The sequence below is a fragment of the Zootermopsis nevadensis genome, unplaced genomic scaffold (assembly GCF_977971745.1).
Source record: "Zootermopsis nevadensis isolate Lab colony 2312 unplaced genomic scaffold, Znev_1.0 Znev_ptg000023l, whole genome shotgun sequence".
Classification (NCBI taxonomy): Eukaryota; Metazoa; Arthropoda; class Insecta; order Blattodea; family Termopsidae; genus Zootermopsis; species Zootermopsis nevadensis.
The window spans coordinates 236,660-1,390,092 of NW_028259155.1; the positions used below are offsets into that span (position 1 = coordinate 236,660).

A 1,153,433-nucleotide genomic window follows, 5' to 3' on the forward strand; every position below is an offset into this window, starting at 1 on the left:
CCCGCTATTTGCGAAGGCAACGGCGGAGTCATTTTCGAGCTAGAGATTATAAGCAAAAATCAAATTGCACTTTTTTTCGCTTTGTATGCCAATATGAACGAAGCAAATAGTCACACTCCCTGTTTCGCTTGAATTTATCGCACGCCACTGTTACAGTGTAAGAATTTTACTTCAAGATGTGCCACTAATGTACTCGTAATACTTAAAATATGATCCAAGTGAAATAAATAAATTCTCCCATAGCAAACAGCGCGCGTTAATAATCTGATTTCTGGACTGGAAAAGAGACGAGATTTAGGTTGGACACGCTTTATAAATTTATCACGTGGTTCTAGTAAGGTCGCTTAGATTTAAGTTAGGTTACTTTGCTGACGCCGATGTTAGAACGGGAGGAGCGGATAGCTTGGATAGATGGGAACGTTTCGCCTAGCAGCAGGTCATTTTCAGGTTTAGCGCACTTTACATTCATGGCATTTGCGAGGCGAAACGGCAGATTTTCAGTTGAATCGTGTTCCCATAATGGTTTTCATTCTTCTGTTTATCAATATTGTGTGCGCCCTGGTAAAAATCCGATAGTGAATTTTTCCGTTATCTGGTGGTGTACAGTCACGATAGTTGAAAAGAGAACATAAATAAATTCCAAATTTCACGTATAATGCAACATTAGTAGATTTCGATTCAGGGTTCATGATTTGTAATCTTCACCAAATTTTATTGGGGTCATTAATTAAGAAAATTGATTAAGCGTGAACAAAGGGACGACTTGCCAGTCATTGATACGTGCAAATGCGGGACAGAATTAAATTTGAGCCCAAAGAAATGGAATATTATCATATAGAGTGCATTTATATTAATTAGTGTTCTTGGTGTCCCCCGGAACACAGATACACAGATCATGTTTATGCGGACAGTAAGACGGTTAAAATCCGTGTTCACGTTTGTACGTTTCCGTGGTTACTGCTAAATGCATCATCATGTTGAACGATTCATTTAAACACCGCCAGTCCTAATATATAACAATTTATACCTGTCTTCGTGCTCTGCACTGGTAGAGGCAATTTATGAATCATTTAAAAACACTCTCTACTTGAAACGCGTTGGAAAAAGGGGGGGGGGTGTAATTTGGAGCCCTAAACCAAGTGTTATGTTCGCTCCAAAACGAGTTACGACTTGCATGTGCGATTTCATTTTTCCGTACTTGGAACATTTACACTTTCCATTCGTGTTGGTGAAAACGTCAGTAAAAGTTTACCAGAATATAATATTCTTCAGTTTTGTTATGTCAGACGTGAACTCTGTGTACGATACAGTGCGTATAACGGGTGATCGATTCCATTTCAAACAAAGATCAAAATTTGAATTCCTGCGAGGAGGCCTGTGAACACACACGGCTCTTACATTAAACACACTTTAGGCCTGCAGGCATGTAACCACTCTCTGTTTCACTTGTTTGGTCATAGGATTCATTAATTATTCAATGACGAACTCTGTTTACTTTCAGTAGGAAGAAATGTAAGTTCTAACATTAGCTTCACAGGAACGCGGGTCCTTTTGTCACGAATTAATGATGAACGGCTAAAGCGTAAAGCATTTCATTTCTTCATAAGCGAGTATTCGAAAACATGCACGGACGTACGTACGTGCGTTCTCATGCGGTTTGAAGACGTGGACAAAGAAATTTCAACGTGTTCAACGTTTTCCCGTGTTTGAATCAAGTTTCCATCGACGTATAAACGTGTTACCGTGTACACGGATAATACAAGACAAATTTACATCTCTCAGAATCTTGGTGGATCTTGTGAACACTAGTGAAGCCTCGAACCCATGAAGGGAAATTGAATTCTTCACAGGCTGAATGACTATTAGCACCGTCTCTCACTCTGGCGTCATTCACTTTCGATGTTGGTCCTGTAAGAGACATTAGACTAATTCATTTTCGCCGAAAATATTCACAGGCATTTATTTGTCTAAGGATTTCTACGAGCGACTGTTAGTTAATCTTTTTCCTTTCTCTGTCCTCGGCCGTCAGTGCGTCTGCTTAGAACGCGGTTTCGAAATGTTTAATGTGAAACGGATACAACTTGTGATGCTGAATGCATTCTATTTTCCGTCCAAATCGCCTTTTTTTTCATCGCCCGATTTCACAAAGGAATAATGATTCTCGTTTAAAAAGATGGAAGGACAGAATTATCTTCACACCAGGTGGTAGAAAGCAGAGCGCTTACTATAAAAAAACTTACGAGGAAATGTAATGTTTTCAGCCATTCAAAAATCACTGATTACACTCAACTTTCGTGTTACTTAACTTAAAGAAAGTCACGAACTGAAGACTGGAACATGCGTTGTGACCAAGCTCGGGGAAGCGCACTCAGGTGTCGAAACGTCGATATTACAAAGAAAGGAATGTCAAAATAAATCCTTGCTCCTTTTTCGGGAGTTTTGAAAATTTCGGAAACAGTTCTGACAAATATTCTTCCGTATGGAAGTGGTAATGCAGAAAAGTCAGTGGCGGAATTTTGTGTGAAAGGGGCCGAAGAATGGGCTGAGATGAGAAATTTTGGTTTTACGAAACTTCAATGCGACTCGTAGTAGAATCTTCAAATGAATAAGTTCTGTGTGGTCGATACTGTACAATCCTGAGTTACAAAGTCTGTTTAATGCGAGTTTGTGAAGTCACTTAAAATAATTTAGATTGATTTTAGCCATGTATTTGAAAGGTAACGAAGATATTTTACTTTACAGGGGAAGGAGGGAGTGAAATAAAGCTAAGAAATTAGGAAAGAAAAGTAGGACACAAAACAATTTCTCGTTTAATTTTAGGGGTATTTTTACTAGTGCGTTAATAGCATTTTGACAATGAGCAGCAAGGACCTGTTTCGCCTGTTCCTGGTAAAACAGAGACAAATCACGGTACTGGAAGCCCGTGGTTGAGTGCTTTGTCGTTGGACTCCAGTTAGACTCGCTTGGACTGTAGGAACAAATGTTGCCACTTAGTTTAATGCACCTCGCTCTCTCGCGTTCCACATCTGGTTCAAACACAGACCCGTCTCTGCTCGCAGTCTGTCCTTTGTTGCCTTGGCGAAGTCTTCCCCGAAGTGGCTTGTCACATTCCACTTCTTATATCATCTTACGCAATTTAATGGAAGAAACAAGTATTTCTGGTTCACACCATCGGATGGAATCGTTTGCCGAGTTTTGTAACAATTTGGCATCAACAACTTTTTCCGGCTTCAATCCAAAGTCTCGCCAGATTTTAATTACTTTCTTTCTATCTGTTTAGGAAAATTCTGGAATTCGGTGTCAAAACAATTCCGCGTTATTCTCTTCCAAGTCGATTGTTTAAAGCAGCCAATGGCAACGTGAGATGACTTATTCGATGACGTCACAATGAACAAAAAATGTAGGATTCCGAACGGTGTGGCATTGTTTGAAAGAGGAAAATGTTTTATAACTCATTATGACAAAGTTGGTTTAAATAATAGGTATATAAGAATTAAGTTCGTACCTGGAATAAAACAGACGCCACCACTGCAATGGGAAATCACGCGATCCTCTTCTGTGGGCATCTTTATAACATCAGATCATAAGCATCGCCCACCATAAGAACCGTCTCCCCCCCCCCCCCCCCACCAAAGACGCATGGGGCCACGGAATCTTGCAGATAAGTCCCTACGCCTTCGAGACGATAACATACACGAGCAATTTCAGAACGCGTAGCTGATATGGGCAGGGCAGTGTCTCAGCTGGACTGTGGTGATAAATCACTTTCTTTGAGACTGCAGCCAGCTAAACACGGAGTAGTGGTTAATCTATTATTATTCGCTTGTGATTTTATTAACAGACTCCTTAAAAATAGACATTCGTATCTCACGGGTGCACAAACGAACTGAATCAGGAGTTGCTTTTACTAACCTAATTTAATCTAATCTCAGCTTCGCGGCAGAAGAAATTATTTTCCCTGCTTTCGTGTAAATAAAAAAAGACAAGCTTACGGTGTATTTGTTTCGGTGTTTAGGTGCCCTGTAATGAAATTGTATGAACTGAAAGATGTTCATTAAATTCTGTACACGTGAATATACTTTATTACGCGTGCAAGATTTTAAAATGTGGCGAATGTAAGCGTCATTATTAATAGCGTTTGGAATATTTCAATGTGATAAATCTGTTGAAAATATGTTAAAATTAAAAACAACATAGACTTGAAATATTAGTCCTTGAAAACTTTTTTGTGTACATTAATTTTATCTGTCGGAATTAACATATTTTACTTCAATTACAGGTAAATATTTTGCATTAACTGCTGTTTGAAATTAGTAAATGGCACTGATTGGGCGACAAATGTAATTACGCGTAACTAAAACAGTAAATTAATAAAAGTGGACTGTATTATTTATTAATACAGTTTACTGAGATAAAATGTATCCAGAGGGCCAGAGGGGAAAGGTCATGTAGGATGTCCAGAATTGTGTGGTAGATAATATTAAAATGATCTTCAAGAAACAGGGCTGTAGAGTATGAAATGATTCGTCTCAGTCAGGATGTGGTACAGTGACAGTCTTACGAACGAAATAATGAACTCTCATGTAGAAGGAGAAAACATATGTAAAAATATGAAAATGTTGGCCGAAGTGATCATGTCAGATGTTTAAATAGCGCCAGTTTGTCTGTTAGACACAGTGAGAATATCCTTCCGCATTATTTGATTAAAGGAATTTCGTCATAAAATATTCTTTTGCTTTGGACCTCTAAAAATTATACACATTTTATAATTTGCGCCAAAGCAATGATCATGGAAATTACTACCTTTATATAGGTCAGATTTTATTTAATTTCGGATACGGGTAATTTGAAAAGTTAATTACGATTAATTGAGATGCCGTTGAGTTCGGCCAGCGAATGACCTAGTTTGTGTGTGAACAGGAGTAATTTCCAGCGGAATTCACACAGAGCTCGTCGAAGCCATTTTGTTCTTAATTTCAAGGCGTGCTCTGTGGAGCGAATGTTTTAAAGACGACTAGCTCTGCAGGAGACAGGACGTTGCTCCGTCATTCAAGTCTGTCTCCCTTAAGGACTCGACATAGACTCCAGTCCTGTCTTAGTTCATGGTTAATTTTCGAAGGAAGTCAATCAGAAGTCTATTGCGTATCATGAATCAGGAATTGGAGCAAAGGACGGCGATTATTTAATATACGCGTACTGCGTACGATATGTGTGAATCGTGCGTAAGATTATTTTATCGAGTTCGTAACTTATGAATTATGAGATGTAGGCAGCAAGAAAGTTTCGCGCTCCGTGCTGTTCCGTGTCTCGAGAATTAAATTGCTAACTCCGGCAGACTTCAACATTTCTTCTTCCCCGCCCGCCCCCGTGCAACTGCTGGAATCATAATTGTCTAACTTCAGCGGCTATTGGAATTTCGGCGCACGCAACTTCCTATTCTCGACTTTTTATGTGTAATTTGCAAAACACGAATGCGAATAATGGCTTAAATTTTACTAGTTCGTGGATGCAGGCGGTGATACGAAGGATACAAATGGACGAAACAGAGCTGAAGAAAGACTACGCTGTGGCTTTGAGATTGTAGGTGGGTCGGGCGGCGGGTTCTCTATGAGAAACAGTCAGGTGCTACGGAAACAAGGCGGTATTCGCTGTTGTTCCTCTCACTGCCTAATCGTAAGGAAGAAATTAATTTTCTTGAATTATAATTATTTGAATTTCATAGTTCTGATCGAATTTTGGTTATAAATTTGTACCCTACAATTTAAAGCAGCAGCAGTTATGTTTGTGTCTCAGATTTATAAATTGTGCTGTTTTAATATAATCGTGGCAATATTTATTTTACGAATCGTCATTAACTTTATTAAAGTACAGTTTCGTTTCATAAAGCCTTGTGAATGTGTTCGGTTTTTGGTAGCCTGCGCTTCGGGACTCGTCAGATCGAATCCCCTTGTGTCACGTGCGCTTCATTTAATCCGTATTTTTTATGCAAGAAGCCTTTCTGTGTGCTGATCACTCATCGAAGGAGTCTCGTCACGTGTCTGAAGTACAAATATCCCAATTGTAATTCTATTTCGGTGCTGATCCATCCCAAAAAAGTGACTGGTTAAGGTAAATTAGATTAGTGTCAGATAACACCGAGAGCATCGTGAATCTTAAGAAATCTCTTCACTTTTTACGCAGCTGGGTGATTCAATAACCTATGTCATAATTAGTAATACATAGAAGCAGCCCGCGTTATTTTGGTGTTTGCCTTTCTATGTCACAATGTCATGTTGCCGATTTAGGCCTGCAACGTCGCTCCTAGCACTGGAATGTTTAGTGAGCGTGTTTTCCGTAATGTTAAAGTTAGTTTACTAACCTAACCTCCACCAGACTCGAGCTTCGGTAGTCGTGGGCCCACCGAACGAGAGTTGACTGGCCATGGGGATTAAGAGTTAATGTAACAAGATTTAGAGAACGCGGATTGGGTGGGGTTAACCGAGTGAACCCTGCCCGGTGTTTGGTCACGTGATTGTTCTTGTTTGAACTGGTATCAATCGAGTAGTTACTTTTCATTTCTTCCGTCCTCTCCTTGGACTTCCTCTGCAACTTCTGCTGACGAACAAAAGAATAAAGGGTGAAACTTCGAGCTTCGTGGCGGATGTAAGGAAAAGGTTAGTGGGATCTGAGTTGTACACGGCGCTGAGTCCGAAGATGGCTGTCTTATGGGTTGTAGCGCCGTGTAGTCTGGTAGTAGTTGAACGACGTTTCAGAGGTCCTAGCTGCGTTTATCATTAGTCGATGAGTCATCACCATGATGATGGAGGCAGCAGGACTGCTACCAGACACGGCGTAACAACCATTAAGACAGCCATCTTAAGGAAACTTGTTTTTCAGCATCGTTGCTTCGACGTCAGGATTCTTTTAGTACCGAATGCGATGTGGAAAAATAGAAAGGAATAAGGATTGGGAAGGAAGCGGTCGTGGGTCTAGAGAAAGTTAAGAATGATAAGAAATGTAGGTTAGGTTAGTCTGTTCCTGGTTGGGATTGGAACCCGATACTTTACGGATGTTACATATACGCCATTCTGATTGATTTCCAGAAAATAACGAGCTCATGAAATGTGCTGCTAAATCATGTTTCTTTTTTCAAGAACTAAAACTTTTTATCGTAAAATATATTTCTGTGTATTTGTAAAACTTCGAAAAGTGATTATGAATTCTTGAGTGCGCGATTTAAGTGGACTACGTTCATAAACGGTGTTTTTCAGGAATCGAAACCATTTTCGGAATTTAATCAATATTGATATCCGTGCGGTAAATTGCCCTAATGGATGTGAAAAGTAGGTAGACAGGCACTCTAAATTCAATTATCCTTTAAATATTCCACATGACTAATGCATTTGTTGCTAGTTTATTTAAAAATTGTCGACTGTAGTACTACGATCCAAGTAATTATATGGGCGAGGGACGGACATTTGCAGCAAATTAATGAAGAAGGGGCCGGTTGTTCGCTGTTCCACATTTTACCTTTGAAGACCACAATTCTTCGGCCAAAATTTGCTAAGTCGAGTAAAATTGCAAGTAAGCTTATCTACCACTGATGTTACCTATTCGACTGCCTCAGTATTTTAATCAATATAATTGTTAACAATAAATTGTTTAACACTTTCCCTGCTTTGAATGAGCTGTGTCGTTTTGAAACTTCCCCGTCTCTCGTACGTGACTGTAGCATGCCCCAGCGGGGGCGAAAAATGTGTAGTGCTTCGTCACATGTTAATTTTGGTATCACATTGTGCTGTGTATTGTCGCAATAACCATCGGTCAGAGTGCAGCCAGGAAAATCGTGTAAGAGGACGGAAGCAGCTTTCAACCGAAGGAGCGCCAACAAGGCTGCCGGCCAGTTCTCTTTCGAGGCAGAAATACGTTTCGTGTGTGTCACTGTTAGTCAATAAAAGGCGTATTCTTTTATATCATGATACCTTATAATGTATTTGAAGCATCCACCAGAGTTACAAGAACATGTAAAGTGAAAGAATGTCTTTCTAAAGGACATTCTCGGTTATGAACGCTTCTTGGGAAAAGTAGAAGCTTTTCTGCATTATTAATAGCTTATTTTATCAATTTGTCTCGCCAGCAGGGGAAATGTACGAGGCAGTATATTTTGTAAATATTTCAGTAGGACAGAGTACAGGATACTAGATCATTTCGGGGAACGTACCCTGGTTATTATCGAGTGCTCTGAATTGAAAGCCCGAAGAATCGAGACTAAATTGTAGTGGCCTTGAAGTTCCTATACAACTTAAAGGGGGCGTTCTTAAACTCATTCTAAGTGAAAAATAGCTTAAGTTGCAGGAATAAGATGGGTTATCGCAAAAGATACCAGTCTTTCCAAAACAGAGATTGTTAATGGAGTTCGAGGATTCTTGTCGATTATTGTTTCTGTTGCACGTTATGGGGCACCGCTGAGTGTATCATGTACGTAGGCTGCTCAGTTTATGGAGCGGATCTATCAGCGTATCCGGGACAACATACGAATCAGCGTACAGTGATGAGATGAAAATTAAGCCCTCGTTGAAATGGGGTGCGTGTAGTGTCGGACTGCAAAACATTCAGAGACGATTATCTAAAATTATCTGAAAGGCCAATCTCAGTAGGTGTTTCTTAACCTAGGCAGAGTTGTGGTAGAAAGTGATACGAGCTTGTGTTGCTTCTCAAACTACGACGTTTCCAGAGCAGAACTCGACATTTTTCCTCGCGTGCCTCAAATTATAGACATTATTCTTTTAAGTGGGTGTATTGGTCCCATTTGATAAATGCGGAATAAAATAGGCCTTGTCAGTTTACCGATAATAATAATAATAATAATAATAATAATAATAATAATTTAAACTGTATTTAGGAAGCTTCAATTCATATAGTAAATATGTGGTCGCTTTGCATGTAACAAAATTTGAAACCTGTCAGTAATTTTGACAAAAGAACGAAGTATAAAGTCTCAAGAGAATTCTTTCATTTTACTTCCCGTCGAAGAAAAAGTAAAATATCTCACAGGAATATTTTAAATTTACTTCATTTGCTGCGTTGCATGGGAATGCGTTCTGTGCGTCACTCTTGCATTACAGGGTTCTGTCTTACGACTCGTGTCTCAATGTAGCAAGCTCCTCCTTTGTGCTGCCTTAGGGACGGAAAATCCTACTCTGAGACTGATTTGTAACACAATACTTGACTGATCCCCATCTGTATGATGGAACTGTTTGTGTCAGGGAGTGTCAGGTGTTCGTAGAAGTTATGTGGGTGGAAATAAATGAGACAGATTTATGCCTGATCAGGATTACTGTATGTGCGTGGGATATAATTGTGGGCGAAGGAAAGTGTAACAGAACCTGGTTTATTCATAATGCACGTATTATGTATTGTTCACTTCCAAATAAATTTAAAGAAGCGTCGATGTGGTAGTTGTGATACGGTTATGAACACATATATTACTTAATGTGATGCTGCGATAACTTGTCGTCATTTTATGCTAATGACGGGGTTCTAAATGTACCTTGCTAGTCGTGCAGAAACGTCAGTAATTAACACGCGTGAGACATGAAAAATTCATTTGCAGTTTTAGTCGGAGAACCGTAATGGAAAACCCCATGTGAGGTAAATTGAGCGAAAGAGAGAAATCCGTAATGGAGTGAATCTTAACTAAATAGGGCGTCGTATAAGTTCAGAAAGAATAACATCACGCGTCCAAGCAACCAGCGGACACCATGGAAAAGGGGGGGGGAGCTTTTTCATGCAAAATTATGGCCACTTTCACTTATCAGTTCAAAGATTTTGCAGCTGGACCAAAGAGGAGAGAAAATCTTCTCTTCTTTACAAAGCACACACTTGCAGAAAACGTTTTAACAATAAGAGTGTAAGTGTATTGCCCGATGAAGTCGATGGTCTTTAGAAGCGGTGGTTGTTGTCAGAGCAATGCAGCTGAACACCTGTCTCCCCATTCCCCGTGCTTAAACTGATATTGTTTACTTAGCGATAAATTTCAGAATTAAATGTGATCACACTCTCTTTGAGAGGAGAAGCAAACCAAATGAAAACATTCGATTTGAGTGCAAGGAATAATGTACAATTTCTAATAAAATTAAGATGACTGCGCTTGAAAAGAAGCAGTCAGAACTTTACTGACAAATTGAGGTCGTTCCTGGATTTCATAAAGGCAGTCGAGGAAAGCCCCACTTGACATCTTTACGATCAAATCGTCTCTGCTATTATTTCATCTCACTCATTAAGTAGTGGCTTCCATCGTCGTTCGCATATCTGCAGCGTACTTTTATTTTCGCAATCAGGTCGTCTCCTACGCGATGTCTTCCTGATCGTGTCTCCTCTTTATGTATTCCTGATGATGTGTCTCTCATAGTTCATGATTTTTTTGCTTAGTATATATGTGTATATGTGCAGCAGCTAATCACCACTCTCGTATACTTTTCATCCAGTTGAAATATCAACATATCCATTCTCTGTCTCTGGACGGGTTCTCGTTAATAAAGGAACAACCTACAACGACCACAGGCCTGTTTCGTGTTCATTTAGATTGGCGTGTCTTTATTGACAGAAGAATCAACAATTTCATTGTGAGAATGGAGAATGACACGGAGTTGAGACTCGTATCTCCACAAGCTTATACTTGTCATTCTTATTAATTAAGACACAGAGGCTTGCGTGTTGTTCGTGCTATCAATAAAAAGGTTGTTACCATGTTCCTTTTGTGTTACTGTCTCGTGTCCGATCGTGACATGTTCGGATTCATTACTAAGAATGAAGCAAGCCTCGTCATAACCAGAAAAATTTGGCGTCACGCTATGTAATTAATTTGTAAGGGCGAGCCAGTGTAAAACAGAGGCACTTTTTCTTTAAGCTGTTGGTGTTGTGCGACCTCAAAGGTGCCTCCTCGTATGTGCTCTGAGAAGCAGGCGCAGTGCTGAGCTGGCTTCATGTAATATTTGTTTTAATGATTCACATTTAATTACTTCATTTAGGATCCCTGCCTCAAAGAGAGCGAGACTCCTTCCATCGAGTTCGGTGGACCCATATCGCATAAATTCAGTTTTCCTCTTCGCTGTCTCGAAAATGCACTGAGGCTACGTATTAATTCTCTTTGCAACATACGAACGTGTATTGGGCTAAAATTATGCAGCATGACAAAGTATCTGTCGTGAAATTCCATAAGAATATTTTCGTATTTTTATAGTTTTGTTGTGGTGGGGTGGCTATGTCTCTGTGGAACTAGGCTCCAGATGGCACTTTGTTTATCTTTCGGATAACATGGGTGAATGTTAAAATTATACTGACAGGGGATACGAAAAGTACTCTTAGAAAAACCCACCCCAATGCCATAATTTCCACATATGGGCACGAACCCTGGCCTCTGCTGTGAGAACCAAATCCAAGGTTGTATATCCGCTTTCTTGTGTCAGTTCAGTGCTTCCTCCAAAAATCCGAGGCGCCGCTTTAAAGTAGAATGCCATAACCTCTCTCGAATAATTTTTGAAATCGACGTGCATGCAACTCCACATTTACCACAAGTCGTACTAATCTGGATCTGGTGCGTGGTAGAGAATAAAAGTTAGGATCTTCTTTATAAGTAATGTCCAGATGTAGTTTCCCATTCGATTTGTGATTAAACAATTCATCCAGCTGATTCATTTGAAGTCTCCGCTGAATTTATATACGCCTCTGGCGAAGTGGTCCTTAACATAGCCGGAGCAGAATGGCTTGACGTATTTTAAATAACTTATCAGGCATTCCAGATATCCTCCGCTACTCCACCGAAGCACACTACAGCAACCTCGCATGTCCGTTCTCAGTTTGTCAAAGTACAAATGGACCCCGTGGTGTGTCGCCAATTTCTGTTAATTTCAGGTGGCTGAATGAAATGTTGGCACGCAATGCACTTCGGTTTCTCCTTTGCTTTTACAATTACGGCTGAGAACGTCATTGGCTCCCATGAAAACTCATCCTAATAGGGAAAGTTGCAAATCAGTTTATTTTTGTAATTTATTTGTATTTAAGACAATTAAAGGTTTACAGGTTCTGTCCTCTGCCCTTCATTAATGTTGGAGTAGCAAAGATTTTCCTCGTGAATCAACGCCATTTTTATGAAAAAGTGTAACAAAAAAGGAAAATAAATACACGCATTGTGCGTGCGTGCATGTGCGTGTATTATACAATCGCTTTAAATACCGTGACACATAATTTACTGAAATGGTCGGTCGAAATGCGATGCTTCTGTTTTATTTACACTACTGTGACCGACTAATTACCGTGACAGCCTATTACTTAGAGCCTAACAGTAAATAGGCCAGTTCAAATCAAACAACAGAGACCAGGGAACTCTCAGTTTCAATGCTATCAAAACACAATTGGCTTGTCTTGTAGAAACATTTGTGTATATTAAAGAACTCCTTGAGAAGCTAATAGCCGCTCATGTAGTCCACAAATTGTCTATTCTTTATGGAGCCCAAAGTTTATTACGTGGTAATCCTAACGCGAGCCGTGCAGGTGTAATCCATTTCGCTACACAGACTCTTAACTAATTTCTCAAGTCTACGTCTTTGTGTCCCAAGTGTTTCTTCTCTCTTCGGTCCAAGTATCAACCTCAGGACCCCGTATTAATGCTAAAGCATCACAGCAAACTGTTCTTTTTATATTTTATCTGAAGCTGATTTGGTTGAACGTAACTCCACTAGTTTGTGTAAAGATCTTCAACATATCGGCGGCGTAGGCCGAGTCTTGTGCTGCACACGATCCGGACGATACTGCAGCAGATATTAAAGAAATGACGTGCTTATGGTCGTAGCGCTGGTGGCCCATTATTTTGCTGCTAAATGGAGCAACATAGTTTCACGGGAGAGGCGGTCCAGGCAGGTAGCACGGCGAGCAGATGGTGTCCGCCGGACCTAGGGACAAATAATGATGCTGTAAAAGCCTTTGTTCTTTTTAACGTTCTAGGCCTACCAGCAAATTCGTTCGTTACTGTTTCCAGCTTCGGACGATGTGCTGTTATGGAAAATTGGACGACATACAAACTCCTATGTTCAGATATGTTGTCATTTCATGTAATTTTTCATTCATATCACAACTACAATTAGGTCAAAGCCAGACGCCATTTTATCGACAATTTAATTTCAGAGCAACAAAATCACTTAACGCTTATCAGCTTTCTTCATTTAATCTTAGAAAATCTTATGGAAGAACCTTCCTCGCACAGCTGCATACAGGTTAGAGAATATTATTAAAACGGATCTTTAAAAAGTATGGTGTTATGACGCGGACTGGATTCAGCTGGCTCAGAACAGTCTCGGGGGCGGGTTGTTGTGGAAGAAAGTAGCGAATCTTCGGGCTTCATTACCGAGTCCAATTTCTTACTAGTTGAGAGACCATCGACTTGTTAAGAACACCTTGTGGTCTTCGGTAAAATGTCCCGACCAGGGTCGGTCCTGTGATACCATTTTGAAGAGTAATTACGTCAGTAAATCTGGTAAGTGTCCAGGGAACCCAAGCGGACTGCCTGACTGTAAATGGATTATGTAAATAGTATAAAAGATGTTGGATGGAGTGCGCAGGTTATGAGTGCACTCGAAGCAGCCTTCGGTCGAGTGACGAAGCTGTTGATTGTTCACAGGAGGATTATCCTGAGGGATCTTACATAACGGAAGAGTGAAGTGGAGCGGATTGCAAACACAGGGGAGCCCTCAGCCGATGCCTCCTGAGAGGAACGAGCAAACGCGGCCTCGAGGCGGTAAGCATTTCGTATTTTCTCTCTTTTGTGGCTGAGCTCTAATTGTGGGTTAAATCCCGAAAGAAAATAGCAAATGTCACGCGTATTCTTTCAACACCTCCTGAATGAAAATACTTGCAGTGTTGCCTTAAATAACGCAGGAAGACGAAAATATTTTCTCTTCACGTTCCTAATTCGAAAAATACGTCAGATGGTGTTCTTGGCCCTGCGCTCTGATCATCTGTGTCAACCTAGCAGTTAACCAAAAAAAGATGTCTCATTACGTTGTTGAAGCTATGAAAGCGATTGAACGTCATTGATGGAACTGACGAATTAGCTCCGCGGTGGAAATTAACTCATATCTTAAAGATATTTACCGTGTTTGCAGAAGTCTTGATATTTCGATTGAAATCCAGCGGGTATTTACCCCTAGATTAACCACGTGACTTTAAACTAGCAGAATAAGGTATCGTGTTAGTATCGCGGCACTTCGAGGTTGGAACTCACAATTACGTGCAACTTTTTACAGTGTAGAAAAATTGTTGTTTTAAACAAACAGAATGCAACATGAAATTGTTCTGTTCTTGTGTCCTGTTTCTGCAGAAACGTTTTAATTATGACATTAACATTCGTTCATATCTCTGTAAGAACTTTTAGGTATGAAGATTTCTGTCTTCTGGGTTATTGCGCTGTGTAGTCTGGTCGATGTCTACCAACGTTTCAGAGGTCATACTGCCTCCGTCATCAGGGCGATCGCCCTGATGACGGAGGCAGTATGACCTCTGAAACGTTGGTTAACATCGACCAGACTACACAGCGCAATAACCCAGAAGACAGAAATCTTCTTACTCACCGCTGTGAGAACCTCAAGTCTTACAACTTTTAGGTAATTGTTCTAATTGTTTTTAAAGTGGTGTGTGCTGTTCGAGACAACCGGGGAGTTTTACTGCAACGAATTGATGACGTCGGTGTTTTAATATTTCCTAGTTGTTTTTTGTTTGTTATAATTAGAACGCGAAACGCTTTGGGTGGAAACAATTTTTATTACGCGGCATTGTGTTCCATAATTATGTAACGCCGCGGGCCATCTTGGGTTTTACATGACCTGCATTTTCCGCAGCCAACTGCAGTTTATGTAATAAATCAAGTGAAGACATAACCTACCTTCGTCCCGACGAGATTTATTAGGGACTGCGACGGTAACTCTGCAATAGCGTTTTCTCATTATGAAAGCCAGATGTTGCACCAGCTCAAAACTGATGGCTGTATCGTTTGCTGGTGGCACGGCGCTCGTCTGAACCACGCGGTCTCGACGTCATTATGCGTCGCTCCATTGAAAGAGTAACAGAATTTTAATGCTCCTAATTTAAGGCATAGAAATTTGCTTAAATTTTTACTTAAGGGCGCTAATTCTGTTACACAAATTGAACTTAGTGATCGTAATGCCTCGGAGATTCATTTTATTAATTTACAGGTGAAAACGTATCCGATAAATAGACAACTTTTGCAAACAATTTTTCAACACGGAAATGCTATGTAATTAAATTATTTTGTTTATTTGATTACTATTAAACTTGCTGTGGTAACTCTTTCAGAAATGCCCCTGTCGACAGTCAGTGTACTTCAGCGAGACGTGCTAAATATATGTATTCCTTTCGTTTTCCCGTGGAGACGCATTTTTTTTTGTTAAATGTTCGCTGTGAATGAAACACTCCATAAATGCCATTTCGCTCTCCACCCCCACCCCCACCCCCCGTTCATATGTACTTCAACACAGCGTTTCAATCCGGAGATTTACTGCCCATATATTCATTTATTCGCTTATATATTTCGAATCTGGTTGTTGGACGAGGAATTTCAATCCGACACAATAATTCTCCTTTTATTCCATTTCAGTCATAAACAATAAAGCGGGCACGGCTTTGTCAGCGACATCAGCTGACTCGCCCGTTTGAATAGCAAACCGTTTTGACTCTTTTTTTTTACATTTTGAATGAGCTGATGGTCAATGTCTGCTAATTGATCGTGCGTTGTACATACAATAGTTTCAGTTGGAATGAGGGACAGTTTTCGATTTGTAACAGCCTCTTGTTCCCAAGACATTATATTAATTTTTAAGGGATGGAAAGCGGTTTCTTACTGGCAGCAATTCGAAAACCAAGTAAGGTAAAGTTTTAGCCACGTGTGTTGCCAATTTGAGGGATTAAATAAAGCAGTAATCATAAGTTCGTGTATATTCTGATTCCAGTTAAATGCCACGACGCTTCTAACCTAACCTAACCTTTATGCTTGTTAAATGATACTTAACGACGCTCTTTTATTAACTCAGATTGTATAGCATCGAATGAGAGGATGATAATGAATAATGAATTGTAGACGGTGTGGAAGGAAACGGTCGTGGCCTAATTTAAGGTACTAACACGACACTCGTCCTAAGGGACTGAGGAAAACCACGAAAACCCCCAGGAAGGATACCCGGTGCCCGGGCCGAGATTTAATCCCCGGCCCTCCGTAATACGAAGCACGACTAGATGCTACGTGACCCCTGCAGTTGATGTAGTGTCGTAAAGTAGACTGTAAATAAGGAATTTTAATATAGAAACTGCAGAATTTGACTTTGTGAAGTAAAAAATCACGAAAATTGTCAATTCCCTCGGAGTTTGTTCTTGTACATTTCAGGACACGCGTGTGACTGAACGCTCAGCAGTAAGTAAGCAGTCTGTCTGTCTGTTAGTCTGTCCTAAAACGTTGTCTGCAGAGGGTAATTCCCGCGATTGTCTCTTTAACGAGGACAGAGCAACTTTTGTGCTCGGTCCAGAGTGCATCTCTCCCCAGCTAATGTAACAGAATTTCGTAATAACTTATCCTGATGTTAACGACTCTTTCTAATAGTGTAATAATAGTTATCTGTCCCTTCCCGATCCTCCAACAAAAAAGAAAACTGCCCTGTAGCTGGTGTGGTAATTCTGGTGGCTTGCCGTCTGACCCACAGAGTTATCCGCGTTTATCTGACAGCTTTCATTTGTTCTCCTTCCCAGCAGCAGATAACCCCCCCCCCCCCCCCCGTATAGTTGGAGTAAATGCAAACAGTGTAAAATCATACAGGATTAAGAATTCTGTATTTTCCGGCACAAATGAAATTTGGAATAACCAAAGAACACAACGAAATTTCAAATTACTTGTAAGACAAAATTTAGTGATATGATAAGACGTCTGGATAAGTAAGCAAGTTTTCGAACAAAATATTAATTCGTAGGACAGATCAAATAGGCTTATGGAACTGGAAAGGATTTGCTTTACTGATGTGGCACTGGACGTAAATTATTTCTATTCGTCAGAACGAACGGAGACAGAATTTGAAATAACTTTCTGTTAGTTATTTTGTTGTCATTTTATTAAATCTAATTGACGTAAGGTGCAATAATTGATTTAGCAATTAATGTAGGTCTGTGATTTCATTTCGGACTCGACTCGAAATGAGTCTTGTGTATCCTGTTGTCATGGAGACCAACACTTCTCTCGTATGAATAAATAAAGAGATGTATAATTTGAATGCTTCGAGTGTTAGTAGGATTATAAGGTAAAGGAAGATGTAGCACGCATTTGTGCAATATCGAACTTCAGTCGTTAAACCTGAAGGGAAAATGACGCTTCTAAGACCCCTGCATAAATGGACGGGCGGTATTAGGTTGGGTTTTAATGGGTCGTGAGGATGATTAGTGGATTGACCCGGCTCAAAACGGGGTTTAGCGTCGTGCTCTTGTGAACACGATGATTAACTTCTGTTTTTTTTTAAAAATGCAAAGATTTTCTTGGGCGGCTGAACGGCTATAAGCTTTTCAAGAGAGGTTTCGCTCCGTGGAACCAGCCGTAGGTAGGAACAGAAGGAATATACGGACTTTATTAAGCGTTAAGCATTTTAGTTACAGCCTCTTGGGACAACCGTGAAGTCTACTTAAGTGCGTGTTTATTTATGAGTACCTACCGCCTTGTTAGCTAACCACATGAGCAGTCTGAATATCTTTCTCCACTGAACGTGTAAGGACTATTACATGACTGCTGTTACAGCTATCAACTTTATAGGATTTTAGTGTAGGATGTTCTTTAGTCGTCTAATGGGTTGTCATGCTGTCGACTCGCCCGCCCTTGGAATGCGATGCTGGAGGAGGCTGGAAGCATCTCACTGTCGCAGTAGATCGAAGTTCTAAACAACAGACGACCGAAGGCCGAGCTTCAATATTCCTTTCAGCAATGGGGCTCGGAGCTGTTTGTACGTCTCCGTCGCCTTCGTCATCTTCCACAAATGTGTTTTACGCTCCCCTTTCTTGGCTGATAATTTATCGAGACGCGTCTATCAGTCGCTTTTCGCGTTATGTATTTTCCTTTCTTTTTATAATTTCTCTGGCTTCAGAAACAGCCGGTTTACGCTTCTAACGTCTTCAGTCATTGCGCTAGTAAGAAGGAAAAGAATGAATCTGTTACGATGAATCGAGATGTAAGCCCCTTTAAGGATAACGGCAAATAAAAGAGTGCAGGAAGAACATGGGGGTCCGATATATTGAGGTCGGGAGACCTACTACCGAAATGAAAGCACCATGTACATTCTCTCGGGATTTATCTCAAGTGCCTTAACGGCCGATAGATATCGTCCCTTTCTCCATTTGTCTTCCTGGGAATGGTTTATACGGCCACGTCCTGACATCGAATAAATACATCAACACGAGCAGTTCCGAGTAACTGGCTTTAAACACAAAATGAATAATTCGGCGCCATTTTTAAAACACGACACAAACCTCAAATATTTGATTCTAAAGGCTTTAACCTTCTACCTGATAACTTCCAACCTCGTTTCTTTACAATTCTTGTGTCTCTGTTCAAGTATCAAGATCTGTACCTGAATGTATTGTTTCAGTTATAATCTGCGAGTATACCTAATTAATTTTAATGAATAGTTCTAAAAAAATTAGACCATAATTTCATTCGAATTGATGTACGAAGTCCAAACAGTGGAGACCTCTTTGAGAAATTAATATAAATTTAACTACAATTTGTTCTTATTCTTAAATTGTGATAATTACAAGATGAAAAATGGACTATCAAACTAACCTTTACTCCATGAAGGCTATTATCGCGAGGCAATATAAACTCCGAAATAAGGCGTAGGCATAAATTTAGAACATGCCTGATGAAAATAAAATAACTGATCACTGTGAACGATTTAATGAAGCTTTGGGTTTCAAAAATTAACTGAGCAACTATTACTTTCTCAAGTCCTAATCCGTTCTAAAAATTAATTAAACCGAAGGTAAAGTAAAGTTTGTCCCACTATACGCCATGTAGGCGTTTGGGGGGCAGTGGAGGTGTAGCTCCTCTCTTCCTTGACCTCGGCACTAGATGGGGCTGAGTGGTCGGCATGACGCCCCGGCCGGCTTTACCCCCGGGAAAGGACCCCGGTACCCATTGTAGAGGAGGCTGGGTGGGCCCCAGAGCCGGTCTGGACGCAGAGGCTAGAGGAAAAATCCTCTGCCCCCGTCGGGGATCGAACCCCGATCGTCCAGTCACTATACTGACTGAGCTATCCCGGCTCATAATTAAACCGAAGGTACAAGATTGAAATACAGAAAAGAGGTCATAAAGACAACAAATAGACTCATACTACAGACATAACATGGAGGATGATATTAAAATGGATCTTAAAAATTGTTGAACCTGTGGACTGGACATTGTGGCGTAGGATATCATTAAGTGGCGAGCCCCTGTGACCACAAGGACTGACAACCGAGATTCTTAGACGATGTATAAATATAGCGCGTGTTCGAACACCCAAATAGACCAGCAGGTAAACGACTGAATGCGAGATGTTAATATCAGCTGCTATTTCGCACGAGGACTACGTGACTAATAATATCCTCACATTTGAAGGCATTCTGTGTAAACGAAACTAATTGCTCCCTGTGCGGGATCTGAGGTTTTCACGGCGGGGGAGTCTGAAGATGACTGTCGTCTGGGGCGCAACTGCCCAGAAGACAGCCTTCTTCCCCTAATTGCCCTTGGTTCGATAGGAGTGATAGTAGATGTACTTGGGGAGTGGCTGGTGTCAGGCGGGGGGAGGGGGTGATGTGGCGTCTTGCCAGTGCTCTCAAGGGCTGAAACAAAGGATTGTGACGGTTTGCCAGTTTTCTGCACTCAGCCCGCCCGTCCTGATATATACTATAAAACTTTAAGATCTTCTTGGTGTTGTCTCTTCTCTTTGCCTTTAAGGCATTTCTCGCGTCTCTCGTTTCTCAGGTGGTGTCGACGAAAATGCATGGGGTTCGTGACAAAGTCAATTTCGCCAGAAATATGCGCCTGGCTTAGCTTCCTGTAGAAGCGGCGACGAAAAATGGCGTCACGAAAGCGGAATACACCGAGACTCTCTCTCTCTCTCTCTCTCTCTCTCTCTCTCTCTCTCTCGTATTTATGGAAGTCCAAAAGAAAATTGAAGTCAGTGTTCCTTTGATACTCAAATTACTGTTCAGATTTGGTTCGGTAATTGCCACGACGTGAAGGACATGCATTTCTATTACTGGGGTTTTATGTTAGAAGCCCCCCCCCCCCCCAAGACGAAGCAATTTTGTGGAAAATTTCTTGATGAAGTAACGTATTTCCATTATTAGCACAGTTTTCTTTTTGAAAGAGAGAATGAAAATATGTTTTTGTGTTCGCCTTGCTGTCTGTATGTCTCTGCGTGTTTGTCTTTACATTTTTAAGTCAGTTCATCGATTTTAAGCAAAGTTGGTTGGAACTTTGTATCCCTTAAACAATTTCGTAAAATCGGCAATAACAACATGGCGGACTTCCAAATGTATGAGATGGAAGTGACACGAGAGCTGTTAAGTATAGAGTAATGATTGATTTGGGTTAATAATAGAACACTGGGAATTATGCAAAAAAACTTACCTACGCTTGAAACAGTTTCAAAAAATTAAAATAAACACTTGATCCTACAAAATTATATCAAAGGAATACAAGATTGGATTTTCAAAACTTAGTGGGAAGGCAAAGAAAACTTTGTAAGTTTTGTTTCCAACTCGGACTTACCTCAATACCTTCATAGCTGTTATAACTGCAAAGTTATTTCATACTTTGCCCAGTCCATTGAGGAATTTAACATTTTTGCACTATATACGTGGTTTATTATAAAATTCAATGGCGGCTTTTGTTGGTAACGAATTCCACATCACTAGACGGTGTATTGAATACTTGAGTGGCAATCGAATTCTAATGGAACGCCTTGCGTGATTCAGAAAGTAATTTGTTATACAGTCTACGGGGCGGGCGTATTCACGGGGAAGGATTATTAACTGAAAATCTTTATGAAATATCAGGAGCGAAATGAAGTTAATATTTTCCGAAAATACCTTAGACACAATGAATGTTTTGTGGTAGGATAACTTGCACTTATGTTACTAGCATAATTAATTTTTCCTGCTTGTCTATTCGACATGCATTAAATTATATTTTGAACTAGCGCGAAATAAAATGATGGCCCTAATGATGGTATGCGGCTGATGTGTACGGCGAAATTAACGAGACTTTTTCTTGTAAGGAGCTTGTTCCCTTTTGTACATCAAAGCGTTGAACGCCCCGGTTCTTTCACGTTATTTTCTCTAATTTGTACGGGGTGGCGGTTTGTGTGTTCGAAATTATTTTACGGGTATGTTTATAAAATATAAATATTGTTCGCATTCGTTAATAACTTTCGAATGACTTTGAAAATTTAAAAGACCTTCTTGAAATGAGCTTGAAAATTTTAAAACCTATATTCCCCAAACTCCTGGAATGATTTTGTCGTGAACTTGGAGTGACGTTGACTTATCCATGAACTCAAGCTGACATGTATATGTCCAGTCAAGTTGCTACAGATCGTTTGAAAATATGATTGTCGAATGACTTTGAAAATTTCAAAGGCCACTATTCGGTAAACCCTGTGACTGATATTGTCGAGAACTTGACATGAAGCTGACTGCTCCGTTATCTCAAACTCACATGAGTATTGTTGCTCAGATTCCTACAGATCGACGGAAATATGCGTTTGAAAAAATGACTTTCGATTTACCTCGATATTTTAAAAGATCTCTATTCGGGAAACCCACGGACTGATTTTGTCTTGACTATGGCATGACGCTGACCGGTCCGTACCTCAATGAGACATGAGTATTGTCACTCAGATTAATACAATTCGGCAGAAATGTTTTCAGTAACAGTCCGGAGAAGGCTGCTTTATTTTATTATACCCACCAGGGACTAGAAGCTGTACAGCATCAGAATTGCTACTGTAACGTGATGAATTGTATGCAAGTTGTTAGCAGCGGGGTACTTTTTAGAGGGCGGGGTCTATTTAGAAGTACCATATCACTCCGCCTGTTTGAACTGAAGAACACGAGCGTGTAGCTGAAGACGAAGGAATTTTTAATCTTGGTATTAGACGAATTTTCCGGTCCCGAGAGATTTATCTCCGAGCAAAGTGTGCATGTGATAAGTTGTACAGCGGGGCGTAGAGCAACACAACATTCCGAACATAACTGTCCCTGGCTAGAAGTGCAGGTACGTCCTTCTCCACTTAATAATTTTGAAACGACGTATCACAGCCTAACATTTTCTGAATTCCGTGAACCATACCGGCGCCGAGAGTCGTATGCCAGTTCCGTTCCATCCGCAAGCATCCGCTGTACATTTCTGACAAGAATGTATGCGCCACGAGGTCTTTGCAATGGTGTCTTCTATAATTACTGTGACCACATGTCACAGAATTCGCATCCAAGTCTCTTCAAATACCCCCCCCCCCCTCAAATCCCCCCCCCCCCCGCACTCACACTTCTAGCGTGAGTTGTCATATATATTGTGCCTTTCCTCCCTCTTACCTGGAGTGACATGTTGGAGGCTTTCGGGGGAAACAATAGACGAGCAAACACTTGAAATTTCCCGCTCTCCGCATGTCTCATGTCCCTCGTGGAGGATGACGTGAGACAGTCCGGGACATCGTATTTCCCGACAACGCTTTCACAGTCCCATGGGAATGTGGGAGGGGCATCTGATACAGTCGTTTCCAAAATCCGCCAACGTACTAATTCAAATATCAATGAAATTACAGCAACCCCTCGCCAGCTGCTGTTACGCTACCGAAAACCGTGGCTTTCGAGACCAACAAGGCCTTCTGGGAACTTTGGACTTAGGAAAAGGAAAAGGGCGAACCTTCCAGACGCTTATTTAAGTCCGAATTGTCAGGAAGAAGGAAGTTAGGTTAGGAAATGTGCGGAGAGTGTAACAATTCTGTCACGTTCGCTGTGTTATTATATCAAGATTTAATTTGCGAATGCTTTTTTTTTCAATTAGCGTAAGTAATTATGTGAGACAGTTCGATCCGTTACCGTTGACCTCTTAGAGGGGCACCGGTGACGTCAGAGTTGCCTTGGGTTACAGTGGACGCTGAAATATATTTTCGAATTCCATAAAAGAAAGGAAGATTGTTGCGCAGCTGAGCAACTATCAGCTCAGCCAGAAATTTGCTCTGTGGAGCTAGTTATGAATGTTGTGTCAAGCAGCGACAGTGAGAAATTCTGAAACGAAACGTGTGGACGCTTTTAGTATTTGAGTTTAATATCTACGCTGGAAATGGAGGCGATCCGTTCCTGCAACAAGCTGATAACCATCCAAAAGACTGTTCGGTGTCATAACCCAGTATACCACAAGCCATTTTATGAACACGAATTTTTCTTAAGGCAAAAGGCGACGGCTGCTAGGTTATAAATAATGACGTCAGTTTTCGGTTGTATGTCTCAGTAATAAATTCGCACTATGCAGTATGAATATTTATGAAATCTGAGCGCACAAGCATTTATAGAATAGCTAGATTGAAAATTTAAATTTTGACAGCGCGACGGTCGTATTTTGCTATTACCTTCGCAGTTTAATGTGTAATGGACGAGCTGCTTTCAGGGTTCGAGTGCCATTCGTATAAATAGAGTAATAAATCACTTATCTTCCATCGCCCGATGATCTGCCCTGCAGTTTATCACCAACTGGACGTTTCAGTTCTACTAAATGATGTATCTTGTGTATGTGGGACAGTTTTGCGATATTTACAAGCAATTATGTCCGTCACGGGGAACAAATACACGGCTCTGACAGCGAAACATAAAAATGCACGTTTCTGTGAATGGAGAGAAGTTGTCGTCCTGCCATTTCCGTGTAGGAAAGTCAGTCTCTCTGAGTGTCGCTGAAGTGTTCGCATATGCACAGAGACTGCACATAATTAATGATTCCACTTTCTATGACTCCAGTGTAATTAATAATTTCATGGGTCTGTCATTACTGAGAAGCTTATTGTTGCTAAACTATTCAATAAAGCTCTCGCTTTTTACAAAACTCAGAAGATTTATTGCCATGCTCAGAAGAATCTGCCACTCTACGCTACTCAGAACAAAATGAATCCAATAGTATTTATTATAGGCCTACGCTTTACATTCGAGAACAATTTTAATATTATCCAATCATCTGCGACTACTTATGTAATTTATAACTTTCCAATCAACTGTTTTAGTTTGCCATTTTTATCAGCGATGAAAGAGGGGTGTGTTGAGGTGCAGACGCCAAGATTCTTAGGAGCATTGCCATTAATCAGATCCTGAAGACAAAATTACCATAACATCAATATCAAAATTCATGCAAATGCTTTTATTAGCTATAATATTTGTCGAAACACAGATACGGCTTGGGACAGAGCAGTGCTGATCTAATACTTTCTGTGAAGTAACGCACGTCGTAATTGCAGGAGTGACGCTGATAATTTATGAACAAAACCACAAACGAAACAGCCTTTTTAATATCATTTTTCACATTTAAATTCAATGGAAAGCAGCGAAGTTAAATATAATGATCACCTTCGTATTTTAAAACGTTATTGAGTTACACAAAGGAGCATTTTAATTTCGCTGAGAGTTGCCATGGCAACCTCCTGCATGCGTCTCTGGGCCGCGTTTTAGGGTCTCGGTTGCATCATTAGTCAAGCAAACGGTGCGCCGAGACTTGATATCACTGGAGCTAAACCGGCATTTATAACAAAAGCCATGCCTTTGTTGTTGTTGTTGTTGTTGTGCCTGCAGGCGAGGTGTATTCAGGCACAAGTGTGACAAATGGGCAGTTTGTTATTCATGGTAACTATTCTGCTCACCAAGCAATTTATTTTTCTTTCCATCACGATGCACGCGTGTAATGGAGTCTACAGTAAAATAAAATGTTGCTTGGTGCTCGGGAGGCTGTATCATGTTCTCTTAGAAGAGAGAGGTAAAGCAAAACACCGAAGACACCACAAGAAAACATTTCTAAGAAATATTTGCCCCCTGGGAAGCACGAAATGACGGTGCTCTTCGAAGCTGAAGCATCGCGCTTTCCTCAGGTGTGGGGCTATCCACATTATGTGCCGGGTCCCATGCGGACGTGCGGGCAACCCATTACGTAAGCTGCAGCGACTGGGAAACTACGGTCCCGTCGACCGGAGGCCCTGGGAGAACATTGTTCTGCTGTGCCGAATGAAAAGCGACTTATCACAAAATGAAAGCGGTTAGCTGAAGCGAAACTCTTAAATAATGTCGAGTAATACGTACATGTTTAGGATAAAATAAAAATGTTGTGTTCCCACAGGAATCGATATTAAATTCCTATTTCTGGTGCGTTTCTCCATATGCGTTCACTTTTCCCAAAAGCCGTAGGTATTTCGTTTAATAAAATGGCGGATTTTAATTTGAGTAGACGCGAAAAACGTCATTGACCTTGAAAACGTCCACGTGCTTTGGGGTTGAAATTATATTCGAAAGTACTTTACTGGTTTCCAGGTTATTACAAAAAATTGTGTGCGTTTGTTTGTTTCGTGAATGTTATTATTTCGATGATTGCTGCTTCTTACGTATCGACGTATCAACTGGTAATTACTTGCTCCCAGGGAACTATGAAAATCTGCGGCCCCCGCCAAGTTTCTAGAACGAAGGAACAAAAATTTTACAACACATTTTAGGACACGTGACAACTAAGCACAAAGAACCGTCGAGATGCGGGAAACGTGCTTCGTAGTAACTCAGTTATCTTCATAACGTGATTTATATAACACGATTGAGCAATAGCAGCCTCTGTTCTCATAACGCGTGTCCTTTTTGCATAAAACGCGATCAGACACGTGTGTATCCGAACCTTAACTACAAAGTTATCAAATGTTCCTTTTTAAAACTTGTATTCATTTTTGGCGCAATGAAAGAGACAGACAGATGTTTCCGTCATTTTCAGTGGGTTCATTTTTCTTTGTTGATACGAAATAGCCTGAGCGCGTTCCTGAGTTCAGTGACGGGCTCTTGTGGACACGGCATTGAACCAGTTTATTCCATCAAAGATGAGGAATTTTTAAATAATTCGGCGATTATCAACATTTCATCAAGGACTCTGCTCCATGCTTTGACAATTTTCGAGGAGAGAGTAATGTCTAAACTTGAACACAAGTTTTAATTGTCAATTTCCCCCCAATTCACTTTAATAATATTTTTCGATTTTCATTTGTCACATTCCCAACAGACTTGCATGGTTTGGTACACCATCTATACATCCGTCCCGACGTAAAGTCTTTGATTTTAGCACAAAGACAGAGTATATGTAATTATCCTCCAGCCCCGCAATACATCTCTCGAAGGACCACATGGCCAATGCTTCTTATTAGTCTGTCCATGGCTGGGTAATCTGACTTATAAATTAATCAGGCAAATTCTGGGTAGTTACTAGGGAATCCATGCGGTCAGATGGAGACCCGCAGCCATTACAGAAGTTCTGAACAACGACATCGGAGATGCATGTCCTCTGTCACTCGATCATCAAAGATACGAGTGTGAACTTTAATTAGCATGTTAAAATGTATTTCAGGCTTCTATCGTAATTAATCTAATAATGGTTCTTCTTTGAAAGCCGTAGTTCCGTATGAAACACACAGCGAGACTGCAACGAAGTTACAAGTAAGTTGGTCTTTATCGATCTGACTTAGACAATGACGAAGTAGCTATATTTTTTAGGTAACTTAGTGTTACGTCCCTTAAAAAGCCAGTATATGCGATGTTACTTGGTAGGAAAGTCTTTGTTCAGTACCCGACCAATCGACTTCTTTATGACACTTTAATATTATTATACCAAGTTCTAGGTTTTACAGGTTTTTGAGTAAAGTCGTGTGTGAATTTCTCATTCCCCACCCATCAAACTTTCCTTTTATTTGATCGGTTTATTCTGTCTTAAATATTTATTAATTGTGATTAATTTAATGACTCTGTTCAAAGATGGGATCAGTGCTCAACAGTGTAGCGGTTAGTTACAGGTTAGTGTCACCCTCGAATCCAATGCTTTGTACAGGATCTACAACTTCCTTTTTGACCGGAAAGGGGCAGCCATTCCGGTCTCTGCGCAGGGTAGCGGTTGCTGACGTCATAACTTCGCCATGAATCATCACGTTTGTCTACGTCAGTTAATGCATTTCCCAATAATCCATTTAGTGCTCTACGGCATGGCTCGAGTGAGTTAATGAGTAACGCGTGTATTTTGTGCAACTCTGTTTCAAGTATGTGTCTGCTAGGAGATTTCAGAACACGTTTCCACGTTTTTGTAATTAGATTCTTCGGTCTGCGGAGGATGGAGCAGTTAATCCACAATTTGTCTCTTTTTACGAAGCCTCGTTTGCCTTAGTTAATGAGGTGAATTCTCAAAACAGTCGATACTGAAGTGCAGAAAATCCAGGACTTATTTACGAGCATCCAATTTTAAAAAAAGGATATGTTTGGTGAGCGATAAGTGCACACAAAAAACTGGGCCCATCTTTTCCGATGAAACAGCTAATGCCGCTCGGTACGTGAAATACATCCTGATGCGACTTTTCGCCGAGCTAAGAAAGAAGAAATGGTAAACGGTGTTCTCCAGAAGGTTTCTGTATTTCGGGTGCCGCGTAATTAGCCGTGGTACGTGGCCCGCACGTTCTCTTGACTTAACACATCGCGACTTTAATTTCGTGGAGAAGTTTGGACAAAACATCGTGTAAAACAAATATCCACGCCCTCCAAGAACTGAGGAAAACATCCGCCGAAGATTTTTCCGGGAAGAAGTCGAGATTGTCGACAGCAACGCCGTCCGCACGTACGCAAAGTGCGTTCGGTGAGGAGGGAAGCATTTTCAGCGTCTGATGAAGTTTTATACCGCGATATAAAAGTTATTTTCACCGCGATAGCTCGCCGGCCGCCACCCTGCCCAGAAGCGTCAGATCGGGGCCGCTCTCTCCTCCCGCTTCTCGGTCAAACGGGAAGAAACATCCCGCGCAGTGGCACTTCAGCGAAAGTATGCAATTGTTTGAAATGAACAGGCTTCAGTCTGAGACCCCTAAGTCCTCTGTGCAAGTTGACTTTCGTATTTTTTGCTCGTGGTTCCGGACTGAAGCCGTCGTGATTCTCTGAGACTGACCACGTAGATTCTCAAGAATTTCTTCAGTCCAATTAAACTCCTTGCTAACAACGTCTGTAGTCGGTACAGCGTCGTTAAATTACCTGCTTTTGAACTAAGTTACTTGTTCCCGCACCTTGTAGCCAGTTTCACTGATTCGGTTCTTAAAAATATTCTGACGTTTGGTTAGGTTGGGTTAGCTTGTAGCCATATAATTGTTCATAATCCCACATGTTCGTATTTAGTTACGGTGGGTACGAGGCAGTTTCATTTAAATGCATCGCACGTGACCCTGGAACTTTAATACATGCATACATTTTGAAACTCCATAGCCTTAAGAGAACGAACCCGAAGTGACCTTTGAGTTCAAGTTAGAGTTTGTGTGGGAGTAAACAATCAATCAAGTCTTGAAATAACGAAAACCATCTTTTGTATACACAGGATGTATTAATTGACTATTCAATAACTTAATAACGCTAAACAATAGAATGCTTACAGGTAATGGGGCTGAAACTTCAGAAATTGCCATACTCTGCAATTATGGATGATGTAATGTATCTGAATAGCTTGTGACTCTCATGAACGCAATAATAAACCTTCATATCTCATAAAACACGGGGAATTTCTTAATCAGCTAAGCAACTGACATCGTATGATGACAAACTCCGTAATCAGATTAGTTAACAGAATTTGTAATTTCAAGTAAAGGTAACGCTGATGTCGTTTAATGTACTGTTTAGTAATAAATTGCAGAAGTTCAATATGATCGTTAGATTAATAGTCCATGTGCACGAGTTTGCGGTTATAGTCTCGATGTTTGTTAACGCACTGCATGTTTCGAGCAAAATAGGTAATATCCAGTTGGTTCTCTTTAAGTGGTTAAAACTAGCAGATATAAATACCAAATTTTGCACATTGAAGTCAGCCAACATTCGCACGAATCCTTACGAGACTCCTTTGCAAGTATTTGTGATATTAAAATGTTCAATATGTCTACGAGTTAAAAACCCTTTGGATTATTAAGTAACCTTAGAGCATCAGTTATTATTATCATCATCAACTTCATATTAATGAATAATACGTAGAAGGAAAAATTAAATGCATTCTTGAAATATTTTCATGAGAAAATTCAGATCATTTATATAATTTGGCGTATTTAACGAAGAATGCTCCAGGGCTCTCCAGACACGCAATCTGTCTCGCAGGGACATTTTGAAAATTAGCATAACGTGTCAGGTTTCCTTTGTCAAAAGAACGAATACATAAACGCGGTTCAAAGTTTCGTCTTCGGAGTTCTTGAGAAATGATTCGAGGATACGTGAGGTTTATTATGGAAATTTCTTCAATGCGATGTCAGTAATTTGAAAGCGATACGCGGGTCAACTACCTACAGGGGCTTGAACTGTTTCCACGAGAGGGCCTACTTACACTTTTTTCACGCCTTCCGGTATGACGACGAGAGTCCTTCACGCATGGACACGTAAAACTATTCAGCAAACTGATTATTAGTTATTAGAGACCAAACGTTCCCTTCGCTTTGTCTCTGGGGCATAATCTACGACTTTGAAGGAGTTTATAAACGACAGGATTGCAGAATGACTAACAGTGAAGGAAGCTTTGACGTTGAAGGCTTCGTAGCTGAGCGAAGGGACATTCAAAAAATGCTCATAGTCTCGGTCGGAAACGTTTCCCTCCGCCTTGTATCATTCTGTCGCTTTTGCTAGACGAACCAAACGTAGGAACGTAAATCGAAATGTATTATGTGTATTAGAAGGAGCCACTGAGTAGTCACTTCGTCTTGATAATGGAAACAGGAACTCCGAAACGTCGGCAGTAGGGCCTACACATGCACGACGCCGTATCGCAGAAAAAGTATCTACAAAAATGTTCTTAAATTGTCTACTGATATTCACAATTCAGCGACACACAACAACCATTGTATCAGCCAGTGCTAATTTCTGATAGCTTTCAGAGATGGGAGTTGATTGTGATTGGTTAATAGGGATACGACGCTTATGTAAATTAAACGTTGAAGTGCTTCATTAGGGAAATTAAAGACATCAATATAAGTAACTTGAACGTTTGTAGTTCCCAGTATGTTCCACACTTTTCTGTCTGAGTTAATATCATCGGTACAAAAGTTTTATGTCGGTCTTTAACATTTTAGAGGCAATGGTTTCAGTGTCTTTTAACATCGAGGACAGAACCAGCCGCTGAACTGAGCCCCAAATAAGTTGCAGTGACGCATAAAACCTACAGCGATTCAACATAACGAAGCTTTCTCACGCGGACATTTCTCGAGCAGGTTTGTAGTTGTTAACGCACACACCGTTATGAAAAGAAAAGTCCGATTCGCATTTCCAGAAACTTTTTCCTTAAGACTCACTTTCCTACTCTCTCCTTCAGTTTAGTGGTTGTGACCAAAAAAAGTTCCTGTCTGAAGTGATCGGTTCTTTTCTGTACTCTCTGTATTTAGCGACTATTCCATATTTCACTTAATTAAGAAAAACTTCCCCGTATTAAATCAAAATAATTTGAATCAGAACTTTATGTACACGCATTATTTCTCTTCAAAATGTTTTATTTTAAATTCCGTCTATGGAATACAAACTGCTTGTCCCTTGTGAATGACAAATTCTACGATTTTGAAAATAACGACAAAGGATGGAAAGTGGTCTAGCCACATCGCTTCCTGGTACGTGCTCCAAAGTTCCATGCATTTGTAGTCTCGGCAGAAGACAGAGATTTGTGGTCAGTTCATTCACCGGCAGCTGTTAGTCTCACGCACAAGAAGACAATGAGGCCTCTTGAATCCGCGTGAAATAGAAATGGCCCGAGAACTCTCGAACTCAGACCACTCAGCTCACAGTCAGCGGCATCATTAAAAAGCATCCGACTGGCGTGGATGTGACGTTAATTATTGAACAGAATGTATGGTTGAACATCGGAGAGAAATGAGCTACAGACCGCCACCAACAAGTTTATACGGAGAGCAGTTCTTTGCGTTTCGAACTTCGTAGGAGACACCACAAATCACTGGATGCGGGGTTTCGGAAGGGGGGGGGGGGAGTTGTTTCCCGGCCCATCATTTCTCAGTTTCAGGGACCACCTGCATCAGTGTCGCCCCATCTGCATGTTCGATCCTTTCAGGGGAGTGTCTTCCGAGATGAACAATCTATCTCAGCGTTAGCACAGCTTTGTCGAACTGCAAACCGAGGAGGTTAGCTCAGCGTCAACCGCTGTTCACTTAAATTTAGAAGATACAGGCTTCAAATCTCGCACTAGTACCAGTTAAAGAGACCGAAGCGGTTGTCTTCTGCGTCGTAGCGCCGTGTAGTCTGGCAGAAGTTACCCAGCGTTTCGGAGGTTATTACTGCCTCCATCATCAGGACGATAAATAAGCACTGATGATTGAGGCAGCAAAGACTTATGAAATTTGAACTTCTGCCACTGTTTCTCATGGCTTCTGACTGCCTTGAGAACCTATCATCCTACTAATGATTGATTTTTCTCCTTCGAGTTCATGAGACCGTCCACGTGAATGTCTGTATCTTAAAGCATATCACTCTGTTTCTGCTTAACACGCAAATAATAATTTTATCACAGGCGATGAGAGTTCGATGGGGTTCGAGGAAGACGTCCATTCGTGCAACCCGAGCGTTCATTGTCGTTTTCACATAAACCCGCCACTGGACTGATCCTGATGCACGTGAATTCAGTCCAGATATTTCCCAATTGGTCTCCTTCCTTCGTATTTTCCGACAATATCGACGTGGAGGTGAGTGTCAAGATGGAATCCGTCCGTTTTCAGATCTTCGCTGAAATGGTTTAGAATGTCACAACTCGTGCCGTCTCTGCGTTCCATAACATTACTGACCCGTTCGACTGCACACATATTCGAGAAAGCAAGTCGAATTACAGAATTCTTATTTGTCGAACGTATTCTGGGCGTTCTCCGCGTGCTACAGGTTGAGAACCTTTTGGCCACCGCAAGAATCTCGACCTCCCCTGGTCTCGCCCCCCTGCACTGCCCGCACCATCACTTTTCCAACCCTCTTGTCAGCACCCTGCGATGCAAATTCTTTGTGGAGGTTGGAAGCAACATGTAGACACCCTGGGATGTTTCCTTTCATATTCGATCTAACTTTATTATGATATTCTATTATAGTCCCTTCTTGTATTCATTGTGAACACGTTTATCCTTTATATGCTTCGCCCCCTTTATTTTCCTTTCCTGAAGACCACTTGAGGGAAATTGTGTGCCAACTTAAGTGTAGTAGGGCCAGAAAATGTATTGGCAACACTGGCAACACAGTGCCTTGTTGGTGGAATAGTTGACAGGCGGAAAACCTCATTTTATTCTTGTTCAATCGACAGCAAAATCTGCCTTTAAATTGGAGGTTTACATGCGTGTAAAGATTGTATTACTACGCCAGAGGAATCTTGGAGATTTGACCTCTTAATCACTGAACACTGACCATCATTCCTCGTCGTCAGTGGCCGGTGGCTTTCACGCGCACGCAAATACGACTGTTGCACACTTCACATATTTGTGCGTTGGTTTGGTGATCCTGTTGCGTGTTTGGGATATCTCATTTTCCAATATGAGCACGGGGGATAGACTATACTGACGGACAGTTTTAGCGGATTTCCTCAGCTCTTCCATAAAAATAACTTGGTATTTCGTAGGACACGTTACACTGCCATCTTTCACAACGTTCCAAATCTAATTATGGCCTCTGCAGCTTAAACGGTGTAGACAAATAATCCGAGAATCTAAGATCCGTGCACAGTAAAGGTGCAGAGTTACGCACTGGGCCTTCAAGTGCCCGATGAAAGTTAAAATTCTTCGTTTCTTGGCTGCGAATGTGTCAACAATTTTTTTACAGTTTGGCTCTAACGGGTGGAGCAAATTTCGGTTTGTTCTGGTTATTAGACAGAAAAGGCTTGAAATGAGTGATGAAAAATCTGAAACTGGAATAACATGCAGATTGCTTTACTGCAATTAACCACCTGAAACTCTCACTATAAGGAAATGCCCAGGGTCTTTTTATAGAAAGCTGGTTTGGATACACGCGATTCTGTTTGACAGAGCTTGCACCTTGCGCTGTGTTTCGCTGTGAGGCCGACGATCAGCAATGAGGCGAAGGCAAGGAACAGGCTGGATCTCAGTCATTACTCGAAATGTGCATTAGCTGTGATAAAAACCTCGTGTCTCTAATCCACTCAAAACAGTTGAAGTATCGAAATTTACCTGGGAAAAACTCTTTTGTGGTGTTTACATTTTCTGAACAACGAACCTGATAGATAATAGGCTTGTTTACTTTTCTTCAGTGCAACGTGTGGGGACACAAAATACATTAACAATTAAATCACAATACTCCTTTCGCCCTTTGAAGCTGTTTTGAACTTTGTCATGAACGCTCTATTGTTAACAACAAGAAGGTTTTGGTTTGTTGCCTAATCATAACGGGCAACAGTGTCATTTCTGTGTTACATTCTTTTCTCGTTAAAAGCCGGATGTAATGAATGCCTCAGCCTTTGTGGATCTATGCATGTAGGCGTGTATTTCTTCATGACTTTAGAATATATTTAACATTTGCATACGGTTGAAATAAAAGACTCAAATTACATTTTTGAACGCGCCCAGGAAAATTTACGTGTTCAGCTTTCCCTCTGCTACCCCCAGCTCTGGTACACGGATTCATAATTATTGCATCGCCAGATATTGTTCTCCGTTTATTAGCCCCATATCGAAATTTCAATGGTAGGGGAATTGAATTCAATTGAATTACCCCCTTTGGAATAGTTTACATATCCAGGCTTAAATTAGCGGTTCTATGGATGTCTGATTTCGTTTTGCGTTTTAACGGGGATTCGATCCGGGGATTTGCAAATGCAGAAATTGAAATGAAACAAGATTCAGGATGCAATGATTTGAAATTGCAAGATTTTCAATACAGAATTCATGCTGAGTAACTTGTCTTATTGTAGCTGTCAGCGGTCTTAACGGCATCGTGCAGTACTGCAGGTGATTACCGATGTTTCGGAGGAATTTACTGTATCCTTCTTCACGGTAGAAGATGACAAGCTTCTCCAAAACATTAGGAATCACCCAGAAGAATGAACGGCGTGTACATTTCACGTCTCCATCGCTCTGAGGACCTCAAATTTGACAGGCAAATTGTCCACTCTTACTTTAAAGGCAACACTTGACAAAGAGTGTCCAACATCGCTGATAAAAGGACACGATCCTGAGACAGATGTAAGACCCGTGTTTGTGTGAACCTCCCGTATTCTTCTGCGCTTTAAAATGAAGTCCTCCCGTGCCTGTTATCGCAGTCACGTGCTAATACAGCAGCCGAGTTGGATTCAGTATCCCGAATGCACGTGACATTCAGAGATCCTTGTTACGTAATATCTCGGAGAGCTCACTTGTTTTTATCCTCACTAGGTTCGGATATTTTCCTTCCTGCTTTATTTTCCTATATTTCTAATTTGTGTTCTTACCTCGAAGTAAGAGACTGCGTCTCTTATCAGCACAAGACGTAATTTCTTTTGTTTTTCCTTGCCTCTGGTTCTGAGAAAAGCATATCACGTGATAAGAGATTTCGAAGCGAGAAGTAGCAAACATTTCCTTAGTGTATTTCGTTCCACTCATTTCTTCGTGAAGTCCTCAGGCATTTGCCTGCGTCTGTTCCGAGACACTCGAATGTCCCATTTTGCTTTGTCGCCTTGTTTTAATTTCTTTCGTCGAATGAATAAAGACTGGAAGTGTCCTCGTGAACTATAATCTGAACTTCAATTTACAGATTTTCTCACTAATTCCAAATATGTTGGCGCCATTTGCGCCGTCCTGGTTATTAATTAAATTCTTCCCAACAACGAGGTCTGATTCCATCTGTTGGCTCTCTTTCACGGGTGTAAGGCGACCGAGGACCACTCGCATGCACGTAGGTTCGAGGTTATGAATACGTGGAGCTATACCTCCACTTCCCATTACATCGTTAGTGATTCATTGAGTTCAGGATCAGCGTTACGTCATTCTGACCTTCTCTGATTGTAACTTAATGTGCTCCCTGTAAAAGTGCTTGATCCTTCTACGCAATATTTGATTTATTGTTTGGATTTTTTGTTTTTGTGTAAATTTACCCTCAATTTGACGTTAAAATGGCAGCTGACAGATTTTAATAGACGCTGCATGTTCAGTTGCTTCAGTTTTGTTCACAGGACGTTGGGATATCATTAATCACTTCAGACGAGTGTGTGCGTTCTGTGTAAACTGTCTTCAATCAGGGAATAATAACCGAGGAGCAGTTTCATGCGGGTAAACCACACAAAACACAAGGTGGTCCTTTGCTTGAACATCTACGATTACGATTTCCTGAATAGTCTATACTCTTTACGTCAGTGTTTCTGCGTTGGTTTAAGCAATAATTATGGCCAGTTCTGCCAAACAGCGTCAGAAATTGTCAACACATTTTAACATGACCGTAGGAGATCTGACGTTCGTTGTTTGGTGAGGCGTGAAGATGTCGTTCTTGGCCTTTTGGTGTGCGACGACATCTGGACCTGCAGTTTATCTATACAACTATTTCTTCGAATCAAAGCAAATGCCACTCAAGGTCTTATCTACTATTTAAAAATTACGAAAATATATTATTCCCGAACACTGTACATTAAAATATGAGCCGACGTAACACAGGGACGTGACTCGCGTATGGGAGTTAGGGCTTTTTCTCGGGGGGTATAGCGGCCGAAGCGTGAAGCTCGCTATCCGTCGCTTCGTGTCAGAATAGGAATTCTTGCGGCTGTATCCACACTCCCACCTTCGTTTTGATGGCGTTGAAGTTCTTTTTATTTTGTGTTGAGAGATTGTCTGTTCAGGCATTCGAAAGCTGCAGTGTAATAAAAACTAGTGCGAAGTTTACGTGCTTACGAATCGCATTCGATTTGAATAGAAGAACGTAATTCCGAATGAAGTAGTGTTATTTCATAATCTCAAGTTTCGAAAGATGGGTATAAAGATAAAAGAGAATTTTCATAAATTATTATGCTGTTAAGTGTAACCAGAAACTTTTTTAAAAATTAAATACTGAGATTTTACGTCTGTTTATATATATATATATATATATATATATATGTGTGTGTGTGTGTGTGTGTGTGTGTGTGTGTGTGTGTGCGTGTTTAATTTTGCCTCTTGAAACGAATGAAACAGGTCTTGTAATGTGAATTAAACCGTAAGCATTTGTTGTTGCTAAGAAATTCTTTCAGTACGGTACTACATGAACAAATGATAAATTGTTACTTTATTTTGTTAAGTTGTGAACACGGCATTGGTATTACTGAACGAATGTGTATTGACGGGGAACTCGGAAAAGCGATTTAACTGATACTTCGGCTTAAAATGACATGATTTATTGCAGCCGAAGTAAATGGCTATCAAATTTTCTGACGTTTATTGACGTTTCAACATCGAAAGTCGATAAGACCGTTTTCCTATACGGCTACTCAGCGTACTTTATGAAGTAGTTCTTTATAGTGTCAACTTCCTTGCGACAAAACATTTGCTTTCAGAGAAATTTGAATCGCCGTTTCTAGAATAAATCAAAAAGTGCGCCAGGAACTTTTGTTTCGTGTTATGGTCATATACTTCGGTTCTTTTATTTTCCGCGGAATGTCATAAGGGAACGCAATAACGGTGTGACGGAGATGCCACTCTGAATCTAGTTTGTCATGGCCCGGAATGCAAGAGATGACGGAGCGTTACGAATGGAAGCCTACGCTGCCGTTTCAAACATACTTTGTTCAGTAATATGTCACTTCCAAATTGATGTGAAATTCCCTTTCTGAAGAAGCGAACGTTCCATTTCATTCATTATTGGGTTATCCTAACCGAATGCTGGAGTTGGTTGACGGCTAACGTGTACGGAATATTCTGTTCCATTCTGTGCTTTGCCTCGCTGGCTGCCGGCCACATCTTGGTTTCCGTCTCCTTAACAATCCCTTTCACGCCACAATGGCCGCCTTATTGAAATGTTAGGAGGGGGCTGTTTTCGCCCTCAAAATTCGATAGGGTGGTCTCTTCAAACTTCCCCCCTTATCGGAATACGTGAAAATGGTTTGGGGATGGACGGACCTACCCTTGGTCTGTGGTGGGTTTCAAGAAGGTCTCAGCTGCCTTGTTGTTGTGATCCTCACTCGCTCGCTGCCTTTATCCTGGGAGTCTTTTTACCTTTACGTGGGTAATGTACCGTACAGTACATGAAAAGTTTACAGTCGATCTACTCGAGCTGAGACCGATGCCATGAATGGGCGAAGTAAAGCTTGCCGAATTGAAGACAACTGTCCCTTCGCGATCGTAGGTCGCCTGAGGGAATAATGTCTATTATCGAAATATTTACTCCTCTCGCATGGCTGATCTTTCTCTGGTCCTTTTCCTGGTCTGAAGCATGAAGCAAAGATTGTTCCATTTCTGGCGTCACGAAACGTGTCTTACTTCTTTGCTTCCGTAACGCTAATTTTGCTCGTGGGTTAATAATAGCTCGATGGCTCTCTCAACTACTTAATTTATGTAGTATCGATTGTAGTTCATAGTCGATCAGCTAGAGGCTAAACAAATACAAGGAGTTTTATGGATCGTGGCGTACATAACGTCTTAGGTTAGGTTTGTCATTGAAATCCGAATTGATATGGTTGAATCCAGTACGCAATTTCTATAACACCCATTTTAATATTATCCTCCTATCCAAGCATAGTCTCCAAATTTGCCAGTTTCCTATTTTATATTTCTCATGTCGTGGTGATTGATTATACAAAAGAATGAACTGATGGAGTGAGTCCGAGACGTGGCTGAGATTAAGAAAACTTCCCCTTTTATTTCGGGGTTACGCTTTCTGGTACGGGTCAATCGATTCACCACCGAGTTAACTCGTTCGTAAGCTCCGAAGATAAATGGGGGAAAAGTACTTACGATTAACAGTCTCTGGAACTAGCAACGCAATTTAAATTTGAAGAAAAGCCGGTACGTCTTTGTGTACCTAAAACTTGCGGTCAGCGGTTTGGCCGAAACAGGGTTCTGGTACGGAAGGGAGGAGGCGGGGAAGACGGAAGAACGGGAAAGGTTAAAGCGAAAGAATGACACGAAGAAAGAAAGAAAGAATCAAAGCGAAGCATTGCCGTATCGATTGCTCCTTTTACAAGGTCGTGTTTGATTTCGTTCATTAGCCGCCATAGATTCTCACGTGACGTCACTTGTGCACGTGTTTGTGTGTCAAGGAGCCTTATTTACTTCACTTACGGAGGCTGCAGTGAACAAGAGGATCGATCGATGAACTTCTTGCTTCTGTACGCCACTCGACTTCCAGCGACGTCTGCCCGCCTCTTCATCGGCGGTGGCAGCGTCTCTCTCTCTCCTCCTCGGTCCTTTTCCAACTACGGACTGAGGCTTACTTTGAGTCCCGAAAATTTTAAGTCCGGGGCCATTAACTTTAGTCTGAATGAAAGCACTTGACGAAGACTGATTTATTTAAATTCTGTTAGAAGGAAGAAATTCAACAGAACAAAAAGATGTCCTTAGTCGGAGTGCTAGAGCTCTGAAGGGGCAAAGGTGGCACCAAACCAACGGAAGATTAGAACTGAACACTAATTATCACTTACATTTGTGCCAGCGTCCGGTAAAAGAGGAAGGAGTTGGCGGTTAAGGGCGTGGTGCTTCGTGAAACTGAGGATGGAAGTCATTAAACGAGTGAGAGGTTTTGTGACGAAGTAATTTCTTAAACACAGACGGAACAATAAACTTTATACTTCCTTTTGAGATTTCAATGCGAACGCGGGGGAATGAGACTCATAATGATAATGGTCTTAAGAAATTCGGGTAAAATAGGCATTCGCGGGAGGATGATATTAAAATGGATATTGAAAGAAATGGTACTGGAACGTGCGGACTGAATTAATATGGCCTATGATGGGGATCAGTGGCGTGCTCATGAGAAAAGGGCGGAGTGCCACTGTGTCTCTCATTTCAGTCTAAATGAACCAAATAACCTCTGCACTCGGTACAGCTCTCTTAAACAAAACAACCGAGAAAACATCTGAAGATTTAAAATTTGAGATGGAAATATAATGAAATGGGAGTGAGCAGGAATGTGGAAGGAGGCAATCGTATGGCTTTCAAGACTAAAATACTTAGGATTCGCATGAAATATTTGAGGAATTACAACTGAGGTTCGATAAAGGCCTCTCCAGTCAGCCTCTGCTCAGTTAAGTGCGACTTTTACAGGAAACAAGTTGTTAAATGCACGTTATAGGGGACTTCCACAAGATTCAAGCTTGGTCAATATGGGAACTTGACTGGTAAAGTGTTGGGGGGGGGGGGAGGGGGTTAAGAAATAAGCCAGACGGCAGATGGTTCGTGTGATCTCGGTCGGGGAGGCAGACAGACATTTATAGAAATTACAGCGTGTGGTGGATGATGGGGCCTGGGCTCCTACACCAGTGTCTGACTCATGGATAAGATGAATCGTAATTGTTCTGTAATTAGTGGTGAGCGACTCGCTCCTCACTAAAAATGCGGTCGTCAAATGCGTGATCCCTGCCCCGACTTGGCTTACAACGAAGCAGACCCACTAAATCTCTCTTAAGAAAAGACGATTGTATCAAACCATAGCTTGTCCCACGCATTTTAAGGACAACGAAGGTTTACCCGAACTGCACTGGTCCCTAAATTTTAACGCATGATTGGAATTATCGATTTTTCAAAATGGAAGCAGTTAATTTTTTACACGACATGTAAATTTATTTTATTTTCTGTGATAAAATAAAGAAAGTTGTTTCTAGCGTTTTTCAGCAGTCGCTTCGGAAAATTACTTCTCTCTGTGTTTGTGCGACTCGTCTGTTGTCCAAGTTCCCGCCAAACAATCACAAGCAAAGGAACGTCGTCTTTCCGAAACGGTTGAAATGACACGTTATTTAAACTTCCTGCGTCAAATTATGTCGCCAATAACGTCCATAATAATTGTGGCAAAGCTTTGAATTGCCGTGTATTTACGTGAAATAACATTAACTAAAGAGTTAAATAAAAGGCTTTAACACGGCAAATAAACAATTCCACATCAATTAGGCAGTCTCATTTTCTTCCGAACGTCCATTTTGAGCAGCGGACCACAGATCTCAGGAAATTGATCGTCGTTCGTTGCATCCTGTCTAAAAAGTGTTGCTTTGTCTTCACTACTCGAAAGAAAATGCAAATGAACGCAGAAGTTTGTGTTGATATTATGCGATGTCATCTGTCAGGGCTGCCAACATCATACCCGAGGTAAAAGGTTCCCTTAAGAGTTAGGAATGCGTGGAATTATTCCGCTCTCCCCCACACGTCTTCATGGCGCTGCGCCTAGTTAGGCACAAGGAGAACTTAACATTTAACAATCGCTCTGATAAATCACTGTGCCATCACTTTTGTTTCCTACTTGAATACGAACAGTTTAAACAAAGAAACACGATTCTTGGATTATAGACATCGGATATTGAGATGGAGCGAACAGAGAACACGCAAGGCAGCCGCGTTTCTGTAGTGGCCAGGAAGCTGTTAAACAAAAGTGATTCTATTTAGTGTAAGGAACCTTTGAGTTACGAAAAAAATGTTTGTCCAAATTTTAATGGAAATTATAAAATAAATAAGCGTACGAATTGTAATTTGAAATCTGCATTCGCCTACAGTGGAAGGAGCAGGTCATTTGAAAAAAAGCCTGGAGGCTGAATTGTTCTCAGTTTGGGCCATTCATGGCAGCGCGGAGACGTATAATCAAACGAAATTGGAACTGCCGTTGATTGCCGGTGTTCGTTTCTAGAAGCTCGTTCTGGCCTTGTGCTGGAGACCGGGTGTGTGAACAGAAACCTGAAATTGTGACCAAGCGGATGTAACCCCGTCCCTTCTGCCAACCTAATGCCTTTCGCCGTATCTGGCCTGTGATCTCAGCTGGTACTGGGGCTGTCATCTACCACCTATTAGCGGCTCCACGGCTCGCTCGCATGCTTTATAGCGCCAGGCAACCAAAGATGCTATCAAATGAAGTGCCGAGAAACATTTCGTCTCTTCTCGTCGATTCTTTTTCTGAGTGAAAGCCAATCAGAAGTACAGGATGCGGACTGTCGGTTCAATCAGTCAATTATAATTTTGCATTTCTTTGCTACTTAGGCTATTTGGACCGAAATGGCGTATTTTTCTCTCCTTTCGTAACTAAACATTTCCCCCCCCCCCCCACCCCCCGAAATTCAGAGCGAAGTCAGCTTTCGAATGAGCGGTCGAACGCCCCCGTAGGCCCTCCTTTTAGCCCACAATTTCTACCACCTTACAAAATTAAATATCCCGCACAAGATTTCGTCCTGCAGTCGGGTGACGAGACGTAACCATGTTCTGCGCGTAGTTTCCTCCGCGTTCAGTTCTAGACACATTTCGTCTTTGTACCATGTAATAGAATTTCGTGCTTCGCGTGGCGTCTTCTGAACCAAAACTAAAGAGCAGTGGTGATAAAGCATCTTCTTGTTTAAGACCATTTTGAGTTGTAAAATCATCAAGGAACTCAAATATTACGTTTTTAATGTGCATGCGTGATGAAAATATATATTTTAATTTTACAAACACAAACACGAAAATAATAATTTGGCAAACGATTTAAAACTTTGTTACACGAAGTTCATTTTACCATAATAGAGGGAATTGAAGTCTTATAACGAAATTCGCTGTTTAATTCAAGTATGTTAATAAAGTACTGTTTATAAATTATGCAGATTTCTCCATCGTTAATTATTATTCACGTTTACTGTGAGAGTGCATAGCCAGGCTTTGATCACTGCAGCGTGTATGCGTTGGAGGTTTTTGATTTAGGGTCGTGGATTCGAAACTCAATAGCAGTACTAATGTATCTGGCACTTTGAACTGTAACGTGTTTGTCATTAGCATCTGTTACTGTTCATGTAGGCCCACAGTGAAAATACGATTTTCTCGTAATTAACATACATAAACAGCAAGTTTGTAATTTAGAAGATACATTTACTTCGCGTCTGATTATCATGTATCATTATTAAGCCTGCCTTTATGCTGTGTACAATAAACTGTTTTGTACTGAACAACTGATCAAAATTTAACTAACCCACATAGGGGAAAAATTTCTTGATAGGGTAATAAAGGAATATCCCTATTTTATAGAATCGTGTTTTAAGAAATTAAGTAAATATTTTGACAAATTAATTTCTATGACCTCTACGGAGTGGCTTTACAAATGTGTGTAATTCAGGTGGAGACAATACATTGGAAGGTTTTCTCCTTTGTAAATAGCCCTACTAGACACCGAAATGGTTCATGGTTTCATACATAATTCAAAATCGCCCTTTGATTCTTGAATGATTAATTTTTTTATTCAAAATCATGTTCTCATCCGCTGCTCTGCTCTGGAATCTTGAGTGCAGCAAATTCCCAAATTCCCTAGGGCGTAGGACGAATCCCGTATGTTTATGCAAAATACAGGTTCACGAACATTGAAACATTTTCAGTGTTCCAGATAAGTAATAACATTAACACTAATTAATACGCTTCCCTACATCACGGCGGACAAGCCGGGCGAGGGAGGGGGAAGGTGTATTTGGAGATACTTTCTGCTGTTCGTCTGTAGGGGCGAAAGATAACCACGAAGACATCGTTCTACATGGCCTTACCCGCAATTAGAATCTGCTACTTCGGGATTACGAAGCTGTCTCGCAGCTTCTAGCGACATTAAATCCATTAAAGTGTGTGTTTAGGACGGTCGGAGGTGAGGGCGAATATTTGATAAGGATATAGGAGGAAGCGTTTTCGCATATTTAAGGCATTAAATCATCATTTGCCCCTAATGACTGAAAAGAATTACGTGTAACCTTACGATAGTCTGTGCCTATCCTGAATAACTTAATCTGCTAGCGTTTTACCGCTCAACTAATCTCCGCGAGTGTTACATAAAATGATTGCGCGCCACTGCTCTATAGTGTTTCGTGAGTCCTTTTCGAGTGGCTCATGGTATCACAGATGGTCAATAAATTCGCTTACTTATGAAGCCCGAAATTTCGTTATCGTCCAGGACCCAGCGACTGGTCTGTATCGTGAGCGAAGTCCGCGTTTTCCTCATAATTTTATTCATCATCAGATTATGAAGGCACTCGCCATTCTCATCCATGGTATTTCTTGAACTAAGGCAATAAGAAAAATGTCTTAACACGTACCCGACCTTGTGAGTTACAGTCGACGTTCTTCGTAACCTCCTCAGTCTTAAGCATTACTCGTGTCCGGCACTGAAGCCGTCGTCAGTCGTGCCACCACGTTGGTTGCTCCACTCTTACACTCAGCCTCGACTTCTTCCTTTGGGCGCTGAAGTACTAGGTTAACCCTCTGTTCTATTTCCTCCCTCGTCAGGGGTTTTGAACGGGCGAGAGGGAACAGACGTGCGCAGGCCGATGGATCGGACTTAGGATGACAAGATAAGGCGAGGCCTCTCGTTTTATTTGAATCCACTGCTGGACACTGTCGTTACGACTCTCGAAACTGGGTTTGGTCGACGCTCACGCTATAGTATCGATATTAATTCGTGTTATATTGGAACAGTGATGCTGGCGTGTATAAATGAGAGAAGATGAACTGAAAATTATATTTTCTCTGTGGTTCTCGTTACATACTGCAATGAAGGCTACTTAACGGAAAATTTAAATACGTGTGGTTGTTATTGAGGATCTGTTAAAGATTGCTCAAAAAATTTTGCTGAAATTCTTTTTTTTTGGACACAGGTTGTTTTCAATTTTGTGCCTGCATCAAATTTTGACAGAAGCCTCTGAAATTGTAGTTTCGTGCACTCACATAAAATCCATGTGCGTATGAAAGCGAATCTTGTGCATTATTATGACGGAATCAAATAGTCCATCCTCTTTCGATCTTGATGGTTCTTGCTGGACAGGGCCATAAAGATAAGAGATCTCTTCTCTGGATCATTGATTTACGGAGGGGGTTGATTAACATGCATTGGTGTCGGACAGTCATTCAATTCTGTCACACGGCAAATCCATTTCTGCGGGAACATGGCAAAGCACTGTGCAGAAATTGAAGTAATGCCGTTGCCAGAATCATTCATAGAGGCCTGCATGAAAGTTTGAGCGGGCCTGTCACATGACCGGACGATGCGTGACGTCATATCGTTCGCCTATTGTCTGCTTCGCGTTGAGAGAGATTCGTTTGACAGGCTTTCCGGTGTGTTCAGCTTCTTGATTAAAAGACCAAAAATGTTTGCATTTCTTCTACGTTCTGGAATGTGAAAATGTTATTTAACCGTTTGGGGTTCATAATGTTTTGACGTACGATACCTCAGATTTAAAAAATGTCGGAGTTATTCCGACGTTTGATGGAATTTCGATTTTCCTAAATGTCGGGTGGAGTGCAGAAATTAATTACCCTGAAATTTCCATTGAAAATATCCGTGATGTTACATTTCCATCTTGGCTAATCCACACAGAGAGCATGATGGTGGAGTCAAGAAATTCATAAATGTGAAGTTTCTAATTTTAGATGCAAATAGGAAAGAAGGATTTATAGCATTTTAATGCGTATAAGACATGAAGACTTCCGGGTAACTGAAAGTAGTAAAATTCTCTCGGGCGATCAGCCATGTTACCATTCCCGCATTCCCTGATGATGAACACGGAATGTCTTTGAAACTCTAACTTCTGTTCCGAAATTATGCATCTTATCGCCCGAGAGAATTTTATCGTTTTAATTTAATTTTAAATATTCAGAGAGTCTTGTAAGTTATACGCATACTGAAATAAAATATGTACGGATGAGTTCCTTCAGAGAAATATTTGTATTATATAGTTCTTATTCAAAATGAAGTAAATGAAATGTTGCTGTATCCCTACTTCTGTTCAATATTGCTCTGGAGGGCGCTTTTTGAAAGGCTAATCGTGAATTGTGAGTGACCCAAATACATGATGAAGCAGTTTTAATAAGAATATATCAGGTAACAATTGACAAGGTAATAGAAGCAAAAGGTTACAAAGTGTGCACCTTTCAAGACCGGAGTAGCGGAAACCGAAAGACGGACAATATTTGGAGTAGATTTCATGTTACACTGTTTACTTACATTCGTCTATTCCTTGACGCTGCATACTAAAGTACGACATCAACTCAAATGTCCTCAAGAGTAAACCAGGCTACGTAGAATCAACATCAAAACAGAAACAGGCCATTCATCAACGAGTGGTTTTTTCCGTACGTTCCCTGACAGTCTTGTGAGCAAAAGTGTCGCAAAGTTAGAATTTTCAATACTGGGGTAGACAGTGTGAAACATTGCTTACTTAATTTTAGTCTCATTTTGAATGCTCAACCATAAACTTATTTGATATTGAACTTTGTAAGTTGACGACGAAGATGTCGACAATTACAGTCTAAAGAGAAATGACAGAGGAACACGAGGAAATTAAACGTAAGCGATGAACGGAACGAGGTCTTCACATTTTCAAAATTAGGTTTTGTTCGTGGCATAGAACAGACAATTTATGGCGACTGTAATCACGCGCAATTAAGTGACAAAGTGAATCTGGAGTATCGCTCTGATGAACACGTACTGAAGATGGTCTAATCTGCGTAATAAATAATCAAATGTTAAGTGTTATATGCGATTACTAAAACTTGATTTGTTCCTTTGGGTGAAAAATGTAAATTAATGCTTTTTGTAAAGAATCTGTGTACTTAAGATGCACGAAGAACATCGGAAGATGGGCTTTCTTTATGATGATAATTTCGTGATTTTTCTGGTCGCCCTCACTTGATGGGCTACTCGTGCAGAAGGCTATTGCAAATGGGTCGCCTCGAGAAACGCAAATGAAGATAAATATTCGAGTGAATCTTAGCATTACGAACAAACAGGATGTAATCTGTGAGACGGACTAATTTGGTTCGTGACAATGCCAATCGCTTGCCTTTGGTTTTAATGTTGCCTGTCCGGAGGATTAATTGTTAATTAAGAGCACAGAGTGCAAGTGACAGGCGTGAGATTTTCAGTATTCAACCATTCCACGAATTCTGGCATTGGCATTGTTTAGGTTATGTTTATAAATGAAGCAGCAAACTTACGTTTGTGTCTGCCCCTTTTAGAGTGACTTGTTGTGTCCACGGACTTTAAATTAAGTGTTTTCAGTTGTTGGCTTCTACTTCCATGGCGGTCATAGAATTTATATTTTTGACTGCCATAAAGAAGATCAGAACGAGATGAGGGGATGAAATGAACTTATGTGTGAGGATGGGAGGTGCAGGTGGTTCTGAATAACTCGGCGGACTTCAACGTTGTTGGTAATGATCCCTCTATTTCTCCCACCAGAGAGTTGCTCTCTCAGTACTTCTGATCTGATTTGCTACAATTCGCGTTCAAAAGACGAGTAATTAAAGATACAGGGTGTTTCCTTTCTTGAACTCTCAGATTTCTTACGCGCTAACCTAACCTAACCATTTGATGCACAGTGTTAAGTAAGTAATTTTTAATTTCTCAACTTTTAGTTTGATTGAGGTAATTCTTTTGTAACAGGTAGAAGGTGAATGTTCAGCTGCTTTTTGGATTAGCAAAGTGACTCAGAGTGTTAAAGATTGCCTGTTACTTTTTATAAGACAGGCTCAGCTTGATGGAGTTACTTTGGAGATTGTTAATTACTATACGCGACGTCCAGAGAATGGCGGACATGCGCGGTGTTGCCAAATCTGAAGAACGCGCTGCTGATATGAATGTGATGTCGGTTTGAACATAAGAAAGGTTAAATGTGAATTCTTGCAGACGTGAATTTGTCTCTCGCGGCACGAAAATATGTCGTTCACCCGACGCCACTTTCGAATATTACAGTTCTTAAAGGTGACATAATTCCAATTGAGTTTTCATGAACGCTGGCACAAAGATGCTTTTAGTGTTCAGTGGCGGAGCGAGGAAGGCTGCATTTCTCCTAGGCTAAGGCTTTTATGAGATTTGCCCCCTCGCGCTGTAATTGGGACGTGGTTTCTGCTAAGGCTAATCCCCTTCTTTTCCATTACTGAATTCAGAACGTAGTCCGACGTTCTCCACTACGTGGTGTACAGTTTCTGAGCTAACCTCTGACCGTAACCACATGCAAGGTAATCGGTCCGGCTTACAGACGGAGCTTGTCTCGAGGGTAAAGCTTAGTGCGCACCAAAGTAGGAGTAAGTAATAATTTCTTTCTTCGAAGCTTGCGAGTGGCCTCCGTTAGCGTAAATATCAGACAGAGACTTATTTTCAGAATAGGCGGATTTAGTCAAAACTGTGTCTGGATAAAGAAGACGGGCCCACAGCAAAGGATGCCTTTCAACTTTCCTCCTCCTGGCGAAAAGGAAGAGGCTGTCAGACACGAGATATTGCTTATGTATAGCTGGAAAGATAATATTAAAATTGCTTTTGAAAAGTGTGGCAGGAGGGTGCACAGTACTTTCATTTGATCTGATTTGAGCGTGCTAATGAATCTTTAATTCAATGAAAGACGATGACCTTCTTTACTATCTGAGCAACTGTCAGTTTGTCAGGAAGAACTCTGTCGCACTCGCACGCAGACCTTTTACAGGCAAAGTCGTAGTTGGATATTTTGGTTTCGTCTCTCGACATTTTGTCAGACTAGACTTCATTCAGCCTTTTTCATTTACCTCGCATCTCAGCTTGAAATAGAAGCCACTTATATGTCGTCAATAGGTCCATGTGATATGCAAAAACAGATTCACAGACAAGCTCTAAGTGGATCAGATTCACAGACTCTTTGCTGCCATCCGCTTAGAAATGTTTCGCCTCTCTGTATCACATCGAAGAATCCAAAGTCAACAAATGTAAATCTGTTATGTTGTCTTTCCTTTCACATCGAGTCTACACCTGAGGGAATAAAACGGATTGAAGGAGTGTGAAATTAAATTTTAAATTGAGAAACTATGAGGTGCCTGTTCCGTACAAATATTTCGACTTAAAAGAGATGAATTAATAGGAAAATGGAGAATTTGCGAACTGAGGAGGTCCATAATTCGCACGGAAGCAATGAGATGTGTACAGAATGTGGATTAAAGTTGCTCGGGATGTTGTCTAGTGGCTGGCAGGAAAGAATTCCTATTCCATGACAGAATGGGAATCTCTTTACGAGCAGAACGACTATCAGCTTCTCAAACGGGTGGTCTCTTCCATTGAGTTAATTGAAGCAGAAATTACCGGCTTTTGTTCTGCAGTTTATTTAATCTGCTTATTAAATCTGTAACTAATTTTGTAATCCACCGACAATGCGTGATCGATGCGCAGAGAGAATTAAGTTAGCAAATCAAAATTTTAACAAAGACTCTTTAATCGAATCATTGTATGGAGACAGCCGTGGTTTGCTGGTCGCTTGATGCTTCTGAAGATTAAACATTTATTGCCAGCAGTGATGAGAACTTGATATATCGCCCTGATGATGGAGGCATCAAGCACCTCTGAAACGACGGCAAACTCATGTCAAAATACACGACACATCATTTCTGAGGATAGTAGTTTTGATGTGTGGATAGATATTTGATTTTGTTTTGAAGTCAGGAATTTAACCGCGCATTAAATGTTTTACAAATTTCTTTAGTCTTGTTGTCAGTGAGGAGATTCTCTAGAGCAAGGGTTCTCAACCTTTTTCGCTGGCGAACCACTAATTCTAATTTAGCATATTGAATGTACCACTAACCAGATGCGTTCACGGAAAACTTATTTATGTTAATATTATCTTTAGATATTCTTACTTATTTCGCGTACCACTCAACATTGGCTCGCATACCACCAGTGGTACGTGTACCATAGGTTGAGAAACGCTGCTCTAGAGCATAATTCACTCGCAAACTCTCGATTTATTATTTAGCCGATAACGTGCACTGATAGTGATTGGTTAAGAATGTGTGTGAGCGAAGGAATCATTCAGGACACGGTAGTGAAAATACACTTCTGTACTATTTGATTGAAATTCGTGTGAAAGTTAAGAGGATTGAAATTGCTGAGATTTATGGTTCAGTCCCAACGTCAAATATTTCAAATTTCCCTGACTTTCACAGGAGTGATTATTACACAGTCGCTGTGCATTCCTTGGTGCATTGAATCCATCCATTGATTCTTTATCCATTACGTTACATTTTGCCTACTTTTACTTGTCGCTTTGCGTTGGCCGTGGACTCGGGCATTCTGTCAGACCTCCACCGAAATCCTGCGCTCAGCCAACCACAAAAGGATTGCACTGGAACATAGACCTAATTGCATGGTCAAATTCATTACTGTGATGCTGGTCCTAACAGGGGGGCTCGCCGCCTTACTGGTAAGCTTGAATGTGGCCACAGCAGAGAGCGTTATTTAAACGAACGAAACCTATCCACTTTCGTTACGCAGCGTAAATATTTGTGGATTAAGCCTCGTGAGTTTAGTCTGTTATTTTCGAGAAATGCTGTGCGTATGTCAGTGGGTGAATATTTTTGATTTCATGTGTTTATCGTCATTATCATGCTCGGTAGGAAGTCGTGTTTGTTTCGGGAAAGGATGTTCGCGTTTTATAAAATAAGATACTGCGACGTGTTTCGGTTTGTATTAGGTTAGGTTCGGTTCTGAAACTGGACGTCCTTACTTTGTAGCCTTCCATCACCAGTGACTACGCAGTTAAGGCGCGGAGATGGTGCGTGTAGTTCGTGTTTACGTGCGTCCACCCCACGTGGGGAACCGCCACTTACACGGATCGGTAATGTTGGGTTAGGTGATTAATGAGGCTAGAAATCGCGTGTTTAAAAGCGACAAGTACAGGACTTGAAGAAAGTGGATCGAGCGGGAGAGTCTGACGTAATTTCTACAAGGAAGTCTTCGTGCCCCTTCGCTTAAGGTCGGTCAGTTGTTATTGTTATTATTATTTGCAGCTCGTTTCAGGCGGACGGGCGAACAGTTATTGACAGACCACTGTCACTTTCCAATAATCTCTTTTCTTCATTAATCAATATGTAGTTGTTTGCTAGTATGGCGGTAGAAGGCAAATTTTGACCAAAGACGCGGCAAGCGATAGGAGGCCTGAGGTCATTTCATATTGAGAATCTCCGTAATAAGTAGACCCGTTCAGATTTTGTTGAGGCTGTCACGTCAAGGACGGGCAAGGCGGACATGAGAAATGTATGCAACATGAAATACGAAGGAAGGAGACTATGTGGGAGACCTAGAGATAGATAATATTAAAATGGGTCTTGTATATGTCAGATTGTAGACTTGATATAAGCGAAAGGGTGGCTAAGTTCCTGACCAGCTGAGCTCCTGTCAGCTTCACAAGAACAGCGCTCCTCCCCGTTGAGTTGCCTACGCATATTCAGAGACGTGACTTTAAGGAGCAGCGCACAAGAAGCTTCCCGTCGCCTAGCGGCTTAAAACACCGACGTGAAGTAGCCTCCTCCAGTTTACGAGGAGTGCAGGTACTCGGGATTTCTCTGAGGCGGATCCATCCTCAAGGCGTCGGCCACCTTTGCAGTGGTTCTACGGCATTTAATTATAACTCGGTTCTGATTTCGTACAGAAGAGTACGAATTACCGAAACCCACAACCAAATTATATAGAATTTACAGTGATGTATGTGAACACCGAAGCTTATGTTTAGCCACAAATTTCGAAGATTCGATAATGAAACCTTGAGGCCAAATACCCAAATGCAACTTCCCTGATGAGGTATCCCTTAAATACTATAACAAAATACTTAATGAGTGCTTTGAACCAGGGTAAATTATTTGGTGTACGAAGTTAAAGAATCAGTTGTCCATCAATTTGTTTGCCGCTGCTGACAGAATCGTTCTTTCTGCGTTGTTCGCTAAAGTTTTACGTTCGGTACATTTGGCTCGGGGCTTATCCGCAATATTATTGATGATTTATTGAGTTTTCTCTCTGACCAATTCACGTTTTATGTTTCTTGATCCTGGACTGAACGTCTGTATTTGCGCCCGATACGATTATGAACATTGTCACCTTTACGATGTTTAAAGGTGGCCGGAACGACAAGCTAGCTGATAATTTCATTGTAGCGTCAGGATATCAGATCGCATCCTATTCTCGACTTCATTGGAGTGCCCAAGGAAATAATTATGTGCCTAGGATCGCTGTGAGTGGTTGGCGTTTGTACCTGTGTTCAAGACGTCTGGAATTCTATTTTCGAGATTTTTTGTATTGCCACAATACGTTAATGAAAACTCAGAGAAATAATGCGAAACGTCGGAAAGAACAACATCTAAATCATTGCCACGTCATCGTTCACAATCTCCATTTAACTTAAAGCAGTTTAAGAACATTCGCTAAGCGAACTATGAAACAGATGTGCGTGACTTCCGACAAGAACTCAGTTTTCACAAATGTTAACATAATTCTTTAAAATGGGCAGTTTTAGTTGTGATGAATTTTATTCGGGGATGTTACGGGTGCTTCTAAATTAACGGATTTCCTGCCGTGTTCAACTAGAAATGGCTGCTAAGTGGCCATGAATATGGAATCAGTCTGTATCCTGGAACCGTCGGCGAGGCAGCCTACTTTAGACATCGTAGTAATAAAGAAACAGAATTATCCTTTGTTTTGAGGCGCCGTGCAATCCTAGGACTGTTTTCAGAACGATCAGGAATATTGTCGTTACAATCATCTCATGGAGGAAATCCCTTTCTTCCGAGATTGTATTTCTACCCCGCATTCATATGAAATACATTTGTGCATGTTTAAATACAACTTCAAAATGAATTGTCACACACCCGTGCAACAGAACTCGCCCCTCTGCATGCCATTAATTATTATGCACTCTTTTCACATAGTGAGAGCGCGGAAGGGCTGGTCGTGTCTCTGTCCGTCCGTCGATTCAACTCGAAAACCACTTGACGGATTTGGATCAAATTTGATGTGGACGTCGTGCCATTCTGCATGACCTCAAAATCGTATTTCTGAATATCCTGCGAGCGCTGGTAACAAAGTAACGGATGACGAAAGTCCTGAGGTGGACACTAAGGTGCTGCGATCTGGTGGCCTAAGTGGAAACTATCGACCAGGGCGGATTTAATACCTCTAAACGCACGGAGATGTTGTGTCTTTTCATTAAATTCCATGTGGTGCAAGAGTTTCAACTTTGATGCTTTGCAAACTTGAGTGCCGCGCAAAGTGTATACACTGCTAACACAGAACACACACAGTGTGTGTGGAGAAAGTTAAACACGCACGCACATGCGAAAGTACACATATTCATATGCATGGTAACCACATCTGCCCGTAGAATAATTCAGTCCTCCATGGATTCACGGCTCATGTCATCATGCTATGATGTTAAACTGGAATGAGAATATTGGAGTCAGAGGCGCGGAGATTCATTCGCAAGAATCAATTATTCCGAGAAAATTGCAGTTCCCCATGTCGCGCTTTATTAAATGTACACAGACCGAACGTTTATAATTACAATTTTGGTCTCAGCGTTATTGCCCGTTGCAGTATCAGTCCTCTAATCGAAACAGCGGTGCCACAGATATTAAAACATGCAGAGCTGTAATTTTCGCTCTTGTCCTCTACGGATGTTAAACTTTGTCCCCTGATATACTCTGAGGATATTTGAGAAGAAAATATTTATATCGAAGAAAGTTGAAGTGACAGGACAGTGAAAATGTAGCATGAGGAGATCCATAATTTGCACCCAACAAATTGTTGTTTATATGATCAAGCAATCAGGATCAGTACTGTGGGGCGTGGGACATCAGAAATGCGTGCAAATGTTTGGTTGGGAATTCTGAAGGGAAAAGACCACTCGGAAAACCAATGTGTTTGTGGGGGAATAATACTGAAATAAATGTTACGGAGATTGGTTTCAGGGATGTGGACTGGATTAATCTGGCTAAGGATCTTTAACGCTGTCATGTTCGTGTGGACACGGTAATGAAGTTTCCTTCGGATTCAATAACATTCGGGGAATTTGTTGATTAGGCGAGCGTATTAAAAGGACTCCTTGTACTTCAAGACTGCTGTCTCGTTCAACACAGCCGTACTACGGAAGTCAATGCGATGCTCTGTGTTTACAATTATCGTGTGGTTATTTGTTTATGAATGTTTGAGGCGCCGTTCGGCATTTTTGCATACCCTGTGGATTTAGTAGGAACCAGCCCCTTCGGGATAGCAGGCGCTTGTGATTCAAGAGACAGGTTCGGTCCGGAGGCAGATAATTGCAGGTCGCCTGCCCCGAAAACGTTTGTGAGCCGAGTGCCTGCCTCTGCGAACCTCTCGTGCTGTTTGAATCTTAGGTTTCAACGCCGATACGGAAAATGTGTCCGGGAATAAGCTCCACTCCGCAAGAGTCGCTTTCCGTTGGCAAAGGGACGTGTTTGCTCAGGGATACTAATACGTGATACAAGCGATGCGGGCGCCAATTAAGTAGCTGATTCGGGCTCAAAGAACGTAAGGTATTTCGAAACCCTTCGAATTGAATACTTTCATAGATTGTACATTTAATTTAGTAAATTCCGCTCTAACATGATAATTAAAGTAGTACCGTCTTTCATTAGTTAAGCTGTTTGACAGTTAATTACAAAGTTGAATCATCAAGAGAAAAACGTATCATATTCATCACAAGGATGAAGAATTCAATGGAAATCGAAGAGTGTTAGTGAAAGTCTAACCTACCTTTACATATTTCCCTGCCCTGTATTTTGTTGCGGGATATTGGAAACCTGTCTGCTGGGTTCTAACATAAAATTCCCTCGCTTCGTTTTAAACAAGTACAGTTGTTTCAGGAATGTAATCAATCCCATCAAGACTCTTAATCCAATAACACGCAGCGTGTTACTAGAAGGAAGTCGTATTACGTTAGGTTACTTACTTCGGCATTAATCAATACACCGAACAGAAAACTTTACGAAGTAATCCAATTACAAAAATAATTAAAACAGTTTTGCATTCCGGCATTTCAGTGTAATTTCAGGAAATGCGCAGAGCTGTACTGTTGCGAAAATGAGTCTGTCGACGCAGTCTGATAGTCGAAGGAAAACGCGGCTCTACACTCGGTCTCTTCATTGGACGCGCCAATGGGCTGCCGTGTCCGAGGTTCGCGTCGCTGACAGCTCATTGTCGACGTGTGCCGATCTCTCCACAATCAAACTCGCAAACAATTTTCATTCGTCGACGGATGTCAGTGGGTGAAATGTTTTTTCCATTCAACAGTCCAATGATTCCACGCAGACATAGTTTTCTGCCAATGCGCCATCTTCTAAGCAGTAGTTCAGAGACCTCTGGAGGCAGAAATATCAAACTTCACACAAAAATCTTGAAACTCTGATCAAGTGTGTGCTCTTTAGGTTACGTGGCATTTTTTTTTTTTTTAAAAAAAAGGTTCATTACCTTTCAGCATGCCCTCGCAAATAAAGCAAGTACACCTTAGTTAATGACGATGATAGTAAAAAGTAGACGAAAGTGTGTTGTAAGCAGACAGGAGGTCGAATGATGGGTATATAACGGTCAGATGTTCTTGAAAAAAAAAGATTGAAAATATTATATAGTAGCTAGTTGTTTGCTTTCTGTCAGCTAAATATAAAATAAGTTTTTCATTTACAGTCTCCTCTCAAATATGAAATAAGTAATTATAAGGTTACTCATTTTTCAGTATAAGAATGGTCAGATTTTGCTAATTAAACTGGGAGTGTGACTGAAAGATACAAGACTGAACCATGATTAAGAGAGATGATACAAAGGAGTTTTTATCTCAAGACTAATTTAGCATCCCCGAGTCAGCGTTTACAGAATAACAACGGAGTTCAGTGCGCAGTAAACCGCATTGTTTGTGGGACGCTAACAATTGCTGCTATTATCAGGTGTAATCTGCTCTTAAAGCGGTGGTGGAAATATCCTCTACTGCCCGGAATTATTTATATATGTTTTGTCGACAATTGCCCTGTTCTTTTCGGACTTTAATTAACATTGGTCAAGCCAACGTTATTGTAACCGTTGTGCGGGGAATGATTGTGTTTAATGCAAAACGCACGACGAAGATTGGTATCTTAATTTAAGAAGCACTGGAATAGATGCATTTCGTAGACCAAAATTCAACGCAGAGACAAATTTTATACGCTGAATTTTAAGCTGGTCGTTAATTCTTTTGTAGACGTCGTTTCTGTGTTCAAAGAGTATAGAATATCAACACTGAAAATTTTAAGTTTCAGTTTATCTGAAAATTTTTCCAGTAACTTAATTGACTATTATTATCATTATTAAGTCATGACGGCATAAATAAGTATCGTAATAATTCAATTTAGTTCATTTATTTGAGTGTTTGTCAACAGCGGAACCCATATTATATAAAAATATTGCACAAGTGTGGGTTCTAAATATTTAAAATTCGTAATGAATAATAATAATAATAGTTCCGCGTTTTGTACGTAACCTTAAAGTCTTCGCCTTCAGGCTCCCCGGAAAAGCGTTAAAAGAACATAGGTTTTAACAAAAGCAATAATTCATTTCGTAACTCACGAGTTGACTGCGATAATAACTTCGTGCCCCAGGCAATATGTGGGACTGTAACGGTGGGTTATATAACATCCCTATTACAGACGGAATGCACATGGCCGAAATGGCTCTGATCTGACTGATGTGCTGTACAGTCGCGTCACGTTGCAAGTAAGCCGTGTCGAAACTGGACCAAGAGTTGCATTCTGCGTCGTGAGAAAAGTTGTTTATAGTTCGTATCTAAACAACAGTCCAGATAAATGGATTCAGATTAAATTTGATATTGTCTCTCATTATCAGAATTCTCTTATATAGACCTGTGGTCAAATTTGGTTCGAATTTGACCACAGAGCATGAAGGCATTAGACACATTCCCACCACGTTATGGCAAAATTAACTGAACACAGTTTTTGGAGCTAAACAGAGGAGCTTTTTATCAAATGTTGCTATGGCCATGCGGTTTAAATGTGCGTGGTAACTTCTACTTAAACTCATTTGCCTGAAGCTGAGTACTCATCTGGTACAGAGGTTAAGAATGCGCGGAGCTGTACCTCCATCCCCCACACGTCTTCGTGACGTAGTGCTTACTTAAGCGCAGGGACAACTTTGTCAGGGCCTTCCAATTTTGCTGTTACGCAGCGCCACAAAACACGTTGAAGTTTCTTGCACTGATCTTAAAACTCCCGAAATGTAGACCCGTGCCTCGCTGCGCCAGAGCCAGTTGCTGGTTGGATTATTCCAGCCTTGTAAAAGCATTGTGCTACAGTACAGTCACGTTCAGAAATGAAGGTGTGGAATAAGGCGTATGATCAAAGAAGAGAGAAATGGCCCTGAGAAGCACTGATGTTGACAAGAAAGAGTGTGTAATGGCTGTTGTGAGCGGCTGCACAACACAAATTTGAAGGCAATGAACATTTGCTCGGAACTGTACAGCAGCAGTGATCAGGACCTGAGCTCTGCCAGTAACCGCTGCATTGTTTCAAGGTCCGTGGCTGTTTCCAATCTGACGAGCTTGTCTGTGAAATAGCTGAGATGGAATGCTTTTTCTAGCTCCACTAATTGGTCATCAGCGTATTCATCGGTCCGAGTTCGCTGATAGTTGCCCCATTCAGCGCTGAAAAATGACTTTCATTCCTGAATGTCGCTGCACGGTGCTGGCTCGGCCTAGTATTTCATGCGGAAATGACGAAACAATTAGATATTAATGTGTTTTTCGTCTCTGCAGTGACGAAAATTAAATCTTCGTGTAAAGAGCACGAAGACTTCGATGGCATTTTAAGAACAATCTTATGATATTTGTCCGTCGAATCTCGTCCTTGGGCCTTTGTCGTATTTACTGAAGACTTATTAGTAGTGCGACCCGTGCATTTATTTTGCGTTAATTCCTAAATGCGGGGGCACATTTTGCGTGACGGGTGTCGTAGATGGCGGCGGAGTGAGCTCAGCCAGAACATTTTACTCCGAATGCAGTCTTCGGACTCGAATCGCAGACGCCTGGAGCACTAAGCAGCGAAGTTTGATGTTTTGGCCCTGCGTCTCTCACGAAGGGTGAGGGTAACCTGACCTCAATAATATTTTGTCTCTTCAGCTTCCAGAGGTTATGACGCAGGTCACAAGGCTCGTGCTATTGCCGTCCAAGGACACCCAGACTCTCAATTATGTCCAAATTTTACGCATTTCCACGTAATGCTTCTTATTTATGAAGCAGCTGTACGTGCCGTTCAGAAGAATAATTTTTGGTGTTAGGGAACTTAGTAATTTGTTTGCAACGTTAGGTTAGCGAGTGTGTCTTACTGAATGACATCAGAAAAGGAGAACGCACCTTCTCATAATGACAGCCGTTTGTATGATGAATTTCTTTTTCCGAGGTTGTCTTATTTCGAAGCAGCATTACAATGCGTGCCATAGGCCGCCTCTCCTTTCCGATCTCTCCCTCCTACAAGCTCCACCTCACTGAGATGAATAACAGACAGAAATCCAGGGGTGATCGACTCGTTAAAACAAAAATAAGATTACAATCACCTATTTTCTACGCTATTTTAAATTGAAGTTCTGTCATCACAGTTCAAACTCAGCACTAAATATGGAATTGAATTTTTGTTAACGTAAAGAAATTAAGGATGGATGGAAATTAGGAGAATGAGATAATATTCTATCTGTTTAAATTTGTTATCATTTTATGGATATCAGATTTCGCTCGTAGAAAAAACACGTGAGATTTATAACCAATGTATAACAGCTGAATAGCTCGTAGGTCCACAACACGTAAGCGATGCGCTTCTCTATTTATTATGACATTTTACACACCAATTAATACAAATTTCACCTGTGTTTTATGTCGCTGAACTATGACCACTAAAGCGAAGTATTGGCTCTGGTCATTGCGTTTTAAACAAAATTTATTCATGTTTAACAACTGAATAACGGGTGACTGCGTTGTTTATAAAGCCGAAATATTTTGAGTTTAAGGCTCTCATGGGGGCAATAAGTACGTCTGAAACGTCGGTCAACTATTATGAGCCCACGTGGCGCAACATTCCAGAAGACCACCATCTTCATATTCGCCCCGGCGAGAACCTAAAATTTCACGTGGAATAAGTGCGCACGGCAGTCTGTGTAACTTCTGAAAGGGAAAAACGTACTCACTTAGAATGTATTTTGTAGCAGAAAGCCTTCAAGTTTACGCGGAAAGGTAAAACGCGAAGCTTTGATGCTTAATAAATGTTTTTTGAATCCCGGCTTATGGAATAACGGGCGACGGACACTAAACTCATAATCCGAGTAGCCATTATATAAAATTAACATGACGTCATCCAGCTGTCTGCTTATGAAGTCGCTCTGCTTTATAATACAAGCCAACATTAACCAAACTTACCCACTGGGTCCAGTTAAAACCGATAACGACTTATGCCCTTAAATATTCACTCCACTGCGCTACTATCCCACCATCCGCGAGTAAATCGTGTTCCTTCGACGGCTGCTCCGGGATTTCTTCCGGACGTTTTGTGCCCCGTTGTACAATGCATCCTAAGTTTCTTGTCATATTTACAGTAACACATTTTATGGCGTGTATTTTTCTTCGTTCACGAGGAAGTTGGTTTCTCGTTATCGGTTATTCTGCCAGGGTAGGCATAACAGGGAAGTTATACGACGTAAAACAAAGGTTAACACTTCATTTCATTCTGTTCTACGATACTTTAAAAAGTCTTACCCAGCAAAAATAAAATTTAAACATTTTTAAAGCAAACTGAATACAGTCTCGAATATTTCCGAGGCTATTTATATAAATCATGTGTTCTTGTCCTGTGAATGTAATATTAATTTAATTACCGACATTTGTAGACGCAAAATGTTTAGCAGTTAATGTTTAGTAACACAGGGCCAGGACGAGAGTATAAATCTTTTGAAAACAGATAATAACAAATATTTTTATATTTTATCACAAAACCTGCTATTATAAGTTCTTCGTTACAAATTAGTACTCTCCACGAAAATGATGTAGGATGTGCTTCGTTGACTTGTGAGCGTTCAACGGGCGAGTGTGTGTATCTGTTCTGGACGGTGCAATGCCTAATGCAACGTCAGTACGCGAGCAGATGTTGGGATCCCGAAGCCTACGAGTAAAGACAATAGTATTACCACCAAACATAATCAAGGACAGAACGTGGGAGTAGGACAGCGGTGATCAATTACCACTGAGCTCGTCATCGGCGCTCTGCTAAATGTTAACGTATTTCATCCAGCGTCTCTGTTATCCCGAATCCCCAGGGCGGATCTCGTCATTAATTCGATAGACATTTCCTCACCTTACTGATGATTCCGTTTCTGGAATAAACACGGCCTCCTGTCCTATTAGGACCGACGTCTCTTTCCCTAGCGGCGAAGCGGCTGGAGCGTGAATCTGACCTCCCGTCTACATTTAATGCCAATGTAAGAACTTTTCCTTCACTCGGGTTTGCGTCTTCAATTCGGCAGTGACTTGTCGCCCTGACTACCTCAAAGCTCACTGAACACTCGAGTTCTTTGTTACAATTCTGAGTTTTATCGGATTCCCTGTTTGGCTCAGGAAACCGCTCAAATTCGGTTTTCTTCGTCGTAGAGTGTTCTTGTTCCTCGAAATAGGCGGTGACTGAGTCCGTCCAAATCCCTCCCAGCACACACGTGATTCTTTCGTATAAAACTTCTGTAGAAGGTGAAAGGACGGGACACTTTTGGAATCATCCAGCTTCCTGTGAAATGAGTTACAGGGGTAAAGCAGCCGCATGTAATGCCGGGGTTAAAACGCGTCGCGTCGCCAAATATCGTGGCGTCGGGAAGTCTGAAATTTCCATAAGCATGGAGGCTGAGTTGGACAACCCTGCACATGAAACCCCTGGAACCTGCAGGAGTTGTGGCTCTCGCCGGGACCGTTGCCACGGAGTGACACTAATGGTCATCAGAACAGCGGGCAGTCCCCGAGGGGGTCTCAAGTAGAGACCCAGGAGGGGATCCACACGGGTAGAGTGCGCTATTGTCATGAGGCGCTGTTTTGAACGTCAACTCTTCTCATAGTGAACTCCCGCTGGGGTTGGCGGGTCAGACGAACCGACCGAAATTCAACCCTGTACCCACCTGTCTCTGTCATGCGCTTTCAAACTTTGTTGGGCTGTTGAGGTTGTTAACTGAATCGTAATAGATTCTCGTATGAAGAGGAACCTAACCTAACAGGAGCGAAAGTCAAAATCAGTGGGGTGTTTCCTTCTCAATTATTTTCATCTGCAAAGGGAGGAACTGCCGAAACGAATTCTGTACCTTCTACAAATCATTTTCTTCTCATTTGATCCTGGTCTTTCATTCTGTAAACCAAATGTCATTGTGTGACGTGTATATAACACTTCGCTCTGTTTATTAACATCGAAGTCACAGTTGAGTATTATCCACAATGTAGATTATATGAAGCTTTCACGGGGACTAAGTATAATAAATTATTGTGTGTTCCTGTTGAACCAATACCAACCTTCCGAATAATGTAATCTTAAAATAGCGTTTTGCTGGAGGACCAGGTCTGAACTGCAGGCCAGCCCAGTGTGTTTGTGGGGCATCAGAGTAACTTCTGTGGCATTCACGTGTATTGTATCAGCAATTCATCGGTTGAATACTCGTAACTGTTGATGGCTGGTATGTACCGATGTCGGCGCTAAGTCAGGGTTTATGACTTATTATCGATTCTGAGCGCCGCCAGTGGTCTGACAGAGACGGTTGGAATCAGTAATACGTCATCAACAGAATCTAACTATACATGAAACAAATTCCTTCTTTTGAAGCCGGTTGCAGCTCATCTGCCCAAAAATTTCTCCCCTCCTACAAAACCCTTTGATACTCTACCCTGCCCACAAAGGCTGTCATTGAACCAGATAAGATACGTAAATACAGTCAACCGCTTTTAGAATTTTGATACTCAGTGGGTTATTTTTTTAAAGACAAAACATGGATTTGTTCGTCATTCATGCAATTGACAATTTCCTGAATTAATGTCTGTCCGTTCACAAATCAGTCGTGACTAATGCAGCCGCTAAGTTGGCACGCGTGTGGGGCACTTTGCATTCACTTGACAGTCAACTCAAGACCGACTTAAGCTTTCAACTCGCACGCGGCTTATAAACGCCAGAGATGTCACCGATTCTCATTTCCAGAAGGACCGACCCTAACCGACCTATTTCTCTTGTGGTTTTCTACAGATCGCGCTGTAAATCCGTGTTTGAAGACCAGCAGAGGATCCTCCAGGAGACGGTGCATCGCTGTTGGTTGTTGGCTGATGGACCCATACGCCGTCTGTCTGTAAGTAAGCGAAAATGTTATGCATTAAACACTGAGGTTCTAGGATTTTTGAAAGCGTCAACGCCGCAGACAAATGTTGTCGAGTGGTGCAACATCATCACGGCATTACAAAATGCAACAAGGTTTCTTCGCGCCTACCAGAGTTGCCGGGAAGTACGTATGAGCCCACGTGATTGTTCTGTGCGTCGTTGATCAAAGAAACTCCGCTGGGGCTCTGAGGAAAGGGGGTTGGATAAAGTGAGTTGACGTCGACCTGAGCCGGTTTAAAAATAAGGGGAGCGTGCAGTGATTGATTGCCCACCTGCATGCAACGACGCTCTTGTTCGCTTTAAATCGAAATAGTCCGAAAATAGCAAATATTTCACCGGCCCGAGAACATGTCTTTGGCAAATGTTCGGAGAGCGTCGAATTCACTGTTAACAAATTTTCGCTGGTGGGGGACACGCAAGAGTCGCGGTGCTGTGGCGTTCGGACGCCCGACGTTCTGAGATTCCTGGGCAAACGCCGCTCACAAAAGCGAACTTTTCCCTCGCATTCTCTTTTAGTGTAAAGTATGGGGATTCCCCATAATGTTATTCATTAAACTTTAGTTAAATTTTGAGTGTCAGACTGAATAAATCGATTTCACACGTCAAAATGTGAAGTCTGTGAGCCTATTGGTTATTTATTAAGTCGTGATTTTTTGTAACGCGTCTCTGCAGCGGCAGAGTTAAATTATTATTATTATTATTCCATCTCTTCACCATTTTCCAGGTTTTCTCTTCCTTGCCCCTGAGGTGCATAGTGCAGCAGCTATTTCTGAAATGCATTTTGCTTTTTATGTGTCTTATATGCATTAAACAGATTTCGCGTGAGGCGTTATATATTTTACATGATCGTCTTTCGAATGATTAATTATCATCATCATCTTGCTGTGAGAATTATGACTTTTCTCAAAATAACTGCGATTTTTAAACACACCGACAAATGGAGGCACGAAAACATGAGATTGTAACCTCAGTAGCAGGAGTTGTGTCATATTCAGGACTTTTGGGTGGGGGAAACGTGTCTTTTGGCCAGGATTCCCGCCACAGTTCTCGTTTACGTTTCAAGTCTCTTGACAGACTTCGCTCGCTGCATTTAAACCACTCACCGAACAGACAAGGTAGGAATTGCATCGCTCTATAACGACAAAGTCGGCCAATCGACCTGCTACAAGTTCATTAACTGTCGCTTCATCCGCGAAGTGGCGAGGCTCTGACGTCACGTTTGTCGCCGATATAAATCGGTGCAATATTAAACGGAGTCGAAGTCCAGAGCTGTTCAGATCGACAGGCAGTTGTTATTCTGGCTCAATGACTGTCAGTAGTAGTTTGTGGATACGACGTGTCAGAAATTTGCATACCTTTAACAGAGTCTGGCCATCGGTGGTCCGCGATCCTGTGTCGGTCCGTTATTTTTATTCGGGTATCAGCGGATGGCCGGGACCACTTTCGTTGCAAATCTTGGCACTGTGATGATTTATGTCACCGTGGCGCTGTGATTTTGAAGAAACTTATAAAACGTCTGCAACGTAGCCAACTCCTTGGAGCACGAAACGTCTTTAAAAGCTTACAGTCGGTTTGCCTGTCAAGTGTTTGTCCAAATTTTTGTGGGGGCGAAAGGTTTGTTAAGTTGCTCGCAAGTGCTCGCCGCGTTCATTGAAATTTCTTGGACGATTTTTATTCTGTGACGACATTTATCAAAAAGGAAGCATCTTAATAAAATGTAATTTATTGTATTTAAATTGACACCGAAATGAAATCCAGAGACTGTGGTTCCCTCTAGGTCTTAGCCACTGACAAGCGAAAAGCGCCAGGTTTCCCGTCCACAGCCTGAAGTCCGTTCCCGCGTTGGAACTCGCTGGCTTAATGTATCACCAACAAGAGTGACATCATAATTAATGAAAATCATGTCTGTTCTACGTGACTGGAATAACCACTGTCAGCTGTTTGCTGAAATGGAAGTGTGCTCAGAGAAACAAACACAGTTACTAGCGAAGGAATAATGTACAAGCGACCAGGTGTGTTGCAAACCCCTTCCTTTCGTATAAAGAGGTAGAATGTGTTCCCGGATGTATTTGGCAAGCCTTGTTTCAAATCAGTACAATATCTACGGACCACTTACAAGCAACAGTTTTATTTTCGTGATATCTGGGGAATATAATCCGTGAAAAATTACCACGAAAATTTAATTTTCCAATTTACAAGAAAGTGTTAAGGATGCAAGATTGTAATGTAAGATTTTGTGAGGATGAAAATGTTGTTCTTCTTCTTCAAAACTGAAGTTGTCTCGGTAAGATATCTGACGTTATTTCTGTCAAAAGTTGTTGTTTAGAACGTTTCGGTTAAGAGAAGTATCGAAGGCAAATCTTCACCAGTTTGTCGCATAAAGTGAAACCGCGCTGATGTTTCAACAGTTCAACAAACAATTGAATCAGTAGAGAAGTGAAAAGAAAATTGTAAAACTCTGCGTTCATATGTTTCAGTGAGAGGAATTCATTAAATAGCTCTTGTGGGGGTGGGATTAATATGAAGATTCGTAGGTTAGGTTAGCATCTCATCAGCATAAGATGGCTTGCATCTTTCTCGTGCTTTTTAAATCGCCTGCAATTTGCTGCCGCGCTTGTATGAAGGATGAGATGGCGACGCTGATGTATGCAGCGAGGCTCTGCTCAGTGTTTGTTATTTTTTTACTTAAACTGGGCGCGCATTCAGAATTCAGAGTTCGCTTCTGGAAAGTCTGTGTATTCCGATACGAATTACATTTATCCATTTTTGTTTGCTGTATTCCTTCTATTAAATAATGGCTACACTGATTCTTGTTGCGTTCTGTAGTGAATTTCTGGCTCAATTTCTGTTTACGGAGGGAGGAACGGGAAAGTTTGAGGTTTTGTTGATTGCGTGGCTCCCTAGTACAGCTGTGATGATAACAAATGCATCCCACCGCCGATGAAAAACCAGTGCTTCCGTCATTTATCCTCTTCAGTGAATACATGATGCATGTATCATTGCTCATGTAGTTATGTGGCACTTATGCATCAGACTGTACACGAAAGGATTTGCTCCTGCGTCGCTTCAGCTCGAGAGACCAAAAAACGGACGTGCTTTGCCCCAGTCGCCAGTAATTTCTTGGTCGACCAATACAAAAAGTTATGTCCGAATTATAATTCCTCAGGTTTGGGGCGCTGGGGTTTGCCCCTGCATTTGCGAACTGAACGATTGAATGAGATGAGCTTGTACGTACAGTCGATCCTGTTCGCGCATGAGATCGGTGGTTTTATTGACCGTAACTGGCTCCAGCCTTTTCCCCTCTACCCACAAATGACACAGTAGAATTTGGTGACGTGAACGCGTGTATCACTCTGACTCAATCGCACCGAAATGTTTGACGAGGATGTCTGTCAAAGATAACTGTCACGAGACAAAGACTGCAGTTAATTAAGTTCGTATATGTCAGCTCAAAAGAGAATCAGGTTACGTGACATCGACATGAAATGCGTTTTAGATTAAAAAAAGCGTACATGATGGGTTTTAATGGTGGACATTCCACGAAATACTTTTGTATTAGTAATTTCTCCTCAACGTTTTTCGGTTAAAAAAATAAACTGTCATAATTTTATAATTAATAGCGTTATAAATTATTTGGTCATGTCTCAAGCTTGTTTGCGAAATATAACTCCAGTTGTTTAGGGAATTCTAACTTTTAATTGCACTTTAATCGTTCATACGTTAAACTCTGGAGTGGTTTGAGGTGTTTGTTGAAAATGGCTACGAAGTTCATTTCCAGTGAATGTCTTAGATCAATTCTCCTCTACCTTAATGATACCTCGGGCCCCGTCCACAAAATTATAAAAGAACGTACAATTTCTACGTCGCATTTGTTCATAATTAGAAGTTAAGAGCGTGTTGAAAATGCTTAAACCTCGTACTCCGCCATCTTGCTTTATTTTACTTCAGTCAGAGACAGCCTCGTCTCTGTAACTCCGCTCGTGGCATTCCGACAGTCCTAAACTGCAGCGCTGTTTGAAGTTCACTTGTTTCCTGTGAACGACGTGCTTGGTATTAATCAAGTGCACTGTAGTATCACTGAAGAAGACGGCTACCTTGCATCTGCGTGTGAACCCTATTACACACTTAAAATAAAGTATATCTACCGTGTTCATCGGAAATTACATCGTGTTATTGATTCTCTGGAGCAGAGACACTGCAGAGAAGCCGAAGGTTTAATTTAGTCAATAAATCTGTTACGAAACCAGACGATTTATTGCTGTGTGCAGCCACTAACTAGCTAAATCCACTTCACAATCTCGCACTCTGTTTATCATAAATTCAACTTAATAATAGCCTCATATTCAGGCCGTGATATTCCAAGAGATCACTTACATTCTGGTATGTTGACTAATATTTCATAAGTAGTTCTCCAGCGTGCTACATGCCAATCCCATCGCGTTGGAACGAATGCGTGAGGGGAAAAGAGTGTTTTCCGGGTTGGAACACAATTTCCGATCTTGTTGTTAGCTCAGCATGGGGTAAAATATTATCAGTTATGTATTCAGCGACCTCTCGCAAGTTCCATGAACGTCATTGCCGGGGTCAGGTTAGGTTGGGTTTGCCTGCTTCCTTATCACGGGTTCCTATCTAGATTTTCTCGTGATGCTTCTCAGTTCGTCCAAGCATGTGCCGGGATGGCGGGTTGCATCCGGTTGCCTGAATATTACGCGTTCATTGCGTAGATGATTTTCGTACATTTCTGTACCTTTCGGTCTTGTTGATTTTTTATTTTTCTTTCATTCCTCTCTTTGTAATTGTTTGCTTGTTTAGCCTTCCATGTTTTAGTCCATTCTAACTCACCTTTTCATTTATTCCTTCGTGTCTCTGCGTCTCTCTTCACTATTCTTTATTCTTCGACCTTTCTCTCGTTGTTCATTTGTTTTTTGTACCGACGTGGGTGTACAGAAAGTGCGTTTACGTGTCGCCTGGGAAGTGATGAACGGGCGCTATATATTTAATTCTGTAAAGAAGTTCGCAGCTAATGCGAGCGTCACCCTGATACAGTGAAAATGAAAGTCGTGCCTCAGACTTACGAAATAATTCTGTTTCTCGTTGCCATTAATAATCGCCGTGCGAAGGCACGTGGGCCTAGAGAAGAGTTTTTCTTTCAGTGGATTTTTTAAATTTCTGTGAACGTTGGTTGTTAAAATGCAAAGTTAGTGCTTATTGTGCAGTGCGATTAATTTCAGGACTTGCGGAATATTTTAAGGCATAATCCGAAACCAACTCCATAACCTAAATGAACACTTTATTTATACGTACGAGGTCGGCGACATGTAGATTTGAACCGCTTCGGTTCACGTATGCATTGAATTCATAAGATAATAGGAGAAAGGCCTTTGCAAAGTAATCGAACATGAAATATCGATTTTGGTCTCATGTAAATTAAATATTATTGATGAAAGACTCTCGGTTTCCCCCCCCCCCCCGTCCGTTGTGTTCTTTTTATAAACAAAGACCATGAATTTAGCGGCCCCGAAAAGAAACACGCTTTGGGTTTTTCGTGCCTGACGTAATCCAGACACTTGATGCAGCGTGTTTTTATACTCGAGTAGGAGGAAGGACTTATTTGCCAGCCTGTAGCATTTTCTTTTGTAATAGCCTGATAATCGGTTTGGCCTGACAACAGTTTCGGGGCGGTCACGTTGATAATTCCAGCGTAATTGCCATTAGTTTGGGATTCCTGTCATATAAATGATTTTGCTGCACCAAGAGTGAAATAAAATAAAGGTCTTGAGCGTGATGTCACCCCCCACCCCCCACCCCCCACAGTCTTCTCGTTCAGTCGCACATATTGAACGGCGTCTTTTATTGCGAATTACAAAATTGTGTTCCTAATGACAGTTGTGACTCATCGGACCCCAATTGTAATTCGGACGTGGATGGGGTTGAATTTTCAACCTCCCCTATCGCTCGCTCTGGAATGATTTAGGTCGTAGGGGCTGCTAACACAATGTGGACAACGGTTGGGCAGGCCGTGAGGACAAATAACTGCCAGAATTCGCCTGTGTCGAATGCAGCAATAAGTTACCTCTTGTTATTATAAGAGCGGGTGGCGAGGTTCTTCGATCCCGTGTCTTCTGTGTACCCTGCCCATCTTAATATATTACAGGCAATTTTAAACATGCAATCAAGTTCATTTAGATGTGATCTTATCAGAACCAGAAATTATCAGATGAATGTCGAACGAGCAATCGCATGGCGTGCGATTATCGATCTTGGGAACACAGAAGACCGAGACCTCAGGTAACTTCGGAAGTGGGCTCGTAATTTTGCAGGAGCTTAGCCGAGGGACAACCCAAAATGTAAAATTTTCTTCTGATATTATTACGGCGATCAAATGAAAGATGATTAGATTGGCGGGACGTATAGTATACATGGGAGAAACACCCTTCTTAGTTATAAATAAGCACGTAATTTCAGAATCCTGTATCAGGTAGTGCCATTGTGATCTCTGCCTTGCATTTTTGTGTTTCTGCCATGTACAGGAAAAAAATTAAAAATGTTTTAGGTTGCTAGGCTGGCATTGTTTCGAGTGGCATTAATGTTTATACCAAATTTTGTTTAAGTCGGTGAGTAGTTTAAATTTATAACGGGAGTCAGAGATTCACACATTACAAGGCGATCATATGGATTGTTCTTTCTTTAAATAAGCGAAAGATAATTTGCTCTCCGGTCTGCCATTTGTATTTTCAGGCCTCCCGTAAAGTAAACAGAACAGATATTTCCTACTTTGTCAGCACTTCCAGTTTGAACAGGCAAAATCAGTCTTCAAACTTTCCTGATAACGTGTTCCTAAAAAGATAAACAATGTTAATCCTCTTTCGTTGTACCGCGAACATTTTCGTTCTTTGTTAAATGGGGGTTGAGTGGCGCCGCGCCGCTCACATTTATGTTTCAGTCGTCCGAACGTCAATTGGTGTCCGTCAGTGGCGTTCCTTCACACTGGTTTCAAATTTTCAGTGGCAGGTTGAAGCATCGCTTGCTAGCGTGTTTGCAACTGGGAATGACAAACCAGCATGAATAAGCGAACGCACTTCAAATTCGACGCGCGGGTCTTGAATGATGGATAACCTATGAGCGGGCTTGGTTACTCACGTGGCGTTAATGGAGCCCGCAGGGAGCTGTGAAATGTAAAAAATACACGCGACTTCAATTACAGGCATTTCAATTTGACTGTTTTGCGCAATTCAAAAAATACGGTGTCCTGTCGGAAGAGGCGTCACATCTCAGACTTGAACGGAAGCGACCCGATTCCCACTTACTTGCTCACTTATTCCGTGGAGACGAGTCCTTCCTGAGAAGCTAACAGTCGCTCAGCCACTCAGAAAGCTCTCGCCCTTTGTTTTGGAACCCGAAGGTTCATTACCCTGTCCACTAGATACCGCCACTGGTTCCTATCATGAGCCAGATAAGTCCACTCCACGCCACCCCATCATATTCCTCTAACATCCATTTTAATATTATCCTCACACCTACGTCGACGTCTGTATGCATTCCTCTTCTCTCCCATGCGGGCTACATGCCCCGCCCGTCTCATCCTCCGCGACTTGATCAGTCTAATTATATTTGGTGGTGAGTACGAATTACGAGGCTCTCCATCATCAAATATCCTCCGGCCTCCTAGTAATTCATCCCTCATGGGTCCGAATATTCTCCGCACCATCAATCTTCGTTCCTCCCTTAGTGTCAGAGACCAAGTTTCACACCCATACGAAACTACAGGTAAACTCGATTCTGACCAGAACGTCGAAAATGTTTCTCTTTGCCAACTTATTTAAAACGGCTTTGGGAATCGTTGGGCCTCTCGTACGAGAAAAGTGGATATCGGATTTGGATTGTCGATGTGAAATAACTGTCACACCTCAACATAAAGCCGAAGGAATTTTACCTCCACGTCTACCGAATCTCCTCACTGCCTCCTGTTCAGGAGCAGGTGCCCTGCACACTTTAATCAAGTCTGTGTATGCCCAATATCGAGGGGTCTCAATCCGCAGCTCGCCGATAGATTTTGGGCGATTCTGGCACGTGTTTGTAATACTGTGTCAGCCTGTGTGACGGAAAATACTTACTCGCGTGGAAAACGTGCTATTTGGCAGTGCATATCATCTTGTGGGCTGTTCAACTTAACGAGGGATGCAAAGATTATTGTCAAAATATCATCATTATGACTGGTTATGTTAAAGGTCATGTGGACCTATTTGCAATTGCGGATTTGAGTACGTTCAGTAAACTGCATGGCATTTCAATAAATTTTCCTTTCTTCAAAACCTTGTATGGAATAGGGAATTGTACATTCGGCCAAAGGCCTACAAAAAGTTGAAAACCTCCGATATGGACCTTACACGTGTGTAAGGTAGAATATGTAATTCAGTGACCTCAGGAAATTCTCGCGCTATGAAATCGCTAGTTCTCGACAATTTCCAATGCTGGAGAGCCACCATCGTCGCCTGTCCACGGCTGCATTCCACAGGTACCCTAAAGATAGCTAGAACGTCTGTGAGTTCAGAAACATTGAGAAGTTCCTGATCCGTATTAATGTAAGGCGGGCCGAGAAGGTCTAAGGCATTGGCGCCTATCTGCCGATTAATCTTTACTGCTATCAAACCATTATTAATGGAGTTTCCGGTAACGGAGTAAAAGGATCGAGACATGTTTATTGTTCGCGCGACTCGTCCATTTGACCAAATAAAGGTTTTATCCTTCTTCGGCTTGACCAAGGATCGAGTGCCTTATCCAGTCCTGATTTTCTCGTGATTCTGACACGAGTAACGTAAGAAACGCACCCCGCGACTATAACATAACATTTATTGGCAAATGTCCCAAAATTGCGAGTTCCAGTAAGAGAAGGGAAAATATGCGAGTAATAGTTGGGAAGCCTGACCCCTAATAGAGACATAAATATTGGGCGGATGCGATGCGATGCTTTAAACCCCGAAAATAAATAAGGAAATTCGTGGGCAGGAGATACATTTAGCGTGAAATCGTCTGGAGGAGGAAAATCATTCCTTGCTTTACGGTTACGCTCGACTCGCCCCTTCGGCTTCTACCCCGAAACACTGCGTCTCATCCGCCCTTCTCCACCAGATCGCAAAAAAAAGTCTTTCCTGTCTCTCCCTGGATGGCTCTCCTGAGAACTCAAAACTTTTTTAAAAAAAAGACTCAATGAAAAGAAAGGTATAACTGATGAAGACTGCTTATGTTCAGGTTTAAAACATTTGGAAAGACCCGCTCTTCGGAATAAAACACTGTTAATTTACAGTTCTGAATTCCTAGAATCACAATTAAGTTAAACTTCGAAAGAAACGCCTCTGAATTTCACTGACTACGTGACAAATGAATTTAGCGATGGCGTGTGTCATGTTACGAACGTTGTTGTATTTAGATAATTTAATTGGAGGGAGCGTTATTCAGGTGGATTTTAATTCCACTGATCGGTTGCAAAAGCTGTTAATTGCACGTAATTAAATCGAGCAAAAGTGAATAGTCAGATCCCAGTTTAAATTCATTCTCTTGACGTGTAATCTTAATGAACACATAAAATCGTTCGTCTCCAATTATTTCAGTACTGAATTCATCGACACCCGCGCATGTCTATTGAGGAATTGGTGATGAGAGTCAGCTGGTAAACATTCTCAGATGTCGGCCACGGGATGTCGCTGTCGGCTAGTCGTTTGGTAACACACGCGCTGAAGGAGTTCAAAACTTGACAGTCGGTATTTTGATATTCCATTGCAATATTAATTGAGGTTATGCAAGACGTAGAGTGACGAAACTTTACCACGCAGACTGTGAAGGCTGACATCTGGTGTGAGAAATGGGCAGTCAGAGACAAGTCACTCTGACTGACTTAATTTAGTTCTCCAATCCGGAAACGAAGCGGGAAATAGAATCGACGAACTTATAAAATTCGGTATGAAGTGCGGACACGTGTACGTTTTGAGACGAGTAATTTTGGTTTTATTTTCGCTGAAAAACACGTGTCTGTCGTATTGTGTTTCATAGCTCGTACAGTGTCAAAATTAATATGAACATAATCAGTTTACCATGATTCGATTTCAGTGATTCGACAGCGATTCACGATGACGTCACCCAAATTGAATCCATCGTGTAAATATTTAGATTCTCAGAATTACCGCGGACACATATCCGTAACAACGTAAAAGTATTTCAGTGGGCCTTCAAATCTTTCCCTGGTCCGATCTCCCGTATGACGCATTTAATGCCTTAAAGCATTAATAGGAAAACTGGGCCCATGTGATTCATTGAGCCAACTCGGGTTAACTTTGTGTTAGTTGGTAGAACAGGCTGTCAGCGCGCTCTAAGTTCATGATACAATTCATTACACTAACCATGCGATCGTCTTTTGTTGTTCAGAATACAGCAGCGAGTTGCTGAACTAAATTTCAACATTTCGATTTCACTTCTGAATGGAATTGATTCGTATAAATTCCGAGCAATTATTTATCCAATTAAAGAGTGAAGATATGTTTGGGCATTAATGTGGAATTCTGAGATGGGGCTTGAACTCTGTGTCGGCAGTATTCCGACCTGATGGGGGCACTATTATGTCCTTTAACCGGATTCAAAATACGTCCTTTCGCCTCCTGTAACTAATGGTTACATTCAGTGGCCGAGCCGTGTTACAGGTTAGGTTAGCAAGTTAGAACAAGTCGAGTAAAGGCTGTGATGCAGACAACGTGAATTGTGTTCGCTGAGAACACCCGCGTATTCCGCCGTCCTCTCTCCACCCTCATGTAACATGTTTCACCCCCTCTGTGGTGCACGCTTACCCTCGCATCCACACTGTTAATTTAACGTACAACGGGCTAGGTGGAATGGCAGTCGACGGAAAAGTGTAAACCCGTATCATCCTCGGCTGATTACTCCCTCGTCGAAAACATGAATGTACATGAAGAATTAGCAGGGGTACGAGTCGGCTACTTTGCTGGCATTTGTTGCTGTAGGAAGCCACTTTGGCTGTTCACCAAATAACTCACTGGGCACATCAGAAATGCACACAACATTTTGGTCGAAAACCTCAAAGCCTGGAAGGATAAAACATAATCATACCGAAATAGATCTTTGGAAAGTGAGCTCGGAGAATGTCGATTGGATTAATCTGGCTAAGGGTAGGAGTCGGTAGTGGACCTTCGGGTTCCATAAAAGCATCTGTCAGATTCTCAAGAAGCTCACTGCGGCATGGAGTTCTCGTTTTCTTTCGTAGTCGGTCAGCTTGAAATGTAGGACTCCTTCTTATCGACCGATACAGAATGAACGAGGATCACCGAAAGAAGATGTCGATTACTGCCTGAAGGCAAAGTCCGTGTTAAAATTCAGCTTCTTGCTAACAAAGTGATTTATGTGTGTAGCGAATATCGTCCATCCTAAATGCTCTTTGTTCCATTACGACGTGAGGTTTCTACATTGGCGAATTTGTTCGTCTGGGAGTGAACTTAGACGTAATGTCAGCGTTTCGGAAGAACACACTGCCTCCATCTTCAGAAATCGTTTCCATGCTTTCCTTTGACTTCAGAACTGTGATTGTGTTTCTTGGATCGGTACAAGAAGATTAATCTCAGTTGCCGCTGCATTGACTAACATATTTTATATACACCAAAGAATTAATCAAGCAGCAATATTGCGTTGAAAAAGCTTGTTCTTAAATAAAGAAATTGTCGTGTTTTAAATAAATTTTAAGAGAGTTTGTGTAATGCGATTCTTTCGTACTGTCATCTCAATGATGAAACGTAAACATTACAAGCCCTATTGAAATTCTGTGCGCATTTTCTGCATCATATTTCACCAAACGACTCATACCGTTAATGCGATGCACGAGCTTTCCGCTACGTGTCGCATTGCTTATTTCTCTGTACAGGAATTCCATCGATGCGCGTCATTACTGGAAGTACGTGTTCACAAAGGCACGAGAATCCAGAAGGAAAGAGCGTAAGTAGACTCGAAGCTTATGGCCGCTGCTTTCATAGTCTCTTGTGAAAAACATCCACACTGCAGAGAGAGATATTTCACGCGACAAAATGTGAAATCCTGTATCTGATGTTATTTCCGTCTGCAATGCACGTGAAGAGAATGGATCTGGCACTCGTAGTCCGCATTTACACGATCCTTTCGAGGCTTCACAGTCATCAGTAGGAATTCTTCTTTAGGCGAAGCGCATTTCACCGACACTAAATTTTTCAGGTAATTGCGTTTGCCCTCAAGTTTCGTTCAGGGCGATTATGCTATCCCACCGTCGGACGAAAGACGCCAACCTGGCCTTGGCCTATACCGTTGGTCCTCGAGGAATGCTCACCGAAAATTTTCCTTAAAAATGTCTTAATTTCCTATGGAAAGGCCGACGTGACCGAATATTTCAGCCACCGAGATCTCCGGACCTAACCCCGCGTGAATCTTATGGGGTCCAGTGAGTGGTCACGTGAGAGAACACCCGGGCAGCAAAGTCTTGTTTGAAAGGCTCAGGCCTGTGGTTTGAAAACCGTAGCGGATGTTTTTAACAGTTGAAAGGTATTTTTTATAAAATCTGACAAATTCACTTGAGATAAACTGTAGTTTACTTTGGCTGGAGTTTCGAATCGGTTGGATATAGGACCAATGACCATGTATTAATATTTTTTGCTAGAAATTGCCACCCGGGTGAGAGACACCCCGTTTCATCCGTTTTAATGTTGGCTCAGACAGTGCAGTTTCACTGAATTTCCCTGAAAAGGACTGCCTATGCTTTGCCTCTTTGCAGATGAGGCACGGAGCGAGTGTTTTAAAGTGTGGGGCAATGCCTCAAAGCCGTTTGTGCCAGGCAGCTACATTTTCTGGCCGCCTTTTCTGTCGTAACTCATGACGGCTGCACTCCTGCCTGGGCGAGGGCGGGCAGGCCTCAGGGGGTGGGGGTGGGGGTGGTATCCACAGTGCGGCGAACCCAACACAAGAACAAACATGATTATCGATTGGGAAAGGAAGCAGCGTGCAGACCCTGGGACGGCATGATATTTGTCCCTGGAGGAAATGGATGGTGATAATTCTATTGACACTCGGGGAAGGGCTTCGTGTGAGTGAGGAACTGGAGGGAGCAGTGGCAAGGTTCAGGGGAGGAACGACATTGTTCCAAGTCTGAGATATGACTTTGAGGCTGACTGCGAACTTTACGTCTGATGGTCTCGATCTATCTCTTTAAAAAGCCAACTGGAGCTGACGTGGTACATGCCGGTGAGTTTGTTCATGGGCTGTGGGTCTGAAGATGGCCGTCTTCCGGGTTGTTGCGCCGTGTAGTCTGGTAGAAGTTGACCGACGTTTCAGAGCTTGCTGCATCGTAATCCAGGTCGGTGGTGGGACATTTGAAACGTCGGAAAACTTCTACCAGACTACACGGCGCAACAACCCAGAAGACAGTGCCTAGAATACTATTCATGTTGACGCACACTTTCGTCCGAATCATTTGGACCCCACGTAAAAATTTGAATACGTTCTGCTGCAAAGTGCATTACACTAGTTTGAGTTATAATTGTTTTGTCAGTGGCTTTGTTGTCGTTGTCTGACATTTATGATACGCTTAGGAATCCATTTACGATGTTGAGACTCCCATTTTAACCCCCGATTCCTCTCCCCCGCAGGCAGATACTGTCACGCCATTTTAACATCCGTCTTTGCACGTAATACATATTCATATCGCGCGGAGTAAGACAATCAGTGTGCTACATATAAATTGTTGAATATTTATGACCTCTACGAGGCTCCGTAGCAGCTTTCTTCGTAACACAAATTATTGGATGAGTGAACGCCTCAGTAATTCTGTTATTCGTTTTTAATTAAACTATGTAAACATTTCTGCACACAAGACGTAAATGTACCTGAAGTCTTGTGCTGCTATTATAACATGAAATTAGACTTTTCAAGGGAAGAGATTGTTCCCTGAACGAAGTATTTATTTTGAAAGAAATAAGAGATGAGAATGTGTTCCTTCTGCTTCAAAGGCAGTCCTAAACATGGTAGACGTTGTTACTTTTACGTAGTTTAATCAGTGTCGTATCAGGTGCTGAGTTTCTTGCAGGATAAGTTGACAAATGGCGTATGCAGCCTACACGAAGGCAAGTCGCGCTTTTGAAGTAAACGAAACGTGACGAAGTCTTAAGACTTTTGCGAGTAACGAAAACTCCAAACGTGTTGAAAAGATTCTCATTCGTTAGTGGGCGGTTTACAATGGCGTGCAGTGTTAGATCAGTCATTATGACTGGCTGTGGCCATGACTACCCGGATACTTTAACCGGAAGGGGCAGGGATTTGACTTTTCCCCTCAACGCCGAGTATCCTCCCCCCACTGGGCTGTGTAAGATTGCGTCTCCGTGGGACTAAGCTTCTGATGGGCCGTGGAGGGGCTTATTTTTTGGAACTTAGTTGCAAATGCGCGTGAGAGGAAGCACGCCCTTTGATTGTTCGTAGAGAAGGCAGTGTGTGTAGCAATGCGTCCGGAAGAGTTGCAGCTCCGGGTCCAGCCAAAGGCTGTACGTCATGTGGCGAACATCAGGGGAAACCTAAGACGTCATGTGGCAAGTTAATCTGAGAAACTCGCTCGCGCAAAAAAGGGACATGACAAATATTTTTGCGAGCAGGGACCTAAGAAAGAAAGAAAGGAAGAGAAGACAGGCGAATGAAAAAGGGAAAGGCGGAGAACAGGAGACAAGACTGATGGCAGACGTTGGACTGCTCTGTGCGGAATAGCTTTTGTCGAAAAACGTCTCTTGTACGAAGTTATTTAGCGCACTGATATTCGGTTAGACAGCCTTGTTAAAAGGCACATTTTCCGTTCCCTCATCTTCCACGAGTACACTTGTGGTTAAATAGAATATTCCGTGCTCCTTGCATTAAGTGGCGTTCTGGCACATGCGGACCCTTTTTCGTGTGCACCCTGTGTCTCCACTCGCCTGCCAGCAGCAATTGAGGTTCATTACCCATACTTAAGGTACACATTTCGTTAGTACGAGCCGGTGGAGATGGCGGCGCTGCGCCGCGGATGGACACAAGGATCGGGATAATTGCCGAGGACGACTTGTAGCAAAGTGGCCCTAGGGTCGTAGTTCTGAGGTCGTCTAGTCGTCCCCATGTGGACAATGCACTGCTGCTAGCAGGGAACGCCACAACACGATGGTTGCTGGCTTCTAGTGGAACAGCTGTCTTCGCCAGTGGCCAAGAACTTCATTTTGTGGCTCATTAACATACGAGACTACTCGGATATAATGACACGAACACACTAATAATATAAAAGGAGTGTAGAGCAAATTAGTTGTATAATCTTGGCTGTCTGGAGTAAAGAACGCCATTATCCGAGTTCCTATGTGATAGATAAACGCGTCATGAATGCGTAAGAGGGTCCGGAGGCTTTCAGGACATCAGCACTTAATTGCGTGGTGCACCTAGACGTAAGCGTCCTGTATAATTATCTATACTCGGGGTAGAGCAAAGGGGTTTTTCTTTGCTTGGAGAACTAACGGGCGTGCGATAAAAAGTTATCGTAGTCACTCGCTGTTTTTGTTGTTGATGCCTTTGCTCTGTGCCGGGATCTTCGACTTCATTTCCGTCGTGCGCGTGAGAGTGCTTTTAATTTCCTTCCGAGCGCCGAACCATCGACTGGTACACGGGGTTGGAAAGAGCCTGCGTCTTGTCCACGACGAGTGGAATTAAAATTAATACCTTGGAAAACAAAACACACCGACAGACACTGCCACCTTATTTGTCGAGGTCGTGCCTTGTGCTTCATTTCCTGTGACATTCGATCTTGAGGGCCCGCAGTCGCTCGAGGCGGAATCACGAACTCCTCTGATGAAGAAGCAGGCGTATTGGATAATGAACATTAAACCAGCAGCTCACTCGCTGTTTTAGAACTGCGCACTATTTGTAGACTAGAGAAAACAGCAGCAAGCCTGTGTTGCATAGTCTGCGTAGGCTACATGATTTCTCAGGACTTGGGAGCCATGTTTTCGCCCCTACGTGTTAGCAATCCTCGGGCTTTTCCCCAGAATTTGCATTTTGGCTTTTGTGAATGCCGCCAGTTACGTGAGATATGTCTGGATGAGCCCTCTTTTAAAGGAGGGGGGGGGTGTTTTCGGTTTGGCGATGACGTCATCACGGGGTATTTTTCCGGGGATTTCCTTCCGTGGTCGCAGTGCTGACGGGAATACCTCACTCAGTCAAGGACCGGATTTACGTCATACGTCGTCACGTAGTGATTCCTTTATTGTTGTCTGATTTTTTAATCGAATTCGAATCTGGATGAATTTTACTGAGACGCCCCAGCATAAAATTTCATGGAAGTGTTCGGCAGTTACCGAGGAGGAAAATGGACGGCAAACGGACTGACAGACGTGGAGCGCCGAGTAATTGCAGTTTTGCAGCTCCAAGTTGTGAACGTGACTACCAGAGAAAGGCCCATTTGATAATACAGTTCTAGAAGAATGAATTTTAATTAACTTGGTATTGCATGCGATTTCTGAACTTTATTTTTTGGAAATAATTTTGGCCCCACTTACAATGTCGGTTGAAACTTCATTTGAAGACCTGAGTATAATGGTGCACTACAGAATCTTACTACATTAAAAATATGTTTTTGAAAAAAAAATATGAAGCACTTTTAAATTAATAGGCTTATGAAATTTATTCATACAACATTATTTTATAAATAATTGGCATAAAATATCTCCTTATTTTTTTACGAAAAACTATCTGCACAACGTTTCCATTAGTACAGCGCATTGTGAGATATAATTTAAAAGGCATTCTGTAATAACACTGGGTTGTTTTTCCGCCAATCAATCAAATCAGCTACGCAGTGTGTGACAATTACCGTCCTGCTTTTAATTAACCGAGCTAAAACAAATTCCGGCTGATGGGTTGGATTTTTATTGGTTACATTGTAATATAGAACTGCATAACTACTGTCGAACCTAAATTACAGCACTGCATTGGAAACCACGCGCCACGCTGTGTTGTCTGAGAAGAGCGAAAAATGTTTAAAATGCGAGCGAAGACGAAGTGAGGAGTTCCATGGTTTGCAGTCTTTCCTCAGTATTATAAATATGGCGAAACTGTAGAACTTGAAATGGATTGGGCGTGTAGCGTGGACCGGAACAAATTGAAATGCGTGCAAGATTTTAGCTGGAAACATTAAATGCAAGAGAATGTTCAACAGACACGGAAGCAGGCAAGAAAATGATCCAAATACGTGGATTGTGTAAGAGTAGACAGAGTTCATATGACTCATGATAGGCTTCAGTTTTCGGACTTCTTTGTGCTCGGAAAATAACTTGCTGGTTTCTTATAAGGCGTAGAATTTCCTGACCAAATATCAGCTTCTCAGGTAGGACTGTTTTTGTAGTCCCTGTCAAATACTTGCTTGACCAAAGGAGAACGTAGGAGAGGAAAGTTCGCGATGCTTCAGGAGAAGATAATTCAACGCTTTGTCCATCAAATCGCTTTGAACTACGCACTTTAACACCAAAGCTTTCCCACATTAATCTGTAATAAGTAAATGTACGGAGCAGGGTATTTGAGAAATTGATATTCGCTGAAAATATTGGAATCGGAAATTCGAATGCACTTTGTGCACACAAAAAGTGTAGGTGTATTGATGACACTCGAAAATTACGGGCAGATTTCATTCGACATCTGTGAAACAGTAGCTTGAAAGAACCGAAGGAACGTATGTGTAATATGAGTTCGGGAATAATTCTGACAATGTGCAATTGTGACTCGAATATTGTAATCTGAATTCGTATCACTGTGGCCCGCAGTAACACAATATTACACTCAAAGCATTAATTCAGGATGAATTTCCGACTGATCTTTGGGTATTGAAAAGCAAACTGACAATTAAATTGTACGTCGGGGTTTTGTCAGTCAGTATGGATCTGCAATTTGAAATATAGGCAGGCGTGTTCATGTCGTAGTACGTTGATGATGCAGGTTTAAACATCGTATTACCCTGTCAGAAGTGATTTTATATCACAGATATTGACAATTGGATGATAATTAGAGATAGGGAGCCCTGCTATAAAACTGAGTTTGTATGATTTTAAGTGCAGATGTTTAAATTGTTTCCTGGTCTATAAACAAGTTTGTTGCCCGAAACAACTATTTTGTGAATGGATATATGAATTCAAATTCAATTCTGGTTTTGTAAATAACGTGGCTTCAAATTAGCAACAACCAACTTTGGTAAAAACATTCCGGCCTTTCGCTGTTCAAACACATGTGAATAGGTCATTTGTATATTTCTGCAATATTTTTTAAAAAAGGAGATACTCTAGCAGTCGTCATCAAATTCTGCACTTCAAGCCTACAGAACGACTTTACTTCCCTCAGCGCGCGGTTCTAAGTCTAAGTTTGCTACGGTGCGAGTTCTAAGCTGTCTTCACCAGCCTGGACTCAACTTTTCGTTTTGCGACGATTTGTGAATTTTCCTTGGGCTTGAGGCATGCAATTTGTTTACGGTACTACAGGACGCGAGCAAACAAAAGGTCTCCCACATGAATCATGATGCATCTCCCTCTCGCTTTGCCTCGCACAATCGCATCTTTTCCTGCTCGATGTCTGCGATACACAGCCTCGCGATTGCAGCTGATCTCCGCGCCTCTCATCCGGCATTCCGTGCGCGTTGAGAACGTTTCCTTCCGGCTGAATGTCAATCGTTCGTGTTTGAGGCCCTCACTGTGTACGACCGTCTCCATGCTCAGGGCCTGCTTACCTTACCTATTCGGTTAACGGCAGGATCTGATGCGAGATGCCAGTCACATTCTCGGTGTGGTTGTTGAAGTTTACAGCCAAGGCAATAAAACGCCTGTTTTCGGAAAGTTGAGAAATGCATACATGATTTTGTTCCGAAACTCTTTAGCGAGGAGACCGATCACCGCGTAACTTGCCGAGAAAACACGTCCAATGAATTATAACGAACTTTATACAGCAGACTGCTCGGCCAATCATGAAATTCTTAATCCTTTATGAAACCTGAAGATTTGTTATCGAGTTCACAAGAGACCACCATTGGTCGTACCACGAACCAGTTCATTCAGTTTACAAATTCCCATCCAATTTAATTCATGTGCGTTTTAATATTATACTCATAACACGTCTGTGTCTTCCAAGTAGTCTTTTATCTTGAAGTGTATAAAGAAAAACTTTGTCTGCATTTCTTATCTTGCATTCTACATACCTTGTCCATCAATCGCGTGACCATCGGCGCACAAAACACTAATAGCACCTAAATATAACGTTAACAATACGCGGTCTGTGTGACCGAAAATCAGGCTTTAAGAATTTTCGATGTTTCTTTTAGAATTTTCGAAGGCAGTAGAGTAACATATGTGAACAATATGACGTTTCATTCTCTTCTTCTGTAATACAAACCTGAAGGCATATTTTACACGTTGTAATGATGTATTTCCACCCTCCTGGTTATTTATTTCGTAATTTATTACCACCAGAATTTGCTCTTCAACGTCACATCTCGTTCTTCGCGTGACACCACGAGGAAAGAAAAATATGGTAGGTTACGTATTTTATTCAGGGTTACCAGAGAGAATATTATTTAGCGTAATATAAAGGGCACAGCAGTTACGGTGCAAATTGAAAATATAATTGCATTGTTCATGTGCGCGTGTGAAGTTTCGGGGGAACAGAGTCGCTTCTTTGTCGCTTGTCGCTGCTGACTGAGTCTCGTATCAGATTGAAACACTGCGAGGTCTGAAAGTTTAACATCAGGACTGACATTTTCGTGCAGGACGTGGCAGCTGGTGAATACATGATTCAAAAATACTGTGTCACACAGATCGGATTCTGTTTCCTTTGTCTTTGCTGCGAGCTTGTTAGTGAACGGTCCGGTCTTTTCAGCGATGTTAATTTAAGAGCAGTGACTAGCTCAAGAACCCAGACGAGGAATTCTCATTGTATAAGTACAAAGCCTGCGAGGCTGAAAATATTGTGAATGTCAAAGTAAACTTGGTCTGCTCACTTGTTAATACAGGAACCCATGCGTTATGAATTGACTACTGCAAATCAGAGAGTCACTGGGAGTTTGGAAGTTTAGGGCTGAGCGTTCGGACAGAAATATCGAAACTTTGACCTGGCAATTGGATTTTGCGTCGTGCTAACAACACGCTTCTACGTGTCCCTTTTGGCAACGGCGTGTTCGACAATGCCACAAACATCAGTGCATACCCTTTGATTTGTATCGAGGTGAAATTTCACGTGCTTGAATTTAGGAATCTTCTAGATGGACAATGATTTTGAATTACTTCAAATTATACGGAATTTGTGGCGAGAGTAAAAATTCAAAATGCTGTTCCCCTCTACATAAAGCTTTTGCTGCCCGCAGTTCCGACGCAATGCATTATCTTATAACTGTAACCATAGAGACCATCCTGAAAAATATATATTTATAACTTGCTAATATTATTCTCCAAATATTTTACCGCCATTTTCCCATACTTATTACATCTGTAACATTAGTGTTACTTTTTTGTAAGCTGCATTTCTGTTAATATTAAGTCGTTTAGAACTAAAAGGAAAAAATTGTTCTTGCATTCCTTCGGTGCCGAATGTTTTAAATATTTTACTCACTGCATGGGTGACGACATCGTCCTTATGGTGTTCTGTCCTGGTGAACTCTGTGTTAAACCAAGGCAACTCACTTTTCCCACTTGTTTATAACACCCGCATTCTTCCTGGCTCTTCTTCGAATTCATTTTACAGACAAACTTGAAACTTGAAATCTAGCGGTTCTCAGTCTGTGGCCCTCCCATTTAGATTCTTTTTAAATATTTTATTACTAAATGAATATTGAATACGTTTGTGTATTGAAAGCAACCTCAAAGACTGTAGTTTATCGTGTGTAGTGTTGTGGATTTTTCATTGTAATTTAAGTGACTAGACTTGCAAAGAAAATTACTGTAGGAAATTGTTCTTCAGAAGAACCAGCGGCTATCGACAGAAAAATTCCCACGTACTTATTAATTTTTTAAGGGTTTGCGGTACGTGCACTGTACATCCAGTGGCCGAAATACATCGCATTAAGGCAAAGCTGTGGTAGCTGCTTCCTCGTGAACACACGTCGTTTGTGTGGTTAGGTCCTTAGATCGAACCCCACGCCGGTTGAACTGCTATACTTCGTCGTTTCTCCGTCAGATCCCTGGCGCTTCGATCCTCAGCCTAACCTTAAACAACACACATTTTTTAGCTTCAGTGGCTGATAAGGCGTCGTCCTTTAACGGGAAGATGAAAGTAGCATTCCACTGGCACTGCGCTGTTGGTTTTGCGGTTAGCGTGACTGGGTTTGAGGCTTCAGTACTCTGCGTGTTCTCTGTGATAGGCAAACACGCGTTGGGATGGCTCCTATGTTTGTACTCTGTTTTCTTTCCACAAACTTCGGAATCTAACCTCCACTTTTACCTGCACTAAATAATGCAATCGGATTTTGTGATACCTATATATATAGCTGTAGTACATCGTTGACGCTTGTTAAGAACACCAATGACCAATGACGTATCTGGTGAGTGAATTTTACAGACATGAGTACATCCGTCACTCCCGAAGCCCATTTCAATATCTGTCAATCGCTGTACACGTTTGTGCCCATGAGGTGTTTCGCAACTACAGTCCCCCCCCCCCTCTCTCTCTCTCTCTTTTTTTACGAATTTTTGGTCTCTCCGGTGCGTGCTACAGTGTGAGGCATGTATTGGGCATTACGAGGAGGCATCAATCTGTCCGCAGTTGTTTGCAGGACTGTATTATATGTTCAATGTTATGTTTATAGAGTGACATAAATTGCATTACCTGACCTAACTGGGTCAGAAAGCATCACTGACCTCATGTAGTTGTGACAACGGGGATAAACTGTGCTCTCAGCTGTGCGCTCCATTTACAGGATGGCCTAGCTCGAGAACTGAACAGACGCAGTAAATTAAATTAGTAATTTCCGTAAGACTTCAGTGCAACGTTTATTCAATATCTCAATGCATTTTGAGGACAGGGATTGAAATGAAATTAGATGAAGTAAGAGGAAGCCAGAGAAAATTACATTATGAGGAGCATTCTATTGGCATGTGCACCACATTCAATGATGATAGTGAAACGTGGGGATTCCTGTAATAACGATGTCGAAAATCTGCAGTAGTCTGTGCTAATATGGGCGTTACGTCACAGAAGTCCATAATATATCTCAGTACTTGCAGTGAATTAATTATCTATCTGTAGGCACCAATCAAAAATAATGTTTGAAGAAGGTGGTTCGTATCCTTCAGTTCCAAAATTGTAAACCCTTCAACTAAATAGTTCGTAAGAAAGGTTTCGAAACATTCAAGCATTCTGCCCAACATTTCCATCAAGGACAATCTGAATACGAAGCACTAAGGCTAACTGTGACACCAGTGCATCTTTACCTCTGTTACCTTACAATTGTGGGCGAAGATAGTTTATGTGCATTCGCAATAACGCACAAGGCAACTTTCTTTAACTTTTGGAAGGCGTCCAGTCAAGATCTATAAGAAATCTGCAAAATCTACGTAAATCTCTTCACTGATGGAGGCAGCGAGGACCTCTGAAACTTTGGGAAACTTCTGCCAGACCACACGGCGCTACAACCCAGAAGACAGCCATCTTCGGACTTACCGTCGTGGAAACCTCAAATTCTTCATTTCTTGCCCTTGTTCGCTGAAATGTTTTTATATTTCCAGTGAGTGACTGTCAGCTTCTCAAGGACCGTGCTTGACTTAGAGAGTTGTCAAAGACGTTTTTGTACATGGAAGGGAAAGGAACAATCCTCAGAAGTAACAGCCGTCTTAGTGCAAAACTTTCGACTTGTCTGGACGTGGTGCCTTGAATCTGTTTCTCCTCCCACCAATAAGAATGGTATTTTTGATTGCGCAATTTACTGGAAGTCTGCGTTGGCTTTCTAGACGAGAAGGTCGGAGTTTCAGAGCTAAGCCCCCTAATGCGTACAGTCTCAGCGGAGGCGCCTCCAACTTCCTGATTGAAGCTTGGATTGGATGATCATCACTATGGGAGATCTCGCACGTGGTAGAACAGCATCGCCCATGTACTTACATGTCTGCTTGCTTGGAAGTTCCCAGGCTGCCGGATCAATTATCTCACCCTAGGGCAGTTAGGAAGCCAAGCTTACGCCCTCTAAACCCTTCCTGTCCCATTCCACTCGCGATAGTTTCGGGACCACGAAAATGGCACCAGGGATGCTGGAAAGGGAGACGACGCACGTGTTTTATAAGGTTTTGTAGCAGACAGTCAGTTCGCCTCCTGTCTCGTTTTATGTATCTGGACTGGGAAAAGATTAATTTGTTGAATCAGCTGGCGAAAATCACATTCAGTAATGGCAGAAACAATCCCTGGGCCTAATTTATTACTCACATGGACATAGTGCGGCATTTTTATGCTCGTTCCAGATGTCTGCGATTATAAAGAGCTAAGACGATTGCAGCCTCTCTGTTTCTATTCTGTCTAATGATTTGTTGCCCGACGTCTAGTGTGCACATGTTGGACCTCTAGAATGATGGAATTGTGGGTTCGAATCCCACGGGGGGCATCGGTGTTTGTCGGCGTTTGTGTTATGCTACATCATGTAGGCGAAGACCTAGCGATAGATCGATTACTGCTCAAAGGGTTCTGTCGAGTACGTAAAAGGTTGTTTCATGGTTTCAGGATTCAATTCTGAATTGGAGACTTAAATCTTATTAATTTGATACAATGGAATTATGTGGTACTAATTACGGGAATACGTTAATTGGATTTGAGCTTCTCTCAGCGGCGTGTTTGTTGACGGCTGATTTAGGTTGTGGCGATGTTTGACCTCAGAGAGACCTTGTTCATGGTAAGTGAACGTTTAAAAAAAGTGATACTGGACTTCCAAAGAAAGGATAAGACTATCAATTACAGGCGTAGAAGGCATTAGTGTGATAATAGGCCTACAAGTTGTCAGTTTTAATATTTCAATATTTATTCTGAGGAACCGAAAACCACGAGAATCTCCAGGTGATATGTGAAGTCCCGCGCTCTCTGGTAACTGATTTCGTAATCTGTTCTCACAAAATCATATTTTTCTAAGTGAATTAACATTTACAATTATGGAGCAGCTGCTGTACAGTGGTACGCACACTGCATTGCCGTCAGTAAGCAGTCTTTATTTATTAGATGCGCGCTTAAGTATTTTCTAAGCATTAAAAAATTTATATTTCCGGTTCTTAAGTCAACGAGTGTGAAGATTAGTGCACTATGGGTCGTTTAGTCCCACACAAATTATTGATGGAGGCTGTAGGCACCTCTGAAACGTCGGTCACGTTTTACGAGAATGCACGACACAACAGTTTAGAGAAGTAGTGAATTTTCTGACAGGAATCAACTAAATGTTTAAATATTTTTTGAATTAGTTTTAAGTTTTAAATTCTTACCGGATTCTCTGTAAATTAAGTTCTCTGCTTTCACTGTTTTATTTTCCATATATTTCTTACAGAATAAATAGCTGTTCCAAATAAGATGTTCTCACAAAAATTATTCTGGAGGTACGCTGCTACGTTTCGTGTGTTTTGACTTCTGTTCCTCGTTAAAAATTCGCATTGATCCGGATGCAGGCCCACGTTGAATCTGACAAGACAGGAACGACTGCTAATTAGGCTCTCAAGTTATAAATAGCTTTAGGGTGTTCCCATAGGTCCCTAAGGACAACGGGTGTATCCAGAACCTTCCTCGAGATGATTTCTACTTGACATTAAATTAACTAAATGCAGTTCGGCGATTCTCCTGGCAACCCAACAGTCGGAAAGCTAACTTAGTTTTCGAAGGATTAGGTTGTGTCTGCTTGTCTCTTCTTATCATGGTCGTCACTTCGAGAAGTTAAACGAACACTGACATTACTCCATTGGTCAATTAATAATTTTGATAAACACGAAACGATCTTAAACGCGGCTAAACATAAGTTTAATTTTAATATGGATTTTTTTAAAAATCGTTTGTAAGAAAAAACTTGATTTTTATTACCGAGGGCTGTACTTATTTGAAGGTAGCATTAATACATTTTTTAATTCAATTGGCAAGCATTCAGTCGCTCATAGTATCATTAAAATATGTACAGACGCTTATGCAGTATCGAAATTAATTAAATTAATTCGTGCTCTTTTGTGTGGTTCATATGTCTGTCTTCCTTTGTGATTCTTAACACATGGAATAAAGGATTCGATTTTTTGACGTAGTTTATCGTTCAAAGGTTACGACTTTATTCAAAGAGTAAACCAATGTGGGACATGACACGCGTTGTTGCTGCTAAACATTACAATGAACTTACGGAACTTGCAACAATACTTTTGTGGCCTGTTATACGCACCGCACACGATAAAAGCCCAGGGAACCGAGGCTTTGTCAAAAGCGTTCTCTCGTCATGCCATATGCTTGGTTAATAATATGATTCATTTAACAGGACAAAAGGATTTGACGCAGCTGCCGAGGGTTAATGTCTTCATCACTTTGGTGCAGTGTTGTGGTGAGGTCGTGGCGAGCGGTAAGTGATGAGCTCAGTCCGGTGGTCATAGTTAGAACATCAGAAAACATTCATAAATAGTCTACCTGTAGCGAAGCCCAAAATGTGTACATTTGAAAACATTAATTCGCATACCCAGTTACATAAATGTAATGGAACAGGAGATGAATCATGTCCCAGAAAATCATAATTTGCGAAAGAGAGAGGGGTACAAGAAATGTAGATTGTGTTCGTTCAAAAGGGGACTTTGTTTCCAATGCTGTAAAGTGAGGTTAAGCGTCGGAAATGTGTAGGCAAATGGATATAAACACGTGCTTACGCGGAACTTATTACGAGTGGTTAACGACGTTCTGTAACATCAGTCCGTATCGGCGGTCCTTTCCTGAGGGTAAAGCCCGGCCGGGGAGTGACGCTGATTACTCGGCGCTGTGAGTAGGAGATAACGCTCGAAACATTTTTCGAAAAGTCACAGTGGCCTGTGTTGAATGTGCAGGCCTGTTCATTCGAAGTGTGTTTCGCCTTTTTATTCCGCTAATACAACGGGAAAATATTAACCGTCTGTAAGGTAATCCATTTTGTAATCAGCATACTGACATTCACATTTAAATGATCCATTCCGTGTAATGTGATAACAAAAGAAGGAAGACTTCGTCAATGACACTCTTCGAACTTCTGAGATGTTTTTCTTTCACATTTAAGTAGGAAATTGAAGTCAAGTAAATGATAACTTCGTGATTCCCTCCCATAACTTAATGTAAAAATGTATTTTAGTTTAAACCTGACTCTAAACCCAACCATATTTGTGTCGTATGTCGTTCTTTCATTCATCACTCTGTCCGGATGTGTAACGGCAGATCTGACTTTCATGAACTGTACACGATAATATATATATATATATAGGCCTACACAAATACAAAAAGAGGGCAATAAAAAATGTTTCGCATCCACTAATTTCCAGACAGCGTAGATATTCTGGGTTGAACTTCTCTCGCAGTAGCGGACCAGTACAGAATACATTATCTACAGAGTAGGCCTACATTACGCGCACTAGTGTATATATGTATATATATATATATATATGCTTTACATGTGTATGATAAATCCCCATACAACTAACAATGCATTTGGAACTTTACGTTGTATTGTGTTCCACAAGTGACAGCTGTATTGTACTGGTACATGATTAATGTTGGTCCATGGACCATCATAACGTAACATCAATACACAACGGGGTTCATATTAATGCCGGTCCTTGTCTTCGGGTCCTCAAATCATGCATAAGCGGGATAACATATCACATAATTTAGACTTCTCAGAAAATTATACTCTACCATTACAAATGTAAGAGTGGAGATTAGTAAGGCGCTTTAAATGCAACTTTTTGGTTATAATAAGTTGTCGAGTAATTACCGTGGCTTATTCGTTCATACCATAAAGATATCTAGCGGAAGTGACGTTTCTCTGCATCTTCTCTTTAATAATTTGTCTTACCTTTGACAAAGAACGAACAATAACAGTGACACTTGAATGTACGTAACTACGAAAGGATTTGACAAAGCAAAGTTTTGCATCAAAATTGCTTGTCACCGTCGCATGGCATATTTTCGCCATTCGCCTCATCGTTTGTTACGTCATAAGTTGGTGACTCTTACAACACACGTGCTGGCACCTCACAGCTGACCAGTTTCTTCGCTGAAATGTATAAGTCGGTTTGTTTCAGGTTCGCAGAATTAAACACGGTTCATGAGAACATGAGATTACTTAGTCTTTCTTAAAGTAGCGTGCGACAATTTTCCATAAGCCAGACTCTGCTTTCGCGTTGTGGGTGAAGTGATGACCGGTAATTTCGTGTCTCGTTGATATCGATTGTGGGTAAGAGGGTGGAGATTTCATGGCAGCATTGTGTGAAAACTCGCAGAATATTTAGTTACGTGAGAACAGGGCCGTGACTGTTATTACTGTTAAGCTGAGTGCCACTTAGTGGTTTCTCATTCAGAAAAGAAATTAATTCGGGTTTTAGCTACAATCACGAGACGTTATATTTGTACTATATCGAATTACCGAAAAGTAACTGTACCCGTATTAAAGTACTTATTGAAAGTTGCGATCCAGTACGCTTCGATTTGATTAATGAGCATAAGACATCGCTGTGATTATGCAAGGGCTAACGCAGGTCTCGTCATGTCGTAACCTGCTCGATCCAGTCCGTCAGTCGAAGTGCAAAGATGTATTTTTCATAGATGCAACAAGTGTTTTCTGTCGAACGCCGCCTGACATCCCTTTCTTGCTGAATCTACAAGAACGAGTTTAGAGATATATTTCCTGCTAAGAGAAAAACGGAAAATAACTTCAGAGCTGCAGATGGTGCACTCTCACATCGTTCAAAGGGCGGTTAGACATTTTAGATAAAGTGTCCTGTAGGATAATAGTCAGGTCAGCGGAATATGCAGTGCGGAATTTCATAATACATTCCACGATGGACCTTTAGACTTCTTCAATTCGGAGATTGTCGACAGAGGGTAATTCGCACCACTTCACTTTCTATACATTTTGTTTCCCTTTTGAAAGTTGACGAACAAGACTTCTGGTTTCAGCAAGATGGGTCTATGTCAATGAAAATTCTGAGTGATAACATTATTTTTCTAAAATTGTGTCTATGGAACGTATGTAATAGGCAGTGTGTTAGAGTAATCAGATGAATTAAGCTGTTTCAAACATCATTATTTGCTTCGTAATAAAATGGTTTTAAATACCTGTCATGTCATTTTAGTTAACGGGTCGTGGTACTTGTTGTTCGCACGCAATTAACATTTCGCGTGAACGTCTGTTGAATAGGTTGAACTGATGTGTCGAAGATCATTTCCTCCGCTCGATAAATGCCTGTCGATGCTAAGAAATATAGCTTACAAAAATATGATAGTTACTACGGCCGGATGTCCTTTAATCCGGCGAACATACTCGGTCTCTCTCTCTCTCTCCCTCCCTCTCCCTCTCTCTGTCCTGCATTTTCACGCCCGAAAGGCGTTTTGATTGTGAATAATGCCCAGTAATACAAGTCCATTTTGCCTGGAGTACTGCGCATAAATTAGAGGGTGAATAATCTGCTACGTTGTTTCAACAATAAAAAAGTATTTTTGTTTCTGTTTTTGTTGTTGTTGGATTTGCTTCGCTAAACCGGATTATCGCCAAATCGAGCTAGAATTCCATCCATAATGACCAGAGCGGCGAGGTGTTTCAATGTGTCCGCAATGAGTGACGTCATAAATCCCACGAGTCGTCTGGTTTGCCATGTGGCGTGGTCCATTTGTGTACCTAAAAATGTAAAAGTTGAGTTCTGTTGACAGATTCTCCCTCAGAGCTGCACATTTGTGCGAGGGCTTAGGTAATTTCGCTGTCTGACAATTTGACTAGAGGACAAATGGAAATGCACATCACAAGACGCATATTAGGCAGTCACTTAATGAATTTTAACAACAAATTGAAATTTAATCAGATTTTTATAATATAAATGTTTATTGTTGCATTTGTATGTTGTTCTCTGACGTTAAAACACTTTGTCTATCCTCCTTCTTAACAGGTTCTTTGATTATAAATATCTCCGTTCAGTCCAGACTTAAACTGTAAATACTGAATCAGCTGGTTAGGGGAGTGATTTGTCGTAAAATGATTCCATGTTGTATCGCAGTGAAAGATTTCTGACGATGGTGCGTTTAATCAGCACAAATTACTTTTGATTTTGTCCAAAGCCCAGTTTAGAAACAGAAATAAAAATTTAAACGTTTCGGAAGTCAGATCTTCTTCCGTCTTCAGGTAAAGTGGAAGAGGCAGCGACCCTGCTTGGGCTATCCTCAGTCCTGGACAGTGCCCAGAAAAGGAAACTTTTTTCAACGAGGCCTGTTACAGTTCACTGCTTGTTTGGTTTGAAGTAGGCCGTGTCATGGCATCACACGAGCCTGATAACGGCGCCTCTCAGCCACGAATTCCACGTGGGTGCACTCAATTACTCAGCAGTGCGTGTTTGTGTAACCTCTGAATTTGAAATGAAAGTGTTCCCACTGTTATGCATGTCACAATGGAGCGAGCCCTTAAACGGCAGAGATCTGCCACCGTTATCCTCACCTGTCGAGCGCCACAGCGGCGATGATAAATGAGGCAGGGAAGAAGCCACTGAACACACACGCACTGACTCCTTTGGACTGTCAGCTTTGAAGAACGGAAGATAATGGTCGAGGTGTTCCATAGTTTTTATCAGAACTTCGGTACTGCTGAGTTAAAAACCAACGTTCGGGAGATTCGGCTGTCTCCATCATCGGGGACATTGACCCCCAATGACTTAAAAACCATTGACGTGGTTGATCACCGGAGGATTCTTTTAGCATTCATTTTGCAGTCAGATATTTGAATCTTGCATGGAACGTATGAGTTTTTTTTAGCTTGTTTTGTGAAATTCTTTGGATTTTGTAAATTATATGCCAGATTTTGAGACGTTTATAATTGTTTTTAATAATGTTGAATTTTTAAGGGGTATATAAACAGCGTTGCGAAATCTCTACAGAACCAAATGTTTTAATCCGGAGTAGATTGATTAGTTTAATCCGTTCTGCTCGCGACGACTAACCAATTCGATGTTATTAGCCTAGCAGTTTGCAGGTCATATTAATATTTAAAAAGAAAAAGTAAGTATCGTAACGTTTGTGCTGATCGTGGCGTACAGAGAAATGCTCGTGTGCGGATTATAAGGGGGAGGCTGCAATGGGCTCCTCTGCCCTTGCAGAAAATATTACAGTACAACACGTGTTATGGTCCGATATGTTAAGGCATTTTTAGTTAACATTTTGTAGAATAAAAACGCGTCACTTAAGTTCTCTTAAATTGGCCACCGCATTGATTTTGTGATGCCGAATTATAATAAATTTAAAATGATCAGATATTTCATCGGTTACTTTCACAAATTGTTGCTCAGATTCTCTCGCGTTCGTGCGTCGACTTCCAATGCCAGTTTCTTGTCACTTCCATCGATGCTTGCACGCGTGATCTGTTTTGCGGAAAAGTGAGCTGTAGTGTGCCTTTCGGAGACCGAAGACGAGACACTCGCCAACGCATCAAATTCTGCGGCACTAATTGAATTGCCCTGTTATTGGATGAAGCCGGAACAAAATGCTTGCCCAGATACTAACTTATATTGAACGGCGTTGCCTGAGGTCGGACTCAGAATCAACTTCCTTTACTGTCAATATGATGAATCTTTGCTACAGACTGTTGGACTGCGAGTTCTCTATTGCAACTTGTATACAAAAGTATTTCCTCGAGGCCAATCAGCGTTGGTTTAGTAAGCTGACTGAGTAATTTTATACCTTGTCGCCACAGAAACAGAATGTTTTAGAAAGGACAATCTGCATTACAATACCAAAGAACTGAAGATTTAATGTACTGAAAAATACGAGAAATCTTACGCCAGAAATATAACTAAACCGATTACTTTAACAAAATGCGTCTTGAAATAGAGGATAAAATAACGTCCTGATACCTGGCAGAAGTTGTAATAAGCGAAGGTGAAGATGTCTCTCTGATAATGGAGGTTCTGTGCTAGATTCCGGCGCTAGACGATGGCGAGCAGTTAGATCTACCCCGCAGAAAGAGTCTGAGATATCCATTTCATAGGAAATGGGGCCCAGTCGGTCTGGACGTTGTAGCGAATTAAAAAAAATATTGTATCGAAGTCCGGTCGTTGAGGTACAGACTAAAATTAAATTGACAGATTTAAGTGGAAAACTCTGATACCAAATTTCATGAAAATCCATTGGCGAATGATATCTACGTATGCGTGAGCGGCCGGACACAAATGTAGACAAGGCCCTCTCGTTCTGCGTCGAGTTAGTGACCATGAAGAAGTCATAAGATGCCTCTCTGCGAAATAAACATCGGAATTAACCTCATTATCAGTAAGTTTAAGCCCGACGCGTGGTCACTCTGTAGTGTTAAATACACAGAAGAGCGCCTTTGTCAACATGAGCACGACTGTGTAGGTGAAATAAGAAACATTCTTTTGTCTGAATAGAATCGCGGGAACGAAGCTAAAGGTTGATAAATAAGATAAGATTTTTTTAAAAAAAAAACAGGACGCTCCTTGATAAAATGCTGACAGTCACAGGACTGACGAGTTTCCTTCCATTTTTACGTGTCCTGTGTCTGCGTGGCTTCCAGAAGACCATTTTAGGCCTTCCTCGTTATTGCCTTCGCCCTTGTACTTCTTATGCTGCGCGCCTAAACGTCGGATGCCAACTGCATTTCCATTGTGTCCCTGCTCATGTATTTTGATCATTTAAACGTTTTAAGCTGCGTTACTTTTTTATTCTCTGAAGCGAAAACATGAGGTGGGAATGCTGTATAATTCCAGCCGGTTTCTTGTTTTGATCTTTTGACACTACATTCGCTACGGCGCCAAAAGAGGTGAAGTGGGAAGGAGGACTGGAGGCCGCAGCAAAGTCAAGTCTTCTTTTATTGTTCTTATAGACCGAAACATTAATGTATCCTTGCCCTGAACACGGATTCCATTGGTGCTATGGCATTGCCGACTAGTTAGAACGCGTGTAGTGCCTCGCTAATCGTCACCTACGCAGTGGACAAGATGTATCCCACCTCGTACCTTGTACCTTAATTATCGTAAGTGCAATGCTTGAATAATCGTCGGCAAACACCGAACATTCGAGACGGCTCTCATGAAAGACAAAATATGTGTTGGACATATGTTCTTCTTACACTGAACACGTTCTCGTCTATTCAGTTTTTCTGAGTAAAGATTTCTTCGTATTTAAATTGTACCCCGTGGCTGCTAGATGTCTCTGTCATCTATCTCATCTTCCACAATCCGATCACTGCAATAATAATAATAATAATAATGACTGGCGAAGAGAGCGAATTATGAAATTCTTCATTACGCGATTAGTTTATTAACAAATTTGCGGTAAACACGTTGTATTGTAGCGGGGCTACGGTTCTGGACACGGACTGGGTGTTCGTGGTTTTATTCAGTCCCTCGAGTCAAATGTCAGAATACGCCGCGGCCACTTGCTTTCCACTTGTTTTCATGTAACATTTAAAACTCTTAGCGCGATCGTCCGTGAAATAATGCGACGTTTCAGAGGCTCTTTCCTAAACGATTGGCTGTCCTCTCGCTTCGTCGCCTTAAAAGACTTCATTACGATGTTTCCATGTGACTGAACTTCGTTATTACCAGCGACCGGCTCTCATAAATCGTGTATCCCGCTGTCCGACGTGGTTCGAAGACAAGCAGTCCGCATAAATGTGCAGTGGGACGGCTATTTTAATTTCCTCTCTGATTTATTCGCCGTATTCTCCATTTCTCACCTTTCTGTTCAAAGCTTCTTGCAACAAGAGAGGAATACGGCGTTGTCAGATCTCTCACTTAAACTTGACCGACATTTCATAAATTTTCCACGCGTCCTTGAGCGTACAGTTTTTTCTTATCTTCTCTGATTTACTAATTCCACGGAGCAAAATTCTTCTTGAGAAGCTGGTAGCTCGTTAAGAACCTTTGTTATTGAACACGTCGGTTCATTGCTGTGTTAAAAGAGGTCGCACCGGTCCGTTTCCTGAAGATGGCTGCCTTCTGGGTTGTTGCACCGTTTAATCTGGTAAAAGCTTACCGACGTTTCGGAGGTCCTTGCTGCCTCCATCATCAGGGCGATTATGGAGGCAGCAAGCTCTTTGAGGTATTAGCGCACTAATATACAGCAGCACGTGTAGAAAATGGAGGATCTTGCAGCGTAAATGTTTTTGCAGTGTGAACAGCGTTTCTTATGCCGTCACGGGTTGTCTGCGACGAGGGGAGGGGGCGTGGAGTGCGTGTCGTCACACAAGCGGGCGGCAAGTCCGCCACAGAACTTCTTTTGAAACAATGTCGCCTCAAGCACTTCAAATATTTTCAGCTCCATTCGCTTTGTTCAAACTGGCTCTGGAATTTTGAAGCGAACTGTTTTTAACCTATTAGAAGAAAAGAATTGCCTAATTGTACGTATGGTTTGCATCGGACAGTTCCTTTCAGTATTTACATGGCATGCGAACACAAAGAAATGACTGTCTCGTAAATTTCGAAACTATTTTTATCTTAATCTTTCATTTTTAAGTCGCGTAGTACTTAATCTAAAAGTAAAGTGGCCTATGAAAATAGAAAGGACAGCCAATGAAATGTAGGTTCCGTATTTGTTAATACCGTTTCAGTGTAACTTGTGATAAACACTAAGTGCTCCCTTCGTGGCTTTCCTGTGGTTATATTTTTAACTCTTAAGAGATCTGCCATCTGTGGTTAGTCATAGATAATCTCGAAACATTTTGTAGCAAGGGTTGACTCTTCGTGTTTCTTGGGTTAACCAATCACTAAAGGCGAACACACTGAAATAATCCGTCCACTTATTCCTTGTCTAATATTTCGTTCTGGACATTTGACGTCTCGGAAATGGATGTTTTATTTCTCATGTAAAAAGGAGTTGGGTCCATTGGAAGGAGATGAAGTTACTCAGTGGACCACTGAACGCTGGAGTGATTTCGTCTTCAGATAGTTGTCTCGTATATTTTATTGTGGTCTCTTTGTTACACTGTCCTACAGCATTTTGATTTTGTATCAAGATTGCTCCGTAATGGCACTTACGACCAAGACTGCGTCTGTAGAGTCGCGACAAGTAAGGAAAATAATTCCAAGTGTCCCGTTTGAACGAAGACCTAGAAGCATTGAGGAAATCTTCTGCCTCGGGCCTCGTCTGTCTTAACCCACTTGTCTTTACGCTAAATGTAAAAGTTTACAAATTTAATGAAACGATGCACTAATTATTGAGGTCCAACATTGTATCATAGGTTATTTAGAGCTTCGTGGACCCATTGGATCCCCTCAAAAACTTGGTGGATGCTTACGACTTTTGTGGTCTTTTGGTCTCTTCAATTCAGGTTTTCCGACAAAAGTTTTGTGCTATATTTTCCTCAGGATCTCATGCGTGACGTATTCCTTACAATCGATTTGCTCACCCAAAAGTGCATGGACGTAGACTTTATGACTGGGCTACGAGTCACAAAATAAAATTGGAGTGATCAGATTAATGAGTGTCAGATTGGCAGAGTATGTAGCACAAATGCGGGAGATGAGAAATTGTGCAAAGTTTGTCAGAAAACCTTAACGCAAGAGACTGCGCTGGAAACCTAGTGTGTGAGGTCTAATTTGATGTGATTTAAGATACGGATTATTTGTTGGCTTTTGTGAACATGGTAATGAACTTCCTAGACCCATAAAATCAGCAGTAGCAGTAGCAGTAGTAGTAGTGTTGGAGCTTTGTGTTTTAGACGGGAGGATAAATATTTAAATTTCATAAACAACTCACGAATAAAACGTTTTGTGTTGTGCTATACTCAGTCTCCTCCGTAAATACCAGAAAATGCGTCAAGAAACAATACAAAACGCTTTTCAACTGATAGTTACCTCATCTTCTCTAAGAAACGTGTCTGTAAGAAGAATTGCGTGCATAAAACGCTTTTCAACTGATAGTTACCTCATCTTCTCTAAGAAACGTGTCTGTAAGAAGAATTGCGTGCATCTGTTGAGTCCAAAGAGTTGGTGCAATTTCTTGGTCGCCTGGATCTGCGCTCTATTCTGGACTTTGAACGAGTCTTGCACTTAAACCCCAGTGGCCACACCAGACGACATCAACCATGAAATTGAGACCATCAGCACCGACCGCAGAAATGCTTTAGGGACCACTGAAAAGGGAAAACCAGTTACAATGATATTTTTTCGTGTCATTGTGAAAGTATAATTGCAGTGGCGAAAACGAATTCTCGTTGCAATACTAAGAGAAGCTGCTTATAATAATTATAATAATAATAATTATAATAATAATAATACAGAGATTACTCCGTTTTCTTTGGAAGACGAAGAATTGCGCGTCGTTGCAATACAAAGGTGGTTCTGTCGTGTGCTATCAAAACATTCATCTTTCATATCACACGCTTAACTGCCGGTGCGTTTATTTGAAATGAAAGCTTGTACATGAGTATTGGGGTAGAATAATATTCCCATTCAAATACCAAGAGCTGAGATAATCCTGAGTGACATTTTGGGACAATGTGTCTCTTTCCAGCGACAGTTATTCCGCCCCTCGTCTTAACCTCGCTCCTCTCGTGTCCCAGAAGAAAGCCTAATTCACAACAACCTGCTTGACACTAACCGGATGGTCTCGTGTCTGGTATACTGCGTTCCCACGTTTTTGGCCGCTGAACTTTGTCAATTGGAACCTCGGAGCGAGTCACTTACCAGAAGTTTGCTGGAAGGCAGGCCGCGTACAGTACACTCCAAATAAAATATCACCACGGCATGTAACATAGGAAAGTCGAATTCACTATACATTACCAGGAAATTAACACCACAGAGAGTATTAGATAATTTTACCTTATTCACAAATCTTCGGCCCTCTTCCAATCCTCACAGAATATCGCTTTCGGACATATCACTCGATTCATCACTGCTGCTGCTGCTGTACACTCCATTATCTTCAATTACACGTATAAGTGACAAAGCGTGACTAGGCGTGACGTACTGTAACGGTGTGGCGAATTGTGGCCATAAGTGCTAAAATGCCACAAAAATTTTCTAAAAGTTACATAACCTACCAATATCCACTAAACAACCTAACCTAATCCAACCAAACATAACCTAACCCAACCTAACCATAACCTAACCTAACCCAACCAAACCTAACCTAACCCAACCTATCCTAGCCTAACCTGTCGTAACTTCATTTAAAGTAATGCAAAGTAGCAAAAATTAACCGAGCCGTACGTAACATGACTTAAGCGTGCCGAAACGTGACTGGGCGTGACAAGATTTGGCAGTATCTGTCGTAATGTGATGGAGATGTAGAATGCGTGACCAAGCGTGAGAATAATTTCATGTAGCGTCGATGGTTTACAAGCTGTAAGCTTTAAGATGTAATGGGCCGATCACACTTTAGCAAACCCGTACGCAGTTAAGAGTCGCTCTGTTGTGAACAGAGCTTAACGTCCTGCGTCCGACTAACACAGAAGTGGCCTCTGTCACTTCAGACGAAAGAAAAGAGTATAAAAGGAGCACAGGATGAGATAAAATGTGGAGATCTGTAAGGGAATGACTCCGTTTTAAGAGTGATCTGGAACCCGGACCACTTCGGGCGGCATTTCGTTGCTTGTTTCCATGTCAAGGACGTCGTCCGATGTTCGTTGCTCACCACACGCTGTACATCGATCATCTTCTTTGTTCAGTGGCGTTATAGTGTTACCGGCACCGAGGTCCTGTGAACAGTGAAGTTGAGGTTCATCTCTTGCTTTTGCCAAAATAATTTTTTTTGATGTGCGTAAGGTTGAGGTGTGTGTTACACTCATAACAGTGATGCTGATAAATGTTATTACGAAATCGAATTTGAAATAGCGATAGCAGAAGTTATTCACATCTCTACTCAAATGGTTAATTTCTTTTTACTCTAATGGAAGTGTGTATTAAATTATTGCCTTGTTTTTGTGTATTCGAATTTGTCACCTTTCATGATTCTAATAAATAGAATAAAGCGACCGCTACTTTAATTAGAAAGACAGATTTTAATATCTGAGCATAAAAATGTTGCGTTTTCGAAAAATTATGAACTTGGTCAGAAATTTGTATTTATATAAAAGTTTTGTCGTTTCATAACAAATACAATATAAAATATGTGTTAATGAATAGAGACGAAAATAAATTCATAAACTGAATCGTCTTTCCATCCGAAAGCAATAAGATTAAGGTGTGAATAATAAAGTACAACATTTTCTTTTCACACTGCAATGGAAATTTACAAAACCTCCTCTCAGCTTTCACTATGTTCCCCAGCTTTAAGAACCGTACAGGTAACCCATAGAATATGTGGTCACAATCACTGCTTAAAGTAACCGTTACCCGTTAGTGGTTATTCAAAATTCATTGTTTTTGAGTGTTCATATGCTTCCACATTTTGGCACGGGCTGTATCTGTAGACTCAAGTAGCGTCTACTAGAGAAAATATGTGTACAAATAAATTTTCAATTTGTAATAAATTTTATACTCCGGTATCAGACTTAGTTTCACCTCTCAGTATTGAACACTCAGACAGGGTGGGAAAAGTTAATTTACGCTGTAATTTTCTCTAACATTTTATTGAATGTTAATTCACATGTAGAAATTTTACTGATGAAGAAAATAAATACGTCAAGGCTCCTCATAAACTGCAGTCATCGAACTTTTCATTCGTAAGCAGAAAGATTAGAATTGTCGTCTCGTAGTGCACAGTTGTTTCGCTGTTTTTGAATTTGTTACCGGCGAACTACAATGTTTCAGCTGAGCTACCCTCTTCCCTAAGCTGTGGGCAGATCAATCACCTGATGTCAAGACCACAAATATAATTTGCGGGGACTGGCCAAGTTGAAAGCGAAGTTTGTTTGTCACCCACCGAAACCTCGTGATTCTGTGTCCCATTCCGTCGGTGACACGAAATTAGTCGTCGTTGTTTTCAAAAGCCATACATTTGACTCCTGACGGAGGCTGGGATTTCTTCCTGCCCCACCGCCCTGGAGTGCATCCAGGCCTTCATCAATTGCGGTTCCTGGACCCCATTTCCCTGGGACAAGGCGTCAACTTCCCACTTTCTAGCTTCCATTTCAGAAGATTAGGACGCGTGGAGTTCTACTCCCACGTTTGTCCTCACAGCGTTGTCCGTAGACACAGATCAAATTTTTTTAAGACCTTCGCGTTCAAAGGACGCTGGAAATGTGAACATAGTTTTGAACCGCTCTGTACTTTACAGCTAGGAAATATAAAGACTGCGTGTCTGGTTGCAGTCAGAATTCTGATGTACTCCTGTAGATTGGTGTAGGCTTATAATTCTTGCAAGTACTCCTGTACCGAGAAGAATGAATAATATTCTGTGTGAAACAAAATACGTTTGTTCTCATAAGGCGAAAATGTTTAATTAAGTAGGATTTGGTGAGTCTGAAGATGGCTGTCTTCTGGTAGAACTCCTACCACGCTACTCTAAATACTTTCAAGCAGCGTAAATCTGCTGACAAATTTAAAACTTCTCTAGGGTTGATCTACAATCGGAATCTCACTTACTTTGCCTTTATCCGGCTTTCAGATGGCACGCCACTGGCATAAAAGCATTAGCTGTGGCTGCCTGTCTCCGAATTTCTGAAGCACTCTTTGAAAAACTCGACATTCAAGTAACCATGTGGTGTTTTCCAATAATTCTGATTTCCACCCTGCTTTCTGAATGCCACTCACCCCTTACACAAGCTCTCATCTGCTCTGTGGAAGTTGATTCTCAGTGATACAGCACTTTGCTACCCTCGACCGTGGATGCACTAAGATTCAAGTGGCCCTGCTGCTGTACTGTTCAGAATGCCTCGTCCGTTTTATTATACGGACGGCCTGTTAGTGGCTTGTCAGGCGGTTTGAAATTCGTGGCATCCCCTTCTGTAATTTTCTGTTTGCTGCTAAAATTTAATGTTGAAGATGCTTTGCGTAACGCCGTCTGGACGCGCGTTTTACGATATCGCATATATCAGTGGCGTGCATTGACCTATGTATTTTGATGCAACTGACAAAATACAGGACCATAAAAAGAAACGAAACATATTTATACTTTAAACTTGAAAATTTTACGGCGAACTAGTATTATAATTCTTTAGTGGGGGGGGGGGGGGGTCAAATGCTAACGTGCCCTAAATGACAAGATTTAACCACACAACCTGACTCCACTGCCTAGGCATGTAACGCGCATGTTATTATTTCGTCATGAACCTCACTCATTTGTACTCGTTCACAGGTTACATAAAACATGTCTGTATTTTGTTAGACAAATTCCGTTACTCGTAAAATATTTTCTGAAGGCGACGTATTCGTACGTTGCCTTATTTACCTTGGAGCGGCCATTTTGGATTCAGAGCCGTCGCTCTGTTAATGATTAGGCGAAGTATTTCGTTCGGTTCATGCTTCGTTTCAGGCATTGTTTATTTTCACAGAGTCAGAGCACGTTTTTGCCTTTATCCGTCGTCCTCTTTGTAACTCTCCACGCAAGCAGAGATATCGCTTTGTAGAGGTCCTCGGATCACGTGAGAATTACTCCAGTGGTCGGTCAGCGCGTTGCTTCAAACTTTCATGTCTGGTAACTGAAGTTCCCTGTCAGGGCACGGGGGTATTTACGGCCTCGGGTAGTTCGTCGCTTCCTTCGTGTACTGTTCACTTTCAGCGCGAATGACAACGGATGCAGCCCTTAAGTTCCGCCCTCATCCCAACACTCGTATTCTGTAGAGGTACTCGGAAGCCGCAACATATTTCAGTTCCTTTTGAATGATCCTTTGAGTGATGATTTCCTTTAACAAACGTGTAAAGGGATTTTCGCTTGTTTTGCGACAGGGGCTTCAGCTATAGATCAAAATGATTGACACTTTGAAACTTCGCACGCAATTTAGAATTATTATTTTCAGTGTTGACCATTTGGGAGTTCTAGGCGTAGTCGGGAGGATTGCATTAATATGAATTTTACTTCGGGTTCTGTAAAAGGCGTGAAATTGACTTTAGTAAGTTACTATTAAACCAAAATGTCTCACATTGATTCTAGACTTCATTTCGCTTACCACGAAGTTTGGCTTTTCGTAGACGTTCGTTTCGTGAAGCTCAACTTTCACCTGAGTGTATGCGAGCTTTCGTTTATGATACATTTGAAAGTGGTGAGCAACTCGCTGACAAACGGCCACCAAATTTGCTGCTGTGTATAAATTTTTTGGAGCACTCTGTACATACAAGATTAATAAGAAATAAAGTTCGAGCAAATGAGTCACACTTGAATGACTGTCACATATATTATTACACTTGCTGAAGCTGATAAAATGTGCATTATTTTTTATCCACATCGTTAAATGCTTTTATTGTACAAGCAGAAAAACTCAGAAGAATGATTGTAAATTTCAGAAATGCACGGGCATTCAGCCCTCCTACTCTCTGCTCGTATTTTCAGGCATTTGATAAATACGTCTCACGTGATTTGATGTTCTGACTGTGGCGAGCACCAGACTACGTGGCCCACAACCCAGAAGACGACTCGTACTTTATCTTATGTTGTTACGTAATTGAAATTCTTTGCAGACTTTCATCATTGAATATCTTTGTCAGTAGAGAGCCTCAGCGCTTCGTTTGTTTTTATCTCTGCACCCTCGCCGTGATCCATTATCATAAAGTGTTCCATAAAATCCCTGAATGTTGCCAGGCTAGACTGCCCGCCTCACACCTTCATAAGTAAGATCCTGTTGTTCAGAATTGAATAAAGACGTAGCAGTCCGTTCTGTTTATTAGTTGGAGATTAAATGAGCTGTGTTAGTTAGTCTGAACCAATTCATCCCCACAGAAAGAGACCAGAGATTTGGTTCGTAATTTGAATAAAATTCCCTGGGAGGAGCAGCAGACTTAATTAATTTGCCTACGGTCCATCACAACTTTAAAAGAGTTTGACATTTTAATCAAGGTATCGTACCCCGTCATATTTAACGGGGTGTGAGAACGCATTGCATTTAAATTGGTCCCCGTGGGCCCGGCTTGGGACTTGGACGTATTTCGTCTTAGAGTTTCCACCGCTGGGGCCCCTCCGCGAAACTTTGCATCTGATGGATGGTGACGTGTTTTTAATGGGATGGCTGCTTATTCCGTGGCTTGGCGTGTCAAAAGAGCATTACAAAGCCTTAGCTTACCTCCGGCTATCTCCAAGGCTGAGAGGAACTCTCGTCTGTCCGTCCGTTTCTCGACCTACTTGAGTGTTACAACCTCTGAGTGTCCCTTCCCTTTAAGTTAACTGACTGCGTGCAGACGAGACGTTCTTGAGGATCTAATAATCGCTTAGCTAGTCGAGATATTTTTTACCGTTTCCACAAGAAGCCGTCGCTTATTCCGATCCGGGGCCGACAGATTCCAGAACACATATATTTAGCTGAGCAATTAATCAACATTGTAGATTTATATGTAGACAGCCCTCTCGTACAAGGAATTGTTAACATTTTTAAAACCAAAACTATTTGCATCGGTTTCTTAGTGTCTTGTTAATCCATCAATGTCCTTCCAGAGCGCTCGCTGCCATCTATCTTATACCACCCTTTTAGGTATATGTACTATTGCTTTTATAATAATTGTCTATGAATTTTGGCATTAAAAGTATTATAATTTTGAACATGAAACAAGCAAAATATTAAATTTAAGTAGGTATTACACATAAGCATGTAGTTGACAATAAGATCTGCGCAAATCAAAATAGTAAACCCTTTTATATGTGTTTCTTGTAATTAATAGTACGTTCATAATTGTGGTTACGATTCACTGAAGGATCATTATTTTACTCATTAATGTACGTAATTAACTAACGATTCGAAAGTGCCTGTCGTCTGGATTGTAGCACTGTGTAGTCCTGTAGAATTTCAGAAGTCCTCCATCATCAGAAAGACGTTAGTAGACTTCTATCACACTACACGGCGCTACAAACCAGAGGACGGCCATCTTCGGACTGACCGGCGTAAGAACATCGCATTGAAGAAGTTTCCAATTGAGTGCCGGTCACTAATTCAAGAAGTCTCGTCCAGTGGCAGAGTCAGTCGCGCAAGGACAATGTAGTCTGCCTTGTCCTGCCTTTGCTCCGTCCAGATTATCTGCTTCTGGAACACGGGACGGTGTACGTCCTGCAGGTAATAGTGATCCATCAGAGTCCTGTCAAGATCTTCAGCTCCTGTTCGGATAAGCAAGTTAACCGAAACTCAGAACTGAATTCTGAGAATGTCGTGGCTTCGTCGAGGTTTATAAATATACTTACGGCCGTGTATTGGGAAGTCGTGGATTTCAGTCGTGTATATAACATAAATTGCCTAGTGAGACTAGTTCCGGATATTGACAAAGACAATGCGCCGAGAAGAAGCTGAAAGGTAATGGAGAAGATTAGACTACGAAATGAGGACGAGGCTGTAGTGCCGTGTATTTTGGTGAAAGTCTGCCAGCGTTTTAGAGATTTCTGTTACCTCCATCTTCAGGGTTGCAGCAAGAACCCCTAAAACGTTGGGAAACTTCTGCCAGACCACACGGCGCTACAACCCAGAAGACAGCCATCTTCATAATCACCGCCGTGAAAACTTCAGATCCTAGTTTCATAGTTGCAATTTGCATTTAAGCAAACCGTCGGGATTATACTTAAATACTATTTTATAGTTCATTATTTAAAGCTACGTTTTTTACATTGTAATTGCGTCTTCATTATACAAGGCGTTACAATTCCCCAAATATACAAGTTCCATGCGTGCGAATTTGCTTATGAATGACTGACAGGATTTCGACCAAACAAAAATAATTGAGTTCATATTGAAACGTACGTAATTATGTCATTTTAAATATCTGTTTTTTTTATTATATTTGGAAATGAAAGCTTAAAGAATTTTCGCAAAGCAGTCGAAGCTTCACATTAGACAGGAAGGCCTGATTCGTAATTTAAACATGTTTTGATGTGTGTATGCTCGAGGGATCGGGACCTGAAATACATCAAATACATGAACGAATGGATTTTCGGAAATCCTTAAAAATTGATAAACAGGAAGACAGATGACAGATGTCGGTCTGTTCGGAAATGGACTAGATAATGCGTACATAAATGCATGAACGACAGGGCGACAGAGGCAGTCTTGGGAGTAAAGTAATTCAAAATGCCGGCAAACCTGTTGCGTAATTCTGTGTGTTGCCGGTGGTTAATAACAAAGACCTAGATGCTTCTTTATTAATTTATCAATTAGGCCAGGTTTTCTTTCAGTTGTTAGCTTATTTGATTTAATTTCTCTGTAAGCAAGTAGTGAGTTTTTTGTGTAGTGCTTGTCTACATGACATGTTTCTTATTAAATCTCCCTGATGAAAGAGGCAGCAAATACCTCTGAAACGTCGATAAACTTCTACATGTTCTTTATCGCCATTTAACGCTTAAGTGTTCATAGATTTTGAAGAAGGCCCAGGGCATGATTTTGTTGTGATTGTACAAAGCAGTGAACAAACTTAGCCTGATGTAGCATGGTGCAACTTTGCACCGAAACCGGTGTGTGAGTCAAGTGTTTGTGGAAAATGCGTGCACTTCAGTGCGATAGGACAGGACAGGATAGTAATTTCCGTGAGTGGATTCGGCAGGTTGCTACATTTCTTCTTGAGTTAACTCTATTAACCATGAAGCACTGGCGTAATCAAGCGTCATGATATTTCCCAAGATGCCCTTCGCTTTGATCTTGCGGTGGATTCTGCAAAGTAAATGCACCCAGTGAAGTATAAGATTTTCGAGTTCCTTTGACTACCTGCGTGTCTTACCCCAGTGGCCAACAAAACGCGATTTCACGAGCGTCTTCCTCTGCGGGTGACAAAATACAAGTGGTGAGGACTAGGGCGAGGGGAGGGGGAGGGGGTGCGAGCTGAAGCGAACTTTACTGGAATTCTGAGTAGAATTATGTCTCCAATGATCACCCTCAGCCTCACCACTCGGTAACCGTCGTATTGTATCACGAACCGTAGGAACTACGTTTCATGCATCGGTAAGGTCCTGCAAAAGGCTGCTATGATCGACGTTTTTCCAATTTTTATTTGTTAACTGGTAAAATTCTGAATTGATACCCACAAATTAAGCTGCATTTGTATGTTTCGCATGCAGTCATATAAATTAAAATACAAACTTACACCCCAGAAAATATAATTTTAAAAGTTTAGTTGATAATTGACAATAATTACGGCAATAATAAACTGTGTTAGCTGTAGTAATGCTTAGCCACAAAACTGAACATTTTTCAAGACTTCCAGAACTTTGTACTCTACCTTTCCCAGATGGATGGATGTGAATCTTCAGTGTCGATAAAATGTCTGTCATCCGCCCTCCGTAATGATGGTAGGGTCTGACAGATCCTTCCAGTTCTCTGTCTCTGAAGGTTAATACAAATCCTCAGTCCATAAACTGACAAGAATATGATGTCAACTCGCAAGACTCCAAGTTACTTCGCCCATACCAATTTCTGTGCAGGGTTGCATTAGAGTGCTCTCTAAGTGGAAAACCTCGTTGGCCTTATCTCGGCTGGCGAATGTCGTGACATTCTTCGCTGCTTCCAGCTGAACAGACAGTTGTTATACCTAACGACCGACGACCTTCGCCTTTCCCCCGCGATTAATCTAACTTTTATCATCAATTTATTTCCTTTCATGGCAGATCTCACGTCAAATGAACCACTCTTATTTCGTGCACGGAAGGTCTCCGGTTCAAATCTCGGCTTCGTGTTTTTTCTGTCGCTCCAGGCAAATGACGGGATCTTACCTCACATTAGCCCACGACATCCTCCTTCCTCGTCCTTTCCCATTCATTACTCACGAGCTTTCTCATTCGGTGCTGCGTGGTCTGAGATACAAAGGCGTCGTTAATCAAATCATAAATAAGTGAAATGAATTGAGAAAAATACTCGAGGAGACTCGAAATGTAAATGAACACATTCGAAATCGTCGCTGCCATGAGAAATTCAAAAATAAACTTCCCCAGTGTTCGTGTCTTCCGACTGAGATAGGAAACGGAATTTTTATTTGTCACGCCACGTAAATGTGGGACTGAAAATCAAAAACGATCCTAATCTTCTTATTTATTGTCGTTTCTGTTTCTTTATTCTATGTGACGTCACTTTGAGCCGGGATAGCTCAGTCAGTATAGTGACTGGACGACCGGGGTTCGATCCCCGACGGGGGCAGAGGATTTTACCTGTAGCCTCTGCGTCCAGACCGGCTCTGGGGCCCACCCAGCCTCCTCTACAATGGGTACCGGGGGTCCTTTCCCGGGGGTAAAGCCGGCCGGGGCGTGATGCTGACCACTCACCCTCATCTAGTGCCGAGGTCAAGGAAGAGAGGAGCTATACCTCCACTCCCCCCAAGCGCCTACATGGCGTATAGTGGGACAAAAAAAAATGTGACGTCGCTTTTAATATGAATCATAACCGATAGGTGGTTTTGAAAGAGTTGGACGGAAAGCACTTTTCAAATTTGGATGCTTTTATATTTAGTTGAGTGATATGAGGGAATAAAATCTTTTGTGCTTTGTACCTAAGAATCAGCGTTGTACTGCGACATTGGCAGTGTTATAGGACGGTCTGTACTATTACATTAAGAGATAGGAACTCGTCCACGTTCCACGTCAATACACAGCCAGGTACGGAACTCGCATTTGTAGTTTGTTTAACGCCGATTTGTCAGGTATACAGGTCAAATGGTACCGAGACTGAGGAAAACACAAAAAAGAAAGAAAGAAAGATGTTCTCTGGTCTAGATTCGTTCCACAACAAACCATTCTTCATCAGACATCTATTTTCCGACAAAGACTGGGTGTGTTTTACATTTGCAGATTTCATTGAACTTGTAAATTTGCAAATATCTTGTGCAGATTTTCGTTATGTTCTACTTATTAGTCTGATTTATCTTGGTTTGTTGCGTGATTCTAGAATGTTTAAAAATAACAGCACCTAATTAAATACGACCTCATCCCCCTGTTTTCCTTCTGTCCCCGTGTTTTGAGGACAGAAATTACTGCCATTCTTAGACTTCGTTTAACAAACTAAATTTACTAGGCGCGTTCCATTTTAGTATAAGCAAGTTCCTCAGTGGGGTTTAGCCCGTGCTGCCAAGAGCATATTTATCTTTCCTGCAATTTTTAATAGGAATGCGGTTTCTTTGGATTATAGCCTTCATTGTGCAATCCTAGATATTTTATTATATTGTTTGTTTTATATTTATTGGTTTTGTATTTGTTACGCATTTTATGTATTGCATGCTACAGGTTACAGCTGAGTTGAGCTGAATTTGTTAGTGTTCGTTTGTCATGGGCTGTGTCCTGTTAGCAGACCCCATAAAACAGAAACTGAATTATTTCTATTGTTTTTTGAGTCTAAGGTAAAATTATTTCCTGAAAATGTTAAAGGATCAATAGATGGAATTGTGAAGAAATATTTCACTTCAATTCTGCGTGATAGGATTTTTTAGGTTACGTCTCGTCACCAATCGCAAATATTGCTTTCTTATATATCAGTCTCGACTTTTATGAATATATTCGTACTTCTAATGATTACTTTTGAGCGACGTTTCTCTCAAGATGTATAAAAAACTTGTTTTTCCTTCAGAAATTTCAGTTGTACATTAATACCGGTAAAAAGCTTCTGGAAAATGTAATGTGTGCAGAAATGGAAGAATGGTTTTGCTTTGTGTTCACGTCCTTGTAGCTTAACAGAACAGTGAATTTCTTGGAGACGTGTATTTGGCTATGTGCACTTCATATCAAATGGAATTTCCATTCACCATTCCAACAGTATTACTCAAAGCTTTGTTCATTCAGTGGACGAAATTTAATGTGGACACGCGAAATTGAATCGCTTTCAGCATATGAATCACTGATGTTGAATTTGCACTCAATATTGTGATATCTTAAATTGTGACATTGCAAAAAAATTCTAAGAAAAATACTTCGAGCTTAGAAGTAGGCTAACTTAGAATTTTATGGCATTACATAACTAGGAATTTAATGAATTTGACAAGCATTAATGATATGTATCATAGAAGATAACACATCTTGGAAAACGTCCATTTGCAAGACAGATAAATAGATGGAAGGTGGTCCTGCGTCGGAGTTTGCGAAGATGCGATTTGATTGTAAGAGGAACTGACTGGGGGATTCTGTCCATTGGCTTAATGTGGTATGAACCTCTCGATTCTCTCACCATGAATGTTATTTTGTTTTGCATATTCTTAATATTAATTTAATATACTCTTATAGGTGTAATGGAATGAGGCATTGAAGTTTAAGCGAACTTTGTGTTTATGTCGTTCTGTGAGAGATGTCAATGTCAGACCTCAGGCAGGAGCATTTATAACATGCACGTGGATCGATGAAAAATGTTCTTAAAATACAAAATGAAAGAGAATACATAAGTAACAGTACCGAAGAAATTTTTTTCCTCATAAAAGGTTAAAAAGTAGATATATTAATTATTTAAAATGTGTCTTTGTCGGTGGAATTGTAAGATGTATATTTAAATATCTGTGCTCTACACCGCAAGAACGTCCCTTAAGCGGTGTTTGACACCAGTTCCCACGTACGTTCAAGCGTAGAAAACAAGGGGACTCTCTAATCACACGTCTTTAAAAATACGCGTTGTCAGGAAAGAGAGACATTTGACAGCGACGATCACATTAATGTAATGGAAGTTCGGGCTCTGCGCACATTTAGTGCGCAGCGATCTTTTATTCCGATGTTAACTCCTGTAGAAGGCCCTGCTACATGCAGCCAGTTAACGTTTTGTGAGCAGAGAGAGCAACGATCAGCGTGTTCTTTACAGTTCGGATGAGAGGAGAGGCACTCGTGTGTAATGTTGACGTAGAGCGTACATGGGAGAAGGGAAGGGATACGCTTTTCACTTGACTACGCCTTTTCTGTTGAAGCCGATCAATCACTGTGAATAATTAATTTTTGAAGGGTCAGGTGTGGGAACACGTAGAGAGATTCTCATTTGGTGTCAACTCGGAGGCCGTGAGAGCGTCAGGCCCGGTGACCTATGAAGAAACAGGTCTCTCCTCCTCCCAGGGTAATCCTGGCATTAGGGTTAAGCGAACGCAGATTAGTGCAGCCATAACACGCGTGTTTGTATCTGGTTCAATGACATGAAAATGTAATTTAATTTTATAATTTGTTATATCAGTTGTGCCATTAAGGTCTTGCTTCTTGTCACTGATAACATTCAACATCTTGATCGTCGTAGGATTTGAGGTTTTCACGGCGGTGAGTCTGAAGATGGCCGTCTTCTAGGTCGGTAAACTTCTACCAGACCACACGGCGGTAGGACCCAGAAGACAGCCATCTTCATCGGCATCATACCCGCGTGGAGCACTGTCCTCAAATGCACGTACTCCTAGGTTTTCCATTTGTGCTACATGTACCGCCAATCTCGCCTTCCTTTAATCTGACGTAGCGGCTACGAATATCTGAGGTTTTGTTTCCAGTGAAGTGCAAAGAAACCTTTCGTCCTCTAGGAGGTTTCCTGTAGGATGTCGGCGGCCTTTTGCTTGCTTTATTATATCTCGTAGGACACAACTGCATGAGTCTGTGGGATGTGTATGAGAGGAATTTAGCGAATGCGAAGGGCTTTAGAGGTACGAAGGGCACATGCGGACAGAAAATCCGATGACCAATGGAAGCTCCTGTGCAAGGTTTAATATCGGAAATTCACGAAGTTTTCGTAGAATTATTCGATGGTGGTATAACCGAAAGTGAATTCTGGCGAAGCTAATTTTAAAACCGATATAAGTCTCGTTACCACGAGACTTTAATCGTGTGCGTAAGTTTCAAACTGAGAGATTGCACTAACGCCATATGGACTTCTTTTCTCACTACCAGTCTCAATGCAGTAAAAATTAATAGACGCATTGAACAAATTGCCTGCTCTTGGCCCAGGTTTGCGCACCTGCGAATTCGGAAATTGTTAGTGCAGTTGCCTTCGATTTCATACTTGATTTCCAACCGGGATGGTCTCCTCCGGAGCAATTGCAAAATCCAGATTTGAACCGACGTTGCAAGCCAGGAGGCCTGCAACTTTCTGCTCAAAAGGTTTGAAATACTGAAGTTGTGACTTGACACTTAAATATTGATTGCAGCAATAATTTATTAAGCACAGATTCGATTTGGACACTTGCCTCTGCATTAAGTGAGATCAAGATTCATAGTATACTCACCAATACTCGCATTGTGCCTTGATTTCTCTTTCTTGCAAGACACAACATCCTTTTCCTTTTCCTTTCATCAGTCTTGAAAAACGAAATGTTAATTACAATATCCCAGTCGTTGAGAGTCAGATACATTCGGACATACAGAGAGAGCGACAAATTACATTTTGCCACAACCCTTCAGGACGTCTTCCTCGGCTCCGGGTGGATTCTTTTTTGGGTTTCATGGACTCCGGCTATCCGCTGAATCAAGTCCTCTTTGAAGGATGATGCAACGAGAGAGTGGAGAGGGGCAAAACGTAATGAAAGCTGGAAGATCTTGTTTTTAGATAAAGGAGAGGTGAGGTTTACATCTCCAATTTAAAACGAGATTCCGCACTTTTACCACAATTTCCAAATCGAGGTTTGCCTACATTTCGTAGTGAAGTAACATGACTTCATTAACTTAATAACTTTAACCCGAAATACATTTTACTGATGGCTAAGTAGAAATGAGAAAAGAGGTGGACGACAGAGCCGATGGAAAGTGGGCCAAGTAATTTTGCAAAGCCACAGTTTGCACGAGGCCCTAAGTTCATCTGTTCATTTTCGCTGTTGACGGAAGATGCTGTGCTTGACTGTGACTGACGTAAGTGACTGGAGACCAGCTTCACGACGTCCTTTCGACTTGACGTATTCTGTGGGACCTAAAATGCCCTTCTGACTGTTTAACGACGGACTGCTTTACTGTCGGCTGTCGGTCACTCCTTCGAGAGTTCTCATTTATTGCAGTCGCATAATATTACGAATCGTGGAATAGTTTATTTCTCATGGGCCGAATCGCAGATTGTCACGCCCTAAACACATTCTATCGGAACCTTTGATTGCCGACAGCTTTACTTTGGACGTAGATGCAGCGGATTTATTTAACGTTGTAATAGTAGACTGAAAAATTTCATTGTGACCACGAAGTTTATGGCAACTATCAACGGCTTCATAATGGCCGTGGTCTCGGTTTATTGCCAATAGCATCATCAGCCATTGAAAATATTCTGAGGTTGTTTCAGGGGGTTAACTTTATTGTATTTTGAAGGGGGAAGGGCAGGGCAAGTGATTGGAGAGGTAGATACTGGACAGGAGAATTTATACTGGCTGAAATGGAAACCATAATATTCATAAACGAGGTGGATATCCAGCGGTAAGAACACCATTTTGCAGTCCACCAAGATTATGTGACGATATTTATTAATCTTGAACAGTAGCAATTATGAAATAGTTTTATTAATTTCCAGTGATTATTAACTACCATTACATTTCATGCATATCCAGTTAAGGAACCAAAGAAATATATTTACTCCGAAAACTTGAAGGAAAAAATCGCTTGGAAGACTTACACGTGGATTGAAATGTGTAATTTTAAAGAAGGGTTAGATAGCGTTCTTAATTTGGTTAAATAAAATAAATTGTGGCTGGCGAGGAAATAATAAATACCCACAAAAATGTTGGGGAAACATTCTAAAAATTAAATTTTTATATACGCTATAATGTAAATTAACCCCACGGGAATAATTTATGAGAAATGTTGTTTTCCTGACGCTCCATAGGGTCCATTGGAAGGCTTTTTGTGTTATAGTAATGTAGCTTTAAATTTTTTTTACGAATATTGACGACTGAGTAACATTTTCCTAGGGAAGGCTTTATAGTGTACTCGGTGAGACTCTGCTTTGGTTTGGGAATTTGCATTTAATTGCAGGAACTTAATTTGCAGAGCTTTTAAATTTCTGATTGATTTCCTACATGTATAATAAATACGATTAATGTACGTTTTTATGTCCCTCTGATGCAATAGAAATGCACACGTAAGTACTAATTCATATCAGATTAGTTTTTAACGAAGTACGGTTTATATGAAAACATTACGGAACAAATTCCAAAGCTTATTCCAGCTGTTACGTAATGCCCCTAATAGGGCAGAGGGACGTATCATCGCGATTAGCAATATGTGTTATAATCCGCTCGATTACAAAATTGCGTCGTGCAAATTAATTACAGTAAAACAAAACTGCATGACTTGATGACAGCGCACGTTGTGTTATCAGGACGGGGAATGTCATTTCCATTGAGCATGCCGCTACAAATTGACATTACAAATATTTTACATCCTGTTTAAAATTGGCGTGCTGGATAACGTAATGTCTGAGCAGGCGTCAGCGGATTTTTCGGATGTATTTGAAATGTTATTCTGCGTCTCGCTTCTCGTCAAGGCACTTGTCATCCTAAGGCCGTGGATCGGAAGAAAACTTGCGAAGGGAGAGGGCAGCTGCTGGTGCGTTGAATACAAAGCCTTGTAGCCCACAAGTGGCGGTCTTCCAACTTTGGATTACACGGGGAGTTGAAAGTACTTCGAGATGTGCAACTACGTGGTTACGAAACGTTAAACAACTTTGGCCCCTTACAAATATCCGCGAGTGATATTCTGACCAGTCAGATTAATTTACTTTTGTCAGTTCTTCAGATTTAATGCTGGACCAAAGCTGTGAGACCTTCAAAAGGGCTGCGACTTCATCCTCAAATTCGCCTCTCTCTCTCTCTCTCTCTCTCTCTCTCTCTCTTAATCATGTACGTGTGTACAGTCTTCTTTACGGAAATTAAAAGGGACGGTAAGTATGAGAAGAATGCATTTAATAAGTACATTCCAATGTTTGTGTTTCCCGCAGAATTAGAACATCTGTCATTGGTCTGAGGGTATTTGAAAACTGGGTGTTGAGGGAAATATTTGAACCAAATTGTGAACACATAATAGTAGTGTTGAAGAAATACATAATACGGACCTTTATAATTTTTACTTTTCATGAAATATCATTTGGTCCATAGAATCAAGACGTAGATTGAGTTAAGCCTGGGAGGTTGAGCGGCTTGAACCTCCGGTTTCCGCAAGAGGCAAAGAATTTTCTTGAGTATGCCACGTAAAATAAGGGTTGAAATCAATGAAGTTAGGGACATCGTCATCAACTCCTACGGATGATTAGGCCTCATCACCTGTTTGAATTCGGAACTGCTTATGACATGTGGCAGTGGCGTGATCCCTGGATGGGTGATCAGACCGTATCTACAGGACAGCAGAGCAGAGAAAGACGCGGACAGACATCCATGCCTTGAGAGGAATCGGAACCCATTATCTCAGCATCCGAGCGGCCAACCCACGCTCTGGACTGTGATAAATGAGCCTAAGTAGGCCGACGCAAACGACACGCAATGGCTGGGTGCACGTCGTTTATGGACAACATAAGAACGAAATCAGAACGCTCTTACGGGAATGAACTATTACCGAAGGAGTATATAAGAATGCTGACTGTATTTGTATAATTGCTCTCTTGCTGCCAGACACGTCCAGCGGCTTCAAGCTTCAAGCTTCAAGCTTCGATTCTGGCTTGGATATTAACAGGACTGAGCGCTGGATGGTTAGAAGTTTATTGCTCGATCAAATTTAATTGAAGTAAATCTATTCACTGGCTAATGAGAAGTTCATGCACCTAATTTCAGACATAAATTTAATTTTGTTTACGCTGTCACTGAACACGTCGTAGTCTAGAACGTTTCACTTTGCTTCGTGCCCGTGTTTGTAACGAGCCGCGGCTTTCACTACCTCGTCCATCGGAAACACGTGAACTGCGTTTCGATATTCGACCAAATCCACGTCCCGTGAGATAAATTACGAACAATGAGGCCCATACACGCTTTGCCTCGCATACGACGAGGTGTGTATGCCCTCCGAAGTGGAGAAGTCATCTTTCTGTGTTTCTGAACTTCGACTACGAAGCCGGAGCCAAATGCCACTCTCCTGACGCAAGTTGAACAAAATACAGTTATTCAGTTACGTTTTGTTGAACTTTTAATTGCCTGCCGTTCATAATCAAACAGATTTAATTAGAAACGAAAATACACGGTATCACAAAATGGAGACGGAACTAACAACAAATAGTCCACGCTGAATTCAAAGACAAAGGCACTGGTCTACATACGAGTACAGACCTCCGGTAGTGTCAACATGCTACTATTTGGCGAAGCTAAGTAAATGTATTTTAACTGTTTTGGGGATTAGTCAGCTTTATCGTCATAGTCAACATGATCTGGTCAGGATGAAGTTTATGCTTTCATTGTCATTTCGAAAGATCTCTGATTTTTAAAAGTCTATTTATCAACTTTACGTCGGCTGCCCGAATGTTTATGCCCCAGTGCCCGCTCTGTTCTTAGGCTTGTTTTAATCGAAACCCGTTGTTTCACAAGTTTTTAGTTTCACATATATTAGAAAGAAATAATGTGTATGTACGTAGTTCACTGAAAGAATTTTGCTCCGCGTAATTTTCTTGATTAAACATCAAAGAAAATAGCTGAGATTTAGAGTCTACTGATACTAAGCAGGTATAAAAGTAGTTTTTTGAAAGTAAAGTTTCTATATAAAAATTTAATCTGATCACAATAAATTTTTACTGAAAGAAATTTGGAGCAAATCTTTTTGATTGACTGACGTACCTCGTTTGTGCCATTTCCAGTAGAAGTTAATTAAGAAGGCGTAACTTCAGCTGCATTTTTAGAAATAAAGTTCTTCAGTATAACTGCGTTCGGTGCATGAATAATACGGAGATTCTCGATTGCATTTGTTTGCAAATGAAAACGTTTTGCTACAACTGTACAGCGTAACTTAACTTGAATGTTGAGAACTCAAATCTCTGCCACAGAGCCAGTTATGCAGTGTTATAATTATGGCTGCACCAAGGAAAACTTCTATTAACATTATTACGCGCATATAATTTGACGAAGTTTCTTCACTCCGAAACTTCCGTCTCTGTTTGTGGATAACGATTTAACTTGGCTCAAAGCGCAGATTCAGAACAAAGTACAACAGGGCGCAAAAACATTTCTCCAGTGCGCCACAGCAAAGTAAACGAGCTACTTCGTCGTAGATTGTACAGTGTGCCACAAGAAAATTTCCCCTTCTGCTTCCGTCCACTTTGTGGAATGCATGAAAGTGAGTGCAGATTATGAGAGAAGATTATGTCCGAATTTTTATTTATCTCAATCCGTAAGCGTGTGTCTTATCGGAAATTACTTAACGTGTTTAGATTGGATTTGTTGTCGGTGGCCCACAGTGCGAAATCTTGAACATTACCCAATAGACGTGTTCGATACGTCTACAAATTTCTTGTCTCCGATCGCGCTGTTCAGAGGAAGCCCACATGCAGATAGAAACTGCCTTTAGCACTTAACTGGAGCAGTTTCTTAAGCCCAGTTTTGGTATAAAAAACAGCGTATTTTAAGTTATTTAATTTGTAACTGAACTAAGCCGCCTCCTTCTTCAGATGACTTATGTTTTCATTGCAACTTTTGTCATTCGTTACTAATATTTGTTGTTTCGTTACATAAATTCTCCTGATGATTTTCTGAATATTGCAGCAAAGGAGCATTCATGACAGTGATCTGAGGTAAATGTCATTTGTGGTTTGTGACGCGTGCACTGAGGAAAAAGATGGACCTTAACTGCCTTCTGCGATGTTGCGTCGCGTAGGTTGGCAAAAGTTCGCCTGAGTTCTAGAGGTGCTTATTGCCTCGATCATCAGGAGAATGAATGCTGGGTCTGAAGACCTCTGGGACGTGGGTTGCCTTCTACCAGGCCACACGTCGCCACAACCCGTCACTTTAATGGCAGTTACTTATTCTAAGCATGTTTCTACGGAATCCTTTGTCGCTCCAGAAATATCAGATTTCTATGTAGCCTAAACTTGGAAATAGCTGAGGAGTTTAAGCCGCGTTAGATGCTTCTGTTTGATTACAAGTTTCCTTTCGTCATTACATTTTTATTTCTGTTTTGTCCTGTTCCTTCCACTCTCCTTCAGTCTTTCTGCCGTCACAGCTCCGGAGTGCATTCACCAGGCTCATCTGCCATTGCTGGCATCTCAACTCCACGTATGTGGTCGCCAGAGCGTTGTTAAGGGCCCGGTTCTCGTCTATTGGAATCCGTCTTAAGACGTTGTCCGTTGGTTATTTTCTGACACTCAAATAGATTCTTGACAGTTACCAATGTTTCGGAGTAACATTCTTCCTCCATCTTCAGGGCTGAAGACGGAGGCCGTGTGTACCTTCAGAACACTGGAACCTGCCTGAAAGTTCACACGCTGTTTCGGCCCAGAAGACCGACCAACATCCACAGGTTTAATATATCTCGTTAGGCTTATGCGTATTTCTGATGGAACTGTTTACTGTTCTCATATAAACATCGAATTTCATCAATCGATCAGTGGCCGCGCTGCTCCCAAGGTGCTCACACTCTGATATCACAGGTTCGAATCCGACTCGAGGCCTGTGTGAGTCCGAGCCTTCCTGTGGTTGTGGTAGCAGCAACGCCTCGCAACCACCCCCCACTCCACCCCATCTCGTCCAAAGTTTCCCATCAAATGTCAAACAAACGAACGTCAAGGCACAGAGTGGAATACAACATCCGCGTGTCGTTGTTGCTTGAAAGCGTTCTTCGGAGTAACTGAGGAAGAGGGAGGCCGAAATGTGCGGGGCGAACGCGAGTCGCTGCGTGGACTAGCGCCGACTTGCGGGCGGAGGCAGTCAGTTGCTTCTCGGCAGCGCGAGTGGTCGGTCGTGTCGCGTCGCCGCGGTGTAAGTTTTCGTTTGTTGGTCCGAGTGTTCACGCCGTAGTGATCTAGTAACATCGAATGCATGCGATCGCTCCATCGACTTTGGATACGTCGCACAAAGGTGAGTTCCTGTTACCAGCTTTCGAAAAGAAGAAACTTGGTCGTAGACACATTCCGTCTCTTAAAGAATCGGCGTGCGCTGGTTGCCGTCTCCGAAACACAACAGCTCAGTTGAGATTGCACACGCGAATCAAATGCGGCAGATCAACCGAATTTTAAGACGACGTGCGATCAACACTGGCCTCGTAGTTGAAGCGGGCAAAACGTGGCCCGACTCTGAATGCGTGAAACATAATTTACGAGAAATAGAATAATTCAGATTCCACTTTCGTGTTGCCCCGAACAAAAGTCGAGTGTACAAAGCGTACATAATTTTTGTAATTTATTGCTGAATCTCCGATACGAATAATTAGGCCCATTTTACTTCCCGCATCAGAATAAATCGTTTACCTTCTTTGTCCATGTAACTCGCACGCACTTAGAAAGAGGATATGGAAAGGGAATGCTTAAACTTAAGACGAGAGTGTTTCATTATTCAAGTTTAATACACGAATTTGCTACGTCCAAGTCTCGTAAGAATTTATCACTTATTCACAGCATCTGTAAAGAGACGTATGTCATTATGAGTCGGTGTAATCTATGTATTACATTCTGCATTACTCACAAAAAAGTTACGCGGACTTACAGAACTGACTTAAAACGGGTTTAAGTTGTTAAGTAAATTCTGCTGTTCGTTATATTTTTCGGTAAAATTTGTTCCGACGAATTTCGTGTTGCTTTTCTTATGAACTCAATACAGAACACACTTGGACGTTTCGAGGCGTGTCGGTCAGCGGAGGAAACGTCAATTGCAGCAAGAAATTGCATACACATTGAAAACCCCCCCCTCGGCCTCAGGCTGCCCAAGGATCAGTGTGGCAATTGCTGTTTTGCGAATCTCTGGCGACTGCCTCTGAAGTGTTTTTGATCTTGACAAAAGAAATGTTTCTCTTTTGCCGCATTTAACTGAGTTTCAGGAAACATTTGACGTACCGAGCCCTTAAAAGTTCACTGCGTAGGTTTTGTCCACGATATCGTCTCGCTATTTCTATGCATTTGAGCCACGAAGGAACTGAAATACGAGTTTGTTTCTATTTCTGAAGCAAGGTCTCCGTTTGAGGCGGCCTTTGATTAAAATGACAAAAGGAAGCCGGTGGTCGGGCCTACGCGACACAATCTTAGGCGTCGTCTCGTGCTTTAGCACAGAGAATGTCGCTTTATTCCCATAACAGATACAAATTTTTGTATGCATCGACGTCATGCGCTTATGTGATGACGCCTACTGTAAGCTGCAATCGAAGAGAAGACGCCGATCTCGAGTTGAAAGTTTTGATTGAGATATATTTAGTCGCAAAGAAATGATCGAGCATGGAAAATGCTTTCTTCAGCTTCTAAAATTGGTCTTGGATTCGTTTCGAAAATTTCTTTGAGCAAGTCCGCGGACGCCTGAAGTTCGTGCTTTCCGACTTTTCAAATGAAGCTGGGAAAACAAATTCTAAGTATGATGATAATCGTATTCTGGGAACTTGCGGCCGCTTAGTCTTCACCGACGTTTCAGAGGTTCTTCGTGCCTCCGTCATCCATGATGTGTGAAATCATAACTCAAATACTCTAACGTTTACATAAATATACGTAACTAATCGTTATTATTTGTAAATGATAAACTTTGGAATTTGAACTTCGCCGTATCTCTGCGTTGCTCGATTCAGATGTCCGGCGCCACGTGTCATGTCTCGCGACTTGCCGTTTGTCTAACATTTACTTCGTAATTTAATGTCGAAACGACCGTCGGCTATCGACGGTTTCATTTCCACAAAGGTTCATCACACTGCCATCTGTTATCGCGCGAAATTGCCTTTTCTGGAGTGACTGCACGTAGGCCTACCTGAATAATTAAGCATTCGAAACTTTTTTTGAGATCTCCGTTGATAAGCTAAGGTTTGACGTTGTTTGTGAATTGTATTTACATTCGAAGTTTGGTCTTTTGAGAGTTACTCATTGTCACTAGCAATTTTGTTTTGTTCCAATTTCTGAGAGGAATTATGAGTCAATGTGTGTGCGTGCTGACTGTTCGCTGCTTCGTACAAAAATAAAGACAACGATTACAGCGGCATTCTGTTGTTCGATGTAAGTCACAGACGGACACATCGCAACTTCAGTCCTGTTATAACTCGGCGTTACCCGAGGAAGATCTAAGGCTTTGCAAGCGTCAGGGAACAGTCTTCATAACGCGAGCCCATAGGTCTTCAGATGCGGAGAAGCTATTCAGCTGTTTTTGTGTTTAAGGACACATCTGAAATCTGAGGTCATCACACCTTGTGGGCTCCGAAACGTCTGCAACCGCATATAAAATGACGGGGCGTCACAGTCCAGAAAACCTAACCTAACCTATCGCACCCGAGACTTTTATTCGGCTGAGCACGACGTCCAATTTCTCAAATTTAATTTTCTGGCGTGTCAAAAATTCTGTGCGTTCTTGGGACGTTCTCGTTCGTAGTTAATCGCTGAGCGTCATCCTGACGGCGTAGCAAACCGGAATTACTGTGTCACTGTTGCAGGTACGTCGGACGGACTAGCTCTCTCACGCTGTTGCTTTGCGTTGGAACTCGGGGGGAGCTTGAACACGCATCTGTCAATGTAACCCCCGCGTCAGTTTCTTCTATTGAAACACCAAAACACGAGCTCTGGTAGGTTCAGGATGAGCTCGCAGCGGCTTCACGACCATAGATCAGGCTAACCATTATTACGCGTGTCAAACTCTGGCTGTGGCTTGAAATGGCAGCATCTTCGTGCATGTGGAGCTCAGTCTGCGGGTTTCACGTTACACTAAGACTTCCCTCTTTCTTTCCGTTGTCCCGGCAGGGTGTCAAGAATCCTCACAGAATTGTTCCTCTTTCTCCGAGGTAAGGCTGGGAGATAATCCGGGGGGTTGCTTCAACCAGCCGTGTTTGTTTGGGATCCTCGGGCCTTTACAAGTTACTGATACCCAATAGGTCCAGCTCCAAGCTCTTATAATGGCCATTATCTGTAGGAACTGTTAGCTTAAGAAAGAACCAACCGCCTTCATATCGTTTCCGCTTACAAACACCGAAATCTCGCAGACTAGACGCCTTGTAGTCGTTTCCTCTGCACATTCTGCCTCTGTGAGTGAATATCGAAATTATGTATGCTTTAGTCGACACCACCAGCAATTAAGTTCGTGCTTTCAGAACTGGTAGTTACGAAGTACTTCATGGAAGTCCGTGTTGACCCACCCTGGTCCCGCAAACTTTATTTCATTGTCGTCATCCAATACCCATTGTCAAATAAGTTCCCTTCAGAAATTATGAATGTATTTAATGTTTCCATCATTCGAACTACAAGTTTTCCGGAATTAAGGGTCTACGTATCGCAACTTTTACTAATCACTGAAGTGCCCTTTACTTAACATCGTCCGATTTCGTTTTTCTAGCATTTTGTTTCCAAATTTTTTTTAGTGATTTTCATTTCAGAATCATCCAAATCTTTAATGTGATTGAAAATAAATAATGCGACTTTAGTTACTTAGGTACAAACACGAACACGTTAATTCCATCCTCAGACGTGTTTAGACATTGACGAAATTTAAGATGCTGTGAACGATTTTAAATGGTTCTTTGGCTAAGTTCTTGCTAATTTGTGAAAGAATTTCGACTTTCCTCTGTTTCTTGTTTGCTTTCTAAATCGTCAGTGAACACCTTTTATTTCTGTAACCAGGAGTAGAGATCAATTAACAGAACTCTAAAGAAAACAGAATGAAGTTGCTATGATATATTCTCCGTCTTGTATTTGGTCTCTACTCGGATCTACGTATAACCGTTGTACTTTGTCTCATATTCCTGGAGACGGATCTGTCAACCTGAGATACGGTGATAACACAATTTCCGTTTGCCGTCACAGATTGCCTGTGTATCCATTTTCGAGGACGTACGGAGGCTATTCAGTGCCCGTATTGTTTCTTAAATGAGCGTCTTCTGACGCTAGTTTCTGCTAGCCGCGGGTCTCTAAACACAAGATTCACAAGAATACGTAGCAATCAGTCTGAATACGCTTGATTTCTATCATGTAACACTTCCCTGAACTTGTATTAGTGATTCAAAGTCAGGGGACTTCTCGAATTAATACAAACATTGAACATAATTTGGATTTGGTTGTAATTCAATAAAATGTCCCTAGATGCAAGAATTGTTTTGACATTTGTGCCGCTCTACGCGAAGTATCTCCATAGTTAATAAAGCATTGGTAAATGTGCGAACTAATCGATACTGATTTTGTGTATTGTCAATGTTTTATCGTTTTAAAGCAGAGTAGGCCTTACTGTGCATTTGTGCCGGCTGTGTTAAAAGGCAAAGTCATCTCTTTTACGTTGTGTTATCGGCACGCAATTTTAATCTGCGGATCAGCGGTGATAGCTTTTATTAATTTTGTATTGAAACTTCATATATATTTACGTTATATAAATTAGTTTCAATTGAAAATATCGATTGTATCCAACACTTATTTCCTGTAGCGTGCCATTGGCAGTCGACGTTGGGAATTTCTAAACTAGAAGCTCCTTCTTTTCGGTGTTTGTTTACTTATTTGTGTCATTTGGAGTGAAATCGCCGCGTCTACGGCCGACGACTGACCTGCCGGAATGGTCTCGGCCTCCCGAGCGCCCTCGACGCGGTCACGCGCACTCTGTCCGTCGGACTACGCTTACTCCCGCGAGCGGACACTCTGAGGAAAGTAAATTAACCATCTCCTCCCCCCAGAGTATTGAAGCAACAGACAGGCTACAGTGTTTTGTCATATACTGCCTCCCCGTCTGTCTCAAAATGAGTTTGTGGGGTGCAGACCGCTAAAAGCATTCAGGTCTTCTTTTGTAAAAAGGTAGCAAGTGATTCGTTTCTCCGTCTTTATGATAAGGTTTGGAGGGGACTTTCAGTGAAAAGCAGAGAAAAGCTGCGAAGGGTAGGGAACACAAGAAACAGACCGTCAGACTTCAATCTTCAATTCAGGCCTTCAGATGGTGGGGGCGGGCTTTGGCAGAGTACGAGCTGTGAATTACAATGCGTCTATGAGTGACAGTGAACGAGAGAGACAACTGCTTCAGTTGTAAATGCACTGCCCAAGCTAGGCAGGCCGTCCCGCGGATTAAATTACGCAGCGTTCCATTTAGAACACTACCCCTGCCTGCAACTTCAGCTTTAAACATTCTTGAAATCAATATAAGAGGACAGATAAGTTATTTTATCAGCGTTTGTTATGAAGAACTTCAAGACAGCTTCACAGATATGTCAAAAATGTCCGCCACCGTCTCGAAAAGAAGACCCCGGCATTTCTAGAGCCTTTCCCGCGTCAGACAGTGTCCTCAAAGAGATTGTTTATGCTAACCATCATTTCTAGCATTGAAGCTCGCACCAAAAGTAGACAATTCTCCGATCTGCATTGCAGGCAAATGCAAACCAACGATGTGCATGATGGGATGACAGTAAAAGCTGTGAACTTTTGTTAACGGTACCAGCAAGGACCTTATTTGTGACTATTGCATAAAGCCCGTCACTTCTTTCGGGTTTCGATTGCCTCATCGGAAGGACCTCCTCAAGCTCTGTTTTCGGAGAAGGCATCTACAGCTTAATGCTTAGCATGAACACACTCGTAGTAGGGAGCCACCTATTCACTGCATATGAATAAATTATTCGGGATTACAACTCCGCTCAGGTTATCCGATGACGACCCGGACTGAGAACCATCTCTTCATGATGTGAACGCAACCCCTGCTCGGCGTCTGTGTACCATAACACCTTCCATCGTCCTCAACATGCTTTGAAAACCAGTGAGCCTGAGCGCAAATTAATTTTACCTTTCCAGTCCGCGTTCTTCTCTAACCAAGGAGTGAACGCCGTTGGGTGATCCATCATCTTCCAGCGAGTTGGTTGCGCTGTCTCTTACTTTGCTGGAAACAGCCCCTCTTCGGTCCGGGCAAGGGTGGGATTAATCTGGCCCTCGACCTGCAGGGGTCACGCACATGACCTTTCCGGTCGGTTGCTAACATCTCCTCATTTTCGTCTCTGCGTCTTCCTACGCTCATCCACTTTTACTACGGAGCACTGAGACCAAGTTTTGAGATTCCGCTCTGTATTTCAGTCTGATCGCTGTTATCCCGACTTCAAGTCTTTCCCTTTACTGAGGTGTAAAGACTGCAATGACGCAGCGGGGTTTCGATTCCAGTTCTAGGCGTTGGAATTCCTCTCTTTACCACTTTGTAAAGGCTTTATACCCCACTAAACTCATTGTTCTGGTTGTGCGAGCTCCTTCCTTGGACGACCACTGATCTCCGTCTGGTGCAGAGAACAAGAATTTGCAGACTTTTCCTCAATGCCATAATAAACCTTAGAGTTTTTACAGTAGTTGTTCTTCCTTTCACAATCATTTATCAGATACACGTTCTTACCGTAAACACTGACGAACGTATTAGGTTTGACAAATAATGAGCTAATTATTCGACAGATAGAGGACACGTTTCGGAAGTCACTCTAATGAAATAATATCGCAGTTCTCTAAATGATAGCATTTGTGAAGAAATCCCATATGAACGCTGGAATTTTGATACACAAAGCCGCCCTTGAAGGGGCTTCGTATTTTAATAAATGGCTGTAGCGTAGACTACGTTTACATTGCAAATTAGAAGGGGAGGCATTTTAGAGTGTGCACAGATTTCTGAATGTAGTGGCACTATTGTATTGAAATAAGAAAGAATCCTTGACGAAATGCTGAAACAATGGCTGTTTCCATGCTAATTTATTATACCAAGTCAGCGACTTGAAGTAAGATCGATCAGCATAAATCCAGTCGGCAGAGAGGGTTTTAAAGATCTGTCAAAGATTGTACATGATTAGACAGAAAAACGAATGAAGATATCAGAACCGAATTAGAAATACACTGAACCAGATGAATGCGGACTGAACATGGCGAAGAATACCTGAAATGGAAACCGAGATATTTAGTTGGCGAGGGCGAAAGACTCGGGCCGCATCTTGAGGGCGAGAGGTGGAAGGAGAAGAAGAAGTCTCCTCTCGAGTAGCCTCGCCCAAAGATTAATGGACCGCGCTGTTTGGAAATGGTCGAGAAGATGATGCTTACAATTTTAAAGCCTGCCTCTCTCCGCTGTAATGTAAAACAAGGTATAACGCACGTGTTCCGAATTTTTGCCATTAAAGATGTTTATAGATGATTGGCGCGCACAGAAATGATCACATAAGCCGACACTCACTTCCGATTTATTAAATGACACTGCTGTTGGCGAACATGATCCCGGCTTCAAATATCGGCCAGTACACTGTCGATCCTGAGGTTTTCGTAGCCTCCCTTTAGGCAAATTCCTGGACGGTACCAAAATTAAACCACTGCATCTTCCTTCGATATCCTGACGACATAAAGTAATCCGAGCCACTGTGAATCTCGTTTAATAAATGACAAGGAAATTGACCCGAAGTTCAAGAATTAAGGATTTGCTTAATATTAATAATAGAATTACTTTTGGCTGTGGTCTCGCTACGTTGATAAACGTTTGCTGTTTCTCAATTTTAAACTCTCTGTTTTGTCATTTCAGAGTCTTACGTACTTCGAAGGTTTAATATTTTATCTAACACTGTTCTAACAAACCCCGAGCGTGGAACACTGCTCATAACAAGGACCTCCATTTCACAAAGTCCTGAGACAGTATATTAATTCTCCGGTTACCATCATGTTCCTTAAATGATGGCATAGTCAACATTGTACTTTAAGCAAAATGATATTTTTGAACTTCAACAGCCACACCAATAACATTGAAATAACAATCATGATTTTACTGTTCTGGACTTCTCCTTGCACTGAAAAAGATGAGCTTCGAGATTTGATCAAAAGACCTGCCACATCGCAGTCAGACATCCCGTGTGGAATGTATGTTTACGAAGATACGGAACTATCATTAAGAAGGGCTCTAACAGAACGGTGCAGGGCCAGAATCTGGGGCTTGTCCCAGGATTCAATCGATTGTGACCACAGTTTGCAACAACACTGCCGCTGCGGAGTTCTGCCGGAGTCACCGGAACAATGGTTTCTGCCAGTGGCGGCTTGAATATTTATTACTGAACTGAATTTAATGAGAATGTGGCCTAACTGGAGGTAATAAATCCTTTAGAAATGCAGCGAAGTTAAAACGCTTAGAAATGTTAGTAAGACGTCAAAATTACATTCACGCTCGTAGCCGGAGCGACTTGTACGTACCATGGGGGTCAGAACATTTTTGTCTGGTGGGTGAGAACTGGTTTAATTGGCTCAGAGTAGTGCCCAGTGTCGTGGTTTTTGACGGACGGTAATTAAATTCCTAATTCCATGAAACGGGTAATTTTTTTTAGACAAAATGAGGTACTGTTAGCTTACAAGAAGAAATACACGCTGTATTATTTGTAGAAATGACGAACTGGTGAATAAGGGAAATTCATAAAGGAAGAACGTGGATGGAACTGTTGTGTTGTGTCTGATGAGAAGCCAATTAAAATATCTGTACAGTCAGTCTGGAGAACCTAATCAAAGTTTAACACATTATGCTTCATGCCGATGAAACATTGGTTTTCCCGATGTTCTACTGCCAGTTCGGTTGTGTCAACTTTCCGACAGTACACACAGACCTCATCTCCACACTAATTACCTGTCAGTCTCCTTGTCTAGTAGTTTAAGCACACACGCTTCGTATATCCGACTGTACATAACATCCTTCCCAACTCTTCCTGTTAGAGACTACCATCTTTGTTGATAAGCTCGTTATTAGACATCGAATTTCGTTGTAGTAATAGGATTTTTGAAACCGAAGTTATTTCTGTAAGAATTGTCAGTCTCTATTTTAATGGCTTCCTGCAATTACCATTTCTATCGGCTATTAATTGTTATGATTTGCTGCCCTGAAAGTGGGCGAAATGGGAAATAAGTTGTAGGAAGTTCATAATAACAATTATAATGTCAACAACAATTTGGAAAGTGCAAGTGGTTTGTCGAGGTAAGAAGTTGTGTTGTGATGTTTTTAAAACGCATTTTCATCGCAATACCACCGCAGCCATTTTGCCATTATTCTCTCTCTCTCTCTCTCTCTCTCTCTCTCTCTCTCTATTCACGTAACTTGAGACAATAAGGCGCACTTTTTTGTGTAATTTGATTTGGTTTGTTCCACGCATTTTCAAAATTTGTTTTTGTCCGACTGAGCAAAACTGGATTCCAGACTCCCTGGCGATTCATTTGCTGAATTTGTGTCCGCGCTCGTGTTTGTGTGCACGTTCATGCATTGCGGTGTGAGGTTTTGCATGGCCGTGTCCCAAACTGCAAGCCCATAGCCTGCTTTAATATCAGTGATAAACCCCAAAAATGATTTCGGAGTAATCAGTTGTTTCCGACGACCTATCAACGCTAACACGACTGAGTTGGTAGGATCTGAGGTTTTTACGGCGGTGAGTCTGAAGATGGCCGGCCGTCTTCACGCTAATAATTTGCTCAGCTGGTAAAAATATTTCTCGCCTTTCATGAAACCCGAAGCGTCATTACCGTGCTCGCAAGAAACCGCCACTGGAGCCTCTCCCGTTGCAGATTAATCCACTGCACACTCACACAACGTTTTACTTTGGTACCTTTCTAATTCAATTAATCTTCCCCTTTTTTCCCTGTGTTTTCTCTTCGTCGGCTCTTTCACTAAATTATTGTTTGCGTTTCCCATCCCTCCCCTTCGTGCAACGTACTCCGCCCACCTCTTCCTCCTTGATTTCATCACCTTAATAATATTCTGTGAAGAACACAAATTATGAAGTTCCCCATTTTGCGGTTAAATCCATCCTGTCACTCCTCTCTGTTCGGTTCATATTTCCTCCTGAGGAAGGGACGCTCATTCAACATCTTTGCTGCTGAACTCGGCTTTTAGGAGGCCTTGGCGTCACCTCCCGCATCTCTGGGTTTCGTTGTATTGAGGACAGCGAATGCCTGCCGAATTAATTTTACTCCTGGGAGGCTCAGTGCTGAATTATTGACCCATAGACGTCTCTTACATAAGATCGAGTGAGCAGCGAGCATTATTTCCGTGTTATTTTCGAAGAACGCCACCGTCTATTAGGACGAACTTCTGGTGAGATTCGTATCGTGGACATCCCGAGTGACGAAGCCGCGGTGTGTTTGACCCGGCTGGCAGTTGTGTCAGGTTGAGTCGCGATCCGTTTATTAGCTCTCCGATGCTCCAGGTTCGACACCCGCCCCGAATGACGTCTTGTGGTATTCTCACTTCGTCCAGGCGAATTCGTGAATATCAGCTTAAATGGGCCACTTCAGCTTCAGATCTTTTCCAGTTAATTTCAGTTCTCTAGGGGTGTTTGGAATAAGGTGGCGCTACTTTTCTCTTTGATCTTCATTTAGTGCATGCATTCTTAGTTAGGAACGCTTTCATTAGGCCACATGTGTTGCAGTTGAGCTTTAGAAACTGTACTTTGTGTCAGAAGGTTTCAGTATATCGGAATTAATTCCGTCGTGGAACGGACGTGGGTGGAAGAACGAGAAGGGTGAAAATGCACAAGAGAGAGGGAGAGAGAGAGAGAGAGAGGCACGAAACATATGAGAGGAATAGAAGAACTACGACTTCGTGGAGTTCTGTCCCTGAAAGAAGCTGCCTGCTCCTAAGGGCAAGGATTACGTGTGCGCCTGTAAGTAGGCACTGTGTCCCCCGCAAGACTCCCACCAGCTGCGTCTTTCCAGAATCAAACGCCGAGAGTTTCTGGAATCTGTACTTGCCAGTAAGAGGTCTCCGTTTTTCCACTTTCAATTAAAAGAAATTATTTGAGCTAGCGTTTCGCTTTGATGAAGCCTCTTTCGGTTTAACAGTACTTAAACTGATGAGACCTCAAACAGTCGAAAGGACTTTCTACTGGAGTCTTCTTTAAAACACACAGATTTTACTAAGAGGCTGGGGGGAAAAATTTCTGTTATTATCTGCTTCGTAATATTTAATCTTTAATAAAAATTAGCTTAATCGAATCAAGAATTCTCGGGGAGCGCAGGGACAGATGAGGAACTTATGCAGAATTGTTGTCCGATGTGTGACGGAAATGGATTGCTCGATACACCAACGCTGAGGTGGTACAATGATCTTAAAATTGATAAATTAACCAGCCCCTTGTTCTGCGTTTGCATATGTTTGACCTATATGTAGTTGGATGTGGTATGCGTGTAGGCTTAAATCACAATGAAAGATGCTGCATTATAATATTTTTAGTGTCCCACCATTTGCCTATAGTAACTAAGGAAAACCACGAGAACTCCGTCAAGGCAGCCGTTCACCGGGTCGAAGTTCCGTCCCTGAGAGTCTCAAATAGTGATCCTGTGTGTAATCGATACTCTACACTGTTCGATTGTGTATTTTTGCAGTTCTGCTAATCAGTCAATTCTCTGGTTTCTGTCGTGAGCTGGATGCAGGTAACTTCAAATCGGTCTTCAGGCGTGATTTGTGTGCTTCTGATTAAATTCTTCTTGGAGAAAAGGTACAAGGGAGAAACCAGCGGAATAATACATTGGAACATAGTCCGTGGAGGAGGACACGTTCCTGGAAAATCTTCGCGGACGGAGAATCTCACAGTCACGACCTAAATTATGGTTGATGCTCCGTTAATTTACCCCGCAGTACAAACAGAGAGGAATGTGCAAGAAATAAGTCGTGGATGATTTTAATCCCAGTTTTCGTAGGTGTGAGGAACGTGTAGCAGATTAGAGAATTGATTGCACCAACAGTAGTTATGTATGTAGCGTACAAGATGGAAACAGAAATTGGCGGTCGCATCCACTTTGATGGACAGTCCTGCCACTCACCTACAGAGACTGAGAAAATTCACGGAAACCATTAGTGTACCTGTAAGGTCTAATTAGAGGTCCTAGGAGGAGGTTCTCAGGAAGTAATTCTGATTTAAGTAACATATAAAAATTTGGTCCTATTTTGAGCCGGTGTGGGGCAACGGCTTTTTGAAATGTTTAAGCAACAAATTCCTGCTTCGGCAGAACTGGGCACCGCTTCGGTTGACGACACAAACACTTACTTGTACGTGCTTTGATATGTGGCATTAGTCTCCAAAGTCACAGTCTACTTCAATCAGCGTTGGCCGCTGAGATCTCTGGCCTTAAGTTCCTTTCATTTCTTTATATGGAATTTATGCAGCATTTTACCAATTTTTTTAAAATCTGAATGTGGTCGGTACGTGATGAGGTTTTGCATTCTCTTTAAGATGTAGGTTAGTTGACTCCGACGGATGGTAACACAAACTAAGATATTTTAACAAAGAGATGATATGCTTTAAATTGTCAGCAAAGCAGCGGCTTGGTGTATTTTTCTCTCCTTGTGCTATCGGATGTCCGAGTCTTGGTCCAGCGACAAACTTAATTTGGAGAAAACGCCTTTAGGAGAATTTTAGAGAAGTAAACGTGATCCTAGGACATGATTACTGTGCAAAGAAGAAAAAGAACAATAATCGGAGAGGCACGAAATGGGGCGATGCATGAATAAAGATGGAGTTTGAAGGCGCCTGGAAGTAAATGAAATAAGAAACTGCGTGTCGAGACGCGTAAATACATTTTATTTGTTGCGTGTATTTAACTTCTTCTCGCTGGCTTTCGCGCCCACGCTGCAGTTTATAAAATGAACCAAGACAATATTCAGATAGTAAGCCGCTTAGATTTCGTATCAAATTTCAATGAGTAACAAAATTTCTAAATTAAAACATTCTTATGGAACAAAATAAATTTTCGGCGAGTATCTTGCTCTCTCCGTAACAAACAAACAAACAAACAGACCGCAAGTTGCTGAGAATCGCTGGTTGTCTACTGTATCTGGTCGCCTAGTCTCACAGTTGTAAGAAAAGTGAATCGTGTTCCTGAACCGGCGTCATGGAAAGAAACCCTTATTTTGGATTTCTGTTTGGTTACCGGCTGTACTGATAGCGGTTTTCCTCAGTCCACGAAGTTTTTGGACAGTACAGATTGAAAAATGCTACTGACATCCCGTCGCTGAGTAGCTCATCCTTCTAAGAAATCGGAATTAAAGAATCCCTAAACATCATCGCCGTAATTCTTTCGTGTTCTTAAGAGAGTCTCTAACTGAATACGATTGTAATCCTGTTAACTCGTGTGCGCCAGTGATTCATTGAAGACACTTTATTGTGAGATTTCGAAGATTAACGGAGTCTGCACGTGGGGATGTTTTTTTTTTTAGAAACTTACGGAATGATGGACAGGCCAATGCAGCCTCTGCTTAGCTTTGTAAATGTGGCCAGCTTAACGGGAGACGTGGAAGAAATTACCACTCGCGCAGTAAAACAACGTCCATTCATCTCGAGCACTTCCATCGGTCCATAGAATATTGAGGCCCTGCTCTGCCCTCGTCCTGGTTTTTCTTACCTCATTTTACCTGCATTTATAGCAGAGCTACTTTGCGCGGCCATTCACTGAACATCTGCTCGTACTATTTCGAGATTTATTAGAGTTTGATTATAGCGTTAAGTTCTAAACGCCCACTGCTACTGCAAGGCAGCCGTGACATTTTTCAGCGCACGCGCAGTTGAGCCTCGCGTTCAAGCAGGTTTTAATCTTTTCGGCTCTTAGAAATGGCAACCTCTTAAACGACACGTGGAAGTTAGTGCACTGAAAACGCAAGCGTTGATTTCTATCTTACTTGGGATCTACCCATTTCCTTCTTTCCACGGGGTGAAGCGGCCGGGGCGTGGTGCTGACCACTGACCTGACGATGGGCGACGGTATCCTTGCTGCAGCCACCATTATCGCCCTGATGATGGTGGCAGCAAGGAGCTGCGAAACGTCGGTAAACTTGTGCCGGGCTACACGGCGCAACAACCCAGAAGACGGAGATCGTCAGACCTCAGATCTTACATATTTTGATGTTCCCTGAAATTACCTGATTAAGGGAAAGGCTTTTACTTTAACAGGAATGAACCATAAAAATCGGAACAGATCGTTCGAGGCTCATTCGCGATTCGTGCTACTGCCGAGCCATTTGATGGAGGAGTGGGCTGGCTGGGGAGGGCCGAAAGTGGGTGGGGCCGTGAACAGGATTTACTGCCGCGTTGTTATTACACTTTGCAGAGCTACGGTAGCACCTGCCAACCTTCCCAGTTCCGTGCTATGGCTGGTGGGTGATACGAACGCTTCCGAGGCAGTCCTCCAGCTCGGCAAGTACGCCCATTATTCCAGCACTGGACGTGACCCCAATAAAAGACTCACCGCCTCCTTTTGGGCTAATTGACAACATTCCTTAATGGTGATACAGCGACGCAGCCTCCGAGTTACGCCACTGCAGTGCGGTGCTGCGGGCCCTTGTGAACAAGGCGTCGAAACGTTCGGCTTCATTAAACGCGGGTTGTGCGTGTTCAAACGCAGCAGTTTGGTGCCGGCGTTAAAGAGCATTTTAATATTATCCTACCATCAACGCCCACATGTTGCAAGTGATCTCCTTTCCTCCGCGTTTTCCAGTAAAAGCGTTATGCATTTTTAATTTCGTCCTGCGTCCTATCTCCCCCCCTCCTGGATGTCACCACGCAGAAATTGCGTAGCGTAAATTGGGTCTTGAACCACTGCGTTGCTACCAAATGTGAACCTGGGCCTGTATTATTAACACGTCGCTAAATTAATTTGTTAAAGTGAAGTCTGTTTGTGGAACGTAGGCCTACTTCGAATTTCCCTGCTGTCACCGTACGTGGGCAATGTTTCGATCGATGTTTGAGAAATTTAAAGTGCGTAGCCTCCAGCGAGCCACTTATTACGTAGCGTAAGCGACTTGCTGTTTTTGAGGTAATAAGCAGAAACTACTAAATTGGACATCTTGAATCTACGTGCGTGACTGAAAGCGGCCTACTTGTGATGTTCCACGAACTTTATCAGAGTCAGTTTTTACGTCAAAGTAACCCACAGTAATCCTTATTAGTATTGTCTGCAGTGGTCATCCGCTTCGTGGAGCAAATTATGCACAGAATTATTTTTGTTGTTTTTTGTTTTGGTGTATTTATTTTCTTGAGGCCTGAGCTTCATGACTTCTCTCTTAAACTGCTTTTGAATTATTGCGTTTCATTAAATCATCTGCCCGAGGACAGGAAATTATTTCCTGGAAAAGTAGTTCATTTTTCCGCGATGTGTGAAGAAAGTTCAGTGCTGCTAAGAGTTTGCCGAAATGGATGATAAAAGTCATTAAGTTATTGTTGGTTTCCTTCGTGAACAGGTTTTCAGTTAAACTGGTTCAAATTGAGAAACCTTCTTGGAAATTTGACATCACCAGTTCCTTTAGTGAAACTAGCAATAGGATAGATTGCCTATTAGAAGTGAGTGACGAGGTTTCCATTTGCAAAATACAACTTAAAATGGCAGCCGACGAAGGAGGGGGTAGGAGTGCGCACTGACGTCTCAGGTGAGTGGAAGAGGGGCTCAAGAGGGAGTTCGCGATGATTGCAATGTATTCTAGGCGATCCAAACACGACCTCGTGCTCTCTAAATGAATGACGCAACATAAACTGGCGACTCGAAAAACGCGCATTGGCTTGGACTGAGCTCGAAGTTCTTTGTAAATGTGATTGAGTTCAGAAAAATTCACACTAAATTGGTTGGCACAGACGGCTGAGTTGTCCTGGGATATTTTCTGAGAACTGAAGTACTACAAAACCTTCATCATTCGCCAATGACTCGCGGCAAATACAGAAACTCACGCTTAGTGCAAATCGTTTTCAGGCTATTGTATGATCGGTGTCTTAGCCTATTAACGAGAAAGTAGGCTTATAGCATGAAGTGACATTCCTCAAGCTGATTTACGGGTAGAACAGCGTTTTTCTCGTGTTACCTTCACTCTCTCCCGCATGAAAACTTGTTTCACTAACATTGCGCTCCTTTTAATTTGCGACTTATATCGCCCCCCTGCGTTGGTGATAAGCAGAGTCCTGGAATCCGTAGATCCGAGGTCAGCTGTTGCTCGCGTTCTCGGTCAACTGTGCTGGAAGTACTCGATTCGAGTGAGTGGCGACCTATCTGAGCTTCCTTTCTTCCTCGGGAAGTTCCGATAACTGGTAGGCACGCAAGACATCCGTAGCGTCTCCTTTGACTCTAAAGAGAGTATTCAGTTTGTAGAGAATCGTTGAACGTCTAATTTTCACCTCGGGTTAACAACTAAAGCAAACTCTGGGCTTCGAAGTGGATCGATTTATACAACGCCATTGTCTTTGAGAGTTGCGAAGAGCTGAGTTAGAAGTGAATAATTCGATGAACTGGAAGCAGAGAATGATTTTTGAAGAAGCGACTGCTTCAGACAGACAGACAGACAGACAGACAATAACAGGATCCTTCTTATTTACACGCGCTAAATATAAGGACTGTGTTCAACAACTGAAACGTTCCCATGAACACGCTCGCAACTTCCTTATTAGCGACATCTGGAAATCAAATTTGGCAAGAAATATCTTACGAGCGAGTTTATTTTAGGTCTAGAACAGAATCACTTTTAGATTAAAAGAATTAACACTCACTCTGTTACTGCTCTAAGCTGTTATTTTCGAAATTCCAAGCCGAAATTATTGGAACAAAACTCGAGATAAATAGTCGAAATAAAGTAGCCTACTTTTAGCGTGTGCTGTGTCCTTGGGAAAGCTATTGATGTTCGTTCAAGTGCACGGAACTGGGAGAGAGCAGTTCCCCTTTAAATAGGACATTATACAGCGGCCGATCTTTTCCTTCCTATATATTGATTTCCTTTCAGTTATAAAGAAAGAAATTTTATGTGCCTTATGCCATTGTTAATTAAGCTGCTGGATTAATGTGTGATCTGTGAGAGGACAAAGGGAGGCTGAGGATGTTTCAGAACGAAGTGCTAAGAAGAATATAATGCGGAAGGACTGAGAAGATTGCGTGGGAAGGAGTAATAATTATTCTGTTTGCCGAATGAAAGACACGATAAAGGCGCACAGAAGAGTTAGGGGACGAGGTTAAATGAGAGACCTAAACTTATATGGGAAGATAACATTAATATGGATTTGAAAGAAATGGATGCGGGCCGGATTCATTCGTAACGCGGAGAATATCTTGGTCATATGAACAACTGTCAGCTTCGCGAGGAAGATTTTTTGCACTGTGGCGTTACGTAACCTAGAAGTTGCTACTAAGTTCTTGGTTTTCTTACTTCGCGCTCACGTGATGCTTATGAATCCGGTTGCCAGGCGACGTGACATTTTGTGGTCAAGCGCCTTCTAGTTTACGTGTTAATTAGGTCAATAACATGGATACCATGTTAAGCCCTGCTTGCGTTTTGTTATTAAATACTCCGTTCATCAAGATGTTTAACATTTCCTTAAGCTAGTCACACACTGCGTCACATGCCTTACAGCAGTAGAACCGGAATCTTAAAACATAATTGAGTATGAATAACATATTTTTCTTAGTTTGCGCTTAGTGTGCATTTACAGAGTCTGTGCGTGAATATATTTAGGCACAAATTACACAACATGGATCTGGCGAGCGCTTTTGAGACTTATTTTCAACCAATGAACAGCGCTGAAAGTATGTTCGTGATTAGTCCTTAAATGTAATGGATTATTAAGTGTAAATTAGTGTAAAGTTGGGGGGGAAACATGCGTTTTGCCGATGATGTAACCCGAGCGTAGTGAGCAATGCTTGGCCTAGACTTCACCCCCGACTGATTACGAGAATATTTCTATTTTTCAAGTTTAATTCTGTTATAAGAAAATAACACGTCTTTACACTTTAAAAACCGGCTTTATCAGTTGATTAGTGCTGCGTCTAACTATGCAGCAATTTGGCTTCTGTCACGTGAATAGCTGAGAGAAAGTTTCGGGTGGAAGAATCTATGAACTTGCTTCAACGTGCTGCGCCTTCTAAAGATGTCGGGGTGGTGAGAGGGGACGCGAGTTTTAAAGTCCTTAGGAAATAACAAGACATTATGTGAAGAAATAAGAAATACGAAAAGCTTTTAGCTCCGTGTTTGTTCGGCGAGCGCGCTCGTGTCCACTGGAACTGCACTTAAGCAAGCTCACTGAGTAAGCGATCTGGCAAATATTATCTGACACGTCCAGTGCTGACGAGCCGACCGACGTAGGCTTTGGAAAGTATGTCAGCTCCTTACACATCGCACAGGCCGAATGCGGCACCTACTTAACACAGGCGTTACTTACTCCTGGCTTACAAGAATTGCGGGTCTCGTAAACAATGAAACAGCGCGATCTCTCGTCCTGATCGATGCGAACCGAAGTCAAATGTAAGGACCAGGTACACGAAAATGTAAAGTCGCCAGTTATTCATCTTTTACTTGGCCTGCTAACAACAGGACACCCCTGTGCAATCTGAATGCTGCTTACTTGTTCAGCGACATTTTGTTGCAGCCGGAAATGAAGCGCCCTCTCGCAATCACAGCAAGAACGTCGCTAAACACTTAACGATCCGGAAAACTTCGTTGCTATTCAGCGAGAGTAGCCCTAGTATTTCCGTCGCAAATACGTAAATGTACGCCATTCCGGGAAAGCCGGCATTTGAGAACGTAAAAGCCATTCTGAACGCCACGACGCCCTAGAATCACCTGCGCCTTGTTAGGTTCTGGTATTAGCTCTGTGTTCAGTCCGCGGTCACGTGTGTGCACGCGTGAATTTCAAACATAAATAGTTTCATAACCGTTGAGAATCTGACTTGGAGTTGAGAAACGTTTAACAGGAAATGACCTCAGATATAAACTACAGATCCTGTGACATTTTACTCCGACTGGCCGCCATGACGTTGTTTGAGCTTCGAAGGGGGCGAAACTAATATTCCGTCTAGCAGAAACGCTTCTTACGAGAAACTGGTTACGAAGCAAGTCACACCATGGAGTACCAAGGACTGAGTACGGGTGACTCACACCGTTCGATCTGTGGTCGCCGGTTATACCCGGAGATAGAGCCAGGATAAATTTATCTGCAAAAATGAAGCTCATCTTCCTGTCCTACCGAGAAAAACCCAGTTAATTTCGGATGTGAGGAGAGACATGAGGACACAGGCATATGGACGTACGGATGCAATGCATTCCTTTATTGACGGTGGACATCAGTAAGTAAATAAGTGGATAAAATTGCTTTATAAAATGTTTCAGAATTAAACTCGTTATTAATGTCATTAGGATTATCAAATGAAGGAGGCTGAGATAAACGAGCAATTTGCACGTACAGATCAGATGAAAACTTAATATTAAGGTTCGCCGGAAACGGGGCCTAGAGACTCCTAGGCATAGATAAGTGGATAATATTAAAACAGATCTTAAAGAAATATAATGTGTTGGTGAAGACTGGATTTGACAGACTCGGAATGTGAGCCACTGACCAATTTTTATGAACAGAACAAAGTACTTTATGGTTCGTGGCTTTGCTTACTAATATATTGCATGTAGGAGTCGAATCGTATTATATTTGTACCCAACATTAGAAACTGCTTATACGAATATTTGTATTGCGACTGAAATTTCTTATATTTCGATGCTACTAACGACTGCCATCTTCACTAGGCTACAATATATAAAAAAACACACACTTGCAGGCGGTTTCATTGGCTTTGTAGTGAAATTGACGAACGCCTAATTCCAGCAACATTTGCTACACCGACGTTGTACGGGCATGCGCAGTAAGAACACTGATCCGCCAGGAAATGTACGTACATTGTGGCTTACGGCGACGTACAAAATAATGGTCCTACTTGTTCTAAAAGTACACCTCCCTAGCACGAGATGTTCCTGCAACCAAGACATGATGTAAACACCGCAAGCCCGCATTACCTCGTGTATTTGCCAGGGTACCCTCATATGAAGTCCAGAATGGCTGTGGAGTCAACCGCACTTGAGCTGGGACAGAGATTACGTGTGTACGTCGGAGCTGTTAATGCTCGCGACTCTGCCCCACCCCAACTCGCCATTTTTTGTGTGGCGAGTTAACTTTAATCGTTACGGTTCCCATCTGTTTTATTTGAACTTAGTTTACGCTGTATTTTCGAAGATGGCTGTCTTCTGGATAGCTCCGTAAAGTCTGGTGGACGTTTACCGACGTATCAGAAAGTCTTGCTGTCGCCGTCATAATCGTCCTGATGATGGAGGCAGCAAATATCTGTGAAACCTCTGGTGGAGGAAATTTATTCATCATCTGAGCGACTGTGTGTGTGTGGGGTGTGTCTGTGTGTTGTCTGCTTTAGTGAAGAGAGATGGAAGTTCAGTAAATACGTAAGCTACACATTGTCCAAAAATATTGCCGTGTTGAGTTTTTGGAATTCAAGCTTTGTCATCTTGGGTTGATGTTGGAGCAAAGTCTAGATTCACGAGTGCTTTAGCGTTGTCAACAGAAGGGCGGAAAGCCTAGTATTTATGACGTAGCAGCTGCTGATAAGATGTATCTGTCGGCCTGTACTCGTATCTTGCTAGTTGGATGCTGGGTCTCGTCTCGGAGGCTTGTCGACCGGCAAACCCAGAAGCAAAGTAAAGCAGACTTTTTTACTACTGTTTACTACAAGGGCAGACCGGGCGGGTCCTTAAAGGAAGAGTCTTGAACCCTCGGAACGACGAAACGCTTCAAGACAAGACCGGAACAAGTCCACGCGGGCTGCGAAACTTTGGAAACATTTGTGCATTTTAGTAAACATTTTGTGGAAAATCGTTACGTAAGTGTGGCTACATTCGGAAGTGTTTGTTGTATAGTAAAAATGACTTAGGAGGTCGGATGAGGATATTTTGAATTATGTTTTGAATATCCTAATTTTCGGATTTCATTTAGCCAATTTTCTGAATTAGTTTCTTTCAGGAGTCGCGTAATACGTGGTCTCTTCGATACCGACTTTCAATACAATTTGTGCGCCTTCTCTCTTATCAATTCCAGAACTCACACGCGGAATTAAATGGATCGGCAGAAGGGTTGACCTGACACAGATTACAACTTGGTAAGGAAAGGTAGTAGAGAGTGAATTGCCCCAAGGAAGAACATAATCTTGGCAAAAGATAAATGTCTTACAAGTGAAGAATTACAAAGTCCACATTGCAAGTAATTAAAGGCACTAAATTCTGATCTCAAGGCACGACATTTTACGTTTTCCAGCAGCAGCCAGGTCTCTTGGGATTGGTCTCGTTCTGCGTCTACTTTCATTGTGTTCCACCGAACATATTCTTCTTGGGAGCACTTCCGTGCAGTTTAAATTCGGCGAAGGAACAATTCGGGCGCACGAGCATCAGTGGAAACAATAAGACGGTTTCACGGGGAAATTTTTTAAATGTTGTAAGTGGATTATTCAGACTTGTGGGATGTCGCATTCTTTGGGCGCGTTCTCAAGCTGTGGAGCGCCTGCTTAATTATCCCGTCAAACACAACGTGTATTTCGAAATGTACGAGGGTCGCTCATTAAGTAATGCCCCACATTTTTTTCCTCAGAACATATTTATTCAAGATGGCTCAAATTTAGTGACAATATAAATCAATGTTTCCTTTACACATACTATTTTTCCACATAGTCCCCATCAACTTGTACGGCTTTACGCCATCGTGGAACAAGTGCGTGCATGCCTTGCCGGTACCAGCTCTTGTCCTGTGCACGTAGCCATGTCCTCACTGCTTGAATCACGCTCTCGTCATCTTCAAATCTTGTTCCGCGGATAGCATCTTTGAGTGGCCCAAAGAGATGAAAGTCGGAGGGTGGATGGGGCAGCACCGTCCAACCCAATTTGGTGATTTCTTCCCGGGTTCTCAGACTTGTGTGAGGGCGTGCATTGTCGTGCAGGAGCAAAATTTCTGCTGGATGCTTGTGAGGCCGAACTCGTCGAAAACGCTTCTTGAGGGTTTTCAGGGTCCTGATGTACGCGTCTGAATTGATGGTCGCACCTCTTGGCATCACATCCACAAGAATGACCCCATCACTGTCCCAAAAGACAGTCATCATGACTTTTCCGGCGGAGGGAGTTGTCTTGAATTTCTTCTTTCTCGGTGATTGAGGATGATGCCACTCCATTGACTGCCTTTTTGTCTCTGGCTCAAAGTGGTGTATCCAGGTTTCGTCACCTGTAATGATCCGGGACAGAAAGACCTCTCCCTCAGCATCAAAACGCTCCAACAATTCAGAAGAAATCGTTTTCCTTTGAATCCTGTGGTCTGCTGTGAGACTTCGTGGAACCCATCTTGCGCACACCTTCGAATATGCGAGAGCCTGGATAATTGCAATCACACTTCCATTGCTGACTGAAAGCTGTTGGGCCAATTGTCGAGTTGTGATGCGCCGATCCTCACGAATAATGGCATCCGCGCGGTTCAACATGTCTGGAGTGGTGGCTGTGGCAGGACGCCCAGAGCGCGGCAGATCACGGAGCTCGGTTTCTTCACTTCCTGAAGCTTTAACTCTCTTAGCCCAGCGACCAACGGTGCTCCTATCGACTGCACAGCTTCCATACACAGCACACAAACGTTTATGAATGTTCACCACCGTTTCTTTTTCAGCAACAAGGAATTCAATTACAGCTCGTTGCTTGTAACGAGAGTCGTTCACAGACGCCATTTTAACAGTTCACTACAGCTCCGCTATCGGTTGGAATCATTTGAAACTCCGTACACGAACGCGGGAAACATCAAATCTCAAGCATGTAAAAGTACACTTTTCTATCTTCATTATTGGCTGAGAAAAAAAATGTGGGGCATTACTTAATGAGCGACCCTCGTAAAATCTTTTGTTTCATGTTATATGTTTCGGGATTTTACATGACATCTTCAGACCTACTTTAACATAATATGTCTTGTGTAACATTTATCTGTATTTATACTAGTAATTCTTAAAATATGTATAAAACTGTATTAAAGTTAAAATTGTATGTTAAATTTATATGAATTATTGCTGTGTACAGTGACGAACTACGATGGGGGTATATTTTTTCTCTTATATGAGTAACTAAAGTAGTAATATATAGTGATAGTTGGCAAGGAGCACGTTCTTTATAACTCTTCTCAAGTTCTCAACTAAATATTCAGTTTGGGTCCGAGCTCATTAGCACTGCGGGTTGTGGTGAGGGGAGAGAGGGGGTGGTATAAAATAACCCGACAGAGCCAATCAGGAGACCACAGCTTATTCGATGTACACAACTAATACCCACGCAGAAAACATCCTCTGTGGTCAGAAGCACGTGCTCTGTGGCGTGGACAGGGCGTGTTCTGCGTAAATTATATTTCTGTTCGCCAGTTCCTGACAAATACTGAAGGAATTGAACATGAGCGGTGCTAAGGCGAACTCTTGTCAACATTTTCGTTCTGAATAGTAGACTCACTTCCTTCTCTCAGGCACCACGGGCGTCGGGGTTTCCGCATTCCTCCCAGGGCTACAGATCTTGGTCCTGAAGAGGACGTGACACGCAGCTGGGGCCAGAGATAATCAAACTAAGCCGAGGAAATTATTTGTCATTCTCCTGTCTCTTCAGGCAGATGTCAGGTCTGTAGCCTACATTGATCGGGGCCGCTACAGTTTCCCCTTCCCAAGTACAATTCATAACCATCTTTTTTATTCGCATTCGACGAAAAACAACTTAGTTTGCTTACGCGGCCTCGGAAGCAACAAACTTAAGCGTAGAACGGAACACGAGAATCCAATTTGGCAGCCTCACTGACAAACCGAGCTTGTGCTGTGTCGAGCTGCACCTAGAACCTTGGCTCGAAGCCTGTAAAAGAGAATTCGTAACAATTCAGTTATTCCGAGTGGCATTCTTCCATGGGCATTTGGATTTTGCAAATGTTGACAATTGACAGTGCTCTGTCGTCTTGTCTCAATTGTGTTGGATGTACAATCTTTCGCATTCCAGTCAGAGCAAGTGAACGTGTTTCAGGTTGCTCTGTGGTGCAATAGAGAATGCGGCCAGGGATTTCGGAGGTGCTCCGTGTCGAGAGCTGAAGGCGCCATGGCGTGGACCTTGGCCGTTCTGCTCACACTGGCCGTGGGGCTGGGACACGTGGCCGGCGCTCACTGGACCCACTCCACAGATCTGGATCCGAACTACTCAGTGTTCTGGACTCCCGGTGAAGAGGCCATCACGTTCGAGGTTCAAGTGCGGACCCTGGGATATGTCGGGTTCGGCTTCTCAGCGGATGGACAGATGCCAGGAGCCGACATTGTCACCGGATGGGTTCGCGACAACCAGGTCTTCTTCCAGGTAGGGACCTACTGACTCATCAGCTCATTTGCAGCGTAAGCTGCCAGATTTCTCTCGCGAAATATCGTACATCATTTGGAAGCTCCATGGTAAAAGTAACAGCTTAATATCTTGATATCCGAAGCCATAAGAAGTGCCCACGACAGGCCGACAAGTTAAACGGTAGGTGTGGAGTTTAATAAATTTGCGTGTCAGGAATCATTAAATAAGTACGATTAGAGTTTCCGCGGCGGCTGTGTCAGATGATGGCTGTCTGGTGGGTTGTAGCGCCGCGTAGTCTGGTAGAAGTTTTTCCAACGTTTTAGAGGTCCTTGCTGCCTCCATCATCAGGGCGATCTGTAGGTTCGAGGCAGAAAATATCTCGTCAGTGTAGAGACGACGAGAGTTTGCAGTCTGCACCCGAGGGCTTTCTTTTGTGGTCGTTTGTCTCTTCTCCTTCTGTCCCCACCTCCGTAGAACGGCTTCTCTCTGCCTACTTCAACGAAAGACAGAATGGTTTTCCTTCCAAGATTTCTGCCTCGCCAGGACAGCTGATTTCAAGTTCCGTCCATTTAGAATGTAATTGCACTCGTGTTTCAGCGGAAAGTGGTTGCATCGACCGAAGGTCTGAATGGATTGCATGTATGAACTTTTAATGCATTTAATTTGTAGGAGAGAAAGTTGGTACAACTGTGGAATGCGCATCTCATTAAGTATAACTTGCATGGGATAAAGAAACCTGTTGATGAGAAGAATTTTCGGAAAAGTAGTTGTACGGAGTTGTAACATTGCTTTGGCAGCGTTTTGATATCTACGTGTATTTCATACACCAGTGAAAACGTCTCTCATAAATTACATTCCATTTCCAGTGTGGTCGCAGAATTATGCTCAGAGAGATTTTAACAAAGGAGTGATTCAGCGGGAAACAGAATTTTAATTATATTTGTTTGTGAATAATAATAATAATATCCATTATTATTTTGTTTTAATAAAAATAATGCGCTGGGGTTTGATAACACAGGGCTTAATCTTTAACGTAATCTGTTTATAGAAGTTCTCTTTGCCACCAAATTTTTCCCAACTCCGCTAATCAGAGTTCTTCCTGGGAACGAAATAATTCTCTTGGTTTGTCCAAACAACGGGAAGTTTCATTGCCGTCTTTACAAGAACCCGCTACCAGTCACTGTTTTGAGCCAGATGAATCCACTCCACGAGACCAAACCCAATTTCACAAAGATCCATCTTGATATTATCCTCATATTTACGCTAATGTCTTTCAAGTGGACAGGCTTTCCAACCAAGATCTTTGCTCATTTGCAACGAAAGACAATCAAGTCGATGTGTATTTTTAGTGATTTAGGATGTGAAAACGGAAAACGTCGATTTGAAGCTTCTGAAAGTAGACATTAGAAAATACATTCAGAGCTATGTTTTATGCATGGAATCTCAAAAAATAAATGCGTTACTTTCCAGTGTGTTGATCCGTGGCACGAGAGAATATCGGTTTATTTAATGGTGTAATTGAATTTTTGAAATGTATTTATACAGCAATTAACATCAGTCCATACTTTCGAGTCGCATTACTCAGTGTGGTGCCACCACGTGACATTCATCGACCCTTTCCGTCACAGAATATACTTCATATTCCATTCCCAAACTCTGATTCATTACACGTAACTACGCTCATTAATTGAAATTGCATTTTGTTATAGGCGTTGCCTTAGTGTGTCATTGTTTGATCAAGATGGCCACTGTTTCTGTCCACTGCTGTAACTTACGAAAATTGTTTTCATTCGTCCTTCTGCATGTTTATTTTCAAAATATTTTTCAAGTTTACGTTACCATCGTTCAGTTTAGGCCGGATAGGAAAAACTTCAAAATTATGCAGCCAGCATGTTGGTTTGAGGGTTTGTTTTCCGAGCACATTTAAAATTATCCCTCTTTCCAAGAAATTCCTGTTATACTGCATTACATCATAAATATTTTTCACTTTTACTGTTCTCTGTCGACTAAAGTTTCGTTGATGAATTTCATTACAACATCGGTAATAGCCTTACGATATTTCACACAATTTAGAAATGTTGTTTTCCACTTTTGGTAAAGCAGCTTGAAGGCTTTGATTATATCTGAGACTACAATTTTAAATTCGGACTGTACTAATTTAACTCTCTCGTGGAGTGTTTAACGAAATATTTATTAGACTATTGAATCGGGTACAAAATTGTCTTCCCTAAATTTTACTAACAGCAACACATGTTAGCTCACAGACACGTTCGATTTTGGTTTAAATTGCAATTTCAGTCATTTTAAATTTCTTATTGTCCTATTAATGTTCTATTTCCTTCCGAAGTAGGCGTATCCCACTTAATTTTGAGAAACCGCAAATTTTCCATTAACGTCAATTCACTTTCTCTTACCGTCTTACCAGTAAACATCCTTAACTTATCTTGCCTTGTAATTATATATTTCGACATTCTCTGTCATCAAAATATTGTCCATTTTCCCACATTAAAATACGATGTGTCCTAAGGACCACTTAATCCTCATTTTCCCAGTTCCCGACACTCAGAACTTTGTTTTGTTAGTGCTGTTTACCTTTAACGACAGTGTTCAAACATGTTGAGCAAATAACTTAAATAGTTACATGAACACGGCAACGGAACTTGGGATTCCACAGTGGTTCGGCCCAGTGACTATTTCACTTTCATTAAAGACGACACTCAGCGAAGACAGTTTGCCAGTGTTATTGAAACTCGCGTGATGTTAAACTTCAAATCTCTCAAGAGTCAACAGTCCTGTTAATAGCGCGTTTACAACATCTTTATTTTGTAGTGCAACACTTCGGTCTGTTATGTCATAGGTGTTCGCCATCCCATAACCAATCACGTAATTGCACAACAAACTTGTAAAGGAACACAAAGGAAAACCACACATAAGCGCACTGGCGTGGTCGCCTGATAATGGCCTTACAAATGGCGTCTGAAACAGGCCATTGTATGCCCCGCTTTCATGTTCCGCCGAGGATTAGTACCGTTGGTTGTCGTTGAAGCATCCACTTCTCTGAGTCAGATTGAAATGTGAGTGAACTACCGAAAAGTACCTCGAATTATTTTTAATGTTTTTCGTGATCCGTTCCGAAGTACCTCATAATTTCGTAGTTCAAATAACGATTTATGTCATACCGATGTTCAGAATTGAAACGCCATATTAGAATTAAGTGGTCATGAAAGTTTGATAAGATACGCTACCTTTATTTACCTTGAATATGGAGGTAGTAGGTTCGTTCTAAACGTTGTTGCAGCCGAGATACCACAAACGATTTCTCAGTTTTCATTCGTAATATGTCAAATTGGCGCTGTAATGCGGAAGGTTCAGTAGTCGCGTGTGTGATGAAGTAACCCAGAACAGCTTTTTGCTGAACGTTACTTGAAGTTATGAAACATTCCTGATGTCAGAGGGGCAGCTCTCAACGAGAGACGCTCCGCTCCATTTTGTATCGTGAGTTGAATGGTTGGAAAAGCAGATAAATACGTTAGACTACGTTAAATTTGTTTCATCTTGGTCATTAAATCAACGTTTTTCTAAATCTTCTTTTTTAGAATACTTTAATGAAATGTAAATTTATATCGAGACCTGTTTTAAAAATAATTAAAGACGTCAATCTGACAGGTAAGCTGGACCAGGAATTCGATGAAAGTCAGAAAGACGGAGATCATTCGGGAACTGAGTTTCATTAAACGAAGAATGGCAGGAGATTCAGTGCATCACTCGAATTTTTCCTTCTTTTTCTTGTTCTGAAATCCACTCACTTAAGGGGCTGCGTCCAGATACGTAATGTAGAATCACGTTGTTCAATATACACCTCCTTCAAGGTTCTGTCACATTCACACAAGAAAATCGCAGTTGATATAACGTTGTTAAACCATGGCGTCTTATTTACAGACTGCAAATGAATAATCAGTCGCCTTGTTGAGCGACATTCGTGTGCAAAATCAAAGAAAATCCGCTGTCGTGGCGACGCTCCTGCGTATGTGAACGACGACGCCTATTTCATAACGTTTTGAATAGAATCACGTCACTCTCTTTCCACGTGATCAAAATAATTACCCTCGAGGGGTCTAATACTGGACCCCATTACAAGAAGAGGCTTCTGTAGCTCATAATGAGATTCTTTTACCTCGAGGCACCACATCACAGAGACCATGTTCCAGCAAAAACTTGGATGTATAAAATGAGGGGCACGGAACAATGGGTTGTGACTTGTCGGTTGCTGTTACGGGGGGGGGGCAAAGGCAAAGGGTACACTGGAACGTTGGCTGGCGGTCTCCAGGCAATGAAGCGTAGCTCGAGTGCCGGAATGGCTTGCCAAAAACTCTACGCTGTCACTCATTTTACGCTAAACTCTCTGCTTCTGTACGCACACACGCATGAACTTAGTTGTAAGCGCACGGCGCCTGTGGCAATCTGAATGCATCGATTTATAGCCTCGGAGAATATATTTTAAAAGAGGCGAGAGTAAGGTCTTTCAAATGCTTTCCAATATCAGCTCGTGTTCTGAAAGCTATAAACCTGCCGGTATGTACACAAATTTACTATTTTCTGTTCTGTACTACACAATGTAAAGAAAAAAGCCTAACAGACATTAATCAAATATCGCTGGCCGTTTCAACAGCAACTGCTGTAATAAATTGGTATCTGAAACATTATTTCCGAAACCAGACAGCAGCATTTACCCTCCTATCAGAATGCAAATTGCACTGACTAATAACACGTGTTGCAGTGTACGAGGACACGGGACATCCCAACCTCAGGTTACAAATTGAAATTTTTCACCCACTACGTTACTGAGGGGGAGAGGGGAATTTCGAACTCGCAGGTCGGCCGAGTCACGGTTATACCGGGTTTACCACTTAGAATTCAGTGCTGCGATATGTCGATGACGTGGCGCTTGTATTGTGTCCAGTGCAGTATTTATCATCGGCAGGTCCATTTTTAGGCCGTCCCGGGCGGCCGGGTGGGATTCCCCGTCGCCGCCTCAGCCTCTCGCATCGACATCAGCGAGTCAAAATGTGACATAAGAATTTCAAACTGAAACAGATAAAGACGTAATTCAGTTTTCAGACGCTAGAATTTGTTCCACGCCAAGGATGCTTTGTTAGGGACCCGATCTAACCAAATGCGCGCTCAGGTTGAGAGTACTTATTGTAATATCGTATACTTTTAATGTATCGTCGACTACGCGCTATGTTGCGTTACCACGGCCTCAGGACCAAAGATGTAACAAAATTTGTTTCGGAGTTTTTAGCTCTGACGTATCCCGGTTTATCAAGACTTGTTTTGTTCTGCCACGTGAGTCCAACGTTTCGTTCTGGCTGTGTCGCGTAGAATTAAATCACCTCGAGGCAAGAAAACTGAAGACGTTTTTGTGTTGTTAAACTAGTTCAGGCCATTGTGAATTTCAAACTTGGTTGAACCTCGGAACATACTTAGAGCAAACAGCCAAATCATTTTTCATGGAGCGGGCAGTAAAGTTTAATGTTGCCATATACATCACTTGTTACTAACATCGACACTGCGTGTCTCTTTTCCGGAAAAATGAAGAACATCATTGCGTGTTCTTGTCAGCTGCGTGCAGAACTGAATCTTGTATATGAATATGAGAGTTTAAGTGCGCTGTTATTCGGTACTCGTCTAGTCTAACTTTGGATAAACAAGCGGGTTATCTCATCGATAATAAACACGTTTTGAATACCCTACGGGATTCTGATTACCGATATCCATAACTCTCTTAATTACTCGACGCAGTTTCATGATCGATCCGTAAACGTGCGTGTATCGATTCTTCCAACGTCTGTCCTGTGCCGTGAGACAGACGGTCTCTGGAAAAAATTCCGTGTGTATAGTCTAATGCTTTACACGACGGAGGTCGCTGCCTTAAATCCACTGTGGCGTAGCTCTGACATTCCCGGATATAACCCCAATCGATTTATGTTTGTCCTTGTCGCATGGACTCGGTGCTGTTGACACGTCGAGGGTGCAGGAGTCGACTGACATTATTTGCCACCCTCAGGGTGTCTGTGATCCTCTTTCGTTCCTCCTTCGTCGCCATGTTTTGTCACTGCTAACGATGTGTGTGAACACTTCGGCACTCTTAAGGCATTGGAGGGGTCTGTGCTGCTTTATTAAATAAGGCAGAGTGCTTACACAGAAGCTGATAGTCGTTCAGATATGAAATTTACGCCTTTTAGGGACTCAGAGGTCCATTACCGTGTTTACAAAATCCACACTGCGCGACCCTGTCATAAGCCATCGTAACTCAATACATACCTAATTTTTCAAGGGTCTTTTGTCCTGGGGACGCACGTCATTTGACAATACATTAAATTATGCGTGAAGTAAGCGTAATTTAATAAGCCTTGCAGTTATTGAATCCTTACACAGAATTTCAGTGTCCAAATCCTCATTCGACTTGGACCTCTGGTTTCTGCCGATCACATTTTGGCGACTACTAGGATAGGACAAAGTGGAATGCACTGACTTTGGTTGTACAACCAGCAACATTAGATTCGCTCATAAATTGAAAGGATAATTATTGCATTGTATAAATGAGAACGGATGGCGTACTCTCATCGGGCCGTCGCATTGTTCGCTGGGGCGCCCCCTTCAGAAACAATGAAACACCACTAACAGACCGTATCCATAACAACAAGATTACATTCAAGTTCACCTGTGTGACTAATACAAACTTTTATAAATCATACTTTTATCTTTTACTCTGCGATGTAATCGAAAGTGAAGCGAGTCTTAACAAAAAAGAAGCCCCCCCCTCCCCCCGGGCCCCTCTTGCAGTAGCTTCGCCAGGATGACGCTGCATGAAAGATGTTATTAGACCGGATGGAAAATGTCACGAGAAAAAGTTGCCTCCGATCAGAATTTTTGGTCTCGGAGGACGAAATCAGAGGTTACGCTATTCCCAGTAATTAGAGAAGCATTTTACCTGTGTTCTTGGTCCTGATGTAAATATCTCAGGCCAATCACGGCCTCTCTTTAAAAGTCAGTGGCCACTCAGCTGGTCAACAAATTCGCATCGTTTTATGGAATCCGCGAGATTGTTGCCGTCTTACAAGAGGCCGGCGCTGGTTGTTACCGTCAGACTAACAAATCCACTCATCCTCTTACCACGCGCCTTTGAGATCTATTTTAATATTGTATTTCACATAGGATTAAGCCTCCAAACTGATATTTTTCGTCATGATATCCGAAAAAAATGTACGTAAAGATGGAAACATAATGTCATGACGAAACTGCCGCGTAAGTTAACGGGTTGTGTTTTCGCCGGAGCCAGCCACCTTTCTGTCCTGTCCTGTAGAGTCAGTAAATTCTGCGCCAATCTCTTGATTTTACTCTGAATACTGTTCTTTGATTGCGACGCCAACTTACGTGCTTCGAAACTTTTCTTCCGTCAGATTTCTCCTCGAAGCCTGCTCGGTTACGATATTACAAACGCCTTGTGCTCCCGTCATTTTTCTTTCGGCAAGAGGACTCGTGTGCCAAGAAGTTGGAAGCTGTGCGAGAGGAGGAGACCTCAATTTTGCCTTGTCAATATCAGCTAAAGCAAGCACAGCGGTCGCTGGAAGTGAGCGCATCTTGCAATAATTAAGTCCTGTCAAGACAATGGCATTGTTCTTACTGGGAAGGGTCGCAACTTGTGCGGGGGAAATGGGAGCCCGTGACAGGCGAACCAAACACTGCGCAAAATATCTGTTTCATGTCAGTCCCTGTGTCCCCGACAGCGGAAAACGTGGATTCAAAGGTGAAATGCCAGGGGGCGAAGTCCTTTGCAATTACTGCAAGTTATCGGTAGAATTCTGCCTTGACAAGGAGGACCGCGTTGTCCCGGTCTCACTAATCAAAACAGATGATACACAGACTGTCTTGAATAAGCGTCACGGGTCGGTGGGGGTTTCGCGAAAGGGAAATCGTGGTGAGACAAAGCCTCCAAGTGCCTGTTAGTGTTATATTCATAGCAAGCGTCTGGTTCTGACAGCTTCCCCCTGGCCCCTCCGACAATGCAATTTCCTTGAATTCTCATGCGGTTTGGTTAACTTGGCTTCGGTTCTCTCCGGCCCTCAGAGGACAAACGATCCACCACCACTGCAAGGCGCTCTTACGAAGACACTTGTGGTTCCACGTCTGGTTCAGTCCTGCGCATTTGAAGGCACTTAATTTTCAGTCGGCTCCTCTGTGATGTGCACTAAAGTAAGCTTATACGAAGAAAATGGCAGCTGAGATGCATCTGCAGCTGCTCGTTAGGTTGGCGTGGGAATTAACAGGAAATCTCTTGGATCTGCATTGTCTTTATTACGCGGGATGGTTAACGCTTGTGTTTGCTGGACGATGAACACTCGTTTTTTGGCGTTCGTGTGAGTCAGCAGTGAAGTGTTTCGCATGTGACGAACTGTCTGATCTTTTCATGGTCATTAGATCGGATGAGCTAAGTATTTCCTTCAAGCAATAAACGTTAAACCTGTTCTTGTCTTTGTGGGAATTTGTAAAGTTGGAGTAACTCCGAACGAGGCTTCGTCGTGTGTTCAGATAAAAGAAAAGAAAATACCTGGAACTGGTTAAAAAGAGTAAGTTTGTCGCTCTTTTTCCCCACCGAAATGTCAGTGGAGGAGACACATCGGCACTGCGACGAGCACAACTCATTCTTCCGCCTCTACGCCTTTCAAAGAGAGAGAAAGTCCTTCGAAGCCTCGACAAAGAAAAAGGTCCACGTCCTGTTCCCTCATATCTGCCTTCAAGCAGCACTTCACAATGACGGGCGGCGAAAAGACCATATCTTCGCGTTCCTCGGCCGGATCTCGCTTGTCACGCGGTCTGCTGATTCGGTTCAATTTTAGGTCAGCGCTTAAACTTCCTGATGAATTTGGATTATGGTCGTAGTTGCGCTCGGCCGATTGAAACCTCCGAAAAGATGTTTTTAAATGAACAGCGCTTAACGAAAGTGATATTTCGAAAACACTACTTTTGTTGAAGGTGGAGGGAGACGTCGGCAATTGTGGAACGCCTGGGTTACACGCTGAAGATCGCGAAAGGAAAACACCTCGAGAGAACTTGTCAAAAATAATTTATGATAATGTAATGTTGGGATCTCGACCATGAATGTAGAGGCTCGGTTGTTTTTAATTTGTCGTGAAGTTTATCTAGCTTTCTGATCGCCCTGAGTGTTAGAGCGCGTCTCTTTAACACTCCTTTGTTCTGTGGGATACTTTATGTCATATTCATGTTCTCATTCAATCAGACTAGAAAAAATACGGCTGTAAAGAAGTAACATTCTCCATTTTCCTTGTGGGTTTGTACTGGCATTTGCTTCGATACCTGTTTCTTATGCCATCTTGCTGGGCGAGATGAGATCGTGATTTACCGCGAGACGCTGTGTCTCGATGTGCTAAGTAAAATGTAATCAGACGGACCTTCTCGATCGCCTCCCGCCTCGGTACCTCGTTCACTTTTTGCCTCCCGCAATTAAGTGCTCCTTGACTGATCATTCCCCCCTCCCCTCACCCAGGGCTCCTGCATCGCCGAGGCAATGACCTCTACAGTTCTGGCCGCGATCTCAGCCTTTCTTGCAATATGCACCGTGGAGTTTCCGCCACACCCTTAGACCGCCTGGGAGCAGAGTATTTCTTGAGAAGCTACTCGTCGCTCATCTGGTTGAATTTTTCAGAAATTGTAGCGTCATTTGCCGTGTTTATAAGAAATCTGCTCGCCCCTACGAAGGAACTGACACGTTCTTTAGCTTGAATTGTCGTTTCCAAGACTTCGTTGTCCCCAATCTGTGAGTTTCTGCTGCGATGGATGAACTGCGATGAAGAGTCATGAAGCCAATAATGAAGTCGGCTGTCCCAGCTTCGAGGGATGCTTGAAGAATTGTCACCCGCGCGTTTCGGCGTCTGTTGTCCGAGTATCGAACTCGGCTTCGTTAGTTCCGGCGGTTGGACGTCGGATTCAATCCAACGGACAAGGGTTCTCAGCACGGACGTTCCTTCGTGCCAGCTGGCAGAATTCAGTTGCAGCGTGAACACTGAACTTCAGTGTTTTTAAATAATTGTTTCTAGTAGTGACAACGCGATTCTAAACGCACTGTTTAACCCCGTCTGTTCTCTTCTTTCATTCGTTGATTTCAGACAGTTTCAAAACTTAAATTGTCATTATTTGGTAAAGATAAAGACTCTTTGGTACAGAATTTCTTCCTTGTGCTCTGGGTTTCTTCACCATCAGTACTCCAGCATTACTCCACATGGGATATGAGGTTTTTACGGCGGTGAGGCTGATGTTCTCTGGCCCTGAAGATGGAGGCAGTATGTTTCTCCGAAACTTTAGCTTCTACCAACGAGTGAAACTGCGCCAAAACCAAAAAGAACAACCCCACTAATATGCCACACCTCCATTTCACTGCCCTTAACTAAGGGGAAGGAAGCGGCAAGTTTATCACAATTCTGTACTTGAAGAACGTTTTAGGTGCAAACTCCAGCGTCAGTGCGTGAACAAGGTGGACATCGATGTTTCTAGCGAATACTTACGCAATAATACTAAACACGTGTGTCGTGCACTGATATTATTAATGATCTGTGTCTTCTGACAGATATCGCTTTGTCCGGTCCAAACCGACAGAGTTTTCGTTCGTTTCGTGAAGCAAAATGTGTAATTAGCATATTTGCAGTGAGACTCGACTTGTTCCTTCCTATTTGCAGTTAATCACTCAACTCCATAGAACAGAGTTCTATAGAAGTTGATAGTCAGCCAGGCGGTCAATAAATCTCTTCCTTCTATGGAACCCGAAAGCACATTATCGTGCTCGCAATGGCCGTGTGCTGAGCCAGCTGAATCCAGACCATCTCTCGCCCTTCCGCTTACGTGCTGAGGTCACTGCCAAACTTTCGTAACCGCAGTCAGCTTTTCCGAAATACTGGATGTCAATTATTCTCCGGTGCGTCATGAAACGGGGTTGGCCTAATTGCTTGCATGTCTAGCCTTAACATGCTGGGTGTATTACATGTCTGTCGACCCATCTGAATACAGCAGGATAAAACTTATGTGGAACCGTGGGCCTGATTTGTATCCGCATGTTGATAGTTACGTCAGCCGGTTATATTTGTTTTAATTTGATCTAAAAGTACGTCATCTTTAATTGTTTTTCAGTAGAGAGAGTTCTTGAGTCGAGTTTTTTTTTTATTCATTTGCTGTAAGAATTGGGCTTTGAAAGTGAAGAACTTAAAACCTTTCTACAGAAAAAGAGCTGAAGTGTTTCACCGCATTTCGGTCCCCTTGGACTGCGCGCTGAAGGGTCAATATATCGAAATTGAAATGTCGGCTTCACCTTTCTTCCGCGGTTTTTCTTTTCACATTCATTGTTATTAAATTACTTTTAAACAAACTTGTCAGCTTTCTTGCAATGAGGTCATTATACCCTCGAGACTTGAATCTGTTTCTGCGTTACTGTGTGTTGAGGATAATATTAAAATTTAAGTTAAGGAAACAGCGTGTTGAATGGATTCACCTGGTTAAAGATTTGGGTCCAGTGGCTGGACCTTGTGATCACGGCAGATTCCATGAAGGCGGGGAATCGTTTGACTAGCTGAGCGACTGTCAGCTTCTGAGGCAAGATTTTGGTCCTTGGAACTAGTCATTTCGTTGTTGGTAGAGATCTTGCGATGGACCAGTCTTCCATCCAGGGATTTGAGTCTTCAGTCAAGTGTGTTTTGTTTCAGACCTAATTCTGAATCGATACAGAAAGCTGTTCGCTAGAGAAGAAGAACTTTGGTGCAGCTTTATCGTAGGAACCATTTGGATTTCATAGGTTCTGTACTCTATGACATTTATACGAGAATCGTTTGCAATATGAAGGGAGGGGTATCGTATTTGTTGCCCGGAATAGAATTTGATGCTGCGAAACCATCAGCTCTCCCCTTGTTCGTGATTAAATTCATGTCACCTCGTTCTTTGAAATCTTTTCCCGTGTTCTGAAGCTCCCCGGCATTAGGCGGTACCTCGCGCTGACGTCATGCATCGTGCAACCTTTAATTAACTTCTCAGAGAACTGTACTTCAAGAAAGAACTTTCTTAACCTCCTGTTTCAACGTGTTTAATTAATGTAGTAATATGCATGGCAACGCTCAGTAGTCGATTGTAGTTTAACGGGAGCTGTTTGCCGTGCGGAAAAAGTATATGAATTCTATGCGCTCCAGACAATGGGGTAGGTTGAACTGTTATGGTGTGGGAAGATCGTAGTTGATATTTCTCGGGAGTCCATGTTGGAGGGATTGACCACAAACTCACTTAGAGTGGGCGGATTCGTTTCCGAAGGCAACATTGTCCCGCCTCTGCCCATTTCATGCGAAATGTTTTTACAATATCCACTTCTGTTGTCTTCTCTGTCCCTAAACCCGCAGTCACTTCCATGTTTTCGACTAGATATTACAAAAGCGATGAATATTCATTAGGGCCGGTCTTTCGTAATGCGTCCTGAGATTCGAAATTGAAATTTTATGTAATTTAAGTAAACTTTCCTTTTAATTCGCTTCCAAAGGCCCATAACCTTCTGGTAGCGTTAATATTTATATTTTAATACGTTATGAGAGTCTCTGCACGTGTATTAGGTATATAATGCCTTTAGGCGTACGTCAGAAGTTTTTCCCTCACGAGAGGATTGATTCTATGCAGCATTGCTCTTGAAGCTTCAACACAAAACTTTTGAACGACGAATTACGTTTTCTCGGAAGAAGTTGGAAGGTATTACACATGATTGAGTATGAATAAAAATAAATAAAATATCGTAGATTTAGTTAATGGAACAATAAATTAGTGAAAGTCTTATTAGAATTTTAATACCAATGTTTTATTGAGAATAAAGGAGTGTCTTTTAAAAACTAACTACGCGTCGATATTGCTGAATGTCTGCATTAAAACTAGCCTTTACATTGCATTCTTTCAAACAATTTGATGTATCAGTATTGCTTGCCTGTATTTATCGATTAATGTGAAACTTTTCCGAGTGTTACTAGCTTTAGTAAATGTAAATACTGAATAAGGTCGAATTCAAATTTGCTTCGACAATCGACAGTGAATTCAGAATGAACTTTGTGAAAAGTTTGTATCTGGAGACCTGTGAAACGAGAACACTTTATCTTTGCGCCCTGCAAAATAAAATAATATTCGGCACAACTCGTTTTGTCGGTGGGCTAAACGTTCGTGTAAATTTATATAGACGTATATTTGAATTTCACGCGGGATTTCGACTGTCAGAAAAGTAGAGAAATAGTTCAGGCAGTTTAAAATATTCTTTACTGTGTCAGAAGTGCTGTACGGTTTTCTATTAAATTTGGGAAGATGAATTTCTGCATATATTTCTGGAAGAGTTTTCTGACTCGTGAAGTCAGAAGCGCCACCAAATTCTGTCAGCTGGTAGCCATTTGATTCTTAGCTCATCAAAATTGTTTTGGTGCCTTAACGATGCTGAAATTTTGGTTATGTTTTAGAAGGAATTGGTTTGTAATGAAGTCGGTGAGCATTTCTTGCTTCCAAACATTTCCACCACTGACAGGGGCAAAGACTGGCGTTGCTCGTCATCGAATTTGAGAGTGTGTACGACTTGTGACGCAGACCTCGTCAGACTTTAATAACGTTCAGTAATCAGCGTAATCTGCAGTGAAGTCGAGATCCTTTACCTAAAGTTGGGTGAATTATTTGGTGGTTTGAACTTACGCCCTGTGCCCGCGGGGGATGCTTTTGGAGTAATGTGTGCGTGAGAGAGCACGAAACTCGGGGCAAACTGAAGAAGCTGAAGGAGAACGCGAAGAGAGAAGAAAACGAGCCTTGAAGTTTGTGTCTTCCGAAACTTGGTCCTGTGCAGTTGATTACTGATGCTGCAGTTAGTCCCGACTTCTCGTTTTCCTGCTTGAGCTGTGGTAAAAAGAATCAACGGAGGACGTTCAGGAGAGACGGAAGGCGACGGTCGGAGGTGAGGGGCGAAACTTGAAATCGAAGTTCGACCTCACCAGAATAAATATCTCATTTTCAGTCGATTTACTTGGCCGACAGTCTTCTTGCTACGTATCGTTCACAGGGCTGTGATGTTTAGCTGCAGGCTTCGCTATAGAATTTCCCTTAACAACGTGATATGTAGCCTACGGATGATATTTCAGATAAGCACTGCAGAGCGTAGCTGATGAAGCGTCGTGTAATAAACATCTCGAATTCCCCCTCGCTCTGTTTATAAATACAACGATATAAAGTGTATAAATATCTTGAAGGGAAAGTTTAGTGCATTACTTTTTTTTAAATATGTCATAAAAATGTAACGAATCTCCAACCCGGAAGTTTTAGAGTTAAGCAGTTTCTTTTGCTGAATTAATTTCTCTGTCCCACGCTTAAGAATGTTGAGAAAGAAATAAACGTAAGAAATATAACACGTCGGTAAACTTCTACCAGACTACACGGCGCAACAACCCTGAAGACAGCCATCTTCACTCTCACCGCCATGGAATCCTCAAATCCTTCTAGATAGTACATGTTTTGTTAATGATATCCGAAGGCAAAAATAGGAAACATAAATCCTCACTTCCTTTTAGACGTATTTGCGATGCAGCTAAGCCCGTTTGCCGAAGTCATTCTTGAGAATCAAAGAGTCTTGGGTTTAGTCAGAAAATTCCTGCTCTTTTATGGAACCCAAAGATTTATTATAGTGCGCTGATGCTGGACCTTAACATGAGCCGGATTAATCCACCCAACGTAATCACATCCTGTGTCTTAGAAAGACCCATTATAATACTCCCCACCTGCGCCTGGGCCTACGAAAGGTTTTCCGTATGCATTTATATCCCCCGTACGTGATAAACGTTCTGCCAGGCTCATCCTATTGTAATAACAGCGTAGCCGATTGTGAAGTAGCTAATTAGGACATTGAAGGCATTTGGACAGAGGAATTCATCACATGCGAACGATTTTAATTGGTTTGCCTAATTTATGGCGTCTCTACTAAACGCATTACCTGCTGATGGTTTGAACTGGTCGTGGGCGTCGCATGTTTGGGGGTTTTCCGTTGACCTTGGGAAAATTGGAAATCGTTCGCATTTCCACACACGAGCATCGAACACCGGTCTCGTGCGCGGTAATAGTGGCTTGCTTCTACGTCATGCCATTTCAAAGGTTTTTTTGGTTTTCTGACCCTATCAAGTGGCTAATTCAGGACGTCGGTCGCAAATTCATGTAATATTTATGTAGAAATGAAGGCATAATTACTATAATAAGGGTAAATGTGCAAATTTACATGACTTCAGAGATTTTTGTATGTGTGTGTGTGTGTGGGGGGGGGGTTGTGTGGCCTGGTACTTGTTTGGTTAACCACGCAGCCTCAACAGAATGTCGAAGTGAAAACATTTCCATGGAACTGAGGCAATTTCGGACACTTGAAGAAATTTGCTTGTCGAGCGTGGGCATGCGGAGGTTGGAAGACGGGGCCCTGCCAGAACAGAGCCAATTTTTGTAACGTTTGTAATGATATTCCGTGGAAGTATACATTAATAATACGGCAGAGGGAGCAAGTATTTGATTTGTGATAAACAGCATAATTTAACTGAAATATTTTTGAAACCTGTTAAGAATATTGCCGCTTCCAGCTCGTTTCTCATTTTTTAGTAAAATATCCCGTCTCATTTCACAAAAAATTCTTTATAGAAACTGTTTCCACGTATTCGACAAAATTTATAGACCTTCTTATAGCTATTACAGAAATCAATAGGCCTTCATGTGCATATATCTTGACTTCATATTAATGTCCTAACTTGTGTCTGCGTGGTATCAGGGAAACGTCATAAATCATCCGTATGTTCCGTGCGTTTCTGTAGAGTTCCGAGCGGGAAAGAAACTCTCTACAAATCTAAACTTTTTGGCTAAGTTCGTTGTCTCTTGCACTTGAATTCCTGCCCTAGTTTCTTCACGTGTCTGACGTCGCATACAAAAAAGATCTCTGTTTCTTCGGGTTTAAGTGCCAGTCGCATGGTTTATTCTTCTCAAATATTATTTTAAATGAACGAACCGAAAGAAATGTGTCGTCAAATGGGGCGTCGAGAATGTTCGCCCAACAGCTTCATTCTCGATGGGAAATGCAGGTGTACTCTGTGACACTTGTTGTTACGTCTGCCTGGTCTCCATTTGGAAAATGGCGGAGAATGTGAGAGCGTCTGCATCTCTACGTATCAGCCACGACTTTCCGCCTCAAAATTGTTTTAACCTTGAGTACGCATCGCCGGAATCCATTGTTTATTTAACGACGATGTTCGTATTTTCTATTACTGAGTTCTGGAATATATTTATTATAATAATGACCTCAGAACATGTCTAGAGCATATTGAGTGTTTCGTGGTTTTCTTCTGCTCCTTTCGTTGGATGATGGAATATCTTAATAAAACCCACCCCACCCCTCTCAGCCATAGCCTATAAATGGTTTAATCATCCACCATTCATAGCAACTTCTACGTAATGTATTCGAAGACGCAAAATACAGGGAATGAAATTGAAGTTTCTTATATCGTTTACAGCCTCCATGAATATGCCTTATTCCTGCTTTATCTTGAAACGTGGCTCCATCATTGGAGAATTGCAATAAAAATTCAAAATTGCATTCAGGAGCGGATTGAGAGGAGACTGGATTTCGAAAAAATTGTTTGCTGCCTCGCAGTGAAGAGAATTTTGCCTTTATTTCTCAGACGTAATGACGTAAAGAATGAAATATAAAACTATAATTTTGCGTGTTGTTTTGTGAGGATGTGGCCTGAATCCTTCTTTTCCCGCTATAAAGGAAGTTGAGGCGGTCTTAAAATGAGGAAATGTTAATATTTTCTTCTCATAAGGGATTTTATTTCCCTCAAAATTTTAACGCATTTCCGTTTCTGTGCTGCGTGAAGTATAACAAGTCACAACTGCTCCGATTCTACCCTGCAGTTAAGAGGAAGTACGTTCCTTCTGTGATCAAACTGTAATGATCTGGCGCGGCGCGACCCCTCAATTGTTTTTAAGAGGCGGCAACAGCAGGTGGAAGGCGGAAGGAGGCGATGGAAGGAAATAAAAAAGAAAGAAAATGGGCCGAGAGGAGTAGAAAGCGAGGAAAAGAAAGATCTATCCTCTGAGGCTGACGAAAGTGATTCATTCGTTATTTTTCATTGCCTTTTTCGGAACTATATTTGCTATACACCGAATTTCGGGAGTTGACTCTACTCGTTTCGGGTTATGATAACAATAGACACTGCGCGAAATAATATTTAATTACTGCAAGAATATATTAATTTTTATTAAAGTTGACGGTGAATTAAAAGTTTGTGGTCTCCTTCCCGAACTAAGGCACGTGGATTTGTGAGGGCAGCGCGCAGTCTCCTGATGGCGTAGAGCCCTTCGCTCGGTCCAGAACCTCTGTTCTCACATGAGTGGATCTTTAATGCATGGCTGACTATTGTTCCTCAAACTCTCGGTGATGTCGCTGTCAAGTTTTGTGGCCACTGAAATATTTACAAGTAGCGAATGCGAAAGGAGCTCCAGGGGGGGGGGGGGGGGGGAGTTGTCAAGGCACTATCCTGTCCAAACTGTTTATTCCGGTGACAAGACGAAGGAGAGTTTTTGAAGCTGCAGCCACGTCATTCAGTTCGAGGCCCAGAGCACGTGAAATACTTGTCTGCAGCGAAGACAGAACCGAAGCCGAGATGCGTCACTCGAGGGCAACATTAACAGAAAAACTCTTCTGGTAATTCTCAAATTCTTATCCTCGGATGATTCTGTTGTTTTATGATGGACGATTTTTTGTTCATGTAACGACATTTTTCAGCTGCTTATGTTATGGAGCGTCAAATGGTAAGATAATTTGGAAAGGAAGTGATCTTGGTTTACTGCTGAGTTACCAGAAGGCCACTTAGCTGGAGAGACTGAGAAGAATCACGGAACACGTGAGGAATAATCGGAGTTTGTCCGTTTGAGCTCCAGAATGTTAAGGAGGAATGTTAGCCACTCAACTCGTGACGTTTAACACTTTTACGACAATTACAAGAAAAGAGCCCGGAATAATTCAACGCCGATCTTAGTAGGAGACGATGTCTGTGTCCTCAGGACCCAGTAACAAGAAATGCGCCCACCATAAATTACCTGAAGACGAAATTAATGCATTTGGGCACTGCTCTTTTTATTGTTATTGGAATATTTGCCTTCATAAGAACAAGTGATCAGTTGATTTTGTGAACCGACTCATTCTGTCCGTGGCATTCTGGTTTTGCGCTGTCTGGACCAACAGGTCAATATCAGAGTTTAAAAGAACCATTTTCTTCACCGCCCAGAGTTCTTCAGGTGTCGCGATTAATTCTTGAACCATTTATTATATTCTTTTAGAGACAAGTTTCTCTGGTTTGAAAAAGGCAAAATTAACTTTAGAACTTTACAGACTTCCTGAAGTCAGAGTTCTGCCTGCCCTGCGCGCTCTTGTATTCTTTCTGTTCCGAGGCTTGCCTTTATGTTAGCCTCTGTCGTCGTTTTCCCTGGCGTCTCTGCCACCCGCTGTGCTTTCATTCCTGAGAGGAACCTTGCGACAGATTGAGCTTCTAATTTAAGATTAATAAAAATGTTGCAAACCATTAAATCTTGCGAGGTCATTGACTTCGAATTCATATTTCAAACTGTTTGCTGTGGACAACTCAGTCGAAGGAACCTACAGCGTGTCCCTTAACGGATGCTCTGTTAATCGGCAGCCCGAGTTTTCTGCGAACTTTTCATGGATTTCCTCAGATACAGTAATTATAACGATGAAACGTTCAGTCATAATTTTTATTCTGCTTTGATTTTATGAATGCATTGCGTTATATGCGTAGGCCTATTACATTTCCGTCTGTGCTTTAAATGCCGTGTAGTCTACCCAGAAGCCAACCATCGTGAGAGCCTCAGTTCCTAATGAGGCAATAGTTGTTTGCGATTATGGAGGCTGAGTCAGTAGAATGGGTGGAACAGGGAAGTTCGAGCACCTCCTATGGTGTTTCTTATGTTTACAAAGGAAATTCAAAGCCCCCCCTCTCCGCCCAGCTGCCAGCATGAAACAAGACTTCTACATCGCAAGTGTCTGGTGCTTTCAGAAATCCGGTGCATAATGCGAATATCGTGTCCGTCAAAATTTTGCAGAAATTGGACTGTAATTAGACGTGCAAGGTAGTGGGGAATGTTTATGTAAAGACGGTTTCTGAACCGACTCTTGTTTCAAACTTCGTACGAGAACTGAATGCGTACGATGAAATAATTACACGAACGTTTGATATGGGATATTTAACGAAATACCTGGGAAATTGACTTTGTGCAGTTTAATACCCGTACCATATTGTGCGTTCAAAGTGACAACAACAGATTTGTCTGTGAAATACAGAGGCAATAAGCACTGCTCAGCGGTACAGAATTCCGATGACTTGTTTTGGAAATCTGCGTTACATAAACTGAGCTACTCGACACGTCTAGAAGCTTGCAGTAGAATTTTCCTTTTGTAGTTTTTCACATCTTTATTTAACGACTGTTTCTTGAGTAAAAATTCTAATTTACGTCGATTTGGACGGGGAAGGCACTCTCGTACAGGGTACCAGGGCGTAAGGTCATGGTGAAAGAGACGGGCATCGGAGGGTTGCAGATTGAATGAAGGGAGTGGACTCTAGTGAATTCGGCAGTGAACGTTCGTCTTATATGAAATTCGGTTAAATTCTGGACTAGCTGCTCTAGATGGGGCTGATCAATTGATAAAAGTTCTCGTCGTGTTTGGATGTTAAGTGGGCACACATAAGAACATGACACAGGGAGTACGGGTGTGTCCCGAATCCTTTGGAAAGGCGATGACAGAAATTTTCAGCACGTCGGAATAAAAGGATGTTTTAAAGACGTCTCCTTCCTTTGTAGGTAACTAACACACAGCATAATCGCGTTACAAACATTATCTACCACACTGACCGTTGTTATAAGCAACTTAAAAACATGAGTAAGCATCTTAAATGCGTCGTTGTGCTGGAAACAGAAAACGTGACTAAGGACAAGCCATTCACTGTCTGGCGACAGACCGTCCTCTGTTCCTCGCACTCCTACGGACCTTTGAGGTCAGGAGTGCGTTTCGTACCCACCCTGGCTCGTAGCTAGCGGCACGAGTCAGAAACCTTGTCCTTGAACGGTCGGCATGAAGGTGATAGAGGGGCAGATGCCCGTCTTTCCAAAATTTGAGATCCTTGCGTGCGAACGAACCGGTCGGCCAGGGGCCAGTCTCTTCCATTCTTTCGTACGGAGAGACCGCGCGCTCGGACAATGGAAACACGGGTTCGAGTCCCACTCAGAGGCATGGATGTTTGTTCGCATCTTTCTGCGTTATGTAGGACGATGCCTTGCGACGGGCTAATCACCCATCACTTGTCCTAGGACCTTCAAGGACTGCACAGCCACGAAAAAAGAAATGTAATAAAGTAAAATGGGTTTTTAGAAATTGAAGCAATTTAATTGGATGCTGGTGTCTGGGGAGAGGCACGATATTTTCATTCTTGAGAATATAGAGCTGGGTCAATTGAAATTTTTCTGTGTCTCAGACCATGGGTTCGATTATGCCACCTGAAGTGCTAATTGTTCCCTCCAGTAAATAATGAGACAGTGAACAGTAAAGCTGTATCTGCGCTGAATAAAGTGACGATGGGAAATTAGTCTCGATAATAAATGTAGGCCAATAATTCGCTTCACGCCTTGGTCGGTTAAATCCCTGCGAAATTGCGTACCTTCAAAGACGGCGAAACTGCGTCCTTCGTCATGTTCTTTGTAAATATTATTTTTATCGCATTTTATCGCAAGTAATTCTGACCTCCTCAGTGTCATTTGAATCTCATAGAAGTCTGTGTATAGTGGTAAAATGTACTTAACAGTCATTTGAATTATTAAGTAGTCAACTCTGAAAGGAACTTGACTTCAGGCGTAAGATGTATTGACAAAAAAGTTGATAAAGCTTATCATAATTTTTGAGAGCTTTCAATTAAAACGTGTGAATTATGTTATTAATATCAACACGTGCATTTTAAATCTATCTGAAAGCTCATTGCTTTTTAATAACTAATTATAGAGAAATTTGTGATTACCTTATACGTAATGTGTATTAAAATTGTTTGAGTTTTCCATTAAAAATCAACATATTTTGTTGTCCGAACCGGCTATAAAAATGCTGACCGAAAAGATATTTTTTAAACATCACCAAATTTGCAAATTAATGTAATGTATTCTTACTCCTTTCAGCAAAGCTGCACAAAGTAATACAGCACATTTCATCATGTAATAAAAACATTCCATTAGCTGATTCATAATTACCGCCCTTTACAAAAAAAAAAGAGAAGCGCGAATTATAATTGCGAATTTGACTCTGTGAGGCCTTTCTTCACGTTGCTGTACCTTCATTTTCGTAGACAGATGTGTCAATGTGCCAATGTGCCAATAAAAAATGTCATTGTCACTGTCCGTACTGACAGCTACAAGAACGGATTAAATTACACGTACAGTTCAAGTGCCTCGTTTCGGGCTCTTTTTTGTCTGTGTACAGAAATGTTCAAATCTGTTTAAAAAGTAATTAAAAATGGACGCATTATATTGCAAGGAGACCCATTCACAAGTGTGTGCCATTTATATTTTATGTCGAAGAACTCTCGAATTGATATCCTGAATGCATTCCTATAATTACTGTTATTATCAGTCTGAGGCGTTGGCCTCGTGCGTTTGGTCGCTGTGACCGTGGGTTCGAATCCCACTCAAGGCGTAATGTTTGTCCGCGTCTTTCTGTGTTGTGCTGTCCTGCGTGCAGACAGAGGCCAAGGGGTCCTGCCAAAGTCTAAATAGTTTAAGTAACCTTCGAAAGAGGCGGCTGGGTTGTAGAGCCACAGATGATGATGGTTAGTGCGTCATTATCACTGTCGTAAATGATTAAGTTATCGTCACTGTCATTTTCGTTGATTTCATCCGTAATTTGTTTCGCGTGAGCTTAGATGCCAGCTGAATAATTGTAGATTATTTCGTTTAATCGTGGGTATTTACTCTTCAGAATTTAATTAGTGCGTTGTATGCGCGGGTTTTCGTGACAAAGGACGCGGAACGGAGCGACGCTCGTCGTAAATATGACACGACGAGCGTCGGTTCGTGTAGACCTTTTTTTTATTCCTTTCCTGCGTGACCCATTCACGTGCAAACCGTTCTACGATTCAGAGGTCAATCGTTTTAAAATATCTGTCAGGAACACAGAATGTCTCTCCTTTTTCCTCTCTCTGCGTGGTATATTTTAGACATTTGGTAGGACTCCTTGGACGAGTGATCAGCCCGTCGCAAGGCGTCAGGGAAGAGAAATGAAGCTGACTGTCGTCGTCCGTTCCCTGAAAGGAAGAGCCTCGTGGCAAAAGGCTGGAGTATATCAGGACCGTTCGTGGAACTAACTGCTACTCGTGACAATTCCAAATAAATTTATTCAGCTTTCTATTGTGACAGCAAATGTAACATTTGTTACATTAATTTCGTTTTGAAATCGACTGGAAAGAATTATTCCCGTAGTCCGTTAAAAGTTTAATATGAATTTATATCTAGCCGAAACATTGTAGTAATTTGTGAAGGACACACGTTCAGATTAAACCAGGAGGAAGTATAGCAGATGCTGTGTTGCTCAGTAACTCAGCTCGGAGCTCTGCCCGCCAAGATTGATGTTCCTAAGGCGGCGGTGAGATTTGTCTCGACGTCTTCCTTGCGTAGACCAACTCTGGGGTTTACCAATTCCACTATCCAGTGGTTACTCGCGATTATTTATCTAGAAACCTAGTATTCGTCAACACTTCATGGCTTAGTTCTTCGTCCCAGGAAGAATGCATTGTCCCGATCATTAGCGAAGTATTAATTTAAAATTTGACTGTAAGATGTCCAAAAATGTATACCCACTGTTGTGTTTCACTTATCTTGGATTATATATAGTAATGCGTGTCACAACGTGTAAGAATATTGAGCAGTGTGGGCTACGTTTAACTTTGTTGTGTGTACTTCAACAAGAGGTACTGCTTAATGAAGGAATTAAGAATTTTAATAGCTTCCGGTTAATTCTAAGCGAATTTTTCGCAATTTATAAAACTGTTAAATGATTGTCAAAAAGTGTTTTGCTAATACATTTTCACTGAGTTACAGTGGAACGTTTCATGTGTTAAATTTGGAAGATATGTCGCGCGACATTCAACTGTCCGCTGCCTTTAGTGAGATTGACGCATCGACGCCTTTCCAGGCTTGTAGACAGATTAGAATTTAGTTTAAGTGCGTGAGTGCGCAGCGGAGTGCAGCCGATCAGAGCTGTTTTTCTTTTTCTTAAAAATGTGACGGAAGTCAACAAACTTCTAACCTGTAAGACTTGAGGTTTTCACAGCGGTGAGTATGAAGATATCCGTCTTCTGGATTATTGCGCTGTGTAGTCTGGTCGATGTTAACCAACGTTTCAGAGGTCATACTGCCTCCGTCATCAGGGCGATCGCCCTGATGACGGAGGCAGTATGACCTCTGAAACGTTGGTTAACATCGACCAGACTACACAGCGCAACAACCCAGAAGACGGATATCTTCAACTTCTAACCTATTTCTTTCACTAGTTCCACGGAAGGATATCGGGTTTTTCGAATGGATTGAACTTCTAGCCGTGACTGTTGTAGCAGTTTTGGTGTAAGAAGAATGTTGCTTGACATTTACGCACGCTCCAAGTGTTTTCACATTCGTCATGACTGTACAGTCCCATCACAAGGCACGTGAGAGAGAGAGAGAGACGGTGTTTATAAAGGACATAAACAAATTGGCAAAGTCAGAGAAGTGTGTAGGCAAATTTTGACCCCCCCCCCCCCCCCAACCAATTTCATGGGACAGCGTTTGGCAGTACGTGATCAGTTCAAATTGAATTTTACTGAAAACTTTGAATTCCGAAGGCCACGAAGTCCGCTTTTGGGTCGTGCCATCGAATTCTGTCCAGATGACATCTACAACCCTTATTATTGTAAGAAGCTTTTAAATTCTGTTGTCTCACCTACGCCTGATGTTCGTTCCCATGAATTTTTTGAACAATCACAATATCGATTAATTGATTCCTCACTTTGTGACACTTTTCCATCCTCTTTCTGATAATTTTTTTCGCTGTAACATTTTCAGATTTTTATTAAAAATTACGAAACCCCTCGTCATGCAAAGGTAAATAAATTATTAGAACGATCAGATTACTTTATAAACTTTTAGGGGCAAAATGAGATCCCCTTTAATTTATTCCTTCTTCCGCTTATGTTTTCTGACTAAAATCTTGCGTTCCACATGCGAATTGGTACACCTAAATCATGTTCTTACCGACATGCGTTGTCATGCTTCTGAAATTCTCCTAAGAAAACTGACACCTTCTGGGAATTTTCTGTGCATTACCATTTTGAGAGCAAAGTGGAATGAAAAGTGTGTCCTCAAGAATTCACTTCATATTCAGAAATAGAGAAACAGCTTGTGTGTCAGTGGGCCCTAAGACGGACGGACTTCTATTAAGTTGTGGTAAACACTGCCACGGTTTATCTCGTCTTCTGCAAAGCACAGGTGAACACCGCGTCCTTTAAAAGTCCCAAGAGTGGTTTTATCTCTGGTGTGCGCGTGTTCTCGCAATGCACAGAAATGTGTGTGGTTCTGTCGTCTCTTGTGAATTATTGCGCCCATCAACACCGCCGTGGTTCTCCCTTCTCGCGGCCTGGAGATGCAATACCAGGGCACCTGCGGCGAATAGCAATGAGATATTTAATCGAGCCCCGAAAGTCTCGAATAAAGAGACTCGGCTTCTGCACACATCGTAACAACATTGACGTCGCTTTATTTTCAACTGAAGTTGCAATGTCTTGGGCGAAACACGGGACACTCGAATCATTGCTCTGTATTTTCGCGGCGTGTCCCGAGATTCCTTCATGGCGGAAGGTTAAAGGCCACGGAGCATTTTTTAATTTACAGCAGTTAAGCGGAACTCGTGTTTTTCAACTTGTAAATCGTGCGGAAATTTTTTATCACTGTCTCGAAAGCAAAAAGTAGCGAGTACAGACAAACAAACAATTTTTGAATATCTGTAATATTATCAAGATGGCTGTCTTCTGGGTTGTTGCGCCGTGTAGTCTGGTAGATGTTTACGGACGTTTCACAGGTCATTGTTGCCTCCATCATCAGGGCATATGTTGAACTACGCGGCGCATTCTTCAAGGACTTGTAATCCCCAACGACAGGACCACCCTTTGTTAGCTGTCCGTGACTGTTTCTCATTATATTCACAGACGTTCTTCATGTAAGAAACGCATTTTCTCCATCCACGGTCTGCAGACGAGGCGTTCTGTTGTGACAGGGGAGACAATAGAATTTGTCCTATGTAGTGTTGGGGTCTCGTAGGACCCTAGAGCATGGTCACAGACCTCTAGTGAATGATTTCTTGATTACCGCCCTCTATGCGTATATCCGTGATTGAGTTAGGGGCGAGAAGGCACGCGCAGTGGGTTTCTGAAGAGGGAAGTGTCCCTGCTGGGTGTAAAAATGAGTTTTGCTCATTTCGCGCTCAACTGTGAGGTTGTAATTGAATGCCCATTATCACAGATGTTGATGAAATTCAGTGGCGTGTTTCCCCTACAAAGTGGAAAGTTTTGCCAATTCGCGCCGAACAAAAGTTTCCCGAATTTATACCGTACACAGAGCGCGGGACGTGTGATCGTATTAAGACGAGATTCCGGGATGATCACGGCTCCTGTTTTCGCGTATTTGCGTTGAAAGACGAGCGGAGGTGCACATTGTAATCAGCATGCCCCTTCTTCGTCCTTAAAAGATTCCGTTTCGCAACTGCAGAAATCGATCAAGAGATCTCATCGGTGACCAAGGATTACCCGTGGCGAGCCTCGGAGATTCTACCTGTTGACCAGCGAAGTTCACAAAACAGCTGCATAACTCAAGCGCTCTTGTAATTGGTTTACACCTGACCTTTGCGAGAAAAGGAATCGGATTCCTGACCTCGTGCCGTCTCGCAAGGAGGAGGCCGGCTACTCCAAGGTGGAACTTCGAAACCATTGCAGGTCTTGAGGAACAGAGGTGTCACGCCATCACTGGATCACCTCCCTATCGCTTGGAAAACGATAAACGGGGGAATTAGCCCTTTAACCTAGGATTTGAGGTTTTCGCGTCTGTTCGTCTGAAGATGGCTGTTTCTCTGTTTATGTTGAAGATATTATAATGATAAGCACAGAGCGAAGTTTATCCAGTGTCGAGACAACTGCAAGATATTTCCAGGATACCAGAACCCACATTTTGATCCCGAAAACAAGTCATGACGCCTCGGAATTAACCTATTAATAAGGAAGACGCGCGTCTGTCCATGTGATGTTTGAATGGATACAAGTAAATCTCTTTGACTCGTTGTTCTTGACGTAGGCACAAAACGTACCATTGTGCGGTATTTCTTTTTATCCGTGTGGGCGGTTCGCGGAGGGCACTGGAAGATGAACTTACCGATGTGTCCCGTTAGGCGGAATCCCTGTCTTGATAAATTAATAAGTCCATCACTTCTCCTGCAGCCGAATAGCGCAGTTTACAACGGAGCAGGATGTGAATGCATGGGCGATGATAAAGCTGGAGGGAACACATAAAAGATTATGTGATCCGTGACGCGACGTAAATGGACCTCCCCTTTTATTGCAGATAGAAAAAGGATCCTTGCCATCAACGGACGGACTCTGCTTTTTAGAACCATGATACGCACAACAGAAACACTAGCTTCACCCGTTCTTAAATGTGTACCTGTATAATGGGACGTTTCCACTACCCATCAGCCTACATTCAATCCCCTATCATTTTCTACTCCCCTTTCATATCCTGCTGCAGCCCCTGAGAAAAGCCAGGAAATGGGGGTAATTTTTTGTTTGTGTGATTCAGTGCTTGTTTCTATGGAAACAAAACATCTCTACCTCGGCCCTGGTGACGCTGGAGCCCGTGATTTGTGTCCCTTGGGGCACGGCGTCATGTAGGTGGACCCCGCTCATTCCGTGCGTTGTTATTAATACGAGGCTTTGATCTCCATGACGCCTGAATATGTAGTTATTTTATCACAGAGATAATTAGCAGATCGAGGAATGGAAATTGGGTGGGAGGAAAAGAGAAACGAGTCGATCTCGTCCGATTCTGAAGTTCTTTAGGACATAATTCCAAACTTTCCACGAATACAGTTGATGGTGACATCTGGATTCAAACCTGGTGTCATCCTGGTTGAAATTAAACTGTAATTGTTTAGTCGGCAAGGAGTAACGTCTAAGGATTGCTTTCTTATGGGACATTACGCATTGTAATGACGTATAAAGTGACCAGCGTTTCAGTGTAAGGGAGGTCATAGCCCCGTCGACGGAAACAAAGTGAATGTAAGAATATTCGTGATCGTCATTAATTTGGTCTGAGGGGTTGTCTAGGATTCGATAGCAAACTCAAATATTTGTTAAAACTTTGCATACCGTGTTGTCCTCACAGAGCAGAGTCCCTGGCTCGATTCTTGGCCGAGGCATCGACTATCCAGCTACATAATTCTCAAAATTACAGGAGGTACATTTGAAACACTTCTGACCTCAGCCATTCCAGCTCCCATCTTATTTAACGACGAACGACGTCCACAGTTGAGTTTGCACCATTTATATGTATTAAGCAAATTGCACACTGCCTGTTACGGAGGTCTGGTTTAACGCCTCGGCCCTCCAGGCAAATGCCGGGATAGTTCTTTGAATTAGACCACTAACGCATTCTTCCGAATCGTATATTATCATTGTCTCATTTGACGCTGTATAATATGAGCTACTGAAAAAGCGTCGTTAAATGAACTATAAATAAGCAAAACTCTCTAAGTGTGAGTGGAGTGTTAACCTCTGTAAAGGAAACACCACAATTTCTTTTGATTCAACAGCTGAGTGTAGTCGAAATGGGCTGGCGAGCCTTGGAGTGACTCCACCTTCTGAATTACTGTAACCAATAGTAACTTAAGCTTTGTCAATTTGAATGGTAGGCGGTTTAACTTCGTTCTAGAATAACCGGACATGGACGCTGTCTCGCTCACACACTCGGCTGGGGCTGTAATGAAGAGTACTCCTTCGGTCAAAGGCTTCTGCACTCAAGCGTCCATCTGATAAGGCTAAGAGCAGTGTAAGTTATACATAAATAGTGACGCGGCGGGGGATCTGGTGAGCACCCCCTCTATCACGGTCGCCTCTTAAAGTGACCTGAGTCGATGGTAATATGGACGTCACTGTTTAATTAAATAGCCGTCACTGGCAATTCCACTTTGCGGTGCCAGAAACCAGAGCCGAGAGACGGCTGCCTGCTTTTGGTCGGATAAGGACCGAGCCAACGCGCATGGTTGGTCGCACCTCATTTTATGGTCCACACAGATGTTCTCTTAACTCTTGACAAAGCTATTTAAGTTTGAAGCTGCGGATGGCGCCGAAGTGGTCTAAGCTCAGGGCATTTCTCAAACGCTGTGCACCGAGACTGACAAACGAGTGGTCCTCGAGTGGGCTTCGGCGATGTTTGTTTCTTGAATCAGCCGATGGCCGCTCATTTCGTTAAAAACACCACGCGTCTTATGCAACCCGAAGCTCTCTCACTGTTCTCTGGACCCTATGATGAGACTGTGGAGTCCAGTCCACATTATTACACCCTAATTGTTTAAAATCCATTTTAATATTATTCTGTCATCTATGCCTTGTAACCTGAAGATATATCTTCTCTTGGGGATTTATGACCTAAAAATGAACTTTTTTAGCTCCTCGATATGTGGTGCCTCATCGCCCTGATGATGGAGGCAGCAGGGACCTCCGAAACGTCGGTAAACTTCTACCAGACTACATGGTGCTACAACCCAGAAGACAGTCTTCTTCATATAAATAGCTCAGTCTTTGCCTGGAAGGATTTTTAGGCTAATTTGAGAGAAATTTCGTACTCGTAACTCAGTCAAGTGAATGTGTTACGTCGTTTGGTAGCTGCGTTAAGAAAGTTATGGGTTTCAGATTGTAATTACATTTTTATTCTGGGAGGCCTTTAAATACTGTGATAAATATTATTTTAACAGGCACCATATATTTCCCTTTAAAGTCTAAACCAGGTAACATGGAGATTACAAATGGGCCCCATTTGGTAATATTTGATAATTTTTTGTGCTCTAATTTAATGTCTGACGTAACTTTGAGCCTCGTGTCTCTTTCAACACTTCCCAGACCGTTTTTACAGTTGCGTGAGAAGTGTAATTGAATAATTCCCTGCAGGCTTTCTGTTGACACAGGGAAAATTGGGGCGCATGTTGAATGCAGGAGGGAGGTTGGCTCGTCTGTTTCCACCACGATTGACTGAGTCTCGTAGCAAACCGCGTGTCAATATTTGCAGACCAAGTCCGGGTGGTTTTCTATTCTTGTCTCGATACTAAATTACTTGTAATACCTATAGAAATTATAGTGCCATGCCCCATGATTGGCAGGTAATATACGTCTTCATCAATTATTGTGACTGTAGAGTCAGCATGTGCCACTTCGCCCTCGATTCTTGCTTACAAAATTAAGTAGCCTGCGTTCTGGTGAGGGGCCACGAGGGCCTCGTAGTCGCTCAGGCGATTAGTCCAGAGGCCGGTGTTGGTTTCCAGGCTAGTCCTGCGGCATTCGCGATTGCACTAATAACAGTAAGAAGTTGTACGAATTGTGGGAAAGGTGATATAAATTTGTGAATAAAACAAATGAATGAAGACTCCCTTAAAGGGTTTTCAACTTCTATACCGTGGGTTTATGTAATTACTTTATTCTTGGGCATACGAAGGAAACATCAAAATTCGGTTTGTCGGCAGTTCTTAAAAAAAATTTCGCTGTCTTCATAGGCTAGCCCAGAACCGAAAGACGTTTTTTCCTGGCTGTTTCAGAGAGTTGACTGCTGGGAAATGTACTTTGAAGGTGAGGAAAATTACATAATCAGAAACTTTATTAATAGGGTGTTGATGACGTTGTTGAGACGACTAATTACAGAAGACCCAGAACATTTAGTGGGCAGTTTTACTAAAATCTTTCGGAACATTCCAAGTTTAGTGAATATCGGACAAAAAAATACGCACGTTTCCCTTAGACTTATTCGCGTTGACCTCAGAGACTCTCGTCAGGCACCCCGTCTGTATAGCCACATGGGGAATCCCCGTGATGACGAAATGGCGCAGATAGACGGGTGCCAGACACGTGGCCCACGCAAATGTCATTATTCTCAGAAAACTCTTACGTCACTGCCGACATTCTCCGATGTCGGAGTTCACGTGTTGGCGGAATAGGCATCCTGCATGACTACTTATGGCAACCTAACAAAAGAGCATTCATAAACCGAAGACAGAGAAAACGCCTCAGAACTAATACACTGTCCCATCGACGTCGAGGTCTCACATGCGACGTCCTGCTACTACAATTTCGCCCTCGTTATCGAGACTTGCATGCTACATGCCCGCACTAACATCTTTTTTTATTTAATTAATCTAACGTTATTTTTGTACAAGTTTTTTAAGTCTCCTGCACATTCTGGTTAAATCGTGGAACCGCTCGTTTCCAAGCTCTCCGTGTTTATCCAAGTAATGTGTGGCCGCCTGTATGTTTTTTCCCCTTTCCTTCAGACGGTCGAGTATTTCTGAAAGAGGAAAACTTTGCCAGCGCATAAAATAGAGTGAAGAGTATTATAAGTTTTCGAAACTGAAAATGGAGTTCGCATCCCCCGGATCTCAGATCCACGCCGTAGTTACTTTAACAGGAAGTTTTAACTACGTCGTATCTCAAGTGATCGCGAATGTTTTTCAAGAAGCATCGGATGAATGACACTTCTTTGTGTTCTTGTTAGGTGATTTGGATACGCGCGTCTTAAATGTAGTTTGCCAGTAAAGTGACATCAGGTGGGGGGGGGGGGGGGTGTCGAGTAGATGTTTCGGGTGTTTCTGACTGACTTCATCCAGTCACTGCATTCGTTGCTGCAAGGAGGAGGGCCATTCTGAAGGCAGTTCCGTCTTACGAGGTGACCCGGTCCATTTTTACGCTGCTGTCCTGACGGTGGTGGTCCCCCGTCTGACTTCCTGGCCCAAAATATTAGGTGCTGGCAATGTGTCGTTTCTTTGGAAAACGCAATTTCATTTCTCAGTTTCTTATTCTTTATGCATATCATCAGATGCCAAATTGTTTCCACGTAAGGTTTTGAGAAAATGTGGTCTGGATTCATCAGTGTCTGCGAACATTTGCGTCATGCATTTGCCAGGGGATTTATTGACCAGCTGAGCGACTGTGTACATTTAAATAAGGACTCTTTTCCGCGGAGTTATCTGGCTCGTCTGTGCCGGAATTAAGCCCGAGGAGGCGTAGACCCCCGTATACACACACACATGAGAAGGAAGTTCAACGCTGCGAACCATCTGTGTGAAGTAAAAGCCGATTTGATGGATGTTTGCTTTTATGTTTCCTTGCTTTCCCGTGGTACTGAAATTTTTTATAATCTTATAGGAGATGGCAGTGCGCGATACATGCTGTACCCTTGCATCTTTCACGAACAGATGAAGCTCTTTACAGGAATGTAAGGAAGTAGACCAAGAAGGAGAAACGGTCGGTCTAAACCCTGCAGCACGTGATGATGAGTATCCTGTTAGTTGCCAGCAGTAACATTTGCTGCTACATTAATATTACACTTACAGGAATCTTTTCCACGGACCCACAAATTATCCAAGGAGGATTTATTGCTTGTTTCCCATATATTTGCCTTCTCCATCCACGTGTACGCATCAGGTATTGATCTCCGGTCCGTATGTGGCATGGGTTCCAACCCAACTTTCTCGTCTTAAATCGCTGACCTATTAATCATTAGGTTTCTTCCCACTTTCCTTGCTCTCTGCTCCATTCGGGAGTCTTTCTTCGTCCATATTCATGACGCATCTGAACATTCCCACAGATTTAGAGTCGTATCAACGTGTCACAAAGCTGAAATTCGTCGTTGGGAACCACTGACTTTTCTCCTTTGGATTTTCCAATATCATACCCGACCGTGATATACTGCAGCTAAGTAATGTGGAAATTCATAAACTGTGCCGGATGATTGAGTGTGTGACAAAAGCCGAACGGCGTTAGGATAAATCAGCGACATTTCATTGGCTTTTCACATGACATATGACGGTATAAAAATTGTCCGACTTGTGCAAAGTAAGAACCTGTTTGTGTCCACGTTGAAATGGGAGGTGTGTGGCCAAATTGACAGCGTACGCTGAACTGAATTGCACGTGACGTCATCTTTGATCATAATGGTTAATTTAATTAATCATTACTATAATGAATGTATATTAAAGTGAGATTAAGCCCCTCTCTGCAATTGATTGTTATTGTTTGTCCAGTAGATTAACACAAACAGTCTGTGCAATTTTATCGCAATTTTTTTTTTATAAAACCCAAACATTATTTTGCAATATTTTTGCTGTTACGTAACGTGGACGTTGGAATTGTCCAATTGAAATTGAAACCTGAAATTTGTTCCAAAACTTTCATAAATTCTTTCATATTAAATTAAATTAAAATTGGGCTATCCATTTTCGAGTTGATTTATGTGTACGCTGGCGGATGATCACGCCCTGCGTCACAGCTGCTGGTCGGTAACTCGCATTATTTTTCCCACCACGATTACGATACTGAAGTATTAACGGGGGACATCACTAATCGTTGTAAATTAATGATTTTGTGATTTAGTGAGTTGTTTTAATGCGTAATTTGAATAGCACGTGTTCTGGCTGCAGTAACTTTGTAAATTTCACAATGCTTCTTGACAGAAAAATGATTAATAAATAGTTAAGTTTTCATGCCCAACCGCAGTCCTGAAGATGGAGATACCGTGTTTCCTCCGAAACGTCTGTATGTACCAACCAGAAAAAACTTGCGTTCTGGCTTTTGATACAGCACACTAATAATAAAGAATTGTCATCATCAGTGTAGATGAATCGATGGTTGTGATGTCTGAGTGCAAAACAGTCCTAAAGCCGTTACACTACTTGTATTCGCTAATGCTCTGTGGAGCGTAGGTGTCAGTAGGCTTCTCTTCAGCTGTGTGTATTTTGACTTCTTGGTAGAAAAATGTCGTGGATTGATGAAAAGTGGAAGCTGTTGGTGTCACATTTATGCCTGTGGCTGTTTAATCAATTTCTTCGCTACCTCTCCCGTCTCATTCTGCAATTTTTTCCATTTCTCTCTCTCTCTCTCTCTCTGTCTCTTTTTAAATTTTACTTGCTTCCCCCCACACCCCATTTCACTCGTTTACTTCTTCTTCTTCTTCTTCTTTTCTCCGCGAGACACGAGTTCGCCCGCTCGCGTGCGGGCTCGGAGGCCCTCAGTTTCATATCGCAGCTGCGATGTTCCCGTCTCCAGTTTTGTTCTAAGTCTCACTGGATTGGAGTGAGGTAAGAGGGTCGTTTTTTATTTTATCTTCTGTTGTTTTTTCCTCTTTCGTTCGCTTTGGGAGAAAACAGCTGAAAGTGACTTGCTTTATTCTCAGAAACGTCGTGGGTTTGAAAGGAGGCGGTCGTACAATGGTTTTGGTGGATGCTGGGTGAATGGCGTGTCCCCACGGACGCCCTCGACAGACCCACTTGGCACGACACGCGATGCGTGCCACCACGACACGAAAATTTCTTGTTGGGAGATGATGGAACGGCCCGTCCATTAACCTCGTGGTTGCACAGAACCAAGTTGCCCATATTTCACTGACAACCGGCGAATTCACATCCGATCCTAAACCAACAACAACGTAATTTTCGAATGTTGCCTTCTTCCACATGCTTGCAATAAGAAGTAACGCGATCTCTAAAGGTTTGTGACTGTGGTTGTCCGTACGTGTGTTCTTTATGGAACGCGCTATCGGATTATTATGACGCCTATTCCGGCCGATATCGTGCTGCCATCTATCATTGCTCATTCAGAGTATTCGCTCTACCGCACAAGAAATCCAGAACTGCAAAACAAATGCTTTTGGAACTCGGCATGGACTGTATGGCACTGGAGGATAGTCCAGGCTTCCAGTTTCTAATTCCCTGCAGCTGGTAATCGTGACGGGTGTCTGAATGTGTTGGGTGGGACGGCAGTCTTCTGTTACGCCGTCTTGGTCTGTTGTTATGTGCGATGCCGTCTTGGCACATGATTTGGTCTATCCACTCTCCGATTTGTCAGTGGCCTCGCGAACTATTCGACGTGACACTGGGGCATTTTTTGTGGGCTGCAGAGAAAACCGTCTTACCTCCTCCTTCGTAGATTGCATCAAGTATTAAACACTCTTCAGTCCATCGCTGCTTCAGCCATTATTCAGTTTTCCCCGGCCACCTTCGACTTCCTTTGCCAAGTCTAAATGTTCTCCTTAGCAGTTCATTCTACAGTCACATTCCCGAAGCCCATTCAATGCTTTTATCGGAGGTAGCGCGAAGCTAACCCGCCATCTCCTCTTAGTTCCGAGGTTGAGAATGCGTGGAGTTATACCTCGTCTCCCCCTCACATCCCACGGCCTGTGCATTTATTGCTGCTATTATTATTATTGTTTAGAGCGTCATTACAGTTGCACGACGCATGCATTCAGCAGATATGAGGATCGTGGATTCCTACATACAATCCTTAACACCCATTGAAAAACAGCATTCATATTTCAAAACCTAATGCATGCCGGTTGTGATCGGACAGAAGTTAGAGAAGTCCTTTGTGTTCGAAGACAAGGAGCGAAGGCAGACTCCCCTGACATCTTGTTTGCAAGCAGCCCGCTCGTCGCCCTCGGCTGGCTCCCGAACTGAACCGGCCGCGCTACTTTTCGGCGGAGGAGACACCTCGTGACATGTCTAGAATGGCATCCGCGGTCCTCGCAGCATGAGGGGAATGTGTGAGCGTATAAGAGCGAGCTTCTTGCCTTTGAGGTCTTCACGACGGTGAATCCGAAGATGCCTGTCCTCTGGGTTGTTGCGCCGTGTCGTCTGGCAGAAGTTTCTCGACGTTTCAGAGGTCCTTGCTGCCTCAGCAATCATCGCGTTGATGATGGATGCAGCAAGGACCTCTGAAACTTCGGTAAACACCGGATATAGATAAATATTTGACGGAAAAAAAATTATTTCTTCAGGTTGTCCACAGCAATCACCTGCTGAGTACGTCTTGGTTTTCAGACTCCTTATTATTAGCGGCTATGATAAAACACATAATTATGAGTGCCTTTAGCTTGCTTCGATCTCGCGACCATATGGTTGCCGTGTGCTTGTACCGGATGTTAAGAGGTACGGTTATTGGGGTGGCCACTAATTGATTCATAATAACATTTATCCTACGATGTACGATATGTGATGAAACTGTCAAGTGCACACTGAAAAGATGTCCTTACATATTTATGCGAAGGAAAATGCTTTTCTGCCGTGTTGGCCCGCAGCTCTGAGCACCGTGTGCCGGCAAATGCTTCCAGCGGATCATTGTGTCTGGTCCGCTGTGCAGGTGACCCAGCTCGTCTTGGGCGAGGGGAGAAGGGATTTGACCAGAGGAAAGAAATTATAATGAATTTCTCCGTCAGCCAGGTGTCCGACCTTTGTATACTTCAGCTGGAATGCTTGGGACTAAAAATATTCTGCATCTACTGACTGAATTAGGAGAAAAGTACCATTTCTTACTTTGTTAATAAATTATGTGGAACCAATTAACATAAAAGCAGTTTCGTCAGTAATTCCAGCAAGAATACTTTTCCATTAAATATTGAAGAATGACGGAAGATTACGTTCTGGTGCACGTGCTTCATACTCATATACGCGCATTAATTACTTTATAATGAGTGCCTTTGACATTCTAATTTGAGAAACATCTTCAGTCGATAATTTCCTTCGATGTTGGGAGGATTTACACTAATCGTTTTGGTAAAAAAAAGAAAAACAGAATCGACCAATGATAAATTCGAACTTGCCGTCGGAATGTCCATGAGAACTGTGCATAGCGCCAAGCGGTCTGACAACTCCGCGGATGTGTTCCTGCCCTTGTAGTACATTAAACCGCACTCCCTCTTATCCGCCGTCCAATTCGGCGGGATTTCTGTCTCGGTTCACAAATGTATTTGCCGTTGGGGAAATGCCACATCCGACTTTTTGTGACGTCGTCTCTGGTTAAAGCGGTTGAAGGTATCGATTGCCGATCTGGCTGTCCAGGGTTTGGTGAGTGAGTAGGAATCTTGAGTTTCCCGCTATTCAAAGCGAATTCGCATATACTACCATCTTAGAAAGGTCCACGTCCTTCTGAGTCCGATTTGTCCATGGAGACTTGAGAGTCGTTCGAAGGGACGTGGGTTAATTTACGTCTAGACACCCGCCCCTCAAAATCCCTGAAGAGGTGTACTTTGATCGCGCATGACAGGGAAAGATTTACACTTAGCAGAATTAATATAAAGCAATAACAGACGAAAACAAATGCTTACTTAAATTCAACGGCGAAAATTGGCCAGCATTCACCACACGATTACTGAGGGCGCCAGAGGCAGCTGGCAGCTCAGATATTTTCCAATAGGGCACAGCATTCGATGAACATAAAAGGTCGGTGTCCAATGTTACTATTCCTGCCTCATACATTTGTACTTCGTCCTTTATATAAGATCCATACACGCGTCAGTGTCTTTTCGTGGAGGTTTCATTCGCGAGAAAAGTTTGGAAAGATAATTCATATGCATCCTGTAGATTGTCTTACCCACGTGTGGGAAGTGGAGAATGTGGTCTTTGAAACTCTGAGACTGTGTGGCCTCTGGAGAAAACATCGGGCGGGAAGCCGCCCGTCTCCAGAAGGTGGCGGTGATGTCGCTGAGAACCTATCCGAAGTTTTCCTTTGCTGTATTACTTCTTGTCAGGCTCGAGTTCTTACTCGAAGCGTGAAGTATGAAGAGATGTTGGTGGAACCTTTCCTCCACGAGTTTAATCACCAACCAACAGAGAAACGCGGTGTTCTGTGTCATGTCGACCGTAATTACCAAGTTAGATGTTACGAAAGCAACTCAGCAGCTGAAATGGCGATCAGTCCCACACGAGGCTGAACGGTGTTCATCCGGGACACCGGGTACTCTGACATTTCTCTTTCGGAATTCGTTCCAAGCAGCTGAAGGAAGGTTTTGTTTTCGGTGTTCATCCTCTAGTGAGTCACCAAATGACTGACCAGCTCATATAAAGGTGCCAATTTTTTTATAGCGAACATTCAGTTTATGTAAACGCGCAAAATGTTCTGAGGATCTTAGAAAGTATAAATTATTAGGCGCTTCAAAGGAGAATGGGATAAGTTACCCACTTAGTTACTTATTTGTGCCAATGCACCTTTTGCATTGTATCAATTTACACTGTGAGGTTTTTGCAGTGAACCAACAGGGGTCATGAAGGTCGAATATTTGCTTCTCTGGTCAATGTAATAATTAGTTGAATGCCTGAGAAACATATTTCAAGAAAGAACAAGTTTACGCTGTACGAGGAAATGACTGCGTTCGACATTGGAAAAGACAGATGAAATTTGCTCTCAGAGAACAACGGGCGAGGCTGAGTTTGACCACGTGAATGTATAGGAAGTTTCTGTTTACTTCCTTACTCAATAAATTCACATCGTCAGCAGAGAATAGAAGCCGACGTGAGCCAGTTCATTCCAATCCCTTATTGTTTCCCTGTAAGTGCCAGTGGCGATAGAACAGATCATTTTTTCAGACTTAGAACTGATTTCTTTAAAGTTTCATAAATTGAAGGGTGCAAGAAGGGCTTGAAGTAGGATACAGCTTGGTGGGGGGGGGGGCGCACGCATTCGCACAGTCTTCGTAAGGAAATTTTTTGTAACGCAAGTATTGGGAAGAATTGGGAACAGATATGAGGTTAAAATAAGGTTTACTTTAGTTACGAGGAAGAGAAGCTGTGTACACTCTGTTCAGGATTATGCTCGGTGGCTGGCGCTTGTTCTAGCTCCACTACCTGAGAGTTAATTAGCTGTAAACTGTGCATACAAGTAGTCGAGGAGAGATCTTCGCAGTGTAATGGTAGGTAAATATAACGCAAGTAATAGTAGGAAGATTCTCTGTTCCACCTGTGGGCTGTCACCGCCTGCTCCCTCTTTGGCTTCCTTCTTCCAGGACTGAGCTCGTCGTCCCGGGATTAAACACTTTTGTTCCATTTCGCGAAATACGCAAGTTCTGTATTACCTTCGCCGTCCGTCCCGGAGAAAGAAGATTCCGTTTAGATCCGGCACCCGGACAGAAAGTGTTGCTCCCTCTCAACTTAAGTCCGGTGAGATTGTATTTTCTTTCCATTTTCCGCTCCCTCGGAAAAGTGTGCTTGTATGGTAAACTTTACAAAATCTATTCTGGCTTCTCGAAGCTGTGCACATCCTTGACTGTGTAGAAGGCATTAAGCTGTGGAAACAGCTTCTGCTGTTTGCAGTACGGGACTGATCCTTTCTTCCGAGCGACTCGTCAGTTTCTGGACAACGTGCCGTAGAAGAGCCTGAATTCAGGAATTGGAGTAATTGTGTTCGATCAGCCGAAACGCCTTGCATTCTTGGCCATGAATGTAGTCAACAAAGACTCGGCCTTTATCTTCCTTGAAATATTTAACTAACTATGAATTTGAATTCGGTACGTTTAACTCCTTCACGTGAAGCTGATAATCTCGTCCGTTTTTCGCAAAATTACTTGCTTTTTAAGAAAACCCGGATCTTGATTACACTTTTCGTAATAGTCCGTCGTTGGACCCTTTCTTAAACAGATGAATTCAGTTCATATCATCACACTCTACTTCCTCGAAATACATATTAATAATATCTCTCTGTTTCACTCATAATTTTATTAATAATTTGTTAATAGACAAATACTAATTTACAGTGTGCATTGATAATTCATATAATATTTATATATTTAATTACTAGAATTGTATATTTGCACGTGTTCCGATAAAGAATTCTAATTTAGTATTCATGAATTTTTGTTGTTGCGTGATTAGGAATGTGAATTTACATATTTACCTGCTGGATGATTAATTATTTTTAGGGGATTGCAGATAATTTATAATAATGATAGAAGTGATTTTTCATTCATCTGGTTAATTAATTAGACATAAGAGCTATTTATTTAAGCGGTTTTTGAATTAATTGCACTTCATGAATGTTTCAATTTTCGTTATATTGTACTCAATTTGACTGGTGTCTTGTCGTACGGTGTGAGAACTGAAGACATGACAAAATCTTTGTTTGGAATTATATTATGTAAGAGATCGATTAACACGAATTACGAATGAATTACCAATAAGAATAATTATTTTGAAGTGAGATTTTTTTCAGTGTTGATTTTTTTTCCAGTTTTTCTCCCATCACCGAACAGATTTTGCCTAATACTGCATGATCTATAAATCTATGAATCAATAAAATATGTGACGTGTAAGTCGTCAAGTATTGATAGACCTCTGCCTGCTGAATCCCCACCAGCCAGTCAACCACTCAAAAAACTTAAAACACAAAATGCCTTCAGTTATGGGTGCAAATTCTGTGATTCTTCGTATATTTTCTGTTTAACATGTCGATGTTCAATAAGTAACAATATAAGCACATTTGCTAGTGGAGATAGTAATTAATTTAAATAATAGAATATATTTATATTATGGATCGATTTTGGTAATACAGTGAGAGTACTTGTAATGCGGGAAAATAAATGACACTCGTTGATACGGAATGGAAGGGAATCTAATGGGATCAAATTGTAGAAACGAGAAAAGGCCGGCATTCGTACGCACAATAAACACTTTCCTCTCAACTTGGTGACCATTGTCGTCTCATTATTCTGTCACGATAACACTGAATATCGAACAATACTAACTTCCTATGTATTTATCAGGTTCTATTGGAAATTGAAATGACGAATGTGTGAATTGCTATTGAAACGCCGTGGCTCGATTATGGAAATAAACAACGTTTCCTACTTTATTTTGTAGTGTTTTACAGCAGCCGAACTTTCACTCTTGAAATGGGTTATCGATCAATTTCAATTTGCATTCCAATGTGTAAATAGACTATCCGTTTGAATTTAGGACGTGTTGAAATTGATTTCTGTGCAATCTGTACTTGTGGCAGTGGGGGAGATGAATAGGTATTGATGAATCAATAAAGGTTATTTTCGATTAATGGTCACTTACGATCAAAGGTTTAATTCCTGCGTGATTTGAGAAAAATTGTTTCACATAATATTCGTATTTTTTTGAAGGGGTTCATAAACTGTAGCTGGAGTGACGCGTCTCTTGAAATTAAATTTGTGAGTTGTTAAAAATGTACAGAATATTCATCTTGGGTAGTGAGAATGCAGAAATGTTCATAACATTTCTGTGTTAACTTCGCGTATTATAATATGAGAGAGGCACCGCCCCATCAGTGTTTGAAGTAATTGTAAATGACCTTGAAGATGAATTTGCTTTGACTTCCAAATGTCCCATTTCCATTAGTCGAGATGCAATTACAGAAGGATTAAAACACTAAACCGCCTGTTATTTCAGACAATAAGCAATTTCTGCAGTCGGAAAGGCTGTTACTTGCAGCCAATGACGTTGGCTTCTTCCTGGTGTCCCGGAGGTAAAGAAGGGAATCTCCGGATGCCTGTGGGATTATTTCCGCAAACGCTGTGCGTGCTTCTTTTCAATAAAACTGAATAACTTAGGGAATGGGGAGTGGAAAACTAATTTCCAACGCAGTAAAATGTATTTTCTGTTAACATAATTTATACGCCCTCTCCAGGTACAATACAACGTTTGGTGTCCGTGAAATGATAAAGAATTAGCCATCCACCTCGTGAGGTTGGTAAGATTTTGCCTTGTGCTTAATCAGACACGTGGGTTACACGCGTAATATACAGGTCTACATAAAAATGTATATGTTTACATATTTGATATTTGATTACATCTGCAAGTTCATTAATGAGACGGGGGCCGTTGTTTGAAGAATGTCAGGCCCTTGGAAATACGTAGGCCTAGTACTGTTAAAATTTCGACTCTGTCGAGAACACGTTTTCTGCTTTTGACTTTTGGATTTTCTGCATTAGAGGATTACGAAGCTGGATCAGCCACAGTTAGGAAGATTGCCGTGTGTCACGTAAAAATGCAATGCAGACTACGTGTAGAAGCAAGGATTTGTCGTGTATTTTAATCGTGACATTTTATCTCGTAACGAGATTTCGGCGTTAGGAAAATGGCATAACTGAAGTTAAGTGTTTCAGAGCTGTTGAACGTATGATAATTCCATAAAGTCTGCGAGAAATTGTGAAACCTTGAGGCATGTTTAGAGTCGATACATCAGAGGCTCAGATGCTGTTGTGCTTTATATACAGGAAAGTGCGAAGCTTGATCTGTTACTCCAAGGGAAGACGACTGGCTAAACGCGTTTGAAGACAGGAACAACATTTTGTTAGATAAATTTCATAACCAGGAGCTTCGTACTGGCCTTCGCCGTACTTCAACAGGGTTATCAAATCAGTATGGATGAGAAGGTGCAACGTGCAATGAGAGCTGAATAGCCGGCCTACAACACATGTAAATAAAGGACCAGTTGAAGTACCTAGGTATAGATGAAACGATTTTAAATGGTGTCTTAGATAAATAGGTTGGGAGGCTATGGATTGGATTAAGCTGCCTCAGGCCAGTGTCTGGCGTTTGTGAAGAAGGTAACAGACTTTCGTGTTCACCAGAAGGCAGCCTTACGTCGTGACACTTACTCGAGAAAAACAAAGTCTTTGATTCTGGTTGTAAATAAATGTACAAGACTCATTTAACTGTACCTAAAATTTACCTCCGAGTCGTCTTCTGACAAAATGAACACTGCTCCAGTTTTCTGTTTGTAATGAACGCCCATCGTGGCTTCCCGAGGGAAGCAATGCCTGTGATATCGACTTACATTTCGATCCAGTGTCCCGCTCACTGCTGTTACGACATCACCACATCCCTTTATTCGCAACCTAATATCCACGAAGGAATCTGCCATATTGCTTTCATTCTCCACGAAAGTTCCATTCCTTTCTAGAACGCCCAGGTATTAAAAATGAATTGTTTTATGGGAAATTGTACGAAAGATGGTAGCTATCTGATATCATTTTTTTAACTTAATTTTTAATGAAGTTAAGTCATTGTTTTATTTTCCTCGTCCCACAAACTGGAGGGAAAAAGTAATCCTACAGACTTGCTGTCGGTGTCACAGGAAAATCAAATTCAAAATTCATGAGCCTCCTTTAAGTCAATATTTTATCATCGTTCGTGCTCTGTTCCTTTACGTTCTCCGAAACTATTGGTAAATCTGTGATTTTCCAAACCTTTATCATCATTTGCGTGCTTACGTATAGTTCTATATAAGTCTGAGTTTCATGTTTCACACAGACTGAGCGGAACTGTCTTTAACATATATTTACAATTTTTAGACGGATTTAGGAAAAGGGGGGAGGAATAATTTTGGAATTTGAGGTTTTTAACTACGATGAGAATTTGAAATTGATCTTCTGAGTTGATGGCGCAGTGAACTCGCATTGCTCCGGAGGCATTTTGTACTCCGCAATGTTCGAAAGAATTCGCACGCACGCACACCTTAATGAATTCTGCACGAATTAGCCGATGTTAAATCAACGGAGTCGAGGAATCATTAAGCCTTGACGCCATAAATTGGAACTGGTAGTTGACTTATATCAATGCATAGTCGCAAAATATTTTATCATGGCGTCGCGTTCACGTGCAGGCATGTAATTATGTAAATAAAAAGAGTCTCGTTATTTTTATGTCAGACCTCGTAATTATATCCTCAGAATAGCTTTGCTTTAATTAAAAACATGTACGTAACTGGACGTACATGGTAGCCGAGCTAGTGATTTTCGTTTTATTGGCGAAGCCGATTAATCTGTGTAGCTCAGTCCCTAGAATTTATATAAACACACATAAGCAACTGGAGCAATGTGTTCGTAAGACGTTGTTTGTTTTACGTGATTATTTCAGAAATTCCGGTTGCACACCATGAATCTGTGGCATGTCAGAATATAATGTCTGTCCCATAAACTGGGAGCTTCTTCTGTCACACACAGAGTTTATGAAAGCTACAAATGTTTTTGCGTTGAACAGAAACTTAACTTAACTATGAATTCATATTTTATTCCCGGGTCCAGACGAAATTTAATATAAAGTTTATCATAGAGGGTATCAGATAAAGTTTTTTCTGCTTATGAAGTTGGAAACTGAAGTTGAGGCGTGAAACGAGTGACTTATCTGAACAAGTACTTTTGAGTTGGAGCAGGATGACAGGATATTTATTCACAGTTAAGCACAGCACGAAGTTTCTCTGCGAAAGCCAAGTTCTTTCCAGCCTTCGCCTTTCTGTGGTGGTTATTACTTTCGTCTTGTGCCATAAGTGAACGTGTTCATGTAACGACATGAAATGAGAACTATTTATTTGAGTTATCTGCTATGATTTAAAATTTGTTTTAATAACAGACGAATTATTTAGAATTTTGATAGAGTTGGGTCATTTTTGTTTTTATATAAGAATTAACTAAATCTCGGGTCAAAGTCGTCCTTGAGAAACTGTCGCATTGGAGGTCATAAAATTCGCTGTCCTTTATGGAATCAGACTCGATGAAAATGGCCGTCTACTGACGTCTCTGCTGGACCAGATAAGCTCCAGTCCACACCATGATAAGGAGACCTACCGTATTCGGATCCTTAAAATAACTCACAGTGAAATCGTGACGTGTTCGATCCTTTTCCTGTATTCTCGAAACGAAATGCAAGTTTGTTGTCGCAGGCAGTTTCGTGGTTAAATATGGCGTGACGGTGGCTTCCCAGCACGACTTGTCCTCCGGTCTGTCATCATTGGCTGTAAGCGTGCGGTGTCACCAAGCAGAAGACAGAAACGGTCTTGCATGCACCATCGAGCGCGAGAGGCGAAGACTGCCTTCTCAATACTCGGTGTTCCGCATCTATGAACACCGTGTTCCTGGCCGATGCTGGGAAACGGGTTAGGGGACACATTGATGTGAGATTTTCTGTTCTTAGGCAGGCAGTCACATGTAGGAGCACGCCTCTACGTCGAAGTCAAGAGAACGCAGTAGTGTTGCCAACTGTATAATACATTCAGCCGCAAAGTTCGTGGAAAAATTAAACTTTTTAATAGAATCGGATGTGAAGGGCCAAGCTTTAAAGAAATGGGCACATATTCGATATTAAAATAAAATCATTTGCAAGAGAGAGCGATAAGTTAACCATGAAGTTAAATTGAGATAACTTAGGTTCAATAATTTTATTAATTTACATATTTTTCTTTGTAGATGTGGACCAGTTCTGATTTTTGTCAGTTACGTGAGAGATTCGTTGATTCGAAAATGGATTCACGGAAGTGTACTCGCATGTAGGTTGTAATGACGTGTTATTTGCTTAACCACAAATTTATTTGGCATTTAATATGTCTAAAAATTAAATTGTCCCAAGACTTGTTTGAAATTCATATGTTGCCTTGCTCGAATTTATTTTAAACATTTATAATTTTGTTTACGTATGAAAACCATGTCTTTAATGTAAGAGGAAAAAGGAATATATGAAAACTATTGAATGTTTTCATATTATGCGAACAGTTTCGAAAATGCATGACGTAGTTGTAAAACTGGAGGGGTCAAACAGTCCCGGCTGTAGTGAATCTTCCATTAAAACCGAGCAGCGATGGGTTAGTAACGAAGGCGGAAATAGGACATATCATTGTTCTACATGAGGGCTCGTGTGTCCCCATGTTTCAGTTCGCTGAGAGCGACCCAATGTGTGCGTGTAGTTAAATAATTGTGTTTTTTTATCAACTTCCTTCAGGGACGAGAGTGGGGAGGGTGAAACGCGAATGATTCATAGAACGTGGTTTTCGAGGCGACGTTGACTGCCATTTTGAGGAACTCTGTGTATGGATCGCTTCTGGTGTCACGTGATTTCGTAGGATGTCATTACTCATATCTGCCTGTTGCCTGTGTAAGCCGTATTATATCCCAGCTGGAGTAACACGTGTGTTTTAGATGCATTACACCCCTCCACTGCGACATAAACCCTCTCCCCCCCCATTTCTCGTATGCACGGAGCCGCCTCACCCTCACATCCACTGCTCTAGATTAATTTTGTAAATACAATCTCGTCTTCGTCCAAATGGACCAGAATTTGGCTATGGAAAGAAATGTCTTTCTGTGGCGTTCGAAGTTGTGGAAGTTTTAAAATGTTTCACGATGTTTTCTTAACAAGGGGGCCGTAACTTCCTGAATGCGTAATTCTTCAAGCTTCAGAAGAACCGAAGTTCGTCTGAATAATATTTAAGAATTCAGTCCGTACCGCGAAGAAAGCACAACTCTGCATCCTTACAAATATCAGCTGGTTAAGGAAATAATGTCTGATTACACCCAGAAATAAACGAAACTCATAAAACAAAATGCCGGAAACAGATGGCAGGTGTAATTACCAATGGGCATCATTTGTGCTGGTAGTGAAACCCAGAATTTATGTTCCCAGATTTTAGGTTGAATCCTAGAACTAATATTTCTCGCCCGCTAAGATTGGTAATCATCGGTGTGTTGGTAGGATTTGAGGTTTTCACGGGTGTGGAGTCCGAAGATGACTATGGACCTCTGAAACGTCTGTAAACTTCTATCAGACTACACGGCGCAGCGACCCAGAAGATAGCAGTCATCGGTGTATCGGGGTCATAGAAATTTTCCACCACGTGACGTGGTTTTAACAAATGAATGTGAGTTCGTTTGTGGGTGAGTGCGTGCGTTTTCTTTTGTGTCCTTCGTCCGATCATCCGCATTTTCTGCCCTTAAATATTCTCTCTTCTTGTCAAACGTCTGTTCACTTTTTCTCATTCCCTTGTCAGTGGCACAGAACCGGAGTCCGGATTTAGACCTCAGTCGCTGGAGAGAGTGAAAGCAGTTCAGGCTTCGGATTGGAACGTAATTAGGCGCTGGGCTGCTTACAGGTTGTTAAGTCTCGATTGTGGAAGCAAGAAACCGCTGTCTGCTCTCTTACTTTGACTCTAAAATTGGGTTTTGCCAGAACTGGATCAAGGAAGAGAACATCTTCATTATCAGTACCATAAGTCGTCAAAGCCTCGCCTAATTACTTTCGGCCACGTTAAATTCCAGTCATCATTAGTAGATGTAGAATTTAACGAAACTCGTTGACACTGTCGAGTAAAGTCGTTTTGGATCCGAAGAATTCAGTTCCTGACGCTGCCCCACTAATTAACGGGCAATTAACGAGGTTTTCAACGTTTATGTGAGTGTCGTTACATAAAGTAACAGGTTCCATAACAATTTTCTTAGTGCTTCAAAATAACGACGCGTCGTGTAAGTTCGTAACACCAAGGTCTTCGGTGTAGGGCCAAATTACGAATTCAGAACTTTGCCATTTTGATAAGCCAACTTACGTAAGTGACTAATGCATTATTTTAAACGAGCATTACAATTCGGGAGAAGGGTAATTTATTTTGTATCGAAATCCCGTAAGTTCCTTCTCTCCCTCACCAGTTTCTTCTTACTTTCCGATGCCCGTTTCATCGTCATTCATCACCCCTCTTTCCTTTCTGCTTATTTACGTTTTGTTCTCATTCCTTCAGCTTTACCCGCGTGCTACGTGTCTCACCCACTTAGGCTGTGATTTCATAACCGTTCCTCACTGAGCGTGTTCTTAATTCGTCGAAATATTTTTCTTAAACACTCTGAACCTACCGTCGGGGCGAAATACAAACTTAAATTTCCTTAAAAAACAGAATCTCTGTATATAGCAGCTCACACCCAACGTAGATTTGACTATTTATATTGTTATAGATTTTAAGTTGCTTTTCACGAGGTATAATTTGTCGTTCTTATTCTTTTCAGGTAAGATGCAAAATAAGAACTGGCCTTAGTGATCACCTCTTAAGTAAGAAAACGCAACCAAGGCGAAACGAGGTAAGACATAAGCTTTCATGTGCTGTATGTCTCATTACTCTCTTAGCACTAAACCAAGATTGTGGTTCAAAATAACTTAGTTATTGCATTTTCTCTGATTTAAACTTTACATATTAATAATAGTAGGCTTCTTGGGTATTTTATCTTGAAATAATACTTTGCCGTCAATATAAGTTCACTCCGACAAGTCACGGAAGTCCTAAGCATTTATTTGTACTCGATTCGACTTGTGAATTCTCTTGCGTTTTATAGAGCGGGCTTAAACGTTTCTCCAGCTGTAGCGCCGTGTCGTCTGCTAGAAGTTTGCCAGCGTTTCAGAGGTCATCAAGGCGATGAGTGATTGAGGCAGGAAGGACCTCTAAAACGTTGGTAAACTTCTACCAGACTACACGGCTCTACAACCCAGAAGACAGCCATCTTCGGACTCAGCGCTACATATTCATATCATGAAACCATGAAGTTCACATTTGTCTTTGCAGTCAGAGAAAGAGTTCTTTTCGAATTCTTGGCTCATCCCTCGAAGAACAGAACTTTTAATGGGCGGTTACTAAATGCATGTCAGATGTCAGTCAGTCCTAAGGCCGCGTCGGTAAAGAATATTCAGCGCCACGAGGAATATGTTTCACGGCGACTTGTTTAATTCTGATATGACGCGAAGACAATTTGTAAGTACCATCTGCAGACGTAAGCACAGTAGAACTTCGTATGAAGTGGAGCTTGATTGAAAGCTTTGGGGCTAATGGCTAGAGGGGCGAAGGGTGGACCCTGGTTTTGTTAGCCCGTCACGCGATTCACCCGATTTAGATATCTCCCGCAACAGCGAGGGGAGGGGGGCAGAATGTGTTCGGATTATGTTGAAACTACATTTCTGTCAATTTGAATGTTTCTAATTTCCCGTGCACTTCAATCGTATCTTCGCGAGCAGCGCGGAGCCTGGTAAACTGACTGCATAGTCGAACCACGTGTGTATCATAAATTTTATTCGCGCCAATAAACGCCTTTGCGTTACAAACAGTTAAGCTGAAAGTTATGTAATATTTTCGCATCAGTATCTTTTGGGTAAATATTCTGTTCCAGACTCGCTGTTCGTTTCGTAATTGTCGTGATCTTTGTATGCATGAAAAATATTTGGGACGTTTTGAAGATTAGTTTGTATTTTACGTAAAAGCCATCCGAAGTCGCTGTAGTGATTTCGTATATTTATAAGTGCGTAATTGGTGTGCGTTCAGATATCTTCTGATAGTCCTCGTGACACAGCGATGTAGAAATCGCATTTATGATAAAGAAAGCGAGGTACCCAGTTTTCAGCTCACGGCGTGACGTAGTACCACAGAATATATCAAAAATGTACACGGGCCGCACAAACCACGTCGTTGGGTCGCGGATTAACAACGCCCTGCACACAGAAAGATTTTATTTTTGTCTTCGTATTAGATCGTGTTAAATGATGAATTGTGAAAGAGAAGTTAAATCAATAAAATCTGACTGCAGTTTGACTTTCACAAAATAACAGGAATTCCTACCGCGCTATAAAAGCCTCCCGCCATCTTGCGTGAATCGTTGAACAACTGTTACTTCTTCAAAGGCTCTCCTTCGTCATTCTTTCGTGGGGGCTAGGTCGTCCATCAAATTCCTTTCTTTGGATTGGTCGGGGGGGGGGGGGGGGGTCTGTCAATGTCTGGTGGCATGCGATGCTTGGTGGACGATATCAACCCCGATAATGGCATTCCCGGCCTCTGACGCTCTAAGAGCCTGAAAGGAGAATAAGCTCTCACCAGTTGATTGCGTCGCCAGTCATTAGGTTAACTGCTCGGAGGCGGTGGTGATATACATTAATGGTTTTCGATGTCGTCTGCTAAAGTACGGCGTGAAGCATCGCCCGTGCTACCACTTACAGGGATCAGTCTAATGTTACTCAGTTAAAGTAACCTTACTAATGCTTCTGGTAGATTCCACTTCCTTTCGGCCATATTCTGGCCTAACACATTCCAAGTTTGATCCGGACGAACAGGTGTAGTTTGTCATCTTAACATTGGTTGCGACTTTCTCTATTTGCTCTAACCGGGCAAATAGATTTTTATGAAATCACGTTTGTATTACACACTTCGGGGTTCTTTCCTCGTCCATATCTCTCGATTCTAAAATACAAAGCGAGAGACTCTGTGGTGGGCCACTTGAGAGATCTAGATGTAGATCGGACAATTAGTTTAAAATTTTAAGAATTTTTCTTAATTTTTAATTCGGAAATTTTCGGAAATTTTTAATTTTCAGAGATATTTTGACAATTTCAGAAACTTTTTTTCATTTTTCAAAATTCTGAGAATTTTACTTAGCATTTCTTCCAAATTTTGGGCCTTACTAGCTTTTATAATTTACAAACTTGAATCAAGCACGAACGTTTTCTTGTTTTGACCAACAAAGTCAATTTTAAAGCCCCTGGTCTTTAGCTCGTGTATGCTGGAGGAAATATTTTCACCCTTCGAAACTGCTTTGTGAAACTCAAAACATGTGGCAAACCTAACACGTGACTTTTTATGTCTACAGTTTTTCGAGCTAATCGAATGTATTGAAACGATTAGATTCTATTAAAATTGCAGAATTAATATCCGGTAAACAAGGCATAATGATACAAATGTAATCGTAGAACCCATCCAATTTGATGAATGCATAATCTTAAGTTGGAATTTATTAGAGAAGTTTTCTCTTGAGTCAGATTGAAATTTAGACGTTTCTTAGGTCACATTTTTGTCTTTCTTTATGGACGAATACTAAAGCAGTTCAGTGCATGAAAGTTGTAAAGTAAGATCAATATATGTAGAGGATATATTTTAAAATTCTGTCGTACTAAAAGCTTAGCTACACTAATAAATGTGCATACTTAAATCCAAGCAATATATTTCACACTTCTGGGAGTGGAATATTTTTTATTAAGACTGGAGTCGTATTAATGCATATTGAAGATCGTAAAATTCTCTGAGTCTGCTCTCACTGTTGCCTGCCTCCACCGACTGCTTCGACCCCGAACACAGAAAACTCCCAATATTACTCATAGATTTATTCTGATTTCAGCAAAATGTGGGCTGTGATGTGTCTGTATGGAGTTTATTTCAGTAGTTACACCGGACTCACATTTCATTTAATACTGCAGAAATTTTGGTCCTGTAACTCATAAGACGATGTAGGAGGGCGACGATTTTAATGCAAAAATGATTGTTTGGTCTGTACCAGTGTGGGGCAGAATGTGAGCTTACAAAGATATAATAGAAGCATTTGAACTTTCTTATCTCTTGACTGGACTGGGATATCGTTAAGGGAAACAAAAAGTTCTTTATACTCCGCGTGTGACTTTAAATGTAAAGCCCAGTATTCCATTGTATTCCAGGAAGCTGACGTATTTTAGAGTCCATCTGATATCTACCTACCCGTCAGAATAGCCATAGCAAATGATGCGGGTTTTTCTGCAGTGGAATGCTCCATTGCCTACAAATTATTTACTATATGATTTCATCTGTTCACTTTGGCGCTACAGGGTGTTCCATTTAAGAAGCAACACAACAACTTTCAAGATCAAAAATTAATCAGATGTAAATCCACCCCCTCCCATGCAACGCATAACAGTTACAGACACGTCACTCTGCGAGACATTGAGGTTACATCCGACTGATTTGACGCAGACAGAATGAATATATACTTTTGTAGAACGTCTTCCTAAGAACAAAATATAATAGTAACACGTTTGTAGTTGCTAACAATAAAATCAATTATAACCTTTGTGGATTTCTGTCGTGATATTACGGATAAATGTCCTAGAAATATGTACAACACTTTCATTGTGTCGTATATATTACAAACAGTTAATATAGCATCGGCAATATAAGATTTATAGGACTGGAAATCTCCGCAGTAGCAAAGATTTCAGATATTCGATGTAGGATATTCCCAGAAGTGCTTCTTGCCAGACGATTCTGCGCTGGAGATTAGATGTCTCACGGTGCACATTTAACAGACATTCTGCAATATATAAGAAGTGTTTGTTCTATGGCTGCCCGTGTTACTTGCTCTAGGATTGGTAGCTGATTGTGCTAATGGGGACTTCAGAGTGTGGTGAGTTCTGGCCTTTATAAAAAAAAGTCTCTAAATAGAAACTTTTCTAATAAATGCGTTGCCATAATGAGACCCTAAACTTAACTGCAAAAATGACAAGGAAATTGTAATGTCTGTGAGTTATTGCGTAGACGGCACGTGTCCTTTCACCGTTAGTGGAATTTCATGTCTCTTTACCAGATCGAAGGATGAAGTCATGCTAAGAAGATGGCTGATAAATTCTACGAGAACGTGCCGAAGTAACTACACTAACAAATCAAATTTAATTCACGATTATTAATGATTACGAACATTAATTTCTCATCCCTCGTTTGAAACCCTGAGCATTAAAATAAAATATTAGCAGTTTCTAGAAAGAAAACATGGCAAGAATTTTTTAAAATAGGTTGTGAGGCCGAATATTTGTGCCTAAGAAGGGGGCGTAACAAGAGGCTACAAAAAGACTTAATAAAAATCATATTTTATATTTTTTAAACATTGTGCGTTGAGTTATAGAAAGAGGTAGGATAGCATGAACTAATGATGGGATTAAGTGACACATACACAAGAATTACTTAATAAATGCTGTGTATTAATTCGCTCATTTCCCCCAAGAAGTCAAATAGGACACGTGTGTGATTGTGGTGCATGAGAATTAAAGTCTCATCGTACTTACATGGGACTTAATGCAGCATTAAGTCAAGGAATCTCACACAGACGCAAAGCACCAGCAAATTTTCTGTGCAGCGGCGTCTTAGTTCGAGAAAGTCTTTAAAAAGAAGTTTTCCTTATCTGTAAGATGCGCAGAATAGCTACTCGTGGAATATATTTGATATAAATTCAGAAAGTTTTTGTCGAAGTCATTTGGTTTTAAATCGTTGTATCCGCATAAAATTTTATATTGTATTTTAGGGACTATTTGTTCACAAATCATAAAAACTGCAATTCCACCCAGTCCAAAGCAGCTTATTGCGTATGGAGTAACAAAGTCAAGTAATTTATTCAGGGTTTAAAATACACTATTTTTTGAGTGAATGGCTGGACAGAGTGTGTCGTATTTATTAAAACAAAGCGGTAAACTAACTTCTGTTAGTCCATGTAATGGAAAGCTTAAACCGCGAGACTACGAATCGCATTGTTCGTTAGCCCGTCGCCTCTGACTGCCTGCTAGAGCTTCTAAGTAACCGTCCTCATGAATAACAGATGAGAAAATGTTGTTATATGTCCCCAAAGACGTCAGGCCCGTGTCCTGCCTCGGCACTTCCACAACTACAAAATTACCATGTACACTCTCTCATGCTGCATGCCACTTTCAGCCTGATTACATCAATGTCACAGGCGACTTTATGCGTCAAGCCTTCCACTGAAATTGACGCAAGTATAATGGAACGCAAATGGAACTTCTGTTGGTGAGGGCGCAGTTTATCGGCTGTCCGGAAATATCGAATTGGGCAGTTGATCTAGGTTCTCGATAAATAAATTTTTCATTCGCTGAAGAAAGCCCTGAGCGCCGTTTGGCTTAACCAAAAGCTCTGCTTACGTAGTTATTAATTACCTTTCGCTTTAAACTATTATGTTACACGTTGATGCCAGATTCCATGTTATAATGAACTTTGAAACATTCAGAAAGCCTGCAGGGTTTTAAACGAGTGGACTTGCACGTTGAAAGGCTAACTTTAAATAAATGATAAATTAAAACAACTTGTCAAGCATTTTGCGACTTTCAAGCTGTCGACAGAAATTTAAGCTTATCCTGAAACTTAGGAAAATGCAACCAACTCGGAGTCTGTGACGCGCTTGAGAGTTAAGAAGTTTAATCATAAACCCCGACTGGAAGATTCCACTTGGGAGATCCAGGCATAAGCGGGTGGATCTTGTTGAAATGAGTGTTGTGTCGTAAGTGACTAATTATTTCGTGTCCAGTTGGACTTTCGAGGATGAATATGTTTCATTCGGCTAGATATCCTCTTTGTAGAAAGGAGACTTAACCTGAAAAGCGAACTTAACTATATAAGTTCGCGCCGAAATTATGTCCGCTGGAGTTGTATGGCACAAACAGAATTTCCTGTCGTTCATGTTAACTGATATGGTCCTACAATTCTTAACCTACTTATTTCTTAACGACTGTCGCATATCTTAATTAATTATGTCGCTTAATACCAAAAGACCATCTTTAAGTAACTTTTACAATAGCAGTCGTTTGTATAATTCTGTGAAGGTGGTATAAATTACGTGAATATCTGTGGATCCTCGCAAGGACCATTCTGCTTGATTTTATGGGGATTAAGTATACTTTTTTACGACGAGTTTCGACCGTGACTTTATTACCGTGTGGAACCACGCAAGTCCTAACGGGACTAAATGTTTGGCGTGTCATTTCAGTCCTCGCTATAAACTGGTTTTGGCAAACTCGTAGTTACATTTGCCTTTACCGAATCGAATGAGTTTTATAACCGAAGACAATAAAACTGGAGCTTGCGTCTAGGCGTTTCGACATTCCTGATACAGGTCGATATCTCATTTGAACCATCGTCAATATATTTGACAGGGAAAACTTCTGTTAATTATCACATTTTGTACTAAGCCTTTGACAGCTGCGTGATCGAATGTCGCTACATCTGAGGTGTCTCGGAGGGATTCAGGAGATTTTATTTAAAATAATATTGGCTTTATCTTCCCGCCCACACCTGATTTTTCCGTCTGAAGCGCGGTCTGTGTTCTGTGTGACGTAGGTCTTCAGTCGGGATACGTGGGTTGTAGAATCGGTTGAAAACAAACACGTTTGTTAGTAACCTTTGGCGACTTCAGTTCACGTAATGATAAAACGTAACATTCAGTTGTAGGATTTGAGGTTTTCACGGAAGATGTCTGTATTCTCGGTTTGTTGCGCCTTGTAGTCTGATAGAAGTTTACTGATTTTTCAGAGGTCCTTGCTGCCTCGATCATCAGGGCGAGAAGATTCTATAATACATCCTAAACGTTGTCATTAGTAGTCAAATAAATTAACTAAACTGTCAATAGTGAGGAGAACCAATTACTTGAGGACGGCCGACTCTTGTGGTCCTACGCGCCCCCACCTCGGCAGCGCGTTCAAAGACGAAGCTTCAGCGCGAACAGCCAACTTCCATTTCACAAATGTCTTTACGGCATCGTGATTAATGACGCAAAGGACCATTTTAATTGCGTTGAGACTTGTGCCGTTTTCGTATTCTTCCCTTTCGTCGGGAACAACTGACATTCTCATCTTCGTCGTTTCGTATTCTGTGACCCACATTTCCGTTTCTTCGCACAGCCAAACAGCGGTTTTCGTCCATCCAATTTGTTTTTACGGGATCATAAACTTGTATAAGATTTGTTCGTAAAGAAGAGCCCGGCCTTTCTTCGAACTCAACTGACGAGGTTGAAAATTTAGAACTCACTTTCCACGTGGTACGACTTTATACTTATAATTCTTCTTAACACTGGAGACGTGTTGCTCGTAAAATCCGTATTAAAATACTCGTATTCAGTTTAATGGAACCTGATGGCAGTTTCTTTATCTCGACATAACTTTGAACTGTTGTAATTTTCATAATATAATCGATGTGTAATTATGACGAACCGAGTAAAATTTCTCGCTTAGTTCCTTGTAACTCCGGTCACATAAAAACAGACTCTTCCATTTGTACGCCAATTTAAACAAACTGCAAGCAGGCAAATTGAATTCGTGGGAATGACGTTAAATAATGATTATAACAATACTGCTTATCTTTTAATAATAAGTTACTTTACATTTACGTTAGCCTAACTGGGAAGCCGGCGACTCGTAGATGCGGGAGATTAGGAAGGTACATAACTTGGTCCATGGCGTACAGTCGTTGAGAATTTTACATTCGTACATGTCGAGAGCGAATTCTCTTATTTTATGAAACGCGAAATTTTATCGCCATGTTCTCAAGAGAGTGACACCGATTTTTCCATCGCCGAATGTGTCTGGTCTTATCGTAATCTTGCATGCAGATATATTTTGGCCTTGCCATAAAGGACTCGTCATTTAAAAATCAGCACTAATTGATTTTCTCTGTGAAAAGCTGCTGTCATGGCTTGCTTCACATTGTATTGAATACTTACAGGCCGTTTCATGGCTTTCAAAGCCAAATGGGTTTGACCCAATGCGTCAAGCCACGAGAGTGCGTTTGCAGACCGCAGTCCTAACGATGTGTCAATAAACATGCCCCTGCTTTAGACCGCTTATTATGCGCCTACGTGCATCAAAAGGCCCGCGTGTCCGCATTTCCGGAAGATAGGCCTATCAGGTTATAAAGGTTACACAAATTCTCTTTGATATCCGCAGACAATGAATAATCACGTCGCTGGAGTCTGAGCACGGTGAGAGGTAAGGGCCCCTCACCCGCGTACGAGAGTGGGTTGCGTGTTTTCGAACATCCTCAATGAAGGAACAGACAATGATGCTTGACGTACGCCGATGCAATAAATCTGTCTCTGCTCGTAGTTCGTTTTGAGACTTACGTGTTAACGATTCGGGATATTTTCGGGCGATAAGTCTTCTGAATTATTGGGAATGAATTTGAGAAATTAGACGTGCGTGTAGGGAGATACCAAGAAGCGATTCCAGTACGTCTTATGCGGAATTTAATTAAGTTTGGTTTTAAAAGAATTGGACTTTGAACAAACGAATCGATTCTGTGCTATTGCATTTCCGTATTTCGAACCAAAGTACTTCGAAATTACCACTTTGCTCCCTTTTGAGTCGTGGGGGCGAGAACTGGCCATTCATCCATGTTTCTTTGCAGATTAGTAATATCGCCAGTAGTTTGTGGCGATGGCATCCAAGTTAAGTTTATTATGCAAATCGCTTGGTTTTTGCCTAAACCTCGCTCCCCGTTTTCCTCTCTTGAAGTTCAGGCTCGTGGATTTTGTGTGACGGTGAAGTTAGCTGAGCAGGATATTCGAGGCAAGAAACAGAGGATTCTTGTAATGAATGCCCCCTGATAATTAAGAACCTTTTTCGCCTTTTGTACTAGGGAGGATGGATATGACGGTGCGGCCTTTATAATTTATGATAAATAGTTCGGAGTAGAGGGAATTTAAGTATTAAGAAATCCCATGTACTAATTCTCTCCGTAATTATGCTGTGACCTCGACTTGGCGCAGGAAGTGTATCTAAAAAAGATTAATGTGAACGGAGAGACATCAGCATAGGAATTTGTTTAATTCATCTGTTCCATTATGTGTCGGCCGGTGTGAGAAAATTGCCATGAGACATCTGCTTCAGTGATACGCCTCTAGAAACTTGCCTGTAGATGCAGTGATGTTCTTCCTCAGATGCTCTGTAGCCAATGTGGGAAACATCTCAGAGGACCATGTCACTTCAATGAAGCCTCAGAATATTCCATTCGTAAAAGATTAAATTCATTCAGGGTATTTCTCGCGTTCCCATTTATTAAGGGTGCCAGTATTTTAATTAATTTTGGTGCGGTTTAAAAGACAGTCGACACATTTTGTATTTCGGCTGCGATACGTCGTTGTCGATATCTGGAGCCAAACGATTAGCGTAGTAACCGCGTCCGAATGTGTGTTTTCATTAAAAATTTACCAGATGATCCTATAAAGGAGGATGAGGCAAGCAAGGCGTGTAATAGGATTCAAAGGTATGAGAAATGCTTGAATCGGGAAACCTGAAGGGAAGAAATCTCAACGGAGATCTCACCGTGGATAAGACGAACAAATTGAATTTGATGTTAAATAGAGCGTTGGTATGCGGACTCGAAGCATCCGACATCATGGACAGACGTTTCTATTGACTTATAAATACCAAATCACGAGCTTAGTGCATGAAACTGCGTAGTGTTACCTAAAGCAGAAACAACTCTGAATGTAGATCGCTTTATGCATTACATATCTCGGACGGCTCGCTAGCAAGAGGTCAACACGTGGTTTGTAATTCGAAAGTCTCTTTTATGAATTTTGTCAACGCATTTGAACCAACGGATTTTACATTTAAAATGTAAGATATGAGTTTTGTTTTGTTTTCTTTTAGTCTGTCTTCGTTTCTTTCATAGTTCGTCCAATTGTATTTCGCTGGCCCTTTCATGAATTTAATTTCCGGGACTGATTCTGGACATGCCGATAGTTTTCATTTCCTTCTCATGTGAAATCGCCAGTGACTCTAATGTTCGATAAATTTCTATTCTTGTGCTTTTGTGGACTTTTGTTCGCATTTAAAAAAAAGGCTTTTGATTTTTTGTTGCAAATGTCATCCTTTTATTGCATATTTGTTTAAATGTTGTCAGTCTAATCACAATATATTGTAATATTGTGATTAGACTGACAAGATTTAAACAAATATATATTCATCACAATATGACGCAACTTTATAATCTTTTATTGCATATTAATTTATTCAGTTATGAGGTAACACGTGTTCTCATTCACTGAATTTGACATTATTAATTACTTTTATTTAATCTTATTCTGTGTGTGTAGTATTTCTTCGGTTGTTCATAAACAAAGTTAGTGATCGTAAGTAATCTAACAATAAATTCACCACTGTTAACGGATGCATATACTGAAATACACCTAAGACCAGTTTTGAGACGACATTTTAAAATATGTAAGTCGATCTGTTGTAAAATCTTTGAGCGTAACAGCGGAGTTTATCACAAAGTAAGGCCCACTACAAAGCCGGTTGTGATAGACATTCTCTATAGTTTAGATTAATCTCAATGAATTGACTAATAATGGAATTTATTATTTAATTAATAAGAGTGCTCATATATTGAGCAGAACGAGTGTTAATGTGCGTGTAGATAAGCTTGATGTCAATGTTGATGAGCCATTAGAAGCAAGAGACCTGCTCCAGCGGACCAAATGTCCACTGCAATGAATGACATTGAGCAGAATTTCGGTTGCTGCAAAACGTGAAGCTAATTGTTGTTGTTGTTATTGAATTTTGCAGAAAGTTCCTGCGTCCTGTTAATAATTACGAACAAGAAAATTATGCGTCAGACACTTTCAGACTGTACCTTAAAGCGTCATGCTTTGACGCACCTCAGTTACATAAAACGCGTTGATTTATGTGGGCGCTGACTTGTGTCTGAACCGGAGGAAGGTGAAATATTTGCAGGTGCGTCTTTAAGTCTGAAGCAGAGACGCAGAGACGCAGAGATGCGAGGGCAGACAGAGCTTCGTAATTTGTGGCCTGCATTTAATAACGTCGCGGTGTTTAAATCACAGAGATTGCGGTGGGAGATTTATGGAGCAGATGGGATGCAGAATTTTAGACGAAAACGGCGCTGTAACAATTGGTTGTGAAGTTGGCCACGGTATCCTAGGACTGGCGGATGATTGTGGTCACAGAGGGTTACTGGCATTTTACTTACAGTTTTGAAGTAGGAAGATTAACACAGCCGGTTCAGTTCACATTTTGAAGAGATGAAACAAATGTAGAACGTATGATGGGCCCTAAACGGATACACTTCAATGATTGTCCTTCGTTGCGTTCGAAAAAGAAACGTCTTCTTGATAGCGATTTTCTTGTCGTTAAAATATATTTAAATTTCGAATGCCATTTCGCAGATACTGAGTTGGCCCTTCGGAAACGAAGCTCATTTAAATAATATTACAAATTCAGACGACACCTCAAATAAATTCTGTTAATGGAGACGATCATCTGTTTCGAGAATCACACGAAACACATTAATAATCTGAGCGGGCGAGCCGTGTTATTTGGCTTTAAAGTTGATGGCACGTTTATTTATAGCTGAGCTTTGAAGGGTTAAGGTGGGGCGGTGACTGTAATCGCTTAAAGGGGATGTAAGCTTGCGTGTAGGGGCTGGAAGAGCGCTCCATCACTTGACGTCCAGTGTGTATTAAACGTGCAGGCCGGGGGGGTTGGGGGTTGGGGGTTGGCTGCATCGATCCGCGATATAAACTCGGCTCTCTTGTGCACGACGAAAATAACTGCAATAGCTATTTAGCTAGTGGGCATTTTTAAACTGAAATTGCACTGCGTGTGCGTAACGCTGGCTTTTGTAGTCCGTTCTTCTGCGTTTATTAAAAAACGCATTTTTTAAAAAATACATTTGCAGCTTTGAAGTTTGTCAATGCAGATTTTTGAAAGGTGACCTTGCGTGTGCAGATGTTCACTTGCGGGTTGCGTCTGAAACGGCGATGGGCCTAGCAAAATTTTCTCGCCTGTCTTGTGTGGTTGTAAAATATGATTTGACGCTGATGGATGTACGCGTGTGGCAAGTATCGTAAAACTTTATGTAGACGAAAACATCAGATTTTGACGAAAGAGTCGCTAGCTCCACGGAGCAGAGCCGTGTTGAGACACTGATGGTAGCTCAGTTTGCCAAGAAGTTCCCTGCGTTGTGTTGAATTAGGTGGATGGTTCATTACCGCTTTCGTTCAAAGATTGCTACAGGTGTGTGGCTCTGGAATAGCGAAAATCGTAAGCAGAAGATCAAATTCGTACAGGCAAGATGAAGTGGCGAATGTCTTGAGCTAACGAAATACTTTCTGTCGTGATTAATAATAATATATATATATATATATATTAGTGAATGAAGTGTGAATAAATTATTTCTTGCTTTACGTTTTAGTGGAATATGTTTAGAATCAGTCCACTGAACTAGGAAAATTTGACGATGTGTAATATAGGATTATGTAACGAAATTGTGTTACGAACGTGTATTAATATAATAGTGCAAAGTTGTCTACACCCAGAACTGTTCTGGCCTGTGATATGTTACATGCAAATTTCATGACGTAATTAGAGAGGAGAGGGGACCCTCGGTTTCTGCCAGCAGTTGCATTTGTGTCTGTTTGCGCTTCATTACTACCTACAGCTTGAAACAAAGACTGTTTGGCTTCCCGCTAAGATTTGGCGCAGTCTGTTGTGGGAACAAGTTGCAGGGGAGAACTGTTATACTCGTAGTCCAGGTGAGCGGTGATCGTTGAAGCGTGTACTGACGTGTAATTATTAGATTAACCATCACTTGAGGGCATGTATGAACACACAGATTCATCTGCACGGTACTGAGTATGGCGCCTGATAAGAAATTTTGGCAATTACCTTCGCTAGTTGCACGTAAATTGCCACCGTTTTCTTCTGTAAGAGGAAATTCTGTCAGACAGCGGAGTCCGTGATTACAACGAAGTGGTAATTGTAATTAATGGTACGGTCTTCGTTGTGCGGTAATCCTCATTGGCTGGAAATAATTTCGGACGAGAATTCGAGGGAATTACATAAGGAAATTGATAAGCTAATAATTTTTGGAAAAATTCCACTGAGGTTTTTGGTATTTTTACTGATTTCTTGTAGGTAGGTTCCTGTATAATAACTTAAATAAAGATACTACGGTTTCCTTAAAAAAAACGTGATGGTTTGGTATTTATCGGTCCATTATTTTTAGGGAAAGGATGGACTTAAAGTGAAACATGAAAGTGAGGTTATGGGATGTGATGCACGTTTCGTATGGACTATGGTTCGTAGAAAGTTAAAGAAACGGTAAAATTACACGGAATTGTAGATCCTATGTCAGTTCTAATACTCCTATGTAAAGGGAAATTTCATACTCAATTAATTTACAATAAACATTATTTCCATGACAGGCTGCACTGGAAGTTTGAACATTCTCTTCATAGGGAGGACACTAATTTTATTTTATTGTTGCTGGTTAACAATGCGTTCTCTGCCCGACGTGCGTGAAGCGAACGCACGTACGAATGGCCATGACTGTACGCATGATTAAACTGCATAATTGCTGGACGGGATTGGATGAAATTTGTCGTGGGGTTTGTGTCATCGCGGACTGCCCTAAAATCGTACTTCTCAGCTTCCTACAATCGGCAATAACAACTTCATTGGCCGTCGAATTTATGAGGTGCGGCGGATTTTAGCGCCACTCATAAAACGGCCTAACCGGTTACAGATTTTCGAAAAAATACAAAACATTGCTATCGTAATTCTCTGTTTAATGTGAAATGAAAACGTGGCCGGTGTATGAAACAAAAATTATTTGAATTTACGAACATTCGATCGCACGTTCTCATGCGTACGTGTCCAATGCCACAGAGTGAACGTTCCTTTGTCTTTTACGTACATCTCTGAAGGAAGACATTAAGGGCACATGATTTGTGAAGTTACTTAAGTATCCCTGAGAAAGCTGACGTCTTACTGAGTAACTGTTCTTTAAAATCCAACAGGTAAAGAGAGACTTCGCAATTTATTGATCAGTTTTCAACACAAATTCAGGGACCTCTCAATTTTTGCTGTTCTCTGAACAATCAGTAATCGATAAAGAAATGAATCCACAGAGAAAATAAATTTTGTAATACAGGTTGAAGCATCAGGTGAAGTATTGTATAAAGTATGTAAAACCACACTGCAGTTCACTGCCTTCCTTATGAGATACAAATGTGTTTTGTGTCACTGAAAACTTCTCCTGCGCTTATGTGAGTGGTACTAATGGCAAAGCTTGCTCGGTGAGTGCGTTGCACGAAACTTTATTTATTTCAGCTTCGAGCATTCGGAGTTTCGTATTTGCACCTTATAAGTCTTCTTAGAATAAGTTTCGTACCTTACCGTTACACGGAAAATTGTCTCTACTAATTGTATGAGCAACATATCTCCAGACTCGCCCACAAGCACATGACAAACCACGCCGCCACATCCGTACATAGAATATCCAGTGGAACTGAACGATTTCATATTTTATTCAACACTGATAAATATTCCATGGTGGGCTACGCCACTTTATGCTCTGTAATTTATAGACAATATTGCAAATAGCAACGGCATTACTTATGCAATCGCTCATGGGTTCCATTCTAATAACACGAGAAATGTATCTGGCCTCAAATATTTGTTATTCGAGAAGAATTTTTCTAGTATAAAAACGAGTGACTGTGTTGTTGCAGGATAATTAGTCTGCTGATAAATGCAGAAAGTAAGCTTTATGGAGAAGACCTGTCCGTCTGTCTGTGGCGCGCTCTAAGTGTTTTGATTACGTTTGCCGCAAAATTGGAAGCTGTTATTAAAGCGGAATACTTCTTTGACACTATAGAATTATTTCATCCAAGACAAATCATTTATGGAGTGGGCTATTGGCCTATTTCGCTAACGCTATTTTCTCGGGGAGTCGTTTCCGAGGGCCTCTTATGACGGCGATAATTAGAATTGCATGAACAAAAAACAATTAAGCTCCCATTTAACTACATGCACATATTTTCTAGACATAACAAATGATAAAATGTCTTCAAAGTTTTCATTGCGGGAAAACTGCTGGCCGTTAGCATTACTCAGATTGCAAATCTGTTCCCATCTGAAGCAAACTTATGTTCTGTGCTCCGTGTTAAAATAGCGAAAAGTTCGTAATTAAACGTAATAATCCGCGTAATTAGAGTTGGCTGTACTCCGTTAATCATCGATATTGCTGTCTCTGTAAGAGGTCGCCGCTTTCAATGAAAACTGCGCAGATGTTCCGATTCTCTTGCGTTTTCTGTGTAAGTGTTTCCACGTCACAGAGTCCTGTCTCTTGTGCTTTGTACTTTTAACGTTTCGGTGTTCGAGCTCTCCTTCCGGCCCTGTTGTTGCGTGTCATTGTGTCATAGATGTTTATGAAAGTCGTGTTTACTTCCAGAATATTCGACGTGTATGACTGTTTGACCGATCGGTTGTTCTTGTCATGCACTGCGGTGGTTACAACATTGAACCCCGTTGTTCGGATCTATTGTGCACGGATGTTTTAAACTACCATTTTAATATGCCAACAGCTATACTAGAAATGACTCATTATTTATTGTTTCGTGATACGGGAGTACTTAATTACTAGCTCATATTGTAAATTCTATTCCACGGATATGAAAGCTAATTTAATCCGCTTATAATTTCAGACGTTTCAAATTGTGTGGGTTATTACCATATTTCGTTTAAAGTAAAACAGTAGAAATTTAACGACTCTTATTAAATATCTATTAGAATAACGCACTCTGTATCAGGGAATATTTAGGATGTGTAGTCAAAAGGATACATATGATTGTTTAAAACCTGTGACGTAAACTGCATCTTCCGGTAACACCAGTTGCCTAAAAATAAATGTGCCTGTGCATGTTCGGTGTGTCTATAAAATATTTAGGCAGCTTATAGGCTATTCGAGTAGACCGTGTGTAGAAAATCCGACGGCGTGCCTCTTGCCTTCCGGTTTAGGAAGCAGAAAATCTATACTAACACCAATCAATCAGTATTTTTATCACAAAAATCACATTGAGTTGTGACAGGTAGCCTCCAGTGCTAGTAACGAAGATTGACTGACGCTGATTGGCTTCCTCCCGCCTTCTTACCAGTTGCGCAAAATGTCTGCTCTTATTTATTTAATTTGCCCTTCACTTTTTATGGTATGTATTTTATTTCTTCATCCAATGAAATGCTTCCGGTACACGCATTGGGGAGCTGTGACAGGAGTTCGAGCTATTGTGAGCGTCGTTAAAGAAACCGCATTGTATTCTATGCCGTTAGTCTTTTGTTCATACAATATAAAACAACCAAAAAATTCAACAAAGTTCCACTTTTGTCTCGATCCCATAAAGTTTCGGCCTTTAGGACATTATCAGGGGTTCGCTGTACTAATTGTAAGCTGACATAAATTGTAAAACATTGCACTAATTTGAACAAATATGCAGCCTCCGGCATTTAAAAATCATTGTCATAATAGAACGCATGTAGCAGTTTCATTATTAACGAAATTTATAACGGTTATGTCGTCAGACTTCTTGAACCGCCTGTATGATGCTTATTCGTTGCTTCGTTAAGATCTTTTGTAAGGTTTTACATTTAAATATGTATGATGTTAGAAACGAGACGTAATCTGTATATTATATGAGGCATATTAACCTAACCTAACCTAACCTTAACCTAACCTAACCTTAACCTAACCTAACCTAACCTAACCTTAACCTAACCTAACCTTAACCTTAACCTAACCTAACCTAACCTAACCTAACCTAACCTAACCTAACCTAACCTAACCTAACCTAACCTAACCTAACCTAACCTAACCTAACCTAACCTAACCTAACCTTAACCTAACCTAACCTTAACCTAACCTAACCTTAACCTTAACCTAACCTAACCTAACCTAACCTAACCTAACCAACTAGTGTCAAGGAGCGGCAATGTCTTCCTTCACAAGCTCCATTTAAGTTCCATACTTACATTATTTTCTTCCCAGTCGGAATAGCGAAAGTTCGAAAACTTCAACTGTAAAAGTTTTTTGTATTTATGCGCGCAAATGGAGAATTTTTTTTTATTTCGTTTGTGCTTTTCAAAAAAATTATGATGGCATTATAAATTTCGCAGCTTGGGAGTTATTCTCTGAATGGAGAAAAGACTTGTGTTAAGGGTAACTTCTAGCTACACGAATTTTTTTCAAAAGGAGAACGTATATTGGATTTTCCCACAGCGCCAGCGCCCATATTCATGAATGCGTCAGTATTCAGCTACCAGCCGGCCAGGTTCTTGCTCGTAACTTCCCTGGCGCTTGTAGCTTGTAGTGGAGTGCGCTCGGGGAACAACGAGTACCACAGAAATACATTTTTAAAAGCCAATATTTGCTAAACAATCCGTCTTCATCACTTAAACGAATTGTTGTGACGGAATGCCTTGTACCACATCACTTCCAGCTGTTAGCACAGTGTCATACGTCACGATCGAGGGCATAACAGACGACCCATATAAAGTGTTAAGTTCACAGGACGAATAAAAATAAGACAAGTTAAGTGTTTTTCATCGCGTTACCAAATTCGTTTTGTCACTGTCTTCTGAGCGATATTATTAATTCACGTTGTCTCAGAGTTTGCAAGGCATGAAACTATGTTCAAAACATTATTTCCCCATAAGTCAGGTGCGGTATAGTTGGCGCGTTACAAACGGAAGAGGTTCTTAACCTCATACGGAATTCACTTATACATCGAGTCATGGGCTCCTAGTTAGCCAATAATTTACGAAAATGTATTGAACGTTATTGCAATTTATTTTAAAAAATTATGGTGTCTTAATGTTGCTAACAGGTTCACGTATTTCTCCTTAATTCCCTTTATCATGTTCCTTTGCTAGTTATGTTTATTAATTATTCCTTTAAATTCAGTATTCTATTTAGACGGCATTATGCGCTGTCGGCACGCAAACTCCTTCGGGCCTTGGGTTGAGGTGCATCTGGTGTAGAGAGATTCCTCAAGGATCCGGTAACCGTTCACTGCCGGGTGCCCGTTACCTGAAAGAAGAAACCTTGGTGTGTGAGGGGAGAATAAGTCGATCGTGAGTATCGATAATGCTCCAACAGCACTCGAATCCACGTGGTACAACATAACAAAACTGCTGTATCATCCCAGGTCGCGCAATCAACGGCACTAACTGCTCACTTAACCTTGTCTGTTAATTTAAACTGTACGTGAACCATCAATGACGGCGACCGCTAATGGAAGCCGAAGACACGTGGTGGCTTCTCAAACCACGTGTCACATTCCACTGCCCGAATAATTCGCGTAGACCAACGAGATGTGGAAGTGTTTACTGGCATTGCAGAGTTACTGAATAAAGCAGTACTGTGCCGCAGGCAGGCAATCACACATTTTATTTCCCACAAAGCACATCTGGGTTCGAGGACCGCCACTTTATCGTACTTAGGTAATTTTTCGGGGGAGGGTGGGATTATGTTAATCCCAGATTTATTGGAAAAAAAGTTAGTAACTTTCCCACTAGATGCACCAGCGTTAAATATACGTAATATATTTTGAAAGAATTCCTTCTGAAATCTTGCTCATATACCATTCTAAAATATAAAATCGAAGTTGATATGATGTCGGTAAATAAGTGTGCCGTGTGCCAATATTTTTCCGTTCGTCGGAACCCCATTACAGTTCTCCCACCCGAACTAACGCATCCCGCAAAGCCACGGTGAGTTGGGATCTGGTTACACCCATAGACTCTCTAGTGGCCAGTAAATTAGGTTCGATCAAGTATTAAGTAACCCGGTGCATTAGATCGTGAACCCTGCAGAGTCTCCATTCAGTCTAATAAAGTCTGGGAGTTTATCGGGTCTGGCTCCGCAATAAATCATCATCATGTTCCATTATGGGTGACGTATAAAGCAGTTATTTCTCGGTTTCCAGTTTTAACGTTCTTTCTACCGTCAATGGTCGTTGGTCTGTTGAAGTGAACGTGAAGGAGTTCTACTTGTTTCATGCAAACAAAACCTGTGATTGCATTTCGTATCGTAAATCGAACGTTTTACACTTCAGAATAAATCGCATAACAAATATATAATTGCTATTTGTTGTGGGTTAAATAGATACATTGTATAAGACTTGAGGTTCTCACAGCGGTGAGTATGAAGATTTCCGTCTTCTGGGTTGTTGCGCTGTGTAGTCTGGTCGATGTTAACCAACGTTTCAGAGGTCATACTGCCTCCATCATCAGGGCGATGAATCGCCCTGATGATGGAGGCAGTATAACCTCTGAAACGTTGGTTAACATCGACCAGACTACACAGCGCAACAACCCAGAAGACGGAAATCTTCATACTCTGATGATGGAGGCAGTATGACCTCTGAAACGTTGGTTAACATCGACCAGACTACACAGCGCAACAACCCAGAAGACGGAAATCTTCAGATACATTATAGATAGAAAAACAGAACGAGATAGATTAATCTTTTCTACTTTCCTGAATGAACAGCTTATTCTTGTAGGGCAAACGAAACCTTATCACTACATTTATTCCCATTAAAACAGACTTTCGCCCTTAAGAACTGCGTTCTGTGTATACAGGACGCCTCAGATGTATAACAGCAGAAACTTTGGTGGCCGATTGTGAGCTAGCTCTCTCTGTGTCAGGAATCCCTTTGTGTTCATTTGTAACACCTGCACTAGATTAGCTAATTCGCCGCCAATGCTGAAGTATGTAATGGTTTAGTTTATAAAAATGACTTTATTTAACTCATTTAATATGTGTATACATATTTCTGTAGCACCCGTGTGTATATGTACGGGATTTATGTTTAAATTTATATCGACTGAAGTCTCGAAACAAAGATTAAACCAATTTTGTGACGTATCACTTAATTTTATAATTTGCTTGTTCGTGCTTGGTGGTCGGAGACATTATATAGAACCTTCAACTTATCATTTCTCAGGCCATCGTAGTCAGAAATTCCATATGAACGTGGGTCCAGCTCTCAAAGATCACGGAGCCGTGGATATTTGAAATTCAGAATGATTTAAACCATAAGAGTGACATAAGGGTCATCGTTCAGACTCGGAAACTTGTTGAAGTGTTTGCTCTCTTCTCTAAACTTTGCATTCATGCACCATGTTCTTTGTGCAACCCCGTACATGGAAATCTAGCGGAGTGAGGTCCGGTGACAACGCTGGCCATTGGTGAGACGCGTGACGGCCCTCCATTCAAATCTGTCAAGGAAGTGCTGATTCAGGTACTCCATCACGTGTCTGTCTGCTGAAATGTGAGCGTGCCCCTCAACCTTGAAGCACATCTGTAATCGTGTTTTTTACCTGTTCAAATAATCTTGAATTTCTGTCTATGGCTCGGCTACAGTTGAGAATCGGAATCTGTGATCGGGAACGGTGTCAGGAAAACGATCTTCAAGTACTGACGTAAGAATTCGCCTGAACATCTGAAGCCTTCAGTGACTTTTACGCTAATTTCTCTGTGTCGAGAGACGTGTCTCCGCTTCGAACGCCTGGCTGTGTACAGTACATTCTGGCATCGAATTTTACAAAGGATTGCATTTGTTGTTCCCGAAGAATGTCTGCTCAGAGTCGTTAGCTCTTTTTCGTGTCATGGAGGACCAAGGTTGAAGCGCCCACTTGGTCATCCTAAAAGACATTTTCGTACGTTTCTTAGTCTCCCTGGGCAAACGATGGAACAGTGGCTGAAATAAGGCGAGGAACACTTTTTCCCATGTAATCTCCTGTTCACTATTCATTAATCATATAATTATTGTACGCAGTTTAGTTCGAGCGCTGTAAGTAAGCCCATTGTCTCGACCTTAAAAATGTTCTTTTGATACCATAAAGTAGTTTTCTTTTTAAATTACCCACCGGTGTTCCTCAGATAGCATTTCAACAAAACGCGAGGAGCACGAAGATCCAGAAAACTAAAATGCCGTCAGGTTTACAGTCGAGCCTGTGTCAGCGGAAGATAACCACTTGGCTTAAATTAATGTTCGTGTTGTCACAATTATCCAAATTTGCATTAAAATAATATTGTTCGCAGACTGGCTTCGAAGCGCGTCTCTGGGTAACCAGTTTCTGTACCAACATATGTTTTTGTCGTGTTGCATTTTGCGTTTTATGCAAATTGTTCGATATTTATTGCGTGTTTGGTAAGAAGGGCTTAAGTCAGTAGGGATTATTGACTCAGCTGTTCTTACCGAGCTCCAGAGATTTAATCTGATACGAAACTCAGTCAAGTGCGTCAGGAATCGGCCTCGGGCGCGCGTGGTATTGAAGTGATGCCATTTCGTAACTACGCAGGCTAGAAGCATGAATGAATCCGCGATCAAAGGACAAATTCTCGTCGTTTCATCTCCATTCTGCGCGATGTAGAGTGAGAGTGTTTCTCCGCACACATCGAAGTAGTAGATGTGCGGAAGGAATTAGATCCATCCTGTCGGTTAAATGGCGCTCAGACTGAACTCATTCGAGCACAAAAGTGGAACTGTGACGGCGGTTTCTTTGATTTATATTTAATTCGTCTGTAGTTAGAAATTAGCATCACTCCAAAAGCCCGCTCCTTAAATTAAAATATAATTTCCTGACGATTGAACTGTAGATTTACAAGCAGATGAGTGGTTGAAACTTATTTATTTCCGTATGGGAGATATTTATGTAGAAGTTTGCTCTAACACTTGAATGTAAAGTTATTTAGTGAGGAGCTGTTCTAACAATTGTATAAAATCTCAGTGTTCATTAGGTGCGTGACATATTAGAATTAATAAAATGTGCTGTTGCGTCCTTTCGATATATTTCCTGTGCTTTTGTTTGTTAATCTGTATCAGCGTCGTTCATTAGTTTGAGACGTAATATTTTAAATCGCAGCATAATTTTAGAGATTTATCAATCTTTTAATAGATTGTCTTCCAGTGCACCTGACACCAGCAACTTTAACAAAACCAGCGATGATAAACAACTTCCATGTTCTGGGGAGCAAACAAAGTTCAAAGAATGTGGCCCTCTCATCGCGCCTTCGAAAACTTTGGTAATTCAATTTTTATATGTTGCAGTTACTATATGTAATATCTCATTATGCTTTCTTCTTACGGCGAGTGTAAGTTATTAGTTTATATTTCATCATTAAGAAAGTTGAGTTATATATCGTCGTAAAGCACGGAAATATTGCAGGTTTTCGCGTGAACTTGTACTTAGGAAAGTGAAATACGAAGCTAATTAGGATTTGAGGTTTTCACGGCTTTCAGTTCGGAGGTGGCTGTCTTCTGGGTTGTTCGCCGTGTAATCGGTAAACTTCTACCAGGCTACACGGCGCAACAACCCAGAAGACAGCCATCTTCGTGAACGAAGCTGTTTGTGCTATTTATATATTCGATTTCATATTAATTGCCCATGTTCGAGAGTAAATTTATTCTATACAATTTTCTTAATTGTCCAGTGAATGCGACAAATGGGGTTTCCACGCTTTGATTAAGGTCATTGCTATTCTAATGACGTCACTGCTAACTCGTGGATAATACGAAAACCGTGAAGCATAATGTGATTTATGCAGGCCCAATTTTAAAAAAAATCCAAACACACGTTAGGTTATGTTATTATAAGTGAATTTAATTTGTTACTTCGTGTGTATTGAAGGAATCTTGACACTGGCAACACATGATGAAATGTTTGGGTGGCACTACTTTGAAGAGCCGTGCGTCATTTCTAATGCCGAAATCTGTCCTGATGTTTTATAATGAAGTCCCTACGCCTGAGCATTGCTGCCGTGCGTGCTACAATCCTCGCCAACCTACAGTCCCCTTTTTAACCACATTTTAATGAAGAACAGAAAAATACAGGTCCCAGAACTAAAATTTTCCCAGCCTCTTAGTTTTTTTAATTCTATGAATTAACAATTTTAATACTCTCAAAGTTATTTATGTCAAAGATCTTGGCGTCGTAGGAGACCCAGTGTCACTACATCCATCTGAAAGAGAGCAATGAGACCGTGCGTTCTGAATTGCAGTAACATTTAAGTTGCGTCCACTAAGTACTGACTGGCGCGTTAAACGTCGCGCACGTCACGCCAGTTGGTGCTGAAGTCTTCTCATTTCTTCAACAACTCGTGTTGGATGTGAGTTACTTCTTGATCATAAAGAAAATTAAGTTCAGTTTAAAGCATTCAGTGAGTTTCCTTCTTGCGGTGAAGAAACATTCTATGCTTTTATTATATACTATGGAAGGCGAGTTGCTCTAAGTTTCAATTTTTCTTTCATCACGCTTGAGTGAAAACAGACAAAAATGTGGTCGTCTCTTCTATCCGTGTTTCAGTTGTGTTTAATCAGAATGTGTGATGCAATTCTGGGCATTGAAGGAAGCTCAGATGGACGGGGACAAATCATGCATTGGAGCAGTGAAGAATGCAAACGAAATTTAGCCGGAGAATCTAGAGGGCAAAGACCACTATTTCGATCTGGGCGTGGATGACAGGATAATATTAAAATGGATCTCAAGAAAATGGGATGGAAGTGTGTGGATTGAATGTATCTGGCTCAGGAAGGGAACAATCTGGTCTATTTTGAACACAGAAGTTAAACTTAAAACGCGGGGAATTTCTTAAGTGACTTATCTTAAGTTAACTTTTTAAGAATCGATCGTCTGTGTGGAGTCATTTGAAATCAGTTTTGAGACACGGAATATTTTCATGAGTTTTATCTTACTGTACGTTCAGAAGAGTTCGCTCTATTTTACGTCCAGCTTAGTGTAGCACGCCCAAGATTTAAGAAAATATATGCCCCTAGGTTTACTGTTATTTAAAAAGTGTAGCTTTGCTTATTGTAATAAAGTGGGTTACAAGAACTGAACTGTAATTTCCTTTTTTTACAAATCAAAAATGAAGATAAATCATGATTAGTTTAGTTGCAATAATTACGTTCCAGGTGATCGGTGTTATAAATTCAGTAGCCTCTTGTTTGTTCGCTTCAGATCGTACGGTCAAAGAACGGCATTCATCATTTTAAATGGTGTCTTATTAATTTGATATTAGGGTCTTCCTCTAACTCCGTAAAATAACTGGTACTGTTTTACTGACGTTACAAGCGGGCAGAATAATAACCACCTTCTCTCGTTCTAGTCTCAATTTATTTACTGGAGTACGAGAGTTTGTGGAATATACGCCTTGTAACATAAACAAATGTTTAACGTCAACTGCAACGTTGGAGCGAACCGACAATCATCAGAGTGTGTAACCAGCGCGTATTACTTCCTAATGCGTGCCTTTTTCGAATTACAACTGACAGGTTGAAGTGGCAACAGACACAATTGTAATTACGGCGAACAGCACTTTTAATTTTCCAAGACTGTTTGTATAAAACTTGCCCGTCATATGTATTTAGGAGCACTGAAAGTGACATATATTGAACCTGTCATTAAAAACAGGAATGGTGAACGGGATTATGTAAATTACGGAGTGCGTAGCTTTTTGCATGATTCCTGAGCAGGTTCAGAAAGCGTTGTACTCGTGTCGAATTAGCGGGTTTAAATTATTTACGATTCTTTCTCCAATCTGACATGTTGATTTTCTAAAGGGGTGGTCGCTGTTTCTGCTTACTCCTTCAGCATCTGGGTCTTGGCTGTTGAAGAATGCTGTCCACAGACTGTCTGGTTTCTTCTCAGTTTCTTATATTAATTGCAACTTCAACCAGTTTAATCAAATGCAATAACGATAATTATCATGAAGATTTCTGTCTTCTGGGTTGTTGCGCTGTGTAGTCTGGTCGATGTTAACCAACGTTTCGGAGGTCATACTGCCTCCGTCATCAGAGTATGAAGATTTCTGTCTTCTGGGTTGTTGCGCTGTGTAGTCTGGTCGATGTTAACCAACGTTTCAGAGGTCATACTGCCTCCTTCATCAGAGTATGAAGATTTCCGTCTTCTGGGTTGTTGCGCTGTGTAGTCTGGTCGATGTTAACCAACGTTTCAGAGGTCATACTGCCTCAGGGCGATCGCCCTGATGATGGAGGCAGTATGACCTCCGAAACGTTGGTTAACATCGACCAGACTACACAGCGCAACAACCCAGAAGACAGAAATCTTTATACTCACCGCTGTGAGAACCTCAAGTCTTAGATAATTATCATCATCTAGCAGTCACGGAGTTAGGCCAAATTTAGTACGATGCCAAGTGCGTCGTGAAACTGTTCTTAAATAGACAATTCTACAACGTAGTCAGTGATGATATGGCGGAATATCGCACTGCTACTTTCAAGATCAGTTTAGTCTATCTTTTCATGTCAGTGTGTCTGAGCTCAGTTCCTTTGGAAACACGAGTTAGTGTGAGGCTGATCACCGTTTAACACGCGGTTTCAAGGTGCAATGTTTGTGCCATGCCCACAATATTATTTTACGTTTATTAAGAGCTGTTATCGCCTTTATTTCACGTTTGTCTAAATGTTAAATTCAATTCATTCTGCTTCTATAAGCTCGTTCCTCATTTATTCATAGCCACTTTGTCCTTATTTTAGTTTTTTTTGGACAAAGTAACAGCTGACGTTTAACATCTCCATTTTCGTTGTATTGGGGACATGCTCCTCTTTCCAATTACTTTCTAACCCCTCTTAGCTTAAAGATTCTTTCATCCTTCATTCAGACAACCCTTTCTACATTTATGGGGCGGAATTAGATATCCTTTTTCCTTACCCCATTAATTCCTTTTGTGCTCTATCTCCGGGTAAAATTCTAATAAAATCTTTTCATACATTATAGGAAAGAAATTTTGCTTCTCTCTGTATCGTCGCATTTCTTACTAAGAGTCGTGTACGTTCTGTTGATGGCTTATTGCTGCCGACTGCGCAAAATGTTCTCTGACGTCCGAACGTTTGCATTAGGACTTCTAGCTAAACATTTATCAGTGACTCTCAATGCTTTATTACATTTCGCATTTATTAATGCGCTTCATTCACCCAACCTCGACTGTTATCTAAAGCGTTTTCAAATATTTCGATATTCTATTACATCTGTGTTTTATCCACACGTATTTTACCTTTCGGCTCTCTTCAGTTCCCCTCCTTTTTTAAATACGTTATACGATTTATATTTATTCAAATTACGCTTCAAATTTCGTTCATTACAGTGACTCGCTATTTGATCAGTTTCCTTCTGCCTGTAAACGATAAATCTGCTAGTTCGATTGCCAGGAGCAAATCGTAGGTCAACGGAGCTTGTTCGTGTAATCTGTAATGTCATATAAAAATGTTAAAACAGCTATGGGCTTAAATTACGCCACTCTGTCACGCGTCTGTTTGAGAGGCGAAGCTTGTCATTTCATTCCACCCCCCACCCCCCCACCCCCCGAATATTTCATGCTAAATTTAGTACCTTCATACATTATCGTTGTAGAGTTCACCGTATTTTCACTAACGCCTATCCTTGTAATTTTAAACCAGAAATTCTCTGTATCAACTGAATGGATAGTCTTCTCGAAGTAAAAAAACCGTACTAAATTTAGACTCTGAAATGTTTATTAAGAATCGTTTTAATAATAAATAAGTTGTTGATCATTTTCTTGCCCGTAATTCGTCGTGCCTTAAAAATTTATTATTTATTTGTTATTCTGTTATCCTGCAAAGTCGCGATCCCACAAATTAATATTTCCCAAAATCGATAATACTGAAATTCTTCTATAATTTCCTGATTTGTGTGTACATACCTTTCTCTTGTACATCGGGAAAGTAATAGCAGCTTTCCACTGAGCTGGAAATCTGTTCTTATTTGTGATTTGGCTAAATGAATTCGTCAAATTTCCAATCCTCAAGTCTTTGGCATTCTGATTTGTAAAATGTGTGTGCAGTTCCTCGATATAACGTGGACCGAATATTTGCAGTTCCGCTGTTGGCAGATCCAAGTGTTCCGTAACAAATACTTCACGTTAGAATTATGGTCTCTCCTTCTTTGAGGTCTTATGACGTTACTCTCGTCTTGTTTAATCAGATCATTTATGAATTAGGATGCCGAGGGAAGTAATTCAAGTTTCCTCGCTCTTACTTTTTATACGGTCCAAACAGTTACTTTTGGATGGGTGTATTTTAACATGTAATCATGATTTTCTTTTAATTTATTTGTTCCTGCGCAGTAAAATGTTTACAGTGATCGTACTCAGAAATTTCTCTACTTGAATATTACGCCGAACGTGCATTATTCGACTAGTTAGAGGTTTACGTTTATTAACAGATGGCTTTTTAATACAGGCCTACGTTTTACGTTTCATTAATGATGATTGTTCCAGTAGATGATGAACTTACTGGCGGACTTAGGCGGAACTAACATTTACTTAAGGCTGACAGATTTTAGTTTTTCAGGGCAGTGACAATTAGCATCTCCAATCTCTACGTCTAGACGGCATCATAGTTTGAAGTACCGAAATCCAAGTGGAATTTACATAATTTATATTCAGAAAATAAACATTCCACGCACGCACGCACGCACGCTCTTAATTTGATTCGTTACTCTCTGCCTCTCAGATATGTGGATTTTGCCACATTCACAGATTATATATTCTGCTGCATCTCTCTGTTTTGTTCACAGGTTGGGAGAAACTTTACGTAGAACTCGTGTTTGGTGATTAAAGCTTTAAACAGAAAGTAGGCTAAACAATTAGCATTCAAAGTAGTGAGGCCGATGAGTCATTTTACTGGAGACCCCGTGGCTCGCTGTACGTGATACGTTTTGAGAGGCGTCGGGAGGTTTCATCTTTCAAGCGACGCACCGCGTCGTACGTTCTGTTGTTAACGTGCGTATGCATAACATTTAAACGGTACACGACGATATAAAGAGACGGCTTCGTGCGGCTTGACTTCACTACGGCTAACCACGCACGTGAATTAAGCGACACCCCTCTAGATGCCACCGGGTGCTTCACAAAGATTGCCCCTGCACTAAGTAAACTCAGATTTCTTTTATTCAAAACAGTTCTGGATTAATACGACTTTAATTTGTTTATCTTCTGGGTTGTAACACCATTCATATTTCAACTTTAAGGAAGAACATACTGCCAGCATCTTCAGGGCTGAATTGAAATGCCACGAAACATTCCCCTGAGAAAGTTGTTACCATTTTAAATTATTTTTATAACCTCATACAGTGTTTTCCGAGAAAAATGACTCTCATGTAGAATTATTATCAACGTAGTGGGTTTTGTTTGGGACAGAGGCCGAATAGAGTTAACATTCTTAATTAATTGAAATTAAAACAAGTTATGTACACCAATATACAACATGCGTGTAAAAGTAATCATAAGAAGCTTCTTGCTAATGTGTCTGTGGTTTAAAATGTGAATAGCTCAAAAGGCCGACAGTTTATAGGAGAGGCTTAAAATGTTACCATTCTTATGGAAAAGTGATTAATGTGACCGGTGTTAATTTTAATGCTGATTTGGCATACGACCGTGGTCCTAGATTTAACAGGAGGCGAGTTCAGATGTTGATATTTTTATGTGGTCTTCACAGTTTTAGGATAAAAAAAGCACGAACAGCTTTTAATGAATTCTGCGTTTCTGAGAACGGTTTGGCATCAACTGGAAACCTGCAATAAATTAACGCTTACGTAATGTGTAACAGCTGAAATGCCTACAGATATTAAACATAATTAAAAGTACTTATGTTGTCAGAAAGTAGTGCGATATATCGGTATGTTAATCTGTATCGAAATCGACTATGTTCCCCCAATATATCGTACCGATTTATCGAATTAAACCTACATTCGTGTGTATGTCCGAGTAGAGCCCATTCGAAAGCGATTCATTGAACGTAACTTCTCATCTGACTGGGCGCTGAATTACCTCAGCAGCTGATAAGGGAAGTTAAACAGCACAACAGTCGACATTTGTTGTGTTGCAGCGCGATTGATCGACCTTTCGTGCAGATTTGCTCCTGCGTTGGAACACATTCGTACTTAGTTTTTCTTTTATTTTCATCGCTTCAATCGTAGCTACTGGTCGTTGCAATTTCACGATGGGCGTGGCCAACCTCGCCATTCTACGCCATATCCTCCACCCATTTAAATACTACGCTCCCTGTCACGTGGTTTTGGAATATATTTTATCAGTCTTGTCTCTAAATAATTTGAAACAAACTATTAAACTTCAGCGGTACCAAATAGCACCCGATTAACAATAGACATGTTTTAAGTAAGTTCCATTCCAAGTTTCTACCCTGATATACGAGTGTATATTCCTTCTTGTACTTCATCGGTACGCACAGATTGTAAATCGTTGGACGTCGAGGTCTGTCATGTGAAAACTGTTACCAATATACTTAGGCCACAGCTGGATGACGAGCTACCTAGCGATGCATTTGATGAGATCACCTCTGATGTACTTCGGTGTATGTAGTAGAACCGAACCAGCAAAGTTAGACAGAAGGCTTGTAATTTCCGTCTTTCGGAGTGTAAGCCGGGTTAATGCGGCTAACAGGGTTAACAAGCTGTACCAAGGCACTGCTTCTCTGTCTTTTCTACTTAATTTAATCCAGATAATTTGAAAATGTTATTATTCTGGTATTACTCGAGTGAATTATCCTGTGGTAATAAATGCTTGTAGGGGAGATTTCTCTGCTGTTCAACTCATTCATTATGCGTAGGAAGTTGGTAATCCTGTCGACACTAGGATCTTCTGTTATTTTCGTTCGACGGAGCTTTCTCAGGGATATTGGGACCCGCATTAAGTGGACTTTTATTAAACTACATTACCATTACAAACGTTCAGATTTGCATGAAATGGGAGCGTTTGTCACTTTACGTAGACCTCATTGACTTTCAGACTAAATTCGTTCTTATGTTAATCTGTTACAAATTAGATGATAGAAGCAAGCAATTTCTCGAGCTGTAGGATGTTTACTGCCCGTATTTAAGTTCTTCTTTCAATGCAGAATCGACTGACACTTGATTTTCAAGGGTTGGAATACAGTTTGCGGTTAATAGCCCATTTCAAATGTCGCACAATATTATCTGAAAACTGTGCGTTAAGGAAAGAGTTTTCTTTTTTAAATAGAAACGATGTATCAGAACTTACTACGACAGGCTTGTCATTAAAAAATATTGAGACAATTCTAAGCTTACCTGTAGCCTACTGCACTATTACAGAAAGAGTTTCCTGTCTTGTGTGTCTCTGGCCACGGTACAGCCAAAATACTTGCCACTTTGTTATCTCGCATGACCTCGTTCGAGAGACGCGTCTATCTATTGTCATGCAAACATTTACTTTGTTCGGAATCGAGTGATTCACAAGTGTTGAAAGTGTTTTACTTCCTGGCTATTTTACGTCAATCTGCCTGAGTTTCTGTATCAGAGAAGAAATCCTTTTGAGGACAAACTATAAGAAGTCAATGTTTTTCGAACTGTTAGTAGAAGTGGGCAGGAACACTCGTTTGCCCCCATTCGTAAATCCCATACGAATGACCATTGGTCTCCGGTCTCTGGATAAAATAGCTGAAGAACTGTGCCTGCATTCTTCTGAATGAAGACCATCATGTAAGCAGTTGTCCAGATTTTGCCCAGATCCTTCTTTAAGAAACTGAAGAGGCTCTCAAGAACCATGTGAACAGCCGTCTTCAGAACCTGAATCTCGAATCCGAATGGCTCTCAGATGATTAAACGAATGTCATCGGTAATGACCTTACATTTCTATAAGAATGCAGGCCAACGGACCTGGAACCCTCGAAGAGGTCGGAGTGCTGCGATGCCTTCGCTGTTGGACGGCTTTGTTCCTGCATCCGCCCTTCGTAAGTTCTCGTAGACGTCGCCGTCTGTCTCACTAGTATCAGCCTACATGAAACGCTGATGTCGAGACGTTATGAAGCCACTTTTGTGTATCGTCTACTTTATTTTTAGCAACTGAATCAGTGCTGATGTCTGCGAAGCCTTCCTGAGGAACACATGTTCTCTGTCTTTCTACCGTAAATATGGAGGCGGTAGACTACACGGCGTCATAACGCAAACGACTACAATCTAAGTTTTTTACGACTGGAGAACCTTACATTGTAACTTATGTCATGTTTGATCCTGTAAGTCTCGCCTCCGTCTATCCGTTACGCACTGAGTGTGCAGATAAGGTGCATTATTCAACACGAAGCAGTGAAGCGACCAGATCTCTTAAACAACCGGGCTCATACGAGTTAAGGTCTGAGGCCAACGACAGCGCATGGAAGCTGTTATTCCAGATTTAAATCTCGGGCAGTTACACACGACGTCACAAGGGCTATCACGTTAATAAAATAAACTTCTGGCTGACGAGGGAGAGAGTGTACCGTATGCTTACTGAAATAGCACCAATGACTGGAATTGAAGAGAGCCATTTTCGTGCAAGATTTGGTGTCATCTGTGTGAAGAAGAATCCTACTAGTCTTTTGTACTTCCCTGCTGCTCCTCCTTGGTTATATTTATTCTGTTCATGCCACGAAGTGGAGAGAAAGAGACGCTTTAGACAATTTAAAAACATGAGGTAATGGAATTCTGAGGCGGTGACTTTGTACTCAGCGGATTAAAGTTGTCGGGAGACTGTGCTGTGAAAATTAATATTTTCAGTTCTAAACCCAGCAACGATATCGGCCAGTGTTCATGATGTAGATACGTGACCTTTTGCGATTTGACTGTGCCCCGATCTTGAAGTACTTTCTTGTCGTTGTGCTGTCCTGTAGCTTTTCGTTTCTTATCAGCAGTGACAACTTTTGGGAGGGCCCCGTGTGAAGGGAAGGAGCGACCTTAAGAGTGACGTACGTAATAAATGGTTACACACAAAAATTTCTTAAGTAATGTTCTTAGCGAGAGCCCACCAATGAGGAGGCCACGAAAACAATTTGGAATGCGTGCGTACTCACGAAAAGGAAACTGAACGGAATTGACGAAAGACCGAACTCACGTGCAGCATCCCGGACGAATGTCGGAAGACATATATATAGACACCTGAAGATCACGGAACCCAGACACAACGCAGGATAGACGAACCACTTGTGGGATGAGCACCACAGAATGCAATAGATTAAGGCAGAAAGTACACACAAAAAAAATTATTAGGAAATTTTGAAGAGCCATTATTCTACAACACAATAGGCCATCAGTCAACCAAGGATACACTAAGTCTCCCTCCAGCACGAAATAGGAAACTTAGCATAGCAGTTTAGTATTCGAAAGGTTCGGGGTTCGATCCCAGTTGTCACTAATACCAGAGGAAAGTGGTGGTGTGCATAAAGTACAATGACAAGCGATCACACGAAGATGTGAATAGAGTTAACCCCTGAAATGTGCCTCAGGCAATGGACAATATTCCCATAATATTCCATGATGTTAGGATTTGAGGTTTTCAGTGAAGATTTCCGTCTTCTGGGTTGTTGTCTGGTAGACTTCCAGACTACCATAAGAACTCAAGAGACCGAGAGTTTTGACTGTGGGTTTTCGTAGCTTTATTCAATAGTTTAATGGCGGAAAAGCATTGCAGCATCAGTACGAATTTCACGCAAGTCGCCCAGTTGACTAAATTACCTCAGATCGTTTTGATAAATCTTTACGTACCTCAGCGTTCTATACACCCCTGATTGAGGTTATAGAAGCCGGTATCCAAAACAGTTCAATTCGCGTTGTCTGTCGGGGTGCTTCTGCTCGAATAAGAAGCTGTATGAAAAGCAGCGCACTGGACTGCTCTGTGCAACCCCAGGCGACATCTGATGCTCCAGTGACTAGTTCATAGTTGAGGGGTTGCGGGCTTGGGGCAGGGGGGTGTCTTTGTGAGGAAAGGAGAGGGCGAATTCTCAGGTCAGGGTCAGGGAAGTAAGGCTGAGGGGTAGGTTGAGATCAGAAGTATACAGACATGGAAGGCGTTCTGAGGGTTAGAGCAGATCTGATCTCCTCCCACATTTGCCACGACCAAGACGCACAAAGGTTAGGGACGTCAGGGCGGGACAAGAAGCTGGGGCTGGAAGTCAATTGTCTCTGAGCAGCTGACTGCAGATGTAGCAGAATGACGTTCCTCAAGTGGAACGCAATACAGCCGGAGTCTGGGGATGTTACATGACGTGAGCCCTAAGTCTTCTCCGAAATGAATTTTCTTCGGTGTTACAAACAGTTTCCTTATTCTACATGGGCTGGTCTTATCTTTTGTCCACTATAGTAGACTGGAGCTCATCCGACTTCTAAACACAATTTACAAGTGCCCCACCCGTGTTCGTAGATGAAACAAAGCTGAGGTAAGTGAAAGGAAGACTCCTTGCACATTTATACCAGGCGTGTTTCAAGTGTAAGCAATTCCTTTAAACGTTGACTACAAATTAAAGACAAGATTTAATAAGTCATAACTTTTGAATTTTGTCTTAAGTTTTGAAACTTATCGCTCCACAACAGTGGCCCAACATTGAAGTTCTGTTCACAATTATTTTTCGCGTAGGACGTGAAATAGAGCTACAAGAATAGTCAGTCGTATCTAACGTAACTTCCCCCAAACCTAACCCAACCTAACCTAACCTAACCTAACCTAACTTAACCTAACCTAACCTAACCTAAGCTAAACTACCGTAGTAATTTCTTAGAACATACGGCTACTGGTTCACAGAAAGGCCGCAGATGTGTTGGCAAGCTTAACAAATACTTCTAAAGTGTATTTTTTTCCATGGAGTTAATTATTTATTAATATAAGTTTGGAAGAGTTGAAAAAATTTGGTATTGGGGACGGTAAATGCATTCTTCCTTCACTCGCGTCTCTTTCTACATGGTGGATTTTGCTTTTTTCAGGTAAGGGCTGGTAGGAATGTCGGTGAGGACAATTCTTTATCTACAGAACGGTTTCAAGAAATAGCGCAAGGTAAGAAATTGAGCATCACAGAACGCAAATAATTACTGACGGAGCATCTGTCAATGCAGTTGACTGTTTCCTGTTATTGTCGTGGGATATTTTTCTTAGTTTTCCTCAGTATGTCATTGAAATTGGTTAACAACTTAAAATTGCTTCTGGAATGAAGTTACTGAGGCAGAACGTAAAACATTTCAGGCCGAGAGCGTAAGAGATTATTAGAAAAGGCGGCCTTGTTGCGATATACATTTTATATGAAGTAGGAATATTCAGGTAGAGAGTAACAGGATAATTTAATAAGGCTGATGTTTTCTTTTCACAATTAAGTCTTCGGATGATATAAAAGGGTTTATTTAACGTTTTGAACTGTACGCCGCTGTTGAATGTTAGGCTTTTCTCCTTCGTAGTCAGGAGGTCCGGGGTTCCATATGTGGCCCTGAAGTTAGTTATCATATCTGAAATTGTTAGTGTTTGGAGTCTAGGGTATTTAAGCAGCTAAACCTTGAAATAAGCGTTCGTAGGTTTATTTATATTCTTCTGGAGACATCATCAGCAACCGCCCTTCGAATTCCAATCTTCAGAAAACGCTTTTAAATAAACAAAGAAAGAGAACAATAAGTTTTTGTCCCACGACCATAATTCTTTACCTTACAGCCTTGAAAAAGAAACCTTTGTCCTATCATGCCTTCGCCTTAAATTCTCAGTTCATTGATTTTAGCTGGATAACGTAGCAGTTACTCCGTCTGGCGCATGTCGTGTCCGGAATATAAGCGTTAATCTCTACGAGGAGTTCAGAATTTCGAATTAAAGCACTTACTTTTATTTGGTTCGGGTATGAAGGAAATTTTGCACAGCGTTTGATAGTACACAGAAGGAAAGCGTGACTTACGTATTTCAGGATTTATATTAAAATGAAACACGAAACTTATTTGGCACACGGCAGTTGCAGATTCTGAATTGTTAATCTCAGTACGAGAATACAAAATTAATCGACCACCTGGCGCCATTGTACATTTTTTTTAACACTTTCTCTGTATTCAGCTGGTGAAGAGATTTGCCATGTTTTCGCTCCTGGAGCTAAGTGGCTTTCGGCGAAGAACTGCGTTGAACGTTGCGGGCTTACCAGTGTTTCGGAAAACATCGCAGTTGCCATCTTCAGGGCGTTTAGGGATAATTGTATGGGCCTAGAGCAGTCATTTGATGGGTCGGACAAAGTAGTGGGGTACTATTCAGTCAGAAGCGAACACGTGGTTTGAGGACGAGAGATGATGAACGGTTTTAAGGGTCACTGAGTAAGGCAATGGGGTGGTACCTTGAAAGGCCATGAAAACATTTTAGTGACCACGTTGTTAGTCTTGTAGAAGGTCACCGACGTTTCAGAGGTCCTTGGTGCCTCCTTCTTCAGAGCGATGAGTGAAGGCGCTACAAGTCAGGAGACAGCCATCTTGGGCCACATTAAGCTTTAGTTTCGTGAAGCTCTGTTAATTTTTTTGTTATTCTGATCTGTTTCTTTTGTGAGCGGTCTCATTCAGACGTCCTTTTCACAACGTTTTTATGTTTACGACCGGAAGAAACCAGCTGCCCTGTAACTTTTATAAAAGTCTTCAATTTTTTCTGCATTATGCATCTTTTCTTTATTATATTTACAAATTCCCTTTCTCTAATCTTTATTTCTATGTCCCCATCTTATTGTCTTTCTGCTTCGTATATTTCTTCATCGTTCGTGTGTGCCTTCACTCCGCATTCTATTTCAAGTAAAAAAAACGTGTCTCATTTGTCTGATGAACGTTGTTTATTCAGTTTTGCATCGCAGAAATCAGCAGAAATGTACTCATATCCCTTTTATACAGTGAAATCGTAACCTGTGTTGGCTCATCACATGCAATTCCTCCTGCTTTCACCCTTGAATCTGCTCTCACAAAATACGCACAAGAGCTTTAATCGAAGTGCCTTAACCACGAAAAACTAAACAATTGCCTCGTTGTTGTTGGCTTCTGAGTCACTCGCGTCAGACGAGGGACAACGGAGAGCAATTTCAAAATTAAGTACGTTGCTCAAAGATGTTTTATAAGTTTCACAAAAGCGTATCATGTTTTCAGAAAAGATTATCGCGGGGGGGGGGCAGTGTTACTTAATTCCTTAAAAACATGCCGACAGTCGTTAACCGTATAATGCAAAGTCATATCACGGATGCTTCAAGCAATTAAACTGGGGAGAGAGAAATGTTTCGACAATAGACGAATAGTTTTTAGTGTCCGTTAACCGCCTAAGATATTTGCCGCGTAATCTTTCCCCGATGACCGAGGGCTTCGGCCCCGTTGGCACCTCGCGTGCCTCACACCCGCACATTTGTCTGAGAATGACAACAATTAAGAAAAATGCTATTGTTGGCTGCAGACTGCTCGGTCACATTGTCGCTACTTATCTTAATGTTTTTGAGTAACTGGCCTTTGTTGCTGGCTCGTGTTACTTAAGTAAAGTGCAGCTTTCGTGTTTCTTCTCAGTGTTCAACGAGCGGAGTTCTCATTTCATCATTTTGTGAGCATTAGACTTGTTTTTCAAGCGATAATTGATGCTTTCAAGTTATGTACGCTGTAAATGTTGTGTTGCTAAGTAACTGGCGGGGAAGATAAGTCAATCGCCTTTAGATGTCGAAAGCAGCGACATTGTTTAGCGGATAGGACTGTCTTGTTTTGTTTGGTGTGACGTGTGTCTAAACATCTGAGAGTTATTACGACTCTCTGTTACGCGGAAAGAAGTTTCTCGAGGCTGGAGTTCGTAAAGAACGCCTCCCGCTGAAGAACAATGGCACGCGATTGATTGACGGGATTGGCCACTCCTTCATTACAGAATGACGTGACTTAAGCTTTGGACTGTTCTGAAATCTTGGATTTATTCAGTTCCAGAGGAAAGAGAGTGAAAATGTTATATATTGTTGCTAGTTTTTTCCAGACTGCGGATTCATCGCTTTCAATGCGCGTGTTTTTTCAACTTTATGAAGGAATTCTGCTTAAGTCATTTCTAGAGCAGGAATTATTTTAATTACGTTTAAGGCCTAAGCTAACTTTGTGGCCGTGGCAGAGATTCCGTGTTCAAATACGTCGTTAAGGCAAGAGCACTTAGCAGCTGAAGAAAGGAATTGTCAATATTAGACAGCATAGCCAAACGTCGCTGTAGCCAAGTTCTTGGAAGTATTTAGGCTTCAGTGCAAACACGCTGAGGGTCTAATTAAGGGCAAGTCATTAACAGTGCGATTAGACGTCGCCTGTCTTGTCCCTGACATAATAATAGCTGGCAGTGGCCTCAGTGAGACTGGGAGGGGTTGCGGGCGTAAGGACGAGTGTCAGAACAGGTGATGCCTTTGCCGGAAGTGGAGCGCAGATCTGTTTCGGTGTTAGGAATGAAACTGAAAAATTATTACTCTCTCGAACTTTATGCAGGCCTAAATGACGGCGATTGCTTGTACGGAACGGACGTGTTTTTATTCGTTCAGAGCAGCGGAATTCCGGCTTCAGTGGCGTTGGAATGCTGCGACCGAAGATGGATAGGCGATCGCTGTGGCGCTGGGCGTAAATTATTTAACCTGCTCCGAGGTAATGGATTTCCTTTGTATCGAGTTGAACACTAATGGCTGGGACTCTGAGTGAGGATTTCCCATGTGCAGCGATAGGCCTCGAAGGGTTAAAGGCCGTGTAGGAGGGTAGTTACCCTGTCTCCTTGATGGTAGGGATTGCGGTCCACGGCTAGTCTCCCCGAGGAGCAAGAAGGCGAGACTCAGTGGGGCGCTGGGAAGGAGGCCCGCGTTCTACAGCCCGAGTTAACTACTCAGTCACACGCCCGCTCTTCCTGTTACATCCCCCCCCTCCTCAAGAAAACAAATGCATTTGGAAATGCGACATTTGTCTTGGTGCTGACCTCTGCCCTGCAGCTTGTTGTGGGGCACACCCTCCCACCGCCCCCACGTTAACCCCGCCTCCTCTAAGCCCCTTCGGCTTCCCGAAACTTCAGTTAATTTGCATGAACCGTGCATATATATATATATATATATATATATATATATATATATATACACGTGCTGTTCCTTAATATGAAGGTTTGCACAAAAACATGGCAGTGGTTGAATGAATAATTCTAATATTTAGAAATACCAGTTCCGTGGGGAAGAGTCCTTCTTGCTGACAATCTGTCAAAATTTCGGAAATTTGTCGCCTTTTTTCTGGAACCCCAGTCGCATTGCCTTGTTCAGAAGTGGCCGCCACTTAACGTTATCCTGAGCCAGATCAATCCATTCCATAACCTCTCATCCTGTTTCTTTAACAAATATTTTAATATTAACATACTGTCTTCCAAGTAGCCTCTTCAGCTCAGGTTTTCCTCCGAAACGTCGTCAGTGCAGTGTGCATTTATACCGCCCCGTCGCCGATGAACAGAATACATATTGATATTGAATCGCCTTTAAATAAGCTTATGACAGCCGTTGTTCGCTAAGTGCCTGGGATATTACCTTACTGTCTGCATCCTCATGTGCTAATGATGTTTTAACATCGGCAGATTCTTTAATTCTTCATTGATGAGGAATTGACGGCCAAGATAACTGATATTTATTTAGCGAGTGAGGAAAAAATGCCTGTTCAGTCAGGAAGGGTTGAGCAATGTCTCAGGTACCTAAAAGACAAACGAAGGCAGCTCCTATCTTCGGCCAGTCTAATCCGTGTTGCTTGGCTCCAGCTATTAAACCGCAGGGGTTCCACGCGTCACTGCCTGCCCGATCGACTTGTGTTAAGTTTTTCCCTTAACACTTACAATAAGTCATTTCTGAACAATTTACGTAAGCAAAGACTTACAAGGGCTCTCTTCCTACAGGACCCCCTCCTTACGCGGTGTTACATAAAAGTCAGGTAACACAGCAAGCGTGATATAGTGGGAGCAGGGGTAAACAAAGCTGGACAAATGTGGAGAGACGGAGCATGAACTGGCGTTCCATTGTTTGGCCGTCTCTTCAGTTGGAAAGTGGGAGGGGGTGAATTGTGGTCGGGGAAAGTGGGGTTAGATTGATTACAATCCCATTCAGAAAACATGATGGGAGAAAAAAACTATAAAGTCTTTCTTTGCGGGGTTTTGATGCCGTTCAGTCTTAGAATTTGGTTACGATTGTTTCGAATGAACCAGCTGCCGCCATCTTCAGGGCGAAGATTAAAGTTTTTAAATTCCAGAAGACCACAGCGTTAACTTCCTTCGCCTCTCATTCCTCATACATCCTTAATTGCTTGGACGACCAGATTTCTGTTCCTGGCAGAGGGAAGGATATTTTTCATTCCAGTGGATTTTCAGACAGAGTTTTGTGCCCACCTGATCTCCATTGTTACTGGTACAGGGGTTAAATCGGCCATGGACTGACGGTGAACACTCACCATTGTCAAGATTAATAATGCGTGGAGCATTTTGTGTCCAATTACCGTTACTTTTGAGTGACACGGTGATTAATCCTTTAAAGCCGACGCTTATATAATATAAAAAACCCAGTTCCTACCTCAAATAAAGCACGATATTGTTTAATTAAATAATCGGTGCTTAATCTGGAAATTATATGGAACCAACAAATACCCTCTCTAAGCCAAATGCGGACTTACTGAATATAAAAGCAGATGGTTTAAAAAGTTACCATTGGTTTTAAAGGGTTTATTAAGTACTAGGATAGATTTACATTTGCCTTATAGAAATCAACGTTATAATTTTTGTCATTGAGTTTTTCGACTTCCGGGAATTGTTGGTGAAACGTTCCGAGTAAATCTCACGACTGCCGCGTTCATTTTGTCTGTTCCCATGAGTAGGTTAACCTGCACTGCCCAGATTTCGAGTTTCTACGTCCACTTTATTATTATTATGCCAAATGATAGGGCGCATTGGATCTACGATCTGCCTCACACCAAGCCCCGTAGGACAGAATTACTGGGGGTACCATTCATTCCAGAGACCATCTGTTGTTCGTTGAATGCAGCGCCCACCTGGACGGTATCAATGCAGCTAGGGACTCCGCGTTAACATATTTTGTAGTCGGAGCAGTTTGTCCGCTTAAATTCACTGTCCTGGAAGACACGTCCTTGCAGAGTTGGACTGAGGCCGACCGGAGTGTGCAGTCAGCATGAGAGCGCTTCACGTGCAGAGGTAAGACCTCTCCCAGTGGCTGAGTCCCCCGGTGATATCGCCATTGTTTTCGAACAACTGTTTCGCTTATGGCCGCGGTATCAGATGTGAAACTCCTGTCCGTCCCAGGCAGTCAAAATGAGCTAGGCGTCTCCGTAACTCTGTCTCTGTTCCGTGAAAATTATTCCGTGCGCTTTGAAAGATAATCCGTCTGTTGTTTCTTGGTCGTATCAATTCAGCCCATTCGTTTCTTTACCGAATGTTGTGAATCCTGATACCACGCCATTTTCCTATTCGCGAGTTCGGCTGTTAAAATCGTTTGCCTGTTTCTATGTTCGACGGCTTTGTGAACGTTCCTAAATGAACAAAGTGAAATAATTGTAGTAGTTTACGACGAAAATCGGCACTGGATGGAGATCAGTGGTCGGTCGGCTTCACGTTTCGGCAGCTCTGCATAGAACGCCGAATAGGATTTCATCTGGACATGGGCTATTATATGCATCCGTATGTAAGTGTGTGTGCATAATATTTATATCTGTGTTATAATCAAGAAACTATCATACGGCTTTGCAGGTAAATACAAATTAATAATTATGTTTTGAAGAAGCAAGGCGTTTCTCTGGGCCCTACTCTAAGTCATGATATTGTGGTTAATGTGAATACGTAAGAAATATGGAATTTATGAGACCTCAAGTTACATGTTGCCAAACCACAATCAGTGTGGCATTTGGTTGAAAATTGGTAATATTACTCGTTATTTAATCTTTGTTTCCGACAGCCTCCCTCCGTACCACACCGCGCATTCCAGTTAATTTGCAAGAATGATAATTAGCAGGACAATCCATCCCATACTTGCCCCAGAATTTGCAAACGACGGGCCTTGTGATCGAACCCGAGTCTCCTGGCTGAGGTGAAGTGACTCCGGGCCGTAGGCAGAGTTGGTGAGTGCTTTCAGTTGCATTCTAGGAGATCCCTTGGAATCAAACTCAGGTCTCTGAGAATCTGGACTAGGCGCGGAACACAAAGATTTTTTTTTCTGGTAAGATTAAAAAGTGATCGCTTAGTGACGGACTTTCGTACAGCTGTCCTCATAAAACTAAGAACGGTAGAATCAATAAGTATGTGACAATTGCAGCAGGAGACATTCTGCCATCTTGTTGGGGGGGGGGGGGAGATTTTCTGTGTGGCGCAGAGAAATGTTCTTCGTCTTCCTCCAAAAATAAATGCACTACATAAAAATTCCATATGTTTCTGTTGTGTTCGCATACAACAGCTGAAGAAATGCACGTCGCAGATAGTAGAGAACGCTGTTCGCTCTGCGTTTTTCCCTGGGAACAGGTTTTGCCAGCGGAAATCTGACGACGAGTACGGACGAGACATATCTTCTCTCCTGTTGGGCGACTTGCCCGCAGTACAACACATTGCTGGCGCCGGGTTTTGGCTGACAGAGCTTTAATTCAGGAGAAATTACGGCCGCCATTTCGTTAGACAGGCTTGCTAGCGACTATCCAATTCCGTCTCTTGCCTTATATCTGTTCCTGGCACCTCGTGCCTCAGCGCCCTCCTTTTGGCGCAGTCAGACCACAACTTCTGTCCCTAAATTCCTGAAACACGGCTCGCAACCTGACTTCAGTAATGATTCATGAATATAAATCGCTATTTTTGTGGAATGTTAAAATTAAAATAACGTAGAGAAAGAAAATTCAAAATCGACCCCGGAGATAATGATTGATCGTTTTGTATGACAGACGCCCGGTCCATGGTCTCGGCTATATAATATTTGCACCGTGTTAATGACAACGTATTAATTAACAAAGCCGGAAAGTGTACTCTTTTGGAGTGTAGTCACTTTGCACAGGCGTTCTTTATCTCACAACCCAAATGTAGTTATTGCACAAAAATGGTCCCAGTTCGTTTTTGTCTTGGGTTATCCTAGCTCTAATGCGACGCATCTTAGGCCAATCTTGCACTGTTGCCATCCGATGCCATTTCCTCGTAATGGTGGGTTTTTGCGAAAAACGCGTTAGGCGGACAGACAGACAGACAGACAGACAGACATGGATGGGCCCATATTTTGCCTTCGCTCACCACAGAGAGTGAAGAGCTCCTAAAATGAACTTCAGTGGACTGGGGTGTTCTGTTTCACAATAAATCCTGAATGTTTGACAATTCAGTCGGTATCCTCAATTTCTAGGAGCAAATTTGACATTATTTACACAGCAGAATATTCATCTGACCTCAGACAGAGATGGTTAGTATATTACGTGAAGTGCGAATCGATTTAACTGGGTTTTCGATGGCTTATTTCGACGGGCTTTTGTTCTGGCTATGATGAACGTTTGGATTGTTTCATACGTCGTGGCGAGTAAGAATTTCTCGAGATTCTTCTGGAATCCCTCAGTAGCACTGGGACAAGCGACTTCACCCATTGCTGTTAAAGGTCTGGGTTATTAGCGCGGAACAGGTAGCAATTAATTTTGTGTTCAGGCCCCGTTCTGTAGGAACACGACAGCTTTAACGGAGTAATGATGTTGGAACGAACAAAATGCATGTATTTTGTGGCAAGATATTACGATCCTAATTCCTCATCTAACCATGAAATTACTAGCATTCTTCCATGTCGTCACGACTTGGTGGTGGAATTCTACTCAGAATTCGTTTTTGATAGATTGCGTCTTTGCCCCCTTTCAACCCGTTAGTGGGTGAACATTCTTTGCATCAGCCGTACCTGAAAAGTTACCCTTATCCTCGTTAGGACTGGGATCCTATAGAAAGAAAATGCTTACACTAAAGACGCGTTATTGAAATTGGAAAGTGGATTGTCATGTGCTCTAGTCGAGGATTCAAAAAGTTTACGTAGGCATTTAAATGAAGAATTCTGAACAATTTCGGTGCTTCTAGAGTGATCGAGAGATTCTGTGAAGCAAATAGACATCCATTGTCCGGACAGGAAGATTTTTCGAAACCAATTGTGACAAGACCGCGTACAAATCTTCGTTACATTAAATTAGTGTTAACAGATTAGCGGACTTCGTGCATCGTTTAGTATTCCAAAGGAAGGATTTGACGTTTTAAAGGCGCTGAGTCCGAAGATGGCTGTCTTCTGGGTCGTAGCACCGTGTAATCTGGTAGAAGTTTACCGACGTTTCAGAGGTCCTTGCTGCCTCCATCATTAGGGCGATGACTCGTCTTTTGTTTCATTGTTTGGCTCGGTTGTGTCTGTGCACGTGTTCAAAGTCCGTCTCACTCTGAGTTGCATTTTCATGTGCAACCTGCGGCCCGCTGTCTCTTTTCAACCGGTTCGCGTGGGGCTTTAGAATTTCTTAACATTATCCTAGCCAACTACAGTAACAAAAAAGGTGTATTCGTGGCCTTCGGGCTACGTTACTAACGTATTCAAAGCCGAGAATGTACGTCAGGACTTTAACCCTCGGTGGGGGGGGGGGGGCTGTTGTTTTTTATAACATTGATGAAATTATTGGGATTAGAACGTCGTCGCAAAACTTGTTCTTTGCTTATTAACTTCATTAATATATATTCTTTACTTCTTTGGGCCATCAGATAAGTAGCTCATTACAACTTGTCCAATATTGCCACCTTCACTCTGCCATGTTTTCAGAAATGTTCGATGTGGATAAACCCCGAAAGCCGAAGTTACGAACTGTTTCTCCACAAATAGCGACTTGGCGCGTATTATTCGAACGCGTCACGTGATTGTCATTCGCGTGAACATTTCGAAAGCCTTTCCCCGTTTCAGCCCCCTTCAGGCCTGCTACTGGTTTATGACAGTATCGAGTTCTTCATTTCAGCCTCGGCGCCAATGCTCTGCAGTGGCGGAGTGTGACGCAAAGGCGTAGGCCGTCATTAAACTCGCACGTCACGAATTTCGGGCACGGTTCAATCATACGTAAGGCGTCTGTAAGAAACGTGCTTCTTCTGAAGATCGTCTTACACCAAGGGCGGGTTCACAGTTTGTCCGCTGCGCTGTCGTTTGAAGTCATCCATGTAACATTAAGATGAATTTTGAGATAGCGGCTTATGGCTTGGGACTTTGCCTGATGGCGGACTTCCGTTCCATGGCTCTCAGACTCCAGAGTGTCGGCTCTTTTAACAGCCTGGCCTTTAGACTTTAGATTCTCATGAAATATTTAAGTGGCGGCAGATAAACCCATGCCTTTTAAGTTTAAGCAATATTCAGCTCCTATTAACATTGTTCTTCTACTCAATTATGGCAGCTGCGACTGGCTTACAAACTTTGCGCATGTAAAGTCTCGTACATACAAAAGTTAATTCAATTCTAAAGGGTTTTGACGACGGTAGATTACACTTAAAATTATTCATTGCCAGGACTTTTTTCCATCGCCTATCCTTTAAAACCCACGACGTTTCGGAGGCCGCGTCAAGATCGACTTTGTGGCCCAGCCGGGGTCCTTTCTCGGGGGTAAAGCACATGTGTAATGTAAGTGGAACTGTGACTTCAGAATATTTACAATGGCTTCCATAAATCGTACGATGTGGCTTTCTTCCACTCGCTCACCAGCGCTAAAACACAATTGAGACTGGCCGTCTTCTGTTTGCACATGATTAGCATACAATGCCCCAGTATTAACGCTTTGCTGTTGACATTATTTAAAGCGATTAATAAATATTAACGCCACACTCGTTCCCTCCTAATTTAAAATTCAGAAATGGCGACGGGATTAAATACGTAAACCGCGCATGTGGAGACACGGCTTAGCAGGGATAAGAAAAAGTGTCTTGTCAACGTAAAGGTTTCTCTTACTGCAGAGGCTTTCTTTCGCGACATGTGCCCATGTCTGCCACCGACGTTCAAGATCAGTGGGGAGCGGTGTCGAGGAATCCACCCCGTCACTCGCCCATTACCCGGTCGACCTCCAGCTACCCCGGCTTCTAGACTCGGCTTGTTCGCCAGTGGCTTTGCCCACCGGACGTTGGGCGGACTTACCCCTTGCCTGTGCAGACTGAACCGAGCTCTGGTCTCCAGAAAGCGATCCCGGCGCAGGACGCTTAGTGGCAACTTCCAGCGAAGTACCGGAGTCCACAAGTGTAAGTCGCCTGCGTTGGATCGGGGTGCTTTCCGGGGAACCACAGTCTTCCTCCCGACAGAATCACTTTGGCTGCGACGGGACTGGCTGGTAGGTCGTTTGCTCGACGCCTTAGCCGAGGATGTCCCGCTTGGACGTGCCTTGAGAAAGGCCAGTTCTTTGTCCCCGGTCATTAGCGCAGTAGCAGACACCAGTTCTCAGCTACGATCGATCGATAATTTGGCCTCCCGGCACCTCGGTCGAGCACAGAGCCGATCTGACTCCCTTGCTGGTGAGAGCGGTTCGATCGGGAAGGAGTTCGTCCGAACCATCCGTTTCCTTTGATCCAGCAGCCTCGGATGCTAGAGACATCACGCGCGATGATCTTGCAAGTAGAACGTCGTACGGCAACCTGGACAGCTGGAAGTGTTAACTACAAGCCCTCGGGTGACGCTGAAACTTCTTGCTGAAGCAATCAGCATCTCTCGTAACGTCTAGAATGTCTTGGACACGGCGCCAGTGGCAATCCTGCATTTAACATGATTTTAGAAATAGTTTCTGTGGGAAGTTAAGTACAATGCGACATTCGATATTTGTGTGGGAACTTTTAAACGAGGTTCTGTTAATCTGGAAGTAGAGATGATGTATTGAAAGTTAAGGATGTACCAGACGGCGGCATATGGTCATTTCTGTTGCTTGTAGCCGAATCACCGGAATATTTCAGCCGCTCTAATTAGTACAGTGTGCGCTCGTTAATGGAGGTTTATTTTTACGTTCTCTTTATGCGCAGGAAACGCTGGTGTTTGCACCTTAATTCATCCGCTTTCTGTCTCATTCTCGCACGGTTCTCCACTGCGTTCCTTGTGGCAAATGTGAGGTCTGCCCTTCCATTTGCAGAACAAGGAAAGGCTTACGACCTGCGTTTGCGGTTGCCGTGAATTTGTCTCAACACATCAGTTACGCAGTTGTTACAGCCGTCTGCAGAATGTTCGTCACGATTGAACATGATTTTCGATCGGAAGTTTATTAGGCTTAAGTCTCTGTGACGTGCTAAACGCTTTTTATGACAACAAATTTTACGTTCAACAAGAAAGAGGATGTTTAATGAATGTGGTAAGCGTACTTAGGACTTCTAGTTATAAATCGTTTATTTCTGCTCGCCTACATCTTGTTTCGTTCACGAATTTCTTCAAAAACAAAAATTATGTTTGCGTATTACAGCGAATATCGTTATCCTGACACCAGATGGCGAAGAATTTTAAAAATTATCTAATTTCGAATGGTACCCTGGTCAATGAAATGATAACACGGAGTTCGTACCTGCTTATCAATTGAAGATCGGATATTTCTGAAATGAATTTCTCTCATCGTGAATCTCTCGGCGACGATAGGGCTTCAGTAGTTGATATAACGACGACGCATCCATGAAAGTTACTCCCTACCAAATTGGAAGGACGCGTTGTGGGTGTCTGAGAACAGATGCCCGCAGAATGTTTGGGTAAGGGAGGAGGGAAGACGTAACCACAGGATTGAGAAAATTACACAGTGGGAGCTTCGTAATTTGTATTCTTTGCCAAATGAAGGAGGATGCAGTTGACGGGCATATGGAATACCAATTTGGAGGGAGGAGACCTGTGGACAGTCCACGACGTAGGTGAGAAGATAATATTAAAATGTGTCTTAAAGAAATAGTCTTTGAGGGTGTTTCTGGAAGAGCCCAGTCGCTGTTCTGTGAACACGATTTTGAATTCTTGAATTTCTTATACGACAGACAAAGTTTTGCATTTTTCGTTACTGTGCATGCGGATATTATGAATAATAGGTTCTGTTTGCTCACTGTATTTTTCTGAATGAGTCCGTCAGTCATTTCAAATTAATTGTGTAGCATGAGACTGTAAATAAACTTCTTGGAAAGCTTCTTTGCACATTAATTGTACAAGTAACTTCATTAACGATCTAATTCTGTCGTGCTAATTAAACGCTGACTTAAAAATAAAATTATTGGAAGTTGAATAATGGTATACTGAAGGTGTTTATTCATTGTGGTCGATTAAATAGAATGCATTTATTGGTTGTATGCTGTTCCTTTATTCCACACCGCAGTGGAGCGTCCACCAGTTAATTTACAAGTGAAAAATCCTTGTCGGCTCGAATGAAAGGAAGTGAATCAGGATATCACTTTAAATGTAATTGCGCATGGATTGCTCGTATTGAATATGTTTGGTGGACCTGAGATGACTGTGCACTTTCTTGTTAATCGCTTCTCTGGAATTAGTTGCGGAGTTTCGTAGCCACGGGTCATTAGAATCGTCTATAGCAATTACGTTCCAGTCCCTACTTAGCCAATGAGAATTGAATACGACTCTCAGGGATGTCAAGTCGATACAGCTCATGGTAAAAATTCAAGTCAAGGTCAGAAATGTAGCAATGAATAAGGTCTTCTCTGACCCCTTGTGTACTTGAGTTGACAGTACCAATATTATTTTTGATATTATCATTCTATTAGTTGTATTTTATATAGTCAACGTTTCGGGGTCTACTTCCACTTCCATCTTCAGGATTCTGCCTGTCTTTATATTACATATTTTATTGCGTCTTAAGAAACTGCGAAATTTCACTCACATGTGCCACTCTTGACATACGTAATTTAGATGTTTGGTTAAGATGTGATATACGATTAAAAATCTTTTTGGCCGCCTCTCAGTTAAAATTTCCACTTTCAAATATTCAGGTGCAGTATTTTAATACCAGCTTTTACAAGACCGTTCCTTAACCTGTGTTGCAAGGCAAGTTCTGAGAACGGGGATTGGGTGAAACTGGCTCAGGATCCCGCCCATTGTGATTTCCTTTCGTATTACGTTTGTTGAACATTTGGTTCTGATACCAGACAGAAATCAAGTGTGTGACTCCATGGAGCTGAGCCAATAGCTGCTCACGCATTCGAGAGTTTCCCCACGGTTTATAAAACCGGAAGTTTTATTGCCGTGCTCCCATAAGCCCACCAGTGGAATTTCTTCACGTCCGTAACATTTCATAACTTCCTGGCGGACCACACGTCGTTGGTCGACCGTGACTTCGACGCAGGCGTCGTCTCTGGAGACCGTCTCCTCCCAGCAGTTTTCGAGTGCCTTTACTCTGTGCGTTTAACACAGAAGCTAAATTATTAATACGTCAGAAGCCGAACGACACTCATCATTTCGGTACGGTTTCCTTCACTTATAAGAGGGAATTAAATGAGTTATTTAAATGAAAGTTTCTAATTTTTATTTCTTGCAAGACTATGTACTGCTGAACATGACTAAGTCTTTGTAGTAGTACAGTACCCTAATAGAAACGGAGAGTGAAATTTTGGCTTTTTGTAGTCGATGCAAATGTCTGCATGGCGCCTACATTTCTGTCGTTTGAAGTTTCTCTTAATAACACTCAGATCCACGTTTGGATAATTTTGTATGTAATTCTGTATGCTTGAAACTAAGATGAAAAAATGAGTTATTGATATAAATTAAGAGAAGAACATTTTCTAATTTACGGCTTGTTGTGTTAGAAATGTTGCGCACCCCTGGTTTTAAGGCCTTGCAGCTACATTCAGCCTTGCCTTCGCCTGCCACCCCTTGGTCCTCCGTGGGTGACATGGCATTTTTATTCGTAGGTTTTGTATGGAAAGTACTTGTGAAAAGTAGCCATTAACCTGCTGTATCGTGGCGTTGTATTGGATTAAGCCCACTTAGTCCTTAAGAATTCTTCTGCATTCCATACGCTTTGAGGTTTTCAAAAGGGAATAAGTCATTTCAGAAACCAACTAACGTGAAACTGTGCTTGAAAAAAGAAGAAGGAGCTGGTAAGAGTAGCAACTGCTCTTATTACGTATGTCGAATCTGCTGTGGACCGAAGCGAGGTTTTTTCCTCCCTGATGAAAGAAACAACGTAGCATGCAAAATGACGTTGCGATATTAAAGACCTGAATTGTGTGTAAATGAATTCTTTGGGGGAAGTAAATGATATATTAAATCCTCGGTCGAAGGTAGATCGAAAAATATTTGAAGTGAAGCTCGCGGCATGGAACAATATGAACACGCTGTATTCTGGACATTCTCTCCCCCCCCCCCCCCCCCCCAAAGCGCGCCCTGTTCGAAAAGAATTTCGTTTGTAGGTAAGCCCATAGTTCGTAAACATGAGTTTAATTTTTGTGGGCGAGGAATGTCCCTTACCTTCACACGCTCTTACATAAATCTCAAGCTTTCAGAATATAAATTTATTAAGATTTCCGTGTTATCGGGATGTTCATACAGCATAAATTTAGGTTTTCTCTTGAGAAATGTAATATATCTTTCCACGATTTTTGTATGAGTTTATTGAGAATTTACTCAAAGGAGTATGATCTCCCACTCACTCCACTCCCTTTCCGTCTGAACTCGCAGCATAATTTCCGGGCTTAATTAAAGCTAACAAACAAGACACAGAGATGAATACGTAAGAGGCAGGGGAGAAGCCTAGTCATTTCCTGGTATCTCACGTCGTGGAATACTCCAGGTATTGGGTTGTAGCACCGTGTAGTCTGTTGCGAAGTTACTGACGTTTCAGAGGTCCCTGCTGCCTACATCATCAGGACGATGAAAGAACTCATTATGATCAAGGCCAATCAGGTAGTCAGAGCATGTGACAGGCATGAGATGATGACATGTGCAAATGAAAAAGGCAATTTTGAAGACCTGGGACTGTATGGGAGAATATGTTAAGAGAGGGGAAGGGTGTGAAGGGTCCTTGCGACCTTCGGGTCTCAAAGGAAGCAGACGGTGGAGCTGAATAGCTCAGCGGCAGTTCACTTTCTAAACAATACTTGGTCCATGAGTCTGATAACCGCAAATAATAGTGCGTGGGTTTAGATGGACGTACGGGAGTAGACAATTGACCCTTGGCTCTGCAGATATTTGAGGTCAAATGTGTTACCTCGGGCACAAAGTCTCTTCTGTTTGATGAGCGAGAGAAGAACAAATACGAACTCTGCTGGACCAAATATTACGTCCTTCATATGAGGCGACGTTTCCAGAGGCAAACGGGAGATTGGAACGAGATTACACGGGGGCATGGATATTTTTGAGTTAGCACAATACAGAGAGCGTCGTGTAACACGGCCGTGCTCCATGTTTTAATATCCAGACCAACGCATTTTGACATTAATTTCTTTCTTCGTGTTCCATGAAATTCATACGTAGAATGTCCACGATGAGACAACATCAGAGGTTCTGAGAAGTCGAAATCGTACGAATATTTACGTCCGTGCTGTCGTACAAGTTTTGGGCAAGCTGGGCCGTGGGACTGATAAAATCTTCTCCTGCCCTCTGATCGTGCCTTTTCTTTGTGCCTCTACGAGATACGTATCTGCAAAAATAGAATAAGAAGTAACTTGTTTCGATATCCTACCTAAAGCCGATACGCCCTGTCCACGACCAAGCGGTTACGTTCCTCCTCAAAACGAACGCACGTAGGACGTAGGACGTAGGACGCCCAAGGTGTTTGGAGCATATCTACCTGTTAGTGGATTTATGAAGATGTCGTGTTTGAAAATGACTCTGTGTTGCAGGTGGTATTATATTCGTCTTGACAGCATTGCAATATCCTACAACATAAATAACGTCACAATTGTATACCTCTCAGCTGCTCGAAGCTTAACAATAGGACAATGAATGTCTTCCCAACTGGGTCGAGGAGCTTCTGTAAGTCCAAGCTAAATCGAAATTAAAGAACGATGTTCTCTTTCATTCCGTCTGCTCGTGTACAGAGCAACGATTACGTTCTGAACTTAAACAGGTTCAAGTTTATTCCCGTGTCTAGTAACTAAGGCTTTGTAAGAATTATGAGAACCGATAATCATTATGAACAAATGATGGAACTACCATCTGATGATCAGAAAACAAATGAATCAAATACATTCTACATCCTATTGTCATCTGACTAACTTATGGATCCATGGAATGTAACAAAGATGTATGTATGTATGTAAACATGCCGAATCTGAGCTCCATCTGAAAATCTATGAACTGTAAGGACATAACTTGAAATGACTAATTAATTGGTTGTAACGAAATAGGACAATTATTTCCACGCGCGTTTCGAAGGATTCAGAGAGAAGAATAACACATTTTCTCTAAGGCCAGTTGAAGTGAGCAAGTTGTATTTGCAAGGGCTCCCGAGTGCCTTTGCCTTGCAACTTGATTTCAGAGGTGAAAGTTTAAAATAACTTTCGTCAACTGAGTGAAGACGAGACATCAAAAGAAGTTGGCACAGCGGGGGGGGGGGGGGGGGGGGGGGGGGGGTGGCTCCAGGCATTCATTTGCACTCGAAACGTAATTTAAGGAGAATCGACTGTGGCGCCAAATAACGCGTGAATCAATAAATCATTTTTTATCCCGAAAAATGTAAAATGAAATATTCCACTAGAAAGAAAAATCATCTCAAACGTTGATTTCTGTTCTCCAGTGGCGTTTTGAAAGAGAGAGATCCCGGACGGTTTTGACCAAATTAAATCAAATTAAATATTTAAGGCAGCCGGAGATTCGTATCTTTAAAAACAAAGTCATTTCGCGTGCAACTGACTTAGTTCCGCTGGAACATGCCCTGTTATTTATACGTCTCGCTCATTGCATTATGTCCACAGAAATGCTTGTCGAGGAACATTACTTCTTCGTTCAAGGTTTCGTCGGATTTTTCCCTCCGTTCGTATGAAGATGTTTGTTGCCCAGGAACCGATTTTTTCTTACGCGGACCTCGTCAATGAAAAATGAACGATGCACGCTTGCCCCGAGCTCCCAGAATAACCCGTCACTTCTAACGCTGTGTAATGCAATAAAGTGAGTCGGACCCCCACCTGTTACGCGCTGTACATGAGAGGCTGTTGGACTAGAACTTCAGTTAATACAGTAAGACCCGCTATAATTCACAGCGAACTTAGAAATTACTGCCACATCGCGACCTGAGGGTCGTAAATACGGTAGCACACTCCTTTCTCCGAGACCTTAGCATGGCCACAAACGCCTGTGTTCGTTCCAAATTTCGGTATTTCTACTTTGATAGCCTCAACCCGCCGATAAATAAAAATATACCAGAAATGTTCGCTCAATCTGTTATAGTTTTAGTACGTTGCTTTACTGTGATTCTGCTAACATTACAGAAACAAAATTTCCTCTGCAGTCTGAGATCTCCTTTTCTTTTGAAATCATAAGCCAGAACGTCCTGTCGTCCTGATAAATGTTTCTCCTCTCCTCAATGCTCCTGTAACCAATTAAGGCACTCGGTGCTTCTCTGCTGCGTTCAGAAGCAAAATTCCCTGTGTGATTTCACCAGATAAAGTAATTAGGAGAATTAACCCAACGGGATTACGCTGAAGATGGCTGTCTCGTGGGTTGAAGCGACACAACCCAGAGGACAGCCATCTTCGGACTCACCACCGTGAAAACCTCAGATCCTACGGGACTCTGCCGATGTTTCCTTATTTTCTTAGTGTTCTCGTCTTCAGAGATGAACATTCGAGACTTGTGTCTACGGCTTCTGTATTGGTTGAAAAATTATTAAATTTAAATTGATACAATCTTCACCCACATACGAATGATGCGAATCTTGTGTCGGATAAAATGAAGTAGAAAGTTCTCTTGTCTATACGAAGATTTTATTGGGAGTTCAAGTACAAATATAAATAAAATATGAAAAAAGTAGCTTTAGAAAGAAATCAGAGTGATTCTGACGGAAACTGCGGTTTAGGAGAAAAGAGATTTAACCTCTAGTCGTTTTTATGTGATTTTTTTTCTTCAGATTCCGTGTTATTTTGTAGCTCTCCAAATAGGATGTTTTAGGGGTTGTAACGAAATGGTTTGGACACAGCGCTATCAGTTTATAGTATAAATGTTCGATTTCATTGTTTCCGTCTGACTAACTTTCAATTTAATTAAAATGATAAATCCCATTACAAGCATTGACAAGCCAACCACACTGGACTAACCCACGCCTACTCCTCTATGCACTGATTCAACAACCAACATGTTTCTTGATCTCACGCCTTAAGCCATTCCCACACCGTTTCTTCCTTGATGCCAACTCATTTCGGATCAAATTGCTTTCCTCTGTATCCCGGATACGCTGATGGATCTGTTACTTAACTGGTAAGGCCGAGTTTCAAGTACACGTTCCTCCTACTTCATCGCCAAATAACTGGCATTTTTCCAGAAGATTTTATTAACGTATTTCGTATCATACCCAGAATAAAGAGCTGGTATGTCCTCGGACAACATTAACCAAGCTAACGACGATCACTTTTGAGACACTCGACAAAGAATTAAAAGAGAAACGAGTACTTTAGGTTACATGATCGTCTTTTTAAAAAGTTGTCCGTGTGTGTAGATATTACCCACCCCTGATCGCGGCTGTGGATGAGTGTCATGTCACGAAGCTCCCGAGGCTCTTAATTAGCATACGGACTGCAGTTCGACGTCTGTACCCAGGTATCTAAACGCGCGGTCAAAGTGGGTAGCAGTGTCCCGCGCTCTGCAGCAAACGTGTGATATAAGAACGAGAAGAATGAAAAGGAAGGCTCCGTGGCCCGGACAACTGAAATAAAAGTCTCCAGGGTTAGGGCAAAACGTAACAAAGATTGTCTTAGTCACTTTGAAACGAAACCGATACCAATTACGTACGCCAGACAACATCTTCCAGACAGGAAAATAAAAATTAACCGGGTATTATTAGCCAAAATATGATCTCAAGGTGTATTAGCTTATTCAGATGATTCAGCGTCCGATCAAGCTAAAAATGTTCGCTGCTGACGCGAGGTTTACCACTGAAGTATTGATTTCCCTCTGTCTTTACGAGGCTAATAAAAATTTTAATTAATTAATTAATAGTTTAGAGTGTCTGGGATTAGAAGTGGTGAAGGAAGAAGCAAGGACCTCCGAAACGTCGGTAAACTTGTACCGGGCTAGACGGCGCAACAACCCAGAAGACGGCCATCTTCGCCATAGATCGCTGTTCCCCTGACAGCGCTTTCGAGTGCAGACATTTTTTAATTGGAATCCTGTCTGTTTACAGCGAGGCGCAGAGCTCCGGGCACTGGAAGGTGCATTATGCTTTTTTGTTCCTGAATAAAAAACCGACGAGCTGGAAAAGACACTTGAGCGTGGGTGGAGGTGGGGGAGGGGAACAGTCCGTCACTACCAAGTGAACAACGGCTGTAATTATCGTCTGGGTGTTGTGCATGAAAGGAGCGGTGTGGATTGTCTGATCAGAACACTGGGGTCATCTTTTGCTCCAGGGAGGAGGAGTGCCAACTCCTATCCGTCTTCCTGCACCGCGCGCGTAGGCCTACAATGACGGAGAACTTCGGGGCGTCGTATTTCCTGTCGACTCGGAAAAAGTTTAGGCTCACTTTATAATTTGCACTCTTTCGCAATAAATTATTACAGCGATCGTGTTAACGAGGATAAAATGGGCGAGACATGTAGCATGCATCAGAGACACGAGAAATTCGTAATAGAGTTGTAACCGTTCATACACGGAGGTCCCTTTTCTAGCCGTGGATTTTAAAATTTATTATCTTTCGAATTTTATCCACAGAGTGTATTTATGAATGTGGTTCAGATGCTTAAAGTCCTCATTGAGACAGGATCTGAGTTTGTCAGTACGCGGAAGTGGATTCGGAACTCCAGCGGCAGACTTTTGAGAATACGATAATGGACCTTCTGTTTCCATAAGAGGTGGAAGATTTCTTGGCACTCTGAGCGACTGTCATCGTCCTGAGAAGGAGTATTCTCCTTGGAATTAGGCTACTCAGTGTCCGGTGATCAGGTCCGCCGGGAAACGCGCCCCAGTGCACGCTTGGTCACTAAGTATCTATTTGTATCAACGTGTTGAGAATTTAGAACAGCATTTACCGAAATTTGGAGTCGGAGCGAATACGGGGAAGAGGATTTGTGCGGCATGGACTGAATTATGAATCCAAATACGAAAGCTAAAATGCTTTGGTTCAAGAGGTCTTTAATCCTTATGTTAACGTTTTTTTTAAAAAAATCTTATTAAAGTTATTAAGTGTTATGTCATTACATTTTCAAATAGACATTGGCTTGTTTTTTGCGTTATATTGCTGCTTAAATATAAAGTTACAAATTTATGTCCATTCGCCGTATTATTTGTATTTTCATCATTTAAAATATTTTGTGTTAGTGTCAAATGGAGGGATGTTACCACAGAGCTTGAATAATTTGTCACAGATTTAAACAGTTGCAGTTTTCCTGAACAGCGAAGTTCAGAACTTGCTTTAGTGTTGCATTTTGGATTACAAACGCAAGATAAATACGAGGGGAAGCCAAACAAAAACACGCTCTCAAAACGAACGATGTATAAAACAACGAGCGTGGCAACTTACATGCTAAATGTAATTAAAATGTTTCAAAATTAAACACAGGAGAGAAACGAAACAGACTGCAGTTGGAAAACTGATGTTAAATCTCCGTCGGTCGCGTCGGATGCCAGGAACAGCCCGTGGCTTCGCCGTACAACGGGACTGCAAGCAAACCGTAAACAGTTGAGTGTAGCGATTGAGAAGGTCCAGGGATCGTTACTCCGTAGCTTTCAGCATTCAACACAGGTATCTTAAATACGCACGTGGCTGCTTCGCTGCTGAATTTCTAAGTAAGCATCGACGCGGTCTTGTGTTTTGCATTTTAATTTCTGTAAGTCATTTGGTGTTTGCACAGAAATGGAAGGCGATAGGGGTTAGTGTTTCTTGTCGTTAGATGCTCGCTCAGAACGCGGAATCCTCTGCCACTTTGAATCTCTCTGTGCGTGTTGTGCGTAATGCGACATACAACAGCTGCCGATCATATTCCGTGAAGTAATTAATACTTCCGAAACACGCAGTCTTTTTGAATTCAACATATAGAAGTCTTCCCCGAAGACTCCTCGGAACATCTGTGTCTAAATATTCTCTATTGAACCCCGAAACAATCGCCGCGCAAAGGCCTTAGCACGACAGTCGCAGTTCATGTAACAAGGGGCTATGTGGCTTGTGCGGTGTGACCATCGTCTGGGCAGGGTTTCGGCGGTCACGTCCTCTGGCACAGGACACTCCTCTGAGTGCGAGCCTGCGTGGAATTGTGTATCTCATCTGTTCAGGACCAGTTCTTGTGAACTTGCGTTGTGATGTTTGCACGGCAGTAAGGAGCCCTCCCTCCGCGATTTGGCGGTCTGTAGACTCCTCTGTAGATGCCAACGTCGTTTCGGAGAAAGACGCTGTTACCATCTTCAAGGCTGAATTTACGATGAAAAGAAGTGGAAGGATTTTGGGATGGCGGAGTGGGCTCACCCCTTCTGATAAATGTCGAACGCATGGAAGGGACGGAGAAGGAGAGAGTGCCTGAGAAAACGCTGTGAATCCAGAAATGTTGGTAGATCTGGAAAAAGATGGCCGGAGGTCTCTTCCTCGAACGTACGGTCTGACGGATCGCGTTTTGCGATGTGTGTCACCTGTTTCCTGTGTCACTGTTGCGTTTGGGGGCCAGCATAAAAGGCACGACTTGGCACTGCCTACCGGATGCAAGTCAACAGGTGACGTGTGTGTTAATCGTTTTACGGAGCACTAATGCATCGCGAAGTCCCTCGAGCCAAAGCGCTGGAATTAACCAATCCGAAGTCAAGGGAGTGGATGTTGTTGTGTCGGCTTGCCGTCTCTCCGGCTGCGTTGTTGAGGTCTTTGCGATGAATATGTGAAGGAGAATGGCGCACAGCCTCGGGGGATGTTGTATAACTCGACATCTTGCTCCGGCTTTGTTTTTGTTAGTTACACGGTCGGTCTTTCGTTTTTTTAATGACTTATTATCGCAGACCCTTCTTCTAGAAGCACACCTGAAAAAATGGGAGCCTGTAGCTTGTAAACATTTTTGTTATGTCCCTCTGTCCGTAGAGACCTCGTATTTCAGTGCAGGAACTCAGTGAATTTGTGCGACATCTCTCCTATTTGCCTCGAAACAGAAAGACATCGCGTTTTATAATAAAGTATTCACGCATTCCTCAGATGAAACTTTGCAGACTACAAATGTTCAAGAAGCGTGTGACAGAAGTCCATAGACATATAATTCCTTCTTATTTGTGTCCAGTCCCGAGGTTACAAACGTGGTACACGTTTTGCCCATATGTCATCATGGCGTGGTACTTAATTAAGCAGCAGGAACAAATTCAACTCTTTACATTTCGAGCATGACGTCCCTAATTCAGACAGCGGTCAACCAAAGCTCGTGAACCCATTCTGTGTTCCATGTGAATTACAAAGTCATTGCCAAATATTTGTGTTTGCTTTTAACTGCTTTTAAAGTGTCGTGAATACAAAGCTGAACGTCTTCTGGAATGGTGCGTCGGGTAACTTGGTCGATGTTTACCGACGTTTCAGGGCGATGTTTACCGACGTTTCAGAGTTGACTGTTCTGAAACGTCTACCAGATTACACGCTGCATAATCCCACAGACAGACATCTTCATTCTCGAAGCCGTGAGAACCTAAAACCTCACCTATCATGAATTTTTATTATTTAGTGTTCTGTCTGACGACAGGTCCATATGAACAGGATCCTTCCATCCTTTTCTCGGACTGGGACCTGTTCATATACGTTCTTGGCAGATGATCCAGAAGTGGTTTGCCATTGCCTTCTTCTGTGTGTGAATGGAGTAATTGAAACCGGGGAAGCCCCCGGAGGAAAACTCCGTGTTGCCTAGACCACGGCCTTGCCCAACACAAGTTATAAATTCGGGCACCGCCGGGCATCGAACCCGAGACCCCATGTTCTATCATGAATATATGTCAGTGATGGTTCCTCAGCAACAGGTTTGCACTTGTACCAAAATAGAGAAGACGAATCATTTGCTTAGGATCACCAGTTCTCAATTTGCCTGTTGCATGCCCCCATTTCGCAGTTTGTTACTTATATTTTGTAAATAATCCTAGTGATTCAGTGATTTCAGTAGCGTCTTCTCTTGCAGTAATTTATGAACAGTGGGTTTTATCTCATCCTTTTGCAAGCCTCACCCAAGTCTGGAACACGGAGCTTCTAATTAACATAACGAGTTCTGTAATCATAATTCATATACCTTCGTTCGGGGTGGGAGGAGATGTCGTATCGTCTGAGACTGTGCCCTGGTGTTGTTGTTGCAGGATTTCAAAATATACTTGACATGCAGTGCAGGTTCTTGTACTAATAAATGTAAGGAGCGGAAAATACGGGCCGCGCTGATGCTATCTGCTTAATATCGCTGGCCGCTATCACAGAAGCAACGATTTGCATTGAATAACAAACACAGGTCTGCTACTTTTTATGAAGCATGGACCTTCCAATGTGTGGGCTTAGATGCATAAATTACAAATATGTATAGAGGTGAAATATTTATTGTGTATGTTCGTGGTTTAGCAGTGGGGCATTAGGCTACCGATCTTATATCATTCAGATCTTACCGTTATTTATGCTCTCTCTGAGCATTTATTTTTAATTTGCATACGGCATTTCTACGACGATCTTAGCCCGGCATTTGATATACGCTCAGTAATGTTTTAGTTTCAGGATTTTAGGTTTGGTCGACTACAAGGACATTAGTTTATCAGACGGTGGTGAGCCGGTCTCGGGTCTTTACACAAATGGCGCACATCTCAGCTCCAGCACTTGAAATTAAAATAAAACTTGGGAGGATAATATTAAAATGGATATCAGTGAATACGGCTTCATAAAAGGTGGAAAGGATTTTGATCAGTGGAATTAGATGACAGCAAATTAAGCACATTTTGTGTTTTGCTTCGCGTGGTTACCAAAAAGATTATTAATGTCAGAGTCGTTTTTTTTTTTAACGTGAACAGATGTGAATCAGGGAGGGAACGTCTACACATCGAACTTGCAGAGCAGTCAGGTAACGCAAGATGCCCGTGGAACATCGCGTGGGTGTTTTAATTGCGGCTGCGAGGCCTGGACCTGAGCGTCACCTTCGGGACTTGTCAGACATTCGTTTGTTTACGAATGGAAATTGAATCCGAACGCAAAATAATTTGACTTCTACGCGTAATCCATGATTTTATCCCCAAGTTGTCAATACGTTTCAAAGCTGCGGGAACCAAATCCCATTTCTTTCAGATTCTTTTTTATGTACTGACAATAAAAACGCATTGAATCTGTCACTAATTATCTGAAGAAGACAAAGCAAGTCGGCTCTCCCTTCTCAAGGCTTGTTTTGTGCTTCAGAAATATTGATTTTGTAATTTAATTAAAGGAAGGAAGAATGGAAGTGTATTTTTTACCTTTAAATCGCCACTAGTTCACTTGATATCAGCTGTGTTTTGTTGGCTTACGCGCCTTAAAAAGTGCGGTATACCAGAGAAGGAAAAGCCATTAATATTGCAAGACGTAGTTGAAGCCAGCTCCAAGTGAGTTGCTCCTTCAGCTGTCTGACTGTATTCGGGGGAGGGGTTGAATGCCCATGAACAGGAGCTGTCGCTGGGGAGATGGCGCACGGACGCCCGGACCACCGAAGATTTCTCTTCCAGCCTTCTTGCGCCTTGTTTTCTGCAACGACTCAAAACTGTTTTGGGACCCAAACACCAACTGCGTTCCTTCTTTTCTGTTCTTTTTCTCTTTTCGAAGCTCGTAGGTTGAACGTTCGAACGTTTTTTCAGCTGATTTTGGGAATAACGTAGTCAGGTTTCTGCAACGCTGCTATTACTCGTTGTCTCGTTGCTTAAAATACGTGTAACTGACTTCGTGGGTGAGAGTTCTCAAGACGGCAGTAGTCGCTAAGCTGGTCAGCCCGCCAAATAGGAAAGTTTTAAGGTACAACCGCAGAATTTTCTGAAAGGGATTTCATTAAAATCTGTCTGTGTAGTCGACATTTCTACTATGACCCTATGATATTGTAGACATATTTAATACTAAATATTTTACAATATAATTACTATGGGAGATTTGTGAGTATTGTTTGTCTACAGTAAGTCACTTTCGCCTGTGAAAGAAATAATATTTGCATGCGTAGGGCATACTTATGTCTTAATCTCTCTAAAGAATTGAAGTTCACTGAGAGTCAGCTGTGGTACAATTTGCACCAGAGAGTCTGGTGTGGTAGAAAAATCTGCTCAAGTGATCTTACATTTTTTTCGGAACTGGTTGTAAAATCAGGAAGTTGCAGAGAGATTTCTGGCAGTGCTGATTAGACTCTACAGGGAAGGAGGTTGCGAATGAAACAGAGGAACATTTTGAGAGGACTGGAGGCTAGGCCCGGGAGATGAATTGTGGATTTACATCGGCGCAACAGAAAGACTCGTGGGGCTGAGGACGGCGTCTGAGACGGACGTCGGCGTCGGGAATTGACTGACATTGGCCGGCAGTTCCGAATCACGTGACGTGTAAAACGAAAAGCTTGCAGCGCCTTCTTCTTCTTCTTCTTCTTATTCTCCTTTCTGAATAATGTAACATGACTAACGACAAAAGGAAAAAGCTTGTGACACTTACGAAGGACCGAGAAATGTCTAAAATAATTTAGACGATTTCTGTTTTTAGTTCATACTTCCTACGTCGTGTGCGTCCGTATCGCCGCTAAGAATCCAAGTCAGAACAGCGACTAGCATGCAATTCTTCCTTAAAATGTTAAGCAGCCGTCACTAATTACAAAGAGTTCGTAAGTGGACTTCTGTTGCTTTACATTGACGGAGCTATGAAGTCGGCTGTGAGGCTGGAGGAGTTCGCTCCGTCTGTTCTTATCACGACCTTTGTAACTCTAAAAGAAGAGACTGTCCAATTGCGTAACACCGAATTCATCGTTGCAGCGTTGAAGGTATGAACTTCGAGTGCTTCGACCGTAATTTTTATTCGACTCTCGCAACACAAATAGACCAGCGCTTATTATCCGCGTACACACAGGGACACGCGTGTACGCATTATTGATTGAAACGTGTTTTGCAAAACGTGTTTAAACTTTATATGAACTAACGTGTGTGTTCGTAAAATTGCTTTTTATAAGGGATGAAATTATTGTAGCGTACATTCACATCAACAATACATGGAAAAAAAACCCTTTGAAACTGATGATATGACATATAATTCAATATTTCATATTTGAGGAATGTAAATAGATCAAAGAAAAATGACGCTCGTGCACCGTTCCTCGTGGCAAACGGGACACCATTTTGGCACTACGGATCGAAATTGTGTGATATATTCCAGGGTTGAGAATAACAGGTCCTAATTCGTTTCATAGCTCGCATAACTCGTAGGCTAGGTTTCCAAAATGATTCCCTTAACGCGCTTTAAACACAGCGTTTTAAAAGCTTCGTAAAAGTTCTTATTCTACAGCAAAGTATTTTGTTATCGCCGCTCGTAGAATATTCAGAGCGGCACAAACTCCACATAAAATTTCGTCCAAATCCGTCCAGAGGTTCTCGAGTTGATTCGACTTTACAGACGGACGGACACGACGCGTCGTTCCATCCGCTTTATGCGAAGAACGCGTGGAAATTGTTCAACTGGCGCTGGTGGCATTGGCTGGAAAAGTACAAGATATTCATGAAAGTCGTTGAGCGCCTGTGCCTTTCGGCGATGTGTCCGCCTGGAGTGATGAAACTATTATCGGCTCTCCCCTTGGCCTTACTCACTTTTCTACACGTGGTTTTCTCCCATTTCGTAGGGAGAACTCAGCTATGACCCGTTGCGTGTTACTAATCGCAGGTCTTGTGGTTTTCTTCCAAATTTCTGCTGCGGTTTGAAGTTTGTGTTCTTGATGAGCACATTTCTCGATGATAAGTTCCTGTTTCCGTGTCGTATAATACCTCAGTGTCTGTGCTATCTTGGCTGCAATGTCAGTCCATTGACTGGTTTCTTGATCACTGCTCATTAAGGGCGAAATCTCAAAAAGATAGATGTTTTCAGTTACATGTTCCAGTGAACATTTTCTTCGTCGACCTGTAACCTTCGTTTAAGTTAATGTCGTCGCGTCAGGAAAGTCAGACTTAACAGGAAGTTGCATTTTATCGACGCCGTGAAAGGTTTCCTCCTGTCAGCTCCTCTCGGACACCGACTGTTTGTCTAAAAACACCAAAGTAATTCGCCTTTGCAATGGAGACACAGGTTTTTTGAGGTGGAACTTGTCAAATAATCTGATTCTGGCATTTATTTTCGTTCTAAAATGAAAAAGAGGGAAGTAAGAATTGCATTTTCGGGTACATCGAAGGTGGAGTCAAAGGGGTTGCTTTGGCGTATTGGACAGTCTGGCTTAAACATGAAGACCGCCTCCATTCAGGCCTGTGTCGTAGTCGTTTGTCAAAATTAGACTTCCAGGAGCGTTTCTGTTAATATACAAATGTCCCTGTGAACATCATCGGCCCAGTATCAACTACGAGTATTACGAAGTACGAGACTGTAAGCTCTGATCCCCGAAACCTTTTCCGACTGCATATGCAAATGATTCACTAAACCCTGAGGCTCCCCAGCCCATAACACTGCTACGCTGATGTCAGATTCAATCTTTCTAGAAGGCTCTTTAATATTATACCTCTGTTGGTAATGGCTATTATTTCCGCCTGTTTTTGATAGGGGAGCTGAACCTACCGCGTATGTTAATAATGAAATTCTTAATGGATAGAAGAATTCGTGATTAAAACGGATTGCAACTGCGCAGAGTTACGAGAATGCGTATCGTGGACTATATTTACATAGGAATAAGCTTAATATTACGGATCTTTAACCGATATATTTTGTCGACAAACTTCAAGTAATATTTGAGACGTATATATTCGTTCCTGACTGAAAATCTGACGTGAAACGTATAATATGGCATTATTAGAGGTAATTGACGAGTGAGAGGACATCTCTACCGCAGCGAGCCGGTCTAGGGTGTGGGGTTTTGAAGAGGATCTTAAAATGCTTATTTTATAGACGCCACGTTCAAATCACCACACCGCTGCTCGTAACTAAGCAAACGAGCTTGTTTCTTTTTTCAGTGCTAGTTTCAGAAATGATAGCTGTAAAAGAAGCAAGGCTTATGCTGCTCACTTGACTAGTTCATGATATCAAGAAAATTGTCTTGTCGCCTGCGTAAATGTAACCGAGAAACTTATTTATAAAGCAAAAAAAAAAAAAAAAAAAAAATCCAAGAAGAAATATATAGACTTAATATGTTTTACACACAGCAACCCAACCACCCGGTCAAATTATTATACGAGCCGTCCATCACAGCCGCCTAGATTTCCCTCTTAAAAATCACGATAATTCTTGGTTATAAATTTCTCACTTAGATCAGTTTTATTTTATTCATATATTTTTTGAGAGCTGCTCCAGCTTGTGACTTGGATGTAGTGTTAATAAGTAACTTAAAATGATTTGTCTCCGTCTTATTTGGGTACTCTTTGCAACTAAAATCGAGAAGTGCTCTGAGTGTAACAGGGACATAATGACGATCAGTGATCATTGGAAGAGATCGACTTCGAACAGTCGATAATAGACGGCTATTCGAGATTGTAATAGCTCTTCGCATTGGACGGCGTTCGCTTGTTAGACCTGAAGAACTTTTAACTCGTTTCTGGCTGTAACTCTGCCGGTTTTTTCTCATGCGAAAACAAAAAAATATGTCAGATCGGAATTTAAATCAAGCCGAGTTATCAGTCGGGGTTGTCCTTGACTTCAGAGGATTTATAATTTCATTTAATTGAGGTAAGACTGGTCGCTTACAGCCAACCTTGCGGATGCCGGGCGACACGCGAAGTATGTCAACCTCAACTCCGTCGTAATTACAGTGACTACTGGATTAAGTCACTAATCACCCTCGGGGCAGGCAGGAACAAAAAAAAAACCCTGTTATTCATACATGACAGCCCCCTTTAACTATGATGGAGGAATAGTAGTGTTTTAACTGCGGAACACGGCAATAAAGCCACTGAACCAACCCATGGAGCAGGCAGCTAATTATCACACATACGTTGTCTATAGGCACGTAACTACGTGCCCTGGCTTATCATCGCTGAAATCATTAGGTAATGTAATTGTATTCGCCAGTGGGAATAGAAACATGGTATCTGAGTAGGTTTACATGAAGACGTACGTGGGTCGAATGTTCAGGGGCTCACATTAATTACAGATGGTGCGATTTCTCGTGGAGGGGACATTCTGATGAAGAATATATTAATAATCTGTCGACACAACGTTGATATGTTGTTTTTGGAATAGAAATTACTTTGTGTCCCATCACCGTGATGAGATTCTTGGCTTCAAATTGCAGCGCTGTTATGCAACACCCGGTCCGATGCGTGTCTGCTTTCGTCCCTTCACGGTTGCGTGCTCCTGGACAAGGACCTTGCGGAAGTCCTCCGAGTGACGAATGCGCGGTTGAAATAGTTTTCAGACGTGAAGTTAGATATCGAAGTTTTGTGTGCGAGGAAGGCACTTTACAACGACTTTTCTCGATTTCACAACATCGATCTGCCGTTGTGATGCTGTGGGATGTTTTAAAGTTCAAAAAATGGGAAAGAAATCCAGACGAAGGGAGCGGGAAAAGGGGCTTGAAGTATTAAAATACGAATTTTAACGGGCTTTCTACGGTAAGGTTAGTTTAATGACTACGATTTCTGCAGCTGCTGGGTAACTTTAGGTTTTTTTTTAATCAGCTACGTCTTTACCACGTCCTTTGCCATTTTAAGTTTTTCCTTTCTCTCTCCAGTGTTCTTGTAATGACGTTCATTTTATCACGTTAGCATTCTTATTCGTCTACGAGTAGACAGGTGCTTCTGAGCATTTATCTGTTATCCTTAAGGACGCCAGATTCCGAGTCTAAAGCCGCCTTCGGATTCCATTAGTGGGAAGTCTGCTTTAAATCGCCATCCACGCTGTTAAATAAAATTGACCGGCCGGTTTTAATGGGCTTCAGTAATGGTCATTGTAATTACTCTGAGATCGACCCTGTCGCCTTTCTCCTTGCGATGGCTTTATTCTTTATCGTCCACGAAGCTCTCGTGCTTGTCCCTAATAACTTATGCATGCGACTGAATTAATGTTTCTGATATCCCAGCGTAGAAGCCGATTTTGAAGCCTCCAGAACAAGTTTTTGATCTTAATACCTTTCTTTATAAACGCAGTTGCGCGACCTTGATCTGAGCTTCTGTGTCCGCGTCTCGTCGAGTTCCCGCATTGTAATTAGACAAGGGAGTGACCGGACACTCCCCATAAGACGGTTAAGGCATGAGGACCGACCCTCCCGCTGGGATGGCTAAGAATACCGGAGTATAATAAAGTGTTAGGACCGTCGCAGTGTTATGTTCCAATAAGGCTGAACATGAATCACTTATTGGCCAGATTATCTTCGTCCATGATTCAGGGGACCATATTGCCAGGTGGGAAAGTCTACGCATTTATTTTACAGAATTATAAGGCATGTATAATTTTACTTATACTTATCTTCGGGTTTTTATATTAGTATTAATGTAGATGTGGTCTTCTGTACATCCAGCTTCTTGCAGTGTTCACTGGTTCCGATCTGCGGAGGGCACTGTATTTTAGTGTAACCAGAAGGTTCGTTGTCGCCTTCACAAGAGCCCGTCTCTGCCCCTGTTGTGACCTCGAAGTATCCAGACACATTATTTCTTTAGAATGTGTTCTAGCTTTATTCTTATATCCACGTTAAAATTGCCTAAGAATATTACACTTGAAGTTTATGTATCCAGGAAACACGTCGAATGAAGAATCCTTTAAAAATTTCACAGAGACAATTCCCAAATTTGTTCTTCAGCTCTAGAAATTGGGCGCGCTGTCTGCCTCAGGTATCAGATGAAAGAAAGCCCGATAGGCTGACAAAACTTGAAGAAAATTGGCTGACTTAAATGTCTGTAAGTTGTGAAAAGATGGACGGACTAGTCTGAGCGTAATTAGCCCGGATTGTTAAATTTCCATTGAGTCCTCTTAAGTTGTGTTTCTCTGACGTTTCAGGATCGGTACGCGCGGGGGACGGACGAGCCCGAGGAGGACGAGAGTCAGGATTACGAACTGCTCTTGGGCTATGAGAACGGAACCCACACGGTCATCAGGTTCCGGAGACGCTACGACACGTGCGACCCACGTGACTACAGGATCACGGTGAGATGCTGTTTCAGTTGAGACTGCTATTTAGCTCGCACGGGCGTGTGACGAAGGAAGAGAGAGCTTCACTGCTCGTCTCTCTGCACGGAGCAGGGTTTTTCCTGCGAAGCTGATAGTAGCTTACTGGCGAAAACAGAAATTTGCACGTCTTATGCCCCCTTATCGCGTTAACATTTGTCTGTCACTGACCAGCATCGTAACCCACGTTACTCCATTTCCTCTTAATTTTATCTTCCCTTGTAAGCCTTGTTTTCTTTTCTGTGGACGACTTCCGACGAAATGTGTGTGTGCATTTATTTTGTCCCCCGTGCTCCCGGGTGTTCCTTGATTTCATAAACTTAATAATATTTGGGAATTCACAAATTATTCATTTGTTTACCCCGTTGCATTTATTTCCATGTAAATCACCACCAATCGTGTTCAGGATGAAGGGCGACGCTTTGTACTTCGGCGCTGAACCGAATGAGAGAAAGGAATGAGCAGGCTTATTGCAGAAACTGCTTAGTACGCCTATTAAAATATGTATTGAGAGGTTAAAGGAGAAGTTGACGTTGACTTTTCTGTTTGCACACGTGCGTGTGTGGGACTTGTGACCGAGTCAGTCGATATTTTTCCTGCTTTCCGCTTTTATTTTTCAATGAAACTGCAAATGGAAGTTTTTGGGGTTTCTCCACGAGACTGAGAAGAAACTTGTGAAACATTCTGTAAAAGCGTGTGAAGGGATTTTGTCGAGAAAGGCTTCCTATATGAAGTTTGTGGAAACGAAACCATGACACGTTGTACAAGGAAGAAAATGTGACCGCCATACGGAAAACAAAGCCCCTGAACATTATGCAGATTCCGTGGTGTTAGAAGGTAAGGGACACTGCAATATTGTACAAGCGCTTGCCTCAATGCACAGAGAGAGCTGTTCGTTCAGGATTGGTTTTGGTGTTTAAAATAAAATATGAACTCTTTGACGTCTGTTCAAGCAACCACAGAAAACATAAATGACCTTAACATGGCTGTCTTATGGGTTGTTGCCCCGTTTAGTCTGGTAAATTTTCGCCCTGATGATGGAGGCAGGAAGGACCTCTGAAACGTCGGCAAACTTTTACCAGAGTACAAGGCGCAACAACCCAGAAGACAGGCGTGTTTGAAAGTAATATATGTTCTTAATACAGTGTCGTTAAATAAATCAGGTACGTCATCAGACCTTGTGAGATCAATTGGGATTTGTCGCATCCGTCCACTGAGTCGCGTTTAGTGTTTCGAGATACGTAATTGCACGTATTGCCCGACGTTAGGACTTAATTATGGCTTCCCATGAACATGATTCACGTGCCACACTGTCATTTGTGTTGCACTGGCGTAATTCAAATATTTAGGCCATCCTACTGCGTCCTTATAAAGCAAATACGCTGCTTTAGTGTACACGTCGGCGTAACCAGATGTTTCCGACTCGTCAAAGACGATAAACCGGCTGGTGATTAATTGGTTGATTTATCTTTGAACATCTGTGTAACAGCTACTCATGAATGTCAGGATACAGACGTATTTAGCTTTGACGCCACCTGCGCAGGTCCTCGAGAAGTGACGGCCTGTTCGCAGGCTAGGTCAAATGTGTTTGTCCAAAACTGTCGCTGTCATCCGGAGGGTGGACGTTTCAGTCTCTCACTCAGTGGGAGATTTTAGACGGTTGTAAGGGAAATATTTGAAATTCTTTTAAAACATAGTTTGGATAACCAAGTAGCTGGTATTGGAACATGTGACAGAAATATTAAAACTTCAGTCTGTATGTGCAAAATGTTACACGGCATCTTACGGAAAAAAATATATCTAAAGGCATTTATAGAAGCAAATCTTACAGGACGGTTCACAAAAAATTGTATGGAGGCTAAAGAAGTGAGGAGGAGAACATGAATGGTTGAATTTTTGCGTTTTAAGGCGAATGTCACATTCCTACCATATTAATTCATTAATTTCTTTAGTTAATCTCGATTTAACACGATAAGTGGGGGAGCTATTAGTGAGCCTAAGACCTTAATAACACGGGAATGTCTGCATCAAGCTGAGTAAATCTTTTGTTCCGAGTTCAGACTGCGGAGGAACATTTATTGCTCCGGGGAATTGTATTCCTTAAGTAATCACTGTTTCAGCCAGAAGATTTCCCAGTGTTAAAGGGGAATTTAAGACTTCCAGAAACGCATGAAATCGTGAGACCCCAAAGTGTAATTCAAATATTCTAGTCCTCGGGCTTTTGTAGAGTAAAGCGAAAGATTCTGTAATGGTTTTAGATAATTTTTTAAGTCTGCTTATCTTTTTTCAAAAAGAAAAACGAATACAAAATTAATTTTATTCTGCAGAAAGTTGCAATAGCCTACTCATTGTTAATTTGTCAACAAAATTTTAGAGATTTTGGGGCCTGCTAAATAAGAGACACGCGAAATAGGGTAAAGCAAGGAAATATGACCTACAATTCTGCAAAAACGAAAATCGTAGACTTTAGTATTGACGAGAAATCATGGGCTCAGTCATCAGTTGTATCAGGAAAAGTAGAAAGAATATTCAAAATAGCTTCAGGTACAATTATAAAAGATTTTTCAAACTCTTTTCACGTGTCTTAAGGAGGAATGTAAAAAGACACAGTACATGGCTAATGGGGGAAATACGTGTTCATAACTCAAAAGAACAAGGTATCATATTTTTTTACAGTTTATATTTCTGACAAAGCATAAATAATAAGTTAGGGATATTAAAAATGAAAGGTGACTTGTACAATGGTGGCCGTTCCAGCGAGCTGCTCCAAGTGACAGTATTTTCTCCAGAAACGCCTCACCAGCGCCTTGTAAATCTCCTTGGGTCAAAGGAGCACGATTTGTCTTTCCTTTGTGTGTTATCTGGCATATCTGATCCGCCTAGAATTGAAAACGAACACACATCCATAATCAGTAATCGTTTCTATGCCTCGTCTCTCCTCATATTTAAAGAAACTGAAAAACTGCGTCATCTCTCGTCCTTCCGCGATCGGCCGTCTCTCCTAAAACACCAGGACAGATGACTCACCTCCTCCGTACAAACATGGCGGAGTAGCGTTCAGCTGTGGCCGCACATTTCTGTAATCCCCTCCGTCCATTTCTCCTCGCTCTCTCTGCCTTACGTTTTTAAAAGAAATGAGCCCTCGTAATGTACGAAGTAACATAGATTGCACCCTTTCAATTAGACACTCCCCGCAAGTTTATGTGAAGCATCAAAGTTGTGTCAATAGAGGACTCTGAATTAGAGCCGTGAAAATGGCGCTGAGACTGTGTCAGTGCAGAACAAACAGCTCGGGGTGACTGAGTTTCTGAACGCAGAAGGCGACGTAAAATTTGAAGGTACGCATTCCCAGGGTTGGTTCTGACTTGGAACAGGTTTCGGTCCAGGATCGCGACCTCTTAGCAGGGCATGAAAGACGTAGTGGTTCACACCGCCTCGGTTTCACTGTCTTGGACCACCCACCGTCCAGACTTTAACCTGACTTCATCTTAGTTCCATCTCTTTCCGGAGATAAAGGAACATCTGAGAGGAAGTCACTTGATGTCGGATGATGACGTCAGAACGAAGGCAAAGACTTACACAGTTTGATCGTCACGGAATCATGAAACTGCCTGGACTTTTGGCGGAATTGTGTGGACCGCGGAGATGGTTATGTTGCAAAGTAATTATGTAAATTGTTTTATCGGTTTTGTTAATAAAATACCTATTACCATTACTGAAATAAAGTGAACATTGCTTGTCAAAGGCTTGGTGCAGCTACAAATTTCCCTCAGAGCAAGTACAGTTTTCAAGTTGGACGTTCTGTTTGTACGGAGGTAATTCTTTTTCGCTTAGGTTGGTAACACTGTCCATTCGCATTCTGTGAGCTTGGATCAGATGGACGTAATTTGCGCTGATGGCGGTCCATTTGCTCAGAGCAGCTCCGTGGTTGTAAGCCAATACAGATGGCACTCCTGGGACAGATAGCTGATTAATGTATACGTCACGAGAGACTTCAAAATACATGATCTATGATGAAATATGACACCTTGTGCTCAAAACTTCTGGGGACATTTCGGTACTCGCGAATAATTCTTTTGTAACAAAATAAAGAGATGGTTGCATTGGATTCTCGTTAATTTCCTTACCACGTGAGCGTTATGGAATTCTACACCTTGAGAAATGAATTAAATTAACCACTGACGTCACACGCTTCTTGTTTTACAGAACGACACCATGAGGATGATGTACGCATATCACAGCGACGATCCGGTTCCGAGACCGGGGTCCAAACTCGGTAGTCTCTCATATCACGGTCCAACTCAAAGAGGATTTCGCAGCTTGTACCTCGTGGAGAGGGTGAACCTGGGTGAACCTCTCCCACGGGATATCCTCAGCTGGGACCTGAGGAACCCCATGGTAAGTAAAACAGTTTTTAACATTGGCCTACAGTCCACATCAAAATGAATTCTTTTTCTGTATAGTTTTAATCTCTTCGTGGGAGTGACGTTTGAAATTGTGTCAGCTTTGTTACTGTCTCCATACAGCAGTGGTTTTACGGCTAACAGTAAATTCCCAATAACCCGATGGAACCCGATGTTAGTCACAGCGTACACAAAACGTAACGTACTGTCATGATTCTGTTCCATCTACGCTTGGTCTCTCAATTCGTCGCTTTCCTTCAAGCGTTTCGAAAGATATTTTCCATATAATTGTCACCTCCATGCATGCTGCATGTTCGGCCATCCTCCCAGATTTGACAGCCGTCATAATATCTGAAGGGCAAATATTATGAACCGATGTACTAATTAGTCAATTAAAGTGTACAGAAAGTTTGTCCTAATTTAATCTGTTCCTTGCAAAATGGAATTTGCCTGCTTAACCCTCATTAGAATTTCTCAGCTTTATTTTAAATATTCTTACATTCGATGGTATTTTGAAAATTATCAAGACGTCAGTTTTGTTTGTTTTGACGTAAATGCGTCTACACGGAAGGGTCATTGGGCAAAAACAGCGTAAGTTACAAAGATCCAGCGCAGAGTCACATTTAAACGTTCATTCCTCAGGAATTGTAAGAGAAAGGGTAATGTAACCTATATGTAAAATGAACAGTAAATAAGGACCTTTAAGAATCTGTAATGTATTTTATTGTACGTATTTGCGTCAGATTCTCCGGAACCGAGGTTCTATCCTCGATTTTTCTTTTGATAAAATGATATCTGAGAATGGTCTTTCATTATTCGCAAGCAAAATAATCTCATGTCCACAATTTCAGTTGTTGTTTCTGGTTTCGCGTCATAACCTCAAATAGTCGTTTATAGTTACACAGATTACATTCAGCGTGAACTAGTTCACGGAAGTCACGGAGGTTAATTCATCGCTTTGCATAATCCGTGATAACACATTGAAGCTTTGCGTTCTCTCTTAGGCGTCTCGACGTGGACGTTTATGGAGGTTACGAACTAAAATACTTCCGTGGCCTACTTTTGCTTTGTATCACAACTCGTTAAGTTCTAGAACTTTCGGGCTGGTGGGAACAATTTTCGTTGTGATATGACGACTGTTTGTAAGCCATGGTTTTAGAATGGCCATCGTTAACGTGTAATGTGAATACTTGCAATTCAGTTGAAGCATTCCATGCATCGCATCTCAGCCACTTAGAGGGGCTCGGTCCGTGGTACTCACTTCTCAGCTGCAGGAGCTGAACGAGAATGTGTAGTTGTGGCAATTCGCACAGACCATAACAAAAACTAATTAAATTGGATTATTCTAATTAGATTACTCTCTGAGGCCGTGTTGATTGATTACATCGATTGGTTTTTAAGCGTCCTGTCGCTCCGTCCGTCTGTCCATTGTTTTTTACACGAGAGATTGTGCTTCAATCTGTCGGTGATATTTCTAACTACACGTGTCATATAAAGAACTGATTTTCTTGGTGTTGTGACATCGGGGGAATCTCCCGATTCCCACAGTCGGTGATACCAACGTGACGGATGGGACTATATTTCGCGATGACGTCATCACCCATGCTCATTTAAGAATGCTTGAGATATGCTTGTAAATGAATCATGAATTGTATAATGAATTTGGAAATGACAACGTTTTGGAATGTGCGATTGAAAATGTGTGTGGGCAACCATACTTGAAAGTATCCAAAGCCAGAAGAACGTCGATACCACCTTATTCATAATTCTCCGTTGAATTTTCCAAGAATTTTATGAAAGGGGAAGATTTTTAAGCTATTTTTTACTTTGTACAGTGAAATGCTTCATAAATAAAAAGTGGATGAATGAATGAATGAATGAATTATTCAAGGTTTGAAATAATATTAATCTTAAGTAGGATCTGAGGTTTTAACGGCGGTGAGTCTGAAGATTTCTGTCTTCTGGGTTGTTGCGCCGTGTAGTCTGGTCGATGTCCACCGACGTTTGATAATGGACTTACGAAATGTTGGTTTATTTCTGCCAGACTGCGGGGCGCTACAACACAGCACACAGCCATCGTCAATATTCTGCTACTTCGATGGCTTGTTTAATACTTTTAATTGTATGAAATCAGCCCTGGAAACAAGCAGGTCTGTGTTTGAATAGAACAAACATTTTTTTCTCTCTGGAATGACAACCGTGATATCAAATTACACAGTTCGTTGGGGCTTTAATGTATTAAATGCTTTCAGTGTTCATCAGACCGTTATTTCGTTTTTGAACAAGTTCAAAACAAAGCAACTGTCTGAAATACGCTGACATTATTTGAAATGTCAGGACACTGCAGAGTAGGTGCATCATTGTTGCGTTAATGTCACCTTACGTCATTGTTGCGTTAATGTCACCTTACGTCATTGTTGCGTTAATGTCACCTTACGTCATTGTTGCGTTAATGTCACCTTACGTCATTGTTGCGTTAATGTCACCTTACGACATTGTTGCGTTAATGTCACCTTACGTCATTGATGCGTTAATGTCACCTTACGTCATTGTTGCGTTAATGTCACCTTACGTCATTGTTGCGTTAATGTCAGCCATCTTCAGACCTAGATTATTTTTCTCCGACAACAAAGGCCGTGTTTGTCAATCAGCTGCTACACTTGACGTAATCTTAACATAAGAGAACGAAAAATATCCGGAGATCAACAATGAAAACCTATCTCCTTATAAAAATTTGTGATTCCTCGTTGTCAATAAATTACGTCATCAACAATAACACCTTATATTTGTTTATACACGGCATTGTTGTGGAACAACAATACCGAGTATACAAATAACGCTTAGTACCAAGCCAGTCGCATTATCACTGCTCTACAAGCAGCACATCGTCTCCGAACAGCGACATAAGACTATTTAAGAAATGAAGAAAAGTGAAACAAGACGTTACCATCACCAAAAAGGTAATCTGATACTAATAATAATATTCATCCAAGTCATACTGCTCATTCAAGGGTTAAAACACTTGAATAAGGCACTAAACTAACCCCCCGAAGGGGGTTAGTTTAGTGTCTTATTACAGATTTTAGAACGCAAAGGGGGAGTTAGTCAAGTGTTTTAACCCCCATTCGGGGGGGGGGGGGTTAGTTTAGTTTCTTACTGAAGGGTTAAAACACTTGAATAAGACACTAAACTAATCCCCCGAAGGGGGTTAGTTTAGTGTCTTATTACAGATTTTAGAACGCAAAGGGGGAGTTAGTCAAGTTTTTTAACCCCCATTCGGGGGGGGGGGGTAGTTTAGTTTCTTACTCAAGGGTTAAAACACTTGAATAAGACACTAAACTAACCCCCGAATCTGTAATAAGACACTAAACTAACCCCCTTCGGGGGTTAGTTTAGTGTCTTATTACAGATTTTAGAACGCAAAGGGGGAGTTAGTCAAGTGTTTTAATCCCCATTCGGGGGGGGGGGGGGGGGTTAGTTTAGTTTCTTACTCAAGGGTTAAAACACTTGAATAAGACACTAAACTAACCCCCGAATCTGTAATAAGACACTAAACTAACCCCCGAAGGGGGTTAGTTTAGTGTCTTATTACAGATTTTAGAACGCAAAGGGGGAGTTAGTCAAGTTTTTTAACCCCCATTCGGGGGGGGGTTAGTTTAGTTTCTTACTCAAGGGTTAAAACACTTGAATAAGACACTAAACTAACCCCCGAATCTGTAATAAGACACTAAACTAACCCCCGAAGGGGATTAGTTTAGTGTCTTATTACAGATTTTAGAACGCAAAGGGGGAGTTAGTCAAGTGTTTTAACCCCCATTCGGGGGGGGGGGTAGTTTAGTTTCTTACTCAAGGGTTAAAACACTTGAATAAGACACTAAACTAATCCCCCGAAGGGGGTTATTTTAGTGTCTTACTCAAGATTTCAAAACGCAACCAACCACCCAGAAGGGGGAGTTGGTCAATTGTTTTAACCCTCAATTCAGGGGGGGGATTAGTTTAGTTTCTTACACAAGATTGGTTGCGGTTTACAAACTTGACCAACCCCCCCCCCCCCAGGAGCTCCGAAAGGAGCGCTCTGCTCTAGTTCTATATAATTGCAGAGTAATTTCCGAGAGATGTTTATGACGTCTGTACATAATATCCCGGTACAGCGGAGGATTTATCCAGCGCTGAGTTGCTGGAAGGAGAACTCGGATGATATAGGAGGTAATTCGGTTAATGCAAATCTTGACACAGGGAAGGAAGGTTAATGTTGAAGTTTCTTACTCAAGGGTTAAAACACTTGAATAAGACACTAAACTAACCCCCGAATCTGTAATAAGACACTAAACTAACCCCCTTCGGGGGTTAGTTTAGTGTCTTATTACAGATTTTAGAACGCAAAGGGGGAGTTAGTCAAGTTTTTTAATCCCCATTCGGGGGGGGGTTAGTTTAGTTTCTTACTCAAGGGTTAAAACACTTGAATAATACACTAAACTAACCCCCCGAAGGGGGTTAGTTTAGTGTCTTATTACAGATTTTAGAACGCAAAGGGGGAGTTAGTCAAGTTTTTTAACCCCCATTCGGGGGGGGGGGGGTTAGTTTAGTTTCTTACTCAAGGGTTAAAACACTTGAATAAGACACTAAACTAACCCCCGAATCTGTAATAAGACACTAAACTAACCCCCGAAGGGGGTTAGTTTAGTGTCTTATTACAGATTTTAGAACGCAAAGGGGGAGTTAGTCAAGTGTTTTAATCCCCATTCGGGGGGGGTTAGTTTAGTTTCTTACTCAAGGGTTAAAACACTTGAATAAGACACTAAACTAACCCCCGAATCTTTAATAAGACACTAAACTAACCCCCGAAGGGGGTTAGTTTAGTGTCTTATTACAGATTTTAGAACGCAAAGGGGGAGTTAGTCAAGTGTTTTAATCCCCATTCGGGGGGGGTTAGTTTAGTTTCTTACTCAAGGGTTAAAACACTTGAATAAGACACTAAACTAACCCCCCGAAGGGGGTTAGTTTAGTGTCTTATTACAGATTTTAGAACGCAAAGGGGGAGTTAGTCAAGTTTTTTAACCCCCATTCGGGGGGGGGGTTAGTTTAGTTTCTTACTCAAGGGTTAAAACACTTGAATAAGACACTAAACTAACCCCCGAATCTGTAATAAGACACTAAACTAACCCCCGAAGGGGGTTAGTTTAGTGTCTTATTACAGATTTTAGAACGCAAAGGGGGAGTTAGTCAAGTGTTTTAATCCCCATTCGGGGGGGGTTAGTTTAGTTTCTTACTCAAGGGTTAAAACACTTGAATAAGACACTAAACTAACCCCCCGAAGGGGGTTAGTTTAGTGTCTTATTACAGATTTTAGAACGCAAAGGGGGAGTTAGTCAAGTGTTTTAACCCCCATTCGGGGGGGGGGGGGGTTAGTTTAGTTTCTTACACAAGATTGGTTGCGTTTTATAAACTTGACCCCCCCCCCCCCCTAGGAGCTCCGAAAGGAGCGCTCTGCTCTAGTTCTATATAATTGCAGAGTAATTTCCGAGAGATGTTTATGACGTCTGTACATAATATCCCGGTACAGCGGAGGATTTAACCAGCGCTGAGTTGCTGGAAGGAGAACTCGGATGATATAGGAGGTAATTCGGTTAATGCAAATCTTGACACAGGGAAGGAAGGTTAATGTTGAATGGCGGTTTCTCAACTTTAAGCAGGCGATCTGTGCGCCTTTGGAGCGAACAGCTTAGCTCTTGAGCTCCACCACAGTAGATCCCGCTGTCCTCATTTAAGGGGACGAACTAATAACTCACATTAAACGTTATTAAAACATTTATAAGCGCGCGCTACTGGTCCGTATCTTGTGACAGATGAATCCAGTGCAAAAGTCGCATCCTCTATTTTTAAGATTAGTCTTAACATATTTGTATCTGCGCTTCGAGACGTCTCCATCTCACTCCCCTTGCGTTTGAAGAGAACATTTCAATAAAGAAACAGTCACAGCGACAAAGCCTCGTACGTCACTCGAGTTAAACTGCTCGTAGAAACACTCATTACATTTGCGAACTGCGAGCTGTAGTCATTCGACTGGCATCAAATTTTGTAATAAAACAACCATCCAGTTTATCAAGGCAATGCTCGACGAATACTTCGCGAGGGAGCCCTACGGAGTCGTTACTGGAGGATTTATGTTGTAATGAAGGTAAGTAAGGAGCAGTCTTAAGATGGAGACTGCGAAAGACATCCATCCACCGAGCAACTCTGTGATCAGGGAAATCGGGAAAATATTTTGCGGGGCAACACGTGATGCGTGCTGTCTTGTTGACGTTCGACCAAGACCTGAACTGTCGAGTACTTTATGTACTAGGGCATTGCATCCATATAAATTAATTTCAGTTGGAAGGGATCGTTCATTTTTAAAGTACCTACTGTTAGTGTTTTTTTTACGTTCAAGTGATGTGAAATACTTGTTTTCACTCACAGAAAAAGTTAAACCTTCTGTTTACCGTTCGCAAGTAATATAATTTTCCGCGTGTATTACTTGCTGAAAATATAGGCAGTGAATTTCAATTTAAGTGGCTCTTATTTATGGGGGCGAAAGCCACGCTGTTTTCTGAACGAGGAGGCAGGCAGAGAGATTGGATACTACGCGGACGGAGTGGCTGCAATGTATGTAGATTCTCCTTCCCCACAGACAAACCCGCCAACCCACGAAACCATTCACCCACCCACCCATCTCATTCGTATAATTAGTTAAGGCACATAAATCTTGTCGTCCGTTCCCTTTGCAGCTGGAAGTGAGTTATTCCACAGAAGGTCCTCTGGTCATCATCTCCATGCTAAAACGATATATTTCCTTAACAAAGTTTTAAACTGTCGACAGTGTCTGGCGAAGAATTTCTGTAAGAATACAGAGTTCTGTTTAACCGGGTGTAATTCATCGCCGCTTATATGTGCATTGGAATTGCGTCCTGGAATAACGTCCCATTATTTGGGTTTCCATAACACAGGCCGTCACGTTGTGCTATTTGTATTTTTTTGTGGCACAAACACCCACGTTGATATGTAGAGTCCCATGAGAATTTCGGAATTGGCGTACATACGACGTCTATATACGCTTCGCAAACATGTAACTGAATTTTGAACATAAAGCCAACTTATTCTCTCGTGGCCGTTGTATAAAACCATTGTTCCGTGCCTGTGACACAGCGGAGTCCGTATTTCGGAACGGTTCAGATGGCCCGCAAAATTGAACATATTACCGGTTTGGTTAGTGGGTATTGACGTTACGTCATTAATACATAATTGGAGTGATTAAAGGAATGGGCGGTCCCCTCTTTTGCTCGTGTACGGGCTTGATTTCAGATCGTGGCTTGTGCAATTAATGTCTGATGTTAATGAAGCAAGAATAATTCAAGGGGCTAACGATGTTTTAAATGCTTCGGCGCTCTTGTCTAAACTGAATTAAAGTTTTGACCTAAAGTTGGGATTCTTTAATGCCCCTAATAATGAAACTTGTCTGAGTAAATGTCAGAATGGTTCGCGGCCGCCATGTTACTGCTTTTACACTCTAAACATAAACAGCCACAAGTTTCGTATCTTCTCGCTCGGCTTCAGTTTTCGAAATTTTTTGTAATCCTGCAAGCTGATGGCTCGTATTTGTTCGTTTTGTGTTTTTGGAACGGAATGAATGCGACATTCCTTGGCTGATTGTCTTCGCCCGGGAGAGCGTATAAAATCTTAGCAACAAGGAACAGACAAATTCATTATTCATGCGTATTACTTCGTTCTATCGGGTCATTTACTAACCCTAAAAAAAATTCCACCCGCCCCTAGGATCCCTCAGTGCAGTGGATATTGAATACTCGTTATTCCATACGGATCATTCAGACTAGATCTGAGGTTTCCACGGCGGTGAGTCTGAAGATGTCTGCCTTCTGGGTTGTAACACCATGTAGTCTGGTAGAAGTTTGCCGACGTTTCAGAGGTCCATGCTGCTTCCATTATCAAACCGACGAGTAGCCTGATGATGAAGGTAGAAGGGATCTGTGAAATGGTTGTACACTTCTACCAGGCTACATGGTGTTACAACCCAGAATACAAGTATCCTTGTACATTTCTCGATTCAGAGTTTTTTACGAAAGAAATAAAGCCATACAATAAAACAGGGCGAACTACAGAGCTTACGATCACAACACTGAATACCAACAAAACTCCCATGGTTATTAGAATTTTGAAATGGCTGTTTCTTGCCTTCCTGTTTCGGGATTATTTCCCTTTGGACTGTCCTCCTCTCCTGTTGAGTGTACTATGACCACAGTCCGTATTATTTTGAGAATTCTCGGAATCGATTCTCCTTTGTATTTTCTTGCAAGTTTTAAGTCAGAATAACAAAAGCAAAGTCTTCAGTGACGCGGAGTGTGAACTTTCAGAGTGTAGAAACATTCTCATGAAACATTGTGAGATTAACTGAAAGGTTTTCCCTCTTTTACAATAATCTCCAGGTCAGCTGCTGATCCCATTCTCCCCTAACATTTGACATTATAATAATTTAGTTACTATGTAAGATTTGAGGTTACTAATTATTTATCCATCTGTAATTTATACTTGTGCCTACAAATCCACGCAGGAACATGAAACACCTCCCGAGTATATATTTGTAACCTGTGGATCGTATGTCATTAGAAATTACACGTAAAAGTTAATTTGCTAATATAAGTTATGGGCCTATAGTACAGAGTTCACTCGAAAGACGCAAATTACATTAACTATTATTTTAAACTGTGAGTCATTCAGTTGGCGATTGAGCGACCAGCAGGTTTTCTAAGCGTGTGCGTCCTCCTAAACCTCGTTTGAGTCTTAATCTGTAGGTCAAATGAAAAATGTTTGTGGCTGATCTGGCTGTTAGACTCCGTCTTTTTCATAATTTGTTCCATCGTCATGTGGCACGGTGAGATGATGAATTATACTCTGTTGGGCCACTACGAAGACAGTTAATCTCAAACCGGGATCCAGAGATAAATAAACGCATCGTAATTTTGGTCTGTGAGCCTGAATTGAAGAATCCGCTTGGGATCCTTAGCTTATGTAGGGGAAAGGGTGATATTAAGACCGGTCTTACGCAATTACTGTGTGGGCTATGGATTAGGTTAATTTTCTAAAGTTAACGGTACACAGTCTAGTATGTCCCGTAGTAATACACCAATGAAAATCGATAGGAATGTTTTATCTTAAGTTACGTTGCTTTACTTGGGAATAATTTCTGTATTATCGTGTCATCAATACTATTTTATAGCTGTAAAGCAAATTTAAGAACAGTTATGTACGAATAATTTACTTGTAATAACAAATTATTTTCAGTTATGTGAGCGTTGTTAAAATCAGGGGATATACTATTTGCGTTAAGTTCTCCAATGTGCGCAATCGAACATGGACGGCGTACGCCTCAAAATGGAGAACCAGACCTTGAAATTTTGAAATGAGTTTGAAGAACTCCTTAACTTCTCGACGTTTTACGTTGGCCAGCAATTTTAGCGCTGTGTGAGTTATGTTGGGAGTTCGTTTGCAATTTAATAACAACTTTGTGTTCGCATTTCAGACATCTCAATTTAGCAACTAGCACTTAGACACGCTGATTTCTTTTGATTAATTGTTTGGACGCGTGTGTCAGAGCCATCATCCATCCTTCACTCACAGTACCGGAGGCAAATCACAACCACAGCCGAGTTGTCCATTCAATGTCAAAACCACGTTTGGTAGCGAGTGTTTGACGTGTCATGTGGACAATGTAATTCAATGGAAAACTGATTACCACAGCAGCAACAGTAAATGTGACGTATAGACGAGTCGTAATGAGCCTAAAGCCAACGAGGTCCAGTAAACTTCAGTTCCTGATGTTAACTCTGGTAAATGGGACCAGTCTATTCAAGTTCCTCACAAGGGACGAAGTTCTACAATATGAACATTTCGGATAGCTAATACATATTCTGGTACTTTCAGCAGACGGCCAATTAATGTAGTGGGCCTAGTATAGGACACGTTTCCCCTGCACTTCGACTTCCGAAATTGTATTTTCTCTTATGTGTAGTCATTTCATTTCAATCTTGATTCCCGTTGATTTCTGAGTTTCGATGCAGACTTAGCGGTCGTATTGTGCAGTAATCAACTACGTCGATCAACCAAGACGCAAAATATAGGCCGGAGAGACGCCCACAGCTTTATAAAGTAAAGAAAACGAAATTTAGGTAGAAAGGCCGAACCCGGACTTCTAGAAGCGTTTCTGGTAAACGCCTTCCAAAGTTACAGGGCAACACAGTCCTCCGAAGTGGATGGAAAAGGTAGAGGGGTGGGGGGAAATGACAACTGCGCATGTCCATCGGGTCATATTCAAAAAGTCGCTTCATTACCCGTAACCTTTTTGTCACACCTGCCCATGGCTCAGTTTGAATGCACCGAATTTGTTGTCCCAGTAATTAATAAATTATGGAAGTTCATAATAATTTTTGTTCTTTAAGAGATGTTATTACAATTATCCGATTAAGATGACCACTGACGGGCAAGAAAGAATTTGCGTATTCAGTTTCAGCTGAAATCCCGAGGAGGATAAGTGGAGGATGCTGCGGGCGCAGGATTAGGTTGGGACGGTGTGGACTGGATTCATGTGGTTCAGGACGAACTCTTGCGAATATGTCGACGAATCGCCAGGCTGCACCAAAGACAAGTGACTGTAGTCTTCTCAAGAAGGCCTCTGGTCCATGAGGTTAAAGTAGGAATGTACTGTAGTGTTGATGTAAGCGGCTGTGACGTGTTCTAAGGTCCGAGTAACGAAGCTCAGACCCTAGCTTAACGTTTACGACTGAGGAAAACCACCGTATATAACGGATTCAATTTATAGTTCGATCTTCTGATGAAAATCTTGATACCTTGCAGGAAATAATATTTATTTAAAGTACAATATTTGTAGTTGCATATACAAATTAATAGTCATTTTATTTTAGTCATAGAACTGGCTGGGTTCTAAGTCTGTGAACGTCCGTTGCGATGATTACTTGATGATTTAAGCCTGAAAACGGTAACAAGCTGTACCACCGAAATTCTTAAGTGGAATCCGTGACGTTCGGCAAGGCTTCCTGAAGCCGATGTCTGTGGCAGGTCTACTCCAAGGGCAAATCGTGAAAGCATCTTGAGGTCTAATGAAGGAAGAAGAATATTGCGTGAAAGGAACCGTGCAATTTCTTTGTGTTTTTTCTCGTTTCGATTCTGCGACGTGTTGTTCCTTATTATGAGATTTATTTCTTACGAAATCTTACACAGTTGAAATTATGAACACTAATGCGTGGCGGTGGAGTTCAATGCACTACATGTGATTATTTTAACATCTAACTCCATAGAGCAGAGTCTCTCTAGAGGACCTATTGGTAAGCTAATATTGTCAAGAAATCCCCTCTACCTTACGCTCAGATATTCTTGCTAAAATCCAATACAGAGTACATGGTTTTAATGTTCATATGCTTTTATCCAGGAATCATTTTAAGTTTAAATAAAAATTGAAAATACCGATTTCCTTATCAGACCTTCGAGGTGAAAGGTCAGTCAGCGTTTCTGTAGCTGGGAAGGCACTCGGTCGTCTGTGTTTGATCAGATACTCGTTAAGGAGTGGAGCGAGTAGTGACCAAAATCCTTGCCATTAATCAGTCGCCCAGACGTAGCTTTTCCTGCACGCCAAGCCTTTGTAGATAACCCAACACAGCAGATAGCACGCAATCACTGGAAGCGATCACCAATTAAGGACTCGTATTTTATTTAGATCTCGTGCTTCTGTGGTTGTTGACGTGTGAGATTCCAGTTGCTGGAATTTATGTGGCTGATGCCTACTCCTGTTACTAGAATTCATGGCATTAAGCATCTCATCTGACGTCGTTGTTTGAAACGAGGAAGCTGTTTAGGAGGGATGCTGTGAGACATATGAGAGTCCTTGTCTGTAGAAAACGCTGTAATTCTTCGTTGATAATGAGGAAGTATCTTTCCTCCTCCTCCCCCCCTAACGTCGACTTCCTTCAACCAGATCAACACTTCGTTTCTTCGTGTAAGCTCCCTCGTTCAGTCAAGATGTCAGCTGCCACCACCTCCTGTCACTGCCACATTTCTAACTAGAATTTTCTCACGAGTATAATAATTGTCTCATTACATTCCTTCTTTCTCCTCAAAAACCTCGTTCATTCTGAAAAGTATCCGTATATCCCTGCTCGGAAAATCCCACGTGTCCTTCCAGTCTCACGACACTGATTACGTTCTTTTGTACTCGGTGGTGGCTCTCGACTGAGATTGCGTGGTTGGCATGAATGTGGTGATTTAATATCAGCTATTCAGGTACAAAATTAACATAAACATATTTTAATACTGGATGTCGCAGGCTTCGTATATATTTGCGAGAATCAGAAGTGCTTTGGAAAATTATGCCTGGCCTGGAATGGTGATATCACATTGCATTTTAAGGTAAAATTATGTCAGTGCAAGCAGAAGAACGTTACGCCATTCAGAGAGTAGCTGTGGCCGACGTCTGTGGTGTCCTAAAACTCAGAGGCATAAACTTGGGACGTTAAAACGCTCCTATACCATTAAATTATTTCACGACAAGCAAGTAGTTAAATAAACACAACTCGATCGTAAATTATTTTTGTTCTGAAGTTACGCTTGTAACGCAAATTTAGATTCTTTTCGCATTTTTATTAATGTCCATGTATTCTGTGAATGTTTATGTACAGACATCAAGATTTACACTAACCGGTATTTAAATATAGCACAGTTACGTTTGAACGACTTATGGAAACGGAGACTTTTTGCGAATAATTAGATTTACGGACATTTAGCAGCGAAGCGAGACTTCCCGTAGAATGACCTACCTCAGTAACTAACTGACTAGTTTAATACAGATCTCGATTTTTTTTATTTTACATTCCAGTGTAACTTCGCGTACTGATTCAGCTCCTTGGCTGTGGCCTCTCGTCCCTTTATTACTTATAAGCTTGCCCTCGCCACAGGAACGGCTCAGAATGCGGTAGGAGCCGTGCTTTATAGTATCACTGTAAATGTTATGGGGCATAAAGCATCCGTATAAGTAAGTAGGAGGTGGGGCTGAATTATATTAGCATAATAATGAGATGGAAAGAATTTCTTAATTCTGTTCGTTGGACATCGCCCGCTCGTCAGTGACGTTGTTTGGGCGGAAACTCTGTTTTAAGATGGGCGCTGGCTAGTTTTACGGTCGACAATAGGTTCGCGGGGTCACACTTAGTTCGGGGAGGGGGGGCCTTCCGTTTTCTTTGTTCATTTAAACCCACCTTTAAACATGCCAAGATATATAATAGATACTATCAATTACTAGTGGAGATGTTATTCAGCCAAGGACACAAGGACATATTTTTCCACCTGCAAATTTGACGTTCCTAGATTCAATATGGCAGCTCTCCCAAGGACGGTCTGCAATCTAGATTTCTAACGCTTTGTGACAATAAACCTCAAGCCTTAACTCTGCCAGCATTGCGACTAATCCCTTTCGAAAGTAAACACGTTTTTACCTCGCACTGGCCTTGCTCTGCTACGTAAAAGTGACTTGCTATGGGCCAAATGTCCGCGATGTGATTCATTTATGTGATTTTTGAAATCCACCCAGTGGGCATCGATATCATGACTGAGAACATGCCGGTTGTGCGGACACCTAAATATTAACTAAATACATATAAAATGAGCCAACAGCAGTTACATCGACAGGCGACGTTGCTGAGTTTGATTGATGAAGTGGCGTCTTCGAAACTGGCTTACATCGTGAACATCGTAGTGAAAACGGGCGAAAGAAGGCCTCCGAGTTTCCAAACAACCTTCACTTAGCGTGACTGGCCAAGTTTGAAACCCACAGAGTGCATCATGCAACATTATAGATTTCGTACACTAAAACTTCTCTGTATTTAGGCACGGATAAATATGATTAAATATCTAGAAATATGGTCCATTTCTTCATCTGTTACAGGTCGCTCTCCCAGCATCCGAAGACACGCTGTACTGGTGCAAGATCTTCAAGTTGCCTAACCTTAAGCGCAAACATCACATGGTTCGGGTAAGTTTCTACCATTAGTAGCCTCATTGCACTCTGCGGTCTTTATACAAACTGCAAAATCAATTAAACTTCACCGGTTTTGCCAACCTTACGTACGTATACTCCCCCCTGTCGCGCTCACTAACAAGAAACTTAAATGCGAACCTTCTCAGGCACGAACACACGTGGACCTGACACGTGTGGTCCCTCTGTGGGGCAGACTCCTGCTTGAGTAGCTTATGGTCAGCCAATCAAGTAATCCCGCGCTTTGTGGTCCGAAGTTCAATCCCTGTTCGGAAAAGTTCGCCACTGGACGCCATGTCCACCTCACGTTCCTCCGTTTAATTAGCCGTAATTGCATTTGGCGACGTAATTCATAAACCTGATAGCAGCTTCTTCCTTTTTTACGAGGAAGGCAATTCTGCGTCGACGGAGACTGTGTTGCGTTTCCCGAGTAAAAGTGCTCCGTGCTTTCGAAATACTTTTCCAGAAATAAATTGCAGTGCCTGAGTTATCAAGATCTTATTTAGAGAGTTTCCAATCCTTTGCCCTGAAGGGGGACGGGAAATGGGCAAGTGCCCCCTCCGCTTCCAAAATTGCAGTGATATCCTCGACGCGGAAAACGCAGAGCAGATGGATTAAAACTGGAGATGGATGAAACCGGGGCTGGAAACTCCACACGTTAATGGCACAGAGAATTGCCTTACGTTTGTCAGTCGAAAGTCCTTCGTCTCTGAGGGGAAACCGTCTAAGGACGGGTTGCTAAGAAGAGCATCAGGCTCTGACTAGCGAGGGGGGAGGGGTACGAGGAGAAATGCATGGTTGGGTGCTTCATAATTTTCAATTTTCAATAAATGCGGCTAGGATTCCCAAACCAAAAAGTCTATGATGGGCGGGACGTGCAGCACCAAAAGCAAGATAATAAATCGATTCGAAATTTTAGTCTGCGAAACGGAACGAAAGAGACCAGTTTGAGGTGTGATATTAATTTGTCCAAAGGTAATGGAGTGGATGGGACCGCGACTTCAAATTTAAATGAGTATGGCCAATGAGAAGACCACAGTTCGGCAGAAATACGCATGATAAATAGTGACCTCGAATAACTATCAGCTTCCAAAAGGAACTTTCGTGCCGGGAGATGCTGGATTTTGAATTTCTCTCATTTCAGTACGAGCCTCTGCACCAGCCGGGCAACCGCGCCTACATGCACCACGTCATAGTGTATGAATGTCAGGGCAATGAGGATGAGTTCGAGCGTCATGCCAGAGACAGGGGACAAGTGTGTTACGAGCCCTCGATGCCACAACTCTTCTTCAACTGCAACAACGTTGTCATCGCCTGGGGGTTCGGCTCGGAGGTGAGTCCTGCAAAACCTTGCTTGCTTAATTCCGTGATCCCGTTTGCTTCACGTCTCGGTTTTGTCGACGTATTCGATTCGCTGTCGCTCGTCCTTGTCCACGGCTGAGGCCGCTGGAGTAATTCCAGAGTAAACAAGTGTTGGACGTGCCTTTGTCGTCGAGGGGTCGCGGGCTGTTGGGCCCTCAGTAGAGCGGATCAGAGTTCTGGCGGAACGAAATACATCGTCCGCCCACACGGGGCTGTGGGTGCGTCATGAATGTGCCGTAACTCTCGCGTCTGCTTCAGACCGCGTCAGCGAGCTCCCTGTCCCATTAGTTCTTTCGAATCTGGGTGGAATATTCCCACTGTAAATTAAACATGGTGTATTCTACTTTAGAGACCAGTTAGTGATGCAGCCTGACTCGAAGGCTAAAATCAGGGGTTCCCAACCTTTCGCAGACATGGGGCCACTTAGCCTTCGACCTTCACTCTTGTCTCATATAGAACCCTAACACCCGTGACCCTGCCCTCAGGTATTTGAATCCAGTAAACACACTCCGTTCACATTTTTTACAGGGACCATTAAATATCCTTTATGTACGCGTAGACTTATCTCTCTGAAGTGATTTCTCACACGTCTCGCGCGTGTTACATGCCTAGTGCATTTAATTTGTCTTAATTTGATCGAAGTAATAATGTTGTTACATTTTCTCAAAACCCACGAAGAGGACTTTCACTCGAGGATGCATTTCCGAAATGAGCCATAAACATTTAAAAATTCGTGTTACCGCTGTCTGAAGAACGTAACCTTTAATGTGAGCAGCCGAGGCTAATGACAGCCATCATCAGCATTAGAGCAGCGCTGCTACTGGAATGGGATGACGCCAATGACCCAGTTGAGTCTTCCCGCGTCGCTCATCAACTTCCTACCGGCATTTTCGAGACACTAATTAAGCAACCTGTGTGTCTTTCTGTCTATGAGGAAGAGGAATGCACGTTCAATATTTTGAACCAATCTGTGAATTTGAACGTATTTTTAATTTGTCCGCCGCGGACATAGAAGTCTGTTCTACTCGCAGGATTTGAGGTTTTCACTGCGGTGAGTCTGAAGATGACTGTCTTCTGGGTTTTATCGCCGTGTGGTCTGGTAGAAGTTTACCGAAGTTTTAGAGATCCTTGCTGCCTCCATCACAGCCATGATGATGGATGCAGCAAGGAACTCCGAAACGTCGGTAAACTTCTACCAGACCACACGGCGAAAAAACCCAGAAGACATCAATGAAGCACCAGGCAAAGTTCGTGAACAGAGCCTGAAAGCTGCAATTCTGTACACTCTGGAGTTATCACCGCGAAGGCCTACATAAACAGTAAATTGCAAGACGTGAGTGAGGTTGAGGCCTCTTACTTTTTAGCAGGATTTCAGTTTTTGAAGTTTTATGTTTTTTTTAAGGGTTTTAGTTTTCCGCCCGAAGCGGGATACCCTCTGGACCCAGACCTCGGTCCCAGATACTTCATGATGGAGACGCATTATAATAACCCGACGCAAGACATCGATGTCACCGACAGCTCCGGGATACGTGTTTACTACGCAGCGTCCCTAAGGCGTCACGACGCCGGAGTGCTGTCCCTAGGGCTGGATCCGAACTGGCGACACATAATTCCTCCGGGACAGCCAGAGGTCGTGTCTGAGGGACACTGCATCTCGGCCTGCACACAGCAGGCCCTGCCTCCGCGGGGGATAGACATATTTGGAGTGGTCCTGCACACACACCTCATAGGTGAGCCCAAAAGTTACGGTAACCCGTCGCCAGCAGCCGAGTTCGGCCCTGTACCTTAAGCACGGCTACTTTTAAATATATTGTGGCGACGTAATTGTTAATTCTGGACACGCGGGACTCAGTCCTTCCCGGGATGATCATAAAATGGGCCACAGCAACTTCTGTCCTGATATTCCACGGTTTTCGTTTCAAGAATATCGTCGAATAACCCAAGGCACACGGAAGTACGTGTCACTGTAATTTGGAATTTGATTGTTTCAGGTCGGAAAGTCCGCCTCCGACAAATCAGAGAAGGCGTGGAGCTTCCCCCCATCACAGCTGACAACAATTACGACTTCAGTTACCAGGAATACCGCCGTCTGCAAAACCCAGTCACAGTTTACCCGGTGTGTGGGGATGTTTGTAATATTCTGTCTCGGAGGCTCCTTTCGTACTGCGACTAGAATTGCTTTAAAAAGTAGTACAGAATTATGGCTTCCTTTGCAGGGTGACCACCTGATCGCTGAGTGTGTGTACAACAGCGAAGGTCGCTCCACGATCACGCTCGGTGGTCTTACAACTCGTGAGGAAATGTGCCTCGTGTTTGGGCTGTACTACCCTCGGATTGACCTCTCCCTGTGTCACAGCTTGCCCTCGCTGCCCACGGTCCTGCATTCTTTGGGCATTCAAGAACTCTGGCCGTAAGTAACAAACGTTATTCTCTTACGAGGAGTTTAGAATTTAAGTCACGTTAAAACTCTTTAGAAGATGCGTGCGTAGTGTAACACTATTAGAAAGATGCCCCCTGTGGAAGTCAGTCAATTTTTCGAAAGATGTTTGCACTCTTTATGACGGACCATCGCTCAAGGGAAATCGAGACTCGGACCACTCTTTCGAAAGAATAACAAATGCAACACGAAACTGTTGCCAGGTTGTTTGCAACTACATTAGCCGTGGTCAACCAGAAAGTTTCGGACGAATCAATTATTCTGTATCTCGTAACTTGGAAGCGTCTCGGGGAAGAACAGAAGAACACGGCGGTCCTTTTCCAGATGTTGATTAAAAACCTCGAAGCCCGTAGCCAGAGGCCTCATGATAACCGACGAGAAGCGATGGACTGCGTACGGTACGTGTCTACGAGAACTGTGCCACAGCACGTGGGCGACTGGAGAGACGTTCTTCGGGGAATGGCAAAAGCTTTCTCACTAGATAGAAGGGACTACCAAGATGATAAGCTTTTTATTGTAGTCCTTTCACCTGCGTTGTGTCGAAGGAATTAACACCAATTACAAACATAAAGTCAAAATTTTTTAAAACATTCAAGTTCTTCAAAATTTTCGAAAGATCAGAAAACGTAGGAAATCGTCCAATCGGCCGTACTCTGTCTGTGCCTCAACCGGTATCTGCTTTACACGGTGTGATTCACCAGGTCTCTGCTTGACTCCGTCTCTGGTTAACAGGGTCTCTGCGTGACTCGGCCTGTGCCTCACCGGTCTCTGCTTGATACGGTATGTGCATCAGCCTGTTCATGGTTGACTCTGTCTCTGCCTCACCCGAGCTCTGCTTCCCATTTTCTGTGACTCACCACGTCTTCGCCTCACTCTGTTTGTGTCACACTTCTCCCCTTGCTTTCGGTCTGTGCCTCACCCGAACCAGGTCTTTCCACAGACGGCCTGGCAGATGTCGGGTGATACAGACGACGTATCCTGCAGGGAGCGAGTCCGGCAGTGACCGGGACGTGCACAGACGGTCCTGGCCGGGATAGTGAGGAGAAAATTTTGATCAATTTTTTCAATTTTTTCGAAAAATCAAAAAACGCAGGAAACCGTTCAAAATGCGCACAAAACCAAGAATTTTTGAAAAATTTCGTTTTCAAAATTTTTGTCTCAAATTTCAAAAATTCTTATTTATCTTTGCGTTTCATGCCGTTTGCAACCATTTTCGATTTTTTGAAAATTTCGACAATTTTTGAAATTTCTCAAAGGGGTACCCCTTTGAAGATTTTCAAATTTTTCGAAAAATCAGAAAACGTAGGAAATCGTCCAATCGGCCGTACTCTGTGCCTCAACCGGTATCTGCTTTACACGGTGTGATTCACCAGGTCTCTGCTTGACTCCGTCTCTGGTTAACAGGGTCTCTGCGTGACTCGGCCTGTGCCTCACCGGTCTCTGCTTGATACGGTATGTGCATCAGCCTGTTCATGGTTGACTCTGTCTCTGCCTCACCCGAGCTCTGCTTCCCATTTTCTGTGACTCACCACGTCTTCGCCTCACTCTGTTTGTGTCACACTTCTCCCCTTGCTTTCGGTCTGTGCCTCACCCGAACCAGGTCTTTCCACAGACGGCCTGGCAGATGTCGGGTGATACAGACGACGTATCCTGCAGGGAGCGAGTCCGGCAGTGACCGGGACGTGCACAGACGGTCCTGGCCGGGATAGTGAGGAGAAAATTTTGATCAATTTTTTCAATTTTTTCGAAACATCAAAAAACGCAGGAAACCGTTCAAAATGCGCACAAAACCAAGAATTTTTGAAAAATTTCGTTTTCAAAATTTTTGTCTCAAATTTCAAAAATTCTTATTTATCTTTGCGTTTCATGCCGTTTGCAACCATTTTCGATTTTTTGAAAATTTCGACAATTTTTGAAATTTCTCAAAGGGGTACCCCTTTGAAGATTTTCAAATTTTTCGAAAATTTTCGAAAAATCAGAAAACGTAGGAAATCGTCCAAAAAGCGCACAAAACCAAGAATTTTTGAAAAATTCCGTTTTCAAAATTTTTGTCTCAAATTTCAAAAATTCTTATTTATCTTTGCGTTTCATGCCGTTTGCAACCATTTTCGACTTTTTGAAAATTTCGACAATTTTTGAAATTTCTAAAAGGGGTACCCCTTTGAAGATTTTCAAATTTTTCGAAAAATCAGAAAACGTAGGAAATCGTCCAATCGGCCGTACTCTGTCTGTGCCTCAACCGGTATCTGCTTTACACGGTGTGATTCACCAGTTCTCTGCTTGACTCCGTCTCTGGTTAACAGGGTCTCTGCGTGACTCGGCCTGTGCCTCACCGTCTCTGCTTGATACGGTATGTGCATCAGCCTGTTCATGCTTGACTCTGTCTCTGCCTCACCCGAGCTCTGCTTCCCATTTCTGTGACTCACCACGTCTTCGCCTCACTCTGTCTGTGTCACACTTCTCCCCTTGCTTTCGGTCTGTGCCTCACCCGAACCAGGTCTTTCCACAGACGGCCTGGCAGATGTCGGGTGATACAGACGACGTATCCTGCAGGGAGCGAGTCCGGCAGTGACCGGGACGTGCACAGACGGTCCTGGCTGGGATAGTGAAGAGAAAATTTTGATCAATTTTTTCAATTTTTTCGAAAAATCAAAAAACGCAGGAAACCGTTCAAAATGCGCACAAAACCAAGAATTTTTGAAAAATTTCGTTTTCAAAATTTTTGTCTCAAATTTCAAAAATTCTTATTTATCTTTGCGTTTCATGCCGTTTGCAACCATTTTCCATTTTTTGAAAATTTCGACAATTTTTGAAATTTCTCAAAGGGGTACCCCTTTGAAGATTTTCAAATTTTTCGAAAATTTTCGAAAAATCAGAAAACGTAGGAAATCGTCCAAAAAGCGCACAAAACCAAGAATTTTTGAAAAATTCCGTTTTCAAAATTTTTGTCTCAAATTTCAAAAATTCTTGTTTATCTTTGCGTTTCATGCCGTTTGCAACCATTTTCGAGTTTTTGAAAATTTCGACAATTTTTGAAATTTCTCAAAGGGGTACCCCTTTGAAGATTTTCAAATTTTTCGAAAAATCAGAAAACGTAGGAAATCGTCCAATCGGCCGTACTCTGTCTGTGCCTCAACCGGTATCTGCTTTACACGGTGTGATTCACCAGTTCTCTGCTTGACTCCGTCTCTGGTTAACAGGGTCTCTGTGTGACTCGGCCTGTGCCTCACCGTCTCTGCTTGATACGGTATGTGCATCAGCCTGTTCATGCTTGACTCTGTCTCTGCCTCACCCGAGCTCTGCTTCCCATTTTCTGTGACTCACCACGTCTTCGCCTTACTCTGTCTGTGTCACACTTCTCCCCTTGCTTTCGGTCTGTGCCTCACCCGAACCAGGTCTTTCCACAGACGGCCTGGCAGATGTCGGGTGATACAGACGACGTATCCTGCAGGGAGCGAGTCCGGCAGTGACCGGGACGTGCACAGACGGTCCTGGCTGGGATAGTGAATTGAAAATTTTGATCAATTTTTTCAATTTTTTCGAAAAATCAAAAAACCCAGGAAACCGTTCAAAATGCGCACAAAACCAAGAATTTTTGAAAAATTTCGTTTTCAAAATTTTTGTCTCAAATTTCAAAAATTCTTATTTATCTTTGCGTTTCATGCCGTTTGCAACCATTTTCGATTTTTTGAAAATTTCGACAATTTTTGAAATTTCTCAAAGGGGTACCCCTTTGAAGATTTTCAAATTTTTCGAAAATTTTCGAAAAATCAGAAAACGTAGGAAATCGTCCAAAAAGCGCACAAAACCAAGAATTTTTTAAAAATTCCGTTTTCAAAATTTTTGTCTCAAATTTCAAAAATTCTTGTTTATCTTTGCGTTTCATGCCGTTTGCAACCATTTTCGAGTTTTTGAAAATTTCGACAATTTTTGAAATTTCTCAAAGGGGTACCCCTTTGAAGATTTTCAAATTTTTCGAAAAATCAGAAAACGTAGGAAATCGTCCAATCGGCCGTACTCTGTCTGTGCCTCAACCGGTATCTGCTTTACACGGTGTGATTCACCAGTTCTCTGCTTGACTCCGTCTCTGGTTAACAGGGTCTCTGTGTGACTCGGCCTGTGCCTCACCGTCTCTGCTTGATACGGTATGTGCATCAGGCTGTTCATGCTTGACTCTGTCTCTGCCTCACCCGAGCTCTGCTTCCCATTTTCTGTGACTCACCACGTCTTCGCCTTACTCTGTCTGTGTCACACTTCTCCCCTTGCTTTCGGTCTGTGCCTCACCCGAACCAGGTCTTTCCACAGACGGCCTGGCAGATGTCGGGTGATACAGACGACGTATCCTGCAGGGAGCGAGTCCGGCAGTGACCGGGACGTGCACAGACGGTCCTGGCTGGGATAGTGAAGAGAAAATTTTGATCAATTTTTTCAATTTTTTCGAAAAATCAAAAAACGCAGGAAACCGTTCAAAATGCGCACAAAACCAAGAATTTTTGAAAAATTTCGTTTTCAAAATTTTTGTCTCAAATCTCAAAAATTCTTATTTATCTTTGCGTTTCATGCCGTTTGCAACCATTTTCGATTTTTTGAAAATTTCGACAATTTTTGAAATTTCTCAAAGGGGTACCCCTTTGAAGATTTTCAAATTTTTCGAAAATTTTCGAAAAATCAGAAAACGTAGGAAATCGTCCAAAAAGCGCACAAAACCAAGAATTTTTGAAAAATTCCGTTTTCAAAATTTTTGTCTCAAATTTCAAAAATTCTTGTTTATCTTTGCGTTTCATGCCGTTTGCAACCATTTTCGAGTTTTTGAAAATTTCGACAATTTTTGAAATTTCTCAAAGGGGTACCCCTTTGAAGATTTTCAAATTTTTCGAAAAATCAGAAAACGTAGGAAATCGTCCAATCGGCCGTACTCTGTCTGTGCCTCAACCGGTATCTGCTTTACACGGTGTGATTCACCAGTTCTCTGCTTGACTCCGTCTCTGGTTAACAGGGTCTCTGTGTGACTCGGCCTGTGCCTCACCGTCTCTGCTTGATACGGTATGTGCATCAGGCTGTTCATGCTTGACTCTGTCTCTGCCTCACCCGAGCTCTGCTTCCCATTTTCTGTGACTCACCACGTCTTCGCCTTACTCTGTCTGTGTCACACTTCTCCCCTTGCTTTCGGTCTGTGCCTCACCCGAACCAGGTCTTTCCACAGACGGCCTGGCAGATGTCGGGTGATACAGACGACGTATCCTGCAGGGAGCGAGTCCGGCAGTGACCGGGACGTGCACAGACGGTCCTGGCTGGGATAGTGAATTGAAAATTTTGATCAATTTTTTCAATTTTTTCGAAAAATCAAAAAACCCAGGAAACCGTTCAAAATGCGCACAAAACCAAGAATTTTTGAAAAATTTCGTTTTCAAAATTTTTGTCTCAAATTTCAAAAATTCTTATTTATCTTTGCGTTTCATGCCGTTTGCAACCATTTTCGATTTTTTGAAAATTTCGACAATTTTTGAAATTTCTCAAAGGGGTACCCCTTTGAAGATTTTCAAATTTTTCGAAAATTTTCGAAAAATCAGAAAACGTAGGAAATCGTCCAAAAAGCGCACAAAACCAAGAATTTTTTAAAAATTCCGTTTTCAAAATTTTTGTCTCAAATTTCAAAAATTCTTGTTTATCTTTGCGTTTCATGCCGTTTGCAACCATTTTCGAGTTTTTGAAAATTTCGACAATTTTTGAAATTTCTCAAAGGGGTACCCCTTTGAAGATTTTCAAATTTTTCGAAAAATCAGAAAACGTAGGAAATCGTCCAATCGGCCGTACTCTGTCTGTGCCTCAACCGGTATCTGCTTTACACGGTGTGATTCACCAGTTCTCTGCTTGACTCCGTCTCTGGTTAACAGGGTCTCTGTGTGACTCGGCCTGTGCCTCACCGTCTCTGCTTGATACGGTATGTGCATCAGGCTGTTCATGCTTGACTCTGTCTCTGCCTCACCCGAGCTCTGCTTCCCATTTTCTGTGACTCACCACGTCTTCGCCTTACTCTGTCTGTGTCACACTTCTCCCCTTGCTTTCGGTCTGTGCCTCACCCGAACCAGGTCTTTCCACAGACGGCCTGGCAGATGTCGGGTGATACAGACGACGTATCCTGCAGGGAGCGAGTCCGGCAGTGACCGGGACGTGCACAGACGGTCCTGGCTGGGATAGTGAATTGAAAATTTTGATCAATTTTTTCAATTTTTTCGAAAAATCAAAAAACCCAGGAAACCGTTCAAAATGCGCACAAAACCAAGAATTTTTGAAAAATTTCGTTTTCAAAATTTTTGTCTCAAATTTCAAAAATTCTTATTTATCTTTGCGTTTCATGCCGTTTGCAACCATTTTCGATTTTTTGAAAATTTCGACAATTTTTGAAATTTCTCAAAGGGGTACCCCTTTGAAGATTTTCAAATTTTTCGAAAATTTTCGAAAAATCAGAAAACGTAGGAAATCGTCCAAAAAGCGCACAAAACCAAGAATTTTTTAAAAATTCCGTTTTCAAAATTTTTGTCTCAAATTTCAAAAATTCTTGTTTATCTTTGCGTTTCATGCCGTTTGCAACCATTTTCGAGTTTTTGAAAATTTCGACAATTTTTGAAATTTCTCAAAGGGGTACCCCTTTGAAGATTTTCAAATTTTTCGAAAAATCAGAAAACGTAGGAAATCGTCCAATCGGCCGTACTCTGTGCCTCAACCGGTATCTGCTTTACACGGTGTGATTCACCAGTTCTCTGCTTGACTCCGTCTCTGGTTAACAGGGTCTCTGTGTGACTCGGCCTGTGCCTCACCGTCTCTGCTTGATACGGTATGTGCATCAGGCTGTTCATGCTTGACTCTGTCTCTGCCTCACCCGAGCTCTGCTTCCCATTTTCTGTGACTCACCACGTCTTCGCCTTACTCTGTCTGTGTCACACTTCTCCCCTTGCTTTCGGTCTGTGCCTCACCCGAACCAGGTCTTTCCACAGACGGCCTGGCAGATGTCGGGTGATACAGACGACGTATCCTGCAGGGAGCGAGTCCGGCAGTGACCGGGACGTGCACAGACGGTCCTGGCTGGGATAGTGAAGAGAAAATTTTGATCAATTTTTTCAATTTTTTCGAAAAATCAAAAAACGCAGGAAACCGTTCAAAATGCGCACAAAACCAAGAATTTTTGAAAAATTTCGTTTTCAAAATTTTTGTCTCAAATCTCAAAAATTCTTATTTATCTTTGCGTTTCATGCCGTTTGCAACCATTTTCGATTTTTTGAAAATTTCGACAATTTTTGAAATTTCTCAAAGGGGTACCCCTTTGAAGATTTTCAAATTTTTCGAAAATTTTCGAAAAATCAGAAAACGTAGGAAATCGTCCAAAAAGCGCACAAAACCAAGAATTTTTGAAAAATTCCGTTTTCAAAATTTTTGTCTCAAATTTCAAAAATTCTTGTTTATCTTTGCGTTTCATGCCGTTTGCAACCATTTTCGAGTTTTTGAAAATTTCGACAATTTTTGAAATTTCTCAAAGGGGTACCCCTTTGAAGATTTTCAAATTTTTCGAAAAATCAGAAAACGTAGGAAATCGTCCAATCGGCCGTACTCTGTCTGTGCCTCAACCGGTATCTGCTTTACACGGTGTGATTCACCAGTTCTCTGCTTGACTCCGTCTCTGGTTAACAGGGTCTCTGTGTGACTCGGCCTGTGCCTCACCGTCTCTGCTTGATACGGTATGTGCATCAGCCTGTTCATGCTTGACTCTGTCTCTGCCTCACCCGAGCTCTGCTTCCCATTTTCTGTGACTCACCACGTCTTCGCCTTACTCTGTCTGTGTCACACTTCTCCCCTTGCTTTCGGTCTGTGCCTCACCCGAACCAGGTCTTTCCACAGACGGCCTGCAGATGTCGGGTGATACAGACGACGTATCCTGCAGGGAGCGAGTCCGGCAGTGACCGGGACGTGCACAGACGGTCCTGGCTGGGATAGTGAAGAGAAAATTTTGATCAATTTTTTCAATTTTTTCGAAAAATCAAAAAACGCAGGAAACCGTTCAAAATGCGCACAAAACCAAGAATTTTTGAAAAATTTCGTTTTCAAAATTTTTGTCTCAAATCTCAAAAATTCTTATTTATCTTTGCGTTTCATGCCGTTTGCAACCATTTTCGATTTTTTGAAAATTTCGACAATTTTTGAAATTTCTCAAAGGGGTACCCCTTTGAAGATTTTCAAATTTTTCGAAAATTTTCGAAAAATCAGGAAACGTAGGAAATCGTCCAAAAAGCGCACAAAACCAAGAATTTTTGAAAAATTCCGTTTTCAAAATTTTTGTCTCAAATTTCAAAAATTCTTGTTTATCTTTGCGTTTCATGCCGTTTGCAACCATTTTCGAGTTTTTGAAAATTTCGACAATTTTTGAAATTTCTCAAAGGGGTACCCCTTTGAAGATTTTCAAATTTTTCGAAAATTTTCGAAAAATCAGAAAACGTAGGAAATCGTCCAAAAAGCGCACAAAACCAAGAATTTTTGAAAAATTCCGTTTTCAAAATTTTTGTCTCAAATTTCAAAAATTCTTGTTTATCTTTGCGTTTCATGCCGTTTGCAACCATTTTCGAGTTTTTGAAAATTTCGACAATTTTTGAAATTTCTCAAAGGGGTACCCCTTTGAAGATTTTCAAATTTTTCGAAAAATCAGAAAACGTAGGAAATCGTCCAATCGGCCGTACTCTGTCTGTGCCTCAACCGGTATCTGCTTTACACGGTGTGATTCACCAGTTCTCTGCTTGACTCCGTCTCTGGTTAACAGGGTCTCTGTGTGACTCGGCCTGTGCCTCACCGTCTCTGCTTGATACGGTATGTGCATCAGGCTGTTCATGCTTGACTCTGTCTCTGCCTCACCCGAGCTCTGCTTCCCATTTTCTGTGACTCACCACGTCTTCGCCTTACTCTGTCTGTGTCACACTTCTCCCCTTGCTTTCGGTCTGTGCCTCACCCGAACCAGGTCTTTCCACAGACGGCCTGGCAGATGTCGGGTGATACAGACGACGTATCCTGCAGGGAGCGAGTCCGGCAGTGACCGGGACGTGCACAGACGGTCCTGGCTGGGATAGTGAATTGAAAATTTTGATCAATTTTTTCAATTTTTTCGAAAAATCAAAAAACCCAGGAAACCGTTCAAAATGCGCACAAAACCAAGAATTTTTGAAAAATTTCGTTTTCAAAATTTTTGTCTCAAATTTCAAAAATTCTTATTTATCTTTGCGTTTCATGCCGTTTGCAACCATTTTCGATTTTTTGAAAATTTCGACAATTTTTGAAATTTCTCAAAGGGGTACCCCTTTGAAGATTTTCAAATTTTTCGAAAATTTTCGAAAAATCAGAAAACGTAGGAAATCGTCCAAAAAGCGCACAAAACCAAGAATTTTTGAAAAATTCCGTTTTCAAAATTTTTGTCTCAAATTTCAAAAATTCTTGTTTATCTTTGCGTTTCATGCCGTTTGCAACCATTTTCGAGTTTTTGAAAATTTCGACAATTTTTGAAATTTCTCAAAGGGGTACCCCTTTGAAGATTTTCAAATTTTTCGAAAAATCAGAAAACGTAGGAAATCGTCCAATCGGCCGTACTCTGTCTGTGCCTCAACCGGTATCTGCTTTACACGGTGTGATTCACCAGTTCTCTGCTTGACTCCGTCTCTGGTTAACAGGGTCTCTGTGTGACTCGGCCTGTGCCTCACCGTCTCTGCTTGATACGGTATGTGCATCAGGCTGTTCATGCTTGACTCTGTCTCTGCCTCACCCGAGCTCTGCTTCCCATTTTCTGTGACTCACCACGTCTTCGCCTTACTCTGTCTGTGTCACACTTCTCCCCTTGCTTTCGGTCTGTGCCTCACCCGAACCAGGTCTTTCCACAGACGGCCTGGCAGATGTCGGGTGATACAGACGACGTATCCTGCAGGGAGCGAGTCCGGCAGTGACCGGGACGTGCACAGACGGTCCTGGCTGGGATAGTGAATTGAAAATTTTGATCAATTTTTTCAATTTTTTCGAAAAATCAAAAAACCCAGGAAACCGTTCAAAATGCGCACAAAACCAAGAATTTTTGAAAAATTTCGTTTTCAAAATTTTTGTCTCAAATTTCAAAAATTCTTATTTATCTTTGCGTTTCATGCCGTTTGCAACCATTTTCGATTTTTTGAAAATTTCGACAATTTTTGAAATTTCTCAAAGGGGTACCCCTTTGAAGATTTTCAAATTTTTCGAAAATTTTCGAAAAATCAGAAAACGTAGGAAATCGTCCAAAAAGCGCACAAAACCAAGAATTTTTTAAAAATTCCGTTTTCAAAATTTTTGTCTCAAATTTCAAAAATTCTTGTTTATCTTTGCGTTTCATGCCGTTTGCAACCATTTTCGAGTTTTTGAAAATTTCGACAATTTTTGAAATTTCTCAAAGGGGTACCCCTTTGAAGATTTTCAAATTTTTCGAAAAATCAGAAAACGTAGGAAATCGTCCAATCGGCCGTACTCTGTGCCTCAACCGGTATCTGCTTTACACGGTGTGATTCACCAGTTCTCTGCTTGACTCCGTCTCTGGTTAACAGGGTCTCTGTGTGACTCGGCCTGTGCCTCACCGTCTCTGCTTGATACGGTATGTGCATCAGGCTGTTCATGCTTGACTCTGTCTCTGCCTCACCCGAGCTCTGCTTCCCATTTTCTGTGACTCACCACGTCTTCGCCTTACTCTGTCTGTGTCACACTTCTCCCCTTGCTTTCGGTCTGTGCCTCACCCGAACCAGGTCTTTCCACAGACGGCCTGGCAGATGTCGGGTGATACAGACGACGTATCCTGCAGGGAGCGAGTCCGGCAGTGACCGGGACGTGCACAGACGGTCCTGGCTGGGATAGTGAAGAGAAAATTTTGATCAATTTTTTCAATTTTTTCGAAAAATCAAAAAACGCAGGAAACCGTTCAAAATGCGCACAAAACCAAGAATTTTTGAAAAATTTCGTTTTCAAAATTTTTGTCTCAAATCTCAAAAATTCTTATTTATCTTTGCGTTTCATGCCGTTTGCAACCATTTTCGATTTTTTGAAAATTTCGACAATTTTTGAAATTTCTCAAAGGGGTACCCCTTTGAAGATTTTCAAATTTTTCGAAAATTTTCGAAAAATCAGAAAACGTAGGAAATCGTCCAAAAAGCGCACAAAACCAAGAATTTTTGAAAAATTCCGTTTTCAAAATTTTTGTCTCAAATTTCAAAAATTCTTGTTTATCTTTGCGTTTCATGCCGTTTGCAACCATTTTCGAGTTTTTGAAAATTTCGACAATTTTTGAAATTTCTCAAAGGGGTACCCCTTTGAAGATTTTCAAATTTTTCGAAAAATCAGAAAACGTAGGAAATCGTCCAATCGGCCGTACTCTGTCTGTGCCTCAACCGGTATCTGCTTTACACGGTGTGATTCACCAGTTCTCTGCTTGACTCCGTCTCTGGTTAACAGGGTCTCTGTGTGACTCGGCCTGTGCCTCACCGTCTCTGCTTGATACGGTATGTGCATCAGCCTGTTCATGCTTGACTCTGTCTCTGCCTCACCCGAGCTCTGCTTCCCATTTTCTGTGACTCACCACGTCTTCGCCTTACTCTGTCTGTGTCACACTTCTCCCCTTGCTTTCGGTCTGTGCCTCACCCGAACCAGGTCTTTCCACAGACGGCCTGCAGATGTCGGGTGATACAGACGACGTATCCTGCAGGGAGCGAGTCCGGCAGTGACCGGGACGTGCACAGACGGTCCTGGCTGGGATAGTGAAGAGAAAATTTTGATCAATTTTTTCGAAAAATCAAAAAACGCAGGAAACCGTTCAAAATGCGCACAAAACCAAGAATTTTTGAAAAATTTCGTTTTCAAAATTTTTGTCTCAAATCTCAAAAATTCTTATTTATCTTTGCGTTTCATGCCGTTTGCAACCATTTTCGATTTTTTGAAAATTTCGACAATTTTTGAAATTTCTCAAAGGGGTACCCCTTTGAAGATTTTCAAATTTTTCGAAAATTTTCGAAAAATCAGAAAACGTAGGAAATCGTCCAAAAAGCGCACAAAACCAAGAATTTTTTAAAAATTCCGTTTTCAAAATTTTTGTCTCAAATTTCAAAAATTCTTGTTTATCTTTGCGTTTCATGCCGTTTGCAACCATTTTCGAGTTTTTGAAAATTTCGACAATTTTTGAAATTTCTCAAAGGGGTACCCCTTTGAAGATTTTCAAATTTTTCGAAAAATCAGAAAACGTAGGAAATCGTCCAATCGGCCGTACTCTGTCTGTGCCTCAACCGGTATCTGCTTTACACGGTGTGATTCACCAGTTCTCTGCTTGACTCCGTCTCTGGTTAACAGGGTCTCTGTGTGACTCGGCCTGTGCCTCACCGTCTCTGCTTGATACGGTATGTGCATCAGGCTGTTCATGCTTGACTCTGTCTCTGCCTCACCCGAGCTCTGCTTCCCATTTTCTGTGACTCACCACGTCTTCGCCTTACTCTGTCTGTGTCACACTTCTCCCCTTGCTTTCGGTCTGTGCCTCACCCGAACCAGGTCTTTCCACAGACGGCCTGGCAGATGTCGGGTGATACAGACGACGTATCCTGCAGGGAGCGAGTCCGGCAGTGACCGGGACGTGCACAGACGGTCCTGGCTGGGATAGTGAAGAGAAAATTTTGATCAATTTTTTCAATTTTTTCGAAAAATCAAAAAACGCAGGAAACCGTTCAAAATGCGCACAAAACCAAGAATTTTTGAAAAATTTCGTTTTCAAAATTTTTGTCTCAAATCTCAAAAATTCTTATTTATCTTTGCGTTTCATGCCGTTTGCAACCATTTTCGATTTTTTGAAAATTTCGACAATTTTTGAAATTTCTCAAAGGGGTACCCCTTTGAAGATTTTCAAATTTTTCGAAAATTTTCGAAAAATCAGAAAACGTAGGAAATCGTCCAAAAAGCGCACAAAACCAAGAATTTTTGAAAAATTCCGTTTTCAAAATTTTTGTCTCAAATTTCAAAAATTCTTGTTTATCTTTGCGTTTCATGCCGTTTGCAACCATTTTCGAGTTTTTGAAAATTTCGACAATTTTTGAAATTTCTCAAAGGGGTACCCCTTTGAAGATTTTCAAATTTTTCGAAAAATCAGAAAACGTAGGAAATCGTCCAATCGGCCGTACTCTGTCTGTGCCTCAACCGGTATCTGCTTTACACGGTGTGATTCACCAGTTCTCTGCTTGACTCCGTCTCTGGTTAACAGGGTCTCTGTGTGACTCGGCCTGTGCCTCACCGTCTCTGCTTGATACGGTATGTGCATCAGGCTGTTCATGCTTGACTCTGTCTCTGCCTCACCCGAGCTCTGCTTCCCATTTTCTGTGACTCACCACGTCTTCGCCTTACTCTGTCTGTGTCACACTTCTCCCCTTGCTTTCGGTCTGTGCCTCACCCGAACCAGGTCTTTCCACAGACGGCCTGGCAGATGTCGGGTGATACAGACGACGTATCCTGCAGGGAGCGAGTCCGGCAGTGACCGGGACGTGCACAGACGGTCCTGGCTGGGATAGTGAATTGAAAATTTTGATCAATTTTTTCAATTTTTTCGAAAAATCAAAAAACCCAGGAAACCGTTCAAAATGCGCACAAAACCAAGAATTTTTGAAAAATTTCGTTTTCAAAATTTTTGTCTCAAATTTCAAAAATTCTTATTTATCTTTGCGTTTCATGCCGTTTGCAACCATTTTCGATTTTTTGAAAATTTCGACAATTTTTGAAATTTCTCAAAGGGGTACCCCTTTGAAGATTTTCAAATTTTTCGAAAATTTTCGAAAAATCAGAAAACGTAGGAAATCGTCCAAAAAGCGCACAAAACCAAGAATTTTTTAAAAATTCCGTTTTCAAAATTTTTGTCTCAAATTTCAAAAATTCTTGTTTATCTTTGCGTTTCATGCCGTTTGCAACCATTTTCGAGTTTTTGAAAATTTCGACAATTTTTGAAATTTCTCAAAGGGGTACCCCTTTGAAGATTTTCAAATTTTTCGAAAAATCAGAAAACGTAGGAAATCGTCCAATCGGCCGTACTCTGTCTGTGCCTCAACCGGTATCTGCTTTACACGGTGTGATTCACCAGTTCTCTGCTTGACTCCGTCTCTGGTTAACAGGGTCTCTGTGTGACTCGGCCTGTGCCTCACCGTCTCTGCTTGATACGGTATGTGCATCAGGCTGTTCATGCTTGACTCTGTCTCTGCCTCACCCGAGCTCTGCTTCCCATTTTCTGTGACTCACCACGTCTTCGCCTTACTCTGTCTGTGTCACACTTCTCCCCTTGCTTTCGGTCTGTGCCTCACCCGAACCAGGTCTTTCCACAGACGGCCTGGCAGATGTCGGGTGATACAGACGACGTATCCTGCAGGGAGCGAGTCCGGCAGTGACCGGGACGTGCACAGACGGTCCTGGCTGGGATAGTGAATTGAAAATTTTGATCAATTTTTTCAATTTTTTCGAAAAATCAAAAAACCCAGGAAACCGTTCAAAATGCGCACAAAACCAAGAATTTTTGAAAAATTTCGTTTTCAAAATTTTTGTCTCAAATTTCAAAAATTCTTATTTATCTTTGCGTTTCATGCCGTTTGCAACCATTTTCGATTTTTTGAAAATTTCGACAATTTTTGAAATTTCTCAAAGGGGTACCCCTTTGAAGATTTTCAAATTTTTCGAAAATTTTCGAAAAATCAGAAAACGTAGGAAATCGTCCAAAAAGCGCACAAAACCAAGAATTTTTTAAAAATTCCGTTTTCAAAATTTTTGTCTCAAATTTCAAAAATTCTTGTTTATCTTTGCGTTTCATGCCGTTTGCAACCATTTTCGAGTTTTTGAAAATTTCGACAATTTTTGAAATTTCTCAAAGGGGTACCCCTTTGAAGATTTTCAAATTTTTCGAAAAATCAGAAAACGTAGGAAATCGTCCAATCGGCCGTACTCTGTGCCTCAACCGGTATCTGCTTTACACGGTGTGATTCACCAGTTCTCTGCTTGACTCCGTCTCTGGTTAACAGGGTCTCTGTGTGACTCGGCCTGTGCCTCACCGTCTCTGCTTGATACGGTATGTGCATCAGGCTGTTCATGCTTGACTCTGTCTCTGCCTCACCCGAGCTCTGCTTCCCATTTTCTGTGACTCACCACGTCTTCGCCTTACTCTGTCTGTGTCACACTTCTCCCCTTGCTTTCGGTCTGTGCCTCACCCGAACCAGGTCTTTCCACAGACGGCCTGGCAGATGTCGGGTGATACAGACGACGTATCCTGCAGGGAGCGAGTCCGGCAGTGACCGGGACGTGCACAGACGGTCCTGGCTGGGATAGTGAAGAGAAAATTTTGATCAATTTTTTCAATTTTTTCGAAAAATCAAAAAACGCAGGAAACCGTTCAAAATGCGCACAAAACCAAGAATTTTTGAAAAATTTCGTTTTCAAAATTTTTGTCTCAAATCTCAAAAATTCTTATTTATCTTTGCGTTTCATGCCGTTTGCAACCATTTTCGATTTTTTGAAAATTTCGACAATTTTTGAAATTTCTCAAAGGGGTACCCCTTTGAAGATTTTCAAATTTTTCGAAAATTTTCGAAAAATCAGAAAACGTAGGAAATCGTCCAAAAAGCGCACAAAACCAAGAATTTTTGAAAAATTCCGTTTTCAAAATTTTTGTCTCAAATTTCAAAAATTCTTGTTTATCTTTGCGTTTCATGCCGTTTGCAACCATTTTCGAGTTTTTGAAAATTTCGACAATTTTTGAAATTTCTCAAAGGGGTACCCCTTTGAAGATTTTCAAATTTTTCGAAAAATCAGAAAACGTAGGAAATCGTCCAATCGGCCGTACTCTGTCTGTGCCTCAACCGGTATCTGCTTTACACGGTGTGATTCACCAGTTCTCTGCTTGACTCCGTCTCTGGTTAACAGGGTCTCTGTGTGACTCGGCCTGTGCCTCACCGTCTCTGCTTGATACGGTATGTGCATCAGCCTGTTCATGCTTGACTCTGTCTCTGCCTCACCCGAGCTCTGCTTCCCATTTTCTGTGACTCACCACGTCTTCGCCTTACTCTGTCTGTGTCACACTTCTCCCCTTGCTTTCGGTCTGTGCCTCACCCGAACCAGGTCTTTCCACAGACGGCCTGCAGATGTCGGGTGATACAGACGACGTATCCTGCAGGGAGCGAGTCCGGCAGTGACCGGGACGTGCACAGACGGTCCTGGCTGGGATAGTGAAGAGAAAATTTTGATCAATTTTTTCAATTTTTTCGAAAAATCAAAAAACGCAGGAAACCGTTCAAAATGCGCACAAAACCAAGAATTTTTGAAAAATTTCGTTTTCAAAATTTTTGTCTCAAATCTCAAAAATTCTTATTTATCTTTGCGTTTCATGCCGTTTGCAACCATTTTCGATTTTTTGAAAATTTCGACAATTTTTGAAATTTCTCAAAGGGGTACCCCTTTGAAGATTTTCAAATTTTTCGAAAATTTTCGAAAAATCAGGAAACGTAGGAAATCGTCCAAAAAGCGCACAAAACCAAGAATTTTTGAAAAATTCCGTTTTCAAAATTTTTGTCTCAAATTTCAAAAATTCTTGTTTATCTTTGCGTTTCATGCCGTTTGCAACCATTTTCGAGTTTTTGAAAATTTCGACAATTTTTGAAATTTCTCAAAGGGGTACCCCTTTGAAGATTTTCAAATTTTTCGAAAAATCAGAAAACGTAGGAAATCGTCCAATCGGCCGTACTCTGTCTGTGCCTCAACCGGTATCTGCTTTACACGGTGTGATTCACCAGTTCTCTGCTTGACTCCGTCTCTGGTTAACAGGGTCTCTGTGTGACTCGGCCTGTGCCTCACCGTCTCTGCTTGATACGGTATGTGCATCAGCCTGTTCATGCTTGACTCTGTCTCTGCCTCACCCGAGCTCTGCTTCCCATTTTCTGTGACTCACCACGTCTTCGCCTTACTCTGTCTGTGTCACACTTCTCCCCTTGCTTTCGGTCTGTGCCTCACCCGAACCAGGTCTTTCCACAGACGGCCTGGCAGATGTCGGGTGATACAGACGACGTATCCTGCAGGGAGCGAGTCCGGCAGTGACCGGGACGTGCACAGACGGTCCTGGCTGGGATAGTGAAGAGAAAATTTTGATCAATTTTTTCAATTTTTTCGAAAAATCAAAAAACGCAGGAAACCGTTCAAAATGCGCACAAAACCAAGAATTTTTGAAAAATTTCGTTTTCAAAATTTTTGTCTCAAATTTCAAAAATTCTTATTTATCTTTGCGTTTCATGCCGTTTGCAACCATTTTCGATTTTTTGAAAATATCGACAATTTTTGAAATTTCTCAAAGGGGTACCCCTTTGAAGATTTTCAAATTTTTCGAAAATTTTCGAAAAATCAGAAAACGTAGGAAATCGTCCAAAAAGCGCACAAAACCAAGAATTTTTGAAAAATTCCGTTTTCAAAATTTTTGTCTCAAATTTCAAAAATTCTTGTTTATCTTTGCGTTTCATGCCGTTTGCAACCATTTTCGAGTTTTTGAAAATTTCGACAATTTTTGAAATTTCTCAAAGGGGTACCCCTTTGAAGATTTTCAAATTTTTCGAAAAATCAGAAAACGTAGGAAATCGTCCAATCGGCCGTACTCTGTCTGTGCCTCAACCGGTATCTGCTTTACACGGTGTGATTCACCAGTTCTCTGCTTGACTCCGTCTCTGGTTAACAGGGTCTCTGTGTGACTCGGCCTGTGCCTCACCGTCTCTGCTTGATACGGTATGTGCATCAGCCTGTTCATGCTTGACTCTGTCTCTGCCTCACCCGAGCTCTGCTTCCCATTTTCTGTGACTCACCACGTCTTCGCCTTACTCTGTCTGTGTCACACTTCTCCCCTTGCTTTCGGTCTGTGCCTCACCCGAACCAGGTCTTTCCACAGACGGCCTGGCAGATGTCGGGTGATACAGACGACGTATCCTGCAGGGAGCGAGTCCGGCAGTGACCGGGACGTGCACAGACGGTCCTGGCTGGGATAGTGAAGAGAAAATTTTGATCAATTTTTTCGAAAAATCAAAAAACGCAGGAAACCGTTCAAAATGCGCACAAAACCAAGAATTTTTGAAAAATTTCGTTTTCAAAATTTTTGTCTCAAATCTCAAAAATTCTTATTTATCTTTGCGTTTCATGCCGTTTGCAACCATTTTCGATTTTTTGAAAATTTCGACAATTTTTGAAATTTCTCAAAGGGGTACCCCTTTGAAGATTTTCAAATTTTTCGAAAATTTTCGAAAAATCAGAAAACGTAGGAAATCGTCCAAAAAGCGCACAAAACCAAGAATTTTTGAAAAATTCCGTTTTCAAAATTTTTGTCTCAAATTTCAAAAATTCTTGTTTATCTTTGCGTTTCATGCCGTTTGCAACCATTTTCGAGTTTTTGAAAATTTCGACAATTTTTGAAATTTCTCAAAGGGGTACCCCTTTGAAGATATTCAAATTTTTCGAAAAATCAGAAAACGTAGGAAATCGTCCAATCGGCCGTACTCTGTCTGTGCCTCAACCGGTATCTGCTTTACACGGTGTGATTCACCAGTTCTCTGCTTGACTCCGTCTCTGGTTAACAGGGTCTCTGTGTGACTCGGCCTGTGCCTCACCGTCTCTGCTTGATACGGTATGTGCATCAGCCTGTTCATGCTTGACTCTGTCTCTGCCTCACCCGAGCTCTGCTTCCCATTTTCTGTGACTCACCACGTCTTCGCCTTACTCTGTCTGTGTCACACTTCTCCCCTTGCTTTCGGTCTGTGCCTCACCCGAACCAGGTCTTTCCACAGACGGCCTGGCAGATGTCGGGTGATACAGACGACGTATCCTGCAGGGAGCGAGTCCGGCAGTGACCGGGACGTGCACAGACGGTCCTGGCTGGGATAGTGAAGAGAAAATTTTGATCAATTTTTTCAATTTTTTCGAAAAATCAAAAAACGCAGGAAGCCGTTCAAAATGCGCACAAAACCAAGAATTTTTGAAAAATTTCGTTTTCAAAATTTTTGTCTCAAATTTCAAAAATTCTTATTTATCTTTGCGTTTCATGCCGTTTGCAACCATTTTCGATTTTTTGAAAATTTCGACAATTTTTGAAATTTCTCAAAGGGGTACCCCTTTGAAGATTTTCAAATTTTTCGAAAATTTTCGAAAAATCAGAAAACGTAGGAAATCGTCCAAAAAGCGCACAAAACCAAGAATTTTTTAAAAATTCCGTTTTCAAAATTTTTGTCTCAAATTTCAAAAATTCTTGTTTATCTTTGCGTTTCATGCCGTTTGCAACCATTTTCGAGTTTTTGAAAATTTCGACAATTTTTGAAATTTCTCAAAGGGGTACCCCTTTGAAGATTTTCAAATTTTTCGAAAAATCAGAAAACGTAGGAAATCGTCCAATCGGCCGTACTCTGTCTGTGCCTCAACCGGTATCTGCTTTACACGGTGTGATTCACCAGTTCTCTGCTTGACTCCGTCTCTGGTTAACAGGGTCTCTGTGTGACTCGGCCTGTGCCTCACCGTCTCTGCTTGATACGGTATGTGCATCAGGCTGTTCATGCTTGACTTTGTCTCTGCCTCACCCGAGCTCTGCTTCCCATTTTCTGTGACTCACCACGTCTTCGCCTTACTCTGTGTCACACTTCTCCCCTTGCTTTCGGTCTGTGCCTCACCCGAACCAGGTCTTTCCACAGACGGCCTGGCAGATGTCGGGTGATACAGACGACGTATCCTGCAGGGAGCGAGTCCGGCAGTGACCGGGACGTGCACAGACGGTCCTGGCTGGGATAGTGAAGAGAAAATTTTGATCAATTTTTTCAATTTTTTCGAAAAATCAAAAAACGCAGGAAACCGTTCAAAATGCGCACAAAACCAAGAATTTTTGAAAAATTTCGTTTTCAAAATTTTTGTCTCAAATTTCAAAAATTCTTATTTATCTTTGCGTTTCATGCCGTTTGCAACCATTTTCGATTTTTTGAAAATTTCGACAATTTTTGAAATTTCTCAAAGGGGTACCCCTTTGAAGATTTTCAAATTTTTCGAAAATTTTCGAAAAATCAGAAAACGTAGGAAATCGTCCAAAAAGCGCACAAAACCAAGAATTTTTGAAAAATTCCGTTTTCAAAATTTTTGTCTCAAATTTCAAAAATTCTTGTTTATCTTTGCGTTTCATGCCGTTTGCAACCATTTTCGAGTTTTTGAAAATTTCGACAATTTTTGAAATTTCTCAAAGGGGTACCCCTTTGAAGATTTTCAAATTTTTCGAAAAATCAGAAAACGTAGGAAATCGTCCAATCGGCCGTACTCTGTCTGTGCCTCAACCGGTATCTGCTTTACACGGTGTGATTCACCAGTTCTCTGCTTGACTCCGTCTCTGGTTAACAGGGTCTCTGTGTGACTCGGCCTGTGCCTCACCGTCTCTGCTTGATACGGTATGTGCATCAGCCTGTTCATGCTTGACTCTGTCTCTGCCTCACCCGAGCTCTGCTTCCCATTTTCTGTGACTCACCACGTCTTCGCCTTACTCTGTCTGTGTCACACTTCTCCCCTTGCTTTCGGTCTGTGCCTCACCCGAACCAGGTCTTTCCACAGACGGCCTGGCAGATGTCGGGTGATACAGACGACGTATCCTGCAGGGAGCGAGTCCGGCAGTGACCGGGACGTGCACAGACGGTCCTGGCTGGGATAGTGAAGAGAAAATTTTGATCAATTTTTTCAATTTTTTCGAAAAATCAAAAAACGCAGGAAACCGTTCAAAATGCGCACAAAACCAAGAATTTTTGAAAAATTTCGTTTTCAAAATTTTTGTCTCAAATTTCAAAAATTCTTATTTATCTTTGCGTTTCATGCCGTTTGCAACCATTTTCGATTTTTTGAAAATTTCGACAATTTTTGAAATTTCTCAAAGGGGTACCCCTTTGAAGATTTTCAAATTTTTCGAAAATTTTCGAAAAATCAGAAAACGTAGGAAATCGTCCAAAAAGCGCACAAAACCAAGAATTTTTGAAAAATTCCGTTTTCAAAATTTTTGTCTCAAATTTCAAAAATTCTTGTTTATCTTTGCGTTTCATGCCGTTTGCAACCATTTTCGAGTTTTTGAAAATTTCGACAATTTTTGAAATTTCTCAAAGGGGTACCCCTTTGAAGATTTTCAAATTTTTCGAAAAATCAGAAAACGTAGGAAATCGTCCAATCGGCCGTACTCTGTCTGTGCCTCAACCGGTATCTGCTTTACACGGTGTGATTCACCAGTTCTCTGCTTGACTCCGTCTCTGGTTAACAGGGTCTCTGTGTGACTCGGCCTGTGCCTCACCGTCTCTGCTTGATACGGTATGTGCATCAGGCTGTTCATGCTTGACTTTGTCTCTGCCTCACCCGAGCTCTGCTTCCCATTTTCTGTGACTCACCACGTCTTCGCCTTACTCTGTCTGTGTCACACTTCTCCCCTTGCTTTCGGTCTGTGCCTCACCCGAACCAGGTCTTTCCACAGACGGCCTGGCAGATGTCGGGTGATACAGACGACGTATCCTGCAGGGAGCGAGTCCGGCAGTGACCGGGACGTGCACAGACGGTCCTGGCTGGGATAGTGAAGAGAAAATTTTGATCAATTTTTTCGAAAAATCAAAAAACGCAGGAAACCGTTCAAAATGCGCACAAAACCAAGAATTTTTGAAAAATTTCGTTTTCAAAATTTTTGTCTCAAATCTCAAAAATTCTTATTTATCTTTGCGTTTCATGCCGTTTGCAACCATTTTCGATTTTTTGAAAATTTCGAAAATTTTTGAAATTTCTCAAAGGGGTACCCCTTTGAAGATTTTCAAATTTTTCGAAAATTTTCGAAAAATCAGAAAACGTAGGAAATCGTCCAAAAAGCGCACAAAACCAAGAATTTTTGAAAAATTCCGTTTTCAAAATTTTTGTCTCAAATTTCAAAAATTCTTGTTTATCTTTGCGTTTCATGCCGTTTGCAACCATTTTCGAGTTTTTGAAAATTTCGACAATTTTTGAAATTTCTCAAAGGGGTACCCCTTTGAAGATTTTCAAATTTTTCGAAAAATCAGAAAACGTAGGAAATCGTCCAATCGGCCGTACTCTGTCTGTGCCTCAACCGGTATCTGCTTTACACGGTGTGATTCACCAGTTCTCTGCTTGACTCCGTCTCTGGTTAACAGGGTCTCTGTGTGACTCGGCCTGTGCCTCACCGTCTCTGCTTGATACGGTATGTGCATCAGCCTGTTCATGCTTGACTCTGTCTCTGCCTCACCCGAGCTCTGCTTCCCATTTTCTGTGACTCACCACGTCTTCGCCTTACTCTGTCTGTGTCACACTTCTCCCCTTGCTTTCGGTCTGTGCCTCACCCGAACCAGGTCTTTCCACAGACGGCCTGGCAGATGTCGGGTGATACAGACGACGTATCCTGCAGGGAGCGAGTCCGGCAGTGACCGGGACGTGCACAGACGGTCCTGGCTGGGATAGTGAAGAGAAAATTTTGATCAATTTTTTCAATTTTTTCGAAAAATCAAAAAACGCAGGAAACCGTTCAAAATGCGCACAAAACCAAGAATTTTTGAAAATTTCGTTTTCAAAATTTTTGTCTCAAATCTCAAAAATTCTTATTTATCTTTGCGTTTCATGCCGTTTGCAACCATTTTCGATTTTTTGAAAATTTCGACAATTTTTGAAATTTCTCAAAGGGGTACCCCTTTGAAGATTTTCAAATTTTTCGAAAATTTTCGAAAAATCAGGAAACGTAGGAAATCGTCCAAAAAGCGCACAAAACCAAGAATTTTTGAAAAATTCCGTTTTCAAAATTTTTGTCTCAAATTTCAAAAATTCTTGTTTATCTTTGCGTTTCATGCCGTTTGCAACCATTTTCGAGTTTTTGAAAATTTCGACAATTTTTGAAATTTCTCAAAGGGGTACCCCTTTGAAGATTTTCAAATTTTTCGAAAAATCAGAAAACGTAGGAAATCGTCCAATCGGCCGTACTCTGTCTGTGCCTCAACCGGTATCTGCTTTACACGGTGTGATTCACCAGTTCTCTGCTTGACTCCGTCTCTGGTTAACAGGGTCTCTGTGTGACTCGGCCTGTGCCTCACCGTCTCTGCTTGATACGGTATGTGCATCAGCCTGTTCATGCTTGACTCTGTCTCTGCCTCACCCGAGCTCTGCTTCCCATTTTCTGTGACTCACCACGTCTTCGCCTTACTCTGTCTGTGTCACACTTCTCCCCTTGCTTTCGGTCTGTGCCTCACCCGAACCAGGTCTTTCCACAGACGGCCTGGCAGATGTCGGGTGATACAGACGACGTATCCTGCAGGGAGCGAGTCCGGCAGTGACCGGGACGTGCACAGACGGTCCTGGCTGGGATAGTGAAGAGAAAATTTTGATCAATTTTTTCAATTTTTTCGAAAAATCAAAAAACGCAGGAAACCGTTCAAAATGCGCACAAAACCAAGAATTTTTGAAAAATTTCGTTTTCAAAATTTTTGTCTCAAATCTCAAAAATTCTTATTTATCTTTGCGTTTCATGCCGTTTGCAACCATTTTCGATTTTTTGAAAATTTCGACAATTTTTGAAATTTCTCAAAGGGGTACCCCTTTGAAGATTTTCAAATTCTTCGAAAATTTTCGAAAAATCAGAAAACGTAGGAAATCGTCCAAAAAGCGCACAAAACCAAGAATTTTTGAAAAATTCCGTTTTCAAAATTTTTGTCTCAAATTTCAAAAATTCTTATTTATCTTTGCGTTTCATGCCGTTTGCAACCATTTTCGAGTTTTTGAAAATTTCGACAATTTTTGAAATTTCTCAAAGGGGTACCCCTTTGAAGATTTTCAAATTTTTCGAAAAATCAGAAAACGTAGGAAATCGTCCAATCGGCCGTACTCTGTCTGTGCCTCAACCGGTATCTGCTTTACACGGTGTGATTCACCAGTTCTCTGCTTGACTCCGTCTCTGGTTAACAGGGTCTCTGTGTGACTCGGCCTGTGCCTCACCGTCTCTGCTTGATACGGTATGTGCATCAGCCTGTTCATGCTTGACTCTGTCTCTGCCTCACCCGAGCTCTGCTTCCCATTTTCTGTGACTCACCACGTCTTCGCCTTACTCTGTCTGTGTCACACTTCTCCCCTTGCTTTCGGTCTGTGCCTCACCCGAACCAGGTCTTTCCACAGACGGCCTGGCAGATGTCGGGTGATACAGACGACGTATCCTGCAGGGAGCGAGTCCGGCAGTGACCGGGACGTGCACAGACGGTCCTGGCTGGGATAGTGAAGAGAAAATTTTGATCAATTTTTTCAATTTTTTCGAAAAATCAAAAAACGCAGGAAACCGTTCAAAATGCGCACAAAACCAAGAATTTTTGAAAAATTTCGTTTTCAAAATTTTTGTCTCAAATTTCAAAAATTCTTATTTATCTTTGCGTTTCATGCCGTTTGCAACCATTTTAGATTTTTTGAAAATTTCGACAATTTTTGAAATTTCTCAAAGGGGTACCCCTTTGAAGATTTTCAAATTTTTCGAAAATTTTCGAAAAATCAGAAAACGTAGGAAATCGTCCAAAAAGCGCACAAAACCAAGAATTTTTGAAAAATTCCGTTTTCAAAATTTTTGTCTCAAATTTCAAAAATTCTTGTTTATCTTTGCGTTTCATGCCGTTTGCAACCATTTTCGAGTTTTTGAAAATTTCGACAATTTTTGAAATTTCTCAAAGGGGTACCCCTTTGAAGATTTTCAAATTTTTCGAAAAATCAGAAAACGTAGGAAATCGTCCAATCGGCCGTACTCTGTCTGTGCCTCAACCGGTATCTGCTTTACACGGTGTGATTCACCAGTTCTCTGCTTGACTCCGTCTCTGGTTAACAGGGTCTCTGTGTGACTCGGCCTGTGCCTCACCGTCTCTGCTTGATACGGTATGTGCATCAGGCTGTTCATGCTTGACTCTGTCTCTGCCTCACCCGAGCTCTGCTTCCCATTTTCTGTGACTCACCACGTCTTCGCCTTACTCTGTCTGTGTCACACTTCTCCCCTTGCTTTCGGTCTGTGCCTCACCCGAACCAGGTCTTTCCACAGACGGCCTGGCAGATGTCGGGTGATACAGACGACGTATCCTGCAGGGAGCGAGTCCGGCAGTGACCGGGACGTGCACAGACGGTCCTGGCTGGGATAGTGAAGAGAAAATTTTGATCAATTTTTTCAATTTTTTCGAAAAATCAAAAAACGCAGGAAACCGTTCAAAATGCGCACAAAACCAAGAATTTTTGAAAAATTTCGTTTTCAAAATTTTTGTCTCAAATTTCAAAAATTCTTATTTATCTTTGCGTTTCATGCCGTTTGCAACCATTTTCGATTTTTTGAAAATTTCGACAATTTTTGAAATTTCTCAAAGGGGTACCCCTTTGAAGATTTTCAAATTCTTCGAAAATTTTCGAAAAATCAGAAAACGTAGGAAATCGTCCAAAAAGCGCACAAAACCAAGAATTTTTGAAAAATTCCGTTTTCAAAATTTTTGTCTCAAATTTCAAAAATTCTTATTTATCTTTGCGTTTCATGCCGTTTGCAACCATTTTCGATTTTTTGAAAATTTCGACAATTTTTGAAATTTCTCAAAGGGGTACCCCTTTGAAGATTTTCAAATTTTTCGAAAAATCAGAAAACGTAGGAAATCGTCCAATCGGCCGTACTCTGTCTGTGCCTCAACCGGTATCTGCTTTACACGGTGTGATTCACCAGTTCTCTGCTTGACTCCGTCTCTGGTTAACAGGGTCTCTGTGTGACTCGGCCTGTGCCTCACCGTCTCTGCTTGATACGGTATGTGCATCAGCCTGTTCATGCTTGACTCTGTCTCTGCCTCACCCGAGCTCTGCTTCCCATTTTCTGTGACTCACCACGTCTTCGCCTTACTCTGTCTGTGTCACACTTCTCCCCTTGCTTTCGGTCTGTGCCTCACCCGAACCAGGTCTTTCCACAGACGGCCTGGCAGATGTCGGGTGATACAGACGACGTATCCTGCAGGGAGCGAGTCCGGCAGTGACCGGGACGTGGACAGACGGTCCTGGCTGGGATAGTGAAGAGAAAATTTTGATCAATTTTTTCAATTTTTTCGAAAAATCAAAAAACGCAGGAAACCGTTCAAAATGCGCACAAAACCAAGAATTTTTGAAAAATTTCGTTTTCAAAATTTTTGTCTCAAATTTCAAAAATTCTTATTTATCTTTGCGTTTCATGCCGTTTGCAACCATTTTCGATTTTTTGAAAATTTCGACAATTTTTGAAATTTCTCAAAGGGGTACCCCTTTGAAGATTTTCAAATTCTTCGAAAATTTTCGGAAAATCAGAAAACGTAGGAAATCGTCCAAAAAGCGCACAAAACCAAGAATTTTTGAAAAATTCCGTTTTCAAAATTTTTGTCTCAAATTTCAAAAATTCTTATTTATCTTTGCGTTTCATGCCGTTTGCAACCATTTTCGATTTTTTGAAAATTTCGACAATTTTTGAAATTTCTCAAAGGGGTACCCCTTTGAAGATTTTCAAATTTTTCGAAAAATCAGAAAACGTAGGAAATCGTCCAATCGGCCGTACTCTGTCTGTGCCTCAACCGGTATCTGCTTTACACGGTGTGATTCACCAGTTCTCTGCTTGACTCCGTCTCTGGTTAACAGGGTCTCTGTGTGACTCGGCCTGTGCCTCACCGTCTCTGCTTGATACGGTATGTGCATCAGCCTGTTCATGCTTGACTCTGTCTCTGCCTCACCCGAGCTCTGCTTCCCATTTTCTGTGACTCACCACGTCTTCGCCTTACTCTGTCTGTGTCACACTTCTCCCCTTGCTTTCGGTCTGTGCCTCACCCGAACCAGGTCTTTCCACAGACGGCCTGGCAGATGTCGGGTGATACAGACGACGTATCCTGCAGGGAGCGAGTCCGGCAGTGACCGGGACGTGCACAGACGGTCCTGGCTGGGATAGTGAAGAGAAAATTTTGATCAATTTTTTCAATTTTTTCGAAAAATCAAAAAACGCAGGAAACCGTTCAAAATGCGCACAAAACCAAGAATTTTTGAAAAATTTTGTTTTCAAAATTTTTGTCTCAAATTTCAAAAATTCTTATTTATCTTTGCGTTTCATGCCGTTTGCAACCATTTTAGATTTTTTGAAAATTTCGACAATTTTTGAAATTTCTCAAAGGGGTACCCCTTTGAAGATTTTCAAATTTTTCGAAAAATCAGAAAACGTAGGAAATCGTCCAATCGGCCGTACTCTGTCTGTGCCTCAACCGGTATCTGCTTTACACGGTGTGATTCACCAGTTCTCTGCTTGACTCCGTCTCTGGTTAACAGGGTCTCTGTGTGACTCGGCCTGTGCCTTACCGTCTCTGCTTGATACGGTATGTGCATCAGCCTGTTCATGCTTGACTCTGTCTCTGCCTCACCCGAGCTCTGCTTCCCATTTTCTGTGACTCACCACGTCTTCGCCTTACTCTGTCTGTGTCACACTTCTCCCCTTGCTTTCGGTCTGTGCCTCACCCGAACCAGGTCTTTCCACAGACGGCCTGGCAGATGTCGGGTGATACAGACGACGTATCCTGCAGGGAGCGAGTCCGGCAGTGACCGGGACGTGCACAGACGGTCCTGGCTGGGATAGTGAAGAGAAAATTTTGATCAATTTTTTCAATTTTTTCGAAAAATCAAAAAACGCAGGAAACCGTTCAAAATGCGCACAAAACCAAGAATTTTTGAAAAATTTCGTTTTCAAAATTTTTGTCTCAAATTTCAAAAATTCTTTTTTATCTTTGCGTTTCATGCCGTTTGCAACCATTTTCGATTTTTTGAAAATTTCGACAATTTTTGAAATTTCTCAAAGGGGTACCCCTTTGAAGATTTTCAAATTTTTCGAAAATTTTCGAAAAATCAGAAAACGTAGGAAATCGTCCAAAAAGCGCACAAAACCAAGAATTTTTGAAAAATTCCGTTTTCAAAATTTTTGTCTCAAATTTCAAAAATTCTTATTTATCTTTGCGTTTCATGCCGTTTGCAACCATTTTCTATTTTTTGAAAATTTCGACAATTTTTGAAATTTCTCAAAGGGGTACCCCTTTGAAGATTTTCAAATTTTTCGAAAAATCAGAAAACGTAGGAAATCGTCCAATCGGCCGTACTCTGTCTGTGCCTCAACCGGTATCTGCTTTACACGGTGTGATTCACCAGTTCTCTGCTTGACTCCGTCTCTGGTTAACAGGGTCTCTGTGTGACTCGGCCTGTGCCTCACCGTCTCTGCTTGATACGGTATGTGCATCAGCCTGTTCATGCTTGACTCTGTCTCTGCCTCACCCGAGCTCTGCTTCCCATTTTCTGTGACTCACCACGTCTTCGCCTTACTCTGTCTGTGTCACACTTCTCCCCTTGCTTTCGGTCTGTGCCTCACCCGAACCAGGTCTTTCCACAGACGGCCTGGCAGATGTCGGGTGATACAGACGACGTATCCTGCAGGGAGCGAGTCCGGCAGTGACCGGGACGTGCACAGACGGTCCTGGCTGGGATAGTGAAGAGAAAATTTTGATCAATTTTTTCAATTTTTTCGAAAAATCAAAAAACGCAGGAAACCGTTCAAAATGCGCACAAAACCAAGAATTTTTGAAAAATTTCGTTTTCAAAATTTTTGTCTCAAATTTCAAAAATTCTTATTTATCTTTGCGTTTCATGCCGTTTGCAACCATTTTCGATTTTTTGAAAATTTCGACAATTTTTGAAATTTCTCAAAGGGGTACCCCTTTGAAGATTTTCAAATTTTTCGAAAATTTTCGAAAAATCAGAAAACGTAGGAAATCGTCCAAAAAGCGCACAAAACCAAGAATTTTTGAAAAATTCCGTTTTCAAAATTTTTGTCTCAAATTTAAAAAATTCTTGTTTATCTTTGCGTTTCATGCCGTTTGCAACCATTTTCGAGTTTTTGAAAATTTCGACAATTTTTGAAATTTCTCAAAGGGGTACCCCTTTGAAGATTTTCAAATTTTTCGAAAAATCAGAAAACGTAGGAAATCGTCCAATCGGCCGTACTCTGTCTGTGCCTCAACCGGTATCTGCTTTACACGGTGTGATTCACCAGTTCTCTGCTTGACTCCGTCTCTGGTTAACAGGGTCTCTGTGTGACTCGGCCTGTGCCTCACCGTCTCTGCTTGATACGGTATGTGCATCAGCCTGTTCATGCTTGACTCTGTCTCTGCCTCACCCGAGCTCTGCTTCCCATTTTCTGTGACTCACCACGTCTTCGCCTTACTCTGTCTGTGTCACACTTCTCCCCTTGCTTTCGGTCTGTGCCTCACCCGAACCAGGTCTTTCCACAGACGGCCTGGCAGATGTCGGGTGATACAGACGACGTATCCTGCAGGGAGCGAGTCCGGCAGTGACCGGGACGTGCACAGACGGTCCTGGCTGGGATAGTGAAGAGAAAATTTTGATCAATTTTTTCAATTTTTTCGAAAAATCAAAAAACGCAGGAAACCGTTCAAAATGCGCACAAAACCAAGAATTTTTGAAAAATTTCGTTTTCAAAATTTTTGTCTCAAATTTCAAAAATTCTTATTTATCTTTGCGTTTCATGCCGTTTGCAACCATTTTAGATTTTTTGAAAATTTCGACAATTTTTGAAATTTCTCAAAGGGGTACCCCTTTGAAGATTTTCAAATTTTTCGAAAAATCAGAAAACGTAGGAAATCGTCCAATCGGCCGTACTCTGTCTGTGCCTCAACCGGTATCTGCTTTACACGGTGTGATTCACCAGTTCTCTGCTTGACTCCGTCTCTGGTTAACAGGGTCTCTGTGTGACTCGGCCTGTGCCTTACCGTCTCTGCTTGATACGGTATGTGCATCAGCCTGTTCATGCTTGACTCTGTCTCTGCCTCACCCGAGCTCTGCTTCCCATTTTCTGTGACTCACCACGTCTTCGCCTTACTCTGTCTGTGTCACACTTCTCCCCTTGCTTTCGGTCTGTGCCTCACCCGAACCAGGTCTTTCCACACGGCCTGGCAGATGTCGGGTGATACAGACGACGTATCCTGCAGGGAGCGAGTCCGGCAGTGACCGGGACGTGCACAGACGGTCCTGGCTGGGATAGTGAAGAGAAAATTTTGATCAATTTTTTCAATTTTTTCGAAAAATCAAAAAACGCAGGAAACCGTTCAAAATGCGCACAAAACCAAGAATTTTTGAAAAATTTCGTTTTCAAAATTTTTGTCTCAAATTTCAAAAATTCTTTTTTATCTTTGCGTTTCATGCCGTTTGCAACCATTTTCGATTTTTTGAAAATTTCGACAATTTTTGAAATTTCTCAAAGGGGCACCCCTTTGAAGATTTTCAAATTTTTCGAAAATTTTCGAAAAATCGAAAAACGTAGGAAATCGTCCAAAACGCGCACAAAACTAAGAATTTTTGAAAATATTCAACTTTTAATTTTTTCAGAATTTTTCGAAAATTCTTGGTTATGTGCGCTTTTCGGAAGATTTGCAGCGCTTTTTGATTTTTCTAAAATTTCGAAAAAAATTGGAAATATTTTTATTCTAAATTTGACCTGACCCTTCCCTATCAGAACCAGTCTCTGCCAGAGCCGGTCTCTGACACTCTCTACCTCACACAGTCTCAGCTGAGACCGGTGTGTGCCTCGTCGATGTCTGCTCTACACGGTGTGTGATTCACCGTGTCTCTGCTTGACTCGGTCTCTGAATCTCCAGGTCTCTGCCTCACGTGCCTCTGCTTGAAACGGTCTCTGTCTCACCCTGTCTTTGTATGACATTTTCTTTAACCCACCAGGTATCTGTCTGACACTCTCTCTTTCTCTCACAAGTCTCTGCATGAGGCGGTCTGTGCCTCACCCGGTCTGTCGAACCAGGTCTTTGTACAGACGGCCTGGCACATGTAGGATGATACAGAGGACGATCGTGAAATCGCGATCGCGGTAGAGAACGCGGACATTTCAGACAGTCTGCGGTACACGCCGGATCATGCAGATATTAGTTCTGGCAGGGATCGTATGGGGACAATGAGAACCTTATTATGCCCACACGATGTGTGTACTGCAGGATGCATCTTTTCAATATTGTTACCAGTATCTGTAATCACTTAAGAGATTTCTTGGTTTTTGTATAATCTGTCTGCACAATTTTCCGTCGCAGGGGTTCGAGCCCGGTCCGGATTAAATCTCCCACCGACCTGGCAGATATGACGTTGGAGAATCGGCTCGTAACTTACGACTGGGAAAACCAATTCAGCAGTTTCCAGTTAACAACGCGCAAGGGGAGCTTCAAACCTTTGTGCTGGATGAAGAAACCCACACTCTTACCGGTAAGTTCCAGTGTAGGCCGATAGTAAATCCGAGGAACTTCATTCAAGCGAAACACCGAATGTCATATCTGGCAAATTTCGTTATCTCTGAGGGACAATTTAGTGTTAATTGTGGTTGTCAGCCACGTAACACCCAGCAAACACAGAACTATGACGTCATACCTTTCTGTATGCTTCGTGGTTACTTGTGTTAAATACGCTAATGAATTAACCTTTATGTTGTTTCAGGGCACAGAAAACGTCGAGTCGCGTTACCCAAACATTAGCAAACCATACGAAGAAACAAGCACATGTCATAATCGAAAGTCAAAACCACATCGAAGGAAGAAGCCCGGGCAAACGGAATCTGAAGGAGAGGCGGACGAAACGTCCGAAAGGGACGAAGATAATTATGTTGATGAAGAGCATGGGGATAAAACCAAAGTGTATAGCAGCATTAGTCTGCAAGAGTCATCGAGACTGAACACGAGCACTCGATCTAGGAGTACCTTCGAATTACAATTGTCTGTTGTAGTATACTACATTGTACTGGCCTTCAGGACATGAACCCGGGACATAGCTCACTTCTTTGTATAACAGTGTAATTTATTTTTGTACATACTGTAATATAAATGATATTGTACATAAGATACCAACACGTAGTTGTAAGCGCATACGATTCTGAATAAAGGATTTCGTTGAACACTTAAAAATATTCACGAAAATGAATGTTTCATTTTGTGTATGTTGGTATTGTGCGTGACATTCTTTTGCTGTGCTCAGACTGTACTTACACCTGGCAAGAGATGTTGTATATATGCAATAAAATATCATAGTGAGATAACATTTTAAAATATTAATATGGAGGCCAGTTTATTTTGTACTTCCTTCAGATTTTCTTTTGTAGATAACCTTTCACACATTCGCACAGCATAATAATCTATGCTCCCGCGTATAAGGAATTGAGCAATTTTTCAAAAGTTTTTATTTTCCAAAATCATTCAATATTAGCTCAGAATCACGAACATTTACGAATTTCCCATGTCCTGTACCCGTAGCCTCGAGCTATACCCTCGAATCGCTTGCACGGCCCCCGTATTTGGTCGGCAGTGGCGGGCACGAGTCACGATCTGTCTCCGTTCTTCGGGATGTACAACGGCCAGCGGACTCCGCGCGAATCCAGTCCACGAAACCCAAGAGACGTTCACCGGGGTGGTTATTAAGCGGCTCGTTTTGAGTGAAGATAAGGTATCAGCAAGGTTCCGAATCAACCGTTACATATTCGTGACGGATGAAAAGGGGCTAGGGCGTATAATATTAATGGGCTTTTTATTATTTTATTTAAAACCTAGTTAAAATTTCTCCCATTTCATAACAAATTTTGTAATTTTCGTGAAAGGAGGATGGTCTATATTTTTCTATCTCAAAGCAAATATTAATCGCAGGAGTACTTATGATAAGACGTAATAAATATGGACCCCTTCGGATTTCGCTGACAGTACAAATACAGGGCATATATCTGTTTCTGCATTTCGCAAAAGTTAATTTCGTTTGCCTTCGCTCGATTCTCAAGGCGACACGTGTTTATTCTCGAAATGTCCGTGGTCTAACACGGTGTAGCTCTCAGTTTTATAGTGCACGAGGTCCTCCTTTCTCCGGTCAGCCACAAAATCGTACACCATTCTCACCACGGGTGGAAGCCTTTTGAGTCCAATGCAGTCGGCCAACTCTGCGAAATAGTCCCACTGCAAAGATCCCATTTCGTGTGCGCAAGACGGAGGCATATCCAAGGCAAGTCGTTTCTGAAAATCCCTGTCCGCCTCCTCGTCCATTTCTTCCTTACTGGGCAGTTTGATGGAACCATCCAAGGTCCTCATAAAATATTGTATCTGTTGGCAAGAATACAGTTCACAGGACGCACTACATACGAACAGCTCTCGAATTCTTTTACAGTCAAAATATGTTCATGAAAGTTGGTATAATTACTGAAAATGGTTAATGATTAAATCCATTTATAATACGGGGTATTCGTCCCTGATGACAGAGGCATATAAAGTCTCCGAAACGTTCGAAACTCTTTCCACATTAACATGGCCACCGATCGCCTGAGAAGAGCTCATCGAATCCAGTCGATTATAGAGAACCACCATCTGGAAACTACGTTCGTCACTGAATGTATCGCAACTTCTCAGTCGCCTTCTGAATAAATGAATTCAATTACCTGAAAATGGAACAGCGGGAAAGGTAGAACCTTGAAGGGCAAACCCACGAAACAAATACTCGGAAGTTCGGTGTGAATCAGGTGCTTGTAGAGGGGCATGACTCGGCGGCCCTCAGTTCGAACCTTGCACTCCGGAGTCAGAAAAGGGAACTCGAACCTGTAGCCTGGAAGTCGGAGGGACACGAATATTGAACACGTCTCAATATTATAACAGCTTTCACATCAAATTCGGGCCTTCCGTGTTATGAATTATTAGCATCGTAACCGATGACGTCGTACATTGCAAATACCTAATTACCTGGTGATGGTGATATTTCAGGTTGCCATGGCGTCTAGTATAAAAGTATGTTGTGCCGTGTAATCTGTTAGGATATGACCGACGTTTCATCATCAAGGCGATACCAGGCTACGTCCCCGCAAAATAATAATTACTTTCGTTATGCTCACCGTAATAATTCTGTTCCCGTTCGTTTGCAACTTCAGTACCGCTCAGCTTACCTGTGCAATAAATCAGAGCGTCAGCTTCTGCAGTGGAATCATCGTGGAAAGTGAATCCTTCCCTGGAGGCCGATTTGATTCCTGGTACTTGTTTTACGTTTGATGGTAAGTACAACAGAGGTTCGGGTAAATTATGGCTAATATAAACCTGAAATTAAATAAAATTACGATCTGCACATAAAGATTAAAACTGTAACACAATATATGTCAATAAAAGAATGCAGGCAATCCAAATTCAAATATGTGTTGAATGCGATAAAGTGTTATAGTTTGATAACAAATCATACTGTGTCTGACAAATAGCAGTGGAATCATTTTACATCATAATGTGACGTTTATGATTCATGCTAAAATAAATTATGTTTCGTAACTTATGTCGTAACAGCGTCTGTATTAGTGTGGTGGATTTTAACCCGTTGACAGAGTAGAACCACAAAACTCAATGTAACCTAAAAGAGCCCCGTCGGTTTCTGATTCTCTCTTCGTGGCACGCAGTTTCAATTATTAAGTGAGGAAGGAAAGAAGTAGTTGCATTTCACTGATGTCAGTTCTGTACAAGCGTAATTTCCGACATCGATACTTCCCGTTTTGGCCGGCAGATCGCAGGGCCGCAATATGTCCACCTGACGACTTTCGTCATCCGCCCGAAGGACATTCCAAAGTCTGGTTTTGAGGACGTGCCTAGTGGTACAACCACTGTACTAAATTTCATCCAAATCCGTCAAGTGTTTCTCGAGTAGAATCAACTGGACAAACAGCAAATCATTTGCATTTAAGCAGGAGAATCTTACCTCGCCCGCTACCTCCGACAACTCCATCCCGATGTCTGCCCCAGAGGAGGCCGCTCCTAGGACAACGACGCGGAGATTTCTGAACGCTTCGGGCGATCGGTAGGCTTTGCTGTGTTGGATCGATCCTCTGAATTCGTCGATTCCCTCAATTTCTGGTATGTACGGTGCACAGTAATGCCTAAATGGATTAACTTTTTCTATTATTACTACTATTTACTTCTGATGTTCCGTTCATCCTTCTTAAATCCTAATGAATGCACGGTAATGAGAGAGGAAATGTCAGCATCCCATTCAGACGTAACTTGATAGAGTTGGCCACTGTGTTAGAAACTGAATTGTGGAAAATGGTCTCTAAATCGTTCTGAGAAGATGAAGACAAAATCGAGTGAAATGAGATTTCTACGTAATGTAAATCATCGTAGCGAAAATATACGTCAACAACTGGAGATTCTCAATTTGAATGAGAGGATACAACAGAAAAGGAATTACTATCAACATGAACGTAACCAGACTACCTAAACGACTCTTCCTTTACAATTCTAAGGAGAAAATAAGTGTTGGCAGACCAAGAACACGATGGACGGGTGAAATGTTTTTAAACGTTGTAATTTGTTACCTTTCACTGTGAGAAACAACTTTATAGTATGAGAATAATAATGTCAATACTAATAATAATATTTATATATATTAATAAAAGACAGTGACATCATTTCTTCAATGGAACTAATTCTGCTTGATCGTAGACAATAATTATCCGGCGCAGTGGCCACGCGGTCTGAGGCACGGACCTCGTGCGCCTGGGTTCGAGTCCCACTGAAGGCATCGATGTTTGTCCGCGTCTCCTCTTCCAATCTGGTGGGCAAAGACTGACCACGGAAGGCAAGGCGAAACCACCGTGGTACTTTCGCAAGAAAACCCCGAAAGGGGTCACGACGGTCAAGTTTGACCATAGAGATAATTTTTTTGTAGTCAATAATTACTGGCGTGTAAAACATCAAATAGCCATTTATTACTACACAAGAATGTGAGATATTTTGGCACAACTGTATCTGTGTAGATGATTTATACATAATCTTATAAACAGCGTATTCACAAATTTCTTAATCTGGCAGAATTAATTAATGTAAATGAAACACTAATATATAGCTTTAGACTGCAAGGTAAAATGCAGAAGTTTTACAAGTTGTCAATATAAGAGTATTGCTCTTACCCATTGCAGACCATCACAGCATCAAATTCCAGTTCCTCTCGCTTCTTCGTCTCCAGGTCTTGAATCGAGACTGACCACGACGTTCTCCCACCGTCAACAGGAACGGGTGTCACCTTATTTACGACAGTTCGAAGCTTCGACGGAAATAAAATCGCCATTACAAAGAGAATCAACAACTAACAACTGGTTCTAAACAAGAAAGAATGAAGATCGTAAGATTATTTTTTAAAGGGAGTAACAAAAATTTCACTGGGACATTTCAGGAACTTGTGTCTGGACACATTTAAATGTAAATGACGTACATACTTAAAACTGTTTTCAGTTTGACCCCGCCGTGTGTCGTGTGGCGTCCCTAACTTAGGACCTAGAGTCCGATGACGTGCTCCTTCGTTAGGGCCATCGTACGCCTCAGGAGACGGTGACAAATGAGTTTGAGGGAAAAACCTGCTCCAGGCCACTTCGTCCACCACGAATCTCATTTGAAACCACCAGGGACTGAATTCACCTACGCCATGTACGAGTCTGACCATAAGCTAGACGATTTCCCATTTAAAATAAATCTGGAGGTTTGTCACGACAAACAGACATCGAACTCTGTGGACATTATCCATTGTCTTGATTTTTGTTAAAGAATACGACGTTTCGGAGACTCGAGTCTGTCTCTGTCAAAGGGTTTTCTCACTGTATCAAGCGATCTAAAAGCCTACGAACTGTTCCTCCAATTGCAACAGCTTTGTCATATGTTCAAAAATCACACCCGACGCTAAATGGCTTGCTTCTTTGATACGGCATCACAAAATACACAAAGCAAAATGTGCTCGAATTTCGTTCCAAGCTGTATAATCTGAAAGCATCATAAAATATTTTAAAAAAAACATTTACTTTGAAAATGAGAAACTAAATATCAGATGTAATTTCAGGAAAATCGCTTGTGTTTTAAACACCACTAGCGTGCCAGACCTAAATGCACGTTCACAAACTCACCATGACGGCTTATTCGGAGAATAAAGGGACATTTCCACAAGGGTGTATGGAAGTCTGCGTCTTAAAAAGCAAAACTGATATCGTATTAAGAGGAGACAGCGGTAATTAATTGAGGTGGATCTAGAGAAATATAACAACAACGTTAATGAAAAAAACGTACTCTGATGTGTTTGTATAAGTCGCGATGCTCAGCGTATCCTTTGAGGTACTTGAGAACTTCGGTGTGATGCACGAAAGAGGTTTCTGTCTCGTGAAATGGAAAATCAGGAAACGGCATTATTTCCTTAGGAATATTCGTCCTGAAAGTAGAAATATTACATCAACAAACAAGAAATAACACCCGCTATATCGCAGGACAGACACAAAATGAACAGCAAGCAAGTTTCCAGCAACTGACCTTGAACTGATTAAAATAGCGGCAGATTTACTGCATATTTGTTTAACGAGATAATAAATCTTTTTGTAGAGCTCCAGTTGAACTAAAATAAAACGTGACACACTCGTACAGCAGAAGAACTTGGATCTGCATATAAATAATGGAACATTCCATGAACACAGACTCATTTCTACTTGTATTATTCCGATTCAGAAACTAATTATGTTAATATAAAGACATAAGATAGAATTATCGTTAAAATACCATTTCAGCAAACTGAAAGCAGTGACTATCGAAATTTCCGGTCTCGTTATCAGAATGGCGCTGTAAGTAATAAGATAATTTGTATGTAAAATAAACCTACGAACAGAACATTGTAAACGGGTGATTGGTATAATGGAATAAATACTTCATCGCTTGCAGAGCGTATTTACGAAAGAAATCATGGGATTTTCCTAAACCACATAATTTCCCTTGTCACTTAGTCACCGAATACTGAAAATGTACCGTTTAAGTGCATTCGTTCTAAAAATTAATTAAACCGAAGGTAAAGTAAAGTTTGTCCCACTATACGCCATGTAGGCGCTTGGGGGGAGAGGAGGTATAGCTCCTCTCTTCCTTAACCTCGGCACTAGATGGGGGTGAGTGGTCAGCATCACGCCCCGGCCGGCTTTACCCCCGGGAAAGGACCCCGGTACCCATTGTAGAGGAGGCTGGGTGGGCCCCAGAGCCGGTCTGGACGCAGAGGCTAGAGGAAAAATCCTCTGCCCCCGTCGGGGATCGAACCCCGATCGTCCAGTCACTATACTGACTGAGCTATCCCGGTAATATTGTATATTTTTAGAACATACATAGATTGCAGTGAATTAGTGTTTTGTGTTATAAAATTTGCAGGTGAGCGGTTCTACTAGATGAGATGCTGGAAGATTTTTGTCTTCGCAATTGCATCCAGAGCACGGTAGATGCGATGACGAAGACAAATATCCATTGCGGACGTTAAACCGCGGTAGTCCTGCCTCTAGATATTCACTACACGACTGAATTCTACAAAAATAATAATAAACTATAAAATATTATGATATGCACGAATTGAATTCTTCTGTAAACCTCAGTCCTGTGGTAAACAGGCGTATAATGGAAAGGTACGAAATATTTTATTAGCGTTACTGAAGGCAATAAGAAATGTATTCACTTTAGGTTTCTATACATGCTGGAATGTATAGGGACGCCATATTCATCAGTTTCCGTAAACTCCGTGTAACACCACGTGCCGCCAACTTCTCCCGCTTGTTCAAACACTTGAAATTCAAAATGGGCGCTGTCAGCAGCAAGATGGCGAGCAGCGCACAAACCTGCAGGCCCAGCACCAATGACAGCAACACGGATGCGAGACATCTTGTTACTTCAGTTTACACTGCAATTTGAAATAAAAATTGCTCTGGGTCAACGTGAGAGTAGAAATCCTGCTTTGGTAGAAGGTAAATCTTTTGCTTCTCTGGTATAAAGATTCCAGTTTCTCACACAGAAATAAACGTAAGACATGGGATGAATAAACTCTAAGCAAACCACCATGAAATAAAGACAAACTCAGGAATGTTCCTGGATTCTCCAGGATTCTCCAGCACTTGTCCAGGACATCCCAATGACCACCCGATGAACACGATAGGAATTCTCCAGGACAAACTGACCCATCGTAAAACAACAACCTTATATAATCTACCCTCAACTTACTTGACTTAACCTAACCCAAAACGCAACCTAATCCAATGAAACTTATCCCAATCAAACTTAAACGAATCCAAAATAACCGACCCGCATAGGATCAAACCCTCCGCCGCTTAAGGAATTCCAATTGACCTTCCAGCACTTCTAAAGGATTTCTCCAGCAATTCTCCATGACAAGAAATTTCTCATAACGTCTTCAGGACTTATCCGACACTACTCTAGGACTCTTCCAGGATTTATCCAGGAATTTTCATGGAATTCTCCAGGACTATCCAACCCAACCTTCTATAACCTACCCTTAGCACAGTCACAAGACTACAATATCAAGGCTTCTACACAGACTGTACTGACTTCATTGAGTGGTCCGCATACTGGGCACTCCCTACAAGGTCAGCGGCCATAATCGGTGGATCCAGTTCTAGCTTCTCAGGGAAGAGTCCTCCATGCAGTTAATTAATTCTAAGTTTCGTAAATATATTTTCAGGGCTTTAAGGACGCGAGACTCCATTAACTACGACGCCCGAGTTTTTTCACTTAAAATTAAGTAAATTTCGTTCACGTGCAAATGAATGTTTCTAGTACGTCTTTCTTACAGCCACGGAACGTGTCATCTTGTGAGATGTGCGTTACGCCAGAAATAAGGACTTCATAAACCATCTTAACACACCGACATTCGAACCCAGACAGACTTTCGGGATTTATATTGTCTTTGTTCCTGTAATCTCGACCGAAAGAAAGAAATCTGGTCTTCCCGTTTCATCTAAACTTCTTACTCGCCTTCTCAAGAATATTTAATTTTAACTTGCCTTTATATTACGCATCGCCGCTAAAAACTGTAAATATAAATTCATTTAAAACTTTTCCTTTTGTTTTTATACATTCTGTTAATTGGTTTCACAAATGAAGCTCTCGCGGAAATATTAAACTACGTTCTTTTCTCAGTTTATTATCGCTGCACAGCGCACTTCAGAATGCAAGAAATCTGTTGCCCGACTAACCCGAGGAAGACAATGGGCCCCACAGCCATTCACATTCATACAGAAAGATTGAGTAAAATCATTATTAAAACCTTTCAAAATAATTTAAGCACATTTTACTGTAAAAGCAAATGATTTTAGGTTAAGGGGTAATTTTTTCAAGGGCAATGTTCAATCCGCTCAGCAACACTGCGAGTACTCTGTCATTCTAAATATAAAATATTAATCATGTAATTACGAAATCTGTTTTTTTTTTATTATTCAAGCAGGAAGAAATGACTCCAGGCTGACTATACAAGACATAAACTTCAATTACATTACGATTTAGACAGAGTGTGCAACTGGATCAATCCAGGTTTAATTTATATAATTCGAGATAACGACTAGCGTAAATTGAGTTAAATTGTTTTGGGGCATAATTATCTTTATAGGTCCATATGATAAGGAACTACTAATAATAATTTCAAACAAAATCAAATCGTAGAACTCTTGAAACATTATTTCCTTCCGTCCCGGGGATACAGCCTAATTTGGAGGGCAAGCAATCTCATGCAACAGGTGTCTGAGAATTAACATGTATTCAGCTTACAGATGATAGAATTCTGACCACGTGACAGTCGTGAGACTCAATTCCACCCACAAACAAGTCTCGGTGACATCATGGGTTAGAGCCCCGACAGAGCAACGTTTTCTCTTCAACACAACGTCCCTTAGAAGAAGCTAGTCTCCTTCTAAGGGACTAACTCCTTCTCCCACTTATTTTACCTGATGACGGAGACAGATCCAGTCCCCGAAACGTCGTGTTATGAGAAACAACAGACGATGGATAAAATGTGAACCGAGACTATCGCAATACACCGACGTCAATGTCCTCGTTCGTTCCGAAAGGATTAACAATCTTCAGTTTTGATTATTGCAAGGAAAACCCGATTTATTATACTTTTAATTTCGTGTAAATATTATTAAATTAATCTCTGTGCCCCCAAATAAATCTACAAAGAACGAGAAAGCGAAACTCACCTTTCGCGAATATTTAGTTGGGTTCACTCCTTACGTCTTTCTTGGAAGCTGAAGACTTCTTTTCGGTTATTTCGTTCACGACTATTCGAAATGGAATTTCTTTTTGAGTTAAAAATAAATAAAAACTTGCGAAAAAGTGGCCAACGCCCGTGCTCACAGCTGAGCCCTTTCTGGTCCGCGCGGAGAACTTCTTGGTCCATATATACGAGCCACAGAGAGGCTGCAACGAGGGAAGGGCGCAGAGGAAAAACAACAGATAACAGAGAAGTGAACTTTGCATCAGAAGAAGGCGATTACTTTTTCATTGTACGGTTAAGCTTGTGTGAAAATGTCTTACAACACAATAAGAACTCCAAAGAAATGTGATCCTTCCAGTGCGCCCACATTTTATGGTAAATAAGCTATTACCAATTATTATTGATAATAGTCTCAGAAATAGTTATATTTTGCAGCTAATGAATTAACAAATGTTGTAGGCCTGCACGATTTCTTACGGCTAAGACATAATTTTGTTCGATACTGTCCATTGTCTGGCGAATACTGAACGACGTTTCCGGAGATGACTACTCCAGTCTTCAGGTGATTGCCTGTCATTTCACTGGTGCATTTATTTCATGCTGATATTGTCCTTATGGACTGTAATGTCCTGTGGACTTGTAGGCAGATGTCAACAATTCGGAGGAACACGCTGTCTTCTGATATTAACATGTCTGCCGTGAGAATCTGTTGGTGTACAGCCAACTCCCGAAACGTCGGCTATATGAAATGTAACTTAAGATAATTTACAGTATCCAATGATAATTTTTGTGAAATGAATCAGTCACAAGCCTCGAGAGAACAACGTCGCTCGCATCTGTTTAAATTTAGACTTAAATGCGTACAAACGACCGAACTTAGTTTACTTAGACACGATTGAACGTAATTTTCCGCATCTTCCTCCGGCCAACACAGAGACGAAGATGGTCCATTTGGCTCGTGCGGACGCTTATTTAAAATTATGTCCTACTCTGGTTTCTTGCATCAATTGTTTTTCGTATTCAGCTCCAGGTATGCACTACATGCACGTAGATTTCAACTCTGGTTAATTCCGAGGGCCCCGCCCCCCCCAAATCCCCGGTTATATGCTCCTGTTTTTCACCCGAGAGCCTAATTATTTGCATTTTTTCCTTTCTCTGCTATAAAGCAACAGTTTATTCGGTTTCGGTGCAGCCAAAAAATTGTTTTATTGAAATTTCGGTGATGTGTAAAACCACAGTCAGTTGATTCGTGAAGATCTCTGGATTCATGAAGACCGCAGACATTCAAATTAAATATATCGTTTCGTGCAATGGATCGAAACATAAGCTGTAATTATTAACCAAATGTCGCTGCTGGCATGAAACTGAGCATATGCCCTTGTTACTCATCTTCCTATTGCAAAATTACCAGGAAGGCCGCAGACCTTCCAGACACTAGAATGAAGTTCTTTTCCCTCTGAATTAACACTGCAATGACGTTTTACAAAAACTCCTTCTGTATTTGGTGGATGTCCCTCCAGCTTCTTATAAGTCACTCTAAAGGCTTCTTCTATATGCAGCTTGTTCATTTTTTTTTTATTGCAAACAAGGAATCTGTAGGCGTCTTCTTGGCGACAGAACGTCACTTGTGTAATATCTCGAAAGTTTCGCCATTACTGTCAATTAAAATCTTGTTAATACATTTTATTACAAACAAATATGTCGACACGTCATTCAAAATCAACCACAGTGAAGTGATATTTCCTTCCATTTGTCTGGCAACTAATTACGTAAAACCACTACACACTTTTAGCTAACACTTGTCAAGATATCTGCGGTCTGAGGTCAAACTGAGAGGCCGATCACAGGTTGTGACGCCACGCACGAATGCAACAAACAGCTGGTTGGGGGGAGAGGGGGTGTTTTCACTCTCGTGTCAAAAGGTCAGTTCTAGATAACCAACTTAACCGGTTCATGTTAGATAAATCACGTTCCCATAAATGTAGAAAGACTTTTTACTGGAAAAATTCAAGGTCAGCGGCCACCCAATTCGCTGCATCCGCTGGGTGAGTGACCATGGAGTTTCCTTATGGAAAGAATTACAGAAGAGGGCTTCATCGACCAACGCCAAGAGGTGGTCGCGTTAACTAGAAGATTGTGACAGTCGCTCGGACGCTAACTGCGAATGAATTTAATAATTATTCGCTGACAACCGACAATAGGCGATTCTGCAGCCTGCATGCGATGGAATAACAAAGTCCTTCGTAGATATCGAATGAGTTATCTAGAACGGAGTGAACTCGGAAACCTCGCCTCATCAACGAGAAGAGGCACAAACTTATAACTTATCGACAGCCAACGAGTCCTTCGAAACAGTGGCAAGGATGAATTATATTTCTTTAAAGGAGATTGCACTGTGAAAACGCGAAGTCTTATGGGTTGTTGTGCCGCGTAGTTTGACAAAACTTCTACCAGACTACACGGCGCAACAACCCAGAAGACCGCCATCTTCTTTTCAATTTTCGTAAAATTATAAGCTACTTGCTTGTCTCGTGTTTTTACATACTGCCCCTCAAAAATTCTTCGTTTACCCTGCATGTAAAACACGCTTCGAAATCTTTCCCCATTCCACCAATTTCGCATTTGAATGAACACTTAACGTGTGTTCCAAATTAAATTGCCGCTCTCAGCTTCAGTACTGCAACAGATAATTTGTTAAAGAATAATCGTATTTTATGAACTGTCTACCCTACAACCTTATAACGTTCTGCAAACTCTGTGGACATCCCTAATCTGATCAATACATTGTGGTTTATTACAGAGTATGCTATAATCATCAGACTGTATTTCATGGGCGGTAACTGTGCAATTAGATCAATTGCTAATTCATATGGCTCATCACATGGCTTTAATTTCAGCACAAATATTACCTCTGTTCACCCGAATACCTGAATCTTCCGTGTACACATGATATTGTTAAGCTTGGTAACAGAGCTGGCATAGTTGCCTTTCTGAAGAAATTCAGATACTCATTGTAATTTGCAACAACTTTTACGACTGTGAAAATGTCGAACGTGGTCTTCTGGGCTATGTCGCCATCTTCAGACGAAGGCGATATGTTGTTCGGGGGCGCTGGAAACCACGTGGAAGGACAAGGGCACACGGAGACGGCGACCGAGTGCAGGGGACCGGCCATTTGTTTCACAAGACGTGAATGAAACTGAGCACGCTAAGCTGATCGTGTCTGTCCGTCTGTCAGTAACTCGAGAACCGCTTGTCGGATATTGATGAACGTTGTTAAATTGGAGGCCACCGCAACTTCCTAAAATCGATGGCGGATGCACGGACATGTGAGTTTGGTGTCACTTTATACAGAGAAAGTCCTGAATCAATGTATCAGAAAAGGCGTACGACGAACACATGAAAACTATATTTGGCTTCTCGTTTTCTTGGTAATAATTTGTGAATCGCTGCAAATAAGCACTGGAATTTTGTATGTTGGTAGATCCGACAAATTTTGTTTCAAATATTGTTTAAAATCATCAACTGAAACAAGAAACAGGAGCATATATTTGAGGTTATGTCAGACAGAACGTGGGCAAAATCCGCACCGTACTGTACTGAAGTAACTTTTTTTTAATTCCAAGAAGAAAGTATATAATATTAACACTAACCTGAAACTGTTTAAAATTTGCAAATATCAAGAAATCCGACTGAACGAAGGCTCGATCACACAACAAACTTCGCACGAGTACAACGCCCTATCCCCATGAACTAAAGTGCATCTCGTTATTGGCATTAACAACACAAAGATTGCGAGAATTCATCTTAAAGTTGTCTGTATAATTAAATACAAATAAGGCAGTGTACGACTGAGAAATTGACATTTGTAACACCTGCAGAGGTAGTTTAGCAATATTCGATTTAATGCGTAAAATAAACTTCTAAAATAAAAATAAAAATATTTTGAATTGTGTAAGTATTTAAATATTATTTATATATCATATTCAATCTGCAGTTTGAATTACGCCAGAACACACAGCCGTAAGCACATAACGGTGTGTTGAGTGTAGTTCGGCTTTCAAGAAACGTCGACGTGGTAATGGAGACAGAGGGAGATATAATGGAGTATGAGAGTTCTCCAACTCTCTTTTAAAAAATAATTCTGCAAAGGTAAGGACGTATAGGCCTACCGATACTAAAGCAAATTAATTTCCTCAGACATATCGACTTTATTTCAATTCGTGTGCCCCATATTCCGTTTCCTAATACATTCTCGTACGAAATTTCCAGTAAGCCAACTTACCGGATGCATAATTATAAATGACATCCTTTTCGTATAACTATTAGTCTCTATACACAAATATGATCGTCAGATGTCTGCATTGTTTACGAAGCAAATTCGTGTTTAATTTCGGCTAAACATTAAAAGACAGGAAGCCCTGGGGGCGTGGACAGTCCGAACAATGCAGTGTTTACATCAAAATAAGTACTCACAACAAAAGTAAAGCCCTCAATCAAAAATTTTTTTACTAATCTTCTGCAGCAAAAACGAGAAATTATTAATCATTATTTATTTGTACAGGAAGTTGGCTGTGCCTGAAATCAACATTTATGTACACACACAGGAAACCGATGAATGCTCTTCATTGTAATTTATAAAATACCATAAATAAAGATTATAAAAACTGTTTATGAGCATAAATTACTCTAATTAGCGACACAAGAAACCGGGCTACGAATTTCAAAAACTTTAATACGCAGGACTAATTTCAAAAATACTGGAGGGATAATTTTGCAAGTTCCAGTCGCAAAACTGCACAGTTATTATTGACTCCGCTCTGTAGGGCCTCCTGTCTGAATACCTCAGGTTCAAAATAGATTTTTATGATGTAAGACTTGAGGTTCTCACAGCGGTGAGTATGAAGATATCCGTCTTCTGGGTTGTTGCGCTGTGTAGTCTGGTCGATGTTAACCAACGTTTCAGAGGTCATACTGCTTCCATCATCAGAGTATGAAGATTTCTGTCTTCTGGGTTGTTGCGCTGTGTAGTCTGGTCGATGTTAACCAACGTTTCAGAGGTCATACTGCCTCCATCATCAGAGTATGAAGATTTCCGTCTTCTGGGTTGTTGCGCTGTGTAGTCTGGTCGATGTTAACCAACGTTTCAGAGGTCATACTGCCTCCATCATCAGAGTATGAAGATTTCTGTCTTCTGGGTTGTTGCGCTGTGTAGTCTGGTCGATGTTAACCAACGTTTCAGAGGTCATACTGCCTCCATCATCAGAGTATGAAGATTTCTGTCTTCTGGGTTGTTGCGCTGTGTAGTCTGGTCGATGTTAACCGACCAGACTACACAGCGCAACAACCCAGAATACGGATATCTTCAGATTTTTATGAATTCGTATTTGGAATACATTCTATAATATACCGAGTGAATTTGCTGTGAATATTTGTCTTTCATCCTAACGAAACAAAGAGGATTGAGCGTGATAGACACGAAGAAACATGACGACAGGGTGAGTTTCATAAATTACCCTACTAGTAATTTAATAATATTAAAATGGTAAAATCTCTTATTCTAAGATAAGCTGAATATGTAGCATGAGACACGGACAGGTTAAAATAATGTAGCTGGAGGTCACCTTCTGAGACCTAGTTTTAGATGGGAGAATAATAGTAAAATTCACTTATACAGAAGCAGTGTGTGAGAGCATGGGCTAGATTCAAGCAGCTAAGAATACAGTCCAGTAACGGGCTCTTTTAGACGCGGTAGTAAAACTTCGGTTTGTGTAAAGTAACGATAAGTTTTTCAGGGTTAGAATCAATTATATATCACATCTAATCCAGGTACTGGACGTAGTAATATTGAAATTATTAATTCGTACGTGAGCGATTGTATTACGAATCTAGTATTTTGTGTATATTAGCCGAAATGAAATAATACAGGCTGAAGTAAGACTTTTAGTAAAAGCGAAAGTTTTTGTAATCGAGGCTGTAACATCTGATGTTAAACAACAGTACGGTAACGCATATAATTAAAGTAGATGAAAATGGATTTCAGAATGAGAAGAAGAAATAAGACAGTGTCTTAATTGAGAGGACTTCTGAGCTTGTTTATTTTTTTATTTTTTTCAAAATTACAGCATCTTTACTGAGCTACTTAGCGTCAGGGAAAATATGTAGTGAAGGAGTGCACAAGACAAGTGAAAAGTGGTTTGGTAAGAAAATCGAAGTAACAAAGAAAATGGTTTCCTTGGCCAACATAATTTATTCAGACAAGTCCTTACTTTTAAGTTTACGAAGCTGTAATTTCCATTCACTTAGATGAACATTAAATTACAAAGTTTCATTATATATGACATTGTACTTGTTTCAACGTATTTTGGCTTCTCTTTATATCTCTCGCTTACAAGATAAGGACACAAATTAAATGAACAAGCATTAATTAATCTTCTAATAAGAGAAGAAAAACAGTTTTAATATAATAGCCTCGACATAAGGAGGAGAGTTCTTATTAGAAAATTAAAACGTAAAGTTAATATTTTCGAAAGAGCAGCGGCCCTATGAAGGGTCAGTAACCCTCGGCGTAGTCTGCCCTCTGTCTAACGAGGTTCGAAAAGCTACCGCAAAGATTTTCCAGAAAGGCCGAGGCTCAGAGAGGGCTGGAGTCCCTCTGTAGTAATAGCACCAAAGGCACCAGAAACATCAAATATTTTCACAGCGTAAGTAACAAAACACCTGAGGACAAAGTTTGGTGGGAATTTCTGTACACATTTTATGAAGCGAATTCATCGTCGATTGACGTCGGCTTAGAGTTCATTACAAACTGAATCAATTAAGTGCCAGTCTTTGTACCGAAGAGCACATTAATGACTGACGCACTTGTAGGTCAGTAATGATTGTAGTTTCGTGGTCTTCAAATAAAGCAATGCCGTATATCGCAAAAATAAGATATCAAACAGAAGAATTTACACAAACGAGATGCACTGTAAGTGACTTGCAAACTGCTTCGGTTTTGGCCGACCAACAAGCGCTTACGATTTATAAACATTCCAAAATTCCTGCTCCCAATTCTTCATTATAACTCAGCGATGAGTATCGTATGCAAAGATACCAGGTTCGAAAATTGGAGGACGAACACACACACACACACACACGTGTGCCTATTCGCTCCAAATGTCTCAGACCTTCTTTTCTGAAACATTCTCAGTACAGGCTAGGCCAAATTTCGACCTACACAAAACAATTGTAACGTAATCTTGTACACATTAATATTCAGGTTTTGAACCATGAGAATGGAACATAAGAAATTCTTAACTTAATAGTAAACTAAAGGGGACTGATAAATAATTTGTGATAATGAAAACCGGATTAAAAAGATGTAATTATGTGGCTGTGTGGTCGTACCATTGGATTTCATGCCAGCAGAGGGTGTATTGAAGAGATTAATAAGCAGACTTATAACTATGCACTATGGAGCTAATTGATTAGTGAGGTTTCAGAGTTGAAACCATTTTTCAGGGCAAAGCGAAAGTTCATTGAGACCACATCCGGCTTGAGAGACAGCGGATTGGCACTTATGCCGAAGATAATGAAATTGTGGTCCTGTGCCTTGAGCAAAGCAAGACGATAAATGCAAATGATTCAGATGTCAGATCGCGGCTCCATACTGTAGCAGCCAATGTTTCAGGAGGGCACAGACGAGAGCAATTATGAAGTCCCTCACATGAAACACTCTAGAGTTTCCATACCGAAACACGATGTACTGCTATGAAATAAAACAAATGTATGTTCCTACTGCACACAAACACTGAGCCGGTTCATTTCGGTTCACACATAATATCTGATGTCAAAATATTTGTTTTTCTCTCACATTATTTGCACCGTACTCGTCTTTGCTGAGATACACTGACGATCGTAATGCAGTGTATACGTTTCAAAGCCGCCTCTTCATATTACGATACGAATATTGACATAATATGCACTGCACAGTTTTATTTCCGAATAAAGGATTGCCTCACGTTTATCGTGCGTAAATACAATATGATCATAATATGCCGATTCGTTTCAGTTCCTTTGTGAGCTTAAAAAGTGTTTGAACAGGTGCAATATTTACCATTCGCCATTTTTTCTGTCTGATGAAAAACACCAGTTTTTCCTGAAAACGTTCTCATCACCGGAAACCGTCCACCGCCATGCTTAGGGTGGGATTCGAACTACGGATCACAGTGGTCGAGCACCGACAAAATTTTCCCTTAATAAGTAATATTAATGCATCCAATTTTCAGATGAACGCAAAGAATGCGAACACCTGCTGGTAGAAGGATCCTCCAATCGCTTGGATGAAGGCAATTTTCTAAATGAGAGACGCGAAATAACTTCGTTACGTCTTCCATTAAGTTCGCGCCCAGGAAGCAGCAACACCTGTCCCCCTGTGCTCGCCGACATAATGCAGCTCTTCCCGACGTCCTCAATACGACGTTCTAAATAAATATAAGTTTAAATAATTACATCTGGAAGCTGTAGACTATTTAGCAGCCATGTATCAAATGCAAAATTAATTTACAATTAAGTGAACACAGAATTTAGAAGACGTTCGGTTCACTTTACATTTTAAAAACTGACTGAAATTACGATGATGAGTTTGGGCGAGCCTCTGGTCCCGTGTGGACGCGGTGACGAACAGAAAGTCTTTGCCCCTGCCGGAAATCGAACTCTGGTCGTCCAGCCAGCCACGAAGGTACTGTACGAGCTCCCTATATAATCAAGTGCACCGGTTAATTAACGTCGGACGACGTGACATGATTATCGTGTTCGGGAAACTTGTAAGGACAAAGAAAGGAGCGGTCACAGTCTGCATGCATTTTCTATCTAGACACTCGCTTGGAAGGACTGAGGAAACCCTTGAAAACTATCAGACAGGGTACTGACCGTCCTCTTTAAGAATCTAACCACGTCATCTGTGAATGAAAGTCTGGAACATTACCGATTCCTTTGTAAAAGAATTGTCCTTGAATAAACCATTCACTCTCAGGGCTTGTCTGGAGTTAGCACGGGGCGAAGATGCTGGAAAGATCCTTTCATAGACATGAACCGAACGTCCTCAGGGATTAAACCGACCACGTAATCCAGTCATTGGCCTCCTGGTAAGTTCTTACACACTGCTTCAGAGACAACACGCTCAGTGTGAACTCATGCTGAAATTAACCGTATCTTCCAGCTACGTCCGTCGCCCTTTTAGAAGAAAATAAGAAAATAATGTAGCTCCAAATGGAAAGTTGCAGCCACCAGACTGGAGTTCCCCCAAGCCACACGACCAGTCTGGAATATGTAAATAGCACCCATTTTTAGACAATCAGCGCCATTCTTGGTTTCTTATTCTCAGTCTGTGTTGCATTCAATAAGTGAGATGATAATTTTATATGATTTGGAAAATAAGTTCAAAATGTCTGAAAATAATCAGCTCTTGATGGAATTATAACAATACCAACACGATGTTGAACACTCTCGCTTCCCTGAGACGCATTTGACACGCGAGGGGCGTTGCGAGCACGTGGTTAATGATCGTGATTTATACTCGAACGGCCCTACAGCACCTGAAGTCTCTCGTGTTCTTCAGTACAGAACAGTAAGTTGCCTTAAATTCGGCTATAACTTCTTCCCTTCACATGATTTTCAGTTGCTCGTTCACTAATACATTAAGTCCAACTTAAAACGTCGTTAAACAAACACATGATGCTTTAGAAGTTCGTTCTATTTGTCTTATAGCAACTGGACGTCAGGACCGATTTCCATTTAAAAATTCATTTTCAGTTAGTGTCTACATGACAACCAGTTTAAGACAGCAACTGAGTCAACTCCTGAACAGTAAAGTTTACATCTGCCAGATTACACGTCACAACAACCCTGAAGACAGCGATCTTCAGACTCACCGCCGTGGAAACCTCAAATCCCGACTCCTTAAGAGTAATTTATATCAACTACACCTCAGAAAATGTGTGTTTCCCAAAATTGTACTAGCATTATGAATCAGTCATTGGCCCATCCCTTTACGAAATCATGGTACTGTAACTTACGACTCCAGAATAAAAAAAGACAGAAACGCTAACCCCTGCAAAGCATCGACCTCCAGGCAAAATATTGGGTAGTTTTTCTTTAAAATTCTTTAACTTTTTTACTTAGACTGATAGCGAAGCAGTGGCAAAAAGAATTGCTAAGATCACTTCGGCGATATTTCTCAGTAAGATGTACCACCTCCCGCAACCGAATCTGGCACGAGTAATTAAGTAATTATCATTAATGCGTTCAAAGAAGTAAAAGGTTTAATCAAGACTGAAGAATGGAACGTGATTCATCTTCCACACGAGGTCATAAAAACTCGTTCTTCAAGAAGACAGCTGCCTGCGTATGCATTCCACAGTTAAATGCGAAGAATAGGAAAATGCCCTGAGAACCAGTTTCAGAGATTAGTGGACGATTGAATTAAAGAACCCACTGCAACCTCGAGGGCAAAAAAGTGTAACCATCAACAGCGAAAATGATGCTGAATGTAATGACTAAATGATAACATTAACAATAATTCCATTATTTTTTTTTTAATTTTCGACAACAGCAAGAAAGCTTGACTGGTTAGAAGACAAGATATGAAAAGAACTACGGATAACCAAAGTTATACGATCAATAAATATTTATTAAAACCCGAGAAACATCAGCGAGGAAAATGTAATTCTTGCCGGAGATGTCAGTGTTCCTGTACATTTTATTAGCAGCAGAAACACATCTGGCTGAGACACTGACCTTGAACTTACGTTGTACCGTGGAAGTAGAGTAGTGATTATGCACAGATTAAAAGTGCCCAAACAGACGAACAAAATCGTTTTGCCTTTAAACTTTAATATGAAAAAGAGCATCAGGTTGCCTCGTATTTAACCTGAGTATTAAAGGAATTTAATGTGACTCAAATCTCTTCATATTTATAGTCAAATAACGAGCGTAATGTAAAGATGCAATTTCCTTCAAATTCTTTTAAGTTTACTGGAGTGAGTGAGTTCAAGACAACAGACAGATTCTGAGGCTTAAATCAAAAGAGGGTTTCGCACAAAACCAAAAGAAAGAAAGGAATTAACAATTAAGAAGCGTAAAGCGAATCCTTGTGAAAGTTTAGACAAAAATATATGAGAAGTACAGGGTTCTAGAAATACGAACAAAAGACTGTGTTAACCAGACGACTATGGAATCGACCGGCTCATCTAGAGCAGTGGTATTCAACCTTTTTGGTTCGCGTACCCCCAGATATAATTTCTCTTCAACTTTGTACCCCCAAAGTTGTTATATAATCTACATCTAAAATAAATTAAATAAATTACATTACTGATTATTCAGTGTTTATCATAAAATAATGTATATATATTTTTTTAAATTTCACGTACCCCCGGGGGTACGCGTACCCCAGGTTGAATACCACTGATCTAGAGGACAATATCATGAACAATGATGTCAAAAGCATTACTTGGATCGAAATATAGAGAACCAGATTGTGCTTGGAATTAAATTTACGAAAGACTGAAAATTATACAAATGGTTACAGAATAAATTTGAAAAGTTTTTGAGAAAAAAAAAAGTATTAAGAACAGAAATTCGTACTGGATACACTGGCATTAAAACACAAGTTAAGGAAGGAATAAAGTATCAGAACAAACAATGATTACAAATGAAAACATTCCATCCATTCCAGTGCGCTTGGAATGCCTGAAATGCTCGTAGCTCTGCTGACTCCAACACAAAAGACAGTAGCAGTTGGTAAGGAGTCTGAAGTAACTATATCAAAATGAGTGAAGGACGGACGGACGGACAGCGTATTAAAGTAGATTTACGGTAACTAACAAAGGCATCTGTAACATTCGGATCATTAGTTTTAAGCTGAACAAATGCCACACTTCCTTTAGAAATTACAAACACATTTTCAAAAATGAGTTAGAGACTGTCACACACAAACTTTAAACTCCGTTGCCTATCAAAGTTAAAATTATTTGTGAATACTTTCAGAGATAAAAGAATTCAAAAGGAGAATAATGTACATCAGACATTGCATTTAAATACGGACGAAAATTGTGGGGTTTCTTGTGCATTAAACCACAAGAGAGGAAATTTATACTTTATAAAAAGATTATATGGAATAGCTAATTTTAAAACTTTGATAACAAATCATTCAAGCGATCATCACGCGAACACAAGAGCAGTCAAAAGAAGATAAGTGTACTGTAAAGTAACACATATTCGCACAGGAGATTACGAAAAGGATGGCAGACATACATTGAGATCAATAACCAAATAAGGATGGTAAACATCTAGCTAAGCTGAATCAGAATTAAAAGCAAACATTTACGTCAGAAGAGTTACCAAATAAAACGATAACAAGTAGTCTTCTTTTGAATAATAAGGTTGTACAGAGAATGTCCAAGATAACAGGCAACACTGTCAGTCACATCACGTCTAACTTTATTAGACTGACGCAAGTTAGCCTCGAGAAAACCAATTAACTGTGTCATTACCACAAACATCAATTTCACACAACAAACCTACACGGAAATGTAGAATGTTTAGTTCAATTTCCAAAGAGTTAAAAGTAATTTTCAATTACTTTTACGTCAGTATTAGAAGGAATGCAGTGGTTGAAACAAGTCAATTAGAACTACTCAGAACAGGAATATCAATCCAAACGCGTTCATTAGTGAGTTCAAGGTCACGCATGCGTTTAAAACTAGAAAAACTGACGATCAATGGTGAGCACCATTATTTTAATCGGCATATTCTGTGCCTGCAGAGAAAGCGATGTAATTATCAGGAAGCAATTCGTGATTACAGAACGAATCATAAAGCCACGTCCAAGTAGTAACACGATTTCGTAAAAATTAGTGCATTTAGTATACAATCCCGTAACATCTCGATGAACAGTCTCAATGCATTGGTAACACCCATAATACGACATGCTGAGACGATACGAATTTTTGCAAAGGGTACCTGACACACAGGCTTGGCGTTAGGGGACACGTCTACGCCACTCGAAGCATTGGATGCCCATCGCCGTCAATGAAGGCGCTTGGCCACTGGGCGGATCCTCTGACAGCATGTGCCAATGGAATAGGCATCGATGGTCTGGATGGTGGCGTCCTGTGATACGTTGTTATGAAACGTCTTTTGACCTGTCTACACGATTTCGCTTCGTTTGTAAAACATAAAGAAATTTAAGAAAATCTAAATTTGATTGTCATTGCAGAATTTTTTCACGTTATCGCAAACTAGTGAAAGCACAATTAGGGCAGGGATATTTTACTCATTAAAAGCCATTCTTTATAATCTGAGTACCCAAAGAAAACACTTGTTCCTTAATTATAATCAGACATTGTGAGATTATAATTAACTTGAAAACTTGCAAAGAATACCAAGTTACGTGTATGTTCCGGTATAATTTTTTATTCAACTCTTTGTCAGGAATTGCGTTTCAAATTTGGAGCGTTTAAACTTGGGTGTCATTAAAATCACATGACACAATTACGCCATCGCGATGTATTTTATTTTTCAAAAAAGTTTAAAAACTATTCAGTAATTTTTACATCATAATCAAGAGACCAGTCTGTAACAGGAATGTCAACCCACGCCCACACTTTAGCAGTTTACAAATCACGTGTCTAATTAACGCTATAAACTTACTTGAAAATTTAAATTGCCAAATTTAAGTTGTATTGAATGTTAAACATTTTCTGTCAGTGCGAAACACAGATCATGAGTCAGGAAATGCGAATGTAGTAATCATAAGAATAATAATTATGACGGTGTACAGAATCTGCTAGGCCTCTGTGTGAAACGTTCCATGTCACAGGAAGTAAGAAGCATTTAATCATCTGTGATATGTGGATAAACGGCTGGAACAGCTGGTTTAATGGACTTCGCAGTTGCTAGCTGAACAAGCAGCCATTGTCTTAACTCCTTACGCCTGCCTCGCGCAAATAAACTACAGGAAACAAGGAGAGGTGTTATTGTGGCACATTTGCTACAAGACACTTAAACTTTCATCCAACGCGCACACAATCCACCAGCCATTAGTCGAGGGGGTGAAGATAGCACGAAGCTTAGTAACTAATTGTCACAAACTTTTCATTTAGCACGAACCACTCTTCTGTTACAATTTATTCTTCTTGCGCTCACTCACTCTGCAAAGGAGACATCGAGGACAAAAGCAAAACTTTCAAATTACCTTCTACACGAAAGAGCCATTACTCTCTCTTCTCTCTCTCTCTCTCTCTCTCCAAATAATTATGTCAGGCAGATCTCCGCGCCTCGTCGCCGCGGTCGAATATTCTGGAGCGTCTTTCCCACTGAGTACGACGACGGGGACAATGTCGCCATTAGTTTTGAGTCATCCTGTTCTGTACTTAGATAATCTTCTGACTATAGAAAAGTGCAGAAAGATGACTCCTCTGGAGCTGTGAGTGAATCACGAAAGGTTGCAGGTACCTGTTCTACCGCTCAGTCACCGAGACTTCGACCAAATCTTTGAAATCGCTTCAATCCACTCCTAAAAAAAAACAGTGACTACTTCCTGGTAAATATCCCCAAATATTGCTATTAACCATACGAAGCTTTCATACTTGATATTGTTTTAAGCTCGCTTCCTTCTGATTACAGTGAATGTTGAAATTTGCATTAACAGGCGCATGAAAGGGTAAGTTCTTTTGAATTCAGACGTCGAAATCCAAGCTAATATATCAACGAACTCCCTTAAAAGTACGGGCAGACGCTTAGTGGCAAGATTTCACGTATTCTTAACCCCTGTCACTAGACGGAAGTCAGAGGTCAGATTCAAGGCACGACAACTTCACCTCCGGAAGAGAAAAGTAAGTATCCATCATGCAGGAGGTTGCATGGACATCAGAGCATGAATAGGACACGAGAAGTCTGTGCTGTGACATTTAACGCAATTGGAAAGTATTAATATATCATAAGGGAAACCATAATCATAATTAAACTTTTTGGATGTCTTCTGGGTTGTAACGCCGTGTAGTCTGGCAGAAGTTTATCATCGTTTCAGAGGTCCTTGTTGCCTCCAACATCAGGGCAGACATTTCCTGGGACACTCTGTATAATCTAAACTAATCACGGCATCGTTAAAAACAATAAGTAAATAGAGCGACAAATGTTTATTAATTATCTGACCAGAGGACACGGCTATTAAACAGGTATTCGATCTGTGACAGTCCATGAAATAATTTATCATGAAATTAATGGGCACTGTGAAAAAACGCCATAGAATAATATTGATATCCCAGGGGGGGAATTGGATCTGCTACCACTATGAAAAGAATGGCAGACATGGTTCAAACACACGTTGACACCAATACGGAGATCAACAAAGACCTATTGAAACTTCCCTATTTCTGTGAACTGCATTTTGAGCTTAATTTTCCTATGTTGTCATAGTTTTAGAGATATTAATTTTTAATAAGAACATATTTGGGCCTTAGAAGATATAACATGGAAGCTTATCTGTTAGCTGCCCTCGCATATTATTGTTATCAGAATAAAATATATGAAGACGTGGAGGCAAGGACATTGCAGACTGAAATTACATACAATAACTCGTTCGAATATCTCATGAAAACAGGCGATTTTCAGCCTTACGAGTACAACGAGAAATACTACTTATTAAAATGGCTAGACAAGAAAAACATTACTAAGTAGAACTGGTCCATGATAGGGTCTTTTATGATATAGAACATGAAGTATTTCATCCAATATAGATAAAGGCATTTAATCAGCTGGGCAATTCTTATCCGCTCAAATAAAACTCTTTTTTATCACAGAAGGTCAGTGGATTTCAGTAAACAAATTTTCCATGCGATAGGCCTACACAGTAAGGAAGAACCTTGTTTGTCAGTCTGCTATAACTATCAGTATAACTTTTCCATAGGCGCGGCTTACTCATCGCCCTGATGACGGAGGCAGCAAGGACCTCCGAAACGTCGGTAAACATATACCAAACTAAACGGCGCAACAACCCAGAAGACACGGCCGTCTTCAGAGACCCACCGCCGTGAAAACCTCCTTTCGCCCTATTACTCGAAGACATTTTTAAAATTATCCTCCCATCCATGCCTACGTGTCACAGGTTTATTTATTTATTTATTTTCAGAGTAAATGCTGTATGGACTTCTACTTTTTCCCACGCTTGTTACATGTTTCTTCAGCCTAATGTTCTTTAACTTAATCACCTTAATATTTTGTGTTCTGTACGTCTACGAAAGTAATTACGTTCAGCTACCAGGAAACTTCCCGATACGTCACGCGACGACCGCTTTGCTGCAGGAGGGTTATTTCAGGAGTTGGAAAACTTCCCGATTCTTATATATAAAATGACTGGGATGAAGCTTAGTGGACAGAACACAGTGAGCAATGGAAGGTGTATGAAAAACGTTGCTGGCTTTTATGCATGCAGAAGGTAAGACAAAATCCGCATTTATAAATCACAAGCATGCACAGTATTTAAGCAAGTTGCTTTACGTCATATTCTTACAAAGTGAAAAGATGTGTTTTTCTTTACGAAGAAGAGACACCAAGGAAACACTCCACCACAAGACTCGTTGTAGGATTTGAGGTTTTCACGGCTGTGAGTCTGAAGATGGCTGTCTTCACAAAACTCTTTTTTTGTCCTCATTCATACATGTCAAATTTTAATAATATTTCGACATTCATCTGACGAAGCTTTAACCGAGGAGGCAGCACTCGTTTTGTTAGAATGGACTTCGACAAAACCAACTTTAGCCTTCACTTTCAAAAAAAGCTGTTAATGAAGTGAGAGTTTTCCACGAGTCTATTCATCGATTCCTATTTATAGGAATAAGCGTTTTAAACTTAAAGGTAATGACTTCGTTTCAATGCAGTTAAATGTCCTTATTGCTATGATCCTTTAATTCCGTCGCTAATGAAGTATATTAAGTGGCATGCAAAATACAGAAGCTATTAAAGGTAGTGCGTTTAATAAAAGTGTGATTTCCCTTTTAAAGTGATGACAGAACATAAAGTGACTTAATTCATTCATTTACTGTCGAAAGGGAACGAATTTTGTAACGCAAGTATATTGATATGCAAGGCGTTCTTGAAACGAAGTTCACAAGTAGCTAATAATTTGGTGGACACCAGAAACCAAAACCTCATCACCGTTGAATCCACACGAAAATAAACTAGTTCCATCCACAAGATCGATATTAATACTAACCTCTGTTATCTTTCTTGGTCTTCCAAGTTGACTTTTTCTAGAACAAACCACACGCAAATTCGTGAAGAGCTTCGCCCAATAGAATCTGGTAGCAGATATTATAATGTATATAATACTCAGCGAAGTATTTCGGCTCTGGGGGCACACGACAATTTGTTCCGTAGTGTTATAAGGAAATGATACAAACAAGAATTGAATAAAATTACGATAACCGTAAATGTTATTTTCAGAATCAACAGCCAGATTAAGTAAATATGTAAGTTAAACCAATTATTTTCATTTACTAAGCTACAGACAGGCGGTGAAGAGCGTATTTAGACTTTATTTACCCAGCGCGTCATCTTTACACACTTATATTGAAGCTAATAACTACTTTGTCCCCCTTAACTAAAATTAAAAGTACACTTTACTTTTTAATTAAGTTTGCTTTTAGGAAGTTTGATTATTTCTCGCCTCCGTCTTTAAGGTCTCAGAATTTTCTTCCCTGACTGACTGCATCAGTAGAAGTGAGTGCACTTATACAGGTTTTTAATGAAAAATGGGAGCTCATTTGCAGGAATTTGTATGCCTGGTGGAGGCCATCTGTTTCATCTCAGCAGAAGAGAAGAGAAGGGGATTTTTGGGAAGGCCAAATTAAAACATTCCCTCCGTTACCCCTGTTTTATTCCTTCCTTACAGGAGAGAAACCCCTTTCACATTTCTGACTTTCGGGCAGGAATTTGCTCACTTTTTACACTGAAAGAAATATGGAAATGGCTTTGTCGTAGTGTATTCAAGTCTTCAGAAGAAAAAAATAAAATGAAAGTAATAGGTCCACCCTCCTTTGTATTACTGCAGCGTGGATACTAGGGCAGGGGTTAGCTGTAGTCTCATTTATTCCACCTCCGCTTGCGAACGTGCGTGCGTACGCGCGCGCGTGTGTGTGTGTAAAATAACGTTGCTCGATGATGAAATTTACCAACCGGAAGAGACATCGACTCGTGAATAATCATGACATTACAACACGAAAATTCAGTTAAAAATCTATTCAGATATATTCTTTATTTAGTGTGGGAGAGAAACTTATGTACAAATTTATGTTAAGTTATAATTATAAATTTTAGAACACTAGCATAAAGCCCGTGGCTACATTACGCAAATTTAAATTATTTTTTTTAGAGAATATGTAAATTCGGATTGCCTCCAGTAGTGTTAGGTAATCGGTCTGGAGCACCCATGCAGAAGTAATTAGTAATGGAACACATCCTGCTCTATAAACACATTAAATAGTTCAACTATAAATGCACAAATTACCGAAGTATAAAAATATAAAATTACAATTAAACTCGTGTGCGCACACACGATTTTCAGTCCACAGTGGGCACTGACTGCATTGCGGGCTGACTACCTGTCACCTTCTACGTTAAATAAGATTCGAAAGGTGCGAGCTTTAGGGCACATCGAGTTCTCTCATTCCACATGACACAGGCAACTGTTGCACCAAGGAAGGCCACTGTAGAACAAGAACGTATGATTGGCAAGGATGTGAAAGGATGCGGTCGTCGCTTCTTCAAAGGCAGGAACCTTTAATTTGTCATTCTTCGTGATATCCAGAATCAAAGTTCCGGCATGCAAATGGCGTGGAGTGATATAACACAAGGCAAATGCAATTTGACTTTGATCTCTGACCTCCTCGCTCTACAGTACAGGTCTAACGAGTTCACTGTCAGGAAATAGTACTACCCTTAATAGACACTTCATTCAGGCACGAAGTAATTCTACGGATCAATATCCATCGCTAATTGAAGCCCTAACCAACCGGAGTTCTGACAACAGCGTCCGCCATTGACTCGGGCCTTGAACCAAGTTATCGCCTTCAATGGTCCGTGATTCTGTAAATATTTGTCGAAATGCGTCGTTCAGTAGCAGCCCTCTCTTACGACTTTAACGAACGGTATAATGGCTGTCTTCTGGGTTGTTGCGCCGTGTCTGGTACGAGTTTATCTCGACGTTTCGGAGATAGTTTTTGTCCGTGATTGCGGAGGGAGCAAGGAACTCTGAAACGTCTGTAAACTTCCGCAAAAATATATGGCACAACAGCCCAGAAGACAGCCATTTTTAGACTCACCTCCGTGAAAATCTCAAATCCTATACAATGGCGACGTTTCGATACGCACTCCAGTATGAAAATTAGGACGATTATACGTTGATTTACAGTTCAGGCGTCCTCGATTTTTGAAATCACGCTTATTCTTTTCTTCTGGTGCTTAATAAGAGGTACAGGGAAATTCACGACGACAGCTGTGAACGAGAACGGAACAGACAGTAACTCGTTCCAGGTAGAAGTTCTAGTCCGTTCCTGTTCCATGTCGATAACAGTTACAAAATAACAGTTCCGTAAAATTGTGCCCTACTCCAGGTACTTTGTTTCTGGTCATGAGAAGTGTTGGAGGGGACGAAGTACCAAAAGACAAGTTGGTAAACCTAACAGCAGATGGTAGGATAATACTGAAACATATTAAAGTGTCCTAAATTCTAAATTCTTGATGATCGATGTCAGTCACTTCCACACACACGCTTACAGTTCACAGTTTATTCTTCTGAACTACATGTTTCGGCACAGTCTGGCCATCATCAGGTCCGAATACACGCTCGAAGTCAATGCACACAGGGACGCGACAATACAGATGTGTGGATCGGTTAATAACCGTCAGTGGGTTCTTGTGAGCACGGTTATGAACTTTTAGGTTCCATAAAAACTGGGGTAATTCTCTGACGAAATACTAGCTTTTCATGTGGGGTCCTGCTGTACGCAGTTTCATATTCAGAGAAATGCCGTTGTAAAGAGACTCGGAGCAGCTGACGTTGTTATATTAAAAAGTCCACTCCGTTCGTTTCATACCTGCGAAGCTGAAAAACATTTTCCCGTTAATGAATAATTTAGTTACATTTTCCGACCTCGTGTCCACGCCAGCATATCATTGTGTTTGTAGAAAGGAGATTAAAAAATGTTGAACATGCGAACTTATTCAGGAATGGCGCGGAGAGCGAAGTTTACAGCCGATCTCAGCTGTGTCAGAATTTCAAAGCGCCATTGTGAGGACTCGGCCAGTTTAATAAACAACACGCGCATTTTGCATAACATGCTACAGGAATGTGACTTCAAGAGCGTAATAATAAACCCGCCCCCTTACTATACATGATTATAACAACTGTGTGGTGCCTGAGGACAAAATGCTGATATTATTTGTTTGTTCCACTTCTGGTGTAATTAGCGAAGCGAAATGAAACAGCAAGAGAATGGAGACAAAGTCATAATGAGGAGCTTCGTAACTTCTACTCTTAGCCAAATTATATTAAAACAATCATGTAAATGGGCATGAAATGTACGAGGCAAGCTGCACGTACGGCACAGATGACAAATAAATACAAAATTTAGTTGAAAATCTTGAAAGTTGGAGACGAGCTAGAAAATCAAAACGTAGTTCGGAGGAGGATAATAATAAAGAGGTTTTAAGTGGAGTCATGGGAGGCAGCATAACCCAACCCAACCTAACCTTAACCTAACCTAACCTAACCCAACCTAACCTAACTCAACCTAACCTAACTCAACCTAACCTAACCTAACCTTAACCTAACCTAACCTAACCTAACCCAACCTAACCTAACTCAACCTAACCCAACCTAACCTTAACCTAACCTAACCTAACCTAACCCAACCTAACCTAACTCAACCTAACCTAACTCAACCTAACCCAACCTAACCTAACGTCTCTTTGCTCTAAACAAATTTGGAAGCTGATGAATGTTCCAGTACGCAGCGAGCAGGACATGAAGCGTAGTGGAGACGTAGAAACGTCGGAATGCAAAAAAATATTAATCTTCATGTGTTTAATTGTTATTCGTTAGTTGTAGCTGCATAAAGTATAAAGCCTTAATTTGACTTAAGTTAATATAGGACAAAAGAAGTGAGTGAGAGATGTGATTTGAAAACGTGTTATAGCGTAGAACAGATAACGGAGTATGAAGCGTGCGAACTCTTACATGCAAAACGTCGTAATCCCATTAGAAAATTCATTCTGTTTTCTCGTCTGTACTTGAATTCGCAACTGGAATTTTTTAACTCGTGTTTCGTGCGCCCAGGTCAGAACAATCGAGGAAAAGCCACGCACAATTCCTTCGACGTTTAAGACTCGGGTCAACCAACTCGGCTTCTCTCGTCTTCAAAAGTTGTCAGGAAAATGAGAGACAACAAGCAGGAGGCCTCGAAGTTCTCTCCGTCTCTCTTCTCACAGACACAAGAATTCGCAATAACACGAACGTACCTTGCCGTTACCAAACGGAAACAAGAATGAGACGGCAAGTTTTCGGAAATACGAAAGGGTAAAACAAGATGTACGGTTCCTTTGTGAATAAAATATTCATTATCGAGTACTCAAACAAAACCGAAATCCGGAGGAATCCCTCATCGATATTATTTCATATCGATCATTCAATTAGAAGTTGTATGTATCAGCTATTATTTTAAGTACTGGAGTTCTTGGTGTGGGCGTGGCCTTGCAATTTCTGTTCTGAGAAGTATCTCTGAATGTAACTTAATACGACATTTAATTTGTAAATGCTTATCAGGATAGTTTATAGTTTTTGGTACTTGAGGGGGGGGGGTGCCATGGAAGAGATGGCATCCAGCGTCTCAGTTTCTTCGCCTACAGAAAATAACGAAGGCATTAGCAAACATAAGAACATCGGTTTAATATTTCGTCGCAATACGTGCCGAAAGACTTTAATACCATCTGAACGGATCACAAGACATTTACATTCAAACATCTTTGTACGTAAGACGTAAACAGATAGTTAACTTCCTTCAATGGCGTGGAGTATAAAATTACCCTGAGCTTAGCAGCTGTTCCGTTGTGTTATTATATCTATTAAATATCTCAAGCGGCATAGGATGCATTAACATTTCCAGCCTCGCATCCATCACTTCAAGCATCTCACGGTATTTCCATTACTAATAAATGACCCACTTTCTCTATCGTAAGTGCACTTGCACCAATACATTTCAATGTACTTTTCCGAATTGAATATGATTCTGAGGGTCAAAGTTTAACAGATTGCGAATAATTTCATTGCACGATATCTGAATTCAAATGGGCAGGCAAATGGTATAAAAGTTCTCAATGGTATGAATGCTTTAAATCCTGCGGTTACGAGGTAATATTTATATTGAAAATGTGCATGCTTGGCTGATCGCTCGATCTGGGTTTTAATTAAAATAATTTAAAGTTTCCTAACAGAATGGTTATCAAAATGCAAATGCCTGAAGCTAAAACATTTTATTCAACTCCTAATTACAAGCTAAATAAATTAATATATACACACACGTGTGTGTGTGGGTGTGTTCTCTATTTATGGCTGACAGTAGGTTGTAAGTCATTAGACCAATAACTACCTTTATAAACAAATCATGACAACAGCTATAATAAATTAGTAATACATTCTGTTCTGAAACATTACCGCTCATTCAAATCTTACTTAATGCTTCCAGATGTCCATATTCGACTCACTGCTGGACAAAGTCTGGCAGATTGCCAGAAATGAGGAAGATTTTCTGACAGCATTTGCAAGGCTGACGTGCGACAGGGAGCGGGTAGCAATGATTCTCGCTTTGCCTCAACTCCAAGACTTCTGTGTGACAGATGGTTTCTCCGGGAAGTGTGAGACCCTTGCCGAGGAGCTCAGACTCCGGGGAGATAAGCTTAATCTAGAGACCGCAGCCTCAACCATAGATCCAGCACACGCCACCGCCAAGCAAGCGTTAGAGCTTTACACTTCAGCTATCAGGGTAGCTCCTCAAGGGAGCATGAGCCTTGCTCGAAGTTACAAGGGACGGGTTCAAGTACTTCTTCGCACGGGTGACACAGACCTCGCCCTTCGCGACGTGAAGAGAGCGCTCGGCTTCCAGTTACCTCCGGAAGACGCCATCAAACTCCTGTCCCTTGCAGCATCTTGTCACCAACACAAACGCGCATGGGACCAGGCAGAGAAAGTTCTTCAGGAAGCTTTGGACAAACTACGAAATTCGGAGTTAGAAAATAATGTCAAAGCTTCAATGACTGGAGAAATCATTTCGCAGCTCAAGACGATCAACCACGAAAAACAACAGGACAACTTAAAGGTATTATTAATCCACGGTTACAACGTCGTCCACTCGAAACCCTCCGTAAACTACGTTTCCACTTTACACACGATTATGAAAAATCAATTCCTAACTTTATTTCCGTTCTGCTAAACGTGAGGACACGAAACAACACAACTCGTAAATGGAATTCTACACGCTCAGGAACAATTAATGTGTCTCTGCATAATTAGAAACAGCAAACTGAGAAACGATTACCTCCACAAATATCGACGTTTCTGCGCCTCACAGAAAAAGTGTTCATTCATTGAACATGAACTGTTCCCTGCTATATCTTTACAGGGGAAAAAATCGAATTCATTTATTTAAAATTGTAATTTTGATAAATTTTAGATTTAATCACGAAAATATTGACTTCAGCTGTATTTTATATTCAAGGTCACGGATATACAATTGCAATATAAATTTATTTTAAGACATGTGAACTTGAATGAAAGAAATCATCATAACGAGAAAGAGAGCCTTATGTCACCCAAACATTCCACAGCTCTTCGTATACTTTACATGGTACATCGTCAGTCGATTTCAAATGGGTACCCGACTAAAAGTGTCTGTCAACTGCAGAGACATGGCGAGTTCTCGTTTCGTTTGAAAAGGAACTTAAAACCGACACATTCCTTATTATAAACACCTTTATCAGTATCAAATGCATTCCGCTGCGTTGCCATGGCATCCAGTTATAATGAGTAGAAGAGATCCGTATTACGAAACGTGTTGAAATAAATCGAACTACGGACAGTGGACATGTCTATAAAACACAGCTTTAGAGAATCATTGGTTATTACATGACATCACAATTAAATTCATTGCTTGTGTCACATTCATTTGTACTAATGCAAAAACAATCAAAGTTATGATGCACGACAAAGAGCCATACAGATAAAATTATCCCCCCCAGAACGAGATTGCAAACACGCAGAATTCTGTAGCAACGCTGATTGTCTGCTCTAACAAGCCTGCTTCTGCCTCCACGTGGTCTGCAACTCTAACCTTTTAAGCAAATTAAAACTTCTCCCTCACATGTGAAACGAACGGCTGCGTCATCATTTCACATAAAAACAACTACACGGTGTGTTCAAATGTTGGCTTTAAATGGAATCCAACTTCCAGGCTTTAACACCCTCGTTTGTCACGGATAATTGACAGCACTGCCCCGATGAATCATGACTAAAAGATTGGGTTGTTGCGCCGCGTGGTCTGGTATAAGTTTACCGACGTTTCGGAGGTCCCTGCTGCCTCCATCATCAGAACGACTCATCTCCGAGAAAACCTCACATCCTATCACTAGATTGTGTTACACGAGAGTTCTGTAGTTTTAATGCCTCGAAACATAACGCCAGTGCAAGGATTATAATCACAACTTCATGTAACTTCAACAACAGCTGAGCAGGGGTTGTACCTTCACTTTACATCCGAAATGAAAATTGAAAGCAACACTAGGAGTACAACTCCACATACCCACAGTGGTTATTATCTGTCATAATCAGATCAAAAGCTAACTTCGCGTATCACCAAAGAATTACTCAAGAGAAAAGGATTACTTTTAAGATGCATTACCACACCAACTTTCAAGTTTCAGTCGCCTTATCTACGAAGTCCCAACTGCCGTCACATCGGTATACCACTGAGAGGGACTGAGAAAAACAAAGATGGTTTGCATTAAGTCACATAATTAATATTTACATCAATTAGCACCGAAGTCCCTCACTCAATTGAAACACGAAGATGTTTCATAAGCCTAGAGGCATATTTAAAAACAAGGAATGTGATTTGCAATTAAGTTACATCATATTCATCGCCCTGATGACGGAAGCAGAATGACCTCTGAAACGTTGGTGGAAATCTACCAGACTACACAGCGCAATAACCCAGAAGACAACAATCTTCGAGTTACGTCAGTGCATAAGTGTTGGTGCATGGAATCGAATTATATTTTGCCTTCGTGTTTTGAAAAGGCATCGGCCCTTCGACAAACACATTCAGTCCGCGCTAATTACATGGGGCATAGTCCTGCATGAGAAGCTGACAGCCACTCAATTAATCAAGACATTCCGTTCCAGACCAGCGCAGTCCACAACCTGCCACCCCATTTCCTTACGGAATATTTTCCTCCCATGTCTTACAAATGGTCTCTTCTCTTCATGTTTCCCCATCAAAAATTTCTGTGTACTTTTCTTTCTTGTTTCTCGTGCTACAAGCTCCGGCCATCTGACGGTTATCAATCTGATCATCAGATAATACGGCGGTGATAAGCCCGAAACTATTACCCAATGAGAAAGGAGAGCCTGCTGTTATGATGCAAAGATATGGAGGGCGAGTTATTATGTGTATTAATAAAAATCTTGTTAGGATATTATTGAGTGGAGAGCACAAGAGCAAATTATTTTATATCTCTTCCAAGTAATGACATATGATAGCTAAGTAAACAAAGGCTTATTATACAGGAGCTCTCAGTTTACCAAATACGAGATAGACATGCTTCAGTTGAAATGGCACGTCTGTCTGATTCAATTTTGAACTGCAATTATAATCCCTGTCATGCAATCTGAACAAATGGATAACCTCGACTTTAAATATGTTCGTGTTCGTTCCAGGCATGTCTTCCGGTTGTCTGCAAATATTCGTCGTTCTCTACACGATCACAATATTTAATTTTTCCTATGGAAATTTTTTCTTGTTGGAACACATCGTCCAACAATCTTCACACAACTATTTGAAATTCTCAATTAAATTTCACACAACTTGTTTAAATAATCATAAATCGGAAAATTATTTCAGCCAACAATTTTTAAACTGCGTCGTGAACATAAACCGGATTTTAGGAATTTATAAAATTCAAATTTACTACGGCTACAGATTCATCCATAATGTGTGCTAATAATTACGACGTTATATGACAGACGTGCGACAGGGCACTTAAGAGAGTCCTGCCACGCTCAAGCCTTAACCTAAGTATGATCACTTCTGTTTTCCGCAGCAGAAGAAATTGAAGAAGACTGACTCGGAGCCCAGATCCGGAAGCTGGGGGATACCGGAAGTAACGTATGGAAAGAACGCCGATATACCAGCAGCCTCCGCGGCCCTGAGACTCTGCTTCTCGCCGCAGAAGGGACGTTACATGGAAGCCACGAGGAATATAAAAATAGGTCAGTTTTTCTCTCTCACGTCACTTAAATTTTTTAATTCTGTTGGCTCTGAGAAATGCAAAACTCCAGTGCACGGCCAACAACATTCGCATTTTGATCTATGGGTTATTACATCGCGTAGTATTCTAGGTGGATACTGACGTTTCGAAAGGATTTGTTGTCACATTATGTTCAATTTACGAAAACATTTAAGTGCCTACTTATGGGTAGGTTAGGTTCTTCGTAATCTATTTTGAAGCAGATTACAGTTTTTCTGTCACACGTTCAAACCTGATGATTACAGTAATTATTTCAGCAACCTTCGTGTTTTTAAATGAATTAAAAATGTTTCTAATCACAAAAAAATGGCTATATTTCTTGAGTCAATGTCTATTTTAGGAAGGAATCCTGTATGTGCCGCAGATCCCAACGTAGGACAGAGATTTTATTCGGTAGGATTTGTGGTTTTCGAGGCGGTGAGTCTGAAGATGGCTGTCTTTTGGGTTAGTTTATCGACGTTTTAGAGGCCCTTGCTGCCTCCATCATCAGGGCGACAAATCTACAGGGAGCTACAACCCAGAAGACAGCCATCTTCCCACCCCAATGAGTCCCCTAGGCCTATGGTATCTGTATCTGTGCAGGTAGCGTATTGATCGTGGAAGAACCCTACGCGTGGGCCCTTTCTCGAGAAGCTATGGCCCAGCGATGTCTCCATTGCTGCCGGCTCGTACCAGCACCAATTCCGTGCACCCAGTGTTCCACGGTAAGCCGTAACGTCCGGCCCTTCATTTCCCTGCAACTTATGCAACTTTCACGGCAGCGGAATCTTTCATTAACCTAAACGAGGAACTGTTCGATTCCTCCAGGTCGACACTTTATGGAAACAATTGATTAGGTTCATACTCCGGCCGCTTTAACCTCGAAGAAAGAATCCCTGGAACGCACAGGATTACCATCAAAATCTTTCACAGGTTCCGTACTTTCTAATAATGTTTGCAGAGATATGTCCGGCCTTCCTGAGTTACTTATAAGCCCGATGATTAGAGCGGTGGTTACAAACATTTAATTAACAGCGCATTTTCTATCATTACATGGCTAAATCTCGGTTTATTCTGTAAAAATAATCTTGAGAAAAGTTATCCGATTACAAATTATATTGTTAGATTCGTTTTACTTTAAGACATGTTTGTATCAGTTTCATCTCCCGGATAATTTCTTAAATATTCACACGTACAGCCACTCTTAAACAGTAAATCTCCCTCCAAATAGGCCAAAGTTCTTTGCAGTATAAGCAACTACAGTTGTCGTCCTCAAACCCAGGCGAAATATCTTAGACCACAGACAGCGGTGAAGCGATTTGTAATGTTTCAACTCCCTCTGCCAATGTTACTGGAGCAGAAATGCTGCCAGTATTTCAAAGTTGGAGCACTTCCAGGAAATCGGCTATATTTAATCTCTGTCACCTCAGCTGTATTCTTTACGGATGCTTCCTCTCCAGTGCAATCCACAACAGTGGGTTCCATTTTCTAAGACAAGTCAAGTAGTTCTTTCGCATTTCTGAAATATTCTACGGCAATTTTCTTTTTCCGTCATTTCAGCACAAAATATAGCACGCTTAGTATTATCGTCTGGATTAAGTTGTTTCAAAATTTAAAAATCGTAGTACTTTGACAGAACATGCTTGCTAAAAAACTTCCACTCCATCGGCTGGAACGTCTTGTTGACTGAGGTGGACCGCGCACGAACTCTGTGTAAACTCCTTGTATCGAACATAAATTGACGGAAAGAGCCCAAACTGTCGTGGAAACCATCTCCACTGCCATCACTGATTTGGTTCCGTGAAACCACAACACGAAATCAACTTTCTGCATTAGAATCGCCATTTTCTTCACCGAGATACCAGCGCACCTACCGGATTGTGATGCAAGCGATGAAACGAGCGTCTAACTCTTATATCATATCTTGCATTTCCCACATATTTAATTACCGTGCACAGATTACTTCATTGAACGCGTCTTTTAATCTGCGAAGATCATTTGTAAGCATTGACATCAACTTTGTTTTAGAACTGAAACATGTCGTGAAACATGAAAAATGATTGTCTAATGTAAATCGAATATTTCGATAAAGAACATCATTTAATATTTTAAATATTTTAAATGTTAATTATTGTAATATTTTAATATTTAATAAGAATTTATTGTGATTAGACGGACAAGATTTAATATATACTTGTTTTAGAAAGTTGAAACGTTTCATACTGTTCGACTTACTTAAATCTTAGTAAGATGACAGGGGTACGTTGTTACAATTAAAATACTTTGCTCCGCTATATTCATTATTGTCAAGAATTTTGCGCTCTGCGACAAAATGTAATGGCAAACGTTCGTTATTTTGACTGTTTAGTTTGAAACAAAACAAGACTCATTTGATTTTGCTTAGAAATAGTTAAATTTTACACAAGGAAATCGTTCGTGGGTACATAATTGTCAACACACTCCTTAAGAAACAGAACTGCGCTTTAGGGTAAGCTTTCACTTTCTCAATTTGTAAACAAGTGCGTAAACACTCTCGAACACGCGAACGCAGTCTTGTGTTACAAACCGTAACTTCCCCTTTAGTAACCACTAAGCACGCATTAAAGTGCAATTTCAGGAAACCGCAAATATGAGCATTTGGTTACCCACAGCAACCAGCAGGAACTCCATTATGCAGTCCCATAAAGAAAGTCTTTACTTTCGAAGTCGGCGTACAGTGATTTTCAGATACGTCGATCTGATCCCAAAATATCCTAATCTAAAATGTGAGTAAATGATTTTAAAATATATTTAATTCGCTGTTTATTCAACTAAAATGATGCTAATGTACTTTCTCTAGTAAAGTCGAGGCACAATCAGCGAATGAAAGTTGTGATAAGGATCTCTAACAAGAAGAGTTCAGAATTAACGCTCGGGCACGTGCGTCCACACGAAATTTGCATCACGTCACACGCGAGAAATGTTTAAAATGGATTTCAGAAGTCTTCTCCTCGGAAATGTGTTTTACTCTACTACAAAATACGGAAATCCTCAGAAAATCAGTGACAAATATTATGAGGTGTAATGCGGTTTATTATTAATTCTATTATTAAAATTATCAGCATCATAAAATCAATAATATTTGATTCAGAACAACCACATCTGAAAACTTAAATAAAATGCAATGAGAAGCTAATTCCCTCCAATCCGCTTACAGAGCGCAAACTTTTATATTTAGTGGGTTAAAAGTTCAAAGCGTGTAGGGTTTGTTGCGCATAGAATCTGTCGAGGAACTTGCAAAGTTTTTCGGTTCCTCTAAGCGGATATTATGAAACAGCATTAATAACAAGCATTTCGTTCGCACTTCCTACTATTAATCCTTCAGTACGTCATTCGAAAACTTCTAAACCTCTTAGCTTAAGTGCCGGGCCATATGCTTTTGAAGCAAACAAAGTTGCAGGATCTACATACACACAGAACATCCTAAACCAAAGTTCAACAAATAAACCTATAAATGGGTTCCTTTAAAATATCCGAGTGCCTTGGAATTTATTACGTGTATATAAAAGAATCCAATCTCTTTTCTCCTTGTTCTAGGTTTCTTATTGCAGTGAAGATTGTCGGGATACAGGATGGCAAGATTACCATCGTTTCGAGTGTCATGTTCTTCACCATCTGCTGAGTGCCAAGGAACTAAGCAAGATGGCGTTACTCGTGTACCGTATTGCAGTAACAGCGTTTGCCAGGGCTGATCCTACAAGTGGGGACGGAAATCTCTCGCAGAAATCTTCGGCTCACGAACGAGATTCGACCAGTACAGAATCAGACCCGAGATGCGATTATCCGAGCAGTGTCAATTCTTCAGTGCGTTTCCCGTTTTTATCCAGTGACTACGCCTCGGTACACGGCCAGGTGACGAATTCCGGGTCTCGAACTCCAGCCGATAAACTAAAACGCGCGACGAGTGCGTTCTTTCTCATGAGGTGCCTTCGTCATGTCGCACAAGATATGACCGATGACGTAGAGATGACCACGAGTTTACTCAGGCATCTTCAAAGTTGCTCGTGTAACGCGTATCAGATCACAGAACACGTCGTACCAGACGGCGATGTAAGAAATGCAACACAGAATGAATTAGGAGGAGGAGCTTATCCAACAGTCAGTCTCTGTAACCACAGTTGCAATCCAAATGTGGCGCGTCATTCTATTGGACGCCTCTGCATTGTCAGGGCGATAAGGAATATCAGAAAAGGAGACGAGATTCTCGACAATTACGGACCTCATTTCTTGTCACATGATTTAGAGGAAAGGCAGAAATATTTAGAAACACAGTACTTCTTCCGATGCATCTGCGAAGCGTGTTCCGAGAAATGGCCAACCGCGGACAGACTCCATGAAAAAGTTACAGGATACAAATGTATCCATTGTTCAATGAATATTGGACTCAATTTATTAAACCTGAAAACTTGTCCTCATTGTAAGAAGAAGTGTGATTATGGCAAGATAGCGAAACGACTTCGAGTTCTCGCCAGAGAATACGACAGAGCTCTGGAGGACCTCCTGCACAGACGTCTGCACGAATGTCTGAAGACCTGCGTAGAGTATTGTGACGTAATGGACTCGGTGGTGGTTCATCCTAATAAAGGTTTCGTGAAATGTCAACAGGCAGTCTCACTCTGCTGGAGTTTGCTGGGTAACACCAACGCAACACGGACTAACCTAACCTTTAGTCTGTGACACGTGTCTCTCCATCGTTGGTCGTCGTTAAGCCTCGTCCTCAGTTCCCAGATAAAGCTATTCAGTTTCGAAAACAAAGAACTTTCGGAACTAAAATGAATTTATGTGTATTTGTCCCTACATATTTTACGATTGAAGTAATTTCTAATTAATAAAATTGTTTATTCACTAATGTTGTAAATGTAAAACGCGAACGGGAATTGATTATGTCAAAGAATTTCCATGTTTCATACACGAAATGCGATGCTGTGCTGCCTTGGCCACTTTGCAAATGTACAGTCGCGGTTTGTGAGACTATAAATAATCTACCAAATCACATTTTAAAGAAGTGCACATTATTTTCAGATTCATTTAACATTTTACTCATGTCTAAATTATACAGAGTTTCTAATTATGTGGATGGAAGACACCTATTAACTGAAGATGGCCGTTGCGCCGTGTAGTCTGGTAAAAGTTCACCGACGTTTCAGAGGTGTCTGCTGCCTCCACCATCAGGGCGATGAGTAAGCCGCGTCTCTAAAATATTTTCCTGGTTTAACAGGTGCCACGTTTGCGGTAAATTGGTCTGTCCCTTCTCAAATTTTAAGCGAACATACGTACGTACAAACAATTTAAATATTTAATAAAGTTCTCTAGGGATACCAGCCCGTGTCAGATGGTTAAAACACGAAAAAACCCAACGTTTAGAGAACATCTCCGTCTTCGTCCTCAGAGTCCTACATGCATATACCGAGAGAAGTTTATTTTATCAAGTCGCTGTGACAGTTCCAGATAAAATATTAATATTATACAAGAGACGAGAATACACATAATCCATAAACATATTATTACAATGTTGGGACAATAAAAGTAAGGATTAACATTCCATAATAGATATACGTAAATGTTGTCTTACAACTGCTTATGTTCATGCTGAAGTTGCGTACAACCGGAATCTAGGAAAATCGCTAAATACAATTCAGGATCATAGCTTTAGTATAATTATCGTATAATAATTCTCTGATACTTATTGTACATTTTTTAAAAGTTTATTTATTTGAATCTTAAAATTATGTTCACTATACGTTTGGCATTTCGTTTTATAAGGAACTCTATCTATCGGCGACTTAATGAAACTTTGAATGAATTGTGACGTTCGTTATAGCGAATGTTCGTAAACCGAGAGTTGCCTGTATTCACCATCGATATTTAGACCATTCGATACTCTCGATGCTAAATCTCGACAACTAAGTGTGTCGTAACACTAACCCACCCATAATCGTGAAATCATATGGTTAGGTTATCGATCCTCTACACGCAATTCCCTGAGGATAATAAAAAATAGACCGCGGTAGTTTTATATCCCATCCACCCAAATTTATAACCCAGAATCACCCATAATTCGACATTATATAACCCGTGCAGTTCATGTGTCGATAAACAAAACTAGAAACGGTGAACCCGAAATCTACTTACGTATATATTGATGCTGGTCTTCTGAATTTTACAGCAGGATAGACTTGTGGACAAATTTTAATTTTTCGGATCAAAAATTGAAAGAAGAAAAACGCTACACAGATGACAATGAAAATTTAAGCCAGGGGGGCTTTGAGAATGCTTTCAGGTCAGTTATCTACATTGTAAGCTAATTTTTATGTATAAAATTAACAGTGAACTTAAATTCAATCCGTTTATTTCAAAGCTTGACTTAATATGGCGGCGTGCATAATGTTTGGGACAATGAATATATATACTTTTTCACATTAGAAGAAATGGCTGTTTTTTGTTCAATAGTACATACGGATTCACGAGTCAGTAATTTTTTTCATAAGTTGGCAAGGAAATCGTTCATTTATCTGACAGCAGGATACATCATTATATCTGCTTGCAACATACGTTAGTTTATTTTAATTAGTATCTTACTGTATTTTAAGTCAAACTTTGGGATCTCCCCATCACACACGATGGAAAAATGAAACCCCAGTGGTATGCAGGTTATGGCATCACTAACCTTTATATTTCAATGTGCTGGTTGATGCAGATATTTTGCCACTCACACCAAAACAGTTTAACACAGATAACATGCTTACACTCAGATAACAAGTTCAAAAACAGTCCATCACAACGTGGTATTCAATAAAATTACACCATACCAAAAAACACGTCTCTGTTTACGTCATTCGAACTTATCATTCAGGACTGACAACTTGTGCTGGTTAAAGATTCCTTCCACAGATCATATGACACGCTCAGTTCACATAGTAGCGACTTGTATAATACAGTACGGTTAGCTCTAAATCCGATATCTTACAAATCACCATTATCACGACATTATCATTTTCAAAGATAACGTTGTACATTCTATGGTTTGTTTGTTAACACCAGTACTTTCAGTATTCTATAATTTTATTAACGCTAGGATAACGAAAGCATAAGGGCAAAGATCCTCAAAATTACAATTCAGATTTTGACGTCGACATTCAAATTAGATTATTCCTTATAAAAATGTAACTTCATTCACAAGATTTCATATAAAAATATATTTTTTCCTTCAATTTCATTAAATTCAAAATTAAATAACTATTAGACTCTTAAACCCTCACAAATGTCCAAAAGTTATAAATAATACATTGTTTAAGGGAGGATTCGGATTCTGAATTAACTAAAATTTATATAGGGACAACCTAGATGAAAAATTAGAGAAACTTTGAAATTTCTGGATGAAGTGGTAATATATTATCAATCACTTTACATCAGCTAATTTTACTCACATATCAGGATACCTCTATAATCATAATCATCTCAGAAGCAAACACATTCTTCATTTCCAAACTTAAACAACAAAGACAAATTACAATATTGCTTCCCACGGGCCAGTAAACAAGCAAAAGCTAATAGTAAATTTGGTAATTAAATGACTATTTCATGGCATGGCTCGATGATATTTAATGTAGCACATATCAAAATAAGCATGAACATTACTGTTCTTACTTCCACGCGGAACAATCACAGAAAAGTGAAAAATTAAACATAACCTAACCTACCCATTTTCTACTGCAATGGCATTCTTTCCACTTTCATATTCGTTCTCATGCTAAAGGAAGCAAAGATGAATAAAAACACAACAGCAGATATAATTCTAAAATCATTTATTAAAGACAGCAGAAACTAAAATTATTATAACAATTATTTATTTTAATCCGTCTTATCACAATATTTAAAATTTCTTATAATTAAGATAATAAAACATCATCGATTTAAATCGATCAATCGATATGGAACATCAATGATGTTTTATTATCTTAATTATAAGAAATTTTAAATATTGTGATAAGACGGATTAAAATAAATAATTGTTAGAATATTCACAATATGACGCCATTACACTATCTTAAAATTATTATCTTTATTCATACAAGTGGCAATCAATGAGAAGCTGAAATTCTTGACGACGACAATTTTATGTATTCTTGCAAATTTAAGATTTTGTAAAGGAAATTAAAACAAGCAACTTCTCAGCGTTGCTGTACTCGTGAGAAAATTACTCCTGAACTTGACTGCTCCTTTCCCATTATTTGTAATTTTTCATGAAGACCTCATGCCCTAGAATACAATATGACGTAAATCCACGGCTCGCACGCTGAAGCGGATATCAGTGCAGTGGATTATATCACATTTTTTATGTGTGACTGAATAAAATATTAAATTTGTTTTAACTATGAAGCAAGGATACATAATATAAGCGGTTCTTTTAGAAGTAAACATAATGACCAACTCGCGTTATTTCGGCATAAATATAATTTGCACGAAGGCTAATGGAAGGAAACACAACCCGACTCGGCCTAAATCTAAACTCTAGCAGTTTTTAATGCAGAGAAAATGACAAATTAAAAGATTCTAGAAATAAGATGCGATATTTCCTGTTACAACGTTCATCTATTACATTACGGCCTAACATAATTTCACAGAATATATATATATATATATATATACATATATGTATACAACTTCAACCTGTTAATCTACAATATTTTAGATATTAATTTTAATAACACGGTAACATCTTTCTTTCACCGCTACCTCAAATACAATCAGAAGTTTTAACCACTATGTTAAATGGCCAAGCGAAGCCGCACTTGAAAGACGTATCTTCCCATAATAAATATACATGGGAACGACATGTGTGTGTATATAAACCCCGCACTTAAAACTTACACAGCGCAAACTAAACATTACAAATGCCATTCTTTTAATTAAATGCAGATAATGAAGGCGATAAGCACTTCCTTCTTCATGATTACTTTCAACGCAGTTTTGCTGGTTATGAACTCTTTTAGTAATCATCGTATAAAGGCTCAATTTTTGTTTTATCTCAGATAATCCTTCTGAATTAAATACCAAAGTCTAATCTACCCAGGATTCGTTCGTGGCTCGAAAATTCTGTCAAGTGGAATTTGGGGCATGAACACAGTAATGTAGCTTAAACCCCATTCCTAGGAGATTATCAGGTTGGGATAATATGTAATTACTACTACTGTTTGGTGTGTGTACGCGCTTCAGTATGACCATTAACACAGCAGAAATGAACATTAAATTAACTTTGGTTTATAATTCCTTTCGCTGTCTTGATAAACTGCCCTTTATTCTATTTGGCGTCTCTTTATTACAGAGCTTGAGCATATAAATATCAACAGAAACAACTTCTATTATGATTCAAGAGCGGCCGTTTGGTTAACTTTTAAAAGCTGCCTCGACTTACAACAACAGTTTTGAAGGAGCATAAACCGCGAATCTCTACATACAAATATCTTTCAAATTTCAAAAGAAATAAAAAAGAGGTCTATAATTTCACAGAGGTACGTACATCTCAAAAAGCTAGTTTCCAAAATCTGCTAAGACGTCGTCAAAAGTTCTGAAGCGTACGTCTGATCCGTATTCTCTTCGAACAGTGTTCCCGCAGCTTGTTCATATATCGAACGTCCCTTTAAACCAGAAATTCCAGTTCTGGAATTCATAACAATGGAATAAATTATCTGAAATTTCAGATTACCAGAAGTGAAATTCTGACGCATAAAGATCAAGACTTAACAGATTCCAAAATTCCAGTCACAGGCACATTTAAATGCAACCTTCACTCTCGGGCATCAGACATCGACTAAAACTATATACTGTGCTTAAGGTTTCATTTTTCATTTTATTAATTATTTAGGTTCATGTGAGCAGTTAACGGAAATTTTTGGTCTTTGCATCTTTTTTATCTGCAAAAAAAATGAAGTAAGAGTTCAGACGAAAAGAACAGAAATAATGACCGAAGGACACCATCAGATGTTGACAAGTGTACAATAATGTACAGGGACACACACTTTTTCTAAAAATTATTGTGCACTTGCAAAGTTAATTGCAGAATTTAAACAGAATGATTCGGGAATGGGAAACCGAACCAACGCGCGTACGTTTAGCGCTCTGAATACAGTCTAAGCGTCTTATCGCAACAAACTGTAGGATCCCATGTCCCAGCTCTTAAGTTCCTCTGAGATTATGCAAAAGACATGACATTCATTACAAACTGCCTCAATCCGTTCCTCGCTGCTCACTTATGTACAATCCCAATTTAATTATATATATATATTTTTTTTTTTTACACATCACATTTTAAGAATGTTGAGTAAGATTCTATCAAGCTCACTTAAACAAGATTCCACGCAGAATATAAATATATTCTCTGATCATTCATATTTGTTGGTGCATTTTCTTGGTATGGTACAACATGGAAGGTGAAACAGGTTACATTCACCAGCTTACGACGATATGTTTCTGTCACTGCAACATAACGTAGAATATCAATTCCAAGACGACTGCCGAGCTGTCCTGCGACATGGACGCTGCCTTGTGAAGAACGGGCACCAGTTCATTGTCTAGACTGTCCATATAGATAGGTGGAAGCTTCTCCCCTTTGCTGCCTGCTTCATAGCCAACCTAACAGAACAATCGTCAACACCTTAGACCACACGCAGATTAGAAGCTTATCCAAAGCAGCTTCACACAGCGTCATTATCAAATGGACTGACAGCTTTTATCTGTTTACAACTCACGTTTTCTGGATGAACCGTAGCTCGCACGGCTACTTTCGTAAGACCAGCTTGAGCCAGAAGATCGAGCAACTTGATAAGGGCCATGCACGTAGCTCTCGCAAGTGACTCGGACACACGGCTGATGTCCAGGGGATCTCCACTTCTTCCAGAGCCTTCGTCCGACTGCGAAGAGAAGTACACACGATTGCAAATACCTTCCACAAACGAATGTCTCCTCTAACGCACGTTAACCATTTGGCTGTTAAACAAAGAGACTGCTTCTGTCCTCTGGGTTCTAACATACCTGCAATATGAAGACTTCAGTCCAGCGGATGAATCTACATGACCCCAAATAATCTGTACCATTGTGAACCCTGATTGAAGGAACTCCATCCAGTGCTCTGCCGTCAATACTGCTCTTCACTCTAGAATATTAACAAGTCGATCATAAAATATGCCTTTGGAAGTTTCAGTTACTTAAAAAATATTAATATATATACAAATTAAGATACACGGAGAATGCAGGACTGTTGATGGCGACCTAAGAAAAGAATTTAAACTTAAACCGCAGAGAATTTTAAAGTTTCTCTTTCACCACAAATCTACTCCCAGAGTGACATAGTCTGATGTTATTTTGACTGCTTCTGGTGCGAAGACACAAAATTTATGTGTGCGTGCACGCGCGCAGGAGAGAGAACAGTGTTGCCACCGTCTACCTCAAATATTTTGTCATTCTGGTGCAGAAATATATTGTTAAAAGAATGCAGGTCAATATAAAGGAATCGGTTGCACTGAATCAACACAATACACAGTGGTTTAATAATCAACTACCAAGCGGAAAACATCTGAATGATCTCCGGCAACAAAGCTAAGAATTGAGAGTTTCAACGATCCTAATTATTCATTAATCTCCCATTTTGAACGCTTAGTTTTGTAGGCAAATCTATTAGAAAAATATCCTGGTAATTTCTAAATGGAATCGCGTTTCTCAAGACATAATCGCTGACCAGTATTATGAATGTTACAATCAACGAAGCTTATGTATTTATTATGTACAGTTATGAATATATTGTATGAGGAAAATACAGATCTGTAAAGTTTAAAACATTCTCTCCCTTACCCAACATTGAAGTGTCTGTCATCCTCTACCCACTTCAAGTTAACGAGCTCGTCCGGCTGACTCGCGCCAGTCGGCCCGCAGCCGACGCAGAAGTCCTGCATGTTCCGCAACGCTCCCCTGAGTGCCTGCAACCAAAACAGTTGTCAGATTGTCTTCATATTAAGACTCTCATAAGGCACAGAAGATGAACAGATAGTAGCTTTCTTGGATAAGGCGCCACACCTCAAATCTACTGGCACAAATAAGCCCTTGGATGCAGCTGCACTTGAAACACTGTGTTTCCGAAGCTACGCATTTCTACGAGCGTTCAAAACATTTCTGCAAGCAACAAGCACGGCCTGCAATGCAATTTTTTAACCTACATCATCCTCTCCTAAATCCCAGCAGCCATTCTGCACCAAAAGGTGAGCATCACAGTACAAGATTACTGCATGCAATACTCACACGTAGCACAATTTACTACAGCTTCGTATTTCGGCTACGAGCATTCAGAATGTCAAGGTGCAAATAACAAATGAATGTGGAAACTCCATGTGCTCCAATACAAATCACAATTTTCCAATCTTGTTAAGTTCATAATTTACTGAAAATTGTTCTTGAAGCCTATAGCAGATTTTTACTGTACATGGATTCAGGAACACGCATATTCTACAGAACATTGTATACCTGCATTGTATCAGGTGTGATCTGAACCATCAGACCATCCTCCACTATACTTGATTTGGCTGTTAGGTTTGACGAAGTTTTCAATGCTCCATTAAATACGACAAAGCTTGCCCCAGTCACTGAAAGAAGTAAAGAACATTCTTCTCTTAATTAAATCTTGCTCTACAATTTTTTCATTTATATCCAGTCTTCACTCATAATAAAATGTATATTCAACAAACATGATGAAAATATAATTTCTACACATATAAATTAATGGCTAATTTTGAACATAAAATATTTTATTATGTGTGCCACCCTTAGCATATTTCTTTCACAACCAACCTAAATCATATTCATAACCAATCATTACAATTATTATAAATTTTTCAGCAAATATATGAACTTACATTCACAATACAATATCACGTCAAACAGCTCACGCACAGACCGACAAAACCATAACAAAAATAATGTCGTCTCCATAGAGCAAAACTGATTTACAACTTTTTTTACCATCACTACGCGAAGGACTTCCTTAAATGGGAGTCTTTCTGACAGGTTCACAAGATACAGATTTCACTATTTTCAAACCATGTATTACCAGTCTACACGTTTTCCTTTTCCAGTCCTGCCATTAACGACACAAATGAAAGAAACTATGACACATAAAACTGAGAATGAGGTCAGATGGCATTTTTAATAACACTGATTTAGAACGCGTGGAAGTTAATGAGTACAACCATACATCTAGTATTCGTACTGGTTCATGACTCACCTTTGCGAGGTTTGTTGTGGATGTTAATCGCCTGCGTGTGGTAACTCTCATCCCTGTTGGACTGAATGCATACAAGATGGGAATCAGCTGTAAAACTGAAGTTAGATGCCAATGCCAGAACGTGGTCATTTGAGTTGCTCAACGCTCTTGTAACCTGACATAAAACAGAGACAGAGATGTGGCAAGTACGTGCAGAGAGCTAAGATTAATACGTTATTCGTAGTCGCTAGTACCCGAACGGAGTAAAGCCAAGCCTTGCCAAATGCAGAACGTGCATATTTCTTACTTTCGTAAGTTCTACAGTATCAAACGGGAGCGACATTTCAGGTAATGCACAATTTTCGCAAAAGAGTTATATGGTATTTCAGAGGTCCTTGCTGCCATCATCAGGGCGATGATAATGGAAGCAGCAACTTGTACCAGACTACGTGGCACTACAACCCAGAAGACAGACATCTTCAGTGAAAGGATGCAGAAGAAAGCGGATGTGGCGTAATTTAAGGTTCTATCCCAGCATTTGCCTGGAGGGACTGAGAAAAACTATGAAAAACCTCAGACAGGATAGCTGGTCATGGTTACGTAACTCACGGCTCTGAGCATTTCAAATTAACAAAGTCTCACTGTAGTTACAACCAATTTCTAGAAAGAACACTGACAAAAGAAAGCCAACTACTAAATATATGTAATATCTATTCACTGACGCACCTCTCCCCACTTACCTGGTCATATCTGTTCTTAGGAAGTAGTACAGATGTCTGCCTGTCCTCCATGTGAATCACGAGTCCTCGAACCGAAGGAAGGGTGTAGCTCATGTTGCGAAAATCCTGTGCAAGCATCAACATCTTAAAACGTCATTCTTTCACACGTTCCAGCAATTAAATTTCTCCTCACTGTCGCACAACAACGTATCTGAACAAGGATCTCCGGTTCCATTTTATCGCACATCTAACCCAGTCATGCAGGTTGCCTACCTCATAGGAAAAAGTGAATGAAAGACGACAGACAGACATGGACAACTCTGCTCACGCCAGAGCATGAAGAACATCTAAAAACCCACCAAATGAAGGTGCAGGTGATAAATGACGACAACAACATAAAAAGATCTGAGATGGGGCACTGGTTCCATCTGGCAAGAAGAATCTCAAATTATGGCTAGTAATAAAATAAACTAGCCCCAAAATTCTAATTGCTACGAGTTACTTACAGCTAAGAGGTTTATGATAGTGTGGCCAATTTCCCAGTACACCGGTTTTCTATTCCTTATAGACACCAGCATACACGGGTAGTACCGATATTCTGCTCCGAGTCTCAGCATGAGACGGATAGGAAAAACTGTTGCCCACGGAGTCTCCCACCTGAAAATGACAAATTTTCAGGAACTCGGCCAACCTTAGAAACCCTGCAATATACAGGTAGTTCAAAAACACGAACAGCGAGTTGCACAAGAATGTTATTTCTTTACTGAGATCTACATGAAACTCATTAAAATATTCAAGCTATCGCTTGTAAACAGTGCAATTTCAATGATAATTAGGATACTGAAACCTGTTTCATGATTTTAACTAACTCTCTCATTTAAAGAGAATGATACCAGGTGCCTGGATGAAAATATTAAAGATGTGTTAAACACTGAGGTTATTTATCAATTACAGCTTTTGGGTTGTAAAACTTATAGCTGGTTACGACCATTTCATAAGAATATGTCACCCCCAGCTTCATAGTTACTTGTTGTTAATGACACGCTCGTAGCAACTGAACAACAAAATAAACAAAACTACAGGGAAAATATGAAATTCTGAGATAAAATGTTTCACTAAGTTTGCAAAGTAACAGACCAAGTACGAACTTAGGTTCACTTGGTGGAAAGAACAACTGACTGTCGCACATCAAAATAATTTCATGAACATTTTATATCCATTTCAAAGCTGAATGAACGCAGTACCTATGGACAAGGACTGCGACTAAATACGGAGCTGACGGCAATATCAGTTTCTGCAGACACTGAAAGGACGGACGGATATAGATGAAGCCACCGTGTTCTGCTGAGTCAAGGAACGGTGCTCCTTGGAACACCGTATATCCCAATTCACTCACTGTATTTCCTGCAAACAAAATTAACATACATTCACTGGCTTCGTACAATAATTTGGATACTAAGTTAACGGATTGCTAAAACATTTTCCTCCCTACAAACCTTACATGCAAAGAACAAACAAATATCTGAATAGCAGTAAATAATCAGAAAAAACATTCTTCATGAGGGAGACAGACAGAATCTGGGACATGGGCATGACTACCGTCTTCCAGTCCACCACTTCCAATCACCCTCACAATGAACACGATGCTCCATAATTGGTACAGCATCATTAAATAATCCAAGAATAATCAACAAATAAGACTATTTGCTGATAACTTATTGAACACAATTATAAGGAAAAAGAATCCTGCAACCGGTGCCATCACCTATTTTGAAATTTTTTTTGAGTCGACAGAACTACCGAAAATTTTCCGGAAAAGGGCGCGCATTACTGCCAGTACTGGGAGGAATAACAGACCACAAACATCCAATGAAATGGAAAGAGGACATCTGAAGAAGTCACGGCACGAAACTGCAAAGCTGTCAGGTAGCTTAGCACCTCTCGATGCTGAACACTTTAAGATTACTTACCTCTTGATGCATCTTGGTAGAGTGTGTTGAGGTGTTTGAAGACGTCTTTTGGCACAGTCGCTTCATCCGGCAGACATTCCAGAATTATGACAATTTCATCCTGACCTACACAGCTCATCCCAAAGGTTGAGAAGCACCAACATGTTCGATTGACGCAGCAGTCCACTGTAAAATCACTCTGTGTTATGAAAGCCATGAACTGAAATTAATCTTATTTTTAACATTTCTTCACAATTTTCTTAAAAACTCTTAAACTAAACTTTCCAATTACCACAACGACGTTGTGGTTGTAGTTTTGGTCACGCAATGGAGTAACTGTCAAGTACTCAACAATTCGTGTAAATCGTTTACGACGCTCTGGAGGATGAGAATACATAACCTACTTCAAAAGCGAACATTTGGAATAAAGAATGCAGGTCATGTATGGGCAAATATGCTAATTATTATCTGAAATTTGAGGTGTTCACATCAGTGAAAATGCCAACTGAGATCTTCTGGGTCGTGATCTTGTGAGCGATTACAAATATTTTGGTGGAAGGTATCACCTCCAATTTCAGGGTTCAATCTTCAATGTGGATGCACGTTCTTTGGAAACACTGGGGATGTTGGTAATCACCTACAAGACTACAGGGTGTCACAACCGAGAAGACAGCAAGTGACATGCAAACTATTTTTGTGTTTTGCTGTATTCTCTATACAATCAAATTTTAACAGAAAATACCAATATAAGTAATTTCCTTTTGGTACTGACATACTTACAGTTGAGAATTTTGGTTTGAACGAAGAGATTCCTGTTGATAGCAAAGACTGTCGGTGGCTCGGTCTCTGACCTTAGCACTGCCATCTGTTTGTTATGGTCCACTACATCATCAAACCTCACTTCACCTTTGTTAATGACAGCTAAGGGTGGTAAACCTGAAAACAAGTTTTAAAAAAATAGGGTGACTGAATTAGGTACCACAATTACGTTAAATGTAAGACGAATGAAGGCAAGAGACCAAAAATACCAAATGTCCAAATATCAATTCAGACCAACAGGATGAAGGTTTGTCTTAACTAGTGAAAAGCCCAAATTAAAGAACAATTATAAGTAATACATATATTTATTTTTCCAGTCTATACACAAAACCTGTTTTAAAATAATGTTGTTAAAATTATTTATAACATTTACAATATAAATTGCATTATGTTATATTTTATGGCGCTTTTCTGTGTCGTATAATATTACATCTATCACAGGAGGTTACAGATTTCCAGTGTCAGATATGCCTTACCTTTGTCTGCGGGAATGTAGCTCATTGTCTTGGGATCAAGAGGAGGTAGAAATCTCTGACTGGAATGACTTGAAGCAGAGGATGGAGGACCTAAAAACACATTAAATACACAACAAAATTATATCAGTATAAGAGGCACTCTCTATAAAAATCATTTTTAAGATTTTTTACATATTGCAGCAAAATATCTTCCTTTCAGACATATTCACAGCTCTGAGGGAATAAACTGACAGGAAGCATCTGTGGTCTACTGCATTTGCCTTGTTGACGTGGTGAAAATGATGAAAAGTGTTGTGATTCCTATTAAACAGCCACGATATCTCTCAGATGCAAGCCACACATCCCACTTAAATCTGAAGCATCACAGAATGTCTCCATTATTATTAATATTCATACTACAAATAGGCAAATACAACCCAATTTAGATAAAATGAAATAAATTTCACTTATTATTCCTACCTTGGTTTAACAACACTGAAAAAGTAATTAAAGAGCAGGTTTGTTCAGGCTCTGCATACATAACGATAATTAAATACAATATAATATTTGAAAACTTTATAATTTTTCTCACCAGGTGGTGTTCCAACACGTTTGAGAACCCTTCCTGGGCGCCTAGAAGGCAGTCTTGATTCTGATGAGCCATCCAGTTCTGTCAGGTCACCTCCAGGTCTTATTCCATCGCTAAATATCACCTGCTTAGCTACATCACTTCTCGACCTTGTGCTGCCTGTAATATTACAAAAACAATTACATGTTCACTGAACTACCTCAAGATTACAAACAATCGTATTAGACCCCGAGCTTGTTCTTCTTAAAAACCACACAATGGACACAGTAAAGGAAAATAGTAATCCCAATTGTAAGCCACCATCGTCAGAAACCTTTAAATTTACTTATATCATTTATTTCAAAATAATTAATTAATTCATCACTTTTTCTTCTTAGTCTCCTGTTATTTGGTGAACTCAAAGCACGTTAAACACTGTCAGGCTTTTGATTTTAAGCTATACGAAAAGTAATAACAGGAATACAGAATGATTTATTAAATAAGAAACTTACCTTCTCTCTTGAGAACACCAACAGGCACCAGCACACTGGGTGGCGGCTGCCTCAAGACGCTAGCGGCTTGTTCCAATGGTGGGATGGTAGAACAGTACTCCATCGGGTTGTTTGGGTTTGGCTGCCTGCCAACTGGCGTATTACCGGCATCTTCGACTTCCTCGTGCAAAGACGACGGCGATCCTGACGCGCTTTCACCTTGCTCGACGAGAAAGACTATACCACAAAATGCAATTTAAATTTCATTCCCGAGATAAAAAAATTCTTGCAGAATGGTCTTTATGTTGGGTTATGTGACTGAAAGATTTGTTCCCACTGCAAAAGGATTGTTTCAGTTTAAGACAAGACAAAAAATTGACAGAAATAATGATCATTAATTAAAAGATAAACTGATGATGCAGTAGTTTTAGCAATTAATAATCATCAAGAAACATACCTTTAGCGAGAGTAATGTAACATGGCTGGCAGACCCGTGCCTCAGAATTGTCCATGTATTCCAAACGAGACTTCATGCTACAGCACTTTGAGCAAAGAACCTGTAATGTACACGACCCACACGCATCAGGCACTCGCCACGCATGTAATTTTTGTATAATCCTCAGTTATAACGCACACAAATATAAAGATTTAACATGTAAAGCAGAATAATAAAGAAAAGTGACACAGAAATGAGGCTGACTGACCAAAAGGTCTGGAGTTAGATCAACTGCAATGATTATTTGCCACTGTTAACACATAAGACATGTAAAACTCAAACCAAACTTACACTAACTCACAAAAAATGCTGGGAGCAAACGCATTGGTCACACGAGTGTGGGCAAAGTAAATTTAGTTCATGTAAGACTTGAGGTTCTCACAGCGGTGAGTATGAAGATATCCGTCTTCTGGGTTGTTGCGCCGTGTAGTCTGGTCGATGTTAACCAACGTTTCAGAGGTAATACTGCCTCCATCATCAGGGCGATGAGTATGAAGATTTCTGTCTTCTGGGTTGTTGCGCTGTGTAGTCTGGTCGATGTTAACCAACGTTTCAGAGGTCATACTGCCTCCGTCATCAGGGCGATTCATCGCCCTGATGACGGAGGTAGTATGACCTCTGAAACGTTGGTAAACATCTACCAGACTACACAGCGCAATAACCCAGAAGACGGATATCTTCAAATTTAGTTCACTTCAATCCAGTTTACTCAGCCTTCTAAGTGCCCAACCCAATTTCAGCAAAGCACAAAAAAGGGAATAACAAAAGATATTCTAAAATCATAAACTGTTTACGTAAGCCTCGGAGACTATTAAGACTACTGTAACATAATATGAGGGTAAATTCCATTTCAACCAACTACACGCTAATTTAATAACAGCATATTTTTATGTAAGAACTGTAACGCCAAAATTACCTTCCCACAGGCTCTGCAGTGATGTCTTCTCTTAAGAACAGTGAATTTTATTTCACACTGCATACAGTTTGGTGCATCTGCATCAGGTACCCAGAATGGTGGAAGCTTGCCAAGACATCGCTCTTCCGGTGACAGCATGTCTGGCATGTCGTCTGACAGGGGCGTAGCTATCTGCAGGGAAGGGACAGGTGACAGAGCCTGTTCAATGGACGAAGACTCAGATATGTCAGGAGAAGAGAGAGGAATGACATCTGTCGTCTCAGAACAATCTGCCTCTGCCTCAACTGATGGCGTCTCTCCTGGAGGGCCTATTTTTGAATGAGAAAAGTTTTGTATTAAATTCTAAAGCCTTCATACAAACTGCCTGACCTTGGAAGGATATTTGAATGGAAAATATGAGAAGAAGTTTATGACTCAATCTTGTACTAGTAAAATAGTCAACTTTCACAGAAGGCCTGCAACAAAGTGAGCATGAAAGTTGCTGAACATAAAACGTGAACAATTTTCATTCATGATCAACATGAATTTAAAATATAAAGTTATGATAGTCTTTAAAAATAACAGTACAGCTGAGAGACACTTTTATAATGAAAAGATTCCAAGTCTAACTTACCGACAGCTCCCGTCATTGGTGGCGACTCCTCAGAGTTCTCGGAGTCCTCCTGCTCATTATCAACGGTTATCTTTGAAGGTAGAAATAAATACTTGGGTCTTGATGGACGTTCCTCTTCTCCGAGAACATTAATTCTGGTGCCATCTCTTGGCATTTGAACAAGACAGCTCTGTACTTCTGAGAACCCGATTTCAGACACACCCAACACATCATCATTTTTCTTATCTGAATGTTCACGTGAAATATCTCTTTTAGTTGTATTGTCTACAGTGGATGGATGAGATATTTCATTTTCTGAAAATGGCACCAATTCATCTGGCAGATTTTCACAGGAATCTGTTTCATTTGAAGGTAAAATTACTTCAGGGGTATCTAGACAACTTTCATCCAAGTCAAAATTAGTTTCCTGGTTCAACGATGAGTTATTTCGAGAAGATGCCATCTTTTCTGAATCAAGAACTCTTTCCAGACAATCTCCTGATTTCATTTCAGTTGCTACTAAATTTAGATTTTCAGTTTCAAAGCCCTCTCTTATATCCTCTACCCTCTTAGATGATTCTGAAGAGTTTGTCAAATATCTGCCATTTCCGGGCCCATCTTCATCGCTGCTTTGAGTGATCTTTTGGCAGTCAATGGAAACTACATTTGTAATAATGGAGGAGGTTTTGGAAGTAACTGGTGTAGCATTTGACATAGTTTGTACAGCCTGAGGATCCGAATCAGGTTCCCCACTTACACGTATATTTGCAGTAGCAACGGGTATAGTGGAAGCATCAACTTTCGCTGTAGAGGATAAAACAGACCGTACAGGAACTGTTCTTGGTTTCTCTACTGATGGAGAACCTGGTGTGATAAGCAGTTCTCCATTTTCGGTACGTTCATCTACGACAGACGGAACAGATTCTGTTGTGACATTTTTGGATCCATTATCTGGTGAATAACTCGTACAACTGACGTGCTGACAATGTGCTGAACTCTCATCGGAACTGGAGTATTCTGGCAACGCTGTTGAACAAGTTCTGTCAGATTTTCCCCCTCCGAAATCATCACGCAAATCTCCTTTAATAACAGTTTCTGTTTCTACTCCCATAATTTCTCTGCTTCTGCTACTCAAGGAATTTAAATTTTCATCATGCCTTCTGCCTTCGGCTTTGCAGATTCCCAATGGCAATTCTTTATTGCTGCCTACTTCAGAATCTGAAACGGATGAATCTTGACATTGTAGTGATGAACTGATTCCAGTCTTCACTTTACATTCCATCGCATCGCGTTGATCAATTTCAGACTCCTTGTCATTATCTTCCAATTCCTGCAAATACTGATGTAATTCTGCGTCGTCCAAAACTTCCACCACACTGAAACCAACAGGTATGAGGTTTTTTGATATGTTACCTGCACCTCCACTTTCTTGAACTTCGGAATTACCCTCATCAAATGAAATGTTACTACACAAACTCGATTCTAATTCTGTTGACACCGGGAGGGAAACATGAAGCTGATCAGTAACAGTTTTGGTGAAAGCAAAATCTTCATTTTTGCACACTTGTGACACGTCTACATTTACATTTTCAGTACGTTCAACACCGTTAGCTGAAGAGACTGAGGGCTTAACCGTATCACATTTTAGACTTCCTTCTGTGGAATTTATTTTACTTGAATCAAGTGATGGTGATGTTACCAAGTTCTCATTTACTTCCATTTTATTTTTGGCACGATCCAGCGCTGTCTTGTTAAAATTTGACTGCTCAATATTACTGAGCGCTCCAGAACCGTGGCTGGTGACAAGATCACTTGATGCGCTTACAACCATGCACGAAGTGCTCAGCACATTTTTCCCAGGTGTAGCAACATCAGGCAGTAAAGTGAGATTAGACTGTTTATCTTTGGAAAAATAATTCTGAAGGTCTGATCTGCTGGTTGCAACACCGGAAAACAGAGATTTTGAAGTTCCGCTATTAACGATACCAAAATGCAAACCATCCTTAATCTGAGCATCCAAAGACTTTGATTTATTGAAGCTATCATCAGATGTATTTGAGCAGATGGTTGTATCCAATAAATCTGATGTTTCATCTGGTCCAGCATTAATACCAATCATGGACAGACCAGAAATATTTGCTTCTTCTTGCATCGACCCTGAGTAAGTGACAGGAATCAAATCAGCAAAGGAACTTTGGGTATCACTTTCACTTTTTATACAAATATCACCAGTACTTTCCCACTGATCACTTGTTAACCTAACGTCATCACTGTGACTGTTTTCCTGAAAATCATCACTCACGTTTTGCCCACCTAAAGCTTGGACTTGCATGTCTGAAACAGCATTAATTAAAGGATACAACACAGAAGAACCATGCTCGTAATTTCCTTCTGTGCCCACGACAGCTGACGCGTCAGTATAATTAACAGCATAGTTCCCATTCTCTTCTGTCTCAGGTGGGCAACGTCTGGACAGATTCCAAGATGCCTGATTGCTAATAATGTTGACATCATCAAACTCAGTCTCAATTTTCCCAGCATTCAGATATTCATTCAGACTAGAGAACACACCACTAACATTAAGTTTGTTTGTTGTCGATGTATCTGAACCGCTGTGAATTGCAACCTGCTGCCAGTGAAAGTCTGTGTGATCCGTATTTCTCTGAACATGAATTTCATCACAATAGTTTGTATTTTGTGTTGGGAGATTATTTCTCTGTCCCAGTTCATTTACTTCTGTCCTACCGTGATTACAAAATACAGATGTAAAGTTCTGAGGCCAATCTGTAGCTGCACTAGTGTCATTTCTTACTCTAATCTCATTGCCCCTATTTATATGATCTGAATGTGATAAGTGGCGATTTCCATCGACAGTGGGTCGTCCAAGGGAGGAATTTGTTGCAGATGAGAACCCGTTATTATACCGATGTGTGGAAGTATGGGAGTCAGATGTGAAGTCTGCATCAGCCAAATTTATTGCTTCAAATGCCGGTCTGCGGTAACATGACACTGCAGGTTGATAGAGAACAGTTCCCTGTGTAAAGAAAACCAACATTATTAAGAATACATCCATAATAAAATCCACATATGTTAAAATTATTGAAATAACAAAGAAATACAGTAGATAGAACCAGGACTTTGAACAGAACTGAACTGTAATCCCAGAATTGAATCAAATTATATAATTCTGCTGAACCTGAACTCAACCTTTGAAATTAATGAAGTCTGAACTCTGAACAATAATCAATAATTTCTTATAAACCAGTTCGCAACTGCTCCAAAATGTTCAATTCAACAACGTGAACATAAATATCAACGGGTTCCTTCTTGGAGCTGTTTCAGCTGCAAGTCTTTTGAAGACATAAAAAATGTAATCTGTGACACTCAATCTCTTTGTAGCATCTCTGTACACTGTAATGAATGTTTTGTTATCAGTGATAATTATCTTGCCAAGTAAAGAGGTTGGTTTGCTATCGGCAAAGCTTTGTAAGTGATACTGATTTTAAACAGTACTATGCTGGCCACACCAGACACAGAACAGACTAAATACAATGGACACAAGTTTTGAGACCTGACTGCACTACAACGATAAATAATTATTATTATTGCGGAGTTCTTAGAGTGTGGTGATGGATGTACTATATTCACTTCAAAGCACTAACTTTGAAAACAGGATTCTTACCACTGGAGTTCGTGTGTCAAAGTAAATGGTCTAATCATTATCATTATTCATCATTATGCTGTACCAATTCTGATAAAGCTTCATGTAACACAGTATTCATTCCCAAGCTTTACTCTGTACCATTTAGCATAAATGTCATATCAGCAATCCAAACAATCACGCCCAGAAGATGAGAATCCTCACGCACCTTACTCTGAATCCATTTATAAAATTCAAGTCTGTGATCAGGATCAACTTTAGTCATTGCATAAACACTATATGCAATATCCTTAACATTAATGTCTTCAGAAATTCTGTAACCTACAATTCACAATTTATAACTCCACCAAACAGCTCACTGCATTAGTAGGCAGGCAATGTGCAATGCACAGGTCATAAAGAAACAGTGGCAAATGGAAGCGTTAAAAAGAAATTACCAAATTAGTAATAAATGCACGGCAATTTTATAAATCAGTGAGAGACTTCCTCTAGAAGTGAAAAGTGTCTGTGGGTGAAAGGGGTGGATATGCCTATTTAAAAGTTACTGCATATCATAAATTTACGGAACAGAAACCAAGAACAATATCAACAGATTAATGGCAGCAAAGATGAGATTTTTACAAAGCACAGAAGGGAAAGCCAAACAAAACAAAGTAAGAAATTATAAAATTGGAGAAATATTAATGGAGAAAATCAGTTGTGAGACAATCCACCTAAAGCAGAAACACCTTAGGAAAAATAATCATCTTAATGCTGATAAATTTTTATTACAATCTTGCCAGGGGCTGCTAAAATATGCAACACATTTATCTGTAAGATCAATATAACAGAGGCCAAACTTACCGCAACAACAGGGGGGACAGCTGCACTGGTTCTCTTAGCTACAGCTGCTGCCATCTGCTCTGCATGGTCTGCATTTATATAAGAAAACATATATCACTCATTTCACACTTACCTTACACTACACAATATTTCTGATAATATGCAAACCAATGCAGCAGACTAAAACTCAAAATAAATTACAGGATATGACCTACTTCATGCATTTTTCAGTTTTCCAATACAGTGTCAGACTAAAAGAGTTAAGTACCATATTTCCTCAATTTTAAGATATATTTTCCCACCATTTTAACATTTCTGATATCAGGGTGTATCTTGTTACACATTCATGTATCAAGCAGCTGACACTGGCAAAGTAAATACCACAGTTACCATTTGAGTAGATTACTTTCATAACTATAATATAGGAGAATTATCAACTATTCAGAAGGTGACAAGGGTCTGAATTTGAATACACAAACAACTTTTGCTTGCCCTGAATAGTTCACTGTAAAAATAATTAAGAAATATTCTGGTGATTATGCTAAACATTATATTGCAACCATAATGGACATGTTCACAAGTTTGAAACTGAATTCCAAGTGTCAGTTAAATTCATATGAATAATTTTAATGTTTTGTGTTAGATCTAGTAAACAGATTTAAATTCTGAATGTATCAAATTATTAAGATAAAGGAATTTATGTGCAGATTTACTAATGTTCTCATACATGTCCTCAACAACCTTTAACAGAAGACACCCATCATATCAAATGATCTTTCCTTAAACCAATTCTCTCTTCATTACAAAAAATATTTATAAACTTGTGTACAACAGATTAACGTTTAAATGCGATATAACAGATAATACTACTTTATGTTTTACAGATACACAGCTTGCATTCTGATATAGTCTGGTGGCAAATGCAGATAATGGGCCTCCTTTTGGATAAGATTAATGTTATTCCTACTGGATATGAAATACACAGTTGGAATATAGGTACAAATCTACATTAAAGGAAACGCATTTGTATTATTTAACATAACCTCCAATTTCGTTACAATTTTATGCCAATAAGATGATCAAATCTGATTGCTTACTGCACTTTAAAATTGATAAAGGATATAAATAAATTCAAAGTAATTAAAAACCCTGTAGTTACTGTAACAAACACACTATGCATGGGTGATTTGCTACATATTATTTCTGGCAAAAAACAATTCTTCTGTCTTTTCTTTAATGTAAGCATTCATGAAACCAATTTACCAGAAAGTGTTTAATAGGGCAAATAATAATTATACACTGCTATCACCACTACATGCCTCACACAATAAAACTACAAACATAATAGACGTCAGTCTTAATTTTATAGCTGAAACTGACCTTCATTGAACTCAAATTCGTCTAAAACTTTATCCAGATCTACAGCAAACTTTTCCATATTGATGTGTAGTCTTGCACTGTGAATGACCAAACACAAATTTAAAAGCACTATGTACATTCAACCTTACGATGCATACATATCAATGTTAAAAATATAATTACATACGAGTGTTTTACACGCCAGAATTAATCAACTTGTCAAAACGGTCAAGCCCAAAGGCATAATAATACGGCTTCATTTGTGTCATCCTCCACAAACTATGTTATAAAAATAGTAAGATCGTATAAACTGAATATCTATAACATTTAAACACATTTCACACGATTCATTGTTGTGCAAAACATTTACCACAATCACCAATTACATTTTTACCATTAGCACTCCATTGCGAACTATTATGCTCTCGTCCACAGATGATAACCTGAAGTACATACGTAGTGGACTAATAGATAATCTACATGGCTTTCACCACCAAAAGCGCTACATTGCATCTCATAGTATGTTGATATTATCCACAGTTATGCTCGGACGGTGTATACCGTGCCAGAATACACAGAGAAACCTCATGGATTCTTAGCAGTGCAACATCAATTAAGTTAAATAACCTGTCCTAACATGACATCCAAAATGAACTTATCCGTATCTACCCGAATATAACATGACAGAATAACCTAACCAAACTTCACACAACTAACCTAAGCTGTTCAAACAAACCTAAGTTTAAAAATTACCTAATAATGTTGCAACTAATTAATCTAACATTCCTAGCAGAAAGTCAAGGATATTACATAACTTACGTCAAAATCAATCAAAATACTTTATCATAACCCAAGTTACACTAAATCGAACCTAAACATTTCGAACTTCACATATACAAACCTTATCCCACAACACATATCCTGAGCAAACATTACCACAGTCTCGATCTTTCATAATTCTAAAGTGTTCATTATTTCAATTTTTCAAACTTAAAATCACAAATTTTCGCCAATTTTAAGTTTAAAAACTTCTAAATCTTACTAATATTAAAAAAAATTTCTACCCCAAATTTTAAAAAGATTGAAAATTGACATTCAATTTCCGAAATTCCAGCAATCAAAATTCGTATTTAAGCATTTATCGCAATCTAAACATTCTTGACAGAAACTAAACAAACGTAACCCAACATAACCTAACTTGACTTACTAACCCGAATGTACAGTCCTTACAACACAAAACGTGTCCTAACCTGATCTAACGTAACCTATAAAAAATAATTTTTACAGGAACCATTCGGCTGATCACAACTTACAACAATACAAATGATTACCATATAACCAAGGTAAACACCGAAGAAATTCATAACAATGATCACCAATGGTAACCATTGTAAAGATACATATTCTGACTTCCATAGTTCCCAATTTTTGCTGCCAGATTGCAGCACCTCAGGATTTTCCTCATCTCTCATGTTCTTACCACCACTTGTGGGATATTCACAAATATGAATTTGAGGCCATGTAGAATGGCACTAACTGCACATCACATTTCATCAAAATTCATCCAGGTCTTGCTTAGGCAAATGTTCTATGTGCTGCAAGCAGCAAGACTACTGTTTCTGCAATGCACAGAACCCTGAATCATAAGGTCCAAGAATCAATTTTGCATCATTAATTGGAGTTACAGGCCTCACATGTAACACAGCAACTCTCACATAAAGTTTATTAAATTTGTGTGCACCAAAATCAAGGCTTTTCCTTTCATGACACAATTAGAACATTGTCTGTTTGTGCATGTCAATTAAATGTCTGTGGTAGCACAGAAAGCTTGGCCCATCAACTACTTCCTCTTTTATGCAAGAATATACTGTCCAGACATTGAAACATTCATTCTAGAAGGAGGTCCTCTGTCAAAGCACAATCCATGTACTGATTCTTGCCAAATTTATGTGTTCTACTGTGATCCTGGTGGTAAAATTTATCACATCTTTAAGAGTCAACTTTATGTAGTGAAACACATGTAGGACTGGAAACATTTATTAGGGAATAAACTGAAGGACAGGCAAGTTTACAGAAAACTAAGCTATACCCTGACTTTAAACTTCGTGTTTATTTTCGTTCATTTCTTTTATACATAGGGAAAACCAACATAGTTTCTCTTTATTCACCTCTTTCTTACGTTTACATTTTCCCTGTAGTCTAGAGAAAAATTATGGGGCAAATTGATAACCTACACTTTAAGGAAGCAGAGCACATATTACCTTTATATATCTGAAATGGACCATATCTTGCAGCTTTCATACATGTAGAGTTCTGAAATCCCATCGAGCATCCCAGTCACATATGCAACACAACAGGACACTCATTATTTAAAAACGAAAATGACCAGTTATTTGCAACATGCAGAAAAAATAGCATCACTGAAATTCAATACACAAGTTTCCTGTAGGTCATCACCTCTGACCTCAAATAACTATTGCAAAATAATGATATCAAAACATTTCACTTTTAAGCATAAGTAATGAAAAAACCAGCACCATTCAGTAAACAGAAGTACATATTAGATGGCAGAGGAATAAAATAAAAAAGTACTTCGGACACAATAAATCAATGATCTCAATGTTTTGATAAACAAATTTCATAAGAAGAAAATGCTTCTGATGTCTTATCTTGTCCTTAGATATTACTGTTAGTCTGCCATACTTCTATATATGAAATAAAGTTTTATGCCAGGATGGAACAAAATTCCTTTGGAATCCACATTTCATTTATTACATTGTCAGTGTACCCTATACTCAGTTCTCTTCAGTATTTGAATCACTCAAAATTCTAATCCAATTCTGACAAAAGAAAACTTGAGTATTTCCCAAAAAGCCATACCAAAATACATACAAAAATAAGTTAAATTGTAGGCTTTTTAGAATCACATCCACATACAATACCTGCCACATGACAAAATAAGCAAAATAACTTATATCAATATCTGACAATTTCATGCTCCCCCCCCCCCCCCCCTGCAAAAAAAAAACTTCAAGTACACTGTCTCCTTCTTATTCCCTCTGTTACTGCATAAAGACAGATTTTAAGATCAGTGAACCATTATCACAAATTAAATGGTTCTGCAAATGTATAGTTACTGTTTTAAATGTATATTAAAGAAAATGCAAAGTCAATCAATAGTATCGGCTCAGTGCCAGCTTCATCAATTTCTTCATGCTTAAAAGCATTAAGAAATATAAACTGATACACATTTACATTAAATTAGTAGTAGTAGTCAGGCTGCTGATATAAGTTTTTTACGAAGAAAAGTATTGGAAAACCAATTATTTTATTACATAATTTTCGTACCATTTTCGTATGTTACTCCTAGAAGGGAGCTGGTGTTGAAATTTACTTCTGTGGGAGTCTGATTATAGATCTGGGGGAAAAAAACTCAATCAGAACAGTACAATAAATTACAAGTGAGAAAGAACAGTACATGCAAGAATGAATTCTACAGATTTATAGATTAATATTTAATGGAATATAACATGGTACATTTTGGTGTTGAGATTTGAAGTTAACAGATTTGTTTTTATAAATTATTTACCTTTCAATTTGGTCTCCATTTACAATTGTTCTAAAGAAAAATTTCATACTTCAACAACAGTTCAATGTTAATGTGGATTGTATCTGTGGGCAAAGTGGCACCACGTAGATGTATGCCGTAGCGCTACATTTCAGAGAACCTTACTGTTTACGTTTTGAAGACAAAGTAAAGAAGAAGATGGATATGGCGAGAATCTCCACAACATTAGTACAGCAAACGAGTCATTCCACATCAAATCAACGCACTGAATTCACATGAAAGTGTGATGGGATGTGTGGCTTGACAGATCCATTCTTGTGTTATGCGATTATTCTTTTTCAACTGCATTAGTGTATTATGAATTTAAATGTGGTGTATTGCCTTGATAAACCAAGAAAACAATGAAAAAACTGCAATCAAGTTAGCAAATCTCAATGCTCAGATCTGAATCCAGGTACTAATAAATACAAAGAAGATATATTAATCATTTGGCAGTGACATTTAAAGTGCAACTTTATTTTCATTTGACTGTCATTCTTTCACTCAAAAACTCTAAAAAACTTACCCTTAATTTTACAGTGCCTTGTCAGTTCCTTGCTCTCTGACTTCCATCATCTCAAGTCTTCAATTCTGTCCTCTTCCTTGCTTCCACCTTCTGTCTGATTGGCATCTGAAACTATAATAATTATACGTGCAGGCAATTTAAGTATATTTCATAATTCATATTCAAAAAATACTTTTCCCATGAATAGAATAAGACCATTTGTAACTTTCAACCAGACATCTGATTTCAATGGAAGTTGTTGATCTTGCAGACAACAAACAGCATCCTATGTCTTGAAGTATCTGTGATGCATCAATACAAAAATCACAAACAAAAAAAATTGCAGGATGCTGCCACCAATAAAAATAAACAAAAACTTTGTTTTATACATGCTAAAACATTCGTATGGGGCTTGTTTGAAAGCTATTGAAATGCTCTTTTCTGAGATACATAATTCATACTCAGAGTAGTTCTCAAGTCATTTTTGCCTGATGTAAACTTTGACCTTCAGTTTCTCACAAAATGCAATTTCTTCTGCACACATACATGCCCCTCCCCCTACCCACACAGAGCATATCATTAGCTCTACATAAGCTTCATAGCTTGTACAGAACAAAAGTTATGACAATTTTTAGTGGAGGTGGCAAGCAAAAATTAAATTTTCGTAAATTTTTATGATTTCTACACCCCTGCATCACAGAAACTGCAAGACATAGTACGTTGAAATTTTACATGAATACTGTTTTCTATATAAGCTCACAAAATTTAATTGAAATTGTTGAAAACTGCAAAACTTTAAGATCCTGAGAATGCGCTAGTTATTTGGATAGATTAAGTGCATACAAGAAATGGAACCGAAAGTGCTTAAGTTATTAGGGACTTTGTGAATGCAGTTGGACAGCAGATTAATGTGACAAGTTTGACACAAAAACTGGTATTTTACAAACAAATTATTTTATACCGCAGATGAACAGACCTACCGTTTTAAGATGGTAGAATTACAAAGGTGTTATGTACAGATACATACTCTATACCTCTGCCTCTTCTCTTGTCCTCATGATCCAAAATACAGTATTTCATGCCAGTGGCAAGCTCAAAGGGGTGGGAAACCTCTAGACCAGCAGGTTGAATATGAGCTCTACTCCACGGAGTTAAATGGTTAGTTACAAGAGTGGTTGAACAGAAACCTGCCTGGCTCATGGTGCTTGTGAGTACTGGGCCACGGAACTCCACAATTCCATCAAAAGTGTAGAACAAGAAATTAACATTAGTTGCATCATGAGTGTTAGTCTGACTCTTCAATGGAGTCATGTGTGAGAGTAGAGAATATGGCATATCACATTCCACACCTGCACCAAGCAAGATCAGCATGCTATGCTCAAGTTTCTGGGCGCAGAGAGCTGCCAACCGACGGAGATTCATCGGCAGATGCGGGCTATGCTACGCGCCTCAAAAATACTGGTGAGAGGCCGGTACAGTTTTTTCACATCAGACCGCAGTGCAGTAAATGTGCCGGGAGGTACTGGAGCATCCAGAAAGCAGTCCAGGTCCATCTCCTGCAACTTCCACATCTTCTGGCCACTTATGCAGACACTCAAGAGATGCCAATTTCAATCAGACATTAAAGTTAAAGGAACTGTTTGTGAAATTCTCCAGCAGCAGCCTTCAAAATGCTTCAGGAATGGTATCCAGTGCTTCATGACGCAATAGGATGCATGTCTGAATGCGAGTGGTGAGTGAGCACAACAGATATCATGTAATCGATGCTGTGCAAGTTTTATTGAATCATACTCATACTTAAGACAACAACAATACAGAGAAGTATCATAACTCACTTTCAGTGTTCCCAATTTCTGTGTTTACCACAGAGCTCTGCTTCTTCTGTATACAGTTGGCAGTGGCTGACGTCTGCTGTATGGCTGCAAGCCTCATAGAAGAGAAACCAGGCGGCGGTGGCGCTGTCATCATTACTGAACCTGAGTTCGCTGATCCAACCACATGATTCTGTTGCTGCTGTCCACTCACACTGCCCAAATGATTACTGGTGCCAGCCCAATCCGCTGAGCCACCACCAATAACATCTGAGCTGTAGAAAACATGATTCTGTTGCTGCTGTCCGTTTTCGTTGCCCGAATGATTACCGCCGGCAGCCCAATCCGCTGAGCTACCACCCAGAACATTTGAGCTGTAGAAAACACAACCACTTTCTTCGGATGATAATGACCTCAACCAGTGACCTACATTATTATGTTGAAACTGATTCAGATGTGGCATGACTACAGATGCTGATGGCGGGTTTGCACTTGACATGGCTGTGTTCTGCTGGTCCACAGGTAGTTTATGATGCTGAAGGATTGTATTTGTATTGTGTATAAGATGAAGACCAGGATTTGCAGATGGATTGACGGGTGGGTGGTGATTCGTTGAGGACGTGGCTACAAGGAAGTTATGTGGGCGAGAACTGGATACAATTGCTGGGTCCAGAGCTGTCCAATCTGTGCAAGGTCCAACTCCACTCCAACCTGCATTAATGAAGGACAAACATTGTGTTACATTTTGAAATAACGTATAGAAATTAAGACTTAAGTCTAGGAATCTTCGCACAGAAACCCAAAAAAATCAAATTCTCGTTAATTCAGCGTATAGTTTATACAGTACAATTTAATTCAACAACAAGCGTCTTTTCAGTTTATACTTTAAAAACAATGTCTTCAAGAAAGAACTTACATACTACAGATTCTTTAAAATTTGCTTACCCTTTTCTGTGTTTCCTTGAATGGGTGTGTGAGGGGCACCAAAAACAGGAGGGGGTGGAGGAGTGTTGGTGCCTGCAAATTGCACACCCTGATTGTGTGAACCATTATTCAAGTTTGGCAGCAGAGATCTCAAGTTCTCAGGCCACTCCTTCACAGTGAAAGATTCAGTTGCTGCCTTAGGAACACCAGTGTTGATGATATCACCATTTTGCAGACTAAAAGCGTGATTATTTGTAGTACTATAATTTCCATTTGAAGGAAATAAGATCGACTGCTGGTTTGTTCCCTGTGGAGGATTTAATGAAGTGGAGTGTACAAAATTATTAGGGAGACTGGACATGGTTTGAGGAATTGGAGATGAGGAACCATTATTTGACGAATTGTTTCCAAGACCCATGAAGGGAAGAATTTTGCTACCTGCAAACAAATAACAAAAGAAAAATATATGTAAATGAAATAAAGCCTAGCTTGTCTGCATTTAACTTTGACATTTCAAGTCATTCATTAACAAAAGTTACTTTAAAACTATATTTCACTAAATGACAAATAAAACAAATAATATAAGAAAGATAGATGGAAATAAATACATTTTTTTTGTAGTTCACTTAATTACATTTTATGAAAAACATATTAGGAAGTAAAATCATGAAAAATCTCCATCAGGATAGCTGGCCTCAAGTCTCATGACCTCTCCCTGACAATGAAAGTATGACGAAAGAAGAAGAAGAAGAAGAGAAAAATGTTATATGAAATCAACTTGTACCAACTCAAAACTGATGCAATTTACATAAAACAGTTCTCACTGTTATTTGATGGTGCTCTTGGAATACCAAGACCAAAAGCATTCATGTGGTTTGGAGCAGTTGTAAAACCTGGAGGTGGCAATCGGGTTCTTGTAGGGGCCGAAGGTCCCATCGGCGTTACATGTGAAGGCCCGAGTCCCAAACCATCCAACAATTTTGCACATCCAGGCACATTGGGAGGCAACCTGCAAAATGAAAGAAAATAAGAATTGTTAAGGATGTCAGGAAGCATCAAACACAATTTTATATGGCGTCCAGTCAGATTGTAAAAGCAGTGGGGAAATGAAGCAATTACTGGAATACTGAACTACGGCTTTGGTTAGTTAACAAAGTAATTTCACACCACTGATCGGAAGCTGCTTCGGTCATGTGTGATGATGTTCCGAGAGATTGCGTATATTCTCATTTCGTAAACCATCATCCAACACAGGGAATATGTTTCTCAAAAGTGGCATGTTTGATAAATCTACACTGGTGAACCAGAATACCACCAGGCATTTTCATTATTAAAAGAAATATTTCTATGGCAAGCTTCATGAAAATGAACATAGAAGCTTTTTAAATACTACTCATCTATGAAGTCATGTGATTGTGATCCCCACTCAGAATTAACTGATCAATCCCTCTGGGCTGATGAAACTGACTACTTTTGATATGAGCCATTTATGCGGATGGGTTGCGAGGGTCCCTAACAGAACACGCAGACAAAAACACTACAACTTTAACATTCCATGACTTAAAAGATGTTTTGTTGTAATAAAAGCTTTGGATAGTAAAATATTAAAATCACTTAGCATAACTACATTTTCAAGTTAAAAGAAAAATCCTGCAACAGACTTAACATTTCAAGTGATTTATTAGGCAAATAGCAGGCTTATTTATTATGCATTAATCTGCAAATGGACTGATAAAATCTAATAATGCCTGGAAGGCTTCAATAAAACTGTGTGTGATAGAAAATATCACGCATATTCTGTGATTTCAAAACTGTCAGAGTTTTGGTTCTCAAATGTGGGAAATACCTCAAAGACCGGAAATACTTTTGGACAAAGGTTAAAAGTACAAAGGCTTAGAAAAGAAAACATACTTATGAACACTGTATCAAGCACTAAATTCCTGACCGCATTTCAGCACGCCAACCATAATGCTACATGGAAATAAACAAACCTGTGATTCTGCTGTGGCATTATGTGTTGCTGACTGTGACTGCTGAATGAACCCAGAAGTTTGCTGCCACTAAAAACAGACGTGTGTGGGACCTGATGGTTGAAGTGGTTCACGTGATTCAGTTGGTAAAGGTGATGTGACAAGTGGCTCATGGTGCCGTGCTGGTTATGAAGATGCGCCTGACTTAAGAAACCATGCGGATGCTGTTGTTTGTTCTGCTGGTCTTGCATCGTAAGCATCATACTCTCCTTCTCCATCATCTCTGCCAAGGCCTTTTGAGTCTCGTGGAAAGGATCAAATCCAAGGTCATCATCTGTTAACCGACCACTATCTTTTGTGGATATTTCTTCGCTGTTTTCTGGTGGGTCAGTGATAACATTCTCAGAATTTCTGTCCATGTTTTTGTACTGCACCTCAATACTTGGTTCCATATTCTTTTGCTGATTGTTAAGCAAACCTGAAAGGTACTTTTCTTCACCTGAATTGTCCAAATCACCGTCTACAAAGTCTCCACCGTTAAGAAGTTTAGTTTCACTATTCACTTTACACTCACCCCCACCATTTCCTGTTGAAATATTGAAATCAGAACCACCTAACATGCTGAATTTGCCCCCAGAGGAAGACATATTTGTTAAGTTGCTTTTGTTTTCGCCAACAAAATTGTCATCATGAACAGTAGAATGATTATGGAGGTGTGAATGTGGCTGAGATTGCAAACTTACTTGCTGCATTAAGTTCTGATTTTGTTGCTGCCTCAAATGAAACTCTGTAAGAAATTTACTGGTTGCCTGTGAAGGTGGTAGTCCATTCGTAATCATATGTTGTGATCCTGCAATATGGTTCACGAGGTTGGGAACAGGGAATTGATGGTGGTGCATCATTAATATGGTTGCATCTTGGTGAACAAACGGTGGCGAATGTGGAAACATTTGTTGAGTCCCACCTACAGAACTGGGAGTTAGGGCAGGATTCACTGAATTCGGAAGAGCTGGAAGAGAGCTGCTTCCGAGATTCTCGCCTTCAGGTGTAAAATCACTGTCTGCGTCAGTTTTTTGTGGCAAATGTCCGCTACTATTTGCATTAACTCTGATATCTTCATTGTGGTTTGATGTTGCAGGCGCTGGAAACTGAGCAACCACACCTTCTACCAAAGACGATTTACTCTCAAGATTGTTTTTGAAATTCTGAGACTGATGTTCATTTGAATCAAAACCATGATCAACACTGCAACTCTCTGCCTTTGAACTTAGACCAGAGGAATCTGACTGGATTTGCTGGTTGTTAGACATGACGACAATACAGTTATTCTCCTGGTGTTGAGAATTCAGTGAATTTGTAGAGTTGGAAAAACCAAACGCCGCTTGCCAATCTTCTGACGAGTGAACGGGTGGCAGAACATCTGGCATGTGCGTTAAAGTAAGGCCATTTATTGGCCAGTCTGTTGTAGCTAAAAGCAAAAACAACAGCATTGAAAATATTATCTTTTTACGCAGTAATAACAAACCGACATAATTAAGAAACGATTCTGTGTGGAAATTTAAAACTTACTATTTCATCAAGGACAAGGACGTAAGAAATTTCAAAGAAAACTGTTAACAGTTCTTGCAGGATATTCACTGTGACTATTGAATGAAAACACAAAAGAAAGTTGAATAGACAGGATTTTAGGTTCTCACAACATTGAGTATAAAGATGGCCGTTTTCTGGATAACAAAGTTCGCAAAACAATGCCACAGATAAATGGAATTTATTTTTGAAATTGTTATAACTTCAGAACTTGAACTGTGCACACATGAATAACCAGAGAGTCCAAAATCACAACTGTCTGCACCTATTTAGAAGTAATACATAAAAATATGACACCCGAGATAATATTATGTACTTGTCAGTGCAAGGGTCCATAAAAGCACTGACAGATTACAACAACAACAAAACCTCAATGTCACACACATCTAACATGGCCATTTTCTTCAAGTAATCCTCTACACAGATTATCCTGTTTATAATAAATAAAGATTTCCTCACCTGAACCTGTAGACGCTGCATCCACTTTCGTGAAATTATTAGCAGAGAAAAACGAATTGTTGTCCGGCTCAAATAACGTAGGCCTGTGACTGGCTGATAGGATCCAACTACCTAACTGTTGCCTTCCATTTGCGCCTACCATCGTACAAGAGTTTCGTACATCCCCTAAATTGTCATCACTTTCCTGAACATACGAATCTGCTTCCGTAATAGGTCCATTTATCACTTCACTTGATGAGGAAGAACTGGAGTTATTAGATGACCCAGCAGAATGTTGCAAATTCTGATGTAGGTCGTGTGATGATAAAGATCTCGAATTTGAATGCTGTGATTTACTGTGCACTAATTTATTTCCAGCTTCATCTTGTGAAGTGCTCTGCAATTTCTCACTTGGTTTCCTGCTGACAAATGAAGATGTTTAGTGAGAGTCCTCACGCCATTTATTCAACTTTATACCAGGACGTGTGAGCAATGACATTTCTTACTCCAACTTGAATTCTGCCTACAACTTAGACTCAACATTTTCACTCAGACATCAAAAAATGTGTACATGATGGGTTCCATGAATATTCAGAGCAAATGAAACAGGAGTGGATGGTCTTTTGCTAACAGTTGCAATGTAAACGTAAAGCCAATGAATTTCGCCCAAGACTATCAACATGGATCAAAGCAGGGGATACCATTTTCAGTCTGAAAAGAAGAGACAGTCAACTAAATACCATCGGAAAGGATCACCAGCGCCAGAGACGTTCAAAGACCACGCCTAATACCGAAGCCTCATTCAGTTTTTTTGGAATTCATGTCTACTGGTGTCACCTTAAATTCTGAGTGCTATGTCGCAATGCTGCAAAAACTGAAGGCATGTATTGAAAGTGTTGACCTAACACAATAATGCAAGGTCTCATATGAGCACCACCACGATTTCACCATCTTTGAGCGCCCACCATACAACTGAGACTTGGCTTAATCTAACTTCCATCTCCTCTGAAAACTGAAGGAAGACCTGACAGGATATCACTTCTTGTTAGATGACGAAGTCCACAGAGTGGTGATGTCGTTAAAACAACAAGATGCACAGTTCTGTCACGAGAACCATCAAACTATCTGAAAACTGGATGAAGCATATGGACTGGCCACAGAGGTGATTATGATGAAAAGTAATTATGTACCTCTTAAAGTTTAAACCTCTTACCCTTTATTCTCTTCTCCTGACGAATGCCTCTTCTTGTGAATATTATTAGTAACTTTTGTTGGCTGCTGATCAAACCTTTGCCTTCTTTGACTAACTTCAACTTTTGAACTATTATTGCTGTTACTGTAGCTGGTATTTCCACTTCCACCCGGTGATAAACCAAAATTATTACCTACAAACATTAAAACAAATAGAGGATATCACTTTCCAAATAAGGAAACTTCAAAAGAATAAACACCCTGCAAATTAAAATATCTGTATTGTGTGCACGCATACACATGGTTGAAAGTTCAGCTGATAGCAGTAATCTTCGCTCGCAGATTTTGTAAGCGGTATTAATTTTAAACTACGACCTCGCATCAACCTAATCTATTAAACACACTCTGATGCAGTCCATGATAAGAAGCCAATGACAAATGGTATATAAACCTAGATTTAGAAATATTAATAATTATTATCCTTGTGTGTAAACAGATAAAATGCGAATGGATATTCAATGTACTTGTAAACATTAACAAAGCAAAACTTCATTTACGCTATACTAACCATTACTGTTGCTATTAGCTGTCAGACCTGTTTGCAGCGAAGGCCACGCTTCCTTATTACAAGACTGACTGCCCTGAACACAAGTTGTGGAATTTGAGCCTGAACTGGTACCACTACAACTTGCACTAGGGCCACTTCCCTGATACACATTCTGACAGCTCGAAATACTGGAAGCAACAGCTGGAGGCGATGGCGTTGGTTTCCTAAAACATAAAATAATTAATTACGTCTGTAATACATAACTGCTGCTGATAACATTAATAATAATAACAAAACAAGCGAAGAACTGGGAAGGTCATCAGGAGCAGAACACAAAATGAACATATACATATAACAGCATGGCTGTAATGTGAGGTTCGTTAAGGATATAAAAGGTTAAAAACAACAGGCAGGAGTTTTAACAACTTACAATCCAATGGCAGCTAGAATGTGGCAGAAAATCTGTTGAAATAAGCTTACAGAATTAATTTAAACAATTGTGTAAGCTTTTAATAACATTTTAAACACCAGTTTCAACCCTGATAATGGCTTGCAAAAATCCCAAACGTGCTTCGGAAAGCTGATCCCTTCCTAATATTGTAATGTATTCTTCACTCGGGTAAAAACTTCTGTAGGAAATAAAATTGTAAAAGTAGTAAAAACATAACTGAAAGAGTGCACTAGCTTTATACATTTTAAAGCAATTATAACTGAAAAGCGAACATCCTAGTTATCACCATAAAACATATAAACGCTATTTGATGACGAAGAAATGATGAGCATAAAATATTTCAATTTTTACAAGACATTCATTTATGTATCTATAAGATATACATAATGTCCCAAAGATATATATACACATTATAACTCAAAATATTAACCTAATATTGCATATTTATGGGACACTCCATATATGTATCTTTCACAATTGTGTCCTGGAAGAAAAATTGTCTTATTAAAAATTTATCAAATTACTCTATCCGTATTCACAGCATAGTCTTAGAATCACACAGTGGAACCTTTTGTATTAAATCTCAGATTCACAACACATTAGTTCATTTCATGGCCACAAATATCTGGAAAAACCACTGTACAGCAAACTCCCGATTACTTGTGCGTGCATCTTTGATGATGGTCCTGGGCAGGAGGCAACATCTCTGACATTCGATAGATTGTACTATACAGGCCTACAGACTGGCAGACCTGTACTTGAGTACAGGCAAGAGTACTGATGACTCAGGTTAATACAGCACCCCCAAATTACAAGACAATCAAGCCCCATCAAGGGTTTAGCTTACCTATCTCTGCTTACAGAACTGTGGTTATACGTATTGAGCAGCTGTTCATGCAATTTCTTCTCATATTCTTGGTGTTTACCTTGCTGCATCTCCTCCTTCGTAAAACTTGCCTCTGTATCTCCTACAACACAGCAACACTTTGTATTAAGCATGAATGCCAGACCACACTCCAGTGTCTGGATTGAAATGTTGGCATAAAAGATGTGGCCAACGTACATAATAATGCAGTACTCTGCAACTCAAATACTTTGCTGATGATGTAAAATTTAATACAGTTAACCCTTTACATATGGGATACATGTATGTCCCACTAAATAGTTTAATGGGAATACATTGTCCTGCTATGCCATATTATTAAAAATTGTATAGATCGACCTTATGCCACCAGAACGACAAATTCCACACATAAAGACTGGACTATGAGCTTGGATCTCCTTGAAGAAAGGTAATTTTACAAGCCAAGAGCAAAAGAGTATGACTGCTTTTGTACTGCCTTCGCTCTATTATGGTTCGAAAGCAAGCAACCGTCTGCGAACGTCTTACTTAAATCAAAAGTTTTCTAAGGTACACAACACTCACCCAGGTCATGTAAGTACATGCAGTCTGGCTTGGGGCATGGCTGGTTCTTCATGAAATGAGAGCAATATTTTGTTGTTCCCAGAGAGGTTTTAACAGTCCGCCCATCAACTGAGATATTATTCACTGCCTGTATCGCTCGCAACGCATCATCCGCCTTGTGATATGTTACGTAAGCACTTGCGCTCGGTCCCTGCAATGATGAGTACAATTACTACCATATAAAGACATCGGTTTGAAGCACACTCAAGTCCTTTTGCAAGTCACACAAGATCTTTCATCGCTCTGTCATGTTATGACGTGCTCATATTGAAAAATATTGCGATCTACATATGAAGGTACCATCCTGCAAGAAAGCTACTTGTGTAACACCTACTAAAAAAAACTGTCGGTACAATCTTGTAAATGCTCAGATGTAGATTTGACTTTTCAGTACTGTTAATTTGATCTCTTCACTGATTAAAGCGCTGCAGTGTTAGGACCAACATTTGCTAGAATCTCTAACTGAGAAAGATGCAGAATATGTGGCATCGCTGCGGAATGCAGAGAGTCCAAAACAACGAAGGAAACTTATTTTCATGTCATCGCATTCTTCAGACAGACAGCGCGCATCCTAACCACCAGAAGTTACCATACATACATGTCACAAGTCCTGTGATGTCTGCATGAAAAAGTTAATAGTCATCTGCCAACTACAACACTCATGCCATTTTTACCTGTCATATGCAAATTAATGTTATCATTTTAAGAGCTCTGTTCGGTACCGCCAGCAAAAAATGTCATGATACAAATGTTAACACACGTACCTGAGAACCAGCATAGGAGGTGCTCTGGTTGATGACAACTTTGTGTATCTTGCCAAACTTGCCAAAGTACTCATGTTTCTTCAGAACCTACCAAAGGAAATAAACGTTCTCTAAATTAATGCAGTTTATATTGAGATGCGATCAAAATATTTTAAAACTAAAGTACTAACGTGCCATGCAAATTAAAAGATCAAGTTTCCAATTCTGTATCTCACTTTGACATACACAAGTGCATACATAAACGTGAACCCGCATACACACAAAGACAGAATACTGCTGCTCTTATGCTACTGGACTCAACAACCTACAAACCTCTGCATCTGCCAGCCTCATCGGAAGCCCAACAACAAAAACAAGATTTCGTTGCACGACGCGGACATTGGCAAGATGTTTACGATTCTCCGTGATCTTCTGCTTTCTTTGTTGGTCTTTGTGCCTCTTTTCTGCCTTCAGACGAGCCACTTCCTCCTGGGATAGCGGCTTGAAATCTGCCGGGTTCTCTGGATATGCCTTACGACAAGCGGGACACAGACCATTTTCATCTGTCCGGATTCGGTGCCAGCAGAAACGACATATCTGCGAGTCAGAAAACAAGAATATTGCTGCAGTTCTAACAGTTTCAGATACCCTGATAACACAGCCTGTATTTCATTACAGAATACTGACAAATAAAATAAACTCACATAAAACTTTAATTAATTCTCTCACTGACACCCACCAATTTACATGTCCTGGTAAAGCAATTTCTCACAGATAACCTTAATAACATTAACCGTCAATTTCTATCAGTTACAGAATCTGAAATAACTGACAAGACTTAGTTGTGTTCTAGTGTCAATTACAGTTTGTTTTTATCTTATGCATGCCCAATTATTTATGTCCTTAACTGTACAAAAACTTTGTAAATTATGAGACCAACAACGCCACAAAAACACGACAAATTAAATTATACCACAGTACGAAATCAACTACATTAGATGAAATGCCACAAGTTTATATTTACCTGATAGCCACATGTGCAGGGAAAGAAATTGAGGTCATCAACCTCAAGTGGTTCCATGCACAGTGGGCATTCAACCTGCTCCTCTCCACTCTGATTCAATACCGACATGACGATCACAGATGTTATTGCTATTAAAGCCTATCTCTTGATCACAGCCTGTTTCCCAACAACACAACACATATTAAAATATATTCAAAGAACGGAGACAGACTTTGTTGTTACAAGCAGGAAAACACACATTATCACAGAAGCAAGTTTATGAAGTATACTACCAAGTACTCACTAATAACCCACAGCGACATCATCTGCGTCAAACACTTATCAAGTATTGAACATGAAATAAGACATGCCTAATTATTCAATCAGATCTCAACACAAAACCATAATCTATATGGATCAAAAGTATCATCTTCAACCAAGACTACGTAAACTTTCCTGCGAATGGGCCGACAGAAGCGTGGGCCCGAACAGTGGTGGAACTTAAAACGATGAATCACATGCAATCGCTTATGTGACAATTTAATATACACGAGGTATTGATACATAAACTCCTTTGTTCTGCAGTCACAAATCTCTTCTGGGTTGCTGTGCCATGCAGTCTTGTAGAAGTCTACTGATGTTTCAGAGGTCCTTGCTGTCTCCATCATCAGGGCAATTGCCAAATGCATTTTTATACTTTATAAATACCATAACCAACTCTTTTCCATATTCCCAGTTCTCAATCAATTACCTCATTCAAAAAATTAAACCTGCAGTCACCACATCCTCTTCTGAATGCATACAGTTCTGCCAATTTTCCTCTTATTTCCAATGTCGTTCTGTTTACCGGTATCCTTTTGTAAGTTATTAATGTTTGCCACAACACACTTTCACACACGTCCTCTGATATTCTGTTTTATATTCAAAGTTTCCACAAGACCCAATACAGCCACTGTGTCTCAAACGGTTCTGCTCCTTTAACCATGTTGACAAGATATTTCATCACCTCCCGATGATTTATTTCTTTCCATTTGTGCTGTCACTATTTCCAAATCAAACACATGCATTTCTACCTTGTCTCATTAAACAAAATTTTCTGGAAACCTATTATTTTCTGCACTGTCTTCACCACAACCAACATCCATCCATGTCATAAGATACACATATTCTGTCCAGACCAAAGGACACATCTTAAGACATCTTCTGTGACATACAACATATAACGTATTAAGTGTCCTATTACGGTTATCACTTATGCTTTGCTTTTGTAAGTTCTGAAACTGTACATTCCAATGTCAATTATCTTCAGTATACTATGTGAAAATTTTGTATTTCTTTTGATTCACAAGTCAATCTAATAGTTTCAACATTTCCAGAAGCCTTGTAGTTAAACTAATGTGTTATAATGCGGTACAATTTTACATTCAACACCTTGAGTATGGACAACGCTTTACAAGAACAGAAAAATATTCATCTCCTTCAATAAAACTATAGAAAACAATTTGGTAATAAACTGTAAAATATATAACATTTCAAGAAGCATCAAAGATGAAGTTTAATTGTAAAAGAAAAACAAATGATGTATACATTTCATGACATGGAATAACTTTTCAGAATGTACTTTAATCTCTTTAAAGCACACCCACTTGAAATTAACCACCACCAAACATGTCCAAAATTCATGTTTTATTTGTACTACCTAGAACCAACACAAATATAATGTACAACAAATTAAAACGACATGTAACAGAACAAGCAAAAATATTTTAGCTTTACGATTCTCACAGTGAGAAAGGAATTGATGTTGATCTTCCAGATTGTAGCTCTGTGTGGACTTGTAGAGAGGCACCAATGTTTCAGAGAAACATACTGCCTCCATCTTCAGGGCTGAAGACTGAGACAGCATGTTCTTCAAAAATGCTAGTCCCTACCCATAAGTCCACATGCAACCTAGAAGATAACATAAAAATATTTATTTTAAATTCTGTTAATACTAATATAACTACATACTTCTGCAAAACAAAGTGCGAGTAAGAAAGAAAAGTATTGTTAAGATATTCAGGCACTGACAGATGGCCAACTTTCATAATATATTTTGATTAAACCCCTCTGATAGTACAAATAATGTTCTTCATTCTTCAAATATTATAATCTGCATTTCCAGTACCCAATTAAAAACAATAAACAAAGTGTTGGGAAATTTCTCAATGTATTAAATAACAGACCACATACAAAAATGGGCCACATAGTAGCATTAAGTACCAAGATCAACCAAAAAATATGCTTAAAATATTGGAGATTAAACAAACAACATGAATTATATGCTATTCCTGCTGGTTATCTAATTTTTACACATCAAGAAAGACTTGACAATGCACAAATTATAATAAAGTTAGCTCTCGCAAAATAATGCTGCCATATGCTGAACAGTCATGTAACCCAGAGAACCTACGCATGAGCAAATGTAATGAAGAACATATCAATGACCTGCATGACATGTTGTAACAGTATCATACCCTGTGGAAAATTGTATCAATTACTGTGCCTACTATGCCTTTTTTGAAAAATGATTCAAGAACAGTAATATGATGAGTAAAACCAGAAAACAGGGTGCCCATTTCCAACTTCATCACATTAGTATCAATCAATTTACAACGCCGTCTTCATTATATTTAATAGCATCACCTTTGTAGTTTAACTATGCCAAACTGATCATCCCAGATTCTGGTACCTTCATACTTTAAAGCTCATAATTAACAAAGTACTGTGCTAAATTTATTTCAATTTGTGGTGTTCTTGGTACATGACTACTACACTGACAATGAAACATATGTAACTGGCCTCTACATTAAAGGCAAAGCTAATAAACTGTTTACATAATGTATAATGATCTATACAGTTTATACAGTGTTCTTTCAGTTAGAAAATCGCAATTGGCATACTTCCATAATGCATGTGTGAGACCATCTTTAACACACAGGAAATTGATATATTGAAAAAATCTGGTATATAATGTTTTAAAAGTCCACGGCATCTTATGTGATAATAAGAATTCATGACTGAAAGATAAACTCTTTACAAAATTGAATAAAATATCAATGTTGCCATTTTTTCTGTTCAACATTGTCCCTGGTAACAAAAGGTATAGTTGACACATACTTATCAATTTCACAACAGACGGCTGACGGATAACAAGTGCATAATTATTAACTTTTACAGTGAATTCGCCAACAAAACTGTTTCCAAAAACTGACGTAAAGGCAAAAACAGTGGCATATTCCATTATTTCAGGAGTCTGTCAACTGCCATGTTGGTTATTTAGAAGATTCTTCCATACACTTCCGCTTTGGACCTCCGCCCAATATTCTCAAAACTTCTTCATAATCATACTAGTATTCTTTAAATTAAATGCTACCTAATATACGGTCCTTTTTTGGAAATGGATTTTCATAAGCCTCATATTTCAATCAGAAATTACTGTCTGAACAAAATAAGTATCTACTTCTCAAAATCTCCTCAATCTCACAAATTTTATTACCAACTCCAAAATTCTTCCACACTTTTGGGTTCTTGTACGTGTTCTGATATTACTTTCTGTGAACACCTGTGTCGGAGTAAAAGCTTAAAATTCAACTACCATTGTTTACTTACGTTTCACTTTCTAGCAGAATCTGTACACCAGCAAATTTATGGTTGACGAAACGTTTTCTGCGCAACAGTTGCGCGCAGTTCGTGCGGAAATGACATCAATAATGTTATTGAAGACAAAAATAATTATTTATAAATAACTTTGGGTTCTGTACTTGACAGTAGATTACAAGTCGTTGTAATTAAATATTTTAACAACTAACATATACATTACTGATTTCATAGCGCAATACATCGACAAAGATGGAATTACTTTGACTCAAGAGCCGAACATGTTACCTTGGTAACCAAAGTTGTTAACAAAATCCAAGGTTAGAAAGTGTGTGGAACAGGTTATCAGGAGTGGTGGAATAAATTACCAAGAAGCAGTAACCTTAGATTTCAAAAGTAATAGTGAGTTGTTTCTTTTTTTGTAAGTTCATATTAAATTCTTTAAATAACCGAATGTGAATTAACCTTTTACTCAGAAGTTATATGTGGGACATTTAAATACTGATATAAAAATTACAGCTTAAGTTCTTGTTCTTCGATTCAGAAAATGTCTAAGGATATTTGTATTATTTTAAAGAAATGTAATAAAGTGGTGGAATACCTCTAATGGGATGTGTTTGATTAATTTCACCAGCGTTTATGAAAGCAATTCATAAGTGTTGCAGAGTTCTGAAACTCTGTCCCTACCTTTAATCATGTCCTTCATTCAATTTAACTTATGTACGTTGACAAATCCATAAAATCTGGGGTCCCAGATCACTTGATTGTGGTTTGAAATATTCCTGGGGTAATGTTGTGTGTGTTCATCACCATGTTTTCCCGTGTTGAGAAATCTGCAGACCTCATGTGTCTTTCCTTCCCACCAGCACTTTCAGTCAGATAAATGCTTGAAAAGTGGGGTAAACTTATTACCAGTATGTAAATACAATCCAGAAGACAGCTATCTTTGGATGTTTTAAGAAGTTCTGTGTTGGGTTATAATCACAAGATTGTGCAAGACTTGTATTCCATAGAATAGTTAATGTTAACATTTTTATGTTAAGCACCATTAAAAGATTGTTAATGTCGGGGGGGGGGGGGGGGGGGGGTAAAGTTTGTAGACATAATTGTTTTAGTGATGTCTTTTGTGCTTGCAATGTGCACTTCATGACCATTACCCAATAAGAGACTCATTCTTCAACATGACAATTCACAACGCACGTTTGACATTAGAGACAACTGGAATGAATGGCTGGTAAACGCTGCCGCAACTACCACACAGTGCAGACTTGGCCACCGCAGACTACCACCCATCTGAGGCCTTGACAGATGATGACACACAAACCAGTGCGCACATCTATCTGTAAGGTACTGAAACGGACTTTACCACAGTCACCTCTAAGCTCATGCAGTGATAACAGAAATGTTTGGATTATTCTGGAAATTCTGTAAAAGAGTGACACATCAAGTACCTCTACTGTTTTCTTTCATGTACACTTGTTTCAGTGTACAATAAATGTGCTCCTGACTTCTGATATGACCTTGATTTATTCCGGAGGTCAACTGGAGTTTGTTGCCATGAGATTTCATAGTGCACAAAAATATTTACAAACTACCAGCATTCACAAAAAGTAAAACTTAACCATTACACATCCAAGCTTGCAGCAACCAAGGGAAAGTTATTCTTTGCATTTAGACTAAGTATGTAATATGCTACACAAACAAACAATAAAGCCTAAAATTAAGGGAATCTCAAGGTGATGGTTAATTTATTATAACACATATCTTTATTTAAGAGATACAATTGCTAATGTTATATCCTGCACAAATTCTTCAATTATATTTTATTCTTCAAATCAATACTGAGTTTACATACAATTAATAAACTATTCCTATTTTAATCATATTACATTTTTGTATACAAAACATTACATTCATCTACCTTGTGGGAATTTTATTTAGATTCATTAAGGATTCTTTATGTTTTAATTATTTTCTCACAACTGGTTTTGCAGCAATATTGAAACTCATTTAGTCAGTTAATTTTTTGTTAGAGGACATAGCCCCATTCCTCCCACACATCATGTTTCTACATTGTTACATACCTGCAATATATTAATGGACTAAAAAGGTCTCGTTTCATACACACAAAAACAAAGTAACATGATCTCATATAAAACTTTCAAGACACTTGAAATGCTAACTAAATGTCACTATATATATATATATATATAAAAAAAATACAAATAAAAAGAAAAATATTGTTTTATACACTCTTCACATTTCTCACAGAATTGATACACTTGGAAGTAAATACAATGATCCTTGTAATTATGATCCACCACATTCACTGTAATGGAAAAGAATAATTCTGAGAAAATGTTTATTGTTTAGCAAAAATCTTTAAATGAACTATACAAGTTCTGAAAATATTTATAAAAATTCAGATACAACTTTCCAAACCCTTCAAAAGTTAAAATAATTCTATACATATTAAAACTCAAAAATATATACATAGTGTTATAAAATGAATAGTATTATGAAGGGTAAACAAAGAATTTTAATTTAAAGTATTTGTGATGTTTATATCTTTTATATAAATGGGCAAAGGACATAAATTGTGTGTTCCATGACGACTCAATCTGGAGCCATTTAATATTAGCTGCACAGTCATTATTAGAATATTAATACAACAAAACTAGGTCCTGATTTCATGTACATTCCATAACCAATGATTGTAGTTGGGTACTGCAACACAATAGTTTCAAGGTCTTGTGCATATGAGAAAATTTAAGAAATTGAAAGCTGTGATGACAAGACTATAATGTATATGTTGGCCATACAGCTCAGGTATTAAAAGCCAAATAATGCTAACACAGAAAATATGAAAATAAATCAGGGATATACGCCATCATATCAGAGGGCTCAAGCAATAAACATCTTAAAAAATATCCAAACCCAAATACAAACAGTTATGTTAATTTTAAACGGTAGACACATCACGTGTAATTGAAATGGCTCCAACAAGAATTTGACACTTGACAGAATTAGTAGGTGCATATAATACTGACTAGATCTTCCCTTGATTTGGCAAGATGATGTCATTCCAAATAATGTTTAAATAATTTGTTCAAATTAACAATAATTATGTGTGGCTAGTTAAGTTCAAAAAGAAATGTGTTCCTTGAATTTGCTTACATAGTAACTTCAGGTAATGCAAGCATAAAAGTAGACACATTTCATACACTAGGACTGACAATCTTTCACTAAAGTCCAGATGAAGTTAAATTATCTCTCTAACACATTAAAGAGGTTTGAGAATCGATGCTAAGTAAATTAGTTATTAGGTGCAGTTAAGTGACATTATAACATTAACCTGTGAGCAGCTCATAATGCGCCATCTGAATCATGTAAAGTCACTGCCTTCTCAAATGTTCTTTACCAACAATAATGTTAGGAATCCACCAACCACAAACATGCAATTCAAGAAAAGTAATTACATTTGAGAAACAACCAGTAAAACTGATGATGGACTCATGGGGGACGTGAAAGTGTATATACCTACAAGTACATACACAGCCAAAACCCAGAACATTGCCATCTTCACCACCATGAGAACCTTTAAATCTCACCTTTCCTACCACTTATGTTCATGTTACATGATACTTTTAAAAGTAATCCAGCAAGCAAAGTTACTTAGTGCTCAAAACAAAATAAACAGACAGATACCCCCCTGAATTTCTTTGAAAAAGTACTGTAAAAGAAAATTGTATTTAAATTATTACGCATACAATAGAAGGGTAATCAATTATCAAGCCATCAAACTATTCTCATATGAACAAAGCTTTTATATTATTTTGCCATTGTCACATATATACAAACAAATATTTCCCCATTAACACAACCTGCAGACTGACATTATTCCATATCAGTGGTTTCATTTCTTGTGATATAATCCATTAGTACTGTATATAATCAATACAGTTTAAGGTTTACCTCTCTTTTAACAGTCACATTTAGTTATAATGTTCTTAACTTTTCTCCTATTTACTAACCTAAATTGGTACACTATGAACATGTTCAAACATAAACACAAGTCCTTTCTGTGTTATTTACAAAGTACCTTATGCTTAGAAAATAAAACCATCTTATGAGCATCAAAATTAATTTAATTTATATTACTATAAAGAAGTTCATGTTATGTCTAACCTACAGAAAATGAGGACTGCTAACCACCTCTAAGACTTGCAGTAAAATATGGGACTTTGTATCATGCAGACTATTCTGGAACTGCAGATTTTGCAATTTGAACGGAGAAACATTTGAACCAATTAGATTTACAGATGCTCTGTTCTGTATAACATGTGACTTATTCTATTATCTGAGTTGCTAAAGTTGAGAGCATTTTTGTGTATCAATGTGCCATAACAGAACAGCCACAAAACAGGGCCTCTCTAAGGCAATGGAGGACAATGGGAAGATTTATTATTAATCAACTAAGGACTTTCACACCAGGATATAGGAAACTTTCATGCCTTCTGCTCAGTAAAGTTATCACAGAAAACAGCATGCAGCAGCAGTGAACAAAATATTTCAGGGTTGCCAAATATCTTTTAAAAATTTACACTGGAAAAGTGTTATGTACCACTTTCTTCTTCATGAGACAGAAATGCATGATTAAAGAGTTAATGTATTACTTTTTTACAATTCATCTGGTTATAAAAATGCACTCGCTAGCTTCATGAACCTACCATCAGAGTGTAATCCATAAACTATATCTTGTGAAGGAAGTTAATACTATAAACATATACACAAAACCGTTCATTTACAGTCCTGTGATCCCTCATAAAAGCAAGTCTTCAGAAAGAGCTACCATTTTTAAAAGTGAATTAAGCATTAAATCATATTTTAAATGCTAAACTTTGTTATTTTACTGTATACACCTTCCAAATGTATTATTAAACACCCTAGATAAATTAATTTAGCATACAATACAATTTATGAATTTCATAAAATGGTCTTAACTTCTAAGATATTAATCATGTCTTAGGACAACAAAGCTGAACCTATGAAGTTAAAAAAGTACACTTACAACAAACATAGTTTAAAACAAAGCTTAATGAAACATTTACAAGCTTTCATCTCACGGAAAATGTATAACCAGAATTTTACTAATTTATTGGTGTCCAAGAGACTCGCTTTCATCTTTGATGCTATAGAGATTCTGGCACGTGTGTATGTATACTACATTATACATTAGTTACAAAGTCACATGATACACATTACAGAATGAAAAAAGTATAGAGCACCATAATTCCAGGTTAATTGAAATTTTGCCAAATATTACTTTTGCCATTCTAATGTTTCACATTTAATTTCAGAATGTGCAGGAACTACATGCATGAAATAAAACTGTACAAAATGGATTAACATGACATAAAAATGTCACACATGAAGTGCCAGACATAGTATTTGAACTCTACTGATAACAGCAACCATTTTACTTCACTTAAACTTTCATATGCAAATTTACTTACCAATTTCCATTTTGATTCAACACTATCTGGAAAGCTTTAAGTTTTTAAACTCTTTCAAGCCTTTTAACTTTACTGCACTTACATTGAGCACTAACATTCTACATTATTTGAGCTCTATAATACAGCACATCTATTTTGGCAATTGTATTTCTTGTAGAAAATGTAAAATTAAATTCAGTGTAATCACTGAATTTCACTACCTCTGAGTTTGTACACAGTGGCACTTCTGTAATTCATAGAGACAAATTTGCATGCCCCAAGACATAGTCTTCATGCATTTCTCAAATGTTAAAATTATATACATTAAAAGACTAATGGTTTGATTTCTGTTATGTTTTAATATAAGAAATACTTAAATTTTATGAATGATATTTTGGAGGTTAAATCTGTTTAGTAATTGGGTTTGAAAAGCCTCTCAAGATATTTCATAGAGCACATGAAAATATATGATCAGTGGAAATAATTACTAACAGATGTTTCATTCAAATTCTGCTTTTCTTACTCAAGTTATGCCTACTTTCTAAAAACATATGAAAGCCATAAAACATACATGTATTGTTTTCCCAAATTTTCACACACATTTTTGTATTTTCATAAACAACATTCTTACAGTTAATGGGTCCTCATATGGTATTAATATTATTGCAATCAATAGCATTACATTTTGTCACCTCTGCTTCCTTATGAGATTTTCAGGGCCTACAGTAGAGATTCAAATCCAGAGATTATATGCAAAACCATTACAAGAAAATAATAATGAATACCACAATCAATGTTGGGATGACCTACCCTGTGCAAAGGGACTCCAAATGTGAGCGTGAACTTTTTGTTCAGATAAGTACCTTCATTTATGTGAAATTTGGAAATACTAAAAGCGCACGTGGAAATATGAAGACCTTTAAGAGATGTACTTGGTTTGAAAATGGCTGAGTTTCTGCATAAAATGATGAATGCTCAAATTACATACTAGTATTTTATGCTAAGGAATCAATATCTCAGTTTCAAGAAACAATTCATAATGAAAAATTATGATTCGTAAAGCCGCTATATTGTTTGGAATCTGTGGGAGAAGCATTATAAAATTAATTAAGATTTGGGAATCACAAAGCATCTATGAAGCAGAAGAGCACTACAAAGGTCCAAACTACCCTCCATAAGTACCCGTTACCCAGACATGGAGTTCCACCCACCACATTCACAGGAATGGCAAAGTGTGTGTGACCTCCCATTCTTCTAATTGAAAAGCACCTTAAATGGAGAGATTTCAGAGAAAATATCCAATGTTATACAGGAAATGAATGCTGTCCTCAAAGAAGAGTACCAAAGATAATTAAAATAATGAAATCACAGTGTACAACTGAGAGCAGATGTCTTTGAAGAGAATCCTATGCATGATTGCCCCCCTCCCTGCAATTTAATAATATCCGTTTCAGAATGAGCTGAGCTGTGGAGCTGTTCAGAGTGCCAATGTTTTCATATTGAACATATTTACATGGAAGTGATAACATGAGTGGCCCCTACTACACAAGCTCAAAGAAAAACATTTACAGTAATTCCAGTTAATTGGGCCATCAGTCAATCGGGGCAGCCGTTCACTTGAGACAAATCTTAAAGAACAAACCTTTTTAACTCTTTACATGGAAATCTGAACAACTGGGGCAGCCACTTAATTGGGCCAAAGTGTTCTAGTCCCGACGTGTCCCAATTAACCGGAATCCACTGTATTAGTTTTCCTGAATTTATGTCCAAACACCAAATTTTCCCTCCTTCATACTTCAACATTTGCTGTATATCATAATGGATCTTTATATTCCGTAGTAATACGAATTTTTTTCGCACTAAACCATCCAACCTTCAATCAGGTTTTCTGTTTCAATATGTCAAGCATGCCTAATATAAAATATTTAGATAAAGAAATTTTCATCAAGTTGTAAGACATGAAAATGAAGAGGAGAACATAGTTGTCTTCTCACCAAGAAAGTATGGCATGAGCCATTGCATCTGAAGGGCTCTGTCTAAAATTCCAACATACATACATTTAAATGTACAATATTGGAGCATTAGATACATGCTGTTAATTTCTATAATTCCTCTAAAATAAGACATTTCCTAATTGTTTTCTAATTTGTAATGAAAAAAAAATTTCTGTGAGCAAACATTATGTAATATGAACCACTCAACTTAGGCATTTAATGTATACATGAATATTTAAAACCTCCTGTGCCTTAATAGTTAATACAATTCCTGCCAAAACTAACACAATTAGCAGAGCCCAACATTCTGGTAGACAAAAATGAAAAAACTCAGAATTAAAGATCATCAGGAACATCTCTTGGGTAATTCAACTGAATGTTCAGACAAACCTACCATTGGTTTGTGACACAGTAACTGATATGTATTCTAGCAGCAATCAAGATTTTGTATAGGCAATGGTAATTTGTTTGAGCTCTGCTTTCATGGTTAGGTACAATGCCCTCACATACCTGTCCACTTAATGTACAATGTAAGTGACTAGCTGGTACTGGTATCAGCAAACAGCTTGGTGTGTGAGTGACATCACAATTCTAGAAAACTTATAGTGAATCTACCAGTAACTAAACATACATCTGACAATTGACCTGAGTGCATGACTTAAAATGCTATCCAGAACTTAAACCTGATATAAATGTTTTCAGTAAGGCATGGGCAAGGCTTCCACTGCAATCATTACTAGCTGCCTGTAATGGTCATTCACACACCAAGCAGTTTGCCTTTTATTATATATCACCATCCCCATTCCCCTGCTTTCATTTATGAGGAATACAGTACTGCATTCCTCAACTACCGATTGCATTCTTAAATTCGCACTATCATTAGAATTACTCAAAATATATTCATGATAAAGTATATGCTTGATCTATCAGGGTAGGTCACTAGTAAACTATCAACTTTTCATGCAATCAAGTGTAACATATAAACTTGACAGCCAAAAACAGCTTAATAAAATGTTCATGGCACAAGGCTGATAGAGGTACGACAGGCAGAACTGTAACTAACACTTTCTTGGAAGTTTCCACAAAATATCCTCCCCTCTCATCCCTCCCTCAAACTCCTTTGTATTTCATGAATCACTTTGACCACAGGGCATTTACCTAACCACTGAATTTCTATACAGGTGCCAACACTGCAATCAAAGAAAGATGTGTATTGCCAACATGAGAAATATGGATGAAACAGACTGGTTGCCAACACACATCTAACTTGTGCAATGTTAGCAATCTGCTTCACGCAAAAAAAATTGTTACATTAGTGAATGCTAAGGATCTGTTTCAGAAGGATAATTTAATTACAAGCACTCACAATTTAAAGTTTGCACCACTGGAGAAGAAAAAAAATAAATTCTTAAGAAAGTGTAGTTTTACAAACTACAAACAAGGAAAGTGAATTCAGTACCTGTATACAAATTTGATTAAAACAAATGACAAATTCTATTAAAATCAGTCCATTTGCATTTAAATATGTTGTAGGAAGTCCAAGATTCTTCAGATTATTTATTATTATTTTATTTATATATATATGTAATATGGGAGCTCATGTGGAAGTCTAGAAAATAATTTCATTTTTTGGCATGATGTAGCTGGTTAATTCACAATCGATTCAACGACCGGCACACTTCAAAAATGCTTTAACACTTTACATTGGCACATACCATCATTAACATTCATTATATTGTTTACAAAGTACTGGAACTGCTGTTTTCCTTTTTTACTTTATATTTTACTAGTTTACCAATTCTCTGATATCACTGCAATGCTTTGATTCTGCCTAAAGGAATGAGCACGTGGTTGCCACACTCACTCTATTCACTGCGTTAAAATTGTAACTGCCCTCAAACTCCAGTTCTTACTGCATATAACCTAAGGAAGTTCTTCACTGCATGCAAACACGTTAAAAATGTGACTGGGAACACAAAACGTATGCACTGATGTTTACAAATTAACTTGACTGCCATCTGATTATGTAAAATTATACATACTAAAGCATGTTTTTACAGGCTTAAGAGTTCAGGCAATATACCGACGAACTGAAATATATGGGGGGATGGTTGTGTTGTTTCCATTCAATAACCATTCCTCGGAGATTCACAAGGCAAATGTGTGTATTATTTTCATTCTTGTTTTAACAGAGTTTATCCATCTTTTCAAGAGATAACATTTGAACTGAATAAAAATCAATGTTTTATTATTGTATAAAGCTGAAGGAGGTTTGCCATTCATTATCTACTGAATGGTATAACCTTCAATACTGACATAAAGCAATGGGTATCACTATTCTAATTCTCAATATGAGCATATATCATTAATCATTCTGTAACTTGTATCCATAAAAGTAATACTGCTCAACAAAATACAAATTGTCATTTCACTCGCTAAGAATATGCACCACCAGTTTTAGCGAACAGCACTGCACATAAGGCCTTCAATTCAACATAGCATGTGCATACAACTGACCTCTTCCCACAAAAAGATATAATAATAAACTGGTCACATTAATGCCAAATAACTTCTTACTCCAACTTCAGACACAATCCAAGTGGACAACTCAATAGATTTTTCAGTCAAGATGGCTGAATGTCAATGATGCAATGTGCTGATCAGTGTAGCATACCAGAAGTTGACTCAAACTGTGGTTTGAGACAAACTAAATACATTTCAGTTTTCTCTTAAATCAGATGCATAAACACCCTTAATTTTATCAGATCAAGTTTGCAAAACTTCAGCATATTCAAACCAGGCAATACACATCCATACACGCCTAAAATCCCTCATTTTAAATACATTATGGATATAGTATCATAACAATCCTCCAAGTAAAAATGCCTCAAAGTTAACACTGTAAAAAACAAAAAGTATGGAACATCGGGAAGGCAGAATAACCCCCACCCCACGAAGTTCAGAAAAATGATATGAAATTATGCTTTTCAGAATAAGGTCTCCAGACAGATACAGATGGTCAAGACACAATGCTCATTATTTTGAAACAAGAACGAAAAGGCGTACTCTTTGTCTGTAGTACACTGACATCTCAAAGATGTTCTTCATGCCACATCACGCAAGCCAATGTTGAACTGAGATTATTTGCTCACTCCTGCACTAATCTGATCTAAGACCATTGTCGTCAAACAGCATGTTCCAACAAAGACCCCTGTTAATGCAGGTTGCCTACCCTCATGGGAAAATGTGACAGATGTGGACGGACCCATATTTTGTTTGCTAAACCTAGAGCATGAAAAACACCTAAAAGTATAAACAGTGCAATTAAAAGCACGTAATTTTATTGAAATAAATATTAAGAACTATAATAACTGACAGGAAGATGTAAATAACACCTCTGGGTGCATTATATTACACCAACTTTTATGAACAGCAGTACACTGATACTGTGAAGAACGCAATTTACGTTAAAAGTGCCCCTAACTGGAACGTATCTCTACGTCTATACATAGCTATGGGAAAATGATTCGCTTCTATACTTGCAATCTGTATAACCTCTCCAGTAGATATTTCAAGTTTATTTAACAATGCTGCAAGTAGCTCAGAATATACAACATCAAATTGTATGATTAAAAGACACATGGAAAGGATATGAAAGGAAATGGTTGTAGCCATATTTAAGGTACTAAAACTAAACCACCCTTACAATGAGACCAGCTAACTGCCAGGTCAAGAGATGAAGCCCCTAAGTTAGGACCGAGAATATGATAATGAGCTGCTTGGTCAGGTCTATCACACACCTCATGGGGCAGTAACAGAATGTACTATCATGACATTTGTCTGAAGTGACTGAGGAACACCACAAAGAACCTCAGTCAGGATAGCCACTTTTTGGGCTAAGACTATAATCCATGACCTTCTAAACATAAAGCAGAAGTGCTAACCACTCAGCTGTAACAATCAGTTATGCTGTAAAAAACCTCAAATTTCATATGCATTAACTTACTGACTCATCAGTTTATTTTTGGCAGAAATACAAATTAATGCTTACACATTTCACAATCATCTGACGTACAGTCTTCAGAATAAGAAATGGAAACGAACACTTTTTTTAATTTATACCAGCATTACGCAAATGCTTCCCATAGCAGCAAAGCCACTGTTTCTGAAATGCATCGAACCTACGACCATAACGTACAAATGTAAATTTCATGTCATACATTCACAGCTACAGGCCTGACAAGTAACACATTACCTTACAAACAAAGTGGATTCAATCTGTTCGCGATCAGAAAGTTATCCATTCACGCACGTTAATTATAAGTACCACGGGCAGAAATCTATCCTTAGATCCTGATTAAAATCTAACAATTGTAGATACAATCTGAGCTACCAATACAAAAGGATTAAGCAAACTAAATAAAGATGGTAAATGTGGAGAAAAATTATCAATTTATTCCACATGTTTAGGAGTAATTATGCGAGTAAATACAGCGATTTTGTGTTCACGTGTGTTTAAGGAATACACTAATTAACGATGTAGAATTAATTAAGCAGATCAATGCCAATAGGAAATCGTGACACAGCAGCCCAGGGAAAAGTCAGAAGAAACAATTCCAGCAGCCTCTGAATGGAGTTTATACCTCACTATTGTTATGGAAGAAGAACATGACAAACTACAGCAGAGTATAGAAGAAAACATTAAATTTAGTTGACAATATTTCAACATGGAACAATGTTACGTTCATCATTTCGTGGAGGTCTTAAGAATGCTGGCTCTGCAAACAAAACCTCACAAGAACTGAGAGGTTACATAAAAGAGTAAGAGGAAATACAAGCCTAAGTAAGTGGATCACTAAGTATGATTCGAGGTTCTCACAGCGGTGAGTACGAAGATGACCATCTTCAGGGTTGTAGCACCATGTAGTCTGGTAGACGTTTACCAACATTTCAGAGGTCCTTGCTGTCTCCATTATCTGAGAAATGACTGCCATTATGACAAAAGCAGTGACGACCTCTGAAATGTTGGTTAACTTCTACCAGACTACATGGCACTATAACCTACAAGACGGCCACTCAAGTGGAACACTGTTCATAAACATGGTATATTTATAATACACAAACTATATATTTTTTACAGAGATTGTATCAAAAGAAAAGACTTCCCTGGTTCGTAAAGTATCTCTTCTCTCTTTTTTATCATATTTCAAGAAATTGCCATTTAGATAATTTAGCAATGTACACCAACAAAAATGGTTTATAAATAATAATGAGATATTATGAAGTTCCTGAAGTACGAATAAACTAAAATAATAAAGCGTAAATAGACAAACGCATGAAGTAAGTAAAACTGAGGATAAATTTGTACTAAGAGATTGAAGAGTATAAAATTCTAACTTGCATCTTATGCACTTAACTGCCAGATTCCAACTGCCAGCAACATATAGTGAGCAACTTCTTGTGGATTACTGTGGTTAATTGAAATAGGCTTAATATTGATATAAACTTTTGTTTATTCATTAATTAACAGATTAACCTGAATCTAACAGCTTAACAAAATTTTGGTGTATATAAAATCTGGCCCTGGTATAGAACAAAAATAGGATTTCAATGGAAACTTCACATCCTTCATGCAACTGGCAGTACTAGTAAAACAAATCAGTCCAGTCTATATTATTTCATCAATTATTAATTCCTGGTACTCTGGGCCTGAAAGGTTGGCATTAATATTAATTGGATGGTGGGCGTTTTCTCATTGCTTTTCATCGTGAGGCCTTGAACACCCAGGAAATGCTATAGGACCACCAACCTCACATTTGTAAAGTTCATCAATTGTAGATGGCTGGCCCTGCTGCTGGGGTTGACCCCCGGGATTTGTTGGAGTATTCGTACCAACATTATTAACAGCAATTGCTGCAGCATTCTGATTACCAGATGCAGTGTTATTTGAGGTGTTAGGACCAGTTCTACCATATTTCTCATGTACGCTACGGTGCCGTTTAAGAGCAAAACGGTCAGAGAATCCAACATCACAGATGTCACAACGATGGGGTTTTTCTCCCGTGTGGACTTTGGCGTGATTTTTGAGATGCGTAGCCTGGTTAAATGCTGAACCGCAAACATCACATCTGTACGGTTTCTCGCCTGTATGTATCCGCCTGTGGTTCCAAAGTGTCGAATGTCTCGCAAACGTCTTATCGCAGACTTCGCACTGGTAGGGTCGCTCGCCCGAATGGATCCGTTCATGGTTTTTTAGGTGCGGACTCTGCGAGAATTGCATCGCACAGACAGAGCATTTATATGGTTTTTCACCTGTATGCACCCTTGAATGGTTCTTTAAATACGCTGCCTTTGCAAATGCCAATCCACAGGTACCGCATTTGAATGGTTTATCACCTGAATGAAGGCGTTTGTGACTCCATAAGCTGCTATACCTAGAGAATGTTCCATCGCACACATTACAATGGAAAGGTTTATCGACACCGGAAGCATTATTCCTCGAACCACCAATAAAAATGATTCCAGACCCATTACATTTATGACATTTTGTAACACTAGCAACTCCACGGCGTTTGACCGGATGATGACCTGGTTTTATGCCCCCCCCTGCCGTACCTCCTGCCATGTTACCACCAGCATTTGTTTCATTTCCACTAGCCCCATTACCTCCACTGAAACCTGTTGCAGCAGCTCCTGCACTACTAGCATTTGCCCCTCCAGCATTCATCTCCTGACAGCTCTCACACTTTACAAATTTCCCGCTACCCTTCTTGCCCTTCGCATCGTTATGATGCTGGCAGTTAAGTTCCACACCACATGAATCACAGCATTTCTGGTGATTATGGGTCTGTTGGGACTGGCTGCTCTTACCATGCATACCATTTTTGTGGCTCTTCAGCTCACCGGCAAGACTGAAACATGCTCCACAGATATCACATGTATACTGTCGCTCATTTGTCGATGCTGCCTGATTGTTCTGCGTTGCTGCCGTTGTCACATTTGCAGTATTATGAATCCTCTTGTGATGGTTCAGGAGTGACAGATGGCCAAAGACAAGACCACAGACATCACACTTGAATGTTGCTGTTGATGCTGCTGCCAAGGACATCTGATTCACAAGAGCATAGTTGTAACCAAATGGTTGAGCTACATCAAACCTATAACATCCCTTATCATCACCAGTAATACCCCCAACAGGAACACCTACTGTGGCGTTCTGTTGATGGACTTTCTGCAACATGTTGACATTATAACAGAAAGGGAAGTCAGACGCTGCAGCATTATTTGTAGCCTTTTCTTGCTCTTTACTTTTGTCTGTAGCATACATTTGTTGATTGGCTGACTGTTGTTGTTGCTGCTGCTGTTGTTGTTGTTGCTGTTGTTGTTGTTGTTGCTGCTGCTGCTGCTGCATTGTTGATGGGTCAAACATGGTGGGTTCTGACTTGCAACTGATCTGCGTTGTGGAGGTTGTGTTAGCAGACTCGAGACAGCTAGTGTTGTAGCGAGATGATGGATGTTCAGTTTGTGTAAACCTGCGGGAATGAAACAATTGGTGGGGGAAAGGGAAGACAATTCCCCCCGAGACAATTATTGCTCTTCAACTTGAATATGGGAGATTGAAAATGAGGCTATATACACAAATATACAGTAAAACAACACACAGAAACCCCTCAAATGATAAACCTTCACAAATTGTAGAGAAAGACAGTGAGATCAATAACGACACATAAAAATAGCTCTATTAATTTTTCCAGAAGCATATCTTGTTTATCATAAATCAATGCACTCAGGCTATTGTGGGGTCATGAGGTTTACAACAATACTTCAACAAGTGTCCTTCACTTTGCAGAATTTAACTTGGACTGTTGGGTTTTTGGACATTGCCCATCGACTGATGTAAAATGCACATTTCGAGGATTGGATCTGTCCTTATCTTTAAGTGAGGTGAAGGGGTCACCTACTCTGTGGGGTCCATTAGCATGAGCTAATCTCAATCACTGGAATTTAACTTGTAATATTCATTTCAAACTATCATAGAGCAGAAACAATAACCACTTTATGCTGTTCCAGTTGCAATAATAGCATACATTATTTAGCATTTGGAAGGGATATGAGATTAACCTTGATCAGGGAACATGAAACAGCAACAGTGAGTATTTATGAGTACATCCAAGGCATTACTAAAAATGACTGAAGAGAGAGCCACGAGAACCTTATTTAGTACTTTCTCGACACAAGCCAGATGCGTAACTGTTGAATTAAACTTTCAGTACTGACTACAAAAGAATTGCAATTCCATTTTCATATTGTTTGAAAATGATAAGTCCTCTTCTGTTTTCAGACCATGGTTGGACAGCCTTAACCTTCAAATTAAGCACTTTCACTCATTTTCCTTCACTCCACAAACAGAGCCTAAAATAGTTACTATGTCATTCTGCAAACACAAAAAGACAAAATGTACAAAGAAGTCAGTTAAGTGCCAGCCAAATTATCAAGTACAATGTTCAGCACCAGGAAAGAAAGACTTAAGTACCACTTTGGGAAGAAGCAGTGTCCTATTTCAAAGAAGAAATAGATACGTCATACTCACACATCAGCATTCAGGCATTCAGAATAAACTTACTACCTATTATAAGACACGCAATTTGTAAATGAGATTCCAGGACTGAAGTAGTCTATTTATGCAAAGGCTTTCAAAATGAGTTACTTTTAACATCTTCGTTAAACAACGTCATATTTATTTGAATTACGCACATCCTTGAAGACAATTTTTCCCTCATCTTGAGAAGGTAAAAATCTGAAAAATTCTCCAACATAACATTAAGCCTGACACTTCTACGTGAATGCATCATTCAAACAGCCTCATAAATATACGGCTACATATCTTTCCTACAATAGACAATATCAATATCAAAGAACCAGCATGTGATTTCTAACATATGACAACAAAAAGTTGTAAACAAAGCAAAGATTAGGAAAATATATGATTTAATACTCACCAATATTCCTCATCATTGCTTTGAATGCATACTTTATTAACAGTCCAGCAGAGAAAAAATGTCACTAACTTCTACCCGATACATAAAAGTCATGAACGATTACAGGAATTATGCAACACACGTTATGTTCTCAAAAGTACTCCAAATTTTGGCATAAGGGATCACAAGGACACCTCTCATTCAAATTCAAAATATAAGCCTGTTGACCCATTACATCCCCACTAGAACTGCTTAGTAATTAATTTTTAGCAGTACAGTGGTCCTAACGAAGACAGCAGACTTATAGCAAGGGCTGTGTATTTTTGCACAAATTCATTCTTTAACTTCCCTCATCCTCATTTGGAATATTTCTAGAATTATGGTTGTTTTGCAATGCTTTTTTCTTCACGTGAAAGACGAAAGACACGAAGCACAGAACAACTACCTCCCTTTACATTTTATGTCATAACGCTACAAACAACCACAGACAACGATGCTCTCCTTCACTGTTTCGGTCAATTCTGGTTTCCGAATATTCCGATGTCATCACTGCGTGTTGCAGGCAGTACCGTATTAATCATGTTATATTCTCAAAAGAAGCTGAATAAATAAACATGATAGAATTTCCAAACAATGTGGATAGCCTGCAACAGTTTATATACTACATAACGCATAATTGCTTTTAAGTGACTAAAATGTCAAACTTTTTAAAAGTTACAGTCCTTATCAACAGAATTTTCCAGCTACTGACAGTCCAGAAACACAGCAGAATTAACATTTTAAAACTCTACACGGGAGTGAAATACTTGACAATATGAAAAAAAATATAAAACCACAGCTGCTGAAATAAAATTCATGAAATACTTGGACGAAATTTTTAAAGAAAGGAAGACATTAAAAGTGCTAAACACAGAAACAATGTTGGACAAAATTTTGAAGTATGAAACCAATGGGATTCAACACGCTAATAAATTTAAGAGAAGAAGACTTTTCAAGCCACAATGTTACAAACCGCACGGGTTAAGAAACCGGGGATGGCCTCAAAGACGGTTTTGACTGAATGAGGCTGAAACAGATCAGCAAGTGGCCCAACTTCCTGATGTCTAGATGCTGGTGATGATAATGATTTTAAGTGCAAATTTCAAGAAATATGAATGTGTGGCATTCATAATAAATACAACATTTTAAAAATCTGAATCCACCACACACAAATCTTCATAAAACAATTTAACATTAGTCCAAACCTATTTTTCTGTGTTTCTCACTACTACTCCATACTCAAGTCTCTTGTTACACAGATTGGGTTACCTGTTAGTATGTTCTGTTTGTGTAAACATGGAACACTTCCCAACAGAAGATGGAATTTTGAGTAATCCCCTTTGTTGCTGCTGCTGCTGAGCAACGTCTTCAAAACTCTGTCCGTGCTGCTGTTGCCCAAGCTGATCTTCCCGTGCCTTAACAACGTTGTGAGGGTCACCAGCTCCTCTGTTGTTTGGTGCCGTACCTGGGCCTGCTGCCGCGTTACTGGTATTTGGATTGGTAGCAGTCGTGGCAAGCCAGGTTGTTGAATCCAGCTGGGCCATAGGTGTGCGCAGGGACACCTGACGGTAATCAAACCTGAGGAAAGAATTGCAAAAATTTATGATTTATGTTTATTATTATAAAAGTGCACACGTATGTCTTCAAAAAGATTTTATTGGGCTTTTCCCCAGTAGATGGCAGCACTAATGCAGAACATGAGAAGCTGAAACAGGCCGTGACTTCTTGCTTTCCACAAACTGCAAATTTGAGCATTTCTGTCTGTTTGCTTCTGGGTTTAGAGGTGCATCAGGTTCTAGGGCTAATCACGTCAAAAGACCCTTGAAGGCAAAACAAGACTGCAATGATTTAATTCATACTTGAACACACACATACATTGTTTACAAATTCTGAATTAATAATAGACTATGCCAGGTATCTTGTTCAACAATTTTGGTTTCAAACTACACAAATCACGTGATGTTAATGCCTTTATTAAATAATATAAAATGATGATATGGCATAATGCACATTAGCTGTATGGTAGTGTACTGGTCTTGTACATGCAGAGTTGAGGATCAAATCCTCATGAAGTTCAAACATTTTTCTTTCACGCAGCCACCAAGATGTTGTGTTACATTTTTCAAAGAATTACTTTTCCACTCTTCTGTATTTGTCTGAAAACCTTTCAAATACATGAGTTCTCTTGGATGTATCCAAGAAATAATATATTTTCAGTCAAAACTACAACTCAAAAAGAATTCTATTGCTCGTTAACCTAAAATAATTAATTATACTTCAAATTTAAAGTGCAGCACCCATCTTTTGAAAGAAACCTGTGCTTGTCCAGACACATGAAGTTCTTCTAAAATTAAATTATTACAAATAAAGGGGAAGCGGCTGGATGCTCCAACGAATAAGCTTCTTACTATGTAGTTAAATAAACTGGCGGGGGGGACACGTCTATGATAAATTGGTGAAGCCGGCAACTGTGGACATTGTGCAAACTGTGTGCAGAGATTACATCAGAAGTGCAAGCACAGAATCCATTATGATACTATTCATACATGCGCCTACATGATTATTGTCCTTGCCTTCTTCAGGGTGAATGGACAATTCTGGAAACCTTACAGTGCAGACAAGACTACTAGAATTGCCCAACCTCTACACATGCACCCTGAAGATGGCAACTGCAATGTTTGCCAAAATACTGGATAATAATTGACATTTGATGTGGCTCACCTCCAGGAGTTGAAGTTACACTGGGCAGCCCTGTCTCACCCAGATTAATAATTTCATATGTAGAGCTGTTAGATCCATCACCAATACCTATAGATGTTTTCTTGTATAAACTTTGTACTACTTTAATTAAATGTTGTGGGTAACCCTAAATATTCATAATGTTCCATAGTTTACTTCTGAGAACCCTGTCAAATGGTTTGAAATAGTCCACGAATAATATATGGGTTTATAAATGAAATTTATTACTACCGAATGAAATCTACACTATAACACCTTTCAACTGGTATAAGAATAAACTCTATATCTAATCAGGACCAGAGTTTTAATCATTTCAGTGAACCAGAATTAGGGGAAATTTACAGAAAACTTCGTATTTGTCACTTACTAAGCAGACCCAACAAGATCGTAAAACTTTCTAAGAATCAGATATGGTCATGAAAAGTTTACTCCTAACGTATGTGTATTTTATATGCAATGACCCTACAACTTCTTGAACATTTTCAGTTCACTACTTTTATTAAAGTACATGGACTTATTCACCAGACAGTAATACACACATAGAATGGAGCAAAAGCCTCTCTACACTGGAATTTGCTTCATGCTGTACATTTCTCAAAATATGAAAATTTCGGCAAGCAATGATGAAATTAAACCATCTCCTTTGTGCCATACTTGTTGCCAGGTTAAGAAAAGCAACACCCTCTGTATTCTTTCTATATTAAAAATAAGTTAATTATTTCAATGCAGTGTTTTTCCTCTTTTTTTTCAATAACATAAACAAATAACTAACCAATTCCTACAGCAATAATATTATGAAACCGAATGATTATGGTTACCGAGTTTTTTATTATCAACTTGAGTAAAATAGTAAGTGTTGGAATACTCACATGTGTTGCAGTTGTAGTGATAACACACTGTCTTAAAATATTGTGGTACCAGTAACCATCATTCACAGAATTCGCCTATAATAAACAATAAAATTCTATTATATACCGGGATTACGGTAGACAAAGTTCGAGCGGGCTTAGAAATGATATACACAATAGCAATTCACACCACCGACAACCTGACGGCAAATTTTTAGGTTGTAATTTCGTAGCAACTACAAGAATGCAACATTGCATCAGTATTTTAAACACAATAAAGACAACGAAATTAAATGCAGAATTATGACTACATTTAATGCTCGCTACTTTCAGCCAAAACATTTCAACAGAGGTCGCATTTTAAACCTAATTACCATCACTTCACGTAAAAAATAACACATATGTCATGATCACACTAGATAATACTTTTCATATTATTTTAAAATGCGGATAACAGTAACTTACGCTTTAAGTTACACTTTTCAAATCACAAAAGCTTTCTTTTTCACCAACAAAATTCTATCCGCCATCGAAAACAACATATATACGATAGACAACATTGCTACCAACATATAAAGCAGTACAATTGATTTTTTTCTGCCCCTAATTTTCAGTATTATCAATAAAAAAATCAAAAACCATATATCTAATTCAACATTGCTGTGAAGAAGTCATGCTTTCTTCTAATCGAATTTCAAACACCTAAAATAAATACTTGTTACTTTTGAAGACATCGGCTACTTTCCATTGTTATTCGTACTACTTGTATTGACCACTGTTTTATTACCATGCTCAGATGAAATAATAATGAAAAGCGCTCCATACCTTGCCACGGTTTGTAAACCATGGGTTCTAGGATTCGGTTATCCGTGGCACCTATTTTCAGCCTGCTCACTCACTCTGTGGTGCGAGATGTAATTCGAAAAGTCAATTGTTACACGGTTTGTCATGGGACCCGAGGGTTCATTACCATGTTCACAAAAGCCCGCCAACGGACTCTAAACTGATCTTGCTGCGTTCAGTTCGCTCCATCGGTTCCTAGATTCCTAAGATCCATCTTAACGTTGTCTTGCCAACTACGACTAGATCTTACAACCAATACATGTAAACACCCCTATCTGACCCCATGCATGCCACATATCCTAACCACCTCATCCTCCTCAATATAAACACCCTAGAAATATCAGATGAGTACAAGATGTGAAGCTCATCATTATTTCCATGTCCATCTTCCTCCATTTTATGTCCATATATCTTCAACACTGTTCTCAAACTCTTCAGTATAATATTTATTTTGTCATTGTTGTATTTTGGTTTTTAATAAATGTGCATTGTTTTATAGAAATATAAACAGTATAGCGTAATTGTGGGATTTAAACTGGGTCAGCAAGGGATACGTGGTTTTAAAAGCCTGGTACTTTAAAGGTTAAATACATAACTCATATATATTAGCATGAATCAATGACATACACACAAAACCTATATTTATTATATATATTGCATTGATTGTTTTTTGTCAGTGCATAATAATTGCTTCCAGAAATAAAGTACCATCAATTTTTGCCACTCCTGTACATAACTTGTAAAGAAAACTGCAAGTTATGGCCTAATAATGTATTTTTATATCAACATCCCTTACACCTTCTACTGCATATATGATTTGAATTTTTATATTGAGTAAGGGTGACAATTTTCTTATTACTGTATTATTAATTTTAAAATGTTCCCTTCAAAAATTAGTCTAAAGTAACGCAGTTGGCACAATTATTGTTATTACCCTCATTATTCTACACCAATATTAATGATATCCTACGACCAATCTATGAAAATATTATTATATATCAGTTCCAAATGAATGCAGTTATACTATTGCATAATTTTAATTTATAAATGAATACAAACAAATAACTAAAATGTAAAATTTATAATCTGAATAAGACTATTAATTTATGGAATAATATGAAAAGCAAGTGCCCTATTAATTATTATTATTATTATTACAGATTTAGTTTATAGTACTGTGTATATTTTACCTAAATGCTCATCACAATATTCAGTAACATAAAATGTATACAGTAAGACAACAAAATATGTCAAGAATACTGATTACAGCATACATCTGCATGTTTTCACACCATTAATACTTCTAAATATAAAATCTTATGTTACACTTTTGTCATTTAATTTTACATTCAAGGTTTCTTTTTGTAAGCAACACTTTTCTTTCCTTTGTAGCTAAAACCATCAGGGAAATGTTTCTCAGCATCCTCACTGCCTGGCGGGTAAAGTCTCATCTGGAAAATGATATGAAAATTAAAATTCAGTCTTCTGTCATTGACAGTATTTATGTGCAACAAAGTATTCTTATTTTAGCAACATTTGCCTGAAGAAAATGTTTATATTTTTCAGTCTTCTTTGTTTTTATTTCTAGTTTATATTTGCATCTTGTTTATGCTAGCTCACACTTTTAAGTTTATTTTCCATAAGCCAGTCTATCAGAAAGATCAAATTCATTCCCGCCAGAAAAGAAAAAAACACGTACTTCTTAGTGTGTGAGAAAGTTAGTGCGATCCATCTTGCAATTACATGTTCTAAATACACATTGATGCACGTATTGATATGTATTTGAAAGTTTTGAAACGACCCTGATAGAGAAAGTGTTTTAACTATAATGGTACAATATTAAAATCAATTCAAACAATTATGAGCAATTTAATTAGACCAAAATAAACACTGTACAGTGTTACAGGAAAAGAAGAAAAAAATATATTAAAATAAAAGCTGAAATTTAAGCAATACTTATATGCATAGCCCATAATTAGTTGCAAGTAATAGAGATTTATAAAAGAACGTTAAAGGAAAAATAATACTTATAAATACTAATGTACACTGAAGAATGCGCATGACGGTGTAAGTAATGTCTATTATCGAGATGTTTAATGGATATGCGTGTTACCATATTTAAGTCTTGAAAATAATTAAATGTAGCAGATTCAGTGTGTGACACTTAAGCAAAACTTGTTGTGGAGCAATCAATAAAGCATTTTTAATCTTCACGACAGAATGGTAAAATATGTACTGAAAAATGTTTGTTTTTAGCATAAATAATGAAGTCCCGTACCAGAAAAAATTACACAAAATTATCAATGCGTACTACTCATCAGTGACAGGCACACAAGAAGAAGAGTAGAGAAAAAGATAAACATGTGTGTTAGATGTTTTAATGTGCTCCCCAAATAAATCTTATTCCCATCTGTAATTTTCCTTACATGCTAAAGACAATATCTCAGATTCATTTAAAAATGTTAACTTAATATACATGTCTACATTTCAGCATATGAAAAGAGTAAATTAATTGTCTTCCTAAGGGTGCAATTAATGTTTACTTTGTGTATTATGAACAAAACTTGAAAATTGTTCTTCATAATTCTCAGTGAAAGCTTATGATGACAATCTGAACACTTATTGCATTCAAGAATAAATATGGGTTCTAATGTAACACTAGAACAAGAACATAAAATAAAGCTACAAGATAGAAGCTGTAAAAAGACAATGTCAGGATTATCAGCAGGTGAATGTGCACAACATGTTTATTAAAATGTGTCGACCATCAAAGATAACTTCCTTGAGTTTCACGTAAATTTTTTAAATATTTAAGACCAACTCTATTTTTGTCCGAAGCTTCGATGATGTTTACTATTAGGCCCATCTTTATAACAACTGGAGGAAATGCCAGCTGACGATCCACTAATGGCGGGTATTTAACACCGTTTCTCCCAGGAACAAATCTTCCCTCACAGATATAGCGATGTGTTGCTCGACTATCCGACATAGGAAACGCTGATACTCGGTAAATTCACCTTGCAGTCCAATAAAGTGTGTGATGAATTTCAGATCACCACTCAACTGCCATGATGTTGTTCCCTGCATTTAAATTCACCCAGTTCATGGAACAAGCTATTCCAGTGGTGTTGAAGGATATTTGGTTCCATCCCAGCAAAACTGCTTTTAAACTTACCGTAGATGAATCAATAAACAGAAATCATTCTTCAGATTTCTCTTTTAGTTCCATTTTTTCCCATCAATCCACTTACAAAAAGTCACACAAAAGGGAATCCTGCATATCGTAAAAGTTCGTAAAGTCCGATTTGTTTTTCCTAAAAATGGGAGTCCTCCCGAATTCAGCCCAGAAATTCCATCGTTGCAGCCTTCATTCTACAAGTTCTAATACCTACTTCAACAGAATCAGATATTACATGATTAAGTTCATTTTGTTTTGGAACATGGATCAGAGGTTTTATGAAAATCTGTTCAGCCATTTTCAAGTTGTTATACGCTTGGATGAACGGACAAGGTGAACTAATAGGCATTCCACGGTGAAGTAAATGCTCTTAAAAATCGTCATTACAGTTTTTTTTTAAAAAAAACTGTGACCAGTTACTATAACTCGTTAACCTGTACAACTGATAATATTATTCAAATGAATGATAATACATTCACGAGAAAGAGAATGTACCCGAGGGCAAAAATGAACAATTTGCGGTCTTGATAAATTTGAAAAGAACAATCACCATTATAAACACGTAAGTCCACAATACACCCACTGACAGTCAAATTAAAAACTTATATAATGAAGAGCAGAAATATATGACTAAATGAAGGCAGCGGAATACGTCAGCTACAGTGAGAGATAAACAGGTGAAGGAAGCTGAAAATGTACACAAAACAACAACAGAGACAAATATTATACAAAACTGTATACCTAATTACTTTCAAACACAGTTTCTGTATCAAGAAAGTAAGTTAGATCTTCACGGAACTGAAATCATTTGGCGTATCAGCTTCGGCCTCCTGCTCCTTCCGGATCCGTTTCTGTGGGGAACAAAACAAGTTAGGCATAGTATACATGTAAAAAAACTGAACTAGTATTTTATATTATTTAATTTGTATCAGTTAATATAATCTCCTGCTTGAGTACTAGAATTATACCAGCAGCGATTCACGTTTACTGTGCATATGAAATTCTTGTTGATACTGTCATTAACCCCTTGCAGTCTGTACCCAAGACAGTAATTTCCAGCGTCTGACTGAATGTTTTACTCGTAACAACCATTTGTTTGGTCATTATCAACTATCATGCTTCCGTCATACAAAAATAGTCTTTTATAGTCTTATCGGAAAGAGACTTTTATGTCAGAACACGAAATTAAAAAAAGTTGATATTACTCTAAACTATATTATGTAACGTATTAAGCTAATAGATTTTTGTAGAATTTCAGGACTAGGTATCATGATTTTAAAAGAAAGTAATGAGAAAGGGAAATCTTTGTAATGTTAATTTTTCTAAAACTGCATCCCATAAGCCAAAGTATTTGCTGAGAATATAATTTTCTAATGAATGTTTTCGTAAGTTCCTATTTAACATTTTTTACCTACAGAACCTTGCTCTGGGCTAAATAAACTGTATATTTTTACAACACAGCATATATTTATACTTCTTCAAATCCTACTCCATCTTGTATGTGAAATTAACATAAACATTAGACGTCATCTTTCCTGAGTTAATAAGGTTGCAGTGTTTGCAATGTATAGAGAATTTTATGACTTTAATTATTCTTATTACTATATTGATAATGAAAATATAGAGAGATTTCTTACAAGACCTGGTGTCTCAATACACAAAACTATTTTCAGGTTATAAATATGCAGTGTAGGGGCAAACAAATTTTTTTTTCTATTTGTGAATAAATCATTTAATTATAAGGGAACGTACGAGGCTTTACCACAAAGTTCTTTGAAGAGGACTCACAAGACGGGAACTCTGTGGCGGGTAGCACACGTGACAATGGGAAGCAATTTAACATGACAGAATACTTAATTTCTGACGCGACCCACCATCTGTACATAATTCCAAAAGAAGACTCCCATCAATGTTTCCAATAGGTTTGTGTGTGCGCGCGTGCACATACTTGTACCAAAAAGAGGAGTGCTTCAAAAGTGATTAATGACAAAGTAGGTATTTGATCACTCACCAAACTTTCTGATCAAGCCTCGTACAATACACATCAATATGTAATACAAAGTTTGAAAATCAAGTACAACGTGCACTCTGATAGGACGCAGTAAACGACTCCCTTCACATAACATCTCTTGCGATAAGTACGTAAAAGCTTGTGAGTTTGATTAACTGTTTTTGAGATGATCTGAAGAGTCGTGTATCCCACACAGATCTCAAGGTCAAAATAGAAAAAAGAGATTGGGCTTACATCATAAGAGATGACGCATGACGGATGACATCTCTAGCTGCCTCCAAGAGTCTGCCATTTAATAAACACAATTTTGGAAATGAGCAATTTGTGCGCCTTACTTAATTTTCAGGTTTTACATTAATACAAAGATCTCTGCTCCTTTATGAATATAAGAAACTGATTCATGGATAAAACATTCCCTTTTCTTTCCCCTCTCTGTTTTATAGACAGAAGCAGACAAATTCTCGTAGAAGCCAAATAAATTATGGCAAGTCTTTCGAATGGCTTACCATGATGCGATACTTCTCCTTGCATGCGTATTCTGACTCATCAACATCATTGTAACAATCGCTCTTGTAGTCAGGTGGTAGTCCATTACCGCCATGTTCACACAACTTGCTTAGGGGTCGTGCCTGAACAATCATCTTGTCAAAACCTGTCGGTTTCCGCTGTGGGCAGTAGAAGACATCTGGAGTTTTCTTATTGAATACGATTGACTTGCGCATCATATCACCTGCGTATGCTGCTGCAACCTGGAGAACACATTATAGTTAGTTCACAACCAAATGCACACTCCTGAAGTCAGCTGTGTAACATGCTGAATGAATTTTACAAATATCAACTGTTTTTCCCTCTCTGAATAGTTGTCAGTATCCATTTATAATATGTAACTTACAGGTAAATTTAGATTATACTACTTACAACCACAAGCAGCAGTCCGATGACCAAAGTCCATCGAGCTAGAACAAATTGCACAAAATTATATAAAGTGCACAGCGACTTCACTGAATCACTTAGCAACTAGTAAGTTATGCATGCCTTAGTCAAACTTAGCATGCGAAAAATATTAAACAGCCAATACACTTAAATCCCCCAACCTTATAGAATAATCTTCCATCTATTCTAAATAATTTAGAAAAACATAAAAATACGATTACAAAGTATTATATTAGTAGTTCAAATTGTTAATATCAAAGTGATTTTCTGGCTGTAACTGACCGGTGAAAAATCAATTTTAATATTTCAGAATATGGTTTTGAATTCTCATCATACCATATACCAGTTTATTTTCTAAACCCCAGCTGATTTTTCATTGTTACGTTCAATTTTAATTAATTTATGTTAGGTTAATACTACTTAGGGGTATTTATGTTCCAATCTGCAAGTATTTTGGTGTTTTTGTTGTTGTTTAGTGTGTTTTAGTGTTTCCGTCAGTAAAAAATTACAATTGTTCTTCAAAATAGCAGCACGTATTATATCTGCGGTTACAGTTAAGGACAGACGACTAAAAACTGTAACCTTAGATAATTCTACAAAGCATATGTTCTTTGGTTTACAAAGCAGCGCTTGTTGAAACCAAGAGTCATGTTCGTCTGTAGTTACCTTGAAGTCACTATGAAGCCATATTGCAAGGATACTAACATTTTTTGAGATTGCATTCTGTTTATCGAGGCCTTGTTTGCCTTGACAGGAATGCCACCCCCGCGGCACCGCGACTGAGGTGCGCCTAATCAAGTTGTTTGATGTTCCTTTGGTTTATTTTGCAAAGAAAGTGGGCGTGAAGGTCTAAGGTTTCCTGTTATGCAGTTGGTCTCCGTTCCGAAATAGACCGAATCCGCTCTGACCTTTCCGTTCCTTCCACTCTTTATCCGCGTCAAACAAAGTCATAATTTTGTGTAGGCCATGTCCGGAACAGTAGGCTCTCAACGTGATTTTGATTCGACGTTACTCTGTACTCTGAAGTTCATCATAACCTCAATCATCGTCCCATCAATGGGTGCAGAACAAAAGTTACGTCCAATGAGTGTTCCCATCTAAAACTCTAGATTCCTACTTCAGTGCAGCCAACCGGCCAAAGCTTACAATGCATCGCTTGAAATAGAACCATGGTTATAAAAGGAAGTAGTCTTAACATGATTCGGATTTAGGTAAATTTTAAATTATGGTAGGTTAGGCATTCGAGCAAAATTAGACCTGGAAGCTTTCGAATACGTAATACTAACGCCAGCAGTTCGACGTTCGATCAATTTAACTTACATAGGCGGTGAACAGAACGAAAAAATGGTGGCATAACAAGTAGGCCACGACCCACAAATTCGGAGAAATATCTAATTCAGTTCCACTTCGTACGCCAAGACTGTCACCTGAAGCCACGTAAGATTTCCGCTGTGAAATGACGTCTGAGCTATGACTGGACATTATTTTAGATTATTATACATTTATTTTTGTGAGAGAAGCAGATTCATCTGGCGTCACCTGCGGAGGACAAAGTTTGTGTATTTCGTCATCATAATTGTAAAATACGTAGTCGTATTAAGCAACCAAAGCGTTAACACACATTTCTCAATTCTTTACTTTGTTATTAATATGGATACAAGATTACCGACGTTTCAGAGGTGGAGGCAGCAAAGGCCTTTCCATAGAAGCAATTATAATGAGAGAAAGTTAGCATATGCGCTCTTAACGTGACATTTGATTTGACTGTCAAATGACATGCCGGAATCTTCATAACCACGGAAAGCTAACAACAGAAAAAGTGTTTATTTCTTGACTGTTGCATCAATAGAGTTTCTGATGTGTCATCAGCATCGATGACGTCATTCAGAGGCAGACGCTCGAGGGTGACGTCATCAAGGAGATTCATCCTCCCACGGACCAGAAACTGAGGATTCCTTTCAATTTTCTCGTGCCTTCCTGAAGGCGTATTCAAATACAAATGATGTGTTGACAAACATTACAACTTCACGACAAATGCTGACTTTTGTGAAACTGGTAATAAACCTTGAGTGATCCATTAAAGGCGGACGTTTCTTTGGCTAAGCAAGTGTTAACTTCGCTACAAGGACTTTGCTTCATGCATATTAAGCTAATAAATTTGATGTTACCTAGAATTTTGAAATATGTTTAGGCTGCATTCGTAACGTAAGCATTTCGATGACCGACTGATTGCTTTTTCGTGACCGAAAGTTTGTAATAGGTCACGACTGCTTTCAGCCACGTCATTATAGTTTCGTAATTCTCAGTCACGCAACAAACACCAGTCGGCGCTGTGTGCATACACGATTTCAACGACACCGAAACAAAATTAATGCCCATCGAAGACGGAACTCGTCTAAATAGCATTTAAGAATCCAGTCCGTACCGCGAAGAAAACACAGCCCCTCACCATTGCAAAAATGACGCTGTTTAAGGAAATAATCGCTGTTTACACCGAGCATCGTGTGAAACCTATGATTACAAAATGGAGATTTGTATCGCCCGCCAAAAAAATAAAAGTTCAATATATGAATTCATTGTGAGTAAAATTCGTAATATTTCCCGAGTTCCATTGACTGAAGCACGTGCCGTGTTTGTTTACTGTTTAGACAGGAGGCTGCAACATTGCATTCATCCAATACGAGAGTTTATCCTAGTCATGAGTCAGTCTCCGAGTGCCTCAGTGCAATGAATTTTTCAGTTATGCTTTCGACAGTTCGTATATCACTTCATAGGCAACTAACTTCCTCGTAGTTACTTAAATCTACTTGCTATCTTCACTTCGTACTTTAATATAAATTTTAATATTATCCTTTCGTCTATTTCTGGATCTACGAAGTGACCTCTTTCATACTCGACCCGGAGTCTTTGTTTCCCCTTTCCCGGTGCATGATCCACCCACCTCACTCATTTCCCAGGCCTTCTTAAGATAAGAGATGGTCATATTAAGGAGCTAGTCTCAATCCACACAGAGTGGAGACCCTTCTGTCCTTATTTTACCTGATGACGGCGACAGATCCTTTCTCCGAAACGTCGTGTTACGAGAAACAACAAATATAAATAAACAATGAATATGTCAAAACTTTTACAACGCACCATCGTCAATAACTTCTATTTCATTCGCAACGTATAGCCAAGGTCGGTTTATATAAACTGGTTTGTGAATACGGGGTTCACTGGTGTTTAACGATTAATTGTATTTCTCCACAGATGTCACGAGAAATACTCGAAACTATTACGGTTAATGGTAGGCCTACGCCCACGTGAGGTTTATGACCTCTACGCAGCTTACAGAGCGGATTTCTCAATTGACATTCATTTGTTTCAGACAGTATTATTTCATTTGCGTACAGTACGGGCAACATTGATGAACAAAATAATTACACACGTAGAAAAAATGAAAATTATGACATCCGATTTATAAATTGTAACGGTTTAAAAATCGAATATTAGATTACTCGAATCGAAAACATCTTGTTTTAGCGATACATCACGCCGTGCTTGTTTTTACGATAATTAATTATTTTTCTGATTTTTTGTTAGCGAAAGTTGTATCTGCTAATGTTGATCTATATATGGCACACAGTCTAAATTAATTTCTGCATTATGACCTTATGCTACGCACATTATATCTCTACCACGTAAGTAATTCTCAGCTGAAATGCTTGATTTTAATAACGCGTCACATAAATCACTGCTATATTGCGTGATTTATTTTTGACTTACATTCGATGCTACTGAAAGTAAACAAAACGAGAAACTGTCTAAGTGGTACCTGAATAAATGAGAAGAGAATGTACTCACCCATGACTTGCCTTGCACCTGCTCCCAACCAGACTCACTCAAAGACTGAAGCAACATCACCAAGAAAGGTGTTCCATTACTTTCTCCAGTCCGCATCATGGATACCGTTACCTTGAGCGAGCGGTTTCAGTCTATAAAGACGAAGCTGGCACTTCTTAACACACAAAACTGATCCTTACTGCGACTTCAAACCTCTACCTCCGTCGCATTCAACTTTCTGATGTGCGATTGTGGAGTGAGTTGCAGGGGGGGACATTTTTTCTATCTCCTTCTTCGTTTTAACCAACAAACGAATCGAATCTGGCGACAGTGAACGAATTCTGTCCTCAAGGAGTTTTATTCAGGTGGGCGATGGTCCTTCACTACTCGCCATCCAATTTTATACGCTTAAATTTAACGTAAAGACTGAGGAAAAATTTATTATTTATTATTGCATACCCTTTCAATACAATAAATTCCAAGAATACATGCGAAAAGAATTTAGTTTAATTGAAGGCACGTGTAATTACTTCTAAATGCACTAGTCTCTTATTGGAATGCCTGTTGTGGATTCAATCCAGCTGAGGAAAGCGGTAATCCTCGTGAACGCTGGGGGCCATCCAATCTCACATCCAAGCGAGATTCCGAAGGAAACCAATCCGATCTGAGTTGGCAGCCTGTCAGATTCTGTGATGATCAGTGGACCACCGCTGTCACCCTAAAAGAAAAGTTTTCACAAAACTCATATTAAGTCGCAATTAATTGGTAATTCATTTAATGAGAATCGTATTTCGAAGCCACACGAGAGAGTATTTAATGTGGGTTACTTACGCTGCAGGTGCTCTTCCCCCCACTGCCTGAAGTGCAGATATGTCCGTCATTTATTAAGCCCAAATAGTAGATGTCACACTGCAAATTGGAGATCACAGGACTCTGAACAAATCTCAGAACTGGGCTGATGGTAGAAGCGCCTGTTTTTGGAGATAAATCGTATTTAGTTTCGTAATCATCAAAGACGAGTCAATCAAGAATATCAGTCTCTTTCCAATTTTCAGTAGAATGAAGAGCATCTTACTATGTTAAAATATAAACTTTCGATCTTTTTTCGCCTGTGAGCAGCTGACATTTTCGAAATGTATTTCATCTCAGAAAATTTGAACCTGCACGAAATAATTCAGTTTTACAAGTAGGTCTGTGCCAAGGTTAAGGATGTGTGGACCTTCATCGCATATTGAATAAGCCTGTAGAAAACTTTCCTTCCTTCTCGTGCAGTTCGCAAAGTTTTTCGGATTCTGTTTCGTAATATATCGCGTAGGAACCGTTTCATTTAAACTTTTCAAATACTTCGAGATGAGAGAGAACAGTTCCTGCCACATTTAACTTAAATAACAGAAAACGTACTGTCGGAGTCTTTTCCCCAGCCGCTGACTGTGGTGTCTGCATTAGCGAAGTTTTCATTCAGCTGTCCACGTGATGGCAGACGGACGGACTTGATGTCATCTGCAACAGAAAACAATTTTAACAAATAACAATAAATCCGTATAAATTAATCTGTTATTTACTGTCTGTAAGTGTCAAAATATGTGAGATTTCAGGTTTTCACAGTCGTAAAAACGTGAACTGAAATATTTTGGGTTGTAATGTTTGTTATGGTTTTCCTCAGTCCTTCATTTGAACAGAGCTTAAGCACAGAGGAAACTTTATTTTTTTTTAATATCAAGCAAGTATTTCGGTAAGATTTTTAATCCATTTCTATTTCCATAAGTTTAATGGCACGCGCATGTAGCAAGTATAATAAATTTATAAGATCACTATGACATCAGAATGTCAATAACAATAATAATCTCTCTCCCTTACCGTTCAGTTCGACTTTGACGGGCAATTTAAGGAGAGCAATGTCATTTTCCAGTGTCGCTGAATCCCAATTTGGATGAACGTGCTTTTCTGTCGTTTTGACAAGCACCTGAGAGGCCTCTTGTTCTAGAACACGATGTGCACCAAGAATGACCTCAAAACTTGAACCCCTATAAAGGCAGAATAAAGTTTTATGCATAAAAATTCTAAATTCTAAAATCATAACAACGACACATAAAAGTGCTTTTATCTTCAGTCTTTCATGAAGTAACATCTGAAGGTTTCACAGCGACGAAGTATAATTAATTTTTCTTAGGTTGCCAGCCGTGCTGGGTGGTTTAATGGACGGCTGGTAGCCCAAGAAGAATTCTTTATTTAGTCTTTCAGCAGCCACATTTTGCATTGCTACAATTTATCTTTTGTGTTTCTGGCATGTAACACACAGAGAAATTAGAGGGCTGTTTGGCACAAAACTGTTTAATCGTGGTCAAATTAACAAACACGCATCGACTCACCAGTGTTGCCAGTGGTTGATAACATAAATTCTCTTTCTTTATATTCAAACCTTTTTTTAAAAAAAAAGTTGTGACATTTCGCATGTAGACGATGTACTGCTCTTCAAGTGTTGCCAATATAATACACACCCGAACCCAGGATCTCCCATACTTAGACTGTTGGCTGTAAGATTTCAGCAACAACATATTTTTTTAATTGTAATACGATTAAAAACGCTGTACTGAGACTGGATTTGAATTACACCATACAGAATAAATGCTATACATTTTACTTACAGTAACAAAATATATTATAGCAAGTTTCAAAGACTGAGAAAGAAAGTAAGAAGCCACAACAAAGAATTGCTAGGATAATGCCATATGCTGTGTAAAAAATGTAATATTTCGTAACTGGAATCCTCGTACCAAAGGCAAAATGCAACTCACTCTACAGCACAGTGGGCGGCCGTCAAAATCCACTCATTCGAGAGCACGGATCCGCCACAGAAAGCAGTGCCACTTGAAGTTTCAATTAGGATCCCCACTTGGTGTGGGAACTGGTGAGGATCGGCCTCTTGACCTCCAGTAATTCGTGAACTACCTGCAAAACATGATGAATTTTGGCAACAATGCCAGTTTTAGTATATTTCCTCGACTTTAAGACTCAACCTCAAGTCAGTAATAGATTTACAGGAAAAAAGACGCCATATCGATTCATACACGCCATCAAATGCAGAACGCACCCAGATTTCACAAAACTTAAAATGCGAAGAAAATAAATGAGTTTTAAAATCGAGGAAATACGGTTTTAAAATTGATAAATGTGAAAACCTCTGACCTGCTCCAGAACTTCCTTCGTAACAAAGAAAAACGAACACACTTTCCCCGTGTTTTGAATTTTCTTTGTGGACGTGAAGATTAAATGGGAGTCGATACTAACCTCACTAATTTTTAATATCTGTGAATTGCAAGTTTTGCTACAAGGGTGCCAAACCACAAAACTACTTTTGACTCACGAATGGCAAGCGATTTTCAACTCACCTGGCGAGAGATTTCCTCTGACGAAAGGATAATGTGGAAGTTTCGGCTCAAGAGACAGCAGATTCGACCAGTCCCTGGTTTCCTTTCAAAACAAACACAAAAAAGATAAACGATTTATATCAGAGTTTACTTCTGGCATTGTCAGAATCTTCTCTGCCTCCGAACGACATTTTAACTTGTTTGTAGATGGGATTGGCCGAGTTTAACGCAATCCAGACCATAAAGTAGTTTGAATACGTATAAATATATCATTACTTCAAGTAACTCGATACCACAATGAAAGTAACTCACCTTTGAACTGGCAGCTGCTACCAACAGCACTAATGACAGTAGTGTAAATATTTTCATCCTTGAATAGTTCTCGATGTACAGAAGTTACAATGTGAAATACGATATGATTCGCGTATATATATGCATTTGTAACCAAGATAGGATGCTGATATTTGGAATGCATTATTCGATAAAGATTAAAATACCGATAATGATTAAAATCCAAATAGTCACTGTCTGGCCGCTAAAGATTAGATTCAATTAATACAGACTCTTACAGAGATAGGAATGGATTTTCTTATTAAATAAATGTTATAATTTCAGGTAAAAATATCTGCATATATTATCTTCAGTTCATAATGTCTGTGTTATTTTACGGCTGAGAAAGTTTATTCGAATTTAGAATAATGTTATTCTCCTTACAAATATTAGATAAATATTTTGAAGGCTAACTGGATACAAAGTTGACTCAGATGCCTGATTATTCGGTATCGTCCGTACATTAAAAAAAACGTAAATGAAAAAGAGATTTTAATTTAAACCGAAGCTCGGAAGTAATTGGAGGTTAGCTTTTTCTCGAACCGTAACATTTCTACAACGCATTTATTACGATTATAAACACGAAACGGATTTCTAAGTAAAATATATTTATATTTTCTTTTGAGCTGTTTTCAGCTCACGAAAACCAATGTCGTGTGAAACACATCTTTCTATATTCACGTACATAAATATTTTGTCGACCTGAGTGACACGTATTGTCTGGTAAGTAGCCTTTGTTTTGACGCGAGGACACTTAGGATATCTGTGTTGTATCGTAGGCCACTCATTCAACAAGAGAGACAACACTTGAGACAATATATTTTATCGCATTCCCTGCAAAACCCGTAGATCTAAACTTAAAAAATGAGACACAAAGCACGTGAACTTGAGCGATAAAGATACATACGTGATACAATGGCTATTACGTTAATTGTTTCAGACGTCCTCTTCAAATTTGGACCCACGTTATCGGGTTCGGTATTTCCCAGACAGAATTAAAGACCAATTCATTTACTTTAATCTTAAAATAAGCGTACTACAATATAGACATTTCGTGTTGTGTTTACATTGATTATCTTATCAACAAGAATTTGCAATGAATTAATCCTGTCACTACCACGAATTCGATGTCGTTGACTATGAAAAACTTCGCATTTAAGAAGACGGCTTCAACAGACCAGGAACGAGAAACTGAACGCCAATTATGTAATTAATAGTTTCTTAGTAATTAATCCAGTAATTCAAATTTTGTCTCGACAAAACACCCTCAACTCTGGACTCTCTTTTATGTGTTCAGTGATTTAATTAGGATCGCTGTTCCCCCCAAATTCTCAGGTTGACCAAGAAATTGAACGTGGCCTCATCACCGGAGACAATTTTGACTATAAAAATTTTTTGCGCAGAATTAAACAAATTTCAGAATCCACAGATTCTGACATGAACACCAGAGTGAACTGTAAACCTTTCAAATACCGTTCACCCAAAAAATGGACCTACCAGTCTTTGGTACTGTTCCCCGCTCACATCAAAACAATCTCCGAGAAAGAATTCATCCATCAATGCATTCAGATCCTCTTGTATTCTCCCTGAGATAAACGAGAGCCGCAGCCACTCTCGGCCGGAGCAAGGATTTGGACAACCCTTGATTCAGCACCAAAAAACCACAGCGAAGTTGAAGATCGCTGAGGCATTACAAAGGGAAGAAAATGGATCGCTTCGGCACCAGACATCAAGATGATGGATCATTTGATTTAAATGCTATTTGGGGGCAAAACACAATCACGTATTTGCAAAATTGTAATGAAATCAAAATTAAAATTTTATTGGTACTTACACACGGACACAGACATTCAATAAAAATGTTCGTCTTTCAAAAACCAAATTAGAAATGGAAAATTTTAAAAGTTGAGGACTGCAGAGCGTGAATCATAGGCAAAAGCGTTTGCAAATTGCAACAGACACCTTAAGAGAGCCTGAGGTCCTCAAGGTGGCGGAAATGTTGGGACACGAAGCCGCGGACTTGAAGGTGAGAACCAGCACCGCAAAGAAAACCCCAAATCATAAATTGGCAGATTTCTTCAATTACAACGGTTAAGAGCCCCGCTTCGTATTCGGGAGATCCCGGATTCAAATCTCGGCTAAACTGACAGTGGTTTTCAAGGTCTTCCTCAGTCCTTCAACGAAAATGTCGAAATACTACCTTAAATTAGGCCACGACCGCTTCCTTCCACATCCTTTCCAAATCTCTTCTTCGACGCTACGTGACCTAAGCTCCTGAAAAAGAGTTGTTGGATAAACTACAAATAAATAAGTAGCAATGCTTTTATTGAATCAATGCTCGTAACAAAGATTTACTTCCTTACTATTTTAAATAGACAGGCCATGTTATTTTATAATTTTCTTATGAAAAAAGCGTCGCATCAGTTCGTGCCGCGCTAAACTCCTCCCTCCTGATCACTTAAACTACACAAGTAATATTTATGCTGCAAGTCACTTTTCTTGCAGAGTAATTAGTGTACGCAAATATGCAAATTAGAGCAGAGAAATAATTTCAAAACAGCGTCGACTTTTATCGCGACAGTTCACTGGTAATCGTTTACTGTATTAATTCTGGGACCTCGAATTCCAGAAAACGTTCCGCTGTACATATATTTCCTTCAATACCATACAAAAATCTGTTAGTCTTCCCACTCGTCGTCTTCGTCGTCATTATCGTCGTCGTCGCTGCTGCCGCTAGTGTCCGAGTGAATGGCCCGAGAACGCTCGGCCAGGGCTCTTGCCAGCGCGCCTGCGAGGGTGTCCTCAGGGGCGCTGTTCATCGAAGTTTTTGGCGTGGGTTGAACCTAACAGGTAAGAACACAAAGTCAAGATTAAACACTCCAATCACGACGGCCCCACTACTACAGCACTTTCCCCCTAACCAACGGGCAGCTGCTTGCCCGTGCGCCGGCAGATTCTCGTGACGTCTACAGCTTTGAACCCGTGCCACTAGGAATCATAGTTTCTACAGGAATACTGGTGGGTGCATCCGGAACGAAGCAGAACATCCGTGAGTTGTATAAAAGACGGCAATCTGGAGGGGGGGGGGGGAACAAGCTTCGTTGTACTGACGTCGGTTCATGGGTGTTAAAAGTAACACATAAATACAAAGTCCGTACGCAATTAGACGTTGGTTGAGCGTTGAAGTGGACACTGGAACTAGGAAGTGTGAAGCGAGCAATGTTGGAATCGTCAGTACAGGCAGCGCATATGGGAATAATGGAAGAATTATGAATGGTGAACAAGGAAGGATTTGTAAGGAGGAAGTCACGGCTCATTCTGAAGTACAATCTCAGTTTTCACCTGAAGATACTGAGGAAACAACAAAAAGATTCAGTCAGGATTCAAACCAGGAACAGAAAGTGGCAGAACATTACCTCTGCACAACTAACGTACTTAACACAACCCCACCCCCCAATACCCACATTAGCACAGCATCTTCCTCTTCTTACTTTTTGATAAACGCATGTCACGCATTTAAATAACTAATTATAACCTCACTTTCCTTTTTGGGCAAAAACCAGAAAACTTACAGATTTCAGTTCAATTCCTTGACGAATCTGGTCCAACAATTCACCACGAGAATCACTGGCACTCGATGATCGTTTACCATCAACATCCACGTGCTGCACAAATAAAATCATGAATACCAAATCAAAACACATTTAAAATTCCTTACAGTGTGGTATTTCCACGACTCTCGAGCTTCAATCATATGCGGCGCTCGCGATCAACGCCAAATTGTCTAGCCCCTGATTCAGGAAACATTTTATGTCGTATGCATTTTGGACAACATAGGGTTGAATATGCGATGAGGGGCAGGACAGTTAAGAACGCAATCTCAAGAACATCATTACCTTCAGTGCCCTGCCACTGCGAATAGACTCGAGCAGAGCTGACCTAGGGTCATTTGCCCCTGATGCCGAATGCCCGTTGGAATCTGCTGCTGACACGGACACAAGAGGCGGGGGAGTCGACGTGGGAGGTGGAGGAGGAGGGGGCGGCGGTCCTCCTAAAAAGCACACGAGTATATTAATAATGCTTAAAATGTGTAACTCTGGAGTGTAAATAGTACCTGTGACCTGAATGTGGCTCCCGGTCCAAAAGGTATCAAAAACGTAAGATAAAACCCACAACGAATCACGGAAATCTGGGTACATTTTTTTATTTAAAATAAGACCTAACAGGCTGAACAAAACAGAAACCAACCTTGCGATGTTGCCACGTCTTGTTTCTGGGTGGGAGTTCTTGTCGGTGGTGGAGGAGGAGGAGGAGGGGGTGGGGGTGGGGGTGGAGGTGGTGTTCCAGTGACCGTAGGCGGTTGTGATGGAGGTGGCGGCACGGGATGAGCGTTTGTCCGAGACGGCGGCGGGGGCGGCGCTGATCTAGCCTGATACTGGAAATTGCTGATAGGGGCAGATCGCGCAGGCACCGGAGGCGGTCCCACTGGTGGCTGCGGAGCCTGAGGGTAAACCACCTCATCTTTCACAGCATCAAGTCCGCCATGACGATTGATGAAGTCATATATGAACTCACGTGTTTCACGGTCTTGAAGCTGACTGTCCGACACTCCAGCCTAAAAATTGAAATTTCTGTTGCGCACACAAACGTTCCAATGCTTATTAAAATATTCACGAGGGATGCCAAAATTACAGCATGCTTCCTTTACATAATATATAATTTATCTGTACAGTGGAACAATGACAGAACAAGTATGGCGTAAACGACAATCTTTAAACGGCAATATAATCAGGACCATCACTTGAACATCGCATGTTTTGAAAAAGTCGCACAGAACAAGGGGCTCTTACGGCATTTTCATCGTAACAAGCAATTCTGTAGCCACAGATTTTTCCAATAACTTTCTGCACTTCCTAAGCAATTTAGAACTGGATGACATCTCTTCCCCCTTTCCCCTAGCCCAGGAGAACGTCTACTTTCCAGAATCTGTGAGTAGCTTACCACTTCCAAAGTTACACGATAAGAAATGTCCATTAAATGACGTCACAAAATAAAGTTTCATCTCCTCCCACTGAGTGGCTTAATGAAACTGCCCAACAAGGCGTTCTGTGCTATGTTACGTGCACAGTACAGTACTTCAGCACGTCAAGACGCGTACCTTATCAAAAAATAGCTTCAGTTGTGGATCCTCAACATTATCCAAATCAAAGCCCTTGTTTGGGTCCCAGCCAACATGTGATACATGACGGAAGTCCTTTGGTAAGCCAATATCTGCTTTCGTAAGCCGACGTTTCGAATCCTTATCTTTCTTCTTGCCACCTGAAGCCATTTACAAAACAGTAAACCATGAATTTGGATGGATAAAAATTTACTGTTCCATGAAAAACAATGAAAATTTGTTCTTCCAAGCAGATCGCCCCTGAGAGGAAAATGAAAACATATCAAATGAATGTGAATTAATTACCTGTAAAATCTTCACAAATAAGCAAAAGCCATTATTCGAGTTCACTTCTATTCTCATGCTTGCCTCAACAATCATCAAGATGATAACTTCTCTCCAACAAATTACAATAAAAATCTTACTTGTTTTAGTGCGATGCTGTTGCCTTGGAGATGGTAGCAACGAACCGTTAGCCAGGTGACTGGAACTGCCCATGTGACTTCCAGTCAAATTTCCTCCGTGTCCTGACGACACCGATTTGTGAGATGGCTGCATGGAAGACCGTGATCGTCGCTCTACGTGTCAGAATAACGAACGATAAACGCTACGTAATTGCCACACTGCAATGCTAGAAGATTGTGGACGACCACCGAATATACGACCATCTCCACCTTTGCTATTCCCTGGTAGAAGATTATTCCTCACATTTACTGACTGTCATTTTCCGCTTCTCCTTGTATCTGCTTAAACATAACCCAAAATTTCTGCAGTCTGTCATTATCTATACTAGTAGCCAACCTTTCTAATTTCAATGTCTAACGCAGTGATCGTAAGTCTTTTTGCCTACCAAATCCTCTCTTGACCTTTCAAACTCTGTTATGCTCTTCACATAAGTCACACGAGGCTACGAAGGTTTTGAAATTCCGTCCACGTCATGCATAAAAACAAGGAATCTGATAAACAAGAATTACCAGCATGGTTCTGCCCAAATTCATATGTTAATAGCCGAAACAGCAGGATATGGAGTGCTGAAAAATCTGCATACCCTCCATGACACTCCTTTGCCTTTTGTTTTCTGATTTCAACGCAATTTACTTTTTGGCAGAACGGAACATGTCACGAACTGGTTGCATGAGTTTTGAATCATGCTGTACTTTTATAGCCACTATTTCACCGCAAATAACGATGGATGATAGGAGAATTATGGTGACCACTACGAGCATAACGCAACTCACCAAGCCGGCGTTGCTTCCTCGCTTCTAACTTTTCGTTAAGAACAATCTTTATGCACCTCGCCTCATCTTCGCTGGCAAAATTGAAGGCCACAATACACTCCTGAAAAAAATTAACAAAGTGTGAGGTAGAGCCATTTTATGAACCAGTCAACGAAGGCAGTTTCTTGACTGGGCCAGTGCGGAACTGGGTCAGGATCAGGCGAAGGCCTGAGAGCCAAAAGCAGATGAAACAGCCTGACCAGGGGGGAAAGGGACTTTTCCTTTGCCATCTCTTTCTGTCTCTCTCCCCCACGTTCCTGTATCTAAAACCGATTCCATGTGCACAGCTCAGTCATCACCTTACGATGGGGGCACCAAGGACCTCTGAAATGCTAATAAATATCTACTAGACTACACGGTTCTACAATCTGGAAGGCAGCCATCTTTGTACTCGCCACCACGAGAACCTCAGATCTTACAAACCGTCTTTTGTTTTCATCAATGAATTCTTCAGTCTTTTGTATACGATGACAAGTCGCAACATTTATATGACAGCAGAATTTATGTACTTTCGGTTCCAAGATAAAGCAAGAGCACTGAACACAAACCTCTCCTTCAAACGTGTGTAACCACATCTTTGGACATTTGTAATCCATACTATTGTATAATTCATGTTCCCACACCATCTGACACCTGGTCAGGCAGTAGAGACGGAAGAAATACGAGCGTCGCTGATTGTCCTTCACTAAGCACAAGACGCCTGCGTCACTACGTCTCCAGGCTGAGTGATCGGGTGGGTCTGTCACAAACAACTGCACAACTCCTGTGGCCAGTGTCTGAAACAAATCAAAACAAGAAACCCTAATAAACAAAGCTAAAAGTCACGAAAAAACAACGGAAAAAAAGAAATGCTCTTACGCTGAAATATACATCGCATAAGCCATAACGCTGTCCGAACAATTACGCAACTTCCATTTAACATTTTTCCGTCTCTCACCTGAAAATGCTCAAAATCCCACGCGTGAAAACGCATATTTATCATTATTAATTGTAGTGACCGTTTTCTTACATATTCAATATGTTCAGGTCCATAATCCGTTCCACCTAAAATGGCCAGGGCTCAAAGAATTAGTACACGAATTGTAACTCACATGTATCCAGCGTAAAAGAGTGGGCTGTCAAAATGACCGCCACATCAAACGCATCAAAAGGTGAACGCTCAGGAAAACCTACCCACCCATATTATGTTCTCCCAAGGAACACAAAAATGTAAAGCTACTTACACTTAACCTATATGAGTGGATTACACGAATAGACTCCAGTATTTTCACATCATATTACTGCACTTACCTTAATAGTTTTACATATAGGAAGATATATGATGAAATCAGTTTCCTCTACAGTCCTCTTGCACTTTTATACAAAGTCCATGAGGAAACCAAGTATCCCAGATGTAGTAAATTACGTACCTGACACCTATTGCCCAACAGACGATATATCTGTTCATTTTCATCATGTGTGAGCAGCATGGAGCCATGATGGTCTGTTCCAGATTCTGATCTCATGTTTCTGACAAAAAAAAATATAAACTTAAAAGTTGACAGTTGCTGTACTTATACTTTAATTAATTCTTGCATATAAAAATCAGACCTCTAGAACATTACATCTGTGCTATGGCAAGGTGACACATATAAAAGACATATATACAAAGTGTCTACAAGCTAAACCACCCAACTGAAATGTGTGTATGTTTGATCCAAAAGTGCTAAAGATGGTATAGTAACTTGGAAAGTTAATTAAAACACATAATACACTCTCACATGAGTCATGTTTCTTAAGCCCAAAATATCTAATGCAATACACTAGTACATGGGGCTCATTCCACATCAAATCAACACACTGAACCCCTTTGGACTTCAACAAAATCTGGTGAACCTTTAAACTCTGTGGATCTAAGTAAAAATACAAAATATTAGCTTTATACTACAGCTTGTAGTTTCCTGTAACAGGCATTCACAATTCAAAGAGCTTTATTTAAATTGTAAAGAGTAATCATTCTTGTGTATTGGGGCCTGGTCTCCATTTCATGAGACCATAATTCACATTTTAATTGCCACGTAAGTCTATGTTAATGTAATTTACATAGTACCTTGCCTTTTAACATAACACTGATAGTAAATGAATATAAAACTGTTTATTTTTAAACAGAATATTTATCACACAATTTTTTACCTTCACTGTTTACTTCTGAAATATCCTGGAAACTGACATGAATTACGTCATGATCTATTACTTTCCGGAATATTACATCCTCTTTGGACTAATAAAAAATGTAACTATTCAATTCAACTTAAATTTCACGCAGCCACGTATAAAATTGAAATTTGAATCACGATATTAAGATGAACAATTTAATTCTTTACTTGCAAAGACAATATTAAAATCCATACACACACGCACAGATAGCCATTACTCATAGCTTAAACTATGTTGATATTAGCTGTGATTCTAACAACCTGACACACCCGATATTCAGTACTTTAACCACCAGATGTCGCACACTTCTTTTCTCTCTGGATTCTTTGAATGTACCAACATCACTACATGTGGTTACGAAAATTCTCTTTGCTGGAAAAAGTTGGTTGCTGAACAGATGCATATAACCATTAAAGTGCAGTTCGTACCCGAATACACAGAAATTACTAATACGAAAATTTGTACGTAATCTAACCCTACCAACTTCATTAATTACCTAACAATGTCTCACCTAACCAGAGCTTTATAACACTAAACAAACAACCCTCAACCTAAATTAAACTACCCTGCCCAAACACTGTATAACATACCCTAACCTAACTTAACCGACACTACCATAAGGTAACCTGTCCTAAACTCAACTAAACCTGACCACATAAAACTTAGCCAGTCGTTCCATCGCGAACCAATAAACCGTACAGTTCCAGCTTCTGGAGATTTGTGCGTTTGAGCAACTGTGAGGACCTGTGAGCTATGTAGCAATGGGAATCACAAACAAAACAAAATAACCAACTCCAATTCACAACAAAGTTGTATTCCTCGAAGTCTGTTCCATACCAGTGCCTTACTGAAGTGTCTTGTATGAAACTGTATTTCACGTACAATGCATTTTCTTCACTGCTTCTACTTAAGTGTACAAAATTAAACATCTTTCATAAATTAACATCACATTCATTTTAATCATTATCATAACATTCACCAATATATTTTCTTTCATTATTTGTCTGACTTAATAGTTAATACTTAGAAATGGTAGATAAAGATTCTGAATGGGGAAATATTGGCTACTAGTATATATCTTCCAGCAAGTTCGTTAACAGGAAGTCAACTTCTTTTACAACATGAGAACGTAATGACTGATTACAACTATATTTGTAAATGTGAAGAAAAATAAATAATTTCAAAGGAATTATATGCAGTTTGTTTATTTACTATGGAATCAATTATAAGATAATTATGCAGTGGTAGAAGCCATTAAAGTACAGTACAGTTAATACAAATTCCGTAAATACTCATTTTTAAATTTGGTGAATCACACACTGTACAGTGTGACACCTTATCAACACTGTTTTTATATTACAAATAAATAAAATTCAGTCAGCAGAACCCAAAGTTTCAGCATCATTAACACCAAAGCCTGTGGAAACCTACCGATAGTCTTTTTTCATTTTATATTCCTTAATTTGAAGTGTAAGAGCACCAGGATTTTTAAGTGCTTTGTCTTTAATGGTAATGCCCTAAAATCGTGCCCACCTTTATTAGCAAACATATTTTAAGTATACAAAATAAAGGAAAACAAGTCAGCGACACTTTATGTATTAAAGAGACATCACAATATGAACTAAATTATTTCTCACTCCCAAATATGTCGGACTCATGTCCTAGTCTCAGCTGTGCTTAAGTTATTGATTAATCTGTATTCCAACTGCTACGTAATAGTTTATTTCTGAGATTTTCCCTTACTTTTTTGGTACTGGTCCATGTCATCTCATTCATAGAAATAAACTCCCTATTAAATCAACCTACAGTGAAGTTGATTCCGTACAAGTTAACACAGCCCTCGAGACAATTTTACAAAATACAATATGCTCCCAAATCAAACTCGTCATCAATCACGGATGTGGCATCGATAATTAGTAACACTAGATTAACACAAACATCATTATTGATGCAATGATCAACATCATATCACTCGTAACCAGAATCCTTGTTGCCAGGTTGTTGTTTGACAGTCCTTGTTGGTTTGGTTCATCCACGGAATTACTGCCATAATTACCAACAGCTGGGTACCAAGGTTCTGTGGGGTGCTGACTCGAAACCGCACCATTGGAAGAAACGTGCCAAGTATTGCTTCCAAAATCAGAATTGGATGTCTGAGAATCTGTTGAAGGTGTCCACGTAATACCTCGCCCGTAACTGGACGGTCTGTTGTTGGGAACTTGTCCCATTGTAGGGTAAGTTGATGTGGGGAGAGCAGGGGATGTAATGTCTGACGGAGTGTGAACGCTGCGACTGACGCCGGTATCCGACGACTGTCCAGGCAGCCACGATGGTTTATTGTACTCATTGTTTGGTTGAATGGAATCATACGGTGGCGCACTGCTACTGCTGATGCTACTGGCATCTGAAACTGATCATCACGTCGCTGTTAATTACGACATCAGACGTCACTAAAATTAATTTTTATTTAAATGCGCACTTTTCTTAGTTACATTTATAATAATCTAAGCCTAGGTAAAATAAATCGCTAGTTGAAGTGGAGATTGCAAAATTGCAAACCAAAGGAGCACTGTGAGAACAAAAATCACCCTGAAAGAGAGAATGATGGTGGTGTACCTAAATCATTTTCTAAAATTTAATAGTTTTTCAAAGCATGTGTTTATTTTCTTCATTTTATTTTATGAACTACCCCAAAATAATGCATATAATCCCTACCTGGAGTCCAGCTGTCCCTAGCAGATGATGATCTGTGTCCTGAACCTCCTCCATTAGGCATCCAGGGACTTGGTCCCTCTATTTCTGAAGAAGTCATCCCTCTCCTATCTGCCCCTGTGTACGAAGTCTTACTTTATAATATTTTTTTTATTCAGTTCATTAGTAATTGTTGTAGAGCCATTTCAGCTTTTCATAATACTGAACACTATACTCATATGTCTGTGTTAATTTCCATCTGAAGGACAAAACATTGTTAACTGGCAGAACTCTGCTTTCCGCACAAGCAAAGCGTTCAGTATTCTTAAATATTAAAATGTGTCAACAGGCTTAAAGTACTCCTTAAATGATTTTACATATGTAAAGTACTACAATTTTCTTTTCTTGCAACTTTCCTCCAAAAATAATGAATTTTTCTTTCAGATTTTCCCTCTTCATTTTCCTCAAGACTATTGACATTATCTCAGTTCATTCAACATGCTTTGAAGCTATAAGAATCAAAATGTTTTCATTACTCCAACAAATTTATAAGAGTCTTCATTAAACCAAATTTTGTCTTACCACACAAAAATTTATATTTCCCCCCCCCCCCTCCAATTTAAATCGAGAAGAAAAAGTTATGATTGGAAATCAAAATGAGAAACAATATAATTTTTAGATGCAAGATTCTCGAGTTACAAGCCGCGTCAGGTGGCTGAACGGTGACGCGGCTTGTAACCCGAGAATCTTTCATAAACTTGTAAGACTTGAGGTTCTCACAGCGGTGAATATGAAGATTTCTGTCTTCTGGGTTATTGCGCTGTGTAGTCTGGTCGATGTTAACCAACGTTTCAGAGGTCATACTGCCTCCGTCATCAGGGCGATGAATATGCCAATAACCCAGAAGACAGAAATCTTTCATAAACTTCAGTCGCCGTGATAGCTTCACTGCATACATAAATTTTAGAGTTCACCGACCTGTTCCTTGCGATTGCCATGGGTGACTAGTGACATCTGGAGAATACGGGTGGTGATTACTGGGCCTGTGCTGTTGATCAGGCACATTCTTTCTGTTATTGGTGCTTTCATCCTGTCCATTATACGGGTTTGCGAGAATTGACAGTCCAGGACACTCCCCTGTGGTTGGGCTGAAATTAAGAATATTACTTTAATGACAATTCCAAGCCTATTAAAATGCAAGTAGCGACAAAGTGTCTAATTTAAACAATGTCATAACGGTCCTGCGTAAATCCCGAGAAACGTGTTACCGCAAAACCTAACATTTTCTGTGCATTATCCTCAAGTTTTTGTAACTAACATTTTTTTTTTAAAATTTGTGCCAATTAACACTTACCCAAATCTTGAAGTGTACGAGTGACTAGACTTTCTGACACACTGCGGAATAAAATGCATGAAACTGAGATATTTGTCCAGACCCTTTCATTTGAGCATGAGATGGAAGACCTTACCAGATACGCGGATGACAAAATCCACTCAGCACAAGAAACAAGAAGAACAGATTAGATGTCATTATCATTCATAACACTGTTCCAACAGTAATTTAAACAAACATTACATGTTACGTTACATTATGAATAAATTATACAGAATCAGTAAAGAACACGTCACCCACGCTGAGGTTCTTATGATTTCTTGTACTTTGGAATTCATTCGTGCTATCTGTGCCCATTCCGCGTGCAGTTGCCTACCTGACAAGTTTTCTTGCAGTGGAATATCTTCAATGGAGCAAAGTCCCGCTTGAAAAGCCGAGAACTGTTCAACTTGTCGAGCAAATTCCCATTTTTATTGAATCCAGAGGTTCGTTACCATGATTAAAAGAGCCTGACATTGGATGCCATCTTGACTCACATGAATAGAATCCATACTCTCACATCCTATTTCTTGAAAATATATTTTAATATTATCCCCTCCCCTCTATGCATGTGCATTTGCATCAGTGAGTTTGTGTGCATGCATACTTATGCATATCTTCGACTACTCTTGCTGTAAAGTTGGAAGCATTTAGGCGGAGGTAGATACTTAAATCTATTAAGTACGTACTTTAGGTTGTTTTAATTCCCACACATGTTAACTGCTTTAAAATTATTAAAATTATATATTTTTTTATAAAATCAGAATTTATATTAAAAAAATGAAAATTAACTAAAAACTACATTAAAATGTCTTTACTTTTGTATTTCTTCCTCTAAAGTTTTAATTTATCGACTGTGTTTTCCACTACCATTCACAAGGGATTTACTCACATGTAATTGTAGCATTGATCACGCAGAAAACTGAGAGCTTTGTCCAGCATCTGTCTCGAGAAGTGCGTGGCAGAGCCTCCGTCCGTTCCCGAGTCACACTGCCGCTTTGTTTCCTCCAGCACACACTCGCGGAAGCGAAGGTGTGAGCTGTCAACAGCGAAGCAACACGTACCTGTCATTTGAATCATCAACGAAGAGCGACCGGTCCTTAATCTTGAATAAACTAAACATTTTATTATTTTATTTATTCATAAACTTATAAATAACTTCCTGAAATGTACATATATTTTATTTACATGCCACAACACTGTAACATTCAGTTCCTTTTATATATTTAATTAAAATAAAATTATGTTACTCAGTTCTTACCAACAAAGGCTGACTCGGTTGGCTTCGCCAGACACCTGGTCCACAAGATGGTGGTAGTGCCTGCCGCAGTGTTCATCCTGTGTCAAAGTTGACTTTATGCACGATGCATGCTTCAGATATTCTGTAGCAAAGGAACAAAATTTCATTGCCTAACCCGTAATGGTGATACGCTGTAGTTATGTCGTAACGAGCATAGAAAGTGACGAGACTAAAATTCATTTAACACTTGGGTGATGGATTACACCCAATAAAAGTGATTAAATAAACATACTCTTAAACACTGTCATGACATGAGATTAGTTTGGGTCGTAACTTAACTGGTAAATGGGTACGCTACGACACCGCCGTCATAGATTATTAAATTCAATCTAGTACATTATACATTATATAGACTTTCTTAACATACGCAATGAACGTGGAAGAATGGTTTACAAAGTTCACCTGTTTGATATTTTGTGACAGTGCACATCTGATGAACGGAATCCACAGGATTCTCGACGGCTTTGTTGAATTCCTGCCTCCGAGACTCAGTAAAGCAGCGATCTGTATATCTCTTCACGCAGTCAACAAACTGACTCCATCGTCTTGAGAACACAGAAATAAAGCATTTCAATTGTTGTATTGTGCCTGCATCATCATCATTTCTTTTCTTATTACAGGTTTGTTCTTTTACTAGTGAATTTCCTCTTGAACCAAGTTTCAGTTCGTAGCACTTTTCCTATCATAGACAATATCTTCTCTTCCCTTCAGGCTTTCCAATGAAAATTTTAAATGCATTTCCCATCTTCCCGATGCATGCTACATGCCCCTTCTGTCAGTGTTCTTCCCTTAAAATTTAAGTTATTAGATAATCACGTGTTATGTAACACGAGAGATCAAGTTTTATGCAATACAAAACGACAGGCAAAATTACGGATCTAAATATTTTAATCTTGCATTTTCAAATAGTAGGCAGGAAGAGAGATGATTATGAACTCGATGTTAGCAGGCATCCTCTGAATTTAGTCTGTTATGAACGAAATTCTGACTGCAGAAAACCCACCAACAAATATTTATAACCTAACCTGCAAACAAGATCAATGTCAGCCCTGTTGTCCGGAAAAATAAGATGTGGATCTTTCAACAACGGATCAGCCATCTTCACGCAAAGATCATAATCTTGTCTGGAACACTGTGAGTTCTCCGACTGTGAATACGCTGTCCCTGAAATAAGAGAAATTAAGCAAAACTGATGATAGCCGATGCCATGCCGACATGATGCGGTCTCCAGTTATGGAAGGCAGCTGTCACAAATTAACCCAGAAAACGATGTTCACGTCTCATCACCAAAGAGCACACAAAATTATAGCATAAAAGTAGCCAACAGATTCTTTGAAAATATGGCAAAGTTCAAACATTTTGCACAGTAGCAAATCAAAATTGCATCAATGATGAAATTATGAGAATATTTAAACCTGGGAAGTTTTGGTTGGAAAGCCTGAAGTGCTCAAAAGACCTAGGAATAGATGAGAGAATAATATTGAAATGGTTCTTAAAGAAATAAGGTGGGAGGGTACGGAGTGGATTCATCTGGCTCTGGTTAGGAACCGTTGGTAGGTTATTGTAAATAGAAGATGGCTGTCTTCTGGGCTGTTACGCCGTGCAGCTTGGTAGAAATTTACCGACGTTTCGCCCTGATGATGGAGGCAGAAAGGACCTCTGAAACGTCGATAAACTTCTACCAAGCTGCACGGCGTAACAACCCAGAAGACAGCCATCTTCAGAATCACCGTCGGGAAAACTTCAAATCCTACATTCTTGTAAACACTAAGGAACTTATAAGGGTCTATAAAAGGTGGTAATATCTTGATTGGCTAAGCGACTACAGTAATTAGTTTAAAATTCTTGAAAACATTATTTCAATTTCACGCGAAATATGTTTTCAGTATAACGTGCAAATCTGCCTGGAATGTCGGTAGGACATATACATAATACTGGACATTTGATATCTGTAATAAGACATGCTATACGCTGCATTTGCGTGCAAAGCCGAGGTTGCCTGACAACAGCCGACCTGAGTATTTTATTATGCATGATCGTAAGATACCGTCTCTTGGCACTACGTAAGAAGCCAGCACAATGGGGCTTCTGAACTTTGAATATTCTCCGTGGACATGTAAATGTTCGGCCTGAAAGCGCCCCAGATTCGTACGTTGCCCTTGGCGGATAAATAATGCAATTTCAGATTAATTAAGAAACAGAATAAAATTTCAGTTTATATTTCGTTGTAATTCGCGTTTCAAAGAAATTATTATTCCTAAGAATAAAATGTTGCTAGCTGAATGGTTTGGTAAGAAAATGATGCACACTATTTACACATTTATAAACGCAAAATAGCTTTAAAGTCTTCAGTGCATATAGGATTTTAATGTAATATTACGCAGAAAATTACACATCATTTTAAAAACCAGACACATTAAGTTTTAGCGGTTACAGCATTTAGGTGTGGCTGATAACTTATATAACATATACTCAAGTAAATAATAAAATCAAATTTAAAATATTTGGCTCCGATATTGCAAGGAAATCCAAAAAAAGTTGCTTTTTTGAAATGCAATCGTCGTCGATATTAGTAAGAATCGATGTTTACTGGACACGAGGTACTGCAATCGATACGCAGGAAGTCGCTCATAACCGAGATCGAGAAGGTGAGCTGACGGTATCGATAGGTCATCGAAGTGCTGAGATAGAATCGTCTCGTTTTTCGGACTCCGATTCGCTGCGAGTGGAGTGAATATAATTTCAAAATAAAAATGCTTCAATTCGCGCCAAAAGTTATTGAAACATCCGAGGTCGGTGCTTACTGTCTCTTCTTATACATAACCTAAATATTTCTATTTCATATTAAACGTTTCGTAGCAACTTACAATTAGAATGTCTTGTAGAATATCCTCTTCGACATTGCAATTGGACGCAGACAAAATGAGTCTTCTTTTAAAAAAACACTTTTAGTTGCAAATTGAAGAATAAAATCAATAGTATGCATCTGTCAACAATGAAGGTGGAAGAATATATTCACAGTTACAAGAATACATTCTAGAGGCAGTTATGTTAGAATGGTAACACAATCAGTGTTCAAAGACGTAGCATCGGTCGTCTCTACAAATAAGACAGTTTTCTCTCTCTTGCTAAAAACCATGGTGTAATGAATACGTAAATCGTTGACTGTTAAAATCAACATTGCAAAAGTTAACACACGTGTTTGCAGTAATATATTGATCGTTTCTTTCTGAACACGCCACGCACTTTTTGAAGTTCATTGACCCAGTGTTGGATTACTCACTCAACTCGTAAGTGACCCAAAGAGAGAAAATAATATATACTTACTTAGGTGCAAATAGCACGGTTTGGTTAATGCCATATCAACGATCAATATTCGCCGTGAACAATCGTGAATACAGAATAGAAAATTTTTCAAATAAAAATATTTGTAACAGGATATTTTTTATTCGGATTTCTGTGTAATAATATTGCTAGACAATTCTAGAAGAGTGAGGCTGAATCTTAGGGAATTAAACTGTATTAAACAGAATTTGATTAGGGTGGTCCAGAACGGATCAGGCGTGTCTTTGTTGTAGTGGTTAAAATGTAAATGTCGCAGAAATGGACTGTGGGTAATTTTACATCTACGTATGTAATTGTAACAAAAACCACGAATTGATTTATTTATAGTTTATCTTATGATGCCTTTTCATATATAGAGAGTCAAATGAGAGGATGACAGCGAGTAATGAATTGGAATGGATGTGGAAGGAAGCGTTCGTAGCCTAATTTAAGGTAATATCCCGGACTTTGCCCGGAGGAACTGAGGAAAATAACGATAGACGTCAGTCAGGATAGTCGATATCCGGGCTGAGATTTCAACCCGGAACCTCTCAAAACACGAGGCAGGAGTGCCAACCACTCGACCACAACATCCGGTACACGAACCGTGAAATTTCGTTGTTGTTTTTAACGTAAAAAACAGTAATGAATTGGCACTCGAGAGCAATAAGGCAAACGCGGCCTTAAGTATTATTACTGATCTGCAATTTTAGGTTGAAGGCGTGTGTTTGCAAGTAGCTGATTTATTGTTATGGAAGTCTGAACCTGGGGATAAATTACATAGCAGCTGTTTCTATCAAACGTTTTGTATCAGGAAGCTAAATTCACGGAACACTCGAAACGCATAGGAAATACAAAGAGTTATACAGAGTTTGGTGATAATCGATCAAAACTGATTTTACCGTAAACTGTTGGAACTGAAGTGATCTGCTAAAGTATTATACTCACGTGATGAGGTGTGTAAAAGAAGAAGAAGAAGAAGAACTGCGATGATTGGCGTCACCTCCTGAAACGAAAAACCCGTCAGAAAGATTCACAAAAATGTCCGTAGAGACGACCTTGATAAATTTTACTCCTGAAGATGGCACCGATGATGATAGTCTCTCCGAGGAGGACGTTGAAGCCAGAGCTCTTCATTCAGAGATTCTATGATGTTATCAGGGCTGTAAAACCAGGGCAGAGACGAGTCTGTTGTTCTGATATTGGGTGCCCACCGCCCGGAACATCCAGGCCACAGGCCTGGAGCGTGAAAAGGAGGTCCTCATTCCGCCACATTCCTTTCGATGCTGCATTTATGAAGCAATTTAATTATTACGTGCAGGAGATTGAGAACTAATTACGAGTTCATTCGGGTCTGATTTTAATAGCTCGCCAAATAGTGCCAAAGTTTGTGGAGAACTCACTTTTCTACGTTCTGACAGCTTGCAATTTGAAGTCAGGAGAACTTCGCGACCCTTGGATACGAAATGAATTGGAAAATAAAACACGAACGACTCTATTTGTTACGTAAAGTGGGAGGAAACACTTCAAACATCCATCACTTTTAAGTGGTAACGCCTTGGACTTGCGTTCGCCAGGTTGTGGGTTTGAATCCAAGCTAAAGTAACTTAATAAGTTTCTTTACTTCCTGTAGGTTAACGCCTAAGTAGTTAACTGAAATTAGGCCAGGACCACTTTCCCTCAACATTCCTCCATATTTATCGCCAATGATTATCGTTCCATGCATCACTCCATTTGACGCACGCAGCCTCACAAGCATGAAGACAAATATTTGTGGGTCGACCGAATTAACTTGGAAAGGAGTTCAAGGAATGAACTTGCTAGGTGAATGGAACTCGGCCTATCGAAGTCCAGTTCCTGTCGATGGTTCACGATAATTAACGTTCGAGCTATCGAAATGTTCCGGGAGGTTGGTCACGTCTGATGAATGAGGTAGGATGTGATGCTGGACATTGTGATGAAAGGCGAAGGGCGGGAAACAGAAGGGAAGTCGAATTTCCTGTACGATCACACATTCCACGTATTGTTTTGGATGGTCTCGAGGCCGGCGGCCATTGTTCGTACCTCTATACAGCGAGAGCTGTCATCCATGGACTGACGAGATGTGAGGTGACATCACCTTTTCCCTTATCCGTAGTTCACTGAACTACACACAACAATAAATATATCGCATTTGTAGTCATTTCACGGTAAGCAATTGACCCACGTTTCAACGGTGCTTTCTGCTTCCATCATCAGGGCGGAAATAAGTTTAACCGTTCTATTTATTAATTTGAGTGAAGTGGGCCGATAATCAGTCTAGGTGGGTTTGCTACTAAATGTCCAACAAATTTAAAGTGGTAATTGACGTAACTTTAAGTATAATGGCCGAAGCTGATGACCAAGTGAGAAAGAAATAGTAAACATCATTATTTTAAATTCGTTTTCTGTTAATCGATTGTTTATTACGAGATATTTTATTATAAAATTAATTTGTGGGGAATTAGGGAGCTCGCGGTCCGAAGGGTACTACGGACCACATATTGTACATGTCTGCATTGAACCGTGGTTTGTTCAAGTAATCGCGTCTTCAGCTCACGCAAACCCCAAAAGGCAAGTTCTGCATATTCTACAAAGCACGTCACACCAGCAATCTGATGGTCCGATCTTCAGAATGTCCCAGATGTCGGACTGTAATTACAAGGGCGATAAAACGCAGGGTTACAAATAGAGAGTCAAGCCACTGTACGTATTGTCTGCGTCAGATTACGTGGCACCTGCACGCCACAGCAGTGACTTTTGCTCAGTTCGACATGACTTTGTGCAATGGGATGAAAGATCGAGCTTAAAATAGCAAAGGAAACAAAAAAAAAAAAAAACTTTTGCGAGGTGCGATGTTCCATTGTCACATGCTATGCGCAGAGCGAGTAACATTATACTCCCTTACCCTCGAAGATAAATACGTAGCATACGACAGAGAGCTTACCGCTTCATTGTTGTAATCTAAAAACATTGTTTAAGTCCATATCTGTTTTAAGTTTTAAATGCGATTAATTTCATGTATTGACAATGGAGAATATTCAACACACTGTAAATCTATAAATAAATCACCCAATTAGCCATCAAATCAATCAAAACATCGAATGATTACGATCAAAAGATCAAGAACTTGCTGGATTATGTTGTGGTCTATTTTAAGTTACTATTCTAACGTTTACACCGACAGACTGAGAACTACAACGAAAGAAGTCTTACAAGATATGGAAATGCTAACCACGGCACCGCAGATTCTGTGACCGATCATATATCAGGGTTTAATTTTAGAAGCGTTCTAATAGCCTTAATTGTTGGCTGCTGATGAATGTCTAACAATGAACTTTTAGAACCACCTGTACCCGCTGATTCACAAAGCTTGAATATAAATTTATGCTAATCAAGTTCCTGACGCACTGTCTAGAAACCTGAGAAACATTTTCCTGTTTCTAAGTTTAGTCGCAGCCTTGACAGAATAACAGAAGACCGTGATAAATTACAGAAGTGATATATTTGCGTTTAATTAGCATAGAGACGGTGTTTCCATTGTTGGCTGGTGTTCCGTTTAATCAGTTGCGAAATTATTAATGCGTAACAATGAAGGTGAGAACCGAGATCTCATCGCTGTGAATGGAAACACAGAACAAAAATAAGGTTAAGTTTACCTTGACGTCATTAAAAATAAACGTTTCGTTCAATTCGTGTGTGCATTCTTTTACAGACTTTGCGAGAGTTGCTAGGAAAACCATGTTATAGTTGTTGGATTAGTAATATTTATCGGATGTGCACGGGAGAAGTCTCCCAAGCCATGGCCAGGACTCTCAAGGACATCTTCCGCTGTTACAATCAAGTACGCACGAGAAGAACTGAGCGTAACATAAACATGAAATGAAAAATTCAACACCGAACACAAACACGAGTAGTCTACTTACCATTCTTGTGGGAGACGTTCAAAATGCAACTTTTATGGATGAAGAAAATATCAGTTTTTATTTGTTCGTTTGATATTTCAAATTCTGTTGATCATATTCGTTGTGGTCATTGGGAAATGCACTCTGAAATAAAAATCTGTGTATAATTCATGATTATCTAGCAGTTAGTGTGTTTCGTAGAACTAGTAACATGTTTGAAAATACTAACCTAAAACGAAGATTTCTACATTTCTTACTAGAGTAATATAATTTTTTTTAAAGGAGCATTACACTTAACATTTTAACTTGTTGCGAAAGACAGAAGTCTACAGCGATCACTGCAGGATGAATTAAGTTACATTTAGAATATTTCCATTCTCTTCAGCAAACAGTATTTTCATATTGACTGATTTTAGAAGGCGCATTTAAAGACAATTGATAGTTTTTATTGCGCACGCAAATTATTTTATTAAAGGCGTGCTATTGTATTATAAATGCGGTGGAAAATAGTGCGACAGAATATAAATGCAAGGTATTTGAATTAATCAAAAGCGTGAAGATGTGATGATAGCAGATAAAATGACAAAATATAAAATTTTCAAGTTTTTACCACAAACAAATGCATAGTATTCTGCGGGATATAACGTTATATAACTGGGTATGTCAAACAGTCCTACCTCTGACATCCTTAATATAGAGTAAACTGCAAAATTCCCCCAAAACATAAACATAATTATTAAACCGAAAATGGAACGTAAAATTTTATGCAAAATATATATTAACAACCAAAATGTGCAATATTTGCCAGGTTATAATTTTCGCTCATTTAAAATAAATTAAAAAATTACAATTCCGTGATTACGATATTTCGTAACAGCAGGCCGTTAATTTAAAACTATTCAATGACAGTTTTACTATAATTAATGTTTATCGCTGGTACCTTTTCTGTTCCCAAATTAAGTAACATTCGGTTCACTAAACTCACAGTCGATATTTCTGTCAGCCTTTAATACGGACCGCAACAAAAATTTGCACACGCACGTACAGGAACCAGACTGAGTACTGACACACAGAAATTACCCGCGCATCGACAATTCGTTCGCGCGCTTGCGCAATGTGGTTACGGTATGTTGTTTCATAGAGCGCAAGATGGGGATAAAGTAATGTTAAATAGTCGAACACAAGGCCAAATACTTTGTGATGTTTATGGAATTTTTGTACTGACTACTGGTCAGATATTATCCATTCATCGGATATCGGAGAAGAATTGGACGGTACAATAGCTAGATACTTCCTCTGCGCTATCAGAAATGAAACACTATTGACTCAAGCTCCCAATATTATTTCAGGCACATGTGGCCAACCGTATGAGCTTTTTAATTAAATCCTCGACGTTTCAGATGTGTTTCACTGTAAGTGGGCTGCCTTAGTTCTTGCAGTGACTTCAGATAAACAACCAACAGAAGAAGAATTGCAATATTCATGTCTCTACGTCTTCATAATCCAATGGGGGTTAAATGTAACATTACGTTTATTACTTGCAAAGTAATAAATGTTTACTTTCAGTTGAACTTATTTTTTAATTTTTTTTTTTACATTATTGAAGTTTGTTGGAGGGCTTAATTTATAGGAAGTGTCAGCCAAGAAATGAATTTATAGACGAACGTCATAATTTTGTGTGTGTGTGTGTGAAACAGTTGGAAGTATCGACCATAATGCACAAACAAGAAAGCGTTCAATTGGGGTGAATGACACATCGCCAACGAGTTCCATATTGTTCCCACTCGTGGCCCCGTCTTAGTCTTCTCAAGCGAACGGGAATATTAAGTAATGATTCTCGAAGTACCAATTAAACGAAAAATAAAAAAAATATTTACAAATTAATTCATAACCAAACCACGTATTTATTTCGGATACTGGGATGATTAATGGACTAGACCAGCAGATATTTACAGATTCCTTAATTTATTTTGGATTTTTACTGGTTCAGGACTGCTTCTATACCGAAGGAACAGCGGTTTGTGACCAACCGATTCCTGAACCCAGGATTATTATTTTTAATATTCTACTTATCGCACCGTGATATGACGTATTTGCGACGTAACGACCAACTATTTATGTCGTATTAGAGAAGCCTTCTTCCATTCCCACGGTAACAATATTAATTTAGCTCAATTTACTTTAATTACATACAATCCAAAATAATAACACAGAAAAAATCTACTTGCTACCTACACTTAGAACACTTTATGCCAGAGGACAGAACTTACAGATCTGAGGCTTTTGCGACGACTAAGGATAATGAATTCCTCTCGGGCTGACAGCCGTTTCAGGCGGCTTAATGAAGTAAACACTAACCTTTCGAGAACCATCTTCGTCCTCTTCGTAATGAAGGCCCCAGTGGTGCCGAAGAATGTACTCCAGCAGCCACTACCTAAGTTCCCAGACGCAAGACGCCGCTCGTTCGCCAGTGGTAGCAGCGGGTTTGAACACCGCTCTGATGATGGAGTCAGCAATGACCTCTGAAACGTCGATAAACTTCTACCAGACTACGCGGCGCAACAACCCAGAAATCTTCAGACTCATCGCCACGAAATCCTCAGATCGAACAATTAATATGATATTCAAATTAAGTCATGGTACTTGCAAATTCTCACAGACAAGTCGCTGGACATCAAAATATTCTGTTAATTCAGAAGGAAACAGGAGGATGTAACAACGCATTAGAGAATAGATAACAAAATATAAAAATTCAGACAAGTACACAAACACCTGTGAGCATTTGATTCACTTGGAGTTCTGAAATGCAAAAGTTTCTGTATTAGAGACATTCAGAATTAGAAAGCAAAGACTTAATGACCAGGCGAGTCACGTATTAAAACGCAACTACTTTTTCAGTGCTGTTGTAAGCGGATGGCGTCTTTAGGTAAAAATGTGAAATTATTATGAAGGTCAGGTTAATATCTGAATAAAAACCACAAAATACCAACACACTAATCATACAGTCAATGTTATATATTCACAAAATCCCTTTTCTTTTCAATCTTACAATCACTTAAAATCGTGAAACATCACCACCAGAAAGAAAATCACACTCGAAACATCGAACTTGCAAAATTATAAAAACTCTGTTACAACTTCAAATGAAAATCCTTCTGAATTTTTTTGGGGGAAAAGAAAAGCCTGTTGAAATGTTTATAATTCTTTCCAACCAAAATTAAAGGTTTAAAAGTTTCTGCTATTGTACGTAAACTATTTTCCAGTATTCCAAAGGGAACGAAGGGGAAACAGTACGTAAAATATGCCATCAGCCCGATTATTTCGAAACCCCGGTAAGGGGTAAATTGACTAATCCCCAAATAGTCAACATTTTACTTGAAAACTATACATTAAAAAATTGCAATGAATAGACTAGTTTATTTCAAAAATTTTATATTGTTTACAGCATTCAATTTCACCACGAGGCTATGCAGGGGACTTACACCCATCACTTTAAAGTCGAGTTCACCGACTCAGTTACGCTATTCCTCATAAAACGACGACAAAATATTTACTCGTACGAATATCTTCGTATTGTTAAATTTTAATGATGCGAGTTCTAACTAACCGAAACACGCGTAGCGTTCATCATTCCATGTATCTTCTGACTTGTTCGGGCCTGAAGGATTTACAAGTTATGCGCGACTTCACTCAAAACTTAATTTATAACCCCACGTTTGTCGGCAATAGCCCACCGTTGGCAGCGCGGATGTCGGCCACTTGTTCGGGCGTCAAGATCACTTTCGCTCCACCTCGCAAGACTAACGCGTATTTACTCACATTCTCGTCACCAGGCACAACCACGAGCCTAGCGGGCGCGCGATTCAATTGCTGCTGTGTGTCACTGGGAGCTCTTTCTGGTCCACTGCTCTGATTTCCTCTACTTTGCGACAGATTAGCACCAGAGCTTCGTGGTTGGACCAACGAAGTGTCTGGACTCTTTGTCTGCGTAAAATGAACGCTACCAGGACTCATCTGAGCTACCGGACTGCCACAACTCTTTACCTTACTTACTGTAGTGCCAGGACTCCTCGTGTACACTCTCGGAGAGCTAGGAATCCTTGTCTGAGCAACTGGGGATACAGGACTATTTGCCTGTGCTGCTGGAGTGGCAGGACTCTTTCTCTGGATTACTGGAGTGCCTGTAGGAGTATCAGGACTCCTTGCATACGCTGGAGTGCCTGGAATCCTTCTCTGAGCTACAGGAGTTCCAGGACCGCTCGTCTGGGCTACTGGAGAATGAGGATTTGTTGTTTGGTACACTGGGGCTCCGGGATATCTTTTTGGGGTTAATGGAGAACCTGGAATTTGGGACAAAGAATTAGATTTGCAGACAGGACTTACTCTTTTGGTTACTGAAATATCAGGTCTAATGGAATGAGTAAATGAATCTGCGGGTAAAGCAGCAGATGTCCTTACACGGGTTACGGAAGCACCAGGATTTGTTTCTGTAACGAGATGTTTATGGGAAAGAGACGGGCTCAGAGGTACACCAGAGGGAAGAAACTGGCTTTCTGATCTAATCCCTACATCATCTTTTGCATTACTAATGGAATTAAATTTCTGTGCGTGTGTGATCGTACCAAGAGCAACCCCTGAATCATCTAAATAGATATTTTTATCGCTCTTTGTACTGGAAGGAGAGTGGGGTGATGAATTTGTGTCAGCGGCAGGCCTTGGATTTGGGCGTTGAATATGCCGAGTTGACCTTGTCTGTGACTCGTCGGTTCGTAAAATACTCCCGGCGTTACCACCTGGTTGCACTATTACCTGTTTCTGCAATGTTTCATTCCTACTGTCTGCATTTTGCGAAACGCTATGCATTTCTAGTTGCACGCGCGTCGCTGCGTGCTGTCGTCCAACCTTATTCTGGGGCGTAGTTGCGTTTGGGACAGGGCGTGCGGCGGAAGTTTGGGGGGTTGAAATCCCAGTTTGGAATTGATTTGGAAGGGCTGTGACACTATTACAAGTCGAAGTAACTGGTTTCACTCTGGATGTGTCCGCTTGCGCATCGGAAACAGTGTTATCTTTTGTGGAACATCTGTTTTGTGTCTTTAGTTTACGACGCTCATGTCTGAGGTCAGCCACTTTCTTTCTAAGCGTTTCGTCAAGCTTCGGATTGTAGACAGTCTCGATGAACTCCACATCACTATTTTCACTGTCGTCACTGACAAAAATAACATCAGATATCACACGTCTTACAGGTTCAAAAACACGACGATTTCCTGAAATTTTATTTATCCTTCTTTGGTGTAAACCACTGGATGGTGATTGCTGGACCGATGTTGCTGTGGAAACCCGAACTGAGCCCTGTAACACCACAGTCGAAGTTGGATTTTGTGATGTCGTCTCCATAGTCTTAGCCTTGTTGTCTATAGGCACAACAGTCATTTTTCCTCTTGCATCAAGAATTATTTTGTTCTTATTTTCAACGATATATGTAATTGGCTGCTGAAGTTCTGCCACTTTGTTGGCAGCCGAGTTCACAAGTGTCTGTCGATTCTTCTCCCATTCCAGCTGGCGGTTAGCTTCACTGTGTGAAGCTTCATCTTGGGAAAAGAGACGCTTCTTTATGCGAAGCGTTGCAGCTGGCAATGTAGAATATTTTCTTCCTGTTACTTTTTGACCACCTAAAACCTCAATCTCTGGCGAAGAGTTTGCAGCCATGTGTGATGATGATTCATCACACTTGAGCGGAGGCTGCTGAGGCATCTGCTGTTGAAAAGATATGTTTTTAAGAGCATATTTATGTTTACACTTTATTAAAAAAGGTGCGACTCATTTTACATATTGACGAGAAACGCAACGAACACCACGAAGCTTGTAAGCTGTAGACGGCCATCTTCTGGGTTGTTGCGCCGCATAGTTTACCGATGTTTCAGAGATCCTTGCTGCCCCCATCGTCGAGGCGATGCTACCAGACTACGCGGTGCAACAGCTCAGAAGACAGCCATCTTCAATTGAAGAAGTACATTACATTACGAGACAGGGGTTATTGACATGCTCCCAGGAATGGTAAGATTGCTGGAAACGCTGCTCTTGGCAAAAGTATGAAAAGATTATACAAAATATTACTGATGCACAGTATCAGTTCTTTAGTGCGAGAATGGAGTTGTTTTCAAAGATACCACATTCTCTACAGGTAACAGATAGTTAAATGAAACATTCTCTGCACGGTTCATGCACATTGGCGAACGGCGAGTGAAGATATGGTCATTTCTGTTGATATATACATAATATTTCCTCTAAATAAATGGTAAGGAAACGTGTACTAACGTGTAGTATGCAAGTGACCAATTCAAAGCACGAATCTTCAAAGAAACTTTCTTATATTTTTCTGCTATTAATAATAATTTATAAGTATAGTTTATTACGCCCTAAAAGGGTCACTGCTTCTCTTCCTATTGACCCAACTTTCACTGATGGTGTCCGCAAAGAGGGCAGTGATATTTAGGCTAAAGAAAATAAAACAAACCAAGGCATACCTCTTCCGAAGTATGTTTCTTCTTGCTTCTTGCTGCCGGGTTATTTATCTTCCTCTTGGTAGACGATTTAGGCATAACCCAGTTGTCACTTTCGTCTGAATCATCCTCAGAGGATTCTTCCGATACAACCAGTTGAGGAAATTTATCCCTAGATGTAGAATCTTCTAGACGGCGATTGCGCAGCTTCATGCCGTTTGAAGATGTCTGTTGTGGATCTAGAAACAAAGTTCCACATGACTCAACATCAAATAAAGATACCTAGATGTGAGAAAATTGTCTGTAGGCTTGCAGGCATCTCAACTGCATTGTCCTTACCTAAGAGCCCTTTACTGGTGTGCTGCAGACAAACAGTTTTCTTTGAAAAGACCCGTACCTTAAAAGCATTTTTTCATAAAGTAAAGTGACCTTTAAAAAATATGAATTAATATGTTAGCCCTTAAAAGAGCTTTTTTCAAGACGTAATAACTTTAATAACATGTCTAGAATTCGTGAGCTTCAAACACAGGTCTCATTTCTCTCAGCATGGACTCCCATTACAGACAGATTGCGGGTTTCAATTGCCAAGATAAACATCAGCACAGTTGAATTATGCAACGGAGACTCAGAGATTTTTTTTTAATCACCACGTCTGTAAGTTTCAATTACGTTTTAAATTCTTGCATTTTGTACTTTCTTTCTTACTTTACTTACACTCTAGAACGAGAAGAGTATTTTAGGATTACTGCAACTGTTTTTAAAACAATTCAGGACCTTTAACTGTTTCCTCAAATCACATTGACCTTGCTACTATTACACTTTGTCATATGTCTCTTACCAACCAGCGTCAAAAAACCAGAAGAACAGTACAACAGTTACATCCAGACAATCGGGAATGTGATTTGTTGAACATCAGACATTAATATATGAAATAATCAATTGTAATTCAAGTAATGTGAAATACATCTATCTCGTATCTTTTAACAAAAAACCCTCTGTGCAATCCCAAATTACACAATATGTACTCTGATGATGAAGGCAGCAACCACCTCTGAAACGATGGTAAACTTCTACTAGATGGCATGGTGTTACAACCCAGAAGACAGCCATCTTCATATTCACCGCACTGAAAACCTGAAATTCTTCCTGTTTCCTGTTTCGTGATTTTACGATGAAAATGGCCGAGATTTTAAATTTAAATAATCCACTGCAGGGGAGAAGATGACCCAGAAATATACCATTGAAGTGGTTACTGTAATTTTGATCCACGGAAATATTTAACCCTTAAACAACTGCATTCTGCCAAATCCTGCACAAAAGTAAGATCGATGTAAAATCTTGGAACACTAACCTTCAGATGCATCACCAGGATCTGTCGCTGGGGTCTGAGGTAAATTTGCCGCATCTAATATCTCTGAATTCTGGTAAGCCTGTGTTTCGGGAATCTCTGGAGGATCCTTTTCATTTAGCCAGAATGCCTCATCTGGATCAGCATATTCAGCAGATCTACAACATTAAACATGAAACTTATCTCGTAGACCAGTCCAGAACATGGACTAATACTGAACGCATTTTTTCGCTGTCATTTTGATGTTAAATCTAAAAAAAAGTGGCAGATAAGAAGCTTCAAAAAACATGCAGGGATAAAATTACCTATTTTCAAAGTCCTGCCATTCCTTGTATAATTTTTCACGAGTCTGTTTGGTATTTGTGACAATTTTCAGTTCCAAAGAATGCAAGTCACTCATAATAGACGCCAACCGACGAGCCAGTCTCACCTCACATGATGGACGACATCCCTTTTGAGACTGAAACAAAAAGTGCACACAGAATATTGCAAACCATTTTGTATTACTGATTTCAGATTCAATACTTATTTAATAAGGAGAGTGAGGCTTATGACACTTCAATGTCTGCCTCCATCAAACAACTTTTGGATCAACTGACCAATTCTCATGAAACTTGGTTCGTATGCCCTAAGACACATCACGCTGATCTCAAATGCATCAACATGGCAGCCACGCAAACATGTAATAAAGGAGAAAACCAGTGTCATTAAATATGTGTTCTTAAAATTATGTCGATAAAATACCATCAAAGAAACACCTGACGGTCCGGGAAGAGCTCATCCAGATAATGTATGATGTTCCAAATGAATCACGGGGGTGCCCCGTAATTATGGCAGTACATTTTCTAAAATGGACAGCAATTCAAATCCACATAGCTCCGAAACTGTCGAGGACCAGAAACATGTTCATACGACATTTCTGTACAGGAATCACTTCAGGAATAATTTACATAAATCACCAGATACAAACTTCTGGAAAGTCATGATAAAAATTTAGCAAAGAAGAAACTTAGGTATGCTGTAGAGAGCACCAAGAAGGGGTAGCGACTTAAATTATGACATAAAAACCTCTCACCTTTTCATCAAATCGCTTGATCAACACCACATCATCATCGCAATACTTTGTCAAGAGCTGCCTCACGCCTTCCAGCGAGTCAGCTACCAGTTTAAAGTCGTCTGGATTGGGTTCCAGCCAGTATGGGTTATACAGAGGTCTTCTTGTCTTTTGTGTTTCTAGAACACAATTTTTGATGTCCTGATCCACTCCTTTTGTTTGGTTCAAAGAAACCTTTTCTACATTATCGCCCTCATCGTCTTTCGCGGTGAAATCATTTTTATCACTAACATCAAGCGACGGTTCTATCGTCATGTCACAGTCAGTACACTGCTGCTTGGGCCGCAGATGACAACATAACGTAAATTCAAGATCATCTGAACACTTTTCAAACTGAGATTCACTAATAGAAGCACAGAAGTCCACCGATAGAGTAGTCAGATTTGAACTTAATTCCATGTCCACGTTTTCTCTTTTACAATTTGAGACTTTTGACCCTGAATCTACGTTTAGAACCGCGGAAGTCTCTAACTCACCAGTTTCTAAATTTTTATCAGTATGACTGGAATGTTCATTTTGTTTCTCTTCACACACGTCTTCGTCATGTGGGCCTGGGTTCACATTACATAAGAGTCTTGAATCGCGTTTGTCCACGCAGTTTTCATTCGCACCCGCTGCCGAATCAGGGACCGAGCTTTCAGTTGCATGGTTTGATTCTGATCTTGGGGATTTGCACGAAGTTTTCGGTAACCCTTTAGTACCCTTAGGATGAAGACATTTCTGGTGCTTAACTATTTTACCTCGTTGCCACGCTGACTTTTTCCTGTACCTCTTGCTCATGGACGTGACATCAGACTGAAAATCACAAGCAGCCAAATATTAAAATACGAACAAACTAATTTTAGCCCTTACTACAAGTTATGTTTGAACCAGTAATATACTCACAAGACACGTGTCCTAAATGAGCCAAAAGTGCTGAAAATCTGTTGTTCGGAGTATATATAACAAGTCGATATACTCGATGCACGACTGCATATATTATCAAGAACATACTGACAAATATTTTAAACACCATCTGGTGTTTGGTTTACTTTGAAACAAACGATGGATGAAAATGAACAATGTGCCATACGCACAGCGAGAAAGCAAGCCCGTCTCAGTTGCGGCTTCTCTGCCGGCTCGTGAATTCGCAAAATAGCAGATACGAGTGAATATTTAGTCGAGGAGCACTAAGGTGAAAGTTTTAGTCCATGAACGATAGTTTACTGGGCAGACAATGCAGCAGGTCATGATAATATCCTAGCAATCTAATCTGCCTGACCCTGCCTCATTAGCCAAGTCATCTCACTCGTCAAGGAACGGTTATTAATGCTGTCTGTTTCTGAGAAGCAACTTTGTAATATTTATGCAATTCTTACCTTCAAAGCCTCACTTGCTCTTGAAGAAAATGTTCTAATAATATAATATAAATTTATCAAAGTCTTTAACAGGTGTTAACAGTCATTACATAACATCGTCTCCAAATTAAAATACCTTTATTACTACAGCAGTGCAATATGTAGCAGTTTAATCCAATCACAGAAGTACATCTGTTTTGTAAAACCGGTATTCGTTAAAGTGAAATATTTTTACGTGAAGATATACAGTAAACTAGTGGGGTCAAGAGAGAAATTTAGTTTTGCTGAATATTTTGTTACTCCAGCATTCACTGCATTGCAAATCCGACCACATAATTTCATCAAAAAGTTAAATGTCGCACTTAAGGAATATCCATTACTACCTTTTCGCATTTTGCAGGAACATTCTTCACATTCTCTGCCAAAAGCTGTGCTTGATGGTCCATATCTCTGTCAATCCAACTCTTTGGCTTAGAAGCCTGCCTATAGATTCTGACATCGTGGTCCAAGAATTGTGGAAAGTAGAGAAACTTTGCTCTTGAACGATCCTCACCCAGACAGATTCCAAAATCATCGCGTTTCTCTGCAATTGTCTCTCTCAGGTTTTTGTGGTTTTGCTATTAAAAGGAAAATATATAAGATGAATGTTAAAGATTGAGTCTTACAGATTCATACATGAAAATGTAATGTAGTTGTAAATAATTAGTTTGGATGATGATATTTCACTAAAGAAAGTACACTCCAGATAATATCGCTACGTTAGGTTTGCTTTTGTTATAGAAGCCCAGGATAGATGTTTAAACATCAGTTTTAAATGTTGAAATTTCTAATGTGGAAATTATAAAACTTTCAATTCTATATTTTGAAATTTTGAAAATACAGAAATGTTTAAATTTTTAAAATCTGTAAATTTATTTTATTTGACAAGGTGGATGTAATAATACCCAAAATGCACGCAGCAAAGAATGCATTAGGATATTTGGTCTTCCCACGCTTGTTACGGAAATGTAACCCCCATCCCCAAAAGACAAGTAGCACGCTTTCAAAGACTATTGTTATACAAATTACAATTCCTTGAATAGTGTTTCAAGTGTATTTTCAGACGGAAATTTTAAAAATATAAGTATATTCGAGGACTCTTACCATAATGTAATCACAAAGTGCCTTGATGAGTAAGACTCTTTGATGGAAAGTAAGTTCATGGAACTCATATTCCTTCAATGGATTCCAGTCACCCATAATCTTCCAGAACTGATGTTCAATTCCGAGCTTCTCAAACACCTGAAACAGTACTGTACTTTATGAGAGTCTCGCGCCACTTACAAAGCCAGGTCTCTAAACTAAATTAAATAAATGCTATCAGGTCCAGCCGAGCTAAATTGTTTTTCAATTGAAATATATGGTCGTCTGATAAGAGATGAAGAGTATTTTCATTATTCTGAAATTAATTATAATGGCATTTGTTGTACTGAGATGTCAGTGTATAAACTGGTGTTTTCTGACCCACGGTAAAATCCGAAAATTATTCCATCAATGGCTTTGGTATGAACTTTGGAGAGGGAAGTTAACGTGTGATAAATGATCTTAAGGTTAAAAGAGCACGTCTGAATATTCATCTCTCTCTTCTACTTACAATGTCTGGGTTTTTGTCTGATTTGACATAGATCTTGTACCAGCTTGAAACTTTAAATTCTAGCTTCCTGGTCCAAATCTTGTATGGCATGGGTGGTTTTGTGTGGAGCTTCATCCTAAATTGTGGAGTGCTACAAGAATACAATTTTATTATTACTGATGTACCACACTTCAGCATTCATAGCGACCAATCCTTAAAACTAACCCTACGCTGAATGTACCATCTGTAGTAAGGCACGTGTTTACGCTGCACGTCTACTCACGTCAGTGGAGAATAAAACGATTTCTCATTCCGCAACTCAAGTGTCATGACTGCTTGAAAGCTCTAAGTCCTAGTGTTAAAGTTAAATACTAATGTTCTCTCAGTGACCTACCTCAGGAGAGTGGTCATCAGGGCAGCAAGACTCTTTGACGCTTGAGGCATGAGAATGATACGTTCCAACTCAAACATCGAGATGTTGCTGATATTCAGTTGTTCTAATAACAGTGCAACAAAATGACCTATAACAGGCAGCTGTGTGGAGAGAGAAAGAGAGAGAGAGAGAAAGAGATACCAGTCAGAAATTCTGCAAGTCACATTTCATATTCTCTGTACACAATAATAAATTAGTAGATATCCGTCTTCTGGGTTATTGCGCTGTGTAGTCTGGTTGATGTTAACCAACGTTTCAGAGGTCATACTGCCTCCGTCATCAGGGCGATCGCCCTGATGACGGAGGCAGTATGACCTCTGAAACGTTGATTAACATCGACCAGACTACACAGTGCAATAACCCAGAAGACGGATATCTTCATACTCACCGCTGTGAGAACCTCAAGTCTTACACAATAAATTAGTATCTCACAATTTATTCATATCGCCACAATTTAAAATTCCCAGTCAACTTCAACGTTACTTACTTTCTTACTTAACTCTGGGATCTGCTTACTGCATGAAAATCTGTTATTAATTAACAGATACTGAAGTCAACATGAAAATATGACCACTCCCGAGTATTCTATAGCGCAGAACCATGCGGAGATCTTTATCTTCAGAGTACCTAGTGGCTTTGTGTCAGTACTTGAGGACCTTATTTCTGACATCATTCCTAGTCGCCATGTAATATGGGCCTGATTCTTGAAGGATACAGAGCAATGGATATTTAAAAATTCAGGATACCTTGCAACCTAAGAGGAACGTGATGGTCATTCACATGTCCTCAAAAAAAAAAAGTCTTGTTGAAGGCCACACCTGTTACATTTTACTTTTACTGTATTACAACAATAAATGGGGAATTTGGAAAATGACACATTAAGACAGATAAAGGTGACACTCATTATACGCGAGGACTGCATTAATGCAAAAAACTAAAGAGTAAAGCCGTTCTGCTACACACCATGTAGGCGTTTGGGGGGGGGAGGTGGATGGGGTAAATGGTAGAGCTCCTGCTGATCATGATGCGTCCATCACAAAACTACCATACCGGCAGCAGCAAAATGTGACATTAACAAAGAAATCAAATATAAAATATGTAAACAATGCGAAGAAACTAACCTAGTCAACAACGTGAATGGTGCAATCTATGTTAAAGAAAAGTTTCATTTACCTCCCACATGCATTCCATATTTCTACGGTTTAAATCAGTAAACAATTTTTCTTGTTCCCATAACAACAAGTCACGCTCCCTTCCTTCTTTTTCTTTACGACGTTCCTCTGACAGTCTCAGTTTTCTTTCACGTTCACGACGCGACCTCTCTCCTATAACAGACTGGAGCAGCTGGGACTGTACGTCTCCTGCATCTGCAATATATATTACTTTAATCATAACAAAAATGCTTTTGTTGCTAATATATTTTAAATAGAAAACTTTGGCCAAGATTTTAATCCAGGATTATTAAAGATGAATTGTGAACACATACCTTTCATCTCCTCTGCATCCTTAATACCATGCGTAGATTCCAATGAACACTGACTGCGAAGATCCCTGTAAAGAAGAAACAATGACACATAGTTTATGATTGGAATTACGCTGTTAATTAATCCACAGTTGTATTATCTGAAGCTCACATGGCAACTAAGTATAATGAATTCTTGGGAAGAATTCATTATAAGCGACATTCCTTTATTTTTCACTCGGAGAGGGAGACAGATTCATAAACGAAGAAAAATGTGTAAAGCAAAATACGAATCAACAATTTATGGTAAAACAGATATCTGGCAATTGTGACATGTCTTAAACTCACATCCACAAAGTATTGTATTAATACGAAAGCATTTCAAAAGCAGTAAACTTTTCAATTCTTTTATTGCTATAACTGTAGGCAATGTTTTAATTCTTTTCCTTCACACCAGACATAAATACTAACAAGATCGATCCTCATGATACATGAACTTCAAGGTACGCCAGGGTTGCCAGATTTCACCGACCTCGTGGATAAACAGCTTCCTATCGAAAAAGTACCGGCATCTCCTTCCCTAGGGCCAACCTAACCACGCGGCTTATCGCTCACAGCCATCTCTGAGCCCACGGTCTGCCTCATGAAACAGGAATCTTAATACTCACATAGGAAGTTTGGAAAGTTCCTTCTCCAGAACATGTTCAACTTTTAAAGCCCTCTTGGTGTGAACGTGACGTGGGCCAAAGTAGGTGTAGCAATTTAACAGCAAACACCTTACATCCTTCACAAATTCAGAAATCTTACTGTACTCTCCTCTGGCAAACTTCTGCTGCACTGCAATAAAAATGACATTCAAAATATTGTAAAGGCAAAGTTATTTTTTTAAATTAAATTAATTGCATTTAAATTTAAACAATCCCCTGTGTCTGCAGTAACATTTGTTTGTTTTTGTTAGGGAGAAGTGTAAATCTTGCATTGCACTGAAAATTATAGGAATTTCAGTCAAAACAATAAAATCACGTTTTGTTAGTACGTGCGACTGACAATTTCCCTTTTCATTCTCATAGCCAAGCTGAGATATCAGAAGTGCTTGATATTTCTCCCCACACAATAAAAGTTAATGCAGGACAATGACTTATCACAGTGATGAGGCAGAAGGCAACAAGGACCTCTGAAACATTGGTAAACTTCTACCAGACAACATGGCACTGCAACTCAGAAGACAGCCATCTTTGTACTCACTGCCGTGAGAACTTCAAATCGTACATTCATCTGACGGCATTGAATGACAGCACGATTATAAATGATGAACTGGAGAGCATAAGAAAGGAAGTAAACACGGCCTACCTCAAGGTACTATTCAAGTATTTGCCAAGAGAAACCAGGAAAATCACAAAATATCTCGGATTAGCTGGTCTCCAGGATGAGTATGGAACTCAGCATCTCCTGAATTCAATGCAGGAGTGCTAACCACTACATTACAAAATTCAATAACAAGATCAGGTAAGTAGCAGAAGGGTGAGGAAGGAGAAAATCGCATCTCGATATTACTGGATCACAAATTCTTAACATAAGATTAAGCATGACACCTACACTTTTAATTATCTCTCTATTTGTTCTGTATCTTAAAACAAATGGTTCTGGTTTATTTTTGCCGAGTAATTTCAAGCCTGAGAATCATGATATCTTTAGGAACGTTAAAAATCGGTGAGTAAATGTCAGTTCAGTACAAGAAATACCCTAGCACCACCAAAAATCTTGCATAAAATATAAGGCCAAATTAAATGTAAAAGACTTCGGTGCCATACTCACTTTCTCTGAACGAAATAGGACTGGAAATAACATCATAGTAATCACGCATTCCTTTCTCTCGGCGATTTGGTTGTTCAAGGAAGAACTTGCTGATTCCAATTACATCCTGCAGTATCCTGCAAGCAGTACAATACGTTAATTGAACTACACCTGAAACACATATCCTTATAAACACCTATCATTTTATTCTCACTTTCATATTACGCATACAGGTAACCCTCGATTTACGCCGGGGATGCGTTCCTGGACGAACCGGCGTAAACTGAAACTCCTTTTATAATGTAAATCAATGGGAAGTCAACGACATGGGTTCCCAGCACACAAACGACTTAAATTCCTCAAAAGTTGACTTTTGACAAATGTAAAATGTGCAGGATACACCACAACCTGAAAATTATATTTAATGGATAATATGTAACTTGCAGTGGAAAGACTGCATCACACTTGTCAATAACATTTCTTAATGAACTACGTGTCTAACCTGTATCCTTGAGAAAGTTCTGGACTGGCACATTCCAGATCAGGAGCAACTTCTTTTTTTGGCTGCCCCTTACTGTTCCTTCTACGACTCCATGGTAAAAAGGAGGGATCGTCACACATGCTGACTTACACGTAGCCAAAACTGAAAAAAAGGAGAATGTGAAAACAGTGAGTACAGCAATGGTTTGATTGGTACTACTTAATCTGGTTCCTATGCATATCACTAATAGTCACTTTCAGAAAGAAAGAATACCCAAATCGGTAAGCCTGTCATAAAAATATACAACGCAATGCAATGTTACGTATTACATACCATGCAAACTTTAAAACTGCATGTTTTTGTTTCATCTCCTACAAAAGGCTGGGGTCAGTGAGATTATAAAGACAATTTTGCCTTTTAAATCAACGCAATGCTCATTACAACTGACGCAATGAAGTAAACAAAGGTGTATCTGGATCCCAGAGTCAAATCCAGTTGGCCACTAAACTAGCATGTTGCTCATTTTCATTCTGTTATTGATCAATATATAAATAGCTTTTGACCTGTCAGTCATACAGGCATTCATCTACTGTGTGCAAAGAAGTTACCTCAATTACGGCTAGCTGTGGGAACAGGGACCTACCGGCCTGTTCCAGAACACAGATTGAACTGCGTTCACTGTGACGAACGCTTGATTGCACAGATCAGGAATTTAGGTAAGATTTGAGGATCTCACGGCAGCACAATGTAGTGTGGTAGAAGTTCACCAACGTTCCAAGGATCCTTGTGTCATCGCCGTGATGATGAAGGCAGTAAGGACCTCTGAAACGTCGGTGAACTTATACCAGATTACACAGAAGACAGCCATATTCATATCAGGAAATGCCCAATCCCACAGAAATAGTCACGTAACCTCAATGTGACATGAGCGGAGATCACACGGCAAGGTCATGACAACAGAGGTTACCAGAGGCAAAAGATACGTGTTTGGTCTCACCGATATGTCTCTATGACCCATCTCCTTTCATTTTCATGTATGCTTCCCCAGAATTTGTGTCATGCATTGAAGTCTCCTAGGAGTAAGAGGAAAGCAGGTAGCGTGCGGTGTGGTAGGTACACAACGCAGCCTGTAAATTTGAGAGCTGCTGTCAGTAACTGTTAAGCCACAGCTTGCACAGTACTTTGCAATGGAACCAAAGAGGAATGTATGCTGTCTCAAACAAAGATTTCAGTACCACCATCCAGATGCAGACAGTCATATCAGTACAAGACCATAGCAATGTGACACAGGTTTTTAGTAGCCATGAGATCGATTCCTGGTTGAATTACAATTTTCATATGTCAAGCAGCCTCCATTCTGTTGTTTTACAATGTACAAGGAAGTACTGCGCCAGAGTTGTGTATTTTTTTAAGATCTACTACTATACATCATTGCGCAAGTTTGTGCTTCCGCCGTGAAATTATCGATGAAGGAAATTGAAAGGTATGAGTTTAGGGTAGCCTTCAGTGCCATAACGTCCAAACCAAATTGAATCTCAAGTCGAATAATGCTGACAGACATACAGGTCAGCCCCACATGCGTTCATTTCCTAAACATAGTGCAACTTCTAGTCAAGAGATTGCTGATCGACCTGATATAGACACCTGCACACACTTGCAAACTTGAAACGAAGGGGCGTACCCTATGGCGAGGTGAAATATCGGAGGGCAACACAAATTGAATTATTCCTCACTTCCGGTGTGTCGTGTTTTACAATGATGTGAAGGCAAAAACTAACAGAGAAGAATACAAGACACCTACTTTCATTTAAACACTTCTACACGCATATAGGTTAACCAATTTACTAACAAACTAACTGATTAACTTCAAGGCAATATAACTTCACAGCCAGTTAACTAATTATCTAATTCACAAAGCATTTAATACTATCCCTCCATCCCTTCCAAGTAGCCGCTTTCCAAAGGGTATATCCAAACAAAATTTTGTTCATATTCCATGTTTCCCTCATCCATCCAAGTGCAGATTTAAAAACGTCTATAATATAAAACAGTACGTAGGTGGTATACATTAATCGCGAAGCTCACAGTTTTCCTATCTTACTTCGCCCTTCTCGGGGCCCAAATATTTTCGTTCGCACTTTGTTTTAAAACACTCGTAATCCACGAACTTCGTTAAAAATTACAAGACCACGCAACTGGACAAATGTTGATATGCGTAAAATTCAAATTCAAGTTAAGAAGACTTATCCAGCAATACCCGTGTGGTCTAAGGTGAACAGCCCTACGTGCTGGAATGCGACGTGGATTCAAGTCCTTCTCGGGACGTAGGGAAATTTTCGAATTTTTTTCTGGGTTGTTTTATGTAGCCCAGGGGTGGCCAACCCAAATGATCTTTCGGGCCACTTTGGAAATGCATCATAACTCCGCGGGCCACATATAAAATTACATATCCCCATATTAGATTTAGATACACTATAGACATTTTTTTGGAGTGAAAAATTGAAACATAATGAGTTATTATTATTGTGTTTACTATTATTCTTACATGTAAACATAGATAATATAATAATAATGATACTAAGCGTACATTGTAAAGAAATATATAGCACTAAAAATTAAATATAGAAAATATATAAATATGAATGAAATAAAAATAATGAAATGAATATATGGATGCACAAATAACGTATTTTTTTTTAATACATTGGTTTTCACTACTTTGGCCATTATAAAATAAATATATTTTGTAAAAGTGTGATGAATCTCGCGGGCCGGAAAAATGTTCAAGGCGGGCCACATGCGGCCCGCGGGTTGGCCACCCCTGATGTAGACAAAGACCTCGTTATGGTCAATGCCCGGTCCACCGAGTTCCAAAGTGCCTAAACAATTCATAATACCATAATTATTTCTGAAATGGTAACAGCCCAATCCCCAAGACTGGAAAAGAAAAATTCTGCCCAGGCTACAAACAAACAAACAAACGATAACAACGCACAATAATTTGATGTTACGATCCGTCATTTGTATTAATACAAGAAAAACTAAGAAAATGAATACTACATTCTTATGAGTTTACGGACGGAAGGCCAACGAGCAGCTTGTTAATTCTTCTGCTCAACATCTGGGCGGTTTCTCATGATTGACACTGGGAAGGGGGTCACGGGGGGGTTGCGTGCCACTGCCCTGTAAAATCCCCCCATTAACAGAAATTCTAATGTAGTTAGATGCGACGCACTAAATGACCCGGAGTCTCATTTGTTGACCACGGATCCTACGCCCTCGATAGAGCAAGTGGGAGCCTTCTTAAGTGAAAGACGAGGTGACTTATCGGTATACAAACATGTCTTTACGTATTATCAAACGGAATACATCAGCTGTTTGAAACATGATTAAGCTTAAATTACATTTCCCACTTTCATCAGTCAGATCACGCATTAAGAGCACTAAAAATCGATGGTTATTCAGCAGTTCGCTTTGAAAGTGTCATCTGTTGACTAGTTCTTAATTAAGTACGTGTGATCGCCCGACAGACAAGAACTGTGCGTGCGAGGCTCGGCGTTACAGATCAGCAAATAGCAGGTTACTTAACTTAATGTCACGTGCTAAGTAGACTGGAGTTTAGGGGGGACGGTAGGCACGAAGGCATCAGTCAGTGTCCTGCCACCAGTACGAAGACGGGGTCAGGACCCAAGAAAGCTACATCATCACCACGGTAAGTACGCGAAGACATCTTAGGGGGTACGTGAAATTTTAAAAAAAAACATATTTTTTTAAATGATAAACACTGAATAATCAGGGCCAGATTTAGGGTTAGCCACGGGAGAATCGGACGTAAGGACATTCGATTTGGGAGCGCCATTTGTTTCTCTCCTTAATGTAATTCTTATCTGGGCGGCAGAAACAAGCTCAATCATCTCATTAACAGGTTTGAACCACAGTAATTAATAATTGATAAAATATTTAAACATATTATTTTGCTTTGCTAAAATACCTTTGTTCGTTTATTAAATTTTTATATGATAGACGACAATGTATTTGTTGTTTAACAGCTTCAATTTCCCTTTTCTCATTTAAAACTTATTATTTTGGATATAATTTACTTAATTTATTTTAGATGTAGATTATATACTATGTATAACTTAAATTACACACCAACAACTTTTTGGGGGTACAAAGTTGAAGAGAAATTATATCTGGGGGTACGCGAACAAAAAAGGTTGAATACCACTGCTCTAATGTATTTCTGTGGTTGTCAATGTTAGTCTACATCTTTATACAGCTCTATCGTCCTAAGCAAGGCGTATTGTCGAATGCCAAATTCCACAGAGCAGAGTCCTCGTTGAGGAAGCTCAAGGGTCCCTGCTGCCTCCATCATCAAGTCGATGGTGGAGGCAGCGATGACCTCTGAAACGTCGGGAAAACTTCTACCAGACTACACGGCGCAACAACCCTGAAGACAGCCATCTTAGATCCAGCATAGTAAAACAAACAACTCTAGTCTTGGCGTCGTTCTATCGTGTTTTGTTTCCGAGTATCAGGAACCGCCCTCACCAGGACGCGAACTCAGGACACATTTTCCTCTTCGCAAGGAAGAAGCAAGCCAAATTTTGATAGGGCAAATCGGCGTATCAGTTCTTGAACCAGAAGTGATCATACATACAAAGAAAGTATACAATAAAAGTTTATAATCTTCCCTAAATTCCCTATACGGATAAACGTGTTCAAATGAAAGTTTCCGCTAAAGTTTTCCGAGCCGTTTTTGAAACCAGTAACCCAATGTAAAAACAGGTTATCTGAGGCCTTCAATCGAAACTCCCATATGTCCATTAACCACGCAACTGAATCCACGCTATCTGCTGAAGTATTAAAATACGACTGAGAGCCTTTGAAGCTGTGGTCATTTTCCCACAAGGCGACTGATTAAAAAGGCGAAACCTATTTCCATAACGCGATGGAAATAAAGCAAATGCGATCGACAGAAGTAATCCATAAACACGTAAATGCAAAACTAATGCATTACAATTTTTATGACAAAAACTACTATAGAACAACAGGGGTTCAATTCCCGACGGGGGCAAAGACTTTTTCCTCTAGCCTCTGTGTCGATGAATATGATATACAGTGATGAAAATGGATACAAATGTACGCGCAGTAGGCGGGATTCGAACCAGCGGTCCCAGTGTTCAATCCACCTATCATCAGACCGAGGTGGATATGTATCTGGGAGGTACTCGGTTCGAATGTCCATTAACGCACCGGCAACCTTGCCTCGAACTTTTCGTGGTTTTTCTCCGTCATCCCAGGCGAAAGCCGGGGGGGGGGCAGTGTTTAAAAAACAGGCCACGACCACTTCACCACCATTTTATAAACCCTACTTAAGCAAATCTGACAGTCGTAGAGAGTAGTTAAATACCAGGCTATAAGAATAAGTAATACCCATCGCTTGTCACACTGCGGAAAAAGGAGATTGAAAATTTCACCTTTTAATTTGCTTCGAGTTGTACACCACAACGCCAAAAATCTATCAACACTGAGTCATAATATGGTCTAATGATGGGATTTTTTTAACACGGCGATGAACCCCCCCCCCCCCGCGAAATAAAAGCAGGGAATTTCTCGTATAAGGGAAACCACAAAAGAAATTGATTAGTACAAGGCACATAAATACAAGCCTACGACTTCTCTGTACCAGCAACAAAAACGAAAATTGATACTGTCGCCTTAGCCTCCTGTTTTGTGAGAAGTCACGAACACAAATAATGTTAGCGTGTCAATAATAGACACGCAAACGCAGGTACATCAAACTGCAAAACATTAGAAATTCCCACCCACCCAATTAAGAATCACTTGAACCGCCACGTAATGAAATCGACCTCATTCCAGTAAAATCATGAATGATTCCAATATGTCCTCGGCATCAGCTGTTCCCAAATTTCCCTGAATTGTACATAAAACAGAATAATTGCAGTGACTTTTATATACTAGAGCAGAGCGCTCCTTTCGGAGCTCCTGGGGGTGGGGGGTGTCAAGTTTTTAAAACGCAACCCCCCCCCCCAGAGAAGGGGGGTTGGTCAAGTGTTTAAAATTCATAATTCATTTGTTTGTTGAAAACTGATTGTTAAGAAAGCAGCATTTTAAAACAGAGGGGCCTGACTTCGTTTCAATGTATATTATAAACTTAACGATGCAGGGTACAGTCTACGATATGCGTTAAAATGCCTCCTAACCTATTAATTTTAATTAAATGTTACTAAAAGAAATTATTTTTATCTTCCTCAACAAATTTTTAAATAAATTTACAGATCAAAATGTTTTAATACATCCTTTAAAAAACGTATCCAATTATAAAAGAAGGGGAATTAGCTCTGTAACAGCGCAATGGACTTTTGGCGCAGGTGGTGATGGGATCATACCCTAACCTCACTTCGTCAAAATTGTTGCAGCCGCCATGTTGTTCCCACCTCACAAGTTTGTTCGTCCGTCAAATGCGTACTACTGATTGCTGGATTTTAAAAGGTACAAGTGTAGATGGGCCTCCAGTGGCACATTGTCAATACCAAATTCAATCGAAATCCAACCACCGGTTCTCGAGCTGAATCATGCGAACTGACAGACAGACAGGCAGATAGATAGAAGTGATCAGCTCTACACGCACTTTTTTCGTGTACATCGAACAAAGAATGTATATAAACAGTTTTATCAGTTTCTTCCTTCTCCCAACGCACGCAAAACTTTATAATCTATCTCATTTATAATAGTCGGTCATCGGCCAGGATAAAACTTCAGCACGGCATGGATAACTAATTAATGAGTGTCGATGCTTTCCAAGACACAACAAAAGTCTAGAATGCAATTCACGCACAGCTATTTAGCTAGCATAATGTATCTGATGTCATACACTTTTGAAAAATGGAACATAATTATATCTGAAAGCTACAGAACCCAATAAAACGTGTTCATAAATTTACCTAGAATCCATAATCGGTTTTCTGGTTCGAAGTGGATATTATATATCAGTGAGCATGTAATTATTACTTAAATAATGTAAAACTTTATAACTGATTCAATTTTTGCAGGAAATGTAAATGGCCACACCAGACGTTTTCGGGTTGAATAAATTAAAGAAAACTATGGAACACAACATAATGGAAGAAACAGTGAGACCTAGAAGAAATAATGCATGGACAATGCACAAGAGGCATCAAATCAAGATAAGCAATCATTTTGGTAGGTAACATTCCCCACCAATACATGTATGACTGCTTGGGTGTTATGATGCTGTATTGTATAATTCTCCGAATACTTTCGAAACCCCTGACACTTCCCCCCATCATAAAATAGTGCCTCATGCCCAGAAACATACTCCCAACAAAGTATTTAGTTTTTAAAGTCACTGGTTTTCCAGGATTATCGAGTCCTTAACAATTTTTGAAGTATTAATGGGGTCTATGATAAATACGCTGTTCATTAGACTGTTCTGGAAATTGAAAATGATTAAGAGACACGCACAGTCAGGCTTCAGTGTGGTGGTGCGCAGACCTGCTGGAAGAACACGAAAAGCTACCATTCTTGTGACTGTGAATAAACAACGTTACCCAGCAAATCCAAATTGTTCTGATCCCAAGGTGCCTACATTCGGTTTGTAGACCTTCCCTAAAACGGAATGTAGTCTTGTCAGAAAACACAATTTTCTGCATGAATTCGTTGTCTCTGACCAATTTCTAAAGCATGGTCACTTCAAATTTCTTATAGGATACCCTATTTTCTGGCACATTTGCCTGCACCACTTTCAACTTGTAAACATACAGACACAAACATTTCTGTAACACCCGACGCACAGTCGAATGCAGCATTTACAACTCATAGTCCTGCTTGTCGACCAGCTTGTCCTTGTCAACATAAACTTTTATATATATATATATAAAAAACAATAGAATGCAACTAACCTCAAGAATATCCAATGTGTTACTGTTACAGATTCACATCAAAGCAGACTTAGGAAAACAATACCAGGGGAACACGATGAATCAGTTCCACAAAGTTACAACACAAGAACGAAACAGAAAGGAATTACTTCAGGCTGTAACACAATTAAAGTGGTGAAGACATTCACTGATTACTGTGACAGATGTTCCCTTCATGGTTTAAAGTATGTTGGGGACTTGCAGTTGCATCCTTTGGAAAGGTGATTTCTCTAAACAATCATCTACTAACCAACAGACCAATCGACCAACCAACCTGTTCTCTTCCACCAAACTCAAAGCTTCTGCACTACTAGCAGCAAAGTGAATCTAAATCAGTTCCATCCACCACCCACCCTCTTAAGATCTAACCCAATTTTATCCCACTCCCTCCTTCATGACCACCCAATTGGTCACTTTCTAAGGGTTTCCCCTCCAAATTCTGTATGCATTCTTGTTTCCCCATTTAAGTTACAAGCGTAGCTCATTTTAACCTTAACTCACTTAGCATAACAATAATATCTGAACTGTGCAAACAAAAAATTTTCATATATGAAATCTTCCATTACTTGCTTTATCCCTCCTCCAAATGTTTTCTTGGGCACTTTGTTTTCAAACACTTGTGATCTGCCACAAGCAAACAATTTTGATTACAGTAAGTAACAAATGCCGGGCCTAATATTACATTACGAAACATGGTTACCGCATGTCCAAAAGGGTATGGATGATCATTACACTTATCTTAAGTCTGTAGACTTGTCACTGTGTATATAAATACACCTGTGTTCTTACTCCATACTTTAAGATGTGCTGACCAATGACCGCAGTTTCAAATTATTGCTAGATGTTAATTAATTATTTTTAATTAATGTAAGAGACTGTCAACTTGTCTTCATCTGGTGAGAAGATTACTGATTATGTGCTTCCTAATGAGACTCTCACAAAAGGAAAAGGTTTACATGGTAAGTGTATTAAGCTTCACTGCCAACACCAGATAACATATTTAATGTGAATTTGCACAATAAATGGGTAAAAGAATCATCACCTGAAGTGTGCACACAAAAGCCAGAAACTATTAAAGATACCCAACAATGACATCAGAAATTCAAATAAACATCCACTGTTGCACAAAATCATCCATAAACGGTTCACTCACAGAGCCACGAAAATTACAAAAGTCTTGCCAAGGCGTGCAAAAGTTTCAGGTGATATAATTTCAATAACTTATTCATGTAAAGTTTCTAGGACTATCCATGAAGAATCCCAGCCCTTTTTCATGATGGAGACAGCTTAGTTTCATCAACGTGTCTACGTAAAGTAACAGAACACGTGTCAGCGTATAATGAAAATCCCCATATTATCGACAGAGCCAGTACCAACATTTCATAGCAACATACTGGCTCTATCCACAGCCCTAAAGACAGAGGCTGTATGTTTCTCCAAAATGGTGTTGTCCATCTTCAAGTCCACATGGCATTATAACCAAGAAGGCAAACACTGATATCGTCATTGATATGAGAACCTCAAATTTCACAAAACAATTTTAGTCATGTCTTTAACCGGACCTTCCCCAGTAATTTTGTTCATGCAATTTTCATTCCTGCTTCATGGTTGTACTGTACAGGAAATTAATTTTATAAATTGAAAAACTCTCAGGGTGTGGCTCTACTGCGTTTAAATTTTAGGATATTCTGGACAGTAGCCTTCATACTGGCAGTAGTAACAGCAGCCTATTTCATCACTCTTCTATACCACAAGTGGGATGACAGCCCAGTCATTGAGTCTATTGCTGCCAGAGCTACAAAGATGGTCTCCATTCCCTTCCCAGCTGTAACTGTATGCAACATGAACAAAGCCAGAAAGTCTGTAGCAGAAGAAATACTTAATTCAAAGTATGTATAAAACATTTTATTTTACAAGAAATATTTCATTAAAATAAATGTACACTTCAAAGAAAACAGATTTTTCCTTTTACACTTCTGTAACAGAGTATGGTCAAACCTTGATAAAACACCCCTCTGTATATTGCCATCCTTACATCGCGTCCAGGAATGTCTCAGAACAGAAATAACCTGTATAATTTCAAGGGGAATCCCCAAATAAAGTGAAACCCTGCTAGCCAACATCTGTGGCACTACAAATGTAAGATTAAGTACTATAATCAAGATTTCTGTCTTCTGGGTTGTTGCGCTGTGTAGTCTGGTCGATGTTAACCAAGGTTTCAGAGGTCATGCTGCCTCCGCCATCAGGGCGTTGGTTAACGTCGACCAGACTACACAGCGCAACAACCCAGAAGACATAAATATTCATACACACCGCTGTAAAAACATCAAATCTTACAGAGTAAGAATGTCTTCTAGTACCAGTTTATTTCCGCAGAAATCCTGAAGATGCCCTGAACAAGATATTGCTGAAAGACTTGTGTGACGAGAGTTATGAAATATACAGTAGCAGCACTGTCAAAGATAAAGATGTGGAAAACCGAATTGGGAACTGGGACACAATCCAAAATTTCATGACATACGTAAGTCTATTAATTTCCCAGTACATACACATTCCTGTCCACATATACTCATTACGACAGACTTAGTATAAACTATATTATTAACTTAAGCCTGGATACATAAATAGATAAATGCAGACATATTTGTTTAATTTATACATACACAGTGAGACAACAATAATTATACAGCTGTACCCAGTTAAAAGTCTTTACCACATGCCACGGGAAGGACAACAGGAAACTGCTTGTCAGGGTAATGTGTACCACCACTGTGGAAGCTGAGACAGCCCAAAAGGCATCCTGAAAATGATTGCTAATGTGTCTCCATCGAGGCTGTAAAAGGTCTAATTTCAACATATTTGTTCCATGTACAACTTCAGTTTTTGGGGATAAGCTGCACTGAATGTATCTGTACCACACAGAACATATTTCGTTTCTTACAGGTCAGGCAACCATGTCATGATATGATTCAGTCATGTTATTATGCAGGGCAACTAGAGAAATGTGAAGATATATTCAATCCTTCACTCACAGATGAAGGAATCTGCTGCTCCTTCAACAAAGTGAAGCGTGACTTCATATTCAGAAACCCGTGAGTTACTAAAATAACTACAAGTCTAAAACAATTCTTCTTGTCCTCAGAGTCTTCATAGCAATCTCTCAGTACTCAAAGTCACAAAATGTAAATCTAAAATGTTTTATGCAAATACTCGATGACCAGGAAAAGACAGATTACAAGTAAAACATTTAATAGAGAAAAATGTGTGAATGTTTGTGTCTGAAATGTTAATGCGTTACAGACAGAACATTAAAAAGTGTGAATAACAAATTACAACTTGTTAGATTTAGGTGTAGATGAGAAAATAATACCAAATTGGATCTTACTGAAATGTAAGGTGTGCTACTATATGAAATCATCAGCCTTTAATATACTCATAACGTGATACACTTCCTTTACTTCACTGCCAGCAACACGCAAGCCTGCTCCACTGCACTGCACTACTGATTTTTATACACTAATGAAAATATTAACTCTCACACTGGCTACCGCAGCAAATACTTCCAAACCATCACATTCACTCATTCTTGGAGCAGTGATAAGACGTGTTCCTTCTGCTTATTCTCCCCCACACTTCCACAGCTTCTATACATGCACGAGTCCTGAATTGTACAAAAATTTCTTTAAATTCCATTCAACTGTCCCACAGTTGTTGCATGTCAAAAGAAAGACATAACGTAAAGCTAACAGGAATATTTTTGCAACTTATAGTTGTGAATGTGCCTAAAAATGGTTAACGATCATGATCAGCTCATCATCATCTCTATGCCCAACTGAAACCACACTTTTTGTTCAACGATGATCTTCTTTTCAAAGTCTCTGTATTAAGCAAAAACATAAATGTTTCAGGCGTGACCTTTCTGATTTGAATGTGACATTCCCAATGTCAGCTACTGACTGGACCCCAGAAGCAGGGTATCCACCTGAATCTACAACACGAACATTGCCCTGGAGACCTCGTGGTACAGGGTCACATTTAGGGCTCACACTGGTGTTAGATGCCAAGATAGATGATTACTACTGCTCATCCACAGCCAGTACTGGTTTCAAGGTCAGAACCGCACTGTCAAATAAGCAAATAGAAGAGCTCTTGATGTCACACACTTGGGAGTGACCAATATAAACATTATTTTCTGATGGATTGCAGCTACACCAAAGGCTCTTAGAGCCAACTTCTCACTGTGGAGGTCCAAGTTCATGTCCAGGGTTTTAAGTGTTGCATTTCCTGGCAACTAAATGGCATTTGAGTATATTTCTCTGTAAATAATTTTGCTTTCTCCTGCAAATTATTATTCCACCAAACACTGCCTCTGAGTTATGAGGTATGTATCTAGCTAGTAATTCATTAAAACCTTGATTTTCAGTTAGGGCTTCGCCTCTCTGACTTGGCCAAGACAATGTATGAATATTGCAGATTCATGTGGAATGACTCAATTTTTAAAATATGGCTTGCAGGTGAGACTCCACAATCCTGTTGAGACACCAAAGGTGGCCGATTTTGGGTTCCTGGTATCTGCTGGAGAAGAGTACAGAGTGACCATCAGGCCAATAATAAGTAATGCTTCACCTTCACTCCGAAAAATCCCAGAAAGCAAGCGGCAATGTCTGTTCTCTAACGAAAAATACCTCAAGTTCTACCGTACATACACACAGAGAAATTGCGCTCTGGAGTGTGAGGCCAACTACACACTTGCCACATGCTCGTGTGTACCCTATTATTTGCCAAGTAGGTGCAGTCTACTCTTGTACATTTTTCAGAATATGACAGATACCTGAACTCTTTTACTAATTTACTTAAGACAGAAGAAAGAAACCGCCTGGAAAACCTGTGTATACACTAAAATGGATCTTAAATAGGATGGTAGAGTGCAGACTGGGAACATCTGGCTTGAAACAGGCTAATGGCGGGCTCTTTTGAACACAGTGAATTTCTGTATCAGATGATAGACTATAAACTTCTCAAGAATGACTTTGCTTCATGGAGTTAGTTAATTAGTCCCTAAACCTGTCATAATTTATTTTCATTACTAAAACCTAATGAATTACCAGAAGATGGCTGTATTCTGGGTTGTAGTGCCATGTAGTCTGATTTAAGTTTACCAACGTTTCAGAGATCCTTGGTGCCTCCATCATCAGGGTCCTGATGATGGAAGCAGCGACCCAGAAGTTTCACTGCTGTAAAAACCTCAAATCCTACTTGGATTACCGAGTTAAACAATTTCTCTAAATGGGTGGCATATGCTATCCTCCTGAAAGAGGTCTTGATAATAACATTCAAAATTCATGAAGTCAAAACAACTGACAGTTCATCCAATAGTTCGAAGATAAAATTAGGCATTACAATTCAATTCTTGGTCTAGGTTCACTGACAGGTAAAAATATATTACTATTTCTCATGTTACAAACACTTTGCTGGGTGACTGGAAAGAACAAATTGCAACTTCAGTCTAATTAATCTGACAGACATTCTAGATAAATTTAGGAAAGCTTGTGATGATTGGCATCATGAAGTAAGAATGCTGTCCACTAATCAGTGTCTGGAGGTATTATTCCTACAACATTTCTCAGCAGAAAACAACTGATGATGTGCAGGAAACACCCTCACATAAAATTTTAGTCATTGTCCTGGGTTAAACTGATTAATTTTCTCAATCCTTCCTCTGAAATTTATGTTTCAGAGGATGCGAACACCACTATATGTGCCAAGAGGGACGAAAACTGTACGACAGAAGCTCGAAGTAAGTTGAACATTTTAATAGGACTCACAGTCATTGTATGAATTCTAGTATGCCCACAGGAATTACCATAAACTCAGAGGCATGACAATATTTTCGGTTAAGCTGAAAGATGGCATTCATGGGACAGAATTTAAAGATGCTTCTCTTGTCATGGGTGTCACGCAGTGGTTGCAAACACAGGACCAGAATTTTAACATCAAGGAAATTCATGGAAGAAAATAGGATATGTTGTCCTCTCTACAAATAAGAGTGCTATGGAATAAATACCGATCTATAAAATAATATTATGGGGATTACTTCTGGAGTGACCCTCATATATTATCAGGAAGTTCTGATCACATTTACATGGAAAAATGACTTGACTAAAATGACGTCCAGTATTCTAGGAGCACAAAATAAATTCTTAACTGCTTTGTGACGGGCAGTGTGACGAAACGAAGTTATTTAAGTTCGTGGCCCACACTTCATCTTCTCGTATTTACTTCCAGAAAGACACAGATTAATTTGGAATGAAGCTATGATTTAAGTTCAAGTTTTAGACCTCTCTGTAATTTAATTTCACTGACAGTAAACAATTTAGACAAGAAGGCAAAATCTAAACTGATAAGCTGCCATCACATCTACAACTTTCATTGCAAACTGAATTAATAAAATCCTCTTGGGCTATCAGCTCTGTCACATGGCAAAAACTTATCATTTCAGGGACCACATCTATCTTCATCATCAGGGTATTACATGCGGCACCCTGATGATGGGGACCGAGACAGTACCTGAAACATCAACAAGTTCTTACCATCTGGCATGACCAATAGCCCAAGAGGATTTTAATAAAACCAACACAAATGATTCATGGGAATGAAAGAATGTCATTCTTTGCATGACACCCACTCATATACGTTAGTAAAGTAATAAAAACAATTCTGTAGGACTGCTGAACCATCTACTATGCAGAACAGATTTAACATTGAGTAATTTTTAAATATTTTTATTATTAAGAACTGAGATAAATCATTTCTAGGTATCTTATTGTCACCAATTAAGCAACAACTACATAAACTAAGAAGAGAATTCATAATTCAATGAACTGATAAGTGTCCTGAAGAAAGTGGAAAATATTTATTTTAGGAATAAGTACCAAATGTTCACATTAACTGATTAAAACCCTAACTGAAACAATATCATATCTGCAGAGACCAGCGAGATTCGCCTAACAGATGAATCTGCCAACACTTCAAATTTTGGAACAGACAGTCAAGAATTATCTCCTAAGCGATGTCAGTGCCTGCCAGGATGTAATGAACTTAGATACCGAGGCACCCTTTCATCTAGTGCAATGTCTGGAAAATTTACTCTAAGCAAAGAATACAATGCAACAAATCAAACATACTTCAGGTTGGAAAAATATATTTCTTACTTTGTCTTATTCAGCTGAATGCAGTGTGTGTCATAATACAATATGTTGCAATTGCACCATAACCTAAAAATCACCTGTGTGTACACAAATTATTGCACACATGAATGCACACTCTTGTACTATCTGCTCTTCATGCATTCCTGAAGAAGAAAGGCAATGGTGGGGAATGTATGTATTCCATCTACAAGATGGATCAGAGATCAAGGCTTAAAAATAACATATAAAATATTAGACTTGATGGAAATTGCCAACAGGTATAATTAATAAATAAACTAAAATATTAAAAAACTTCCAAATGTTGTCAAAGTCTAAAGAAGCCCGACTATAAAGATATAAGATATTAACCATGCATTAAATTGAATTTCTGTGTTAAAAATTAACTGTCAATGCTAAAATCAAGTGCAATATATTGTCCCTTGTTAGGTTACGCCATTCCTGCATACAAACTTGTGCCAAAATGGTCATCCCTCCATTAACCGTTTCACCACTGAGGAAATCATAAAGGGAGGTCACAACACGTTGAAACGTGAATGCCGAATGTAAGGATGGCGATATTGTAGATGTTAGGCAAGAAAACAAGACCAGCAAAGAAAAGCATCAGAAAATAGAATAAATAATTCATGGACAAAATGGAGGACTAAAGAAAAGAAGGAAATACTGTACTTGATGACAGTTCTTTTGTAACCTCCAATCAGGATTTTGTAATATACAATATACAAATGTCCATTTAAAAAAAATACATTTAGGTAGTGGTGAACCAGCAAAATTATAGCCCTTGAAATATCAAATGAATTACATCCAAAGGTGCACAGTGAGAATGTGAAACTGAAATTACAAATTTTCAACTCTGCATTTCTATTTTATGAGTGACCTATTAGAAATATGTTTCCTTGTCTTATTCACAGGCAAAATACAGCAGTGGTACACCTGTTTTTCACAGAGTCACAGTTCATGGCCTATTATAAGTCAGAGCTATTTGGATTCACTGAATTTCTCTGTAAGTAAGACAAGACTCTCTAGAATTACATTTATAATATATGATTCCTGTAGTAACATTTTCAATTTCTTGTTTATTTTAACAGGACATTCTCATGTAACTTGTCATTCCTATGGGTGATACAATATTTGAATATGTGATATGCAGTTAGTATTTATTACCAAATGTGAATTTGTTTAAAATATTTATTGAAAATCAGAACCCAGATGTCCATACAGTCCAGTACAGTAAAATCAAATGGGATTGCTCTTCACTGAAACACTTGTCATTTAGGCCTATTACAGATAATCAAAATTACTGACTCAATGCTTGCTAAGACAAAATATCTGCAGATTTTGTCAATCCAGGTAAGTGAACTGGCCATTGTGAATGTACTCATATTACAAAGGCAACCCCATTAATGTTTCATATTGCTTTGAGTTAACAAAACACCCACAAATATCATGAGTTATACTAGCTTAATATGTTAACGTTCTGTTACAGCAAACACTGGAGGACTACTCGGTCTTTTCCTTGGCTTTAGCTTTCTAAGCGCAGTGGAGGCTGTCTACTTCATATCCATGAGAGTGTGGTGCAGCGTACTACAAAGACATCAACATGCTGCTGCCAACCGACAAACATCCGTACTCCTAACCAATTCCAGTCATGTTAGCGTTGTCACTCCATATCCATTTGCTCAGTAATTAATTATGCTGTGTTATGACTATATGCTACTTCACACACCTTGTAATTTACAATAGTTTCATTCATAAAAGCAAGCACCTGCCATGACTCATTCAATTCTATAAAACATTAGAAATGTATATTCCAAAGGATAATGTCCTCCAATAAACAGTTACCACTTTTATGAAAGTGGTGGGAGTATTTATTGGATGGGGGGACATGTATAAGAAACTTCAAATTTATGTATGGCAGGGCTGGCTGATGAAATGCACACATGTAGTTTGCAGACATAAGTAACGTTCAGTCACTTACTGAAGGAACCTTTGCAGAATGACTTAAATATTCAAAAGTTAAACCTCTGTAAAAGAAAGGTGGACAATTTTACAAAAAGCATTGTGAACAGTTTAGTAACAGAAACAATTAAAATCTACTACTTCTAAAATCAAATAAAATTCAGCATGCCAAAGTCAATTTATGCTTCAAAAAATTATAACTAAGAAAGTAAATGTACCACAAAGTTATATTACTGGGAATGAAAATGGAAATTTCTAAATATCCTCAATGAAATTTCACTCTAAGACATTTTATTAAATATGAAGATAAATGTAAATATAAGAACAGTGTTTTAACAAATTACATTTATTCAACTGCAATCTTCAGAGCAAATTCATATTCGTGCACAATTACATGAGCAAATGTGTCTGCATTATGGTATAACAGAACAGACTCATTAAACTTGTGAATAATTTGTCATCCATATGCACATGTTAGTTACTACCAATGTCTAGCCAATGTTTAAGATGATTTGAACATACGAACAAACTCACCTTTGCAAATCCTAGGACATTCAAGAGTTGGGCTGTCCGTAAATTACACAGTTCACATTAGCTTACCCAGATAAAACAATTGCAGTTAAACACAGAACCATAAAACCGCTTCGCCATTACACTCCACAAAGCGTCCCAAAACATGGATATACGTTAAAGATTTAAACGCTGAACATATCATGGCATGTCCGATCCTTGCCAGACCAATAATAACAGAAACCCTCTGGTTACAGGTAAGCAGTCACCGATATTCAGGACCAGCACGGAACACAGCAATACGTATGCAATTTGTGAAGGATGGCATAGTGGTTAATGACACTTGCATCAATTTTACACAAAAAAATCTGGTTAACAAAACTGTAAACATCGATCTATCTGCTGCACATTACATATTCTTCCTGTGTGTTTCTTCCCATCCCGTTAAAAAGAAACCCCTAAGAATGCTACCTAAGGGTAAAAACAAAATTAAAAGGCGGTCACCGATATTCAGAACAAACATGGAACACGTATGGCACGGTGACCAGACAAATGCGCACACGAAAATTGCGCACAGAAAGAAGCTCACTGTCATAAATGCTCACACGAAAATTACCCACACGGAAAAATGCTCACACTGACGAATGCACACACTGATAAATGCTCACATGGACGAATGGCCATATTCACAATACTATAAGTAATCAGAAGCGTTAACTGGTTACCGTAGTAAACAGTTGGCATAGCGGTGTTATCCTTGCATCAATTTTACTATACTATCAGTTAACTGGTTTTTTTTTTTACAAAATTTTGATTTATCAAAATATTTTAAATTATTTGGGAACATATTCTGAAATGTTGATGGGTGATTCTCAAAACTAAGTCCAACCTATTTTCCACTGAGCTCAAAAATAAGAACAAATGCATGTTTACAATATTTATGGTACTTATTACTCAAGAACAGTTTGTTCCAAACCATAGTTCAGTATACAAGTGTAGTATTTCTACGTTATGCAGCTTAGTGTATGAAGACATTCATATCATGTAGCTTTCTTTTTGTTGTCTCCACTACACATGTGAAACAAGCAGCTTGCAGTCATAGGGATGTTTCTTTTACATATGATATGGAAATACCTCTTCACATCTTTATAACGAGCATTCCAAACCACATGGACCAACTTTATTCTTCCACATTCTTAAGTACAAATGGCAGTAAACTTAATTTATAATGATTATCTTATGAGGAGCATCATCAAAAATGAGTTAATTTCATTAATAATCTTGTAAATAGAGAGATATATGATATACTGGGTAAACTCAAACACAAAATTTTTATAACATAACTTTATTCAGCATAATCTTTATCATATCCACTTAAAGTCACAAGTGTTAAAGTTTGTTTCCTTGTAACAAGGGTTATTTGGGAAGTCTATTGTGGATTCTCTTGGTGTGTTTCAAAAGCTGTCCTTTCACAGTAAAAGCCTTGTTACAAAAACTACATACATATGGCTTCTCACCAGTATGAGTCCTATTATGGTTTTGTAGATCTGCTCTTCGTGAGAATGCCTTCTTGCACACAGAGCACACATGATGTTTTATTCCAGTGTGTATAATAGTATGTTTCTTCAGAGCACGGTTATCCTTGAATGACAATTGACATGTATCACATCTGTATGGTTTCTCACCTGTGTGCACCCTTACATGAACAGTGAGATCATGCTTACTAACAAAAGCTTTCTGACAAATGGAACATTCATGAGGACGTTCTCCAGTATGCTGCCTCACATGACGAGCAAGGTGTGCCCTTTGTTTGAATGATCGTTTACACTCAACACACTGGTAAGGTTTCTCACCAGTATGAGTCCTCATATGATCTTGCAGTTGTTGGGAAGAGCAAAATTGTTTTTCACAAGTGGTGCACTTATAGCCAGAACCTTCATGAAGTTTAAAGTGTCTTGCTAGATCATACTTGTGCTTAAATTTTTTATTGCACACTAAGCATTCATGAACTTCACCCATATGGAGGACTCTGTGTTGATTGAAGTATGACTTTGTCTTGAAGGCTTTACCACATTCACTACACTCATAAGGTCTGAGGCCAGAATGAACAACATTATGAATTTCCAATGTACTCCGCCTGCTGAAACACTTTCCACACACTTGACAGGCAAACTTATTCACACTGTCATCAAAGACATATGTCTGTTGGTTAACAATTTCTCCAACTTTATTTGAAACTGCATTCCTTCCAAAAGATAAATCCAATGCTTCATTGTAGGCATTAGCTGTTCCATGGGTTCTATAATTAAAAAACATGAAATCTTTTACACTTCTCCAACAAACACCATTTTCTTTCAAAGGTCAACCATTATAAAATTGGACAACAAACTGTGTAAGGATAATGATAATGAATAAACGATGAGGTAATAGACTGCTTACAGTAATATAATACAGAAAATAGGGAAGATGGTATGGCTGCATATTTGTAAACAAATATATGGAGATAAATATTGACAGCAAACTCAGATATGGAACTACATTAGTAGAACTTTGACAAACAAACAAAACAGAATATTAAAAAGACAAAATTAGATGAAAACAAAGACCAAAATAAGTATCTCAAGATTGTCATGGAAATACAAATAAAACAGTCATTGTACCAACTAAGGATATGGACAGAAAAAGATGTGAATGGTGATATGGTTGTGTATTCCTATAGTATTCTAAACACGAGAAAAAATTACTTCAGTAAATACTAAATATTCCTGGTGCTAGTGAGTTCAGACCAAATACATACTGATGAGGCACTAGCTCCAGAAAAGAATACTGACGAAGTCAAGGTAACCAATAAGAATTCAACATAATTTTAATTTCAAGTGTTGGAAAGCAGTGGATAATCGACTACACAGATTATATTTAGAATAAGAATTATAACAATGGAAAACCAAGACCACTTCATAAATTTTTGAAGGAAATACATTAAATGATCAAACAATTTAAAGTCTAGAATTTCACATTTGTAAACTGAATAGCTGAGTGTTACCACAATGAATACAGAACACTACAGATATTGTCTAATTTAATTTATTTTCAGTTTTAAATCACACACTGTTTCTGAAAGGCTAATGAAGACAATTCAAGAACTTTATGGTAGATTAAAAAATAATATAAAAGCATCATGCAGGTTTTAAACTCATAACTTATAAAGCAAGATCACCATGTATTCCAATGATCCCATGTCATAGTCCTGGTACCTGTTTACTGAGAAGGGCTCCAGTCCTAGTTGCATGTTGCCTACCTTCACTTCATTAACAACTCTGCTGATGCTGACTTTCATATCTACAATCAATTCATCATTCTCAATCTGATTAGCTGTGTCTTCAGAAATCCCTCGATCTTCTTGCTACAAACAAATACTCCAATATATTAGGAATATTTTGCTCCAGTGATGAGTGTAAAATAATTCTCACACACTTGGTAATATTTATTCAGTACCTTTATTCAATGATCATTAACTGGGCATTTTATAAACATTCAAAAAAAATATTAATTAGATCATGTTTTAATGTGTAAAAGGCATCATTCATGTACAAGTACTGATCTCTACCTGGTCAATACACATGCAAGGAAAGGTGTTCCATAAGTAAAGAGGCATAGCAATTAATATCATTAAACTAAATAACAGTACCAGAGTAACATCTCGCACAGATGTGCAGCCTTAGAGAACCTAGAAAAAGAGACTATCAAAAGAGCTTCAGATAGAATAAAAGAAATTATGAAAATATATGAAATGAAGAAAGGTATATTGGCATGGAAAACAACTTCCAGTCAGCTGTTCATTTATATTTACTTTATATATTTCCAAATTTGAAGGCATTTCCTCCACTTGCAATCTGAGGATTTGCCATTTCATAAACACAAAACAGCTTGTTAACATGGCTTCACTTGCAACACACAAGATTAAATCAGTTATATAGGATGTTAGCCTCAGAATACCATGTTTATATTAGTGAATGATGTTGCTGGTATATATCACTGATGATAGGTAAATTAAAAAATCAAAACAGCAAATAAAATTCTGACCTCTTCCTTCACAGTTATGATGACTTCAGGCTCCAAAAGACTGAAAGGTTTTGTACTGTCTGCCATAGATGTAACATACTAGCAATTCTGAAATCAGAATGATAGAAATATTGTGCTGATTACATTGCCATAACAATTGATAAAATTGCAACCATTACAGCTGAGATTAAAAACATAACATCAATTCTAAGATGACTATCTTGTTGGAGTTTTTGGTCACATTCTTAGTGGAAAAATCAGATCTGTACTGCCATCAATATTACATCTTGCAATTTTACTTTAGCTACTTTTTTACTTACTTTAATTTCCAAGCAATGTTTATGTTCTTAACAAATGTTTTTATGAAAATTACTAAACTGTGCAGGACTGACATGCCCGACAGAAGCACTGCAGAGACAGCACGTGAAGGTTTCGTGGCGCTTTAACCTAAAATACATACGACGGCTAAAGTTTGTCATTGTCAGCAGGTGTTCTAAACCAACACACAACCTAACCTCACAAACTCTAACCAAGCCAAATCATCCTAAAACCATGTCATCAAAACCACCTTGAAATAATTGTATAAAATAACTCGTTTTTTGCATTTCAAGTTCCTTTTTCTTTAGTACATCAGTTATCTGGCCACGTTATACGTAATATAATTCTATATTTCCTTACCATCTTAATACACGGAGTATCATCATAATACTATAAACCGACTCCTCATGGATATACGATAATAACAAACTCAATTCCCATCAAATAAATGGAATAAAGCTTTCCGTTTAAATTACATTCCAGTGACAGCAGGTAAAGTGGCCTATAGTCACCATTTGAGTAGGAAAATGGCACAGCATCATAACGTTGGAGTCAGTGGTGAATTTAAAATTAAGCCTCAATTTAACTAATAGTAATGAAATAAGAAAAAGCTTTCGTAACTAGACAATAAATAATCAAATTCTATTAAATGTAGGTACAACAGAAAAACAAGTTGGCAGCACCGAACAACTGCCAAAGGCCACAAGCGAACATTGCATATTACCTTAGGATAGCCTAAGCGTATTAGGCTTTCAAATTTCGAAGCATGCATGTGTAAAGAGAGGTTTGGTGTAACAAAATTATTGAACATATTGTTCTCAAGAAAATTATGTTTGTAATATAATTTTGAAATGCATCCGAATGCGTTATAAAGTAGGCATAAGTAATCCCCATACATTCAAGGCCGAATACAGTATGTTTCAAAACATTTGTATTTTGAATCGTCGGAAAATTTGGAAATTTTTTAGTATTTAGTAAAGAAGGTCCTAAATTCAAAGGAACAAAATACTGAACATTCGAGATTTACGAGCGTGAGAATACGATTTTTTATTTACATAGGAAATCTAGTAAAATATTTGTCAAGTTACGATATGTTAGGTTAGGTTACATTAGTGTAGGTTAATTTTAATTTCTGTTAGGTTATGTCAAGTTAGTTAGTTTCGTTTCCTTTAAGCAGGGTGTAATTTGGGTTCTGTTTAGTAGGACTAAGCGTCGTTATTAGAACAAAATGTTATACTGGCTAATATTTTCTTTCTGTTTAGCTATGAACTCAAAATAATATCAAGAGCTGCCTACATAATAAATTCTAGATTGTAATAACCATATGTGATCACAAATAAACAACTGCTCTGCCCTGCTTTTCTGGCATTCCAATGCCAATATCAAGTATCCAGAAACACTGTACTAAATTCTGAGAATGGGAGGAACTTCAGTGTTGCTACATTGAATATGTATGTTCTTCTGATTTCAGTAATTATATTTTAATTGTTAATAACACTTACAATATACATACAACTAAAGGAATATTCAAGATTGATGAACAAACATGTAGTTTAACGTATGGTACAGAAGACAATTCAAACCCAGTCCAACTTTGGCCCAGAGGGATGTTTTACCTTCTGAATCTGGCACCGAGAGTTCACAGAAGTCCTGAATAAGCATGTGGATAAACACTGTACTTCAGTACGATTTTCAAAAATTAAAGATCTTTGTTTAAATCCTTAACACAAAATTGCTTTAAATAATTAAAACATTTAAAACCAAAATAAATTACATTTTCATATAACTGTTAGTTAATTGTATTATATACTAATCACAAGCAAAATTACACCTCCACATGTGTAATAACTTTAAGCAGCAGTAGTTATCAGAATTACAAATTGAAACTAATATTACTGAACTTTTGAAATGCAAGTAAATAGTGCTTAAGACTTCAAAGAAAGCTGTTACATAAAAGCTTTGCTTGAACATTTAAGTTGAGGATTTTACCCAGAAAAAATCTGGAAAACTGATGCAAAAATATGAAGTTTAAAGAAGTTATTCTTTACATTCAGTTTTGTACTTTATATTGCCTTACAGTGAGCTAACTTCATTATCTACACTCTTGCCACAGTAATAAAAAAATATCCCTTCAGTCAGATGAGGTAAAACAAAAAAAAAACTGCTGCAATAGGTACAGTGAAGTTGGTACCTCTTTCAGTGATTGAAGTCATCACATTTCATCATCCTGGAACATGACATACAAATGACTAATCTGATCAACATTCATGATGTTTATAAATCCATCATAATTTTTTTCTTCAGAGCATCTCATCAATTTCTTTGTAGAAAATGCACAATGAAATTCTTTTGTTTATTTTGATGCAAAAGTGAACATGGTATTTCTTTGTAACAATTATACAATTTAATGTTTTTATATCTATCTATCTCCTAATATGTGGAAATAACACTATTTTATAGTCAGCATCATTTCACAGTGACAAAATAATGACTGAAATGAAACTGTATAATATATATGCAATCTGTATGATATACTGAAGAATTTAATTTCAAAATAATGATAATCACAATTACATAAAACATGAAAATAAATGCAAACAGTTATATTATTTCATCATTTATCATTAATTTACTTATATTTAATATTTCTTTCATACAGTCCCAACAAATCTACATTGTGCTACATCCTAATGCATGATGCGTGCATAAAATTAAGAGGCAGCAGTGGTGAGGAAAAGTGACGCGAGCGCTACGAGTAGGATGCTCGATGCTGCAGTTATTGCACTGGAGGTACATTCTTCAGGAACTGTATTTGCGGCCTTGAGGCGAGTGCAAATTAAAGATTTTAAGTTGTTCACCGCTTCGTCTTGCTCTTCATAGCTGAACGACTGGAAGAGAAAATCCATACGTAAAATTAACTCATTAAAAGACGTAAAAATCCCAGGAAATGTAAAGTAGCTTTTGAACATGTCCATATGGGACATTTGTCCCATTGGAGTTAATTTCATTCCTGGTCGTGCATGTGCATAGTCAATACTTTTACAACACAGTTCCATTTTAGATAGAAAACAATTTAACTTGTGAAAACTGGGCACAAAGAACTACAGATGTAGCGTAGGAAATACTGCTTCATTGTTTTCCTCTACTCAGTCAATACTTTTTAATATTAAAATTTTTCGATAGAGCCAATCCCTATCTCCGGACTCTATTGATTTGTGTCCGAAGGCAGAGATAGACTCCCATCTCAGAAATGTCGCGGTTTTTATTGATGTTATTCAATCTTGGACGACCGATGATGTCCAGAAAACGACGTGTTTCAACAACGCACCATCGTCACAAACTCTCAAGACTTAAGACGTAGCCGGCTTTTTGAAAAGATTGTTGCCGTTTTCTTACCGTATTCACAGCGATAGCTGGAACACTCTGCAGTTTTGGATTCAACTCAGTAGTCTTGTTCCCCATAATTGACAAGAATCTCAGACCTTCAGGTCCATCGATGCATCTCTTTAAATTGTCAACATCCAGACCAACTGCACACTGAAACATCACATATTATGTTATGTTATAATTAATCTGTTCAGTGCTGAGACGAGGTGTCTCGCTCAAACACCGACCACTTACGATCGAGGCATTCAGATGTCCGATATTTATACGTAAAAATAAAGTTCTCTGCGACTACTTACGCTGTTTCATCAAAGGAAATCGTGTTACCACGCAATCATATGAGGAATACATAATTTTTATTTCTATTCAAGGGGTCGGTTAATATTCAATTTCTGCCATCAATTTTGCTGATCACAGTGCCTAATGTCATTGGGTGTATGTGTATAAGGAAATAACAGAGAAAACCATGAAACTGAGATAAACACAGATAATGAATCTCTGTTCTGAAGGAACCTTAAGAGTAGGAAAGTAATTTTTAACCCTTGGTACATTAAAGTTACTAAGTAAACTGAAATATTTTAAAGTAAACACTGACATGAGCATTAAAAATTTGTTTTGATTTAAATTGAGAAAAGAATTTTATAACTGACTGACGCAGCCACCCACATGCTTCCATCAGATCAATCCCAAATTGTAACGTCTACCAGCACGATCACTTCCTCAGTGTGAAAAAAATATACAAACGCAGTCACTTACTTCTTCCACGGGATACGTCGCATTGGTGACGTTCCTGAGGTCCACGGTTGTCATGAGACACGTTAAATAATTGAACTGGTTAATTTCATCGTGATACACGTTTACGGCACATGCCTGAACAATGTTCCCGTAACACTCTGTTGGCCCGTGTTGACACTCAAATTGGTACGAATCACCGCTGTACCACTGAAAAAAAATAGTGCGTTAGCTGAACTGTCTGTTTCCTTAATCCAGTTCTGTCTTGTAAGGGAATTAACAATCATATTTTATTTTTTTCAAAATTAATTTCTACATTTAAATCTAAATCTATACTTGTGTAATGGTTTAGGCATTTGGCTCAAAGGCATAAAGTACCACTCTTACGCCCTTTCTTTTATACCACTTCCAAAATGGAGTCTATGTGATGCTCACTAATTCATGACTTGCATGAAAAACCACATTAAATTTGCTGAACCTACCATTTTGCTCTACGACACTTATTAAAAGTCATTTATATTATGTAATTTCAGTGTTAAACAGATTTAAGTACTTTCAATTTGATTTAGCAATTCTCTATTCACAGGCATAGGAAAGTATAATTTTACAGTCATTGGTTGAGAGCGAGCTGGAAAACATAAGCCATGGATCTCGTCCATCGTCTAGCATTTCGAACAGAACACGTTGTTTCAGAAACTAAATCTGTTTCTGCCAAAGGTGTAAAAGTGAGGAGCTTGGAGCTGATCTGAATAACGTGACCAGTGATTAACATCAGTTCTCTCGAATGGACCCAACTGATGAGGTGTCTCCTCGCCTTTTCACCTGAGGATGGAAATATCCAGTTTCCAGAACACTTGTGTTCTGTACAGAATACTAGACAGACGACAAAAGCCAAGAAATCCAGTAATACCAATTGTATAAGCCAGGAGTTGTGGAAGATTTTCGTGGGATGCTCAAGAGAAAGATGATCTTTGAACTGCGGGTTTCGCCCGGAAAATGTGCGCTTACCTGGTTGGCTTTGCCATAAGGAACAAACTCGATGTTTATGTACTGTCCAAGGCTCTTGTGCGTAGGCTCAAGTTGTTCCTTGAAGAACCTGGTACTGTCAGGGCAAAGCGATTCGTAGTAAATGGTTATGGGTAATCGCTGATCCGAGGACAGATTTTGTGTCTGATGATGTCTGTGGTCATGACCTTCATGGGCCTACAAATAAAAAAAGTAGAATCAAATCATATTTAAAATTACCAAATATGAGCGTACATAGTTAAGAAAGGCCATTCTTTACAGCCCGAAGTTCATATATTCCAATAACTCACATATATGAGTTTTTCTTAATATTCTTTCCATCGACTTGCCAAGGTTATATTTTCCATCGAGTTTCTGTTCCAAGGACTGGGCCATCTATTTAATCTCAGTAGGTTGCCAGCCTGACTGACTGTAAAATTGAGAGTTTGCCTCTTCAAGGCTTCTGGACAAGTCTCCATACATGCATGATACCTAGAGACACGTATTTTAAACCCCCCAGAAGATGACTCCCCATTGTTCTACATCTTCTACACCTTGACTTGGGGATCTGTGGAATGAAAATAAATTCTGTTCTATTGTATTCTATTCCAATTCGAGAATGGTTTGACGGATGTTCACGAAAAAAGACGATCCTACGCCATGGCGTCACTATCCATAAACCTCAAGGACGACGTAGTCCTGACGTCTGCTGTCAGGGATCATGCAAACTTCCTGCTGCCCTCTGTCGGTGATAAAATGAAACGCATGTCATAACCAATCTGCCTCAGTGATCTTAATGCCATCGTTTTCAATTCATAAAATTATCTCGTAGAACAAAGAATCGTGAGTCTGATTTTGGAAGAATACGAAAGATATCTACTGATGGGAACATGAGATTGGTTCGTGTGGGATAGCTTGAAGTTCAAGCATAATGGATGAACATGACTCTCAAGGTTCGGGTTATCTAATGAAATGTCAATTACAGAGGTAATTTATTATCAAATTGGATACGAAGATTATCAGTGATGAATCGAAAAATATGTGGACAAAGGGTTCTTCTCATAATCCATTAAGATTGCATTTATTCGTTTGGAAGCAAGCAACAGTTTGTTAGAACGTCTGATTGTCATACACCTACGAAATGATTATTATTAGAAGTTGAAAGTGTACACGTGGCAGAAATAATTAATAGGAATTTTAAGCAAGATAAATCACTTTAGGCTTGCCACCAGTTAGTCCACAAGTATCTTCCCGTGTAATACGTAAGGACGTATATCATATATATAAAAACTATATTTTTTCCTGAATTTTTCGAAGCTTGGTCTGTAACATTAAGGCAAGAGCAAGTTAAATGTTTTTGAAACTGACAATAGGATAGAGGAACGTGCTGATAAGCCACCGAGGGCGTAGAACGTAGCAAATACTTGGTGGGGGGGAGGGGGTAAATTTCAAGTTTTGGTTCCACTCCGCCACTGACGACTGCGAACAACAGAAAGGAATGTTGGTCGGGTTGACCAATCATGACAGGATTTGAACTGAAGAATGCCAGTCCTGTAAATTTAATAAAAATGTCGCTCAGGCTTTTCAGTGTAGAATTCTGAAAACGCCACAACATTTCAGAACTGGCTCAGTCCAAGTACCCCCTTTTTTTTGTGAAGACAAAAGGAGCCCAGAACCGTCGCGCATGCTCAGAATGCCGGTTTGGTTTGTGTGTGTGTGTGTGTTACGGCAGCTGCTTGCCCGTTTGCGCGTTGCTGCTTCTTTGTTTCTTAACGCCGCGTCCCTTGAAGGTAATAAACGGATGACGAGAGAGCGCTGCTGGTTGTTCGTGTTTATAAAAGACCGCACATAGATGTCAGCATGGTAAATATTAATATCTTCGACGGACCACCCAACCCTCGTCTTCCTACTGGTCTGTAAGAGAGGGCTGAGATCGCACAAGAAGAGACTCACTCCTTGAAGCAGATTCGTCCTCGAGAAGCTAATTGCATGCTCGTCTAGTCAAGAAATTGCCCACGTTTTACGTAACTTGAAGATTCATTGCTGTGTAACGAGATCCCGTCACCGGTCCCTAGAATCAGATGACTCCAGTTCACATCCCCAAAACTTATTCTCCTACGATTCATTTTAATATCATCCTTCCATCTGCGCCTACGTTTTTTTTATAAAAAATTGTACTTATTTCTCATTTACCTATGCTCTCTACATGTCCCGCTGGAGAATTTCCTTTTCAGACAGATCTTTCAAGCACAGCTTCTGAATTTTGTACCACTAAGAAGTAAATCATAACAACATTTGTTTCATTTCTAAATGAATTTACTGCAGGTTTTAAAGGGGAAATGTTTGCCTTGAGAACGTATCGTAAGCCAATTTTCGAGTGCGGCCACCAATAAATATTTAAGTGTGGGTTGCGTGACTTTTTGATCAACCTGTAGCATCTTTTGTAGAATGTGAGTCGTCAGCTTCAAAAGCCTCTCGGTATGTTGAACTCTCATTCTAGTTAGGTCCAGGTTTGCTGCAACGCGTCCAAGGTCACACGAGGTTTACAGCCTTTTTACAAAGGAAAACTCGACGTGGTAATTTATGACTCAAAATCTGTCCCAAAGGCACGAAACTCAAGCGTGACGAAGGGCGCAGCCCCACCCCCCCCCCCCCCCAACGGACACAACTTTCCTTCAGATTACACGAACATCTGTTATGTACTAATAAAATTTGGTTTTTACGCCGAACCAGAACAGACAACACCAAACTGAAGATGTCTTGTCTTCGCCCTGATGATGGAGGAAGCAGGGACCTCTGAAACGTCGGTAATATTCTACCAGACTACCTCAGATCCTCAACTAAATGGCTGGAGGTGACTAAAGATGAATTTTTCTCATCGGTTCTGCTGTGGTCCACGACAGTAGGAGAGAAGACGTTCGTTTTTCGAAGTGTTACTTAGTATTTTGGCTGTTTTGGCGAAGAATTTTCTGGTTTGTTACTGTGACTCCCTTCCGCGTGCCTTCTGTGAACATCGTAGCTCAAATTCACTTTAATCGTCCTATCAAAAAGCATGATTTAACAGCGTTGAATTCTGCAGAGGTCGCCAAGTATCTGACATTAAAGCCCTAAAGTATTTGCAGTCAGGCTAATGCTCTTGAGCGCTGATCCATGATCTAGACGCAACAAAGGCGTGTTAAAGGCCCCCCCCCCCCAAAACAAAAATAACTGAGTAGCAGTAAAAATAATTAAGTAGACAATACGAGGTGTGATGAGGCTTCACCATTACCAACTTAGTGATGGAGTTCTAGAGAATGTCTTCCGCGCTTGGTGGTGCTAACTGAACCCAAACCCACGTAGATCAATCAGCTGATACGCAACGAGTGTGAGTGGAAGGTTAACACAGCTGTTGGGTGGTAATTTCCTTCTGGCGTAATTGGATTCTGGGGCCGATGGTTGCTGAACGAAATTCTTTTTATCATTTGAATTCAAAAGATGGCAGCCTTGGGTTTCAAAAGATTTGCCAACTTTGCCGCACCTAATGCTGTTCATGAGTGGCGAATTAATAAGGTTAAGTTCGTGGGAACTTGGATGTGGTTTAATGGTTTTCCTTGTCAGACCAGTAGTTCGTAGAAGTTCTTGCCCTCAGGGAAGTTGTCTTAAAGAGTCCTAGCGAGGTGTAGCAATAGTAATTTCACGGTAAATGGGAATTTCTTACTGCAATATGTCGCTGTAGAAGACACCTGAACACACTTCACTCGCGTTGAATTATCAAACCTGCTTCTGAAGCTCTGTTATATTTCATTACTCTTCTGTTTTCTTAAGGGTTTAAATTTCTACTAACTGCAATTTCAAATTTGTGTTGCACACGACAAAAACACGCGCCCTCCAAAATCCTCGCAGAAAGAATGTGTCGGGGCACAACTTAACATTTCATTTTCTACACCGGACTTATTGCCTAAATAAATTTTCTTCCCAGTTCCTATAAAGATACTCTCCCTTTCCTAAGACAGATCTTTGTTTTTCCCATAGTCAAGATATTTAGTAAGATTTAAAGGTTTTCTTGGCGGTAAGTCCCAAGATGGCTTGTCTTCCGGGTTGTAGAAGTTTACAACGTTTCAAATGTCCGATCATCGCCCTGATGATGGCGGCAACAAGGACCTCTGAAACGTCGATAAACTTCTACAACCCGGAAGACAAGCCATCTTGGGAAACCTTGGCTTCTGCTCAGAATCCAACTTCGACCTGTGTCCAACTTTTTTCATTTGTCTCGTTCAAGTGGAGTACTTCCTGTCCTTTGCTCTCGTATATACAGAAACTCATCCGTGCTTCCTTTAGCCTGAACCTTCTCTTTTGCAACAAAAACATGTTTTTTACCTCACAACAGCTGCACGTGGTCCTTACACCTGCGCGATGAATTAATATGTCAAATGCTGGGATTTCAAATGGAAGTCATCTTGTCCTGATTCATTTCCCGATGAAACAAGTAAACTTCCCCAACCTATTTACTTAGAATTGACTCTAATGTTGCCTTGTCATCTATGCTTTGGTCTTTCAAGAGTAGTCTTCCCTTAAGGTTTCGACCTTCCTCTCAAACGTCGAAATGTTCACTGGAACATTTTGTATTTCGCTTTTTCAACCTTGTAATGGAATTTCCCTTTCGATTTGGTAAATCACTAGCTGTTTCCTGCAGCGTTAAACATGTGCGCTTTGGGGGGGGGGGGGGGCAGACGACCCAGAAAAGTATCCTGGGACTCTCGTTTGAAGTCGCTCCTGTCCAGTTACAGAATTTGCTACGAGAATTGAAATTTTAAACTTACTTCGTGTTCGTACGTACTCCACCCACGTTCTTTACTGCTATCATGTTTGTTTACTAGGTTTTATTATCACAGAATTCTTCCAAGGCTGTGCTTCCCCCATGACACGGGGAATTTGTAAGCAAAACCTGTGTAGGATTACGTAAAACGGACATGCAATGTCAGTTAATATTACTGCTTACAGAAAAACTGTCAAATGAGAGATATTAGGTTGTCCCAGCAATGAGTATGACGATGTTTTTCTGGGTTTTGATACAGTGTAGACTCGTATAGACATAGTCTACACGACGTCACAACCCAGAACGTCGTCGTCACGAACTGTAAAATTTACAATTCTATATGCGAGTCTACGTACTTCGCTATTTTGTGCTTTTCTATTGGACACTGAGACAATTTTGTTTACATTGTACGTCTAACTTCCATTTATCTCATATTAGCTCTTATTAGTTTAATTTGAGACTCTACAAGTTCGACAAGGACTTACTTAATTGATAAGTTAATGGATGATGGTCACCTGATTCAAATCTCACATTTATTTACCATATACTTTCATAAGATGGTGTGTTATTAAAAATGGAATAAAAATCTGAAAAACAACATCGTTTTATATCTGGTAAAAATCTAATAAAAATGCACGCTAGCATAATGTATGAAAAATTGTATTTGAATTATTTATCGTTTTGAAGCTTTATATACACCTGAGGATGGTTCTTTTAGGAACTGAAACATGAAAAATGATGGTCTAATGTAAATCGAATATTTCGATAAAGAACATCATTTAATATTTTAAATATTTTAAAATGTTAATTATTGTAATATTTTAATATTTAATAAGAATTTATTGTGATTAGACGGACAAGATTTAATATATACTTAATATATATACTTTCATTTAATTGTTTGCTGGAATTTGTTTACGTGATTTAGTATTTGGACTAGACACAGATTTCCAACAATCAGGGCAATGTCCATTTTCAGGATGTTAGGTTAGGTTAGGTGTCCGCCCGTGTTAATTGAAGACTTGAATTTAGTGTGAAGAAAGTTGCATTGTGTCCACAGCTTTTACTCGCGCGGAGAAAGCTTGCATGTGGAACGAATTGGAAAACATTCACGGAAGCTTTTTCCTGAAACGTAGTTAGAACAAAGCAGGTAAGTTACCTTTCAAGACAGTTCTTTTTTAAGTCGCTTTCAAAGGCTATTTTGAACCGACCAAATATTTACTGCGTTACGTAAATGTGTCTATGTGGGTCTTGAGTCTGGGCTACAACACCATTGAATTACCAACGTTATCGGACACCCGTACACTCACGTTTATCAACTCCCCAGGGGTTGGCAGCCATTTCAGTCAGCAAAGCAAAACTTCACAGAATTAAAATACATCAGGATGCTACGTAGTTTCTTCTTACGTCTTCTCTTAGTACAATTCTAAAATTGTTTAACACATTTTAAGACGTTAATTATGTGTATTATTATTACTATTGTTGTATTTTATATAGTAACTCCCTATTAATTAAAATGTTACCAAGTATTGACGGCTTAAGTAGGATTAAACAAAGGTTCCTAAGCAACGAACTGTTATCATGTGATAATACTGACGGGTATTTCCAAAAGATAAGCGTGTTGTCCGAAAATGTTCAGTTTATGAACGTGCTATATAATAAAGATGAGCCCAGTCTATTGTTGAACTCTCGGTTTTAAAATGAGGTTTGGGAGGAATAACAGAAATTCGAGAAACATGCAACTTTCTTCCATCATACAAGACAACGCAAAGTTATTATATAGTAATACTGACAGTGATTCCGAACAGATAGCGTGTTTTCCGAACATGTTCAGTTTACGACCACAAAATAATAAAATTACAAGTTCTTGGGAGACCCAGTTTAAAAATGAAGTGTGGGAAACTAAGACACGTTTTAAAGAACACGCAACAATGTTTCATTATACAAGAAATACATGAAAGAAAAAGACAAAGGTGCATATTTTTTTAAAGTCATTTCATCATGCATAATTGTATTGACCTTGTCTAAAGTGACGTTAAGACTTAATAGCACATTACAAAATTCAGTGCGTTCGGAATTTCGTTAATGCTGGTCGTATTCATTCTGTAAACGTTGGTAATCCTGTTAACCCTGAAGATCACTAAATAAATGCTCACCGACGTGAAAACCTAAAATATATTCTTCACTCTGTCCTCATATTTTTCCATCGCAGAAGAAACAGCTCCGTGGACTACAAAGGAATGTCTGAGACATTCAAAGACCTGCTTTAAGAATTATTAACACAAAAAATTTCAGCGATCTGTATAGCACATTTATAAACGATATTAATCGAAGTTATTCGATGAAAATTAAAAGCCCTGGAAATAACACGAGCAGTCGAGAAGTCTTCGTAGCCCCCCTAATCCTTTCCCCTGTTCAAAAGACGTGGCAACACCTGAATGACAAGGCGTCTCTGCGATGTCCATCTACAACCCTCGTCAAACTTTCTCGCTTTTGAAAACGTTTGCTATTAAATGCACTGCTGGTCATTTTCTATGCCTCAAGTATTTTACTCGTTTTGCTGTTATCATTATCCTGTTATCTGCAGAAATGTTTTACGTTTTCAAAATTTTTCGCTGATACCTCGTAACCTACTTACAACTAATCTTTATTTTGTCCGCGTATTGTTTATTTAGAATTGCTTTCTACTGGTGTTATTTTAACGTTACTTTTGGTGTTTCCAGACTGACCTGAATTATGATTTCATCGTGAACTAGTACATTTCCATTATTATTTCTCGCAGTGGAGAAAGCGTCACAATCCCACATTCTCATTTTAGAATAAACTGTATTGTTATTGAAGCTAGAATGCGATGCGAAATATCTTATATCTTTCCACCCCACTGCCTTCCGGAAACTATTTTTGGAGTAGCACCTTGAATTTTGTTTTAATAAGAGAAAAGATTCGGGCTTCCGTTTGAACGTGTATCTGAAACATCGTCGGCTTCGTCTCTACAAGAAAGTGCAACGCTTTTTGCCTTGGAATGCTCCGGGGAAGATTACAACTTCTTTCACGTATTTAAAACTCATAGTTTGGCCCCCAGAACCGTACATATCGGAATGCACTGGGAAATTAGACCAAGTACTTATAGAATATAGAAGAGTTTCACTAATAAAAACACAGCAGTAAAATGGGGCAGACCAGCTCCAGTCCAGAGTAGGCTGGCGACATGCAATCCATTTTCTAAACAGGTTATGTGGTATTCGACATTGCACGGTACAGACGTACAAATCAATTGAAACCACTATTCATCCTCGAAATACTTTTAATTATATTTCGCGAAAAGTTGTGGGCCTTAATGACGTACATAAATCGATTATTTTCTGGAATTGTGCGCGTATTAACTCCCCATTATGAGTTTACTTTGTACACGGACTACGTGAAACAAAAACAATGCATTTATGTTCAGGGTTGACACTCGACAAAGCAATTGCTTTCCGCCTACAACAGATAAAGACTTTCACATTTTTAAATAGCTTTTTTTGTTTAAAAATGCTACTGGTATGTCACAAAATTATACAAAGTGACTGTTTCGAATCTAAACGAGACTTCAACGTGTCAACTCTCCGAGTCACAAACCCCGAAAAGCCGCCATGTTGAAGTCGTGACCGGTACCATGCTAAATTCTACCCACCGGTGCCTGAAAAATGTGAATGTTCCTATCTGAATGTCTGAGTAATCCATGATTACTAAGGCTCAAATTATGTTATACTTAAAACCCGTAACAAATGTCCCCACAGAACTCTACGGGCTAAGTACATTGTCGTCATCCCACAGCGTCTGATATCTTCAAAATTACATCGTTTCACATTGTTAAATATTTGACTGCGTCTTAGTATCTTGCTAAAATATCGTGAACATTTTTGAAAGCACGGAGTACTTTTCCATTATTCGGTCTGGATAACTTGGAAAGGTGCTGTAATTGTCATCTCGAAACCCTAAAGGCAAACCCAGCGACTTTGGAGCACAATGAATAAATAAACTCTTACCAATGCGACATGGAAGATACTCAGCGCTGACACAATAATCCACACAAAGGATTCCATCTTGAGATCTGCAACAATATGACAGAAGCCTTTCGTTTCACGTCTTGACTGCCCGCTACCAGTTGCTTTACTGAGTGTCGTGGTGCTAGGAGCTGGTGAGTCAGACCGGCGGACAAGGCGAAAGACGGAGATGATAATGACGCAGCCAAACCTGTTTTTTCTCTCCCTAGACCTGACTATGGAAGTTACGTTCTTTGCGCAAATCGTGTTTATGTCTGACTTAAGAAAAAAGCAAAATGAGAAACTGTGAACCAAATACGTAGTTCATATAATGTTCTGTAAACAATAAGCAGACCCACAGGGTTAATCAGACGCTTTGTTACAGTACAATACGAGATATGGCTTGAATTTAAATTACTGTCAGGTTAATAAAGGTAACTTATGGAACTGAGTCGGTCTGGTGGCGCTGTTGTCACTGACTGCTACAGTGGCGCTGGGACACTTGAAGGTCGGACTTTCGGGGTGGTTGGTTTCTGGGTCTGCAGAATGTCGTGAGGATGGAACTTATTTGTAAACATTGGAGATTCATCAACACAGATATTAGAAAAAAAACAATTTTATACATCAGATTATACTTAAAGATCTCTTGTATTTTTGTTTGCTTAAAGAATTATCAGCTAGACAGGTTATAAATAAGTCTGTCCCTTGGAATCCGTGTAACTGATGAATTTCAGAGATATGGATGCAAACGAATCTTAAGGCATCGTCACAGCATTTCCCCGTGCTAAAAACATGTGTTTCAAGAATTCAACTCAAGACATTCTGCACACAAATCATGAATTTTAACAACCCGACCTAGACGTTCAATGACGGATAACTTCTGATATCTAATACCTGATAAATTTATTCACAGACTAAATGGGTGGATCCTTTTGAGACTTGTATAGTCACGCCGCTTGGAGACGTTTGTTTATGGAACAATTGTTCTTTCTGATAAGATAAATGCTACTCGTTAGCCTGCGTGCATTTTTATTAAAAGCCACTGTATGGACAGAAATATCTAAACCAAGATCCGAAGGCCCCCTCCCCACTCTCGAAGTATGACGACCATAATTTAGTTATTATCTACGTACGCAAAAAGCTCATATTTTTTCCTTGCGTGTTCAGTGCACCATAACAATCCTAAGGACAACCGGTGGACACCTGTTAAAACGGCACCAACGTGCCTGTCTACGATCGGCAATATGTGGTCCGCAGTTCACCGGACCCTACAATATCCAGCTAGACACACGTGATGAGAAATCATGTCTATGACTGAAGTTTTATGTCTAATCATGAATATTCAGATAAAACAAGTTTTACGTGATAAAATATGAGGGTGCAAAGTGTGAAGTGTCTCGAGAGAGTTTAAGTACACACTGTCCTGCTTTGCTTTGTGTTTCGACGTAATCAAGAGCGATCTGATTACAGCCATCTTGGAATTGTAATCATTTGGGTTTAAGTTGCAAAGGCTATAAACGGAGAAATATAAAAAAAGGGGCAACCTTTGAGAGTTAAAAATTGCTCGATTAAGGTAAGAGTTCAGAGTATGGCAGAACTTTTTCTTAAGTTTCTATAAAGCAGAGTAATTTTAAAAAAGGATTCCCGGTTTTCCAGTAACGATGACGTAATGTTGCATCAACCTAACCTAACCAAGAAATTCAAAAGAATAAAGGATTTTCTTTCTACTGAAAATGAAGATCTCTTCACAGTTTTATATGTGGTGGGTACTTTCAGAAAGGCAGACAGCAGAAAACGTTTATCGGCTGAACAATCCTGAAGGAATTTGTCTGGTACACAATTTGTGGATGTAATTAGGTGACATTTTTTGCAAGATAAGAATCAAACATGGATACAAGCTTTGCCGCCATTATCAGTATTTGTACAGTGAATCATGCGCACCAAACACATTCACTTTTAAAAGATGGTACACATTTCTCTGTCTAATCTGCTGCAAAGATGAAAACATTCAGGAGCGCAGGTTGAATAAAATTATGACAGCGATATGAATTTATTGTACATACTCGGAACACAACAATCTTGACACGAGCATCGGAACTAACGACACTTCGCCTCTCGCTGGTGGCAGGTCCAACAGCTGAAAATTTGCGTAGACCTCAGTTCAGGGAAATATTTAAGATTAATCGATACCTTTTGTAAACAGGGAAATAATTTCAATAAAATCTACATATTTTATTTTATCGCAAACATGGAAATTCGCTTAAGTGGCCAATAACAAACTGTTTTCCCTTTATGGCCGTAAATACGCTGAATTACGAGGTTACTTGCGTTGTCTAATTTTTTATATATTTGTTGTTGTTCTTACCAAGAATTTAATTTGTTCTGCGTATGTTATTTCTGACGACACCAAACTGGGGTGACCACCGATGGCACCGGAACCCGTCCCTTACTTCAGCTTTGAGCAGGCGACAAAAGGCGATCACCGAATCTCATAATACATTAATATATAAATTGTAAGAAATAAGATGAACAAGTGGGCATGGAAGATAATCTTATTCTGCACTAAGACTACAAACAATATCAGCACGACCTGCGAATGCGACCATCTACGACGAATATTACCACAATTACATAGTAAAACCTGTTCAGTAACAGACTCCTCCTTTTATGCTCAAACCATCAATGACGCCAACATGCGGATATGTGAATGGACCAAGAATTTGTTTTAGCGCATTAGCGTTGTCATCCGTATACTAATTTTTTGTAACTGAAATTAAAAAGCAAAAATTCATCTTTCCTCACTTAAGTCATGTTTTAAGATTAGAGAACGGGAGCTTCTAACGTCTCAATTCACGATAACTCGTTAGATACAGATGTCACATCTGCTTATAAGCCCTGTTTGGGCCCAAGTGGCTCCCTCTCTTCGCCTTTTGACACCATCAAACTCGCCCTTCTCCTTAAGACCAACGTCTCTTCTCCTTTAAGATCCGACACTTTAACCAACACGTGTTTCGACCTCCCCCTATTTGAAGCCGCTTTCCTGTCATCGGCTCTGCTATTGGGACTCTCGCGGCAAACGTCTGAAATCACAGTCTCAGCAATCACGTCGCCTACTTCGGCGGATTCCAACACGGCCACTGCGACGTCTGCGCCGTCGCCCACAGAAGCGTCTTGCGCTATACTGTCGACGCTCATTACGGGATCATCTGATATAGATATTATGGTAATGACAGACTCAGATTCAGAGCCATTATTCCCCGACGTCTGAACTTCCGACACTATTTCGCCGCAGTCAGTCGTGGCCAACAGATATTCACCTTCATTCGAGTCTGACAACAGGGATATAAGTGATTCTGCCGACGTGCCACAAACTGACTTGGGCGTCAGTTGCAACAGGGCCTGCGGAATGTCCTTCGTAGAACCGAAGTCCTCGACTGAAGTGAGCAATGTCGTGACATCTTCAGTTGTGGTTTGTTTGGAAATAAACTCGTCCTGAGGTGGCAGAACTGTAGGATCAGTCAAGTTTGTAACTGTTAGGTTTCTGGTAACTGGGGCTGCGGGTACTGAACCAGGAGCCTTCCGAGGTCGCGGCTCATTTGCCACTGGTGACGGTGGCAATTTATCAGGTCTCTCATTCTGGGTCCGGTCATGAAGCCTGTGTAATTGTTTGATTTTCTTCAGCTGCTTCATTTTGGTTCTAGTCACCTTGATCTGACCAACACTTGAAACGCCTTTCTTCTTCGGTGTTTCTACGGCAAGTTCGTCTGCTTCTACAGAAGATTTTTCGCCCTGAGAAACCGAATCTGCGTCTTCATCGTCGATGGAATCGGCCTCTGCGGAAGCTTTGTTGCCCCTCCGGACGTGAGTGAGCAGATGACGAGTGAGAGAACTCTGAAAATTGTAACTTACGCCGCAGATCGTACACAAGAATTCCTTGTCTCCCTCGTGAATAAGCAGATGTCGAGCGTAGTTACTGTGTTTCGCAAAGTCTTTCCCGCACCGTTCGCAATTAAAAGGCTTCACTTCGACGTGAATCTTGCGATGACCATTCAGATCTCCGATGTGAACAAAAGCCTTGCCACAAATGTCACAACCGTACGGTTTTATTCCAGTGTGAATAAATTTATGTTTCTGGTAACTGCTATTGTCTGGAAAACGCTTCTTACACGTTTCGCACTGGTAAGGTCTTCCTTCTTGATTATGAACAGTTATATGACGACGCAGAGAGCCGAGGGTGCCAAAACTCTTCTTGCAGATCTTACAAGACCAAGGTTTGTCGCCAGAATGAATCTTCCGATGGCGGGAGAGGGTTGAGGCATCGAGGAATGTTTTGTCGCATAAATCACACTTATAAATGCGCTCCCCCGTATGAGTGTTGATATGTCGTTTTAAATGACTACTGTGTTTGAAGGTTTTCAAACATATCGCGCACGGAAAGTTCCGATCTAACAGGTCGTTGCTGCCGCTGCTGCCATCTGCCTCAAAAGCTTCATTCAATACATTATGCTGCTGGCCACGTTGGATGGCAACTGGGAGACGAATTACTTGAGAAGTGGAATGTTGCTTCACCACGTTATCTTCGTCGATCACAAACGACGTTGTAACCGTGACATTAACTTTATCCGGATCGTCGGAACTACCCAGATCCAAAGTTTCATCATCGAATTCACATTTTGGGATGAGTTGGATTGTGGCTGTTTTTGTAACACCTTCTATGTGAGGAGGAACTTCTATTATTCTATACACCGTAACCGGCGCATCCTTTAACTTCTGCTTCTTCTTTTGCGGTTGTTGGACATTCACTTCCATGGTTTTCATGAAACATAAACCCTGAAAATAACAATTCTGATGATAATAACAAAACAACAACAATCACATGAATCTCAGTTCTTGCCACAATTATTTCCACTGCAGGAAAGAAATAAGACAAAGTGTGATTAAATATTTGAATCACCGTTTCTTAACAGACTAACTCCATGGCAGTGCATCTGGAGAAGGTGATAGTCGCTCAGCTAATCTAGAAACTCCTGCCTTTTCAAGAACCTAAAGGTGCATTACCACATTCATAAAAGCTGAAAATCATGTTCTGTACTGCTTATTAAATATTATTACTGATCCAACCGAGGATGAGATGGGAGAACGCGTAGCATCCATGAAACAGATGAGCAATGGATACCAAAATTCAGCTGGAAAACCTGAAGTGAAGAGACGACTTGGGAAATCTGGGTGTTTATACGGAAGGATCTTAAGGAAATGGGGCGTAAGGATGTGAAACGGATACATCGAGCTCAGTACAGTGTTCGGCGGCAGGCTTTGTAATTCCCTCAAGAAATTCTGCCGAGCGACTCTCATTTTCTCCAAAAACTGCTCCGCGGAGTCGGTTAAGTTATGTCGCATTCTGGATTATAACAAGTAGCGAACCGTGCTTACCAACAGTTCCCACAAATCTTATAAAGAAATGAGCAGGCACTCGTATGTAAGAGTTTTCACAATCTGAAACTAGGTCTGCCAAATTGTTAACGACAGATCTCATCTACATGAATTTGAATAATGTCCACATAAAGGCATTACTAGTAAACATTCTACAAAAGAAGCGTAAGGTATCTCTTGTCAGCTTGCAATGTTACTTTGTTACTTCGAACACTCATTCTATAAAGGCCCACACACACAGTCCTCATTATTTTTTGAATCTGATGCGAATTCAACAAAATAAACGTAGAAGTTAATTTAGAATGACATGAGAATTGCATTTACTTACCAGTAATTCAGCATAACAACGATATCCGAGATGGCTGACTGTTATTTCATTACTGTATTCTGTATCAAGTACAAACTTCTACGAAAACAAAATCGTTTCACCAAACAACAGATCACAACTGGGGATGATCCAAATTGTAAAATTCTGAAAAAATTAAGAAAAGAAAAATTAATACTTATCAACAACAACAACAGTCAGCTTGTAGTGTCACAGCCAAACAGACTGGACGACTGTTGTTCCAATTACTGCTGGAAGCAGGAATTTTCATATTCACTGTCATTGTGTCCAGACTGGCTCTGGAGCCCACGTGGTCTCCTATTCAACAGCAACTGGAGGTTTTTTTTTCCCAGGAGAATAAAGAATCAAATCAACATTAAGCTAAGCACTCACCTCCTTTTAGTGGCAAGACTAAGAATGTGTGGAGCCAAACCTATACTTTACGACACATTTTACAGGCATGACAGCGTTATCATATGACTGCTGGCAAGAAATGCTCTCATTACTCTTGGGCACAACAGGCCCAGTCTTCTCCATCAACTCATATCCATCAAATTGTGAACTACAGACATATCAACCACCAAGTACTGGAATAATATAAATATTCCGTGCTCTTAGATCCAACAGGTAAAAAATTTCTGTCCACGTCCATGTTTTCCAACTAACTGAAATGCTATTAGCCACTGTCCCCTTTGACAAAGTAGCCCATTATATCCCAGAGGTTGTGGAAGGAAACAGCCGTCACATATGGAGGGTGGGTGTGAATCTGTCTGAGGCAACAGGAAAGGTTTTCGTTCATCAGCTTAAATGTTGGGCAGGGCTGACAATCCCTCACCATACAAAAACAAAAATTGGAGTGTTATTAAAATTTATAGCACCTAAAGGTTAGTAAAAATTGGAGAACCAAGAGACCCAGGCACAGATGGGATAATATTAAGATGGATCTGCAGCAAACAGGTTGCACCGAACATTTCTCTAGCTCTAGACAAGATACAGTGCAGGTCTCTTGTGAACTTGCTCATAGACTTTTGGGTTCTACAAACAATACTTTCTTTACAACGGGATTATCAACTTCTCCCGAGGGAATTTACTGCATGGAATTACTTAATAATATTGCTGGGTGAAAAGATGGAAATCCTAGTTACATTTAATTCAGGTTAAGTGGTTCAAGTCTATACGAGACTTCTTCCTCTTAATGGGGTTATGTTCTGTTCGACTGCACAAGATTGTGAAGCGAAAAGAAACACCCCTGATATAAATTAGTATTTTAAAATTACATTCACGCACGTTGTACCTGATATAACCCAACGAATCACTCACTTTTACTCGTATGCTGTAGAAAGTCCTCACCATTCATGAAATTGCAAAGGTTGTGGATATACTATGCCACATTCCTTCATTCATTTCAGATACATAATAAACTGTAAATATTAAACTAAGTTCTAATTACAATACCAGTAAAACAAATATGTTACTTAGCAAAATATGAAGTTGCACAAAATCCTCAAAACAATAAATAATTTGTTACGCTTTAATCACAAAATCGGCCTCTTTGGCTCAAGTGCAATGTACGACTTGACCACCCAAGCCGATCACAGATGCGTTCGTGCAACTACAGACGCACACGATTACAATTACACTCCACAGGCAGCGCTCGCAACCCGAGAACTGTTGTCTATGGTACGCATTCCTTATCCTTTTGCCTTGTAAGGGCAGGTTTTAAAGCCTGTTCTGTTACATTGTCAAAATGAATCTTTGTGATTGACCAGGCCAATTTCGTTATCGCCTATCTTTTAGCGATGAACCGACTTCCCCGTCAGTTTCATTCTTCCAGGCGTGGTTAACTTTTGAAAGTCAACATTGACCCTATTCATCAATAAGAAATCGAATTTCAGGATTCCATCATCTCCTCTGCCCTCATCTTTGGAAGACAGACTGAATGAGTGGCTCAGTTCCTGCCTATTCTCGAGTTCTATAATTAACTCTTGTGACCCTACAATATTCAAATTATGTCCTGTTGCCCCTTTGGCAAAAACTGGGCTATCCACAACCATCTTGTTGACACAATGACGAAAGAGTAGACTTTGTGTCAATCACAGAGAAGAGCCTGCTAAAAATAAATAGGTCTCCCTACCATCAACACTAGCAACCACCATGAGCTGTCGCGATTGCCGAAGTATGTATGTACTTTAGCCTTTACTGCTGCCTTGGCTTCATACAAAAAAAGTACTTTCAGAAGACAACTAGGAATGTAAACAACTGTAATCAAACATAAAAACATTAAAATGATGTTGAAAAGAATTACATTTTAATTCCTAAATTAAACAGTTACATTAACAGTTACAGCATGTACATTTTATTTATTACATGTCGTGTGAATAGTTATATACAAGTCACAGTCTTACACAAGGGTCCTCAGAACCAACATTTAATTTTGCAGTCAATATGGACCCCCTCAGCAGTATTTTACTGTAATAAAAAACACAAATAGGAGGGCACATTAATGCAGAGTTTATTTTCCTTCAAAATCCATTTGTCTGTATGTCTGCCAACTTTCAAAATACAAAAGCAGGAATATCTACTACAGTTACTACATTAAACTCAAGCTACATACATGCACAATACCGAGTAGATCAAGATCAAGAACCACACCAGGAAACTAAGGTTGCGTGATGTCAACTGACAGCACCATATTAAAAATCAGGGGCAAGGACAGTATCAGGATAACTGGCAAGAGAAATTTTAAGTCCTCAGAGAAAGGCCTTTCCCCAAGAGTCAAACTGGCCTATCAAATGAAAACATTTATCTTTGCCTGTGTATTAATAGAAGTCTTCTTCAAATATAATTTCCCAGCTGGTCTTGGCATTGCCCGTCTTTTACAGGACACAAAAGGTCAATACAATGCATACAAGAGCCTACAACTTTACCCAATTAGATAAGCTGTTTAAAATAAAAAAAAAAGTAGACATTTTTGTTTTACAGCAGATGACATGTGGTACACGGGTAAGAACAGAAAAATTAAGTAGACCAAGAACGAGCAACTTATACCATAAACAAATTATGAAAATTACAAAAAACAAAATGAAATTTGTTCTAGAAAGTAACATACAGGAAACAGAAGTACACAACTCAGTATGTAAATACAAAAAAGTACATGTACCTGAACATATTCAGCAAATACAGTATCTCTGCCTCAGATTATTGGTTTCAAATCCTCTTCTGTTAAAAGTTTTGTCACGATCGATCTTCGGCATATCCCCCAAAATTTCTGGGGTTTCATAAGCTTCTGCGTGGCTGTAAATTTCCAACCCATATGCTTCTGGCAATACCGACATTCGGCAATTGTCCATGCATACCTAGAACACAGCAAAGGAATGTTAAACTACTGGGCTGCTGACAAAATACTTCACCATTACTTAAAAATAAAACATGTCTAATCCTTTTACTGAACCGCTGATTTAGAAGCACACTTATATCCTAGGCGACATATTATGGACTTATGGATAAGTACAAAATATATAGGATAAAGATTAGAATAAATGACTTGGTGAATACAGAGACAGAAAATGATTTCAAATATTTTTCCCACCCTGGAAACCACGAGTATTCGGTGGATGGTTCTTCATTGAGACACTGAAGTCCTTGTGCCTTGTGAAGTGTTAAAGTCTCATGTACAAATCCTCCAGGGTTCACATATGTACCCTGAGGACCTTCAACTGACATCGAGAATGCCTCTCGAGCATCTGCCACTTGAGTATCACAATCACCGCAACACAGCATCTGACACTACCAAATAAACGGAACAAAATATTAGTAAACAAATACACGTCGATGAATCCAACAAGTAATTACGTATGAGGATCTTTCGTTTATTTAACAACGCTCTCAACTTCTCAGATTACGTAGGATCAAATGATAGGCTATATCATAACTGACTGCTCTCACACCTTCTCCAAAACGCAGAGTTCCCAGCGGAGTCGTTGAATTGGGGAGTTTATCTGAAGCAAGGACAGCCTTTGTTCGTCAAGCAAGGGCATTGCCTGTGCTACCCAGTAAGATAATTCAACAGGGTCCTTTGGCAACTTAAGGCCTGTCGGAGTGCTGCCTGAAATCGTACAAAAACAACATACAATATGCAGTACGGATACACATATCTTTATACAATAATTTATTTACCGTCTTTACACAAACTTAAAAATGTTGTTATCTAATGAAAAAATGTTATAATTTTAAGTAATTTTAACAACATTTTTAAGTTTGTGTAAAGACGGTAAATAAATTATTGTATTAATATAAAATGTAACAAGATCTGTATCTAATGAAAAAATGTTATAATTTTAAGTAATTTTAACAACATTTTTAAGTTTGTGTAAAGACGGTAAATAAATTATTGTATTAATAAACACAAACATGACGCAATTAAGATATAAAAAAAAACATATCTTTATATATAAAGATATGTGTGATATTTGTAGCGTGTATGCTATGCGTCAGCCAACTTAGAGCCAGCTGTTACCTTTGTAAAAACAATGTAATTAAGTAGTCATTTGATGGCACGTGCAACCCAGTAAGGTCACTAGTTGAAACATCTGATATATTACAAAATAAAGACTGCCATTTTGAAGAGTGTACAACATACACAAGCAAATCCTAATTTTTTTTTTGACTGGTATGTAACTTTTTGTCATATAACATCCTTCTAGGGTAAGCAAAAGTTCCTTCACAGAAAGCAGAAGCATGCAAGGAGCAGATATTTTTGGAGATCAGTGCGACTTCCTTGTCTTTTCTATGGGTTTAGAAAGGGGTGACTAGAATGAAACTTTACACAGTAAGACAATATACCAGGAGAAGAGGGGATATTACATAAGTATACAGGATAGCCACTGCACAGTCAAAAAATCTCCACCTTTCACAGAATCTGAAAGTTCACCAGTGCCTACCAGTGGACCCCATCCTGTGCCAGATAAATCAATAAAAATCCTTGTATCCTACTAAACATTATCCTACCTGTGACCAGGTTTTTACAAGATGTCTTCTTTTCAGGTTTTCCATCCAAAATTCGCCATTTTGACAACAAAAGATCAATAAAAAACTGGTTTCTCTCAGAAGGTTTTTTCCCCCCTTAGAAAGTGGACAATGAGACTGAAAGATTTGAAACAAAGCCTCACAAATATTTTAAATACAAACAAAAATAATAATGCAAGAGTTGAGAATAAAGTAAATCCCTCAGCTGAAAAACAATTGTTGTTATGCTTAATATGGAGGGGGAGACAATCACATACCAAGCTTCAGATACGAAAGCTGTAATTTAACGCGGCTGGAAAGGCTTTTCGCATTATACTGGTTGTGCACCCAGTGAGGCCACACAGTCATCATCGCGTCTCTTCGTAAAATGGCCTGCCGTCTTTGCAGATGGATTCTACTGGCGTTCGAGACCGGTCTTGACGAGTCAACTAGTTCGCTCCTGTAACGATCCAAAGACCTGTTCCGAACTTCATGCAGCGAATCGGGAAGGACGACTTCTGGTAATATCTTCACTGTAGCATTTATATTTCTGTAACAGATACATGCGATGATGAGCGGCTATGGGAATAAAAAAACAGGTAGAGTGAAGCAAATTAATTTAATTCCACGATCACATTTACAATTTATTCATCAATTTATTTAGAAGGGTCTGGAGAGGAGAGTGAGGTCATTAAGCGACAGCAGTACTATTCTTTGCCAGATGCTCGTGCACCAAAAGAGACCGATGCGTTGGTACGTAGCAATGGCGCAGCAGACAGTTTCCAGACACGCAAAGAGAACGGCATATATGTCAGGTAGCTTCTGACAGATGGTGAAGAATCTCTCTGTACATGGTCTTCTTGATGGTATGCCATTCCAGTACAGATTCAAATAAGGGGATCATTCTGAGGGAAAAGTTCATGAATTTCTTGGGCACTTACAATAGTGGCTTTGCACACTAATAAAACTGCTCTGTACATAAATTTCTTGTGATTTTATCTTTACCATAACAGAATAAAGGATGCCAGATAGATTTCAATTCCAAAAGTAACATTTAAGTGGCAAGGTGATACCCAGTTGGTCTGCTCATAAGCTCCAAAGTACGATTGATAAAGGTTAATAATTCACTGTGGTGAGCGTTAATACGGACAACTTACCCATCAACTTGACGTTGTGACTCCACGACACGAAACCTCTGGCGTCCTTTAGCTTTGATACAAAAACCAGTCAGTTCTTCCTCATCTCGATATTCATAAATTTCTGCCGTCGTACCAATGTCAGCCAATCTAGGGTTAGACTCGTCAGAGTACCTCGAATAAATAAGAAATCAAAACATTGCTGGAGCAAAGCTGATGTCATGCACTTGTACGTCTAAAATTTCTGGATAAGCAATCATTTCACTTCTTTGACCAAGATGTTTTAATGAGTGGCACAGAGGGAAGAAGACCTGTAAAAGTGTTATTTTGGATTTGTCCGTTGTATAGATATCGACTGTTGCTTGCTTACAGATCAACATTCACTATCACATAAAAATGACACAGTTATTAACAAAATTAATACAAATACACAAATAACTGTAAGGAACCATGGAAAATATATCATTATTCCTTCCCACAACAAAAATATCTTTAACAACCTGTCACGAGCTTCATAGACATCTTCCGCCAGCATAACACAGAATAATTCTTATCATTCTAAAACATAATTCAGGAAAACAAGGGACATGGTTAATGGCACTCCGAGTAAAGAACTCCGAATAACCAATCACAGTTTTAATCACAACACACAACATTAACTAGTGTTAAGATATGAACTTGTGGTCAAGCCACTGAATCAAGGAAAACAATATTAAAACATGATTTGCAGTCTTCTGTGTGACGACACGTCGTACTCTTATACGCGGTTACCAATGCTAAAGGGGAATTATGTGATGGTCCTAAGTTCCTCCAAACATTGTTGACCACCTAAAATGCTACAAGGTGTCATAATTCAAAAGACTAAAAATCCAAATTTTCTTCAATTTCAAGGCAAACTCCTACCTCAAATAAATTGCTCCAAATGTTCCATTTTTTGTTATGATCTTGCGTAGCATACTGACTGTTGGAGGATAAAACACCATGAGTGGAAGGGTCTGACCAGGCACTAAAACAACTCCAGGCTGAGGCAGCAAAGGGAGAAGTTGGAACGAACCATCATCGAGAACTGTTCGTCCTCTCAGCTCTTCCAGGTTGTTGCCCAAATACTAAATAAAACAATTTTAATTTTTAGTCACTTCTGAGCTTACGAATTTTTCATATTCTTAGCTAAAATCAAAAAAAGAAATACTATAAATATGGCTGTCTTCTGGGCTGCAGTGCCATGTAGTCTGGTAGGAGTACATCAACGTTTCAGAGACACTTGCTGTCTCCATCATCACGGCGATTCACCTTGTTCTAATGAGTCACATATACTTACATTATGCTTGACCGGTAAAGCTGTGTCAAATTCTATTGGAGGAACCTCTCCTTCCAGATTTGCACTTTCAACACTACTGCTTGGTGAGGTAGTAGGGGGTCCATCTCCAAAATCTATCCACAAAAAGTTTCTATTATTCTAACTACAAGTAAAAACTAATGTCATCTTATAATTTCTATCAGTAGTAGGGAAAGAAGAGAACATAATATAAGCCAGAAAAAAAAAAGGATCAAAAACATTTGCTCAACATTTTGGAATAAACATACTTAACAAATGTGTCAGGTGTAATATCAGTAAGTAAAACCTCACTGCAGTGACAGGTTAGGAGAGTTATAAATAAAAACAAAATGAAACTGCAGGTACACCATTCTCTGATGTTATTCAGGCATTCTTTTCACAGCCAAAGCAACCTTACAGTTCTACCTTAATGAAAATCCTCCATAAATTTACCCAGGTAATACAAAGAATTCTATACATAAATCACGTGTATATTAACTTAGTCATTCATAGGCTATATTCTTTCATTTGAAATAGTTATTGAGCCATAAAATCAAAAACAACAATGAGATCCAAATCGCCAACGTGATTCGTACTTTGATTTCCACGTAATAATCTGGCCATTTGTCCTTTGACGTTACTCCAGAACGATCCCATCTTCGACTGCAGAGTTATTATTTAATAAGACTACAAGACAAACCAAAATAGATAAAGAGATAGACAGTTAAAACGTTCAAACCAATCTAATACCTGAAGCTGAACTACTATCAACATATTCATCACCCTCCATAGTCTTTTCAACAATTCCCAACTACAACGACATTCACATATATTCCCGAATGGATGTTCGATAATTAACACTTTTACTTATTCCAAGTATAAGTACTGACAACCAGTTACTACACAGCCAATTATACGACCCAGTAATTGTACCGACAATACGCAAGCCGAAACCAACACCATAACCTAAACAGTTGTCACTATATTTTTTCAACAAACGTCGTATAGATAATCCACCCAAATAAAAAAGTTATCTACCAAAGATAATACAAACAACCAGCCGATTACAAACAACCGATAAAGGAACTCAACAACTCGGCTTTCCTCTGAATATTGACGGAAATTTAATTCAATGGAATTATAACAACCAACATTGGCGCTAGTGTATAATCATAAAATGTAGGTGGTATAGGGTGCAATATAAATCAACTTCCATTATTAGGCAAGCAATGACAATATGGAAGGGAGAGAAAGAGGCTAAAAGCTAAGACATGTAATGACGCGAATAACTGTATATGGCTTTCGCCATAAAGTGTGCTAAAGACGAAACTTTCTACGCAATTCTTTCTGCGCACATTTTGTACGCATTGATTTGAACTACGGTACGTTGCGATGTGCAGTACACTATATATTTGGTACTCCCTTTGTGTAAAGATAAGTCATTCTATCACATATGACCAAATGTTCAGAGAAGCATGGGTTCCGAGGGCCATTATGTAAAATTAAGACACGAACATTTAAAGTGATTTAATTTTGTAGGATTTTGACAATTTAAAATGGCATGGCACAATCACAGAATCACATTTGCTATGCAGCCAGGGGTAAATTCATAGGCCGTCAGGTTTCATGGAAGTGAGCCTGAAGATGGCTTTCTTGTAAGTTGTGCCATGTAGTCTAGTCGTTTACTTACATTTCAGAGATCCTTGCTGCCTTCATCATGAGGGCGATCACCATCTTCAGGGGGTGAATTGACCTGCAAGGGACTCTTGAAATAAGCACTAAGTCAGAAAGTTCAAGAGCCAGTGGGTCACAGGTGGCCTGACACTTTGTATATTGCAAATACCTGCCAAAGAAATTGTAAATTTGTGTTGTGGTTTATATAAACAGAGGGCAGTTACAGATAAAGATGACTACCTAAGGCACACAGATTAATGAAGTTAAATAGGCCTTATGAATACATGTGAAGAAATCCATAAAAGTGAAACATAACGCAGATATAATTTATCACAATAAATTACTCTGATGTATAACAAATGTGTGCCTGTAGCCTTCATACAATAATGTATAATATAACAAAACTTTTCCTTCTCGAAGGTATCACCACCTTGTCGAAGGCAATCTGCCGGGTGAGGAGGCTTGCGTGCTCAAATGACCCTTAGGGCTATGCCGGCCTGAGCTTCGGCTCATGGTAGGGTCACCCAAGCCGGACAGGTCTAAGGAGATGCGCTAGACTAAGAGTGATACCCTGGTCCTCCAGGTTGGGGGTTGGGTGTAGGGCTAACAACCTTTCACCTTTAAAAAAAATATGTGTTACGAAAAAATCAACCAAGCCTCGGATCAGGACGGACTCTTTGGCACGACCACGGCAATTGAAAAAGGACATGAGATTTGGTACCTGGAACATTAGGAGCCTCTATAGGGCTGGGGCACTGAAATCAGTGTGTAGGGAATTAGGGAATTATAAGTTAGACTTAGTGGCAGTGCAGGAAGTGCGATGGGAAGGGGAGGGCACGATCCCAGTGGACAATTTTACATTTTTCTATAGAAAGGGGAATGACAATCATCAGCTAGGGACGGGTTTTTTTGTTCATAGCAGAATTAGGGCAGCAGTTAAGAGAGTAGAATTTGTTAGTGACAGGTTGTCTTACGTAATTTTGGAAGGACGTTGGTGCGACATCATTGTCCTTAATGTTCATGCCCCAACTGAAGACAAAAGCGATGATATCAAGGATAGCTTTTATGAAGAATTGGAATCAGTATTTGATACATTTGGCAAGTATCACATGAAAATTCTGCTAGGAGATTTCAATGCAAAAATTGGGAGGGAGGATGTCTTCAAACCCACAATAGGCAGCGAGAGTCTCCATGCACTTAGTAATGATAATGGCGTCAGAGCAGTGACCTTCGCTACGTCAAAAGATTTAATTGTAAAAAGTACAAAATTTCCACACCGTGATGTTCATAAATACACTTGGACTTCCCCAGATGGCAGAACACACAATCAAATAGATCATGTTTTAGTAGATAAGAGAAGGCAGACAAATGTAATTGATGTGAGATCATTCAGAGGAGCAGATTGCGACACTGATCATTATCTGGTGGTAGCAAAAGTGAGGGAGCGGCTTTCAGTAAGTAGACGAACTAAACAAAATTTTGACACAGAAAGATTTGATTTGAAAAAATTAAGTGAGGGAGAGGCAAAGGAACAATATCAAGTTGAAATTTCGAATAGGTTTCAAATTTTAGAGACAAATGAGGATAATGAAAGTGTGGACATCAACAGGGAGTGGGAAAATGTCAGAAACTGCATCAAAATTTCAGCAAAAGAGAAACTAGGATACTACAGGAGAAAGCAAAATAAACCGTGGTTTGATGAAGAATGTTCAAAATTAATAGATCGAAGGAAGCAAACAAAATTTCAATGGTTGCAGAACCCAAACAAAACAAATGCGGATAATCTATGTAACGTGAGACGTGAGGCTAGTAGAACCTTTAGGACTAAGAAAAGGGAATACCTGAAGGGCAAAATTGCTGAACTTGAGACAAATAATAAGGAAAAAAACATCAGAGACCTGTACAGAGGCATTAATAACTTTAAGAAAGGATATCAACCCCAGACTAATTTGGTAAAGGATGATAGTGGCAATTTGCTTGCAGATCCAATAAAAATTGTGAATAGGTGGAAAAATTTCTTTAGCGAGCTCTTAAATGTTCATAATACTGGTGATATTAGACAGATTAAAATGCATACAGCTGAACTGTTGGTGCCAGAACCTAGCTTAGATGAAGTGGAACTAGCCATTGGGAAGTTGAAAAGTTATAAATCTCCAGGAATTGATCAGATTCCGGCCGAATTAATTAAAGCAGGTGGCAAAGGGTTGCATATGAGGATCCATAAGCTTATTCAGTTAATTTGGGATAAGGAAGAGATGCCACATCAATGGAAGGAATCCATAATTATTCCTATTTATAAGAAGGGGGACAAGACTGAGTGTGGTAATTACCGAGGAATATCGCTGCTATCAACCTCATACAAAATTCTATCCAACATTCTTTTGGCAAGATTAACCCCATATGCGAATGAAACTATTGGGGATCATCAGTGTGGGTTCAGACGAAACAGATCAACGATTGATCAGATCTTTTGCATTCGTCAGATACTAGAGAAAAAATGGGAGTTCGGTGGGACTGTACATCAGTTATTTATAGATTTCAAAAAAGCCTATGACTCTGTGAAGAGAGAAGTGCTATATAATATTCTTATTGAATTTGGTATACCAAAGAAGCTAGTGGGTCTAATAAAAATGTGCTTAAATGAAACCTGCAGCAAAATTCGAGTAGGTAAATATGTATCTGAGACATTCCTCATCAAGAACGGTCTAAAACAAGGAGATGCTTTGTCTCCCTTGCTCTTTAACTTTGCGCTAGAATACGCCATCAGGAAGGTCCAAGGTAGGCAGGAGGGTTTGCAATTGAACGGGACACATCAGCTATTGGCATATGCTGATGATGTTAATTTATTGGGGGACGATATAAATACAATAAAGAGGAACGCAGAAGTTTTACTAGAGGCTGGTAGACAAGTGGGGCTGGAAGTAAATTCAGAAAAAACTAAGTACATGTTAGTATCTCGTCATCAGAAGACAGGCGGGCAAAATTATCTTAGGGTAGCTAATAAATCCTTTGAAAGGGTTACAAAGTTCAAATATTTGGGAACAACAATAACAAATCAAAATGATACTTGTGAGGAAGTTAGGAGGAGACTAAATTCCGGAAATGCTTGCTACTTCTCAGTCCAAAATATTTTGTCTTCCCGTCTGATTTCTAAGAACCTGAAAATTAAAGTATACAAAACAATAATCTTGCCTGTTGTTTTGTATGGGTGCGAAACATGGTCTCTCACTCAGAGGGAGGAACACAGATTGCAGGTGTTTGAGAATCGGGTGTTGAGGAGGATATTTGGGCCTAAGAGGGAAGACGATGGGGCGTGGAGAAAACTGCACAATGACGAGCTTAAAAATCTGTACTGCTCCCCCAGTATTGTGAGGGTGATTAAGTCGAGAAGAGTGAGATGGGCGGGACATGTAGCGCGCATGGATGGGACAAGAGGTGTGCACCGGGTACTGGTTGGGAAACCTGAAGGGAAGAGACCGCTGGGGAGACCTAGACGTAGATGGGAGGATAATCTCAGGCGGGATCTATGGGAGATAGGAGTTGAAGGAAACTGGATTTTGTTGGCCCAGGACAGGGTCCGGTGGAGGGCTTTGGTTAATTCGGTGATGAACCTTCGGGTTCGGTAAGCCATCTAGTTAGTTAGTTAGTTATAACAAAACTTTTATAATATGTACTACAGACATTATGAAGAAAACCTCTGCCAGCATAAACACAAAATTATGTAACCAATTCCAAGTTGGTGATTAGGACACGATAACTTCATATTTATTATCCAAGGAGGACCAGAAGAGCAGGATTTGCAGTATGCATGGTATACTTGCCATACCAGCAGAAGCATCAGTTCCCAATTCCATTGTAATCAACTGCACATTACGGAATCCTCTTCTTCGGCGCCGGCCAGGTTCTCCTTCCAAGTTTTATTCTGCCTGGCCAACATGATGGATGAGGTGTTCTTCAGGGGCTATGTAATGGGTGAGATCATAATGAAGGCAGAAAGATCAGGTCTGTAATTCCTTGGTTACACAACACAACTTATTTGTGTCAACAATTTACTTAGTAAATGAATGGTATTTATTAAACATTCCAATTCAGGGATAGGGAAAGGTAAATACTAAATGTATGATTCCTATATTACCTGTCATTTAAATATTTATCATTTCCAAAGAATAGAAAATTCCAAGTAAGGAGTTCCACTGCCATCTTTTAAGATTATTCTGTGTAATGAATTTTTTATTCCACACAACATTACTCATACTCTGATTATTTAACATCGCTGGAATGTGGACACACACTGCACTATGCATGAGATGAAGAATGTTATGTTCAGATTACTCTGTCCACACATATCACAGCAGCACGGACACCCCAGTATGTGTGCGCTTATGTATCTTCAGAATACTTGTACGACTGAATGATTTATTACACACTTCACAAGAATATGGCCTCTCTCCACTGTGTGTCCGCTGGTGTATCTTGAGACTGCTCCTTCGAGTGAATGATTTATTACATAAATTACAGGAATATGGCTGCTCCCCACTATGTACATGTTGATGTGTCTTCAAACTACTCTGACTACTGAACGATTTACTGCATACATCGCAGGAATACGGCCGCTCCCCAGTATGTATGCGCTGATGGATCTTTAAATCACTCTGACTACTAAAAGATTTATTACACACGTCGCAAGAATACGGCCTCTCCCCACTATGTATGCGTTGATGTATCTTCAGATGGCTAATCCAACTGAATGACTTATTACATACATCACAGGTATGTGGGTGATCCCCACTATGTATACGCTGATGGATCTTCAGTATACTCTTTCTATTGAATGATTTATTACACAAGTCACAAGAATATGGCCTCTCACCACTATGTATACGTTGATGCGTCTTCAGATTACTCTTTTTATTGAATGATTTATTACACATGTCACAGGAGAATGGTTGCTCTCCACTATGTATACGTTGGTGTATCTTCAGATCACTTTGACTACTGAACGATTTATTACACGCGTCACACGAATATGGCCGCTCGTCACTGTGTATGTGTTGATGCGTCCTCAGGTAACTCTGAGTACTGAACGATTTACTGCACACACTGCAGAAATTTGGTCTTTCCTCGTTGTGCATGCGTTGATGTATTTTCAGGTAACTCTGTCTACTGAATGATTTATTGCACACATCACATGAATTTCGCTGCTCCCCACTATGTATGAGTTGATGTATTTTCAGATTACTCTGACTACTGAATGATTTATTACAGACATCACAGAAATTTGGTCGCTTCACACTACCCCTGCACCGATGTCTTTTCAGATCACTCCGACCACCGAACGACTTATTACATATGCCACAGGAATACGAATCCTCCCTATTATGCAAGCATTCATGACTCATTAGGGTAGATCGCAGAAGAAATGATTTATGACACACGCCACAGGGAAATGGATGCTCCTCACCATTTATGAGCTGATGTTCACTCGCAGGACTCTGAAAAAAATAAATATTATAATATATCTTCATGGGAAAAGTAATGGTACAGGTCAACAATACATTAAAAAAAATTGTTCCTTACCAAATCCTGTTAGACAACAATTATTTAGTGCAAGACATGCTGAAAACATCACAAAAATCATTGACCAAATATTATTTAAACATTTTAATTCAGATTGGAATATAAAAGATACTTCAGGCAAATTTGAGAGTGGTTCCTTCCCAACTAAGAAATATATTTCAACATTCAATCAGTTTGTGGTGTTCTCAAATGTAAGCAGCAGCAACCATATGAATATATCCTGTTCATATAAACAAAACAATTGTCCGCAAGGCAGAGAGTAGACCTGACATCTTTGAGGGAGGTGGGGTAGAATTCTGTGCTACTAGCGGACCGAAAAGCACCCGCAGCTTAAACAGGCCGTACGTCGTGAGCTAATGTACTGACTGATAGCGCAATCTTCTTAGGTAAGGAATAATCACCGGCGCATGCGCAGAACCCACTTTTCCCCTGCCACACAAGCATCGGCTGACAAGGCCACGTCTACTCTCGTGCCTAGCAGACAATACTGTCGGAATTCTCTGAATGGGATGTCATATTTATAACATGCATTTTAAAAACAAACAGACATGTTCCCACTCACACACACAAACAACAATGGAAATAAACTTACAAGACTCACCTCAGGTTCAGACTTTATATAAACATCATGAGTTTTCATGTCAATGCAATCGTCTGTGCTCAAAACATCCACATTGCTTTCTATTTTGATTATATCACTGTTCTGCTGCAAAATTACAAACACTTCAAATAAGACACTAATTCACGACACAAAAGATATGTTTCTCGAAAACACCGGCATCTACTGAAGTCTACACAGTGCCAAAACCCAGATCAATACCAAGAAAATGTCAAATTTGTTAAGTTGAACCTTCTATAATGGAAGAAATGTATTAAAATCGTGAATGTCAATGTGAAAAGTGTGTGGGGCATAGCAAGATTTTGTACTCAGTACCAAGACGAAAACACACCAATATGATTCCACAGTGAAAATGGGGATGTGTGCACTGAGATTATTCTGGAATAAGGAAAATGAGGTGCTTGAATTCACCACTGAACTAGAATTTAGCTAGTACACAAAAAATACAAGAAACCATGTTCCAAAAACCACTATACATCCATGTCTGTAAACTACACAGAGTGGTATGGCAGACTGACATATTCTGAAACATGACAGCGATACTTGAGGTCATATAATTAATAGTAGAGCTAAATTATGAGATGAAGAAGTGTTATTTCTTAATGATTCTTTCACACATGAAAATATCCTGTTCATACAAATCAAGTACTTTAAAAATAAAGACATGTTCCTACTTTCATACATAACCACAAAAATAGTCTGAAAAGACTTACCTCAGGTTCAGACTTTATATAAACCTCATGAGTTTTCATGCCAATGGAATTTTCTACACTCAAAATATCATCTTTTTCTTCTTTGATTATATCAATGTTCTGCTGAAAAATTATAAATGAAAGATAAATGTTAGATATATAATTCTTATAGGTCAAATGCAAATAAAAAATATTTCTTATTCTTTTATGTTAGTTATGTTCAACTTACTATAATGGTAGAACTGTATTCAATCCATGAATATATGGACAATGTCAATGTGAGAAGTGTATGGCATACCGAGGCTTTGTAGTCAACACTTTTCAAATGTTGGAACCAAGATGAAAACACACCAATATGAATCCACACAGTGAAAATGGAAATGTGCACTAAGATTATTCTGGCATGAGGAAAATCAGGTACTTCATTTTACCACTGAACCAGGATTTAACTAGTACACAAATAACACAAGAAACCATGTTCTGCTGAGTCTGATAACTTCACTTTAACTATCTGTAATTCCACAAACTCTCAGCAAAAAGCCCCATGTAAAATGATCACAACAATATAAAGAGAAATCAACATAAAAATATTGCCATTCAGAAATGGTGGTAAATCTGAAAAGAAATGTTATTTACATTTTTTGCTCCAAATGTCATCAACAACCTCGTTGAGAACTGTCCTAGAGCTGTAAAAACAGCCTATATATGGCATCACCTAGGAAATTATTATAATGAATAATGTATCTGTTCTAATATTATTGGACCAATACAGCACAGTGAAGCTAAACTACAAAGACAAAAAGTTACTTATAAAAATATTCTGTTCATACAAATAAAAATACTATGTGCATTTTCTGACTCAGACAGCATATTAATAATGATGTTTACTGCAACAACAAATATATTTTTGCATTAGCATACATCCTAATAATTATAAAAATTATCTTAAAAACTTACCTCAGGTTCAGACTTTATGTACACCTCATGAGTTTTCATGTCAATTGAATCTTCTGCACTCAAAACCAGATTACTTTCTACTTTGATCATATCAATGTTCTGCTATAAAATTATAAATGAAAGATAATTGTTATATATATATATTTATGATTGTTATAAATTCAGGGCTTCAGAAATAGAACAGACTGAGATCCCCAGAAACTAACACCAAATAGGGGCAAAGCAGTATCTGACAATTCCTTTTCACATAAAAAGTTCTGAGAGATGAGAAATGTAGCACTGTCATATGTTTAAAGAGAACTCACGAACCTTACATTACAGAAGCAAAAATAATTTTTAATGCGAATAACTATTCTTCATCATATAAATCCAGTGAACAAGTTTATACTCACACAAATAAATAATACTCACCAAACCGTCCTTCAGAGAAGGAAATATTTCTTCACATCTCTGCATTATAACTTCTGGCACTTTTGTTACTGCAGGCTGCACAATTTCTGTAAATTTAGGACTTGTTCATCACATGATGAAGATTTTTGGGTTGTGTAAAAAACTGTCTTACAAAAAAGCTTGAAATAATTGTATCCAATTTGGAATATACAAGGTCCTGCAAAAAAACATACTGATTATAAGTAGCGTTTAAACATATATTTTATGGAAAATGTATTTATATGTCTAACAGACCATCAGCCGATCAAGAACGAAAACAACTGAGCCTATAGCATTTCATTAATGGATCGATATGCACCACTTTCTTTCAATCTATTATTGATAAAATCATTCGTAAACGTACAAGCAAAAATAACCTATGCAATTTCCACAGAATCTGCCAATGCTGCGATATGTAACCTATCAATGCCAATTACATGTGAGTCACGGTAACGACCTGATATGTTGGAATTAACTCTGACAACCAAGATTTAGAAATGGATCTACAAGTTCACTGATGGCCAAGTTTGTTCTGCCACCTATTACCATTAGCATGGCGACGTGACTTGTGCAAGCAGTAGCCTAGTCGGTAAGAAGGACTACTACTCTTCAACCTTCAAAATTCGTCCCACCACTAACCCATTATCATTGGTTATGGAATAGAAACTTCTCCGTCGTTGGAGTTAAACGAGTATATGATCGGGGTACCTCAGTCAGTATAGTGAGTGGCTACGGACTGGGCCACTGGGGCTCGGTCCCTGATGAAGGCAGAAGATATTTCCTCAAGCCTATACATTCAGACCAGCTCTGTGGCCCACCCAGCCTCCTTCCCAATAGGTATCTTGATTCCTCCACAGCGATAAAGCGCGGCCGGAGCGTGATGCTGACCACTAACCTCCATTTAGTGCTGAAGTTAGGAAGGAGTAGGTGATATAACTTTTCTCCCCCCTCCCCCAAGTGTTCTTCTATAATAAAAATTTCATTCATGTGTCAATGAGTAAGAACTATTCAAGCAGATCCTTGAAAAAGCAACTGACCTAATAGACCGTCCTGTAATGAAAGATTTCTGCACATTTTGTCCGAGTAACATACAGTATACAAACAGGCTTCAGTTTGAACACAATCGCTAGACTTGTCACACAGTAAGGAATTATGGACACACTGGTACACGTGCATATGATTAATATTTGTTGCATTTATGTGACATGTAGAAAAGGTCAGAGTTAAATGTTGGTGGGGAAAAAATGTGTGTGCGTACAGAGAACAATATTCTACTGCAACACAGCAAAATACTGCCAAAAATGCCTCCCTTTTATGGGGTAAACCCGTCAGCTGGCACTGTGTCAATAATAAATGGAATTAAATACATGGAAATGTGAAAGGGTTGAAGGGAGTAAAATTTTAAGATATTGAGGATGTGTTAATGGGGCAAGTAATTGTGAAAAAGGGAATGGCAACTGATATAGTTGTTAAGGTAGAAACAGAAGTAATTGGACAGCAGATGAATGTGACAATTTTATATAAATCCTGGTATGTATTTTTCTCCAAAAAAATTATTATACTAACAACGAATTCTACGTAAGATGGCACTGTAATAAGAGTTGTTAAGTATGGATACACACTTCACAATTCTCCTTTCTCTTTTCTCCTAATTAAAGAATTTCTCACACCATGTGGGAATTTAATAAATAAATAAATAAAAATATATCCAAACATAAAAAATTAAATTAACCACCATTCCCACTTTAGTGTCAACATTGGCGACTGACAAAAAATGGCTGCTTTAATATGCTGGACTGTAAAATGAGAGAAATCTAAAAATAAAATTTTGGTTGCTTTTGTAATACATTTCAGAAATATACAAATCTTTGAGGTAAAATTTTTAAAGAATCATGGTGCACATGTTGTTTTTAAATACATTTCTTACATAACATCCAATTACTTTTCTGCAGTATAATTAGGAAAGCAGTAACTTAAAACTGTTTTACACAATACCAATTACATGATTTGCAAGTATGAGAAGAGGTAAATGTAAATATCTTGCTGATATGAAAAATATAACTGAAAAGTTGTAACGTTCTCTTACATGTAGCTGGTTGATCAAAATGTTGCCACACAGCCCAGCATTAAGTGTTTGTGATAAAAGACGCAAAAAATGTCCGTTATAACTCCAAGTACTAAACATCACTGTGTAATTTTACTTTTGCTGTTTTCATATATTTTTACTTCAACATATAACGTACTCTGTCGTAGTTCACGCTTTTCCACACAGTGAGCGTGCTGAAGCCTGAAGGCACACATTCTGTCACCCAACTAATATTTGTCACATAACCTCACTATTAAGAAGTTACAAGTTTGGCCACAGAGAATCACCTGACCCACACAAATAATAAATTGGCTATAAAAAGCTACATTCAAGGAGCATGTACTGAAAACATATATCTGATCCCTTACTGTCAATAACTGGTTTTAAGGCTGGAAATTACATTTCAGCATTATTTTGTCCTGGCTTGCCTTTTTCAGGGAATAACTTCTTACAGTATATTATAGTGTAGTTTTCTTTTCGTGAATTGTAATGCACCATCAGATTGTATAGATGATGGTGAATTTCTTAATTTGCAGAGTGCCAATCAGAGTCTCAAGAAGGACTCTGCATGATAGTTGGTACTTACAACATAACAGATTGTCATCAGTCTGATTTCAGAGCAAATTCACAGAATGAATGGCTAATATCACGCTGTATATATATATTTTCATCTGGAAACTAATTCTGATGATCTCAATGACCGCCACTCAAGCACACCAACAGCCAGTATGATTGTAAAGTTGCAACACACCAACTCTCAATATGATTGTAAAAATACAATAAATATATTTTAATATTTTTCTTTTCCTTATTGTACTAATGCCCTCATCTAGAAAATTTGCCAATTTGTTACTGACCTTTTAATTGTGTTAATTTCAGGGCTGTTTAATATTGTTCAGGATATACATGGTGATTCAAATTCATATGTTCAATTTACAGAGACTGATAGTGAGATAATCTGGAACAGAAAATGTAAATAAATAGTTGCTCTATTCATCACCGTTGTCCAATTATGATATCCTGTCACATTTTTTGAAAATTAACCTTTAAATCATGCAAGACCTACAAAGATCCTCGCATTTTACTTGTATCTCTGATGTGGATGTCGTCTATTGTCCTCTCTGCTATGATAACTCAGCCAAATGTTTACATTTTCTGCTCTAAATTATTCATTTAACAGAATCTTAAAGTCTGGCCATTTGTATTCTGAATCACACTGTAGAAATAATTTCATAAAATCAGTCTAACAGCAAATCAGACATATATAAATATATAAAATATCTGCATATTTTACTCTGCTCCTTTATAATATCAACTATGACTGTTTAACTTATAAGCAATATTTTTGTTATATAAATACATGTCAATAAATATATAATATCTTACAAATAATTATATATGGATCTGCACACACATATACTATTGTCAAGCCACAAGTTTGCGCTCACTCCTGTTCAAGACAAAATTGGAATGTAGCACTGAAGATGACTTACACCCTGTAATGTATGGGGGCCATGAAAGGAGAACCAATAGCACATTCTGTTTCGCACCGTTCTTCCTGCTGTTTGCATGGCGTCCGAGTAGGCGTCTGAACTGGTGTTGGGAAAGTGAAAGCAGTTTCCTTCGTTTCGCTGCAGACTTTGTCAGCAAACTTCTTCTTTGGTGAATGACTTCTGAAATATTTGGACAAAGTTTCAATCTACATTTCAGACAAGAACCCTTTTTAATTTTTTGACTAAGTGAGTCATTGACTGACTGACAAGTAACTGCATGGAGCAGAGTTCATCTTGAGAAGTTGCACGCTTGTAAGAAAGAAAGAAAAAAAACTTTGAAACCCAAAGAATCTTCACTGTTTTCACAACAGCTTGCCACTGGACCCTTTTCTGATCTAGATTAATCATATACACTCTACGCAATGAGGGAGGCAGGTATTTGAAGATGGCTGTTTTCTTATCCTTGGCAACCTAAAAATATATTCACTTTTAAAGGACTCTACTCCACAGACTTAGTTTCCTTAAAACAGTAATTAGCACTGGGGTCGTACTGTGAATGCTTACTTGATGCAGTTTTTGCTTAGATGAAGTCTTCTATCAGGAGAAGGAGAAGCCTCATTTGAGGTTGATGACTCAAGAACACTGACAAGGCGACCTGTAATATTTAATGCCAATTTATTGAAATCATTATAGCCTTCAATTTTTTTTAATATATTTTTAATTGTATGTGGCTAACTACAGCATGCTGACAAACTTTAAAAAAAAATTGATTATTTTAAACAAATGGCTTACTGTGTCGTATGTTGCTCTGTAGATATGCTGATTGAAATCTGACAGATTTGTTGTCCGCACGCCCATCGGAGTCTGAACCTGGAGAGTCGTACTCTTCCGCGTCAGATTGCACTGATGAATGAACACGTGAATATTCATCACCTTCAACCTGTTGGGACATTACTGTTAGTCAAACGTGTTTCAGTTGCCAACATTTTCAGGACAAATCTGAATTACCTCAGAGCTGACATCTGCTTTCAATAAACTGCAATTTAAAATAAATTAATATAGTGAGACCATAATTTTTGAAGCTAGAAACAGGACAGGCCAGATGGATGCTTTCTGGGATGTTACGCTGTGTAGTCTGGTAGATATTGACCAACATTTCAGGGACACTTATTGCATCCATGATCAGGGAGACTCAGCACCCTGATGATGGAGGCAGTAAGCTCCTCTAAAACATTGGTCAATGTCTACCAGACTACATGGACAGACATTACTCCTGCTCAATAGATGCACCCACCGACAAGATTCTGAGATTGCCGATGATGAATCTCATTCTCTACTCACCTCCCCTGGAGCATAACTGTTGACATCAGGTGAATCAGACCCCTGATATACAAAGGTCTGAAAGCCCCTCTGACTTGACACTTGACTGGTAGGTTTCCAAGCTTGAAATGTGGCATACGGATAAATGTCATCATCATATTCTGAAAATAGAATTTTAAGCATTAGTATTTTTGGAATTAAGATTATACATATAAATAATTTAATTTAGTCATAACTAAATCAGTAAAGAATTCCACAGAGCAGAGTCCTTGAGAACCTAACAGTCACAGGAAATCACCACTTTTATGGAACCCAAAGGTTCTATATTACAAGGTATGATAATCAAGTTCCACGAATTCCCCCGTAAAAGTTTTATTTATAACTTACGAGGCGTAACATCAGGTTCAATGACAGTACCACACAAATGAGGTTCCCCATCATGTTTTGGTAACACACTGTAGGACTCTGGTTTGACAGGGGCATTCCCATCCCGTCGAGACAGAGCAACATCACTGCAGCTTGCTGGTTCTACAACACAACATATAGATTGATTTTCCAGTGGATCCAAAGTTGCTCAGTAACAATTAAGGCTAGTAAATTGTGGGAAGAGATGAAGAAATAACAATATGGTGACTGCATACAGGTTGGAAAATCATGTTATAATTTGTAACAGGGACAGGAATGTTTTTCTTGAGCTACCAAAGTCAGGGGCTCTTTCCTGGTTCATATTCATGAAAATAGCGCAAATGGAAATGGTTACACGTATCTGTATGTCGGCTATCACATGCGATGAACAACTTACTTCTCCTGAGACAGATGGCAACAGTGGTCAGGGTTAGCACCAGTGCTAGGAGACTCACGGAGATTGGTAGACTTACACGAAGGTACATATAAAATGGATTATCCACTGGTCCAACCTCCAAGCTCACATCTTCAGAACCAATGCTAACACCTGAAAAACAAGTTAATTTATCTTTAAAGGTCTAAAATAATTTGTCTTCTCTTAATGTTTTAATGACATATTTACAAAAAATCCCATTGTTTTGTCCTTCAGGTACAGCAACACATTACTGCTTATATGTCATAAAATAATTATGGATATAGAACTTTGACATGTAATGTTGGTTCTGCTTTTGTGTCAGTTTTTGAACCTTAATCATTTATTTAATTTATTTTTATTCTATATTTAAAATAATTTCTTACAGTGTTCCATCTTTGGTATTACTAACAGGTCATCATAATACCTTTATAGTAAGAAAGCAATCACTATAAGGTGCCAAAATGTTAAATACTAAAGGAAAAAGCAATATATATTCACGATATTATCATAATACATAAGGAGTTTTGTTATTTCAGTATAATTCATTCTAAATAACATTCAGGCACAGAATGGGCAAACTTTGCTAATTGCTGGAGAGAGGTGTCTAAGTACCCAGAGCCAAAACACCAGAGACTCATCTTGCAAGTCGAGCGGGACTTTTCAACAGCAATAAATGAAGTCAGGTACAAGATTTATATAGAGCTCACTAAGGGGACCATCAAGCTCCTCAGTCACCTTGAAGCACAACCAGTAAGACCTCAGATGGCCTGTCATTTTTGGCCTTGGGGTAAATGAGGGACTGACCCTCACATCAAAAGGATAGGTTAGGTTAGGTAATTCCTCACCTTTAAAGTGTTTAGAACAGCCTGCACTATATCCAGTCCTGAGCTTGATGAATCCAGTCACATACACACCTTTCCCCCTCGTATCACGTAAGGTTTTGTGTGCTTTTAAAGTGCATTCACAACTAAAGGTCACACTATTCATGTCTGCCTAAATGTAATAACAAAAGAACCAGTCAACCTACTTAATTCTTAAACCACTTATATTTTCATAAAATTCTACAAGTTTTACTAAAATTTGTCACAAATTCCAATCGTGGTTAAAATGGGCAGCAATAGTGAGCTCTATTCATGAAAATCTACATGCATTTTGATACAAGGCTGTGACTGGGTGGCAGACTCTGCTACAGGAATTTCCTGGAAATTTAAAATCAAATTCTGGCAAGGATCCCACAATTATAAATCTATGCATGTATTTCCTAACTTGTTACCTCTCTCCAGTGCATGTTACATGCCCCATAGATCTCATTCTCCTTGGTTTGATGACCCTAACAATGTCTGGTGAAGAGCAGAATGTACAAAGCTCCGCAGCATGAAGTTTTTGTCACTGTCCTGTTATTTATTCTCCGCTGGGTCCAACATACAAGGAAAGTTCATGACTGAAGATAATATAATGTCACATAAAGTACAAAATTCGATGTCATTACTCAGCACCTTTGTCTGTGAGTGTAGAAGCTTGGAACACAGTGACAGTCGCTCCATGTCTATTGTGCGCAGTTACACGAAGTCTGTAAAATGTTGCTGGCTTAAGACCTGAGATTGTATAGCTGGCTAGCGGAGGAGCACGCTCCATTACTGTCAACAAAACAGACAATCAGTAATCATATATAATAAACTCTTGAACAATCTTATCCATTTCTCCCTCGGTAAACCTCGATGTCTGCTCAGCCGCACTTGTCCATTGGTATTTTCTTACGTGGCAACTGATAGTTCATAAGGTGACCACTGTGTGGTGTCATGGTGGTAAATTACAGAAAATTAGTTAACTGGAACGTGTACTCCGGCTTTCAGAAATAAGACATTTTATGTTCTACTACAGATAATTTTAACAAAACACAAATTAAAAATGGATGCTTTCACTAGAAACAATGTGATATGACTAATACCAGGGTCATATCCCACATGTCACTATAAGAGATTAATAGCATTTTTAAACTTTAAAAACTAACTCTTAACTGACAAATCCCCAAATGTTAAAAAAGCAACATAATTATTAAGATTTACGTCAGACTACACAGCGCAACAACCCAGAAGACGGAACTCTTCATACTCACTGCTGTGAGAACCTCAAGTCTAACATAATTATTACTTATATTATTAGATATATCACAATTGAGTGAAATGATTATATGGTAAGAAATAGTACTAGTGGCCCTGAAATTCTATTTACTAGCCAGATGCTGACATATGCACTCTCATGTAGATAACCACTGGCCTTGGACATCATATATGAAAAAAAAAAAACAACCTCAAATTGACGTGCATTGAGTTTTGTATTCTCCAATGTAGCCAATTTTCCTAAAACCTTGAATACAAATGTTGTATATTTTACACTCCCTGTGCTTACATTTTTGACATACAGGTTACCACCACAGTACCTATGCTCCAGTTTTGCTCCACAGTATGACGTTCCAAAACAAAATGTGAAATGGGACATCCCCCATCTTTCCAGCGCTCAAAATGTAGGGTAAGAGCATGAGAGGAGCTTGAAATAGCATCTGCGCTGACAGGCGCACTTGGTTTGTCTCCTAAGGTCCACACTTCTGTTATGGGCCCTGCTTCCCCCTCACCAACCATATTGTAGGCTGCCAAAGAGAACTCATACAATGTTCCACAGTCCAGTCCACCCACTGAATAAGACAGCAAATGCCTAGGCAATCGCGTCTCAATCCACCGATTCTGAACTGATCCAACCTCTCTGTAGTGCAAGATGTAGCCATCCAAATGCAACAGTTCTGAGGCTCCAGAATTCACCCACTGGAGCGTCACATTGTACCAGCCAGCGGTAATCATATCTATGGTCGGAGGAGCTGGGGGAACTGTAAGGGAAGCAACATTTTTATATGAACTCAGTAAGGTAAAACTGTCCCTGTGTTTAATCAGAACATCAACAAGACATTATCAGGTAGAGGGGTAAAGATCCACTCATTCTTAATCTCGGCGCTACACGAAAATGAGAGGCAAGCTTTACGAACTACCAACTTTACACCTGGGGAAAGAAAAACAGGTAACCTTAGATAGGAGTGGGCGTCAGAGTCAGTTTGGTCTTACTGGTGGCAAAGAGAAAAATTCCTACACCATATTTTGAAATGAAACTCAGTCATCCAGATCATTAAAGTCATTTTTGTTTCTCAGGTATTTGTGGTGTTTTTATTCGTACAGATTTTCTTGTCACAATAGCAGTCAAACATCCACCCACTCGCCCAGTATTCTACTATAAATCCATTAATCATAATCTTTCTCAGGACGCTAGTAGTTACTCATCTAGCCAAGAAATTTTCTACCTTGTATTAAATCTAAATGTCCAATAAAATGTTCAAAGTAGCCCATCATCTGGCCCTACCCTGAGCCAGAGGAACTTAGTTCACACCCTATTTCTTTATGAATCTTTCATCTGCGTGTAGGTCTTCAAAGTTGTCTCCTTACTTTAGAATTTTCAACTAAACAGGCTCCCCTCATTTCATCCTCCCTAATTTTATTTCTCTAATCACAGTGCTAGAGGTCTGTACTGGTTTCTTGAACTGTCTACATTACAACAACTGTCACGTCAAATTATTCATTAATTGTAAAAATACTCACCAAGAACTCTAAGCACATGGACTAGCAATTCTGAATGATGGATATTATGAACATTGCATGAGTAGTTGCCTGCATCAGAAGGGGACACAGACTGCAGGCGTAGTGTGCCATTAGGGAAGATAGCAGAGCGCTGTCCAGCTTCAATTCTGTTAGAATTAAAAGTCCAGAAGATCTCTGGATAGGGATTACCAACAATACGACAATCAAAATTGACATCTGTCTTCCAGGGAGAAGTCACAATTGCGGGGAACGACAAAATTGCTGCAGGGACTGAAACAAATGAGATATTATATAATACAACACAAAAGAGAGAAAAAGAGGAACCAAGTAGCGAACATTCTGGACGCTCAGCAGTACTAACACCTAACCCTGCCAGTGAACATAATACTCAGCCAGTCCTATTCCCACAACCTATTTTCCTAAGGTCATTCTTAATGTTATCCTACATTTTCTTCTTGGTCTTCAAAATTGTGTTTTAAGAGCATTCTCCACCAAAATCCTGTATCTATTCCTTGTGTAGTACATCTTACCAACTTGCCAAACATACTGCAGCCTCCTAGATAAATAAAGAATGACTTCTTGGGGAAAAACATTTTAAATACACAAAAGAATTCTGTGAATTTCAGATGGATAATGGTTCAAAAATCAAATCCTTAACATTTATGATTCAGTTACAAATAAATCTTAAGAATCCTTTAGAAGAATTTATGATCTTGTGAATATATACATTTGTTAATAATACCACAGCAAAATAGGACCACATAGTTCCATTATGCCAAGGACAATCACAATAATTCTTACGGTATACACTTACCTCTAGAGCTGGGAGCTAGACTCACAACGGGGGTGCTTGGTCCCTCACCAACATGTGTCACTGCAGTCACCCACCACTCATAAATACTTTTCTCTCGTAGCTGGTCAGCTTCATAATGAGTTCCTGTTGGGGGTACAGTGTGAATAACTGGGTCCTTCGGTACACCGTGACGAACTTCCCGTTCATATACATTGTAGTGAGTAAGTACACCATTATTTCTGGTTGGTGGGGCCCAACCCAGTATGGCTGAACGGGGAGAACTGAGGGCCACCCTGACAGACGCAGGTGACTCGGGGACTGCAAGTAAGATTTATGATAATGTATATGAAAAATGGGGTTATAATTATGAATACAAGTGCTATTCATTTGTATAACTTATTTTGTAGCTCCAAAGAAATATATTTCTAAGGCTAGTTAAGTAATTATCCCCTTTAGCTGTTTTCAAAATCATAAATTTTAAAAAGAATTATGCCAAGTATTTAATACATGTTATGAAAAATTTGTGCTATTTTTATTACTGTGGATATCTTGTACACAGAATGTTCTGAAAATCTTTTGAAAACGTTTTTCTAGTTTGTTCTATGTACTGCATGGGACAACTCTGACATTCTGACTGCTATTATTTGGTCTTTGGAGAGTTAGATAGTTTGGATAGCTGCTCATCGTAAACCCACCGATGACACCGCACTGCAGGAAAGTGTAATTTTAACAAACTCTTACCATCTTCTGCTGTGATGCAAGTCACAGATTCACTCCATGGTCCAGTACCAATGGATGTCATCGCTGTCACCCGAACAGAGTAGTTACAATATTTATCCATATCCACTAATACAGTAGACAATTTATTATTAACTTCCAAAATGATGGTATCATCATCTAGGGATTTGAAACCTTGAAAAAAAAATTATGAAATATCATAAAATCCATTATAAGAGACCAAAAACACCAGATTACAGTTAATCCCAAAGCTCCTCACATTCAATTCCATGGATATACAGTAAAGTAAGCATGGAATGAATTTATTCTACCACGACAGCGCAATATTCCTAAGCAGAGTTTCTTTCTGTCAATTTACAAGATTAATACAAAACAATAAGTGCAACTTTTTGTATTTGTACATTATTAATAAAAGTGTAAAGGCATACTCCAGTGATACATTCACATTTTCAAATACTCATTTATTGCACATAGTAGCAAGAATTTTCCAAATTAAACCTGCTTACAGTTTTCATGAAAAATTCACACATTTTTAATTATACACACACACATTTTCATTTGTCATAGTATGATAAAAAATGTGACACAGCAAAGTGGAACTTATAGTACAAATAATGAACAAAAATTAGCATGTAATAGCATGGTAAAATGCTATACAGAGTACTCAATATAATATTTCAAATATTGTTAGAAATCCTAATATAGTCTCTTAAAAAAATAGGTAAAATAAATTTCTCATATATACTTAGACGTTTGCATCTTCTTAAAATGTAATATTCTAGTTTTAATATTTCACTTAAGATATTTCTACACTTAATATCTGGAAACTTCTCTGTACTTACCAGCTGAAGCAGAAAGTTTCTCATATGCAATGCGATAGCCAGTTATAACTCCATTTCGTGACGCAACAGGGGGCGGAGACCATGCCATATGCAAACTTTGAGATGTGACAGTACTGCAGTGTACATCATGTGGTGGGGATGACGGTGCTGTAACAAAGGGATGAACTTGGGTGTATAACTATATATTCCTCATCTTTCGACGTCGTTTCACTCTTACGTAGGTCAACGCACAAAATGTCTCCCATCTCTTCTATGTTCACTAACTTTTTCCTTTTTATTTCTTGCCAATCTTTCCCTCTGTTTTTTGAAGTCTTCTTGTACCTGGATGAACCATCTTGTTCTAGGTCATCCCATGGGCCCCTTTTGCTTAAATTTTAATATTATCTTACGAGAATATTTCAGTAGACAGAGGTAAGTGCGAATGACAGCTGTCATTCGTGATGTAGTTAAAATAAAGCTAACTAAAATGTTTAAATGGACTCGTCCTCTGGTGTCTACACTGACCTGCTTCTCCTGTGACTGCTATTACTCCGGAACTAGCCGGTCCCGCTCCAACATTGTTGAAAGCCTGAACAGTCACTTTATATTTGGTGAAACTACGCAGCCCTTCCAGAATCCATCTATTTGAATCATCTTCTTTCACAGTTATGTATTTGTAGCGGTCTTCAACTCCAAGCCTAGAGTAGTATGTTATAAGAAATTAGTTTTTTTGAGGAAAAACTGTTACATCATTATCATGATTTAAAAAAAACCCCACTCATCTGAAATACACTCACCCAAGCTGTACATAACCCAAGTAATAACCAAGAATTTGCCCATTGCGATCATTCGGCTCAGGTGGGTTCCACGTGGCATGCAACGCGTGTGGGCCCACTGCAATCACGGCGAGGTTCCGAGGAGGACCAGATGGTACTTCGGGCTCTGTCATTATGCTCACTGCTTGGCTGGGGGAACTGGCTCCAAGCTGGTTGAAGGCAGTCACCCGGAAGTAGTACGTCGTTGCTGGTTGCAGATCGGTGATCCTAGCCCATGGCTGTGGTGCTGATGGAGATGTTTCCTGCTTGAAGTCCAGCAGTACAGGGTTGTTTTTTATTTCCGGAAAATCTTCTGAAATTGTTACCAGCACATTTTTGTGAAAGGTCACAACAAAAGATGAGATTATCAAGGTCACATGTTAATTTTACAAGGAAAATTACATATAACTGCTGAACAATTTATCTCAACATGGATTAACTCATATAGTGCATATATTTAGTATTGCCTGAGGTTTCTTTAATACAAATTGTACCTAAATAATAAGATTCCTTATTTATTACAACAATTTTATAATCATATATAATATATATATATATTTATATTGACCACTTTTCTATTATTTACAACTGCAGTGCTGTAATTTATGAATTAAATGTTAGATAAACAGTGAAGCAGTACAAAACAATATCACACTATAAAAATTCATTATGATTAAAATGAGATTTGAGGGTCTCATAGGCAAATATAAGGTACAAATACATTTAAATTCCATTTTGACCCCTGGTTGGCCTGAGAATGGTATAATTATACAAAAATACGTCTCCAAATAAAGAAGCATAAATTTTATTACATAAAGTATGTTGAAGGTCTTAATTAGTGCATTTTATTCATGTCAAAATGGCACGAATCTTGAGCAATAAAACATAAACTGAACAGGAGGTAATTTTTGAGACTGGCTCTCATCTAACAATGAAAGCAAAACTGCAGGCGATTGTAATAAAGCAAGCAGAATTGAGATAAAAGCTGGGCAAGATCTCAATACGCTTGGAGACTTTTAAGATACTGAGAAAGTTCACCTGGATTTTGTGACGATGTTACTGCGTAATGTAGGATTGGGCTGTTTCCATTTTGTGGTTCATTCCAGGCCAGTTTTACATCGCGACTTCCACACTCCAGCACACGAATATCAATTGGTGGTTCAGGTACATCTGTAAATGCATGCATTGAAGAATTAATCTTTACTTTTACTATAATTAGGTAAATAAGTAACCAGGAACTTACAGTCTGTCTCACGGGCACAAAAACTCACTAACTAAATGAAAGAGAATCTTTGAGATACTGAAAGACCCAGTGAAGAACCTATAATCTTTAATGAAATGTTCAGAACAGCTACTTATTGGAACTATTTTGAGAAAGTTAAATCCAGTCCACATCTTATACCCCACGTCCTTAAGATCCATTTTCATATTATCCTTTCATGTAGCCTAGTTCTCTCAAGTATGTTCTTCTCACCAGGATTTCCAAATAAAGTTTGTATGCATTTCCTATCTTTCCTTTATAAGCTACATCCCCTGCCCTTGATATCCCATACATTATTACCCAAATTTCTTTGACACCCAGAATCTCAGTCTGGTGTCTGTGACGAATATACTTGAGGTCCTCATTCCAGCAACTGTATCGTACCTTGAACAGAGAGTTGAACAACTGTCTCGTCCTTTCCAAATGGATTTGATGCGATGCAGACATATTTTCCAGAATCTTCAGTTACTGCACGGTGAATCATCATCTGTGACATGGCTGAAGAGTCCAAATGACTCTCCTTCAGATAAAACCTAATGAAATAATAAGTAATGGCTTTACAGTATCCCATTATGGAAATTTAATAAACCTAGTGGAAGGAGGAAACATTTATGGTATGATTTTACAGCTCTCATGAAATAGGTTGATTATCAACGTCAACACAGAAACACAGCTTAGTGACTTACTCAGAGACACAACAAATAGAGGTGTCAAATTTTGGTTCCTCTTAAATATGTTATTGCCAGGAGATGGTTTATGTTTGCAGTAATGATCAAGGAAAGGTACTGTCCCATGACAATGGAGACTCCAAACAATGCTGATCTCCACCAGACACTGCCACACACCAGAAGGGTAAGACAATATTTTCTTCTAACGCTACAAGGCATTAATATAACCTATTACGTAACATTAAAATATAAATATTAAAGCGTTATGCCTTTATCATGACTTGCATCAAAATGGTAAAGAGTAATGAAAAATATGTTAGCTTATTATAGGATTATAAATGTGAAAAATCAACTGGGATAAATAGATTTTTCATTGAAAGTTTATATTGCAGAAGATCTTTGAACAAACATAACATGAAGTGACACAGCCTCTGGTTTAAATAGAAAGTTGCAATTTTTAATTCTTGAACTTAAAATATAATACCTGAGAATACTTAAGGAAAAATTAAAGATATAAAACTGAAAACAAACTTTTCATAAAATTTTTCACTATCAAACTGAAAGCTGAATGACAGTTTTGCACACTGCCATGTTCTTATTTTATACTTACAGTATATCAAAATGTGGAAAAGATATAAATATTTCTCTAAATGAATAACAAATGATATGTAAAACTGTTTTGAAGGCCCCAAATGGCACAGTAATAATTGATTTATTAATTTCAAGTTAAATATAAGAAATAATATTGCAACCTGTGAGCGTAACTAACCTGATGTGCTGTGGTAATATTCTTCCAATATACTGAGAGACGTAAGTATCAATAAAGGTTTATTGTCATTTGGTAGTAATTCCCAAGAGAAGAAAAACCAAGTTACAAAAATTCAATTATGACAAATTAATGATATTCAAAATTATGCATTCAAATGAAGATACATTTTTTGTGACCTTATGTAGAATCTTCTGTTAATGTTGTATTTTGTCTGCATGCAATTCATTTTGTACCTAATAGACAAAACATCAACAATCACCAACTGACAAATTTGTAAAAGAACACTTCACTTACCTTTCATTCAATTCATGAGAGATTTGAATACCATTGTGATGCCAAATTATCTGCATTGGCATATCTCCTTCTGCTTCACACAACAATGCGGCCATTTCTCCTCGTCTCACTACTTCCCGTCTTAGAGATAACACAAACCGAGGCAAAGCTGCAAGCCGAGAGACTATTAAATACTATGTACTCAATAAATAAATATGAGCATTTAGTTATTGTTTAATTTTCAAATGTAATCTGAAGTATTTCAGAAAACGCCATATACAAACCCAGGTATTTTTCATTATATGCAAGTTTAAAAAATAATATTCAGTTTTAATTTCATTTAAATAATTTTTCACAAATTTCTTGCTGGCCAATTGAAAGATGCAGGGAGGAGGGGCATTGACTACTGTACATGTGGCAGAGGAGGAATATGAGAGAGAGAGAGAGAGAGAGAGAGAAAATGACCCAGCCATGTAACCTGTTCTGCAAATCTACTACTGGCACTCTTTAGGGGATAACATAACCTTCAATACAACACTTCCTTGGCAGTGTTCAAGTGCTTGTTAATATTCTTGCACATTTTTTTGGCTTATTTCATTATTAGTCCTTGGAATATTTTCATAATAATATGTTGAAAAGATAAGAGGTATCCTGTTATTGGTACGAAACAACTATGGGTAAAGACAGCAAGAATATAAATAAATCTTGAAGAGACAAAATTAGATGTGACTCAATGTTATAAAAGAAATGAGAAAATGCAACATTCTTTGCATGGGAATCCAAGAATCCACATTCAGGAACATTCATAACACTGCAGAAAGAATGAAATCTAGTTGTGCAAGTGTAACACAATAAGTGCTGTTAGAATGTCGGAAACGAGAACAGAAGTAATGTGGGAAAATGGAAAAATTTCTTTCAATTTGGCTACAGAATAAAAAAAATGAAAATCATGTGAAGATGCCACAAATATCAAGGAAAAGCTCCAAATATTTACAATTCTGTCATGAACGATTATGCTCCTAAAGCAGTGACGAAGTTTAACGCCCATTGCTTAAAAGAATGGCACAGCTTCCACAACCTAAAAATTTGTGGAGCTAGAGGTAGTGCGGATGAAGCTTCAGTTTCTATATTTCCTGAAGAAGATAAGGAAATTGTTGAAGAAAGGGGGTGCTCACTAAAACAAATCTTCAACCTTGATGAGATGGGGATGTTTTGGGAAATAATGCCAAGCTGAACTTACTTATCAAAAGAAGAAGCCTGTGCTCCAGGATTTAAAGCCGCCGAGGATCGAATCACGGTCCTGTTGGGTGGAAATGAAAATGATGGTTACAGACATAAACTCCTTGTACTGCATCATTTGGGAGATCACGTACAGCCAAACCTTCAAGAATCACTATCAAGCAGAATATTTTCAAAATTAACAGAAGCAGCTGACGGAGAAAATAAATCAAATTAAAATAATTTTTGAAAAATCAAAACTTCAAGGATGTAATTTATACCATTATCGAAGCGTGGGGAGATGTGCCAGTGACACGTATGCATTTTGCGTGGTGAAAATTGTTGCCACATATAATGAAAGACTTTATCGTCATTGAGTTTGCACCGCAATGGATTCAGTGCATTACCTTGGCAATGCAGGCTGCTTTTGATGAGGTGGAGGGAAAATATTTTGAGTTGATGGAGTGTCATGATAATGATGACATGATACCTAGTAAATTAAAACTTTTCACCGATAGCTTGGCCTTAATAAAACTGTGAGTGATGATGATGAGAGCAACATTGATGAAGAAACAACATTCTGTGAATTAACAAAGAACATTTTGCAAAACAGTCCTGCAAAAATTGAATAAGCTCTTCAAGAATTTAAAAATTATGACTATAATACAGAGTGCATTAGGTGTAAAAAAAATTGTAGGCCAAGATTTCTCTTGTTATTATCAGCCATTTCAAGATAATCAAATATTGAATGTAAATAAAGATTGAAGTACCTAGAATTTTCAAAATCCAAAAGTTAAAGTGATTTAATAAACAGCTAGCATCAAAATTTATTCCAGTCATTCAAAATCTCCTTCTTACTTACTTAGTTACTTTTGCCAAATGCCAATTAAGCAAAGACACAAATATGCTGGTCTAATTTGAAGAAAAGTTTGACAATACTTTTCCGAGACAAATGGCTAAGTCCCATTTAAAAACAGAGGTAAAGGCTTGTCCATCTATGTTCCCTGGTTGATTATACTATACGATAGAGGACTGATAGTGTTGATACGTAGATCACATTTTAAACTTTGAGTCCACATTTTTGTTTGTTTGTTAATACACATCTGGCATAAATAACTGTAATTAATGGAAGGTATAAAGAAGTCACATATAAATAAATACAAGGATATTAGGAATGACTGGAATTATGACACCATGTGTAGGCTTACATCACTCATGGTTTCAGATTTAGGAAAATCAAAGAGCTCAATTTTTTTCCAAACAGGGTGTATCTAGTAGAGCATTAACCATTCTTTGTCCCTGCCCTCCTGCTCTATGATCACAAGATAACTGATATGGATAATATATTTCCACAAATAGCACTTCGTGGAACTCAAATCACACGCCCGTGTATGATGCACACCCAAATTCATTAAGCAGAACTTTTAGAATATTGTGAATGGTACTGCGATAAATTTATTCTTGTAAATGCTACCTTTACACTACATCTACAGGTTCTACGTAGAGTTCTTTTTCAGGAAATATAATGTCTCAAGTATCAATATAATAGATTCTTGCACTGAAAATATGCTAATAGAGCCACAGCAAATACTTGTGGTTGAAATCTGGATTCTGAATTCCAGGTCTGAGGGAACACTCACCATTAACTGTTAAAAAAACCACAGCACTGAGACTAGCACCAATGCCATTGTTTGCCTCACACATGTAGTAACCTTCATCCTCTTCCTTGACATCCTGAATTAGGAGTGTACCATTTTTCAGAGAGACTTCCAGCTCATCAAATTGAGTAGCAAGTTTACCTGACCAAATTGAGCATACACAAGTTCAAGGATAAGGCACAGAAATATATTCCAGTAAGAGAAAATCTGTACTGACAATTTAATTTTTTTTTACAGAAACGTTTCATAAAATGGGAAAAAATGTATTCTCATTCATTCTGACCCATGAGTGAAATTAATACTCTAATGTAGCTTAATTGTATATAATAAAGAACAACAAATTTTTAAAAAAATTTCTATACAAATAGCTGTTTATGACAAAACTTGGTGTGCTGATTACAAAAAATTATAGTCAAAGTTGTAGTGCAGATATATATTTTGTTATTCTGCATTTTTCATCAATAAGCATAATATATGACATATAATCCACTTATGCATGACAATAAACCTTTATTCACTAATAAAATATCATATTCAAACAGTATCGTTGATAAAAATGAGAACATGTCACTAATTATGTGAACACTTTGTTTATAATATGTACTGTACTATCGTCATCTGTCACCTAACTTAAGGATCCATGGATGGAATGTAATAAACTTGTATATGTATATATGGTTTGTTTATTTCGGTATGCGTGCAGTTTATGTGCATGTATTTGTGTGTGTGTGTGTCTATGTATGTGCGTGCATGCGTATATACACACGTATGTAAGCATGCCTGCCAAAAACAACATAAAAATCTAAAATAATACTTAAAAAAATATACTCTGAAAAGTGTAACAAAGTTTAAAATTATTACTTGTCTTTGTAAATAGTGATTTTAAAAATTGAAACCAACCAACAAATGAACCACCACAAATATATCAACAAATATCATTGGTTATACATTGCATTATTTTATCAGTTCTTACATGAAGAATTATAAGATTTTTCGCGCTCCATTACATGATAGGAAGGCTAGGCGAGAAATTACGTACAATTTTGTTTATAAATCCTGATGGTAAGAAACAATTACACAGATGTAAGCAAAGAAGAAAAGTATTAAAATGGATATTAAGGAAATATTATGTGGATTGATTTCATCTGTTTCAAGAAAGGGTCCACTAAAGAAGGTAGGTCTCATATAAGAGGGACTGTCAACTTCTCAAGGCTGATTAATTCCCATGAAGCTGGTTATGTCATGCCAGTGGAACAGTCATTTGCCTGTACTTAAACATAACTTATTTAGTAAGCAATAATTACCGTGTCCCTTTCGCCAAATGACAGTAGGCAGCGGAAAGCCGTCAGCCTGGCAGTGCAATGCTACTGCCTGCCCAGCAACCACATTGGTGTCTTCAGGTTCAACCACCCACTCAGGGGGCACTGGAAAACCCAGAATATTACATAAAATGTAATTTCTCAAGAAACTACTACAAGAAATCAGTGTACAGAGAGAATTAAATCCATTTCACTGATTACCTTTAAATAATACCAATCTTTGAAGTGGGCTACGATATAAAACATCTCTCTAATGTTAAGTAACACGACGAACAATGTTCGGTATGAAGTGGTCACTATGAGGTACCACAGTGACAAAGAATATAAAAATTGTCAACAGGAACACGCACTCACACACAGACACACAAATTGGCTATTCATAATGAACATGCAGTTTCATGACAGCCTATTTCAACAAAAACTCAGTTAAAGGAACACTGCCGCTACATAAGAATAAAGAAATATCATTACGTCAGCAAAACTACGAGGGTTCAAGGACAGACTGAGACATGCTGTGCTCTAAGCTATGTTGAGTTACATCTGGTTAAAAGAAAATCGTAAAGTGAAATATGAAACTAGGTAATTTTGAACCAAAACAAAAAAATAAGCCTTGTGATATGTACACAATAGAGTAATTTTCATATTATATACCAAAAATTTTGTTAAATTAAGAATGCAGTTTATTTTGACATGTAGGCTCATTATACCATTTTTACATGTATATAGGTACGCAGTGAATTTCAAGCTCTCTTATAACTACACTTATTCACCAGAAAAAAGACCCTCGATCATGTCGCGTTCATGAGTGATTCTGAACAAGCCATTGGGCTGGGACAGGAAGGAGCAAGGTAAGTTACCACTGATGGTGAGGTGTGCTGTGTGCGTGGTGACTCTTGCCGAGTTGCTGGCCACGCACGTGTAGTTGCCGCTGTCACCACGCCTGACGCTATTCATCGACACAATGCTAGAGTATGTGTCGAATGGTGTGATGCGCATGTGGCTTGGGAGAGGTGACCAATTTTTCAGCCATGTCAGATTCAGCGGTAAATCCCCCTGGTGCACCGTACATGCCACCTGGACCCGCGCCCCTTCAGCCAACTTCGGGAAAGCGAACGGTGTGATCTCGGGGGGCACTGCAATGTGCAAGAGTGCAAGGTGCAAGAGTGCAAGTGCTGTGTGCAGGTGGTGGGGCAGAGCAGGCCAGTGCAGTGCGCCTTGTGGGCCGATCCATCTGTCATGCAAATCGGCACATCACGACATAAATTTCATTTTATATCCGGTGCTTTCTTTTTCAAATTAATGTAACAGAAAATGAATCACGCTGCCATTTACTTTCACATGTTTCAACATTAATATGCATAAATGAACCAATGTATTTCAAGAACTGTTTATGTATTCGAAGTTACTGACTCTTACATAAACTGAAAGAGAACTATGGCCAGTCACATCGGATACAAGAAAATGTTTTCCATTAATCTATATGACTTATTAATTTTTGAAAATTCTAATTTTACTCCTTGAAATCAGTAATATGTTCCCCCACTACCTACGAACTAGGCATTATAACCATGTATGAAACATATGTAAAGGCAGTAAGAGAATGTGGAGTGCCAATTTACAGCTGGATGGAAAATGGGCCATGTGCTGTGCTGCTAGGTGTCCAATGCTGTCAACACAATTCCCTAAAGTAGCTAAGAGAGTGGGGAAAAGTTGCAGGTGAGGTACCATTAACTGCCAACATGACCGAGTGGGAAGTCGTGGCAGCATGATTGCTGGCTTGGCACGTGTAGCGTCCGCCATGCTCCACGCTCAGCTGTTCTATCAGCAGAGTACTACTGAACTCCCCCAGATTGCGCACTGTGAGTGCAGGGAGTTCCAAGCTCAGAACTTCATCTTCATCCTTGAGCCAGTGGATTGAAAGCGGTATGTCTCCTTTTGTTACGAGGCACTGCAACCCCAAGCGTTCACCCAACCGGACACCGCTCTCAATGGAAAATGGATAAATGCTGGGTGGCTCTGTAATGGAGGCATCACATCATATAATAGCCCCAACAGACGAGGTGTACGTTGGTTTCCTGTGGAGCTCCTCCCATAAAATTATTAGAAACTTTTTGTTACAAAACAGCCAGCGCTCAAAAATGGTATGTATCAAGGAAAATCAAATTAGTGATTATTCTTTCATGTAATGTTGTACAGAGTATTTTAAAATATACGGTTCAGATCAAAGCCTAACGCGGTCATTAATTTCAATTTATTAACAATTAGCAGCACCAATAAATTTCCTGTACCCTAGTGCTATGACCATTTAATTTCAAACTCATTTATTTCTGCACTAAGTTAGAGCGTAAAGATTGCAGCATAAGTCAAATCAGAAATTTAAATACTGTCAAGATGAATTCATGACTGAGAAAGTAAAACCAGGCGACGCTAATGACTTGGTGCCTCCTTCTGATAGATTACTGCAGTGTATTATTAGCGTTCATCATTGCTATCACATTCATTACTCATTTAGTTCAGTATAATGTCTAGATTAGTAGAAAATATAATAACTTCCTCTCGCGTTCCAAAATATTTGGGCCCAAAATATTACGTTTCTTAAAATGATGAACAGGAACAAAGTAGGAAGACATTTATGACCAAGTTTTGGCTCTGTGTCCCTCTCGAGGAACCAAAGTCATCAATGTTTCAGCAGAGAGTAGCATTTAAGCCACATATGTACAATTTCTGAGTACCAGAAGAAGTCAAATTTCAAAATAATAATTTACAAAACTTACCCATTACACTGATATCTACACTTCCTTTGTCAGACAGACCTTGACGGTTCCTCGCCTGGCAAGTGTATGTACCCTGGTCTGCCCTCTTCTGCAAGTTTTCTACCGTTAATGTGCCATTCGGATGAACTGTCTGTCGGTGATTCACAGGTAACATACGACCATCTACATAAATGGAAGATCGTTATCAATAATACGTAATTTGTACTCAAACACTTTCTAATTTACATTTTTATTTCACGACTAAGTGCTTCAAAAAATGCTTGATATATATAAAATTAAAAAAAATTGTTTAAAATGTTCATTTTGGAATTTTGAACGTAGCTCACATCATTTCTACTCCAAATGCTGTTCATTTCTCAGCCTTGGACCACGTGTTTTTTAATCCGACGCCGGTTTTAAGTTGCGTTTCGGCTATTAATTCACGAGCAGACCAAGTTCTGTATGGTTCTGCGAATATTTTCCTGTCTTCCAAGCCCCCACGTGTTCCTACATGATGAGCGTCCATGATGTCTGTATTCGAAAGTCCGATCAATTATTAGGTCATCGTCGGAGTCGACTCGCGAAATATTACGGCGATAAGAAGAAACATTTTCGATGTCTGGTTGAAGGAAACTGGGACCCCCTTGATTTCGGAATCCTGGGGCCATGGCCACCTCAAGTTCAATGTCTTATATTTTAGTGACGTCCCTAGTAAAGGTTTCGTTAACTTTTCTCTATTACCTCACAGTAATTGTCCCAAATCTGCGGTAAATGAAAATATAACCGATTCAGTAACCAATTTAAGCCTCGTAAGTGGATCTCACTCTCAACACTCACGACGAACGGGGTGCAAAATTTTCGCGGTGTTTTATAATTCACCAGAATGTTCTTGATTGTCCGTGCAGTTTCCACCATTTTAACTCATATTTCGAAAAATACCAAACGATGTTAATGACAAACACTGCCATAAGTGCAATTCCTTCAGGCGTCTTATCACTAACGAGTGACGTTAGTGTTAAAAGTTTCTCGGTATACCACGTGTCGCTCTCCATTGTAACAAGCCACGTGGCTTAATCTCGTGTTTTCACCAAATTCCGGTTTCTCAAAACGGTTTATGAGATCCGATGGAGATCAATACTAGGTGATCTGGAATGGGGGCCAAACCAGTTTTGTGGAAAAGTTGAAAAACTCTCCGATTTAACGCAGGTCTCTCGTTAAAAGACTTTGAACACACAGCGAAGACAGAAATCTCCCTTTCGAATATTTCACGACTGACCTTTACAGTTGACGAAATTATTAACTCGAAACGAAAGTAAGTAATAATAATAATAAAAAAGAAACTGTTGGAAAACACTGAAGACCAGAATGTCGAAATGATTCGAGACAAGGAAACAAAGAGAAAAAGTGGCTTTGGGTGACAGCTAAATGTTAACTCCTTTCTAATTATGGGTGTCCTGCTGTGTCACACGCTGTTTTAAACGCGTGAAATTTAATATTAGTATTATTACATCACTGCTATTTGCTGTCAGCTTTTAGATTAACTGTGTGACTTTCCAAGCGAATGACATAGTTTGCGTATTCGTGAAATTCCTCATTCACGAAAATACCATTTAATTCTCAATAACTAAAAGATTTAAAATTTTACTGACGGGGGGAATATGACGACAACGAGCCCCAGAATGTGGTGTGACTGAATACAATTTTTCCCCCTTTAATTTGGACACACCGCCACGGTGGTCTAGCGGTCAGAACACTAGCCTTGTAAGCCTGGAGTCCCGGGTTCAATTCCCGGTGGTGTTCAAATTTATAACTTGTGTTGGGCAAGGCCGTAGTCTAGGCATCACGGAGTTTTCCTCCGGGGGCTTCCCCGGTTTCTCCGTGGCATCCCAACAATTACTCCATTCACACACAGAAGAAGGCAATGGCAAACCACTTCTGGATCATCTGCCAAGAACGTATATGAACAGGTCCCAGTCCGAGAAAAGGATGGAAGGATCCTGTTCATATGGACCTGTCGTCAGACAGAACACTACAAATAAATAAAAATAATTTGGACACATTCAGTGGCATTTTCGTAAAATAACTTTTCGTCTGCAATTTGTTTTGTAAATCAAAATGAATTGCAAAACACTGGCAACGCTGGGTCACGCTCCAACCCTCACGCGTTACGTCTACAGCCTGAACGTAATAACTTCTCATCTGATCGTATACAAAGATGTACTGGGTCCTCTGTCCCCTCCCAGGTGAGTATTTGTTACGATATCCAGGCTCAGAGATCATCGCCTTCCATTTCCTCAGCCGGTCTGACTCCGATCCACGATATTTTACGCCACTTATACGGCAGATAAACGGATAATCCAAGGCTGTAAATTTCCATTACTTACATCATTTATCCCTGTCACCTTAAAGTTGGTGGAAACATCTCGCATTCTTTACCTTTCTCCCAAGTAACTGCGTGGATGGGAAACCCGCCAGCAGGACACGTTACTACCAATGGCTCTCCTGCTACAGCTGAGATGGGAGGCATCTTGCGTACTATTGGAAGCCCTGGGAAAATAAATTAATGACTTTTTCCACCGACTGTTCAAGGTGTGAAGTTCTACGAACGCCGAATTCGTTTAATGTATAATTTCTAAATCGCAAAGTTATTTTGTGATCACCCTGTATTTACGTCTCCACAACACAATAGAGTGTGGATCTGTTATGTGAGACTTTGTCGTCCACGGAAGGCTCTTCGTTAGAATCTACTTTTCTTCTAATTACACTTTTTTTAAAGTGACTTAACTCTGCTTAAGTCGATATTTCTTACCAGCAGCTGTCGGTCCTCTTGAAGTTTTAAATTCTGTTCTCACAAACAAACAAACAAACCTAATCTGTTTGGGTTTACGTATCAATGCATTACAAAATGGACACTGACAATTGAAATATATTCGTCAACGAGACAATTACGTGAAGCTGTTACTCGAGTTGCCTGGAACTAGGAGCAGGGCCGGGGGTGGACGAACTTACCGTAAATTCTGAGAGGGGCAGAATGTGTCGTGCGTCCCACTCGATTTTCCGCCGCGCATTCGTACGTTCCCCCATCCTCCACGACCACTTTACTGATGTTAACATGACTTATGACGTCACCAGCCACAGTCACGTACTGCCCGATGACGAATCTGCACGGAAGAAATTCCGTAATGCAGATACGAGGATACCAATTCTGTATCTGCTCGCAACGACAGATTTTTACCAAGGGAATAGGGGACGAGTAGTCAATAATATGACGTAAATAGGTTAGAGGACGTTGTTTGAGGGATTTCAACGCTAAAATAGACAATTAAAATATGCGAAAAGGAATTTAAATATGATATTAATAATGAATAGCGAACTTTTTTTTTCTTTCGAATTCTTATAAACGACCTCTATGCTACAGTTAATAATTCCATATTTATTTTATCTGGTGGTGATCTGAAAAATTTACCAAGACATAAAGACGTGTTTAAGATTTCAAATCTGTACGAGATGATTTCGATTCTGTTCAAGACAAACGTATACATATTAGAATCAGAAGACTGAAAGACTAAGAGCATTAGTTTCAAATGATACATCGGCGATGTTTACTTTCGCGTCTCGCTTGGATAATAAATTAGATTTTGTGATATTTCAGGCTCGGAAGATGGCTGCCTTCTGAGTTGTTGCACCGTACAAAACCAATTCTTTTCTCTCCTAAGAATAAAACACGCGACTGAACTCAATTAACTACTCAACAACAAGTTACTAAGAACACAAATGTTTCGCGTTACCTGTCATTATGAGGCAGAGGGAAACCGTCCAGTTTCCAATAGATCTGTGGCGTTGGCTGACCCGTGGCAATGCACTTGAGCGAAACGTCTGGTCCAGGCTGAAGTGTTTGCTCGATAAAGCGGTACAGCATCTGCGGGCGTGATGCTGCAAGGAACACGATGAATTAAATATGGCCGCTCGCCTGCTGAGAAGTCACGTTAATCAACGAGGACTGCATTAAGGCTTCGACCGGGATGTTCTTTTGTTAAATCTTATGTGGTACCGCCTGATTCGACTTCTAATGGTTAAGTGAAGTGTTTTCTTCGCGGTACGGTCTGGATTCGTAAATATTATGAAGACGAGCTTCGGCTTCAAAGGGTTAACCAGCTGATTTTCGTAATGGTGAGGTGAAGTGTTTTCTTCGCGGTACGGTCTGGATTCGTAAATATTATGAAGACGAGCTTCGGCTTCAAAGGGTTAACCAGCTGATTTTCGTAATGGTGAGGTGAAGTGTTTTCTTCGCGGTACGGTCTGGATTCGTAAATATTATGAAGACGAGCTTCGGCTTCAAAGGGTTAACCAGCTGATTTTCGTAATGGTGAGGTGAAGTGTTTTCTTCGCGGTACGGTCTGGATTCGTAAATATTATGAAGACGAGCTTCGGCTTCAAAGGGTTAACCAGCTGATTTTCGTAATGGTGAGGTGAAGTGTTTTCTTCGCGGTACGGTCTGGATTCGTAAATATTATGAAGACGAGCTTCGGCTTCAAAGGGTTAACCAGCTGATTTTCGTAATGGTGAGGTGAAGTGTTTTCTTCGCGGTACGGTCTGGATTCGTAAATATTATGAAGACGAGCTTCGGCTTCAAAGGGTTAACCAGCTGATTTTCGTAATGGTGAGGTGAAGTGTTTTCTTCGCGGTACGGACTGAATTCATAAATAATATTCAGACGATCTTCGGCTTCAAAGGGTTAACCAGCTGATTTTCGTAATGGTGAGGTGTAGTGTTTTCTTCGCGGTACGGACTGAATTCATAAATAATATTCAGACGATCTTCGGCTTCAAAGGGTTAAGGTAAATTACAAGTTACGTCGCGGTTAATAGTATTTTGATTAGAACGGGCTAAAAACATCCGTGTTATTGAAGGATACTCACAGATTACAACGAAACGTGGCTCGGAATTGGACGTAGCGCTGATTTGATCTATTCGTTCCATATTTAGTTTCCGCTGTTTGAATTAAACTACATTACGCGACCTAATGCATATGGAGTAGCATTAAGTGTCCCTCTGCAATGCACTTTAACCGAGTAATTCTACAAAATCGAACAGTCAATATTTTGTTTCAAATGCGGAATGGAGTGAATAATTACGGATAAACCATAATCCGTTCTTTAATCTCGGATTCCGATTTTATCAGTGGATGAACAAATTTCAGCTGCCAATGGACAGGAGGTTGCCTGAGGTCCCTGGGAATGTTGCTTACCGCCGAGACGCAGTTCCGCCGTGGCCTGGACGCTGTCCCCGTCACCAGACGCCACGCACTGGTACATTCCTTGGTCCTCACGCTGAACTGACTCGATAGTGAGCCGCCCTGCGGCGCTGGTGTCGCGGTCATCATGTTGGGAACCCTCATCTGGCCTGATTATACGTTGTCCATCTTTCAGCCAAATTATCTGCGATTTAATTATATATTTCATGACGCTCTCTGTCCATTATATAGACGACGAATGCCATTTTCGTATACATCACATTTTGTCTACTGAATCCTCCTAAAAGGGAAAAATATTACAAACAGGCAACAAACAAAAATAAGGGGTTAAATAAGGTCGATATATGACGTTCGGATGATAATTATTCGAAAATCAGGCGAGGAAGGAAAGAAATGTATTCATTTTTATTGAACAGAACTGATGTCTAATAAATTGGAAAGAAACACATTTATAGAAAAAGAAGTTGATAGACAAAATGTTTGTATTAAATATACGAATGTCCCCGCAGAAGGAAAAATTTTTAATTTAAAAGAATTCACTGAAAGCAAAAAAAAGTCTCTTAGATAACGAGAAGGAATTCTAACACTTTGAAAGAATTTAAAACCAAGGTAAATTTAAATAAGAAACATAGCACAAATGTGATATATCCTCTTAAGCAAAGTTTCGAACACTATAGAGCGTGTCTGTCTGTCTCAGAGCACTTCCGGTCGTGAAGAGAACTTGACGGAGCCCGGACCAACGAAAGGAAAACAAAGCCCCAAAGGGCAATGATTTCTTTGTTCTGAAGCAAAGAGTTTCCACTTCGTACAAATAACGTTATGGAGCTGACAACTTTGAACTGTCTTAAAAGTTAGGCAAGGGGCCTGATCTGTAATTTATTCATCTCTCACAAGTTCGTTTTTCTGTTCTTTCCTGTGGTAAATTGTAGCGTGGTGATTCAGAAGGTCAACCTAAAATGTATTCCGCTGCTACAAAACCACTAAAGCTGAAGAGATTTAAAAATTGAATTTATAATAAGAGGACTGTCCACAGCGAGTACATGTTTTTCGAGACATTTCTGAGCAATCCAAACATTTAATTAATACAAACTATAAAACGATTTAATGAAAAACACCAAACTTACACATAAAAGTGTTTATTTCTTATAAACTAAAATAAAAGGATTAAGATTTTTTTTAATTTTTTTTTCAACCTTTAGCCGCATTTCAAAATCAGAACGTAAATTCCTAGTAGGTTATTATTTTTACCCACGCGGTGAAGAATATTTCGAAATACAGTGAAAGATTTTTCGTTTATAAAAATAATAAGATTCCACGGTAAATTAATTAATAAATTAAGAATGTAGTAATTGCAATATGTCACTGATTGATCCTGTCACAAACAAGAATGTTCGAGCAGTTTGAAATGCGAAATCCCGCAAAACGTTCAACTCTCCCGACCTGCGCTGCAGTGTTGCAGCGTTGTAAGGGGAAGGAACCGATTAACAAAGAGATTACTTCCAGTTTGTTGGCATCAGCAGCAACGGAGGGGCATTCAAGCTTTGATGAACTGCGGAAATACATAACACGCACCGGAATTCAGAGTAAGACGACGTAACAACTTCGTACATTAATAACATACGTAGTCAACATGATTATGCGAGTCTGTTTTAGAATCTATAAAGAGTCACAATTTCGTATCTTTGTTAGAGTATTTATTATTAAGTGTTCTGTCTGAGGACAGGTCCATATGAACAGGATCCTTCCATCCTTTTCTCGGACTGGGACCTGTTCATATACGTTCTTGGCAGATGATCCAGAAGTGGTTTGCCATTGCCTTCTTCTGTGTGTGTGTGAATGGAGTAATTGTTGGGATGCCACGGAGGAAAACTCCGTGTTGCCTAGACCACGGCCTTGCCCAACACAAGTTATAAATTCGGGTACCGCCGGGAATCGAACCCAGAGACCCCAGGATTACAAGGCCAGCGTCAAGCTTCTATTTCACTAATGATCTCTTTCATGAAGTTCGCATTGCACAGAATCAATGTGAGATTGCAGTCATTAGGAGACTTATTACCGCAGATGATTTTGATATCTTCAACATAAATACCTCGCGTAATTAATTTCATAACACAAGTAATTAATAAATACATTGAAACGCTGAGGATCCGAAAGAAATCGCTGTGGGACACCAGAGGAGATGAAAAAATTCCAGGAATACGAACCTGAGATTCTCTGTTCGTTACGTAAGTACAAAAACTTGTGTAAAGGTTCTCTACTCTGCAATTATTTTGTGCGACACAAATATTTTGATAGATTTGAATAATCCGAACTAACATACTTAGAATGTGATGAAAATGATATCCGTGATACATGTGGAACGTAAGAAACTCGTATAAGAATTGGAAAAATTTTGAAGTTTTAAATGCTGGAAATCTTGGCGGACAAGATCACTTCGGTATAAGAGAAATGTAAAAATGTCTTAAGTTATTACAAATCGCGTTCATCTGGCTCGGAATTCGGGGTCGAATGGTAGATTCTTGGCTGTCAGGTTTAATTAAAGTCAGGGAAAGCGACTGAGCCGCTGTCATACTTAATCTCAGAAAGGAGTAGGCGGGACAACTCACGTGTGTGCCGGCCGTGACGCACAAGAATTCCGCTCGAGCTCCGGAGTCCACCCTCAAGCTCACGGGGACGATGTGAGCACTGACTTCCGGCAGGACGCGAACTCTGACTTCCTGCCTCACTGCGCCCGCGGTGCTGTTGGCCAAACATATGTACACCCCTGCATCTGTCGACTGCACACTGCGAAGCAACAAGGAGCCTCCGAGGTTCGCTTGCAGGGACTCCGCTCCGGCGCCCGGAGTTTCGCGGGTCCACCTGCGCCCATGAGGTACAGGGTTCACCCACCAACCGCAACTCCGGGGGATTTTATGCATTTCAGCAAGAATTCGAAGATATTCATAATCCAGAAATTCCAGGAATGACATTTGGCCTCCCGGGCGTCAGAGAAAGAAAGTTGCTCTAATCCTCCGGGCGCATGTCGAGACTGACCTCGACGGTTTCTTGGAACACCCGGAAAGACTATATATATATATATATATATATATATATATATATATATATATCTTTCTTCTGTTCTCTCTCCGTCTCTGGCGTGGTTGCCCGCACAATGTAGCCAGTGTTCCGTACAACAGCGAATTAAGTCCAGATCTGTTTTGTCGTTTTTCAATTGTTTTGTTCACGAGGCTGTTACTACGCGGTACTACATTTTACAGAAAATTGGCCAGTGGGAATACTTGATGACATGACTGTCATTAAAGAAAGAAACAATCATTTTCGGGCAATATTATTCGTCATTAACAGAAATGGAATAAGATAGTGTAATTGCGTCATATTGTGAATATTATAACAATTATTTATTTTAATCCGTCTTATCACAATATTTAAAATTTCTTATAATTAAGATAATAAAATATCATTGATGTTCCATATCGATTGATCGATTGATCGATTGATCGATAAACGGATTAAAATAAATAAGAAATGGAATAACAAAACGAACTCCTTTGAGTAGAGTCCTATTTTTTTTAGAATCTCAGTTTTATCAGCTGATCCGACCCCACGCCCAACCCCACTAATTATAAGTTCCAACAACATTTTGCTGCTCAGCGTTTAACATAATCAACGGAGACTCTTCCCGATTTAAAATTGTGATCGTAATTTCACTTTAAACCTGAAGCGAAAAGTGAATTTGTTTCCTGTCCAAATATCTCATAGCGAAAAATAATATTCCGCAAGAGATTATTCTTAGAACACTGCTCTAAAATGACAAAACCTCTTATTTATGACGATGCTTTAACAAGTATTCCAGCTGATCAATTAACTGCCACGACTCCACATAAAGATAGCTTTAACACGCAAAATAACATCGAAAAACATTAAAGACGCTCGTAGAATTCATAACTTGTTATGGCGAAATGACTTCGAGACCACAAACAGAAAGAAATATACGTTTTTACACCTGACGCTAAGCGCTGGGAAGCGAACCAGGGACTTACAGAATTGTTAGAGCAAAACTACAAGAAAGACAAATTTCGATCTGTTTATATTAACTCGTAGGTGAGTTTCGCATCTAATTTCAAATTTTAATTTAAGTAATCACAATAAACAACTTCATAGCCCTAAATTTTGAGAAAAAAAAACAGCATTTCTGTTCGCATTGACATCATTTGTTGCTGTTGTTGTTGTTGTTAATTTGCAATCTCGCGAAAAGATGAGACATCAAAGGAGATATTTGTAGTTCGTGAGTATTTCTGTGATCCAACTCCCAAAGGAATTACATTCGGTTGTCCTTCGTAGGCAAGAAGCCTCTTTAAGGCCATCGCTTACCAGAATCTGGGCGGCGGGAGACCCTGGGCCACGCAGGGCAGAACAATGTCCTCTCCACGACGCCCACTCACGACAGGCGGACTCCCGTCCGTCAGCTGTGGCGCAACGAGTCCTTTCGACTCTGCAGACAGAGGACCTACTCATACCAAAACTGTCCAAGTTCAATTACATGCGTCCAACAACATCAACAGATCTTCAGTAACAACTTCTGACTAAAAGCCACTACAATCAGTAGAAAATGTCATCAGGACAATGTCTCCATTATCCGAGGCCTGAAGATGGAGGCAGCAAGGACACGTTTATATTCATACGATCGTATTTTATTATCATTTTAATGCACAAATGATCGTATAGAATTTCTGTGTTTAACTCATTCTAAAAGCAACCGAAATATATCGAGACCAGATCTTCATCCATCAACACAGAAGTAAAATTCTGTTGACCGCAAGTTTACAGCCGATCACGAATAAATAATGAGGTGATATTATTCCAGATGAACGAGAACCCGGAAACTGTAATTTGAAGTTAACTTTATTTCAAATCATTACGTGAACGATCGGAGAAGCCTTTTATACCCCGAGAAACAGTTAAATTGAAGACTTCCCAGCAACTACGGAAGCTCACCACCCTAGGGGCGAAGCCCACAGAAATATCGCTCTTTCGGGAAAATGGAGACCAACCATAAAATCTGAATAGAGTTCCTTAACTACCGGGAAATCGTTGCCAAAATGCTAATTACATCGCATTAACTGTCCTGTAAAATAAACTTAGGGCCCATTACAATTATCGCTAACTAAACAACAAGCACGTTATCCCAATTTAAAATGAGAATCATTTGAGTATTTTATATTCATCGTACGGTTACTTCAGGGTCATATTTTGTTATAACATAAATAATAATGAGATATCAAGCGAGGAAAATGTAAATATCATAAATGTTTACAAAAAAACTCGTAATAAGCTTGAAAAACAGGTCACTTTAAAGAATTGCGTCTAGGCTACATGGGAAGGTATTGTTAAGGAGTCGTGTCACCAAAACATTTTTTATTTATCTGTGACGCACCACAGAGTGATCGCTGTACAGAAAATTGACGTTTGCGTTGTGATGGACATACATCGGATTTGCATTCAAACACTGGTTATGGTCGCCTAGCGACGAGTTAGGAAAACACCAACAAAGGATTCCATACATAAAACCCTTTACAGTGCGATGCGAAATCCCTCGAAGTTTCCACCATGTATCACCGGCCTTACTTATCACACGTCCAATTCAATAAGAATTCCGAACAAGACAATTCGTTATATGCACACGTTTTAAAATCCTGGCTGCATTATTTGCATATTCTCATTGCCTCTCAGGTAGACTACGTAAGAGAGGGTATTGATGTGGCCCCCAAAAAATTGTTGTCTGGAAAACTTAAATATATGCACAAGAACACAATGAAACTAAAATGCCTTCATGCAGTTAGTTTTGCATTTAGAAAAACGACGACAAACAATCCAGAAGGCTTACCAGCCATTACAATGCGACCAGCAGTGCTGCTCTCTTGTGTCCTGCCAGTGAGTCTGTGCAGCGTCCGGCATCGGTAGCTGCTCCTTCCGTCCGATACATCGACATTCACCACGTGGAGTTGTCCGGTCGGGAGCATCACGTACTTCGAGTCTGCGAGACGAGCATTCTAATTAAAATATTCCTTTTGTCGGGACCTAAGGATCATCACTGTCACTGAATCAATTCAATCCACATCCCTTTCCCGATTGTTTCAGCAACAATCCTGGGCATGTTACAGTGTGAAGTCAGGTTAAGTTAGGTTAGGTTAGGTTAAGTTAGGTTAAGTTAGGTTAGGTTAGGTTAGGTTAGGTTAAGTTAGGTTAAGTTAGGTTAGGTTAAGTTAGGTTAAGTTAGGATAGGTTAGGTTAGGTTAAGTTAGGTTAGGTTAGGTTAGGTTAAGTTAGGCTAGGTTAAGCTAGGTTAAGTTAGGTTAGGTTAGGTTAAGTTAGGTTAAGTTAGGATAGGTTAGGTTAGGTTCGTGTACTTGCAATGTTGATACAGATCCGGATGTTTGTGTCATTACAAACTTCAAGAACCTAGGATCGTTGAAGTTGAAAACGTTACAATGCAACATACTCTGAAAAGATCTATGAAGGATCAGGAAGACACATGATCTGTGGACAACCATAATAATGTTCCATACCAGAACTGCCAAGAATAAAACTATTATTATCAAGCAATAACTTATTAACACCCATTTGTATTCATTGCTTCTTAAGTTCAAGCTTTCGTACGTCGATACTCAAACATATTTATTTTTAAAGTTTAAATACGTCATGGTTGTGTTTTATAATTAAAATATATAATATAATTCAGGTTTGTGTATAGACCTGAATTATATTATATATTCAAACATATTTGTTCATCGGGATAATTATATTTCTGACAAGTCGGATCTTCGTAATATCTCGATACATTTTAAAATAAAACTTTAACATGTGTACTAATAATTCATATGCGTAAGCAGACCACAAATGCAATTCAACAACTAAAATTGCGTAAAAACATGCTTAAGTGACGTGAGCCAAGAGTCATTCGAGGTCAACAGGAATGTAATCAATGTAGAATCTTTGAAGTATAAAGCTATGGTAGTGGCTCAAACACAAGATTGTTCTATAATGTAAGAACATTGAAATATTCGAGTGTTTAATTTCCCGCAATCGATAATAGAACTAATACGATGCCTTTAACATAGACAAGTAGGATGACGTCACTTCGCATCACCTTCTGCGCAGGCGCCCAACCCAACAGGGGTATTCTGCGACAGCTGAACATGGCGCCCTGCGCACGAGTTTTCGAACTAGACCATGGATGGTCGGAAATTGTTGAAATTTTGCATCGACGTCGTGCCACAGGTAATTAATAAAAATAAATACTCTTTTGTGTCACAACATTTGTAATAAATTCACACGAAGGCATCAAAGTCGCGAGGTGGAACAAACTACGATCACCAATATCAGACTTTAACTGAATGGGCAGGCTAGCTTTTGTGAAAACTGGAATTAATCTTTGAGTTCCATAAATGACAGAATTCTTAACTTGAAGAGCGGCTGTTAGATTCACAAGAAAACTGTTTCATGGAATTAGTTATGAAACACGTTTTACAGGAATGTGTTTTTTGCGCACGATGTACACGTAAGTAGCTTTAATCCTCGAAGCAGCCAGGTAAATTTCGTTTTGTAGAGTTTCTCTTAAATAAGTTGGGCGATATGTTATGAAGTGATCGATCATCCTGTTCTTGCTTCACATTCCACAACATCTGATAATGAAATTTCACCTCAACGTGGCCCTGCACGTTGAAGTAGACGTGACGGAACTAACAAAGAGCATTCCGCATTATAATTACAAATTATACTTTAAACACCAATTCAAAGAGAGAGAAAAATACCGAAACAATAGCCGTGAATGCATACCATTCCATAACTTGTCAATATCGATCAAGTATTAATACAAACAATAAATTTATCATAAAGTAATTTCATTACTTATTTACAGTTCTCTATAAATCGACGTTTCGAACTGTTTATTTCACTTTCAACGTATTAACCCTCTGAAGTAGTCGAATACAGTCTTCATAATAGTTAAATATTTAGTCCGTACCGCAAAGAAAACAAAAGGTGCCCCCAGACAACGTGTAAATAATGTTCAAAGAAGGAATATATGTGTTTATTCTGAAAGGCAGAGTAATCAGTTACTTACCGCCTTCAGCGGTCGGGTAGATGTTGAAATGATGATCTTGTAGCCACGAAGTAACCGTGAGTAAGTCCCTTACAAAACTAGGGACCTGACAACTGAAGACCGCGGTGTTTCCGGGAAGAACCCGGGAGTCGTAGACCCTGGCTTCATAGTGCTGTTCCACGACTGTGTAAGAAACAGATTAAGCCACTACAAACAGGGCTTAAGTTCTGGGACAAACTTATTATTAAGCCATTCTGACGTAAAATAAAAAGGAAAGCTGTCCCGCTAAACGCCATGTAGGCACTTGGGGGGGAGAGTTGGCATAGCTCCTTCTCATTCTTAACGTCAGTACTAGATGGGGTAAGTGGTCAGAGTCACGCTTCGACCGCGCTGGTCTGGACGCAGAGGTTAGAGGAAAAATCCTCTGCCCACGTCGGGGATCGAACCCCTGTCGTCCAGTCCACAGTCAGTCTCCAGACTGACGACGTAGTTTAACGCAGCGGAGTTCTTGAAGAGCTAAAGACCGCTCCGCTAGTCTACAAGATCCTCTCATTTTAATAAACTCAAATGTTCATTACCGTGCTCACAAAAACCTGTTGCTAGACTCGAACTTCGACAGATGAACCAAATAGACACCTTCCAAGTCAAACCTAGGTCTTATTAGTAATCTCTCTATTCAGTTTCAAGTACAAGGCAAGGCTTTATGTAATAACATAATTATTGCCCACAACAAATAGACGCAGATTTGTATGAACATCAATAAAAAGAAAAGAAGGGACAAATTGCATTTTAAACCAATTAAATTTTTTGAATATTAAACAGAAAATTAAATGCGTGTTTTCCATCCCAATTCCATATTACACTGAGTGTAATTATAATATTTATATTACTGACAATGTTTATACTGACATTCCGTTCAATTCAATGCAGTGTATATAAACGAAATATGCCATTCATGGATGGGTACTCGGTTTTACGTCTATTTCCACGTACAAGCAGCCTAAAAATCGCTATCAAATTAATTTCCGTCTCCATGACGTGCGGTCAAAGCAGATTGTTCTTGGCACAGACATTCACCAATCACTGTACCATGTAATTATTCATTATTTATTATTTATTTAGTGTTCTGTCTGACGACAGGTTTATATGAACAGGATCCTTCCATCCTTTTCTCGGACTGGGACCTGTTCATATACGTTCTTGGCAGATGATCCAGAAGTGGTTTGCCATTGCCTTCTTCTGTGTGTGAATGGAGTAATTGTTGGGATGCCACGGAGAAACCGGGGAAGTCCTCGGAGGAAAACTCCGTGTGCTAAATGTTTACAGTGCTTAGATTTTTAGCTATTGTTAGGGAATTTAGAGATGGTGTAGGAGGTAATCAACCAATTAAAGAAGTAGCCGTCCTCCAGAAACTGGTGCACTGAAAGTGTTTTCCGTACTGAGAATATCCAAACACATGTCTACCCAAATGAGAATTTAATATATTCCACAACTGATCAAAATTCAACAGCATTTGAATATATTCCAGGTCAGTGGACATAGATAATGAAGCGAAATAGTCCCTGACCTTAGAAATTAACAACCTTTCTCCATGATTTTGCACAATATTGTGCTTATGAAAATCATTAAGACCCTCGAATTCCACACGAGGATCGAATTTTCAAAGTACAAATTCCCCTTGGAAGTGCATCCATGCTTCTCATGTCAGTCACAACGGACAGACTCAGACATGATCACAGATTACTATGGAATTGTGGTCTTATCGATCTCCACGCCCGGGGGCGGATTCCCTACTCGCAATAATAAAATGGGCTACACTGCACAGCAGATACGGGACCCACATTTTTCAAATTCAACAACACGGTCCTTTTCGCTCTGTTAATGAAAATCCTCCCCCCTCACCGCTTAAAGGAAAAATATAATACACGTGCTCGCTTTTGAACCTATTTCGAGCCACATTAATCCAATCCGCACTTTCACATTCTATTTCATTCAGCACTATCATAATAATAATAATAATAATGACTTTTCATGTATTCGAGATCTAATTTTAGGTTTTCAGCTTAAGGTTCCTTGCGCATTACACATCAAAATTCTTGCGTGCCTCATGGCCAGCCCATCTCACCTTCCCCTGATTGGGTTACTCTAGTAATATTTAGAGAAAATACAAATGTCGAACCTCTTCAGTATGCTGTCTTCCCTGGCCTCCTGTTACTTCGTACTCGTAAAATCAAAATATTATTCTTATCACCCTGTACTAAACACCAAATTAACATTCTGCAAACAACTGATGAAGTTTAAATTTCGTGGAAATTGGGTACATTATTCATGCCAAAAATCTGTCCTCTACATAACCTACAGAATTCGTTTCAAATATAATTTATAACCTAACCTAACTTTTCGGACTTGGAACTTTAACACGAGAACATAATTTTGTCCAAGAAATAAAATATATCGTATAACCCAATTTCACAGCAAAATTAACATGTCTCTGGTCGTTCCAGAAGCTTTTATAGATAAATCTTACTGTCAGACTGGACAGCAGAAGGTTGAATTCGACCCGCATGACATTGACTAACTACACAAAGTACACGGCCGACCTGATTTACTTACCACATATCTCGATCATTAATCAGGAATTTAATCAATCGACCTATCGATTCTACAGACTTCGTACAGACGTTGTCCATGTGACCGCAAGTTTACGAACTGCTAGAACCAGACAATGTTCGTCCAAATAGCATAACAATAGGTTCAGCATCGTTGAACCAGCATTCAAGACGTGAGGCTTGTTCGTGTACAATACACCAGCAAAATCACGACGCTGTACGCACCGGACGTGGTGACAGATCGATTAGCAATTGAGTTTAACACTCGGAATATCCAAATTTTAAATCTGAACCTCGTGACCCGCCACCTTGAATGAGCAGTTACGTGGTTTTACTCAGTCTCTTCACGAAAATTCAGTGATACCACCTCATCCATTGCCTGTAATTTATAACCCTGACATTCGACGTTATACGTATAGTCTGATCTTCTAACAGCGTCGGGTTGCGACGCCGTGTAGACCGTTTCAGAGAAATACCTTATTTCCATTTCAGGGCTGAATATGGAGAAAGTATCTTCCTCCCAAAATTTGGTATGTGAAACCCAGAACAACACTGCCATTTTATTTATTTGTAGTGTTCTGTCTGACGACAGGTCCATATGAACAGGATCCTTCCATCCTTTTCTCGGACTGGGACCTGTTCATATACGTTCTTGGCAGATGATCCAGAAGTGGTTTGCCATTGCCTTCTTCTGTGTGTGAATGGAGTAATTGTTGGGATGCCACGGAGGAAAACTCCGTGTTGCCTAGACCACGGCCTTGCCCAACACAAGTTATAAATTCGAACCCGAGACCCCCAGGATTACAAGGCCAGCGTTCTAACCGCTAGACCAAAGTAAATTTATAATTTAAATTTAAACCATGGTATGTATTGGATATGTCAAAATCGCTTTATACCATTTCAAAAAAGACTATTTAGAATTCCCTGGGAATTTTAATGAAGTATTAATCGATTATGATAGCTTTCATGTGAGCACTATTGATTTTAGAGAATGAATTTCACGCGTTCACACAGTATACAGGCCTGCAAAGTGATAATAGTGCTACAGATAAACCATTTATAACAAAGGCCTGTGTACTATAACATTCGATACCATTATGCTTATTCGATACAACATAACCTGCAGATATCTATGTTGAAATTCTAACGCAGAAAGGGAGATCATCAATTACTGGAACAATTACGTTATGAGGCCTGCCATTATATGATCTTCGTGAAACAGTTTCCTTCTTGAAGGTTCATGACTGCGTTCGCAATAGATCTAAGTCAGTCCAAGTCCTCAAATCCTGTTTCTGTATTATTAGACTTTATCTGACACCTAAACCAGTTCTCCCTTCACATTAGAACAAGTTTTTTTTAAGGCCTTCTGCTGTAAAATCAAGACCAGAATGTTCTAATGTTCCATCGTTCTTTGAATCTCATTAACATAGTTTCAATTTTTAATAATACTGTACAGATTAAAATATTATAAAGCTTAATACAGTATATCCTGCCACCACATACGGTATCCAAACCTCAGCAAAAATAACAAGTTTATTTTATAGTTAATTTCGGTAACTTATTTATCTTATACATTTTTATTAAAATAAAAAAAACCCCAGCAAATTTGCATATCGTTGCATTTATCGACGTGAAGGAAAGCGAGGACCATATAAAAGGATATTTTGTTCCAGTATTTCAGTACCCTGAGGACGAGGACGACGATGGTTGTAGAAACGGAAATGGTTTCGCCTTTCAACCACCTGACATTGCTGGTAACCCTACGAGAAATCGTTATAATTGTTCAAGCAGCTTAACCCAAACCATTCCGTTCCTAAAATAAAACTAGGCCCTAATAATAATGCACCAAAGTGGAATTTCAATGCTTACCTGCTCTGACCTGAACATCCAAGGACAACACGCGGCCGGCCAAGTTGCTGGCTGCACAACGGTACGTGGCGCTGTGGACATCCGGTCTGAAATGGTCTCCACGGAAAGGTGGAAAGACGAGGCTCCCGTTCGCCATAATAAAGCGGGCTCCGGACACCGGACCCACAGGCAAGCCATCGCTAACTAAGAGCCACTCCACCCGCGGGTCTGGCGAGCCCTCGGCAGCGCAATCTGCCCTTCCGCCACTGGAGTTGGAGAACACCAGCAGTGAGGGTGGCTCCAGGGTAAATCGCGGGCCTCGGACGTCCGCCAGATAGCCACAGACTGCGAGGAACCAAAAGGCCAGTTATCAGGCACCAACTTAAGATGTCTGTCTTCTGGGTTGTTGTGTCGTGTAGTCTGGTATATAATTTCACCGACGTTTCAGAGGTCCATCATCGGAGCGATGAGGGCGAGTCGTGAACCCCTTCAAAGATTTTATCATTAGCCTCGATCTAAAAAGATGTTTATCCCCCCAAACCAAAAAAAACAAAAAACAAACACGTTTTTCGTTTATCAGAAAACATTTCTCGCCGAGTAGCAGAATATTAATTTCAAATCAGTTATTAGCGAATTCTAGCGGGCACACAGCGTTGGAATGACTAAGAAAAGATATTGACGTAAATATATAAGGACACGTAAGGAAGAGGCGGTCATGCTAGCCTGGAGTTTTCTTCGACAGACCAAGACAAAAAAAAAAGAATTGCAATCAGGATAGCCTGTAACCCGGCTGGGGATCGATCGGTCTCAAGAGGCGAGCGACGCAACGCGTATACTAGGCCGTGATTCTGAGCTGGAAGCCTAGCATTGAGGATTTCCTTTAGGGTAAAGAATTAGAGCGAAAGTGGTTGCAGAGGATGCTGGGAGGAGCGAGATAGCAGGCACGTGCACTCGCACATTGTTTTCAACATCGCCTCAACCCCAGACTTCTCTTTCCTGCGCATATTAAAAGTTCCCTGTCCTCATTAATGGTTCTTCGCTCTTATTATTTTTTGACAAAGTTCATTCTTTTTCTTCGAGAGGGCGAGTCCTCATTCCTTAGGGAACAACTGCACACAAAATGCTGGCTTCATCTCGCACACCGTTCATTCGTTACAGAACATCGGAATCCAACGGTGTGCATTAATGCACATTCCATAATTACACTCTACTTTGTCTCTTAATTAACCCCGTGGAACACAGAAGCTGACAGTACATTAGCCGCCTTGCATGGATCACGAATTTCGTAATATACCTGCAATAAGACTCTGTTCTGAGCCACGTATTTGAAATCCATTTTCAAATAACCCCCCCCCCCCCCTTCCCCACATGTTTACGTCTCTGCTCATTAAAACGTCGAATACATTCTACATGGACCACTCTAATAATAAGAATGGCGGAGAGTTAGTTGAGATCTTAAATTTCGTCGTCGTAAATGTTCTCCATCCACGTGATGTTTAATTTCAGGTCCAAAATATCACATTCCGCACTTTCCAATCAAACACCGTCAATCCGCCAATTACAAATGGTTCTGACGACAGCATATTGCAATCGATATTACCGCATTTCTCGACCTTTCATATAATCTAATATTTCAAATAGAACACATTTCGGAAACTGCACTCATTTTGACTCCTCCGATTGGACTGCACGCGATTCCCAGCCATGGCCACAAAAAGAGGACGGTATTCGGGTATATACTCCGTTCCCACGTTTTTGGCCGCTGAAGTTTTCTGAATTGGAACCTCGGAGCGAGTCACTTACCAGAAGTTTGCTGGAAGGCAGGCCGCGTACAGTACACTCCAAATAAAATATCACCACGGTATGTAACATAGAAAAGTCAAATTCACTAACACAACCTTTCGTATCTTCATTTAACAAATTCCAAAGTAGCAAAAATTTACCGAGATGTACGTAAAACAACGTAAGCGTGTCGAAACGTGACCTAGTAAACCACGCGTGCACAAGCGTGACATAGCGTGACTAAGCGTGATTTGCGTTCACGCCGTGACAAGGGATCACCAAATATTTCGAAAAAAGACAGTGATTGACTAAGCGTGACCAAACGTGATCAAGCGTGACTAGGCGTGACCTGCAATAAATCCTTGATGAGAGGTCACCATAATAGTTAAAATACGACAAAATTTTTAAAATTTTGTCTAAGCGTGATGACGCGTGCTCAAGCGTGACAAAGCGTGACTAGGCGTGACCTGCAAAAAATCCTTGATGAGAGGTCACCATAATAGTTCAAATACGACAAAAAATTTAAAATTTTGTCTAAGCGTGATGACGCGTGCTCAAGCGTGACAAAGCGTGAGTAGGCGTGACCTGCAAAAAAATCCTTCATGAGAGGTCACCATAATAGTTAAAATAAGACAAAAATTTTAAAATTTTGTCTAAGCGTGATGACGCGTGCTCAAGCGTGACAAAGCGTGACTAGGCGTGACTTACTGTAACGGCATGACGAGATGTGACCAGAAATGTCTAAACGTCACAAAAATTTTCAAAGCGTTACCTAACCTATCAAAATCCACTAAACCACCTTAACCTAACCTAACCTAACCTAACCAAACCCAACCCAACCCAACCCAACCTAACCTAACGTAACCTAACCTAACCTAATCTAACCTAACCTAACACAACCTTTCGTACCTTCATTTAACAAATTCCAAAGTAGCAAAAATTTACCGAGATGTACGTAACACAACGTAAGCGTGTCGAAACGTGACCTAGTGACAACGCGTGCACAAGCGTGACATAGCGTGACTAAGCGTGATTTGCGTTCACGCCGTGACAAGGGATAACCAAATATTTCGAAAAAGACAGTGATTGACTAAGCGTGACCAAACGTGACCAAGCGTGACAAAGCGTGACTAGGCGTGACCTGCAATAAATCCTTGATGAGAGGTCACCATAATAGTTCAAATACGACAAAAATTTTAAAATTTTGTCTAAGCGTGATGACGCGTGCTCAAGCGTGCTCAAGCGTGACTAGGCGTGACCTGCAAAAAATCCTTGATGAGAGGTCACCATAATAGTTCAAATACGACAAAAATTTTAAAATTTTGTCTAAGCGTGATGACGCGTGCTCAAGCGTGACAAAGCGTGACTAGGCGTGACCTGCAAAAAATCCTTCATGAGAGGTCACCATAATAGTTCAAATACGACAAAATTTTTAAAATTTTGTCTAAGCGTGATGACGTGTGCTCAAGCGTGACAAAGCGTGACTAGGCGTGACCTGCAAAAAATCCTTCATGAGAGGTCACCATAATAGTTCAAATACGACAAAAATTTTAAAATTTTGTCTAAGCGTGATGACGCGTGCTCAAGCGTGACAAAGCGTGACTAGGCGTGACCTGCAAAAAATCCTTCATGAGAGGTCACCATAATAGTTCAAATACGACAAAAATTTTAAAATTTTGTCTAAGCGTGATGATGCGTGCTCAAGCGTGACAAAGCGTTACTAGGCGTGACTTACTGTAACGGCATGACGAGATATGACCAGAAATGTCTAAACGTCACAAAAATTTTCAAAGCGTTACCTAACCTAACAAAATCCACTAAACCACCTTAACCTAACCTAACCTAACCTAACCTAACCTAACCTAACACAACCTTTCGTATCTTCATTTAACAAATTCCAAAGTAGCAAAAATTTACCGAGATGTACGTAACACAACGTAAGCGTGTCGAAACGTGACCTAGTGACCACGCGTGCACAAGCGTGACCTGCGTTGACGTCGTGACAAGGGATCACCAAATATTTCGAAAAAAGACAGTTATTGACTAAGCGTGACCAAACGTTACCAAGCGTGACAAAGCGTGACTAGGCGTGAGTTACTGTAAGGCGTAACGAGATGTGGCCAGAAGTGTCTAAACGTCATAAAAAAATTTCAAAACTTTACGTAACCTAACAAAATTCGCTACACAAATTAACCTAACCTAACCCAACCTAACCTAACCTAACATAACCTAACATAACCTAACCTAACCTAACCCAATCTATAGTAAAGGCGGCGCAGTGGTTTTTGGCCTGTGGAATTTTCAAGGGGAATTCTAGGAGCGAGTCACTTGTGCTGACTGCACGGAGGAGCTGTTCGGACTGAACGCCCAAACAAAAGAAATGCCCGACTGAGGCTCTTAGTTGACCACGCAAAAGAGACACTGCAAAGATTCCAAGAAAATAAGCTTAAAACATTTAAAAGTAAGTAAATAAACGTTCGTGGAATATTATTTAGCCTAAAATTAGTCGTAAATCGTGAAAGGCATTTTTGTTATGAATTTTCATGTTTAATCATAAGCAGTGCTACAGGAACATCAATTTGGATCTTATTCTTCTTTTGATTCCTTATTCCCTTCCATTTCGCAATGCAGAACGTTTCTTAAGCCACGTGATCAATCACGCAGTAAGATTTCTTTCACATGTAAAAATGTGTAGCACACAAAAACAACAAACATGCAGAGAATAAGAAACTCATTTCAGTGAATTGTCGAACAGATCGATACATTTCAATCTAGTTATCTCCTTTACCCTAGTTTCCTCTCAGAGTATCTTCGTTTGGACAAGGAGAATCTACGATCATAAATCAAATTTCAAATACTCCCAGCAAAGCACGATCGAATACATAAATAAGACCTTGGTTGCTTATTTGAGAACAGACAGCCTCGTATCTTACAGATATTTCTCTTTTGATGTATGAAGTCAAATCTTCTCGTTCCCCACAAAAGAACACCCAATTCCTTACGTCGAACGAGAATACACAAGACCCTGGAGGTATGGGCGGGGGGGGGGGGGAGATCAGAAGCCCACCAAAGTATCTAAATTACGACTGTGTAGAGCCATTAGATAGTCCAGGCGAATTTAAAGCCATCAGATTTCAGTCTGATTCTGCGATTTATGATTTTTCAACCTTTCATACAGCGATTGAAATTTTCGTAATGGTTCATGAATTCACTCAAGACGTAGTTTGGAACAACAAACATGATTGTCGCTTTTATTAATACAATCAGATGGAAATTTCGTGGGACTATTATCAACAGGAGAATTATAGTAGAATGAGATGCGATGAGATTACGAAGGATAAAATGGGTGTACAGAAATTCCCTACGAAAGATGAACGGAGGAACTCCATTAGAGGACTCATGCATGGCATCTGCATACATTAGTTATTATTATTTAGTGTTCTGTCTGACGACAGGTCCATATGAACAGGATCCTTCCATCCTTTTCTCGGACTGGGACCTGTTCATATACGTTCTTGGCAGATGATCCAGAAGTGGTTTGCCATTGCCTTCTTCTGTGTGTGAATGGAGTAATTGTTGGGATGCCACGGAGGAAAACTCCGTGTTGCCTAGACCACGGCCTTGCCCAACACAAGTTATAAATTCGGGCACCGCCGGGAATCGAACCCGAGACCCCAGGATTACAAGGCCAGCGTTCTGACCGCTAGCGGCCGAATAAAGTTGCTGATAACTTTCAGTAGGTAAGAAGTTGGAAGAAAGTCATCGGATAGACGTGATTAAAGAAAGCAAAAACAAACTTTTAAGGAGACACAAACTGTCGAGTATGTGAAAGGCACATCCGTGCATCGCTGTTTGACTTGTGGGGGGCGTTTAATAAGACCAGGTCGTGTATCAGCGGTTAATTGAGTTCCTGGTTCTACGCTTGTAGACCCCGAACGTTAAAATACAAATACGAAGCGAACAACGTCCTTGCATTGACATGTAATTACCTCCTTGTCACTACATTCCATTCTCCTGCCGCTCTGAACTTTCCACTCTCGTTCCTGAACGTGACCGTCACAAGACGGGGCACGAACATTCTTCCTCTGCAAATGAATTTATCAACCGCGGTGGGGACTTCTAAATCATAGAGAGAGAAGGTAACCATGTTCGTGGCTGAGGATATTAACAAAGCTGCAACACGCTCGCTTTACTAGGAATTAATATCGGACAGATCACTTACTACACTGAGTAAAAGCACGTAAATTTTTTCCCCAGATAATACTTAATGTCTTATTTTCCCTTCGGTGCAGTTTACAGTAAATGATAATTCGGTCATTCAATCAGAAGCTAATAATTATTCAATCCTGCAATTGATTTAACCTATTCAACTATCTAATTCAACAGTAGTTACGTATATTCTTGTCTGTTTGTGGTATATTTAACGACGTTGTCATTAGCTTAAGACATACGGCATAATTCATTACGATTTCAAATTTAAATTATATATTCCGCTTACAAAATATAATAATTCAGATATTTAGACAGGATAAATCTTACATGAAACATAGTCTTATCGGTTAGCAACTGAGATAATTTATGTAAAACTTCTGATTACGAATTTCTTTCGACGGTAGCAAATTTTCTGTACATATTCTACATTGAAAGGCAGAACAAAATGCTCGAAAAGAACAAACAAATTGCATACAATGGTCTATGCCGATGTCTGCTTCTCATTTCTTAATCTTTATATGTTAAAAATAGCATTACGAAACGAAGTAAATTCTTTTGCATAAGTACCAACGAATCACTTCGTGTTCTCTGTCGAACAAGGAACGGGTCATTCCCTCGTTATCCGCCGTAGTCCACGTGAATAAGTAAAATACTCGTAATGATACCATTACTTAATTCCATCGAGCAAAGTCCTATCTCAGAAGCTAACAGTCGCACAACTAGTATCGATTCCGAATATTCATCACTTTGTTTATAACATCACGTAACTACACCCCGTCCTAAACGATATTAATCCACTTCAAAATCTCACACGCCACTTACTTAAGACCCAGCTCAGTCGTATTTACGCATAAATCTCCGAAGCAATCTCTCCCCTTCAGATTTTTCGACAATAAATTTGTGCGAATCTCTTAGCTTTCCCATGCATGCTACAAGTCCACCCCATCTCATCCTTCATGATTTAATCACCATGATCATATGTTTCGAAGAGTGAAAATTACGAAGGTCCTCATTACGATAAACGTTTTACCCCCTCTCCAATCCTTTGCTTAAAAACATAACCTCAATTTGTGTTTTTCCTTTGACGTGAATAACTCCGCATACATCCACAGTTGCTTATTCGTTTTATCCACAGCCATCATCCACATTAAAAAGTAGTCCTTTTCCCCTCAGTAAGCAATGCGCCACACCATATGGTCTTACAATACCTTAACAAAAACAAATTAACATCTGCAGCCGTGTATAAAGCACTCCAGTCAATAAAGTCGGGCGGACTTGTCACTCAGCAAGACATAACCACATGTCAAACGCATTTACGAGCAAATCTTTCATTCGAACAATTGAAATAACGCGATTTCAAATGCAAGCTAACTGAGGCTAGCGAAGAGTAGTTAACTATTCTGAAACTTCAGCCATTTCATATATCCGGAAATCATGGCGGAAGTATACACGTGGCGCAATGAGGCAACACGACATTGTTAAAAAAAAAGACTGCAATTTGATTGTGATTTCTGACCGCTGCTTTGACCTAAGAATACCACCCTGAAAAATAACCACTTTGTAGAAACAGTATAAACATTATGAAAATAATCATTTACCTGATATTATGTACCACAGAAGAATCGGTGATCTTCTAAGAAAACTAATCATTCTGAACACTTGACAAGAAGCACTCGACGCGACCTGCCGGATGTGGGACTAAATTGTAAGTAAGACAGCTTCACTTCGCCTTGCATCGCGTCCTTCCCCCTCCAAATCTACCCCAGACGCCCGCGCCGACGCAGTGGGAGCTGCCGAAACAATTGAGTCTTATTAAGCGCGGATTTAGTAAGCAATGGAAATGCATCAGACACAATCACATACTCGTCTCCTGTTAAAATTACGACCATCGTACGCGCGTATAGTCAAATAGGTCATTTATGGCCAACTGTTTACATGTAATTGTTGTGGTTAATTAGCTCAAAATGTGAATGAAGTTATGAAATGATTATGAATGCCAATAACTCAGCATTAACCTGGAAAAATTAATCAACGTAGCAGACTGGCTTTCGTGATTGAGTGTCTACGTGGTTTTATTCTCGCTTAATCTAAACGCACGCATTGGTATACTTGGTACAAATGCATAACCACGGAACAAATGTAAGAATTCTGTATTAAAAAAAATGTTATACATTTCGGGCAAAAATTATTTCCTTACTAATTTTTTTTTACAAAGACGAGGCATAATTAAATTGATAATTTCTTTCAATGATTCATCCTTCATTACGCACATGGAAAAGAATAATCTTCAGACATTCGAAAGTAAAGAAGTCATAACAACGCTTTCTGATTCTCCTCGAAATTTCCCACCTGTGTCTCGCGTTTGTCGGAATTACTCTCGTGATTGGCAGTCGATGCCCCCTATCCAAAATTGCAACTTTTATATTTTATTACAACTGAGGGATTATTTTTTAAGGTCTAGGCATCGATATGAGGATTATTTAAGGAACTTTACTAAAATCTCCAATGAATTTAAATTTCGAAAGCAATTGCTTTAAGACCAGCGTCCATAAAATGCCCATTTGGGTACAGACGAAATGAAAACCTCGTGAAAGGAAGCTAGAACTCTTTCCGTAAGCGTAGCCACAAAACTTTAGAATTTGGGATGCGATAGGAACTGTGCATTCTCAGAATGAGAATCACGAGACACTAAAGCGAGCAACGAATGCATAAGAAACATCGAACTGGGTCCTGTGGTTCGCCGTTTCATGTAATAGCGGTGCTCAAGAAACTCCTAAATACGAATTTATAATTCAGTACCATCGCACGTTTGAAGAAAGGAGGTTCATCACTAAACCACGAGCCTGCGGTCGTATCTGTCGACGTGAGGAAGCAGCTATAGTGGCTCCTGCAGTCTCGAGGAAACCTTCGAAGGGCCTGAGATGACGTCTCAGGGTATCAGCCCCCAAACTGCATGCAGTGGTCGAACTGGGCAGTCAAACACATTTTACGTGTGTCAGCAAATGAAGTTGGACCTGAATTTTACGAAAAGGTGACTGTTCAAAGATGAGACGTTATTCCAAGGTAGTGGCTTTGAAAACCCCCATAACGTACATGAGCTTAAAAAAGTACGACCAAAGGTCGAGTGACCCCCGACGTCACAAATGACTGCGTCGATATACAGCAACTGTGAAACGTCGCTGACAGAAATCAGTGATTTTAGGAGTGACGTAATCAATTGTTTGCATTGCTTTAAAACACATCTTACTTGTTCCATTGGCTGGGAATGTAACTACGCATATAATTCTGATTTCGTAACAGTACCGCATATTTGTAGTTTACATAAATAAATTCGCCTCAGAGATAACTCGGCTCCTTGCTCACATGCGAGCACAGATTTGTCGGTCTCCCCATTGCTCAAGGTCCACACGAATGTATTAAATTTCTAGAATTATAATTATATCCAAAGCACCGCCTTCTCTGTGTCGAAATTACTTGAGGAAATGTGGTTTAAGAAAAATACAAATATCGCTAAGAATTACTCAAATCCGTCTTATCTTTTAGCACCGAAATCAAATAATGATATTCGCGTACCATCGTAACATAATTAATGTTTCTAAATTCCGATTCATAAAATATTTACACATTTTTTTTTCTATTATTTAATCGTGAAATAATTAATATTAAATTAAATTAGGACAAATTCACTTCGAAATCGAATTTTCCTGTCCCCTGTCTAAAAACATTAGATAATGAGGAAGGTCCTCATTTCAGCCCTCACGGCACGGTCCTCTTTAAATCATGAAAGTGAATTCGTGGGGCATGCGACAGTCTTTGATTTGACTGTCGTTTTAGTGATTGTAATCAGCACCTCGCCCCTGCCTTCTTTCGAAACAGAAACCTCCAAACAACGAAAGTATTTAAAGGTGTTCAAAATTGCGCTCTTAACCTAACCACAGTCTCTCCATTATCGTTTATACTCTCCCCTACAATTTACAGAGATGGCACAGACAACGAAAGATCGGTGGACATAGAATGCTTTTGCGCTACAAAACCGGCTATGGTTGCCTAGCAACAAGATAGAAGAAAGAGAGATGTAAAATACTCCATGCCAAGGTTTTAAATATAATTATCGAAAGTCAAGAAACGAACAGCAGAAACGTAAATTGAATGACTTCATTTCCCAAACCTGCACAAATAGACCCGAGCCTTCGGAAACAGTTTGAAGCAGTTCATTTCGCTTATGAACGGACACTGAGAATTTCCAAGAAACAGGACTTTCATTGACTGCAGAAAATCTCTCTCATTATCACCCTTTTGCTGTGAGCAAATTCATCAGCCCCTGTCACACCTCGGAAATAAGTTCTGCGGCCTTCCCGAGTTGGACAAATCCCAGAAAGGTCATCACAGACCATACCAGAGGGCAAGACAACAAAAATATTTTCATTTCATAATCAGATCGCTTACAAAATAAAGCGCTGACATAGTTATAAGGACAAATTAAGAATTACTGAGAATAAAGTGTCCACAATACTCGTAGCCAAGAGAAAATGGCATAATTCTACACGTGGTTCGTGATTCATCTGTTATGCATTCATATGTAAAGGTAAGTTACCCCTAGCATGTAGCACGCACGGGGGGATCAAATGTCAGTTATCTACTTCAGAAAGAGACCTAGGCTGGTAGGAGCTTACAGCACATCCATAAAACAATTTCTTGAACATGAAGATTTCTGTCTTCTGGGTTGTTGCGCTGTGTAGTCTGGTCGATGTTAACCAACGTTTCAGAGGTCATACTGCCTCCATCATCAGGGCGATCTACTGCCTCCATCATCAGGGCGATCGCCCTGATGATGGAGGCAGTATGACCTCTGAAACGTTGGTTAACATCGACCAGACTACACAGCGCAACAACCCAGAAGACAGAAATCTTCATACTCATCGCCCTGATGATGGAGGCAGTATGACCTCTGAAACGTTGGTTAACATCGACCAGACTACACAGCGCAACAACCCAGAAGACAGAAATCTTCATACTAATCGCCCTGATGATGGAGGCAGTATGACCTCTGAAACGTTGGTTAACATCGACCATACTACACAGCGCAACAACCCAGAAGACAGAAATCTTCATACTCACCTCTGTGAAAACCTCAAGTCTTACAATTTCTTCAACACTTTCTTTACTCCAAAATCAAAATATAAACAAAGAGTGACTTCCAAGACATAGCAATGTGAAGTTGCCTACCTTTCGGAAGAATTTTCAGGTTCACTCCTCGTCCTGAAATGTTGGTATAGAACCAGGAAGGCCACGATCTAGAAGGAAAAGCAGGCATTCAGACCGCAACATCCTTCAAGTTCGATTTTCATACAACCAAACCACTTAAAGGGGAAATATTCACCTTACCTGATTCTTCAAACTCACGATAACTAACAAGTAGTTGGCAGAAACACTAACCTCGAACGGCTCTCAACAAAATAACCATTTCACACGAAACTGCAGTTCGACATTGAAATAGCAAATAGACCAAAGTTCGTAACAAATTCCTGATCATGACAAGAAGACAAGAATTTTTATTCGACGTCCATTCGTTCTTTATCTTTCGCTGCTCCAAGTTTTGGACGTAAAGAGTCATCTGCGATGGTGTGAGCTGAACGCACAAAGGAATAGAAAGGGGTCGATCAATAGGGCATTGAGAGCGGAGTACCCCAAGAGATTGATTCTGGGCTGTGGTGGGGTGTGAAGGAAGACAGATAACCAGTGCACTGAAGGAACTAGCGCCTGATATAATAGAAATCTGAATCGCGTACAGTTCGGTTCAGTACCAGACTCACTCCCAATATCACGACGGCCTTAACTCTTCATCAAACGGCGACACGTTCAGTCCAATATCCAACTTTACTAACCATCTAGGCTAAATTACATTTGCACAATTCGTATTTACGAGGCGCGTCCACAAAGTAAGTTTCCCACTCGTCCCACAGCTAGCAAACCTTATATTGCGCGAAGCGACTGTGCGTACGTGATAGAGCAATGACGTAGCATGGCGCATGCACTAACGGCACCTCCCGCGTTCTCACAGTAGCATCGTTGCAGCTGTTGAAGATGGAGGTTCTTATTCCAGCTCCCGCCGACTGTGAAGTGCGGTCAGTGATAACGCTAGGCCGCGCACGGCTCGACGGACAGCAAGTCTCCTGCAGGAGTTCAGCTGGGAGGTGTTTAATCATCCACCCTACAGCCCGGACCTCGCTCCCAGTGATTTCCATCTTTTCCTACACCTCAAGAAATTCCTGTCCGGTCAGCGTGAGCGTTTTGAGAATGACAGAGAGGCGGAGATGGTTGTCACACAGTGGTTCCAATCCCAGGCGGCAGACTTCTACGACACAGGTATTCAAAAGTTGGTCCCACGGTATGACAAATGTCTCAATTCCGGTGGCGAATATGTTGAAAAATAGCTGGACACTTGCTGTATCTATTGCAATAAATATTTCCATGAAATTGTGTTTTGTTTCTGTAAACGGCCCCAGGGAAACTTACTTTGTGGACGAGCCTCGTAGGTCATATCTTCTCGTTGGAAAACTAAAGAATTTCCATTCCTTACTAAATGGATATATGAGACGATCGAATCGAAGAAGGGATAAACCAGACATGCAGCACGCATGGGAGAGATAAGAATTACGAGAAAAATTATAACCATGTAACCTAAAGAGAGACCCTAGTAGATATATTATTACATTTTGGATTAGCTTGACCTTACTTCACTTAAAATTGTGTACGATTTATTTTAGTGTAATATATAACCCGAAATACAGAGTGACGTGGATTTGCGTCCTACCAATACAAATGCCCATAAACGATTTCACCTTGTTCAAAAAATCGTCTTCTCCCGGATTGGTTACTACCAACGGGAAATACTCTTAGACACTTATGTAACATCTTCCGATCGGTCAACACCCGATTTCGAGAACGTAACCATCTTCGGCAAACCACAAAACATCTGCTTGCAATCGAATTTCGTTAAGCAAATCTGTAAATTGGTCATTACGCCAAGACAAATTACCCTTACGACCTGTCAAACGGACTGCATTGAACTACTCAGAACTACTGAAAACTTTGATAATGAAAGCTTCAGTTACGGACTTTCATAACAGCAACTTATAAAGTCTTCCGCCAATCGAATATCTTTGTAGTCACCAAAAGACTGCTGATCGGAAGACCTCACATAAAATCAAATCTTATTTAAATCAGATTAAATTAATTAATGACAACTCCAAATAATTACGTCGCCTGTGATGGACTGCTATTAAACGTGGTATAGATTCAGCTCGGTAAATTCAACTATAAATTTGCATCCCTTAACGTTAAAAGCTAAGATTGCTGTACCTTACACATGACCGCTGGCTTAATAGATAATTCTTTCAAAAGACGTAACCGACGGAAGATAAGCACAAGATATTGAAATTGGAACTTGAGAGATCTCTTTCACAGGGCAGGATTACTACGATAGAAGCAATTGAAAAATTCCTCTCAGTGAAAAAAAACATTTTATTGTAAAAATATAACAAATGAAATCACAACGGGGCATGAGTGAGATAGTTCAGTTATTCCCATAAAATTAATGGATGATCTGGAATTGTCCGCGTTACCCTCAGTCGGAGAATAAACATGAGAATAATATCGCACCAACGACCTGGAAGTGTTATATAGGGCATCCTAACACAGAAAGACTCTACCCCTTTAAGTGGTGATATGAATCCCTTGTGCATCGAATAGCCTCGCATTAGGTGGTGATTCGTATTCATTCTACGTACACAGCATTGTCTTTTCAACTTAAAACATTGCGGGCTTATTCTGTAGTTTAAATAGGAGTTCAGCTACAGCTTTCCACCGGAAACTACACCCACATTGTCCACTCTACTTAAATAGGTAAGCTGCTTAAAACACAGTCCATTACGTGCTGAAGTCAACATTAGGAAATACGTATACAAATTAACAGCAAAATCTATTACTTTCGAAAACTTATAAACAGAACCACCTGAAGATGACCAGTTAAAGTCGTAACATGTAGTTGATTCTTAATAAAAATTGAAATTGTAATGTCATGGTTGTATGAGCCGGGATAGCTCAGTCAGTATAGTGACTAGCTACGGGCTGGACGACCGGGGTTCGATCCCCGATGGGGGCAGAGGATTTTTCCTCTAGCCTCTGCGTCCAGACCGGCTCTGGGGCCCACCCAGCCTCCTCTACAATGGGTACCGGGGTCCTTTCCCGGGGGTAAAGCAGGCCGGGGCGTGATGCTGACCACTCACCCCCATCTAGTGCCGAGGTCAAGGAAGAGAGGAGCTATACCTCCACTCACCCCAAACGCCTACATGGCGTATAGTGGGACAAACTTTACTTTTAATGTCATGGTTGTGTACACGGGCTATCAACTTTACGATCAAAACACAACAGGATGCATTCGCCAAAACACTTCGTTCCATTAACACTAAAATTTCATATAAAAGATTCTTTGAAATGAGTGGGAACTTTACCGTTTTACTTTAATTCAGTTTCAAAATACGCGTTTCCTGAGCAGTCCTAGGACGGATAAAATTTCGATGATTAAATTTAGAAAGATCGATTGGCGAAACACGAAAAACACACAGGACGCGATAAATTTAAGATGGCTGCCTTCTAGGTTGTTCGTGCAGTGTAGTCTGGTAAAAGTTTATCGACATTTTTTTTTTAAATCAAGCATCGTCATTAAAATATTATAAATGGAACTTCTTATTCGAACATATTCTTCCACTTTATATATTTCAATAATTAATTTCACAAGTCAAAGAAAAGAATAAATATGTAATTACCTTCAATTTTAGGTTTGCTGGATAGAGAATTTGTACAAAATTTACGCTGAAACTAAGGTGACAAGACACCTTTAAAACAATCGAAGACGCAAGGCGACAGTCTTATTTTCCGGCGTCTTCCTCTACGATTTCATTTGTTACCGGAGTCTTCCGCCATTTTACTGAAATCGAGGTAACGACACGCCTTTCGTACTCTTGAGTGCCTCGACTTAATTTTCTTTTTAATTTGTTGGCTCATATTTTATTGAGTCGTTCCTCGAGAAACGTTCCAATTTCCATGGAAATGAACGGTGAAGTGTTCTGTGCTGCTCCCTAGCGCTCGCGTCGAAAACCCATCTTGAGTACTTCTGCGTCATCTGGTGGAAATGAAGACGCCAGTCAATTGCTGTACGCCGCTACGCAGAACCGAGTTTTACAAAAAGTTCTTCCTTATTCCTTCAAAATTCGATTTATATATGTCTGTTTGTCCGTCCGTCAATTACGAATCTCACAATACTACGTAACTACAGGCACTGTACTACACATGAAGTGGGTTCAATTCTTAACACCACACGGCGCCTTCAGGATGGCAGCTGCCAATACGTTCAATAAAAGTATCGGACAGCCGACAAGGGATAGTCCTCCGGCTCCGAAGTAAACTGATACGCTAAAAATCCCTTACCGACGTTAGCATTCATCCAAAGGACGCATTTACAAAAAGGAGTTTCACGTTTCGCTGTCGAAGGCTCAGAAGAACTTAGCTGAGTGGCTGGAGTTTCAGCTCAAAGCTCGAGTTGAAAGCCTCACTGCTTCAGATATTCAATTACAGTTGTTTAAACGACTCGCAAAATCTTGTCTGTCTGTTTATTCAAAAGCTCATTGCACCGCCGAATGAGAAATAAGCAAGTTGATTGTGAATGGTTTGTCCTAGAGCCACGAAAGAGCAACTCACTTTTGAATCCGTCGCTCTACGGCGTTCAAACAGGTGTTTCGCTGCAAACGTAAACCTCCACACGCGTTCCACTCAAGAGAGAAATTCATTTGTCTCCAGCTCAATTTACCATCTGCTGACAGACGTCTTATATCTTTTCGTTCTTCAAGTTCCAGCGGTGCGCCGTCAAACAGAACACGAGTTCTTCCTTCAACATTCTTAAACATTTACTATTTCTCATCAACCACTTCAAAACATCTGTCTTCGAAACAGCCTTCTTCAGTAACCTAATCGTCAATCGTTGAAAGTTAGATAAATGAAGCATTACCTCTAATAAATAGCAGCACTTCCTAAGAACCCAAAGATATCAAATTGTAAAAAAAAAAATCAAGGAATGGTGATTACACTGAAACATATTTAGGTTTTATGGCAGTGAAAATGGCTGTCTTCTGGGTTTGGTAGAAAACGCCACGGTGGTCCAGCGGTTAGAACGCTGGCCTTGTAATCCTGGGGGTCTCGGGTTCGAATTTATAACTTGTGTTGGGCAAGGCCGTGGTCTAGGCAACACGGAGTTTTCCTCCGTGGCATCCCAACAATTACTCCATTCACACACAGAAGAAGGCAATGGCAAACCACTTCTGGATCATCTGCCAAGAACGTATATGAACAGGTCCCAGTCCGAGAAAAGGATGGAAGGATCCTGTTCATATGGACCGACGTTTCAGAGGTCCTTGCTACCTCCAGAAGGTAAACGATGGTAAACTTCTACCCAGAAGACGACCATTTTCAAATTCAAAGTCGTTCAAATATGGCCGCATGGTGTGTGAATAAGAAAACAACATAGGCTTATGTCTCAAAGCCGCGCGTCCCCACGCGCCAGAAAAGTTAGGCTTTCACATAAGTGACACTTCTGTGGAAAAGGCGTTCTAACTAAAGTATTAGTACTTAAAAACACACAAAGTACAGACGCCTAGTTGATGATAGAAGTTTTATGCCCACCGTAAAATAATTATGGACGCTTTGGTGACCACAACTGACAGCGTTCACGTTGAATTTAAACATCGAGACGAACTACGTGTATCCATTTTAACGCAACTTATTTTATTAGAAAAGTGCATATAAACGAAGCAATGATATAAAATGTTAAAATAGGGAATCAGAATTTTTCACGGAGACGAAAATCCTAAATTTGCCCAGACGCGGTCTCATTCAGATGACCTCTATCGAAACCGACATTCCTGTAGAATTTATTATAAAATATGTTAATTTTCAGTTGGAAGGTGGATTTTGGCAGAAAAAATGCCATCTCTTATCAGATTGTTAGAAATACGTTTATGGAATATTTTGAAAAATTAGCTTTGGATACGTCCCCATAAAAAAAACTTCTATGTGGCTCGTGTGTGGATACCAATTTTGTCGTGTGCAGAAATTTCTTTCGATCATTGGCAGTAGATTATCAGAACTTCCATACAATTCCCGGACAGGAACACAACGTGAAAAATAACTCCGTTTCTGAATGCTGTGGTTCGTATGAAGGGAAAATCCCTATCATCCAAGGTTCATAGAAACCTGGCTCATACTGGCCGCTATCTGCATTTTAAATCTGGTAATCCACCTCCCGTTTAAGAGGGGGGTGGTCCACAGTTTAATCAATAGAGGGAATTGTATTTGGAAGGAAAGACTCGAATCCATTAACGAGCTTAAGAACATTAGACGGGACTCGGCATGGACATTCACATTTCACTCGTCCGGTTATCAGTAAACGAGGGGTTAAAGTCGTCCGGAGACACTGAACACAGCGCCAGAACGGCGTTCAAAACCAAGCACGTACCACGTTAATAAGAAATAGACCGCGGCTACTGAAGATGAGAGACAATCCATTTATAATCCACCCCGCGGACGTGACAGAAGTTACTTTAGAGAAATAGGTAGACCACCTGGTGTACGGATGAGGAACATATTAACAAAATTGGATCTGATGGAGACATCCAAGCTATCTCAACATGGAGCGAGCAAGGACATCGCAGAGTAGACCAGGGAATTACTAATAACATGTGCGACCTGTGTTCACAATTTAATTCGGCAACCCAATAGATGAGGTCAGCAGGCTGCAGTACAGTTCGACCTAAAGACTGTTTTTGTGCCTGGGGAATCATTCCCTGAGTGACCAATTACGACTGGTCTCAGTTGGGACTCTGAGGATTTTAGACGTGGGAATTATTTAGGATCTGAGGTTTTCACGGCTGAGTATGAAGATTTCTGCCTTCTGAGTTGTTACGCCGTGTAGTCTGGTACAAGTTTGCCGACGTTTCAGAGGTCCTTGCTGTCTCCCTAATGATAGAGGCAGTAAAGACATCCGAAACGTCAGCAAATTTTTACCAGACTACACGGCGCAACCCAGAATACAGTCGTCTTCATGGGAATTATTCCCTCTTAGTTTAATTATTATCCCATGTTTATTCACTGTATTATTTGCAAATTAGAAATTTAAGTCTTATCAACCACGGAAGGACGCGGAGATAAGAGGTTTATAAGTGACAACTGGCGTATTCAGAATTTTCTACGAAGGGAAATTTTTTTTGAGAAGTGTAAAACTTTGTGAATCACCCTGTCGTGAGCAAACTTAAGTAACGTCCTGTTTCATACCAATCAATAGTTACAAATTAGTTTCCGTCTCTTTAGACGGTTCAAGCTGCATTGGCGCTTGCTCGCACAGTTCAGATCGTCCAATTCTTCACCACCTGATGCTCCAGCCTCGGACGATTAATCGATGTTGCTGACGTTTTATCGAGGCAATTCCAACATCGATCTCATTACATATCGACTGACTCCACCGCCGTTATCCCAGTCACGGAAGAAACGAGAACTGAATTGTACTCGAGTTTTACCCATCTACACTCCGACTAACAAATAATTTAAAGATTTCGCACTGAAAAAGACCACGTCTTTTACAACACATTGAAATAAGACGAATTTTTATACTCTTTTCATGCACAGAGCCGACGTTAGTACTCTGCGATATTAATCGACACGATTACTATCGATCATGAATTAGACAGACGTACAACACTGCAGTCGTCGCCAATTTTAAGTAATATACATGCAAGCACATTACCAGAAGGCATAGCTACAACATTCTGTGGTCCAGAAGCTTTATACGCCCTACCAGAGAGATGCACAACTGGTAGAAACCAAAATGTTAATCACCTGTTTCAGATTATGATATGGAGAAAGTGTCATAAAAGAACCGAGGTCTCTCTACACGGCGCAACAACCCAGAAGATTGCCATCTTGTGACCCACCACAAAGAAAACCTCAGATCCTAATTAGAAAAGTGACTCTCGTCAGAGTTGCAGAACTGCGGTAGACGTAGCAAAACTGAGAGGTGAGGAATAAGAGAAAGGTCAAGAAATGTTTACGTCATGTTATGCCAATAAAATCTATTTCACTTTATCCTGTCAACCTAATTGCACATTTTTCAATGTATTTGGAACATATTATCTGATCACAACATTGATGCGTTACGCATTGGTATAAAAGTTACTTTTTAAAGTCACGAGTTGTTCAACTTCTTTAAAATTTGTACAGAAAGAAGTTTCCATCAGAAAAATCTGTAACTAACTCAAAAATAATCAAGCCAAGACACGAGACTGGAAAACACGTAGCACGTCGGGAAACAGAGAAATAATTAGAGAATTACTATGAGAAAACATTATTAGCTTATCAAAAATTACTGCTCTACGGATTTCTTTTTGCGAATTACAGATGACACTTGCACAGCGTCGGGGATCAATCTATTGAAATATTCTGGAAAGGATGTCAGAATCTGGAATTTACTACTGAGGTCGGAAATAATAGGGACAATTTTTAATAAATTTTATGGTCCTTGGAAGGTGTTCTGGCTTGAATTTCCTGAAAAATGTAGATCTCAACCGCATGTGGTTTTTAAGCATGAACCATCAACATTCATGCGTCAAAATGTCCATGAGAATATTGAAACTGTACAGCGCAGCAGTTGATCTCTTCTGTAAACTCTCAACAAATTCTTGGTTGAAAAGTCTGAACCGTTACTGGTCTTCCTTGATGTCCAAATCAGCCCCTAGATTGTTTCCTCCTCTCTTTATAACCCGACATCTCTGCAGACAAAACGTTCCACACTAGCCACCTCTGCTTCGTTACAACTGTCACCATCACTTAGTCACATATGAATAACAGCAACGCCATCAATGGAACGACAACCATTTTAGTATCACGAGAACTCTGATCTGGATCATTAAATTCTACCATCGAGTTGCACCTCCTCATCTGATACGACTCTTCCCACTTATAGATGCCATCAACATGAGAACCAAGCGTGTGACACATGGCACGGATGGAGACAGAGAACGTGCGCGCATTCTTTCATTGCGGAAAGTTATCCTGTCCTAGAACAGCGACCAAGACAGCCCAAACAACAGAAGTCGCTGATAAAGATGTTATAAAATACACGAAGCATGAGCAACGGCACATAACGTCAGGAATATCCCCATATATTCGACTACTTCTGTTGATCGCACGTGAATGACAGACGCGATTTCAGGAGCCTTGCCTCAATCAAGTTAAAAATTCTTTACTAATGGAGATTTAACTTATTGCAAAGTTCTTCGCAGAGGGATAGAAACGTCATCGCGATAACTAGAAGCAAAACACGTGATATGACGTACCTTAACAAATAATGAGCCAAGTACGAAGACACCAAACATTTTCATCGTCAGCAGCTACCAACAAATTTTAATTTACTGAAATGTTGGATACAAAAATGACGCCAAAGTCAGCGTCGCAATGAACGTACTAAGTACGCGGGATTGAGGAATGTGACGCAGAAGACTCGGGATGTTGGACTGGTGGACGGGGTTGAAGAATTAATGTCGTGGATGGGTCCTTCAATAATCATTCTCATCTCATAACATCCTCTTCCAACAAGACACATCAATGGTACAGAATGCAAGACAATCCATCAAATGAGGAAATCCTGCGCCTTGCTAACAAAACTGTTTTCTACATCAATTTGTCAGTATTGTTTACTATGCACAAGTGCAACAAACACAAATTTTAGTCACTGTTTCTCACTTTCTTAAATATTCACATCTTAAAACAGGTTTAACAATTTACATGCAAGCTGAAACATTTGACTTGAAACAAAATGAAGAATGAAAGTATAGAGAAAATGTACAAATTATCTGAAATGTTATTTTGCAAATGCGTCCCTAAAGAAATTCTTTAGTCAGACAATGTTCGAGTTCATTGCGATGGAGCCACAATTTGCAACATGTTGATTCTGATGATGACTATTCTTCCCTTCTATTAAAACCTGTACTGAAAGAAAAAAACCAACAGGTTATAACAATTCACGCACGTACATGTGCAAAACTTTACAAACACAGTACGCTGCACAAGAGAGACGAGGCAAATTCCTGTTTTCATACAAAACTCATGAGAATTCTCTCTTAACACCACTAATGATAATATTCTGACTCTTCAGTTTGGAGGTGATTGCATATACATACACAAATATCACCACTCGACACCAAGAGGGCCCAAGAGATCCATTCGGAAGGTTGCCAGATTTTGGCAGACACCAAAAACACGCAAGATTCACAATACTGCAATACATGACGGGAAAAACGCTGATAAGGTAGCATTACACCATAAATGGAAACATATCAGCATATGACTTTAATGTTAAAAATTAATGTGTCCGATCTCCATTACAAGAAGAATGAATCCTGCTGACATTTCTTCCAATACCTTAAACCACAAACTCAGAAGAAGACAAAAAGTACGGATCATTTAAACGTACCTCCGTTCACACCCTCAGCCAATACATGGACGATCTGATGCGGGCGTAATCGGGCAGATTCTCGACCGGACCGACGGCCGCCACTGCCGGGCACCGGTCATAGATGTACTTCATCGCTACCTCTCGAACGTCTTTAGCCGTCACCTTCTGCAAGATGCATAAGAACAAAGTTGGTATCGTTCAGAACCAACCATCGTTTAAAGAACACAAACATCCAAGTCCAAAGCACTGTCCCTAATACGCAAGCTAAAAGGTTCTGATCCAACAAATCCACAGAGAATCAGGAAACGGCTTGGCTATACCTAAGAATCGTCAAGCACCTCTGTTAATAAGGAACAATAATAAACACGGCGAAAGTGGAAGGAAACGGGAAAGTAATGGTTAAATATCTGGCAATATTACGCTTCACTGTTATTACTGTGATGAATCAGTGAGGTTAAAACTTTTGAAACTGACTATACATTTACACTTGGCCTATTTTTTCAACATTCAGTTATTTTAATAACTTTATTTATTAAATAACGTCACTTTCAAAACATTCAAACAAATTTTTCTGTACCAACACCGACAAGACACATCACCTCTTTCTGTAACAGCTGCTTATGATATGATTAAAATGCGACACAACAGTAATGCAATAAACTTTAATTCATATGGCGTCGCAATCTCACTGGTTTATACCGCACCTGAAGCGACTCACTACTCGCCTTAATCCAAAGACCTCATCAAATTACTACACTTCCTCACCTCAATTCTGGATTCCAATTCGTGAAGAGGAATGCGACGATTGTAGCACAGCATCTGGCGACCGATGTCCTCGCAAACGGGCGTCGTGCCGTCTAGCTGAAGCAACATACTGGTCTTCAGCAGATTCCGAGCCCTTTCTACCTCGCCATCGGTTATACTGGTACATAATCTCATCCACTCAGTTTGAACATTGAAAAGCATATCCTACAAAAGAGGAAAGATAACTCGCTATCAATACAGTTACCTCAAAAGAAAACTCGAGCATGACATCCTCATAACAATTAATTTTTTTATTACTATAAAACAGTTCCACAAGAGATTTTCAAGTGTCCACTAATTATATTTCTGTCATTCTGGATTTCAATGAAAATACCCAAAAAGTGTTCTTTACTGCAAATTTAAGACATTACTTAAGTCAGGGTTCCGGTTTACGTGTGTAGGAAGTAATGTTTCCAGAGTTAAAACATGGATTTGAATTTCAGTCTGTCACTTTTACAGATAATTGAACAGGTATTAGTAGTTGGCACAATTCTACAAAACAGTCGCAACGAACGACAGACCCACGATTTAAATGAGGGGGAACCTGGGCCTCCGCGTGCATCTTCTCACCTCACACTGGAGCGGATCACAGACGAAGTATATTCCCCAAAGGCCCGTGTCCGTGTAGCACGTGTTGAAAGACTGAAAGCTGTGCGCGAGGTTGCTCTCGGTAGCCGCGGCCGCAAGACGAGAGGCGTTGTTAGTTCCGCCGCCCTGCGATCGATCCCACGCGCCAATTACTGTGTTAGCCACCATCAGTGGGATGTTGTCAGAATCGGACCAACCGCAAGCCTCAACAGCGATCGCAACATGAGCAAGTGGCATCGAGTCGTCACGTACTCGGATCTCAGAGCCTGCAAGAAGGTTCCTGTATTCTCACACAGTATACCATCAATTTAATTTTCTCGTGTATTCTCAGGACGTAATAGTGTAATATGAGGGCATAAAGCAGAATAATCACTTGAGAAATGGATGACATTACAAGAAAAGGAATATTCGAGATTTAAAGAGTTCCAGCATAAATGTTATATCTCAGCAATTATTACATTAAAAGTAATATTCTTGAGAGCTGAAAGGCTGTTTGTTTTGAAAGTGTTTCATGCCTTTCTCTCACAGAAAGAACAAACCCTGGGGATCTACCTCATTTCTGAAGTTCTTTATCTAAAATAAAAGCTGTAAAGAAAATTTGTGTACATCCTTGACACTGATGCATGCAAACGCTAAAGAAGAAAGTCACAGATAACCAACTAACATTACTGTAACACCACCACCAAACCACCTGAAATGACAACTTATCCCTAGATTATGTGAACGCGAATGTCTGACCTGTAAATCTGCAGTGTGGAAGAATAGGGATTTCTCCTTCATAAGTTGATTTGAGTCCACCAAACTTCTTTTCTGCAACCTTCGCCAGTTCATTGTGGTTGACACCGCCGGCTGCCGCGAGCACGATACGTGACGGCTTGTAGTGCGTCTTGACGTAATCCTGTAGATCGTTCCTCGTGATGCGTCTGAAGAGAAAAGACGCTGGAATAATGCATGTTCAACCAATCACAATAATTTAGAAAATTCACAATCAATTTATAATGCAAAATGATCAGTACACCGCATAAACGTGGTAAAATAACTGGCGATTTTGCTAGTGACCAACGGCACGACGCACATCCGATCAATATACACCTTTTACATTAGTACAGCTCACTGAAGGATAGTGATTGGCTCTATGAATTATACAGCTTTATATAAATTATCTTTACGTCGTATAAATGTGCCCGATAATTTGTTCAGTCATTATTCAACTACATAAAAAGATTATCAGTTAAGCAAATAAAACTACTTTCTTTGTAAGACGACTAACATTCCTACGTTTTACCTAGAATAAGCCAAAACACAATGATAAAATAGTGTTCATGTGTAATCTGCACTGTCCGTGAGCTAACGTCAGCTGATGACGAACACCAACGGCTGGAATCCAAGTGTGACACATCAGAAAGATCCAAAAGGGTTGACGACAGTACCGACACATCATAGACCAGGAGAGATTTGACCAGAATATCAAAAATTCTTAGACCCAACAAGGACTGGAAGACTGTGTTATAATATTTTTAATATTACAAACTTTACAAATAAACCCAACATATATCTCACAATCAAGTAAACTACATACTTGATTATATTGGTTGGTCCTAAGATGGTACGTCCGAGTGCAGTTCCCTGAAACGCCGTTGAATGAAGATGATCAAAAACAACTTCTTGAAGATTGCTCTCAACCTCCTGCATCTCACGAAGGATCACGCCCCTCTCTCGTTCAATTTCTGCCTCGCCTGAAACAAAATAACAGACGCTATACAATATACTTGCACTACTTAGAAACCAAAATTTCTATATACTACTGTAATGAAGTTTACTATACATTTTTGGTACACCAAGGCAAGATGCATCACCAAGGACCTCTGAAATGCTGAACGTCTGCCAGACAACATGGCACTACAACCCAGGAGACACAAATCTTCAGACTCACCGCTGCGAGTAACCTAAAATCCCACTGCAAGTTGCTAAAACCTTTAAGTTAACAAAATGGCTGGGCAACGTACCGAGTTTCGAATTCTGGACAATGTCAGCAATGATGTCTACAGCCTTTGGTACATCATCACTCAGACACTTGGCATAATAAACTGTCTGCTCCCTAGAAGTATATGCATTCAAGTGGGCACCCATATTCTCAATCTCCAACTCCATGTCCGTCTGTGAACGGCTTGCCGTTCCCTATATAAACACACCATCACGTAGTTAGTGGAGAGGAGACAAAAATTGTGGCATTTTACATTTGATCACGAAGTACAACGAAACAAAAGGCAATAACTGGATGGTATTATCTACACAATTTATTCCAAACGCGTATCTACGGCAACTGCCGAAAATAAATCCTGAATTTTGATACCGCAAACTAATTTTATACAAGCAGTTAAAATCTGACCTGGAATTATGACCACAATCTGTTAACCATCTTGCCTATTCCAAAATTACTTTTCTTGAATGATTCCCCCACTACACGCGAACAATTGTCCTGTCACTAAAGCATAGAATTTTCAGAAACTGAGAAAGAATGAAAACTTGACACCAAATTTTAATTACCCTCGTAAATTTTAAGAAACATACCATTCCATTCGGTATGGCCAGGTATTAAGGTCTTAACACTTTCACAAAAATCCACATCCAACATCTAAACACCCAACTAGGACTTGCAGATTAAATAGTGTTGCACTAATGCAGAGTCACTTCTTAATTAGGGCTAAAGATTAAATGTTATCAAAATAATGTTTAACCAAAATACGCGTAAGTAAAGCTCACCTTGAAAGCCATATGCTCCAAAAAATGAGCAACTCCATTATTGTTATCATCCTCATATCTTGACCCAGCATCAATCCAAATCCCTACTGTGGCAGTTGGCGAACCACTGTCTTCAGACGCTACACGTAGTCCACTGTTCAGAACTGTTACTTGTGTTGCAGGAACATTTATCAGCTTATGTTTATAAGCTTCAACTGATGTTGACTGCCATTTACAACCAACCTTCATGAAAAGAAATCACACAAATTATCAAAAGTGATTTGCAGGCTAACCTAATACCCGACCTTGCACGCCACAAGAAAAAAATGATGAAGACTGCTGGTATGTCACAGAAACAAATTCAGGCATAACATTTAATAATGGACGATTCTAGTGGTCTTAATGACTTTGGCAATCATCTGCAGAGGTACAAAGTTAAAATCCAAGAGCTTTTGGAGCCTGTATCTGAATCCATCACCAGATCTGACTGTACTACCTGAAATGTAATATCACCCAAGGCTTACAAACAATAGACAGACTGTCACAATATGCCTCAATTAACACAGATCATAGATGAGCAAAGTAAAGTTAACCATCTTTGGTGGATGAAAAAAGCAAAAACAGTCTCAGCAACACTGGATTGGAACTCCATACCTATATGTCTGATTGCCCAAGAAGACTTCACAGCATTCAGTTACCATCTAAGCTTCAAATCTTATCAATCCAAGTCTACATTCTTTGCTCTGATATTATTACTATCATTCTCATCATCATCACTCTGGCCAAATTAATAATAACCCAAACTGGGAAAAGCACACTGAATATACCTCCATACTCCCAAAAGAAAATCATTACACAAACGGAAGGAATTTAAAAAGAGTAAGATTTGAGGTTTTCACAGCGGTGAGTATGAAGATTTCTGTCTTCTGGGTTGTTGCGCTGTGTAGACTTGTCGATGTTAACCACCGTTTCAGAGGTCATACTGCCTCCGTCATCAGGGCGATGAAACGTTGTTTAACATCGACCAGTCTACACAGCGCAACAACCCAGAAGACAGAAATCTTTAAAAAGAGTATTTTGTAAAGAACCATTTTTAAGAAATGTTAAATGTCCTTCTCTTCAGAGAAATTCTTACTCACTATCAACGTTCATTTTGAACATGGAGACATCTCGAACAATTATGAACACAGTGCCAACCTGACTAGTGATCAAGTTGTTCAGTGCTCTTCAAACACTAAAAAAGTTTAAACCATGACTTAAATTATGTCTGTAGTGAACGATTATCTTTTATCTCACTCCTGGCGTGTTCCACATGATTGGCTTGTACTAGGAAAAATAAACGTAACTTTAGTATTCTACGAACTTCTGTACGGCACATATAGAGGCACAAGATGCTCTGAAAAACAACGCCAGGAGTAATATTTAAAATGGTAACCATACAGTCCATGAATTAAGGCACAGTTCTGATCAAACTTACAACAAAGTATTAAATATGTTATATGTACTTTAACCAAGTTGGTGTTATTTCGGACCGCTGACCCCAACCTAAGCAACCTAGTCGCCATTTTCTTGAGAAGAAGCCCATATGCAAAGGACATAGAAAATGGGAAAGAAAATAGTAGCTATACGATGGTCATATTACAATGTTTGCTCTCTGTGCCAAAATTACTCTGTGAGATTGGAGGGACTGGGAACATCTCACGAAACGTTTTTGTGGTTTCCATGACACGAACGCTGAAGGCCATTCTGTAACTTGGCACGATTCATGAAAACTATTATTGTATTATTAATCACAAGATATGTCGCAAGCGGTAGACAAGCCACGAGATCTTCTGAACCAGTCTCAAAGCAGCTGCAACATTTTATAACCATTCCGTTACGGTGGCGCGGTCTTATCGAAGCCGATCTCACCGTAAATTTTCTCCTTAGTTTCTGTCTGTGCTTGTATGTACGTGTGAACAACTCATTTTAGGTTTCCAAGATATTTCCATTTTTATTGCTAGCATCATTGTTTTTATAAAAAGATTCCGAAGTGTCACTTCTTAATAGAAGCTGATTGCATGATTGTTTATTTTTCTGCTGCTTTGCTTCAAAAGTACTATCAGTTGCTGCAACAATATTATTAATTGTAAGAAATTGGTATCGTGGTCCAATCTCAGCCTGCATACAACTGAGCATGTGGACAACAAAGTCATTGTCAATCTCATTGCAGACTCATTCCATACCAAACTCACCCAATGATCACCCCATGTACATGCCAGCCCATTGCCAGTCCAACCCATGCAGAACCGTGCAACAATGGAAGCCCAGAATTTTCATTCATGCTGAATGTCATACAAGTGAAATTTGAAGGGATGTATATCAGTAGCATGTACGCACAAGTGACAGTAAATTATGTATATAATCTTTTATATTTAGGCTAGAGTTATTTGAGAAACACAGTAAAAATGTATAAGTCTAGTTGTAATGAAGTTCATACTACATTTGCAAAATTATAAATGTCCATTGTCTTGATACTAAGTATTTCTTATAAAGAAAGATAAAAATATTTCAATGTAAAAATTTAGTTTGTGTTTTCAACATATTACTTAATAAAGAATATATTATGCACCATGAGAAGTAATTATTTCAATAACTCATACTTATCTTACTGCTTATAGGTAATACAAATGACATACAGATGATTTTCTTATTTCTCAGAATTCATAATTAGAAACATCAATATCAACGTAAGCCCAGTGCTTAGCAGATAATAAATTTCTTGCAGTGAAAACTTTCATTTGTATTTTCACAAGAAAATGCTTTGGTGCAAACACAGGTCTTCTAAGTCGTAATACACCTGGAAAGAAACATGGCCCAAGTTAACCAAGATTCGTTCGGAAGAATGAAAATTATCATCAACAGCACAGTTAAGAGAACCGTTACCTATAAGAACAGATATTAGTAACTCATCCGTAACTGCAACAGAATAAATATTTATTAAATCAGAACCAGGTTTCATTCAGAGTCTGTAGTGTACCATCCTGGTGTGTTATGTTGATATTAGTCACTTTCACACACTTACATTTCACAGTTTATTATTTTGAACTACAGATATCAGCCCAATGAGGTCATTATCAAGTTCAAATCCTTATATTTTTATGTACTTTTAGCTTACCATAAGTAAGCCTACTCATTCTGTTCTTTGTAGGTACAGAAAAAGATCTGACAAATAAAGTAGGTATACTAGTTCTAGAAATTTAAAAAAAGATAAAGCTTTGTTATGTTTTCATCTTAAATTATGTTTGGAAATTCACACTCACCCAGTTTTGTTCCTTGCCGGAAATCAAAGTAAAGTTCTTCATTTCCAAAAATAACCTCAAAGTAAACTTTGAAAGCCCTTGCTCTACCAAGAGTGACTGTTCTAATTCTGGTTATGACCTAGAACACAGCAGTAACAACACAGCGAAAATTAATTACAAAGATAGTCTAGATGAGTATTCCCTATCTGTCAAACAACAACATTTCATACATCAAACAACTATACTTACCATTGGCATATGCAAAATTCTTATTGTTGGTATTGATATGAACTGATAAGTTATAGTTTTCGTGTTATTCAACAGACATACATTGTCGCAGGGTTTACATTCCCTTTTACACATGATGCTGTTCTCCCGTAAATAATACCTGAAAAATGAGACACAAATTAGTGAAAGTACTCTATTTTAGTATTTATAACAAAAGAAAATCGCTGTTAAACAACTTGTCGTAGAGGTACCTGTATTAAGCTGAATTTAAATGTTTCTGTTTCTCTTGCATACCAAATAAGTGTGAGGATAATTTTTTGTCGAGTTGTTGCTCACTAGATTCTAAGAAAGGTTGGCTAATCTGCATAATGCAGAAAAAATTTGTTTTGTTTCCTTCTACTGTTGTTTAATGATGTGGAGATTATGAAGCATACAGTTTGAGTACCAATTTTTAGTACAGAGGATGTGGAGAAATGGTTTCGGTACTATCCATTGATTTGGCTGGAAGCACTGAGGAAAACAACAAATTGAATTATGGTTTATTTGGCCTCCATCAGCCATGCATCACAGCTCATGCATGATTGAGCTGTCTGTGTGTTTCACTATCATAGCTCTAAACAGGCTGGCAGCCCTGAAGTATGGGAATTCAAATCCCTTATTCCCATAAATAAAGATTATGCTAAATAAACTCCTCATAAACAACACTGACCTCTTCTTTAACAACCGGAGAACTCCTGTGAAAAAGAGCATGATAATGCTCTGCGCTCGACTCCTTAGAAATTGCTGAAGCCTCACTTTTCCTCTCTCATGTCCAGTAAATAAAACTTTGGGCATCAATGTTGATTCTTACACATTGTTGAAGTGCCCAGTGTGACTTCTCGCGATCACTGGTTGCATCTTGTTTGTTGTGCAGTTATGTTTCTATTTCATTATCTTCCACACTGCTGTATTCTTCAAATACAACTAAGCCAGTATCAGTCAATAACTTAATTTCTGTAAGTTATTTTGCTTCCCCAGTTTATGGTTCAGAACCAAGGTAAAAGAAACGTCTTAATATTTCTAACGCTAGCTGTTCGATGCTGCCAAAAATAATCCATAAGTTTTAGACTTCTCCTTGTCAGAAACTTCTGGAAGAGAATTCTACCCTCAACCTGACATGGCAGAGACCAACATCCAAGGCTAGAAAATTAACATGGCTAGAGTCTGGCAATAACCAACACTGGTCTATTATGGGCAGAAAAGTTACACGAATTGTGTTCATTTGCTGAAAGCGCGAAGCAGAATTACGTGTATCCATATTTTGAAATTACCATACTAAACCAAACGTATACGTAAATATAATTTTTCTGTGATAATTTCAGTTTAACAAGCACAAGTACAGTTTTTATTTCACAAGTTTAAAATCAGTGGTCAAAGGAAATGTATGATCTTTCATAAGGATGCATACTTTTATTTAAATACCTGAAATTAAATACAGCCAGCTAAGGGTACGGTGGCTATTTAAATTCAGTATGAAGGAAGTTAATGTTCAACAGCATAAGTCTTTTCTTATCTGCTAAAGAGTTATCTAACTTACTCATCAAATATTTTGGGGCAGTCATCTTATCACACATTAACTACAATTCCAGAATTGTTATAACATGAAGTAATGTAAAATAACTACTGTTTTGTAGCGTAACGTATAATTTTGTGTGTTGTGTGTCTCAATGTGTCCAGCAGAGGGTAAAAGAATTTTGGAATGTTATTAATTTGGTTCCTACAACTCTCACTTCTTTAACATTGAGACACAATAAAACTTGGTTGCATTTCACATGCCAATTTTACACTATCATAATGCATGTTCAGTCTTCAGGAACGACAAATTTCGTTAAGAAATGATTCACATAAATCAAGGTGCTTATAAAATAGGGAAAATTACAGAGCACTTAAGTTTCAAGAAATCCTTTGCATTGATTATGTTCCAAGAAGTTTGTAAACCATGGTCCCTTAATTAAAATGTTTATTCTATGTCAGAGTTCATTAATTTTGTTACTATGTATTTTAGTGTAAAATGTCTTCATTACACCATTATGAAAATTACAATGTTTACCACAGAAACATACAATTATTCTATGTAGTACCTGCATAGATCTAACAAAGAAGAAATAAAATAGAATAAAATAGAAGCAATGACATATTTTCTTAACCGTAACAAAATACAGTTAATTTTCATGGTTTAAAATGAAAATAATCTTTTTAAATTTAGCTGTGTCATAATGACATCACCGACGAGCAAACACCCTTTTTCTAGAATATTTATTTCATCGTCACGCAGCTATAAGCATTAGACATTATCTACGGTGAGTCCCTGAATGGAAAAATGGAACAAAAGCCCTTCGTACTACTACTTGGAAATAGTCCAAACGAACCAACTTCTAAACTTGCATGTATTAACTCAATTTGTATGCATAAAACACAAACTATATTTCATTTTGCAAAATAGAAAAGCACATTTAAATTACTTGTTTTTTGAACACAAACTTGTGATGAAAAGCATTGCGTGTATGTGGCAATGGAGTTTGTTCTGAAAATCAGTAAAATGAAATTTTTTAAAAAAAAACATGCAAAGTCTTAACCTTATATCTGAAATATTATTCATTCAGCACATTTAGTTGGAACTAACAATTGTTTTATAAGATATTGTACATAGATCTCCCTTGATACAGACTCCATGTTGGAAGTTGGAACTCATGTTCGAACGGTCGCATAAATTTCTTCCAACTACACGTACAACTTTCGATTAGAATAACTAATCTACGCATGATGGTATTAATATGTTTTTACTGAAATTCATACTTTAAAATGTTAAACAGTGCTATACTGTATTTGACTGTGATATCAAAACTCATATTCTGAAACAAATATCGAGAGCTTTGCTACTGCAGAACCTCCAAACACACCGCCATGATATAATTCCATAGACAACTGCAAGTCTATCTCTTGAGGACCTTCAATGGATTTTTTTAGCGAAATGATAGCTTGATTAAGAGCTGTCTGTCGAAGATGGAAGAAATCTTTGGTCGCTTTGAAAATTCCAGCGGGAGCTCGTGAATCTAGCATATCCAGTTTGAATCTGACACTGGAACTGGACCAGAGCGGACCACGCATGGTGAATAAGTCGATGTAACCCATGGGTGGCATGGCAAGGTTCGACACAAACGTGATGAAGTTGAAGGAGATGCTTGAAGGCAAGTGAAGGCACTCGGTATCTCCTTCCCGACAGAAGAGGGATGCTCGCTTACAGCGACTACCAGCAACAGCAGCAGCAGCAGCAGCAACAGCCAACCGAGGAAAGATACAGAGATAAGCAGCGGAGCAGAGACAGGTTACTTCAATAGTTTAGCAAAATTAATTTTCACTGATCCAATCTGTGTTCATATTTTCAATTCTAACCAAATGCAATAGCAAGAAGAAATAAATAAATTATAGATTAAGAAAATATACAGTTTAAATGGCTTGTGGTTACTACTAAGCTAGGGCCACAAACTGATGAATCACACAGGAAATTTCAAGTTTGGTCATGCAAATTTTGTCATTAATAATAGGTAGAAAGATACTATTTTCTTTTATTTAATTGCTTAGCTTAGCAGAGCAAAAGCAGTTTGTTATTATAAGCTACTTAAATATCTTACTGAGATGTAAATGTTTATTTAAATATGCATTCCACACTTCAGATCCACTTCATGCAATGATTTAAGTTACAAATTAATGACTTTCATCTTATTGAATCTGATTTATTAATTAGGCCATTAGAAATTGTTTCTTGTCAAATACTTATGTTCAACTACAGTTCCTGGAAGCTGCTTTAGACAGGAAAATTACTTGAAATGGTCATATTATTACGACATTATGCAACGGAACTTACTTCTTGTGTTCTGGATCTTTGATGAAGTTCGGTGGACAGGTGATAGAATTGCAACGGTGTCCTCCACGGGTGTTGAGGCAGACTTCATTGGGATTATGACAATTATTCCCACCCAAACATTCATCAATATCTAGAAAAGCAACTTACATATTAAAATAAATCTCATTCAATACGTGGCTATACTTTAAAGAAAATGTTTTTTTAGGTTTGGTTTCTGTAATTTTTAATATGCTGACTGAGTATGACATATTCTTAGAGGATAAAGATAAATTAAAGCAAATTATATACTGTATATTGATCCTTGCTGTCTCCATCATCGGAGCGATGATGATGATGATGTAGGCAGCAAGGATTTCTGAAACGTCGGTAAACTGCTACCAGACTGCACGGCGTAACAACCAGAAAATGGCCATCTTTAGATGTTGCTGATGTCAGTCTACAGTCTTAAAACTAGACCACCTGGTTTCCTTACAAAATATATTATTTATGCAAATTATTTCAGATAATAAACACATATCTGTAACCAGATCAATGTAAATTACACACGGAAGCTTCAGTCCAAGGCACGCCTTACTCACCCTGACACGTTCTTCCATCAGTTCCAATGCGATATCCTTCTGGGCATTGACAGCTGTAGCTCCCTGGCTGGTTAACGCATATACCAACACAGAGATTGTGGTCTTTGAACTGTTCACACTCATCGATATCCAGGCATGATCTGAAATAAAACATGCAAATATTCTGGTACAATTTGCCTTATAGACAGATCTGTGTTGGAAGGTGAATAGACGAGTCAAACATCAATCTTCGTAATGAATTTGTTGCCACAACCCCATTGTCAATGAGACGTGCATCGTGAGTAGTTAGCTCGAGGATGCGAGAAATAGAACTCCTTGTGACTGAAACTAGGCAGGAAAAATCTGTACGCGCTGACTTTGTGATTTTAGATTTGAGGTTGTCAATAGTTATTTTGTGGTTTTGTAGGTGATCAGAAAACCACAAAAAATAATACTTTGTGAATTATGAAATATTATATTTGAAACAGAGAGAAATGAAGCCTTACTTTCAAGACTGTGTACAATAGACTCAAATTTATTCCTTATGCTAATGAGCTAATGCAACAACTTGCCTATATAGAGGCGATTTGCTGTAGACAAGTTTAAAATTTCAAGGGATGAGATTTCAACCCTTATCATTGCCAAGTTCTGCAGTTAGAGTGTTATCTCACCTGTTGTCATGTTTCAAGGCGAAACCCGGGTTGCACGAACATCTGTACGAACCCCAGATATTGATGCAGTTTTGTTCGCAGAGACCAGGAGATTCTGCGCATTCATCAATATCTACAACAATCGACAGTGATTATCATTACTAAGAAATTTATACTTTGCATAACAACATTTTCATTTAAATATTTTTTTTCCTTTGCTGTATTATTTCAATTCACTGTTTTCTGGTGGTGCTATCAGACCAGTTGCTCCAAATCTCTTGTATATCTTTTAATACCGAACAAAGATGTTCCTCTAACCTAACCTGAGAGACACAGCAGGCAAACCCACGCATTCAAAGATAATAAACCACGTGGCTTGGCCTCCCAATATATAAAAACAAGGGACGATAGTGAAAGTACATTTTTTCAATATTACAGATTTTCCAGTTTTTTGTGGATTAGCCCACTGTTGCTCCTAGGTTTTCAGTCCTTCAGAGGCAGTTTACATTCACAAATAAATATTGTGACACTGAAAATACTACGAGGAATGAAGAAACACACTTGCCTACACAACCATTGCCTCCTTTTGGATCTTGGCGGAATCCGTCACTGCACGCGCAACGATAGGAGCCCACAGTGTTGACACACTTGGAATTGGTTGCACACACCTAGGAAAAGAAACTTTATTAATTACATAAATGCAGAGATTGCAAGAAATCCTGCATAACAAGGGATCACGTCTGTTTACAGCCACCATCTCATCTCTGTGAACAGACGGACGTTCGTACATTCACATGTGGAAGCACATTTTATTTTTATGTTCAAAGTACCAGTATTTATCCTTAAATTACTGACAAGGAAAGTTTATATTGCAGTTTAATTTATTTTTACAGCTAAATGACAGTGCCTCTACATTCCAGCCAACTGTGACAGACGTAAATTAACACCAATGCCTGCCCGTGTTACAAATGACTAAGAAAACACTGTTACGAACAAATCTGTTAACAAAAATTATAAGAAAAATAATGAAATTTGTTAAAAATGCATGACTAAATTTCAAGTACATATGACAAAGTATTCACTCACCTGGCCTGCATACCTGGTACATTCATCAACATCAATGCATTCTTTTTTCTCATTTATGATATGTCCACCGGGACACTGACATACATAACCACCTACACGATTAATACACTGTTGACCATGTCCGCAATCATGTGTTGATTTTGCACATTCGTCAATATCTAGAAGCAGCATTAAAATACAAACTCTAAAACACATGTTAGCACAATCCCTTGCTGAGGTTTTCCCCATGCACAACTACAAAATCAGAAGTGGCATTATTCAGGACATCCAGAAAGAAATATGCTAATTTTCTAGTACTATGTAACACAAATGTTCAGCACAACAGTAAAAAAATTTAGAGAGCAACTGGAAGTGGGAGGCAGCAACTGTGTGTAAAGATAATTATAAAATGAGCTGTAATCTAATTATTGCAAATTTTAACCTTGAATCACCGAATAAAATGCCGGCAAACGAAACATGCATATAAAAAGGAATAAAACCTATAATATTGAGCCAATCAAGCAAGATGACACTTGTGTTTGGGAGCTGCCCAGTTTGAATCATGACCATGACAGACTAAACCAGATTATCGTGGTTACCCTGACAAGGGGACCCAGTCATTTGTCATTAATTATTATACCACAAAGAATAAAATAATTTATTTTTGCGAAGGGTTTATAAAACATAAATTAAGATATTAAAATTTTGTCTGTAGATGATTATATTCTTCAGACTGTTGACAGTTTACAGCAGTATATTTTCTACGACTATATCAGCAACGAAGAGACGTTATTAACAACTTACGGCATACTTACCAATGCATTGGTTCCCGGCTTCATTCAATTCAAAGCCACCACCACAGTTCAGGTAGTTAATACAACGATATGAACCGCCAGTGTTGACGCAGCGCTGATTTCGTCGACATGGATTGTTATGCTCACATTCATTTATATCTTAAACAGAAAAAAAAATTACATCATATGTAAAATTAAGTGTATGTGTAAAAAAAGAGCTGACTCTCCTAAGTACATCAGTCTCCAGAAATACTTCTTCATTATTTTCAACTGTTACACCAAATAAATATAAATTATCTACTGACTTACCAATACACTGGCCTTGCTGGCTTGCTTCATAACCAGTTGGACATTCAAGCAGTTTACATTCACCATTGTTAAGCAGCACTTTCTTGCCATCGCAACGCTTCCGTTCACAGCGGAAAGAACCAAGAGTGTTACGACACTGCCACGTGGGACCAAGATTTCTGCAGTTATCAGTCCCCAAAGAACATTCATCATCATCTGCAGGCAGAATACAGTCACTCAGTAACTTCTGAAGTAAAGAAAAACAATCAAGAACTACTTTAGGCTCGTCGTCACAGAACTTACCTTCACATAGGCCTGTCTGAGCGTTCAACGTGTATCCTGTACCACAGCTAGTATAGCGAATGCAGTGGAATGAGCCTATGGTGTTGTCGCAGCGCTGACTTGGCAGGCAATCATGTTTGTTCACCTGGCACTCATTGACGTCTGAGACAAATCAAAATGCAATTGCATCAAAATTAATAAATTGGTATTACTGTTGTTATTATGAATATTATTCAATCTTTATTGTATGGGGAAAGGCAATTTAAACCAGGGCTCTAAATCTAGGGTGAATGGCTTAGCAGTGCGGTAGCGTGGCACACGGCAAGCTGGACCGAGTGTAAGATGGAATGAATGGTTAATTAAAGTTAATATTCATATCATTAAAATTACAATAATCATTACCGTCATGTTTATAATTTTTGCAAATAAAATTTTATCATGGCACTGAATACGCTTAATCCTCCACATGCCCCTAAGACACAATTCTGACGGAGACACAAGTCACTTTGGACATACATAATTATTTCTAATGGTACTCAGTAATTTTATTCTGCTCAGAACTTTAGGTTTTTCTAATATCTGTAGGTTTATTGTAAGTTTCTCACTAAAATCTGTTCCATTGAGCATCTTACCAACACAGGCATGAAGCAGGGAGTCAAACTGGAAGCCAGTCTTGCATACGCACTGGAAACTTCCATGTGAATTTATGCAGTCCTGATTGCTATCGCATGGGGGATCCACATTCTCTACACATTCATCAACATCTGCAACATATCAGCCCACGATATACGCTACATCCCACCAACACTTAGATGATGTAGAACAATTATCATAGTAAAATAAAATAAATCTTATTTATGTTCTTTTTCCCACATACCATAATATTTCCTGAAATTTTTGTTTTGTTGAATATTTAGTATCACATAAATAGTAAAACCCAATTAATCTCAGGAGTAAACTGGTAGCAATAACGAAGGAAAGATAAAGTTGAAATTATGAGTTCAAGTACCTGATTCAATAGTTTGGTGAATGTGATACATAAAATACAAATTACTCATATGTCACACATAAGGTATTTATTAGAAGTTTATATTACGTACCAACACACGTGTTGGTACTATGGTCAAGCTTGAAGCCTGCCTGACACTGAGACGCATCTGAGGACGTAGGCCCACACCTGTAACCTCCTGGTTCATTGATGCATGCCTCCAAATTGCAGACATGAGTACCCTCTTCACACTCATTCACATCTGCACAAATACAAATGTTCATAAGTATTAATAAATTATTAAAATAAACTTCTACAGAAAGTGTATTATGCACAATAGTTTTAGTAACCACTTAAAAGAAACTTCAAAAATATGTTGTTTATTGGAAGCAAAGAAACATTATTGATTAAATATCAAACATAATTAACAAATTTTAGAGCTAATTAAGTTTACATCTATTAGAAAATTAAGGCACTGACTGCAAAAGTTAATCTTTCAATTTCAAAACTGAAATACACTTCCTTCTTTGACCGCGGTCTGAGGCACCATGCTTCGGACTGGTGATACGGAAAGCGTGCTGGTTCGAGTCTCGGGGAAAGAAATTTCTCATGAGATTTTCAACTGGTGTATGGGACCGGTGCCAACCTAGCATCGTGAGGAAATTGGGGAGCTACAATGGGTAGCGTAATCCGGTCATGAAAACTAACAATGGCTGGGGGTTCGTCGTGCTGACCACACGTCACCCTATATCTGGTTGGATGATCGTTCACCTCTGCTTAGGCAAGTAAACGTGAGACCAGTAGCCAGCTAGTCGGCTTTGGCCCTCAGAGGGCTGTTACGCCACTTATTATTATTACAAAGCACAACAGAGAAAGAGCTTTGCGGTGTCTAAAGTATACCTGTGCAAGAAGACATGCAAAAGTCACATGCAGCATGCTAAATGAAGCATGCAAGCAAGAATATGCATCAGTCCATATCAATACATTACAACATAATCTCTGAAGTTATGGAATTTAAGGCTGTTGAATTATGCACAGTGAAACTTGGTTATAACAAACACAGTACAGTTTTAATAACACTTCTATTAACCAAAATAACGAAGTTTCTTTTAAGCAGTGCAGTTCAATGTGTTGGTTAGTTATTTAAAGTGTATTCAATTAACTGGTTTGATAGCACCAATATACGGTAATTTTAAGTGGAATAAAAATGTTAAATTCTATGAAATCAGAATAATTCCTCGGTGTAACATTTGGCGATAGTTTTTATAAAATAAGATAAAGACACATTTGTTCATGAAAGATGCCAAGTAGGTACTGAAAATTACAACAGAAAACATGGTTACTTTCTACCTTCATTATTTTGGCAATTCAGTGCATATTTAAACAATAAAAGTTTAATACACATTTTCTAAATTCTTGGTTTCTGGTATTATCCTGAAAAAATAAAGGTAAAAGCAGCATTGCACTGCAAGCAGCTCCAAATCTCCCTGAACTGCACAATCTGTAAAAGAGTACATCTATTGCAACAATTTAAAAGCCAATGTTATTATTATCACTATGAATAAGTTAAAATACGAATTAAATGCATAGCATGAAACTGTGTTTGAAAGATACCAAAACATCTTCCACGTTGGGCATTGTATCGGAAACCGGCAGGACAGTACTGGTTGGAGTCCGGAAGACTTTGTTCCGGAGAGGTAGGTGAGATTGTCGTTGAGGACACGCTCGTTGAGCTGGGCCTCAACATTCTGATACATCGGAAACTTCCTTGCGTGTTTACGCAGTCCTCTTCTTGGGTGCATTTTAAGTGGTTTTCATCACATTCATTTACATCTGAGGGCAAGAGAAACATATTTATAAAGTCATCTTCAGAACCCATTAGTTATGTTTGTTATTAGCAGTCTGTCACGTTTTGGGAAAGAAAATGTAGTCTGTAAGACTTGAGGTTCTCACAGCGGTGAGTATGAAGATATCCGTCTTCTGGGTTATTGCGCTGTGTAGTCTGGTCGATGTTAACCAACGTTTCAGAGGTCATACTGCCTCCGTCATCAGGGCGATGATCGCCCTGATGACGGAGGCAGTATGACCTCTGAAACGTTGGTTAACATCGACCAGACTACACAGCGCAATAACCCAGAAGACGGATATCTTCATACTCACCGCTGTGAGAAATGTAGTCTGCATGAAATGTTTGTTCCAGTAGCAATGCTCAGCTACAGTTCTTGGAACCTCAAAAAGCATATCTCAAATCTCCCCTTTTCACCCCTCTCTCCATTTGCCCATACGTTACCTTCACACTTCAATGTTGTCTTGTTATGTTGGTAACCCGGTGGACACTTTGGTGACAGCTTGCATATAAATGTTCCAGGCATGTTGACACATTGTTCCCCATCTCTGAGAGAGCAATTGTGCAACTCCATCAGACATTCATCCACATCTGTTAGAGAAATACCATAAATTACTCTGAAGTAATGGATTATATATTCTTCAGCTTAACTCAAACTTCAGTATTTTGTAAGAATAGCAAATAAATCGTTTCTGAAATTTTTTGTTACTGTTTAACATCAATAAACTTTTCCAAGATATTTATCAACAATTATGATATGGTTCCACAGAGTACATAATACATTACCCAAACAAGCCTTCCTAGTGTAACTGTAGCTGTAGCCTGAAGGGCAAACATCCACTTGGTTTTCTTTACTCTTTCGTCCAGTATGGGCAGGTCTTAAACTTCTTGGTCTACTTTCATTTTTGATCAAATTCACAATAGGTTCACATTTGAAGCTACCAATCTGATTGATGCAGGTCTCAGAATGTCGATCACAGGAATCAACATTTTCTTTGCATTCATCGACATCTGAAATATAACAAACTGTTAACAATAATATGTAATATTTTTTAAAAACTTAGGATTTTCTTCTCAAGCAGAAATACTCTCTTGAGCTGTTCTATCAGCGACACCTGAAAGACTGATAGACTGGCTGGCATCAAGAACATTTTCATGATCACTGGGAATGGTTTCACCAAATTATTTAAAGAAAAACTTCGCCAGTTAACCTTCTTCTCACTTCCTGATTTTTAAGCTAGTCATCACGAAGCCTGAAGACATTTTGCAACAAGCCACACTTTTTTAGCTTATAAAGGTTTTCAAGGAGGCCTTTTATGTTTCAGCAGTAATGTAATTGGATGTTTTTCGAACAGTGCATTTACAATATTAGTACATCATGACACAAATATGTTCCATTTTTACCTTCACACTGCTTTCCAATTTTTAAACTTGGTTTATAGCCAGCTGGACAGACGGTTTCTGGCTCACTGGCGCAAGTATAGCTTCCTATGGTATTTAAACATCTTCCCACTTTACAACTGTGCTGTCTGATATGACATTCATCAATGTCTGTCAAACAGAGAGTTTCCTTTTTTTTACAGAGTTGCCAATTTTAAACTCAGTAACAGATTTACATATATTAAAGCTACAATAATTCTAAGAATACTCGAAATGACACACTGCATTCATATTGCAGTACTTACTCTGTGTTAGGTTAATAAATCAATAAGTTTTTTCTCTGCTTAGTAATGCTTTAACAATTATTTATTTTAATCCGTCTTATCACAATATTTAAAATTTCTTATAATTAAGATAATAAAATATCATTGATGTTCCATATCGATTGATCGATTTACATTTTGGAACATCCTTTACACAACATGTTTCAGTTTTTATAAAACCATCATCAGGTGTAAAAGATTTACGAACTTAAAACTTAAATATGATTCCATTTGGTGATGTTTCATGCCATTTGTTTTTCAATTTTGGGTGAGGTGTTGTCTTTTCTTAAATTTTATCAGATGTACATATCGGTCTGTAAGTAGAAGATTGAAGGAAACACTAAAGAATTTGAAAGAATTTATAAAGTAATTTAGAGAATAAAATGCAAAATATATAAATTATAGTTAGAAAGTAAGTTCGTAAATCTTTTACACCTGATGATGGTTTTATAAAAACTGAAACATGTTGTGTAAAGGATGTTCCAAAATGTAAATCGATCAATCAATATGGAACATCAATGATATTTTATTATCTTAATTATAAGAAATTTTAAATATTGTGATAAGACGGATTAAAATAAATAATTGTTATAATATTCACAATATGACGCAATTACACTATCTTAGTAATGCTTTGTTAATTGCATAAGTGATCGCATAATGTGCTATAGAGTGGTGAACTTTTTGGATGATGAATAGACAAGAATGCAAAGATAATAACATTGATGTAGAATGTGGCATGAAGGTATGAGAATCAAAAGAAATGTGGAGCAGAACAGCTTCCCAAACATGACAATGACTGACTGATGTACGATAATAAGGTCACTCACAGTGAACACAGAAAATCTAGAGCATTATTTTTTAGACTTTTCAGAAGCTCACCAAATATTTAAAATATGTTGTATAAACGTGCTTCTAGCAACAGGCATGACATATGAGATAAAATTCATATTAGTGTACTTTTTAGTTAATATAAATTAAATAAATTGTAATTAATACCACTCACCTTATCTAATTTGCTGTTAGTGCAGAAAGTACCTGAGGTGTTATCTATCCGTGGATACACATAACATGTAAGCTACACATAATCTAGGAAACTGTAACACATCACACAGTGTTATGTTGAAGTATGTACAGGTAATAGGATTAAGCACGTGGATAACACGAACAACTGAAAACTTATTGCTAATCACAGAATGCGTAAGAACGAATAAAATGGTGCAGTGTCAACGTCTACATTAAAAGTATTTACAAATTACAGATTAAATTGTATTATGTGAAACTGAAGTACGGTTAGAACATTTTAGAACAGATTCGCAAGATAAAGAAAAAATTTCGATTGTTATAACATACTCTGAAATTAAAACATGCACATATTGCATATTTTATAACTATACAAAAGTAACTTTGTTTTCTCAACAATTTAAAATAAAAATGTAGTTTCTGATTATAAAAAAAAAACATTTTTATTGATTACTCAAAAGACAATAAAAGAATTCATGCACGAGTTCATCGCTTTTACCACAAGAACGAGAACCGTGTCCTGTTTGTTAAAACATAAATACTCAATTACGACTCCCATTCCTAAAAGTAACTGTGTGTACAAATCAAGCACAGTGCTGGTTATATTTAGAAATAATTCTGAAAATAATTTAACAATGTAGAATGGTTCAAAAGTTAAGAATGATACATTTCTGAAGACCATATAAGAAGAAGCCCGAGAGATTCACACACCTAAAGAGAATAGAGAGTCACCACAAATATAAGAATTTCTTTGATATTTAATGAGCCAAGTGAAGACCAGCAGCGTATAACTAGGACTACCAAAGGAAAGCCAATCAGTGAGAGAATACAGTCGAGGTTTGTTATTACGACATATAAAAAATATCTATAAATATTCTACTAAAATAATTTTCATAACTCTTAGGCATTTTTATCTGTAAGAAATAAATGACACTTTATCACCAGAAGTAAGTAGATGTTGAAAAAATGATCTGTAAAGAAACAGAAAATCTCTGAAGATATCTGATACTAAGCATTTGTTTTCAAAATTCATCCTGTGGAGAAAAGAAAACACAAGAAAAATAAAGACTGATATGATGCGACGATAACTTACTTGTATATACCCTTTGCATTTTAAACAATTCTGAATTCACTCATATTAATAATGTCTCACAGAAAAACTATCATTAAAAACAAGTTTCACTGCTCAAGTTTAGTTCAAGAGGACAGTCATGCATTTCTTGTTAGCATATCGGAAGCAACCGAGGAAATGTTAATATAAATGCCAGGGAAACTGATGGTTTTATGCATTTGAGTTTGAGAGATATTACCAATACACGTCCTATGAGCGAGGCTATACTGGTAGCCCGAGTCACACGTCATGTCACATTCATAGGCTCCCACTGTGTTGCGACAGGTCTCTTTGTCAGGGGTACAGCCATGAAGATTTTCCCCACATTCATCCACATCTGGTGTACATGTTACGTTGGTTACAAAAAATATATTCGGTAGCATTTACATGCTTAAAACATATGTAAAAGACAGTTAAATAAATTATATATTTTTAAAACATACAGCACATCTTATAGACAAAACAAAGTAGAAATGCTATGAAACCCCTCATTTAATATTTTGTTGCAATAAATTGAGACACAGCGTTGTTTGTATTTGCTGACGTAGGAACATTATTGATTTGTGGTAGGCATCAATGCTGCTGTAGGAGACAGTAATTAGGAATTAATTAAGTTTCTGACTTTGATGTGCAGGTCAATACAAACACACAATACTGTACAACTTCTGTAGGAAATGTGGATAGTCTCAGCATAAAAGATTGTCCAATTTAGATTCAGGTATTATATAGAATGTACAATGGTAGAGAGAGAGACAGAAAATTTGAATTCTTAACTCACAGACATTAGCACGACAGGATAACACATACCACTCTAAACCCTGCCAGTGTTTTACGTTCATTAACAGGAGTAGAGGGTTTTAAAAATTACGCTTAGCGGCATTGAACAGCCAACTTTTTATTGCAGCAGAAATCACGCTTGAATTGTAGTAATGTGTGTGTTGCGACTATTGAGAAACTACAACGAAAGTCTGATACCTGTTGTAATAAAAAGTTAACTATTCACCACAAATGTGATTCCAATTTGCAAATTCATCCATCATGCTCATGAGCAAATTTCATACCAGCAAAATAATTCCACAGACAATAACCAAACCAGTCATGCATGTACACACCCACAAAACTAAGAAGAACATAATATAAGACACCAACGCATAGACCTTCACAAAAACAAGGAATTTTGGTTTAAATCAGATATTGTGTCTTGATTTCTTTTCTTTATACTATATCTGCCTGTATATTTATCCATTTCTATCAATGTCTGTCCAATATGAGTTTCTAACACTGACATTTCTGATGTTACGGATAAACAGGCTTCAGAAAATCAAAACTTGAGTTACCTTTTCAGATGCATGGTAAAAAAATATTAATCCACTAATCAAATAATTAGAACGAGACTAAATTCCAGAAATGCTTGCTGCCTTTCAGTTTTGTTTTGTCTTCTCGTCTGATTTCTAAGAACCTAAAGATTAAACTATACAAAACAATAATTTTGCTAGAGTGGTGAATATAGTTTTACAAACGCCTCAAAAGAGGAAAGACATTACCTTCGCAGGATGCAGCATCTTTACTGTATTTATATCCTGCTGGACACTTTGAATCATGCTGTGGCTGACAGGTGTAATTGCCCTCTGTATTAAAACAGAGATACTTGTCTCCTTGGCAATCATCCAGTCCTTCAGAACATTCATCAATATCTGTGTAAACAAAAATAATTACAAGCCTGGGTTCGGCAGTGCAACCACGAAAGAACATATTATAGGTTTACAACGAAAACCTATGAAGTTCAAAAGAAGAATAATTTATTTATACCAACTATTAACCCTCATGTGTAGTGTGTTCTTGGCAATGGATACCAGGATTCATTCCTTGGGAGAAAGTGGCCATGAAATGAAGCAAACTACTCACCTAACCTCAATCTAATATAAAGATTGCACCTCCATTCCCCCCCATCAGTGGCACGCATACCATAGGTTGAGAAACACCGTGTTGGAGTATTCTGTCTACATTAGAAATTTAGAAGATGGGTTGACAATATCAATATACAATATTACTCACCTGAACAAATTTGTTGAATGTGATCAAATCTATATCCAGGAGGACAGCTTTCCACTGGAGTTCTGACACATATGTACGAACCAATAGTATTTTGACAGGCACTGCTTGTTCCACAGTTGGCCACATTAAGTGCACATTCGTCAATATCTAACAAACATACATAAATCACATTAACTAACTCCCTTTATAGAATTATGACTGATTACTTAACCTTAATTAATGTGGGTAAGCTCCATTTGTATTATGGAACCCACAGATTCATCACTGTTATCACAGAAGCTAATCACCAGAATATGCATTAAGTCAGTTTAATCTTCAACATACAGGAACATGCCTGAATGATCAGAGTGTCAACCAGAAATGAATGCAGGAATTTAACAGGTAATGGAATTATAAAAGTATTGAGAACATGTATATTTCAATGGCTTGGGCTGGATTGAGGTTAAGGCTCCCTTGTACTAATTTCCAAAAAATTCCAATGGAATTTTGGTTGTCTATTTGCCTACTGCAGGATGATAGAATGGAACACAGCTATTTATGCACAGATATATAGGCAGCTTTGCAGATCCTTCAGATATCAAGAGTGTATTATGGTAAATTTTTACTTACCATCACATACTTGGGACTGCATACTAAATTTGTATCCTAATGGACACTTTCCAGCACCAAAGTCATTTTCTAGTTCTCTGTCTGTAATACAAAACCACACGATTTTACAGAAGGTTAAAACCATTCCTAATAATGACCAATATCCAATATATATTATGTCCAATATCAATTGTATACTAAGCCAATGGAGGGAAAAAATGAATTACCTCCAAGTTATCGAAAAAGCAATTTATAACAAGTTTTTGTATAAGCAACTTTAAAAAAAATGCATTTGATTCATAAAATTATAATTTATTCAAATATATTACATCCTATATGGAGAAATATATAATACAAATAAAAGTAATGTGCTTCTGAAATTTAAATCACAGATCTAGAGACGCAGGTGCTACATGCCTAATCTTACATTAAATCCTAGAAAAGGTTTACTCTCAAGGCAACAGATGGAAGGGGCATGAAGTCAGGGTTCAGATTAAGATTCCTACATAGATAAATAATAGCTATATGACAGTGCACTTACCAGTTTCACGAGGAAGTGGTTTTGCGACTGAACCGTCTGGGTTTATACATAAATAGCTGCCAGGTTCATTACGACAAGCTTGATCTTCAGAATCACATGAATAAATTCCCAGAGCACATTCATTAACATCTGTAAACCAAATTCTCATTAAACAACAATGGTCAGTGTTTTAAATTGGCATATGCATCTAAATTAATACCGCATTGCTTCCAGAAACAAATTATTTAGTTGTGCTATACATATAATGATTTAGTAAATTATATAAATTTTAATCGTGAAGCACGAGATAGCATGCTTCTTAAAAGTGATGGTATTCTGCTAGAAGGCCACATTACGCAACATTCCGTAAGACCATAATCTAAACACAGAGCAATTTACACTTTTATATCACAGTATGTTTAATAATTTTGCTGTCTTACTGTCAACGTGAGTACAATTGATCCCGGACAGTGTGACACACAACTTACCATTACAGTTTCTTTCATCGCTGGCCAACTTATAACCCGGATGACAGGAGCACTCAATTGCAATTCCAGTATCCAAACACTTGTGAGCACAGGGATTGTTAATCTTGCACCTACCAAAAGAATGACATCAAGTTCTTTTGTTCATACTTTGACACAATCAAAATCTGATGATGAAGTCAGCAATGACCTCTGAAACGCCGGCAGACTTCCACCAGATACTCGGCGCTACAGCCATCTTCGGACTCGCGGTTATGAAACCGTCAGATGCTACTAAAATTGAAATTAATAATTTTACAATTTACACAGTAAATTAAGATTGCGTACATATGGCACCTGACTCTTTAACGCCACTAACAATAAAGCTAAGACCAGCTAATTCTCTGAGTCCCATCTTATCCTAGCTACATGCACAACCCATTATAGCCTATTAAGTTTAACTGACCTCAAAGAACCAGGTGACCTGGTTCTTCAAGGCTTGTGTTAATGGTTAATGAATTTTAGGTATAAATGGTACCTGTCTGGTAAATCATCATGTTGACATGACTTTCCATCTGCCATCAATGTAAATCCTTCGCGACATTCACAGCGGAAAGAGCCTGGGACTGGGACGCAAATGTGAGCGCAAAGCTCACCCGGAAGGAGCTCACACAGGCTGTCCAGGGCTGAAAATGAAATGTACCATCTTTATGAGCAGCTTTGGTGGAACTACAATTCCATTTACACATGCACAATCCTTTAAAGAATTGCCACTGCGGAAAGAAGAGGGCCACTTCCTTTCCGCCAGTGATCAGTCACAAGTTATTGCGTCCAGTCAGCTGTTATCATTCCTGAACTTTGTCCAACAATGATAAGTTACGTCATCATGATAAAAGCTTATAATAAATGTGTTCATGCATTTTACTTGCAGAATTTTGATTCAACTTGAAACAGCAAATTGTAAGTTTTAAAGTCGTACAAAAGCTGAAATGAAAGAATGTCTGATGCTAACAGAAAAATGCATCAACCAAAAACTGCATGAGACATTCGAACAAGACTCGTTCGATGAAATCACTCGGCTGTTTGTCCCACGAGACCGATGTCTTTAAAGCACCCATTCCTCAGACGATAAAATCAATTCAGTTTCATCTACTCAGACTTCTAGTCTTCAAACTGTAGATACAGTTTCAAGAATTACATTTTTTTTTTTTTGGAGTATTAAAAATGGTATAGCTGACCTTCGTCTGAGTGAATACATAAATCGTGGCACACAAACCATATTTTATTCACCAGATTGCATTATACGACCAGAAAATTTGCTGTCAGTGCCAGAAGAATTACAGTGCCCAATATTCTTTCCTCGTTGAATTAATTCAATGCTGTATGCAAATAATATTTGAAAAATGGAATGAAAACTTCCACATGTCACAAAAGGTGAACGCCTTCAATGATATGTCTCACCTGGTGTCGGAATGACAGTGGTCTTATTCTCCGGATTACCAGCAGTCGCAGAGGCGGAGGTGGTCGTCGGTAAAGAGGTCGAAGGCTGTGTTTCCAGACAGCAGGCGTGGTACGCTTTGTCCCATGGCGGCTCAAACTCAAAACTTTCAAAAACACATTCCATTCCCATGGAACCAGACATGAGTCCCAGTTTGCAAGCTTCACAGCAGTCCTGAAAGTCACAAGAATCCTTTGCTGTTCCAACCCTTACATCTGGTAGAAGTTTTAGGGTTCACGTCCTGTTGCATGTCGATCGTCAAGTTTCTCAGACAAAATAAAGTTTTTTTTTCAAAAAGTGTATAAAATAAAATAAATGTCTTAATAATTCATGTTAATAAAAATATGCCAGCAGTTGCATAATGTCGAATAATAAGGAAATACTTTTACTTAATATTTTACACATTTAACACAAGACTGCCAGCGGTTTTGTCATTATTTTACCTGATGACGGAGATAAATACAGTCCCCGAAACATCGTGTTATGAGAAGCAACAGACGATAGATAATGTCCAAAATTTTAGCCAAAAATTTGAGTTTTAGACTTGCCTTGCGGTATTCCCCGCCTGTGATAGACGCCGTTTGGCAGCTGGAGTCAGATCTTGCATCCTCCTTCCCGATCTCGCATTGCTTCTCCCTTGAATCAGATAAAATCCACTGTAAATGGTAAAATTTTAATCCTCTCAAGATTTATATCAGGGGTCGACAAAATTTTCATTTCAGGGGGCCTCACTTGCTGTACATATATTTGTCCAGCGAAGCAGAACATTTTAATGCCGTGGAGAGTAAGCAAAGCTCTGTTTCTTTAACAAAAACTTCTGTAGTTGGCATTCACCTCAAAATGTGTACTATGAAAACTTTTAAGGACCATATTTGAACATGTAAGTTCCAGCTATGATGACATTTCTTGGTTGGCTCGCTCGCCTGTAGTGCGATTACTTTTTATGGGCAACTTAAAAGCAAAGTAAAGTGTAATATTATTTTCGGATAATAACTAACTAACTAACTAACTAGATGGCTTACCGAACCCGAAGGTTCATCATCGAACTAACCAAAGCCCTCAACCGGACCCTGTCCTGGGCCACCAAAATCCAGTCTCCTTCAACTCCTATCTCCCTTAGATCCCGCCAGAGATTATCCTCCCATCTACGTCTAGGTCTCCCCAGAGGTCTCTTCCCCTCAGGCTTCCCAAATAGTGGACCCAACCAACCAGATGGCTTAGGGAACCCGAAGGTTCATCACCGAATTAACAAAAGCTATCCACCAGACCCTGTCCTGGGCCAACAAAATCCAGTCACCTTCAACTCCTATCTCCCATAGATCCCGCCTGAGATTATCCTCCCATCTACGTCTAGGTCTCCCCAGCGGTCTCTTCCCCTCAGGCTTCCCAACCACCTCTTGTCCCATCCATGCGTGCTACATGCCCCGCCCATCTCATTCTTCTCGACGTAATCAATTTTCGGATAATAACTTTCTCAAAATATTTCGTCAACTTAAATGAGGGCATATGCCCCTTGATGGCAAGGATAGGAAAACACGAGGTACTTTACAAATTGCGTTACAGAAAGATGTAGAATTTTACAAAAAGTAAAATTTTCGAAATGTAAGGCCCTTCAACACATTCGACGAGCAATCCTTCGTGTGGAGATGTTACGACATCGCAGAAAACGTTTCTATTCAGGGGATGAAGAAGTCTCGATAGTCATTTTTTCACAAGTTTTCGCTTTCAAAAAGGCTTTAGCAGATAATTCTGATCTGTCGTATGGGCTGAGTGTCTTGTGTGTTCATCGTAGAACACTTTCAGAGGAATCACGAATGATTTATCGGGCGTCTTGTTGAAACCGAATGATCTGCTGTCTCCGAGGTGGAACGCCAACACAAGCTTCCAGTTGGGCTAGTATAGTTCTTGCGTTATGTTTCGATGACGCTTTATTTGAGATGTCTGCTCATTGCGTCAGCTGCAGAGATAATTATGCAAACGTTTTCAACCGGACAGAGCCATAAATAATGTTGATGACTGCCCCTCAAGCTCCTTCACGATCCTCATTAATGCGTTTTGTATCGGTAACAAAAACAATTTTTAGTTCTGGCAAACTGAAATGTCAAGTACGTGGTTTAGAAGCCAGCAACTGCTGAATTGTGACTCTTGTAGGATTCGTAAACCACACAGTAGTGATGAAAGATTACTGCTGCAGAGTTTGCAAGTTCTTTGGGATTTCCTTGGTGATTGAGCGTCACTCCACTGATGCTCTGGCCTCATTTAAAATGCCCCTGACCTCTGCAATAGGCCGGACCAATAAGATATTACGACATCAGATGGGTCTTCCTTTGTGACCTAGAACTTTGCTGAACTCAGAACGAGGAAGTGTTGTTTGGGTTTCTAGTCGGACTAAACTCAGAGAAAAGGAGAAAAACATGGCGCGAGCACTGTAAAGTACGATTCCAGTCCATCGGGTGACCAAATTAAAGGAGGAAGTTTGCGGACTCCCCATTGCGGACTCCCCAAATGCTTGCTTTAGCATTTCATAGGTTTCCGTAGCCGTTTTGGCGAGTCTTTGGCAAAATTTGATGCACACGCCATTCCTGAAATCGCAGGAGGGTCGGTGTAATGCACTACCAAAACGCCCGTAACTAAGAAACAAATGCTAATTCGATGATGCCGGCTGGCACACTGATTCACTATGAATGTAGGCCGCACCCCCTAGCGGCAGAAGATCGTACTACATCCGGTTCGCCCGCTATTAACACAGTCTTGAAACTTTCCGATCGCACCTCGTACGAAGGATGTGAGGATCTCGGCCGCGCTCTGGATAAGGACATTCTTTTGAAGATCGCTGTGAAATATCTCGGGTTTCATTGAAAGAGGAAGATTTATTGATTAGTTGGGGAAATTTTATTTTCCCCAAAAGCACATCATCGACAGAGTTAATTTTAATTACTGCATTCATTACGTAAGTAAGTACTTCGTTCTGGGGAGCAGAGTGGAATTTTTTTTGGCTAAAATTAAAGAAACAGGAACACATTCTTTTGTCGAAACGTCCAGAGATTGGATTATTTTTCTGTACTTCTGATATGAGAGCACTTATAATGTTTACTTTTATCCATGGTTCAGTCAATAAATTCCATTTCTTCAAGTTTCGAATTTCAAGTCACGTTCTAATTCTATTTTATAATATACCCAGGACTTGTTAATTTGGCAATGGAAGGAACAGTTGAAGGGGAGAATTGTAGGGGAGACAAAGATTGGGACGCAGATTTTTGAGGATGTGGGCTCTAAAAATTATGTGGAAATGAAGAGATTGGCGAAAATGGAGGACCACGTCAAACCTGTCGAAAGACTGATGACGGAGAAACACACAAACAATATTTGGTTTGAGGGATTTTATTACGTATTCCCTTAATTATGTAAATAAAGATGAAAACTTTATACAGCAAAGAGTGCAAGTAGGAAGCGTCAGAAATTAAGACTGCTGAAGGCTGACGAAAAGGAAATTAGAGAGACGAAGACGGTGCCATCTTTAAAAGAACCCGCGCGTTCATACGTTACTATAATTAATCTTTGCATCCAATCCAATTACTTTTTTATAATTTACTGATCAAATCTGATATTACATGTTATTAAGTCGCTTTTCCCCACCCAAAAGAAGATTGACCCGTGTCTGAATTTTGCGCTCCGCCATCGATAACGACTGTTGAGGTCGATCACCTCTTAGGGTCTTCAGGCACCAATAATTTGTTGCAGAGGGCAATGATCCTTTGGTACCTTTCGAGGACTCAGTATTATCCTCGACTGATTTAGGCTGTGTCTACAGCAACAAAACTTTCATCTTAAAATGGCTGTCATCTGGATTTTTACGATGAGTAAGGTTACTCATCCTCCTGATGAAGGAGGCAGTATGACCTCCGAAACGTTGGTAAACATCTACCAGACTACACGGCGCAACAACCCAGAAGACAGAAATCTTCATACCTTACAAATGTAGCATGATAATATAACGCCATACAAATAATGTATAATCCCATATAATTTGAGATTAAACTGGCTTAAGAATGAAATACCGAAATTAATATATGCCAAGGAGAAAGTTGGACGTATGTGTCTGAATATTTTGCAATATTCTGTCATTTAAATAATGAATAACATAAATACGATCAATATTACTTTCAAACAAACTTGGAGACATTTTCCACTGTCACGTAAATTTCTTGCAAAAACAAAAAAAAGAAAGTATTTGACGAAATTGGTAAATGGACACTGAGCGTAGGAAAATAGAAATCTTTGTCACTCAAAAGGAATATTCTCCATTCCACTGAACCAGGCGCACAGATGCTCAAAACAACCTTGACAACAGCGGCGTAAAACATCAGCGAAGGAAAATATATTTAAGTACTTTTACTCACCTGTGTTTCCGAAGGCAACATATTTCAACTGCAGTCAAACACACGCTTTGCTGTTCCGGCTGAATTCCCGTAACTGGAGCTGGGAAATTGTTGCATTTCAAACCTTCCGATGCCCAATTTGATCCCAACGAACAGCATCGCTTGAACGTCGGTTCCAAAGCACCTTAAATGTTATGTACGTATATATTTCTAAGATATTATTGATGCGTCATATTGTAATATATAAATATATAATAATTATTATATTTGTTTACCGTCAAATCACAATAAAAAGTAAGATAAAATAATTAAAATTATTAAAATATCATCTTACGTTCCATATCGAGCATTCGATGTAAATCGAATGCTCGATATGGAACGTAAGATGATATTTTAATAATTTTAATTATTTTATCTTACTTTTTATTGTGATTTGACGGTAAACAAATATAATAATTATTATATATTTATATATTACACACATACGGCGTAAATATTAAATATAAAATATAAAAAAATAGTTTGAGGATTGCTTGCTGTGTTCTGATCCTTACTAAAATTGTGGGGTTTAATCTCCCGGGTTTCTCACCCAGAGGGTAGAACATACATCTTGAGTGTTTAATAAGAGGTCGTTTGTGTCCTTACGAGAGGAAGTGGCTAACGTCGGACAACAGAAGATATTTTAAGTGATCGCACCGAGGAAGTTTTTGGATTCCTAAGCTGTTTCGCGTCTGGTAATTGAGGGAAAACGAGCCAAGTTTACTCGAATTTCTTTATAGACTGATCTACGAGCTCAAAAACTTCATGTCCGACAAAGACTGGGAATTCCAGGTTCATTTATCGTTCACGGAAGAATATGGTACTTACGCAGAGGACAGCAGAAATAGAGCCTTGAGTTGTGGAGATCACATCGTCTAAGAAACTAGTCGCATTTGCGTGGATCTGGCACGAGGCAATGTGCCAGAGATCGGCTCGCTGCTTCAAAGGCACCACCAACTTCGTACCCGAGCGTTTTTCTCACACACAAACGAAAAGACGTAAATTTTATAGTGCAATGTGGCAGGCATTGAAACACTCACGATGTTAATAGCGTCGTTAGTGACTGGCTGGTTGCCTAACTTGTTACTGACGGGCAACCCCACGTATTATTATTATTATTATTTAGTGTTCTGTCTGACGACAGGTCCATATGAACAGGATCCTTCCATCCTTTCCTCGGACTGGGACCTGTTCATATACGTTCTTGGCAGATGATCCAGAAGTGGTTTGCCATTGCCTTCTTCTGTGTGTGAATGGAGTAATTGTTGGGATGCCACGGAGGAAAACTCCGTGTTGCCTAGACCACGGCCTTGCCCAACACAAGTTATAAATTCGAACCCGAGACCCCAGGATTACAAGGCTAGCGTTCTAACCGCTAGACCACCGTGGCGTAGAAACCCCATGTAAGATGCAGGAAATGTCACTAGAAGCTGATAGTAGTTGAGATGGTCAATAAATTCTCACCCCCTCCGAACGCTTTCAGCACCAAAAGAGAGTGAAATATGGCAAATCCACGTACAGATTGTTCATCGCTTATGATGATATATTAGATTGTGTGAGACGTATTCTATATAAACAAGATTTTGGTACTTGGTTCTAATCCTATTTTAAGGTGAGAATTTGTCTTTATACAAACACTCTTCATACCCCCAGAAATTCTAAGCAGTTTACTGGTGAGTGCATGAAGAAATACTCCGAGCGATTTATTTAAATTTTTGCGTAACTCAACTGGCTCCATGTCCGTATCTTGCAGATACAAATATATTGTTGCAAAGCTACCAGCGCAAAACACTGTCCGGAGAAACGGCTTATCTGTATGTTCAATTAAACATGTATGACGTTAAAGCAAATCTTCAGAACCTAATGACACAAGCTAAGCCTGAATGATGACGAATTGGACGAAGTTCGATTCGAGCTTCATGGAAAGTTCATTATTTTTCCTTCTACTTCGTGGAATATGCATTACATATAAAATTTCCACAATTTTTACACGAATGATATCGTAAATATTATAAATATCATTTAATATTACAAACAATAAGTTATAAAGAGTAAATTTTAATTAAAAAAAATATTTTTACAAAGGCGTAAACTGGCTAGAAATTTTATTCTGTGGTCCCGCCTCACGAATGCGTTCATACATGTATTATTGCTTAATTTTGACTTCTCTCCCCCCCCCCCCCCACATCCCACACAAGACACGGTGGGTAAGAATGCGTGGTAGTTATCACATGAAACCTTTACGGAAGTTTGTTCGAGATAAAGTCGACTTTCCTTTCGTATGAACTGGATTCCCGATTCACACGCACCTTTCATATCCGTCGGTAAACAGTTTCGGAGGAACAAATATCACAAATCATTTTACAGCACTTTTCCGACGCGAAAACACAAACACAAGATGTTTGTGTAGGCACCGACTTTTTTTTTCCTCATTGTTACTAATAATGATGACGTCATATATTATCAGCAGCGAAATAAATGAGTATGAACATCGAATTACATAACCTAACTTCCCCTCGAAATAAACAGAGTGACCTCTATTACGTAGCTCAGTTCGAGGTACACGAGATTATGACGAAGTTATTGATAAGCATCTGTGAAAAGTCTGTCGATCTAGTCCAGGGGCAGGCAATAATAGTAACTGAGGCTTTTTCTAAAGTTCTTCAGTCCATTAAATTCAGTCCTGTGCGTTAACCTCAAATATATCAGAGATTTTTCTTTCGAGTCCTTGCATTAACCTCAAATATATCAGAGATTTTTCTTTCGAGTCCTGTGCGTTAACCTCAAATATATCAGAGATTTTTCTTTCGAGTCCTTGCATTAACCTCAAATATATCAGAGATTTTTCTTTCGAGTCCTTGCATTAACCTCAAATATATCAGAGATTTTTCTTTCGAGTCCTTGCATTAACCTCAAATATATCAGAGATTTTTCTTTCGAGTCCTTGCATTAACCTCAAATATATCAGAGATTTTTCTTTCGAGTCCTTGCATTAACCTCAAATATATCAGAGATTTTTCTTTCGAGTCCTTGCATTAACCTCAAATATATCAGAGATTTTTCTTTCGAGTCCTTGCATTAACCTCAAATATATCAGAGATTTTCTTTCGAGTCCTTGCATTGTGATTAAATGCTCACAATCAAGTTTCTGTCTCGATATAAAAATTAAAAGAAAATAATAATTAAACTGTTTTTGAAACCACTTCCATCAGTATTTAACACACAATTCGTATAGAAACACGCTTTTCAATATCATAGCGAACCACATCCAAACACACAACAATGGACGGAAATTTGAAAGATTTCAGACACATTTGCATTGTTGTCCTAATAATTTCGGTGGCAATTGTTGTAAGCGCTTTGTGGTGAGTCATGCAATTCTTGCCGGGAGCTGAGAAGTGACAGTTGCTTTCCAGTTTTTTCAGCAAATGAAATGAAATGAAACACATCTTCGTCTAATTCAGTTCTCTCTCCTTACATCTATCTTCAGATCTACCTTGATACCTTTATTCTACCATTTACATCTAATTGTGGCGGGTAATTTCTAACATTCAAAAGAAAATTATCTGTGTTTTAATTATTGTATTTGTGGTTGTTATTTATACCGGCGAGATATTTGATAAAAATACGTTTTCCACTTTCTGATTTCAAACATTTTAAACGTGTTTTAATGTGTTTCGTATAAACACGAAATAGGACGCTCTTAAGAATGTAGCAACAGTTTCGTCACATTAAATGAAGGCTAATTTAAAATTGTAGTTATAAATTCCTTCTCGAACCTTTGTCTGAATGTTTGGTAAAGCAAATTTTACAACAAAATATAACATGACAAGACGACAATTACAAAGCAAACTTTTGTACACTACCCTGACCTTTATTATTTGGTCTTGTGATGACACAGTATTCCGTACTGAAGGCTGATCGCCCTAGAAGACCTCGAGAAAAGCTTCAAATCAAATAGTACTCCTAAGTACCGTCACTTTGTATCACAAACAAAAACACGTGCAGCGAGACCAGACAACGTTCACTGGCCACACGAATCCACCACCACAATCGATACAATTAAGATTACAGCAATAAACAAATGTGCCATTTCCTGTTCCACAAAATAACCTCGATCAGTGTTCAGAATTAAGACTTACATTTGCACATTTGGAGAAGAAACCACAGTATCACGCACGAGCGAAACCACCGACTCCATCTGACGATGAGAAACATCTTACTCCGCCAGTCTCGTGATGTACACTGATTGGTGGAACTGGCTTCTGCGTCGAATGCAAACAGCCGAGGATCGTCACGCTCGCAGATCAGGACTGATTGCCTCCCTTGTTTCTCCAACAGCCCACGAAGATTTAAAGTAAATAAATATGACTTTCTTCCAAGCGATAACAACACACAAACTCCACAGCCGAATGGTTAGCTCCGAATTATGGAGGACCCGCGTTCGGATACCGGACCGGAGACCCATTAACCTGAGTCTTTAAAGAAACCACGAACTAAAACACTAACATCCTCTTGAAATTATTAATATTATTATATTAATATATATTATTATAGTATTTGAAATATGTTTGTATAATTATGGATATTTTGCAATAACTTATACAACAATAAATAAACAACTACTTTTATAACACTTCTAATCATAATTTTTTTAAAATGTATGTCAAACTTAAAACTAATGTTTTTAATATGTGTCCTGCCGTAAACATTTTCCTATTTAATACATTTATTTGGATCTGTAGAAGAAAAATGTTGACGACACAATAAATCTCCTTATGACAAATTGTCACGATAATTAATTTTTGGCTTTACACATCGCCCTCATTTGTTTGTGGCAACAATATCTGCTATTTTTTAATAAATTGGCAAGCCTGGCTATCATAAAAATGCTAACTTAACAGGAAGCTGTCATATGCACATAATGTGACAGTCTTCAGGAAACAAAGCAGTTCTGTACAGAACGTTAACATAACCTAACCTAACATAACCTAACCTAACATAACTTAACCTAACCTAACCTAACCTAAACGCTCCTTTCATGTACTTCTACAGAAAATAAGAATATACATTCAACTGTTTTTATTGATCATTTGTACTACATTTGTTTACACGGAACATCCATACAAACACACGGAAGCAAACGTTCAACTTTTAGGACACCAACAGGGTCGCACATTTTACAGAACAGCAAGAGAACTCACACAGGAGAAAAAGAAAACGTTCATCCATGCATCAAGGAACAAAATGAATATTCTTACACATCTTTAACAAAATATTAGAGTCCAATTCAGAAGTATTCAGTATCATACGATGTCAGCACAACTCAAATTCATTCAAATTCTTCCTTTGAAAATAAAAATTAGTAGGCCTACACTGAATGAAGTCAGAAATAATGAACATCTCCAAGAGCACAGGCAGCAACTATAAGCTGCTCGGGAACCTTTTTCAGTTTATTACGACGAATTCTTCTTTGCATTTACACAGATTAAATGAGTGTCTTGGAAATTAGAACCTTTAACTGTGTTTGCCTCATGTACAAGACACGCGATCAACAGAACAATAAGTCAGTTTTTTGCATATCCAAATTATTATGAATCTACTCACGCCATCTTAACTCCATTTAAACACAGAGAAAGTAAGGGACGTGTTAAAAAATAATCCATTAAGAAAAAACAGTAATTACAACATATTATTTTAGATATATAAACTTATAAAATGTTTCTAATTTCCATCAAGATGGACATTTTTATTTCCAGAAGAAATGTCAGATTATAGAATATGACTAGTTGAAGATCTGAAAAGGATTTCAATGAAAGCTCTTCAATGCAACAACATGGGAGAAGATATCGTGGGTGACCAAGAGATTAGAGTCGTTCGGAAGTGGCAAAGATGAAGGTAACGTACAACATAAACATTTAAATATAATGAACAGCACTAATCTTATCATAGTTTAACCAATTATATTTTTTTATGAATTTGTCTCTAAAAATATAATTTGACTTTGAGTATTTAAGTTTGTTTTCTTGAGCAATGAGCTTCAAAGGATTTTTATAATAAAATTTCTACAAACTCAAAACTTCTAAACACAAGAGGTTCGAAGTTCATAATATTTTAATATTAACTTTAAAAATATAATTCCATGTAATATATTATTTTGCATAATCTATCCATGAAATGAAAGAAGACAGTACGTAATATGCAACAGATTCAAATAATGATATAGTACCTACATAATTATAAAATATTTGGCATCTTATTATTTATACATTTCAAATACTCTATGCGCCATTTTCAGCATATACAAAAACTAACACACACAATTTAACTTAAAACTGTGATGTGAAATTTCTTTATATTCAACAAGTGACTATTTATTTGCATTTATCTTTGATATATCAACACAAAAAATTTTCCACAAATTATGTGTTATTAATTAATTTCCCTGAAAAAATATAACTTAACTGTAATGCATAGGATCTGTCATTAAGTCTACCAGCATTTCGTAGTCATCACATAGAAATGGCATCAGGAGAGAATTAATCATAGTCAAATTGGGCTTGAGACTTACGAAAGGCAGAAACATCTGTTACTTTGATATGCGTGCCACATGTTGACAGTTTTATACCAAACACCTACTACGTTCTGTATCTCCTAAATTGGGTTCTATTTGTACAAATACTATGATATGCCTCTCCTTTCATTATCTGGTACAAAATTAGCACCGTGCGCACCACGACAACACCGGCTAGGAAGTTCGGAGAGTATTTCTAAAAGCAACTTACTTATCACAAGTGGGAAGACTACAAAATGGATGGACAGTAGACTCGTAACTGCCTGTGAGTGGGATGTCTAATATGACAGTAGTTTAATTATCAAAGAATGAATATTTGCATAGCCGCCTCCTCATCTTCTTACGTGTTTTTAAAATTTTAATATTAAGATCTGTGAACTGTGGCCCCACCGAGAAGTTTTGCCAAACTTTTTGAAATATTCTTCCTTATACTCTGTATTAATCATTATTTTCTAAAGTGATAAATATGTCACGACTTCGAATACCAAATAAAATAAAGATTAGTTTCTTTTGTGAGACAGTTCGTTAATTACCGAAGCTATTCAAATGCCATACTCGCTGTGTCATGGTATGTTCACTTACCGAACTGGTACAAATGGGCCGTATTTCTTAAAAACTGCTACAACAACTGTTTTACATTCATTATTCCATAACAGTCTGCGAGCTGCCGTGATCGACACCCACTAGTCCGACTGGCTAAGTTACTAAAAATATCACCTTCCATAAAACAGAACAGTTTTGCCAAAACTTAGTTAAATGGACTCAACGTGTTTTGGAACCACCGTCTTCAAATTTTCTGACCTTGGATTATCCACAGAACTGAGTTATCTACGAGAGTTTTCTCCCGTCACAGTCATTAATCGCGAGTCTACTGTATTTGGAGAGAAAGGAACTATTAATCGTGGATGACAATGCTTTTGTACTGTTTTTGCATAGGCCAGTTTTGTTGGTCCTAAATTTAATAGTCGTATAAGCAAACAGATTCTGGTATTTAACCAAACAATTTGAAAAAATATGCCAGTTTACTTAGCTCTGCGGAATAAACAGCAAGAACTCTTGAAAGCAAAACATTTATACGAGTGATGCCAAATTCTTTGTAATTGTGTGAATTAAATTCCACTGAACTTACAGAACATGTAATTATAACATTTAGAATCAAAGTAACATGGCTGATTTTTAGCTCTGTTACTAGAAATTTCAGCGGCAAGACTAAAGCATCGTATTTTTTCTCTTACCCAAATATTGACTGTGTGTCATTCCTTTGTTAGCGGACACATCTAATAGGAAAAGGCCAAACTGAGCAATATCATTTTACTACCACTCTAGGAACTATTTTCTTGTGTTCGTATCTGAAGATACGGTGAAAAAGTTGATTCTGACGTGTGGGTTGTAATTAAAGTGGGCAGCAGTAATGAAGAAATTTCCTTAACTCTGACTGAATATGAACTTCAACAGCTCAGGTCCTGAATGTCTTTCAACAGACCTCATAAATTAACATTTCTTTTACTCAAAATTACCTCCAGAATCACTCCCACATGTGGGACAGCCCATTGGCTCGGGGCAGGCTACACCTTTCACTTCCCGGCCTATAAATCCAGCTCCTCACACCCTATTGGCATATTCATCGCCCTGATGATGGAGGCAGTATGACCTCTGAAACGTTGGTTAACATCGACCAGACTACACAGCGCAACAACCCAGAAGACAGAAATCTTCATATTCACCGCTGTGAGAACCTCAAGTCTTACGTACTTAGTAATTATTGCACAATTTTATCTACCAAGATTTAATTAAATTTTAAATAATTCAACATGATCAAAATATAAGAAACTGGACAAAATTAAAGATGGTAACACCAAGTCCCATACAAAGTTTGCAACAGAAGTAGAAAATTATGTAAAAAGCATGATTTTTGGGAGATCAAGTTCAAAAATGTGTATCTCAGCTTTTGAAAATGGCGACTGACCCGTCACGTTGACATATTTTTAAACTGTGTCAATAAGTATGAACTTAGAACTGGAAAGTTAACTTGAACTTTGACATTCTACTGAATTGAATTTTTATGGCGGACAAAGGACAATGAAAATAGAATTGTACCCCTGGCCTGTTGCACGAGGCAGTTAGTTATGAAAGCTGCAACAACTATTGATCGTTACAGAAAATAAGTCAACAGCAGACGTTTCGGCACGACACACCATTTCGCTGATCTTGATATATTTTAAAAAAAACACACTGAAATGTGTTTCTGCGTCGAAGTATCAGACAGTATAAAAGAAATTAGTCTTAGTCTGGTATTTAACAGACCCAAGATTTTAGATGCAGCCTTCATTTAACTAAATACCTGAGAGCACTTTCTCAAAACCTCAGCCTCATTTTAACATATCAACAGTAAAATCATCATTATCTTTCTCTGAATAATTGCCATGTTTCTTTTTTAACAACTCACAAGGTTAATTATGTCAATAAACATAACACATATACGCTAAGCTAGAAATTTACCAACATTCCTCTTCGCTCAATTTAAAACTAAGCACCAGTAATCGTAACAGGTCACACGTAACATAAAAGTTATCCACTGGCTTCTAATATATTTTGAATACGTCCACAATTCTCACATTATTCCAAATTCCATATTAGGTTACAGGTTAAAAAATATGCAGACAAGCAACAAATTTAAAGTTCTGGCTAGCCGTCATTATGCGACTCCTCGGCTCGTCGCGGGAGATCACGACACTCGACACGTAGACTCGAGACACTGAAAATGGAGTTGATGGAGGAAACACAGCAAATGGCCAATGTCACTTCCCTAGGCCTAAGTCTTCAACAGTTAACGCGGATGCCTAGTTTCAGTCATTCACGCAATAAAAATAGACACGCATCTCTTGTCACATTCACTCTGCACTCCTTCCTTTATAAAACACACATTAATTAAGTAAAACTTCATACTATGAAACAATTCGTTATCCGTTATCTTAAAATGTAATCTAGAATCTTTTAATTTTGTAAAAATTGTGACTAGTTTCCACCTTTGGGCATCCTGACCCACTCTGTTCACTCCATGGCTCCTTTGTCTTCAGTCTTTGAGAGTCGCGTACTTCAAAAAAGGAATGAACTGCGGCAGAAGTGATTGCTGTTTCTCGGCTTGAAACTCGATTAAAGCGTGGAATGTAATTGACAGGCAACAGAGGAGAGAACAATTAAAACTGAATAACTCATTGATCCGACGCACGTTTAACCCTTCAGCACCATCTGACACGCCTCTCACTTCGTCACCTTCTGGGGTACAGCTCTAACTTCTCTCTGGCCTTTCGTAACAACATTTTATATTTACAGTAGTTCCGAGAGGACATTATTTCAAGTGTGGAAAATGATATTTATAAATCGCCACACTATTTACATTATAATACATATTTTACAGCCACTGACATTCTCTATTCAAAAGAGATTTCTCTAAGTAAATACGTGTACAGTGATATGTATTAATGTTATCACTTTTGAATCCCACCCTGTTAAGTACATTCCAGCAGGATGTACATCGCTGTGGCCTACTGTAGAGTCACTCTATGACAGCGACGACAATGTATTCTGTTATATTTTCCAGCCGTAATTTATTGATAATTATTATGAAGTTATTTTACCAAAAAATTGTCAGTTTTGGGTCGTGTAGTCGTGACATTGTCATAAATTCAAAGTTTTGCTGGCAGCATCTGAATGTAAGCCAGAAGGAATGCGAAGATGATGAATTTTTTTTTAAATTTTACACCATATTTAATTTTCTACAACAATTTTATGATCAATGCACAGATATAAAATGTAACTTTTTTAAGATGTTTCAATGTATACTTAATTTTAATTTTAACATTAATTTTTAAAAATTTTTGGGCTATTATTATTATTATTATTATTATTGTTATCCAAGTGACCACTTAAATTCACAAGGACATTATGCCATATAGTTAAGTTTTATTTATTTAGTCAATGGATCATTTATTACAGTCCCCTATAGCATTCTGAATATAATATGAAAATTTGGAAAAAAAAAAACAAATTTTAATAACTGAATCTCTGCTTGGAGTGATTTATGTAAAATGATACACTTTACTCTTTCAAAATTTAAATTTCCTTTATCGCCATGTCCTTTGGCAGAGAAGGGTTAAGGATATTAATCTAAAAATACATTTTTATAACTTAACTTTGATAATAAATTAATTCCCAGAAATATAACAATACATTTTACAAAGTCCTTATTTATTTCCGAGGCCCCTAATAAAATGACATCTAATTTTTCATTTGATTTCAGTACTATATTATTTTCTCCTTGACCATACTTTCCAATAAATTCTAGAATATATATTTGTTACTTTTACTCACCATCAAATTTTTAAAAAATATTTTTAACGTAAATTTTAAAATTGGATCTCAGTTCCTGCACAAACTTCAGTAACCTAGGGGTCAATATGTTAACGGTTTAAAATACATATAACTTGCACGACCCCCCCATTTTGATTTATAAAATACCCTACAATATAAGTAACGTATAATACAAACTATGAATTAACAATAAAGACAAACAACAATATTTATAGGTGTCTACTAATGTGGCACTTACGACACTCTCCACCTTCAACAAATATTTCACTGTTCATAACAAACTCCTTTAACCTTTACCCTCTAACATACAATTTATGAGAATATTATCCTAAGAAATGTACAATGAGATCCACACACGTGCACGTATCATCAGAGAAATTTCAAAAATCTCCGATACACAACGCAGTTTACCGCCTAAGTAGTTAAAATATTAAAGAAGGTGGAATAATTAATTACAATTCATTACCATCGGCACTTATTAACTGAATTTTTTTGTTGGCATATGATTTTCGGCTCGTATGCCATAAATATTCTTTGCTCAATGATCGTGGCCGTGGTCCCTCTGTCTGCAACGCTTCTTCGTTAAATGGAAGGTCTCAAAAGAATTAAATCATATTAAAGTAATACTGCAAGAAACATTTATGAAGTTCCGCGTTTTAAAAACTCTCGTAATATTTATAAATTATATACGTAAACTTGCCAAAGAACATCACAGCAATCACAACTGGGCTTTTAATTTGAATAACATAATTTTGTAATTTGGCAGTTGATATTCGGTTACACTCAACTCTCTTATCTTCCAGGACGCAGCTACAATACAAAAATTACAGAACCTCTTCGCAGCGAACCCTCTTGGCGTGACGACGAAGGTGAAAGGGACGACGATGTGCCGATAGCCGTACGGCTCGCGGTTCCATCTCTAGCGAACAGCTTTCAGACTGAAGGCTGCCATTACTGCTGCTGTCTCCATTACAGCCTTCTGACGAGGAATAACTTTTTGTGCTGGAGCTCCGGCGAGAAGTGGAGCTGGGATGATCCACACAATGTACTTCCAAGATATCCCTATTGGTTCCTCCACAGTACAGTCTACTTTCTGTGATGAAGCCACCTCCTACTCCTGACTGCTGGATGCTTGATTTCTCATACATCAGATTTGGCGGAGAAAATGCGCTGTTAGCGTGCGCCATCTCACTCTTAATGGCAACGTACGGGGCTGGTACCTTGCCACCGTGGTCATCTAGTTTTGGTACCAATACAGAGATGTCACTGTCACTCCTGGCCAGCACGTTCTTATGGAATCCATCCATTGTTTCGTCATTGGGTTCAGGATAAAGGTTATCGGGTGTTGAGACGGTAAGTCGCTGATCGTGGTGACAGACATCAAGCTGTAACGGAGGTGGAATAGTACCAGAAACCGCTTGCTTGGGTTCTTGTCGAGGGCTTTCAGGGGACTGTTCTGCAGTGCACGTTCCAGACATGTACCCCTGGTCAGAATGGCTGTGGCTTGTTGCGTGACTTTCTCCTGTTGCTGCTGTTGCTGTTGCCTTTGATTCTGAAATGCCATCTGGGGGAGCTCTCATGAACTGCCACGAAGTGTCTTCTCCTTCCTTTGTAGTGAGCGAGTGCTGGCTGCCACACGTTTGATTACACCTCATGCTGCCACCTCTCTTCAAGTCCCCGAATCCTCTGTCGACTTCGGAAGCTCGACACGCTTCAGAGCTACAACATACAGACTGGATGTGCATGCTCTGGCTTCGAGAAAGCGGTACGTGCGCGGATCTTCCTTCCAGTGTTTGCTTTAACTCTCTCGTCAAAGATTCTGAGAGATGGGTGGCACCGTTGTAACTCCCATCTGTCTTGCTTTGTGACTGAATTTCTACTTTTTCTGCCTTCTTTTGGGAACTGGAATCTGACTCTTTTTTATAATCAGGGGCACGTCCAGATCCAAAAATGCTTCGAAAGTTCCAACTGGAGCAGACGCGAGGATGTGACTTTTGACAGGATTCGCTTTGATGGAAACGATTCCACAGGAAACCGCGTCCTGATTCACTGCTGTTACTCGTACAGCTGCTCGATTCTGGTAGGCTCGTCTTACGAGTTGATGACGTGCACGAAGAGCGGAGTCTAGACTGCATCAGGAGCTGACTCTGAGACCGGAGGTTGGCCATCCCTGGATGTTGTGACTGTGAATGAGTGCTTGACGAAATCGTATGCCTAGAGTGGGAGTTCCCCGCCGAGGATGAACGTAACCCATGTCCTTGAGGACCACGGTTCTTCTTCAGCTTGCCGGTGTGCAAGAATGCGAGCCATGCCATGCGAGCTTCAGGGTACTGCACACACCGAACCACAAATATGATGAAGCCTTGAAGTGAGTTGGAAATGCAGAAGATATACTGGAACACCAATTTTGCTTCTCCCAAAGCAAGGGCTCCAAACACCCAAGTGACTCCAAGAAGAGTCATCACAGTGAATGCTCCGCGTATCTAGAATGAACAGAAAATCAGACGCGTACTCCTAAGCTGACATACGCATGCGCGCGCGTTACTGAAAAAGTGAAGAACGTCGACTGCGTAACACTGAAGATACATATTACTGGGACACAAATGCTGTAAAGCTGTCTTACCTGAGCTACAGTTATAGTAGGATTCTCTGTATTCATTCCAACTTTGCCGACAGCGTGGCCATGACCACGTCTCTGAAACAAAACTTTGCTCACAAGGATGAATACAATGCAATTAAGAGCCAAGATGAGACAGGATGGTCCCAGGTAGGTTACGTAATAGAGGATCGGTTTCGATGGAGAGACCATGCAGTACTCAGAATCTGTCGAACTGTAGTACTGCATGTCGTAGAATGCCGTCCCTCCTACGATGACAAGTGGCACTCCTGAAAACACAACATACAAATCAGTCGCTTGCACCTCGCGAAGTCACCATTAAAAAAAATATTAAATTATTTCAGTTTTGGCGCATACCCCAAGCACAAATCATCCTTTTGCACATAAACTTGGTTTCTGAAGTGGCAAAGACTGTGATGAGGAGCTGGTACATGTTGATGGCCTCGACCAACATCCACATGAGAGACGTGAGAACGAGATAGTGAGTGAGCACGGCGACTCCAGTGCATACGTCAATGACAATCAGCGAACTGCTGTCCATGTATTCTTCGGCTGCTACCAGCAGGAATGCTAGATTCATCAGCAGCAATGAAATGCACAGATTCAGAAGAATCTTCCCTGATCGATCGCGGTTCAGGCACCTGCGAGAAACCGCCCAAAAAAAAACATGTAAACAGCACAGCAGCGTCGTATTTTATGCACATCCTGCGATTTTAACGTAAATCATCGATACTTCACGTTCACTTAAAAAAAACATAAATACGAGGTGCGATCGGAAAGTTTCAAGACTGCGCATATAAAAACCCGTACACTTATCTCAGGTATTAAATTCATCCATCACCCTCGAAGTAGTTTCCCTGGGAGTGAACACAACGATCCCAGCGCCGCTGCCAAGCCTGGAAGCATCCCTGGAAATCTTTCTTTGTCAGCTTGTCAAGCACCATCTGCGATTCTGCCTGAATCTCTTCTATCGTCTCAAATCTCCTTCCCTTTAGCTGAATTTTCATCTTTGGGAAGAGGAAGAAGTCACACGGAGCTTAGAAAGGAAGTTGGGGTCGGTTCTTGCAAGATCTTTGAGCTCCTGACAAACGAGAAGTCAAGTCGATTCTGCTTCTGGTCCTCAGACAGGATGCGTCGCATGTGGAGTTCTTCCTTTAGAATCAGCTGACAGGTCCCATAGCCTATCCCAACAATGTCGCACAAGTCGTTGATGGTACGACGTCGATCTTCGTAACATTTTCGTGCGTTGTGCTCGAAGATGGTCGTCCAGAACGCTCGTCATCATCGACAGAGGTTCGGCCATTTTTAAAACGTGAATGCCACACAAAAGTTTGTGCACGACCCATTGCGGACTTCCCAAATGCTTGCTTTAGCATTTCATAGGTTCCCGTAGCCGTTTTGGCGAGTCTTTGGCAAGAGATTCAGGCAGAATCGCAGATGGTGCTTGACAGGCTGACAAAGAAAGATTTCCAGGGATGCTTCCAGGCTTGGCAGCGGCGCTGGGATCGTTGTGTTCACTCCCAGGGGAACTACTTCGAGGGTGATGGATGAATTTAATACCTGAGATAAGTGTACGGGTTTTTTTTTTATAGGCGCAGTCTGGAAACTTTCCGATCGCACCTCGTATAGACGAACAGCGCTGCAATTTACTGAAACTCACCTGAACATTGAATAAGTGAGAATTGTTAGGACGAGACCAATAATACTGCATACGGAGCCTATGTAGCTGATGACACTCAGGACATGTTTGTGTTTGTCTGGTACGGGTAGCCCCATGTTGGGATCGAGAAGCACCGAGAACGCCGTCATGTGCGTCGACTCGCATTGGATCCAGTCCATACTCTGGTTTGTAAATATCCCATTATCCAGCCATTCCTGACCTAGAAAGTAAGCAATAAACCAACTTCCATCGAGGTTTATGATGGTGAGGGCTGAATATGAATTCTTGCGTCTGCTAATTTTTTTTTTTATGTTTAAGGCTTTGACCGGGATGTTAAATCTTATGTGGTACCGCCTGATTCGACTTCTAATGGTTAAGTGAAGTGTTTTCTTCGCGGTACGGTCTGGATTCGTAAATATTATGAAGACGAGCTTCGGCTTCAAAGGGTTAACCAGCTGATTTTCGTAATGGTGAGGTGTAGTGTTTTCTTCGCGGTACGGTCTGGATTCGTAAATGTTATGAAGACGAGCTTCGGCTTCAAAGGGTTAATAGTTTGAGTTAAGATACACATTGTAGTCAAGGTTACGATCTTGATAATTAAGGTCACACTGCAAGGGTCAGTTTGGTTGCCACCCAATTTACACCCATTCGTTTGGTGCTCCGCCATTTTGAACTCGAAGTGCTACGTAACGATATATCGATCTCAAGACACAATATTGCAACTTACTCTCAGCATCCCAGTAGACACAAATTTGTTTCGAATTTCCATTCTTGTTTTGGAAGTTATATACCAGCAATTCTGTCAAATTGCTTATCGTAATGTTGGAGAGGGAGGCCGAGATCACTCGTTGTTTTGCGCCATAACTCACGACGGAGCCTGAAATGCTATTGTTTTGTCGGAAGAATTTGCTGTTCCTGTACGACACAAACTGGACTCTAACGCTGCGTAGCTGCCGTAATGCTCTGTCGAGCGCCTCTCTTGGAATGTTGATAAAAATATCCTAGAGCAGAAGAAATATTCAAACATCAATAAAGGGTAATATATTTCAACGCAACTGAAACTGTAATAACAATTTATAAATTGTTAACCGTGTTCTTGGACTCACTTCACCGTTTTCGCCGAGTACTGACGAGTCCGTGCTCTTGATTTCTGGCGACGAATACGACACGCCATCCGCAATGGCTCTAAATTCACTAGGAGAAACCTCCCTTGCTTCCAAAGCCACGTTATCAGAAACTATTACAAGCCTCCCATCAGATGGCAGTCTCGCTGCAGCGGCGTATGTGTCGACGACCTGGACCAAGCCTCTCGTTACGAATCCGTTCTTGTCGCATTCCTCAAGCACTGAGTCATTGACGGCCATCATGTTGCTGATTACAACAAACATGCTGTGCGCTATCTGGAAACAACGTTATTAAAATACATTTGATTTATGCAAGATGGCCACCAATAAAGTACATGCGAGGATTAACGCAACTTTTAAAAGGAACTTTGCTGAGCAACTGGGAGTCATTTACATATTTAGACCCAACAGATACAGTACTTTGGTAAAATCAAAAGAATTCAGAATTTTTTAGGTCCAATACGGCTCTTCAAGTAGCAGAATCTCATATCTCCTAGTTATATTGTAGAAAGCCGTGACACTTCAGTAAAAGACATAGACGTAACGTAAAAATTTGATAATGAATCAAAATATATAATATAATTCAGGTCTATACACAAACTTTACTTACAGATGTTAAAATTTAAAATTAATATTGATATTTGCGCTATGATGATGATGAATAGCGCAAATATCAATATTAATTTTAAATTTTAACATCTGTAAGTAAAGTTTGTGTATAGACCTGAATTATATTATATATTTTAATTATAAAACACAAACATGACGCATTTAAACTATAAATGAATCATAATTTAAAAAGATACAATTAAATAATAACCCAAATTTTAAAATTAATTTCATCCTATAAACTTAAAGTCGAAAGGTAAATTCAATAACTAAAAAGGAAAATAGACCAGAAGAATTCTTATCCTCCCAGCTGACAAAACTTCTCGTTGCGCGGTTAAGATTCCTGCACCGCGTAAAAGTATTTACCACATTACGAAATATTGAAATATAACAAAAAAAGATGATATCGAACAGTTTACCTTCCTATCCATCAGAGCATATTGCAGAATCTTCTTTATCTGAACACTTGCATTTATGAAGATCTGAACATTTATCTGAGCTGGATCTTTAGTGAGCTGCTCCAGCTCCAAGCTCCACTGCTCAGCGTTTGTCGAATGCTAGAACAAATGCAACAAATGTACTCCGTATTCGCCAGTTTTGAAGTCAGAGCTCACTGATCACACGTTTTATTTTCCTGACGATCTCCAAAAAAAATAACAAACAGAAATCAAATTCACACACAATTTTCCTACGACCCACGTACTAAATCATAACCTCAAAATTCTGCGTACATAACCTAGAATCCTACGACCCACGTACTAAATCATAACCTCAAAATTCTGCGTACATAACCTAGAATCCTACGACCCGCATACTAAATCATAACCTCAAAATTCTGCGTACATAACCTAGAATCCTACGACCCGCATACTAAATCATAACCTCAAAATTCTGCGTACATAACCTAGAATCCTACGACCCACGTACTAAATCATAACCTCAAAATTCTGCGTACATAACCTAGAATCCTACGACCCGCATACTAAATCATAACCTCAAAATTCTGCGTACATAACCTAGAATCCTACGACCCGCATACTAAATCATAACCTCAAAATTCTGCGTACATAACCTAGAATCCTACGACCCGCATACTAAATCATAACCTCAAAATTCTGCGTACATAACCTAGAATCCTACGACCCGCGTACTAAATCATAACCTCAAAATTCTGCGTACATAACCTAGAATCCTACGACCCGCGTACTAAATCATAACCTCAAAATTCTGCGTACATAACCTAGAATCCTACGACCCGCATACTAAATCATAACCTCAAAATTCTGCGTACATAACCTAGAATCCTACGACCCACGTACTAAATCATAACCTCAAAATTCTGCGTACATAACCTAGAATCCTACGACCCGCGTACTAAATCATAACCTCAAAATTCTGCGTACATAACCTAGAATCCTACGACCCGCATACTAAATCATAACCTCAAAATTCTGCGTACATAACCTAGAATCCTACGACCCGCATACTAAATCATAACCTCAAAATTCTGCGTACATAACCTAGAATCCTACGACCCGCATACTAAATCCTAACCTCAAAATTCTGCGTACATAACCTAGAATTTAATTATACTCGTACTACAAAGTTCTTAAACTGAAACTCACACTGACCTCATCTCGACAGATGTTGTCGTCCATGTAATTCCACATCACGGAGCCGTCCCTCTGTTGAATGCAGCTTCTCACTGCAAAGGGCCGGCCGTCTTCGTCGCTGCGAAGTTTCAGTTCCCTCAGTCTCTGTTGCGTGCTCACAGCGATTTCATGAACTTGGTTGTACTCCGTGTCTTTCAGATAAGCGAGCAGTTTCACTGGGTCGCTCTTCAGACTCATCAGTAAACGTTTCACGTGGCTTTCGTACCCCTTGTTCAAGTTCTTCAAGAGCCTTGAAGATTCTGTGTTTGCACTCAGGCCTGGATATCTTAACTGATAGACGCAAACAAACAATTAGACGTCCATTGCTCACGGACTGTAAAAAATATTAATTACGACATTCCACGGTTTCTCCATTCGCGAGTTCCTCGATAGAAATCTTGCGACTATTGTGCAGAACGCAACAAGGATCGACGTATCTCTAATTACTGTTCCACGAGATAAGTTAACGCTTTTATACAGCATTTTTATAAATTTCTTTTATCATTTCGTGGTAGAACAAAGAAGGAATGGCTGCTTGGAGAGAACTATAAAAATTTCGAAAATTTTTTACAAAAATTCAGAGGGATTTTCATAAGCGAACACACCCCATAAAATCACATATGACACAAAAGTTTCTTAATTTTACAAGCACATAACATTTTTTAATGAAGTCATAACGTAACATGACAGTGTTAACCCATTCAGCCTTTCGTGGTTACACGTCATGGAACAAACATGTCGCTTTCAGTTCTTTTAAGGTTAATGTAATAATATCAGAGAATTGGATATGAAGAGATACTAGAAATTAATATTCTTAAGTTATATCAATTATTTGTTTTAATCCGTCTGATCACAATATAATTTAAAATCTCTTATAATTAAGATAATAAAATGTCATTCATGTTCCATATCGATTGATCGATTTACATTTCGATCAATCGATATGGAACATGAATGACATTTTATTATCTTAATTATAAGAGATTTTAAATTATATTGTGATTAGACGGATTAAAACAAATAATTGATATAATATTCACAATATGACGGAATTATACTATCTTATTCTTAAGTTAGTCTACCGTTTCCATGACTCACATCTGAAATCAATTCACGATGTGCATTTCCGTTCTTCGCTTCCGGTGATGTCTGCGCGGTCGGGTTATGGAACGGGTGTTGACCCAATCCCAGTGCGTAATCATGGGCCAGCTTTTCCAGGTACTCGGTGTAGTTGGTACTTATTCCATAGGGGCAAGGCAATCTGGACACCATTCCGTGAGCCACTGGCTCCCAAAAGAATCTTCCCCTATCAGTTTCCAACAATTCACCAGGGCATTGCACTGAACACAAAATTATCACCACGTCACATCAGAATTAAAAACACGTAACATTTATAAGTAATATTCGTCCCTTAAAATTAACAAAAGTCGAAATCTCGCGCTCAAACTCTAAATGTTTTACCTTTCATTTCACAGAATGATCCACGATAACCCCGAAGGCATCTGCACTCGGTGTGATCGATCAAGTCGATGCATTCTCCGTTATTTTTGCACGGCTGTGATTGACAAAGATCTGAAATATTAAAATGCCGTTAGCAACAAAAATTATTTGTTCCTCTGCTCACCACTTGTAGTCCGTATTTTAATCTGACGAATAGTTTTCACGTCATTTTAAAATGCCTTCCAAAGAAGACAAAAATAGTCATTTAATTTAAGTTTTTCTTCAGTTACTCCAATATTCACTGGTACAAAAACTTAACAAATAAACAGATCCAGACATTTACAATATCTTAAAACTCTTCATAGTCTCACCTGTAAAAAATGATGTTTCAAATTGTCAATAATTGAAAGTTAGGTTAGGTTAGGTTATGTTATGTTAAGTTAGGTTATGTTATGTTATGTTATGTTATGTTAAGTTAGGTTATGTTAAGTTAGGTTAGGTTATGTTAAGTTACGTTAGGTTAGGTTAAGTTAGGTTAAGTTAGGTTAGGTTAGGTTAAGTTAGGTTATGTTAAGTTACGTTAGGTTAGGTTAAGTTAGGTTAAGTTAGGTTAGGTTATGTTATGTTAAGTTAGGTTATGTTAAGTTAGATTAGGTTAAGTTATGTTAGGTTATGTTATGTTAAGTTAGGTTAGGTTAAGTTAGGTTATGTTAAGTTAGGTTAGGTTAAGTTAGGTTAAGTTATGTTAGGTTATGTTATGTTAAGTTAGGTTAGGTTAAGTTAGGTTAAGTTAGGTTAAGTTATGTTAGGTTATGTTATGTTAAGTTAGGTTAGGTTAGGTTAGGTTAGGTTAGGTTAAGTTATGTTAGGTTATGTTATGTTAAGTTAGGTTAAGTTAGGTTATGTTAAGTTAGGTTAGGTTAAGTTAGGTTAGGTTAAGTTAGGTTAAGTTATGTTAGGTTATGTTATGTTAAGTTAGGTTAGGTTAGGTTAGGTTAGGTTATGTTAGGTTAGGTTAGGTTAAGTTATGTTAGGTTATGTTATGTTAAGTTAGGTTAGGTTAAGTTAGGTTATGTTAAGTTAGGTTAAGTTAAGTTAGGTTAGGTTAACAACTCTGCTGAACACTTATTAACATTTTTTCATCCATCTGTATCTATGAACGAATAAAATTGAGAACAGATAAACTTATATTTTTCTCGTTCGAGTTAGGCATATTAATTTAATTAACTCTACAGATCAGACTCCTTCTTTGCTTAGCTGGTTAAAAAAAATCAAAGTCTTTTATAGATTCAGAATTTTTATCACACCAAAAGTTAGATCCCCAAATTCAATTTTTGCAGAATAAACGTTTCTAAGAAAAGTGTAATGAATATAAAAATTAAAGTATACAACAAATTACTAACTCAGATTTTAATACTGAAATAAATACAGCATTTCGAGAGTCAAGACTAAGCGGACATCCTTTTTATTGCATTCACAGTCATTAACTCACAAGGAACATGTATATTTCAATATTTCAACCAAATCGCGTGCTACGTCGCTTGATGAAGACTACGACAAAGTAACCGAGGAGTTACAGCTCTCGGCGTCGCTATTTGACCTTTGACATTGTAAGATATTTAAGCTTGGGACAAAATAAAAGAAAACTTACCAACGTCCCACTCGCAGCGCTTGCCATTGTATCCAGGCGGACACTCACAAGAAAAGTCATTGAATGCGTCGGTGCAGGTTCCTCCGTTCAGGCAAGGACGCGCCATGCACTCATTTGTTTCATCCTCGCAGTAGTCGCCTTGTGCGTCAGAGAACAACACACATTACAAAAAGCAGCGCGTGATAGTTAATTAAACAATCAAGTAATGCGGCTCTGAAATGAGACGGTCGGCATAGCCAAGAGTTAGGTTAGGTTAGGTTAGATGAGGTTAGGTTGGGTTATGTTAGGTTAAGTTAGGTTATGTTAAGTTAGGTTAGATTAGGTTAAGTTAGGTTAGGTTATGTTAAGTTAGGTTAGGTTAAGTTAGGTTAGGTTAGGTTAGGTTTATTCTAAAATTCAGAAAGATGAACACCTAAACCTTGAGTTCAAATCTTAGTTTCTTAACCAAATTTGGCACCTTCTTTGAGGAAAAATCAGTCTGATTTATGACGACTTCCTTTAAAATATTTCTCATTTACCAAACTATCGAGACTTAAACCCCTTCACCTGGCAATGGAAATATATGAATCGCTTAATCCTTGCTCCTCCACTGTCATGGTAGAACTGCAATATTAATTTTTGCTTAAATCCTTTGTCCGGATTCCTTCGACACAGAGAAGCCAGAAAATAAACTTCTTTGGCTTATACTGAACTCTCATCAACTTTTGTTACCTATTAGTCATAAATTGAGATAAATAAATATATTTTTTAAACTTTTGGAAGAAAATTGTTAATTCTGTATGGTTTAAAATATTTATCAGCTTCAGATTACGAATGTCCCTTATTTTTATTTATGAAGTTTCTACACCTTTCGTCCGCAGTCCTCTTGAAACCGCAGCAGGAATCTAAAATATCCTTACCTTCAAATCCAGCCTGACAGTTACAAAAATAATCTCCAAGTCCATCCACACACGTTCCATTATTTTCACATTGGTTCGACTGACAGTCATCGATGTTGATTTCGCAGTGAGCCCCTTCAAAACCAAAAAAAAAAATGTATTTGTAGCCGTGGTTATGTTTATTCAATCATCACTAAACTTACTAATATTCGAATAAATATTATGTTTGGTAAATACAATAATTAATATAATAGCAGCAAAGTCGACTACTAGAAATTTACCTTCGTATCCTGGGGGACATTGACACTGATACGACCCAATTTCATCGAAACACATTCCTCCATTTTGACAAGGTTCTTCCTTACATTCATCAACATTGAACTGGCACAGGTTTCCTGCAATTACAAGGAGAAAACAAGGAAAAAAGAAGGATTTCTCAATGAAATTGGAGTATTAGAATATTCTTAGCTGCTGGAAAATTATCAGCGACCACTGCTGCTGTAGTGCCTAAAAAAAATAACCACTTCAACCAACAAACAACAAAGGAATTAAAGCCTTACCTTCGAATCCATTGGCACACACGCACGTGAAGTTGTCAAGTCCGTCGATGCACGTGGCAATGTTCAGACATGGATAAGGCTCGCATTCATTTATGTTTATCTCGCATATATTTCCTGCAAAAATAGAGAAATAAATACATTGCATCACGTGACATGGATCTGATCGTCGTGTTGGGTTCCGATCTACTGATCCTTTAACCTTTACGAAATTTCTAGTCAGAACAGACTCTTTCCTGTATTTTATAAATATTTTTCCACAGACTTCGTAGCTAAGATGTGTGGTCGTAGAATAAAAATATGCAAATGATCATCAATCATTTTTTTAATCATCTTGACATGATTTTCTACCTGTTCTTCAATTAATAGGCAAGGATTAAAATTCCCCACACCCACGTGATAGATGCCAACTTCCTGCAATTCTCTCGCGAAAGGTTAGAAATTTTTAATGCAAAATTTTTTTAAATTAACCTTAGAACAGTAATAAAACATAACTGTGACTGCAATATGGATCTTACCTGTATATCCTGGTTTACAAATGCACTTGTACTTAGAACTCGTCACATTTGAACACGTGGAATTGTGCTGGCATGGGGACCGTGAACAGGGGTTGAAGTTCTCACACGAGGGGCCGTAGTATCCGTCGGGGCACTCGCACGTAAATAAGTTACTCTCGTTACTGAAAGAAATTGCATTCCTTGAAAGACAGAAAGGTTAATTACGAAGCGCAATATTTTTCATTGGATAAAATCAGTCCACTTTCTACACCTCCATTCAATTATGACGTGTGGCAACGGTAACTCTTCTCAAAGTAATAAAATATTCTTTATTCGAATTAGCGCAGATGCTCACAGGAGAACAACACATTTAAAAGATCCACTTTCATGCAGTCCATTGCCTGTGGAGCGTCGCAACAGCTTCCGGCAACATCTGTCCTCAGACTCAGAATCCACCCTAACACCAGCCACGGACGAGTAGAGAGAGACCTTGATCCATCTGCATCACAGCTTACCTTTTGCACGTGCCTCCGTTCTGGCAAGGCGGCTCTGAGCCGTTGCAAGGGTTGAAGAAAGAGCAGTTGTCGCCATAGAAACCCATGAGACAAGAGCAGGTGTACTCAGTGGAGTTGATGCTCTGACAACTTCCTGCAAGACAAACGTCAAAACTGTTTTCTCTACGCTTAAAGTTTATCTAAAGAATTAAACAGAATTTATCACTGAGACAGTACGAGAGATAAACCATCTTGCGTTTCATAAAGCACTGTCTCATCTTCCCAGGGAAGTAATTATATCGACTTCAAAATCGCGAGTATCGATTAACAAACTTAAGGCTCGAGATCGATCATTGCTTTTATCGACTTCTGAATTCTTTGCGTTTCATAAAGCACTGTCTCATCTTCCCAGGGAAGTAATTACATCGACTTCAAAATCGCGAGTATCGATTAACAAACTTAAGGCTCGAGATCGATCATTGCTTTTATCGACTTCTGAATTCTTTGCGTTTCATAAAGCACTGTCTCATCTTCCCAGGGAAGTAATTATATCGACTTCAAAATCGCGAGTATCGATTAACAAACTTAAGGCTCGAGATCGATCATTGCTTTAATCGACTTCTGAATTCTTTGCATTTCATAAAGCACTGTCTCATCTTCCCAGGGAAGTAATTATATCGACTTCAAAATCGCGAGTATCGATTAACAAACTTAAGGCTCGAGATCGATCATTGCTTTTATCGACTTCTGAATTCTTTGCTGTTGTCGCAGATTTGGGGCATACGAGGGGCACGTCATAATACGTGATGATAAATGAGAATTAATCTTTATTAAGCAGGAACATGTTTTTAATATTCAACTTACGATTTACTCGCGTCGTAAACGAAATTGGGGCACTCGTTATTCCTGCTTCGTCCACGTTCCAGCCTGCCACCTGGACACTGTAGTCCGTCCACTTGCGCAGATCATTTACTGCAGTACACAACATGGCGTCCTTTCTTCCCAACTCACTAACACTGACGTTTCGAAATACTGAGCTCGCGTTGTCATGCACCGCTATTGAGTAGCCAAGCGCGTGTCCACTGAGTGGACTCTTCCAGCAGAGCTGGCACCATCTGTCGCCAGTCGCAACAACTGTCACGTCTCTTGGCGCTGCGAGACAAGAAACATTTAAGGTTCATCTTCAGGCTAAAAATATAAAGGAAATATTCTTAGCTTGATCTGCATAAAAAAACCCAATAATTATTACGCATTAAATTCTCACCTGATAATATCTTAATTGTGATGGTCAGTTTGGTTCTCCCAGTTCGCTGAGGGGATCCCCCATCTCTTGCGGAGATGGTGAAGGACAATTCTTTGTATTTCTCGGACAAACGTTTATGAAGCGTCACGACGCCAGTGGTTTGATTCACGGTCACCACATCCTGTGGCGTCTTCACGCTGTAGTACACCTCAGAGTTGTATTGTTGCGTGTCTCTGTCCACGGCTTTGACTGTCAAAATGTCAGTGGGGACCAACGTCAAAATGTCCAGTTCAACTCTGCGAACCAAGACAATTCGATTGTTATTTTAATTGCTTGTAGTAGCTCAGAATTCTTTTCATTGATGTTACATTTTCTACTGTTACGAGTCAAATCTGATCAATCTAGACTCTGAGACTCGTAATTGTTAATTATTGCATTTTTCTATACAAGTTACTGCTATTTATATTTACGAGTTCACTTCCTAAATGAAATAAAAACTACGTATGTGACATTATCTCTACACTGACAGTAGTTTTAAACATAAAGTCAAGCATAAATCCAAGATGGCAGTCATTGTATTCTCTCCACACAACAATGTGATAAATTGTTTCAATACAGTCAACATCTTTGCCAAGAATGAGTCACGTGGTGAAGACCATTATTGCTTATAATATAATTCGGACCTGTTATTTCTGAATCAGTAAGAAATTTAACCTTCACTATGATTAAAAAAAAAAATCTCGTGTTCTGGGCTTTTCGGACAAATGATTTGTATGCAACGGTTGGATAATATGCATGATCGTATGAACGCTTTTCAAAAAATGGACTCCACGTCACTCACGAGTCTGTCACTAGCAGCTGGAATGGAAGACATGTTACAGAAAATTACGTAAAAATCAAAATTAAAATGACGCCAAACTGATGTCAACATTTGACCTGTCTGGAATGTAATGGTCACAGCGTGCATTCCAATGCGAGCGACGTAACTTTTAAAATTATTAAAATAATATTATCCAATTCGCACTTTTACGAAATCCGAAGGTCTATCAGTGTTTACAAAAGAGTTCGCCACCGAGCCGTGTCCCGAGCCAGATAAATCCAATCCACTTCCTCACACACACACAAAAAAATGATTTACGATGCATTTAAATATTTGTTCTTCCTTGTAACAAATTTATCTCTGCTATTTTAAGTTTTGCGACAAAAGTTAGTATGACCATTCCACACTCGTAATAATAATTTGCGCCCTGATGATGGAGGCAGTATGACCTCTGAAACGTTGGTTAACATCGACCAGACTACACAGCGCAACAACCCAGAAGACAGACATCTTCATCGCCCTGATGATGGAGGCAGTATGACCTCTGAAACGTTGGTTAACATCGACCAGACTACACAGCGCAACAACCCAGAAGACGGATATCTTCAATTGGCGAATTGTACATTTTGTTTCAAACTCTTGATTAAGGAAATTCTTTTGTTCAAATATCATCTTCAGAACAATGATCTGAAACACAATCTACGTTATTTCTCCCGCGTAAGTAACCAAGTCTCATACCCATACAAAAAAGCCTTAAAGACGAAATTAATGAACGACCAGTGGCGACACAGGCTCTTAAATCTGAGGCTGCTTCTTTCCGGAAATCTTAGTCCAAGGGCGGTTTACGTAAACATCCACCCAACAATTTGTGTGGCCAACCGAGAATTATGAATCTCTTTATAAGACGCCTGTAGACGATAAAAAAGTCGGATTTCGATTATAAATTATTATTTTACAAAACAATAAAATCCGACGTTACGTAAAAATTAACATATATTTTCGATCGACTGACTAAACACGCAAGAAACCCATTCCCATTTCACGGAGAACAATAATACGACCCACAGAGCTAATAATTCTACGAATGCTTCAAGTTGAAGGGCCGTGGCCTGCCCGTTCACCCAGCTTCACTACTACTTACGGGACGCACTAAAACACGAAGTCCTGAACAATCCTCATTGAAAGAAGATATTAGGCAGGATAATTATGCTGTTCCAGGAACACTTCTTCAAGCGGCGAGGCCCCCATGAAAGCAGAACTTAGGCACTACGAGGCTGTACTTTGAACTAAGAGTCGAAAGCTCGGACTCTGTGTACGTACAATGAGTTATCCTAGTTTGAGACCAGTTATTAGAAAGATAAACATTTTAACGTTCATTATAATGAGGAAGGAAGGCATGTGGTACCTTCTAATCATTTCTAATGCTACCTGTAGATAGTTTTAAATACGAGTAATCATATTTCGTATTTACATAGGCTTCCAAGTACTTTTTTTAAAAATGTTATTGTGCATCAAAGCACTTTGTACACAGCAAAGGAAAATATACATTCATAACAAAGTTTTAATCCAATCGTTTTTCATTCCATTACTCCGACTACGACGATAAAAACTTCTTCGAAACATCTCTGTGTTCATGTTCAGGCGCTTTGCGACTTCATTCCATTTTTCCCCCGTTTCAGCGTCTGGTGTTTAGTGAAGGAAACTTCGTCAGACTCAAAATGGCGTTCGTGTTTTTGAGATTAGACGCAAGTACGTTCAGAACCGTGACACTCCAAGACAACAAATTCAAGAATGCAATAATGTCGGTCGCACTTACGTGTAGTTGGCTCTCTCGAACTGAGGAGGGTATCGATTGTATTCAGCAACACGGATGATCAAGTTCATTGTCGCGTTGGTATCTCTGCCGGAAGTCGCCACAACCGTCAACAAGTAGAACTCTCCAGCGTTTTTCGTGATGTATCTGTAAGATATAAGTCTCAGCATAAATAATTATATCATTTTTACACAAATCACGCAAAAACACTGGCTGCTATTAAAGAACACAATGAAAAAGACTGTAACGTAAAGATTTTTAAACGAACACGCAACATCCGGTCTGCTTTATTTATATCACCAAGGCTTCTTTCGTGTATCAAAACCTTGCATAATTTTCTGTCTGAATATCGTGTTTAGACGCTTGTATCTTTTTTTGGTGATATTTCTGTCTGATTTTAAAGTGAAAGACCATTGTTATCTCCTGCCAAGAGAATCTCTGTTCGTCAACAGATTAATTCCGTATGAAAACCACAGCGCGTCGACACTTTAAAACTGCTCTTTGATCATTCCCGTCTCTTCACAGAAGTCCCAAGACTTCAACCATCGATGTCCCTAAGAGTCCTTAGACTCTTGAAACAAACTATGCATAATTAATTAATTAATTAATTAACACACCTCTTTCAGTGTTAAGAATTTTGGTCTGATACTAGCAAAATATTTCCACGTCTCTCTAAAAGTTTAAAGTTGAATCACAGACGCGTACATCAAAGAAATCCCGTGTTCACAAAAGCTCGTCACAAGTTCGTACTCAGAACACGGTGGATTCAGTGTTCAAATTCTATTAGTCTGTTCAGCTTTAAAGTACTCGACATTTTAATAACTAATTGTGTTTTCCCAACGTCTCGACAGTGAGAAAGGATAATTATTGTTAAGTTTTTAAAGAGAGTTCTCGAATTTACAAAAAAAAAAGAGGTGCCCGCCCCGTCAGAACTGACTGTGACATTGAGTTTCGAGTGTTAGACCGTGCAGACCATTCGAAGGACGCAATGACTCAGAAAAATGTTCAGGATTTGAATGGAGCTTCAAATTCACGCGCAGTTAAACACGAAATAGTGCGAAGTGGAATCTGATTTGTAAACCATAAAATATGTACAATAGGAAAAAGGCGATTCTGCGTCAATACCGTTAAGTCGAGGACGTCTCTGAGCTGATAAAGAAAATGGCATCTCTTTCTTGACACGAAGGCAAACAGGAAACGAGGAAGATGATTGAAACAGCAGGAGTCTGGAATGAAATATAAGTCAATGCGACGTAACCTCAACAAAGTTCGGGTTAAGGGAGAGGAAGTATCGATAAATCGAATGTTTTTATTGCTTTTAAAATTAGAACTGCGCTAAACTTCAGTTATATCTTACGGTGTTTCACGCTATAAAATACTGTCCCTTCCTCGGATTCCACCCGGCACCATTTCGAGAGCATCTTCCTTTTAGTTTCATCCATATTAATAGAAGAAAAATATCGGAAGGACTTTTTATGCAGACAATATTTACCTCACGTCACAGGACTGCTTCTAAAATCTTGTGCCTACGACTTAAGCGTAACATAGGCCTATATTAGAAGTTGCATACTCGAAATATAACAGAAAATAAGCTTGAAATCTCAGCAACAACACAAGTTATATTATAAATTACAGACAACACACAACTAAGTCCAATGTTATCTTTGAGAATTTAATAGTCGCTTTACTATACAAAACATTCCTTGCTCTTTATAAAACTTGAAGCCCGCCAAACGTACACAAGTTCTGAGTTCATTTCAGACGTGGTGGTGAACGAGGCAAACCTGTCGATGTTATCGCAAAGAACACCTCTGAGTTTTCAATGTAATCTGAGTACACATTTTCCATCTCGTGATACAATCCCCCGTTCTACTGACAAATCTCTTTGTATCGCGGTTCTCAGGCACAAGTTAGTTTACATTTCTCATCTACCCAATCCAATCGTCGCCCCAGGTAAGCAGACGATCCATTCTGAAGAAAGGGTAACAGAATTTGGCGGATTTCGTTCAAACTATCTTAATGTCGAACGGAACTTTCTCTTTCCTGCACAATTCCTACTGAATCATCAACGAGTATTTTAATATGGGTTGCATGACTTTTCAGTCAACCTGTACAAACTTTTGGGGTTGTGACAGGCACCTGTAAACTTGTAGATATTTGTTCTTATTAAAATTGTGTCATTCTTTGAAACAGTGAAGGATTGGCTAACAGATACCAGGAACATCAGTTAGAGCCAAACCTTGTGCAAAATTCGAGGCTGTGATCCAACGATCTGCTCTCTAAAACGTCGTGTGGTAGTGACACAGACCCTCTGTCACCTACTTACGTATTGCTGTAAGATGGATGATTGATGTCAGAGAACGTGATGAAGTGATTAAGGGATTAATCAGATGTCAGACTTCGGATATGTTAACGGGACACCAAAATCTCTATCAATTTACTGCGGTGATACGAGGCTTGGTGATTTGCTACTCAATCCGACGAAACAGATGGAATCAGTTCAAACAGCAGTCCATGTTGATTTTAAATAAACGCGGTCCCCATAACTTATAATCTCACAAGCAGTGAACCCTCCTCCAACGCGGATTTAATTACAATTAATTACCTAAAGCGGAAAACTTGATTATGCCGAGTGTTTGATGGTTGAAATCTTGAAAGGCTTCCTTTAACACTTAGACCTAGTGTAAATCTCAAAGACGTCTTCCAGATTACATGACGCAACAACCCAGAAGACCCCACCACCGTGAAAACCTCAAATCCTTACAAAAACCAAGGAAAACAGGTTAAAATCTGTTCAATCCAACAACTTTTTTAAAAGAAATATCACAGTTCCTGATGACGATGATGATTATTATGGTTGCTGTGTCTGCGAAGGCATTTCACTGCAGGGAACATTCAGAAAGAATAATCGAAGGAGCAGGGTGACGAAATTATCGACAAAAAAGTCTTCAGACAGAAGTTGTCTTCGTCTGCAGTTTTCCCTTCCCCTTTGGCGAGCCGTGTGACGCCTCCCACCCAACAATTTATGACGGCGACCCGCGCAAATCCCACCGGGTCCCGTAGCTTTACTCCTAAAGCCACTTCTACCACCAGAAACCCTCTGCATATATCGGATCAGTATAAGTGCATTTTATGCAGACAAATGGATCTCCCATCTACTCGCGTCTCTTCTCCAAGAATCAGGAAGGAGCTAGTGGTCAGAGAAATGAGTGGGGCAATGTCGGAAGAGAGCGACCTCGATTATGTAAGACGAATCTGAATAACAAATTGCTGGCGGAAGACAGGCAAAGCATAAGATGAGGATAGCAGATAAGAAAAATTCAGAGAATATTAGGCACGGAGTAAGGGGTGGAAACAGAAAGATTTTAAGTTCTGTTACGACGCCTTGAGAACCTGACGTAAGCTCACGCCCTCAAATATAATGCCTGTGTTAACATAACTCATCTAGGAAGATATTTTGTGTTATATAATCTAGAAGGGCTTTCCTATTGCAGCTTTAGATGTGACTACCAAAAGCCAGACAGACTTTCAGTCAGTGGCCTTACTGACTCACCTTCTAAGTACGGCGTAACACGCCTCGATAATTACTTCAGCCCTACTTGTAAAATTTAATTTAAATTTTTATCTAAAAGCTGATTACAACCTCAAAGCTGCTGGCGAAATATAAATTTTAATTATTTCTGAAACACTTATATTTGTGAAATTATATGAAAACTATACATAAGATCACCAGAGGAATAATACCCAATGATCGTGCATCTACAAGGTTATGAAACTTTTACGATTGAAGGAGAATGAGAAAGTATTACATCAGTTCCCCCCCACCTCCAGCTCTGCGGCCATAAAATTTCCACGGACAAGGTAGTCGTGTTTTATACCCAATGATATGGATTTATCGTCTATGGAAAAGTCACGTTGTCTCTTGAGGACCTGTAACCCAATGCAGTGGGGACTAGCGCAGATCTGCAGAGTGCGGGTTTATAAAACATCAAACACTTTAACTTACCAACAATCTACGAATTAGCACCCTTGTAACATTAAGAAGTGTAGACGCGGGTTAATTATTATGATAGGTCTACCAGAGCGGCCTCGTTACGTAAAATAATATTTAAGTCTCCTCAGAGAACGATATTTACTTAAGCGTAACGTAAAATTACAATTTAACTTGTCCCTGATAAGTCCAAAATCTCGATCAAACCGAACACAGGCGACCTTGGACTATTTAAAAGTGTGTTATCGCGAAAAATTAAGTTAGTTTAGTCAGGGCAGCAAACTATAAATCATAAAATATCCACACGGACATTCGAACCTGCACGGAATCTAATTCGGAATTTGAGAACCTCCGTTCACCAAAGCGTAACATTCATCAGCGCTCGTTCGCTCCCCGAATTACAGTCGAACCTCGTAATTCTCCATTCCAGTTGTCACCTGAGTGTAATAATATGCATGAATCCATATGAAATATTGGTCCAATCTGAAATGCATAATAAGTTTTGACTGCATCCTCTCGATAGTATCGAAATCTAATCGAGTTCATTCACCAATTCCACTGTCTGATTTAGATCGTGTTAACGACATATAATCGATATTGTGCAAAGCAGAGAACAGATTGGTTTCACGCTCAGTTGTTAGCCAAAAAATTTTGCTTTTCTGCATTGACAAAGTGAGGGGGGTGACGTCATGTGACCCATTCACACTGACAGAAATCAATCAAAGCCTCCCACAGATAGCGGGCAGTTGTCCAGGGTAAGTTTTGCAAATGTGAATATTCAAAAACCACGCGCTAAATATAATATATGTATTTTAGTCTCACAGAAATTTAACAGAACGATTGCTTAATGTTTGTACAGGGCAAATTAATGTAACCGTAACTCTCTAACACAGGTTAGGTTAGATTAGGTTAGGTTAGGTTAGGATAGATTAGATTAGGTTAGGTTAGAATAGATTAGGTTAGGTTAGGATAGATTAGATTAGGTTAGGTTAGGATAGGTTAGGTTATGATAGATTAGGTTAGGTTAGGATAGATTAGGTTAGGTTAGGTTAGGATAGATTAGATTAGATTAGGTTAGGTTAGGTTAAATTAGGTTAGGTTAGGATAGATTAGGTTAGGTTAGGATAGATTAGGTTAGGTTAGGTTAGATTAGGTTAGGTTTATTAACCATTAACCGTCATAACGCTCGGCCTTCGTTTTCCACCTTCTTGTGTACTGGCATCCTAAAATCCCTTATATTTCAAACGGGAGCATGAACGCTTAGCATCGGTTTTGTGGTGTCGTATCGTCGCTAAATATGGAGTCTGAAGTAGACGTCGGGACGACTGCTGTTGAAACGATGTTCGTCGGTTTGCCAGTATATGTCTCGTACCTTTACTATCCATATGTATAATACATGTGAAATCTTCAATCGGGGTCTCGACGCTCAGCGTCGGTTTGTCGATGCACTTTATTTGTTCTGAAATTGCGTTCGAAACTTGTTGTAACATGTCGTCGTATCATCCGACATAAAAATCTTTGCATTTCAAATTTATAAGCGAATTCATAAGCTAATTTGGAAAATGGAATTAAAAACCCAGCGGTTCCATCAGAAACCGTGAGAGCGCAGAGGAATCTACCGGCAACGTCCACCTTTGATGCGGTTGGTCATGTACTTGTCCTTTAAACGCGGTTCTGCAACATTCCTACGTCAGCAAAGACGGTAGTTTGGTTAGAAAGAGACGTGCTTTTGGGACCCTGGAACATTCCACCCTCCCATGACCCATGACACATGTGCATGCATTACGCGATGCCAGAGCGTAGACAAACTTGCCTTCCTTGCAAGGAACTGAGTCTTCAAAACTGCCGTAAAATCCTACCCAGCGTTAATTCAAGACCACCGGGGCGAATGAATATTCAACCTCTTAACCCAATTCCACCCGAGATTCTGAATGCGAATACGTGGAAAATGTACTTCATCACGACAAAGTTAAATAGCAAGGAGAGAACATTTGAAGGAAAGCTGGAGTAATATGTAAAGTAAAGATATTTTGTCTCTTAAATACGTCGATTTTTTTTTTGGCGATTTTAATAATTAACAGTTTAAAAATGCAGATTGAAACCATTGTGGTATTTTGTGAAATATCATCAGAGTATTTTCTGAGGTTATTTATATAAGAACGAGAACTTACCAGAACAAGCTACCTCTGCGTCGAGGTTCGAAATCGGAACCTCCTGATTAAAACGCGAGTGTTACCTTCTGCACGGAAACACCAAGTCCGGAGAAGTGATTTTGTGTGGTTGCTGCCTCAAATGTTTTGCTACACTATCTAATCTGTGTATACGTAAGCTATTGTCTCGGGTCTCCATTCATGCAGACTCGAGCGACACCTGACGTCTGAATGTCTTTGTAATTCTCACAATAAAGCCGACAGTAAGATGTGAGGAGCACCTGTATTGTGGCTACGGCATAGATTTCGAACGTCATGGAATTTCGTCTTTCTATTTCAAGACATGAAACATGCCACGTGGATTGTTCCCCTCCTCGATTCTCACGAAAGCCCATTCGCTACTACGTTTACGACGCGTTCTGGAATTATCTCACAGCAATTCAGCCACAGAGAAAGGAAAATAAAACACGATTTGGGTCTTACGGACGAACCCAGATCGAATACCAACTCCCCGAATCAAGTTTTATTGTTTTGTCAGTCAAATCCGATAAATTCTGGGAAAATGTCTCGAAGCAGGCCAAGACTGCTTTCCCCAACCTCTTATGCTTCCTGCATGAATATCCCATCTGACTCGGAGTCCCTCTTCAGAAGCTACTACATGCGGGCGGACTTTTTTTAAGACAGCAATAAACATATTTCAATAAAAGCTCAAATTCAACTGATAAACTACGCGAATATTAGCTTTTGAGTTGCTGCGCCCTGATGATGCAGGCAGCAAGGACATCTGAAACGCCTGTCAACTTCTACCAGACTACACGGCGCAACAACCCAGGAGAAATCCATCTTCGGACTCATCGCCTCACAAAATAAAAGCTGGGAATCCCAAATCTGCTTCTGTTGTTCTGTGATATATTTCATGACAAATTTCAAAACACAGCTGCAGGAAAACATTGAGATCTTTCTTGGTATATAAATATATTTATGACAGATAATTTATACCTCAATTGTTTCAAATGTTTAACCAAAATATAGACTACTCTTCCCAATTACTGAATCTAATCTCTTCACTTACGATGTATCCTTCAGCGTCTCTTCAATATTAAATTACCAGCGCGAAATAAACAACCCTTCTTCCCCCCGAAAAAAACATTTTGCAGTATTATTTACGTATACATTTCCATGTCCATAAGCCGAAACAGAACTGCAGAGGATAAAGTGACGATTATATTAGATCTCTTCACACTGCGTGATTTAGTCAAATTTAAACTTAATCATGTAGACGGAACCCTTGTGACCGGCTGAAAGGTCACCTACAGGAGACACGTACACCACTCAGCTAAACGGCTAAGTCAGTTGAAGTTGTGGTCAGCCTAGGAATTCGCTTTGCCTTACGTCTAATTTTAAGACACAGAATTTAACCAACAGCCTCCTAAACACTGTCGGAGGCTACACGACCTGACGCTTCATAAAGAAAGGCTTGCCTCTTTGTTGTGATCTTGCCGGATTCTGCGTGAATCTGGAAGAATTGGCTGTCGTTTCTCGTTGGATCCAGAGAGTATCTTATCGCGAATTCCGGGTTGCGACGGTCCACTGCAGTAACCCTGGTCACTTGTACGCCAGATGGGGCTGCCAAATATATCCGGGCTTCGTGCCCCACTGGGATGAAATGGAGAGTATCTGTGCAAGGAAAAACAAGTATTAACGTCTAATAGCTTGCACCTTCGGCATTCGTCATGGTATATTGGTTAATATTTTAATATTTTCCGTCAAATCACAATTTTAATAAGATAATAAAATATAAAATATTTAAAATATCATTTCACGTTCCGCATCGAATGATCGATTTACAAATTGGAACGTCTCTTACGACATGTTTCGGTTATATTTAACCGTCCTCAGGTATAAATTAGATTGGTAAAATTTAAAACTCGAATTACAATCATTTACAATGTTATGTAGTTTATTGAAATGTTCTTATCAGATTACTCTTATATATTAGAACGAAGGTATTGTTCTTTATATGGCGTGGTTCATCTGATGTTCAATATTAGTCTGTAAAGCAACGTGAAATGATATTTTAAATATTTTATATTTTATTATCTTATTAAAATTGTGATTTGACGGAAAATATTAAAATATTAACCTAATTCACAATATGACGCAAATATACTACCTTATGGTATATTGGTATAAAGGACACGTAATTTCTTATGAAGCGTATTGTAGCTAAATCTTTATCACCTGATACTAACCGATTTTTTAAAAAAAACTAGATTCTGACGACCGATTTAATCTATGTCATTTCTGCGATGGGGGCAAAATAATTTCTGTTTAATCGGATGTTTAACTGGCAACATTCACATCCCCCAGACGGTATGTGAACATGGCGCAAACCTGAAACTTAACAACTTCGTACCAGCGTGAACTATGCTTTTGTTCCAATCCACACTGAAGAGCTCGCTTCCAATAAAGCCTCGATGTCATCATGATTTTCTTCAGTCAGCACGTATTTTTAGAGGTTTATCTCTGTCCAGCACCGATCCCGTAGAATGTAATTTTGTTACAATATTGTAAATCGTTGTAGTATTGTCAGGATATCAAATTTCTTCCAAATCCGTCCAGTGGTTCTAGAGTTGAATCGACTGGACGGACGGACGGACAGACACAACAGGGCCATAAAGTGTCCTCTAAAACACTTCGCGTACGAAGAAACAATAAACATTTTAAAAGTTTTCCGAGCGTGCGCGTAATTCAAACCAGACGCCTTGAGACTTATGCTTCCTGTCGAACGTTAGTTTTGCTTGAACTTAAATCGATCGACGACTTACTTTTGAGTCAGGGCAAAGACTCGAGGAGAAGAATTCTGAAACCCTGATCGTACTTTTTTTCTTTTCCGTGTTGAACCTCCCTTCCTCCCTAGGCGACCTTCACTCGAGCCATCTGAAACTCGTTTACGTTGTCAAAGAGGGCGAAGCGTCTACATCAACTACAGGCCCCAACTTAGCCGACGTTTATCTGGCGTCAACAAATGTCTCAAATGTGAGCTGTGGGGGGGGGGGGGTGTCTCAGAAGAGGAGGTCGGAATGTACGAGAAACTATCGTCTTTGTAGATGAAAGCTTTTTTTGCCCCATCATTCAAAAGCCTCTTCCTGTCATGCTGTCTGGGATAAGAATTTGTTTTTGAAAACAAACAAAACATTGAACAAGGAAGTTACGTCGATTCACTCGGAGGACATAATCGTTGATGACGAAACACGGTAGACATTTTATATTGTATTGATTCTCGTTCAGTTACTCTAAATTGTTGATCCTCCATAAATACTGTGTGTTTTTTTTGAAGTGTTATCGAATTCGACCAAAAAAAAATCTTTTTCGTAAAAGCGAGGCCATTCGAGTTTTGTACCAGCAACAGCAGCAATGCTCTTCTGTTACAATCTAGAGTGTGACGTCAAACATGTTAATTTTAGCAAAGTAAGCGAGCCTTTTGTAACGCGGTGAAGTTGTAGGAGCCGGAGATAACGAAGCCAGACAGAGGGGGTTGTGAAATCAGCTATTCTGCCATTCACAGCTGCAGAACACCGCACCCTCCCCCTTTGAACACTGAATCTTTTAATGGTTGTGTTTGTGTTCATTTACATTCGTACGTGTCTACTACAGCGTTACTATTTTTATGGTGCTGGTAGATATATTAATTTATTTTAAAGATGCTTTGAGAGCTTCGAGCCGTCCGTGATAACGGAAGTCAAAGGGCGAGTTTCGAGTGATTTTCCTATCTCCGCAAGCATTCAGCGTGTACAAACGATCATTACTCAATCGACAGCCAGTGACAATTTCAGCTGACAAATCAACTGTGCGTGTCAATGCGAATATAATGACTTTAATATTACTCGTGGCCGTTTTATGCGATATAAAACCAATTTTACACAACACAAACACAGACTTTGTTAAATAAAACATTTTAAAGAAGTTATTAATACTGATGCCAGGCGGGATCTATGGGAGATAGGAGTTGAAGGAGAATGAATTTTGTTGGCCCAGGACAGTGTCCGGTGGAGGACTTTGGTTAATTCGGTGATGAACCTTTGTGTTCTGTAAGCCATCTGGTTGGTTGGGTCCCCTATTTGGGAAGCCTGAGAGGAAGAGACCTCTGGGGAGACCTAGACGTAGATGGGAAGATAATCTTAGGCCTGATCTATGGGAGATAGGAGTTGAAGGAGACTGGATTTTGTTGGCCCAGGACAGGGCTTTGGTTAATTCGGTGATGAACCTTCGGGTTCCGTAAGCCATCTGGTTGGTTGGGTCCACTATTTGGGAAGCCTGAGGGGAAGAGACCTCTGGAGAGACCTAGACGTAGATGGGAGGATAATCTCAGGCGGGATCTATGGGAGATAGGAATTTAAGGAGACTGGATTTTGTTGGCCCAGGACAGGGCTTTGGTTAATTCGGTGATGAACCTTCGGGTTCCGTAAGCCATCTGGTTGGTTGGGTCCACTATTTGGGAAGCCTGAGGGGAAGAGACCTCTGGGGAGACCTAGACGTAGATGGGAGGATAATGTCAGGTGGGATCTATGGGAGATAGGAGTTGAAGGAGACTGGATTTTGTTGGCCCAGGACAGGGTCCGGTGGAGGGCTTTAGTTAATTCGGTGATGAACCTTTGGGTTCCGTAAGCCATCTGGTTGGTTGGGTCCACTATTTGGGAAGCCTGAGGGGAAGAGACCTCTGGAGAGACCTAGACGTAGATGGGAGGATAATCTCAGGCGGGATCTATGGGAGATAGGAATTTAAGGAGACTGGATTTTGTTGGCCCAGGACAGGGCTTTGGTTAATTCGGTGATGAACCTTTGGGTTCCGTAAGCCATCTGGTTGGTTGGGTCCACTATTTGGGAAGCCTGAGGGGAAGAGACCTCTGGGGAGACCTAGACGTAGATGGGAGGATAATCTCAGGCGGGATCTATGGGAGATAGGAGTTGAAGGAGAATGGATTTTGTTGGCCCAGGACAGGGTCCGGTGGAGGGCTTTGGTTAGTTCGGTGACGAACCATCGGGTTCCGTAAGGACATCTAATTAGTTAGTACTTTTCTATCGAGATTGCTACATAATTAAAAACCATCTGAAATTTATTCAGTTAAATTAACGACATAACTCCACATGTTTCGGTAATCTTCATTATCGTGAAAGACAGCGTTTAAAGTTTTAGGCCTCTAAACACAAGATGTTATTAAAAACGTTTCGATATTTAATGATTTTAAAAATTTTCAATTATGATCCTAAAGACAACGGTATTTAAATTAATTTGTAATCTGACTACTGTCATAATTTCCTGACGGAAAACGTTCATAATATGCGAGAAAAAAACTTGGAAATACTGAAAATAAAAAGAGAATACTTCGTGTCCAATGAAATGTCGACTAACAAATGACAAACGCGTAGCGTTTAAACCAACTAAATTTGTTTTAACATTCCTCTTCAACAGTGTTATTAAAGAATGTGACAACTCCGAGAACCACAAAACTGCGGTTTGTGATTTCGTCCATTAAATTCTGTGCACCATTTATCTTAAATAACAGCAATTAGGGTCTACCTATTTATTATCATTTTATTCAGACGTAAATTATGAACAAAGCCGGACGTAACATATCTGCAGTTACTCTAGTAGTATTCATGAAAACAAATGTTGCACCATCACTGTAGCATTATAATATGAGAAAATGAGGCACTGAATTATCTGATGTAAACAGTTATAATGGCGAGTACAACCCGGAACGAGTTAAATTCTTCGTCTGTTTGTAAACAGCCTTGATAAATGCTGATAAAATTAACTGGTAATGCGTCGTAAGTATAGCTCAAAACCCTTTCATTTTTGCTCAATTAAAGCATATTCATTACGAGAGATTTCGATAGATATTCTTTACCTCGTTCAACGGGGAGTTGTCATATCATATTCCAATAAATATTAAATTAATTATAGAACCAACAGACAATTTTTTTATCCATTAAATCCTATTTCAAATTTTATGACCGGTTTTGAAACTTTCGCTCATAAAAGTGCGGCATTGGAGAATAATCCTCTGTTACGTAGTACATATTACTTTTAAGTGTTATTAAAGGGTATTACCTTAAGCCACATTGGTATATTAACCACAATTTAGTAACCCTTTAGCAAATTCAACATACGGTAAGAGATATTAATATATCGCTGGAACAAATTACGAATACGCTGACGTATTAAGTTTTCATTGGTACACGTTATTGAAACCTTGAAAATAAAATCCTAAAAAAATATATATATTACGGCCAGATACTTTTAGATTTTTAGCAATCAGTGCGCATGCTCTGTACCACAGCTCGCCTCTCAGATTCGCGGACAAAATAATCCAGAGCTAGTCAAAGAAGTAGGCCTACAGCGTATCCTAGGAAACAAATGACGGTCGCCTATAGTTGAAAATTCCAAGAGGGAGGAAGTTACAGGATACTTGAGAAAATTACATAATTAGAAGCTTCGTAATTTGTACTCTTCACAAAACATTTATTGTGTGATCCAACAAAGGACAAGAGTTGGGCGGAGCACGTAGCACGTATGGGAGAGATAAGAAATGAATAGAAAGGGAATAAACCACTAGGAAGACCTAAGTATAGATGGAAGAACACTACTGAAACCGGTATAATATTTTTTAAATGCGGGTGTTAGTGTGTGGACTGATTAACGTGGCACAGAATACAGTTCAGTGACTGGACTTTGCGAAGGAGGTAGTATCTTACAGGTTCTGAAAATGGTAATTAATTTATTGACGAGCTAAGAGACTACCAGATTCCTGCTGTAATTTAAACTACCTTGTAACTACGACTTTCCCTTTTTTATCGACTGCAAAAAATTAGCATAGCATCTGACGTCAGAAGACAGAAAATAATTAGAATTACTTTCATTATTCAGACAATCGGAAATATAACATGAATTAAATGTTTCATTTGCCGACCATATTTCTGTACTGAGAACTATCAAGGTATGAGAATTTCAAAATTTATTACAGTTTAACTCTTAGTTTCACGAATGAACAGGCAATTCAGACTTGGATGAAAATAAAACAAAATTAAATATCGAATTAAATATGTCTTAAATCAATGGGCCTAGTATCCTGAATGCTGATTTCATGCTAACCTAACCTAACCTAACCTAACCTAACTTAACATAACCTAACTTAACCTAACCTAACCTAACCTAACCTAATCTAACCTAACCTAATCTAACCTAACCTAATCTAACCTAACCTAACTTAACATAACCTAACATCTCCCGCTTCCTTGTTTCGACTTAATAAATGCTTCGTCACTACTGATAGACCATGACATTTCAGTGTTAATGACGAAATACTGTAATATGGGTAGCAAAACTATTGTAATTAAGTGTCCAATAACACAGTGCTAGTTCAACTACTTCGTTACTTAAACATTGATGAATTCATAAAGGCAGAATTATCGGGAACCCTTCACAAAACAAAAGCATTAATATTCACGTTTTGACATCGACGTTAGGATGCAAATGAAATGTAGTTATTAATACACAAATTTCCCCCACAGATTACTTCTACCTGTAGGTCAAATCAATAAAAACACAAGCAACCATGTATGAAAAACCAATCCCACAAAATAACGCACGAAGTACACATACGAGTATATTTTAAATTTGCAACAGTTTTAAAGCGGAGAAACGGGAATCCATTAGTTTTGAGAAACATTTTAATTGAACGCAATATCTAAACAGTGCCTGGCGCATTCTGAGAAAATAAGGACCACATTTGTGTCTCCAAGTCCTCGTTTTGTCTGCACAGACGTGAAATTTGATTATGCTATAATTCTGTAGCTAACATAACGGCACTCACTTTGCATCGTAACCAGCGATCTGATGGGACAATGCATAGAAGACCAACAAACATCCACTAATTAGAACCAAATTCGCTATCAATATTTACATCTCAATTCATTCACTGATTGTTTACGTCTGTCAAGTATAATCATTTGCAACTTTATCAGCTTGGCGGCGTGACAGTTCACTCCTAACGCTGAGTTCAATCACACACATCAACTGTTCTGAATGCGTGCATTACAGTCATGCCTCGGCATTGTTAACGCGGACCTAGAGCATTCAATTCATGGTATACAGAATAAGCGATGTTACGCCAGAAAGTTACCCGTCTCGGTATCTAGATTATGAAAGTCCAGTGGCCTGTCATTGAGGTCTTGAACCTCCCGACGTCTGAGTAGTCAATGAACCTCATATATGTTTCTTCAGTTTCATTTTCCCTTTATTTCAACGTAAGGATTTCACAGACAAAACCAAACGTGTTCAGGTACTTCAAATCTCCTATCATTTCAAGAGCTATTATTTAAAAAAAAATATATTTATTTTTGTCCCAAACATATCCTAACGTCTATTAAAATGAATTTCTGTTTGGAAACTTTACCTTAAAAGTCATTAAGCCAAGTCTCCGTAAATATATTTTAATTACAAACTGTTTCATAGACTAATGTTGTGTAAAGTATATAATATACTATGAAATCATATATTAATCACGGTGTAGGCTACATAAAATCAAATAAGGAATTATATTGTGTCCTTTATGGTTTATTCAGCTAGTCCACACAAACTTACCGGCGACGTATTAAAATCTCAAGTTTCACAAGTTATGAGCGCATTTAAAATTCACGTTACGCTATGCAATTTCCTCAACGCCGTTAAAGAACGCTCATAAAATTCCACAAGATTTGCTCTAGAAGTAAGAGATAAATTACGGACGCAATGAACGAGAATTTTATTGAATTAATCTAGAATCAAAGGTCTTGTAACTTAAAATCGAATTGGGGCCCACATGTAAACAGCATCTCAAGTGCGGATCAATAGAATAAATAAGATACATTAAGCCCCTTTTCGCGTACCTCCCACATTCTCTTCGTGTTGACCGAGTTGCATCTGTCAGGCGCTTTACCATTCAAACCGTTTCGCCTTGTAAACCACAACACAAGTTACGCTCTAGAACCTAACCTTAACACACAATCTGATCGAGTGTTACAAGCGTTAGCACTCACAGGTAACTGGCGCAGTTAACTCTAGGAAATTTAATATAAAATAGTTCTTGAATAAACACGCAATATCGTCCATTGGCGTAAGAACAAATTGAATATTTTAAATAAAATTAATGAGCATCTCGATGGAACTGTACATCGGGGTCATTATTCCTATCTGGCGGATTATCGGATCTATAAATGTCACTTTATAGGGATATTTGTAGAGTTAATCTATAATCTGAGGGTTTTTTAATCGTACTTTCTAGAAATTACGTTTCTACTAAACGCTGGTAACAACCGACATCTGTAATAACATTTGCTTTAGCACTAAACTTAAAATATTCGTAACAGAATAATAGTTAACTTTACACTAGATAGATATATGGATGTAAGTTTTCTTAAGGTATTCAGGCATTTGATAGGACTCCTTGGGCGAGTGGCATAGAACAGATAAATATCCACGAGTGTCATTCGAAACCACCCCGACCGCACGGCCACTGTTTCATAAATACTTATTATTATAATAATAATTGTAATTAGTATTATTATACTTTAAGGGTGAAAAGTGCATTAAGACAGCCCTTCATTAAAGCAAATGGCGAGCAGATTTGTGGACGTCTTTGGTAATAACAGTCTCTTTTTAGAATACACTCTCGATACCACAAGGTTTTAAGGTGATTATTTGTAAGATATTGTAACTGCGTCATATTGTGAATATTATATCAATTATTTATTTTAATCCGTCTAATCACAATATAATTTTTATTTAAAATTTCTTATAATTAAGATAATAAAATATCATTCATGTTCCATATCAATTGATCGATTTACATTTCGGAACGAAATGTAAATCGAAATTATATTGTCATCAGACGGATTGAAACAAATAATTGAAATAAGTGATTATTTGTATTTAATTAGGTTTGTTCTCGTCTATTCATTGTTTTCTGTACTATGTATATATTTCATCTTGTGCTGACTCTAATTGGCTCTTGTCAGCACGTTAAAATAAACTCAAAAAACTAAATTATTAGGCTATTTAGAAGGTCAGCGTAATTAATATGGAGCCAAATGTGAACAGCTGATAAGGATTAACGGAGACGTTTGCACTAATATCATGCCTGCGTAACAAAAAAACAAAACAGAGTCATTATGCGAGTGCGGATTGCCACCGCATTCAGCTCAAAACTCGCTTTGCACCGTAATGTGTGTTGACACGAAACCACGACTTGGAAACAAATGTGGTAACATTTTATACACCACGTCTACTGCACGGCCATTGAACAATATTACACAATTTATACTGATAAAACTGTTGCAGCATAAGTGAAACATATCACATGTGTGTTTAGACCTGTAACAATTCAGACTTCTTCAAATTGAAATAAATGAAATCTTGGTACAATCACAATTTGTTCTGACATTCGAATATAAACGTCGTAATTATACTCTAAAATTATACTTCGCACTTTGCCTTCGGCCATTAACAATTAAAGTACAAAGCTCTAAAGAAATTTGTAACCTAACGCAGAAATTATTTATATTAAGGCATGATGTCTTACTGACACAGAAATCCCAAAAAACAAAGCACCGTCCATTTCGAAAATGGAAACTTGAAGGCACTTGCATCAGGTCTAAGAATTTACATGCCTACGAAGATGGCGGTCTTGAAAAGTGTAGTCTGGTAAAATTTTATCAATGTTTCTGGGGTCCTTGCTGTCTCCATCATCAGGGCGTATACTACTGACCAGATATTTGAAGTTAAATTAAAAATACGTGAAAAAATATCCTATTTCGACCACCGTTGATCAAATATTTATTGCGGAAGTAGACAGTTATTACGGAAAACAAATTTAAAATGCACAGAGCGTCCTCTTGTAGAAACCTGAAGACGAGAGATCTAATTTTATTTAAGCTTTCTTGATTACTGTTCCTTCATAAGAAGCAGTAATCTATTCTCTCGGCAGATGGATGACATCTTGTGTCTGCTGGATTCACTTGCAGGATGGCTTAAAGGATTCCAGTTTAATTACAGAATATAATAAGGGAGATGAAATGTCACGCATTGTTTCCTGAGTGCTTCAAAAGCAGTGGCGTATTTTATTAAAACAACGATTTCGACAATGAAAGTGTGCGCTTTGTTCCAATGAACGTTATTTTGAATCAGGAAATTATTCGCATTGTCGAGAAGAAGGAATATTTTTACCCTTGGTCGTCTATAACAGTGGTATTCAACCTTTTTTGTTCGCGTACCCCCAGATATAATTTCTCTTCAACTCTGTACCCCCAAAAAAGTTGTTGGTGTATAATTCAAGTTATACATAGTATATAATCTACATCTAAAATAAATTTAATAAATTACATTACTGATTATTCAGTGTTTATCATAAAATAATATATACATTTTTTTAAATTTCACGTATCCCCTAAGATGTCTTCGCGTACCCCAGGTTGAATACCACTGGTCTATAGAATTATGAAGGTTAATTCTGTGAGTTGTAAATTATTTTAAAACATTTCTATTGTTAAAAGACTAACAATAGAGTGTTGTACCAATGACGACGGTTGTAGATATACTCGGATTATAACACAATAGCCTATATCATAGATAAACTCTTTTCTGAAATTTAATGCTCCTGAATGCCCAGGAAAGGACATACGACCAATCCTCTTATTAATTTATACAGACATTATTTGTTTCCCTAGAAACATTTACGTAATATCGAATAATATTAAAGCAATGGGCAATATTCTTTACTGTCCTCTTGATGCAAACTTTACCCTGGAAATTTGCCATAATGTTATACGAAGACAATGCCGACTGGAAGACACCAGAGCTACCGGAGAATTCCGTTAAGACCACAGTTCGGTACAAGAAAAGCAATTATGAACAGAGGTTCGTGGAGAGGCAGGTCGCTGTAAAACAGTCTTAAACTACCATTAATGAATTTAGAAGCCTTCCAGCCCCTCTGCTATGTACGAGAAAAGCCAGATCTTCGTACGTTCAATTTTAATTCGTCGAATTTTACAGACATCGATCCCAGGACGAGACCGCTCAGAAAATTTCTGTGACCTCAGGCGAGACAGAAAACAAGACGAAGGGATCACGGAAAGACTAAATAAGTGACAGAATAAGGAGAAGTTATTCAAAAGTTGATATTTTGTGACGGACGCGCCGGGGAAGTTGGGGCGTGATTCAACGAACTGCATTCAGTGAGATGGACACGCGCGCTACCATTGACAACTACTCATTTCCGGTTCACGTGATGCCTCCGCTGAATACAAAACCTCGTATTCCACTGATTTAATTATATTCTACCAAAGCTACATTTCTCAATGTTGACGTTACACGTATTTTTAAGTCCTTTGAAATTTCTGATTCAACACATTCGTAGTTAGAGAATGAATTTGGGGTCCTTCCTAATCTTCGGTCAAACACCCCCTCCCCCCCGACATAGAAACAGAGATAAATGCACACCGAAGACAAATTAAAATTAAACAACAAATTTTAAAACCATTTCAATTAAAATATTAAATTTAGAATTTTTAAATTTCCGTATACATACTTATGCAGATGTCTGACACAGAATTCGCAACTCTGGATTTATTACACTCACTATTTTCAAGTGTGACAAAGGAGTTTGTACACTGAACAAGGAGACAGAAGTGTCTTCTGTCTGTAACTTCACCAAGGTTATTTCAATGTAACGATAAATTGAAAGGAAGGAATTTTCTTCAAACTGAGGGGCTTACAAGTTTCGCAGCAAAGACTCCTTCTACCGTCATAATTAACTTCAAACGTCTCTGCGTAAACAGAACTTTTGATTCTATTAATTAATATCTAAATAACTTGACATCCTCGAATGTATTCTAAGAAATTATTACCACTGACATCAACAGACCATAATTTAATCTTATACCCTGCGTAATGACGAAAGATGTTTGTAAACGCATTACTAATTGAATACAAACAATAATAACATGAGAAATTTAAAGCGCCTTTAAGTAAACAAATTATAAAATATTGACAGATGAAAGAAATTAAGGTCCATTTCACAAATATTCTTCCGACAGAGATTCTAAAACCGGTCTATGTTACGACATCGATGAATTTAATGTATCGTCCCACGGGATTCACCAGTTAGATAAATTGTGATATTCATTTCTACACGGAAGGAAGTTTTCCCTTTGAGATTCCAGCAATTATTTTCTGTAATATTGATCAGTTAATAAGGAAATGGTTTTAAAATAAAAAGTTTTATGTTTCGGAAACAAATTGTTTCACAATTGTGTTCTTGCTTGTGATCTGGCAGGCGGGGGACATAACGTTTTCTATAAACGCTCGTTTCATGTTAATACGAATTCCTTTTAGTCCTCAAAGAGACTATCACAGCTTTCAACCAAATTCATAAATGCCCGCGCTCGACAGTTTTGAAAGAAGCTACGCGAATACCGGGAGATGAGCAGCCGGTAACCTACCCCACAAGGCGCCCACATAACCTCTCCTTTATCCGTGTGGCCGGGTGTACACCAAAGCAATACGTAGCCGCAACTTAACTTCAACCGCCGTGCACACCACCGATAATACCAACACACCGTACACCATTGAAATCGTACCGCAACTTCAACGCAACTGGAGGGAAAATTTGAAACTAACTGAGAAGTACTCGCCATGAGTCACCCTCACATCCTACTTCCGGAAAAGAGGTGCTTTGAAGTAGTACGTCATTTATTGTTTCAATTAGCCGCAGACAGATTTTTTCGAAATAGTGATGTGGAATATTTCCTGAAGGTAGGAACAAAACTACGTATTAAATATTTCGCATCTGAACGTAAATCATTTGATAGCGATGCTTTTAAGCTACAACACTAATTCTGAACCATTGCATCGGAAATCCATAAAGAATAAATAAAATAATTTGCCTTCAGGATACTGAATTTTCTTGCAAAAAAATATTCTCGTAGAGAGAGATTACCAATACGCACAGAGTTAATTTTAGAAATATAAATAACGTGACAACGTTCACTCACCTACTGGAGAGTTCTTTAAAGTTCCCGTCTCGATGCTCGAAAGTCTCGCTGTAGTTCTGAATAACGTGACAGAGGACTCTGCAGTTTTTCCGGCTGAAGTAGTTGGAGTTCGGGGTGAATTCTCAACGGAAATGGTTATCAATTGTCCACCTTGAGTTATCGATGCATTTTCGGTCAAATCGCTAATCATTCGGATGTGTGGTAACTCATCGTCACCATGGAATGGCTTGTTCTGGGCCCGCCCACTTGAAATTATCGATGAATTATCAGTTGTCGTATCATCCAAATTTCTGGACGATCCTTGTTTTGAGGTTTTCATTTGGTGTTCCACTGTTGATCGATCACGTGTTCGTCTGAGTGACGCACGCGTCGAATCTCCTGAATAATTGATCTCGTCTCTTGTCCACGTACTCATCATTTGTCCCGTTGGTTGCTCAGACATTTGGTCGGTTGATATTTCTGATTGTTTATCCAAACTTGCGGGTAAATTATTATAAATATTTGTGATATCTTTCAAATAACTTTCTGATGAAGTACCTAATAGGCTACCGTCAGGTGTTTCAGTCCCATTTTCATATGGTACAGTTGAAAGGTTAGAAGATTTGATGGTTCTGTTGTGGACAAAAATCTCGTTAATGGTCCAATATGACCTTGAGACGTCTTTTCCTTGACTCAAACCATCAGTACGTTCTTCCGCAAAACTTGCAGACGAATCTGTGATCATATTCGTTTTGTCATTAACCACTTCCAGCGAATTTCCATTCGTCTGACTGGTGCCACGTGCCCCAAGATCCAGAACTTGAAATCCATCTGGAACAAAGAAACAAACAAAGACTGAGGATGGATGTCTTCATGGATTTTGCGCAGTGTAGTTTGGTAGATATTTGGCCGACATTTAAGAAAGCCTTATTGCCTCCATCAACCCCACGACGAAGCAGCCGAAGATTAAAATTGACGATCATTTAGTGCGGAGGTCAGCAAAGTGCAAATCTTTGCCTCCAATGACCCACACCGACGCCTGTATTGCGCGGAGACCAATTAAATACATGACAATATTAACATTCATGACGTCATTGACGAAAGACAATTCTGAATCACCCTGTATTGCATCGCGATTTCTTACTCCTTCAGATACAGGCGAGTACTTGAATAACTTAGCTTTCCGCTCGTTTCGCTTTGCCCCAGTGGAAAAATATCCCCGATGTGCTTTGAGTGGGAGGACTCAGTGAGTCCCAGAGCGGACATCGCCGCATTGACAAATACGAAACAGAAGTTATAATGTGTTTATAGCGCAAAGTTACGTTAATTTATGGAAAATTTTCTAATTAATTTAACGACCGTAATTAACTTATACAACGACGATTACAAACCACCGACGTCCATCACATATATGCCCTTGCTATATTCAATTATCCTCATCACCCCTAATTAACTGTGTCGAGAGACAAGCGAGATACTTTTATTATGCTAATTAGATGTCTTAATTACTACCAATTTGTGTACAGGAACGTCTAGCTCATTCCATTTTTAACCCACTCATAACGTCCGCCGACTTAATCAGATCAAGAAAACGCGAAGACCTCAACGTCAACACGATAATGACGTCAGTGACCTGAGGATCCAGCGTCCTCTTAGATCTCATCTTCTGTGGGTAAGGAAACAGAAATTAAAGAATCTAATTAAATTATTTGTAATCACTGAAACAAATAAATTAAATGATACCAAATACGAAAAAACACAATTTGTTGTGAATCCAGAAGGTTTATCACAGAATAGTCAACAAAATCCAACCATTAACACTACGCGGAGTCCAATCCATTACATTCGGTACACGTAAGATCCATTAGCCTATGAGTTGTCTTCTCACACAAGTCCTTGTGTTTGAAGTGGCATGTTCCAATGGTAATTTTTAAAAATATAGTCCTGTTCTTTTATTAATACGTGGTACTAGCCCAAAACCATCTTACCTGAAAGGTGGATAAAATGTAACGCAAAAAAAGAATAATGTACACACACAAACGTTAGCGTGGTTTCAGATTAATATATAACCTGTGTACGTTTTGAAAAATAAAAGTCCATGACAAATTTGAACACACGTCATACACGTATTCCCAGGCGTACGTGTCCTCTTCCAACAGCGTTAACAACTCTGGAAACAGTTTGGGTTTCCTATACAAGTTTACATATGATGACAAACAAACACGAAGTTTGCCTTCGGGATCAGACAGCGAACCAATGTTTATCTGCTGTGATGATAGGGGCTTGGAAGCGTCCGGCAGCTACGCGCGAATACCTAACTGGACTAGGAAATACTGCCGGATAACAAACATGGCGGTTGAGCGACACGCAAAGGTCCCTTATTCAAATTTAGATACGGAAACTGGCTCTACTTAATATGGTTCGTCGTGGTTTTCCTCAGTACATCCTGGGAAGTGGAGGGAACGAACTTCAAAACATGCCATCATCGATTTATTATAAATTCTTCCCAATCAACTATTATTTATAAAATTACAGTTCAAGGTCATATAACCTATGACGTCTTCAGATAAGCCAAGAAGTGGATTTAAGAAAACAATTACCGGTCACTGGAAGCCAACGTTCCTCAGCGCTGCACATGGCATCAAAGCATGTCCTATGTTCCGCTGATTCCTCGAACTATTTCAACACCTTCGAAGTATCAACCTCGAAATTTAGTGAAAATCATTAACGTGATATTGAGGAAAGCCTCGAGGTTCGGCACGAAACATTCTGAAGCACAAAAGACTTAATCAGACCTGTTACATTTATGTACCGAGCGGAACTTCATTGTTTTGCCTACACATCGCAAGAAAGAAAATTTTAATAACAAAAGCACAGACGAGACTCCGTAGAAGAACCTGGCAAAGTTTACTTCATTCATGAGAATTACTCATATGCTAATAAAGTATGCAAATAATGCTTGACACGTTCACATAAATACAATAGGATTACGAGCTAAGCATTGTCTACGAGGCTAAGTGTTTCCAATATGAATAACAGCAGTGCAATACGTGCAAGAACGGGTTAAATACGTCACTGTGCAAGTATGTAAACCCTATCGATGTCTGTGGCATTCGGCGGGCAAGACAGTTTCACTAAATGGTTGATGAAATGTGACCTTATCTTTGCTTCGTGTTCGGGAGGTCCCGGCTATAATGACCAGGGTTTTTAGTGGTTTACCTCAGTCCCTCCAGAAAAATGCCAGATAGGCCATCACCGCTTCCTTCCACATCCTTTACAATTCATTATTCACTGTCATTCAGACTTCTGAAAAATCGTGTTTAAATAAAATATAAATAAATAATGGATTTAGTAACAGCACAAAATGTCGGTATCAGTTGTCAAAGGCTTTTATTCGATTCTACATTACAGAACCACGATTTACAATACGCTGGGTAAACTTAATGTTTCACATATATATTTATTATTCAAGTCATATACACAAACTTTTAAATTATTGATGTTAAAATTTAAAATTGATATTCTGCGCCATTCATCGTTATCTCGATGTTACAATGTTGCGCTTTAATACTTCTACATGTTTCGATGTCATAGCATCATCTTCAGGTTTTTATATTTAAAACTATTCTATATTTATTAATGCAAGCTTTTCGTTGATTGTAGATTACTATTGTGGGTGTTTTCTTTGATCTTCTTATTATTTTGCATATTATGTTAGTTGTTCATTGTTTTGTGAAATTATTAACAATATAATTAACATTTGAGTTATTAATATTATTATAAACTTAATGTTTCATTTATGTACGGTATTAATTGACTGAAAGATTTAAATTAAATCTCTTGGAGTACCTGAAGAGTACCTGGTGCTGTACAATTGCCCACTTTGATAATGAAATCGATGACACTCTGTGCAAATTGTTATTAGTGGCTTGTGGCAGACTCGGCTGTGTACTGCGAGGAGGTTCCAGGTGGATACATCAGAGACTGGAGCACTACTTTCTGTTCTGCTCATTCTTCAGTCCGTGAAAACAAAATACTAAAATAATAATAATAATATCCGGAGTATTAACACTTCTACTTTGCATTAGAGAGGATTCTGGTTTGAATCCCGGATGAAATAACCGGGACTCTGCGTGGTTGTCTTCAATTACGTCCGTAGAAAGTTAGATCAGTGTCCTAATAGACTTCACGATCGCTTGTCTCTGCATTCTGCCTATCTTACAGTTCATAAACTTTATGTAATTTATATTCAACGCCACGTACTAACCAGCAGAATGGACAAAGCGTTCTATAACGAACCTTACAATCACGTGATAGAGACCAAGTAATTCATCTCGACTCACAGAATTTAAGCTGAATACCGCAGAATTGCAGAACGGAGCTGCAAATGCATGTGACTTATGTCGGACCGTGGACAGAGTCCTCTGCGTGCTAATTTTGAAACCGGGGCTTTTAGTGGATTGGACTCTTTCCTACAATTGTGACCTGAGGGGAGTAGACTGGCTGTCGTCAGCTGTATTTCACTGAGGAAGGCTCATAAATAAACCTGGTTTTCATGCGATGAAAAAAGTTTCGATCTCATATTCCCTTAAAAGAAAATCCTTTAAATTTTAAATAATATCGCGTGCAGTTATTGATTTATTAGACGACGCATTATCAGCTACATAAATTATAATATCACAACAGTTCTCAGCCAAGATGGCGACTGTAAAGACCGAATACGATATTACCAATACACGAAATAGCCAGAGTCAGTTGATCATTACACTGTAGACTTATTTAATGACGGGTCCATCTGTTAAAGTCTGCGATTTGTAAGGAGCTCTGTCAAGCGCTCAACTTATTAGGATTTTAAGAAACATTAGATTAATGTTGTTCAATAGAAAAGTTTGACGAGATAGTGGCGTGTCTTAGAGCATTTACAAGAACCTATGAAGAATCTCCGCTCCAACTTTTCTTCCAGAATCGACCTAAACGTCTGTGAGACAGACCCTTTAAATTGTCTTCATGAAGGGAATATAACGAGATAATCGATACAGAACAACAGTGAATCGATCTTATCCTGCAATATAGTTAATCTTCTTCGCAGTTCACAGTATAGGACGTCACAACTATGCAAGAAAATGGATGAAATCTCATCTCAAGACGAAGATTTTAACAAAAAAAAATCTTGTAAGTATTTGTCGACGAACGTTTTGAATTTTATCTTAAAGGCCTGATTTTCAAGTTAAAATCTTCAAACTATTTAAGAACAAAGTAATTTGCATCAAATTTCATTGAACAGCGTACCTAACCTAAATAAGGCCTAAAATGTGTGAAACATTATGCAATACTTTCAAAGAAAATTTTAAATTACAAGTGTTTCGAAAACAGAGCACATTGGAAAATATTGATAACCTGAAACATTGCATCCACTTTAAAGCTTTGCTAGTGTCCAGTATCCAAAGATTAATTAGAATAAAATACACAGTGTTTAAACAAATACCTAAGTAAGCATTCCACTTTTCAACTGAACCCAGCAGATGAAGAAGGACGATGTTTGGCTCCACATTCCATTGGGGTTGTACAAACTACATTGAGGCTAACGAATTTCTGCAGCAAGTCACTGAGACTAACATGAGTATTGGTCGATGCAGTACGAAGATGCACGACCTTAATTTACAAGAATTCGGACGCGAGGAAATTAGACAAGTTGCTTCCAAGGTTCCCTTTTCTCCCACAGGAACAGTCTCGGTTAATTTCTTGGTCCGTTGCTCATCTAACTCTGCCTGATTCTGGGTGTATTAAATATTGAGCCCATGTTTTAAATGCAAATTAGCAGAATTTATATTACAACTTTTATTAAAACTATGATCCTCTATCAACTTCCTCGGTTATTTGATAGCGTAATTCTTTGTGTCGCGGACGAAACTGATGAATGAAATGTCAACGTTGGAAAGGATTTGGAGACTATCCTGAGTGGGGAGGGAAACAAATGAAGGCGAACAATGCGATGGTATAATCGCCTGTGAGATACAATGCCTGGAAACGTCAGATAGACTGAAAATAGGTTAAAATCACAGGCTTTTGCGTTCACTAAAAAAACGTAATTCTTTCAACATTTTCCTGCGTTTGCCAATAACACGATTTTAAAACAGTTTATATAAAATAATTACTGTTATTTTGCATACATATCAGGGATAAATCTAACCAAATAGGAATTAAAAGTAGTAAAAGAGGTTTAGGCCCCTCTTTCATTAAGTAGTGTAATTATTAATGAGCAGAATTTTAAACAGAACCATTGATTTTTATCCAGAAAATTTTCAGTTTCAAGAAATGAAATGAGCTTTAAAAGATCGTATAAAATTGCTGCTATAAAAAACTGTTTTTTTTTTGTATTGGAACGCGGGAAGAATTACGAAAACGTTTCATCCACAAATAGTTCCGGGAACTATGGACGTTCAAACCTAACCTAACCTAACCAAGAACTCAGGAGTTGGTTTTCCTGGCACCAAGAACAGTTCGATAAAGCGGCTTTCTTTGAAGGAGTGAAACGAATTTCACTCGGAGTCATTTCACCTCACAAATATCGTGGAAATGCAAACGTTTCAAGCCTCTAATACTCACTTTCCTTTGTTCTGACGCGAGAGTCTGAGAGACGAGTGGCAGAGACGGAATTTGGTCCTGAGATGACGCAGAAACAGGAAGACACAGGAAATTACATTTTGAGGGATTTCGTAAACTGTATCCTTCGCCAAATATTATTAGCGTGATCACATTAGTGCCGACGTGATTTACGTGACAAGGTGGTGACGAAAGAGGCTTAAGGGAAGCCAACACTTCGAAGGACAAATATAGGTTGAAATAATAATATTAAAATGGAAGCTAATGAAACTAGGTATGAGGCTCTGGACTCGATTGAACTGGATTCATCTTACCCCTGAGAGAACAAACTGGAGAGAGCTCCTACGAACACAGTAATTAACCTTTGTGTACATAAAGACGGGCCATTTCTTGATCAAACGAGCAACTACCGACTTCCCAAGAAGGACTCTACAACGCTGAGTTAATTTCTAACATTACATTCCGAAGACACGTGATAAGTAGCCCATATCTTGCAGACCTCACGTGAGTGGTTAATCAAGTTCTATCGATTGCAGAATATTTTAGCGATTAGGTCATGTTCGTCTTGATAATTTGATTAACAAATTTAAATATTGCGCAGGTTTCGAGTTTGTGGTATACATTTTGCATGAATAAATAAAAATACACAAGATTTTAGAAAATATCACTACACATATCACCGTTTGATTATTGTACGTACAGAAATCATCTGCGGATAAAATATAAAGATAAAAATAATTAACGATCCACATTCAAAATTATAACTAATTCACTCATTAGTTAATTTAGAGGATAATGGTCGCCAAACTGATCAAGAAATGTCCCCACTTTTATGCAGCTCGAAGATTCATTACCTTGTCCACTGCGCCCTTTCACCAACCACAATGAAACCAGTTTACAGCAACACCCTGTAGCTTTGATATTCATTCTTTCAACTCCTCGCGTCTGCTTTAATGAATCACAGGAGGCTGTGGTTGGCTGGGAATGTAGCTGGGGCAGACGTACGGAAGGAAAGCAAGCCAAGTTCTGGTACGAAAACCAGGTACAGTCTGGCGAAAGGGATGAATTACAAGGGACTGTGAAGATAAAGAGGTTAAGAATTGTGCCCGATAGCGAGAGTTTTTCATTACTAAATGTTCTGCTAATAAGTTAATTTTACACAGTGTGAAATGTAATGTTAGCGACTGACCTGTGGAGATAAATTGTTTGTCCAGTAATTTATTACTGTCAGACGCAAAGCGTCGAAACGCTCTTCTGTCTGTTTACGTGGAAATTATCAAAATGTTTCTTCTCAGGTTAATTATCTTCATCCCCTCATGTTTTTTCACTTGTTTTCCTAATTAACGTGCCATATGCACTTTTTTTTACGGATGCCTCGTACGGCCAGAGAAAGACTTGAAAGGTCAACACACTGTCGCAGAAAGCAAGACAACCCTCCGGCACTAAATTTACCATAAAACAACAAATAACAGACAGTGCTGCCCGGAATATTAAACCATTAAGTAACTTTTAGAAGCTGTTTGTGATATTTCTATTTATGACGATTCCAATGAGAAAAAAAATTTAAATCCAATAAAATTTAATTGAATAAAAATTTTCTTGGATATTATCCATCGTCTAGTAAATATAAAACGTAAAACGACGTTTCGGAGATAGGGATTAGCTCTATCTAGTGGGCCCAACTGTGTAGGAACCTGAAGACGGAGATAGAGTCCCATCTCCGAAACGTCGTTTTACGTTTTATATTTACTAGACGATGGATAATATCCAAGAAAATTTTTATTCAATTGACTCTTCACCATCGTCAAGAAGTTTTAGATTTGATATACAATAAAATTTAATTCAAATGTTGGCAAAATGTAACAGTGGATTTTTCCTTATTGCATCATTTGTTTATTTAATTATGTTATCTCTACTGAATACGTTACATAGCAGCAGATGGGGAAAATGACTTTAATGATGCGTCTAGGATATGTACCAAATATATTATTTGCCTGGAGGTACTGTGGATAGCCAAGGAATACGTAAGTTTGAAGAGGCTGTTTCAGGACCGTGAATCGAAATGAAGGAAGACAAAATTGTACAGAGCTAATTCAACACACAACGTAGGATTAAAGTGTTGTAAGAGCTTTAAAGACTTTCAGAGACATGTAACACGTCCATAAGGAAAATTCTATACTAGACGCTCGGGGCAGGACGATTATTTGAGACTACGTTTCTCAAGTATTTTTAAATGTCTGTGAATGTTCCTTCGAATACGATACTTACATAATTACTTTAGAGCGTCAGTTCAAATCTTTTGCGCCAAATGGTGTCATATCCGTTAGTTTGACGTGTCTTGGGGGATTATTTAACTGGAGCTGGATTCACATGTGAGCGGAAGACGACGCTTGAGCTGTTTATTTAGCAAAGTATTATTATTCCGCGTGTATTAACCTTAACCTGTTAGGAACGACAGTTAAAATGGCGGCTGGTCGTGGCGTAGTGTTTAACTTCCTTCGCTGCAAAACGTTCATCTGGCAATTGCTGTTCACTCTTGCGCAATAATCAGTGGGCAAAACAGATTGATGAACGCAGTCACGGGAGAACGAGAATGATTGATGAATGCAGTTAGGGAATGTGAACATGATTGATGAATTTAGTTTGTGGAATTAAGAGACCAAGAGGTTTCTTCATCTGTGATTTCAGGTTGATGTGAACACTTCTACAAAACTGTATTTTTTTGAAATGTTGGGTTCGACTCCCAAAGCAATTTATTTCTGAATAAAATGTCCCTGGTTTTAATTCTTTCATTTATTTGTCAACTTAATTGCTACAAAAGCTATCCTGATTGTATGTACTCATTTAACAGCTTATATATAAATCAGATAAATTTATTGTGAGAATTTTTGTTAAAAGTATATCTGTTGTCTTCAAGAAAATGTTGGGATACAGCATGATTTATTGACCGAACGTAAATTCCACAAGTTAGTAAAAAGTAATAAAAACTGAGGTGATATTTCGGTTCTCAAGGCGGAAAATTTGAAAATGTCGGTCTTCTAAATTGTCGTCCTGATGATGAAGGCAGCAATAACCTCTGTTTGGAACGTCGGTAAAATTTTACTAGACCACATGGTATAACATTCCAGAAGACAGCCATCTATAAATATTATAAAATTCAACAAATTATCTTCTATTCCCTCCTGAAAACACGGAAAGCGAAACACGAGGCACTGAGATCCTTAAGCTCCGTGTGTGAATCAACACAGAAAAATTCTCGTCGTAGATTAATACGCCTAGAGAAGACTGCAATATTACTTTGCTCACAGAGTTATTTATTTCTGCATGTAAAAGCTATATGACGTAACTCTGCAGACGTACAAATACGTCACTACCAGATTCATCAATAGATTAATTTCATCACAGTTAACTCCACCAGGCGGTTTTCGTAATAGTACTTTTTTTTAACGTGAAACGCACGAACTTTGTTTGTTAAACAAACTCCATAAATATTATTCCGGTTTTGAACGTACAAACAATATACGAATTCATCGCCGAAGGAAACAAATACACGATGTACTATTATTCTGAATTATGAGAACGCGCGGTAAAAAAAAATATATAAACATTGAACATCTACATTCCGACAAATACGTTCCAAGTTCGATAAAGCCCCCTTCAATATTCCAATTTAAACACGGGTAGCATTCTTTATATGTAGGTCAACCTCTGGCACATTTAACTAATCAAGGACCTGTGATAATTCGGTAAACTTCTACCAGACTACAAGGCGCAACAACCCAGAAGACAGTCACATTCGTTTCAGAGGTCCTTAATGCCTCCATCATCAGGGCGATGACTGTCCTAGACACGGATCTCGAAATTGTCAGCAGACGAAGAGACGAAGTCGCTTGGCAGTACGAGGCGATTATTAATTCGTACCTTGCAATCACGTGACTTGGCTAACACGATTAGCCATTATCCGCAACTGCGTTCAGTTCATGACGGTGAAGTTTAGCCACTTTTAAATTTTCTCTCCGATGAATAGTGGATTCATTTACACTGACAATTTTTCCTCACAAAGCAAGTGATACTGTAATTCTAGAGATCGTTTTGATCACATCTCGTGGATACACTGACTTTATTTAGCCGTATTTCGAATCGTGGCACTAGAATTTTGTTGCGCGTGGCCGTAAGTGATGTGTTTCTTGCCGGGAGCCGGGAAGTGATATTCCCAGAGATCTCGCTGTACGCCAGCATATCCGACGAATATATTATCTACCGTATTGACGGCTGGACTGAAAAGTGGTGGAAATTGTAGGATTAGCTGAAGGAAAATGCCATGAGAAGGATTTACCAACCAGAATCAAAATACTGCATCACAACAACAACTCATGAAATCACGAACCGTAAACGCAGACACCGCGTTAATGTACCAATTATTGCAACCACAAAACAGACTTTATGTAAACCTCGACACACAAAAAGAGAACTAATCTTGTAATGCTGTGATCCAATACGAGTCAGCTCACCTGTGTTATCGGCTCCGTCACAAAAGCACCAATGCAGTTACTTAATTTGCAGACCTCGTTTTTGCAGTAAGTGATGTGAAAGCCATATCGGTTGATGTTCGCTCTGACGACGTGTATACCCAGCCTATTATGTACGCTAATGAGAGAGAGAGAGATATCCACGCGCTGGGACAGTGGACCATCTGCCCAATCAAACCTTCATTACAACTGCGGATGGGGGGGGGGGGGGGAAGGGATGCTGTGGCCACTCATCTTGATAGGAAGGTCAAACCAATTGAAACCTCGTGGTTTGTTTGTATGCATCCGCTCCAGAACGTAGTCCCGTGCGGAGCGTTGGGTAAGCAATTAGTCAGGCGTGTCTGTAACCCCCCCCCGCCCCCGCCTCCAAAGCACGGGGTAAGCAAACGACCGTGAAACAGCCACGGACATAATAATTGGAATGCTCACTTGCGTTTTCACGCTAAAATCGCTTGAATGCGATCAAAGAGTCTTTTGTACAGGGTGCGCATTTGTTTAGCAAAACTTAAGACCCACGCGCGGCGAAGACTTTTATTAACCCTTTGAAGGCGAAGATCGTCTGAATATTATTTATGAATTCAGTCCGTACCGCGAAGAAAACACTTCACCTCACCATTACGAAAATCAGCTGGTTAACCCTTTGAAGCCGAAGCTCGTCTTCATAATATTTACGAATCCAGACCGTACCGCGAAGAAAACACTACACCTCACCATTACGAAAATCAGCTGGTTAACCCTTCGAAGCCGAAGCTCGTCTTCATAATATTTACGAATCCAGACCGTACCGCGAAGAAAACACTTCACCTCACCATTAGAAGTCGAATCAGGCGGTACCACATAAGATTTAACAAAAGAACATCCCGGTCAAAGCCTTAATTATTACGTTCATTTCATATTTCAGTTGTCTGCTAATTTAAATAGTAAACACGCTTCTTGATGTGTTCGTTTAATCGCGCCATTTAAGTTACATAGGTCAGTTATAGCAAGAATAAAAATTAACAGAATCACGAATTAGTAAGGATGATAAAGGTTGCTGATTTGACGTATTTTCAGGTAATATTTCAGAAATTTATTAAAGACGCTCGGCCTTTTATATGTCACAGGTTTACTTATTTCAGTATTTAGGTTTGACTGTGATATGATAGTAGATTAAACCTTTCCTGACATGGAATGTAATGGTTCCTGCGAATATTATTGTGAGTCGAATGAGTTTTAATTCTAATAGCTTTGCATTGTTCTGAAATTCTCATACTCGCTTAGACATTCACTTAAAACGACAATTCCTTTGTGATTCTCCTTACAATTACCCTATCCACTCCCTAGTCTGTACAAAAACTTCTGTCTCAAGAATAAAGAAGAGAGCAGAATGGCATTAAGGCCTTGTTAAGGAACACGAATACGTATTTGATTGTGGATTTGTACCTATTAGAATAAGCGAGGAAGTAATGTTTAAGTCGCCGCTTTTCAGGAGAAAATAATCTCGCGATAATGAAAATTTAAAATCGCTGTTTGCTTTTTCCTTGTTGACACTGTAAAATCTTTAAGCGAACTTCAGTTTTCTGTACGAAATAATAATTATGTTTCTTTTAATTTGCAGGCCGACATGCACCACAGAATTGCTTTCTGCACAGAAATTCTTCAAGCAAACTGGAAAAAATGCTTTTGATAGAATTTTCGACGTCGAATAAGTCTAGAAAATATATTACTTTGTTTCCCTACATCTAAAGGCTGCATATTGGTTTATTATAAGTTAAGCAGTACAGCTTAATATTAAGAAGTACTATATAATGCAATCCGTGATGGCAGTAAGTGTCTGCTGCATCCATTATCAGGGTAATGAGTGGGGCATGAAACATCTCGGAAATGCAGGTAAAATCCTACAGACTGCAGTCATCTACAGACTCGCAAACTTTCTTGTATTTAGTGTGAAAGTAATTATATTTATTTAGTGTTCTGTCTGACGACAGGTCCATATGAACAGGATCCTTCCATCCTTTTCTCGGACTGGGACCTGTTCATATACGTTCTTGGCAGATGATCCAGAAGTGGTTTGCCATTGCCTTCTTCTGAGTGTGAATGGAGTAATTGTTGGGATGCCACGGAGGAAAACTCCGTGTTGCCTAGACCACGGCCTTGCCCAACACAAGTTATAAATTCGAACCCGAGACCCCAGGATTACAAGGCCAGCGTTCTAACCGCTAGACCACAGTAATACAGAGTCTTAAAATACGAATGTTACAAAATAATTTACGAAGCGCCGATAAATTTTCACATAAATTTAAATAAAATCATCAGTGGTTTTAACGCGAGGGACGTGTGGACAGATTAGTGAAGGCACACGTTCCACGCCATGATACTACATATTTCCCCGAAGAGCTGGAAATATTTGATTTGGTTTGGTTTCAGTATCGTTTGTTACCCTTTGATTCCGATAAAACGTAAAAAAAGGTTGAATCCATCCCATTATGAGCCACGTAGGCGCTTAGAGGATGGGATAAGATAGGAGGATGGGTGGGCCCCAGAGCTCATCTGGACGCAGAGGCTAGCGGAGAAATCCTGTGCCCCCTTTCGGGCATCGAATCCTGGCAATCCAGTCAGAAGTCAGCCAATATACAGACTGAGCTACCCCAGCACAATTACATCTCGAGGGGCTACTAAGTGCTAACTACTATCAACACGTTCGTATTTCTCACCCCTATTTCATCCCCTGTGTTGCGGGGTGGAATAATTGACTGCATCCACAATTTGCTCGTAATTTTAGAACACGCTCAGGTGTTGAATAGGAACGTTATCTGCTGAAAGCATTTGTTTTGTTTTCCTATGATAAATTCGGGTTCCAAAGCCACGGTATGGACCGCGGTGCAGTGTGGGAAATGTGCCATTCACTTGTTTCCAGAGTTCTTCATCATCTGAAACGTCTACTCTCGCCGCTTAGAGATACGAGAATGCTACATTGTGTGGTTGATTCTGTAGCTACGTCCATAGGAACTGAATTTCCTGGACGTAAACAACAGAACTCCCCGTTATTTATCGACAATATATCATTCACAGCTGCGTGAAATGAGATACAATTCCAGGAATCGAGACTGGACTCAGAAGAATTGATATTTTTACCTAAAGACGGGAGCACAATATATCCCGAAACGCATTGCTTTCTATTTACAATAATGAACGGTGAATCAAATCCAAATAAACAGTAACAATGAAACGATTAATGGGGAAGAAACTATTTCAGTGCAAAGGAAAACACTTTTTAAACAATCGAACACAACAAAGGTTCATTGGGAGTTAGAACATGAATTTAAGTCAGACTTAACACGTAAAACATTACTTATTAATATCCAGTACACTGAGCACTTTGGATTTCCGTAAAAAAACACAGAATTATTTAATGACACATGATACGATATTCGAAAATGTTATCCGATTCATTTATGTAGCAATAGAAAGGATTTAGAATAACACAAGATACAAATAATGCAGTAGAAATCAAGGACTTATTTTAGCAAAGAAACAATGATCAAGTACAAATATACTGGTACAAATTAAAATAAAGATTATCTTTCAGTGTGTGGCCTGAGGTTAGGTTAGGTACTGGCTTTTTTAAACTGATAAACATTCACGGCCTCTGTGAGAACGGTAGTAGATGGAAAATGTTACTGACTACAGCTTCTAATCAAGTACGTTCGAAAGCTCTCCTCCCTTAACACAGTCCTTCAAAAGTAGCAATCTAGGGTCTGGGAGAGACGTAGTTGTGGGATTTGACGGTACGGCAGTCAACCGTGAGGAACTCCGTTGCATCTCGTTGTACGCGAGACTTTGTTCTCGGCTGTTACGACGGACGGGTTGACCCCGGCTTGGGAGCTTTCAGTTTGCGCAGGCGCAGTGAAGCAGATACGACGCGAGCTCCCTCTGTTTCCATGACCACACCCTCTATTCAAAGTGGGACAAAGTGATGATAGAGAAACACTCTAACATGCTCACTTATCTCTTGTCGATTAACTGTAACACTAGAACGCAAATTCTCACGACGATAAAAATGCATTCCGTTTGTGTCGCTAAAAGTGGCTTACGCGTTACTGGAACAATTTCATAGGATCTTATATATGAGAATCATCTCGTCAGTGTGTAGATTATTTAACTGCGGTCCCCTTACGATACAGATCCTTTGTCTTCCAATGTCCACACGCGTTATTCTTTTTAATCATCCGGCTATTTCTTTCACACGCCGAACACCAAACATATCGTTTCCAAAATCATATATAATCCCCGTGAAACAGCGGTTATATTATTCTAATTGTAAACTCCTTTCCCACCAGCAGGGATGTATCCTCACGCCCCTTCCACGGATTTGGCGCCAATGGGCCGTATCCTGAGTCAGTCTAATTCAGTTCCAATCCCAAGTGTCTTCAAAAGGCATATCATGTCGCAAGCTCACAATATCGTCCTGATGATGGAGGCAGCAAGAACCTCCGAAACGTCGGTAAACTTCCACCAGACTAAACGGCGCTACAACCCAGAAGACAAATCATCTTCAGACTCCGCCATGAAAACCTCAAATCATACAAATTATGTTTCTGATTGTCAATTACGTCTTGAAGAAATATTTCTTTGGTCTAAGCGCTGAGTTTGATAATGGCGGATGTCCGACGAGGGTAGTCTACAGAAGTGAACAGTAGCTAACATATTAAACAAGCATTGATATGCTGCGACCTGGTGACCCAAATGAAAACTACTGAACAAGGCGGATTTTGCGAGTTGTGAAGAACCCATGTGGACATTGTGTGTATTCCGGTATTTGGAAAACACTTTCCGAGCGTGTCTAATTTGTTTATAAATCTCTGCACGGTCTTCTGCACAAGATACGCGGCAATAGAACACTGACAACAGTTCAAAGCAGTTTTTTTTTAAAATGCCTGCCTTTAAGCGCTTTGGAAATACGGGGACTTAGTTCGGAATGTTATCAGATGACATGTTGGCGTGCATAAAAGCATTGTGTACAGAGTAACCACAGGCATGCAGCTCTGAATTCAGAACGCGGTTTTCAACAGGCCACAGGACCGCAAAACCCTGTCTGTGTTCATTGGTTTGTCAATATGTTTCCATCGTAAAGAGTTTCGAGCCATCGTTTGTTGCTCGAATTCCGAAAATTTATGGGTGTTCGACAACCAGCAGCGTACGGACACAACCGTGGATTCACTTCACCCTTGGTTCGACGTCAGTATTTTCCTGCCCGAAAAGGATCTCTGTCTGAATAATATGTCACTAATATCTGCTTTGTTTTGCAAAAGAAAATCTATATTTCTCATTGCACCTTAGAATCGGTTAGTAGATGTGAAATTTATGACACAGAAGTAACACACTTCTTACTGAAAAGGTGTACAAAAGTACGTAATATTGTCGTCACTTGAGATACGTCTGCATACTCTGAAATCAATCAATACTTTCAAAATACGTTGTGGCTAAGGATCACTCAAGAGTGGAAATAGTAATAATCGCCCTGATGATGGAGGCAGAAGAATCTTTGAAACGTTGAAGTGAACTTCTACCAAGGTCTTTGCTACCTCCATCATCAGGGCGATGAAACGTCGACCCCGCAATTTGAGAATCCCCGATCTAACATACGAGATCGTATTACACTTCGGCAATGTTTTAAAAAGTGCTCGTCACTTACTGGACAAATTCGCCAATCACAAACGAAGTTTAGCAATTTAAAATTTATTGTCAGACTCTCAAAGCAAACCGAATTATCCAAACCAGTTTCTGCATCTCTGTATAAGTCAGCCCTTTGGAATACCAGGGTAAGGACAATGTTTTAACTTCGAAAGTTCGAGACTGAAGACACGAGTAATCCTAAATGGATGTCGATACGAACACGGTTCGCGGAATTTCGTACTGAGTTGGAGCGGATGTCGACATTAATTTCTACTCTGTTTCCACTTCTGCGGTGGTAACACCGGCTCCAACACGGTATATTTAGGTCCTGACATTTGCATTGGCAGGATTGTTTAAGCTGAGGCATCTGCCTTCATATAAGGACAAAATGTGCGCTGTAAGTGCCCCAACTGTGACGTTCAGTATCTTTTCGAGACTAGGGTAAGTGCTTCCAAGTTTCCAAGGTACAGAAAACATATTAACAAGGACTCGAACACACGACAGTTCTCGGATGTGCTGTGGCCTTTGTCCACGGAGTATCCTCCAGTTCTTCTTAGTGCCAACGTAAAGAAACCATCTACCCCTAATGTGAATTGGCCACATCCTTGTGTAAATATTGGCTGTGCTGTTTAACGTGTGTTCAGTATTGACTTGTATCAGCCAAAGACATGGCTTCTTAATAGACAGAGTTGGGGGCCATAGAAATTTGATCTTTTGGAAACTTAAAAAAAACGATTAAGAACGTTGTCTTAGAATAACAATAGTAATAATAATTTAATTAATTATTCTTGTCTGTCTAATCACAATTTAAAATTTAAAATTAAAATTAAGATAATTAAAATATCATGTGATGTTCCTATCGAAACATTCGATTTACATTTAGAACATTAGAAATGTAAATCGAATGTTTCGATAAAGAACATCACATGATATTTTAATTATCTTAATTTTAATTTTAAATTGTGATTAGACGGACAAGAATAATTAATTAAATATATTTTCACAATATGACGCAAATATACCATCTAAGTAATAATAATGTAATTGATAATATCAATCAATAAATTCAGCACATATAATAATCAGTTAAGACCACGGATTTTTCACAAACATTTCTCGACTCCCGAGGGATTGTTTATACAGAAAGACAAAAGTCATGAGGAATAAATAAATACGCACTCACCTGGCTAAGAAATAATGCAAAATAAATGCGTATTTCATCACGCAATCGGACACACTCGCATATTCGGCCAATATATATGCAGAAATGTAAATCATCCACAAAAAAAAAAAAGACGTCTTTCCACCACAAGTTTCCAACTTTCAGTTCCGCTTTGTTCTCACTGAAAAGACGTCCCTACGTATCAAACTGTCGTCCACAGCTCGCTAACCCGATCCTAGGTCCCAAAATACAAAGAAAGTGCGCAGAATGTAATTATTTTCCCGACGTTAAAAGAACATACAAGAAAAAACTGTTTTTGTCTAAAGCCTCGTAAAACTAGCTCCTCTGCGTTACGTAAATTTAAATGTATCCTTTGTCTCTCCCGCAGAAGTACGCTGGCTATAAATAAGACGGCCTCCATTGGTCAGCTCACGAACATACAGCTTTTATGTTAGTCTTTAATGACACGAGACTTGTAATGTGGGTTGCCTAACAAACGGTCCTAAAATTACGTATAATTACGCCTATTCAAAAGATAACTATTTTGTAGGGTGTAATACAACACCACGAAGCTAACTTTATCTTCAGGTTTGATGACGACTACTAACCAACTATGGAGATGGATATTTAAAATTTGCTACGGACACAGACCACGAACAAATCGTGTTATATATTGTTTATAAGTCAATAACTACTAAACATTAAACATTTGACCGAGAGACTTCTGTTACGTTTAAGGACGCTGTCAGCAGATCAGACCTTCTATAAAAGGCCTGGAATGGTGACTGAGCGACTGTAAGTTTCTCAGGACGAGACAACCCCCTCTTGTATGTTAAAATTAGGAACCAGCTCAGTTCTTTCGAACTCCCGCTGCATGCAGATAAGTACGTAAGTAAATTGATGTCTTCTGAGTTGTAGAGCCTTGAAATTTTATAGTTTACCGACGATGGTAGAGTAAGGAAGAACTCTGAGACGTAGATTAACTTCTACCACACTAATCGGCCCAGAAAGGACCTATCTTAATACTCGCCTCTGTTAGAACAGGAAATCCTACTTACATATGGAAATATTTTGTTTTAAAATTTGGTTTTTAACCGCAAGTCTAAGGCAGAAAAACTATTGTCTTGCATAACCATCCCCAAGAACCCCTCAACGACTTGCCCGTCGTCGGGTTTAGTGTTAAGTGCATGGCAGGCGAAGTGAAGTGGCGTGAAGTGGAGTGGAGTGAAGTGAAGTGGAGTGGAGTGGAGGAAGAAGGTCTTCATCTGTTCCCAGAAGCCGCGTTAGTCTGTCAGTATGTGAGACGCGGGAGGGTTTAAAGCGAACTCCAACACGAGAGTCGCATCGTAATCTGTAACAGATCGGGGGATGCTTCATTAAAAGTTACAGACCGCGTAGTGGATTCTGCAATAAGCAACACAGAAGCTGGAAATTCATCGCAAATTGGAGACTGAATACAGCGTATGATAACGTTTTCTGCAGAAACAGTATTTTGGGAACAGACGCAGGAGAATGTAACTAAGAAGAGACCATACTCGTACAACTTAGGCTAAATTCTTCAGTAATAACATGCAATTCCGATGGTCCCATTTCCCCAAATTTGTCGCCCTGCTCACCAGCTGGCTTACGGGTGAAGTTCCACGGCGAGACAACTTAATTAAGCCGCGTGCTAAGTTCTTAGATGCAAAGTGGCAGTGAAATCTGGTTCGCAACCAACACAAAATGTATTTCTCCCACATACGGATCCAAATGTCACCGAACCGAGCGTGAAATGAAGAACGATACGAGATTTCAGGTTCTCTGAGGGCGAAGGTTTATAGAGTCAACGCCCTGATGATAGAGGCAGCAAGCACCTTTGAAACGTCCGTAAACGTCTACCAATAACAGCCCAGAAGACAGCCATATTCTAATTTCTTTATGATGCCTGTTGAAAATTCGACGGAAATTATCTTTCGTTATACAGACTTGTAGATCATCTCTTTAATTACGACACTAAGCTTTAAATTCCAGCGAAAAGAAAAGTTATCATTCATAACCCTCGTATTCTTGAGCAGTGGCAGGTAGCATACGTCACAGGGACATAATTGTATATTGTGTGCAGTAGACTATACACACTCAATTTCATAAATATAAACAAAATGGCGCAGGAGTATAGCAAGGGTGGGCCAGATTTAAAAATTAGCCGGACAAACATGAAGAGAAGATACTACTTGTCAGACCTAGACATAAATGGCAGGATAATATTAAAATGGAACTTAAATAAACTGCGAGTACCAAATAGCTCCGTAGAAGGTGTGAGTTCCTTGACAAGGATTCAACTAAACTGAATTAATTAAATAATTCAAATATAAAAACGTGCATTTATACTAGCAGCTCATGTGCGCACAACGTCTTTTTTTTTAAATTTCGTATCCTCAAAAACTATTCACTGTCGTTCGCCGTACCTGACACTCCAGAAGAGCAGAACTGAACGCGTCTGCGTCTGGGCAGCCGACATAATGAGCGTCTGTCCGATGCTTTCGCGGTCCCCAGGTTTCTTATTCTTCCAACCCTCGGCACTCCAAAGTTGAAGTTGCTGGAGAATGGAACAGATCTCAAGGCGCAAGTTCACCCCACCACAACCACTTGGGACGATGACTCCCCCAACCCCCACCCACACCCCGCTACACCCCCATCGACCACCATCGTTCACCCACGACAAAGCCACCCTTTACCAAGAGTGGGAGAGCGTCGTCCTGTTTAATGACATTAGCAAGTAAAAGGCCGCCAGGACATTGTACGAGGCTCCCCGTTATTTCATTCGGCAACGAACCTCTTCACACAACGAAACTTGTCACAACTTTCATAGAGCATTAATCTCTGGTTCTCACACGCGCCTCTTGGTAATAACCTAGAGGCCTCAAAATACCAGCACGGAGATTCAATTGCCATCTTCATTAATTGGAGACATTAAAGTGAGCGGTGTGGACTCAACTGCTCCAGTCGACGAAGAGACCTCAAGACTTGGTAGATCACGGGGAAATAATTATTATTTATTTATTTATTTATTTTATTTTATTTTAGTGTTCTGTCTGACGACAAGTCCATATGAACAGGATCCTTCCATCCTTTTCTCGGACTGGGACCTGTTCATATACGTTCTTGGCAGATGATCCAGAAGTGGTTTGCCATTGTCTTCTTCTGTGTGTGAATGGAGTAATTGTTGGGATGCCACGGAGGAAAACTCCGTGTTGCCTAGACCACGGCCTTGCCCAACACAAGTTATAAAATCGAACCCGAGACCCCCAGGATTACAAGGCCAGCGTTCTAACCGCTAGACCACCTCATCTTATTATTATTTAGTGTTCTGTCTGACGACAGGTCCATATGAACAGGATCCTTCCATCCTTTTCTCGGACTGGGACCTGTTCATATACGTTCTTGGCAGATGATCCAGAAGTGGTTTGCCATTGCCTTCTTCTGTGTGTGAATGGAGTAATTGTTGGGATGCCACGGAGGAAAACTCCGTGTTGCCTAGACCACGGCCTTGCCCAACACAAGTTATAAAATCGAACCCGAGACCCCCAGGATTACAAGGTCAGCGTTCTAACCGCTAGACCACCGTGGCTTATATTATTCAGTAACAGAACAGAATTAAATTGTTCAATTTCAACTCCTGGATTTTTCAGCAGTCGATACTTGGATCGAGGCTAAACATAATTTCTTAAACCCCAGATTTAAACCTCGTGGCAGACTTAATTTTAAGTTTGGTTTGCTGAAAACCGTAAGTAAAGTGAAGCTGTCCCACTATAGGCCATGAAGGCGTAAAGAGTACCTCAGTCGGCGCCAACTGGACGATCAGGGTTCGAACCCCGAAAGGGACAAAAAAAAAATTATTTTCATACTGTAAAATCATTTAATTTGAGCTCCGATTCACATATATATAAAAAAATTCTTCTCCCATACACGTTGACTCCACAAGAATATATAGAAGTATCTGAGTCGGCACAGGGAAAACTTGCGGCGATTGGTCGACTGCGGTTCGAATCCCGACGGCGGCAAATTTTTATTTTGAAAAATCATTCAGTAATGTTCATATTTTACAGATATTTTGCCAATTCTTACAATTTTAATTTTTTTTTTAATTTTGAAAATTTTCGAAAAATGCTGTTTCATAGAAATTCTGCTAACGTTGGTAATCCGATTAACTGTTTAAAATTCTGAAACATTAATTACATTTTCAAAAAATTATTTAGTATATTTTTAGAAAAATATTTACACTTTGCATGTATTTTGCCAAGATTTGAAATATTTGTAATTCTTTTTTAATTTTGAAACATTCTGTCCAAACCTAACCTAACGAAACGTAACGTAACTCAATTTAACCTTTCCTAATCTACCATAACCTGACCTAAAATACCCATTGGAAAGGAGGTTGTGTGCGCCCGACGGCCGGTCTGGACTCAGAGACCTGAGAAAAAATTCTTTGCCTCTGTCGGGGTCAGAACCCCAAGTTGAAAGGTCAATGGTCGAACAAAGTCCCGTCTCACGCTGAGCCAAGTTTTAAGAATTAACAAAAGGGTCCGTGCTTGTCTTTCAGAGCTTAAGATAACATGATGGCTTATTAGCACTGTTACGTAATACAGCTTAAATGTCTGCATTTTATGACAACCTTCAAGACGTATTTATTCCTGTTCGGAAATGGAGAAGGTGGGAGGTGCTATGTGGATATCAGTCTTCCAGTTTTCATTAAACAGACGATACATTGTATTACGTAAGAGAAGGTAATGAATATCGCACCAGAAGTTGCAGCTTCCCCTAGGTTAAATAAATGAAACAGTGGAGACGGGATTTAGTACTTTGTGTGTAACATTACATTTCGTGTGTAAAGACGAACGGATAACTTCTTGTCAATATCAGAACATTCCTTGGGAGAGAAATTGTCAGGAAATTCGTTCCCTATCTCTGAACTTTCATAGCATAATTCCTGAGTGCAGAGAAACTTCAAACGTTTCTTATAATACCTGCACAGAAGTGCTCACTGATCTCGTCAAACAATCCTTTGTCTCAGTCTATAGGAATCTCATTATAATCGAGAATAATACCACAGGCAGTATGGAAAGTTCTGTGTAACTCTAAGTAAACCAGGCAGATTTGTAGCCCGTAACACTTCACTCACAAAAACAGATGAATTTCTTATTGGAAATTAAACTTCACACAATATTCAGGTTGTAATTTCGTGACACACAACCATCAACGCATTTTAATCATATAAACTGCAAAACTTAATTGGAGATTATAAATCTGTTACATTAAGCAATTTAAATGTACTTCCGCCTTGCGTCAAAGAAATTAGATCAACAGTTATCGAACGTCAATGAATTAATAAATGTGTAACATTAATTAGCATTAGATGAAATTATTTTCACTTTTTTACAGTTTTATTTGAGACGGCGATGAATCCAGTTTCTGAAAGTTTCCTAACGCTTCAAAATTGTTAATCCACTACCCCTGCTGTTAACAGCACTACACAGCCGAGTTCTACCCCCGGGAAAGACCCCGGTACCCATTGGGTAGGAGGTTTTGTGGGCCTCAGAGCCGGTCTGCACGCAGAGGCTAGAGGAAAAATCCTCTGTTCCTTTCAGGGATCGAACCCCAGTCGTCCAGTCCGTAGCCAGTCAGTATACCGCCTCATTTTTTGAATACGGTACGGTTTTAAAATTGATTCGTGCCGCAAAACAGTCTCCTGTTCGGCAGAACACAGGAACTCCCAACTGTTCACGGGACACGGCTTATCTCAGAGAGAAAGGACTTCAAGGGAGGACAGAAGATTAGAGCCCGTACACGCGATACGGAGCCAAGAGTTCGTATGCAAACGAAACGAAATACCTCTGTTCTGCTTTGTCCTTCGAGCTTTTTATCTTATCCTTGATCACGGTTCCCGTATATTTTACGCACTCCAATTTCCCCAGCTTTAATGTCTTCTCTCTTCAGCGTCAAATTTCTCTTCACGCCTTTTATTTTTACCTTCCTTTATCTCGTCTCCATTTTCTCTGAATTATTTATTCATATATTTGTTCTATTCCATTTACCTGATCCCGTTTTGTTCACTATTTTCATTTCATATTTTTAGAGCTCCCCCCCCTCCCCCACCCAACTCAATTTATTTGTCTCAAAATTTTTATTTTATCTTAGTTTATTTCTGATTTTTTTTTAAAATTTTCCCTTTTCCTCAGTTTCTTCGAGTTCTCTGTTCCGCCATAATCGAAATCTTGCAATTATGACAACGTTAAATAACGTGAGTCAATTAGTGTTCCCTGAGAAAGTTGAATCTAGTCCAAACGTTCAGAACGTATTTCTTTAAACTGTAAAAAGCCTCCCGACATCCACAAATTAACAAGTATCACGTCTCATTTCCATTCTTATTTCGTGTTTAAGAACCCTTCAGACTTCGATAACCCGCGTAACATTTTCTGTAACAAACTTCAGTGTTTCTACGAAAAATAGTGCTTTTTTTATAAAACAGTTTCGCGACAATATTAAACACCAAGAAATATTCTAGGCAGAGCGCATAAACAAAAGTAATCATGAAAAAATATACACATTACGTAAATTATTCAATTTTATGATCAATATTCTTTACATTAAATAACAGTATCACGTGTAAAGGCTTATCCAATAATATAAAAACAATTGGGTATCATTTATTATTAGTGTGTCCAAGAGAGGCGCTTTTCCAAAAATATCAGTGTTTATACATCCATCTCTTGCAAAGTCAAACCAAAATTAACACTTCTGACAAAGGTTGTAATATAAACTGTATGACTGAGGCTACAAATCGAGTTTTCAGAGATAACATTCAAATACCTCCATCTAGACCGATCCTACACATGCGTAAAACAGGCTTAATATATACATAAACAAATGCAGATCGCACGAGAGGATAGTAAAGTTCAGAAGCCCTACATACAGGGCTTTATTGACCTAGAATTTGAAAACCAACGCGAACAGAGAACCAATCGCCCGCTTACGTACCTAAATTTATAGGACAGCCGTAACACCACAGAGTACGATAACACTGTTGTCGAGTCGGAAAACAAACTCATCGCACTGCGAGTCTGAACTCCGAACTTCGAACCACAATTACGCTCGTATTCAAAATTAACGCACTACAGCGTAAAAATTGTCTCGAAACCTGCACACAAATCATCATATGAGAAAGCTGTCCTTAGAACAGCGTTTCTCAACCTAAGGTACGCGTACCACTGGTGGTACGCGAACTTAGTAAGAAAATAAAAAGATAATATTAACATAAATAAGTTTTTCCTGTTCGCATTTGGTTAGTGGTACGTTTAATGTGTTAAATTAGAATTAGTGGTTCGCCAGCGAGAAAAGTTGAGAACCCCTGCTCTAGAAGATGGATCCTTGCGGATGAAGGATAAACTGTCGACGTTTCGGGCATACGTACGGGTTCCATTCTCAAGGCGAAGAGAGTTAGGTTAAACCTCGATACGCTTTTACGACCGTGGGGGAATTACAAATTTTAAAGTGTCTGGACTACATAAAAGTTTTTTTTAGGTTTAAACTTAATGTTGTCATCGTTAATACAGTAACAACGTTGCAAATTAGCGTACGATGAGAACACTTAAGCTCGTGATGTGTGTAACTTATCGTAACGACGTTCGATAGAATAAGACGAGATTTCATTAGACTGAGTGAGACATTTACAATTGGAAGTAGTTAGTCCCGGAGTTTAATTAATACGTGGAACTGAATGACAGTTCTCGCGATTAGCTTGAGTTGCGTATAATGTAAATGCATTCCTATATTTACTTCTGTCAACAGTTCGTAAGGAGAAAACCAAATTTCATTTTAAAAATTATGAAAGCTTGTACGCTGGGACATAATGATGAAGTCTAATTGAATTTGATTGAAATTTGAATTATGATAATAAGGATTGAGATTTCGGTTATATATTTAAAAATTAAGTTCATAAACGACCATGACATATCGTAGTTTGTCCTGCATTTCATTTATAGAATTCACGAGTTTCCGTAATGAGATGGCATATTTAAGAATGGAATTCAGAGGACCGCTAAACATATTAGTTTGGTTGAATTCCCTTTATTTCAGGAGATTTATGACAAACATTAAAGACTGGCTAATTTAATTAATGAATTATCGGCCTTATGTTTTAGCCTTTGGAGTTACAGAACAATACGAAATGCTTTGAAAATTAGAAGGAGAATAGATTCAGAAGTGAACTACGTATTTTCGCCACAGTATAGGAATTAGACATTTTAACACTCTGATTCCGCCGAGATTTAACACCAAAACATTTGTAGGTCCACTTTTCTATATCCGCCATTTATTGTTTTTCGTGATATATTTCTTGTGGTGGTTACATTACGTTCCACGTCCACAGTTTTATTCCTGGAAAGTTCAGAGGGACGCTCTCTGGTGTTCAAAAGAAAAATATCATTCTCCAGCCACTTGGATTCATTGTCATAACGTATAAACGCAAATAAAAGGCATACAGGTCGTGGTATACTCCTGGCTCCCAAACCACTTTGAGTTTCAATGGAAGCTTGTCAGAACGAGGCCGTCGCGTTTATAAAAGCGTCATGACTCTAGGACCTACCAGGACGTATGGCACCGTCCTATGTATTGTCGGATTGTTCAGGCGTATGTTGGGAGGGGGAGGTCCTTCGTCTCTTGTATTACCAGTCAGCTACCACCTCTCCAAACTAGCTGATTCTATTGTAACTGAAATCCCAGACACGGTAGCCTATTGCATATTTACTTTGAATCCACTGAAGGAAAATAACGAATGTATTTTGATAAGAATAAAGTATTTTAATGCATCCTAAGTTTCATATACTGGTGAATTGAAGAGCGATATTTGTACAGTGACTATTACATAACAATAAGAATTAACGTTAAGAATAAAACTAAATATACCAGTCATGATTTCCTAATCACACGACAAATGTACCATAATTGATAGAAATGAGTATCTATAAATAAAATATAACACAACACAAACTACGCATCTGGAAATAATAGTTGAAAATCAATTCTTTTTAAAACGCCATTTATCAGACGTGAATACGTTTTAAAATAAAACATTTGAGGTCTTCACTTCAGACATGACTAAGCTGTTTGTCCATGGTATTACACGCCAGGGAGTGTACGCAATATAGTTTTGATCCACGGACTGAAAATAGTGCGAAAAAGCCATTTTGAGATCTGGAAAGTCTCGGAAGAATCCAAAGGCGTCGAAGCCACTATCGAAAGGGAATCAACAAAAGACTGTCGTGTGGCAAAGCACGTTTTGAATCATTTATTGCGTTATTAGATGGAATCAAGTCAGAAATAATAAATTTTAAGGAGAAATCAGAGAAAGGGCTTCGTCCAGAAATTCTTCGGTTTCTCGTCGAAATTTGCCTTAGTGGTAACGACGAATACATAGCAAATGAAGGCAGTAGAACCAAGTTGAAAAAGGGATTATGGTATTTATCATCTTAAGTAAATATATTTTTTTAAATATTCACATTCATAAATTTAAGTCAAATGAAAGCTTAGATTATAACAACCTTTTCGAGTAGAAGGTTACAAAATATGTGACATGGCTGTTATTTATACAGAATATTTATGCGAACAGCCAAAATGGTATTTTCGAAAATAAAAAAAGAATGTATGAGTTCGGAAGATTTGTAGAACATAACATTAAAATTATCTATAACTGTGATCTGAGTTGAAATTAATTTAGCGGGGAGAGGAATGCGTAAAAATTATTATTGTTGACGTGATGAAACATAAGCGTTAAAATTACATGTGGCACGTGAAAGAGGCAGATTAGGTACGGGGGGCAGGGACTCAGAGGACGCGGCAGATTTATCCCGACACCATCATAAATCAAGACAGGCCACAGCTGGACCAAAGTACCGCTCCACACGTCACAAACGTCACTGCCACAACATGGCGGCCCGCGCTCACTCAGGGACGATGTTACTACACGTGCAGCAGGGAGAGAATTATAAAATCACGATTCGTGTCATTTCCATCACGGAGGGCAAAACATCTCTCACGCAGAATAAGGTTATTTATTAACGAAGGCAAATCTTGTATTCGAAAACGTTTCCCAAATATTCCACGTCTTAAACCGCCCAGACTCTAGCATCTCGTTTTCCGCGAGATTAATAGCACGTATAATCGCTGTTCAACCAACATTTATCAAAGTCAAAAGTTTCAGCTCCCAACATCCTCATATTTTCGCTACAATAAATGCCCGTGAGTTATTTGTACCATTACATCTTTTAGAGATTACACCGAAAGCCTTCAATCAATTCCAAATTTCAGACCACAGTCAGTGAATATTGCAAACTAAAAATCCTAAAAATAATTCACTTATGCAGATACCTGAATGACTGTCATATTCACAATCCGCCACGGATCCTAAGCCAGGTTTATCCCGGCCACCAAGTCTAATCCAATTTTTTTGCACTCAATTTTAATATTATCCTATCCAAGCATGGGTCTTCTGAGGATTTTAGGTACTCTCGGCTGTGTCTACACAGCGCAACTACCCAGGAGACTTGTGGTCAGAGTAAAGTTACGAAAATCCTCATGACGTAATTGTCTCTCTATCTGAATGCTCTTCGGTATTCTAGTCTCAACGTTCGTAGAATTGATACTTCGTTCAGTACGAATTTCCATAGTTTTAAACAAGAAATTGCCTTAACCCTCCATATACCTTTGCAGTTTCAAAGAAGAAATAATATTGTACAATCAGTTACAAAAAAATTAATTAAAGTTATTTTAAGGCATCTGTCGTATTACGACCATTGTCTAAATAATTTTATTTAAAACAAATGAGGACGCCCGGTGCCCGAATTTATAACTTGTGTTGGGCAAGGCCGTGGTCTAGGCAACACGGAGTTTTCCTCCGTGGCATCCCAACAATTACTCCATTCACACACAGAAGAAGGCAATGGCAAACCACTTCTGGATCATCTGCCAAGAACGTATATGAACAGGTCCCAGTCCGAGAAAAGGATGCAAGGATCCTGTTCATATGGACCTGTCGTCAGACAGAACACTAAATAATAATAAGATGAGGTGGTCTAGCGGTTAGAACGCTGGCCTTGTAATCCTGGGGGTCTAGGGTTCGATTCCCGGCGGTGCCCGAATTTATAACTTGTGTTGGGCAAGGCCGTGGTCTAGGCAACACGGAGTTTTCCTCCGTGGCATCCCAACAATTACTCCATTCACACACAGAAGAAGGCAATGGCAAACCACTTCTGGATCATCTGCCAAGAACGTATATGAACAGGTCCCAGTCCGAGAAAAGGATGGAAGGATCCTGTTCATATGGACCTGTCGTCAGACAGAACACTAAATAAATAAAATAAAATAAGTAACATTAGTCGTGACCAGTTCGTCAACGGATCCTGGCAACACACTTTCCTAGCATCCCGAAGTGAATGCATGAGCAAATTGTTGTCATCTACTACATACGCTCTTCAGACGAGATGTTGATTGGATTTGAAATAATTGAATATCGTGTCCAAAAGGTCACTCACAGGCGCCAGGATACCGAACTTATGTCCGAGTTATGCTCGCCCGGCGTACACGGACGGGGCAGTGGAGATCAACTAATATAAATTATAAATTGAGAATCGGACAGTAGCCATAATGCATTTATATTTCGTTCATGAAAAGAATTAATTGGAATACACACGAGCAAAAACACAGTTAACTCCCTTCCTGGATGTACTGATGCATGTATCATGTTACTTTTTACGTGGGAAGTTAATACGCTCGAACACAGTTTGTAGCGAAAAACATTAATTTAAAAACTAATTTTGACATGTGGTAAATCACTTGTGAATTACTTTCATATGTAATTTCTGCACTCGGCTACGTATCATCGGGAGTAAAAAACATGGTGAGAGACACAAAATATAGAGCAAAGTGCAAACAGTCTACCGTTCAGTCGCCCTGTTGATGGAGGCAGCAAGGACATCTGAAACCAAATCTAAAACTTCTTGACGATGGTGAAGAGTCAATTGAATAAAAATTTTCTTGGATATTATCCATCGTCTAGTAAATATAAAACGTAAAACGACGTTTCGGAGATGGGGCTCTATCTCCGTCTTCAGGTTTCCACTAGATAGAGCTAATCCCTATCTCCGGAGATAGGGATTAGCTCTATCTAGTGGGCCCAACTGTCTAGGAACCTGAAGACGGAGATAGAGCCCCATCTCCGAAACGTCGTTTTACGTTTTATATTTACTAGACGATGGATAATATCCAAGTAAAGTTTTATTCAATTGACATCTGAAACGTTCGTAAAATCTACCCGAAACTGAAATTCTTTATTTGGCTCGGCGGAGTAATTAATGTCAGTGTGGACGTGGAGACGAACAGAGACAGAAATTTCTCCCCCACTAGAAACAGAAATCTTCAGTCAAATATCCAGTCATTTTTTGATGTTAAATTTTCCTTTTTTACAAGATTATACATAATTTGTTCAACAAAACTGTAGAATATATGTGAATGTAGAAAATTTGTTCCACGAACTCATTGCAAGATGCCATTATCACTACATGCCTTAATAATCACTGGTTTCATTATCGAAAGAGTCGAAACCAATTACCAGACGCCAGCAACCTGCAGTGTGCTAAGAGCATTAATAAAGTTAGGAAGTCCATGCCATTTGAATGCGTCTGGCTAGCTAACAGCGCGTATGCAGACCTCCAGCATTAACACGTGAAGCGAGCAGCGAAAGGGTTAATGGAGCAGGATAATATGAGAAATTTCACTATCTTAAAGACAAGTGTTCTTCTGTGAGTTTACGTAATTTCTTGAATGGAAACATGCTCTATGAACTTAAGAGCGAGTAGTACATACACAAATTCTAATAATAACTCGCACAAAAGTTAAATCTTGAATCCTGATGTTCAACTACGTCTTGAAATGTTAGTCAATACGTGCGCGGTTCCAGAAAACTATTTCCAGTCTTACATCATCATTAATACTGGGCTTACACTTATGATAATTATATCAAAGTAACCTACATTCAAGAACCAAATTCCTTCTGAGAAAGTAACAATCTTTCATCTTGTAAAGGAATTTCTGATGACGGCCCTCATCCTAGGGAAGCTGAATCCATTCGACACCCTCATACCACGTGATTTAATATCATTTCATATGTATTTAAGTGCCTTCTCTAGATAATTTATTGTCTAAATTTAGTTCAAATTTGAAACATTCTTAAATCTAACTAATAATATACCTAACTCATCCTTTTTGAAGATGGCTGTATTTTGAGTTTTGCGCCGTGTAATCTGGTAAAAGGTTAGCGACGTTTCAGAGGTACTTCACTTAACTCATCCTTTTTGAAGATGGCTGTATTTTGAGTTTTGCGCCGTGTAATCTGGTAAAAGGTTAGCGACGTTTCAGAGGTGCTTCACTTAACTCATCCTTTTTGAAGATGGCTGTATTTTGAGTTTTGCGCCGTGTAATCTGGTAAAAGGTTAGCGACGTTTCAGAGGTGCTTCACTTAACTCATCCTTTTTGAAGATGGCTGTATTTTGAGTTTTGCGCCGTGTAATCTGGTAAAAGGTTAGCGACGTTTCAGAGGTGCTTCACTTAGCTCATCCTTTTTGAAGATGGCTGTATTTTGAGTTTTTCGCCGTGTAATCTGGTAAAAGGTTAGCGACGTTTCAGAGGTGCTTCACTTAGCTCATCCTTTTTAAAGATGGCTGTATTTTGAGTTTTGCGCCGTGTAATCTGGTAAAAGGTTAGCGACGTTTCAGAGGTGCTTCACTTAACTCATCCTTTTTGAAGATGGCTGTATTTTGAGTTTTTCGCCGTGTAATCTGGTAAAAGGTTAGCGACGTTTCAGAGGTGCTTCACTTAGCTCATCCTTTTTAAAGATGGCTGTATTTTGAGTTTTTCGCCGTGTAATCTGGTAAAAGGTTAGCGACGTTTCAGAGGTGCTTCACTTAGCTCATCCTTTTTAAAGATGGCTGTATTTTGAGTTTTGCGCCGTGTAATCTGGTAAAAGGTTAGCGACGTTTCAGAGGTGCTTTCAGGGTGATTATAGAGGCAGCAATGGCCTTTCAAACGTCTGAAACCTTCTATAAGGCTGCACGATGTAACAACCATTTTGAAACTCGTCATCAGAACCTGAAATCTCACTTCACCCCTCTCGATCAGAATAATAATAATAAGTAAAGAGTAAAAATTATGAAAATGTGATGATAAAAGCTTTAAATGTTTACGAAGAGAAGAGAAGAAACTAGGCTAAACACTTCCGCGGGAGAAGACCGTCTTCCACGAGATTATTTAGGTCATCGCGAGGGGTCTCAGCGCGTGTCCCGTCCCGTGATCCCGGGCATTTATGCCGAGGCATGCAAATCCTAATCCGCGGCGACTGGTACAGGCGTCAGACGCAGCCCGCTCTGTGTTCTTCTCAAAATTCAGCTGAAACATTACACCGAAGCGTCTTTCTTGGTGCGCTGTAGACTCGGGATTTATGCAAACGCTATCCTGAAAAGCAATTTTCCGTGGTCTAGCTTCTTCCTACAGGACGTCACTCGACATTTCCCGTCACATTTTTTTCAATTACCATTCATAATAATCTTTACACCCGCTAAGGTTCTTAGCCCCGTAAAGAACGAACAGAAAAGGCGGGGGGATATTAGATTTCGGGTGGGGGGGGGGGGGGGGGGGTTGTGTGAAGTTTTCCAGGCAGTGTGCGAGGGTCCTTCTGGCAAAAGTTAGGTTAATGAGAATGTAAGAAATGTTCGAAGTTGAGAAGAGAGATGACAAGTGGACAACTTTTTAGGATAACAGCAAAAGAATTTGTGCAATGTTTTTACTGCACTGAATTCGAATTCTTACATTAACCTTGGTTAAGTCTCAGTTTGGACGAATTTTGATAAACATGGGGGTAAAACGAAAAGAAATTTTTAAAGAAAACATATTTTTTTAAGAATAGCTAACCTGCTCTCAAACACTATCAGCCTAATTTGTTCCTTCTATGTGAGAGGCCACGTTTTCACAGCAACACAAAACATAAAAAAAATTATAGTTACTTAACCTAATCTAGCTTAATAACAAATTTATAAGTGAAATGCGCCAGAACCATAATTCTAGAAGAAACAGACGCGGGGATTGTAAAACACGAGATGAAGGCAGTTGTAGGAGCCATTCAAACTACAGTCGTTATTCGTAATCACAAGACGAGGCTGTCACTCGTTGCGGCCGCCTCCATATTGCAGTAATGACCCGTCCCAGCGTCGGTAAACAGCAGGAGTAATATAAAGCCCCACTCTGTGGCACGAGACATTAAAAACTCAAGAGACTGTAGAGAATTTTAAACTTGCACCGTTCATGAGAGCACTCACGATGAAGTAGGAACTATAATATCGTCTGCATGGATGTTCCAACAGGAGAAAATTATATAATGACAAGTCTCATAGCGTTTATTCCCATCCTTCAAGCATGTCAAAATTCTTTTTTAAAAAAGATATATTAAACAGATGATAAATAATGTGTAATCAAACTTTAAACCGAGTTCCCAAAAAAAATCTGTTCTGAGTTAAATGTGTTCGTACATAAAAAAAATTAAGGTGACAATGCACATGGCGCACTTTTGCAATTTGTTTAATTCAATGCAGATAATTTGGACTATGAGCTTTTTCCAATAAAATACTGTGGGAAGATTTTGGGTCACGTGGATATTAATAAATCCCATTACGTATATAAAGACAAAACAGAGAAAGTAGAAAACGTGCGTATTTCCTAAGAACACGTACCTTAAAATAATGCGTAGGAATGAAAACGGTACGCCAAAAACTCCAAAATTGTTGCAAAGTGGAAGATTTTTTACAATGTATCAAAACCTTAAGGAAACATAAAAGATATTTTCTCAAGTCGCAATTAACAATTTCGAATAACGGTTACAATGAAATATTTTAAACCTTCGGAGCACAAATATCATTAAAATAACATTTTATTTACAATCGGCCACGACTCCCCAGTTTCATATTATACACCGTTAATTTTTATCGACCAAGTTAAAGAAAGTTCAAGTAAGTAATATAAATTCACAGTAATGAAACAATTATAATTACGATTAATATAAACACGAGTTAATAGTTCTGAAAATATGCCTAAGAAACTGCTCAACGAAGCGTAGTTCGACAAACCTTGATTAAGCAGTCTACGAAACTCGAGGGCGATGCAATCAGCGCAAATGAATTAAACACAAATGCATAAATCGATTGACCCTACGGGCATTTTCCTGTGCGTTATGTCCTAGATTGGAATTCGTAAAACAAACAGGAGCTATTTTACAGCAATCACACCGAAAACAGGTGAAGCGAAATTTCTGTCGATTTATTAATTTGTATTTTGTAAACCTAATTAACAGTTCTGACAAAGTCTAAAATTAATACGTAACAAATATTATTACCCCCCAAATTCAGTTCTTTGATGTCGACGCCACATGCAAAATGGTATCGTAATAAAACCTATTTATCGATTATTCTCTACCATTTTATAAATTTTAAATCAAGTTTATAATAAATGAATTGTTCCAACCCTTCGGAGCATGAAGCTCATTTAAAAAATACTTATGCAATCTCAAAGAAAACACAAGGCGTCCCTATGATAAATACCAATTGGTCAAAGCTCTCACCGTTTACTCTGTAAACGTTGCTGAAGGAGACTTTTAGGAACACGGACTAAACAAATTCGGACAGCCGAAATATTGTCGTCATACTTGGGGATTGGGCGTGGGGTAACAACACTTCAACGTAAATGCATGTCTCAAGATATTACACGTAACAGATCACTTCGGAATTCAGTGCGTAGGAGTAAGGATAATATTAAAATGGATTGTAAAAAAAAATGGGATGTAACACTGGCGATTGGAATCATGTGGACAAGTGACCCCTTGGCGGTCGGCTTTTTTGAACACGGCGATGAATCTTGAGGCTGGGAATTTGTTCAATAAACTTAACAGGAAGATGATGGAGACGCATGTTGAAAAAAACTGACTATCCCAGAATTAACCTGGACAGACTGACACAGAAGAAAGTATTTAGACAAATATAGGCACCGGCTTCAGTTTTAAGCCTGGTTCCGCACGAATATAAAACAGGGCTGCCAATCACTTCTCAAATTACTGATTCTTAGTCGTGCAAACAGACTCATATACCACAGACGAAACAGAAATCACAGATATAAACCAACGAGGAACAAATCGTAATGAAATTACTCCTATTTCACGATTAATGGCTAGGGGTCCAGATAGATTTTTAGATGAAATAAAATGGTTTAAGTCTATCCTAATGGGATTTTGCTACTGTACGTATCAATAGAAAGTTCGGTTACTTTAATTGAATATTGGCTTTTGGATTCTGATCAATCCGTTTCCTTGACGGGCAGAAATCAGAGATTTAGGTAAGTTTGCAGTGCGTGGCTTCACAGCTCAGTGAGAGTAAACTTCCGCACGCTGGAGGCCAGATTGCGAAAAGAAGCTCGCAGCTTTTCTGGTATCGTCACAAAAGTAACTGAAGAAAACCACGGAGATCCTGATGGAGATAAGCCGGCAATCAAGCCAGGATGTTGGCCAGATACTTTAAGAACACAAGTCAAACTCGTTACTGCTGTGAAATTATGTTTGCCGAGATTACACTATATAAGAAATATTTTAAATGACGGTGAAGTTTTATACGAAATAATTTTACAGACCTATAAAACACGTGACAATATTAACACATGTTAGTTGCAACAAGTGAAATCCAACATTCTACACAACAGTCCATCTATTCAAGAAACTGCCATAAACGTCTTACAAATAAGTATCTTAGGCAGAGTTTTGATACAGTAAGACCTGAAGAATATTAGGCATTACATAGAAATGTCTGACCACACTTCAAGACGACTTCAAAATCAACTTATACTGCAAACATCCAAAAATTCTCCAGTTTAATTTGAGGTTTCCACGGCGGTAAGTCTGAAGATGGATGTCTTCTGTGTTGTAGCGCCGTGTAGTCTGGTAGAAGTTTACCGACGTTTCAGAGGTCATCGCTGCCTCCATCATCAGGGCATAACGATGTAAGCAGAGAGGACCTCTAAAAATGTTTGTAAACTAAAACACACAACCCCGAAATAATTCAGCGTTATCACAGGTAAGCCCATTTTAAGTTCCTTTTCGTAGATTTCCTTACCGTCTTTCATGAAGTATTCCTGACCTTCGGGAATTTTTCTTTAGGGGTGGTCAAACTCCCAGCTTCGTCACCATTTCTGAACCTGAGAAGTCGTCGTCTTCTCGTCGACTGAGAATGTACGGGCAGTGACTGGTCTATTTAGAGTTCAGAATAGAAAACAGAGATAAGCCAGCACAACCGCTTAGTATCTGAGCCCCCCCCCCCACCCACAGTCACTTAGAGCTGTCATCCATCAATCATCAGCTTCTTACAGGCTTTAAACTATTTAATGATATCTCCACAATAGTCCACAAACTCTCGTGTTCGTAAGAATTATAAAGCCCCAGAATTGACTGTGATTGGAAATAGTCTACCAGTTTTATAAAACCAAGACACAGAAGGAAGGACATTTACTTGTGAATTACTTATTACAGTGGTATTCAAACTTTTTTTGTTCGCGTACCCCCAGATATAATTTCTCTTCAAATTTGTACCCCCAAAAAAGTTATTGGTGTATAATTCAAGTTATACATAGTATATAACCTATATCTAAAATAAATTAAATAAATTACATTACTGATTATTCAGTGTTTATCATAAAATAATATATATATATATATTTTAAATTTCACGTACCCCCTGGGGTACGCGTACCCCAGGTTGAATACCAGTGGCTTATTATATGTGTTGACGCATGTAGGCCTCTTAGATTAGTGCAATATTTATCGTCATTCGACATGAAAGATGAACGTACATACAGAAAGCTCCTAACTATGTGCGTAACAAATTTCATGACTAAGTTTGAAGTCGATTACAAAAACGTACCTTAATATGACGAAAATGCAATCAAGGACACGTGGCCTACGACCTCCCCTTGAAGACCATTGAAAATTTATAGAAGTCTTCCTTGTCCTTCGAGAAAATACTTTATCGCTATTGGTACTCGGAAAACAGATTATACCTGAACGGAACACACCAGACACCGGTGTTCATTCACTGAACCGAGATGAAAACATCATACAAATGAAACATATAATTTTCATCAGAGGATAGTTAAGACGCTGGTCTGAAACAAATCTCCAAGAACACTGATTGTATGTCCACCTCTCGCCATCAGATTACAGGACAAAATCTTTACATAAAGGTATCGGAGCTAATAATTTCATTTTTTTAAAAAAAAAAAATTGGAAAATCAAAATATTTGGAATCTACGGTAACAAATCGGCACTGCATTCACGAGGAAAGAAAAACCAAAAAAATCATTAATTACATTTCCAAATATGTACGTATATGAAACGAACGGACTGACCATCAGAGGACAGAAATGTAAAAATAAATCAGATACAGCCAAAGGCCATTGTAATTTGAATGATAAAATTGACATTTATATTAAATACTCTGAGCCTGTAGCGAAATCCGGCATTCAGGAGTATAATAAGCCCTTCTTTCAGTGTGTGCTACGTGGTTGGTTACTCTGTGTGCTCTGGTGTAATAGAACACACTGAGGTTGAATGCCCCCAGGGTCACTCTTTGAGCTCGAAAGGAAGACGATCCATGGGCAGGCAGTCCTAAATCAGGTGATGGAGATGGAATGTCAACAAACATCTGTCCCATCGCGATGTTATTTGTACCAGTAATGATTCCTTGTGTAATTTACTTCGGGGGGGGGGGGGGGGGGCACATAAAAGAGGATGGTGCCCTACTTTTAAAACCCATGTGGCAGAACGATGTTTTGTCGAGTTCCCAAACCTGTGAAGCTCCTGTTAGAAATCGTCCTGAAAATGCTTATTATTATTTAGTTCAAATCTTTTACCATTTCGTGTTCTACACGAACACCAAATATTTCCGTCACATAAAAAACAAAACATCAGTTCTTTATATAAAATAATCATGAAAATATATTAATCTTACGAGGAATAATATCATCGCGTGTTGGTATTCTAAGCTTTGAAAGTCAGTTTTACCTAACGCTGTTCCATAACAATATTCAAAAAGCCATGAAAAGCCTGTTTACGTTCCTATTACTACGTTTAATAACATCAAACGGCCTTAAAATTAGACTTTTATTCATTCAGTATGAAGTTTTCACTTCCCGTCAATTCGAGTAGCGAAAAAAGAACACAAAGTTACATGCGAATTTAGTGTTCATCTCAGCGTTAATCATTCAGTTTTCAGTGAAGAGATCTCCGCCCATCTGTTAGCTCAGAGTGAACAAATTTCGTCAGTACAGTTGCGTTCGCGTGTGTTAATTTATAATCGCATCTATTATACCTTGCCATCTTGTGCTGTTACAGATGCTGCAAATATTATTGTTTGGAAAGAAGGTTTCCATTAATTCCTACATTTATTCAGCATTTGAGGGAAGATTCTTCTCATTTCTTGTGCTCTTGAGAGCGAAATAAAGTTTATTTGTTCCTGAACTTAATTTCTGGGGAATAAAGAGAATGTTACTCGTGTAGACAAGGGTAAAGTAGGCTCGTGGGGTCAATCTCAAATACAGGCGTGGGTCACGTCGAAATCAGCCCATAAACACCGAAAGAATCAAATCCTAAGGAACAAGAAGCCTTGAGTGTCTAATTCACACTTAGGGGCTTCGTACGTGTTTCTGATAACCCTAAAGCAATGGATAATGGAGATTGTTACGTAACAAATAATTTAAATCTCAGATCAAAATAATCTGGTCTACGAATTAACATCTCTTTAAGAAGTATTTTAAGTCTCTTTTTAATACTTCGCAAACTTAACGACGTTTTCAGTCGTTCGCAGCGTAGAATGATAGAATTATTATTAAACCGTGAATTTTAAAGAAAGTGGAAGGAAGGAGTTACGGACTAAATCTAGGTTCTACGCCATCATCAGCTTAGAGGGCATAAAGAAACTTGAAGAAACCGCGAAAACATTACGACTGCCAGTTTCTCATTCCCTTTGACTTAACTCGTAATATTTTGTATAAAAACGTAATTTTAAACAAAACGTTGTCGCTGTTCACAGAAATTTCTATATAATTTCATTAAGGCTATTGATCATAATTGCGGTATTGATTCACAGATAAATCTAACGCTGATAAAATTTCCCTTAAGCACTGAAGCTGGAGTTGACACAGACAACAAGCATGACGTGCGAGCTAAGCGTAGCCTCTCCTTTGTCACGAACACATGTAATAATTAACTTGGTATTATCACAAGGAAATTGACCACAGCCCGACAGGTCAAATGTCATCGCTTTCAGACAGCTACTATCGTTCCAAATGATTGCCTCGAAATGAAACGGTTCACATGTGCCAACACATCAAAGCGAGGCCTGTAGGTTAGACTACAGAGCCTGGTTCCTGGCAACAACCCAGCTGTCCTAGCGGGTGTTAATGAGCAGGAGAGTCTCCACGCTGATAATTATGCCCGTAACTTAATGTTAACATGGCCAGTGACTTTAAGTTACATCAAAATCTTTAATTAATTTGTAAAAGAATTACCCTCAGACATACGTAAGGTAGAGACCAATAATAATTAGTTAAAGTGCATATTTCAAGTAATGAAAAATACAGGCATACCTCGGAGATATTGCGAGTTCGGTTCCAGACCACCGCAATAAAGTGAGTCACACGATTTTTTTGGTTTCCCAGTGCATATAAAAGTTATTTTTATACTATACTGTAGTCTATTAAGTGTACATTAGCATTATGTCGAGAGAAAAAAATGCGAGAATTACCAAAATGTGACACAGAGACACGAAGTGAGCACATGCTTTTGGAAAAATGGCGCCGATAGACTTGCTCGACTCAGGGTTGCCACAAACCTTAAATTCGTAAAAAAACGCAATATCTGAAAAGCGCAATAAAACGAGGCATTCCTGTATACACAGCGTACATTAAACGTTCCTGAAGAAAAACAGGGACTATATAACTTCGTTTCGCAATTTTCGTCAGTCGGCAGACACAAACTGACAAAGTTGCACTAACGGATTCTATAATTCGCTTTGACGTTCGCAAAATATTCACGCGAATTACAGCATTCGTACTTTCGAGCGCGTGCCCTTCAGTTGTTAACTTCTGAACGCTGTGTTCAACAAGATTAAACCTTCGGGAATGGATAGGGAGCGGATCTTCATAAACTCTACAGCTTCCAGTTAAAATAGGGAAGCCTTAGAAAGGCGGATCTCAATGCATTTACACCGATTCGGCACTGACGATCTCAGTGTCGAGTCTTACACAAACGAATTGGTAATGAAGCTAAAAACGAAGGATAGGAAGTCGTCGTCGTCATGACATCCAGCACGTACGGCTATCAGTCGTAATTTAACTTTAGCAGCCTCGGATTAGGCCCTCTGTCCAGTTTCTATTCAGAATTAATTTCGAAACTACGAATCCTTAGATATTCTGCATTAATTCCACTGACGGTGAATCGGTCCGTCGCAAACTGTCAGGAACAATATTCACGATACTACGCTGACAACTGAATGTCGACTACACGAACGAACAAGGCGATCCCTCAACTTCGTCAGTCTTAGCGCAGTTAATTCAAAACAGAAGAAACACAAAAACCGAAGCCTCCTAAAATTATAACAAATTCGTGACAGTCTTAACGCTAGGCAATGTTTTTTTTTTTTGTAAAATTCGAAATTAGTCTTGAGGGGGAGGGGGGGATACGAGATGTACCGGTTTTACAAATTGAACCTCGCGTCACACACAGGAAACACAAGCGATCAACCCAAATGTCTGACAGTCAGTCCACCTTGCTTACATCTGTCATCTGAAATTCTGTTAAGCCTAACAGCGAGAAATATTGAAAACTCATTTTGGTTTTCGTAAAACTGCTTCAGTTCGATTTCCAGATTTACTTTGTGGCCACGGTGGTCTAGCGGTTAGAACGCTGGCCTTGTAATCCTGGGGTCTCGGGTTCGAATTTATAACTTGTGTTGGGCAAGGCCGTGGTCTAGGCAACACGGAGTTTTCCTCCGTGGCATCCCAACAATTACTCCATTCACACACAGAAGAAGGCAATGGCAAACCACTTCTGGATCATCTGCCAAGAACGTATATGAACAGGTCCCAGTCTGAGAAGAGAAAAGGATGGAAGGATCCTGTTCATATGGACCTGTCGTCAGACAGAACACTAAACAACAACAACAATGATTTAACATTCATTGGAATTGTTTTATCCTTTGAAGAGAGAGACAGATTGTTAAACAGCGTATCTTCATAGACCTGGATTTCATATTTAACCTCACGTGTTTACTTCCTTATCACCGGCTATTCGTTAAGTTCTTGAAGTTTCCGCGTTGCGATTTTAAAACATGATTTGTTTTAAACTTTGCCATTCATTTCACTCCATCCTCCAACATGTGTTTCTTTTTTCCACGGACTCCGGCCAGAATATACGCCTGACCACAAGTACAAGGTATTATATGTTTTGTCATAAATCTTAGGAGCGGAGTTTTGGTCTTATCTCGCGCAGATGCTTGCAGTCTAGCTTAGTTTATTTATATTCCGAGACTTGTACTACTACATTTAAACAGGATGATTCGACATTAAACATTATATATATTAAGATGGCTGTCTTTTGGGTTTTTCCGCCGTGTAGTCTGGTAAACGTCTATAAGACTACAAGACAGCCATCTTCCATCTAACCGCAGTAAAAACCTCAAATCGTACAAATTTTTAGTTGTGAGTTATACATAAAAAACAATTATAAAATTTCAAATCCTTCCTCAATGTTTACCTTAGAACCATTCTTCTGTCCCATAATTTGTTAAATTTGCTTGGCGACTATTCAAAGTAGCCCCTGCCTACAGCGCTGCTCAAATTCAACTTTGTTTACCTTCACGGGTCTTCTTCCTCGCATGAGACAGGCCTCGCTAGACACCCATCAACCCATCACACAGAGATATGAAGGCAGTGCCATTATAACTGCTTACCAGAAGGTAAAATATTCCCTGACTTAAAAACTATGGATTTGCGGGACCATTTTTATACGAACGTATATCAATGTTTTTTTATTGTGTAAATCATCGCTAAAATTACGTATAACATATAATAAATCATATATATCGAGTGGACGAGTCCCCGAAAACCAATTTCTGTTCCAAATCCGTTTCTTGTTTCCTGTGAGGGAACAGGACGAAATATGTTGGCAGAAACAAACATGTCTATAATTTCGCTGCATTTCAAATTCTCATTACTTCTTAAAAAAATCATAATTTTGGTAACAGAACTTAACTTAACTACACCTATCCAGTAAACGTCAAATTTAGATTCCGTTTTTAGAATAAAACCTGCCAGTGGTACCTGACCTTAGCCAGATTAATCCAGTACATATCCTCACGACCTGTTCTGGTGATTTTCTATGCAAATCATTCTACCATTTACCTTTAACATAACGCAATACACTTTTGTTCACTTGCCTCCTGTAACGCAGAATTACGATGATACTCGACCACTGCAAAGCCCACAAGAATTCCAAGTTCTGCTGCATTCAGTACACAGAGACCAATTCCCCTCCCACTGATCACGCTCACAATGACGGAGTACATTGTCCACCGCACTCCTCCGGTCTGGAGGCGAAATTCAAGTAGGCAATCGTACTTGATTATGTCTCCCCCCCCCTTTTCAAACACCACTACATTTAATAGTGCACAGTGACGGAATACAATATGTCGGTAGTTGTTTCAGGAGCAGGGTAAGAATTAAAGGATTGTTTACTATTTATTTCCGAGATGGCGCTAAAAAGGGTTAAAATCGAAAGGTATTCTTCAATCTGACGTTTCAGTAACAAGTAACTTTATGAAATATACTCCTGAAGAGTATCATACTCTATTCGACTGTTGAAAAGCGAACGACAAAATTCGGATTGGCTCTGCCTTTCAACGTAGATGGGAGGATAATCTCAGGCGGGATCTATGGGAGATAGGAGTTGAAGGAGACTGGATTTTGTTGGCCCAGGACAGGGCTTTGGTTAGTTCGGTAATGAACCTTCGGGTTCTATAAGCCATCTAGTTGGTTGGGTCCACTATTTGGGAAGCCTGAGGGGAAGAGACCTCTGGGGAGACCTAGACGTAGATGGGAGGATAATGTCAGGCGGGATCTATGGGAGATAGGAGTTGAAGGAGACTGGATTTTGTTGGCCCAGGACAGGGCTTTGGTTAGTTCGGTGATGAACCTTCGGGTTCCGTAAGCCATCTGGTTGGTTGGGTCCACTATTTGGGAAGCCTGAGGGGAAAAGACCTCTGGGGAGACCTAGACGTAGATGGGAGGATAATTTCAGGCGGGATCTACGGGAGATAGGAGTTGAAGGAGACTGGATTTTGTTGGCCCAGGACAGGGTCCGGTGGAGGGCTTTGGTTAATTCGGTGATGAACCTTCGGGTTCCCTAAGCCATCTAGTTAGTTAGTTAGTTAGTTAGCACTGCCTTTCTTATTTTAATTAACGTGGATAATGACCTTGAACTGATATATTTTAATTGTACGCAATGGTTATAGTACATTTGCGGTTACATGAAATGGTAATGTAAAAAGTGCCTGAATAAAATCCACTTTCGTGCCAAAAGTTTATCAGATTCTGTAATATTCTACAAATTTCACGACATGACATATTTTAAGACAATCAGCTAAAAATATAACGATACGGTGGTTACTAATGGCACATAAATTATTGATAAAACAAAGAATAACAAAGAAAAACAGTTGCCAGGATGGAAAATTTGCTGTAAGGAGGCGAAACATCGTGATGGGAGTTCAGATTTCTTAAGTTGTGTAATAAGTGAGCGCGGGGGACTTTATCAAAGGTTTCACGAGGATCAAAGCAGACGGAGTCAATGTGTTACACTGAGAAAACAATGTTTAAGTAGGTAATCAAGTTAGTTACAGCATACTTAGATTTAATAAATCCATGCTGGGATACGTAAAATTTCAATTTAAATTAAATGGTTAGTAGAACATCAATAACACTTTCAGACATTTTAGAAAAGTAATTTAAAATTTAACTAGGTCTCTAATTAGTCTTTAAAGCCGTGTTACCGTTCCACAAGATAAACTTATATTAGACAGACTAAGTACTTTAGAAGGGGACTTAATACATCAGAAGAGGGTTTTATAACAAAACTATGACTTTATCAACACAGGCGAATGGAGACTCTGTCGCCCGCTTAAAATCAGCAAAGGATATTAAAGAAAGAAGATTTCCGTATGACCTCTAAAACGTTGGTTAACATCGACCAGACTACACAGCGCAACAACCCAGAAGACAGAAATCTTCATACTCACCGCTGTGAAAACCTCAAGTCTTAGATATTAAAGAAACATTCAAAAAGGTAGAGAAAGTATCATCAGAATTATTTGAGGTATTGACGGGATAAGTTAAAAGTGTAACGAATATATGCAGAATCTTCAGATGGAAAGGCCACGCGCACACGACATCCGCTCCAACTCAGTACGAAATTCCGCGAACCGTGTTCGTATCGACATCCATTTAGAATTACTCGTGTCTTCAGTCTTCAGTACTTTCGAAGTAGCTCGCACTGACTCTGATAATATACGCGTGTGCCTGTGTTTTCAAAAAATAAGCCGTCAATTTTAAGTAGATACATTTCAGTACTGAAATGCACAGCATCTAGCAGGAATGGCAAAGGGAGATATCAGCAATTCAGATTAAAATTCGAGCACTACGGTCGAACGGTCAGATCGACGCACGTTCTACCTTTAAGCGTCTGTACACTAAAACCAACAGAGAACTGGCATTGATTTTCCTTCCATATTTTTGTTTTTGTAATCCTTTCTAGCACTCTGTACTGAACTCTCTGGGGGAAACGTCAGTGAATTACCAACTACTGTATCAGAAGAAAACATGAATACAAACTTTCATTTTATTTATAATTTCTTCTGTCCAACTCTGAAGGACATTCACATTTTTAATTTACCGAATTGCCAGATTTTTTGGTTAAAAATAACATTTTTTATTTTGAATTTTGTATTTGCAACCAAACTTGTTGCATTTAAGCCTACTAGAAGTGTTATATATGAACAAATTAATTAAATTACTCGGAAGTCATCAATGACGAAATTTTTTAAAGCTGGCGTAACATTTCAAAGCGTACAGTAAAATGACTCTACTGTTATCCTTAGTACTGCACGTTAAGTCACATTGGTCCTTGGATAACAGTTCGTGATTAATCCTAACCTGTAGCGATCAAGAAGGAATTATCGGAAAACGGAAGTAACTTAAATGTCTGGTAGGTAACGCGGTAACAAAATGGGAAGGAAAGGGAAGGAAAGGGAAGGGAAGGGAAGGAGGGAAGTACAATTTTTGTACAAGTAACATTGCACCACGACAGACGTTAAATAATCTTACCAAGCGGTCTCATCACTTCAGGATAAACTCCAAAAAACTGTATGCTGTAACTCCCCTGTCCCTACGTGCCACGCCCTTATCACCTTCCTCATTTGATCACTCTAATAAAATTCGGGGAAGATGAAGAATTAAGAAGCTCCGTAAGAGGGCATGCAAATTTCCGCCGTCTCCTCTCACATCCACTTCTATATTAGTTCAAGTGTTCTCCTCGGCGACTGACTGCTCTTCAGACAGAGTCTGAGAGTAAATTTGAAACTCACACAAACCTCCTATGAGATTTTTTTATTCCTCATAGTTCAACCCTTACCTTCTCTTATATGAGGTACAAAGAGAGAAATTTCTGAACCGAACACAAACTCCGAAATACCGAATTATCGTTCCAACGTACGCCTCAGAGTAGCAGGAGGACCATGGCACCACGAGGCAAACCACAAGCGCCAGTGCATTCGCACGGACGAGAACGGAACACCTGTGTAACACGGAAATTATACCCCAAAATCCTTATCAACTTTCTGTTATCAACATGTGGTGCAAACTTCTGACATGGAAACAACAGTAACGCCACTGAATGGGGGGTCTGAAATACTTCATGGTTTTATACCTTCTAAAATCAAGCAACTCTTATTAACTCCACTATTAGGAAAATAACAACATGGCGGCGCCGCGAGCTGTCAGGATTTCAACTAACAAATCATTGTAACTTGATCTCTTGGGATGCTTATGGTGGTATTCCACAATGATGTGAGTGGTTTTGAAACCTATTCTGTCTTGTTTGGAATCTCAAAATGTTCCATGCCAACGGCAGGTGCTCTACACACGAGATGTACTTTCCACATTATTCCGTCCCCCATTGGCAGCGACCGCTCCTAACGCATTAATAAAACAGGCCGTAGACTCGCACGAGTGAGTGAGTCAGTTGTCTGCCATGATTTAATTACCCAAAAGGGACATTCCGGATTATTAACTAGAGACTGCGCTTTGTAATACTTTACTCGCTTTGTGGATGGATCTGATTCCGAGAGAATTCTCCTCGTCATTACTGATCGTCGCACAAACAAGAGACAGAAATCTTATTACGATGTTCCGTTTTACCAAGAAGTTGGAGGGTTCGTTTCCAGACGTGGGCACGAATACTCTGTCACCACGTCCAAACCGTCAGTTTCTCCTAGTAAAATGAGTACTGGTGGGGTATTTTTATTCTATGCTAAAATTGCGGGGAGGTTAAGTTAATTTCCACCTATGAGTTAGTTTAAAATGTACCTTTATAAACAGCCTTCCTACTGGTATCCGACATCTACAAAGACTATTTCATTAAGACACTTTTTAATATTATCCTCCTACTTTTTTATCAACATATTCTTACGAAAACGTTCCAAGTGCCTCCCCCTTCGTGCAGAGGAAAGAGTTGAATTCTCTCATCTCGCTCAATGGCTGTTTTTATCATGAAAGAATGTTATAAAGCTTCGAATGAATCTCTCGATTAAACGCTGCACCTCCGAAAATCGACTTTCATATCGATGATATTCGGGAAAAGAAACCAGAGAAAGAGTTTAAAGTTCCTCGCCAGCCAGAAGGCCGATTCCCTCTCGCCTTGCTCGTGGACTACTTAGTGAAATCAAATGGACGTCTTCCTCATCTTGTCTTAGCAGAAGGGTTTATGCACCACTCGTCCATTCCTCTTGGTAGAGTGAGAAGTGCCAAGCACCAACATACGCTCCTGAGAAAATCCTTTTCAAAGTTGCGGAAAGTAGAAAAGAAAAGAAAAGAAAAAAACTTTTCCAATCACGTGAAATGAATCCTCCATCACATGTTCGCTGGGAAACACGGCGTCCATTCAAAGAGCAGTTCATTTACAGAAGTTCAATAAAAGGCGAGGAGGAACACGCGAGTACGGAGTAAATGAGCGACCGAAAGAAAGTGGCAAGAGTGATGGGGAGAAAGTGGTAAGAGTAACGAGGAGAAAGTGGTAAGTGCTATTACGAGAAAGTGGTAAGCGTAACGAGAAAGTTGTAAGTGTAACGAGAAAATGGTAAGTGTAACGAGAAAGTTGTTAGTGCTATTACGAGAAAGTGGTAAGTGTAACGAGAAAGTTGTAAGTGCTATTACGAGAAAGTGGTAAGTGTAACGAGAAAGTTGTAAGTGCTATGAGGAGAAATTGATTAGTGTTATGATGAGAAAGTGTCAAGTGTGACGTGAAGGAGAAAGTAGGAAGGGGGACCTCGAAAATGTTAATTGTTAGAGTTCCTTTCTCAAGATACGCCATATTAGAATCGCTACTAATTTTCTCACGATAAATGCAACACATCACAGATCACAAAGGGAAGTTCAGTAAGAGATCTGACATTTCTGTTAACAGCGAAAATGATAATTTGGAATTCGCGAACACAGCTCAGAGCAGGAGGAATTAACGACGCACTGTTACGTGCAACGGCAGCCGTCAACGTAATTTCTCTTCAGTTATTCGAATCTCCTGTGAAAGAACAGCTGTAGGAGTACATAAATTTAACAAAAACATTTTAAAAGCCTTGGAAGATTAATTTTATAATTTCCTTTATTAGAAATATCGTTATAAAGAGTTCGTAACATTCCAAAGTAAAGTGCAATTATACATCGTGATACCTAAAAATTTCTTCTGCAAAATCATTTGCCTAGTTAATTTTTAGCAGCTGACATCACGTTGATTTATTTTCCGTATTTCAATTCCCACCGCCCAATTCCGAAAGTCCTATTTAGCGTCACATAACACGCCAATATTTTACGACGAAGATGTACGAGGCCCACAGCTGAAGGAAAGCGTCTTTGTCCGAGACTGCTCATTCAATGCATTCGAATCCATCTTGCGCCTATCAGCAATGGCGTTATGAGAATAGACCCCGATTAACAGAACTGTAAACATCGCATACATAAACCCGTAACAGACTTTCGTACTCTACACAGTCCGCGATACAATAAACAGTAATAAAAAATAGGTCATATACAGGGTTGTTAGTGTAGGCTGCATGATATATGACGATGACCTGACCTCGCATCCAGTACATGCCCTTTCCAGATCGGGTACTCGTAACAACTTGTAACTGTGCATCACTGACGACACACGATCCGGCTCTCCAAACATTACGGAAAATCCACACCATATGTAACCGACTACCACTGGGGAAGGGGGAGGGGGGTATTCGTTTTTCGGTCCTCGAGAAATATCACCAGTAAGACAAACATTACAACTGAAAGAGTACCACGAACCTAACCTAACCAAAAAATTGCAAATGTCCTTTACTCATTGAACACGAAATAGGAAAACATTACAAAGAATGGTTAATTTGTTTATTAACAGTTAGCATGCTTGGAAAACGTCCGCTGATAATTATTCTGCAATAACATCAGCTAAAAATTCCTAGGCCTGTAATCGGAGACAGACGACACAATTTTCTGAGAATATTTTTCGCCAGAATGTAGTTTTAAATTTAAAAAAATTCAAATTTACGGGGAAACATTTAGAATGATCCAAAATGCACGGCACCTACTGTCAGTTTTGGATTCGAACCCAGTACCCTACGTCCAAAATACAACCGCCTGTGAAATCAGCCATAGTTTTATACGGAGTTTATTTCACGACAAAACTTCCGCCTAATATTTTTCATGAATACCCTTTTCTCAGTGTTTCCCCCCCCCCCCCAGATTATAATTTTCCAAACTCGCTAATATAAACTTTCGTTAATAATTTCGTTGACAGGCAAGAGTTTCAGCTCTTACTATTTTATAAATGTTATTTAAAAGTTATATTAATAATTCTAGGCGCCATTCGCCCAAGGAGACTTCACTGCATTCAGTCGCTGCTAAAACATCAAATTTTATATATCTTTTTGAACGCTCTCTACAAACGCTTTTCAGGAGAGACGAATTTAAACTCCGCTGTAACCACGTTATTTTACTGGATTATTATCGTCGTTATGAAAGTTCTGTCAAAGCAAGCTGTGTCGCCACCGGGGCGGAAAATTTAAGAAGCTACACAACTTACGTTTGGATTAAATATAATAACAGCCACTTTCTTACATTTCACAAAATGGTTCCAAGATAAAACATGAATATTTCTAAATACTTTGAAACTTTAACGGATTTGCAACCGTAATGTCAAATTATTAAGTTATATAACGGCCATTATTTCTATGCGTCTTAAATTGTGCATGAATTTACGAATAAAATTCATTTCACCTGCTATCTTAAACAGAAATCTTTTAACTTATTTTACCATGGAATTGTGCATAAAAGTGCCTTCATCTGGTCTTCGAGAGCACAAATTTGCTTGAGAGTTCAGATTTAATTAATCACTTGTTGATCGTCAAGCCATTTTAATTGCATTAAAATATTCTAATCAAGATTTTCATTCCACAACTAACTAACTAGATGGCCTTACGGAACCCGAAGGTTCATCACCGAATTAACCAAAGCCCTCCACCGGACCCTGTCCTGGGCCAACAAAATCCACTCTCCTTCAACTCCTATCTCCCATAGATCCCGCCTGAGATTATCCTCCCATCTACGTCTAGGTCTTCCCAGCGGTCTCTTCCCCTCAGGCTTCCCAAATAGTGGACCCAACCAACCAGATGGCTTACGGAACCCAAAGGTTCATCACCAAATTAACCAAAGCCCTCCACCGGACCCTGTCCTGGGCCAACAAAATCCAGTCTCCTTCAACTCCTATCTCCCATAGATCCCGCCTGAGATTATCCTCCCATCTACGTCTAGGTCTTCCCAGCGGTCTCTTCCCCTCAGGCTTCCCAAATAGTGGACCCAACCAACCAGATGGCTTAGGGAACCCGAAGGTTCATCACCGAATTAACAAAAGCTATCCACCAGACCCTGTCCTGGGCCAACAAAATCCAGTCACCTTCAACTCCTATCTCCCGTAGATCCCGCCTGAGATTATCCTCCCATCTACGTCTAGGTCTCCCCAGAGGTCTCTTCCCCTCAGGCTTCCCAAATAGTGGACCCAACCAACCAGATGGCTTACGGAACCCGAAGGGTCATCACCGAATTAACCAAAGCCCTCCACCGGACCCTGTCCTGGGCCAACAAAATCCAGTCTAATTCAACTCCTATCTCCCATAGATCCCGCCTGAGATTATCCTCCCATCTACGTCTAGGTCTCCCCAGAGGTCTTTTCCCCTCAGGCGTACCAACCAGTACCCGGTGAACACCTCTTGTCCCATCCATGCGCGCTACATGCCTAGCCCATCTCATTCTTCTCGACTTAATCACCCTGACAATATTGGGGGAGGAGTACAGATTTTTAAGCTCGTCATTATGCAGTTTTGTCCAGACCCCATCGTCTTCCCTCTTAGGCCCAAATATCCTCCTCAAACACCTGCAATCTGTGTTCCTACCTCTGAGTGAGAGACCATGTTTCGCACCTTTTCATTCCACAAAAATAAATAAAATAACTTAACACATATTAACAGTTTCTGTAATAAATTCCCAGAACTATGCCACATTTTAAGCACGCGAAACAACCAGGAACCAATTATAAGCTAATTCTCGTTAAAATAAAACGCTCGTGGGAAACCCAAAACGCGCAAGGTATAAAGTCTCTCGCGTTAAATGCATTATCAAATTTTACGTTATCAGAAAATAATTTTGATGTCACTTCCAGGTATTTATACTGAACTCTGTCCGTTCGTGTTTTAAAATTACATTGACAAATACAAGTAATCTCACTGTAGAGCAAAGTTTCTGAAGATTTAATTCAGTTCTATGCCGAATATCAATGTAAAAATTATAATTCAATCAATACTTAATGCAATTACTCTTACGTACCTGGATTTGAGCAATGGCGACACACAGATTCACAATTATATTTCGCTGTACACCAATAAAGTGTTACATGTGATTTTTTAAAATAGTTTTAATATTTGTACATTATATATATTCTAAAGGCAGAGAAGCAAGACTGAATCAACTAGCACACCCAGTTTCAAAATAAGAGTTTCTATTTATGGCAATTGTATTTAATACAAGATGCTTGGGAAATGTTAATAGTATAGGTTCCTGGAATCTTTTTTCTTTTTATATTAAGCTCTATTCTTCTTCATAATTACTGGAGTCTTCGATAAATCAAACAGAACACGTCTGTGTGTTACATATTAATATTAAACACAACTAATAACTTTAGCAAAAATCTGGATTGCAACTTGTTTAAAATAAAGTTTATGGTCACCAATGAATAATTTGGTTTCGAATAACGTTTATTTAATATTTGTAATATTAGGCTTAATTACGATTTGACATTACTTCTATTTAAATGGGGCTTCAACATGTTTATTCGATTCAAATGCTATATGGCAAAACGTGTGGAGTTTTATGAAACTTTTAACACCACAACGTGAAAGCAACATAAGCGATGTCCAATATGGAACGTAGTCGACAGCAGATAGGAGCTAAGCGCTCTATGGAGTGCCGATAATTCCGTATGGGTAATATTCAATGCAACCCCAATTGAACCACCGATCCAAACACCCTTAGTTTTTGCGACAAGCTCCCTCTGCCTATCCTCTTGTTAGCGAAAACCTACATACAATGTAAGCACAGTATTCACATGTCTGATCCAGTTTATCGTGTAAACAGCAAACAGGACCAGTCCTGACAGCAATTCCGAGTAATCCATTGCCAATCCCAATTCCCCGTAGTGCGTACTACATCATTTTATTAAGTAGACCTCGTCACATTGTTTCGTAACTGTAATACCTTCCTTCTGCATCATATGAACATTTGCACTGTGTTTGCTCAGCGAAATGTTTAACAGAATTATCACCGGAATTAGCATCTCTGCTTCGTATTCACGAGACTTGGAGTTCGAGTCTCGGTCAGAAAACAGGACATCCTGAACAACTCGTAAATTTATCTCAGTCTACAGACAAAAGTCAGGACAGTGTATATAAAAATCATGCAATAACTAATTATAATTAACTTGATCATCCTGTAACATACAATTCGAGCAGGTGAAAGCTTTGTTAAAATAACAAGGAATAAACAAATATCGTTCTTTCTAGAACACTAATGTACCTACGTTCAATACTAGTGAGATTGAGGATGTCCTGAATACGTGTTAGAGAAAGAAACGGCCAACTTCAAGCTCCCGCCGTCTTTAAAGCTGTGTCCTCGTGTGCCTTGTCCCAAAGCATTCTGAGACGATCTCACAGCATCAGGGCTCTAGAATATCAAGTGACCTATGTTTCGGGGCCATCGTTTATCATTCGGTTTTCTAAAATTACCTGGTTCTTAATCTCTTTCCACACAGCATCAAATAAGAGGAGATAAATTAAAATAAGTGGTCCCTAAGGTAAAAGACGAATAATTATTCTTCACCTCTACAAATCTTAAAACAAATTCGAGAAATGCTTTGGTATTCTATGAATTAAAACGGGATTGCCATAAATCTTCCTAGAGTTGCTGGAAACCTAGAATTCCCTTCAAATCGAGGTGCTAGGACCTCGGGACGCAATTTCTACTGGAGTGCTATTCGAAACTCTGGTGAGAAGGAGTAAAATGGAACGTCCAAGTGGTGGAGGGGGGGGTTTCCCAGTGATTCCCCTTTTCACTTCGACGACAAACCACTTTGGGCTCTGCCTCATCGCATGCATTGTTTTAAAAGTCAGACCCACAAAACTGGGGCCAAGGAACATCATGACGTAACTGAACCATTATCGTCAGATTCTACTCAGAATCTATAATTCTTGCTTTGTTCCTTCAAGTGGGAAGTTATTGCACAACAGACTTCAAATAGTCCTATTAACTCCTCATTAAATTTGTTATAATATTCGAAAAATATCACGAGCAAATATTTATGTGATATTAAGTCTGTCCCTAGTCTTAATGCAACATTAAATATATTTCAAAACATTACGAAAATATAATAATTGCGTGTTGCATCTTAACTTTATAAAGGTCTACAAGCGAAATACAAACATTTAGGTAAATTTTAGTATAAAAATCTATATTTTATTGTAATATCTTCAATATATATATATATATATATATATATATATATATAAATAAACGTTCGTAGAATAAAATAAAATCTCAAAATAAAATTACGAAATAAGTGATCTATGTTTATGGTGGCTGATGTTCTTGAGGAGTTACAAGTTCCTGTTCCCCGCCCTTCATTTCTATGTTATTACACTTCATTCATTTGCTCCTGCACAATGAACTATCACAAAAAAAAAATTCACACTCGGTGATGTCACAAAATCGAATATGCGTTACTTTTATTTAAAAAATGGGTTTAAAAAGTGTGATTATCATTAATATTTTCTTAGGTTATTGGTATTACATAATAATTTGTTTACTGCGGTGCATCAGATGAATAATGAATTCGTGATTACGAAAGAATATAATAGAAAATATGTAACCGAACGTGATCATTTTCAAGGTTTTGACTGAAGGGCTTCAGATAAGCACAAAACCTAAATCAAATATCCGATCCCAAGCCATTACGAGCGCCGGACGAGACGCGTTGCCACATTCTGGGAGCAGGGTTTGGTTAGGTTAGGTTAGGTTAGGTTAGCACTCAAGTAAGAGCATCCACTTCGATCACCCATCGAGGTCTCAGGACTTTCAAGTTTTCTTTTCCTCCTGAAGAGATGGAATTTGAAAGGGTCTGAAAGCTTGCAGCGGTTCGGACAGACTTGAGTGTTTGTATTATGGAGCCAAAACATGAAGACACGCCTTTCAAGACACACAAAGTCCACTGACCGCCAGTTCGTGACTGGGATTGGTTTTATTGAAGAACATTGACGTCGAATTTACTGGTAGGAGCAAACACTGGTCTCTGTCGCTTTCAACCGAGAAAGTCTCCTGCGGTTTTCATCAGCAGAATATTTAATCGGCAATTCAAAGAAGATTAGTGACAAGTCAGTGCTCAGACTAAATACAACCAAAGACAATGACGGACGCGAAGATACTGGGCAAGATTCTGAATTCTGAAAGATGCATTTGTGACGGGGGATAAACCTATGAAGAAAAAATATTAAGATACGAAGAACAGAAGAGGAGATGGGGCAAAGAGAGAATCATGGGAAAGAAGTGGATGACAGAAGAGATAGAGGAACTTATGGTTTGAAGGTTCCCAGGCGATACCTGTTCGTCCTTCTCTATGAGGACACTATAGGGGTAAAGACGTTAGTGTGGAAATTAGTGAAAGCTTAATAACAGAGACAGCAGACGTTTGATTTTATTATTAATGGATTAAGTTAGTCCAAATAATATTTAAAAGCCCAGTTCCATTCTTAAAGAAACCACATCGGTTAGCCACTAGACTGATCAACTGGTTTAAGTTCATCAGGGAAATCCGAAATTTCAGAAGGTCGGAAGATACAGTTGGGTTAAGTTACGAGTATTATTCACTGTCTTAAGTTTCAGTAGAGATGATTATTTTTGTAAAAACAACCACAGAACGTGCTACACGCTGTTTCTAAATCACGTATAGTTTACAAGGATAAAAAAACCTTCAGTCGAAAACAGAATTGAATTGAAAAAAAAAAGTAGCTTCAAAATATACTTTTCACAACGAAAATCCCACATACTTGCACATATATCACGAAATACATGAGAACGAAATGTCTGCAAAGAGAGGTGTCGTAGTGATGAAGTCGTCTTTAAAACCACGTGCATATTCAAGGCCACAAATCAATGACAGTAATATTTCCAAAAATAAAACATTTAATATTTTCTAAATAATAATAAAGGAACAAAACTGAAATAAGGACACTACGATCAATGGATAATACTGAAGTCTTAGTGCAAAACCTCTCTTAAGAGGTTTTACCAAAATTAACAAAACCGACTTTTTGAAACTGCTTATAATACATATAAGCCGTAATACAATAATTCACCTGTGGATTAATTGGGGGGTGGCAGAGATGCACTCCAATTACCCCTGCTCTCTGCATGTCACACGATTCTCTGTGAGTTCCGCACACAATGACTCTCTCTGGAAATGGAGTGGCCGTGAAAACAGTGAACTTTGTTCCAAAAACCAACTTAAGCTGGTTCTAGCCAACAGCATTTGTTCTGATGCTGCTGCTTCTAGCGGTATTTGTGCAAACTAAAAGTCGGAATTAACTTTAAGAAGATTAACTAATCTCAGTTCAAATTATACACGCGAGTATGTGGAGAGTCATTTGGACCTCACAAATAAAGATCACAAATTTCTCGGGGGGCCTTCATCTTAGCTTCTGGACTCTGCTCGGATACTTTAACAGCCCCCACGCGTTAACCCCAAAAGTGAAATCAGAAAATTAATATTTAAGTCCTGATATTCTGGTATTTATTTTCGTACAGTCTACCGAAACGATCGTTAAGATAATATGGTATGAATAAAAATTTTCTTGGATATTATCCATCGTCTAGTAAATATAAAACGTAAAACGACGTTTCGGAGATGGGACTCTATCTCCGTCTTCAGGTTCCTACACAGTTGGGCCCACTAGATAGAGCTAGGGAGATAGGGATTAGCTCTATCTAGTGGGAACCTGAAGACGGAGATAGAGCCCCATCTCCGAAACGTCGTTTTACGTTTTATATTTACTAGACGATGGATAATATCCAAGAAAATTTTTATTCAATTGACTCTTCACCATCGTCAAGAAGTTTTAGATTTGGAATGGTATGGTCTGTATTCATCCGCCAAAGGATCAGTTTCTATTAAGGGCAGAGAAATTCTTCGTTTTCTGAGCGTCTCAATAAGAATTCTGCTCTACGGAGTTAATTAACTAAAAGGATGGTGGGGAAAAAAGAAAGAAAGAGTGTTTTATACGCACTTCTGCATCTCTTCTGACCCACGATTACTTGGAATTATACTTTGAATGTGTAAAATAAATGGACTTTAAAATAAATTAGTAAATACGCAAAGAAACAGGAATTAATGATTTTAGGATACGACCTCGAACGTCCTTGGATGTCGCTGTACATATTACATTTGAAAATATAACAGTCTATCACCTTTACAGTTCAAACTTAGTTTTCTCCATCTCACTCTGGAGGATTCGAAAGTTGGCACATGAAAGCGACCACGCAGGCAGGCAGAGACCTGCGTGGCTTCATTCCGTAGGATTTCAGGGGCTGAGCAGGGACCCGGGATCTTTTCAGCAAGGCGTATAAAAAGCAGTTACTACTTTCAAAGACCACGATATAAGACTTCTGCTTTGAGCTTCCTTCAGTAAAGCACAACACAAATTCACACGGACTATGTTAGTTCTCTGTGACCTGAATCCAGATATGGATTCAGAGATAAAATAATTCTGACTTCACCACATACCACGAGATGCATCTAACCTAACATAAGAGTGCAGAGGATATGTTCAGTGTTTGTCTGGGACAGAATAAGATCTACTCCGTCAGAATATCTAAAGGCGTGTCATGAGATTGTGATATTTGGTGTCTTCTGGGTTGTTGCGCCGCGCTGTTTTTGGAGAAATCCACAGACGTTTCGGAGTTGCTTCCTGCCTTCAATATCAGTGCAATCTCCCTCATGATGGAGGCAGCAAGAACGTATGAAACGTCGATAAACTTCTACAAGTCTACGCGGCGATATATCCCAGAAGACAGCCATCTTCCAAGGATTAATTTCATCTCTGAGGAAGTTTTACGACGCAAGAATTGTTTATGAAATAAATCTCTTCTCTTTTGGGAAATGAGATTTAGGTCAGACTTGTCAGTTGCCAATTTCTGTTCTTAAATGTGTTTCCATGCATTGCAATTATCAATTCTTATGGAACCTGAAGATCTATTGCCGGACCCTCTCCTGAGAAAGATAGATCTAGTCAAAACCTTCAGACCGTACTTCTTTAAGATGTGATATAATATTCTCTTCTCATCTAGGACTGCATATCTCTTCTTTCCAAATTTTCCGAATCTTTTGTATATTTCACATCTCCCCACTGTGTTATATTTCCTCCCTTATATGATCGCCTAGTAGCGTCACGTGCACATCGAAAGTTGAGTGTAAAGTTTTTATAACAGACGACGAAGTATCACGCTTTGAGTGTAGGAGCTGGACAGAAGAAAGTTTTCTCTCCTTCTTCAATAACACTCCTATTACATGAAATAGAGTCTAGGCATTAGAATTCTGACCGTGTTACCCAGAAGTAGGTCCACAGATGCCATCGTAAATAAAATGTCACTTAAATGTTCTCCTTTTGTCAACTGTGAGAAAGAATATTTTTTTTTATTACCAGAACTAATAAGCAATTCTTCATCTTTGAACCAAAAAATAGTGTTCAAAATACACCTAATTATACATAATGGATATTTTCCGCACGTGCTAAATTTATTCCAAATCAACACACTTACATCCGTGAAGTACAATGTAGTGGAAGTGGTTACAAACGTTTCGAAAGAACTTACAGCCTCCATCATCAGGTTGGTTAAATAAAATACATAAAATAAATGTTTAATTTAATCTGTACGTGGTCTGTAAGATCCGTGATGGGATATTTATTTTACAGTGAGAGTCTGCTAGTCCCAAGGCAACGTCAGGGGATCGCCCTCCATGGGCTGCCTGCAGCTTACCCTACGTACATCCTCGTGGATGCACTGGATGTTCGCATGCAGTCTCCTACATCCGCAACCCACAGGCGCGCCCTGGTGACAAGAGACCGACTTAACATGCAGCACAGATAACTTAAAACAGGAAATGCATACTGATATTCCGGTGGAATATCTTTTGCGCAGAGACGACTCTGAATGCCAAGGATCAGACGGAGGAAAAAATTAGTGCGGATTCTCGGGAAATATTATCTGACGACGCGAGGCGCACTAAACTATCTCAGGCTTTCGGGTCTGAAACTTACGGTAAGATAATAATCGGCCCGACGCTAATGAAGTTTCTCAATCGCATTTCCATCAGTCGGCTCTAGTCACATTTATCTACGAGTTTCCTATCAATTTCCCTGCTACGGTAAATTTCACGAGTCCATCCATTTTCCTTCTCTGTTTTGGTCTGTTTATTGACTTCCGTCACATATTCCGCGACATTTTTATCCATTTTTCAGTATCACACAAGTCTGTCTCAGACAATATTTAATATCTCATTAGTCGGTTCCATATTTTTGTAAACATTTTCTAAAATTCCATTCAATTTGTTATATTTTACGATATTTTCTTTGAGGTCCATGTTAACGTTAAGTTCTGCTAGAGACACGGAATATCCCATACAATTCCGTACAAGATCCGTTATATTTCCATTTAAAACTAATTTTTTATGTGTACTCGTGTCCTTAAAATTTTCATATCTTACGTTTCGTCAGCCGATATTCTCATACGCACTGATTATAAAACTCAGGTTTCAATCACTGGAGATACTTAGCTGACTACTTTGTTAAATTCGTATAAATTACACGTCAAAGTACGAGTTATAATTATGGAAAATGGATAGATCCGCCTTAGCATTGCATCCCTGCAGTGCGATTTGTTGAAGTGTAGTGTGTAGTCATTACCCACGAGTCAGTTTTACTAAAACAAATTTAATATTTTATAAGTTTGGCTACGCTTTGAACTGACTCAGACCCGTGTCGAAAGTGACACGTCCGTTCTTAAAGTGTTCAACTTCACGAGTCCCCTGCGACTGATGAAGTTAAATGTACACGTATTAATAATGGAGGAAATATGTTTACTTATTCTGTAAGGCCGATGCTATGGGACACCACTGTCGAGTCGGACTGAGACGTAAAGCAGAGATTTGCTCGGAGCTCGTCCGTCCTCCTGGAACTTTCTCTAGCGATCAATAGGTTAGTTCTTAGCCGCGAATTACAAACACAGGCGAAGGTCCACGAAGACACATCTCAACCCATCGTAAAGAGAGCAAGACCAATACGAAAGTGCGAAATCATTAAATTGAAAAGAGTCGAAGGTTTCGTAACGTCTAGGAGATTCCAAAAACAGACAGGACAGGAAATGTTACTGTGATGACGTAAGAGAGAGGTTAACGGGGATACTGACAGCAAAATGACAAGTTGTCAGTGGAGTAATGCAGTGATACAGTTTAGCTTGAATGATGTTTACATATGAAATCCATATCAGTTACATTTACATTGGACATAGCCTGATATTTATTATACCCCGACATTAATTAATCCTTCGTCTCTTTTTGTTTCATTTTAATTAAAATATTTTTGTTGAATTAAATGTTTTGTTTTCATTACAGCAGTGGATTGCACATTACATCTGACAAATGGCGACTGGAATTAAAAAAAATCTCATTTCCTATAACTAGGTGTGTTTGTGTGTGCGAATATGTCGGTCCACTTGCAGACACAAATATTACAAAGCGAATGATATTTGGGATACTTCGAATGAATATCTTCCCAGTAGTGCGCTCATATAAAGAATACATATCTCTATTCCTTATTTCCTGAGAATACGATAAAATTCTGGCGTTTTATTGTAGACACCCTGTATATGTCTTATTAGATAGTTACCAATTTTGAATAAAAATTATTGTCAAGGTACAACCCAACTTATATATTTTAACAGACTTAAATATACGACATAAATTAAAAATATTTATCACCTCTGTGTTTTAGTGCCACAAGAATATCTTCTGTCCCATGTTGAATAATTTTATCGTCTAGATGTTATCAAATTGGACTTGGCATTATTGTAGGCATCTGAAAGAGACAGCGTTACATAACACAAAACAAATTTAAAGTCAATTACAATTATCGTAAACTTATTCTTGTTCAGCATCTAAAGTAGGAGGTGAGTCAGATCCACTTTCTACACAGCACTGGGATGTATTCCAAGTTATGTCAGACGGGACGATAAATTTATTCAGAATAAAATACACAGGAGAACCAGGTTATAGAAAGCTTCTTGCATAAACCTATTCCGAACAAAAATTTCCCCTTTTGTGAGGTATAAAGACTCTCGTACATTTGAGAGACATGATAAGAGCATTTACAGCACTTCTGAATTAAAACTAGCTTACATTTTACATCAGAGCAATTCTAATCTCCTCCCGCCCAAGCGATGAATCCAGTCCTGTCCCTACCTCCCAACTTTCCTACTTTCCAACTCCTAAACCCAAACTTCGCAGCAGAAACCCAGCCTCAGACTTTTCATATATTCGGCCTCTTTAATTATTTCTTGCGTACCCGAAATTTTCCACTCCTGAACTTCGAAGCGACCACAAGGCTCCTTCTCGCCTAACCATTTGCTACTGTGCTGCCCTTGGAACTCATGGGGTCAATATAGGGAACTAACCTTAACCTCCTCGATGTTTCAATATCAACAACCACCTATCGTGCCCTGCCAATCTATCCCTAGAATGTAATCAACAGCCCGAATGCTTTTCCCTAGAAGCTTTTCGGAGTTCTACGAAATAAAATAAATCTAGAAGACTAATTACACTTAACCCCAAAGCTGTTCCAAATGTATTATATAAATACCCTAAGGTCTCATTCGTAATACCTTGCTTGCAATACAATTTATGTATTTTCCAGTTACCAGCATAATATAGCAATGAAAATGTAGGTTAATTGTTATATCTTCATCAACGACGTGTCTAGTTCCTGAAGTCACAACACCAGCCATCGAGTAGAATATTACACTCAGGGAATGTATTATCTGCATTAACACTCGCCATCTTACAGCCAGAGCTGAGGCTTTCTAAATCCACGACGAACTTATAACAGGTCTCAGTTCAGACGACAAGACGAGGTTTAGAACAGCACTCTAGAGAAAACGTCTTTGTTAAGCACGAAATATATTTGTCGCTTTAGTGACGCTACAGTTTAACTGCGACTACACTTAACAACTTCAAGAAATACAAGATTGTATTACCTCCAATAAAATTTGGAATATACGTGAAGGCGTAAAGCTTTTACATTTACACATTTTTGTATATTCTTTTTATATATTTGCCTCTTGCCAGTGCGACTGTCTAAAAGTGAAACGTATTTGATTAATATTATTTTTATAGCTGTCACCTGACTGATTTTAACTTCTCAGGGCTCTGCAAAGGACGTCGATTACCTTCGGAAAATGGAGAACTAACTTTTTTTCTTAACAGTATTAAGATTTGTAAATTTTGGAAGTCGTCGAGCAAACACTTAATAAACCTAGAGCGCTTTAACCAGGATACAAATGTCAGAAAGTTTAAAGAACGGGAAATTGAGAAAGGCATCGAAGGAATAGATCAAATTTTAGAAAAACTCAGAATTTGTAATCAAGATTCAAACCTGTGACCTCCAAAATAAGAATCATAACCACTCAACAACGTTATATTTCATTGACGTAAATCCACTCCAAAGGGACCAACATTTAAAGCTTCAGTTCGAACGATGTTTATTAACTGATTTCAAATTTACTACAACCCCTCAAAGCATATTATTCAAAAGGCTATTAAATATTTAAAGCAACTTGCACTAAAATATCTGATGTTCTCTGAAGCCAACCGCTTTGTTCCTTCAGGGGCTTTTGAAAACGAACTTATGTTCCCATTTTGTTTTCCAGAAAATCTAAAAAAAAATTCTGACTAATTTCATGTTTTATACAACAATTCACTCCCACCTCATCCCACACACGTCTCTATATTAAGTTATGTTATGAAGTTGGGATTTGTACTGAGAAGTATGTAGGCGGCCTAATACTTATTGTGTTTTTGAGCATGAAAGTTTTGTTTTGTACTGGGTAAGTCTTCTGTAAGTGCAGAGATCCTCTCTGTTGAACGTAAATTAATGAATAAGAGCTTTGAGCAGAAGTAACATTGTGGTGACTCAATGGCAGGAACATCTGTTTCGGTGGGATACTAACTACGGCCTTGATTTTTTCTAAACTCAAGTCAATACGGCAACCACAGAATTGTCTGTAATATCGTTATGGACGGGTGGAAGACCGAGATGAGGCAAAATACGTAAGAAAGTTTCATTTTATGTAGACTTTGATGTACTTACGACCATCAAGAAGGGGAAATAGACGATAAAACCAATTTAATAAAAATCGATATTGTTTATTTTACAAAATTACGAGCGGAGGACCGGTATTTCAGCTCTTAGGGTAGATTTTACGGCCATTACATTTTACTAATCTATTAATCTAACAACCGAGGCAGATACTTTTAGCCTACTAATAACGAAGTATCCAATCAGTAATAAAATAGTCTACTTTCTTCTTGCAAAAGACAGGCAAACATGACAATAATTGTTCTTCATTTTTACAGCTAGTCTTGAATTTTATTTTATGGTAAGATTAAAATAAACCGATATCACAATCAAAGTCGAAAACTTGTACACATCTCATGTCCCGTAGTTATTTCTTCTCTTTTATATGTTTCCCCCCCCTTTTTTTAAGAAGCTTCACTGCGAACAAGAGGATTAGACATCAGCGGGAGAAAGATGTTTCGAAAATCTCCTTTTGAGTGAGCATTGTATTGTGTGTAGCATCAAAATAATAGCAGTTGTGCGTTCGGGAGGGAAAACTTAAGCTCAGGAACAGATTCAGCGCACAAGACAGAAGGATTACACGTTGAAGTTCGTGTGGACTCCGGTTTCCAAGCTTCAGATCCGGGAAACAACGGAACACGGAAAAGCTGCCGCGAGACCTCAGAGCTCTGTATCGACGTATCGAACCAGATATGAAAGCGGGACGTTGGTATTCCAACTCACTTCTGAGACGTGAAATAAAATGTTATGGTGGGATTAGAGGGACGGACAATTTCGACGCGGAATTCGGCAAGACATTTCACCATATTAAGCGGGTAAGAGTCATAACAGGTTAGCTGCTATTTGACTTTAACGTGATCACAGATGTGATGTTACATCTACCAAGTGGATCATTCGCTGAATATGGGAATAATATAGAAAAGTATGAATTAAAATGGTCAACGTCCTTGGTACTTACGCTGTATTTTATATCAAGTTGAGAAAGGCTGTAAGTATATTAAATAAACTTATTTTATTGTTTTGGTCTGTGATGAACAATCACCATCATGGCCGAACTAAAGTAAATACGGTAATCAATCAATGTTACCAAACTCTAGATCAGATTTCCCCAAATTTAGCCAGAAACAAATGTTCCAGAATGAGATGGAAGTACTGAGAGAACTATAAACTAGCAGGTAAACTTTAGCAGAGTTTAGAAAACCTTCAATCAACATGGCGAACAGCGCACAAATACTACAAATCAATGATGAGATCTTTTAAATTCGATTTCAGAAACTAACTTACCAGGGTCTTCAGCAGGCCCATCCTGCGTTAGTGAACCGGAAGAAGTGTGGTGATCAACTTAAACGCTTACCTCGCCCAAAAGACGTAAACCTCGGTCTAAGAACCCAATTTGTAAAGTACGGTTTTATGCTCCGAATACTAAACACCAAGTTACGGAACGGGATCCTTGCAAATTCTGCACAGATCAGTGTTTGGCCCAGAACACTGCGCAATCTCCGAACAGAGAGACATGGAGAATCTTGATCGAATCTCGGTCGAGATTTTCTCCAGTCTTCCTAGATCAATGTCGGAACACCACAACAAATTTGGCACTGACCATTTTCAAATATTCTCCTACTTACATCGTTGGTCCTGAGAATGTTGTTGGATAATTTAAGAATAAATCACAAAAATCAATTCCAAAGTTAAGCTTAACGAAGCAATTACGTCGCCATGATTTTGTAACAAACGAGAAGAAATCAATATTTCGATGTTTCTCTCCTTTGACAAATCCCGATCGGAACAACCGCGCAGTTGCGAATTCCACTTCGTGGGTTTCCTCAGCCCAAACAGGCCTTTAAATTCGTTCCGGATTCTACAAATAATCAACAAAGAACTTTAAAAAAATAATCAAAATGACACCTCGGGACAAGCGTTTATAATTATTACTCTGAAGTGTACATGGGTTCGAATCTCGGAGATACCAAGTTAGGTTTTGCTAATGACTAAGGGCGGTTTCCCGACGAGACGGCACCGAACTGGTTCGAAATGACCGAGATTTACGACCACGGAACGTGCTAAGGCATTTATGAGACGCCCTGCATCAGGACAGAGAAACGAGAAAACATCTCAAATAAAGAATTTCCGGCCAGGCTACGGCTGACGGAAATCCCACGCTCCAGGAAGGGATCAGGCTCTTCGAATCCCGAAACGGAACTTTCCAGAAAATGAGAATAATTTTCCTGCTCTGACGTCTTACCACAGAATAACAAATGGCATCACAAAATTTACGAGACAGGAGTTGTAGTGACCAAGAAATCAGTTTTAACCGACGTTTCGTGAAAATCCTGCGACGCCCAAGAACTCCGAGACCCAGGGATAAGGTCATTTGGAACCTGTCAAGAATCGTGACCGAGGTCAAATGTAGCCCTTACAATTTTTTAAAAATTCAGTTCTCTCCCCCCCCCCCCAAAAAAAAAAAAACCAGCGCGTCTCCATTAATAGAAAGATCATTTGTTTAATATTGTTCATGGAAACAATCCAGTGTGTGGGTAAAATACAGGGGAGGTTTCTGATTCTTAAAGCTTAAAGTTTAACTACGAACATAAGAACAGTCGCTAACATAATTTTACATTTTAATCAAAAGAGTACAAAAATGAAATGTCATAACCACTTTTAGTCGAACTCCTCTAACATTCTGTGCAGTGCATTCGCTGATAGATTACGACGAAACTGCCACTTCCTGGCTCCCGGCAGGAAGACAAAGAAGTAACTGGATCATATTCCGTTTTTTGAAAAAAAGGTGGATTCGTAACGGGAAATTCCAGTTGGCGTAATTCAGACAAAAGGAACGCAAATGAGGCTCAGACCCTCTGCTTGGAGGACTCAAATCCTTTTATCGGCGCTGTTTGTAATGTATTTTATGACAATAGTATCGTAGCAATTTAAAATCCAATGCATGTACAGGTATTAAAGTATCATTTGAAAGAATTTTTGAATGAAAATTTTGTAAATGAAAATTCGTCTGATTTCATTTAAAGTAAAAATAAAAGATTACTGTTTTGTCTTGTAATAAATCTCTGTTTACGTTACAAGATTCCAGGTCTAACAAGAACGGATAAGGAAGAAATTAATAAGACAGGAAATGGGAGACAAAGCGAGCCTTGTCCTTAGCTAGGGCCTTACAATTAGCCCACATCACGTCCCCTTTGTCCCACCCCCAGTCTAGTTCTTTTCTGCCTGCTTTCCTCCAAGCCATCCTGACTAAGGCATCACAAATAAAACTAACCAACCGACTGACAAACCCTCATGAGACGCTCTACGTCTGAGCTGTCGACGGTGAAAAAGAACATTGAAGTAATGGGAGTTGATGAATGCGATGAAGTTCTCTTATAAACACGAAAAAAAAAAATAGCAGCCTGTCTCTTCACGAAACAATTAAAAACAGTATCACAAGTAAATTCTCGTACGGAGACCCGCATGAGGATCGATAACTATCGAATATTCGCTGAAAATTATTCAGCTAAAGTCTCGATAGAAACTTATTTTTTTTTTAAAAGCAGCTGCGTTTGATAGCAGAATTTATACCACGTAAAACACACACAAACAGCATTAAACGTGACAGAGAGACGGCATTGTTTGGTTTCTCACAGCAGAAATACGCGTCGAACACAGGCACGAGTGACGCATCGATCACAGACGCCCAACGATCTGAGATCTTTCATCGCCGGATACACGTGGCTAGCCACTGCAGAATTTTGCATCGCGAAAATGGGGGAAGGAATTACATAAGACCATATGTATGTATCTACATTAAAATCCCTGGCCTATTTACGTTTAAGCATAAAAGTAACAAATCAAAAATTACAGTCAAGAACAAATTAATAATTTTCCGAAATATTTTCTCTCACGCAGAAAAAAATTATAAAACATTAACTATTTTAAATTTGAAGACAGCAGTAATCTGGGTTGTAGCGCCGTGAAATTTGGTAGACTCATCGCCCTGATCATGGAAGCGGTAAGGACCTTTGAAACATCGATAAACTTCAACCAGACTAAAATGCGCTACAACCCAGAAGACAACCTTCACATTACCTGTTGGTTTTTGAACCATTCTCAGAATAAGTTGCTATCATTTGCCCAACGAGGATTCTGCAATGGAGACGCAATGTTTTTGTTTTTTTTCCCCTTTTCGATGGGAAATTAATGTTTAAATATTATTTTCGATTTAAAGGGTTAATAGTCATCTTCCCAACTCAGTCGACGTCATACATTTCATTCCTTTACGTCAGTAGCTGTCATTTGATGTCACGTGGTTCCATCTGGTGGTACAGCGTGTAAGGTAACTCAGTTACCGCGACAATTATTACCTGCTCGCTTATCCGCCATGCTCTACGGATACACTTTCATCTATTTCTCTCAACGTGTCACAATATCCAATTTTCCTTCATACATTCTTTATCTCTATAACCCGTAGGAACATCGTTTCCTGAACATTTATCTTATTCTGTCATACTTCTTACCTACATCTCCCTCTCGCGCTAGGTCCTCCTTAAAATTTTATCTTATTTCAGTATTCCTGTCTCTTCGTCTCTCTCTACATCTCTTTCTTTCGAACAGCGTCATTTTCCAACCTAACCTAACCTAACTTTAGTCCTGTAAGCTGTTGGGCATAACCACGCTTCAAAGTAAAGAATTACCTGCACACAGAATGTCAGTTTGTAAACGTGTCGTGAGGGAGAGAGATGTAATATGTTGCTTTTTTGCTATAAAAAGATAATTACTTATTTCTCGTGACGTTCATACTGAGTCAGAGAAACTTCATTCAACGAACGAGACCGCAGGAAGTTCAGTCTTCTGCACTGGTTCATTGTAAATAAATGGCTGGCTTATTTAAATGCAAGTGAATCTCGTTGCTGTAATGCGTCTCTGTGCCCATGTTCAGAAGATTTTTTAGAGTTTTCTTGTCTACTGACACCTGATATTATGCAAATAAATAAATACCACGAGCAGTTACATCTCTTATCCGACATTTTCCTGGCTTCGGATTAGAGGCAGTTTATTGTTTCTTTATGCTTATTAATTGTTGTAATTATTATTATTATTAACAAACCGTCTCCATGGTAACACATCCAATTGCAACCTTGGGCCTCGCATACAAACAGAACGTACAGCCGAACTTTTAGTCACATTTCAAGGTCATTTACAGATTCTCATTCCAAATTTCTTTTGTCCGAACTGATGGACGGCTATTGTAGCTTGATTTTTCCAGTAACAGGTGTTTCTCCAAGGTTTGTGCAGAGGGAAAAATTATGTCCAAACTTCACACTAACAAATCGAAACACTCACACAGATTTCTCGTTCTTTACAGCATAAGTGTAACATCTATCGTCTGCGAAGAGAGCAAGTGCACCAACTTCGTGTATATTTGCAGAAATCCAGTGTTAAACCTGTCTTGTACACTCAGACACGAACATTAGCTGTAATCCAGTAGTGTTCTCGGATAAAACAACACGTAAGAAACAAGGTTCCAAACGTGTATGTAACCTCTGAAGCATAAGACAATCTCCCAATAGCAATTATATATTTACAGTTCGTCCTAATTTGTTAAATGTGATAAACACAGGCTTTATCAACTACTAACACCTGTCCCTGTAGACGGACAGTGAATTTTGAATCACCCTGTATCAGTAATAGTAGTAGTTGTGGCGGCTGAAGGAACTAGCCTATAATTTGTAACTGTTGTAGTGGCAGCTCTAATAATAATAATAATAATAATAATAATAATAATAATAATAGTATCGGTATTGATAGTTCTAATAGTTCAGTGGCTCGGAAATATCTTGACTCGTCACCATTACCCAACCTAAAATTTCTCCACACACTAGTCTAGGTCTCTTTTTGAAATTAATTTTTTGTTGTGTCTATTAACTGTAGGGCGTATTGTATTCGCCTGTCTTTCAACATTATTCAGCTCACTACAGAGATGCCAACGACACATTCTGCTTCGTTATAGAACGTTTAAATTACGTTCACGAAAACCGGACTCACACAAGAGACTTTAAACGCTTTATCATAAAGTTGTGATTACGGGGTAAACTTACTTTCACGTCAAATCACCGATGATGACGGATACTGCACCTCCAAAAGCTGACATCAGGGCCACGATAACCCAGCTCCTAGTTAAATGGAGATTTAATTGTAATGTAATGAAATTAAACTGTGATTCACCCATTAACGCAGTTTGTGTGTCTGGGATCATGTTCCGAGGTCGTCTGTCTTGGTTAAAGCCTTGGGCAGTTTAAACCATTCTCTCAACTCGCTGATGTAATATCATAAACGTAGAAAATGGTACCACGAACTCGACAATCATGTATTTAATCACAATCAGTAAAGAGAAAATAACAGAATTTAAATGTAAAATTCACACGTAGTAAAAATTTTCTTTTCACTGCTCAAGCAATGATATAAAGATTCGAAATAAAAGGTTTTAATACGTAGAATGATAAACTAATTCTTCTCGCGATGAAAAAACTGCTACCACGCTTGCTAATTCGAATAATGATAATGATGAGCGCGGTTCTACTATTACTACTAATCAGATTACAATCACAATATACTGTCACTACATCTAATTATAATAGTGATTATAATTAATTACTTCGATTAGCTTATGTACGCTAATTCAGTTCAATTAAATAATAATGTCATAACACGGGAAGAACTTGATATTACGTGGAGTCTGTTCATCCAGCTCAAGACTGGATCTCTCATCTGCGGATAAAGAAAATCATTTCGAAATATCCAGCCTTTTACGGAAATTCATTTTTCAGCAAACATTTGGCATATTTTAAAGACATTTCCACAATTTCACACGGATCCGTGTGTTCCAAGGGTGACTGAGTAATATTCTGTCAGGGGCGTATGTTGGCCTGTATTATTCGAATTAAGTGATAGAACTGAACGCGCTAGGGCCCATAATGCATTGTAAACACGGCAAATGACATAAGTGCCATTTGGTCCAGCTCTAAATTGATCTGTATATGCCAACTGTCAACATGTGTCGAATCGCTATCACAAACATGTTTACATTGTATCCTAAAGTCCTGGGATTATTCACTATTTACTTCATTAAATTCATGAAGCCGAGCACGTCTCGAGAATCTAACAGCCGGTCATATAATCAATTAATCAGCTAAATCCAATCCAAATCCTCGTTCCCTAATTCAAACATATCCATTTTAATATTATTCTTCTATTTACGTTCGGTTCCGTGAAACGCTCTGCTCCCTTCAGGTGTTCAAACTTAAAATCGGTATTTCATTACCATACTTCAATTATCAACTTTCAAATATCAAAACTGGAAACACACAATTAAAACCCACACACAAACAGACGAAGGACGATAAACCAACGGTTTCAGCACAGAAACAAAGTCTAATTCCCCCCGTCCCAAGATCACTGAGAAACCTAATCCAACGTCTCATTAGCGACAACATAAGAAGCTGCTCAAATCGTTCCAGAGTCCGTGGACCGATCTAGGCCCCGCGCATGAACACGTAGTCAGACGAGGCTTCGTCTAGCGACAATTTTCTACGAGGACGTTTGCAATAATTAGAAGGCAGCTTCGTTACATGACTCGACCGATTTCACTTAAGGACGAGAAACCTAGCAGCTGGAAAACATTGCAGTGGAGTGGAGGGACGCCAGATTGCGCCACTAACAATTAAGGTCTACGGCTTTCAGCTAGAAAGGATTTAGAAATAAAGAAGGGGACGAGAGCAAAATGAAAATGAAATACAATAAGTATAGAGAAAGAAATGAAGATAAATAAGGTAATAACATAAGTGCAATAAAACGCACACTTTCTTTTAATTTTCGCTGTTGTAATATTTTAAACGTTTTATCAAAACGTCATATACGTTTCACAATAATTTAACTCGACAGGGTGTTCCTTATTTAAGCTCTTCTGGAATAAGGGGATAACTGGACCTGTCTCCCTCACAAGGCAAAAGAATAAGGGGCACAAAAGATTTCGTACTGATTACACAGCCATGCTTCGCATCGAAATTGTTTTTTTTTTTAAATTTTTACCACACAAGTATATTTGAAACAAATACATTTTTTGATTTAATCGGAAAAACTCTGTGGTTATATTAAAAGTAAAATGTTATTACTTGCCTTCATACAGACGGCGTACGTATAAAATTGTGTTCGGTCTGACATCTAGGTAAGTGGTATTCAACCTGAGGTACGCGTACCCCCGGGGGTACGTGAAATTTAAAAAAAAATATATATATTATTTTATGATAAACACTGAATAATCAGTAATGTAATTTACTTAATTTATTTTAGATGTATATTATATATTACGTATAACTTGAATTATACACCAACAACTTTGGGGGTACAAAGTTGAAGAGAAATTATATCTGGGGGGTACGCGAACAAAAAAGGTTGAATACCACTGATATAGAGGGCACATAGGACGAGAGGCAGTCTGGAGTAATTTCTGACAGAGATGACAAAATTGTTCATTCAACCGGAAATAATCTATTAACAGTTAATTCACCGATGTCCATAAATCTTCCTCAGCTGCCTGAGGCGAAATTCACATGTTATTACATAATGACAGTAAAAGCGTTTTTGAGTACAAGAGATCACTTAGCCGTGCCGGTTTCCGACTAGTCTTTTCCACCTGACACGGCACGAGAAGCGATGCAGACGAACAATGTGTGACACTTCGATGTATCGACAGCTAAAGAAGGCGGTCGATCTTTCAATCCATTATACGAAATACATAAAAATAAAAATAAAGCTACGATCTAAGGATTTAATGGCGTTGAGTCCGAAGATGGCCGTCTTCTGGATTGTGGCGTCTTATAGTCTGGTAGAAGTTTTCCGACGTTTCAGAGGTCCTTGCTGCTTATTCTCTACCGAAACTAAACAAATCTAACCCAGCCCTCTGCCCCACCGATTTAGTACGCGAAAACCACTGACAGCAGGCACAAATGAACTGTTAATATTACCTAGTGCCTTATTTAACAACGCTGCTTCAACCAGAAAGATTATTTAGAGCTGAATGTGACGGGCAACTATAATGAGCGGATTTCGAAGGAGGCGGGCCGTGGCCTATTTAACGGCTCAATATCGCGAAGAGGAATGCCTCAAGTCACGACAGTAGACCGAAGTGTCTCGTAATGAGACAGTCGTTCCGACAACTGCTGTTTGTTATTAGATAATCCACTGGGGGTAATGGAGGAGGAACAGTTTCTACTCGAGCACAATGCCACGGATGCCCGGTGCAGCGGAACATGCGAGAGAGAGCTGTTAGAGTCAGCAACAGCTGGGGCACATGCCGAGATTATAATTTTATGGGGGGTCACAGATATAATTAGACGCGTATTTCATGCAACCACCGCTGAGCAGTAACGCAGTTGCTCCCTCTTGTTAACAGAAACAAGAAAAATCACGAAATGTTACCGACTACTGAAGGTACTTGTGTTTCTCCAAAGCGGCTGTTAGGATTTACAATTATTATTGTTTCCCTGTTCTAAGATAAATAACAATGCACTTATAACTAAAACGAGCAATTATAAAATATTTAAATGCAAACAGTAATTGAAACAAATGACACAAATCCCTAGGTTATGAACCAAAATATTTTCAGAATAATTTTGTAAAGGGTTACTATCATGATGTTTCTAATTGTATTTGATCGAGTTTCTTTTAACATCTTTTTGAAACCATTATTATTTAAGAGAACAAATTTTAACGTCCTCATCATACACATTTACCCGTCTTCTGTTACCGCTGATAAGTAAATATCATCTACATTCTATTTCCAAAAAGATAAACGTGAACATAGAAGAAATTAGATCCAAAATGTTGACAGAATGCAAAGATGCCCACAAAATTTGAGCCCGAGTCATAACCCCAAGATAGACGGGGGTTCTGCTGTAAAGATAACAGTTGCCTTCGGGCGATGTGTCCCGATAATTGCCCAGGTGGTCCGGTATCGGGTTTAGATTAACGGGTGTACCAGATGCTATACGACGGACCCAAGTTACGTTTTCGTCTTGTCTAATTATTCAGGAAGCTGTGATGGAAGGTTTTGTGGTCGGACGCCGGCAGTGTTTTGTTCTATTGGGGCTGTGGTGGTGGGTAAAGGCCGGAGGATTCCAAGCCGATCACTTGTTTTGTTCATTATTTAACCCCCCCCCCCCCTACAAAGCAATTCGACTCAATAACGAACGCCCGCTCATGCGTTCAAACGAAAACAAAATCACGGAATCTCCAACTACGATTTCGTGTACAATCGACTCTACATCTCATTCATGACGACATTCGGCACTAATTTGATTTTTTAGACGTATGGTTCGTGGGTAACATTCCGCCCTCGTAAATTTCTTAAACGGTGAGGATAATGAATTTCCACTTGCATTCCTTATCGTCTGTATTTAAACTTCCATAGGCGAACGCTGGCTTTGTAATCCTGGGTTCTCGGGTTCGATTCCCGGCGGTACTCGAATTTATAACTTGTGTTGGGCAAGGCCGTGGTCTAAACATTACGGAGTTTTCCTCCGGGGGCTTCCCTGGTTTCTCCGTGGCATCCCAACAATTACTCCATTCACACACAGAAGAAGGCAATGGCAAACCACTTCTGGATCATCTGCCAAGAACGTATATGAACAGGTCCCAGTCCGAGAAGAGAAAAGGATGGAAGGATCCTGTTCATATGGACCTGTCCTCAGACAGAACACTAATAATAATAATAATAAGATGAGGTGGTCTAGCGGTTAGAACGCTGGCCTTGTAATCCTGGGGGTCTCGGGTTCGATTCCCGGCGGTGCCCGAATTTATAACTTGTGTTGGGCAAGGCCGTGGTCTAGGCAACACGGAGTTTTCCTCCGTGGCATCCCAACAATTACTCCATTCACACACAGAAGAAGGCAATGGCAAACCACTTCTGGATCATCTGCCAAGAACGTATATGAACAGGTCCCAGTCCGAGAAAAGGATGGAAGGATCCTGTTCATATGGACCTGTCGTCAGACAGAACACTACAAATAAATATAATAGGCGAAAACACATCTTGCCAAATTTCGTCAAATGTTAAGATTTCTTTTTTTTTGCAAGGTAATATGATGATGGCAGAACGACACGAGTCTTGGTGGATAATGAATACATCTTTAAAAATAAAACAGATTTATAACTGTTTCAGCATTTTTCGTCATATGTCACAAAATGCATTTTATAATATTAGGAATATTTCTATTGAAATTACAATGCGTAAATGAACGCACAATTATATGTTGACCTTATAAAGGAAATGTGGATTACTCGTCATCGCAATCTCTTAATTATCTATACGAACCCAATACCTTTCAATGCGATATGAAAATTTGTCCCCCACAAAGGAGAAATCAGGATTATAAGAGTTTTATTTTCTAGAGACGAAACACCTCTTAAAATCAAGGCAGATTTTCTCCTTCGGCTGTAGAGAAGTCAGGATTTGACCCGGATAATTCAGGACTACGCGTAAAATTCATTACCAGTTTTAAAATTTAACTTGCAATTGGTTCCTGAAAACGTAGTCAAAACTGTATGGATGTTTGGACACGCGTAATCTTCAGCGGGCAAAACCAGAATCTCTGTCGGCTGCAGTTGCGAGCCTGAAACGTTCCATGATCCATGTATCCGGCCTCTGGCGGCGGAAGTACGAGTTACACCATTCATTTGTTCTTACTGTTATGCAAAATTACAAAAGGAATTCGCGGATTCACGAGGGCCTTTGTCATGAAACTTCCCCGTCCTGTTGAAATTCTTTCATTATTCAGCCATGATACTCCGATCATTATGGGGAGTATCTGAATGTCTTCTGGGTTGTCGCGCCGTGTAGTATGGTAGATGTTTAACGACGTCAAACCAGACACGCAGAATATTTTAATTCCTGAGTCTGTGACATCAGAAGCACGAACCTTTTTTACCGACTCATTCATAGATACTGCAGTAATCTAACCCCTTAATAATTCCAAATATGGAGATAAATATCAAAATGGAATATTGGAATACGTCTCTCAGCTGATTTTAAAGCCAATATTGTGGATAAGAGTATATTAATTTGTATATAAATCCATTATATTCAATATGAAGTTGCCGCGTGAAATATCGCTACGTGTGGAAGGTTAAGGGTGAGGCATTTCCCGTGTAAGGGTGTGGGGACTTCATAAACACAGCCCTCGATAGCAACTCACCAAATTAACTACAGGATTGTATATATTGTACTGTGACCGGGTCGGAATTGGAAGTTCAAAGGAACGCACACAGGGAAATTACCCCCAGCCCTCTTCACTGACAACCCACTCCAAAATCCCTCCAAACCTTCTCTTTCCCATGCATTTATATTCCCAAAGCGCATAACCCATAAAGGCAACAGTACTCGAGCTTAATGGTCATGGTGGAGGAGAGCACTGAAATTGTCTACATCAAAAACCGCGTGGTACTTATTCCGTTTTTCTGTTTATATTCGAACAAGTGTGTGTAATGTTCGCAAAACACAATCGGATTAATCAATCTATTTACTTGGGATTGGATTGCCTTGTGTAGGGCCTAATATTATTGTCCGTATCACGTCGGATGAGAATGCAGTCGGAATAAGCAATGACGTAATAGAACTGTAACAACGTTTGCAGACGCACAAAGACCTCGGTGTACGTCATTACCGAATCATAATTCTATAGTTCGGTCACGTCTGTGATCAAGGCCTTTGAATACCTGAAGGGTAATTCGAAAAGTTAAGGAAGACGCAAAACAGAACTACTTCATGTTCGAATATTCCAGCAAATGCAATATACAGTGACGAACGAAGACATGACACGAAAGAAATCGAGTAGGTCAGGACATCGTTTTGATATTTTGGCAGCAAAGTTTTACAGAGGCTTACATTACGAAATTTCTCTCTTATCTTATCACTTCTTACCATTCCTCGACTTTGTTTTCACAGCAGTCAATGTCGCCAAAAGTTCTAATGCAGTTTGGTGACACGAAACTGAAATCCACAAACTTGTTAGACGTGGAGATTTCCGTCTTCTGGGTTGTTGCGCTGTGTAGTCTGGTCGATGTTTACCAACGTTTCAGAGGTCATGCTGCCTCCATCATCAGGGCCATGAGTATGAAGATTTCTGTCTTCTGGGTTGTTGCGCTGTGTAGTCTGGTCGATGTTAACCAACGTTTCAGAGGTCATACTGCCTCCGTCATCAGGGCGATTCATCTGAAACGTTGGTTAACATCGACCAGACTACACAGCGCAACAACCCAGGTGACAGAAATCTTCATACTCTGATGACGGAGGCAGTATGACCTCTGAAACGTTGGTAAACATCGACCAGACTACACAGCGCAACAACCCAGAAGACAGAAATCTTCATACTCATCGCCCTGATGTCGGAGGCAGTATGACCTCTGAAACGTCGGTTAACATCGACCAGACTACACAGCGCAACAACCCAGAAGACAGAAATCTTCATACTCTGATGACGGAGGCAGTATGACCTCTGAAACGTTGGTTAACATCGACCAGACTACACAGCGCTACAACCCAGAAGACGGAAATCTTCATACTCTGATGACGGAGGCAGTATGACCTCTGAAACGTTGGTTAACATCGACCAGACTACACAGCGCTACAACCCAGAAGACGGAAATCTTCATACTCTGATGACGGAGGCAGTATGACCTCTGAAACGTTGGTTAACATCGACCAGACTACACAGCGCAACAACCCAGAAGACAGAAATCTTCATACTTATCGCCCTGATGACGGAGGCAGTATGACCTCTGAAACGTTGGTTAACATCAACCAGACTACACAGCGCAACAACCCTGAAGACGGAAATCTTCATACTCACCGCTGTGAGAACCTCAAGTCTTACATGTTAGACGTGGCTTCAGCGATATTATAATAATCGTTTTTGAAACATTTTGGTGAAAATTAAGAAAGTCTGGCACCGGGTGGGTACACCGTAAGGACAGTTTATTACAAAAAGTAGCTGTAATGACGATAATTTTGTATTAAAAGGACTTTCATCGCATTCGTATCGTTTGTTCTCGAACAGAATAAAATCTGATTTTGTACTCATTGCCTATTTTGGTCCAGACCTCAGACTCCCCTCCGAATGACGAACGAGAGATGTAACAATTATAGGACGTACTGAAAAACTTTAAATTGACTGCCATCTACAGGACAGTTCATGTTTATTTTCAATCGCGTGCCCCGTGCCCTTCGTGGTCCATTATTTCAAGAGTCTAACAGCAGTTTCTGGAGAGTACAAATTATGGAGCTGCTCATTATAAAATTTTCCCCTCAGGTCAAATATTCCCCCTTAACTCCCTGTTCTTAAAAATAATCCACGTTCTCTCTTGTGGTGAGAGACAACTTTCAAAACCACATAAAAGAGTGAGTAAACTTACAGTTCTATTTTAATGGTGCTTAATAAACACCAGAGGCGAATCTGCCTTCACCCTTTTGGAGAGGAAACTGAGAGAAAAAGTTTCAGAACTGAACTGAACTGTAGCAAGCATTTCTTGAATGTAAACTGCTCTTAACTCTATACGCGTTCTCAAACACTTTGAATGAGATCCAACGAATTTTCACAATTATGATCTGCACAAACGCATTGCTTTTATCCGTTCTCCGTAGGCACGATGTGCATAAAATAACGCGAGAAATCTGACAGTGTCTGTCGGTCCGTGTCCTCCTTCCCCCACGTTTCAAATTTGAAACAGCAGGACGGAATTTCACAAAACTTGGCTCCAAAGTTACGCGATTGGGACCAAACCCCAACCTCGCACTCCTTAATTTCCAATTAACACATGGAGGATCCAATAATCCGTGGGGTGGTCACTGAAAAAATAAATAAAACTTTTTCTAAGGTCGTTTTCGAAAGTATAAAACAACATGGCGGCAATGCGAAAGTTTTCTTTGGGTTTTAGTGTGACGACAACTAATATTAAGCCAGGCATGGTAGTGTGGTACAGAAGTAGACAATATGAGATTTTAAGCGTTCTAATCACTGAATTTTAGCAACTGTATGGAGCTACGTTAAAGCGGCCGATACTTCTACCACATATACTGCTTTTATTCGCCATTAAACATCTAACATCTAGCAAGTCTCATACTTCATTATCCCCTCCAAATTTTAGTATTTTATTTGAGATATTTTTTTTAATTTTCCCCTATTCCTCCGGTAAAACTGCTACTTCAAATAGGTCATTATAGGACTCTATTTTGAATGTACCCAATTCCGATTTGCAATCACCGTATCACCGGGAGATAAATAACCACAACAGTTGAAAAGGCACCTTTAAATAAACCAGGAATCGATTAATTTACTAACCATCTTCTCCCGACATTTTCCTAAAAGTCCCTCTGAAACGTGGACAGATTTTAACTGCTACAAACACGGATAAAAAAGTTATGACAAAATCCACTTTAGTCAGACGCTTCAAAAGTGAACTGAATTCAATGCACTGTTTACTTTGTTCATAAAATATATGCCAAAACAGTTATCCAGTCAACGTTCTTATTTCAACTAAGATTTCGGTCTTCGAATTTCATTTCCGGGGTTAACTTTCCAAAACGTGGAGTTCCGTGTGGTCGGAGATAGAAATGAAGTGGTCTTGTTTGTTTTTGCTAGCCCACGGAAAAGTCCGGGGAGGAGACAATTCTGCAGTCAAACCTAGCGGAGGACGATTTCTTCCCCTGTTGACTTTTAAATCTCATCATTGGGGAAATCGCTGCTGTCAACAAAACGGTCAGACCCACCGGGGCTCATCTGTCGCACGTCAGTAAACAACCATCAAATATATACATATATACACGACGGGCAAGTTGAACAAAATTTGAAACATGCCGTGGAACCAACTTCGCGGAATATACATGTTCTTCGAAATCTAATAGTACTCTCAACGAGTGCCCTGTTGTGTGCAAGAGCGTAATAAATCGGGGGATTTACAATACAAGAACCCAAATTGCTGCAGTTAATTGTTCTCACAACACAGGCCACGAATACGCCAAGCTGAATATTTTCAGGGTCCTTGATTTCGAGATGTGGAGGCGTAATACGGGCACCGACGTTTGCCGATGTAACAACCCCATGTTTATCCTCTGGAGAAAAAAAAATCCTCTAAAAACCTGAAAAATATCTCACCTCGCCTTTCGAGTCTTGTAATTCACCTCGTATTTACGCTTAATGGTCGAGTATATTATACATTGAAATTTTCCAAGAGAGTTCACAAAATGTGGGAAGTTTAAAATTACGTGTTCTGGGAGTACATCGATTAAATAAATGAATTTAAGAAGCAAATTCATCATGGTATCCAGAACAACAGAGTAATATGTAATAACGAAATTTCATCTTAAATAATCATCAGTCATTGAAGGAAGATGGCCCCCGAGAACATGTTATTCTGATGACATCAGGAAAATGTGAATCGTTGAAAAAAAAAATTCATCTGGGGGCAGAGTAATCACGTAAAGTCCAAATGCATCGTTAACTGTCAACACTTAGGCCTATAAAAAATCTATTTTAATCCACATTTAATTCTATGTTTAAATAAAAAAAATTTAAGAAAAATTTCGGTACGATAAACCCTGCATTAAATGCGAATCTCCTCGGCGCATTGATAAAATCCATTGAAGAACATCGGCGCATATATTAAAGCAGAAGACGAGGTCGTCAGTCATCATATTTAGTTAAACCGAAAGCTCCTGAAAAGAGCTCTAAATAAATGGGGTTCCATAATACCAACGTTTCCCATGCAATTATATTTCTGCAGAGATGTGAGTTAGGAACCAAAGAACGCTCGTGCCATCGAATTTCAGTGCAAATTTGGAACAGTCTCAGTTTCAGAAGGAAATATAATACGTGAAAAACTCTGCGTCGTAATAAACGATAACAACTTTTGAACCACGAGACGGATGTGGTTACTCCAATTTTACGTTTAAGTACGTAACCGGAATACTTTTTAACGTGGATGCAGGAAACAGCACTAATGAATTCAGAAGACATGTTACTGTAAAATCGAACGTGGATTCATGTATAAAATGTACGAAAACCTAGTAATTACGAATACCCGCATTTCGTAGTGAATTTTGAACTGTGCTACGCTAACAAATCACCCGGAATAATTACAGGCCATACTGCGAAGCAGCAAATACAAGGTATTAATTGCCGTTTCTAAAGGTTCGTGCACTGACTTTCGCTTCGTTTATTCATATAAGATTTCAAATTTTTCACTGACATCATCAGCTCTGAACCCAAGCCTACGCATTTGGCATTCCTTCACCAACAGAAATTCTCGATAAAATGAATAAATATACTCAGGTAATGAAATACAATGGAAGAGTTATGGCAAATCCATGTCTCATTCAGTACAGTGACTGATGGCGAGTGTTGACGTCTAGGTAAACGACCTAGTAACTAGATTTTCTCACAATATGATTTATCTTTTTTTTTTTTTTTTTTTTTTTTTGCAATACAGCATCCCATTTCTGTAGACAAAGACAATAGAAGCTCGAAGATACAGAGAAGCCCAAAGGCCTGTACCCCATTTCGAAAAATTTCTTATTCTCACGACGGCGAAAAGAAAGAAATAAATGTCTTCTGGGGGTGTTACAGCCCGCAGTCCGGCAGAGGTTTACGATTCTGAGGTACTCCCTGCCTACATCATCAGGACGATTGCAAAGTTAACACATCAGTCCTCAGGAAACAGACACATTAAAACTACTACCGCAAGTGCGCATGCTCAAAACTGAATGAGGACGAAGTGTTAGCCGCTCATAATTGGCGTCAAAATTATTTACGTAATAATAAATAGACCTTTTTGTGTGTGTTCTGTGTGACGACAGGTCCATATGAACAGGATCCTTCCATCCTTTTCTCGGACTGGGACCTGTTCATATACGTTCTTGGCAGATGGTCCAGAAGTGGTTTGCCATTGCCTTCTTCTGTGTGTGAATGGAGTAATTGTTGGGATGCCACGGAGGAAAACTCCGTGTTGCCTAGACCACGGCCTTGCCCAACACAAGTTATAAATTCGAACCCGAGACCCCAGGATTACAAGGCCAGCGTTCTAACCGCTAGACCACTGTGGATCTAAAATAGACCTGTATTATTTATATTATAAGAGATTCACGGGCAGCTTCAGCGAAAGTCTTGTAGCGTTCAAAAGCTTCTGACTTGTTCCTCTCTTGCAGCCGAAGTGCCATCAGACGAGATTCTGGAGCGGAATGGGCCGAACTGTGATTGACTTGGGTCTGCGGGTGCCTCGAAATCCCTTCCCGCATTTGCCTCAACAGAACCTCGTCTGGAATTGCACGGGAAATCCACCCTTGTACCTCATTAAAATTCAGTCACGTGCGACAGTGGTATGACCCATTTCCAGTGAAACCAGAGACGCTTTAACGGCAGATACGTGCCTCGCAGTTACGAGAATTAACGAGTCATATAAGTTCAAAACGAAGTGATAAAGTCTTCATCATGGTCATGGTCTTCTTCAGTCACATCCGAATGATCGCCTCCATGTCAAACCGAGGTTCAACACATCTTCTCTATTGCACCATCGACTGTAAAGCAAGTCGCTGTTGAAAACTCGAGAAAACAAATAAGACAAGACTAGAAACAAAGAAAGAAAGACAATGACCCTCTTAAGACCACTATTCCCAGTTGAAAACACCTTACAAGTCTTTGAACGAAAACCTGTCGAGGTTAAGAAAATTACCCAAAACAGAATTTAGTTAACTTTTCGGTTGGTTGGACACCCATCACATCATACCCTGATGATGGAGACAGATTGTCTGTAAAAAGCTTGACTACGCCTTCGCCTTGGCGCGGTTTGTCGCCCGGGAAGATTTTATTAAGATCTCTTGAAATAACAATTAATACCTTAAATTCTAAAAATGATGAATATCCCCTGCTCGGTACTGTACAAAATCCAACGAAAACAAATAACAAGCAAATGGCTTGAGTACCACAATGCGTTAGTAAAGTTTCTGTTTTCTTTTTTAATTTTAATGACTCGAGGACAAAATTGAGTTTAAACTTAGCAGGTAGGTACATTTTGCGCTTAGAAGAAAATATTAACGTATTTTACAGCAAAACGTTTCTTGAATTTCGTGCGTACAAATACACACACCCTGTGCATTATAAATCTCTTTCATTAAAATAGAACATGCTCACAGTTTCATTCAACTAACACCGCAGGGCATACAGCAGGTAATCCTAAGCCAGCCGACTGTTCTCTGCCCAAGCTTGAATCGCTCTCATTGGCGCCCGCGACCTTAATGAAGGTCCGCCCGCGTTTATACACCGACTTTTCACTCAATTCATGCGATTAATGGGACGATCATACTGAGTGGCCAATTGATATAAAGTTGGGTCTGATGTACAGCATAATTCCTACGATCCACTCTGAATGGACTGAACAGATAAATTATACAAAAAAATAATTATCCTTCTATACGAGCAAATTTAAAACCGAACGATACTCACAAATCAGTGTCCTGCACTTAACACGCTGTCGTAATTAATAAATGATTATATTACTTTTCTAAAGGAGTGGTTACAAGAATTACCCCGCTATTAAAATGTAGAGAAACAGATAAAATGATGGCCTATTAATGACTTTTTTTCAGTTGGGGATTATTCGATACAAGATAACAAATAAACTGAATTCAAATTATGATATTATTTTTGTCATGTATTGGAATTTAAAATCAACATGAAAACATTACCGTATATTATGACGAAACATGAACTGAATAATATCAGAATATTATATTTATAATGTGTGTAAAAGACGGCGAGATGTATTGTAAAGACGTAGAGGGCAATTGCCTATTCATTCGAGTGAAAAAGAAGAACAAGATTAAACAGCTCAAAGACTCACGGGCCTATTTTATCGCCTTCAGTAGAAACTGGAAAGCGTCATTATATAAAATATAAATAAATAAATAAATATCGAAAGATTTAAAGCGATTTCTCACAGCGATTTCTCAAATCCTTGCAAGTGGCAAGACATTAGCAAATTGTCTCGTAAATTGGTTCTACATGAACCGTGGGCGAAATTTTGCTTGTTAAATATCAGGCATTTGAGAGGTCACTTTCGGCCTCTCGGTGTCCGGGGGCTCATTTCGTTTAAAGGCCACTCTCTTCTGGGAGGTTGATAATTAGATCTGAGCATTTTATACATCTTGTCACTTGTTGAGCCAGGGATCACAGTCCCCTTAACCCCCCCCCCCCCGCCAAAAGGAGGCTGCACAAAGTTAATGAAAAATATTCATTAAATTCAAAAAAAAAAAAAAAGTAAAATCTTATAGTGGCTCAAACTATATTTAATTAAAATGTAATTATTTGAAATAATGATTGTAGAAAAGTAGCAAAGTAGTTTGAAATTACTGGCAACAGCGAGATTAACGTTAATAGTGATAAATGTGATGTTGGCATTAATCATGACAGGAACGACAGACATCAGAGATATAATTGGTTCGTCTCGCTTGCCCATTACACAGAGTACCATCGCCTCCGTCACAAAGGAAACAGAGCCATTCAGCTGTGCTGGATTCCACGGCAAAGTTGTTGGAAAAATTCAATTTCCGTCTCCCTGATACTTTCGGATCAGCCTTCAGTTTCATTTCTTTTTCCTTTGCACTATGTATTTTCGTTTATTTTTTACCCCAAATTTCTTTTTCTCCTTCTGCGACTCCTTAACTGATTGTTTTCTGGACATCAGCGCCACCCATTTTCCGTGCTCATTTCGCGTTTTGCAGTGTCGGTCGGAAGTGGCTAATGAGTGAAAGAGTGGACTAAAAAATTGTCATTTGGGTTATCGTCTAGGCTACTCTTGTGTTAACCTCTCATCAGGATTAGTCCTCAGCACAGACTGTCTCAGAAGATTTAACCCTATTTCTCTGATATTCGTCTGGAGTCGAATAACCATCCATTACTCCTTCCTCTCCGACATTCCACTTCATTCACCGAAATACAAATAAAAATAATTTTTGTTGGTATGCACGCCGCTGAAACCCAGTCTGAAGCACTTGAAGTTGTACAAAAATGTTATATTGCATTAAAAATTTAAATATTTTACATACTTTTACCTTAAAATTTCATTATTTCAGCAAACAAAATAACGAGTAGCTAAAAGTTTAAAGCTGGCAACGTACAGAAGCTGTGTCCTGGTAGTTTTATCGAGCTAATTGAGTGATTACGAGCTTTTCTAAATGTGTTCAATGTCCATGTCACGCCAGCAACATTTTCCTTTCAACGCGAGGCTTCACAAATCCTCTGAAGTCACTTTAGAAAAAGTTCACTGTTTGTGTTTCCTTATTCAGGGGCATGAAAGTTCCAGGGCCTAAACCTGCGTTCATTCCCTTCTTGCCCCTCAAAATTATCGCACGAGGCACAAAGCGACCACAGACACTTCGGAAGGCGGCCATGTTTGGTTCCATCCATCTCTCACTGATTGAGAGGGACCTGGGCTCGTGTTTTCCACATTCCGCGGCAAATTCAATTAAATCCAAAGAAAGACAATCCTATCTAAGCAATTTATGACAAAGAGCTTTAGAACTTTAATTGATAAGTGTGTTGTAAACCACATTATTTTAATGTTTGTTCATAGCCTACATTCCCGTAAAATAATCTAAATTTAATGAGTTGTAATGAAGTACGAAATCTTGCGTAATTCGGATCGGATCAAATGTACAGGATTCTCGGCAAGAAATATCTTACTGAGAAAAAAATAAAAGGATTTTTAATACGAGGCTCGTCTACAAAGTAAGTTTCCCTGGGGCCGTTTACAGAAACAAAACACAATTTCATGGAAATATTTATTGCAACAGATACAGCAAGTGTCCAGCTATTTTTCAACATATTCGCCACCGGAATTGAGACATTTGTCATACCGTGGGACCAACTTTTGAATACCTGTGTCGTAGAAGTCTGCCGCCTGGGATTGGAACCACTGTGTGACAACCATCTCCGCCTCTCTGTCATTCTCAAAACGCTGACGCTGACCGGACAGGAATTTCTTGAGGTGTAGGAAAAGATGGAAATCACTGGGAGCGAGGTCCGGGCTGTAGGGTGGATGATTAAACACCTCCCAGCTGAACTCCTGCAGGAGACTTGCTGTCCGTCGAGCCGTGTGCGGCCTAGCGTTATCACTGACCGCACTTCACAGTCGGCGGGAGCTGGAATAAGAACCTCCATCTTCAACAGCTGCAACGATGCTACTGTGAGAACGCGGGAAGTACCGTTAGTGCATGCGCCATGCTACGTCATTGCTCTATCACGTACGCACAGTCGCTTCGCTCAATATAAGGTTTGCTAGCTGTGGGACGAGTGGGAAACTTACTTTTGGGACGCGCCTCGTAACTCAAGGGAATATTAATGTCATACTTAACTCAGCTTTTTACTTACAGCAGTGTGAATCTTTTATATGTTCACTTCTCCATAATGAGTACTGCAAACAGCAAAATGGCTCGACACAATTCTGACGTAGAAATTACTGTTTACAGGACATTACAAGTACAATCATCCTCAGAATAGAGCACTGCCAATTTGTAATTCGCACGACGTATCCTACTTATGTCTCTCGTCCTTAGGTTTTCGTATAAAGGGTTCATCAACTTTAACGTCGGGTAACTTTCAACATGCGACTTCCTTCATCCCAAAAAGCAGAAGTTTCACGTCCCCCGTGGGAGGTGGCAACGTTCCTTGTAATAACAGTGTCGTTCAGTTTATTAATCGAACGAAATTTGCGCTAAAATTCCTTTTACCTTCCTCCGATGGCGATTACAATTCCTGTGGAAAACTACGAGAGTAATTATTTCCCTATAAGGACGAAGGGGGTGAGTACGCTAACCTTTCTGCGTTATTAGTGTCGCGGAATTTTGAACGAATCGCTTCACCGTGAAATTACTTCAGCTATTTCTAATTTCAATATACATTTACAGAAACAGTGTCTATACGCGCATATAACACTCAAGTATTAGTCAACTATTATACAAATTAAAGTAATTTTAAACGACATAATAGGCCTAATAATGAAAACTGTATTCGTCATGCCCGAATTTATAACTTGTGTTGGGCAAGGCCGTGGTCTAGGCAACACGGAGTTTTCCTCCGTGGCATCCCAACAATTACTCCATTCACACACAGAAGAAGGCAATGGCAAACCACTTCTGGATCATCTGCCAAGAACGTATATGAACAGGTCCCAGTCCGAGAAGAGAAAAGGATGGAAGGATCCTGTTCATATGGACCTGTCGTCAGACAGAACACTAAATAATAATAAGATGAGGTGGTCTAGCGGTTAGAACGCTGGCCTTGTAATCCTGGGGTCTCAGGTTCGATTCCCGGCGGTGCCCGAATTTATAACTTGTGTTGGGCAAGGCCGTGGTCTAGGCAACACGGAGTTTTCCTCCGTGGCATCCCAACAATTACTCCATTCACACACAGAAGAAGGCAATGGCAAACCACTTCTGGATCATCTGCCAAGAACGTATATGAACAGGTCCCAGTCCGAGAAAAGGATCGAAGGATCCTGTTCATATGGACCTGTCGTCAGACAGAACACTAATAATAAAAAATAATAAATATGATACAATGTAATGTGTTATTGTTCTCTCCCCTTTAATTCGACAGCTGTACTGTCGGATCATTGAATATATACCAACTCAAAAGCAATTTTGTTTTCGGAAACATCGAAACTTGAAAGGTATCCGTAAAAGTTTTCGACATTCGTTATCACAGACTTTATAAAAGCATCTGAAAGCAATAGTTCATAATAAACAAACCAAAAGCTTGGTTTGAATAAAAGTAGAAAACACGACTCATTCCCTTGTAATTGTAATTCCCTGACAATGCACTGCAGTTTCTGCGTATTGTGTAAGTTTGTTGAACATTTTACGTAACTAATTTTGCTTTGATGATTACAGAAATAAAAATTGAAAACGGAAATTTTTCTTCACTGAAATATGATCAAAACCGGGAGCCTGGAAGAATGGCGAATATGATTTTGAAGGAAAGACAGACAAATACACTTCTCTAGCTCAGAATACAACTGGTGTAACTGACGTCATTTCAACAGCACAGATCCACTTCATTCCATTTTATGACGTGACAAATCCTCAATAAACGTGGCTGCAACCCTTTCATGGACCAGAGTCCTCGACGGGCCGATAGCCCCTGAGATGATTAAGACTTCCCCCATTCTGTGTTCCCTATGGGAAATTTACGTAACATATCATTCGGATAGTTTACATAATCACTTCTTGATTCCATTTTCATGATTATCGTGAGTTCGCTGTGTATAGCCAATGCTTTGACACTGAAATGACGACATTTTTATCATTCAGTGACGTTAACCTGAGCGGATGCAACGACAGGGTATGAATTGTAGTGTCACTCATCTGTTCCCGCAATTTACATTATATTATATCACATTGAAAAAGCGCAACACAATACCATACACTCCAATTTCAAAAACTTTGATACGTGACACTTTAAATTCTATTATGTTTCACCCTCCAGTGTGTACGTTGTTGCATCAATGATCACGAGCAAACGTAAGCTTTCACTCTTGGGGCTTGAACAACGACATTCCATTTCACAAATACACACAAAATGGTATTTAAAGTTGAGCTTATTACAGATTCATATTAATCATAACCCATATAAAACACGCCGCATCTAAAAACCAGCCCACAGAAGTTTGTTGTTTTTTCGTAATTTTTCTGAGACCATCTTCATAAAATTCTGAGTTCGTACTCCTCAAAGTAGGTCATGGACCCTCCCTTCACATCCACTAATTTTATTACTAACTACCGTGTTATAACTTGACGATGCATAAAACATTCAACTGCTTAAACGTCGTGAAATAAACAATTGTACTACAGTCTTTCAGCCTACCAGAGTGTTTAATCCTTCTATTCATGTACGTGGTTTGTACGTGTCAGTACTCACAGCACAAAAGCTGAAACTGGGTTTAAAAATTCTGAGTTGCATTATGTTAATTATTATTGTAGACGACATTAAATATTTCACTGGCGGGGATACTAGCTGGAACGTCGTCCACTTTACGTGACGTGGTTTCGTAAACAATACATGTAACCTAAAGCCAAGTTACAGCTGCTATTTCCGTGTACAAACTGCAAACATACTTCCTGCCCATTGCTGGCAACACAAATATAAGACATACTAGAATGAAAGAAAATTCTGCATATCAGTTGCACGAATGTTTACTGAGAAACTATAAGTTATGTCTCACAGACGTAGTAGTAGTAATAATAATAAGACACTTTTATAAAATAAAATAAAATTATATAATACATGTGGCACGTGTTAAAAACAATATGGATCCCGGAAATAGCTGCTGCCCTATGTACCTTAGGGACAAGGTCTGTCTCGGGTACATGGAAGTACATACCCCATAAAGTGCTGAATAGATGGGGTAATAATAATATACACTGGCAGCACAACCCTGACTCAAAATCCCTATAAATAAAGTCCAATACCGAACACGAACCTTAACCATTTTCATCCACTGCCATAAGAAAAGATCCGTCCATTAATAACAGTAGCCGCTTCAACAATTTAGAATCAGAATGAAAACCTTCAATGTCGTAGCGTATTTACGAAACTTTGGTCTAAATTGAAGTAGCCACTCTCTCTCTCTCTTTGGAAGCGCCTGCAATGCTAGACTACCCGGCGTACAGAGCTGTCGGAGAAGATGCCGTACAAGCACGGCGTTATTAGCTTTTTTTAAAAAAACCTGGAGAGACCAACTAATGGCTAAACTGAAACTGTTTTGTGTCACAGGCCACAATGATTTTATGTTCACAGTTATTAACATATTCATAACAGGAAAACATGAAACCGAGTTTTTAAAATTCTCTGTAGCTTACATAATTTATAATCAACAATAACAAATGTTTCAGTTTCTCGTTGGTTTATTATAGAGCATCACTTAAAAGTGTGTGGAGTTTTACACAACGCGTGAAATGCGTAGCGCGAAACAAAATTATTCTACATTTATTTACCTTTATGAAGACGCAGAGACTGGAGTGATTCTTACTGAATGGGGATTAGAGACATTTTAAAATCGGTTCTACATACAGAGACGCAATTTCTCACGGTTGTAGGCCTAGTCGAAAACATTCTACACAGCAAAATAACCGAGAACACAAACTACCTTTGTGCAACATTTTACCCGGAAAAACCTAGATTAAAATCTAGATAGAGGAATAATATTAAAATGGATCTAATGTAGAATATGAGTGTGTTGACTGCACTTATTCGGATCAGGGCAAGAAATCGCGGTGGCTCTTTTGAACACGTTACTGAATATTTGGTTTTCGCAAAATCTGGAGAATTTCTTGAACAGATGAGTGGCCATTGACTTTTCAAGATAGACTATACAGCACAGAGTTAATAAGATTCAGCAGTAGTCAGTGTGGATATAATAATTTCATTTTTTTTTTAATCTTCAAAGAATACGCACTATTTTCGATTACTCTGGAGTAGCTGTAATAAATTAGAGAATAAACCAAATGTATTCTAAATATTGAAAATAATCAATTCGTCTCGTTACACCTTCCGCTCTAAGCAATACAAAATAAACTAGTTTGAAAGGTTAGGTTAGGTTAGGTTATTAAAGAAAATGTTACTGAAGATCAGAGTTTGGGAACCGAAAATATAAGACTCCGCCACTGGTAAGATTATGAACCTCATGGATAGGCTAAATGTTTTCGGTTTAATTTCGGACTTGAATAGTAAAATTCTGTCTTACCGTTGTCGTCAAGAGAGCTATGTTTGGTGTCGTTGGCCCTTCTCGAGATGTTCTGCACTCCAGTGGTAATTCCGTTGTCTGTAACATAAACAATAAAAGGATTTATAGTTCTTGGGTCTTCAGACTTCAATTAGACGTGTAAACAAGCAGAGGGCAGAATTTTTGACAGCACTATACGTTTCAAAAGATAATTCAGAATACGAATTTTAATGTTTTGCAACTTCATAAAACACAAGGCCGTGTATACTCAATCATTCACTGAAAATTCGTAAAAAAAAAGTAAATAATTAAGTGTCTTTGCATTTCAGTAAATATTTATCATGCCAAAAATATGTCAATCCTGAGCGTACAACATTTTGTGCAAGAAACATTTTCAGGAGCTTGGTAAAGCCCACTTAGAGTATGAACCTAAACTAATTCACTTTATATACTTCAACATTGACTGCAATACTAAATTTCGCATAAACACGTCGATAAGTCGTGAGGAGTGACAAGCGGTCATTATGTTAGATTTTGTAGAAATAAGGTTTGCAAATACCAGCATCACGCGATTTCGCTCTGCTCTTTTCCCTAGATTTTCAGTTCGTGGAACCTAGAATTCGTTTCTCCCCCTCCTTTGTTGCCGAGGTCAACAAACAAGGACCTCCAACATAAAATGTAAACAAAATCAGACTAGCGGCCCTACAGTTATGACCTGAGCAATGTGAATGGGATTGTTTTTAATTAAACTAATTCGAGTGCCACAATTATCGGCCTCAGAGCCCTTGGTACATTCTGGTGAGGACCATGGTAAGCCGTGGACACAGCTCTCAACGGCATCAAATCCTTAACAAACGGAAAAAATATTAAAATTCATTTTCGTCCTATTTTGAAGCCTCAAACATTTGGTCACCATAAATAATAACCCAAAGGCCATTAAATAATTTACAGATGTGGACTGCGCCGAGGGACACACACTTTCAGCTTTGCGTTCTGAATGTTCCTAGCTCAGTGCAGTTTATGTAGAGACAGCATTACGTCAGCTAATAATTTAGTATGTTAATGACTGCTCTGAAATTAATCGCTAATTATTTAGTACTCAGAATATTGTGTAGACAGAGGGGAACAGAGTACAATCACACCTGTCATTAGCACTAGCGCCTCTGGGTACACAGGAGGTCATATGAAGCCCAACAAGGTCACATGTCCTTCATTCGTTCCTCCGACTGTACGTCACAGAATTTTATTACTATCTTATGGTATATTATTAAAAAGAACGTGTAGGCGGAGGGGTAAATTTAATTTCCCGGCAGTTTTAAGGGATAAAACGGACTATAAAGACTGCGTGCCACTTTTTTAATTCTTTTTTTGGGGACAAAATTTATTCATGTGAAATAATTATCGTTAGTAAACTTTGTTAAAAATTATTTAAAAGTTTCCCAACAATATTTAAATAATAAATGCGAATAATTTTCGGCGATTTAAATATACCCGAGAGTGACTGTCAAACGAATACCAGGAGTACAATTTTATTGGAATGTTTCGCTGTTCCAGATGTTATCGAAGCCCTGTAAATCACAACAAAGAACATCTGTTTGCCTTTGGAGCTTGGTTATAATTCACGTCACAGACTCCTACACCGATTTCCATTGGTTTGCTTTATGAAGCATTTAGCTGGGCGCCTCGTTGCTGAGATTCTAAGGGCTCCGTCTTCCATTAGCGTCCATTAGTGGGTCCTGGGATCACGGGGTGAGAAAGGTAGGAGACTGAATGGTGAGGGCGGCCTGAATGTGACGGGAAATCAAACCGAAGCCCATCTCTTCTGAGGGGCTCGGCCAGCCATATCCTACAGACCATTATTCACTAAATGAAGTTCTGATATGATAGCAAAGGAAGAGAGCGGACTCAGAACCAATCCAACACGAATAAAACTGCCGTACATCAAAATGGATTTAAATTTTTTTGACAATTCTAATGGACGGGAGACTTGAATGTAATTGAAAAGAAGTACCAGCTGATCTCTAGCCTGAATTTTAGGCGGGGGGGGGGGGGGGGGGCACAGAATCCAAGAAACTCTCACCATACGAAATCAATTACTATAAGAAAAGGGGACTGAAATGTACGGATCTGGACAAAATTTCGTAACGACAGCTTTCAAAGTGCGTACCGCTCCACACACATATCTTCAGGGTGAAACAATTTAAGACTAAAAGATAGATCAGTAGCCTTGAACCTTCCACGTTAAAAATTAAAACGTCTATTTTCGTTTCTGCGTAATATAACAAAATAAAGAGTAGGAAATTAATATATTTATTATTACGTAATTGAGAAAAGAGCTTGAATATAAGCAGTCAACTCCAATTAATGCCTACTTCAAGAATCCGTGGAATTATTCTTCATGGCGCTGATTGCACTAACACCCCGGCCAAAGACACGAACGGCGAACAGCACTGGACGTGTGTTCATCACCAGAGGATCTACAGTCCAAAACATTTGCGACCATTACTTCTACACAGCCAATTCCATCGCCTAAAAAAAACTAATCCTTTCAGCTAATTCATGATTCGTCTGCTTCTCCTATTTGTGTTAGTATATTCTTAACAGAATGATACTGCGCCCAAAACTAAGTCAAATTAATATTAGTTTACATCAGACTCGTTTAAATACTTCCCTTCCATCTATAATTAGTTCTACCAAAATGTCTCTTTCCTACGCATCCCAACTACAATTTTCTATGCATTATTCGTCTTTCGTACAGTTTTCTGTCTGTTTGATGACGGTAAAAATATTCAGACTACATTGTGAAATATGAACCTCTTCATAGTAAACATATTTCTAGTTTTCTCTGCAAATGTTCTCGTCAGCATTCCATTGTCAGGCAATCTAAATCCATTCTTCCCTTGACGGGAGAGGACCCCAAGTTTCGCATCTCAAAATACACTTTCGTAAAATTTCGTCGACTCAATGACGCCAGGACGTCAACTCAGACGCTGAAGACGCAAGTTAGTCACATGCCCAGATCCCACCCTCCTCTCAGTTACGTCGGATGCCTCTGCACATTCCACCACCTTCAATAAATATAATGGCTGCTGCTAGAACCGAATGTACTTTGTTCTTGCCTTCAACTCCGCTGGAAATTTCCGCTGGCCGAAGGCGCCACTGGTCAGCTCGTTAGCGAAGTTCGAAACAGATGAAAGTGCAAAGCGTATAAAAGAAAGGGACGGTCAGCTCTAACCAGGAATGTAGACGCAGGAGCCCACGAACAAGGAGGATCGCTGTTCACAAGAACATATAAAGAGAGCATTATTCCAGACCCACAGCCGAGAGAGCACCTCGTCGAAACAAACGACGTGAAACATGAAAAATGATGGTCTAATGTAAATCTAATATTTCGATAAAGAACATCATTTGATATTTTAAATGTTTTAAATATTTTAAATGTTGAAATGTTAATTATTGTAATATATATTTTAATATTTAATAAGAATTATTGTGATTAGACGGACAAGATTTAATATATACTTATTATATCACAATATGACTCAACTTTACCATCTTAACAAACGAATATTAAATTCACCGATACACTGAGAAGATATCACAATTCAGTGGATTTTTGCTACTACAATGTATTCCCGATTACACGGGGGAGGATTTAAGGCGGTCCGTCGCTTTTAAACGAAAATTAAATTTTATTTAAAAAAATCTGTTGTAAATGTTAGAAAGTTTAAAAATAAAGTTAACAAATACACTCTGACATCATTTAAGGTATTAAGAAAAAAATCATCTGTTCCTAAACAAAAATGATATTTTAATGCTATTCAGAGGAGATAATATAAATATATTAAGATGATATAGTTGCGTCATATTGTGAAACTAATATTTAATTAATTATTCGGTTTTTGTCCGTCTAATCACAATTCATATATAAAATTTGCAATTAAGATAATTAAAATATCATTTTAATTATCTCACCGAACAATCCAAACGTAAATCGATTGTTCGATGAGGAACATCAAATGATATTTTAATTATCTTAATTGTAAATTTTATATATGAATTGTGATTAGACGGACAAAAACCGAATAATTAATTAAATATATTAATAAATAAAACATAATGATGCCATATTAAAAGACTGTATTCACTTAAACGCAGGGAATTTCTTAAGTAAAAGAAGAAAATTTCGCTCCTCGAGAAGAGAAATGAACCGTGCGGTTAGTTACGATATTCTGACGCTCAGCAAATGGCACTTTGTAAGAGCCCATGTTAACACACAGCAGAACTCAATTAGGACATTTATTTCCACATACGACAAATGCGTGCTGGTACAATTCTGTAATAAGATTAAAGTAATTTTGCGGCAACGAGGGACTTGGAATTATGAATACTGAGCGGGACAGTCCTTCTTCTGCCACAAAATGTTAAATTCGCGGATTAACTTCACATGAACCAGACAGGAGAGGCTGTTTACTCCATTCTTTTTTGTAACCCGATGTTCTTCTCGAACGAGAGATTATCCGATTTCCAGCTGCATCATGATTCTGGGTTTGAAACATTACCCAAAAGCTCTCTGCTACTAAAAGCCCTCTGCTGTTGTGTGAGCGTCGTCTGTCCAGTTTTGTAGCGACGCTAATCCGCGTCGTTTGTGTTTGTATCCGCGTCCATCTGGCATTTCATTCAACAGATACAAAATGAGGATAATGTTTATAGTAATTCTAACCATTCAGGACTTCTATAATTTTCCTATTTCAAGTAACCAACGACGATAATGGGGAAGGGGGTGGGAATAGAACCCCCCCCCCCCCCCGAAATTTATGTCCACGAGAAAACATTAAATTTAAGGGGTAACTGTATCATTACTGAGGCCTGTTTGTTTTTGTGTCTGAATAGTATCTCAAACCAGATATTAGAGTATTTAACTGTCAAAGACATAGCATTTACGGCTCTGTTGTCCGTCCCTAACTCAACGTTTATCATATAAACCGCGAATTTTCGTAGACGCAGAATTTTATTATGAAATCTTATGCGAATTCTGTCAACTTCCTCCCAAGCTTCAACAACGTACATTACCCTGGATTACCACAACATTACACATATATATAACCTAATATCCTGACTTTCGTATTAAGATTTGTATCTAAAAACTTGTCAACAACTGTTTAATGAAGGATTTCCTTCTAATTTAATGGATTATTTATGATTCTTTCATCATTGAGTATTTTATAAAGTTATTCCTAATTATTTAAATATACCTATTACTTATATATTTAACCACCCATAATATATCTTTCCGTGTTTTCAATTTATCACCTGTTTCAAATAAACAACTACTATTTTAGACTTGCTCAGATTAAACTTCAAATTATATTTTGATCTATTTCCTTCTGCAAACCACTTCTTGTACACTATGACACTACTAAATCACTTGCGGAAAGCAGACCTAATCTGATTTTATGCTAACTTCCTCCCTCCACCATATTTCTCCACTAATCGAACTTTAACTAATACTCTTTGCTTATCGGCCTGACTAGTTCAATGCCTGAGTCGGCTCAGAGATGTCTCACTGCTCCGCTGAAGTAAGCTGTGTGACGTACAAGAACATAAACTACATATAAAACATTCATCATTATAACCCATCCTTTTAAGTTTAAACATAGTTCCAGGCTTCCATAACGTGTTTTAGAATTCTAAATTAAATGAGTTTAATTTAGAATTTGAAAGCCATCAAAGGAAACGAATTCAGAATTAACTAACTCCAAACATCAGAGTGTTTCTCGAAAAGCTCCAGGAGCTAACAACAGTCGTACGGAAAGATAAATTCCTGGCTTTTAATTAACCTGAAAATTCGTTAGAGCACACCACTGCTTCCTATTGGGAGTCAGGTAGACAATTCCAACCTGGTTATTTAAGATCCGTGTTATCTAAGCCTTGGTCTACAAAATTATCTTCTCCTCAGATACTCCTCTCAAACTTTAGCGAGCAAATTTTATGTTTCCTATCCTTCAACCCGCCACCTATTTCAACATTCCTTAATCATTTACCTTAACCTAAATATCGTACGGAGAATTTTGTAAAATTGTGAATCTTCTCATCACAAAATCTTCGTTACTCTCTCCCTTTCGGGTCCAGGAGATCTCATCGCTTCCCTGTTCTCACTATTCAAATCGCAAAACTGTTTTTTCTATCAACACACAATGATTAATTTTATTCGAAAAAATATACAGTTCGTTCACTGATAAAGTTGAACGCGTGTGTCTCTTCCCGACTACCGGATGGAACAGCCGATATACTGAAAACCTTTCGCCGCTTGGCGGTGCGTTCAACTCCATCATTGACCTCAATGTATTAACATGCATTTTAAAACTTCAAATTTCATGTTAGCGAAAGATAAACCAGCACCGAGCACGATGTCTCAGAAGCGAAACATTTTCAGTAATAAAAAGTTTTAATTCTGCAGAGAAGCTGTAAACCAACTTAAGGTTTTCTGAATATTTTACAACATCCCTGGAAAATATCTTAATAATATACTAGGACGGAGTCCTTCCACACCATCCATAATTATCCTACACAGAAGAATCGCCCGTTACATAACCTCAGCACGTTAATAACAAGAATTGAAAGTGGGCGAAATGTTTGCTGATTTCACAGGAAGCTTTAAACGCCTCCCAGTCTCATTTAGTGACGGGGCTTGGCGGGGCGGGGGGGGGGGGGATATTTTTCGTCACAAAAATTCCAGTGGTCGAGTCGTTCACGAAGTTATGCCACAGAGATACAAGGATCATGTTAACGGCAGTCGGTGACATCCAGAATCGATCCTTTACTGCTAACAAGGCGATGGAATTCTGTTATGGACTGTTATGAAATACTCGTGACAGACCGCAGAGAATTCCAAGAATCTTATGACCACATAATAGTATTTTCCACATCAAGACCATGATAATAATTTTTTTTTAAAAAGAGTACTGGAATATTTCATCGCATTTCGCAACATGCACTGCTGGAATTCCATACACGTACCGCGCTCTATAACGTCGGCCTTAAATGCAAACTGTGTATCCCGTTTCCCCCAAACGAGGCTCTCAAAACGGTGACTGCAATTAAGTCATAGAATATCCGCTGCAGATAAAATATCACCATCAAAACTTACCCTAATTCGCGACATCGAGACTACAAGGAACAATACTTCTCAATTGGTTTGTCTTATTAACCCAATTTCTCTTGAAGGAGAGTCCAGAAACTGCCACGCTGTCACAGAACTAAGTTGACTGTGGTGTCCATCCACGGTCAGTCCAATCCAATCCACAGCTTCACGCACCATGCAATATTTCAGTTAAAATTCTGTATTCGTTTCGCAATTACTTTCCGCGGTTTGATTAAATTGATATCTGATGAAAGATCAAGTTATTAAGCTCTTAATGTAATTTTCTCCAGTCCCCTGACGTTAATATTATTATCGTGTATCGTATGTTTTGATTTCATCTGTTCAATGAGAAGTTTTCAAATAATCATCTCGACTCAAAAAAAATATATAGTCATATGATTCTTTAAGTGTTGCTCCCACTACGTAAAATAGACCCCAAACTTTATGTGCTGACTTTGTATTTATCTTCTATGTAAACTTTTACACAAAACGTGTGGTTTTTTGCAGACGAGTTTCGGCGTGTAATATGTCGCTGTCCGTTGTTGGGGGGTATTACGACTATGAATTACCGCGGATTTTGTGGTTCTTATGTTTGTTCGTGGTTTTGGTTTTGTTCCTTATTATGAATTATTATTTACGTGCTTCGTCAAGATTACCGTAATCTCCAGTACAATCACAAAACATTATCCGCATTCATGCAAGTGGTATATCGATTGACACCAAACTCGATTTAGTTAACACCTCAAAATAAATGTACATCAGTTCAAGTGCGTAACATAGGTATTTAAATTTTAAATTGTTTCAACAACAAACTCTGTTACATTATATCATATTCAATGGCTGGATGAAATTATATTCCACAGGTATTTGTGTCTACGTCATGTTGGTAGCACTCGTTACGAGTGGGTACGACTTGGCTTCAGGAAACTTCTTTCGACAAAGCGACGCACGGCGTTGAGAGCAAGGGAACGGGGACTCATTCAGGGGACAACTAGACGTGCCGTAATTTACAGCCGCTTTTGAAAATAAAATAGCTCGTACGCACCTGTAACAAGAGCTACAACCATGACTTCGAACCCAAGCGGGAACACAATCTTACAAAACAATCTTATGTTTTATGACATAATGTAAGACAGACAGACAGATATGGACGGGCCTGTAACGTGTTCTTAGCTAAACCTAAAGCCTGAAGAACGACTATAAGTCTAAAAGGTCACAGACATTTCTGATGCAGAGGCTCAGATGGGACGATAATATTAAAAAGGATGTTATGAAAATATGATTGACAATGCCGACTGCCTTTGCCTGGATGAGGTCAGGATTCATTGACACCGTAATCAAACCTCTGATTACTGTTGTTGTTAACTCTTATTATTATTATATTATTTAGTGTTCTGTCTGACGACAGGTCCATATGAAGAGGATCCTTCCATCCTTTTCTCGGACTGGGACCTGTTCATATACGTTCTTGGCAGATGATCCAGAAGTGGTTTGCCATTGCCTTCTTCTGTGTGTGAATGGAGTAATTGTTGGGATGCCACGGAGGAAAACTCCGTGTTGCCTAGACCACGGCCTTGCCCAACACAAGTTATAAATTCGAACCCGAGACCCCAGGATTACAAGGCCAGCATTCTAACCGCTAGACCACCGTGGCGTAACTTTTATACGATACATTAATTATTATTAACAGTTTACGAAATGGATCCAGTATACTGGTTTAACGAACTTATATTACAAACTCGCTACGTCCCATTTATTCAGAAAGTTTTCAGTTACCAATTAATCATGCGAATGGAGCAAATATATGTGTGCCGACGGTCGGCTGATAGTACAGCGTAAACCGTAGCGAAAATTAAACTGTATTACTTTGCGCGTGTGGTAAATGTCATGTTTAGAAACGTGTAAGGTCACGCGGTACGGAGTTCAAAACATACAGCAATTCTGTAGCTCTTTGTTAAGCAACGTTAATTAATGTGATGTGTTTCCGTACACATCTGTGGCGAAATCCTCTTAAGGATTCTGATACCAGCCTCCAACGCCAAGCAGTGTATACGTACTCCATTTTGCAAAACCACGCTCTTTCGTAAGAGTCGTGGTGGTATAACCGTGGAGACGCTACCTAATTTAAGAAGACGAAGTGATTTCAGTATAAATGTAAGGTTTACCATGGCGTTAATCCCACTAGCGAAACGCATTAAGCCAAAGTTTGTGTTCACTTACGGACTGATACATTTCAGAGCGTTACCAGTTCAGTTAACTTTAAAGCCATTAACCTAGCCCATACACATTTAATTCTGCAAAAGTGTATTAAATTACATTACACATAACAGCATGGAGAACATTAATATTTTTACGAGGCAGACCTACGAGTCATTCAATTGACCCAAATAAATGCAGTTCCTTTAATGGAAAACGGGAATAAGGCACACATTGTACTTATGTTAAAATCTTAGTGTTACACACAACTGGACTCTGTCTGAATGCTTCGACTCTCGCAAACACGACACATGTTTCGCCTTTTTTTCCTGAGGCCTGACTTAGCCACCTTCAGAACAGTCAGGAAAAAACATAGGCTATAAAGCGACTATTATGTTACAGGCTAGCTAAAATACAGATATACAAACGTAACCACAATTTTAACTTCGTAGAAAACATAAATTAGCACACAACTCATTGCATTATTTAAAGTAAGATGAATATCTTTAGAAGACGAGGCGATTTTCCCATAACTTTAGAGACCATTTTCATTTCAGATGGAGCATAAGCGTTCAAGTATTATAAAACTTAAATTCTGTGTGTCAATTGCAGAAAACCACGGACAGCTACCAAGAGGTAATTTTTTTAAATCAGAGCTCGGCACTGATCGACACCTGTTCTCCGTGGTCTTCCTCAGCGGATCTTCGGGAATGCACAGGACACTAACGCAAAATAATCCACGGCCACTTCCTCCCCAAGCGTCTCGTTTACTGAAAGCCATCTCCTCAGATTATCTGACGCTAAATAATGTCTACAACTGATAGAGTGTCGTAAATACTCATTCATTGTCGTTTCACAGCGCTTGGGGTCTTTAGAGATTTTAAACATCAGCTTCTGATTTCGCCGCTTGATTAAATCGCTGGTGCCGACATAAATCAGTAAATCAATTATTCAATGATAAATCATTCAAGTTTGAACAAGCCCGTAATCGATTAAAAGCATTGCCGTGAAGGACCGCAAATGGATGGCAGGCAATTTCACGACGAGGCGTTTGGGCTCTGCCCCTGTCGGCCCAGGGCGCAGACCGAATGCCCGAGTCGTCCAAGTCAGGCCAAACTGTCTCGCTGTCATCTGCAGAAGCATCGCCGTCGACAAAACTTCCAGCATTTCGACTGTTCTTCAATAAAAGTGACAGCGTGGCCTTCTTGTGTTTTTATGTTTCAACCTGCAAACATTCTAGTCTCCATAAACTGAAATCTCCGTATTTAATCTGCTACAATTCGGACTCACAGCCGTAAAATCCTCAAATCCCATCAAATTCATCATCTAATATTCCCCAAACCGCAATTCTATTTAAGATTTTAATATTTTAAAATAGTTTATCAAATTTATCCCATTCAGTTTCAGTCCTTCTTCGTGTTTTTTGACTTCTTAAGTTGGTATTCCGGAGCAACGTTGAATAGCATTGGCGATAAAGATCTTTTTTTTAGATAATTCTGAATAATAAATATACCTAACATTTTATCTATACTTACCAAATTATAAGTTTCGTTTAAACACACTACAATTAACCGAATTTATACAAAATTCAATTAGAATTCTGTATAATAATTTTCTCGTAACAGAATAACAGCCTTTCTTAAAGATTACAAAACAGATTAATTTAGCATTTACTGTCCGGCATCTCATAAATCCGGAATATCCGATCAATAATTAAGCAATTACATCGAATTCTTCATTAACGATACTCAATAATTTCGTCTACGATTCAAGTTGACAGAAGGACTTTAGACACAATTTTGTGTGCCGCTGACAAGAACAACATCAATGAGTAATCAGACAAATCGTAGAGCGGTTAGCCTTAATTTCCATTTTACAAATACGAAAAACAATAGAACAACAGTTTCCCTGCACGCTCTCGCAAAACGTTCATTATAAGAAAGAGACAATCTCAAAACGAAATGTTTCTCCTCCCACTTGGACCAATTACGTCAGAACTGATCAATACTTGGCGAAGTATCTATTAGTCTTTTCAATGGGGAGAGTAGACCCTGGTATAAGGACCATAAATGCAGTAAAACCCATGCGCGTACACACAGCGAACAACAAAAACAATTCTTCGCATTTAAAAAAAAACATGATTCATAAAATTAGTAGTTTCATCAATGCCAACATTTAATTATATGAGTTTACATATACTGAAGCTAACGGTCTAGCGGTTAGAACGCTGGCCTTGTAATCCTGGGGTCTCGGGTTCGAATTTATAAATTGTGTTGGGCAAGGCCGTGGTCTAGGCAACACGGAGTTTTCCTCCGTGGCATCCCAACAATTACTCCATTCACACACAGAAGAAGGCAATGGCAAACCACTTCTGGATCATCTGCCAAGAACGTATATGAACAGGTCCCAGTCCGAGAAGAGAAAAGGATGGAAGGATCCTGTTCATATGGACCTGTCCTCAGACAGAACACTAATAATAATAATAAGATGAGGTGGTCTAGCGGTTATAACGCTGGCCTTGTAATCCTGGGGTCTCGGGTTCGATTCCCGGCGGTGCCCGAATTTATAACTTGTGTTGGGCAAGGCCGTGGTCTAGGCAACACGGAGTTTTCCTCCGTGGCATCCCAACAATTACTCCATTCACACACAGAAGAAGGCAATGGCAAACCACTTCTGGATCATCTGCCAAGAACGTATATGAACAGGTCCCAGTCCGAGAAGAGAAAAGGATGGAAGGATCCTGTTCATATGGACCTGTCCTCAGACAGAACACTAATAATAAATAAATATAAATAAATACTGAAGCTACTTAATAATTGAATAACCGTGTGTAATTGCGTTAAAGGCCAGTGTTACTTAATCAGCATCCGAGTGGTCGTGTTTTATTTTCTCTTGTGCTGAATAACTTTGCTTCAGCTTCAATTTATTGCACACTTCAGAAGGTGGCTTCTCGCACTTCAGAATCTTCCTTCGGATAGCAGTTTCCACGGAAATGCGACAGTTATTTTGTTGGGTTAGATGTTCCTTCCGTTAGCAAAACTCAATTATTCTCTAGCAAGAGTTGTTTAATCTTGCGGTTAGGTACCAGGGAATCCTTCCAAGACAAATGGCAGACGGGGCCAGTCTTTATCTCCAGAAGTAGCTGCAGTAATGAGTAAGGTCGTAGGAATGTTTCCATCCCTTGTGAATCATTCCTAACCTGGTTCTCCAGGACGCCGGTTCAATTTAACGTCGAATAGTTATGTTCCACGTCCCGGGTCCAGATAGACAAACTCCCATCATCCGAGCATATACCATTGTACACTAAAGGATTTCCTTTGAGACTTACGGTTCTCTCCTGGGGCGAGACTCCACAGTCTATTCACTCCTACCACAGCAGCCGAAAACTAATGATTTTAGACATATCTCCTGGTCCATGCCTTAGCCACGTATAGAATGCAGACAGTCGGACAGGACTAAAAATGTGGGATACATAAAAATTCAGCAACTTTTATAGTGAAAAATATTTCTCCACTGTTAAATGATTGTGTACCACAACCCAGAATTATATTTTCAAAAAGTTAAAACCAGTTTATATTAAGATACTGAATTTGGTTGCTGCCCCGTGTAGTCTGGTATAATTTTCCCGACGTTTCAGAGGTACTTGCTGCCTTCATAATTAGGGTATCTACATGGCTCAACGACCCAGGAGATAGCCAACTTCAACGCCGTGAAAATTTCAGATCCTACACTCTGAATTTATGTTTAGAATTATCGTGTGTTCTTCGCACGAAACCCAAAGCTGATTCAACTAGAGAATTACTGGACGGATTTGGATGAAATTTGATATGGAAGTTCTCATTCTGCAAATCCTCAAAATCGTACTTTTGAATATCATATGAGAGGTGATAACAAAAACGACGAATGTGGAAATATCATGAGGTGGACACTGATGTGCTGCGATCTGGTGGCCAAAGTGGGAACAATAGAATAAGGCCGATTTAAAGCAGTTTTCACACTCTACAAGTTGGTCGGTCAAGTTCCTTGTAGCGGTGAGAGGATTCGCGTGTCTCTGTGATCCCGGGAGCGTTGTCGGCAAGGACTCAACCTCCTGGAAGGTCTAACCATGTCGATAAGGTCGAAGGGGAGAGATCAGACCAAAGTGTGACCAACTGGCCTGTCCAGAGGCTTATCGTGGTACTCCCACCACTGAACTTGCCCTGCGAAAAGTTGGTTGCCTACCCAAGGGACCTGATAAACTACTCAGAAAAGAAATCAATAAAAATACAATTTAATTTAGGTATGACGACCCGGAAATTTTTGATTATACATATATATGTGTGGCTATGATACCTGATTATGTTTATGACGAAGATGAAATGTGGTTGCAAAGAACGCATGAGTATATAATGTGTAAGGCTTATCGCTACCATGTTTATAATATAATTGTAACAGCATTTAGAACAATATTCTTTACAGAAATTATCAGAGAGGCTCTTGTAAAATATTACTGGAATTTCGGGTGCCTTAAGAGACCGAGAATACCTAACCCGCTAAGAGCCATCAGCTCCTCCGGAAAGACTGTGCGTCACGCAGTTAGAAACTGCTGTAAACATGTCTCGTTTCAACACGAGAGCGAACCGATTTATCGGGCGGTGGAAAATCTCATCCCTTCCGTTATGGACTACAACGTCAAATTATTCACTGATGTCCCAAACTCGCTGCTGAATTTCTAGTCAGCGTCAGAACAATGAACATCAAATCCCGACCTACATTGGGAGACTCGACAAAATTCATAAATCTCTTCTGAGAACAAAGACCATTACCGACTCTGATGTTCAGCGTCAGAATGGAGCGTGAATTTGGACGGACGACAACACCGAAAACAACTGAGCGTTAATTATTTTTTTTTATTAAAGTTTCTGCTAAAGAAACGAGCAGATATTTTCCGGTCTTCGCGACTGTTCGTGGAAAAGTATTATTTCAACGTTCTGTGTAACCAAATACACAAACATTTGCATACAAAGAACATAATAGGTATGAGCGAATATGCAGTATACAAACCTAAAATAGAATTATAATCACACAATAAACTGATAATCTCATATCTCTGTTAAGGAACGCAGAAAAAGTTTTGTGGACAGCAAACGAAACTGGATAAGTTTAAACGGAGAGCAGATAATTCTCCATACAAATGAGTTCACTCTCAAAAGATTGGGGTCTTACTTTTCAAACATTTTTTTATTTTGATAAGTAATTCTTAGATTTATACAATGTAAGTTATTAACATCACTGTATTAACTTTATTAACCCTTTAAATCCGAAACTCGTCCGAATAATATTTAATAATTCAGTCCGTTCGACACAGAGAACACAACATTTCACCATTTCAAAGATCAAAGGTTTTTTACTGTTAGAAAATAATTATTTATTGTGACAATCACACGAAACACATAAACAAGCAATCAAATTTATTCGTATTGATTTTTAGAGCAGCTAGTTCGTATATTTGCCGCTATATTTAAATCAAACAATGTACCTTTGAAAAAAGATGTTCTCATATTATAAACTTACAAAATTTTGGTTTAGTTAGCTAATACACATAAATAGTTGTATCATATTTCAGTATAGTATTCAGTGGTTATATTCTACACAATATTTTTTTATATATTCTGAAAGTGCTGTTAAATTTGCAACCTACAAGCATGTGATTAATACAAAATGTCATATTATGCATTTAAGGAATTTATTTCGTAATGCATTACATCTTCAACGTGATATTGTCAAAATTCGGCAACTTTTCGTAAATAAACGAGATTGTGTATAATTTTCAATCAGAGAGCAAACGGTATTGGACAGAAACCAAACCCTAATTCATGAATTACGAGACTTTGTTTTATAAAATTATCGACTGCAAGGCCTTGGTGACAAATCTCAATATCTTACCATTCTGACTTGCTTCCAAGAGTATCAAATTCGAATTACATAATTATCAAAGATTATTTGGAGGATTTATGCTTATTTAATTAATCCTTTCACTTGATATTCATGGCAAGTGAACGAAATGTAGTATTCTAGGGTCAGTATTGAAAGCTTTGGAGACAGATCTTCCACCATAATCAGGGCGTGGCATTAAGAGACAGTCTCCGAAAGTTGGGAAGTCATTTAGAACTTCACAGCTGATAGACCGAGGAGATTTGAGTTCAAATTCACAGCTGATTCCCTCTCAAGTCACTCACATGTGCCACCCGTTGGTTTCATCCGACGTTTAACACTTCTGTTAACTTAGACAAATGTTTAACCACGGACTACAGAACCGCAGGCTACACCTCGCTGCACACGACAACCGACAATTTATATTTTGACTTCTTGTTCTAGAGAATTGTCATGGGAATGAAAAAGAGTGTCAGACTCGAGGAGCTTATTATTATATACGACAACTGTAAACAAAGCGTTGAGTTTTTGATCTACGAGAGCTTAGTTACGAGATAGGATAAAGGGGAAAGTTTGTTAAAGTGATGCTATTACAGCCAAGGGCTAAGGTTCGACTGAAATGAAGCCTCTGACTGGCAGATCGATTGGAGAAAGTAACGCAGACGGAGAGAGAGTGGACAAGACGTATTGGAGTCCCTAGACGGTAAATCGCGACCCACAAGCGAACCGAAGGTCTTGTACGGAATAAAACGTTGCAATATTGGTGTTCTGAGTAACGCTGAACACGCTCCGTCCGTGCCCAAATCTTCATCTGTTAATCTGAAACAAGTTAATTTATATGGTAGCAAACGCTGTATATCTGGCGACAATTTTAAATAAAAGTTCTAAACAGCGCTAAATCAGCAGTAGACCAAGTGTCATTTCTCATACTGCCCTTGAAAATCCGTAATACGAAAGATTCTACTTTGCCTTCGCTTATGTCAATAAATTAATTACATGTTTTTAATATTTATATAAGTTCTGACATAGCACAATGGAAGTACAACGGATAGTATAATCCTAAAAATATTGTATCACGAGAATATTACTTCATATTCCATGAGGAATTGGAATTATTTAGCTTGTCAAGATTTCGTTGCATTTTGGGAGACCGAGCATCGTCTTCTTGTTTAGAAAATCTCGCCATTCGGAGCTAACATGAGTTTGTTTGAGTCAAATTGGCATCTTCTCAACTTATTTCCCTAAGATTCAAATTTACTCCATTTCCACTTCTAAAGAAAGTTAGATCGATGGTATGATGTCTGTTGGTGGATGCGTGTGTGCATAATTTTGTAACGGAAATAGATCTTTCCCGCCTCAAGTGAGGTTTTACCAGTTTCAGCATCAACAACACAAGGCTGTACGTTTCGGTAAATTCCACATATCAACTTCTAAATTATGACGTCATACATCGTGGCTTTAGGGATATAATTGCGAATTAAGTTGGACACACTGCAACCCTAAACTTTAACACTGTTTTCAAACAAAGGGCTATCTGACATAACAGCTCAGTTCACTACATTTAACAGGTAATTTGACTCGTAACACAGATAAAACAGTGCCACTTTTACCATGCTTCGCCACACGAGTCCTTTTTGCATGAAATACAACGTGGATTCAGTAAGAGGCCAGATACAAAATATTTGTACATTTAAGACAATTCTTAAGTCCCAATTCTTAATTTCTGCACTCCGATGGTACGCGTGCTACGTGTGGGAACCAATGAACAGAAACTTTAATGTTGGGCCACTCTGGCGGAGGAATTTGACTTCACTGTGTGACCTGAATAAAAGGTCACACGCCGGGTTATTTCATACTTTAATTTGTACCCTTCATGAATTTAAAAAGTCAGGGTCTACTTCAAAGCAAACACGAAACAGTCTATTTAATTACTATTTGACTGTATCGACCACTTGGGACTTGTAATTGTACACGTTTGGCCAAACACGGATATAGAACAGTTTCATACAAAGGGCACTGAGTCGAGTTAGACACGTTTTATATTACGTACATATTTTTTTTAAGGTGAGCAACTTTATGAAGGAAACTTAGATTATGAGCTCAAGCTTCTTCGTGTAAATTATCTTCAAAATTACAAGCGGGCAACGGCTTCAGAACTACAATATTTAATTTTCTGTTCCTCCTACCAGCAAAAACAATTTCTGCAAGAAACGCGCGGACAACGTTTTAATAAGAATCCTGACGTAGTGACTTTAATTAAAGTTGAAAAATTAAGAGTGCAGTATGTATAAATCCGGTCCACATTATATCTGTTTCCGTAATGCCCATTTTAATATTATCCCCCATATGTCGAGATTTCACCGAGTAATCTTCTGCCTTCAGATCTTGTGAAAATCTGTTCAATGCGTGCTACTTGTCTCACCCACCTCATACACTTTTATTTTATCACATTAGTATTAACTTAATGTTACGAAGTACCAAGTTCCCTACTAATTTCTCCCTTGTCCGTCTAATCACAATAAATTCTTATTAAATATTAAAATATTATAATAATTAACATTTAAAATATTTAAAATATTTAATGATGTTCTTTATCGAAATATTCGTTTTACATTAATGTAATGTAAAACGACGTTTCGGAGATGGGGCTCTGTCTTCAGATAGAGCCTCATCTCCGAAACGTCGTTTTACGTTTTATATTTTATTTACTAGACGATGGATAATATCCAAGAAAATTTTTATTCAAATAATACAAATTCAATTCAATTAAATTCTATATTATTAGTGTGCTGTATCAGTAATAGTAAAAAGTTCTAGACTATAAAAAATTTTCATAATCGATTCACTCTCTTCATATTAATATTACGAATCACTTTCCATGCGAAATGGAGCCAAGCAATGTTTCATCACGACACTTTATTAGGCAACTGTTATATGCCATCACAGGTTTCGCAAAAGATAAATTGTCCCTACAAGGAAGACGTTGAGTCTGCTTTATGTACAGCATTACCGTCTCCTGAAAGAAACTTCCCGTCAGTGTCGACGAAAGTTCTTTTAAAAAATGAAGATGCCTCTAAAACGTATTTGAGAGCGCGGTCTTCCGTACAAAAAAAAAAAAACCCACTATCCTGATAACCGCTCTTGATCAAAAGGTCGTCCCATCCTCAGTGCACCCATGCATTAACTACTCCACCACATTCGTTGCCAAAGTAACAATGTTTATTTGAGACTCTCATCATTCACTATTTTTTTACCACAATTCACTCCCCCCTCCCCTCGCCCTAAAACTGTTTTGGTTAACACAATTTACTCACGAAGCATTCAAACCTTACTTCTACTTACGTCAAATTCTTCCACACTTTAAATTACGACCCCTCGTTGTTTCCTTCATCCTACGTGACGTCATACTTCACGTCACATGTGTATCGTTCCTCCCCCGAATGTGTTTCACTCCCAAAATCGCTTTGATTCTTTCCCAGTGCAACATTTCCATTTTTAGTTCTGCCATTCCAATCTGAATTCACTCGTTCTCCGTCTCCCCTCGTATTTCTCAGTGAACTTCAGTGTAGCTACCATATTTTCCGGTCTTCCTTTAGCCCAGGGGTGGCCAACCCAAATGATCTTTCGGGCCACTTTGGAAATGCATCATAACTCCGCGGGCCACATATAAAATTATATATCCCCATATTAGATTTAGATACACTATAGACATTTTTTTGGAGTGAAAAATTGAAACATAATGAGTTATTATTATTGTGTTTACTATTATTCTTACATGTAAACATAGATAATATAATAATAATAATGATACATTGTAAAGAAATATATAGCACTAAAAATTAAATATAAAAAAATATATAAATATGAATGAAATAAAAATAATGAAATCATTAAAAAATATTTATTTTACTAGTGCGATATTTGTTTCTCCACTCTTTCACTTAGCTTTTGCAAATCGATCTCAATTTGGGTATTTGCACATCGTAATTGGCGAACTCATAACTGTAAACTCATGAATAAAACAGGCAATATCTGTCATATATTCGCAAGAATATTATTTTAAAATCAAAGTTAATTTTTTCTCATAATTTCGACAGATAATTTTTGAATATATGGATGCACAAATAATGTATTTTTTTTAATACATTGGTTTTCACTACTTTGGCCATTATAAAATAAATATATTTTGTAAAAGTGTGATGAATCTCGCGGGCCGGAAAAATGTTCAAGGCGGGCCACATGCGGCCCGCGGCCCGCGGGTTGGTCACCCCTGCTTTAGCCTTTTTCTGTAAACCCAATTTAGTAGCAATTTATTTCGCTCTATCATCGTCCTACTACATAACTTACCTCAAAGGAGAACAAGATTTTGTTAAAAGTATAACGAGGGCATGGTCTTTTATTATAGCTTCCTTTTCTTTATTTATTTAATATCCTTCGTTATTTTATTCTCCCAACTTCATCTTATCATCATTTCTCCTGTCATGCTGTCATCTTGTACTAAATAGTCTCTGACCACAGCCCCATTTCAGTCTCAGAAACAGAAACGAACATAACATAAATAAATTTCTCTGTTTAACAATAAATAGCTAAGAACCAATTTTTCGATTCTCGCCAACATCGTCACAGAAAAATTCAATTCTTGTAAGTAAGTCAGATGTAAGCAGAATATCTTCTACTCCGAGCTCTTAAAAATGGGAAATGACTCGACACGGCTCTCAAGTCTTTAAAAAATCAGTTTCGATAACATAACCTATTATTATCGTCATTAATTTTCGATCAACACTAATTCTAGGCCAACAATTCGAAGCAGTGACTTCTTACACATCGTAAAAAATTGTCAGTGGATCCACGGTTCCGGAGAATTTGACGTAAATACGTCTATACGGAAAGGAAGTTTATATAATGGCTTTATTCTAAATATTTCCTTTATACATGCTTTACAATTGAGTAAAGTTTGATTAAGACATTGCTTATTCAACTTGAATTAGTTACGCTTAAGATGGCTCTGTGGTAGCTGAATGTAATGTAATGTAATGAAATGTTTTATAGGTAACAACAATTCCGAGTAAACAGAAACCATCTTACACATTTTCGTAACACATTTTTGCCGAATAACACTGACCCTAAAATATAGACGTATTTACGTCAAAATAAGGATTCAGCAGTGTTGAAGATGAAATATACGTAATTAAGGATCGAGGTATAGCTCGACACATTCTTAACTCCGGTAGTCCACGAAGGTCTGTAATAGGCTTCACGCTCCGGTCGCATTAACGCTGCGGATCGCGCGAAGAGAAACGATCTGGAAAGATCTGGCCTCGACGTTTCGACGAAAAATAAAATAACTACCTACCGTCCGGAGTAAACAAGTTATAATAACACACGAGATCAGTACGTGCTTCGTGGCACGGCGACACGACCCCCCAGTCATTTCTGCAATCACACCCACACGTCATTTCATTACGAACAAGTGGGCATATCGTGATGAGTTCCAATACGACGTTAGACAAACAAACCCCGAAGTTTTACGAGTGCGACTATTGATGTCTAACAAACAAGATTTTTCTGCCTTGAACGCAGAGGTTTAGTACCAGCAAATTCCGAGCCCCTAAATAAACAACTCGCTTCCCACTCGTGCAAACTGTAGGACCCAAATAATCGCATCAAAATGTTACCAGTGTCAAAAGGTAATTTGTCCACGATCGGTGACGGGGTCTGGGATAAGCATTTTGTAAAGTTCTCTGCGTTAGTTACCAGCCACGAGGTAATGAAGTTCGATCAAAAACAAAGGTTATTTTATGAGTATTTTCATAATTACACTCAATCCATTCCAATTAAATACTTAACGTAGGTGATGATGGTGAGTCCTCTAATCAGTCGTGATTTGAAACTAATTATTTCTAACCTATAAACAATGCCTTCTGCACTCTCTGATTAGCGTTAATTTCCATCACATGAAATTACTCGAATTGAAATGCGTTATTACAAAGTATTGCAAGCAAAATTACCACTGATTATTTGAAGTCCACTACAGACGAATGAGATAACAACTGAGCACACATTAAGCACTGCCAATTGCGACAACTATCTAATGCAGGGATTCTCACCCTTTTTCGCTGGCTTACCACTAATTCTAAATTTAAATGTACCACTAACAAAATGGGTTCAGGGAAAACTTATTTATGTTAATATCATCATTTGATTTTCTGACTTAGTTCGCGTACCACTCAACATTGGATCGTGTACCACCATTAGTACGCGTACCATAGGTTGAGAAACTCTGGTATAATGTAATTAGCAGCTGGCACACTCATTTAAAAATATAAAACAGTCTCGGCGCCTGTTTCAAAGCAACACAGACACCAGGAAAACCTGATATTCAGCAGTGACGCTCAGGGAAGAATGTATACCAACTTCGAGATTTTCTTAAGGCCCACCCAAACGGGTGCCTAGAAAGTAACCTGTCCATCATTTCACTACATATATTTATCTTCCAATCTATGTTTTCTGTCATGTGAATGATAAGCTGTAAGCCTATTGGTTGGAGATAATTTTTAAATACTAAACCACCAACAAACATGGCGAAGTAATTCGAATCATATCTGAATTAATCTGTTTGTCAATTTAGATTGGAGCTGATCAACAGCAAATGTTCAAACATTAAACAGATCAATTGGTTCTTCACTGGGTAATACTGTAAAACGTGGTCTCAAATGCAATGTTTATTTGGAACAGATGAACGAAATTATATTCCATGTCGCAAGATACTTTGTCTAAAACGATATTTAATAAACCGAGTGTATTTTCCATGACATTCCAGTTAAAAAAAAATCTCGTACTCACGATCTAGCTTCATAAAGACTGCCATACAAGCTGCCGTTTATGGAAATTTTGGTATCGATTCGTATCTTTAACCTGGTCATTTGACGGGACAGTGCGTTATCCTTGCTTAAATTTAAGACACTATCATGTGTTTAAATATCAGAGTATAAAAGACAAGTTAATTAACATCAGAGTTGTCTGAAGTCCCGTGGCATTGATTAATAATTCATAGTTCTGTTATTATTTTGGAGATTGTCCATATTCCGGGGTATATTACCGTACACGGCTTTCCCGGAATTTACAACTACTAAGTCTTCGGGCGTTTTAATTATATAGAACATGTCTAATTTTAGATTAATTAACTTTCAACTGGCTTCTCTGCCTGGAATTTACGCACTCAAAGCAAATAGGTAGCGACTCTTTGTCAACGACACAGCGTTGGGGGGGGGGGGGGGGGGGGGTTAACGAAGAAGTAGCAACCTTTCCTTGAGAGAGTAAATAAATCACTAAGCCTCTTTATAAAGCCCGCTGTCTGCGTACCTGAGAACCGAACTACAGACCTACTGAAAACGAAGTAAAACTGGTAATAAAAATAAAAAATGGTTTGAAAAAAAAATTAAATTAAACGAATTGCAAAAGTATGAATACACTAATCACTTTTACAATAGTAATCGGCTGTTTATTTTTTATGATTTGAGGTTTTCAAGGCACAACAACCCAGAAGACAGCTGTCTTCGAATATTTATTTATTTATAAATTATATAAATATTTTCAATCCATGTGTTTTCCACAAGAAATCACGTCAAATGATTTCAATAACAGCATCAAACATCTAGACCTTCCGAAAAATCTACATTTTTAGCTTAAATTCAGTGATAACAGACAACTGCGACATTAAATTGTAAAATTATCAACACAGATTTCAAACACAACTAATTAAACACGTTTTACTAACAATTCGCTATGCAAAGTTGTAAGTATTTATTGTTAAGTTTGTGGTACATCCCGTGGTAATCTATAAAACACAATTACAATGGAAAAGTAATCATAAAATTAATGCTGATATTGTTCGTATAATGACCAAAAAAAATCATTTAATGAGACTTCATTGTTTTGTTCACGAGGAAGTAATTACAGGATTGGAACAAACATGAATATTTGCATTTTACAATAAGCACCACAACAAGACTGATGAGTTATTTTAGGTGAGTATCATTTGCTGTTTATACGAGTCGAGGCGTTTTGTTTAACGTCAGTAAGACCTGATCCATCGACGTCTATGCACATGGTCACAGAGCACAGAGTGGCATCATTCAACAAAGCCCAATTGACACCACTTAATATTCTTTGTGCACATAATAGAGAGTGGGCATTACTACACCAGTCCAGTTGGTTAGACGAAATATCGCAATTTACTTCGAGTGGGTAAACCATTTGTGAAATACGCGTTCTATACTTAGCATTTAGCACTTTACGTTTTAGACAAACAATACACACACTTCAACAATCCGTGACACACAGATGATTAAACAATATAATAATTTGTGTATTGCTTATTTCTGGGATATTTACAGTCTAATCGACTATTGGAGTACGAGGCAAAAATTCTATGTAAAATTCTAGGGAGCTGATTTAAGCTTCTAAAACAATTTTTTAATAGAACTGCAATGTTTCAGAACAGTCACGTCTTCCAAGAAAACTAATCTACTCGTAGTGCTGAACAAACAGAAGTAAAGTCATTTATTTAAACTGAGTAGGTGTAGAAATATATGTTGATTTACTGTGGGTCCCTGGTACTCACAGCACGGAGCGTATATGTTAAAAAATCAGTTACTGACAGCTGACAAAGGGTGGTTCTTAAGCCTGAGGGCTGATACAGAGTGACAAATACCTAAACGTAAAATACTTACATGTCAGAAAATTTTATATATGACTTCGTAATTGGATGTATTTTTTTAAGAAGTCTGTTGCATGGATTTCGTGTAAAAGTAAACATTTACTGCAGAAAGACCTCAAAACTGTAGGTAAGTACAACATCAGTAAGAAATATCTACTCCAGGATTCGATTCAAGGACGCCTGGTGAGATATCATTCCTTCTTTTATTATACAAATCCACGCAGGCTTTCGCTGTTGACATTTTACTACCAAAATTTAATTTTTCAGATAAGCCAAGTGGGTTTTGGTTTCTGCGAGTCAGAATTGGCTCTTGTGTTACTCAATCACGGGCACAAACAGATTCCTGGAACTTTTTTTTTTTTAGAATTTATCGGGAAATCAGAAACGAACTTTTATAATACATTGAGACGACTGTGCACTTCTCGATTACCACTCGTGTAGAATGCAACCTAACCTAACCCCTTCCCCGCCAATGGCCTCTGCACAGAGCGCACGAATATTGAATCACAAGAGAGATAATAAGATGGACTGGAACACGTCCCCTGGTCTGTGGACTGAGTTCCAGCGTTCACTGCGCGCTCTCTCGGCTACTTGTTGTAATTACAGCTCTCGAGCTCTCGAAAATAAACGAGGATGCGTATGGAACTTGACAGAGCAACGCGGTACAGCCTACCCTATTATTAATTCTGGGTACCACCGCGAAGATTCTCATTTACAGGCGACTCGAACAAGAAAATGCAAGGCAGAAACCACAATGAGACAAGCGGGATCATTTATTTGCGCTCAGAATTCTTAATTTTCATACTCTTATCGTTTCGTTTAAAATTCATCCACTTTGACCACAGCTGCAGATATCCTGGTTTTATGGTAAATTTAATTAAATACTTTACTCGCGTCTCACGTTATGGAAAAAAAAAACCCATGAAATGGAGTTATATTTTCGAAACCGGTTTTATATCACATGAAATGGAATTTCGATAACTTTTACGTCCAATTATAAAATTTACAAAGAACGATTTCTCAAACAATAAGTGTACATGCGTGCATTTGGAAGATCAAGCTACTTTGGACACACTCTGTCTTACACCTCTAAGTTCCCCCACCCACGTCTAGGTCTTCCTAATTGTCTCTTTCCTCATGTTCAACACACGATGGTGGGATACAAAAGGGAAAATTTCACACTGCAAATGTTTTGTTTGTAATTTATGACAGTCATAATTTATATTCCAGGTTTTCTACGTGCTTCAAATGGGCTTTCAATCTAACATGCACGGACTTAAAGGACCGTGACCTCGCTGACCTTACAATGAGCAAAACGTGAGGTTAAGTTTCATCACCGAAGTACATTCCAACACGCCCCCCGCGGTGGACAGAAACCAGGGCAGACACGACTTCAGTAGGCGGAAAGTTTTCATTTAGCGAATAAGTCAATTAGGGCACGAAACGTCTGCTGATGCAACGTCGAAAAGAACTTAGTATGACAGTCTGACACTCCGAATCCATGTCCCTATTAACAAAACAACTTTGTACTTCGTGCTATAATTTTATTGTTTTCGTATTTATCATTAATTTGTTTAAACAAGTTCCACTGAAAATTTATTGGAATTATAATGAACAACTTGTCAACACTGTTCGTAGGTAATTAACTTTCCACCTATAAAATGAAAGTCGTCACATATTTGTACTCCTAACAGTCCATAAAATCTTGCGAACATCAATTTGACAACAAAGTAAGGATCTGTTGGGGCGGAATAGTGTGGACCAGATGGCTGGCAACGCAGGGCCCCATAAACTCTGTTAGAGAGAGCAAACAAAGTCGAACGATGCTCTGTGTATATTGCCAAGACAATAAATATCGAACCTTGAACTACAGTTGTAAAATTCCTCAATAGTACTTCACAGTACAGCAGAGTCCTCTGTCGTATAAAATGTGAGCATCGCAATTCACGGAGTAAGAGATGCGACGTGTTTAACCTAAAAGCGACTTTCGTTAGGGAGCTCCAAGCCTACGCAGTCTTATTCTGAAGAAATTAAAGCCGTTCACTGGTGGCGAAATGTTGCACAGTGATGACTAGAGTAGAGTCGCGAATTGAGGCTCCCTAGACACGCATGCGCACGACGTAGCAAGCCCCAGTTCCGGCGGAACAACATCGCTTCTCTGTCAGCTCCTCACTCGAACACCCACCAATCGTCAAAACGTGTAGTCGCAATATTTTTTTAACGCAAAGAACAAACGGGAGACGGAATCATCAGATGATTCGCTTGCAAATAACTCGCGTCGAATACCCGCGGCTGTCGGCCAAAGCTGTTTTGAGCGCGACATAAATGGCGAGTCGATTTGAAGGCTCATACAATTCAGCCTACAGAGTACACCCTAACGCAACCCCCATAATCATCCACGTTAATTCACATGCCGATGACAATGTTTTCAGAAGCTGGAAAATAATTCTGTATCATCTTGGATCATATTAAAATGTATGTAATTTTAATTGATTATCAACTACGGTGAGAGTGTGAGGGCAGATTTCGTCTAGGTGAGAACAGAAATCTTTGCTTGATTCGTGAGAAGATAATGGTAAACATTAAGTTTCCATAAAAGCCACAGATTGCTTCGACAGATGAGGGGCGATACAAGCTTCTCAAGAAGAATCCTGCCACAAAGGGCACGTTCCCTTTCCAGACCACACAATTCATTCATCATTCTTCTTCAGAATGAACACGTGATTGCCGAGTGTCGCTTTGCAGAATTTCCAACGCGTGCAGAGGAGAGTTGCCAATAAACAATAGTTTTTTGCACATTTTTATGTACACAAATCGCATTTCCGTCTTCTTGGTAGCACAAAGAGTTTTATGATAAATATAACACATCTTAATAAAAATATACAGCTGAATGGCTTTAAATATACACCGAGTACCAGGCAAGAGGAAAGGGGAATTTTATCGTGTGATTAAGCGTTGTACCATTAGGACCGACCGGGATACAACTCCGCACGTCGTACATGAGGGGAGCAGGTGGTATTTCATGCTTAGCTGCAAGACTTTACGTAATTATCGGGTCTACCTGTTTATCTGCATGCCCGACAGTCTGACCACCCATGCATCCACCTACTCATGCATTTATCAGTCTGTCTGTCTGTCCACCTAACCTGAAAACAGCGCAGTCACTGAAGACACAAACGTTAAGGTGCAGTGTCTATGTGGTCGTTCTGATGCCAACCAATAAAATTCGTACGCCTTCTGACCAGATTCGCTAATTCACTAAGTGCCAATTCCGACGTATGTAATTGTTTACTTTATTAAAATATATTTATTTCATTCACTAAATGAGTGTCCATGTTTTTGGACGGAGTGTATGAGCGCGAAAGACACCAGCTTTAATAAATTCCATATATTCCAATATTAACTTAAAATTTAATTACAGATGTTGATTGTAGGGCCAAAGCCATATATCGGCAACAGGTGTCCTGAATTTGTACAAACTAATTATACGTTAATAAGGTCTGATGAACTCGTATAATTAATCACTGGTATGATATTTTTTTTACCGAATTTGTCCCAGTTTAAAATAATGGGAACTTTTTTAGGTAACCACAGCCCATCCACTCATACATTTTCGGGTATTATGTACATGTGTTCAGCGTAATTTTTATGTTCATTCAGTGGTATGAAAATTTACATTCGCATCACTAAAAATATAAAAATAATCCACGGTGTAAAATGAATATTTTATCGCCTTTCGTTCACGTCCATAATACTGAGTACTTTATACATCACTAATTAATAACCCACTAACGTGGACTACTCTAAATCTGTTCAGCCCAAAACGCCTTAAAATAAATTAATGTCTACATAATATATCTATCTCATCCTTATATTCTTCTACGCATAATGAGTAGCACAGATATGTGGTACGAATTGCGAAAATTACAAACAGGTAATTCATATTTCAGCACTACTGCGTCGTGGGGCTTTTGTGAACACCAAAATAAACCTTCAAGTTCTATTAAAGGCGTGGAATATGTTTACTGAATGGGCGACTATCAGCTTCTCAAGAAGGTCTATGCTGCAAGCATCCTCGTAAAACGATTTGAAAGTGAAATAACTTTAATATCTTGGTTTAGTTTCACACGGCTTACTTGAAGGTGTTCTAACATCTGAAGAAATTATGCTTTGACGCCCGCGGTGGTAAGAGCTGGGAAATTCGGGGAGAGGAGACGATTTTCCCATTTTCAGAGAGACGTCGATCAATAATTCATAACTTTGCCACGCCGTCGAAATAAAGTCTCTTCGGTGCGTTCATGTACACCACGCACCTTCAATTACAATCGTCTCTTCAAACGTCTTACCGAATTTCTATTCCGTACATACAACCTAACCTAACTTTGGTACCGTTCGCCACATTTATACACGTTACTTCCATTATTTACGTAATTTTATAAAGTTATTATGTTTAAATATTCGATTCTTCGCAGTTATCCTCATTGTGTCCATAATATAACTGCGTATAAAATGCAATTCTCACTCGTAAGTTCAATTTCCAAACTATTTTCATCTGTTTTTCTATTAGTACAGGCCTCACGCGCATGCGCCAACACAAATGTTTTCGAACTTCAGACGTGCTTTAAAAAAAACTGCTGTTGAAGCGAGAACTACGTATGGAAGAAAAGCGTTGATCCAGTGACGTCACTACCCTGGACATACGGACACGACTCAGTCAGCCAACTGGCGCCTGCGCATTGCTGCAAATGGAGCTTTAGGAGCCAAAGACAGATTCAACACTGGGACAAAATTCCCAAACCCATGTATCACGCGGATAATCCGGGAGGACTGAGGTAAGAAATTGAAGCTATCAACAGACACAGAAAATGAACAAAAGTAATACAAGAAAAAACTGGAATAAATGTCGTACCATTAGAAAGAATATGGACTGAACAAATTTTATTTATTCTTTCCGATTAATATGTTCAGGCATTGCAGTTTGTCTCGAGCGATAACTCGTACACTGAAGATAATAGGAACTTCGCTAACGTAGATTTCTCATTCTTCATATTTACATAATCAGGCACACACACAGCTTAACTCAGAGTTATTATTAGTGTTTAGGAATTGTTAGAGCTCCATCGTAGGCAAAGAACACCTCATAAGCTCGTCCAAACGTCTGTTCTGTTTTTGGCAAACGATGAATCCCACAGCTGCGTAAAGACGGGACCTCGTATCACATTAACCTTTGGTCATCCCTTTAAGAATTACCTAAGAGGCAAGAATGATTTCCGATCTTGTCAGAGTAACGTCAAGAACATGTCTTTAAAGCCAATTTGTTACAAAAAAATGTACGCATTTACAAAGTCGTCAACAGATTATTTAGAATCTTAACTTGTAGCTAATTAACGTGTTTCCATGCAAAATCTGTCTCAAATTCCAACCTCACATAAATATTATCACTATACACGATTTGTAAACTATAGTCTCAACTCACAATAAACAAGCTTTGTGTAAGCATTACCAGGCTACACGAACTTCATATAAACATTTTCACTGTGATCAGATCGCTCCAAGTTTTTTTTTTTTTTTGCAAAAAAAAAAATAGTTTAAACACACGACTGAATGCAAACGAGATAAAATATACCTTAGTCTTTTATCATCTGTACTCCTTCCCGTTTCTATATTTTATATTTTCATTTATTATTGTTTCTGGGATCTCTTCAAATCCCTCACACATGCCAGTATAAATTTAACGACGTTACAAACAAACACACACGAAACTATTACCTTCTGTATTCTGTAATATTAATCTAAAAAGTTTTAAACAAATCAATGTTGCTATTACTTGTCATAACAAGACAAAGTAAAGTAAAGATTGTCCCACTATACGCCATGTAGGCGCTTGGGGGAGTGGAGGTATAGCTCCTCTCTTCCTTGACCTCGGCACTAGATGGGGGTGAGTGGTCAGCATCACGCCCCGGCCGGCTTTACCCCCGGGAAAGGACCCCGGTACCCATTGTAGAGGAGGCTGGGTGGGCCCGAGAGATGGTCTGGACGCAGAGGTTAGAGGAAAAATCCTCTGCCCCCATCGGGGATCGAACCCCGGTCGTCCAGCCCGTAGCTAGTCACTATACTGACTGAGCTATCCCGGCTCATATATCATTGATAGTTACATGAGAAAATTAAGTAACATTTACTTTCCCCTTCTCCTTTTATCTATTTTGAAAACGGTATGACATTTTAAATGGCCAGTGTCGAAATTTTAAAGAAATCAAAAGACGTCGGAAATCGTCCAAGACGACAAATTTCGACATTTTTTGAAATTTCTCAAAGGGGTACCCCTTTGAGAAATTTCAAAAAATGTCGTAATTTTAAAAAAATCAAAAGACGTCGGAAATCGTCCAAAACGACAAATTTCGACATTTTTTGAAATTTCTCAAGGGGTACCCCTTTGAGAAATTTCAAAAAATTTCGACATTTTAAAAAATCAAAAAACGTCAAAAAATCGTCCAAAACGACAAATTTCGACATTTTTTGGAATTTCTCAAAGGGGTACCCCTCTGAGAAATTTCAAAAAATGTCGAAATTTTAAAAAAATCAAAAAACGTCGGAAATCGTCCAAAACGACAAATTTCGACATTTTAAAAAATCAAAAAACGTCAAGAAATCGTCCAAAACGACAAATTTCGACATTTTTTGAAATTTCTCAAAGGGGTAAACCCTTTGAGAAATTTCAAAAAATGTCGAATTTTTAAAAAAAATCAAAAGACGTCGGAAATCGTCCAAAACGACAAATTTCGACATTTTTTGAAATTTCTCAAAGGGGTACCCCTTTGAGAAATTTCAAAAAATGTCGAAATTTTAAAAAAATCAAAAAACGTCGGAAATCGTCCAAAACGACAAGTTTCGACATTTTTTGAAATTTCTCAAAGGGGTACCCCTTTGAGAAATTTCAAAAAATGTCGATATTTTAAAAAAATCAAAAGACGTCGGAAATCGTCCAAAACGACAAATTTCGACATTTTTTGGAATTTCTCAAAGGGGTACCTCTTTGAGAAATTTCAAAAAATGTCAAAATTTTAATAAAATCAAAAAACGTCGGAAATCGTCCAAAGCGACAAATTTCGACATTTTAAAAAATCAAAAAACGTCAAAAAATCGTCCAAAACGACAAATTTCGACATTTTTTGAAATTTCTCAAAGGGGTAAACCCTTTGAGAAATTTCAAAAAATGTCGAATTTTTAAAAAAAATCAAAAAACATCGGAAATCGTCCAATACGACAAATTTCGACATTTTTTGAAATTTCTCAAAGGGGTAACCCTTTCAGAAATTTCAAAAAATGTCGAAATTTTAAAAAAATCAAAAAACGTCGGAAATCGTCCAAAACGACAAATTTGGACATTTTAAAAAATCAAAAAACGTCAAAAAATCGTCCAAAACGACAAATTTCGACATTTTTTGAAATTTCTCAAAGGGGTACCCCTTTGAGAAATTTCAAAAAATGTCGAAATTTTAAAAAAATCAAAAGACGTCGGAAATCGTCCAAAACGACAAATTTCGACATTTTAAAAAATCAAAAAACGTCAAAAAATCGTCCAAAACGACAAATTTCGACATTTTTTGAAATTTCTCAAAGGGGTAAACCCTTTGAGAAATTTCAAAAAATGTCGTAATTTTAAAAAAATCAAAAGACGTCGGAAATCGTCCAAAACGACAAATTTCGACATTTTTTGAAATTTCTCAAGGGGTACCCCTTTGAGAAATTTCAAAAAATGTCGAAATTTTAAAAAAATGAAAAAACGTCTTAAATCGTCCAAAACGACAAATTTCGACATTTTTTCAAATTTCTCAAAGGGGTACCTTTTTGAGAAATTTCGAAAAATGTCGAAATTTTAAAAAAATCCAAAAACGTCGGAAATCGTCCAAAACGACAAATTTCGACATTTTAAAAAATCAAAAAACGTCAAAAAATCGTCCAAAACGACAAATTTCGACATTTTTTGAAATTTCTCAAAGGGTTTACCCATTTGCGAAATTTCAAAAAATGTCGAAATTTGTCGTTTTGAATGATTTCCGAAGTTTTTTGATTTTTTTAAAATTTCGACATTTTTTGAAATTTCTCAAAGGGGTACCCCTTTGAGAAATTTCAAAAAATGTCGAAATTTGTCGTTTCGGACGATTTTTTGAAGTTTTTTGATTTTTTAAAATGTCGAAATTTGTCGTTTTGGACGATTTCCGACGTTTTTGGATTTTTTTAAAATTTCGACATTTTTTGAAATTTCTCAAAAAGGTACCCCTTTGAGAAATTTGAAAAAATGTCGAAATTTGTCGTTTTGGACGATTTAAGACGTTTTTTCATTTTTTTAAAATTTCGACATTTTTTGAAATTTCTCAAAGGGGTACCCCTTTGAGAAATTTCAAAAAATGTCGAAATTTGTCGTTTTGGACGATTTCCGACGTCTTTTGATTTTTTTAAAATTACGACATTTTTTGAAATTTCTCAAAGGGTTTACCCCTTTGAGAAATTTCAAAAAATGTCGAAATTTGTCGTTTTGGACGATTTTTTGACGTTTTTTGATTTTTTAAAATGTCGAAATTTGTCGTTTTGGACGATTTAAGACGTTTTTTCATTTTTTTAAAATTTCGACATTTTTTGAAATTTCTCAAAGGGGTACCCCTTTGAGAAATTTCAAAAAATGTCGAAATTTGTCGTTTTGGACGATTTCCGACGTCTTTTGATTTTTTTAAAATTACGACATTTTTTGAAATTTCTCAAAGGGTTTACCCCTTTGAGAAATTTCAAAAAATGTCGAAATTTGTCGTTTTGGACGATTTTTTGACGTTTTTTGATTTTTTAAAATGTCGAAATTTGTCGTTTTGGACGATTTCCGACGTCTTTTGATATTTTTAAAATTTCGACATATTTTGAAATTTCTCAAAGGGGTACCCCTTTGAGAAATTTCAAAAAATGTCGAAATTTGTCGTTTTGGACGATTTTTTGACGTTTTTTGATTTTTTAAAATGTCCAAATTTGTCGTTTTGGACGATTTCCGACGTTTTTTGATTTTTTTAAAATTTCGACATTTTTTGAAATTTCTGAAAGGGTTACCCCTTTGAGAAATTTCAAAAAATGTCGAAATTTGTCGTATTGGACGATTTCCGATGTTTTTTGATTTTTTTTAAAAATTCGACATTTTTTGAAATTTCTCAAAGGGTTTACCCCTTTGAGAAATTTCAAAAAATGTCGAAATTTGTCGTTTTGGACGATTTTTTGACGTTTTTTGATTTTTTAAAATGTCGAAATTTGTCGCTTTGGACGATTTCCGACGTTTTTTGATTTTATTAAAATTTTGACATTTTTTGAAATTTCTCAAAGAGGTACCCCTTTGAGAAATTCCAAAAAATGTCGAAATTTGTCGTTTTGGACGATTTCCGACGTCTTTTGATTTTTTTAAAATATCGACATTTTTTGAAATTTCTCAAAGGGGTACCCCTTTGAGAAATTTCAAAAAATGTCGAAACTTGTCGTTTTGGACGATTTCCGACGTTTTTTGATTTTTTTAAAATTTCGACATTTTTTGAAATTTCTCAAAGGGGTACCCCTTTGAGAAATTTCAAAAAATGTCGAAATTTGTCGTTTTGGACGATTTCCGACGTCTTTTGATTTTTTTTAAAAATTCGACATTTTTTGAAATTTCTCAAAGGGTTTACCCCTTTGAGAAATTTCAAAAAATGTCGAAATTTGTCGTTTTGGACGATTTCTTGACGTTTTTTGATTTTTTAAAATGTCGAAATTTGTCGTTTTGGACGATTTCCGACGTTTTTTGATTTTTTTAAAATTTCGACATTTTTTGAAATTTCTCAGAGGGGTACCCCTTTGAGAAATTCCAAAAAATGTCGAAATTTGTCGTTTTGGACGATTTTTTGACGTTTTTTGATTTTTTAAAATGTCGAAATTTGTCGTTTTGGACGATTTCCGACGTTTTTTGATTTTTTTAAAATTTCGACATTTTTTGAAATTTCTCAAAGGGGTACCCCTTTGAGAAATTCCAAAAAATATCGAAATTTGTCGTTTTGGACGATTTCCGACGTTTTTTGATTTTTTTAAAATTTCGACATTTTTTGAAATTTCTCAAAGGGGTACCCCTTTGAGAAATTTCAAAAAATGTCGAAACTTGTCGTTTTGGACGATTTCCGACGTTTTTTGATTTTTTTAAAATTTCGACATTTTTTGAAATTTCTCAAAGGGGTACCCCTTTGAGAAATTTCAAAAAATGTCGAAATTTGTCGTTTTGGACGATTTCCGACGTCTTTTGATTTTTTTAAAAATTCGACATTTTTTGAAATTTCTCAAAGGGTTTACCCCTTTGAGAAATTTCAAAAAATGTTGAAATTTGTCGTTTTGGACGATTTTTTGACGTTTTTTGATTTTTTAAAATGTCGAAATTTGTCGTTTTGGACGATTTCCGACGTTTTTTGATTTTTTTAAAATTTCGACATTTTTTGAAATTTCTCAAAGGGGTAAACCCTTTGAGAAATTTCAAAAAATGTCGAATTTTTAAAAAAAATCAAAAAACATCGGAAATCGTCCAATACGACAAATTTCGACATTTTTTGAAATTTCTCAAAGGGGTAACCCTTTCAGAAATTTCAAAAAATGTCGAAATTTTAAAAAAATCAAAAAACGTCGGAAATCGTCCAAAACGACAAATTTGGACATTTTAAAAAATCAAAAAACGTCAAAAAATCGTCCAAAACGACAAATTTCGACATTTTTTGAAATTTCTCAAAGGGGTACCCCTTTGAGAAATTTCAAAAAATGTCGAAATTTTAAAAAAATCAAAAGACGTCGGAAATCGTCCAAAACGACAAATTTCGACATTTTAAAAAATCAAAAAACGTCAAAAAATCGTCCAAAACGACAAATTTCGACATTTTTTGAAATTTCTCAAAGGGGTAAACCCTTTGAGAAATTTCAAAAAATGTCGTAATTTTAAAAAAATCAAAAGACGTCGGAAATCGTCCAAAACGACAAATTTCGACATTTTTTGAAATTTCTCAAGGGGTACCCCTTTGAGAAATTTCAAAAAATGTCGAAATTTTAAAAAAATGAAAAAACGTCTTAAATCGTCCAAAACGACAAATTTCGACATTTTTTCAAATTTCTCAAAGGGGTACCTTTTTGAGAAATTTCGAAAAATGTCGAAATTTTAAAAAAATCCAAAAACGTCGGAAATCGTCCAAAACGACAAATTTCGACATTTTAAAAAATCAAAAAACGTCAAAAAATCGTCCAAAACGACAAATTTCGACATTTTTTGAAATTTCTCAAAGGGTTTACCCATTTGCGAAATTTCAAAAAATGTCGAAATTTGTCGTTTTGAATGATTTCCGAAGTTTTTTGATTTTTTTAAAATTTCGACATTTTTTGAAATTTCTCAAAGGGGTACCCCTTTGAGAAATTTCAAAAAATGTCGAAATTTGTCGTTTCGGACGATTTTTTGAAGTTTTTTGATTTTTTAAAATGTCGAAATTTGTCGTTTTGGACGATTTCCGACGTTTTTGGATTTTTTTAAAATTTCGACATTTTTTGAAATTTCTCAAAAAGGTACCCCTTTGAGAAATTTGAAAAAATGTCGAAATTTGTCGTTTTGGACGATTTAAGACGTTTTTTCATTTTTTTAAAATTTCGACATTTTTTGAAATTTCTCAAAGGGGTACCCCTTTGAGAAATTTCAAAAAATGTCGAAATTTGTCGTTTTGGACGATTTCCGACGTCTTTTGATTTTTTTAAAATTACGACATTTTTTGAAATTTCTCAAAGGGTTTACCCCTTTGAGAAATTTCAAAAAATGTCGAAATTTGTCGTTTTGGACGATTTTTTGACGTTTTTTGATTTTTTAAAATGTCGAAATTTGTCGTTTTGGACGATTTAAGACGTTTTTTCATTTTTTTAAAATTTCGACATTTTTTGAAATTTCTCAAAGGGGTACCCCTTTGAGAAATTTCAAAAAATGTCGAAATTTGTCGTTTTGGACGATTTCCGACGTCTTTTGATTTTTTTAAAATTACGACATTTTTTGAAATTTCTCAAAGGGTTTACCCCTTTGAGAAATTTCAAAAAATGTCGAAATTTGTCGTTTTGGACGATTTTTTGACGTTTTTTGATTTTTTAAAATGTCGAAATTTGTCGTTTTGGACGATTTCCGACGTCTTTTGATATTTTTAAAATTTCGACATATTTTGAAATTTCTCAAAGGGGTACCCCTTTGAGAAATTTCAAAAAATGTCGAAATTTGTCGTTTTGGACGATTTTTTGACGTTTTTTGATTTTTTAAAATGTCCAAATTTGTCGTTTTGGACGATTTCCGACGTTTTTTGATTTTTTTAAAATTTCGACATTTTTTGAAATTTCTGAAAGGGTTACCCCTTTGAGAAATTTCAAAAAATGTCGAAATTTGTCGTATTGGACGATTTCCGATGTTTTTTGATTTTTTTTAAAAATTCGACATTTTTTGAAATTTCTCAAAGGGTTTACCCCTTTGAGAAATTTCAAAAAATGTCGAAATTTGTCGTTTTGGACGATTTTTTGACGTTTTTTGATTTTTTAAAATGTCGAAATTTGTCGCTTTGGACGATTTCCGACGTTTTTTGATTTTATTAAAATTTTGACATTTTTTGAAATTTCTCAAAGAGGTACCCCTTTGAGAAATTCCAAAAAATGTCGAAATTTGTCGTTTTGGACGATTTCCGACGTCTTTTGATTTTTTTAAAATATCGACATTTTTTGAAATTTCTCAAAGGGGTACCCCTTTGAGAAATTTCAAAAAATGTCGAAACTTGTCGTTTTGGACGATTTCCGACGTTTTTTGATTTTTTTAAAATTTCGACATTTTTTGAAATTTCTCAAAGGGGTACCCCTTTGAGAAATTTCAAAAAATGTCGAAATTTGTCGTTTTGGACGATTTCCGACGTCTTTTGATTTTTTTTAAAAATTCGACATTTTTTGAAATTTCTCAAAGGGTTTACCCCTTTGAGAAATTTCAAAAAATGTCGAAATTTGTCGTTTTGGACGATTTCTTGACGTTTTTTGATTTTTTAAAATGTCGAAATTTGTCGTTTTGGACGATTTCCGACGTTTTTTGATTTTTTTAAAATTTCGACATTTTTTGAAATTTCTCAGAGGGGTACCCCTTTGAGAAATTCCAAAAAATGTCGAAATTTGTCGTTTTGGACGATTTTTTGACGTTTTTTGATTTTTTAAAATGTCGAAATTTGTCGTTTTGGACGATTTCCGACGTTTTTTGATTTTTTTAAAATTTCGACATTTTTTGAAATTTCTCAAAGGGGTACCCCTTTGAGAAATTCCAAAAAATATCGAAATTTGTCGTTTTGGACGATTTCCGACGTTTTTTGATTTTTTTAAAATTTCGACATTTTTTGAAATTTCTCAAAGGGGTACCCCTTTGAGAAATTTCAAAAAATGTCGAAACTTGTCGTTTTGGACGATTTCCGACGTTTTTTGATTTTTTTAAAATTTCGACATTTTTTGAAATTTCTCAAAGGGGTACCCCTTTGAGAAATTTCAAAAAATGTCGAAATTTGTCGTTTTGGACGATTTCCGACGTCTTTTGATTTTTTTAAAAATTCGACATTTTTTGAAATTTCTCAAAGGGTTTACCCCTTTGAGAAATTTCAAAAAATGTTGAAATTTGTCGTTTTGGACGATTTTTTGACGTTTTTTGATTTTTTAAAATGTCGAAATTTGTCGTTTTGGACGATTTCCGACGTTTTTTGATTTTTTTAAAATTTCGACATTTTTTGAAATTTCTCAAAGGGGTACCCCTTTGAGAAATTCCAAAAAATGTCGAAATTTGTCGTTTTGGACGATTTCCGACGTCTTTTGATTTTTTTAAAATTTCGACATTTTTTGAAATTTCTGAAAGGGTTACCCCTTTGAGAAATTTCAAAAAATGTCGAAATTTGTCGTTTTGGACGATTTCCGATGTTTTTTGATTTTTTTTAAAAATTCGACATTTTTTGAAATTTGTCGTTTTGGACGATTTTTTGACGTTTTTTGATTTTTTAAAATGTCGAAATTTGTCGCTTTGGACGATTTCCGACGTTTTTTGATTTTTTTAAAATTTTGACATTTTTTGAAATTTCTCAAAGGGGTACCCCTTTGAGAAATTCCAAAAAATGTCGAAATTTGTCGTTTTGGACGATTTCCGACGTCTTTTGATTTTTTTAAAATTTCGACATTTTTTGAAATTTCTCAAAGGGGTACCCCTTTGAGAAATTTCAAAAAATGTCGAAACTTGTCGTTTTGGACGATTTCCGACGTTTTTTGATTTTTTTAAAATTTCGACATTTTTTGAAATTTCTCAAAGGGGTACCCCTTTGAGAAATTTCAAAAAATGTCAAAATTTGTCGTTTTGGACGATTTCCGACGTCTTTTGATTTTTTTTAAAAATTCGACATTTTTTGAAATTTCTCAAAGGGTTTACCCCTTTGAGAAATTTCAAAAAATGTCGAAATTTGTCGTTTTGGACGATTTTTTGACGTTTTTTGATTTTTTAAAATGTCCAAATTTGTCGCTTTGGACGATTTCCGACGTTTTTTGATTTTTTTAAAATTTTGATTTTTTTTGAAATTTCTCAAAGGGGTACCCCTTTGAGAAATTCCAAAAAATGTCGAAATTTGTCGTTTTGGACGATTTCCGACGTCTTTTGATTTTTTTAAAATTTCGACATTTTTTGAAATTTCTCAAAGGGGTACCCCTTTGAGAAATTTCAAAAAATGTCGAAACTTCTCGTTTTGGACGATTTCAGACGTTTTTTGATTTTTTTAAAATTTCGACATTTTTTGAAATTTCTCAAAGGGGTACCCCTTTGAGAAATTCCAAAAAATGTCGAAATTTGTCGTTTTGGACGATTTCCGACGTCTTTTGATTTTTTTAAAATTTCGACATTTTTTGAAATTTCTCAAAGGGTTTACCCCTTTGAGAAATTTCAAAAAATGTCGAAATTTGTCGTTTTGGACGATTTTTTGACGTTTTTTGATTTTTTAAAATGTCGAAATTTGTCGTTTTGGACGATTTCCGACGTTTTTTGATTTTTTTAAAATTTCGACATTTTTTGAAATTTCTCAAAGGGGTACCCCTTTGAGAAATTCCAAAAAATGTCGAAATTTGTCGTTTTGGACGATTTCCGACGTCTTTTGATTTTTTTAAAATTTCGACATTTTTTGATATTTCTGAAAGGGTTACCCCTTTGAGAAATTTCAAAAAATGTCGAAATTTGTCGTTTTGGACGATTTCCGATGTTTTTTGATTTTTTTTAAAAATTCGACATTTTTTGAAATTTCTCAAAGGGTTTACCCCTTTGAGAAATTTCAAAAAATGTCGAAATTTGTCGTTTTGGACGATTTTTTGACGTTTTTTGATTTTTTAAAATGTCGAAATTTGTCGCTTTGGACGATTTCCGACGTTTTTTGATTTTTTTAAAATTTTGACATTTTTTGAAATTTCTCAAAGGGGTACCCCTTTGAGAAATTCCAAAAAATGTCGAAATTTGTCGTTTTGGACGATTTCCGACGTCTTTTGATTTTTTTAAAATTTCGACATTTTTTGAAATTTCTCAAAGGGGTACCCCTTTGAGAAATTTCAAAAAATGTCGAAACTTGTCGTTTTGGACGATTTCCGACGTTTTTTGATTTTTTTAAAATTTCGACATTTTTTGAAATTTGTCGTTTTGGACGATTTCCGACGTTTTTTGATTTTTTTTAAAAATTCGACATTTTTTGAAATTTCTCAAAGGGTTTACCCCTTTGAGAAATTTCAAAAAATGTCAAAATTTGTCGTTTTGGACGATTTTTTGACGTTTTTTGATTTTTTAAAATGTCGAAATTTGTCGTTTTGGACGATTTCCGACGTTTTTTGATTTTTTTGAAATTTCGACATTTTTTGAAATTTCTCAAAGGTGTACCCCTTTGAGAAATTCCAAAAAATGTCGAAATTTGTCGTTTTGGACGATTTCCGACGTCTTTTGATTTTTTTAAAATTTCGACATTTTTTGAAATTTCTCAAAGGGGTACCCCTTTGAGAAATTTTAAAAAATGTCGAAACTTGTCGTTTTGGACGATTTCCGACGTTTTTTGATTTTTTAAAATTTCGACATTTTTTGAAATTTCTCAAAGGGGTAGCCCTTTGAGAAATTTCAAAAAATGTCGAAATTTGTCGTTTTGGACAATTTCCGACGTTTTTTGATTTTTTTTAAAAATTCGACATTTTTTGAAATTTCTCAAAGGATTTACCCCTTTGAGAAATTTCAAAAAATGTCAAAATTTGTCGTTTTGGACGATTTTTTGACGTTTTTTGATTTTTTAAAATGTCGAAATTTGTCGTTTTGGACGATTTCCGACGTTTTTTGATTTTTTTGAAATTTCGACATTTTTTGAAATTTCTCAAAGGTGTACCCCTTTGAGAAATTCCAAAAAATGTCGAAATTTGTCGTTTTGGACGATTTCCGACGTCTTTTGATTTTTTTAAAATTTCGACATTTTTTGAAATTTCTCAAAGGGGTACCCCTTTGAGAAATTTCAAAAAATGTCGAAACTTGTCGTTTTGGACGATTTCCGACGTTTTTTGATTTTTTTAAAATTTCGACATTTTTTGAAATTTCTCAAAGGGGTAGCCCTTTGAGAAATTTCAAAAAATGTCGAAATTTGTCGTTTTGGACAATTTCCGACGTTTTTTGATTTTTTTTAAAAATTCGACATTTTTTGAAATTTCTCAAAGGGTTTACCCCTTTGAGAAATTTCAAAAAATGTCGAAATTTGTCGTTTTGGACGATTTTTTGACGTTTTTTGATTTTTTAAAATGTCGAAATTTGTCGTTTTGGACGATTTCCGACGTTTTTTGATTTTTTTAAAATTTCGACATTTTTTGAAATTTCTCAAAGGGGTACCCCTTTGAGAAATTCCAAAAAATGTCGAAATTTGTCGTTTTGGACGATTTCCGACGTTTTTTGATTTTTTTAAAATTTCGACATTTTTTGAAATTTCTCAAAGGGGTACCCCTTTGAGAAATTCCAAAAAATGTCGAAATTTGTCGTTTTGGACGATTTCCGACGTCTTTTGATTTTTTTAAAATTTCGACATTTTTTGAAATTTCTCAAAGGGGTACCCCTTTGAGAAATTTCAAAAAATGTCAAAATTTGTCGTTTTGGACGATTTCCGACGTCTTTTGATTTTTTTTAAAAATTCGACATTTTTTGAAATTTCTCAAAGGGTTTACCCCTTTGAGAAATTTCAAAAAATGTCGAAATTTGTCGTTTTGGACGATTTTTTGACGTTTTTTGATTTTTTAAAATGTCCAAATTTGTCGCTTTGGACGATTTCCGACGTTTTTTGATTTTTTTAAAATTTTGATTTTTTTTGAAATTTCTCAAAGGGGTACCCCTTTGAGAAATTCCAAAAAATGTCGAAATTTGTCGTTTTGGACGATTTCCGACGTCTTTTGATTTTTTTAAAATTTCGACATTTTTTGAAATTTCTCAAAGGGGTACCCCTTTGAGAAATTTCAAAAAATGTCGAAACTTCTCGTTTTGGACGATTTCAGACGTTTTTTGATTTTTTTAAAATTTCGACATTTTTTGAAATTTCTCAAAGGGGTACCCCTTTGAGAAATTTCAAAAAATGTCGAAATTTGTCGTTTTGGACGATTTCCGACATTTTTTGATTTTTTTTAAAAATTCGACATTTTTTGAAATTTCTCAAAGGGTTTACCCCTTTGAGAAATTTCAAAAAATGTCGAAATTTGTCGTTTTGGACGATTTTTTGACGTTTTTTGATTTTTTAAAATGTCGAAATTTGTCGTTTTGGACGATTTCCGACGTTTTTTGATTTTTTTAAAATTTCGACATTTTTTGAAATTTCTCAAAGGGGTACCCCTTTGAGAAATTCCAAAAAATGTCGAAATTTGTCGTTTTGGACGATTTCCGACGTCTTTTGATTTTTTTAAAATTTCGACATTTTTTGAAATTTCTCAAAGGGGTAGCCCTTTGAGAAATTTCAAAAAATGTCGAAATTTGTCGTTTTGGACAATTTCCGACGTTTTTTGATTTTTTTTAAAAATTCGACATTTTTTGAAATTTCTCAAAGGGTTTACCCCTTTGAGAAATTTCAAAAAATGTCGAAATTTGTCGTTTTGGACGATTTTTTGACGTTTTTTGATTTTTTAAAATGTCGAAATTTGTCGTTTTGGACGATTTCCGACGTTTTTTGATTTTTTTAAAATTTCGACATTTTTTGAAATTTCTCAAAGGAGTACCCCTTTGAGAAATTCCAAAAAATGTCGAAATTTGTCGTTTTGGACGATTTCCGACGTTTTTTGATTTTTTTAAAATTTCGACATTTTTTGAAATTTCTCAAAGGGGTACCCCTTTGAGAAATATTTGACTAAATATTACACACTTCCGACATTTTCCCAACGAAATCCCCGCCCAGTTCGTCCGTGAGCTCAAGAAATTACATACGCCCACATCATAAAAGAGCCTTTTATGTAATAAAGACAACTGTCGAGAACTTTACTACTCGTGGAGTATCATAAAAGTTTTACATTCAGAACTAAGAATAAAATAGCAACCAAATTCGCTGCATTTCAACAGAATTTTTGTGTTCTCTGTTGTTTTAAAACGAGGATTATCACAAAAAGATCGCAAATGTCCAGTACACCTCTGTCATGTCTACTTTAATATTATACTCAAATATGTATCTCGGTCATTCAAGAGACAGCAGAGGAACTTTCGTTTCTCCTCGTCTAAACTGCTTGTTTCAGTCCAACTCGAGGTCCTGTGTTCAAATGTTTCATAAACCTCAGATTCTACGAAAATGTTAACCGTGTAAATATTCGATCTATTTTCCTTCTTCAGAAGAATGGCCACTTATCAAGACCACAAAAGCAAAGTATAATAACCATCTCACGAATAAAGATCATTTAAATTTCGTTATATTCACGATCTGTTGGCAATGCTACAAAAATTGCACCCTTCCGTAAAATATAGCCCAATTTTGCCGCTCGAGCCAAACTTTTAAAAACGCCGAAAAACGAGACAAATACACAGGGCTTGTCATTAAGGCAGCCAAACCTGAGAACCCATCCAATAAACTGGCGAGGAGCCAGCTTACTTCAAGCCTGAAACACACAGAGATACGTCACGCCCATGACAGCGTTAACGGAACACACAAAATGCAAACGAGAGTTCTGGATACTCACAGAGCGGAAGTTCCACGAGCCTGGTCAGAGCGTGGACGTGGAAGGCAAACCGCGCTGGTGGCTTTCACAGATGTTATATCCAGAGCTGTAGAGTCGACTCCTTCATAAAATCTCAATATATTAATTAGTGTAAACCTACGAAAATGTTAAATAGCTCCATAAGAGATTTCATCACCACCACCTGAATCATCATCCTACTTTTTAGACTTATAACCTATATTTAAATATACGTCTAATGTTTATTGCAGAAATCAGTTGATTTGTAGACAGTTTGTGTTATTAAATACCGGAGCCAAAGTTACAAAGCATTTTTCCCACACCACGTGGCTCTACGCGTCGTTTAATCTCCCTAAGCGTTAGGCCGCCTGTGGCACACGCGGTATAGAAATTGTTCTTAAGATTTTATATCGAAGTCGGAGTCGATACATTTTTATCGACTCCAACTCCACAGCCCTGGTTAAGTCCCGCCACAGATAAGCGTTGAATTATTATTTTTTTTGTTTGCAATATAAACAGTTTTACAGTGACATAATCGAAACAGACCTCAGGTAGGCCATGTTAAGAGGAACGCGCATTCCTACTTACGTATTGTACGAGCAGAGTTGATTCAGTGTAGTCACAAAGCTACGACTCGTCCTAGCAACGGCATTACACATAACCTGCATGTATATACAGACCTGTAATTAATTAGCGACTTCCTTCTCTGACTCGCGTTACACTGGGTGGGCAGAAAAGCCGGTCCATCCTAGAGAGGGATGCTGGGACCACAGAGGAACCAGTCAGTTTCGTTTGTGACGTACAGAGAGCAATGAATTATGATGCTCTGGACCACGCGACGTCTCCTAACTGGTGGAAATGGGGCAAGAAGGCTCGGAGACTGAACCTAATTACACAGACTCATAGCCTTGTATTTAACCATGACGACAAAACTTTAATTTCTAATGCCAAGTCACAGAGAAAAATTCAATTATTCATTAGAATTTCATCTGTTGAAGAGATTGTCCACAAATCTTTCCGAAACCCCCGTTTATACCCATTATTTAGTAAATAATCACCTCCCATAACATTTACATGTGTTCTGGATGAGCTTAGGAAAGTTCTCTGAAAGCGTTAGCGCTATTTCGTGCGCCTACATAATCAGTTAACCTCAAAGTTCGCACATCATATTTGTTCTCCGTCAAATTCCAAATAAAACGTCAACTCATGTTGCATAAATATCACTTCAACGATCATCAATTACTCTGGGTTCTTTCGCCGTTCTGTCTGATTGAAGTTCACCGGTGTTTCGGAGGTACTTACTGCCTCCATCATCAGGGCGATACTTCCTGATGATAAAGTTAACAAGCGCCTCTGAGAAGTCGGTAATCGCCTACCACAGTGCACGGTGCTACGACCCATCAAAATTGTGCATTTATTGCGATCACAGATCAAATTAGAATCGTTATGTTAAAACGTCAGAATTACATTTTTATAAAGTGACGACGGTACCCATGATAAACGGTAGTTCTGAAATCTGGACCAACAGGAACCAGACTAAGAGGAGGTTCTTAAGATCTTAGACCAAAAGATAAATAGCTCGCAGACGGAGGAACACAATTAAATACGTTTTACCAGAATGGGAAAGAAAATTCACAAGATGATTTGATTAAATACTATGAGTTTTCTAGACAGCGCAACCGCGGTGTGGCGACCAGACCTGACGGGAGATACATCCCTCCCTTCCGCCAGAGTTGCAGTTTGCAAAAGAAAGTCGATCTACCGAGAACACTTGAATTACAAACCACAATTACAGGGAGACCAACATGGCAATAGACTTTTCCTTACGAGGGACAGTAAAATTGGTCTTCAACTTGAAGCAGGCGGCGATGTTGATGAAAAACCTTCGCATTTTTTAGCAACGTAATAAAGTCAAAGAAATATAATCATGTCAAGACAAGGAACTATACGTCTCCATGTCTTAAAGGCCTCTGTGAGCATTTTAAGAACGTTTTAGGCTTAGGAATTGCACCGAATGTTACAGAGTGGCAGGGGCTTGATGGTACCACGTGACGAATTAGAAATTAATGCAAATAGCCCTCATCCATTCGGATGCAGTGACATCCCAGCATTCATCTGGACGGATTTTGAAAAACCACAATATTAAATCGACGATATTCGGTATCAAAGCAGATATTGGGACTAATAAAATAAAGACTTACGAAGAAGCCGATGTGGTAAGTATTACGTTTACGTTAGGTTAATACATTTTCAAGGTTAGCCAGTAGCTTAAATGAAAATGGAGTAACTCCTAAGATTCCTGGGAAAGTTTTCCTCTGTTCATACAATTTATTGACCGCACTCAGAAAGCTAGTTACATGTAAATTATGACGGGGATCGCACTTCGGGGTAAATGTTACGGTCTCGTTTAAGGCGCTGGTATGCCATCGTTTTCCTCCAAGGACAGAGAAAGCCTGAGAAATCTCAATTAGGTTAGTAGCTCCGGAACTCGATTTGCGAGTCACTGAGCTGAAATTAGTTTCTGGGTGCACGGACACCAGAGGGTAGGTGCTACGAACGCACTTAGAGAAGTGTTACTTCGTACGAAGAACGTCACTCTCTGAAATGGATTAAAATTTCTCCATTATGTCTGATGCCACGAAAACAAGGCAACAGACGTCCACGAAAGGATATATCGAATATAATATCTTCTACCAAACAAAAAATACATTGAAGATTTCTGTCTTCTGGGTTGTTGCGCTGTGTAGTCTGGTCGATGTTAACCAACGTTTCAGAGGTCATACTGCTTCCATCATCAGAGTATGAAGATTTCTGTCTTCTGGGTTGTTGCGCTGTGTAGTCTGGTCGATGTTAACCAACGTTTCAGAGGTCATACTGCTTCCATCATCAGAGTATGAAGATTTCTGTCTTCTGGGTTGTTGCGCTGTGTAGTCTGGTCGATGTTAACCAACGTTTCAGAGGTCATACTGCCTCCATCATCAGAGTATGAAGATTTCTGTCTTCTCGGTTGTTGCGCTGTGTAGTCTGGTCGATGTTAACCAACGTTTCAGAGGTCATACTGCCTCCATCATCAGAGTATGAAGATTTCTGTCTTCTGGGATGTTGCGCTGTGTAGTCTGGTCGATGTTAACCAACGTTTCAGAGGTCATACTGCCTCCATCATCAGAGTATGAAGATTTCTGTCTTCTGGGTTGTTGCGCTGTGTAGTCTGGTCGATGTTAACCAACGTTTCAGAGGTCATACTGCCTCCGTCATCAGAGTATGAAGATTTCCGTCTTCTGGGTTGTTGCGCTGCGTAGTCTGGTTGATGTTAACCAACGTTTCAGAGGTCATACTGCTTCCATCATCAGAGTATGAATTTTTCCGTCTTCTGGGTTGTTGCGCCGTGTAGTCTGGTCGATGTTAACCGTTTCAGAGGTCATACTGCCTCCGTCATCAAGGCGATGATGAAGGCAGCGTGAACCTCTGAAACTTCGGTAAACTTCTACCAGACTACACGGAGTAACAAACCAGAAGACAGCCAGCTTAAAAATAATTCTATTCCACGCGATTAGCTAGTTATAAGTTTGTTGTAGTTTGTATGCCTGCCGGGAGAAAACCACGAAGCTGAAATAAACAGAGCGAGAAAGCATGAAAAAAAAGGAGATGAAGAAAATGAGAAATCGTTGGAAATAATTATGTTTTTTGATGAGAACGGCAAAGGATTTCGTAGCGTCGTGTCCTGGATACATACAGAAGCTTCGCCTCTGTTCTAAATCCCTGCATGCGCCCTCATTAGCTGCGTTCCCCAGTGTCAGAGAGCAGGTGTACCAACTGAAGGGGAGATACATAAAGCTACGTTTCCTCGTAGACTTTAATACTACGCATTAGACGAGCAGTAACAATGATTCAGATTTTTTCCTTTTGTGGAAAAAGAAATTAGAATCAGAGCTGTTAGTTTTTACTAGTCATTGTATCCCAGTCTCCATTTCAAAGTACAGGAACGACATTTAATTTCACATCATTGAAATATATATATATATATATATATATATATATATATATATATACTCACAAGATACAAAAATTCGAATACAGTACATAAAAAGCATTAGAAGTGATTCAGACGTAACTGGAACGAACAGAGATGTTTAAAAACCCTATTTTGTTCTCGAATGTACGAGAGGTTTCAATGAATACGAATGTCCTCTACTAAAACCAAGGACTTCACGAAAGAAACTGAACAAGTGGCAGTTTGTTACGTTGCAAGAGACAGATCCACTGCACGTTCAGTAAAACAAGAGAGGAATTCGTAGAGAAAGGGAATTCGATAGAAATGCATCTCTCTTTATCAAAGACAGGAAAGGAAAGACAATGTTAATTAATTTTAATCAACAACTACGGTAAGCAGTTTGACAGGGGTGATTGCCCGAGAAGATTTTATTGAACGAATTGAGCAGTCGATCAAGATACAAAAGAGAAGAATTTTGTGAAATATGAGAATAATACATTTTTTAAAAAAGCGATTTTGAGAATTGTGTCTAAAAATCTGTATATACTTTTTAACTAAGATAAATAATTAATAAAATCGTTAAATTCAAAATATAATCACATGACTGCTTGCTTATTGTATTTACACTATTTTCGTACAATACTTACACTTCGTTAGTGAATATGTAGCTGCTTGCATCGAATTTATAAAAGTAAATAGACGAGACCTCGAAACGCCTGTCTGGATGAAATCTGTCTTATAGGAGTTTTCGATTACACCATCGCTCAAACTGCGTAAGACCCTTTAAGTTTCCAGGTGCCCAGATGTTAAAGGAATTATCCGATGCGATCATCGCCCTGATAATGGATGCAGCAAGGACCTTTGACACGCCGATAAACTTCTATCAGACTACACGGCGCAAACAACCCAGAAACAGCCATTTTCAATTATGGTTTATTTTAAAACTTTTTTTAAATTACAGGACACATTATTCCACACGACGAAATTTTGACACTTCATTTCTTATTAAAAATTTATAGAGTAATATAATCTGTCATCCTATAATGGACACCGATGATATTCGTGTGCCTACAGGGCGCTGTATTTAGACAGTACTATACCTAGGCTCGCCATTGTGCTCCAGACAAGATATGCAGATTTGTGAACACGTTTTAACAAAGACATTTCCACCTTTGAGGATACTTTCCCTTTTTTGGAAGGGGGGGGGTAGGAAGTGTGTTACAATTTGAAACAACCGTAGTATAATCAGGAACACAAAATTTCGTCATCATTCATCTGCAAATCTGTCCCTTTTTTCGAAACATTAAAATCACTACAATTTGACATTTCGAAAACTGTGATTTGAAATTCAGTGAACCATTACGGGCTGCCGTTTGTGTGACTAGGGATAATGGTTTTTCATGTATTGGCTGACTAGCTCTAAAGTAACACGGAACCAATCTTTTATTTGAGGATTAAAGTCGAGATTCAAGACGAAACACAACATTAATACATCAACCGGAATCTAAGGGAAATTTGCAAAGGCAATTGTCGGCCTTAAATGACGAGACGATGGTCCATTCCAGCCACAGAAAATGCGAGGAGAAGACTCAGGCTTTTCAAGCCACGTAGTCGAATTAAACGCTGTGAACCCACGACCATGCCTCTGGGTGCACTTTCTTACACACTCCTTATGGACCAAACGAACGTGAGGAAAACTTCATTACATCTCACTCCTACGTCGCATGGCAGCATTCCATTGTCTCCAGTCCAATTCCATTTCTTGTTCAAACTCTTTCTTTAATTGTTTTTAACTATGACGGAAAACAAACACTTTCTTCCGGAGACAATGCCTTAGTGGGTTTTCCTTCTGAAAGACTTCACTCGATATACAGGTCACACATAAATCAACGTAAAACGCCCGCCGAGGAAGTCCCCAACGCGGAGTGGTACAAACGGGGTAAAAACAGCCCATTCCCCATGTCACACGTCTCCCAAAAGAAAATCAGGCATCCTTTAGGCTTCAGTGCAACTACAAATAAAACTTAAAACTTCCCACGAGCTTAGAATGTTTCCAGGGTTACCAACTTCGAAAACAAATTAGTGTTCTCACGTGTCAGATAAACTAAAGTGGAATACAGTGTCCACGATGGACTGGACCACTCGTCCAATGCCAACACCTGTCAGGGTTCTTGGTTACGGCAGATTACGTCAATTTATTTTGAAAGGTGTTTTTCCCCGCTACACCAAGAAACAAATGTTAACCTATTCGCCGTTAAATGGTATAGCAGCCGGGCACAGTACGGTCGTAAAATTTAAATGCAAGAGTTTGATTCAAGAATATAATGTTCTCTCTTAAGCGCAGCTGCCACGCCATGACCGTCGGCCATTCGCAAATCCATAAATCGCGGGGTGTTAAGTAAAGGTGTTTTCCGGGTGTTATGAGCCGAGGTATCAAAAAAACACGACCGAGCGTAAAAATTTAACTTCTATGCCTGCTTCTTCGTAGTTGTGCGTTCTTTGCGGCAACTGCGTACGAAAACGCATTGTGGGCTGCTCGTGTCTGTCCGTCCGTCCTTTGATTCAACTCTAGAACCACTGGACTGATATTGATGAAATTTTACATGGCGGTTGTGCCAACCTGCACTAACTCAAAATATTATTTTTAATATCCTACAAGCAGCGGTAACAAAATGGCGGATGATAAAAATCGCGAGGTGGACATTGATGTACTGCGATCTGGTGGCCAAAGTGGGAACAATAGAATAAGGCCGATTTACGACCTCTAAATGGACCTTGTGTGTATTTTTGAAAGGACCACATTTTCCGAACTTATTCTATTCAATTATTTCACACATATAAACCTCCTACTTTAAGTATATTTCGCTGCATTTAACCCTCGCTCATAATTCAACATGAAGCATCTTCTTATTACGTCAGTGCCGTTAACATAGACTTAAGTTTACCCCTGTGCTTAAATAAACATCGCCTCGTACTAACTGAATTACTCCCACTAAACAGCATTTTAATTAATTAAGAGGGCTGACATATGTAAATAACTTTAATGTAGAAGACAGGCCATTAGCATGCTGAGTGTTTGAAGTCATAAAATAGGGAAATTAGCTCACCACCAGAAACCCACAAGAAATTATACGACGTATAACATTGAACATGGGGCTACAAGCTTGAGATCATGTGTGCGTATTTGTATTTAGCTCGATATGAACCATTTTTTAATTTCAAAACTGAATTCATCCATCCACACACACACATCATCAGTGCTACGTGGCTGGTCTGAGACAAATCTGATTAATCCACGATCCATAACACATGCGGAAAGCTACAACGTACTACAAGAATACACATGATAATGAGCGAGCTATGTAACGAGATGGATTCGGATGAAATTTTGTATGGATGCTACGCCATTAGGGGACTAGCCTAAAATCACGCATTTCAATGTCCCACAATGGGTGATACGACAAACGAACAAGCGTTTGAGGGGATGGGGGATAGACACTAATACCATTTGCAAAACTTCCATACAATTATGCTGATTTTAGGAAAATAAAAACTTTGGTATTCTCTGTAAAATGTATAGTATCAACATGGCGGATGCATATAACCAAAAAAAGAAAAGTTTTTATGTAACTATAATTTGATTCTATGACTCCAGGTCTACAAAGCCAATTAGCCTCGTGACTTGTCAGTATTAATTTACATTACTTAAAGAGGACTCAGCCGAAGTGAGCTTTCATTAATAATTTAGAATTTACAAAGAACGCATTTGTGTATTCGGTACGGATGACACTTTAAGAACCTTTTTGTATCTTATATGCGTCATGTTTGTGTTTGATTAAATATATTTATTTTGTAGAGTCTATACACAAACGTTTGAAGTTTATTGGTGTTGTAAAAATTATATAATATTAAAACATTTTGTTGTGTAAAATATTATATTAGCGCTCTTAATCGTAAATACGATTTTACATTATATTTTTTAGCGCTTTTATTAAAACGACATGTTTCGACGGGTAATGTTTTAATATTATATAATTTTTACAACACCAATAAACTTAAAACGTTTGTGTATAGACTCTACAAAATAAATATATTTAACAACCTTGTTCTTTATTCTAATGGTGATCAACACGAAATATTTTAATAAAAGAATCCCGAAGATGGTTTCTTAGGAATCACAACTCATTCTTTAGAAAGTGAAACAATTTTCAAATAGTACCATCTAGCACGGAGGTTAAGGATGTGCCTTCATAGTGAAGAGGGCAGAGACAGGTTCACGATGAAAACTTTTGAGTTGCAGGAGACGAGGATGTTTACTGTTGTGACACGTATCACACAGAGAGCGCGCCATCTTCCGAGCCGAGGAGGACAGTTAGAATTAAAAGTCGAAAAGTTTACAATTTCAAGTTTTGTACGCTGTATGTTTTATTAATAAATTGGAATGTCTGCACAGAATTTGTGTATTCCTGAGCTGCAGAAGGCTCTTGTTTCAGGGATTTCCTCCCGAGGGCTCGCTTTATGAGCCCAGAAAGTTATAAATATTTGTTGCATTTGGATAATTCACTGCAAGGTAAACGAAGAAGTGGATAGTTTCAACTGAGTGTTGTGGGATACCATTTTTACTGATATCCACGTATGAAATTAAGATTACGTCTAAATATCGAAAGAAACATCCGCACAACAAACAGCCTATCGCACGAATTTGGAAATATTGAAAGGAAAATGTGTGTTGTTCATGAAATTGAATTATCAGAGGCGGGATCTTTATAACATTGCTCGTGATATCTCTTTACTCCATGATACAGTATGTCGGATCTTCAATGTGTTCTCACGGATATGTTTAACCCCCTATGAGGCAGGTGTGAAGACCATTAATCAGTCGAAAAGAAGTTTTTATTATCCACGTCTAGATATCTGACGTAGGACACAAAAAAGGAACAAACATGCGAACAAAATTGTTTCCCAGTTCTGTAATAAATCACTGAAAAACAAATGTATTTTTCCATCCTCGGTACAATTTTTTTTTTTTAGGTGTATGCGGCCAACAGTAACAAAAGTAACTGGCTCTTGTTCAAAACAGAAGAACAGAGACTATAACCGATTGTTAATATCCAGTTCGACATTGATACCATCCACCAAATAAACGCGCGTGGAGCAGAGTATTCTGCAAGACAGAAACAGTGTCTCAGGTAATCAAGAATTTCAACGCGTGGACAGAAACAGACGTCATTACAAGTCTAATAAATGTTTCTCTCACAGGATAACATTCAAGATGTGGTCCTGTTCCCACTTAAATAATCATAAAATGAAGACAAAATATGTATTTTTTAAATTGTCCTAATCTAAAAAGCGCGACTGGGGGCCCCCTCCTCTATTTTCAGCATTAGTAAGAGATAATCAGAGGTCATTTATTAAATTTAAGTTCTTACGCAGTGATGGGACGAGAGGTGTGCACCGGGTATTGGTTGGGAAACCTGAGGGAAAGAGACAGCTGGGGAGACCTAGACGTAGATGGGAAGATAATGTCAGGCGGGATCTATGGGAGATAGGAGTTGAAGGAGACTGGATTTTGTTGGCCCAGGACAGGGTCCGGTGGAGGGCTTTAGTTAATTCGGTGATGAACCTTTGGGTTCCGTAAGCCATCTGGTTGGTTGGGTCCACTATTTGGGAAGCCTGAGGAGAAGAGACCTCTGGGGAGACCTAAACGTAGATGGGAAGATAATGTCAGGCGGGATCTATGGGAGATAGGAGATGAAGGAGACTGGATTTTGTTGGCCCAGGACAGGGTCCGGTGGAGGGCTTTGGTTAATTCGGTGATGAACCTTCGGGTTCGGTAAGCCATCTGATTGGTTGGGTCCACTATTTGGGAAGCCTGAAGGGAAAAGACCTCTGGGGAGACCTAGACGTAGATGGGAGGATAATCTCAGGCGGGATCTATGGGAGATAGGAGATGAAGGAGACTGGATTTTGTTGGCCCAGGACAGGGTCCGGTGGAGAAATTTGGTTAATTCGGTGATGAACCTTCGGGTTCCCTAAGCCATCTGGTTGGTTGGGTTTACTATTTGGGAAGCCTGAGGGGGAAAAGACCTCTGGGGAGACCTAGACGTAGATGGGAGGATAATCTCAGGCGGGATCTATGGGAGATAGGATTTGAAGGAGAATGAATTTTGTTGGCCCAGGACAGGGTCCGGTGGAGGGCTTTGGTTAATTCGGTGATGAACCTGCGGGTTCCGTAAGCCATCTAGTTGGTTAATTACACAGTGAAAAAACACTGAAAGAACGTCTCTTTATCTGGGACTGTGCGTTATGAGGCCCACAATGTGCTGAATTGTGCGGTGTTCAAAATATCTTCGCCTCTCGCTCAAAATATTTATGAGTGTTTTCGGGTATGTTGGGTGACGTAACTAACTCTGCGACTACTCATATCGAAGTAATAACCGGCAGTTAAGTAACTGACTGACTCGATACAGGGTATTTCTTCTTGAGAACCACCACCACTTACAATATTAGGAATCCGTAAGAATAAAAAAGGCTGGTTCTGGAAAGGCTCTTGAATCTGGGCACCATCGACTAATGGAAATTTGCTGTAATATTCTGACTGCTATGATATAAATTTCCAGTCACATGCTTTTAAGTATTTTACATATTCTTTCACTGGTGAAAAAACAAATATCCCACAGCATCACGAAGATGAACAGAGAAACTCTGTTGTAAGGAAGCAGCTCTAGACGTGAAGGCAGAGAGATCTAGGGACACGTCAATGTCTCGCCAACAGACTCTAGGACAAAATTACTACACAAGATGCATATTTCCCCAAATATTATTTCAAAAGATCAAAGTCGCGTTTACGAAGACATTAAGAGACGTGTAAAATTCGGGGAAAGATTGCGTCCATCACTTCTTAAAAAGCTGGCAGTCGCTCAGCCGGTAAACAGGTCTGGTCTGTGGTATGGCGAATGACCACTTCAAAGGATAAATGTTCGATGTGTGACGAAATTCGAAGAGATATTGCCCTTCATGAAAGAACAGCGAGTCTTTGACTCTTTCTTACAAAGACCTGCTCTGCAGAGGCGAAAGGAAAAAAAAAACTATATAAAAGGTCAGGAAGAATAAACAAAGCCATCGGCGGAGTTTCGAGAGCCCATACTCACATTCTCTCAAACGGCTTGCGATGAAGTTTAAGACATTCTGGAATGGCCGGATTTTCACATAGGTTTTTGCAACAAAATTATTAAAATATTAAGTATTTTCATTCGAATATCAACCCACTGCAACTGGTTTCAATTAAAATCTCTTCATGATGACCCATAGAGTTGGTAAACTTTGTTACAGAACATTTCCCTTTTCAGAATCACCCATTTTCTCGTTCGTCATAGAACACAGCCCTACAACAGAAAGCTTCGTCTACAAATAATTCATCTGATAAAATCATAGTAAGATTTGGTACGTGACTGTTTTCTGATCTGCCGAATCTTGGCTCTTAGTTTATTTAAGAACACATCGTCTAATTCACTACTTACTTGCGGCAAACAGTAGGATGCTATCTGTGAACGATTATTTTTGGAAAAAATATTTAAATAATCGCTCGTGGCCTACTTTAAGACACACTACCAGCATTCGCCTTGATGTACTGTGAAACATTACGAAGGTCCTCGGTCACGATAGACGGTCATTGTACCGAGATTCGAATCTGCAACTCCTTGAACACGAAGCAGGTTTCGACATTCCGTGAGACGCGGTTATCCGCAAATCGTTCAGCGCTGACAAACATTTCCTTTAAATATTCATACAGGCATTCGTTTCAAAACAGCGTCGACCTAACAATTTCAGGCACGTTTAATAAAACACGACCATGTGCTGTGTTATACGCGGACATCCAAAATGTTTTAAATCTTTCTAGATGGAATCGCTTACTCGTAACACAAAATTTCAATAATTATTCTGTACAAAAAAAAAAAAAAGGTTCATTTTGCCAAATGCAGATGTTCGCGACTCTGAATGTTTTAAGGTGAGAGAAAAGAAATATTTAGTTAAGCACAAAATTCCACTGTATATCAATAAAATTCCTGATAGCTCGGTAAATGTAGTACTCCGTTCTGACAAAACATATTATTGGAATACCGCGTCACTTCCTTCGTACCTAAAACATGATTAGAATTTTTTTTTTTTTTTGGGGGGGGGGGGGGGAATGTAACTGACAAACAATACAGGAAACGTTTTCTGTTCGCCTAGAAGAATTTCGTCGTCACTTTTGAAACTACTACAATTAATCTAATTAAAGTATTTTTTAATATATCTGCAAAGATTTTTCTCGGATCTGGCCCCAAAAATGCAATTCCTGTAAAAACAACGGAATTCTGTAAAAAAAAATTGGAAATTTTTCTATATAGCAAATGCCGTTCTGATGGAAAAATATAATTTTGCCAGTACGTTTTCCCTCGAATGTCAAAATTCTCTTTCTAGCGAGGCCATTTTATTTTTCCAACATCAATACAATTACATTCAAAAATTACCACAAGAGAACGTAACACTGCGACAAAACATTCTTAGCCTGGCACTTGAAACTTTGCCAACCACACTGTAAAGTGGCCACGTGCCAACGAAACAATGAATTTAACGTCTACGATTGAAAACGTGCACCACTGAAGGTTTTCAAGGAATCTATAAGCTTAGCAGGTGACTATCACATCATAAATTGCATTCATCTCATTCGGGATTAAAACATGTCTCAAGGACCAAGACAGACATTTATTTTAGAACAAAACACGCTTACCTGGTAACACAAACCATGAATTACTAAAGTGAAGTAATGTTGCGTGTTAGCCTGGTTCACGTAAACACGTTTTGTAAGGAAAACGCTTTTCAGACAAGAGAAGACGTTTAACACTTTTATACATATTTTATGAAATGTGTTTACACGGAATGTGAATAAACACGTATCTGTATATATGTTAGAATAAACAATTTTATAAAAGCCTATCTGCTTTACGAGTCAGACGTTACACGAATAATACGTGAGGAGACATTCTACGTCCCTGCAAAACTGAAGACTGGACATAATGACACATTCCGCTTTAAATTAATTAAACAGAACCAATATATAAGCGGATGAATCACAGTTTTGTACGGCTACTCAAAGAAACATCTTATCATCGAGATTACAGAGTGTCAAACGAATTCTAAGTGTGGGAATAAAAAAAATTGTACCCGCAAATCGTAATTCGTACTGGAGCCCACAAATCTCTTTGGCTTGGAAGCCGGGAGCCCCCCCCCCCTCCCGGGGTCACAGTAGATTTAACAATGGCGGCTTTTATAAACATGACAAATCTGGAATTTCTTCAGGAGATTAGTAAGATTAATCAAATCACGAACAGCTGTTGCCCAAGAACGAGACTTAATGAACCTGATCTCTTGAATGCTGAATTCATCTGACGGAAAGATTTGTGCATTTTTTTTATTATAACTAATCCACAGCCTCCGAAGTTTGGAGAATTATATTTAAAACCGCCTGTCCTAATACACACGGCAGCGCATCTCGCTTTGAATAATGCTGACTGAATCTCTGGAACAAAAAGAGAAACAGCTGATTTGAAGCGAGCGTTACACACAGCGGGTAGGTTTTTCCGCGGCACGCAACTTAATGGGTGGAATATAAACAAATGGCTTCCCTACAATCCGCTTCCAACGTCGTACTCACAAAACTGCAAATCAGGAAATATGCCACGAAATCAAAGGACTTCATCGTGGGCGGACTTTCACAGCTTCGACTCTAACCAACATTCCTGGTCCTTGTACTTAACTACAATCTCACACTCCTGCTACGTATTCGAGAGCTCCCGGGTTCAAATCTCGGCCCGGACACAGGCTGTGATTTTTCCTGGTGTTTCTCAGTCCCTCAGTACCTTAAAATAGGCCACGACTGCTTCCTTCGATATCTTTTCCAGTTCATTATTTACTATCAACCTCCCATACAACGCTGTAAAATCTGAGCTACTTAAAATCGTGTCGGTATATAAAATATAAATACGTATTAACTTAAAAATGCCTGTTGTTGAACAAGAGAATGTGTTCAGTCACGGTTTTTCCTGTACGTCACTTTTCGCACAGTGTGTTACATGAAACATACAGGGGATTCAAAATGTATTTTCCAAATATATTCCTTCGAAGTTTTCATTTTTCATAGGTTTGATTACTGCGTTATCTATTAAATAGTACACATTACACATTACTGACAAGATAAACCACGAAAAGGAACTAGCCAGTCCTTGAACATTCTGCCACTTATAACTTCAACGACTTGAAGAAATCCCAATCTTAGTGTTACTTGTTTATATATTACCTCCATCCAGGGCGGTGGAAATGCGACGTTAAACTCAACCGAGACACGAACTGTCCGGAAGTTATCCGATACGTAATTAATCTGCATATTTTTATTTATCTTAATACAGTAAATATATATTATTTAAATCTTGTCCGTCTAATCACAATAAATTCTTATTAAATATTAAAATATTACAATAATTAACATTTAAAATATTAAATGATGTTCTTTATCGAAATATTCGATTTACATTAGACCATCGAATATTTCGATAAAGAACATCATTTAATATTTTAAATATTTTAAATGTTAATTATTGTAATATTTAATAAGAATTTATTGTGATTAGACGGACAAGATTTAAATAATATATATTTATTATATCACAATATGACGCAACTTTACCATCTCATTAATACAGTAACTTAATACTCTCGCCTGTCGTAAGTAAACATCACGGACACAAATAAAGCAATGAATTAACTGTGAAGGTAGCAACATAGTTACATTGTAGTCCACCAGACTGCGTCTTCCGTAGATGCACATGGACCACACCCCGGCATATTAATATCATTCAGTAGGAGCTTTAAGGAATGTCAGCTGCCAACCTAACGATCATACAGTGCCCTAAAACGCTTGCGTGGGGATGAAATTCCCTTTGCCTCACACTCTCACGTGCCCTGCATATATGTATATATATTCACAATAAAATCTCGCAGAAGAGCAAAATCTTTATCCTGACATAAATAAACTCAACATAAAATACGACTTAATATTTATTCCTTGTAGTGTAAATCAATATGAATGAGACCCAGGTTTATCTCCACACTTCTTTTAACTAATCCAAGACTTTTACGATTAGGTTTTGTGTATAAAGCTGAATTTATTATAAGCTCTTCAAGACGACACATTCAAATTATATAAAAATCAGTGGTATGTATGAAAATGTCCGTCTCTTGGATTATTACGTCGTGTAGTCTGGTAGAATGCTACCGACGTTTCGGAGGTACATCCTTCATTTTATATATAAAAAATGTCGACCTAAATAGAAGGGGGGAAAAGCAGGAGGCTAGAGGAAATTATAATTTGTATTCTTCATCTAATAAATCAAAGAGGATGGGGACGGGGCATGAAAAGGGCATTGGAGTGAGAAGTCAAAAGAATAATTTTACATAATAAGAAAAATTTGGGTCAGCAATAATTATAAGACTGCTCTGAATAAAAGGTCGGTTGTCTAAGTTCGGTTGGTCTTTTATTTTCTTTAAATAATCCAAACTGTATAACAACTTTCAAAGTACTGCGATTTTTAAAATGTACTCTGTATGTAAATTCAGAAGTCGGTCTTCAGTCTAAAATTCATTTATAACTCCTGAGTGACCGATAATGTCTATGGTAAGATCATTCATCATTAGTGACTTGTACCTTTAAAGCAACTTAACATTAAGGGAATTTCTACGAATAAACTTTGCACAGTCCCAAGCAACGGACACAACTTTCTCAGTGTAATCAGAGCTTGTTCAAAGCGACGTACATTAATTAAGTCGCATTTATTTACTGGTTTGAATTGAAGTGCGAATTAACAATCTACATTAAGCTGAAAATCTCCCTGATGATGACAGCTGGAAACACCTCTGAAACGTTTGCAAACTCTTACCAGGCGACAGCCGTCTTTGTAATCGCCTCAGTTAAGCACCTCTAAAACCTCACTCATTGAAGAACAGTCTTTAAATAAGTTTCTTCACAGATATTAATTACAGTTTCCACAATAGCCCACAACTGATGCATATCCTAACCCCGTTAAATGCGGTCCACAATTTCAGATCCTCCTCTTAAAGATCAATTTTAATATTATCCCACCAAATACATTTGTGTCTCAAGCCCTCTAAAATCGTGCTTGTATTTCTGACATCTCATTCTGGTTTTTCATCACCCTAATAAAATGGGGCGAAGACCTCAAAATATAAAATTATTCGTCCAAACGTGAAAAGCTTTTTAACGTTTCCTATCATGCTAGTTCTTATTCTTCTACTTAGTCCCAAGCTTGGTACCACTCCTTGTCGGCTGTCCGCTATAGTATATTTAGTATATTCGGAAATGCCGTTCTCGAAAGTCACCTTTCCCATTGAAAACTCAACGATGTACCACGCGTTAGTAACAAAGGACCCACTTACCACGTAAATGACAATGTTTCCAACAAAAAAGGACACGCAGGACCTCCACATGAAAACAAAATGCCATGAACTGCTCTTACAGCTAATAGCCTTTGTTCAATAGCACCCAGGACTTCAAAATGCAACCAGCAATCACCAAAAAGCATTTTTCAAGGTCACAGCATTGCAGCGCGAACAGCGGGGTTCAGATGAATTAAGACAAGTCAGAACCAGCAGCGCTGTGCTGGTGGCCTATGCGAGCGTGACGAAGGGACCGGAGTCCTCACATGGCTTTGAAGCTTCTAATTTGATGACGGCTACTACAGTACGGCCTTCTTAGGTTCTAAGTTTCTGCCATATAGCCTGCACAAAGCAGTTCCAGACACGTTATATACGTCGACCATTTCCAGAAACTTTATATATTTCAGCTGGTTTCTTAGGGCCCATTTCTTTGCTACGGAACGCATTTACAGACTTTTCCTACAGCTTCCTAATAGTTTTCCCCCATTTTTGAAGCCACTCACAACACAATAGTAGTAGTATAATTCAAGTAAATACACTATGCACTCAAAGAGGTATCTTAGCCAAGGCCTGAGACTGAACTGTAAAATGTGAAATACAGCAGTACTCCACATCTGAAGACTGTTCGAACACGACTCTCTCCTCAATCAATTACGATAAAGTTACGGTTATTTACAGACTAAAAATGGCCGACGTAAGGATGATATTAAAAACTTTGAGGATGTGAAAGCACGGGGAGACACATCTCGGTTAATACGAGACTAAAAATTCAGATTATTTTAATGATTTTTGTAAAATCATTAAAATATCAAAAATAAGTTTTTGGTGTAATAGCCACAAAGGTAATTGCAATAGTTTTATCTCATTAAATACTGATATAATACGCCTTAGATTATAGCAAAATGAGTAGTGATTGATGTTGTTTGGCGACAGTTTTAATTATCCAACTCGACATTTATCTCCTGTTATACACGCACGCCCAAACACACCGTATTTCACTTTTTCGATTTCAAGACGAGCTTTCTTAACATTTTGAATTTTCTTAAATCATGGTTCATGTTACATCTGATGACGTCTAAGGATCGATAAACCGTTCTATTTCCCCTTAAAATCTGATACTAAATCAAGTGCACTTCTTACAATCGACTACGTCTTAAAATCGAGGAAATGCGCTGTGCGTACGTCCTATAAATCACTAAAACCTTCTAATGCGAGAGTAATCCCATTATCCATAATTGTTCTTGTAGAATCGAACACAATTGCATACCAGGTTAAATTAATTCTGAAATTTTACAAATTAATACGGAATTTGTGATTTATTATCCTGTTCTGTGGCAAGAGCTCTGGCGTGGTATACTCCAAACTTATTACCCCGAGCATGAAGATGGCAGACTTCTGAGTTGTACTACCGCGTAGTCTGTTAGAACTGTTATCATCAGTAAAATCTCATTAACCTGATGATGGAAGCAGCAAACGCCTCTGAAACGTCGGTAAACTTCTACCAGACTACACGGCGTTACAACTCAGAAGACAAACCATCTTCGGACTCGCCTCCGTAGAGACCCCAAAATCCTGCTTATTATCCAATCATCTGCACTTAAATATTAAAATAAAATTATGTGGTAAATTAATCTTCTGTCAAATCATATTTCCTCACTGCTCATTCTGATTCGGTAAGTGTCTGGGTTAAAAGCACCCACAGTCGCTTAAAATGTTACCATCTAAAATATAAGAAATAAAACTTAATACTTTTGTTCTTCATCAGAGTTCTTGTGCTTTCAATACCAAAACATCCAAATCGAATCATCGCGTGTGCAGTGACATCGGATGTCGTGGTTCTCTTTTGTTAGCATCTCTGTCCTGGTTTGAGACATTTATTGCCATAACAACGGGCCTGGAAACATTCCTACAACCTAATAAAATTGTCCAGGGAGAACTGAAATTCTTTCCTTGTACGAAACTTGAGGTTGTATTTCTTAACTTAAAAAAAATACGCTCACAAGAGAAAGGACATTTTATTCGAGGACTGAAAAGTTATTTGAGACACGCAACGCTGTTCCATGCATTTATTTCGAAAACCTTTCAAACATTAAGATATAACTGTCTGGCCAAAAACGGAATCCGAACAGGAGAAAACGTTACCCCAAAAATAAAATTATTCCGTAAGTCTCATTAAATTTAAGGTGCATTTATGTGTTACAATTATACAATTATTACACCGACAATAAAATTATTCGTCATGCTACAGAACATTTAAAAACTATAATTAATATCACATTAATTGTTACTACAACCTGTATACATGTAGGTATATTAAAATTTTATTTCGTGTATGTGACCATGAATTAGGACTATGTGAATTAATTATTTGTGCTTTAAATATCAATAAAATTTTGAAGACTTTGGTGTGTTAAACCTCGACAGTAATAAATCGTGCTGATCCCTCATTTATTATGTCACAATACATAAATAACTAAATTAATTAATTAACATTACCCTTTACAGAAACTGTTAATTAAATAATTTTCAATTTGTAGTACACAATCAATAAATATAATACGACTAAATGAGACATGTCGAAACATAGGAGAATCAGTTATTTTTAACAGCAAATTGTGGGTAAACGCATTCCTCAAATTACTCCACAAACTTGTCCTTAATACTTCATTTCAGATATTTATTCTAAACGTCAAATTTTGTATCGTAACATAAGCACTCTCACCCTGGTGAAGCACGCACCAAGGAACTCTGAAACGTCGGCAAACATCAACCAGACTACACGGCGCTACGCCCCAGAAGAAACCATCTCTCGTCTTCAATTTACTGATCGCCTTCGGTGAGAAGTAAAATTCCTTTTATATGCGGATGAGGGAAACAAATCAATTTGGTTAGAGTAAATCTGTCTCAATGTCACTTTGTCCACTTAAAATCCCACTTGGACTGCCCTGGGAACGAACCCAGTAAGAATCCGAAACAGAAATAACTCACAAAAGTCAATATGAACAGTTCTGCATAAAATGTATTAACGTACTATAAGATTCAGACACAAATCGATTCTGAAGGATGAAAACAAAAAGAGATCAACAAACATAAGGCAGGGAGTTATGACGAAAACACACCATAAATTTCCACTGCCCTCTTGAACCTGTAATCTTGTTATCGGCCAGAAACAAAAGCGAGAGACGGACTTCCACCTTCAAGTGTTCCCTTGAAAATACATCAGTGTTTTATGACGAGGGCGAAGTACGACGGGGAAAAAGGGACCATTTGGGAGAGCAGAGGACGACTTCGGTCTGTCTCGTTCCTCCTGTTCTCAAGAAATAAAATCTGTATTAAAAGCCCCACTGCTGGAAACAGATGACAGCCTCGCTCTATTATAAATATTATTTAACTACGCTGTCACAAACATAAAAAAATGTAGACATTTCTATAAACTCTGCAATTTATTTACGTCGCTGGCTACTGTCCTCAAACGTGAAAATCCCCTCCCACAAAAGACAATGTTCAATTTCAGACTAGATAAAATAGTTATTCATAAAATAGTGTAGTTGCGTCGTATTGTGAAAAAAATTGTAAAAAATTGTAATTGAGTTTTAAATTTAATATAATTTTACACCTGATGATGGTTTAATAAAACCGAAACATGTTGTAACTGTTCCAATTTTAAATCGACTATTCGATATGGAACACAGAATGATATTTTAATTATATTAATTATCTTATTTTAAATACATTGTGATTTGACGGAATAACCAAATAATTTAATTTTAATTCAGACTAGATGTTGAAATACTTGCATTTTTAACCACGTGTTAACACTACAAAGCAACAGAATTTTGCGAAACATGGTCAACACGATGTCTACTCTACAACAACAACAATCGAGGCTAAGAAATCACGTGACAACAGCCTCTTTGCGTTCTCAGATGCAGTCTGAGGTAAACCACGATACGACGAGCGTAAACATGTCAGATACTAGTTTTAGGTTTTAATCGCGAATGCAAATTAAATAGATCTGCAATGCAAACACTTCAGAAACAATTAAGATCTAAGTCCAGATGTAAAATATATTTTCCTTCGTGTAAACGTAGAATATTACTTAAGAAACGTAAATTTAAAAAAAACCTTTTCCGACCTTGAGATTTGTGACATTTCTTATAAGAATAAACTTGCTTTCTTTAGCGAAGACTAAGATAAAAGAAAATTGTACTCCTTTAAGTGACGGCTTAAACTAATCGTCCCATGCGAACGTATTACTGTCTCATGTTTGAGCATCTGGAGAGTCAAAATATGTACGTATTTTTCATTTCTCTCCGACTACGTCTATAGAAGATAAAGTTCTGCCAACATATTTTTGAAAACCTTGCGTAATACTTAAACAATTTATGTTCTCTTTCTACTCGTGACAACTTTCCTATCCTTGTCACTTTCCTCTCCATTCTACTTAAATTTATATTCGTCTTCTCCTCCTACATTAAGTTTATGTTTCAGTTTGTAAAAATGTCCTCGGATAAACAGTGGATCACTGCATGCAAGGAATTTACGTTACTTAATAGGATCTGAGGTTTTCGTGGCGCTGAGTCTGAAGATTGCTGTCTTCTGGGTTGTTGCGCCGTGTAGTAGAAGTTTACCGACGTTTCAGAGGTCACTGTTTCCTCCATCACTCATCGCCCTCATGATGACTACACGTCATAACAACCCAGAAGACAGCAATCTTCAGACATCGCCATGAAAAAACCTCAAATATTTCATTACGGTATATTTTAAGTCGATGGAAAGGTATGGAAAAACACACGATTTCATATTACAGGTGTTATCAAAGGTGGGAACGAATACAATTTTGAGAACCACAATCGGGTTCCTCACGCACCGGATATGATATTAGAGACACTACAACGGTTACCTATAAGTTTTATTTCATAATTTAAGCTAAAAGATGAACATGAATACATCGCCTAAGACAGGAGTGGCCAACCCAAATGATCTTTCGGGCCACTTTGGAAATGCATCATAACTCCGCGGGCCACATATAAAATTATATATCCCCATATTAGATTTAGATACACTATAGACATTTTTTTGGAGTGAAAAATTGAAACATAATGAGTTATTATTATTGTGTTTACTATTATTCTTACATGTAAACATAGATAATATAATAATAATAATGATACTAAGCGTATATTGTAAAGAAATATATAGCACTAAAAATTAAATATAAAAAAATATATAAATATGAATGAAATAAAAATAATGAAATCATTAAAAAATATTTATTTTACTAGTGCGATATTTGTTTCTCCACTCTTTCACTTAGCTTTTGCAAATCGATCTCAATTTGGGTATCTGCACATCGTAATTGGCGAACTCATAACTGTAAACTCATGAATAAAACAGGCAATATCTGTCATATATTCGCAAGAATATTATTTTAAAATCAAAGTTAATTTTTTCTCAGAATTTCGACAGATAATTTTTGAATATATGGATGCACAAATAATGTATTTTTTTTAATACATTGGTTTTCACTACTTTGGCCATTATAAAATAAATATATTTTGTAAAAGTGTGATGAATCTCGCGGGCCGGAAAAATTTTCAAGGCGGGCCACATGCGGCCCGCGGGTTGGCCACCCCTGGCCTAAGACTTTAAATTCCACAACTCGAATATAGGATCCACTCTACCGGGTTCAACAGAATTGGTTTAAAATGTAATAAGAAACCAGAGCTCTGTTTAAATTCAGAAGTGTTGTAACAGAAACCTACGCACCTAAAGAAATTACACCACACGCTTACACTCTTGGGAGGTGTTAGTGATCTTACTTTCTGTACATGGGAAATGCGACTCCACGCTTTAACTTCGCTCCCTAGCGCTCCCGCGGCTGGAACTGCAACTACACAACGGATGGAGAAAAGGGCGAATTAATTAACAAAAGCCTGGAGGAAACCGAAACGATGTTCCAGCAAATTGTACGGGGCTGAAAATCTGTAAATTCTACATTTTAATTAATGTTTTCGAACGCCATCGTAACAGGTCCTGAAGTCTTTCTTAATACTGAAAGAGAACTTCTGAAACTGTACCAATTAAAAATAACATTTTGTTCTCAAATACGGCCGCATTGTTTTGTACCGAATCGCACCCGGGATTTTACGATATTAAAGTAAGGAAACTCAATAAAGTAACTTGTAAAAAGAATGATAAAATAGTTTTAAAGGCACAAACGCAGGAACGTCGTTTCAATACACTGCAAATTTGGAAGAAAAAAAATCCCAATACCATGCCTTAACTCAATATAACGCTATGATAAAACATGCAAATGGTCACATAATTATAAATTAATTTGATCTTAATATAAATCAAATTAACTCGATTCCGCGGGGCACATTTCTTCTTGGGAAGCTAATATTGGCGCAGCTAATCGAAGAACTTCCAAATTCCTTCTTTTATGGTTACACGGTTACCACCAAAACTTACAAACGCTGTAGGATCCGAGGTTTTCACGGTGGTGAGTCTGAAGATGGCTGTCTTCTGTGTATTTGCGCCGTGCCGCCATCATCGCCCTGATGATGGAGGCAGCAAGGACCTCTGAAACTTCGGTAAACTTCTAACAGACTACTCGGCGCTACAACCCAGAAGACAGCCATCTTCAGACTCACTGCCGTTAGAATTTCAACATTCACAAGGTAACTAAGAATTTATCGGATCACTCAATAAAGCTTTTCCAAACCAGATGAAGGATGTTGAGGAGGGTATTTGGGCCTAGGAGAGAAGGCGATGGGGTCTGGAGAACACCGCGTAATGGCGAACTTAAAATTTTGTACTCCTCCCCCAATATTGTCAGGGTGATTAAGTCGAGAAGAATGAGATTGGCTGGGCATGTAGCACGTATGGATGGGACAAGAGGTGTGCACCGGGTGTTGGTTGGGAAACCTGAGGGGAAGAGACCTCTGGGGAGACCTAGACGTAGATGGGAGGATAATCTCAGGCGGGATCTATGGGAGATAGGAGTTGAAGGAGACTGGATTTTGTTGGACCAGGACAGGGTCCGGTGGAGGGCTTTGATTAATTCGGTGATGAACCTTCGGGTTCCGTAAGCCATCTGGTTGGTTGGGTCCACTATTTGGGAAGCCTGAGGGGAAGAGACCTCTGGGGAGACCTAGACGTAGATGGGAGGATAATTTCAGGCGGGATCTATGGGAGACAGGAGTTGAAGGAGACTGGATTTTGTTGGACCAGGACAGGGTCCGGTGGAGGGATTTGGTTAATTCGGTGATGAACCTTCGGGTTCGGTAAGCCACCTAGTTAGTTAGTTAGTTAGTTATAACAGATGCAGCGTACAAATAAAATTACATTTTTGCATCTCGCTACTAGGTGAGGCATGTTAGACAATAGATTCAAGTGTCAGGACTCACTTCGTGACTTTCAACTCGTAAATTGTATTAAATCGTTGAATCTCTTCATAGTGATCCTAAGGAAGACTTACGGAGAAGTAATTTTTTATCCACCCAGAAACGCCAGTCAAATTCTACGAGCCTGAAAATGTAAACTGAAAGGACTGCAAATTGAACACATTTACCCTTCAAGAGGGACGGACACAGTAACAATTCAGGGGGGGGGGGGAACTAGGAACTGCACATGTCACTTTGAGCACGTGATAAAGAGGAAGCCAGGGACGGCTCACTTTTAAAACCCTTGCACTAGAGATGGCAGCAGACCGGCTTTTAATCCTAACCCATTTCAGGAAAAACTAAATCCATCATGGCACTACTGAAACGTTAATTGGGGGGTGTAAAAAGTTAATAAAAATTATAAAAAAAAGAATCTTTAATGACTTTCCCAGGAGGCTCTTTCATTGTAGCTTCAGTTCTGTGTCCTAGGCATTTCCCCACTGAAGGATTTTCCTTGTTCCTGTGTCACTTGGACTGTGTAGGGAGACTTCCCCCCTTGCTTAAAGCCTGAAAATGAAAATTCATCAAACAGATTCTAAAACCTCTTAATTACTCGCCTGTTCCGACAGCTCCAGTAGACTACTTATACAGTTCAACCCAAAGTTATAGCACACCTTATTGTTTGAAGAGAGAAGGTGCTGGAAATTGGTTTAATCTTTAAAAGCCCAGTCGTAGCTACACGTATCACGTGCTTTAACAATCAGTAATTCTGCATTCTGCCCACAGAGTGCGACTCAGGTTCGTATGATTACTAGAATAAAGAACATTTCCCTAAGCTGCATTAACCAACTTGTCTTTCAAATTGAGAACTGTTTCCTCTCAGATGCTGAATGAATTTTTAACTAATATTTAGATGGAACTAGGCTTCAAAGTCTAAAAGGAGACAATCAAATTATCGCTACATGAACTAAAGAAACACGCTCAAGAGAAAATTACAGAGTAATTGCTGTAAAATGGGGTGTCCGACCCTCCTCTGAATTACATCGTGGACTGACTCTACGGACAGAACGGATGGCATTCGACTCCCGGAATGGGCGGGGACTTCAGGCCAAATACAAAATACGTTCCTAAGCACAGGAGCAACTTCAACATTCTTACTTTATACAGCCTACGTACTGAGATACTTACATCATAAGATCTACTAAATAAACTGTATATTAATTGACGGTGGTCTAGCGGTCAGAACACTAGCCTTGTAAGCCTGGGGGGTCTCGGGTTCGATTCCCGGCGGTGCCCGAATTTATAACTTGTGTTGGGCAAGGCCGTGGTCTAGGCAACACGGAGTTTTCCTCCGTGGCATCCCAACAATTACTCCATTCACACACAGAAGAAGGCAATGGCAAACCACTTCTGGATCATCTGCCAAGAACGTATATGAACAGGTCCCAGTCCGAGAAAAGGATGGAAGGATCCTGTTCATATGGACCTGTCGTCAGACAGAACACTAAATAAATAAATAAATATTAATTAATAAGAATGTAGCCACATTTATTCAAGTTCTCATCAGTTGGTCTCTATACGAATGCTATTTAACGATGCTACATCAACTATATCATTGAGCGTCGAATGATTTCAAAGGCTAAAACTGGTTTTAAGCGCGCTCGGTAACTGACACGGATAGAAAAAATTTGGCTAATTGTGTGTAGCGTCATAAGAAGTTTCGAAAAAGCATCCGAGTGCCCCATTCCATCAAAAGCAAAATCCCGGTCTTAGATACGAACTCTTGAGTAAACCGAAGAATTATGACGTCCTAATTCCAGCTGTTCGCTTTTATTTCGTTAAATTTACATCCTCGTCAAAGCTCTGAAGCAGTCTTCCATTTCCAACATATTACGGACTCCCGAAACTCCAAATTACAAATCGCAGCCCACAGATAGTCCATTAAACCGCTGTAACAACCCCGTCATGTGTTTCTACAGGCACCTCGTGTCCAGAACATCCTTCGATCATTCCAATATTCTTTAATAGATCATGGTACCGGAATTAGCTAAGTCGAAACGCAGAAAATATGTTGATAAGAACGGTAGTTTGACTTAGTCAAAGTCACATATTGTGGGAGAAACGCCACTGACTTCATAAGCTAAACCTAAGCCTTTGCTCTTAGCTAACAGATGTAGCACAGAGCACAAATCCAGTGATTCTGCTCGTGTTGTAAAACAAAGTAATAACTGCTATTTCAATACAAATGCAGTTCTGCTACGAATAGCAATAACAGTGAGGATTTTGGTGCGCTAAAACCCCAGATTACACTCGATACGAGGTGCTGTGACCATTCGTTCTTCAACACAAAATGCAGAATGACTGTCGGGCCCTACAGAACAAAACTCCTTTCCTTCATCATGGACACTTCACAGCTCGTGGGGCTCGGTTGCCATTATATTTAAGTGTAAAGATTACTTAAACATAAAGTTACTACGACAGTAAGTGACCTTAGGGCAATTTTACATATTCACTGTAAGCGTGTCTACATAAATGTAGTCCCTGAGGCCCAGGTTCGATCCCAGAGCAGTCCACATATGAAATGTGCTGGACAAAGTGATAAATTAAGTCGGATTTTTCTCCGAGTCTCTTAAGTGTCATTGTCAGTATCATTCTTAAGTAATATATTCTATGTTATGGTAATGTATATTGGAATCCAGTGAAATCGGAATGTGACTTAAGATCGTTAATCACTCCATCTTGACAATACATATCTAATTTGACAGATCTAAATATGAAACTGTAAGCAAGAATCGATTCCAAGAACAGAGCAAGACCATTCGATAATTAGTTTTCTTAAACAGTAACCACACCCTTGTGCAGAGTCATTTTTCGTTTCCTTAATTAAACCTTTTAACAGAGCGTGACGTTGTGTTTTTAATAAGCTGTTCCCACAATTACGCCTAACAAACGGATTAATCGTCAAGTCCCTCAACGCGTACGCCAGCCCCAAACTTCACGTCACGACGGATCACTCCGTGTGTCGTGCGTGCACAGTGAACTCATCGCCTTATTTTGTAAAGTTAATTGAAGTCAGACTTTTACATAATTCGTCCTAGTAATAAAAATCATACTGTGAGATATCACAAAATGAGGAAAGTCATTATTTTTACTCTTAACTAAGTGTCAGGATAATCAAATCAAAGAAGATGATGGGCAGGCATGTAGCATGTTTGAGGCAGACGAAGGACTAATATGAAATGTTTGTTCGTAAACCTGAAACGAAGTGGCAACTTCGTATGTGGTGAAATAATATTAAGACGGTTGTTAAATAAATGGTGGGGGGGGTAATTAGAACTAAATTAATGTCATTCGGCATATGAACCAGTGGCGGAAGTTATGAAGACTGTTGATGAATCTCCGGTTATTAAATTGGTTTCATTTTTCGGTCTTCTAAAAGGTTTTAGTCAAACGAAACTGGGCCAAACAGCGTAGAACGGAAGCTGGCGTATTTTTTAATAATATTTCGAGGCATATTTGATGGGTGGGAAGGTATAACATCTGTCACAGACGGGGAATGCAGGGTAAAGTGACGTCAGGTTAGGTTATGTTACATTGTAGGTTATGTTTTGTTATGTTAAGTTGGGTTAGGTTGGGTTATGATAGTTTAGGTTTTGTTATGTTAGGTTTTGTTCGGTTAGGTTAGGTTAGATTGGGTTAGGTTAGGTTACGTTAGGTTTTGTTAGATTGGGTTGGGTTAGGTTAGGTTAGTTTAGGTTAGTTTAGGTTAGGTTAGGTTAGGTTAGGTTAGGTTAGGTTTTGTTATGTTAAGTTGGGTTAGGTTGGGTTATGATAGTTTAGGTTTTGTTCGGTTAGGTTAGGTTAGATTGGGTTAGGTTAGGTTAGGTTAGGTTAGGTTAGGTTAGGTTAGGTTAGGTTAGGTTAGGTTAGATTGGGTTGAGGATTTGGTAGTGATTTTGGGAAAGGTCTAGGCCTACTCGAAAACGTCAACGTTCCATCTGCACAATTCCGAGGACTTGGAGCATTCAGAGATCGAAATTTTCAGACGATTGGTGATGGAACTGTATACTCCGCAATGGACATGTTCTTTATTATTGCTGTTTCTAATGGTGCTGTCTGCAACTGCTAACAACATAAAACTCCACCAGGCTTCAGTATTCACGACTGTAATTATTTGGGCTTACTGCGTACCGCTGAGCTCTGCTGTTTATGTACTCACTTCCTCTGTTTAATATACACTCACCGGTCCGTATGACAGCTGTGCATACTGGCTTTCTGTATGTAAAGTCTCTTTCCCCGGGACGGTCCAGGATATTGGTTGGTCGTGCGTATAATAAGAGGGAATCTTGGATGCTACAGGGCACCACTCGCGCATGGCTACCAACATTCCAGAAGATATTACCGCCAAGCGGGTATTTTAATAGACAACACGGTGTCCTTACACAGAAGATCACAATCGATGCTTTCACCGGAGTGAAATCGCAATTACATACATGATTAAGATAGATTCCATAAAATTTATAATAATTTTGTTGATTAAAGACTCGGAGAAGGTACAGATTTAAAAAATAGGTCTTTGCAATCAAAATTTGAGATGAATTTATGTTTTACGGAAGCATTCTAATTAAAATATAAATTAACTGAGAAATACGAATTAGTCGTGATTATCGAGACACAGATGGTACCGAAAAGTCGATTTATTTTTCAAACGTCACATAGCTGATGGCCGAAATGGATTTTATTAAGTTTAGTCATTTCAAAATCTTTCAAATCATATAAAAACAATATTGTCAGCCTCACATACTGTTCACAACATAATCAATTTTATTCTGCAACTCTGACAAATATATTAATAACCAATACGACCCATGGTTTTGAAAATATTCCCGATCACCAATGTAGGATTCTTGAAGAAATATGTATAAGATTGTGGACTGGTTTCAGCTCACACTGCTGCTGTAGAAAATCAGAAATTTTCTTAGCCATCTTTTCAAGACGGATTCTCGTCCGTGGAATTCGTTAATACAAACTTTTCCTTTTAGAAAAAACAAAACAGAAATAAGCAAAAAAGATAATGTGAATAACGGAATACATCGAAAAACTTTCCGCTACTTTGAAGTACAGTCTTTCAGTTTCCTACAGACTCGTGCTAATTATGTCTGAAACCCTCAGGGTACGCGTCTGACTACAAGACAAAGCAACCAGACCACTGGGTACATACCCTATGATTACTTTTGATACTAAGACACCGAAATTAATTCTCCAATTATAACATCAAATTGTGCGGAAGGATATAGCCCCAAGGACGTTATTCTTCGCATCGCATCTCGTTTCTGAACAAGCACTGCCACGCGGCTGTCGAAAATCATCACGAACTTTTTAGACAGAAAGGGTCAGAACGAAACTGCAGTTGAATTTGCACGATGTGGTTCATGGGTGCCTACATAATCGCGTTTACGTAAACGTAAAAAATTCATAGCAAAGACGTATCAATTATCTAAGTCTGTGCAACTTAAGATCATATCGCGTGGCGCCATACTTGCCCGCAGCGGTAAAAGTTATCGCAACCAGAAAATGGATGGAAACATAAGAAGAACTCGTTTCTTCTTTTCATCAGAAAATAAATAAATCAATAATAGAAGAAAAGTGTATATACCGCAGTTGCGACAAAAATCCACTTTCCGAATTTCGAACCAAGTACCTTAAAGTGATCAGCAGACTTATGTACACTCTCACACACACCGCAAGCGGAAAACGTCGACTCAGCGTAATGAGTCCTCGGCATTAATCCCCATTAATAACATTTGCGGATTATTATATAATACCCAGAACACAAAATAATACGAACATTAAACAAATATACATCTGATACAGCCTTTCTTTAATCCATACACCACTCATGCTTATTATAATAACCCCTGAGGTTTGTCAGAGTATTTGGTTCAATTATAATCTTTGATTTCGACATACGAATTTTACAGTAGCCTATCAGTTTACACAACGATTATCACATAATTACGAGCAGGGAGATAACCAGCACCAGGAATCAATAAACTCTGAGGATTAACACAGAAAAGCCCTTGTTATGGCTTCCGCAGACACGTCACAAATCGAACGTTTATCATTCACCTTCAACATGTCGGAGTAAGCTTTTTAGAGACACACATTTATAATTGACAGAGTTTGTTCTTCAAAAAATTGGTCCTGGGTATTCGCTTCTGAGCTTTCTTCGTATTCTTTGCGGCAAGGTCGCCTGACGTAGCAAGCCCCAGCTAAAGTGATAAAAAGTAGCGATGCTTTCAACAGTTCGTTTGGACTCAAATCTTTCAAGATATCAGCTTAAAGCTTGTAGCAGTCGGAGCACATTCCAGAATATTCGGGTGATTAAGTGGAGAAACAAGTTGACAAACACGTGACCGTCAGCCAATTACGTCTGGACGCAGACAGGACCGAGCACTGATTTGAAGAATTCGAAACAAAGAAATTTCCTACTGTCCACTTCACCAACGGCACGCATTGTGATTTATGCCCTTCTTGAGAAGCTGATGGTCGCTCAGGTAGCCAAGTTATTTCTCAACTTGTAAGGAACACAAAATTTCATTATTTTATTCTCTAGAGATCGCCGCTGGACCCCATCTTGACATAGGCAAACGAAACATCACATCGCTACATTCCACTTCCGTTAAAATAATTTTTTATTATCAAATATTTAAACGTGTCAAATTTTATGTTTCGCGTGTTCCGAATTTGCGGACTCTCCCCGTAAATTGTTACTTGTGTACGTAATTAATTTTCCGTGAATTTAACGTGGTGCGCTGCTCAGTAATCCCTTTATGGGTCAAACGGCTTGTTAGGCCTACTAACTTAGCAAAATCCGATTAGTAGACCTAATTAAATAGCCGTCTTAACCGTGCTTGTAGTCAAACCAACGTGTATGATCCTACCTTGCTTAATTAACTGTTTCATAAACTGGAAGCGAGATTTCCCTTCCGCACGGGATTTACAAGTTTATTCGCAGTCAGTAAAGCATTGTGCAGCCAAATACAATATTCATCAGTTAAAAGATGAATCCTATGGTTGCCGCGTCCTGGCTGACAGACAGACAGACGTCAATAACACAGCGTGGTATCAATACGAATTTCTTGTAAGAAACTCATTCGCGGTTCGATTCACAGTAACTGTAACTTGTTTTTCAAAATAATGTCTTGATTCCAAGAAAAGAGAGTGCAGATATTCCTTTTCCTTATTTTTTATTATTTCTACAAGAAATGTCTCTTGATTATTGGACGATAAATAAATGAATACAACGCAATTCTTCTTACTCATAAAAAAAGAACGTTTAAATCGTGATTTGGAACCTCGACTGACTCAAGACGCATTTAGTATTCACGAAATACAGACTGATCTTTACGTCTCTTTGTGTCTAAACTGGTCCACCCAAACCTTTATCTTTCTCCACACAACTTAATTTTCTTTAGATGAGATGATATTGCTGCGTCATATTGTGATGATTATAATTGTTTATTTTAACCGTCTAATCACCTTAAAATATTTTATTAAATATTAAAATATTATTACTATAATTAACATTTAATATTTAAAATATTTAAAAAATATATATACAATTAAACAATTAATTTTCTTTGTTTTATGAAATGTTCTCTACACATCTTCCTACACGTATATACACGAATACGTATAAACACGTGCGTAGGCCTACAGTCACACAATTTATTTTCCCATTTTAATAGCGAATTCGATTGATCCACACACAAATTTGCGACAAATCGTGCATTTGTTAGTAAATCACAATTAAAATGTTGTTGTCTCGAAGGCTTTGAGTATCTCACGGCGTTGATTAAAAAGATGGATGCCTTCTGGGTTTTAGAGGCTTGTAGTCAGGTTAATGTTCACCAACTTTTCAGTGGTCCTTGCCCCTTCCATCAGGAAAACGTCACTAAACTTCTGCGCCGAGGAAATAGAAAGGAAGGAATGTTATTAAAAACAAAGTTGCATCTGGCAGAACGGAAGTATCAATTATTAAATTTTCGGAAAATTAATATAATCCCGCGTTTATATATCACGTCCTTCACTCCTGACGACTTAAAAGTGTTTTGTGTAAAACAGACTGCGTAAATCAAACGCATGAACGTGTGTCTACCTCGAAAAACCTTACACGAAATTACGACTAGGTTACTTCAGATAAAAACCTTAACACGCTTACATTCGGATTAGTGTCAATCTTCTGTGCCCACAAGAGTCTTCACACAACTCAGTCTCTGTGCGTGTGAGGATGAAAGGAGGGTTAGCGAGACTTCGTTACGACAACCCGGACTCTTCGATCACCACCAGCTTCTACGGAAGGCGGTAGTCAATTATCGGCAATGCGGGTGGCTTACATTCTGGCGTTCTCCTCCCGAGCATGGGTACATCTCCCCATAGACCTTATTGTTACCAAAACTGACAAACTGTCCGACATGATTCATGATCCAATATACCAGGTTCGATGAACATCGCTTGTTCGCTTGACTAGATTCAGCCATCGCTGTAACCACAGGCCAACGGAGGAGTTTAACAAATGCTTCCTTAAACGTTACGTACTGTTTAACAAATTATACGGAAGACTGCTAAAAAATTATAAATACGACACCCTTGTGGGATCTTGCACCGTGTAGTACTGTAAAACATTACCAACGCCGTGAACCGACGTAAATATAAACACGACAAACAAATATATTTTCTTTAACTGTGAAACTGATATTATTTCACGAAGTAATTTTTAGACCAATAACACGCCTATACCGCCACGGTGATCTAGCGGTCAGAACACTAGCCTTGTAATCCTGGGGTCCCGGGTTCAATTCCCGGTGATGCTCAAATTTATAACTTGTGTTGGGCAAGGCCGTGGTCTAGGCAACACGGAGTTTTCCTCCGTGGCATCCCAACAATTACTCCATTCACACACAGAAGAAGGCAATGGCAAACCACTTCTGGATCATCTGCCAAGAACGTATATGAACAGGTCCCAGTCCGAGAAAAGGATGGAAGGATCCTGTTCATATGGACCTGTCGTCAGACAGAACACTATATAACAAATAACACGCCTATGCGCTGCTCACTAATTTACATCCAGACACAGTCGTTATTTTTCAAATAACTGCAAATCTTTTGAGAGGGTAAAAACAAGGGCCACATTATCTTGTAAGTAGTTGTTTTGGTATCCCTGCCTTCACTCAACAAAACAAAAAAAGAAACGAATTGTGATGACTTCAGCGTCCAAGTGCTCTAGTGGGGGTGACGTGTATCGTGAACAGCGTTGCCAAATTAAACATACAACTTTTACCTAATTCATTTATGATCTGGAATGTTTGTCTTCATGTCCTCGACGCTGTAGGAGAGTTGCAGAGGTCTGATAGACACGTACATGAACGCTTACGATGTAACACGTTGTCTGTTCCTGTGCTGGCTTTAGGTTATGTTATTGGGAAAACATCAGACAGGAGAGATAGTACAAAGTCGTCCGCACTGCTTAAAATTGGGTTATGACGCTAAGAGTCGTCACTTATTAAATACGAAGAATGATTCTGTCATGATTTTTCATGGAGATGATTTTTATTTTTAATTTTGTGCTTTGTATTTTGAGATTAAAACACATTCAGAGACCCGAAATCTTCGAAAAAGTCTCCCTGTAGGAAAATCTAAGAATAAAATAAGATACAACACACAATTATCTTTCTTCTTACAGTTCTTTCAAAGTCAAGAGTCAGACGTCGAAACCATTCTGTTAGAAAACATTTTGAGCGAGGTTTACGTACTTACATTTAGACAAAATTCTAAAACGATATATAACTGTGGTATCTACGTGATTAATTGCTTATACTAGAGGCACAAAATTAATATCGACATATACACGTCCGGCAGTGTAACTCACCCTTCGAGCGAAACAGTCACTTCATTATGAACCAGTGGTTCAGTATCGGCGCACATACCTGAAAAGAGAAATATTCTTTAAACAAGAAAACTGGTGCAAACTCACTCATTACTTTAATACACTGATATATTCAATACTAAAATTAATATTCGAGGAAAAGTGCGTAAGTATGGAGATTCTATTCACGTGGCTCGCGACTAAGTCCTGTAATGAGCTTTGACGAAATTATATCGAAAATTTGTGGTATATAACATGCGGGGAAAGTCTTGACAAGATCAGTAACTATTAGATTCTCCGGAACAATTCCTTCCCAGTGTTAGTCATTAACATATTCAACAAATTAAATTATTTGGTATTCCGTCAAATCACAATATATTTAAAATAAGATAATTAAAATAATTAAAATATCATTCTTTGTTCCATATCGAATAATCGATTTACAGTTGGAACAGTTACAACATGTTTCGATTTTATTAAACCATCATCAGGTGTAAAATTATAATAAATTTAAAATTCAATTACATTTTTTTACACTACGAAAAAATTGTAAAAAATGTAATTGAATTTTAAATTTAATATTATTTTACACCTTATGATGGTTTAATAAAACCGAAACATGTTGTAACTGTTCCAACCGTAAATCGATTATTCGATATGGGACAAAGAATGATATTTTGATTAATTATCTTATTTTAAATACATTGTGATTTGACGGAATACCAAATAATTTAATTTTAATTCAATAAATCACAATATGACGCAACTACACTATTTTATAATCAACAAAGTTTATCTGAATCGTCTCACTCAAAAAAAAAAAACTCTTTTCGGGCTATCAGCCTTGTCAGATGGTTAAAACTCACCACGTGTCAGCTATCATCTCTGTGATGTCACCAAAGATTTAGATCATTTTAATTTAAGAGATTGCTTTTCAGAGTTGTGTTCGTAGAAAGCTTACGCGGTGCCAGACAGAGACATCAGCACGGAGCCAAGGCAAGACAGGCCCACAGCACTCTCAAATGTTCCTCTTTAAAGATTGTTAAAGAGATGGAGAAAAAGTGGTCATGGATGAGTCAGACCGATGATGTATGGACCAGGGGTCGCACGCCCCGGCACACGCGCCACAAAAGCTACTGGTGGTCACTCGCTTCGACGTGCCCTTCTCGATTTTTGGTACACGTTTTCTGTTGTGACTGGTTTTTCTTTCAAAAAATCCTTTTTGGTCCATCATTGGAATTAAAATTTATTGCGTTAAGTAAACCACGGCCGATTCTTCACGTCTGTCAGTTTCTTTGTTCCCAATGCAACGCACAAAACATTTACTTCAAAATCCAACAGCCTCTAAGAATTATATCAGCACCATCGAGCGATTTAGAACTTTACCAACTCGAAGACTGGTCGCCCTAACCATTTCCCCTTTCTCACAGCAAACCTCAGGTCCCCTCCCCCCCCTTCTCATCACTTTTTCTCACACGGCCTCTCACTCAGTCCATGGGTAGTTGAATATTTCGTTAATAACCTCATTCTTCCTCAGGAACTCCATCGGAGAACCTCCCCTTTAATAAGCGGCTTATAATCCATTCCTCACTCACTTCTACCCTGAATATGAAACTGATACGTTCCTCTCAAACGTTGGTAATCTCCAAAACGATATTTCCACCGCCTTGTAAACGTAAAATCTCAGGCTGTAATCCGGTGATCGACATTTCTGTTTCGTAACACGGAGATATCAGGATTATCTCCGCGGGCACCGGACGTCGTGAATCTTTCACCGCGTGTTATTTCCTGGACAATGGATTCATCAGGAACTTTGTCTTTACGGAGCATCAGCCAATTTCTAATGTCACTTAAGTCGCTGTGCAGCGTAGGAGAAATCAGGACGACGACATGAAGTCAGAGTCAGAAAATAGCGGTCTGTACCTGCGGATAACAGGTCATATGTTATTTAAGGATGCTGCATTAACTTCAGCAATTATTAAGGCGTCCAGTGATATCAGAGGACAGTGACGTCAGTGGAACGTAAAGGCTCAACAAAGTCGCGATCTATTTAAAGGTATTTACGTAGATTTAACTCGACGAAAAACCATTTTACTTCTGCAATAACAAATTCCAGCAAAACAACACAATAAAAACTCAAGACGACAAACAAGACATGAAATTAAATTGGTAGCGACCGATCGCTGAAGACTGCATTTCAGCTGTAAGACTGTATAAAGTGTAACTATTAAAGCAATCCGCATAACTTTTACTTGGAACGTACTTCAGAGTATCAGACCCCAAGCATCTGGGAGGCCGGGAATGAACCAAAGCTCACAATTCTTTCACAGACTCTTGGTCTTATCCCTCTGCTCAGAGATGATCTGCGAGCAGAATTAAGGTCCTTGCGAATTCTGACGTGCTCGCTCACTACTTAAAATTTCAATTATTCCTGAGCGATTCGCGCACAATTTCTACTTGGATTCGTTTTTTTTTTAAAAAAAAAAACTCACTTCAACGTAACATCATAAAACACATTTTGATGAAACACGTCGCTAATTTAACATTCCATTAATTTTAAATCTCAAGACGTTACGAAAGGAAATTATCATTAAAAGATGAATAAATTATACGAAGTTAAAAAGAGAATTTTGAGAATCGCTCAACAGTCGATGTTGAATTTCACGTGATTCAATTATCAGAATTATTTGTGGAACGTTCTCATTTTATCCTTCATTGTTCTTTATTTTTTTAAAATGGAAAACGAAGTGCTTTCTAATGCACCTCATCCATTATACAAAATCCTTTAATCTTTCCTTATATTGTCCTGTGCGTTTACATGCCACGTACCGACAGTTACAATTAACAACATTGCTATCGTATGCAGTTCAGGACAAATTAAATAAACATTTTATGAATTCTATTGCTATTCTCTTTTGTAAGACACAATTATAATAAGTATAATATTCCCCACATGTAATACAGATGTCGTAAGTACAAACAAATGTTCTGGCTATCAAAAATAATCAAAACAAGTCTAATTTGTGCATTCATGTAATAATATTAAAATAAACAGAAGGCATATTGAATAATAATTTAATATGAAGACAGAGTATTTCTTGTCGAAGTTGGTATTCCGTGCAGTACCAACCCGTGGACTGATAGGTAAATTATAATCCATAGGGAGGTCTACCCAGAAGATCAACATGCTTATTATCACAGCCGTGACTACGTAAAAACTCGAATAATATTTTAGCTCCAGATACCAACTGTACACTACGATCCAAATGTCTATCCTCGTAGGTGATGTGATACCACACACTGCAATATACAAAGCGAATGACTAACATCGTAAATATTCTTGGATTCAATGTCACTTAAATAAAGCCTCAGACACACCAGTCAAGTTTGAATGCAAATCGCTTGACAAATATGACGCTGTGTTTCAAACACGTTTAAAATCTAACGAAATGACGCATTACTTACTTCTTATGACGTCATTTCAGATTACCTGAATGTGAGCATGAGCTTGGGTTCCAGCTGCTAAAATTCAAGCCATCTGACTAGTCGGAACGAGCCTTCATCTGAACACAGCGTTCGCATCCTCACACCATGCAACGAGTATTCCAGGAACCACATCAAGAGATCAGGACAAACCATCCTACACAACGCAGTGACGTGAAGTGAACGCTGTATTTAAGCCGGGCTACCAGGTTAGGGCTCCCGGCCATTAGTCTGTTGTCCCGAAACATATCACAATAACTTTCTCCCACATCTGCCACAATCTATCATCGAGTCACGACGTAACTCTAGCTGATACGGCGTCGTTAAAAAGGCAAAGTGTCCAGAAAGGAACGACAAAAACAAAATAACTAAAAGACAGAGAGGAATATCGAAACATAGTCAGAGGGGAACTAAGGAGGATAATGAAATGGAGTAGGACAGGAAGAACGCATAGAATGAGAGGAATAGTTAAATAACGAGGGTGTCGACAGAAACCACGAAAGAAATTGAGACAGAGAAAAGAAGGAAAGAAAGTTGCAAAAAAGAGGAAATTATAAAAGTTAAATGTTTTCCATTCGGTTAACTTCTGTTCAGACGGAATATGTACAGGCCTATCAGGACGCGTAATATGACAGCTTCTTTTAACCTAACTTTAACCTAACCTAACCTAACCCAACCTAACCTAACCTAACCTAACTTTAACCTAACCTAACCTAACCTTAACCTAACCTAACCTAACCTAACCTAACCTAACTTTAACCTAACCTTAACCTAACCTAACCTAACCTAACATAACCTTAACCTAACCTAACCTAACCTAACCTAACCTAACTTTAACCTAACCTAACCTAACCTAACCTAACCTTAACCTAACCTAACCTAACCTTAACCTAACCTAACCTAACCTAACCTAACCTAACCTTAACCTAACCTAACCTAATCTACGGGATAGAGACAATAGGCGCAGACGCAAGCCTTGAAGATGGCATTCTTCAACTCAGGTCGGATCTAGATAAGAACATAATTACGTGAGCTTAAACGGTTTCGGACACGCATCCAATGCCTCGACTCCAGAAACATTTTCGGGCACGTATGCCCGCCCAATTCAATGTTAAAACCGAAAAATAAGGTTAACTTCATAAGTGAATTCTGTCGCTAGACCTAAAGATAATTTTACCGCGTATCATCGGAAGTTTGTAAATTTATCTACCATTGGGACATGTGCCGAGGACCGAAGCCAAGTTCTGTAAGACCACGGACAACCAATCAGCGCGCTACGTTTAGTCCGACCTGTGTTTTTCATCGTTTCGTTACTGAAATAAGCAAAGTCCAGTTTCTCATTCGGCCCCGCCAATCGTCTGTCATCAATGACCTTGAAGCGTTACCTCACTTGCCTGCGACGTGTGATGAGAGGCACGCGAAGGTCAACTCCGTGCGGGCGACAGAGTCTCGCTTGAAACGCAAAATATTCGCTTAGTCACGAACGCCAACACCCGTAACGCTTAGCAAAGTACACTTCCGCGTTCACATGAGCCGAACACCGGTCCAGACGAAAGAAACCAAGAACCCGAAACTCTGGTTTTAAAGTACGTCTTAATGAAGACTGCTGTCTTCTGGGTTATCGCCCTGATGATGGAGGCAGCGAGGACCTCTGACACGCCGGTAAACTTCTACCACTCTGCACGGCGCCACAACCCAGAAGACCGCCATCTTCAACCTCACCGGCGTGAAAACCTCAGATCCTACACACATTTTAAAGCTTCCTACACGTCTACACTGATGTCTTCCACGTGGGGTTTAGTCTTCAGATTCTGCGATTCTACTGAGGAATTTCAACCTTCGTCGACCTGAACCGCGTTCACATTTCTTACTGACTAAATATTCTTTAAAATACTTTATACTTGTCGCAAAATATCTCCGAGCTTATGTGACCGTCACAAACACACGCATCACATCCTATACAACACCCACACCCCTCTTACTGTGATTCATCTTACGCTCGCAGATATTTTGCGTCAGTTATAAATTGAAGAGGAAATATTACACTTGGGCCCGGAGTGACACCATTGTAGAAAATTGTGCGTGGGCTGCACAACTGACCCCGGGGGGGCTCGTGAGGCACGAAGCTATAGATCCTAAGCGTCATCTATGGACATGCTTAAGAGAGGTAATGGTCGACCTTCGGTAGCTGAAGTGAGCAAAATAGGGCGATGTGTGGCCAATTCCAAGGCACTATGGGTCGAGATAGAACAATGGGTTGACGAATGTGTTCTCCAGAAAGGTTATCTGTGCATCCCTACAGGACTCCATTAAGTCTTTGACCGGGATGTTCTTTTGTTAAATCTTATGTGGTACCGCCTGATTCGACTTCTAATGGTTAAGTGAAGTGTTTTCTTCGCGGTACGGTCTGGATTCGTAAATATTATGAAGACGAGCTTCGGCTTCAAAGGGTTAATGACATGCGTGCAGAAGGTCAGAACTCGGTGGCGTGGGTTACCTTCCAGTTTTAACGATGATGTTTCAGGTAAGGATGACAGGCGCTTAACATAGATCGAAATTTGCATGAGAACAACCGTTCAGGACATGACGCAATGTTGCGCCTACGTGTAGAGACGCAGAGATGAAACTTTCGTGCCGTCTTCAAAAAGTGTCAGGAAAATAAAACAAATTACCCGACTCTTGCCAGCCTAATCTAACATATTTCTGAAAAAGAATCCAGTGAGGTAGAGTGTATCATTGTGACCATAAAGTCCACACGTCGTGATAATTTATAGGTTCAGGTACCCTAAACCCCGAACGAGATAAAACCCATTATGTACAGAATTTCGCAATAACTAACCGACATCCACATACACAGAGCAGTTAATTACATTCGATTTAAGAGAAGGTAAAGTTCAGCATCAATGCATCCCATCAATCTCATACGACACGTTTAATATATAATTACACGTGAAAATTGAAATGCATTACCCGATAAGTTTCCCGTCCGCTGTGTCATTATCAGGCAAAGCTACGTCACTTACTTTTTATTTAGTGTTCTGTCTGACGACAGGTCCATATGAACAGGATCCTTCCATCCTTTTCTCGGACTGGGACCTGTTCATATACGTTCTTGGCAGGTGATCCAGAAGTGGTTTGCCATTGCCTTCTTCTGTGTGTGAATGGAGTAATTGTTGGGATGCCACGGAGGAAAACTCCGTGTTGCCTAGACCACGGCCTTGCCCAACGTCTAGATGTGGTTTTTGGGAGGCTGACTCCTCTCTCGCGTTCATTTCATTCATTAATATATCCATTTATGCAGACCGTCTACCATGACTGGTTTTTCGTGGTTTTCCTCGGTCCCTCCAGGTAAATGCCGGGATAGTATCTCAGATTAGATCATGACCGCTTCCTTCCACATCCTTTCCAATTCATTATTCACTACCCCCCCCCCCCTCATTATTGAGCTACTAACAACCGTCTTTAAAAATAATATCTTCTGAAGCGGCTTAAAAGGTCACCTCCTTTCTAGTTTATGCCCGCGGCTTCTGCATACTCGGACCTGCATTTTGCTTCCGACAGCCGGAATCAATTACCATCTCCTGTCGGATGTTTTCAAAGAATTCAGCATGACGCGAATAAAAGCGATGGTTTACGGACATGAAAATCACGTGGATAAATAAGATATTCTAATTGAATTTTGAATTTCTGAATCACAAGAAAAAGAAATTGCTTTCTCGATTCTACATTGGAACTGCTGTCTTACGCCACCCAAATTCTAAAGAGTTTTAAAGAAATGTGGTCACACCATTGAGTCATTTACGTTGTAAAACAATACATTTCCATTAAATCCTATATTCGACATACAATCCACCAGGAAAATAGTATATTTTTGTATAAACACCAAAAATCTCACACAAAAATTACATCAAAAGCCTTCAAAATAAATTCATTTCTATATTACTAATTAGTTCATAGTAACAGTAATAAATTATACCAACTTTAATATCGGTGTAATAAAGAGACATTCATTCAATGGCACCTGTTAATAATTAAATAGCCCATATGGGCATAATAATGGTTTCTGCATCAGTAGCATCTGAAACATTGTAATTAAATACTACATCCCTGAATCACGAGAACACACCCACAGTAAAATATATCATTGTATATGCACAACTGTAATTAGCGTGTCTCTGCGAATAAATATGTTTCCTACAGGTCAACATCGCTCTTTCTGTTTTAGCCCACGGGTTTGGGGGAATATGGATCGGTTGGGAGGATACGTGGCTTTGATCAATCACGTAGAGGCAATTTGGGTACCCCGCCTCCATATATGATGCATACAGCTGCTATTTTAACTATTACCTACTCTACATACCACACAGCTCCCTCTCCGGCTGGAAGGCACCGTTTAATTCCAGTCTGGCCGTGTTCCAAATGCCACTGACAAGTTTCTGCCATTCTGCAACACGCTACGAATTCAAATTTATTTCAAGACGCCGATAACCTTAAGTCTACTCCCATTTCAGAAGTAAGACCGGGGTCGTCGTAGAGTTAGAGCAGATTTCGTGCTGAAGTAACCGTTTTATCCTACGAAGCTCATCCGGATAATATTTCAGAATTCATGTTCTTACGTTCTTGCGGAAGGAGATCGATATATAAATTAGACTTTCGATATTAAGCCGCGTCGGTTGTTCAAAGTTTTCAAACATTCCAGCTGCCAAAACATCGTAAAACCTTAAACAATTTACGGAACTTATCTCCGGAAGACAGAGATTAGTGGATACCAAGTTATACATTTCAGAATTTCATTTCTACTTACAAAAAAAAAAATAACAACAAAACGCATTGCTTCCCACCACAAGCACCAACTGTTTAACCCTTCGAAACCGAAGATCGTATAAATAATATTTAAGAACTCAGGCCGTACCGCGAAGAAAACACAACTCTTCACCATTTTGGGAATGACGCGAAAATATGTATTTGTTGAATGTTAAACCAGATGGTAGATGCATAATTAAAGCTGTCCTTCAAAGGTTTAACCAAGAGCGTCTTTGGGAGCCCTGCAATTTCAGGTGAAGACCGTCTGTCTCCCGGAATCAGTGACGCAAACTGCACGATGGCATCTCATGAAAGCAGACCACAGCTAATGACCTCCCTATTACGCTACTACGTAAGCCTTCCTCTTGGTTGCTACGTCAGTTCGCTGATTTTACGGCAAAAGCCTTCGTCCTCGCCGGCCGTGTCCCTAAATACTGAACCCCGAGTAACTGAATACAACACAGAACTTCTTCAGAAGCTAAAAGTCTCTCAGGTACTCAAGAAATTACCTGCCTTTAACCATCTTCTAAAAAGCGCGTCGCTGGACCCTTCGCAGAGTTACACGAGTGCAGTACACATCGGCAATCGACTCCTGTGATTATTAATTACATAACTAAATTGGGATGTTTTACGGAGAACAAGTCGAATTATACGAACTGCTAATACTACATATGAAAACTACATTGTGTAGGACAGTGGTATTCAACCTTTTTTTGTTCGCGTACCCCCAGATATAATTTCTCTTCAACTTTGTACCCCCAAAGTTGTTGATGTATAATTCAAGTTATACATAGTACATAATCTACATTTAAAATAAATTACATTACTGATTATTCAGTGTTTATCATAAAATAATATTTTTTTTTTTAAATTTCACGTACCCCCTAAGATGTCTTCGCGTACCTCCGGGGGTACGCCTACCCCAGGTTGGATACCAAGCAAAATGTGACCACAGTTGATATTTCATACACTACACTCAGTCCTCACCTGTCTTGTACCGTTCTAGCACAAACTGAACACCTAAAGAACTTTCTACGTTCGTTTTAAGAGCGTAAAAAGAGTTTTAATGTCTTCTCAGTCTCTAGTTGCTGATTTCTGTTTAAACGAACAACCGGAGAAAGGTCTTAATCGAACGCTGAGTTCATTTTATCAAATGCAAATTACATCAGGCCTATGACGTTATAAGCTGAGAGGAGAGGAGACAGAGAGAGAGAGAGATGACGCAGTGTGTCAAAAGAGACTACGCTTAATATGTCCATGTACACAAGTCTGCATATTAAGTCAGTACAAGGCATTCAGGTACATGTTTCTCCTTCAGACCTGATGTTAATTTGTGTTCAGACAACACAGTTTACAGTTCTGTCTAAAGGTAAATTATGTTGTTGTGGTAAGCGAAATCAGATTTAATTAGATATCCTTGTGTACAGACGCCTATAAACGGGAAACACCGTTTCATGTTTAAAAACCTGCGCACTGTGACGTCATGCAGATAGTTTGGATGCTAGATGGCACCGGAGGGGGAGGGGGAGGAACATTGTCAGCGAACCCCCAGCGGAATTATATTAGGACTCTCAGCATAACCCCAGTTTATTCACAGAAAATTAATCCCAAACGTCAATTTGATTACACATCTGATGTTCATATGTAAAATATTTAACGAATATCAGATTTTTTCGAAAATCTATCGAAATAAAAATATTCTGGAAAGACAGCTTCAAGCCAAAAATTGTTCACAAAGAAATTAATAAGTTTAAATTCCAGAAACATTTCCTATCATTATGTCCAGAATCGCTTGTTTCCAAAGACTGGAATACAACAGACTCAGTTTACCTTTCGTCCGTTTGGGCATGGAACTGACTCACAAATTAATACAAATTAAGGACGCTTGATGGAAGGATACTGAATACAGAACGTAATACAAAGACGGGAGAGGCTGCACAAATCGAAGTTTCTTTGCAGTTTGTAACATTTCCGGTTTACACGGCGGTGAGTCTGAATATGGCTGCCTCATAGCCCCAATGACGGAAGCAGCAGGGACCTCTGAAACGTCGGTACACTTCTACCAGACTATACGGCGCAAACAACCAAGAAGGCAGCCATTTTCAGACCCACCGCCTTGAAAACATCAAATCCTACAAATACATGATTTGGTTTCTTACTTTCTGTGTTGATTCCAAATTGATGTGTAAGTCTTCTAAATATAAACAAAGACATAACGTCGTATTTGAAATATTTTTGAGCCAAAAAACACTTGTATCTTCAGTACTGATAAAATATTATTTTACCAATGAATACAACCATCAAGCGGTCTGTTTGTTTCATCGTTTATTATATATTCTGGGAGCTCTATGCGTCATCAGAATTGTTTATAATAAGAGGACAGTCGAAATAAACCTCCAGCTCCATTTTGTGTTAATGTTCATTCCTCTCTGTCTTGTATTTTTATTTTGAAATTGGCACGTCTTACAGTGTAGATGCAACACGACACATGAATTAATCTTTGAACACTTAATCATACAAATCATTACGGACTAGGTATTATAATAGGACAAGGCTTTTGCTGTACATAAAACATATAATAAAATTCAGGTCAATAAACAAAACTTTATTTAGATGTTAAAATTTTAAATTTTAACATCTAAATAAAGTTTTGTGTATTGACCTGAATTTTATTACATATTTTAATCAAAAAACACAAACATGACGCATGTAAACCTTAAACTTAATAATGTACATAAAACGTTTCACGTTTATCTGACAGACGTAAAATAAGTAAACCTGAGATAAATTTTGTATCAAATATCGCATTCTGGAATCTTCCGGTTCGAATATCAGCTAAAAATGTACAATTCAAAGTGGTACTTCACTCTATTTCCAAAATCAGAGTATCTTCAATTAGGTAACGAGTTATCTACCACATATGTAACTGTGAAACACTCTAAATCAGTCTATTATGTCCCAATCGCTGCCGTAATAGGCTCTTCACGTGACCAACTGGCACGAATCCGTAAATATAATCGAATTGCCAGTCACTTTATCTAAGAGATCCTAGTTTCCCATCTTTCTAATGTCTCCTTGTACGTAAAACTGATTACCTTCTCAGTTCTGAGCCTCGTGTGTCTGCGTGTAGTGGCTCACAATGCCAGGTACAACCACCAGTCTCATCGCGGTGATCATTATCATCTGTTCGTACTGCACACACGTAACATGATGATAATTTAAGACAGTTTAGGTAATAAGGAGAGCTCTGGTAACGTTCACAATGACACGCCTTAACCATTTGCTGGTGGCTGTGTGTATGAGAGGGTGGGGGAGTTTGCGAAACTCCATTCCGTCATCAGGGAAGTACGCAATGATGTTGCAGACTGAAATCTTATCTGGGACTCTTCATTAAACGCAACACCGAATTCACACGTGACATTGAAGGTCTGGCTTTTCGACAGCCCAAAGGGGAACACGTGTTCTAACACCTCCTTAACTTTGCAATTCACAGGTTAATAACGTTCCTCATTACAAGCTGTTGCATTTCAAAATCAGACGATACACATTATAAGAAATATGCATAGAGATGGTTACTTACTGGCTTATTGCACAGTGTAGACTATCGCCCTGATGTTCAAGCGCTTCTGAAACGTCGGTAAACTTGTACTAAACTAGACTATACGGCACAACTATCATCTTTATACGCGTCGCCTTTAGAACCTGAAAGTTCACTAACAAATGTAAGTGCTTACTGAATGTACTGAACATTTTCAGTCCGGAAAAAAATGCTGTACGAATGAGGATTTTTGATACCCCTGAAAAGGATCTCTAGTACCCCCAAGGAAATGTTTCAAGACAAGCACTTTCATAACCCATCCCATTCTAACCAAATTTAATCGAAACCAGTCTCTGAATTTTGCGCACAAAACACAAATGAAAATGGACTGAAATAAAAGTAAACTAAGAAAAAGTTTACTGAAACGAGGATTAACAGATAAATTATTCCTTAATTTGATTATGTGAGCCATTACAACGAGAATAGTTTCGAAACAAACTAATTTTGTCTTTCATTACAGGTAATTCAATACGGGTAAAAAAAATTATAAAACATCAAGACAACAATAATTTCTGTATATATATTTAGGATTTGAGGTTTTCGTGGCGATGAGTCTGAAGATTTCTGTCTTCTGGGTCGTTGCACCGCGTAGACTGGTAGAAGTTTACACAACGTTGGAATATGGAGGCAGCAAGGACCTCTGAAACGTCGGGGAAAACTTCTACCAGGCTACACGGCGCAACAACCCAGAAGACAGCCCATCTTCAACAAAAAATTCATGTCAGTTCATAAAGACGTTTCCGTGTTTGAGAACTTGTGGTAATAACTGCAGGAGGTATTGCTTCCCTGGATACGCGTTTCGCTTTTTGATCTAATTCATGGCAGTGGAAGAGGAGAAAAAAAACAAAGGAAGGGAAGTATTGGTGTGCTTCCGTAAGGCTCTTCAGTCAACTTCTAAGGGAACTGAACAAACATCGATAAATTGCGAGAGCACTCGAGAGCAGATGCTGGCATCTCTCAGAAGAAACTACGTAGCTCGCAGGTCGGAAGGCAAGTTATGAAGTTGACCAATATTCAATGAGGAGTTATCTTCATGAACGAATAAAGGAAACTTTGCATAAACAGGGATCAGAGAAATGTATTTTCAAGAAAGCTTAAGCTCTCGATCGTGTGCACGTAAACCTACCCTTCTAAACGCTATCCCTTCAGTCAACCTTATAAAGCAACCTATGGAGTTGATAAAACGCCGTACAATAAACAAGTTAACACGATACAAATATCGGAGATTAAATGTTCGATCGCCGGAGAAAATCTCGATTATGTTCTTCCGGGTTGTCGCGTCATGCATTTATCGTGAAGATGGAGACCTCGACACTACTTCGGAATTCGGGAGATCCCGGGTTTAAACCTCGGCCCGGAATCCAAATATCCTCAATGGGGGGGTCTTTCGTGTATTTCCTCAGTCCCACCAGGGAAATTCCGGAATAAAACCTTAAATCTGGCCACGACCGGTTCCTTCCACATCCTTTCCAATTCATTACACACTGCCATCCTCTCATTCGACGCCACATAATCTGAAGTACTGAAAAAAGCTTTGTTAAATAAACTATAAGTAGATAACTTTCTCGGAAAGATTGGTAACCACCTAAAAGACTACGTAATATCACAACCCAGGAGACCACCGCCCTCTGTACAAATGTTTTACCGTGTATGGCATGAGAATCACGTGTTATGAAGTAATTTCTAGGAGATTTTCTGTGTTTTCTCCTCTGACAACTTCCTGAACTAATTTACCTTCACAATTAACTGCACTAAGCACTTACGGTCCTCACTCAAATGCAAACGTGATATGATTAAATAATATTATGACACAATTATGTGCTTAGATAAGGGTTTAAACGAGACGGCTATGGCTAATTTCTGCGTAGCGTCCCAGAACACACCTCGACAGACCGAGGGGGGGGGGGGGGATGAGGAAAATTCCCTCAGAACATGACGGAACTTCCTGAATAACGGGCTTCGGGTACATTAGAACGGTTGTTATTATTATTATTATTATTAAGTGTTCTGTCTTACGACAGGTCCATTGCTCTGCCCAAAAAGAGCTCTCCAGTTGTCGGCTTCTCGCTTTAATTCCTGGAACGTCATCTTCTTTCCTTGTTTAAGGTCGTCGGTTAGCTGTATCAATCTTCTTCCCAGTCCTCTCTTTCCTTCAACCTGGCCTTCGGTGATATCACTCAGTAACCCATTCCTTCTCATAATATGTCCCAGCCAGTTAGCTTTCCTTCGTGTAATCGCCTGCAGAATGTTTCTTTGCTCGTTGACTCTCCTCAATACTTCTTCGTTGGTCACTCGATCCGTCCACCTGATCTTCTCTATTCTTCTCCAACACCACATTGTACGGTCGATTATCTGTCTATAAATAAACCCATGTCGAGAATCTAAGGCAGAATGTGTACATGTAAATCGCGGGCTTGTTTTGAGTTACCAGACATGACACTGGAATACGAGGCGCGTCCTCAAAGTAAGTTTCCCACTCGTCCAACAGCTAGCAAACCTTATATTGCGCGAAGCGACTGTGCGTACGTGATAGAGCAATGACGTAGCATGGCTCATGCACTAACGGCACCTCCCGCGTTCTCACAGTAGCATCGTTGCAGCTGTTGAAGATGGAGGTTCTTATTCCAGCTCCCGCCGACTGTGAAGTGCGGTCAGTGATAACGCTAGGCCGCACACGGCTCGACGGACAGCAAGTCTCCTGCAGGAGTTCAGCTGGGAGGTGTTTAATCATCCACCCTACAGCCCGGACCTCGCTCCCAGTGATTTCCATCTTTTCCTACACCTCAAGAAATTCCTGTCCGGTCAGCGTCAGCGTTTTGAGAATGACAGAGAGGCGGAGATGGTTGTCACACAGTGGTTCCAATCCCAGGCGGCAGACTTCTACGACACAGGTATTCAAAAGTTGGTCCCACGGTATGACCAATGTCTCAATTCCGGTGGCGAATATGTTGAAAAATAGCTGGACACTTGCTGTATCTGTTGCAATAAATATTTCCATGAAATTGTGTTTTGTTTCTGTAAACGGCCCCAGGGAAACTTACTTTGTGGACGAGCCTCGTATAAGTGTTAGATTTTGATTCGACTCGCTTCGCCCCTGTGGAATTGCTGAGTCAAAAGTGGCTGCCAGCTTGTCAGGGTGTCCCTCTCGGTCACCACGTCCACACCAGAACTGTGACAGGCCCTCTGCCCTCAGGCAAAGCTGCTGGAACGTGAAATCCTACTATCGCAGAAGCCTGAACACGATCGACCCCCACGCCTACAACTTCTACACGTTCGGTTTTACCTTGCGACTTACTATTTTACTTCTGAGGACGTCTATGGAAGTCCACCGGAATATTTAATATTCATAGCTGGATTTTATAAAACAGTGGCAGGTTTTGCTGTGAGAATACTCCAAGGAAATCGAGTTATGCATTTACTGAGTTGAGTTCTCTGCACAAAACTGTATGTCCGACGATCACCGGGATTTTGCTAGACCGACGTCTGATATGCAATCTAGTATCGCCCTAGAGACGTATACAAACACTACCCCTATAACGAAAAACCTACCCCACCCTTCCCAGTACTCAGACATATCTTACAAATTTTTATTATTCAATTTTGCATCTAATTTCATACAAGTATTCTCCAGTATTTCTTAATTTGAAAACCTTGATACATTTACAACGTCTTGCAAGTTATACGCACAAAAATTTCCGTGGGTTAAGAAGAATCAGGGCTGCCACCATCAAAATCAATTCTATAGAGCATAGTATTCAGTGGTATCTATAAATAAATCGTTCTGGGCTGCCAACTGTGCGGAAAAGTACAATATTTGTGCTGATACTGTCACAATCGGTGATGCGTTACTTGTGAATGCTTTCGCAAGATTTCACAGAGAAGTCGATACATTTCTGCCGCGTTTACTGGTTATTATAAATACCCTGATGAAACTAACTTACGAACATAGTGCAATTTTTAGAGCGATATACAGAATGTCCCAGAAAGATATATAAAAATACAATATGGAATATTAACCCCGCTGTCAAATGTACCATGAAGCTAACGGTGTCCATTTTAATTAACTGAGTGCCAATGCTGACGTATGTAATGATTTACTTCATTAAAGCGTATACATCTTTATGGGACACACTGTATCTGTTCACATAAAGGCTCGCCCATATTACATCTGAGAGTAAGTTTAGACGCTAAATAGCCGACCGCCCCCATTTTGACATTCAAATCTACCCGCGGCATTAAGATTACACCACATGCAACATTCATGCTCAGAGCTGAAGTTCAAAGGATATTCTACGATTAAACACACGTGATACTCTGTTTCCCACTAAGTGAGATCTAAGGCTTTATAATTTTTCTTTTACGTGAGATAAGTTTAATGATGTAAAACTTGCATTTATGTACCAATACTCCTCAGCGGATCTTTTGAATGCCAGAACTCACCCACAATAACTTCCTGAAAGCATCGTACATAGTCCATGCCGTTATTCAAAGGTGTGGGATACGCCACGGACTAATAATATCCCGCCTTACACGACCGGAGCGAAGGAAAGATTAATAATTGATAAATATTCGTTCATCTTGAAACACTGAAGTAGAGTTTTTATTTAGAGTAGTATACATCGAGCCAGAAGTAGCCTCCATGAAGGACTCGATTACAGGACCTCGTGGACGCATGCAAAACCATCGAAAAGGTTAATTTCGTTCTTCATACTCTGTAGTTTGTTCCGGGGTCTGAGGTTCTCATAGTGATGAAGATTGTAGTGACGTTTTCCGGGTTGTGACGTCTTACGACTAAAATTTTGGATGAACGCGTAGCCTCAGTCTTGTTGGTAACCACACAAAAAACCACAGGTTAAAGATGAAGACAGTACGTTCTTCCAAAACGTTCGTAACAAACTAGAAGACCTCGTGGCAGATAAACACATGCCAAAACATCTTCCTCTGGAAACAAAAGTCTTAAAAGGTATTCATCGCCCTGATGATGGAGGCAGTATGACCTCCGAAACGTTGGTTAACATCGACCAGACTACACAGCGCGTCAACCCAGAAGACAGAAATCTTCATACTCACCGCCCTGATGACGGAGGCAGTATGACCTCCGAAACGTTGGTTAACATCGACCAGACTACACAGCGCGTCAACCCAGAAGACAGAAATCTTCATACTCATCGCCCTGATGACGGAGGCAGTATGACCTCCGAAACGTTGGTTAACATCGACCAGACTAAACAGCGCAACAACCCAGAAGACAGAAATCTTCATACTCTGAAGATGGAGGCAGTATGACCTCCGAAACGTTGGTTAACATCGACCAGACTACACAGCGTAACAACCCAGAAGTCGGAAATCTTCATACTCTGATGACGGAGGCAGTATGACCTCTGAAACGTTGGTTATCATCGACCAGACTACACGGCGCAATAACCCAGAAGACAGAAATCTTCATGCCCTGATGACGGAGGCAGTATGACCTCTGAAACGTTGGTTAACATCGACCAGACTAAACAGCGCAACAACCCAGAAGACAGAAATCTTCATACTCTGAAGATGGAGGCAGTATGACCTCCGAAACGTTGGTTAACATCGACCAGACTACACAGCGCAACAACCCAGAAGACAGAAATCTTCATACTCATCGCCCTGATGACGGAGGCAGTATGACCTCCGAAACGTTGGTTAACATCGACCAGACTAAACAGCGCAACAACCCAGAAGACAGAAATCTTCATACTCTGAAGATGGAGGCAGTATGACCTCTGAAACGTTGGTTAACATCGACCAGACTACACAGAGCAACAACCCAGAAGACAGAAATCTTCATACTCATCGCCCTGATGACGGAGGCAGTATGACCTCTGAAACGTTGGTTAACATCGACCAGACTACACAGCGCAACAACCCAGAAGACAGAAATCTTCATACTCATCGCCCTGATGATGGAGGCAGTATGACCTCTGAAACGTTGGTAAACATCGACCAGACTACACAGCGCAACAACCCAGAAGACAGAAATCTTCATACTCATCGCCCTGATGATGGAGGCAGTATGACCTCTGAAACGTTGGTAAACATCGACCAGACTACACAGCGCAACAACCCAGAAGACAGAAATCTTCATACTCATCGCCCTGATGACGGAGGCAGTATGACCTCCGAAACGTTGGTTAACATCGACCAGACTAAACAGCGCAACAACCCAGAAGACAGAAATCTTCATACTCTGAAGATGGAGGCAGTATGACCTCCGAAACGTTGGTTAACATCGACCAGACTACACAGCGCAACAACCCAGAAGTCGGAAATCTTCATACTCTGATGACGGAGGCAGTATGACCTCTGAAACGTTGGTTAACATCGACCAGACTACACAGCGCAACAACCCAGAAGACAGAAATCTTCATACTCTGAAGATGGAGGCAGTATGACCTCCGAAACGTTGGTTAACATCGACCAGACTACACAGCGCAACAACCCAGAAGTCGGAAATCTTCATACTCTGATGACGGAGGCAGTATGACCTCCGAAACGTTGGTTAACATCGACCAGACTACACAGCGTAACAACCCAGAAGTCGGAAATCTTCATACTCTGATGACGGAGGCAGTATGACCTCTGAAACGTTGGTTAACATCGACCAGACTAAACAGCGCAACAACCCAGAAGACAGAAATCTTCATACTCTGAAGATGGAGGCAGTATGACCTCCGAAACGTTGGTTAACATCGACCAGACTACACAGCGCAACAACCCAGAAGACAGAAATCTTCATACTCATCGCCCTGATGATGGAGGCAGTATGACCTCTGAAACGTTGGTAAACATCTACCAGACTACACAGCGCAACAACCCAGAAGACAGAAATCTTCATACTCATCGCCCTGATGATGGAGGCAGTATGACCTCTGAAACGTTGGTAAACATCTACCAGACTACACAGCGCAACAACCCAGAAGATAGAAATCTTCATACTCTGATGACGGAGGCAGTATGACCTCCGAAACGTTGGTTAACATCGACCAGACTAAACAGCGCAACAACCCAGAAGACAGAAATCTTCATACTCTGAAGATGGAGGCAGTATGACCTCTGAAACGTTGGTTAACATCGACCAGACTACACAGAGCAACAACCCAGAAGACAGAAATCTTCATACTCATCGCCCTGATGACGGAGGCAGTATGACCTCTGAAACGTTGGTTAACATCGACCAGACTACACAGCGCAACAACCCAGAAGACAGAAATCTTCATACTCATCGCCCTGATGACGGAGGCAGTATGACCTCTGAAACGTTGGTAGACATCGACCAGACTACACAGCGCAACAACCCAGAAGACAGAAATCTTCATACTCATCGCCCTGATGATGGAGGCAGTATGACCTCTGAAACGTTGGTAAACATCGACCAGACTACACAGCGCAACAACCCAGAAGACAGAAATCTTCATACTCATCGCCCTGATGATGGAGGCAGTATGACCTCTGAAACGTTGGTAAACATCGACCAGACTACACAGCGCAACAACCCAGAAGACAGAAATCTTCATACTCATCGCCCTGATGACGGAGGCAGTATGACCTCCGAAACGTTGGTTAACATCGACCAGACTAAACAGCGCAACAACCCAGAAGACAGAAATCTTCATACTCTGAAGATGGAGGCAGTATGACCTCCGAAACGTTGGTTAACATCGACCAGACTACACAGCGCAACAACCCAGAAGTCGGAAATCTTCATACTCTGATGACGGAGGCAGTATGACCTCCGAAACGTTGGTTAACATCGACCAGACTAAACAGCGCAACAACCCAGAAGACAGAAATCTTCATACTCTGAAGATGGAGGCAGTATGACCTCCGAAACGTTGGTTAACATCGACCAGACTACACAGCGCAACAACCCAGAAGTCGGAAATCTTCATACTCTGATGACGGAGGCAGTATGACCTCTGAAACGTTGGTTAACATCGACCAGACTAAACAGCGCAACAACCCAGAAGACGGATATCTTCATCTTAAAAGGTAAGTTATTTCTGTTCGCGATGCCATTAAAGATGGCAGGCAAGATAATGGGAATCTGGACGTACGTTCTCCATTGAAACATGACAGAACCGTATTACTACGCTTCACGATGAACAAGACCTCTTAGCATAACGACTTTACCTCTCACAAAAGAGCTCGCGACACTACAGGACTGGAAAAGGTAACCGACGGTGATGATCAATAACGACGCACAAAGCAACAGTGTTGACTGACGACATGCGTTCATAGTTTCTCAAACGTCAAGCACAGTTCCGCTAATATAATAAATTTCCATCATGACGACGCGACCCGATATATCACCAAAGAATACAGATATTAATTTACATATAAATGGGGAGAATAAGAAGAAACTTTCTTTGATGAAGATTCAAATATGTATTCATAACTTATATCTTAATTGCATCATGCTTGTGTTTCAATACAATACTTTTATTTTCCGTCGTTTACACAAGCTTATTGTTAAAATCATATAAAATTTCACATAAAATTGTTACATTTTAAAATTGACGACATGTTTCGATATACAATCTTATCATCGTCAGGTCTATCAAAATTAAAATTAAAATCTGGTGTATCTGTTGCTCTGCTTATATTGTTTTTGTTTTTGTTTTTACTCGTTTTTACTACATCTCCAGGCTTCTTCGATTTTATTTTTGGAGAAAAATAAAATCGAAGAAGCCTGGAGATGTAGTAAAAACTAGTAAAAACAAAAACAAAAACAATATAAGCAGAGCAACAGATACACCAGATTTTAATTTTAATTTTGATAGACCTGACGATGATAAGATTGTATATCGAAACATGTCGTCAATTTTAAAATGTAACAATTTTATGTGAAATTTTATATGATTTTAACAATAAGCTTGTGTAAACGACGGAAAATAAAAGTAATGTATTCATAAGTTTATGAAACATAAACCCTTTCAAGTTTACTAACCGATTCCTTACGTCAAAAATACATTTCCTAAGAAGGTTGCATTCTGGGTAGTTTACCAAATTGTCAGGGGTCCTGGTACCTCAATCATACGGGCGATAATTACTAATGACAGAAGCAGCAAGGTACTCTGAAACGTCGGCAAACTTTTACCAGAGTACATGACTCTACATCCCACATTACAATACCTATTATAATTCATAGCTTATACGCTAACATTTTGTTAATTTTAAGAAATGCGTATTAGATATAATTTTAGCTTATGAGTTACGAAGTAATTAAAAGTTTATACAGCTGATGAATATCGACACAACGTATAATTTAAATTCGTACAAAGGGAAAGACGTTGCCCTATTTGTAACCAGGATACAGACATTGATAATTTAGAAGTAATTTACATGCAAAATTAATATTCTTTCCTGCAGATAGTAATTTCAGAATACTATAGAAAACAACGCCATGAATAACAGAGAGAAGTATAAGATACGAGAAGTGGTATTGATCTATTCTAGGCAAAGCGAAACTCAAAGAACCTATCGATATTTCTGAGACCCTAAAAGAATGCCACAAACCACGACCGTCGCTTTCCGGAACTCAGGGAGACAAAGATCTTGATTTTCTGACTCTCGTAGTTTTGTTAACGTCACAGAATCAAAGAGTTTACGATGTCGATGTGAAGGAAATTCACGTGGGTGCATGAGCTCCACTCATATTCAGGTGTATTTAGAAGTAATTTATGACAAAAGAAAAATAAATACAAAATATTAAACTGACACAAAGACAGGCCATTCTGTATTTTATGTAGAGTTTCATTTTATTTTGGACAGAATCATGTTTAGATAACTGAGCAGTGCCTGCGTCATGATACAGCGAAGTGAAAAGTACTCTCTTGGGTTCGTTGGATGCAACTAATCACTAACCGTGGACAACGGCGCTATTTGTTAGGGGATAAACAATGAACGCCCCGGGAATGAACAGCAGGAGATAAGCAGGAAACAACTAAAAACTGTAAAAATTAATCGTATGTCCACAGAACACTGACAATGATGCATATCGCACCCACATGCAAATAATTTACAAAGGTTAATCTGTTAGCGTTGGGGGGGTCGCAAGAAGTTCTTAACAAATCGCATACGTCAAATTTTTCCAAACTGTCGGCAATACAAAAACTTCCAGCTTCAGTACATATCACCAATTTACTTATATTCCATAGGATACATAAATCTGTACGCGGTTACATAAAGAAATTATATCGAGGTAGATTTTTCCTCTTAAAATAATAAGAATGAATGCGAAATTCATGATCTGCATGTTATGTTCTCGCAGTAGCTGTACTAAAAATCATTTTACACAAACACGGCTATTAGACGTTCAACAGTAACAGATATAAACACGAGGCATCGCACCAGAGGTTATAATCGCCTTCCGCTTTTACCTTATACGTCTCGCAGTTTTTCATTACTGAGCTACTTAAAAATGCACTTAAGTCTCCAGCGCCGAATGACAGGGCTTTTTTGAAGGGCAATTTGCAAAGCTGTGAATAAACACATTTCAAACAACACGTAACTTGATAGACACTGTAGATTTTGCAACAAGAGTTCAAGTAAAGCAAAAACTTCTATAATAAATGGCCTATACGACTATAATGTCTATTATCTTACGATTAGTAATGATATTTCAGCAGCTGATAATCAGCATGTACACATACGCGATATTTTTTATTTTTATTTGTAGTGTTCTGTCTGCCGACAGGTCCATATGAACAGGATCCTTCCATCCTTTTCTCGGACTGGGACCTGTTCATATACGTTCTTGGCAGATGATCCAGAAGTGGTTTGCCATTGCCTTCTTCTGTGTGTGAATGGAGTAATTGTTGGGATGCCACGGAGGAAAACTCCGTGTTGCCTAGACCACGGCCTTGCCCAACACAAGTTATAAATTCGGGCACCGCCGGGAATCGAACCCGAGACCCCAGGATTACAAGGCCAGCGTTCTAACCGCTAGACCACCTCATCTTATTATTATTTAGTGTTCTGTCTGACGACAGGTCCATATGAACAGGATCCTTCCATCCTTTTCTCGGACTGGGACCTGTTCATATACGTTCTTGGCAGATGATCCAGAAGTGGTTTGCCATTGCCTTCTTCTGTGTGTGAATGGAGTAATTGTTGGGATGCCACGGAGGAAAACTCCGTGTTGCCTAGACCACGGCCTTGCCCAACACAAGTTATAAATCGAACCCGAGACCCTCCAGGATTACAAGGCCAGCGGCGTTCTCACCGCTAGACCACCGTGGCACATACGCGATATAAGAAATGTTAATGTCTGAAGGTTGACGGACGTGTTCTATTAACCTGCACCAACTTTGAATGAAACTATTTCCAGAGAACCGCACAATACACACACGTAGATAATGCTCTGTCTTGACGTACTAAATGATTTGGAAGAAAGCCAAACTGACGCGGAAGGGGAAAAAGCTGATTTCCCGAGCAGCAAATGGGCCAGACGTTTCTTCAGATAACGGAGAGCACTTCCCTTTTTCGCAGGCGGAGGATAAAGACTGGCATTTTTAAGACCCTGGCGTCTTCACCGAGTGGAGCACGCCTCCTCCTCCACCACGTAATTTCGTGAACGACAGGACGGAATTTTGAACATAACCATTTTCTAAGATATACATGCGTTTGACACATGATTAATCGTTCTCTCTTTCATGTTCGGTTCGATTGTGAACGCCGGAGATGGTTAAGAAATGTGTTATTATGCGCGTAAGTACCAGGACTCAAGATTTTTTTTTTGTGGAAGAATTTTATATAATTAATCACAGTCTTCCAGTTCGTAAAGTAAACTCAGTGAGTATGCATCTATGAAGAGTTCATTTAGTAATCTGCTAGGGGCTCTTAAGTATTTATCCTTCTACCGTGTACGTTACGCAAACCTGTTCCATAATTTAGACCTCAACGTTACAACTCTCAAACGTCATACGAGTACAGCAGTCCTTGAGAACCAGTCGTTCAGCTACTCAGATATTACGTTGCCCCTTACATGACCGTAAAGTCCATTACAGTGTTTATAACATACAGCCAATGACCCTTAACATAAGCCAGACGAATCCATTTCAGAACCTCCCAGCACACTGCACGATGCGCCCTCAGACGGCCTCCAAATATGGACAACCGACAATGGGACGTCCTCAAGAATTTTTGGAAGGAACTAGTGTGTTTTTGAGATGACAATGAAAATAAACTGCAGGTAACGGGAGATATCAAATTTCAGGTAAAGTGTAACGTTGTATCCCATGGTACACGCAGATTACGTTCCAGTGAGCGAGCTGTTTCCATAAAGGGACGTGGATTTCACTGCTATACTTGGAATTTCTTTACCATCCGAAGCTAGGATTCATTCCATCGACATTCGGCCCAGCGTTACACCGTTCTGAGGGCATTCGGCGGTACAATGCACTCCTCCTCGAACTTAATCACTGTAGGAATCCATTTCGTGAAGAAACGGGAATATGCAAATTCCCATCTAAAATTACTTTCTTCCGTGATAATTTATCCCTCGGGTGCCACTTTCTCTCGTCCGAGATTCCCACTTTACCTTGTTCATCACCACAGCGCTCAAACTTTACACGGTGTTTCACAAAGAGCTCAACTTTAAATGGAAAAACATTTTCTATGCGCTTAATACTTATAAAAATATAATATATTTTTTGTTGGGTTGATTGTCCTGTCTACAAAATAATTTTTATTATGGTTTCGATGTTTATTAAGAATCCACTATATGTTTCCACCTTAAGTGATCATCTTCAGGTCGTAATTGTATCTTAGCCTCTGTTCGTATGGGCATTTCTTCCCTCTCCTGAATAATAGGTTACGAAAATTACACTGTTGTAATTGTGGACATATCATAAAAAATCATCAGAAATTATGTAACTTTATTCTCGATGAATAGACACGAAAATTGTTACAGCTGATTAATAATTTCGAGAGAAACAATTCGGGAACAGAAACATCTATTTCTGTCGGACCATAAAAAAGTAAACAGTACAAGAATATCACCGAGACTCCTCCGCGAATGAAGTTCACACTTGAAGAGTCACTGGCATACCGCCACCAAATTAATTCCGTGTTAATTGGAGAGTAATGTCCTGTGCGAAGCCTATTTAGACACACGAAGTGTAAAATGTACTTAACAAAGTGATTTCACTTCAGAGACAAACATTTCCAGCTCTTATGCCTTCTATTAGACCATATGAGTAAGCACGCCACGTCTGTAATGCTCATACATTTTCCTGGGAAAATTTCTTAAGTTTCTCCCTTGGCCTAGACGACATCGTAAGCGGAACACACGACGAAATACATAATTAAGAATACTAAAAAAATACGAACTATAACACAAACTCCATAATAAAGGTACTATTTGAGGTTTTCACGGCTGTGAGTCTGAAGATGTCTGTCTTCTGGGTTGTAACACCATGTACTCTGGTAGATGTCCACCAGACTATACGACGCAACAACCCAGAAGCCAGCAATCTCCATATTGAAGCATTTAAGAATACCGTTTAAATTTTGCGATCATGATAAATGAATTTTGTATGGAAAATCTGAAAGAAATACACCACTAGGAATGCGTGGGCATACATGAAAAGATAACGTTACAATGTATCTTAAACAGGTCATGAGAATAAATGTTGAATTCATAGGAGAACTTTTGAAATTTCCGATCATAAAAGCCGGGGAATTTATTGCCTAGTTGAGCAACTATTAGATTCTTAAGAAGGACTCTTAACTTTTGCAATACGGATCCCAAAGCTCGCAGTTTTACCCCAATTTTCTTCTGCAACAAGTTATGAAAATATCCTTTAATTAGTCTAATTTGACATGAAGTATTTGCAGAAACTAATATTTTGCAATACCACAAGAAGAAGGCAAGATAAAACTTTAACGCCCATCGATAAACCTAAATATTGAGATTACTTTCACAAGACCGAGTTCCTTTTCGTCTCCAAGGACGTGTTAATAGGAAGGCCGATTAGATATCATGACGAGGTGTTGTGTCGTGAGTCCTTTAACGACGGTTCTATCAAGACACTGCCCAAAGAAATGAAGGAACAGTCACGAGTGGTTTAATGATAAATAGGAGGCCTTAAGCCATATTAAACCATTTCCCAAGAAATTACTTACAGGGACCTAGGAAAACTACAAATATCTACCAAGAGTTAATCCCCCTTTAGATTATAGATCACTCCTACATTCCATTAGGGACCTTGAATTTCTAAACTCGGATTGGACAGCTGCTCTATGGAGAATTTTCAGTCTGTCCAGCCAAGGAGCTGCCTGCCGCGACTGTCATGAACATCTATTAGTGTTTAATGTCACATCTATTCAACGTGACACTGATGACCAAACCTCGTAAGAATAATACCGAGACGACTCCGACAAAAACCTGCGACTTTTAAAACTGGCCACGACACAACGTCCTTCAAAATTCATAATTAGAATTAATCGTGTCATTTTACTTTCTATAGCATGTTTTACTGTCAAATTTAACAACAACAACAAATTACAAAAAAAAAATCCCCCGGCAAAGTTTCATTGTAAAAATGCAGGTAAGTTCATATCTGTTTATAAATATTTGTAAACTCTACGAGGGTTAGTGGCTTTGACATTTGAAGCTCTTCAAGAGACATGCCACTCAGTAAACAAGGCATTGCTGTCAGACAGTTTCCAATTCTCTGCTCATGAACAGCCCTGATCACGTAGCGACTGCTATATGATTTTGGTATCATTCGACCCACCAACATGTCCAGGGAAGTCCTAAAGATTCCTATATCGAAGTAGAGAACGAGTCGCATATTATTACATCGCACGACAGACTCTGCCTTGAAGCGAAAAGAAAACCACATTTTCAATCTTCAAGCAATCGATAGCAAGAATCCCGTATCATGGCAATTTCTTTCAGCTCAGAACCCAACACTGTTTTATCTGCGTTTATAAGGCAATCTGTCAGCGACTGCTAGGGCTACGTTCCTGAAGACACCGCCGTCAGCAAGATCAAGACCTCATGAGGAAACAGAGATTAACTGAAAAAAACTTGAAGATTTCTGTCTTCTGGGTTGTTGCGCAGTTGAGGCAGTATGACCTCTGAAACGTTGCTGGACATCGACCAGACTACACAGCGCAACAACCCAGAAGACAGCAATCTTCATACTCTGATGATGGAGGCAGTATGACCTCTGAAACGTTGGTTAACATCGACCAGACTACACAGCGCAACAACCCAGAAGACAGCAATCTTCATACTCTGATGATGGAGGCAGTATGACCTCTGAAACGTTGGTTAACATCGACCAGACTACACAGCGCAACAACCCAGAAGACAGAAATCTTCATACTCTGATGATGGAGGCAGTATGACCTCTGAAACGTTGGTTAACATCGACCACACTACACAGCGCAACAACCCAGAAGACAGAAATCTTCATACTCATCGCCCTGATGACGGAGGCAGTATGACCTCTGAAACGTTGGTTAACATCGACCAGACTACACAGCGCAACAACCCAGAAGACAGAAATCTTCATACTCATCGCCCTGATGACGGAGGCAGTATGACCTCTGAAACGTTGGTTAACATCGACCAGACTACACAGCGCAACAACCCAGAAGACGGATATCTTCATACTCTGATGATGGAGGCAGTATGACCTCTGAAACGTTGGTTAACATCGACCAGACTACACAGCGCAACAACCCAGAAGACGGATATCTTCATACTCATCGCTGTTAGAACCTCAAGTCTTACAACCAAATAAAACTTCTGTAACCTTCGTCAGGCTTAGGTCTGAAACCAACCAAACCACGCGACCCCACAAAATTCTACGCACTTTGGGCATAAAACGTAAATGTAGAGGTTATGCCATTCTCCACGACCACACAAACGAATTTTGAATAACCTGCGGGCGGTGATAACAAAATTGCGAATGAGGAAATTCTCGAGGTGGACGCTGCGGTGCTGCGATCTGGTAGCCAAAAGGGACAAGTGTCGAAAAAGTCGGATTTAACCGCACGTTACAAAGAACGCCTTACGATATAGGCATATGTGTACACTATCTGATCTTTTAAATCTCATAAACGGAAGAACCTTGAATTAATTAACTTCTAAACTCACTCCTTAGCGCCAACGAGGCGTATAGTGGGACAGATTTACATTTACTCAGTTGTTATGGCGTTCAAATACTTGAAGTTCAACCTAATAATCAGTTTAAAAGGCGAAATAATAATTTTCTATACAAGCACGTAAACAACCTTTCACCACACGACCTCAGCTCTTACCACACATAATTTTCCGCAATCTGCCAATTAAAATGTAATCGCAGTGTCTGTGAGCGAATCAAATGAGCTTTTGGAAACCTTCAAATGCTAATCGCATGCAATGAAAGTGAATCCGATGAACGAGGATAAAAGACAGGACAGATGAGAACGCAGACAGACCGATCCGGGGCACGAACGGCGATGTTATTCGTGAAAACTTATCTGTTAAAGTGACTGGCCGTTCACCATCCACTTCGCCACGTTTTCCTTCCTTTATCTACATTCTCTCTCTTCCATCCGCTGTTCCTTTTGTGTCTTCATTCTTTGTTTCTTTTCCTTTCGTCTTCTGCATGAATTACAGAAGTCATTTCCGTGTCAGGATGTATTTAATGAAAATTAAGCTCATGATATAAGCATTTAAATTCGCGTATCCTATAAATCCAAACGTTAATACTGGGCTCATTGTAACTAGAAGAATGGGTGACGTCAATAAATCCGAAGTATGGACGTATAACTGAGTCTTCACGTGCGTGGGTGTAGGATGCTGTAGTTTAGAGTGAGCCCAGGGTACAAGAACGTCACACATTCAACTCAACAGATACAAATTGCTGCTGGAACAGAAAGCCAACTCTGTAACTGAAAATATAACAAAACAAATTCTAACCGGAAATAAGTCTGACCGCTATAATCTCCAGACGAGGTACCTTGGTACTGGTTTGGCACCTTCGCTCTTAAAACGTGTCCCTGTGCAAATTCTCCCTTCATCACCTCCAATTCAAACGAAATTAGTGTAAAAATTCTCGCGCTGTTTTAATAGCATTGCTATTATAATTTTTGAAGAGACCGATACCAGAATATGTATCACATATCTTTTATTTCGTATTAATAGACTTCGAACTGTGTATCAATGACGATCATCTTCATTTAGGTGACAGTGTGTTGAGAAGTTTAGAAAGCGGAGTTGACTTTGGAATTTATAATGTAGTTTCAGCTTTCGCGAACTGAGGCGCAGAAAACAAACTAATTCTGTTTCACAAACACGTAGTGAAGTAGCACATTTTATGCCAGAACACAATGAGGCAAACTTTAGCATTCCTAAATTCCCGTTTGAAGCGTTGTACTTGGTACAGAGGCCTTCTGACCCGCGTTAACAGTAACCTCACGTTCTGCCCTACCAACCAGAGACGAGAGTAGTATACAAGGAAAACAAAGCCTTGTACAGGACCACAACATGGGAGGTAGACAGACTCAGAATTCTGCGCCCACGGGAGACGCCTCCCTCCCCTGCTATCCCAACCCGTTTTCCTTTCAAACTTCCGTTGCAACAGTATGCAACCAAGGGCTGTTACAATTACTGAGCTGCAATGAAAAAAGAGGACTTTACTTCAAACTGCCCACGAGAAAATTAACACAACTTAGCAAAAAAAAAAAATCAAACTTAAAACCACGGATACCAATATAAGAGTAAAGAAACAATAACGCACGCACGAACACATAGAGGATAGAACAGAAAACGACCACAAACCTTTGTAAAAGCAAACTTCATCCTACCTCAAAGAAATTAAAACACGCTCGAATCATAATACTTGTTAATCATTATACAATTATACGCTATATAGACAGAGTTGCAGACAATGTTATTTGCACGAAAAAAATAGAACGTGTTATTCCTGGTAACCGTGTGGCTCGTACGGACTTATATCATGCGATATTTAACATTTCTATGGCGATGGGAATCTTCAGATCAGACAACTGTAATTTCCATCATTTCTATCCGGTAAATATTTGTTTCACAACGACACAGATGAACACGTCTTCAATTACGAGGAGCAGTTGACCTAATCCATCCTCTATTGGTCATTCTTGTTCCAAAACCCGTGTCTTCTCGTTGTCTGCACCATATATCAATATGATGTGAGTGGCATCTAATTCCCCACACATGGGTCCCATTCCCACCCCTCTGAGCTCCTCACTTCCCCCTGCATTCAGTCCCAAAACGGCCCTCAGGCTATGCTACGTCTTCCCTGAGTCTCAATGAAATATATGATAGCGTCGTTCTTACCACAATCCGTCGCATTATTTCACGGCCAGGAATGGCGTCCCAGTATCGTGTCTGAGGCACTCACAATACAGTGAGTTCATTTCAGCTCATGCACGTCAAAATATACAGAAATCCTAATCAGCCAACCCCGATGGCCAGCCAGCGAAATATTCAAACACAACACAAACACGTATGGAAATATCAGATGTACACTGACAGAGGATATTAATCATCTGTTGTTATTGTAATCGTCACTATTAAAAATTGTTTCGTGTAACTGTATTCTCATGCAATACTCAAAGCCAAAAAATGTCACCAGCTGAGAATTTATCACTGATACTTCATATCTAATAGGTTCTGGGTTCATAACAAGCTGTCCGTCCTGAATTTTCTGACGATTTCCAAAAAATTCCAAGCAGTGTCACAAATTCGACTACGACCTCTTTCTTAAACGGTCTTTAAAATTCATTATTCCTCTGTCCTCAGCAACAGCAGTATTTATTTAAACGCCCGCGAAATTTCTGTGCTGCTACATAAAATAATCAGTCTCTCAGCCTTAACAAAAATTAGAGCTTTCTCAATCCATTACACGAGGGCCAAAACAAAGGTGAAACTATGTAGTAACAATTACGATGAGAGTGCGTATTAGAGCAGAATACAACTTCGCAAATAACCCTGTCAATATCTCAAATCCGGATGAGTTATAGGAGGGGTGGGGGTGGGGGGGGAATTCATAACAACCGGTCGGCGACATACGATAAAACGGATCTCTGGTGTTGGCACCAATCAAGTTCCCATCGCCGATGAAAAAGGCATCGAGCTCAGCACAAAACTGACGTGTATTACATCAGCCGCGCACCACGTCTCAAATATCAATACGCGCTGAGTATTAGGAATGTCGAGGAGAGTAAAATTTAGACGTATTTGGTGAAGACGCTAAATAGGCGAGTTATAGAATATTAAAGGCATTTAAAATCCACAGCATGACAAAATTATGAAACAACCAAATAGGATTTCAGGTTTCCACGGCGATGACTGCCTTCTGGGTTGTTTCGAAGTCTAGTCTGGCAGACGTTACAGGCGTCCCTGCTGTCTCCATTATCAGGGCTATGATGAACGGTCTAAAATGAAGAATAGATAACCCCAGTAATAATAATAAAATGTTTTATCGTAATTTTAAATGTATATTATTTTTTGCTCGTATTTCAGCCAAATGCCTTATTAATTGTACATCCCAAAAAAACTATGATCGGAATTATGACTGAGCAGATTTGTTAGGCTTTATCGGAGAAGGGTTCAACTGTGACAAATATGCCTCGTGACGCATCCGAAATTTAGCGTAAACTGCAATTGGTATCACTGACATTACATGCACGCGTGATGCATGACTGTCTAAAAAGCAAACAGAATTTTAGGTTAAGAACAGAATCAATAAAGCTTTGCGCAAATAATATGATTAAAAAAAATACAATTCTTGTTCAGTTTTCCCGGCTGGAGTTCAATGCACAACTTCGATGATATTTGGTGAAACGTTATAAAAAAAACAATTAATAATGGACGCAGTTCAGACCAGAAATCCGAAATTATACATTTAAAAAAAATATAATGTTCTACATCTGTGCATGCCTATAATTTAGGTGGTGGATCTATTGTAATTGAATTTACGCCTAAAAGTGACCTTAAATTGATTTTCCTAGTTCAGAAATTCAAATCACTTTTGTCCTTTGTATAAACACGTCTGAAATGGCATTCATAACGGAGTAACAAAGCTCACTTGGCGCACAATTCTTTTCAGAAACACGTCTATATATTTAAGAAAGTATTGTCCTGAGGATGTGATTGCATGATTTTATTTGTACCCACGTAATGTGCGCAATTTGTGTGTTCAATTTCTCTGAACTCAAAAAAAAAGACAGTAAAAGTTACTGAAAGTATTGTTTGGTGCTTAACAATAGGAGGACAATGAAAAAGCCCCTTTTTCCAATATCTCAAGATTGTCTGCGATCAAACATTCCAATTCTCTTCTTTTCTACGTCGTCATTTTTAAGAAAAATCAGTGTCGTGTTCAGTGTAAGTAGTTTATAGTAGAAACGAATGAAAGCCATTTGCAATTGGTCTTGTAATTCGACAGGCGCCTTTGTTCAATACACAGAAAACTGCGTCACAGATCCATTCTTCTGCCAAGAGCAATAATATCCAGCAGGATGCTGCAGCATCGTGGACCACACAAATCACAATTACGCGAAGAAAAAACCTCACTTACCACATCATCATTATTTACGAAACCTGCATCTGACGTGGGTCACTTATCACGAAATGAATGAATTGTAGAGTAGCTTCTGGATAAAATCTTTTCTCTTTCGAGTCACGACTGCAATTATTAAAGCTACGACAAAACTATTTCCTTCGTCGCACAAAGAAAACTGTGAAACGTTTTCCGTCTTTCTTAGAAATCATTTGGGATTTTTAATATGGAGTTTACAAACCAAGACGTTTCGGCCGTACTTTAAACTACTCACGCCCACTCCATATTTTTTTTATAGAATTTAGGAATAACGAAACTATCGCAGGCTGTTACAAGGCAAAGATTTTGAGACACGAGAAATTCTTAATCGAAGCTTAACTCTGTGCCCAAGGCAACCAGAGTTGGAGGGTTTAGTTCTGTGAACTTCAAAGCTAATACTGAATCTCTTTGATCAACATATTTTTTCCCTGGCCATGATGTGTGAGACTTCTTTAATATTCTAATCTTTTCACTTTTCTTTCAAAGTTGTTCGTACGCAATATGGCCCCGTCGGAGCTCAATTCCCCTTTGCCGGATATTGCAGAGAAAAAAAAAACATCTGTAAAAAGACGGAAGCTACAGGACCCCAAGTTCTTAATACACAAGATGGCCAGTGACGTGGTTCTGATCCCTCAGTGTATCAATAGCAGCAGCAGTGTTCCGGTTATGACTCGCGTGGGACACGGAGTGGTCCATTTCCTTAACACTTCATAACGAAAGTAATGTCTTCGCCTTCAACCATCAAACAAGCTTACATTGCCGTCAGTGGAAACTTCCTCCAAACACAGCTTTCTTCAGTTACATGAAACCGATGTTGTATCTAGAAATTCGTTGAGCTAGAAACCAACATCCCGAATCTCCTAGAACTCTCAGAACGATACAAGTATAATTTTTCATAAAATATACATCACCTGTTAAAGTTAACAATCTACCGATTTCATAACACACGATTTTACACGAAATTATCAGTGTGAGACGTGTTCATCTTGTAGAATAATCATAAGGCTTCAAGCGATAAAAACTCTCTCTATTCGAATTAGACTCTCGAAGTGACTGAGCGTATTTAGCTAATGAGTTACAAATTCTCATATTACAGAAACTCAGTTTTCATGTTCTCTGTAGAATTCTTTGCTCTTTTATCAACAAATTAGATTGCGTAAGGCTTTAAGATGCATCAACAAGACAAAATCCAGCGACACATAGAGGTTAAGTGCGTTATTCGTCAATTAATATATACAGTGTTTCATGTATGGCTGATCTTTCTTTCGTCTAGGACAACGGTATTCAACTGGGGGTACGCGTTCCCCCGGGGTACGCGAAGACATCTTAGGGGGGGGTACGTGAAATTTAAAAAATATAGATTATTTTATTATAAAAACTGAATAATCAGTAATGTAATTTATTTTATTTAATTTAGATGTAGATTATATACTATATATAACTTGAATTATACATCTACAACTTTTTGGGGGTACAAAGTTGAAGAGAAATTATATCTGGGGGTACGCGAAGACATCTTAGGGGGTACGTGAGATTTAAAAAATGTATTTATTATTTTATGATAAACAATGAATAATCAGTAATGTAATTTATTTAATTTATTTTAGATGTAGATTATATACTATATATAACTTGAATTATACATCTACAACTTTTTGGGGGTACAAAGTTGAAGAGAAATTATATCTGGGGGTACGCGAAGACATCTTAGGGGGTACGTGAGATTTAAAAAATGTATTTATTATTTTATGATAAACAATGAATAATCAGTAATGTAATTTATTTAATTTATTTTAGATGTAGATTATATACTATATATAACTTGAATTATACATCTACAACTTTTTGGGGGTACAAAGTTGAAGAGAAATTATATCTGGGGGTACGCGAAGACATCTTAGGGGGTACGTGAGATTTACAAAATGTATTTATTATTTTATGATAAACAATGAATAATCAGTAATGTAATTTATTTAATTTATTTTAGATGTAGATTATATACTATATATAACTTGAATTATACATCTACAACTTTTTGGGGGTACAAAGTTGAAGAGAAATTATATCTGGGGGTACGCGAAGACATCTTAGGGGGTACGTGAGATTTAAAAAATGTATTTATTATTTTATGATAAACAATGAATAATCAGTAATGTAATTTATTTAATTTATTTTAGATGTAGATTATATACTATATATAACTTGAATTATACATCTACAACTTTTTGGGGGTACAAAGTTGAAGAGAAATTATATCTGGGGGTACGCGAACAAAAAAGGTTGAGTACCCCTGGTCTAGGAGAACCATCATTAGCTTCTGGGGGGGGGAAGAACCAGAGTATATTCGTCCGTCTTCTATTGTTCATTCGTTCACTTTTTTAAAAAAAAATCCAACTCGTCCTGTAGTTATAGAGACGAAATCTTTCCACGCAACAATTAACTTTAACCAATTGCATAACGAAAAATTGCAAAAAACTAAACAATTAAACCTCAGCTGCAGGCGATGTGAGGCAGAGGAATGGCGAAGCACTTCTTGTGCCATGACAAAAGACTTCAGTTGGGATTCCAACCACGTCATGAGCTATAAATACGTCATTGAGGGGGCAAAGAGCTTAGTCCAATTTCCTCTTATCGCCTTTTAGTTGAATCTCAAAGACACAAAACGTCTCTACCCCGCAGACTCCGAAACATTTCCAACCTCGTCACCATTCCACTCTGCACAGAACGAGACACCTCTCTACGAGGTACGTTTCTAGAGAACCGGAGGGCTCTGACCACGTCTCAGGCTTAAGAATTTGAAGACAAAACTCTTATCTTTTGCAGACTAACTTCAAAGCATTAATATACACTTTAGCCCAAGTTACTGGTGTTAAGTTTCTTTGCAAATTCACTGTTGCGGAAAGAGTATTTCCATGAGGAGAAGCATTATACAAGATTAAGAAACGTGGCTCTTGAATATAAATTTCCCTACACGATGCTCTTTTTAATGAGTGATATCACCGTACCCATAACCCCCTTTTACATTAACCATCTACTGTGTAAATGGCCTGACAACTGCTGAAGACAATTTCGGGACACACAAATTCCACTACCCCAATTTTTATAAATCAGGATTCAAAATCTTACTCTAAGAATAAATTTAACTGTAATCTTCTACATAAATAAGCGAGTAAAAACGTTTACAACAAGCAACTTAAATTCTCAAGGGCTCGACCCTACACAGTTCGCATCCATCCCCTTTACATCAGATTAAAAGTCTGTGTGTTCTGAATGCAATATTCTGATTTAAAACCTAAAACATTGTCATCAGTTTCATGAACAGTAGTTTGTTTTATCAGCATAGCTACTTGTCTGTTCTGTTTTGCTTCCAAATATCAGTTTGACCGAAAATATTTGTGTTGTTTCAGATGCACCCAACAGAACATTATATTAAAACGTAACCATTTGCACTAGGCATAATAAACCCTCTCGTATTATATTTGTTTTATGCCTTTAATAAACTTTAATGATCCTACAAACTAAATTTCCAATGATCACAATATTGGTTTTGCAACCAATCACATGATGTCCCCAGTACCAGAAATCATACCAGTAAAAAAAAAAACACGCACTAATTACGTTTTATAATTAAACCAACCCAGAAAAAGTACGCACAATGTTAATTAAACAACACATTCCCTTCCTACACGTCTATATCGTGCGAGGCGTGCTTTAGTTTGTAAACGTGTTATTAAAAATACGTTACAAATTATTATAAAGTCAAATTTACAACTTTAAATACGTTTAAATTAACGTTGCACATTTAAATCTGTTACATCTCGTAACTATTAACACACCTGTAGCTGTTAATACTAAGAGGTATATATAAATATATTTAATCAGCTCAACAAAGCAATAAATCTTCATAAGATCGGACGTTCATACGCAGGAGAATAAAATTAGGTCATATATTTCGTCTGAACCCACTGTTCGTTTTGCTCACGTAAGATTCTAAAATTCGCCTACATCCCAAATGAAAATTTGCATTTCAAGAAGGAGGAATGTAACAGGGCACCAAAATGGAAGAATTATTTAACGGCCAACATAACACAATTTTGCTATGCATCTGTGAGAAGCAATAAGAGTGTGCATAAATTTTCGCGAGGGTTTCCAGTTTCCATAACTCTTCGATTAAACGCGAAACAAGCTTAAATATTCAACACGTTAAAGCCAATATTGTTCTAACCCACAAGCTGTGCGCTCACCCATCCATCCGTCCCTCCGACGAAACAGCCCCCACCGGTTCGAGCTCACGTCATTGCAGACAGCTCCAAACAAGAGGTTACTACATCAATTGCACTAAATCCTGCTTTAAGAGTACAAGCCGTGTGTGATATCTGCAGAGAGGCAGGTCATAACCTTTTCTTGTGACACGCCAGTGTTTTCCTGGCTTCGTTAACAAACACGTTCGTTACAATAAAGATGACGAGGGAAATTTATGAATCTATCTTCTTCTTGTTGAAACACAATATGATGAACTTAGATTTGAGATATCTTCTCATGTATTTCTGGTATACCGACTTAATAAAATGTTTATTTTGTAGCTTAAATGCGTCATGTTTGTGTTGATTAAATATATATTTATTTTCACAGTCTATACACAAACGTTGCAATTAAATGATGTTGTTAAAATTATATAATATTAAAACGTTATGTAGTATAAAATATTATATTTTTAAATTTAAAAATTGATATACGCAATTTGTATGACAATTATTAAATTTATAGCTTAAATGCGTCATGTTTGTGTTGATTAAATATATATTTATTTTCACAGTCTATACACAAACGTTGCAATTAAATGATGTTGTTAAAATTATATAATATTAAAACGTTATGTAGTATAAAATATTATATTTTTAAATTTAAAAATTGATATACGCAATTTGTATGACAATTATTCAATTTATAGCTTAAATGCGTCATGTTTGTGTTGATTAAATATATATATAAATGTTTTAATATTATATAATTTTAACAACATCATTTAATTACAACGTTTGTGTATAGACTGTGAAAATAAAAATGTTTATGTTTATATTTGAAAAGTAATTCTATAAAATAACAGAAAAATAGCATTGAACTCGATTAAAAAGAACATGTTCTCTCTTTACACAAAAATAAATAATGAAATGACGTCACCACATATCACTGAAGTGATAACTGTGTGCAAAATATTGATCTAAAACCCTAAAAGGGTATGAATACTTGTGAGACCTAGACGCGAACTGCATTGTAAGATTAATCTTAATTTCACATCAAACTATTTCAGGAACGTATCTCGTGACAAGTTCTTACGTACAATGCATTAGATCAAGGAATGTTTTCACAAGATAAGCGACTATCAGCTTATCAGCAATAACGTTTCTCTGTGTACTTAGTTGCCACATATCATGGCTATCGACACCAAGATCTAAAACAGAAGTCAGAGTTCTTAACATAAAAATTTATAACATTAATCAATTTCAAATGTAACAAAAATATCACGCAGATTATACGAAATGAAGAGGGGGAAAATTCGAGACACCAGAAATAAGGCCTAGTGATGTTGAACTGACGGGATCAGTTGATGTGCGTGACGCAATTACGAAACTACTCTGCCGACGCACCAATAGAAATACGAAAGGACGGGAACTTGGATACGGAGCGCTCAAGAGATGTCACTGGGATATTAAACGTGTTGACCTCGTGTCTGGAATATTCGGAAGGATTATATGAAGACTCTGACGGACGAGAAGCTAGAATAAACATGAATTCACCAACAAAAGCAGAAAGACTGACAGACAAAGAACAGCTGACACTTAAGCTTACTTAACATGAACCCTTTACAAAATAAAATGAAGTTCCCACAGCTATCGACTGAAGCCGTAGGAACGAATAACCGCGAGGTAGCTGAAACCACGCTTAAAACTGGATTTCAGGACGACTTTATATTGTAACGCGCGATGTACATTCACATCACGACAAAACATGTAATAGCTTAAAGTTAATGTAATTCGGACGTGTCCTATATCAGTAAATTAAAACAGTCAAAGTCTCGCTTAAGTAACCATGAACCAAGTTGAAGTGTATTATTTGAGACTCTCTGAGAAGGAATTTATATTCAGGCTTAAGGCTACGCTTAACATGTACGAAGTGTACTTTTCTAATATAAATTAATTATTCTGCGTCTACGTACGCACTTTTTGAAAATATGCCAACATTTTTCTGTCATAAGCACTGGTAAACACAGAGGGTAATTCTGAAGAAAAAATAAATTTGCCGAAAACAATTACAGACCAAAACCAATCCGCCGCTGAGCAAAGTACATCTCTGAGATAAGTTTTCAGGTTTCATATCCTGCCATGTCTGTCTCACTGATTCTGTCCCTCGGTACATCTTTTCGGTTCAATGGTTGTCTTTGCGACGGAGAAATGAGGCCACTTAAATACGAACCTAAGCTAACCTACCGTAACAGGGAACATGGACAGAGTAGGACCTCTGAATACGTCAAGCCCCAGAGCACACCACATATTCCTTCTCCAGACCTCGACGTCCATTCCTGCAGAATTAAACTTCTCATACATCACAAAAATACATCCTGTAATAAGTTCAGGAGGAATAAATGACGTTTTTGCTACTCAAAGCCCATTCTCCTTATCATATTATATGAACAAACTTTCAATTACACGTAGAATTATATTTACTTTTATAAATCGCTGTATGTAAATATACAAATTAACAACTTAACCCAGACAGTCGCTCTCCTCATTTGAATAATAGACTTCAAAGTGACTCAGAGATTGTGGGATCAAATCGGGAAGCGAACTGGGCTACTTCAGACACGTGGGCAGAGCGGAAGATAGTACCAAGGATAAAAGAATAATAAAATATTGATAAAGATACCACAAGATTATTCACGGCAGCCAACCCCTTAAAAATCTTTGGCTGTATATTAAAATTATTATTGTATTTAGTATATCAAATCTAAAACTTCTTGACGATCGTGAAGAGTCAATTGAATAAAAATTTTCTTGGATATTATCCATCGTCTAGTAAAATATAAAATATAAAACGTAAAACGACGTTTCGGAGATGGGACTCTATCTCCGTCTTCAGGTTCCTACACAGTTGGGCCCACTAGATAGAGATAATCCCTATCTCCGGACCGGAGATAGGGATTATCTCTATCTAGTGGGCCCAACTGGGTAGGAACCTGAAGACGGAGATAGAGTCCCATCTCCGAAACGTCGTTTTACGTTTTATATTTTATATTTTACTAGACGATGGATAATATCCAAGAAAATTTTTATTCAATTGATTGTATTTAGTGTTTATTATATATATTTGACTTAAAACAGAGCTTCTACAATTATTGCAAGGGAAACTTCCATAAGCTGAACTTGTAGGTCAGTTTAAGAGAGAGAAATACAACACAAAAAGGATAATTATGCGTAGGATATGCGGTCCTCAGACGGCTGCCATGGCAACACAACACAATCGGGTTAACCTAACCTCACACTAGAGCAGTCGCAATGAACTTATTTGCATTCTTTGTTTGTGGCTCTGTTATTCTTTTCCTTCGTTACCTTTTTTGTTTTGTTTCATTTCAGATGCTCAGTTGCTGGTTCGCTCATTTGTAATTTATTTTCAACAGCCAAAGACAAAAAAGTCCTCCTGCAGCTAGCAACGTGTCCCTTACGAAACAAGACAACGCGAGAAAGCATTGTTTCGCCTGACATCTAGTGGTAGGAATAAAAAGCATAGAAATGTTAACAAATCCTAATTTTTTTTCCGATTTTTAACCAATATGAAACACGTTCGCACAGAATCTGTATATAGCTTCAAGCGCAGGCCTGATTCTCACTGTACCAACTTTTATAACTAAAGCAGGACACGAATAGGCCCATTTTCCATTAACGAACATTCTGTTGATTCTACACTGAAGATTCTACCCATCCTCACTTCTTATCCAAATTTATTATAAATTTATTACATTCAGATAAAAACAATTTTTTTAAAAGCACACGAAATCTAAACGATTATTATTATTAAGAGAAGGCATTGCAGTGATGCACTGTTCCTTGCTCAGGTTTACCGAGGTTTTAAATTCTGTCCTTCCCTTCTGGAAGCTGTCGGTCTCCGCATCCCTGCTCGGAATCTGATAGATTTTTCTATGTTCAGTTTTAGCCCTTTGATCAAAAACAGTCCTCATGCTAGATGCGTGTCAGCTGCTAATGTCGTCTGCAGGGATTTGGACGTATTCGAGACGAAAATTGTCACACTTTTTCACATTATATAATAATATAATTTACTTAATTGATTTAAATTATTTTTACAAATATGCTAATATATTTAGTTGTAATTTTCTTGTGTATTAACGTCCCCCGTATTAACGTATTTTTATATTCTGCTTGTTTTATCTTTTATGCTTTTATTGTGTTCGTGTGCTCATCTCTGTGCTGTATCTGTAATTGGCCACCAGGCTGTTGATACAGCACAAAAATAATAAAGAATTGAATTGAATTGAATAATCATCATTATTACAGTATTCTTCATATTACCTTTTAAAACTACTAAAAACTCAAAAACGTCGGGGTGGTTACAAACTAATGATAATCTGAGGAACCACGCTACATACTTTTTGAAAAACACTTATAAATTTAAAGGAATGGTCAATCGATTCGTCTTAATGAAGGTTTCAAAATTATATATATCTTAAACTCTTTCTCTCCTGTTAATAACCTAACTTTAATTTTCCGTATTTTCTTAAACGCCGTGTATTTCTGAGTCATACATTAGATCTCCTCACTTCGAAGAAATGCTTCGGAGTAGATGAAATTCCTAATTTCGTAATTAAAGGTTGTTCTAAGATATTTACCCCTCCTTTGCATTCCACGTTCAGTCGCTGTTTATTAACTGTGAAATTTCCCTCATTATAGAAGCGTTTCGGCTGTTGTATCTTCTTCTAATAAGCGAAACATCACTGAAGTAGTTAATTACGGGCCAACGTACATTTTAAATTGTTCCTTCCAAGTTCCGAATTCTTTATATACGATCACCTTGATTTTAATTTTAAATCAAAACTACACCCAAATCATCATAGTTTCATCAGATCAATATCTAACGACAACAAATTCAATCAGAATGATATTTTTCATATTTATTTTAATATAAGTAAGTCTCTCGATTAAGTCCCTCATAATTATGAAATAATCCGCGATAAACAAACTAAAATTTCATACATTTTTGTGACAACAACAGGCCAAGTGACGGAGTTCCATGACACTTTCCCTAAACGACTGAACTCATGAACTTTCACTCTCAAATTTCATATCACAGGTCACTTGGCGCCGTGTCCTTTCATGTAGCATTTCACCCGAAGTGACATTTCAGGTAGGCTACGCCATTATTTAAGCCTCTGCTTTGGTGTGAATAATTCTAAAGATCTAAAAGATGAAAAAATAGACTATACTGGTTCAGCAGAGGAAACCTTTGGCCTACTGTCGTAATAAAACAACACCCCCCCCCCCTCCCGTCAAATTTCTGTTCACGTCACAGCACACACAGAAGCCTGTCCAAGAAAGTGTGACCTGCGCAGTTCACCAGTTCTTTGATCACAGCACAGGAAAGTAACAACATCGAAATACAGCAATAACACCTTTGATTACTGTCGACAGTTTGTGTTACTGTGCATTAAGAGCCATATTCTTACTATTCAGCTCGTGGAAGTGGACTTTACGGACTACTCAGACAGTGCGCCACGTATTTTCCATAATGCAATTGTTGGACATAAGAAAACATCAGTGTTTGTGTCTGTACTGGACTGATTTTGTACCGTACGTCTTTTCATAACCCTAGAACTAAAAACATTCTTCTATAAGTCTTAGGGACGAGTTAGAGGCTAATTCACTCACTAAATGTTACTGATAATTCAATTTAAATTCAATAGTTAGTTTCGTGAATTGTCTGAGCTCGCATTTCTATTACTAATAATACACTATAATTCAATTTCGCCGTTGTGATTTACGAAGTTTAACGACCCCAAACTACATTGTTGCTACATTAATTCAGTTACACGAAGATTCACATCCTAAACACTGCAAAACAAAACTACACAAAGGATTATTATTACAATCTCCGCCGACTTGATTCAATATAACTTCCTTGACCGGACGTAGCCAGTAATGCCAACTGATATTACGTGGTTCGGAATGGTCCTATCGTATTTGCCAAAGACAAACAGAACGCCTGGTCCATGGATGTTCGGGGTGAAATGTTACAATCCGACGTTCCTCTATCCACAATGTAATCCTATTTGAAACTGATAGTATCACGTTTGAAGTTAAGAAGCATATATTTGCATTTTACTGAGTCTAGCGGTTAGAACGCTGGCCTTGTAATCCTGGGGTCTCGGGTTCGAATTTATAACTTGTGTTGGGCAAGGCCGTGGTCTAGGCAACACGGAGTTTTCCTCCGTGGCATTCCAACAATTACTCCATTCACACACAGAAGAAGGCAATGGCAAACCACTTCTGGATCATCTGCCAAGAACGTATATGAACAGGTCCCAGTCCGAGAAGAGAAAAGGATGGAAGGATCCTGTTCATATGGACCTGTCGTCAGACAGAACACTAATAATAATAATAATAAAAACAAAAAACGTGGATTAAAGGTTCAAATAATTTTATCACAATCATTACAGTTTATAAAGTGTTTTAACTGATTAACATTTGTTACAAAAACAAAAAACTTTGCCTTGTTCGCGAATCCCATGGCTTCCAACATTACGCCACTAAATACTGCTGCATTACTTAACTTCGGGAAATTTGATTAATTCGCTTAAAATTCTCTCACTGAAATAAATCTGCTAGAACTGGAAGTTGATGCTTGCATCATTAATGAAATGGTAAATTATGCAGTGCCTTCAGTGAAATGATGAGAGTTGTCTCGTGTCAGGTTGATAGAATTAATTTTCTATCTTACACTAATGGAATTTATAGCTACATAAGTGTCTGTAATAAGGGAAATGTGTATACAGCACGCAGGGCTGTCTGATTCTGGAAAACAATTTGTCACGAGATATTAAGTGCATTGGATGGCCGAATGTTAAACGACGTCTTTCCAAAAACAGTCTGATAATAAACAAGTTCACTTACTGATTTGACAGAACTCTTAATTCAAAGATGTAACACGTTCTTCCTGTTGTGAACACAACAGATTTATTCACAGCTGTACCCAAGTTTTAATCAATATAAAAAAAAATATGTAGTGAAATTTGGTACTCAGAATTTGAGTGAAGTTCGAACCTAGATATAGCCACCCTCCACACACAGCCAACCTCACAATTTCAAACGGAATCTCCCGCCAAACGTCACACCAGAGAAGAGAACATGCAAATGTATTATTACGTAGTATAATGATGATATTTTGTTTTCGCCGGACGTGACATTCAGTTAGCAAAATCAAGGTACGTGTTCATTGCTCCGAAATACGAACTCCAAATGCGGTTTAATGACAACTGCAGAAACGTCGGACAGTAGATGTCAGACATGACGAATCAGTGTCTGTGATTCAATCACCCGTTGTCACAAATCTTTATAAAATCACACTGTGTGCGCGTTAACCAATCACATTACTGCGAAATTTCTTGTAATGTCATTAATGATATCTCAACTTTACGTGGAATTCGTCACTAAATCCTTGCAGAGTTGAAGTGTTTATTTTATATTTATTAATGCACTGATCTGATACGAAGCAAATGTTAGGGCTTCGTTAGTGAAGAATTCCGGTGTGTACAGAAATCTCAATTAATTAATTTCGTTTAAGCATTCTATGAACATGTATCCATTTTCTGCGTCGTAGAATTTTCCATCCGCCTCACCACCTCGACTTTGGTGTTCCAACAGCTGTTCTGTTTTATTGATTTCGCCTTCGAGTGAAACAAAATTTGCATCAAAGTCAGTCTACAAGAACGCCTAATTAAACTTTTAATGAATGTTATTTGCCATAATTTCTTTTGATGTCACACCTTGCATAGGACCTGTCTTTTCCAAGAAGGTCTCTAATTCAATGACTTCATTTTTGGTCTTTTCTATTCACCTATGAGCAATATTGGACGCTGTATATTCTAGCTATTCGATAAATAAACTATCGATAAATAAACTATCGATAAATAAATAAATAGATAAGAGAATATCACACTAATTTATCAATAAGTTTTGATATTTTACTGATAACGCGGCATGAAACACAATATTTTACCCTAAGATATTGTAGATGCGTCATATTGTGATTTATAAGTATTAAAAATATATTAAAATTGGCCGTCAATCACAATATAAGATAATTAAAAGATTAAAATATCATTTTACGTTCCTTATCGAGTACTCGATTTACATGTGGAACATTTACGACATGTTTCGGCTATATATAGCCGTCATCAGGTGTTATATTATAAACTTTTTAACTGAATTACTGATTTTTACTGATTAGTTAAAAAGTTTATAATATAACACCTGATGACGGCTATATATAGCCGAAACATGTCGTAAATGTTCCACATGTAAATCGAGTACTCGATAAGGAACGTAAAATGATATTTTAATCTTTTAATTATCTTATATTGTGATTGACGGCCAATTTTAATATATTTTTAATATTTTAGCCTGTGCAACCAGTCCGTAAAAGCAGCTATGACACGCAATACATGATTTCTTGCAATATTTTCTAGATATAAATTGATTCAGCCCTTTCAATATAGCTTAATAACATTCTTTTTAAGGAAACTACAGTGAGGCCATCGTAATATAAGAAGGAGAAGACACTCGCCTTATTATTTCTCTTTATTATATCTACACATTCGCATTCACAACTCGAAGTTTTTCTGTAAGGCTTTTAAAAAAAAAAGGCATGAGAGCTGACATCGAAAATCTGACAGGGAAGAAAATATCACATCACGACGTCGTCTAAATGAACAGTGCAACAGCGAAGTACCAACCTCCTTACTGAGGGCAGTGTCAGACGCTTGGGTGTCTCTTTAAATATTAAATTAAAGATATTTAACAATTTGTGGCGGAGGACTGAGGAGACAGCTTAATTAATTAATATAATTCGTTAACAGATCAAAGCGTCTCTGTCGTATTAATCATTTTACATTGACTGACCCGAATAAAGGAGAAATTACATAAGGAACATTTGTCGGGTTTTTTTAAATTACTTTTTTTTAATTTTTATATTTTACGTAACTGCATATAGACTCTAGGACAACTTCATTCAAGATGGCGATACCTTTATGTTTAATTTCTTTCATACGTTTTGAGGTCAAAATGAAGGCAAATGAAATAATCTCCTATTTTTGATAAGACATAGTTCTTCGACAAGCCATGTTATTGCCGCGAATAACATATGCAGATTTTTGGACATTTTCAGCAAAAACAAAACAATGTCTGTGGATGTGATGAGGACTGGCGAACTTACAAAGGAATACGAGACATGTTTTTCCTCCCCGGCTAAAAAAATGTTCTGACGTTGTCACTTCAAGGGGTCCAGACACGTTACGCTGTTTCAACTACCGAATTCTTTATACGGCAAGAGAGACTGCAGACTTTCGTGTCCAAGCCAGGGTCCACGCAATTAGAGTAGCTGTTCAAAACAGTCGGGCCAGTGAACACGACAAACTGGATGGAACGTCGTATCCAGTCTCATGCAAGATGGTCCAGAGACACGTTTGCAAATTCCGCGGGTGTGTTCAAAAGCACAACAGTAACTATAATACTTTGAACAGAAACCCTTTTTTTAAAAAAAAAATAGTAACATAGTCAGCCCAAAAATACCCCACGTTTTACTTTTCGAGTTCAAAACCCCCGGTACTTATCACAATCCTCAGCCTAAAGACTCCAATCTGCAAACCGTTCCTCCAGGATCTTACCGTCTATTACTAGGTCCTTCATTTCACGTTTTCCGATTAATATTTATGTGATTTTTTAAGTCCCCTATGCGTGCTATATGCTCCGTCCGTCTTATCCTTCATTCATATTCTTAATACAACAGAAAAATCAATATTAATTACGCGTCTGAATTCAGTATCGGTGATGGAAGGAAGATTTGCAAGAATGGCTTAAATCCAAAGAATATTTTATTCTGATGGTAAACGAAGACTTGTCGACCGCTGAACAGTAAATGCGCGGAACAGAAACCATTGCTGAGACCTGATAAACAACATTTACTCGAAGTCAAAACAGCAAAATGTCAGGTTCTTTAATGGAGTCTGGACTGTAAGTAAATTATTACGTTTTAGTATTGGATCTGTTACGTTTAGAAATTTGGGATATATTTTCTGGTTTCAAGAAATTTAGCTGTAGTTTTCAGCGTCTGGCTGGAGATTTTCTTCCGAAAAAATATTTCTTTCTGTGACTGATCTCCTGTCGTCTAGATAATGAATTAAGATCGATAAGATTCAAATGCTACGTCCTTCGACAATCGATACTACGTCTTGTACCTAGTTTTCCTAACATTGTGTAGTCTAAGGGCGGGATGATTCGGTTGCACGAGAGGAGTCTTTCGAGAAGTAAGGCGGTACCAACTCCGAATGCATTCCTTCGGTCAAAGCAACAAAAAAGATTATAATTGTTTATTTTAACCGTCTAATCACAATAAAATATTTTATTAAATATTAAAATATTAAAATATTATTACTATATATATTTTAAATATTTTAAACATAAAATGTTAATTATAGTAATAATATTTTAATATTTTAAATAATAAATGTTAATTATAGTAATAATATTTTAATATTTAATAAAATATTTTATTGTGATTAGACGGTTAAAATAAACAATTATAATCATCACAATATGACGCAACAATATCATCTCAAAAAAGATTATCATGTTGGGAATTTAATTTAGCTAATTTCGAAAATGGTATCTTATTCCGGGCGCTACAGATCGCCCCAGAAAATGTATTCGATTCTTCTACGGTACGTGAATAAAATTTTAATTAATTGGACGAGTAATCCCACGCCAAGCTTTCCTCTGCTCATCCAAAACTCTTTCAACATGCGCCATTTCTAAATTCAATGCCACGGACCGCGTCTTCCGCTTTGAGTAGTTTCCCCCCTCTCCCCGCGCTTTTACTCTGACCGAGAGCCACTCCCACAAACCTCCTGCTAATTAATGTCTGTGATTACTATGGAGATTCTGCAGTAAAATCTCGGATTCGCCAACTGTTATTCTGGTACTATATGAAGATTTAATGTTATAACAAGTTGTGGAATCAATGTGGACTGTCTGGAGTAGCTACCGCGTTTGTGTGCCCCCAAAATATAATTACCTTACGGTGCATTTAAAGTGTTCTTGTATACCTAACCTATGCTGACGAGAGCAATGCAAATTTGCGTCTACTCAAACGTTGCAGACCAGATTAAATAAGTTATTCAGTGATCGTATTTTATTTATGCGGTTAATTTCAAAAGAATTCAAATTGCTTTAAGCTCTCGCAATTAAAAAGGATCTACGTTAATGCGCGGTGTGTCGAATTCCGTATGCTTTTAATTAAAGGTCGCAAATGTCTCTAATAACTAAGAATTTGGATGTTTTCTGTTAAACTTTATTTCAAACAAATTTACGCTTACCCTCTCCTCATTTCTCCCCATTTAATATTCACATAAATGTAACGTTTACAATCCGATCCACGATTGAGTGTTGTCAAAATGATTTGAAACTAGCACCGACTACTTGAAACAAATAAATAAATAAACATTAAATACAACGCCACGTTCATATTAACTTAATTTATCTATAATTTTTGCATTAACAGGTTAAAAGCAAATTAAGATGAGGTGTTTCGCTAAACAAAAAAATTCCCTTCTCTGTTTCCTGCTGACTAAAATAATAACACGTTCTGAAAGGCTCAAAGTTCATTGATTCTAATCCTCTAAAAAAATTCATGCTTTAAATATTAAATTTGTTCACGGCCCCTAACATTCTCTTTAACAATATTTCTAATATTTATAAGGTAGTATATTTGCGTCATATTGTGAATTAGGTTAATATTTTAATATTTTGACGGAAAATATTAAAATATAAATTTTAATATTTAGTTTTCATTATTTTGTGTAGGAGAAAGTGTTCAGCAACTTTACAAAACAGCGGATAAAACAAAACAAAAATTCATCCTTTTGAACTGAAGTATTACTCTACATTGCATATAAACTGAATACGAGATCGTTTTGAGATCATTTTTTATGAAAACAAATGGGGGGGGGGGAAAGGTTAAGATTTCTCCAGGGAACTTTTCCCTTACCTTTCAACTTGAATGTTGTTTCAGTTTAGGAGAAATTTAACACGTTTCAGTGTCCACAGTTGTAATCACGATCCACAAAGGAAACTGCTCTGTTCGGACCTGAATGGTTATTCTGTCTAAATTAGAAGTAAGTCGAGCACACATCCAAGACTAAAACGCGAACGCCTGCTTCTAATTTAGAGAGAATCTTCTTCTGTGACGTAATAAGACTCATACGCGGTCTCAAACTTCATCTTTCGTCTCAGTCTCGCCTGTCTTTTGCAGTCTCTTACTCCTGAATCTCTAGAAGACAGACAGACAGACGTACTGAAGTCATTTCAAACAAGGATACCGCGTCCTATGCATTTAGAAATGAGCTCGGCTACTCAATGCAATCGCGACGAGACGTAAGAACCACGGTTCATGTAGTGTCCATAGCATGCATTCGTAATACTCTAAATGTGAAATTATAATTTGTTAATAAACAGTAAATTTGCAGAAAGACTGCTAACATTCACTTCAGAAAGTTCAATGCCGTCTCCTTACTTATACCTTCCACCTTGCATTTCTCTTAGATGTCCGTCACTTCCCCGTTTTCCCCTATCAGGATTGGCTTATTTTAAAAACTTAAACCCGCGTGTTAGTGACTTTTTATCAAAGTATTAAACCTGAAAATTGCTGCAAAATTGAGGTAAAATTTAAGTATGCACCAAACACCAGTGAGAGTTTCTAAAAACCAGATGTGAAAACATCAGGAACAGAAATAGCATTTGAGAGCACAGCGAATGAATGTGTCCTGTCTTCACGGGCATAGACAAAAATTTACTGCGAAGCAAACAGCTTGCCGGAAGGATCTCAAAAATATGATTAACACGGACAGAGAGATGTGCCCTGTAACAATACTAAACGCATGTAAAATGAATTTACGTAAAATTAAATTAAATCAAAATTAAATGCCCGGGAGAAATCCGGACACGTTTGTGATGACGTAATTTTCCTTGAAGATTTCCGTCTTCTGGGTTGTTGCGCTGTGTAGTCTGGTCGATGTTAACCAACGTTTCAGAGGTCATACTGCCTCCATCATCAGAGTATGAAGATTTCCGTCTTCTGGGTTGTTGCGCTGTGTAGTCTGGTCGATGTTAACCAACGTTTCGGAGGTCATACTGCCTCCGTCTTCAGGGCGATGAGTATGAAGATTTCTGTCTTCTGGGTTGTTGCGCTGTGTAGTCTGGTCAATGTTTACCAACGTTTCAGAGGTCATACTGCCTCCATCATCAGAGTATGAAGATTTCCGTCTTCTGGGTTGTTGCGCTGTGTAGTCTGGTCGATGTTAACCAACGTTTCAGAGGTCATACTGCCTCCGTCTTCAGGGCGATGAGTATGAAGATTTCTGTCTTCTGGGTTGTTGCGCTGTGTAGTCTGGTCAATGTTTACCAACGTTTCAGAGGTCATACTGCCTCCATCATCAGAGTATGAAGATTTCTGTCTTCTGGGTTGTTGCGCTGTGTAGTCTGGTAGATGTTTACCAACGTTTCAGAGGTCATACTGCCTCCATCATCAGGGCGATGAGTATGAAGATTTCTGTCTTCTGGGTTGTTGCGCTGTGTAGTCTGGTCGATGTTTACCAACGTTTCAGAGGTCATACTGCCTCCATCATCAGGGCGATGAGTATGAAGATTTCTGTCTTCTGGGTTGTTGCGCTCTGTAGTCTGGTCGATGTTTACCAATGTTTCGGAGGTCATACTGCCTCCGTCATCAGGGCGATGAGTATGAAGATTTCTGTCTTCTGTGTTGTTGCGCCGTGTAGTCTGGTCGATGTTAACCAACGTTTCAGAGGTCATACTGCCTCCATCTTCAGAGTATGAAGATTTCTGTCTTCTGTGTTGTTGCGCCGTGTAGTCTGGTCGATGTTAACCAACGTTTCAGAGGTCATACTGCCTCCATCATCAGAGTATGAAGATTTCTGTCTTCTCGGTTGTTGCGCTGTGTAGTCTGGTCGATGTTAACCAACGTTTCAGAGGTCATACTGCCTCCATCTTCAGAGTATGAAGATTTCTGTCTTCTGTGTTGTTGCGCCGTGTAGTCTGGTCGATGTTAACCAACGTTTCAGAGGTCATACTGCCTCCATCATCCTTATTTGTCTTCTGGAGGTAATGTCTTCGGATCTCGGCCATATCGCCGGCTACATATATTGTTCTTCGTCAGTTTCTGTAAAAGTGCCCGGATATTGCCCTGAAATAGGCCAAAACTTCCACCTAACACAATTTGATATCGTTAAGAACGAATTTGAAAAAAAAAATGTCATCACATACCTAAGAATTAGTCATCCTACTGATATTTTGTACCAATGGAAATAAAAATAATTGATGCGACTAAAATTTCAATTTGCGTGTTTGTGTACAGAATTTTGATGAACCCCTTGAAAAAAAAAAACTTGATACGTGGAATAGAAATCCCTCATTTTATGCACGAAGTCAGATGGCAAAATTCCAACTGCTACGACATTTCTATGCATCTCTGAGCTCATCTCCGTCAACTCACAACTTCTACTGATTTCTGCTGACACGACTGAAACTGACGTGTAAAAAAATATTTCACACAAGTTTCATGAAACTGACATCTCACAAACTTGACATTTCGTGAAACTGTACCTTCACATACGCGGCTCACATTTCGGTACAAATTATAAAGAGTACAGTGTGTCTAAAAAGTAACAGACCATAAGTTATATTCCGCATGAACCGAAATTTTTAAGAAATGTGGCGATATTTAATGACGCTGTAATAACTCACGAGACGAAACGATATTCAATAATATTAAGTCTCTGAAAAAAATATATAGGTTTAGTGTATTTCAAATCGTTGTTTTCATGACATCGCCTGGCGGGACAAGGCGAGCCTCGCCCAAAGCGTCGCCCTGGGCTAACTCGAAGGCACGTGTGAAAAAGACATCGACTGACGGACTGGCACGAACATGACGTGGCCCGTGTGGGCTCCTGTATCTTCACAGGGATGTTGCGAGTCTTACGTAAAATAAAAATATCAAGTCTGAAATCCGCGTTTAAACCCTTCAAACCCAATAGGTCCTGCACCTGCTTTAGAAATTAATAACGCTCCGTTTCATACGATGCTCACTATAAACTAGGAAAAATACTTATGTTTTCTTTGCGGTACGGACTGGATTCTTAAATGCTATTTAGACGAGCTTCGGCTTCAAAAGCTCAGTGCCCACAAACAAAACGGTTCACTGTTTGCGACCTACTTATTGTGATGTGTGCGTAATTCGACATAACTCCACTGCACGTGTCTCCTTTATTCATAACACGAGAGCCTCTCGTGATGGATACTTCGTGCTCATGTGCAGGCTAGCATCTGCACTGAGTAATCAACTCATATCCGTAATTGCCAATTGATAAATGACAGATGGGCAGAATCGAGCTTCGTGTCAGCTGTTGAAAAGACAGTTAAGCTACCGACATTTGTGGGACTTAACTAAACTTCACACCTCTAATGTTTGTTAAGTTACGTATATAAACATAGTCTGAGTAAGCAATTTCAAAGTTTCTTATTATTAAGGGTCTTTATTGTTAGGTGTGTATTTCAGCATTCACATTACATTCTATATTAGATACGGACAAACTCGTTCCTCTGGTTTCAAAACGTCCAAATTTAGGCTGTGCATATTCCGCTTTTGTGCCAACAAATATAAAGTACTTGTTTTATTTACAGAATTGTATTGGCATTCTGAGATATTTAAATGTTTTTTTTAAAAAAAACAATAATTTCTTTCCCTCGTTTTTTAATAACATTACTTTCACTCTGTTAATTTTATCAAAACGGTCTCCTCCCTACCTTGAATTAACCAGAACCTCCCGACCGCTGGCATTAATGGAATTTCTTACTCGTCATAATTAAATTACTTAGAAAGCATTATTCAATTAGGTTGTCTAGATCAGTGGTATTCAACCTTTTTTGTTCGCGTACCCCCAGATATAATTTCTCTTCAACTTTGTACCCCCCAAAGTTTTGATTTATAATTCAAGTTATACATAGTATATAATCTACATCTAAAATAAATTAAACAAATTACATTACTGATTTTTCAGTGTTTATCATAAAATAATAAATATATTTTTTTTAAATTTCACGTACCCCCTAAGATGTCTTCGCTTACCCCAGGTTGAATACCGGTCTAGCACATCTGCTCTGGCCTTCGTACACAAGATTCTTTTCCTCGGTCTGCTTACGTTTACGTTCATCTCTTCCAACCTCCTTCAGCAACTTTTTATCCATCTCTCTCTCTCTCTCTCTCTCTCTCTCTCTCTCTCTCTCTCTCTCTCTCTCTCTCTCTCTCTCTCTCTCTCTCTGGACATCCAGTGATTTGTTTGTGATTTTATCCCTCGTCCTACAGTGGACCATTTATCCTCCAGTATTAGAACTTCATGAACGATTTCGTATTAATCTCTATGCATTTCTCCGTTCGTCCAGCTGCAGTTAACCAATCCACTGTCCGTCCGTCCGTCCGTTTTAGTTACAATACGGCACGTTCTGCTTCGCTCGTTAATTCGTTTGTCCTTTGTGCGTCGTCACACAAAATCCTTCGCCTGACTGATCCATTCCTCTTTATTAATTCCTCTGAGAGGCCGATGTTATCTGGCCACCCGTATTCGTATTTCAGTCCAATTTCCGTCATTTTTTCACGAGGAAACTACAGCTTATTCTATCACCAAGTCCACGTCCTTCGTGTGTGTGTGTGTGTGTCTTATAAATACAGAAACTCAAAACATTTGTGAATTTAAAAAAAAAAACATTACAATTTAACCAACCAATGACAGGCACGCGGCTGAAAGTTCAAACAAGATCTTTAATAAAGATTGCTGTCTTACGATCGTTATAGGTCTTGCTGCCACCATCATCAGGGCGATAAATACCTCTGAAACGTTGCAAAATCTCTACCAGACTATGAATCGATACGACCCTGCCATTTTCATACTCGCTGCAGCGAGAACCTCATATTTTTCACGTGTTAAAGCTCGACGTCAGTTCACACTTTTCGTAAGTCTGAACGCAAAGCTTTTAATTCTGCCTATATCAGGGCGAAGTCAGCTTTTGACTGGGTGATAGTAGAACCCCCGGTGGGGCCTACATTCGCTCGCGATTTCTGTAACCTCTCATAATCCTACATATAGACACACCTGCGGTCAAGTTATTTCATAGTCGCATCGCCCTGTGTAAATATTTCGACAAAGCAATTTTATGGTCCGAGTCCCTTTTTATTGACATTCAACGCGGAGAAGAACTATTTCTGTCTTATCTCCTCACACTGCAGTCTCTCCATTCATAAAATGTATTCGTTTCTGTTATTTCAACATTCTGATATCGCGTAAACGACTACACGAGGTTACGACATCACAGCTTCATTTCATTTCTGAGTTATTAGAGACAAAATTGTCAACAACTCCGTAAAACTGACCTTTAGTGCCATTACAATTTACTGTAAGATTTTTACTAAAATTTTGTTTGCATTCTGTGTTTACAGCTCTCTCAATACAATCTGAAAAGAGCTCTGTAAGTGAAACATATAAAATGTCATAAAACTGTTTACACTTTGAAAAGATACTTAGTGCCACTAAGTGTCTTTTACAAAGTGTAAACAGTTTTGTTTGTATGCTTCATTTTATATAGCAACACAAGGTTTTAAGTGTAAATTGCAGCTATGAAACGTCGAATGACTTCACTCGATTACGAATGGCGAAATGAAGAAGACTTGACGGGTTCTGACATATTTGAAGTAGAAGATATCCGTCTTCTGGGTTGTTGCGCTGTGTAGTCTGGTCGCCCTGATGACGGAGGCAGTATGACCTCTGAAACATTGGTAAACATCGACCAGACTACACAGCGCAACAACCCAGAAGACAGAAATCTTCATATTCATCGCCCTGATGACGGAGGCAGTATGACCTCTGAAACGTTGGTTAACATCGACCAGACTACACGGCGCAACAACCCAGAAGACAGAAATCTTCATACTCACCGCTGTGAGAACCTCAAGTCTTATATTTGAAGTAGCCTTCTATCGTAACACTGGACTGGTTACAGAGGAGAGCCACGAGGGACATAAATGAGGACATCAGGTGTCCCGGAGTAATGTCCCATAACCGGACAAAGCTTGAGCTAACATTCGGAATCAAAAAACTTCAGGTAGAGATTTTAAATTGTAAGACGGTTAATATCTTGATGTTGTAGGATTTGAGGTTTTCACGGAGGTGAGTACGAAGATGGCTGTCTTCAGCGTTGTTGCGCCGTGTAGTCTGGTAGAAGTTTACCGACGTTTCAGAGGTTCTTGCTGCCTCCATCATCAGGGTGATCACGGTTACATTAAACGTTGGTAAATATCTACCAGACTACACGGCGCAACAACCCAGAAGAAGCCATCTTATACTTGAATATGGTCTTCTGGGCTATAATGACATACAAGCGCCTGGGAGGAACACAGTGTCTCAATCTTCAAGGCACATCAACCCTGAAGACAATAATTAATTTTGTCTGAAACGTTAGCTACTACCTGCAAATCCACACTAATATCGATAATTGTATGTTCTTTGATGCAAGTCCACGAACAGAACACGTAAAGCATAATATTACCCTGAATAATAATACGATGACAGAAGTCTTGGGCCTTAAATACACGGCCTAGTAAGAGACCAGCTGAAGAAATCGCTACATAGACAGTAAAATTGGGGAACTGATCCACAAACATTCAGAATCTGAGGCAGATTCTTTGCTACGGAAAAATACACACACACATGAAACCAAATAACGTAAAAGTAACTACCCATGTTCGAGTAATATCGATATATATAAAGTAAAATAGGGAGAACTTCATTTCGGGTCGATACGCCGTCGAGGAAAGGAAAAAGGAAATCTCGTGCAAGGAGCAGGAACAGCTCTTCGAATTTTATTGCCAGAGGCAAGGCTCCCTTCAAGTCCAGCCTTACGACTCCCGAGTGCCTGGACCACTGACCTACTTGGACTGGAAGTGCGGGACAGGGGATACTCTAGAGGAATGGACATCGAAAGATATTGAGTGGAAGGCAGTTTTGGTTCAACGACCGTAAGTGCATTCCAATTCAGGAACAGGAAAAATAATTCAGAACGTAAAACATTACTATTTTGCGAGGTAAGTCAGCGAATCCGAATGCTGAAGTTAAAGAGTTTTACTGTCCTAAAGCCAATGAAAAGATTCGAGAAACTGCAGTTCACTTTGGTCTTCAAAACGAATTTATGTTCCCCACATCGAGAAAAGGTTTTAACATTTCATAACAAGTACCTTCACGAAAACCACAGGAAGTGAGATGAGATTGTCGGAGCATGTAGAACGCACGAAACGAGACGAAATATTAATAAAGTTTTGAACTTGCGAGTCCTGGGTTCTGATGAGACCTGAAAGTAAAATTGAGCAAAACTGGACTGCATTCGTCCAGCACAGTAATTCGTTTGGTCCAGAACTTTACCAAGGGTGGGAGGGGCGACTAGATGGATTCATATATCACCAACTTCTCATTTCAGCCACGTATCATAAAGGAGAATGGGTATTTCAGAGCTTAACAGAAACCAGCTCTCTACTCTGATACATACTACACTTAAGACTTATCAAAAATTTCTCCAGGAATTTTCCACGAATTATCCAGGTCTCCTCCACCACTTAAACGGGACATTCCGTAGACCGAACACGACAAAAATAATTTTCAGGACATAGACCAACCCATCGTAAAACAACAACCTTATATAACCTACTCTTAACTTACCTAAACGGTGATAAATTATTTCTGACGACTGGAAGGAAAGTTAAGTTCATGAATCAGAGTTCTTCTTAGAGAACAATTATTTGGCTCAACTTGGTCAGGAGAAATTCCCGGCTTTTCGTAAGACCCCGAAAGTTAAGAATCGAGTTCACATGAGCTCGACATTTCAACATCACCCAATCATCTACACCAGACCTCCCAAGTGTTTTCTTTTTCATAGTATTTCCGACTAAAATTTCGTACGAATTTCAAAGTAGCCATCAAAAAACCCTCTCGTTTCGTTACTTTACCGGAAAACCAGAATAAAAAACGAAATACTTCAGAATGACAGAGCGTGCAGTGAGACTAGTAAAAACCTGGATACGATGTGTCTGCTGTAGTTAGAACGAAAAACAAACAAAGAATGTTTTGTGTTGTCTTCAGTCTGTCATATTAACGCGTAAGAGTCCTCGAAGTATAAGCGAAAACATGTGTCATTACAAGCGATACTCACACAAAGGGCAAATTATCGACATATTTTCCTCGCTGATACATGCAAATATTCCACACACAATATATATACATATATATATATATATATATATATATATATATATATAAGCTCGGAAAAACAATTCGAAAAAAAATTTCATAATTATTAGGTTGACAGTCCGTCTACAAAAACATTTTTAATACAGTTTCAATGTTTATTAGGACTCCACTACATGTTGCCCCCCCGGGGGAGGGGGGAACATACGCTTTCGAAATTTCACGATGATTCTCCTTTATACCACTTTTGCAAGAAAAGTGATGAATGTAAAGTATTTTATTTATTTATTTAGTGTTCTGTCTGACGACAGGTCCATATGAACAGGATCCTTCCATCCTTTTCTCGGACTGAGACCTGTTCATATACGTTCTTGGCAGATGATCCAGAAGTGGTTTGCCATTGCCTTCTTCTGTGTGTGAATGGAGTAATTGTTGGGATGCCACGGAGGAAAACTCCGCGTTGCCTAGACCACGGCCTTGCCCAACACAAGTTATAAATTCGAACCCGAGACCCCAGGATTAAAAGGCCAGCGTTCTAACCGCTAAAGTAATGTAGAACAATTAATGAATCATAAATCACACAAATCGACGCTGTCTCGAACTCTGCTCAGTAATTTAAATGATCCGATGGTGAGAAGACAGAACGAGGCAACCGGAAGCAGACATTTCGAGCAGCGTGTGTGGTGTGTGGGAGGGATTTGTCGTTACGTTCTCAAGTTTCTGTCCTTGCGAAAGAACTATGGGAAGAAACTCAAGGCTAAAGTGAATGATCTATTAATATCCTTACGCGCACACATGCACGCATAAACACCTGCAAATTCTCCATAGACATCAAGGAAACAGTAGGGAAAATCATGTTTCTTGAATTCATTTATAAATGATTCGAAAACTTTGATAATTGTACACTGTAACGCGCTTCATTATCCATCGATATTAATACACGAAAGAGGCTTATACGTATTATTAATGGAGATACGCTACGTCTCACTTTAAAAAATATATCTCCTGAAATACCGCGGATAAACATGACAATACTCGGTATTCCGGTCGAGGCAAGAACTGGGAAATCGGGAAGGAGCCCTAAGTACTGGAAGGAGGAGTTTATTCTCATTAATAAACTGCTAACACTCTACGGCAATTTGTGTTTTCCCAATTAAAATTTCTGATAGACACGTCAGCTGCGGTTATATAAATTGAAGCCAAAGCTCATTTGAATAAGACGTAAGAATTCAATCAGCGCCTCAAAGAAAACATTACAATTCACTGTTACTAACATCAATTCGTCAGTTGTGTTCAAAGAAATGATCTCTTCTTACACCGACAATCATACAAGATCCATAAATACAAAATGCCAAGTTACTGACTGTTAAAGCAGGTGGTACATAAATTTCCCACTCGGATTTCAAGGTTTAAGGGAAGTATTAAATTTATAATCTTCCCAATCTTAGTGCCCATAAAAAATAGATTTTATTTTCATGTATGATCTGACGGAAGTATTTTGGCCCAGATAAAAATCTCACAATTTATGTATTTTCATAAATGACTCTAATATGAACACTGTTTTTTGAGTGGTGACATCATAACTTGTATTACCAAAACGTCGGAGATAATATCACTACAAGGATATATTAGGTATCTCTGAAACGTCGGAGATAGTGTCACTACTTCAAGGATATATTAGGTATCTCTGAAACGTCGGAGATAGTATCACTACTTCAAGGATATATTAGGTATCTCTGAAACGTCGGAGATAGTATCACTACTTCAAGGATATATTAGGTATCTCTGAAACGTCGGAGATAGTATCACTACTTCAAGGATATATTAGGTATCTCTGAAACGTCGGAGATAGTATCACTACTTCAAGGATATATTAGTTATCTCTGAAACGTCTGAGATAGTATCACTACTTCAAGGATATATTAGTTATCTCTGAAACGTCGGAGATAGTATCACTACTTCAAGGATATATTAGGTATCTCTGAAACGTCGGAGATAGTATCACTACTTCAAGGATATATTAGGTATCTCTGAAACGTCGGAGATAGTATCACTACTTCAAGGATATATTAGGTATCTCTGAAACGTCGGAGATAGTATCACTACTTCAAGGATATATTAGTTATCTCTGAAACGTCGGAGATAGTATCACTACTTCAAGGATATATTAGTTATCTCTGAAACGTCGGAGATAGTATCACTACTTCAAGGATATATTAGTTATCTCTGAAACGTCGGAGATAGTATCACTACTTCAAGGATATATTAGATATCTCTGAAACGTCGGAGATAGTATCACTACTTCAAGGATATATTAGTTATCTCTGAAACGTCGGAGATAGTATCACTACTTCAAGGATATATTAGTTATCTCTGAAACGTCGGAGATAGTATCACTACTTCAAGGATATATTAGGTATCTCTGAAACGTCGGAAATACAACTTGAATCTGAATTGTGCCGGAATTCGGAAACTGGGATCAAAGCTGGAATTAAATCGCTGAAAAGATTCTTTGTTCTAACGTCTGGACCGCTTGAACGTCATTGCAGTTGCCTTCTTTCCTTCTGAAGTTTAAAGTCGGGCTGACAGACAGTTTAATAAAACCAGGCGTCAGATGTTAACATTTTCGTTAACTTCACCATCGCAGGCCAGAACACCGAGAGGTAAGTGTGAGCCACTTTAACGACAAAACATTTGTATTAACAATTAACCTAAATCATTACGGCCTACTCAACATTTAAATCTAAAATTACAGCGTAAAACGTACGGAATTTCGACACAAACAATTTCAACTTCAGAATAATTCGAAATGCAGAATTTTCGCTTCTCCGAAAGGCGTTAGCTCAACTTTCGGGAGTTACGTTCTTTGAGTCGTAGATGACGACAGAATTTCTGAGTTTAAAACACGTCAGTAGCATCTCCATTAATCAAGACGAATTCTAGGACAGACCAATCTTAAAATATGCCACGACTCGCTCCTCTTATGTAAATCCTACAGGACAAACGTCTACCAGCGTACATGGTGCTCCAAGCCGGAAGAAAACCACGTTCAAACTCGCATAAAATCTCACTTATCTGCAAGAAAATTAAGTTTTCTCATCATTTCTCACTTTCCACGTTTCGGAAACAATTTTTGTGCAAATTTCTTGTCCACATTATGTCTAGACCGTCGCTATCTTTATATTTTATTACCCCAAAAAAACATTTGGTGCCCGGCATAAACCACGTATTTCCCCCGTCATACAGCCACGAACTCTGAACTTACTTCAACCTTCTTAGCCACGAATATTTTCGTAAGCACATTTTTTTTTTCTGAACACTTTCAAATTTATGTTCCACCCTTAAAGAAAGATACCATAATTCATTACTGGAAAGTTATTAGTTCACATCTTCCGTGGCTCGGATAGCAGATACAAGATAGAGAAATGAAAAACATCCTTAGACAAAAGCTCCCGCCTATTTTATTACATTTTCTTGCCATAAAGTTTACAGCTCGTATCTCCCACATCCTCACAGCAGAACACGTAATGACGCATTGCTCGGTACACAGGGATCAGATTAAAAACCTCTTTCCTTCTTCAAATAAGCTTATTCATTTTACATAACAAGTATTGGAATAATATAAATTCGCTGTCTGCACTCAGAGCAGATTTCGAAACTAAATACAGAATCACGTAAATGTTTTTAATATTAAATATATTACGTCAATATTAAACTGGTCTGCGTTTAAATTTCATGTTCGTACAGACACTGTTTAATATTAACTACGTGGATAAAACGATTAAGGCTTTGACCGGGATGTTCTTTTGTTAAATCTTATGTGGTACCGCCTGATTCGACTTCTAATGGTTAAGTGAAGTGTTTTCTTCGCGGTACGGTCTGGATTCATAAATATTATGAAGACGAGCTTCGGCTTCAAAGGGTTAACCAGCTGATTTTCGTAATGGTGAGGTGTAGTGTTTTCTTCGCGGTACGGACTGAATTCATAAATAATATTCAGACGATCTTCGGCTTCAAAGGGTTAAGTACCACATTTAATGACGTAATCCTCATCACCGTGTGGTATTTAAGTTTAATTACTGAAAATCTGATATACTCTAATTTAACCACGATTGCAATACGCGCAGATCTATACTGATATCAGCCTTTTACATATTCTTAATTTTTCCAAGACTTTACCCAACTACGAAAGAAATTAATTTATTTTTTCGTAAAATACGTCTCGTAATAAAGACTATAAAAATGAACACGTAAACAACGAGGCATTGTAACAGAAGAGAATATAGATTCATTTATTCAATTTGCAACGAGAATCTATCGTCGTATAACATTTATACTAGTGTAAAGCTTTTATTCTACGAGTTAAATTAAAGTCATTTACAGGCCTTGAACATATAAATCCGTTCACGACTCCATATTGTGCCAAGGTTTAAAAATGGCGGAACAAAATACGCGTTACATGCTCCGAGAAAGATTTTGAACACGTAATATAAATCAAGGACTGCAAACTACGTAGTTCAATTATTATAATTTTAAATTACACGTAATTAAAAATTTGTAGATTATACAATGGCTTCGAGATGTTTCAAAACGCTTTCATTATCTAATCTTACAACGCCAAACAGAAGCGAATCATAAGTGTAATGCGGACCTCGGGTTTCCCCCCTAATCGAGGTGGTATATATGTAAATTGAACTTGGGACCAAAATTCCGTGTCGGTAACAAGAAAACTTCAGTAGCTTCGGGGGTCAATGCCTATGATAAACGTCGAAAACTTTATACTTCGCGAAGCCATTAGAGTCGAAGACCGCCATCTTCGGTTTCACCGTCGCGAGAACCTCTTGTACTACTCAGAAGCACAATATCTAATATTACACTTATTAACACTTACGTCCAGTTTTAAGAAACCACATCACAAAACGAAATGCATAAAAAGACAGGATAAGTTTACGAGAATGATACTGGATCAAGATAAACAGGACGCGGCGTCATATTTAAACAGGAAAATCTCAAACAAAATCGGGAAATAATTTTTGGTACATAGGCCTGTTTTTCATGAAAATGACAGCGGAACAAGAAATTGGAGAAATGCCCCTGTAGCTGACATCGGTCCCAGTGCTCTCCTTTGGTACTCCTAGAAAAGTTAATTATAAAACAAGTGAAATTTCGAAAGTTTTAATTAGTCAACCATTAGCCCACAATTTTCATCAATCGCTACACAACGGAATTTTACTGACCATCTTAAAATGTCACTAAGGTACCTGAGAAAAAATGTGGAATGGGTGAAGTTATCACAGGCAAACTAACATAATTATCCCAGAAAAATATCTGGCTTCAGGAAAAATATATCCTCTGAAAAATGTGACTTTCAAACAAAGACACAATTTGCTAAAATGTGTTAAATAAAAAAAAAGGCATGCTGGAAGAATTTTTTTTCATTAATTTAGCAAAGCATTTTAACTGCGTAACTCTTGAAATGTTACTACATTCGTGCAATATCTGCAAAATATTCTATCTCATATGATTAAATGGTTTTTAATCCTTAATAAGTTGGCCCTACAACCTAGATAAAAAATATAATAAAATATATATAAGTATTGGTTATAATGGAAAGTAAACACAAAATTCCTGACTTTCCAAATTGGCAACTACATAATTTGCACAAATCACAGCGCTAAAGTGATACCTAACTTAATTCTAACACGTTTCACGTCAACAATGGTGACACAGATGTAGTAACTCCAAGTAAAACTTGAATTCATGTCACGAGATTGTTCTGATAAAAATATTCTTCCAGCATTACAACACGATAATCATAATTTGTGGAACAATACCATACACACACACAAAACACTCCAATCCAAAATGAAAACTCACCTTTTGTAGCGGTAAACGAATCTGCCACTGCAAACACAGTTGAACTTGAATTCCCCTTAGCACGGACGGTGACTAATACGAAAACCATTGTCAATATGACGACACGTATAATAATACTTCGATCCATTTCATTCATCTGCATCGTGGCACACACTTGAGTGCATTCAGTTCTGCACCAGATCAAACATTAAATGTTACACTATACGAAACACATTAACATGGCGTCTTGGTAATCAAGCTTAACACTTTTAATAAACGTGTACAGGTTATGTATACTAACAACACAAAAACAAACCGGTTTTCATCCCGACACTGGAATGTACATAATTACGTGTCCAAGTTTAATAATTACTTTAAGAAATATTTCCCATGAACAATTCGAATGAATAGTTAGTAGTCTCGGATTTTAACGGCGAATGAACAACAAGAAATATAATTTCACGCGCGTTTTTTTACCCTGGCTGCGAGCGTTAGTTCCCAGCAGCGCCACGTGGTGTGTGCACAGTTGCAATTTGATGTCAGCAGCAAAGCAGCAGCCTAGAAGACCTCCTCGCGTCCAGACAACACCGCGACCGCTTGCATTGTGAACAAGCGAGCGGGGAACTGCGCCTAGCAACGCGCACTGGCGATCCCTACGCGGGGGTGTGTCCAACCAACGTCAAATTACGTTGCGTCGAAGCTGGGACGTTTAGGCGTGTACCCGTTTAACACTCACGTTTCCAACAAGATCATTTTCGGTAAGTATAAATGCAGTATATATTAAATCTTGTAATATTTTAATATTTAATTAGAATTATTGTGATTTAATATATACTTATTATATCACAATATGACGCAAATTTACCATCTTATAAATGCAGTGGTCATGTATCTGGAATATGCCCGTTTCTTTTTATGGTATATATGGGTGTTTAGGATTTGCAACGGACCGATCCCCCATCTAAGGACTTGCAGTGTTACCTCCTCACGAATATAATTCAATCACTTCAATATTTTTTAAATGTTGGCGAGTCGTACAGACATCCACACACTTTACATAAAACCTCCAATCGAGGTCGTTTTAATCAGCCACGGTGCGTCTCCCTAAGCCATCATTTCATATTTTAGTGTGTCCTTAACTTTGTATCGCAAACTCCAGGTGTGTAATCCTTTCCAGAGTCAAACCGGACTCCATCTTTTGCTCAGTTTAACTGCACAGGCCGGAAATGAACAGTTAAAACCGCATCCAGGGGTGGAATGAATACGTGCCCAGCTTAAAATTTATATGAAATTCAGCCTGAATGAACAGAAAGATTATTTTCATTTATCGTAAGTCATTAAAGGCTCTACATGCAAAATAAGTGCTTAAATGTAACACAACTTGATCCAAAATTGTAATCCGTATTATGGATTTTAGATCTACTGACTACATATAAGTTTATAAAACTTTTCCGCTGTCAGAATTTGACTTTTATATTTTACTATGCTCCTATTTTTTATGTAAAACATGCTTTATAATAAATAAAACAGATAATAAAATATATAAAATATTTAAAATATAATTTCACGTTCCGCATCGAATGATCGATTTACAAATTGGAACGTTTCTCTTACGACATGTTTCAGTTATATTTAACCGTCCTCAGGTATAAATTAGATTGGTAAAATTTAAAACTCGAATTACAATCATTTACAATGTTATGCAGTTTGTTGAAAATGTTCTTATCAGATTACTCTTATATATTAGAACGAAGGTATTGTTTTTTATATGGCGTGGTTCATCTGATGTTCAATATTAGTCTGTAAAGCAATGATTTAAATATATAAAACATTAATAAATATAGAGTAATATAGAAAACAAAATGATGGAAGAAAATAAATAGTAGAATGTATAAGTAAAATAAAATTAAATTAAATTTAATAAAACCTAATTCACAATATGACGCAAATATACTACCTTATAAATAAAACAGTATTATTTCAAAAAGAAATGCTGTCTGTAAGTAATAGCTGATGGCAAAGATGGTTTCACGATAACTTCGTTGTGGTCTAGTCAGTCTAACCCACATCTGGTCAAATAGAAAATTTACAAATTACATCGATAGTATATTTCACATCGTATGTTTTGAAATTTCACATCATGACGTTAGACGAACCTTAAACCCAGTTTTAAAAAAATTTAATAGGACAGTCGGATTATAATGTTTTTACCGCGTTTACCAAAATACCTGAAAGGTGTTTTAGGGTGAAATGTAAGTTTCCGGATTATGTGCACTGTTAGAACATATTTTTTTTAAAAAAAAAACATATTTCGTCAACACGCAGGATTAAAATCCATTGATACGTAGAATTTAAACAGAATGGATGATGCCGCGTTTACACTAGTGAAAGATTGATAAAAATATATGTAATGGAATAGTAAACCAAGTGTTTGTGCACCAGGACTGATCAAATGATGATAGAAACACACGCTTTCAGGTTGGGAATGTTTACGTTGCAGGGTGTAATCACCACTGGTGATTGTAACCACAACGTACGTTGATTTCCAAAGTTTCGGGATGCAAATTTGTTATTCGCCTCTACAAAGTTCAGAGGAAATCTCTGTGTTAGTCCAATGTTAATAAATAAAATATATTCTACCGAGTACAGCGCCTTCAGGTACGACCTAAAAATCCCGTTGAACTCTGAGTAATCAAAGGTGGGGCTGTCATAACACGTTGATGCACAAATACTCTTTTTTACATATGCAAGTTAAGATATTCCTTTTTTTTTCTGAAATGTACACGACAGGTCTTGTGTCCTATTATGATAGAGAAATATTTAAGGTATTATAAATCCTCTATAGCCGCGTTTCTCAACCTATAGAACGCGTACCACTGGTGGTACGCGAACTAAGTAAGACAATTCAAAGATAATATTAACATAAATATGTTTTCCCTGAACGCATTTGGTTAGTTAACGTGTTAAATTTAGAATTAGTGGTACGCCAGCGAGAAAGGGTCAGAGTTCAACTCTGCGCGAGGCATTTCTGTACCTGAACGGGACAGAAGAACACGCAAAGACGCTTGGTGTACAACGAAGGTTATGGCGGTACGTTCGCCCGCGATCTTTAGTGTTGAATTGATCAAAATCCGCGACTTGAACGGCAGAGACGCTAAATTTAGAAGATGAGATTAATTATGATTTATTACTGAACTACAGACTAGTCGAAGGTGAGCATTAACGCGTTCGTCTCGTATTGAAAAAGCGTAATTTACATATCTCCGACTTTGGACCGAAGTAATCCTCCAGGGTGAAAGAGACGCTGTTACTTTCAAACACTCGCGACATCGTTTCGTCTGAACGCGACAACTTTTAAAGTACATTTTCAATTACGTTCACTTGTAACAGGCAATCTCGATAAACAGCTGTTTCAGTATAACTTCCGCTTTTGCAAGTACATAAACTGAAACGTTTATAGAAAAATGTTTAAGAGTATTCAACATCGGTGGAAACAAAGGGATTGTCTTCTTTTCCAGTTCAAGAAGACGCTCGTAAATCTCTTCAAAATATTCTTAGATAAGGTGATTTATCTAACCAGTCAGAATTTTTCACTGTGAAATAAAATTAATGATAATTTAATTTTCCATTTACGAGTGATCTCCTCATGGACAGTTTTCGTCGAAATAATTTCTTTCGTAACACAAAGGCTGTGTGTACTCAATAACTGCAACCATATCACTTGAATGAATTAGGCTAATTGTGGGACGATAATATCAAATTAATATAAATAGGATTCGAAGTTCTGAACTGGATTCATCTGGAGAAGGGTCGAATTCAGGGACAGGGTTATGTGAACAAGATAATTAACCATCAGGTTGCATAAAATACAGGAAAAATCTTCGCTTGTTATTTCGGTGTGTGATTGTAACGTATTAAATTCGATATTTTCAGTAGCATTTATTCGAGAGTTACAAAGTTTCATTTCGGAATGTTGCAAAAACATAGACAATATATGTGAATTCGCCTCAAGAGATGTTGTTTCTGTCAGAATCAGGCCAGCGGGGGGCAAAACAGGTAGAGGATAATTGTAAACAGAAATGAAAGAGTTTCAGAACTACATAGGAACGTTCCTATTTATGCTTAATACTCTTACAAATGGAACGTATGAAATGAAACTCCATTGTTTCAACAGACAGAAATCGATAGTAGTTCTGTTAAATACCGCTGTTAGACTTGGCGTTTCGCCTTCTTTCAGACAAAAGACTGACGATTACAGAATTTGAAGGCGCGTTTTCTAATGTTTGCAAGATTTGGGCAGACAACTAAATTTATCTAGATCTTATCACATATCCATTAGTAAAAACTAAATATATTAAAGGTAAGGAACAGAATAATATTTTATATAGTCTACTTGCTAACAGATTGTAATTGAAAATTTTCCACGGAATATTTCCGAAACCTAACCTAACCTAACAGCGTCTTTTTTTCTACTAAGGGACGTGTGGTATTTATAAGACGTGGATGTCACCAAACAGCTGTAAATTGTAACCAGCCAAACCATAAATTCTATATTTTACCAATATTTGAAGTGATTTATAGTTGTCCCTGGATTTTTGTGAACGCGGGGTGTCTATGCAGAAGGAGGGAATTTAAATAGACCCCCCCTCATACGCAAAAACTCAGTAAAACTGTAGTCAAACGAAGGACTGCGAGATTTCACAGTCTAACATGTCTCTAAGCAAAGCAGAAATTCACATCTCGTGACGATATCGAGGACAGCCTTGATGTGACGTCACGAAAAGTTTTTCTCGCACAAAAGACCAATAACCTATCGCTCCGGGCGGTGATATGGAGGACTTTAGAAGCACAAAATCAGCGCTTACAGTCAAGCACAGAGCGCCATTCATATACCAGTCTCAAGATATTCTGTCTGCAAAGCCGTCTTGTTGCCTGGAAGAGAATTTTAGCAACGGCGGACTCAGAGCGTGAAGAATCTGGTGAAGTTTCCTTCATTCTTGCAAAGGGAGCAAATAATGCTTGAAATAGACGCACGAATATTCTGGTAACATGGGCAAAGCCTTACGTAAGAGTAATGTTGGTGTCATGCGAGCAATAACGGGTTAAATTATAGTACTGATGAAGGCAACATGCGCCAGAGACGAAAGCTTCTACTTATTTCAATTGGCAGTGACGGATTTGGAGAATTCTATTTCGTCTATACCCACGTGCACCGAAATAAATATGCACGTCATTTAACGTAATGTTTAAAAGTAAATTTACTCTCTGAGAGCTCCGTCTCTGAGGATTTAGTGTTCCGTGTTGGGCTCTAGCATTTATCATTGATATTTATTCTACATTGATCGAACAGCCGCTGAAAGTCCATGTTCTGTATGAGGAAGAGACGTATTGCGACATCATTTTGTCACCAAAAAACCAGACACGGATGGCGTTGAAATTTAATTCTATCGTAATAAACTAATGTCTTAATCAATGTTGAGACTTACATAAAAAAATTCTCACTCTCAAACCCGAAGATGGGAAAATTAAGTGTTCGCGTATGCGTTAGACACACTTTTAAAATCGTCTTCGCCTTTTCAGCAACACTGTCAGCATATTGAAGTACTGTAATTTTGACTTTATATTTAATCAAGCTAATCTCAGTTAGATGTTGCCAGTTGTCTGGAAAATAGCATTGAATGAAAGTTGACTTATAATCCGTTGTTAAGCTGAAAATGCTTTGACAGATCCTCTTTTGAAATTCGATTTCCTGTGGATATGTTTAGGTAACACAGAAATATGCAGAGAATTTTTTTTATATTAAATAACCTGCTGGCTTTAGTAACCCTGAGAAGTATGAGTGGAAAGTTTAAGGTTACAGGTCTTAAACTTGGGTTATGTACCAACATAATCTAATCATCTCCTCACGCACAATAGCCAATGGAAATTAATGCCGATAATTTCATTATTCCATCGCTGTGACTCAGCATGTAAACAACTAAAGCTGTCTAGCGATACGCCATGTAGCCGCTTGGGGGGAGAGATGGCCCGAATGGGACCGAAACACTTTACGCACAATCTTGCTTTACTTTATAACTTTTTCATGTACAGTGTTTGCGTGAGGCAATATTTCATCTCCTGCGTATGTTGCGATAGCAGGAAGTTCAACTTTGCCGATAAAAGAGAGACTCCCCCCTCCTCTCCCCTTCTCTTGTGCACTCAGTAGAGCACAAGAGATCTTTCCACTGCCAGGACACGTGTTCTGTCATCACAGTTTATCTACTACAAAAGTATATGGGAGGAGAATAAAATGAATTCTCTGAAATAAAATAGTATTTCCTTATCAGAATCTGTTGCAGTCCAGAGAATATCAGTAAGAGTGCGTGGTATCGCGAAGGCTTAAATTAGTACTTAGAACCCGAACTGAAAATGTACAATAGTAACAAGCTTACAAGCAGTAAGCACGTCTATAATTTTACAAACATATAGAAATTAATACTCTTAAATGTAGTTAATTATCTCGAATACAAAGACATCAAAGATATTCAGACTTAAATTGTCTTTGAGTACATTTATAATCTTTAATTATTTATTAATTTCTAGAATAAGTGCTCTTTAATTTCATATTTTTCATTTTCCTTCTTTCTTTCATGTACTTCGAGTGATTTCCATCACGTATGTAATTATAGAAAAGTCGCAGAAGAATGGTTTTTAAAACTGTACGCGGTAAAGAGGTCTCTTGCTATGCTACATATCGATATATTGCTTACATCAACAATTCTGAATCCCGTGTTTTTCTGTAATTAACACCGGAAGTAGTTTGTGAACGTGAATGTTGAACTCCTGACTTTCGAAGTGTACTGTCTGGACAGAATAGTAAAGTACATTTTCTGGTTTAATTCCTTTTAATACTTCGGTTGTTCACACCCATCGCATTTTCCTTAAACACGTATCAAATTACCTTCAAAAACTTTCCCCGTCTAGTTCTCAATCTCGCCTCACGCCATGATTATTAGTGTTTCATCGTTCTACCTACATCGAATCGGTGCGAACACAATAAAAACTCCTGAGAATTGTCTATAAAACACAAGACGAAAGAAGACTTTGGCGCCCTGAGGAGTTTATCTGCATCCACAACCAGGAATTAAAGAAAGTACCTTCAAAACCCTACGCTGTTATCGATACACATCCTCTACATAAATATTAACATGTGTTATAGGCTATTATTTGTATAGTTTTAACAAGTTCCATCAAGATTTCAAGAGTCTTTGTAATTGACCCCGCCCACGATAATTTCTTCGTGATGCTCTGCGTTTACGTCGCTTATCCCTAAGACAAAGGAATTATTTGTTATAACACTCGTGCGTCACGTACGGCGTTGAGATCCAAGCGGCAGCGCGTCGCAGTGACATATCGCAAAAAGTTTTATTACACTAAACTGACACGTATTTCTAAGTTCTTAATACATATATTTATTTTTCCAGTCTATACACAAAACTTGTTTTAAAATAATGTTGTTAAAATTATTTATAACATTTACAATATAAATTGCATTATGTTGTATTTTCTGTGTCGTATAATATTACATTTATCACAGCGCTTTTGATTTCGACGACATGTTTCGATGTTTACCACATCATCATCAGGCTTATCAATTCATATATTTTTAAAAACTATTGTACATTTGTGCATTGCGTTTATTGATTTTTAATTTTCAGTCTTCATCTTGATTTGTAGTATGCATTTTGATGTTCGTTATCTGTGAAATTAATTTTTTCAAGTCGTGATTATGGATTTTGACATAGGAAATATAATAACAATTCAAAGAGTGTAAGGATGCAATTTATATTGTAAATGTTATAAATAATTTTAACAACATTATTTTAAAACAAGTTTTGTGTATAGACTGGAAAAATAAATATATGTATTGATATAACACAAACATGACGCAATTAAGATATAAATTCTAAGTTCTTATCAAATTACAGATTATCTGAAAATGTGTCAGAAATTCCTGCACCGTAATACCTCATTTTTTAAATCATCTTTCATCTCAGTTTACCCTTGAATATCCCATAAGTCGATGATATTATATTTCATGTTTAATTCAATCTATTCCATAGGATTATTTTTATGATAGATCAGACCTCATGAGGCGTCTTCCTTCAAAAGGACAACGCACTAAAACGCTGACATACATCGCAAATAAGATTTCAACATGGGACGTCAGTGTTACAGCGGCTTAAGTCTGTACTTAAGAATGTCACTGCAGTCGGCTTAGTCATCAAAGTATTACTTCGCAATCATCATCACCACATACGTAAACGTAAACAGTTGATACATCGTCTATATGTTAAAAAAAGGTACACGCAACGATCATCGAAAGGTTAATTACAGAAATATTCACTGTGTGATTAATTTAAATTGAGGCAAAATTCTTTATCACTGCGAATAATAAAGTTTTTTCAGTACTGAATGAACTTAAGTTACTGTTCCCTGAAGAGTTTTCTAACCACGTGATTTCTGTCTGTATTTTGCACAATTTAATGTCTGGCCTAATACTCGAATATGCACAAATTAAACATCGAAGCAGAAATCGCTTTGTAAATCAGACGAGCGATTATAAAACAATATTTGTTCACTCCGACGTTAACCGAACAGCAGGAAGCGAAAATAGCATCCAAACGCAATTGCGTTCCAACCCTGTTAGTTAAGAGGCAGGCTTTCCTATAACTTTCTCCCCAATATTGTTTTACCCCAACACACACAGAGAATCAATTTTTATAACTTTATAAACCTTTGAAGTGTTTGGATGTGAACGAACCCACTGAAACCAGTTTTACGTGCAGATGTTAAAATTAATAACGTACATATACTTCAGATAAAAAAAAATCTTAACACGATATTATAAAAGGGGGAGTTTCAACACGATACTAAAATCATACTTTTCCCAGAATCCGATATTGGCCGTGTATTTTCATCTTATAACAGCTGAAGCTTCTCTCTCTCTCTCTCTCTCTCTCTCTTCGTATTTATTATAAACCTGGATAAATTCAGGAGTTCAACGCCAGTCCGTTCCAGACATTAGCAAAGAAAGTCTATGGCGACCCAGTTAAGGCTGCATAATTATTACCTCTGTAAAAGCAAATGTTATCAATATAAAATAAGTTACGTTAATTTAGATTCAACTTTTGACACTTAAATATATGGACAGTCACAATGTGTATTTCGGTGTACTTCAAAACATAACATTCCATTCGGTACAGTATTAAACAAGTTCTCACTTTTAGCAGGGAATTATTCTAGTTTAGGATTTGGGAACTCATCACCCTGATAATGGAGGCAGCAGGGACCTATAAAACGTAGGTAAACTTCTACCAGATTACATGGCGCAACAACCCAGAAGACAGCCATCTTCTAACTCTTTCGAAGCTCAGATAATTGCGAAATATTAAATTGAACCCCCACCCCATCCCCTCCGAGTTGTTGGTGTCCTATAAATAATATTGTCATTGAAACATTACGTTCGCTTCTCTGATAGAGCTTCATTGAAATTAATATTGTGCTACTCCATGATGGATGGCTAATGTTACGAAATTTATTTGTAATACCTTTACGGGTTGTAATCCAAGCACGGATTTAAGACCGATGGTTTATTGCTTTTTGCATGAGATGCAAGGGTCCATCCGTTAATGCGTTTGTTGCAAGAGGTTACAGTTGGCATTACTGGAACATTTTACACATAAGTACTTCTGACATAAACTTGTCCTTAAAAATTCGTCCCTTTTCAGAAGACAACAATGAAAGAATTGAATGTGAGTGTACGTGACAAAGTTTTCTTTCAAAATTCGTCCCTTTTCAGAAGACAACAATGAAAGAATTGAGTGTTAGTGCACGTGACAAAGTTTTCTTTCAAAATTCGTCCCTTTTCAGAAGACAACAATGAAAGAATTGAATGTGAGTGTACGTGACAAAGTTTTCTTTCACAATTCGTCCCTTTTCAGAAGACAACAATAAAAGAATTGAATGTGAGTGTACGTGACAAAGTTTTCTTTCACAATTCGTCCCTTTTCAGAAGACAACAATAAAAGAATTGAATGTGAGTGTACGTGACAAAGTTTTCTTTCAAAATTCGTCCCTTTTCAGAAGACAACAATGAAAGAATTGAATGTGAGTGTACGTGACAAAGTTTTCTTTCACAATTCGTCCCTTTTCAGAAGACAACAATAAAAGAATTGAATGTGAGTGTACGTGACAAAGTTTTCTTTCACAATTCGTCCCTTTTCAGAAGACAACAATAAAAGAATTGAATGTGAGTGTACGTGACAAAGTTTTCTTTCACAATTCGTCCCTTTTCAGAAGACAACAATGAAAGAATTGAATGTGAGTGTACGTGACAAAGTTTTCTTTCACAATTCGTCCCTTTTCAGAAGACAACAATAAAAGAATTGAATGTGAGTGTACGTGACAAAGTTTTCTTTCAAAATTCGTCCCTTTTCAGAAGACAACAATAAAAGAATTGAATGTGAGTGTACGTGACAAAGTTTTCTTTCAAAATTCGTCCCTTTTCAGAAGACAACAATGAAAGAACTGAGTGTTAGTGCACGTGACATAAGAGTTTGCAAAGTCGCTATCGTATGTCATGCAATGCGCCTACTCTCAAATTACTGAGCCCCAGCCCGAACTAGTTTAATTGTCGCCCTGCATGAGAGGCGTCCTTCTGCCAGATAGTCACGCATCGCAGGGGCTCAAGCTGTGCTCGCTTTAGATAACGCCGCATTGATTTCCCTAGTCGCCGCATTTACAACCACCGTCCGCCTTTACACTTCACTAGTAATGGCTTCCATCACCAACGTATCTCAAACATTTTTACAACTTTCTGAAGATGATACATCCCCCCCCCCACTTTGTATCCGTGATCGATTGATTTTGACGACAAAATATAAAAGAAGGAGAAAAACTGCTACAAACAGCTGTTATATAAAATACAGGGATAAAAACTTTCATGCCAATGCCGCACGGTGTTGGGAAAGAAACTTCGGTTCGTTGCCCAGAGGAAAATATTTAGAAATTCCAAACTTTTCTACATCAACGCAGAATACATTTTTTCAGCCCTGACATGTGGTTCAGCCAAAAGCAACGGAAAATCAGGTGTTTCCTTTTTTTTAAAAAAATTCTCTACTTCTTTCTTACTTACTACTTACCTAAAGGAAACAGAACTTCGAAAACCAAACATTTATTTTAGGATAATATTAAAATGGGTATTAAAAAGTATGGTAAGAAGAAGACTGGAATCTTCTTCATGTAGTCTATGTTGCTTGTACTTATCGATAACGCAGTAGATTATAAAATGCGAATAAAATTAAAAATTATATTTTATTTACTATCCGTAATAAGTGTTCACAAAACTGAGATACCAAAATGGAAAAGTGGGCATCCCTCTCAAAAGCAATTCTGGCAGTGTTTGTTTCTCGTAAGGAACTTATGTTTGTTCAAAGGCTCCGACGAAACTTAAAAAACGAAAATAAGTCTTAAATAAATAACTTCGACCACAGAATGCAAAGAAAAAGAATACGAAGTTGTATGGTCCAGATCTTTACACTGTGTGCATATTTGTGTAATGATCTGGCAGATTAACTTCCCTGCGTTCCTTCATAGGGCTTAAGTTTCTGAAATAAAAATCTGATAGGAAATTCCTGCTTCATGTAAACATTGGTTTCAGGCCAAGGAACATCGGAATGATATTTGCTTTCGGAGGGTTTTGTGGGGACGGGATCATAAGCAAGCCATTCAAGAGCTTATAATACTGACAGAAACACACGGGATGGTGGCGACCTGCTCTGTGTATGTGTTTGTTTACAGCAGCTGGCTCGCACTTGACAAGAAACAATATAATCCCCAGAAACAGCGACTGCAATACTCCAACATCTTCTGCGCGAACACAACTTCCGGGGGCACAGTCACTATAAGCTAATTAAACTGGAAAAAAAACGAGTTATCGTATTTATATGGCAGGGAAATGCGGGCTTCAATTAGGAAATGTGATGGAAGCCATCTTCCAGAGAACGAGACAAATTTCTTTGTCTCCTTATCGATTCACATACGTCCACAAAGACTGAAGGTGTACACAGTGTAATAGAAATCAAATTCTTGGCATTTTCTAAGTCTGCGATAACGGGAGACACGACTTTAAAGTTAATGACGTTGTTTATTAAGTAAAGAAGGTATAAATGTCAGCAAATATAAAGGAAATCACTAGATTTTCTAAACCCGATGAGATTGTAGGAGTCATAGACCTACGGAAGGCTCCTGAAGGGACTGTGGGCCACAGTTTGGAACCTAAAAGTATCCATCCATTGTCACATTTTAAGTCATAAAGAACTACGCTACAAGAGGAAAGAGATGCCATCTAAGACAAAGAAGAATTGTCCTCACAGGCTAATGGAGACGAAATGTGAAATGTGAAATGTGTAATAACGTCTGGCACCAAAACAAATATCAGAATGTCAATGTAAAGGAAATTTCAATTTGGTTTATTTGAGATAGTGGATTGAACGACCGTCACATGGGACTGTCCGAGAGGATGGATATGTAAAATGTTTCGTCGTAAGGGACACGCTGCCATCGCCTCTGGAGCTCAGAGTATAGGAGATGGTTCAGATCGGGAAACGACGTGGAAGAATGGTCTAGGAACCAGACGACTGACTGACCAAACACCTAAAAAAATTAACAAATTTAAAAATAATATAAAATTAAATTTAGACACAGTAAAAATAGAGACGATTCAAGGAAGATTAATAATGGAAACATTCTTATTTTATACTGCAGATAAAATTTCTGTTATCAGTAGATTGCCGTCTTCAGGGTTATTGCGCCGTGTAGTCTGATAGATTTCCGAAACTTCAGACTCACCGCTGTGAGAACCTCAAATCCTATATTGTTAACAGTACTTCAAGATTGAGACCTGGGTTCGATTATCGAACCAATTACGGGCGAAATATAAGTCGCTGTGAAAGCCCAAGGTACAAGTAAGTTAAAACAGGACAAAGCTGACTTCAGAAAGAAGTTCTCGAGATACACGAGATCCATCACCAAACCACGATAACTCAAGTCACTGCAGAGTAAATGAGCATCAGGAAGGTTTTCCTTTATCGGCAAAGGCGTTCTTTTCGTCACGACCACAGCAGATATCAGGCCCACTCATCTATATAGTTTAAAGTCTACGTTCTCAATGGCCGACATTAAGAAACCTTGGAATAAACGCCAATGTCTTTTATACACTCTCACGGCGTGAAGCTAAACGCGTAGTATCTTTATTTCCCATCCTCCGTCACAGATGAAACATCTCTGGTAATGCATCATGAGAGCGAGGCGTTCTTTTCTCATTGTCTTCATTCACAATGGCCCTGATTTGTTGCAGATCCTGTCTTCCCCCCTTATCCAAATTATGCGACAGGCAATTGTGAATAGCTCGTGGTTCCCCGCATTGTACAAGAACCGGCGATAAGATTTCAGATTGTACTCCAGACTTTAATGGAAACACGCCACAACGGAACATGCTATAGCAAGTATAATGCAATACTTAATTGTGTCGGAAAATAACGTGGATATTTGAAGCCGTCTTCTGTTATACGCGTTTTATTGTCGTCATTCAGTTTAGATTCTGTCTTCCAGTCTTTGAAAAAGAAACGTGAACAAATTCTATTACGACGAAGAGCCAAGGTCTGTCTGTTCATTTGTACGTACACCCTACTCAATAGTTTGCGAAACAATTGCCAGACTTTTATTAAACTTGGCATGGACGTGCTATAGACCACCCTTCAGTAGAAAACTTTATCATCAATCTTGAAACACTTCAGCATATAATTCTAAAGTAATCCGGAATTAACTCTTAAGTAATTAACGTAAATTTACATAAAATAAAAAAATTAAACATGACAAAGTTGGAAGAGAGAAAAAGGTTAGAATTTTTTTATGAAGTGTTTTACCTGTGATTTTAAACAGCACATGGTATTGGCATATTTTAAATTTAAATTAATTAATTGCTAATTAAAAATCTGTGCAGCGAAGTCATATGATAGGCTGGAAATTTTAAACCAAAACACTGCAATTTTCATTTCAATTACTGTGTTATCTGTATCAGCTGACTGCGATCCATAATTAATGGCAAACGCGTGGTGCTCTAAACACAATGAGAGATCATTATTACTTAAAAATTGAAAGCAATGTGAGAATCAGAAGGGATGGTAAGAAATAATATTGTACCGAAACGCTAGTCTAAATAGATGGAAATCGTACTGAGGATGGCAGACAAGTTATAAGAGTAAAGTACATAATTTTGTACATTAATTATTGGGGTATGTTTCTAGTTTAAGAAGAAGGAAAACGTGTTAGTGTTAATGAATGAAACTACTTAATCAATGTTCTTATAGCGGTTTTAATTTATGGAAGAGCTTTGTTCAAACTTTTTGTAAATATTAATGATTTCAATTTTGTATTTTGTCTGTACCCTAAAATAACCACGTATGAACTGCTATTCGCGTGATAATCACTACTTCTTTATAATAAATTTGAAACATTTGTGCCATCTGTACTGAGAACTTTTCAGTCTGAGTTGAGGTTAATGTGAAAAGAAATCAATTGAAATTCATCAGTAGGATGAAAGTAAGTGGGCATGTGTACGCCTGTGAAATATGCACATGTGTGTGTTTGTGCACGATGTATGGAGCCACGCCTCTCATATCCCATAGGCACCAACTTCCTTCCAGTTAGAGCGAACACAAAGGCCTCGAAAGTGCAAAATGAGATCAGAACCAGCAGACGTTGCTTGATGGATCGTGCCACGTCTCGTGCCAGAATTCCTGTCTCAAACTGGCAATGCGTCACAGTAAGTGATTTGATTGAGTGATTTATCATCTCAAGACAACTGTTTATGAGAGGCGAATTTTCTTATAAGAACTGCGTCTTCCGAAAAGATCTCATTCTGTTTTTGTTTTTTTCCTAACGATAAAATTTGCAACATTCAGTCAACTTCATAGTCAACAGGTTAGTTTGTTATGTGTTCTTAAACGATGACATGTGTTTAATTCTGCTGTTCGGCTGTGTTTCTTCCACATACTCGTATAGTTTCATATGAAGACGAGGCTAATTACTCTATCCAGTGTCTTTATGTGTGTGAGCGAAAATCGTGTTCGGATCAGGACGGAATGAGTCACGGGCGTCGCCGAAGATGTCAGGAAAATATGCCAGAAATTTCACTGCTAGACTTCTCTTCACGTGAGGCACTTTAGAGGGGGTAAGAGGGGTAATGATGTAAGTACTCAGCATCACAGAGTAAGTGCAGAAGTATGGGATATTACACTCAGTAAATACGACAATAACAAAGGAAATCATCCCTTCGGGTGATGTCTTCATAGCTTCGAAAGACGGACGAACCAAATCCATTTGAACTTAAGAAGAAAATGCAGTTAGCAAAACACGAATGAGATTAAAGAGGAAACCAAAAAAATATACGTTCTTGGTCACGTGTTTTGCTTAGAAAATAATTTGTAGGAACAACAGAATCTACGGACGAAATGGGTGGGTGGCTGAATCACTTCTAAATCTTAAGTGGTTAACATTGGCAATTTTAAGATAAAATGACGCGGTGTGCCATCTCTTTAAATTTTTAAACCAACTATAACATTTTAAATTCTACCATCAGGCCGTACGTACGATCTACTATTAACTCTATGGAGCGGGAGTTCTTGAGAAGCTAATAATCATTCAGGATTTCAATAAATATCCACTCTCAGCTTAAATTGAGCTGTTGAATTCATTATTATATTATCAAGAGCCCCTGTTAGCTGAGTCAGATCAACTCACACACACACAGATATTTATATCATCTTTCTCTTACCTTCACAGAAGCCTTCCAGGTCGTCTGCTCCCACAGTTTAATAAATGAACTTCGCTACTCAAACGGCATTTGTCCCACGCCCTTCCCATGTTATACTAATTAATGTCGGTCGCCCTAATTAATGTTTATTAATGAGTATAGAATTATAAAGCACATCAGCACGCAATTTCCTTCAGCCACCTTTAACTTCGTCCCAATTCCTATCCACATATCGTCTGTACGCTGTGATCACCCCCCATCTGTGTTATTTCTCAAATATTAACGTTATTAAATACCTTGGAGACGTTAGCTGATTTGGTCAATATGAGAGTACGCAGAGACCTTCAGATAAAGCGAGAGTTGCGTTTGACAGAACGTGCAGGATGAGTTCAACGAGGAAGACGAATATGTAGTGTTTCGTAGGATTTGGACTTTTCACGACTGTGATTCTGAAGAGTGATGTCTTCTTAGGTAGTGCTTTGTTTATTGGGTAGATTATACTTTTTCTGTGGTCCAGAACAGGAGCAGTAAAGATTTAAAACTCGAACTGGAAAATATATTTGGTCCATAATGTCCTAGCCTTAGCATTGTTCCTAAATCTGCCTTCGTATCACTTCCATGCCTTGTCCTGAAGTGATTCGGTATTGTGTACGTGATTATAACACGCGTTATGTTTATTGGGGACAAAATCATACCTCAGTTAAATAACGGAGGCTTAAGTTTTACAAACGGTGTTACGTTCAGAGGCACGTGTAATGTACAAACAATTATTAAACAATATTCACAGTCATCAGTCACGGAATTAGTTTTAAATATTATTATGAAGTGAATTGTAGTCTCTTCTGCGGACCAATTACGTAATCTGGTACCCGCAATGCGATTCGGTTATTGGTTTAGGCTTTGTGAGCCATAAACTCATCACTGAAGCTATATAAATTCGTTACAGAACTGTGATGACAGTTTGTCGGGAAATAAACTCGGAAAATTCATCCCGTACCGGATTACACACAATATCCTCGTCCGTTCTTTTCAACGTATACGCTTACGGGTAAAATATTAAATCCATCTTTTTCGACAGTTCGCACTTTGACCACCAGACCGGGACAATCCGTCCCGGACAACATTTCCTATCTACGAATTTTTTTTATTTTCCTCAGTTCCTCCCACATAAATCTAGGTTATCACTCTTAAATTGTCCACAAATATAAATTTTGTTTGATTACCGTGAAAGGAACACCTCATTACTTCGCTATCATGTTGTACTCATCACGTCTTTGCCCTAAAATGTTTCAAGCAGATCTGTTCATCAGCATACTAAAATGTTATAAGAAAAAAGTGTAAATACGAAGGATTAATTATTGAATGTCGTGGCGCAAATTACCACAAGAAACCAAAATCATTAGCAGATTCAATATTAGCACAACACGTTTTAGTAACATCGTATTACAGAAACTTGGCCAACAATTCCAAGGGGCAGTCAGAACCGTAGGAGAGCCAGCAAAAACAAAGAACCTCAGAATTTAGGTCACCGGAGGAACAGGAGACGTCAAAACCCCCGGACTTCTCAACGATAGCCTTGAGTTCAAACCAGCAAAACAACACCTGATGCAATTTTACCTTTCCTTACTCGACGCTAAGAAATCTCTACAGAACTCTATTTACATACTTTCAAGTACTATGTATTTACTGCTAAATACATACGAGGCGCGTCCACAAAGTAAGTTTCCCACTCGTCCCACAGCTAGCAAACCTTATATTGCGCGAAGCGACTGTGCGTACGTGATAGAGCAATGACGTAGCATGGCTCATGCACTAACGGCACTTCCCGCGTTCTCACAGTAGCATCGTTGCAGCTGTTGAAGATGGAGGTTCTTATTCCAGCTCCCGCCGACTGTGAAGTGCGGTCAGTGATAACGCTAGGCCGCACACGGCTCGACGGACAGCAAGTCTCCTGCAGGAGTTCAGCTGGGAGGTGTTTAATCATCCACCCTACAGCCCGGACCTCGCTCCCAGTGATTTCCATCTTTTCCTACACCTCAAGAAATTCCTGTCCGGTCAGCGTCAGCGTTTTGAGAATGACAGAGAGGCGGAGATGGTTGTCACACAGTGGTTCCAATCCCAGGCGGCAGACTTCTACGACACAGGTATTCAAAAGTTGGTCCCACGGTATGACAACTGTCTCAATTCCGGTGGCGAATATGTTGAAAAATAGCTGGACACTTGCTGTATCTGTTGCAATAAATATTTCCATGAAATTGTGTTTTGTTTCTGTAAACGGCCCCAGGGAAACTTACTTTGTGGACGAGCCTCGTACATTGGGAAATTTAGCTATATATATGAACATAAATCCAGCCAAGGTTCAGACATCCCAATTTAGGGGACTAGATATCAGTTCAATAGTCGTCATCAAACCGATCTAACCCTCGCCCGAAGAATCTGCAATCCTGAGAAGTACCTTGTGGTTCTCAGGACGTCGAGATATAAATTAAAGGTGCTGTATATGATACGACGTCATTAAATACCCTACGATAAACATGGTTCGTTAAACGAGTTAACGTGATGGCCTGTTTTAAAAATATTACTTGGGAAAAAAGAAAAATTCTGCAGTACGTAACTTGTCCAATGTACAAATTCAGAAACCGCTCAGTGTGGAAATTCTGTATGAATCGATCATGTAATATTACGGTTCGCGCTGTTCATCTGTTTCAGCTCAGTCACTAATCATGTTGGAGCTTCATATCTGCTGGGAATCCCACACAAACTAGATTAACAATTTGTCCTATTATCAATTGATTCATTGTACTCCACAACAAAATCAGAATCCAAACAATCCAACTATTTCTGGGTCATCAGAATTCAAAAAAAAAGAAAGGCTAACTCAGTAAAATCCAGTCCAATCCATCAGACGTTTATTGGGGATTATGTTGTATATTTGTGTCTGATTGTCTTTTGTATTTTAAATTTAATAAAGCGAGGTTCGTTGTAAACCGTTCGCGCACGTTAGCCTGAAATTGACGAACAACCGCATTTAGTATAATTTTTAATACTTATTCTGTATCGATTAATCCCAGTATAGGCTGAATTATAGACAAAATATTTCAATTTTATACAAAAGGTTTGGCAGTCATTAGGAGGAAATATAGAAATATATAGAAATACATAAATATTAAGCAAAAGTTATATAAATTTTAGAATGAACCATCGTGTTGCGTAATAGTAAACCGTCTACACAGCGATTAGTGTTAATTAAACAGCATTTATTCAAAAGCCACTTTTCCCTTATGCTGTTTATGAACCGTCTTCTGATAACAGAACAAGACTGAACGAAACGCTCGGTAAATTGAAGGAAAAATGTTGAAATATCACAGGATAAAGGATTCAGGTACTTTGAAAGCATCCAGTTAAGTCGAGTTTACAAGATTAAATTGTGGTCACTTGGGAAAATTAAGCGAAAATAAATTTTGTTTTCAAGTTTTTCTTCTCTTGTTTCAGTGATTATGAATGGGTAGATTAATTTTAATTCGCAGACCTGCAAGAATCGAGGTCTGTTAAGGCTTTGACCGGGATGTTCTTTTGTTAAATCTTATGTGGTACCGCCTGATTCGACTTCTAATGGTTAAGTGAAGTGTTTTCTTCGCGGTACGGTCTGGATTCGTAAATATTATGAAGACGAGCTTCGGCTTCAAAGGGTTAACCAGCTGATTTTCGTAATGGTGAGGTGTAGTGTTTTCTTCGCGGTACGGACTGAATTCATAAATAATATTCAGACGATCTTCACCTTCAAAAGGTTAATTACAGAGAAAATGGCTTCCAGGAGTTGGATGACTTTTCGGTACCGACAGCCACCGGCCCTGAGACTGGGTTGATTATATCACAGCGAAATCCCTCGACAGTATGTGGGGGGGGGAGGATGCTCGTCTCGACATTTTTTAAATCGTAATTCTTATCTGAGGAGTCAGGATCACCCATGTCTTAATTGGTCCCTGCACGTGGTTTCATTGCTGTTGAGACAGCAGACAGTGACTTACAATTCAGGAAACCCCGGATATAATCCACGACGTAATTTTTTGTGTCGAGACATGTCCTAGATCTCTGTGTTCTCCCGTGACTACGTAATCATTAGTTCGATCGAGCATGGTCCTTATTCTAGGGCTGCTAGGCTCTCAACAGCTCCAGAAATTAAACCTTTCTGTGTTCTATGCTACCCCTAAAGTTCATTAGTATCTTTACAATCGTGGGATTTGAGGTTTTCGCGGCGGTAAGTCTGAAGGCGGCTGGCTTTAGGTTTACAATCGCCTGCCACTGGTATTTTGAGTCAGATGAATCCAGTCCACATCGCCATATTTAAATTCTTTAAAGTTCCTGTTACTGTGATTTACCATCCACGGGGTAAGTAAGGAACGCGGAGGAATACAAGTTCTTATGTTTCTTGCTGTAACTACAGAAACTTCTTTTGTAAACGTTCGATATGACGTTTCGATATTGCTTTACAGGGTTACGTAAGAAGTAATGTTTTTATTTTCACGGTTTCATTTCATTCTGACATAAAATTCTATGTCTGAAAAATATCGTGTGATATTTTTTGTAAGTAACCAGTCACGAGTTCAGTTTACAAATTTTCACCTTTTGGAACAGTTTTCATCGGGCGAAGTACGAATTCCCAAATTCCTTCCAGGCACTGAATGAAACTGGGTAATATAAATACTTTGTTGTGAGATAAGTTAACTGAATACGAAGGATTGATCCAGCTGAGTCAAATGAAACTTTAGCAAAACTCCTTTAATTACAGTACGCGTTGCACTGCACACAGTCTTAGCGAGTCACTGTGAAGAGGTCATTAAACTTTCTCCTGTGATTGAGTGCTTCAGATAGATCATGTACAGAAGTTTACACTCCATCAGTCAGGAACAAATTCTGACTCAGAAAGACAAGAGAAGTGATATAACTCAACACTGACTTCGCTCTTGAAAACGACACGGAAATCTGTTTGACTTTAGTGAGTCAGAAAGTGCTTAAGAATGTAGATCATAGGAAAAGAATCTACTCAAGGCTAATAGTTCTTCAGACGGTCACGAAAGTTCTCGCCTTTTATGGAACATGGATCTTCATTACCATATTCACAAAAGCCCGGTACCTGCCACAAGCGAACGCAATCCACTTGACATACCTAGATATTTTTAGACTAGAATTGTGTCTGAATTTCGTACAAACATCTACCACACCTTTTTCATTTGATCGCTTTCATAATACTGACGACTAAAACAGCTCCTTTCGTACATTCCTTTCTCAGTAGGATAACTCAGACGGTCAGAGATACTCGTAACATTTTGTATGCAGATTCCAATCACTGATTCCACTGATTTTAATTTTCAATTACATTTTCCTGCCGAAGATAGAAGATACGACAAAATTTGGCGTCCGAGTGTTACAATCGTATTTTGTATTAGTTTCAAACAGTGGCTCGGAGATCGCATATTCCGTGGGTTTCTTTTAAATGCATCGTTAATAATTCATACATAACATAAATTTAGTAATAATTTAGAACGTATTAGTCTACATGATATAATATTCTTTTTACGTGGCTCGTTCAAATACGAGAACAAATTAGAACTGTCCAGCACAGGTCATTAGACACGACCGGAAATGTTTCGTAACAGCACAAAGCTTCTGACGTGTTATTTGATTCCGGCGACTGGTCTGTGTTCCGGTGTATCTCATTTCTAGCTCTGCAGAGAGTCTTACTCCAGAGCTAAGATCCGAGAAGCGGATTACCCGTTAACGCTGTGGTAAACACGTTTTGTGATATAATACAAAACCCGGATTGTTTCTGTACCACATCAATACCAAGTTTCCCCGGAGTTTCCGTTCCACTACTCTAACTTACCACTGCCTTCGCTCAGTACTAACCCCCCACCCCCCCAACCGGGGCCCAAAACCACAAAATTGTTCTTCTTGGAGCAGAACAGCTGAAAACCGCTGTTTAATGATCGTAAATGAAAGTAATGTGATTACACGCAAATGGCATACTTCCTCCAGAGAATACGCACACTAACACGTCTCTAAGGTAAACAGATCTTTGTGGTGTTCTCACTGCTACATGCGAAGTATGTACGGATTCACAGTCAGGTAGAACGGGGACCAACAAATTTACTGAAACAAGTTAAAGGTGCTCTGTTCTTCTAAGTCAGTGGTATTCAACGTTTTTTGTTCGCGTACCCCCAGATATAATTTCTCTTCAACTTTGTACCCCCCAAAGTTGTTGGTGTATAATTCGAGTTATACATAGTATATAATCTACATCTAAAATAAATTTAATAAATTACATTACTGATTATTCAGTGTTTATCATAAAATAATTTTCTTTCTAAATTTCACGTACCCCCTAAGATGTCTTCGCGTACCCTCGGAGGTACGCGTACCCCAGGTTGAATACCACTGTTCTAAGTCATTCAGTCGATATTCGATTCTTGTATTGATTGCTGTTATAACTTTTATTTTTAAAGTTTAGAAGTAAAACCAGGGATTGTACAAAAAAGACTACGATACTTTCTGCTAAACTTCTGGAAATCTTCTGTAACTCATTTTTCACTCGCCTTATTAAATATGAGGATTTATTTTTTAAATTGGCATTTAGGTGTTGTCTTTTAACTGGAAAATAATGGTGTTGAGTGGTTTTCGTGATTTTGATATCATTTACAAATCGGTCGAATTGTGATTTGTCTGCGTTTATTACAATGTTACTTTTTATCTGTAAAAATTGGACGTAAGTGCCTGTTAATAGTAACCATCTTCACTGCACAAACCACGTCTGATATTCTGACACTAATTTTTGCACAGAATTGTCAATTATTTATGTCTTCCGACCATTCGATTTCCTCCCAAGTCCATGGTGAGGGGATTTTTTGTTATTAAAGTCACTCAGTTGGTCAGTAAATCCCTAGCATTTTATGAAACCCGAAAGTCCAAGAGCCTGCCACATGTCCCTATCGAAACATTAGCATTAATCTAGATCTCATTAGTGCTTTCCTTGTTTAAATTTCTCACCTGACCAATGCGTGTTACATGCTCCGTCCATCTCGTCTTCCGCGATTTCATCGCCCTCATCTTTGCTGATGAAACAAAATTTGCGAAGCTCGCGATTTGTATTTCTCTCCTCTTACGTCCAAGTGCACTTCATTGCGCCTAGTTCTCGTACACCCTCAACGCAAATCTTTCCTTTCGTCATGCATATTCACGAAAATAATATCACATCAGAATTTCTTAATGTTTCGTAAACGTTACACCGCTAACAAACTGCGTGTCATTGCCCGGCGATACGATAAGGTAGAAACCCATAACTGATGGCTTCCATCCACACGTCCACTGAATGCATAAGGCCCAATTGTCCTATTTAACCTCTTACATTCGAACCTCATTAAGGATATACGGTCAATTAACAACGCTTAATAAACTTCGTGTTTCCATAACCTTGAATGATTTTGGCGATGACAGAATGACACGGTGCCGTCTTCTGAGATTTTGCGCCGTGTAGTCTAGTATTTCATCGACGTTTCAGAGGTACTAGCTGCCTCTAACATCACAGAGGACAGTCGTCAGTCAATGTGGGTGGGAGTCCACGTCGTGTTACGGTCAGACCCTCCATTTCGAAACGTTCAGCTTCAGTGAGCGGTCGAACAACGATTATGGTTAACATTGGATTGTGGTTCTTTGGTCGATGGTTTGTAGTACTCTGCCGTGGTTTGTGCTTCACGGTTGTTACTGGTAAGCACAAGACACAAGCCTGGAGCACAGTGTTTATCGTTTGTTCGTACTCTGCTAAATCTTTGCTGTAATTTGATCGAATCCTAGAAACCGCGCGTGCGCGGATGAGTGGTTAGCATTTCGGTTTTATACTAGGGACGTCCTGCGTTCAAATTCAGCATTTTGTCAAAAAAATTTGGTATTTAAAAAAATACTTAGCTTGGATTTTCTTACAGTTATCTTTCCTCAGCCCCTTCTGCCTCAACTTTCTTCCTGTTTTCGTTTCAAACTTTCGTTCTGTGAACAACAGCTGCTTTAAATTATATTATTTACGCTGAAAGTCGTGTCATAGCCGATGGGCTTTGCAACCAGCAAGGTATTTTCCCTGGCTAACAATTCCATATTCAAATACAAATCCTGGAATTGCCTTTCGCGTGCGGTTTTAACTTCCAAAAATGGATTTTCGTTCTCAGGCTGCTTCGGCGTAAACCGACAGGAAGCAATTGAGCGTAGTGAAACATCGTTTGTTTTGGTTACAGAATAGGCACCTCTCATCGTCACACCCATAATTTTTACGTGTCAAACAGAACGGAACGTAAAACTAAGCGAGACAGGGCATTAATCCCTATCTCTTTTACTCTTTGAATTCTACCTCACTGGTTCGAGACCTTTCTAAGCCTGCAGACCGGCAAAATGTAATGCACCGATACACAATTTCAACCCTGTCAATTACGAAGCAAAACTTCTGCTCTATATAAATGAATCAGATATTTTCATGTGAACTCCAGTTCTTATGAAGTGAATACAAGTTTTAATTTCTCATCAACGTTATCATCGCCTAAATACATAGAGCAGAGTCGTTCAACAGAAGCTCAGGTTCTTTTAAACAGCCCACAGATTTACAATATCCCGCCAAGAACCCGAAATATACCCACGCAAATCGAATCCAGAGCCTTATATTTTATTTTATTTATAATATTTGTTTCTATTATCTTTCCATCTAAGTAGGTGTGTCCCAAGTGGCCTATTTCCTTCATCAATATTTCGTGTCCCACCCAATTCAACGCGCCTGATTTGACGATATGGACTGTAGAAATGAAACAGTACTCAATAATTCTCTTACATGAAGACGTGTTGAGATCTGGTTCATCTGCCTTTCTTTTTACGTGAAACTTTCGTTTATTTCGCAATATATCAATAAGCTGTCGAGTTTTCTTTACTCAGCGTTCAGGATTCGAACTACAACATCCCTTTTTTTCAGGCTTTCTTCGTGATAAAATATACTACAAATGGATCTTCAACAAGAAATCTTATAAAATCGAATCTGTGCAGACATCAGCATATTTAATCGTCCATATTTCTTTAAAATAAAGTAGGTTATAATGTTACAAGTGCGAAGTTAAAGTATGATTTTCACAAAGGTCTACATTGAAAAACTTCATGAACACGGAGACCTTATAAATATTTGTATTAGTGATACAAATGGATCTCAGTATTTTATTTCCAAAGACTTTACGCTTTTAATAACAATTCAAGTGATAAAAGTTCAAGGGATATTTGTTATACGTGGTATTACTTTGACCACTGAAGTGTAAGTTCTTGATGGAAAAAAATTAGAATTTAGAAAGCATCTGTGGAAGTATCAACTGAGAAGCAACGTGGTGTATAACTTGTATCATCAGCAGATTAGATCTCTGTTCTTCTTGAAATTCAAACGAGCGTGTTAAAAATATAACCAGCCTGAGAGAGGATAATTTCCTATTTTCACAAAAGACATAATAAAGAATTATGATATGGAGTTTTCGTGCCGACTAAGTATAATAAATTCCTCTCGGGCTACCAGCCGTGTCAGGTGGTTGAAAGGTGTGAAATATTTTAATTTGAAGAAACTCTGACCATGAAGATGTCCGTTTCGCCGAGCTGCATAAATTCGGTGTTCCTTACGAAAAATTATCAACGCACGTTCAGAACGTCGGTGAACTTCTACCGAGCTACGCGGCGCAAAAAGAAGACAGAAGACAGTCAACTTCGTCTTCAATTCGTGTTCCCCCCTTCACGTCAGAGATACAGCGGGCAAAATTTCAGTTTGAATCTCTTAAGTTTTTAAGTTTCTGTGGTTAACAGGCGAGTTTACATTAATCTGAGCAGCGTTTAATATATTAATTTATTCTTAATCGCCATTAACACATTTTAATTTATCTTTTCACTGACTTATACTTCACAGAGGCCGCGATTTCGCTGACCTTACCCTTAGATGTTGGCTGTACTCCGCCACGAGGATATCCGTAAAAAAAAACAAATTTTTTAAGAGTTTCCTCCGGCAAAATTTCACATTTTCCGGTCCATCAAACCAATTACTGTTGCCTACAGCGTCTCGCTTTCTCTCTTGCATTGGAAACATCGCTTCCAAATTGCATGCATAATACATTGTTTATCGGCGCGTGTTTTCCAAACATTTCGTGTTCGCCTCGTTTGTGTGAGCGGGTGCATATTGCCTAATAGGTAATTGTGGTAACTACACATTCCTGGCACGAATATGTTATACAGGACGAGAAGAAAATAAGCTCTGAATATTGAATAATAAATTTGTAGCAATATTCTACGAAACTTTTTCTGTACTGTAGCTGGGCTATAATACAGGGTGATTCAAAATCCTATAAAGAAATAAACAAATAGCGAAGCGAGCGGATGAGATACAGTTAGCATGAAGGTTAGGTTATCAAACCATGAACCTAAAACAGACAGACAAATGAATGCAGACACTCGCTGATACAGAAATAAACTTACGATTTTAAAGCTTGTATGAAATGAACGAGCCACGGTGGTCTAGCGGTTAGAACGCTGGCCTTGTAATCCTGGGGTCTCGGGTTCGAATTTATAACTTGTGTTGGGCAAGGCCGTGGTCTAGGCAACACGGAGTTTTCCTCCGTGGCATCCCAACAATTACTCCATTCACACACAGAAGAAGGCAATGGCAAACCACTTCTGGATCATCTGCCAAGAACGTATATGAACAGGTCCCAGTCCGAGAAGAGAAAAGGATGGAAGGATCCTGTTCATATGGACCTGTCGTCAGACAGAACACTAAATAATAATAAAATGAAATGAACGTAATCGCTTGTAGGACGTTAAAGAATCTCAGTTGAATGACGGAGAATTAAAATTTTGTATGCGTAATGTAAATTTTGGTTGTTTTATGAAGCAAAATTAAGAGGATTTAGCTAGGCTTTGAGGCAGCAATTTTATGGTTCAGTTTTGTTCGTGTGAAACATTTAGTATCTGAGCCACGTGTTAATGGAAGCCGCGGGGGGGTTCTTGTAAGTCTGCATCGCCACCGCGAATTCGTCTGTTATTCTTTCGTGTGCGAGTTTTCCGGGCACTGATGAAAGTCTAAATGTTGTAAAATATTCCGCGCAACATTCCACTGCTACTAAGCTTAAAAATGTATTCTCCGTAAAGTCCACTCAACCTGCTTCGTCGTATCAGTTACAAAATTAATTTGTTTAAACTTTATTATGTACTCTGGGCTGAATCGATAAGTCTGTCGTATGTAATAGAAGAATATTAATGGTAAATTCCGTGAACTGTATAGAGAATTTCATAACAGAAAAAAAAAATATTTTGATACTTAATCGAAACCTTTGACTATTCTCATTTTCGAGGGCACAATTTTGTAACAAAGCGCCTCGGTTATTTGTCAATAAATATTTTTTTTTATTTTGTAGTAAGTCTAGTTGAAAAGAGTTTTATAAATAACACAGCGAGAATAGCGAGAATTTATTTATAAAAAATCGTCCTTCCTGTAATAATTTCGTGAAAGGAAATCATACACATATTCTGCACACAGATATAAAAATTGTAAACTTAATCCAGTCTTGTGATAGGTTACAGAAAGATTCTTTGAACTCCATGAGGAAATGTCCTTATTGAAAGCGAATACTTGATCAGCTAGTCAAATTTTTATTCCTTTATTAAATCCGAAATTTCATTGTCATTTTTTTTTAAAAAAAATAAAGTCCCGAATATGAGTCTTCTGATCCAAGTTCGCGTGCTCGCCGCTTCCTGAACAAAACCTACAATGAAAGGCGACTGCAAATTCTCGGGTTGGCTGTTGGAGTAAAATATGAGACGCCATTCTGGACCTTACTGTCACTGCAGAAGAAATCACAGATGCGTCATTTTGCTCTCTGCTTTGCGAGAAGGAAATCGAGTTGTGGGAGTACATTCATTCCTCTCTCTCGTCTGCAGCAAAGACATTGGCGCCTGTCTACCGACGTTTTGCTCAAGAACCACAAAATCGAAGCTTAAATTACGGTGCCCCGACATATTCAAGACGCAATTCTTATCTGTCGTATTCTGATCTTTAAGAATTTGGAACCTCTACAGACTCCAGTAATTCGGTAAATCATTTGTGACGGTATTTGTTTGTTTATAGTTTATCAGTATTATAAAGCAGTGGTATTCAACCTGGGGTACGCGTACCCCCGGGGGTACGCGAAGACATCTTAGGGGGTACATGAAATTTTAAAAAATATATATTATTTTATGATAAACACTGAATAATCAGTAATGTAATTTATTTAATTTATTTTAGATGTAGATTATATACTATGTATAACTTGAATTATACATCAACAACTTTGGGGGTACAAAGTTGAAGAGAAATTATATCTGGAGGTACGCGAACAAAAAAGGTTGAATACCTGGTAAGTTTATGGAAGGAAACTAGTTTAGGATATCGCGTATTTTGCCTGGAGATACTGAGGAAAACCTTCTGCCTGAGTTAACAGACCCAAATACTTTTAATGTATACGTAAATTTACTGAAAAATTTGTCCTTAACTAAGTCTTTTTTAAGGGTTACGACGCCACGTTGACTTGTAGGTAGATACTTACGATTCGGAGAAATAAACCACCTGTTTCAGCCCTGAAGATGGAGGCAGTATGTTTCTCCGAAACGTTGATAGCTTTCTATCAGCTTATTAGCATCATTAAACTATCAAACTTTTGTAAGTGTCCAACCAAGAAACAAACTGTAACGAATAAGTATAAATATTTACCAACCATATAACAATCGTCTGTTACGATAAACATAATTATTTTAAATGTTTTTTTCCAAAGTTATGAAGCCACTGCAATCCTCTGGTTGAACTATCGAGCAAACCGTAACTAGAAATGAGCATAAGTAAAATTGAACTGGGCGGATTCATCACGGGGAACAGAGATCACGAATTGACTCGGTTTAAAATTACACAAATCAAAACATACATAATCAAAGTTCACTCAACATAACGAAGTCATGGTTACGTGTGACGGAGCCAGCGATACCGGATTTCTGATTTAGGTTTATCGTGATTTTTCCTTTTCCCTCCAAACAAATTCCACGATGGTATTTTAAAGTACTCCTTGGTGATTATCCCTCATATTTTCTAGCTCGCTGTCTATAATAACATTAGGCAATCAAGACTCCGTATTTGAAATTGGGGTTTAAATGAACCAAGTTATCATCAATGCCAATTCCCTTCCTGTCACAGAATATCGACAGAGCCCCAGTCGCCATCACGCGTTCCGATCGATATCTCGAGAAGTTTATTACTGCGAAATGTACGTGTGTCCAAGGAGCTTGCCCAGAACAGGACGAGAGAGGAGTAACTAACTTCAAGAATGGTCTAACTTGTTTCATTGGTGTGACGAATACAATAAAATTATTGTAAAAACAATATTTCCTTCTATCCGAAAAATAAACTTCCATTAATTCCGTACATGATGTTTCATAAATAAAAATTTCTACTTCCGGGCTGGAAAACAACAAGAATGGCAATGCAAACATGGATCAGTTTCCATTTTGACGTAGGGTTCGCTAGATTACCTGCTGTCTTTATTTTATTTATAGATACACCATGGCATTTATCGGAACTGAATCAGAGGGCAGAAAACATAATAGTTAATTCATAACACGCCTGGAGTTTTTCGCTCGTTCGACATTCCTTAATTGGAACAGCAGCGCTCTGTGTGGAAACAAAAGAACGAGACTCTAGGCATTTTAGTAGTTTGTTGGTAACAACACAGTAATCTGTAACACTGGAATCAGCAATATGTAAATAAACTCTTTCTAGTGAAAGACTCTGCACTTTAAATTTAATTTTCGTTCTAGAATTAAATTGGCCGTCAATTAGAGACAATGAACTTACCTTGAAGAGATCTAACTTAAAGTGTATCATAGGGCAACACTGCGATGCCACCTGTTGGGAATTTATTTGTGTCGGAAGAACACGGTCCGTTCAAAAGCCGATTCGTTCTCCACCTACCGGATGTTTTACTAACTATTTGTATAGTCAACTTGGTGTGGGACGACGTGCTTTTACTCACCACGCCAGCATTCCGGAATCACAATGTACATGCCCAGTCATGTCAAAACCTGATAAATTCTACTTCCGTCTGTCCGTCGCACGATTCAGCCAAGCTCGTGCACATTCTGCTGTTTCGTAACTCCTAAATCCCCTCAGGGGCCCACGAACTGGGTACGAGAAATGACGTTCCCCAAATTTAGCCAAATTGCTGTTGTTGTTTGATTTGGTCAGTACTCACCTCTTTACATAATGGAGTCTTCATTATGAAAAATCACGTTTTATCACCAATTATGCTAGGCATATTATTTGTATTTAATAAACTTTGATTTGTTCAGCTTCAAACATTCCCGCTAAGTGTTGTGTGGCGGCTATTCGAACTTTAGTCATTAGTTAATCTTGTTAGGTTGCGTAAACAGTTGAAGAGCGTATTACGTGAATATTGAAGTTATCTGTATTATGAAGATTATTGTGAAGTTGTGATGAACCAAAGTGTAACACCATTAAGAAGTCTGTTTAATTGCCAACGTGTTGTACGGTAAATCGGCACGTGTAATGGATAAAGCTCATTTGTGTGAGAGTTTAATGAAATGGGTTAGTTAACACGTCAGCTAACATTTTATTTGATGTTGTATGTAGATATGTACGTAATGAATAGTGGTTGGATCTCTGATGGAATCCCATATGTCTTAATTTCACAATGCAGCAATTTCTACTACCGATTGATACAATGATAGTATTTTGATATTCGTTGCGATTTTCGCATTGGATGTGAGCCAGTTTTCATGGGCATAAGGACACAAAACTTAAAAGAGGACGTGGTGTCAGTCTACGACAGTATTTGCATTATGTTACGCGTTGCAGTTAGTAATCATTTTCAAAAAGTTGAAATGGCTTGTGTGAAGAGCTACTAGCTTAAAAACTCAAAATCCAATGAATCGTTAGGGTGATTAGTTTAGAATGTTTTATTTTTGGTCTGTGATCTGTAACTAAACTTTAATTTAGAGTTAGGTTTGGTTTGCATGGCTACTCTGCAGAAAAGTTATTTTGGATTTTGCTTCTGAAGCAGTTTTCTTACAGAATAAACTGGTAGAAGGATTTATTTTTGGAGACAATTAAATACATCAGTATTTATGAGTTTTTTTGCAAATAAATAAATACATTTTTTTACATCAGTTACAGACATTTGATTTGGATGCTCCACATGAAACCCTGGAAGATATTAGTGATGGAGTTGCGATGGCACAGGCCCTTACCCAAATGTAAGTTAAAATTGCTGGTCTATGATAAAGAGCTCAGTATTTGTATGATGTATGGAATCAACAAAGATCTTACTTTCCACTGTTTTCTTCTCTGACAAATTTAAAACTTTCTATATGTGGATAGGTTTTCACCATGATTTTCATTTTGTTATAATCTATAGGTCCCATGTGCTGGCTGTCTTGTTCATTACCATTTTGAAAAGTCTTTATCATTTTGGTACAGACATTCTTCATGTCAGGTTTATGGTGAAACTCAGTCTGACAGATTTTCTGGTCTTCTTCAGTTGTGTATCTTGGATTCAGTCAGTTGGCAATAATTTCTTAACCATTTCAGCCTCTCTTCATATTTGGATCAGGTCTTGTCAGATGGATGGATCTTCAGTCGCCTGTAACATTTTCATCTCCATCATGAAATCACTTCCAAAAACCTATGTTGTGCTTTTTGTTCACCCTCCAAAAACTTCCTTTATAGTTTGTAAATCTTGTTGGCATTTCAAAATTTAATGTTGGTTTTCTGTTTTCACAATTTATTACCTGTGTTTTAAACAGCGAAACAAACAAACAAAATTCTTTACCACCTTCCTGTAGTTGCAAAACGGTCTGGGTCCAAATGTATCTATATTCTGGGTTGTAGCACTGTGTAGTCTTGTAGAAGTTTACCAACGGTCTAGAGGTCCATGCTGCCTTCATCATGAAGGTGATGAGTGGTAGAGGCAACAAGGATCCAATGTATGGCAACTTGCCAGTGTTGCCAGTAGTTACACAAGAACAGTTCAGTTTTTTGTCTGACTTTAACACTAACAGGAGAACAGACATTACTCGACTTCTTAATTTTCAACATTCTACTTAATTAATTAAATGAGTCTAAAGAGTTTTATATTTAAGCCTAAACATATTAAAATTCTATTTTAAAACATATTTTATTTCCCTCAGTGCTCCAGAATGGTTTGGAGAGTCGTGGATGTCAAAAATTAAAACCGGTGCCGGTAATAACTGGCGGTTGAAGGTAAGATGGAATACATTCTGATGTAACATGATTATGCTAGTGGTAATTATAACCTGTGCGGAAACTGTGCCTTCACATGGTTGCCGGAAGAAGGCAGTATGGATATTTCTTCAAATTTGTGTACTGAAAAGAGGACGTAAGAATGTTATCACACGATGTAATTGTGTGTTGATTGGCAAATTAATAATTTTGTGTTTTGTCAACTTACATTTTGAAATGTTTAATGCTTATGTTTATCCGTTTGTTTCTCTTTCACAGTTAATACAGATTTATTATACAAGTTTACTGAGCTACAGCTTAAAGTATTTCTACATTATCGTACCACATTAATCGGATAATTGAATTGAATTTATTATTGATAACCAGGACAAAAAAAATTATCCTTGCAGCCATGAGTGTATTTTAGTTGGAAATAGCATTTACACGGTCAACAAGGAGTCTTGTATTTAATTTTTTGTTGTGAATTATAATTTTCGTCATGCTCCACAGAGTTGTTGCAGGCATGTTTAATTAAAATCGCAGTTAGGTTTGAACGGTTACGATGCAATATATTTTTTTTTTTGTATTTTAGAGGTCTTGAATTCTTCGAGGCAAATATTAGGACAGTGTGCCTCAACCACTATCTCCTGTGCTTTTCGCAACTCATTGTACATAATCATCATTCCATATCAAACAAAAAGTAATTATATGAGTGGATTCGTCATCAGCATGTAACCCGCAGACCAACAGACCGTTCGGAATAAATTTCAATTTGCTCGTAGTTTGCGGTGGATGAAATGAGTTTGTTCTGATGATGAATCCTTTTCCCTTTCAGGTTAGTAACTTAAAAAAAATTGTTGAAGGGATTGTTGATTACTACCAGGAATGCCTCAATCAGCACCTGACGGACTTTAGCAAGCCTGATGTTGTTAAGATAGGTAATAATTGTTACTTATATATTTTTTGTTTGAATCTTGTTCGATCTGCATTCGTTATTTACTTATATTTGTGACGTGGAATCGTGTCTTATTTTAAGGTTAAACTGTAACGCCCTTTCATTTATAGACATGTTTAATTCTGATGACAATATTTGTGTCCTTAATCTTACTGTCGGTAAACTTTGTTGTAATGGTCATCTGTTTTTGTTTCGTTATTATTATTGAACTTGTTTTCCCTTCATTAGAGGAGGTTGGTAATGAAAGAAAATGTTACATGTATAATTTGCTACCAGGCATGCAATTTTTTCTTTATCAGGAGAGAAGTGCAATCCGGAGGAGCTCGGACGTTTGCTGCAACTCATTTTGGGATGTGCAATTAATTGTCATCACAAACAAGGTAACTTTTGACTTAAATACATCTATACGGAAGGGTCATTCGGCAAAAAAGCGTAACGAAGATGTGTAAGGTCCATATCAACATTGTGTAAATATGGACCAACCAACCAACCAAAAAGCTAACTGAGGGCGGAGGCCTGCGCAAGCGCAAGCATCGTCCCTACCTAGGTGAAACCATTCCTGCGCACAAGGCGCATTGCTGGAAATGGTAAACGGTCTTAATTTAAAAAAAAAAACGGAAATTTTGCTAACGCTAACGGGGTTTCGTCGTGGCGGGAGCCTCGACCATTACAACTGGGATCCGTTGCTGCTGATGGGAGGTCATCCCGTCAGGCAAGTTGTCCAAAGGTATTTGGTTGGTTGGATCTCCGGGGTTTGAACCCAGAGAGGGAGGGGCCGTTTCGGCTGAAGGCCTCTGCGGCATGGGGGGAAGATCACTTCAGCTGATGGCCTCCGTGATCGGGGTGGGGGTGGCGGGCCGTGCCCCTATTAAGTTATACCCTGGCATTCACCTTACAACTGAGGAAAAGCACGGAAAACCTCAGTCAGGGTAGCCGAGTAGTCTAACCACTCCTTGTGCCGACTTGGCCGTCTTTTGGGGACGGCCTCGGCTGGCCTGCTGAACATCGGTCGGCCTCGGTTGCCCTTGGGCGACCTCTGGCAGCCCTCCCACTGGACACAACCAAAAAGCTAACTGAGGGCGGAGGCCTGCGCAAGCGCAAGCATCGTCCCTACCTCTCTCCAGGCTGTGCCGGTGGGGGTCTCCCACAGTGGTCAGCTTTTATATGAACTCCTGTGAGCATTGTTATGTTACCTACGAAACTAATTGTTATGTCATCTGTTTACTAGGCATTGTTGTTGTATTTTATTATCGCCGTCAACAATCCGCTTTTGTTATTGCGGAAAGAGTTGAGCTGTGAATCGCTTGTAGAAGAAGTGCGTCGTAGAGTAGATAATTTTGTGCTGGTAAAAACGTTTTAGAATATCACAAGTAATTATCTTATATAATAATTATTACATTACATTACAGAGACGTATTTACGTCAGATTCTTCTTGGGCTACCAGCCGTGTAAGGTGGCTTAATGAAGAAAACACCAACGTTTCGAGAACCACCTTCGTCCTCGGAGTACTGAAGTTCAGGTGGTGGCCCGAGAAGAATTTATTATACTTAGTCGCCATGAAAGCTTCAGATCATTTTGGAATCTGGTCATAGAATTAATATTTCCATGCAGTTTTATATTTGTTTTTATTCTTTTGCAGATTACATAACAAGGATAATGTCCATGGAGGAGTTCGTTCAGCAGGTAATCATGCAGTCGATTCAAGAACTTGACAGAAGCAGCATTGGGTCGGGTACAACAAGTATTGTTCTCAGTTCAGGTCTTGAAATGGATCCCCAGTTGCAAAGAATATTGGGAGAGTTGGAAGCTGCGACCGAGGCCAGAGACCAAACGGCCCAGCGGTGCCACGAGTTGGACATGCAGGTGCGTGCAGGAACGCGGTATAAACTGAACTCTGTTATGTTTGCAAGTTGTGTGATGATGTATTTGTGAGCGAAGGTTGTGAATGTTTTGAATCTGTGACTCGTTTAAAAGAAATTTTGGTTTAATAAAGCAAATTGAGTACCACAGCTCATATATGTGGACTTTTTAAAAAAAAATAAAAAGTTGTTAACTGTTTTAACAAAAGGAGAACTCGACTTATTTATTTTTAAACTGCGAGGCAGTTTTATCTTTAAATTGGAATCTCTTGGATCTTGAATTTTACTTCTTACGTAAATAATAATTTTTTTTGTAGGTGACTGTGCTACAGGAAGAGAAAGCCAGTGTGGTACTTGAGAACCAAAGGCTTCAGGAACGTCTGTATGTGTTTGAAACGCTAGAGGATCCTGGAACAGGCACCGTTCATCGATACAAGGAAACCAGAAAACAACTTGATGCACTCAAGGAAGAAATGTTCAAAGTAGAAACAAGTAAGATACAAATTCATGCTTGAATTAACTGCGCTATACATTTTAATAGATAAATTCTGTTTATTATAATTTTTTTCTATAACTTACGTTGTTCGTAAATAATGCAGTGGTTTTGTGATGGCGGAAATGTCGCCTCTCTGATGTATTTAATTACTTAAATTAAAGAGGTTCATTATAATTCTACGTACCTTTCTAGCACGCGATGACTACCGTATGAAAGTCGAAATGCAGGAAAAGGAGCTTTTAGAACTTCAGTCCAAGCTCGAGGAGTTACAGAAGATGGCTGATGAAGCTAGACATCTGAAAGATGAAGTTGACATCCTGAAAGAAACGGCAGACAAAGCTGTGAAGTACGAAGCGGCCATTGCTTCGTACAAGAAGAAACTAGAAGAATATGGCGATTTGAAGAGACAAGTGAAAATTCTGGAGGATAAGAACACGCACTACATGCAGCAAACCATGGAGTTGGAAGAGGTTTGTGCTTCAGATGTTTTTGTGATGTACGCTCTTTTCCTCTGAATCTGTGGACACAGATGCTGGAGGAAAAATCATCTGCCCCCGTCGGGGAATGAACCCCCGGTCGTCCAGTAGAGAATGAGTGCAGTCCATATTTTACTTAAAACTTTTTTAATGGTCTGGGCTTCTGTTTTGAAACTAAAGACTGCATTTGTTAAAACATATCCTTGCATAACTTATAAAAGACTGCATCTTGAGAAACTTATAGTCACTCAGCTGTTCAATAAATTCCCCCACCATTTATGGAACCTGAAAGTTAATTTAAAGTGTTCTTTGCTGTCTCGTCTTCCCATGCATGCCCTCCCGACCTCATTCCTTTTGGTGGAGGAGGATGTGTTGAACAGTACAAGTCATGAACCTCCTCATTGCATACTTTTCTTTGCTACCTCCTGCCACTTCACCTCCTCTCGTCAGCACAGCATTTTTAGTCTAATTTTCCTTCTTATGTAAATAGATAACTAAATTGATGTGCAAATTGGAATTTTGTTTCCTTAGGAGCTGAAGAAAAATGGTACATGGAAGCCACAAGTAGAATTGTACAAGAAACAAATAGCAGAATTACACCAAAGACTTGATGAAGAGACGAAGAGAGCCGATCGAAGCGATTTTGAGTGTAAGAAGAAGCAGGAGAAACTGAAGGCCATTCAAAGAGAGAAAGAGGTAAACAGATACGCAGTGCGCGTACTGTCGCAAGGTGTCTGCTGGTCTCACAAAAATGCAATTTGAAGTAGAGTGAAATGGTAAAGCTGCCCCCGGTACATGTGTGACACACCTACGCACCACGTGCTAACCTTATTAATTACATATTTATTGGTAAATAAAATACCGATCAGTATCATTGCCTATACCACGGCATGTCACAATGTAGGGTTATTAATCGGGTTCCAATGTACAGCACACGATATAAGTAGCTGAGCTGGGGTTTTGTTTCAGCGACTTATCATCGAACGGGATTCTCTGAGGGAAACCAACGAAGAACTGAAGTGCTCTCAGTTGGCGGGAGGAAGTTGTACAAGTGGAACGACTCTCCTTGCAGAAACTGTTTCTGAAAATATGATTCCTCCCGAGATCAAGTATGTCAAAGACGTGATAATTTTAACTTATAAATGAAAACATTTATTTTGTTGCTTGTTACTGGAATACATTATTTTCAGGGAGAGGTTGGTAAGACTACAACATGAGAACAAAATGTTGCGATTGAATCAGCGTGGTCCAGAAGAAGATAAATTATCAGCGACTCAAGCACTGCTAGATGAATCAACACAGAGGGTGAATCAGCTACGGATGGAATTAAGGTAATGAAATTTCCTTGAAATTTATTGTCGTTAAAATTCACATCATATGTGTCAGTGCAGTGAATGTACCACTGCAGCAGATACTTAGAAATTTGGTGAGATTCTACATTGAATCACTTTAGATTGGCCAATCAGAGAATTATGGAACTGGAGAGCCAAGTTGAAGAGCTTCATGAAAGTGGCGGAGTTGTCGGCATGAGGCAGCGCTTGGCTGATCTTCAGGGACAGCTGCACGTCGCACAAGGAGAGAATGAGAGGAGAGTGTCGCAGCTAGAAGAGCGGGAAGTTTCCATAGCTGAGCACAGTAATTATGGATTGAGATATATACACATTTTATTTTAGTGAATCAAATTTGTAGGCAGGCTTTAGCCGCCCCTTTCCACCTCCGATTAGTTAAGAAATCATTGGTGATCAACATTGACCATATATGGCATTAGTTTAGCAGTGACCTGTGTGATTTGACCTGAATAACACCTTTAGAATGTCAGAGTACTCCAAACGAATGCGTCTTTTTCAGTCTTGCTTCTTTGTGCCTTGACTAACAGAGATTTATAAGTCGTCATACAAATATATAAATCCATGAATATGGTGGGGTACCGCCTGCTACCCTGAAGGGCTTAATACTAACACTGCCACCACCTCAAGGTCACACGCAGGCTTCCGCAAGATACCTCACATCTGGGCTTAGATGGGAAAGCATCTGTTTGTGGTGGTAATCACAGATTTTTCCAATTCTCATTGACAGAATCCCAATCCTTTTAGTAGTTTGCGTATCGCTTCCCAATTACGTTGTCTTCTTAATAAAATGTGAGTTTTCTCTTAGCCATCGTGCCCAGGCCAGTTCTCAGGACCACTCACCCTCCTATCCAATGGGTAGTATATCTTTCCATGAGGGTGAAGCTGACAACTCACTCGCCTTAATCTAGTGCCGAGGTTAAGGATGTGTGGAGCTGTACCTCCACTCCCATCTATCTTGGACCCAAATACTTTCCCCAGCACGTAGTTCTCAAACACCCTCAATTTGTATCTTGTTTCTGTAAGTTTTAGTACCGGTACAAAACGAGAGTTACAGATAAATTTAGGCGAAAGTGGACTGAAAGTCAGTTATTAAAAGTTAATTTTTGAATTATTGATCCTTTGGTACAGAACAGAAGGCAGCGGCTTTGCAAGAAGCGTTGAGGCGGAAAGAAGCGGAATTGCACGCTCTAGAAGAGAGGTACAAGAAGTGCATCGAGAAGGCAAAGAGCGTGGTCAAGACTTTGGAACCGAAACAAAACCCAGTATCTGCCGAACTTGCTATTCTTCGCAGCGAGCTGCTTGAAAAGTACAAGATTATTGAGGATTTGGAGGTTTGCAGTTCCTTTTTATTTGTCATGTTTGCATGTTCAGTCAGTGCCACGGTATTTGACTTTTCTTAAATATCCTTTCTGTGAGACAGGGTAAATGAAGAACCAATTGCGGATCAGAGTTAACGATACCAGATTGAAATAACGGCGGTAGAGGAGTGGATGTTCGGAACAGCATTCTGTAATTTCCATCACAAGTACCCAACAGCTGCGAAATATAATCCAGTTTTTTTTTATCATGACGCTGAATGAGCTGCATAAGCAAAATGTAACAGATCTTGAATGCTGATCTTGGGATTTTTATTGGGTTTTCTTATTTCTTTCTAGAAAAATATGGAATAGTACCTGAAAATAGATTTTGACCATTTCCTTGACATTCCTGCAGATTCAACATCGTTTGATGCTGCATAACATCGGCAGTTCTTACGGCGTCGTTAAATAGATAAATAACTTTATTAATGAATAAAGAACAGATGTGACCTTTCAACTTAGGAACAGGATGAGCCCGTGTCAAATGAACTTCTCAGAGATGTAATGTTCTTAAAAAATGTTCTTGTGTTTACCAGGAGGAGAAAGCGCATGCCAAATCATTCCATGAAATGGAACAGAAATTAATGACCACAGCATACTGCAAACTTGTAAGCTGGTGTTTTCTGTATACTTGAATGATTCTTCACACATAACCCTTTCAGATGTAGTTTATAATGCTTTTGACTGATTTATTCGCGTAATGCCTTGTTAATATGTAAGGATTAACCATGAAACCTCTTTAAGTCATATTAGCCTTCTGACTTTTAAATATATTTTACTGTTGCTGGACACCAAGTACTTCCTCATACGCTTTTCAGTTTTGAAAGTTTGTTTCTGAAAGGGAAAATAGGAATTTCTTGTATCCACTCAATAACTTTGAAACCGTTTGCTTAATCTTTTCAAACTAGGTTAGCTGGTCATCTTAAGCCTAATTAATCTAACGCCATGTAGTCAGTGACCCTGAAACTTATATTTCAGGGCTTGCTTCGACAGCGTGAAGCAGCAGACCAGCGTCTAGCTGCTCTGAGTTCTGGACAGGGTCAGTCATTCTTAGCTCGTCAGCGCCAGGCTACAGCTCGCAGATTGACTCATCAGCAACACTTCGATTCCAGATAGACTTCCTTTATATATGTAATAATAATTTGTGGTGTGTGTGAGAGTCTTAGGTAAAATATGTATGTAAGATATAGTCGTAGGAAATGTGAATTTTATTTTTAACCATTATTTTTGTCATTACATGTAGAGTTTCAAATGAAATGATGTTTGTTGCCTTATATAAATACATGAACGTTGAAGAATTTATAGTCCGAACCTTTTAAAACCGGTGGCAACTTTGTGTATGTACGACCTGCTTTAACAGTCAATAATCTTATATTTTGTACTTATGAGTTTTGTGTAAATCCCTCTGTAAATAGCTGCTGTTTCCCTAAATACCATTAACAGGATGATTTTTGTAATGGAGACTTTGTGTTTTCTTTGCAGTACAGGCTGAACTCTTAAATATTATTTACATGATCTTAGGCTTTAAAGGGTTAATTGGTCCACTGATTTACAATTGCTTTGTTTTATTGGGGTGATAAACTGTAAATTCTTCTGTAAAATGTTGATTGTCAGCCAGGTAAATTTACATTTTTACATGAAACATCTTTGGTCTTATGTTCTATGTTCTTTTATTATTGTTACTTTCTAAGGTACATACAATGTCGCCTGTACTCAAACCCAGGACAATTTTTTGTGGGGGTTTGTGATCGTTTTTATTGCAGTTTCCTCATTGAAACAAATAATTTTTGGTGGTTTTGATGATGGAGGCAGCAAGAAGCTCTGAAACATTGGTAAACTTCTACCAGACTTCATGGTGCAACAACTCAGAAGACAGCCATCTTCAAACAATTTTGGTCTTTGTGCCATTCATTTATTGTGCTTCCTGTCCAAATTATAGAAACTGTTATCACCAGGGCTTGAGCCAAGGACACTTTTTTGAGTTTTGACCTATCTAAAATTGTGGTTTCAAGACCAAGTTGAGGGAGATTGGTGCATCTCTTCTTGAGCTATAAATGAACAGGAATATATGTAAGATGGTGGAATATCGGCAGCTTACTGCCCTGGTTTCTGAATATGACAGGGCACCAACTTTCCTATGTTGCATAACCAGTTGCATGAATGAACAGTATTGCCACTCTGGTACGTAGGAATGTAATCAATCTGTTTAGGTAAGTTTGTTAGATGTGAGTAGTTTACAATTGGTTACTTTCTAACGTAGAAAAAACAACTTAGATTTTAATTTTAATATCGACGTTAATATTGGAAATTCAAACCTTTGTGCCAGAAGTTTATCACGTGATAATCATAAACCCAGTGTTCGTCACTTCCGTAAAATTAAACATGGCGTCATTGGGCGGTAGTGTTGTTAATATGAATCCGGATGAAAGAGCTGAATTGCAAGAACAATTTGTCGCTGTAAGTAATAAGTTTTACTTCAAACAGTTTCTTATTTTATGGTAATTTAAAAAAGTTTTCCACCGTATTATTCTCCACGTAAGTATTAATGCTAACATGTTGCAACGGAGTTACCCTTTCCTGACCAAATGTCTTGGATTGAGTTTCATTCATTTAAAAACACGTGGAATTGTTTCAGAATAGAAGCTAATCTTATTTATCTCTCATGCAGAAGATTGTACCAAAATGGAATTTGCACTGCGTATATTTCGTTTCTCTGAATTAAACTTGCCTCAAAATCGTAATAGTGTACGAATAACGCAAATGACATTTGAAGGGTAGTCTTAAAACGGCTGCTACCGTATGAGAATCGAGTTAGTTTTCAACATTTCGAAAACCGACTCTGCTTCCTTCACCAGGGTTAGATGCCTCGTACATTGTTGCAGTAACGGGAAAGTTCATATAATTTTATACATTTTGTATATTCAGCAGAGGCGTATAAATTGTTGTCAGGACATTACCGTTAACCATACTGACAGATTCTATGGTGCAGAGTCCTTTTTGAGACCCACCACATAGTGAAGAAATTGTTTTGTGTGACCAGGAGGTTCATTACCATCTTCAGAGGCCACCATTTGACTCTACATACAGCCATAATCTTTTATTATAAACAAAGATTTAAGATCTTATGAAAATTACTTATAGTGGGGTTTATAGCTCAGTGGCAGGATACCTGCCCTACCAAGTGGGAAAGGATGGAATTGATTGCTTAATAGCATGACTTAATTTCTTTATGTGAAGATGAATATCTTCTGGGTTGTTGCGCCATGTAGTCTGGTAGAAGTTTGCCGACGTTTCAGAGGTTTTTGCTGTCTCCATCATCACCTTGATGATGGAGACAGCAAGGACCTCTGAAACATCTACCAGACTACATGGTGCAACAACCCAGAAGACAGACATCGTCAGACTCACCGCTGTGAAAACCTCAGATCCAACATTCATTTTTGTAGCTTGTGAATGAATGAATGGATGCATACATGATGGTAGGTGGATGATTATCAACCCACACCCATCTGTTGTTAATCTTCTTTCATGTGTAGTCTTTCAGTGTTCTTGCACCCAAAATGAAGTGCAAAACTTTGCTTTAAGGGGCTTTGTGACAGTCACTTGATTTTACAGAATGTGATTCCAGGTGGTGAAATCTTAATTCAGCAAAACAGATTGTTGCCATAGATTCAGGCAGAGAGTTTGGATTTTTTCATATATGTTATTTATATTGAGATTTCTCTCAGCCTGTTTGTATTAGAGAAACAGATTAATCATCGCACAAAACCCATAAATACAATCTGTGTACAAAATTCTGAAATATTGAATGTTAAAGTAGGTGGTATATATATATTTGCTACTGAGCTTTAAAGAGTTAATTATGGGCAAAAAAAATATTTTATACAAAAATTGTATGTACATTTGTGCTGTCTCCACACCAAATTTCATGCGCTTTCAGTGGTTTGACTTCTGTATTGCGGTTGTCAAATTGGAACATGGACACAGATGCACAGTCAGGATCAGCCTTATGTGTGTTCATTTTGTGCACTTCATGCAAGGAAACTGTAATAAGTATTGGTTCTGGTTCCACCAAGGTACTTGTCAGCTGTACCAATGTTAATCGAGAGAAACACTTTGGTATGTCAACTTATTATCATCTGAAAATTAACATTGAACTGGTACAAAGATGGTTGTGGTCTGTTAGAACTGGGACAGAGCTGGAGAGACTTTGTAGATCAAAAGGTCAAAGATGGAAGTGTGTTATCCAGTTCCAATAAATAAAATCCAAAGTTAACTGTGTGGCGTTGCGTATTTTTGGCACGTTCTGTCGATTTCAGTCAGAAGAACATCACTTTATTTAAAATGGCATGCGTGCCTGCCTGCTAAGTGGCGTGACATTTGGTTTAAACAGTGTTTTAAGGACAAAGGATTTTTTTTGTGGTTTTTCTCATTTCCTCCCAGCAGGTGCATGGCGGTCTCGAGTTATATCATAGCCACTGCCTTTACCTGTAGCTATTATTCATCACATTCGATATAACATCTCAGAGCCTCAGAAATTATATAGAATTTTTAAATAACGTGTAATATGAGTGCATGTACATTCACTCATTTAAACTTACGAAAATCCATCGACAGAATCTCTGTGTTAAAAAACAGTCCCAGAAGAGAAACATTAATATCTCGACACTGATACGAGCAGTTCTATTATCCTACTGTCTATGTCTAGGTCTCGCAAGTTATCTTCTCCGTTCAGGCTTTTTAGACAAAAATTTTGAATCCGTTTCTCGTCTCTTCCTTGTATTGCATTTCCAACGGAGCTCATTGTCCTTGATGTGGTCACCTAAGTAATATTTTGTTGAAGAGTTCAAACTATGGACCACCTCAGTTTGTATTTTTCCTCTCGTCTCATGTTATTTATTTACTTTTAGGTCCAAATATTGCCCTCGGCACCCTCTCGTGGTAGTATAAGAGACCATACTTCATATCCAAATGAAATTATACTTTTATATTTTAATCTTTCTGCGTTCCGGTGGAATTTGGAAGACTTAGGTTTCTCATCGAAGTGGTTTTAAGCAGTGGAAGCTTTTATTGCTTTGGAGAAATTACAGCCCGGTTGGACATAATGTTTAACGAGGAAAATTAAGCTTTGTGACATTAGGACAGTAGTCGGAAGCTAAGCAAGGTTATACATGGCTGATATTGTTATCAGCAATAAGCATAAATAAATGGGCTTTTGGACTACACTGCATTGTTTTATCTTGTCAGTGTGTTATTTCAAACCTGCTCAAGGTCAGGATGTTATGCTTGTAGACCTGTTTCAGCATGTTCTGACCATTGGACTAGTTCACAAAGTATTGCCTACGTATGAATTTTAACAGGTTAGGAATTGGCTTAAGTAAATATGTAGTAATGATGCTTCATGGCGTTCTTCGCAAGTGCTTGAGCTGTCTGGCATTCTGATTACACAGATTAAAATGTATGTCATCCTGTTTACTTGATGTCGGTCAGAGAAAGAAGCGAGAGAATAATTTTGTGTATTTATGCAAATTTTTAGTATGTTCAGTTGCTCACTATTTAACGTTAGTATTAAAATGTTAAATTCATCATTGAAGATGATCGTGACTGATGACAATGATGACAGTCTTATTATTTTAAAAGTTTTATCAATATGATGTCATGACAAAGTAGAAATGCCTCCTGCGTTATGTTTTTGTGAGTTATCCCTGCTCGATCATGGATGGGCTGATGTACCACATTAAAACTACTTTAAAACATCTAAAATTCCCTTCAGTCTGAATGATAACAACGACAACAACACATTCTTGGATCTGTATTTTCTGTTCATATAGAAAGTTCTTAGTTGTGACATTTTATTAAAATTGCTGCAAACTTTGTGTCACAGATTCATATATTATTAAATTATGTTCTTTTACAAAATTAGTCATTATATATTACACTGCTTTAAGCGTGATTTTTTTTTTAAATCCCACAAGTGACGCTCCCAGTGTTCTTTGCTTTAGTAATACACATCCTAGTTTGTGATTTGATGATCTAATCTGCCACTCTGCAGAATACTGATGACATTAACAGAAATCTTGTTTTCTGGTGTCAAGTGACGTTTTCGTCATACGACGTCAGAAAAAAAAACACGGTCAGTTCTGCGTTTTTATACTCGTTGTAGGAAAAATTAAGCTCGTTCCTGTTAGGAACATAAGATTTTTTTACGCAGAAAGCCCGAGGTGTTTGAAATAACCTTTGATATCTGTTGTTTGCACAGTCATTGAACAACCCATGAGTCAGTAATCGGGTAGTCAAAACATGAATCCATTCCGGTGGTCGTGTTTTGAGTGCATGGGGGCGCTGAGTCACTCTCTGGTCGATTAAGAGCCATGCACGCACTAAGACTAATTTATTATTGTACAAGCGAACTTCTGCCAGACTGCAAGACCCAGCCTGACGTCAGGTAGTACAGGTGTTAATAATAACATGTTTTCACCGGAAGATGACTTATCTTCTGGGTTGTTGCGCCGTGTAGTCTGGTAGAAGTTTCCGTCTTCAGACTCAGGGTTGCTGGTTCCCCGAGATGCAAGGGAGCAGTGTTACCTCGAGGTACGTGTCCGTGGGCCTCGCAGAACTGTGATGAGGGGGATGATTCCCGACAAAGTCACGCGTTCATCGTGATGGCGCGTTGTACAGTCTCACTGTCGTTATTTCCGCGTGAATTAGGTCATGTATCTGGTAGGTGTCGGTAGCTTCACGTATTGCGTAAGAAAGTGTTTATCCGAATGGGCAGTTAATGTGTGTTACTTGATTTGTGGAACTTTTAGTCAGGTGATCTTTACCTTTAAGTTCGTCTGCCGTCCAAATTTGGCCTTCTTGCTTTCGTCATCGTAAACTCCTTATCTGGATGTTTTGTACTTGAAGAGTGTCCTTATCTTGGCCATAGTTTGTGGTATGTTGATGACGTGGAGTTTGTTTTCGAGTGACGTCGTGTTAAAAAGATTCACAATACGAAATTTCGGTTTTTGAGCTTTTATATCGAAGCACAAACCCTCGGGTTTTCCTGGAGACCGGACGGAGTGTCTGAGCATGCGCGAACCCATCTTCACCCGCTCGGTCACATTTACGTGGCTCGCATTACGTTTTTCATCTTTTCTAATTTTTAATTACTACTGAACGTTTCTTCGCGAGATGATTGCTAACCCAGTTTTATCCATTGTCTTCGTCGAGTCTGCAGAAGAAGTGTGGGACACGGAGGAGAGTTATCATCCCATGTACAAATAAAGGCAATTGTTTTCTGTTTTGGGGACCATGGGAACTTAACCGGTGCAGAATCCCATAACATTGAACTTCTCTGCCATACGTCGGCAGTGTAGGAGTGACTGCCAGATTTAATTACTTCCCCACTCTTCAGTAGCCTCCAAACAACTTGTGTATGTTTGCATAATTACTGGGGTCGCAAGACTGACCTATAATTCCGCGCTTTAATCTATAGGATATCATGTGTAAGTAATATCCTGTGTTGATGACAATTCTTCTAATGATCGTCGTGATATTGAATTGTTATCTAAAGTTTTATCTGCGTGCGTTGTTACGAAATGATAAAAGTAATTTATCATTGTCTTTCCAAAGTTCATGAAATGAGCTTCTATCCAAGAACTTATGCCACGTACACGATCTGATAGTTTAATCGTTTGATTGAGTGTAACAAGATAACTGCACGTATTGTAGTGTAATCTCATGACTTACGTGTGTCCCAGTGTTTTTCGAAAGGACCTGGCCCACGCTAGCAGTTCGCAATAGATGTGTCGTTGCTGACAGGTTATCTCAGTGGTAACGCGTCTGATTTGTATCTGGAGGCGTCATGTCTGAGTATAATATCTGGAAGATCACAGGTTGTTTCTGAATTCTGTTAGACTCTTCTCAGTCTCCACATTCCTCGACCCACTTACATTTTTCCTAATCTGTGTACTTGATGTGAGATCTGCTTTCGTAATAATATGCCCCGATATCGCGATGATAATGTGTAGGGTGCCCCGTATTTTGATACATGTCCACATATCCCATACAGCTGATGAACGGCGAGGAAAATGGATTCCTGAATATGTGTACGTCTTTTTGGGACACCTGTATAAAAGCCATTTACCGTAGGTACGGATTTATCTTGACTGAAGTCTCGTAAGTATACAGTGAAAGGGCGTCTTAAATTGGAGACAATCCACGGATTTGGCCTTGGGAACTACGCGAGGTAAACAAGCATCCTGATTCTAGTGGAATGTTTACGTTTTGAAATCAGTGAAACTGCATTTTTATGACCTAATTTGGCTTGGAGAGAAAATGTTCTGTCGTGCATTCGTTTTGCAAGTGTTTTCATGTGGCACGTTTCTGTGTCGAAGCCAGGACAGAAACGTGTACACAGGAATGCGTCACCACCAAGTATGTGACTTGTGTGAAATATGCCGAGCTCTGTTAGTATTCGTTCCAAGTAGGAGAGAAAATATGTCGGGGAGAGGGGGGTGTCCTGGTGTGTGGGGAGAGAAAGCTGTCGTTGTGAGGGACACCGACAGTCTTCGAGCAAGCTGTGTCTGCGTTGGATGTGGCCTGAAGAACGGCATTGTTGATAGAGTGCATCCGAAAGCAAGAAGGAATTTATTGCCGTGTATTAAGGCTCTGATGTTCTGTGGAGATAACGTATCGTGGTTTGAGTTATCGGCATCTGGGTCGCGCTAAAACTCTTGATTGTTGTTGGCTTCTTACCAGTAATCTTAAGGATTTCGTGTGAGATTGTTTTAACTCCGTTCCGTGTACACTGGGCGCACGACTAGATTATGGACATCGAAGCAAACAGGGGATCTTTCCAGGAGCAGTTGATGGAATATTATGAAATGGTAAGAATGGTTGTAAGTAAGCCACGTACAATGTTATAAGTTTATGTTTATTTCTGGATGATTGTCTGAACGCAACAGATTTCCTTAAGAATTAGATTGTAAAATGAAAGGCATTGTTGCTACCGAACAAGTCTTTCTCTACGCTAGTTTCAAGTATCGGAGATTTTCTTGTGAATCTGTTGAGTTGGCATTGAAGTTGGAGAGGCTAAAAGAATTCAGTTTCTAGTGAGAGTGTTTTGTGCACGACAGGAGAAAGGTACTGCCTTGTTCCTTGTTTAGGATGTCAGCCATAAAGTGTATGGACCGCAGGTTTTGTTGTTATGTCAATTAAAAATTAACCGTATTCAAAATCATATCCAGGATTTAATCGCGTCTTCGGAAGTACTAGTGTAAGGTTAACGGCGAAAGACTGTGATTATTGAAGATGGCTGTCGTCTGGATTGAAGCGTCGTGTAGTCTGGTCGAAGTTTATCGACGTTTCAGAGGTCCTCACATGATCAGAGAGCCATGATGGAGGAAGCGAATGCATCTTAAACGTCGGTAAACGTATACTACGCGGCTCTGCGACCCTGAAAATCGCAGTGAAAAACCTTGTTCAGTCTTGACAAATTTGCTTTGCTCGAACACCGTCTTAAATTTTATCCACGGGACGCGACGGTCGTACTCGTGGGCGTGGCTTACTTCGTGTTTAATTGTGATGTAGAAATACTGATATGGATGATAATATTAAAAGTCAGATAAAGGTAAGATATAATGTGGAGTAGTTCGTAAAATTATAATTTCGTCATGACTTCAACTGTCCTTCTAATGCAGGGGTGGCCAACCCGCGGCCCGCCTTGAACATTTTTCCGGCCCGCGAGATTCATCACACTTTTACAAAATATATTTATTTTATAATGGCCAAAGTAGTGAAAACCAATGTAAATGTATTTAAAAAATACATTATTTGTGCATCCATATCTATACTATAAAAATTTGTGATTCCTCGTTGTCGTCAAAAAATGACGTCATCAACAATGTCAACTTATGCTTGTTTATACTCGGCATTGTTGTGTTCCACAACAATGCCGAGTACAACACAACAATCTATCTTCTTCTTCTACTATAAAAATTTGTGATTCCCCGTTGTCGTCAACCAATTTGTCGTCAAAGAATGACGTCATCAACAATGTCAACTATAAACTAAGTCGGCATTGTTGTGGAACACAACAATGCCGAGTTTAGTGTCTTACTTAAGATTTTAAAACGCAACGAACCCCCCCGAAGGAGGGGTTGGTCAAGTGTTTTAACCCTCCATTCGGGGGGTTTAATTTAGTTTCTTACACAAGTTTTTAAAATGCAACCCCCCCCCCCCCGAAGGGGTTGGTTGCTTTTTAAAAACTTGACCAGCCCCTCCGAGGAGCTCCGAAAGGAGCGTTCTGCCCTAGTATTCAAAAATTATCTGTCGAAATTATGAGAAAAAATTAACTTTGATTTTAAAATAATATTCTTGCGAATATATGACAGATATTGCCTGTTTTATTCATTATTATTATATTATCTATGTTTACATGTAAGAATAATAGTAAACACAATAATAATAACTCATTATGTTTCAATTTTTCACTCCAAAAAAATGTCTATAGTGTATCTAAATCTAATATGGGGATATATAATTTTATATGTGGCCCGCGGAGTTATGATGCATTTCCAAAGTGGCCCGAAAGATCATTTGGGTTGGCCACCCCTGTTCTAATGTCTCACATCTTTTCGTGCCCCCCCCCCTCCAATTTGATCCAGGTATCGCCCATTTTGAGCAGAATCTGGTGTGTTTACTATTTGCTTGAAGCCAAGTCCCGGGTCTGTTCTGTGTTTTGTTCGGGCATTTTTACGCTGTGCTCTGCTTGTTGCGTCAGTAGTGCCCCTTGAATATTGCTCCGATACACAGACGGACTGTCGTATTACTGGTAGAACGCGGCCATCGCAGACGCCAGTTCTCCTTATCCGTAGGAAGTCTAGTCAGTTCATATCGCGAAACCCATTTCCGTAGCTCGTGTTTCCCTGTCTGTATTTCGAGCTTTTTCTTGTTTCTTCCGTTTGTGGTACTAGTCCAGCCCGTGGTAACCTTTCCTTGTTTTGTATCGCCGTCTGTTCTCTGTGTATTCCACGTCATTTGCATTTCATTGTTTTTCATAACGCGTAATCCTCAGTGTACAAATAAAAACACTTTTATTTCCTTTAGCGTCGGAAATACGGCAAGAAGGAAATTAGAATAGGAATCCTTCGTGGTTGATTACATTTGATTCATCGTATTTATACGGGCACATGAAGTTTGAAATCCCAGTAGGTTTTGCGTCACGCGTGAGCTTGGCGTCATTGCTGTCAATGACTTGCCCATGCATATTTTTTCTTTTTCGTCGGGAGAGAGGAAAAAGTGATTCATACGAGGGACTGATTCATCTGTTGGAATTGTGACTGTCTTGTCAGTGCAGGCGCCAAGCCCACTTCCCGCTAACTTAAACGATAAAATACGCCCGGATTATGTCGGTGTTTCAACATTTGTATTTAAACATCCTTCATTTGGTTTGACGTGATATTTTCCAGAGTAGTTTTTTTTTTTAAGTTGTTTCTCCACTTAAACCCACTTCATGGTAGAACTAAAGAGATTAAATTTGAAGCCTTCGAAGGCCATGCCTTTGGTTCATCCATCCTTTTAATATATTCAGTGTTTTGCAGACTGAATAGCCTTCATTTTTAATCGATTCAGCATTCCCTTTAAGGAAATTAATTGATTATGTAAGAAGATCCTGTGTATTTGTCCAATTGTTTGCATGGAACAGTAAACTGTTAATGTGGCCTTTGTGTCCCCCCCCCCCCCACTAACTTTGAATTTGCATGCTTTTTTTTTACAAAAAACTTTGTCCTCTACACTTTTAATCCCTTCCATCGAAAACACTGACAGGTGACAATGCTGAATTCCAAGGCATCATTTCATGTCATTGATGTTGAATTTTAAGTTTATAATACAATATTACGATGTGTATCGGAGTAGTAGGTTGTGAGGGCGTGATTTAGAACGGGGTCCACTGGTGCGCTGTTGTAAACACAGTAATGAACATTTGAGTTACATAAAACGCAAGGAATTTCTGAACGAGTTGAATCGCTGTTGGTTAAATTTTTTTTTAGCACAAGTCAATTGCATTCATGTGTGTAAAATATGCGATATTTCTTCAACAGTTTCAAATTGTCCGCTACTAGTTCGTTGCCTTGACTGTCATGTATTTCGGAGTCACTCCTGACTGGTGTTTGGCCCTGAGAACGCTCCCTTTGCAAGGCTGTGCGTGCTACACTTTGTTGGCACTTTGACTCAGAACATCTGTCTTCAAGGTTTCTGGATAAAGTTTACATAATACATGTAAATGTATCCAAGAAGGCAACGCAAGGCAAAACCTTTGCCGTGTGCAGGGATAGAGTCATATTGTCCGCAAACATTAAAGTTACCTCTTTCTTGATATCTGACCTTTACATGGCAATGGATTTTTGGATTGTGGTCTCATGAGGTAGGTCATTGAGTGGCCCTGCAACATTTTTAAAAATCTGTACTTGTGGGTTATCAGGATACATCGCTTTAAAAATAGGTTAGGTTAGTTGTCATTTGTTTAAATAAAATATAATAACTTTCAAGTATAGGTCATTTATCCACACACATTAACCCAACCTAAACTAACCTAACCCAACCTAAACTAAACTAACCTAAACTAACCTAACCCAACCTAAACTAACCTAACCTAAACTGAACTAACCTAAACTAACCTAACCTAAACTAACCTAACCTAACTTAACTTATTTTTAAAGCGATGTATCCGGATAACCCACAAGTACCTAAAAATCCTACTGCCTAGATATTCAGGGTAGAATTAATTACTCTGGAATGTAGGTGGGTTATATAGTCTAGGAAGAGTGCAGCAGCTATAAGATTAGCGAGTCAGGAAAAGCCAGTGGAACGCATCTGGTGCATACACACTGATGTGTACTGGTTCTTAACTTTTATTTATCATTGCTTTATGTTGAATTAAAGCTGTGTATGCATTGGAATAAATAAATAAATGATAATCTTTTTCTTTCTTTCTTTTTCAAATGTTATCTACAGAATGTTGCTATTTGGTTTAACCTATCCTTGTTTGTTTTGAGGAGGCAACTGATTCAGGTTCCTTCCTGTATCAACTGTTGTGATGGAGGTGTCATTTTTGTGTCTGCGTTCAGTTTGCACCCACTGCCCTCTACTTCTCGCTCCCTCTTAAGTCGTCGTACTAAGAAGGTCGGCGTGTGTCTGTATTTTTACTTTTGATGTAGCCAGCCCAAAACCTTTCCTGCGGTACTACTTGCGTCAGGTTTGGAGGGGGCGGAGGAGTTCTAAGTCTCCAGGCACGTCACAAAATACACCTTGCAGTTCTAATCCGTGTTACGTCATTATATTCAACACTTTTTAACATCTACAGTTGGCAGTACGTTTAAATCATTCAGCTACAAGATTTCTGCATCAATTTTTAAAGTACTTTCTCCAGGGGCACTGAGAAATGGAGGATTTATAGTTTGTTGTCGCCGTTAAATGCGCTCGTGTGTTTTATGGCTTTGCAGCTCTGTGGATTTCCTGCATATAAACTTTGTTTCATGTTTATATTTTTATTTTGTTTCTGTTACAGATTGATAAGAATGGAGATGGTTACATTGACTTGTCTGAACTCAAAGAGGCTCTCGATGTGTGCGGTTTTAAATTGCCAGGTTGGAAGGTGCGACAGATGATTGAGGAATACGATGACAAAAGACAAATACAACATAAAGGTCGACTTTCATTCGACGAGTTTGAAAAGGTACTCTTGTTCTTTTGCTGTGTAAATTTTTATTTTTTATTTATTTATTTATTTATCCCAACATGTAATTATTTCAGGTATACCACAGTTCCAAACTGCACATTTCTTCGTGTATGACAACTCTTTGTTTTGAAAACTCATGTTACATAAGCTTACATATACTACAGTAATACGTTCAGTGACTTAATTTGTTCATGAGAATATTTATTACTGTTCTTATTAATTCTGTTGTCATGGGGATGCTTTCGTTTAGTAATCTGTTCCAAAGCATGCCCGGGTATGATGCTTGTCATAATTCTTAATATTTAGCAAGTTTAGGCATGGAATTGAACTTCCAATAAATTAATTTTAACATAATATCTAATATTTGTTTCCTGTTTTAAATTCTAAGCATTTGTTGAAGCAAATTATTTGAAATCTAAAATTGCCTCAAAACTGGCATGTTATGCACGAGGAAATTTATTTCTCTGTTGCACAGTCCGTGCAAGTGGATAATTTTAATTTTGAGACCCATAATATTCGTTACCTGTTCGAACCAGACAGCTCCGACCAATTGAACTCAACGTCAGTTTGCTCGGTTTTGTTTCTGCCCCTGTGTGGTGAACAGCTCATAGTAAAAGGCTTTTGTAGTCGCTGAAAACACATGCGGAATATTTTTGTAATCGTAATTTTTGTTTTCGCTGTGGAAGTCATTAACATCTCATTTAATTTAAAAAAAAAATTACAGATGTGCCTAGAACTGAAATCAAATGAAGTGGCTAGCAAATTTAAACAGTTAGTGTCCAAGAAAGAGAACTTGGAAACGCTCGGCGGAATGTCAGACGCGTCCAGCGAAGGCACCACGCATTCGGTACGACTCGAGGAGCAGCTGGCCTTTTCCGATTGGGTCAACAGTAATCTGCGTGCAGATCCCGACCTGAAGCATCTCCTGCCGATTGATTCAGAAGGGAAAGCTCTGTACGACAAAGTGAAGGATGGCATTCTTCTCTGGTGAGATCTGTTTGTGGAATTTGAGGTCCCTCGTATGAGATTTTAAGGGAAACGGGCATCTACGTTTGCAAATTGCAAAGCCTCGGGAAGAATCTGTCCTTGGCACAGATTTGTTGTTAGAGCCTGAAATGTTTCACAGCCCTTTATAAATCTCTGTAGAACGTTACTTTGAAACACTTTTGTTACATTTGCTGCACAAAAATATATATAAATATTATATTTACTAGACGATGGATAATATCCAAGTAAACTTTTATTCAATTAAACTAGCATTTGTTATAGTAAAATAATCCGAGTGCATGGTACTTTGGTGGGAGATGAACAATGTCTTAATTGTTTTGGCATTTATCGTGCTTCAAACTCGCTGACGTTTGATCGTCAGATCGCGCACTCGTTATCACTCTGTGACATCCGTGTTGGGTGTGGGCACGCATTTCCTTTACATTGGAGGGTCGTGGTGCCGTGTAATTACAAGTGTCCGGCAATTTTGTGTCATCCCCACTTCCATTTCACATGTCAGTTTCATACAGATTATCAGTTACGTCTGATAATTCACCTAATTGCTCAACTTTTATCAGTCTGACCTGTCTTCGCAAAGTAATGCACACACAAATGTAAAACTTTTAATATTTTCCTGTCAAATCACAATTTTTTAATAATAAGATAATAAAATATAAAATATTTAAAATATCATTTCACGTTCCGCATCGAATGATCCATTTACAAATATTTTATTATCTTATTATTAAAAAAATTGTGATTTGACGGAAAATATTAAAATATTAACTTAATTCACAATATGACGCAAATATACTACCTTAAAAACTTTTAATGTTCAACACAACAGCAAACTGCTGAAACAAGGATAATGTGCCCACTAAACTTTAAAAAGAAGATTCGATCCTCCGTATCGATCATTGTTTTGTCTTTCATATTAATGTTGATGGACATTAGAGGTGATGCATGTTCCTATAAAAGTATTTACCATAATTAAAATACAGTGTGAATTAGATTTTAAAGGGTCATCAGCCCTTGGATTATTTATTTTTGTTTTGCAGCAAAATCATCAACCATTCATGCCCAGACACGATCGACGAACGTGCAATCAACAAAAAGAACCTGACTCTGTATACAAAACATGAAAATTTAACCCTTGCCTTGGTCTCGTCACAAGCCATCGGATGTAACATAGTTAACATTGACGCTCACGATTTAGCAAAAGGAAAACCACATCTGGTTTTGGGTCTTCTTTGGCAGATCATTAGGGTAAGTAATCTTTGATGTCAAGATGGCACACTGTTTTGGTCTTCAGAACTTGTTAGTTCACTTGGGTCACCCAAGAAAATGATAATGCATTTATGCGCTGTCATACTTATCACGGCTGTAGTTTCAGACACGAATGTGATCATTTTAGTCAGTCAGTGCTTAAAATAATTGGTAGTTGATATGAACTTAACATTATTAATGTTAAAGTGTCCTGCGTCATTTGTTGAAATGTTTTTGCATCGTATTATTTCAATCAGTCCTCCGTTGTTGGTGCTCTTTTGTTAGCCGCGTCCCTTCTTCAAGAGACGAAGCTGCGGGCGAAATTGGCATTTTAAAATTTTTAATACTCTGGTGAGTGATAATAAGTCCTGAAGAAATTATGTGTCTTGTAAATTATCTGTCGTTATATACAACGGTGCCTGGAATCTCGCAAGGGAAGTATTCTTAAGTACCGCGTTCGCTACTCAAGTGTACGAGTTGATATATTTATATGTTAGAATTTGTGGATAACATCTTTTGCATAAAGACTGGCCGCATGTGCGGATCCGTCGGGAAGAAACTTGCAGGAAGGTTTATCACTACGTAATTATGAGTCTGTGTGGTCACATGTTAAGTTCCCTGTTACCGTTACTTATCTGTGAAGTTGTACTTTCCTTAATGTACTGAACGTGACTGTCCATATTAATAAATAAGCATAATTTAAAATCACTTTGTTACCAGAATCGAAATTTAGCGTTGCTGAGCAAAAACAAAGCGTGTATCTCCCATTTAAACTTTTGTGTTTACAGTTTTGTAGAGTTAAAAGAGTTCATTGGGGGCTGCCCTAAAAATCATACTCCTTAGGGTTGTTGTTGTTGTTTGTTTGTTTGTTTTTTTTTTTTTTTTTGTTTTTTTTTATTTTATTTTATTTTATTACAATTAGTAATACTGACAAAGTTGTGAGATGATTACCGCTAATGTCGCTTGACATGTGGTTATAGATTTTCAGAAAATACAAAAGTTTGGTTTAATAATTCTTTGTACAACATGGCAGCTGCATGAGAAAAGAATTTTTGAGTCCTGTGAAGCATTTTACGATGCCAAAATTGATTTACTGCGCTTAAAGAAGATTCTGATAACATGCGATTTGTATAATTTGAAGCTGGAGTTGTAAGACAGGTGGTGTAATCATTTATTAACAGTTCAGAATTTGCAAAGAACGCGTATGCGTATTCCAGTTTGGAACGCATCTTTTTGACATCTACACGAAGTCACGTCTTTGTAGCGTTAGTGTTAAAGAATACTTATAAAATATTTACAGAACTGTTTTTGCTCGTAGAATTGAAGGGCCGTCAGAAACGTTGATGATTTTTGCAAATCCCTTTTCATGTTTTGTGAGTGCAGTATTGTTTAACAAATATAAGATTTGAGGTTTTCGCAGCGGTGAGTATGAAGATTTCCGTATTCTGGGTTGTTGCGCTGTGTAGTCTGGTCGATGTTAACCAACGTTTCAGAGGTCTTACTGCCTCCGTCATCAGGGCGATGAAGATTTCTGTCTTCTGGGTTGTTGTGCTGTGTAGTCTGGTCGATGTTAACCGACGTTTCAGAGGTCATACTGCCTCCGTCATCAGGGCGTGATGACGGAGGCAGTATGACCTCTGAAACGTTGGTGGACATCGACCTGTCTACACAGCACAACAACCCAGAAGACAGAAATCTTCTTGTTTAACAAATGCTTGTCTTGAATTGTATGTGAACATTCTTCGTTAATACGATGAAAGAGTTGTACTAAAGGAACGGTGGTTTCATGGAGTTAACTGCGCTGCCTTTTTGATTGTGTGTCGTGTTAATGTGTAAAATTGTATTTCAGATAGGACTGTTCAATCAAATCACTCTGGAGAACTGTCCTGGATTAACCACTCTTTTGTTGGACGGGGAGCGCATCGAAGATTTAATGAAACTCTCGCCAGAAGCGATACTGTTAAGATGGGTTAACCATCATCTGGAAAGGGCTGGTGTAGCCAGGTAAGGTGCCTCAGCTGCTGTCAGAATTAGTGAATTCTGTTTATTGTCAACAGAGCTTGTGTGTGTAAGTGAATTCTTATATTCCAGGCGGTGCAATAACTTCCAAAATGACATCTCAGACTCCGAAATTTACTCGCACCTGCTGAAACAAATAGCGCCAGCAGAGAGTAATGTTACATTAGAAGCTCTTTTGGTAAGTAATTGAAAATAATTTATAAATATATCAGTACAGGAAGAAGCAGAGTGGAACATTCGGCAGTTTCGTGGGGGTTTTGTGACTCGTGTATATCAACGTGTTAAAAACCTAGTTTCGTGGATGTGGAGTCAGACACTGCTAACAAAATTTAAAAAACATTTTTCATAATATTTTCTGGAGTAGTCACAAAAACAAATGTCTGTTAATTCGCACAAAGGAACTCGGTGCACAGTGAACTGTTTTATGTCGGGTCGCGTTCTCCGTATGCAGTGATGTGCTGCGTGCAGCAGGCATTATACTTCAAGGAAAATCATTCATAAGGTTAGAAATTGTCTGATATACGCTCTGTTTGTATGCCCGTATGTTACCTCGTGATTTGTAAAGCGTTCGCTTTTGACCAATCTTTCGATGTGTGGTCAGCTCTGACCCTGCTAAGGAATGATTTGAAAGAATCCACAAAAGAATTTTGTTTACTGAGATAATTTGTGATGAGTCTAGCAGATTTATAATAATCATATTACGTCTTTGTTCTTCAATAGAAATATAAACAAAAGTAAGCAGTTTGAGAGAGTTCCTTCTCACCATTTGCATTTGTTCATGTATGTGTATCGGTGGAACATTTGTTAAATCCGTTCCAGTTTTCCCAGTGCATGTTCTTGCACATTATACTAACAATTAATCGAAGTGCAGTCTTTTATTGTGTAACACTTATCTTTTTGAAGATTTCCGTCTTCTGGGTTGTTGCGCCGCGTAGTCTGGTCGATGTTAACCAACGTTTCATCGCCCTGATGACGGAGGCAGTATGACCTCTGAAACGGTTAACATCGACCAGACTACACAGCGCAACAACATAGAAGACGGAAATCTTCATACTCACCGCTGTGAGAACCTCAAGTCTTACACTTATCTTTTTGTTGATGAATAGTTTAAAATAGTATAATTGTGTCATATTGTGAAACAAATATTAAATTAATTATTCGGTTTGTCCGTCTAATCACAATTATATTTAAAATATTTAAAATTTAAAATTTACAATAAGATAATTAAAATATCTTCCTTTTTTTAATTATCTTATTGTAAATTTTAAATATTTTAAATATAATTGTGATTAGACGGACAAACCGAATAATTAATTGAATAGTTTTAAAGTAATGTTTGTTGCTAAGTTAATTAATGGTATCTTAGGAACAAAATCACTTGAACAGAGCTGAAATAATGTTGCAACAAGCTGCTAAGTTGGGTTGCCGAAGCTTCGTGACGCCTAGTGATGTCATCAATGGGATTTACAAACTAAACTTGGCATTTGTTGCCAATCTGTTCAACAACCATCCAGGCCTAGACCGTCCTGAGGGCGACATCGAAGGGCTCGAGAATCTTGAAGAGACAAGAGAAGAGAAGAGTAAGTCACTCACCCGTTTGTATTGCTGTCATGTATGTAGTCTTGGTTAACATTTGAATCACTCTGTTTACGTCAGCTAACGCTTTATTATAACCAGACGTATTATACGATTTTATTTATGTTGATAACGTGTGCTGTTACGATTCTTCTCGTTATCTTGCAGCATACAGAAACTGGATGAATTCGATGGGAGTGCTTCCATATATAAATTGGCTGTATTCAGATCTTGCAGATGGCCTTGTGATCTTCCAGTTGTATGATATAATCAAACCAGGCATTGTCAATTGGAACAGGGTACACAAGTAAGCACCCAGTTTCCCCTCCTTGTTTCCGTATTTCAGTAATAATTGAATTCGGTTGAATCGTTGAATTTGTCGAGAGAGAAGTGAATGCCGTTCTAAATAATCGCTCCTTCCAACCCGCAGGAAATTCTCGAAGCTACGAAAATTCATGGAGAAACTAGAAAACTGCAATTACGCTGTTGAACTTGGCAAACAATTGAAGTTTTCGCTGGTTGGAATTGCGGGTCAAGATATTAATGACGGGAATGCCACGCTAACTCTAGGTAGGTTTTTAGTGTGATTGGTCGTTTTGTTTTGTGCCACATTGTGTAGGAGCAACTAGACAGAATTCTGCATGGGCTTTTTAAACATGATGAGAGTTGTATTTGACGTTTTCACAGCAGTGAGCGCAAAGATGGCTGTCCTCTGGGTTGTAATGCTGTGTAGTCTGGTAGAGAAATTTACCAGTTTTTCAGAGATCCTTGCTGCCTTTACAATCAGGGTGACGAGTGAGCCGTGTGTGTGGAATTAGTTTTGAGTTGCGGGATCTGATCTCACGATAAGAGTTCTGCTTCAGGTGTATATAACACTTCACACTTCTGAATGGTTTGTTATTAAAAGAATGAAATTTTTGAATGAAATAATTTTTATTTTAGGTGATAAATGACGCGTTTTAAATTTGTTAATACGTAGCGACTGATGCTTTGGCACTTCGGTATTTTTGTGACCGGTATTTCTGATTTCGAACTGTGTGTTACAGTTCTTTCTTTTCTTTTCTTTTTTTCCAGCATTGATCTGGCAGTTGATGAGAGCGTACACACTTTCAATATTAACGCAGTTAGCCAACACAGGAAGTCCCATAGTAGAGAAAGAGATAGTTACGTGGGTAAATAATAAACTTGCCAATTCTCAAAAGAAGAGCTCGTTGAAGAGTTTCCAAGTAAGTGGTTTCACATTCCTACAGTGTATTAAATTAGTTCATAGTTGCTCTTTTTAAATGACGTGTACTCAGCCGTCGTAATCCATGTACTCCGTTATCTGTTACTCAGGATTCGTCTATAGCAGATGCTAAAGTTGTCATTGACCTGATAGATGCAATTAAACCTGGAACTATCAACTATGAACTGGTGAAGGACGGTGGACCTCAAGAGGTGAGTTACGTCATGGCTTAGCCTACCTTTCTTTTTCCCTGGCAAATAACAGATAGCTTGTATAATATTACTTTAATGGGACACAACTATTGCAGATTTGTGACTTGTACCTGCCTAATCAATGGTTTGGATAATAAATTGTGTAAAATCATATTTTACTCTTTCATCTTATTTAATATCTCGTACTTAGTCGAAAAGCGTTTCGAACGAAAGGTCTGAGTGTATTTTTTTATGAGCTGTTTTTGAGGGAATTTAATAAAGTTTGATTTGAGATTAATGTGAAGTAGAGATCAAAATGATAACCTAACGTGACTTAGCGTTGATCTCCTAGTACAGAATTCTATTCAGTGTCTTAGAGCTGTCATGAATGTGACATAGGCAGTAAGCATTTCATATAAAGAGCATGTGAATTGTGTAAAAGTTTTGTGCGTGGTTTGATCTGACTTTATGAACTGTTTGTTCCAGGATAACCTGGCAAATGCAAAATACGCTATTTCAATGGCCAGGAAAATGGGGGCTCGGGTGTATGCCCTTCCAGAAGATATCACTGAAGTTAAACCAAAAATGGTCATGACGGTATTTGCGTGCCTCATGGCCATGGATTACATTCCAAATATGGATGAAAAGCAATTGTAAAGCTACATTGATTCATTACTTTCCATTTATACATAGATACTTTGAAAGGTTTTTTTTTTTATTTTGAATATAATATTAATATTATATATTATTATGAACATTATATACTTGGTTTGCTTATGTGATTAGAAATTAAATAAGTTTACTACTGAAGCATTCCATATATTAATAAAATCATTGTGAAATTCAAAGAAAACTTCAAAGATAGTTGTCAGCTTTCCATCGAGAAATCATACGCGGTAAAGATGCGTAACTTTGATCGAATATTTAACGAAAGAACACTCGCAAGTTCAAGGGTCCTCAGTTTGTCTGTTGTGAGTGTTCTTTCTTGTCTCTATCTCTTTTTTCTGTCCGTCATTTAAAAAGAATTGAATGTGTAATTGGTTATACAGTTTAAACAAAATGTTTGATTGCTTGGAAGGTTTATGAAGGACGGCTCACGATACAGTAACCTAAATGATATTGGGGAAACCTCGGAATTGTCTAACGAAGTTAGTGACGTTAAATATACGATATTATCGATGGCTACTCTCTTGTGGAAGTAACGACAGTAGAATTATTCCAGATTCACTAGCGGAAGTTGTAAAGAATCCTAAGGTGTTTAAACGTGGTTGTTGTGCAGTCTCCACAGTTATATTTTATACTTGTAGTAGCAAGGGCACATATTAAAATTTCGTCATTGAAATGCGTGAAGTGGCTTGTCTTTCAGACTAAGGTGTTGGAACAGAAGAATAATAATGACTTGGATATTTAAATTACAACATTACTGTTGCGCTGGTATTACCATACTGTAATTGAAGTGCTGTGTGACAACTTTGTGTTTGTATCATCATACAGTTAACGTAACGTGTGATAAATATATTAAGACTGAACTTTTTTCCCCCATTTTTTAAGAAAATGAGGAAGCAGTAGTTTGTTTTCTTTTACAGTGTGAAATTGACCAATTTTTTTAAAAAATAATAATTGCATTCCAGTTTGTTCCAACAAAAATTTAAGATATAATGTGCAGATGACAGCCAGCGTACAAGACAGGCATTTATTTATAATTTTTAAATACAGTAACGCCATTCCAAGTGTGCCTATGGCTTCTTCCCCATTCTCAGAATAGGAAACATTCCGTATATTTCAGGCAGAGACATTTTTGTGTGTTCGGGATGTTATTTAATTACTGATGGTGGACAGAAGTATTCCGGTGCGTGACGTGTCGTGAGCGCACGGTGAATTTGTTGTAATTTGTATTTTGTTTCATGTATGTGTAATTGTGTAAATAGCCTTGTCCCGTGTAGAATACAATTCTGCGTATCTGTTCCATCACTTTTCGCGCAGACTTCCAGTAATTGTGCCATGATTTAAGAATCATCTTCTTATGCATTATGTTTCAAAATAAGACATCATGCGCTTAAATCATTTAACTACACCTGTTGATTAACTTGTTTATAATTTTCCAAGCTTTCGAATATTTTGGTGGACTCTTGATTAGGTGAGATGAAAATGGAGCCAGATCCCTCTATGATGGGGTGTGTTACCATTGGTCAGAAATGTTTCGAGCCTTTGTAAATATAGAGCTTATTCTGCAATCATATTGAAGTTTTATTATTACTATTATTATTATGTTTATTTTGATTATTTAAATATCAGTATGAAAAACATTCCTTTTTTTGTTTGTCTTAAAATGATTCAAAATGGGTGTATAAAAGGTAATAATTAAATATTTCTTTTATATTGTTGCCACTTGTCTTGAATACTACAAAATATACATCATGAAACTTTCTTGGTGTCTGCAGAGTTTTGTTGACCTTCGTCGACCATGTGTCGTGGCTTACGTGCAGTCCCGCTGACTGCGCTGCACACTAGCATGCCATTAAACTGTTCGCCAGGTTTGTTTATAACATCAGCAGCGGAGTGAACTTTAAAACCATCAAGTTTTCCTAATGCTCATTAACAAATTTCACACACATTAGTTAGTATTTTCTAATTTTTTTATTAATCTTAATCAAATTTCCCTCCAGTAGGGGTACAGCTTTCTTATTGCTATTTCCAATGGACTTATTTTGTAAAACACACATAATTTATAGCCCTCTTTATCGTTTAATAATATTTTCATATTTCTCAACAAAAAATATCCTTTGCTACTGTCGTGTGTTAGAATGTTTGTATAATATATTCATCAATTATATAATTGATGAATATATTGAGGAAGCACCCTTGTTCTGCTTTCAGATTTAATTATCAGTGATACTCTCTGAAGTTCCCAGATGGCATTTGATGGGCCTCCAAAACTTTATTAATGTATCACTGATATACAGATTCATTTTCATAAAGAATTAGGGAAAATTTATAAATTAGCATAATTCATACCACAACATAAAATATTTGCCAAATTATTTGTAACATGTAAATATAAGAAATAAAGGATACACAAGTCCCTCAACTTATCCTGTGCTGTGACGTTATGATCTTGTACTAGATCACATCTTTCCTTGAAATGGATTTATTTAAAGTTAATAGATCTAAAGACAGAACGCTGTGTGTACACTAGGAATATCAGTTTTAAGCGTCGAAATATTTGGAATTCATCGCTGCAAGGAACAAATACTGCAAAACCCTGATAAAATGCCTATTAATAAACTGTGGACACTACGCATCAGCGTCTTCATTATCATTATTAATACATATTAAATCAGGTTATAAAATAATTTCAGTTATAAGTATATTAGAATTTTGATTTTTTACAAAACTACTTTCAAGGTTTCATTAAATGGGTCCTGTTTTAAGATTTGATGGGTAAGTGCATGTACACTGAGAAGTTGCAGGTGTGCTGTTGCAAAATACTGTGGCCCATTCTTTTTTTTTCTTTTTTTGGAAAATAAATGGTAACACTCGCGGAGGAATCAGAAAAACGAAAAAGCAGGCAACTTGATTTCCATTCATTTCATCTAATTTACATGTTTGAAATTTATGATATTAGGCTCTGCAAATATTAACCTCAACTTGCTGTTTACTTATAGAATAGTTTATTTAATTGAAACAAAAATGCCATATTAAACTTTAATTATTTCAGGCAGAAATGTCACAGAAGTCGAACATACTCCAATTAATGCTAAATTGTAATTGGTGTTCAGAAGAGCGCAGCTGATAGAATTACGTGATGGAGAACATGGACATTGCTTTATTGCATTTAGTTTTGTGTAGGCTGTGAGATTTTTTTAAGGATCCATTTCTTTATTATACATTTTAAATATAATACGTTGTGGTAGCGAATGACCTTGTGATGGCGTTAAGTACCTATGAAATTGTGAAAATATATCGGAGACAGTAACATCTGTTTTTTTTGCAAGAGATTGTGGTATTAATGTATGGTAAGATATGGATTTTTTTGTATCTAGTGCAGGCTTCAATATTAAATTACAAATTAATTTGTATCAATATTGAGGAAGGATTGGAATTAAAGTTGTGTAAGAATGTTGTATGTCCCCCTAATGTCTGGGGTTCCATGATGACTTGCCATTAAAATGTGGACCCGTAATGCACGATTTGTATCGAGTTTCTCCACGTGTGGCTGGATTAGTACTATAATATTAATATGTTTTCAAATCTCACTTTAATTGGTGTAACAAACTTCATCTCCTAGTAGTTTTCATTTTGTACTTTCTTTAATGGCTGAGGGTAGTTAAGGACTTATTTTTGTTGTGGTTATTCCATTGTTTTGTGAGTTTGTAGGAAAGAAATGTATACTAAGTAAACAATCTTCACATAATCGAAAAATCTCCAAGATAAGAAAATGAATCAGAGTCTACAGTATTTTGTAAAACTTTTTCTTGTAGTCTGTAAAAGGCGTACGCTACCATGAAACCTTTTGTTTACATCTGAAACATTACCTCGATCCCTACAGTGGATAATCGGAGGAAATTTTGGACTGTTAAACTTCAGTTAACGGCAGTGTTTGTTTGTTATGTTGAGTTATGTCCAACTATTTGTAATTTTTAATGGAAACTCATCTTGATTTCTGTTTTCTAACCAGTTATGCTGTATTCTTAGGTTAATATTTTTGAGTCTTGATGGTATATCTTGTAGGAGCAGAGCTTATAGTGTTGAACGAAACGCGTCGTTGGTTGTGGTCTGCCGTACCGTCCATTGTGCCGAAATCATGATACATGATGGAAGTTGACCCCTTTGTGAGTTGGTATACCTTTTGTTTCTTCTGTGACAGTATTCGCCAATGTATTCAGTTTAACATTATACATACAGTCATCTGTCGCCGTACGTGATATAGGACTAATGCTTGTGTGTATTGTATTCCGCGTAGGCTGCGTTTAATGACGTTATTCAGCAAGGTATATGAATTTAAGGTGTCTCTAGTATGTATTAATTATAGAGTAAGTAAAATAACTGCATTGAAACTTAAAAGGAGTGTTTGATGGAAAATGTAGCATTTTATACAAATTTTATACAAGAATTAATTCCGCTGTATGCCATATAAGATTTTTAATGTTGTGTATGTGTGAGATACCACTGTAGCGCAGCAAACTAACCAAAGAATTTGTAGTAGTGTCATTGTGTGTCAGAATCTGTGTTCATTAGTGGTGAAGGAGGCAGCGAACTGAGACGTAGAATCCTGTAGCGTATCGGTAGTGTAAAGAAAAAGGAAACTGATCATGTGCCTTGTTTTAAATACATTTTCTTTGGTGAAATATGGTTCGCTGGGAAAAATTATGCTGAGAATTTTGATACCATATCAAGATTTTACTTTGTTTCGTTTGTCTTTTCTTCGAGAATCTGGGGTTCGTATACTCTGTTCTGCTACTTTTGTCAGTCACAAATGAAAAATGTTTCGAAACACCATTCCTACATTCCAGAAGTACAGTTTTGATGAATTGGTGTGGATTTAGTGTGCGTCGTTAAAGTATGTGGAAATGAATGTTATTACAGAATTTTGAAATACAAATATGTAAAAGAACATGTATTTGCAAGTCACATTCAGAAAATGTGTTTCGGGAATAATAAACTGTAACATCCGCAAATACTTGTGTTAGCATCTATGTTGGGCTAACACGAAGGACGTGACGCTTGAACATAGAAGCTGAAACTGAATTTTATGGTGTACGAAGATAAAATATCATCTGTTTGATTTAAATTGATTGTGGAATGCAAAGTTTCAAAAGAATGCTAATTCATGGAAGTATGTACATATCACTTTTCTCTAGTTTAATTACTCTTAATAATGATAAACTTTTTTTTTTGTTTGATTGTAAATTGTGTGTGACATAATTAGTACTGGAGGGGTAAAATGTGCAATTATCAGAGTTCTTTCTTTTCTTAAATAATTTGTGTGGTATTTGTTTAATGTGTTATATCTTATAGTCTCTTGAAAAATGTTCTAATGCTTGCTTTACTGTTCACTTGCCATTACGACAACTTTATAGTGCTGAAAATTATGTATTTTTAACATTCTAGTGATCAGCATAAAATACATGATTGTAATTAGAGACATTTGGCAACTCCATTTTATATCCACCTCTAATTTGCCTTTTCCCTTTTGTCTTTAGTTGCAACTTCCACCGATTTTATTTTTCTTATTTATCTTGGTTTACAAAATTGCAACAGTATTGATTAATGATGGTAACCAGTACTGACCGAGAAACATACAAATACGTTAATTGCTTTATAATTTAAATTCTCGGCTGTTTTGAAGCGCCACATGAACATTTTTCTCAGGAAGGTGAAACTTAATTGATTCTTAACTTTATTATATTGCTTCAAAATTAGCACTTCTTTCAAACAGACTTGCTCAAGGTCAGACTTCGGTTAATTTGTAGCGTGTACACGCTCCTTCAGGCTGTCTTATGCGAGTTACAAATCTGTCCCAATTTTATTTCTAGTGCAATATGTAGATATGTATGAAAGTGAGGTTAGTGTAAAATACAGCCTTCTTCCATGAAAGTTTGGAGATTTGTAGAAACTACTTGAAATGACTGTTCAGCATTGTTGGTCCTTGACATGTGCCGAAGTAGTGTCATTAATTGGGTAAACAAATGTAATTTGTGTTTTATTATTGCTTGTAAACTGAAAAATAACGTGTTTTAAAGTCAACAGAAAATGTCTTCTTGGAAATACAATTTAAAACTATTCTTGCCATAGGAAGGTTTCACATAATAATTTACCTATATGTCGAAGATGGCTGTCTTCTGGGTTGTAGCGCAGTCCTTGCTGCCTCCATCATCAGGGCGATGATGATGGAGGCAGCAAGAACCTCCTAAAATTGCATCAAATTCGTTGACTCGTTGCTAAGAAGGTTAATTTCCTGATCCATTTCATCAGTTCCCTTACCACACCAGAATTTCCTGTTGTGAATAACCGGAAACCGCGTGAGGTCTGTGAATCGTAAGTGTAACATTACGCGGCTTTTAAACTCTGTAAATGTGAGCAGAAACTCGATCGATAATCCTGAGTGAAAGTTACTTGAAGCTATGCGACGCGGTGACTTCTGCAACGCCAAACTGTTCATTGTTGTTATTTATTGCCAGTGTTGTTTCAATAAATGTGTGACCGATTAATTGAGTAACCGGTTCGTAAGATAACTTACATCAAAAGTAGCTGTAGTTCAGGATGACCCCTCTAAATACGTGGTTTAGCCTTTTGACGCGGGGGGGGGGGGGGGGAGTGCTTTGTATTGTCAGGCTGAAAGCAATGCAACCTTAACAATTACTACGCGTCGTGCATGAAATGAGGAGGTTACGAGCGCAGTCAAGGGAGAAGCGATGGGGAAAACCCAGGTGGAAAACGCAACAACTCTCACGCCTCTCTTTCTTGGTACTGCAGCAATGGAAACCGTCCAGCTTTCTTGTTCGTCTCTTCGTGATTCATGTAGGTTTGTACGCCAGGTGCATCTGCTGTTGCGTTGTGTATTTGGATTCGTTTCCATGAACTGAGGATTCGCACAGTCTGCGGCGTAAGCCAAGTTTCCTCTTTTATGAAGAACAGTGGGAAGGTTACAACTAACTCATCTGGGGCTTTTCAGTCCGAAGTATTTCTAATCTAGAGGATTTAAATCTAAAATATTTCTAATCTAGAGAGTTCTCAATTCCGAAATATTTCTAATCTAGATGGTTTCTTAAGTCCGAAGTATTTCTAATCTAGAGGGTTTCTTAAGTCCGAAGTATTTCTAATCTAGAGAGTTTCTCAAGTCCGAGATATTTCTAATCTATATGATTTAAGTCTAAAATATTTATAATCTAGAGGATTTAAGTCTAAAATATTTCTAATCTAGAGGGTTTGTTAAGTCCGAAGTATTTCTAATCTAGAGAGTTTCTCAAGTCCGGAATATTTCTAATCTATATGATTTAAGTCTAAAATATTTATAATCTAGAGGATTTAAGTCTAAAATATTTCTAATCTAGAGGGTTTGTTAAGTCCGAAGTATTTCTAATCTAGAGAGTTTCTCAAGTCCGAGATATTTCTAATCTAGAGGATTTAAGTCTAAAATATTTATAATCTAGAGGATTTAAGTCTAAAATATTTCTAATCTAGAGGGTTTGTTAAGTCCGAAGTATTTCTAATCTAGAGAGTTTCTCAAGTCCGAGATATTTCTAATCTAGAGGATTTAAGTCTAAAATATTTATAATCTAGAGGATTTAAGTCTAAAATATTTCTAATCTAGAGCTTTTCAGTTCGAAGCTGTTATAATTTAGACTGTTTCAGCCACAAAATAAAATTGTCATGGGACACAAAAGATTCTGCATTCGACCCCGTCGAAGTTGATTCGAGATGTTTGTCCTACCTAGTAGTTAAAAGTCACAGGAAAATTGTCTTGAGGTATGTCGGTGGTAAAAAAAATAAATCCCGGTCTTATACTGGAATAACTGGTTCTTCAAGGTTTTCCTTGCAGTCTGACAATAGTGCGAGCCTTGCTGTCCTCCTACACATCGTGATCAGCCCTAAGGAAGCTTCAATCACCATCAAAGTGTCAATTAACGTGCACTCACTTTCACAGCCTAGAAATGTTTCCGTTCGTTTATAAGAAGCAGGAGAGTACTTTGGGGGTCTTTCTAGGTCAGAGGCTGTTAAATAATGCTTGGAAATCTTTGACGAACACAAGCCATTTCACCTTTCTCTTAGCTTCATTTCTTCGAACGCTGAATCAGGCCGCTCGGGACATTTCTTACTCAGTAATCTCGACGTTATGTAGAATTTTATATTTTAACGTCGAAAAATGCTTTCCGAACGTAACTCTAGACCGCTTGTTACATGACGTCATGCGATTATTTGTGCATGTTTACCGCAAACAGAATTACTATTTTCTGTAATCGTGCGGGACGTCTCGACGGTTGAGGACATCCCGTGTTTAAGCGCGGTTTTAAGACAAGGCCGTGGTCTGGTGTCTCTGCAAAAACTACGTACTACTATACTTCTATCACTGAGGTCGTCAACAACATACAAATCCTTTCAAGAAGATAAAACTTCTCCGAACTCTTATGTCGCGCGGTAATCGTTCTGAGAACAACGAGATACTCGCACTTACTGCGTACTAATACGCCACGTACTAAAAGGAATTGTGTGAATTTTTGACTAAATAAAACATATGTTCTGGTATTTGGACTCAACAAAGTCCACACATTCACAATCTACTTGCAAATAGAAGTGACACATTTTTCAAGAGTTCTTCTCGCCAAAAAATTCTGCATGCATTTCCCTCTCATCTCTGTAACTCGTCGTAATATTCTTTATTAAACTTTCTGATAACACCAAAGACTTTAAATTTACCAGTCGATCTCGAATAAATATGGTCCTGAACCAACCCCAGGTATAATAACGAGATTGAAATCTAGCAGTCTGAGCTATTTTTTTCGATAAGACAACATTCATGTCCAAGTATCGGCTAAGGGCTTTGTACTTCTAGATTTTCCATTCCCCCAAATGATAGGACTGTACACATATTTACAATATTTTCGTCATTATCATTATCGGATATAATGCAATTAAATGTACTCTTCATCACTGGACTTCGACCGACGAACGAAGACTGAATTGGGCCTGAAAAGGATGTAAGTTACAGGAAAATGGTTAAAAACTACAGACCGCCGGGACCGGAAACGGAAATCCAGTCAGCTTTGTACTTTGAATTGTCTGTTTACGTCAGTCAGACATTCACTGCTCAGTGTTGTTCTTTTGTTAATAATTATTGTGGACTTCGACCATCTGTGCCACGCGTTAACGTTTGTACATTTTCTCGGGTCCTTGTGTCGAACGCAAGTCTTCATAGTCTTATTCGATTTCACAAACTGAATTGTACTACGTCTTATGACAACTGATTTACTTCAACCAAAAGTCCTGTAAAAAAAATCTTAATTATTAGCCATAACAATAGCACAGCATTTTACATTTAAATGCTCCAAACAAATACTATCTATTCAGTTCTGGATATCGACACTTAAGTTTAAGCTACTTTCTTTGAACGGGAAATTCCCACACTCAAAATTTTACACCTTTGGCATTAACGATTCGTCTTTATTTATTTTTTTTTACCGTAGTTGGACTCATTCAGAAATCCGAAGATACATTCGTGTGCACTGCGCGAACCATCTTTCAGTCGAAATCACGTGACGTCATGCGCAGAGGTTGGGTATCCTGACCGCGTAATTGTAGTTGCGTCTTTCACCACGGGAAGGGGAGACCCGGTGTTAACCAGGAAATGTGGACACATGATTGGTTATATAGGAGCAGAAATCGCCAAGACGAATCAGAAGTGATTCGGTACGAAGGTGTGAACTGTATAAGCGGATACTCTGTTTTCAGAACAAAGACTTCTTTCATCGCATACACAAATGGTAAGTAACTCACGATGCACTTAGTAGAAGCGTGCAGACAGGTCCGTGCCGAGTCTGACCTTGCCATATGAGATTTGTGGCTTTCATGTGCGTACATTATAACATTTACCATAGATTAATTCCGAAGTCTTCTGTTGCAAGTGAACGTATTTGTCACCAAATTAATTACTGGTCCTTTGAAAAGATTCAAAATGAAACCAGAAGTAACTCGTTGTAAAAATGAAATTATTCGTAATTTAAAACGTGACATATATTTAACTTCCTTCTTTCAATTACGTCTTGTTGGACACTACAATCATTTGATTCTGTTTTTAAGCCTTTCTAGGACCGCGTAAAGCAATGGATGTAGCTTTTAAATGCCTAAGACAGAAATTATTACTAATGAACAATGACAGAAACACACGATTTACTGAGTCAGGAAGTGGGATTCAACGCAGTTTATCAGTATTTTGTTTGTGGTATTACGCTTCTGTCTTGCAATTGTTCTGTGATTCTTGGCGTGGCGTCTTGTTCGGATGTCCCGTTAAATATAGTAAACATGGCAGAGATACTCAAAGTTAATCCCTCTTGTTTACAGATGTTAATCGTCAGCGTCAGCTTACTCTTCATTGTTGGAACAGCAATGACTTTTCCACAAGCCTCCTTTTACGCAACAAACATCAAGGGAACTTACCCACAAATTCTGCCCCGATTTGGTGGTGATGACTCAGATATTGGTAATCGCCTTGGAGAAAATAATCCATCAACATCTGCAGCTGCTCCATCCGTCCCTCAGAGCGACGTCATTCATGATCCAGATATTGTGTCCCGAGTGGCGACATGGCCAAAGGATCGCCAGCCGTTCTGGTACATCAACTCCCAACACATCGACAGTCAGCGCCAACAGAATATTCCGTGCAGAAACTGTGTCAATCCAGAATCTCTTCAGCAACCCCTGCCACAGTCTCCATTTGCACGACGGAACTAAATTTTTACCATAAAATTCGCAGACTGAGTGCAAGAGTGCTTTCAAATGTGATGAAACCAAATGTTTGTCTAACCTTGTAATGTATATTGCCTTAATTCAATTCAACCAAAATTACTTGTATTGTAGTTTTGAATTGTGATTTGTACTTAACGCTTACGGCTTATACATAGTTCATCAAACATGCATTGCATTAACATAACCTAAATCATTGAACCCAGGTTTAAAATCTGGCATGGGGCTTATATCGCCTATTCCTGTACGATAAAGAAGATATGTGATATTATGTTACGTGAATAAATAATAAAATTCATTTTATGTTTAATATCATCATTGCATTACTCCTTCAGTTATATGAAGCCTTTTTACCTCCAGAAATACGTGTAGAGATATGCAGTAACACAGAAGTCTTATAATTTTCAAAAATTAGTCATGAATGACGAGTCTATGACATATAGACAAATGATTCTGAGCATGGAAACAAAACTGGAATGGTTTAATCTGCACCAGAATTCACACATGCAAATTGTAAATTATTAAACCCTCAACGATAAAGGACATTTAATTCTTACTTCCGGGGACGGAGGACATTTAAATATTAAAGCTAGAAAATGCAGAACTTCATTTGACTAGCAATAAAATCGAAAAAAAAAATTACGCTTGTAATTTTGAAATTATGTTCTGAGAAATGCATGGAATTGGAATGTTGAGAACAATATATTTTAAAATTAGTTTTGGCATATTAAAATTTCAGATGCATATTTATAGAACACAGCACAGCATTAATAAAGAATTGTAATTGTTTATTATGTGACTGGAAGCCTTTCACCATTTCCTGAGTCAAGATAATGCTTTAAATTCTGCCAACTCTTGTGGTTACAAATACCTAAGTGATGGCAGCACCGTAAGGACACTCCATCTAATGAATTTAGTTCACAAGAATTCCTTATGGTGGAGACAGGATCTGACCGTGATGTAGCGCACAAACCGGTCAGGCAGAGAACTAGAAATGAAAATGAAAGTGTATCAACACAAATACGAGATGAAAGCCCACAAATTCCTCTTCAATTACGTACCAAAAGAATTACTTTACATAAAAAAAAACAATTATTCAAAATGTAAGCTGGAACTTGTCTCTGCACTATGCACGGCGACATGTGATTTAAATCGCCGCGCGGTCAAGTTAAAACATTGTCTTCTTTCATGCACCGGCCATTCAGTCATTTTACGTTGTACAAAGAATTGTCATGTACAAATTTTGTATTTTCCGAAAATCTATTATCAAACATCATTGTGTGGCCCCACTGTTAATGGCGCTACTGTGGACAGCACCTCACACGTTTGTTCGTACGTCGTGTCCCACTAAATGTAGGAAATTATAAAACACAATTTTAGGAAAGTCCTCAATGGCACAACATCCATACTAAATTTCAGCCAAATCCGTACAGTAGTTCTCGAGTTGAATCATGCATACGGATAGATAGACATGACATGCGAAAAATGACAGACCGCCTTGCCTTTCTTTCAATTTTCCTTTATATGTAACGTCACTACGTGCACAACCATTTTTAACGCAGTATATGTTAGTTTGGCTGTGTATTTTGCCGCCTGATGAGTCACAGAAGAGTAATGAGCCCACAAAGAAAATCAGCTGCATTGTATAGGTTCTCTGTGTACATTATACATTGCCAGTAATCATTGGTTTGAAGAATTTGTTTTTTTATTTGTGATTGAAATCGAAGCCCAGTATATAATTTACGGATTATCGCAGTAAAATTTGTTTTATAATGGAAACCACAACCGTAATAATGATGTGTGAAGTTGGGTAGTGAGTTAAAATGAATTTAACTGGTAAGTTAGGTTATGTTTTGATTCTTGTACGTACATTTTTGATGTGCCCTACTTGTAACAAATCAAATACCAATTCAAACTTAACCACACAGTTTTTAAAGTTATTTATATACATATTTACAGCTTTAATAATTTCGAGTTAAAGAACATTCTACAGTGTGAAAGAGGGAAGTAAAAGATGCGCCTCTTAGTGCTGACTTGAATGCTTTCATGTCATGATTAAACTTTAATGTTGGAAGGAAACGTGTCAAATAATTTGATCCCTGCAATATAAGTACGTTTCTGATGATTAATGATATTAGAATTTAGCTTATGGAGGTTATGTTTAAGCCTTGTATTTGTACTATGTAGGTCAGAATTTTGGTTGTGAGGTAAGTATGTTTAGATACTTATTTGGAAGTTTACTAGCTCATTAGTTATACGGGCACTTTGCACCAAAGTCCATGCAGTATATTGTGTTTTTTTACAGATACACAAAGGAAAATGAATTTGTCAACAAATAATGAGATTAACAGTAGTGCTGCTACAAGTGGTAGTACTGGTAATAGCAGTGGGCACACACTGCCACGTACTTCTCATGGCACTAGCAGACGAACATCTACCAGGAGTGGGAATGTTACACAGAAACATTCATTGTGTGCATCTTCTACTTCCCATGGTACTACACTTGTTATAAGAATTGGAACATCGATGAACACTGACCAGTCATATGTATATATTTTTGAATAATTTTGATACAGCCTGTATTACTATATACTGCCTGTAAATTAGCTGTTATTATCATACCCGACGTCAGTACTGTTTTCAGAAGCATAGAAGTAAGAGTTTGGTTGTTAAATTATGAAAGACAATGCACAAAGTCTGGCTAATTCCAAACACTGTGAATTCAGTTTTAGTTTATCTGTTTCACTGTAGTGTCAGAAGTCTATAGAATTTAGTTGATCCACAGATGCTGGAGCCTAAGATGTGATTATGCTTTAACTTGAAGACAGACAAAAATAATGGGTTTTATGTAGGATGTTTGTTTCTTTTTATGCAGAACTCTGTAACTGAATAAGAAATGTTTAATTCATTTGAAGTGTAAAGAGTGCATGATCTGAAACTCTGCATATTAAAATATAAAAAAGTGGTTGTAAGTTGTAAACAGTACACAGAGCATTTATTAAGCAGTTAAGTTTCATGGTATTACATGTGATTGATATTAACAGATGAAAGACAGAAACTGCCACAGACTATCAAAATGCAGTGGGTGGAAGGAGCTGAGGAAATCGACAAAAGACATTCTGGATAGTCAGCCTCTGGTCTGGGATTGGAACCTGCTGCCTCCCATATATAAAGCACACTTGGCCATAATATTCAGTAGCTTATCAGTAGTCGTCAGATCACAGTACTAATTACTTTGTTTGAAACCATGTTTTTTTTGCATATTGAACAGATTCAACTGAGAAGTTTCTTCCGTCACCTTCTGGACCAGTAATTCAGCAACTTAAGAACTTATATTGCTGCAATATCCCAGATAACATGATGGACCGGAACCTCCTTCGTGCTCACTTCCAGCAGTTTGGCCATGTTGTTAGAATATATCTGTGTTTGAAGCGAAAAAGTTGTACTGTTCACTTTGAGAGCCACGTAAGTAACGTTTGACTTACATTTCCATTTGTTTCTCTCTACATTCAAAACAACCGTAAGTCCCTTCAAGAGAGTTTGCTAGTTTGCACATTGAAACATTTATTTTGTTAAAAATTCTCCCAACAGCTTGCTGCTGCGCTCGCTAAGCAGAAGGGCACAACAATGAAGGGCTCGTTGTTAACTATTTTCTGGAGCCAGCCAGCAAAGGGCCGAGGAAGATCAAAGGATCACGCCTCTACCTCACCATCAGATACTCCAGCAGAATCAAGAATAGTATCTGAGGCGACGATAAAAATGTCCCGCAGCTCAGAAAGTGATACTTTGCCAAAGCAAAGTACTGGAGAGAGCCATCCAAGGCACAGAATCTATAATGTAGAAAAAAGGATCAGAACTGCGAGTTCTTCGGTACCAGACAGAAACAGAATGAGAATGCGACATCTGCTTCACTCTAGAAAGGGAAAGAGCTCTAAAGCTTTGGACGTGAGGAAGGAAGACAGCGGAAAAGCTGTCGAAAATATATTTTCTTATCCTGTTGCTAGTAGAATGTACGAGATGCCTGACGAAGTCAAGGATGAACTAGATGTAATGGCTTGTAATGAAGTTGGTTTGAGGTTAGTACATATTCGTCTTTAGTGATGAAAGACCTGTTTAAGGTCCATCATTGCATTTGCTTCTGTATGTGATAATATGGCGCATTAACTGATATAGTTGGATGCAACTGTCACTACCCGGCTCCCAGCAGGAACTGCTGTAAGTTGATTTTGTTGTTTTTATGCGCTAATACTCGACTTATATCGAGGAAACCTTGCGGTTCTTGAGTGCGAGTCATGCAGACCTGTGATGTGGCATAAAGAACACCTTTTGTAATTTTAGTGTACACCTTTCCAAGCTTGTTTGGTTTAAGGCGCAATTTACGATATTTAGGTCTTTTTAATCGAAGTGCTGGCCCTAATTGGCCGTGGTCAACTGCTTTGTATTTTGGTTGCAAGTTGTAGTGTGGACTTTTGCATAAATTAAGTATATTATTGACGAGTTTAAAGACGTGGTCAGTTAAGCTTCTGAATGGAAGGACAGATGGGTGTTAATTTCTTATTTTACGTGCATGTGTTTTCATCAAGCGTTCTGGTTTTTCACATCTTTGTTATTCACAAGAAAAAAGTAATATCATACATGTATATATATTCTTTTCAGCGTGAGCGACAGTTCAGTAGTACCATTAGAATCGACAGCTTTAAGAATACCACGGCAGAGTTCCGCAGCTTTAACTACAAACAGTGGTAATTCTGTTTCTGATTTTTCTTCATCTTTGTCTTCAAAGACAAGGATAAGGAAATCTACTCCTGCACACCATCATCTGAGTGCTTTAAAAGAACTCATGGAAGTGTGGAACATCAAGTCAAATGAAGTTAACGACTCTGCGGAGGATAGGTACCAGCTGTTGGAGTTACGTGATAAAATACTGAGGCTAAGTAAGTGTTATGTTGAGTGCATTTAGTGTGGTGACTAGAAATAAAATAATTATGTAATGTAGGGTAAGTAATTTTTGTGCCATGTACGAGGCGCGTCCCAAAAGTAAGTTTCCCACTCGTCCCACAGCTAGCAAACCTTATATTGAGCGAAGCGACTGTGCGTACGTGATAGAGCAATGACGTAGCATGGCGCATGCACTAACGGCACTTCCCGCGTTCTCACAGTAGCATCGTTGCAGCTGTTGAAGATGGAGGTTCTTATTCCAGCTCCCGCCGACTGTGAAGTGCGGTCAGTGATAACGCTAGGCCGCGCACGGCTCGACGGACAGCAAGTCTCCTGCAGGAGTTCAGCTGGGAGGTGTTTAATCATCCACCCTACAGCCCGGACCTCGCTCCCAGTGATTTCCATCTTTTCCTACACCTCAAGAAATTCCTGTCCGGTCAGCGTCAGCGTTTTGAGAATGACAGAGAGGCGGAGATGGTTGTCACACAGTGGTTCCAATCCCAGGCGGCAGACTTCTACGACACAGGTATTCAAAAGTTGGTCCCACGGTATGACAAATGTCTCAATTCCGGTGGCGAATATGTTGAAAAATAGCTGGACACTTGCTGTATCTGTTGCAATAAATATTTCCATGAAATTGTGTTTTGTTTCTGTAAACGGCCCCAGGGAAACTTACTTTTGGGACGTACCTCGTATGAGTTATTGCTATGATCATTTAATATTAATCATCCGCCACATTCCGTTATTTTCCTCTGAATATTTTACCATATGTTGCACTGTTTATGTGATTTTGCCTTGACTACAGAAGTGTGCTGATCCATATTACAAAAGAGATTCAGTAAGAAGGGCAATATTGGAATGTTTAGTTGTGTGATTGGCAACACTGCTTAAGCCTGGTCATGCTTTAGCTCAAAGTCGGACAGTAACGTGCGATTTGTTCGGAATGTAAGTTTAATCTTTTTAATTGTAGAACGAGGCAAACAGTCTGACCTATCAACAGCAGTGGTTACTCGAGGAACATGCCCTGACATGTGTCCTGAAAAAGAGCGTTACCAAAGAGAGTCTAGGCATCAAGTAGCTTTGTATGAATACGATGCAAGTAAGGTAAGTATATAATATATTTACGTGAGAATTCTTAATATTACTTTCGAGAAGATGATATTGTCACTTGGCAGGTAATGCAGATTTTAGCCAGTTCAATGAATAATGTTTATTATGTAGTGATTATATGTAATATTCAATGATCAGAGTCCAAAATTTGTATTATTTAGATATTTTGTACATTCTTCAATATTATCTGGTCATGTTGAATATTATAAAACATCTTTCAGGAGGTTGTTATGGATCATGCACTTGCAGTGAAGCAATATTCTAGAAGTTCAGCAGATCAGGAGGAACCTCTTCCGCATGACTTAAGACCTCCTCATGTCCTGCGTATGACAATGGATTATCTTTTAGCAAAAGTCATGGATCGTTGTGACAATAAGGATGAAAACTTGGGTGACTGGTACCATTTCTTGTGGGATCGTACACGAGGGATAAGGAAGGTATGTGTTTATAAGCAGGCTTCAATTTATGTACCTAATTAACATTGTAACTTTGGCTGACATGTGGTAATTTTAAATTGGAATACTTTGTTCCCTCATTTTGCCAAATTTGAGAGTAGGGAATACGTAAGGAAAAATCTTAGTCTCACGTGGAAAGCAGAACATATGATGTTTAAGTTAGTTATTGTTATTTTCAGTACTTTCCCATATAATTATTTATTTCCTCTGTCTTCTGCATGGATATGATAATGTGCTCCGTAGAGGAGAGTCCTATTTGAGAAATTCAGAGTCACGAGATAATTGAGATATTACCCGTTCTTTATTAAACCTTGTGGTTCCTTGCCTTGTTTACAAGAGCATGTTACTGGTCTGTATTCTGAGTCAAATGAATTACATGGATATGATAGTATTTTTATAGCTGAAACATTCAAAAAGAATTTGTAGCTTAAATGCGTCATGTTTGTGCTTAATTCAGTAGTATATTTATTTATTTCCGTCAGTACACAAACTTAGTTGTTAAAATTGGTGTTATTAAAGCTAAAACTTTAAAATTTGGCGCTTATCATCGCTATTACGATGTTACAATTTTAGCGCTAAAATTGTAACATCGTAATAGCGATGATAAGCGCCAAATTTTAAAGTTTTAGCTTTAATAACACCAATTTTAACAACTAAGTTTGTGTACTGACGGAAATAAATAAATATACTATTCAAAAAGAAGTCTTTGTGATCATATTGACCTATATCACTGAACCATGTTAAAGTATTGACAGTTTTTTGATATCAGTTTGTTGCCTTCTAGGACATAACACAGCAAGAATTATGTGATAAAGATGCCGTAAGGTTAGTCGAGCAATGTGCACGCTTTCACATCCACTGCTCTGAGAGGCTTGTGGCCGAAGATACAAGTGTCTTTGATAACAAGATAAACTCAGAAAATTTGACAAAATGTTTGCAGACTTTGAAGTACATGTATCATGACATGTCGTTGAAAGGGATTTGTTGCCCGAATGAAGCAGAATTTAGGGGCTACATCATACTTCTGAACTTGAATGATGCAAATTTCATGTGGTACGTATTTAAACTCGTTTTTGTTTGCTTAATGTAATATCCGATACTTTGGTCTGAGTTGCTGCTGGCAAGAGTGATAATTGGTCTGCATCGTGATCCAACTCAGTTCGCTCGCACTTTCGGACTGTGGTTCTCTGTCCCCCCAGCTATGCCTGTGTCTCTCAAGTGTTGTATTCCTTTCACGTTTTTCAGCCGAGACGTCCCTTGCAGCTGTTATTTCTCCCAGCTGTGGTATATGCCATGTCTATCTCATCCCCCTCTGATTTAATCACTAGCAATGTTATGCGAAGCACGCAGGTTGTGAAGTTACTCATGACGTAATTCTTTCTGGTTATTTGTTACTTTTCTCTTATGTCAGTGTAAGCACCTCAGAATTCTGTTCTCAGTTTGTTATTGCTGATTGAAATAAGTTAGCAAGTGAAGCTTATCATCATTGAACTGTCGAGTACCATGCTGAGAATTAATTTAGCAACACTCCACAAAAATTTCCTTTACGTGAGTTTGGAATAAATTTACTTGAGAGTAGTGTTTCACATTGTTATTATTTGTTTCAGGGAACTCAAAGAATTGAGTCCAGAAATAGTCAATTCTGAACCAGTAAAGTTTGCTATTGAGGTGTCGCTCGCATTAAGCATGGATAATTATGTTAGATTTTTTAAGCTGGTAAGGCGTACAACGTATCTGAATGCCTGCATTCTGCTGCGGTACTTTGCTCAGGTCCGTTCCAAGGCTTTTTTCTCAATCTTGAGGTCACATTGTTTTGGGAATAAGCAGTCTGTGGTGAGTATACTTCTGTGAAGTCTGCAAATTATTGCGTATTAATCTTCAGGTATCATTTACTCATTGGTTAAAATGTTCAAACTTTTTAATACATACAGTATGTGAGCTTTAATATTTTGAAAGCTCTTATTTGTATTTCTCATGAATGAGAAACAATACTTGGCCTTTTAATCTATGTTTATCTTTCTGTATCCTGAGATACAACTTATAAATGTAAAAGGCTGATTCTTAATTGCTGTGTATTAACTGAAGGTTTAAAAAGGAAATAATCTTTTTCTTATGATTTTGTTCATGTTGCAAATACTACGCCCTTGATACAACTTCTCTTTAATTTTGAGCAAACTGTGCTTATAAATTTTACCAACATTTAATGGATACTGTAGTTGTAAGCAAGTATCTTTCTAGAATGTTAGTTGAATTAAATGCACAGTTTGTTCTTACATATCATATGATGTGATGTTAATAATGCACCTAAATTTTTCTGCTGCAGACGTAAATCTGTGCTATAGTTCTATTTGGATATATAGATTTTTCATAAGGTAGTATATTTGCGTCATATTGTGAATTAAGTTAATATTTTAATATTTTCCGTCAAATCACAATTTATAATAAGATAATAAAATATAAAATATTTAAAATGTGTGTCGGGTCGATGCGGAACGTGAAATGATATTTTAAATATTTTATATTTTATTATCTTATTATAAATTGTGATTTGACGGAAAATATTAAAATAAAATATTAGATTTTTCATAGTTAAATTTATAATATGCATTTGGTTTTGTTTCAGCTAGCAATTCAAGACTTTGCAAGATGGCTTGCTTTTGAGAATGTGAGGGATGCTGCAGTGTTTTGTTACCATTACGGCTTAGGGCTAAATGCTGACAACACTGAAGTGATACTGTGCAAAGATTCCTTGCAGATTCCATCTCATGCATTACCTGTTGGTCGTGCTATTTTGCTCATTGAAAGGAAGAGAACATGTTCGGTGGGAGAGGTGAGTGTTCGTATTAATAATTTATATGTATATTTGACGCTCTGTGTTTGAACAAAGAATTAAGGGCAGAAAGTCTCAAATATGAAATGGGAGTATCAGTTTCTCTGTAATATTATGTCCCAGGAGTAGTTCTGATATGTCAGGGTATTCTGAACTGTTGTTAACAGGTGGTGAACGGCGGACCGCTGACGTTGGACACGTTTCAGAATTACAAGCCACAGTCCAGCTTCAACATTGATGGTACTGTTAACCAGGAAACCATGGATGCACTAAATAAGATGTTTAATTTAGAAACATCAAAACCTCCATGCAAGGGTGGTAAGTCGGAGTGTGGCGTATCTGATGACGTTGCTAAAATGAGTGACGTGGAGAGAATTGGTCATCAGGAGCAAGCTATAGAAGAAGCTGAGACATGGAAGGTGAGTGGAACTAGTTTTACATTGTCTCGTTTAAATTACTGTATTCTGCAATGAAATAATTTTAAATGTCTATCTTTGTGGATCTAATACATATGCAAAAGAGCATGCTATTAAAAATTAAATTTTTACTCCATAGTCATAAAAAAAACCTTTGTGCAATACTTGTTTGACTTCTTATGCAGAATATTTTTATTTAATAAATTTCTGAAACCAACCTCAGCTTGCATTGGTGCCCTGAATTGCATTTACTTTGTGATTTTTGGTGAATTCAACTGACACATTTTACAGAACATTGCACAATCAAAATGTTGTCTCTCGTTTAAATATGTAGAAGTTTTTTGTTATAGCAGTGGAAATTTTACTTTTTCTTATGAAGAGCCCACCAGTAACTGCTGCTTTGTAGCAGATGCAACTTATGGTCACTTAAAATGCTCTGGTTGAAGTGCAGTGGCCCGTTGGTAGCTTTCATGGCGTTGTGACAGCGTTGTGTGTGGCCTTATAAAATAATTGTTACTATTTTAATACAGTTATTTTCAACAGAACAGAAAATAGTTTTAATTTCTCTTTCTTTTTGTCTAGTCAAATGAAATGATGCAAGGCATGTTATCTGAGATTATTCAGGAAGAGCTCCAGGTTTTCAGTGACAGATTAACGAATGTTGGTCTTCTGGAACTGGATGAAATGCTGTTAGATGTGACTTGCGATTTGACAAGGTAGGTGATCTGCCTGTCTTAACTTTCAGGCATTTTTACATAACTTTCAGTAGGAGGCTCTTCCTGTATGGTTTTTGACATGAAATTTGACATGATGCAAAAAATTAAAAGTATATATATATATATATATACAAAATTGTTTTCTCACAAAATATAAATGAGTCACCCATTAAAAATACAGGAGATTATATCTTAAATGGAAATTTTGCTTGTGGTCTTCACTGTCTGCCTTATGATGGGGGTGAGAGGCATCCTGCAGAGCGACTCCCATCCTTTCCTTCATTTCAGGGTTTCAGGGATGAAAGAACGAGGGAAACAATAAACAGTTCATCCCCTTTTGGCTTTGTATGTTGGTGCACCACAGTGTTCTTTTTATGTTTTTCGTGATTCTTGCAAATGGCATATCCCAATTTAGACATTGGCTCTAGAAGTGTTAACTAATACACAGGCCCCACTCTCGTCGGTGTGCGTATGTTTTCTGTGCTGACTTCCTGGTGTAGCATGTTCTTATCCTTTTATTCTTTATTCTACCCTCACTTCTGAGTTGTGAACTTATTTTAGGGAAATTTATAAGGATGTGGTCGCCACTGAGAAAGAAATTGCAAGGCAGGAAGCAGAAGAAATTGCAAAGAAGGAGGAGGCAGAGCGTCAGAAGTTTGTGGACGTTAAAGCTGCAGAGGTATGTCGTGCGTTTTAAAGAACTCATAAGGAATTAATTATTCATCCAGTAACATGATCTTGGTAGAAGTTGCACCGGTTCTCACAGAACTGTAGGCTAATAATATTTACAATAAATTACAGACATTATGTGATTTCACTGCGTTTCATTCACTGACTTCTACAGAGTTTTGCATAGCATTATTTAGATTATGTTTATCTTTGTAACAGATCCTGCTTGGGGTCTGTTAGACCCAATACTTCTAGTTGTAAATTTTTGAACAAATGTATATCAACTTGTTAAATTTGCTAACTTAATCATTTTACACTCACGCATCACATTTAAGTGTTTGAATGTCACAGTATTCTGTGCCGTGTCATAACAAGCACAAACATTTATGAAACATATAACATTGTATGTGGTTTCAAGGAAAAAATTATTTGTATGAAAGAATAACAGTGATAATATTGATATTTGTGAGATAATTTACTGAGAAACGTGTATCATTTGATATATAATTACATATGTATTATACGAGATGTAAGTGTCTGTCATGGGTAGAGTTAAGGTTTTGGTTTTCAGGGTTGTGACACAGTGTCCTCTTGTAGGTGGTTACCAGTAATTTAGAGAATCATATCACCTGCATTGTAGAAGTTTTCTACCCAGATTAAGTTTAATAATATTTTCCTTAAATACATTTTAATATTATAATCCCAGCTGTACATTGTTTTGGCCAACCATACATTTTCCATAGTAAATTTTGTATGTATTTATTGTGCTTAAAGTTTGAACAGCGAGAGGCTGAAAGTTGTGACAGATTCAATTACTGAGGATTTTTCTTTCCTGAAATTCACAAATATTTGTGATGTCCAGATTTGTTTATGCTGATGGAGTGCATTGTGCAAATTTGTCTAGAATTTGTGTGTTCAATTCCAGTTCTTGGATATATTTCTGTCTGGCTGTGTGACTGAACTCATCAAAGAAATTTGTGAAGAAGAACAGCATTTTCATGAGTTATGTTTACAACAGATGTCTGGTATCTTGATTGAAGTCACTTTGGAGGATTGCAAAAATATTTTGAAGAATGTTATCAAAGAGGAGCAGTAAGTATCTTTCCCTTGTGTTATAGATACTGGAAACAACTGGAACCTCACAGTAATGAAAATTACTTTATATGTAACCAGCTTCATGGTGCTGGAAGTAGGAAACTGTCTTGTAATAATAATGTTTCTTCATGCATTGTTCTTGTATTCATATTCATTGTGCCTTGTCCATGAGTTTATATAAACCAATGCTAATATCAACCCATCAAGCCAGAAGAATGTATATGTGCATCATCTGCTTTCAGGTCCAAGCACTGGTTTGACGTATGTACAGATACCATACTGACAGTATTTGTTCATAATTTCTTGGACTTTAGGTATCATTCCAAGATTTTTTAAAAAAAAAACGTAAAGAGTATATTTCCAGCTATTGGAAAATTTAGAAACTATTTCAGTAATGCCATTGGGAACGTTTGGTGACATTTTGTTCTCTTAGTGTAATCAAAATGGCTGTTTCTTGAATTCTGTATGAAAATCGTTATGATATTTTGTCTGGTGATGAAGAAAGTAGTGTTGAATATTTTATTCTTACCTTTATGTGTGTTTCAGTTTGGAATTACTATTACGGAAACGGCAGGTATCTGATCTCAGGAATTATTTCAATATTTGGAAAAGTTCAGTAAGAAGAATGAAGCTGTTCAGGAAATGTATGTCTGAGTTTCCTGCTTGGATGTCATCTTTAACAGTAAAGGAACAAATTTTACATCTTGAGAAGCCACAGATCATTGGTAAAACAGTTGCAAAATTTTGTAAGTATTTTATTTGCTTTTTCCCATATTCTCTGATACATTTAATTAATCCTTAAAGTGTGATATGGAGATGGATTGGTAAATCACACTGCATGACTTTATATCTTGAATCAAGGATTGTTAATGTATAGGTTGGTAATGACTGTTGATTCAGTGGGTGGGTGGGTACATTTGTACATACAATATTGTACAATAATAAAAACATAAACAGCGTTGTTTACACTGCTGACACTTGAAATCAAGGTATGACGCTGTTTTTTTGGATTGGTTCCTTATTGGTTTTATGGTGTGTTTATTCCTTAATGTTACAGCCTTACCTGCTCATACTATGGACAGTATGAATAAAATACCTGTGTTTGATATTGTGTCATGTGAGCTGTACATCAGTCCAAGCAGACAGTACTCTGTGCAAAAATACTTCAAAATGGTGGTGTCAATCCCTGATGAAGTAGAATCTCCAACATATGGATGGTTTGTCAAAAAGTATACAGAAAATGTATTTTCTACAAATAAAGATGCAGATGCACTTAACCAGGTGAGAACTTCAGGCATTCATATATCTACAGAAATATGGTTTGTAATGTGAAGTTGTCGGAAGACCCATAACTTATATCTGTTCAGAGTAGAATAAACCTCATGTAGCTAGTAAATCCAGTAATGAAATATTTCAGTAGTTCAGTAGTTTCTGAACGAAGGGTTTCATAACAAGGCTGTGCTGCCATTCAGAATCAGGTTTATTTATAATTTCCATGACGATTGGATTTGAGGTTCACACTGTGGTGAGTATGGAGATGTCTGTCTTCTGATTTCAGAGGTGCTTAGTGCCACTGTCATCAGAGTGATTAATTATGGAAGCAATAAGTGCCTCTGAAATGTCATTCAGTTTCTACAAGAGTGTTCAGCGCAACACCCCAGAAAAGTCATCTTCGTACTCATGACCTTGAGAATCTGAAGTCACACAAAGTTCAACCTTGCATATATCTTGCGATGTATTTGTGAGCGTATGTTTTAAGGTCATAAAATTATTAAATCTGGTATAAAATGTCCATATTAAACATGGCACATTGATAAGCACTAAAGATTTATTGTTTTAATATATTTTTTTTAACATTGCTATAGGCAGAACCTCTCCTGCTGGAAAGGAAACTTCTGTCTGCGGCTTCAGAGTTGACAGTCAGTGTGAGATGCCTTGTTGGTCCAGATATGATCGAAGGTGGAATCTCTAACCCTGAAGCTATGGCTGGAACGAATGGTCTTCTTTTTCTGGTTTGCCATGATTCTGTATCAGAATCTACTAAGAGAAGATTACATGAAGTGATTAAATCAAAGCATCACTATGGTGGAATTCCTGTAGCGTTCCTTGTGACGGACTGCCTGGGCAAAGAACAGATGAAAGTGGATCTGAACATAGAATCACTAATGTATGAAACTGGAATTCGTATTGGCGAATTTTTTTATCGCAAGCCAAATTGGAAAAGTGGATTGGAAGACATGGTGAGTATAGTTAATTGTAGGTAGCGCCATAAAGTTCAGAATAAAAGATTTATGAGAGGAATTTTGGCCACGATAGAGGCAATCTGTCAGCAGACACAGGAAACTCATAGTTATTTGCCTTATAATGGTTCATTTGATAATGAGAGTCAGTTTGTTACTGAGAAATGAACACCGTTCGTTTTCCAGTTCTGCAAAGCCGTGTTTTGGCTCGCTCAAAATACTGATGATGTTCCACTGGCATTCTGCACCACAGCAGAGAATGTAATGCGCAAATACTTGGGAGACCAACTCTGGGAAAAATTTGAATTTCATGAAAACAGCAGTGATGAAGATGAAGGAATAAAAATGGTATACTCATTTGATTTTGCAATTAATTATCTGTAAGTAAAGATTTTTTTATCTAGAAATCCAATCCCTGTTTGTCGCTCATCTCACTTGCATTTGTTATTTTTTATGACGTGAAATTTGTGTGATGTCTATGGCATCTTTGTGTTGAGTAAAATCATTTGACTGATAAACTGATGATGAATTGGAAAGGATGTGCAAAGAACTTTCTTTGCCTGTTTCAACATACAATCCGAGCATTTGCGTGACTTCTACCACAGTACGTGGTGTTACAGCTCAGAAGGCAGCCATTAATTTTTTACCATCTTCCAATCTTACACGTGTTACATCACAATTTTCTGTTGCAGAATCTAGAATCACTGATACATATTCACAACAGAGCATGCCATGAATTGCTGAAGATTGTAACTGAAGAAACCCTAAATAAATGTACAATTGGAGCACCAGAATTTGTGAAGTATATTCCTGCAGTTAATATTGCAGAATGTTCTTCAACCAAACTGTATAAAGTCATGCCACCATATTTTGGATCACCAGAGTATAAAAATTCTTTATTTGAGGTGTGGTTTATATAAATATTTATTATGCTTAGATGTAACTATTTTTTGACACATCATTAAGAGAACTGACTTTTATGTTATTATTTGAATGTCATTATCTGTCATACTGTGGATTGGCATGCGTACATTTATTGTGTGACAAATGATGTTTTCTGTCAGAATTCTGTTCATCGTGTAGTCATGTTTCCAAAAACTGTGCTTACATACTTGCCATTGCTGGATTTAGGGATTAAGTAGGTCAAGGCCACGTCGACCGTGTAAGGTTCTGCTTAAAATTAATACACTCATAAATTGAGACGCGTTACAGTATAAGATCTTAGAGAAACAGATTGTAATTTATTTGAAGTAGCTTAACTTTGGGTCAAAGCTTTTTTGGTTATGATAGTGAACAGTTTGATTCTTACTGTAAATAGTACTGTATTGTGATTATTTTTCCTTACCAGCTATTGAAGAGTGCGCAGTTTAAGCCCATTACTAAATGGCCTCCAAAGAGTCCACAAGAGTTACGCACTTTCATGATGGAATACTGTCATCAAAACAGCATTCCTTATGAAGGAATTAATGAAGTTTTCATGTAAGTTATGATGTACTTATGGTCATCAAGTTCATTGCCTGGAAGTGCTACTTAAATTGTCAGGTCCGTGGAATGCTGCTGCGAGTCTGTCTGTACTTTATCTCAAGCTAGTCCAACCTAATCTGAGTTTTTAATGACAGACAGTCATCATGTGATTTTGTTAGTTTCCTTTGTAAATAGTCATTAAGTTGAAACACATTTGTGTAGTTTTTTTTAAGGTGTTCTTTATACTCTGGCATCAGTGAAGAACGCGTAATGGGCCCATGCATGAAGAATGCCACTGTAATGTTCACTCCAAACAGTACACATTTCCATTTTGTGTTTTTCCCTTTGTGTGATTGCCCAGGCATAACACACATACAAATTAAAAGATTTATAGGTCACCCAGGACGATAAAAGTAGTGTGACATTTACGTGATCAGATCAAAATGTTTGAATACAGTTCCATGCCATGCGTTATTAATGGTGTAAGTATTCTGCATGGGAAAAGAAAACCGGTAGTCACAACTGTGATGTCAGTCGGAACAGTTCCATTTCTCTTTTCAGATTATTCAGTGTTTGTCTTCATCAGCTGACTGCGCATCAGAGCAATCCCACGTGGAGTGAGAACACTTTGTCCCGTATTCCATGGATTTCAGTATTTAAGGTAATGTGCAGTACTCGTTTTGTTATTGAATGAACCAGCTTGGTAACAGAACAAAGACCGTACTCTGCAGGTGGCTAATGATCGCTTTAGACAGCTCTCTCTTCAATAGATCTATGAAATTACTTGTATTTCAGAAAGTCATGGGTATTAGCAGTGTATCATGTACAGCTTTTTCTTTCCACTTCGCCATCGACCAATTTCTTTTAATGCGATGCTACCATTTGCTGTTCTCCTTAATAAAATCCGACTTTAAACTGCACAAATTTTTTGTCTTTACGTGTGGTACTGTTTGTCCCATCTCATGGTTTTTTTAGACCATGTTCTGGAAAAATCATTTGTCCTTTATTGATTGCACTCATGGCAACGCATTTTAACATGTTTATTTTCCAAAAGGTATTAAATGAATCACCTGTTATGTTCTCCAATACTTATGCAAGCTTCTCAATTTTATGCATTATAGATCATCAGTAATTAAACCCTTCTTGTGAGGAATGAAATAGCTTGAAGCAATCCAATATCACATCGTTGAACGAGTTAAATCCTGAAGATGGCTGTCTTCTGTGTTGTAGTACTATGTAGTCCTGTAGAATTTTACCATAATTTCAGGGGTCCTTGCTGCGTACCCTAATGATGGAGGCAGCAAGTACCTCTGAAGTATCAATTTCCTCCCTCAGAGGTCTTGGTGAAATACTTAAATGAATTTCTCATTTGAATACAGAGTATTTCTAAAAGAGTTATTTGCTGTAAAAATATTGTTTTTATTTATGATGTGTTTTTTCAGTTGCTGTTCAAATATAAGTTACGGAAATTGAATTTTGGGGATAAACTATCTCAAGAGGAGGGAGAACGTGAGATAATGGTGGCAATGAATCGTGAGAAGATATCTTCATTCGTAGAAAGCCAGTGGTTGTGTTACTTACGTATGAAGGACAAAGGTGAGCCAAATGAAAGTTAGTTTCACAAAAGTGGAATAAATTTTTGGCATATTTCATGAGAAGCGAATAAATATGGTACACATCTTTGTCTCTGTGTTTCATAGGATGTATCTAATTAAGTATTCCGTAATGTGTAATAGGCACTGTGAAAGTTGAAACTTACAGTAAATGTAACTGTAGTCTGATATCTATAGCATTAAGTGGCAAGTTGGATTTGATGGTGCTGATTGGTACAGCAGAAGAGCCCACTGTTCACCCTGAAGATGGCAGTGTAATGTTTGCTGAAACATTAGATTATTTTTGGTGTTTAATGTGGCTCATCTCTGAAAGCCAAAGTTGTACTAATGTTGTTCTCCCTTCTGTCCTAACCACCATCGCAAACTACTCTGAATGAGAGTTGACTCATTTTCTTCCTTTGCAGAAATGGTTTATGCAGCAACTAAGCGACAGTCTGCAGTGTGTGATTTTGCAAGAGACGGCGAAACAGAATGTGGTTTGAAAAGGAAGTCAGTTGATAACGACCCCAGTGTTAAAAAAAGACTTTCCAATCAGCCGCCTCTCCACACGAACGTTGAAAATGTCAACACGGCTCTCCGGAAGTTGTCCGAGTGGTTAGATGAATGTTCCAGCAAGCAGTGGGAACTGGGACAGAAGCTAAAGACTGCTGTCTGTGATGATGGAACCTGAACACCAACTAATGTTATTATTCCCTTCTACATTTCAAGCATATGAGTGTAATTAATATAAAACACTGTCGACTTTAATAATGTTTAAATTTATGAAGTGTCTCAGGATGTTGTACTGCAAATGGTTTGAAGATGGTGTATAAAATTGAATAATATCCAGTGACTTGGAACATATTGTGGTTTTGATTAAGTTGTTTAAGTAATTTTAACTCAATAAAATGTATTTAATTGTGGTAACACTTTGGAACCTTCATGTGCTATACCTTAAGTGCCTTGAGATGTATTAGACTCTTTGATATTGGCACTTTGGTTGCTGCTAAGATATCCAAAAATAGGTATGTCACAGACCTCATTTGACTGTTGCCATTGCTTAGATCCAGGGATATCTTTGCACCATTTTGACTTCCCTACAGCTTGGACATATGCCGAGTTATCTGCTGAAATTAAGTCTAATTTCCGAAAGGGCAAAGTTTTGAACAAAACTGTTCTTGTAAGTAAGATTATTTAATTCCCTACCAATATCAGTATGACTGGGGTTCAGTTCCCTGCATGGCATATTTCTCTCAACGCCATAATGTCCAGACAGGCTCAGGCACTCATACATCCTCCCACTAACTTCCATTTGGTGCAGAGGCTAAGAGTGCATCGAGCTCTTCTTCCACTCCTCATTACATTGGCATGGTAAGATTCTTAATTAAGAACTAGGCACAACTTTACCTTTTCTTTGCCATCATCATTACATACATGATGGCCAAGGCAGCTTCATCGGAGAGTGTCGGAACCATCAGGAGTCAAGAAATGTAGTTGGTGGTGAATGTTTGAAGAATGTGCAACATTAATTTCTTATACCATTCTACTATTATTGAGAGTTGCTTTAATAATGACGGGGACAGTGTGACATATGAAACGTTGGTAAACATCTACCATACTACACGGCACAACAACCCAGAAGACAGAAATCTTCAAAAGTAACATTAATTTTGAAACTGAATTTTTACAACATACCTGCATACTCTTTGCCTTTTGGTGAGGGAAGTGTAAACCCGATGTGTTTAAATTTCCCACTGGCATAATAATTTCCTACTTCTAAGCCGAAAACAAATTGTAGTAAGCAGATGACTGTTTTCTGGATTGTAGTGCCACGTAGTATGGTAGAATTTCACCGATATTTCAGAAATACTTGTTGCCTCCATCTTCAGGACGATGAGAATTTAGTAACTTCGTAATGATATACGATGATTTAGATACAGGAATTTGTCATAAGTATCGGCGTTAATTGTGATATTTTGTATGTTCTGTGGTAGTTCCGTACTAAGATTACTATGAGCTTTTGAATTCTCTTTGATGATAAACGTGTTCGTGTTTAAGACACTGGTATTATCTATGATGACAATCACATGGCTGATGTCTATGTAGCGAGCAGCGTGGAGGAGATACGAATGGCGTCTGATTTAAGCGAGAAAGTTCTGCATTATTTAGATACACATGAAAGTGTAGATACATTGCACTTAGCAGTTCTCTTCAATGTAGACCATCAGAAGGTTATTGGAGCTGTGAAAAGTTTACAAGCTCTTGGTGACGTAAGTGATCCAGAAAGAATGCAATATGCATGAAAGATGCCTTTGATATATTTTGGCCAGGGGACCGAGACATTAGTTTGGTTTGCACCATTATGAATTTATTAAATGTATTTCGAGTGAGTCAGATTACATTACAGTTCCAAAGTTAATTCAGAAATTTCCGATTCGTAATAATGTGCGTGTGAGGCACATCAAAACAAGACCGGTATAAGTGATATTGAGGTTCTAACGTTGGTGAAGATGTCGATGTTGGTCTTCTGGGTTGAAATTTCGTGTGGACTTGGAGGGAGACGCCAGTGTTCCAGAGGAACATTGCTTCAGTTTTCAGCCCAGAAGACGGAGGCAGTACGTTCCTCCGAAATGTTGGTGTTTACCTACAAAACCACAGGACATTGCAGTCCAGGTAACCAATGTCAACATCTCGCGTAATATTTACCCTTTGACTACAAGTTCTGAGTTGTTTTGATGTAGGACGAGTATGCTTAAAATGATATCTCTGTTCTCTGTATAATCCAGAATGAAACATTTTAATGTGTATTAAGTACCAGTACCCTTGTGTTTTTGTACGGGATATATTTTAGTATTTTAATAAACTAGGGGAGGCAAAAAGAAATATGCTATATTGCAGATGCCTTGTGTAAAACATAACGAGATGGGAGTAGTTACACTGATTTAACCAGAAGCTGCTTCTGCTACTTATCACAACATGCTGAGTTTTGTAAATGTTATGATATTGAGTGATCCCTGTTGCAGTTGGTCACTGTGGAACAAGAAGTGCACAAGAAATGGGAACTCACAGATGAAGGAACAAAGGTAGCAGAAAATGGTAGTCATGAAGCAGTTGTGTATAACGCTGTTCCTCCTAATGGAATCTTGCAGTCTGACCTCACCGTATGTTAATATTCACTTCAGTATATAGTTACGGGTTACACTGATACTAATAGAGTACCATGTTAATTAAACACATGGATTGTTTTAACTTTATACCTTATTCATGTTCATTGTGATTTACTTTCAGAAAGGGGAGTGTAATTCTTAATTAAGGTTTTTGTTACAAATTTTTATGTATATAAAAATTATTATATAAGCTGTTCCATCGTAATCAGCCTTTGCTCTCACTTGTTTTGTTGCAGAATAGTTTAGCAAATATCAAAGTTGGATTCAACAAGGCAATGTCATGTGGATGGATTTCAATATCCAAACAGGGAAATGAATCATTGGTGACTCGCAAGGTAGATTCTATCATTGACTTAGTCCAGCAGCATCTAAGGCTCATTCAAGCTGACAAAAGTAACGAAGTTGACGATGCACACAAGCAGGAATATCGGAAAAGGAAGTTGCTGCAAGAAGTGTAAGTTCGCGTTTACTTGTTTATAGCGTTAAAAGTTACGGCCAGGAATAGTGTTGTATTTTCTGTTTGTTCATGTCTTCGAATACTAAAATACATTATCTAGTAAAACAAAATATATCAGATTGAATATTCTAATAAAATACTTGAAATCGTAAATTTTATGTTGTACAGATTGGTATTCTGAGAGACATCCTTTCTTCGGAAGTTGAGGTAGAAAAGTTATTCTTCTATTACCTTTATTATTGTGGTCATAAAAATAAGGTTTCTGCATATATCATGAGAGAACTCCTTCCAACTAGACAGCTACAACTCAACAGGAGCTTATTCATTGGCTGGAGTTGTGTGACAGGTCGTTAACTACAGCTCAGCCAATCCCATCACCCATAGTCTGTGGCAAGTACTTGCAGGCGTTCGCATATCTGTCAGCCTATTGAATGAACTAATCATGTTTGTCTATTATTTTGTCATTGGAAGGGATGTGAATTACTTTCCAAATACCTGTTTGTTTGTTTTTCCAATTACTTATTTGTGGTTTATTTATTGACACTCTCAGTAGCTCTTACCGTATGGCAGTGATTGATATTATTAACGAATGAATTGGAAGGAATGTGGACAGAAGCAGTTGTGGTCTAATTCAAGGTACTACCATGATTTTCTGGAGAGACTGAGGAAAACCATTAAAGCTTTAGTCAGGATTGCTGGTATCGAGGCCAGAGTTATAATCCAGGACTTTCCATATACGAAGCCCACTTGTTACCACCTTGTTCAGTGTTATGTTTTAATATCCCACAGTACTGTAAGAATCAAGATCATGAAGATTTCTTAGTGAATTATACATATATATGAACGTTAAATCGTAGGTGTTTATTTTATTTTCAGGGTAATTAAAAGCTTCCTCTTAGGTAAAGGTAAAGACTTCACCGTATCCGTAGAGAAAGCGGAGTCGGACTTGACAGTGGAAATGATCACCGGTGGTTCATGGCGAGAGAAGAAATTTAAACCGTATAATTTAGATGCCCTGGGTGTTCCGCCAGCTTGCGGACATCTTCATCCACTTCTCAGAGTTCGAGCTGAGTTCCGTCAAATCTTTCTGGAAATGGGGTGAGTATGATCAGAAGGGACTTTCTTGGTGTTTAAAACCTTGCGCTGCACATTATTTTTTTGTTCCCCCCCACTGCTTTGGAAGCCAAAGTTCACAGTAGACTGTAGAGCTTGAGAAGAAGAAGAAGATGATAACTATGTGGATAATGATGATGTGATGACTCCTATTTTTACTATCACAGGTTCACTGAAATGCCGACCAATAACTATGTTGAGAATTCATTCTGGAATTTTGATGCTCTCTTTCAACCTCAGCAGCACCCAGCTCGTGATGCACACGACACATTTTTCATTTCAAGTAAGTTTTATAATATTTGCAGTTTTGTAACTAATCTCTTACAGCCCAAGTTGATGCAGAGTGACACTTAACCTCTTGATTAACACATGAAAACTAATGCACTGCAAAAAATATATACCGAATTAAATAGTATTAAAAATATATTAAAATTTGCCGTCAATGTGACACAACAACGGATGAAGATACAATATGAAGGACGAGAAAATGATAAGAAAAATGAAAACTAAAAAGCATTAAAAATCAGTAATTCAGTTAAAAAGTTTATAACATAACACCTGATGACGGCACTATTGATAGCCGAAACATGTCGTAAATGTTCCATATGTAAATCGAGTACTCGATACGGAACGAAAAATGATATTTTAATCTTTTAATTATCTTATATTGTGATTGACGGCCAGTTTTAATATATTTTTAATACTATTTAAATAAATCACAATATGACGCACCTACAATATCTTATATACCGAATTGTTCGTACACATTAATAAAATGAGAGTCTACAAAAGATTCTCTTAAAATTAAAAGGATGTATCATGAGCTGGGGGGGGGGGGGGGGGGGTTGAGAAATGTGTACAAAATTTTAATTGGAAAGCTTGAAGGCAAGGGACCGCTTCGATGGGAGAGTAGTATTCAAACGGATCTTAGAGAAGAAGGGTTGTTTGCAGTATCCCATTTGGTAGCACGGTTGCCTATAGTGTGGGTGGCTGGGCTTTCGATCCAGCAAGGAATATATTTTTAATCACAATGTCTAGTATGACTTCGGCTAACAAATTTTTACTGATATTAATTCTTTCCATTTCCAGTTCTTTTGATAACTCATATTTTTGTAGTCAGTTTTGTTTCTAGGTACATTAAAAATTATATTATGGATTCTGAGGTGTTAAACCATTATTAATTATTTGCAGTTGTAACACTTGTATGTTATTGTTAAAACATATAATTGTGTATTAAATACACGGGTAGTATTGATATAAAGATTTGTTTAAAGAATTTATGGATGTGCCTGTATTAATAGTGGTAGGAAGTCAACATTTTCAAGGTAATTAACATTTTGTGGACTGGATTTTGAAATTATTGTATATTATAAAATCAGTGATGTGCACATTTTTTTTATTTTTGGTTTAAGATTTTGAGGGATCTGTAATGATGAAAACATTATAGATAGAAATATCTATGTCCTGAAATGAAGGGAGGTAGGAGATGTTTGGAAATCAACGTTTTGTTTCGCAGATCCTAGAAGCAGCTGTCACTTCCCACCTGAATATCTGCAGAAGGTAAAACAGGTTCATAGTAAGGGAGGATATGGATCGCAGGGATATGGATATGACTGGAAGTTAGAGGATGCTGAGAAGAACTTGCTTAGAACTCACACGACAGCTGTGAGTGCACGGATGTTATATCTACTTGCGAGGGAGGTTAGTTTCTCTCTCTCTCTTCAAGGAATGAATATGGTAACATTTTCCCATTTAAGGTGTAGGTTAGTTGATTACCAGAATCACAAACGATGGAAAGGAACTTCATTTTAATCTTGCACAACGTTTATACTATGTTAGTGCCTGTATGTTGCGCCGACTTTTGATGGACGTGCGCTGTAGAGTTGCAGGTCACATGTACCCGGGAACAATTTCAGTGCTTAATGGTCCTGTAGCGGCACCTGGCACATTTAATAAATGTTATTATGTGACCGCTAAGTATGACTGTGAGTTCAGTGGCTTTGATGATTTTTTAACTAATTTCTTTCAGGGATTTAAACCTTCCAAGTACTTCAGCATTGATCGGGTGTTTCGTAATGAGACTCTTGATGCCACGCATCTTGCCGAATTTCATCAGGTGGAGGGGGTCGTTGCTGATTATAACCTGACGTTGGGTGATCTGATAGGTATGCAGTGATATTTGAAGTGAAAATCAATTAATATATTTCTTTTATAATTCTACTGTAACGTACAAGACTGGAGATGGATGGTCCAGTCTGTCGAGTATTAGCTGAGAGAAAACTGACATTCTAACCTGTGAAGAGATGTTATACTAAGAACTCTATGAGAATGTTTATTATCATCTGGAAGCATTTCTGCTAACGTTGTGTAGCAGCGTCGTGCCCGATGTGTTTGTGTTGTTGCAGGAACGTTGTATGAATTCTTCAGTAAGCTTGGCATAACTCAGCTTCAGTTCAAGCCGGCATATAATCCGTACACGGAGCCCAGTATGGAGGTGTTCTGTTATCACACGGGTCTGAGAAAGTGGATTGAGGTTGGAAATTCTGGTGTCTTTAGACCAGAAATGCTTCTGCCAATGGGTGTTCCGGAAGATGTTAATGTCATTGCATGGGGACTTTCTCTTGAGCGGTGAGCTCTTTTTAAAAATAAAAGTAAACGTAAATTAATTCACTTCTTCTCATGTTGGTTGGGATCTTTTATTAATATCCAGATAAAAGCTAAAACCTTTTGAATCCACGTTATAAAAGTGTTGATTTGTCTAAAGATTCATGGCCCCTCATGCAGTACAGTGCATTCGGATTGAGCACGTGTACTGATCGTAAATGTAACTATAGGAAGGAACGTGCGCGCAGCAATTTACTGTTATAGATGGTCATTCAGAAATGATTGGGACTTGCCTTGAATACAGGCTTACAGGTGATGATAGCCGCACACTTCAAATATTCCTCGATGATGGTGGGGTGGCTGGCAGAGTTTGGTGTGGTTTGTAGAAGTATAACAAATATAATACTCCAGATTCTTTCTTTGTGGTATTTTTTTTTTGTTACAAAACTCTAGTTAATTCATTCTTTCAATTTTTAATATTTATTATGTAAGTTCTGTATGCCAAATTTGGTACATTTTCATTTCTCTTGCAGACCAACCATGATCAAGTATGGATTGAACAACATTCGTGATCTTGTTGGAGCTAAAGTTAATCTGCAGATGGTTCACGACAGTCCGATATGTCGGCTTGACAAGTGAGAATACCGTACATTTTCTGTACTTTGTAGTTATTTTGCTTGTAGATGAATAGAATGCTATGTCCTTAGGTGTGGTGAAATTCAAAGTTGATGGTTTTCTGGCGATGGAAAACCAACATTAAACTGACTTGACTCCATGGGGTAGAGTCCATTTTGAGCAGATAATAATCTCTCTTCTAGTCAAGACATTTCTAACCTTTCATGTAACCCAAAGTTTTATTACCAATTTCATAATGCCCTACCACTTTCTTGCTATCTTGAGCCAAATGAATCCGGTCCATGCCCTCGATCCCTCTGCCTTTAAGATTCATTTTAATATTATCCTACCACCTACACGTAATATTCCAAGTAGTTTCTTTACTTTAGGTTTTCTGACTGTAATTTTTTGTGCATTTCTTATTACCACGTAAAAATAATTTCCTGGAACATTTATTGGAAGTGTGGGCAGGAAGGTAGGGGAATTAAAGTGAATGCTTTTTGTCAAGTCTATACATAACAGGACCCGCTTAATTGAAGATACTTTAAATTAGACCAATACTGCCATAAAATTGTTTTTTTCTGTTTGTCGGAGCATGTGATGAAAATTGCATTGCCTGATTGTTCTCATGGGTTTTCTTACTTTGCACTTTTGAATGTTTTCAGGAATGGAACGTTGGGGACGGATCTACAGACATTGGAGCAGCGCTGGAATTCCATTCTCTTACGGTTAGAACAGTTGTATACAGAGCTGAGAAAGCTAAAGAATAGTTCTGATAATCCTGAAAATGGCTTCCAGAATGTGGATGAACAGAATTTAGAGTTTGCGATTGTCTCAGATCCTCATCATCCTCCGTACTCTCTCGTCATCCTCTCAAAATTGCTCGCGGACAGGTACAGAATCAAGGTGTCATCTCACGCCCATTCTTCTGTTGCTTTTATTCCTTCTGAATTGCAGTCTTTTTTGACTGGTCCTTCAAACAGCGTTGGTACAGGCAGGACTATAAAAATAACATTGATATGGAAGAAGGTGGGGAAGGATCCCTTGTTAATCCAGTGCCCTATTTCCAATGGTACAATAGCAGGAGAAGTGAATATTGCAAGGTACCTAAATCGTTTGCTGGAGCAAAAACCTGATCCTGTTCTCGTGTATGAAAGTAAGGGGGAAATTTATGGAGGCCAAGTGGATGAATGGTTGGATAGTATTTATATGTCATTAACTCGTGGAAGTAACGAGGTACGTTCATATGCCCTGACTTCACTTTCCGCTGTTCTTAGTAAACAGGATTGGTTGCTTCACTCGATGTCTGTCGCAGATATCTGTCTCTGGTCTTCATTGAAACAGAATCCGTATTTAATCGACTCCGATTCTAATCTGAAAAAATGGTTTAGAAAATGTCAGCATATTTGGTTCACTTAAATTCCTACATATTTAAATTTAACTGTGAATGGTCTCGTTACTTTTGTTGTGACCATTTGAATGGCTGCCATTTCCCGTTGGGAGTGTTCTGAGGGACTTAGGTATTTTTAGTGACGTAATATTTTGATATTGAATATGGTTGATGGAAAGTTTCAGAAGTAACTTTATAACAAGTATTAGGGCTGTGAATGTGATATTGTCTGTTCAGTAGAGGAATATAATGAAAAGTGTTTAAAGTGTGTATCATGGCATTTGAAAAAAGCAGAATGAAAAAGTTAAAATGCTTGACATGTGACATGCTGGCGTTTCTGTCTCAAAGATCATTGAAGAGTTTGAAATAGAGGAAACAAAGATGAGATCCAGAAATTTGCTCTTGAATTTAATTATGATGGTGAAGTGTTGAGATGGAAGTAAAACGTAAGTGTAAATGCTTTCAAATCTGACAATGTCTGTTATAGTCAAAAGGTTAATTTGAAACCTTGTAAAAAATAATGTGAATAGTTGGAAATGTAACATGTAAATAGTATAACACAATGAATGGAAAATAAAGAAAGCTGTCTGAAATTTTGATTACCAGTGTTGTGATTATTGTAATGAGGATACCCATGAAGAAATGACAGTTAAGTTGGAGAACCACTTAAAAGAACCTACTGCCTGTTGCATGCCTCAGGTTGAGGATGGAGAAGGCCTCTTAGATGTGAAGGGTACAAGAAAATGTTTAGAATTAGCAGTTGTGGACAGGTGACAAGGGATAGTCGCCAGTTAGGGGGCTAACAAGAGAGAATAGAATTCCTAGATGGGAGAGGAATATTAAAATGGGTCTTAAAGATAGGTAAGAGGGTACAAATTGGATAAATCTGGCTTAGGGTAAGGACTGGTGACTGGTTTGTGAACACAGTAATGTCCTTGAGGTTCTATAATTGGCAGTGAATTTCTCAGCTGAGTGACTATCAACTTATAAATGAGGATCTGCTCTGCAGAGTTGGTTGTCATTTTTGAAGAGGTTCTACTAATCTCATTACAGAGTTCCAAGAAAACCAGTGATGGTGTTTATACTTCATACCGAGCAAATGCATTTTACATATTCCTACTGTTCTGTGTGTTTACCCACCAAAATTCTGTAAATTCTTATGTTTCAAGCCACATGTAGGCCTACTATTATAACCTCCCCCTACAAATTCCGAAAATCGTCGTCGTGAAACTTACTGTACTAAATACGAAATGGTAATGTTGTTAAAATATATAATATTAAATTAATAACCAGTATTAATATTAAATAACCAATTATTTATTCGTAAGTATTTATTGCAAATGACAGTTGCTGCTCTAGTTTGTGATGTGGCTACCCTGACTAAGGGTTTACAGTTCGTGGATTTTTACGAAAATAAGTGGCTATCACTATAGTCCAAATCTTCATCAGCATCGTAGAAGAATAATGGGACATGACTGTACCCGAAAGTTAATATAATGATCACAATATTCCTGCGTAAAAATTTGCTCGCCTGGAAATGTGCATGTTTATAACCCTGCGGAAATCGGAAGAATTCGGGAAAGTTCGTGCTTCTCGTAGTGTGGTCCAGCATCCCCTTCATTTCCATGGTTAACCCTCCATTCAATCTCCCGTCTTTCTCTTGCTAGCATCGAACGGTGTGGTAGTTTGTACGGCCTGACCACAATTCTATGTTCTTGTGCTGCATGTAGATCTCGCAGCTCTGTACATAAGATCAATGTGATCTGTCACCTCGGGTTTGACACACAATTGGATCTTGTCGTCGGGCGTCAGCAACAGCGTTGGGCACTAGAATTGCACAGGTAAGTAGTATGTATAAGCGCCATAATTGTTAACACGTATTTATTTCCAAAACTAGTGGACTCTTGTTTACTAGATTCGTGCCTTTTTTAGAACGCTGTGCTTCATTAGGATGGACTTATAGTGTTATGGAATTCTTTGTAAAGAAATTGCAGACGAACAAATATAAATAGGCCGGCTTTTGTTTGTAAATATATAAAATACCCTGTAGGAAGGATCAGTTCGCCTAATCGGGAGATAAGAAGAGATGAAAAATCGCAAACTTTTTCAGCAGGAGCCTGATGATGATGATGAAGACCCCGGAGACGAACAAATTCCAATTTTTCTAATCGGATTTGACGTGTGTTTTTAATGTAATAATTGCGAATATAATGCCTTTTTTTGCGGTAGTACAGAGTAGAAGTATTACTTCCAACCTCCCCCTTCCTCGAAAGTAAATTAAAATAGGTGAGTGCTTAAGAATGTCTCCGGCAAACAAAATTTCGTTCTGTAGTTTCATTGCATTTTTGTCTAAAATATCGCCGAAAGTGACATAATTAATCTGATTACAAAGCAAACATCCTACACCGGCATTACATGAAACTTTTTTATGACTGTACATGGCAAAATCCGGCACGGGGTCTGGTATTTGGGCCGGGCCTGTGGTTGGCAGCTCAGATACTGTTAAAAACATCCGAACCTGGTGGAAATGATCGCAAATAAACGTGCAGTTTCGAGTCCATCATTACTACGGAGGTAGCAAGACTTTGCTCCGGTAGCTGACATGACCATTGTGCATGATGGACACAATTCATCAGTCGATGCTATTGGGATGACCCACAGACTCGTGGTGGCAGCCTCTGTTTTTGTGACTTGCATGTGGAAATTCAGTAGCTGTTGATTTAAATTTGTGCAAGAGCTTATCGCAGTGAAGAAGGTAGAAGTAAGCAGCTAGGGACCATACTTTTGTCGCAAAGGAAACGTTATTCTTAGTTTCGCATATTTTATGCTCATTACACAATCGGGCTCCGGAAGAAAATCTCATTCACTTTATTGTATGTAGGATTTTCGTAGGTGCCCCGTCCCCGAAAGAACTTAGAAACTAGGTATCCGATATCCTTGTACCGTTCTCCAGACCCCTGAGATAATATAATGATACGACAGTTAGGGTAGATTGTGAATAGATCGTGCAAAGTTACAGCTTTCGTTTTTTTATAACCTAACCTAACCCAACTCGGGAATAAAGTTGATTTTGAACATGCCTCTGTTCATGTTGGCACTCTTCAGTCGACTTCTCGGAAGTCACGCTCATCTGGAATTTAGCATAGAATTTCATTTCAATTTCCAGATTTATTCCGAAAACCGCCGACATGGATAGACGAACCTCCTTGGACGACAGCTTCAACGACCAGGCACTTCCTATTCCTATACAAATCTTCCTCTGGCGTCAAGTCAGGTAAGAATAACAGCAATACGAATGGACTTACATTTCTTCTCAAGGCCCAACAAATCCACTCGACTGCTCGTTCGGGAAGAATGGAAAATCTTTTCTATCAGTGACATACGCTCGGGGCATTTTCTGTCGTGTTGTTTCAGGATTTGGACACCGCGTCTCTCTTGAGATAGACATTAGCTTCAGCTAATGGACCCCATCAAAGTGTGTTTTAGTATACTTCCTGATGACGGAAGCAGAGCGTCGCTTCTGAAACGTGTTATTTTTATCTAAAACGATACGATATAAAAAGCCCAGAATAGGCCATGTGCCGGATAAATGAAGTCACAGCCAAGTTCGTTGATCTGTGCACCTTCAAGTAACAGCATCCGATGTACAGGACCGATTTGAACTAAACTCGGTACGAAATACAGAAACTAAGCCTTATGGAGCTTTATTTTAAGGGAAGGGCCCCAACAAACCTGCAAGTGAATGTTTTGAGTTCTTAGATGTTTTGTGGTGTGAAATGTGTGAAGTGTTATACAAAGTGTAGCTTTGATTCACTTGATACATTTTAAGGGCCTTGTTAAGGCATTTGCTTAATATAACTTACCGTCTTCCACAGCCCTTTCATTAGACCGAAACTTGGAAAACTCCACGAAGCCTCTTGTATGGTAAGTGTAAAGCATGCAGTTTAAATGTGCACCCGGCTTTCATATTTACGTAATGTCGCTCAGTGTTGGCAGCAGTGCATTTGTAAATAATATTATCTTTACAGAAATTGCATGCGATTTAAATTCAAGCGTAAAAAAATATATATATTTCCAGCATAAATATTACTTTTTAATTCAACCATTCGAGGCCGCAACGTCAACTAAATATTTAAAATGATAATTCCTACCTCAAAGAAAACAGTGCGTTAGTATGACAACGTTCAGTTGGAAATAACGTTGTGAAGAATTGCGGTAACTCTTGTTCGATTTCATTGTTGGCAGTTCGGAGGTAATTCACTGATGACAGCACACGTATAGGTCTATTGTAAGCGCACTTCATCATTTTAAATTAAGAACCACGTTTGAAATGCACTTTATACGAAACCAACACAAAATTACGAGGAACAATTTGACGTTGGTGAAACGATTAAGCCTAAATCGGCAAATGCGGTTAGATTAGTCTTGTGTTAATATTAAATTGTTAACAGTTGCGAAACTTGCCGCGGGCCGGATATACGACGACGTGCCGCGGGTTGTTCATCCTAGAATTAGACTCTTGCACGTGATGATATCCAGAAAAGCACAGACGATTGTTTGTAGGAATTTTTAATGCACATTTTACAGTCGAGTTGCTAATCCTATTCCAGAAAGTCGTTTTGTTAGCAGTGGCTTTCAAGTTTAATTTGTAGTAGTACCACGTGTGCTTATTGATACAAGGTCACTACAAAGTTGTTACCTGGATTTTGAATTCATAACCATGAATACCAAAATTAATTTCCACAATTTATAGTTAACGTTTGGGCTTTTATGTCAGCTAAAAGAGGATGCCTAAATTTGACAGTTTGCAGTACGTGTATAATATCAGATTAATTTAAAAAAATATATACACAATATTTGGAGTATTTGACAAAACATATAATATTAGTAGAAAATTTTGGATTTGTTTGAGAGCAGGACAGTTCTCTCTGGCCTGACACTGCTGCATACTGCCTAGTAATTACATCCAGGAGCAAAATGTGAACTGCCTATTAGAGAAGTTTGTTATGTATTGGCTGTATTTAATATTGATTGATGTTGTAACTTTTAAAATTAATGACCGGTTTCAATTTGCGCTTCAAAGCAATCTCTTCACATTATGAGCATTTTATGCAGAAATGAGAACTTCATGAACTGTTTATGCCAATTGTAATTTATGTATTAATCATTTTGTTTTTTAACTATTAATAGTTACCTTAAAACATGTAAATATATGTGGGAAAGTGCTTGCTGAGAACACTTTTATTTTGCTTTTATTCACGTAGTCGGTGCACTAACGTAAATTTGCACATGGCATTGAGCTGGCATGCTTATTGTTGGATCACTAATGTATTTTCTTTACAGCAAATATATGTTTGTGTATGTCTGAGTGTTAAACTTGAAATTATATGGACCTGGAGATGCCGGTTGGTACCGGCGTAACCAGTGCTCAGATTATGTCTGAAAGCTTACTTTGGTGTTAGTAATATTAGACTTTCGGTTTATATTACCTGGGATTTAATTATGCACTCTGAATAGGATTTTTCTGGTATGTAATTTCTATTAATAACAATGAACAATAAAATGAAAATATTTGTGTCAAAAACTGAATGATGTTTCTGACAGTGTACTCTAAGTTATTTAGAAATCTGTTTAGTTCTGATGCATTTTAACTTGGTAGGCCCTCGATATATTGTGAAGATATATTTACTGTCTTTCTTGTATAACAAAATCAACCAACACAAATTACACACAAGTAGGATAGAACGTAGTATGGTACAGGGAAATTTTGTAAAGTGAAGAAAATTTAGGTTTGGTGTTGTGTGCAACATTGGTTTCTGGCGTGGATGGTGTAGATGGTTTAACTGCACTTCAGAGGTCCCTGATGTAATTTAAGGTTAGAAATGAACTGTTAAGTAAAATTAAATGACAGGGCAATTTGGTATTTAGCCAAATTGATCCACACAATTGCAGAACTTATTGAGAATGACTTCTGTCGTGAAATAAGTTTAATTTTTTTAATTGCAAAGTTGTTTTTCAGGTTTCCATCACAACATAAATGTTGTCATGTGAAAATGCTCAACATGGGATGGGAACATTTATAAAGTGAATCTGTTCAGTATTTGTGTGAGTTGTGCTGATGCTGACATCAAAAATGATTTCAGTCATGTTTGGAATAGTGACGTTTCTTCACCATTTTGTTTGCTTTGCAGAAGTATGTTACTAAACTGAATATTTAAACTCAGAAAGCAATTAACAACTAAATATATTACTTCTTATTAAAACCGAGTAAAATCACGCTTACCTTAACTGAAGTGAATCCGAGCTTCATCTGTGTCTGAACTTAAGCTTATGTGATTTGTACATTGTATGTGTGTTTATTCTTTGTTTCATTTTCATGCTGTGTTTGTGTCGTCCAGTTTTGTCAGCACGCACCTGGTCATCATGTAAGTGTCACAGTCACAAACTGGGGTGGTTCAGTGCTTAAAGTGTGAACATTTAATTTGACTAGATTGCGTATGTGAATCAGAAGAATGGTGTCAAAGTATTTGCTGTTAAGGTTCCGAGTAAGACAGACATAAAATGGCATTTCTAATAACATTTGATAGAGATACATGTTCTGAACCTGGTTACGAGCTAATCCTAATTATGTTTCAGTTTACTGCTGTAACATAATCCAGAAGTGATAACTGAATGTAATTCCGTGCTAGAAACACCTCCAATAAAAGAGCTGTTTACATGGAGAAAGAACTTGTCCCAGCTCGTTACACTTTACTGTGGCCGTTTACCACGAGCACACTTTGAGTCCTGGTTACCCCACACAATCTAAATCTACTTGTACATGACTTGCCGTATTGATATCTTCCTCGCTGTGCTTGTTTGTAAAAAATATGATACAAGTTTAAAGAATTACCTTTGTTGACTTTTAATTTCATACATCACATTCTACTCTGCCCTTGGTACATGACTGAACATGTAAAGTGTTGATGACAGACTCTCGGGCTACAAGCCGCTTCAGGTGGCTGAATGGTGAAAACACCATATCCTCTGCCAACGTAGCTCGAGAGTCTTTCATCGACTTCAGACGCCACGAAAGTATCACTTTATACATGTAAAGTGTTGTGAGTAATTCAAGAAGGTTAGAAATATCGCATGGTTAGGATTGGGAACAGTTCAGAGAATAATATAGAGGTATAAAGTAAATTTTGGTCTCTGTATTGGCTTAACCTGTAGGTCTGGTGTGAGTTTTAAGGGAAGTTAAAAGTTATTATTTGCGTGCTAGTTGTCATAATATCAGCATAGAAATTTGAAGTATTTAATTTCTCTAAACAATGATTTAATATGAGGATTGATTCATAATCTGTCAGAATTATTTCTTTTCATCAGTATTTCTAGCTTGTCATTAATCCATTGTGTTCAAATAATGGGCTCACCTGATTTATGGGAACTTTAAGGAGCCAGAAATCTGCACCGTGTATAAGATATCCTGTGGAGAGGAGTCCTTGAGAAGCTGAGAGTGTACTTGGCTAGTCAAGAAATTTTCAATAAAACAATCAAGTTTTTTTTAATAATTGTTTCCAGTGAAGGTGCAATAATGCACGACATATGCCCAATCAATATGTCTAAGTTATGTTTTAGAATGTAGTCACATTCATATTCTATTAATAATGGCCACTGTAAATAACATGCTTTTAATAATTTCATCAGTGTTTCCTTTTAGATAGAGAGAATCTGTTTGTTACATGTAAATGTCTTTTGATTGTTATAAATACTTGGCACTTGCCTTTTCAATAAAGAGGAAAATTCTGCTAAAATATGCATTGAATGTAAATGTTATAATAAAATATGCTGTAATAAGTAACATGGATAACAGAGCTATTACAAACTGAAGATATTTGATTATTAAAATGAGTGTAATTAATTGTTTTTATTTTTCTGTTTTCACGAATTAAGGAGCTAAAAGAGGCATGCAAAGTAAGTACAACATATTTCTGTGTATAACTTTTATAAGAGAATTTGTTGTAAGATGCATTTTTCGAAACAGGTGAGAAGGCGTGTCAGGAAGAGCCTGCAGACACTCATGAAAGATACAGATGAAGGTTAGGGAACGGACTCGCATGTCCCTTGTCTTTCATCTGCATGCATACAAAGTTTTTTGATATTATTACATGTCTTCTTAGATTCTTAATTGTACTAGTTTCTGTATGTTACTTGTTAATTTTGCTAGTTTATTGGGTGATAATGTACATGGAAAACAGAAATTCTTATGTGGTGGTGGATGACAGAATGCGTGATGAAGTTATATAAATATAGGTATTGAATATTTTGAATATGTAACATGACATTTTTGGGGAAGGCATTTACAATTCAAAATTACATTCATGAAGAAATTAAGGACTCTGATATGAGAGTTGTTTTATGCATTATTCTGGTAATGCATAACTAAATATTTGCTTGTGACCTGTACGTGCCTGTAGTCATGGTTGAGTATGTATTGTGCACTGCAAAGAGTACACCTTTTGAGTCTTGTTGGCACAACTGTGTTCTTTCAATCAGAGTCAGTGACAGTTGACTGAGTCAGTTTTCAAATGACACAAATCCATTTTTGTCTATGAATTTGTTGCAGTCGTTCGAGAAAGTACTTGTACAGAACATTCAGTTTGGCCTTTCTCCAAGTCTAACTGAAGCTATAAAGTCCATTCCTCGATGGAGATTAATACAGGCTTCTTTACCGCATGTGCTACATTGCGCCGCAAGTTTACTGCATAATAGGTATGTACAGTCTTCAATAAATTCATAGGTTAGTTCACTTGTGGTACGTAAGTGACAACCTACAGGCAAACATATGCTTTGCAACCATTTCTTTCAGAATTCTTAAATTTTTTATTAAATCATTCCATATTATATAATGAAGCTTCTGAGTGCGATTATTACAGTTTTGCAGATGTAGTTTAGAAATAATTACAAATCTAAATTTAACTTAAGTTTGTAAAGTTTGTCCCACTATACGCCATGTAGGCGTTTGGGGTGAGAGGAGGTATAGCTCCTCTCTTCCTTGACCTCGGCACTAGATGGGGGTGAGTGGTCAGCATCACGCCCCGGCTGGCTTTACCCCCGGGAAAGGACCCCGGTACCCATTGTAGAGGAGGCTGGGTGGGCCCCAGAACCGGTCTGGACGCAGAGGCTAGAGGAAAAATCCTCTGCCCCCGTCGGGGATCGAACCCCGGTCGTCCAGCCTGTAACTAGTCACTATACTGACTGAGCTATCCCGGCTCATAATTTAACTTAAGAATTGTTAAATAAACTGTAAGTAAATAAGTCTTTAATTAAAGTTTAAGGCATATTTTGTTGCTTAGAATAACATTATATATTATAATTATCATCAATTTGATCTCGTCTCTTTGTTGTCATCTTGATTATCAACTAAATTCCCACCTGGGATTCGGAGTAAATTAAAGAATGAACTGAACTGCACATGTTATATTTATAGTTTTATATTCTGTTTAAAATTATAGTTTGGTGTTCGCTTGTTATCATTTCCAGAAAAGACACCAACTTACAAAATCTTGGAGCAGCAGAAACTAAACTGTTGTACACGTTACACTGGATTGTCCTAGATGCTGCAGAAGAGTGTGCTGATGCTGACTATGAAAAAGGGATTTACCACGCTTCGCCGTTCTACTACCTGTTCTCCATCCCAGCCATCTCAGTAAGTACTCCATGTGTGGGAGTATGTCATATGTTTAAGCAGACATTACCATACAATTATTACTTGGTCATGTTACCTCTGGATACAGAATGCATGTGAACTAATTTAAGGTTTACGTGGCTACTTTACAGAGTCAGCGGAGTGACATGTACGCGCGTCTGTATTTCTTCTTGAGCCACCCTGAATCCAACTATACCAAGCAGGAGCGCTCTTACCTTCCCTCCGAGATTTGTTCTTATTCAACTTTTAAACATCCTTCAAATTCTCTTAGATTATAACCATGTTTTATGTCTTAAATAAATATCACGTAATTAATAAAATATTTCCTCTAAACTGAAGCAACATTTCTGATTTTTCAACAGCTGTTTATATATCTATTTGCACCAATCTGTCATCATTTGAAGGAGTCAGACTTTCAGAACTACCGTCTAGAAAATGGGTTGAAGATTTGGCAAGCAATGTGGGAATACCAGCATCCTGACACGGCCTGTTTCACATCTCATGTGAAACCCAAGCCACAAGCACTTTGGGCCAAGATGTTGAAGTGCCCCCTGCCACAGTTTGGTGACGTATTTCTTGGTCGTAAGTGACGATAAAGTTCTCAGCGTAACTTGTGTACTTACAGCTAATAGCTGTGTGCAGTTCTTACAGGTGTTGCTCGAACATTTTGAAAGTTATATTGCCAGATAAATGAGTATGGAAGTTTGCTGCCTTTATAACAAGGGTCTTAATTATGTAACAGGAAAATGTTCGAGTGAAGAAGGTTTCATGGGTACAGAGAGTCCACCAAGCCAGTCAGCGAGCGTGTCTTTCTCTGATCAGGCTGGAGTTATTCGTGTCGAGTGTCGACCAGGAGATGAGGAGGTTAGAAAACAAAAGTTGCATGAACATGGAAAGTAATCCATCCTTATAGCTGAGATTTGTCCAGCTGCTGTATTTGTTTCCAGTTTTCCTGCTTTGTCTCTTGGGGCTGGTATGACAGTACAGCGACATCATGGTGTGAAATTTACTCCTTGAGTTACAGGATACATTCCCCACGCTTTCTAAACAGATTGTGGTTCACAAGCTGGATGTATGGGCCACTGCAAACTGAGTAATTCCTGAATTATTCTTCTATGTGTGGATTGGTTTAATGGACTTTGGTTTTTAAATATATTCACAAGAATAAATTGCTTGGAATAATGTTGGGAGAGCGAGGTTGTCACTAATTGTCATAACACTTTCATCAAAACCTTGAGTTAAACTTTGCATAGAATGCTTGGCATTGTGGGATCTTGATGAGACTGTCAGTTTTGTGAGAAATACTTTCAGTATCTGCCTCAAACACCTCTCATAATTGATTGTATTGGCTTAAATGTGATGGGGATACCTGTCGGAAAACACAACTTGGGAGATCAAGACAAAGGTGGGAGGATAATGTTAAAATGGACATAAAGGCAATGGAGTTGCTGTTGTAATTTGGATTGATCTGGCACGGGATAATAATATGAAATAACAGTTTTGGGTTTTAATGACAGGATTAGTTAGTACGTTATAAAGAATGAGGCAGACTTTATTAGTGAGGGAGAAATGTGCCTTCTTAAGTAAATACTTAAACAAAATTACATTGTGTTCTAGATGTTACTTAGCTTTGCAGTGATTTGTAAATTGGTTTGAAGGAATGAGTGTCCTGTTTCAGAACTGGTTGTCCTCACCCAAGGACACAATCTTCCCTGAAACAATTCCGGAAGAGAGTTCCAGTACTGAAGAGGAGCATGTTGTGAGTTTATTAAAATCTTTTTTAACTGAGTTGCTGGAATGCCTGTTGGCCAAAGCAATAAGAATGCTTTATAAGTAGAATGTGTAAGCAGACATGTCCAGATCCTGCAAAAAATTGTGTCCTTGTGTCGAAATTTTGGAATTAACCTTCAGTCATAAACAAATATTTGCTTCCCAGATATGACCTTGCTTTTCGTCTGCCACCTTTATTTTTTGAGATATTCATCATTGTTCATTACAAGAATAATTTGTGATTGGGGACATTTCATTAAATAAGGATTTTTCGTTATAGCTGGAAGTTCTGATTTGTTTTTATGGCAACCCTGTGAATAATAGCACCATTCTCAGTGTAATGGATATTTCAAACAGAGGTTTGTGTTAATGTTGTGGAATGTAGTTGCTAACATTTTGTATGACAAATCCAAATCGCCCCTTGTAGATCCACAGAAAATAGTCAGACTTGGACTACAGAAATTGTTTTTGAAGGCCAGGACCCTGAATGGATAAGATTTTTGGTATCTGTAGCAGTAGTTCCTGTGGATCAGCGGTGCAGTGCAGAAAGGATCATTGTTGGTCATCAGAAGGATCCAAGAAACAGTGTGGATTAGTTGTTGACAACTTTCTGGGCAGCCACATTGTGCCTAATTACTGACGGTAGGTTGAGAAATTGCTTGAAAACTACAGAGTGGCAAGATACAGTATGTTCCTGAAGTTACGCTTACTCGATGAAAGGCTTCCAGGTCACGAGCTGCGTCAGGTGGCCGAACGGTGAATAAACCATATCTTCTGCCAACGTTTCGAGAACAATCTCTGCTCTCATCCTCAGGGCTGCTTGGTAAGCAGTCTGATCTGTGTTACGTGCTCGCTGCCGGGAACTTCAAGATTGTTCTTTTTGTTTTCTTATGAAGTTGTTTATTCTCCCCATCAGTAGTCGTGAACTTTTTTATTATTTTCTTACAGGTAATTTTTCGTCTTCCTTCTCTCCCTGAGTCTGATACTCTAAAAGAGTCTTCGATTTATACGGTAAGTACTTAAAGTCATGTCTCTTTAGTTGTGTGATAGTGCAACCAAATTTGGGAAAGTGAATATAAACATTCATAAGTTTCTATCATGGACGAATGTTCGTACACAAAATTATTTGACTACCATGAGGTTTAGATTTGGGTCTCATATGAATTAGTATCAGTACCATGCGACACCAGTCGGTCACAGGACTGTACCGTTGTTTGGAGGCTCAGTCTTTGTATAGTGAAATAATTCATTTCTTAACACCACAGTTGGGACAAGAAATATGAGGTCTGTGAGAGCCACTGGAGTGTTGCATGGTTCATAAGTAGGAATTCTGATTTATTTTAGGGACACTAATGGATCATGGGATGAAATTTCTACCTGGCAACAGTTGCTCGGGAGCCAACGTGTTAAACACATCGAGTGTCGTTGCAATGCATGTGTGTGAATGTGCTCATGTCCACAGTATTGCATGGAGGGGATAGTTACTTAAATGTTTTATAATCGTTTTATATCACATGTTTATGATCCCCTTCAGAAGAATGTGAGATGGCATTATGACTCATCCTGTCCCGCTTAAAGTGGCAACTTTATATAAGTTCATATTGGTCACAGTTCCACTGAATATGGCAACTATATAAATAAACAGCCAAACAATGATTTTCAGACTTAATAGTTAGTATTGGTTTATTTAATTCATTAATTTATTGTCTGTAGGGGATTACTGGATAAAACAGATGTCATATTCTTACTTTTACTGATTAGCTGGGTTTTGAATTTTAGGCTGAGACCAGCGTTTTCCATGTAGCTATGGGTCGTAATGACATTTCAACAAAATCCACCCTGACCATTGAACAAGTCACTGCCATATCTGGTTCGGATATGAAGCAGCTTCGGACCAAGCCGGCACCTATACAAAAAATGGGGTAAGATTATTTACACTTAGCAGCCGATTTAATTTTAGTATTTATATGTAATACTGAGTTATTATTAAACTTTTAATCCCAAATACTAAGGAAAGCAGTGCTTCACATTTGAAAGGTTTCTGTTTGATATCCAAGGAACAGACAGCTTTCTTTCAGTGAATTTCATACATAAAATATTTTTCATGGTTTTATACATTTATCTCTGTCATACAAGGTGACCATAACTAATCTTTGTAGGGCAAAAGAGTTTATTTCTACCATGTCTTCATTTCTGGGTAAATGCTTAATGGATTGTGTTACCTCTCTGTGGTGGCATGGCAATAGATAATGAAAGTACTTGTGAAGGGAATTATAAATTCATAAGATATAGGTGTAACTTCACACATTCTTAACCTCGGCACTAGATGGTTTTGAGTGGTTGGCTTCATGCCCTAGCCGCCACACACACCCCCCCCCCCCCCCAAGAAAATAAAACTGGTACCCATTAAGGTGGCGACTGACTTGTAACATTTACTCGTAATGTAACATTCACGGCGAGCATGTTACATTACACCACAACTGGTGAGGCATATCGAATGCTCGTTTTGAACGCTCGGCTCAACTGTGCTCATGTGTGCTCCATTCATTTCATTCAATATGTCGGACGTGGAGGTTGTGTTATCTTTGTTTCATTTAATACGCTACTGTTATCTAAAGAACTCGTGAATGCTCGTTACGACGCCGCTTGACTGACTGACTGACTTGTAATGTAACACTCAAAGGGATTCGCGAAAAAACCGACAACACGATGGAGCGCCCGCGAGCGTGAGCAGCTCGCATCGAGCGGCTCCGTTCGCTGTCTTCACTTGCGTAATGCTCGATTTGTAACACGTTACATTACAGGCAAATGTTACAAGTCAGTCGCCACCTTTAGATATAACATTCGATGGACACAGAAAGCTTGTCTGGATGATTAGGCAATGAAGACGTTCTGCCCCACAGGAATTTAATCCTGGTCATCCAGCCTATTATCTAGTCGGTACATTGACTGATATTTCGTATTAAATTCTAATTTATCCCATGCATGCTACATGCCTTGCCATTCTCATCCGTCTTGATTTCATCACCTTAATAGTATTTGATGATGGATGTAAATCATAAATTCCTTTTATGCTTGCTTAGGCCATTTCAAAAATCCACCAAAGCCTGATGTGCTGTGTAGTATTTAGTAACATGTTGGTTTTGTGTAGTGACGGGTTGTTGGCTCGTCATCCAATGTCCAAGACCACCCCTTTTCATCGGTTTGGGACTGATTGTTCAATATATTTGTAGCTAACCTTCACGACCTGAGAGTATGCCATGTTATGGTGAGAATAGACCCATTTCACATGGAAACTGACTTACCATGATTACTTTCTATGACATAATGTTATATTAAAAATATGTGTCATTTATGTCAGGTCTTCTACAGATAAGGACTCCATAGGAAGTAACAAACAGCAAGAACCAATTGGTGCTGTTAAAACACAAGAAAATGGTCAAGGGACTGGTTCAAGTCCTGTAGATATCTGTTCAGCTACATTTCTGGATGTGGCTGTTTTACGATGCCTTTTTATTCCCGAGTGGCAGGAGGAAGGTGTGTATTGGGCTCTTCAGTTTTATTATCACAGGTAAGTGCTTCATTTTTCCACAGCTGTCTGAAGTATATTTAATACGAGGCGCGTCCACAAAGTACGTTTCCCACTCGTCCCACAGCTAGCAAACCTTATATTGCGCGAAGCGACTGTGCGTACGTGATAGAGCAATGACGTAGCATGGCGCATGCACTAACGGCACTTCCCGCGTTCTCACAGTAGCATCGTTGCAGCTGTTGAAGATGGAGGTTCTTATTCCAGCTCCCGCCGACTTTGAAGTGCGGTCAGTGATAACGCTAGGCCGCACACGGCTCGACGGACAGCAAGTCTCCTGCAGGAGTTCAGCTGGGAGGTGTTTAATCATTCACCCTACAGCCCGGACCTCGCTCCCAGTGATTTCCATCTTTTCCTACACCTCAAGAAATTCCTGTCCGGTCAGCGTCAGCTTTTGAGAATGACAGAGAGGCGGAGATGGTTGTCACACAGTGGTTCCAATCCCAGGCGGCAGACTTCTACGACACAGGTATTCAAAAGTTGGTCCCACGGTATGACAAATGTCTCAATTCCGGTGGCGAATATGTTGAAAAATAGCTGGACACTTGCTGTATCTGTTGCAATAAATATTTCCATGAAATTGTGTTTTGTTTCTGTAAACGGCCCCAGGGAAACTTACTTTAAGGACGAGCCTCGTATTACTCTTAAGTTGATAGAAATCAAATATTATATTTTAGATCGGCTTTGAAGCGTGATTTATTTAAAATAAATTGAAACACCTAAATAAAACGCTTCAGTAAAATATATCGTGGTCCTGGTACCTTTCTGAAACAGAATTATGTGAAAAATTAGATATGCATATAATCTAGTACTTTGTAATATTAATCTGCTGGTGTATGTAGATGCACATGCTTCGTAAACACACGTGCACTTAACGATAACTGACTGATAAATAGTCCAGTATTCTGTGTACACACACATGCGCGCGCGTGCACATGAATGGATGCTTCCTTCCAAATTCTTCTCACTCTTTATTCATTAATCATCCTATCATCTTATGCTCTAGGGTCTGAGTTATTTTGACTTACATTAAATAAACCACAAATAATTGAAATGGAATATTCTGAATTTAATGATAGCAAGCATTATCCAGATTTACTCTGCTTTCCATTTTATTGTGGATGTGATTTTGATTTTTATAAGAGTTTAGGTAAGAAATATTACAAATGATTATGCTGTGTCTATTTTCAGGTTGCATGAGATCAGTGATTATGCTTCATCTCAGCAACAGCCCAGAAAACGTAGCAATTCTCTGCCCATTCCAAAGATTGAAGTTTCCTTATACCAAAGTCCAGAACTAATGAAACAAGAATCCAAAGATTTCATGGAAGTGCCTGAAGTTAAAGATGTATCATACCTTACTGGTAAGACGTGACTCACAGAGGACTGTGATATTCTCAATTTACTAATGCTTTGGAGTTAATTTTACAAAAAACATGAATAAATTGTAACTTGAAACGTTTATACTGTTTTTTATAAGAAAATAAAAGAAAAGCATATTTGAAAATTATAAACAGTATCAGAGTAAAGGTGGTAAGAATGAATGCAGTTATAGTGTGGTGATATTTTATGTACATCAGCATACTTTAGTAACAATAAAATATTAATAACAATTGTTTCTCTCTCAGAATCTCCTTACTTTGGGCAGAAGCAACCGGATGATCAAGGTAGCCACGTAAGGCGTGCCAGTGAAAAAGTGAAAAAGAGAATGAAAATGGCTGATCTTAAAGCATTTGTTGAAACCAAACTTCTCTCAATATCAGAAAAAACTCTGGAGAAAATTGGTCGTGATGAACCAAAAGTATTTTATGGACAGGTATTGTCAAATATTTCTTTTGTATTGAGAATAGCATGGAATGTGTTTATTTATAACTCTCTGTTAATCTCATAGACCATTCAGCATGTTAATGCAGTGTATTTTGTGGCAGAGAACTTCAGCATCGAAGTATTGTCCTGTGGAGTGCACTTGCAAATTCTTTGTCGAGACTTTTATTGTTATACTATGGTTTGTTCAGGGAGTAAGTGACAGGTTGGCAGAAACTCTCCTGGCATAATACCATAGAAAAATCACTTGTTGTGAGCAGTCAGTCGGCTGTTTGTTTTATTTGTCTCCAAACATGTAGTGACAAGCTTTTGAACAAGGCATGTTTCTTGTTGAGAATTTCATCATAAGAAAAAGTCTTATGAATTGTACACTTGAGAATTATCTGTGCATGTGACTTCCTAGAAATATCCACCTTCTTTTTATGATGAAGCATGGTTTAATTTAAGTGGTTGTATAATCTCACAGAACACACATCATTCAAATCTGAGATTTTCACAGGTGTGAAAATTTGGCTTGTGGTCTCATGGGTTTGGATAATGTGTAGTCTTGTAGGTGGTTAAGAAATTTTTGGAATATCTGGAAGCCCTCATATTATTTTCAGATCTAGTTACAAGAAATAGGTCCCATATATTTTTGTGACACGGTTAGGTGAGATTGAAATGTGAACAATTTTTGGAAGATTAGTTTGAAGTATTCAGTGAAGAGAGCAGGAGTTGCACATTTTCAGTAGGACAGTTCAGCAGTACACACAACAGAAAATTAAGTAGGGGTTTTACAGTTAGTTTTTGTTTGATGAATAATTAGTAAGGAACTAAGCTGACACATTCGTCAGATCTGAAATTATGTAATTTAAATTTTCTAATCTCCAGTTGGCTCCCTTGCTCTCACCAAGTTGTCACCACCCCCCCACTGGTCTGACAAACGTTCTACCTTGACCGCCTGCTTCCCACATCTCAAACCAGTTCATAGTTAATTGCTTACTTATTGTTCTGATGATGGAAGCAGCAGATACTTCTGAAACATCACTGAACTTGTACCAGACTGCATGGAACCACATCCCAGAAGATAGTCATCTCGTTCTTGCTGCCGTGAGAACTTGCAGTCTCACAGTAATGATCTTTTAGGGTTTATTAAAGGCAGGGAATTTCTTGATACAGTTTGACTGCCAGTTTCCCCCCAAGTAAAATTTTACTGCATGGAGTGACACATGCCCCGATATTGCTTGCAGGACTACCACCGCAGCCTGGACACGGGGGACGAGCATCTGTCCCGCCCTTGTTCTGCATTTGCGAAGATCTTTGAACCTAAATCTGACCTAGATAAAGCAAAACATTCAAGTAATCTTGTTAAAGGGAAAAGCATGCCAAGTCTCAGGTAGGGTGTAATTCTAAGCAGTGGTGAAGTGTTTTTAGTTTTTAATTTGTGATTTATCCTTTAGATATACTTCCTCGTTACTTTCAAATACTCCTCTTTTCATACCCTTCATACTCATATTTATCCAGAAAATATGGAAGAGTTCAGATATATGTGCAGATTAGTGGGTATTTTAGAAAATTTGGATACTTAAAAACAATGTGTAGTTGATAATCAATTAGAGTTTGTCTTTATTGAAACTGATGAAGAATGTCTAAAGAATTTAGCTTTCTCGTTGACTTAGGTGCTTGCACTGATTTCATGAAATATGCTCTGTATTGTTAGACAGTACACAACACTTTTCTAAATAATGTGAATTGGGAATATGAAGGCTTGTTGACTATAGAAGTTCAGGAAGTAATTTCAAACAGAACTTGCAAATTAAAATTGTACCACAGCTGGAGATGCATTGATACAGGGGATCCCGATTGTCCAAGTCTTTGTTATTTCTTTCCCAACACATATAGAGCTAAATTATTTAGGAAATATACATGAGAATTCCCTGCACTACTAAGAATTAAGATTAATTGACCACGAATTTCCCAACATAGAATGGTTTCCATATCATGTGCATTCATAATTTTCCCCCAGTCTTCTACTCGGGCTAACAACTCCCCACCATGAAGTACTAACTTGTTATAAAATGGGCATTGAAAAATATTAAGTGACAGGATGCATGAGGGATGAAAGAAGAGTAATTAAGTTAATTTGAAATTTAAGAAGACGTACAGTCATACTCATATATACCACTAGAAAATAAAGCACTGAAATGGTTCGAGAGAGATAGAATTTGTCCTTTAAGATAAATAATTGGATGAAATGCAGGATATCCAGGCATGGGATGACTGAATTATTCCCCATCATCTGTAATTTGTGACAACAGACATCATTAATTCATTTACTCATTCACTTGTATTATGCTAGTCAGTCCGCTACATAAAACGAAAGCTACATATTTAGTCATTCTTTGCTGTATCATGCATGAGTACTAGTGGCATAGCTCTAGTAAATTCAGAATTACATTATTAGAAGATTGTACAAGAATTAGCTGTATTTCTCTACGTACCCCTTTTTCTAACCTACGTATTTTCTTCTTACATAATGCTTAGTCTGTCTTCTCTCCACATGATTGTACTTAAACCTCTAAATGTTGCTACATGCTGTGTTTTTATATCTGTCTACCTTCGTGAACCTTCATTTGAATTGCCAACCTTACCCTACCTCGACCACTGTTGGATGTACGTACTGTGTCTTATTTCTCTTTCTCTCTCTTGCCTCAACCGACTCTGTCAGCTGTTTGATAGATGAATTGACTGGTGGTGGTGGTAATGATGGTGATGGGTAAGTGTAGTTCTCTTCCAAATTGTAACTAAAGCTCCTATTTAAATGTCCCTTCCTTGAAGGTCATAGGAAGGAACACGTATATAGGGACCAAGAAAGCTTTGAGGTGATATCAAGAATTGTTCCTAACATTTATCTTCTGTTCAGATGCATGTGTTTTTAAACTTGTTTGTCGATCAAAAGTAAGATAAATGTAATTCAACTGTTCCTGCACTGGTACGTGTGCGCTGAGGAGGTAGAAAACATTTACATTTATTCCTGAACAGTATTTAAAGTGTTGCTGTTTTGTCTGGAGTACACAAATTTGTAGAATAAATTACTCATTAAGAGAAGAATGAATCAATATGTGTGCTTCAGCTTCAGCTGGACTTTAAACATTGATGTAAGGCATCTGAACTTACTGCATCTATAGTAAAGGAAGTATAGTAAGCGACTGTAATCTTGAGACTTGCAAGAAATGCAGGAAGTCCGAATCGTTTAAGGCTGACGCTATCTTTCCTCCTTCCACCTTCACTCCACTTCCTCACCTTGCAAGTCTCAAGATTACAGTCTTATACTGTAACGTAGAACAGACTTGTCCATGAGATTTCAGGTTCTCATGGTAGTGAGTATGAAAATGGTGACTTCTGGGTTGTTGCACCATGTAGTTGTCACGCTGAGGATGGAGGCACCAAGCACCTCTGAAATATTGGTAAACTTCAACCAGTTTACACAGTACAACAACCCAAAAAAAAACCATCTTTAAACTTGTATTCATTCTAGTTAGCTGCCATTGTAGAAATAGCTTGAGAATGAAATTTTTCAGTGTAAACATAATTTACCCGCAAACAGGGAAAACATTCCAAACATCACCTAGTCATGAATTAATTATAATTTTAATGGGATAATATGCAGATTGAACCAAAATTAGATACATATGTTAACATATTACATCCTTTAATGTTGAAATGTATGCTGTTCACATTTTTAGTGGAAAAATTGTCCATACACACCACTTATTAACAGGGTTAAGTATTTTTATCTCTTAAGGCCGCCATTCACGATTGCTCCAGATGGATGACATCCGAATGGATGACGTCCAAACGGATGTCGTCCAAAGAGGTACTACATTCACGGTCGCGTCACGCCAGTCGCGGTTTGTTGTCCCTCTGTGAAGTGCGTGGTGTTTGCGATGGACGAAGAATTGGTACTAGCTACGGCAGTATGCCTGTATATTAAAAGGAGAAAACCAAAACGAAAGTGGTCAAAGCAATGGCTCTTAAATAGAAGCAATTTAAGTCCTTATGCTCCTTTCTGAAGCAACTTCTAAGGGAATTTTCTTTGTTGGCGGTAGGATCTTTGGTTTTAAATAAAGCCACCAATTCTTCCATTGCTAAGCTTCTTTTAGCTCTATCATGATAGTCTTCATTACTTATCTGCCACAAACATGGCAACTCTCTATATTTATCAATCACCTCAATAACAAACTCACGACCCGACATTATACAAGTTTGGACTTCACTGGACGAAGGCTTGTGGCAGACTGGCATGAGAATGGACCACGTTTCCGCCACTCACGAACCGATTTGGAGTGGCTCGATCACCGATTCCCCCATTCACGATACGATGGCGCGATGGAGTAATGGAGCGATCGGATGGATTATGGCTCGACAGAATATCCAAACGAGCCCACCACGCCACGCCAATGGACTTCAGTTTCCGCATTCACGGTACAATTTTGGAGCGACACCGTGCCATTTGGACAAATGGAGCGATCGTGAATGGCGGCCTTTAGGCGTTGAGCAGTTTTATCTCCCACACATGCGATGGTTACAGTTGTTCATGAGAACATCACTTGGCTCAGAGTTCTTTGTAATATTCTTCATAAATTTTGTTTTTTCCTATTCCCAGAAACAGAGTGCAATGGTGCAAAGTCAGAGTGTCAGGAGGACCATGTATGTAAATAACAAGTGTGGCCACTGATCCAATTTGTAGCACAGCTACCCACTTTTCTTGTTAAATATCCTCATGTCCCACAAAATCCGACAATAGTGACCCACTTCTGAAATAAGTCACGGTTTATTTGCTTTTCTGTATTCGTCTTCTTCACATATTAGGCTAAAGATCCTGTTGTGTCGCCAGTTGAGCTCCCATTCCTTTCCTTGGTCACTTTTGTCTTGGTTTTCATTTTCACTTCCTAATTTAATAATTTTGTTCCTCTTCACATATCCTGTTTGTGTGTACTATACTTGTAAATGAAGGCGGTAGCGAGAAATGTCTGCACTTTCCTGCAGTAATGGGACAGTATCCCATAACATTAAAGAGAACACAGTGTTTAAGTCTTATGGCTTATGAAGGAATGTTTGTGAGAACAGAACTTTATCCCTATGAGATATTGAAGTCTATTTTAACATAGTAACTTACATTTTGCTTCCGCTGAAATGCGTGAATAATGTGTGGAGTTAATTTTGGTTTGCTGTGTATTATTCTTACACGAACAAAACTTTCCTGGGAAAAATGAGATGTATTTAAAATAATTCCCCAAAAAAATTATTACCTGTATGTGAGAATGATATTACACAATAATATTTTCTCGGGTGTTAAGCCTAGAAAATTTTATGAAGTTACGTCACTGCGAAAGCTTCAAATCGTAATGACAGTAGACTTTATTGCTCGAGTTTTTAGAGTTTTTGCAGTACTGCATCTTTAGTAAATTGTCATTCATAGATTTTTATAATACTGTACATGATTGTGTGTACTGTGATATTCTGCCAGTTTTACCACTTTTATTATTTTAATGATTCTTATTTGTGTTTGTGTTTTGTGATCAGGTACATAGGTGAAGTGCATTCTGAGAAGGTGAAACAGACTAATTCAGTGGTTGGAAATCAACCCTGCTCCGTTAAAAACCCTATCATAACTGTGACTGAACATACACCAACTCCATCGCCAGATTACATGAAAAGACAGGTAAACTTTTTTTTACATATTCACTGTACAGGGACTTTGAATTGGTGAGTTGTAGAAGGTAACAGTCTTTTTTACGTGACTGTAATGTCTGATTGTGATGTGCAGAGGATGAAGAAGACAAAGCATGGTGAAGGACATATGATGGATGAGAACAAGGGATGGCCATACTTTTACAGGATGCTCCAGTAGTTTGAAAAGAAAGGACGGTCGCATTATGGCAAAGAAGGTAGATGAAGATTTCCGTCTTCTGGGTTGTTGCGCTGTGTAGTCTGGTCGATGTTAACCAACGTTTCAGAGGTCATACTGCCTCCATCATCAGAGTATGAAGATTTCTGTCTTCTGGGTTGTTGCGCTGTGTAGTCTGGTCGATATTAACCAACGTTTCAGAGGTCATACTACCTCCATCATCAGGGCGATGAGTATGAAGATTTCCGTCTTCTGGGTTGTTGCGCTGTGTAGTCTGGTCGATGTTAACCAACGTTTCAGAGGTCATACTGCCTCCATCATCAGGGCGATGAGTATGAAGATTTCCGTCTTCTGGGTTGTTGCGCTGTGTAGTCTGGTCGATGTTAACCAACGTTTTAGAGGTCATACTGCCTCCATCATCAGGGCGATGAGTATGAAGATTTCCGTCTTCTGGGTTGTTGCGCTGTGTAGTCTGGTCGATGTTTACAAACGTTTCAGAGGTCATACTGCCTCATCGCCCTGATGACGGAGGCAGTATGACCCCTGAAACGTTGGTTAACATCGACCAGACTACACAGCGCAACAACCCAGAAGACGGAAATCTTCATACTCACCGCTGTGAGAACCTCAAGTCTTACAAAGAAGCTAGATGTTTTCATGCTTTTATTTATCACTGCTGTTGAACTGTTGCTAGTGGAAACAAATACAGTCAGCTGTATTTGGACAAATTTGACAATGACGGAGAAGTCCTCCTGTAAATGTTAACATCTGTGATCAGTATGGATATTGTAATTGGTGGATGCACTGTGTGTTTGCCTGTGTTTCAGACTTCCATCGCAGCAAATAGAGCTTGTGAGTAACATGTAGGCATGTGATCTTAATAATAACACACAGGTAGTGAGGAATACATGTCGTTATAATTTATTCAAATTAGATTCTTGTCATCCTTTGTAGGGTTCGATTGACAGTCAGTTGGATGCCATAAGTCTGCAAGGCAGGAAACTGAATCAAGAACGAAAAACAAGTCTTACTCGTTCTCAGACTGACTCCAACATAACATACACTGGTGAAGAAGTACCAGAAGCTCAGGGTTCGATGTGTTACATCACTAAAGATGGAGATATTGATTATCAGGTTGTCCTTAAGGTATGTTCACATAATCTTAGGTATTTGTTGAATCATTTGTCTCAATCTATTGATATCTTCAAGTTCAAATTTGGGATTGAATCTGTGACAAATTTTCTGTTTTGTCATTTCACAGTGGCGAGTATAAAGATTTCATTACTGTGTTTACAGGAGTCTACCATTAGTCCTTATTATGAGCGAGATGAATCCAGTCCATACCACCCCATCCTATTTATCTAAGGTCCATTTTAATAGTATCCTTCCTTCAGCGATTTGTTCTTCATAGTGGTCTCTTTCCTTCTGGTTTACCCACCAAAACCCTGTTTGCATTCATCTTCTCTCCAATGCTGGCTACATGCCCTGCCCATCTCATCCATTGAATGGAACAGTTTTGTTAAATATACAGAGTAGTGTAAGATGTGTGTGTTAATACAATCTGAGTTCCAAATATAACAAGAAAATTTGTGTGCAGAGATGAAATGCCACATTGATACAGATGGTATTCAGCATATATGGAAGGGTAAATATATTTCCACTGATGGAAGTAGAAGAAATTTTGTCTTTCTTATGTGGAGAATTGGATTTGATTTGTTATATTGAAGACTGTTTGTTAAGGAATGCAGACTGAAAATTTTAATGCATTCAAAGAATGACAAATAGTGTTATATTTCATTGTGTAAACTTCATGCAAAATAAATGGTTGGTTTCAGGCAGTTCATTCTGCAGCTGTCCGAGACAATGTGTGCTGTACGCTTAGGGTGTGTGAAGTAATCCTCAATCTTGTGGAGTTACTTATGGATATGGGTGTACTGAAACAGTGTCTCCGTGATGAGGCAGCTGCTTCTGGAGGAGAAAACCATAATGTCGGTGGTTCATTGTATGCTCACGGACACGGTCACCATGTTTCTCAGCAAGGCAGTGGCAAAAGACCCAAAGGGACAGAATATGTTTCTCCTTCCGCTGAAAAAGGCAGAAAACTTTCTTGCGGAAGTCACAAGGGGATTGCAAAGCTCCAGACTCCCCACAGTCTCATTATGAGCTGTGTTATCAGGTTTGCGTTCTTAATATTTTTCATGCTATAATATATTGATTTAATATGCAAATAACTGACAAGAGTTTCAACTAAAATTTACAGAAGTATTTTATTTACTAGGGACCTTATACTTTTAGTTTTCACAATTTAATATGTTTTCCTGTAATTCAGTATAAATTTCATATAAATATTTTGTTGGTTATTGTCCATTTTCTGAAGTTTATTTGGTACAACATTTCAGGACTTGTTGCTTGAAGTATTTCCTTTCTGTAAAAAGAGTGCACTGAATATTTTCACTTATGCACAATTTTTATGATTGTCTTTTATGTTAAAATACATACTCTTAATATGGCGCTGACTGAACATATTGTATTTTATTTTCTATATGCATCTTATAAGAATATAAAATTAACTTTCAAATAATACCAGTGTAAGGACTTTATGATATACATTATATTTAAAGTTCTCATGGCAGTGATTATGAAGATGGCTGTAAACTACCAGACTACACGGTGCAACAACCCAGAAGACAGCATCTTGTTAATGCACATTAGTATTTATGTTGTACAACTTTCATATTACTGGTATTATGACAGTGATCGCACAGAAGCTCTGTGTTGTCTTAGAAAGGAATGTGTGAGTTAGAATCATTGGAATACAGTTTATTTTATATTATAGTTTCAGAATTTTACATGAATTTAAAACATGTGAAAATTTGGTAATAATAATTGTGGTTCTTAGTAAATTAATCATGATGATGATGATGCTTTGCTTGTCCATAATCAGGGTTTTGAAACACTTGGGATGCCCACACGGATGTGCTGATGGCCAACGAGGTCCACCCGCAGACTTCCTACGTTCACAGGGACAAACTATACTGTCCAAATTGCACCGTGCCAGTCCCAGACAATTTTCACGGTTCCTTCGTGAGATGGTGTGTAATCAGTCCATATCTGATATACTTGACTTCTTCCATGCATATGTTGGGTTTTGTGTGGATCCCAGTTCTTTGCTCTCACCGCTAAGTAAGTTCAATCTGCTACTGTAGTTCTAAATGTCTTTGTTCATATGTGTGTACTAATGCTACAAATTATGAATTCCAAACATTCCACACCTAACATATTTTTGAGTAAATGAATAACATAAGAAGAATATCAACTGACATTTCATTTCAGGTCTTTTATAAGAGATTTTGATAAAATCTTCATTTTTCCTTCTTTGTGTGTATTATACTAAAGACTCAGAAACATTTTATGTTTAAAAGAGACAGAAACAACCCTTTTAAAATAAATATATGTCAGTCAAATGTGCTAAACACATCCAGAAGATACAAAAGTCATGAATTAATGAGTAAGAACACCTCGCCCAAAATTGAAAAACAAATGGCATGAAACATCACCAAATGGAATCATATTTGAGTTTTAAGTTCGTAAATGTTTTACACCTGATGATGGTTTTATAAAAACTGAAACATGTTGTGTAAAAGTTGTTCCAAAATGTAAATCGATCAATCGATATGGAACATCAATGATATTTTATTATCTTAATTATAAGAAATTTTAAATATTGTGATAAGACGGATTAAAATAAATAATTGTTAATAGAATCATGTTAATGTGTTCACAGACCAAAAGCGTAGTTGCAGCAAGTCACCAGATATCATATCTCAAGGGGGCTATGCAACCAATTTTGGAGCTGGCCTTGGTGGCGGGGGTAGTCGTGGCATTGAAGGTCAGATAATGGCCAGCGTTTTCAAGGCTTTGGTTACACGAATGGCTAAATCTGCTAAAGAACTTAAAACACAGGAAAACATGGTAAGAGTCATAATTTATTGTTATCTCTTCTTTCTTTGTGTTATTATTATTATTAAGTGTTCTGTCTTACGACAGGTCCATTGCTCTGCCCAAAAAGAGCTCTCCAGTTGTCCCTATTCTCGGCTTCTCGCTTTAATTCCTGGAACGTCATCTTCTTTCCTTGTTTAAGGTCGTCGGTTAGCTGTATCAATCTTGTTCCCAGTCCTCGCTTTCCTTCAACCTGGCCTTCGGTGATATCACTCATTAATCCATTCCTTCTCATAATATGTCCCAGCCAGTTAGCTTTCCTTCGTGTAATCTTTGCTCGTTGACTCTCCTCAATACTTCTTCGTTGGTCACTCGATCCGTCCACCTTCTTTGTGTACTGGACCATAATTTTGCTCTGAACCTTATGGAGATTAAGTATATAGAATGAATAGATGTAGATAAATGAGAGTTAGCAGACAAGGAATGAGGCAGAGACAGTACTGGACCAATAGGGAGTTTCCAAGCTGGTGTCCGAGGGGGAGAAAGTTGGTAGCGAGTAGAGCCTGCTGTGTACATTATTTAAATTAATAAAAGAGTTCAGTAATGTTTATAAATTTCATTTTCAAAGTGGATATTTGAAATTTGAGTTTATTTTGCAGGCTCTTTATTGTGATGTGCGACAACTTATGACATACATAAAGGAAGCTCATGGTGGAGTGTTTCGGCGTGTTGCACTCAGTGGTCTTCTGGAATCTGCCAGTCGCCCCCATAGAAAGGAACCAAACACACAAACTACAAGGGTCATTAAGTATGCATCATATGAAGACACGGAAATAAGAGATTTATGGATATATATGCGCACTTATTGGTGAAACACGTAATAATTACAATTATTGATTTGGTTAGGTGTGTACATGTTCTATCCAGATAGCCCCTTGGAGACCCATCTAATCAGAATAGACATAATAAGAGTGCTAATGAGGGTTAGATAATTTTGTGTTTTTGGTAAAAATTAATTTGAAAATGAGACAGTAACATTGTTATTGTTTTATTGTTAACACTAATCTTTGTCTTTATAAGCTTGACTCAGTTTTAATGTAGTTGAAAGCATGTGCTGCTATAAATAAGTTAGTGTTAGTGTTCACATTTGCTGCACCAAACGTAACTAAGTCTTTGTCATGATATATAGTGAATATTAAAAGCTGTGGTCTTGTTTCCAATTAAATTACAGCACATATAAAGGTAGATATTAATTATTAAATATGATTACTGTTTAAGGCATCTTCATCACAATGAACTAGATGACCCACCAGACATTGGAGGAAGTTCCTGCTTTGTTATGGATGAAAGAGGCAGCCGGAAGATGCTCTTTAAGAAACGAAGCACGTCGTCTACTTGTGCAGTGAGCATTCGTCTGCTTATTTTGTGATATTAGATGGAGTAAATTTCTTGTTTGTTTTTAGGCATTCTTTGTGCTTTTGTATGAGTGAAGAACACTTTATGGGTCCTTCCATGTCTGTCTGTCTATCTGTCATGTCCTTCAACTAGCCATTACTGAGGCCGCCATGTTTGGAACTAGACAATTCACGTGGCTTTCTAAGGGGTGAAGCAATCGTTGTGGCTTTTGCCCTAGGATTTGCCTCAGAAGGGCTCTTTCCTTAAGGCTTTTGCCCCTTCTTAGGCCTTTTCCCCTTTGGAGCCTGTGCTCCTTGTTGCCACCATTATCATCACCCTGATGATGATGGCAGCAAGGTCCTCTGAAACATTGCTAAACTTCTACCTGTCTACACCACACTACAAGCCAGAAGACCGCCATATTCCCATGAAATTTAAGTGAGTTTATTATTTGCTGTCATTGATAAAATTCTTACAGAATTATTGCATTAAATTTTATGTAGTTTTGTTGTTATTTTATGTTAAAGTTTTAAAAACTTGATTTAATGTTAAGTATTGGATGAGAATATAATGACAGTGAACACAAGTATTAAGTAAATCTGTCTGTTCTTTGATGACTGCTGTGAGGAACAGAGTATGATGGTGTACGTTTTATTTATAGAGCTTACTGGAAACTGAATTGGGAGAAGAAATTAGCAAAGCAAGCCAAAGTCCTCTAGGAAATTTGCGGAAGAAACATCACATACTTACACCACGTCAGAGTGAAAGAAACCTTGGCACTGTGGAACTACCCCATTCATCATCAAAGTCTCGCAAATCTTCACGCTTTCAGATTGGTGGCTTTGGTAAACCATTGATACTTTTTAAATCTCAGGAATTTGTATCTGTGTACAGTCAGTCTACTGAGACTTATAAAACTATGCAACTACAGTATACTACATTAAATTTTCGAAAATAACAGTACAGAAACTGACATTTTGAGCAAATTACTTCACTGTGAAGCCTATGTATTGTAGTGTTCACATTTACTATGAGAATAATTATAATAGTAATGGTTGCTTATTAAATTTATGCAGAAAAGATTTAATCATTTGTACAGACATCTGGCAGTGAGTCTGATAGTGTTTTACCAGCAGATATTATTAGAATTTGAGTGGGTACAATATGTGTGATTTTATTAATTATCACAATTATTAATTCATATTATAACTTTTGTTATGATTTTAGAAATAGGCTTATTCAATAATTTTATTGACAGGTACTCTTCCTTTTAATGTACATGTAGAATTATAATGAGGTTAAATTGATTTATGAAACAACCAGTCACCTGAAAGCAATGGGGGAAGATAATTGAAACTTGATCAATAAAAGTGATTCCAGAATTTGATGCATGAAAAACTTTTTTGCTGTCAAGATAATCTGCTCATTTAAACTGGTGCTGTAGATTTTTGCAGTTGTGTTTTGTGTGCGTTAGTTAACTGGTTCCGTCGAGAGTATGGTCGAACGGAATCGACCAATAGTCGAGATGACAATGCTTCTCCAGTTGAAGGTGCCTTTATTCGCCAAGCCTCACTACATTATTCTCACAGCAAAAATTTGCATAAAGCTGGTAGTAGGTAAGCAGAGAATTTATTTAAAATCTTGCACTTGAATGTGAATTTTAGAAAAATACCTGCAGTTTTATGAGGAAGTTATGAATTATCCGTATGTAGTGTAACGGATGTAGAAAACTTTATTCGAAATAACTCTGCCATTGTTAGAGATTTCAACTGGAATAAGTTTGTCCCTGGTGTATTTCTTAATGCATGCACTTTCACGTTATCCAACCCTTACTTTAGAAGTGAAACATTATACACACTTGACATCAAAGACAGGACAGCCAAACAGCTGATATATAGCGCAGATGTCTATTAGCGACATCACGACGACCTGCTATAGCTGTGGTCGACTCGTTAACAATGTTTTAGATGGTTTAATAAAATCATCCGCTTGTACACATTCATTAAAAGTTTGTGCAGTTTGAATTTTATCCTTTGTCCTGATTAAGGAATCAAATTTACGTATAAAATCTTAGCTGACTCTATATTAAGGACCTCGTTTTTGTTAACAGTCAAATGGGTCATACATTACAGAAAGCTAAGAGGCGAATGGAAGACCATTTTAACAAATTTGGCTTTGGAAAAATGAAGAAGAAGGATGGAAGTGTGGAAGAAACTCCAGGAAGCTGTAAGTATATTTCTAAAACAAAATTGTTTCCATCCCTAGTTGGAAAATCGTATGATCTCAACATCTAAAATGCATCAACATCTAATTTTAATAATACATGTTGGACGTGTTATCCATGAACTGATCTGTTAAGTGCTCTGTGCTTTGTAGGTTTAAGTCGTCACAACTCCTTAGAACTAGGCGATCATTCTCGTGAATCAGAGTTTGTGGTACTGAAGGAACGGAAACTGGTGCCTATCTTGCCAATACGAATTGGTATGTTGAGGTTCTCGTTCTTGCTGGAAACTTGTCAGCCTGGGTCCATGCCAGATCCTCATCTGCTGGCTGCGGCACTCGACCTGGTAAGCATAGTAAGGAGATGTGTAGCCTGTTATACATGTTCAGGAGAGCTCTGAGGTGGCATCAAGCATGCTCAGTGGTGTAAATGGAGTGCTGTGGCAATTATCATATATTAACGTTACTTACGGTGTTATAACCTAGTGTTATGCAGTGTGATTGTGAAATTCTGTTTAAATCTAAATTATATTTTATAATCTTAAGTATTCTAGTGCATTTCAAATGCTGAATCAATCACTGTCAGTATTCTGCCATATATGTAGTCTTTTGTGTTGCCTGTAACGTTTAAGAAATCATCACCGATCACACGTGTGACCAGTTGTAATTTAATTTCATGAATGCACACAGTTCTGCTTTTAGTCTTCCTGAGTCCCATGTTTTGCACTGTAGCTCCCACTTAGTCTCGCCCAAGATATAACCCAGTCCTCTGCAGTGAGAAGCCAACAAGTAACTTCCTGAAGTATGCTGCAACCCTCCACAAATAGTACTGTATCAAATTACCCTATGATGAATATGTTGGATCTTCGTACATCTTCATGTTTTTATCATGAATCGATGTATGCTGTTAAGAATATTTGACTTGCGCTGTCAGAATATGGTATCAGCACTCAAAGTAGAATGATTCTTCATGTACATCTATATAAAGACATGATCCATGTGTGTTTTATTCCTGTCCTTCACAATATGTTCTTCCACATGGAAAGAGATGACTATAATAAAGCATGTGAAATTTTTATTTTTGATTTGTTAAATTTTTAGTAAGGTCCATTACATTATGGTGTGTAACATTGAACATTACACTTGAATTTTATATTAGCTGTAAATAATTTTTATCTTTTCCACATACTCTTTATATGCACTTGTCTTTGTTGGCTTGCAGGATTTAGCTGCATCATTTTGACAACTATGGAGGCTGTAACTGTAATTTTAATTTTAATTTGTTCCTGACTTCTAGCCACATGCACCAGTTGTGTCAAGAGCTGCCCTGTTTCTGGAATGTTCTTACTTTGTGCATTGCTGCAACAAGGGTCAGTGGCCGAATTGGATGAAACTCAACTTCCCTATCTTCAGGCCTTCAGGGCCGCTGTCAAACAGAGGGGCTCCCTCAGGATTGCGACGTATTCACATCTTGCAGCGTACAGCTGGGAAGATGTTCCATCAGTGGGCAGAGGTATTAAATTGGGATGTCTTCTGCATGACCATGACATCAGAAATAACACCTCTATCCTCTATCATACTGAAACAGGGGATTTAGATCTGTATTACATGGCCGCCAGCCAGACCTTGTCTTCAGGATTAACATTTTCGTAGTATAGTAGTGCAACGCATAGACAGATCATGCATTAACTGCATCGAGGGCTCTGGAAGCAATCCAGAGAGCACTGCCTGAACCACCCAGACCACTAACCTGGCCCTTTTCAGAGCCCTGATCACATTCCATCCAACTTCCGAGGCCCTCACAAGGGCTGCACTTCGACCCCCTCTCTTTCCTTTCTCTCCCTCTCTCTCACACATGCCCACGTGCTCCTATTGGTCCCCACCCACCCAATTGGCACATTCATCGCCCTGATGACGGATGCAGTATGACCTCTGAAATGTTGGTAAACATCGACCAGACTCCACAGTGCAACAACCGAAAAGACAGAAATTCTCATACTCACCGCTGTGAAAACCTCAAATCTTACATTAGGTAAATATGTTTTGTTTATTCAGGCGGTTGGGGCAAGACTGGAAGAGATGGTGCAAGAAGACAAACAGCATGTCGCGGATTTTGTTTCTATGGTAACAGAGGAGTGTCAGCAGAAGGAACTTCTTATGGTGGATGAGGAGGAAGACTTCTTGGATGAAGGTTGGAGAATTATCAGTTTTCTTACAGAATGTACAGAATCAGTACTTACTAAACATTTGTGATAGTTTGGAAGAATGTGTTGATCAGATTCAGATCTTTAAAATATGACATTGACATTTAAAAAAATTCAGATGTCTCATCTTTGTGCAGAACTGATAAATTTGGAAACTGTAGCAAAAAAAAATCCAGTTTGATGTGACCATATAATGACCTTTGACGTCTGTGAAGAAATTGTGAGCATGTTTTAGTTTTCAGTTAATTTACAGAAGCTGATATATAAAAATTTTGTGTGTTGAAATAAATTAGCCACATTTGTGTTCAGAGACATCTGTTATAAATATAGAATATATATAAACATATTAGCAAGTATGTAATTAATCTTTGTAATAACCTTATTATAATAATGTCACATAATCAGGATCTAATTTAATTTCATGTAGGTATTATAAATTAATTACTACATATTCTAAAGTTTTATATGCTATAAATTTTCAGTAACAATGTGTTTCATTGAATGATTTTGATGGTTGAAACAGCGGAAATATTAAGCAATGACTGTCGTTGCAGCCAGTGTTAACCTCTACGGATTAGAGTGCCCCATTGCACTTAGGCTGTTGGCCTGCATACTGCTATTGGAGATAACAGCATTTCTGCGGGAGACATATCAGACCCTACCAAAATCATGCAGATTATCTGCCAAAGAACGTCCATCTCCATGGGAACGAATGTGCAGTCGCGAAGTTAATCGGCGATGGAGCATGGCTCTTTCCTCCATGGGTCACTCTCAGACTTCTGCACAGAGTCTGCAGTCTATCGTAGGAGACAAGGATGCAGGTACATTCCGTATAAACTAGGAATTTATAGCTGTTATTATATTAATAAAATTATTCTTGAGAGAATTATAAATTATACTATAACTCTTTTAATTATGCTTGTGTAGGCATATGAAATAAACATAAAATATGAATAAATATGCATGATTTTTATTGCATGAGACAGTGGTAAACATGGCCCATATTTCCGTCTGGATATTATCACTGTTGTTTGTTTACGTCCATGAAGTTCTGTGTGCAGTAATTTTACTAGCAAAACGACAGCTTTTATTACCTTGGGGCCATTCTTCCATGACTATTAACACACATATTTTTGTCTAAAATAGAAAACCTTCAGTGTCTTCTTCTAATGGTTTATCTTTATTTGGTTTAAAATTTTATATATTGCTGTCAACTCTTGTTTACATTTATCTTCCAAAATATCAATGTGATATTGCATATAGTAAAAAGATTTATTATCCCCAGATTAATGCTGTGGAGTTGATACTACAGTGTTTAATGTGAGATGCTGTTCTGAAGCCATTTGTTATCTGATTTCTTTGTGTTTCAGCCCTTCAGTCTGAGCGAAAGATTAGTTTTGTCCTTCATGAACCTGACAATGGATCAGAGGGAAGCAGCAACACTACTGTAACAATGCAGGTTAGATGAGTAGACATCTTCATCTCCAAATAAAATTAAAGAACTATGTTGCGAGTCTCTTCATTTGTTATACCAGTTGAAAATTAACTGATTCTCAACTTCTTTTTTGAGGAATGTGGTTTTATATATATATATCAGTGAAAATCACAAAGGAATTCTTAGTAAATATTTTAAAAATATTTTGGAGTACTTTTGTCATTTGTTTTCGTTAAACATTTGTGCTAGAGGATGGAGAGTACAAAATTAAAACTGAAAATTTTTAGTAGGATTTGAGGTTCCCGCAGCGGTGAATACGAAGATGGCTGTCATCTGAATTGTGGCTTAATGTAGTCTGGTAGAAGTTTACCAAAAAAAAAAAGGTCCTTGCAGCCTCATTGACTGATGATGGAGGCAGCAAGGAGCTTAGGAACGTTGGTAAATTTGTACCAGACTACATTAAGCCACAATTCAGATGACAGCCATCTTTGAAATTCTGTAGCTGTTTTGAATTGCATGTTATACAAACAGGAAACTAAAGGGCAGAAAGTACAGTTAGAGAAAATAGTAAGATAAGTCATTGGGTGTGAGATTTGAGGTTCTCATGGCACTGAAGATGTAAGTGGTCGTCTTCTTGGTGGTTACTAATGTTCCCGTAAAACATTGGTAATGATACAGTGTCACAACCAGTAAGACAAGGCTGGGGTTGTCTTTCAGTTTCCATCATACCCTCCATTTGTGTGTCAAATATAAGATGAATTAATTTTAAAAGTTTGAGTCATTAATCAATAAATCTGTGATCTCATTCAGACTTATGAGTCCATTTCATTTTTAGGGAGAGGAGAATCAGACTCTAGAGGATAAGAAGGGCCGTCGGTCACACCCATCTGGGCGCCCCTTTCTTCTTCGGAGAGGAACAGCAGGAGCCACAAGTGGGTCCTTTAAGAGACGAAGCCTTAAACTCAGACGTGGCAAGGAGGCCAAAGAGATTCTTGACTGTGATTGTAAGCTATCTGTTAAGTATATGCCTACATATAAAAATACACCATAAAACTTCATTACATTTAACTGCGGGAATCCAAATTTATTGGCTTTGTTGTATTGGGACTATTTGTATAAGGTTAAAGCCCATGTGTTTCATTCTATTTGGCTGGGACCCAGGGGTTTGTTGTGTAGAGATTGTATTGTATGTTATACCTAATAAGAATTAATGTAGCACCTAAAGTAAAGTATTAGGAAAAAGTTTTTATTAATGTTTTTCATCCTTTAGCATTTGTGAAGAACGTCTTGTTAGTCCAAAAATATCTGTTGTCTGTCTGCCTGCCTGCTTGTAAGAATGATCTAAATATGCTGTTCCTTTGAGCCATGTTTATTAACAAAGCAAACTGTCATGAAGTTGTGTGAAGGACCCCTTCATAATTTTAGTTTCTTCCAAAGAATACACTTGTCAAATCTTGTTTGGTGTTCTTTACACTTTAGCTTTTAGGCACAGTAAATAAATTTATTGTATGTGGTTGGAAATACTGTTATTTAATACACATAAGTACGTACATGTGAGTTAGTTTCCCGATTTTGTTTAAAGAATTTTGATTACTTAAAGTGTCGTAGTATATTTACTACCAGCGAATGCGTATTTCAGTTTCAGTTAAACGCACGGATTCAGTGCAATCAAAACGGAAGGTAAGTTCACTGTCTGATCGAAGTGACACATCAGAACAGGGTGTAGGAGACGTCAGTGGGGAGGAGTCTCCGGGAATACTGAGTGACGACCAGCCGCTTGAGAGTCCAAGTGACAGCAATGACACGGACGACACTGCCAAGAGTATGCCATGGATGAAGGTAAGTGTGCAATTCTTTACAAGTACTTGGTGGAATAGATGATTGCAGTTCGTAATAGATTATATTGTTGCAAGCAAGGAATTGTGGTGTACCATGGAAATAGCCCTTTGTTTAGACCAATTTCATGCGAGTTATGATACTATAATTTTGCTTATTGATCTGCACAATATTCTGCTGTGATTTATTTACCATTATTGGCCCTCTGAAGGTTATTTTTACCAATAAATTGTTTATATGATATGTGATGATTTTCTTTTGCAGCTGTAGAATTCTAACCGTTGATATTTGTATCTTTCTGCAGGTGGTTGTGCAAGTAGCAAACTCCTTTAACTTCTACTGTTCACACCAGTCTTTCTGCCATCCTTTCTGTTATCGACGTCATATGCGGGCTTGCTCGAGGCTTGTTAAGTCTGTGAGAAGGGTAAGATTTCATTTTGCTGTCTGCTCTCCAAATTCCCTGCAGAACACCCCTGTACTAACTTAATTATATTAAAATGCCACAAGTATTAAAGCACTATTATCAGATTAAATTTTCTGGATGATTTGCCAAGATTATGAGCTACATATTTCAAATTTTTATTGTGCGTACATTTAATATCTTTTGTTTTTAGTGCAAGATAATTCCTATTATTTATTTTCCAGATATATGGAGAGGAGTTTGGAATAATGGGTGGAAATGCTAGGGAGTCGGATGGTGAAAAGCATCAGCGAGAAGATACCAAGAAGGACAAGTCTCGTGGAAGGAAAGTATCAGAGCAGACAAGTACTCAGGCATCACCCATTAGACGAAAAGACAGCGTCGGTAGAAAAGATAGGTAACGATATGCTTGACAGAATTCTGCCTGACTGTCGCTGTAGAAATATACATAGGTAGTATAAGGTTTTACAGTATTCTGAATGGATGAACTTTCTCAGGGCTAAGACATTCATTTGCTTTTCTCACATTGTACAATGTGTGAACACAATTGGCATCAACTGATTTATCATTCATTTGTCAAGTCATTTGTTAATGTTAAGTGCATGAAAGTCTGTGCACCAGCATGTGGATTCCACGATTATATCTGTAATTGAACTGGTGGTCATGCCATCTCGCAAACCTATGATTGTACAATCTGTCGAGAATGCTGTTTGCAATATCACATCATTGTGTGTACTGAAAGACTTCAGGTAGGTTTAGCAACGTGACTGAGATGGGTGAACACGTGCGCTTGCTAGTTGCTTCTTCCCAGGTGTCGAACCTGAGAGTCCGTAGCTGTTTGTAGATTAGACCAGTTACATCTCTGAATTTTGAATTTGCATGCAATGTATTCAGTATTAAATAAGTTTCATCTCTTGTTAAATTACGCATAAGTTTGATTGAAATTGTATTTGTTTAATGATTTATTTTATTTTGAAGAATATCACTATATTTCAGAACTGAGCGCAATGCAGATGGATCACATTCTGGTCGCCCGGCTGGAAGTCATAGAGATTCGTCTAGAGACATTGCTGACCAAAGTATTGAAAAATGTTATGGTAGCCAACAGAAGTCATCTGTGGTATCTGCAGCAAATTTACCTTCAGGGAAAACTCTGAAGAAAGATGAAACTGAGAAACTTAAGGAGCAGCCACCTATTTTGAAATATATAAAAACGCAGGTTAGACCAACTTGTGTAGTTGTTAATAGCAGTTAGATTATTAATGTAAAGCAGCGCACCCTCATATAAGAGACGTAGTTTAATAATGACATTTATATATGTGAAGTACATAAAATGATGCCTCCATATTAAATATCTTTGTTATACAGAAATGAAGTTGTCTTTAGCTGTGATTATTAATGCATCGCGAACCATGTGTGATTATTAGCTGAAGGTTTCTGTGCAGGTATATAGAGTATTTGATTCAGAAATTTACTACAAATTGTGAATGTTTACTGAAACCTCATTTGCTTCAATATTATGGAATTTTAAGCATCATAGAAATTAAATTTTAGTCAGTCAGCGCAAACTGCTGCATAACATAAAACACTGTGTTAGACTGATTTATGCATGAGAAAACACTAAAATGCCGTTGAACTCAATTTTGTCGAAAAACCAAGACATAAAATTCTTTAGTTAAAACTGATGAGTTTATTTTATTCTTACATGTTTGAAATATGTTTAATTTTTACGATGTGAGCCTAAACTTTATCACCTCAGACCCAGTTAATTGTATTTTGTAATAAATACAAGTTATTATGTAAAAAGCCATAAATAATATTAGAAATTATGGCTTAAAATACTGAAGTATTAACATTTATCCATCAAAGAATGAAATGCTAGTAGCATAACTACCTTCATATTACTTGCAGTTAATCCTGATGTGGGTAAGACAACATGATATGATGAATTGAACAGTGGAATATTGTGGAGATATTTTGGTTATATCTACAGGTTCGTGATGTATTCCACGCACCGCTGGCAGTTCTAGTGAAGGGGGCTGTAATTCTTTCTGAGGAGTATTTCGTGGACATATTGCCCATTGCATGGGAGCTCTTGCTGGAGGCAAACCAGGAAGTAGCTGCTACTGCTGCATCCCTGTTCATCTTAGCAGCTGTGAGGGCTCCGAATCAAGCAACGGACACAATCCATCATGGTCTGCACCATCAAGATCCAGCAGCAAGAATAAATGCCATATTAAGGTAATGAGTATTACATTTTTAAACATTTTCATATGCTTTATTAGATTACGGTTATGTTATGACTCTTGCTGATTTTTCTTCTATAACATGTTCATATGCACTACTCCCTCACTCAGGTCACTTAATTCCAGCCCTTCCTTATTCTGTTTTACTTAGTTATACTGTTCACATAATCCCAGGTTGTTATTACCTGAAAAATTTCCTTTGGCATTTATAGTTCATTGTCTTATACATTAGATAATGATATATGGTGGTTGTGGTCAATATGAAGGTGATTGTTATGATTTTGTTATTTTGCTTCCAGACTCCTCTTGCTATTTCTAAAATAATATGAACATATTTTGGTTAGATTTACTTTTAAAATTGACATCTGTTTTTATTTGTGGTTCTTTCGTAATAGGTTTCAAGTGCTGTGGAAGCTTCGATACCAGGTATGGCCTCGGATGGAGGAGGGTGCTCATCTGACGTTCAAAGTGCCACCACCTGGTATAGAATTTACCCTTCCATCACCTAAAATAGGCATCGAGTCTTTACCGGTTGTTGATCCACCCTGGATGCCACAGGTGAAGACAAAAGTGGAAGAGGTTACCATCAGCCAGGAGAGTCATGTAAGCTGTGTGTACATGTTGTGGCAGTCACAGATTTAATGTTTCTTAAAGTGTCTGCTTTTATGAAATTTGGAGTAGTGCATGAACTTGATAATTCACACATATTTGGGGCATCAAAAGAAATAAGAAACTTTGGATAATTCTACAACATGTTATATGAAGCTGATTAATTAAACGTCTTTCGTGTTTTGCCCAAAGTGTGTTACATGCAACTGTTGCTGCCATTGGACACCTCCGTGCCCCCCTATAAAGTTAAAGTCTGGCCGACTGCCCCATAGCGTCATGCTATTTCCTTTTCAAGATTCAGTAAAATTGTGACACAAGAAGACTGCCCATTGCATACTTGAAATATGTATGGAATATGTTGCTTGAAATTTGAATGAAACCTCAGCAAAATTAAAATCTGAAGAAAATTATTGGTCTGAATTGAGATTTACTGTAATCAAATTTGTGACATTTCATGATGATTTGGATTTCAGCGATCACTAGTTACAGCCACTAAGACTCGTAAGAAGCAGCAGACAGAACTGATCAAGATGGCACTGCAGGCACAAGAGGACAAAAGACGTACAGAGCGCGAGAACTTTCTCATCACAACCATTCCCATTACAGTGCAAGCTGCGTATGAGCCCAGTCTCTATCACGCAGTTGGTGATGACCACGACGAAGGTACCACCTACCTTGCTCAGTTAAGAAATCGTGATGAAGTAGATATTGAATGTTACGGTGTAGTGGTTGGTGCTCCTGCTTAGTATTTATGAGGGCCCTGATTTCAAATGTGAACTATGGTTTGATCTGTTATGATTAAGAATTTTTAGGTTTTTACTATGCACCCTCATAGCAGATTGGGTAAATTGTTGTGATAACTGTGTCTGCATTTTGAATTATTTAATCCATATCCGCCTTCAAGTTTTCCCTGGTTATTTATCTTGTGGAGGCTGAGACTGATTGATATTTTGAAATATCGGTCAGTTTCTACAACACTACTTGGCACAATATTCCAGAAGGGTATTATCTTCATTCTTTAGTTTAGTTAGATAATTTGTTTTTATGTTTGCAAAATATGATCATATACTGCACGAAGACTATTGCTGACGTAAGTATTATGACTTAAGATGAGCGAAGTCAGTGATTGGGATAATATGCGTCTGGGAATTCATGATTTTTACAGGTTACTTATCATTGTTAAGGTAGCAAAATGTAGGAGTTACAAAGGACTCGACATCTGCCTTGCGTGGAGTACGAACATATATAATTCTGTGGAAAGTCTTTCGAAGCAACTGCTTTGAAAATAAGAATGAGATGAGAGGATAATATTGTGATGAATCTTGTTGAAACAGGTTACAAGGACAGATGGTCAGATGGTTGGTAAACTCTGTCATATTTTCTGTTTAAACTAACAAACTTCTAACCCATGTGCATATTATTTAACATTCACCTTATTTCTGTGTACAACAATTGCAATTTGTTATGTCGACATTCACTTTCTGTCATTACGTATGTAAGGCGATGAAGAGCAAACAGAAACCCAACCACGCAATGCAGCGCACCATGTTCACTCTGCACATTCGCTGTTCCCGTCCAGCCTCTGCTCTGCAGTGATTCAGATCATCAACCTCCTTGATGATGCAGCTGTTTCGCCAGATGGTAATGCTGTTTATGAAGTGGCTTATCAGGTAGGATTTATATGTGGGTTCATTTTAAAATTTACAAATCCGTCAGTTGTAACACCTGTGACACCTAAACAAATGTAAGGGAGGATATTGTTTGTGAACTTGTATGTATGGCTTTTGGATCGGCGGAGATTAGAACATAAAAACGTTAGAAGAGTGCAGAAAATTCCTCACCCTAATGCTTTGGTACTTTATAGGTAATGTGTCCAAGAATGTAAAAAAAGAGGTATTGTTCAGTTAGTCGTAGGCGAATTTATGATAATATGATGTTGTAGGCAGCTCTGCTATATTTGGTTCCTTTATTTATGTGTTAGTTTTCTGATATGTTGCAGTTATAAAATTAAAATGTGTGGTGACATGTGTTTCTTTTTTTACAGAAGGTAAATGGTTAGTAAGACATTGTTCACAACTTTAGCTGTGTGGAAATAGGAAGGGAGAAAAGTGTGAACATAAAGAAGGAAAATTCTTGAAATTTTTTTCATTTTAGATGGGGTTTATCATATCCTGAATTTTCAAGGAAAAGGGAATTGGTCGTAGCTTTGTACTTGTGATTCAGCACTGTGTTCATTGCTAGTGTTATGAGAGTGACATTAATTATCTGCTGATGTTCTGAAGTACTTTAACATGGAGCATTTGTAAGCATTATTAAAGTTGTTTTTTCTTCATAAATACAGGTAATCTGGAGTTGTTTGGTGGAGGACAGTGCGCTGTTCTTACGTTACGTCCTGGAGAGACTCACACGAGACAAACAGGAGATGATGTTCAAAATCCTTCGCCATTTGATCCGGTTCATTCCCAAACTTCCGCAACAAGCAGCGTTTGCTCTTTATAATTATATTATTGGCTATGTGATGTTCTATGTAAGGTCACCTCAGGAGGATAGCCAGAAACTTATAGGGACTGCCCTTTCTGTTCTCTGGATGGTAAGTGAAAGAAAGTCTGTGTTTTTAATGTTTTATAAACAGTTATGGGTTTGTCCTATTTTACGCATATGTTGACATTGATTTCAAATCTAAGAGCTGGAAGGTAGTTATCTTAATTTATATACAGTTGAATTTTTATGAAGACTGGAAACGTCACCTTTAGCATGAAGCATAACCAGGTTTATTGTATGTGTCAAAGTACTGTATTTTCCTGTGTATATGCTGCACATGTGTATAACCCACATCTAGGTTTTTAGAATTTGGAATAAATAATATCTCAATACTAGATAATGAATTAACTTTTTTTTTAAAGTGCTTATTTTCATGTTTATGTGACTAATTTTATGGAGAGTGTTACCAATGAAGTAACAACAGCAGTGCGTCAATTTTTGGCACGCTCCATTTCTTTAAAATACTAACGTTCTCTACTTGAGGTTTCACAACGTACAATACCAGCATCACAGGCTAGTTGTCGATAGGATCATGGCTTCCGCTTTGGAGGATCTAGGTTTTTCTTTAGAAAGAATTAAAAACAATTAATATTCCAAGTATAAGCTTCACCCTAATTTTGCATGGTGAATTTTTGTCAAAAAAGTGTGGCCTATGCATACACAAATACAGTATTTTACTCCTTGCCATTGTAAAGAATATGCAAGAAATTCTGTTTTCCTTCACGTGCAGTCTTCTAGTACATTTCTGTATTCTGTGCCTTTATATGGTTATTTCTAGTAATAAAGTTTGGTTTTATATTATATTTAGGTAGTGCACAGTGTGCATGGGATAATGTTTAAGGACCTGAAACAAATTCTAAGGAAGGAACAGTGTGATGCATCAATTCTGCTTACAGCAAATGTGCCATCAGCTAAGAAAATCATTGTTCATGGACCACAAGGTAAAAAAAATGTTTACTGCAAGATGCAATGTTATTCCTTTTCATAAATCAAGCAAAACTTCTTTCGGGATGGAAATATACAATCTTTTAAAAGACTGCCACAGTAATGGCTAGACATTTCAAATGCTGTACGTTCTCTTCATGGAACAAAACATGTTCCACCTTCCACACTTTTTCAGTCTTTCCGTAACCTTTTATCTTCAACTTTATTTATTTCTTCAATGTCTTATTGGTATATGTATAATAATTGAATATTTCCTGCATTATCCTTTCATGTGATCCTTGATTTCAGCAGTAGTTGTTCTATAAATCAATAATTACTATAGCCTAAACTATAATTACCGGCAAGGATAATGAGACATTTGTCCGTGTTCCCTCATTGCTACAGAGCAAGATGCTGGAGGCATTCCATCACAGTTTCCAGTACAAGAAGACACCCAGTTCTGTCAGATTCTAAGGGAATCACTAGATTTCTTTGGTATTGAGGAACCCAGACACAAAGAATTCTTCCTTGTAGACCACAAAACTCGTAAGTAACGTGATGGGTGTTAGGTAACTTCCGAAATTGTGTTATGCTCATATTTATTAATTCTATGCAGACATGCAAAAGAATGGAAGTTAATGGTCAAACCCATTTTCTGTGTAATTTCTCACGCAATTTAGATGGTTGCCCTGTTATAAACAATGCTTTTGTTACTACTTTTGTGCTGTTTGTCATTCTAGTAATGCTTCATATTCCACTGTCAGCACCCTTTAGGTGGGCAGAAAGCCTGATCTTTGTGACTTTATCTGTTACCTGTCACTTGTCTGTACTGAGTCGAAGAATTTACTTTCATCTCAGAACTCTGTCTGGTGACTTTTTTAAGACTGACAAATGCTTTCGCTGTTACTAGCACAATGCATTTGAATTCAAATGAAGAGTGAGAGTACAGTACGTTCGTATTTGTGTAACCCATCAGCATTTTTTTTACACTGCTATAAAGGGTGCATGCATATTCTGAGTTAGAGGAATTTGGTACCAAACCACATATGTTAGCTGTAAGCACTGAACTGTCTTGATACAGATCAGATTCACAATCCGTCGGCATATGTGAGAGATTACTACTTCTTCAAACGCTCGCAGTATCCGCAGCTGGAACTTGTTCACATGAAACCTGAGGAGGCGTTCAACGCTCTTCAGCGACAGGAGTTGATACATAAATTTGTTGAGATTGGGAAAGTATTGCTTACATGGGCCATCCTCAAGAATGTAGACATGGTAAGTAAATTTGAAATTTGTCATCATCTCATGATGCACTTCTGTTCAATTTGTAAATTTTATACATTTAAATTGTTGCATCCATATCTTCTTTTGTTACATGTTCTTCTGCACATAATGAGCTTTGTAGATGGTTGTCTTCTGGGTTGTTGCGCCGTGTAGTCTGGTAGAAGTTTACTGACACTTCAGGAGACAGCTATCTTCACACTTACTGCCATGAAAACCCCAAATCCTATAATGAGCTGATGCCACAGTGCATTTATGATCTGAAAATTATATTTCTCATATTCCTTACTGTTATGACTAGAAAAGAAAGTGATCTTTTCCTCTTGTAATGATAAAGGTGGTGCAACGTGTGGTGTTCTTACATGAAGAATTAATGAAGTTGCCTTCATTTCCACGCAAGGCTCTGGAAGCTGATCTTGATTTGTATAAAGGAGGTGAAATGGGCAAGGTAATTTTATTAGGTTTATCAGTGTTGTTATTTATTCCACAGATTAGACACAAGAGTCCAGTTAAAGGTGCCACTTGGGAAAACTGTGCATAGATAGACAGATAATAATTATTTAACTCATGCACTGATGGCTTAGAACTTCAAATATTTAATGCCATTTATTTCAGGAGAATTTTAAAATAATGTTACAATAATATTGTTTCCATTGCTACTGCAGTGAATATGTATTGTTCAACCATCTTTGATACTGTAAGAGGTTATGAATAGCTCTTGAGCAGCGTAGTTTTGATAATATGGCTGGAAACGTGCAGCCAATTGTTTTAGATTATAGAAGCTTCCAAGGTGCTGTGTACAAAGTTCATGATTATTATGGTGCACTGAGAATTGTGTGATAACTAGAAAATGTCAAGTTTTCAGATGTTGCGTGACATTAAATATTCTTTTTAAAATGTAGTTATTTTCTTTACATACTGTTTTGTTTGAATGTTACTCATGCATTGTTTTGTTTTGTTGATCAGGAACTTCTAGGCCTCGATGTGCTACATAAGTTTATGTGGGTCCGACTCATTGCCAGAATGTTTGAGGCAATGGCGGGAAACTTTGCCTATTCTGGCGATATCCACTTGTTCCTCAATGTTCTTAACGGTGCTGTGATACTTCACAGCGAAGATGCATGCATTCTCCGTTACGTGACAGCAACATACATCAATGCCGCGCACAATTTCAAAAACATATTTTCTACCAATGGGTAAGTTGATTTTTATGTCGTCCAAAAACAAAAATAAAAGCGCTGAATAATATAATGTCGTACTACGATAAAGGAGCGCCATAAATATAACATAATATACTTTATACTGTAAATGTTATAATATTTTAACGACATTATTTTAAAATAAGTTTGTGTATAGACTGTAAAATAAAAATATATGTATATGATTCAACACAAACATGACGCACTTAAGATACAAATTAAATAGAATGAAGTAACATTTGCTAGAATTACTTACATCATCCATTTGTTTTTCCTGTAGGATGGATCATCATGTGATGTTTCATTGCTATTAGATGCAAGTGATTGTCAAATTTAGTTACACATTTATTACGTATGTACTGCTTGTGTAAGTCGTTGTGCATTAAGCTTTATACGACTTGTTAAGATCTCAGGTTCTCATGGCAGTGAATGCGAAGATGGGCGTCGTCTTGTATGTTGTGCCTCCGATGAAGGAGGCAGCAAGCACCTCTGAAACATTGGTAAACTTTTACAAGACCACATGGTGACTTGTGAAATCATGTAAACAAAAGAATCTTTTGCATAACTTTTTGTTCCCTTAAGAAATTTACAGAATTGTCTATAGTAGAATTTTACAAAATACTAAATTCCATGTTTCAGGTATTTGCTCATAATGCCCACACTTCTTCAATTGTACTCAAATCATCAGACTAATAAACTGGTGAGGACAACTGTTGAATACACCGTCAAACAGTTCTATCTAATGAATCGGAAACCATTTATTCTTCAGATGTTTGGTAGCGTGTCAGCCATTTTAGATACTGATGATGAAAGCTTGTATGGTGATGCACATAAGGTAATTATTGACTTCATATTATAGTGAATTAATTATTGCATTTTTACATAGACGGAAATGAATATCTCATGACACGCTGTTTTCTATCTGTGGTATACCAAATGATGAAACAGTATTCTTGCCCGCAGGTTTTTGTGGCTGGAGATCAATGTGTAATTTCAGCTTTTCGGTGAGAGCAGTGTTAAATATTTGGTGTTATCCACGTCTCTGCTCCACCAGTCAGCACCATCAAATTTATCTAGCCACACTCACTGCCTGACCTATATAAGGCCTTCTGAACTGACCCCACCTTTTACCCATTTTGAAGATGGCAACTGCAATGTTTGCCGAAACGATGGTTAACACCAGACGTTCGACATGGCCCTCACTTGAAAGTCGAAGTTACATAATGTTACAGTATGTTATAGAATTACACTTGCTGAAGTTTAATTCCTTTTTCCAGATTTTTTAAATTTCTGAAATAGTTAAATTTCTTTCTTTGGTTTGATTCTTGTGGCTATAAAATATGCATCTGTAATGAGCATTGTAAACTGTAAACAAAACAAAAAAAGATGCACTTTATAAATGATTATATTTCAGGTCCAGTCAAACTGTTTGTTCAATCTCTTGTTGAGTTTGGAAACCCCATCACCAGATCCACTAAACATAGGTGAATTAGTAAGAGAAGAAAAACCATTGAAGGCAATAGACTTCTGTTACCATGATGAGAGTGAAATGGTAACTGTCCTGGACTGCATTTCACTGTGTGTCATGGTCGTGGCGTATGCAGCCGACTCAGTCCGGGGCCATCAGATGCTGGTCAGTGTTATCATTATTGAAGGTGGCTGTCAGCTGTCTTCTGGGTTGGTGCACTGTGTAGTTATTTCATAGGTGTTTGCTGCCTCAATTATCAGGGTGATAAGTGACTCATTCCCCTGTTGATGGAAGCAGCAAACACCTCTGAAACATTGGTAAACTTCTACCAGATTCCACTGCGCTACAACCCCCTTTTGTCATTTGTGTCTGAAGAAATGTTGTTAACAAGATATTAAACTGAAATCCTGAGGAACAAATGTATTTTTGAATTTCTCACCAGACAATCCTAGAAGCAATTTTGCCGTGCTACGTGCAGCACATCCAGCTTCCGATCTACAAGAAAGAGGGAAAGACTGAGAAGGAAATAATTCATCAGCTTGCAGTGGCTATCAGGACTCTTATCAACAACTGTGAAGCTCTTGCAAAGTAAGTTCATCTAGTTTTGATATTATTATTTGTTTTAGAAGGCAAGTTTTCTGGGCTTAGTAAGAATAAAGAGATACAAAATTTTGATTGGGATACCTAAAGAGCAGGAGACCGAAGAGTTAGAGCGGGGAATAAAAAAGTGAAACAAATCTTAGAAATGAAGTCAGAAGGTTTCTGAAGATGGCAGTGATTTTTTGGCAGTGTTGTTTTCTATAGATGGTTACAGATTGGAAGCCTTATTCACTAATTTATTTAAGTATTTACTTTGATCATTTAAATATGAAGAATATATTTGTGATATGGTCTTGTGTATTTAAGTACTGTGTAACAGAGTTTCAATTATCTGCAGGAATTACAATGGCCCACAGAGGGCAAGTCCTGAGCACAAGGGCTCAAGTCAGCGTAATTACAGCCGAGGTCCCTATTCTCCTGCGTTTGAGTTTGAGGAGGACTCGCACTCTAGATATGTGAGTGACCACAGTAGAAGCAAAATCATTTATGAACGAGACAAGGAAGATTCTGAGGTAAAGCTAATTTAATTCTATTAAACAAACCTATGTATTTTCATGCTATACAAATGCCTCTTGTAAATACATCAGAGAGCTGATGGCTTGTACAGTTCTTTCAGGGCTGTAATTCAGAAAGAAAACTTCTGCAGAGGCATGTTAATGTGAACTTTATACAGTGTTTTGCTATGTAAGACTCATGTCCATATTTGTACAGACAATTCAGATTCACTCTGTTTATGTCTTTATATGTGCATATGTGTCTGTTGTGTGCGCGCGCATGCACAGATTTCTAAACGTACTCATGAATGCGTGTTATGTGCATGCGTAGGAATATGAACAAAAGGTAGAAAGATTCTGTTATTTTGTAATACCCATAAAAGCAATCAAACCGGGCCTGATTCTGGGAAGGATGATAATGATCGTGTTGAGTCTTACGATTATGGTTGCAGGTGCTGCGAAGTGAATTTCGACGTCCACGGGATATTCTCCTGTCCATGGTAGCAGAGTTTCACACAAAGTGCACAGTTCGGTTGAATGAGATCAACAAGAAATCAGGCCAGGATAGCAAGACCATCGAGCTTCTGGACATCAAGTCACATGTGGTACGTACGTGCATTCAAACCTTGTTTCTGATTGAATATCTCTGCTGTGAAATGTCTGCCTTGCATTCATTCATAGGCAGTATTTTCTTGCTGAGGTTAGGCCTCATCTACACTGAAACAACTCCCAGTTGTTAAATTTATCAGTAAATTAAATCCTGGTTCATCTTCTAAACAAGCAACCATCAACCAAAGTCACTGTGTGATTAACACTGCCAGTTGCTTGGCCAAACAGCAGGTTGCACTGAAGTTGAATTGTAACTGAACCAGTGTAAACAGAGCAGTTCTTTTGTGTGTGTCAGGCTAAGGGTAACTACATTTGTGTTGAAGTTGAGTTAAATCTCCATTGATGATTGTTGTTAGTATTCTGTTGAAAATGGTTGGCTGAGAGATAAACCAGGGGCATAATACGTTGGAATGCGTGTCTTCACACTCACTTTCAAGTATTTAAAGGTCACTCGTACCCTGGAAATAATATATTCCTGAATTGTTCTGTCTGTACAGCGCCTAGCTGACATCGCTCACAGTCTTCTAAAAGTTTCTCCATATGACCCAGATACAATGGCATGTCGAGGTCTCCAACATTACATGAGCGATATACTGCCCTCGACTGAGTGGACTAACGAGGCGATGAGGCCGGCATTAATCTCCATCCTTCGAAGACTCGACAAAACTTTCAACAAGATATACAAGAAACCATCTATTAGGGTCTGTGTTTAGTTTTGTAACTGAAAACTGAAATTTAAGTTCGCTTACGCACGTGATAGTCTACTTATTTGTGTACTATCTGTGTGACAGGTATGCGTAAAGTCTCCATGAGTTGCTTGCAATTCCTTGAAATGTATTTAAAAACAAACAATAGAATGATGGTGATAGCAATGCACAAACAACATTTCAGGTTGTCCACAAATTTTGTGTGTATTGTGCCAATCACTGGGTTTGTGTAGGCACCTGATGATTACCTACTTCCTAGGGGGTGGTTGTAAAATGCAATAAACAGACTTCGACAGGCCAATAAGGTGTTTTTTTTTACTTGTGTTAAAACATAAAGAACACATTAAAGTGAATGATAATAACATAATGGGAAATCTTGTGCTATGTGGCTTCACCTAGTATTGTTAGCGTAAGGAGGTTATGGTGAGCTGTACGTATAGCTCAGATGTGGGGAAAAAAAAATTGATACAGAGGTTTTGGTGAGAAGGCATTTAATAAAATGAGTGTTTGGAAGATTGAAATTGACATGTGCTAAAATATCTTAGGTCACTGTTCCAGCAAGTGTTTGTGTTAAATATGCTACTCATTTTGACTTTGTATTATAGCGTCATACAGATTGGGAGGCTGCAGCTGGATTACTGAAGGGCATTTATGAGACTCTTGCCCGTTACCCGTACTTAGTTCATATGCAGCACCTCAAAACTCTCATTAACACATGCCAGGTAAGGTTAGAAGTGCATATGTGTGTATCAGTATTATGAGACATGTTTTTGGTTACATCCTATTAATTTTTTTCTTATAGGAGTAAGGGGATTTTGACCTTCACGCTACAGTCCTGCTGACCAAATTCTGTTCCTCTGTGATAAATAAATGTATTGCAAAAACTAAATTATACTTTTAATCCTGTATAACAGTACTCAACTATGCTATAACATATATAATACATAGAATGATATAGTGTAAGATTCAACTCTGTATTTTGTGTATTATCTGCCTTCATTTCAGGCTCTGATAGTTGGAGAGACAACATCTGCTGGCATGGGTGAATGTATGCCTTCAGCCACAGCTGCTCTGATGTGCCAAGTTCCACCTCCGCACTTCTGCTCAACTGTTGTCCGCCTCATAGCATTGCAGATATTGGCAGTAGGCGTAAGGAGGACCCCTTTTAATTTGCTTCTTAACGCATGTCCTGGATATCAGAAATGTATACAAAATTTTGGTCAGAAAACATGAAGGGAAGAGACAGTGATATTCATTTACTTGTTTTATTAAACTTTTAATTTATTTTGTCTGTACTAATTATATTCTATTTCCCTTCTTTTCTTTATATTATATTCTTTGTTCCCTCCTATCCTCATTCTGCATATAGTATTTTCTGTTCCCTTCTCTCACTGGCTCACTTGCTTTGCCATTCCTCACTCGTCTCCTCCCCCCTCTCCCCGCTCAGCCTTGATTTGGCTGAGGCTGTGCATTGTCCACCCTGCTCCTGTATCAAACCTAATTTTCTTCATATGGCTTACTCATCACCCTGATGAAGGAGGCTGTAAACTCCAGTGAAATGGCATTATCTGCCTGACTGCATGGCACAGCGTCGCAGAATACAGCCATCTTTGCAGTCATCACTGAAAGCCTGAAATCCCAGCATGAAAATTTTTGTTTAACTGAATACGAGTACTTTTACATTTTAATTAAATACCAATTTTTGTGCTGCCCTTGAACTTTTTTTCCCCATCAAAATCGTATTGTGATGTCCACCTTTAAGCGTAAAAACTTATTAACAAGCTGCTTTTGTTTCACGCGTTCCAGGAAACGTATTCTTTAGAGCAGGTGTGTGGTGGTAATTCCACGTTCCCAACTCATGAAAAGACAGAGAATATGCTTATGAATCTTCTCATGCCTTTGTGCCTCCGTGTTGGTAGCGGCAGAAAAGGTAAATTCATGACTAAAAATTATTATGAAAGAAGCCATTTTAACATTACCTCTGAAATGGTTAAATTGGTTTGTTGTGATACAATTGAATTGTAGTAATGAAGTAAAAAAAACAACTTATTCTAGTAATAATTTTGTGTATGAAGTATGTTTCTGTTATTGTAGATGTACCTCATATGAGACAGGTAGACATCAGCTTTGCTCTGACTGTTGTACTCCATGCCATGAACCCACCTGCTAGCAAGACAGCTCCTGTTACGGCCCAGAACATCAAGACTGCGTCTGAGATGAGAGCTGGGAGCCTCACTTATAGTGGCAGAGGTGACAACAAGAAGGAACACAAAGTATCCAGTTTACTGTTTAAAGTTTCATTTCTCGGTATGTTTCAATATAACATAATTTATGAAATACTGAATGTAGGTTTTGTGTTTTCGTGTTGATTTGGTCCATTGTGTATAATTAAAGCATTGGATTACTTTGTTGCAGAACATGTTAACGAAATATACACAGCTACAGCCTATAAATTATAAAGTATAATTCAGAAAGTAAGACTTGAAATTTTTTTACAGTGATGTTAATGTCAATGCTGATGTTGGTTGTTGCACCATGTAATTAGTTTAGCCGTGTACCAACATTTCGTTGGAACATCGGCATATGGCCAAAATACTATGTGATGCGGCAACCCAAGATTATATAGCTGAGAAGCCTGTTCAGTGTACTTTACATAATTTATTTATAAAATTTATTATTCACTTTACTCTAATTTATAATGACTACTTTTAGAGTAAGTGAGGTTATTCATAATTTATCAGTTTCATGAACATAAACATATTGAATATTATACATTTGCACTGATTCAGTAAGATTAAATAAATTTGAAGATTTTTCACTTTTACTTCCAGATTGTAAATGTTGTTTATTGTGTTTGTTACAGCTCTGAAAATAATGATTATCTGCTTTGAAGGTGAAATGGTTGCCGATTGGCCACGCATAGCACGGACAATCAGAGACCTTGGCAAACGCAATGAAGCTGGTTCCATTTGGTGGAATTTCATAGATTTTGTTGTGTCACAGAGAATACCACTTTTTGTACTGCTGCAGCATTACATCCTGTTTAAGGTCAGAAACTGCAGTTTCCTAAATTTATGTAAAATTATTGATCTCTGTATGAGTTTACTGCCTCCCCCTCTCATAAACATAATTTCATAATTGTTTTGTAATTTTTTATACGAGTCATTATGGAAGGCGAGTATAGCAGATTATGTCGAGATTCTCTGCTAATACTATATTCAGGCTTAGACTTTCCACTCAGGAAATATATACTATTATTACATATACTACTGGATTTAGTTTTCTGAGGACTTCATTTCACTTTCCATATGCACTCTACATATTAAAACGGATGGAAAATTCTTGTACCTGCTTCTCAAGATCACTACAGCACTACTTATTTCATGTTAAGTTGTAGTTCCTGAACTTCTGATAGTGTTTACTGTAAACTTGGCCACATGGGAATTGCATCGATTGTTTAATTCAAGTCCAACAATTTAACATATTTATTTATTAATTACAAAATGCGTGAATGTGTACCGTTCATAAGCAAAGAATTCTATCCGTTGCTTATAGCTTTGTCAGCCTCCAGTGACGGACCATGAACGCTACCTTCAGTTTCTTATCAGAGAGAAGCTCAAAGGATTCAACTTGCCCATTGTGAAGTGTAAGGGTATGCTGCTTATGGACCTGGCACACGAGATGAAGGAGCTAAAAGAGGAATTAGAAGATCACAGATATGGTTAGTAGTACCTTTAGTTTATAACTTTATACTGAAACAATATTCACTATACATTTAACATTCTGTGACCTGAATTTCTGAGTAAATGGAAGGTTAAAAGAAGACCAAGTCATATGTTACTTGCATAATCTTCTCAGTGGGTCAGTGATTGATGTCTTTGCATTAAAATTATATGAACTGTTAGGAGTACATGCAGTAATTGAAAGTTTACTAAACAGTTGTCAGCCAGCCAACACATCTCTATTACAAGGATCATTTGGTTCATATTGTTTACAGAAATGATTGCTGTTTACTCTGAGAATCATATAAAGCATATATATACACACATTGGGTTCTGTCATAATGTTGTTTACTGATTTCTTTAAAATCTGCGTTGTGTCGAAGCAATGCATTTATCAGACCAACCAAATAGATGCACGAATAGTGGATGTTCATGGCACACATTAGTCCCTAATGATACAACCATGAATGCTGATATTTTACATCATTTTACACCATCAGCAAAGTGTAAAGAATGTAACAACTTCTAGTGGTTTGATGAATGTGGTCAGAGCTCTTTGTTTCGTAGTGAGCAGCTGGAAGGTTAAACATGTGTTGTAACAGTACAGGAATGCCTTTTTGCGCAGTAATATCTTCTTTTCCAGAAATTGTAGACCTAGGAAGTTCCAGAGATTATTTACAGTTTGATGGGGGATTCAGTCATTCTGAGACAAAACAGACTTTCATAAACAATGGAAATTTTTGTATATGGTCAGTGTGAGTCTACTTTGAAATAAATGACTGGAAAGAGTATTTGGATCTGAAAAAAATCAGGCACAGAAAATTTTAGTCAGACTTCAATAAGTCCACTGGGATTTGATCTGTTTATCTTCCACCTCAGTTTAATTCCTTCTCTGATGAACTAGATAAAGAAAGGGATACAAAAAAATTAAAAATTGTGTCAGACATTCAACAAGGGCACCATGGTCCAGGTCAACCCACTGAAGGGGGAGCAGGGCCACACCAGCGTCAACAGCGGCCTTCAGTCATTGACCTGCTGACAGGTGACCATGGTACAGGAAAGGATTCCATGGCTAAACCTGATACTACCACAACCAGTCAGCCAGCTCGTCAAGGTGAGTTGAAAATATAACTATTCTTAAAACATTTGAAGAATGATTATTTTTTATGTTTATATTGGGAAATGGATTTTATTCTGTAACAATACTATGCAATGTGCCTACCAACAGTTTATTTCCCTTTTGAGTGAAATAGTTTGTTCTCCTAGATTTAACATAAAGGGTGCTTGCTATTTTAAATTTTCTACCAGCAAGTGTTTCTTATAATGTAGAAATTTGAGGCAACGACATGAAATTGAGTTGAAGGATGTGATCATATTTAGGTCAGTCCGCGAGTTGTTTTATCATTTCACTTTTGGTATTAATTTGTAACTTTAATCGAGTAAAGGTTAAGAATATTTACTCATTTTGCTGTGGATTAATTAAGATCACTTCAATTAAAGCATGAGCCTGAGAGATAGTTAATTCTATATTATATATATTCAGCTGAATATCTCATTGTGTGGAATGTAACTTTTCTCTAAGCAGCTCCACTACATGCTACTTGTTTGTTGTAGTGATCACTGATTGAATATGGCAGTTATAGCAGAGTAATCTTTGAGGTTAGAATTTGTGTAACTGCACATTTAAGCCAGATTGCATTTTTTTGAATAAACATTGTCTCCACATCAAAGAATTTGTTACTTTCATTACGCTACTCCGTATTGTATGCACATCAGCATTGTAAACTCGTGTTTCAAATTCAGTTTTTTCAACAAACCTTTAGGAAGAAGATGTCAACTCAGTTATGTTCTCTGATGGGCCTCGGATTCAGCACTGCATTGCCCACAGGGGTAGGCCTCGGAAAATGAGTCTGAGACTAATTGGGAATCATACATTTGTGGTGCAAGTAAATTACGTCAGTCAACTTCACTGAGTTTCAGTGCCACATCTCATTATTAGTTACATTATCATTATATTACTTTCTCTGTTCATAGTCATTGGGTTTTAAATATGTTGCAATAATTTATTAATTCAGAACATAACCTACAAAATATGTTTTGTTTTATATGGTTTTTCCCAAATAACTTCACACCCACTCATATATTAATATGGGCTTTCTTTTCTCTTTCTTCATCCTTGTCCCTCTTATTAAATCAGGTGGTAATCTGAGACTCATTATGACACCTAACTTTTAAACAGCTGAACTCAGTCAATTTTGTAATTGTGGACTCTTTGTGCTTCAAGAAAAGAAAGATTTTATACTTCTAGCCAGGTATTGGTGTACTGTTATCAGAGTTAGTCTTAACATTGTGTATATGCTTGCATATTTATGTAATAATTATGTGACGCTCCTAACCTCAATGGTTGATTTCACAACACTTGAAAAAATAATTTGTATGAGTAATCTTGTATTTCGCCACGGTGGTCTAGCGGTCAGAACACTAGCCTTGTAAGCCTGGGGTCCCGGGTTCAATTCCCGGTGGTGCTCAAATTTATAACTTGTGTTGGGCAAGGCCGTGGTCTAGGCATCACGGAATTTCCCTCCGGGGGCTTCCCCGGTTTCTCCGTGGCATCCCAACAATTACTCCACTCACACACAGAAGAAGGCAATGGCAAACCACTTCTGATCATCTCTGCCAAGATGTATATATGTATGAGCAGGTCCCTGACAACCTGAAGAGGTTGGAAGGATCCTGTTCATAATATATGGACCTGTCGTCAGACAGAACACTACAAATAAAAATAAATCTTGTATTCTGGGTGACAACTACAAAACTTAAATCTAGTAGTTGGTACCTACGATTCTGAACCTAACATATGGAGAATGGCTACCACTAAGTTGGTGTTGGTTCGTTGTTCTCCCCAACTCAGTTCTTCCCGTAACGCAAGCCCGGAATCGCTGGAATGTTGCTGCTAAGCTAGCGTGTGTTATGGCTGCTGCAGAATCAGTGTCAAGTGTGAGTTTTGGGTCAAGTCATTCAGCAGCCACAGCAGCACGTGGCACTGGGGAAACCATAGGTGGTGGGGTTGGGTTTACCCAGACCTCCACCCCAGCAAACTCGCTGGTGGCCCCCAAACTGCCATTAACAGGTACCATTGACAGAAAAACAAAAATGGCAGAGCGATGTTTCGCTGTAGTTGGCATTCCATAGGAAGTAGTCTGTAACAGAAATTGGCATGGAAATTGGAATGGATATAGTCTAAACATCTATTTGAATGTAAGCCTGCCCTAGCGTAGATTACGTATGCTATCCTATGTAGCTTAGTTTCGCATTATTTTCTCCTTATAAAATTTAACTTTGTATAATATACCAGAAGTTATGGAATTTACAGCATTTTGTGTACCACTGTAGTTGTGTAATAGTAATAACATTAGATTTGTTTAAATGACGCTGTTTGTATGCTGTAATATATTAGCTGCTTTTTAATAACATACCTTGAAACAAATAAATCAAATTCAAGCATTCTTTTTAAGTAACTTAATATGTAATTACATTAAATTTTGTATATTTGAGCCTTCAGGCAAATCTTGATGCTGACTCAATAAGAAATAAAATTCCATTGTTAAACTGTTAATAGTGATCTGTGGTTCATTCTGATTCTCATTTAAGTTCCTAATACCCTTTCTGGAAGGCAACATTTTACTTCAAAACATGTTGCATTTTTATTAAGATAATATTGGAATTAAATTCCCAAATTAAATAATTTAAAACTAATTTAAATGCAGACATTAATATTCAAGGAGTGAATAAACAAACATTTTACAGTATTTAAATGAAATTAGATTTTTTCACAATAATTTTCATTTAAAATATAGTCTGTAATTACTTGAATGTTAAAAATGTAGTGCAGGTAAGGAAATTTGGTTAACTTAAGTGCATTCTTCTATCAGTAGTCAGTAGTGCTAGTTCTGTTACACTGTGAAATGAGAAGCAATAATAAAATAGTGATAGCTCAGAGTGTCTTTCTGATAAGGAAAGTACAATTAATAACAAAATTTTTTACTTTATACACACACTTTTTCTGTGATAGACAACAGAGGCATGGCTAGCTAATTGAAATATTTGGGCTCAGTTTCATACCCTGAGATTCTCATAATTAAAATGTGCAATCACAATTGTCATGTCCTAATTAAAGATGTATTGTAGTATGTACAGATTAAAATAGATATTTTATCAAACTACATGAGGAAAATGATCCAAGTTATATAGCACATCAGGTGAATTTAACTCTTAGCTATGCCATTTAAAGTTACTGTTTCCTAATGCTATGGCAAGGGACATTTTATTATGTGTTCTTATTTGTAAGAACACAAAAGAGATTCAGAACATTATCAGATACGTTCAAGACACTGGCTGCGTGTGGCAGTACCTAGTGATACCCCTGAGAACATGATTCTGATTGCAGCTGCATACCATTACAGTCAGACTTCATAACATTCTTTATACAGTAGTGCATTCTAGCATGAAATGAGATGTAATATCAGTTTAGAAGCATGTAGATAAATTATAGTTTCAGTTTGTATTTATAGGTACATACTTAGTAGTTATAGTCATATTTTATTCATATAAACATTGTATGAAATGCATTTTACTTAAATTCTTTTATTATTAACATTTTCTTCAGCTTTAAAAGACTTGATTTAATTGAATCTAGTTACATAATCTGGCACACTGTTATAACTACCAACTTTTGACTAATGTTTTGGAATGAATACTCTTAAATTCCATCTGAACAAATATTTTGAAAAAAGGAAAACTTTTGCTAGAACTCATAGTGCCAGTCAGAAGAATTAATCTAAGATGATGTGGTACCAGATAGAAAATTTAAATTACCTACCACACAAAGAATCTTTCGTGATTGTTAAGGGAAATAAGAAAGTTATGCGTAAGAAAGTAGATGTTGGTATTTCTTTGTCGCTTCAAAGATAAGTAAGAAGTAATTGCTTGTTTTTAGTTTTTATTTCAATGTCTTCAAAGACAAGATATATTTATTTGTGAATAAAGGTACTTCCACAATAGTTTCATAATGGTTCAGTATTTGCTTCGCTTATAGAAAAGCTTGCAGTGATTTTGGCTTCTTCATAAAGAAACTGTTGCTTAGATGATAGTTGTTCTGCTCAGGACTTGCATCATAATACAGAAACTGCGACTAATTTCTTGTATTCCGTTTCAGGAAAACCAAATATGCAATGAATGGTGTCTGTGGATCACATAAATTATTTCAGGTTGCTGTTATTTTTGGCAGCATGTTTTTATAAGCTATAATGTAATTGTAAAATTAATTATATGAACAGAATTATAAATTACTTTTAATATAATGCTGTATATTCAAATTATTCTTTCTGTTCATTAAGAGGGTTTTCCATTCTCAAATTTTTATCATTTAGAAAAGCTTCAAAGCCTGCCTAAATAACATCAGAAAAACACTTTAACTGGAAATTATGAATCAGATCATCCATACACAGTTCTGATTATACCATCAGATTACTCAGGCATAATAAATAAATATTGACATATTAATTTTAATGTAGTGTTGACATGTTAATTAACATGGTTTCCTTCCCAGTCATAACACTGAATTTATTCGAATGTAGCTGTAACATTGCTGTATATATGAATCTTATAACACAGCATGGTTATGTATATATCTGATGCCTCCAGATGTGGTCTGTGATGACCTTCCTGTCCTCCGCGCACCTAAACAAGGGCATAGAATCCGTATGTGCTGTGGAAGCACTTGTATGACAAATTATGTTACTCCCAGTAATAGGGTGATCATGAGAATTATTGCCAGCAGTTGACCTACATGTCACATGACTCTGAACCAAAATGGTCTTGTAGTATATTTTACTTTACTGATGTTTTATCTTTGGCAGAGATGAAAGATTCAGTCCGTGAGCAGCGGAATCTGCACGTAGATGTGGACCAGACACTGAAACCAGAACCCCCTGAATGAGAACATGGTGTCTTTCCCCAAAACTGCTGGGTCTTCCACAGTGTGAATACATGTTTATAGTAGTTTGCTGTTCTGGAAACCGAGTCGTAGTTTTTTACGCCCTTAATCTGTCCCTGGGAAGTGTGATTCATGAAGCTGTTAGTCACACTGCCTTAGCCTGTTTTCATGTGGCATGTTTCAGACAAGTCCCAACAATCTTCCTCTTCTTCTGCTAGCGATGAACGTAAATTGTCAAGTCAAAAGTTTGACGCTTCTTTACCACAGCAGAAAACATCCATTCGATTTGTCTCTTCTGTAGAATGTAAACATTCTTCAGGTAAAATGAATTGTATTTATCCTAAAAATATTGCATGTAAATATTTCTATTGTATGTTGTAGAAATCTTGAACTCCACAGACACTTGTTGATTGTTACAGTTTTTTAGCATTACTTATAATGTAGTAATAATTATTTTTATAATGATGCTAGTGCTTCACGTGTGTACATGTTCAGGGGAAACATCAAGCACTCCTCTGAGTCCCAGTAGCCCGGCTGACGAAAGTTCGGGTGAGTTGAGCGGGCATCCCAACAAGCCACGTCTCCAGCGCTCCAAAGCTCAGAGCAGGAACACTTTCAGACTTCGGAGGAGTAGGAAAAGCCGTATTGAGGTAGGAACCTGAAGTTATCGGGGAGAACAGCAACAAATTAAATTGTATTCACGCTGAAGTTAAGATTGAAAGCATTCAGGAAATGTGGGAATCCATTCAGTTCACATCAGTTATATTTTAATCTCCTTTCTCAAAATATCTTAAACTTTGTTTTCTTGTTTCGTGTGGATTTAAAGTTTGAGGTTAGATCAGAGATAGAAGGGAGATTTGGATAGTTTTTGGAAAAGAGTGTAGAAATAAATTGAGAATGGATACAAAAAGGGAATGGAGACCCTTGCAAATTTTAATCTTCACCTAATAATGATCGATGATCTTACAGGTGAGATATGCTAGAAACAATAAACGTTGATAGGAAAACTATGAAAGAAGTGACTATGTAGGAGATACATGTGTAAGGAAGATGATGTTGAAACAATACGTTGTGAAGGTGTGAATTAAGCTGTGATTACAGTAAAGAATTTTTAGGTTTATAAAACCAGGAAAGATGGTTTACTTCCGACTGAACAACTGTGTACTGTGTGTCATGGAATTAGTTACACAAAATGTACAGCGTAAACTGAATGTTATCCATGAATCATGACTTTTGTTGCAGTTAAAAATACTCTTTAACTTCACTCAGTGGAACATTTATAATCTGATGACATCTCTCGTCATAAGTTGTACTTTGGCTCACGTCTGATATTGCACCTCAAAAATTAAGAAAATGCAATGTTCTTTTCATTTGAAGGTATCCCACATTAAGGTTGAACCATCTGAGCTATCAGTTGAAGATAAACAAGAACAAGAAAATTTTCCAAAGCAACAACAACAACAACAACAACAACAAAAACAAAAACTGCTTTCACAACAACAGCAGAAGCAGGCATCAACAGCTGACATTCCATCAAGACAGCCAGCTGTTGTGCCAGTCAGTTCAGCAGCTGCAACTTGCCAGCAGCTGCCCAGTGCATCTGTGTTATGTGCACGGCGGCTATCTGTTCGCCAGTCTCGCTCTTCTGACAATGCTCATTCCTCTGTTGCTGATGTATCATGGGATGAGGTTGGTATTCGTTGTGCGTGTGTTTATAGTTCGAAGCGTATTGTGGTACTTTTTGCTGAGATTGTCTTATTTTCCTAATGGGCATTTTAATAAATTCATGTCCCACCTATGACATAGGTGACATGCTGTACTAGTGGTTACAAACAAAACTCCAAGATTGTAGTGTAGCATCTTGGTGTGTTATGTTGATTCTTGCTTCTTGTTTTTTATGTAATTAATTTCATACACTCAATTACCATTCCATTCATAAAACGACCTGTTTTGGTACATTGTGGCTATCATCAGGTTCAATTACGTGCTTTCATGTCACTGCACTGTCGGCAGGTGTCACAGACTTCAAGTACTTCAGGGTACAGGGAGTCATACAGTCTACTCATGATGGCACTGGAAGGTCCTCCTACACCCACCGGTGTTGTTGCCGCGACATCCGTCAATAATAGGGCTTCCCAGCCACCACTGGCTTCTCCTGATGTTCATGATCTGCCATCCACCAGCAGTGCCGCTACCAACCAAATGGCTGCAGAGGGTAGTTCACCGGAATCTTCCATCAATAGCGGAGAAGACTTGGCACTGCTTGAACATTCTGTTCCTCATTCTTCATCACTGCATTCTCTGTTCATGGCATTTGAACCTCAGGATGAAGACACACTTATTTAAGTACTGAATCAAACAGCTTGATTGTTATCATCTGATCAAGAAATTCCCTGTTTTTATTGAACACCATGTTTACAGAAGCCCAACATTGAAACCTATCCTGAACCAGTTGTGTCCACTCAATCCCCTCACATTCTCCTCCAGAAAAGTTTAATTCGTTGTTATTCTCATGCTTTATTTCCCGACTCATCTATTCCTTTGAGCTCTCCTGATCAAATTTGTGTCATGTCAGCGACAAGATCTCAGGAAACAAAGTGGTTTTAAAGAATAGTTCTCTAGTACTGGATTTGAATTTTATTTTAAAATAAATTTTTAAAGATATTTTAAAAGAACAATATGAAATAAAAATTACATAATCTAATCTTCTAACAGGATTCAAGTTTGAGTCGACTTCAGTAAGGCCACTGCCTCAGTTTTGCTGTTTGTTCTTGTATCACTGGCTAAATGTTGACCACGTACATTCAATTATGATACTGGACAACTGATTTTAGGTCATTCTAGCTGCTTTGTGTGGTCATTTTTTCCCCATTTTACACTTTTCTGCCCTTCACACTTGAAATAAAACTTCAGTGGTTGTAAGATGTGTTTCACCACAGGTACACTCCATGCTCTGCCCAGAAGTTGTTGTCGTTTACTGAAGTGAAGATTCCCAGTGTCTGTGTAATGGAGTGGTAAACCAAAGACAACTTCCAGTTCTGTCATCCATAGTGTGTCCATGTTCCCATTCATATTCGCACGAAATATCCTATTCTTACCTGAAATACCAAATAAATACCAACAGTAGTTAATTTTCGGCATAGGAATGTAAATTACAGACTGGAGTTCGGGGCAGCAAAAAGTATTACCTTTCTGTAGGATTTGAGGTTTTCATGGCAGTGAGTCTGAAGATGGCTGTCTTCTGGGCTGTTGTGCCATGTAGTTCGGTAGAAGTTTACCAGATTACATGGCGCAACAACCCAGAAGACAGCAATCTTCATTACCTTTCTCTTCAAAAATTCGTGATAAGGAACTTTTTAACAAGTCCAAAAACATTTATTTATTTGTTTATTTGCCTTAGACAGAGAGAAGCTCTCCGATTATAAGAGGCTCCCACAGTGTAATACAATACACGACTGCTCTAGGATTACAGAAAAACAAAAGAATCACATACTTCTAACTGTATGGATTGTGAAGCGTAATGTCACTCACCCTGAAGAAGAGAGTTTGACCTGGCATCAGCCATTCATCTAGTTTCACATTGATCTCAGGAAGCACTGTCCTCCCCAAGCCCGGAATGTTGCCTCAGAAAAAACGTGCCTGGCGCTGTGCAGACAACCATGATGCATCAATAACGACTAGATCACAACCTAGGAACCTCCAAACACAATATATTACACATGCAATTTGTCATGAACGTTTCTGTTGTAACTTCGTTACCTAGATATAATATTCCTGAAGCTGCATGGCATTGAAGTAGTGTTTTCCTAGATGTAAGGTCAATTGTATATCTTAGGAATCTTGAAGCAGAAATTTATAGATCTTAGACCTTAGAAATTAAAATATGGGTTGTCATTAACAGAATTACAGACTGTTTTATGTTTCTGGGAAATTAATTTGAATGTTGTGAGACATCTCAGTTTCTGTAGTCAGACAAATCATCATTCAGTACGAGTGCCAGAGTGTGCATTGGTGATGTGACAGTCAGTTTCTACAGAACAGAAAAAAAAGTCCTTTAAAGCCAAGTGGTAAATATATGTCCCACATGCTTGAAGAATGCATTTTTATTTATGTGTTTCATATGATACTCAGTGTACACAGACTAATTTCCTTAAACAGCGTTTGAAAATAAACTACAAAGATGGTTAGATGTTACTTGGCCCTTAATATGTTTCTATAATGACATCAGGCTTTATAATATGTTGTTCATGACAACTCAGTAAGTTTGGCAAATGAAGGTGTGGTGTGGGTGAATAAAGGTTGCAGAACACTGAAGTATTATTGAATTAGAAAGTATAGAACTCCAACTCATAAATTATATGCTGGTAACTACTGTTTCCACTGAGCCTCATGCTGTGTATAACCATTCCTGAAATTCCAACAAACAAAAATGTGTGGAAAATAGCAACCTGTTAAATTCATCGAAAAGATCATGAATTAGTAGAATCTTAGCTTCCCATCTTATACAAGTGTAATATAAAGTCTTTTTAGGTTCCGAATTGTCAGTCTTACCTGTACTAATTTCATCAAAGAGAGACAACACCCCCAAGCCAGATTTTGCTTTTTTAGACAGAGGAATGGATGACATAATGTTATTTGCTGAGAAAAGAGCAGAAATCTGTAATAAGAGTAACACATTTACACTTATAGCATGGTAGATTTTTTTAAAACAAACCATAAGTGCTAGTTTAAAGGTCCTCATATAGCATTTCTCTGAGACAGATGGCAATAAAAGGGCAGCAGGCATATACAATGCGTGACGGGAGGTCACTATAAGTGTTGAAATACGACGAAAATTTGCTAAGATTGTCTAACCGTGACCAAGCATGCTCAATTTTCCATGGTCCTCTGCATTTGCGCCCTGATGTATACAGCACGTAACTCTAAAACGACGATAAGCATCTACTAATCTGCACTGCGCAACAACCAAGAAGGTAGTTATCTTTTGCATTACCATGCTCATAATAGACAGTCACTTGTCCATATAGTTCAGGTCATATATTTGCATTCCATTGTTGAGTACAGTTTCATTGTGACGTTCCATCTGTAATTTGTCCCGTCCCTACATTTCTCCGCTCTTAACTTTTAAACAATAACTATGTATATAGTCTTGAAGTGAATACTTAATTCATGCACTGCCCTATGCTTTATTAAATTGATTTTAGCAAGACGACAAGTATCTTCATCATTCATTGAGACCTCATAGGACTTCGAATACCCGCGCTGGAGGTCATTAGTCTACGAGTTCTACCAGTGCCTTCTATGTTAATAGTATTAATACTATCAGCTGTGGAGGGTATCGCAGGGATCAAGTTTTTGGTACGATTAAACGGGCACTGAACGCGCTGATATTTAGAACAAATTTCAAAATGGAGGCTATCGTTGGTTATCTCTGTTAGTAGATGTGGTATTGTTATATAGAAGATGCAGGGATAGTGAAGCGTGTGAGGTATGGGTAAACAAAGAAACAAAATAATATAGCGTTGCTTTGACCTATAGAGTTGTGTAGTTTAGAGTTATTCTACAATCTGAGGAATTATGTGGGTAGAGATAGCAGAATTTCGTGAAAAGAAAATGGAAAATATGGATGTACTAGGCGAAGTTCACAGTACTTTAATTCCTAATATCGTATCATGTCGTGTCTACACATGTGAATGTCTGCATGGATAAGTCTGGCATGTTCTATTTAGATGAGCTTGCTGCCAAATTTTTAACTACATTCGCTGTAGTTTCTATGAACTTGGTCATGAAGAAACAGGTTATGTGAGGTGTGGTTTAACATGTTCGGAAATTTCTTCGGTATGTTAGCTGCGAATATAGTAATACATTTTGTATTTTGTTGAGTACTCAGGTATTGTAATCCTTTTAGTTTTTTAGGATGAGTTTTAAGTGTATTCATTTTGTTTATAATGCAGTTTCTAGGAACATCCTTAGTTTCACATGTGAACATATTACAGAAGTAAAATTTGTACAGCAAATAGAAATACAGCATCAGATTTTAATGTTAACAAGACTTCTGAAAATGAATATGTAATCATTTTACTTACAGTTATTTAATAATCACAATATGTTTTAAAATTTGTGAAGAATTGGCTTAAATTGTACATTCAGACATTTTATTGGATAAATTAACTTTAACAAGCGCTTTTTATATCTAAGTTTAATGTGTGAGGTATTTTAAGAAGATACAATCTTGCTTTAAGAAAACATATAATGATGTATTCTGTAAGTTTTATAAATCTAAGAAATTGGTTATTGTTATCTTGAACTAGTTAAAATATCTTGTTTTGGAGTTGCTATTTGATACCATTATAGTGAGTAATATATTTTTACTTATTATTAATTGGAATAAAATACAGTAGTAAGTGAATGGGAAGATGGCTGTCTTGTGGGTTGTTGCGCCATGTAGTCTGGTAGAAGTTTACCAACGTTTTGAGAGGTCCTGTTTACTGTTGCTCTCTTGTTTTAGGTTAATGCGTTCTTGTAACAGTCAAAGCTCATGATTGTAGCATGATTAAAGAAAGTAAAGATAAACAACGGGAAAAGAATGGCAGTTCTACATCTGTCAAAACTGAGCTTCCTAGCTCACAGGGACAAAGTTCAGAAACTACGGTGAAAGAGGAGCCAGGGACAGAATCTCATGTCAATGGTGGGGATGAAGGGGACAGTAGTTGCAAGAAGAATGGAGTGCGGGTGAGTAGCGGAAATGGTGCGGCGGGGAGCAGCTCAAGTTGTGGTCATGCTGATATAAAGCCCAGCCTCATTGGTTCAACGAATACTGGGACAGTCGCTATGGGTCCTGTTCGATCTTCCTCGGCAACTCATATGACAAGTGACCTCTGCATGGTGGATGGTACACAAGAAGGTAAGTGCTTTAAGTAAATTTAACCAACTTGTCAGGTGTATAAAATAATTAAAATTTCTCTTTGGATATTTATATTGGACCAAAATATTTTTCTGTCCATCTGTGGTGGCCATCGTGTGATGGTGCAGTAACAGAAGCAGATGTGTGATTTTGAGACTGGCTTTGACTTTACGCATGACCTTGGTCAGTTCTATACAGAACGCGTTATGAACATCAACTGTTCAGAATGAATAGCTCTCTTAATGTATAAATAAAAAAGTGGTTTGTAAGTGCATGGGTTCTTTAATTTGTAGCAGCGAATCTGTAATGCCAAGTAACTGAATATGTGTCGTACTAGTATTTGGTATTTGTCTACAAGCCTGCAAGTCAGAAGAATAAGTAGGATGGTGTATCGTATTTACTTCTGTCTGTTTGTTTATATGTGCTTCCTGTTTAAAGATTTTATGTTAACTGTGACCAGACAAGGCTGTCTAATATGATGAACCAGCCTTAAAAGTTATGTTTAAAATCTTACTTTGGAATAATGATTGCTTAAATCTGCACCCTTCCGGAACATGTTGAGTTGAAATACAATACACGCTGTGTAATTTAAGCAAGAGTTCTTGAAGTTAGAAATAAATTTTAAAAAATTTGTTGTAAATCACTGGTCTGTTGGGCTGATGCAGTCAGGATAAAATATTGAAATGGCAAGTTGGAAAGTAATACAGTTTATTTTTAACATTTTAAGGAACAAAATCTGAGGAGAGCAGTTCCCAAGACAAACCTGCGTCATGCAACACAGTTAAGACTGAAATCAATGGCAGCACGAATCATGAATTCAATAATGGTGAGCATTTATTTTTCTTGCCTTACTCGATGTGGAAGGGGTGTACGTTATGATGCCTTTCAGTGCTGGTATCATTTAAGGTTGAGTGAAAGGTTCTGCTTTCTTTCTACACTGAAGCGTTCACTGATCATGTCAGTACAAGTACGCCTAATACATTTTATAAATGCCTTTACACGTAATGTTCTTCTCTGCAACCCATGCCTGTCCACGATTCAAACTGAGTTTTGTGAATGTATGTTTCCCCACTCCTGTTGGAATTTGAGTGTAAAAATTTCATTTTGACATTTTTGTGTGTGATGTCGTGTGGAAGATTCCTAGCATTTCAGAGGAAGATACTGTCTTCTTCATCATGGTAGACGTGTATTGAGATGGTGGTGTGGGTAAGTTATATAAGGGGGGATGATAAAGAAAGGATTTAGTATACAGATTAGGGGTGGCCAAGGCAAACTTTGGAAAACAAAACATGAAAGTGGGTGGCCAATGGTGAAAAAACAAAGAAGCGTGATTTGAGTGACTCTGAAAAGGACATGTTTGTGTAAGGTTGGTATAAGGGCCATTGGCACAATGATGCCGGTGGAAGCAAGGGCGATAAAGGGTGAAGGGTGGAATGGGAATTGTGAGAAAGGTAAAGGGAGAGGGCGGCCAGTGGGAGTTACATTTTTAATTTCAGTGACTACAGTTTTTGCTTCTAGCAGGCTGTTAAGTCCTTCCTGATTCTCCGAACTTTACTCTGCATTCACACATTCGTTGATGCAAATAATCAGACAGTGCTCCTAACCAGTTTTCCCCACCTCTTGTGATTTCCAGTTCACGGTCTGTGGTCAGCCACAAATAGCTGCCGTGTTCAAAATTCGACATAGGATTTACGTTGCTCCATGTGAAATTCAGTGTTTGTGTGTTGTTGCAGCTGATCCGTGTGGTGAAGGAAATGTATCGATGGGCATGTCGTTGTCCAGTACGGGTCCTCCTCCAAATGGAGTTCAACCTCTTCCCAGTAATGTTATCAATAAGCAGCCTGGTACCATGGAAGCACAATACATGCAGCAACAGAGTCAGATTTTTGTATTTTCAACAACACTCGCGAACAAATCTGCTGAGGCTGTGCTCCAGGGTCAGTTCCCATCTATCATCGCGTACCACTGTGCTCAGCCAGGAACGAAAAAGTATTTGGAGGTTTGTATATTTTATTGTATGTAGGTGCGTAATAGTTATCTTATGCTGTTGTACTGCACGTTCAGATGCAGAATGAGGTTATGATAATGTAATCATCATCATCATTTGATCATGTCACTGATCTTTTGACCCTTTAAAGACCAATGTTAACTATATGTCCCACCTGCTTCAACAGTCAGCGACTCTTCATTTTGTTAAATTCTAAAGGGTTTTGACGACGGTAGATTGCACTTAAAATTATTAAACTTCGCCTGTCAGATCTTTGTTTTTAGATTCTGAGGTGTTGAGTTTAAAATTTTAGTGAACATTTGTTGTTATGACCCCTATCAACTTCATGGTAGTACCCATATATGATGGTATAATCTTCTTTTGTTTTCCTCAAACTGTGTTTCTGCAAAGTAATCTCAAAGGTTTGACAAGAGAATATTGCCTAATGGCAGACTAACTCATTTTATGACATCTTTGCTATCAGAAAAATATAAGTAACTTTATATATTACTTCATTACTCTTGAAAATCTTACTGTACCAATTTAGGAAAACAAAATTATCAATCACTGCGTACATATTGAATGTATTCCAGTTGGCATGCGTTTTTAGGTTATTTGTGGCAGTGCTACTGTGGTGACAACATTTAAATTACTGCTGAATATCACTTCTTCCAGTGGGTTTTTCCATTACCCTTCCACTTCTGATAAAGTTGGGACTGGGAGCAAAGTGACATAAAGTCTGTGTAATGTTTTGCTCACTTAGAACTAGAAGTATTAAAGAAAAATATAATAACAATGAAATGGATCTGCAGGGATAAAATACATATCACAAATAAATGTAAAATATGATGAGAACTGTTGTCATTTCAGTGTGCGTTATGTTAGGACACAGTTCCGTGGTTCCTGCAAATTTAGTGGCATTCATGTGTAAAGGTTGTTAATTGCGCAGATAGACTTATCTCGTTTTTAAATGTAAATGTGATGAACTGAGGCGTTCTCAAGCAGATCCGACATCAGTCATATGAAAAGTGAAAATTAAAATATGTACGAAGCGTCATACAAAGTGAGGTGTGATGTTAGTGCTTAGTGCCAGAACATGACATAAGGATGCAGGTTTCCAACATTTTACCTGACACCTCCCTTGTAGCCAGCAAGCAGGTCACTTGTTCCATCAGGTGAGTTCAACATAAACTTCCGCGTGGTTTTATCTTAATTTTGGGCACATACGGTTTGAAATTAGAAGTGGGTATTTAAAGCCGTATATTGTTGTTATGATACTCCTGAAAAAATGCTTTATTATCTAAAGTGTTCCTCAGCAGTAACGGGTCAGTGAATCAGTTAATTAGTTACTGCTCATCTACAATAACATGTGATTTCTAATTAGGTTTCTATTGAAGATTTATGTCTTCTGGGTTATTGCGCTGTGTAGTCTGGTCGATGTTAACCAACGTTTCAGACGGAGGCAGTATGACCTCTGAAACGTTGGTTAACATCGACCAGACTACACAGCGCAATAACCCAGAAGACAGAAATCTTCATACTCACCGCTGTGAGAACCTCAAGTCTTACATAGGTTTCTATTGTTTTTGTATGTTTATAAATAGATTAGAATGTACACTCAGTGTTTTCATCGAACACCAGACCTCACATATATATTTGGTCTTGTGGGATTTCTTTAATTGTCAATACTGCAACCCACCATCTTTGCATTAACTCCCCATTCCTTTCTTCCCCATGACTGAATGAGTACGAGTTAAACGGCTGAATTTCACTGTTATCCGTGATGCGGTATTATTCTCAAATCCAGTATCACGGGGCTGCCAACCGGACTTTAACTCCATTGTTAGTGGTTTAGCAAAATGCTAAACCATGCCATGTTGAAAGGACAGCAAAGGTTAAGAATGTTTATTTTAGTTATAAAAATTACAATTTGTTTTATAGCTTTCTTCAAACTGTTCGGTTCCACACGTTGCTCTGTAAGAAGTATTCCACGTTGTTTGACATAGGTGTTTGCTTATTAATGATTTCATAGGAACTTGACTTTGTATCAGAATGTATTTGCAAGCATATGTTGATCACTTTGTTTATTAGTTGAAATGTTGTATGTTAACTGACTACCTTTCTGGATTTGGTATCAACGATGCTGGCGTTTCATTAATTGGCTGAGTCTGATGCTGTGTTTGGCCATGGCTGATTTATTTTAACGCTCTGGACAGATGTGTCATTGGTGTTCCTTGACCCTGACTCTGGATAAATCAAAATTCCCAACATCCCAGAGGACAGTCGTCTTTGTGATTTACTCGTGCCATTAAAACTTTATTGTAAACTGCATACAGAAAAATTCCCTGCATGACAGTACATCACAGTGATAGTTGTTAGCTGATACTTTAAAAGGAGTCAAGTTGAATTTTTTTAGTTTAGGGCTTATTGGCTGTTGAGTTAGTGGACATTCATCAACTACATAAATTTTTATGTTCAATAACATCTGTTGTTCATGTGTTTGACAAACTCGTGGATCTTCAGTGGTATCTGTTTTGTTTTTTTAAACTTGCAGGTGTTAGATCACTAGCATAAATTAATACAGTATTATTGCAGTGGTATTATGCACTCACATTCCTAACTTCAGTTTATGAAAAAATCTTATAGAAACTGGCAAATATGCTTTGTATTGTGTGCGTAGAGGATTTGTTCCTTGGTGAAGATGGCAGCTCTGGTGCGTTGGACAAGATATCGCATACGACATTTCTGTAACTGAGCTCGTGAAGAAATGCAGTAAATTAATATATTAGTTTCCTGTCATATGTTCATCTTTTTTGTGTCTTTTGTTGGCTAAGAGAGATGTTGGCTGCAGGTTTAATAAGGCTTTGAATGAAGGATGGTATAATAGTGTATGAGGGATAACTTAATGAAATCCTTAACATCGTCAGTAGAAACGTGTGTAGATTCAAATCGAAGAGTAATTTGTGTGGATCTAAAGTACGTTAAAATAGATGTAGCATTGTGTTTAAGTGGGCTTAGCTGTAGCAAGTTTCTTACTTTTCCAGTTCTAGTGGTCGATTTCCAACATCATTGTGATTTTCTGTTAAGATGTACTGTGTTCGGATAGTCACTTTGTCCGTCTCACACTGGTTCTGCAGACAGTTCAGGTAGCATATTTATGTGTGCAAACAACTTCAGTCTCTAACAAACCAAAACATAATAGGTGTTCGAGGCACTGTGAAGTGGAACTGAGACCAGCGTTAGTAATAGGTTAGGAAAGTATACAGTATTTTATTTGCATTTTGAGTTTTTATAGGTTGCAAACAATATCTTTTGAGTGGCCACATTTTGGTAATATCAAAGCAGGGTTCTGTTCCAATAAAACAAAAGATGTACGATAATGGTTTTAAGTCTCTCCATGTACATGCTAGGATGATAACTTAAATAGGCCGTTATTGCAATTGCTTTTGCCTTGTACAGTATGACATGAAATCACTATATTACATTATTTCATGTCTCTCACAACAGAGAAATCATATCCAGAAATTTTAAGTTTTGTTTTAATCCTGTTGCTTTTCTAATTCCCAGATGTGTGCATATGTATGTATGTATGAGTGGATTCATTTGGAGAAGTTCCACATTTAAGCATGGCTATTTCCCACTTAAAAATCAAAGGTTTTTGTAACTGATGGTGTTGAATTTTTACATTTTAATACACCCTCCAACTTGCAGCGTGACTTGAATAATCTGTAAAGGGATTCTTTCGAATTTTTCATAATCTTGCATGGCAATGCCAAAAGCATGGTTTCTAAAATAACGTTAATTATTTTCTTTGTTATTATATACATTTGTAGTCGCCAAAAGCAAGCTGTTATGTAATTAAAATTTAAGTTGTGTCCACTCCTCGATTATGTTTGTATCTGTGACATATGTAATATTTATTGTAGGTTTTCTGTGGAGAAGCCATTTTTTTGGATTACTATGTTGTGGTAATGACCACTGGCGTCTGTGACTGAGCTGTGAGTGTGTATGCAATTATACTTTATCTCACAGAAACACCCTCTGAAGATGACTCAGTTCAGTCGACAGAACCCTGCTCAATGGTTAAACAGTCTGGCTCAGATGAAGCAAAAGGCAGGCCCTGGTGTATTGAAGGGCCTCAACCCTGGCGCTGTCCAGGGTGACATGGGAGCAAATCCCAATTCAGGGGGTGGAATGGGAATGTGGAATCAGGTAAGCAGACGTGCATGGCAGTAGTTATTTGCCATTACTAGTTTATGCACGTTTCCCCATGTTAAATTATCTTGTTGGGATTTGTGTAGACTTTTTACAGTAGATCATACAATGGCATAATTGATCACATACGGCCTCCACGTGCATACTTCTCAAAATTTCTGTGTTACGCATTACTAATATTGGTCAGTTGGCTGGTATGTAATGCCTCCAGATATGGCCTGTGTTGACATTCCCTCGGTAGTATAAAAGTCTCTTTTAAAGTGTGTCTGCACGTAAATTTCAGAATTATCTGGATATTGCAAACAGAAAACTCGTAACTTCCATAACCATTTTGTATAATGCATTGACAGCTCTGATTTCAACTTGTTCACTTTGCTTCAGTAGACTGTCTTGATTTTACAGAAATGCAGGTAGCAAACTCAACCAAATTTGTAGTACCATTACCATTTCTCATAGTACCAGCAAGTAGGCTGATAAGTAAAGTTCTGAGTATTTCTGCATATAATAAACCTTCATTACATTCAGTCGCCATGATGGCTTCATAGCTGTAAAAACATGAACACAACTACCACATTTATTATGAATTATACACACTCTTGGCCTATTTAAGTTGTCATGTTAGAATGTATATGATGAATCTTACATGACACAATTTTGTATTTGTAATCATTGAATTTGTACCATTTTCTTACAATTTTATGTTGTTGTTTTTTTCTTGAATGTAACATGCTGTATTTTTATAACTGCAGTCATAGTAGTTATATGGGAGGTTTTATAATGCTCCCAGAGGAAATCTGTTATGACTTTTTCTGGCGTATGCTCCTAACCATAGACAAATTTGGACACCATTTCTGAAGTGGGAGCACCCATAAGGCAGATTCTGTTACTTCCAATGGAGGGGTTGTGTTGAGGGCGTTGGCCAACAGAGGAGAGCTACATTTTATAATAGGCTTCAGTCCGCAGTGGGAACTTGGTATACTTCACTTTACCGGTGTTTTATTATTTTTAGCAGAGATAAGGGGTTTTATCTGTGGCCAGAAATGTTCACACACCGATCTGACTTAATCAAGGATCCTCTGAATGAGAGTCCAATATCCTACCACAAACGTTTCAGACTGTATGAACTTAAGAAAGTACTTTTAAACCAAACTAGCATTTCTTGAAGGGACTGAAGAAAAGAATGTGGAATTTCAGGCTAGCCAGTATACTGGTTATGATTCAAACTGTGATACCTCCCATGTACAAAGATACACTCCTTACCTACAGAGCTAATTTGTTCCAGTACTGTCCTTCTTTCTCGTTAGAAAGTACAGAATAATCTGTTATGAAGTGAGCGATATGTGGTGACAGTGAAAGTAAACATATGAGCTGTATTGTAAAACATCATTATATATTATATAGGTGCTGGTGTTGACTATAACACCATTTTCAAGTGATGTAGTATGTACAGTGTTTAATCTATGATGATTGTTCAGTAGGACTGAAAGATGTCTGTCTTCATAAACTGTGATGGCATTGAATGAGAGCTGTTGACGTTAGTAAAGATAGTTACAAGTGTGTGGTGTGACATGGCATGAAATTACTTGGGATTTCGGTGTTTTGTTGTTTTACAGCTGCATGTCTAAGTGGTACATTATCATTGCTCTTAATTTTTTAGGAAGAAGAGAAGTGTAAAGTAAGGGAGTTTGGAGCTAGATTGAAGAACGCTTGGTTGAAGTGAATGGTTTTGCTGTTGAATTATTTATCAGAAAATTAGAAATTCCATAGCACTCTGTAGCATCACAATGCAACTAATGCATTTAACGTAATGTAGTCTGTGTGTCTATTCAGAAGATGGCTGTCTTCTGGGTTATAGCTACTGTTTGTATTCATCTTTTAACTTATTTTCTTCTGTTTCATATTGAAGAACAACAATATGATGAACAACATAAATGCAGTGGGCAATCCAGCCAGTTCCATGATGCAGTCGTGTTCCAACAGTGTTCTGAGCAGTTGTCCCGTCTCCAGTTCGATGACCCCAGGCACTGGTCCTCTGAAGACCCCTGGTATCGATAGCCCGTGCATGATGCCAGGTTCTCCTAGTGCCAATGCCATGATGTCTAGTGGGATGGGACACCACAGTCCTAGCGTTCCCACAAGCAATCCTGCCATGATGGCGGGAGGTGCACCTGATATGGCGGGCAGTCCGATCAGCGGCGTTCCTCAGCCTACTCTCACAGGTGACGGCAGCAGCGGAATGTATCGCATTTCATATGGAATGGATTGGGTTGTTAATTTAAAACTATTTTGATGTGGAGTAATTTTGTTATACTTCTTGATATCAGAGTTGATATGTAGCCTGTATTCCAGCACATTGCTTTGCTTACTCAAATTATTTAGTATTGTGGATTAAACGAACACAAGATAACAAGCTTTTCAGTTGTGCAAAAATGTTTTGCGCTGTGTGCGGCAGTGCAGTGATTGACACTCCCATTTTTAGTATTTTCTTCTTCCTAAGAACTTTCAACTTTTCATGAGTAGTATGGTGTTCACGACTGTGATCTTGAGACTTGTGAGGTGATGAAGTGGGGTGAAGGAGGAAAGATAGCGTCCGCTATGCAGTAGCCTTTAACGCTTTGGACTTCTCGCATCCCTTGCAAGTCTTTGTATTTTTCCACAGTTTTCCTCAGTTTGTTATAGTTTTTCTATCTTCCTTCTGTTTTACATATTGGTATCGGTCTTCTCCTGGGTGCTTTATAATTCATATTTGGGTTTTCAGTAAGAGTTAATTTTCTTTCTATTTGTCAGGAGTCAAAGTTCCTGATGAAAACTTAACGCCTCAGCAGAGACAACATCGTGAAGAGCAGCTGGCAACGTTGCGCAAAATGCAACAGATGCTCTTTCCTGAGCACCAGTCCCCCATACCAGAGGGCGGTAATGTCAGCCAACAGTCAGAAGGAATGTTGATGCAGCATGGCATTGGACCAATGATGGCACTGGGGCCTGGGCCTGCTCCTGGATCAGGCCCTGCAGGGATGAATAATAATGGTGGGCCAGGATTAATGACACAGAAAGGTATTATTATGGGAGGTTTGGGTGGCCCTGGTCAGATCACTCCAACATCAGTAGCAGCTCAGATTGAATGGCAGAAACTGCAGCATCAGTTCTATGAGGAAAGGAAGAAGAAAGGGCCATCCGGCCTGGTTATGGGAGGATCAGGTTCTGGAATCGGGAGTCCTGCAAATTCTTCCATGCAGCAGATGGGCGCGAGTGGTCCTGGGTCTTGTGGGCCCCGGCTTCCAGGGACAGGTGCGGGAGGAACGGGACCGGGGTCAGGGGGGTCTGGCCCTAGAGTGCAAGGACCCCCACCACCATATCATCAGACCACCAGATCTGCTAGTGTTCCTAATGCTATGCCCAGTCCAAACCCAGGTTCTCCCAGTAATCCAACTTCCAACCTCTCGCTTCCATCTCCACGAGCTGCTTCTGGCCTAAATTCGCCTGCGGACGCGAGTCGACAGCAATTTCCGATGGGGGGTAATGGGAATGGTAATGGTGGTAGTTCAACACGCCTAGTAGGATCAGGACCTAGTCCCACAGGGACACACAGCACGTCTCTGGAGTCACCCACTGCAAGCCGGCCGTTAAATCTAAGTAACCCCAGCACACCGGTGTCTACGCATCTGTCGCCAAGTGCAGCTAGAAAAGAGTTGAGCTCAGATTTCCCATCTCTGACATCGGGTTCAGCCAGTCAGCCAAACACAACGTCAAATCAACAGCCTACAGGTAAATATAATTCAGGCTTTCTGACTTTCTTACTTCAGGACATGATATAAAATATTATCAGCTTCCATGTTCCCTCTCCCCCAGGTGTTTTGGTGGAGTGGGAAGAGAGTGATCTTCCTGAGACATTTCTACTTCATGTAGATTATCTCTGAAAATGTAACCCAAAAAATGTATTTGTTATTTCAATTTTTCGAACAGTGGCGACACAAAGAAATTTATTCTCATGTTTTGAAGAATATTTTTGACAGAAAATTGTGTCAACACATACTTAATTTCTTTTCTTGAGTTATCTCAGGTTCTCATTGTTCTGTGATGTACGGTAGACTCAGTAATAAGGTCTTATAGGATAGTGTGTTCCAATGTATTGTCTTTTCTGTTATTGTAGTTTTTTAACCCTTGCTGTTTAAACTTGATCATACAGTAATATGAAATGAAAACTGATGTTTTCAGATAACAGTTTAAATAGTTGTAATCAAGGGAATAACATTTTGCGGGGATTCTTTTCCCATCCCTCAGCCCCTTTGATTTGGAAAATTAATAGATCCTCACAAGAACTCTGCAGATAAGGATCTGTCATAAATATCAGATTAAACTCTTATTTCTCTTTCAGAATCTGTTTGTGAGCCTTTCTGTGAAAGTTGTGCAGTCGAAATGTTTAATTTCCAGTTGATGGCATGTACTGCCGAACACTGCAGTCTATGGCACACCAGAACCAGCAGCAGCCAAATCAGTCGAACAAGGAACCTAACTTGATGCCTGTTCCTTCTCCACAACAAATCCAGTACCTGAATACATTTGATGGCCAAGAACTTACTATTCAGAAGCAACCAAACACAAGCTTGAAAGACACAAGTATTAGGTCACCAACGTAAGTGTTGTTATACTGTAGTAATTATAATACGTCATAGCGAAACATTCTTTTTCAGGGGACCAGAGAATTTTGATATTTTCTATAAAAGCCATTGCTTCTGTAAATACTATCTTTTCTAAATTTATTATTTTATTATTGTATGAAAGTATTGAGCGTGAAACAAATCAAAGAACATGTGGAAGTTGTTTGGATTTGTCACAGACTTCAGTTGTTATAAAGTATGTAAAAAAAACACTGAAATATTACATTCACAAAAGAATTTCTGCATAATTTTAACAGCACTGTCAGTGTGAATGTAAGAGTTGCTAGGATTGCTAGTGAAATTTAAGATGATGATGACTCTTATGCCATCCCTAAAGGCTTCTAAAGGACAATATTACAGGTTAAGGAGCTTGTTTTACATTTTGGCCTGTACCTGTTAAAGTACAGAACTACAGTTCTGGTCTTCTAACTTGTGATGTGTATGTAGTCTTGCTGGTGGTCACCAACATTTTGGAGGAACATATTATATCTGTCCGTAGGGTACAAATGAAACATTAGCCATCTATAAAACTACTTGATGACACAGCCCAGAAGATCTCGGTCAACATTCTTGTCAGTAGAACCTCAAATCTCATGTAAAGAGGTATTGTTTAGTGTAAAATCAGTTTATGTCTTAAGCTGCATTTTTGAATGTGTGTTTTTCATTCTCTACTACGACCATAGAAATATATCCCACGGGTGGGGATGATGGTGCTGAAGCCTTTGCTACAAAAAATGTTTTGTGTTTATATTTGGAGATATTCATAATACAATTTTATTGTTGCAGCCTTCCACCACCTAACCTGGATTCAAACTTGCAAACATCAAATTCAGATTTGCCAGGTGCTCGAATATCTGGGCCAGGAACTCCACTGACTCCCACCTCCATGGAGGTAGGTTCCCGTTACCCACCCACAACTGGGGAGATGGGTAGGTTCCCGATACCAAGCCCTCATACCCCTGGTGCTCCGTGTACAGCAGAAAGCAAAAGTCAGCCACAACGTTTCCCAGGACCCAATTCTCAGAACCAAGTAATGGATCCATTGATCAAGGCTCCAACAACAGAAGTGGGATCAAGATTTCTAAGTTCAAGCCCTCAAATGGTTGACGGAATGGGTCCACCAAGACTGCCGGCTGTTGGACCCGCAAGTACATCACCAGCTGTGACTAATCCCACCCAGAACTTCATGCAACAAACCACGCCAACAATGGGTGGTATGAAAGTTGCATCCCATTTTTTGGAAGTATCTCCATCTGGAAATACCTCATCTGCAATTGATGTTTCTCCTACTGGTTCTGGAAGTTTTCCTTGTATGCGGTCAGAAAATGTACCTCTAAATCCTAATGGCAACAGTGGAATACCATGCAATGGCAAAAGTGCTCATTTTGATCCTATTACATCAATGGCGCAGATGAGCCAGCAGCTAACTAGCAGTGCGGTAAACTCTCCAGGTGGGCAGAATCCAGGTTTAATGAACAACATTCCTGCTGGTATGTTGCCTTTCAATCCTAACTTGCATCCGATGCAGATGAATGAAATGGGTGGTTGTCCAGGATTGCAAGATGGCCAGACATCTGGGGGTGGTGTCATGAATGCAATGGTCCAAGGTCCTGGAAGTCAGTCGGGACCGGCGAACTTCGTCAGCTTGCCTCCCCACTCATACAGTCCGAATGGAGGAATGGTTCAGTGTTCAGGCTCAGTGAATACAACACCAAGTATGAACCAACCCATTATGCATGCAAATAGTTCTGCGTCACCCAAACCTGGAAACATGATAATGGGCCTTGGACCCGGAAGAGGATCGTCGCCCTACACGTCAAGTCCGATTCCTCAGAGGATGATAGGACGACCTCCAGGTCCTAACCCATACAGTGGCACTAATGTCCAGGTTAAAGCCAGTGCTCCGAACACTATCCAGTATCTCCCTGCCAAACCTCAGACTGGAAGTTCTGGTCCCAGGGGTCCTCCTAGTTTGGAGTTCCTACAGCGCTTCACAAGTCCCCTTTCCAATTTGGATACAAAGGTTCCTACCCACAATCTGCAGTATTTTCCCACTAGTGGCCAACCTAATTCTGCAAGTATGGGTAGACTTAATGTACCCATGAACAGGCCAAATGGCGCTATGAGTGATGTGAATTCTCAAATTGGAGGGCTTCCAGGAACAAACTGTGGTGTTGGAGGTCACATGGGTGGCTTGAATGGGCCAGTTATTGGCTCCAATGTATCTTTGGTAGGCATGAACTTGCCCATGTCAGGTGGCATGGTAATGGGACCGGGAGGCCCCGGTGTTGGTATGACCCCAATGCGCGGCAGTTTGCGACCAGGAGGGATGATGAGGATGCAGCAGATGGGAGGTGGTGTGTTTGGTCTCCCATCCAGCCCAGGACAGCCAGTTGGAGAACAGATATTTGGAGGAGGTCAAAATCAAAACATGCCTGGTAATGCTCAGAACACGCAGATGTTTGTGCCTGGCCCCAAATCTTCTCCGATGGGTCTTGGCGGTACTCCAGATGCAAGTCAGCCTCTCCCACCGTCAATGGGGCAGGCTAATAATTTTAAGAATTCACCTTTCATTGGGCCTACTACAGCTGACCCCAATTATGCACAGCAGTTTCATAACTTCCAGCAACAATTGTATGCAACAAATACAAGAAGCCAGATGAGCAACCAAGGTATGGGTCCAGGTCAGTCCTTCTTTGTTCCCAAGTGAGTTTAATTAGAATTTGTACACATAATATGAATCAGCAGAGATAAAGAAAATACAGACATAATTGGAATTATATTTTCATACATGTAAATACTGGCTCAATAAACAGTCATAGCATTCTGTTGAGAGGATGTGGAGTGCAATAATCAGTGTTAATTTATAGATGTATGAAAACGAAGCATTTTGTTTTAAGAAATTTGTAGCACGACACCCCATGTCTGTTCATAGTTAAGCAATATCTTGGACACACTGGGCCCTTCAAGTAATATAAAAGGTTGCACTCGTGCCATACCTAGAACTGTGTAAGTGATAATCATGAATTTGTAAAAAAAAAAAAGTTTTCGATTAATCATATTGCAGAAGGAAGCGAGTTAGAGGAACTTCATAAATGTGGTCTGGCTCACAGTTGTATGCAATAATAGCTACCATCTTTTGCCTCTAAATGTATCACTTCAGAGAAAGAATTACTGTCAGTCTTTTCGAATTTGCAAATATTGTTTCCTTAAATTTTTACCCAGTATTTTGTTTTAAGAATTGCAGTCAAATCCAGAAACACTATAAATTGAAACTTCATGGGTTTCTTCAGTGATATATTGCAACAGAGGAATTAAATGTGCTGAATCTGTCTTTTCATAAACACGAAGGAGGCTGTCTTCTGGGTTGTAGCACTGTGTAACGTGGTAGAAGTCTTCCAACATTTTATGTGTCCTTTGCTGGCTGATGATGGAGGCGGGAAGTACCTGTGAAATGTTGATAAACTTCTATCAGACATGTTGCTACATCCCAGAAGACAGCCAACTTCATTCTTGCTGCCCTGAGAACCTCAAATACTTTTCATGAACATGTGCGATCTCTGGGGAAAAAAGACAATGGTAAAATTTATTTTAACCATCCTGTCTTAGAACATTTGGTGGAGTTTATATTTTAAGAGTATTGGAATGAAATTACTAAACCCCTAGTAGCAATTTGAAGTACAAATGAAATATTTTTTGCACCAAAATTCCAGGGGCTTCTGCTTTTTGTGAATTGTAATGAAAATAAATTTGTTGAGAATGATAACTTGAGTATGCAAAGTTCATGGCGGGGGGGGGGGGGGGGGAATATTCGCCTGTGTCAGTAATTTGATCTCACAGGGGGAAAGTAAAGTTGATAGATAATTTTTGTACTTCAGTGTTACGTACATCTTGATATTCCAAGCTCACAACTGCCACCATGCAGTGAAAGTAAAAGCAGTATACATTACACCATAATTTGTCAGCATTTTTTTGGAAGGAGGAAACACTTATGTAACATGCCGTTTACAACTTCACATCAATTTAATTGCATATTTTGGTGGTGTACAGTTCAGTGCTTGAAGAAAAATGTACAGTGATGACTGCTTTTCCTGAAGTTCAGAATGTTTTTAGGTATAAAATGTAACATTACTTGGCTACTTCACCAGTCTCACTAGTTGTTTCTCTGGACGCCCAGTGATATTTAAATTACATCTTAATTGTGATGTTTATACTCTTCCAGTCCTCTTGCATAATCTCACATTGTTCATATTGGATGACATTTAGAATACAAAGAGCATGTAACACTGATAGATGGTGTGGTCTTCTCATTTGTTGTGCCACTCTGCAAGAACCAGGAAGACCATCTGTACTGACATCTATGAAAAGGGCAAGTCCTGCACGTAACAACAACATCCCCCATTTAATCTCTGATAATCAGTTTACTGCAATAATTAATGCAGAAGACACACCTGGGCCAAATGAAGCTTTGTTTTAATTGAGCAGATGTATGTGGTCCATTGAGGCATACTTATTTAAGAATAATGTATCACCTGCAGAGATTATGTAGTGTCACATGACGTAAGAAAATGAAACCCAAAATTATACTGCACTCAAGCTTTGGAAACCTATGGAATGATCAGGAATAGTGGGTTGGATAAATTAAGTACTTTAGGCCTATTTGAAGGTACTGTTTTGCATTTGCCTGGAGAAATTTATTGACAAACATTTTGAATGAGGATTGCTGGGTCTGGGTGAATTCAAATCTTGTACCTCCAGAATCCAAGTCACTGCTTTTGTTTGGTACGTGTTGTTTAATCACATATGACTATATACTACTGTGTAGTTCATAACAAGAAAATATAGAAAATAACATTTTGTTTGTATTGTCAGATGTTACCCAAATGTTATGTTTTACAACCTCACTCCTTTCTCTGTAGCATTCCAGTTACAAGACATAAATTCCTCAAACACCTCGCTGTTGAAAGTAGCATAAGTTATGGCAATATTATGGACAAAGAACAGCAGGAAGTGAACACAATGCAAGATGTCAGAAGTACTGTAATGAAAGCAGACTCCTGGTCCTTGTCTGTATTAATTACCATAATTTTCCCCACTTGCTCCAGGCAGATGTGCAAAAGTACTTTAAAATTGGCTGTGCCATTTATTATGCCATGCTAAATAATCTTTGCTGCTGTTACAGTGTTGTGAACAGTCAAGAAACAAACAGTAATAGGATGTGGCATACATTTAGTTTGTATGTCTTTGCTCAAACATGGCCATGTAAAGGAACAGTAACCCATAAGACCTGTATGTTTTCTTTTATTTATGTATAATGAGTAGTTCATTTGAAGAGGTATGAAAGTGGTTGCTATTGCTTGCATTTCTTCTCATACCCAAGGTCACAACACAAATTACAGCTATCTCATAATTATGTGCTTTGATTCCCCTTTCTGTCAGCAGTTGAAAGTTAAAGACTTTGAATACAGATAATTACTAGCACTGTGACTTTTGAAATCTGAGAGAATTGTATTTTGTGTATATATAAATATATTGTTTTCATTTAAATGTTGAATTCTGTATGTCAAATTTTGAACAAGTGTTCATTTTACTTAAGTTTCATTGTATTAAAAATTTATACTAATAAAATAAATGAATGTGTATTTAAATGCAATGTCCACAAGGGACTGACCTTTTTAGCATTCTTCATACTCCATTTTACACCTTTCATTCCTCATCATCATCTATTTGTGCCAATATCAGCACAGTAATGGAAACATTTTGGTATATAAATGTATGTAAACAATTGGTTATTCAGATAACATTTCTTCTGAGAGTGCAGCTTGTTTGCCTTTATTATGATAGCAAATTAATTACGCAAAGTTGACCTTCAGGTACATGCTATGTTAGTTTTGATAATGTGTGAAATCAGACTTCATTCATAGAATATTAATTGTACATAAAATTCTTGCTATAGTTAGAAATGGATAGGATTATTTAAGTGATAGCATTTGTATCATAAAATCCATTTATGAGAGACAGATTCAAAACTTCAACAATCTGAAATAATAATGTTTATGAGATCCTTAATACACTTTGGTAATTAATTTTTAAAGAAGTATTTTGTTGTGTTGTGCCTTAACATTGACATGCAATAGTATTGTGGCGGAAAAAGGTCTGTCCTTTGTAAAGAACGTTCTGTGGATGAAGCATATCATCCCTTGTGTTGGGAATTGGTCTAACTGCTGACTGGAAGCTTACACTGTGGCTGAGAGGCGTGTACACTTGTTCTCATCACTTCATTCTGTCTGGGATATGTCAGTGCTGTGCTCGTTAAATCTTTCTCAGGGCTTTCTTGTATCTCCTGCCATTCTAGCCATTGTTAATACATCACCACAATTATTATTGACACTAAACAGCCTCAGAAGATGGCACAGTTTTATTGAAGTAACTTGTGAGTATTTACTGTTGGATAAAATTGGTATCCATAAATCATGATTCATAGCAATTGTTAATATTTATGTTATTGTCTCTTGTGTGCATATGGCTTTGTGATTAATGTTATTGGATAAAACTTGCTCTGTCATATGTAGTCTTAACCCTTTTTCTCCACCTCATGTAATTGAATGTAGTAAAATTAAAAGGGCCCTGTCCCTTCCAATGCAGTAAACCTCATTTAAAATATAAACAGCCAGAAAAGAAAGAAATAATACTTTTAACATGTGAGAAATCAAGCAGTTTTGAGCACTGACAGCACCACACACTAATATTTTAAATAGATAAAGGGTTAAGACTGGTGAACCATTTGTTAGGTGTTCTTCATGTTCTAGCATGAACGAAGATCTTGTGGGTTTGCCTGGTTTTCCTAGGAACTAGGCAAACTTGCATGACCCAAGGTCATTGTTGGAAGTTATACAACAAAAGGAACTGAAGCCATTGTTGGAATACACTTAAACACTGAGAACTGGAGTTTTCTGTCACAGCAGTGGTAGCCAAGGTCATTACTGGGACATGTTGCAACAATGTTCAAATAACACTATCACAAGAATGATCTTGGGGTACATTTGTTTGTTGCCTTTGTTATTTATTTCCTGGAAGAGTGATTTATGTCCACAGTTCCTATGAGTTGTAGTTATCAGCAAAGTAGCCTGCTGACATGAAGAACACCTTTAGAATTTCAGTGTACTCCAAACAGTACAATATTCCAATCCTGTTTTGACTACTCTAAATACTGACATAAAATTAATTTAGAAGTTTCAAAATAAATACCATAAAGATAAATATAAAGTGTCTTTAGTTTTGGTTAGTGACCTCTTGTCTAATAAGTAAACTATTTTGATTTTCATCTGGTGATATTTCACAGCAAAGAAGCTAGTGGGTCTAATAAAAATGTGCTTAAATGAAACCTGCAGCAAAATTCGAGTAGGTAAATATGTATCTGAGACATTCCTCATCAAGAACGGTCTAAAACAAGGAGATGCTTTGTCTCCCTTGCTCTTTAACTTTGCGCTAGAATACGCCATCAGGAAGGTCCAAGGTAGGCAGGAGGGTTTGCAATTGAACGGGACACATCAGCTATTGGCATATGCTGATGATGTTAATTTATTGGGGGACGATATAAATACAATAAAGAGGAACGCAGAAGTTTTACTAGAGGCTGGTAGACAAGTGGGGCTGGAAGTAAATTCAGAAAAAACTAAGTACATGTTAGTATCTCGTCATCAGAAGACAGGCGGGCAAAATTATCTTAGGGTAGCTAATAAATCCTTTGAAAGGGTTACAAAGTTCAAATATTTGGGAACAACAATAACAAATCAAAATGATACTTGTGAGGAAGTTAGGAGGAGACTAAATTCCGGAAATGCTTGCTACTTCTCAGTCCAAAATATTTTGTCTTCCCGTCTGATTTCTAAGAACCTGAAAATTAAAGTATACAAAACAATAATCTTGCCTGTTGTTTTGTATGGGTGCGAAACATGGTCTCTCACTCAGAGGGAGGAACACAGATTGCAGGTGTTTGAGAATCGGGTGTTGAGGAGGATATTTGGGCCTAAGAGGGAAGACGATGGGGCATGGAGAAAACTGCACAATGACGAGCTTAAAAATCTGTACTGCTCCCCCAGTATTGTGAGGGTGATTAAGTCGAGAAGAGTGAGATGGGCGGGACATGTAGCGCGCATGGATGGGACAAGAGGTGTGCACCGGGTACTGGTTGGGAAACCTGAAGGGAAGAGACCGCTGGGGAGACCTAGACGTAGATGGGAGGATAATCTCAGGCGGGATCTATGGGAGATAGGAGTTGAAGGAAACTGGATTTTGTTGGCCCAGGACAGGGTCCGGTGGAGGGCTTTGGTTAATTCGGTGATGAACCTTCGGGTTCGGTAAGCCATCTAGTTAGTTAGTTTTAGATATTTCACAGCCATCAACATCTCATATATGTGAAAGGTCAGAGGTCAAATTACAAGCTTCTGTTCTTACTGCACACGTAGGAATGAAAACGCTAATTCTACTGGAAGAGAAGGGGAAAACAATTCTGGAAATCAATGAATGAATGTTCAGAATGCTGCAAAATTACTGAGAATTACACGGATTCGGTTCTTACATTAGTTTTAGTGAGAGGGTGTAGCTCTGAACATTCATGATAAAGAAATTGAACACCATTAACTGAATCTAAGCAAGTATGCACGATACCGCCATACTGCAGTCAGAATTTTTACTCGGTGTGTGCAAAGAACAGTGAATTAGTAGGATTTTGTCAATGGCATTGGTGAAGGATTCAGTCTATTAGCAGAAAATTGTGTACACTGATCAGACTGAGGTAATCATGAGGCCTTCCCCAAGGGGTGAAGTGGATCCAGAGGGTTGCACTTTGAGGCTTATGCCCAACCACCCTCCCTCTAGAATTTGCCAAAGTAGGGCTCTTTGCCCCAGACCTCTGCTACCTAAGCTTTCAAAATCCATTTCTTTTCCATCACAAGGCTTCCACCATGATGGGTTAGACCACCAAGGACTTGGCCACTTCTGGGGCCTGCATCCTCTTAGGAATATCCCAGGGATTTCCCCTCAGTCTTGCTCCAAACAGGGATTGACATCCCCGCAGCCTTACAGACTGGGCCTTTCTTAATCATTCTTGATCTGTGAGACCAAGTCACCCATGATTGCTGTTCCACAGGCTTTGACCCTATAGATTCATCTCCAAATCTCTCCCTTCCCTTTGGGCTTTCAAACTCCATACCCTTTCCTCACTAGGCTGACACCCTTGGGCCTCCCCGAGGCTTGGCTATCTAAGCAGTAGGCTACCTCCAGCCTGAATACCATAGGGAAACTGCTAGGCTTTTCTCCACAAGCTTGATCAAAGACCCACCTAGCCACCTCTGGGACTTTACCACCCAGCACCAGCACGCCTTCTCACCAGGGGCAAGCCGCCCGCATGTGCTGCTGAAGGGGCTTTGCTCCCACAAACAAGAAAGAGGTTATAGCCATAAACATAATTATTGTTTTGATGACATAACTTATAAACACAATTATAACATCACAAATTACTTAGAATTAACTCTACGCAATAAAATTTCCTTCGATGTGAAGCTAACCTATAATGCACAGATGAATACAATGGACACTTCGCTTCACAGAATGTCTTTTTATGTTTTAAAATGAGTACGCCGTCAAGGCAAGTAGATAGACGAAACCGAGGTATTTTTATGTATTCATACGCATGTTTGTTATTGCAGTAAATATTGACATATTATAGTAGAATTGTTATCGCTTTCAAAATATATATTTAAGGAAACGTTATACATACAATGCACAAGTTACCTAGCGTTGACACAAAAAGTGTCAGAAGAACTATATTTTTATGGCGGGTGAATGAACAGTATGTCTGGTTGTGTGGGGATATGTGATGTTTGGCGCGTCTGTAAGACATCTGATATGAAGAAATATATTTTTTGCTGTAATATATGCAATGATTATGCCGATACTTAACACGATTGAATTATTTTATATTGCGAAGCAAACCCCATGCCCTTGGGTTTTACATATATGATTTGTAAGTGTTCCTTGGAGAGGTGGGTATAAGTGATGACTTACAGGAAATTTAGCAACTGTGAATGCGTTGTGCGGGTGTACAAGCTTCCTAATTGCGCTTATTGACTTGACGATCTGGACAGTGACTATTACTTTTTTTTGTGTTTCAACACGAAGTTAGTGAAACAAACGTTTGATTGTGAATTTGAAATTTCTGTGTCTGCCCGGGCTGGTCTTGTTGTCCTTGTACACTGATGGCCACTCTAGCGGTGTGTTTTAGAATCAGTTGTGGCATGTAATCCTGGTTTTCATTTTAATTTTGGTTATGCATTACCCGTATTTTAGACAGGATGACAGTGATATTGAAATGTATTCATGGCCATGTAAGTTTAATTGTGTTACGGATGTGCCTATGGTCATCCCGTCGTGACGCATTTGGGACTGAAATGTAAATTGCGAGTTGTGGTGTAAAGTTTGTGTGATGACCGATAGATGGCGCGTGTGTAGCTAAAGCCCCAAAATGGGAGTCATTGACATAATGGCTGTACAGGTTGCTTATGAATAACACTACACGTTAAAGTCACTTATACTAGTGGCGGGATTCATACTTTTAATTTATAGGTAAGTCTTTATATTGATATAACAAGAGTGTTGCTATTTACAGTGTTTTTCACGTGTTAGTTTTATTACAATTGGACGAACATTCAATTAGGTTTCAAGTTTTCATCCATTTTTTAAAATATATTCATTGTTTACACTGTTACTAATTATGATGAATGCCTCATTTTTCAAATAATGTATGTGAATATTTTCTGTAAGGTTTTTTATGCTACTGTAGGTCCATTGTACTTAGTTATATATACTGTTTATTATTTGTAATATGCTGGAGTTACAGGTTCATGTAGGCCTAAGTAGGCCTCAGTTTTCAGATTTGTTTTGTTCACTAATGTGTATTTTTGCAATTTCTGTTATTGTTTATAATATGTATGAGTTGATATAAGACTAATCAAAACAGATAGGTATTGTAAAATAGGTTAATGTGTACCATTTGGTATATTGAACTAGTGAGTATAGACAGTTGATTCACATTCCATTTCAAAGATAATGGTGAACAGTCAGGGTGGTCATGCACTTTTTGCTTACAATATTTAGATATGACCCAGGTCTTGAATTGTTGCATTGTACATGTATGTAACTATGTCATGCCTGTATTTATTTAATGAATAGAACTCATACCTCACAGAGAAATGCTAGGCCTGCATAAGTTTAGTTATGCTTTTGCATGATGGTGAATATTACTGAAATAAATTACACATGATTTGTGTGGTTCATGCTGCAGGTTCAGGGGGAATGACAGATTGAAAATGGCTGATTTGTTTATCCAGATAACTAATTCCACTTGCCATAATTGTATTGACTAAGCAGTAAAGTGACATGGCTGATTCTTGCGCCCAAAAGACTGGGACTGTCCGAAGATGACTGGCTTCTTTAAAATAAGTATGATTATCTTTACATTATGTGTTCTAGTGTTAGACTCTTGTGTAGCATGTCTCTCATACTTCATAAATAAAGGAGCATGGAAATTAATTCTACTGCTGTCTTTCTCTTCTGAGTTAAGGTATTTTTAATTCATATTGTGTATAGACTCAGGGACTTCATTGCTACAGTTGTTTACATGTTATAGGTGCGATGGTGTAGTTTACTTTCCTATTATTGAATGACTGTTGAACTGTGTTCATCTTGTAAGATTTTTATAAATGATAGTCATAATTGTTGCTTGAAAATTATGGTAAAGGTAATTTCAGGTTACTTGTTATGGGCACTTAGATTTGCTTGGTGAATAGTAATTTCCTGCATCGCATGAAACTTTTAATGTTGTGACTGTGTCATGCTGTCGTTTATAACTCATAATAGACTTGTTTTACTGTATGATTTGTAATATATTGGTCAGATTTAGACCTGTTTCGTATTTTGCGCTATGAGCTAGGCATGTTGAATTAATGTTAATACGTGGTGTACTATCAAATGCAGGTACTTAAAATTTTAACACTTAATATACTTCTAATACTGTTATTGAAAGCTATGTTTTATGTAAATGCTATTTGTCATCTAAAATTTAAATGCTTTTACACTTCATATGTACCTGTATTGGGGGAAAGCTTTTCAATACTGTAAGGATAAAAATCTTGATCTTAAGCTGCCTTTGTTTGTGTGTGATTGTCAATATGAATGAAATTAGATTTAACACAGAGTGTCGTATTGACTCAAGAAACTGCCGAGTAGATTAAGTGATGCTTGCAGTCCTGGAGAATTTAGGTTTTGTTAAGGAAGAATACTGTAACAGTAACAATCGAGAGGCAATGAGCATTAGCCAACATGCAATATATTGCTACACATGACACAAAAGCAATGAAATTTCTATTTTTGAAAATGTTTCTGACCGTAGCGATTATTGGATGTTGCATGTTTTTAAATTTGCATGATCTCCATATTTTATTGCTTATAAATTAAAAAAATACTTTCTACTGTGATGTGTGGCACATAAAGTGATTATTGGGCAATCCCATAAACCACTACAAACAAACCTTCCTCCATAGTTATGGGCATAAAGAATTGCCCGCAAAAATGTTGCTTTTGACACACATTGCATGTCAGTGGGTGATAATTTTTAAAGTGTTATTGCTGTAATTCTAGTGTGAACTGATCACAATGAAATGCAAGCTATTTCTATAAGCAGTGTGTTACCCATAATATACCACTTTGTTGCATTACTTGTTATTTGATTCATTATGAATCTTGCTCATATGTCCAAAATTTAATATAGTTTTCAGTGTGTTGTCAGTTATAACTAGGGAGATGGACTGGAAAGTAATTTATTTCCAACTTTAGGCATCATAATGTGCTGTTACAGATGGAATGTACATTAAATTACTTTAGCGAGTGTTAACACATTGTGTTTGGTGGGCATATTGCTGTTACAGATTAAACCTGACTGACGAGAGATTTACGAATTGTGGATGTTATGTGTAATATTGTAAATTGTAAAACAAATACTGTTCATGCATATTTTAAAAAGCAAAATGTTTGTGTTGGTGTAGTTTTATTGTGTATGGACATTGGTTCCTGTTCAAGAAGTATTTTCCATTGGTGTAACTGGACATTATGGTCGAGTGGTTAGCGCACACCTGTTTCTCGATCAGAAGGCGTCCAAATTGTGAAACCAACTATTCTGATTTAGGTTTTTTGTGGCTTTCCTTAGTTCTTTCTGGAGAATGCCATTAGATCTGACTGCTCTTTTCCATATCCTCTCCAAATCACTATTCATTAAACAGATTCTTATTCAGTGCTGTGTAATCTGAGGTACTGACAGCATTGTTAAATGTGTCGTAAATGAATAAGTAAGATAAATCCATTGCTGTATGCAGTCGAATTGAGACTGGATTAGAACTTATCCGTAGATAGGTCTCAGGAAACATTAGAAGTGGGTGGGATATTGGGGTATTCTAACAGATGGAAGGCAGGTGTGTACTACGACAAAATAATTGGTATGTGTGTGGTTTGTAATTCTAAGTTCACACTAGACATGCAATCCAGACTTACTTTTTGAGACTGTAATAGTTTCCTGGGCCAGGTTATGAGATTTTTTTGAGTGTAAGGGGGGGGGGGTGGCCTTGTGTAAGGAGCTTTGCTTTGTGTTTGAATGTAATCAGTGGCAGCCCATAAGTATTTTAACACAATTAAGGACCACAACCTTTGTGAGTACACCCATTCTCTTTGACATTGTGATTCCTTCCAGTGACTGAACATCTATTACATTGAATTTTATTGCATGTAAGCATGCAATTTAATAGTTTTAATTTGTATGATGCAATTTGCTTTGTTTCTTTTCAATAGGTATTGCAGCTGTCAGTGTTCCTTTTATGCTAGATGAAGCTAATATGAAAATGTGTGTTATACATTTTTTTCTCTCAGAATGTACAGCTGACCTTGTTAGCAGGAATTGGGAGTGTAACAGCACTGGCACTTTGGTTGGTATTGTTTACAGGTTGGATTCAGTTCAACGTACAGATATTTGTGCTGCATTTCTCGTCATGTTTCATCACCATCTTTTAGCAAAAGGGCAGGATCTAAAATTAAAGACAGATATCAATTGAGGTTATGACAGGAGAACTGCATCACTGACACGGACTGGTTTGTTATGTTTGGTTGATTTTTAGTTTAATTAATACATAATTAACTGTAAAGTATGTGTGATACGTATTCTAAAGTGAGGTATGATTAGTAATTAATCTTGTATAAAGCTCTGTGTTATTATATAGTGTAAATCAGGTGAACTATCCTTTTTTTCTGGTACATTACACTTATGTTTGATTTGAGGTTTTCGCAACATTGAACGTTTGGTCTTCAGTGTGTGTTATTGGTAGTTGCTAGAATTTGGAGGAATTTATTGCCTGAGGCTACCTTATTGATGGGCTGAGGTGGATGCTTCTTTTTCAGTGTTTGTTCAGAAGTGAAGTGAAATTGTGGAAATTTAAGAAGAGACGTCGGGTGTTTCACGAGTGACAAGGCCTAGATTGCAAGAACATTGTGATTGGCAACAGAAAGCAATTTATGATTCTTACAGGGGTACCAAAAACAAATATTTCAGAACAAACTTTTCCTTTAAATTCCATCGGAAGTGCATTGGAATCTTTCAAATTCTATTTCCTGCCAATGTATTTCTTTAGGAAATTGGCAATTTAAGAAGTTTTGTGGAAATGTGGGGGTGCTCCGTCTTGTTAGAATAAATGTTGGCATGATGAGATCCTGTACTTGACAAGCCATTTTAACAGCTGTGAGTTCAGCACTTCAGATGAATAGATTTGGAAACTAATGTGGCTTGATCATATGACCCACTCAAATGCATTTTGTTTTCATCCCTTAACTTTTAAGTTATGAGCGTTGCTACATTGAAATGGTTATTTGTACACTCTGTATTTGTTTTATGCTTGCATTGTCTGTTTTTGTTGTAACATCGATATAGCAATGTTTTTATTTTCTTTTTCAGTTTTGGTAACATAAATTAAGACATTTAATAGACTACCAGACAAAGTGTGTGGATAGGACAAGGATAAACACTGGTTCCAAGCAGTCAAGTCATTGAGGAAGGAATTGGTAATTTTGTATTAATGTTGAATTTTAGACTTAATGACATGGACTGAATTGAAAAGAAGGGCAGAAAACTTTGCAGGTCCATGTGCGACGTTTCAGTGATAGATATTTTCTAGACCCCCCCCCCCCTCCAGCTGTGGTAATTGTGCATTTGTTTCTAGAGCATGTGCCCTTTTTTGTCATTTCCCTGAGGTCAGCCTTGTAACATTAATTCCTTGTTTTAACAAAATTATTTTAGTTTTTGCCTCCGTGTCACCTTATGTGGAGACGCGTGTAGTTTCCTGGCATTGCAGAACCTGACATTGTGATGCATTTGTAGCACTATCCAAACTTTTTGTCCGTGGATGTTTTTTGATTTAAAAGAATGCTGATAGATTCCAGAGTCGAGAATAGCAGCTAGTAGTAGGTAGTTTCCGACTAACATGATAGTTTCATTCCAGAAATATCTCATGTAAGGTGACATCGCGTTAATCTGACTCAAATTTCCCATAAGAAATAATGTAATTGGAGGGAGGTGGGTCCCAAGTCCAGATTCAGTTGATATGTTAAAAGGTTTATTGCTTTATTATGACTATATTTTGGTCAGTCATGCTCTTCTACGAAAATGACAGTCTCTGAGATGTTGCGCTGTGTAGCCGAATTTTAAATCTTGCCAGTTGTTTTATGTATGTGTCTTGCGTGGAAATAATTTACAAAATAAGAAACAATGATAAAAGTAAAAAAAAAATGGGAAGAACTGTACCAGACTACACACCGCTACAACCCGTAAGGCAGCCATTATTGTTTTGTTGGAACGTGTGTGTTGAGATTATGTTAAATATCCCTCATTCTGATTTTTTTTCTCCACACATAGATTTCACAGCGAGGTTTATTTGTGACTTACACTTCCAAAGATGACAGTACCTCGGCGGCTTGATTGCCAAGTGACAGGTGTCCCTTCTGCTTGGGTGTCCCACGTAGCAGTTGATTGTTTGACACAGATGACAGTTGATCAGGTCCATTGGTTCTGTCTCTTGAATGACTGGTATGTTTATTTACCGTTGTGCATTTTGTTGTTTTGTAATACGAATACTTTGCTGTGAAGAATTATGGTTTCTTCACGCTGATAACTATATTATACTCTGTAAACTGCTACATTAATATTCACTTTATGTCAAGTAAAGATACATAGTTCCTTGTGTTTATTTTATTGAATATGTGCAATGTTACGAAGTGTGTAAAATACAATTCATCAATTTTTATGTTCTTTATATTTTGTGTCTTATGTAAGTCTTTTGTATGACATAAATTGTTTTCAGAATTTTGGTTTGACTTAGGACTTATTAGGTTGTATGGGTCGTGGGTTAATGAGATTACTAAAACAAAATTTGTCGGATGATTTCTCAAGTAGTCCTCTGTTGTTGTTGTTTTCGTGTACTTTTGAAATTAAGTTTAAATACATCAGTGGTACTAACATAATGAGAAAATTATGTGTCTATGTTTTTTCAGTGCCTCAAGCTTAAAACTATGGGTGAAATAGTGTTTATGACAACATCAAAATGAATGGTGAAATTCCAAGTGTTCCAATCACCACTTTGGCCGGCATATCAAGTCTTACAGACTGTAAGTAAGATTAATTTTCCGTGTTATGCGATGATGACTCGGAATATGATAGGTCTGTAATCTCTTCCGCTCTTCCATCATCATTCATGCCACATCTCTAAAGTTATATTGGGAGGGGGTGGGTTATTTTAAAAAGCGTAATCTGCATTTCCTTTGTACTTTTATGTTTATAACTGTTGTCTGTGTAGTCCAACAGATCTGTGTAGGTCTTTTAATTTTATTTTCACTATCTTTGCTAATGGAACAGCCAAGGAAATTGAAATCACTTTTCCATTTATTATATCGTCGGTTGCAATTTTATTTTTTGTGGGATTTTTCTATGTGCAACTGACTACTCAGAGACGAGTCATGTTCCCCTAACTTTGGACTGAGGATATAATAATGGCCTACTTGTTCAGAATTGACACGTGATGGAGCAGTGGTAGAATGATTATGAGCAGGGGAAAACTGAACTTGGAGTAAATCCTGCCGCAATGCCTTTCTTCCACCGAAAATCTTAATGGCTGCATATATGCTGGCAGCATTTCGATGTGAACTGTGTTGTTATGGATACGGATTGCAAAACTTGCACGTTCTCAGACTTACGAGCACGTCACCCGCATTTTTCAGTGTTGCCAGAGATGCCACTTCCTTCACCATTGCCACAGACATTGAGTAACAAGTCGCTGCTCTTCCACCCCCGGGTTGCAGAGGAAGCTCAAATTCTTCTGAGTGTGCGGGATGATGCCCTGGTGCCACAGTTGATCCAGTCTCTTGTTCAGACGTCCGCTGATCATATGTAAGTGTGCTCACACATTCACGTGTTTGAATTACAAAATGCCTGTCATAGTACTTGCGATGAGGATTATTTGGAGACGGGTTGTAGTGCCGCGTAGTCTGGTAGAAATTTACCAGTGTTTGAGAGGTCCTTGCTGCCTCCATCATCAGAGTGACTCTTCACCTTGATTATGGAGGTGGCAAGGACCTGTGAAACATCGGTAAACTTCTACTGGACTACGCGGCACTACAGCCCAGAAGACAGTCATCTTTGGACTCGTACTAAGATAATTTGCGTTTCTTTTGATTTCAGAGAACTTAAAGATCATTATGCTGGCACAGAACCACCTGTGGACCAGCAGCAGAATATTCCAGAACTCTTGAAAGCCATTCTGCAGAGAAATCCTGGTGTATTCAAGGGACCACTTGGTGAGTGGGTTTGTAAATTAAAATTAAATTAATTAAAATTAGTGAATTTGTTGGTTTCAGATTAGAGTCCTCTTGGACACAGTTTTACTGAACTGTTTTATGTGACATCTTTGAACGTTATCCTCCTGTTGCCACATCTAAATATTGTCGGCGTTGATGGAATGTAAACGGTGCATTGAAAGAAAAGACTCTTAGGTTGTTTATGGCCTTTAAATACTTTCACGCAATGCAGAAAAAAGATTTGTACATGTTAACAACGATGGTGCCCCAAAATAGCATAATCTCACATGTCACAAGTGTGGTCATGATGTTGGCTTTCTAATGAGTAGTTGCTTGCATTCGCTTACAGTTTATGTTTCCTAATAGAATTCTACATTTAAGTGACATATATTTTTCAGCCAATTCCCCTCGGCAGCCTCATTGGAACCAAGTGACGGGGTTCAACTCAAATTACAACCAGACTTCTCCTGCAAGCTACGGCCAGGCATCGCCTTCATATCCGAGCCCGTGCGGGTCGCGAAACACGCCACAAGGCAGCCCCGCACCGCCTGCCACGACGCGTCTCCCCCTCCCGCACTCCGTGGATCCCGTTCCCGGCCCCGGCGTCAGCCAACAGGCGAAGAGTCCAAGACTGCTCTGTGGTGCGCCGCCACTGACTCCGCCAGTGCCGCCTCTGCCTGCATCCACAGCTGCTCCTCTGCCCGTGCCTGTTTCGGCGTCGGTGCCGGCGTCTCTGTCGATACCGCTGTCGTTGGCGACGGTTCCAGTGCCGGCGCCACCTCTTCGAGTTGCGCTGGACTCTGCCGTGGTGCAAAGAGTATCAGTGATAACAGAACAATCTAAGTTGATGAATGCATCAGATAGTACACAAAGTCACAATGGTGGTGAAATGAATGATTTTTTTAATAGCAGACAACAGAGTGTAAATAATGAAGTGGGTAGTCATAGTGGGAATAGTGACTGTGTAAGTTCTAGGACATCAGATGACTTTATTATGAAGGAGGAGAATAACTTGGATTATAACTTAAGTGATAGTTTGGGTGCAGGGTTACCAGAGCAGTTATCAAGGCCTATGTCAGAAAGTACGTCTGTATCCAGTATTCCGAGAAATCTCACACCACACTTGCCAGGTGAGCGCGACATTTTACTTAAGTCTCTCGCTGTACGTGGTTGTCGTCTGTACAGTAGTGAAGACGGGTTTTCATAATATGTAGCGAATTCACCAGTGAGCAGAAAGGATGAACTAGTTTTGGCGTTAGCTGGATCTGTTTAGATTCGTGTACTGACGTTCAGAATTTCGTATCAGAAATTACCTTTAAAATAAAAGTATCACGCAGTGCAGAAGTTACGGATCATGAAGTGAGTATATTTTCATGTTGGTTCTAATGAAGTCTTTCAATTTTAGGGTCGTCACCCGCGCAGGCGTGCATAGCCCCTGTTGCACACGTAAAGGAAGAATCGAGTCTGTATTGTGGAAGCGATAAGAAGTGCGTTTCTGTCCCCGACACCAGATTAAGAGAACCCGTTGTGCGGCTAAACAGGTTATCGGCAGAGGTAAACTTTTATTCTTCGTGGATATGTTACACCTGTTTCAGGAATCTTTTGTCTCTACATTTTTACAATTTATATAATTGTGATATCACAAAGTCTATGATTGATTGACAATTTTCTGAAGGTTGTGACAGTCATGCGTTTTAATTATTGTAACCTGTTTTGAATGTATATATTTCAATTTACATAATTAATCTTGTAATAATGAGAGAGGAAGAGTTTGGGTTTTATTTTATTGTTCGTAGAATGTTAGATACTCACACGAAACTGTGACTTCTTATGTAGTGAGAAAGAGGAATGTGTTTTTTCTTTTGATTGATATTAATCTTCTTTTCAGGATCAGGCTCTTATGCAAAGAAGTCTTAGGGAATTTGCAGAGAAATCTCCAACTCTTGCATGCAAACTAGGAATTACATCAAATCATAAAATATCAAGAAATGCAAATGAGCATCTCCAGACAATTGACTCTGAATCCGAAAGTGAAGGAGAACCAAAAAACAAGTCAAAATATTTCAAAGCACGAGAGAAGGAAAGGGAAATCCAACGCCAGAAAGGTTTGTCACGATGAAAGTAATTACCGAATAAAAATACTAATTCTGTGGAGCAGCAACAGAGTCATTTCTTTCTTTCTTTCTATATATTAAGATGTGTCTTATGTCATTCATACTGTCTCGGGTTCGATTCCCGGCGGTGCCCGAATTTATAACTTGTGTTGGGCAAGGCCGTGGTCTAGGCAACACGGAGTTTTCCTCCGTGGCATCCCAGCAATTACTCCATTCACACACAGAAGAAGGCAATGGCAAACCACTTCTGGATCATCTGCCAAGAACGTATATGAACAGGTCCCAGTCCGAGAAAAGGATGGAAGGATCCTGTTCATATGGACCTGTCGTCAGACAGAACACTAAATAAATATAAAAAAATACGAAAGCAAGAAACTTTGCATATCAAGAGCTTCCTACAACCCTGCTTTTAATTGGTCATGTCTTTATTTATAAGTTAATTGTTTAGAATTATATACTTTCAGTTTTGTGTGCGGTGTATATTAATTAAACATAATCTGGTACCGATATTATGTCTGGTATTGAATATTGTTGCATCTTGTTTTGCCGCATCTACAATCATGCTCTTCCTTTCCAGAGAAAGAAGAAAGGAAAAAAGTCAATACGCACCTTGATCACGGATCATCTCTCTCTGAAAGGATAAAGAAAAGAAAGAGAAGTTTTGCAAATCACAAACCAGATGATGCAGTTGATGATAGTGCCTCATGTGAAGGTAATAGAATAAAGACTCAAGTTGCGTGCACCCCCAGTCCCAACCCCCCCAAAAAACAACAACGTTTAAAACCATTCCTCCATTGACATATTGATGTTTATGGTTTGACGTCCACTTAAGATGCACGTCCTGTAGTGCCAGAACACTGACTAACAATTTTCTTTATCATAAAGTGATTATGTGCTATAGGATATCCCACAATTAAATTGTTTTTGTTCTAGATTTGTCATGCACGACTACGAAAACAAAATTAAGGAAAGTGGAGCGAAAGCTAGTTCCTGTATTGGAGAAGTTAAGTATAGAAGAGCTAATGGAAACTAACACTTACCAAAGGTTTAACCGTTCCATCGAAGTGGTCTTTGATAATACAGAAGACGTGGACGTTACTGCTGACTTAGGTATACCATGCTTCATGTGAGATGAAGTTTCAATAACTTATTGGTAAGTCATGATACACAGTGCATCATTTTTTGCGGTGTGTATTACAGATGAGGAAGCTGACGTTCCGGCGGAAGCGATGATTCCAAAGTATCAGCTTCAAGATTTATGCAGCGAAGCTGCAAAACTGAAAACCCTTGGTGCTATGGAATCGGTACCTCCAGACAGATTAGTCAGGTTACTCAACATACTAGAGAAAAATATCCGAGATGGGACCAGAGTGTCACCAATTGCAGATCCTGTGAGTATTTTTTTTTTAATCTTTTCCGTTAGAAAAATCGGTAACTATGAGGCTGAAGAGAATCAAGTTTTGTCTTTAACTGATTGACTGCAGTCATTTATCTTGTTAATAGAACTATTTTATGCTAGTAAGTGACATGCAGTAAATATGTTGTGGTTATTATATTGTCATTATTATGTACTGTATTTATCCATCTGTATGACAGGATATTATTCAAGTTTTCATTCAGAAAATGTTATGTTGGAGGAAAAGTATGCAAATGAAATTTAACTGTTCAGCGGTTTTTGAGAAAAATCATCTGGTAATAGATGCATGGCCCACAATTTGTGTTTCCGTTCAGGGCTGATGTAACTTCAACGATGGCTCTGGTTTTGTGGTTCTTTTGTCATAGTGCGTTCTGTTTTTTAGAGTAGCTCATGATGGACAAAGTTCAGAAATTCATATTTTTTAATCGTGGTGGTTGTCTACTGAAATGTTAGTGAATGGGGCTTCAGTTTTCCAAACTTCTCACAATAATCTTCTTATGCGTGATAACTTGTTCCTCGTTTCAGGATGATGATGAAGATGAGATCAAAATGTGGATGGAACTGACGATGGAGAGAGTGATGAGGGCAGCAGATGCTTCGCTGACTTCATTGTATATCATGACGTCACCAAACATGCCAAAAAGAATTTATCTAGAAGATGTAATCGACAGAATAGTTTTATTTACAAAATACCAATTACAGAACACAATATATCCTTCCTTTGACCCTGTGTATAGGGTGGACCCCAAGAAAGGTGAGTGAGTCCCAGGTTTGAGCCTTACCTTTGCCACTGATAACAGTAATAAAGTAACAGAAGAATCTCTTGGTATAACGGCATTCTGTCTCCTAAAGATCGGAGTAGAAAACATTCTGAAATGTTATGTTTTTTAAATATATCGCGGACAGTCCTGCCTTTGTTTAAGAGAGTGGAGTGAGTTCAAAAAACTGAATTGGTGATATATGTTTCAGATCTGGGAAGTGGACGGAAGAAGCGTGCTCATGCCAAAGAGGTGCGAGAGAAGAGCATACTCACTTTATACAATAAACTACATGAATTAGTGAGTTTATTAGCGGAACTCCTCAATATCCAGGTGCTCACAGATACGGCAGTTCTTCATGCATCTTCAATGGGAGTTGCTCCTTTTTTTGTTGAAAGTGTCAGTGAACTTCAACTATCGGCTCTGAAGTTAGTGACCACGGTGAGTTATTTTGGTTGCCAGCTGATTTGCTCGTTGTGTTTATAAGAGATTTGGGAGTTCTTGCTTAATCTAGCTCCTTACTGTGGATTTCCATTGTGTTCCTTCCTCATCACAAATTCTAGGTTGACGTCTTCAAATCGTTTGTAACTGCTTCCACTCCTGTTGTTCTTTGTGTCTCTTATTTTGGTGCTGTGTGACCTCTACGTTGTCACTTTGTTCTTAAACTTTAATATGTATCTCAGGTATGAGAAACATTGTCCTGCATGGCAGATGAAGATAAAGTGAATCACAAAACATACATTGTCTTATCCATTTTAAAATCAGGAGAGTCAAAGTGTTATTTTTGATCTGTCACACGGTGATGCACATAATGAGATATATGGAGTGAATGTTGGATGTTTTATGAATTGTGAACTCTGAAGATGGCCGTCTTCTGGGTTGTAGCGCAGTGTGGTCTGGTAAAGTTTCATTTGCTGACATCTCAGAAGTGCCCGCTGCTTCCGTTACCAGAGTGATGATGACGGAGGCAGCAAGGACATCTGAAATGTCGGTAACCTCCGCCAGGCTACACGGCGCTACATCCCAGAAGACGGCCATGTTTGTACACACTGCCATGAGAACCTCAGTTCCTGCTTATTATGGACTCTCTTTATTTCAGATATTTACGAAATATGAGAAACATCGGAGGTTACTTTTAGATGACATCTTAGCATCAATAGCAAGACTACCAAGTAGCAAGAGGAGTCTCCGATCTTACAGATTAAATTCAGAGGAGTACATTCAGATGTTAACAGCGTTGGTACTTCAGCTTATTCAGTGCGTTGTGGTCTTGCCCGGGAAGTTACAGACGGATGGGACAGAGAAATCACAGAATGAAGGGAAGGAAAATGAAGAAGAGAACAAGGATAAATTGGTGAATGTGCGTGGTCTCTGGATTTCTTTTCTCTCTCCAAGATTATAGTTATATATAAAATGTGTGTTTGAGATAACTTTATGGGGGCACATAGATGTTTGTTGAAGTGGGAAAACGTTTTAAGGAGACTGAACTTGATGAAATCTTCTCTGGCAACAAGCTATGTCAGTTGTGCCCACAGCTGGCATGCCTTGTTGCCCGAGAAGATTTTATTGATTTGATTCCTCATGAAATTGTTGTTGGAATTACAGAGGTACTACATGAAACTCAGAATATTTTCATTTTGTATGCACACGGTCATGTTGAGTCATCAGAAGTAAATATATATATATATATAATACCTTAGCATATAGGAATATTTATAGTGATTAACTGTGGCATGCCAATTGAAGTTTTACGTAACTTTATGTTTAGTTGCTGATACAGTTTCTTCTCATATGCCAGGTTGATCGTGACGTTCTAATCATCAGCAAGTATGAGACTGCGTACAGAACTGCCGCAAATTTCCTCTCGGTATTTTTAAATAAATGTGGTAGTAAGACGGAAGAAATTGACTACAGGCCTTTGTTTGAGAATTTTGTTCAAGATCTTCTAACTACCGTGAACAAACCTGAGTGGCCAGCAACAGAACTTTTGTTGAGTTTACTCGGAAAGTTGTTGGTATGTTTGCAGTTTTTAATCATAGGCTTGATATTTGTCTTTTGTATATTTCCACTTTTTTTTTTAACCATAAGATGTTGGACTGTTTTAGGGTGATGTGGGTTGAATTCTGTTGAGTTCTTGACAAGACTCGACTGCAGACTAGTGTTAACTACTGTAAATGATTTCAGCAACTTGTATTGTTTAATTTCTTATGGGTATAGAATTTGTCAACACACACACAGACCACTGTGACGGTTCCATCAAGTTCAAATCAAAATGGTACTTCTTTAAAAATGAGGTACGAACTATCTTCTACAGAGCAACGAATTACAGCGTATATACTTCGGAATGCACAACACAATTATAATATGGGATTATGATCCAAGGATAAATGAGACAAAGCTTTGATTACATTTTTTGTCATGTCTCACCACCAGACTACAGGACAGAATTATTATATTAAGTAGCTAATGAAAATCAAATATTTTATTGACTGAATTCCTATTGACGGGCTTTAAGAGAAAATAAAATGTGGTTTAACTTTAAAGAAATTGAAGTTATTATGACCATGGTTGTGTGCCTATTGTTTTAGGTCAGCAACTTTGTAAATAAAGGCATTGACATGTCACTAAGGGTTGCTTCTTTGGACTATCTGGGGGTAGTGGCTGCGAGGCTGAGGAAGGATGCTGTTCTTTCTCAGTTGAAGTTAAACACCATCGATCAGATAATCAGTGAGATCAAGACAGAAGAACAAAAGGAGTTAGAAGACAGAAACATTGCAGATAAGAAAGTGGTAATTCTGTTAATTTTTTGTTTTATTATGCTTGCAAAAAGTGCTTTGCCTAAAAACATGTTAAACCTTTGTGCAAATATTGTTTACTTGCTGAGAATATTATTGTTCAATAGACTTTTTATAATGTATTGGCTAGTAAGTTTCTGTATGCATTGACTGACTTCCTATAGACGAGTATTTCCTTTAACACGTTTATGCCCGCGTTCTCACAAACTCTGTATTTATACTATTTTTAAAAAAAATGGTTTCTCAGTAAGCAGCTATTTTGCAATTGTAGGAAGAATTTTATTTCTGGTTATCATAAAAATTGACAGAAGGTCTAGAAAACGGCAAAACTCGTGATCACGTGACAGGTATCTTTCAAGGACTGTATGCATGTTTGTGAGTGTGAATTTTTATCTTTCTGCATCTCCGAATTTCAGGACAGAGAAACAGAAGAGCTTGATTACGAAGAAGAGCGTACCCAGTTTTTGCAGCGGGTGTTGCTAGACTACCTGGCTGTTACTGGGCAAAGTGATCAAGCACTCACGTATGCAAGACATTTTTATCTAGCTCAGTGGTATTGGGATGCTGATGCTGAGAAGAGACGTCCGTCCAATGGAGGGAAACTTTCCCCCAGCAAACTCCTGTCAAGAAAGAAAAAGATAAGAAAGAAACGGAAAGGTGAGGCACCGTTTGTCACGTGAATCCTTTTCAGTCTTCAGTAGGCACCTGTCGATGAGTCTGCATGGCACCAAAACTCAGAAGAAACACATCTTCACTGTCATGAAAGCCTCAGATCTCATACTTTTCATTTACTGTGCCTGAAGGTGTTTTAAGGCCCAATCATTTGCTGTCTTAATAAATTTGGTTTGTGCATTTCAGATGAAAGCAGTGCAGAGGAAAGTTCAGGCTGTTCAGAACTTGATGATGATGATGAAGATAGTAAATTGCCGTGGCAAAGTAATGATCATAAGAATGCCACACTCTTGAGGTTGACGGAAATTCGTAAACAGTTCCTTGTGAGCAAGATTCGACCATTTCAGGACGTTGTTGGTGCAGGACACAGAACCCAAGTTCTACAAACTTACATTGATTATGAAAGTGCGGAACTTATCTCACGATTCTTGGCATCCAAGAGGCCTTTCTCGCAGAGTTTTGATAGATACCTTCAGCAGGTCAGTAAAGTTCCCAATATAATTTGAGTGGAGTTTACTTATGGTTATTGTAAAAAAAAATTGGTTATCTGAGCAAACGGGTGTTTCTTCTTCTTCTTCTTCCCTTGTCTCGAATATATGCTTTGTAATGAATTGCTTAACGTATGTTCTTCATCTTATATAAACTTATTTTAGTCACATACAAGTTATGCAGTCGGCTAAGATGTTCATAAATTAACAGCTGTTACATGTGTGGTTCTGAAAGGCTGTTTGCCTTTTTTAAAATTAAAATTGAAATAATTGTATTTGCATACATTAATACATGAATATTTGCTTTTCCAGATTCTTTTTGTGCTCACCGAGAGTTCGATAGCAATCCGGACCAAGGCAATGAAATGCTTGACGATGGTTGTAGAAGCTGATCCGGCAGTTCTGGGAAGGAATGATATGCAGCGGGGTGTACGGCATTCCTTCTTGGACCAGTCGACGTCAGTAAGGGAAGCTGCAGTAGACCTTGTTGGGAAGTTTGTCTTGAGTCGGCCAGAGCTCATTGACAAATATTATGACATGCTTTCAACAAGAATACTTGTAAGTTCATTGTCTGTTGCGTGTAAATTTAGATTTTTCAGTTAAGAAATCTTACGTTTTCTCAGATCACGTCATGAAATTGTTCCAGGCAATATTACTCTTCTTGGGTTGGGAGAACTTTGATTTGCAATGATAGTAGTATCGGAGTACAAAATTCTTGTAACAGTGTCAGAATTTGATTTTAATGAACGTTCTGGGGTGTACCTTTGAGCTTGTAGTCTTCCTCTGTCATTGCTGTACACTCATCCATCCAGTGCACGAAACTTGTGAAGCGACCATTTATAACTACAAACTTTGCGTGAGAGTCTACTCTAACTGATTATTTAAATTTTATGATGTATTTACTGTTTGTTTTTGTAAGACAGTTGAATTTTAATTTTGTCAGGATACTGGTGTTAGCGTCAGGAAACGAGTGATAAAAATCTTGAAGGACATTTGTATGGAATGTCCAGAATTTCCGAAGATTCCTGAAATATGTGTCAAGATGATTCGGCGGGTAAATGATGAAGAAGGTAACCTGCTCGTCTGCATGCTTTTCGTAGTAATTAAGCGAACCAATTAAAATAATAATGGCTGATGTTGGATGCACGAATCAAATTCCACCTCTGTAATACAGTCACAGCAGTATGAAACTGCGCGATTCTAGAGACATCTGCTGCACTCGTCAGCAACCGATTGAAATGCTGAAGGGCTGCTGGGGAAACAGTTACAATTAATGTATGCTTATCCTAGTGAATCATATCATTAATGATAATTATTTGTAATACTTTAGGATAGTTTATAAATATTTTAATTGTATTAATTTATTTTTTAGGTATTAGAAAACTTGTTATGGAGGTTTTTCAGAACATGTGGTTCACACCAGTCAGGGAACGACCCTCACTCGATTCAACCGCACTTCTGAGGAAGGTGATGAATATTACAGATGTGGTAGCTGCGTCCCGTGACATGGGTCTCGAGTGGTTCGAACAACTTCTGCTTAGTGTAAGTGCATACCACAATATGTTACTGTTATTTTTGGCATTGCTAATTAAGTGGATTATCATTTACCAACACATTTGCTACTTTATCTGAGGATGGTCGTTTGTTGGTTCTTTATCCAGATGCTGTGAGATGACAAAAACGTCTCTTTCCTTATACAATTTGAGCGCATAGTTCTATCTTTCATTGCAAGATGGTGCATGCAGCAACTTTTTGCGATTCCTCTGTGACCATTTGATTGCTTGTCATTTCTCTAATGTAATACTACAAAATGTCACAGAATGTTAAAAATGGCTGGGCTAAGAAGGAAACCAGCAGCATTGTAACTGGGGGTTTACGTGTCGAGAGGGAATATTCATGTATGAAGTAATTAATGTCATCCAAAATGACGTACAACCTGCAGCTATCAAAGCGCACCATTGGATTAATTTAGTGGTTGTGAAATGAAATTTGTGACTAATGCTCAGTCCAGAAAGTTCAAGGTTTACATAAAAGTTCCTGATGTTCATTGGAATTTTAAGGTGACAGTTTAAAGATCGTGTAATTATTAATATACTAAACATTTTTGTCTTCAGCTTTTCAAGCCAAAGGAGGACAAGGAAGATTCAACAAAGACAGTTGTTGAACCTCCGAAGGCCTTACTGACAGCTTGTAAACAGATAGTGGATTGCCTTATTGAGAATGTGCTGAGGTTGGAAGAGACGAGCCTCGTACAGGAGGAACAGAGTCATGGCTCTTCACAGCGCCTGGTGGCATGTCTCACGACCCTCTATCTGTTTGCCAAGATACGGCCTCAGCTCCTAGTGGATCATGCAATAACATTGCAACCGTACCTCAGTCTCAAGTGTCAGACGCAGGGAGATTACCAGATCATCAGCAGCGTTGCTCGAACTTTGGAGTTGGTTGTCCCTCTGATGGAACACCCAAGTGAAACATTCCTTGCTCAACTGGAAGAGGATTCTGTTAAACTGATACTTCAGCACGACCGAACAGTTGTAGCAAGCTGCCTCTCGTGCTTAGGATCTGTGGTCAACAGCGTGACACGAAATTTCAAGCTTATAAGAGACTGCTTTCTCAAGTACTATGGTATGAATTAGAAACATTAGTAATAATGACATTAAGTATTGATGTCGTCATGGAACTGTGCATAATTTATGTGTTGGCCAAAAATTAATGCCTGGAATTTAGGGTACATAAAATATGCGGGTACTGCTGTCGTAGAGTATAATTTTGCATTTTATAGGAAAAACTTCAGGAGGGCCACAAAATCTTGTATGTTTATATGGGACTATGAGGGAGGAGGGGGACTTGTATGTTGCTGGAATATAGAATTTTCTTTCTTTTAATGGTCTTAGTTAGAAATTGTGTAAACTGTAAATGAGAGAAGTTGGTAAGTTCTTGCCCATATGAAAGACTCTTTTGGTGTACACTGATGAGCAATGATGTGCTGACATTTTTATATTTCAGGCTTTTTAAGGGACTACAGAAGGGATTATGAGAAGGACCCTACACTCCCTGTGCTGGTTAAAAGCCGTCCATTTTTCCGAAGAGCTCTTTTCACAGTTGGGCTTCTGTTGAGGCACTTTGATTTCACCGACAAAGATGTTATACAGGGATTGGAAGTGAGTGTACACTTATAATGTTACCACATTTGGAGTCTCATACTATAAGTATTATTATCACTGACAAGGGTTTGCCACTAGAGAGTCGTTGGTGCTTTCGGATATAGTCTGCATTTTTAATGAAAATTGTGTTATTTGGGTAAATGTTTACAGAACTTCCTTGTGTCATGGCATGTGGTCCGCGCGTTTGTTCAGTTACGTGGAATATGCAGTCGTATTTTCCGTGATTTACCACTTTTGTAATTCCTTGTGTAGATCATGCTTTCAAATTTTTTGTCATGAATCTTTGGAAAAAAAAATGTGTGTGACTCATGTGGTGTTTGGTATTGCATTCTCTTAAATGTATTTTTTGAGTATTCTGATTTTTTCTGTAGCCTGTTGTGTGTCTCTATATCAGTTATAAATTTATAAGTGTGCTCTCTTTTTGAAGGATGACATCAAGGACCAAGTTTGTGACACGTTGGCATACTTTGTACAGCAGCCTAATGAGGACATTCAGCTGTTCACATTGAAAGCAATCGGTTCTCTGTGCATCCGTCACTACGATTTCATGATTGGGCTTGAGCTAAAGACCTTGTACCATCGTCTGCTCACCGAAGATGATGCCCCTCTTCATATGAGAACACAGGTGAAATGTGGTTTATATTGCTTGGTGATCTGTAATCCTGCAGTGTTCTGCAAAATTTTTTTACTCATGACACATCCTAATTTGTCTAAAGCACATGATGGCTCACCGAAAAATTTTACCTCACAAGAAAGGGGTACAAATCTATACATGGCCATAAATATGTATCAGCATATAAATATTCTTGCCCTGTAAGAATGCAGGCGCGTGAAAACATACGATAACACAAGTTAAATAAAACTATCGATGATAAACCAGCGTGTATATTATAAATTCTAATTACAGAAGATGAGGTATTGCCTTTTTCTAAGTACAGTATGCAAATATACAATTTCTTACGAAGATGTGCAGACCACCGGTTGTAGAGTGCTGAGGAAGTGTAATTTTTGGAAGTGTGACTTCAGTTAATCGGAAATTCTATTATCAGAGCCTTACGTTACGTTGAAATGCAGGTTTATCTAGCGCAGAATTGATTTTTGATTCCTGAAAATTTGTTTGTGTAAAGCAGCACATCATTTGTACGTATTTCTTGTTTGTGTAACGTGTAACTTATTATTATTATTATATACTTACAAAAATGTTGAGAGTCTCCTGTCGAGTGGGTAGTGGGTGCTTTCTCCTTGTGAGAGGTGTAGAATGCGTGGAGTTTGACCTCCACACCGTGAATCCCTTTGTGATCTGGGGCTTAGACATGAAGTCACCATTGTCATTTAACACTTTCTGTGTCTTTATTTCTTAAATATAACTCTACCTGGTTAGCTGTAGTGACATTATTAAAGTTTTTTTCTGCAGGTCTTGAACAACATAGAGATGTACCTCCAAGAGGAAGAGAGGCGAATGATAAAGCAGGACCAAGAATGTAAGTATAATTTTTGTTATTTTGCTAATCTCAAAGACACCTGTAAAACATAAAGAGTAGCCGATTTGGAGTCGTGTCTTCAATTTAATATGTTAATTTCAGTATTTACTTGCGTCATCTAGGTACTACTTAAGCAAGAATTTATGTCTGAATGTTGTATCGCGTAAAATATATGAAATGGTTTAATAGAAACCAACCAGGAGTTTGCCAATTGTGAGTATTGTGTCGCGCAATCCCATAATTCAGTTAGAATTGCGGGATAACGTTTCAGTTGCGCTTTATATACAGTGAAACCTCTATCCATCGTTCCCGGAACTATCGTTTTCCCGGATGCATCGTCCGTTTTGTTCGGTCCCGAATACATCCCATATAAAATAATGTTACATTTTCCCGCTTCTATCGTTCCTCGAACTATCGTTTTATCGCATCGATCGTTCAAAAATCTTAGTCCCGGCCCACAATTTTCCCGCAATGATCGTTTCTGAGAAATTAAAATGCTGGGTTTTGAGATAAATTAATACCGAAAGACGCACAATGTTTTTGGAATACGCAGTAGCGGTAACCTGTTATGTCGCCCAACCAGCACATTCTTTTGGAATGAGGGTCAGCGGTGCAGGGGTGATATTGGAGTGAATGGCGGTGCTCATTGTCAGAAATTTTACGATTTTAATTAGGGTGCACTCATATTTCGTTCCAGCGATGCCAGATGGCATGTGCAGTGTGAATTTCTTCACAAATGCTTTTATTACAAGTACAAAGGAAAGGCTGGCGGCACTTTTCATTCTTCTGGTTCATCTCGTTTCCAGCGGTTCAGGGTCTTCTACAGCTACGTTTCGTTGAGTTCGGCAGTAATAGTATTTCCATTCTTCCTGTTATTGTCCGCAAAGGGGGTTGGAGTGGTGAGGAAGAGGGAGACGACGAATGCGAGCCCGAAGCTTTGCCGAGTTTTGCCGAAGCACACGCTGCATTGGCGAAAGTGAAGTCGTTCTTTTATGCGCTTAATATTAGTGAACGTGACGAGGAAAACACTTTGAACGTGGAAAGTGCTCTGTTTGGTCTAAAACGTAAAGTTTCGACAAACCAGTTGTCCACTAAAGACTTTTTTGGTAAAAAGAAGTAACTTTGAAAGAGAAACATTGTTTTTTTTAAATTTTTAATGCTTTCCCGCATCTATCGTTTTCCCGCATTCATCGTTTTTATTTCCCACCCCCGCCGAAAACGATGCATCGAGGTTTCACTGTATCTACTTGGGACACTGCAGTTGATGGAAAATGTTACCAAAAAGTATGTTCGTAAAATGAGAATATGCTGATAGAATGCAACATTTTATAACAAAATAAAATAAATTACAAATTGAATTCCAGGGGCCAAATTGTCAAAACAGGAGAATTTAAAGGAAATGGGCGATGTATCATCGGGAATGGCCAGCACAGTTATTCAGTTGTATCTGAAAGAAATCCTGGAGTCTTTTCTTCATACTAATGTCGGTGTTCGACAGGCTGCCCTCAAGGTTATTCAACTCATCCTGCAACAGGGTTTGGTTCATCCTGTACAGGTACGATTGTGCATCATGCAAGCTGAATATTTACCCATGTAAGTCATGAATCAAATCACACCTTGAAAAGTACTGTCGTGAGTTCAGGCGAACGTAATCTTGAAACATTTCATGACGTAAAGTGTATGTGTGTGATATTTTTATATTGAAGAGTAACTTGTTTGATGTTTGTATTGCAGATTGTGCCGTACCTGATATGCATGAGTACGGATGTGGAGAAAGTCGTAAGTCACAGCGCAGACAAACAGCTGCAGGATATTGAGAAGAAATACCCAGGCTTTATACATATGAAATCTCAGTCTGGCATTAGACTGTCATACAAACTGCAGAAAATTCTGCAGGCAGATAATTCGGGCATTGTCCGCGGCTACAGGGTCCGTGAGGGCGAGTTTCCTGGCGCTCTGAACGGATTTCTTTACTCCATTCTGAGAAGCACAAAGCAGCAAAGGAGAGCACTTGTCTTATCAGTGTTGAAGCAGTTTGATGAACAAGTGGTAAGTTATGTGATGTACCAGAATTTGCATAAAACATTAACTGGCCGTAAACATTGTCATAAGTCTCTAGATATTTTTGTTCTATGCCTGACCGTAATGGTTGTGTGGATCACCATAACGTACCATTCAACAGAAATGTGTTCGTAGAACTAGAATTCTACAAACCTCGCATTTAGTTATAGTGCGTTACTGTATTTATTTTGTTGCTTTTAGAAAACCAGCCTGTCACAGATGCTGTACCTGTCAGACAATCTGGCCTACTTTCCTTACCAAGTACAAGATGAGCCTCTTTTTATTATTCACCACATAGACATTATGATCTCGGTGTCTGGCACAAATCTTCTCCAGTCTTTTCGTGAGGTAAGTCCGACGTTCTTGATTGCCTTTTCATTTAAACAATATTAAACCTTTAATTCATGTTTATATGTGTTTTGGGCATGTGAACAATTAAAAAATTCTCACGTGGAATTTTAATCTTTAAGCAGGCATCTGAGCGTCATTCAGCCAACAAAATCATTTCAGTCTTCCCTTCGCTTCCCTCAGGATTATTATGTGTTCTATGTCATTTTTTCATATCTTAACACCTTTTTAAAGTAAATCAACTATCAGCTGTATGCTGGTGCGTTGTCCGTACGGTTCTGCGTTTGGACTTTATTGTCAGAGTGTGAAGAATCTGTTTCATTACCGTGGCAACAGTTTTAACTTTACCTCATTATGCAGTCTAACAGAAGCTCTTGCTGCTTAAGCTCATAAAGAATCAGGAAACATTATTATTATTGTAAAGTGCCTGATCATACGTGTTCTTTGACACGAGGTAACTACAATGTGATTTTTGGTATCTCATTCAGGCCCTCCTTCCTGGTACAAACCCAAATCAAGAAGCGAGGCTAAACCCCGAAACAGGAACTACTGAATTGTTTTATGTCGAGGAAGAGGATGATGATGAGGACGAAGAAGTGCTGTTGGGTAGGGTTCCGGTTGACACGACGGTACTTCAGGAATGTATTACGGCATCACAGGGGTGTCTACTATTGTTGGTTCTCAAACAGCACCTGAAGGATCTGTATGGGATCAGTGATGCGTAAGTATGAGTGTGCGAATGTTAAATGGCGCATTAATTTTGAGAGAGACCCGTGGCATCACTTTCCGCAGTATGAACCACGTCTGTGTTTGTGTCATCATTTTACAGGAAAATTACCCAGTATTCACCGTCGGAGTCTGCAAAGGTGTACGAAAAGACCGTGAATCGACGCAGTAATTCCTGTTTCGATCCGAAGGCAACATTGCAGAAGCTTCGGCAAGGCTCTCCAGCAAGTGTCTTAGACGAAAATGCGAGAAGAGCTTTAATAGAGCAGTACTTGGATGTAAGTATCCACTGATTGAGCATTCATATTCTACCGTCATGCAAAAATCGGTACTTTACTTTATTGTTGTTCTCTGAAATTAAGCACCCATGACATTTATAAATTTTTGTGGTCCAGTTAAACAGCACCGAGCCCATCTCACATTAGTCAACAGACTATTTCTGTGTTCGTGCAAATATTAGATATAGCTCTTTTCTAAAATTTTGCATGGAACAGATGGACGTTCATCATATTCAAGAATTTTTATTTCGTAGCACAAAGTTCTGTGTGTAGGAATTCACATGACGACTGCAGACTTGGCAATTTAAGGTTATGAAGCTCAAGAAAAATTTTTGATTATCTTTCAGTTCAAGCAACTCATGTTGAAGTTCGACCCAGATGATCCAGATGACGATGATCCAAGTGGAGCACCGCCAAAAATCACAGTCAAGTTAGGAGGGGATGATGTGCGGCCTTCTGCGCCAAGTGACAGTGGAGGCGTACCAGACAAGTCTCGGCAAAACACGCAACATGAAGAACAAAAGGTAAAGGGAGCGTTTATCATTTCGTCCTCAGAAGCTCAGATGGTCGATTATTTCGGTATAAAAAGTTTTAATTTCCTGACACATTTTATAGAAAATGGATTCATTCTTTTTTTTTCTACAAGTGTGTTAGAAATTATTAATTTTCTTTCTTAGGTGCAGGAAATTCCTCAGAAAGTCCCGAAGTTGACCATCGTACCCCCAAGACCGCCGGACGTGAAAGACGCACGACACCATCGATCGCACAAGACTCATAAACCGGAACGGCACAAAAAGCACCGACATAAAAAGAAGAGAAAGAGGTTGGAAGACAGTGAGGACAGTGGCAATGAATATAGTGATCCCGAATTCCTCGTCTAATTTGCGTGTAATCTGAGTATATCGGCAGTGCGTGATATTTTTTAGGTGTTGGCGCATTGGTGCTGGAACAAACAGAGAACTAGACACACAAAAAACACACAAATATTTGTGGAAGACGCAGATTTTCCATTTATAGACACTGAAGTATCAGTTACTTCGTACGTGCAATGGATTGTTGAATATTTATTTCTAGCACAAAGAAACAGATCCCCTACGTGTGAAAAGTAATTTATTTGAAGAAGGTATTATGATAAGACGTAGTAGAAAGCAAAGATGGATAGTGAGTGAAAATAGTGTATAAACATAATGAAATGTTACTGATTTGTTACGCAGACCCTCCTGTGCATCATCACTTCCGTGAAAGTAATCGAGAAATGCGTCGGGCAATGTAAAATATTGCGCGCCTAGTTTTCTGAGATGTACAAATCATACTTTCTAACACTAAGCAATATGGTCGAGGAGTGTCGGCTGAAGGACGTCGCGGCGAAACCGAGCGGACCGAGCGTCTGTACCTGTCCCGAGGACTCGGTATTTATTTTTAAAGCTTGAATAAAAATAATACAAATAACTTCTTTCTAGGAAAGAGAACAAATTTATAAAACCATAAAATCCTGTATAGCTCCGTGCACAGAGTTGTGACTGTTTTCTGTATGTTAATGTATATGAAAATTAAATCTAACAGCCTTAATGGCTCTATGAAATTTGTAAAATAAAACCATGTGTAATGTTAATGATCAGACATGTTACATTGTGTTGGAGACCGCCATGGCTACAATATTTTAAGCTTTGGTTTAGGTTATATTGTTTTTCCAGGTGTAATATGCATTCTTTTCAGTGGTCGTCATCAGCGAACTGCAAAATAGACGTGTTCAGAGTCGAATGTGCTCGTTTCGGGCGTCTCGTTTCTAATCGATGCATTTCGTAAAGACCCACAAAGAGAACAGAGTTTTAAGTAGGGTGGTTTTAAAACATATATAAATATTGATATCCATTAATTTATTTGTCATAACCTTTTTTCTATAAAAGCATTAATGAAATAAAATTGTGTTAAAGTAATTATACGTATGTACTTTTGTCATTTGTGGGATTCCTTAGTCTATAAACCTATCCAATGCAAATATAGCATTTGAAGGCATAAATAATATTTTCTCTAATAATGCATCCTGTTCCCCAGTAGGTTGTGAGGTCTTAGTGAATTTGTATTAAAAGCGAGATTAAACAGAATGTGATATTAAACATTCGTACTTTTAAGTTTAAGAGAGAGAAATGCAACAAAGTGTAATTTCATTCCATTATATCTGTATGTTTATTTAGTTGTGAATTGTATTTTAAAACAATCACACATTTGTTGCATATTAAAAAATGCCGTTTCTTAACACAGAGGATCTATTTTATTATTAAATGTAATTACATTCAAATGTAAAATGAAGCTGCAAAGTGCAAGAAAGTTAATTTTGTGACTGATGTAAGTTGAAGGTTATGACAATGATGTAAGTGATATGCAGTGAAAAATCAGTGTTGCATTTTATTACATGAAGATTCGACCGTAATGGTCGTAACGTTCTGTTGTACGTGCTGTAGCAATTTTTAGGTGTAAAGATGGCTGTCTTCCAGTTTGTAGCGCCGTGTAGTCTGGTAGATGTTTACCGACATTTCAGAGGTCTGATGACAGAGGCAGCAAGGACCTGAGAAACAATGGTAAACTTCTACCAGACTACACGGCGCTACAAACTGGAAGACGGCCGTCTTCGTACTCACCACTGTGAGAACCTCAAATCCTGCTCAGTTGTTCAATCTTTATCATGGCTAAAAGATATTCTGTCAGTATTTATGAAATTATCAAGGCTATCAGAGAAATGCAGTTTTTGTTCCAAGAAGAAAGCTTGAAAATTAAAAAATAATCAGCTAACTTTACCGCACGCAGCAATAATGCAGTTCCTGATTACTGAAAATGTCTTTTTCATTTTAAAGAGGGTTTTGCGTTTTAAAAACTCATACATTTTATGTCTTGATCGGAGGATTCTCATTAAAGTTTTGCACCGAGAATTGTATTAGAAAAAAATTTAAGGGAAAGAGCTTCATTGGACGACGCAAGAAGAAGGCATAATTGGGCATTAAAACATGGAAACAGCTACATGAAGAAAAAGTTACAAAGGGTTTACCCTGGAAGGTTAAACAAGAGTACGTTGATATGGGGGTGACGTAGTTTACGATTATCGATATAAAATGAAATGCAGTACATATCACCTACTGCCGTTCACTTCATTATCGATAAATAAAATCTAAAACTCGCTCTATGTCGATAATCGTAAACTACGTCACCCCCACATCAATGTATTCTTGATTAACCCTTCCAGGGTAAACCTAGGTGTTTGAATTTTGTACTGGCGTATTAATACAGGAAATAGGTTATGTTGAGAACAGTCACCAAGCTGGTATGATAACAAATTGGCGGCGACGTTCTGTGGCCATTGACCGGCTGTGCCATAGTTTACCGCTAGTTTTCTCAGCTCCTCCAGGCTACTGCTGGGATAGTAGCCTACAGAAAAACATGCCACGACCTTTTTTTGTTTTAAACTCAGGCAATCATTCCACCATGTATAATTTAGTTCATTTTGTCTCAGAAGTTGATTTCTGTCAAAATGTGCGTATAAAAGGCTTTACTCAGTTCCGTGTGGTTTCGTTGTTGGCGTTGCAATACTTTGCGAACCATGGAGGGGAGATTTCTTGCCTTAAACAAGGCTGATGCAAGTGGAATACGTCGATGGAGCGAGATATATAGGGAGGATCTGTCTACTTGTATATCCCAGTGCGGTCAAGGCAGTCGTTACTGCTTTAGCTGGAAGGCAACTTTGTGTCAAGGTCACATTACAAGCTGCAAGATGTTAGGGACGAGAGCGTATTTTGCGGTTTCGAGGCATTTCACCACTTCACAGGTAAACAGATTTTTCACGGGTTTCTGTCATCCTGAGGAACCATATCACCTCACTTGTGACAGTATACTAAATCGAAGCGTTGTTCTGTGTGTGTGTATTTCTGCGAACTGAAATCAGGTGGCATACATTGAAAGATTGCACATTTTGAGCTCGGAGGAACCAAAATCTATTTTGTCATGAAATAATATATTTTCATTCTCTTTTAGTGTTGAATATGTGTTAAGAACTCATAGCATTCTAGGAATCTGTGAGGAAATTGGGGATGTTTAATTTTCGTTCATTCGTAAGTAGGGATGCGAAACGAATTTCTAACGAATACTCAGTTTCCTAACAGTTCTGTACAGTTGGATTCTACTGCATTTTCAAGCCGTGTTCCGCATGAAACCTATTTACGCATTTCGTTCTTAATGCTGCATATCTTGAGAACGCTCTGTGGTACAGATAGATAGCAGGAAGATAGCAGCCTCGTAGTATCTAGCATCGTGTGGCAACAATTGAAAACCTCAAGTTGACCAACTAGCTTTCATTACACTTTGTCTACAAGTTATGTATACTTGAAAAAATTATTCTCGTAATTATAAGCTTTAGAAGTGGATCTACTGGTAACCTTTAGGTGATTATGACCAAGCACATACGAAATCTTCCCTTCTGCTCAGCGTATAACAATAAAATAGTTTTCACCGCAGCGAGCAATATTATATAGTCCACTTTATATGATGCTTCGCGCACATTTTTTATTTTCGCCTTAATGACTGATGTCAGGTAAATTTGAGAATGCCTCAGTTCATCATATTTACGTTTGAAACGTGGTAGGTTTCCTTTGTAAACAGCACACTGTGTGCAAATATCATTTTACGAGAGCCGTGTAGAGACGACGCCATGCGTATTTGGCGCCACACTCGAACCTTAGCTTTGCTCCCACACCCAATTGACTTCCGAAAAATTATTATGGGCATTAGTACGAATAAAAACTTTGCATTTATAATTTCGGATTTAGTGAAAAGGAAAATGATACTTAAAGGGTGCTAACCAAATAAGTTCAATTGTTATTAGAGGTTTTATAGAAATTTTATTGTTAGGTATTTTGTATTGCTGATTTTCCAGAATTTTAAGAGTAAACTGAAAGTAGCTGTAATAGGACAAAGCACATTTGCAGCTGAAGTGTATAAACTCTTGAGAAACGATGGTCATAAAGTTGTTGGAGTTTTCACAGTTCCAGACAGAGAGACTCGAGAGGATCCGTTGGGTAAGTTGAATGTTATGCTACACACTGTTACGCAAACATTTTAAGACTTCAGATATTTTGGCAGTGAGGATACCTATACGTTATGGAAATTTCATATAAAGCGTAAGAAATTCAAATTCCCTGTTATTATGAATCCTAAACAATGACTGCCATAACCTCAAAAGAAACAGCCCTTATAACCCATCACAACCAGTCCACTTTCTTAGAGTTTTAAATGTTGTCAGAGGCTGATAGGATTTTCCTTTGACCTCCAATCACTTATTGGATACTCCGGTGAACCTCATTTAATCTTAATTCTTCTTTACCCCATTGTCTCACTATACAATTCCCATGGCAGGAACACCAAGTAGTGGGACAGGTGTTGGCTCTGCCACTCCACATTTGAAAGGTGTGTGGTTCAGGTTTTCTTCAGGATACTGATTGAGGCTTTCGTGGTTTTCATCAGTCTCATCTAACGAATGTTGTGATGGTGCCTAGATGGAGGTCAACACTGTTTCCTTCAAAATTCTTCCTAACTCATCATTTATAATCATAACATCTTTTCTCACTAGTGCTGTTTAAGTAATGAAATCAAAAGGCAGCACTTAAATAAACTAAGGCTGAACAGCCATTAGTTAAAATAATGTCATTTCAGCAATGTAAGATCCAGTCAGTAAGACACGGATGGCTTTTGTTATAGGTCTTTTGCTATTTCAGCTTCAACAGCTGCAACTGACAATGTACCTGTGTTCAAGGTGAAGGCATGGAGGAAACAAGGAAAGCCATTGGCAGAAGTTGTCAGTAAATACAAGTCTCTTAGTGCCGAATTAAATGTTCTACCATTTTGCTCTCAGTTTATTCCTATGGATGTCATCAACTACCCTAGGTTGAAAAGCATATGTTATCACCCTTCACTCCTCCCCAAGCATAGGGGTGTCAGTGCTATAAATTGGTGAGTCGTTTCATTATGCACGGCTTGAACTAGCTGGTGAGTGAGTTATTGTAAGGTCATTTGTATGTGCATCATGCAGATAGTCATAACTGTCAACAGGTTAATAACATCGATTAAGTTGCTTACATTTTACAGAAAAATGGACATTTGTGATTATCAGCATACGTAACTAATGATTTGGTGTTTCATGTTCTAGGTTAAGATATGCAGAATTTATAGATATTTGAATATGGTGATTTTTACAGATTTTATATTTTTACCATTTATTGTTTATTGAATTATTAGAATGTGTGGCAATGATGATGGTGAGACAGCGTAATTTTATTTGTAACCCTGTGAAGGTATTATAAGCTGATACATAATATCAACAAAGTAAAACATATAATGTTGGTCCTTATAAGAATTTGTAAATGCTCTTCACATCTCTGGTATTTTGACTGGTTATTATGTATCATACATTGCTATACATGAGTTGAGTAAAGTAATTTTTATTATAAATCCTGTCTCAGAGATTGTAGAAAGTTTATGAGTTGAAGCTTTCGCAGAAGCCATTTAGAATTGATGATAATGAGGACAGAGTTGATCCCTGAAATGTAATTTTAATGAACTGGCTTTAATTATTAATATCAGTTAGTTACAGGAGACTGTCATTATTCATGGGGGTTACATTCCTGAGAATCATCACATATTTTGAAAAAAATGTAAAACAGGAAACATATAAAAATTGCCATCCATCTGTTTTAATGCATTGAGGTACATCGTATTGGAAATCCTCTTCCTAATGTTTTCATTTCTAGGACACTCATCTCAGGTGACAGTGAGGCAGGCTTCTCGATTTTCTGGGCTGATGACGGTCTGGACACAGGTCCAGTTCTTCTGCAGCGATCATGCAAAGTGGAACCAAATGATACTGTTGATTCTCTGTACAATCGCTTCCTTTATCCAGAAGGGATCAAGGCTATGGTTTGTATTTTCTAATATTTGAATAACAGAATCTTCGATAATGGATAAAAATGATGGCACTTTCAGAATTATATTCCCTGATGTCAGTAAGTTAAGCAAAAGTTACATAAAGTTCTCTGCTTTAACAGCACTGTAGTATATAATTTATATGTCGATGTTCTCAAGAATTAAGTTAAAGGTCATCAATAATTTATTACTTGAGTTCACTTAGAGTTGATTTATTTCTGGATGTAGCCAGTTTTTGATAATTAACACATTAAAAAATGCTGATAAATACCGATGTTTAAAAACTTTGACTGCATGAGCTTAAAATTACTTTATTGACCAAAAAGTTAGGTTAGGTTGCTGGCCTTTATTGTGTTTCTTATTGTGACAAACCTTGCAATAGACCATTTTTTAATAATGTTTGCTACAAATTAGACATTCCATTGTCAATTTGGTCTTCATAATATAAATTGTCATTTCTGATGCTATTAGCAGCGATGGAACAACATAGCCTGTCATTTAGGTTCATGGTTGCCTTCTGTTTGTGTGATTTGGTTGACTGGTAGTCTGAATGATAATTTCTGCTTTATTTACTGGTTACAACTGGTTTTATGTAAAAATGATCATAGGTCAAATATATATATATATATGACGGGGAAGTGGGAGAAACAAGTCCAATTCTTATCATTAAGAGGTCAATAGTCAGATATGAAATGCCTTGCATTATATAATTGCTTTCTATAAAAACTACTCATCATTCCATGTACTTTATGAACTTGACGGAAGTCACTAACTAAATTTGTTTGTCCAAACATCTGATTCATATATAACATCAGTGGTAGACAGACAAATTTGATAATATTGAATAAGATGGCAGTTAGCAGTTAGAAAATGAAAGATTAAAATCACACCATCATTTTTTGATGGTTCGGTGGTACCCTTCTCCCATCTGACCACTAAATCCAACTTGTTATTTTGCTAATTCTCTTAATACTGTTTCCAAAGAACCTGATCTGTACAGATTCGTGACTTTCTAATTTCCAAATCTCATGTCCTTACTTTGTTCCAAGAATACTTTTCCCTGTAGGATTTGATGTTTCCACGGCAGTGAGTCTGAAGATTGCTGTCTTTTGGATCGTTGCGCTGTATAGTCTGATAGAAGTAACTGAGGATGCTGTAGTAACAAGGGACAAACCTAGCGTGACTGGGTAACATTGAACAGGTGTTGATTTCTGAGGAGACAAGGGGAAAGCAGTGTACCACGTGATTAATTGTTTCTTAATAGTGCTCTGACATTGCGCTGTGTGGCATTGAAGGACATTTGTGCATTGTAAAATGGAAAACCTGTTGAACTAAATGATCATGACCTGTTTCAAGGTTACAGTCTGGAGTTTGCCTGCAATTTGTTGGAGAAAGAGACAGTGTGAATGCAACTTGCAAGATATTTAAAATGGTTTTCCATCATTTTAGTTGTTGTTATAGTGTGTTATTTTTATGTTTATAAATATTTATTAATATTAAATACAGGCTAAAGCTGTGAACATGGTGGCAGATGGAACTGCTCCTAAAGTACCACAGTCAGAGGAGGGAGCATCATACGAGCCTTCCCTCAGTAAAGAACAACTGCAAATGGTAAGTATTCCGCCAAATTGTATTTTGCGATGTTGTTTCAGGTTCAACTGACAATAACTTATAAATGATCATATATGAATTAAGTAACACATTATGACCTCTGATGGCATTAGTGCAATAGTGGCCTATGTGATGTGTCATGAATGTCAGTGTACTCAAAAGAGTACACCTATTGAATCTTGCTGTTAATTCCTGTATTTACAGAATTTACTTATGAAATGTGTTTGTAAAGATAGATGGAAAACTTTGCCAAATACTTATGGAATACTTATCTTTGTTAGAAGTTATTTTCAATCAAAACCTTTTAAAATTCTTGTTACAACTTAGAGGATGTTTTGGAACACCGGTTCTGAAAGGTATTACTTTTCTTCATATAATTCTTCAAACCATTGTATGCCGTCCACAATAGTTTCCGTTTCGGCTTTAATATCTGCCGTGGCTTTGTTGAAATTCTTAATGGTTATTATGCTTCAAACAGGTCAACTGGGATCGGCCAGCATCAGTTGTCCATAATTTCATTCGTGGATTGGATAGTGTTCCAGGAGCTTGGACTCTGTTGAATAATGAAAAAGTGAAACTGTTTGGTTCACAACTGTGGAATAAACCTAAACCGGATGGAAATGTGGTTGAAATAAAAGGGCTTGCCGATAAAGGGATCGTACATCCAGAGGGTTTGCTAATACCTTGCAAGGATGGCTCAATGGTAAGTGCAGTAAAATTGTTTATAATTCAGAATTTAACGTCCTGAGTATATACTTGAAAATATAATGATATTGCTTGCAGCTGAAGTTACAGAATGATTTATACTTCATTCATTTAGAATTTAGTTTGTACTGTCATCTGAATTCCCCTTTTCTATTTTCTGTCTCTTTTGAGTTAAATTCGAGTGATCACATGGCAGCCTTGATCAATGGCACCATTCTTAATCGTTACGAGGGACGGTGCAGGAGTGAAGAAGGACCGTAACGAGTCCAGTGATGTTGGCTAAATCTGTGTATTTATCTGTGTACAAAATATTAGAGGTCACTGCAGTGTTTATAATTAAGCATACTCTCCACTGATGTGCTTAGGAAATATTTCTGAAGATTTTTTTCTTTAATTTCAGGTCAATATCCAGAGAATTGTAGTGGGAGGGCGCATGATATCTGCTGCAAAATATGGCAGAGAGGAGAAGGACCGAGAGTCAGTACAGCTGACAGATGATGAGAAAGAGATGATTATTGCATTGAAATTCATTTGGGAAGGAATTCTAAACATTGGAGTAGAGCAAAGTACAGATTTCTTTGCTACTGGAGCTGGTTCAATGGATGTTGTTCGGTAAACATAGACCTCTAATTCAGTATCACTGTTTACTTTGTGTGGATAGTTTATTTTGATATGGGACTCTTAGCCTCCCTCCACATTATCCAGTCAATAAATTCCTGATTCAATAGTCAGAAAACACCATTTTTTTAGATAGTGCAGTTGTTTACATGTGATAAAATTTGAATTTTGAAAAAGACCTCCATTTTAAGGAAGTGTATTGAGACAGGTCCATATAGGTTTCATGTTGTTGTTATTATTAAAATGTTACTTGACGATTTTATTTTACTTCTTATTTTGTAGGTTAATTGAAGAAATCAAAGACAAACTAAAAATTACGCTTCAGAACGAAGATTTATTCATGGCTACAACGTTCAAAGAATTCAGTGAAACCTTTGTTCTGAAGGCGAGGGGTGATGTCGGCAGAAGAGAAGTTCAACATTCCTGCATTAAATTGCATGTCAACAACATAGACGTTTCATTTCCCCATCAGCTGTTTATCAACGGAGAATTTGTAGACTCTGAATCGGGAGCTGTACTGGAAAGCGTGAATCCAAGTGATGAATCAGTTATTTGCCAGGTAAAATTAAGTTTTATGAAATTCGTACATTTCTAAAATTAATTAAACTTTTCTTATTAGTAAGTTCCTTGCTGATGGGGAATTTCAGTGTGTCTTTAAATTCCTACGACATGGATAGCAGCGGTGCTTTTTCAGGAAGTAAGGTTTCATCTAATGCCGAAGTTAATGATGAGTTGAGTTATGCAACTAAGCCTGTTCTGTATGTTTGTTGCACTAGTTATGTACTGTGATTTTTTTCTGTTTACAACTTATTTCTTGACTTTGATTTTACACCAGACTAAATTAATAGTGCAAACCTGTGTTAAGGAGTCCTACATTTTCCTCAGTAAAGATTAGGAAACCTATACAAAGGAGGAGAAGTTGGCTTGAAGCCTGAAACCAAGAATATCTATACAGTTAATAAAGTTTTAATAAATCTTCGTGAGTCACTGACGTTTGGTAATATTTTTGCTTTAGCCATGTATTCAGTATCATTTCTCCCGCTTAGTAACTTTTACCTTCACTTGTCAGTCTTACAAGATTTGATGTTTACACGCTGATGTGAATGCAGATGCTGGTCTTCTGGGTTGTACTGTGTAGCGTTTTGTCTGTATGCCAGTATACGGAGGGACGTAACTTCAGTGACACTTCACTCTTTTATGTTTTTCCTGTACGTTCGTTAGTTAATTCTGTTTGTGGACAGTCCACTCCATCTGCCTTCTACATTTCTGTATTTTTGTTTTGTTTGTCTTTGTCTCCTGTTTATCGTACAAAGTAACATCTCCGTAGACTTTATATACATATAGCTAGATGTAGTTTCCTCCTGTAATTTTTTTACTGACACCAGTCATGTAGCTTGTATTGAATGTTACGTAATATAGGAATCTGCTGTCATTACCAGAGGAAATTCAGAATTCTGTTGATTCTGTTTTCATTTAATTGTGAATGCTGCTTTTGGTTGTAAGCGCTTAGGCATATTTTCCTTTTTTCACATGCTCGTCCATCTAACTTTCTTATTTTGTTTCTATGAAGTCAAAGTCTGCTTTAGATCTCTTTGCTGTGTTTACCAGGTACAACGCGCCTCAGCAGCCGATGTTCATGTGGCTGTTCAAGCGGCCAAGGTGGCATTTGAAAGTGGAGAGTGGAGTAAAATTAATGCTCGAGACAGAGGACTGCTGATGTACCGGTAATCGTCACGTTCTTGCTTCTGGTTAACGTGAGAGCAAGATACGATTTTCTTACTATGGTGATATTATATTCTATCTTTCAGACTGGCAGATTTGATGGAGCAACACAAGGAAGAATTGGCAACAATTGAATCACTTGATTCTGGTGCTGTCTACACTTTGGCACTGAAAACTCATGTTGGCATGTCAATAGAAACATGGCGGTACTTTGCTGGTTGGTGTGATAAGATTCATGGCTCCACCATTCCTATCAGTCATGCAAGACCAAATAGAAATCTCACAATCACTAAAAAGGAGCCAATTGGGTGTGTGTGAAAGAATTATTTTGTAATTTATTGGTTTGTAGGTCTTTTAAAAATACAGTTTTAAATGCTTAAGTTATGCGCGGTCTGCGGTACTTATTGAATAATTTAACAATAGAAACTGTAGTGGAAAAGATTGAAGTGCACGGAAAGTCATTATGAAATTTATTTATGTCCAAATGTTACCTGTCTGATCACTCATTCTACGCACGTCTCAGAAAGTTTGTTCTGATACAGGAACAATTCAAGACATTTGGTTCACACAACAAAACCTTTCAACAGCTGATACTAAATTTCACACGTCAAAGTTTACAATGGGCTCACAAGTACAACCTTTCAACTCCACAGTCAATTCATGAAAGAACACTTAATCAAAGCACATGGCTTTACCATGTAGTGGTAGCAAGGGAGGAAAGGACTTCACATATTTCTTGGAGTTTCAAACTCATTGGTGATGATGACAAATTACACACACTGAGTTCATGTGAACATTGAACTGCAGTCCAGATACCATATAATGTATATGGTCCCAGATTTCATTCCTTAAATGGGGATAATACTTTAAGTCGCGAAGTTCTTAACCAGACCATATATTGAATTATATTGCATGGAGTTGTGATTGGGATCACAAAATATGATCTCAAAATGTGGAAAAATTTTAAATTGAGAAAACTAAAACTGGGATTTTACTGTATACAAGCCTAATTTAATGTTAAGTTGCAATAATCCTATCATTGTATCTCTTAATTAAATAAAACTAAAATGTATTTGAAGATCCTCATAGTAAATAGAGAAATGAAACTGAATTATTGCTTAGGATAAAGAGTACAATATAAATATTGTAGAATTTATAATATTTTGTTTTGAAGTTCATACATTTATTAATTTAAATGAAATACTTTTATTTAAGTGTGTGTGGTCTGGTGACTCCATGGAATTATCCTTTGATGATGTTGTCTTGGAAGATGGCAGCTTGTCTAGCTGCTGGTAACACAGTTGTTATGAAACCAGCCCAAGTTTCTCCACTATCAGCCCTTAAATTTGCTGAACTCTCTGTAAGAGCAGGATTTCCACCTGGTGTAATCAATATCTTGCCAGGAACAGGTACGCAGTAGTGCAGAACAAATTCTGTAATAATGTAGTGTGCAGAATGGTGTGTTAGTTACAGGTATTCCGTGAACATTTCATATTTCCCTGCTTGCTATAATTCATGGTATCATGTCACATGTACTGCTGGGGTACGAAGACAAAGAAGTCACGACTTTTTTTATACAGAGTGTGGGAAAAATGAAAGATGAAAATAACATACGTGTAGATCACTATACGAAAGTAGAGAGTTAAAGGGATCAAATTCCCTGGAATGTGTTTCCAGTAAGATACAGTGCTCCAGAAAGTGCTGTCAAAATGACTGAGCATGTAGTCTTACTTTATGAACATCAAGAGTCAATCTAATAATTAAAGGCAAAGATTACACACTGTTGAAGATTTCCATCTTCTGGGTTGTTGCGCTGTGTAGTCTGGTCGATGTTAACCAACGTTTCAGAGGTCATACTGCCTCCATCATCAGGGCGATGAGTATGAAGATTTCTGTCTTCTGGGTTGTTGTGCTGTGTAGTCTGGTCGATGTTAACCAACGTTTCAGAGGTCATACTGCCTCCATCATCAGGGCGATGAGTATGAAGATTTCTGTCTTCTGGGTTGTTGCGCTGTGTAGTCTGGTCGATGTTAACCAACGTTTCAGAGGTCATACTGCCTCCATCATCAGGGCGATGAGTATGAAGATTTCTGTCTTCTGGGTTGTTGTGCTGTGTAGTCTGGTCGATGTTAACCAACGTTTCAGAGGTCATACTGCCTCCATCATCAGGGCGATGAGTATGAAGATTTCTGTCTTCTGGGTTGTTGCGCTGTGTAGTCTGGTCGATGTTAACCAACGTTTCAGAGGTCATACTGCCTCCATCATCAGGGCGATGAGTATGAAGATTTCTGTCTTCTGGGTTGTTGCGCTGTGTAGTCTGGTCGATGTTAACCAACGTTTCAGAGGTCATACTGCCTCCATCATCAGGGCGATGAGTATGAAGATTTCTGTCTTCCGGGTTGTTGCGCTGTGTAGTCTGGTCGATGTTAACCAACGTTTCAGAGGTCATACTGCCTCCGTCATCAGGGCGATGAGTATGAAGATTTCTGTCTTCTGGGTTGTTGCGCTGTGTAGTCTGGTCGATGTTAACCAACGTTTCAGAGGTCATACTGCCTCCGTCATCAGGGCGTCATCGCCCTGATGACGGAGGCAGTATGACCTCTGAAACGTTGGTTAACATCGACCAGACTACACAGCGCAACAACCCAGAAGAAGGAAATCTTCATACTCACCGCTGTGAGAACCTCAAGTCTTACATTACACACAGTTGATACCACAGTCACTGGCGACCAACGCTGCAGAAACACACTGTGTGCGCTGTTCATTCATAGACACTGTAGGTGTATATAAATGAGCAGGCATATAAACATGGCTATGTAATCTTTGTTTCATATTCCAGGTGCAGAAGCTGGCAATGCCATAGCAAGTCATCCTGATGTTCGAAAACTTGGGTTCACTGGTAGCACTGGTGTGGGACAAGTGATTATGAGGAACTGTGCAGACTCAAATCTGAAGAGAGTATCCCTGGAACTAGGCGGGAAGTCCCCACTCATAATATTTGATGACTGTGATCTGGATAGAGCAGTTAGAATGGTAAGTTTGATTTCACATCAGTTGAATCTTGCAGTCTTATAATAGAAATTACTTCTTTAACACTGTAGAGCGCACCTGAACTGCCATAGAAACACTTTACATTAATATGTATGAATTACAAATGTCAACATTTTATTTTATACCGATAATTTATAATTTGAAACAGGTTATTTGCTTGGCATTAGCATATAATAGTTAACGCAGTTATTGGTTAATAAGTGAGATTTGATGTTCTTATGGCAGTGTGTATGAAATCAAATGATGATGGACCATAAGACTGCAGAAATGCGTAATCATTTACTATTAAATTGCTGCTTTCCTTCTGCACTCCCACTTGTAATGTGGCAAATTATAGTAATTCTTATTTTTCTTGTCTGACTGTCATTATTTTCATAGTCACTGATGTGCGTTGAAAGTTACTGATCCCAAAGTTTAATTAAAACTCATTTCTTGATTGCAAACTTACATAAAATGGTTTTAGAATACCTTTATCTCCTATTCTCTTTTGTCTATACCTACATCCATCATGTAAATTTTAGCTTGATCACTGTCCGAGAAATAATGGCAGATATCAATTCTTGTAAATCAGGGTTAGGACGTGGAAGACAGAACATACAGATCATGTGAGAGAGAGAAATAAAAATACAATCCTTTTTTCTTAAATACCATTATGTTAACTTAAGTATTTTGTATAAATTTCTAGTTAATTTATGCTTAGTATAGTTCTTCATATGTTCAGTAATATTTTCTTAATCGGCACATGCCGCTGTTGAATATTCAGTAACAGTGACCGTACCCTAATTTTTAAGGCACATTCGGTGATTGAGTAAGACAAATGTGAAACTGTAAAAAAATAATCACACGCAACATTGTACCATATATTTATTTATTTCAGGGCAAGAGTGGTGTGTTCTTCAACAAAGGAGAGAACTGCATCGCGGCTGGTCGACTCTTTGTGGAATCCTCCATCCATGATGAATTTGTGAAACGAGTGCTACAAGGAACAAAGAAACTGGTGTGTACATATCAGAAGCTTTCTCAGTAATCTTCACTGGTAGAAAAAGTTGATCTATGACCACATGTTACACAGAAAATCCACTGTAAAAGCAGCTGTTGAAATAAATGAAAATTGTCGTAATAACAGACTCTTATACTGGCTAAGTTACATTTTTAGAAATGCAAATGCTGGATGGATCACAATAAATGTAATATATAATATAGAGAAGTCATTGTATTTATTATTTAGCAATGGAGTGGTTGCTCTCGCTGGATCACTGTTACGGAGAAGCGCATCTTTCAGCGTTTGTACTTGAGGGTTATGAATGGGGTTCATAAAAACCTACATATTGCTGCTAGATTTGTGACATGAGACATGGATTAATGTTTACGTCTGCCTTCTTTCTTCATACTTTTTAATTATCAGACTGAGTAACTAAGGTGCACTGTAGACAAATCATAAGCGTCAGCTTATTTGTGATTTAAAATTCATAATTATATTCATTCTGCATATTTCATTTTCAGGTCATTGGAGACCCATTCAAACGAAATACGCAACATGGCCCACAGAATCACAAAGCACACTTGGATAAGTTAGTGGAATTCTGTGCTGTCGGAGTAAAGGAAGGCGCAAAACTAGAGTGCGGGGGGAAACGTGTCAACAGAACAGGCTACTTCTTTGAACCCACTGTGTTCACAAATGTGGAGGACCACATGTATATTGCTCGTGAAGAGTCATTTGGACCAGTTATGGTTATATCAAAGTTTGCTAGTGGGTGAGTTTCAATTTTCTGAATATGTGATCGTATAATTGAAACATAAACTGATAACTTTTTGTCAAGGCAAAAATTAGGCCTGAATTACTAAAATAGGCACAAGGGTCTTGCTTGAGTCACTAATACGTATTAAAATAATGAAACTATGTGCTGTGGAACAGAGTCCTCCTTGAGAAGCTGGTAGTCGCTAAGTTTGTCAAGAAATCCAATCCCTTAGTGAACCTGAAGGTTTATTACTGTGTTTGCAAGAGCTCGCCGCTAGTCCTTATACCGATCTCAGGATTAAATGGAAACATTCACTACGCCCAATATTGATCCAACTGTCAGACCTGCGTTGACTTTTTTCAAACCAGTTCAGATGATCGCAATGTACCTTCACCCAAGATCCATTTGATTTCATTATATGTTACATTTCTGCACATCACAGCTTTTTAGCACAAATGTGAAGCTTTTACTTTCGTAAATTTCTCAGTTTCTCTGTCTGTTCAACATGTGCGAAGAATCTGAGTCAAATTCTGTATCAATACTAAAGATCTGAAAATATGAGTTGCATTGAGTTGGCTGAGGATAGGGTTCGGTGAAAAAGCTTTTGTAAACTGTTAACGCGCATCTGCGTTCCATAAAATGAGGAAATTTATTGACCACTGATGGCTGTCATCTGTTCACAGAAGATACAGCGTGATTGACATCACATTACATACATGGCCCATACCTGGTGGGATAACCATTATATATATAAACAAACTCTCTCAAACGTAGCTCACTGCTCGTGCTCAATTTCTGTGTGTGTAAACTTTTCTAGCTATCAGGCATTCCTTAGGAATCCTGTCGTATAATATCAGTATAATTAATCTCTGTTTCTAAAATGTCCATCTGTTCTCTGTGACGTACCAATGATTCTTACGTGACATCTAAGTAATATTTTTTATTTTTCAGAGACGTAGATGCAGTCATCAAGCGAGCTAACAATACAGAGTTTGGGCTTGCATCAGGAGTCTTCACAAAGGATATCAGTCGAGCTCTGTATGTTGCAGAGAAAATTGATGCAGGGACAGTATTTGTGAACACGTACAATAAAACAGATGTTGCCGCTCCGTTCGGAGGATTCAAACAGTCCGGCTTTGGAAAAGATTTGGGTCAGTAATATGGTCTCTTTTTTTGGAACTAGTACAATTAATTCTTGTTTCATAATTAATATATTCATTACTTTTCAGATGACAGTTCCATTTTCGGTATCTTTAAGTGAATTTGTTTATGTGTCACAGGAGGACCTCAGTTGCAGCTGCTGAAGCTGTAATCTTTTTTCCTATTTGTCCCTCCGCCATGCGCTCAGTTTAGTCTTGCTGTTTCTCTTTTTCGCTGTAGGCCACCGCACTTTGGTGGCGGTGGTGATATGGGTCTCACAATGTACTTGACTTCTGTGGACAGAAAGGGTTGATTCCTTAGTGCCTCTAGTATCTAATTCCCTGGTGAAAGGTGTCACATTTCGTTTCGGCTGATAGCAAAGTCTGTCATATCGCACTACTGTTGTACTATTCTGAGAGCATTTTGGGAAATTTACAGTTTGTAAGGACTTATATTATCTGCAAATTGAACAGGACAATAACTACACTCATTGAGTCCTGTAAGAATTTTATCCATGAGTAGGCTCCGCAGGAGATGTTTTTTATATACCAACCATCAGGGAGCCTTATTGTGTTTTCTTGTTATTTGCCTGTTTCATGAGTCTGGCACTCCTTGGTACATCTTTTTAATCCCCTAATCATTTTAATTTTCCAGCAGACATCCATTTTACAGAAATTCGATTCACGTTTCCTTTTGGCTGTATTAAACAGTCTTCTCTCTTTGGCTCTAAGCTTGCTCAACACTTATTCTACCGGGGCACATTCCTCGGTGAGCGAGCATTCCTGGCGACGCAGTTCTGGTGACAGGACAAAAGGGTGACCTGCACTGCATTACCTCAGAATTTACCTATAGATTTTCTTTTAAACACTCCCAATTAGTTCTCTTGGCATCCATAAATTTAACTTTATTGGTCTTAAGTTACCCGTTTTAAGGCATGTATATATTTCATCTGACAATGAGGACTCATCGGATACACACCAGTCATTTAATAGCTTCCCTACTTCATTGGTGGTAAGCAGCGCTTCAGAGGAATATACTACCTCCATCTTCAGGGTTGACCCCTGAAGACTAGAAGACTGTGTGGCCTCTGTCTTCAGGATTCAACCCTGAAGATGGAGGTAATGTGCTCCTTAAAACTACATGGCATCAAAATGCAGCAAAACCACAACAGAAATCCCAAGTTCAGCATAACTGCGAATTATGCGAGAATTAAGTTAATGCATTTCCCAATAAAGAAAATTAACTTCACCTTCTCTGAATCCTTGTTAATAAAGATCGTCACTCATATTTTGAAGGAAGTCCTGTTTTCTTGCTGCACATTCTATGGCCTTTCATGTTTTTAACCACTCTTTTTAAAGTGTGAACTTCACAGAGTTTTATCTATTTTGCAGGTGAAGAAGCTTTAAATGAATACTTGAAGACTAAATGTATTACCCTTGAATATTAGGACATATTCACTACAATTAAACGAAGGAAGTGAATGAATAAAAATATTGTCCTGAGAATTGTGTGAATTGGTCTCCTATCAGTCCAAGTGCATACATAAAACACCTTTCTAAGTGAAAAATGTGAGTATATGTATCTTTCCATCACTGTGGACTTCCAGTTTACTATTGCAGTTTTTTTTTATAAATGCGCACATGAAGAAAGCCCACACGAAAATTCCGCACAGAAAAACCCCACTGTCATATGTCACTGCGTATTTTTCTATGTGAGGATTTTTCATGTGAGCATTTATGACGGGTTTTTCTGTGCGGAATTTTCATGTGGGCTTTTGTAATGGAACCGTTTTTTATCTTTACATGCCATTCTTAAAATAAGTTGGAAATTGTTCAAAATGCGCAGATAACTTAAATATTTGGAATTTTTCTTTTTCAAAATTGGTCCAGCACAGACAGTTTGGCAGAGAGCAAGTGTTGCAGAGACTGTGTCTGATAGAGACCAGATATGAAAGGGATCGGATAGGGAAAATTTTGAATTTTTTTTTTTTAGAATTTTTAAAAATTTTCGAAAAAGAATTGCATCAAAATGTGTGAGGCGCACAAAACCAAAAATTTTTGAGATATTCGGAAAAAATTTCAAATCGGAAATTTAAACGAGTTTTTAGTCTTGTGAGATTTTTGGACATTTTCCTACATGCTTGATTTTTCGAAAATTTTGTAAATTTTCAATATTTTTCAAAACTCCTCAAGAGATGCATGCCAGCCTCGGTGAATGCCACATCCTGTCTGCCGGACTCGGCCTCTTTCTCACTGCTTCTGCAGGACTCGCTGTGTGACTGACCATGTCTCTGCCTTACGTGGTGTCTGACGCAACTGGGCTTCTCAGAGACGGCACGTGAGAGACATTGTGATCCACAGACCGCGTTCGTCAGAGACACAGTACATCAGATACAGTCCGACAGCGACCAGTTTTGCAAGTCATCAGGTGGGGGGAAATTTGGGCCCAAGTCGCGAAAAGTCGCAAGTCCCGTTTCTGCCCGTCTCGGTCTCTGCCTTACGTGGTGTCTGACGCAACTGGGCTTATCAGAGAAGGCACGTCAAGGACCGTGTAATGCACAGACCGCGTTCGTCAGAGACAATATCTGCAAGGCATCAGGTGGGGAGATTTTTGAAAGAAATTTTGAAAAATTTCAAAATTTTCGAAAAATCAAAAAATGCTGGAAATTGTCCAAAAAGCGCACAAAACAAAGAATTTTTTGAAAAAATCCACTTTCAAATTTTTTAAACTTTTTCAAAAATTTTTGGTTTTGTGCGCTTTTCAGGCAATTTCCAGCATTTTTTGATTTTTCGAAAATTTTGAAAATTTTCAAGACTCTCCCCATGTGATTCATGCCAGCCTCGGTGAATGCCTCACCCTGTCTCTGTCGGACTCGGCCTCTGTCACCCTGTTGCCATCTCCCTCGATGTCTGCAGCAACCGGCCTCTGCAGGACTCGGTGTGTGAACCGTGTCTCTGCCCGTCTCGGATCTCTGCCTTACGTGGTGTCTGCCGGAACTGGGCTTTTCAGAGACGACACGTCATGGATCGTGTGAGGCACAGACCGCGTTCGTCAGAGACAGTACATCAGATACAGTCCGACAGCGACCAGTTTTGCAAGTCATCAGGTGGGGGGAAATTTGGTCCCAAGTCGCGAAAAGTCGCAAGTCCCAAAAGTCGCAAATCCCAAGTCACGAAAAGTCGCAAGTCCCGTGTCTATGCCCTTCACGGTCTCTGCCTTACGTGGTGTCAGACGCAACTGGGCTTATCAGAGACGGCACGTCAAGGGCCGTGTGAGGCACAGACCGCGTTCGTCAGAGACAGTACATCAGATAGGCATCAGGTGGGGAGATTTTTGAAAGAAATTTTGAAAATTTTCGAAAAATCAAAAAATGCAGGAAATCGTCCAAAAAGTGCACAAAACTAAGAATTTTTGAAAAATTTCAACTTTTAATTTTTTTCAGAATTTTTCGAAAATTCTTGGTTATGTGCGCTTTTCAGAAGATTTGCAGTGCTTTTTGATTTTTCTAAAATTTCGAAAAAATTGAAAATATTTTTTTCTAAATTTGACCTGACCCTTCCCTATCAGAACTAGACTCTGCCAGACCCCAACCCTGCTATTGTCTACTTCACACAGTCTCAGCCGTACTCTGTGCCTCAACCGGTATCTGCTTTACACGGTGTGATTCACCAGGTCTGCTTGACTCCGTCTCTGGTTAACAGGGTCTCTGCGTGACTCGGCCTGTGCCTCACCGGTCTCTGCTTGATACGGTGTGTGCATCAGCCTGTTCATGCTTGACTCTGTCTCTGCCTCACCCGAGCTCTGCTTCCCATTTTCTGTGACTCACCACGTCTTCGCCTCACTCTGTGCCACACTTCTCTCCTTGCTTTCGATCTGTGCCTCACCCGGTCTCTGCCGAACCGGGTGTTTCCACAGACGGCCTGGCAGATGTCGGATGATACAGACGCCGTATCCTGCAGGGAGCGAGTCCGGCAGACACCGCGTCCGGCAGTGACCGGGACGTCCACAGACGGTCCTGGCCGGGATAGTGAGAAGTCGCTTGTCCCAAGTATTGAGAAGTCGCTTGTCCCAAGTCGTCTTGAGAAGTCGCTTGTCCCAAGTCGTCTTGAGACGTCGCTTGTCCCAAGTCTTGAGAAGTCGCCTCTCCCAAGGCATGAGAAGTCGCCTGTACCAAGTCTTGAGAAGTCGCTTGTCCCAAGTCTTGAGAAGTCGCTTGTCCCAAGTCGTGAGAAGTCGCTTGTCCCAAGTCTTGAGAAATCACTTGTCCCAAGTCTTGAGAATCACTTGTCCCAAGTCTTGATAAGTCGCTTGTCCCAAGTCTTGAGAAGTCGCTTGTCCGAAGTCTTGAGAAGTCCTTTGTCCCAAGTCTTGAGAAGTCGCTTGTCCCAAGTCTTGAGAAGTCGCTTGTCCCAAGTCTTGAGAAGTCACTTGTCCCAAGTCTTGAGAAGTCACTTGTCCCAAGTCTTGAGAAGTCGCTTGTCCCAAGTCTTGAGAAGTCACTTGTCCCAACTCTTGAGAAGTCGCTTGTCGCAAGTCTTGAGAAGTCGCTTGTCCCAAGTCTTGAGAAGTCGCTTGTCCCAAGTCTTGAGAAGTCACTTGTCCCAAGTCTTGAGAAGTCACTTGTCCCAAGACTTGAGAAGTCACTTGTCCCAAGTCTTGAGAAGTCGCTTGTCCCAACTCTTGAGAAGTCGCTTCTCCCAAGTCTTGAGAAGTCGCTTGTCCCAAGTCTTGAGAAGTAGACAATAGCAGGGTCGGGGTCTGGCAGAGTCTAGTTCTGATAGGGAAGGGTCAGGTCAAATTTAGAAAAAATATTTTCAATATTTTCGAAATTTTAGCAAAATCAAAAAGCGCTGCAAATCTTCTGAAAAGCGCACATAACCAAGAATTTTCGAAAAATTCTAAAAAAAATTAAAAGTTGAAAATTTTCAAAAATTCTTAGTTTTGTGCGCATTTTGAACGGTTTCCTACGTTTTTTATTTTTCGAAAAATTTAAAAAAAGTTATCAAAATTTTCTCCTCATTATCCCGGCCAGGACCGTCTGTGCACGTCCCGGTCACTCCCGGACGTGGTGTCTGCGGACTCGCTCCCTGCAGGATACGGCGTCTGTATCATCCGACATCTGCCAGGCCGTCTCAAGACTTGGGACAAGCGACTTCTCAAGACTTGGGACAAGCGACTTCTCAAGACTTGGGACAAGCGACTTCTCAAGACTTGGGACAAGCGACTTCTCAAGACTTGGGACAAAGGACTTCTCAAGACTTGGGACAAGCAACTTCTCAAGACTTGGGACAAGCGACTTCTCAAGACTTGGGACAAGCGACTTCTCAAGACTTGGGACAAGCGACTTCTCAAGACTTGGGACAAGTGACTTCTCAAGACTTGGGACAAGTGAGTTCTCAAGACTTGGGACAAGCGACTTCTCAAGACTTGGGACAAGCGACTTCTCAAGACTTGGGACAAGCGATTTCTCTAGACTTGGGACAAGCGACTTCTCAAGACTTGGGACAAGCGACGTCTCAAGACGACTTGGGACAAGCGACTTCTCAAGACGACTTGGGACAAGCGACTTCTCACTATCCCGGCCAGGACCGTCTGTGCACGTCCCGGTCACTGCCGGACTCGCTCCCTGCAGGATACGGCGTCTGTATCATCCGACATCTGCCATGCCGTTTGTGGAAAGACCCGGTTCGGCAGAGACCGGGTGAGGCACAGACCGAAAGCAAGGGGAGAAGTGTGACACAGACAGAGTGAGGCGAAGACGTGGTGAGTCACAAAAAATTTAAAGCAGAGCTCGGGTGAGGCAGAGACAGAGTCAAGCATGAACAGGCTAATGCACACACCGTATCATGAAGAGACCGGTGAGGCACAGGCCGAGTCACGCAGAGACCCTGTTAACCAGAGACGGAGTCAAGCAGACCTGGTGAATCACACCGTGTAAAGCAGATACCGGTTGAGGCACAGAGTACGGCTGAGACTGTGTGAAGTAGACAATAGCAGGGTCGGGGTCTGGCAGTGTCTAGTTCTGATAGGGAAGGGTCAGGTCAAATTTAGAAAAAATATTTTCAATTTTTTCGAAATTTTAGAAAAATCAAAAAGCACTGCAAATCTTCTGAAAAGCGCACATAACCAAGAATTTTTGAAAAATTCTGAAAAAATTAAAAGTCGAAATTTTTCAGAAATTCTTAGTTTTGTGCGCTTTTTGGACGATTTCCTACGTTTTTTGATTTTTCGAAAATTTTCGAAAAATTTTAAAATCTTCAAAGGGGTACCCCTTTGAGAAATTTCAAAAATTGTCGAAATTTTCAAAAAATCGAAAATGGTTGCAAACGGCATGAAACGCAAAGATAAATAAGAATTTTTGAAATTTGAGACAAAAATTTTGAAAACGGAATTTTTCAAAAATTCTTGGTTTTGGGCGCTTTTTGGACGATTTCCTACGTTTTCTGATTTTTCGAAAATTTTCGAAAAATTTGAAAAATTTGAGAAATTTCAAAAATTGTCGAAATTTTAAAAAAATCGAAAATGGTTGCAAACGGCATGAAACGCAAAGATAAATAAGAATTTTTGAAATTTGAGACAAAAATTTTGAAAACGAAATTTTTCAAAAATTCTTGGTTTTGTGCGCATTTTGAACGGTTTCCTGCGTTTTTTGATTTTTCGAAAAAATTGAAAAAATTTATCAAAATTTTCTCCTCACTATCCCGGCCAGGACCGTCTGTGCACGTCCCGGTCACTGCCGGACTCGCTCCCTGCAGGATACGTCGTCTGTATCACCCGACATCTGCCAGGCCGTCTGTGGAAAGACCTGGTTCGGGTGAGGCACAGACCGAAAGCAAGGGGAGAAGTGTGACACAGACAGAGTGAGGCGAAGACGTGGTGAGTCACAGAAAATGGGAAGCAGAGCTCGGGTGAGGCGGAGACAGAGTCAAGCATGAACAGGCTGATGCACGTACCGTATCAAGCAGAGACGGTGAGGCACAGGCCGAGTCACGCAGAGACCCTGTTAACCAAAGACGGAGTCAAGCAGAGACCTGGTGAATCACACCGTGTAAAGCAGATACCGGTTGAGGCACAGACAGAGTACGGCCGATTGGACGATTTCCTACGTTTTCTGATTTTTCGAAAAATTTGAAAATCTTCAAAGGGGTACCCCTTTGAGAAATTTCAAAAATTGTCGAAATTTTCAAAAAATCGAAAATGGTTGCAAACGGCATGAAACGCAAAGATAAATAAGAATTTTTGAAATTTGAGACAAAAATTTTGAAAACGAAATTTTTCAAAAATTCTTGGTTTTGTGCGCATTTTGAACGGTTTCCTGCGTTTTTTGATTTTTCGAAAAAATTGAAAAAATTTATCAAAATTTTCTCCTCACTATACCCGGCCAGGACCGTCTGTGCACGTCCCGGTCACTGCCGGACTCGCTCCCTGCAGGATACGTCGTCTGTATCACCCGACATCTGCCAGGCCGTCTGTGGAAAGACCTGGTTCGGGTGAGGCACAGACCGAAAGCAAGGGGAGAAGTGTGACACAGAGTGAGGCGAAGACGTGGTGAGTCACAGAAAATGGGAAGCAGAGCTCGGGTGAGGCAGAGACAGAGTCAAGCATGAACAGGCTGATGCACGTACCGTATCAAGCAGAGACGGTGAGGCACAGGCCGAGTCACGCAGAGACCCTGTTAACCAGAGACGGAGTCAAGCAGAGACCTGGTGAATCACACCGTGTAAAGCAGATACCGGTTGAGGCACAGACAGAGTACGGCCGATTGGACGATTTCCTACGTTTTCTGATTTTTCGAAAAATTTGAAAATCTTCAAAGGGGTACCCCTTTGAGAAATTTCAAAAATTGTCGAAATTTTCAAAAAATCGAAAATGGTTGCAAACGGCATGAAACGCAAAGATAAATAAGAATTTTTGAAATTTGAGACAAATTTTGAAAACGGAATTTTTCAAAAATTCTTGTTTTTGTGCGCTTTTTGGACGATTTCCTACGTTTTCTGATTTTTCGAAAATTTTCGAAAAATTTGAAAATCTTCAAAGGGGTACCCCTTTGAGAAATTTCAAAAATTGTCGAAATTTTGAAAAAATCGAAAATGGTTGCAAACGGCATGAAACGCAAAGATAAATAAGAATTTTTGAAATTTGAGACAAAAATTTTGAAAACGAAATTTTTCAAAAATTCTTGGTTTTGTGCGCATTTTGAACGGTTTCCTGCGTTTTTTGATTTTTCGAAAAAATTGAAAAATTTATCAAAATTTTCTCCTTACTATCCCGGCCAGGACCGTCTGTGCACGTCCCGGTCACTGCCGGACTCGCTCCCTGCAGGATACGCCGTCTGTATCACCCGACATCTGCCAGGCCGTCTGTGGAAAGACCTGGTTCGGGTGAGGCACAGACCGAAAGCAAGGGGAGAAGTGTGACACAGACAGAGTGAGGCGAAGACGTGGTGAGTCACAGAAAATGGGAAGCGGAGCTCGGGTGAGGCAGAGACAGAGTCAAGCATGAACAGGCTGATGCACGTACCGTATCAAGCAGAGACGGTGAGGCACAGGCCGAGTCACGCAGAGACCCTGTTAACCAGAGACGGAGTCAAGCAGAGACCTGGTGAATCACACCGTGTAAAGCAGATACCGGTTGAGGCACAGACAGAGTACGGCCGATTGGACGATTTCCTACGTTTTCTGATTTTTCGAAAAATTTGAAAATCTTCAAAGGGGTACCCCTTTGAGAAATTTCAAAAATTGTCGAAATTTTCAAAAAATCGAAAATGGTTGCAAACGGCATGAAACGCAAAGATAAATAAGAATTTTTGAAATTTGAGACAAAAATTTTGAAAACGGAATTTTTCAAAAATTCTTGGTTTTGTGCGCTTTTTGGACGATTTCCTACGTTTTCTGATTTTTCGAAAATTTTCGAAAAATTTGAAAATCTTCAAAGGGGTACCCCTTTGAGAAATTTCAAAAATTGTCGAAATTTTCAAAAAATCGAAAATGGTTGCAAACGGCATGAAACGCAAAGATAAATAAGAATTTTTGAAATTTGAGACAAAAATTTTGAAAACGAAATTTTTCAAAAATTCTTGGTTTTGTGCGCATTTTGAACGGTTTCCTGCGTTTTTTGATTTTTCGAAAAAATTGAAAAAATTTATCAAAATTTTCTCCTCACTATCCCGGCCAGGACCGTCTGTGCACGTCCCGGTCACTGCCGGACTCGCTCCCTGCAGGATACGTCGTCTGTATCACCCGACATCTGCCAGGCCGTCTGTGGAAAGACCTGGTTCGGGTGAGGCACAGACCGAAAGCAAGGGGAGAAGTGTGACACAGAGTGAGGCGAAGACGTGGTGAGTCACAGAAAATGGGAAGCAGAGCTCGGGTGAGGCAGAGACAGAGTCAAGCATGAACAGGCTGATGCACGTACCGTATCAAGCAGAGACGGTGAGGCACAGGCCGAGTCACGCAGAGACCCTGTTAACCAGAGACGGAGTCAAGCAGAGACCTGGTGAATCACACCGTGTAAAGCAGATACCGGTTGAGGCACAGACAGAGTACGGCCGATTGGACGATTTCCTACGTTTTCTGATTTTTCGAAAAATTTGAAAATCTTCAAAGGGGTACCCCTTTGAGAAATTTCAAAAATTGTCGAAATTTTCAAAAAATCGAAAATGGTTGCAAACGGCATGAAACGCAAAGATAAATAAGAATTTTTGAAATTTGAGACAAATTTTGAAAACGGAATTTTTCAAAAATTCTTGTTTTTGTGCGCTTTTTGGACGATTTCCTACGTTTTCTGATTTTTCGAAAATTTTCGAAAAATTTGAAAATCTTCAAAGGGGTACCCCTTTGAGAAATTTCAAAAATTGTCGAAATTTTGAAAAAATCGAAAATGGTTGCAAACGGCATGAAACGCAAAGATAAATAAGAATTTTTGAAATTTGAGACAAAAATTTTGAAAACGAAATTTTTCAAAAATTCTTGGTTTTGTGCGCATTTTGAACGGTTTCCTGCGTTTTTTGATTTTTCGAAAAAATTTAAAAAATTTATCAAAATTTTCTCCTCACTATCCCGGCCAGGACCGTCTGTGCACGTCCCGGTCACTGCCGGACTCGCTCCCTGCAGGATACGTCGTCTGTATCACCCGACATCTGCCAGGCCGTCTGTGGAAAGACCTGGTTCGGGTGAGGCACAGACCGAAAGCAAGGGGAGAAGTGTGACACAGACAGAGTGAGGCGAAGACGTGGTGAGTCACAGAAAATGGGAAGCGGAGCTCGGGTGAGGCAGAGACAGAGTCAAGCATGAACAGGCTGATGCACGTACCGTATCAAGCAGAGACGGTGAGGCACAGGCCGAGTCACGCAGAGACCCTGTTAACCAGAGACGGAGTCAAGCAGAGACCTGGTGAATCACACCGTGTAAAGCAGATACCGGTTGAGACACAGACAGAGTACGGCCGATTGGACGATTTCCTACGTTTTCTGATTTTTTGAAAAATTTGAAAATCTTCAAAGGGGTACCCCTTTGAGAAATTTCAAAAATTGTCGAAATTTTCAAAAAATCGAAAATGGTTGCAAACGGCATGAAACGCAAAGATAAATAAGAATTTTTGAAATTTGAGACAAAAATTTTGAAAACGGAATTTTTCAAAAATTCTTGGTTTTGTGCGCTTTTTGGACGATTTCCTACGTTTTCTGATTTTTCGAAAATTTTCGAAAAATTTGAAAATCTTCAAAGGGGTACCCCTTTGAGAAATTTCAAAAATTGTCGAAATTTTCAAAAAATCGAAAATGGTTGCAAACGGCATGAAACGCAAAGATAAATAAGAATTTTTGAAATTTGAGACAAAAATTTTGAAAACGAAATTTTTCAAAAATTCTTGGTTTTGTGCGCATTTTGAACGGTTTCCTGCGTTTTTTGATTTTTCGAAAAAATTGAAAAAATTTATCAAAATTTTCTCACTATCCCGGCCAGGACCGTCTGTGCACGTCCCGGTCACTGCCGGACTCGCTCCCTGCAGGATACGTCGTCTGTATCACCCGACATCTGCCAGGCCGTCTGTGGAAAGACCTGGTTCGGGTGAGGCACAGACCGAAAGCAAGGGGAGAAGTGTGACACAGAGTGAGGCGAAGACGTGGTGAGTCACAGAAAATGGGAAGCGGAGCTCGGGTGAGGCAGAGACAGAGTCAAGCATGAACAGGCTGATGCACGTACCGTATCAAGCAGAGACGGTGAGGCACAGGCCGAGTCACGCAGAGACCCTGTTAACCAGAGACGGAGTCAAGCAGAGACCTGGTGAATCACACCGTGTAAAGCAGATACCGGTTGAGACACAGACAGAGTACGGGCGATTGGACGATTTCCTACGTTTTCTGATTTTTCGAAAAATTTGAAAATCTTCAAAGGGGTACCCCTTTGAGAAATTTCAAAAATTGTCGAAATTTTCAAAAAATCGAAAATGGTTGCAAACGGCATGAAACGCAAAGATAAATAAGAATTTTTGAAATTTGAGACAAAAATTTTGAAAACGGAATTTTTCAAAAATTCTTGGTTTTGTGCGCTTTTTGGACGATTTCCTACGTTTTCTGATTTTTCGAAAATTTTCGAAAAATTTGAAAATCTTCAAAGGGGTACCCCTTTGAGAAATTTCAAAAATTGTCGAAATTTTCAAAAAATCGAAAATGGTTGCAAACGGCATGAAACGCAAAGATAAATAAGAATTTTTGAAATTTGAGACAAAAATTTTGAAAACGAAATTTTTCAAAAATTCTTGGTTTTGTGCGCATTTTGAACGGTTTCCTGCGTTTTTTGATTTTTCGAAAAAATTGAAAAAATTTATCAAAATTTTCTCCTCACTATCCCGGCCAGGACCGTCTGTGCACGTCCCGGTCACTGCCGGACTCGCTCCCTGCAGGATACGTCGTCTGTATCACCCGACATCTGCCAGGCCGTCTGTGGAAAGACCTGGTTCGGGTGAGGCACAGACCGAAAGCAAGGGGAGAAGTGTGACACAGAGTGAGGCGAAGATGTGGTGAGTCACAGAAAATGGGAAGCAGAGCTCGGGTGAGGCAGAGACAGAGTCAAGCATGAACAGGCTGATGCACGTACCGTATGAAGCAGAGACGGTGAGGCACAGGCCGAGTCACGCAGAGACCCTGTTAACCAGAGACGGAGTCAAGCAGAGACCTGGTGAATCACACCGTGTAAAGCAGATACCGGTTGAGGCACAGACAGAGTACGGCCGATTGGACGATTTCCTACGTTTTCTGATTTTTCGAAAAATTTGAAAATCTTCAAAGGGGTACCCCTTTGAGAAATTTCAAAAATTGTCGAAATTTTCAAAAAATCGAAAATGGTTGCAAACGGCATGAAACGCAAAGATAAATAAGAATTTTTGAAATTTGAGACAAAAATTTTGAAAACGAAATTTTTCAAAAATTCTTGGTTTTGTGCGCATTTTGAACGGTTTCCTGCGTTTTTTGATTTTTCGAAAAAATTGAAAAAATTTATCAAAATTTTCTCCTCACTATCCCGGCCAGGACCGTCTGTGCACGTCCCGGTCACTGCCGGACTCGCTCCCTGCAGGATACGTCGTCTGTATCACCCGACATCTGCCAGGCCGTCTGTGGAAAGACCTGGTTCGGGTGAGGCACAGACCGAAAGCAAGGGGAGAAGTGTGACACAGACAGAGTGAGGCGAAGACGTGGTGAGTCACAGAAAATGGGAAGCAGAGCTCGGGTGAGGCAGAGACAGAGTCAAGCATGAACAGGCTGATGCACATACCGTATCAAGCAGAAACGGTGAGGCACAGGCCGAGTCACGCAGAGACCCTGTTAACCAGAGACGGAGTCAAGCAGAGACCTGGTGAATCACACCGTGTAAAGCAGATACCGGTTGAGGCACAGACAGGGTACGGCCGATTGGACGATTTCCTACGTTTTCTGATTTTTCGAAAAATTTGAAAATCTTCAAAGGGGTACCTTTTTGAGAAATTTCAAAAATTGTCGAAATTTTCAAAAAATCGAAAATGGTTGCAAACGGCATGAAACGCAAAGATAAATAAGAATTTTTGAAATTTGAGACAAAAATTTTGAAAACGGAATTTTTCAAAAATTCTTGGTTTTGTGCGCTTTATGGACGATTTCCTACGTTTTCTGATTTTTCGAAAATTTTCGAAAAATTTGAAAATCTTCAAAGGGGTACCCCTTTGAGAAATTTCAAAAATTGTCGAAATTTTCAAAAAATCGAAAATGGTTGCAAACGGCATGAAACGCAAAGATAAATAAGAATTTTTGAAATTTGAGACAAAAATTTTGAAAACGAAATTTTTCAAAAATTCTTGGTTTTGTGCGCATTTTGAACGGTTTCCTGCGTTTTTTGATTTTTCGAAAAAATTGAAAAAATTTATCAAAATTTTCTCCTCACTATCCCGGCCAGGACCGTCTGTGCACGTCCCGGTCACTGCCGGACTCGCTCCCTGCAGGATACGTCGTCTGTATCACCCGACATCTGCCAGGCCGTCTGTGGAAAGACCTGGTTCGGGTGAGGCACAGACCGAAAGCAAGGGGAGAAGAGTGACAGACAGAGTGAGGCGAAGACGTGGTGAGTCACAGAAAATGGGAAGCAGAGCTCGGGTGAGGCAGAGACAGAGTCAAGCATGAACAGGCTGATGCACATACCGTATCAAGCAGAGACGGTGAGGCACAGGCCGAGTCACGCAGAGACCCTGTTAACCAGAGACGGAGTCAAGCAGAGACCTGGTGAATCACACCGTGTAAAGCAGATACCGGTTGAGGCACAGACAGGGTACGGCCGATTGGACGATTTCCTACGTTTTCTGATTTTTCGAAAAATTTGAAAATCTTCAAAGGGGTACCCCTTTGAGAAATTTCAAAAATTGTCGAAATTTTCAAAAAATCGAAAATGGTTGCAAACGGCATGAAACGCAAAGATAAATAAGAATTTTTGAAATTTGAGACAAAAATTTTGAAAACGAAATTTTTCAAAAATTCTTGGTTTTGTGCGCATTTTGAACGGTTTCCTGCGTTTTTTGATTTTTCGAAAAAATTGAAAAAATTTATCAAAATTTTCTCCTCACTATCCCGGCCAGGACCGTCTGTGCACGTCCCGGTCACTGCCGGACTCGCTCCCTGCAGGATACGTCGTCTGTATCACCCGACATCTGCCAGGCCGTCTGTGGAAAGACCTGGTTCGGGTGAGGCACAGACCGAAAGCAAGGGGAGAAGTGTGACACAGACAGAGTGAGGCGAAGATGTGGTGAGTCACAGAAAATGGGAAGCGGAGCTCGGGTGAGGCAGAGACAGAGTCAAGCATGAACAGGCTGATGCACGTACCGTATGAAGCAGAGACGGTGAGGCACAGGCCGAGTCACGCAGAGACCCTGTTAACCAGAGACGGAGTCAAGCAGAGACCTGGTGAATCACACCGTGTAAAGCAGATACCGGTTGAGGCACAGACAGAGTACGGCCGATTGGACGATTTCCTACGTTTTCTGATTTTTCGAAAAATTTGAAAATCTTCAAAGGGGTACCCCTTTGAGAAATTTCAAAAATTGTCGAAATTTTCAAAAAATCGAAAATGGTTGCAAACGGCATGAAACGCAAAGATAAATAAGAATTTTTGAAATTTGAGACAAAAATTTTGAAAACGGAATTTTTCAAAAATTCTTGGTTTTGTGCGCTTTTTGGACGATTTCCTACGTTTTCTGATTTTTCGAAAATTTTCGAAAAATTTGAAAATCTTCAAAGGGGTACCCCTTTGAGAAATTTCAAAAATTGTCGAAATTTTAAAAAAATCGAAAATGGTTGCAAACGGCATGAAACGCAAAGATAAATAAGAATTTTTGAAATTTGAGACAAAAATTTTGAAAACGAAATTTTTCAAAAATTCTTGGTTTTGTGCGCATTTTGAACGGTTTCCTGCGTTTTTTGATTTTTCGAAAAAATTGAAAAAATTTATCAAAATTTTCTCCTCACTATCCCGGCCAGGACCGTCTGTGCACGTCCCGGTCACTGCCGGACTCGCTCCCTGCAGGATACGTCGTCTGTATCACCCGACATCTGCCAGGCCGTCTGTGGAAAGACCTGGTTCGGGTGAGGCACAGACCGAAAGCAAGGGGAGAAGTGTGACACAGACAGAGTGAGGCGAAGACGTGGTGAGTCACAGAAAATGGGAAGCGGAGCTCGGGTGAGGCAGAGACAGAGTCAAGCATGAACAGGCTGATGCACGTACCGTATCAAGCAGAGACGGTGAGGCACAGGCCGAGTCACGCAGAGACCCTGTTAACCAGAGACGGAGTCAAGCAGAGACCTGGTGAATCACACCGTGTAAAGCAGATACCGGTTGAGGCACAGACAGGGTACGGCCGATTGGACGATTTCCTACGTTTTCTGATTTTTCGAAAAATTTGAAAATCTTCAAAGGGGTACCCCTTTGAGAAATTTCAAAAATTGTCGAAATTTTCAAAAAATCGAAAATGGTTGCAAACGGCATGAAACGCAAAGATAAATAAGAATTTTTGAAATTTGAGACAAAAATTTTGAAAACGAAATTTTTCAAAAATTCTTGGTTTTGTGCGCATTTTGAACGGTTTCCTGCGTTTTTTGATTTTTCGAAAAAATTGAAAAAATTTATCAAAATTTTCTCCTCACTATCCCGGCCAGGACCGTCTGTGCACGTCCCGGTCACTGCCGGACTCGCTCCCTGCAGGATACGCCGTCTGTATCACCCGACATCTGCCAGGCCGTCTGTGGAAAGACCTGGTTCGGGTGAGGCACAGACCGAAAGCAAGGGGAGAAGTGTGACACAGACAGAGTGAGGCGAAGACGTGGTGAGTCACAGAAAATGGGAAGCGGAGCTCGGGTGAGGCAGAGACAGAGTCAAGCATGAACAGGCTGATGCACGTACCGTATCAAGCAGAGACGGTGAGGCACAGGCCGAGTCACGCAGAGACCCTGTTAACCAGAGACGGAGTCAAGCAGAGACCTGGTGAATCACACCGTGTAAAGCAGATACCGGTTGAGGCACAGACAGAGTACGGCCGATTGGACGATTTCCTACGTTTTCTGATTTTTCGAAAAATTTGAAAATCTTCAAAGGGGTACCCCTTTGAGAAATTTCAAAAATTGTCGAAATTTTCAAAAAATCGAAAATGGTTGCAAACGGCATGAAACGCAAAGATAAATAAGAATTTTTGAAATTTGAGACAAAAATTTTGAAAACGGAATTTTTCAAAAATTCTTGGTTTTGTGCGCTTTTTGGACGATTTCCTACGTTTTCTGATTTTTCGAAAATTTTCGAAAAATTTGAAAATCTTCAAAGGGGTACCCCTTTGAGAAATTTCAAAAATTGTCGAAATTTTCAAAAAATCGAAAATGGTTGCAAACGGCATGAAACGCAAAGATAAATAAGAATTTTTGAAATTTGAGACAAAAATTTTGAAAACGAAATTTTTCAAAAATTCTTGGTTTTGTGCGCATTTTGAACGGTTTCCTGCGTTTTTTGATTTTTCGAAAAAATTGAAAAAATTTATCAAAATTTTCTCCTCACTATCCCGGCCAGGACCGTCTGTGCACGTCCCGGTCACTGCCGGACTCGCTCCCTGCAGGATACGTCGTCTGTATCACCCGACATCTGCCAGGCCGTCTGTGGAAAGACCTGGTTCGGGTGAGGCACAGACCGAAAGCAAGGGGAGAAGTGTGACACAGAGTGAGGCGAAGACGTGGTGAGTCACAGAAAATGGGAAGCAGAGCTCGGGTGAGGCAGAGACAGAGTCAAGCATGAACAGGCTGATGCACGTACCGTATCAAGCAGAGACGGTGAGGCACAGGCCGAGTCACGCAGAGACCCTGTTAACCAGAGACGGAGTCAAGCAGAGACCTGGTGAATCACACCGTGTAAAGCAGATACCGGTTGAGGCACAGACAGAGTACGGCCGATTGGACGATTTCCTACGTTTTCTGATTTTTCGAAAAATTTGAAAATCTTCAAAGGGGTACCCCTTTGAGAAATTTCAAAAATTGTCGAAATTTTCAAAAAATCGAAAATGGTTGCAAACGGCATGAAACGCAAAGATAAATAAGAATTTTTGAAATTTGAGACAAATTTTGAAAACGGAATTTTTCAAAAATTCTTGTTTTTGTGCGCTTTTTGGACGATTTCCTACGTTTTCTGATTTTTCGAAAATTTTCGAAAAATTTGAAAATCTTCAAAGGGGTACCCCTTTGAGAAATTTCAAAAATTGTCGAAATTTTGAAAAAATCGAAAATGGTTGCAAACGGCATGAAACGCAAAGATAAATAAGAATTTTTGAAATTTGAGACAAAAATTTTGAAAACGAAATTTTTCAAAAATTCTTGGTTTTGTGCGCATTTTGAACGGTTTCCTGCGTTTTTTGATTTTTCGAAAAAATTTAAAAAATTTATCAAAATTTTCTCCTCACTATCCCGGCCAGGACCGTCTGTGCACGTCCCGGTCACTGCCGGACTCGCTCCCTGCAGGATACGTCGTCTGTATCACCCGACATCTGCCAGGCCGTCTGTGGAAAGACCTGGTTCGGGTGAGGCACAGACCGAAAGCAAGGGGAGAAGTGTGACACAGACAGAGTGAGGCGAAGACGTGGTGAGTCACAGAAAATGGGAAGCGGAGCTCGGGTGAGGAAGAGACAGAGTCAAGCATGAACAGGCTGATGCACGTACCGTATCAAGCAGAGACGGTGAGGCACAGGCCGAGTCACGCAGAGACCCTGTTAACCAGAGACGGAGTCAAGCAGAGACCTGGTGAATCACACCGTGTAAAGCAGATACCGGTTGAGACACAGACAGAGTACGGCCGATTGGACGATTTCCTACGTTTTCTGATTTTTTGAAAAATTTGAAAATCTTCAAAGGGGTACCCCTTTGAGAAATTTCAAAAATTGTCGAAATTTTCAAAAAATCGAAAATGGTTGCAAACGGCATGAAACGCAAAGATAAATAAGAATTTTTGAAATTTGAGACAAAAATTTTGAAAACGGAATTTTTCAAAAATTCTTGGTTTTGTGCGCTTTTTGGACGATTTCCTACGTTTTCTGATTTTTCGAAAATTTTCGAAAAATTTGAAAATCTTCAAAGGGGTACCCCTTTGAGAAATTTCAAAAATTGTCGAAATTTTCAAAAAATCGAAAATGGTTGCAAACGGCATGAAACGCAAAGATAAATAAGAATTTTTGAAATTTGAGACAAAAATTTTGAAAACGAAATTTTTCAAAAATTCTTGGTTTTGTGCGCATTTTGAACGGTTTCCTGCGTTTTTTGATTTTTCGAAAAAATTGAAAAAATTTATCAAAATTTTCTCACTATCCCGGCCAGGACCGTCTGTGCACGTCCCGGTCACTGCCGGACTCGCTCCCTGCAGGATACGTCGTCTGTATCACCCGACATCTGCCAGGCCGTCTGTGGAAAGACCTGGTTCGGGTGAGGCACAGACCGAAAGCAAGGGGAGAAGTGTGACACAGAGTGAGGCGAAGACGTGGTGAGTCACAGAAAATGGGAAGCGGAGCTCGGGTGAGGCAGAGACAGAGTCAAGCATGAACAGGCTGATGCACGTACCGTATCAAGCAGAGACGGTGAGGCACAGGCCGAGTCACGCAGAGACCCTGTTAACCAGAGACGGAGTCAAGCAGAGACCTGGTGAATCACACCGTGTAAAGCAGATACCGGTTGAGACACAGACAGAGTACGGGCGATTGGACGATTTCCTACGTTTTCTGATTTTTCGAAAAATTTGAAAATCTTCAAAGGGGTACCCCTTTGAGAAATTTCAAAAATTGTCGAAATTTTCAAAAAATCGAAAATGGTTGCAAACGGCATGAAACGCAAAGATAAATAAGAATTTTTGAAATTTGAGACAAAAATTTTGAAAACGGAATTTTTCAAAAATTCTTGGTTTTGTGCGCTTTTTGGACGATTTCCTACGTTTTCTGATTTTTCGAAAATTTTCGAAAAATTTGAAAATCTTCAAAGGGGTACCCCTTTGAGAAATTTCAAAAATTGTCGAAATTTTCAAAAAATCGAAAATGGTTGCAAACGGCATGAAACGCAAAGATAAATAAGAATTTTTGAAATTTGAGACAAAAATTTTGAAAACGAAATTTTTCAAAAATTCTTGGTTTTGTGCGCATTTTGAACGGTTTCCTGCGTTTTTTGATTTTTCGAAAAAATTGAAAAAATTTATCAAAATTTTCTCCTCACTATCCCGGCCAGGACCGTCTGTGCACGTCCCGGTCACTGCCGGACTCGCTCCCTGCAGGATACGTCGTCTGTATCACCCGACATCTGCCAGGCCGTCTGTGGAAAGACCTGGTTCGGGTGAGGCACAGACCGAAAGCAAGGGGAGAAGTGTGACACAGAGTGAGGCGAAGATGTGGTGAGTCACAGAAAATGGGAAGCAGAGCTCGGGTGAGGCAGAGACAGAGTCAAGCATGAACAGGCTGATGCACGTACCGTATGAAGCAGAGACGGTGAGGCACAGGCCGAGTCACGCAGAGACCCTGTTAACCAGAGACGGAGTCAAGCAGAGACCTGGTGAATCACACCGTGTAAAGCAGATACCGGTTGAGGCACAGACAGAGTACGGCCGATTGGACGATTTCCTACGTTTTCTGATTTTTCGAAAAATTTGAAAATCTTCAAAGGGGTACCCCTTTGAGAAATTTCAAAAATTGTCGAAATTTTCAAAAAATCGAAAATGGTTGCAAACGGCATGAAACGCAAAGATAAATAAGAATTTTTGAAATTTGAGACAAAAATTTTGAAAACGAAATTTTTCAAAAATTCTTGGTTTTGTGCGCATTTTGAACGGTTTCCTGCGTTTTTTGATTTTTCGAAAAAATTGAAAAAATTTATCAAAATTTTCTCCTCACTATCCCGGCCAGGACCGTCTGTGCACGTCCCGGTCACTGCCGGACTCGCTCCCTGCAGGATACGTCGTCTGTATCACCCGACATCTGCCAGGCCGTCTGTGGAAAGACCTGGTTCGGGTGAGGCACAGACCGAAAGCAAGGGGAGAAGTGTGACACAGACAGAGTGAGGCGAAGACGTGGTGAGTCACAGAAAATGGGAAGCAGAGCTCGGGTGAGGCAGAGACAGAGTCAAGCATGAACAGGCTGATGCACATACCGTATCAAGCAGAAACGGTGAGGCACAGGCCGAGTCACGCAGAGACCCTGTTAACCAGAGACGGAGTCAAGCAGAGACCTGGTGAATCACACCGTGTAAAGCAGATACCGGTTGAGGCACAGACAGGGTACGGCCGATTGGACGATTTCCTACGTTTTCTGATTTTTCGAAAAATTTGAAAATCTTCAAAGGGGTACCTTTTTGAGAAATTTCAAAAATTGTCGAAATTTTCAAAAAATCGAAAATGGTTGCAAACGGCATGAAACGCAAAGATAAATAAGAATTTTTGAAATTTGAGACAAAAATTTTGAAAACGGAATTTTTCAAAAATTCTTGGTTTTGTGCGCTTTATGGACGATTTCCTACGTTTTCTGATTTTTCGAAAATTTTCGAAAAATTTGAAAATCTTCAAAGGGGTACCCCTTTGAGAAATTTCAAAAATTGTCGAAATTTTAAAAAAATCGAAAATGGTTGCAAACGGCATGAAACGCAAAGATAAATAAGAATTTTTGAAATTTGAGACAAAAATTTTGAAAACGAAATTTTTCAAAAATTCTTGGTTTTGTGCGCATTTTGAACGGTTTCCTGCGTTTTTTGATTTTTCGAAAAAATTGAAAAAATTTATCAAAATTTTCTCCTCACTATCCCGGCCAGGACCGTCTGTGCACGTCCCGGTCACTGCCGGACTCGCTCCCTGCAGGATACGTCGTCTGTATCACCCGACATCTGCCAGGCCGTCTGTGGAAAGACCTGGTTCGGGTGAGGCACAGACCGAAAGCAAGGGGAGAAGAGTGACAGACAGAGTGAGGCGAAGACGTGGTGAGTCACAGAAAATGGGAAGCAGAGCTCGGGTGAGGCAGAGACAGAGTCAAGCATGAACAGGCTGATGCACATACCGTATCAAGCAGAGACGGTGAGGCACAGGCCGAGTCACGCAGAGACCCTGTTAACCAGAGACGGAGTCAAGCAGAGACCTGGTGAATCACACCGTGTAAAGCAGATACCGGTTGAGGCACAGACAGGGTACGGCCGATTGGACGATTTCCTACGTTTTCTGATTTTTCGAAAAATTTGAAAATCTTCAAAGGGGTACCCCTTTGAGAAATTTCAAAAATTGTCGAAATTTTCAAAAAATCGAAAATGGTTGCAAACGGCATGAAACGCAAAGATAAATAAGAATTTTTGAAATTTGAGACAAAAATTTTGAAAACGAAATTTTTCAAAAATTCTTGGTTTTGTGCGCATTTTGAACGGTTTCCTGCGTTTTTTGATTTTTCGAAAAAATTGAAAAAATTTATCAAAATTTTCTCCTCACTATCCCGGCCAGGACCGTCTGTGCACGTCCCGGTCACTGCCGGACTCGCTCCCTGCAGGATACGTCGTCTGTATCACCCGACATCTGCCAGGCCGTCTGTGGAAAGACCTGGTTCGGGTGAGGCACAGACCGAAAGCAAGGGGAGAAGTGTGACACAGACAGAGTGAGGCGAAGACGTGGTGAGTCACAGAAAATGGGAAGCGGAGCTCGGGTGAGGCAGAGACAGAGTCAAGCATGAACAGGCTGATGCACGTACCGTATCAAGCAGAGACGGTGAGGCACAGGCCGAGTCACGCAGAGACCCTGTTAACCAGAGACGGAGTCAAGCAGAGACCTGGTGAATCACACCGTGTAAAGCAGATACCGGTTGAGGCACAGACAGAGTACGGCCGATTGGACGATTTCCTACGTTTTCTGATTTTTCGAAAAATTTGAAAATCTTCAAAGGGGTACCCCTTTGAGAAATTTCAAAAATTGTCGAAATTTTCAAAAAATCGAAAATGGTTGCAAACGGCATGAAACGCAAAGATAAATAAGAATTTTTGAAATTTGAGACAAAAATTTTGAAAACGGAATTTTTCAAAAATTCTTGGTTTTGTGCGCTTTTTGGACGATTTCCTACGTTTTCTGATTTTTCGAAAATTTTCGAAAAATTTGAAAATCTTCAAAGGGGTACCCCTTTGAGAAATTTCAAAAATTGTCGAAATTTTAAAAAAATCGAAAATGGTTGCAAACGGCATGAAACGCAAAGATAAATAAGAATTTTTGAAATTTGAGACAAAAATTTTGAAAACGAAATTTTTCAAAAATTCTTGGTTTTGTGCGCATTTTGAACGGTTTCCTGCGTTTTTTGATTTTTCGAAAAAATTGAAAAAATTTATCAAAATTTTCTCCTCACTATCCCGGCCAGGACCGTCTGTGCACGTCCCGGTCACTGCCGGACTCGCTCCCTGCAGGATACGTCGTCTGTATCACCCGACATCTGCCAGGCCGTCTGTGGAAAGACCTGGTTCGGGTGAGGCACAGACCGAAAGCAAGGGGAGAAGTGTGACACAGACAGAGTGAGGCGAAGACGTGGTGAGTCACAGAAAATGGGAAGCGGAGCTCGGGTGAGGCAGAGACAGAGTCAAGCATGAACAGGCTGATGCACGTACCGTATCAAGCAGAGACGGTGAGGCACAGGCCGAGTCACGCAGAGACCCTGTTAACCAGAGACGGAGTCAAGCAGAGACCTGGTGAATCACACCGTGTAAAGCAGATACCGGTTGAGGCACAGACAGGGTACGGCCGATTGGACGATTTCCTACGTTTTCTGATTTTTCGAAAAATTTGAAAATCTTCAAAGGGGTACCCCTTTGAGAAATTTCAAAAATTGTCGAAATTTTCAAAAAATCGAAAATGGTTGCAAACGGCATGAAACGCAAAGATAAATAAGAATTTTTGAAATTTGAGACAAAAATTTTGAAAACGAAATTTTTCAAAAATTCTTGGTTTTGTGCGCATTTTGAACGGTTTCCTGCGTTTTTTGATTTTTCGAAAAAATTGAAAAAATTTATCAAAATTTTCTCCTCACTATCCCGGCCAGGACCGTCTGTGCACGTCCCGGTCACTGCCGGACTCGCTCCCTGCAGGATACGTCGTCTGTATCACCCGACATCTGCCAGGCCGTCTGTGGAAAGACCTGGTTCGGGTGAGGCACAGACCGAAAGCAAGGGGAGAAGTGTGACACAGACAGAGTGAGGCGAAGACGTGGTGAGTCACAGAAAATGGGAAGCGGAGCTCGGGTGAGGCAGAGACAGAGTCAAGCATGAACAGGCTGATGCACGTACCGTATCAAGCAGAGACGGTGAGGCACAGGCCGAGTCACGCAGAGACCCTGTTAACCAGAGACGGAGTCAAGCAGAGACCTGGTGAATCACACCGTGTAAAGCAGATACCGGTTGAGGCACAGACAGAGTACGGCCGATTGGACGATTTCCTACGTTTTCTGATTTTTCGAAAAATTTGAAAATCTTCAAAGGGGTACCCCTTTGAGAAATTTCAAAAATTGTCGAAATTTTCAAAAAATCGAAAATGGTTGCAAACGGCATGAAACGCAAAGATAAATAAGAATTTTTGAAATTTGAGACAAAAATTTTGAAAACGGAATTTTTCAAAAATTCTTGGTTTTGTGCGCTTTTTGGACGATTTCCTACGTTTTCTGATTTTTCGAAAATTTTCGAAAAATTTGAAAATCTTCAAAGGGGTACCCCTTTGAGAAATTTCAAAAATTGTCGAAATTTTAAAAAAATCGAAAATGGTTGCAAACGGCATGAAACGCAAAGATAAATAAGAATTTTTGAAATTTGAGACAAAAATTTTGAAAACGAAATTTTTCAAAAATTCTTGGTTTTGTGCGCATTTTGAACGGTTTCCTGCGTTTTTTGATTTTTCGAAAAAATTGAAAAAATTTATCAAAATTTTCTCCTCACTATCCCGGCCAGGACCGTCTGTGCACGTCCCGGTCACTGCCGGACTCGCTCCCTGCAGGATACGTCGTCTGTATCACCCGACATCTGCCAGGCCGTCTGTGGAAAGACCTGGTTCGGGTGAGGCACAGACCGAAAGCAAGGGGAGAAGTGTGACACAGACAGAGTGAGGCGAAGACGTGGTGAGTCACAGAAAATGGGAAGCAGAGCTCGGGTGAGGCGGAGACAGAGTCAAGCATGAACAGGCTGATGCACGTACCGTATCAAGCAGAGACGGTGAGGCACAGGCCGAGTCACGCAGAGACCCTGTTAACCAGAGACGGAGTCAAGCAGAGACCTGGTGAATCACACCGTGTAAAGCAGATACCGGTTGAGGCACAGACAGAGTACGGCCGATTGGACGATTTCCTACGTTTTCTGATTTTTCGAAAAATTTGAAAATCTTCAAAGGGGTACCCCTTTGAGAAATTTCAGAAATTGTCGAAATTTTCAAAAAATCGAAAATGGTTGCAAACGGCATGAAACTCAAAGATAAATAAGAATTTTTGAAATTTGAGACAAAAATTTTGAAAACGAAATTTTTCAAAAATTCTTGGTTTTGTGCGCATTTTGAACGGTTTCCTGCGTTTTTTGATTTTTCGAAAAAATTGAAAAAATTTATCAAAATTTTCTCCTCACTATCCCGGCCAGGACCGTCTGTGCACGTCCCGGTCACTGCCGGACTCGCTCCCTGCAGGATACGTCGTCTGTATCACCCGACATCTGCCAGGCCGTCTGTGGAAAGACCTGGTTCGGGTGAGGCACAGACCGAAAGCAAGGGGAGAAGTGTGACACAGAGTGAGGCGAAGATGTGGTGAGTCACAGAAAATGGGAAGCAGAGCTCGGGTGAGGCAGAGACAGAGTCAAGCATGAACAGGCTGATGCACGTACCGTATGAAGCAGAGACGGTGAGGCACAGGCCGAGTCACGCAGAGACCCTGTTAACCAGAGACGGAGTCAAGCAGAGACCTGGTGAATCACACCGTGTAAAGCAGATACCGGTTGAGGCACAGACAGAGTACGGCCGATTGGACGATTTCCTACGTTTTCTGATTTTTCGAAAAATTTGAAAATCTTCAAAGGGGTACCCCTTTGAGAAATTTCAAAAATTGTCGAAATTTTCAAAAAATCGAAAATGGTTGCAAACGGCATGAAACGCAAAGATAAATAAGAATTTTTGAAATTTGAGACAAAAATTTTGAAAACGGAATTTTTCAAAAATTCTTGGTTTTGTGCGCTTTTTGGACGATTTCCTACGTTTTCTGATTTTTCGAAAATTTTCGAAAAATTTGAAAATCTTCAGAGGGGTACCCCTTTGAGAAATTTCAAAAATTGTCGAAATTTTCAAAAAATCGAAAATGGTTGCAAACGGCATGAAACGCAAAGATAAATAAGAATTTTTGAAATTTGAGACAAAAATTTTGAAAACGAAATTTTTCAAAAATTCTTGGTTTTGTGCGCATTTTGAACGGTTTCCTGCGTTTTTTGATTTTTCGAAAAAATTGAAAAAATTTATCAAAATTTTCTCCTCACTATCCCGGCCAGGACCGTCTGTGCACGTCCCGGTCACTGCCGGACTCGCTCCCTGCAGGATACGTCGTCTGTATCACCCGACATCTGCCAGGCCGTCTGTGGAAAGACCTGTTTCGGGTGAGGCACAGACCGAAAGCAAGGGGAGAAGTGTGACACAGACAGAGTGAGGCGAAGACGTGGTGAGTCACAGAAAATGGGAAGCAGAGCTCGGGTGAGGCAGAGACAGAGTCAAGCATGAACAGGCTGATGCACATACCGTATCAAGCAGAAACGGTGAGGCACAGGCCGAGTCACGCAGAGACCCTGTTAACCAGAGACGGAGTCAAGCAGAGACCTGGTGAATCACACCGTGTAAAGCAGATACCGGTTGAGGCACAGACAGGGTACGGCCGATTGGACGATTTCCTACGTTTTCTGATTTTTCGAAAAATTTGAAAATCTTCAAAGGGGTACCCCTTTGAGAAATTTCAAAAATTGTCGAAATTTTCAAAAAATCGAAAATGTTTGCAAACGGCATGAAACGCAAAGATAAATAAGAATTTTTGAAATTTGAGACAAAAATTTTGAAAACGAAATTTTTCAAAAATTCTTGGTTTTGTGCGCATTTTGAACGGTTTCCTGCGTTTTTTGATTTTTCGAAAAAATTGAAAAATTTATCAAAATTTTCTCCTTACTATCCCGGCCAGGACCGTCTGTGCACGTCCCGGTCACTGCCGGACTCGCTCCCTGCAGGATACGCCGTCTGTATCACCCGACATCTGCCAGGCCGTCTGTGGAAAGACCTGGTTCGGGTGAGGCACAGACCGAAAGCAAGGGGAGAAGTGTGACACAGACAGAGTGAGGCGAAGACGTGGTGAGTCACAGAAAATGGGAAGCGGAGCTCGGGTGAGGCAGAGACAGAGTCAAGCATGAACAGGCTGATGCACGTACCGTATCAAGCAGAGACGGTGAGGCACAGGCCGAGTCACGCAGAGACCCTGTTAACCAGAGACGGAGTCAAGCAGAGACCTGGTGAATCACACCGTGTAAAGCAGATACCGGTTGAGGCACAGACAGAGTACGGCCGATTGGACGATTTCCTACGTTTTCTGATTTTTCGAAAAATTTGAAAATCTTCAAAGGGGTACCCCTTTGAGAAATTTCAAAAATTGTCGAAATTTTCAAAAAATCGAAAATGGTTGCAAACGGCATGAAACGCAAAGATAAATAAGAATTTTTGAAATTTGAGACAAAAATTTTGAAAACGGAATTTTTCAAAAATTCTTGGTTTTGTGCGCTTTTTGGACGATTTCCTACGTTTTCTGATTTTTCGAAAATTTTCGAAAAATTTGAAAATCTTCAAAGGGGTACCCCTTTGAGAAATTTCAAAAATTGTCGAAATTTTCAAAAAATCGAAAATGGTTGCAAACGGCATGAAACGCAAAGATAAATAAGAATTTTTGAAATTTGAGACAAAAATTTTGAAAACGAAATTTTTCAAAAATTCTTGGTTTTGTGCGCATTTTGAACGGTTTCCTGCGTTTTTTGATTTTTCGAAAAAATTGAAAAAATTTATCAAAATTTTCTCCTCACTATCCCGGCCAGGACCGTCTGTGCACGTCCCGGTCACTGCCGGACTCGCTCCCTGCAGGATACGTCGTCTGTATCACCCGACATCTGCCAGGCCGTCTGTGGAAAGACCTGGTTCGGGTGAGGCACAGACCGAAAGCAAGGGGAGAAGTGTGACACAGAGTGAGGCGAAGACGTGGTGAGTCACAGAAAATGGGAAGCAGAGCTCGGGTGAGGCAGAGACAGAGTCAAGCATGAACAGGCTGATGCACGTACCGTATCAAGCAGAGACGGTGAGGCACAGGCCGAGTCACGCAGAGACCCTGTTAACCAGAGACGGAGTCAAGCAGAGACCTGGTGAATCACACCGTGTAAAGCAGATACCGGTTGAGGCACAGACAGAGTACGGCCGATTGGACGATTTCCTACGTTTTCTGATTTTTCGAAAAATTTGAAAATCTTCAAAGGGGTACCCCTTTGAGAAATTTCAAAAATTGTCGAAATTTTCAAAAAATCGAAAATGGTTGCAAACGGCATGAAACGCAAAGATAAATAAGAATTTTTGAAATTTGAGACAAATTTTGAAAACGGAATTTTTCAAAAATTCTTGTTTTTGTGCGCTTTTTGGACGATTTCCTACGTTTTCTGATTTTTCGAAAATTTTCGAAAAATTTGAAAATCTTCAAAGGGGTACCCCTTTGAGAAATTTCAAAAATTGTCGAAATTTTGAAAAAATCGAAAATGGTTGCAAACGGCATGAAACGCAAAGATAAATAAGAATTTTTGAAATTTGAGACAAAAATTTTGAAAACGAAATTTTTCAAAAATTCTTGGTTTTGTGCGCATTTTGAACGGTTTCCTGCGTTTTTTGATTTTTCGAAAAAATTTAAAAAATTTATCAAAATTTTCTCCTCACTATCCCGGCCAGGACCGTCTGTGCACGTCCCGGTCACTGCCGGACTCGCTCCCTGCAGGATACGTCGTCTGTATCACCCGACATCTGCCAGGCCGTCTGTGGAAAGACCTGGTTCGGGTGAGGCACAGACCGAAAGCAAGGGGAGAAGTGTGACACAGACAGAGTGAGGCGAAGACGTGGTGAGTCACAGAAAATGGGAAGCGGAGCTCGGGTGAGGCAGAGACAGAGTCAAGCATGAACAGGCTGATGCACGTACCGTATCAAGCAGAGACGGTGAGGCACAGGCCGAGTCACGCAGAGACCCTGTTAACCAGAGACGGAGTCAAGCAGAGACCTGGTGAATCACACCGTGTAAAGCAGATACCGGTTGAGACACAGACAGAGTACGGCCGATTGGACGATTTCCTACGTTTTCTGATTTTTTGAAAAATTTGAAAATCTTCAAAGGGGTACCCCTTTGAGAAATTTCAAAAATTGTCGAAATTTTCAAAAAATCGAAAATGGTTGCAAACGGCATGAAACGCAAAGATAAATAAGAATTTTTGAAATTTGAGACAAAAATTTTGAAAACGGAATTTTTCAAAAATTCTTGGTTTTGTGCGCTTTTTGGACGATTTCCTACGTTTTCTGATTTTTCGAAAATTTTCGAAAAATTTGAAAATCTTCAAAGGGGTACCCCTTTGAGAAATTTCAAAAATTGTCGAAATTTTCAAAAAATCGAAAATGGTTGCAAACGGCATGAAACGCAAAGATAAATAAGAATTTTTGAAATTTGAGACAAAAATTTTGAAAACGAAATTTTTCAAAAATTCTTGGTTTTGTGCGCATTTTGAACGGTTTCCTGCGTTTTTTGATTTTTCGAAAAAATTGAAAAAATTTATCAAAATTTTCTCACTATCCCGGCCAGGACCGTCTGTGCACGTCCCGGTCACTGCCGGACTCGCTCCCTGCAGGATACGTCGTCTGTATCACCCGACATCTGCCAGGCCGTCTGTGGAAAGACCTGGTTCGGGTGAGGCACAGACCGAAAGCAAGGGGAGAAGTGTGACACAGAGTGAGGCGAAGACGTGGTGAGTCACAGAAAATGGGAAGCGGAGCTCGGGTGAGGCAGAGACAGAGTCAAGCATGAACAGGCTGATGCACGTACCGTATCAAGCAGAGACGGTGAGGCACAGGCCGAGTCACGCAGAGACCCTGTTAACCAGAGACGGAGTCAAGCAGAGACCTGGTGAATCACACCGTGTAAAGCAGATACCGGTTGAGACACAGACAGAGTACGGGCGATTGGACGATTTCCTACGTTTTCTGATTTTTCGAAAAATTTGAAAATCTTCAAAGGGGTACCCCTTTGAGAAATTTCAAAAATTGTCGAAATTTTCAAAAAATCGAAAATGGTTGCAAACGGCATGAAACGCAAAGATAAATAAGAATTTTTGAAATTTGAGACAAAAATTTTGAAAACGGAATTTTTCAAAAATTCTTGGTTTTGTGCGCTTTTTGGACGATTTCCTACGTTTTCTGATTTTTCGAAAATTTTCGAAAAATTTGAAAATCTTCAAAGGGGTACCCCTTTGAGAAATTTCAAAAATTGTCGAAATTTTCAAAAAATCGAAAATGGTTGCAAACGGCATGAAACGCAAAGATAAATAAGAATTTTTGAAATTTGAGACAAAAATTTTGAAAACGAAATTTTTCAAAAATTCTTGGTTTTGTGCGCATTTTGAACGGTTTCCTGCGTTTTTTGATTTTTCGAAAAAATTGAAAAAATTTATCAAAATTTTCTCCTCACTATCCCGGCCAGGACCGTCTGTGCACGTCCCGGTCACTGCCGGACTCGCTCCCTGCAGGATACGTCGTCTGTATCACCCGACATCTGCCAGGCCGTCTGTGGAAAGACCTGGTTCGGGTGAGGCACAGACCGAAAGCAAGGGGAGAAGTGTGACACAGAGTGAGGCGAAGATGTGGTGAGTCACAGAAAATGGGAAGCAGAGCTCGGGTGAGGCAGAGACAGAGTCAAGCATGAACAGGCTGATGCACGTACCGTATGAAGCAGAGACGGTGAGGCACAGGCCGAGTCACGCAGAGACCCTGTTAACCAGAGACGGAGTCAAGCAGAGACCTGGTGAATCACACCGTGTAAAGCAGATACCGGTTGAGGCACAGACAGAGTACGGCCGATTGGACGATTTCCTACGTTTTCTGATTTTTCGAAAAATTTGAAAATCTTCAAAGGGGTACCCCTTTGAGAAATTTCAAAAATTGTCGAAATTTTCAAAAAATCGAAAATGGTTGCAAACGGCATGAAACGCAAAGATAAATAAGAATTTTTGAAATTTGAGACAAAAATTTTGAAAACGAAATTTTTCAAAAATTCTTGGTTTTGTGCGCATTTTGAACGGTTTCCTGCGTTTTTTGATTTTTCGAAAAAATTGAAAAAATTTATCAAAATTTTCTCCTCACTATCCCGGCCAGGACCGTCTGTGCACGTCCCGGTCACTGCCGGACTCGCTCCCTGCAGGATACGTCGTCTGTATCACCCGACATCTGCCAGGCCGTCTGTGGAAAGACCTGGTTCGGGTGAGGCACAGACCGAAAGCAAGGGGAGAAGTGTGACACAGACAGAGTGAGGCGAAGACGTGGTGAGTCACAGAAAATGGGAAGCAGAGCTCGGGTGAGGCAGAGACAGAGTCAAGCATGAACAGGCTGATGCACATACCGTATCAAGCAGAAACGGTGAGGCACAGGCCGAGTCACGCAGAGACCCTGTTAACCAGAGACGGAGTCAAGCAGAGACCTGGTGAATCACACCGTGTAAAGCAGATACCGGTTGAGGCACAGACAGGGTACGGCCGATTGGACGATTTCCTACGTTTTCTGATTTTTCGAAAAATTTGAAAATCTTCAAAGGGGTACCTTTTTGAGAAATTTCAAAAATTGTCGAAATTTTCAAAAAATCGAAAATGGTTGCAAACGGCATGAAACGCAAAGATAAATAAGAATTTTTGAAATTTGAGACAAAAATTTTGAAAACGGAATTTTTCAAAAATTCTTGGTTTTGTGCGCTTTATGGACGATTTCCTACGTTTTCTGATTTTTCGAAAATTTTCGAAAAATTTGAAAATCTTCAAAGGGGTACCCCTTTGAGAAATTTCAAAAATTGTCGAAATTTTAAAAAAATCGAAAATGGTTGCAAACGGCATGAAACGCAAAGATAAATAAGAATTTTTGAAATTTGAGACAAAAATTTTGAAAACGAAATTTTTCAAAAATTCTTGGTTTTGTGCGCATTTTGAACGGTTTCCTGCGTTTTTTGATTTTTCGAAAAAATTGAAAAAATTTATCAAAATTTTCTCCTCACTATCCCGGCCAGGACCGTCTGTGCACGTCCCGGTCACTGCCGGACTCGCTCCCTGCAGGATACGTCGTCTGTATCACCCGACATCTGCCAGGCCGTCTGTGGAAAGACCTGGTTCGGGTGAGGCACAGACCGAAAGCAAGGGGAGAAGAGTGACAGACAGAGTGAGGCGAAGACGTGGTGAGTCACAGAAAATGGGAAGCAGAGCTCGGGTGAGGCAGAGACAGAGTCAAGCATGAACAGGCTGATGCACATACCGTATCAAGCAGAGACGGTGAGGCACAGGCCGAGTCACGCAGAGACCCTGTTAACCAGAGACGGAGTCAAGCAGAGACCTGGTGAATCACACCGTGTAAAGCAGATACCGGTTGAGGCACAGACAGGGTACGGCCGATTGGACGATTTCCTACGTTTTCTGATTTTTCGAAAAATTTGAAAATCTTCAAAGGGGTACCCCTTTGAGAAATTTCAAAAATTGTCGAAATTTTCAAAAAATCGAAAATGGTTGCAAACGGCATGAAACGCAAAGATAAATAAGAATTTTTGAAATTTGAGACAAAAATTTTGAAAACGAAATTTTTCAAAAATTCTTGGTTTTGTGCGCATTTTGAACGGTTTCCTGCGTTTTTTGATTTTTCGAAAAAATTGAAAAAATTTATCAAAATTTTCTCCTCACTATCCCGGCCAGGACCGTCTGTGCACGTCCCGGTCACTGCCGGACTCGCTCCCTGCAGGATACGTCGTCTGTATCACCCGACATCTGCCAGGCCGTCTGTGGAAAGACCTGGTTCGGGTGAGGCACAGACCGAAAGCAAGGGGAGAAGTGTGACACAGACAGAGTGAGGCGAAGACGTGGTGAGTCACAGAAAATGGGAAGCGGAGCTCGGGTGAGGCAGAGACAGAGTCAAGCATGAACAGGCTGATGCACGTACCGTATCAAGCAGAGACGGTGAGGCACAGGCCGAGTCACGCAGAGACCCTGTTAACCAGAGACGGAGTCAAGCAGAGACCTGGTGAATCACACCGTGTAAAGCAGATACCGGTTGAGGCACAGACAGAGTACGGCCGATTGGACGATTTCCTACGTTTTCTGATTTTTCGAAAAATTTGAAAATCTTCAAAGGGGTACCCCTTTGAGAAATTTCAAAAATTGTCGAAATTTTCAAAAAATCGAAAATGGTTGCAAACGGCATGAAACGCAAAGATAAATAAGAATTTTTGAAATTTGAGACAAAAATTTTGAAAACGGAATTTTTCAAAAATTCTTGGTTTTGTGCGCTTTTTGGACGATTTCCTACGTTTTCTGATTTTTCGAAAATTTTCGAAAAATTTGAAAATCTTCAAAGGGGTACCCCTTTGAGAAATTTCAAAAATTGTCGAAATTTTAAAAAAATCGAAAATGGTTGCAAACGGCATGAAACGCAAAGATAAATAAGAATTTTTGAAATTTGAGACAAAAATTTTGAAAACGAAATTTTTCAAAAATTCTTGGTTTTGTGCGCATTTTGAACGGTTTCCTGCGTTTTTTGATTTTTCGAAAAAATTGAAAAAATTTATCAAAATTTTCTCCTCACTATCCCGGCCAGGACCGTCTGTGCACGTCCCGGTCACTGCCGGACTCGCTCCCTGCAGGATACGTCGTCTGTATCACCCGACATCTGCCAGGCCGTCTGTGGAAAGACCTGGTTCGGGTGAGGCACAGACCGAAAGCAAGGGGAGAAGTGTGACACAGACAGAGTGAGGCGAAGACGTGGTGAGTCACAGAAAATGGGAAGCGGAGCTCGGGTGAGGCAGAGACAGAGTCAAGCATGAACAGGCTGATGCACGTACCGTATCAAGCAGAGACGGTGAGGCACAGGCCGAGTCACGCAGAGACCCTGTTAACCAGAGACGGAGTCAAGCAGAGACCTGGTGAATCACACCGTGTAAAGCAGATACCGGTTGAGGCACAGACAGGGTACGGCCGATTGGACGATTTCCTACGTTTTCTGATTTTTCGAAAAATTTGAAAATCTTCAAAGGGGTACCCCTTTGAGAAATTTCAAAAATTGTCGAAATTTTCAAAAAATCGAAAATGGTTGCAAACGGCATGAAACGCAAAGATAAATAAGAATTTTTGAAATTTGAGACAAAAATTTTGAAAACGAAATTTTTCAAAAATTCTTGGTTTTGTGCGCATTTTGAACGGTTTCCTGCGTTTTTTGATTTTTCGAAAAAATTGAAAAAATTTATCAAAATTTTCTCCTCACTATCCCGGCCAGGACCGTCTGTGCACGTCCCGGTCACTGCCGGACTCGCTCCCTGCAGGATACGTCGTCTGTATCACCCGACATCTGCCAGGCCGTCTGTGGAAAGACCTGGTTCGGGTGAGGCACAGACCGAAAGCAAGGGGAGAAGTGTGACACAGACAGAGTGAGGCGAAGACGTGGTGAGTCACAGAAAATGGGAAGCGGAGCTCGGGTGAGGCAGAGACAGAGTCAAGCATGAACAGGCTGATGCACGTACCGTATCAAGCAGAGACGGTGAGGCACAGGCCGAGTCACGCAGAGACCCTGTTAACCAGAGACGGAGTCAAGCAGAGACCTGGT

General features: G+C 39.1%; 30 protein-coding genes and 3 long non-coding RNA genes across 83 annotated transcripts; 12 read left to right on the forward strand and 21 right to left on the reverse strand.

Annotated features, from left to right (window-relative positions):
* The first annotated feature begins 61,568 nt into the window (after nt 1–61,568).
* On the forward strand, nt 61,569–310,077 carry olf413 (DBH like monooxygenase olf413). Of its 2 annotated transcripts, none has more exons than XM_087354359.1 (11): nt 61,569–61,587; nt 141,671–141,994; nt 255,382–255,528; nt 259,756–259,947; nt 273,955–274,041; nt 275,189–275,377; nt 276,809–277,136; nt 277,398–277,522; nt 277,623–277,816; nt 309,070–309,238; nt 309,467–310,077. In XM_087354359.1, the coding sequence occupies exons 2-11, from the start codon at nt 141,743–141,745 to the stop codon at nt 309,782–309,784; spliced, it is 2,001 nt and encodes a 666-aa protein (XP_087210485.1). In that variant the 5' UTR covers nt 61,569–61,587; nt 141,671–141,742; the 3' UTR covers nt 309,785–310,077. The 2 variants fall into 2 exon arrangements, with proteins under 2 accessions (XP_087210485.1, XP_087210484.1); XM_087354358.1 differs by lacking the exon at nt 61,569–61,587 and adding an exon at nt 117,620–117,775.
* Nucleotides 309,803–352,794, reverse strand: LOC110834102 (uncharacterized). Of its 3 annotated transcripts, none has more exons than XM_022072932.2 (8): nt 352,338–352,794; nt 316,490–316,711; nt 315,082–315,220; nt 313,938–314,071; nt 312,728–312,905; nt 311,937–312,084; nt 311,439–311,602; nt 309,803–311,106 (listed from the first exon to the last, which is right to left on the reverse strand). In XM_022072932.2, the coding sequence occupies exons 2-8, from the start codon at nt 316,690–316,692 to the stop codon at nt 310,786–310,788; spliced, it is 1,287 nt and encodes a 428-aa protein (XP_021928624.1). In that variant the 5' UTR covers nt 316,693–316,711; nt 352,338–352,794; the 3' UTR covers nt 309,803–310,785. The 3 variants fall into 3 exon arrangements, with proteins under 3 accessions (XP_021928624.1, XP_021928623.1, XP_021928625.1); XM_022072931.2 differs by lacking the exon at nt 352,338–352,794 and adding an exon at nt 319,020–319,199; XM_022072933.2 differs by lacking the exon at nt 316,490–316,711 and having other exon boundaries at nt 352,338–352,791.
* LOC147872857 (uncharacterized) lies at nt 324,369–330,983 on the forward strand. The gene is made up of 3 exons (XR_015536668.1): nt 324,369–324,534; nt 328,053–328,164; nt 330,753–330,983. It is a non-coding gene; the product is annotated as an uncharacterized LOC147872857 (long non-coding RNA).
* On the forward strand, nt 335,232–350,519 carry LOC110834101 (protein-lysine N-methyltransferase SMYD4). Of its 2 annotated transcripts, none has more exons than XM_022072930.2 (5): nt 335,232–335,513; nt 341,818–342,447; nt 345,449–345,614; nt 346,235–346,356; nt 349,208–350,519. In XM_022072930.2, exons 1-5 carry the CDS (start codon nt 335,505–335,507, stop codon nt 350,345–350,347), a joined length of 2,067 nt encoding a protein of 688 aa, XP_021928622.2. In that variant the 5' UTR covers nt 335,232–335,504; the 3' UTR covers nt 350,348–350,519. The 2 variants fall into 2 exon arrangements, with proteins under 2 accessions (XP_021928622.2, XP_021928620.2); XM_022072928.2 differs by having other exon boundaries at nt 335,239–335,513; nt 345,446–345,614.
* Nucleotides 352,795–355,500: 2,706 nt separating the features above from the next.
* Nucleotides 355,501–372,286, reverse strand: Sara (Smad anchor for receptor activation). Of its 4 annotated transcripts, none has more exons than XM_087354350.1 (20): nt 372,161–372,286; nt 371,788–371,864; nt 370,429–370,496; nt 365,946–368,958; nt 365,333–365,640; nt 364,378–364,477; nt 363,942–364,157; nt 363,454–363,609; nt 362,883–362,972; nt 362,368–362,523; nt 361,609–361,773; nt 360,883–361,042; nt 360,145–360,295; nt 359,660–359,764; nt 358,941–359,094; nt 358,184–358,302; nt 357,518–357,642; nt 356,702–356,822; nt 356,419–356,580; nt 355,501–356,302 (listed from the first exon to the last, which is right to left on the reverse strand). In XM_087354350.1, exons 2-20 carry the CDS (start codon nt 371,843–371,845, stop codon nt 356,144–356,146), a joined length of 5,586 nt encoding a protein of 1,861 aa, XP_087210476.1. In that variant the 5' UTR covers nt 371,846–371,864; nt 372,161–372,286; the 3' UTR covers nt 355,501–356,143. The 4 variants fall into 4 exon arrangements, with proteins under 4 accessions (XP_087210476.1, XP_021928627.2, XP_087210477.1 ...); XM_022072935.2 differs by having other exon boundaries at nt 372,153–372,227; XM_087354351.1 differs by having other exon boundaries at nt 372,137–372,220.
* A 1,571-nt stretch (nt 372,287–373,857) lies between these two features.
* LOC110834108 (uncharacterized) lies at nt 373,858–391,756 on the reverse strand. 5 transcript variants are annotated; one of them, XM_087354356.1, is made up of 15 exons: nt 391,660–391,756; nt 388,030–388,185; nt 387,339–387,602; nt 387,027–387,113; nt 386,224–386,413; nt 385,645–385,765; nt 384,368–384,570; nt 383,822–383,993; nt 382,630–383,027; nt 380,605–382,051; nt 379,438–379,622; nt 378,635–379,051; nt 377,714–378,400; nt 375,900–376,010; nt 373,858–375,184 (listed from the first exon to the last, which is right to left on the reverse strand). In XM_087354356.1, the coding sequence occupies exons 2-14, from the start codon at nt 388,135–388,137 to the stop codon at nt 375,946–375,948; spliced, it is 4,344 nt and encodes a 1,447-aa protein (XP_087210482.1). In that variant the 5' UTR covers nt 388,138–388,185; nt 391,660–391,756; the 3' UTR covers nt 373,858–375,184; nt 375,900–375,945. The 5 variants fall into 5 exon arrangements, with proteins under 5 accessions (XP_087210482.1, XP_087210478.1, XP_087210480.1 ...); XM_087354352.1 differs by having other exon boundaries at nt 382,630–383,030; XM_087354354.1 differs by lacking the exon at nt 391,660–391,756 and adding an exon at nt 391,547–391,639 and having other exon boundaries at nt 382,630–383,030.
* A 1,697-nt stretch (nt 391,757–393,453) lies between these two features.
* Nucleotides 393,454–412,429, reverse strand: LOC110834081 (uncharacterized). 2 transcript variants are annotated; one of them, XM_087354292.1, is made up of 5 exons: nt 412,206–412,429; nt 411,762–411,836; nt 410,875–410,961; nt 409,423–409,731; nt 393,454–406,668 (listed from the first exon to the last, which is right to left on the reverse strand). In XM_087354292.1, the coding sequence occupies exons 4-5, from the start codon at nt 409,695–409,697 to the stop codon at nt 404,889–404,891; spliced, it is 2,055 nt and encodes a 684-aa protein (XP_087210418.1). In that variant the 5' UTR covers nt 409,698–409,731; nt 410,875–410,961; nt 411,762–411,836; nt 412,206–412,429; the 3' UTR covers nt 393,454–404,888. The 2 variants fall into 2 exon arrangements, with proteins under 2 accessions (XP_087210418.1, XP_021928576.2); XM_022072884.2 differs by lacking the exon at nt 410,875–410,961 and having other exon boundaries at nt 412,206–412,428.
* Nucleotides 412,430–413,210: 781 nt separating this feature from the next.
* Nucleotides 413,211–422,642, reverse strand: LOC110834086 (uncharacterized). Of its 3 annotated transcripts, XM_022072894.2 has the most exons (5): nt 422,549–422,641; nt 418,691–418,728; nt 418,279–418,521; nt 416,503–416,612; nt 413,211–414,034 (listed from the first exon to the last, which is right to left on the reverse strand). In XM_022072894.2, exons 1-4 carry the CDS (start codon nt 422,550–422,552, stop codon nt 416,544–416,546), a joined length of 354 nt encoding a protein of 117 aa, XP_021928586.1. In that variant the 5' UTR covers nt 422,553–422,641; the 3' UTR covers nt 413,211–414,034; nt 416,503–416,543. The 3 variants fall into 3 exon arrangements, with proteins under 3 accessions (XP_021928586.1, XP_021928585.1, XP_087210426.1); XM_022072893.2 differs by lacking the exon at nt 416,503–416,612 and having other exon boundaries at nt 422,549–422,642; XM_087354300.1 differs by lacking the exons at nt 416,503–416,612; nt 422,549–422,641 and adding an exon at nt 419,372–419,392.
* A 312-nt stretch (nt 422,643–422,954) lies between these two features.
* LOC110834107 (brachyurin-like) lies at nt 422,955–426,322 on the reverse strand. Its single transcript, XM_087354297.1, has 7 exons — nt 426,208–426,322; nt 425,917–425,998; nt 425,323–425,476; nt 424,385–424,551; nt 423,929–424,027; nt 423,359–423,498; nt 422,955–423,245 (listed from the first exon to the last, which is right to left on the reverse strand). Exons 1-7 carry the CDS (start codon nt 426,262–426,264, stop codon nt 423,069–423,071), a joined length of 876 nt encoding a protein of 291 aa, XP_087210423.1. The 5' UTR covers nt 426,265–426,322; the 3' UTR covers nt 422,955–423,068.
* Nucleotides 426,323–428,533: 2,211 nt separating this feature from the next.
* On the reverse strand, nt 428,534–435,127 carry WASp (WASP actin nucleation promoting factor). The gene is made up of 10 exons (XM_087354293.1): nt 434,833–435,127; nt 434,070–434,169; nt 433,209–433,436; nt 432,622–432,721; nt 431,809–431,961; nt 431,384–431,544; nt 430,474–430,840; nt 430,122–430,276; nt 429,798–429,890; nt 428,534–429,068 (listed from the first exon to the last, which is right to left on the reverse strand). The coding sequence occupies exons 2-10, from the start codon at nt 434,163–434,165 to the stop codon at nt 428,904–428,906; spliced, it is 1,518 nt and encodes a 505-aa protein (XP_087210419.1). The 5' UTR covers nt 434,166–434,169; nt 434,833–435,127; the 3' UTR covers nt 428,534–428,903.
* Nucleotides 435,128–435,649: 522 nt separating this feature from the next.
* LOC110834083 (uncharacterized) lies at nt 435,650–448,539 on the reverse strand. Its single transcript, XM_022072887.2, has 10 exons — nt 448,407–448,539; nt 447,488–447,610; nt 444,492–444,549; nt 441,245–441,383; nt 440,622–440,764; nt 440,181–440,301; nt 439,812–439,958; nt 438,526–438,695; nt 437,572–437,685; nt 435,650–437,266 (listed from the first exon to the last, which is right to left on the reverse strand). Exons 2-10 carry the CDS (start codon nt 447,488–447,490, stop codon nt 436,779–436,781), a joined length of 1,383 nt encoding a protein of 460 aa, XP_021928579.2. The 5' UTR covers nt 447,491–447,610; nt 448,407–448,539; the 3' UTR covers nt 435,650–436,778.
* A 1,927-nt stretch (nt 448,540–450,466) lies between these two features.
* LOC110834080 (uncharacterized) lies at nt 450,467–481,914 on the reverse strand. Of its 5 annotated transcripts, XM_087354290.1 has the most exons (16): nt 481,210–481,910; nt 464,545–464,674; nt 463,569–463,709; nt 463,088–463,203; nt 461,941–462,109; nt 461,297–461,361; nt 460,984–461,177; nt 459,772–459,911; nt 459,399–459,528; nt 458,909–459,046; nt 458,149–458,382; nt 456,390–457,223; nt 455,620–455,774; nt 455,318–455,472; nt 453,991–454,205; nt 450,467–453,220 (listed from the first exon to the last, which is right to left on the reverse strand). In XM_087354290.1, exons 3-16 carry the CDS (start codon nt 463,685–463,687, stop codon nt 451,169–451,171), a joined length of 4,716 nt encoding a protein of 1,571 aa, XP_087210416.1. In that variant the 5' UTR covers nt 463,688–463,709; nt 464,545–464,674; nt 481,210–481,910; the 3' UTR covers nt 450,467–451,168. The 5 variants fall into 5 exon arrangements, with proteins under 5 accessions (XP_087210416.1, XP_021928572.2, XP_021928574.2 ...); XM_022072880.2 differs by lacking the exon at nt 464,545–464,674 and having other exon boundaries at nt 481,276–481,910; XM_022072882.2 differs by lacking the exon at nt 464,545–464,674 and having other exon boundaries at nt 450,467–453,217.
* Nucleotides 467,180–483,616, forward strand: LOC110834082 (pickpocket protein 28). Its single transcript, XM_022072885.2, has 12 exons — nt 467,180–467,259; nt 470,624–470,774; nt 471,525–471,732; nt 473,194–473,400; nt 473,888–474,032; nt 474,455–474,603; nt 475,420–475,621; nt 476,026–476,296; nt 477,249–477,308; nt 478,499–478,700; nt 479,628–479,719; nt 480,203–483,616. Exons 2-12 carry the CDS (start codon nt 470,633–470,635, stop codon nt 480,400–480,402), a joined length of 1,878 nt encoding a protein of 625 aa, XP_021928577.2. The 5' UTR covers nt 467,180–467,259; nt 470,624–470,632; the 3' UTR covers nt 480,403–483,616.
* Nucleotides 482,329–486,319, reverse strand: LOC110834084 (uncharacterized). Of its 4 annotated transcripts, none has more exons than XM_022072890.2 (4): nt 486,290–486,319; nt 485,269–485,355; nt 484,440–484,588; nt 482,329–483,484 (listed from the first exon to the last, which is right to left on the reverse strand). In XM_022072890.2, the coding sequence occupies exons 2-4, from the start codon at nt 485,332–485,334 to the stop codon at nt 482,602–482,604; spliced, it is 1,098 nt and encodes a 365-aa protein (XP_021928582.2). In that variant the 5' UTR covers nt 485,335–485,355; nt 486,290–486,319; the 3' UTR covers nt 482,329–482,601. The 4 variants fall into 4 exon arrangements, with proteins under 4 accessions (XP_021928582.2, XP_021928580.2, XP_021928581.2 ...); XM_022072888.2 differs by lacking the exon at nt 486,290–486,319 and adding an exon at nt 485,926–486,252; XM_022072889.2 differs by lacking the exon at nt 486,290–486,319 and adding an exon at nt 485,568–485,887.
* Nucleotides 486,320–487,021: 702 nt separating this feature from the next.
* LOC110834085 (gamma-interferon-inducible lysosomal thiol reductase-like protein) lies at nt 487,022–499,714 on the reverse strand. Its single transcript, XM_022072892.2, has 5 exons — nt 499,510–499,714; nt 490,690–490,884; nt 489,706–489,891; nt 488,962–489,102; nt 487,022–488,453 (listed from the first exon to the last, which is right to left on the reverse strand). Exons 1-5 carry the CDS (start codon nt 499,564–499,566, stop codon nt 488,277–488,279), a joined length of 756 nt encoding a protein of 251 aa, XP_021928584.2. The 5' UTR covers nt 499,567–499,714; the 3' UTR covers nt 487,022–488,276.
* Nucleotides 499,715–501,532: 1,818 nt separating this feature from the next.
* On the reverse strand, nt 501,533–523,195 carry LOC110834098 (uncharacterized). The gene is made up of 8 exons (XM_022072911.2): nt 523,029–523,195; nt 522,647–522,842; nt 522,236–522,337; nt 521,300–521,401; nt 520,560–520,673; nt 518,741–519,882; nt 505,718–505,823; nt 501,533–504,336 (listed from the first exon to the last, which is right to left on the reverse strand). The coding sequence occupies exons 2-8, from the start codon at nt 522,689–522,691 to the stop codon at nt 502,393–502,395; spliced, it is 3,555 nt and encodes a 1,184-aa protein (XP_021928603.2). The 5' UTR covers nt 522,692–522,842; nt 523,029–523,195; the 3' UTR covers nt 501,533–502,392.
* On the reverse strand, nt 507,548–513,878 carry LOC110834100 (E3 ubiquitin ligase component cereblon). Of its 3 annotated transcripts, none has more exons than XM_022072926.2 (10): nt 513,755–513,878; nt 513,313–513,403; nt 512,720–512,832; nt 512,305–512,507; nt 511,423–511,575; nt 510,544–510,815; nt 509,209–509,366; nt 508,851–509,047; nt 508,422–508,617; nt 507,548–507,730 (listed from the first exon to the last, which is right to left on the reverse strand). In XM_022072926.2, the coding sequence occupies exons 2-9, from the start codon at nt 513,371–513,373 to the stop codon at nt 508,455–508,457; spliced, it is 1,320 nt and encodes a 439-aa protein (XP_021928618.1). In that variant the 5' UTR covers nt 513,374–513,403; nt 513,755–513,878; the 3' UTR covers nt 507,548–507,730; nt 508,422–508,454. The 3 variants fall into 3 exon arrangements, with proteins under 3 accessions (XP_021928618.1, XP_087210421.1, XP_021928619.1); XM_087354295.1 differs by lacking the exon at nt 513,755–513,878 and adding an exon at nt 513,467–513,748 and having other exon boundaries at nt 513,313–513,379; XM_022072927.2 differs by lacking the exons at nt 513,313–513,403; nt 513,755–513,878 and adding an exon at nt 513,467–513,747.
* Nucleotides 523,196–524,166: 971 nt separating the features above from the next.
* On the reverse strand, nt 524,167–579,387 carry LOC110834095 (cell adhesion molecule Dscam2). 6 transcript variants are annotated; one of them, XM_087354286.1, is made up of 33 exons: nt 574,143–574,242; nt 570,515–570,706; nt 562,944–563,267; nt 558,487–558,648; nt 556,249–556,398; nt 554,736–554,856; nt 552,971–553,223; nt 550,359–550,548; nt 548,899–549,043; nt 548,120–548,271; nt 547,547–547,657; nt 545,132–545,293; nt 544,083–544,373; nt 543,215–543,490; nt 542,343–542,462; nt 541,021–541,179; nt 538,184–538,331; nt 536,837–536,985; nt 536,230–536,361; nt 535,174–535,504; nt 534,902–535,074; nt 534,398–534,544; nt 533,559–533,729; nt 532,839–533,135; nt 532,025–532,294; nt 530,824–531,264; nt 529,880–530,020; nt 528,366–528,515; nt 527,951–528,091; nt 527,585–527,724; nt 527,036–527,183; nt 526,808–526,898; nt 524,167–526,423 (listed from the first exon to the last, which is right to left on the reverse strand). In XM_087354286.1, exons 2-33 carry the CDS (start codon nt 570,564–570,566, stop codon nt 526,240–526,242), a joined length of 5,922 nt encoding a protein of 1,973 aa, XP_087210412.1. In that variant the 5' UTR covers nt 570,567–570,706; nt 574,143–574,242; the 3' UTR covers nt 524,167–526,239. The 6 variants fall into 6 exon arrangements, 5 of the variants coding, with proteins under 5 accessions (XP_087210412.1, XP_087210413.1, XP_087210411.1 ...); XM_087354287.1 differs by lacking the exon at nt 570,515–570,706 and having other exon boundaries at nt 552,971–553,148; nt 574,143–576,116; XM_087354285.1 differs by lacking the exon at nt 570,515–570,706 and having other exon boundaries at nt 574,143–576,116.
* A 4,004-nt stretch (nt 579,388–583,391) lies between these two features.
* Nucleotides 583,392–590,224, reverse strand: UQCR-C1 (Ubiquinol-cytochrome c reductase core protein 1). 2 transcript variants are annotated; one of them, XM_022072904.2, is made up of 9 exons: nt 590,115–590,224; nt 588,631–588,852; nt 587,874–588,045; nt 587,447–587,603; nt 586,606–586,790; nt 585,850–586,133; nt 585,241–585,444; nt 584,494–584,640; nt 583,392–584,004 (listed from the first exon to the last, which is right to left on the reverse strand). In XM_022072904.2, the coding sequence occupies exons 1-8, from the start codon at nt 590,205–590,207 to the stop codon at nt 584,500–584,502; spliced, it is 1,458 nt and encodes a 485-aa protein (XP_021928596.1). In that variant the 5' UTR covers nt 590,208–590,224; the 3' UTR covers nt 583,392–584,004; nt 584,494–584,499. The 2 variants fall into 2 exon arrangements, with proteins under 2 accessions (XP_021928596.1, XP_021928595.1); XM_022072903.2 differs by having other exon boundaries at nt 583,392–584,009.
* Nucleotides 590,225–590,991: 767 nt separating this feature from the next.
* On the reverse strand, nt 590,992–593,384 carry LOC147872858 (fibulin-1-like). Its single transcript, XM_087354298.1, has 4 exons — nt 592,828–593,384; nt 592,140–592,278; nt 591,912–592,029; nt 590,992–591,448 (listed from the first exon to the last, which is right to left on the reverse strand). The coding sequence occupies exons 1-4, from the start codon at nt 592,950–592,952 to the stop codon at nt 591,306–591,308; spliced, it is 525 nt and encodes a 174-aa protein (XP_087210424.1). The 5' UTR covers nt 592,953–593,384; the 3' UTR covers nt 590,992–591,305.
* Nucleotides 593,385–594,100: 716 nt separating this feature from the next.
* LOC110834089 (uncharacterized) lies at nt 594,101–620,167 on the reverse strand. Of its 6 annotated transcripts, XM_022072896.2 has the most exons (26): nt 620,015–620,167; nt 615,855–616,017; nt 612,003–612,090; nt 611,418–611,628; nt 610,495–610,642; nt 609,981–610,090; nt 609,514–609,642; nt 608,994–609,074; nt 608,385–608,531; nt 607,874–608,023; nt 606,529–606,666; nt 603,897–604,043; nt 603,279–603,503; nt 602,937–603,083; nt 602,261–602,479; nt 600,759–600,908; nt 600,291–600,422; nt 599,680–599,820; nt 599,398–599,592; nt 599,110–599,247; nt 598,316–598,473; nt 597,795–597,897; nt 597,251–597,362; nt 596,601–596,740; nt 596,023–596,152; nt 594,101–595,404 (listed from the first exon to the last, which is right to left on the reverse strand). In XM_022072896.2, exons 1-26 carry the CDS (start codon nt 620,088–620,090, stop codon nt 594,996–594,998), a joined length of 3,987 nt encoding a protein of 1,328 aa, XP_021928588.2. In that variant the 5' UTR covers nt 620,091–620,167; the 3' UTR covers nt 594,101–594,995. The 6 variants fall into 6 exon arrangements, with proteins under 6 accessions (XP_021928588.2, XP_021928590.2, XP_021928591.2 ...); XM_022072898.2 differs by lacking the exon at nt 606,529–606,666; XM_022072899.2 differs by lacking the exon at nt 603,897–604,043.
* Nucleotides 620,168–620,939: 772 nt separating this feature from the next.
* Nucleotides 620,940–893,939, reverse strand: LOC110834093 (uncharacterized). 3 transcript variants are annotated; one of them, XM_087354183.1, is made up of 23 exons: nt 893,365–893,939; nt 753,345–753,422; nt 664,105–664,914; nt 651,495–651,690; nt 643,876–644,019; nt 641,261–641,535; nt 640,861–641,148; nt 640,018–640,150; nt 639,524–639,684; nt 639,009–639,122; nt 638,730–638,843; nt 638,470–638,583; nt 637,571–637,708; nt 635,941–636,051; nt 635,578–635,819; nt 634,459–634,770; nt 633,247–633,384; nt 632,201–632,494; nt 631,822–632,095; nt 631,095–631,314; nt 629,792–630,075; nt 629,441–629,703; nt 620,940–629,300 (listed from the first exon to the last, which is right to left on the reverse strand). In XM_087354183.1, the coding sequence occupies exons 1-23, from the start codon at nt 893,504–893,506 to the stop codon at nt 627,642–627,644; spliced, it is 6,504 nt and encodes a 2,167-aa protein (XP_087210309.1). In that variant the 5' UTR covers nt 893,507–893,939; the 3' UTR covers nt 620,940–627,641. The 3 variants fall into 3 exon arrangements, with proteins under 3 accessions (XP_087210309.1, XP_087210310.1, XP_087210311.1); XM_087354184.1 differs by lacking the exons at nt 753,345–753,422; nt 893,365–893,939 and adding an exon at nt 706,638–706,790; XM_087354185.1 differs by lacking the exons at nt 753,345–753,422; nt 893,365–893,939 and adding an exon at nt 682,054–682,228.
* A 29,742-nt stretch (nt 893,940–923,681) lies between these two features.
* Nucleotides 923,682–933,668, forward strand: hook (hook microtubule tethering protein). Its single transcript, XM_022084591.2, has 15 exons — nt 923,682–923,879; nt 924,462–924,547; nt 925,481–925,553; nt 926,368–926,470; nt 926,787–926,867; nt 928,128–928,351; nt 928,665–928,839; nt 929,036–929,313; nt 929,851–930,015; nt 930,289–930,428; nt 930,510–930,650; nt 930,773–930,954; nt 931,797–931,999; nt 932,563–932,634; nt 933,005–933,668. The coding sequence occupies exons 1-15, from the start codon at nt 923,841–923,843 to the stop codon at nt 933,140–933,142; spliced, it is 2,100 nt and encodes a 699-aa protein (XP_021940283.2). The 5' UTR covers nt 923,682–923,840; the 3' UTR covers nt 933,143–933,668.
* LOC147872859 (uncharacterized) lies at nt 924,531–927,632 on the reverse strand. Its single transcript, XR_015536745.1, has 3 exons — nt 927,602–927,632; nt 925,607–925,676; nt 924,531–924,933 (listed from the first exon to the last, which is right to left on the reverse strand). It is a non-coding gene; the product is annotated as an uncharacterized LOC147872859 (long non-coding RNA).
* A 683-nt stretch (nt 933,669–934,351) lies between the features above and the next one.
* Nucleotides 934,352–959,157, forward strand: Fim (plastin-2 fimbrin). 2 transcript variants are annotated; one of them, XM_022084592.2, is made up of 12 exons: nt 934,352–934,483; nt 945,579–945,746; nt 946,474–946,736; nt 947,795–948,002; nt 949,852–950,006; nt 950,094–950,199; nt 951,388–951,601; nt 951,765–951,903; nt 952,027–952,166; nt 952,671–952,822; nt 952,932–953,033; nt 953,499–959,157. In XM_022084592.2, the coding sequence occupies exons 1-12, from the start codon at nt 934,409–934,411 to the stop codon at nt 953,667–953,669; spliced, it is 1,893 nt and encodes a 630-aa protein (XP_021940284.1). In that variant the 5' UTR covers nt 934,352–934,408; the 3' UTR covers nt 953,670–959,157. The 2 variants fall into 2 exon arrangements, with proteins under 2 accessions (XP_021940284.1, XP_021940285.1); XM_022084593.2 differs by lacking the exon at nt 934,352–934,483 and adding an exon at nt 940,568–940,896.
* Nucleotides 959,158–966,074: 6,917 nt separating this feature from the next.
* Nucleotides 966,075–982,924, forward strand: xmas (RRM_XMAS2 and SAC3_GANP domain-containing protein xmas). The gene is made up of 23 exons (XM_022084590.2): nt 966,075–966,308; nt 966,778–966,966; nt 967,744–967,937; nt 968,064–968,548; nt 969,129–969,406; nt 970,381–970,514; nt 970,742–970,957; nt 971,760–972,028; nt 972,583–972,808; nt 973,599–973,805; nt 973,973–974,224; nt 974,804–974,937; nt 975,499–975,616; nt 976,532–976,698; nt 977,248–977,447; nt 977,759–977,982; nt 978,567–978,941; nt 979,128–979,289; nt 979,634–979,846; nt 980,290–980,420; nt 980,967–981,066; nt 981,848–982,001; nt 982,423–982,924. The coding sequence occupies exons 1-23, from the start codon at nt 966,296–966,298 to the stop codon at nt 982,686–982,688; spliced, it is 4,707 nt and encodes a 1,568-aa protein (XP_021940282.2). The 5' UTR covers nt 966,075–966,295; the 3' UTR covers nt 982,689–982,924.
* Nucleotides 982,925–984,067: 1,143 nt separating this feature from the next.
* On the forward strand, nt 984,068–991,942 carry LOC110839969 (phenylalanine--tRNA ligase alpha subunit). 3 transcript variants are annotated; one of them, XM_087354695.1, is made up of 10 exons: nt 984,068–984,267; nt 985,021–985,158; nt 985,401–985,618; nt 986,498–986,719; nt 986,902–987,017; nt 988,251–988,435; nt 988,764–988,899; nt 989,140–989,362; nt 989,872–989,973; nt 990,619–991,942. In XM_087354695.1, exons 1-10 carry the CDS (start codon nt 984,085–984,087, stop codon nt 991,370–991,372), a joined length of 2,277 nt encoding a protein of 758 aa, XP_087210821.1. In that variant the 5' UTR covers nt 984,068–984,084; the 3' UTR covers nt 991,373–991,942. The 3 variants fall into 3 exon arrangements, with proteins under 3 accessions (XP_087210821.1, XP_087210822.1, XP_087210823.1); XM_087354696.1 differs by having other exon boundaries at nt 988,251–988,399; XM_087354697.1 differs by lacking the exon at nt 990,619–991,942 and having other exon boundaries at nt 984,069–984,267; nt 989,872–989,977.
* Nucleotides 991,943–992,638: 696 nt separating this feature from the next.
* Nucleotides 992,639–994,549, reverse strand: LOC110839966 (uncharacterized). Its single transcript, XR_015536694.1, has 2 exons — nt 994,424–994,549; nt 992,639–993,170 (listed from the first exon to the last, which is right to left on the reverse strand). It is a non-coding gene; the product is annotated as an uncharacterized LOC110839966 (long non-coding RNA).
* unc80 (unc80, NALCN channel complex subunit) lies at nt 994,524–1,052,871 on the forward strand. 7 transcript variants are annotated; one of them, XM_087354463.1, is made up of 64 exons: nt 994,524–994,617; nt 995,219–995,267; nt 997,742–997,768; nt 999,276–999,296; nt 999,949–1,000,094; nt 1,000,866–1,001,031; nt 1,001,394–1,001,613; nt 1,001,774–1,001,895; nt 1,002,710–1,002,790; nt 1,003,750–1,003,812; nt 1,004,581–1,004,723; nt 1,006,163–1,006,372; nt 1,007,582–1,007,754; nt 1,008,019–1,008,206; nt 1,009,444–1,009,589; nt 1,010,922–1,010,969; nt 1,013,780–1,013,918; nt 1,015,059–1,015,250; nt 1,015,940–1,016,280; nt 1,017,049–1,017,287; nt 1,017,889–1,018,076; nt 1,018,703–1,018,851; nt 1,019,322–1,019,445; nt 1,020,100–1,020,283; nt 1,020,913–1,021,054; nt 1,021,549–1,021,664; nt 1,021,815–1,022,005; nt 1,022,956–1,023,171; nt 1,023,714–1,023,849; nt 1,024,417–1,024,683; nt 1,025,233–1,025,321; nt 1,026,133–1,026,301; nt 1,026,937–1,027,136; nt 1,027,438–1,027,557; nt 1,027,779–1,027,951; nt 1,028,551–1,028,773; nt 1,029,548–1,029,795; nt 1,030,196–1,030,403; nt 1,030,883–1,031,072; nt 1,031,910–1,032,079; nt 1,032,751–1,032,999; nt 1,033,759–1,033,891; nt 1,034,280–1,034,420; nt 1,034,956–1,035,149; nt 1,035,493–1,035,603; nt 1,036,122–1,036,351; nt 1,036,994–1,037,189; nt 1,037,769–1,037,987; nt 1,038,265–1,038,410; nt 1,038,760–1,038,934; nt 1,039,369–1,039,521; nt 1,040,023–1,040,226; nt 1,040,838–1,040,954; nt 1,041,238–1,041,381; nt 1,042,039–1,042,162; nt 1,042,327–1,042,539; nt 1,043,096–1,043,280; nt 1,043,788–1,043,953; nt 1,044,898–1,045,068; nt 1,046,866–1,047,084; nt 1,050,134–1,050,268; nt 1,050,445–1,050,599; nt 1,051,327–1,051,638; nt 1,051,963–1,052,871. In XM_087354463.1, the coding sequence occupies exons 1-64, from the start codon at nt 994,532–994,534 to the stop codon at nt 1,052,293–1,052,295; spliced, it is 10,728 nt and encodes a 3,575-aa protein (XP_087210589.1). In that variant the 5' UTR covers nt 994,524–994,531; the 3' UTR covers nt 1,052,296–1,052,871. The 7 variants fall into 7 exon arrangements, with proteins under 7 accessions (XP_087210589.1, XP_087210593.1, XP_087210592.1 ...); XM_087354467.1 differs by lacking the exon at nt 1,046,866–1,047,084; XM_087354466.1 differs by lacking the exon at nt 1,035,493–1,035,603.
* LOC147872860 (DNA (cytosine-5)-methyltransferase 3B-like) lies at nt 1,052,572–1,053,611 on the reverse strand. Its single transcript, XM_087354476.1, has 2 exons — nt 1,053,481–1,053,611; nt 1,052,572–1,053,047 (listed from the first exon to the last, which is right to left on the reverse strand). Exons 1-2 carry the CDS (start codon nt 1,053,512–1,053,514, stop codon nt 1,052,785–1,052,787), a joined length of 297 nt encoding a protein of 98 aa, XP_087210602.1. The 5' UTR covers nt 1,053,515–1,053,611; the 3' UTR covers nt 1,052,572–1,052,784.
* Nucleotides 1,053,612–1,055,307: 1,696 nt separating this feature from the next.
* On the forward strand, nt 1,055,308–1,074,278 carry lgs (BCL9 domain-containing protein legless). 3 transcript variants are annotated; one of them, XM_087354473.1, is made up of 9 exons: nt 1,055,308–1,055,437; nt 1,056,458–1,056,853; nt 1,057,581–1,057,679; nt 1,058,587–1,058,852; nt 1,062,873–1,063,052; nt 1,064,962–1,065,274; nt 1,065,843–1,066,820; nt 1,067,487–1,067,688; nt 1,068,500–1,074,278. In XM_087354473.1, exons 2-9 carry the CDS (start codon nt 1,056,499–1,056,501, stop codon nt 1,070,421–1,070,423), a joined length of 4,317 nt encoding a protein of 1,438 aa, XP_087210599.1. In that variant the 5' UTR covers nt 1,055,308–1,055,437; nt 1,056,458–1,056,498; the 3' UTR covers nt 1,070,424–1,074,278. The 3 variants fall into 3 exon arrangements, with proteins under 3 accessions (XP_087210599.1, XP_087210601.1, XP_087210600.1); XM_087354474.1 differs by lacking the exon at nt 1,055,308–1,055,437 and adding an exon at nt 1,055,588–1,055,787; XM_087354475.1 differs by lacking the exon at nt 1,062,873–1,063,052.
* Nucleotides 1,074,279–1,077,561: 3,283 nt separating this feature from the next.
* Nipped-B (Nipped-B cohesin loading factor) lies at nt 1,077,562–1,104,219 on the forward strand. 4 transcript variants are annotated; one of them, XM_087354469.1, is made up of 35 exons: nt 1,077,562–1,078,339; nt 1,079,058–1,079,215; nt 1,081,764–1,081,909; nt 1,082,766–1,082,872; nt 1,083,723–1,083,893; nt 1,084,358–1,084,471; nt 1,085,081–1,085,249; nt 1,085,541–1,085,656; nt 1,086,055–1,086,786; nt 1,087,062–1,087,210; nt 1,087,545–1,087,761; nt 1,088,348–1,088,482; nt 1,088,704–1,088,880; nt 1,088,971–1,089,161; nt 1,089,713–1,089,941; nt 1,090,157–1,090,386; nt 1,091,045–1,091,305; nt 1,091,744–1,091,959; nt 1,092,534–1,092,734; nt 1,093,157–1,093,397; nt 1,093,599–1,093,891; nt 1,094,213–1,094,458; nt 1,094,844–1,094,970; nt 1,095,273–1,095,442; nt 1,096,015–1,096,525; nt 1,096,907–1,097,061; nt 1,097,492–1,097,689; nt 1,098,479–1,098,545; nt 1,099,910–1,100,100; nt 1,100,280–1,100,594; nt 1,100,808–1,100,954; nt 1,101,443–1,101,675; nt 1,101,784–1,101,958; nt 1,102,306–1,102,482; nt 1,102,636–1,104,219. In XM_087354469.1, the coding sequence occupies exons 6-35, from the start codon at nt 1,084,408–1,084,410 to the stop codon at nt 1,102,837–1,102,839; spliced, it is 6,537 nt and encodes a 2,178-aa protein (XP_087210595.1). In that variant the 5' UTR covers nt 1,077,562–1,078,339; nt 1,079,058–1,079,215; nt 1,081,764–1,081,909; nt 1,082,766–1,082,872; nt 1,083,723–1,083,893; nt 1,084,358–1,084,407; the 3' UTR covers nt 1,102,840–1,104,219. The 4 variants fall into 4 exon arrangements, with proteins under 4 accessions (XP_087210595.1, XP_087210598.1, XP_087210596.1 ...); XM_087354472.1 differs by having other exon boundaries at nt 1,087,551–1,087,761; XM_087354470.1 differs by having other exon boundaries at nt 1,077,562–1,077,759.
* Nucleotides 1,104,220–1,105,625: 1,406 nt separating this feature from the next.
* Nucleotides 1,105,626–1,121,012, forward strand: LOC110839967 (cytosolic 10-formyltetrahydrofolate dehydrogenase). Its single transcript, XM_022084610.2, has 16 exons — nt 1,105,626–1,105,775; nt 1,106,880–1,107,021; nt 1,107,718–1,107,952; nt 1,108,750–1,108,915; nt 1,110,428–1,110,532; nt 1,111,011–1,111,235; nt 1,111,638–1,111,849; nt 1,112,138–1,112,414; nt 1,113,464–1,113,579; nt 1,113,664–1,113,885; nt 1,114,793–1,114,986; nt 1,116,417–1,116,610; nt 1,117,506–1,117,625; nt 1,118,132–1,118,382; nt 1,119,319–1,119,518; nt 1,120,899–1,121,012. The coding sequence occupies exons 1-16, from the start codon at nt 1,105,722–1,105,724 to the stop codon at nt 1,120,952–1,120,954; spliced, it is 2,769 nt and encodes a 922-aa protein (XP_021940302.2). The 5' UTR covers nt 1,105,626–1,105,721; the 3' UTR covers nt 1,120,955–1,121,012.
* The last annotated feature ends 32,421 nt before the right edge of the window (nt 1,121,013–1,153,433 follow it).

Coding starts and splice junctions, on each gene's coding strand:
- LOC110834093 (XM_087354183.1), bottom strand. CDS start 893,506: ATGCAGATGAATGAAATGGATCGAAGTATTATTATACGTGTCGTCATA. Junction 632,495..633,246: donor ATGCTCTGATGGATAGGAAG/GTAAACTGTTCG, acceptor CGTTGTTTCCAG/ATAGCGCACAGCATGTTTGT. Junction 629,301..629,440: donor CTACTATAACTGTAGCTCAG/GTAAGACAGCTT, acceptor TGTTCATTCTAG/ATACGCGGAGCATTCACTGT.
- Sara (XM_022072935.2), bottom strand. CDS start 372,220: ATGTACTTCAGGTTATCATCTGTGGACGAGAGCATAATAGTTCGCAAT. Junction 364,478..365,332: donor ACTGCAGAGCCTGTGGGAAG/GTAATTTTGGCG, acceptor TGTACATTACAG/GTTCTTTGCTCAAAGTGCTG. Junction 356,581..356,701: donor CTGAAGTCTTCATATTGCAG/GTATGTTAGAAC, acceptor TTCTCTTCGCAG/TCGGACGAAGGCTCTGGAAG.
- LOC110834080 (XM_022072880.2), bottom strand. CDS start 463,687: ATGTGTGACGATCCCTCCTTTTTACCATGGAGTCGTAGAAGGAACAGT. Junction 461,178..461,296: donor GGATGCAGAGGAGATGAAAG/GTATGTGTTCAC, acceptor TATATATTGCAG/ATGCAGGAGACGTACAGTCC. Junction 454,206..455,317: donor TCCTGGTGATGCATCTGAAG/GTTAGTGTTCCA, acceptor CTTTGTTTCTAG/ATCCACAACAGACATCTTCA.
- LOC110834107 (XM_087354297.1), bottom strand. CDS start 426,264: ATGAAAATATTTACACTACTGTCATTAGTGCTGTTGGTAGCAGCTGCC. Junction 424,552..425,322: donor GCCGCCCACTGTGCTGTAGA/GTGAGTTGCATT, acceptor CTGCCTTTATAG/GGGTTCAAGTTTTGAGGTCA. Junction 423,246..423,358: donor GGGGGAAGAGCACCTGCAGC/GTAAGTAACCCA, acceptor CTTTTCTTTTAG/GGTGACAGCGGTGGTCCACT.
- LOC110834086 (XM_022072893.2), bottom strand. Junction 418,522..418,690: donor TCGGACTGCTGCTTGTGGTT/GTAAGTAGTATA, acceptor TGTGTTCTCCAG/GTTGCAGCAGCATACGCAGG. Junction 414,035..418,278: donor AGGAGAAGTATCGCATCATG/GTAAGCCATTCG, acceptor ATCATTTTCCAG/ATGAGACTTTACCCGCCAGG.
- LOC110834101 (XM_022072928.2), top strand. Junction 342,448..345,445: donor AACAACAGGACAACTTAAAG/GTATTATTAATC, acceptor TGTTTTCCGCAG/CAGAAGAAATTGAAGAAGAC. Junction 346,357..349,207: donor CGTGCACCCAGTGTTCCACG/GTAAGCCGTAAC, acceptor TCCTTGTTCTAG/GTTTCTTATTGCAGTGAAGA.
- olf413 (XM_087354358.1), top strand. CDS start 117,737: ATGCGATCGCTCCATCGACTTTGGATACGTCGCACAAAG. Junction 274,042..275,188: donor GCAAACATCACATGGTTCGG/GTAAGTTTCTAC, acceptor CTCTCATTTCAG/TACGAGCCTCTGCACCAGCC. Junction 275,378..276,808: donor CCTGGGGGTTCGGCTCGGAG/GTGAGTCCTGCA, acceptor GTTTTTTTTAAG/GGTTTTAGTTTTCCGCCCGA.
- LOC110834108 (XM_087354352.1), bottom strand. CDS start 388,137: ATGTCGGTATTGAATCAGAGTGGAGAGGAGCAGGTTGAATGCCCACTG. Junction 386,414..387,026: donor CCTCCTATGCTGGTTCTCAG/GTACGTGTGTTA, acceptor TCATCATTGCAG/GGACCGAGCGCAAGTGCTTA. Junction 376,011..377,713: donor AGAAATTGGGAACACTGAAA/GTGAGTTATGAT, acceptor TAATTATTATAG/TTTCAGATGCCAATCAGACA.
- LOC110834085 (XM_022072892.2), bottom strand. CDS start 499,566: ATGGAATCCTTTGTGTGGATTATTGTGTCAGCGCTGAGTATCTTCCAT. Junction 490,885..499,509: donor GTATCTTCCATGTCGCATTG/GTAAGAGTTTAT, acceptor TTTTATTTGTAG/GCCCATGAAGGTCATGACCA. Junction 489,103..489,705: donor CGACGTATCCCGTGGAAGAA/GTAAGTGACTGC, acceptor GTGATGTTTCAG/TGTGCAGTTGGTCTGGATGT.
- UQCR-C1 (XM_022072904.2), bottom strand. CDS start 590,207: ATGTCCTTTGCATATGGGCTTCTTCTCAAGAAAATGGCGACTAGGTTG. Junction 585,445..585,849: donor GTGATCCGCTCCAGTGTGAG/GTGAGAAGATGC, acceptor CCTCTTTTGTAG/GATATGCTTTTCAATGTTCA. Junction 584,641..585,240: donor AATTGGAATCCAGAATTGAG/GTGAGGAAGTGT, acceptor TGCATCTTGCAG/AAGGTGACGGCTAAAGACGT.
- Fim (XM_022084592.2), top strand. CDS start 934,409: ATGGCGTCATTGGGCGGTAGTGTTGTTAATATGAATCCGGATGAAAGA. Junction 951,904..952,026: donor AATTGGAACAGGGTACACAA/GTAAGCACCCAG, acceptor TCCAACCCGCAG/GAAATTCTCGAAGCTACGAA. Junction 952,823..952,931: donor GCTCGTTGAAGAGTTTCCAA/GTAAGTGGTTTC, acceptor TCTGTTACTCAG/GATTCGTCTATAGCAGATGC.
- LOC147872858 (XM_087354298.1), bottom strand. CDS start 592,952: ATGCCCAAAGTTTTATTTACTGGACATGAGAGAGGAAAAGTGAGGCTT. Junction 592,279..592,827: donor CTCCGGTTGTTAAAGAAGAG/GTCAGTGTTGTT, acceptor CTCATTTTTCAG/GTATTATTTACGGGAGAACA. Junction 591,449..591,911: donor CCGGCAAGGAACAAAACTGG/GTGAGTGTGAAT, acceptor GTTTCTTTCCAG/GTGTATTACGACTTAGAAGA.
- LOC110834098 (XM_022072911.2), bottom strand. CDS start 522,691: ATGCAGAGATGTGAAGAAATATTTCCTTCTCTGAAGGACGGTTTG. Junction 521,402..522,235: donor ACATAAAGTCTGAACCTGAG/GTAAGTTTTTAA, acceptor ATAATTTTTCAG/CAGAACATTGATATAATCAA. Junction 519,883..520,559: donor CTGAACCTGAGGTGAGTCTT/GTAAGTTTATTT, acceptor TATTTTTTTCAG/AGTCCTGCGAGTGAACATCA.
- LOC147872860 (XM_087354476.1), bottom strand. CDS start 1,053,514: ATGGCTGATGCCAGGTCAAACTCTCTTCTTCAGG. Junction 1,053,048..1,053,480: donor GTCAAACTCTCTTCTTCAGG/GTGAGTGACATT, acceptor TTGGTATTTCAG/GTAAGAATAGGATATTTCGT.
- LOC110839969 (XM_087354695.1), top strand. CDS start 984,085: ATGGCTGATGTCTATGTAGCGAGCAGCGTGGAGGAGATACGAATGGCG. Junction 984,268..985,020: donor GTTTACAAGCTCTTGGTGAC/GTAAGTGATCCA, acceptor TCCCTGTTGCAG/TTGGTCACTGTGGAACAAGA. Junction 988,900..989,139: donor GACGTTGGGTGATCTGATAG/GTATGCAGTGAT, acceptor GTGTTGTTGCAG/GAACGTTGTATGAATTCTTC.
- LOC110834102 (XM_022072932.2), bottom strand. CDS start 316,692: ATGTCTCGCATCCGTGTTGCTGTCATTGGTGCTGGGCCTGCAGGTTTG. Junction 312,906..313,937: donor GCTGTGATGGTCTGCAATGG/GTAAGAGCAATA, acceptor TAATCCATTTAG/GCATTACTGTGCACCGTACA. Junction 311,603..311,936: donor CGCTCTGATTTATTGCACAG/GTAAGCTGAGCG, acceptor TCCGACTTCCAG/GCTACAGGTTCGAGTTCCCT.
- Nipped-B (XM_087354469.1), top strand. CDS start 1,084,408: ATGAATGGTGAAATTCCAAGTGTTCCAATCACCACTTTGGCCGGCATA. Junction 1,087,762..1,088,347: donor GGAAATCCAACGCCAGAAAG/GTTTGTCACGAT, acceptor CTTCCTTTCCAG/AGAAAGAAGAAAGGAAAAAA. Junction 1,091,960..1,092,533: donor GTTTACTCGGAAAGTTGTTG/GTATGTTTGCAG, acceptor CTATTGTTTTAG/GTCAGCAACTTTGTAAATAA.
- lgs (XM_087354473.1), top strand. CDS start 1,056,499: ATGATTAAAGAAAGTAAAGATAAACAACGGGAAAAGAATGGCAGTTCT. Junction 1,058,853..1,062,872: donor GAACGAAAAAGTATTTGGAG/GTTTGTATATTT, acceptor TTTATCTCACAG/AAACACCCTCTGAAGATGAC. Junction 1,066,821..1,067,486: donor GTCAAATCAACAGCCTACAG/GTAAATATAATT, acceptor TTTAATTTCCAG/TTGATGGCATGTACTGCCGA.
- LOC110834082 (XM_022072885.2), top strand. CDS start 470,633: ATGGCCACACCAGACGTTTTCGGGTTGAATAAATTAAAGAAAACTATG. Junction 470,775..471,524: donor CAAGATAAGCAATCATTTTG/GTAGGTAACATT, acceptor TTACTGTTACAG/ATTCACATCAAAGCAGACTT. Junction 474,033..474,454: donor TCCAAAATTTCATGACATAC/GTAAGTCTATTA, acceptor CGTTTCTTACAG/GTCAGGCAACCATGTCATGA.
- LOC110834084 (XM_022072890.2), bottom strand. CDS start 485,334: ATGGCAGACAGTACAAAACCTTTCAGTCTTTTGGAGCCTGAAGTCATC. Junction 484,589..485,268: donor TCATAACTGTGAAGGAAGAG/GTCAGAATTTTA, acceptor ATTTGTTTGTAG/CAAGAAGATCGAGGGATTTC. Junction 483,485..484,439: donor GAGCCCTTCTCAGTAAACAG/GTACCAGGACTA, acceptor TTTTAATTATAG/AACCCATGGAACAGCTAATG.
- LOC110834083 (XM_022072887.2), bottom strand. Junction 439,959..440,180: donor AACCGAGTCAGCCTTTGTTG/GTAAGAACTGAG, acceptor CGCTGTTGACAG/CTCACACCTTCGCTTCCGCG. Junction 438,696..439,811: donor GATCAATGCTACAATTACAT/GTGAGTAAATCC, acceptor TCTTAATTTCAG/CCCAACCACAGGGGAGTGTC.
- WASp (XM_087354293.1), bottom strand. CDS start 434,165: ATGAGATCAGAATCTGGAACAGACCATCATGGCTCCATGCTGCTCACA. Junction 433,437..434,069: donor TGTTGGGCAATAGGTGTCAG/GTACGTAATTTA, acceptor GATTTGTTTCAG/ACACTGGCCACAGGAGTTGT. Junction 431,962..432,621: donor GAGGAAGCAACGCCGGCTTG/GTGAGTTGCGTT, acceptor TCTGACACGTAG/AGCGACGATCACGGTCTTCC.
- xmas (XM_022084590.2), top strand. Junction 974,938..975,498: donor GTGACTTGCGATTTGACAAG/GTAGGTGATCTG, acceptor AACTTATTTTAG/GGAAATTTATAAGGATGTGG. Junction 975,617..976,531: donor TGGACGTTAAAGCTGCAGAG/GTATGTCGTGCG, acceptor GTTCAATTCCAG/TTCTTGGATATATTTCTGTC.
- LOC110834089 (XM_022072896.2), bottom strand. CDS start 620,090: ATGTTTCTCATCGTCAGATGGAGTCGGTGGTTTCGCTCGTGCGTGATA. Junction 599,248..599,397: donor CCAGCAAGGCCAGTGTATTG/GTAAGTCAGTAG, acceptor TTTCTGTTTAAG/ATATAAATGAATGTGAGCAT. Junction 597,363..597,794: donor AGGAGGCAATGGTTGTGTAG/GCAAGTGTGTTT, acceptor CGATTGTTGTAG/ATATTGATGAATGCGCAGAA.
- LOC110834095 (XM_087354285.1), bottom strand. CDS start 574,230: ATGCCTGCTTTTCCTTCTAGATCGTGGCCTTCCTGGTTCTATACCAAC. Junction 545,294..547,546: donor CGCAGTTACTTGGGAGAAAG/GTAAAGAATGCG, acceptor CCATTTATGTAG/ATGGTCGTATGTTACCTGTG. Junction 542,463..543,214: donor AGCACACCTCACCATCAGTG/GTAACTTACCTT, acceptor TGGGTTTTCCAG/TGCCCCCTGAGTGGGTGGTT.
- LOC110839967 (XM_022084610.2), top strand. CDS start 1,105,722: ATGTTAGGGACGAGAGCGTATTTTGCGGTTTCGAGGCATTTCACCACT. Junction 1,105,776..1,106,879: donor GGCATTTCACCACTTCACAG/GTAAACAGATTT, acceptor CTGATTTTCCAG/AATTTTAAGAGTAAACTGAA. Junction 1,108,916..1,110,427: donor CAGAAGGGATCAAGGCTATG/GTTTGTATTTTC, acceptor TATTAAATACAG/GCTAAAGCTGTGAACATGGT.
- LOC110834081 (XM_022072884.2), bottom strand. Junction 406,669..409,422: donor CAAACAGAACATACTAACAG/GTAACCCAATCT, acceptor TCATTCCCGCAG/GTTTACACAAACTGAACATC.
- unc80 (XM_087354463.1), top strand. CDS start 994,532: ATGGATAGACGAACCTCCTTGGACGACAGCTTCAACGACCAGGCACTT. Junction 1,008,207..1,009,443: donor CAAAAGTATTTTATGGACAG/GTATTGTCAAAT, acceptor TATTGCTTGCAG/GACTACCACCGCAGCCTGGA. Junction 1,040,227..1,040,837: donor ACAAGAAACCATCTATTAGG/GTCTGTGTTTAG, acceptor TTTGTATTATAG/CGTCATACAGATTGGGAGGC.
- LOC110834100 (XM_087354295.1), bottom strand. CDS start 513,496: ATGAATATGTTGATAGTAGTTCAGCTTCAG. Junction 511,576..512,304: donor TTTGGAGCAATTTATTTGAG/GTAGGAGTTTGC, acceptor TATTTATTCGAG/GTACTCTGACGAGTCTAACC. Junction 508,618..508,850: donor GAATACTCGTGGTTTCCAGG/GTGGGAAAAATA, acceptor GCTGTGTTCTAG/GTATGCATGGACAATTGCCG.
- hook (XM_022084591.2), top strand. CDS start 923,841: ATGGATAAAGCTCATTTGTGTGAGAGTTTAATGAAATGG. Junction 925,554..926,367: donor GTAATAACTGGCGGTTGAAG/GTAAGATGGAAT, acceptor TTTCCCTTTCAG/GTTAGTAACTTAAAAAAAAT. Junction 932,000..932,562: donor AGATTATTGAGGATTTGGAG/GTTTGCAGTTCC, acceptor TGTGTTTACCAG/GAGGAGAAAGCGCATGCCAA.